The 1153433-nt window shown below is 36.8% G+C and overlaps 68 protein-coding genes, 15 long non-coding RNA genes and 3 other non-coding genes across 208 annotated transcripts; 48 read left to right on the forward strand and 38 right to left on the reverse strand.

The window, feature by feature from the left end:
* Window positions 1–58637: 58637 nt before the first annotated feature.
* LOC100648761 (neurogenic locus protein delta) lies at window positions 58638–107063 on the forward strand. The gene is made up of 6 exons (XM_003399296.4): window positions 58638–60628; window positions 64794–65096; window positions 77961–78024; window positions 87535–87786; window positions 95613–95673; window positions 101279–107063. Exons 1-6 carry the CDS (start codon window positions 60569–60571, stop codon window positions 103296–103298), a joined length of 2760 nt encoding a protein of 919 aa, XP_003399344.1. The 5' UTR covers window positions 58638–60568; the 3' UTR covers window positions 103299–107063.
* A 25260-nt stretch (window positions 107064–132323) lies between these two features.
* LOC100649106 (putative glutathione-specific gamma-glutamylcyclotransferase 2) lies at window positions 132324–136019 on the reverse strand. The gene is made up of 4 exons (XM_003399299.4): window positions 134889–136019; window positions 133570–133605; window positions 133168–133430; window positions 132324–133074 (listed from the first exon to the last, which is right to left on the reverse strand). The coding sequence occupies exons 1-4, from the start codon at window positions 135048–135050 to the stop codon at window positions 132795–132797; spliced, it is 741 nt and encodes a 246-aa protein (XP_003399347.1). The 5' UTR covers window positions 135051–136019; the 3' UTR covers window positions 132324–132794.
* LOC125386016 lies at window positions 133594–135068 on the forward strand. Its single transcript, XR_007225832.1, has 3 exons — window positions 133594–134052; window positions 134164–134477; window positions 134783–135068. It is a non-coding gene; the product is annotated as an uncharacterized LOC125386016 (long non-coding RNA).
* Window positions 136020–136072: 53 nt separating the features above from the next.
* On the forward strand, window positions 136073–138799 carry LOC100648874 (angio-associated migratory cell protein). 5 transcript variants are annotated; one of them, XM_012314323.3, is made up of 9 exons: window positions 136073–136198; window positions 136738–136886; window positions 136998–137184; window positions 137260–137516; window positions 137594–137738; window positions 137806–138005; window positions 138067–138264; window positions 138334–138515; window positions 138588–138799. In XM_012314323.3, exons 3-9 carry the CDS (start codon window positions 137013–137015, stop codon window positions 138658–138660), a joined length of 1227 nt encoding a protein of 408 aa, XP_012169713.1. In that variant the 5' UTR covers window positions 136073–136198; window positions 136738–136886; window positions 136998–137012; the 3' UTR covers window positions 138661–138799. The 5 variants fall into 5 exon arrangements, with proteins under 5 accessions (XP_012169713.1, XP_012169711.1, XP_012169715.1 ...); XM_012314321.3 differs by lacking the exon at window positions 136073–136198 and adding an exon at window positions 136281–136416; XM_012314325.3 differs by lacking the exon at window positions 136073–136198 and adding an exon at window positions 136281–136416 and having other exon boundaries at window positions 137023–137184.
* Window positions 138517–139940, reverse strand: LOC100649224 (UPF0598 protein CG30010). Of its 2 annotated transcripts, none has more exons than XM_012314320.3 (4): window positions 139557–139940; window positions 139394–139442; window positions 139103–139323; window positions 138517–139029 (listed from the first exon to the last, which is right to left on the reverse strand). In XM_012314320.3, exons 1-4 carry the CDS (start codon window positions 139617–139619, stop codon window positions 138790–138792), a joined length of 573 nt encoding a protein of 190 aa, XP_012169710.1. In that variant the 5' UTR covers window positions 139620–139940; the 3' UTR covers window positions 138517–138789. The 2 variants fall into 2 exon arrangements, with proteins under 2 accessions (XP_012169710.1, XP_003399348.1); XM_003399300.4 differs by having other exon boundaries at window positions 139552–139939.
* Window positions 139941–140049: 109 nt separating this feature from the next.
* On the forward strand, window positions 140050–154565 carry LOC100649344 (katanin p80 WD40 repeat-containing subunit B1). Of its 3 annotated transcripts, none has more exons than XM_012314328.3 (15): window positions 140050–140353; window positions 140639–140769; window positions 140892–141236; window positions 141311–141501; window positions 141579–141729; window positions 141805–141968; window positions 142035–142156; window positions 142356–142409; window positions 142551–143094; window positions 143244–143478; window positions 143569–143748; window positions 143813–143889; window positions 143984–144058; window positions 147900–148019; window positions 148179–154565. In XM_012314328.3, the coding sequence occupies exons 1-15, from the start codon at window positions 140320–140322 to the stop codon at window positions 148309–148311; spliced, it is 2556 nt and encodes an 851-aa protein (XP_012169718.1). In that variant the 5' UTR covers window positions 140050–140319; the 3' UTR covers window positions 148312–154565. The 3 variants fall into 3 exon arrangements, with proteins under 3 accessions (XP_012169718.1, XP_003399349.1, XP_012169717.1); XM_003399301.4 differs by having other exon boundaries at window positions 140051–140353; window positions 143178–143478; XM_012314327.3 differs by lacking the exon at window positions 142356–142409 and having other exon boundaries at window positions 140051–140353; window positions 143178–143478.
* LOC125386017 lies at window positions 144065–146748 on the forward strand. Its single transcript, XR_007225833.1, has 2 exons — window positions 144065–144673; window positions 144882–146748. It is a non-coding gene; the product is annotated as an uncharacterized LOC125386017 (long non-coding RNA).
* Window positions 144883–146090, reverse strand: LOC110119726. Its single transcript, XR_002308221.2, has 3 exons — window positions 145771–146090; window positions 145316–145497; window positions 144883–145149 (listed from the first exon to the last, which is right to left on the reverse strand). It is a non-coding gene; the product is annotated as an uncharacterized LOC110119726 (long non-coding RNA).
* Window positions 154566–174873: 20308 nt separating the features above from the next.
* LOC125385890 lies at window positions 174874–177434 on the forward strand. Its single transcript, XR_007225621.1, has 2 exons — window positions 174874–176510; window positions 176583–177434. It is a non-coding gene; the product is annotated as an uncharacterized LOC125385890 (long non-coding RNA).
* A 13578-nt stretch (window positions 177435–191012) lies between these two features.
* On the reverse strand, window positions 191013–202316 carry LOC100649667 (protein big brother). The gene is made up of 3 exons (XM_003399304.4): window positions 201871–202316; window positions 200886–201077; window positions 191013–194048 (listed from the first exon to the last, which is right to left on the reverse strand). Exons 1-3 carry the CDS (start codon window positions 202060–202062, stop codon window positions 193674–193676), a joined length of 759 nt encoding a protein of 252 aa, XP_003399352.1. The 5' UTR covers window positions 202063–202316; the 3' UTR covers window positions 191013–193673.
* Window positions 202317–204481: 2165 nt separating this feature from the next.
* Window positions 204482–206047, forward strand: LOC125385907. Its single transcript, XR_007225665.1, has 2 exons — window positions 204482–205734; window positions 205809–206047. It is a non-coding gene; the product is annotated as an uncharacterized LOC125385907 (long non-coding RNA).
* Window positions 206048–206362: 315 nt separating this feature from the next.
* LOC105666305 (leucine-rich repeat-containing protein 23) lies at window positions 206363–208351 on the forward strand. Its single transcript, XM_012314426.3, has 3 exons — window positions 206363–206528; window positions 206761–207157; window positions 207307–208351. The coding sequence occupies exons 2-3, from the start codon at window positions 206780–206782 to the stop codon at window positions 207931–207933; spliced, it is 1005 nt and encodes a 334-aa protein (XP_012169816.2). The 5' UTR covers window positions 206363–206528; window positions 206761–206779; the 3' UTR covers window positions 207934–208351.
* A 103-nt stretch (window positions 208352–208454) lies between these two features.
* Window positions 208455–212331, forward strand: LOC100650295 (adenosylhomocysteinase). The gene is made up of 6 exons (XM_003399310.4): window positions 208455–208616; window positions 209134–209324; window positions 210493–210834; window positions 211028–211243; window positions 211367–211593; window positions 211779–212331. The coding sequence occupies exons 1-6, from the start codon at window positions 208589–208591 to the stop codon at window positions 212074–212076; spliced, it is 1302 nt and encodes a 433-aa protein (XP_003399358.1). The 5' UTR covers window positions 208455–208588; the 3' UTR covers window positions 212077–212331.
* Window positions 212332–212782: 451 nt separating this feature from the next.
* On the reverse strand, window positions 212783–218347 carry LOC100649970 (GATOR complex protein WDR59). Of its 7 annotated transcripts, XM_012314331.2 has the most exons (22): window positions 218207–218347; window positions 218047–218132; window positions 217876–217925; window positions 217629–217764; window positions 217349–217562; window positions 217137–217270; window positions 216890–217039; window positions 216659–216818; window positions 216508–216587; window positions 216363–216429; window positions 216083–216291; window positions 215762–216025; window positions 215542–215692; window positions 215268–215461; window positions 215052–215185; window positions 214755–214964; window positions 214563–214689; window positions 214042–214071; window positions 213903–213941; window positions 213430–213590; window positions 213101–213354; window positions 212783–213004 (listed from the first exon to the last, which is right to left on the reverse strand). In XM_012314331.2, the coding sequence occupies exons 2-22, from the start codon at window positions 218098–218100 to the stop codon at window positions 212865–212867; spliced, it is 2958 nt and encodes a 985-aa protein (XP_012169721.2). In that variant the 5' UTR covers window positions 218101–218132; window positions 218207–218347; the 3' UTR covers window positions 212783–212864. The 7 variants fall into 7 exon arrangements, with proteins under 7 accessions (XP_012169721.2, XP_012169720.2, XP_012169722.2 ...); XM_012314330.2 differs by lacking the exon at window positions 218207–218347 and having other exon boundaries at window positions 218047–218200; XM_012314332.2 differs by lacking the exons at window positions 213903–213941; window positions 218207–218347 and having other exon boundaries at window positions 218047–218200.
* A 953-nt stretch (window positions 218348–219300) lies between these two features.
* LOC100650494 (repressor of RNA polymerase III transcription MAF1 homolog) lies at window positions 219301–221863 on the forward strand. 2 transcript variants are annotated; one of them, XM_003399312.4, is made up of 5 exons: window positions 219301–219437; window positions 219518–219667; window positions 219849–220130; window positions 220200–220319; window positions 220395–221863. In XM_003399312.4, exons 1-5 carry the CDS (start codon window positions 219355–219357, stop codon window positions 220462–220464), a joined length of 705 nt encoding a protein of 234 aa, XP_003399360.1. In that variant the 5' UTR covers window positions 219301–219354; the 3' UTR covers window positions 220465–221863. The 2 variants fall into 2 exon arrangements, with proteins under 2 accessions (XP_003399360.1, XP_048266235.1); XM_048410278.1 differs by having other exon boundaries at window positions 219518–219658.
* Window positions 220479–225881, reverse strand: LOC100650168 (ubiquitin carboxyl-terminal hydrolase CYLD). 2 transcript variants are annotated; one of them, XM_003399309.4, is made up of 11 exons: window positions 225102–225879; window positions 224865–225006; window positions 224570–224791; window positions 223836–224011; window positions 223640–223756; window positions 223356–223579; window positions 223109–223281; window positions 222755–223051; window positions 222570–222685; window positions 222287–222503; window positions 220479–222210 (listed from the first exon to the last, which is right to left on the reverse strand). In XM_003399309.4, exons 1-11 carry the CDS (start codon window positions 225579–225581, stop codon window positions 222020–222022), a joined length of 2355 nt encoding a protein of 784 aa, XP_003399357.2. In that variant the 5' UTR covers window positions 225582–225879; the 3' UTR covers window positions 220479–222019. The 2 variants fall into 2 exon arrangements, with proteins under 2 accessions (XP_003399357.2, XP_048266234.1); XM_048410277.1 differs by lacking the exon at window positions 220479–222210 and having other exon boundaries at window positions 222485–222525; window positions 225102–225881.
* A 1489-nt stretch (window positions 225882–227370) lies between these two features.
* On the forward strand, window positions 227371–235418 carry LOC100649780 (zinc finger FYVE domain-containing protein 9). Of its 6 annotated transcripts, none has more exons than XM_003399306.4 (15): window positions 227371–227492; window positions 227594–227753; window positions 227860–228058; window positions 228314–230551; window positions 230637–230716; window positions 232228–232405; window positions 232850–233068; window positions 233149–233271; window positions 233341–233505; window positions 233566–233725; window positions 233801–234216; window positions 234287–234530; window positions 234593–234713; window positions 234797–234958; window positions 235085–235418. In XM_003399306.4, exons 3-15 carry the CDS (start codon window positions 228001–228003, stop codon window positions 235238–235240), a joined length of 4320 nt encoding a protein of 1439 aa, XP_003399354.2. In that variant the 5' UTR covers window positions 227371–227492; window positions 227594–227753; window positions 227860–228000; the 3' UTR covers window positions 235241–235418. The 6 variants fall into 6 exon arrangements, with proteins under 6 accessions (XP_003399354.2, XP_020721283.2, XP_020721284.2 ...); XM_020865624.2 differs by having other exon boundaries at window positions 232877–233068; XM_020865625.2 differs by having other exon boundaries at window positions 232291–232405.
* A 255-nt stretch (window positions 235419–235673) lies between these two features.
* Window positions 235674–238026, forward strand: LOC125385987. The gene is made up of 2 exons (XR_007225786.1): window positions 235674–237654; window positions 237732–238026. It is a non-coding gene; the product is annotated as an uncharacterized LOC125385987 (long non-coding RNA).
* Window positions 236804–239314, reverse strand: LOC105666298. Its single transcript, XR_001099189.3, has 3 exons — window positions 239071–239314; window positions 237849–238986; window positions 236804–237778 (listed from the first exon to the last, which is right to left on the reverse strand). It is a non-coding gene; the product is annotated as an uncharacterized LOC105666298 (long non-coding RNA).
* Window positions 239315–239325: 11 nt separating this feature from the next.
* LOC100648719 (FERM, ARHGEF and pleckstrin domain-containing protein 1) lies at window positions 239326–268128 on the forward strand. 16 transcript variants are annotated; one of them, XM_020865612.2, is made up of 21 exons: window positions 239335–239477; window positions 240383–240659; window positions 241377–241481; window positions 241560–241782; window positions 241868–241991; window positions 242070–242157; window positions 242231–242386; window positions 242477–242637; window positions 242741–242815; window positions 244207–244349; window positions 244996–245220; window positions 264030–264229; window positions 264312–264401; window positions 264560–264935; window positions 265026–265135; window positions 265214–265354; window positions 265431–265585; window positions 265922–266043; window positions 266130–266284; window positions 266359–266618; window positions 266697–268128. In XM_020865612.2, the coding sequence occupies exons 2-21, from the start codon at window positions 240474–240476 to the stop codon at window positions 266770–266772; spliced, it is 3171 nt and encodes a 1056-aa protein (XP_020721271.2). In that variant the 5' UTR covers window positions 239335–239477; window positions 240383–240473; the 3' UTR covers window positions 266773–268128. The 16 variants fall into 16 exon arrangements, with proteins under 16 accessions (XP_020721278.2, XP_048266240.1, XP_048266241.1 ...); XM_020865615.2 differs by lacking the exon at window positions 239335–239477 and adding an exon at window positions 239828–239902; XM_020865613.2 differs by lacking the exon at window positions 239335–239477 and adding an exon at window positions 239865–239972.
* Window positions 268129–269745: 1617 nt separating this feature from the next.
* LOC100651094 (glycine-rich cell wall structural protein) lies at window positions 269746–272503 on the forward strand. Of its 9 annotated transcripts, none has more exons than XM_048410303.1 (5): window positions 269746–269906; window positions 270138–270968; window positions 271053–271316; window positions 271437–271932; window positions 272092–272503. In XM_048410303.1, exons 1-5 carry the CDS (start codon window positions 269843–269845, stop codon window positions 272237–272239), a joined length of 1803 nt encoding a protein of 600 aa, XP_048266260.1. In that variant the 5' UTR covers window positions 269746–269842; the 3' UTR covers window positions 272240–272503. The 9 variants fall into 9 exon arrangements, with proteins under 9 accessions (XP_048266260.1, XP_048266258.1, XP_048266259.1 ...); XM_048410301.1 differs by having other exon boundaries at window positions 271053–271289; window positions 271326–271932; XM_048410302.1 differs by having other exon boundaries at window positions 271053–271248; window positions 271363–271932.
* A 789-nt stretch (window positions 272504–273292) lies between these two features.
* Window positions 273293–279407, reverse strand: LOC100648951 (fibroin heavy chain). 3 transcript variants are annotated; one of them, XM_048410281.1, is made up of 8 exons: window positions 279071–279406; window positions 278875–278916; window positions 278009–278797; window positions 275211–277748; window positions 274851–275141; window positions 274572–274754; window positions 273784–273915; window positions 273293–273702 (listed from the first exon to the last, which is right to left on the reverse strand). In XM_048410281.1, exons 1-8 carry the CDS (start codon window positions 279141–279143, stop codon window positions 273665–273667), a joined length of 4086 nt encoding a protein of 1361 aa, XP_048266238.1. In that variant the 5' UTR covers window positions 279144–279406; the 3' UTR covers window positions 273293–273664. The 3 variants fall into 3 exon arrangements, with proteins under 3 accessions (XP_048266238.1, XP_048266237.1, XP_020721218.2); XM_048410280.1 differs by having other exon boundaries at window positions 274572–275141; window positions 275217–277748; window positions 279071–279407; XM_020865559.2 differs by having other exon boundaries at window positions 274572–275141; window positions 279071–279405.
* Window positions 279408–280301: 894 nt separating this feature from the next.
* Window positions 280302–287158, forward strand: LOC100650855 (serrate RNA effector molecule homolog). 3 transcript variants are annotated; one of them, XM_012314349.3, is made up of 16 exons: window positions 280302–280461; window positions 280844–280982; window positions 281091–281369; window positions 281601–281795; window positions 282889–282955; window positions 283032–283279; window positions 283353–283525; window positions 283605–283736; window positions 283795–284039; window positions 284114–284254; window positions 284340–284588; window positions 284668–284838; window positions 284921–285183; window positions 285279–285554; window positions 285667–285789; window positions 286596–287158. In XM_012314349.3, the coding sequence occupies exons 2-16, from the start codon at window positions 280861–280863 to the stop codon at window positions 286672–286674; spliced, it is 2763 nt and encodes a 920-aa protein (XP_012169739.2). In that variant the 5' UTR covers window positions 280302–280461; window positions 280844–280860; the 3' UTR covers window positions 286675–287158. The 3 variants fall into 3 exon arrangements, with proteins under 3 accessions (XP_012169739.2, XP_012169741.2, XP_012169740.2); XM_012314351.3 differs by having other exon boundaries at window positions 284340–284567; XM_012314350.3 differs by lacking the exon at window positions 286596–287158 and adding an exon at window positions 285973–286412.
* A 10-nt stretch (window positions 287159–287168) lies between these two features.
* Window positions 287169–304162, reverse strand: LOC100649069 (low-density lipoprotein receptor-related protein 2). Of its 2 annotated transcripts, none has more exons than XM_048410295.1 (9): window positions 303883–304162; window positions 293662–294702; window positions 290324–290567; window positions 289285–289741; window positions 289039–289166; window positions 288616–288735; window positions 288299–288310; window positions 287836–288031; window positions 287169–287419 (listed from the first exon to the last, which is right to left on the reverse strand). In XM_048410295.1, exons 2-9 carry the CDS (start codon window positions 294700–294702, stop codon window positions 287323–287325), a joined length of 2295 nt encoding a protein of 764 aa, XP_048266252.1. In that variant the 5' UTR covers window positions 303883–304162; the 3' UTR covers window positions 287169–287322. The 2 variants fall into 2 exon arrangements, with proteins under 2 accessions (XP_048266252.1, XP_048266254.1); XM_048410297.1 differs by lacking the exons at window positions 293662–294702; window positions 303883–304162 and adding exons at window positions 290655–290711; window positions 291273–292070.
* On the reverse strand, window positions 292845–293006 carry LOC125386052. Its single transcript, XR_007225882.1, has one exon. It is a non-coding gene; the product is annotated as a U1 spliceosomal RNA (small nuclear RNA).
* On the forward strand, window positions 299892–299962 carry TRNAA-UGC. The gene has a single exon. It is a non-coding gene; the product is annotated as a tRNA-Ala (tRNA).
* A 966-nt stretch (window positions 304163–305128) lies between the features above and the next one.
* Window positions 305129–308467, forward strand: LOC100650973. 6 transcript variants are annotated; one of them, XM_048410310.1, is made up of 7 exons: window positions 305275–305488; window positions 305562–305665; window positions 305889–305920; window positions 306004–306114; window positions 306188–306401; window positions 306470–306826; window positions 306931–308467. In XM_048410310.1, exons 4-7 carry the CDS (start codon window positions 306077–306079, stop codon window positions 307366–307368), a joined length of 1047 nt encoding a protein of 348 aa, XP_048266267.1. In that variant the 5' UTR covers window positions 305275–305488; window positions 305562–305665; window positions 305889–305920; window positions 306004–306076; the 3' UTR covers window positions 307369–308467. The 6 variants fall into 6 exon arrangements, with proteins under 6 accessions (XP_003399364.1, XP_048266267.1, XP_020721267.1 ...); XM_020865608.2 differs by having other exon boundaries at window positions 305562–305635; XM_003399316.4 differs by lacking the exons at window positions 305275–305488; window positions 305562–305665 and adding an exon at window positions 305129–305268.
* On the reverse strand, window positions 307706–313662 carry LOC100649306 (chitin deacetylase 1). The gene is made up of 10 exons (XM_012314340.3): window positions 312336–313662; window positions 311698–311832; window positions 311510–311614; window positions 311246–311389; window positions 310988–311170; window positions 310766–310904; window positions 310574–310695; window positions 310256–310485; window positions 309948–310118; window positions 307706–309883 (listed from the first exon to the last, which is right to left on the reverse strand). Exons 1-10 carry the CDS (start codon window positions 312382–312384, stop codon window positions 309605–309607), a joined length of 1557 nt encoding a protein of 518 aa, XP_012169730.1. The 5' UTR covers window positions 312385–313662; the 3' UTR covers window positions 307706–309604.
* LOC100651413 (U6 snRNA-associated Sm-like protein LSm7) lies at window positions 308689–309524 on the forward strand. Of its 2 annotated transcripts, XM_003399319.4 has the most exons (4): window positions 308689–308826; window positions 308900–308911; window positions 308977–309160; window positions 309230–309524. In XM_003399319.4, exons 1-4 carry the CDS (start codon window positions 308821–308823, stop codon window positions 309367–309369), a joined length of 342 nt encoding a protein of 113 aa, XP_003399367.1. In that variant the 5' UTR covers window positions 308689–308820; the 3' UTR covers window positions 309370–309524. The 2 variants fall into 2 exon arrangements, with proteins under 2 accessions (XP_003399367.1, XP_012169731.1); XM_012314341.3 differs by lacking the exon at window positions 308900–308911.
* Window positions 313663–313821: 159 nt separating the features above from the next.
* Window positions 313822–316531, forward strand: LOC100651217 (sarcoplasmic calcium-binding protein 1). 3 transcript variants are annotated; one of them, XM_003399318.4, is made up of 5 exons: window positions 313822–314105; window positions 315182–315348; window positions 315410–315539; window positions 315621–315724; window positions 316268–316531. In XM_003399318.4, exons 1-5 carry the CDS (start codon window positions 314054–314056, stop codon window positions 316394–316396), a joined length of 582 nt encoding a protein of 193 aa, XP_003399366.1. In that variant the 5' UTR covers window positions 313822–314053; the 3' UTR covers window positions 316397–316531. The 3 variants fall into 3 exon arrangements, with proteins under 3 accessions (XP_003399366.1, XP_012169748.1, XP_048266268.1); XM_012314358.3 differs by having other exon boundaries at window positions 313824–314089; XM_048410311.1 differs by lacking the exon at window positions 313822–314105 and adding an exon at window positions 314347–314485.
* Window positions 316532–316613: 82 nt separating this feature from the next.
* Window positions 316614–328179, reverse strand: LOC100650737 (NPC intracellular cholesterol transporter 1). 6 transcript variants are annotated; one of them, XM_003399314.4, is made up of 20 exons: window positions 327806–328178; window positions 326483–326834; window positions 326107–326399; window positions 325679–325871; window positions 324851–324982; window positions 323908–324030; window positions 323609–323826; window positions 323225–323529; window positions 322941–323138; window positions 322659–322860; window positions 322267–322564; window positions 322055–322182; window positions 321719–321976; window positions 321474–321637; window positions 321284–321396; window positions 320620–321209; window positions 320359–320547; window positions 320163–320250; window positions 319692–319783; window positions 318734–318824 (listed from the first exon to the last, which is right to left on the reverse strand). In XM_003399314.4, the coding sequence occupies exons 1-20, from the start codon at window positions 327917–327919 to the stop codon at window positions 318819–318821; spliced, it is 4056 nt and encodes a 1351-aa protein (XP_003399362.2). In that variant the 5' UTR covers window positions 327920–328178; the 3' UTR covers window positions 318734–318818. The 6 variants fall into 6 exon arrangements, with proteins under 6 accessions (XP_012169744.2, XP_012169742.2, XP_020721265.2 ...); XM_012314353.3 differs by having other exon boundaries at window positions 319617–319783; XM_012314354.3 differs by lacking the exon at window positions 319692–319783 and having other exon boundaries at window positions 316614–318824; window positions 323908–324015; window positions 327806–328179.
* A 1611-nt stretch (window positions 328180–329790) lies between these two features.
* LOC100651535 (mitochondrial coenzyme A diphosphatase NUDT8) lies at window positions 329791–331133 on the forward strand. Its single transcript, XM_003399320.4, has 2 exons — window positions 329791–329996; window positions 330346–331133. Exons 1-2 carry the CDS (start codon window positions 329952–329954, stop codon window positions 331024–331026), a joined length of 726 nt encoding a protein of 241 aa, XP_003399368.1. The 5' UTR covers window positions 329791–329951; the 3' UTR covers window positions 331027–331133.
* A 152-nt stretch (window positions 331134–331285) lies between these two features.
* Window positions 331286–333387, forward strand: LOC100651845 (peptidyl-prolyl cis-trans isomerase sig-7). The gene is made up of 4 exons (XM_012314359.3): window positions 331286–331511; window positions 331626–332116; window positions 332192–332433; window positions 332519–333387. Exons 1-4 carry the CDS (start codon window positions 331442–331444, stop codon window positions 333225–333227), a joined length of 1512 nt encoding a protein of 503 aa, XP_012169749.2. The 5' UTR covers window positions 331286–331441; the 3' UTR covers window positions 333228–333387.
* A 193-nt stretch (window positions 333388–333580) lies between these two features.
* Window positions 333581–360592, forward strand: LOC100651963 (DNA ligase 3). Of its 2 annotated transcripts, XM_020865325.2 has the most exons (21): window positions 333606–333744; window positions 343797–344122; window positions 344814–345134; window positions 354081–354319; window positions 355064–355143; window positions 355215–355292; window positions 355385–355562; window positions 355638–355793; window positions 355866–355997; window positions 356077–356156; window positions 356228–356315; window positions 356394–356471; window positions 356730–356853; window positions 357066–357136; window positions 357208–357354; window positions 357425–357925; window positions 358148–358261; window positions 358341–358432; window positions 358935–359025; window positions 359638–359808; window positions 360393–360592. In XM_020865325.2, exons 2-20 carry the CDS (start codon window positions 343801–343803, stop codon window positions 359782–359784), a joined length of 3039 nt encoding a protein of 1012 aa, XP_020720984.2. In that variant the 5' UTR covers window positions 333606–333744; window positions 343797–343800; the 3' UTR covers window positions 359785–359808; window positions 360393–360592. The 2 variants fall into 2 exon arrangements, with proteins under 2 accessions (XP_048266248.1, XP_020720984.2); XM_048410291.1 differs by lacking the exons at window positions 343797–344122; window positions 344814–345134 and having other exon boundaries at window positions 333581–333744.
* LOC100642500 lies at window positions 334147–346808 on the reverse strand. 2 transcript variants are annotated; one of them, XM_003399329.4, is made up of 4 exons: window positions 346392–346808; window positions 337774–337949; window positions 337468–337690; window positions 334147–336590 (listed from the first exon to the last, which is right to left on the reverse strand). In XM_003399329.4, exons 2-4 carry the CDS (start codon window positions 337927–337929, stop codon window positions 336529–336531), a joined length of 441 nt encoding a protein of 146 aa, XP_003399377.1. In that variant the 5' UTR covers window positions 337930–337949; window positions 346392–346808; the 3' UTR covers window positions 334147–336528. The 2 variants fall into 2 exon arrangements, with proteins under 2 accessions (XP_003399377.1, XP_012169758.1); XM_012314368.3 differs by lacking the exon at window positions 346392–346808 and adding an exon at window positions 340582–340751.
* A 38-nt stretch (window positions 360593–360630) lies between the features above and the next one.
* LOC100642616 (allatostatin C) lies at window positions 360631–421491 on the reverse strand. 3 transcript variants are annotated; one of them, XM_012314365.3, is made up of 3 exons: window positions 421362–421491; window positions 368181–368305; window positions 360631–361401 (listed from the first exon to the last, which is right to left on the reverse strand). In XM_012314365.3, exons 2-3 carry the CDS (start codon window positions 368289–368291, stop codon window positions 361237–361239), a joined length of 276 nt encoding a protein of 91 aa, XP_012169755.1. In that variant the 5' UTR covers window positions 368292–368305; window positions 421362–421491; the 3' UTR covers window positions 360631–361236. The 3 variants fall into 3 exon arrangements, with proteins under 3 accessions (XP_012169755.1, XP_012169756.1, XP_003399378.1); XM_012314366.3 differs by lacking the exon at window positions 421362–421491 and adding an exon at window positions 386513–386639; XM_003399330.4 differs by lacking the exon at window positions 421362–421491 and adding an exon at window positions 371036–371191.
* On the forward strand, window positions 380160–391906 carry LOC100649423 (allatostatin CC). Of its 3 annotated transcripts, none has more exons than XM_048410312.1 (3): window positions 380160–380740; window positions 391380–391595; window positions 391680–391906. In XM_048410312.1, exons 1-3 carry the CDS (start codon window positions 380597–380599, stop codon window positions 391764–391766), a joined length of 447 nt encoding a protein of 148 aa, XP_048266269.1. In that variant the 5' UTR covers window positions 380160–380596; the 3' UTR covers window positions 391767–391906. The 3 variants fall into 3 exon arrangements, with proteins under 3 accessions (XP_048266269.1, XP_003399426.1, XP_012169754.1); XM_003399378.4 differs by having other exon boundaries at window positions 380166–380740; window positions 391380–391553; XM_012314364.3 differs by having other exon boundaries at window positions 380167–380740; window positions 391380–391559.
* Window positions 392304–394701, reverse strand: LOC100642379 (tRNA (uracil-5-)-methyltransferase homolog A). Its single transcript, XM_003399328.4, has 8 exons — window positions 394408–394701; window positions 394064–394222; window positions 393810–394005; window positions 393603–393730; window positions 393285–393535; window positions 392973–393207; window positions 392713–392905; window positions 392304–392640 (listed from the first exon to the last, which is right to left on the reverse strand). The coding sequence occupies exons 1-8, from the start codon at window positions 394699–394701 to the stop codon at window positions 392384–392386; spliced, it is 1713 nt and encodes a 570-aa protein (XP_003399376.2). The 3' UTR covers window positions 392304–392383.
* On the forward strand, window positions 394545–397539 carry LOC100642258 (uncharacterized protein F21D5.5). Of its 3 annotated transcripts, XM_012314360.3 has the most exons (10): window positions 394564–394681; window positions 394811–394844; window positions 395138–395279; window positions 395369–395877; window positions 395934–396179; window positions 396251–396319; window positions 396388–396657; window positions 396733–397014; window positions 397091–397152; window positions 397209–397539. In XM_012314360.3, the coding sequence occupies exons 1-10, from the start codon at window positions 394656–394658 to the stop codon at window positions 397330–397332; spliced, it is 1764 nt and encodes a 587-aa protein (XP_012169750.2). In that variant the 5' UTR covers window positions 394564–394655; the 3' UTR covers window positions 397333–397539. The 3 variants fall into 3 exon arrangements, with proteins under 3 accessions (XP_003399375.2, XP_012169750.2, XP_012169751.2); XM_003399327.4 differs by lacking the exon at window positions 394811–394844 and having other exon boundaries at window positions 394545–394681; XM_012314361.3 differs by lacking the exon at window positions 394564–394681 and having other exon boundaries at window positions 394827–394931.
* On the forward strand, window positions 397722–401694 carry LOC100652086 (probable RNA-binding protein 19). Of its 2 annotated transcripts, none has more exons than XM_048410293.1 (15): window positions 397722–397860; window positions 397970–398174; window positions 398258–398442; window positions 398525–398767; window positions 398845–399115; window positions 399202–399408; window positions 399474–399668; window positions 399745–400010; window positions 400083–400218; window positions 400288–400625; window positions 400685–400887; window positions 400969–401085; window positions 401148–401253; window positions 401330–401453; window positions 401512–401694. In XM_048410293.1, the coding sequence occupies exons 1-15, from the start codon at window positions 397825–397827 to the stop codon at window positions 401583–401585; spliced, it is 2706 nt and encodes a 901-aa protein (XP_048266250.1). In that variant the 5' UTR covers window positions 397722–397824; the 3' UTR covers window positions 401586–401694. The 2 variants fall into 2 exon arrangements, with proteins under 2 accessions (XP_048266250.1, XP_048266251.1); XM_048410294.1 differs by having other exon boundaries at window positions 399748–400010.
* On the forward strand, window positions 402478–424641 carry LOC100649549 (mucin-5AC). Of its 2 annotated transcripts, XM_020865323.2 has the most exons (18): window positions 402478–402749; window positions 407841–407901; window positions 410358–410540; window positions 410651–410910; window positions 410996–411250; window positions 411321–411506; window positions 411575–411840; window positions 411918–412384; window positions 412450–412572; window positions 412654–413401; window positions 413480–413665; window positions 413735–413824; window positions 413916–414005; window positions 414083–414566; window positions 418125–419903; window positions 421412–421595; window positions 421895–422014; window positions 422705–424641. In XM_020865323.2, the coding sequence occupies exons 1-18, from the start codon at window positions 402741–402743 to the stop codon at window positions 423154–423156; spliced, it is 5943 nt and encodes a 1980-aa protein (XP_020720982.2). In that variant the 5' UTR covers window positions 402478–402740; the 3' UTR covers window positions 423157–424641. The 2 variants fall into 2 exon arrangements, with proteins under 2 accessions (XP_020720982.2, XP_020720983.2); XM_020865324.2 differs by lacking the exon at window positions 418125–419903 and having other exon boundaries at window positions 402480–402749.
* Window positions 423203–437426, reverse strand: LOC100652204 (alpha-actinin, sarcomeric). Of its 5 annotated transcripts, XM_020865326.2 has the most exons (12): window positions 436361–436502; window positions 435860–435984; window positions 429745–429979; window positions 429323–429658; window positions 429012–429101; window positions 428512–428597; window positions 427957–428302; window positions 427591–427867; window positions 427345–427516; window positions 426607–427272; window positions 426237–426533; window positions 423203–426163 (listed from the first exon to the last, which is right to left on the reverse strand). In XM_020865326.2, exons 2-12 carry the CDS (start codon window positions 435959–435961, stop codon window positions 426005–426007), a joined length of 2766 nt encoding a protein of 921 aa, XP_020720985.1. In that variant the 5' UTR covers window positions 435962–435984; window positions 436361–436502; the 3' UTR covers window positions 423203–426004. The 5 variants fall into 5 exon arrangements, with proteins under 5 accessions (XP_020720985.1, XP_012169759.1, XP_012169760.1 ...); XM_012314369.3 differs by lacking the exons at window positions 428512–428597; window positions 436361–436502 and adding an exon at window positions 437225–437426 and having other exon boundaries at window positions 429016–429101; XM_012314370.3 differs by lacking the exons at window positions 428512–428597; window positions 436361–436502 and adding an exon at window positions 437201–437426 and having other exon boundaries at window positions 429016–429101.
* LOC125385988 lies at window positions 432750–434147 on the forward strand. The gene is made up of 2 exons (XR_007225787.1): window positions 432750–433297; window positions 433749–434147. It is a non-coding gene; the product is annotated as an uncharacterized LOC125385988 (long non-coding RNA).
* A 383-nt stretch (window positions 437427–437809) lies between the features above and the next one.
* Window positions 437810–439767, forward strand: LOC100642894 (uncharacterized protein C19orf47 homolog). Its single transcript, XM_003399331.4, has 3 exons — window positions 437810–438184; window positions 438268–439338; window positions 439461–439767. The coding sequence occupies exons 1-3, from the start codon at window positions 438166–438168 to the stop codon at window positions 439601–439603; spliced, it is 1233 nt and encodes a 410-aa protein (XP_003399379.1). The 5' UTR covers window positions 437810–438165; the 3' UTR covers window positions 439604–439767.
* Window positions 439768–440382: 615 nt separating this feature from the next.
* LOC100649668 lies at window positions 440383–443086 on the reverse strand. Of its 3 annotated transcripts, XM_003399380.4 has the most exons (5): window positions 442306–443086; window positions 441648–442212; window positions 440882–441556; window positions 440620–440769; window positions 440383–440493 (listed from the first exon to the last, which is right to left on the reverse strand). In XM_003399380.4, the coding sequence occupies exons 1-2, from the start codon at window positions 442913–442915 to the stop codon at window positions 441761–441763; spliced, it is 1062 nt and encodes a 353-aa protein (XP_003399428.2). In that variant the 5' UTR covers window positions 442916–443086; the 3' UTR covers window positions 440383–440493; window positions 440620–440769; window positions 440882–441556; window positions 441648–441760. The 3 variants fall into 3 exon arrangements, with proteins under 3 accessions (XP_003399428.2, XP_020720987.2, XP_012169762.2); XM_020865328.2 differs by having other exon boundaries at window positions 441658–443086; XM_012314372.3 differs by having other exon boundaries at window positions 441648–443086.
* Window positions 443087–443256: 170 nt separating this feature from the next.
* On the forward strand, window positions 443257–446675 carry LOC100643089 (probable cytosolic oligopeptidase A). Its single transcript, XM_003399332.4, has 11 exons — window positions 443257–443609; window positions 443761–443924; window positions 444008–444402; window positions 444470–444626; window positions 444747–444983; window positions 445066–445192; window positions 445271–445655; window positions 445727–445839; window positions 445913–446080; window positions 446168–446299; window positions 446375–446675. Exons 1-11 carry the CDS (start codon window positions 443506–443508, stop codon window positions 446640–446642), a joined length of 2250 nt encoding a protein of 749 aa, XP_003399380.1. The 5' UTR covers window positions 443257–443505; the 3' UTR covers window positions 446643–446675.
* Window positions 446676–446927: 252 nt separating this feature from the next.
* Window positions 446928–448421, reverse strand: LOC100643337 (syntaxin-8). Its single transcript, XM_012314376.3, has 6 exons — window positions 448300–448421; window positions 448007–448063; window positions 447733–447927; window positions 447397–447650; window positions 447246–447338; window positions 446928–447164 (listed from the first exon to the last, which is right to left on the reverse strand). The coding sequence occupies exons 2-6, from the start codon at window positions 448039–448041 to the stop codon at window positions 447001–447003; spliced, it is 741 nt and encodes a 246-aa protein (XP_012169766.1). The 5' UTR covers window positions 448042–448063; window positions 448300–448421; the 3' UTR covers window positions 446928–447000.
* Window positions 448422–448431: 10 nt separating this feature from the next.
* On the forward strand, window positions 448432–452081 carry LOC100643211 (transmembrane protein 184B). Of its 2 annotated transcripts, none has more exons than XM_003399333.4 (6): window positions 448432–448889; window positions 449135–449304; window positions 449389–449983; window positions 450051–450286; window positions 450375–450459; window positions 451844–452081. In XM_003399333.4, exons 2-6 carry the CDS (start codon window positions 449143–449145, stop codon window positions 452017–452019), a joined length of 1254 nt encoding a protein of 417 aa, XP_003399381.1. In that variant the 5' UTR covers window positions 448432–448889; window positions 449135–449142; the 3' UTR covers window positions 452020–452081. The 2 variants fall into 2 exon arrangements, with proteins under 2 accessions (XP_003399381.1, XP_012169765.1); XM_012314375.3 differs by lacking the exon at window positions 451844–452081 and adding an exon at window positions 450971–451357.
* Window positions 452082–452942: 861 nt separating this feature from the next.
* On the reverse strand, window positions 452943–457548 carry LOC100643540 (MATH and LRR domain-containing protein PFE0570w). Its single transcript, XM_003399336.4, has 3 exons — window positions 456889–457548; window positions 456697–456810; window positions 452943–456615 (listed from the first exon to the last, which is right to left on the reverse strand). The coding sequence occupies exons 1-3, from the start codon at window positions 456976–456978 to the stop codon at window positions 453367–453369; spliced, it is 3453 nt and encodes a 1150-aa protein (XP_003399384.2). The 5' UTR covers window positions 456979–457548; the 3' UTR covers window positions 452943–453366.
* A 430-nt stretch (window positions 457549–457978) lies between these two features.
* Window positions 457979–461172, reverse strand: LOC100643662 (transcription initiation factor TFIID subunit 6). 2 transcript variants are annotated; one of them, XM_012314379.3, is made up of 9 exons: window positions 460953–461172; window positions 460521–460723; window positions 460094–460412; window positions 459603–460006; window positions 459309–459512; window positions 459007–459189; window positions 458656–458872; window positions 458263–458585; window positions 457979–458185 (listed from the first exon to the last, which is right to left on the reverse strand). In XM_012314379.3, the coding sequence occupies exons 2-9, from the start codon at window positions 460698–460700 to the stop codon at window positions 458093–458095; spliced, it is 1923 nt and encodes a 640-aa protein (XP_012169769.1). In that variant the 5' UTR covers window positions 460701–460723; window positions 460953–461172; the 3' UTR covers window positions 457979–458092. The 2 variants fall into 2 exon arrangements, with proteins under 2 accessions (XP_012169769.1, XP_012169768.1); XM_012314378.3 differs by lacking the exon at window positions 460953–461172 and adding an exon at window positions 460791–460946.
* A 110-nt stretch (window positions 461173–461282) lies between these two features.
* LOC100643778 (RCC1 and BTB domain-containing protein 1) lies at window positions 461283–464493 on the forward strand. 3 transcript variants are annotated; one of them, XM_048410315.1, is made up of 10 exons: window positions 461285–462027; window positions 462127–462333; window positions 462419–462577; window positions 462637–462904; window positions 462975–463102; window positions 463160–463429; window positions 463508–463632; window positions 463693–463790; window positions 463867–463997; window positions 464071–464493. In XM_048410315.1, exons 1-10 carry the CDS (start codon window positions 462004–462006, stop codon window positions 464209–464211), a joined length of 1551 nt encoding a protein of 516 aa, XP_048266272.1. In that variant the 5' UTR covers window positions 461285–462003; the 3' UTR covers window positions 464212–464493. The 3 variants fall into 3 exon arrangements, with proteins under 3 accessions (XP_048266273.1, XP_048266272.1, XP_048266271.1); XM_048410314.1 differs by having other exon boundaries at window positions 462131–462333; XM_048410316.1 differs by lacking the exon at window positions 463160–463429 and having other exon boundaries at window positions 461283–462027; window positions 462131–462333.
* A 636-nt stretch (window positions 464494–465129) lies between these two features.
* Window positions 465130–468131, forward strand: LOC125384653 (RCC1 and BTB domain-containing protein 1-like). Of its 3 annotated transcripts, XM_048410318.1 has the most exons (12): window positions 465130–465295; window positions 465379–465750; window positions 465868–466070; window positions 466152–466307; window positions 466380–466641; window positions 466718–466845; window positions 466900–466978; window positions 467048–467172; window positions 467250–467374; window positions 467435–467532; window positions 467607–467737; window positions 467799–468131. In XM_048410318.1, the coding sequence occupies exons 2-12, from the start codon at window positions 465663–465665 to the stop codon at window positions 467937–467939; spliced, it is 1536 nt and encodes a 511-aa protein (XP_048266275.1). In that variant the 5' UTR covers window positions 465130–465295; window positions 465379–465662; the 3' UTR covers window positions 467940–468131. The 3 variants fall into 3 exon arrangements, with proteins under 3 accessions (XP_048266275.1, XP_048266274.1, XP_048266276.1); XM_048410317.1 differs by having other exon boundaries at window positions 465131–465295; window positions 466900–467172; XM_048410319.1 differs by having other exon boundaries at window positions 465131–465295; window positions 465379–465491; window positions 466900–467172.
* A 2998-nt stretch (window positions 468132–471129) lies between these two features.
* On the reverse strand, window positions 471130–506696 carry LOC100644218 (acetylcholinesterase). Of its 3 annotated transcripts, XM_003399342.3 has the most exons (9): window positions 506035–506695; window positions 490182–490342; window positions 485786–486109; window positions 485252–485482; window positions 484356–484647; window positions 483439–484074; window positions 483109–483270; window positions 482863–483038; window positions 471130–475959 (listed from the first exon to the last, which is right to left on the reverse strand). In XM_003399342.3, exons 3-9 carry the CDS (start codon window positions 486096–486098, stop codon window positions 475784–475786), a joined length of 1986 nt encoding a protein of 661 aa, XP_003399390.2. In that variant the 5' UTR covers window positions 486099–486109; window positions 490182–490342; window positions 506035–506695; the 3' UTR covers window positions 471130–475783. The 3 variants fall into 3 exon arrangements, with proteins under 3 accessions (XP_003399390.2, XP_012169774.2, XP_012169773.2); XM_012314384.3 differs by lacking the exon at window positions 490182–490342 and having other exon boundaries at window positions 506035–506696; XM_012314383.3 differs by lacking the exons at window positions 490182–490342; window positions 506035–506695 and adding an exon at window positions 487303–487563.
* A 1646-nt stretch (window positions 506697–508342) lies between these two features.
* LOC100644337 lies at window positions 508343–510113 on the forward strand. Its single transcript, XM_020865321.2, has 5 exons — window positions 508343–508503; window positions 508590–508752; window positions 508835–509026; window positions 509483–509591; window positions 509859–510113. Exons 1-5 carry the CDS (start codon window positions 508425–508427, stop codon window positions 510054–510056), a joined length of 741 nt encoding a protein of 246 aa, XP_020720980.2. The 5' UTR covers window positions 508343–508424; the 3' UTR covers window positions 510057–510113.
* Window positions 510114–512620: 2507 nt separating this feature from the next.
* On the reverse strand, window positions 512621–515634 carry LOC125385990. 3 transcript variants are annotated; one of them, XR_007225791.1, is made up of 5 exons: window positions 515543–515634; window positions 515023–515165; window positions 514722–514849; window positions 513802–514110; window positions 512621–513721 (listed from the first exon to the last, which is right to left on the reverse strand). It is a non-coding gene; the product is annotated as an uncharacterized LOC125385990 (long non-coding RNA). The 3 variants fall into 3 exon arrangements; XR_007225792.1 differs by having other exon boundaries at window positions 514722–514918; XR_007225790.1 differs by having other exon boundaries at window positions 514722–515165.
* Window positions 515105–517539, forward strand: LOC100644454. Of its 4 annotated transcripts, none has more exons than XM_003399344.3 (6): window positions 515105–515229; window positions 515985–516025; window positions 516115–516274; window positions 516357–516548; window positions 516942–517050; window positions 517284–517539. In XM_003399344.3, the coding sequence occupies exons 2-6, from the start codon at window positions 516019–516021 to the stop codon at window positions 517479–517481; spliced, it is 666 nt and encodes a 221-aa protein (XP_003399392.1). In that variant the 5' UTR covers window positions 515105–515229; window positions 515985–516018; the 3' UTR covers window positions 517482–517539. The 4 variants fall into 4 exon arrangements, with proteins under 4 accessions (XP_003399392.1, XP_048266283.1, XP_048266284.1 ...); XM_048410326.1 differs by having other exon boundaries at window positions 515154–515229; window positions 516014–516025; XM_048410327.1 differs by having other exon boundaries at window positions 515160–515834.
* A 5642-nt stretch (window positions 517540–523181) lies between these two features.
* Window positions 523182–649436, forward strand: LOC100644734 (single Ig IL-1-related receptor). The gene is made up of 7 exons (XM_003399345.4): window positions 523182–524199; window positions 603920–604101; window positions 616704–616917; window positions 635625–635758; window positions 636947–637111; window positions 644983–645120; window positions 646987–649436. The coding sequence occupies exons 1-7, from the start codon at window positions 523982–523984 to the stop codon at window positions 647424–647426; spliced, it is 1491 nt and encodes a 496-aa protein (XP_003399393.1). The 5' UTR covers window positions 523182–523981; the 3' UTR covers window positions 647427–649436.
* A 180-nt stretch (window positions 649437–649616) lies between these two features.
* LOC100644974 (probable multidrug resistance-associated protein lethal(2)03659) lies at window positions 649617–658684 on the reverse strand. 3 transcript variants are annotated; one of them, XM_048410320.1, is made up of 16 exons: window positions 657350–658684; window positions 656304–656405; window positions 655552–655854; window positions 655310–655453; window positions 654632–655056; window positions 654392–654548; window positions 654115–654317; window positions 653637–654025; window positions 653350–653564; window positions 653048–653266; window positions 652795–652969; window positions 652544–652720; window positions 652005–652464; window positions 651494–651860; window positions 650719–651415; window positions 649617–650628 (listed from the first exon to the last, which is right to left on the reverse strand). In XM_048410320.1, exons 2-16 carry the CDS (start codon window positions 656378–656380, stop codon window positions 650488–650490), a joined length of 4149 nt encoding a protein of 1382 aa, XP_048266277.1. In that variant the 5' UTR covers window positions 656381–656405; window positions 657350–658684; the 3' UTR covers window positions 649617–650487. The 3 variants fall into 3 exon arrangements, with proteins under 3 accessions (XP_048266277.1, XP_012169775.3, XP_048266278.1); XM_012314385.3 differs by lacking the exon at window positions 655310–655453 and having other exon boundaries at window positions 657350–658683; XM_048410321.1 differs by lacking the exons at window positions 655552–655854; window positions 656304–656405; window positions 657350–658684 and having other exon boundaries at window positions 655339–655459.
* Window positions 658685–659463: 779 nt separating this feature from the next.
* LOC100645210 (slit homolog 3 protein) lies at window positions 659464–691275 on the reverse strand. 4 transcript variants are annotated; one of them, XM_003399348.4, is made up of 3 exons: window positions 690327–691275; window positions 661268–661488; window positions 659464–660899 (listed from the first exon to the last, which is right to left on the reverse strand). In XM_003399348.4, the coding sequence occupies exons 1-3, from the start codon at window positions 690373–690375 to the stop codon at window positions 660063–660065; spliced, it is 1107 nt and encodes a 368-aa protein (XP_003399396.1). In that variant the 5' UTR covers window positions 690376–691275; the 3' UTR covers window positions 659464–660062. The 4 variants fall into 4 exon arrangements, with proteins under 4 accessions (XP_003399396.1, XP_048266280.1, XP_012169779.1 ...); XM_048410323.1 differs by lacking the exon at window positions 690327–691275 and adding an exon at window positions 672569–672688; XM_012314389.3 differs by lacking the exon at window positions 690327–691275 and adding an exon at window positions 664169–664252.
* Window positions 664373–675470, forward strand: LOC110120111. Its single transcript, XR_007225789.1, has 5 exons — window positions 664373–665679; window positions 665890–669655; window positions 671464–671553; window positions 671664–673600; window positions 673845–675470. It is a non-coding gene; the product is annotated as an uncharacterized LOC110120111 (long non-coding RNA).
* Window positions 691276–692902: 1627 nt separating the features above from the next.
* On the reverse strand, window positions 692903–693680 carry LOC125385989. The gene is made up of 3 exons (XR_007225788.1): window positions 693537–693680; window positions 693158–693250; window positions 692903–693023 (listed from the first exon to the last, which is right to left on the reverse strand). It is a non-coding gene; the product is annotated as an uncharacterized LOC125385989 (long non-coding RNA).
* On the forward strand, window positions 693662–698123 carry LOC100645094 (17-beta-hydroxysteroid dehydrogenase 13). 7 transcript variants are annotated; one of them, XM_012314393.3, is made up of 9 exons: window positions 694105–694284; window positions 694373–694435; window positions 694932–695108; window positions 695183–695359; window positions 695443–695592; window positions 695665–695921; window positions 695983–696108; window positions 696176–696263; window positions 697240–698123. In XM_012314393.3, exons 1-8 carry the CDS (start codon window positions 694282–694284, stop codon window positions 696240–696242), a joined length of 1020 nt encoding a protein of 339 aa, XP_012169783.1. In that variant the 5' UTR covers window positions 694105–694281; the 3' UTR covers window positions 696243–696263; window positions 697240–698123. The 7 variants fall into 7 exon arrangements, with proteins under 7 accessions (XP_012169784.1, XP_012169786.1, XP_048266282.1 ...); XM_012314394.3 differs by lacking the exons at window positions 694105–694284; window positions 697240–698123 and adding an exon at window positions 693662–693773 and having other exon boundaries at window positions 696176–696661; XM_012314396.3 differs by lacking the exons at window positions 694105–694284; window positions 697240–698123 and adding an exon at window positions 693834–694014 and having other exon boundaries at window positions 696176–696661.
* Window positions 696715–702431, reverse strand: LOC100644858 (symplekin). The gene is made up of 16 exons (XM_012314390.3): window positions 702081–702431; window positions 701646–701842; window positions 701322–701555; window positions 700957–701243; window positions 700657–700886; window positions 700397–700582; window positions 699874–700316; window positions 699522–699794; window positions 699270–699453; window positions 698871–699112; window positions 698628–698806; window positions 698390–698550; window positions 698176–698311; window positions 697721–698085; window positions 697537–697614; window positions 696715–697433 (listed from the first exon to the last, which is right to left on the reverse strand). Exons 1-16 carry the CDS (start codon window positions 702132–702134, stop codon window positions 697347–697349), a joined length of 3336 nt encoding a protein of 1111 aa, XP_012169780.1. The 5' UTR covers window positions 702135–702431; the 3' UTR covers window positions 696715–697346.
* Window positions 702432–702835: 404 nt separating this feature from the next.
* On the forward strand, window positions 702836–705005 carry LOC100645568 (ketohexokinase). Its single transcript, XM_003399351.3, has 3 exons — window positions 702836–703169; window positions 703397–703993; window positions 704070–705005. Exons 1-3 carry the CDS (start codon window positions 703027–703029, stop codon window positions 704482–704484), a joined length of 1155 nt encoding a protein of 384 aa, XP_003399399.2. The 5' UTR covers window positions 702836–703026; the 3' UTR covers window positions 704485–705005.
* Window positions 704805–708578, reverse strand: LOC100645459 (short-chain dehydrogenase/reductase family 16C member 6). The gene is made up of 8 exons (XM_012314398.3): window positions 708437–708578; window positions 706515–706674; window positions 706126–706280; window positions 705886–706063; window positions 705676–705805; window positions 705476–705599; window positions 705031–705156; window positions 704805–704946 (listed from the first exon to the last, which is right to left on the reverse strand). The coding sequence occupies exons 2-8, from the start codon at window positions 706653–706655 to the stop codon at window positions 704877–704879; spliced, it is 924 nt and encodes a 307-aa protein (XP_012169788.2). The 5' UTR covers window positions 706656–706674; window positions 708437–708578; the 3' UTR covers window positions 704805–704876.
* Window positions 708579–708600: 22 nt separating this feature from the next.
* Window positions 708601–709494, forward strand: LOC125385991. The gene is made up of 2 exons (XR_007225793.1): window positions 708601–708812; window positions 708890–709494. It is a non-coding gene; the product is annotated as an uncharacterized LOC125385991 (long non-coding RNA).
* Window positions 709495–711114: 1620 nt separating this feature from the next.
* Window positions 711115–711188, forward strand: TRNAI-AAU. Its single transcript has one exon. It is a non-coding gene; the product is annotated as a tRNA-Ile (tRNA).
* Window positions 711189–712952: 1764 nt separating this feature from the next.
* Window positions 712953–740300, forward strand: LOC100645684 (ceramide kinase). Its single transcript, XM_003399352.3, has 8 exons — window positions 712953–713292; window positions 725905–726159; window positions 730658–730851; window positions 731209–731584; window positions 735191–735343; window positions 735645–735841; window positions 736106–736275; window positions 736701–740300. The coding sequence occupies exons 1-8, from the start codon at window positions 713133–713135 to the stop codon at window positions 736774–736776; spliced, it is 1581 nt and encodes a 526-aa protein (XP_003399400.1). The 5' UTR covers window positions 712953–713132; the 3' UTR covers window positions 736777–740300.
* Window positions 740301–746596: 6296 nt separating this feature from the next.
* LOC100645803 (nuclear factor 1 X-type) lies at window positions 746597–812514 on the reverse strand. Of its 8 annotated transcripts, none has more exons than XM_012314404.3 (13): window positions 804978–805585; window positions 802611–803075; window positions 800552–800707; window positions 779104–779295; window positions 778532–778715; window positions 771381–771434; window positions 771148–771246; window positions 766400–766540; window positions 762639–762782; window positions 751767–751954; window positions 750764–751126; window positions 750465–750699; window positions 746597–750327 (listed from the first exon to the last, which is right to left on the reverse strand). In XM_012314404.3, exons 2-13 carry the CDS (start codon window positions 802611–802613, stop codon window positions 750089–750091), a joined length of 1998 nt encoding a protein of 665 aa, XP_012169794.2. In that variant the 5' UTR covers window positions 802614–803075; window positions 804978–805585; the 3' UTR covers window positions 746597–750088. The 8 variants fall into 8 exon arrangements, with proteins under 8 accessions (XP_012169794.2, XP_003399401.2, XP_012169791.2 ...); XM_003399353.4 differs by having other exon boundaries at window positions 802611–803078; XM_012314401.3 differs by lacking the exons at window positions 802611–803075; window positions 804978–805585 and adding an exon at window positions 811008–812514 and having other exon boundaries at window positions 771148–771240.
* Window positions 812515–815429: 2915 nt separating this feature from the next.
* On the reverse strand, window positions 815430–817077 carry LOC100646001 (actin-related protein 2/3 complex subunit 4). Its single transcript, XM_003399355.4, has 4 exons — window positions 816875–817077; window positions 816274–816600; window positions 816024–816194; window positions 815430–815952 (listed from the first exon to the last, which is right to left on the reverse strand). Exons 1-4 carry the CDS (start codon window positions 816875–816877, stop codon window positions 815947–815949), a joined length of 507 nt encoding a protein of 168 aa, XP_003399403.1. The 5' UTR covers window positions 816878–817077; the 3' UTR covers window positions 815430–815946.
* Window positions 817078–817759: 682 nt separating this feature from the next.
* Window positions 817760–820380, forward strand: LOC100646121 (nuclear pore complex protein DDB_G0274915). 3 transcript variants are annotated; one of them, XM_012314409.3, is made up of 6 exons: window positions 817770–818032; window positions 818114–818159; window positions 818232–818403; window positions 818481–818567; window positions 818636–818870; window positions 818973–820380. In XM_012314409.3, the coding sequence occupies exons 1-6, from the start codon at window positions 817954–817956 to the stop codon at window positions 820130–820132; spliced, it is 1779 nt and encodes a 592-aa protein (XP_012169799.1). In that variant the 5' UTR covers window positions 817770–817953; the 3' UTR covers window positions 820133–820380. The 3 variants fall into 3 exon arrangements, with proteins under 3 accessions (XP_003399404.1, XP_012169799.1, XP_012169800.1); XM_003399356.4 differs by having other exon boundaries at window positions 817760–818032; window positions 818636–820380; XM_012314410.3 differs by having other exon boundaries at window positions 817936–818032; window positions 818308–818403; window positions 818636–820380.
* Window positions 820381–820451: 71 nt separating this feature from the next.
* On the reverse strand, window positions 820452–828583 carry LOC100649781 (serine-rich adhesin for platelets-like). 4 transcript variants are annotated; one of them, XM_012314408.3, is made up of 8 exons: window positions 828359–828582; window positions 827991–828187; window positions 827696–827902; window positions 827372–827629; window positions 827243–827290; window positions 821094–827164; window positions 820768–820887; window positions 820452–820699 (listed from the first exon to the last, which is right to left on the reverse strand). In XM_012314408.3, exons 1-8 carry the CDS (start codon window positions 828376–828378, stop codon window positions 820613–820615), a joined length of 7008 nt encoding a protein of 2335 aa, XP_012169798.2. In that variant the 5' UTR covers window positions 828379–828582; the 3' UTR covers window positions 820452–820612. The 4 variants fall into 4 exon arrangements, 3 of the variants coding, with proteins under 3 accessions (XP_012169798.2, XP_048266200.1, XP_048266199.1); XR_007225779.1 differs by having other exon boundaries at window positions 820635–820699; window positions 820979–827164; window positions 828359–828583; XM_048410243.1 differs by having other exon boundaries at window positions 820452–820887; window positions 827991–828183; window positions 828359–828583.
* Window positions 828584–885753: 57170 nt separating this feature from the next.
* Window positions 885754–889462, reverse strand: LOC110119712. The gene is made up of 4 exons (XR_007225807.1): window positions 888962–889462; window positions 888221–888466; window positions 887095–887611; window positions 885754–886748 (listed from the first exon to the last, which is right to left on the reverse strand). It is a non-coding gene; the product is annotated as an uncharacterized LOC110119712 (long non-coding RNA).
* An 872-nt stretch (window positions 889463–890334) lies between these two features.
* Window positions 890335–892425, reverse strand: LOC100649892. Its single transcript, XM_012314431.3, has 6 exons — window positions 892146–892425; window positions 891679–892066; window positions 891184–891384; window positions 890909–891105; window positions 890721–890831; window positions 890335–890655 (listed from the first exon to the last, which is right to left on the reverse strand). Exons 1-6 carry the CDS (start codon window positions 892293–892295, stop codon window positions 890335–890337), a joined length of 1368 nt encoding a protein of 455 aa, XP_012169821.1. The 5' UTR covers window positions 892296–892425.
* Window positions 892426–893624: 1199 nt separating this feature from the next.
* Window positions 893625–898337, forward strand: LOC100646478 (7SK snRNA methylphosphate capping enzyme bin3). The gene is made up of 4 exons (XM_003399359.4): window positions 893625–893925; window positions 894967–896272; window positions 896346–896564; window positions 896654–898337. Exons 2-4 carry the CDS (start codon window positions 894977–894979, stop codon window positions 897056–897058), a joined length of 1920 nt encoding a protein of 639 aa, XP_003399407.1. The 5' UTR covers window positions 893625–893925; window positions 894967–894976; the 3' UTR covers window positions 897059–898337.
* LOC100650124 (echinoderm microtubule-associated protein-like CG42247) lies at window positions 898103–918594 on the reverse strand. The gene is made up of 17 exons (XM_012314411.3): window positions 917468–918594; window positions 916921–917145; window positions 915619–916141; window positions 915128–915305; window positions 904663–904896; window positions 904462–904578; window positions 903252–903483; window positions 902860–903155; window positions 902509–902673; window positions 902290–902385; window positions 902067–902204; window positions 901733–901993; window positions 901399–901656; window positions 901147–901309; window positions 900875–901057; window positions 900701–900796; window positions 898103–900599 (listed from the first exon to the last, which is right to left on the reverse strand). Exons 2-17 carry the CDS (start codon window positions 917054–917056, stop codon window positions 900331–900333), a joined length of 3345 nt encoding a protein of 1114 aa, XP_012169801.1. The 5' UTR covers window positions 917057–917145; window positions 917468–918594; the 3' UTR covers window positions 898103–900330.
* LOC110119713 lies at window positions 906297–909898 on the forward strand. 2 transcript variants are annotated; one of them, XR_007225808.1, is made up of 5 exons: window positions 906297–907009; window positions 907075–907126; window positions 907209–907443; window positions 908161–908289; window positions 908383–909898. It is a non-coding gene; the product is annotated as an uncharacterized LOC110119713 (long non-coding RNA). The 2 variants fall into 2 exon arrangements; XR_002308209.2 differs by lacking the exon at window positions 907209–907443.
* A 3594-nt stretch (window positions 918595–922188) lies between the features above and the next one.
* LOC100646720 (28S rRNA (cytosine-C(5))-methyltransferase) lies at window positions 922189–925652 on the reverse strand. Its single transcript, XM_003399361.4, has 6 exons — window positions 925527–925652; window positions 925042–925312; window positions 923895–924151; window positions 923719–923834; window positions 923482–923654; window positions 922189–923415 (listed from the first exon to the last, which is right to left on the reverse strand). Exons 1-6 carry the CDS (start codon window positions 925650–925652, stop codon window positions 922625–922627), a joined length of 1734 nt encoding a protein of 577 aa, XP_003399409.1. The 3' UTR covers window positions 922189–922624.
* Window positions 925653–925687: 35 nt separating this feature from the next.
* On the forward strand, window positions 925688–931779 carry LOC100646597 (transmembrane GTPase Marf). Of its 6 annotated transcripts, none has more exons than XM_048410391.1 (14): window positions 926161–926329; window positions 926804–926895; window positions 927517–927601; window positions 927685–927811; window positions 927882–928275; window positions 928350–928457; window positions 928773–928793; window positions 929126–929279; window positions 929353–929491; window positions 929569–929882; window positions 929955–930250; window positions 930324–930491; window positions 930567–930763; window positions 930849–931779. In XM_048410391.1, the coding sequence occupies exons 2-14, from the start codon at window positions 926878–926880 to the stop codon at window positions 931051–931053; spliced, it is 2226 nt and encodes a 741-aa protein (XP_048266348.1). In that variant the 5' UTR covers window positions 926161–926329; window positions 926804–926877; the 3' UTR covers window positions 931054–931779. The 6 variants fall into 6 exon arrangements, with proteins under 6 accessions (XP_048266346.1, XP_048266348.1, XP_048266349.1 ...); XM_048410392.1 differs by having other exon boundaries at window positions 926807–926895; XM_048410389.1 differs by lacking the exons at window positions 926161–926329; window positions 926804–926895 and adding an exon at window positions 925688–925819 and having other exon boundaries at window positions 927315–927601.
* LOC105666300 (COA8 family protein CG14806, mitochondrial) lies at window positions 931654–932446 on the forward strand. The gene is made up of 3 exons (XM_012314418.2): window positions 931654–931791; window positions 931863–932060; window positions 932132–932446. Exons 1-3 carry the CDS (start codon window positions 931726–931728, stop codon window positions 932330–932332), a joined length of 465 nt encoding a protein of 154 aa, XP_012169808.1. The 5' UTR covers window positions 931654–931725; the 3' UTR covers window positions 932333–932446.
* A 9-nt stretch (window positions 932447–932455) lies between these two features.
* LOC100650249 (GRIP and coiled-coil domain-containing protein) lies at window positions 932456–934841 on the reverse strand. The gene is made up of 8 exons (XM_048409960.1): window positions 934797–934841; window positions 934529–934727; window positions 934112–934455; window positions 933813–934052; window positions 933656–933756; window positions 933335–933548; window positions 933048–933275; window positions 932456–932962 (listed from the first exon to the last, which is right to left on the reverse strand). Exons 1-8 carry the CDS (start codon window positions 934839–934841, stop codon window positions 932570–932572), a joined length of 1764 nt encoding a protein of 587 aa, XP_048265917.1. The 3' UTR covers window positions 932456–932569.
* A 1687-nt stretch (window positions 934842–936528) lies between these two features.
* Window positions 936529–942568, reverse strand: LOC100646839 (AP-3 complex subunit beta-2). 2 transcript variants are annotated; one of them, XM_012314421.3, is made up of 10 exons: window positions 942435–942568; window positions 941820–941895; window positions 940911–941492; window positions 940540–940836; window positions 940163–940430; window positions 939298–940005; window positions 938908–939174; window positions 938524–938795; window positions 938052–938416; window positions 936529–937838 (listed from the first exon to the last, which is right to left on the reverse strand). In XM_012314421.3, exons 1-10 carry the CDS (start codon window positions 942566–942568, stop codon window positions 937685–937687), a joined length of 3123 nt encoding a protein of 1040 aa, XP_012169811.1. In that variant the 3' UTR covers window positions 936529–937684. The 2 variants fall into 2 exon arrangements, with proteins under 2 accessions (XP_012169811.1, XP_012169810.1); XM_012314420.3 differs by having other exon boundaries at window positions 938908–939201.
* LOC125386004 lies at window positions 942545–942913 on the forward strand. Its single transcript, XR_007225806.1, has 2 exons — window positions 942545–942683; window positions 942876–942913. It is a non-coding gene; the product is annotated as an uncharacterized LOC125386004 (long non-coding RNA).
* Window positions 942914–943612: 699 nt separating this feature from the next.
* Window positions 943613–945283, reverse strand: LOC105666301 (MICOS complex subunit Mic10). The gene is made up of 3 exons (XM_012314419.3): window positions 944960–945283; window positions 944822–944869; window positions 943613–943886 (listed from the first exon to the last, which is right to left on the reverse strand). Exons 1-3 carry the CDS (start codon window positions 945030–945032, stop codon window positions 943729–943731), a joined length of 279 nt encoding a protein of 92 aa, XP_012169809.1. The 5' UTR covers window positions 945033–945283; the 3' UTR covers window positions 943613–943728.
* A 688-nt stretch (window positions 945284–945971) lies between these two features.
* On the forward strand, window positions 945972–953999 carry LOC100647075 (dnaJ homolog subfamily C member 16). The gene is made up of 12 exons (XM_003399364.4): window positions 945972–946463; window positions 947047–947113; window positions 947186–947382; window positions 947728–948008; window positions 948083–948273; window positions 948347–948681; window positions 949067–949370; window positions 949464–949612; window positions 949811–950035; window positions 950109–950322; window positions 950467–950574; window positions 950747–953999. The coding sequence occupies exons 1-12, from the start codon at window positions 946210–946212 to the stop codon at window positions 950870–950872; spliced, it is 2451 nt and encodes an 816-aa protein (XP_003399412.2). The 5' UTR covers window positions 945972–946209; the 3' UTR covers window positions 950873–953999.
* LOC100646959 (sorting nexin-25) lies at window positions 953754–959058 on the reverse strand. 3 transcript variants are annotated; one of them, XM_012314422.3, is made up of 11 exons: window positions 958631–959058; window positions 957664–957974; window positions 957347–957516; window positions 956859–957253; window positions 956370–956793; window positions 955984–956288; window positions 955640–955870; window positions 955434–955567; window positions 954750–954989; window positions 954073–954355; window positions 953754–953999 (listed from the first exon to the last, which is right to left on the reverse strand). In XM_012314422.3, the coding sequence occupies exons 1-11, from the start codon at window positions 958850–958852 to the stop codon at window positions 953943–953945; spliced, it is 2772 nt and encodes a 923-aa protein (XP_012169812.1). In that variant the 5' UTR covers window positions 958853–959058; the 3' UTR covers window positions 953754–953942. The 3 variants fall into 3 exon arrangements, with proteins under 3 accessions (XP_012169812.1, XP_003399411.1, XP_020721354.1); XM_003399363.4 differs by having other exon boundaries at window positions 955640–955897; window positions 958631–959057; XM_020865695.2 differs by lacking the exon at window positions 954073–954355 and having other exon boundaries at window positions 955640–955897; window positions 958631–959057.
* Between the last annotated feature and the right edge of the window lie 194375 nt (window positions 959059–1153433).

Below are 1153433 nucleotides of genomic sequence, written 5' to 3' on the forward strand. Positions count from 1 at the left end.
CATATATAACCGCTCGAAAAACGGAACGAACTTATGGGATGACCTAATAGTTTTGGTACTTTATATGAAGATTTGCCACTAAGAATTGATGCAGGAGTCTCCAATCGATTATCCGAGAATAATTATTATTCCATATTCTATAAAAATTGTAAATGATCGAACACGTTTTTTAAAAGTTGGGTATTTTATTAGATGTATGAATTGATTTACTAACTTCCTTATTTTAAATTTCAATTTTCCCCGGTCTTACATTATGAGAAACATTCCGAATGAGAGCGATATAACTTCACGAGATTTACAATTTGTTACTTGAATAATATACGAAGAATATTGTAACGTTGAACGTAAAATTCTGATTTTATTTAAAGATCTACCGAACTAATTCACATACGTGATATTAGTTTCTTCCTTTGATTGAAATTGAAAATTTTATTGAGAAATTGAAAAGATTATGCAGTTAGTCTTGTAGAGATTGAGAGAGATCGTTGCGTAAAAGTGAAGAGTTTTGATATCGTTAAAAGAATTGGAAAGACTAATAACAGATTTACGAGTTAGCTGGGTATACCCACTTCGAAAAGACGCGTTTTTGTGAACAGACAGGAAATAATCCTCTGGAATCAACAGGTGAATCGTCTCGTAACAGAAATATCCCCCGATCGCCGTGTCTAACTAAAATTCAGCCAATTACAGAGACAACGATCGTCGGTGAGTGATTAAATTTTGATCGACCGGTAGGAAAAAATAGAAAGAACGTATTATAATATAATTTTTAGATCAGTTTCGTTTAAAAAAAATATATCCTCTTCTAGCTGTTGAAATGTGAAAATTAAAGTATTGTTGATAAAACGTGTCTGATAAAAAAATAAAAAGAAATAATATTTTATAGAATGGATATTTAAAAAAGTGTGTAGATTGTTCGATGAAATGAATTCTTCATCAACATTCAGTCTTTAATCAGTACGTAGCAGCCTAGCTGCGCAAGATATCACGATGGACTGGTAAAAAGTCAATTAAGAAGTAGCTGTAACATCCAACCACTTTCTTACACTTCAGTATTCAACAACCAAACTGAGTCATTAAATCTACTGCGTTCAAACTATAGCTTTCCATCTATGCTTCTATTGTACGACTTTTACAAGACGTTACAAGCTATTTATTTCAAGCTCTATTTATCGCTGAATAGTGTTCTCAATTAGATAAAGATAGTCTTTTATCTTTTATCTGATAATCTTTTATCTTTTATATATATTTACGAATTGATTGGAAATTTTATCAATATAATTGCGATAATCGTGTCTCGTCATAATGTTAATGAAATCTCGACAAGTTTCATATAATGCTATAGTAACATTTGTATACAACACAATCTTTGTTCTATCTCTCACTACATCTTTCCCACCGACTATAATTGCTCTAGTTTAGACTGAGGGCTGCGCAACGATAGTGGATATCTAACTATCTGTGACTCTAAAAAAAGAAAAAAGGAGATGGGGATCGCCGTTAGTTCCAACGTACGGCAACCGTCGAGATACCGGCCAGTTACGAAAATTCGGCGCTGTTCGGTCGCATTAGAATTCAGGGCGCAATTATCGGTCGACTAATTATAATTAGGGTGGCGATACAACGGTGGATACTGTGTCCATGCCGGTGTTGATCGCATCAAAAGTCGGTGAGCCGTTGTATGCGATCGTTCCCCCGCACTTTTTCGCTTGGCAATTACGCTCTTCTGTCTGTTGTGGCGAGCCACACTGACGAATCGAAGCTTTTATTTCGGTGTGCGGACGAAGGAAAAGAAAAGAAAAAAAAAGTCGGAAAGATGGGGTGAAGCCACGAAATTAGCGGAGTGAAACGGTATACCTAACCGCCCTATGGTCATGTTCAACGCGATGATCCAGCGAGACACCGATTCGAGGAAGGAAGTCGTACCGTGATGTCGGCCTTCGCTGCGTTTAGAACACGGCTTCGCCCCAATATTTGCATATGTATCGTTCCACTCGTTCCTCTTTTACGTTCGACCGTAACGCGAATACGTGAAACGCGGGTTTTTGTTTCTCCACGGACTGCGTATTTCGAGCGATTCGAACTTTGCCAAATTGGCGGTATCATAGTAAAATCCAATAGCATAGAGTTTTCTGACTTTTCATATTTTGTCCAGTTGCGCCTAAAGTACACGATGTTTTCTCATTCCTTCGTTGGTATATCAAAGCTTGATTATTCTACGGAAAGCTGGAGAATGAAGTTTAGGAAAACTGAAACTTAGGTAACCCAAATAATCCTATCGTGATACAAATGGAAGAAGTTAAGAGAAGCAGAACATAAGTAATAAGGCCGATGATACTATCTGACGAATTAACAATGTCCCAAAAGGGAGCAGAGGAAGGAAGGAAAGTAGCGAGAAACAAAAGAGGATTATCGTACTCCAATTATAATTAATCATTCGGTAATTATAGGGCTACCGCTATCGCGTGAGATTATTGATATGCCAGATGAGAGATTTTAACGCGGCCAATTAGCGTCGAAGAAGCGGAAAGCATATCGTTCGATACGAGGGCTGACCGTGGCGATATCATCGTGTGATTGCTGTATCGTGGATCGCATGAAAAAACTGAATATTCGCTATAAATTTGCTTATCTTGTATTATTATGAAATTCGTTCTCTTCGTTGTAATAAATATTCCATCGCTGTTCATCCAGCTGCATACGCCAACAAGGATCCATCCAATTAACATGTGACAATTCTTTTCTTGTCCGTTTCTTAAGGCTTATATAGATGTTTTCCGAGATACAAATTAATTCGACGACACAATTATAAATAGAAATGCTGTGGTCTGTCAAACAGCGTGGAATGGCACAAATATCAATAAGAGTCACTGTACGTACAATTGAGAAAGTGATTGTAAATCTTTGGCCAATAATGTATAAGTATACACTATGGCTTTTATTAATAAGATTATAAATTTATTAATAAGACGATAAAGTTTGTTCTTCGAGCCATCGTCAGTGGTTAGTCATAGGGTTTTTGCAGCGGAGTTGATCCATTTCCCTAGACATCTATTTAGCTAACTATGTAGAATACAGTTACGCGTTCGTAGCACAGAACAGGTTTAACGTGGTTACATTTGACAGAAAGCTTTCGTGAACTCGTTGTCTCTTCACAGGGACAATTAACGATGTCGTTAAGTCGCGAGGCTCGTCTACGATCATAGAATAAATACTCTATTGCGTAGATTTCGCGGCGAATGAAGCGAGAGAGAAAGAGTGAGAGAGAGAAATAAAACTGGAGGAAGAGGGAGAGAAATGGGAGGTAGTCTTTGCGTGCGGGTCAATTAACGGCATCGTTAAACGGCGTGACTTGTTCGTAATCGCGAGAAGGATTTCACCGAAAGAAATGGAACAACGTATACGCTCTTCTTATTGTGAATTATTTAACAAGTACAAGCTGTAAGATCAACTCGGCCCAACGATCAGCGGAGTTCACTTTCTAGCGAGATTCGTAAGAGATTTCTAACAGACATCGTAATAACACGTTCTCCATTGTTTCTCTTCGTTTTATTTTTTTCTTCCTCCCTGGTTACGCGGAGGTAGTAGCAGGTAATAAATTCGAATGGATGATAGCTTCTACTCGAGTTCATCAGATGATACGTTGTCTCTTTGATACACTTTCGATGGTACACTTTCGCTTTCCGTTTCTGCACGTCGTACCTCAGCTGCTTGTACAGGTGCGTGTTAGGCTGTTAGAATAGAGATTGGAGAACAGAAGATGGAGAAGTTAACCTCCATTAAGAGTTAATTAAAGAAGGTAGTCGTTCCAGTAAGACCAAGATCCAATATGTGATATCCAATATTGTATATCACATAGGGCAATTAAGGTAAGTGGACCACCGAGAAAGATGAAACTGATAAGTAAGCGTGCACTTTTTCAGCTATTTGTAAAACACATAATATGTCAGTGTTAATTTGTTGCAGTGATTATAATTGAGCGAGTCTATGCTCTTTACATGATATTCCTATTTTGATAGAAATCAATATGTTAATTTCTGGTAAGAATAATTCTTTACGCGATCATAAGTAAAGCGGAACTATGTTTATAGATGCGATTAAATGTTTCATCTTATAAATACTATACATTGTTCTTTCTTTTTTTCTAAATCAAGAAGGAAATGAAAAAAGAACGAAAGAGGAGAGGATGGTGTGAAAACGGAGGAAAGGTTGGCCCGGATAGAATGACCTTGGAAGAAGGTTCCTCGAGCGAGGAGCGCCGAAGGGCCTTCCACGGAGAGCAGCAACGAGGCAGAGGAGAAACTGGGTAGCGAGACGGTGTAGATACGCGTAAGGAAGCGTAACGCCTACGTAGAGCCGAGCCTCTGACTCGCGACTTCCGGTCAAGCGGCAGGAAGCACGCTCAGTGCGTCGCCGCCATCGACGTCGACTTTGCGTCCTTAGACCTATCCACGAGCTACGAAATATTTATTTAGTCTCTTTACGATTCGATCGAAACATTCGAATTTGTCACTCGTTTCGTCTCTCTATACCAATGTAAAGAGAAACGCCCATTTTCTATTATGTCACGAGTGACTGGCGAAAAATTCCAAAATATGATGAAATTTTCATACCATCGTGAGATCACGTGGCGAGATAAAGAGTATCGTGGAGTTATGTGGCTTAATTAATACAGCGCAGACATAAGGCGGCAACGCTGAATTTTTATACATAACAGAAGCGGCGGATGAATTTTTCTGTAACCGTAATCTATCCCTTGGAATTTTATCGTTATTTACGGAATTCTTGAAGCAGGCCAGACCAAAGACTATATTTTATAACTTTAAATAACAATCTTCAGAAAAAAACTTTATTTCGTTGAACGAGTTGTCTTTCTATTTAGTTAGCGATTAGTGTTTAAATGATTTTGTAATTCTTTCGAGCATTTCACGCCAATTTTATTGTATATAGATACACTGACTTTCGAAAGCATTTGAACACCTATCATAGAAAACCTTTATGTATATATTTGAGGTGTATGTTATACAAACATTTTCAAATTTCATTCTTACTACAACGAGATACGGCTGTTGTAATTGTATTGGTAAAATTTCAAACTAATCTGAAAATGCATATAGATGTTATGAAATTTTGTAGGAATTAATTAGAAAGAAATTCAAAGATGGGAAATAGAGGGCACAGGAGAAGGTACATGGACCGTCGAAGTTCGTATTTCGAGGCAATTTTTATTCATCAGGCGTAACGTGTTACGAGCGTTGGCAAAGTATAGTATAAGGCTTGAGTATATCAGTTTTATGAATCAACGTGATCTTTGGGGAGGAAGATGATGTCAGAAAATGAAAAATGATTTGAATCGATCGACGTCCGAGTTCCTCTTGATTTTCCACTTTGATGGCGGCTCGTTAACGTTAACTGGTTACTTTACTACGGGCATGAATATAGAACGAAGGGGAATGCCACGAAGGTGGCTTCAACCGTACATCCGGACGATATAAATGAGAAATTGAATTTCCTTAGTAGCCGCTATTAAAGTTCATCCAGCTTCGATGTTGTCTTAACCCATGATTGGAATCGTTATTTGACACGCGATATCTTTTTTGCCCTTCTCATTAAACGACGAATCTTTTTCATAAAATTCATTAACCTCTTGAGGAACGCTGACACACTGAGATCCATTCAAGCACTATTACGTGTATTGTGCTGCATACATTGCTGCTCATTAATACCATTAATTAATAATATGCGACAAATAATAATAACAAACTAATGACCAAAAGCAATGTTTGCTTATAACCGTATAATATTATACACTTAAGCTTATAATTCAATATTTTGGAAATGTTCAGGAGGCTGGCAAAAGCAGCTACTTAATCCTTAAAACTAAATAAGGCACAATTTTGAAATTAGTCGACAGTATAATAGAATTTTTAAACAGTTTTTTTTTTACAAAATATGGGAATGTGATTTGTCATGATGTTTGCCTATGTCCTTCAAATACAGTGGAAACGTTTAATCCTTTACTGGTTTTAAAAAATTCGTCCCTGAAGAAATTATATAACTATGAATTCCTAAATTTTAATTAACTTGAAATTTACTTGTGTAAGAGTCCGGTAATTAGAAATGGCGAAAAGTCTCGTTTCTCCAACGAATACATTGTTACGGTAGAAACTTCGTTCCAATAAATAAAAGAAGAGACCTGATTTCTCTAATGAAGATTCACGGGTGAATTAAAATAGAACTCGGGGAAATCTGATAATCCTGATCGTAATGGATAAACTTTTTGAAGCGTTGCGCATTGCACCCAAGTTTTCAATCGTAGATCGATCTAGATTAAGAAGTAGGAAGAGGAAGATGAAAATGGGTCGCCTGGTTCAAAGGGAAACTTTCTCTAGCCTTTAATACCCGTGAAACTTGGTCGGGAAAAGAGCAAGAACGAGTAGTGTGATAAGAGAAAGAATAATTCCTTGTTCGTACGACTTTGTGGCTCGGAAAGGAATTATCTTTCGGTCCGTGCACTCGGCAGGAAACCTAATTTCAGTCTTCCTGTCATGGGAATGTGCGCACCCTGTATCGCGTTTTATAAGAACACGACTGGCTCTGGCGTCGTTCTCGTTCGATTCCAGTCACAGATCATAACCGTTATAACCCAAACTAAGAAACTTATAGTATAAGAACTTATTCATTGATTTTTGCATTTAGATAAGAATTAGTTTCTCTTCGATGAACTTTTTCGTACAAATGTTAGAAACAAGTTTTACTTTTGGTCTTTGGTCGAAGTCGACCTCGTCTCGTCGTTGGAATACGACGATTGCATTACTGTGAAAAAATTTAGCAGATTAAAAATAGCTGAATGAAAAGGAACGGTTACAAGAATGGAAAAAAAAAAAAACGTAAACGCTAGTTGTGTAGGATCTATATTGTTCGAGACAATTGTGAGAGTTAGTCTGGTGTCGCAGACGAAAGAAGTAGTGTGAACTCGGTGCAATATGTATGTCCTATCTTGCATTCAAAACGGTGCAGGAAAAGATTAGATCGGTCTCAAATTTTCAGCGTTTGTTCCTTCGGTGTCATAACACTTACCGTCGCATTCTTTTTGTAAAAAATTTCGTCTACCTTTTGTAAGTTTGAATTTCACATGAGTTTGGACTCTTAACTGAGATTATCAAAAGGGAACAGTTGTCATTGTAAGGTGCATTTCTACGGGGTGTTTCAAAATAACAATCGCACGAAGCAATTAACCCATTAAGAATGAGAATTATAGTTGCAACGTCAAAATAAAGAACACGACACGCCCATGTTTACTTGTGTAAAGCAGGACAACGAGTACGAGCAAGGTAAAAAGCTAAATTAGCTAAAAATATCTATACAATCGAAAAGAGCGTGAAAATAAAGCAATCAAATTTATTGTTGACCAGTAAGATAGTAGGAAGATACGAATTTGTAAGAGCAATTCCGCGAATCAAGAAGATAAGAATCGAGTTAATGATGTGGTTTAATGACTTTCCCTTGGCTCGGCTGCATGTGCACAATTCACATCACGAAGTCTCCCGGTGCTTTCGACTGCCCGTTTTCGGGCAACGACTCGAATGATTTTATCGTTGCATCCTCCTTCTTCTCCTTCCTGCTTCCTGGGCGTGCAAGCACCGGTCGTTTCGAGATCGTCCAGTTAACCTTATACTTCGTTACGGGAATTAACGATTCACGGTCGAATCCGTCGTACGAACTCTCCAGAGGGTTATTTCACCGAAAGCTGGCCCTCTTGTTGGCTTTGTAATGTTGGCACCGTTGTTACTCATATGCATCGATACAATCGTAGCCTCTTATTCCACTGGATTGTTCGAAAAGTTCCTAGCAAAATTCACGAGATATCTCACAAGAACTAGAGATAAATACTGTTAACAGTGTAACATCGCTAAGAGCATTACAAGAAACTTTTGTATAAAAACCACTTTAAAGTTGTCAATAACGAGCACTTTTAACGTTACATCCTCGGTAATGCAATTGTCTAGTACCGTCGTTAATACCGTTGGTCCAATAATTATCAGTATCAATGATAGGTGGCAGCAATATCGATAATGCAGTTGCCTTCGATTTTAAAGACTTACAACAAGCCTCGTGTTGTTGAACGAGAATGAATAAATGAGTCAATGGAGCATTGTTCGGGCGATCGAGCCGGAAACGAGAAGGATGTCTAGAGAGTTGGATGAAGTGGTGTTTGATGTCGTGCGACAGGCGGGTCGCGGCCGGAAAAGCGCGAAAATAGGAAGAGGAAGCGAGTGAAGAAAGAAAGAAAAGAAAGGCGGAGAAGTGGAAGTGGCGCGTGGCACTGCCGAATAAGTATCGGATGCCGCCAGATGTTGCGGTGAAGCCAGCTGCTGCACCTCCGCCACTCTGCCCTCTTTTGCTTTTCCTCGCGGTTTTTCGAGAGAGCCGAGCAGGTACACACACTGACCAATACAACGTTGGTATTTGGTGTTCACTGGTGGTACTGCCGTGTATCAATTATTTTTCCCATTTGTCACTTGCGAAATTTTGTTGAAGCAACGTCAATTAAACACTTTCTTGTAACATTACACTCGCGTCATTGTACCTACTTTGATTGATAATACAAGTATGACGGATATCCAAAGATTTCGTTCCGCGTGATTTTTATTAAAATTCGAGACGTTTTATGTTTCCCAAGTGCACTGTAGTTTTAGTTTCTTCATTCTAGTATAAGATAAAGGAAGTTTTAATGATAGGTTTACTTCGAACTGTGCTCGCTGTGATGGAGATAATCACGAGAGGTTAAGCTGAATTGAATAACTGCGACAAACATAATTAGATTGCGTGATGATACTAACAAGGTTTATTACGAAAGTTCTTGAAGGTTCATGTCGAGAAAGAATGCCGCAGAAATGCAAACTGTTTAAACGAACGGAAATTATGGATGTAGGAATCGTAATAGACTTTTCTTTCCCTCATCTCATCCCTCCCCCCCCCGTTCTTTCCCTTCCCATCTCTTCTCTTTTATTTTCTTCTTGAAATTGAAAACGCTTATTGAAGATATAATATATGAAATAATTTCAATTATAATTAAAGGTTTTTGATGCAATATGAAACACTAGTGAGCATTTTGAATTCATGAATGGAAAGCTATACTATTACACATAACATCGTCCCGTCGGTAGTAAAAATGTTAATTACAAATGTTTTATAATAAGCGCAGAAAACTTGTTCGTGCTGTTTTTATCGAAGATACATAGCATTTTAATAATTGGAAAATAAGAGTGCAGTAATTTCTTAAGAGGAAAACCATTTCTGACGAGATTAATGTAATTATGTAACTTACATGTTTCTCATGCAGCTTGTTTATTATACCTTAAAACAGTTGATTCTCACATCCAGAAATTGTTGCCACGTTTAATCTTCAAGCGAAGACGTAGAAATCGCGCGATAAGCATCGTAGCATTTTCCTTTTCCCGCCAAATTAAACTCACGTAAAGCGGAGTCGCACTCATTATTTATTTACTTACTGCTATATCATTATGAATCCACAGTAAAATAACGAATTTCTTCTAGATAAAAATAATGTTTTATCAACAAATAGTTTTATAGTTATGTGGGATATGTCTAATGTGCATATAATTAAAGGGCCTTGAGGTTATGTTATATACAATCGTCAATATATTTACGTTGGAGCTTTTGTAATTTCAATAGTGACTTTTATACATTTACAAACACTATTAAAATTCATACGTTAAATGAATGGAGAACTATGGAAAACAACTGTTGCTATACAATTTTATCATAATTCCATCTATTACACGCGGCGCGTTGCATTGTATATACTTGCTAAATAAGTACACACGCTTGCTTTACATAGGTTGTACATAACTCCCGCGAAATATACGAATTAAAATCTTTAGTTTACGCAATCTTGAGAATATATTGCATGCAATGTATCTTTGCGTACAGGGACATAATTGTATATCATTTACTATGAATGGTTTTGACTAAATTTACAATAGGAAAAATTTGAATACGATTCTATAACGTCTATTATATTTCAAATATGTACATAGTATCATATTTAGCAGCCACATTGAAATTTGAATATACGCAATTATGATCTTAATAGAAGTTATAAAACTGTATTTACAATTGAATGGATTATATGAAAATAAAAATTGAATAAGCTGTATTTAGTCTAGACAATCTAAAATGCATATTTCAGCTTTCTATATTGTGTAATATTAGCACAGTAAGCGATTCTAACTCCGCTCAATTCTGCCATGATGAAATTGTTTATAAAAATATGGTACAAGAATTCCTCGTATGTATTGTGAAAGAATAAACAATTACAAATGTCCGCTATATTGTAGCATTAATTGTAGCATTAACTTTCACGTCATGATATTCTATTATACGTAGCTATGTAGCTATGATTGCCATCATAGACAACATCATTGTCGTTTGATTTATCCGTAATTTCGTAAATAAAATATATCTTAGAAAATATGAGCAAGCGTGCATATAATTTTAAGCGTTGTACATCGATCCTCCGTTGGAAGCCTTTGAAAATTTTTCTTTTTCATAATTCCTTTCAACTTGATCCATCTATATTTACGTATATCGAACTGTCCTGTTTTTGCGTCCAGGCTTTCAGGACATAAATTAAAATATCGTACATAAGCACAGCGCAACAGCGGCTTAAATTTAAGGCACAATAATAATCTTAAAAAAAAAAAAAAAAATGTAATAATGCATGGCTACGTCGTACCGTCGCGTATCGGTACTTTTGCCTGTACCACCCTACAATTAGAATTCAGCGTTTATTCTGGAAAAAAGAATCATGTAAAAAAAAATATGTAAAAAACCTGGAATTAATAAACAAAGTTAAAAAAAAAATATTTACGTATATATTCGTGAAACCAGAATGAAATCAGAATAACGAACGCGCAAGCATTACCGGCATCCCCTCCACTTTGGTATCGTAGAACTGGCGTGAAAACCGAAAAGGGACAAGGAGGAAAAGAAAAAGGAGGGCCCTTGCAGCCAGGAGAATGAGATGGAAAGGAAGTGGCGGAGGGGGTCGAAAGCGAATATCCTTCCTGCCGGGGCAGCAAACAGGCAGCTGCTCGGATTTGAGCACGTGCTACCACCGTGCTGCCACGATGAACCTCGTCTTAGATAGCCGAGGTTGGTAGGTTGCTTGGTAGATATGTAGGTAGGTGTTATACACCGGCCCTGTGTGACTGAATACGATCCAGGTATCCGGCATGAGCCAAGTATTTTCGTGCGTGTTCCGGTGATCTTTGCACGTGCTACGTTTTATTTCTTTTCCTATTCAAATTCACTGTGAACCTTCCTGGTCTTCCATTCTTCCAGCAACAATTGAGCTACGGTTGAAGATACTTTTTTCTCTGCTTTCCGAGATGACAATGATCCCTTCGACGGTTTAATTCTCAATACTTGACGAATTCAATTCTCTGTCTGCAGATGCTTCTTAACAGATGTCGTTACGCACTGAAATTTAACATTTAATTTAACATATTCAAATTTAGCAAGAACTTGTTTGAAAATTCTGAAACAATTAGCTTGTATCGAATTCTTCTAATTCAGTCACATAGAATCACTTCTATGGGAATGAACCATCTGGATTTCGTAAGAAATTAAACGCCAATCGTATATTTTGCTTTTCTCCGAATTGAAAAATTTGAAAAGGTAGAGTTGATCGGTTTATCTTCCGAATTGTTTGATTTGGATAACAGGCGAAGTGAGTGGATAGCACGTGCTACGATTCCGTTTTGTTCGTATGGAAAACCGACCGACAAAGGTTGCTAGGTTGCTGGGTTGATCGGAAGAAGGTGTTATGCACCGACTCTTTGAATAGGAGGTGTATACAAGCACCAGGTATCGCCAGGAAGGGGTACGATCGTGCATGCATGCGTGTCTCCCTTCGTGGCATGAACTCTATACAAGTTTTCCTTTTCGGGCTGTTAATTCCCTCTCAAGGCGGTCTCTGATTTTGCAATTTTACACCGTCTGAGTTTTATGTGCCTTCTTTCCTTTACGCGACATCAGCGGACGTATTATAATTAACAAACGATTAACCCAAGTAATGAAAACTGGGAAAATTGTAATCTTGAATTTTGTTCACTTATGCGCTATTAATCTCGATTAACTTTTTTGCATTAAGGGGTTAAGTGGAGTAGCAAAATAATTTAGCTACCGATTTCTTAGGTGATTAGCATATAGCAGGCTTAATAGATAAAATAATTTTTCGTGCGTCGGTTCGATAATTAAATCTTCAGCGAATCGAAGATGTCTTTATCTGATCATGGATCCGCACGCCTGGCGTTATTAATTTAGTAGAAATCCGCAGGTGCTTCTACAGAAACTTGGTTGACGGCCAATGCTGTATCGGTGGCGGGCATGCACGTGATCAGATCCGCGTTCAGAAAACCATCAAAATAATTTTATCGAGTTTAAAATGTTTTAATTGCAAACGATCAATGAAATCTGCATTAATAATTAAGAAACATCGACTTTTCTAAATAATCGAAGAATTTCTATATCAATTACGAGATAAATATAATGTCTAATACCGGACATTAGTCCAGATTCGCTCAAGTTAAAGATCCGAATGAAACGTGATGAGTAGCGGATTTACTACGATCATGGGTTAATCGATTATCCCGCAAGCCAATATAGTTTGCCGTGTATCAATTAATTTCATTTTGATCGACTATTGTTAATTAATCAATTTCATTTACAAAACAACGGAAGATTGTTTTTAAGGTAGCCTGTGGACGAGCTCACGACTCATTATTTAGAATATTGCGAACGATATTTATTGGTCGATCTTCTGGTATCTGATAATCATGCGACACCTGTTACGACACAACACTTACTTAATTGGAGGCTACGAACAGCTGCCCACACGACGAACCAATCACGGCTGTTTGCCTGAAATTCTTCTTTACCCGCGACATCCCTGGCGAGCACCTGTTCCAATTCGGAATACACCGACCGAGGATCCTTGACCAGGATTTCGCACGAAAGGAAAGTTCGCACTGATTGCCGGATTCCGATTTGTTCGATCGACAGGCCGTGATTTCGCCTCACTGTGACGCAACCGGCCAATTAATTAAAACACGTGGCCACGGAATTGTATATACATAATATATATACTAGCAGTGAAAAGTTTGGAATTTGGAAAAGTTTGGAAGAGTTCAACTTAAACTTCTGTTATCCTAGAGGAGTCTTTCGTTAAATTATTATCAATGCCTGTAGCATTAATCGGTAGTAAAATTTGTTAATTTGTTAAAATTGTTATTAAGCAGATAATTTAATATATGTACAGCTAGGAAAGTGATTCTAAACTTTTCGACGGCAATGTTATCGACCATCGTTATTTAAGTTACAAAATGTTTAATATTTCGTAATTTGTTGTTGCATGAGATAAATCGTGGTGAGAAGACGGAATATTATCAAAAAGAAGCAAATGTCCGGATACTTTTGTGCGGTAGTGTAGATTCGTGGAAATCATCGAATAAAGTTACAGATATAGAAGCGAAATCTGGCGACGAAACTTTCCGAACAAGCAAATGCAAACAAGCGATTGCATTTAGCTGCTACTTAAGTTCTACACGTTTACGATGGATATCTTATTTCAACATTTCACGAATTCCTTATCGCGAGTTTATACGCACATTTTGCAGCTGCCATAGCTGAAGCTGAAAATTTATCCGACTGATGGAAGCGTATCGTGCTCAAATATTCGAGGAGGCTGCAGCTAGTTCCTTAAGTCCTTCGCCACTTTACAACGACACTACGTAACTAACGATGCTGCACGCATAGCGGCAGCTGTTGGCCCGTGTCCACAAGAGGACCACGCTCGAATTCTACACCATCCACGGTATCATACTCAAATATGTATTCGAACCGTATATACCGCTATGGCAGAATTTCTTGATGTTACCTCACCATACTTAATGACGCGTAAGAGGCCTGCGTATTACACCTGTCAGGCCACCTTTACCAAAAATTGCTCAAATTCTGTGCCTTGCGATGGGACACGTTCGAGGACCAAAACCAGCTGGCGCTACCGCGAGTTTACGCGATTTTGTAATATTTGATCAACGAAATTATCTTCAGATAATTGATACATTGCGAAGCAATTATCAATCTCGACGATCGAATCGAGGTGAATATATATTGCTAATTAAACGCATCTTTAATCGGAGAGCGATTAATGAAAATAAGAAAGTTTTACATGCAGATTATGTAGAAAGGGACTAACGGATTATGTATGGAGATCAATTTTTGTTCGTTTTCCAACCTCCGTCGCTGAGTTGCTAAAAAGATGTATTTTAATACGAAATAGCTGAAGAAACTAAAGCAATAGAAAAAACAGTACACGTTGTGTTAACATTATCGAATGGAAGATCATGCGAATGACTGCTCCGGTAACACGAGTCTTTGGTATTCGAGAAATTTCTGGCTCATATGTGAGCGTAAACACATGACTGGTTGATTCACAAAACAGGTGCCAATACCCGTGCAAGGAATAGCACGAAGGAAAGAAGAGGAGACGAGCTGATGGCAATCTGACGCAGCTTCAAATCGAGCAAACGCTTGTCGCGGAAATTTGACGCAAAGATCATTTCGCGAATAACTAAGAAACGCGAGCTTCTTACGCGCCAAAAGTTTAGCCTGCGTGAAATTCAACCACCGAATGGAGAAAAAGGTCAGAAGCCAGCGGCAGATGGTTCTTGCTCTCTGGCTTCACGGATGCTGCGTCGGGCTAGATGCATCGTTGCACGAACGCTTATGGTTTTAATTGTCTGACTTTAAAAGCGGATCTTGATTTATGACCCTGTTTTATCAGCTTTCTTCTTTTTAAAATACCAAAGAGAATCTGGAAGCTAAAGACTAACCACCAAACATCTACAAGAGTTTGAGAACCAAATAGTGGAACACTGGATATATTCATTACTAAATTCATGGATAAACAATTGCATTCCATCCTTATCATTGAAAGAAAGTCAAATCCCAAAAATCTATTCAACTTTTGGCAAGTCTCTAATTTTCGATAAATTCTAATTTACATTTTCCAATGGTCGAAGCTCCTTCGAAAATCATCCAACTGAGAGCAGCATAAGGTCTCCGTAAAAAACGGCGGTCTGTAATTGCTTTCGTATTCGTAGTCGACAGAAGGTGAAGCGAATGCGCGCGTCGAATGCTGGCTCCGTGGATCAGGTAAGGATTTCTATGCTGCGAATAAACCAAGCCACGTCTCGTCGTTCACCTACCAAACACAGATGTCGACGCAGCTTTTCTTCTTTCCTTCTCCCTTTTCATTTTTTCAATCGACCAGAAAAGAAAAATCATTTCTGCCGGTTGAAGAAGGAAAGTGGAGACGTGATCCGGCTTAGCCTGATCCGGTTCAATATGGTCGGCGGAACATTGGCCGCGGATCGGTGGCGGCAAAGAAGCGTGGCACGTGCCACGGTACAAAGAAAAACGCGTCCCGTCGAACGCAGCATCCGCAAGGTCGGTGCCATCTGTTGCTACTCACGGCCTGGAAACTGAACCCGCTGGCCCACTTCGAACGAATTCTTTTCCGGTATTTTATCGGGGAACCTTCTGCGCCGCTCGCGTGCCAACCTCCATCCAGATCCTGTATATGTACTTACATGGTTTAAAGTTACCAACGTTGTCGGACATTCCAAAAATGCCGCGGGATGCGACGCATCCGTGAGACATTCAAGTTCCAACAGCTGTTGGGTACATCGATCGTGACATGTCGTTGCGATTGCGTAGAAAAACTACGCGAGAAGAATATGAAAACAATATAAAAACATCAGAAAATATCTGTTTTTGACGTTAATAATATTTCTACAATGAAAAATTTATAATTTTGACTGATCCTCTATTTAATGAATATCTCAATATACTCAATATATATATATCGTATAATCGATTATTTACCATTATTCATCACAGTTGATCAACAGCAACGTCTTCAGAATCGTTTTACACGATGGTATTAAAAAAAAAAAAAAGAAAAAAGGCACCGTGTTGTTTTAAATGGATTAAAAAATGGCCGCGTCGTTCGGGATCTCCAGTTTCTTCGCGGCTAGTCAGCAACCTATCGTTTTCTCCATTGATAACGAGATTCATTCAGCAAAACTTACGGCGGGAAACGCGAGACGTTCGATGTTGGTTCCGTGTAAATTCGAGCAAACGACCGCGACTGTAAAATTAGACGGGGGAATAACGCGGAATCGATCGATCTCAATTCGAGGGACGCCTGACTACAATAACCCGATGATAACGATCCCCTGGTGTCGGATTTGTCGAAGTTTTCGATTACTCCGATCGATATCTCGTCCTTGTGGTTTTCTACCATCACGGACATTCGAAATTGACGACCACCTTGCGCTCGAGGATCGTAACTGGCGCGTACAGTGCAATGTGTTTCTGTTTTAATGGTTTTTATTTAGCTTACTTTTCTGTTTATCTGTTTGTCTTGGTGAAATTTTTTGAGCGAAATTTCACCCACTTCTCGACCGGATAGAAAGCGGAAATTTGGAACGCACGCTCGTTTCCGATGTCAGTACAGTATAATTTCAAAAAAAAAATTAACAATGTAGTCACTGGTAATAATCGTCTGGTCGGCTGAGGTGGAATGTGAAAAAATCTTTTTATCATACAATGCGATCCAACGTGTATTATCGGATGGTAGTTAAAGACTAAAAAATAAAAAAGTAAAATACATAAATCTGAAAAATTACAAAAATATGGTCTTCCTTTAAAAATGTGCTAAAAAGAAGAAAATCATTTTCTTAGTCAGGTAGCATTAAGTCATTGAATGGAATAATAATATACAGGGGAATCTGTGTATGTTGAGTACACGAAGTAATCGTATAATAGGGTGTCACTTAATCGTTGATATTATTAATCTAATTCCGAAGTTTTCGCAATTTTAACACCATCAAGGACTATCTATTGGATTAGATAAATCTCGGATTTATGATTTCAGTAGAATGTTCTTTCGTTCCTCTCGTAATCGTAAGGGAACCTTATCTTTCTTACCTTCGTTAGAAATTTCTTGAACCAAAAAGTTCATTCAAAAGAACAGAAGAGACGTTGGCCGAACGAGTTTTTTATTTTTAGTAATACGAGTTCAACGATTGAGTGATAGCATATTATTATTATTACATTCAACTACTTAATGATACCAGATTAAGATAATTATTTTCTTTCTTTTACTGCATTTTAAAATAAAATAAATTCTTTAATTTTTGAAATTCATATATTTTATTTAATTTTCGGCAACGATAAAATTATACGAGTTTCACATCGTCGTTCAAGAATTTTAAATCATTTTCATGTTCGATAGTCACATATCCTCTCTTTTACTTTTGTTTGTTATAAAGAATGGAAACTTCTCTGAAACTCTGCCAAAGAATATTCCACAGTAGCACGTGCCAATGGTTAAGAAAATTGATAGATGAAAGCGTCCTTAGGCTCGTCTGCTCAAGAACCACCGTCTGCCAACCACCTTTTCCAAGCGAAATATCAACGCAGCGATTGTCCCACTATTCATCATCCCTCTTTTGCTCAGCCGCATCCATAAGATCCCATACAGCATCTGTGAAAACTGGAAGGAAACCGCTTTCGCGGGAGAAAGACGACTACATCGAAAGGTAGCGATGAGAAAAGCAAAGGAGAACGAACGAAAGGAAAACAGAGCGGAGGGAGAAGTTAGACGTGTGGTCGTGAAGTAGGTGGTAGGTGAAAAAAGGCATAGGAACTCGGGCTGACTGACTGGTTGTTAGAAGATGGCCTGTTGCCTGCGAGTCGGTGGTTCTCTTGTACTCCTGGGAAGTAGCGGCAGATGTTTCGACTCGGTTGGCGCGTGCCCGCTGCCACTTGGCTGCGAAGAAGACGCTACCATCTGCCCCTTCTTCGTCTTCCCCTTCGACCTCACCCTCCTTCTTCTTCACCTTGTTCTCCTTCCTCCTCTGCGATCCGCCGTGTTTGCATATATGCAACCACGTGGCTGCACTGATACAGAATATACACGTAATATCTATTCTCGAACCAGATATCGATACCAATTTGCTTTTTTTCTACTGTCTACTGAGATAACAGATTCCGCAGAAGGCGGCGTGACTTATCTCTTGCCCTTAAAGCAGGCACGCGCTCCGATGCTTGCTTTGGAAAAGAATCTCCTAGGGGGTGAGTGAGAGCTGCGATGAAGGGGAAGGAAAGTAGGTTTAAGTGGGTATTCCAGTGGCGTTGACAGTGTGCAAAGAGGATAGACGAGGGAATGGGGTGCATTCGTTTTTTTTTTGGCGATGTTAGGGGTTACGAAGAAGCGAGGGATGGCGATAAGAAGAAATTAGTGTTTTTCGGGGCGGAGGGTTTGTAAATTTTTGAGAGGAAAAAATAGAAGCTTGAATATATTAAGTTGTGGGAAAAATGTCAAAGATCATTGTATACGATATATGTAATAAACGATGTATGTTTCGCAATTATACGAAGCTGTAATCATTTTTGCCATATTATGAAAGATGTCATGTTATTAGGTGCCTTTGTCTTCACATTTCCTATAAAATTACTCGTGTTCCACGATAGTTTGCACATTTTTTCTGTAGCATACGGCAGATGTATACTAAGGACGACAGATCTTCGACGACAAATGCTCTTTATTTAGCAAAATTTCGACCTGTGATCCTTCTTCGTGTCTGACACACCGGTTCTCCTTCTACGATTTTTCTTTCTTCACCTACCATTTTTCCTCCTTCGCAGATGCAGCTTTTCCATTATGTTCGTCAGGCTCGTGCCACCAGTCACTTCCCCCCACGTCGACTTTCGATTCTCGATCTTCGCAGATGCGCACGTGCTCGCTGCCACCTCCCCGGTCTTCTCTTCCTTCTCGATTATCCTTTGTATCTTGCGACAAGGAAATCCGTCGCGATCTTAAGCTCGTCATGCACGACGTGACCCCATTGTAACTCGGTACAATGATCGAGGGGGCATCGTGAGCCATCTCGAATTTGAAAATCTCGAGTGGGAGTTCGAGCGTGAGGTACATTTTTTGCTGAATTGGTATATGCGTATATTGTACAAAAAACAGCTTTATGTTAGTGACATGTGTTTATTTTAAATTTATCTATATAATACTTGGACGAAGAATTTTAAAAATCTATTCTTTTGAGAAAATTAATTAATTATTCTTTTCTTTCTTTGTGAAATTTATGGACGATATAAATATGGAGATATTCTGCGACGAATCCTGAGCATTTCTGTCTCTGTCAGAAACTCGTATAGGCAAGAAAGGGAAAGGTGAAAAAAGAAGGGGGTCTTCCTGATCGCGGCTCGATCGTGCCAGATGTAGAGTGAAGGTAAGGAGGAACTCGGATTTCCGATCGAGGTTCCTCCTTTAATGTGCACTCCCTATTCCACCTTGATTGCCCCCCGAAAGATTTTATTACCCTTATGAAATCGAGCTACCGCAAATCGCGGCCTCGAATCTTCCCCTGCGCTAAAGGATTCCGAGAACGGCAACTTACCAAATTACGTTGTTACCAGACGTTAAAATATACGAATAATGATATTGTATAGTATTACGCGTCTATTACATTTCAATAAAAATTATACGCTTGTTACCGTATCAGCTGCTCTATTTTAGTTCGATTATTTACGACCAGAGAAGTCGAAGAATGGACAAATGAATGTTTAAGATCGAAAATTGTGTACACAGTGGTTGACGAAATTTTATAATTTTATATATATTGGTAAAATTGTACTCATACTTATCGTATACATACACTTTATAAAGATTACCAATGCACTTGAGATCTCAATTACTCCTTATTAAGCTAACGTGTCATTAAATTAATGAAACTCATGAAACTAAGCTAACGTATCAAACTAACGTAACTAATTAATGCATCTGTATGACATTTTTTTTTAAATGACGAAATATATTTTGAGAAATCAACCAGAGAATCCGCAAACTTCGTGAAATCGCTATTCATAATCGCCGAAAGCTCAGAAGCTCATATTCGCCGCCAGGTGTATTCGGAAGCTCATATTTGCTGCCAGGTATATTCGGAAGCTCACATTTGCTGCCAGGTATATTCGGAAGCCAGGTATCACCCTGGTGCCATGAAATCAGGCGAGAAAGGTGTCCGGGGGATCGTAGGGCCGCTAATCTCTCGACGTTGAAAGTTGTAGAGCGAATCTGCTCGTCTTCGTTCCACCCTCCCTTTTGCTTTTCTCTGTATAGTACATCTGGCACAGCACCAGCAGTCCAAATATGCTTTTGTCGCCTGTATCTATCCTACTGTACGTAAATGGCCCATACCTGTCAACGGAGCCGGTTGCATCTGTAACATTCGTCGTCTCCGCCTGTCAGGTCATCCTCGCAATTCCTCGTGAGCTGATCCTACCAATAAAGGACAGAATCTAAAATGTCAAATTACATGAATGTTGATCGAATGTGGCTATTAATGGACAACAAGACTTTGCACGTTGATGTGGATGATAAGCGTTGGAATTTGTAGAGAGAATTTAATAAGAATGTAATAATACTGTATCGGTGGTTGAATGTTAAGATTAAAAATAAAAAATACAACAAATTCTTAAACTCGATGTAAAAATTCTGCCTTGAATGATAATGACAGGAATGAAACGAAGAGATATTCGACGCGAACAGTGGCTGTCTGAAAGTTAGATGCAAAGTTCTTAGTTATATAATCAACAAAATGTTCGGTTGACTATAAATCGACAGGACAGAATGTTGATTACCGTTTAAATTATGCAGTCGGTCCTTCGATGGATCTTTTGCAGGTAGACTTGTTGATAGAATGCTCCTAACGACCCGTCATTAAGTGCTATCTTTAAGACATCTATGACTGCGGATTGCTTCATCATCGGATATAATCTTAATCAACCGCAGTCCCATTCCCTCCGCGTTGTATTTTTCTGGCGAGGGAAGAATAGGGGCGTCTCTTCGTTAACGATCTTCGACGCCAATAAATTACCCTTGCGCGTCGCGCGTCAACCTTTACCATTCGTGCAATAACCGATATTCCATCGTTCGAACGTTCAAACAACCATAATTTCCATACGAGAATGATTGACATGGAATCGCTGTATTGTGATACGTCAAGAAACCTTTACCAATAACCAAACAATATATAATTTCTCATGAATTGTTAAAGGGGGAGGAAGGATGAAGATCAGATAAAAATCATTCCTTAACAATGTGTTTGAATAATCTAACGCATGCTATTGAACAGAAATAAAAAATGACATTATTTTGCTGCTACGAATAAAGATAAACATGGACAGAAGTGATCTATGTTACGAAGTCTTGATCCTGTCAAGATAGCCCTATAGAAATTATTTATAAGTTTGGAGAATCCGCAACCGACCAAACGCTTAGAAATCGCTGATAAATTGAGTTCTCAATCGACCTGCAGGAATTGAAGTTTACATCTGCTTGAGAACTAAAACCAGGTTGTCGCAACAACCCGAAACAGACCAATAAGGATCTCTTTCCGTATCATCGATGGAGATGGATTACAAGGTGAATGGAAGCAGAAAAACACTGGGTCTCCGTGGAAGGCCGAGGTTCTGCCGGTTTTGGAAAATGTTCTCGATTCGTTAGAACCAAGCCTGTCGCTTTAACGAGGCCAATAACGGTGCCGGCAGGTGCCACGTGCCCACCACCACTGTCGCTGTCTATCATCGTTCTTGCTTTCTTGCTCTCGGCCAATATTTTGAATGAAATCACCAATCCTCCTGCAGTCTGATCCGCTACGTATCGCTACGCTGGGTACCACGGTTATGCCAATGGAGAAACGGAGAAACGATGCTAATTAAATGTGTGTAGCTGCGCAATTAATTTATCAGTGACGTTTTATACTTTACACACGGTCGAGATGGCCACTCAATAAGAATTTGCCAGCCACTTTCGTTCCACTGGATCGCTCGTGCTCTTTCCTGGTTCGTTGGTTTAATGGACCGACGCAGCTTGAAGTTTCATTTAATTTTATTACGACAGCGTACAGTTGAAAACACTGTGAATTACGTAGATTGAAATTCAAACTGTAATTGTAAATTCAAAATGTAATGGAAAAGTTAAATAAATTAGAAATAAATGAGAATCCTGAGGGTATCTTCAGAGTATAGGAACTTTATTTTCACAAATAAACAATGATCTTATTAACTCTGTAATACTACGATACAGTCATGCACAACCTCATACGCAATTAACACTTTTCTACGTAACGTCGATGCATGAAACGTATCGTAAATGTATACGTGAAATGTACGTGAATCGTGAAAATGGATAAAAGTAGGGTTTAAGCGATTGAAAGACATAATTTTGCTAACATAACGTCTTAAAATAAATTATAACAAAGAATAAGATTTTCAGTTTCCTTATTCGTCCATTATTTCTTATTTAATAATATTAAATCCGATTTGTTCTTCATCCGATAGTTGGACAAATTTTTTCTCGTCAAACCGTACGAAAAGCAACTAACGATACTGTGATTTTCGATTTCACGAGACCCTCCCCTTCCTCCGTTCCCTCGTTTTCTACCTTTTTTGCATCTCGCTATTTTTTCACACCGGTGCGTACGGTAATAGAGTTTTTTCCATCATTTCCTTTGCAGTCCGAGGAAACCCTCGTCGAAGACACCCTTGGCAGCTGTTCACCCTCGGCGCGGAAGTGATCCTCAGCTATCGGCTTCTCTAGCGTTGAAAAACGGGAAGGGAGGCCAATGAATGTGGTCAGAAAAAATTGATTTCTCGTCGACCGATGAAAATCCGGCCGTGCAACGCTTTCTCGTAGTCTTAAACCGATTAACAGCTCGCCAAACCAATGCCAGGGTTTGTTCCACGGGTTAGCTTCCGCTTTTATCCCCTGACTTCCTAAATCCATGGATTAACGTCGGATTTCCGCGAATGTTCCATTCTCTGGTACACGTAGGTCAGGAAGCTTCTAAACAAAGGTTTCATCGACGCTTTCGATTTCCCTGATTTTGAATTTTCCATCTTGCAAAAGAATCCGGAGGATTGGCAATTTCTTTTAGAACAATCTCATACCTGGGATTAGCTGTCCGTTTCAAAGCGGCATGTAAATTCTTTTCGCAGCTCCGAGAAAAATAATTTCCCTGTTTTGAGAAAATCAGATTTTTATCTTCGAAAGAACTAACATTGTTGATCGCAGCAACGATATTTCTATGTTTTAAAATGAACGATTTTCTGCTGCGAAAGATACGATTTATCAGACAGGTCAAGTTTTCGCGTATATAGTCTGTAGACTAAGAGCTGAACGTGTGAAAAAATATGAAAGCTGAAGATACAGAAGCGTATGAAAAGGAGAGAAGATTACGACGTCGAAGGAAGATGCGGAATGAGAGCGGTAAAGAAATAACGATGCCCAGGAGCGCGTCGCTCCATCAGTCAAATTCGATCACACGATACATATGTCCAATCACCTGTCACACGAGACGCGTACGAAGCGTGTATTTTAACGCAAATGATGATAATCGGCGTAGCGAGAGCTAATTTTTCCAAGCGTGTCGCGAAGAAGTGACAGGCGTTTTTAACAACGAACGATCGACGTTCGCCGTTTTCCGCTACTACGTACATTGTTGTGCACTGTATTCTCGAGCTAACGATAATTACAATTTAATAATACGTCAATTTCCACCTAATTACAGGTTGACTGATCGGCCGCAGGTGAACACGCGTATGAATTCCCGTTTCTCGTGTGAATTCCTCGTTGCGGATACATAACACGCTTATTAAAGTGAAAACTATTGATTACAGAGTCAGAGATGCCTTAAACAGTAGAACAAACGAATCATTTTCGAAATTCTGATGGCGAACGAAACGACGACGAGTTGCATCAGGATACATTGATTTAGTTGATGACATTGATACCGTCGACATATTGTACATGTGAAATTGATTTCAATCGAAGCTTTTCTCAACGAAGACACATGCTGCGAGTTATGAGTTAGGAGCTCGCTTATGGCAAAGTGGTAGACACGCAGGTAACAAATTTTCAATATTTTCTATAATATGTGATTAAGAAAAAAGTCAAGGAGAACTAATGGAAAAGGTATTTCTTTATTGAAAATCTTCGTTTACTTTCTTCTCTGTAGACACAGTCAAATAAATTCGAAACGAACCATCGGAAATTTCTATCGATCGGTTTACGATGGACAAAATTAATCGTTGAATTCGCCAATATCGCATCGTTTCGTTCGAGAAATGTACCACATCCTGCTTATTTACGATTTGTCACAGTTTACTCGTCACTTTAGAAAAAAGCTGCAGATCGTTGTTGAATGTCAGTGTCACAGCTGTCACGTGAGAAATGTTCTGCGAAATTGGACAAAATACAGTCTGTTTAACATTATCATTACTAACCCGTTCATTAAAGAGGCCGTCCAATTATTCATTAATAATCGTTCTTCCGGGGTTTCATCATTCATCATTATTGAAACTTATAATGTACAGTGTATGATTGATTACAATGGCCATCAGGACTTAACATCGAGCTACATTAATGTTGCACGTTACATTTTGTTTCAAATATTCCATGTAATAAAGCGATTACGATTTATGACCAAAAAACTGGAAATGTTAATTCGTCAGGTTCAGTGCAGGATCCTTTGCTTTTTGCGACGCGGTAAATACCATTTAGTATCAGCTACGTCAGTATTATCTATTAACCTGTTGTTGAATCAAATTTTGATGCATTGTGCATAGCTATATCTTAATTAAGAATTTGGTACCTCAGCGAGCCTGATATCTATAAGACCACACAAGAACTTTTTATTTCGATGTGTCGTATTATAATATTTATTTTTAAACGAAAAAAATGAAAGATATTTATAAGCTGTGATTCATATATAGTCTATAATTTTTTATAGTCTATCATTAATATATTTCTATAATTTTTATTATTTATTTTATTATATATGTCGGGTTGAGGGTAAGATTGGAGGTGTGGGCGGGTAACGAATCTTCACCAGTATTAGCCATTGTTATGGTACGATCCAGGGTTTATTGGCACAAGTATGGAGACGATAGATTTGACAAATAACTGCGGCTGTTAGGCACTCGCGATGCTAATGACAATAGTCTTAGGTCCGATAACGAATCCGCGGTCAATGGGACTCTTTACACTTTACTCGTCGGCAACGTCTAGGTCGTACTCCCAGTTAGCACGTGGAGTAAGCACTCTGTCGAAATGATACCTCAGTTGATGAGATCGTACTCGAAACCCTCTCTCCGTCACAGTGACGCTGTTTAGGAAAAACTGCAATACTCTCTCGCAGCACCAGATCTTTGTTCGGAGAGTGAGGGAAATTGCCGTTATTGTTAATTGGTCAGTCTTCGGAAGTGTCATTCACGGAAAAGACTGTTTGCCTATTTTCGTTAATTAAGGTTTATGATTATGGTTTATGACAGATCATCAGGCTGGCTGAAGATATTTTGCGAATATGTCTCGACCTACCCAAAGAATAGGGTCTGCGTATGACGGGCCACGAGACAGAAACCGTTAGTATGCTTACTGTCGAGTGCCGTTACAACTATTTCTTTTTATGGAGGGCTATAGACTTTTTCCATAACTTTGTTAGACAAAACGGTCGTCCCTTGACCGCGGCTACGTTCGGTGACTGGTTGTCACTTCGAACCCAAACTCATTCTCATAGATTTCAGACAATTACAATCGGGCTAAAGGACGGTGATTGCTTAACTACGGCTATGGTAGAATCCAAATTACAATATTAGGGGTTTTTCCCCGGTTTCAAGGCTCCGGTGTCTCTCCATCTCCGACATATATATATATATATTGTAGTCTATAATTAATATATTTCTACAATTTTTATTAGAAAAGAAGTTACACGAAGGGTTAATTCAAGAACAAACGAATGATGATCTTTTGTCTCCTGACACAGGCAATTTTGTTTTTTATTTGTATATCGAGTACTTTGATAGAAATAAAACGTTTCATTGATTTTACTTTTTTAAATCTTAAAACAAGCGAGTCCACGCGAATAAAAATGAAGCAAGAATTCATCAATAATTAATTACTCTATTCGATAACAAACTTTAATCTTCGAAGTAGAAAATTATTTGAATCGTATAAAACGAATTATACTCGAAGACCTCGATTATTCCCAGAATAACACAGAATGACAATAATGGGGAAAGTGATTTTCTTTAATTCTTATTGAAGCTTGTTTAAGTGGGCGAGATAATTATGCAGAAAATAACGGAGAAACGGAACATCGATGCGGTTATCTTGGCAGAAAAATTAAGTATTCGTTACAAGAACGAGAAAGTGCGAGTCAAATGAAGTGGCGATGTTAGATGAAGATCAGGAGAAGCACGTATATACGAACATGGACTGGTAAGATCGAGTACCGACGAAAATTCGCCGCTGCATAATCAAGCTTCATTGGCAAAGTGAAAGGCAGACATTATTTGGTAATAAACAAGGCGTCGTAATAACACGATAATTGAGCGAGTAATGCCACAGCGTTGCGTTTCTTTTGCGCGTCTTTACTATTTTCTGGCAAGTAACCATTGATTAGTTCGAATAAATTCCTATCTTACGACCAAGAGATTAATTACTTTAATTGAGAATCATAGAGCTGTAAGTCTACTTCTCATAAAACACTGTTCTTTTAATATAATATAATTTAATATCATATAATTATTATATAGTATTTTATAGCTTTATAAATCTTGAAAAGATGAATGTTATACTATACTATACATTTATTACATTGTACGTTAAATTCCGATGTCACGACCAAGAAATTAATTACTTTAATTGAGAATCATAGAGATGTAAGTCTACTTCTCATAAAGCACTGTTCTTTCAATATAATATAATTTAATATCATATAATCATTATATAGTATTTTATAGCTTTATAAATCTTGAAAAGATGAATATTATACTACACTATAGGTTTATCACACTATACGTTAAATTCCTATCTTACGACTAAGAGATTAATTACTTTAATTGAGAATCATAGAGATGTAAGTCTACTTCTCATAAAACATTGTTCTTTTAATATAATATAATTTAATATCATATAATCATTATATAGTATTTTATAGCTTTATAAATCTTGAAAAGGTAAATGTTATACTATACTATACATTTATTACATTGTACGTTAAATTCCGATGTCACGACCAAGAGATTAATTACTTTAATTGAGAATCATAGAGCTGTTAGTCTAAAAGCACTGTTAAAAACACTCATAAAACACTGTTCTTTTAATATAATATAATTTAATATCATATAATCATTATATAGTATTTTATAGCTTTATAAATCTTGAAAAGGTAAATGTTATACTATACTATACATTTATTACATTGTACGTTAAATTCCGATGTCACGACCAAGAAATTAATTACTTTAATTGAGAATCATAGAGATGTAAATCTATTTCTCATAAAACACTGTTCTTTTAATATAATATAATTTAATATCATATAATTATTATATAGTATTTTATAGCTTTATAAATCTTGAAGTAATTACTTCTAGGAAAACTCTTCATCTTTTTCTTTTGTTATACCCGTGACTTGGACACCGCCGTTACCAAGAAAATGGAATTTAGTGGAGTAAAAAATTAAAAAAAAGAAGAGGTCCATATTATTGTGCCCTTGAATATGAATATTGTTTTCTGGTTACAAGGTCTAGAAACAAAAGAGTTATAAGTAGATTTTTATTGCTGTTTCTTGTATCTTTCAGCTAGAGTTACACACCAAGGTTAATTTCTTGGTAATGTCCTTTACTATAAATGTATCAACGTGTTTCCTATCAACTCCTATTGCAATGTAACACTGCTACAGTGAAGATCTGGATCAGCATACACTGTACCTGTACTTATGCTTACTTCAATATATATTTCTATTGCAAATTCATCCAATAAATATTGCAAAGATGAATGTTATACTATACTATGCGTTTATCGTTATAACATATTACGAAACTAAGGGGACAATGCTTTTTAGATTGAGAGTAAATTCAAATTCTCAAAATCATGACTTACACCTCTACAAATAATTTTCAATCCGTCGATTACGGAAATCGAAGGGACTTGACGTTGTTACCGCTTGATGAATACCATCTTTTGTGTCTTTTCCATTGTTCGCGTACATAAACATCCCCAGAAACCTTTCAGGATCTTTTCATACGCGATCCTGCTTCCCTATACGATTCACTGCCCCTTGTATAGATCTTCCTCCTTACGCAAACGATCCGGTGAAATTTTGCAACGGTCGTACAACGAATAGGACTGGGTCAACTGAAACCAGCTAGAGAGTCAAGGTACGAGCAGGTGTCGATAGAACGATGTGACCTAGAGAAAGGACAAACGATTTTAGCTTGGTCATGAGTTATAATGTTAGGGAGAGAAAAGTGGCAAAAATCCTGGAATTATGGATCATGGGGATTAGGAAAGACGAGTGTTGTTTGGATGAAGAACGTTGGAAAAACAGTCATTAAACTGTGAAGGATGGTTTTTTTTTATATTTATTCCTTATTATTCACAATTTGTTCATTTTGGACATTAGGTCGAACTTTTTAGCAGTTATATTAACATGTTGGTGGCTACCCCCAGCGGGGTACCATCCTCGCGTTTGCTAGGTTATATCCTTTGTGGTGTGAAGGATGTATATGTTTTTGCGGAAAATTTAGTGCGGAAAAATGTGTAAAATATCAAAAAGAAACACTCATCTCTAACATGAGAGATTCCCTGACACTGAAACACACGATTGTGTCTGAAATGATCCAAAGGACGCATTGAAATTCGAGAGAAAGGCAAGTTAAGAAAGGGAAAAATTTACGGAAAAGGTATTTTTGCAATGCTACTGTGGAGTCCGCGAAAACGAAAAATTGCGATTCTCCAAAGTAAAGTAAAAATACCATAATCTCTACTAATCACAAGAAGACACATGGTCAGTCTAAAAATACCAACGACCACACGACGTATGTATGTATTTCTCAATTTTTCCTCGTGGAGCAATGTGCTATTTGAAAAACGTCCCCTATCGTGAGCCAAAGTTTATCCTAAACGCAAATCGATTCGAAACGGGGTTCCTTCTGCTGCTCGAGTTAAAAACGACCGTTGCGCTGTCAGCGACGATGACGAAGAAGAAGATCAGGGGAAGACAAGAGGTAGGAACCGAGGCAGTGATTCAAAAGATTCTTACTTACCGTACCTTTGGGGTGTCTTGCAGCTGTTCCTCGCCCTCTACCTCCCCGACTTTCGCTACCGTTCCTTCCACCATCTTCTTTCTTATCTGCGAGTCGTGCAGAAGCACCAAATTTCCTCCATCTAAGTACTCGATCAAAGTTCTATAGTAATAGAGGGCGAAGCGTCGGGAAAATGCACCCATTCGTACCCTTTCGTCCATTCGTCGTTCTCGAAACTGGTATCGAGATTCATTTTCAAAATTTTAAACAGGCACATGATTCAGGCATATTATTTATGACCCTTTACGATGGCAGGATTCTTTAAAAGAGGCAGGTTAAGGTGGTCCTCGTGTGGCAGAAGATGAAAGCATGGAAGATGGAAGATGGAAAGCGATAAAATAATTTGTAAGATTTATCGGTCAACGATATCCATCAAAACGTGATTAGATTGAGAGTTGTGCTGTTGGAAAAAGAACGGAAGAGAATGGAACGTGATAAAACAATTTGAGTCCTGAAAAGACTAAAATATCTGAAAATTCTCAAGTCGAAGAGTAGCATTTGTGGAATTCAGTTGAACACGTTGACTGCCACGTCAGGCATATTCGGGTGACAGCAAAGTTTTTGACAGGGTCGCGTCATCCGTATTCGGCTAATGGTTATTTGACTATTTGCGAAGGATCATCGTAGGTAATTGAAAAGATACTCCACAGGAAATAATAAAACTATTGAATTGTTATAAAAGTAATACGAAAATGGTTTATAGGAAAATTATTTAGAATGTAAAACTTTGAAGCATTGTATACAAAGCTGAGTTTGGTCGGGACAATTTGGACAATAAGTCCGTTCGACGTCTTTTATCTGCATAACATAGTTTGCATGCGCGTCTAAAGAACATCGATAAATCACGAAGCGAAGGATTCTATACCCTATAGAATCGTAAACTACAATTGGGAGAAATAAATGGAAAGTCTTCTCTAACTCGCTTCTTTGACTCACAGGTCAAAAAACAGCCCAAAATGAAGGTTCGGGTTTTAGTAAAATTCGTTTGAAAAAATGTGTAATTGCGAGATCGAATAAGGGAGCAGCGTGTGAAGGAGCAAAGAGCAATGGGAGGAGAAACAAGAGGATGATGAAGGCCTTCTGTTGGCCCAGAAGGTCTTGCTGGGTGGAAAGCTCGCCGACAGAAAGGAGTCAGTCGTGAAGCGGAGTAAACGAAAGGCAATGAAAGAAACGAGTCGACCGGCTGGCAAACTCTTCGATTGCTGTCTCGATCGAAGCCAGCAATCTGTCGTCTTTACGCCCTCCTCGATCCTCCGGGAATCTTTGTCGAATCCTTTGCCAAATCTCTCCACCACGTTCCGACCATTTCTTCCTCCTCCTCTCAATTCCTCCCAGCTTCCTATTACGTAACCCTTAGAAGGGAAGATCGTAGATATGGGCTGTTTCCTGGACGAAATCTCATGGATCTTGAGAAAAATTCGTAACGATTTGGGAGGAATATAAATGTACTTTTATTCGTAATAACGTATTTCGAACGATCTATTCTGCATATCAAGGAAAGCAGTATTGCTTAAATATTCTGTCTACAGTGAGCCTAAAAAAGCAATAAAATAATTTGCAAGATTTATGGCCAACGATATCGATCAAAAATTAATAATTTTCAACCCCCGCTTCGTATGCTGAATTTTTATTTTCGGTTTTTATAGTTAGTTACTTTCGTTTCGGAAAGAAACTATCCAATATCTGGTATATCCAATATGATCGTAGACCTATCGTCAACCAAGAACAAATAAGATAGAAAGAACTTATTTTTAAACAACACACGTCCATGGTGAGTGACAAATATCCTTTTTAAGCTTGACAAATTTCTTTCACCCTTTTCTCGCGTATCGACCACTCCTCCTTGGAAGCACAGGATGCGGCGAACGATGAAACTGGAGAAGCGAAAAAAAAAAAAGGGAAAAGACGGAAAAATAGGGACGAAGAAACTTCAGAAATCTCACGTCATGCCAGAAGTAGGGGAGGGTTGAACAACCCTATACGGACCTTCTTTATTAAGCCTCAGAGACTTATTCTCAGTGCCAGACGGCGTGCTGTAAAAAGGGGGAAGAAATCCTGGCAACCCTTTCCCCAGGAAGACGCCAGTCCTCGCATAGTTTACGACCTTTCCACTTTCGTTTTCCTGCTTCTATATCCGTCTGGCGGGCTTGCAGCACGGGAACGCTTCCAAGGAATCCGTGAATCGATTGGACTCTCGGAATTGCTCGCTAAATGGATTGAAATCGTTGACCTTGCTGGGTGAGGCTCGTCAAAGGCAACGCCTAAAGATTATGTGATTTTTGCGTATATGAAAATGCAATTGAAAACAAAGTTTTTCACATCTTTTGCGTTTTATATCTTTCACTTTTAATATTTCCAGCATTCTCAATTTGTCAGTTTTAATCTTTTATTTACGGTATTTCGATATTGCAATACTGTTAAAATATTTTTAATTTTCCATTTTTATGTTCCGATATTTTAATATCTTTAATACATTTCTAGTTTCAACTTTTTATATATTTTCCTCTATTATTTTCCATTTTATTTTTCGCAGATGATATATCACGAAGCACCCGCATGGTGTTCCGGTTGGATAATGAAAGGTGAAAGGACATCCGCAAGTAAGTTTACAGAATTTGTTTGCAGAATTTACCTTCCACCGACCATTGTTCAAACATGCGCAATATCGAAGCTGATTCGAAGCACGAATTTTCCACGAGCATCAGTTTTCAGAATACCTGCGGAAAAGGTTTGCAGTCCTCGATTCGCTTTCAACCACAAATAATTCTTCCCTTTCTTCTTTCTCTCGTACCTATCTTGTTTCGATCACTACTGATCAACGTTGCATGAGAATCACAGAAAAAAACGTCAGTACTTCGATTTATCTTTCCACCACTTTACAAATCACATTTGATCCACGTTCCTTCAAATTGCTGTGTATTATAGTCTATTATATATTCGTGCGTGTCACATTCACTATTAAAACAAAATTGCCTCCGTTGTTGAAGATACTGACGAATAGATTACAGCTATTGATGCAAACTCATATTAAGAAAATGAAATTTAAATACGAAATAGCTGATATTCCTGCATGTTATCTATATTCTATACATTTCTGTATCTTCAAATTCGATCCATAGAAATTCTTACACTATTCATCACGAACCAGATAAAATCATCGATGGAGAAGCAAGTTAGAGAAAAGGGGCTTCCACCTACTGCTCTTCCCCTTTGAACATTAACAAGTACATTTCGCCATCATCCTGCTGCTGGTTCCGTTGACTAAACCGCACCCCAGGTTCGTCGATAATCTCCAGAGATTATTTCCGGGCCCGGGAGAATAGAGGAGGCTGTGTCGCAGAAAAAACCCGTATGTGTTCCAGATACGACGTAAGAAGTTCGTACCATCCGAAATGATAGCACATGCAGAGAGAAAGAGCGCCTTCTCTCGTAGCATCTGTTGCATCGTGCTTCGACACCACCACCATTGGCCTTACCACCAGAAGGCACCATCACTACCACCGGCTCTGACGACCACCAGGTGCTACCCACCTTCCGTGTCTCCCCATCGTCGTCTTCGAAAAAACCTTCTCCGTACTCCGCTCCGTAGCCCCCTCGCCATTATTCCCCGAGATTTCTACCATCTGCGTCCTCTGCGCCACCCTTCGCCCCATCTCTCTTCGATATTCGTGAGTTCACGGCGTAGTTCACCGTCTTGTTCGTTCGAACGTCTTCGAAGACTTCTGACAACCACCTTCTGCCGAGTACGAGGCTAATTGTGATTGGAGTCCGGGATGGTTCCTTGCCGGGAGCTGGATGGGGTGGTAACGCTACAGCAACTGCTGATGGATGCTGTCTGGAGATCATGCGAAGGGAGAATACGCGAGGGTGGATTCGCTTGACGCGGAAATAACGGTAATAATCGTAAAAGATGTGCGTCGTCGGTTATAAGCGAAGGTCACGGGAGAAAAGGAAACGTATTTTTGTTAATTTTTATTTTGATGTCATTGTATGATTAAAAAATGGAATGTTTTAATATGAAGTAGCTGAAAGTAGAAAGGACCTGTTAGAACCAACGATATATAGCTGCCAAAGTTTCGTTGAAGCCAAAGGTATAACTCTTAGGGTAAATAATATTTCGACATTTTTAATCCGCGCTAATCGATTACATCCGTAATAAAATTGGAAAAAAATGAAATCTCTGCACTAAAATTCCAACTTCTGGAAAGCAAGAGCGTAATCATCGTATTTACCGTTGCTTAAGTCCATGGTATTGTCCCTCAAACAACGTTTGTTTCTCCTTACAAAAACGAGTCGATGGGCACGAGAAAACTGGGCATTTTCTTGCTTTCAACTGCTACCACCAACCGCTTGGTTCACTTTGTCCGACTTTTCGTAGTTTTCTTCGCGAAAAAAGAACGAGAGAGAGAGAAAGAGAGCTGTTAATGGAACTGGCTGTTGTGTCGCGGGAAGAAAAGCTGACAGAGGGAGAGCAGAGTCACAGAAAGGAAAAAAAAGGAGAAATACCCTGCATTCTTCGTACGGCAGGTACAGGTATGTGGCCCATTGTAATTTCATCCCCGCATGGAACCAATGTATGCAGATTCCCCTTGCTCCGCGAAACGCCGACTTTACACCCTGGCACACCTGATGAACGTATTCTTCCATAGACACGCAATGTTTTGAGAACTTCATCCAGAAATATCGATCCTGCCGTCCGTGTTCGTTCATTCTGTCCACTGACCTGGGCTAGACGCTACGCTTTGTCGTTTTAGGGTTGTTTCGTGGAACACGTAATATTCTACTCAGTCGTTGTATTTTTATTTCGTTACGTCAATGGCGATGAAGTATATTTTATGTATACTTTGCTAGTATGTATGCAGTATATTTGCAACTGAGCAAATATTTTTAAACAGTATAAATAATATTTGGTATTGTCCAAGGATACAATTACATCGCTATCAACGTACTTTTTCGCTCTTTGTAATGTTCTTTTTCAATTCTGTTCGATTCGTCTTTTATACTTTTCCCTTTTAATGACAAACGAATGAAGCGATCAACGATGTACTTTATCACAGGTAATCGGTATACCGCGTAAATTGAAACGTTAAGTACGGAATTTAGGTACAAGTAACGAGCAGTGTAGTAATTATTGTGTTCAATGTAAATATCACGTTCGAGTAGCTCGAGGCAGTTAATGCTACATTACGACGCATAGTGATATACTTAAGCATTGCTACACGGCAGCCGCTAACCGTGCCGTGCATACGAATTATTCTACAGCCGTAATTGCCAGGCGTAGAATCATTTGAAACAGTCCATTGGTAATGATTGGCATCGTTAATCGTCCTCCGTGTCTAGTTTATTTATCCAACGATAACATAATCGATCGCAGTTAGTAGATGTGTAATTACCTTGGTCTTGGCCCCGTTTCACTGCAATTACGTTGCGTGATACCTGTCGACCGAGGGAACAGGTTGCTGCGCCCCGGAATTCGAAGCCATATGGGTTCCATATTGAAACTTAATTTCGCTGCGATTTTTTAACTTTCATAGGTATTTCAATTTCGTTTTTATCCCGACACGTGGAAAGATGTTTTAAGAGAAACTTCAACGTTTATCACGCTATTAATAACGATATTTTTCTATCCTTCTAACGTTTTAAGAAGAACAATACATATCTCTGTAATGATCTCTTTTATATTTTCTCAACATTAAAAGATGAAGAATACATATCAGCAACGATTCTTTTACGTCGTTTTAATGTTTTGGAAAAAGCTTTCATACTCTAAGGTTCCATTATCTTTCCATTCCTTTGCGTTCCATCTGTATTCCAATCGAAAATAAAAAAAAAAAAGAATTCATCCACTCCCACCACCCTTTACGATATCACTTGTAACGTACAATTGGAAACATCACTTGCAACATACACGACGCAAACACAACACAAACTCTGTTATCATGCCGTGCAACCGACAGAATATAGAGAGTGTACAAACAGAGAATGGGGGCAATTTCATGTGGCAAACAATATCCACCCCTCCGTGAAACGGTGTTGGCCGAAACGCGCGGAGCTTAAGCTCTCTTGTTATGTCTGCGTGAGTCGAAGCTAAAAAGTTTCTGCTTTCACAGCTGCCGCTCCGCTGCCATGTGCCATACGAAAGTTGTTTATACTTTCGCGCCGGCAAATACACGTATTATCACGCCGCGAGAAGCCGCCTACGCGCGCCCAGACATATTGCGACCCATGTATCGACTTTGAGATTTCACCATGCAATACGTGTAGATCAATCTCTCAGTATCGATCGTGATTTGCATCGACGCAGCGATTGGTATTGCTACCTTAATTAGCGAGTAGGGTCTGCTTTCTACTGACGCAGGATACTAACTGCTATAACGATGATCGATGTAGATTTCAATGTGCAAGTACGCGGTATTGATACCGAACGTGTGGAAGATGCAGCGAATGAGCATAATATGACAACCACACTGGCTGTATTGGATTGGCAACTAGGTGATTACTTAGTTGCCAATCTACTACAACCAGTGAAACCCATATAATTTGTAATACAGAAATATGAATAAATATAAAAATGATACTTAGGATGCTAAATCTGTACGCTTTTTAATTTATGAACAAAATTGTGCAATGGAAAATGCATTTCTCAAACACCTTCGTAACGAAAAGAATAGAGCTCAAAGATTCACACATAGTACTTAAATCGACGAAAAAAAGAAAATCTCTTCTTTTTCTGATTTTGCTCATAACGATGGCAACTAAGTGATTGCGGATTTTGTCATTAGGTGGTATTGACAAAATCCGCAATCACTTAGTTACCAACCTAATACAACCAGTGAAACCCATATAATTTGTAATACAGAAATATGAATAAATATAAAAATGATACTTAGGATGCTAAATCTGTACGCTTTTGAATTTATGAACAAAATTGTGCAATGGAAAATGCATTTCTCAAACACCTTCGTAACGAAAAGAATAGAGCTCAAAGATTCACACATAGTACTTAAATCGACGAAAAAAAGAAAATTTCTTCTTTTTCTGATTTTGCTCATAACGATGGCAACTAAGTGATTGCGGATTTTGTCATTAGGTGGTATTGACAAAATCTGTAGATTTCAATGTGTAAGTACGCGGTATTGATACCGAACGTGTGGAAGATGCAGCGAATGAGCATAATATGACAACCACACTAGTTGTATTGGATTGGCAACTAAGTGATTGCTGATGTTGTCAATACCACCTAATGACAAAATCCGCAATCACTTAGTTACCAACCCAATTGATCAGGAAGAACTCGATGATTTTCGACATTATAGTAACGAGTAAAATTTGGAAAATGAAGAAATTTTGTTTCATCGTCGATTTGAGTATTATATGTGAACCTTTGAGTTCTATTCTTTTCGTTACGAAGGTATTTGAGAAATGCATTTTCGATTGCGCAATTTTGTTCATAAATTAAAAAGCGTACAGATCTGGAACCTTAAGTATCATTTCTATATTTATTTATATTTCTATTTTATAAATTATACGGGTTTCGCGTACTAGTTGCAACTGATATTGGTTTCATGAAACTTCCGTGTTGATACGTGCATCGTAACGTGTTGCAGAACGTGCAGACTACTTTTAGAGAAGCAACGCCGATGAACAGAATCGAGGGAAGTCGAGCGCGAGACAAATTTCGTAACAGTAGCTTGTATCGTTCAGTTTGCGCAGGTGATGCAACCGTGGTTGTTGGCCATCCAACGCAGATATCGTGCGGTAAAACGAACAGATTGTGCCTATGTGCCGGGGCCATAGCGCATACCCTCGTGTTTATCGATCTCACGTATTGTATCGTGCCGATTGGATGTTTGACACGCACAACGATTGTTTGCACAAGGCGATTATCGCTCTTGAGGAATTGGAGGACAATTTTTAATGGTTTTTATTTACCATTTATTGTAAATGGTCCTGTCTATCTGTCTGTCTGAATGGAATTTTCTAAGCGGAATTTCATCTATTTTTCGAACAGCTACAAAATTGAAATTTTCAAGATTAAAAAGTAAAAAATAAAATATACAAATTTCGAAAATTTGTTAACGATGATTTTTATTTAAAAATGTACTTAAAAAAAAAAGAATAATTTTCTTAATCGGGTATCATTAAGTCATTGAATGTAATAATATTTAAAACCTATATATGTCGAGTATACGAAGTAATCGTATAATAGGGTGTCACTAAATTGTTGAATTCGTGTTAATAAAAATAAAAACCTGGCGAGCGCATATTAATCTAATTTCAAAGTTTTTGCTTTAATTTGAACGCTTTCAAAGACTATCTATTTGATTAGATAAATATTCCTTCATTCCTCTCGTAATCGTAAGGCAATCGCGTTTCGTGCCTTCGTTAGAAATTTCTTCAACCAAAAAGTTCATTCGAAAGAACGGAAGAGACGTTGGCCGAATGAGCGATGCGTCGCAAGGTTAATGCAACGAGTCCACCAGATTTTTATTTTTAGCAATATGAGCTTAACAATTAAGTGATACTTGTATATTATTATTACATTCGATTATTAATGATACGTGATTAAGAAAATTATTGTCTTCTCTTTCATACGACTTTAAACTATTTTTCTTATTTTTGAAATTTATATATTTTTTCATTTTAGACAAGTAATGCCCAACATTTATTGCACTTCTAATATTGAAATATTAATTGCTTCAATATTTGAACAACTGTTTTTTTGCGAGTAATTATTACACAGTCTAATAGACTCAATGTCAAGAGAATTAAGGGAGAGCCAAAGGGTTGGATAGCGACGATTTATAGGTCGTTCGGCAAAGTTGAAAGTATCCACGGACTATGGACAGAAGCGAAACGACGAACGAGGAGGAGCTGCTCAGGCGAAACTCTCCGTGGCTAATTAATCGCGAAGCGCGAAATGCCTTCGTTGCGAGCATCGAGAAATCGATCGCGGTTGTTCACCGTCCCTGCTTTCTACGATGCTGTTTAGAATTTAGAGGCAGCTCGAGCTCCGCGACGAACTTTCATTTCCACCATGCCAATTAATCTTTGATGCTCGAGAATTGCGCGGCTACGTAGAATTTAGAAAATGACGAGGAACGTAAAAGATACAGCGATATGGTAATAAATTATAATCTCCATCAAGCGCAATTACGATAAATGATATATTAGGTAAGCGAAGATAATTTTGCAGTTTATATAATCTTTTCATGATCTACAGTTTTCATGAATTATACGTCTCTAGGTTCTATAGAAAACCGTATAAAAAGTATCGAAGTGAAACACGGGGAAGGTGGAAATCACGAGCAAATCGCGGATTTTTACGCGAGTATTGAAAATTTAAGAATGCAAGAATGCACTTTATTTTAATTTTGATAAATTTCTGCCTTGCTCCTTTCTTTTTATAATATAAATTTGTCTAATAATTATTTCTTACCGATATATTTATGAAAACTGTATACCTTCAACATTATATACACAGCTATAATTCAAATGCCATCGAGAAATTAATAGTATTTCCCTATATACAATTAATGATGTATTAATTTGTATCAATTTATTAGATTAATTAATTTTCACAGATTGATAATCCTTGCCCAATAGTAATTCTTAATCGTTCCTTAAACGGTCTTACACTTTCTACAGTAGAAACTATAGTCAACAGACGCATAATCCAGCGTGGCTAATGAATTTTAGAGGCTTTCATCGTTGCATCTCGCGGCCTTCTGGGTTCCTGCCTCGCAAGATGGTTTCCTCTAACCAGCCAAGACTGCTCGAAATTAATCAATTACGTACTAAAACAGCTTTTCCGCAACGTTACATCTACCTCTGCTATACGTATACCGTTCGTATGCTTCACTTCTCTCCCTTCATGCTCCAATTCGTACGTTCGTCCGTTCGTTCCGTGGATAACAGAAGTTAGCGGAATTTAATAGTCCGCTGATTCGAACAAACGACCACTGGCCGCTGTGAAAATATTTCAAAAAAAAAAAAGAGAAAGAATTTATATCTCTATACTCCGCCCATGTTGTGTACGCACGATGAAAAATTGGGGCAAATTGTCCGTTTGATTTACACGATTCACTTGCGTACAGTATGTTAACTCGTAATTAGTATGGTAAGTATACGATGGGACGTACAGTGGTTGTGCAAGAAATAAAAGCAAATAAATTTGTTGTAGTCGTGCGAAAGTAAATCGAGTTGACCTTTTTCTTATAATAGTTTTTGTTCCGTTTTATTTTCAATTTTACACGATGTTCGTCAGAGAAAGAGAAAAAAAATGTAAAAAACGGAAAGGAACGCGTTGGGATCCGCGAGTCAATGGCCGCGGTCAATTTATCGCAATCTAATTACGATAACCTGGCCGCACTATTTTTAATTAGCGCCGCTTTCGCGATAGCAATCGTTACACTTTCGCTTGTATCCAAAATTCCGATCGAACCCGGTGAACAGCCAATCTAAACACCGCGAGTCTCATAGATTCTTGAGAAATCGCAACGCTTTAATGAAAAAGAAAAAAGAAACAGGAATTATATCAGATTTCTTGCACAATTGAACTATATAGTATTATTAGATAATACAATTTCCTGTGGTAAATGTTCGAATATTTTTGTGCGTCGGTGTATACCAAAGTTAGCCATTATGTCAATTCTTTTGAATAAATATTTATGTGAGACGACTATGTGAATAAATTCATATCAGTGAACAGTAACAGATTGCTTCCTATATATATTCGAATAATAATACGCATAATTAATTGTTTATTTAAACTTGTACGAGTATATACGGATAGCGGTACAATTTTTATTATTAATTTACCGAGAAACGATAAACTTTCTAATCTGGTATTTTAAAAAAGTTAATTGTAAAAGACAATGCTACAAGAACCGAACAAGCAAGCTTGAAAATATATGCCACGTTCAGTAACACGATCATTCTCGATGTAACACAGAAATATTTATGTGTAATATATAAATATAATTTTATTCGAATAAATTCTTACTTGAACAAGTTACCCGATTAAGTCGTGGTTCAGATCAATTCCTACATGAATAATTTCTTATTCGAATAACTAGTTATTCAGATAAACACCTACTCGATTGGATATTTATTCGTCAATAGCGAGTAAACTGTTATTCCTTATCTTTATTCGTTATCTGTTATTCGAATAAAATTTTGCCCATCGTTGTTGTATACTCTCGTTGTTTTCCAACCGCTCGATTTCATTTCAAAAACGTATCCAAGAACGAAGCGTCAGCTGTATATACCAGAGTGCAAAAGTTCTACTAGAGGCCAGAAGAGATAAAAAAAAAAGGAGAAAAGAGAAAGAAGGAAAAGGGAAGAAGAAAGATGACGGAGAAGAGAGAGAGGGAGAGGAAGAAAGTGGGGAAAGAGAAAGAAGGAAAGAAAATGTGTAGGCTGTATAGGTCGCGGCTTCAAGCTGCACCGACACCAGAAACGTCCCACGGTTTTCGAGGTTCAGCAGGGTTAAAAGGAATTACATTATCGTGAAGCGTTTGGGCGTGGGAGACCTAAGCCCTTCTCGAGACTTCGCTTGTGATGCACCCGTTGCACCCGCGACCTACCTTCTGCACTTCCTCTATAACCTGCCTCGTTTCTTAACGTGCCACGATCCTTTACCTTTTCATCCACCCCCGAAAGAGGCTACCCTCGTACACGGTGCAGAAGCGTTTCAGATAATTGTATGGAAGCTTGCACGACGTATGAGAAAGGTTAGGGTGGATCGTCATGTTTCGATCTGATCTTCGTTTTAAGAAACAAAAAAGTCGTCCGTTAGGCGGCTCGTTAAGTGGTTCACTTTATATTATAAAGTTTGTATCACTGAAACAATGATAATTATCAGTACAGCGTGTTGGGAACTTTAGAAGAAACGTTAGCTTTACAGAAATTGATAGACATTTTTTCTAGAGATTATCGTTGAATTTATAAATAACGTTGTAGGGAGCGTATCTACTGCTACCGAAATTTTATGCCAAATTATACGCCGACGAGTTATTTTTATACGAAAAGCCTCTCTACACCGTAAGATCTGAAAATTATTCTAAAGGTAATTTCCAAAGTTTTATGATATTTAATTAAAATTCCACGCGCGTCTCGATATCCGTGACCATATATCGAACCAGATCCAAGATATACACACTGCACGTGTTAACGTCAGCTTAATTAAACTGTCCACATGATTAATATTGTGCACTCGGGCTTTGATTTCGATATCATAATTAATTCATTGGAAAGATGCATTGTAAAGGACGACAAATTATATTAATACAACAGATACTGTAATTAAAATGAGCAAAGTTGAAGACAAATTATATTAATAAGGAAGATATTCGCATCTTCATCTTGCCTTTTTCGGAAAGTATTATGTAAATCGAACATAATCTCCATCTTATATAGTGTGTGCCTTCCAGGTTCCGCTGTTTCGCAGCCATCAGCTTCCAGAGGGAGACGGACGAACTGGACCACTGGCAGGTAGCCGGTGTATGTGGTGCAGCAGGTGAGCAGTAGGTCAACTTTGCTCACATGTACATATATTTATATGCGTAGCCGATGCTCGATACTAGAAAGTTCTTTGTTTCGATCGAGAAACATCGTTTATTCCTCTACACGTGAAATCGACAACACTCTGTTCTTGTACTTGCAAAAGTGTTTCGCGTGCTTTCTTCAAACAAGCAACGATAACATAGACGAGGCGAGACTGTGTCAAGGTCGCTCAAGGTCGTTCAAGCTGACACAAGATTTGTACTTATTTCTTAATATTCGTTAGTAATAAAAGAAATATCGCGTTAGATTCTCTTTTCGAATTATTGTTACAATTCAATGACTGTTTTAAATTATTGGAATTTTTAAGCAGCAGTGTACCAATCGCGAGGAATTATTCAACGATCACCGGCAATTTGTTTCGTCTGGAAAGCTGGTCGGAACCTCGGAAAATAGCGAGGAACTCGACGCACGTTGATCAAAGAGAACTCATCGACTGGTCGAAATGATTTGAGTTTTCGGGTACAGCCGGTACAGGCACACTCACACAGAGTTAGGAGTCAGGTAGTAAGGTGGGTAGGTGGTGGGTAGGTAGGTGCATACGCGTAGCGTGGGAAGGTCCGGCAGCTGAGCGCAGAAGGGCCCCAAAAAGCGGCTGCAGCTTCTTCTTCTTGCCTGTTGCTGCCGCTGCCTTCTGCCTCGGTCCTTCCTTGCCCGTGGGACCTGCCCACTTCTTCTTCTTCTGGATATACGACCCCTCGGCCTGACTATTCAGATGCCCGTGAACGCGACTTTTCCGCTTTCCTCTTCTTCCATGGCTCTTAATTCCCAGCTGCGCCACCAGTGCTACTCATCGAACTGTGTACGCGAGCTGACGCGAGATGATCGATTCTCTGAAAAGCGTATAACGTTCTTTTCAGGACAAAAGCTTTAGCTCTCCATCTTTTTCTTTTTTTGACAAAAATATGTATCGCGCGCGATATATTTTTGACGTTTGAATAATTTCATTTTAATCATAGCGTTTCGGTTAATTAATCGTGGATAGTGAGACAATTTCTTAGAATTGAAATTTCACCTCCAACCCAAGTTTTTCAAATTTAAAGAAAATTTGTTGACACAAAAATTTGGTTTCGTGGTGGAAAAAGGTAATTGCACGCAAAATCCAAATTTTTACGTTCGAAGAGAGCTCCGCGCGGATGAAACACCATTTCCCAATATATTCATGTCACACACAATTGCGTAAATCTTCGCTAACTCATTTTCTCCACGGTAAGAACGATATTCGAACTGTAAACTAACCGTAATTTACATACTACTCCTTCAACGTGCCACGAAACAGGACGTCGAGTATCTGCCCTTTTCTTCGACAGTAGAACAGCGGCACATGGGAAGGTAGTTTCCACGGTGATTCCCAATCGCGGATGCGAGACGTCGCAACGACAAGGACAACGACAACCACGACGACATCCTGTCCCTTGAATTGAAAGGACAGCCATTCGGTGAAGGTCTCATTATTAATTGTTCGAGTTCCTGCTCAAACACAGGAGATTAAATCCGGGAGGAACTAATCCAGCACGTAGTGCCTCTTTATTCTGTCTGTCCCACGTACAGGCTCTCACACACGCGTTTCTGTACGTGTTTCTTGCGTCCACAGGTCTGGTAAGATAGATCCAGCTCTTGTGTATCGTAAATACACGTACACACGCCTGTCCCCCGTGTGTCTTCGTGAGGGTAAATACACGCCAGGGCCACGCAACGTGTCTTCCTGAATGAAATTTCAACCCTTGAATCGTGTTCTCTACCTGGAATATTTTTTTATTTTACTCTTGTTTTTTTTTTCGTTTAAAGGCTTAGGTTCATTGTAAAATACCGCGAGAATGTTAATCGAGGGTAATGAAGGGTACAATTTAAGAGTAGGTTGGATCGTGGCCTGGTTTCTTCAATTGTATTTTTCGATATTCGTTAGATATATGAGACAAGTTGGTTTTGTGGTATTTTTATAGAAAGCGGATGAAAAATTACGCACATGTATCTCTTATATAGATGTATATAAACAGTTTAATCGTAAACGTGTAAAATATCCAAATTAAACGCGTTATAATACCTGATAGGTGAAACGTATTGCTATTTACGTCCATCTCCAATTATGTCCATAAGAATATGAATGTGGATAAACATCCGTAGCCTGCTGGGACCTCCTGTCCACGAAATCTCCAATTTCCGAAAATCGTTTCGTTTCAAAACAATCTCACCCCCACCCCTTCGGAAGACATCGTACGAACAAGTGACGCGTGTAAGAAGGAAAGAAACAGTGCCATTGAGAAGTGTCGGTCTGAATGAAACCATGAGAAGCCGACTAAAAGAACACGAGCATTCATAACATCCGGCGCGGTGGATCGTTCGAAACAGTAGTCGGCCATGCTAAAATGTTCGTGTCCCTGTTGTTCCGGGCATCGTGGTGGACCCACGGAAATGGCGTACGAACGTCGAAAAACCAGAATAAATCCAGTTTTAAAATACAACGGTGTTTACGTAGAGCACGAAGATGGTGGAGAGCTGCGAGTGCTTGGTCCTGAATTCGAATGCGGGACAGGAAGCGCCAGCCTCCCCCGTTCTCAGCTCGTATACGTATATATATATTCATAGGAACGACCTTCCTCCCCACTATCCTTCGTCCTCACTGTGCAAAGTCCCTATCTTCATCTCCTTTACTCTATGGGTCTCGCTGCAGGGCCGAAAAAGGCGCGCAACAAACACAATAAAAAGTGCTTCCTTCCGTTCCGTCTGTGAATCCTGCATCTGGCTCGCCAAGCCGCCGATTTACTCTCATCTTTTCCATATTCAGCCTTTCTCCTCTTTCATTCGCTGCTTCCATGTAACTTCAATTTTGCTTCCATGCTTCGATTTTTCTCTCCTTGCCTTATCGAAGCCAACTGTGTAAAGAGAGAAACTGAATACGAGCAGCTACATAATGGAAACTGCATATACGAAAGTTGTTCAATTTATATATAAAGTAACAAACTTTTGCCCATATGTTTTTGAAAAATCGCTCAAATCCCAGAAACGCACCGCTGTAATACGTTACGATGCAACAAATATGTAACGCACATGTATACGTCCTCTTGAGCAATAATTTGCCAATTAGTGATATTAATTAATTAACAAGTTATAGTTCGTAGGTTACAGGTCGTTTCCCACAATTTTACAATTTTACAATTTGTAAGATTTGCTTCCAAAACTTCGTTCGCTGTATTAACTGACTTATTGGTATTACATAAGAGAATTTGTCAATACATACTGATAATTTGTGTAACCTATGAAATTTCAGACATTTAGTCATTAATATACTGATACCAGTATCGGCAATAGTCAATGGTTCTAAATTATGTAAAATAACGTCCTTTTGTTTTCCGCAATAGCTTCTGGCGCGCGAAAGCCTGCAGTCTGTCTGGTGAATCTCTCTTGTTCCGATTGCTCCTTCTCTGCAGCTTTATCTAAGTGGATGGCTCAGCCAGCATCCGAGGAACAGGCCTACGATCTGGTCCAATCTGCGGATCGGAGTATTTTAGGTAGGCAGAACCCGCGGGGATTGATCGTCAGATGGGTGGCCGATTCCACGCCCACGAACGGCCGGGAGGCGTTTAGGGTGGAAGATAGGAAAGTTTGATATCCGGAGCCTTGATTTGCCCCAGCCGCGACGCCCTGCTAGCGCCGCTTTTATCCCGTGCGAAACCGACGACTTTACCTTTCTTTCGCCATCGACACTATATTATCGATGATATTTAGTATTTTGAAGTTGCTTGGTAGTTTAGATTAAATTGAGATTAGGATGATTTAGTTTTGATTTGATCGAGGCTTTCCCCTCTTGGTGTAGAATTATTTCGAGTCTTCTAAGTACACAAGCGCGCGCGCGCGCGCGCACACACACACACACACACACACACACACCAAAGAAAGTTTCAAAGCTACTGGTATAACAAATTTCGTTTTTCTGGATTTTCTAAGTATTTTACACATCGAATAATTACAAAGGAAGCAATTTTGCTACTCTGTTCTAAACATATATATCTGTTATATTTATAATATTTTTGATAGGACAATTTGAAACGAAATGAAAATTATATCCTAAAGAATCCAAATACGTAAAGTCCAGTTTTATTAGTCCAAATGTGATTTATGTTTCTATTGTAGCCGTTCCCGGAAAGATCATTTTTTAGGATTCTGTGTAATATAACTACATCTATCTAACAAATTCCTCCACTAGGAAAGCTCCACGGAATAAAAACGCTTGCATAAAAAAGACGGGAAAAACGAATGGAAAAATGTCATTTTCCATGCTCCATTGATATATCGTGGCTCGCTTAATTCGCATAATCGCTTGCAGCCGCTTTCCTGCCAGCCCCAGCCAGTAAATAACGCGAAACATAAATATCACAGAAGGCTGCGAATGGCGTCGTGGAAAAAAGAGGCTAGTTAGGCAAAGATTTCAAGAATACAGGGCCGAGAAAACAAAGAAAGAATATAGAAAAGAGAAAACTAGAGAGACGGAGAGAGAGAATAGTACGGTGGGAATGGTCACGGAAGAAGGGAGAGGAAGAACAAGAGGGACAGAGTGGGCGGAAGTGGCCCGTATAGGGAGGCTGCAACCACCTTGGCTTCCGCTATATTGAGAACCACCGATACAACACACAACCACCTTGTGTTTTTCATCTTTCTCCCATGGTTCCCTCACACGTGTTGCCGTACAAGATCGAGAGGAGAGCGTGTATTCCAACTCGCTTCTGCGAACACAGGCCTAAAATAAGTAGTCCTCTCGTCCACCGTGATTCGTTTCCTTCCTTGTTTTCTTTCCCGCATACGCCTCGACTCGCCGTTCCTCATTCGCCCGATGCTTCCCTTCGTTTCTTCCGCCTTCTGCTACTTCCTCTTTTACTTTTCGTGTCGCGTTTTCAGTTCATTTCTAATTTTTCTTCTTTTTTTTGCGATACATGTCGTAATTAATTTGATACAGTTAATGGAAGAAAATGAAACGTGTTTGACTGCTAGGAATTTGTTATACTGTTGAAAATAACAACGTGAGTTCTCGCTCGCCATCTATATGCTGACGGCTAGTTACAAAAGAAGTAACTAGAAGTTGTTCCTAGACACGGTCGATAGACCTGATCGATAGTTTTAAAACTCCTCTTGCCTTTTTTTCTTTCATTCGTTTGTGACCCTTCTAAGTGTGTGCAATAAAGTTCTTTCTGCTTCGAGAAGTGTGGATTTATTATCTATATAACATAATAATAACTAACGCGATCCTACCTCTAAAACATAAAATAACAACATATACGTTACAGGCAAAAGTTTTACAGTCTATATGTCATTTACTATGAAAGGTTCTCTTTCTTTTTTTCTTCGAAGACGTAAGGTCTTGAGAACGAAAGATTCGTATCCTTCATACTTTCTCATATTTCTTTTGTATTATTTTCTTGATCTTTTGTATCTCTTCTTCTTATTCTTCCTATTTATCGGACGCTAAAAGTTAATCACACGTTGAATTTGAATTCAATAAATTAAGAGAAGAATAACCAGGTTCTCGATTCTCTATTCTACTTTGCTCCCTGTTCGCAACATCTGTCTTCTCCGTGCACGATCTTCCACTTCTGTTTCTTCCTTTCTCGTGGAACATCTTGCAGTTATTCAAAGCAGCATTGTGACTTCATCTTCTTCAAACTCGGAACTTTTCTTTCCAGCGTGAACAAATCTTCGAGAAAAATACCGTTACTTGAACTAAGGAGAAGGGATTAAATTTCGTATCGTTTTTTCTCGAAACGGTAGATTCGTATTATCTAGAAATTGCAAAATTCAAATTTCGACAGAATTAGAGGAGGGAAAAATTTTCTCGAAAATTATTTCTCCGACCCACCCAAGTGGTTTGCCGTGAGGTGAAATTAATTAAGGGGTGAGCAGAGTTAATTAAAATTCGGGCTGACGAACGGTCAGAGGGTGTATAACAGCAAGGGTCAGTCTGCAGCTGACAAGATAATCGTCGTGAACTACGTCAGTTGGTCAATTTCGCTAAATGGATGAATGCACCCTAATGAAGCGAGAAGACAGATCGCTTCCTCGTCTTATTTATCTTCGTTGCTTAAATATCACCGCTCCATCAGTTTCACGCTAGAAAATTGTTCCTCCGTCTTTGGCCTGCGACATCAATTAATTTTTTTTATTCTAAAAGCAAAGCGGACTTCCTACTGACTCTGATAATATCTACTTGCAATAAGTTACAAAATTGTTAGCATAGACCAATTAAAAAACAAAATAGCGGTCCAAGTATATAATCACGTAAACCTAAATGCATAAACATTCACAGTGTACGATTATAAAATCCATATATACGCAAGATATTTTATTTTTTTTTTTTTATTTAATAATTACCTATTATATATAACTGTTAAAAAAGATGTTGGGGTTTGTAATTATCGGGATTCTTTATTGTATTTTGTTATGCTTAAAATCAACTTCAACCGTAATGACAGCATCAGGTGTATTAAAACACACAGAGTATAGGCGTTAATGATACGTCGATTTCACGATGATCGTCGATTCAGAGATTATGATTCATCGCTAATTAGCGATTCAACGAGTGCTACTCGTGATTTAACCACCACCATTCGGCATAAATTAATCGCCTGACGATTTTGATTTGACAACGATCAATAAGGCGGCGATTACGATCTCTAGTTAATTAGTAATTTATCGAACCTTTTTTAGTGGTAATTACCAATAGTTAGATAGTTACCAATTAGCCAATCGATTAGTTGGATATGAAAAGTCACACGGTAGGAATACGAGAAACAAGTTATACCTTGTAGGTACTTACAATGGAAGATGGAAGAGGTAAAAGGGCCATTTACCTCGAAACCACGGTACTTTGGGAAAGTCGATGGTGGTCATACCTAATGACACTCGTGACAGCGTACACGACGTCCAACGACACGTACTGCATCTTTACCGATAAAGTACCTTAAGCTTTTTTCGCTTCGACTTTGCATACTAACATCGAGGATATATATAAAAGTCTAAACTGCCCGATGTGCGATGTTGAGAATTAGGATATACGTAATTTGCAAATAATTATTTTAACAAGAAAATTAGTCTAATAGAAATATTCTTATTATGTCCAAAGTTTTGTTCCGACTATTATTGAAGAATATCTGTTTCTATTAGTAATTCGTAACTTGTAAAATTCTACTAATAATATGAATTTAATTGTGCAGTGTTTTGGCCATCGTAGACCTTCGTAAGCTAAAGTTCCAAGGATCAAAAACATTGCAAAATCTTTCGTTACTGCCATCATCGAAACGTTCAAAGTTCGATGTTCCAAGAACTCCGATAAATCTGTCGAAATATTGACACAACGTAGCACCATCCCTCCACAAAGTTGGAGAAACCCGAAGAATGCAGAAATATTAAAAAGTCGATCGTCTCTTCGATCTGCGAAACATTCAAAATCTCGAGAATTCCACTAAATCCATTCGCAGAGAAGTCTAAACGGAGATCTTGGAAACCAGCAACGCCCATTTCGCGATTTCATATTAATTCGTCGTATCGTGGTTACCAGGTGATTCGCCGGAGGAGCCACAGGAACGATAAATCACGGCTGGTCGACGTGGTTGCGTTTCTCGAGCGGCTTACGCGTACGTACGCGGTGCCATTAGCGCGATGAATTCGCGTCACGTAGGAGCCGCGTGTGGGAAAACGTGGAACAATACGCGCGCTTACGGCTATGACGAACCCGTATGCATTGTTATGGTAAAAACGGCGTGGCTGCCTTGTCGCTTTAATCACCGGCAGCTCACCGACGCGCGATCGACGCGGTACGCGCGCCGCCCCAACCTTTCTCTCTCGGTTCCGTGATTTTTGAAATTATTCCGACGATACACCTGCCCCTCCATATCAGCTCCCCCTTCTACCCCTGCTCGCCTTTTTTCTTGTTCGTATTCTTCTTCGATGCGCCGCTATGCGAATCGTTCGGTTCGATGATTCGATCGATTCGAGTGGTGGAATTTGGGTTGACAAGATTTTGAAAATGGAATTAAGTAGGAGTTGTAGAAAATTTGAATCGTTGCTTAAATTATATAGATATTTCTAGTTTGAAATAGAAGTGACGAAGCGTCGCTTCAATGATTCCGTATACGAGAAGAAGAAAGTTGAGAAACACGAACATAGCTTACCGAATCTTGTTTCTTGACCGAATAAAAGGAAGCATTGTGACACAGGCAGTGACCGCTTCACGGCTGGTCCTCTGCAGGAATAATGGTGGAATAATGGTGGAGCTGTTCGTTCAAAAATCCACGTGTTACAGCGATTCGTGATGGCTATTTTTCTACCGTCGTCGTGGCTTCCGTGGTGTACACACCGATGTGGGTAGGTAAATGGAAATCACCGCAGCGTTTTGTTCACCGTGCGACCAAATTCACCGGTTCCCCCCAAAAATGTCCAACCTGTGTTTCGTGGCTCTTCTGGAATGTGACTGCGTTGTCGAGTATCTCTCGAATACATTTCGAATTCGGTATTTTTCGAATAAAAGTCTCGAACGATCGCGACATGAAAGAGATTCGAGGAGAATTCTTGAAAGATTCGAACGAACGATAAAATGTTACCAATGGTAGAAGTGTTATTTTAGGACTTAATTTTTAACTTTTATCTTTTCATACCCTTTATAAGATTAAAAATGTTGTTTGTTACCATTCATAAACATTGAACGATATTAATATATCGAAGGTATTAAGATGTTATTTGTCTTAACGATTATAACGAAGCTGTAACGAAGAAAATAAAAGTTAGGAGAAAGAAATTCAGAAAGAAAAAGGAGATATACGAGCGGAATAACTCGAGACAAGACAGGGTGCATGCAAGGATACTGCTTCCAGCTGTACCGCAAAATTCTTCTGGACGTTTTTTCCTTCTAAAGGGCCATGCACATTCTCCGGAGTTGCTGGAGAGAATCCACATCTTCCAGGCATCTTTTCAACCCGTTACACGTCGGATCGCCTCCCTTCTGTGCGGTCACTCTATAGAGGGCTATTAATTTCCAATGATCTTCTGGGGTAACCAGCTGCTTTTCGAGTAAAAAGAAAGAGAAGAGAAAGAAGAGGAGAATAAAAAATATCCTCTCGAAGGTCGAGTATCGATGCTCCTTCGTATCCCTACTCCTCCCTTTGTCGTTCATCATGAGGTACGGTTTCGTTTTAAGTACAGAACCAGCAGACTCCTTCGGTTTCTTCCATCCGTCTCTGTGTAAACTCTCTCTCTCTCTCTCTCTCTGTTTCTTTCCATCAATGCCATACTTCTGTCTCGTTTTCCTCAGTTGCCTCATTCTAACGAAAAGAAAAGCGAGCAGAACAGATGCTGCTCTTCTTCGGTACAAACCAATTCTTCCACGACCGTTTCCCCCGCAGGTAACGCGCAGTCAGATGCAAATCGCCGTTTTTCCTGCGCTGGTTTCTCTCAAGTGGCCACGAGCATTGTTATTTTCTTTTTCCTTCTCCTCCCTTCTTCCCACTTCCTTTTTTTAAATTATCCTTAGTGTGTTATAATAATAATTTTGTAAGTTTCGCATCGTGCAGTTTAGAGTGTCACGAATGGACGATACTGTATACTTTCAAAGAGAGAAACTATAAAAATGTAGAAACTATCTTTTGTTTTGGTAGGTAGCGGTTTCGAAGGTTCTTTACGCTACTGATTGCAAGTTGAATGGGTATGAAAGCTGGATTCACCGTGGTCTCTTCTTTTACCGTGATAATTGGACACCGTATGGCGTCTGGTGAAACGATGATGGTGAAATTAGAGGTTCCCTCTGCAGCGCTGAAAAGTGGTTAAAAATTAAATCTGTCTGGTACGAACTTATCTATATTTAGTATATTTTAAAGGGGTAATTTTGCGTTAAAGATTACTGAAACAGTGGTCAATTTACGCGAAGTATCATGGGATAATAATGGTAATTTGTTTGCTGCCAGGCATAATAACGATGAAGTTAATAACAATCGCCTAACAGTTGAATCACTGTTTGAAGAGGTAGGTAAGAATCAATGTAAGTGTTAAATAAAAAGATTAGTGAAAATTTATCATTCTTTAGATGAGACATAATTTGAAATTATCTTTACTGCTTAATAATTAACGAAATCTTCTGTTAAATCTCTCTAAAAAAAAATACGTATGCACATTCATGCTTTTACAAATTCAAGTAAAGAAATGGTGTCTAGACAGATAGTCGCATCGCGTATTACGAATACTTGTACATTTCCATATTTTCGCATACTTTGTACGTTCCGAGTATTTTTGCAAATATAAATATGCCATAAGTGCGTAAACAACGGCAGTTTAATCGTTACCAATTAATTACCTAACCAAAGCCCAACAATCAAAACCACCGGGTCAATAGAACCATTGGACCGACCGAAGCCAGGACGAAGGTGCGTGTGTTTAACGCGCAAGTTATTTGTTTAGGAAGCTGGCCCGACCCTGAGCAAGAAATCAGGCCGCGTGCGTAAGCAGGAAGAGCCGCGAGACGAAGGAAGGAAGCAAGGTAAGGAAGAAAGGAAGGAAAGGAATGGAGCGGAAGGAAGAAGGAAAGAAAGAAGGTCCGCTGGAACTCGCGACGGGAGAAACAGCAGCTGCAACACCCGATACGTATCGTGTTGGGTCCGGGGCGTGGTGGGGAATATGCCCGGCAGGGTCACTCGGGAGAGATTATTATCATTTGTATCGGTCGGTTCGTGCGTCTCCGTGGATGGTCGGGAGCGTTCGGGCGCGTGGCACGCGTGCCGTATCCCTACCACTCGGCCAACTCAGGAGAACAGGCCCAACCCGACTGTTCCTCGGTCCCCGGCCGTCTGTATACTCTACTAGGGTGTCTTGGATATTACGCTTGACCCCGCGACGCCAGTGATCGTAAAACTGGGACATTGTGGGCTCGAAATGAATGCGGAACGCCGTGGCTCCGGACATGCTCCATTTTATATCCGCTACCAGTGAATGTCATCATTATCACGCTATTCCTCGATCCGCTAATAACGCATGGAGACGATTATTGTTAAGTGTAATTGGATTAATTACGGACTACTACCGCTGTGTATGTAAATATAAATTTGTAATAAGATTAACTAAGGGCATTTAGAATCGTGGAGTGAAGGAAAATTTTATAATGGAAATTATTCGTGGATTAAGTAACGGGATTTTTATATCGATAATTATAAAATGATTCTAGGAAGACTATCCAGAGCTAGGAAACACTCAGTAGCGAGTAATAGCGTTTATTGGGAGTGGATTGACAGGCGAGGCAGCAGCTGTAAGGAGAATTTAATTCGGACATCGTGACTAAACTGGCCTGACGAAGCTTTCTAATGTAGTCGAAGAACGCGAGACTGCCTCTGCCCGCCAGGGCTTCTGAAACTGGCCCCTCTTAAAGTAGCAATCGACCCTCGATAAATCTCCGCCAATCGGCTGGAAACGTCACACTGGTATTAAGGCGATTCTACGGAGGATTACGCGTCATTACGTGAATCACGCTGATCCAACGAAACACCTAATAAACGAATCCAACCACTCCTCCTAAGTACGATCGCGTATTTCGTGTCACGAAACGTTTCTAGTTTCGTATACATGATTTCATCGTCCGTGATAATTGACATGGACGAGAATAATCCAGGGGGAGTCGCTTCGCGGAATTGGAAATGGAAATCGAACGACCCTTTTAAACTGATACAATCATCGCTTGAACATACAGATATAGAAAGAGAAAATGTTGAATGTGACGAAAAGATTCGTTAAAGCTGAAATAATGACCGATGGAGCGTCACTCGAGTATACGAATTTAATTTTCCTTTTAAAGATGAAACATAGAAAAGGTGGCAACAAATATATAAAATAAAAGGTTCGTGAAAACTGGAGTGACGACAAGACCATGAAATGCGAAGAATCAAGATAGCGGAGCAAACAGAGGGAAGGATTAAGAGGAGTGCTTGCGAGGTAAACAAACCACTTGGGAACCACTTTCTGGTCTGTGAGAAATTCAAAGAGCCCTGCAAACAGAAAACCACCCCAACGTCACCCTCTTGTGTCATAAAACGCTGTTGTCACACCGACTGGAACTTGAAATCTCGTTGGATCTACCTGTTTCATTGTAAAGCTTCCCTAACAAAGACCGCTATTATATAATAAACGAGGAAATTGCACGTATATAACATTGCATACAAATAAAAATTCTTTATCAATCTTTTAAGGACAAAATTATGATTTTCAAAATACAAGATATTTCCCGTTTTCACTCTTCCAGTTCGAAAATATCTTCCTCCGTATATAACCCTCGCACGATTCTAATTACGCAAATACGAATGTATATGAGCGCTGATAGTAGAAACGCTTGAACGTCGGCCAAAGCATCGAAGATAAGAATTATTTAGGATAACGCGAGACCCGCATTTCCGTGTTCGGGACAGAAATAACTTGGAATTAAGCTGGCCGTTTCTCCCTTGGTCGATTTATGTAACAGGGGCCAATGATCGAATAAGGAGACAATCGAGCAGCGTTAAATTAACATAATCGGCGTGTCTACGATCATTAGTGTGTGTCGCTTAAGAGATCGATTAATTTGTGCTTCACCTGCTCGCAACCAATGTGGGGGCGAATGTCGCCACTCACTGGCGAAGCACACGATGAAATTTAAACCTGAGCATGCCGAGCTCGCACGCATCGCACACATAGACGCGCTAATTAATCGAATTATCGTCGTGCGTCCACCATATTGCACATTCTTCCATTTTTTTCGCCGAGTTGTTCGTTCTCGAAAAAGGAACATTGGACCGTGTGCACGCAAGTGAAACGCGATCTTCGTTCTGGACGAAATGCGCTTAAAACTTGTATGATTCCATCAAACAACACGCGCTTATGGCGAAAGTTTATAAAACCTAGGGTTCAGATTCGAAAATAAGGGGAAAAATAAATATTTATACAAATTATGGATTGACAAGATCGTTACTGGCGTGACAACAAAGAATTTTTCACACGATCAACGTTATTACAATGGCGTCAGTGAAGTACAAAAAGTTAAGGTACTTAACGGTCAGATCTAAATCAATTTAAAAGCATAATTTCTTTTTTTCGGATGTACAAACAAGATGACGAGAATTTTCTTCCACTCATAGTCAGACCTATTTGTAACATACTTATTTCTATCTCTAGCGCTTCTTTAACCCCTTCGATGATTTAGAATGATTCCTCGCCCCTTCTTTCTCATCCGCTCCTTTTTACCTTCATTTCCACGCGGCAGATGCTGCAATCAAACAGAAATTAAGTTCTCCAAAGGAGAACCGGAATAAACAAGCAGATGGACGACATTGAAACAGAAAGGTGGAAAAAAGAAGTAAGGAAGCTTGGAGTGGGGTAGAATTACGGAAATCACCGGTTACTTGCGTCGGTTAGGTATAACCCATCGGATCGATCGATCGATCTGCAGGATTAACGAACCGATAAAGTGTTAGGACTGCGTAAATGGCTGGTCTCGGTGAAGAACCGTAGAGAATGACCGCAAACTACCAATCATAGCGTGCAAGATCCCGAACACACGCTTACCTCTAATGGTACACACATGTGCCTATTACTAGACCACGTCGTGTAGTATACCTTAAGCGTCAGCAGTTCATTGAGTCCGGCCTAGGTACGCATACCAGTGCAACGGGCGCATGTGCCGATGCGTCACGGTCTTTCTCTTTCTTTCTCTATCTTTCGGCCTTTGCCCGTTCCCTTTCCTGTACGTGCATACATGAAACGGTCTTCTATATGGCAGCACGTATGAATGAAAGAGCGGCGAACGAAGAAAGGAACGAAGGGAGTCGCGTGACGGATTCACGTGTTCCGCGCCTATCGACCGAACCGCCACGTTAAGACCTGTGGGTCGCAGGAATTCGACGCGTGTTTTTCAGGTGACAATTGCGTGAGAGAATTGGAAAATTATTCAAAAGTTAAAGAGTTAATAGTATGGTAATGTAATTCGTCTACATTTCGAAATATTATAAATTCTCACCTCCGAAATATATCACCGATCATTTTTGGCTTTAGTCGATTTAAGGACTTGGAATGCTAGGAAATTGTTTCTACATACGTAATAATAAAAGCGGGACAAAATATGAAATACTTAGAAATTCAAAATGTAAACCGAAACGTAAAATGACGTAAAATGAACATGTACAAGACAACGTGCGCTATCTGAAAAAGCACCTAGACGTCTGTTATAGAAATTTAGATAATCTCGATAACGTAAATAATAAAGATATCGAGTAACCGATCGAGATTGATCTGTCAAGATTAATATGGATGAACCTTTCATGAGGGCTTGTTTATATCGACAGCAATCTCTTCTCTAATTTCTAGATTTATCTTCTTACCTCAATCTGTTTGTACACAAGCCGTACACAATCTGAGAGAAAGAGAATAGGATAAGAAAGTAGGAGACAGTGCTCATATGCTGAATATGCTTAGAAAAGGATGGAAACGGAGTACTACTTGCAGCGTAGTGGCAGAAGCAAGGGCGGAAGTGGTTCCATCTGGCTCCCCCTTGGTCTGACCTGTTGAACCACCTCGTGACCGGAAGTATACCATACACCTACGGCCTACGGGTACCATGGTCGCCACACGTCCCCGTAGTGTACGCCATGAAAACAACAAAGGCTTCTTTCTCCTTCGTGACACGTTATCACTTTTGTTAGCACTGTTTGCTCCATCACGCGGCCATGATTTCGTTCTCCTGATAGCATACATCCTTGTTCCTCCGCTTACGATTATATAATTGCGAAATAAATTATGTGGTTAACCTACAATTGGTATCATTAGGTAGGTGCCCTACGCAACAGTACTAGAGTACGTCATTTTAGCCCTTTCATAGTGTAACAAATGAAGAAACTTTCAAATGCTTGCTAGGGTTTATCTTGTAAAATATAAAATATGTAGAAAGTAAAATTACGTACCTTAAAATTAAGTATCTAATCTCAAATGTAATATAATTTAAACTATGATGATCATGAATCATTGGAGGATATTTGAGAATTACTAGGAAAATTGAGAGTCAAACAGAATCGGAAGAGACGAACATGGTAAAATGATAGAGTAAAGTGAAAACGAGGATGGACCAGGAGAATTTTACGAGCGGTACAGTTAGTTTCCGAGCCATAACGTTAGATTTACGACTGCGCTATTGTCCATGGCACTTTGCGGAACAGGCTGCGAAAACTAAATGAAGGATCGAAGAGGGGACGAAAAATGCGATTCGCGCCGGGGAACAATAGGGGGGACGTCGATTCGTGCTCGAGACAGGTCCAGGGTATTATAATCCAAGCACAAAAGCCCGCGACGAGCAGTATGTGCACCGTAATAATCTGTCACCCCGTACACTACACCACATATACTTAATACTTATGCGTCTTGCATAGAGGACCGATAGAGACGGGGTGGGGTTCACCGCACCCCATCAGGTTTTGCAACGAGTGACGTCAGACCGACCCAGGAGACTTTTGCGTATTACGCATCCGCTGAAAGAACCGAGGAAGGGTGACGAAACCAGAAACGTTCGACGAATAGGCTGCCTAACTCTCGACAATTCGCGAGCGAATTGAGTGCCAATATCGGGGTGATACGCTTTACTAACGAGAGCCGCGGGTCCATTTTCGTACTCGTGTTTTTAAAATAAACATTTTTATTCGTGGAACTTGGGAGATAGCAACATTGATCGATGAAAATATGTACAATGGAGTACAACGCGGGAGATGATGCACTCTTGTCTATAACTCGCAGGACACTTGTTAATTAAAAAAAAATGTATTTATCCAACTTAATTATTTACATGTATACGAGAGTATTTATCACTTTGTATAAATACTGTCGCAACTTTTTCGTCGCCTCCACCATATCCCACAATAATTTTACTAAAGACAATTTTACTAAAGAACACCCTCAGATCGCGTCCTGTAACATAATTTCTTTCGAAGTAACAGTGATCGAGCGAGAATACGAGGAGAGGAAAGGACCAATACTTGGACGTAATCAAACTAGCGAGTAGCGGCCAGTGGATAGCGGTGGTGTATATCGCGACTTAAGTACTGCAGCCCGGGCTCCCGTAACCCGTTCGGTCTGTGAGCGTATCGCGGCGCGTAAGAAGCGTAATATGCTTAAAAAGAAGGGTATGACGTCACGAGGAGGTGGCACGCGGCGCGTGCCGTCGGATGGGGTACGGCTGGTACGAGTTATCGTGGCTCGTGGAACAGAGACAAGAGACAAGCTGGGGAGTGTAACCGGTGCAATGTTGGAACGAAGGGAGGTAGAGCAGAAAAGCATGCGAAGAAGCCCGAAGAAGGAGTAGGACGAAGACATAACGACATTGGCGAGAGGTGAGGAAGCAGAGCGAGAGAAGGGGGGCGGGAGAGAAGACAGGCGCCCCGAGGAGTCTCCACGACAGACAAGCAGGCAAGCAAGCAGGCAGGCAAGCAAAGCGGGCAAGAAGTCCGCACGAGTGGCTGGGGTGTCGTACAGGGGCTACGGTGGTGGGGGTGGGCGCGTGCAGCCGGCCTGCAGCTGCCTCTTTTACCATCCTCTTCCCCTCACGGTCCCTCGCCCAAATTCCCCGTACCCCTCTAGAGTTCCACACGTAGTGCCACGGGCGCAGCCGCTACCCACCACCCCTCTAGTTGGCCAACCCCTCCCGCCGGGGGCCCGGCGGGACCACAATTATAAGTAGGGGTGCTCCCAGCTTACTACCTCCAGTCGAGGGTTGCACGCCGTGGTATAGACGCGGATACATAGTCCGTCGTTCCAGAACTTAAAGCGCACGCGTGTTCGCGCAAAGTAGAAGAGCGTTTTTAATTGAGAGAAAGACGGACTATAGTTTACTACGCTTTATCACCTAAGGATATCTTTCGTTTTGTCGTGTCCTAGGAGCGACAGAGATAGAAAGTAAAACGAGGAAAAGAGGCGGGCGCGCGCAGACACTATATAGTCAACACGATTCGGCAAAATTCCTATACAGTCATCGTGTACACGAAACAAACCGAGATCGGACTCGCCATCTGTCGATCACGCGCTGCTAGTGTTTCGTGAGCCAGACGATGCTTATAGTGCTTCCCGAAGTGACCACAGTGTGGCGCTAGTGTTGCCTGTTAGTGGCGCGGAAACACGTTCGACGATACACACAGAGCTTTTCTAGTGGAAGTTATAACCGTACATATATATCCACACGGTGTATATACCGAGGGAACGGAAAAAGGATAGGAATACATTTAACTGAACAGAGAGTGAGATCAAGGTGTACTCGTATACCGACATACGTACGCACACGATCGAACAGTACTTTCACAAAGGAAAATACGGGCTTACTGGCACCGGTACCGCGGGCTAAGGGGCGCATCTCTGGATCCAGTAGTAGCTCAGCTGCGGAGTAGTGCCTTTCGTGCCGGTTCTCTCTATAGTGTGTAACTTCTCCTGCTTTCCCCTTCCCCTTAACCCTACGAAAACTCTTCCCCTCTGTCGGTGTGCGAAGGCAAAAGCACATTGACTCTCCCGTTCGTCTTTGACTCGTCACACACGACGAGGGTATCCTCGCTCCACCTCCACCTTCGCCTCTCCACCACTACCCTTCTCTTCTTCCTCCTACTCTTTCCTCCATCACCACCACCACCATCGCCGACATCACTTCTCCTCTCGTGCTACTCTTGCCGGCGGTCTCCGAGAGAATATTCCTCACGGTTCGTCGACGGCCAGTCAGTGCGCGACTCGTCGTTGTTGCGACGGTTGGCGAGGAGGAGAGTGTGGTATTCGTGCCTTTTTGTGGAAAATTATGCTCGTGGCGGATCGTCGTGCTCCTCGTCGACGTAGTGGCTCGTGCGCCGCGAACGAACGCTCAACACGAGCGTAGTTGTGGAATTTTTAACATCGATCGAAGAGCTGACGGAAATAGAAAAAAAAAAGAATTAATAGAAATCGTCGAGTACACGATCTGTCTATTATATAGATACATACGCATATAGAGGCAAAGAAAGAATCTGGGGAGATATTGAAATCATCAGAAAGAGAGAGGCGTCGCCCGAAGGATCGCAAACCACCAGTGTGTTTTTCATAGATCCTACGCGCAAGAGTATTTATCCTGTACCCTGTCGGACGAAGCTGTTCTACGACTCTCGGCGTCCCACGGATAATGGAATAAAGTGTGTCACACAGTGTTCAGTGATCGCGCGTGATTTTCTTATAATTCTCGCGGCAACCGTGAATACCTCTTTGCCATCGGATATACATAAAAATAAATAAATATATACCAGTATCAATCTTTTTCTGAGTGTATTATACAGTGTGCTACAGACCAGCAGAAGTGACCGCGCGAGTCATTCGCGAGTTCCCTTCGTACCGACAACTTTATCTTTTTTCCTTTCGCTACATCTTTCCGTGAAATAGAAACCGGTCAAAGTTTTCACATCTATCGAAACGAGGATTACCTATATCGACATCTTGACGAAATCGATCAACGAAAAAACGGAAAAAATAGTGTGTGTTGGAAGGATACAGTAGTTTGTACCTCGTACGGTACAGTGGCTATGCAGCCTCGCGAAATTACGGCGAGCAGGTAACGCCGACGAGCACACCAGAGCACCACGGTCCACACACCTCCGCCGAGGACGCACCGGCGGCGTGTAAACATCGAAGGAAACAACCACCAAACATGTGGACCACGATGCTCGTGTGGACGGTCGCCGTCGTGCTTCTGCCAGCACCCCGAGCGGTAAGTTTGATCTTTTATTCTTTTCTCTCTTCTTCATCGATCTTACAGTTTACGATCGATTCTGTTATTTGAAATTTAGAAAGAAAGAAGTTTCGGAAATATTCCTTGAAAAGAGAAGTTTATTTAGGCGCGAAGTGTGAAATTGGTCAAAATTTAAATACCGCCATTTCTTTCTCTTTTTCGCATTGTTCGAGAAAGATGGTCGGCGGTTTCGTGGAAATATTTCTGTTTATTTTTAGAGGCGTCCGTAGGTTGCTGTATAACGCGTTGCAAAACTCTTTTTTAAACGCATGCTGAAGTGTTTTACAACCGTCTCCTTCCGAAATATCTCGTACCTCCACATTCCGGCCTCGGAATTGTTCCTTCCGAACAATCCGATTCTCGAAACTGCAATTCTGTTGCGTGCCACATATCAATGTAACAAAGTCGAATGATAGTTCGTCGAAATTTAGATGGAGAAAAATGATCAGGATACATTAGCTTCTATTTCGTCGGCTCTTTTATCGAAGGTTGTCTTATGGTCCGTCAATCATTGCTTCGATCGATTTCATAGGAGTATTGCTTAACGCGTAATCGCCGCGCCACCTTTCTATAAAACTTGTAAAATGACTAAGATCGATCGATAACATATCTTAATATTAAAACTACCAAAATAGTCAAAATGACTTATTGGTCAGTTTTAGCGTTGATGTTTAATTTAAAACAAAAAAGCAACATTAGAGTAACCGAAATATATAATTTACAATACTTTGTATATATTTTATAGATTTATAACGGTCAACATCTTTTATTATATATTTTTTCATAGCCTATTTGACTGTGTTGGTACAGGTTCCATATTCCGGATCGTATGCGTGAATAGTTCTAATGTTAATGAAATCGAACGATATCGTAAAATATCGACATGCAATGCTCTAGGTGAAGGAATAAAGTGGTATATACGAATGAACGAATTATTTTGTCAACGGATCTAATCCGTGTCGCGTGTTGTCAAACGGAAAGGAGAGGGGAGATATACGTTTGTCAACTCGGAGACACATCGTAAGCGACCTTCGTCGTCGTCGATGAATGGCACGATGTTTTGGTTCGGAATCCAAGAGACGTTCCCGTCTGTCAAACCGGTCGTAAGCTCTCTGTTGGTATTTATGGTAAAAACGATGACACGCCATCGATGGGTGCGTTCAGAATAGAAGCTCGTCTCTATATATTTACCATCTCATTTTGGTGTTTGTGCGCGCGCACCACTGATACGTTCTCCCGCGTCTAATTAAGTACTTGCGTAAGTGCGATCGCGGCTTATATTTATCCAGTCGACCGCTATATCTGTAAATGTGTATAAGGTTCGATCGAGCTGCAGAATGCTTTCCAATTTTAACTCACCTTCAATCTGTCTTTTCCCTCAATCGTCCTTTTTCTCTTGTGGAAATATTCAATTTTATAAACTCAACGTAACAACGTATTTATAATACAACTTCATGGTTGCGTGTATAATAGTTTCGTTTCTTTTTCACGCACTAGTCACCACGAGTTCCAAGTGTATTCTTCCTGGGAGAGATGTTTTTTTTTCACTCTTTGCCTTTCCCTCTTTCTCGCGTAGTTCTTTGCTTGTCCCTCCCTCTAACGTCGTCCATCTTTTTCTTTCTCTGTCGGTCACATTTCCAAACCATCCGTCGAAAGAGGAGAAAACCAGTGGCAACAGAATTCGCCGGCATACAACTCTAAATCTGGATCCACTCTTTTAGAAGTGTCTAGCTTCTGTTCGTCTGTTCTCTTCGCGTCTCGTTCCACGAAACTACCCCGTCTCGTCTTACTCTCTTTTCAATAATTTCTTTCCGACCTTCGCTGCGGGCATACCTTTGAAAATACGCGAAAGCAATCTATCATCATCTTCAAATCGGTAAAATCGGGAAATACCGAAATACGTAGTACAATGCGACGTGGGATCACGGGTGCTTAAAGGGTTCCTCTAGAAAATTGTTTAGTGACGAAATAACGCCGGTTGTATCCGTAAATATTCGGTGGCGGCCATTCTCGTTCCGAGAATAGCGCTCCAGCGCGCCAAAAATGAGAATTCCTCATCGAGGATCGTGGCGAACCGCTTGTGTGTACGCGTTACCTCTAACCTGCTGTGTTTTACGATTCGTAATGAGAAACGTTCGCGAGGGAATATGTATTTCTTTCGTTCGATCGCGAAACCTCGTACCCGTGTATATTTTTTCTCGTTCCGATCTTACAACTCATAAAACGCCATCTATATTCCCAGTCTACCTCGCGAAAAGCGTGTGGAACGATCGTTTTAACGTAAACGCGATAAAAATGTCAGTCCTTTATGTTTATTTTCTCACTTGCTGACAAAAGAAAGGTGAAGGAATGTCGGTGTCACCGAGTACGAAATTCGAAGATCGCAACGGGCGTATAATGGACGCGCAGGACGGATCGTAAAACGATCCGCAGGCTCGATAGTAAGGTTAGTGCGCTCCTCTCGTTCACGCGAGACACGATATATGTATAGTTTTGCTAGGCTATACAATGTCTCGTGGGAAGGCTTTCTCGGTTGTCTGATGACTCTGTGTGTGCACTTGCGCACCTGCGCGCGTATGTATGTGCGTGTTCACATAGCCGTAGGGCATTGTCCACAGTGGTCAAGAACTTTTGCTATCCGAACGACGACAAAGGACAGGGTAGAACCGGAGAAATATTGACACATCGGCTCTGTTTACACTGGATACTCTGTCGCCGAAGAAAAACCATTCCGCCTAGATTGCTCTCTGATTCACCGATCTTAACCTCTACATGTGTTTACGCCTCTCGCTAAAAGTCTTCATAGAGTGACATTGTAGGTTAGCGGACATTTTGTTACAAAGTAGCCATTGGTTTTCGACCGATTTAAGCTTTTATATATGTATTTGACGAAATACAGAAATCCTCCAGATATCTCTGGTTAGATATGCAGTCGTCCCTACTCTACTCGACACATCGGGATTCGTAACGAATTTCTCGTGACTTTAGTTTAGCACGACGAGGAACAGCGGTCGGTAGCATACGTTAATACGTTTACGACTGCTTTCAGAACGCTTTCTTTTTTTCTCTTTGCATGAAAACGCCCCTCGTGTTCCACGATCGTCGAAGCTCGGCAGCACGCGTGGCGAAATGTCCATCTGCGCCTCTACCCGTCTTCTTTTCCCTCTTTTCTTACCAGCGGTTTCTCGCTCGCGTCTTGTCAAGCGAAAAAAAGCACTTTTTGCTGGGTCACTCGCGCGGATATCTCTGCTCCTCCTGGGAGACGTGCAGCACAGAAGATGAACGCGTGCGCAAAAACGAGCTTACACACGTGCTGCCCCGGCGGCGGGTTCGGTCGTTGGGCACGAGACGACCCCCGACGTGGAGTGTGTTGGCCAAGTTTGTTTGTCGCGTGTTGCGAGCAAGCTCTGAGGATTCCTTGGTTTTCTTGTATATTCTTCTGACGTTGCCGTCAGTTCGTGGAAACGAATCGGCGTAGAGCATATAAATTCAAGTTAAAGTTCGGTTCAGATGAAGGACACAACATCCTTTCAATTTCATAGCGATAATGTTCAATTTAGTAGAACTATATTTCTAAAGATACGAACAGACAGTGCGAGACTGACACATGAGGCCACTTCAAGGCGAGCCAAAGATTGTTGGTTTTTTGGCGAAATCAGAAGTGCCTCATTTGCTTGTCTCGTATGACGTTAGAGTACGCGAGGCAAAGAACTACGATGAGTAGTGAAGAGATGCGAGATTTATTTGATCTTACCAAAAAACCGGTAATTATTGGTTCATCACACGGTAGTGTCGCCGTGAGACAGGTATACGTACACTTTGCGCGGCAACCTCGCACTGTCTGTAGAGTTACTTAGAGTTACTAAATCACACAGCGTCCGCACGATGAAATTGCGACGACATTGTGCCACTTTACCGCATTGAACTAAAGACGGAATCACGAAATGTTTGCCTTTTGAATCTTTGTAACCTAGTGGCGCTAGTGTACAGTTGGAATAAATCGGTGCAGCGAGAAATACTTCGAGATCCATTAATTGGAATTAAATGACAATTGATACGCAAGAGAGACGCACTTAGGATAAGAATATCAACAATTTGTTTCTTTAATGGAATTTTTATTGAACGAAATCCAATTTGTTTCCAGGTAAACGCCTCCGGGGTGTTCGAGTTGAGACTGAAGTCATTCGTGAACGAGTACGGAAAAGACAGTCTGGGCAAGTGCTGTTCAGGCAGCACTTCCAAGACCGGCGAGTGCTCAGGCGTTTGTAAAACCAGGTTCAGGGTCTGCTTGAAACAATATCAAGTAAAGATCGACACGACGACGCCGTGCACATACGGCGACGTCGTCACACCCGTTTTAGGCGAGAACATCGTTAATCTCAGCCCCAACGTCGCCATGCCAAGTTTCACCAATCCCATCAGATTTCCATTCGAGTTCACGTGGCCGGTAAGTGTCAATCTTTCGAAATATTGATCGTAATTTTAGCTCAATTGATAAGATAGATCGGTAAGGCTAGGTTACCCTCAATGGTAAAACATATTTACTGGTTATATGCATAAAATGCCGTTAAACAATTTACGATTACCCACATTGAAAATATCGGCATCGATAGAACTGTAAAACAGATAAATGAAACACTGGTCGATGTTCTTTGCTTCCACTCCTCTGCGTTTTTGCAACTGGATGGCATTAACATATCGCGTGCGTCGCATAGAACGCGAAAAATCGTCGGTAATGTAAGCGGAACTGAAAAGTGCGACGCGTAACAAATCGAACAAAAAGTCAATTCATTATGAAAACCATCGGGCACGATCGTGTTTTTCTCACGTTCGTACGAGAATCGTCTATTAGATAAACGTTTCCCGCTCGCTACAAAGACTTCATTTCCAACAACAATCTTCCTCAACGATCGTGATTGTTCGTTTCTTCTTTTTTTCTGCAGACACGTCACGCTAGGTAGAAAAAGGGAAGAGACTATTATAGAGGATTTTAACGTCAACGATCAGTGCGTGTTGTGGCGTCTTTCAGGTACAGTTAGTCGATTCTATGCTGTAACGTTGCTTCCTCAATCTTTGACGAGGAGAAACGACACCGGTACGACCGCGGCTTGTAACTTTGATCCTTGTCTTAAAAAATGAACGCGCGCGAGAAATTAAGATCTCGTCGTTAACTGAAACACGAAAGAGACATACGCGAGTTAAAAAATCTCTCGTTGTATCAGGCTGATCTTTAATTCCTATCTTTTCACATTCTAGGTAAATTAGCTGTGGCGCGAATTAACATAGTAACCATTTTTATGTCCTATGAAGCGATTTAAAAGTAGCGTTAACTTCAACTTTCGACGCTTACCCAACAAATTATTAACAATCTTAAATTTTCAAGATTCTCAGTCATCTTGTCTTTTGTATCACCCTGTACAGCAGAAGTAACATACCATTGATATACGTTACACAGTTAGCGACATTATTAGTTGTCTTATCTCTGCTTGTTTTCCGACGGTACAATACCGACAGTAGAACCATTCGAAGGGGTCGTAAAGGTTGTCTTTAACCACACGTTTTTTTGTTCTTCTTCTGCCGCTTCCGTCAGGGTATCGATAAGGGAAAATTGAAAAGTAAATTAGCTGATTAGCTGTCGCTTCAATTACCTCGTTCTTTAAAAGTAGACTGCTTTCCATTCTTGAAACACGAAATAAAATTGCGTAAAAATCTCACGAACATACCGCACCTGCCCATCGCACGCGTAACCGGTCGTCTCGAGTAATTAACCTTGTGGCGAAAAAATGAAACGAACCAAGAGAAAAAGAAGAATTTGTGTAAGCAGAGGAAAAATTACAGCCCCCTTGTCCTCTTCCTACTTTCTCGCGGTCGCGACGAAAGAAAGGCAGGTCGATCAGCATTAAAAACGAACATTTCGTGGCACGGTGCGCGCGTGCACGCACAGCCGCGCGCCACGGTGCGACGAGGATGACCAAACGAATGGCAGATGGTGCGAGAACCGACAGTGCAAGCAAGACGGACGATGGCACTTGTCTCTCCCTCCTGCTGTTGCTGCTATTACTTGCTTGTTGTTGCTTCAGTAATTCCTGGCATTGGCAGAAACGGTCGATTTTTTGAAATGATAAAATAATTACAGATCGATGATATACAATTTAGATAAAAAAGCTTAATGGAAGAATATAACCAATATTTGTTCCACTTCTATTTAATTTTTTAGACGTATTAATTTTAGAGAGAAATAAATTCCGCGGTAGTAAAACTGTCATACTTGTTTTCGCAGTTACGAAAAACATACAAGTACTTTTGACAAAATTAATGTGCTGAAGTAGACATATGATTACATCTTATTTATCTTCATCATACCTCTTTAATTATTATTTCTGAATAATATATTTAGGAACGTCTAGAGATCAGTAATTCTAGTGATAATCTTCAATTTCTTTTTGCATTTCCCGTATTATGAGCTATGTATATTTGTCTCGTGTATACAGGGTTTCAATGACACGTAGATACGATGAATTCCAGACTATGGTCGCAACATAAAATTATAATAATACAAATTCGTCGAAAAAAAGTAGAGATTGGTATGTTTTTATTCGGTTGTGCAGTAGTATCGCGAAGAAACTAGAATGCCATCAAGTTCAAACACCTTCGTTACATAAAGCGACACGTTGACGAGGCGGTGCATCACAAGCGTATTCGCTCGTTAACGCGTGCCATCGAGTAGCGTGTCTACGCCAATGTTTGCCCACCATCCCTGGTATACATCAGTTCTCTCGTTGCTGTTCGCGTACTTCTGCCTATGAGACGCACTGCAGGGCCACTGGCAGATGGCTAGGCCTTTTGTGCTTCTACACTTCCCTCGTAATCTCTCTTTCGTTCTCTCTCGCACCGTTTATACCCTGTCCTTGTTGTCTTGGAAGCTCTCTCGCGGGCAGAGTTAAATTTACTAACCCATATGGCGCCCCTCGCGCCACCTCTGCGCCAGTTCTCGTTCTCACTTCAAAAATTCGCCTTGCTCGTTCCTTTTCCTCGCTTTTCGTCGTATTTCAAACCGCTTTCTGCATCGTCTTTCACTTTTTTCTTTCACAACAGCCGTGTACGTATTTATTTATCTTCCAGAATCTTTCTTCCTCTTCTGCCACTGATTTCCATTCGAAATTTGTCTACCGCGTCGTTTAACCTGCTGCTCTCTGTCTCCATTCTTTACCCCCACTATTTTCCAACAGTGGTATCGACCGATATTGCAAGCTATAAAGCGGCAAAAGGCTGTCGGTTGTAAGACAGGAACTCTTCTCGACGACGAGGAAGAAAAAAAAAGCGACGTTCTCGGAAGAGAGGCTGGCCGAAATCCTGTGTGTAGAAGCAACCTTTGAATCGGCACGGTAGTCTGTCTCTTCTTATATGTGGCGGCGGACGACGTCAGGGAAAAGGAATAGACGCCGTACGTGTAATCGCTATTTGGAGTGTCGAATTTATTTTCGTTGCGCCGGTGCGTGAGAATGGGTTTCCGTCTGGTAAAAAAAGAAGAGAAGGACCCTAGCCAACAATAATCGTGAATCTTATATCCTATGTAATAATAATCTACGATTGTACCGATTATCGATGAAAAATCATATACCGTATAAAGACCATTTAATTGGAAAATAGTTAACACTGTAGATGTAGCGAGTGGGAAATCTTTGCAGGTTTAAACGGATGGTCAATGAAGAATCGTACACTTCCACGTTAAGACGAGAAGCATTTAGTGCTATGAAAGTAGTTAACAGCGTATCTTCTTCGAGCGGGAAATCCTTCGAAGTTTGAACGCACGGGTGGATCGACGTGCCGGAAACGCGCTAATTACAGGCACTGCCGGGAGTCGCGGTGCGTAGACGCAAAAGCAACAATGCATCATTAATAACAGTTAGCTGAGTGGCGTGGATAGACGAGCTTCTTTCGTTCGAAGACAGAACGAAAAGAGGAGGTGAAATAAATAAGTGTGCCTTTCCTCCGTGATTTTCCACGCCGGATTCATTCGCGAATTCCTTTCTTAATTATCCTCTGTCGGTCGATCACGAGATAAAAGGAAAAGACGGGTAAGCCTGGTGTTACCGAAAGTTGGCCAGGAAATAGCGAGGAAGAGGTTGGTTGCGCAAGCGTGTTTGTCTGAGGTACGCGTGTCTACCGTTAATTAAGAGGCTGGAAAAGACAGAAGAGGCCCCGAGCTTGATACACGTAATCGTAACCTTCGTCTGGTTGCATCAAGATCGAGAGTCGCTCTCTTCCCGCTTCTTTCCGTCGCCGTCCTTCTCGGGTTAATTGCTTTACGTTACACACTGCGTTGCGAGTCTTATTAAAACAGCGCCGGCTCGTGACAGTACAACCACTGTGCGGAATCCTCGAGGAATTCGCTTCGTTCCGTGGATTTCTCTATGTACTCGGTCTTCTTTAATATTTGCGTACATATATTTCATCTTAATTGTCCCGAGTCTCTTAATTCTACACGGACACTTTCTTTTCGTTAACGTTTTTTTCCATCATATTAATATCGTTATTCCAACGTATTTCGTTTCCTATTCTTTCGTAGCTTAACTATATAATTTAGTGTTTTAGCGGATTTCTATCGATAATTTTTCGTCACCGCGGGTAACGTAATCCTCATTGTCGCTCGTAGCCGGACAGAGGACTCGGACAAAGATGATCGGGTCGGTTCAAAGAATCATTAAAAAAATTCCTTTCTTTCCCTTATCCTTCCTGTGTGTCCGCGGTCCACAAAGCAAGCGAGGGCTCTCGCGTATCGTACATACTCGAGGATCGTGGGTACCAACCGGAGGAGGACGTGGAGCGCAGAAAGAAAGGGAGAGAAGGACGAATGAAAGGCTCCCGCCGCGCGACCGACAGAGACGGCCAAGGATAGAGAGGAGCATAAAGGTGGCGCACACATACAAACATAGGTATATACACGTAAAGCAGCCGCGCGGAAGGTGGGGAAATGACGAAGAGAAGGTGGGGCCGAAAGAGACAGAGAATCGTGGTCCCACGGCCGAAAAGGCTGCGTGATTCGCGTCCCAGACGAAGGAACAAGCGGAGAAGGGCGTCGGATGAATGGCTGACTCGGGTGTACGCCGATACGCGGCATCCACGACGTGAAACGTTTAGCATAAATTACGTCTTAGAGACGGGGAGAGGACGCGACGTGGACTCGGACGCCAGCTGACCGGTACTCTACCCGAGTCAGCTCCACGATGCTCGGATACCGCGGCTTTTTTCTCTTATATCGCTCCGCGAGATAGGTACACCAGAGGGATTCGGTGAAAGTTTCGCAATTGTAAATGCCGGTGATTTCTCGAGTCAACTGAGAAACTGTCGATTCATCTTTTATGGTACCGTCAAAGAATATCGATAAAGAATAGATGAAGAATATTAATTCTGACATATTATAGTAACAAGCCTCTCACGTTTATTTTAAAAGCTTGGTAGCACTTGTTTGGATCGTGTACATATATCTTCGAATAACTTCTGCGATGGCATTTAGGCTTTACCTTTATCTATTTTCATTGCTACAGTATGCAGTTTTCTAGAATAATGTTCATGGATTTGTACTGTATTCGCAGGATTAATAAAGGATAGTGTACCTATATTAAAAAGATATATTTTTTGTAGGCAGGCCGTGTTTATTAAATTCATCCATTTGTAAGCTCAGTCATATGGTAGATGTTTGACACATTTCCGTTTTCCTTCTGATATGACGCAAGACACGATGTTAGAGATGACGAAGTTCGACGCCAGCAGATCAAACGAAGAAACGACTGCGGTGCAAACTTATTCGCTAGGGCTAGCAAGAGATTTCAAGCTGTAGAGTATCTTTAGAACCACCCGCGATTGACCTCTTTTCTACCTCGTCGCTTCCTTTCTTTCTCTATTTGCACGCCGCATACGTAATAAGATCGTTTCGTGTATCTTTCGGATCGATATAGATACATACATATATATATATATATATATGACATATATATATATGTATATCGACGAACGACAATACTTCAAATCTGAGCGAGAGCCGAATGGCGGAAAAACGCGTGGCAGGTGGCGCCTCGAGGCGGCCATTGTGTTCCGATCGTGGGAAAGTCGGCTGCTAATTAACCGTCAAAATCTAATTAGCAGAATAACTAATTAGAGCGTTACGTCGGCTAACGATTACAAACGCGCTTGAACTTATCTACAAATAGCTTACTAAGAGGCGGAGGCACGGTTACTCGAAGCGTGTCGCGGATGATGATGAAGAAGCGGTCTTTCGCTACTTAGCTGGTCGTCTTTTGCTTCTTTTACCTCTCTTGCGTCTTCGTCTTTCTTACGGCATCAGTGACTTCTTTTAGAAGGATGCTGAAAGAGCTGAACGAGAGAAGCAAGGAAGAGTGCCCTCCGTAATAATGGTAAAATGGCTTTCTGCCCGGGGGCCATCTTTTTTTGCCGGTTCGTGCACGCTGCTGGTACCGGAAAGAAAGAGAGAGTGCGTGTATATGGGCCACAAGCGTTTCTAACTTCACTCTGGTTGCGACTCGGAATAGAGAGACACGTAAACAGGTACCCACATATGTTTCTGCCTCATCCTGGAGGTACGACACGTGGTCATCGAGCAGGTACACCATCAGCTGATAGACCTGCCGTTTAAGCTTATTAACATGTTCCATGGAACGCGCGAGCCGTTCACGTGGATTCGTTTCCTTCCAGCCTGCTTTTCTGGCTCATTTCACTTCTTGCCGGTACATTAGCAGGATTTTTTTCCCTTATACCAAGATCGCACGACCAGTTGTATACACTTCGAACGCGCTACTGTTCTTTTTTCTGCTCGTTTTTCTTTTGTTTCTACTCGTTTTTTTTTTTTGTCATTAGAAACTCCTCCAATTTGGTTCAGGGTGATCGTAAAACAAAAAAAAAAAAAAAAAAAAAATATCATGCTTATAGATCGAGCGTTTTTGCTACTGCGCTTGTATTTTTTGTCAAGTATCTTTATTTTATTTGTTTTTTACGTGGCAGACTCTATCCCGCCTGGGACACTTGTTTCTATACCAGTGTATTTACGAGAATAGATTGTATCTTCATCTCTCAGTTCTAGCTTCTAGCACGTTTCACTTTTTGCTCTTCTCGATGTTTTTCCTCCTCCTTTAGTTCTATATCTTCGTTCATCTCGCGATGGTTTCCATCCGCGAGACGCGCTGAATGCATAATTCTGAACGCGACACCAACAGAGGAATCGAGTTTATGTTTGTGTTTCGATGCAATAAATCCGCGACCGATGCGATTCTATTGACCAGACGCATCGATCGCAGGAAATTCCGCTGAATAATTGAATAGATTGCGCGGGAAATAGAAACTCGGCGAACAGGTAATATCGCCGCGGTCGCTCAGTGAAATATCCATTAACAGAAGAACGCTCGCGCGAGTTAAAGAGGGACTGTGAAAGCGTGACTTTTGTTCGCATTACTCAAAACGAGGAAAGGAACGAATAAAATTATTCGGTTGGTGTAATAATTCAGTGTAACGAGTAGCGATTAAATGCACGCTCCTGTGTTCGCCTTTAAACTACTTCGACATAGTCAGCGAGGGGAGCGGGGACGTATCGTTTCCATTCGTCGATAAAAAAGGACTCGCGGAAATTGTTTCGTACTTTTGTCGACCGGTCAACGTTACGGACTACGTAACGCGTTTAAAAAACTTCATATGCACGTTCGAGTGGGTGTGTCAATGTACTTTTCATAGGTCGTGAGCGCCTATAGGAGGCATAGCTTAAAGGCGAAGAGTCGACGCTGGCGTCGTCGCTCGTTATCCTCGGTTTCCTCTTCCTCCTTTCGACGAAGAATGGAGGCCACGAAAATTTCTCCATGCGGAAATGCCACGCTTGTCGAGCGCGAGACCACACGCTTGTCTACGCGCGCGAGACATTAAAGCGTGAATGGTTAAAAATAGAACCGCTAGGACGACCGGCTTTCTGCGATAGCTCGTTCGATGTTTTTCTCTTACATTATGCCCTTTTTATAACAACCCTTACCTAATCGATGCCTCATCAATTAACCTTTTAACAGGCGAACTCGAGCGAACTTATCATTTGGATATGGCATTTTTGTCTTGAAACAGATTTCTCTTCGAAAAGTATGTTAACAGGTAAATATTCGCATGAGAATGTTTATCATAAGAACTTCACTTCGCCTTCCTAGCATTTGCATATTATTATCAGGCATTAAAAGCTTTTATGATTATTTAAAAAAAGGAACACAAAGTTAGTGCAACCGGTTGTAAAGATCTAGCTTGCAGCAAGGATAATCGCGCGTTTTCCCAGGAGACGGCGAAAAGTCGTAGCCGACTTCCGGCTCCCTTTTCCACTATGAATCATGCTGCAACAGCAACAGTCTCAGCCTCGATACCGAATCACCGGTCGCATCTATATGCGATCGTGTACACGTTCAGGCTACCTGTTTCTTCTTTCTCGTTCGCCGCGACCGTTTTCCGCGATGATTAATATACGTGCATATATGTACATATATGCAGCGCGACGAGATTGCAACGCTTGCGCACACTGCGTGGCGAAACTGTGCGCGCGTACGTACGAAAGAAGGACGGATGACCGAACGAGAGGAGCGCTAGACGAGGTTATTCCATCGGGACGAAGAAATAGAGAAAGAAGCCAGGGGCTAGGTATTAGGAGTAAAAGAAGTGGCTAGATGTAGTCTCGATAGTGCGAAACGAGGAAAGAACGTTCTTTTTTTTTCGAGCGAATTGAACGGGGAAAGACGAATTACAGAGTAGAAAGAAAGGAGTCGACGTGATGGCGAGTTGTTAGAGCGAGGAAGAACGAGACGAAAGAGGAGCACGAGCAGGAGAGTCGTGTGGAGCGGAGAGAGAGAGGCGAGAGAAGGTGGAGGTATGCTGCGCAGCCGTGGGAACCAACTGCCGCGAGTGAGCGAGCCTCTGTCTTTCTTTCTCTGCCTTAAGCCGGTTTCTTCGCGTTCTCTCTCCTTCACGATCGCCTCGTCCATTCTATCCTCGTTTCTCTGTCTGTCGAACACGGAACGAGCAGAGGCTGTTTCTCTTCCTTTTCATCATTCAGGTTCCTCTTCTGTGTGTGTATATATGTATATATATATCCAGAAAAGGAATATATGACGGTGTCTCTTTTGCAGTGCCTCTTTTCCTTCCTTTTCCTTTTCTCACTTTCAACGTTACCTTACTGCTTACGGTGCGCTTTTTTGCGTCTATCTTCTTTCTTTCCTCTCTTTCCTTGTTTCTTTTTCACACAGTGTATGTATATATATATATATAAATATATTCATATATGTACTTGTACATATACATTTACGTACATGATATATATGTATGTGGAAGTACACCGTCCCTTTCTTTCTTTCTTTTCCCATATCTTTCTTCTCATTCCTTTTCATTCAAATCTTCGGTCTCTCTCTCTCTCTCTCTCTCTCTCTCTTCTTCCTCTCTCCTTGTCCCTCTTTTGCTCATCTTTATATCTCGTTCCGCCGTGGCAGAACTGCTAACCGGCCACTGAACACACCCAACACATTGTTCTTAGGATGCCTACGCGAGGCTTTTTCAGGTTTTTGTCGGCTTAATTCCGATCCCCGTAATAAATTAGCGGCCGATCACGGTGGCATTTGTCTCCTCGACAATTTATTTCCTTCCCCCCGCGGCTCGGGCCCCCCTCTTGATTCTCCGCCTCCGCGGACCGTTCGTTCCTTCGTTCCTTCTTTCTGGCCTCCATTGCGCCTCGCTTTCGTCCTTGCCGCGAGAGAAAAGGGCGGTCTACCTCTTTTAGCTTTCCTTCTCTTTTCAGACATCTACACCTTCCGCTCCATCCTCTCACCCTTTCCACCTTTTCCCTCCTGTTTTATCCCTATCATGCTTTTCTTCTCTCTTCCATTCCTTTTTTTTTTCATCGTTCCATCTCTGTTTCTCTGTGAACGAATGCGCCCCATCTCGAAGGTTCAACAGAGGACTAAGGTATACCGCGGAATTCACGCTGGAACTTTCTAACGTGTACACGCATGTGACATACCTGCGGCCGCTCTGCCTTTTCGTTCTTTTCCCGGTGACAAATTGCCTCGTGATTTTACGGGATATATATCGGGCAGAGAAATCGCCGCGGCCTTTTTTCCTACGTTGCCTGGTATTCCAGGGACTTTTGTCTACGATTTTTTGATTAAAGACCCGAAAGTGACGAAATTCTAAATGTTCGTTCTTAGCAGATCCCTATATGTAGTGTGCATATGTGTTTCTGTCGAAACACTTGCCTGTTATGATATATACATACTATTATTATATTACGAATGTGTTGCAATGCTAAACATTTAACTTGCAATTATATCTTGGAATTCTCTTGTAAGAGAATTCGGTTATGAGTGTAAGTGAGTAAAGCTAGATCTGTTTCAGTCGATTAATATTAGTCGTTTGTTAGCTAAGGAAGGATTCAAATACTACATTTTACAAATCTTAGCAAAACATTAAACAGCTGAAACATTAAACTTGCCTACAGGTTTACCTCGCATTATCCACTGGGATCTCTCGACATATCAAATATTCATGGAAATGAAACCTACCCTCGGTACTCGATATACAAACGCAGCTCAGTTTCACATTTAATTATCCAATCTGCATCTATCACGCCATCGAGGCACGATTCATTAGCAATTGCAGCAAAACAGTGCCCGTACAGCGGAGTATCGCGTTTCAAACAACGATCAAAAGGGTGTACACCCATGCGCACGACGTACAAATCACCCATTCGTCAGGTGCTATCACGAATCATGGAAAAACCGGGTTAAATCGTTCTGTTTAACCTGCAGCGAAAAAGAGGACGGGCCCGGCAGCGGGAGAGAGAAAGATAGGTGTAGGGATACACGCAAAGCGGATTTCTCACACGAGCGATGCTCGACTCGGCTTACTACGCGCCAGGTCATCGGGGATCTCTGAATAATGAAATTGTTCCCAGTGCTCGCGGCACGTCCGAGTTGCCGGCTCGTTTACGCGAACAGGAACGGCAACGATGATGACAGAGAGGCCGGATATAAACATTTATTATTCACGGTGCGGCAACGACTAACGAGGTCGTGTGTAATACCAGCCGCTCCTCGACCATCTCTCTCTCTCTCTCTCTCTCTCTGTCTCGATAGTCTCTCGTCTGACTGTGTCAGGTACACACGCAGGCCGATACAGAACCATGTGTGTGGATGTGTACATACGCGTGCGTGTGACGTTAATAATTAAACGTCGCATTATCACTGCATGTACACGTACGGAGCACCGCGTGTACGGCACGTACTTATTACACAATAATGTGCCGCCGCGCCGGTGGACGAACGACAGCGGCGTGCACACGATGCGTGTGCACGAGTGCGTGTGTCGCGGCGGCGTGGGCCGTACGCTCGTCCATAGGGAGTATCGTTGCTGGATTTATGGTCGTGCGAGCGATTCGACGCCTACACCGGTGCCTTTCGCGCCCGGATTTCTACGCAGAGACGTGCGAAATCGTTCGATTCGCGTTTGCTTCGTTAACCGTTTCTTCTTATGTTAGATAATTAGGTTCGAAATGGAAGTCAACGAAAAAGTTGATACGAAGAGCGTTATCGAAGATGTTGTCATTTTTCTTATACTAATAATAATTCGGTAAACGATAATAAGGTATTAAAAATAGCGAATCAAGTTTAGAATACTATCGGTGTGTTTGTACTCTATACACTCGCGTCGTTTCAATGTATAATTAGAAACGAAAGAAATATATATCCCATCGACTTGTTTATTCTCAGCTCGCTAAAGACCGACGATAAACACATTTGATAAGCGATCTTTGCGCAAGTGGAAAAATATCAGACGCAAGATCGCATAGGTGAATAACGTAAAAAACCGAGGAATTTTCCGAGTTAACAGAACCTTATCGAATTCTCCGATCAACCGAATGATCAATTACAATTACTGTTCCGTTAATACGAATCAACGTAACGATCGGGTCGTGCGCGGGAATTAATAGATCGCCGGTTGCGTGTCTGCAGAGACAAACGTAATTTCTGTTACACAATACGCGGTCGCGTGTGTGGCCCGTTCTGCATGCACATACACACAAGTGTACATGTCCACTTGTAGCTGTATATCCATAATGGATAATGCAAACAAGAGTATAACAGGTTTCCCCGGAACGACGACGACGATGGCGACGAAAGCATTCCATTAAAACGGTCTCCGGCGCGATGTGGATCGATTATTTATTTTCGAGACCAATTAACCATCCCTCGGTAATTCTTGGTCAAACGGAGCGGACGAGCACGTGCCATCGGCGGAGGAACGCTTGTCGCATGATTTATATCCGGTTGGTCGTTATAAAAGTTAACCCTCCCCTGTTCGAAGCTCCCTCGCCCTCTTCACCCTTCTTCCTTCACGGTAATTCGAAAGGCTAGAGGGAAAGAAGGGGTTCGTCGACTCGTGTACAGAAAGGGTTGAAGGTACGCGCGGCGTAACACGCTCTGTCGCGCCTCTATCTGTCCGCAACGCACGACCTCGGCTCGAGTTCCGCCAGGTTTTTAGGCACGCTTCGCCAAAGGGACACACGCACCCTTCTAATGCGTGGCAGGTGCGCACGTGACGCGATCGGCCGGCCAGCCCGCCTTTGGAACGTTTAATTTATTGTTAATTGCGTGACGCGATGGCACGCACAGCTGCCGCGCTTTTTCGCGCCGAAACGTGGACACTTGGGTTTCTGTGCGTCGTTCGCGTATCTTTCACTTGGCTTGCTTTTGCGATCGAATCTGTCACGTTAAGTGATTTATATCGTTGTTCAACGCTCGAACATTTGCTAATCTCTAGCACAACGACTAGCAGAATTTATTCTAACAGGTTAGGTAGAATGCAAGCAAAACAACGTAGGCTAACATATACTTTGTGGAGGAAATGAAGTTGTAATATTATTAATTTCGAGGAAGTTGTTAGTAATCGTGAGTTCTTTGATGTAGATATATCGATCTTTACACAAAGTGACGTAGATTTACACGCGTCTGACTCTCATTAAAAAAATATCTTGGATACATAGTACAGTTTGTTACAGGTTAGTTTATTAACAATAGTATGATAGAAGTCTATCTGATGAAAATGGTCCATAAGCATCAGTATCATTTCCTAATTAAAGTCTTCGTTATCCTGACCGTGTTAAGTGTTCAGTGACTTACAACCAGCGGTATAAGTAACTGTATAAGTCGATAGGGGTAGCGGTTAAGATAAGTAATAGGATTAAGCTTGGCGTCTCATCGAAGTTCACCAACCTCTTCTCTGTTCCCAGGGCACATTCTCGCTGATAGTGGAGGCTTATCACGACGCAGACAACACGACACACCACTCACCCGGTAAGTAACCTTTTCTACCCTTCTCTCTCTATCTTTCGTAATTCTCTCTTCCTATTAAGCCTTCCTGAAGACTGTATCTGGTCTCTGTAGCGTTATAGGCCCCGCGTGTGCGCCTCGTATCGGCGGCACGAGTGCGCTCGCACGCGCTTCGAATAAAAAAAAAAAGAATACGAAGAACGAAGGATGAAGGAGATGAAGAGAGGAAAAAAAAGAGGAGATGAAAGGAGAGGAATGGAGGAAGGAAGGAGCATGATATTTTAAAATTAGTTCTCTCTCTCTCTTTCTTTCTCTCTATGTATAGTTCTAAATACGGGGAAGGTTTTAGAAGGTTAGGCATGTGCAGTCCAGCTGGGTCGTGGCTCTCGATACCATGCATCGGGTTCGAACCAGCCGAGAACCTACTTCCGGCCTCTGTGCACGACACTCACCAGAGACGTAACCTCCTTGTATACTTCCTCTTCTTCTTTTACAAGACCTCCGACACTCTTTTCGTCCTCTTCTACTTCGTACGGTTTCGATACGTTTAACCTCCGGAGGGACCAGGTCTCTTCCTGTGCCGCACATTTCCGCGGACAGATATCGTTGCTTTTTTCTAAATGCTGCGGTTCCAACTCTCGTTTAACCGGTTTTCCGTTTTTTCTTTTCGAGCTTTCGATCGAAAATCTTGTTTGATGATTTGACTGAGGATTAGTAATACTAGCAGAAGATATAGTTTCCTTCGTTTGCGGTTGTAATAGTTCGTGATTCGAAAGAAGATCGAATTGAATGATTGTCGTTTCATAACAAATACATATACATATATATTTCGTTCGACTCTTGGTCGCGTAGCGTATCCATCTGCTACCCTGCATCATTTATTGTGTCATTTTCCAACGACAAAGTAACGTGTACGTATTTTGTTTCAACATTGTTACGATCTTCGAATTCCTACATTTCAATCTCGTTCCTATTTCAACAGAAGAAAAATAACTTGAAGGACATAATAGACTAATGTAAACAAAAGATACGGTAATTCTCGTAATCCTAGCGAACATCTGCGTTCTCTTTCCTAATTTTCATTCTCTCACCGCAAATCGCAACCGCGTTGCCAACATTCTGCCGATAGTTCCAGCTGTACTCGAGTATTTCTTCCCCCTTCGTGACTGTGTCTGTTCTCGACCCATTTTCAGTTATGTTTCCTTGCTCATTACCGCGACGCGTCCACGTGCACAAAGTGGTCGGCGCTCTCTGTTGTGTCATAGCGTACGGAGAACAGGCAGAACGAGGGAAAGAGAAGCAGCCGGAGGCGCTAGTGTTTCCTTCCTGTGTAACCGTAGCACCTAGCTTCCAGCAACGCGCCACGGTAATACGAAACCCTCTATGGACGAGGATACGGATGTATCCTATGTGTACCCGGGTAACCCGGGTTCTCGTCTATCGAACTCTTCTATGCTAGCCGATATTTTGCCGAGAAACCACGGAACTTTTCTATTTATATTCTTTGATGTCTCGCCGAACCCTTTTTTTATATATATAATAGATCAAATTAGAACATAAATTAAGCTTTGAGAGCGAGTTGTTTAATTTTAACTTTCACCCGGTATCGTTAGATCGTAAAGTAATTATATTATGTTCAAATTAAATAAATACTCTGAAATCGAGTGATCCAGACGATCGAGAAACCTAAATTCGTTTAAGCATCGTTTAAGCATTTACAGAATGAAAGAAGGGGATGTACAGTTTCGTCAAGTGTATTATGTGAAAATATAGAATTCACAGATTTTCCAAGTATAGAATATGAAATATTGCTAACTGTGAAATATAGAAAGTCGAATTTTGTGAAATATAGAACACAGAATTCTGATGGTTTTTGAGTTGATTCCACGATAGAAATAAAACTGACTGGCTCGATCGATAGTTGTATAAATCTTGGCATAGTATAACTATTGAGCGAAACGAAAGCGCGTATCCATTTACATCTCCAAGTATTGTACAACTTATCAGTGTTAGCAATTACCGGAACGACTTGTCGATCCAGTGATACCCTAATTTCCTTCAATTTCCGCAGATGATCGTCGCGAGCACGCTTGAACGCGATAATCGTCGCACGGATTCGAGACACGACATTCTCTCGTTAAAGCATGTACTCCGGGAAAACATGCATGTAAATAGCCGAAAGACGAGCAGGACTGTTTATTGCTTCCGCATCCGGGGAAAGCTCAGTCAGATTGGCGAGATAAAAGCGAATTAAGCGGTCGAACGTGAGTCCCGAAATAACGAAATTCAATTACCGTCCTGGCATGATCTTCGCACTCGATGTAAGCGTAGGTAAAGCAGTGTGCTTGGGCACACACACACACAAACATACACACACACCGGCGCGAACACACACGCGTATATAAGAGCCACGCATGAGAGCGTTGCACGGCCACGTATAGCTTCCGGTCTCTGGTTCATTCTAATTGCCAGCCAGACACACAGGACCTCGGGAAAGAAATTAAGCGGTCTCGCTCTTCTTACTACGCTTCAGGCCTTCTTGATCTTTTAAGTTTAGAGTGACGCAGCTAGACCAAGGGATCCGAGATATTTGCTCGATCGGATGAATATCATTCAGTGCATTAAGAATCATAACAGCGGTGTATATAATTTGAAGCTTCGAGAATATTAATTAACCTAGAGGCGTTTGAATTTTCAATGATTTTTAACGTAACGTTATCCAATATTAAATACAAGATATCGCTTTGTGAAATGTAGCAGTGGACTGAGAAGTCAGTCTGACTACCATGACGATTCTTAGCGCGACGTATAATACTTCTGTTATTTGCTCTGATACATAGTATCCTTCTGTAATTCGGTATCCTAACAATATTCCTGTGGTTTCAAGCCTTCCAATTCCGTTTCTACGAAATGTCGTTTCGCAGTGCGATCCTCGGCTCTAACTTTTTAATCAAACTTCTACGATGTACTACGTAAAATGGTAATTCCACGAAACAACTTCCTCGACATTCTACTCTTTCACTCTCCTGATTAATATCATTATTCAAACTGAAACTTTTCCGCGACATTCTACGAAAGAAAAAAAACTGCGGTTCTACGGAAATATCTTGCCGAAAGGATCGCTTCCGCTACTTTTTTAATGAAATTTCTTCCGGTTCTTCGCGAAGCTTCCTAGTCCCACGGAGGCTCCACAGCTGCGCAACTCCAGAAAAACTCTCTTCTGATCCCCGTCGAAGCGGCTAATTACGAAGGGAATCGAGCTTGGCTTCCTTTGTTTCAAGCTCGCCCGAGAACGGAATTCCTACCGTTATCCCACAGATGTACCTGCCCGGCGCATCCGCGGCTGAAAAGAGACAAACCGAGACGAAGCAAGAAAGATGGAGCAACCACACTCTGCCATTAATATAGTACGACGCGCGTTTTGTCCGCTTGGTTCTCGTATGTTTGGACATACCCCGGGCCCCTTTATCGCCGAAACACACCGCGCACATTGTGCTCGGAATTTTGTGTGCGCCAGTCGTGTATATCGTCCGCGCCACGCACAATATAATGCCCCCAACGTACTGGTGAAACGAGCCCTTTATTGCTGTTCGCGTTGCTCGGATGCTGCTTCCTTTCTCAGGCCCACACCGTCCTCCGTCTCACTCCCTGCCTTTCTCTATGTTACTAACCTCTCTTTTCTCTCCTTCTCTTTTCCTCTTCGCCACACGATGCGTTCGTTTGCCCGTTGCCCATAAGCCGAAGATACACAACGTGGTTGCTCGAGGACCGCACCTGCGCCACGAATTATCGTTGGAATTATTTCTGGTTCCGTTTCCAGCAGAAACTTGCTAGGGAAATACGGTTAAATCGAGCAAAGGTAGGCCTTTTCTTTATCACGACAAAAGGCATTCTTTTCTTGCAGTCGATTCTTGTTTACGGATGACGTTGTTCGATGGTGTAGGACTTTCTCGAGATTCGGTTGATTCTGGATCGGATGAACTGAAGATTCGACATTCTACTGCGTGAGTCGTATTATGAAACTTAAGAAAAAGTAACACGTAGTCCCGTTGAAAATAGAATCCATAGAATCGATTACAATGGAATCGGAACGGTTAAACTTCCATTAAACTTTCCATTAGTCTCTTCATTATGACGATCTAACCAACCAGTTTCTCTAAAAGTTTCCTTAAGACATATCGTCTCAATATAATAGAATTTATATTCCTTCATGATCCTTAGAAGATTAAATCCCCAAAAAACACTGATTTTGGTAACACGAGTCTCCGTTTCTCCTTCCGTTCATTGAACGAAAAGGCGTGAGTGAAGCAGCAGCCAGAAGAGAATCAGCAGAGAGGTCTCGTTTGCGGTAACGCGGTTCGTTAAACGAAACGAGACGCGGCTGGATTTACGACGGTTTTGCGGTGTAGCAGTGTGTACAGAGCAGCTTGAACGGGAACTCGGGTATAGCGAGCAGAGAGGAGATGGCTTACGTCATCGTCGATTGTCAACCGCTCTCCATCGCTTTTCCCTTTTGCTTCTGTCGGGACGGGGGACACGCCGTGTGCACGCGGCCGCGTGTGCACTGTACACGCCGTGCTCGTTCCTCGCGGCGCACCTGCCATTCCACAGCCGAACGATAATGAGCGAGCGGAGTAATTGGTCCGCTGTCGCGCGCATGTACCCGCCGTGATAACACAGAACTGGCCTGGCTTGTTCCCGGAACCCCGTAATTCGTCGAATCGACGATGAGATATCGAAAAATCAACCTGCATGCATATCTCCTTGCCTCGTCAGTTGGTAACAAAGCTGTATTAAGATGTTTTATCGGCTGCTAATTAATCGCTAAGTGCGTTTTCTCTTATCTTTCGTACAGTTGTATGTACATCTCTTTTTTCAAGCTTCTTTTTCTTGTTACTTTTGTACAGTTTTTCATTGCGTTAATTTGAGGCAAAGGAGACTCGTTAGTGGCACAAAATTATATCATATTAAATGTTCGTATTTGCTTAGTTCTCCAATTTCCGTGCTAATTTGAACAGTTCGACGTTGATGAAGGGTTCTTACCGCGTTTCATTCATAAATCATAAATTTAGTCCGGGTTCGTAGAGGCGGATGACTTAGAAGTTCTGTGTGTGTGGTTGGACAGAGGGTGTCGATCGAAGGGTGAAAATCGAAACCGACCGCAAGCCCTTGAGTTACATTTGAAAGCTACGATTTAAGTCGTAAAGTCTCGCCCAAGCCAGTTTACATTCATAAGAAAATAACAACTAGTAATCCGTTACCTTTAATTATTCGCTTATACACACTGTGATATTTACTAGATACACTTATGTAAACCTTGATAAAATCCATCCTACTCTGCAAATCGATCAAAGCGTTCAGTTACGAATGCTAATCTACGTAACCATAAGTTGTCGGTCTTCTCGATATCACAACGTAAAACCTGTAACTCGCGAGACCACAGTGAAATGACGATACGGATCGTCAAAGGCGGCGCGGTAACCAAAGCTCGTCTCAGTTTACAAGCCTACAATTTGACACGATTAATTGATCTACAAAAACAGCAAATAAACATGTTCCGTATAAAGACGTATGCCGCGTATGATTTATTCTTGGCGATATGTGGCGACCAGTGGAACGATGTCGTTCGAAGAGGCTAACTATCCGCGACACAATGATCCAGGTTACGAGAGTTTTTTCCGCGATAGAGGAGCCACGGTGGTTGAGTAATGCATCTGGCTACCTGCCAGCTCGGGGCTATCCTTCGACGACCGCTCGTTTCTGAATGAACAATAGAAAATGTCTGGCTACTCGCGGCGCTGCCGCCGCGTCGTTAATGAATACCTTGAATCGGCCTGGCCTCGAGTTCACCGGGCGTTTTACAGGTGCACACGCAGGCGTGCACGCAGCCGTTCCACACTGGAGGAACGACTGCCAAGCGTTTTCTCCCGGAATAACGCGTTCACGTCGAGAAGGAAGTCGCGCTAAGACTGGTCACGAGCGAATGATCGACCTCTTCACCGGTGTCTTAGATCAACATGTATTTTCATTCAGTTTGATCATCTCTTTTCACGCAAATTCACACTTTTTTTTTATTTACGCTGTATCTTTATATACGCTTTGATTTTCCTGAAATCTTTACGCTCTTTTTCTCTTTCTTCGTAAGCTTAAATTTCCGCGATCTACAGAATCTATAACGCGGGATATATTGGGTTGGATTTGTCAATACCACTTAATGACAAAATCCGCAATCACTTAGTTGCCAACCAAATATATCGTACAGATTGTGCAATCTTTAGATCGTCGCTTGATAATCGATCTTGGAAACCTCGATAACGGAAATTCGAGAAGGAAAAGAAGTTTAAGAGGAGGAATTTACGCGAGACACGCTGCGTTTGTTGGAAGATCTTCTGCCTTATTCGAGCGATATGAAATTATCTTACAACAAATTCATTGATCTGTCGATACAAATAAGACGTTTGAAATTGTGCAAGAAATTCTCGAGTACATGTAGTTTCATAGAACATAGAACACTTTTGGAACATCGTTATTAAAGCCCTTATCTCACTACGATTTTCATTGCGTTCCGTTGATTCGCATCCGACATTAGTCGCGAACATAAACGATCCGCCTATACGCGAACATGAATAATTCCGTTTTAATGGTACAATGTTTAATGCATGAGCAAAATCCACACGCATAGACACAGGAAACAATAGGGAGTTTCTCGTTAACGAACAGCCAGGAAATCAGTTTCTTGATACGATTTTTCAACGTAAACAGACCGCTTAAGAACCGTTCTTTCCCCTTTTATATCCTCCTGTATCTATGTCTAGCCGTTAGAAAAAATACCGATTCATCCGAAAAGCAAACGAATAAAACGTATATAGAGGCTCGATAGAGAGAAGAAGTGGTGGAAAAAGATGGAAGCATCGTGCCGTGCGAATCGATGCCGAAGACGAAGGACGACGAAACGAAGTCGATCGCGCGTACACACGTCCATCTGCGGTGGTGGCGTGCGAACATCGGCGTTTTCAGAACTCGTAACAGCATCACCTGGGAAGATAGGCTCGGTAAACTGCTTCTCCCTCGACTCCCGTTTCGCCGACAACGAAACGTTACTTCCCTTCTGGGAACAGAGGGCCCTGGGTATTCTGTTTAAGTATTGCCGGGCACGCCATCGGCGAATCCTGCGTTTCGTCCTTTTATTTCTACTCTTCTTTTTATCTTCTTTCGCTTTTTTTTTTTAACTCCTTTGCTCTTTTCTTCGTCGATTCCCTTCCCTGCTTCGATCTGCCTGTTCCGTCGATTATTTATTAATAATTTGAGATATATGTTTGCTTTACAAACATTGTACGAGTATGTTTAGTTAGGCGATACACTGTGTATTTTACTTGAGAATAATATATATTTACGTTCCCACCGAGATCTTTAGTCGCGAGAAATCTCAGTTTCGGTAGTTTCCTTTTTTCCTACTTACCGTCCCGCCTCTTGTATTCGTCAAATATTCAGACGTTTATGAGAAATTGAAATGCGCAGAAATATTGAAAGTATATGCTCGGGTGAAATAGGCTGTACAATACGCGTGGACTTTGTAATTCCGGTCAGACTCGATAGCGTAACGAAAGGTCCGTTTTCTGACGGTTGTCGCCGCGCGATATGGTCACGGTTTTCCGTAGCTTCAAACAGGCGTCGCGAAATCGTTGGTCGGCTGATTCGAAGCGCGCGATCTTCTTACGATCGCGCCTCGTGTTTTATCCTTCGCGAAACAATTGCTTTTTGTATCTCGAAAACACCTTGAACGCATCTCGAAACCTATGCTTCCCTCGACTATACCAAAACTCTCTTTTCGCCCAATTTCTACTCGCGAGTGTTCGCTGGCGATTACCGCGGCAAAGTAAAAAAGAAAAATGGAGACTGTCGAAATTCAACCAAGTTTCAAAAATAGACCCCTGGCGATCGCGAGACTGCTCCGGTGAACCGTTCATTAGGTTCATCACGGAGGCCCCGAAGGGAACCGAAACCTAGAACGAAAAGAACAGAAAGAAAAGGATAAAAAAGAACAGGAACACGGAGGCTGACCACTTAACTCTTCCTTACGCTACCGACCACAACGTAACCATACAGCACGGCCGATGTATACTACTCGACCCATTTGCCCGTGCCATGAGTCTCTCACACGAACATCATGAACTGGCCCAGTCAGGCTTGCTTGGACCCTGTGTGCATCGTGAGACGCAGCTTTTTCGGTAGGGCACCTGATCGAGGCTTGAACGACGGAGAAAGATGGACGAGCCCTCCTAATCTGTTGCCCCATTACGATAATACGTTTAGTAGGAAGCCTGAACCGTGTGTGCTCTTCTTCTTCCTCCTTCTACTTTTATTCTGTTGCGAAAACAGGTAGGCAATGGTAGAAGGAGGAAGAAGGAGGAGGCAGCCAGGAGAAGTAGAAGAGGTGGAGATACATAGGAAAGGAAGAGGGTAGTAGTTTGTGTGGTGGCGGTGTAGAAGAGAAGGAAGAAGAAAAGAAGAACGCCTCTTTCCCAGAGCCACAACGTGGTGGTATACGCTTACTCTCTTTGTGCCGGATGCGTGCCGCCGGCGGAGTAGCAATAGCGGACGAACGTCCGGTCTGCCCTCTCTCTTACTCTCTCTGTCTCTCTCGCCGGAGGCCGATGCACTTCGATCGCATCATTGGGCGCAGCACCACCACCTCGCTGCTCCTCTGTCTGTATGTCTCTCTCTCTCTCTCTCTCTCTCCCTTTCTGCCCTTCCGATGGACATGCTTAATTACTTTTCGCGTTTCGTGCCGCACTCTCTCCCTCTGCCGTGGACGATTGATCGATCGAGATGCGTCAAGACGATGATGATCACCAGCGATCGATCTTTTAGTACTCTTTCGAGGTTGGTTCGTGCTGATTTATGAAACTTGCAAGCGTCAAATTTCAGATTTATCGTATTGATCGCGTTGCTTTCACGATAGATTTTTGAATACGCTTTCGATTTAGTGTCACGTCGATCAGCGTGATTTTGACGCGTGAAATTGTCGCGTTGAAGAATCGTCGTAGTAATTGATCGGAGGGGTTGTTCGGTCGTATAGAGCGAGAGAGTATAGAATGATAGGTGGTATTGTTGGGGATGTTCCTGGGGGAAACGGCGACACGTGGGACATCGCGGACGTGTCGAAATCAATGGGTGGTAAATTGGAATTGATTTCAGCCGGGCAAACGGAGCAGTTAATTGTATCGTATCAATCGGAGCGAATCTCTTGACAAATCCAGTTGAATTGCAGCGAGGTTAATTGATCTCCTGGGAAAGCAATATTGTCGTACTGTAAACAAAATTATTGCTTCGTATAAGAAAAGACTGGGAAAAAGAATAGGAATATTTTAAGACAGTTTCACAACGTAGAAAGAAAAAGATGCAACGAAACCTTAATAGTGTTTAATAGTCATTAACCCTGTGAAAGAATTTACATTTGCCAGTTCTTAGAAATAACAAAGATAGAAGGAAATATCACAAAATTTTAACGCAGACAATTTTCTTCATTTGCAGAAAAAGTATTGATAACCAGGCTGACGACGCAAAAGTGGCTGGACGTCGGGCCGAATTGGACCGAGGACGAATACAGAAGCGCACACGCGAAGATGGTGTTCGAATATAGGGTGACTTGCGTGGCGCACTACTATGGGAAGGGTTGTGAAAACCTGTGCAGGCCGAGGGACGACAATTTCGGTCATTACAGCTGCAGCCCGTCCGGAGAGCGCGTCTGCCTCTCTGGATGGAAGGGTGACTACTGCAATACACGTAAGTCTGCTCTCTTTTTATTTTCTCCTTGCAGCGCCTATTATCGTACACGTAATATGCGTGCACTCCCACGCTTCCCATCGCGACTGCACCGCGCGTGACATCCCTCCTTTTGTAGGAATTCCGTGTATGAAATTACAGAGACGATCCTCTCTGACGTTCTCTTTCTTCTTCTCTCCGTGACTCTCCTCGTCTCTCTGTTCATCCCTTGCCCCGTCCGGCTCTGTGTCTCGCGTCCTCACGTAATTTATACTGGTAATCGGAGAGGCTGTCGAATTTAGGATTTTCTTCCGTGCTTGTTCTGATGACACGCGAAAAGGACGAGCAACGTGATTTGTGTAACAGGGTTAAATGACGTGGGAAATTATGCGAGCAGAGAATCAGGGGAAGAGCTTGTAGAATTCCAAGTGTCGTGTCAATGGCAACGAAAGTGGTCGTTACAACGGAGAAAGGTATAATTGTACCACGCTTTTAATGGTCACGTTAATTAAATTTCATATATCGATCAACGATTACAATAAAATGTGAAATTACGTTATCGAAAGATTACGTTAGTTTAGAGAATATACAAATTTTCCAGCCGAATAGAAACGAACGCATCGCTTCGTATTGTATAATATTTCCAAATATTTCGTTTGTAAAGCGTTTAAACAGCGATGTACGAAAGAAGGTAGAAAAAGCCAAGTATAATTTTCAGAAAACTCGCGTAGAATCCATCCGGAGAGGCTAGTCAGCTCGCCTCTCAACGCTTATATAACATTCACTCCAGGACGTTAGTCCGCGCCGGCCGGTATATAGCGTTCTCTCTATTCTCGTTCGTAGCACGAAACTCGACAAACTCGACGAGAGTCCACGAAGGAGAGGCCCGGTGCAGTGTCGGTGCAGTGTCGGGTCCGAGCGTGCAGCAGCTTCCCACGCTCGGCTCGCGCGCGCGCCGCACACATACCAGAAAGAGAGAGCCTTCTCTTTCTGCTCTGGCCCCGCTCTGTACCCCGTGCACCTCTCTATTCCTCTCTCTTTCTCTCTCTCTCCTTTTTCTCCCCTCCCTCTCCACTCCCTTGTTATATCCGTATCTGCTGTCTATCCGTCTCTCCGTGTGTATATACGTGTCTCCTCCTCTCCTTTCTTTCTCTTTTTTTTTCTCTCTCTCTCTCTCTCTTCATATGTATACGTGTGTGTATGTATATGAGTATATTCTCTCTTCTGGTCGTGTTCGAGTTCGTCTTCTGTATCCAGCATCCTCCTTGTCGCTCCTTGTCGCTCGCGTACCTGAGCTCTCCTCTCTCGAGCTTCTCAGGATTAATCTGTACGTGTATGTATATACGTGTAGCTCTCAGTGTCTACATTCCACGTGCACCTCGTGCACGTTCAGGATAATCGTTGATGTGTGGATGGAAACTCCTTCATCGTGTGTGGCTCTTTCAGTCTCTCACCGTGTTGGAGGCTCGTCTCACCCGCATAGACGTGTGGGTGTGCACGCGGATGAGACTGGAACGGGACGACTGGATCGCCACGTAGCTGTCGCTGTGCTTGCCTCTCGATGCTTCTAGTTTACGACGAGCAGGTTACGTGGTGCAGCTGGTGCGAGGACCTTCCAAACCTTCTCTTCCGTTTTGTCTTCGATCGTTTCGATCGTTCTTGCGCTTTCTCTCCTTTGTTTCACGGCATTTTCTTTTTAACTTTTTTTTCTTGTCTCGTTTCTTTGGTTTGCTGGTCGATGGTTGCAGGAGTGTCGGAAGGATAGATTTGAATGGACTCGGTTTCGCAAGATCCGCGCGCGAGAGAGCTCGCGCGGGAGGCCTTTTTCTCTCCCTCGACGATGGCATCCGAGATCTCGATCTTATTTTGCTTCCTTTGCCAGCGTGCCAAGTCATCGCATTCCCGTCCGCGGCCAACATTCGAGTCAACTCGCTGTCAGGGCAATGGTATTCGCGAATTTCGCCACAATCGCGAGTCTAAACGATCCTATAAACGATCTCGTGATCCATCCAGTCATTAAGACGTTGTTACATATTTGAAATCGTTCAAATCGAACTGTAGATTATTTCGATTCTAAGATCGAACATCGACAAACCTGCCACGATCTTATGAGAATTTTTCTCCTGCCAACGTTTATGTCAAATATTAACCTCGACTTTGCGATCAACTGAAACTGATCAACACCCTCTAAACTTTGAAATCCATGAAAGATTTGGAAATTTGTTCACATGCAGCTGGGTACACACGTAATCGTACCTATTTTTCCCAAATGCAAATCCAACCATACGCAAACGCGTGTAAACCAAAGAAAACCATACAAAATTACAAATCTTACGAGCTTCGAATCTTCGAAACACCTGTAAACTTCCGTCGATCTTCCCTTAATCATCCTCCCTGCGCTTCAATAATCCTCTTGTAACGATCGACGAGAGGAAGAGTCAAAGTCGTCGACAGGGTCTCCGGGTGTGTTCTCGTGGCCGTCGTCGATCGGTCGTTGCACTCGTCGTCGAGCACCGGCGCTCGACAAAGTTTCTCCGCGCATTGATTACTAATAGACTACTTACTCTTCATTTCGTGACATTCCCGGCCATTCGTGGAATCGTCTGTTCGTGCGTTGAGTTTCGCGAAGGAAAGTCAGTCTGTGTCGAGTGCCGTCCCTGTCTCTGATAGACGGCGAAAAACGCCGACGACCACACGGTTGCCTCTCGTTGCGATCGCAGGCCGATCTTTTCTCACGTGTGCGGCCAAGCTCACGCCCACGCCACCGTTTCCAGGATTTTCGCCGCCTTCCTGTTCCTCCTGCACCGCCGCCGCCCCCTCGACGCGATGAGAATGGGCCATTGTTGCGATTTAATGCGAGTTCTGGCCCGTGGACGCGTGCGAGGTCTGGCGACGGGAAACAGATCGACTACGATTAATCGCCACGTAATGTATGTGACACTCTTTGCTCGATCGTCTTGTCATTGTTCCAAGTGTCTTTTTTGCCTGAGATTCACAGTTATCGGCGCGTAACACTTCCTTCGTTCATTTTCGCTAATATATGCAACGAATTAGTAAGAAGATAAATAATAGATGCGTTGAAAAATATATTGAAATTGAACTTGCCTGGCAAACAAGTTTCGTGAGAACGGTACAAAAAGCAATGGAAGCCATCGAGGTTCGGTTTCTAGAAATGGCAAGAGTACACGCGTGTATCGTGTCCTAGCGGCTGTGTACTCAGCGCGTTTGCTCAGCTGACCCGGTGTGCCGCTTTCTGTAAAAAATGTCTACCACCCGTGGGCAGAAAAATGTGACGACCCCCCTTTGGGCAATTATCTTTTCGATTTTATCTGTCCGTTAATCCTGCTGCATTCTTCCACTTACTTTCGATCCAATCTCTCTATTGCTTTTCGAAATCCATCGAACGTAATTGACGTCGAAAAGTTAGGAACGAAGCTTCCATTTGAATTCCAATCAACCTGGTAAATTCATTAAAAAAAAAAAAAAAAAAAGAAAGAAAGAAAGATGGAAGAAGAAAAAGCAAAATACATCGGCTTGCAATTCAATTTATCCATTAACCTTCCTCAATTCCAGTTTACGTAAGGTAAAACATAAAGTAAAATTCAAACAAGGGCTGACCCATCGGAGCAGCAGAAAAACACACTGACATAAACGGTTAATCGTTGGAGACACGCAAAAGGAGAAGAAAGGCCGGCGCACAAAAACCAGTCCCTCGAGCATGCTATAACACTGTATATAGCCGATCGTCCTGTAAAACGGGTTAACGAGGCTAGGGGTAGCGGAAGGATAGGGTGGCTGGCAGCCAGGCGCATTTTCGGGGGTGCCTGGACGTATTACAGGGGTTGTTGCAGAGGCAGCTGCAACACGAGCGGGCGAACTACGCCGAAAGAGGCCGAGTGGGCCCCTGACAGCTGCACAGAGGTCGGTGCTTTAACCAACAGCTGCACCGGCCTCACGTTCACAGTCCGCTTCCATTTCAACCCCTCCCCTAGCCATTGGTCCCCGTCACACTCTTCTTCTTCTTCTTCTTTTTCTTGTCTCTCTTTCATATTGAACAGATCTGATGGAGCTACCTGTGCCAGCATTTCCTGAATTTTCCTTCGATTCTTTCTTCGGCTCTGTGTATAACTTTCTATAGAGCAATAGTCCTGTTTAGCGCGTCAGGTAGACAGAGGTAGATAGGGGGGAGAATGTTCGATTGAAACTCATTGTCGCTGTTCCACGAAAGGTCAGGCACGAAACGACGCCGCGCCGGTTAACAGTCGGAGACCGGAGAAAAATCGATACGTACGTTGGACACGAGTCGTAAAATTCATTTAGGGGAGCGAAAGTACGGCTACGGGCTTGTGGACGTTTAAATAGAATGATATCGGTTTCAACGCGTTTCATGGTGTCTTTACGTGGAAGGAAAGGTGGAACGCGGTTGTTGTCAATGTTCTTCATCAGAAGGGTCTGTTGCGTGGCGCAGGTTGCGGTCTCCTCGTGGCTCTTCCATCAGCTGAGGGCCACGAGTCTATTGTCAATGTCTGGCCGAATGATACCTGCGAATCTAGGACGCTTTCAACCATGTTTGCGCTGTTTCCTGTGCTCTATTTCTTCGGTATACTACCATATAGACTATCGGCCACAAATTTTCAAACATTTATCCTTCCAATTTAGTATTACCTTTGTCGTTACAACAGTGCATTTTATATAAAGACAAATAAAATATATATTATGCAAGTATAGTTGAAAGATGACATTTTTTCTTTACTGACACTCGATCCAGATTTAATTAACACGATAGCAACGCTACCAATTCTCCCCGATCAGCTGAGAATGATACATACTTCGCGAAAGATTACCACACACCAATGCCACAACATAGTCTATCCGAGTTTAAACTCGGCATCAGACGTTGCCGTAATCCCAGGGTTTAATTCAGGAACAGTCGGTTTTCACCAAAGCCAATCCTCTCTTTCTCTCTCTCTCTCTCTCTCTCTCTCTCTCTCTTTCAGTCCTGCTTTTGAATTCTTCTTTTTCCAAGGGCCGGTAGAATCTGTGCGATTTGCCCGTTCCTTTCGTCGTCCCGCGGGATCCAGCAACCAAACTCGAGACTCGTTCCTCACGGTTCTCCACTCTATAAATACCATACGCTCCTTAGCGCGTCGAGACTGGCGAGCTCCATCGAGAGCCGCCTTCGTGGGCCGTTGCGCTCGGTGCCAAGGTCACGCGGCCCATCGGCCCTCTCCTGTCCTCTCAGTGGCCCCCACACGCTTTGCCACAGGGTTCACCTTCTCTTCTTTATCCAGACGAACCACCTTCAACCCCTTCATTCAGGAAGACACTAGCCGACCGAGTTCTTCGCAGATCTTTTGTCCAGCTTGTTTTCACCTCGCGATCTCTTAACTTCTATATCCTTTCTGTAAGCTTAGAGAAAGACGCGTCTTTATGAAAGATTGTTCATCTGTGAAATGTTCTTTCGGTGGGGTTAGGTTGGCCTTGTTTCTTTTTGTTTCTTTTTCTTTATTTTCATTCGCTCGATGGACTTATTCTCTTTCCAGTTGACCGATTTTTCTAAGGCACGTCAGATAATTAAGGAATTAACTTTTGTCGTACAATTGCGAAGGAAGCATCCAACTTGAAAATACTTTTTAGATCTATCCGTTTTCCTAGACTGGGAAAAAAGAAAGACGTATCATATAGAGAGGGTTTCTCATTCATGAAACATCCTTTCGACGAAAGAACTTTGCTCTTACGTTCTATTCGATTTTTACAAACGAAAATATAGTCTCTGTTCGTCTAACTTCGACCGATCGAATACTTTAATCTGATCGTTGGTTTTTATCATTTGAATGAAAAATCGTAATTAATGGAAGAATTAACGAAAAATTCTCTTGCATATATGTAAATGCTATTTTATTCCAAGTAATTAGGGAATCGACTGTGTATAATTTCGAAGTATATCGTGTAATTTTTGTATTCGACAAATATCGTCGACCTCGAACTCCCACTTAACGAATTTCAGATAAATTCCGCAACGCGTTTTTGGAGAACGTGTGCCGGCCTATAACGTATACGAAGGATCGTTGCGAAGTGTAAAGATCAGAGAAGTTAGAACGCAAAGGTTGCTGAAAAATTTCGCGGTCGGAAGACACGTGTGCGGGAAATAAAACCGATTGAAGACGCGATAGATGCGCAGAGGAGATGGTGTGGTGGTATGGCAGACGCGATCCGCGATCTATATGCTCGAGGAACGTACGTAACCGAACCGGTGGCTGGCAGCCAACTGAAAGACTTTGGATATATTTGCGGACTGGATAAACTGCGCGACACGTGACACAATTTCGTTACCCTTGCTAGCGTGTGCTGCTATGTGGGCGATCTTTCTCCTCGTACCCATCCTGTCCTGCTCTAATTTATTATCAGAATTTGATCACCAGTGTGGGGGAAACTAAATTGAATAGTATATAGAAACGTCGTTAATTAATGTATCAACATGTTGTGTACATTACATTTTTCAAGTTTCGCTTCAAGTACTCTTGGCAAAATGTTTTTATTAAAATAATGTTTCATACATACGTTTTTGCTTAGAACTTCATTTCTCCTGTTTGGAAAATATGGCGAGAATAGAAGTAGGATTATTTTGTTTGGATAACTCGCATGAAACGTTAGAAGCGTGATTTTCTAAATTTATTAAAAATTGTCAATTGTTAAAGAAGACAAACTGTCTTTCAGTTACAATACAGTTACAAATACATTAAAAAAAAAAAAAGAAATGCCTGAACGAACAGCAGAAGGTTTTAAACGGGACTCGATGTAATTATCAAGCTTCTGAACGATTTTCTGACATCGTTGTAATTCAGTTTATTTCATCTTCATTTTGGTTTTGTTTTCGAGTCAAGGAAAGTGGAAGATCGACGAAATAATTTTGAAAGGAGGCGGAATTGGTCAATTAGCAGGGCGTTAGAGGTGTTTTCACGATCGCAAGATAAGAATCGTCACACGTGACACAATTTTATCATCCTTGTGGGACGCGACCGTGTGAGCGCGAGCGCACGCGCGCGAGCGAGCACCCGACGACGTATCGTTCACTACTACGTGCAGCTATGCAAGGAATCGTGCGGTCAGACTCCTTTCCTATTCAGGATTCCCAGAAAACGGGAACGATTCGTGGTATATATGACATAAATTTTAATTAGACGATTCCCTCCATCGTATATTCGAGGTGTGAGCGATACCGACTTCGTGTTTATAAATTGGTCCTTTTTCGTTGAGGAAGCAAGTACGAGACATTACGACACCTGTGTGCATCCATTAGAAATTTACAACACAACTACTATCATCTCGCGGAAAATTTGTGCAAAATCCTTTCTATAAAAATAACTAGCTATTGCCTAAGCCTTAAAGCTTCGACCTTCAACCTCTAACCTCCGCTCTCCATCTAAACGTCTAATCTCAAAATCAACCGATCAAAGGATCGTTCTTTCCAAATCCTTTCAAACGTTCAAACTGTTTTATCAATTTTGCACGGAAAACTGCTTTGCATAATTTACTCTCTGAATAAAGCAACCCCTCTGACCTGCATTGTCCTGTCCCAAAAGCAGCGGATCGATTTTCCATTCGAGTTTCTGAACAATTTAACGATTCGATTAACGGCGACACACAGTGGGTCCTTGTACAGAGAAGGAGAGAGAGAGAGGAGAGTAGCACGTTGAATTATCGAGTTCTCCTGGTACCCGACTACCTATAGCAGAGGAATGCATCGGGATGCATCGTATGGTACCGCTCGTGCAGTCGTGAGGGACGCGATCGACCTCTTGCGGAGAGTTGCCTTAACCTTTTGGATTTTTTCTTACTCGTTTCAGCCCGCTGCCTGCCCGGATGCGACGAGCAGCACGGACACTGCAGTCGACCCGACGAGTGCATGTGAGTATACGCATACAATCTACCATTTTTCTTTCTCTGTCTTTTCCCTTCATGATAATGTGTACATGTAGCCAACTTAGTCTTCTTCTTCTTCTTCTTCTTCTTCTTCATCGTCGTCGTCGGTCTTCTTCTTCTTCTTCTTCTTCTTCGTGCGCCTTTTCTTTTTCTTTTTCCTTACTGATATTACATTCCTGACTCGATACCTGTACGCGTTGTATCATACTCGTGCCGCATTAATAACGACGCGACGCGACGCCTCGATAAACGAGCTTCCCGCGAAAGTCGATCGTTAATGAGTCTAACGCGATCGATGATCCAGCCGTGTTAATTGCCTCACCGTGAGAATATTTTCAGTTCCGTTTTCGAATCCTTTCTCTAATGAATCATCGAAATTCTACCTACAATCGTTTATTTATAGTCGAATCTTCTCCCCGAATTTCAATCTATTAATTATATATCATTTAGAATTTCTAGATTATCTATTTATTCGGAAGTCGTTACGACACCGTGTACGATTATCTATTGCTATAACCCTTTCGTTTCCTGAATTTCCATTTGCCAATTATATTTCGTTACATCTATCGATTATTTATTAAAGATTAGGGTATTGCTTGGCAAACAGTAATAGTTATTAACGATCACCTGCATTTATCGAATTATGAAAACCTTCGCAATCTAATATCGTTCCGAGATTATTGAAAATATCGAATAATGTATACCGAAGTGGATTGCATATCGAATCATCTAAGCAACTATACTCTATATAGCGATAGTATTTACCTACAAAATATCGGAATTCTCGATTCGTTGTAAATAATTTGAGAAAACTGTTCGCCTTATCCAATCAAGTATTTCCATTAGCATAGCTACCAGTTTCCGCGATTGGGTCGCGCCATTCGATTTTCCCTTGACTCGAGGATTGGTGCGCGATTAGAATATCATCGGCGGAACTCGTTTCCGGGTGTTGCGATTCCCCTCGTTCCTGTTTCACCAGTAATTTCACAGTCAGAGGCGCGTCGTGCACGATGATCGTCGGGGGTCGAAGAGAACGAACAGGAATTCGAAGCAGCCGGCTTGTTTCCGCCGTAACGAGAGAACCGATCTTGCAACCAACAACGAATTTTCCCCTCTCGCGTCCTTTTATTTGATTCTCGTCTTCTTTTCTCGCGTTTACGCCACCCTTTGCTTTCGTCTATTTCGAAAGTCGCACGATTGTGTCGTTGAACCTTCTAATTCGACTCGACGAGTGGAAAAAAGAACACGCTGACTAAGGGCAGAGATCGATTCGGGAATTTCTGCATTTGTCGAGAATCCTGCTCTATAAATATGCCGCTGCCTCGAAGAATTCTTTATTGTTCTTGTTGGCGCGCGAATTTTTTCTCGGCTGCAAGAGAAGAATACCTTCTTCTCACCCTCGAGTTTTAAGTCTTAGACGATTCTAGAGACGCGTAGAATGTGAAATTCGATCGCTGTTTTCCCTATCGAAAAATACGCGAATAGGGTTCCATTTTTCAAGAATCAACGCAAATCATGTATTTCTTCGCATATCTTCCATTTTAATTCGTTTGGAGAAAGTTTTATACCCGTTGAAAATTCTGATGTCAATGGGATAACTCGATTTAGCTTCCGTATGTTATTTATCCAATTTTTCTTATCGTTGTGGATCATCGTAGATTATTATTAAAAGTTATCACGAAGCATCGTTGGCTCGCGATCATAGGAACACAACAATTTGATTGTCGAAAATCACGATACTCGAATTTAGAACGAACGCGGTTAGAGCAGAGGAAGATTCCGCGATAATTCCGATCTGTCTTCGCATGGGACTCGAATCTCGGTGCGACGTTAACCCAAGGTTTAGAGTTAACTCGATCATCTAATTACTGTACGAGACTGGGGTTAATTGTCCCGTTAGCCGCAGTCGTCGGTCCCCGTCGAGTTCCCTGAGAGCTCCGTCCATGTCTCTCCTGCGCCATTCTCGTCCACTTTCTTTCCCAAGGGTAATTCTCATAAAGCCGTGGAAAAATAATATTTTCGAAAATAGACGGGGCGCTCGTCCAGACTGTTCGCTGAGACGCGGCTTTTAAAGGTCCCAGACGATCCGGAATTTATGGGCGTACCGTAGACGCGTAAATAAACAACGTACCGAGTCGTCTGTAATAAATTGTTCGTTGAATATCGTGCAAAATACTTTGAGACACTGAGGGTTTTGCTGTAACTTCGCTCTCAGACGCGCAGCATCGGTTTTCATGTCCAAGGAAAACCTGTTGCGAAACGAGCATAGAGGTTCTCGACGATTGTAAATTTTTGAATTCCAGTGTAGTTTTATTGGTTATCGATACTTTAAAGATGATCCAACTGCGTTAATTTTCTCCTAATTATAAGAGACGAGAATCGATTCTCATAGAGCAACATATCGTAAATGGACTCAAGGATAAGAATATAAAAGCAATGTTATAAGCAGGCTACAGATATTTGCATAAATTTAGATTTCGTGCGAATGCGAAGTGAATATTAGAAAAATGAAATCTAAATGAACATTAGTTTCATCTACTAAATACTAGAATTAATTTCTTAATTCCATAATATATTATATATTTATTTCTGGAAATTTAGATGACTCGTAAACGCATAAAAAGATCCGCAGACTGATCATAAAGTACGCAAGATATTTGTGGCGCCAAGGTAGTGATGGATGGTGCAAAAATAGCAACGATCAAACGTTGACAAACGTTTCGAGGAAAGGTTTCGAATAAATAGCAACGTATTACGTGGACAAAGGGTAATCTGTTTTCTGGTTGCGTAACCGTATGCGTGGAAATAGTCGATACGATCGCTAAAAGCAGTTGCCATCTTAAGCCTCGTGGGATGTTGGCCCCATTCGTGATACGTGAAAGAATCGCGGCCCTACGGTGTCCCATTGAAATTTCGGAGTCCATGGCCGGAGCCGTACGTGTTATTGTAACTGAATACCGATGAGGATGCATATCGTGCATCATTTCACGATTTTCCCATCCTTATTTCTTTTAAACGTATCTACCTAATCTTGTACCTACATAATATTCGCAATTTCTCCGATTCTTTTTTCACCGGGTACCGAGATACTTCTAAATATCGGTACTCGAATATACCACTATTTTAAATTACTCTTATCGATAGTCTTGAACATTGGTATTTTCGAATACCGGTATTCCCGCACGCTAATATGCCTAAGTACCGGTATTCGCGCGATTCCCAAACTCCACACTTCTCCTCTTTCACTTCACCGTTCCAGCAATTACTCGATTACCTAAACTCCTCGAGTATCAGTACCCGAAGGTATTCTACCGACTTTCTAACTTTATTCATTTCGTACATTGTTCTAATTTCGAATACTATAGCACTAGGATCAAGAATATGATCGTTTCTCCGTATGGATACCGCTGAAAGCAAGCTGCGTTTCTTCGCGGTCATTAGAAATCCGTTTCGCGCCCTAGGAAGAAAATTCGTTCGCTAGAGAGGACGGCTCAGAAGAATCTCATTGGCTAAGCTCACGCGCGAATATATAAACTTCCATGAATTTATATATACATATATATATATTATGTACTTTTGTGTACGCGTGTTTGTGTGTGTGTGTGTGTGTATATATATATACGTATATATGTACATATACATATATGTACATATGGTGGCACAGTTCGACTCATTCCGTTCTACCTTCTATACTCTGTTCGCGGAGCTGCTGCTCGTCTTTCCTTCTTTCTCTCTCGATTACGTTGCTCAGTGTATACATGGGATTTAATGGTATAGTCATGCGACGTCGACGGCTTTGGGGCTATCTCTCTTGTCTCTGTTTCTCTCTACTTCTCGATGTGTGTATATATATACATATATATATATACACACACATATATATATAATATGCATGTATACATGTAAAAAATATATATATTATATATATATATATATAAATGTAGAAAGAGAGAGAGAGAGGCGGATGGGTATTAGTGGGCAGAGCAAGGCGCGCGCACACACAGAGGAGCGTAACCTTTCCTTGACCCGCATACTGAACGGCTGTGCCGAGACTCGAACCGTGGGAACACAACTCGACGACTCGTCTCCCCACTCTCCTTCGAATTCTACCTCCTCTCCTGTCTCTCTTGGCTAAGGTTCTTCCTCCCTTCTCCCGACGGTTCTCTCCTTTTCCTTCTCCTTCCTTAACCTCTTCGTCTCTCTATCTCTCTCTCTCTCTCTCTCTATCTCTCCCTTTCCTCCTGCTCACTCTATTTCTCCTCTTCTCTTTTCATCTTTCTTTCTTCCTTCCTTTCTTTCTTTCTTTCTTTCTTTCCTTCTTTCTTCCTCTGTTTCTTTCCTCAATGTGAATTTGCGTTAGTAGTTAGTGAATGTTTGTATTAGTGTACATATAAATGCGCGAGGAAGGTGTATTTATACGTAATATCGTATATATATATGTACGCACGTCTCTCTTCATTTCTTCCTGTCTCTTTTTAATGCTTGCTCTTGTTCTATCTTTTCACCAAACGTCTTTGTCCTTTCTACCTCGGTATAACCCCCTTGGACGTAATGGCCGACCACCATATCCTCCTCGTTTCCCTCCCTCCTGTGTCCAGCTCCTCTCTATACTACCTTCCTCCTCGTCGCCTTCTTCTTCTTCATCTCCGCGGCCTTTACCCACCTTCGCGTATCCTCTGTCACGGCGAACTGCCTTTCTTTTTCTGTTTAACCGTTCCGCCCGTTTCTTTTCCTCCCTTTGTCCCTTTTCTTCATCGCGTTTTCTCCTTGCTCTCTTTCCTGGAACTTCTTACCCAAAAACCAACGATCGTGTAAATCTTTGGTCACGATATCTATGGGCAGCTTTTTCTTTTAGTTCGACTCCTGGAACGAAATTCGGAAAGCTACCGCAACGATGATATACATCGTATAATACATATATACATCGTGGGAAGTTCGATTAATTTTATCGGACGTGAGAAATAGAGGATGATTTCGTAGCATCTTATTTTTATCGCATTCCCTAAAATTACGTCTCCGCGAGGATCGATTAGTATTTAACGATCCAAGTAATTAGAGTCTCCTACTCGTTACACATCCACTGCTTGCATAAAGTAACTCGTGCGTTCGTATAGAATCACCCGGTATAAAGCTCGGTTACCTGGAAACGGGGATTCCTCCTCGTCCCATCTTCTACCTCTTTATTGCGCGTCCTCTATCGCGTTTCATCATTTTTCATACGAGTTTAACGAGGTCTTTGACATTCGTCTTCCACCAAGAATTTCAGAGGATTCTAATCGTCGCCTGTCGGGGGAAATTATATCAACGATAGCCCGAAAAAGATACGAAAGATAAAGATGTTCGTGTTTCATTAAAAATTCTTCTTGCAACATTTGCAAAAAATGATGTTCTAATTAATTTAATTCTCACGTTGCTTCATTCTTTAAAAAGTTTCTCCGTTTACATTCATAGTTGAGTTAAAAGGAAAGCTTCCGTTAGCCGTCGCGCATAGCCGCGGTTACTTTCTCCCCGTGTTCGTCGAACATTGAAGAAAAGCGGCAAACCGATCAACAGAGCTAACGAGCAACATCCTCTCTTGTCTCGGTTACAGATGCCACAACGGTTGGAAGGGAGCATACTGCGACCAATGCGTGAGATATCCAGGCTGCCTTCACGGTAGCTGCCAGAAACCCTGGGAGTGCCTCTGCGACGAAGGCTGGGGCGGTCTGTTCTGCAACCAGGACCTCAACTACTGCACGAATCACAAGCCCTGCTTGAACGGCGGCACCTGCTTTAACACCTTTAACGGCCAGGGTTTGTACACCTGCTCGTGCGCGCCAGGCTTCAACGGCACTAACTGCGAGAAGCCTCTTTTGGACTGTGACTCGAACCCCTGTCTCAACGGTGGATCATGCACCATGGACCCGCCCTACGGCAATTCTAGCCTGATCAAAAGCTCCGTAGACTCGTCCTCCTCGTCCTCGTCGTCGTCTTCGTCGCCGTCCACCAGGCAACATTATCGTTGCACCTGTCCACCCGGTTGGCGCGGCCGACACTGCGAGATCAGCTCGAGATCCTGTCGAGATTCTCCCTGCCATCACGGAGCCACCTGCGAGGACGATTCTCTTCATGGATACGTGTGCCGTTGTCCGCCCGGTTACGCTGGCAACGACTGCGAATCCCAGCTCGACCAGTGTTCCCCGAATCCGTGTTCGAACGGTGGCACCTGTACAGACCTGGGTAACAGCTTCCGGTGCTCTTGTCCGGCCGGTTTCACCGGCGAACGCTGCGAAACCAACATCGACGACTGCCAAGGCGATCCCTGTCTGAACGGAGGAACCTGCGTGGATCTAGTCAATCAGTTCCGTTGCCAGTGCGTGCCTGGATACGTTGGTCGATTATGTCAAGATAAGGTGGATTATTGTCTGACGAAACCGTGCGCGAATGGTGGCCGGTGCATATCGGGAACGAACGATTATCGGTGCGCGTGTAAACCTGGCTTCACTGGGAAAGACTGTAGCGTCGACGTGGACGAGTGTCGAAGCGCGCCCTGTAGGAACGGTGGCACGTGTCTGAACCGAGTGAACGGGTTCCTCTGCCAATGCCCGGAGGGTTGGCACGGAGACACTTGCTCGGAAGAAGTAGGCAGTGGAACGGCCAATTTGCCAGCTCCTTCGAACACCGCAGCTGCTGTTCCTGCTGTACCACCATCCGGAGCTAGTTACTGGTCGGGAAATCTGTCCAGACAAGTCGCGTCCGCGTCCGCGGAGCCACGAGACGCTGGCTTGACCACGGAACACGTAGTGGTGATAGCAACCCTATCAACGGCAGTTCCAGCATTCGTTCTAGTAGCTGCGGTCGCGGTCATGTGTATGAAGAGGCGACAGAAGCGGGAACAGGCGAAAGCTGACGAAGAGGCCAGGTTACAGAACGAACGAAACGCTGTTCACAGTAGCATGAGCAAAAGAAGCGGCGGTGTAATGGGTGGAGTCGGTGGTGGAGCCGGAGTTGGTTCTACCGGGAGCACCGGGGTTGGTATCGGTAACGTTGGACTGCTAGGAGGCGGTGGCAGCGGGATGATCAGCGGCGGAGGCGGTGGCAGCGTGTGTACCCTGGGTACCGGGGATGCTCACATGATCAAGAACACATGGACGGCGAACAAGAGCGTGAACAACGTCGCGTCTGCCAGACAAGACGACCTCGACTCGTCGTTTCAAACGGACGTCACGCTGGATAGCTCTTGCTCGGGTTACAAGCCAGAACCGGTGCTGCAAGACGGTCGAACGCGGACAACGAAGCAACTGAACACGGAGGCGGCCGCTCACAGGGCGTCCCACCTCTTCCAAAAGGAGAAGGACTGTCTGGGTCTTGGTCTCGGTATAGGCGTCGGTGTCGGCGTGATCGAGAGTGCCAAGAGGTCGTCGGTGTTCGCCGGTAACGCGACGACGGACAGCTGTTGCGCGGCGGAGGCGGCATTGCTCAAGAGGCCGACGACCATCACGGAAGGGAGCAGTGGTCCACCGGGTAGTGGCGGCGGTGGCGGTGCCGAGACCGGTTGTGGAGTGTACGTTATAGACGATCACTATAGACACGACACGTCGCTGGCGGCGACACTCGCGACGGAAGTGTAGTTATTCTTCTTCTTAAACGAGTGTTTAACTGTTATTCTAGTAGTATAGAGAAACAGAGCCACGGTCGAACGAGATGACGAGATGGACTCTTGTATAATTCGTAAACGAACTTTTTCCCTTCTTCCGTAATGACCGGTAATAAGCTGTGCATGCCCCCGCGTGCGACTCACACGCGACAAATCAAGAACTCTTGTAAGAACTCTTGTTTTCTCTCTGTGTTTTTCACGTTCGTTTGGCGTTGCACTCTGTTGTACGCGCGCAACCACCGACCGTCGCGACAGAGGAACCACGCGTGCGATATCCCTTTGTGCACGTACACGTACGCACGAGAACCACCACGAATGTTACACAGTCATCAGCGTGTGGTACACCGTGCTTGGTTCTCCGTTATGGGCCAGCGGGTGAACGAGCGCGCGTTTCTTCGTGATTCCTTTGTTTCTCTCCCTCCCGTTGCGCAGGACGTCGCGCGTGAGAACGTTCCACCGGACTTTGCCACAACGACGACGACGATGATGATGATAATAATAATAATGATGATGATGATGATGATGATGATGACTATGACGACAACGATGACGATGGCGATGACGATGACGGCGACGGTGACTCGCGGTAGCCGTAGCGATAGCCACTATGCTATTGTTGCTGTTACTGCTGTTGCCGTTATTGTTCTCGATGGCAGAAAAGAAAGAAGTTGACTCGCGCGCAGACGTTCCGCCAGATGATCACGCGGGACGATCCTCGTCGACGTTGATGATGACGAGGAGACTGTCCTTTAACAAAAAGAAACGGAAGATGACGAAGAAGAAGACGATGAAGACAAAGAGTAGGAGACTTCAGCGAGAAGAGTTCGACAACAGGGGGACGAAATGAAATATATATATGAAAAAAAAAAAATATATATATATACACATGAAATGCTGTGGAGGCGGACGATGGCGAATATCGTCGTCCGACTCGTCCTTAGGTATTAATATTATATATATATCATGTTTGAAGCGAAAACTTTGTACAGAACTAATTTATTATTATTGTTATTTACTATTATTACTATTTGCTATTATTATTATTATTATTATTATTATTAATATTATTATTCTAATTATTATTATTAATATTATTCTATCGTATCACATTATCATTGTTCCGATAGTTCTCCATTACTTCTTCTATTTTTCTCCCTCTCTCTCTCTCACACACACACACACACACACACACTCTTTCTCACTCTCTCACACACACAATCTCTCTTTTCTCTGTTCTTTTTCGAATCGCGTGACTGAAGACTTTTCCCTCTCTCTTTCCTTCGTGGCTAACGAGAGACGCGTTCGCGAGGATACTTACTTTTGCGTGTACACAATTGCGCGTGTATTGTGTATGTATGCGATTCTACGTGTGCATTTCGTATATGTGTGCGCGACCGATAGCGACATAGCGTGCATGCATCGAAAGTATGTCTGTTTTGGTACGTGTGTGCGCGCGTGTGTGCCTGTCTTCTTTCGTATATGTAGTATGTATATATATGTAAATATACATGTATATGTATGTGTGTCCATCTGTTCGCTTGCGAGCAAGTCTGTGAGAGAGTACGAAGCAGAGTAACGACCAGAGAGAGGAGAGCGTTTGTATGTACCGTGCGTATATAGTTACGAGCGAGAAAGTTTACGACGAATCAGAATTCAAACGATGTTGCCCCTTCGTGAGATTTTTTTATTTTTTTTCTCCGATTTCTTTCCTCTCTTTTTTTTAGACTTTCGGATAACGCTTTTTTTTTTTTGGTCGACAATCGATCGATATCGGTTCCTCTATTTCTTTTGTCATTTACTAATTTCGTAAGAAATGATCGTATCTCTTCTGGGACGGTGCCACGTGGATCTTGAAACGAGGCTTTCGAGGGTACAGCTTCGGGATCGCAGAGTCCTTGGTAATTGCGTAAAATAGCAATGTACAGTAAACCTTCTAACAAACTCATCGTCCGGCAATCTGGGATATCCTGTTTCTCGCGGCAAGCCTGGCTTGCCGGATGATCGAGCGCTGAAATTTATGAATTAGCCGTTTCAACATTGAACCATCCGTTCGTACCATTGCATCGGTAACAGAAACGTCAAAGAGACGAAAAATCGAAGGAATTCGAATTTCGTCTCTTTGGGGCGAAAACACGCGTTACCCGATCCGGAAGTCGTGAAAATTCCATGAACGGAGCCCTCCACTTGCCTCGTCCGAACGACGAGCACCGTCCCCGATCGTGGAATGTGACTAAAATCAAAATTCACGCACGAAACCAGCCATATGATCGAATAGCGAACTTTCGAACCGTGTTTTTTGTATTAAAAAGAGGAAACTTTACAACAAAAAAAAAAAAAAGAATAAAGAAGGGAAGAGGAAAGCTTATGGAGAAAATTCGCTATCGGAGAATGTTTGAAAAGTTCATTTTTATAAATTGAATAAAGTGATTGAAATGATTAGAATCGTTAAATTGAACTTTAGACGATGTTTCAAGGAATCTGGTAACTTTCTAGGGACATTCGACCATCGGCTTTCCTTCGCCCAACTTTTAAAACCTTTTCGTATCTGCGTGCGCCTCCGATGATGTGGCACATCACACAACGGTGAAATATTACTCGCGATATGTATAAATACAAATAAATAAAATGGATAAATAAATGAATATATAAATATATAGATAGAAGAAGAAATATATAGAAAGTATATATATATATAAAAGTATATATATGTAAATGAAAAACCGGCGTCGTCGTCAACGGAGTGCGGACGACGAGAGACGGCTTATGTTTTCGAGATCGAAGTCAGCGAGCAATCGATAGCGGTTCAAAGAAATTCAATAAATCGACTCTTTTCAGATAGGATTCGAATTATTTTTCAGTTGAGGTTTATAAAATCCGTAATCGTTCGATTAAAATCTTTTTCACACCTTCGTTGAATAGATAAGAAATTAGCTCTTTTATACTTACTTTGAACAATTTCTCGCCCACTTCGACCGCGCAAACGCGAACAAATGACGATTATGTGTTGTTATCGCACGGTTGATGATAATTATTTATTTATATGGATGATGAAGCTGCTGAACAAACGATAATGAATATGATGATGAAGGATGCTGCTGATATAATGATAATAACGATGATTGACACGCTACGACGCTACTTGTCCGATACGATCAATTAACGCCGGTGGTGATAATAATGCTGATAGTGATGATCACGATAATAATGTAGAAACGTACGATGACGATGTAACGAACAAAGATTCGATAATGTTCCTGTTAATAAATAATAATGATAATTAAATAAACGAAACAACTTACCACAACACTAAGTCAGGTCACGTATTTCTTTTTCTTTTTTTTGGGGGGGGGGTCTCGCTCGTGAGCAAGGAGTATAGTATTTAAAAAAAAATATATATATATACATATACGTATATAAGAAAATTTACAGAAAAAAAAGATAATGGAGAACAAAATAGTGGACGGAGCGCATATTAAAAATTGTATAAAAAGAAGGAAAGAATAGAGAACGCGGAAGATAAGAAAGAAAAACAAAGTGTGCGCGCCGGCACACAGCGTCGACGACGTGGATTCGGATCGATTAAGCGGCGATTAATCGATCGTTCGTTCACCGGTCGACCGGCGACGACGCTGACCGGCATTCGTCGACCCATAATTAAACGAGAAGCACGTACGTATAAACGATTATATTATATGGAATACAATGTGTAATAAAGCTGTTGTCATTTTTTGTACTTATACTTCTTTCGACTGGATTTTTGATTTTTCGACGATTTTTCTCCGCGGCTTCGTGTCGAATTACCGCCTTCCTTCTTCCTTGTCCCCTTATCCACACTTTTCTATCCTCTCGTTAAAATCCTATCAAAGTGGCCCGATTTTATCCTTTCTTCGTATCATAGATACCTCAGTTTTCGGGCATTGCGAGTTCTTAGTTTTTCCTCTCTCCACTTGTTCGCTTAAGATAAAAGTAAAACGAAGTATTTTTGTTTTTCTTGTTCCTCGTTCGATTGGATGTATTCGTGTGTTTACGAGAAGAAAAGCAACGCGTATACATATAGGGTATACGATGTAAAGAGATTCCTAACTCGTCCGTAATTCTCTGTCAACTGTATAAAAAGAAGTTACGTTATCTATACACAGAGATGTATATACCCGGAGATTTATTTGCGGAGATCTATTATGTATATTTGTAGCAGAAAATTGTACAATTGATCACGGTCACGATTTTGCGATTATTATTGCGACTATTTTTATTCGTATTATTAATTATTAATTACTGTGTTATGATTATCGCCAACGTGTACATAGGGAAAACGAATTGTCAATACGATGATGCCACGTGAGTGACAGCGAACGATTAATAATGATTCATTAAAACGAATAAATCTGTGTCCTGCATTTCACCCTCTTACACTTCACGATTTATTATTTATACTTTTTAAAATAAAATGCGACATTACCCGAAAGCTTAAACATGATATTCTTAAATAATGCACAATACGATACAATACGATAGTAACATATTATCATCAAATACGAAAGAGTACGCTTGAATATTCAAAGGCCAACAAATGAAACGCGCAGTTGAATAAATCGCGAGACATTGATGCGATGTCTGCAAGAAATTAGACATTAATATACTATATGAACATATACGTACGGAAAAATAACAAGAAGAACTGAACCACGTTCCAAGAGTTACGCAATGCACGTTGAATCCTTAAAGGACGATCGCGAGCTCGCTATTTCCGCGGAGGGCCCCGCTTAAGAAGGCAAGACACGGATACATCGCGACAAAGTAGCCGCGAACGTGGCCCCGCTTGTGGGAAGATCGCGAAGAAACAGCGAGGAGAAAGGGAGAGCGAGAAGGAGAGAAAACGAGAAAGAAAGGTCCGGCTCGATGGAGGAAGTCGCATCTTCTCGGAATGACATCAGATTACTCTGATAAGGGGACAACGATTTTATGTAACCCCGATCGAGCATCGTCTCTATACATATATACGGTTTCCATTAGAATTCAGGGAATCACGACGATCGTTCTGCTGCTGGAATAAATGGATTCGACAGCAACCGTCAACCTTGTGGCCGTTTCTATGGGAAAGTGATAAGCGTACGGACGCATGATTTGAATTCTAGAAATCGGCCGAGGATTAGCGTGTTTCAACACTTTAGAATCGCTCCTTTTTCCCCTATTTCCTTATTATTTATTTTTATCTCTACTGCGCCTACTTTTCAATGCGTTATCTTTGCGGTTAGTTTCTTATTTGTCGTCGTACAAGCATCGACTTGCACGGAACGATACCTTGGTGAAATTAGTGTCACGGATACTTTATACAGTTTTGATGGTTCTAGTCTTTATACCCCGCGGGATGAAAGCTGACTTTATGCGCGAATATTACGACTTTTGGCCGCTGGATAATTCCAATCGGCGGATGAAGGTCGCTTGGCAAAGTGATTTGCGGCGAAATTTTCAAACGATTTTAACGAACCTAAGAATTATAATAAATTCCTCTGCTTGTTTTCTCTTCGCTCAAATGTCTACAATAATAATACAGATTCACACACAGTGCATAAATAATCCAATCCGATGTTATCACCGAATACTAATTGCTGTTTTGTTGTTGATCCGTTCCGGTACCGATGCATGGGAATACAAATACCTGCATATTCATAAAACGATGATCAATATTTATGATCACGTTATTAGATTTTACCTTCTCGCTATTATTATCTCTTATAATAAATATTGATTTTAACGAGGCAGCAGAGGGAGGGACAGATAACGAACATCTCGCGGCGATTTGAAAAGGAAAAAAATATATCAAGCGAATGTTCCAAAGTCCCCAATACACGGTCGTGATCTTAGAAAATCTCGGTGAACTCGAATTTCTAGTACTCGAATCTATCGGATATTCGAACGCCCTCGCCATTAATTTTATAGAAGACATCGACGAGAACAGGGACCGTGATTCCACGGAACACGGTCTCAGAAGATATTATACACGGTATACGATATAAGCAGAAGCCCGGGAACCTCGTGAAAGTCGTCGAAGTAACATCGTGGCCAAGCTACCCACGACTCATCGTGTCGTTATATACGCGCCGGTTATTACCTGCAGCTTTGCCGCTGCAAACCCATTACGACTGCCGTGGCATTCTTCGTGTCTATGCCTGCCTCCTCTCCCCACTAGCAACACCGTCAGCCCATCTTATTCTTTTCCACCTTTCCCCTATAGTTAATTAACATTTTTGCCCGTGCATTTTTCACCGCTACTTCTTTTTATCGACGCGTTTTCCGGTCATGCTTTCGCGCAATTGATGTTATTAGGAATCGAGAAATATTTGCGTATGCGTACGCGCATACATTACACACCAACATTATCGGTTATTATAGGAAAATGATTATACGAAGATCGCATGGGAAAAATACGGCAAGCGCATTTCTGTTCGTTTTCTCAGTTCCATGTTACTCGCTGTTTAAAAAGAAATATTCTTATATAATTTTCTCCTTATCGTTTCAGAAGTAATACGTCATGTCCGCTCGTACATGTCACCGCTCGACCGTGTACGAACAAATGTTGTATAGGAAACTGTCGAATACTTTACTCGGCCGCCGTGTATACGCGAAGGTCAAAAACTACGAAGCGAAGAGCGAAGTTTCAGACATTTGCGATCGCTGGTGTACTTCGTCGGTGCTTCGTGGGATCTCGTTCGAAGGTTACGTCCAGGTGATCGATCGTTGGATCGAGGTTCGCCGATTTCTTGTTTAGAATCGAGGTTGTAAAAAGAACGGGCTATCGATTCAGTTGCCTGTCATCGTCTTAACTTATACGATTCGATCGGCGCAACGTTGACAGAAAATATCGTTCGAGATTTGTAACCGATCACCGATCGATTCTCGATTTGGAACGCGATAGACAAGCTCGAGCTACGAAACAGCGCGCGGAACAAGTTCGAAGAAGTTTTCACCATTCTATACGCGATGGAATATCTGGTTGAATCTAGGAAAGCCAACGGGGCGAAAGCGTTGAATGGTCGGAAGAGAATCGGCGGCCCGACGAAATCTGTCGCAATCGATCAGAGATAGGATTGAACGTAGCCGGCCGCGATTCCATTGCGCTCCAACGATCCCGAAATTTCCTCGTCGACGCGACGTTTCGACGTCGAGTTTCACCCCAGGAAATTTGGCGCCTCTGCTCGTCTTCTTGACGATGATCGGAACCGACGAACTGAGAAATTGTTCTCATTCGTCGAATCTTCTCGATCAAAAAGAACTTTGCTCTTCGTAAACATCCTATTCGGTAAAGATAGAACTGAATTACGAATTGTACTAATTCCAACGATTCGTCTGAAGCTAATTAATTGACATCGAAATACGTGTACGAGCTGTTCGAAAGTTCACATTGACCCACTGTATAAACTGGAAAATACAGAAATATGATAATGTCACAAACATTGTTTTCTAAATTTACCTTAGGATTTGCTATCGTTTAGGCCATCTTCTAGCGATAAACGAACTTATGCTAGTAAGTCGTTTGTTTTCTTGCCAATTGAATGTTAATCGGCTCGTGAAGTTGTAGATGCTCTAATTGCAGTAAATAGTCTAAAAGCAGAAAGTCTATCTCTAATTAAATCTTCCACGATGCTCGCTATGAATTTTCCGAATAATCTGATAAAAGAATTTTAATTGATACTAAGTATAATAAGATGATAAATAAAAGGAGATAATACAACAAATAAACTCTATTATACTGGGTGAGGCGGAAATCGTAGTACAACCGGGCACAGGGTGATTCTATAGGAAAAAAATAAGGAAAATGTTCGGTATAACGTTTGTTCGTCCGAGGCTTCGTTCTCGAGAAAATCGAGTTTGAAAATTTGTCAAGTATACTTTAACTTGGTCAAGTACCGAATAAGTACGAGTTATTATACATGTAAGAATAGGTAAAAGATGATAAATAATATTTTCCCGTTTAAGGCCTCGTTTCTAAGAAAATAAAATTTGTCCATGTCTAATTACGAACTGGCCTGATAAACACGCATTATACATTTCCGAGTTTATTTTTCTCGAAAACGGAGCATCTTACGAAAAAATGTTATTCCATATTTATGATTTGTTTTCACATGTAGTTGAAATTTCTTCTTAGTCGATCATTTACTCTCGTTCGATTCGGAGTTAACCAAATTCAAGTATACTTGTGAAATGTTCAATCTCGATTTTCTCGAAAACGAAGCCTCGCACGATAAACTGTTAATCCAAATCTTTCTCTTATTTCTTCACGTAAAATCACACCTTGTCCTACGTTGTACTACGATTTCTGTCTTGTCCTCCATACTTATGTAACGTTAGCTAAAATTCTTTAAAATACCGCTTTCAAAATTATATTACACACAAGCTAGAAATATTTGAGTATTAAAGAGGAATATAACTAGTCGCGATTCGATAATTTGTTTGTACAGTTTAATTGATGGAAAGTAGCTCGATTAGCATCGAACTAATGTACAGCAGCTTCGTTCATCGAATATTTGCAACAAAAAGAGCAGTTTATAAGCTGAATCCAACAATTTTCCTGCAGATGTACCTACGATTTATACGAGGAGACGCGTGGAATTGCATGCAGCTAAAGGATATACATTTGCAAGCATACGTCCACGTATACACGCGCGTATTCCTCGACGTCGTCTTTCCAGAGACTTTCACTTGCCCTCCGGTTCGGTGTATCGGCGTGCAGAGTTTACAGCCACGTGAGACGGCGTTAAGGATCTTCTTCCTCTTCCCCCACTATTCTTTTTCAGAGCTTGATCCGCTTCTTCCTCGAGGTAGGTATCATCGTGAATCGAGCTCATATACCAATCGCGACATGGTTCGTCGCTTTTTCACCCATACTCTATAAAGATTTCCTCCGTGCTGAATAGATTCGTTCTTTTTTCGGTAACGCGTTTGCTAATTGACGACGCAGTACATACCTAGTGGCGCTTAAGGGGAACATCAACCGAAAACCTGTAATTCACTGTTCTTGAATTATCATTTACGTAGACGTTCTTGTCCTCGTATAATGACGCGAGCTAATTTATATTCCGTTCCAAGTTACAAATTCTGTCTCTAAAGAGAAGAGATTGAGCACGATATAATACAAGCTGAAATTTAACGCGACATTTTTCTCATTTATGGTGCACCAATTTTCATTCGATCTCGGTCCTGTCTTAACAGCTAAGAGAACCGTTAATTTTCAAAAGAAAGCGCTTTAACATAAAATTGAAGGAAAAACCCTTGAACCGAAGAAATTTTACAAGTATAGAGACAACCCGAACGAACTCCGAATGACCCAAAGAAGCAGCAAGGTTAAATTCAGGTTGGTTCAGTGTCATACTACCGTTAAAGTTAGATTATAAGTATTAACGGTAGAAAGAAGACGTTGAATCTTTATACGTATCGGGCTAAATCGGACGAAGCGCGCGTAGATCTCGCTGAACGCGCCAAAAACATCAGCGACCGCTTCCGGCCGGTTCCAGGTTCCCTTTCCAGGTGCACCGCGACGTTGCACCTCGGTGCACCAGGTCAAACAAGAGCATTCGGTGAGGAAAAGGGACAGCTCTCGCGAGGGGGATGCGCGGAGAGGCGGTTCCGGCAAAAAAATTAATTGGGCGGATGTAATCCGATCGATTCCCACGATTCGACTATGCGCCGCCTTTATACGCGACGTACGTACGAATCGATCCGGTCCATTATCGTCGATAACCGGTGCACCAACCACTATATATATGCTTCTGTCGGTTCTTTTCAGAAACGGCTGATTACTCCTTTTCGATGGTCGACGGACATCCGCGCCTCACGGGATTTTGTTTCGTACACGCTGGAATTAGGGAGCGGTTACGGGTTACAGACACTATCATCTTTTTTCCTCTCATTTTTTTTTTTTTTTCGTTGATGATGATTATAATAACGACGTGCAACTTGGTATTCTCTCTCTCTCTCTCTCACTCTTTCTCTTGTTTTCTGTAAAACGTAAGCTCGTAGCATTTTCGAAATCTTCTTCGCTTTAATTAACAGAGAAGGGTGCAGTGGCTCGGGAAAACGTTTGAAACAGTTTCTGTGAATATATTGTGCACGTCGCGCAAAAAGTTAACAAATTCGAAAGCTTTATCAGCAGTGTCATGATTAAAACGATAAGTTTTTTAAGCTATTAGCTCGGTCTTCGTGGTTCGTTTCGGGCCAGTTTTTCACAGAAGAGCGGAAATTCGCTCGAGTTGTCCAATAAAAGCTTAATCCTCCGTTGATATTACAGTTCGCTTATACACGTAAATCGTCTATCGCTTTCCCATTTCTAAAGCGACGATGCGGCCATCGATTCGACCCTAATAACCGGAATAATTTCAGCCACCTCGTAAAAGCGATCGTTTAATGTCCCCATTTACCAGCTGAATCTTTTTTTTTCGTTCGTTCAAGCTCTTTTTACCAATCAAGTACCAGCTGGACTAATGCGAACCGTTTACATCGTGTTAGGAAAGTAAACATAATTACGTACGCGTTGTTCGTTAATTGATACAATTCGTTGGAGCATCACACACGGTAGATACGTAATTAGAGAGGCGCTTGTCCCGCGAATTTCTTTGTCGCGCAATAAAGACTGATCCGCCGGCACGTCTCGCCAGGAATACTCACGTGGCGCCAATACGAGCTTCGCGAGCTTAATTATAGTCACTCGATTAGAATGCACCGGCAGGAGAACCGTGGTCGTTCGAGGTACAAGTGCAACGGTGCACCTTTCCTTTTGTGTTCGTGCCTCTCGCCTCGGTTCCCTCCGTGCGATTCCTCGCTTTTTTTGCGAACTGCGCCACCAAGACTACGTTCACGCGACAAAAATCGTATTTGGACGAATGCGAAGGGAAATAGAGCGTCTTTATATAGAAAATCGACTTCTAAAATAATTCGCTCCATTTAACAATTTTTCATATCAATAAATCTTCGCACATACACACATCTGTTATACTGAACTCGTCGATTAAAATATCCTATTTGCAATTTCGGAACATAGGAGGAAACCAAAGCTTCGTCCTCTTTTTGTATCGCATTTTTCTGCGTTGAATCAAAAATATCCAGTCATTACGTCGCAATAGTTTGCGTAATATAACTCTATGTACAGAACAAATCATACGGGATACGTCAAATATTTCCCAATATTTGGAAAAATCAGTTCGCTCAGCGCTAAGGAAATTTCAAAAAGGTTTCTACGAGTATTCAAATACGTTCGCGAGTCGCTGAACGCATCTATCGGCTTTTCAGGAAAGTTGCCCAGCGGCGCGGCGTGGCGGGCCCAGTTCCGGCAACATAACGATCCTTCGATAGTTCGGACGATCCTATTCTCCGCTCACTCCGCTCTATTCCGCTCGATTCTTTCTGACATTTGGAGCTCCCCGGTTTATACACACCTTCGCACGCAGGTATGCAGAGCTATGCCTCCTCCTACACCTTCTCCGCGAGCTGCATGCCCTCCCCTTTCGTGTCGTACGTTTAAGTGATCGAACCTTAACGGTCTACCGGCGCCGCGGCCGGTTTTACCTAGATTCTAAGCGTACTTGTACGTACGCTTAGAACAGCGCCGAGAGAGAACGCTGGTCAAAGAACCGATAGAGAGGAGAGGAGGATACTACCGACAAGGGTCAACTCTCCGCCACCTCCGACGCGCGCGTTCTTTTCGTCGGCAGGATGTGCGCGCACGCGGTTGATATCCTTTGACCTTACCGGTACTTAAACGCGAGGATTTCGATTGGATTTTGTCGCGCGTTTTCGTGCCGCTTCGCGCCTCTTCATGGCTTTCCTTTATCATTCGTTTCCTTGTTCGATTTCTCTGTTTCCTCTTCGTTTTTACATACATACGCCAGTGCACAGTGCGTAAGTATTTATTCACTTCGAATGAAATTCTTACATCATGCAAAGTTTTATTAAATTGATCAGTAGAAATAAAGATGGTTGATAATTTGCGTTTCTTGAAGAACGTTTTGAAGCTACGATGTGGTGCGTTTCTATTCCCTGCGTCTCTAGTTTTTTTAATCAGTTTACATTTCTTTCGTATCAAATTTGTTGCATTTTTGCCAATTGTATTTTAAGTAGGATAGAAATTGATTCAATTCAATGACTTCATCGACAAATGCATTTTTCCTACCCTGCAGAAATTAGAAACATTATAAATGTTATTCTTATTATATTAATATAATATTATGTAATTGGAAATATTTGGAATCAGTAGAAATGAAGATAGTTGATAATTTGCGTTTCTTGAAGAACGTTTTGAAGCTACGATGTGGTGCGTTTCTATTCCCTGCGTCTCTAGTTTTTTTTGATCAGCTTACATTTCTTTCGTTCCAAATTTGCTGTATTTTTAGCAATTGTATTTTAAGTAGAATAGAAATTGATTCAGTTCAATGACTCCATGGACAAATGCATTTTTCCTATTCTGGAGAAATTAGAAATATTATAAGTATTATTCTTATTATATTTAATGTAATGTTACGTAATTGAAAATATTAGATTTTATTATTAATATTATTAATTATTATTAGAATAATTAGAAATTATATTATTAGAAATATTAGAAATTATACATATTATTCTTATCATATTAATATAATGTTACGCAATTGAAAATATTAGAAATATCTTTATAATTATATTAATATAATGTCGGAAAATTAGAAATATTATAACGAATCAAAGATAGGTTGATTCTACTTGGCGAAATTAATTGACGAAAATTGCAAATCTTACGGGCGAGCGTAATGCATGACAATGTCTTGATGTATAATTTACATTGTTTTTAGCATCCAGTTTTTACGTGCCACCGACACTATCATGCAGATTACTGTAGGAGGTCAAGTATAGCGGATGGTCGAGGATTTTTCGCGGAGGGGATGCGTGTACGCGGGGCATGCAGGTGATATCCTTTGACCTTACCGGTACTGAACAGGCTCTAATGCGGGCTCGAGTTTGGCTGACCGTGGATGCATTTTAACGCGCTATGCCTGCACGTTTAAAACCGTTGCTTTTAGTTCTAAACACGAAGTCGACGAGGCACGCTCATTCGATCCGTTTAAACTTTCTAATACGAATCTTGTATTTTCTACAAAAGTTGACCGATTCGTAATTTCGAATTACACGGCAAATTAATAATTGGTCAGAACGTTAGCTTCGAAATATTGCCATCAACGTGTTTCAAATGTAACTTTCATAATACAGCGACTCGTGAGACCAATGATCCTTAAACCAGTAGCATTGCTATCGTAGCAAATCAGTTACAAACAGGATAAGGACAACGTTTCAATAAATCGAACCTCGACCAGGAAACAAGCGTTGTTATCGTAAACACACACATTGCTTGCCAGCTGAGGGGAACCTCCTACTTTCTCATTACGTGCGTACATCGATAAACAATCGTTTTAAACAGACCACCATCTACGATTTTATCGCGCACTTCCGACTTAACTTTTTTAATTCAATTTACTGTGAAAACGAAACAAGATAACGCGTAAGAAAGTGTAAATGAATGTATTCATCGCAAGATCGAAAGTCGTCTCGATCTTGGAAAAGCTGTTTTCCATTCAGTCCGATGTTTCCAATGTGAAGAACTACGAAAATTTCATTGTTCCGTGAATTTATTAAGAAAAGAAAGACGAACCAGAGCACAGGTAAGGAAAGAATCTTGCACGTAGACGATGAAACGATGCAAAGGGATACGATGCAGCAAGGTACGGCACGGTACGGCACGGTACGTTCACCAATGACCGAGTGGCACGGATCTTCTTCCATCCTTTCCTCTCTTCTCTCATCTCCGCGTCGTGCAAACACTTTGTACCCACAAGCGTACCGCTTTCTGTACATGCGCCTGTATATATGTGTAGATGAGTGTACGACCATGTGTACTTAGAACCACCGCGAACCTATTCCCCTTCGAATGCAAGGCTTGAATATTTCCAGCGGCACTCTTTGCCGGTATTAATAGTCCTTACTTTGAACGTGATATCAGACTTCTTACCGATGAATGATTTTCACAAGCTAGCCAGCAGTCATCGACGTTTTTAATTTCATGCTGTTACTGCTCGATCGATGTAACTCGACATTCATTTAGCTTTAGCATTTTAGTTTCACGACGCAGTGGATCATTAATTCTTAGAAAAATCGAATAATCCGAGGCAATAGTTCCTGCTTCAACAAATAGAATACAGCGATTCAATGTGCTTCATTTTATCAATTATTTTTAAAAATCAATCTTATAGACTGTTACTGTATACAAATGCAATAGTAAGGATTTATTCGTCTTATGCAGACGGAAAGAAAGATGAGAATACGAATGACGATGGAACGAAGAATTGGAAAATTTTAAATTAGCAAGGTGTACGCTTCACGAGCGTCGGCTAAAGATTAAAATCCTCGAATCGGAAATCAACGAGAGGAAAATCAGTGAAAATTGAAGAGACGACGCGTGGAAGGAAAGTATCGACATAGCGATAGAGTCTCGATAAGAAAAAAGGAAGGTAATAAATAGCTGGGATGGGAAGGATGCAAACAAGTTGAATCGACGTTGGCTTCGCGGGGAGCCAGCCGCGGAAATCAAACGGAATTCCACTTGCATTGCGTTACGCTGCATTCTCCGCGATCGGAGGCTCCTTGTACTTTCTAATTACGCGTTGGTTTCTCATTCGTCGTGAAGGTGCCTCGTAACGGACGAGACGCGGCACGATAACACGGGCCGATGATTTTTTCGTAACAACCCGACCGATTATTTCGGAACGTGAATTTCTCCTGGTGAATTTTTTTCCATCGATCTAGACCACAACGTAGCCTAGCAAACACAGTCACGCTCGCTTCCTACTAGGAACAGTGAATCACTGGATTAATCGTATCAGCCGATGATATATTAATTTGTCGCTCGGTAGCTCGTGAATCAAGCATTTATTACGTTTAATGCGTAGTAATTGCAGACACTGATTAGATCGTTTAGAAAAATCCAAGTTCACGTATCGCATGTTTCGTACAAAATTTACAAACAACTCGATATGTATCTAGCCATTGCTTCTTAACTCTACTGCGGTCCTCGAATTCTTCAAATATTCCAATCTCGTTCTTTCATCAATACGGAAAAAGGACTCGTAATATTTTAGGAAAACTTTAACTGAAAACGAAAAGAGAAATTCCTATCTATCGATGATGATTTTTCGTATTTCCTTCTCAAATTGTAAGTACAAGTACAAATTAGATTAACTTGAATTTGCTATAATTTATCGCCATATGTTTCTATTATTATTATTATTATTATTATTGTTATTAATAAAGTTCAAAATTTATTCATGATGTAGCGAATGGAACGAATAGTTGGTAATAAGAAAAAATGATACTTTGAAATTAAAAGTTGCCAGTTCGACTCAGTGTATTAAAAATAAAATCCAGCAGACTAATCTTGGCGTTCCATCATTTAAGATCCAGCAATCCCATTCACGCGCCTGCCTAAAGCGAATCGTCAGTAGCGGACTATTACAGGCTATGGGAAGTGGCTTCACCTTTTCCTCCGCCAATAACATCTAACGAAAAATCTGCAACAGCCATTGTGGCATAACGCTTGCAAACCGCTTTTACAAGTGAAATTGCGGAGGACAAGAGGTGGCGGCTGGTTGTGTTCGAGGCATAGAGAATCGCCAGCGATGAAGGCAGGAATTACGACGCGCGGCGGCGCGTTGCACACGTTCGCCCACCTTGAAAACAGAGAAGAAAGAGAGAACACCGACGCATCACGTGCATTCATCGGCTCCTACGAATTAATCCTATTATAGCGGAAAGCCTCACCTTCGTCGGCCACATCATCATCGGCGTCGCCGTCATCTGACATCGTCATCGTATTCCATCGTCGATCCCACACCGCGTGCGAAGGCGAGCCTTTTACGTAATGGACCGGAGGTTCCGTTTGTTTATGTAATCAGATCCCCCAGAAACTCGCGGAGAACGGTTCGACAATTTTGCAACGAATTCACCGTTCATTTCCCGTGCTTTCTGCACCTCGAGATTTAAGAGAATATCGTAATAGGCGCATAGATATGGATGGATCGTCCGTTTTCGAAGAGAAATCTACGCCATTCAAATTACAATAGATATCTTTAAAATTACAATTTTTGCAACTTTTTAACGATACCGTGGCGAGATGGCGCATTTTATCCACCACATCTGCAATTATACATAGAAATATAGATTTCTGTTTCGACGCTCAGCTAAAGCATGTATCGAGTTTATACTACGAGTAGACCGTGCCTGTTTGGAAATTTATGGGAAGCTTGAAAATTATTTACTTAAAGATGTAGGAAATGTTCAAGCTACACCGCCTTCGTTCACGACAACTTTTTCGTCTTGTTTCTTCTTCTTCGCTGCTCGTATGTTAACGAATTTGTAATTTTCTAATTGACAACTGTGTAGCAATTGAAGGGAAAAATTAAAATGATAAAAATATCGAATGCGTGTCTCTTCGTATCTGCGATTACTCGCCGGCACGGTATTCCATTTCTGGTCTACGGTACTCGTGTCCTCGTAAATATCAATTGCAGCATTGGCAAATCGCTCTTACCATAAGGAGAACGCATCCAGTCGATGGTCGAGCGGGTTACAATCACCGTGCACCGAGTAAAAAAATGATATGAGCGCCACGTGTAACTGCGCGATTACGGCTCATGGGATTTCCTCGGGAGATTCGATCTTCTCTCGCCGTCGATCAATTCCAGGGACAATCGATAGTTTTCTTAATCGCGTTACACCGCCATCGAATATCTATTTTACGCCGCTTGTTCAGCCGCGGTCGCCGATGCGTAAACACACGTCCTTCGACGTTAATAACTACGATAATGATATCACGGTTGCAAAAATGCCGCAGAGAATTGCGTGGCATCGTTTTCTGTAATTTTGCACGCATCGAAAATCCAACGCTCTTATCCGAGTCCCATGGATTTTTCTGCCTGCGAAGAACGCGCTAATTAATGAATTGCCGACGGTGCTGCACCTTTAAAAGAATGCGATGGGAATGCACGGGGTGATCGAGGATCGTAAATGAGGTCAAAAGATTGTATTATTTATATATTGATCCTTTCTGTTTCCTTTCGGTTTGCAAACCGCTTGCTTAATTAATCCCGTTTGATTTAATCTTCATGATATTCGCGATAATTTCTAATCTTCAACTCATTCTCAATATCCGCTCTCGTCCATAAGTCTCCGGAAATTTGCCTATTTTTGACAAAATGATCGCTGGAATGTATAACATGAGATACTTTTCGATTGATTTCATCGTTTATCCAAAAGTTACTCGATCGAATGGAAATATACGCGATTTTATACTACGAAATAACCTATATGACGTTATGAAGTTAGAATCGATTAGACGTGGAACGTTGAAATTACAAATTACGTCAAAGGTATTATAAATTGTAACAATGATTTTGCCCAAAGTAGGAAAACGTCCGGTGAATTATAGACGAGGTTGTAACGATTATCGTCGATAATAACGAAACACCCTGTGTATGTGGATATTCATTTTTCACTCTTGCCTCTGCCTTGCCAATGATCGTGTTCAAAAAAACAGCCTTAAGTTCCCATTTCGAGCGCGTCGGATGCAAAGAGTACAAAGTGTGAATAGTGAAAAGCGTTATCCAAAGCGTCGTGTGTGTTCCCTGCAGCGTGCGATTGTTTCGTATTTCTGGTCACGAGTGCAGCCGCGGGAGGAGACAAAAGAAAAATGAAAATGAGGGAAACGAAAGGAGCAAGTGGAACAAGACGATTCTCGACGGACCAGCAACAAAAGAACTGATATACGTAGACAAGAGGATAAGGACGAGGAATAATAAAAAGAAATAGAGAGATGCAGGGAATCTAATGCCGCTGCTGTAAATCTGTACATACGTAGAGGACAGGAACACGACACAGGACAGAAAAACAAAGAGCAAAAAGACAAGCTGGAAATACGGATACAATAAACGACGGATACAAATCACAATGACCGAAAAAGAATTGCTGCGTTTCGTATCTCCGGGCTACATTCTAATTTTCGAATGATCTATACAATTGAAACGATTAATTTATAACATAATAATTCGATGTACTACACGTACGTGAATTTATCGACAGCGATCATTTTACTGTTCTATTATTCGCTATCAAGATCCATGTAGTTTTCGAAGATTAATTTCCGATCCCAAGGGGTTAATGTATCCTAACCGTCACAATGGCACATAAACGTCACATCAAACGATCGGTAAGAGGCCGGCAAACCGGCAGAATTGCCAGGAACAAAGTAATCCGGAGGTTGTCTACTCAAAACAGAAGAATTCACCTGACTGACTTCGTGACCCTAAGCCCAGGCACAGAGAGAGAGCAGACCCGGATTTCCCATTAGGCTAATCATCAGGCCGCGGGCGCACGATCGTACAGCATATACCTAATCTTCGTGAATGTACCGATTAAGGCAAAATTGCCATCTTTTTTGCTCCTGAAACGAGTCCTCACTGGCGTTTCGTGATGAATTCAAATCTACTTTTCGATAAACAGATGGCATTCGTTTAGATTCAACAATTTTTTGTCCGTAAAACATACCTAAACGATCGTAATCGTGAGTTCTAATAATATGCGAATTTACATTCGCAGTAATTATCTATTGAAATAAATAATGCCTATGATCGAATGTCTAGAATGTCTATAATTTCCTTAATTTTTCCCGATTTTAAGAATTCGTATTCGACACAAAACGTATACGTATATCATGATCGCTTAATATATTCACAATTTTTAGCAGCAGGCTATCGTGATGCAAAAAAGTGGGCAGAAACAGTCGGATCAGGAACAAAGACAGATAACGACTTCTAATATAATAATAGCTCATGCGTGCGCTGGCCCGCGGCTATTTTTTTCTTTTTTTCTATACCATTTGGTCCATCCTCGCTTTGAATTTAAACGCCGGAAGCAGGAGCAACGCGCTAGGACCTTAATAGCTGGTCGGAAGAACAGTGTAAAGCTTCGACGAATCTTCCACGTCGTAGGTCAAGATTCTAATAAATCGAGGCAAGTAATCCCGAATATTTCACCACTTTACGATTCATTCGCGTTGAAATTGAGAATGCCAGTAGCAGCGCCCACTTATGGTGAATTCTTTACTTTATGGTCAATTCTTCCGGGCGATAGTATCTCTCTCTCTCTCTTTCTGCATACCATCACTGGCATTTTGACTGGAAACAATATAACGAACGTACAACAAAGGTTCTTTGCGCAAAAACAATCATAAATCAGAATTTTCCATACATCGATGACAAAGCTCAAAGTTGCGAAGCTTAAAGCTCAAACAGCGCCGTGGTTATCCTTAAGACTATTCGAAAATATTATAAAAGAACAGCTTCCATAGGTACATACCCCATTGACATCGGGGAATCTCGCATTTCCGCGTGTCTCCTCCTCCTGCTCCCTTCGCCCCCCCCCCCCCCCCCGGCAGCTAAAGTACCGCTCACGTGACTAGGTTAGGACAAGGATGACGTGGTCATGGGTTAGCCGAAGGTTACTCGGAACTCGTCGACTCGTCGGATGGTAGTCGGCTAGCTATTGGCAAATCGCGACTCGGAGGAGCCAGCGGCCGCTTCCTTCGTGCAGCATGTCCGCAAGGAAAAGAAACCGATACCGAAGGAGGAAGAGGAGGTGAACAACTTTCACGCGACCACGAGCTTCTTCGTATCGGAATGCATCCGTGCCAGTGTTCGGCCTCCCCGAGGGGAACGAGTCCCCCTAGCTGTTTTAATTGCAAATTTCTCCTAGCCGCTTGACCAATCCTCCTGCAAATTGTTCAACGGAACTAGCATTAGGGGTCGAACATTACCATTAAGGGTCTATGATCAGCGTCGTGAATTTCTGGCGAAAAGTCGCGCGTTCTCTGAAAACCATTTCCTCAAGGTTATATAACATGATTTTCTTTTGTTCGATGGATTTACGTGTGTCGGCGTTCGATCGTATATCGAGAGTGTGAAAACGAGGTTATATTAGAAGGATGCTTGTTGCAAAAGCCGGCTCTTGAACGAGACGTAATGAACTTCAATCATGACGCTGCCGTGTTTCCATGAGAGTCGGGCCGCGTAATAAGCTTTGAAAGTAACTAGCAAAGAGCCAAGTGATTCAGTCGGCGATAGCGCGCGCGGGGATGCAGAAAACTTGATGACGCAAGGACAGAGGTATGCGTGGAATTTCGCGGCTGTTCGCTGAATTTTTCTAGCCATTTACCTGAAATAACAATCAATATGCTAATGGACGCTTGAAACCTTCTTGTAAATGCTTATTACCTCTCCTTCGTCAGTCATTAATCATCGTATTATCGACGTGTAATACACGGCGAAGATGCCTATTAAAAATACATCTAAATCTTAGACGTTTCAAGACACTTGTCACATTCTATTACTCCTTCGTTTGGCAACCAACTTCGAACATTCTTGAGCGTATTGCCATTTTCCGACCATGGAACGTGTCTGTAACTAGCGCAGACCGATCGACTTAATTATTCGCCAGATTTTAAACAGCATAATCGTGAGTGTAAAGGTGGCGCAATAACGGCGAGGGGTTAAACGTGACGATTATTTGACGTCGAATCGGATCGACAAGTTCATGGTCACGGCAGCTCCGGTGCCACGAGCCCAGGAAAAGAGAAACAGGTACCGAAAACGGTACCGGACACGAACAGCGTGTGCGGCAGGTGGATGACGCAAGCGGGATGACTTTACTCGTGGTTATCCCCTCCCGAAAGCGAAGTTTCTTTCTCCCAGAGGGACTTTACAGCTGACATTTCGCATCTTTCTATCTTTCAGGCTCCCTCATTTGCCAGGTTCTGGCATGATGTCGGCTTTCAGTAGACAGGTTATATACACACAGCCGTATACCTTTATACCATGCAAATTGCTTTGCGCGACGTCCTCCGCTTGATATATTTAAGAATTATCGGCTTCGATCGGCCATTATTAACAATCCTCCTTTTGATCTTTCAGACCGCGGTACATGGAAACTCTGTTGTGACCAACGTTGCATCGTTCGATTTCATTCGCTCGTTGTTGATGAAACCTGTTCGCGTCTGGCAAATTATGCGTGACCAATTGTTGCGATGTTTTATACTATTACGCGTTAGGTAATATCGCAGCTTAACCATAATCCGACGTTTAATCGTTCGATAGAATAATTCCGTTATATAAAAAAAAAGAGTACGGTAGTTGCGCGTATAATACGAAATTCGTCTGACGCCAAACGTATTTCTCTTATATCGCGTTTGTATCTTTCTCTTTTTTTTAATTTTTATGTTTGCACGTTTATTAAAAGAATCGAAAGATATTTGTGTTTCTGGTAAAATACACGGGACATGGTGGAAAATGTTCAGGTTGCAGTAACGACGACATAGTGATCGAGCATAATCACGCACCGTGTCCTCTTAGAATTTATTGTTTCGTTATCGAGCGGTTCGCGATCCACTTTGATAATTACGTACCGTGTAAAACGATATTAAAGGGATAGCGTTTCACGAACGTAGCAGGTGATAAGTAGGTTGCTACCCCGTAAATTTATGTGAACTTCGTGAGGCACGTTCTTCCTCGTTATTAACTGCACATACGCGACCCAGTGTGCCGCGCTTGCGAATCATCCATCTATCGGTCGATCCATGCTGCATCGTTCGATGAAACCATTCGAAATCGGGTCTTGCTCTCGTTTCTTTCGACCGGTGTTCCCGCGGTATCGAACGTTATTGATCACCTTGCCCAATTATATCGACACAGTTTCTCGACGAGTGAAATACAGATGTACTCTCAATTATATTCCATCTTGCTTGTCGTCAAAACTTTTTCCTCTCATTCTTCGTGGCATATTTATTGCACACCAATGTGGTGCTTCAAATTATCATTCGATAAATGAAAAATTACTCGATTAAATTTCTCGGATCAGCCGATAAACGAATACGACTAACGTTCTCAGCGTCGTTGGATCGTTCAACTTGGATCGATGATGCCACCGAGCGCAACAGACGAATCACCGAAACGGACATGGAAAAATCACGTTGATTATTCCGAGGATTACACTCGGTCATTGACTTGCTGTCTTCCGGTAAATATCCTCGCTGAAATTGGCCGTGCAATCTGCTTCTCGACGCGATGGTAACACGTTCATTTGCATAACAACGAAACACGCGAAACAAGAAATACGTCTATAGGGGACAAATTTTGCGCAACGGTCGCTGGCCAATCTTCTTCAAGCTGGTTTGCAACGAATGCAAAAGATACGTGAAATTATTAACGCGGAAATATGTCTTTGGAACGACTCTTGCTTCTAATACTATTAAATACTATTAAAATACTATTAAATATCGCTACAAGATATTCAGAGTTCCATTGTACCATCCTGTACAAACATTGATTGTGGACTATTAAATGCACAATGGAATCGTTATGCCTAAACCCATCGCCGGCTAAAACAAGATAAATCGTAGGATTTATTTTGCCGGGGATCGAGCAGCGACGTGGATCGCAGGCTCGCAACTTGAAGCTCGCGTAGGTGCATCATGCGAAGCACTAAGCACAGATATTTCAATAGCGCAACCAGCAACGAATGCCTGTACACGATCGTGTTGCCCACAGGCTTCGTTTGCCCCGGCACAGAAACCTTTCTCTCTTTCATCTCCTCGAACGCATCTACGCGGTGCTACGTCCTGCAGTATATGCAACCAAGTGCAGTTAATTGATGCAGCGTCGCGTAATGACGCGGTTAAATGATCGACGAGGTGCACAGAGACAGTCGCGCGATAACCAAACCGACGCCACGGTTTCCTACGAAATGCTCGCTTTCTCTCGCTTACTTAGCGTTTGCTTGCTTTTGTATACAATTCCAACGATACGTCGACCGTTAATAGGCTCATTTTTATATATAGTAGCCGACGAAAGTAGCGAAACACTTACAGGAACTTTGTACGAATGTATTATGTTGTACGAAGCTTCTATAACGTATAATGACAATACACGAGTATAATTTTACATTCGTGACAGTCGTGTCTCATTAGAGCGCTGAAATTTCAAAATGTTTTATACATATAACACGTATATAGAACGTACGGGTGCAAGTAATATTTTATAGTATGCGTTCGGATATTTTCACGAGCCAATGTACGCGACATCTTAGATAAATAAGCGAAGATATGGTTAGAAATGCGAGAAATTTGTTTCACCTGAAAAGTACAATGGTTATTGTAATTTGCCTGGAGCAATATTTGAAAAGTTATGAAAAATAGAGAAAACAGGATTGTCTGAAGGATTTGTCGCTTTCTGCTGGTCCGTGCGAGTTGATGATGCAGATACGCGTGAAAACATACACTCATTGTTGGAGCACGTTCGTACGCCACGACCCACTAAAACTAATAAATCCGTGAATACGCTTAATTAATGCGCCGCGACGGAAGAACGCGGCTAAAATGATCAACGACGCGCGGAATTAACGATGTTAATGAGACAGTTTCAGCTATATAATCTAATTTTATGGAGCCGTTTGGTACATGTCAAGGTGCTTCTCATTTTTTTTCTACCACGTTCTTCATTAGGAATCCCCTTTAATTAAGCCTTCGTTTCGAACGCGTTTACTTGCAATTAGCGGTCGATGTAACCCGCAAGTTCTCACGATTGAATAATCCGGAATATTTAGAAACTCGGGCCGAATTCGAATTAGCCGAGCGGGTTTTTAATTTCACCCATCTGATCCGTTATGTTTGCTCTGGCTTTGACAGTGCCACGCATCACGCCCTTTGATAATAATGTTCTATTTAAAAGGAGGAGACAAGCGACACGTTGAACACAGGGAAACGTGTGTGGTGAAAGTGGCCTTTTCTACAAAGAAACAAAGAGACAAGGCAATAATGGACGAAATATCACGGCGTTCATCGTACCATATGATTGTGATCTGCATCTGCCCGGTTGTTACGCCTAAATTACGCATTGCCGGAGAAATTTGATGCGCCGTGGCAACGTAATGTCATTATTCCGAGATAGCAATTCTTCTCAGCAACAACATCACCGATAAAGTAATTCAATGACAAGCCAGATGCGTTTAATTAAACGATCGCTCCCTCTTCCAGATGACACGATGTTAAATCTTGAAACATCAGGACGTGCTAGCCACGTAATAATTCGAGTCTGTAATAAAAATTGTTCTCGGATGAAATTTCATTATAATTATTAATTTTTCTCTCTTTCTAAGATTACCATTCAGCAACAACACCGTCGCAATCTTATTATTCGTAACCGTCACAAATGACATCGTATGAAGATAATTATTAACAATAATAATTGGACAATTACGATTACAACACAATAATGATAAAGAAATAGCCGATATAACGACAAAATATTTAATTTCACCTGTTTAATGTTTAATTTTAAGCGAGCGTACCGCAACGATTTTTCACCCACGAATGCCTTTAGCGATCAACAAAAGCGGAAGAAAATAAATGCCTAGGACAACAATGGAGATACGAGGCGTTGTTGCGTGTCGAGGTGATCGTTCTGATTAAGTTTTCACACCGTCTTAGAAATCGTGCATTTTCAATCAGCTGTGTACAGCCTTGGCCGTATTCCGATTTCAATAGTCGTTGAAAAGAATCGAGATACGTACGTGTGATCGAACGTAACGCGTGGATTCGATTGCGATTAAGAGGATGCGCCAGCTAACGCGTCTGTTCCATGTGCCAGAAGAGAAAGGATTTTACTCGATAAAACGAGCGGATCGCAAAAGGAAGCTGGCTGCCGCCTTATTGCCAGCCACCGGTCTCACGGTCGGTAAAAACGGCCCGCTCTTGTTCCACGATACGATGAATAATTGATTTGTAGTTTCACTGTTTCGTGGGTTACGTAACGATAAGGGAACATAATTTCATTACTTATGGATAATCGATGTGTAACGAGAGCCGTGACGTTTAAATCGCTGCGCCGTAACACAGCAACCAGCCAACTTTCGTTCTCTTTCGGTTTAGACTCTCCGATAACATTCTTTTCGTTCATCGCGAACGGTAAGTTTTTCAAATCGGTATAAAACTGTGGGAGTTTACAAAGCAACGCAACTGACGCGACTGAACAAGGTACCCTAGTACCAAATAACAAATTACTGCCCAGATAATGAGAAAGATTGTCGGCAATAAAAAGCCGATTAATAGGCTATCGGTCGGTAAGCGTCGGCGACAAAAAACCGATTAATCGGCTATCGGTCGGTAAAGCGTTGAGACAGAAAAGTTCATTGCGTTTGAGAAATGTCTGCCGTGTTTTTCGAAAAATTGTGTTGGTAAAATTGAAAATTTCTAAATTCGTTAACGCTTTGACTACCACGTTGGTCATATATGACCGGCCGCGGTTTCTCCTGTGACTCCACGGTGGTCAGTGGTGACCGGAACGCTCGAACTTCTTACAATTGTAAAAATTGAATGAAAATTCTAAAGTGCCCCATTGAACGATTAAACGTTTTTATTGGAACATCAATAAAAAAAAAAAAAAATGAGAACACATCTTGCATCTAACGGTGCACTGTGTTAAAACACTTTAAGCATAAATGTGGCTCATCAATACAAGCTGGACAATAGGTGGTCACCTTTTTGGTCCGATTCTTAGCAATTTTTGATCCTAACTGTTTAACATTTCTTTTATAACACTCTCTGCAAAATTTTCGTGCCAAGTACGCTTGCCCTTCTTTCTTCTGCATTTCGTGTCGCAATCTTTGTCGAATAAGTATATTTGACGGCACCGTGTAAGGTGCATTGCTAGTGCTTGATTTTTGTTTTTCTTGCTTGTTTATGGAGTATCATCGCGTTTGAAATTGATGTATTTAACAATAACCGTAAAGCCAATTTTATATACCAATTGAGGGTTCTTCTATGTGGTGTAGAATATGCTACCATTTGATCCGATAAATCTACAGCACACTTTCCTCTGCTGTAATCTACCACTACCATCGGTTTATTGCAAACATAATTTTTTTTACCTCTACCATTTCAGCCGAATATTTCATCGAAATCATAAAAATGTCACGCTTGTCTCTCCACCTTACTATTATATATAGAACGAGCAAATACTATTTACTAATATCTTCTACACGTTTCAACAATATATTCTGGACGTTTTGCTTACGACGAAATAACGAATGCGAATGGTTTGTTGAAATAAACGAAGCCTCGTTATAATACGTCGCTATCAACTGTTACCAAGACGCCACGGTGGTCACCCGTGACCACCAATAAGATAAACGGTCCATTGGAGAAGAATGTTGTCTTACATCATCAATTTATTATTATTTATTATTTGCCATTACATGCCTTGAATAATAAAAATACCGCCGTGGTGTCCTGAGCGAAACATGTGATTTCGGCGTGGCAGTCAAAGCGTTAATTCGTATTGTAAATCAAGTGTAGTAGTACATCGTTTGGAAGAAGAAATGACGCGGCGACGGTAACTTTTTAGTCGCGAGTACTTGACACAATAACGTGACGGAAATCGTCATACCGCTAACAAAACGTGTCGTGCTTTACGCCTTTTAAACCGGCCCACGGCCTCGTCGCTTTTTTCTCTCCTTTTTAATGGCAGCTAGTTTTCAGAAAAACGCGCGGGAAAACGTGCCACCAAGAGAGTTAAGCGTCTATTTTATCGTTACGGAAATCCAACGACCATGAAGAACTAAGGAAACAATATCACTGTTCGATTGTAATGCTGCATGGAAATGATCGTCCTATGACATTGGGAATATTTCGTTACGTATAGCCCAACAACTTTCTAATCTTGCGTATTTTATTTGTTTCAGGTTGAAATGTAGCAGGTTTATGCGGATTGCATCGTATCGAAATTGCTCGTGGGTGGTTGAAATCGATGCACGCTCCGAATATCTGTCGTGCACGATAGAAAAGAAAAGAAACACGCGTTTAATAACCGTGACGAGCAATATAACCGTATTCGACTTTTCCGCACCAAGGCGAGCTTATGGAAACCATTTGCCAACGGAAATATATTTTCGTTGTGGTCAGCCTCGGACGATCCTTTTGTGCAACCTACGAAAATTCCTAATTCGCTAGAATATATTGTCGTATTAAATCGATACACTAGAATAGTACAGATGCTAAAATAAAATAGTGGAACGCTGCTATCGAATATACATAGCGAACTGAATACTTGTCCCGATGAAAATCTTTCCAATTCGTCGTTTACCATTACATGGCCGTTTAGAGTTTGAGAGTTTGTAATAAAATTCATGGATTTCGAAGTGTGCGGTAGAAAAGGACAAGAAGACTTTTGAAATTGTCCAGAAAGTACATTAATGGAATTACAGGACAGCGTATACGTAGCCAGGAGTAACGTTATCCCTGAGATACCTGGCTGGCTTTATCGTCACGATGCGTGACGAACGTTCGTTTACGTACGTTCCGTAAGCAGCTTCTCCAGTCTTTCTCCCTACGTCCACCGTCGGGTTGTCCAGAAAACCAGGAACTCTGCGAACCGCGTAAAAATATCATCGTACGTGGTGTAGTTGGTACCGGTGCCCTTAGAACTCCAAGTGATTCTCGTTAAATTGTAAACTCGATGGACCTGCTTTTTCACAGACCGTCGATTACTACGTTGCGTCTCGTCGTATTTGGAGGCCAATGGTTTGAGATTCGCGAGTTTGTTGAAATGAAACATTCTTATGATTATCGATGATTTTCGATGGCGATTGTAAAGATTTACCGATAGAAATGTATATATATATATATGCACTTATACAAGTATGTTGGCATTAGGAAGTTTTAAATTGAGGAGATATAACGTTTCCACGGTTCGGTGTTCTTCATTTGATTAATTATTTGCGAGATCGCCAGATGATTTTCGGGCTACTTATTTCGAAAAAGAAACGACGAATTGTCTGTGTAATAAATTGGACAGAATCCGCACGAAGAAGTTAACAACTCGTACAGGAGCCAACTCGAGCGTGCACCCGGGCACGCTTCGTTTCGCTGAAATAATAACGAAGATCTTCGAGGCCCACCACGCCGTCACGGCGTAACCAGGAATTCCATGCTCCCTTTTCCTCGTATTTTTACCGAAAATTATGAAAATCATGCGTGCGGATGTTTTCTTCAGTTTGCGCCCTCGCAAGTAATTTTAATCAATTACAAATCATAGTTGCGACATCTTATTATACATTATATGTGTATTGAAGGAACAAACATATTTTTAAAGACGGCATAAAAAACATTTGAGAAAAAGCTGCGTACAAGTTGAGTGTACTAAGTATTGCTTTGGTTTAATCAGATGTAGAATTGGGGCTGAAATATAACGTAAAATATTCTTTATTATAGATTATTATATAGAAATTATTTAAAATTATCTAAAAGCAAAGTCATGTAAAATAATATGGTAATTGAAAGTTCAACCAGCGTTCCATATCGGAAATATTTCATTTCTATCGTATATGTATATTATACCAATTCTTTTAAATATGTCATGTCATTTTTAGAACGATACAGGCCAATAAAAATTAATTGAAAAATATTATAATTTAAAAGAATATGATATAACCGTAAAATTGATATTTTATTATCAATGTTTGTTTCTGTTCCAAAAATTAGGTATACGGAATTATGATATAGTATCGTGTGATTTGAAGAAATTCAAATTTCTAATTTCTCGAATAACTATGCGTAGAAATTAATGATTTTTGTCGAAAGTCGATGAAGAAGAAATTTTACATGTAGTTGTTATCAACAGGATATAATCGGGATATAAACAGGATTGTAGATCGTGACATACCATTCGTTGATTTTCCTTCTTATACCTTTGAATGATATATCGTTTCTACTTTATCGACTGAAGTATAATTTTATTTTTTCAAGTGGTATCACTACGCGATTACTCTTCGAGTACTTTTCCGAATATGAATATACGGTATAATTAAGTTTAAGAAATGCAAGGACTTAGAAAAAGAAATATCCAGTAATATATTTAAACATTATCTCTTTCATAAATCATCGTTTCATGCATTCGGATACAAAATTTGTCATTAACTTATAATTAAGAAAATTGTAAGAAGGGACATTTGCCCTATGTTTGCGCTTTTTACGATTAAGGCACAATTGCTTTCGAAATAATATAATCCTAAATAGTTCCCAGCACATTTAAAAATAAAAGTGTGATATTCCTACTTGCAAATATATTTTACAATACTAAGCTGCCAGAATATGACTTTCATTATGCTTAAATTATTCGTATCACAGTCAAACTATTCAAGAACAATGATTATTCAATAGACACACGTTTTTGAAAGATACGAACGTTTTTACATAAATTATCTACGAAGAATATTATCTTATTATCATTAATTACATAAATTCTTTACATCTCGGTCCAAGCATTCGATAATTATCGATATAAATAGGAAATGCAGTCTACATTTTGAGGCAACGCAATGTCTTATCAGGTACTTTGAGACTGAATTGGAAGGAATTTTTCCTGAGATTATTGGTTGCGTTATTGGTGACTAAGTCACTATCCTCATCCTTGGCATCGATCTCGACGTCCTCCAGGTCGATATTGAAGTCTCGCTTGCCCATTAACGTATCCAGACACATATTCGTTTCCTTTATCCTCGAACGTACTAATAATTCCAATGTAAACAAATGCTCGTCTTGGGCTTCTGGTAGATAACGATGCATAAACTCTGCTAATCTGTACGTGACATATGGAATGAAATTTCAAGAAGAATATAAATTGACGATTTAAAAATTACTACCGAATGATGTCATTTATGATGAAACGAACCGTAAAAGATACTCGACGTTATGTCCATTCGGGCCGGAACATTCAGAAATTTGTTTAGCGATATTCTGAAGCGGCGCCTCACCGAGCCAATGTTTATTCTTATTGGTGGCAATGTAAATGATGACTGGAAAGCTCCTGTTTCCTTCACGACTATAAAACGTGGCAATCGTCGTCATATATCCGCCCAAAGTACACTCTCGATTTTCCAAGTAAGGAAATGCTGCAGTGTCTTGGACTTGGAAAGCCCGGCCGTAAACAACGCCCTGTGAATAAACAAAATTCATGTAGTTTGTTGTGAAACAAAATCACATAATATAAGAAACAATGAAAATGAAATGCTATTGTATGGTATGTACGTTAAATAACATAATGAAGGATGTTTTAGGAGTGAGTAATATTTACCTCTTTTTCCTCGACCAGCGTCGCCACTCGTCCAGGCTACAACAAAAATAGGACAACGCATGACTAAACAAACAACTGATAACTTCAATTACAACGAAATAAAGGAAGTAATGAGTAAAAGTTTTTCTATTTTACGATGGTATGACGCAAACACATAACGCGCGCGAACAAAGAAGGAAATCGTGTACTCGCGAAAGATATCACTTACTACAAGTTGTAACTGGTTTCACATTAATCGACAGGCAACCGCGACGTGATATCAAGAGAAATTCTCGTTTGATAAATCTTGTCTATATCCGTAATAGTAAAGGACATGCGATGGACTGTAAGAAGTCGAAAATATCAGAAGAAAACGCTTGTATATATTTATAATATATAAATAATATTATATATAAATAATATTGTATGAATTAGAGAAATTGGAACGGCAAGCTCATCAGGTGAAACTGCACCCGATTTTCATCAATCTTAATGGAAGCATCCGTAAGTACTTACTGGAGCGTACTCGCACCGTTCCTACAAACATTATGCTCTACCGGATATTTAAGAGAATTACCGCCTATTAAATATTTTTTATATTACAATTCTGATTAGGTAATCGAAAGGACAAGACTAAAGAAAAAAGGGGACAAAACCATTTCTCTTAAAAACTCTTTGTCAAATATTTTGGATTATATATTTACATTATACTATTCATTAATTATCGTAAACACATTTATTGTCAAACGAAGCTGCAACTTTGTCATTTGGCGTGGAAGTCTGCCAGATCTTTGTGAAAGAATTCACGTGTTGAATTCATGAACAAGAAAATTAAAGGTATAAATAGAACACGTGATACGACCATCGTATGAAAAACTCGATCCGTCGGAGAACTTGATTCAAAGCTGAACCGATGTGGCCAGTTCGACGTAAATATTTATTCATAAATGTTGTGTTTATTATAATATTATCTTATAGCGCGTAATAAAATATTTCGAAACTCTGCGACATACATCAGCATATGTTAGGACCGGATCTAACGTCATAAATTATTTAAATATAATTATTTTATTTCTAAATGCGAACGTCTGCAACGATTTCACCATGTAGAATGATTTTTACGCATATATGTAGAAAAAGCTTCACGACGTGGTATTAATAAGCCGTAAACATAGCTTCCTACGTTACTGAAATGGCGAAACTCTCAGCCGAAATGTGTTTATACTTTTTGCAGAACAAAAATAACGGCAAACATTTCCGAGAAACTATTTGGCGAAATCGCTTTGTTTAGCCATGAAGAAAGAAAGGAAGAAATGGGAATGCATTTGCCAGGGTCTTACCTTTTCTATTGTACCACGGTGAGTCGTATTCCCTTGCCAAAATCTTCTATTGAATCCCTTGATGTGTCCCACAGCACTTCTTTTGTATTTAAAACCTGGATGCCAGCACAAAGATCCATATCCGAACACCCACAGAAAATTTTCATTGTTCCTAGCTTCCATTTTATTTAGGAATTGAAATGCGCGCAAAAGTTTCTAGTTAAGTGTAGTTTCTTTTTCGTATGAGTTTTTGAATCCTATCTTTGTGTTCAAATAAAACATATCTCTTCGAATTTTACTTATATATCTTCCTGTTTTGGTAAATATTTTGATTCTATTCCAAAATAATCTTGTGGAAATATTTCACAGTTAGTCCTTAAATCTTTCACTCTCTACGTCAATATATACATCTCAATTTACTATTTAACTATTTGAATGGACAATTGGTCAATTTCAGGTACGATTTACGTTTAAAGCAATTTCAATGTTCGAAGCCTTACAATCGCATATTTTACTTAATTTACATTATCGTAGAGGAACAACGAAGAGATAAGAAGAACATTAGTCGTCCGTTTTCTGCTTTATCGTTCGAAATTGCAACGTAAGGATAATTGATTTGACAATTGCCAGCACGTGGCTCCAGTGTGCTTTTACCCCAATGACTGGTATGTACTTTAAAGCTCGATGTCAAGACACTCACTCCCACTACAACATTCTAATGCACATGTTGCCTCCCACTTTCGCTTGGTGATTTTACAGGATTATTATCCTATTTATCTGGTCAATCATCGTATATCTCTTTTCTTTCTCATCTTTTACGCGTCGGTTTTTCAATACCGCCCGTGACATTTTTCAATAATAAATATCTAAATCTTTATCTAAAGTATCGTCAATGATTTTAGTTAATTACCTTTATGATCAATTAGTCGGATCTTCGTCGAAATTTTACTTGGTCGATACTTTCTTCGAAGGGTTGTATATAAATTGACAATTTGGTGATTAATCTTTGTGACTGTTGAATATATAGAAATCTGTGAACTGCTTGACTTGATCTTTGCGAATGTTTCATTGGAACTTTCACGGTTTAAATTAACAACAGACATTGACAAATTTGGAAGACCCGAATGCAACGTATACACCATGCAGATGCTTGACCGAGACTGCCGGTCGTCAGGCGTATACTCTTACTAGTCTTGCTAGAAAGAGATAGAATTATGCTGACGGAGAGGAGTATAGGCGACCGTTATTAGTGAGAAAGAAGAAGATATAACGTGGGGTGCGAGTAGGAGAAACGGATGAGATGGATGATGAAACACGAGGCGCAGATTGACGTATGACATCAACCGTACATGCTTACATACATATCTCCAAATTGTATAGATTTTGAAATGTATTCTTATCTAGTAGTTATTAGTTACGTCAGACAAATTGCAAGTTCTGTGATTATGTAAATATTGAAATTCACTTATATTATTGTAAATATCATATGGATATTACGTATTAATAGGAAAAGACAAAGACATTTTATACCGCTATTTGTTGGTCGAGTGTAAGTTAATTTCAATTCGCGAAAGAAATACGATACTATCGCCTCATTATTATTAACAATGAAGTATATGTGATATACACGTTTAATTCTAATATTCGTTTTTTATTCCAAATTTGATTAGTAGTCATTTAATACGAATTTATAGTCTTATATGACTAAATTACATAGTAAAATTTGTAAATTTAGATAAAATCTATCTTTTGGGAGAAAATCTATTTTCCTTCACATGATAAATGCAAGTTTAACTTCTTTTTAAAGATGTCGCTACTAAGACAGATCTTAGATATTACCAATAACAAAAAATCCCTATGATTCTTGTAGCATCCAATTTCCAAATCAGCTGGTGCTTCCGAACTCCGATTGTTGACGGGCGTTTGAATTTTTACCTTTTCGAATGAAAGACTGAAATTTTGATTTTATTACTTAGATAAAGTGACAGATTTTAACCGGACGCACAATTTCTACATAAGGTAATACGATTATTTTTAAAATTTTATTTACTTTGGTATGTAGTGGTATGTAATTAAATATATTTGTATCCTCTTAAAACGTGACCTGTATATGTTGCACGCTTTATGAAGTTTTTAGAGTAAATCATGCATACAGATACTCCTCCCTTTTCTTCAGACATGGCTAATCAAATAAATGAGGAAGATATGATATACATAGGAGATGTAGAAGAAGTGATAGATGATGAAGAGGATGCGATGGAGGAGGATCCTTCAGAAGAAGGAGATGCAATTTGTGTTTTTAGTAGTCACGAAATAGGTAAAGAATATTTCTGTTATTACAATCAAATTTATGTGTTTGATGGTAAATTGTGATTTTCTATGAAAACATTAGGTTCTGTCTTTTGTGGTTCTTTGAATAAAAATGGAAAACTAGCTACTACAGGTGGAGAAGAAGATAAGGCTTACATTTGGGATACATCGTCAGGAGAAATCATTTTGGACTGTACAGGTCACAAAGATAGTATTATCTTTTCAGCATTTAATCACGATGAATCATATTTAGCCACTGGAGATATGAGTGGAATGATACAAGTTTGGAAATTAGCTGATAAAACTAAAATTTGGGATTACAATATGGGAGATGCCACTGTTAGTTTATTCTCCATAATTAAATGTTATAAGATTATGGATTTCAATAAACTGAAGTATTATTTTCTTTATCGCAGTGGATGATGTGGCACACAGTTGCAAATATTTTATTAGCAGGGTCTGTTGATGGGGAAATATATATGTGGAAAATACCTGATGGAGATTGTAAAGTTTTCCAGGGATATGGTTGTCGGGCAGAGACTGGTTCAATATTTCCAGATGGTATTCGTGTCTTTGTATTTCTCATTTTTCAATTAAAGGCATAACTGAACTAAATGTAATATTTTAGGCAAGCGTATAGCAGTAGGTTATGAAGATGGAGTTATTAGAATACTAGATCTAAAAACAAGTTCGGTGTTGTCATCTATATCTTCTGCATTAGGTCATTCTTCTACTATAACCACCATTGATTGTCATTGGGATAACAATTTAATACTTTCTGCAGCTGTAGATGGCAAAACTATAATCAGCACGTCAAATACAGGGAAGGTAATATATCCAAAAGATTCCTTATCGAGCAGTTGAAAGTAACATTATTTAAAAACTTCAGATAGTTTCCATCCTGCAAAATCTTAATAACGGTGAGCACAATAATGTTACGAATAATGATCAAAGTGCTGTAAGTAGCGAAGGAAACAGGGATAGCAATTGGGTAGAAACAGCAGCCTTTTGTAAAAATCCTGCATTTCAAGTTGCTGCAACTGGTACAGTTAATGGTGAAATCTTTATCTGGGATATCTCAAAACAGGTACTGCTATTTTCCCCATTTGACTGCAACTTTGCCATTTCAAGTCAATAACTTTGTATTATTACTTAGATGCTTAGACAAAAGATAGAGCAAGAAAGTGGTATATCTAAACTTCTATGGAAGGGAAATACGACTCTATTATTTTCGGCGGGACTAGATGGTATTCTGAGGTGTTTTGACGGAAAAGATGGTCTACGTTTACGTTCTTTCTTTGGACACATGGCAGATATTCTTGACTTATATATATCTGAGTAAGTTGAAAGAACTATAGATATTTATTTTTTTATGTCAACCCTTTAATAAAAACAATAACAACCTTTTAGAAATGGAGAAAAAGCACTGACAACATCTGATGATTCTACAGCTAGAATCTTTGATATTTCATCTTTATCTTAACAAAATTTATTAGATAGATAACAATTATAAATCTTTGTTATTATCTAAAAATATATGTACATTTTATCAAAGTTGTTCATATATCGTGCTTAGTTTTCTTTTTTAATTAAAAATAAAGTTTATTTATTTTTATCTGACAGCCTGTGGTACTTTATCCTTATACCAATTGCAATCTAAAGTATATTTCTTATTTTCCCAAAAGATATGTGTTGGACCATTTTCTTCTCCTTTTTCAAAGTTAAATAATGGGCTAAATTCAATTGCAATTTTTGACCTCACTAGGCCAATTCCTCCTGCCTTTTCAGGTGCAGGATGATATACTCTTCCTGATTGAATATCCATATATATTTTGTCTGGTTGAAATGGAACCTATAATGAATTTATTACTAAGTATTGAAGACTAAATGCATAGTTATTTAATTACTAATAAAATTAAATATACCATTAATAATTCTTCAGCGTGAGCATAACCAAAGCAGTCTTCGGTTTTCTTTGTTGCACTATTATACATTTTAAGAACTTTTGTGAAAACTATTGGCAAATCATCACATCTTATAAAATTTCTCTCTGGACCACAAAGAGAAACATAAGGAAAATGTTCTACATATCTACCTGTGTCGTTCTTTTTTAAGCGCTTGAAAAAAAAGGCTAAAAACTTTTTATCTAAAATAATATGGCTGCCATGAGATATAAATCAACATAAATAATAAATTATCTCATTGCTCATGCACACCTTTAAAACATGATGTGAAGTTTCTCATACGTGTATCATCCAGGAACAACTATAGCAAATAAAATATAAATTTAATATTTAAGAGAAAGAACTTTAATATGATTATTCCTAAACTTCTACACTTCTGAACATAAATTGAATTAAAAATCAAATTGTACCATGCCTTGATGGTCGATGTAATAAAAATATTCACGAACTCGAGGTTCTGGCGATTGTCCTTGCACATACTTTACGCAATACCTTTTAGATGTCTGGGAGTAAATTGACTTAATTTTAATTGCGAACACTCGTGAACGATCAAATGCAAATATTTTATTCAATATATACATAATTCCAAAATTATAACCTCACTTTTAAATATTTACAGTACACTATGAGTTTTAATTGCGTCACGTAGAACGTATCATGTATAATTCATGTTATCATGCGGCATACACTGTAATTAATTACAAACGATACAACTTTTTTTATTTGAATAACTTTTCTTTTATTTGAATAATCAGCTCTTCTTCTCACTCTGACACTTGCCGAGGTTAGGATTCAATTGACCGGAGAACTGGTGACATCTGGTGCGATCGATTGGAACGTAATCTCGATAGAAACAGAACTTCGATATTTTTCAACGTCACGTTAGTTCGCGCTACCCACGGACAGGCAGATTCAAGAAATGAGATACGACGAAGAGGTGGAACGAACGGTTTGTGAAAACGGTCAGAAGTTTCAAGGAAAGGATTGCCTTCAGGACCAGAACGCGGCGAGATGCTGCCGCCCCGTTGAATAATCGTTCCTGCACTGAATAATAACACTAAGTAAAAATGTTACCTACGAATTCGAGCAAAAAAAAATTGTGCATCTGCAAGCTGAAATCTCAAATTGTTGTCGTTGCCAAATAAGTCGTGCACAACGCAATCCTGTGGTCCCGGAATATGGCTTCGTCCACGAAGAGGTCATGGAAACTCCGTAAGTGATTGTCTCATTCGCAGTTGTATATTCTTTATTTAATACATCAGTCGGTTCGGTGTGCATCTAACGGATTCCGTTCTGGCGCTCTTTCTTCCTTGAGATAAGTAAACAATTCGTGTTTACAAATCTTTCGTTAAGATCCAATAATTAACTGTTCGCTGCATCTTCCTATTATGGTCATAACCTTTTTCAAACCGAAAATATACTGTCTTTATGATGTCATTGGTAGCTGACATCTTGTTCAGGTCATTTTGAAAGAATGATTTGTTTCTCCTTGTACAGAGGATTTTGTTGCCCATTCGTCCAATGTCAATTGCCTGGCACTAGGTCACAAATCTGGACGCGTTTTGGTCACTGGTGGTGATGATAAAAAAGTGAATCTATGGGCAGTTGGAAAGCAGAATTGTATTATGGTACAGTTTTATTTTTTACTTGCAATTGGTTCATTAAAAGGAATATTTCAGTTGGAATACTATAGTTCAATTTTATAATGTTTAATTTATTATTTGTATAATCCTGATTCGCTGGTTTACAGAGCTTGAGTGGTCATACCACTCCAATAGAATGCGTAAGATTTGGACAGACAGAAGATTTAGTATGTGCTGGCTCGCAAACGGGAGCATTAAAAATTTGGGACCTAGAACATGCTAAATTAGCCCGTACATTAACTGGGCACAAAGCAGGCATACGTTGTATGGACTTTCATCCTTATGGAGAATTATTAGCATCAGGAAGTTTAGACACTGCTATTAAACTTTGGGATATCCGAAGGAAAGGTTGTATCTTCACTTATAAAGGACACAATAGGATGGTAAATAGTTTAAAATTTAGTCCTGATGGTCAGTGGATTGCTAGTGCAGGAGAAGAAGGAATGGTTAAGGTAAATGTTATACAAATCCTATTTTGAGATAGTGTCAATTAATATAAGTAATCAATGCCTTCTTTTTGAATCAGTTATGGGATTTAAGGGCTGGTAGACAGTTAAGAGAGTTTTCTGAACACAGAGGTCCAGCAACAACAGTGGAATTTCATCCTCATGAATTCTTACTAGCCAGTGGAAGTGCAGACAGAACAGTTCACTTTTGGGATTTGGAATCTTTTCAACTTGTATCTTCTACAGACCAAAGTCATTCCTCTGCAATCAGGTACTTATCAACTCTATAGAATTTTTATTCCTATTAAAGGTTTCCACTAATTTATAAATATTTTTTCTTTTGAATAGATGTCTCTACTTCAGTCAGGGTGGAGAATGTCTTTTTGCTGGTTGCCATGATGTATTAAAAGTTTATGGTTGGGAACCAGGTAGAACATTAGATTCAGTCCCAACTGGCTGGGGAAAGGTACAGGATATAGCCATCGCTCAAAATCAACTGGTAAGATAGTTGTTAACTGATTTCCTGTATACATAATAATTTATGAATTAAGAATTGTGTTTATTGGTTATTTAGATTGGTGCAAGTTTTCACACCGCAAACATTGTTTTGTACGTGTGTGACTTAAAGAAAATTGCACCATTAGGGGGAGTATCAACATCCGGCTCTCCATTTAGTCATGGGAATTCGTTAAGGAAAAGTTTTTCTAGGGAAAGGCCACCTGGATTAAAAAAACACACGTAAGTTTAATAAATAAGTGTCACGTATTTTGTTATGTTTTGTTATACCTAATGTTTTGCTTATAGATTAGACGTACGGACCATAGAAGAAGCAGACAAGTCTGGAACTGATCCTGAAGATGAAGCAACATATGCAGATATTCCTAATGTCACTGAATATCATGACATATTTCAACCTAACAGGTCATGTAAGTACAATATAAAATTGTAACCATTATTCATTCTTTATTGCAAGATCTGTGTCTCACAACATATTCAATTTTTCTTTTTGTTCTAACTCTTAATTACTCACCTACAATCACGAATCTGAAAATATAAATGCATTTAAAATTTGAATGTTCTGCTGTATGGTTTGTGAATGAGCATGCTATGCACGATGTGTTTCAGTGTCTCGCACTCCACCTCCAGAACCTGAGGCTTTCCCGGAGCCTCAAGATGTAGGTGAGTTCTCTCTTAAAGCAAACTCTCCTTACCTATTTTCTTCTCTTACTCCAATATTGCATGAATGCCAGTGTACAAATACTTGTATAGTTTACATAAAGAGTTCAACTTTACATCGTTTCGCGTGCTTTCTTTTTACAGATCCTACACAGCCACAGATACTACAAAATCTTTCTACCTCAATGTCAAATTTAAATACGGTGGATACAGAAGAAGTTCCACCTATCTCATCACCGTCATCTCCGCCTCCACCCGCACCAACGTTATCGTTGACAAAACCTGTACCAGTTCGTGTTCAACCGATTAAATCGTCGCCGCCAGTTCAAAGAAATGCAATTACGAGTACTAGCCAAATAAAAGCAAACCTTCAAGCAAATAACGGTCTTGGTAGAACATCAAAAAATCTCGCGTCTATACCACCTCTAAGACAAAACATTACACCTCTTCCCGGGAAAAAAAGCGGTCCTACCAATGATATAGGAACACTTCCACAACCTTTGGGCCCGCAAAGGTCAAACTCTACGCTGACGCCACGTGTAGCACCAATGGCTGCTGTTCTTCCAGTAATGGATGATGGAAAACTAAAGAACAGAGCACCTAGCCCGGATTCTCCTAAGCATTACTTGAAAAGACAGAGTAGCTGCAGAGATGGAGAACAGGGTTATGAAAGCGATTACCCGGTACAGTAAGTATGGATACTTGAAGCGTAGATATTATCATATTATACAACAGTGACAATTATCGGAAATGCGTTTAACGTTCTTGCAGAATTAATAATATAAGGCACAGCCCCTCCGACCCTGCGTTAAACAGGCCAAATTCTGCGCAATCTAGGTCTACTTCGCTGAACAGAAACTTTGCTACCTCAACGTCGCTGTCCGCGCGCAACGCTTCCACAACCACGACATTCGTTATAAAGAAAGCAAATAAAGCTCAAGTGCCCCCGAATCCTAAGTTAGAAGTTCGTGCGTCTCAAATAAGGCCCAACATCGAGAACACGGAGAAAGGCGAATTTGTGCCCATAAGCGCCGATAAACCTTACGGCTTGGACGTTGAAACTTTTCTACCAGTGAGTTTTTATTATTTTGTCGATAAATAAAACAGTATTTTAAACATTAACTTTATAAAATGGCATCGTCTTTTCTTTTTTTTTATATAGAATCATTTTGCAACTTCAACTGGCTTGGGTTTCTCGCAAATGGGAGTTCTTAATGAAATGTCAGAAGCCGAAGTACTCAACAGCATGATGCGCGGTCATGAATCGATGATGGCAGTACTCACAAGTCGTCATCGTTCTTTACAAATTATTTACTCTTTGTGGCACAATAAAGATCTTAAGGTAATTGTTCAACTTTCATTATTGTACGTAAAATAATAGCTAAAACAAGATTGTAAATTTTCAGGCTGCGGTGGAATCTGCTGTGGCAATGAACGATCTTTCAGTTATTGTGGATCTATTGGGGATACTGACATTAAAACCGTAAGTAATATGATTTCATGAACAATTGAAGAACATTATTGACTTCTAAGTTCTTATAACTTGTTTTTTATTTTCTTCAACTTTTTATTTACAGGACTATGTGGAACTTGGATCTCTGTAACTCTCTACTTGGTCCAATTGGTGATCTACTACAAAGTAAATATGAAATGTGAGTAAAAATCTTTCTTTAACGCTTCTTTATTTCTTGTTTCACAACTTTTATTTTACGTCTCTTTTTAAATGTCTCTAATTACAACTTACGAAAAAATCACTTACTTTTCATATTTCATACTTTTATAAAAACTATTGAGATTTAAAAAACCTTTAAATTCTTAAAGAAACCATTTCTCATCCCATTATTATTTTTCCTTCTCTTTTTTTCTATATTGATTAAAAGTTTGAAACACATGCCTATTCACGCGTATCCTCTAACGTTACTTCAATTTCTATCGTGAAACACAACACGGTTGGTGAATTAGAGAAAATCGAGACACCCCTGTGTGGGGTGAGTTCTCGAATGGCGGATGAGAGGGTAAACAGGGTATTTCGAGTGGGGTCGCGTACACTTCACGTAGCACGGCTGCCTGTATGGGAATGGCTAATTCAACGAACAGGGAAATACGAGGCGAGAAGAAGGGTTCACGAAAATTAGCCGAAACAATGGAAGATAGTGGCAGATGCAAATTCGAGCTTCGAATCCTCGGCTGTCGCGGGTATTATTGTTGAATCTTAAAACTCGAAGGGCCACGCATATGTTGACGCACTCCATGGACAGTTACGGACAGTAAGTCCTTTTCTTTCTTGGCACTGACAGCCGATCATGAATATTAATGATGGCGTAGGAAGTTGGATATGGCTGTGACGCATTCTTGAAAAGCATACTTTCGTTCGTAAACGTTATTGATATTGATCTTTATTCAAAGTATGAAAAAATTATCATTCCAAATATTAACACGATAATAATTCGATTGTAAATTATTTTTTCACAACAGCTTTAGATAAGAAGCGGAAGAATGGCAATAGCTCGTTCGATCGATGCTCGGAACAACGTAATTAACCGGTGCTCAGTTACAAGCTGTTGGCTATTGCGCTGTCGTGACGAGAAACGAGCATTTCCTTTCACGTGTGCATTGGTTATCCATTTCTTTCTGCCCATTCTTCCTCTAATTACGCACACAATGCGCATTATAAATTATACACGCCTATTAACGTCGAGTGGATTGCGCGCCACATATATCTCGTTGCTCCGTCTGAATCGTCCTTTAAAAGAAAGAAAGTATGAATTTCATTGGGCAATGAATGGAATCACATTTATGGAATCATATCTGGATTATTCTAATTTCAGATTTATACAATCGTTTTGCAGTTGGTTTCTGCAAATTTGATCAGAGTAAATCCTTTTAGTTAAATAGATTTAGATAATTACAGAAACTTTCCTATGTTAATTGAACGAGAAACCAATATCAATTCTATAATCCAGTGATCTAATAATAGCACATCCGTTTAGAATGCGAGTTTATCAGTCCGGAAAATTGCCGTTCCGTTCGTTATGCCGCCACTTATTGCGACCATCATCGTCTCAGCGTTTTGCCTCCTTATTTGTCATTGCTATTATTAGAAAGAAAAAAGCAACAGAAAAATGATTATCGTACAATTTGTCTATATATACTATATCTTTTGATCTTTTATGTTTTCTATCATATTCTTTTGGTTAACATAATATCTCTTAAATCTTAGTTAAAATCTATTTTATCACTGATGAAACATTTTGATCAGAATGGATTAGAAATGATTAATCGTGAATTACCATTTTCATTTTAAATCTTCGTTAAGATCTATTGATTACCTTATCTGTGATTATACAAATTTTTTAAATCTTACAATTGGTTAAGGTCTTGCATTTTATCACCAATGCCACGTCCTGATTCGAATTAATTGGAAGTTAACATTGACGTAATATTCTAATCAGAATGAACTAGAAATTATTACACGCACATAAATTACCATTTCATTTTAAACCTCAATTAGCACCTAAAAATATATCGATTACCATATTTATCATTGACTATAAAAATATTCGAATCTTAATTTATGTCTTACATACTATCACACGTTACATTCTAATCAAAACTAATTAGAAGTCACTAATCGTACATTAGCATCTTTAATTTCAAATTTCAATTAGGATATAAAAATTTACCGAGCACGAATGAGTATTTGGAAAGTCATTAAAACAAAAGAATGTTACGTGCAGGTAGATATTTTGTTAACACGCAAGTTCTGCTTTTTTGCCGAGCGTTTATGGTTGCTGACCACGTCCGTTCAGAAAATAGCCGATACCGTAAAAGTGAATTCAGACTAATTTGTTGGTCGCTCAGCAGCTGCCATTCGCAATTACTCGACGCAATAATTGAGTTCATGTGTCTTTGTACCCATTTTTCTCTATCTGTTACCGTTTTCTGCCTTTGTTTCGCTCTATGATCAGCTTGAAACGAAAAGAAACTAATTATCAAGTCGTACACTTTCATTGATCGTGAAATTTATGAGAAAACTGTGACTTTTAGGAATATAAAGTAGCTCTAATGAAGATTTTACGGCCGATAAATACATATCGCGAAACGAGACAATTAAGATCAATCTAGTTTAGTAACGTGTGTTTCTTTCATCCATTAATCGTGTCGGATAATCTTTGCTTCTCAGAGTTTTCTTAAAGCCTAACACAGTAATAAAATTAGTCTGGTGCATAAACAATCTAGTTCCGAAAGAAATGCGAAAAAATATATTTGCCAGTACATGTATTAAGATTATTGTATTGTATACAGATTAATGGTAAAGACAAATAAATTCTCTTAAAGCAGATATCATTTGTTGAAAATTGAACTTTGAATCTCGAGAGCCGAACTTGTCATGAATTCACACTGATTATGGTACATTCGAGTTATGGTTCGACAATTATCGAAAGGGTAAATCCAGCCAGGAAATTGTCAGCTAAATATACACATCTCGGTGTCGTAATGCAGCACAGTTTGCATATAACTACTCGGCATTTTCACGGCTCGTTCGTCACGGGCTTTCGTCCTGGTCAAAGGTGGTAGGTTCGTGAGAAAAAAAAGAGCACGTCGAGAAATATTTGATCCTACGTCACGTGCCACACGATAAAGGGATCGCCACACCATCATCCATACTTCCCCTCCTTCTGAATCTTTTATAAATACGAAAGATGTTTTTAAGAAGAAATGTTTTTTTTTACAAAAATGAACATTTAATAATCGAATCTATCGATCTAGGAAAAGAAGATTTTCACAAATTAAAATTTGGAAAATTTTTCGTACGTAGTTAGTAGGAAATTAAACGTTAATAGAGGAATCTGTATACACGTGTTCGCGAAGATTTGGAAGTTTAGAACAAAATTCTCTATATACACATTACATTATTTTCGTGTTTTTACGAGGATCAAAATCGTATTGGTGTGAAATAATTTTATATAACATATAATAGTTAATAGATTTTAATAATTGAGAAGATTTTTATGGGAAAAGTGTACTTTCCCGTGGGCGATCGTGATACAGAATGTTCGTAGAAGGTAGAGAGGTGAACGTCGAACGTTATATGGAACATTTATGAGGCGGCGCGCGGATTCGTCTCGCTGATTCGAACGGGAGCTCGCGCAAACCCTTTATCGCCTGTCGAAAGCGAGCGTGTCGAATCGCGGGGCCAAGCCTTTCGTGCCTTTCGTTATTTATTGGCATCGTTATGGGGTAATAACACGTTTTGGAACAAACTAGCCGTGACAAGCACCGGTGGGTGCTACGATCGAGGCTTTCTCATCCTTTGCTCTTTTGTGAATCTGGCATACTTTTACTAGAATATCGAGTAACGATTAATTAGTGATTTATAGAATTTTCTTTTATTTTGATGTTGAAAGTAAAAGAATTAAAGAAAATCTTGAAGAAGATTTTCAATAAGAAGCTATAAATAATACGTCGGCATTCTCTTTATTACTGTTTCAGGTACATAACAGTGGGATGTTCGGGGTTGAGATTAATTCTACGAAATTTCGCATCGGTGATCAAGTCGAACGTAGAAGCTCCACTTCACACGATCGGCGTGGACGTTTCGCGAGAAGAACGGTGAGTATATTTTATCTTTTAAATCCCAACAAAATCCGACTATTTTTCTCCCCACCTTTTAACTACCCCCCTCCTCCCCCCGTCCCATCTGATTATAAAGAAAAATGGTATTGCTACTATAAATTGTATAAGTGAAAATAATTGATTTTATATGCGCAGATACCACAAGTGCCTCTCCTGTTACGAGAAGCTCTCGACGATCAGAGGTGTTCTATTGAAGAAACAGACGACACCAGGTAAATTGGGTGCCTTGTTCCGCGAGATGGTCGTATTAATACGAAGTCTCGAGTGACCACGGCTGAGGCATTTGGTGAACTCGACCGCCAGACTCGTCGTTACCTGACAAAAAATCGAGAAAGCTCGAGTAAAGAGAAGCAGATGTACATTGACCACGATGGGGAATCATCAGCGCGCTTTCGAGCTGCTTTATTCAGGAAAGCTTGGCGGATCGGTTCGTCGAGAATCGCTTCTTCCTTCTCTCCTCGGCTCCTTTCGAGTCCTAGCTTCCGATTGGCGGCACGTTCCAAGGGAAACAAACGAGTACCGTGGAACACCTGCGAGATTGACGACCCGATGATGTCAAAATAATGCTGTGAAAGAAGAAAAAGAGATTTTCTTCCCTCTTGATTTTTTTTTTTTTTTTAATTATACAATGGAAACAATCGACGAAGAGACTTAGAGTCAATGTTATATTGATCGAATGCTGGCGATGAACTCCATGCACGTTATCGAGACTGTATACAACGTTTGCTGGCCCTATGTGCACGAGAGTAGTCAGCCTGTTTTAAAGAGAAACGGGTATACTTTGAACAGTGAAGTCTGAAAGAGAAAAATTTCCACTATCGCGAACTGCTGTATTAATTCATTGATCCGAATTTTAGAAGTTTCTCGGAGTAGAGATCGATGCTTGGAATATAAAGATGTTAAACTGATGATTATTGTAAAATATTATATTATACAGGATGTGGTAGGACGTGCAGTACAGCGAGGCAGGGTGTGATTTTAGATGTGAAAATTAGTTGCGACTGAAGAATACAATTTTTTCGTTTAACGCTAGAACTACCAAATTGACGGATTACGGATTTATTATAAAATACAATCTTGCTATTAAAACGTACAACTGCTCTTGGTAAAATTAATGTTAGCTTTTATCGAGTTTTGGTATTAAAACCTTGTTTTATGAGAAAGTCGACATTAAAATTCTATAAAGTACATTCGCAATTGATTATATTCGGATTTAGTATTTATACTAATGAGCAGTATTATGATAAATATTATTGAACGATGAAAGTAATGTCCTTTTCGACACTTTCCGAATCAGAAAGCTGTCTTGATTTTGTACTACGCTGTTTGTATGATCGGATAAAATCCAATGGCTGTTATAAGACAAGTTATAACAAAGTTATATACACAGTTGTTATAAGAAACCACTGTGATTGTTTGACCAACGGAAACGGGCTGCAAGTAAACAAAACAGTTTGAAAGTGAAATACAATCCATACCAGATGATTTATATATAAGAAAATAAACGGGAAAATAGCGAAGTGTATACATACTCAATAAATTTATAAATTGAATTTTCTCAAAAAACGGGGCTCCAAATGAAAAAATTCTATTCTTTATTTTCGGTTCGTCTTTACATGTAAGATCACTCTCTGCCATTTTATACTACATGCTGTACTCTGTATGATATATTGCACTACATATGCATGTATATAAAATTTGATGCACGCGTTGCTTCGCGGACAATACGAATAAGAATAAAACGGCGTCGCGGAGATGAAATTTTTCTCGATGTAATTTCTCACGCGTCCGCGAGAAAATGCGACACTGCGGTATTATTGACGGCCTTCTTGCCAGTCTTGTGTTGATTTATACAAGCGAGTAACCCCAACTGAATCTATAAAATACACAAACACGCGTGAGAAGAGAATGACGAAGATGCTTAACGACAAGTGAGTTAATTAAGAAATATAAAATAGGTAGTAACACTTTTTTTCTAGAAGTAACAGAAAGAGATAAAATAACAAATTGTATTTTTGCAAGAGTCATTTGCGTCCGTTCATTAATAAAAAAAAAAAAGGAAAAAAAAGAAGGTACTCTAATTGTAGGTATGTCTTGAAATCCCTGATATGTCGCACGAATATACAAACGAGAGAAAAATATTGTGTCGAAGCTCCTCGTGAGTGAAAGAAGCGCAAAGAGGAAAACCAAGTTCGAAGTTCGATCATTCGATGACGACACGAAAACAGAGTGAAGTGCGATTTAAGGATAATTATTCGAAAAGGAGACGAGAATATTTCACTTCATCTTTTCTTTATTATTAGGTTGTAACATACGTTTGTCTCGTTTCCTCTATTTGCAAATAAAGATAAAACTAGGATGAATTTATGTTACAACCCGATATATTTTTTTGTTTATTATATTCTTTACTCTTACGTATATTATTTTCAGAATTTTACAAGAGGTTTTGAAGCGAGCATAAATTGAAACAAATTGGAAGTTTCAAAAAGTGGGACGGAAAAGTTAAATATGTAGTTACGGAAGAAACACGAAGGTCTCGTTGAACAAACGAATCCAAAGATCGTTTTGAATCTTCTTTGTTCGAGTGCGGGACGAATCGATCGTTCCACGCGCACAACGTTTCTTTCACTGTCCCCCATGTTCGATTCTCGTCTCTTTTTCAGTGGTCCCTGTGATGCCAGCTTAACTTGTTCCCTTTATCCGTCTTACTCTTCGTCCGTTCGCCAGCGAGTTATCTCAAGTTTCTAAAGACCGCATTACGAGAAATTTCATAGCAGCGGATAAGTTAAAATCGTTCGATATGGTTCAAAATTGGAATGAAAATTGTGTGGATGAAACGAAAGGAAAACGTGAAAGATAAACGGAAGCGAAAATGAAATTCTTTCGAAATGAAAGGAACTAAGATATTTTATATTATTGCAAAAGGTGAAATCATTCGTATCATAGCTTTTACAAACTGCATACAATAATATTTCATAGAAATCATTATTGAATATTTGGGAGGAGAATGTTTTTTCAGAGATTTTGGATTTCATTTTTTTTGCACGTCGTAGAGGTACTGCGAACCTTTCGACATCTTGTTCCAGTGACAATTTTTGGGATCAGAGAAGCAATCGATCGATGAATGTAACAAAAGAAAAAAAAAAGATTACGTAGCGTTATTTTTTAAAATTTAACGAGAGAAAACGTATTTTATCTGAAGGGACGAGCGTTTTGCGTTTAGTTTAAGAATCCCTTCTCGTAGATGTATTTAAGCAAGAAAAAGAGAAAACTAATGTTGAGAGGTATTTGTTTTAATCATTGTATTTTTCGATTATTTAATAATCAGTATTTTTTTATCAACGAAACTTTTGGGCGATCCCATCGGGGATCGAATGGTACACCCCGATCATCTTTGTGTGTTCAAAGTTGTCATATACTTTTTTCAACACCAAAACGGTAATTACTACGTTACGAGAAAGTTGGAAGAATTCATTCGGATATGTAACACTTGAATAGAAAATGTACGATATCTTTCATCTTCATACGAATTTTATCAATAACCTGTTTTTATACCATGTGATCAAGTAAATTACCTTTATTGCTGAAACATCGATATTTTTTGTGATCCTGTTGCATATCAGTCTTTGTACACTTTTACACTAACTTTATAAGCTTTCGATTTTGAAAGACGACTTTGATCGAACATTCGAAGCTTCTTAATTTTATTTTTATTTATATGATTCTTACGGAAGAGTAGAAGAATCTTTTAGAAAAGAATAGAGAAAAAAGGAATTGAACATGGTTTTTAACCGTCGTTTATACTTCTTCGATCCCGTAGAATTCTCGATGGAACAGAGGTGGCAAAGGAACGAATTGGAGCGCTCAAAACTCAATCTTTGATACGCAATCTAACGCCGTTTTAATTAAGCGACAAAATAAGAGAAGAGAAACAAAGAATAAGAGTGAATCCAGAGAAAATAAAAGAAAGCACGAGGAGATTAACTCGTCGTCAGTTCCGTCCAACCGTATTTTTGTAAGGGAGAGAAAGTGCGAGAGCCACGAGAGGAAGTGTGAGTGTGCGTATTATTCCTTCGGTCATCAACTTCCGGATGCGCTATTAACACGTTGGCTATGATTGTTGCAACGCTTTAACATATTTTTCCAAGGTTTTGCAATTAATCGCCGCATGTGAGTTTACTTGGGATCCAAACATTTAGAACCTCTTCCATCGAAATTTATTGTTAATCCTTTGTGATTCAAATTGATAAGGTGAAACTTTTCAACAATCACAAAGTTTTTTACAAAGAAGCTTAACCTTCCATACGAAAACAAGCTACAATATTTAATTCGGTAAAAAGATATAAAAATGGGTAAAAGGTATCTATCTAAAAGTGTTAATTATTCTAATAAACTTCGATCGATCGACATTAATTCATCTATTATAAGGAACGTGAGCTGTCCAATGAAGCGAGGAAGATAGTATTTCATAGCCAAGGTGTTAACAAGTTGAACAAAGAGTTGACGAAGCGCATCCTCATGCACGAGGAAACAATCGGGTTTCCTCTTGTTCGACCACAATGTACATACATACATATACGTAAATCGCCTTCGTTGTTTAAGCCTTTGCACTTCTAACGAACAAATACTACGAGCTGCCTACGCTCAATTAATTGTAACTCGACACACCGAACAGATATCGTAGTAGAGCTTACGATTGTAATTTAGAATTAATCGAACGTAAAGAACGTAGATTATAACTTACAAGTGATTCCGATCCTCCACGCGTTATGAACACACATGCTCATAGCTCGTAGAGATCGTATTATTATAAGCATTTTCTTATTTTATCTTCTTGTTTTTGTTTTGTATATCATTTTCATCGTGCCAGTTTAATCGTATATAGAAAGACACTGTTTTCTTTTCCTTTTATTTTTTAATTATGAAGATTATTGCTATGTCTATTATAGATATTATATGGAAGACGATCAAAGAATAATTAAAATTCTTTTTTCGTTCTATTTTTTGTTTTGTATTATTAAGGGATTTTTATCGACTAATAATTACGATGATAAATTACGATCACGATACTGTACGAATCGTATAAACAATCGTACGAATGATATACATAATGCAATTAATTACAAAATGGTTCGTTGATGAGGACGTATAGTTATAGGACGAAGATTAATATCATACGAAGCTATTAATCGTCTGCTAGAACGTTCTAGTTTTGTACGTTAATGTAAATAACAATAACGATATTTTCTATATATACTAATTATACTACTTCCTCGTACTATTTGCGATCGCACCAGTGCAAAGGATTAAAGGCCCGTGAAGAACGCGCAGGGACGATGTGTTTAATTATATTATTTTATCTGTTCGGTTTTCCGTATGTCTCGAGAGAACTTGTGCGAGACGGTACTACGTTTAAATGAAATTTCAAAAATTTTCCTATATTCGAGTTCTCGTTGGACTGACATCTTTTTTAAAGATTAATAATGATATAATAATAATAATAACGTATTATGATAATTAGTAATTAATAGAAACGTAGATAATTAGATTATGCAATTTCTAATAGGCCTGGATCATTCACATCTGGACTAATAAATTTACTTTACTATTAAGCCTAATTAGTGTTAATGTAGTGTAAGCAATGAATTGGTATAATTTTAGAGTAGTACCGTCATTTTTTCTTTAATGTAATTTTACTTTTAACGCGTGATTGTGATTCCCTCTGTGAAAATAGAAAATAACGGTGAGTCCAATTTTATCAAAAAAAAAAAAAAATATATATATATATATATATACATATATAAAGTGTTCCACTACGAAACTGATAAACTTTGTCAGCATATTTACAGAGCCATTGTAAACGAAAAATGTTATGTAAATAATAATGTAAGTAGGATTATTTCAGTCTGTTAGCTAGTCTGTAAGCTTCAACATTTTAAATGTCTTCGCGTTTTTTATATGATAATGACAAAATGAGAAAATATCGCGTCTTAGGTGGAGCAAGGAAAAATATCAAAAACAAGAAAGTGGCTGAAATAATCTTATGTAAGGATGCATGAAGTCGCACAATTTCAAATAAATAATTAATCAAAAAGTTAAGTAGCTTCGATACATCTGATCATTATTTGTGCTTCGTATCAATACGTTTCCCATATCTAGAAAACGAAGATGAATCGTCACATTTTTTACTTGGAATAACATTCTGGACATGCTGACAAAATTTATGATCTGCTCGTGGAATACCCTGTATATTCACTATTTATAGAGTGCTGAAATCAAGATACACAGAGGGAAATGATTTTATAAGATTCTTCAGAGTGAACTCAATCGATTTTTGTAACTCAACGAGCTTGTCCTTTTGGCTGTCTTTAACATTTATCAATCTTTTCGTTCCCATGCGACGTTCCTCGTTTAACGCGTAAAACTAATCGACCTTAGCGTTTAAGGATCGGCCACGGAACAAACTGAACGTCCGCGTATGGACAGCTGAGAACAAATAATAACTCTACTGAAAATTTAAAAGACTTACGCTTATTACTTCCTTTCCATTTAATAGAAAATATACCAGGGCAATAATTCTATTGAAATGAAAAATTTCGAAAATTTACATTTATAAGTTTCCTTTTCGCACAACAGAAAATTATCATAAATCGATCATATTGTATATTTGATAATACGTGAATAACACAGAACGTATAAAGAGTTTATCCGAGAATTATCCGAGTCGCTTGGGGAGTATTTACACGGTGCGAAACTAAAAAAGTCGAATCTTTGTTGTACGATCGATTAAATCCTCCATGAAACTCATCCATCACCTTCCGTCTAATTTTTTTAGACGACGAGACTGCAGGCGATAAAAAAAGAGGCAAGTATCATCGCTGATCAAGATTCTTGCATGGAAAAGTCGGTACGACGATCGAGATACCGTGAAACGAAGTGCAAATATTCGTAATCCGTGAAATATCACGGCAGTTCTAAAACGAGCTACGCGTGCCGGCTGTTTGCATCTAGATTATGTATTCATGGGATTATAAGAGCACGGAGAGGGGTAACCGTGTCCTACAACCCTTCATCGATCAGAGAAATCATATCAACGAAAGCTATCGCCGAAACGTACTATCGTTATATCGAAAATGCACGTGAAACAATTTTCTTTTTACCTCGGGTGAAAATAAATCGACATCGTATAATTTGTATAACGATAAAGTAAGGAAAACTTTCGAGTGATATAATAAGAGTTAAAATAAGTGGATTCATTCGACGGGAATTTACTTAATCGAATATTATATAATTAAAATCTCGTTCGACTAAATAGAGTTCATATAGTCAGATTTCTGCTACAATATGAGCTGATACTTTCTAGGCTTTTTCCCAAATGCTCAATCATTTATTAAATGAAGACATTAACGAAGATAAAAATTAATGGAAAATATTTCAGAAATATATTGATGATATTATTTATAATTAAACGGTCGAGTAAAATTTTGGTGCTTGTTTTTGAAATTCATGCAGGGATGTCGCAACGGCGAGTCAGGTGCACTGTCGGGATCTGACGACGAAGACAAGAATTCTCGAATGTGAAAGGAAAGCCGGCCGTTCATGTTGTGACGGAGATAAGTTAAGCTCTCTTCTTGTCGCCACCTCGAGCGTCGAAAATGCTGTTTTCTCACAAAACGCCGGCAACAATGCCACCAAGGACGACGTGAACGACGTGAACGACAGACTAGCCCCGCGTAAGCGGATTATCCCTAACCGTAGAAAGCGATACTCAAATACACCTACGCTCGGGAATCAATGATTCGTGTACACATCAGCATTCGCGTCTTTTATTGTCATCGATCTTCAGAGCCATTCTTCTTGTTTTCTTCTCTTTTTTTTTCGACTCTCCTCTCGTCATCGTATACTCCGTAGTGCATAATCACTATCTGCTGGAGATCTTCTTCATGGAGAGGAAGCGCATTCAACTCTGTATCTTTTTTTTCTCTCTTTAGTTTCCTTTGTGAACGCTGTGCACGATGTAGAGTATGCCGATAGTAAAGATTCATAGTTAGTGGAGTTTTCTCAGGAACTGGAAGAACAAGACGCAACAGTGTTACGTACCGTTGATGTAGAAATAATTGTAATATTAATTTATGCAGAATTAAACGACGCGAAGACTCTACCGCCAAGAAACACGAACTTTTCGTAGAACATAATTCACATATATCGTTCCATTGCAAAATCACACGTCCTCTAACTGCCGTGTTCTTGACTTAGTCGCCTTTCAATTCTCTTAGGGAAAGCTTTCTGGTCATGCATCATATAAATAATTTCACTCTCCGAAACAGCAAAAAGGAACAAGTAGGAAGAAAGAGGGCAGAACTACGTACAAGCAAAAGTAAGTACAGTACTGCGCAAATGTCTTACGCCTTATACTGTTACACCTTGAAAATGTGTTTGTAAATTTCTATAACGCGATTCGATGAGATAACAAAGTAGAAGTGGACAGAGAGATTCTAGTAGAAATGATGAACACATTGATATGGACTAATGTCATCTATAATTTTCCTGTTTTAAATGAATATAATAAAGAAAACTCGTGGAAACTATTCAAAATGACCTATCTAAATGCTGTAGAAATGGAGAACGTGTAATAACTTAGGTAACAATTTATAATTTCCTTGATTTATAATTATCCTATAATTTTTTATCCTAGAGATCGCTTAAAAATAATGTTTCTAAATAGGAATATTATTTCCAGTAAAAAAGATGTAGAAGAACGGGAGGCCAGAAACGGGACGAAATATTCTTCGAACGAACTACGACCCAGGGGAAAAAAGCAAAACGATGGAGGGACCATTGTACCGTTCCTGTCTTTTGCAATTTAGACACACGATACGCGTGTTCGCACATACACACAGATATACATGTTAAATTATAGAGGCCCAGTCGAATACTATAGAAATCATTGGCTCGTAAATATATTTGTGCCAGGGGTTGGATGATGGCCATCCGGCGATGGGATTGGCTAATTACGATGCAGAGGGGTAAAACTGACGTCACTGGGCGTGCACAAGCTACGATTGGCCATAGGTAAGGGATGGAAACAGCCACGAGGGGTGAATAGTTCCCCTCTTTCCTCTTAGTTTCGTATACGTGAAATCTACGGGGTGTACGTGAAAATTTCAGCAAGAGGGGACGGTTCGAGAAAGGGAGGATGTACTCGGAATGAAAAGGGGACAAAGGAAAGGAGAGGAAAGGCGGTACTTTCGCATAGTTAATCGATAGCATCTCTTTTTCGAGCTATTGTCCAGGCTCTTACCCTGTCACCAACAGAAACTGAAACCGTATCCGAATTCTCTGAATGTTGCATGGCTTTTTTGAGGGATGTACTCACGTCAAGCTTTAATATAACGAGGAACGTTTAGGAAAAAGTTTCGCGAAAAGATGTACATATGTAGATTGTTCAGTACCATCTGTAGCAGCTTATAGAATATGCACACACTTATTGTTCTTATATTTAGGGAAACGAAAAGAGGAGGATTGAAGATTCTTTTCTCTAGATTCTATATCTTTGCTTCATACGATTTAAATAACAATGGCGTTATTACATATTTCTCTGGATACGAGAAACGATTGCAGTTCAGGGTAGACGTCAGTCAGGTTCTTGAAGGAATGTATGAAAAGGATGAAATAGGAAATGGCTAAAGTGGAGTCCTAAAGTGTTGGCCAGGAGTCACGATAATTCAAGGAGGTCACGCACACGCCAGATGGATCCCGTGTTCTCCGTTACTCTATATGCGTGCACGACGCGTGGATTTCGTTGGACCTCTGCACGATATTTGCAGCTGGCAGGCGTACGTAAGAAACGAGCTAGCACGTGCTCCTTTCCACGAGTATATATATATATGTACATCTCAGTGAAGACTTCTAGAATCCACGAATTTAGTCTCAAAGCTGGGAGAAATTCGATTCTTGCGAGAAGAGAGATAGAGAAGCATTCTTTGTGTATAAATAATACTCTTTAATATACTCTACGAGTAGAATAAAATATTATACTAATACTAACGCCTACACTCTCGAATTCTTTTAGTAAGTTATTAATTAACCAAACGATAAATGTATTTAATAGTAGTAGTAGTAGTAGCACTTTGGAATTTTTGTACGATAAATGTATTCATTTTCAGTAAAACTGGTAAAACAAAATCGCGAGGAAAGTTTATGTTTCTATTACATATCTAATATGTACATACAATATAATAATTAATAAGAAACAGCTTTTTGGCAAGGTAAAAAGAACTCAGTTCTGAAACTGAACACGTAGTACCAATGATATTTATTTGCAATAAAATATGATTCATCTTAAACATTCTATATTCCGTTATTTAGAAAGACAAAGAAAGAGTGCAGCGTTGTTTCAGTGGTAAAATCGGAATAGTTATCGGCCGCATTCGCGAGTCGACCGATTGCGTTGAAATAATGTTCCATGACACCGCAAATTCGCTCCAGCGATCCAACAAGCTGTCCAGCATCCGCAAAAGGCGAACCGTTATCGTCTGGCCACCGCGTATCGTCGACAGCATTGTCAACCGATGCGCGTGGTCGGCGATCAACGTGACGAGACCTTGCGTGTACCTCTTAGATATAGGATTACGGTATCGATATCGAATTATACGCCGTCTTGAATCGATACCGGTGGAAAAAAACTCACCCGACTTCTCTCCATTTTGAGATGGTGGATAGAACGGGAGACGGAGGATCCTCCTTCGTTTGCCTTGGTATAGAATCGACCTTAACCCTGGCTGCAGTCCTCGAATTTTTATGCCTGAATCACACTCACTTAATAAGAAGAAAAATGTTTAATACCTTAACAAAATCTTTAACAGAAGATAAGGAGGAACGAAAAGTTCTATTTTTCCTTCAAATTTAAGGAATTTAGGGAAAGAGAAAAAGGTTGGGTCGAAAATGTTTGAAAGAACGGTGCAGAGCTAAGCGAATTTTCTTTAGTTTAATTACGATAGTGTTCGTTAACATGATCGATTACAAAATAGGAGATCCATAAATTAACAAATTACTGTATCTAAAAGATCCCAAAAAATTCCATTCGCGAATCAACTCGTGTTCCACGATTAATCGAAGAATAAATTATTGCATTTGTTCTTCTAAAAATACTACAAGTTAGCAAGTATCTTCTTCTAATCGTATCATTTCAATTCTATCGATATTACAATGTGCAAATGCAAGAATTCAATGAAAGTAGAAAAGAAAAGAAATAATGTGAATTGGTAAGTTCCTTTTATGCGGCTTGACGTTGATGCTCTGTTGCCATTTTCTCGTCGTTGTACTCGTTGTTGCTCGTCGATGCACGATCACCATGACCAGCGTCCTACTCCATTCACGAAAACAAAGTAACCATGTAATCGAGCTTCTCCGAGGAAGCTCCTTCCGACCCGCTATCTTTTTTTTCCACTTTTGTCCCTTCGTCGTTGGTTTCGTTTCTTTTTCCTCCGTATACTCCGTTTCGTTCCATCGATAATCACTTGAAAACGAACAAATTGGATGAAACTGCTGGGACGAGGGATTGAAATTTTATGTTATATAAAATTAACAATTTTATGCCAGTCATTTTGACTGCTCTGATAATTGTAGTGTTAAAGATGCTCAACTACCTACAATCAAAGATGAAATACACAAGTTCAGAAGCAGATATAACACAAGAGTCAACAACCACCACAACCCACTAGTCACCCAACTACTGGACACGACGGACCAGATCCGCAGACTAAAAAGAAAATACCCTCTAGATTAAATCCTTAGTTTCTACTAGAACCAACAATATAAAACTATTATAATCCATGTCATTGTATCACGCCAAACTAAGTTACTGAAAATTCTCAACGAGAATTGATTGTAAATATTCTAATAAATAAAAAGAGATAGAAAAAAGAAAGATGCTCAATAATAAAAGCTGTAAATTACGATAGAGGACTAATTGTGGGGATAATTGTGAATAGTTTGTCTCACTAAAGTAGCAAAGGGGACGTTGGAAAGGAAAATTGTACCACTTGAGAAATCGTGACTCCCGAGGCGGCTCGTCGCGTCAAAATAGACATCTGCGTTCTCGATCCTTTGAGGACCTCTTCAGACTTCTTTGAAAACCTCCGTGGAGAGGTCCTGAAGGGTCAGATTGTGCAAACAAGGTCGACAAACAGACACAAGAACTATTTTCTATTTCCGGCTGGAGCACGCGTGCAAAGTCAAACAAATGATCGATGAATTGACCGCTCCTCTTTCAACTTTTTCCCCTTAAACTTGGAAAATAGTTAAATATTTATCCACGTCTCGAAAACGGCTTTCCATAATCTCTGTGTGCTTTTGCACCTTACTGCTAATATGTTTATATAATTCATGTCACTCGTTGTCTATTGTAATGTAAAACATTATCACATTGTTCTATAATATCCTAGCTTGACCAATTTTATACAATACACTTCACCAAACAAAGATTGTGTGTACGAATGAAAACAGATATTAATAGCCCACAGATTTAAAGTGAAATAAAATTCTCCATCGAATTTCTCTAAATAACTAAATTTTTTCAGTGAAAATTCACCGAAACATCAACATGGATCGGAAACAATTATCTATGGCTAAAATAGATTTAATGATTTCTCGACTGGAACTAGAAGAAGAAAAAAAACCAATGGAACGGATTGAAAGGGAAAAAGTATCCGAAGAAGGCGCTACCCTCCGCAGTACCATTTAAACGGTTTAACGTGGGTGTAATTGAAAGGCGCGTAACGGCTGATTACGAGTTCCGGAAGGGGCCTATTCATCCGTACGACACAAAAGTACGACAAAGACAATGCTGGCTCCCGGCACAAACACGGCATCGCCTTGATTAAAATGAGAATTAGGGAAATAAAGCTGCCTGTTCTAATTGCGTCTAGCAGTTTATCGCATGACCTTATGTCGACGCGACGAGTTGGCCCTCCAGATTGCCAGCTAACTTTATGAGCCCTGACATCCTTTTACGTCGGTCAAAGACGCCTGTGAAACTGATTTTTCTCTCTACTGATTTGTACAGTTGTGTGAAAAGGTTTTCGATTTTCAATGGAATACTAATATAATATATGTATACTTACATAACAGCCGTGACGGTTTATTTTACTTTATTTTAAGCTATTTTCTATATTCGTAAGAAAGTTCAACAATTACGTCAGTAGCACAGATTAAATATCTAAATCGAATATATTAAACAATCGATGTTGTAGCAACTTAAGATAAGATTTTCAGCCTAGAATGTTAATGACCTATTTGAAACTAGTAAATATAATCTTGACGTTTTTAGCGAAATGTTATATTTTCTGCATTAAATCGAGAAGTAAAATATTCGCAACTATTCAAGAATACAAAGAAAATCATTGTACATTTTGCTACGGTTACTGCCTTTCCCCATAGTCAGTATTATGAGAAATCTCAGTTCGTCTTTGAAATCGAGATAAAAGGGTAACACGTTGTCCGATGACGACGATCTTTTTATGAACCCGCCCCCGTGCCGGAACGAATGGCAGACGATTAAATCCTCGACTACACGAGTCATCCAGCTTCACCGAAAAACGAACAGATTCAATGAAACATGACTTCTAACCTGAACAAGGTTAAATCCATTTGAAACATCTCCTTTTCTTTTTCCAAACACACAAAAAAATAGACGTAATTCCTTTTAATCTCTTCCAAAATCCAAAAGAGAAAAAGAGTAAAAAGGAAGGAAAAGAGAGATGAGGCTCGTATCGAGACGCAAGAAAGAAGAGAGATAGAAGAGATTTCCACGGGGGTGGGTTTTTAACGAGAGGGTGCATCACCTGGTAGGACCATCCATCACGTGAAGGAAGAAGGGCTCGACTAAACGTATATATATAGCGAGGGAGGGCGAAGAGACGAAGGGACGACGGTATCCACAATTTGTCCTCGTCACGTTTAACGCGGCCGCTCTTGGAGGCACGCAAAACGGCCGAAAGGGGTTGCAGGCCTTCCTGCACCCGGTTATAACCTTGTTACACCGACTATATATTATGTGCGATTAAATACGTAACGGGGAAGCTACGCGTAGCGTGTCCATTAACTCCTCGTCGCAGGATATTAACGTTTTGTATATTGTTCACTGTACAACCGTTCACAGGATGGAAGATGGGGCTCGTAAAGCGCACACGGCGTCCAAGCTATCCACCTACATTCTTTTCCGTGTCATTTAACTATTTTCCTTCATTTTTACAATGATTTATTTGGAGCAATAAGATTCTTTTGCGAACGAGAATATTGCAGTTAAATTTTAAATATTTTTGCAGGTAGACGTAACGTTTTGGGATAATAAGTTTTCAGACAATTTAAATAACTCATTCTATTTAGTAAACACTGTCATAAAGTGGCTCCTAATCCTTGTAACGGTTGTGTGACACTGTTTGACAACATTGCGAGGTATGGTTGTATAGAATGTTAAACAGTAACCATAACTGGAACTGACCCATATTTAAATTCCCTTAGACATAAGACCCTTGTAAAATTTTTAATTGGTCTCGTCTCAGTTTACCTGTCAAATATTTACCTTTACAAGAACACGTTCCTATTTAAAATGTTGAATTTTTCTGATCTTTAATATGTTTGATACTGGCGTCATGTATATACATATGTATATATGTATCAAAAACCTCTACATCGTTGATCCTACATTTACGGGTCTATAATCCCTAACTATAAATAACTGTAGTTCTGCCATTATGACAAGCGTATAATCATTTAGATTACTTAGTATTATATCAGGTCTGTAAATATGAAACTGGAATTTGCCTATAGATGGCGCTAGCTGATAATGTAGCTATCAATAAACTGCGTCATTGATGCCAAAAATCTTCGTTGACATCTCACAAACATTTTCGACTCAGAACAATGCAAGTTTCATACAACAGCATAGTTTGTAATAGCGTTGAACATGTCGAATTTCGTGCCTGGAAACTACGATTTGCGGACAGCATTGATTTTCTGTTACGATTTGAAGAAAACTGCTGCAGAATCGCATCGAATGCTCGTCGAAGCTTACGGTGAGCATGCTCTTGGTAAATCACAGTGCTTTGAGGGGTTTAAGAAATTCAGAAGTGGCAATTTTGACGCGAGGAACGAAGAACGTGGATCAGAAGGGTGTGATCTATTATGAGCTGTTAAAACCTGGCGAAACCGTTAATACCGAGCGCCACCGACAACAAATGATCGATTTGAATCGAGCTTTGCGTGAAAAACGACCAGAATATCAAAAAAGGCAACACAAAGTAATTTTGCTTCGTGATAATGCACCATCGCATACAGCAAAACCGATCAAGGAAACGATCGAAGCGTTCAGTTGGGAAATACTTTCGCACGCGGCTTACTCATCAAACTTGGCTCCGTCCGATTACTATTTATTTACATCGATGGGACACGCACTTTCTGACCGGCACTTCACTTCTTACGAAAATGTACGAAAATGGCTCGATGACTGGTTTGCCTCGAAAGAGCGACAGTTCTTTTGGCGTGGCATCCACCAATGGCAGGTAGGTAGGAAAAATGTATAGCTAGCGATGGGCAATACTTCGAATAAAATATTTTTAATCATTTTCATACAATAAACGTGTATATTCTATACAAAAATTCCGGTTTCATATTTACATACCTGGTACAGGATTTCAACTATAAGATAAATCGACTTCGTCATTGAATCTATCTAACCAGCTCTAGTTTAGTTTGCCCTAAGTTCCACGTGAATGGACTTCGGCCTAGAACTTCCTGCGGTGGTCCCATCGGCTCGTAACTCGTTTTTAGACGAGTAATTTTAGACGTTGCTCGCCGTTTGAATCGCGTGGAAAGGATTTCTCGGTAGAAGAAGCCGATGTCGCGGAAAACGGTCGTCGTTTCCCACAAGCGGAAGGGGCGTCGTTAATCGGCCTCCGAGCACCACCAGACATCAGAGACGTCTGGCAGGAGAAACAAACAGAACGGAGCCTACGGTGCCTTTTATTATCGACGTAAGCGCGGTTTTATTACGACGAAAAACTGTTTGGACCGCCGTCAGGCTTAAGCTTCCGGAGAGAGAAGCTGCTACGGAGCGTAAAACCAAAGCTTTGACGAGTGCCGACGGCATCCATATTCTCGCGACTTTTCTCCGTCTTCTGACGTCGGAGATATAACTTTAATGAATATTTACGCGGCCGTGCCTTGATTAGCTTTTTTGTAACTGTTAACTGTTCGTCTACTGTGGTGTTTCTTCTAGAGAAAGATGAAATATTGTTGTTTACGCGGATAAAACATAGTCTGTTGGCTTTGGCCGTCAGAAGGATACTGAAACTGGCCGCATTTGTACTATAGATATTATCGTTTGATTTTGTAATTATTTAGAAGTTTGGAATCATATTATGTACTTCTGTATTTGGAGGTACAATTATTTGATTAACTAATAATATCTGCATAATGATAAGTGACAGGATGTAAGTTACAGAATTCTCTTTTTATAACGCAATAATTGACTAAAATATATATAAGTCACGACATATATAAGTCAAATATATACAGATATCGTGGGCTTGTGCGTTAAATACATTTTTCATACAGCAGACTAGTCTGTAGCATTAAAAGGAACCGAGAATGAAGTGCCAACAGAACGTATAATTTTGCTCTTTAAATTGGTGTACCAGTAAAGAGAGTCGATTCTAGTGACCGTCCAACAGCGTCCAGTTCGCAAAATTAGGGAGATAGGGAAAATTACCGGTGCGTCCAGTAGGATGGGCGGTCAGTTTCCTTCGTGAATGGTCAACTTTCCTTCGTGAACAATCGAAGAGGTTGACCATCGTCCCTTCCTCCTCTCTTTCTTTCTTTTTCTTTTTCTCGTTATTTCGTTGGATTGAAAACGTTTCGATTCTCGGACAACGTTCAACAGACACGCGTGCACGGCGCAGCTGCGTTACGTAATTGACAGAAAGGGCACGCCACAGGAAACACCTTGTAAATTTACCCCCACCCGTGTAATTCGATCAAGAACCCCGTTGACTCGCGACACTGTTGACATTTGGTTATTTTGACGTCACGCTGGGATCCATCGATTCGAGTGAACTTCTACGGAGCACCGGCGCTCGTAACCCTTCCACTTCTCGGCCCTCCTCTAGGGACCACCCGTGGATTCTGCTGCTCGCATCGACTAGCAAAATTACGGCAGAATGCTCAGGAATTAACGGACACCAGATTGAAACAATATTCCACGATGAATCGGAAATAATTCATTTTCTGCCAGATTTACTCCTTCCATGACGTATGATGGCACGAAAGCGGGTACAAAACACAGTTGGTTGCGGGGACTCGCGAGCGTCGAGTAGCTCGTAAAATCGCGAACCGCGTCAGCCGGTTTTTAGAGACTAATGGAATATGATGTCAAGCTGGCCGCGGCGCTTGCGTTGTAAATCTCGATGAATTATCGTCGTTTAAACGACTGTGAAATTAGCGGTTTAGCGAGCCGCGTCTCTGGATCCTCTACGCATAGAAGCGCACCTCGTAACTGTCTTCTAGGTGCTAAATTTCGCACCAGCCCATCTCGAGGGGCAAAATCCCGGGACGTGGAACGGTTTCTGCACGAACTTCAACAGACACGTGTTTCCTCCATTGCTTTTGCGAGGGTGGCGCAATTATTCTGCTCTTGATAACGAAAAAGACGTGAATTTAACCATGATGCATCTGTTACCCTTCCAAAAGAAAAGCGGTTTTGTTATTAAAACAAAAATAAGAGATGCACGGAACAACTTTTAGTACAATCGTAACACCTTCTATATAGACTCGGAGGAAACACATATGAAATAAACCCAACTATGACCTTGGTAAGAAAATAATCAGATTCAAATAACCAGATTCAGGATAGGTCACTCCAACATCGCATATTGTCATCTTATCAAAATACAGGAACCGGAACTCTGCGAATATTGGAACACTAACAACACTATCGGACCATTATTTTCATACTGCACCGAAGATACAAGATGCAAATTATATTATTAAGGCATACTCATCAATATACAGACACTTCTAACTAACGTAAAAAAAATTCTAAATTGTCTAATAGAAATAGTCTTCTTGCACCACCTACGAAAGTATTCAAACCGTAGCAACGTGCCGACTAATGACTAACTAATTATTTACTAATTAACAACACCTACTGAGATAACTGTACCAAATTAAGTTTGTAATTATTAGGTCATCCCATAAGTTCGTGCCAACTTTTGAGTATACGTTTCATGTGTCGATTTATAAACATACGGCGATAAGGGACCAATGCACTTGAAAAATGGGAAGAAGTTGTACAACGAGAGGGGGATTACATATTTTCATGAAACTGAAAGATATGTAAACAATGTTAATATATATAACCGCTCGAAAAACGGAACGAACTTATGGGATGACCTAATTAATAGTATTACCTGTTACAATATCTTACCAAGGGATGTGCCGATAAACAATAAATACACAAATTTTATGATTTGTTCTATTATTACCGTACTATTGATTGATACTTTTAACATTTCTACAATTAACTTTTATAAATCGTATTAATCTTACTGGCTGTCTAATTCTGAATGTTCCAGTTTATGTACTCTAATGGGCCTCATCCGTATATCAACAAATAAGTAATGATTATTGTGAAAGAAAGAAATTGAAAAATTATTGTTCTTGATAATAGAAAAGAATCGAAAAAGAGCATCTAGAAAAGAGGAAACAGAAGAAACAGCGGAAACGATGATCCAGTTATTTGCAACGAATCGACGTCTCCCCTCGAGCGTTTTGCGTACAATCGAGGTCTATCCGTGCTGAACGATACAAAAGTCGCGTTCTCCTCTTTGAAGCGCGTAACAGAAGCGGAACCGACATTTGCATCGACGTGGAATCGTGCCACTAGGTCTTCCCATCGAACAGCCGCGATCAGTAACCAGAGAGGGGAGGTGAATGGCGAAAGAACAGGTACGAGACCGCCTTATTTTGCTTTCCAAAAATGCACAAACCATCGGCTGATCCGTCAGTGGCATCGTTAAAGGAACCGACAGTTGGACAATAAGTCCTTTCGTATCCTCTTACGTATGCGAATTACACGGATCAAAGACCATCAATGTCCATCGATCATATTCGTGTCGGACACGTTGACGTATCTTTGGAAAATTGGTCATTTTCACGGTTCTCGTTGATAGTTGAATGTCTTCACCTGGACTTCTTGTAATTGTAGAGATTTTTCGAAAAATTCCACTCTCACAGAAATGTTCACTGTTCTGGCCGATAGTTAGATGTCTTCACCTGGATTTTGTATAATTCTTGAGATTTTGAGCGATTAAGATTCTACTTTCGCAAGAATCGATCATTCTTTCAGTTTTGATTGTTAACTGAATATCATTGATAGATTTTTTACATCTCTCGAAGTATCTGAATGATTTGATTGCTTTTTTCCGTAGCGAACATTTCGATCATCAAAAACACATGAACATTATCCGTCTAAATTCTCTTTTTCGCCTTGGAAATTCCACATGCAAAATCCACTTTAGTATCCTAGTAATCCACTGGAATTCCTTTGCGAACGTACCTGCTCATCGAGGAGTTGAAAAATCAGTTTCGAGTGAAAACGGTCGTTACTTTTACCATTGATCGTCTCCTCGAAGGCGAGTCGAAGAAGAGCAACGTCTCAAGAGAGGCGATCAATGAAAGGAAACGAAATGCGAGCAATGGCGTGACGGGAAGTCGTTTCGTCAATGGCTACCGTGTATAGGCAGCTCTGACAATAAACGACAGCGAAGAGATCCAAGGGAGAGAACCCCCTTCGATCTGCCTGTTCGAACGTTCTCGAGGTGTAAATGGCACGAAATGGCATTAAAGGCACCTCCTCTACCTGCTGGACACTTTTCAACCCAGAGCCGTTCTATGCTCCTCTTTCTTTCTCCTTCGTTTTCTTTTTTCGTTTCTGTAAAATTGAAACGTAACGTTGACGCATCGAGGTCCATTCATAGAGAAGGACACGAGAAGCTGGGGCACGGTAGCGCCTTTCCAGGAACTTCGTCCATTCCTTTGGCGTTTCCTTTCTTTCCTGTTCATTCATTCCTTGTCATAGTTATTCATCGCTTTTTTTCAAGCCGAACATTTCACTGATACCTCGATCGTCGATGAGACTTTTTAAGAACGATGAATAATTGATTTCTTTGATGAAGATCGCGTGAGAATCAGAGAGACTAGAGGCTAGGAACAGGGGAATAAAACTGTTTTTAATGTGGTAGAATAATATTGGAATATGGAAAGACCAAACGTGGCACTGTTCCTAACGCCATATTTGTGATTAGTATGTATGTATTAGCTAATTATTATAAATTATATCATAACACGCGGGCTTCTTTCTTCTCGCTTTGAATTCCGACGAGTACCGAAATAGTGCTGCATCATTGACGTGTATTAAATACAAATGATTACATTATTACAAAATTTGTATCTTTCGGTATAAACATATACTTCTGCGAAACTTAATAGTGATTCGACGGTCCCATAATGAAACAGAATAAGAAGAAGATAGAAAGGAAGACAATCAGAAACATTCGATTAGAGTATTTGTAACAATATTTCTAATTATTACAATTATCAGGAGCTTTGAAAATATTAGGAGCGTACAATGTGAAACTATATCTCTAATTTGTATCTTTCGGTATAAACATATACTTCTGCGAAACTTAATAGTGATTCGGTGGTCCCATAATGAAACAGAATAAGAAGAAGATAGAAAGGAAGATAATCAGAAACATTCGGTTAGAGTATTTATAACAATATTTCTAATTATTACAATTATCAGGAGCTTTGAAAATATTAGGAGCGTACAATGTGAAACTATATCTCTAATTTGTATCTTTCGGTATAAACATATACTTCTGCGAAACTTAATAGTGATTCGACGGTCCCATAATGAAACAGAATAAGAAGAAGATAGAAAGGAAGACAATCAGAAACATTCGATTAGAGTATTTGTAACAATATTTCTAATTATTACAATTATCAGGAGCTTTGAAAATATTAGGAGCGTACAATGTGAAACTATATCTCTAATTTGTATCTTTCGGTATAAACATATACTTCTGCGAAACTTAATAGTGATTCGGTGGTCCCATAATGAAACAGGATAAGAAGAAGATAGAAAGGAAGAAACATTCGATTAGAGTATTTGTAACAATATTTCTAATTATTACAATTATCAGGAGCTTTGAAAATATTAGGAGCGTACAATGTGAAACTATATCTCTAATTTGTATCTTTCGGTATAAACATATACTTCTGCGAAACTTAATAGTGATTCGGTGGTCCCATAATGAAACAGGATAAGAAGAAGATAGAAAGGAAGAAACATTCGATTAGAGTATTTGTAACAATATTTCTAATTATTACAATTATCAGGAGCTTTGAAAATATTAGGAGCGTACAATATGAAACTATATCTCTTCTTCAAAATTTACGGTAGGCTCGTATAATGATATAGAATTTCCTTCACGAAACCCTCGAAAGCCCGAGGATATTACGAATCAATTCCCAGCTATAAATATAAAAATACATCCGATGCCATAGATGAGGAAGATCCTGTCGGCAAACAGGATAGCGTTACAGATTCCTTAAAAGAGATCTTAGCTCTGAATTGAATGGCGGCCAAGAGAGGGAGAGGCAAAAACAGAATGGCCTGAATCGGAGCTGGATACGAAATCAGAGGATTAGCCAAGTTGAATACCTTCTCGGTGATTTCCTTTCTCGTCTATCTTTCTAACTGGTACATACATCTTTCCTTCTTCGAAATTCAACGGATCAAAGGTGAACGTCCCAAAAAAGGAAGCTAATCCGTACAATACATGCGTGCGAGCATTTCGCGTGTGTAGCTCGATCCGGACGGGAAATCGTGACGGTATTATGAGATCTAGATCGCGTGGGAGGGTAATGTTTACACCTAAGTAACGCAACACCGATTCAGGAAATACTATAAGTCGTGAAATCGAACCTATTAGTTGCTGCAATCGTTTATTATTGGACTAAGTTTTATATCACCAGCCAAAAGTTTAGGATTAGTATTTATCCATATTCTTATTTATAAGTATTTTTAGTATTACTAAATATTATTAAGTAGTAAGTATTGTTTATAAGTATTAACAATCTGATAATTTCGTACAAAATCTAATGATCGATCCAGATTATCAGAAGACCCAGATTAAAAAGATTAATTCTACGATCAAAGTTATATATTCATAAAAAAATTAGAATATGCGAAAAAAGATTTGTAAAAATCATGTGTAAGAGTTTCAGGAAGCAATGCATTAACAATTGCATATTGTAGTATACAGATGCTATAATTTCAGCTTCGTTGAGGAAATTTGTAATGAATTAAATAGGAAATTCAGACGAAAATCAGAACTATAACAAGTTCCCATAACGATATATTTAGGGTATCTTTTATGGTTTTTTAAAGTTTCGAATTATTCGAGAAAAGCCAAGCTTTCAACATAACGTCGATCGACGTCTGTTTCAAAACGTCCCAATGATATTTGACGTTTCACTCCCTTCTCTTCACGCCCCGTAAGAAAAGTAGAGAGGCGCGAGACCGTTCACGAACATTAATAAAAATTTCACTGATCGATGCTCACGAACCATAGATCCTCGCGAGCGTGTACTGCACGCGGTCGCAGAGGACTGAGCGGGTACGTCGCACAGGTAACTCTTTCGATCTGGAAAGGGCACCCCTGATCTTTCTGAGCCGTCGCCCAGCGGGATGCTACGTTAGTCCCCTTTTATTTTGATTTATTCGACGTTAACTCGCTTTGACGCCCGGTGGCCCGTGCCTCTGAATAACAGCAGCGACTCAGAGTACCTCTGAAACATTGATAAAGAACAATCCCTTTCGTCGAGCGTTCGATATTGTACCTTTGACATCGTCCAAGGACAAGGAAGAAGAAACTAATTGCCTGAAGATGATTTCTCCCTTCTTAGATAACTATTGATGATGATGAATGTTGTGCGAGATATAGCACAGAAAATGGTAACAAGATTCGATAATTCGTATCGGAGGCATGACGTAATTTGACAAAAGAGCGAGTTACACTTTTACCGATAAAGATGGAAATTCGCGAGCCACCCCAGCATGGGAGCAGAAAGGGTAACACATGTCGATCCAACAGTTAAGATACGGGGAACGATGGGGTTGGATTCGGCCGATTTTTACCCCAAAAGCTAGGTTTTGTGTCGCACGGGTCATAAATCAAGGGGCGTAAAATCAATTATCACTTATCGGTGGCCGTGACTCGGTGAAAGCCTGAACCTGTCGCTTATATCCAGTCTGTCAGACTTTTTTCATCGTCAATTGATAAAAAAAAAAAAAAAACGGGGAAAAATTAAGTCGTACGTAGCTTACGAGATATTTTCAGCCCTAACGTCCGTATATCGAACGAAATATTATTACTAGACTACGAATGTTCATGCAAATTCATATTTTTACGAATACAACTAAAGGAAAGTAGCTCAAATACTACAATAAATAGTAGTTGTACACATAAATATATAAATATTCACGGTCTGATCGTTGTTGTCACAATAAAACAAGAGTACGAGATGAAAATAGAAATACTTGTGACCTTGAAAATTGAAAGAAAGAATTGTGAGAATGGAATCAAGGTGTGTGAAAGAAATCAACGATAGTCGGAGGCGAATCACCCGGAGCAATCTCGTCGCCCTTAAAGAGAACCGGCAAGCAGTGATACTTTTGTGAGACAGTCGTCTCTGTGACGTCGAAAATCATGGAAGAATCGAATCGATTTTATCTTCTGTCGGGTGCAACGGATACTTTTTTTTTCTTTCGGGCACTCAAGCTCGATCGAATCTTCCTGACCCAGGGTAAAAAGAAAGGAAAAGAGGGAGGAAGCGATGCGTAGCGTCTCGGAGTGACGGACGATCGATCTCTACTGATTTCTTGCACCATAGAACACGAGTCTTCTCGCTGTTCCTTCTCGAACAGTACATAAGCAGTATATAGAAACGGTACAGAACCAACCGTACTTTCGAGATTTCTATTTATTTATATATTTTTGTAGATAATTGACATATGGAATTTTGAGCATTCTGATTCCTTCTATTATTTGATATCGTTTACCAAATAATTTGGTAAAACAAAATACGTGAAATTAATGTGATGTTAAATGGTCAACCGACAGAATCGATTGGTTTTTGATAAATATATTTATACCAAATAAATTACACGGTGCCACTTTCTGTACATAGTCCATTATTACACGCTTGGCTGAAACTGTTTGCCTTTCCCATGTACGGAATAATCCGCGATTTCGACCGACTTGTCGCACGTATCGCGCCTTCGCATTATCCCGAAACGGGTAAATACCCTGTCAGCCTGCTCTGGAATCGGCTTAAACGCCGCTTCGCTAGCGTGTTGACGTGTGAAAAGGGTTAGAGTTCTCGATTCTCCCATATTTTCTATGAACACCTTTGACTTACTACAAACATCTTTAACCTATTAGTGAAATCTTCAATTTGCATAAAATTGCAATTACTGTAAAAATAATAACCTCGACGGGATTTTATTATGTTAATTTCACGGAGCTCACAGTAATCACAGCTCACAGAGCTTGAGTTTAACACTAAACACTTCCGTGTATACCTACTCCTATCGTGTGCGGTCAAACTGACCGGTGATTAAAGAAATAATAGTTTTTATGATTTAACTTAGATAATGGTTAATTTACAACTAAATGTATATAAAATGACGAACTTTCATAAAATTTCGTCTAAATTTACTTTTGTTTAATTTCAAATATAGACTTAAATGGAGTTACACTTTTATTTATATAGAGATATATCTTATTCAACTTTGCTGCATTTTTACAAATTATCTTATTATCAAATATATATTTGCCACATAAATATTTCCCGCGTCTTAAGCAAATTTTCGTAATTTTGTAACCTTTACTTGAATACTAATTTTCTACTTGACAAGTTTTTCCTAGTACTCGTTGATAGTTTTATTGCATGGTTTTTCCCGCGATTCTTTATATAAAAGTAATGCATGCACTAGATATATAACAATTTTGTGAATTCTCTGTAAATTGGCCTCATACTGTAGATACCGTTGCAAATTTATTGGTTCGTAAACGTTGGCTTCTTTCGCTCATCTTAGCAAATCGTATAAACCTCATAATTTCAGCAAAGGCATTCCTCCTAATTGTTTTTGAAACAAAAGCAGGTCTGCAAATTTTATTCCACAAATATTAGACATCTAAATTTTGTGCCTGATATACACCGTGGGTATATAACAAAGCAATAAATGCAACTAGTTTTATCCCCAATACTCTAAATGTTTCTTCTTCGGTATATTTTATTATATGATTCCTTATACGGTGATCAACGGTAAGATAAAATGCCGTCTTTACTTGTCCTTTCATTATATGCCATTTAGCATATCCCTAAAAATATTATGAACCGATGTCCTGCTAGGTTTGAGACTCGCGTCTGTTTCTTTCCAAACTGTTCTATCGGGCCCAATTTCACTCTCTGCCGTCAACGATAATTTGTTTCCTTTTTGCCCTTACGTAAACGCTTATTTATAATGTTCAACTGTGATCCGGTTGTAAATAGCTTTTCATGTGTTTCCATGCCGTTTTCAGTTGCTGAAGTTCCTTGTTCATCGCACAGTGAACAGTCTTCTTCTATGTCTGTTATTTTTTTTTATAATTTTTTTTTTTGCAAAATCTTGATATTTTTAGGGTAAATATTTATCACAAAATAATACCATGTACGGAATACAAAATTATTGTCATATTTGATATGCTTTACTTTTCCTTTTATAACAATTTTACATAAAACTCTCTGAGATGCTTTCTGTCTGAGTTTTAGAAATAACAAATTTAGATGTCGAGTAATCGAGTAACAAACCGAGATGTATTCTAATCGAAAAGACAATGGCAAATAAAAATGTGATCTTTGACCATTGGAGATGACCATTCTCCATCAACGGTTACTGAAGGGTGGAGTTGGGAAACTTCTTTCCGTGTTTTATAGCAATGAACAATAACTCTAAGAAACTTCTCGACTTTTAAAATGTTTGTAACAATGAACAATTGTAACAACTGTAAAAAATACTAAATTTTATGGCAATTAGGATTAGGATTAGGTGATCTTAGGATTATAATGGTTCTAAAGTCGGTAGTTATCCTGATCGAGGGATGGATTATTTTATGACAAGATTACAGGTGTAATAGCTGTTATTATTTGTTATATTAATTTTGTTTGTCACTTGACCTTGAGGTAGCCTTTTCTTTGTACTAATTGAATTTATTTTAAGAATAACTAACATATTTTGTCTGGCGGTCAAAATGACCGCTCACGGTAGACAATAAGACGGTAGACAATAGAATATAAATTGTTCTTAGAAAATAAAAGAGCAAACTAAAATTAAATACAGAAAAATATATTGTATGTATGTTTTAGGAAAAGTCAGAAATTATGAAGCGATATGATAAAGTTTAAATATGGTTAAATTTGTGTAAAAGTCACGAGAGCGGCCAATTTGACCGCGCCGGTAGGTTTAATGTTAAAGGAAATCAGGAGAATGAAAGGGAGGACTAGCTGCAATTTAAAGGATCTTTCAACCCTCGTTGCTAAACAACGTTCACAGACATGAAGAGCATGAGTAGGCGTCCCTGTTTTTACCTTGGTGGGTCGAGCCGAAATTCGTCGAGAACGCTTTATCGGGAGAAAATTCAATTATAATGAACGTGGACGCAGGCGCCGCGACGTCCACGTCGGCCATTGCTACGTCACCATGGATACCAGGGAGGAGACGAAGAGGAGACACGGTAAACCGGTATCGATCGTCGCAACCCTCGTTGCTCTTCTTGCGAAATTATTTCCATGTTCTCCTCTGCGAATCCTCTTTTTTCCCTGTTGCTGATTAATCCCGCGTTCCCGTCGAATACCGTTAATTGCGACAGTTCCACCTTCGTTTCTCTTCGACTTGTTATTTTAATCTCGATTCGTGAAAGTATCGTAGGATTTCTTGTTTCCACTTGTTTGGTGGAATTTTATTAAGAATTGAATAACGCGAGAGATTTAAAAATTCTTTGGAACTTCTTGAAGTTTCTAGTACCTCGATACTAATACCTCAAACTCAGCTACTCTGCAATCTTAGTCTAATATATTAAAAACTTGACCTCGATCTGGTCGAGGTGAAACTAAAGGAATCACTAAATGCGAAAGAACGTAGGTTCTCAGAATGTTCGTGAAATGTATTACAAAATATTCTCCATTTGAACAAATATCACAGCATTCGATTAATTGAGATGAATCTTTTGCCTCCAAAAGAAAAAAGGAGAAACGTTATTCTTTGTGAACGCCATTCTCGTCGGATAACGTAACAGAATTGATAGGTATACAACTCAATTCAACTCGAGTCATTTTACACGGCTCGAAATAAATCCCTGTTCCACGGCCATTCAATCGAAAACGACACCGAGAAAACGAGAGAACAGAGAGGCAGAGGGGCGGTGAGACGGTACGAGAAAGGAGACGTTGCATCGGTATAATCCGGCTCGTGTTTGCACATGTTTTACATCGACGCCCCGTCTGTTTGCAGACAGTAAATTATGTCGTACAATAAGGCTACCCCTTTCGGTATTCTAGCTGGCAGATTATAAAACGAGAAAAAGGGAAAAAGCCTCCTCGTTGCTCTTTTATCGATGAGAACTTATGCTTTTGGTCCTTCCGTTTCCCCTCGTTTCAATGATATAAATACGCTTTCTTTCTTTTTGTTTTGTCGCCCGTATCGTTCCTCCTCCAAGAACCTCTCGTGGTTAAGTGCAAATATTTAATAAAATTATCTCGAACTATTCTACCTAGTCATTAGTAGAATAATAGTCCCGAGCAAGAATAGCAGAGTACATATACACTTAATGACTATAAAATTACAGATCCAAGCGAAACTGCCACCTTATTTCTTTGAACGTGTCGTTCTAGAAATACTCGAATATTCTCCCTGCAAGGAAAATTGAAGGCGATATTCCGCAATACACGGACCTGGTTGTATAATGTTTTGCGTTCTCGCAGCCCGGTAAGAATAAAAAGGGCGAAACATCACGATCGTGTGGTCGGAATTCTGTGGTCGGTCTTACGATATTCGCGGCGGGAAGAGACCGCAAAGACAATCGAGATGACTCTCGGACGTTCATCTGGACTTTTACCGCGTCCGGACGTGCACCGTTAACTTCGCGAATTGCGTCGCTGCTTTGTCGAAAAAAAGCGCATTGAATTTTAAACACGCCACTCGTCCAAGCTACTATCTTCACTGTGAGCGAGTTCACAAAATGAGACGAAGAGAGCTTGCAAATTTCGAATTATAAATTTCAACTGGATTTTTCATTGCTCGTGAGTAGACAACTAATTTTATATATACACAGTTAAAGATATGGAATCCAGACAAACATTATAATTGTCTAGAAAAATTATTCTCCGGTACGTGGTACAAATAATGGAAATTTAATCAATACCAAATGTATTAACGAAACCTCTACAAATTCAACGTGTTGCACTCTCCAAAGAACAAAAAAAAAAAGTTCATAGGGGAAACTCGACGTGAAAACGCTTTTTTTATTCGTTCGTTGAACGAGGCAGTTCCACGAGCACGGAACGATGGCAAGAAGCAAGGAGCCAGGATAATAGAGACGTCGCCGGTTTGAACGGTACGTGACGTGTAATTAAACGCAGTCGCACCGATTCGTAGAGTCGCGTGGATCGATCTGCTAGATCCCCCGTGATGCTGGCAATTACCGAGAGCTTAGCATGGAGGGCTAAGGCTACGCGACAACGCTCAAAGGTCGGCCCGTTCACAGAGGAAAGCGCACCGTCCCCTGTCCACCCCCTGGTGCACTGAATGCTCGCCGATTCACCCGGGGCCACGTGTCCCGCTGCTTCGAAATATTCATATCCTGCCTCTGGTCTCTGTTCGAAACGCGACCGGGACAGTTCGTGAGCTTGTACAATGTGTAGATGTCGACCAACCGCTTGTACTCAAAGGAATGCTCGACTTCCTTGCACGCTTGAACTAACATCATCAATCAAATATTCTAAGGCACAAGTTACAAGTTAGAAAATTGCTTCGCGTAACAGGAATAAGTATAGTCTCTTTATTGTATTAAATTCTTAAAAATGTAAGAAAGTTCTGGGATGCTTACCAACATCTTCAACACATTTTAACACATCGTTTACGTTATTTCTTCATTGATCATGCCTGAATATGTTAAGTGAAATTGTTTTCGTACAGAGGATAAATTAAAGGATATCAGGCGACGTTATATGGCAACTTATTACCTTTCATAAATAACTTAGGAGATACAAAGACAATTTTTTAACAACATAGCAGTCCTTTCTATACAGCAGTCATTATTATAAAAGTGATTTCAACGTCTCGGAATAAAATTATTACCATGGACAATAGCGAGTCCTGATCTGAAACCGATCGAGAACCTATGAGAAATAGCAAGAAATGTTTACGGTCGAGAGAAGTCACCTACAGAAAATGCCGTGGAACTTAAGAAAGAAATAGAACCTGCGTGGACGAATATTGAAACTTTAAATAAAATTGTAGATAGTGTATCGAACAGATTCATAGAAGTAATCAAAAATAAAGGAAAATCTACTAATCATCGAATGGAAAGGTAAAAAAGTGAACATTGATTTTATATTTTTTTCATAGCCAAAAACACAATATTAAGAAAAAATTTAATTTTTTCCACATTTCGAAAGAGGAAAATTTTTCTTTGTTGTATCTTCCGTCTTGTTTTATATTGCAGTATGAAATTATATAAACGATCTTATCAACTTTTGTTTTAATATTATGAAAAATCAAAAAATCCGATTGAGTTTATAATTATTCGCAGCACTGTATACTATACAATCATTCGTTAAGACAAATGTCTTAAATTCTTTCTAATAAAAATTAAAATTCTTGCTGATGGAATTTAATGGAAGAATATGATTAAAGAAATTTTACAAATCATAAGTTCAACTTCGCGTTATTTACACTATAGCACAGGAAACATAAATTTCTTCTTCTTTTTATTCAAAGTCAATTAACCATATGTGCTCAGTGACGTTATACTAGAATATGTACATTCCTTCCGCTGTACTCAAGCGCAGATAAACAATGAATTTAAAAAATGTAAAAGTTTCATCTTCATGATACGCGAATCTGTATGCACTTCGTGGTGAAACTTTCTCTAGGATGGCTCATTGACCGCGATATTTCCACTGCCGCATCGTCATGCTTAGTATCAGTTAACAGTCAGTGGACTATGACAATCCGTTTGTCATGCAGTATGCGCGACATTAGTTTACAAAATGCACGAGAAAGATACAATGACTCTAACAAGTCAACAAACGTAAACTTTCTATGTCTTTCTCTAACATAAGAAATTCTCCGTAAAAGTATTCAAATATCGCTAGTACTGTTGAAAGAGATACCCTATATAATTCCCGTATTATAATCAACAATCTGATTTCTACCCCTAGTTTCAGAGGCAAGCAGATGGATCATAGCTACGATAAACCCTCAAAACGTCCAATCTCGCGACTATATCCCCGTCGAAGCTTTCGATCGGACCAATCCGGACGTCAGTCAAAGTCAAGAGTCGAAAAGGCAGGCTGACGTTTCCAAGACCCTGACATGTAGACAGACAGAACCGGTCGATGAACGTACGAATTCAGGCTCAGGTAGCGGCGCACCGTATCGCGTTACACGGTTATGGAGCGATCGAGAAGTCTGCAATGGGTTACCGTGCGTGGGCGTACCAGTACAGAATGCTTCAAAGCTGATGAGTTTAATTGTCCCATCTCTTTTCATCGTTTCGTATCTTTTGTTAATTCCTTTCAGTTTGTATATCTTTGATGAAACGCTATTGGATCGGGAATATGAGTCCTTGCAAAACGTAACGTAAATAAGCTTCGTAATATTTATGACAGACAATGTACGTGACGATGATAGCAAACACGCGAAGAATTTTTTTTAATCGTAGAAAGACAAACAATCTCTCTAAACTGTCCTATCTTCACCAATTTATAAACTGAGAAGCTTTAAACCCTTTGAGTGCTGAATACTCGCGGCCTATGCCGTCCGTACGGACGGCGCGCGTCTAGCGCTGACGATCGCTGTGGACGGAATACTTTTTCGTTAGACTGAACTCTGTTGATTGACTATTCAAAGCGCAAATCGTAATAAGTTATAGTAATTCTTTTGCACGAGATTAAATGATTCAAGAGCGTTATTTTTTAGTTATTTTTAATTATTTATTATAAACATTGAAATTTACAGTTAACTAGAATTTTTGTAATAAACTAGAAAACAATAAACTAGAAACCTAAATTTAGTAAATATAACACAAGTTAATAATTTAGTTGTGTGTGAAAAATTCAGTGCTTGAGAAAATTAAAAAAACCAGATCTAGAGTTTTCTTACAAGTGGTGACCACTTCAACAATAACGAGGCACCATTGGCATTTGTTTACTGCCGTAAGGAATGCATTTATGTTTATTTCACACAAACGTAATAGTATTACTTCTGTGTAGGTGTTCGGAAAAATTGAAAAACCCACACATGCGTCCTTAGTCCATGCCGGGCACTTACAGAAAACGCATATATATGTCCTTAGTCCACACCGATAGCTTTCGCCAGACACCTATATGCGCCCACAGCACTCAAAGGGTTAAAGTTCATGATGTTTTTAATACAAGCATTATTGTGCGCAGTTAGGACTTAAAAAACTGAACATTTGATGCTTCCTAACTAGAATTTTCATCATATTATCATGAATTTGTATTTTTTACACTAATGACACATATTTGGATTGGCCAATTACGTCCATTTTAAAGGTGAAGTTAGAAACCAATTAGAAACCAGAAGTTGGAAACCAGGGAGAGGAATTGGCCCGAAAATGGCTTGGTCTGAAGAAATAATTTTACTGCCACAATATCTCCGATTCTTCCAAAATTACCACTCTCCGCCGTAATCAGGCTATACTCGCCATTGTCCAGCTCGTGTCTCTTTGAACGATCCTGTACGAGTCCATGCATAACACAACCACCTCTGTATTTCGCTGGTGCTTCTAATGACCGGCTGTCAATACTCGTGCGGCTCCCTAGCGGAATGAATGGAACGCTTTGGCAGTTCGTTTGCCAGGCGGGGGTGGAGGTATTATATTCCATTCGTTCCTCTCTGTTCCGTCCATGAAACTGTAGGGTCAACATTGTGCGAGCGATTGAGCGTATCCCCGTATTCCTTGTTTGCGTTTCTCCTATGCTCGGAACAGGTCCGGAAAATTAGTGCCAATTAGATTCGTATGGCGACGGGCGTAAAGGATATATACGCAACTTTGAATGTTTGACCGACCCTCACGATTCTTTCTGACCATTCTGACAAACGATTCGAACGAACAAATGCTTCCCAGCCCTTGTCGAGGGCTTTCTGTATTTAGTATTATTAGACGTGTTTAATCTGTGCTTTAAGAAAATGATGCCATTGAAACGTCACGATTTGGAGATCTCGAAGCTCTTTTTATGAATGAATAATCTTTTCGAAAAATAGAGTTCGGTCGTTGCTTGTAAACAAAGCATAGTTGCAAAGCAACAAGTAATAGAATCGGAGATTTATTTCTCTTAAATTTACCCTATGAAATAATTCAGAAACGTATGTCGTTTCGCACTGACTGGCTAGACGAATGATTACGTTATCCGTAGTCTGATCATTCAGCAGTCAAATACGTTCGATCGTGAGCTATCCATTACCGTAATCCACTTTGCACCGTGTTTTTTATGATGCAGATGTTCCTTCAGTGGTGTAGAACAAGGGGCGTTCGTGACATTGCGATATGCAAATCGTCGCACCGCTTTGAATACGATTTCGTTACGCCGTCGCGGGGACGTTGTTTAAAGTCACCGTTCGATTCAGGACTCAGCCCCAGAATCCTGTTTCAAGATCGTTATCGTTGCTGCATTCATTTCTCTCGTTTCATTGATTCATCTAACGTATCAATCGGGTATTTACGATAAAGATAGGATAAAAGATTGAAGTTTACGATCTTAAAGGAAGTATAATTTATGGCACAAATATATAAATATCAGACATAATTTATTTGTTTACGTTCTCTGTTTACTTATTTACTCTCTCCATAGTTTCCTTTACATTCTTGGTTTGCTTATTTACGTTTTGGGTGTATTTGTTTAGGTTTCTTTGCTTATTTGTTCTCTTACTTATCCCGTCATTTCCTTATCTCTATTCGGTCGTAATGATACGTATAACGCGTACAAACCATAGAAAAATGAGATTCAATAACATGTGAAAATCCATCTCCAACAATTTTCATTGAATTCGAGCACTCGAGAATAGGAGGTCGAGCCGGAAATTAAAAAAGGATCAACGAAAACGTCCCCCTTTCGTTTTATCGATTCGACGATATTGTTCCGTTACCTAGATGTCTTGGTACCTGTACCATGCACGCGTCGCACGTTCACATTGCCCCGTGACGTTGATTTGACGTAATTGGCACCAGGAAGGAGACGAGCGGGGCAGAAATGATTGGGATAAGCCGGAATAAGCCGGGATAAGCCGTGCGTGGATTTCATCCGAGGGTCCCGTGAACTTCGACGTCGCCTTTCTTCATTTTTACTCCGGGAGGGAACGAAGCTCTTTTCGTATTTCCATATTTATTTCAATCGATAAATTTATTTTATTACGTCTTGTATAAAATATTTCATATTTTCGGATAATTACAAATATTCTTTCACGTCTTTTCACTTTTCTTTCATTTTTCATGTTGAAGTGCTCACCACTTCTAGGAAAACTCCACATCTGGTCTTTTTAGCTTTCTCAAGCGCTGAAGCCATCGACAGCATATAGACAAAAGAATAGCATGAAGGCAGGCCATAAACAGTATACAGGCGACGTTGGCTTCGGGGTTTTTCAGTTATAAGGTAACACTGCTAGCGTGCGGATCTGGACCAGCTCAAACTGTATTCCTACTTATTATTACACTTCTCTATTAAATTAAATATATATATTTTGTACTTTACACTTTATCCACGCGTTTTCTCTCTTTATACATCTAATAACCTCAACATTTCAAACGTGCGGTATCTTTTTGAATTTTTCGATTATTCCTTGTTTTATTCAAAGATGGTTCCTCTGAATCAATCCCATTTCATTCTGACGAAGTTCATATTTTGATTTTGAATTGTTATGCTTTGGATCGAAAACATTTTGAAGTAACTTCAGAAATTCTTTGATACTCTTCCATCTTTCAAACGAGTACCTCATATCTTCTTGAGAACCTATTACTATTCCTTGTTTTATTGAAAAACTGTTTCTTTATCATCTAACAATTGTCTCTTCCGACTATGTTCTATTTCATCTTGATCACGCATGGACCTTCCTTTCTCCGTGCGAATCAGCCGAGAAACGAGTGGATTTCGGCGTAATACGAACGTCAAACACTTAAATATCCCTGAGCGGTGGATCAAGCCTGTGGGAGCGAACACCTGAGTATGCGGGAGAGAACTTGTAAGCCCCGCGGAATCGGGGATCGTCTGGAATCCTTGGGATTCGACCGCTATCATATCGTCGAGGGCGCTTTGACCACGAACGAATTCAATTAAACGAGCCAACATCGCTGTGTACATACTTTCGCGATTCGTACGATTGAAAGAATTTGATTAATTTCACTGATTCATATATGTAGATTGCTACGTATTATGTATTTCTCTTATTTGGAAATTCTTAATAAACTTCGCAATCATTTCTGTGAAATTTCTAATTGTGTGTGATCGTAGAAGATTAATTGCATTATATATTAAAAATTAATTTCGTTTCATTAATCGGAAGCTGTTATTTTTAACAAATAATAAAAAGTCATCTATAGGAAGCTTCAAGTAAAACAAATTGAATTTTAGATTGTTCGAGATTGTCAAAAGGATCCAGAATGAGCCAATTAGTAACCGAACGTACGACGAGCTACGTAGGCCTTTGTCCTCGAAGGGCGCGCGATTTCACGGATGTTGACAGACGTGTACCCCTTTTTCGCGCATCTGCACCGGGGAACAGCGTAAAATTTAAATAAATGTCCAAGAGCGGACTGCGCCGGATACGGTAAATTAGGTGACATACTAATCACGGTTCGGTGCAAGCTGGTTAATATGCGAATAATCGGTTTCTTCAGAACCTGTCTGTTTTCTTTTCTTTCCTTTTTTGTCAACCCTTCTTCTCTCAGCCCTCCTTCACTTAAAACAATGATAAATTCTTATTTGTCTCATCTAGATGTAATTCTTATTGTTTCTTTTTCATATTGTATATTTATCGTTATGAAAACCAAAACATTTAAGTATGTTTAGAATAGATTCTTTTATTATTCTAAATTTCCAAAAAATCATTTATGTCGTGTATCGAAAATATATCACGTTCGAAAAAATCGTTCGTGAGGAGGAATTACTGCTTCACGGAGACCTCGTGAAATCAGCTGGAAATTCTCTGGTTGCTCAATTTTCCGCCACGACACGTCACCGTATCACCTGGTTATCTCAATTTCAGACCATAAAGAGTTGCGCAGTCGATCGAAAGAATTGAACGGAGGGTTAAAAGAATTCGTCCTCGAACCCCTTTTCTGTCCGATCGTAAGTCTCGAACCACGAAGGGTCTGAGGAATCCGTGTATCGTTCTCCATTCCGCGATTCGTTCCTTCTTTTACGGCAAGTTCATCGAGAAAGAAAATCGGTCGGTTTTCAAATTTCCTGTGACCAATCGTCATCATTGTCAAAGAACGTATATTCTGCGATGATCGATGTTCTTCTTTACCTGAAAATAATTCGAGTAGATATAGATAAATCTATTTTAGTGTAAATAAAATTTACATGAGATTTTTATACCTATAATTAATTTCTATAAATTGATAGAATTAAAATTTGGAAGAATTCGTTAAATACCGATTTCACGGGCTGGCTGATAAAATTAGCACATGTTACTCGAGCAGGAGGAATAAATTACCACCCTCGAGGCGTCCCGTTTCGTTCACCTGCGACGAGCAATTACACGAGCTTCCCGAGCGTCACGCATAGCAAGCTCGCGCATTCGAATCGGCCTGCGTATTCAAATCCTGCCCCCGTTAAATGCAAAACAAGAAGAAGGGCGTTGAAACGGTGCACGGACGCCGCGGAAAAAACCATAAATCACGATAAATGTGCACGTGCGACCACTCGACGCGCGAAACCCAAGGAAAACTATTAACCCCGTTACACGAGTCCCTATCAAAGCCCCTGTTTAATGGGGGTTGATCGTCGATCGACGTAAGTTTTGCATACGGTAGAATTTCACTTAGAATAGCTCACGACTCTCTGCGATCCTTTTGTTCGATTATCTATTCCACGGAATATTGATTTTCATTTAATCGAGATATTGAGCGAACCAAAGCGAACCAAGCTACATTTTATATTTTTAAAATAGATCTTTATCAGTCTCTGTTCTTGTTCATAGTACAAGAAAGAGAAAGAGAAAACAAGCGGGAGTAGAATGTAATATACTTTTGTACTTCGACATTCGGAGAATGCAAACTATTCTATTAACCCTTGGCAATAAAAATAAAAGAAACACCCCCTTCGCGGAGGGGCCACATCTGTGCGGCGAGGAGCAGCCGGGGGTCTTTTTATTAATTCACTCCCCCAAGTTGAATGGAAACGAATCAAATGACGAGACAAGCTAGAGAAAAAGAGATAGAAAGGCTGGATGGTCGCTCCCACTATTTATTACCTAATCGTTACCCTGCCACCCATAAATTATGATATCGCGCAGGCAGGTGCTTCTACATGTTACTAATGATCCGCTTCTTCGCTTGTTTTCTGCTTGCAGCATGTTATTTTCAAACAAAATACGTTTCAAAGGGTTCAATTAAGCAATACCTAAGTATTTCACGATACTAAAATATTTCAAAATACTCCAAGGTGAAGTATTAAACTATTTTAAAGATACTCCAAGTATTTTAAGAGCATTCCAACCCGCGAGAAATAGAACTCGCTCTTTCTCTCTTTGAAACAAAAATCGTATAACACGAAGACGTTGCTTCTTTGGCAGCCTGCAGTTGGGTATCATCTTAATCGACGCCTACCAGTAACGTGAAAACGAGAGATCCCCGATGACTGGTCCCCTGGTCCACTTGGCCGAACAAGTTCTTACGAGTCCACGCACTCATCGAATCGAGCTGCATTGATCGAAGGCGGCCATCCGTGAAACGCATTTAGCTTGTTGGCACACAAAACTCGACGGGGCAGCGGGCCCTTCGAGGCGATCCACGAGCATGCGAACGCGCCCACGTGCACGCACGGCGCCGACAACGCGCTTCATTTCACGCTAAGACGGATCAAACTGTCTACTAGGATTGAAATTACAAAACAAAAATGAAATGAATTGAAGAATATTAAGAAATTTTTAATAACAGCATTACTTTCCTTCCTAACACTTCGATTGCCACGTTGGTCATATATTTAACATTAATAATAAAAAAATGAGAACAAATCTTGCATCTAACGGTGCACTAAGTTTGCATCCATATCTTTGAGGGGTAATCTACGAGTATTATTATAAACACACCTTAGAAAATAACCGTAAATGCTGCTTTATAATCATATAATTGAAGCTAGAAGTGTGAACATACCTTACTATTATATATACAATGAGCAAATACTGTTTACTAATACCTTTTACACGTTTCATTAATATATTCTGGACGTTTTACTTACGACGGAATAACGAATGCGAATGGTTTGTTGAAATAAACGAAGCCTCGTTATAATACGTCGCTATCAACCGTTATCAAGGCGCCACGTGGTCACCCGTGACCACTAATTAGATAAACGGTCCATTGGGAAAGAATGTTGTCTTACATCATCAATTTATTACTATTTTGTCATTATATGTTTAGAATAATAAAAATACTGCCGTGGTGTCCTGAGCGAAACATGTGATTTCGGCGTGACAGTCAAAGTGTTAATTAGTAATAATTGAATCTTTGAAAGTTCAGTCTTCCGAGTATACGTATAATTCTGTTACATCATAAGCTTAAGAAAATTTCATACGCTTGTTACGTACAGTAGCTCATGAAAGTATTCCAACACCTGACGACACCTTTAAGGAAGATACTATGAATGTGAAGTGGTATGTCGTGATAGGTGTAGAAGGAATGCTCAGATGTTTCAACAAAAACGTTTATTAACTTAACAACTGACGTCCAATAACAACTAGCAACAAACAACAATTAACAATTAACAGTTGGCAACGCTTGGTAACGATCAATGCTTGACGCAGGTTATAGGAAGTAGAGCGCTCGTTTCACGTAATCCTTCGCACTTCGCAGCTCGGGGCAGACTGAATCTCTTTGATTCAAAAGCCACGCCGATTCTTTTCTTTGTTAGCCATCGACATCGCGAGCGTTTGTTAGAAGTTCGCGACGACTGCCACGTGTGCGATCTTCCAAAAATTCGGCGAAGGAGCCGTTGGGATATCGATGTCACCTAAGGCTCGTCGGCATAGCGCTTTTAAGATAAAGCACCTTGTGCCGCGAAACCGTTGGAAATTTCCGAGGTCGAGTGTCGCCGCAAACGTTATGCATGGCATTGTCACATGTTATTAGCACTCTAGAAAGAACTGGATTGTTATGATTATATTGATAAAATTTGAAAGAAATCTGAAAATTCGTAAAACACAACAACATAACCTAAAATTTTTTCATGGTAAGTATTGAAATATCTTTATGAGTGATTGTATATTTGGAATACCTCTGTTTGGAAGAATGAAGAAGAAGAAGATGTGAAATCAACATAGAATGAAAGAGAGGTATACGATCTGCTTTGAATGAATTTCGCGATCACGAAACGACTGTTTGTGACGTGTTAACTTCTGAACGAACGTTACGCGTGCACGTCCTGTCTTTTACGAGGACCCACCGCGTGGAATAAGAGAGCTCGTCCAGCGTGTTTGAAACTCATTCGAGTCGAACATCGACAAGCATGCAGGCATATGTGCTCATTGTAACGCGATAGACGCAGTCAAACGAGCAATCCCCGTCATGTTGAGCAGTTCTGGCTATATGGCCATCATTTCTCTGCAATTCACTACAAGCACGAGCATCTCTAAATATAGGAAACAATGAAAGATAAACAATTCTTACTCATAAATCGTGTACAGTGGCTCGAAAAGGTATTTGGACGCTTATTATAAAACACTTTTGAAAAATACAGCACAATATCACTGCTGCAAAATCTGTCGTCAGATCCTACATCAAACACGAAGAAATATCAAGGTGCCTTATCTGAAGGATTACAATGACCTGCAAGGAAAATCAAACTATAGGCGTGAATTAAACCTGTGAGAAGAGCATAAAAAATAATCGCTTACGTAATCCTATAGCAGGAGGAAAGAAAGAGTAGTTCCAAAGATTGAACCCTCTCGTCCAAGGTACACAGGCACAGTCCAGTAATCTGCAACCTGCGCCGTATCATTAGAAGATTACAAATCCTCGAGGATCCACTCTCCATCAGGTTATTCCTACTCTTCCAGGCGGCATTGGATTCCGCTTCAACGATCACCACTCTCCGACGGGTTTCAACGACGACGAAGAAGATTGTGAACGAAGAAAGAAATAAATGGAGCCAGGCAGATGCGTTTCTGTCAAAACACGCGCGACGTACGAGCATGGAAACGAAACGAGAACGAAGCACGAAGAGACTAGAGACAGTGTCAGGTTGATCGTGCCTTTAGCCTTGTTCTCGCGAGGACATGCTCCCAATCTGCTCGTATTTAGGGAAGACGTATGTCTACATTCCTCGCATCGTGCACGAAATTAGATTCTGGAATTGACTGTAAACGAAGCTACTGAGAATGAAACGGATTGGTTCGAGTACTAGCGAGTACATAATTAGCACCTGTTTTCAATATTCAAACGATTAACCATGATTAATCTGAGATCTGTACGATTCATATATGATCGGCAATTTTTACAAAATAATGTTTTCATAAAGTTGTGAAATATGAATTGTTTCCTTAATAGGAATGCTAATGGGCTTCGTTACCATTCTTACGATTTGTCTAAAGAAGCGTTATCGAAGAACTCGCGCCTAACTTCCTGTGGTCAGTTGATAAAATGGTATCGTACCTCGTTACAGTTTTCCCAAATCACAGTCGTCGTGTTGTTTATTAAGCTGTCGAAAGGGAACCACAGGAACCACGTATTTCCGATAAAATTCTCTGCTTTATTCTATATTAGAGTATTTCACCAGACACGCTTGCTCGACAATATTCAAATTAAAAATAAAATAAACTTTCAAACCTTAAGCGTTCAAATCTTTTAAATTAAAAATAAAACACCTTTTACGGTGAAACAAACTTGCAAACTTCTAATTAACAAGCATCCAATAAAAGATAAAATGAACTTACCAGTTTATAATATTTTTGAAATTATAAGCACACCGTTTGGAAATATGTCCGATAAAATATTTATAAGCCGATACTACTAGAAATCCATTTTCACGTAAATACACTTCAATTTTAAAAGCATATTTAGGAAAGGAAAGCAATGGGGCCTGCAGGAATTCGACTAGGGTGCGACAGAGTAGAATGCAAGAGGGTGGTTGGGCTCGTGTATCGTTTTGTATTTGCTGAAAACAGTCGTATTGTCCGCGGGAGGTGCGAGGGGTGAGAAAAATCGGAGACCCGGCGGGAAAGGCCTGTAGGCACTCGTCGCATCTGCCTTCGATTTATTTCCAATCGTAATTGATGACTCTTGCCCTCGGCACCATTTTTCGCTGGACCGATATTTCGAGTGGCTGGTTTGAAATGCACCCGGGAAACCGTGTCAAGATTTTGCATAATGGAGGCAGAAGTCACGCTTCTACCAATAAATTATCCCGCTCCATTATACGTGTATCTTTCGCTACTTTCTACCGTGCGATGATTTATTTTCGAGGACCATTTTCGAGTAAATAGACCTTCGTTTCAGTAGAACTTCAAAACGAACTCGATGGTGTTCGTTGTTATTAACTTCATTCGTAAGTTAATCCATCGATTCTTTCAGGAACGATGTTCTTAAAGCTACAATTATTTTTTATTTTTCAGTCATATCTGTTTGAAATATTATTTTATGAAGTTCGTAGAAGTTGAAATGTTTATAACGTGTAAAGTAAATTTTCTTTTTTAGGCTTTATTTTTATCGTTGCCAATTTGCTTCGTTTGGAGCAAAGTTTGGTAACCAGGACACAAATGTTTCGAGGAAGAGTTTCTTGAGGTCGAACGCTAATTTTCCGTTGGTTTCGCGATGTCGAAGGACCGTTCGTGGGAAATAACAACGGTTCTTGCTCCCCCGTATCGGTTCTTCACGAGTAAGGCTTCTTATAAGAATTCCGACGGTCGCATTATCGTCTTACATCGAGCCAATACTTGTTTGATCGTTGTCTCTTTCACGTGCTTCTTTTCGAAATTTCAATAACGTTCTCCTTGCTCACAGGAAACTTTCGGAAAATTTTGTTAATGTTGCTCTTGCTCGAGAAAAATTTTTAACACTGTTTCAGCACATTTCATTAACACGAAAATCATCAACTTCGTTTATGGTATATTAAACCGTATGATAAGATCGTTTGTGTTAACATTAATTTCGTCAAAAACACCTGTGCGTGCTTCGTAATTGAGAGAACAAAAAACTAAACTTTAACAGGTTTGATAGTTCTAGTGCCGAGAAAGTTTACCCATCCTCGATTTGAAATAATGTTGTAACCAATTTAGAATGAAGGAATTCGATGTTATACGATGAGGCGTTTAACTCGAAACAATAAAAGCAGATTTACCGGGGAGATTTCGGGGCGATTTCCATTTGATAGGATCAACGGTGCGATACTCCTGTATTTCTACGCTTGAACGCCCACGGCATTATTCCAGAAAATAACCCCCCTAATGCAGCACCCCTTTGCTTCGTAAATACATGAGCGTTTACTATTGTGTAGATGCACATGTATACGTACAAACATATTGGAAGAAAGTACTAGTCGATCGAGCGGCTGAAATCGGCCGTGATTTCTTCGATCGGTCAATTGTCTCTCTTTTATTGCCTTTTGAACCATTCTGATATATTTACTTATGCTTGCTAGACTGTGGATGTTCATACATTGTTCTGGAAGAGCGGGGGCGGGAGGAGGAAGGGGAGATTTCAATTGATAAAAATGTATCGATTTTTGCAGAATTTCTTCGATACACTATTATGTATGATTTGTTCATTTCGTAATTTCTTTTCCGAATTCCAACACTCCATTCAAGAAAACGCTTTAGGAAGTTGTTCATATTCTTCTAGTTTTCGTTTCATTCTTCTCTGAACGACAATACGGGAATAGGTTCACGGTCGTCTCGAATGGAAAGTGTTTCGTCATGCTTTCACGGAACATTAATCAACGAAGCTATTTCGAACATTGAGGATAGCCAGCGAACGGCCAGCAACACGTGCATCGCTTAGCATTTTCTTACCAATTGATCGGAGAAACTTGCTCGTACAGAGCGAATTTCTTTTCCTATCGACGGTTGGAAGACGAAGGATTCGAAAAATGAAATTCGGGGAAAAGGCATGAAGACGACGAAGATAAAATATCGCAGGGAAATTAATGAAAAAATGGAATGTTCCAGAAAATAGCGAATAAAGGTGTGATAAATATTCTAGAGATATGGATAAAGGATACAGCCAGGTATAAAAGTGAAGGATCTTTTCAAGGAAATAAATAAGTAAAGCAAAAATGAACTATTCTAAGAAAATCAATCGATAAGAGATGAAATAAATAGTCGAGGAGAAACAACAAAAGGTGCAATTAATGTTCGACGAAAATTACGTTTAATCGATAAACAGCTTTATACAATCGGTGCGTGAAAGATCGGAGCGCGATTTCCACACGGTCGCTCGTCACTTCTGGGTTTTCCCCAGCGTGATTCACGATGCCGCGTCGCATCGTGGTGAACACGACTCAAAAGGGAGCACGAAGCCGCCGCTATAAATTAATCTAACTCTTTACAAATATGTACAATGCAACGGAAAGATCGTGACGGTTCGCGTGTATATTCGACGCATACGAAACGAAATGTCGGTCGACGACTCGTCAAATGTTCACTTCCAAGAGAATTCTCTTGTGAATCACACTCCTCGCTGGACATGACGCACTGCTCGATCATCTCTTTCCCTCCAGAATTCCAGCACGTGACATTTACTTTTGGTTTCATCGTCCTTCCACCAATAAAAGATTCGTTTTTCATTGGGAAGACTCGAGATTAAAATCGTATGTTAATTTCTGATAAAAATTGAAAATATTTTGCTGTAATTCGAATACTGACGTGGAAGAGTGACATGTTCGCTGTTTGCATTGGCATAATAAAAACGCTACTGACATCGAAATAGGAATACTAGTAATATCTCATATGTTTTGCGATGTTGAGAAAACACGAACGATTCGGCTATTGCAATCGTACTTGGATATCTTCAACAGCATTTCTTCAACGTGTTTGAAATAGAAATTAAAAAATAAAATATTTCTGCTGTGTAAAGCTGAAAAGAAGGTGAGTGGAGCGGCTTGATCTCGATGGATTAGACACATCACAATCTTATACGCATTTTCTACTGTAGTACAAATATTCTTGACAGAAATGGACACATCTTTTAATTATACTGTCTGATGAGTGGTGTCGACAAAGTATTCCTCTTGCCCCTATACCCACCTGCTATAATCTTTTTTTAATATACATCTTTTTTAATATACATCTTTTTTAATATACATCTTTTAAATCGGAAATAAAACAGAAGATATGAAAAGAGTAAGTCCATTTTTTGTTTGTTGATTTTCCGACTTAAAATGAAATCGCGAGGCAAAAGAAAATGTAAGTATCAAGGTCATCGCATAAGTTCGTGCCGACCTTTGTGTATACATCTCTTATTTTGAAGAAAAGCAAGAGAACTTTTATCGATACGGAATAATGAAAAATGGGAAGAAGTTGTACAACGAGAGGGGGATTACATTTTTTCACGAAACTGAAAGGCATGTAAACAATCTTAACATACATAACCGTTCGAAAAACGGCACGAACTTATGGGATGACCTAATAATTACAAAAGTTCAAGAAATGCTGATTCTGTAATTGGATAAATATCCGCATCGATCGTGCGTTCTACATTGATATGTTAATCGGGGCGAAGACTCGAAATTTCGCATGCGACGCCATTTATACTATTTTTCCCGCTGGAAAAATCTTCATCGTATCGTCGATAAGGACAGAAAATAAAAGGTACGCGTAAACTTCGTTGCATGGCCTGGCGAATACGATAGGACAGAAACAATCGTAAAGTTTCTCTCCTCTCTATATAATTTTCCTCTTTCCTCTTTTTTAAAAGCTTGATCTTGCTTAATTCATGGATGAACTTTAATCCCCGCAGCTAAACAATACATCAAGAAGGGAAAAAAGGAATAAAATACATATTATCATCGTATATACATAAGATCGAATAAAAATCTCAATTTTTCAATAATAATTACACAACTCTCTTCTTCCATTGCAATAAAATAGTATCGGACGTAACGACATAAGTGATTGTCAAATTTTAATAAAATAAACAACGGAGAGATAATAATAGTTCTTATTATTGTTAATTGTACATAGAAATTTGGTCTTGTTACGTGGACTTGTGTTACGTAAATACTTGCAATGGCATGGTGGAAATTCGAAGATAGATGAGTATAACAAGGATCGATTTTCATTCGTGATTCGAATTAATATACAATTCTCGTCGTTAGTATTCTATGATTAATATAACTAATTGTAATAATGTTAAATAAAATTCGATTGCAGAATTAGTCTATGAGATTTTACCGATCCCCTAGAGATCCTCCAGAAACACCAACTTGATGTGCGTGTTTCTCAAGAATCTCTTCTTGAACGAAATTAAAATAGATAAACGTGTGTCACTTAACCTAATGATCCTGATCGTTGGATCGTGTTTGACGATTGATCTTGATCGATGTCCGTTGATTATAAAAGTTGTCGGAAATGATACATCATCAACGGTGGGAAAAATCTGGGACGAGAATTGTCAGGAGCTTCAAGAAATTTTCTACGAAAAGTCAAAAGTATCGACACGTATTATTTCCAAAGGACGCGTTAGAAATGTCCGACTAAAAATAAAAATTCCATTGTTCCGAAAAATGACTCAAATCCAATAGCTTCAAAAATATTCAGCGCAGATCGAAAACAGTAAGTCACCGCAAACAAATCTCTACCAACATCTCGCGATTCTCAATCTTGTGCAATTACACTCCAAAAAACGTGAATACCTTACGAACGCGTGTCAAACCGTTAGCCACATTCCTCCCAAGAGATCTCTCGTCTCTCATTTCTCCCACCAGTCTTCGGTTGACTCGAGGACGATCCGGAAGTAATCTGAAATCGAAGAGGAGTCAAGTGGTTTCGTTGGTCACTTTCTCGGAGCCTCAGTAGGCCCTCAATCTGACTTCCATCTCGGGATCCTGTCGGTGGGTGAGATGAGGCTCGATGGTTCCGCTGGTTCCAGAACCACTTCCGGCCACGTGGTGGCTGTGATGACCGTGGTGATGATGATGGTGATGGTGATGATGATTCAAGTGAGGTGGTTGAGTAGCTCCACTTCTGTACGCCCTTTGTTTCTCGTCGAAATCACGTACTCGTTGGTTATAACGTTCTAATTGGTCGCGAAGAAGAGCGTCTTCTTCAGCGGCACGTTTCTCATCGTATTCCAGACATCCAACACCGTCCAACCTCTCCAGATCTATCCATCCACGCCACATCACGCACACGCCGTTCATTATTAAGCGAGACCTGAGATGTACCTGTAGGCAAAATGACATTTTTTCGTGTTATATACACAAAGATTAATCCAAAACGATTAACCATCGACTTGAAGGACTACGAGAGCATCTTAAGAATATCAGACGACAAGGGAATACAGAATTTTCCAGAAATTCTAATTATGTGTGATAAGAAGAACAAAAATTATATGGAATTTTTAATAAATTTAGAAACTGAAGGATGACAAATTTCAATTAAAAAAGTAGAATTTCTTTGCAATTTTAATGGCGCTAAACAAGAAGAGACGCTAAAGAAATATACATATAATTTTCAAGAAATTTCGAACACTTAAACAATACAAATTACATGCCAAACTGTTACGTATGTTTCTCCTATCTTTATTTTTAAGAATTTATGGCACGGTATAGTACCACATTTCTCAGCGATGATTCATGCTATTTCCCGGAAATCAGGCGTTCTTCCCGCAAGACTTTCGATTGTATTCGACCAGACGTCTACGTCTTAAACCCCAAGAGAATGGTCGTAATTAAAATACCAAGATTGTCGGTGTAATCTCTGGTGGTGCAAGAAACTCGTATCTACAACACGCTTGAAACTGTTCCGTTCGACCGTTAAGACGTAATCTTTGCTCCTTTTCCGTCCCTCGAGAAGCTTATACCTTCGATGCACCGTGGAAGGGGTCCATTAAGTCCAGCGATCCGCCTTCGACTTTCAATCATGTTTTTCTCCCTCTCCCGCTCTGTGCCGTGAACGTTTCTTATTTCCAGAGAACGATTACGCAGATTGGAAGGTACAAGCTCCGAGGAGAGATGAAATTGCGAGGTCGACGATGACTAGCGGAGCCGTGACGAGGACAACGAGAAAATCGGTCTTTTCGATTCATCTAAAGTATTGGGTTGCTTGAAAATTTCACAACGATCCTAACAGTTAATATTAACCTAGACGTGGATCTCCCAAAACCCGATATAATATAATATGATATATGTATCATTGTAACACGATACGGAAAAATTCGATCTCTGTAGCTATAAAGCAAATCTATTTTCTAAAGTGAAACTTATTCCCTTAACATTATTCTACAAATTACCATTATTTTTGTTTATACTAGCTAGCAATAGAAAAATTTAGTTCCTATGCTCGATCTAAGCTTCAAATAAAAGGAAAATATACCTAAGGTTATTTTAAGAAGCGTTACGAAGATATTCGAATATGTTCGGATTAAAAAGATTAATTATTTAGAAATTACAGAAATAAAGTTCGAAACGTGAAAATATGGCAGAGATAGCGACTGCTCTTCGGTTTTACGGTTTAGACACGGCGTTGACCTACGAGCGATTTGCGCAAAGTAACAGGGACGGAAAGGAAGAGAAGGGTCGAACCGTCGGCCCTCGAAAAAGTCGAAACGGTCAATTATCTCTGCCTTGCTCAAGAGGGTTATTTTATTTCCTGGCAAATGGTTCTGTTTCCGGTCGTGTTGTAAAATTTAGAAACTGTTACGGAATCCAACTTCTAACCGTGAAAAACTGGACGAAGCTTCTTCTGTTCTCTCGAACACACTGCTCGAAATAATTACACTCGCATTTTCCATGTCATTTTGATTTCCATACTCTTCTCATGATTGATACAGTCCAGAAATGTTATCAATTTTGTCGAAGTGCAAGAATGACAATTACAGGTTGTACATCGTTTAACGATAAATGGAAGAAATGGAAAAGGTTTTTGACAAATGGGGCGGAAAAGTTGGTAAGACGAAGAGACAGGAAGGCGTCGAACGAGAAATCATCGTTATTCGTTTCGCCTCCAGTTTCTTCTTTCATTGAAACATACAGCTGGTTGTCGACGCGACGTAACAATGTAACCGCGCGGCATGATGCTCTTTATACAATCATAATCGAACCACGGGAGCCATCAGCGGGCGGTGTGAACCTCGATAGACCCGATAATCGAATCGTTTGCCGCCTTTTCTGAAAGACGACTGAATTACTCTGTAATTTGCGCGAGATAGCAAAAAAATAGCCTTCGTCACAGGGAAACTTCCAGATTGCCTTTGGCAGGAGGAAAGTCGAAACATCAGGAAATTATGGAAATTCTGATTACGTATAACAAAGTTAGTAGATAGATAAAACGAGGAATCTGAATAATGGAAGTTGCGAAAGAGGAAAAATAAAATTAAAATTATTAAAGATACGAAACACGAAGAATAAAGGATACGAAAGGAAGGTTCTAAAAAGAAGAAACGAAGGATGAACCTTGGCACAATTAAACTAAAATCTAAACCAGAGGAAATACGTCGAGGAAAGAACTTCGGGAAACTTGTTCGTCGAAGCTTCCAAAACGAACAGATCGTGTGACGTCAAATATCATGCACAATCGTAAGTATTACTCTATACAGAGGTGGTACGACTCTGCGTACAAATCGTTGTCTGACACGTAACGGGTAAGTACAAGATTCGAAGGACATATGCGATTCACGTATCTCTCCCGTTTCATTATAAATTTCTATTTAGCCAACTCTGCCACCAACATGTGCGTTCATATCACGACATCGCGTTTTTTATTCAGTCTGTAAACTATAAACCATACTCAACAGTTGTCGAATGCGATTATTCAATCGAATAAAAGTCAAGAAAAGAACCAAGACAAGTGAGTAAAAATAGACCCTACCTAACTAAATTGTATTATTTCATATAAAATGTTATTCTCAATTAATTAATATTATTAATATAATACAAGTCCCAATAAATATACTTATTGAGTTATAGCCCCAATAAACGCAAGATTATTCTATACGATTATCGTACAGCGAAAGTCACGAATTTTGCCCATAAAAGGGATGAAACGAAATAAAAAACACGTGTAAAGGGAAGGGAAAGAAAGAAGAAGTCAAACCGACAAAACAATTTAAAGAACAACCGTCTTTAATCGTCGCTATAAGTAAGTTTCTCACGCGAACCGGAATCGTAGAAAGAAAAAACATGAAAAAATCCATTCCACACCTTTCTCTTTCTGTCCGCCAGGGGCGTGACCCATTATCGCCAGGATAATAGGCTGCGATATTTAAACTGTAACGCGTGTCTCGTTCACGACTTTCGGCGAGCAACCCTTTCGTTGACTTATTTACATATTATACGATGGATGACGAGAGAGAAGGACAGATAGAGAAAGAAAAAAGGAAGAACGAGGTTGAAATGAAAAAAGCAAGATGTAAAATCGACCCGACGCGGAACGAAAGGGGTGAAAAATCGGGAAAGGGTGGATGGCTGGCATAGCTAAATATCCCGAGACAAACGACCGGCTATTTCGATGGTTCTTTTGTTTTTCGGTAGGCGTAGCCGTTTTGCCTTTTTGCGCGCGGTCCACGTCCGGCAGTACAATGGGCAGAACGAGAGACATTCGTCAACGCAATCCTGCCGGAAAGGAGAACACCGTGATGGGGCATACGGTCAGTGTGTCGGGACCTTCTGTCTTTCCTCGAAATGTATCGTTACTACGGTCGTCTTTCTTTCCTGGTTCTTTGTTTTGTTTTCACTTAACTTACTTTTATGAGGAAAGAAAAATCGAAGATTTGTGCAAAAGGGAGCCATAAAATAACCTTAGGAACTAAGTAAATTGCGTTGGCAGGTTTCTAGTACAGAAACTAGAAGGAAGGAAATTTGAAGATCATTTGGAATTATAGGCGAAGCTTTCGTGGTTTGAGTTTGTCGAAGTAAAGCGTGTCGTTTGATCGAGTTTTGGCTCACGCTGTCTCGCGAAATTTTACGATTGGAGAAAAAAATAGAAGACACCGTTCGAGGAACTGTAATAGTTCTCTGAATTTATATTTACACCAGTGAAGGGACCACCGAGTATCCTGGCAGAGATGTAAATCATCTTAACCTAGGACAATACGTTTCGATTTTGGCTGAGAAATATAACGTAAATTCTAATCCTAATTTCAATTATCTAACTGCCAACTCAGCTACCTATTCAGTCACCTATTTCTAACATTATTAAATTCGACAACAGGAATTATCTAACGCTCTTCGTACATTAAAGATTATTTACTTTCTGCTTTTAGAATATTAGGGCCGCATATTAAGTTATTCCTCGTTTATTTTTATTTCAACTATTTCTGATAGATGGTATTTCCTTGTTACTCGTAATTTATATGAATTTTTTCGATTTTGCGTTAATAAAATTACGTTTTCAAATCATTTTTAACGAAATATTACATTTAAATAATAATAGAGCCAAGCGTTGATCCGTTCCAATAAGCAAAGCGCGAATAAACGAGATTCTACTGCATATGAAACACAAAATTCCAAAGATAAAGATTAACGACTAAAATCAGATTGATCGTGCAAGGAAGAGCACGTAAAACGAGTGTGAACTGTCGAGGAAAGTTCGATAAGATCGACGTGAAACGACGAGTTCCTAGCGAACCCTTTTATTCATTTTGCTGGTCTTTATCGAGCTTTATCTAGCTCGCGAATCTCTCGCTTAATTATTTCCTCTCTACGGGGAACGAAAAGGAGACAATGGTGGACACGTGCAGCCGTGCGTCGCTCTTTATTACGCCTCTTTCTCTCCTCCGCTCATTGTCGATTAAAACAAAACGCTGGCCGCGGGCAGTCGTGTAAACAACCAGGCAATTCCTCGTGTCTCTCTCTCCTTTCTTTTTATTTCCAGTAGGAAAATAATGAATCGTTAGCGCGACTCTATGGTTCGTTGCCTGATAGCCGAGCGTAAACAGAATCTAGAGACGATGATGGCTCTGTGGGATGTGGATGCTGGCGTGATTCACTCGTGATACGAAAAGTATAGGATCGCGAGATTGTTCGCGATGGATAAAACATGGTTGTAAGATGATAAGGACTTGAAACGGGATATTTAAGATTTAGTGAAATTCTGGCGGACCTTTAATAGTGACTAAGTGTCGGCACTTTTTGGTATCAATAAGGAACCAAAGTCCCCTAATTTTGGGACCAAAGCAGCCGGCATTTTTCGTTTGAGTAATTTAAGTTCGTAAACTTTACGTAAAAGGTTGAACTGCGCGTGATACAAACATACACCAAACACTAACATTTGATCACAACACGTTGACAATGTTGGTGTTATCAGATGTAAAAGTGTTAATATCGGAATTCCTTGAAATAATGATGTATTGTTATTGAATTACTCTCGCGTCAACAATCGTATAAATGTCGAATCATTGTTGACTGAGTATCAATATATAGAATTTATGTGAAATCAATAGCAACCCGATATTAAATTATTTCGAAATTTCTAGGAAGTCAGCCACAAGTCAACGCATATTCGATATTGCAAAAAGGCGTAAATGTTAAGGTCCGACAGGAGTGAAACATTGTTACTTTCGATTTCTCCAAAGCCGAAAGTGGCGAAGAATTCTATCGAAGAACTCTGAGTTCACCCTTCGGAAGATCCCAAGAAAGACGGAGGAAGATTTATGACCCATTATATACCGGGTGACTTGTAAAGCGTTCAGGCATCTGGTGCGGATTCTCGGGTTGTTTGACGGACTTGAAAAAACGCTAATTGCCTCCAGTAGCTGTTAATAGGATCGCTGAATCTCTTGATTTCCAAAACTCACGCTGTATCGTCAATCTTAAAGCGCCTTTTTAAATGCTCTCTAAACTTCAACTTGTGATGTATCTTTTAATAGCATTAATTCGTTTTATTCAACAAGATATTAGGCGATCAAGTAAAATTGTAAAAGGGAGAAGAAAGAAACGAAACGAAAACTGACAGAGCAAGGAGAGATTTGTAATATTTGCACGCGTGCTTTTTAGAAAATGGCGAATTCGCGACGCACCTATCGATCGCGATGGCGACGCCTCGACGCCCCTCTTTCGGCGCCGGCGTACAAGGATACGAGTCCTTTTCAGTAGCTTGAAAAAGCCACGCAACGCTCATCAGAATACAAACGCGAAGATTATATAAATTCTATTATATAAAAAAGTTTAAAAATTGACCTTTCTGTAGTTGACCCCTCGAACACCAAATGTTCGTTAGACGAGTAGATCGAAAAACGACTCCTCTTCTATGGAGTTTTAGAATTTTCCTTGGATCATATTTATTAGTTTAATCTTTAGAGCAGCCGTAAATTTACTCGCCGCGCTGTCAGGTTGTAAATCTCGTTCACTGTCCGCGGAGATGCCGAGTCGAGAATTTCGGGACCGGATGTCTGCCGTTCTGCTGAGAATGGTGACAAGGTGACACTATTGTTCGGAAAATGAAGACGGATACTAAATTTCTCGTGGCGACGCTACATCCCGGGACATATGACGCCAAAGACACGAAAAGCTACACGTTCTGTCCGAGCTCGTTTAATGACCTTCCTCACATTTGTCAGGTCGGAACGGGCCAATTAAGGTGACAATCGCTCTAACAAGTGTAAAGATACGCTGCCATAAACGTAGGTAGGTATCTGCTAATCGTTACAAATTGCTCAATTATAGTTCATGATCTCTATATCGATTTATGTACGATATTAGTGATATATAATTTGTCGCAAACAAGATTGAACTTACGAATGTTTAAGATTCTATATTTTAAGTACTACGTTAGTTGAAGAATTTAAAACCACAAAGAATTGGAAATTAAAAGTCTCAATCCTTCGTAAGCCAATAGAGTAACTAATTGAGCTTAAAAGAGTCCGGAACACTTATCGATGTCCGTCTACCGCGCTGTTACGATCATTCGTTACGTCAAATGTACGAAATACTTTTCGATAAAAATGAAAATTCAGGGGAAAGGAATTGAAAAGAAAGAAAAGGCTGAAGTTCCGCGTAGATCGGTTAAAAATGCAGAGATTTATAAGCGACTTGCGGCAAAAGATTGAAGAGATATTCACTGACCTTGCCCCGTTCTTTTTCAAAATCGCAGTCGTTAATGTCACCACCGTAATTTCCAGATGCATTACCAAAAACAAGCTGGAGGTTTGTTCCAGTCGCGGCGAATGCAATCTCCGTGTAACCTTCCCGACAGCCATTTTGAAAGCGTACCTGACGTTCTTCAACTGGTCTATCTCGATATCCAGTGTATCTGACCTGGACAAGCAAAAATTCGGAAAATTTGTTTGATTATCGTTTCATTCGGAATTTCTACGGTTACGTCAAAGATTAAAATAATTTCATTGCGCTATATAATTCGAAATTTACTCCGATTTGTAAGTAGTGGGTATGATTCAGTGGTGATTCTGAGAGATTTAAGTAGCCGTCGGAAACGGATGAAATCAGCGACGGGAATTAATTCGCTAGAAAACGAGAAACGCGTAAAATTCAAGGAAACGATGTTCTTTTTGAATGAGTCATTCGAATAAATCCAGTCGATTATTAATTAACGACACAGTTTCAAGGATAATTTCAATTTGGAAAATTTAACTATTTAAATTATCTAGGTGATTCACGTATAAATATAAATTTGATGAATTGTATGAATCGCTGGAGAACCGGATTCGAATATCGAGTAAGCTAATGGAACTACGTAGAGGGCAAAAGTAAACGAAATATCAAGAAAAACTTTAACAATCGAGCATCACAACAATCGATCGATCATGACAATATTAAGCTTCGAATTGTGATTTATAATACTCATAATATTAGTAGTACTATTTATAGTATTAATGGTCTCAAGTTAGAAGACTTTTTCATTTACTTCCAGATAAATAAACATTCTAATTATCCAAGTTCATTAGCGTTGTTGCTTCGTACCTTCGACCAGTTATTCACGAATTCAATTTTTTATCCGAAACAATTTGTAATTTCGGTTTTGCCTTGCTTGTTAATAGCTTGTTAATGATATTATCTAAATTAATAAATAAACAAATAATCCTCAGCTTACCTCGCTTTCGCGACTCAATCTCCTGAACAGTTCCTCCGTCTCGAATTTGGCTTTTTGATTCGGCACAACCTTGGGCATCTTGAAGAGAAACCTAGGTCGTTGTTGTTCAAACAAACCCATACCATCGAAGGGAAGCACGCTGACACCTAGCCCTCCAGCTCCACCTGTGTGTTCACTCATAGCGTGCATCATTTTTCAGTTATTTCAAACCGATCAATCAGATCAATTTACAAAGATCGATCGATCCGATCGAGCAATTTTATTTACACTTTGATGAAAACAACGTTAATTTAGTTGTTGATCGGTTTATTGTATCTGTTCGTGATGTATATGCTTTTAATGTTCTTTCACAATACACCAGATGGTTGGGAGAGAAATTCACACAGAACACCAAAATCCGCGCGTTCGACTGCGCCGTGTGGCGTCTCAGTGGAGACTAAGGACAATCCGGTAGCAAAAGCTTCGGGTTTCCTCGTCCTGAAACAAGCCACGCCTCCGACCTGCCTCCGTTTCTCCCACCACGTTCCCCTTCGAATATCGCTAAAGGGTGAGCTTACGAGGAAGGAGAAAACCCACCCTAACGCGTCTATCGCGGGATTCATCCTGCACGGAGGGTAGAAAGGTTACGGGGTGACTCTGAAATTGCGTTACGGGATTTTGTAGTCGTTCGTACGTTACGCTGCCCGATACAACAATCTTATAGAATAATTTACCATTTATCTAATTACGTGTTAATTATTTAGTATAAATTCCAAGTTTCTAGGATCGAGCTCCATTGGACGAAACAGCCGTTTTTTTAAATATATTCTGTTGGATGGAAAATTGAAATTACGAAATACATAGTTTAAATATTCCCCTTTATTATCGAAACGAGGCGTTAAATTATACGTAACAATTGCAGAGTGTAACGGGTTTTTACTTCAGAGGTACAACAGAATTTTAACGATATGCTACGTATAGTCCCGATCATAACCGCATATCGTCATTTGCCGAGACCTATGCACCATTCAAAGATGGAAATAGATTAAGAAAATTCAATTACATATTTATTTCACATTTTACGTTACTCGATATTTTATCTCTGTTAATAAATTTTATTACTATATTAGCCGTGGTCACCTTCTAAATTATTCTTCTCGTTTTTATCCTATTACGGCCGTAATCCAATAATTCAGCATATTTAATCATTTATCACTGTCAGAGTTATGATCCAACTAAGATCCTATCCAATTCAGGAGATATGGAAACTCTAAACTCATTCCACATGTGCATCCTCCACTTTCCAAAAGTCTCATCCGCCGCGTGTGTATGAGAAAACAATTACAAAGAAAGAAAGGAAAAAAAGGAAACTACATAAATTTTCCAGGTCAGCTGGTAGCATGCTGAAAGCGATTGCTACTGGTTGGCGAATTAAAGGCAAGGATGAGAAAGGATGGGCGAGGCAAAGATCGTAGTACGAGGATAATATAATATACTGTAGCAGGATCAGTTCGTACAGGGATTGGCTCACTATCCCCCGTAGATATGTGAAATACGTGTCAGGGGTCCCTATTTGGTAGACAGGACTTCGTTGGAACACCGTGTATCCCCTCGAGGGAAGAGATCTTCATCGTTCGTCGAGTGGTAAGAGCTCATCCGTTTGAGAGGATCATTGTCGAGGATCCGCGATTAAGATCAACGACCCTTTGCACGATCCGCGTTGCACAGCCCACAGATACCCATGTATCCGGTCTTTTTTCCTTCTCTTCTTTTTCTTCTCTCTTTCCTCCCTTGCTTCGTGCCGACGCTAGAGACTTCTGCAATATGGTCTTTAACCGAGAAAACGTCTTTTGAGCAAAATAAACCGACGCTTGCCGCACTTCTACCAGGTATTTGTACGTGTGAGAAAGATTGTCCAAATAGTTAGATATTACTGGAATATTTCAGATATTTCCTTACTTTAAAAGACTTTCTTCTTTTGTTCAAAAACGTTTCGTTTTGAGGTTTGAAACAAAAAAAAGGAAAAGAGATTTAAAATTCGTGACAGGTAACAGCTGGAGCATTAATATAACGATATTTTTACGTTCAGTTTATCTTGAATGATTTACAGTTTTAACTTTATTGCCTGCTTTTGGACATCCCCTGTTGGACGCAATTTGTTAAAGTTTATTGAGCTAATATTTTCAGTCGTGCAGTTGCCTAATAAAAACGAACTATCTGCCTTTTAAAGCTGCTGCCTATAAAATTGTTATTTTATTCTACCTGCTTCTCTCACTAACTTTGTATTCTATCTAGGAAAACATAACTTTTTAACTATTCAATTTTTGATAATTAAACAGTTGCTTCAATCGGAGTAATCCCTGTAATTCTCCATCGTTTCTCCAGCCAACTTCTCCGTCAAAATCGATTCAGTCCCTCTTCAAATAAAAATTGAAATAAAATTTGTTATTTTTAAAGAATAGTTCAATTTCTAAGGCAATCTCTCGATAAATTATTAAGCTCAACCTGTGATTCCAACTGATTCGCTGTATAATAATACGTATAGTGATTGATGCGACTGTAAACACACGACTTAAAGAAAAAATGATACAAATTTTCCAATTAAAATCGATTCGATGTTGCTTTCGTCGATCCGTTAATTTCATGTTTTTCTATTAAAAAACAACTGTCTCGAAAGTTGATCCGAAAATCTAAAACTAGTCAGCATCGTGCAGTAACCGAAATTTTATTTGTCGAAGGAATCCATTGAATTTGCTGAAATTGAATTTGGTTGCGTCGCCTTTCGTCCTCTGACGTCGCGGGGAGTCCTATTCCGTCGCCATGAATGCCAAGCACGGCTAAATTAATTTCACGCTCGCGTTTACGGAGTCGCGACGACACGGAAAAAAAGCACGCGTCCACCACATCTCCGCCTCCGGTGTAACGCGATTGGTCCAGCGAATCTACCAATCGCAGCTTCCACCAGAATCTGAGAATTGTACTCGTAGTGGTGATCACGTGTACGCATACTCACACGCGGTCATGTATGCACGTGTATGCATATGCACGCAATACGTATACGGGAACTGTCGCCTCTTTCGAACCAGAGAAGCAACGAGAAGTTTCTTCTCTCGTGATAACGTTACAATGCTTTTAACTTTGGTATGTACATACATATATTCTTAACAGGGAAATGATTATGAAGATATCGTGACTAAAATACAAAAGAAGGTCTTCGTAGAATATAAGGTTAAACTATACAAAATACAAATAAAATATGTAAATTCTTTAGGTGTCTTATACGAAATTGAAGTCTATCGAAAACTATTCTTATTATCTTTTCGAAGCAAAAAGATATATCTCAATGCTGGCTTTTCGAGATAAACAATTGTGTTTCGATTTTGCATTTGCACTTTGCACTCATGCATTTTGACCCGACGTTTCGTAGATGTCGCAGTCTACCTCTTCAGGCCAGACCTGAAACTAAAAAGTCTTTGACTCGAAACATAAAGAGAGGTGCAAAGTGGTCCGATTTATAGAGTATCATTATATAATAGATCTATCTTTACTGCATTTTAAAAAGTTTATATGAAAATAATTATACAAAAATAAAAAAAAGTGAATTAGTTCTTTGAAAGAGTTGATTGAATTTATGGATAAGTATTTTGTAGAGATTCGAAGAAGTTGACAGAAGTACAATATTCTTTCAATAATTGCATTGAAAACTTTGCGTATTTAAAGTTGTACGATACTATAAGACGACAGTATGGTGGAAATTATACAAATTTTTCTAAATTAATCATTGTATCGAATATACTAATAAATTGAAAATTCCTTCATGAAATTTATTAAACTTCCTGAGGCATAGCAATAAAAATGCATCGACTGGAATTTCGAACAATAATGGTACGAAAATCGAACAATACAGGTCCGAAATAAACGTGGTATATATTCTATATTAATAACGAAATCTACAATAGTCAAGATAAATGTGATTCCCTTTCGTCAAAACCTCGCCCAGTCAACAAGGACATGATCGATATAAGCTAGTCGCGAAAGCGTTGCTAGAGAAACTTGATAATCGTATCATATATATCGTGTAAACACTCAGAACGAGTTTGGTGGGTCGAGCAAGCAAGATGTCTTACGAACGAAATAGGAATTCTTCGGCTTCGTCCATGTGGAGACATAAAGCTTACGAACGACATCGTATAAAAGTGAATATTTAATAATTATCGATAATCCGTTGCTCGTTCGATAACGGCAAATATCGCAGCATCTATTGTATTTGTAGGTAAAGAAGGCTACGCGAGCGATTGACGTTGATCCACCGCAAACAAGACCTCACGTAGTTTTCAATGCAAAGGGTTTGCAATTGGAACGCGAGAAGCAAGATCGTATCATTAGGGAGAATTTTATCCTTTTGAAGAAACTTCGTGATATTATGCACCGGAAACAATCCACCGAAGAGAGTTACAGATTGAAATGGGACGAAACCAGATGTATCAGAACTCGTTGACGTGGGTTTCATAATTAATCAACGCCCTTCCATAGTTTTATTTTGAAATGGTCTTGCGTATTTTATTTTACGTGAAACAAGCTTATTTATACGTTTGTACTTCCACAATAAACAAGTGAACGTGGATTTTGTAGTTTATTCGATACCAAACCTATAAACTATAAATATCAACGAAAGAAAGGTTAGTTTATTTCATTGTGCTGACTGTACTGAAAGAATTGAAATGAAATACAGCGTGATGATATATAAATATCAATGAAAGATTAATTTTTTATACTTATTTTATTATACTTATAATTTTATTATAAGTATTTTATTATACTTATAATTAAAAGAATTATAATAAAATATGATGTAATAAGATACAAGTAACAGAGAAAAATTGATCAATGACATAATATTCATTATTAAAGAAATCGAAACAAGAGTATAATGGAGGAAGGAGAAGGACGGGAGTATGAAGAAGAAGTGGGTGAGATCGATAAATATCCAACTGCTAAATTATCATCTATCCCCGAAGATACCACAAAAGCGTTAACACAAACAGAAGCAGGAGAATGTCTTCACACATTAGGAAAATGCGATTCCGGCCTTGGTTATGCTTATCTGGGATTGAACGCATCTAATAAAGGCTTGACAGATATTAGAATCATACCAACGTTTAAACATGTGCTCTACGTGGACGTTTCCGGAAATAGATTAACGACCGAAGCACTTCGTGTTCTTTCGTCGATGAAATATCTCTTGATGCTTCAAGCTGATAGGAATCACGTGTCTTCCGCGGAATTGGATCCTATGCCTTATCTTCAGGTTAATCACCAAACCTTATTAACGATTTTTATCATTTTCACTTTTATTTTTCTCTTTATGACTTTAATATTCTCTATCTTTATCTAACTTTAATACTTTTCTAAAATTCTTACATATTTACCGATCCTACTTATTTAATTGTGCTACAGGTTCTTACACTGAATAAGAATAAATTGACAAGTACATCAGGCATTTCTCATAAGCTTTTGCAGTGTTTAGAATTAAATCATAATAATATTGAAGAAGTCACTTTAAATCCATATGATCTTGAGAAGTTGAACAGTCTCGAATTACGTGGTAATATTCTTACCACAACAAATGGGATCTTTTTTCCAGGATTAATACGATTATATCTCGCAGAAAATCAAATAGAAAAAGTGGAAGGTTTAGAAATATTAGTTAATTTAAGAATCCTACATCTGAGGAGCAACAAAATATCGAATTTGGATGGATTTGATTCACGTTGTGCCAAACTCAGTTATTTGAATCTACGGAATAACGAGATTACAAAAATTTCGGAATTAGAAAAATTAAATTGCTTAACAGCATTAGAGACTCTAATTATTTTGGAAAATCCTGTAATAGCCGATAGGGAAGTAGAGGAAGAAGCTGCTTATAGGCACATTGTTTTGGCTATGTTACCTAACCTAACACGTATTGACAAGGATCCAGTGCTTTACGACGAAAGGAAAGAGGCTAAAGAATTTCATAGACAAATTCTTCGCGATGGAACAACATTCGCTGATTTAGATTTCAATCTTTTAACCGCAGGATAAAATTAATAACATTTACTCTACATAATTATGGGAATAAAAATATAAAAAGCAAATAGAAATTAGCATCATACGATAAGTATAATTTAAAGACTACCATATAAAGTAGATTTCTACATAATCGATTATATTCAGTAGGTAAGACAAATTTTGTTGAGTTGTTGACATTATTTTTTTATCATACTGGTACGAACTTACTGATTAGTATTGTTTTTTAAAGACCACCTGTTTTATTTTACCTTCATTAATAACATATCTCATTTCTTTTATTTTAGACTATGTATTAAATGATCTTACATGTCAATATACTACTTTATTATCTTCTGTATTATTAATTCGCTATTATAATTAATATCATTCATTTTGAAGTGCAAATAAAATATAAAAAAATATATAAAATAAATAACAATTCTCTTAAAAATGTTTCATTTTTCCTACTTGTTAAAGTTGTCCCGTCAAAACTTTTAAATCCTGCCACGCTACCAGCAAGTAGTGACGATCTCTAGCGGAGTTTGTTAAAATGAGATTGTACGTTCCTTGCCAGTAGTTTTACCGCAACCAGCCGGCGAAGACATTTACTCTTACATATTGTGCGTTGCTTCGTTACTAAATAATTAGCTCTATCTTCTTGCAATAATTCAACGAATTGTCAACGAAAATGTCTTCTAAACCTCCATTTAAAGTTGGTAAGTCATAGCTATTAATTTCGGAGTTACGTTAGTCAGACACGTGGTCGTTATTTGAGAAAAAAATTTGTAACCTTGCTCTATAATATTTAAAACATATCGCTTCATAATCCGCACATCTACACATAGTAGTCGAACAACAAAAAGAATATTAATGTAATGTAAAAGAAAAATATATTCAGATATATATTCCAATTAAAAGTTGTTAAATGATGCTATATAGCACCTAGAGTAGTATGTGGAGATTAATCGATTAAGCATCTTCTGAATTAAGTTTCATAAATTGCGTATTATAATTTGTCGATATGATAAATTTCGTTCTTTATACGTAAAAACAATGACAAAATAAAACATGAAAAAAAATAGTTGTCTTTATTCCATTTTTCATCGGAACGGAGCAATGAAATATTTTCATAAAATGAAGTTGATTTCAAAATTTTTGATTTGAGCTCATTGATTCATCTATGAACAGTGATCTAAAATTTATAAAATCGATTTCTAACTTTTTTATCTGTAGCTGATTTGTCGTTGGCGGAATGGGGACGGAAAGAAATTACTTTGGCAGAAAATGAAATGCCTGGCCTCATGGCCATCAGAAAAAAATATGGTCCAGAAAAAGTTTTAAAAGGTGCACGAATTGCCGGTTGTTTACATATGACTGTACAAACTGCGGTTCTCATTGAAACTCTGGTTGAACTCGGAGCTGAGGTAAGTTGATAACCTTTCTACATCCAGGTCGTTTTCGTTTAATGCTCAAAATTCGGTTAAATCGTTGCTATTGTTTTTTTTTTTTTTTTGCCTGAACACTTACATACTATGGTTTAATTCGATAGTCACAAACTCATAAGTACGATACTTTATTTAAATTATTGATGAAACGATAATATCCCAGAAAATATTATTATTCAATATAAGTTTTTATAAACATCATTAAAAATAAAAAATTTGTTGTTAGTTTAATATATTTATATTTGTACTATTAAAAACAAATTAAAGATATATCCAATTATAAAATTCATAAAAATCTATTTTGTAAAAAATATAATTATTACAAAATAATTGAAATGAAAAATCATAAAAATAGAAAAATATAGAACGAAGTATAAGAGAGGAGAATGAAGAAACTAATACGCGTTTATACGTATGCAGACCGATTTTATCGATCATGACCCTGCGTGTTTCACAAGATTTGCTAATAATTGTATCAGACATCAGAAAACTTTTGAACCATCTTCAAAGATCAGGATCAGATAAAACGACACGGTTATCTTCGGTCGTTATTATGAAACACTTATATTCATTCAAAACACTTAACAATACACTTTTACATCTATTCAAAGCTGTGAAAGATAAATATCATAAACTTTTATGATGCAATGAGAACGTCATATCTGGGAATATAAGATCATCCCGTTGTAAGAAGTTTTCGGTTAATCAGCGGTTAGTAATCGGTATCTTCTTATCATTATCATATATGATCATATATATCATCTCATTTAAAATTAAAAAATATATGTTCCTAAGTATTGTGATATATATATAATATCACAATACTTAGGAACATTCTATTCTAGCCTCCGACATAATAAAATAACTTGCAAATAGAAAATCTGCAAATATTAATTATGATTTCAACAAAATGGCAAACGTAGAAATATCAGAAGATTATAAAAAAATAATATCAAGTAGTGGTTATCTCGGCGTACTGTATGGATGCATTGACTCTGCATCAAAAACATTTTGTACAACCCTGTGCAATGTTTTATATCCTGCTTTACGAATGAAACATGTTATCTTTGGGTTTGATTTCATAGATGATTTTATTCTAGAAACCAAGAAAGATGTTAATGACCCATTATTGTCGTTATATCGATAGGTTCAATGGTCCTCGTGTAATATATTCAGCACTCAAGACCATGCAGCAGCAGCCATCGCAAAAACGGGGATTCCCGTGTATGCTTGGAAAGGTGAAACTGATGAAGAATACCTCTGGTGCATAGAACAGACCCTCGTATTTAAGGATGGAAAACCATTAAATCTGATCCTCGACGATGGCGGTGATCTGACCAACTTAGTGCACACCAAATTCTCGGAATATTTAAAAGAGTGTCGAGGTCTTTCCGAGGAAACCACAACCGGCGTTCACAATCTGTATCGCATGATGAAAGAAGGCATTCTGAAAGTTCCTGCCATAAATGTAAACGATTCAGTAACAAAGGTTCGTCACATTGTGTTCCAGAAACAAAAAAAATATTTTTATCCTAAAGAGAAAGAAACTGTTAGGTTACTACTAAGTAAAGTACATATCATAAGTAAAAAATATATAAAAATCCACTTGTCTCATCTTTCTGTTACTCTCCTAATAATTAAATTTTAAGTCCCATATAAAATAATTTTCTTCTGTCGAATAGAGTAAATTCGACAATCTTTATGGGTGTAGAGAATCATTAATCGATGGTATCAAACGAGCGACAGATATCATGATTGCTGGAAAGGTCTGTGTGGTTGCTGGATATGGAGATGTTGGAAAAGGTTGCGCACAAAGTCTCAGAGCACTTGGAGGACGTGTGATAATCACGGAAATCGATCCCATTAATGCGTTACAAGCTGCCATGGAAGGATACGAGGTGATTGCTGAAACATTAAATCAAAGATCATATACATACACTCGAAGTGTATTGAAACCAATACTGATCAAAAATTGCAATAGAAGTAAATTATGATTGGTGAATTTCTAAATTACTCTCCAGGTAACGACAATGGATGAAGCCTCAACCAAAGGACAGATTTATGTTACTACCACCGGTTGCAAAGACATCATAATGGGCGATCATTTTGTTAATATGCCAGAGGATGCTATAGTCTGTAATATTGGTCACTTCGATTGCGAGATTGACGTTGCATGGCTTGAGAAAAACGCTGTTGAAAAAATCAACATTAAACCACAAGTAGACAGATATCAACTAAAGAACGGCAGGTGAATTAATAGTTCAATTCTGAAAAAAATATTTCTATATCGGAAGATCAAACATTAAATTGTGTAAAATTATTTGAGCAGAAAGTTAAACACATATTTTAGACATGTTCTTATTAAGTTTATACAGTGTAAACTTGAATAGATTTTTGACCGGTTTCACGATACTTCCGATTCTTCCTTTTCAGACATATTATCCTCCTTGCGGAAGGTCGGTTGGTTAATCTTGGATGCGCCACAGGACATTCCAGCTTCGTGATGAGTAATTCATTCACAAATCAGGTATTGGCACAAATAGAGTTGTGGACCAAATCTGAGTCCTATCCGGTCGGAGTTCACATGTTGCCGAAAAAATTGGACGAAGAAGTCGCTGCGTTGCATTTAAATCACCTTGGAGTAAAGTTGACCAAATTGACGGAGGAACAAGCGAAATATCTTGGTGTACCTAGAGAAGGACCTTACAAACCTGACTATTATCGATACTAGTTATTATTTAAATTCAGAGGCTCTCATGTACTTTTTTGAACCATACAATTGAATTGTCAACCATTGATCTTTATAGTTGTTCATTTATTAATTTTAGCCTCAATATCGAGTGTTTTGTTATCTAGAAAAGTTATAACGAAAAATCACCGAAACGGGATTGTGTGTTTTATATTGTATTGTTATAACTTGCGAACTTTATTGCTTTATATATATTGCTTTATATTAACTTTTAAATAAAAATATCTTGTTCAACAAGTTCCATATAAATGGCAAAGAAAAAGATTTCCCTGCCTCCATTAGAAGTTAGTTCTTTGACAAAGGTAATGATATCTGATATAAAAGATTAAAATGTTATATAAAATATCGGATAATTTATATTGCCAGTTAGCGAGATGGTCGTGCTTAATTTCTGGCGTGATTTATAGTTTCCTTAAACGAAGAGAATATGCCGCATTGGAAAAAGTGCTACGAGAAAAAGAAGCAGAGAAACTTGCTAGAGAAATCTTTCTTGCTCGTGAAAAGATTCGTCTAAATACTGGTATATTTAATATTTCTCAATGCATCTATGAATATATTTTGTGAACATTCTATTTTTTTACAGCTGAGATAAAAGAATTAGAACAAATATTTCTTGAAATGAGTTCATCTAATGAAGAAATTAATTTAGTGAACAATAACAATAGATATGCATAAAAATTGCAAAAGATCTTAAAAAAACATATTTATTATCTTCTCGTAACATTTCTATATATCTTCACGATTATGTACAATTCCTTCTTATCTTCTACTTATAACTTTAAGAGGGCAGAACTTTCCTGCAAACAATAACATCCACAGCCTGTGGGACACAATGTTTGGTTAGTGAACCATGTTGCCAAATGTTGTGTGTGTCCTCCATGTCCACAAAATATACAGAAGTTACTTGGACCTAAATATAAAAAAAGAAATAATTATAAATTATTTTATTATACATTTTATAATTTAATAATTATGAAAAAATTGCACTGCATTAAATTAACTTTACCTCTAACAGAGATATGACAAATTACACATTCCAATGCTAATCGTTTACAACTTATACATTGAGGTCCTCTGCTAACTTTACCACACAATTGGCATTCGCTCTGAAACTCGACGCCTTTATGCGTGTCCAACGGAGTTGTGCTTACATGCTTCAATACTTGTGCACGTGCATCTAATAACCGCCACCTATGTAGCACTTCAGCATATGCTTTTTTATAACCATCGTAGAGAGCAGTATATTTTTCATCGAGCAACCTGTATAATCAATGCTTTGGCTTAATTCCTAACAAAATTAAACAATTCTACATTAAAGTCCTTAAAATTACGTACCTAATATTTTTCACGGAATCCCCGAATGTGTCTTGAATTAATTTTAAATCGTCAAGCGAATCGGACCACGAGTTAGATCGATGTTGCTTTAAATTTTGAAAGTTCCATCCTTCTAATGTGGTATCGGCCAGATGAATCGTATGATATGGAGAACCACCAGGCTAAAAAAATGTATCGAATGATATATAAAATTACGAGCCCATTTATAAACATTACGCGAACAATATGAAAACACAATATACACAAATGATATGTAGAAAAGGCATAATGTCTATGATCAGTTCTGCACAAAGATGTTTGTCTTCTGTGTAAAATTTCTAGGTATTATCACAACAAAACAGTACATCACATATAATTAATTACTACTAACATGTACGATTATTTTATGGGTATTAATATTAATCATAATGTAAAACAGTTATTAGATGCAAGGTCAAGAAGTTTGGCATTTGAAATATTAAGCAGGGCCAAACCTGCATGCTTTGTGGCACCATGACACTTCCACTCCGATGCTGTAAGGCAGTAACAAATATCACCATGATAAAAGAACCCTAAGAACCAGTACATTTCAAACACGTACAAATTTAAAAAACTCCAAAAACCATGCCTTACCTTTAACCACCATTTTCCTGTAGAAAGCCTCTATAACAAAGATAACATAATATCAATCATTTGGTAATTTTTAAAAAATATATTAGAAAAGAAAAATACTGAAATAAAATACCAATGTATTACGTCGGTATAGCATGACTCATTTAAATTCCGGATTATTCCAATTTTGGAATTTGGAGAGAAATTTATAATTATGACACATACAATACCGTCGTATCGTACGACATTCATACATTTAAATCATATTTAAACATGCATCGAAAAAAAGAAATGTGTGCTGAGTATGAAACATGTGATATACTGTAGATTGAGAAGTCAGCATTAAAACATGAATACAATAGATGATTATGTTCGAAGAGTATCCCCAAGTACTGAAATGTTCAGTATGTTCGTGAACAGAAGACAAAATATGATCAAGACATGTAATGTAACAACTATCAATGATGCTATAAAAATTGTGCTTGTGCCAGGCCATGCTAAAACATTTTAATATCTACAAAAAATAAATACAACGTACTTACACTAACGTTAATGGACTTGCTACTTAGCCGTGTCTGAGCAACGTCCGGATTTTCCAAACGATAACTAAATGCACAACTCAGCATACCTGCCATTTGAATGTCCGATTGATTCGCATAATGCTGTATTCTAAATTAGAGACGGATTGTTGTAAAATAATTTGTTTTTATCGTAAGTAGTAATCCATTACTTACAAGGAATGAATTAAATTTTGACCAAAAGGATGTAAAGGCCATGGAGCATCAATCTCAGGTGACTGACAAGAATTTTGTCCTATATTTGAAACTGGTTGTGATATCACAAGAGCGGCTAAACACCATGCCTGAACCAAATCAGGACGTTCCAATGATGCAGCTACATTTGCATTGTATTGACACATAGCTGGGATATCTGTGATATTGATACTAGATATAAAATAAAATTAAAAAATTATTTTCTGAAAATCGATGAATTTCTCTGAAAATTGTATCGCAATCATATATTGTACTCACACATATTTTTCTGCTAATTCTTTGTTGACGAAAAACAACGAAGAAGCATCATATATCATTACCATAAAATGATAGTTTTTACAACATGATCTATGAGTCATTCTATTTGTATTATGCAAGCCCCGATTCATTTTCTATTAATTTGAAATATTTAATGAGGTTCTTACAAATATTTCATATTATGAACATTCTCACAAAAAATTTTATTATACATACTCGATCTTGAAAATAAAAAGAACTTATAGGAATATTATCATTTGACTGTACATAAGAATTTGGATACATGTGCATAAAATGTTCTCCATTGCCTATTCCGTTTCCTAATGCAGAAAGTGCTCTGGGTGTTGTACACTCTGGTTTCATGGACGACCTTCTTGTATATGAAGCACGACCAAAACATACGAGTATACCTAATAAATAGAGACAATGAATGAAGCTTCTATTATGTACAGTATTTTGTCACCATTTCTTATTATTTTTTTATACATACCCACGCAACAAAATTTAGCGCCAGATGTTCTAGGAAAGGGTATGTAGGCATCTTGATAATTTGTATACATGTTAGAAGAGTTTAAGAAATTCGCATTGTCTTGAATGTCGTATCCTAAGTGACTACTTTCGTTCTCATCCTTTTTACATGTCTATAGAAATAAGAAAAACATTAGATATAATAAAAGATGGACGTAATCCGAGAAATATATTTCTTTTACTTGCTCCAATGTTGTAATTAATTGTCTAAGACAAGGTTCTAAACATGATCTGTTTTTTTTAACACGTTGTTGAGCAGTTTGCTTTAAAACTTTCAACAACTTTGCCAATGTTGTATTGTCGATCGTTGTTCCATGACAGAACTGGAATGTAGGTTGTGCACTATATGGATAGTTCGCAGGGAAATTTACTTTTAATATCACATTGTAACTTTTATTGGATGCTGTTACAGTACAACTACGTTCCACAGCATCCATTGTATTGACCTGCAAAGATAAAAATATATACTATATGTATTTCTATTTTACGTTTATATGTATCACCTCTATGTTTGGTATGTTCATATTTATTAAAGAAAATTCTTGTTGCAAAGTTTTTGGTTGTGTAGGAGACGATATTTCTTTATTACTTTCAATATATGCATCTGTTTCAGAATTCAATATAGGTTCATCAACTTTTGTTGTTATACAATTCATTTCACGACCAGTTTGAGCGTCATTAAGTTGTAGCTGTTGGACAGATTGTAATGTTCCTATATTAATGGCAACTATATTAGTTGAATGAAAGAAGTCCATTATATTTATAAATAAGACTGAAACATACTTAAACTATTATCTTCAGGATACTGAGTATAAATAGATGAACCATCATCTATCCCATGTCCACATAACTAGAATAGAATTATATGTTATATTTTTTTATGAATAAAAATCTTAACCTTTACACATATATGTACAGAAGTACCCACTTTCTTTAAAAATGGATCGATTTTATATATCCTTAAACACTGATCTTTTGACCAAGTAATTAATTCAAAATCACTATTTTCTGCAAATCATAAATATATTTTATGATATTTTATTCCTTTTTATTTGATTATATATACGTATAATACATACCCAATTTTTGATGTCTCCATTGAAATTCAAGAACAACATCAGTATGTCCTACAAAAGTATAAATAGGAGCACTGAGGTCTGTTGTATTCCATAATAACAAACTATTCTCTCCTCGTCGTAACTGCGGTACTACTATTGTTACCAGTCCTTCACCAAATGGCTATGGATAACTTATTGTTAGTTTTTATAGATAGAAATAAATTTAGATTCTTCATATATCTATATCTTTACCGTGTATCTCGCTCTCCATACGGGCGAGTTTGTTGTTAAAATGCTCTCAGCTCTTCGTGGATTACTGATATCAAAAATTTTCACTGTACAATCTTGACTAGATGTTGCCAATTGATTTTGTTGAAATGGACACCAATCTAAACCATGTATCTAAAATAACTTTTATAAGTATGTCATTGAACTTTACTAAAGTGACATTATTAGATAATATTATAGTGAATAGAGCTATTATGAAATCAGGCTGTACTTTTGTTAGATGAGCAGCTATGTACTGCATAGGACTATTTCCTTTTCTTTGATCCCATATTTTAATATCTCCATCGTGAGCTGTAGCCAACATGTTGGGAGAAAGAGTGTTCCATCTTACTTGAGAAGAACCAGCTATAACACATTCAATTATATGTATCTTTAAATGTTTGCAAATTATTTCACAATGGGTTTTATAATCTCTGTATTTACCAACTGCAGATAATGATAAACAAGGCTTCCTTTGATCTCTTATATCCCAAATATGTATAAATGTATCAATGCTACAGGAAGCAATAATATCTGGTTCTTTGGGATGCCAGTTTAAGTCACTCACAACTCTTGTATGTGCCTTTAGACTATTCGTTGTTTGTAAGTCATAATTACCAGTTCCAGTAAGAGACAGTATTTCAATGCGCGTATTGCTCTAGAATTTAGATACAATTAGATATATCTACAATATTATTTACAACATATAGATTTAGTTTCTAACCGATACAGCGCATAGATGACAATTTATACTTGTGGGGTTCCATTCTGCAGAGCCAACTTCGTATTTACTTTGTCTTTGAAATTTTTTTAATACATCAGCACTCTCTTCAAGGTGTTTTATCGCGAAACATCTGCGTCTAAAAATATATAATAGAATAAGATCGCGAGAAATTAGAAAACATAAAAATTATAGGAAATTACACACCAAATATATATAAAAATAAAAACTTCATTTATTGTTTACTTACCCGGCAAGTAACACATAATTACCCGTTGCATCCACGGCCATAGTATTAGCCTATATACATAAAACAAAAATAATTCAACAATAAAAAACAATTGTATATCATAGTATTCAAAATTGAAATACACGTTGTTTGTAATAATAACATATATTTTCATGTAATTAGATAACCTACCTGTAAATCACGGTGTTCCGTAACGACATAGTCGCTGCCCCAACGTTTTGACATTTTACCAATAAATTCGAATTCCTGTCAGCATTCTGCAAGGTTAGAAATAAACCGAATATACGCGGACTAGAATTGAATCATACACAGTATACGCAATCGTACATACAATCAAAGCTAGTATATGATTCGTTGCATCGCGTCCTGCCTCACACATCTTTATCGGTGGGTTTCGATTGGCTGAACAAAATTCATGTACATATCCCTGCTAAAAAACAAATGTGGGCAAGGGGTAAAGCGAGAGGAAGCAATGTAAAAAGAGTAAAAGAGAGGGAAAGAGAATTAGAGAAAGAGAGAAAAGTTCAAGACGCTTCGCTGTGCTATTTCTGTCACGTAGAACGCATATATTCGTTGCATATAGGTGTACTAATATCGGGACGCAAATAATTGATAAACGGTGCGAAACAGGAACGAAAAAGAGTAGAAGTTTGACGATCCTTGATTATTGCATCGGAATTATATCAAATCTACGGTGGTTTTGTTTGACAGTGACCGTGATAATTCAAGTGATAGTGACAACAATGTCCGTAATTATGGATTGTTTTCGTCAGTAGCGGATGTGTAAAAGTTTCCTTAGTCACTTTGTTTAGCTGACTTCTAATAAACGAGTCTGATTTCTTGTTTTCTCACAACTCTTGTGGCACATTCGCCAGCGACTTTCAGTTTAGCGCGAGTTTTCGACCCTAAAAAAAAAAAGAAAAAAAAAGAAGAACGGCGTCTTTTGTTTCTCAAGGGTAGTCTCGCCGTCTTGTCTGTTCTATACGCCGTTTTCCCTCTCTTTAGCTTGCACGTCACTCGCACCAGCAACAAGAAAGCAACGCTGGTCATAGCTGAAGTTTAATCTGAGAACCGATTGCTGAAATCGGACTGCGTACAGACGGTAAATTCGTCTCGATATCTTTAATTAGAGATCTGTGATGTACAAGCTCGGCGTCGCGGGAAAAATCATTACGTCCACGATTAATTTCGTACACTCGAAGAGGAAAGGAATTTTCATATATATAAGAAAGATGTACAAAGACTCAATAAGTCTTCGATGTTCGAGAAATTTTCTAAATTTTCGATTATATTGAACACCTTGACCGTCCGACTGAGAAACGAGGTCAAGTTTAGTCGAAAAACACATTAAAGGTCATCAGCTCCTATGTAATGGGGCATTAATGACAGGAGTGTTACACTAAGAGATGCACAAAGGATATTTAATACAGAGAGGCTGTTCTTACACAACGTAAAAGGAAACTGCTGCTTGTCGACAAGATGAAATTGCTGGAGAGTACACGTTTCGAAGCTATAAACAGTGCCTTGTCCATCAAGACTGGAGACAGCAAAATAATAGGCAGGTAAGACAATTGCAAACATGTTTAGTGGAAATATACTATTTTTTAAAATAATATTAAACATTATCTCTCTTAATCCACAGAATAGAGAGTTACTCTTGCAAAATGGCTGGAAATGATAAACAGTTGTATAAACGTTTCAATGCAGAGCAAGGTTTTACTCCACATGATCTTCAAGCTTTATCACCACCACAAACATGTTTAGGAACATCACCTGCTCAAGGGTACTTTAGGTATTAAAAATTGTAGATGAGAGATGTAATGAAATAATAAATTTAGAAATCTGAACATTATCCTTTTAAATAATAAAAATCATAAAAATCTACAATACCTTATAAAAGAATGTCTGTTTATTTTTTGACAGCATCTGTTACCTGTAGAGTGATTTAACACGTCTCCATATTTTTGCTCCAGCCGCAGTGTTTCTGGTGATGAAGATGGTCCACTATGTGATACAATCAGTAGAAAAACATTATTCTATTTGATTGCCACTTTGAATTCAGCTTTCCATCCAGATTATGATTTTTCTGATGCTAAGAGTCATGAATTCAGTAAAGAACCAAGCTTGCAATGGGTCATGAATGCTGTAGATAGTAATTTGAGTGCAACCGCGGTTGATCACTATCGTACTCTTCGAACGGCACTTTGGGCTGCCATTGATCATGAAATATCTTTAAATGAATGTGATATTTATAGGTAAATATCTAGAATTTCATGAAAAGAAGGCGTATATTAAATAAAGTTAAGAATGTGAAAATATTTTAGTTACAATCCAGATTTTGCATCTGATCCATTTGGAGAAGATGGCTGCTTGTGGTCTTTTAATTATTTCTTCTATAATAAGAAATTAAAACGCATTGTGTTTTTCCCATGCAGAGCAATAAAGTGAGTATAATCATTCTTCAGTTCAACTATTGTTTACTTATATTTTCTATCATTTTTTTAAATGTGTATTTACAGTCCTCTCTACGTGTTAGATTCTGGTGTTGGCAGTGATTTTGCCATGGATGAAGATGAAGACAGATACTAAATTCATAATACATGTTTACAAACTTCATCACTATCTTTATTTGTTCTGCCATACAGAGGCATGAATGAACATTAAATTTCACCTATTATAGTAGTGTTACGTTTAACTAACCGCTACTATCCCCACTAGTTCTTAGAACTAGTTCCCCGAAACTTCTGACGTTACACAATTAAAATAAATAAACGTGTCAGACATCCCTCTTGCATTCAACGGAGTACTTAGAATTTTCTAGAATTATACTTCTCTTGAAAACTGATCAGATATGATCCCGAGCCGCGGTTAATTAACGCGGCACTACTGTACGTAACTTATTATGTACAGTGATACATTTCAAGTTTTACAATTATTTCGTTTATTTTCACTTACAGTGATGTTTATTTTTAACAGAAAATTTAATCAATTTAATTTTCCGTTTCTTTTTTTTGTACGATATTAAAGCGTAATTGTAGTCAACAAAAAATCAAACAGAAGAACAATACTGTATGATCTTGAAATTATGTTGTTTTCCTTATAAATTTATAACTTTCATATATACATTCACTATTCAAAATATTTTAAACATATAAATCTGCTATATAGTAATCAAATTTTGATAAGTCTAAGAATTAGATTTTATTTCTATGTGAAATGTTCAAGATATCAAAATAGATCTTTATTATCAACAATTATTAAAAGAGAAATTTATATAACAAAGCAACAAACTTAACGGATTCTAAATTATTGTTGTGCTATGTTGCTCTATTAGAGCCCTTTAGAATTATTATGATAGTAACAATAGGGAAATTAAAACAAATCTAATTTGATATTATAAAATGGGAGTATAAAATTATGAGAGCAACAATAGATCTAAAAGTGCAACGTTAACTTTTGAATCCTAGTCATTATATTTTTAAGTTACGAAAAATTTGTTAGCTGTTTGTGCTCTTTGCTATGAAAATCAGTCATCTGATGCTTCTTAATGTCTTTGATAAGCTTTTCATATAAAATTGTTTATGTTTCGTATATTACTTTTGATAAATATACACGATTCTAATATATGTATTGATATATAAATACTCAGTTTTGTGCACTATAAAGACTTCAATTCAATATTTTGAATTCATTCTAAATAAACTGATTAGATCATGCAATATGTATAAACTTTACAATACTTAGTAGATTTTACTGTAACTTTCGTGTAGAGTGGAAAATTTAATTTTATGTCACTCATAAATATATATATATGTATACATATATCTGGAGAATTTAAAAAATAACATTATACTGGAGTTACTAGTTTTTGATTCAAAACAGTGATTATCTGGTAATTTGTATAATATATGTGTATAACCTTAGTTCCCTTAAGACTACATGTTTGTCTGTCAACATCTGAATAAACTTTATGAGCTGACAAAATTCAGCCATGCATTGATATTTTCTTTATCTCTTGTGTTTAGTAGTATAAAGTCTTTATCACATACATGAAATAAATAAAGCAACAAGCACAAACATTACGCCTATTTTCATTGAATAGTAACTGTAGACCTAACTTACCTAAATTATCGGGCAATTTAACTTATTTGTACATCATAACATCAGGAGATTGATACATGCACATATATGCATCGCATAACAGTCGTTTTGCATGTTCCGGTAGATGACGGTCGTCTGTCAATTCAGTTAGGTAATTTCCACCTTCTTCGCTTAACCAATATGGAAAATCCGGACATGGAACCATTTCCGGTATATTGTAACCGTTTTGTTCCCCTAAAGAAATAAGAGAAAATTTACTAGTCAGCAATAAAGATACAGTATATGAGCTTATAAAACATAATTGAAATACCTTTCCTATCAGCCATAGAATCAAAAAAGCACCACGGCGCTTCCGAACCAGAGCCACATTTTACGAAACACACATAGTGGGAAGTTTCAATGCAAACTACAGCCGATAATTCTAAATATAATCGTGGGATCAAACAATGTTCTTGTAAAATAGCGAACTCCATTGGTACTATAAGCTTCTTTGGTTCATGATTTGTTCTTCGTTCATGTCGATGCACCTAAACAAATTTTTTAAAACTTCTGTATTAGAAGTTTAGTTTTTTCTACCTGCTTATTCATTTTACCTTTTCTAAACATTGCAAACAGAAAGCAATGCTTTCAAGTCCAACGCCACATTGTCCATAGCACTCTTTACATTCGTATTCCGCCAGTTTTCCGCAAACGGTACATTGCCTTGGAGCTACAAGTGAAAAATTAGACATGATTAATAAACAATATTTTTATATTACAGCATAATAATAATGCTTACAATCCTCGATTATATCCGTTACATCAAGTAATAATGTAGGTTGAATTTTCTGATACATCTTGAATGATTTTCCAAACCGTGGCATTTGTATAATAAGACACGAAGGAACTTCTTTTAATCTTATATTACTCGTAAGAAAACTCTGTTCTAATAGTTGCTGAACAGTTGGAAGATTTAAGTGATCGTCTTTTTCGACAAAAAGTTGATAATGATATGCATCTTGACCAGAGCTTAATTTAAGAAATGGTTCAGCATTCAGAATTTGAGCAACCAGGGACGTTAAAAATTCTTCAGGATCTGAAAAAATTTAAACAATTTTATTTATTAAAATATTATTCATCTATGATCAAATACCTTTTTCTTCACTAGTGAGCCCGGACACAGACGATAATTTTTCAAGTAAAGTCCGGAGCTTCATCACCCGATCTGCCCTTACAAACATATTTTTCCTAAGTGGATTTACAATTTCTTCGCGTAGTACCCTTTGTACTTCTTCGTACTGTGGACAATCTTTTTCATTTGGTGGTCTAAAAAGCAATATATTATGTATGACATCATTTTAATTTGAAAAAATGAAAATGGAATCAGGTTTGATTCATACCTAAATAAAAGATTATCAAAAACGCTAGTAAATGTGAACATGCTGAAAAGAGTAGCATCCAAGTAGCACGAATTGTGATGACCTTGAATTCCTCGATATTTTCCACAAATACTTTCCAAATTTCCTTTTACAGAAATAGGTCGTACCATACCAACAATAACAGAGCTTTCCATATTTCCGAAATTATCTGTACTCATCGATGTTGTTGGATCATCAATTTTTGCCTATATAAATATATTTCGTTATACGACTGCAAAAAGAATATACAAAATGGTAATACTTACTATGACATCATATTGTGAACATTGATCAAGATCCGTGAAAACAGCTCTGTGAGGTCGACAATGGAAATATCTTACATCTTTATATGTTCCATCAGTACCAGATGGGTGATTATCATCCTAAAAATAAAACAATTATATTTTCTTTTTAATTTTTTTGAACGTTACTTTTTATTGTTAGTTTTTATGTTATACGAACCAATTCTACAGCTGCCATCAATTTACCAGGAGTAATACCAAGTGGAGTTCCAATCCAACGAATAATTCCATAGTGTACATCAGAATCCAACAGTACTTTCACATTTGAACCCACAATTAAATCTAAGTTTTCTGTTCGTCCACATTTTTTATTTTCATTCTTTTCAAGTGTATTACCTGTTATAATAATAGAAATATATACTCATGTATTGAAATCAAAATAAAAACATTAGCATTAATAGCATTTCATAAAAAAGCTCAATTATACTGTAATTGTGTATTGAAATTAAAGGAAAAAGGAGATGGAATGTAATTTAACATGCTAAATAAATATAAAATATGGAACGCTAGTAGAGTGAAGAATGTCTACTATTCCTTACTACAACTCAATGGACTTGAACGTCCAAGTGTCCCTTCAATATCACTATACACATTTGATTCAATATCACTACTCCATTTATGTTCTAATACAAAGAGGGGGATGTTTTGCAAAGCAGCAGCCATTTTATAATAAAATTATGAGAAGTTTACAACACTAAAAAGCTTGCCGGTAGTACAGAGTGAGACTAAGATTCTGGTTATTTTTAACCATCTGAGTTATTTTTAACTCCCTCTACTACATGTGGTAGGTAAAGGCAAGTATACTACACAAAATTTTTAGAAAAGTTAGCAAACTATTCTACTAAGCAATAAACTGAAAAAACTTAAAATTTATTTTTATATTTTTGTAATTACCATGGGTGGTGGTATTCTTGGCTACATTGCTGTCATTTTCATGTGTTGTTGATTTTATTGATTGATGATATTCTTTTGACATAGATCTTTGGTCTCTATTATTATTTTTATTATCATCATATAGAGTAAATCTTTCTAATAAGACAGGTGGTATTGTATCCAATACAGATTTTTTCTTATCATTTGTGTAATTATTGCTTGTTTCAGTCTTTATACAAGAATCTGAAATAAAATATTCAATTAATGAATTAAAATTCTACAAAAATTGAAAGATATAGAATATTTATCTTTGTACTTTTATCTGGTTTTGCAAGACCTGTAGGACCTCCAGGTTTTATTGGGAAAATATTACTTAGTGTAGCAAATCTTCCTTCAGAGTGAGTAGAAACAAAATATTCGTTGCTTACTAAAGCAGTTTTAGATAGTTGATCGCCATCCTATAAATATATTGTCATATAAGTATATTCATATTCATTTAGTAAAAAATATTAAGAATATAAACAACAATGTACAAAATATTTCATGGAATTACCAACAAATCAAGGCCAAAATAATACCCTTGCCCAAGCTGTGGCACAGGTCCAATATACTTAATAATAGCCAAAAATTTAGTACATCCCGAGGGATCAGCACAATACCAAACAGTGTCATTTATTTCTAGACTCATAAGTTCTTCGCATAAGTGTTTGTAATTTGCCAAGCGAACCCTCTCTTGAGGGACTGACACAGCAGGTAGAAATTTCCATACTTCTGGTGTAACAGAAATCAGATCAAATTTGTGGCATCGCCATTCTGTACCACGCCAAATTTCGGATCCTGTCGTATCAATCACGCGTACTTTGAGTGCGCTATCTCCTAAATCTTCGACAGCTTCGACCAGCATGCCGAGACGTAATGTATTGACATTTTTGTCACATTCACTGGACATACGCATGAGAATGGTATTTTGCTTGGCGACAAAATACTGTGAAATCTGTCGGTCTTCTTTATTACTGGAATTCCGCTTTTCCATGATTAATCGTAGACGATCATCGTAATAAAATAATTTATCAACCACATGTGCGGAACATGCGGATAAAGAGAAACGTTTATCTCTGTCACTGTACAGTTTTTGTTTTAGATCAAATTAGACAAATATAGAAGGAAATGTAGAGAAATAGAAACTCTACATCCATATTACTTAGTGTATTATTAAGATTTGAGAGTATCCAGTAAAATTATTTAAAGAAATATTGTTTAGAGTATGAACGAATAACTACGCGTGACAATCAAATTCAAGCAGAAGAATGCACTTTGACTGTCAATCTATGTAGGGTATTTAATAGTGAGAAGATGGGTTGCATTGTTGGCAATCACTAGTTGGAAATTTTAAGCTGTGTTCTCATTCATCACATTGGATTGAGCTTTATTTTAGAGATCCAAAAATTATAGACTTTTTTTATAGTTATAGTTTTCAACATGTAAAATCTGAAAACGCAAATTTTAAATTGCAGAATCTACTGGTTGAAATGTTGATTATGTAAAACTGAGCATTTTTAGGGTATTTTACACTTTGACACCATGTTGGTTTCTATCCATTCTATCATTCCAATGACTGGACTATACAGATGACATCTGATTGGTCGCATAGATAAAGTTATGTGCTCTTGACTTCCGCTTACTTTATTAAAAAATTTAGTGTTTTCGAGCTTCCATCAACAATCCCATCAAATTAATGTTGTTATGATCATAATCAAATAAATAGATCATAAAAACATCCGCATTCTTGCGAGACGGACAAGAATGAGTGGAGCATCCCTATTTCTGTCGGAGACATTCATAGCATCACAAGAAACATTTTGTCTTCCATGTTTATTTTTCACAACTAGTCACGACTAAATTTTCGGACGGTTTTCCTTAGGTTTCAATGTATGTCTATCGAGACCTATTTATATAATCGTGGTTATGACGGAAAAAACATTATTGGTTATGACGGAAACATTACAGGTTGACACCGCAAAAAGTTGCACAGTCGATCGGCAAATTCATCATCGTAGATGTGACCTCTATTCTCATCTAATCTTTAGTTGGTAGCTAATTCGATTTTATTTTTTACATATGCGTACTATCTGTAGCTGTAGTTCAATTCCCTAAAAGTTAATTTGTATTAACGTAATCGGCCGCCTCACAATAGTTTAGAGTTTAATGAGCCAAACATATTAAATTAACCCGCCAAAATGGCCGTCATCTCGTGCGGTCAGTGACTCTACGGACTTCACTCATTAGACGAAGCATGGAAATAAGTCAATATGGTGTCAAACTAACATGTAAAATGTCCCAAAAATGACTAGTTTTACATAATTTACCTTTTGAACCGCGATTTAAAATTTTCATTTTTACATTTTACATGTCGACAATTATAAGATTTCGACAAATAAAAAAGTTTATAACATTTGGATCCCTAAAGTAAAGTTTAGCCCACGAATAAATCGATCGTGTATCATCCTATATGTTTTTTGTATAGTTGTTTATACATAAATTTTTTATGATATCTAAAGATAATAAGACATTTAACTAATCATGGTTAAAATCATTTTATGTGTAAAGCACGTGAATCTTTATTATAAAAGATATTATTTTTTGATATTGTTACATTACAGAGATAAATTTTGTAGAGTATGAACCTTATCATAGTAAATTTTCATCGTAATAAATTACATTATTTTAAAGTTTTGTAATCTGAATTATTATATCTTTTTCTATAATGTCGAGATCAAAATCAAGATTACAAATTACTAAAACTAGCTAAAACTTATAAAATTCATAGTCTTTCGAACATAATCGATTAATCGAGAATAAGAGAATAAATTTTTCGATTTATCGATAGGATACGTTTGCCTCTGCTGAGTTTGCATAGAATGACAGTTCTACAGACAAGTAGTGTGTAAGTACGTACAAGTGCTTATTCCACTGTCAATTAATCCACGTGATGATCAAAAATTTATGGTTATTTTTTTTTTGATTTTTTACATTTCGTTTTCTCAGGCGCAACTCAGACTATTCTGATTATCCACTTTTTTTACTAATGTCACCGACTGCGTATTATGGATAATAAAGGAAAACCTATTTGCCAAGATATATGTACTGATTGAAGACACCTAATGCAAAGTGATTCTTTCTTCACGCGGAATGACAGTGATTCACTGTAAGGCATTTTTTTGAAAGATTAAGAATATCGTGCATGTAACTTGTCATCGATCATTCTTTTTCACATTTCATATTTCAATATTTCAATATTTTCGATGAATTAGCTACAACAAAATTCTAAAATTACGTCGTACATTTCGTTCGAACGGATACCATTAATGGAATCGTATTTACCATTATCAGAAGTTGGATAGGAATGTTCATTCAATGACTTCAGAATTGGCGTAGCTAACATTAACGACGCAATGGAAAAATTCGCTATTGATTTGGACAAGGTTTTGGACGATTTCGAATTTAACGAAGGTAAAATTTATTTAGTTTGTTTTTATCTCTGTTTTAAATATACTCAAGATTCTATAAAGTTCCTAATTCTGGTTTTCTTAATAACTTTTTCTAAGTAGAATAATTTTTCTATTAAAACAATTTCAATTCTATAATTTTTTTTTTATAAAAATTGGTTTATAAAATTCGCTTTTTTTTTTAAATAATTTCATGTCTGATAGAGATATTTTTATTTTTTGATACTGTTAATGTTAATATAATGAATACATATTTCAGACTGTGCAGAGCAAATAGCATCTGATAATCTTTCAACAAACAATGCGTCATCTTCTTCAGTTAAATGTAATTTAGAACCTTCAGCTTTAAAAGGTTATAATTATCTTCTAATAGAGCCTAAGAAAGTAAATAAAGAATTCGATATTATATTACCTGTAGAAAGGCATAAAGACTTGCAACAAATAAATACAAAAAACAAATGTATTAATGAAAATGATATAGTTTCTGAGAATCTTAATTGTAGTACAGAACAGACAACAATAGAAAATACAGATGTAAATCAGTTTTATACACAAGAATGCACAAACGATAATAAGTCAATACAAAAACAATCTGTTTCATCTTATGATTCTGAACAGGTTTCTTTAGCAATATATAATGATATATCGCAAAAGGTAATACAAAAACAACAAAATAGTAACAACAGCCCAAAGATTGACAATAGATATGATAAGAAATTGAACCAGTCTAATCTGAAACCTAGTGTTAGCAACGTTTTCAGCAGTTTGAATGAGTACATTAATGCTCCACCTGGAAGTTCAGATTGCATTCATTCTGTATTAAATGATTCAGAAATACAGTCTGATTTAGAGACTAAGGTACCTCAGATAATTCAGAGCAGTGCTAAAGATAGTGATGAAAGTATACCACATGAACAGACAGTTGATATACCTGATCCAACTAGAGAAATTCTTGTTCAAAGCTATCAGGATGCCACAATACCCATAACGGTAGAATTACCAATTACATATGAAACTAACATTAAAGAGGACGTAAAAAATGTTCATGTAACAAATTTCAAACCATTGGAAAGCAAAACAGACCCTCCTGAAAAAGTTGTTCTAAATGAAGCTTGTATTGAATTAAGTAATAAAGCAGAAATTAAAAATGACAAAACACATAACTATAATTCTGATAGGATAGATCAGGAAAAAAATTCTATGCTTGAGTGTACTTATAAACAAGATGATTATTATGAAAATGAGTCTACAACACAATTGCAAGATAATGAAAGTAAATTAAGCGTGGAAAGTATTGGTACAAATGAGGAACATAGGAGCAGCTTAAATTCAGTATCTAAGCCAATTGGATTTAGTAACATTGATAATTTATCAGAAGATGAATTGACCAAATATTTAGCCGAATTAGAAGAAGAGGAGAAATTAAGGGAAAGCTGCAATAAATATGAAAATATTACAAATACAGCACAGAATGTTTCTCAAGATCAAAAAGATGAAAATAAGCAAAATGTCCAAGTTTTCCCAGATACTTCTGTAGAATCTCGCAAAATGATAGAATCAGAATTAAATGAAAGGATAGAAAACATTTCAGTATCTGACTGTCAGGAAAAGGAAACGGACAAAGAATTATTAAATAATGCATTAATGAAGCATGAATCTGATGATCGATTAAATGAAGACAGATTAAATAAACACAAAGATATTTTAAGTAATCCAAGTGGTAAAGAATTAAAATTGTTGCATAGAGTTAATATAGCTAAAGATGATAAAGTGAAATTAGAAAATGAATGCGTGCCTGATACAAAAGATATTGAAGACAGCCAAGAAAGTCCTACATATAGCTTAAATATTAATCAAGGATCACTAAATGATGGCAGAACTGAGATACAATTAAAAGAGCAGAAAGGAAATTCTACGCAATATAATCAAGCTTGTGAATTAAAAATGCCAAGTGATATTGATAATATTTCAGAAGAAAGAACTTCAACAACATCTGAGCCAGATACATTAATTGATATGACAAAACATAATAATGTTATATCTACGTCTGTGGATGTTTACACAAGACCAAATGTAAGTGATACTAGCAATGATTCAGAGAAGCCAGTACGTCCCCAAACGTTGGATATTGTTTTGTCAAACAATAGCACAGAACACCAAGTACTTGGTTCTACAAGTGATACACCATCTTATCAAATTCAATCAGATACTGATGGTATAAAAGAGGAGCAAGGATCTTCGCCGGATATTTTAGAGAATTCTTTACCGGAATCTGGCTCAGTTCTGGGAAAACAACCACCATTCTGGGTTCCCGATAGCGATGCTCCTAGCTGCATGCTCTGTGATGTTAAGTTTACCGTTATCAAAAGACGACATCATTGTCGGGCATGCGGAAAAGTGTTATGTAATAAATGTTGTAATATGAAATATAAATTAGAATATCAAGGAAACATTGATTCACGCGTTTGTGTTTCTTGTTATCAGCTTCTTACTAAAGGTAACTTTTCTTCAATTTAATATTATTGGAATTATTTTAACATTTTTTTTTATAATATTCGGAAATAAAATGTTTATCCTTTTAGCTGAAACAGAGCAGGGTATGGGAGAATGGTCTTCTGGTTATTCCACATGTATGAATAATAATGATATCAATTCGCCCCAGGTATGTTAGATATAAATTATTTTATATGTATAGTGTTATGAATCTTTTTTTATATGTAAATATATAAATTTTACTATTCTCAAAGAAATTGAGAAGAGTTCTTTAAGTATTACTCTTGTTTTATAACGGACCATTAACGATTTGTAGAACTGGTCAAAAAATATATGTATATTTATTTGATTAAATGTTTTTATCTTTGAATTGTTCTCTCACATTATTTTATATATTTTCGGTTTGTTTGCGTTCTAGATTTTGCATATTTGCATGTTTGGTTTGTTTATTTATGTTTTCGATTTATTTGTTTATATCGTCGTATTGACGAATTCTACAAAATGGGATTATGACATATTAATAATTGATGGTAACACTTCTGGAGCTCTCTTCACTGACACAAAGTATATACTGAGTAGCTTATCATATTTTTCATTTTAGTATAGGGTTGAATAATTACTTTCAATTATTTTTAATCTTTTGTTTCATTAATTTGATTCAGTTGTTTACAAAAATAGCAATATGAGATATTATACTACTAAATCTTTGATTGTGATTTCTACTACATTCTTATGAATATTAATATTCAATGAAAATTTTTGTTTATTAATTTCCTAATTTCTATTGAAAACAACTTGCAATGGAATCTTGTAAGACTCATTAATCTCCTAAATTTCTTCAATTTTTATTACGTTATTTCTTCTTTTTTATTTGTAAATATTTTGTTGAATTTACTAATTCAGAATAAATGTATAAATTAAATTTAGAAGAAGCTTTTCACTTTGTGAATTAATTTAAATTAATTGTGAATTAGTATGAGTTTTATGACCACCTATAACAACTTGTTGAATACTTCTTTCTTGTTAGAATACATTTATATGAGAAGATACTAATTTGATACAAAAGCTTGATATTTTTCAACTAAAAATAAATGTCCACTGTTTAAAATTTTTTCTTAAATCATTTAGGTAATAAATTCATAGTAATGTATTTTACCTGTTTGTATTATGTTCTTTGTACATTATGAATGTTTCTTATTTCTTTTGCCATGCATTGCAAATATAAGGCATGTGTTCGAACTGTAGTATTTTTGTGAAAAGTGACTTGTTTGCTTCTTATTTTAATAGTAATTAATATCCAGTAAATACGAAAGATTTCTCATAATTTGCATTAATTCAGTTGTACAAAGTTATTAACAAATAGTTGCTTGAAATATTACATTAAAATTTTGTTAAACATATATATCCTTTGTCATTTTATTTATCTTACTGCTAATAGTGCTTGTTTACCTTATTTAAGCTTTTTGTGAATTTTTCAAAGCAAACAAATTCTTTTTTAAAGTTAATATTTCTAAGACAAGATAAGATTTTTAAGATATTTAGTAAAACATAATTTCATTATATTGAAACATAATTAAAATACAATTAACTGAAAAGTACTGATATTTTATGTGCATGGCTTGTGTTTGCTGGATAAAGAAATAAATGTGAATGTTAGGAGTATTCGACAAATGGTTATAGGGGAGACAGCCTAATCCAAATAATCCCATGGAGTACTGTTCAACTATACCACCCTTGCAACAGTTAGCTGGCGGCTTGCCTCCACCTCCTACGGTTATGGTACCCGTTGGAGTCCTTAAAAGGGAAGATGGTACAAAGAGTCGGCCTGAAATTTCAAAATCTGTTATGTTCAGTGATGGTGAGTGAAGGTTATAAATATTATGTTATTTAGATTTATTTAAATCAAAAGAAATGCATTGCTAATGAATTTGTCTTTATTGAAAGTTAATATTTCAGTTTTTATATGCCTTACAAATGATTACAAATGATTTGGTTTATCACAAAAATTATTTTTATTGATATATTAGAACTATGCTTCTGGCTGCAGATAGCTGTATAATATTTAACACTTAATGCTTAATATATATTATTCAAATCTACAACAACTTTATGTAATAACTCTTTACACTTTACTCTTAACATACCTTATTATAATATTTTTAGTTCTTTGAGTTAAAGTTACACTCCTCTGTCCAAGTTATTATTATATTTTACATTTCACCTCCTTCAAATATTTCACCCTTACGCTGGACCTGTTCCTTCCTGTTTGTTTTGGTTTTATGCACCTCTAACTAAAACACAGGAATAAGGCCTGGCTGTGACCTGACAGAACTAGACATGTCGTGGGATTTGAAACCACCATACCGGAAATCTGGTAGTAAGAGAATACCAACACCTGGCTCATCTGCACCAAGTACGTCTGTCAAGAAACAGAACCTACCACGTTTTGACCCAAATACAGAAAGTTATGTGCCACAAGACCCTAATGCGCTTCCACCAACAGTAACGATACATAAAGGACGTAAGTAATAATCTTATTTACAGAATAGTAGTTCTATGTTAATGTTGTATTACATAAATATGTTCAAATATATAAATCAGAGGTATCGTATCATGCTGTAACGGACGAGAATCTTCTATACAAAACGCTGAAAAATGAATGTGAACCACCTGTTATGTTTGCGATTAATCGAAATCTCTATGCATATGTAAAAATAGTAACTTGTAAGTATAAATTAAAGGTGCATATAATTTCAGATATTATACAATTACTAATAAATTCATTATTTGTAGTAAATTGTTGTGTTAATAAAACATGTTGGAATGTAACTTCGAAAGGATTGGATTGCGTCGGACAAGATGAAATTATATTATTAATCGAGGCATTACCTGATGAAACCCGGGTTCCTAAGGATCTGCTTCTTTTTATTAACCAATTACGTCTCGAAGCTATGAAAGGTATTATTTATATTCTATATTAATTAATTTACAATGCTATATTACTTTGATTTCATGCAGGAAACATTGTGTCCGAATTGGGATTTTTAATATACCAGGGAGGAAATTTCTTGGATTCTCGGGAACACGCAGGGTTCTTGTTTATTCGACAAACATCGCAATGCTTGCAAAAAATTGTATTACCTCCTGGCCCGTACCTATTTGGCCTCCTAGTTCACAGGTTTGTTTTTTTAAGGTATAATGCAAATTTAATAGCTATTGAAAATGGATCAATTTGCTGTCTTGATATCTATAGGTGGGAAACACCATGGGCGAAAGTATTCCCGTTACGCCTTGTTTTACGACTGGGCGCAGAATATCGTTACTATCCATGCCCGTTGTTCTCGGTTCGGTTTCGAGATGCATTATACTTTGAAATAGGACATACAGTTATGAAGGTTTTAGCGGATTTCAGAAATTTTGCGTACACGTTACCAAGTGTGAGGGGACTAACAATTCACTTAAGAAACAGAATGACGGATGTAATGTTTCCGAGAAATCGATACGATCAAGTGATCAAAGGTTTAAATAATTCGAATGATCACGTATTAGCATACGCTTCAAATTTTAGTATCGCTGCTGACTCACATTTAGTCTGTATACAAACTAATACCGGTGATGAAAGCACTTATCAAACGCAAGCGATAAGTATCAATAATAATCCAAGAACAAGTACGTATTCGATTTTTACTTATTTATGCATTTATTTGAATATTTGGAAGTAATTGTTCAATCGATACAGTAACAGGTACTAGTTTTATCGTGATTAACGGAGCATTGAAATCATCGATGGGTTTGTCAGCGAAATCTAGCATAGTTGAGGATGGATTAATGGTAGAAATAATGCCAGAGAAAATGGAAGCCTTGAAAGCAGCTCTAAAAAATATGCAAGACTTTTCGATCGGATGCGGTCGACAAGGAGCACCCGAGCCGGATGAAACAGTGAACATAAAGTGGGTCGATAATGACGTGCAATTCAATGTAGGGTAAGTATTACTATAATAATTATTTATAATCATCTATTTAAGTTTATGTTGATTGTTTTCAGGGTAAAAAGTCCTATTGATAGACGACCTATGGATGGTATTCCTTCAATCCGAATACACAATGGTATTGATTATAAAGGAACGAGTAGATTTATACGATGGACAGAAGTATTTATCATTAATGTACGTTTAGAAAAAATATGATATAAATTCTGAATTGTTTACTATATTTATAATATATAACATAGAATATTATCTTTTTAAAGTCCGATGATCATCCGAATGGTGTTCATGATCCTGTGGATATAAATAAATTATCAGGAAATATAGCGAAAGCAACATGTACAGCCTTAGTGAAGTTATTGGACTTATTAGCCAATGCTGGTTTAACAAAGCTTGGTGTAAGAACAACTATTCATCCTGACAATGTAAGTTTAATGTGACAATTTATAAGCTTCTTTTATAAAGTGTGAAAAAATAATCAGATTTTAGTCATTTAAAATAATTTCTTTGAAAAGAGAAATATAATAAAATTATAATTATAACAATACTAGGTTGGTTATGAAGCCGGTAGCGAAGGTATGAAATTGCCTCCAATCTACATGAAGAGTTTAGACAACGAATTAATTCAAGTTCTGCATAAAGCAGCGCAAAGTAGTCAAGATACGCATATTGTGCTTGAATTAATTTTTTACATACTCGATGATTGAAACCTTGCTCCGCTCGCTCCTGTTTTGTTAACGTTTTTATTAATATAACATAGTAGAAATATAAAGCTCGTGATGTTCGTGCACGACTGAAATGTATAATTAAAAAACTCGTGGAACCACTAAAAAATAGATCTTTTGAGCGAAAAATATTTTCTATCTGAATACTATCTATCTATAATGATACACAAAAACAGCGCTTATATTATAAAAATATATCGAATCATATTTGAGTATAATTATAATAGAGAGAAATTACGAAATTTAAAGTTATATAGATAATGAAAATTGTTTTAAATTGTATTAGCTTTAATCTTTTGGAACTCAAATTTGTTTGCCTTTTATGAGGAAAGAACATTGATATCACAATTTTTGTATATCACATATATATATATATATATATATATATATATATATATATATATATATATATATATATATATATATATATATATATATATATATTATATATATATATATATACATATAAATTTTATAAAAAAGAAATATCAATGGAAAATTTTTTGCGACTAAAATCAAAATGAAGTACCATTATTTGTTATTGTGTAAATATATCTGTTTTGTTGTTATTCGTGTAATATGTGTATAATGATAGTTAAGAGTACTTTTCTGTCAAAAGAGTATTAAAAATATTAATGTAATAAACTGAAAGATTCTTATTTATCTTTCCATAATTTAATAAGAACAAAATCTTAAATTGTAAGGATTCTTTAACAAAATAGTTTTTAACATTTCAAATCAATTTTGTTTTTTATATATATATATATATGTTAAATATTATTAAATATTGATAGAAATGATACAAATAATGATACGACGATGAGATACAAATTGTTGTATTTTGAATAATTAATCAAGGGCTTAAGGTTTAAAACTAAATATTGTGACTATGATAAAAGAAATTGCATAGTTTGGTTCAATATAATTTATACATTGCAGAAAAGAAATTGATTCAGGAAATTTCCTCATATTTGTTTAATTTTCAATAATGTTCCAATTTTATCAAATTTTGTAACTTTTACGTTAGGTGAAATTTTTGTACTTTGATGTTGACCTTAGCAGAGAAATAAACTCTATGATATTTCAATAGAAAGGATTTAAATATGGGAATATTTATGACACGAATATTGATAATAGTAACTACTAATAATAATTTGTAAATATGTATGTATGATAGCTGAAATATGTAAGTTTGTTTTATTGTCAAAGCATACATTTTGTTTTTGAAAATAGTTAACAATAATCAGTAGATAAAACATTCTTCTGACTTATGATATAGTATTTTTGTGATTTAGTTTGTAAATTTTCTTTCTTTGCTCTATCTTGTAATGTTTTAGAAGTTAGATTGAATCTTTATAATTTGATGTTTCGGTATCGCACGGTATCGAAACATAATGAAATACCAGAAATTTATAATAACATTTAGTTTCAATTAGCAAGATAGTGAATAACACATACTTCTATATTGTTGTAAGCAATGTGATTATCGACATATATAAATGTTTATATTTGTTATTAAAAATTTGGGAAAAGAAAATCCACATATTTTAAGAGCGCAGAATTTTATTTTTTATTGCTTGTATTGTAAGATTATCTAAAAAGCTGTTTAACATGATAAAAATTGAATATAGAAATTAAGAGTATAATTGCAACAAATTTACTTGACTGCAAGGAATTGTATACAGTAGATTTAAAATATGTAATTTGTTAATGTAGCATGCAGATCAAGTTGACAAAAAAGCTAAAATTTGTAATTCGCAATAGAAAGTGATGTAAATAAATAAAAAAAATATTGTGTGGGTAACGTTTTTGTGTTCATATTTTTATCACGTTTAAAAGAGAATGAACGTTAGCATATATAAGAACCTATCAAAGTAGGGATCTACTCCGTTCGGTTGCTATTTAACATATATAAGAACCTATGCATTTAAGTTTAAAGTTATAAATCTGCTCTGTTTGTTTGCACACTAGCATAGACAGAAACCTATTGAGTTCCATTCTACAAGAACCTATTTAATTGTACGGTCGTACGGAAAAGTTTATATCTACTTTCCTATCCAAGGTAGACAAGTATGAGAATGGCAAAATCGCGCAATAATGAAAGTAATTGTAAGTTGCCTAAGAAAGAGAAATTAATTGTTTATTACATTTTTTTTAGAGAAGAAAAGAGAACATTCCTTTTCAAACGATAATGGATCAGTGGAATGAGGCAATAATCTTAATATATTTTTTATACACGATAATGTTTTAGATTTAATATTAATTCTTGGCACTTGGCATGTTAATTGTACTGGCATGAATATTTTTTCATCGTCGGGATGTAACCACATATTCTTTTTCCTCAGTACGTACTAATTCCGATTCTTGCTGACCGCGGAAACTCTCATATTCGTAAGGTAAGGCAAAACGATCACTATGAAGTCAGCCCAGAGAACAGTCGTTTCTGAAGAATCAATTCGTACAATGATTCTAGGAGCATTCGAAGGAAAGCTTTCCGTTAAAGTTGAGGAAAATTCGCACCTGAAAAGACATCAAGAATTAAAAGAAAAAACGAAGAGCAGTTAGAATTTTTTCGAAGGCAGAAATTTACATTTGAATAATACAAGTGTCTCACTCAAACGTTTTGGATGGTTTCCCTTTATAGGATGGTTTCCCTTTATAGGATGGTTTATTGGTATAGAGATACACATACATATTAAGTATATGTAATATTTGTAAATGTATTGTTTATTCTCTTTGTTCTATGTTAATAAATTGTTATATTCTGATATTTTGCACTATTTCTAACCCTAGTTTTATATGTGCCATCGTTCTCCTAAGCTCCCGTATCTTTCCCGTAAAAAATTCAGATATGTTAAATTTTCGTAAAAATTTTCGATTTTCTTCTGAAATGAAATTTTCGTAACCAATATTGACATGATTTACTATAATTCTAAAAATAATTTTTTTGGTAGGAAGTTCTGATTGGCTATTTTTTAAATTTTCGTTGAAAAATTCCGTATTTTCGTTTCATCTTTCACAGTCTTCCACCTATTTTTTCGTCATTCTTTCACTGGATACCAAATGAGAAATATCATTTGTTTTTAATATAATATGAAATGTTCATTTTAATATAATTCTTCGAATTTTAAAAAATCAAAATTCATAAAATTAATAATTTTGAGTCAGTAATGAATGAAAGATGGATAAAAAGCGTGATTAATTTCGTTGTTACATATATATGTCGTTACGTTTTCATGTCCTTACATCTTGCTTATAGTCAATTGGCTTTTTTATTTTTATCGGTTTTGTAACTCATTTGAATCATGATTCTACTTAAGTTACTCTGTTCAGACATCAGCGTCGTTCAACTGACGGTTGGCCCGTATCACCGCGTGCTGTCGTATATCGGGAGTTTTATTATTTTTGTTAACTTCTAAAGTAAATGACTTCCGAATAGTTCTTAGAGTTTATTTAACATGGTATTTTTTAAAACGATCCATACATAATACTACATCGCAAACATCGCATTTAAAAACTGTTTCTTTTCGAACTAACATAGATAAGCATATAGTTATAGTTTTTAGTTTGGAGGTAACCGTATAGGAAAATACAGGCCAGAATATCGCGTTAATGTATCATTGATAGATGATGCTTCTCTTACTCTTACGTTTGCTAAGTATTTTTCAATAATTTCTTCGGCTAATCTTTGCTTGTAGACAGGGAAAGCTCGACTTTTTTTATTGTTTCTGAAAATTATATAACTCTTTAGTAACATCTTGTTTATAAAGTAAAAAAATAATTTTTATAGCCTTTTTTAAGCAGATACAAACTTTTTCGTAGAACCGTACAATTAAATAGGTTATTGTAGCACTCAATAGGTTTTTGTCTATGCTAGTGTGCAACCAAATAGGGCAGATCCCTAACTTTAAGCTTAAATATATAGGTTCTTGTATATGCTAAAATGCAACCAAACTTGGTAGATTCCTACTTTTATAGGTTCTTGTATATGTTAACTTTCGTTTCCTTCAGCACTTGGTCGCGTGGTGCAGCACTAGTCCGGGAACAACCAGGAGCATAAGCGTGAGCACTCTCATTTCCTCTCTGTTAATATTAGGAGTATCGCGAAGACGATTCTACATACAACGGGAGTGCCGGTGCATGAGTGTTTAGTGATCAATGAACTCAGCGTTGCTGTATATTGGGGCGTGCTGCCACGGGTCTTATTAAGCCGGCAGACGTATGTATGAGAGAATCCAACATTTTCTGTTGCTTCATAATGTAGTTTGATTGATTCTTTCCCTTTAAAGATCCTAGGCCCCGCCTTTTTCTCTTCGTATCACTTCTCGTATATTTAAGATGCATCACTATAGATCTTTTATTTCTCATTTTTTAAGACAATTTAAATTGATTTATCTATTTATTTTAATTGGAAATTCATGTCTTATAGAAGAAATTTAATAGCGGAGTACGGTCGACAAAACTATAGTTCAGAATATCGGTATCTATTTGAATGTTAAGATCATTAATTGATCGACAAATCAACACTTTCAACCCTTTTAACTACAGCCAATCTCTTAACGTATTCCATTAGCACTGTTCGATTAGTAGTATAATCGGTATAATCATGGTCTTGACGTAACATTGTAACATCGTAACTTCTCGGTAAGATACTTCTAGAGTGGATTGTCGAAAAATAAGTCAATAACACTTACATTTAGCACATATCATCATCGTAAGTTATGTAAACAAACGTTAGTAATTTTTTTGAAATAATACAGCATAAGTAAGATCGACTGATTGCTTTTTGTATAAACCATAATATTTGACTTTTGATATTTGTGGATACACTTTTCTCGTCTTCATATCGTTACATCTTTCGCACTTTCTCAAAAATTTTAGACGATCCGATGTAATCTGTATAAGATTTCACGATACTGCGTAGATACAGGATTACTTTGAGATTGAGAGGATAGAGAAAAATATCGTGTATCTTTTTCGTAGTATCATTTGTACTGCATGTTGTCAATGTTAATGTAATATTTATTCGAAAGATATATTATATTTAACTCAATCTGTTTTTTGTTAGAAACAGTAAGTAAATATACTTCTGTTTAAGTAAATATACTTAATGTCTTGTTACAGATGACAATGTAATAGTGAATTATAAATCAAATTTTCCATAAGGAAATAAATTATAGATGGTCATTCTACAGTTTACAGTAGATGACTAAAAATGAATGATATAGAAAGCATAAGCATGAAAGGCAGTGGAGGATCTAAGATGCCTCATAGTCATTCGACTCCAGCAGGTGTGGATGGAGGTAGTAGAACCCCTCCTACAACACCTAGAAAAGCTGGTAAAATGCTTGCTGTTCGTGTGCAGATGTTGGATGATACGATTACAATGTTTCAAGTTCAGGTAATTTTTATAACAGTTTCATGAAATGGTTCTGTTCATTGGCGAGGTAGTTACAAATATAAAACACAAAATATTAAAAGTGACATGCTTTCATTTCAAGTTTATACTGAGTCAAATATATCATAACTGCTTCTATAACTAATGTTAAAATATCATTAAATATTAACGTATATGAAATAAATATTAAAAATTATATTAGATTGATTTTGTAATGAGAAGTAAGTCAATTATATATCTTTAATCACATGTTTAACTAATCAGTATTTTAATGTAATTACTAAACTAATTTAATATAAAATCACTATATGAGATATATGCCATAATGTCTAAGAATAGAAAGGAGTTCTTTTTCAGTTTGATGTATTTTTTATTTATAAAACTATAACAATGTTTTCTATTTTTAAATATTTTTATAAATTATTGTTTGTCATTGCATTTATTTGATAACAAAAAATTATTTATTTTATGCTATCTACGCATGTAATACTTCTAAATGAATAATTGGAGCAGATAATTGGTGATACTATATTGCATGAAGTAAATGTATTGATGTATTGATTATTCATAAAATATATATGGTGCATCTAAAGCATATTTTCAGTTGTCTTAGAGGGTAATTTAAAATGTGATAACTTTATTTTGAAATATCTGACATTGGAAATTTTTTGCAATCAAAGTAATTAGGCTTGTACTATTTTAAGTTTATTTAAATTTTAGGCAAAAGCTTTAGGCAGAGTGTTATTTGATCAAGTTTGCAAACAGCTACATCTTTTGGAAGCTGATTATTTTGGTTTGGAGTACCAGGAACCTAATGGAACGAAAGTAAGAAGCTGATAAATATGTGTTGTTGAATAATTCGTATATACAATTTTGATATTTACCAATAGTATTTATTTGCAGTATTGGTTAGATTTAGAGAAGCCAGTTTGTAGACAAGTTGGACTATCACTAATAGATCCCATATTAAGATTTTGCGTTAAATTTTATACACCTGATCCAGCACAATTAGAAGAAGAGTTTACAAGATATCTATTTTGTCTTCAAATTAAACGGGATTTAGCCCAAGGTCTATTACAATGCAATGATAATACGGCAGCTTTGATGGCGAGTTATATTGTGCAGGGTAATAATAATTCATTTCAAAATTATATAAATGAAAACGAATTAAAAAGTAGAATAGTTTTACGACAAATGATTAATTATTTTAGCCGAGTGTGGAGATTATGTGATAGAGGATTATCCAGATCATACGTATTTGTCAACTTATAAATTTGTGCCTCATCAAGATCAAGAACTAGAGCGTCGCATTATGGAAAATCATAAAAAACACGCGTAAGATATTTTCCACTTAACTTTGTTTAAATATGTATAAAGTTTCAATATCCTGAAAATGTTACGTTTTGTAAACAGAGGCCAATCACCGGCAGAAGCAGATCTCAATCTGCTGGAAACAGCACGTCGCTGTGAATTGTACGGGATGAAAATGCATCCAGCTAAAGTAAGTATCGTAAGATATGACTTATGCTATGCTTGAGTATATAATCGTTGTTGCATTTCATTTGTTATCGAAGGATCACGAGGGTGTACCGTTGAATCTGGCTGTGGCACACATGGGGATAGTAGTCTTTCAAAATTTTACCAAAATAAATACGTTCAGTTGGGCTAAAATCAGGAAAATCAGCTTTAAAAGGAAACGATTTTTAATTAAACTTCATCCAGAGGGTTACGTAAGTGTATTGTATTCTGTTCAAATAATGTCGAAACGAATCCTCGAAGAACCGGGTTTGAAAATTAACTATTTCGCGCAACGTTTGTAGGGTTATTACAAGGATACCGTGGAATTCTTTTTCGAAGGACGCAACGAATGTAAAAATTTTTGGAAAAAATGCGTAGAGAATCATGGATTTTTCCGTTGTTCGGTGGTCAAACGAGTGGTACGACAAAAAACACGAGTTCTCAGTCGTGGCTCGTCATTTAGGTATGCGCGTTTGCGCTAAAAACATTCCATATTATGTTATGTATATAAAACGTATAAGGCATGTAAGCCGATTTAATGAAATTTCTTGATATTGCGTTATTAGGTACAGCGGAAAAACTCAGAAGCAAATCGTAGAATTTGTTCGGGACAATTACGTGAAGAGGCAAACGTTTCAAAGGTAAGTTGGATTAGCAGCGCGAAATGTCGTTCTATGATTGAATCAATTCTTGGATACACTAGTAATGTGTAGCTAGTGCATGCGTATCGTTATGTACTGTCCCCTTTTAATGCTGGTTTTATACCATTGAGATATATTTTAATTAACGAGCGCACTAATCTTGCGTGGGTAAGACGGGAGGTGGCACGGTCTTGCTTTTGCCGGGACATTAATTGGTATTTATCATGTCTATCGTTGTTCCAATTTTACGTAGAACGAAGTGTTTACTCTATTCGTTTTGTACTTTCGTGTGTCAGTGTTGCCTGTTCGGACAGGGGTGGCGGGGAGTCAGGCTCACCATCAGGCACGATAACCCGAATGATCAATGTACCCTATTTTTGATAGTGTGGTCACTAATTCTCGTCGTTGTAACACCTAATGATACACACTGCAAAGTTACCATACTTCACTGTCCCGATCGAATCTTTACCAATCAGATATTTCTCCATCGTAGTAGCCTACTCTACAATAGAGCATAGAGATTACGTACTTCCTTTATAATAATTTCATCCTTGTACATACAGTTAACAGGTATACATGATTTTTTATCACGCAATATCGATGTACAGTCAGATAACATTACTAAATAATGCGCTATTAGAGCGAAAAGCATCGTGTTTCACCGATAGATTCATCGCCGTTTGTGTGCACATTTTTATCGAATATCTCCGTGTGTGCGATAATTGAGCATGCGAAGATAACGAATACTCGTGCGCAGATCCTTTACGCGTAGCATTAACAATAGTTTGCGTGCAAAAATATAACTAGTTTACAAAATCATTGAATTTTGAATGTAAAACTGTAAGCACAGGATGTAGGAAAATTATTAAATGCAATGAGGGCAAATATTTAATAATAATGGAGGGGATTTTTAACGATGATATGGTATCTTGTGTATAAAGGATAATTTTCATACGATTGCTTGTTAACATTGCTATTATTACCATTATTTGAATAGTATATTTTCTGTTTAACTTAATGTACTATTTTATCGTTTTGAGGGCATACTTGATTATTTGAACATTGTTGTTTTACCGCGATCGTGATATTGGTTGCGATATAAGGGTAGCAAGCATCGCGAACGCGAGTGACACGCAACTTTTCCTTCGATACAAATACATATGTATTAAAGGAACGTTTATGAGAGAGAGAGACAAAGAGATTTAAAAAGAAAAGGAGACCCTTGAAACGATAATGGTTAACCGAGTAAGCGTAACGAGAAAGCTACTATTTTACAAGAGATGATAGGAAGGTGGAAAAAAAAAAATGCGAAAAATATTAGTTAGTTCTGGACAGGCTTGGCATTTGGTAGCCTAAGTCTGATGCTGAACTTGACTCTCTCTTGCTCGCAGGTCCAATTCGTTCCGGCAGACTAGCGGTGGTAGGGCATTGCAGGGCTTGGAGGGGGGAGGCTATCGTGGGGCCACTCCAAGCAGCTCCCTTATGGGCAGCTCCAGCATCTCTGCCCACCCCCTCCTGCCCCTCGGCGATCCTGGTATGTACCATGACCGACACCAACCTCCACGAGAAACGCTTTCTTTTTCATACCCCCGCTCTTTGCCTCTGTTTCGTTTTTTTGTTTTTTCTTTTTCTTTTAAAAGATCAGTTTCTCTCGATTGTCTTCTCTTTTTTCCTTTCGTTTTCATTTACTGTGTTATCGTTTATTCTTCGTTCGTCCCCTAGCATTATTTTATTTTTGACATAAGTTCTGTTGAAGTATCGTACATAAAGTATCGTAAAAGTAGAGAGTAGTAGAGTTAGCGTATTGCAAATAGAACGCTTTTAAAAATTATTATCTGGAGTTTATTATCTGAGGCTTGTTTACGTTGTTCCGTCAAGAGAATGTAAAAGCGGAAAGAGGCTATAAGGGAAGGTATACTCGTAAGAATATCGAATATATCGATTCGCCGGGAAGAAGGTCTTGGAGCAATCGAGCGAACGCCGATGAGTTCAAAGATCCTTCGGAATCGCAAAAGGCGAATCGAACGAGAAAACAAGAAAAAATGAGATAACAGAAGGGTGGGTAGAGGGGAAATAGTGGGAATTATGGAGGGAGAAGGATCGCAAGGAAACAGGGTTCGCGAGCGGGGGTAGGTGTGCAATACCGGAAATGTAAAAGCTAAAGAAGGGAATAATTTCAGCCCTGGAAACCCCAGCTCTGTCTCTATCATGCGGCTCGATGACACTGGATTCTCCGACGACTGTGACGAGTGTCTCGATGGGAGGGACGATTCACCGTCGCGAAGACACAGCTACGTCGTTTCGGACACTTACCTCCATCGACGTCCATTCCCCGGCCACCCCCAGCCAGGTCCCAGTACCGCGGCAGATGCTTGCTGCCAGCCAGCAACGGATTTCATCAGCAGGTCGTATCAGCCCCTCTAACAGCAGTCCTCCTGAATTTCCCCCACCGCGACCTATGCCTAGACATCCCTGGCAGCGATCGGCCAGTTGCCGCGAGTTGTACGCTTCTAGCTTCGAGGATTCAGGGAAAGCGCGATCGAAGGACGACAAACCTTCCGATGATCCTATATTGGAACCTTTCCGTTTGCCCTCCCAGGGAGAGCTAGACAATCCCGTGACGCGCTACGATGAAAGTAATCGATCGTACAGCGCGGCTAGCTCGAAGTTACCCTCTCTCGATCACGACTCGGTACCCGAGCGTGTCTATAGTAGCTCCTACCCGGGAACTTCGTCGCTCTCCACTGAATCTGGCCACGAGGAATCTGGTCCTGCGGGAGATCTCTCTCACGACGATCTTTCGCACGATTCCTACGAACTTTTGGAACGCGAGCACGAATTTGAATATCCGGAATCGTATTCGAGTCCGCGGGACGACGACGACGAGAACGAGCCAATGTCCGATAGGAGCGACGAAGGAATCGAGCACGAGATGTTCCAAATGGATTCCGAGACCGATTCCTTCGTGAAACATCGATCGATCAAATCCACGGATAGACAACAATTCAAATCTGTGCTCGCGGACCTCAAGAACGCTAGAACAAAGTCTATCGATCGGTATTCAGCCGTGACCGCGAAATCAGACAGTGACTATATCACCGTTGAGTCTCGAATACAACGATCTAGCACTCAAATCGAACGAAAATTCGAGACACGACACGCTAATTCGATAGAGCAACAACAGCAACAACAACAATCTAAACATTCTCTTCCGCATCAGGACTCTGGGAGAAAAGATCCTGTCGTGTTGCAAGTGCAAAAACAAAAAATGTCTGTGTTGAACGAGTTGAAAAACTTGAAGCCAAAGTATAAGATCACTCACGTAGATTCGGAGATTTTACGGGATGAGGGTATTATGCGTCCAAAATCTCGGATAGATGATGATTTGAGTCCAGTAGATTCGACCAATAGAACGATCATAGATCAAAGAGCTAGGACAGTCAGAGCACGCAGTATCGCCAGTTTGGAAGACCATATATCACGCGTATACGTAGAAACGGGTAGTTTAGGTCGGGGTTACAAAGGTGCTGGTGCAGGTAGTGTTAGTAGCGGTGGTGGTGGTGGTGATAGTGGTGGTAGGGATCGAAAATCGAATCGCGAAAGCGAGGCGAAGCTCGAGAAAACGCTGGCAAAGTTGCAAGACAAAGAGAAGAGAAGCGTGGACCGAGAAGATAGAAAACGCGTCGAAAGGGATTATTTCAGGGAGTATTCGAGTAAGAAGACAGAAAGAAGCGAGTTGAGAGAACGTCGATCGGTCGAGCGATTGGATTCGCGAGATCGAAAATCGGACATGCACGGTCGTCGTAGCGTCGATCGAATAGACGCAAGAGAATTACGAAGAAGCATCGAGAGATTGGATGTTCGAGAGAGAAGTTACGAACGGCTGGATTCGAAGGAGAAGTCCTTCCGTCACGGTGATCCTTACGCGTTACGCGGGAAGAGCGTCGAGCGATTAGATTGTCAGGAACTTCGAGGTAGCACGGAGTATCTAAACAGAAGTCCGAAAGAAAAGACGGGTCATCGGTATTCCGAATCGAGGGAACGTCGAGAGAGAAGCGTGGAACGGTTAGATTCAAAGGAGAAGAGGAGAAGTCCGGGAAGTCGAAGTAATACGGTCGATTACAACCAGAGGCATACGTTGGAACGTTTCGATTCTGGAAATAAAAGCCCGCTCGAACGACTCAGCGCTGGCAGGGAACATCGTGGAAAAAGCGTCGAGAGATTGGACTCGCAGGAGAAGCCGACATTTGATTTCGATCCCGTTACGATCGAAAGATTGAAGTCTTTGGAGAGGTGCAACAACGTTTCGAAGGACAAAGGATACGATAGAAAAGCGGAGCGAAAGAGCTTCGAAAAGTTGGATTCGCGCGAACGAAGACACCCAGATCGACTAGATTCGCGCGAGCGAAAGCAATTAGATAGGTTTGACTCGAGAGCAGGAGGAGGGGGAGGGGGAGGGGGAGGAGGAGGAGGAGGAAGAAGTTTCGAGTGCATCGAACAGATCTACGATTGGAGGAGAAACAGCATAGAGAGGATCGAGTACAAAGAACCGAGGAAAGGTAAGGGACGAACAGAAAGGGGAAAGTCCGAGGAGAAACCGCGCGAAAGGGACGACTGGAGAAGCTTGGAGAAAGCGCGAAAGGACGAGGAGAAGCGCGAACGAGAACGACAAGCGAGGCTCTCGATAGAGTCGAGGACGGACACGGTGATCGGTGTGCCGATGGAAATGGAAAATTTTAAATCGAAGACCATGTTTACGGAGTACGAACCGAAGATCGTGGGAGGTGTGGTGCTGGGTTTCGACGACACGATACCGGGTCATACACCGGTCGAACGTACCAAGAGCGATCCGAATCCGGCACGGCAGAGGTTAGGCTCGAACAGTAAACGGCACATACTGATGCATCAGAAATCCATCGACTTAACGCCAGCTGATTCGGGAGACGAAGATCCGTTCTCGGATAGTGCGGCTATGCAAAAGGCGAACATCGAAATACCTTACATGTTGCACAAACGACACGTCATGAATGGTACCGCATCTGACGAGAAGTCCGAGTCGGATAGCGGCAAAACCATTTCGAAAAAGGCCGGTGCCGTTCGAGATCTTCCCAAGTTGCCTTTGAAAATGATCACGGACATTTCTTGTTTCGATCTGTCTAAGCTGTCTTCGATAGACAAGCCTAGTAGCAAGCTCTCGCCTGACAAGCCAAAGAGCGCTTCGATCACGCCTATACGACCCAAATCGATACTCTCGAGCCCGTCCGATAAACCAAAAAGTATCTTGAGTCCTACGTCGAAGTTATCACCGACCGACGCGAAAAATGTAGTTTGCAGTTTCTCTCCAACGAATAGAAGTCCATCCAAGGCAGGTTCGAAGGCTCCGTCACCCGATAAACAGCCTTTCAGATCCGCATCGTTCGATAAAAACCGAACGGAAATCGTGATCGAGGATCGAACGGGTATTAAATCGTCCAGTCTCGACAAGAAAACATCGAAATTATCACCGATCGAACCGAATGTCACCATACTATCGTCGATCGAGAAACGCTCGCCCAAGATGTCTCCCACAGATCCAAATGTAACAATAGTTTCTGTGATACAAAAGAGGAGGACATCACCCTCGGAGTCATCAAAGAGCTTCGCAAGCGCGCAACGGTCGCTCGATTCGAAGGTAAAGCCTTTGAATTTTGCTGACGTGGTTGGAATGGAAATGAAGATGAAACTCGAGCGTAAGGCCAAGTCTGAAATGGAAAAAGACAGTCTGAAAACGCCAGATGATAGCTTGGAGAAGCAAGATAGTATAGAAAAAATACCATTGCCGGAAATTCCTAAACCGGTTGCGACCGGGATAGAAGACGAAAGATTCGGCTCCGAAAAGGTAGAAAAAGTTTCGCCCATAGACGACTCCTCTCTAAAAACGTTCGACGGCGAAATCGTTGACGTAGATGGCAAGCAAATTAAAGATGAGAAACACACTGAACAGTTGGAACCGCAGTCGCAGGAAAAGAAGTTGGAGCAAGTAATAGATGTGCAATTAGAACAGAAAGACAAGGAGAAGGTGAAGAGGGAAGAGAAGGAATCTTTACCTTCGGCTACTACTGTTGATGTAATCTCGGAGAAACCGAAAGTTCCGGAAAAACCAAAGACATTGGAGAAACCGAGCATACCAGAAAAAACGAAACGCATCTTGGAGAAGATAGAGTCAAAGTTTTCCGAAGCTAGAATCGCTAAACCGAAGATCATCGATACCGGATTCGACGATTTCGTGGAACCAGTCGCAGATCTGCCTTTGGACGAAGTGCCTGTGAAGCCCGCGTTAGAACTGGACAGCCTTAAAGTTCCTGAATTCGTTCCTTTCATGTCGAGGCCACACGGCGAACCTCTGCGTTCGAAATCGTTATCGTTGGCCGAGGAGAAAGCACCGATCGATACTTTGCTCTCGCCGGAAGTCGAGAACAAACACTTTGTTCCGGACGTGTCGCCGAAAAGGGCGAAGAGAGCGAAACCAGAACCAAAGAAGGATTTCAAGAAACAATCCAAGTCGCTCGAGGGAGACAAGCCTCCTTTGAAGAAAGCGACCTCGAAGGAGTCCCGCGTAACCACGCCCAGCTCGAAGATCGACAAGTCCAAATTGAAGTTGGGAGAGATGCCTCAGGAAATTATCATAATCGACTCGACCGACGTGGCACCGGAGGTGAGTATCGTTCAGAAAGGTAGATCCAAGTCTATCACTCGGTTGCCCGAGAAGGCATATTCCGCGTCAAAGGAGGAGAAGGAGGAGAGCAAAGGTGGTACTCGAGCGAAATCCGCCTCGGTCGACGACGATCTGATCAAAGTTACCGCGGCATCTGGCGTGAAATCCGAAAAAACGAGACCAAAGTCGTTAGGTATTTCAAAGAGTCTGAGTAGCAGCGCCGAAAGAAAGGATTCCGCGGAGAAGATATCGCCAAAGAGAACGATCGTTGAACGATCGAAAAGTGGCACCAGGTCCGAAACTAAATCGACGGAATTGAAATCGCCTACATCGATGAAAGAAATAGTGGTGTCGAAGTTGCAGCAGGAATCTAGGGCGTTGCGTGCGAAGATCGATTTGAAAGCGGAAACCGATATCGAGGAGCCGAGGGCCGATACCGATTTTGACGCACGAGAGCGCGAGACTATGGACGCGTCCAGACCTGTAGAAGATCGCGCCGCGGAGAAAAAGAGCTCGTATCCACAGGATTTGACGCAGTCGCCGGTAATATTGCGAAAGCTGGGACAAACGCCAGTTCTATTTGCCCGTGCGCGTCTCGGTCTATCGGAGGGAAGCGGAATCGGTGCATTGCAAAGACAGGGCGCGACGCAGTCTCCGACCTCTCAAAGGCGAGCCAAGTCGTTGGACGCTCCGGTGATAGCGGTGCACAAACTTCCACCGGCGACCGCGTTTTCCAGCAAGGACGACACCGTTGACGTGTCGGAGAATCCGGACGAAGAAAAGGCCGACGAGGACGTGCCGACAGAGGCGGTTGTTCCATATGGCAGCAGTGCCGTCTTCACCACTGGTCCGCCAATGAAACCACAATCCATTCAGATCGAGGCATCGCCCAACCACAGGTCCGACAGTACCGATCACACCACCATACCAGAGATCTTTACCGATTCCCTGTCTGTTACTGAAACTTCTGCGCAATATCTTGAATCGCCGTTGACGGAAAGCAACGAGATCATACCAAGCGCGGATTTGATTCCGTACGAGAGAGACGTGCTGCGATTAGACGCGAACGGTAAAGATCAAAAGACGATGTTGGAATCTGTCAAGGTGGATGAGAAAACGAAATTCATCGATCAGAGTTCCGTGGAGTCCGGCACCGAACAGGAAGTGGTCGCGTTCGATAAAGCTGTTAGAGCGGAAAAAATCGATCTACTCAGCGTCTCAAAAACCATCGAGGGTTCTATTCCGCGACCATCCGACCAAATAGCGACCGAGGCTGTGCCGCTGACGAAGGAGAAACTGTACGAACGTTCGATGGTCGTCGACGAATCGACTGGGAAAATTGCCGAGGCCGAGATTTCCACGACAGTGTCTATCGAAACCGAGGACAAAGAAAGGCGGCAGGAAATCAAGCTCGCCAAGGATTCGAAGAAAGCGACGGAGAGGGACGATCTTCCCGACGTAACGGTGACTACCGTAACCGTTACGCGAGAAGACGCTGGACCGACCGCCTTTCTCAGATCGACGACAACGATCGACTTCGACGACGGACAAGACATGGTAAAGTCGCCGATTCAGATCTCTATCGAGGAGTGTTCCGACGATGACATCGGTGTTGATGCCGAGGAAGATGATGCAGAGGAGGACGAGGAGGTGATAGTCCATAGCGAAGACGAGCGGGAAGCGCAAGAACAGGAAGGCGATGAGAATCGGCCGTTGGATTCCGCGGATACGAGCGAAGATACGCTCGACGCTTTAGATACCCAGGTTCACATGAGAGGTATCGACAGCGAATTGAGCTCACCGGATTACGGAGTCGACAAAATGGACGAGAAGACCCTAGTGGAAGTAGAGTTGACGCCTGAATATTTAGAAATGAGAAGAGAGGACGAGGACGGTGAACTAGCGGAGGAACTGCCAAAAGACGAGGAGTCCGTCGAAGAAATGATGAAAGAGTCACCCGAGGATGTTCCTAGCGCGAATCGTTTGACGATCGACAAGAAGCTTAGGTTGAGTAGCGAACGTTCGAGAAGCGAGGAAACCAGTACGTGGACGCCGGATCGCGAAGACCCGGAATCCAGCTCTTGCTCTATAGCTCGACCGCTGGGTATTGGGCAGATTCAGCCGATAGTGGATCGTCGGGAAATCATCGCAATGATGAAAGACACGCGTGGGCCTGGTTCCTTGGAGGAGGAGAACAGCAGCGGCTCCCAATCGGGACTTAGACACGATTTGAATGCGACTTGGAAGTCCTTTCCCCTGGAAAGCTCTGGAAGTTCGAGCAACGACGAAGGTTGGCCGGGTCAAGACGAGAACAATGCCGTTCAGTCTCAGTCCGAAGATAGCAACGGACAGAATGAGGACAGTTTTCAAGAGGATCTTGTCGATCTTCGTGGCAGTTTCATTTATCCGATAGGTCCGGATATTCTAACCAGTTGTGGCACGTTTGCGCTCACACGTACGTTATCTAGGATTTCCGAGAGATCCACTACATCGGAACAGGATAAAAGCGATTTGGAGGACTCGTTCAAGCCTAGTTCAAGGTCACCCAGTTTGGACGACGAGTCACTAATATCGAGCGACCGTCAACTTTCTCTATCCTCTGATCCACCATCCGGTACGCCGCTTCCCTCGATTTCCGATGATCGGCGCACATCGTCCGAATTGCCTGATATTCCTATAGACATGGTAAGCGAGCAAGAGGAGGAGGCGAAATCGCCGAAATCGGCTGGGAAACCGAAGCTGCAGGAACAAAGCTCGGAGGATTGGCCATCTCCGCCTAGTTCGCCCGTGTTCGATCCTCCTGTAGTCAGCCACGTCGAAACCTTTTATATGGAGATCAAGCCTGAGGAGGCGGTCAAGGTAACGGTAACCGACAGCACCGAAACACCCGGTCAAGTGGAACATGACAGCGATTCTAGCGATGAGAATCGAACACTGCACGACGATTTGCATTCCACGTTCTTCGAGGACGGCCACAGCTCGACCTCTGCAACCACCGTTGACGGTACTGTAAAGATAGCCGTTAAACCAAAGTCGAACTCTCACGTGACTGGTTCTTCGCACAGCGAAGACACCTCGATGGGTTTGTCGATGTCGGAGTGGTCGAGTTCGAACAATACCGTGCGCCAATTTTGCCAATATTCTGGTACCAAATCTGACGACAACTCTCTGGCGGAACTCGGAGCCTCGATCTCGGACTGGTCGGGTAGCACGACCGTCATTCCTCAGCAGCACTACTCCTCATTGACGCCGGTCGAGAAAAGTCAAAGCGACACAACTACATCCGATAAAAGCGTGACTAGCATGAGACCGAATTCCAAGTGCAGAACGGCCGATGGTCCTCCGCTCATTGGTCCATCCTCGCCACCGTTGCCGCCACCGCCGACTACGCCTCCATTAACACCGCCTCATTCCGTATCCGTATCTGTTTCCGTTTCCGTATCTGGAAACATGGATCGCCGTTCGCCGTTCGACGAGCATCTGGCGATGGGCCTTCCGTTGGACGGCGAACGATCATCATCGATCGGTCGAACGATCAGGAACGAGCAGTCGAACGAAGGGAAAAGATTCATCGATGATCAATTCGACGAGCATCGACTGTTGTCGCGTCACTGCGACGACGAACGGCAAGGTTCCATACGATCGACGTATATCTCACCACCTCGAATAACTCTTCAGAACGAGTTCGACGAGACTATCGACGACGAGTTTCGACTAATGTCGGACGATGGTGATGCGCCGCTTCCGATCCTCGAAGAGGAGGAAGAGCTCGACGATCAGGAGGTTGCGTCAGGGAGGCAACAGATAGGAGACGATCGTTTGTATGACAACGTTCCCGCTATGAAATATTCAGGCGGCGATCAAATCCGAATGGAAGTTGGTCGAGGGGACAACGCCGAGGATATGCACGAAAAATACGCAGATTTGGCGCTCGGTTCTAGACCGGCGGACGACGATTGGTCGTTCGAAGAGGAAAGAGAGGAGACGGTCATTCAGAAGGAGAAGGTCCGCAGCAGGTCAACTCCCAAATTCGAACGAGGTTTCTCCGAACCCATGGAAACTGGCAGGTATCATGAAACTAGATCGACCGAGCGACCCGTACTCGTTCCCATCAGAGCGAAGTCGACTCCGTATTATTCGACAACGAGTCTGAGTGGTGAGTCGACCACCTCTAGTCCTCCGATGCAGATCAGGACGCAGATTCGGACGAAAACCATGCCTTACTCGTCCAGCAAAAGTCCCCAGAGCGAGGGTGATACGTCTTCGAGCATGGATAGTCCCGTTCACACGCCTGTTCACGGCCAGATAGCTGTTCGTCGAAGACGACGGGAAAACTTAAAGAGGCGTCACCGAGTGGTGGTGGATTTCGAGGTAAAGGATGGTCAGATTATTTCGAGTACCGACTCAAGCTTCGACGTGGCCACTATTCCGCCACCCTTATTGGCCGAACGTTCGAGGTCCGACGTTGACGATGACGAGGATGACGATGACGACAATGACGACGATAACGATGGTGACGATGACGACGAGTACTCGGAGGCCAAGGAGATGCAGGAGAATCGACGACAACAACGTTGACGCGACTAGCGCTTCGAATCTTTTAACTCCTTTGTTGCAACGTCTTTTGACATTTTTAACGAGAATTGGATGATTTGTCCAGGATGAAAACACGACAAAAGGCAACAAGGAGTAAACGAGATCGATGTCGATCCAATCGACATCGACTAGAGTGGAGATCAAAAGATATCGTGAAAAACAATCTAGTTTAATCTATCGCGCATAAGGATAATTAGTACGTTTGTTACACGTTTTAGAAATTCAATTTAATTTGATACGATATCGTCGTTATCGCGTGGGAGCTTTTTGACCCGTAAACAAACCTTTAACTCCATCGTACTTAACTTATTCTATCGTATATTTATACGTATACGGAACGAGCCAACGCGAAAATACGATTGGAACGAAGCTACACCTACTAACGATAATTAGTCTAGAAAATACGATATATAATAAGAAACAGTAGCGATCAAAGGTGATACGTATGAGATACGTTTCGAGATTAATTAGGGTCGTTGCTACGCGGTTACCGCGAACGTATGTACTATGAAGATATGACGGATCTCCGACGGCAGAGAAAGCATTCTCGAGAGAAATGAGAGTTAAAACGCAATCGTAAAAAAACGGAAAAATAGACAACGATGCTATTCCAATTTACGAAAACGACAATCATTGTTGAAGGTGAGATAGCATCGTTAAGAAAATGGTAGGAAGGGTGAAGTGGAAAAGGGAAAGGCGGAGGAATTGTCTCTTTTAGTTCGAGAATTGAATCCTCGATAAGCGGTCGTATTATTTGATCGTAGTTTAATTTATGTCTCGTTTAACGACGAAGGACAAGTTGCTCAACATAGGTACTTATACAAAATGTTTATCGCGTACTTTCGTTGATACACACGTACGTGCGTGTATTGTATGGAATTGCGATTCACGGTGCGAGTGGCTAAATCGGAACGCGTGAAATATCGCGATAGGTTTAACGAACCGTCGAAACGTTTGTCGTCGAAAGATCGAATGATCTGCAATCTTTCTTCCCTCAGTTTTGTCTCACGGTGCTACAACTCTCTACGGCTTGGTGTATGATCGACGACCGATCCACCAGTTATATTGCTAGACTCCGGGATCGTGAATAAATTTACGCGGGACGCGTCTTCCGTTTAATTTTCTCGATAACGACGATCACGGTTCAGCACGTGATTTTTCAAGGTATCGATAATGGTAAATGGTAATGGTAACGGCCAAGGTCATCCGATGGTTACGGCATGTTAGGTCGTTGAATTTCCCTTGATGTCAATTATAAAGCTGCGCCGATGAAAGTATGACGTTGGATTTAAAAATATGGATGACCTTGATATCCGAAGAATCGCGTGGCCTCGGCGTTGTTTACCGTCGTGGGGTTTTATGGAAGATGTTTTTTCTGCATCTTTAAAGGGAGAACGATCGACCGCGTCGCGTCACGTCGAATTGCTTGGAACATGTCGTACGTGAAGGATCAAACCGAACTATTCAACTCGGAGAGACAAAGAAATTTGAATTGGTTGAAGGAAAAAATTCCATTGGCTTCAATTTACGTTCTTCCGACTAATACCAAGCTTTCTATCGTATGCTCTATTCAGACGCTAATTTTTGCACGATCAAGAATAACGGAAAAATGTATCGATATGAATTTGTATGGAATTTCGTAAGACAACGATCTGCAAAATAATGCAGCATGATGTTCTCAATGGTTTTTGAGTCTGTTGGTAATAAGATAACACGGTTAGGAAGCTCGATACTGTTCATACGAGGGACGCATAGTTGGTTAGGTCGAGGCTAAATTTGTAAAACGATCGATATTAATATAATGGACTACGAGAAAAAGCCGGGAGTAAATAACTATCCCGTTGCAGGTCGGGTTAACGCGGTACTAACGCGTAATTTTACGTCGAGCGTAAGGGCGTCAATGTAAAAATATCTTAGCACGTCGCGTCCCATGTTTGTTATGGAAATATCGTACCGAAGGTTCTATACTCGAGAAACAACATCCAAACCGAATTTTTTCGTTTCTTTCGTTCGATGCGTTCAGTGCGTTTGCTTTCTTTCAATATTGAAGGTGTTTCTAAAGGAAACACCTTGTTTTGGTTTCTAAAGGAGTTTAGAGACGTTTAAAAGCAATAATTTAACCTATTCGTAAGAGGTTGAACGTTAGGAAGCGAACATTAGATAGGGATTTATCGCACTGAAAATACGGATCGGAGAGTTTTTCTTCCTTGTTGTGCATAGACGTACATAGACGTGTGTCGTTTCAACGATACGATTCCGTTAACCCTCTGACTGCCACGCGTAACATTCCAATCTTTACATATAGTCTGATTCGTCCCTCCGATTTTCTACGCTTAACGTTTTTGTTTTTCGTTACCGTAGATAGTTATAGATCGCACAGGTATATTTGAGAATCGTTTAATTATTCATATCGAAACGGCAATGTTCGAAGCAAAAAAAGCACTTCATATCTTTTCTGTTTCGCGCACAACGACTCGATTGATCCGATCGACGATAGATGATCGACAAGACAAGAGGAGACATCCGTTTAACAGAGTGTGCAGATATTAGAGAAAGGGCGTGGCGGTCGGAGCGGAGAAGCTGAGCTTAGATAGCCTTGTCTCAGACCGGCTTGAACGGTCTGAACCGTTCTGTGATTTGTCGCGAATTAAAAACGCGAAAGAAGGGAGAATGTATATATAGTCGATGGTGCGTCTCGAAATCAATTCACGCCTTGTTTCTTCCAGACGGGTAGGGGTAGCTCGTTTGACACGAGACAGGAAACCAACGCGATCTCTAAAATAGTCTATCTTAAGCATGGACGATCGTTGATAATCACGTTGTCGTTGAATAATCGTTAATCACCACCGTGACCATTAATCGCCACTCCATTAGTCATTGTTACGGTATTATCGCTACACTTAATTGATTAAAAGGTTACTAGTTACTACATCGTAGAACGCAGTGAAGAAATATACAAAGAAACTAAGTACGTAACTACGTATCAAAAGCTATAATAAAAGATACGAGATTAGAAAGTGAATGCCGAGTGCTGATCACGATGTCGAGGCTTAAGTTGCTTTCTACGAACGCGATGACGAGTCAACGAGAAACGTTCAATCGTGATAGATCGATGGCGAACTGGAAACGCATTTTTGAACGATGTTCGCTCGCGTACGTCCTTTCGTCGAGAATCTACGTTTTCGCTTGCGATTCCTCGAAGCTATACACAATATACGATTCGCGATAGCAATTCTTTTCGAACGCAACACCGCGTTTGTCGGCGGAACGATACTCGAGCGACCGGCAACGTTCCCTTCGCATTCCTCAAGCGTCTGCACGTAAGGATAGCGATTCGGCTGACAATCAGGGAAACGTTGCACGAGAACGAGTCGCGAGGAGTTCGCGATACCGTATTGATTCTCAATTTGTTCCTTTGCATGCAAAACTATCGGCATATCGTCGTAATCGTCGCTCTTGAACGATCGACGCGGAATCCGTCGCGGATCCCTCCGCGGTTATAATAGGGCCGTGGTTATAATACTTCGGCTGCGCTATAATACTCACGAACGTTATCGTCCAGTAGGACAGAGATCACAGTAAAACAGTAAGTCAATCTCGATGGGAGCATGGAAATATTAAGACGATTAACTTATGCGTGCATAATGATGGGCACTAAATTCGCTTGTTGCTTGATACGATCAAGCGATCGTACCAGCCCGATTAGTTTTGTCTACAATGTTTCAAGCATAATATCGACTGATCATTTTTCGTGCCCATCGTTAGTTATCTTTGCGCGAACGCGTCGACGCTTTGACGGATATCCACCGTCCCTGGAATCGTCGCTTTCTTCTCGAGTTCCTCGATCATTCTGGATCGCGCTTTCTTTTCTTTCTTTCTTTCTTTCTGTCTGTCTATCTGTCTTCTTTTTCTTTTATACATTCTCGAGGAAAGTTGAAAGGTACGGTCCTGCCGATCGATTCCTCCAAGCGAAATCCCATCCTAGACAGAAGAAGAGTATCGTCGTATCCTCGATCTATCCGTACGAGTTCCTGTATCGGTTTAATCTTGACTTGTCCTCGTCTTGCATCTGTGCATCGTCAATCCTGTCCTGCCATCGATATTACTACACACGCACGCGTCTCTTCGAGCACTATTCTCTTTCTGTATTTCTACGTTTTTCAGTTTGTCTATGTCATCGTATCATTACCATTGTCATTATCGGCCTCGTCATACCACCTTTCATTCTTTCCATTTTACCAATGTTGTCACTCGACCATCTCTTCGTCCATCGTTCTCATCGCAGATATCATTTCTCAATTTCGTTTCCTTGGTTCTCCTTTTTCTTCTACTTCTTCTTTTGAACTCATTCTCCCTCATGGTTATAGTTATTTGGTACGCGTGCGTGTTACTTGATTACACAGCGCGTATGTGCCGCCTCGAGATCGTTGCGCTCGAAGTTTTCGAATCCGTGTGCAGACTGACAGTTAATGGAAACGGGATTGGAAACGGTGGATTTTTGGCTGTTTAAAAGCCGATCCTTGAAAATTCGTTCGTCGAAGAAAATATGAGACGACGAGCTACTCGATACCGAGTGCCATTTACCTGCTAAATTTATCGCCAGTTTCCGCAACGAGCTTTTGCTTTCGCGCTTCAATGAAAAGAAGAATCCGTTGCCAATGCGTTCCCAGCACGCGGCCCCACTGCTCGTATTTACGCCTTTTTTCCCTTTTACAAGCGAGTCTCGATCAATGAGAAAGATTTTTGCCAAGCAACCCACGAAAACCTCGAGCCCGACGAGATGTTCAAAGTTGATCGGTTTATATCAATATTAACAAACGACTGAACACTATTCGTTACGATAAATGATATACATGTTATGTGTAAGTATATACGCGTATGTAAATAATACGTGTATATGTTTATATACAATATATATATTATATATATAATATAATATATATACATATATATATGAATTTATATTTAATTATAGACATAAGACGTTAGTATGCAAAGGTCGTGATACCTGCAATAGGGATCAAGGTATTAGACATAAAATATATTTAGATAACTTGTACGGTCATGCGAATTTCCGTTGCAGTATAAATGTTTGATTTGTTTTTACACGTTTCGCATTGTTTATATCGATATTTCGTGATTTGTCAGGACACACGGGACACGACGTTTATTTGCTGCGAATCGAAATATGGAAGATGGTCGTTATTTAGTATTCTCGTTCGTATCATTCTTCGCGATCGAATGCAGAAATGATCGTCGGAGCCATATATGTGTGTTGCATAGAGAGGGGGGAAAAGGCGATGACGACGAAGGAAAGGCAGGGGATTCCGAACAACGACCAACACGAGTAGGTCGTCGGTATGGAATTGGTAGCGCGGGAGCACGGAGCGCATTCGCATTTTCGATGTACTCTACGTATGCTTTTCGACAGGTGGTGAATACAATCGTTGGAACTACGCGAACGGCTACGTGAACTCGCCGGCTTGGCACGTGCCACTTCGCATGGCACAGATTCGTAACGTAATGGTTCACGCAACGCCACGCACTCTCACCAATCGATTCATACCGGCATACCCACGTTGAGAACACTGCGGGACAAACAAAGAAGTACCATGCTACATCTCTGAGAAAATCGGAAGCTTCCTTAGCACGCTAGAGAGAAACAAAGTGAACCGGAGTGAAAGAAAATCGACGTCACGAGAGACGATCGGAAAGAAAGGGAGAAGATGTCTTCGTACTTTCATCTTCGGTGCTTCGTTCACATTCACGGTCACGTTTACGATTCTCGTACGATCACGTAGCTATGTTCCGGCAAAGGAGAGAGAAGATAGGAGACGCGTGTTCATCGGGTCTCGAGCTGTGGCACGATTTAAACACGGATCGATAGATCGTGTGGCTGCCACGGAGAAACCTAACGCCACCGAATTACCGAGCATAAATTTGCCAAGAACATTACCGCCGTTCTTACTTGGAAAGCTCGGATGCAAAAACCGCGTTTCTCTTGGCACGGATCCGTTAGCTGCCGTCGCGTCGTCTCGGCCGATTTTGCTCTCTCGCTTATTGCTAGTCACCTCTATAACCTCGTTCCGTTACTCTCCGTTATAGCGCTCATTCTGTTCTTCGTCTCACATCGGCGCACCTTCTATTCCTTTCTTGCGTGTTGTTCATTCACTATCCGCAATATCATTCACGTATGCACTGCACCTTTAGAAGGTAGAACGATAGCTGATCGATTTGTCTCAAAACATCGGTGTCCGAGTATCGCTGGGCGGTTCTTCCGATTTGTAGCTTAACCGTTCAAAGTTCATCTGTTCAATTAACCGTTTCGCGATGTTTCACAGAGTTTCTCAAAGAAAACCTACGCTTTATACAGTTGCATAGAACTTGCCGATGTAAGTTCGAGCGTGTACAGTTTATTTCGATCATCCTTTGGTCTTCTTTCTTTTCCCCTTCTTTTCTTAAGATTTAACGAGTTTTGCGTAGCTGCAACCCTTCCGACATCCATCCCTCGGTCGATCTAGCTTTTAGTTCCCGTAAAATGCACCGAGATCTCTTGCCACGTAGCTATCACTTTAGTTCACCTCGCTAGTCTATCGTTCAAGTTGGTCTACCCTCCGTTATTGTGCGCAGAGATGTGAATTTTTGCGAGACGTCGACGCGCTTTTGACGGTTTCGCGAACGTTCTCGTGAATTCGAGCTTACAAATACGTGAGCTGCAGTAATAGCCGCGGTGTTAATCGTGCGCTATCTTCGAAGTGCAACAAGATCCCACGATCGTATCTGCTAAAGCGTCATTTAGTCGCGACGCACTGATTAAACTCACATCTCTAGTTGCAGTGTGGTACTTGATTTTGCAGCATCGTACACGTACATACACACTTGCGTTGAACGTGTGTCAACTATATTTTCTACTATTTAGGAACCTTGTGAACCATTACGTAGCGAACCCTGTCACGATTCACCAACGGTTGTATCTTTGTCGCTTGCCACGATATCTTTCATAGTATTACCTACCGTTACCTATATCGAGTACCCTACAGAGGAAACATCCCTAACGGGCCACCCACGTCACATAACCAAAACACATCGAACGCACTCGTATACACTCGTGTCACCCGGGATACTTCTCTATAAGTTTTGCAACGTATGTGTATGACACTGTATGATTGTACCTCCGATTCTACGTTTTCTCTTCGATCCTTCTTTCCATTTCTACTTTTCTCTAACCGTGACCTTCTTCCAGGTGTTCATGCTCGCTGTCTTTTTTCTATGTTGTTACGTGTTCAACGTATCCTCACGGTCACACGGTGTATCGCAACGAGACTAGATCCGTTTCCTTCGACCCTCTATCACCCGAGCATTCGCTTCTTATCGGCTGCTCGATCGAAGAAAACTACCGACTATGTACTTGTTTCATTCTTTTCTGTTATCTCTGCCTCGTCGCATTACGGTGTTGCGATCGAAGTATTACGATACTCTTTTAAATATTCGTAATTATTCATAATACTTTTTGTCGATTAGTGCCAAATTTTGCGTAAACGCAATTAAAACGATCGTATTTAGAATCGTATTTGTTGGGTAAACGGTACGTTTGATTTTTTTGCATAGACGGAAATCCTCGTCTTCCACGAAACGTTATCGTAGTCGACTTAATTAGATACTTTTTATAAACTTTTTATACGCGTTATACTTGGCGGATTCCAGAAAGGATGTAGAACAAAAACGTACCTTCGACAATCGATGAATTTCCGAAAAAACGCAATTCTCGATTTCACACATTCACGTATTTTCGATTCTTTCCCATTTTTACTTGAGAATAATCGTAGCTTTCGAGAAGCGGGTCAAACGAACGATCGATTTAAAAGATGATGAAGGAGGGAAAGCGAAGGTTACTTATATATCAAGAAAGATAACGCGTGTCCGTCGTGTCGGCGCTCCTCCAATTTGTAATTTGTACCTTTTTTCGATCGTTTATCAACATACCGTACTTGTTAGCTCTCTCTCTCTCTCTCTCTCTCTCTCTCTATACGTACACGCACAGATACGTGCAAGCGCGTGTGCACATATACACACAAAAAAACAAACACACACACACACACACACACACGCATACACATGCACACAAGGATACGGTCCGACAATACGCGGTGATTTTCCCCTGAAGAACTGAAATTCGTGATTCAAAGAAAAAGAGAAAGATGAGAGAGGTAGGTAGCCTTAAAAAGGTCTTCTGCGTTAAAAAGGGGAATCACGGCGTTCGAGGGAAGGGAAGATAACATTTCAAGCGTAGGAAATCTCTATTGTACATTGATTATTGATTATTGATACATTAATTATGATAATAATAAATTATATACAAAGTCACATAGCCAGAGGTTTTCTGTGATTCCGTTTTTTGTTTTCTTAGACGATTTCGTTTTAATTTCTTCAACCTGTTTTTTCAACGTTGTCTTCCGTGGATTAGGTTTTTCTTTCGATTTCCAATTCTTCCTTCACCTTTGTTCTTTACTCTCTTCCTGCCTCTCCGCCTTCATCTATCTTTCTCTTTCTCTCTCTCTCTCTCTCTCTCTCTCTTTTCTCTTTCTCTGTAATTCTCCTCACCATTTTTTCTTTTCTTGATTCAATTGAACATTATTATTAGAGGTATCTTCCTAGTCCCTGCGCGTCGTCCTTTTTCCGTTCTTCATTACCGTATCTTTTTATCGCACTCCCGGATTCGTTGGTCGACCGGATGACAATACCATGTGTGAGTAATCCCTAACAGTGCCTATCTTTACTGTCAGTGGTATGTTTACTATTCTTTGCGGTTTGTTGTTTCGATCATTTGTTCATTTGCTCGGTAGTGGCACCATTTTCTTTCTTCTGTTAACGAGTCTAGATGTAGCCTCGCATCTTCGATTCGCTCAAATCTTAGAACGTGGATGCACGTTAAATTCAGACTTTAAGTTTGGACGGTCTCTGTAATTAGCTGAAGACGCAAGGTGGAATGGCTTCGTTGTTTGACGAATTTGAATTCGACAATTTTATTTGCCTCGGTACACGCTATCCAAGACGTAGTACTGCACTACGTAGAATTTTGCATGTTCAAAGCTGTTTATCTTTCCGTTTACTCACGTAATCCATTGATCACGTCTATTTTAATCTTAATTGTGTAAGTGTACGGGAAAGTATTATTTTCTTGAGTTATATATATATACATACATATTAGATTTTTAACTGGATGCATTTAAAAAATTAGACTCTTCTTAGCACCGTTTTGTAATGTGACACGTGTAACGTAGATTAACAACGTAGATTCTTTTTAAAAGTTCTTTCTTCCTTGAAACGCATCTCCCGTAACAATTCCTTGCACGATGTACGTAGGTACGTGTCTATATAATACTTGGTCATTTTAAAAGTTCTTGCGGTTCTTGAACCCTTTACTTAGAGAAAGGATTCGATTTTCTATTTTAATATTATGCACTTGAATGACGGTAACGTGACATTTAATGGCCTTGATGTTATGGATCTCGGATGGTCGTCAAAAGACCTTAATAACTATATTCCCGAGATATTGAATTTCGGTGGAACTACGTTGTTTTAAAGCGAACGGTTTCAAGCCGCGACAACTTTCAGGACGAATGACCTATTAGAAAGAATGATTACTCTTCCGAAATCCTTGCTCGACATTTTTCTCTTTCTCTTCGTTTCTCTATCTCTTCTTTTTTGTATATTCTTCGTTGCAAATCCTACCGTTATCGGGATAAGAATCGACGCGGCTAAAGTCAAAAGAGGCTGATACAGTGCACCGTAGCATGCGAGTCGAGTTCGTACTTTTTCCTCGAGCGTTTATTTCTTATTGTTTGTAAACCGCAATTTTCTTATTCTTTGTGGTTTAATTCGTACGATCCAAGAATTCCTTGTCTTACTTGTCTTCGTTTACAGATACCGAGACAGATAAGCAGGAGAAGGCCAAGAAACAGGAGAACAATAATTCTGTTTTCGCCAATGAAAAATCCCCTGAGAAACGTACGAACGGTATGACGGAAACCAGCAACCCGAGCATGGTAAATACACCGGATCTAAGCCCAGTGAAAAATATACGAAACGGAGAGATGGAGGATGCCGAAGTTCGAAAGACTAAAGTGAGCTCACGTTTACAAATATTTCGTTTGCACTTTCGTCCCATTGGATGACTTAATGCGTGATTTTCTTCTTGATAAATAGAGATGGCCGACCGACAAGGCATATTATATCGCGAAGGAACTTCTTATGACCGAACGAACTTACAAGAAGGATCTCGACGTTATAAACGTGGTACGTACACATCGAGAATATCCACGTTCCAAAATCGTTCGAATTGAAATGTACGTGGAGAACTTTTTTTATTCTTTTCAAGTTATAACATATATATCTAGCGTGAGGATAACGAAAAAATCGTTGTGATAATCGCATGTCCCATTTTTACTCGACAGTGGTTCAGAGAGGAGGTATCTCGAGAGGCTGAACTGGAGGGTGAAGCGGTTGTTTCGCTGATCGAGCTTTTAGCGGACGTTCACGGGCCCTGCCTCCAAGAAATGGAGGCGAGATTAGAACGATGGGAAAGTAACGCTCGGCACAACATCGGCGATTTTCTTTATAACACCTTGTTGAATGTACTGCCGCTTTACGATCAATATCTCGAGAATCTAATACCCGTCCTCGAGAAGATGGAATATTATACGAGGACATCGCGTCGTTTTGACCAACTGTGCCGAGATTTCGAGGCGCAGAAACATTGTTATCTACCGTTAACCTCATTCCTTTTAAAACCATTGCAACGATTGTTGCATTACAACAGTATTATCGATAGTACGTTAATCATTCTTTGTTAAACTAATCAATACGTATGTATTACCTATACTGATGTACGTGCGTGTTACACTGATCCGATTCTTTTAGGGTTACTAGATCATTATCCAAAAGATCATACGGACTTTGAAGATTGCCTAGCGGCAAGAGATCGATTAGGCGAAACGTTGCTGGAAGGTCTTAGCATAATTAATCAAGCGGTAAATATCTGTAATCAGTTGTTGGTGTTTAGAGTTGTATACTTCGATATTCGTTAATTTTGTATGTTATAAATGTAGGAGAATCTAGTTCAGCTTTGCGAAATGCAAAGAGATATCAATGGCTTCGACAATTTGGTTCAAGAAGGTCGTAGATTTATTAGACAAGGTTGCCTGCAAAAGTACAGCCGCAAAGGTTTTCAGCAAAGAATGTTTTTCCTGGTAAGTTTCTCCAACCACCGTTCTCGCGTATAAATGGCTTCTTTCCCATAAACTTTCTTACTCGAACGTCTTTCAGTTTTCGGACATATTATTATATACATTCCGTACTCAACAACCAACTCAGTGTTTTCGCGTTCACGGCCAACTTCCGTTAAAGGGGATGAAGATTCGAGAAAGCGACAATAAAACTGGATCGGACTTTGCGTTTGTAATCGACCCTCAAGGAAATCAGTGAGTATCGTGAATGGAGTATTGTCCCGTTTAAGTAAATTATTGAACTTAACAAGGTGTTAAAAGGACGAGGTCTCCATAGTTATTAAGAGGTCAATTGACTGTAAAGACTTCACTTAAGCGTACCATGCTCCCAATGTAAATGTGCCAGACATATCAGTGAACATTTTCGTGGGCATTTTATTCATTGGACAAATTTTCTTCTATTCGCCGTTATTTCGCGCATTCTCTTTCCTTTTTATCTTTCTCTTGTATTTTTCTTATTTCGTTTTTCACCGTCATATATTTAAACAAAGAAATATTCGCCTCATACATTCAAGTCAACGGTTTACGTAGGTCTTTAACAGTTGCCGCTAGTAACGAAGAAGAAAAAGAGAGATGGTTAGAAGACTTGAATATGGCTATAGCGCAAGCTGATGCAGATCCAAAGATGCCATATTTGAATTTGAAGGCTTGTAGTAAGTATCCTTAGCAGCAGAATCCTCATTTATTCAACGGATATGAAGCAGAATTATTATTTATGTGATATACAATCAAATTTTAGGTTCAGCCGACGAAATGGGCGACGGTGTTGGGTTAGAAGGAGACCGAGGAAGTTGTGGAGGTGCTAAAGCTTCTCAACGAAGCAACACGACTGTACATGTTTGTTGGCATCGAAACACGAGTATCAGTTACAGCGACCAATTGCGAGCGTTTCAAGTAAATGAATAAAAATTTCTATTAAGCAAGTAAAGATGTATAATAGTTTTAAGTCATATACGTATTTATTTCAGAACCAACTTAGTGGATTTCTGTTACGGAAATTCAAGAATAGTAATGGTTGGCAAAAACTTTGGGTTGTCTTTACCAACTTTTGTTTATTCTTTTACAAATCGCACCGAGATGACTTTCCACTGGCTAGCTTACCATTGTTAGGATACACTGTAACTACTCCGTCGGAGAAAGATGGTATCAACAAAGATTTTGTTTTTAAGCTGCAATTTAAAAGTCACGTATATTTCTTCCGCGCTGAGAGCGACTACACATTTGGACGGTAAGATAGATTTATAATAAAGCGCGATTAGAAATTTATCCTTCGAAATTTGTCTGACGGGACATGATTATTTTTCAGGTGGGTAGAAGTGATTCGAAGCGCGACGCAGCAAAGCCATGTGTCAAGTAGTTTTAATGGAAAAGAAGGATATTAACATACGTATTCTATAGAATGCTGAAATGATGTTAACAAAACATTTGAAGAGAATAGCGCTATATGCACCATTATTTCAAAGCGTTTTTCATCTTACGATATAGTATTAAAATCGAGAAATCTCAACATCTTCAAGACAGATCTATGTTAGCAGTAACGTTGCGGCCTTATTCTAGGACTGAAATCAAATTTATACGATTGAAGCTATAACCGACAATCAAATCAAAATCAAGAGTATCAAAAGAAAATGTAAGAAGATGATAAAAATATCGTAAAAAAGTCAAAGTATTCTGCTAATATGCAAATTCGATTATTCCAAGAATCATTGATGTTAAGATATGTCGCGTTCTTATCGGTTTCCTTGTACTTTAATTGATGCGTAATTAAAGATACGCTTGAAAAGGGTGATAATTGGAATGTAAATATAATTATTTAGATCTAAGTGGATCGCATTTGTTTGGAATTTATATGAATCTGATATACGAATCTAAATGTATTTGGATTACTGATAAGAATTTGTTGTCCATCATTCAAACGACGAAACTTCGATATAGATAGTGAAAAATGTATAGATATTAGCGTAAACCTTGGACCAATTTTATAATAGAATTTATTTAGTCATCCATATAAAAAGACAATAATTTTGTTAGCGTACTGATAATTTTTTTTGTTATTAAATTAATATTAACAAGAGATATATAGAGAAGTTATTTCTCGCTAAGAATTTTATGATGTCACAATTGTTTTTGCTAGGTATTACCTTTTCGAAGTAATGCACGATTCAATTATACAAAGACTGGCTATGTGAATTTGACGAGAAATTTAGTACATGCATCATACGTGTCACATTTGTAACGATCGCATGTAATTGAAAGAAAGGACCTATGCAATAATAATATGAATACACATATCCACGCGAATGACTCATCTATGCGAAAAATAAAAGTCCATAACTTAGTGGTTATCTGTTTTTTTTTTTAGTTATCACGGTTGTTTTGTTATAATATAGAATTTAATTTATACATATATATATATACACACACATATACATATATTATATATATATAGAAATCAAAGAGAAAAAATTAGTTTTATACTCGCAGAATCCTACTCACAAGCGCGCATGGGATATATATGTATCCGAAAGGATACCTCGTAAGAGATACATGGTTATCTTTAGCAAATTTTCGAAATGTTCGTACAGAGAAGCGTCATTCAAATTGTCAAACTTGTACGTTTATTTCAAAACAATTGTATCGTTTTCGTTTCGATACATTTGATAACGTAGATTCGAAATAAGTTGTTATGTAATATGATGTATCAATATTCCACAATAAACGTACATTGCTACTTTTAAGACTCTTTTAATCAATTACGGAAATGGATGTAGCTAAACTTACAATTTGGTCGTTAAGACATTCATTAAGTACCTATGCACATACATACAAATAAGGGAAGAAATACATATTTATCTTTCAACATTCATCGCGAGTATGAAATGCACCCAATATATTCTTGATCTTTCTCAGATTAGATTACTTTTGTTCAAGTTAGTAGATAAATGTATCTAGCCTGAGTATGATCGTGTAGTTTTCCTTGTATTCATTGTGTACGGCGACATTTATAGAAGCTCGAAAGAAAAAAGTTTTCAATCACGAGATACTGGAAATACCCATACTAAATTCTAATAATTGTATGCGATATCCTTAATCGTTTCCTCGGTATCGCGTTGATCTGAGTACCATTGATTAACGATGGACAATCGTGTACATATTATATATCATAATGGGAGCCAGTCAAACGAGTCTTTAACGTGAGAATTGCGAATGTAAACTATCCTTGTAGGAGAAGAAAACGATAAAATCGTAAGCACGAAACGAAGAGAGCGGTGTTTCTGCGAAATGAACTATCTGAACGTATTTTTAAAAATATGAAAGAAATCGTATAACTGTAGGCATCGCTTCATACGTATATATAATCGATAGAATATTATTATGGTTAGGTCAATGTCTAACTAATAACAAACATAGTTCCAAACATAAATCCGAGGTTATCAGTGTTTCTATTCACGCGTACAACCTTCTATCGAAGCCCTGATCGTTATTTGATGACGTTTGTTTGCTGATTTATCAATACCAGTAACGATTTTTTATTCGATGAAGCTTATACTAATGATGCAACGAGATTAACTACACCGATGTTCAAAAATATTTTATGTCTTGCTACATTATCAACATTGCTTGCACAACAAAGCGATCATTGAATGAAAAAACACACGCAAAATTTCCAATGACGTAACCCCCAGCAGCTAACTGGTTTTACCGAACGTTATCTTTTTATATTTTTTTGTTTCCATCGAAGGATATCCCGTTTCTAGGACAAGCAACGGAACCAGTGCTGCGGACATTGTTCCTATTGCGAAATAGTAAACCAAAGTAAAGGGTAAAATAATAAATCCAACGATACATTCGATGCCTCTGTAGAAGTCAATTAAAAGCCATATAGATAAATTTATTTGAAAAGCGTTTAGGCAAAGGATACGCAAGAAAATAATTACGGGGGTCTCGTTAAGTGTTACATAGCTTCAAGGATTTTGATGTCGATATGACAAACACAGATATGTAAAATGATACTTGAAAATATATTCTTTCGCTTTATTTCTTCAACAAAGCATGATAACAATGCTATCTTAAGATGTACAACAAGTTTCAGCATTTATTAAGAATAACAACAAACCAATCGCGAAGTATGTGACCGACAAAGAAAGAAAAAAATAACAGCATGTTTTGAAACTGACGAGGATCTCGGATTTGAACAGCGATCATTCAGAGATAGGAGAGGTTCGAAGAAAGCAAGATAGAACGATTAGACGCATTACACGTTCATCATCGGTTACCTTAGCCTTGGTTGGCAGTTGTATTTTTTGCTCCTGTTGTACCGTTTCACGCTTGGAACAGCGTTCGAAGAAGCGGCAGTTGTTACAGGAAGAACCGCGGGTAATCAGAGTGGGAGGAATGATATAAAGATGAGCGTCTTGCGAACGATCGGAATAGAAGAATCGATCTTACAACATGTGGAGACATCGAACGATCGGGCTTTTTGCCTTGCTGGCTCTTCTCTGCATTGACGCACAAGGTACATTTTCTACTAATTCTATTCTTCTCTGAGATTAAATTTTACGTGGTGTGATTTCCACTTGCACTAAGTGATTATGGTTCTTTTTTATATTCGTTTCTTCGTTACATCGTAAATTAAGTTACAAATTTAGGAGGTTAAAAGTAATTGCGAATACTTATATCCCTCCCGGATTTAATGTCAACTTTGCCAAAAAATATCTAATTTTAAAATTATAAAATATTTGTTTAGCTGCAGAGACCAGAGCGAAACGTAACCCTCACGGATTTCACGATGCAGCCGCTGGAAGCAGTTTCCTGAAATCTCTCGCTGGTGTGGGTGGATTAGGTGCTGGATTAGGTGGTGGATTTGGCGGAGGATTTGGCGGAGGTTTCGGCGGTGGTGGCGGTGGTGGCGGAGGTGGAGGTGGTGGCGGATTTGGTAGTGGCGGAGGATTCGGTTCTGGTGGTGGTTTTGGTGGCACTAAGGGAGGACCTGGCTGCCATACCGGAACTTGCGGTGGCCACGGCAGTAGTGGTGGTGCCGGAAGTGGCTCAGGAGGTGGTGCCGGAGGTGGTGCCGGAGGTGGTGCCGGAGGTGGTGCCGGAGGTGGCCTTGGAGGTGGCCTAGGAGGTGGCTTAGGAACTGGCTTAGGAGGTGGACTAGGAAGTGGCCTAGGAGGTGGCCTAGGAAGCGGCCTAGGAGGTGGCTTAGGAGGTGGAGCTGGCGGTCACGGTTCAGGAGGGCACGGAGGAGCTGGTGGTCGCCCTGGCGGTGGTGCCGGAGCATATGGTGGCTCCGCAGCTGGAGGTGGTGCTGGAGGATACGGAGGATCTGGCGCTGGGGGTGGTGCTGGCGGTGGGGCTGGAAGTGGCGCTGGAGGTGGCGCTGGAGGATACGGAGGATCTGGCGCTGGAGGTGGCGCAGGAGGATACGGAGGATCTGGCGCTGGAGGTGGCGCAGGAGGATACGGAGGATCTGGCGCTGGAGGTGGCGCAGGAGGATACGGAGGATCTGGCGCTGGGGGTGGCGCCGGAGGATACGGAGGCTCTGGAGCTGGAAGTAGCGCCGGGAGTCATGCGGGTATGTTGATTTTACAGACAAGTTGTAAGTATTGCCTTTCATATAAGCAGCACTTTCTTCAAATTGTCATTTTCACTTTATCAGGGTCAACTGGAGTAGTAAAAACTGGTGGTTACGGTAGTTCAGGTGCCGGAGGTGGTGCTGGCGGACGCGGTAGTGGAGCTGGCGGATTTGGTGGTGCAGGCGCCGGTGGTGGAGCTGGAGGATATGGCGGTGCAGGTGCCGGTGGTGGAGCTGGAGGTTATGGTGGCCTAGGTGGTGGTACTGGTGCTGGCGGACACGGTGGCGCCGGTAGTGGAGCTGGCGGATTTGGTGGTGCAGGCGCCGGTGGTGGAGCTGGAGGATATGGTGGCGCAGGCGCCGGTGGTGGAGCTGGAGGTTATGGTGGCCTAGGCGGTGGTGCTGGTGCTGGCGGACACGGTGGTGCCGGTGCTGGAGCTGGAGGTTACGGTGGTTCAGGTGCCGGAGGTGGTGCAGGCGCCGGTGGTGGAGCTGGAGGTTATGGTGGCCTAGGCGGTGGTGCTGGTGGTGGCGGACACGGTGGAGCAGGTGCCGGAGGTGGAGCTGGCGGATTTGGTGGCGCAGGCGCCGGTGGTGGAGCTGGCGGATATGGTGGATCAGGTGCCGGAGGCGGAGCTGGCGGATTTGGTGGAGCTGGTGCTGGAGGTGGAGCTAGTGGACACGGCGGCGCAGGTGCCGGTGGATCTGGTGGCTATGGTGGAGCAGGTGGTCTAGGCGGAAGCGGTGGTTATGGCGGTCACAGAGGGGCAGGCGCCAGTTCCAGTGCCAGCGCCAACGCCAACGCGAATGCTTACGCAAGTGCGAGTGCCAGCGCTAATGCACATGCTCTTGCTAATTCAAATGCGCATGCATCCGCTACTGCGAACGCAAACGCTGGTGCCGGTCTCGGAGGAGGATACGGCGGTTACGATGGTTATGGTGGTCCCGGTGGACATGGAGTCGAGTAAGTTAATTCATATTAATATATGAAGTAAAATAATTTCTTCAAAGAATTAAGATAAAATGACGAGCTATATCCTTTTACTTATTTTTGACAACGCTGAATATAGAAATTATTCAACGATTGACGAAATAATTAATTCAATGATTGTTGTCAAATTAGTCTTTTCTCCCGCCTGGGCGATGTCAACGAAGGAGTAAATAAGAGCGGAGCCGTGGACAAAGCCAAAGGTGTCTACAGCAGTAGCGCAGCCAACATCGATTCTACTGGAAAGGGATCGTACAAAGTATCGGCTGGAAAAATAGTCTAAATGATCTTACCGGAGAAAGTTGAAATCGACATTTACGATAGAAGACGAACCAGAATTTGATCTGTGATCAAAGGCTTGCGCGGGGTTCGATTCGCGTATCGCTATTTTTACTGTTTATACCTAGTCTGTCTTTATTGTATTCAATGAATAAAATGCGTGGACGAGTCTGGCGTAGCGCTAAACCTTTAAAATACCTCCTCTTTAAAATAGCAGATTCACATGACGTAAACTGTGCAGTTCGAATAAACGATTCATTCTTACTTATATGCGTCTATAAGATATTATTGGATATGTCCCTTACACCGACCATCGCATATGCTTCTGGAGATAAAGCCAAGTAGAGATTTTTTTTTAACTGAAGTTTATTTAATTTTCATTTTTTGTCGGCTAACTACGAATTAATTTCCGGTTGATTTTTCTGAAAAAGATGTTCTGAATCGTGCAATTTTTGTAGTCATATGGATAATTCATATGACTTTTAACGTGAATCCCAAGGTAACAGCAGTTTATTACGCGTTATTATCACTAATAATGCATCGTATGTTTATATGACTCGTTCGATAAAATTATCTTTTCACAGCTATTGGATACAACGAGGATATGTCTAACTGCAGATTCAAGATCCTCCCACTGATATGAATAATTCATAAGTTAAGACGCGTAATGTATATACATACTTACAAACATCTATCTTTGGGATATGTCAGTGACATAAGTGGTATTTCCGTATACACGATGTTACATTTAAATTCATTTGTAAAGCCACGTTTGTCACTCTTCGCGTCAAAGATACTGCTATCCAACCCATTTGTATGAGAATCAACGATGTATTATCCCTACTTTACGTCAGATACTTTGCTTCTTTACTACATGCGACTAGAATGTTTAGAATGAAGGAAAAATGTTGTCTTTTGTATGTTTGCCTTTTATAACAATCTTGAATTCGAACGTTGGTGATCGATGACACATTTCGGTGTATTTAAGAACAACTAACAACGTTCTCGAGCGATCTTGTTATTTAACCATAATTTGAAGGATAATTTTAAAAAATGGTTCATCAAAAATAATTCTTTTTATTGATACATTACCACGTGTATTAAATCTATTTAACAACATATTTGATTCGTTAGTTACGTCATTATCCATTAAGCACCAATCGATAACAATCGCTGTATAATAAGAATACAATCGCTTCGAAGAATTGACATTAATTACCGGCGAATTATCAAGGCGCGTGTAGAGAATTCCATGTGTAAAAAGAACGGTAATTTTGCTCGTGCATCGATTCGTTTGTATTATAGAAGATGAGTAGGTAAAACGAGTTATGAATAAAAATACAAACGAAGCAGAGTGAAACAGTCGTTTACGTAATTTGCGGATGATTGAAATTTATCTTTTCCTGGAAATATCGTTCGTTTCCATCGCTTAACCTTTCACGAAAGTGGGTTGTGCGCCTGCCCAGCCTGAAACAGCGTTTTATTTTTTAAAGACCGATTCTTTGACTATTTATGCAAACACATACGAACTGGATTTACAAAACTTACTGCTAGCACTGCTACTCGCATAAGCGGAAGCACCGCTGGAAGCCAAGGCACTGCTTCCAGCTTGACTTCCTGCCGACGCTCCACTGGAAGCCCAACTTCCACTGTTTGCTTGTCCAAAACCCGCATCTGGTGCTAAAAACCAATATATTTTTTCCATTTTATCATATCTTAACTGAAAGTTTTATGAATTTAAAATAAGTTTTAAACAACAGAGACGTAAATATTAACAAATTAAAGATCACAACAAAAGCGATAATCATCAATATCATATACATAGAGTAACATATACATAGAATAATTTCCATGTATAGCTTACATGCTATACACATACAACCCTGTAACGTAGTGGGATTACACAACGTCACAGACATTAGAAAAACAGAAATTATTTGATGCATCCGATAATTATTATTAATTAACAGTTCATGCCTGTGATTTATGTTTTATCAGGAGCGAGATCTCATTGATCAACCTGATACGTTGGATGAAGAAAATAAAAATCCAAATAGAAGTGTTTCGATAGTAGACCTTGAAACGTTTTCCTATCTCTGGGAGTTCATATTCACTGGAAGTTATATTACCTATGTTAATCTTCATTTCTGCTTCATGTCGAGAAATTTGAATTTGCATAACGATGTTGTAATCGACACGAAATAACGGAATCTCGAAATATTGGTATGATTAGCGTCTTTCTAGTAAATATATTTTTCTAGAAAGCATATATTTCGCCAATCTAGTAAACTTTAACAAAATAACAAGGCAAAATTATTGAAAGCAAATAGACATACCAATTCCAGAACCAGAATTGGCGTGTGAAGAAGCTTGTGCACTGCTAAAAGCTCCAGAAAGAGCACCACCGAAAAGATTTCCAAATCCTCCCGGACCGACTCCAACACCTCCTCCGCTTCCCGAGCCACGGTTTGTTGTGAATGGATTTCTCACGGCTGAAGAGCTTCCGTCGTTCGTTGAACCTGAATTCCAAATCGAGCCGGGGTAATGATTGGAATGTCCTTGTGTTTTATCGCCAAAGAAAGGACTTCCATTCGTTTGACTCAATCCGTTATTACCCATGTTACTGTCTGGAGCAAACGATCCGCCAGGAATTGAATTAGGCGTGACATCAATTCCGATGTCTCCCCTTCCGTGTCCTAATCCACTAAGGAAAGGATTATCTTTGCCAATAGGCTTAGGTGCCTGTCCTCCGATCGAAACAACGTTCTTGCCACCGCTGCCTGGACTCGCTGCTACTCCTGTACCTGCATGACTCCATGCTCCCGCTCCCGCGACTGCACCAGTTCCTTGCAGGAAGGGATTTCCATAACCGACTGGCTTACTAGTAGCTGTTAGCTGAGGACCACCTAAGATAGATGTATTTTATTATCAAGCACGAATGAAAAGAGATAGATATAATTTTTCCTATTAATTACCAGCACCAGAACTAGGAATCTTTCCAGTTAAGAAAGGGTTCAACGGATACGACCCTACTCCTTCTCCAGGAATTTTATTCGTTGTTTCAGTCTTGTAAACGTATGAAGGATTGCTTGGTCCAGAGGTACAGCCGTCGCTAGTTCCAGATGTACAACCTTGCGGACCAGTTCCAGGCGTGATTTGTTGAGGACTTTGCGCAAAATCATTTGGGTTTGCTTCAAAACCTCCTAATGGTTTAGAAGCCTTATTAACACCTACTGAAAGATCGTTTGGACTACAAGGCTTGTGATCTGGAGATCCATTCAGACTTGTTCCACTGCTACATCCGCTCCCAGTTCCACAACCTTGAGATCCACTTGTGCAACCCTTATCTGTTTCACCCGATGGATAAGAATTAAGTTCATGCGAAGGCTTTGTTGTGCTGGGGCCACCATAAGAAGCAGGTTGGTAAGAAGGCTTTGCCGTTCCGGTATTATCATGAGGAGCAGGCTGATAAGAGGGCTTTGTCGTTCCGGTCCCCCCATAAGGAACAGGTTGATAAGAAGGCTTTGCCGTTCCGGTACCCCCATAAGGGGCAGGTTGGTAAGAAGGCTTTGCCGCTCCGGTACCCCCATAAGGAGCAGGTTGGTAAGAAGGCTTTGCCGTTCCGGTACCCCCATAAGGAGCGGGTTGGTAAGAAGGCTTTGCCGTTCCAGTATTATCATGAGGAGCAGGACGGTAGGAAGGCTCTGTCGTTCCAGGACCACCGTAAGGAGCAGGCTGATAAGAGGGCTTTGGCGTTCCAGTACCCCGATAAGGAGCAGGTTGGTAAGAAGGTGGTGTTTTTCCGGTATCACTATGAGGTGCACCCGTAGATGCATGAGGTTTAACCCCTGCAGGGCTTCCTGGTACAGGATTTACGTTCACATAAAAGATTTTGCTATCTCCGTCTTTGGGAGTACCGTGTTTAGGTGCTGTACTCGAAGAACCTCCTTTAACACCAGTATAATTCGGCTTCTGAGTTCCGTAAGGAACGTTTCCGTTTGGAGAACCTGAAGACCCTGGCGTCTGTGCATTTTCAGATGGAGACCCATTAGAAGGAATGCCATGTGAATAAACGGGATTGGATGTCGATGGACCGCGTGCAGGATGGCTAGAATCGAAACCGTTTCCAGCGGTCGGCGCACCAGTTCCCGCGTACGCTATACTTGAAGCTACAGCGTTTGCATTAGAATTTTGAGGACTTGTCGGATATACTGAATTTCCTAAGCTTCCCGGTCTGGCTATATTTCCAGAGTTCCATGGAGATCCTCCGTATGGCCGCGTATCGGAACCGTGCCCAGTGTTACTTTTCGGCAACCCACTACTAGGATATTGCCCTTGTCCCGCGGGAGAACCTTGCGGAGTACCCGAAGGACTGCTTTGAGGCGACCCACTTCCCGGATATTGGCCTTGTCCTACGGAAGAACCGTGCGCAGGACTGGAAGGACTGCTTTGAGGCGATCCACTTATAGGATATTGCCCTTGTCCCGCAGGAGAACCGTGCGGAGAACCCGAAAGACTGCTTTGAGGCGATCCACTTCCCGGATATTGGCCTTGTCCTACGGGAGAACCGTGCGCAGGACTAGAAGGACTGCTTTGAGGCGATCCACTTCCGGGATATTGGCCTTGTCCTACGGGAGAACCGTGTGGAGAACCGAAAGGAGTACTTTTCGGCAATCCACTACCAGGATATTGCCCTTGTCCCGCGGGAGAACCGTGCGGAGAACCCGAAGGACTGCTTTGAGGCGATCCACTTCCCGGATATTGGCCTTGTCCTACGGGAGAACCGTGCGCAGGACTGGAAGGACTGTTTTGAGGCGATCCACTTATAGGATATTGCCCTTGTCCCGCGGGAGAACCATGCGGAGGACCAGAAGGACTGCTTTGAGGCGATCCACTTCCGGGATATTGGCCTTGTCCTACGGGAGAACTGTGTGGAGAACCGAAAGGAGTACTTTTCGGCAATCCACTACCAGGATATTGCCCTTGTCCCGCGGGAGAACCGTGCGGAGAACCCGAAGGACTGCTTTGAGGCAATCCACTTCCCGGATATTGACCTTGTCCTACGGGAGAACCGTGCGCAGGACTGGAAGGACTGCTTTGAGGCGATCCACTTCCCGGATATTGACCTTGTCCCGCCGGAGAACCGTATGGAGAACCGGACGGATTGCTTTGGGGCGATCCATTTCCCGGATATCGCCCTTGTTCAGCGGGAGAACCATGCGGAGGACCAGAAGGACTGCTTTGAGGCGATCCACTTACAGGATACTGGCCTGGTCTCGGATTTGGTCCATAAGATGACGCAAAGGGACTGTCATGTGGTCTCGTTCGATCAACAGATTTATCGGCACAACTGGCATCATAAGGACTGCTGGAACATTCTGCTGGAGATCCTTGAGGATTATATACTGCTGTTGGACCCGTGGAATGAACAGGATTTTCCTTCTGAACATTTGTGGGGTTGCTGCCAGAGAATGGCACTGGAGATTGTTTTACAGGACCAACACCGCTTGAACCTAAATTAGAGATCGACTAATGTAATCTTTATGCATTTTGTTAAAAATTTTCAATTGTGCATTTGAATACTTTCAAACAATTTGAATAACGTATTTGCGAATTTTATCTATTTATATTATATTATATTTATATTATTTATTCTTGAAAATTATTCAGAATTTCACGGTCAAGGAAATGAATTTATGTATAAGGTAAAACTGGTGTTTGCTTGACTCATTGAATCGGCATCGTTAAATAAGATGTAAAAATTCTCGCTAACCTTGAGCACAGCCGGTGCCGTGTTGATAATTACCGGAGCATCCAAAACCTGTTTTTGGACCACCATTCCAGCTTCCATCGCTGGTAGGACTCGATACATCCGCATTCGGTACTCTTCCAGAATTCCAATTGTTAGAAGGATGCGAAGCTGTTCCAGGTGAATCACCGAACCCTTGGTTCCAGGCGGGTTTCGGCGTAGTTCCAGAGCCTGTGTTCCATCCTGATCCAGGTTGTTGACCGGTTACAGGGAACGCTTTGTTCCATGGTGAACCTGAGCTCGAGCTCCCAGTTTCAGGGCGTCCTCCTTTAACTGGCGTTGTTCCAAATGGAGTGCCACTTCCACTACTCGCAGCATTTGACGCGGCGCTGACTCCCGTGTGTGGTCCTTGACCGTTAGAATTAGGCACTCCTAATTTCTGTACGCCCGGAGGCGATCCTCCTTTATTTTTGTGTCCGTGATAATGACCGTGTTCTCTATACTGTCCATCGTCCCCGTCGTCGCAATCGTCTTCGTCTTTTTCTTCTGGTTCAGTTTCATCCTCGTCTTTTTCCCAGTAATCGTCGTCTTCCCACTTGCACTTAGGACAGCCACCACGCTGATTTCCTTTGACTCCGCCGTTTGGCTGATTATTGCCATTGTAGCCAGTGTTGTCGTAACTGCGAATTCCTTTGTGCCCGTCATGGCTCCCGTCAACCGTAGGTAGGCTTCCGATTCCAGTAAATGCGTTACTCAACGAGAATGCGCTAGTACCTGCATTCGCGTATGCGTTTGCGGACGCCGAAGCGCTGCCTATTCTCGGAAATAATGAAAACAATTAATAAAGGTCTTATCGATTTATCCTCTACATTTTAAAATACGATACATACTGTACGCTAGACTACTGCTTCCGCCACTTCCTTCGTGCGCTCCTAAAAGTAACAGATTAGAGTTTAATATCGTTGTGTGAGTGTTTTATCGTAGATATCTTCTTTCCATGGCAAAAGTATTATATAATAGTGATGGATCGTTGTAGAAAAAAAGCAATGTAGAAATGAGAGAAAAAAGATGAAGAATATCGTTTACCTGAACCAACAATGACCGTGGCGATTAGAAGGGCGAGCATTGAGAACCGGATTGTTTGATTTATCCCAATCATCTTAAGATTACTTGGCACGGTCGAATCCTTGATTGTTCGACACGAGCTTCAAGTCATTGCGAGGCGAGTCTCGATCGAATACTTCTATATATAAGGATACCCCCGGCAGTGAAAGGATGCATCGCGCTCAAGTATCATCCCCGACCGTGAAGATACGCATCCGAATGTCGGTGGCAATGAGTAATACTTGTTTGACTCTTTCTACCAGACAATGTTCGCAACACTAACAATAGGTACGCCGATCGACTAGTTTCAGCCAGCCGGCTTCGTCGCGACTACGTCATCCGGCTTTAGGAGTTTCCACGAGATACACGATTCTTCACACGTTTCTTTTGAAAAGGAAGGAGTATCATGCAAATTGGAGCGTAACCCATCCTTGCTTTTTTGAATTTATGACACTGCTTGGCATTACTTGTTGCAACATTTGATATTCCCCTCCAGTGATTTTATTTTCGTCACCTACGTCGCCGTTCAACCATTTAACAACTCTTGTTCGCTTATTTTGTTGTGGATAAGGTAGTTACAAACGGAAAAGAAAAAGTCCGAACATGCAGAGAGCTGCATCGCAGTCGTGGCGACTTCGACGCTCGCTCGGGAAATATGTTCTATTTCTAAGTTAGCATTATTCCACTTATATTAGAGGCGTACTGAATTTTCTATGTCTATAGAAAATTATGCTGCTTTCCGTAAGACAATAATATATATGATTCTATGCACTTTCTGCGAATCGTGGAAAAGAGAATCAATGATCGTTATGTATGTATAATTGTTACCGCATGATTGCAGAATTATTTATAGAACACGCGCTTTGTTTCATCAAATGTCGATATTCCGGATAGGAGATTATATCGGAATACGGGAAAACCACTGACATTCAGCTCTTTAATATTTTTCAATTCGGATAATCGTATGATTCGTATGATTCGGGATGATTCAGAATCGTATGATTGATTTTAAATGTAAATTGTAATATTTAAATACTATCCATGTAAATTGTAATATTTAAATACTATTTAATGCTATTTAAAAATTGTATTGAACGATCTGTATAATGTATCAAATATTTTTTACGTGATTCTAGTCATGCAAATATCTGTTATTATACGATTCGTATTAAAGCTTATTTGAATTTCGCGGCTCTCAAGCAAAAGAATTATCGATATGCGAGTGCAGTATCGATTACAATGGCGCTTATGACGCCGTACCTGCGTCACAATGCATATACAGTATGGTAGGTACTTTGGTGACGCACGGTAACGGGTGGCGAAAATCCTTTGTGTTGGAATTTTAATTTCATTCTACAATATACTTTAAGTGGGTGAGTTTTGTTTCCATTTAGTTTCTTTAATTCGGATATATTATGTATATGTTCTCTTGATATTACTATGTTTTATTAAATTGCCAAACTGCAAATACTTTGGACACTCTACAAGCAAGACTCGCGCGTTGTTCGAATATTTTGTTCGAAAAATTGTAAATAATTGATAGCTCTGCAACACACACGTTCACAAAAGTTTATACATCTTTCAAGTATAGTATCGATAAAACAATGATTGAAAAGTTTGTGGATCACGTGCTGGAAAATACGTATGTTCTAATTGCCTACTCCATAACCCCTTCTAGATCCCAGAAAATACTGGAAGTATTACTTTGTTAAGGATTAGAATTCTATAAACGCTATTTGCATCTTGTCTGTTTAGCATTAAATCCTTGCATTATGGCTGATTCTGATGATGAATACGATAGGAAAAGAAGAGACAAATTTAGAGGGGAGAGAACAGAATCTTATTCTAGAGAAGGTCGACGAGATGACAGAAGAAGAGATGATTGGGTGGATAGGTAACTACCTAACTGATAAGCTTTAAAATATATATTAACAAATAAAAACATATTGGAAATAAGTTATTTTGTTTTTGCATAAACAGACTCTTATAATTTTAACGATAGTAATTATTTTAGAGAATGGTCTAGTCGACCTAGACAGCGTCCAGATTACAGAGAGTACCGTGGAGGTGGAGGTGGAGGACGTGATAGATATAGTCCTGGCAGATCACAGGAGATGGCACCACCAATGAAAAGAATGAGAACAGATTGGGACGATCGTCCAAGATATGGACATGATTATTACGGAGGTGGAGGAGGGGGTGCAACTTCCTGGGGACCAGACCATTATCCACCTCCTCACCATGGCAATCATCACTATGGAAACCACAGTAACAGTAACAGGTTTGTGTTTCTTATGTTATTTTTAATGCAGATTTTCTTTTTTCTCTCCCGTTTCTTTTCTTTATGAATTTGTTCTTGGTTTATAAACAGCATTGTCATGAAAAAAAGAGGTTGTATTATAAGTATGCAAAAAAGGAGTCGATTCACTCCAAGACTGTTGGCCCGATTAAGGTAGCGTTTAAATGTTTTAAATTTCTTGACTAATTGTAAATGGTTTCATGTTTTGTGCAGTCGAGAGGTAGCTGGTAACTTCAGCAATTCCAATGTTGAAACTCAACCACCAATGATGTCTTTCAAAGCGTTTCTTGGAACTCAAGAAGATTCGATTACAGACGAGGAAGCTATTAAACGATATAACGAATATAAATTGGAATTCAGAAGGCAACAATTGAATGAATTCTTCGTTGCACACAAGGACGAAGAATGGTATATTTCATTTTTTAATTCACTAATAATGGTCTCGAAATTATTCCTTATATGTATATTGTGAAGCTCAGTCGTACTTAAATGTGGATATAAAAATAATTAATTTCTACAGTGGCTTAATTGTTATTTCTGTTAAAACAATAATCTTGTAATCAATGTTTCCACAAGACGTTGAAATCCACATTGCATGAAAGTTATGCCCACTGTAGAAAGTAATCTTTTAATCCTAATGAAATTATCAGACTCTGTTCGGGTATGTATGCCTAGAGTGCATACATACGTTGAACAGAAGAGCGTTAGGGTGTAGTAGCTTTATAATTTTTGCTAAATTGCAGACACAATTTTATCAGTAATTGCAAGCAATATGACCAGCTCTGTCTATCCCTACAGTGTACAGCCAGCAACGCCTTATGTCTTGGGCACAGGTCACCTCGCTCGTTTATTTTTACGTACGATATTTTATGCATTTCGCGTTTCGCGCATCGCAGAAGAATTGAGGTGTTTATTAGGTAGTTAAACAAAGATGCGAGCTGGGCGCGCAAAGCCCAAACATGCTCGCGATAGGCCGCGTTCTAAACCCGTTTAATTATTTCTGACATTCAAAAGATATGCTATCATTACAATAGACCTCTGAGTCGACAAGAAAACTGAAAAATATCAGACTCTACAGGTGAGGCTTCATTCTGTAACTGACAATGTTGACAGTAAAACTGATAATTTATAAATAATTGTCTCGAAGAAAAGGATATAATAATATTTAGTTACGAGGAATGATTCGCTCTAGATATGGATGGGAAACGTAACAATTACTGCTATATCTTATTCATCACCTATTGCGACAAATTTATCACGATTACGTAAATATGTTTATGATCGATTAAAAGCACGCTCTGTGCTTATACGAACATGAATATTTTCATTATAAAATTATATTGAGGACTTAGTAGAACTAACTACTATCTTAATTCTAATGCACTTTCTTTCGAATATACATAAATGATAAATCCACAAATTGTACGTCTGTTTGCTTTAATTTACAAGAAATTTATTTCAAAATTGACTGAAATATCATATTCTTCTACCAATTTACCAGGTTCAAAATAAAGTATCATCCAGAAGAATCAGTGAAGAGAAAGGAAGAACAGGTGGCAGCTCTTAAGGTATAAATTATCGATTTAAAAATATTTTCCCTAAGAGATCGATTGAACCTATTATTCTTACCATCTTTCTTTGCAGAAACGTGTCGAAGTCTTCCTGGAAATGCTTGAAATTAAAGAAATAGATAAAGTTTCTGTGGATGCAGATCAAGCTGATGCTTTGCTGCATTTGCTAGATGCGGTAGTTATTAAATTAGAAGGTGGAACAGAAGAAGATTTACAAGTTTTAGACATAAAGCCAACAAATATGATTATAACTAAAGATACGATCAAAGATAAAGAGGACGTGAAGAACAAAATTGGAGCTGAGAAAAAAGGCGATAATAGGTATGAATTGGTATTTGTTAAAAGAAGAATAGGGGAATGTTTAAAGGATTAATCGTTATTGTATACTTTACAGTGATACGAATAAAGTTGATGAAGCTTCGAAAACAGAGAAAAATTTAAAAAATGGTCAAAGTACAGACTCTGAGATTAAAAGCGTAGAAAACGACGAAATTTCGATAGAGGAAGTTGAAAAGTCAGAGGAGAATATAGAAGAAACAAAAAAGGATGATAGTGCGGATGGCACAAGTATTTGATTTTGTTTACTAAGTCAAAAATAATACTTACTATTTTTCTATTATCTCCTAACTTTTTTACTTTTGTGTAGGCAAACAAGAGGAAATTAATATCAAAAAGAGAAAACGAACTGATAGTAACAGCAGCAGCAGCAGCAGTAGCAGCAGTAGTAGTTCCTCTGGTAGCGATAGTAACAAACCCGATACACCAAAAGCAGATCCTCGTAAGTTTCAATGTTATACTTATTTAAAAATTGTACATTACTCTTTAATTCGTTCCAGATATGACTGAAAAAATGGATGTCAGTAATGAAAATACTGATGCACAAGATAATAAAGAAGGCGATCGAGATGCTAAAACAGACAGTGAACCTTTGCCAGAAGCTAAAAAGTCTGCTATGGAACCAGAAGCAGTAATCGACCTAGCTAGTGAAGATAAAGAAAAAGAACCTAGAGCTTTACATAAGACTAGTAGTATCTTCCTCCGTAATTTAGCACCTACGATAACAAAGGCAGAAGTTGAAGCGGTTAGTTATAAATATATGTGGTATATGTCATAGGTTACATTTTTTTAGATAAATCTATGAATATATTTAAATAGATGTGCAAACGTTTTCCTGGATTTTTGCGAGTTGCTATAGCAGATCCTCAACCAGAAAGAAGATGGTTTAGAAGAGGTTGGGTGTCTTTTGAAAGACAAGTAAATATAAAAGAGATATGTTGGAGCTTAAACAATATTCGGGTATGTTGATAAATAATTTAAATACACGCGTGCGAATAAAGGAAAAAAATTAAAATATTGAAACAACATGGAATAATTTCTACAGTTGCGGGACTGCGAACTTGGAGCTATAGTAAATCGAGATCTTTCGCGTCGCATACGCACAGTAAATGGTTTAACATCCCATAAACAAATAGTTAGGCATGATATCAAATTGAGTGCTAAAATCGTGCATAATTTGGACAGCAGGGTTGGTTTGTGGAATGAAGAAAAAAGAGATGATAATACAGTTAAACAGGATGACGACAACAAAGAAAATAAAAGTATTCAAAATGTACATGAAGTTGAGCAAGCCGTAAGACAGCAATTAATTTACACATTTGATTAGTGCTTATAATGACGTTATTGAAAAACCATGACGTATGTTCCTACAGGCATTTGGATTGTCATCTAAAAATCCAGTATTGAAGAACATAACCGACTATCTGATAGAAGAGGCATCGGCCGAAGAAGAGGAATTATTAGGAATGTCTGGTGACAAAGAAGAGGGTCAATTGGGAGGTGACGGAGACGGTCCAATTGAAAGAGATCCGACATTGATCAAGGTATTAAGTCAGCCGTATAAAAAGATTCGTTTATTACGATATGGAGATGTACTGGTTTCTTTTTTTTTTTTTTTTTTTTTAGGTCTTGGACAGATTGATTCTTTATTTGCGAGTAGTTCATTCAGTTGATTATTATAATCACTGTGAATATCCAAATGAAGACGAAATGCCAAATAGATGTGGAATCATGCACGTTAGAGGATCTCCTCCTACCGCTAAAGTTACTAGCACCGAATTGTCAGAATACTGTCGCAATTTTGAAAGCAAGATGACAGCATTCTTGCAACCAATTGCAACGCTGTCTCAAGAGGAGTTCGATAAACTGGGTGCTAAAAATGCTGAAGCGTATCCTTTTCTCTTTTGTTTCTTTTAAAATATGTTGAAAAAAATTTGTTAGATAACTCTTTTGTCTCTATTATTTCTTTAATATTTGATATTAGTGAAGTCGAAAAGTTCGTTCAAGCCAATACACAAGAACTATCAAAAGATAAATGGTTATGTCCACTTAGTGGGAAAAAGTTCAAAGGACCAGATTTTATTCGGAAACATATTTTTAATAAGCATGCGGAAAAGGTAGCAGAAGTAAAGGCGGAAGCAGAATATTTTAACAACTACTTAAGAGATCCAAAAAGACCACAGCTTCCCGAGCACCCGGGAAATAAAGCACCTCCGAGAGAGAGCTTACGCGAAGGATTTACTCCATATGGATGTAGCACGTAAGTGTTAAATATGCTCAAATCACTTTGCTAGAACAGTACTTCCCTTTCACATTCAAATTCATCATAACACACGATTCTTATACTAATTACCGCTAATTTAATCGTGAAGATTTGGAAGTTACGGCGGTGGTTACGGTAGCAGCAGGGGAGGATACGGATCAAGTTACGGAGCAGGATTCGGCGGAGGGTTCGGAATGCCGCGTTCCAATCGTGGTGGCTTTAATCGAGGACGGTAAGATATTTTTGTTTTAATTTTTCGCAATTCACTGGCTTTGTATAAACAACCTGTAGTACGATGAAATGCAGTAAAACTTCTGGGTACTTGAGTAAATGACTTGTTTGAAAAATCGATCAAGTGGTGGTTTTCGTAAATTCTTTTCCGCCATATTGAACGTGGTGATACGCTGTTTTACAGGGCTGCACCGGACTCAACTTCGAGGCCTGTTATTAGTTATAATGATTTGGACCAGCTAGACATGGATATGTTCTAAGTTTTATCAAGTACCATTCGAATTTTTTTATACAGAAGTAAAAGCAATGAGAAAAATTCTGAAAGATATCAGACTTTCGTGCTAGCAGATCTATATCTGGATTATGTAACACAGAGTATATATTTAGTATCGAGCGAACCGTCCAATTAACGCAATGTGTTACAAAATCAGCACACTTCTTGCTTTCTCGATACGGAATAACTTAGACCATTCGTGTACATAAAGAAAGAAAATATAATTATGTCGTGTACCTTAGTACAAAAAAGTTCTTTTACTTTATGTTCCTTTATAAAAAGAGAAGCAGAATCGGCAGATGCTGTACTTTTATAAGCCGATGAGTTGCAAATAAAACTATTTCTTTGTATTTACGTGTGCTTTTATTTTATATCCCATTTCCGTTCAAATCCTATGTCCAGTTGGTCGTACGTCGTCGTGTGCTGTCTCGTTAATTATTTTAGAATCTACATTTACACGTAGCTTTAGCGCACCGCAAGGAACGAATACCTTGTTGAGAGTAGAATCTATTAATTTTTATTAAACGTTACAGTGGCGGCGGAGGAGACTTCCGACCAGTGATTCATTATCGTGATCTCGATGCACCAAGAGAACCAGATGAATTTCTCTAAATTGCTTCGATAGACGAAAGGTCAAAGGAACGAAGGAATCGTGCGTTTGGAATCGATGAGTTTGATGAAAGCAATATCGGGATGTGCGTACTATATATCTATATATGTATATAACAATCTATAAGGTCATATATGTCATATATATATTTCTTATACATACACATATATATGTATATATAAGTTATATATCTCTATGCATAGGACTTTATATAAACGTTACAGTCAACTTACATACAAAAATATACCTACGTATATACGATTTTAATGTGTGTATAAACACAACTGATGAATAGAGAAATGCACATTTAATAAGCAAAGATCTCCTACCTACTAGTATATCTTATTTAAGGAAATATATTTTATCCTTAATTCAATGACAACAATGTTCCATTGGAGTAACATACAAGATAGATCAGCTATAGCAAAAATCAATATTTGTAATCTGTCCTATGATACAATAATAAAGTATATCGTTTCCTAATTACACTCTGGTATTAAGTATTCTATTTATAAATTGTTTATTCCGTACCACTGTATGTCTATACAGCACAGTTATGTACAACATTTAATTACATTAATTCGTAATAAAAATACTGTAACGTGACATGTAAGTGCGACGAGAAAAAGTCGACAGACGCAAACGTAAAGTTAAGAGAATCGATCCTTACAGTGCCTCTCGTCGGTCCCATCGCCGCAATCGTCGATTCCGTTGCACTTCATTCCCTTCGTAATGCATCTATTGTTTCTGCGTGAAAGCCAATTCCATTGTTGCGTGACACAGACAGAAATATAATATTATAACGTCAGGCATTTATATACTCCGTTTAATGAGCCGAGCCAATAAGGATAGCGATCGTATTCAAAACCTTTAGATACTAGAGAAAAAGATATCGACGCATTGTATGTTATGTAATTAACCATCTGCTGTAACACAAAATTTTTGAAATCGAGCTTCGTCCGGCCTTTCGGTCCAGTCATTGCGCATGTCATACCCGAGAAATCAAAGGGGGCTCTAACAATTATTCACGTAAATCCTAGAATTCTGGATGGTAAACATTTGGAATCCGTTGCATTCATCGCGTGCTTAGCACACAGATGTTCTCTTTACCTCTACTGACTCTACACATTGAACGGAATACAGATACATTATCATCAACTTACTGGCACGTAAATTCGTGCTTATTGCACCGTCCTTGGCACCCGTGAGGTTCGTCAGATCCATCGAGGCAGTCTGGCAGGCTATCGCAGAAGCGAGCTCTCAATATGCACTGGCCGTTGCTGCACGTGAACTCGTTTTCCGATGGACACGCTGGCATCAAAAGAAACGTTGTTGCGGACGTATTACGCGACCGTGGTGCTAATCAAGCAAGCGTCGTATGCGATTTTCCATTCTTTTAGAAGCGCATCAAGGTATAGCGATTAAACGCGGCGACATTGCAATTTATGTCGTTCGAAAGCTCTGCCATAGTGAAAAGCAGGCTGTGTATGTGGTATGTACCATGAGAAAGGGATCGTAGTGCTTATGCGTGTGCGTGAAAGAGCATGCGGTGCATTTAGCGGTAATTGTGTATCGCATGCGGAAATCGAATGCGTATCAAATAAACGAGTATGTACTCACACCCACCGAGATTAAGACCTACGAAGAAGAACAGAAAAAAAGAAATTGAAAAAGACCTTAACCCAAAAAGAAAAAGGAAACGATAGTAACAGAAAAAGGGAGGAATAGGGAAATCATGTTAGCCGAAAGTGCGCGAATAATTCAACCAACAACGAACTATCTTTGTAAGAAAATCTCAAAGGGAATTATCCTAGGATTATCCATGACGAGTCACATGGAAAAGAATATGTACATATGTTGGTAATTATTTCAACGAGTCGATAATTCGCGAACCAGCGGTGTACGCTTCTTGTGACCGCAACGAGTAGTTGCGCATATCTTACCTAAGGTGCAATTAATCTCGTCGGCCGCGTCCCAGCAATCTATCTTGCCGTCGCATCTCTTTTCCAGTGGAAGGCAGGAAGTCTCGTTACCGCACTGAAAATGCGTCTCCAGATCGCAGTCTGTAACAAGAAACGTAGCAGGCGTTTTATCGTTCGCGATCTTCTCATACGCAACGCGCCGTTTACCTAACGAGAACGCATCGTCTAAATACTTATATTCGATCTGCTCACGTTCCTTCAAAATCATCGAGCGTGCAACGCGCGTCGCTTTTTTACCGCCGTCAGATTATTCCATATCGCGACAAACGGATAAACTGAAGCCTCGCAAACTACGACAAAGCCCCGGGTAAAGCCGATAACAGAAGGAACGTCCTAAGTCGCGGAAAACGGGGCTAATGTTATATGCTATATGCGTGTACGTACTGCAATTGTGCTCGTCAGAATGGTCGTAACAATTCATATGCCCGTCGCAGTGCTTCTCGAGAGGGATGCACAGCGTGTTTAGGCAGGTCCACTCGTCATCCAGACAGTAATGTTCCATCTCGACGCACCTATTAAAATCGAGACGAGGCGAATTTTAAAAAAATACGTATGTAGGTGTATTAGGTATATTAGGTGTATTAGGTGTATTAGTAGGTGATTAAACAGGTGTTAGATCAATTTACCTACCTAAACGCGTCGACATCAAGACGATGACACTTTTGTTTGTTGATGAGACAAAAGCCGGCACATCCGGTTGGATCTTTGGGATCGAGAGGGATTCTGCAAGTCGGTGCTTCCTCGTCGACGAGAGCAACGCAAACCTCCTCTGGTAGACAGTCGTCGCAGTATCTGGTAGAGTTGAGGCTGGACGGGCTCGTAGCTTCCGTTTCCGCTTCCGACGCTAGCGGAGCGCGACTCTCCGGAAATGACGAGCTACTATTTAAAAGAATACTTGCAGCGAGGGTGCTAGTGGCCGAGGGCTGCATCGGTGTCGTCGATGACACGGCCGACGCGTCGTTCTGTTCTTGTTCGCTGTTCGATCGACGTAGAAACGTTCCCGCGGCCAACACGTCGTCGTTCGACGATGAATCGTTCGTCGACGACTTTAGGTACTGTTGGATGATTTGCAGCTTCTCGGGTTCTGCTAAAAATCAGTTTTTGCATTACCACGATTATGGCTGATACGACGATTAAAAGGAGGAAGCAAAGACGAACGAGAGCTTTTTAATGGATTTTCAACGACCACGGTCGAAGAACGAGCGAATCTCACATCGACGCTTGTCGACTAAAAATATCCGTTTAGTCGAGAAATAAACGTTCATCTACTGTTGTCGCGTCTCGGCTCGATCGTTGGTTTATAATAATGGAGCATAATAACGTGCTCGCTAAATGTCTCGCGAGCGCTTATTTCAGTGGTTAAATTCATTTGATCGCTACGATCGTTTTCCTCGGTGAAATAAAATCTCGATGCCGAGTGCTAGTAGCTTGTCTCCGTCGGTTCACTGTGAACGCGATCGTTCGTGCGTTTCAACGTTTCATGTTTCCTTGAGCCGGCTACGGGCGATTGCGATATTTTCACCTTACTTTCTGCTGCGTCGTATGTCTGTCTTTGTTGTTCTTAATTAGGAAAACGAAGAAAGATATATGGCACAGCATCAAAGAGACGCTCGTCTGTATCCGGCCTTTTAACATGACGGATATCATGTAAGTATCGCGTACCACTCACCAAACGCGATGTACAGAGCAACAGCACCTATTCCTAAAAGTAGCAGCAACACGATCAGCAGAAGAACGAGGGGCCTGGTACACCCGGAAGCCTCGAGAGGATGCGCCAGATGCAGAGTCCAGCCGTGTCTGTGCTTTCGAAGTCTGGCCGGATGCGGGGGTGGTTCTCCTCTGACACTTCGTCGCAGGTTAATGCGATTTTGGGAAGACGGGGTTTGCGTTCGCACTGGGAGGGAGTAGGCCCTCTGAAAAAGTAAGATCGAATCGTTCGATATTTATCGATCGTGTATATCGACTACGAAATCTTCCAGATAAAGTTGCTCGCGATTTACCTCAAATTCAGCCATCGGTACTGCATTCTCTTCGAACCGGTCACGCGGTTCTCCTCGCTAGATATATATTTGATAATAGCTTATCTGTTTTCCAATAGTATTTGAGCTTCTCAAGAGCAAATGAAGGCGTGACAGAAAATCTAGATACCGATTATAGTGAATTTTTTCGCAACAAGATCAACAGTCACTCGCGCGCGTTAACTCGAACCAATTTTTCTCGGACGGATATCATTTTCTACCTTGCCAACCTTCGACGCGTTAAATATAACCGTGACGCTACCAAACCACATCTGCAATATTATGTATTATATCTTTTTTTTTTATAGAGGCAAAACCGAAGAGTCGCGAATTACGTCGACTGTTTAAGAATAGGGAGCGTAAGCGGATGTCGTGCCTTCCGAGGCAGTGGTCCGCGTCCAACTGATTACCGTCCTCGATACCGGTCTACGTTAAACGCGACCCTTATTCCGCTTTCTTTCCAAGCACCGGTAAAATCACCGCGATCGATGCTCGATCCTTCGATCGTATATCGTGTTGATTCGAAGCGCAACGTCCGACGAGGGAGAAGGTGTCGTGTCGCGTCGATTTCCTTTGCCCGTTCGCTTACGGAAGACTCACCACTTGTACACCACGCAGCGACACGCTGCCTGCCGGCCAACGATCATCGCGTCTGGCTATAGATAGACGTTTTCCACTTCCGTTCCGTTTTGTTCGTTTAGGGCGGACAAGCGCCAGACGCTCCGAAAGCAAAATGAACTCTCGTCTCGTCGAGGAAGCGATCATCGACAGGTCAAATTTCCCAGTTATTTATACGACGCGATCCGCGTCTGCCAATCCTTTCGATAGCTACATATACATCGAGCAGTAGCTAATCGCTGCGTGTTTTTTTCAATTTAACGTTGCAATCGTGCACGTCACACCGAGATTACGACTTTTTTCCTTCGAAACACGGGGCAAGGACGCGAAAAGAAATGACGAATGCGAATCATGAGATTGCAAACTATATATAGATATATCGTAAAACAACGAGGGATACTTCCTTCATGAATGGCGTGGCTTCTCTGTTTAGAATACAAATGAAATAGTCAAAAGACTTCATCGATCGTGCGATCAAAGCCGAGCTTCGTTCGACCATGGTGAATCGCGCGATTTTTCATTCTGTTTCGGTTTCAAATTACGCACATGAATGACTCACGGTTCCGATACGATGTGAAGGGAATAACGAACGAAAGATTCAAAATGCGCTCCGCATTTTAGCCGTGAACAATCATCGACGCTTGTCGACAGATAGAAATTCGTTGTGCGCAAAGTCTTCTCTCCCCTTTTTCTTCCCTTTCGACCCGTTATTTCCCGTACCTCAACCTGCGTATCTTTCAGTACATGGGTACCCGTGCATTGTTTCATATATGTTGTTTAAATACAGGCGTATCTAAATGCACGTATATTAATGTATCCGTATTTTGACCCTTGGGATTTTTCCCCACATTATTTCAGTAAATATATTGAAATACTCTAAACCTTTTATTAATTTCGCAATCTTTCAGATTTCTTAAATATCTATGTACTAAAAATCGCATTAATTAAAATACAGATATGTTAATACACGCCTATTTAAATACACATGAGATAGTGCACGGGTATCCATGTACTAAACATGTACGGATGGAGGTAGGGTTTACGTACAATAGGTATACAAGTAACAGGTGTATTTACATAATCACGATCTCTGTGTTTTTAACGTTAATGAACTAACGAATTAATCTTGCAGTTGAAAAACAGCATCAACACAATAAGGATCGTCGAGAAGGAGAATCGTTTTCACTCATTCGTTACGCAAAATTAATAAATACATATTTATACTGGATTATGAAACTTATGTCTGCTTGGGGTACTACTTCTTTCACTCCTAGGTATATAAATCTCTACCAAATAATACAGCGATATATGAGTGGCTAAACAAAGTAGTCATCTGAGATTCGCAAAAACTGTTTTACATAATGTATAAAGAAGCATAGAAAAATTTTTCTCAAAGGGAAAATTTATTCTTTTCTTGCACTATTATTACAATTATTTACTAGACATTTTTTGAAAAAGAATTCTGAAAGGTATTTTTGTGAAAAGGACTTCCTCTGAAAATTACTTTCCCTGAAATTTTTGAAAAAGACCTATTGAGTTTCTCAAATGTTATTACCGGGACAGCGCGAACGCAGTCCCGACTATCAAAAATTATACGCCCGAGATACCCACATTAGGGGTATTCGCAAGGGTCAGCCTAACCGTAGTGCAATGGAAAAGCCTCGCCCTGGAGGAACCGCCTTCTTGATCACGGTAACCTCTGCGCCAGGTAAGTATGATTTCCTTTGCTTCAAATCCCGATTTATCCCAACTAACGATCGAGATCGCAAGCGAGAAACTGCTACTTCTGGTCGCCATCTAGTGGCCAGTCGAATTTTAAGCCGTGCATCGAGGCAATGGTTCTCAACCTAATTCCGTACTGCTGGCAATGGTGCTCAACTTATCCGCGCGCGTAAACGAAATCGATATCTCGCATTAATCGAAATAAGTTTAAAATTCCCATAATCTGGAGGCGCGAATATGTAGATTTCCGAAGATTAATATCGAAGGCGTTGACAAGTGAATGGTTTGTAGACCAAAGTGGTTATATATAACTCCACCTTTTTTAAATATTTTAAATTTTACTACCAAAATATTTGATTAATGTTTATCTTATGTGCAGTGCCTACAAAAAGTATTTTCCTAATTTTCCACTGGAACGTCATTTTATCAGGTACTCGTCGTATTAAATTTTTGTAGTAGTAGTCGTAAAGTTAATAAATGATACGAAATTTGATACATTTGGATCTAATTAAGTGGCACATAAATGTTATAATTGATACAATATTGTGCAAATATTTATTGTAGCTACTGTAATTTTCTCCACTTCTTGTTCTGCGGAGTTAATTAATTTGACAAATGAACGACTCAAATGGTTTCGAACGACACTCACCTGAAACGAACCGTGTTCCTTGGCGTCAGTGAAAAGCATCGACGCCCCCTTGGCGTACCAACGATCCTGCGAATATATGGAGTTCACTCTCATACCCGGCCGGTTCTTTCCCGAGCCGATCAAAGCGTTGTCCTCGTTGATCTCCGCCAAATCGACGAGATTCGCGCATCCGCTTCGCTCGTTTCTGATCAGCTTCACCGTGCTCGCTGGGGATCCGCCGACTTTCTCAGAAATCGTGAATACCGAGGGTGAATTGGTAGCCGGCATCGCGAACTCGTCCGGCTTCCTGTTCGGGCAGCACACAGGTAGCATGGTGAAATTGCGTGGATCGAGGATAGTTTGCGAATCGTTCGAACCCGATATTTGCAGACGCTGTTGTTGCTCGTTGTTCCTGTTTTTTCTCAGAATCGTTCCGCTCTCTTTGTCAGCGACTTGGTGGTGTTGGTCATTGCTAGACGCGGCAGCTTTGCTTCGACAATGTTTGCAATCCTTCTTCCTGCGCTTTTTACTGGGTCTGCATTCGGATTGAAGCGTGATAGACTGCGCTCGAGACGAGAAAGCGTCGTCGGTGAAGGCGACGATATCGGCATTCCACGTCGCAACTTCCGTATCCTCTCGACGACCGTCGATTCTCTTTCCATTCGTCCCACGAATGGAGCAGCTACCGAGGGAAGAATCCAACCCGGTGCCACGTCGAAACGGTAACGTTAAATTACGACGGAAAGTTCCAGCGATCTCTTCTCTATCCAATGATCTCGTTGTAGGGCTTTTGCAGACGTATTCGATCGCGTTCAAAGGTCGCCGAATTGCTTGATCTTGGCCGATCATAACTCCGGAATGCTTCGAGGGATTCTCTACACCGGGCAGAATGTCCTCGTACACATGGCCATCCGCGTTCGACACCGGGTCATCGGGCGATAGCTCGTTTCCAGACGTATCGAACGAGAACGTATGCGAATCGTGGCGAAACTCTCGCGAAGATATCGGCGTTTCTTCGCTTCTTGGCTGCTGGTGCTCCTCCTCGAAACCTTGGTTCTCCATCTACATAGGAAAAAAAGACGAATACTGTTAACCTGCGCCTTCATTGAAGCAACAACGAAGAACTTTTTGTTGCCTATTGTTGCTGCATGTTCGAAATATGTAGTGCCCAACAAATATCAACTTGTGGAAACATTTTGTGCTCACTGAAGCAACGCAATCGAAGGAATATTTGGGTTTTGTGCCGATTTTCAGGGACGTTCATTTCTGTCGTAATCTGTTGCTGCGTGCTTTTTTATTTTTCTTTCTTCTTTGCCGCTCCGGACGGAAACAGGTAATAAGCAACAACTTTTTTTACTGGCAACAGAGATGTGAAAGAACATGGAACGCGTAATGTTGCACAACGACCAGCAACATTTTCAAGAAACATTCAGGTAACGGAAAGTTCCTCGTTGTTGCTTCAGTGAGGATATAGCTTTAGACGATATCAGCGAGTCGATATACGATGGACTTTCGATTTGCAAGTTCGATCACGCGCGTCGTCCTATCATGAATATTATTAACTGATTTACTCGTTTGGTTTCGACGAATAGGTTGATCGATTCGTGACAATTCGTACTATCTACGAAAGGACGCCGTGTCCAGAGTTAATGAAATGTTTCGTGGGTCGTGTTGACCCTGCGTTCGCCAATTATCGTGTCCTCGATGAGCACCGCGTCGCGCGCTGCTCCATTTTTTCCACCGGATAGCTCGCTTGGGGAAACCAGCTGACCACTTGTCCATCGAATTTTTCGTTCATCGAATGAGGATAAAGAAACCTCCTCACGATCGTTGAATTGCGTCGGTATCGCGACCAATTGTCATTAAAGCATATTATTTTATTGTAATTTTAGAACACAGAATTCTATTTTACAAGGGCAACGAATAAACGCGATATAGGAATATATGTAAACAGGCGATTTTTACTAATACCGATGAAAAGTATCTAGTGTAAAATTACTAATACTCATACGCAAGTTGCAATTCTAAACTTTCTTTTCGCTATCGCCGTATATATTTCGTCGCGACCCTTCGTCGTCCCTTCGTTGCTTCGCACCGCTTTCCAGTTTCGAACACTGTTTTCTCCGTCTTCAAAATAATCCATGATTCATTTCCTCGACATCGTGTATCGATGGGTAGATTTTTTTTTCGGACAAATTACGAAACGCAGACGTTCGATCACGGGGGAAACTGTAGGCAGTACGTTTGGAGCGACAATTAACGATCAGCAATCTTCGAAGTTAAGTAAATAGCGCGAGGGGCCGTAAATTGAACGGCGAAAGCGTCACGCGGAGAAAGAGAGTTGCGACGAACGAGGGAGCGGAATTAAGCGTCTCGTTGGGGAGCATCCCGACGATTGTCGCAATTATCGCGACTTGACTCTCCGATTGATCCCGTCAAGCTCCTGACGTCATCGACCTCGTGGATCTTCGGTGGATCTTCTACGATCGTTCCATCCGCGAACGCATACCGTATCGTTCTCATCTCGACCCGACTCCACTCGACTCGATGATGCCTTTCATTGCCCTGCTTTTACCGGACCAATTTCGACGCATTCTTCTCCACGCGGCAACTTCCCATGAAACACAACCTATAAAGAATCTGGCGATGGTATCGCGAGTGAAAGGAAATGTTCGAATCGGTGTGACGAATGTAGCGGGAGGCAATAAAATCAGGAAGCGGCAAACCGAGACTCCCAAGGAAGATCGACCGATCGACAATTCGGTTGTAGTTACGACGCCTCTGCGAATCGACACAGTTAATCTCCGGTTTTCTTATTAGGGACGGAATCAAACGCCGGAATCCACGGCTAATTCCGTGTATCTATCGACTCAGATCGTGAGTCAACGGTGTGTCCATGGTGACGCATTGCTCGTGCCTAACAGGATCGCGTACAGCCGGTTACGCGTTAACAAAAGGAAAACGCGTTTTCCTTCGAGTCATCGAATGCCGCGAAAAGAATCTCCGATGTTCAGCGAACGCGAGGATGACTCGAGTTCCTATCACGCGGAACCGCGTTCACAAACGCGAGAAAAAAATTCTACGACAAGAAGGACGAACCGTTACCTTTTTTCTTTCGCGCGTTCTTCGAAATGACCTTTGACGAGTTACTTTTTATTAAATTTCCTACATCCGACGTACGATTCTCGCTCCATAAGGAGAGGAAATTCTTCTACCTGCAGATAATTTTCAGGACTTGCTGCCAAATATGATGGTTCGATACACCTTAGGGCGTATACCATAATCATTTATTCTTAGCTCGTGCTTAAATTTCTATATATACCGTGTCTTTTCCTCTCCTTCTTTTTTTTGGATATATATACGTATACCTTTCCCATACGTTATATATTTTTGTACTAAACAATTTATCCCGTAAGTAAATGAACGAATGAGTAAATAATACACGATGATGCCATTTAAGATCCACGTATCGATTTCTGTTTAAACGATACGACTAAGGTCAACGAAGGGGTGGAATGTTTAACCGTTTTTGCCCGATGAAGAGGAACAAAAGAAGAGAAAGGGAGGAAGGAGCAAAGGCGTCAATCGGTCAGTCGAGCCGACCGGTAGCTAATTAGTTCTCATCTACGCTTCTAAGGCTGCCCTCTCTTCTTACGTTGCACCGTTCTGTTCATCGTGCGCTCAATTAGAGGTTAACCAATTAACGAACGTACGGATCTGCAAAGGGTTGAGGCACAGCTGGCGCCAAACCCCTTTGCGCTTCGGTTCCTTCCGGCGATCAACGATACCGATTCTACCGAATACGCGAGGCATTTTCCGCTCTCTTTACACACGGAAAGAAAAGGAAAAGAAAACTCGAAATAAAGGAGTCGTCTTCGCGTTAGTAAGTGGAGGTCTCGGAAACCAGTAAAAGATGCTGGTTCCTCGATGAATTCGTTCCACTTCAGCGTGTGCCGTAATTGGTTCGGTCGATGATTAATCGAGACCCGATTTCGACAGTTAGGTTCGCGCGTAGACAATCGGGAATGAAAGCGCACGAGACTGCACGTGTGTCGTTCTGCAGGGTAGCCACAATTAGTCACGTTGCGAAGACGCGTGCGATCATTTGCTCGTAAATACGGCGTCGAGGGTCCTTTCCACGTCGTCGAAGCAGTGCAGCTATCTGCAACCTTTTTCATCTCGTAACACACATAATCTAATTACTAAAATTCTACGAGGCACTAAAAAATGTATTATACATATTTGGTTCGCGACAGGACATTCACACCGAATGACTATCGTTGTTTTTATTTGACAATCTAAAGGAGAAGGGATCAGTGCCCCTAAGTACATAATCGGGTATCGCATGTTTTAAAAATTCTGGAGGCACGATGCGCCGCTTGAAAATCACGGACGTAAAGTAATACGGGAATTTCGCAAAAGATCGCATTGGAAAAGTTGCGTGTATTATGGTCTTGGAACGAAAAGAACGATCGTTGGACGATCCAGACAGAGCGTACCGCGTCGGAAGAAATAATGGAATCGGGCAGCAGCTCGGAAATTGTTCGACCGAGAAGACCGGTTGTTTGGCCGCACGTGCGGTGCCATATGTCGATGCACGAGCTGTGCACCGTGGGCGAACGTTACGCACCGATCAACGTCGCAGGTTACGTTGTCGATTGCGACCGATGATCGAGGATATTCCGAACGAATGCATCGCGCTGAATCGGCCGCTATACCAGCGAGCTGTTTCGCGATCGAAAGCGCCAACGGCTATCGATGTAATCGTGACCTGTTTTGCGCTATTAGCATTTCCACGCAATCCAAACTTGAATTCTTCAAGGAAAGGATCGCTATGACGAACCGCGACCTGCCGCGTATTTTCCCGCATTCGTTTCGAATTCTTTCTACGAGGAGCGGATGTTAAGGATATTTTACACGTAACCGACGAATAGCCGCTAACGGATAGAAAGTGGAACGGACAGCGTGCCTTTCGCGAACGAAGATAAAGAAACCTGGTAGGGCAGAATGTTAAACGCTCCGTGTCGTACCAAGGGTAACTGCGAACGAAGTCGTCACGGTGAGGAACACGAAAAAAGAGAAAGAAAGAGGAAAATCAAAGAGGACGAACGATGTTGGAACCGATCATCCGAGGATCGCGTTCGAAAGAATGGAAGAAGGCACTGCCAACCAATGGGATACACTCCTTGGAATCATCGCGGCAGATTCTTTGGCAACGACACTCGGCGTTACTCGGTGACACTCGTCCCGATTCCTCGTTGTTGTTCCATTCTCGTGTAACGCGATAACGAGGAAGCATCAATGCTGCATTATGCGAGAACGAGGCAGACATCGTACAGCCACGATTCGTTCAGATTTTTCAAGAAGGAATTACGACATAGATAAGCCCGTTTCTGCGGCACCAGATCACGACTATTAATTATACGTTTCGTTGCTCGCTTATTATCCCGCCTGTCTTCGTATTTGCTTCACCAATTCGTAGACGTCGATTGGACGAACCACCGTTAGATATCAAAGCTCCTCCGCGAAATACGAAGCATCCCTCCGCGGAGGCAACCGCTATGTTTTTCCGTTCGCCATGCAACCATCGTAACCACCGTAGCGAGAAAGGAGAAGCTAGAAGGGAGAAAAACGAAAGAACAAACGCCTCTTTGGTGAATCATCGTAGCTGAACTGCGTGGGAAACGGTGAAACACGTGAAAATACGCAACGACTAACGAACACAGAAAAACCAGCGACCCGATATGTTAATGCGTTCGATAACAACGCATTCGACGCATCGATTACGTGGACAGTTGCGATATCCTATCCACGGAAACTGGAACGTTCTTAATGAACCGAAATTCTTTCGCGCGCATTTCATTCAGTTCGCGTCTGCGCGTTTCCCCATCCTATCACATGTCGCCCCATTCTCTCCGAGGAAATTTCAAAATTATTCGTGACGTGGCTTCGTAATTGCAAGATTTGTGGTTCGCAACGATGCGGTTCGAACGGTTTGCGTTTAAATCGCAATCAAGTTATTAATGGTTGGAACGTGGTTGAAACTGATTTACACGGTGGTCCGCAGCCTTCGTCTAAATCTAAATTATCGGTTTGACAGCCAGGCATCGCGAAACCAGACGCGCCGTTAATTAAATCATTGCGTCATGAAACCGTACATGATTTTGTACGGGAAGCGAGTACTATGATTCCAACTTCGTATAGTCTGTATCACACCCCTTCTCACGACCATCTCGCAACCCTTCTCGATAGGGGATGTAGCTCAGTGGTAGAGCGTTCGCTTTGCATGTGAAAGGCCCGGGTTCGATCCCCGGCATCTCCAACTTTTTTCTCGCTTCTGTTATATTTATTGGTTTTATACGGTGGTATTATGCTTGCCCTCGATTCGACCATATCGTACTGGAAGCCACAGGCTATATCGTTCGCCGCTAAATTAATTGCTTTTCAACTAGGAAATGAATGGTCGGCAATGTGCCGTGGTACAAAGGAATTATATAATACGTTACGTTTCGAAGGAAAATTAAGAGCAAGCCTGTTCGAAGGAGAGGAAGTCGATACCAGTTTATTATTATTAACGATTATTTTTATCTCGTTGAGTCGGCAGCCATGTCAAAGCTATTTTATTCTCTCGTCGAATTAAGATTCCGTTTAAAACCAACGAGCATGCGAACAGTTGGAGGCTCGGCTTATTACACCCCTAATAAGTGCTGTACAACGCGTCGATTATCCGGTAAGTATAGGGTCGAAAGCTAGAGGATATTGGCGGTGAGAGTTGGCCGATGACTGCACGTCACTGGCATGCACACAGTCGTAATTTATCCAGTCGGCTATAATAGCCAACTCTGGATCTCTGTATATACCAACACAGCCATGAGTATCGTATCTTTTCTTCCTCGACTCCCTTTGCCACGAGCAACGCGAATAAATCATCAAATTCATAGCTGACCCTACCCCCATTTCCGACCATCCCGAAGAAATCTTCGCGGAACGTAGAAACGCGGTACCCGAGTCTCGATTCGTTCGAAACCTTGCCGAACCTTGCACCGTCCCTTAGAAAACTCGTTTGAGTCGACAGCGACCGACTACATTGCCAATTCCACGTTTACCATCGGTTATCGAACAAATGAAATTGAGTTCGACTATGAAACGGTGCGATTCGAAGGCGTAACGAGCAAATTGAAATTATCGTTGCGTTAATAACGATTACGACAACTACGAGGACGAGGTCGAGACGGAAGAAGGATAGGTTTCGTGACGGAATCGCCTGATATCTTCGTTCTTGCACGAAGACTAGAGAATGAGCCAAGATTATCACGCCAATTAGCAAGCGCTTCCAGACCTGAGTTTCTAACGACGCTACGATTTCAACCTTTCGATCCGCCTTTATCCGTAAACTATAAACTAGGTGCATTTCCACGGCAAATAGCGCAAGAAGAACGTTTCTGAAAAATAACGATTGCGAACTGATGCAACTAAATTTCGATAGACTCCAGATTCTTCCATGTTCGAAGCGTTTCACGAGGTTACCCGATTCGCCGTGACACCAGCAGGAAGCTGTTTTGATCGCAGCCAAAGATATAAATACACCGAGTACGAGCGACTAAAGCTGAATTGGCCGCACAGAGACAGCACTGCTTCCCGACCTTACCTCATACTCGGTGATCGCAAGATAATTCGTTCGGCGGTACTTCTTTGCGAACCACATGATCTCTTATCACGCGATGCACGATGACTACAAGGTGCGTAATCTATTTCGGCGACGCTAATCGTGAAGATGCGAATAGACTGATTTAGCGCCGGAGACGCTTCTCTTGTTTAAAGCCACGCATGGGATTTGCGTATGCATTGCTCGGACAAAGGAATTCGCCGAGAGAATAGAAAGTGAGATCCACGAGTTTTCCTCGGTTGTCGAGGAGCATGCGTCAACATTAGAGTTGACGAGAAGGATTCTTAGGGTAATGGCCAATGGGTTCGAGAATGTCGGGCGTGCATAGTAGCAGGGTAAAAGAAAAGAAGAAAAAAAGAAGAGGAGAGAAGGGAAAGAAGAAAAGAGAGACGACCAGCTGACAATGGGACGAAAGAAAACGTTCCGCTCGGCCGCGCTTCGCTAACCGAGGCGAGGGTTACGCGTTCGCTTTTATTTACACCTGGCGCGTACGCGTACGCGGCTCGGCACCCACGCAATGCTGACTCGTACACCGACTATGCCTGCACCCGTTCCGTTCGCCCAATTTTTCTTCATTTAAACCTATCGAATCCTAACCGTGTTATCCTAACCGACAAGCCACTCCTCCTTCAGCGATGCCGCTGGTCCGTCGCATCGGCAAACGCAAAGCGAAACAACGAGACTCGCGTGGTCTTTCGATTCAATATCGCTAGATATTCGATGTGGCTAGATGAACTTTCAACCGAGTTAGGCGGGTATATCGCAAGCAGTTACAACTGACGCGGTATAAATAGGTTGGCGTCGGTGAGCCAAATCCAGGAAAAGTTCGTGGTGGTTCGGCTGACTCCCAGCGGAAACGGGATACACGGCGTTGTTTTCGCTTTTATCTTTCATATCGTTTTTCTATTCGCGATACTTTCCTAATCCTATCGAGGCCCTATGTCCAGTCGACATTAGGCTTCATATGTAATAGTGGAACATGGTGTAACATATAATGTGTATACAGTCGGAGACAAAAATTAGTAGGACAGGTGTTCATAGTGGAAGTACGTATCAACGAAGTTTAATCCAAACTAGTACTAGTATTATTACATAAATTCTTATACTGCACAGATTATTTAGTAAGTAACTGTAATTATTATTTATATTTTTATATAAACAAGGCGTGTGTAACGAAACTTCGTTGATACCTATTTTCACTACCTGTTCACTTACATTTTTATCCCAGACTGTATATCCAGCCATATACGTACAAATGTTATTGTATAAGTTTGCTGCTAAAATATTGAAGTAGCGAAATACTGTACTATACCGACTTGACGATGGTGACTGACAAAATCAGCGCGGACTAACTGCAACGAAAGTTCGTAAATATCGTGGACCGCGAGAACTTAACGCTTCGGGAAATCTTTCGAAACGTAATTTTTCGATGTTCCAAATACTCTGCGACTTTTTAATTCCAGTTGACTCGTGTGAATTTCCAAAGGCGAATTAACGTGGAATGTTAACGAGGCGTTCAGGCTACGAGTGCACGGTGCTCGTCCGATGTACTCGAAACGCTCGAGTGTACGCCGTTCCCAACAATGAACGAACTTCTTTGTTCGAGAAGACGATCACCAACTACTGCGCGATCGCTGTCAAGTCCTCGACTACGACAAAAGCTAACTGTAATCCCTTATCGTACTGTAACGATCGATTCGACGTTACATCGCGGTTAGCTTTGTGCAGAATGAAGCGTGACGCAATTTACGCTTAGATCGAATTTTTGCGTTTACGACTCGACTAGCGAAACGGTCGACCAGTCAATTCAACGAACGGAGATCGTGAGACCGAGATACCGTCCTATATCTGTGTTCCATGTTACGATTTAACTAAACGATCGACCACTCGTTTTTGTCAACAAGAAAATATACCATTTTTTTGAAGGTTAGGTCTTGTCCTTTGCAACCGATTTCTGGGTTGTTAGAGGTAGTAAAATCGGACCCGAATCGTTTTCGAGGGATATGAAATAAGGAAACAAAGAAACGCGGGAAACTCGATCATACGTGTGTTTAAAGCACTCGGGACGAACTAAATCCTCCTGCTGCTAGTGATACTATACGCGAATGCGCATACAATATGCATAAGCCGTGCTAGTTTGCGAACAGCCGCATGCACAAACGGAGAAAATAATCGTTCGCCGGGAAAACATATCGAATAAAGTATAAACATTTCTGAATGATTCAGCGATGTTTGGAAACGAGGAAATATAAATCTATCTATCGTCAAGGTAGCATAAGCAACTTTCCTCTGTTTAACAATTCTTTCCAATAGCAGGAACTGTACAGTCGTGTTATTTCCCGGAAGTACGACGAGATTAATGTACTGAGTAAAATATGAATTGGCAACGCACACTTTGTCGAATGAATGAAACGAGAGAATGAACGAATACAATTATTGAACGTTTCGACGTTTCGTATTTACTTTGCATCGTTGAAACATGTGACATAAACATTTTCGGTAAGTAAAAACGCTTTTTAACGAATGCCACTGTCATGGAATTCAATCTATCGCTATATAAAACTGTTTGTATTCACCTTTGGTTTGTTACGGTAATCTCATATTCCCCGAAAGTGATCTCTCAGTGGAGAGGATAAAGACAAGGCAGCATATTCTAAATACTTTGACGAAGTTTCGAATCCACTGGGCTAATCGATCGGTAACTCGTCGATCATCGTTACTGTTCACATCCATAAAACGTCACATGTTGATCCCACGCGCGTTCTCCACTCCGACAACGTGTAGCCGTACTCAGCGCGCACTTACCACGCATCGACGCTTACGCACCAAATGCCGCGCGCACTGTGAATGACGCGCGATGCGATATGCTAGCCTGCTAGTCCTATGGTTGTCAGGTATACAAGCCATAGTAACCAATCATCACTCAGCCATTCGTTTCGATAACCAATCAGGTTTGCAGAATTTTTTACACGTAACAACTTAACAAATCGAAGAATAATTTATCGATACACATGTATTTGTATTTTAAAAATTTTCCGTGTCAAATTATCAAATGACTTTTCTATCGATTAACCGAAGACTTTAACTAATATTTTTTCGACAACAATCACTTTAGCCATCTTTTTCTTGCTAAGTTGCGAAACTTAGATTCAAATTTGTATATAAACGTGTTCAAACGTCGAAAATTTTAATTAAATTCCAAATTATCAAAATGTTTAAAGATTATCGAGATAACGAGTTACCGATTGGAGGTATGTAATCGTGCACCGACGGATTCGTGTGTAGTGAATCGATAATGTCGCATGTGACATGAAAATGATAAGGGGGTGGCAACCCTTTCGCGGGATGCAGGAATCAAAAATAATAGTTACTTCTAAAATTTTTATAAATAAAGTCATTGACGAAAAGGTAACTTTTGTTTAAACGGAAGACAGATGATTCTAAAGAAATTTATCAAAAAATTAAATATAAATTTTTAAGTGTTCTGATTACAAATAACCATTATAAATGATTAAAATAATTAAAATTTTTTTTGATTACCGATAACCATAGTCCATAGCAGAAACGCATTTTTACACAGCTTGCACTTTGAAATAAATTTACATGATTTTCTTCTATTAATTATTATCGTGCTATTTATGAATCATTGTGACTTATTGCTACTACAATGTTTATAAATTAAAAACGTAGAGAATATTAAGCTTTTTCCAACAAAAAATACACGCTCGGGAAAATATTGAGCAGCAAAAATCATAAAACTCAAGACTCGGAAATTTAAATTAGAACAGGAAAAAAGACAGGTTGTTCTGTAGCTATTAGTAGATATATCATAAAGGAAATCGAACTACATATGTAAGGTGGCGCGGTGGCATGCATTTCGTGTTAGAAGTATGGTGCAAGCTGTAGGCCGTGTGTTCGTTGTGCCCGTGATGACAGCACTCCTGACACTATTCGTCGATCAAGTAAGAACGACGATGAAGAACCGTTTTAATGATGCAGCTCTCGTAAACCGCTGCAGCATGCTATAGCTCTGTAGAATGTTAGCGCATATCTTGTGTACCAGTGTCTCCTTGTTCTATTCTGCTTGACCTGAGGTCGATCAATACATCGGTTTTACGCACGGCTCGTCCGTGCCTAGGGCCTATACAATGAACTCTTGTTCGTTGTGTTTCTCATTCATGCGTAAGTCTTTCCTACATTCGCTTTTTTTATGACAACTTAAAATGTTATATTTTTCTCCATCGAACCGACACAGTGTACGACTAATTGTTGCATCGTGTACTTCCTCGCGGCGGATATAATTCTTTGTAGTCGGATGATCTCTGACGGGTACGAGAGTATTGATGGAATTTTGGTATAGCAAGTATCGTGACACTTTTCATTAACAATTCGGAATTTTTTCGAAATATTTAGTTCTCTTCATTTATTAACTGATTCCTCATTTATAGAGAACATTACACAAAATATTTAGAAACATTCGCATGTGTAACATTTAGATGTAATAGATGTCTTTCAAATCTAAATTCAATTTAACCTTTTTTTTTTATTAAATAACAATTATCCTTTTTTCATTCATATTTAGGTGTCTTCTAGGCTGTGCAATGGGGGGCACGTGTAAGTCTTTGTATTTTCTATATTCTAACTTACTTTACATAATCTGTAAAATAAACATGTCATAATTAGTTTGTAATTTTTAGCTGCTCTCCTCCAAAATACTGCTGTTCCGGTGAATGTTGTTACATTGTATTTCATCTGTACTCTGTATCAGATATGTTTAATTTATTGATTTGGACATATTGGTATTTATGGTCAGTGTCTTGTTCCTTGCTTTTATTAATCTTTCCCAAAAAATCATACCTGTTCCAAACATTGTGCTATTAGGGCAGTGGTGCTTGCTACATTGGCTATAGTAGCAGGAACATGTGGATATTGGTTATGGAAGCGCCACCATTCATCTCATCATCGTGCCTGGTCTCCAGAAATAATAGAAGATTTTACTTCTTCTGACAGAGGATCTTCAGTATCATGGTATTCACCACCACGTTACAACCGCTCTGGTTCCTTTGTTCAAGCATTACCACCTCCATATAATGAGGTATATTTGTAACATTTATGATATATTTGTTTTGTTCTTGATTCCATATTAATGTACCCAATTTTTAGGTTACAGCCAAACCAAATCTGTACCCACTAGTTTTTGGATATGATGAAGGATCTGGTAAAGGAACCTCAGGATTTGTAATGCGTTATTTCAGATCACTCTCACATGCAAGCACGCTAGATTCGTTAGGTTCAAGTTTTATCTGTAATATGGTGAATGAAGCAAATACAATAATTCCACCACCATATTCGTGTAATAATAGCGTTGATGAGTTGTCCGTAGTAGAATGTGCAAGAATGGATAATATTGATGTTGGATCGGTTGTATCATTGGCTAATCATAGGACTACCTCTGACATATCGAGTCTAGCTGCTCAATCTCCGTGTTCACCACCACGGGCTACTAGTCCAACGATAGAGGTATTTATTACATCTGAGTCACACACACACACACACACACATGTGTAATTTTCAAAATAATTATATTTGAAATATTCCTTTCAACACTTAATGTTATCTTTCAGTTACGTGAATTGTTAGACAAGATTCAACAGCTACCCCAACTACCTGGTGGGCATAGCACTGTTTTGTCTTGTTACCAGAATCGGCCACAAGTTTTATGTACGTCAAATGCAAATGGCTCTACGCAACGGCCTCTAAGTCCAGGGGACATTGGAACATGTAAAACTAGACGAACGCGAGGAAAAATGTATATGCCATTGGGACCTTCAAGTTCGAAGAACAAGACTAAACGATGGATGTCGCGATCAGCGCCAACGACGCCATCAGGCACAATACCAATGTCTTTTTTGCCTGGACAAAGTAGACGACCTTCCGAAACAGATAATAATAATCGGCAAGTAGTTCCTTTGCTTTCGGAACAAGATGAAACGGAGAGCAATAACGTGGATCAGTTGAACGACATTCCATTATTATCCGAACAAGAAGAAGACCGACAGTAAACATGACGTATGGTTTAAACGTGTTTCGGGTTTACGTATTAAGAAAGGAATCTATTCCAGATAATGTCACCCTACATAATCTCTATATTTTTAACATGGCTGGTATACTCTTTATTGCAACTTTGTACGAAAAGTTACTGTATGTAAAACTTCGGTAATTGATTTCGTCCAAAAAAAGATATTGCCTGTGCTCCTAGAAAAGAGAAACGTTTACTGCTGTAACATAATTTTTCGTTTTACAAACAGCAGGTGCCATAGTATCTTTCCCTTTTTCTAGCGAGTCTTTTAAACTGAAGCGGTACGCGATAGAACGATAAATGATAATGTACTCTTTAAGCTCTGTGAAATAGCATATAATTAACTTACAGAACAGTTACAGAAACACGAAGAACATATTACATGAAACGTTACAATGATAGATCTTATTTAGAAGTATTTAAGCCTTACTCGTTGAAATCTTGGTCGAAGTATGTATTTTATACATCGAATTTAATTTCTGCCTAAAAATGGTAATGTGTAAATGTAAGATATAAGTTAAGAAGTTATTTATTGCATCGATAAGTTTTAATCGTATACAGTACACAGTAATACAGTGTCCATCCAAAAGCAGCCAGCCAGAAAGATGTTAAGGAGTTAAAATACGAGTTAAAATAGTACGAGTTGAAGTGTGAATGAAACACGGAAGAGTCAAATTTTCACGAGTCGATGTACAATATCAATTCTATTGAACGATAAAAAAAGCTTATGAAAGGAAAGTTATCGCAAGCACAACGATAGCAGAGTATTGATAATTTTAACTGAAATGATAAATATGAAACGAAAGACGTAGAATAATACGCATGTAACGAGGTGAGTGAGATCGATATAAGCGTCGAACAGTTAGGAAGAAACGATAAATCTGCCGTGTCACGAGAATCCCATTCATAATCATAGAATTTAATAAACATTTGTTACAATCATAAACTTTATTCTTAAAGACGTAAATGAGAAATCAGTCACTTTAACTGATGAGTACTACATACTCATTCACTCACACACCCTGTATCAACATGTATTTTTTTATAAATCGGATATGAAATAAATCCAAGCTTTTACGAAATTGTTGCAACTGTTACCGTTCCCATTGTTACCATTTGAACAACAATTAACGTTACAATAATAAAGATGTTTGAAATATCTTTATACTTTATTAACAATATTTTCCTCAATTTCGTTACGTTATCCTCTAAAAGAAGTATCTAGATCTTTCACTTTACTTTTGGAATGATAACAATCAATACTTTAAGCGATTAACCATAGAACGATTGTAAAGCGCGGGAAAAAATCGAGAATCGATATTTGAAAAACCCAAACAAGGGATCTAACCTCTAATTTAAACGTTAGTTTAAAATGCGTCGTACTCGCATGCTAGTACGGTAGTGTAATATTGCCGATTTATAAGAAAGCCAAACAATGTCTGTAAGTATAAAAAATATCGTTCTTGATATTAAAATTTCGTTTATAAAAAATCCAAATTGTTGGTATTTTACAGACGGCGAAACAGGTAAAGATTCGTTATTTTAATAACATAACCTGCAAGCCGTTCAACTTTATTTATGTTCTTTATAGCAACAAAATACTCACGGAGAACCGAAAGAAAGAAAAAAGAAAGAAAGTATTCTTGATCTTTCAAAATACTTAGAGAAAAATATTAGAGTGAAGTTCGCTGGCGGAAGAGAAGCTGCAGGGATTTTGAAAGGCTATGACCCTCTCCTCAATTTGGTACTGGATAATACAACAGAATACCTGAGAGGTGATTTACATTAATTGTATTTCCTCGTTATATGACTATAGATACTTATTGATGTGTTTGTTCCTTTAGATCCTGATGATCCATACAAATTAAATCAGGATACTCGTATGTTAGGTTTAGTTGTATGTAGGGGTACATCCGTTGTACTTATTTGTCCAGTAGATGGAATGGAATCTATCCAAAATCCTTTTATACAACAAGAAGGTTAAAAACTATTGTCTTTTCTTTGATTATCATCTTTGACAAGAAATTTCTTAAATAATCTGATTTCAATTAATTTTTTATAATGTAATCAAATATAACTTATTTTACATTGTAAACTATGTCAAGACATATAGCAAATAAACATGATTTTCCTACAAAAGTATAAATGTGTACTCTTTTAAATAAATAATTTGGTAATTTGTCTTTAGTAATAACGTTGCTTTGTACACAACATTAGTATTATTCCATTCCAAATTCATTTCTCAACCAAGGATACTCTTTAGGACAGTCAAAACATGTATGTAAATAGCGATACGATTTAAGAACTCTACTCGGTAATTTGCAACTATTCGGTAAATTGCAAGCGATTTCGAACGGCTGGAATTTTCGCCAGTTACATTGCCACGGTTTAAACGTTTCAATTGCATTTAAAGATGTTGGCTTACGCATCCATTCGATTACCTGATAAGTCGTAATGAAGTAGACGTCGTTCAATCGCAGTACGTCGTCGATAAATTTCTAAAATTGATCGATATGAATAGTAGCTGTGAAATATATTGTCAGAACTATAGTATTTACTTACACTAAATGCGTAAAAGTATGACGGATTTTGGAACCAAGATGCATGAAAATGTAGACCCAGAGGCGCACGGTTGCTAAGGTAATGTTTTTTAAAATTCAGCATCAATATTTTGTATACATCTTCACCTGACAAGTCCGAAGGACACGAATCCATTCTTGCGCAAGTGTATTGCTATTAAAGGCAATTATTTTCTTTATTTTTCTTGCCATTCGTAATATTCTGTACGTTGCGATATACACGCAGTACGACATTATCGAAATAGTATCGTAAATAAAAAAATCGTTCAATATTTGATTATAAAAGCTTACACCTGCCAAAAGTTGATTTATCGGTAGTTCCCAAACACCTGGATACGCACGAGTTGGGCAAAGTTGCTCGAGACCTACGCAATTGTGCGGAGGTCTGTAGTCCAATGTGTAAGGCCACACAGGTACATTGGAAAACGGTGCTAACATGGACGAGTCGTAGACAAATCCAAACTCTGACATCATTAAAAACTGTCGATTCCAACCAACTCGTAAAAATGGTGTTCTCAAACCTATTGCGTCAATTATCGCAGGTCATCTTTAAAACATCTTTAAAAAGACATAATCAAACTTAATCTTCTTGAAGGAATTATTACTTGCCTTTAATATCTTCTAAACGAACTGCAGCATATTTATTAATAATATTCGCCACTCCGACCATTTCGTCGAACCAGTCCTCGATGGTGGCATTTCTCGACCACCAATCTTCCGGTCCTCGATGCCTACATAATTGAAACCATTAATGCATGTGTTACTTCAGATCATCCGTTCAATTCTAAAAAGAATTTTTACGTGACGGAGTGCGCGGCGATTTCGTGTCCAACGTTCCATAAATATTGCACGTCTCTATAATTAGTATACTGGTGACTGACGTAGAAAGTTCCTCGAATAGGACATCCATTGGGATTTTTTCTATCGTTTGAAAATATTTCTAGAAACAAAAGCAGAAAGTAGATAAGCGATCAACTTTCTCCGGATGAGAGTACATATTCGGTAAAAGAATATTGCGCCTACTAGAGAAAATCTCAAAATTCTCCGCGTTTACGGCATCATCAAATGTAATTGTTATCATTTGCGGTACCATCGATGTCGTCAAATTTCCAGGAATTTGCGTTCCGTCTTTGGAGCACCAACAATTCGGCAACTGACATCGCTCCGGATTACAAGGTAGCGCGCCATTTGGATCATCTTGAATATCTATGAAATATTATACTTTGTTCATCGGTTGCATTAGAAACTATGCCAGATATCGAATTGTTAAACGTTTCTTACCGCACCAGCCTTCGTCGGAACCATCTGGACAATCAACGCTTCCGTCACAGAAGTACGTAGCTGGGAAGCAGGTACCATCACCGCAAGCTAAATGTTTCTTTCCGCAATCACCGTCCTCGAGGAGCGGTCTCGGTGGTTGCGACTCTGTAAAACGCTTAAAGAATTTCCAATCACCATCCGATGTGAATCGATAACGCATCCCTTCTATCGTTCAACTACATCTGCGTTCCTTTCTAATCTTACAAAATTTCAAATCATGTGTACCTGACATTACATCGCAGTTGTCGACGTTCGCCTTGAAATCACATACTTGTCTGGAAACATCGAACAGCAACCCCTGAGAGCATCTGAATTCAAACACTTCGTTATCTGCGAATCAATGAAAAAATCCATTGAAATTGCGCGTCGATCTCGCTAACGGTGAAATGTAATACAGTAGTATACAGAATTACCTAAGCAAAGATAATACTTGGCACATTCGGCAGGCGACCAAACATTATGCGCCGGTGCATTGGGATTTCGATAAAACTTGTTATCGTCGATACACGGTGTGTCTTGTGATTTCTCTTTTCCTAGTGACGTGTTCGCTAAAATATACGGAAATTCAATCGAACTGCGACTTTCTGCCAAAACTATCTTCGTTCTGTCTCTTCGGTGAGCTAAATATGCTGAATGGATATAGAACGCGACGCGCACTGCGTATTGTTCCAAATTTGCAACGAAACAACTGGTCTAACTAGCCAACTCTATGTTATAAAACTTTCACGACTCCCTTCGAATCATCGAAACAATCATTCTGGAAGAGAAATCTTGTTATTTGCCCCGATATATTTTCACCGAGTCGCAAAAACGGAAGTGAAACTTCCGGTATACGTCGCGGTTTGACCGCGGAAGCTTATCCGTTTCGAAGGTATTCGATGCTGCATTTGAGAGATAGGAATCTTACGAACACTGGTAGCAATCAAAGATTTTCCCAAGTTGAAATTGTCTCGTTGAATCACGATGGATCAACGTCTAGCGTATAAATCATACAGAAAGCGGGCAATGATCGCGGTCGATCTTGAAATAACAAATGAATCGCGAGACTCACCGGAAAAGAAGAGCGCGAGCAGGAACAGAGAACGCAGCTTCGATTTCATGTCGATCGCTCAGACCGAAACGTTCCGTTTCTCGTTCTTCGTACGAGAGCTCGCACTTTCCAACTGACACCTCCTTCCAGAACCGTGCCTTATATGATGAGTATTCGCTTTGCCCGTTCATCTTCCGCCTCGCTTATTTTCACTAAGTGTAGATCAGGAAATGTAGAACAACGGCTGTGTATGGACTGTACAACTCGCAAATTCATTGCGATTCGATTATCAGACAATTTATATGTAACATACTGTGTCTAGTTTTATTTCCAACATAATGCACGCAGTCGTAAAAGCGAGACCATGGACGCAACGGTCGAAAATTAGAGAAAGCACGAGGAACGATTTTCAACATTTCACGTCTAAACACAGAGAGAAACAGATTTTCTTTGGCGAGCCAAACGAACGATGATGCAATGCTACAATAAATTTATTGTTTTACAATAGACATGTATACATCTCTGTTTAGCTGATCTGTTTTGACGAGCATTGGGATTTCAGAAGGTCGGAGCGTGAAAACACACGTGCTAGGCAACTTTGTCGACGTGGTCAATCTGTTCCAGATGACGATTCTGCTTGCGTACAATTCGGAGATATATTTAAAAGATCTCCCTCTCGCTCCTAATCGCTACTTTGTACTGTAATAGCTGTTCCGTTAGCCTTGAATATCGTAACTTCGCTTAGTTTGTATAAATCAATGTCATGATCAATGTGCATCAACTCGTTAACTTTATCGTTTTAGAAATGGACCATTTATCTCTGTATTTCGTTTCTCTTCCCAAAAAATAAAAGGCTTCTCACATTACCATAGAACTGTCTGCGTGTAAACTGGAGCATAAATAACACGAATGACGTTTGTCAGACCTGATGTTGACAGGAAGTCCTAATTAACTGTCATCAAAGAACGATATAACTTATGATTTAGCAGAGATGGCAACTTTTCTGATATTTGTGTAATTGTTGCATCGTGTAAGGTAATAATTACCTTCGGTAGAAAAAGATCAAATCATTATTACCTTATAAACTTATACGATGCAATCATTTCTTCTAGATAGATTGCATTTTGATCATTTATGTAATATGTACATAGATTTTGAATTAATTACGATATTTTCTTATGCCACAGCTTTCACTGGTTAGCTTCAACGATGTAAAAACAGACGAAAGCTAAAGAAATATCGTATAATATTGTCAATCGATGAAATTGTCTCGACTAAACAAAGAAAAAGAAGGGAGATAAGTACGAACAAGAGACGGCGACCGATGAAAGCTGGCGAAAGCGATTTACTTTCAGGCAAGTTCGGTGACTGTGTCATGGTGACACCGGCACCGGCACCACCTGAGCCCCTTCTCTGTGCCGTATTACCATGTCGTCCTTCTCTAAGGAGGGGTACTCTAAACTTAGCTACAACTCGAGGAAACTCGACTCGAATTCAGTGCAAAACCACCATCCTCTCGAATCAGTTTCTTCATAGCTATCTCGCGGTTACCCCTTGTGTCTTCCCTCGCATTCGGACGACAGCAAGATAATCTTGCGTTCTAATTGCCTTTATACATCCGATCGATTCGTTTCCGATAAATATATTGCGAGGAAGAAAGTAACGCGCGATCAAAAAGGGAAAAAAGGTGGCGAAAAAAGAGAAATAAGATTGCTACTGACAGAAAGACTTATCGGATAATGGCCTACAGCTGGAACAATCGAGTAGATTTCATTGTAAGATTTCTTTACGGTTAGTACGTGGTTATTTTCGATAGAGTGTGCGTGATCGTACCTTGGCTATTGCACAAATAATGTTATTATTGTCTTTAAGTTGAGAGCATGTTTATCAGAGTGCTGTTATTGTCCAATTATCAATAAAAATATTAATGTGTGATTTCTGTGAAACTGATAGATCCTTGTGGGACTTCCTCCTTTCAGCATCATCACAAAAGGAAAAGTACATAAAATATGTATCGACCATTGATCCCTGTTCGAAGTGAAGTTGTACGTACTAACAGGTTTCTATGTACGGAATATAAAATAAGGAGTTTTGTACTTGAGTTCTAAAAAAACGAAACGGAACGAACAAATAATTCTGTTGGCTTCGAGACTGTCATGCATGTTTAGGATGTAGGTTGACTTTAAAGTATACCATGCCACCTTCGTAACGCCTGCAATTGGTTGATGCCAAATTTAAGCTTAGCTCTAATTTGTTTTATGGAACAATCTGCTTGATCTTTTTCCCAACATTCTGCTTAATAAGTGTCCTGATTGTATGCAAACATCGTATCATTAACACCCTATGACGTTGTAACAATCACAAACTTAATAACATATTACATGATAATGAACTAGTCTATTTACAAAAAATGGTGCGTTCTTCGTTGATCTTAATCGATCCGAATCATAATTCGGAGATTAACAGACATGGATATTTGATAATTTGGTTCGTAAGAGGTCGTAATAATCGATGTATAAGAGAAAAGTCGATAACACAAAGTCGTAATATCGATACGCGAATAAAATCGATAATTGATTCAATCGAGCGATCGATGAAATTTCGTAACGATTATCCTTTGAATGTAAAATACGAATTAGATCGAACGATGCATCTGGGGGTCGTGCACTTGGTGATGAATGTCGACCTCTGCCAAAAAGTGAAATATTTGGAGCGCATCCAGCTATACAATAACAAGATTTCCTTAAAAATAAATTGGCACCATCCAATTGATTAATTGGCTGCTATACACGCATTGGCTTTTATATTTTGCGCCAATATGAACTCGACTAACAATCGGTAATTTTCACGATGTTTACCATATTCAGACACGGATAACAATGGCATATTGGAGAAACACGATTTCGAATGCATGGCTCTTAAGATGACTTTGATCGAGGGAAAAGGAGAATTCAGTTACGGTCGTTATCAGGAAAATCTGCACATTATGCTTTCTTTGTGGGAAGAAATTGCAGAGCTCGCCGACTTCAATAAAGTAAGATCAATAAAATGCTAGATTGCTTCTACCAATATTTTATTTGCATTTTTTTATTCAGGATGGTATTGTAACTATCGAGGAGTTCAAAGAAGCAGTACAAAGAAGTTGCGTCGGACGAAAGTATCAAGATTTCCCACAAGCGATGAAAATGTTTATCGACAGTCATTTTAAAATAGTAGATTTAAATGGTGTGTACATACATAAATCGATTCGTCGTTCATCCAGTTTGTTTGCCATGTATCAGTAATACGTTATTCTTTCGTTTTTAGACGACGGTGTAATCGCTGCCGATGAATTTCGCTATAATTGCGTCACAAGGATTCCCGTAGACAACGTAAATATTTTGGACGAAGCCTACCAAAATCTTCTTAATGTAAGATCATGTTACAAATCACATTGAGGGGTAACGATTTAAAGATCGCCTAATCTTATCTGCTATGTAACCTTTCTGTTGTAATGCATCTATACATAGAACTGCTTTTGATACATTCAATCTGATAAATCTGATCTGAAATTTATTAGTTTGGGGAACATAAGATTATCTTTTAGGAATAGTTTTAGAAAATCTATAAGTAAAATGTATTTTGGCAGTATCGTAGATAAGAAAAGAATTAATAAAGTCACGGATACGATTGAATTAATTTTAAATTTAACATAAAGAACAATAGCTTGACAATTTGCCAAGTTTGATGGTTGTAATTTATTTCCGGTAGTCAACGGAAGCATGTACCAATCATTAAAGGTCTTTGTAGAACAAACTATTATACAATTTCGATTTGATTATACTCTTAATATAAATTAACATTCGTGTAATCCTACAATATTTTATGCTTCCATTAACATAGGAATATAAATGCTACATAGTTCGAAGAACTTCTTCGTTTCTTATCTTGTTCAATAGTTTATTCATTCGCAGGATGATGACCGAAGGCGCGGAGGACTAACTTTATCTCGTTATCAAGAATTGTACGCGCAATTCCTTGGCAACCCGGACGAAAATTGTCCAGCAGTTCATCTGTTTGGTCCTCTGCATGCGATGGATTAACTAAATACATATGTTTCGGAATGAATGACGATTCTCACGTTGCACGTACAAAAGACAATCCTGTTGTATTTAATTATTATTATTAATTTATGTAAGATGTATGATACACAATAAATCCACTATTTTATTGTAAAATCTTTGGTCTATAAGAAATACTTGCCATCACTGTTCTTCCACGCTTGTTAAATCTGTTCTATATAAAGAATACACAAGACACTTGTATTGTACAAACAGAAAAATTTTTATTCATATTACGTGTTAACACAGTATCGTCGTGTTGATCGGACATCTCTTTGGTAGTATCGCCATGCTTTGCTCGTCACAAAAATTTAATACTGAAGATTTTGCAATGATATGTTTATGACATTTTGACATATGAATGAACCCAAGTATAATTTTACATACTTATTGCCAAATTATGGCACCTTTTATTTAACAGTCATAGTACTTCTTTTTTGTTAACCATGTATATATATAGGACATGCCTTTAACCATGCTTGAATACTAATTTGATGTGTAAGGAATACTCAACCGGATTTACAAACATAGATTTATATGAAAGAATATCATTTTACCTGTGTATATACATAGCATAATATCGTAACAATCGCCAACGAATCATCTATTATTTAACTAACGAGATTTTTTGCAACATTGCATTACGTATTCTTTTGTTGTCAGTATAAAAATTGTTATTCGTATACAAATAATTTAGAAAACATGTTCGAGTTCAACTCGCAACAGGAAATATCCACATTTATAAAGGACGTTGATATCGTTTCGATGCAATCAAGCTATCCGAACATTTTTCTATGTTCAACTTCTCATATGAAAAAGCAATACTGTTTAAATTTGTTATAGATATTGAGCAGAAACGTACAACTCTTAGGAGACACTTTACACCGATGAAGCACGCAAAAGAAATTAAGCACTAATACGACTATATCATTTAACTTCTATTAATAAGGCTAACTACCTGTTTTTTCCATTTATCGAATGTCTTAATTACGTAGAATTAATTAGGCAAATTGTAAGAACGAAACGTACTAAAACCAAGTGGCTACTGCATAGTAAAAAATAATAATTTGTCATTGCCTTTTCCTTTCAGTACTTAGATATTTGCTGTGACTTGTTTAATATTACCCATATCCAATAAGATTGCAGACAAAACAAAATCAAATAAAAAACTTTGCTTAAAATATTTATCGGTTATAAAAAAGAAAAAGAAAAATAAAGGGAATACGAAATAGTTTCCGGATGCTTGGTTTGAACTAAAAACATATTTTTGGAAACTGTTACTAATATCAACCATATATAAGAAACAACGAGTACTTATCGCTTATATGGAAAGAAAATCAGGGTAAAATGTACTCCGATATGGATGCCGCACGAATTTTAAGCTGTTAATCTAAATCTACTTACGTTGAGAATTACGGCTTACATATATGTATATATAATTCTCTAACGATTTATACAATACGAAATTCAAATTTGTACATATTCGATATTTCATCTCAATTATGGACGGTTAATATTTTTAGATGAAATTTCGAGTCATATTATGCAAAGTATTCGAAAAGACATTAAAAGGAATACGCTGTTTATATTAGATCTTTTGATATGATATACAAATCTTACCGTCGAATTGGTTTATTCAAAACCTGCATTATACGACACCTATATCGGAACCTAATATTACCTCGCAATGACAAAATGCACAAATAGAGATAAAGCATGATAAAAATGCAGGTACATTTACCATTTGCCAAGCAACACAGATTTACGCATTTCCACTGAAAAAATACCGGAAAACATAAAATTAAGATTAATTAAAATCATATTACAATATCTCTTGACACTTCCAATTGATTTGATCAATTGCACCATTTCAGATATTATACCCATAAATCTTAAAGCTTTAGAAATAGAATGATGTAAAATTATGAAACATTTTTTTATAATTAAATATCTTAAATATAACGCAATCTTATTATGTTAATAGTAACAACAAGATACGAAATTTTTCTTCCTAGTTACGAAATATACCAGACGTGAACTTCATAATTCGCATCGATTACATGATTCTCAATCACCATTCAGACGCAAATCTAATGAACTTTAAAAAAAGAAAAAATTATTGATCATACATATATAGTAAAAATAATTCTGTATTATACAAACAGATTATGTTCAGTCTCTCTAAGTATAAAAGTCATTTTATGAGTTAATTCGGATAACGATTAATGCTAAAAAGTCACTTGATGTAACTGCTCTATGGAGTTCACACTGGCGTAGGAAGTGGTTGGGTACTGATTGTTGTCATTTTGGAGTAAAGGAGAGTCAGGCCCACACACTTGACTCCTAGATTCGTTTCTAGCCCTGCTGGCACATTCGTGGGCTTTTCTACGCCCTCGGCGCGACATCACGCCTGCAAATAATAATAAAAAATAGACATAACTTGAGTCTTTACTTCGATATCCATTATATATCGTAGCTGACTAAAAGCATGTTAAACAAATAAATTACGATACAAATAATATTTAACAGAAAAAGAGAACAAAAATAATGATATGTTTGAAAAGGAGGAAGACATGAGATCTATTCACCAGTGGCAATACATCTTTCCATCTTTCCATATCCCTCTTTTAAATGATATTGCAAAATAACTTAACACGATTAAAAAGCTAACAACTACTTCCATCGCCAATTATATTTATGTAATTAAATCAGATTACCAATAGCATTCGTGATATGTACTTCATTTTATAATACACGCAATGGCAATTATACCACAAGAGCATTCGTGAAACACATGAAATAGAAAAGAGGAGTTTTGCAACTAATTTATAGTTATTGAAACAATGAAAGGAAAATTACGTTAACAAAGCAGTATACTTTCGTAGAAATCGATAGATATATATATCCCATCCCACACTCATCGACATACACAGATTGCGTCGTAATAAAGAAATCTCAGAAAGAAGCTTATAGTATTTGCACTTTTGAGTATCTGTTAAGTAAGTGCACCAAATACCATTCGATGTGTCAGAAATATTTACAATACTAGTTTGACGTAACCATAACTAAATACTGTTTTTATAGACTAATTTTGAAATAAAGCCGGGTGTTGCATAAAGCTGTGTTGAATATCACGTCGAACAAAGATAGAAATATTGTAATGATACGAAAGAAAGTGTAAATATATGTGTATCCTGCGTACCTATCTTTCATATTCAAGCACTCTGAACGTAGGTGTGCTTGTGGTGGGTGTGGGAGGAGAATTGAGTTTGCTTACGCGATGATTCAAGGAAGTCTCCTGTACGTTGTCCAGATTTCCTTGCATTGCTCTCTTGTGATTTGCTAACTTTTCTCTGTTCATTGGTGTGCCTAGAACCACCAGAAGCCATGACCAAAGCTCTCTTAAGTTGTTACTGTACTTTTTTTTTTAGTTCTTTCGAATGGAAATTACTAGAAGGTCGCCAATACTTAAAGACAAATGTCTAAGTTGGCATGCGAACAAAAACAAATATGTACAAATGTTAATAGTGAAGCAAAAAGATGTAAGGGACCATATACTTTGTCTGCAGAGCACAACTTTCTTGTATGTCGATTGTACTTCCTAATGTCTAGGGATATGAAAATTAAACTTATTTTTTACTATGTTAAGTGGCACTGGTGTTTTAAGGAATTTAATTTGATTTATATGGAAATTTGATTTTAATGCGAGAATATGATAATAAAACCATAACTAATAAATCAATCTTACCAATGTAACTTAATAATACTGGCAGGAATATTAAACCATGTGCAGCTCCAAACAACACAATACCCAGGTACATTCTGAAGTAGAATACCTGAAGATTTTTTTAACAATAACATTAGTTTTATTATAAAACAGGAATAATATATATATATATATATATATAAGGACAACAGAAATAAACGTAATTATTAAAACCTACCTTAAAGATTTGACTTCTAGCAAAACCGAGTACTATAATTCCACCAAACTTCGTAAGAGTGATACCACTAAAAATTGAACTTCCCATATTTGTCAATGCATCAGCAACCCTTTCAACACGTGTTGTTTTTACTGATACTGAGAAGGAGTGTACCAAATGACTACAAAATTCAACGGCAATACCAACAGCCTGCAGAAGAAGTACATTGTTTACTTTCCTAATGACATTCTATGTTTAAAATCTGAAATTCGATATGCTTACCATAACAAGATTAACGAGAGATACTGCATTTAATGTTATGTGCCACCAATACATTAAACCACCAATATTAACGACAATCATCATAATGGTTATTACAACAATAACAGAGGAAAATATGTCCAATCCCATCAAAAGGAAAGTTACCACAAAAATAGCAATTAAGGATATCCCTATACTATATAACGTGTCTGGCCACATTGTTAAGTACTGCTCGTAAAAAACATAAAATATGCTATATGGAAACACCTCAACAGTTGAACTGTCACCGATACTCTTTAAATAATTGTTAATCGTCTCTGTTATATTTGCTGATATAGCTCTTGCAGCTCTCATCGATTCGTAATAATCGGCAGATGTTTTTAATATAGTATGGTAAGCCATAAAATAGGACGCCCCGACTTTCGACAGGCCTGTTTCAAGGTCAGTAACATAGTTAACACCGTGACCATAAGCAGCATGACCTGCTTTAGCGCACATTTCATCAGGATTATCTTGCAAGAAAAATGATACATATCGTTCAAAGTCTGTTGGTATAGGTCTTCCAATATTATTTGTGGTGATATTACACGAAGAGCAATATTTACTAGATCCTGAAAATATAAAATATATATTATCGTTTTCTTTCCAATATTATGAGATATTACAAGAAAATTCAATTTTATACCTGTATGCGGACAGAAAGAATCATTTGAAACAAAATATTTGCAACACATCGACAATTGAGACCAATCGATATAATCATCTAGCCACGATGATGCAGGTTTTGCTATGTATGTCCTAAATAGGCAGTTATTTTAATAAGTCTGTTTTATGATTCGATACAATATAATTTATATAATAAATGTAACAATTACCTATTTGATTGTTTTGATGCTATAAATATTTGAGTCGATACCGAATCGTTATTACAATATTGACCGCCACATACAAGATTCTGTATATCTTTGTTAGAATAATTTAATCCTTCTTTTACAACAAAGTACATTGGTGGCCCAATAGATAAGTAACTATTTAAAAACTTGAAAAGGAAAGAAGAAAATATTATAACCATTTCTTAAGTATTTGTGTTCTTCATTGGTGTAAATATTATATTACTTACTTTGAAATATTTCAAGACGAAACTATCTTCAGGCATAGAAAGTTCCTGATCTAGACCAATTTCAATGTGCGGAACAACCGCAATGCTTGAACAAATCCATCCAAAAAATACTATCATAACAAATGCACGCACCCATTTTTTCAACAATAGTGGAACATACACAACTTTGAAAAGTTTATACAAAATTCCGTTTACTACTTCCTCCCCGTCGTCTTTCTTCGATCCACGAATAAAACAACATACATCAAGTTTGTTGTTCTAAAAAATATATAAAAATGTCAATTATATTAAACTTTTGTTATGGGATATGTACTATTCAATTTTATTAATACATACTGCTTGACGAACGGTATCTAGTGCTAATAAGCTAACAAAACAGGTTACTTGTAGCACAAAATCTACCAATAATGCCATACCGGCATATAGAGCAAAAGCTTTAACGGCAGGCATATCAGATAATCCACCTAATGGAACATAATATTTTCAGCATATTATACTCGATGTTCCTTAATTCATACTTAATACATGTGAATCTTTTCAATACTTACCAAGGAAGAAACAACAACTTTCTGACACACTAGTAAGCAACATGCTTGGTCCTACTTGACCGAGAATACGACCGATATGTTCAGGTATTGATTCATTAGGACGACGAGTTTCCCTTTGATGTGTTTGAACAAGTATGAAAATATTGTCTACTCCAACAGCAAGGACAAGGAATGGTATTACTTCAATAATAATGAGCGTAGCCGGAATGCCAACAAAACCAAATAAACCAACAGAACAAACAACAGAGGCCAATACCAAAAGTACACCACCAAGGCCAAGAGTAATTTTAGAATCAATCTAAAAATAAAGAAGTAAATGTTAGATATATATCGGTAAAATAAATATGCGATACCATATCTGATTTTGAATTTTTTTCTTTTGTCATTTTTACCAAAAGTCGACTGCAATTTTTTATCTGCCCAAGAGAAATCGCAATATATGCAAACATAATAATATATGAGACAAGAATAGTTAAAACATCTGATTGAGATTCACGATTCAATTCATCTTCTATTGAACGCTCTGAAGTAAAAGCAATATCCATAAATGCTGGTTTCTTTGTTGCTATCCAATTTTTCATAAATTTGACGTAACTAAAATTACAATATCACTTACTTAAATAATGAAGAACAAACATTTAAATATTCTTTTTCATTCTATGTAATTTAGTCACCTCATTTCCCATTCCATTGCTGGATGTAACTTGGATTTATTATGATAATTATTTACTAGTATAGATAAAATTACTGCTGTGGCTTTCTCATATGAAGGATTCTGGAGATCTTGACCTGGTGATAAAAATCCCCCAACTGCAATTGCTGGTTCCACAGGACCACCATACGGTGCCAGACATTCAGGATTATATGCGTTTCTGAGAATAAAATATAATAAAAAATTGTTGGCAAAGAGATATATATCTTAATACTAGTATGATGCTCTATAATCAAATTAGCTTACTGCGAACAAACTCTGAAGTGATCTAAATAATTTACTGTAAAATTATCATCATCCACAGTAGTATAATCGAAAGCTTCTACACTGTCTTGCCAATATCCCCAAATACTTTGAATGACACATTGTGATACTGTTGGCGGTCCCGTAAACGGACTGGTTAATGGAGCAAAACATATATTTGCTAAAGTATAATTATTTGGAGTTGTTATCTTCTTTATTTCTTCTTGTAATTTGTAGACAGTTTTGAGGAAGGTATCATTAAATACAGGACCAAAGATAACTGGACCATTGGATGTATTATGTACAATCTAAAAATAATTGATATAACTGTATGTCTTCTATATATTGCTAAAAAATAATTTTATTCTACCAGTGATCAAAACTTACGTTCGGCAAACCAATTGATGTTATAATTATTTGTTCAGTTCTATAGAATGGTTCAAAATGTTGATCGAAATATTCTTTTTCAATTCGTGATCGAGATTGTGGAGCAGCCCATAATTCAACTGGATCAGTGGTAACATGTATATATTTTATTCCATGTCCCAAACTAATGATAAATAAAAAACCAACGAAAAGGACAAACCACGGTCGTGACGCGCATGCTAAAGAAAGAAATTGAATACTTCTAACCGTTATTGAAATATAATACTTTTGTAACATTATCTAATGAAATGATCACATACCTGTACCCCACCAACAAAAGAATTCTGCTAACAGTTTGTCGGTGCCTGCACCTAATCTTTCGATGAATGTTGATTGTTCTTCATCGTCGAATCCGCTCGGCAAATCATCTGCAGATATCACACCTATAAAATTTTTTGCGTTACGGAAAAGAGCATATTGTAATGTATATGTCCAGAAAGTGCTGCAGTAAGTGAAATAAATTGTAAATAGTGTGCTGTAAACAGATACATTAAGCAAACTATTCATTCAGTTGTACAGAATAAAAATATTGCAACGAAAATGTTGAAATAACATATAAATTTTGTACTAAAACAATATAAAGTAGAAATAATTAATATAAAAATAGAAAAAAACAAACAATAATTGGTTCAGTTCAACAACTTAAAATTTTAAATATCAAATATATTGCAGGCAACCATAATGTTTAGAATACTTCTATTAAAGAATGTAGAACATTAAAAGCGTAAAATATAAAATTAAATAAATGTAAAAATATAGAAACATTTTAAATTTAACTTATTCCGTATGTTAATAAAATGAATATTAATTATGGAAGTATAAAAGTTCCTAGTAAATACCATATATGCTTTGAATCGAAATATTATGCAATGTTTACAACAATGATATAACAAATATTTAATAAACTGATTTACTTATTCTGTTCACTAATTTTAGAATATGTTCCCACAACATACTGCATACATTTTGAGAAACATTAATATGGAGAAATTTGGAAATACTTTAATGATGACAATACATAGTAACAATACATAAGTAAGAAATAAAGGGAAAGTTCTTTACTCAGGAAAATGACGAAGCACAAATGATGAGGATGATAACCAAGCATAATACCATAACAACAAAACGATATACAGTAATGAAAAAGAAATTAAGGATCAAGCACAAGTCCACATATTGAAGATACACTTGATAGGAACGTACTGGAACGTTTAGATTGAAGTGGGCTGTCTTCCTGGTCTGCGGCGAGAGCAATACGAGCACCATCTCCTGGGTGGTGTAACCCTGCGGCTAGGCGTCTACCCACCTGCCTTCCTACTTCCTCACCTCGTGCAACTATACATATACGCACACCATACATACAACTGATGATTCTAAATCAAATCTTTTCAATTTCATACAATTACCTTATTTATTCATGATGCTATATTTGTCGTGAGAAATGAATAATAAAAATAGTTGATATTTTTATTTCTACCGTTCATTGTAATATAAGCATCTGCCAATGAAATAATGACTGTCAAAATGTTTTGATGTTATTTTTAATATTGTTTTAATTGTCATATATATCTGCTCCTCCACAATTATAAATTATTAATCGAGGGAAAAAATAAAGAACAAATGTTCATCAAACCAAGCATAGTGCAAAATTTATAAAACAAAATCTTAAACCACAACCAAAGAATAAGATAATACAGAAGAAACACAGCAATAAAAATAATCCTGTATCAAGGAAGAAAGGTCAATGATATGAATTAAATATTAAGATAATTTGAACTGAAGTGTACTTGTTCTCTTTAAAACAATGTAAGTGACAATTACATACAAAATTAGTCACTAATGCAAGGTAAAAACAGTATTGTGTAAACTATTATTGAATAAAATATGGTACAGAGTTTAAGGGATAAAAGTGCATTTCACACTGCAATTTCCATAATACAATAAATTTAGCAATTTCCTTCACAAATATACAAAGAATGAGATGTTTTTTTTCTGAATAAATATCTTTAAACAATAAATGAAGTTTCTTACCAATTTGTTTTCTATTATTGAAGCATACAATGGATAAGATGAAAAGAGCTGAACCACACACAAAAGTAATGATCATCATTACAGCATAGCCATCATAGCCAAAAATGGTGAAAGGTGTTGGTAAGGGAGGTGGTGATGGTGGTACTGGGCAACTGGCTTCGCAGTCTACACAACTGCATGCTGGAGTATTTTTCTACACATACAGAACATATTCAGTTAATTTCATTAATTCAGAGAAAAGGTCAAATTACAAATTCTTTAAAAAATGTTCATGTTTGTAGTTTGATTTATACTAACTTCATAATTTAATTAATATGTATTTGTATAGTATACATCATATATCATATAGATATAGTATATGAAAACCAATTAAACTTAATTTATTTATAGCTAATTAAATTATATTATAGTTAATTACAAATACTTACATTTAATGCTTTATTGCAAGGAGTAATTTTAGGGTCTACAGGAATAAATGAACCTACAGGTTCATCAGTATTTTTATATGTAATTTGAAATGGTACATATTGATTGTTTGCTGCATCACCCATATAATGGAACCATTTTAATGTAGTACATCTACTAGCTCCCCATATGCCACACATTAAATCCATTGCTAATTGTCCAGTGCTAGGTACTGATACTTTGTTACAGGAATTAAATGTACCTTCCAAATACTTATTTGTTATATATATATCTATGCCATTGACATATTTTACATCTAAAAAAAAATTATATATTATTATTCAATACATGTTACAGTAACTTTATATTTACATAAACATTGTTAAATAATCAAATTACTTTTCTCTGTTTGTATTTCTGTAACGTTGATAAACTTGCTTTGTACTGTGCTACAAGTAAATTCACAGAAATGCTTTACTAAATTATCCAAACAGCTAGGACATCTGTTTAAAAAATTAGATGCTAGCTTAATATTTTGATCCATTGTTTTTAACTGATTTGTATCGCAGCAGGTATTAATCCCATTTCCAGAATCAATCATTAAATGAGGGCAATTTTTAGCTAATAGTTTTTGACCTTCATTATCCAATAACTTAGCTGGTCCTGTATAAGGGCAATTCTTTTTGTGCATATATATGTCTGTGTAACATTCTCCATACCAAATACACTGACCATCTTGTGTTGCAGATACCTATTGACAAATATTAAACAACTTTTATTTTAACAAAATACATTTTAAAATACATTTTAAATATTGCTTCAAAATGTATTTCTAATTTCTTGATGGTTAAAGCAAAAATATTAATCAAAAACATATCAATTTAAATTATTTAAATTTTTCAATTCAATCTAATTTTTATTAAATTTAAATTATTCCGTTAACTATACAATATTAATAAGTAATGAATCACTGCCATGAAAGCAGTATGAGATCATGCATAAAGATATTGAAATTCTTTCATAGCGCAATCACTTGATAAGAGATAGGACTAATATTAAGTATAAAGTTAATATTAAGTATAAAGTTATTATGTGTTGTACATTAATCATCTTAATTACATTACATTGATAAAGAAATAAAGTATCTGTTTATCTACTCTTTTGCATTTACAAATCATTATTCCTTATTTACTTATCATATCTTTTATTATAACAAATGATAACAAAAATAAACTATTACCTTGTTTCAACTCATGATTCATTTTTCAAGAAATTGCTTTTTATCAGAAAATATATTTATACAATTTGAGGTCTTAAATAACATTTTTCGAAGCACACAAACATTTTGTAAAAAGTTAATGAAGTAAACAAAAAGTATGACGTTAATCTCGAAAGAAAATTTTGTGAATTCTTTTAAACAGGAACATTGATTTTAATAAGAGCAGTTAAAAAGATCTGCATTGATCTCATCACGGCAAATAAAGATCAAGTGACATCAGTTAATGTCCCCTTAACGCATAAGGCAAAGGTATAATTAAATTTAATGGACTTCTTTGGACAAATGCAACAGCCGCGGCGACGATATCAACGGCAAATTTTCACGAGGATAGGCCGAGATGACGTCACGAATGAGAGATGTTTTACGACACCAGGGTGTGGTATAGACGATGAATTATTTGTACGATATTCGTAACGTCGTAATTTTGTGATTAATTAACTTACTGCGTTAATAAGATTCCAAGCACCTAGCACAAAGATTATCACGTTTAGACGTAACATGTTAGCGTCTGTCAAAGTTCGACGGTGGCCTCGGTAAAACACGTAAAACCAATACATAACCCGCTTACAAACACAGTCGATATCGAACGATTACTTTAAACTGTATTTTAACGTCAACACGTAGTATTGTTAGGATTGCTTATTGCCTGTATTATTCATATTGGTACATTTTATGTTGTTGTCCAAAACAGTCTACAAAGATACATAGGCGGCGAACGATCACGTTTCACTGAACGAACGACGCGACTAGAACTGCGCTCTACCAGTGGCACGCAGCACGCAAAGACGCAGCATGATGGCGACATTGGTAATCACAATCCTAAATGCATCGAATGATCCAGGGCCGTTCGGCTATTCTCGGTGTTGTTCGGCTCCCGCTTCAATTTCTCAGGAATGTTTACTCGAAACACGATACATATTCTTAAACTGCAAAATCATACGAAATATAGAAAACTAAACAACTTATTTTTTGATCCCTGAACTTATTGATAGAGGAAGGTCATAACTATAGTCACGAATAAAGATCATAATTAAGTGACCTCTGATTAATAACTACATATAATCGTCAATCAGTAAATGTCAGTTCCTCAAACTCTATATAATATAAAATTCTTAACACCTGAATGTACGTTATCTAATTTCACTACAAATTATCAGTGGTATTCATAGATATTATGTATAAATTAATACAAATTAATTCCGGCTAACAGCTAGTTCACGTAAATAAACATTAAAATCGACTGAACTTCACTTTTTTCTATACTATTACTACAATTAACAAATTGAAAAACATTGTAGAACTTATTATTGCCATTATTACTATCTGCTATCATCGTTCGCACTGTAATTAAATTTTGTATCAATATACATATGTAATATTATAACACATCTATTTGTTGCGTAATTGTTGTAGAACTGAAATCAAATATCGGAATTGGTTTCTAGAAGTTTACCATTCCTCATAAATCGATTTATAATACATTACTTGCTTGTATTTCGACGCATTACCACCTAAATCAATTCGAATGTATTCTAGCCTTGGGGCAAAGACTCTTTCAATCGTTACTATGGATTTATTCGTCGCAACAAGATAAAAATCTCGAAACGTAAGAACATTAGAATTTTCGTAGAAACGAAAAATGCTTTCAAGATTCAATTTGCACATTGTTTGTACGTTGTGATCTAGGTCACGGTTAAATAATAAATTAACATGCACAATGCACTCGCAATGTATTGTGAAAGTTGAAGCTTAAGAATCAAATTTTCATATTAACATGATTGGAATAATATATGATAAATTGATTTTACATTTTGAAAATTGACAATAATTGGTAAACTAACTACTAAAAATTGAATTAGAACCTATACTGCAATATACTGTGAAAGAACATCTTCGAGATTTTTGAATCCAGATGATGTGCATTTCGTGACAGATAATAGACTGTTCCTTAGCCATGTATGTACATATATTCAGGGAAACGTTAATTTGGACAGCAACCGGACGTTCAGCATCATTCTTTGCATCGGTCTTTCGTAATACATAATATCATATCAATTGTGAAAGGTAATATTTAGTTTCTTCCTGTTTTCTGTGATTTTAAGAAATTTAATGAGAATTAAATGACGAGTAAAAAAACACATATATATGCATGATTCAGTAAATATTTTAATTGCCATTAAATAACTAAGAATGATGGATTTTGCAAGCGATTAAAAATTTGTTTAATAATTATTACAGAAGACATCCTTCGATTAGTAAGTGTATGAAATGTTCAAAATTGAATACGTAATAATAACAAAATGTACAAAAATAAGATAAGATGATATAAACACGAGTTAGGAGACTAACATTACATATGATCGATACATCGATTAGCATACTTAAAAAAGAGATCGTTTAAATCCGATTGATCGGACATCTAGTAGCTGTGCATAAAATCATCATAATGGTAGGCATATTGCAAGAGATTCTTGATAAATTGAGCATCAAGGCTAGCTACGTTTTAGGTAGACCGCATTTCTTTCTCACGATTTCTGATCTCTCATCATACGTAACGTAGAAAGTATTTCTGGGATATAACTTGCATCAATGAAACTCTATTCCTTTTCTTTACGCTGTTTACAGCGTTGTTTTGTAAGTATTTTTCTTTCATGTGAAAGTTGTTGTCATATATTCCCTTGCTTCATTCTTTGTATACCAGATGGCGTTTCTTTCGCGAACATTCGTTTATTTCTAAATAATGGTGGCGAAAGCAAAATGTATTAACATTGAATATACGAAATTTTTTATTCGTTTCTTTGGCTTTATTTTTAGCACTCGAAAAGAAATGTCACTGCTGTTGAATTATTAACATTTCAGAGATATGTTTAATCAGCCTCTTTTAGCATGTAATGTACGAAAACGATTAAAATGTCCGCGCTTCGATACCATTGATTGTCATCGTAATATCGCACTAAAAAAATGTTTCTTCTTTACAAAAAAGTCGACGGAAACCCAACAAGGCTTAAATGCGATCAGGCTGGAATATTTGAAACCAGAAGTTGTGCTTAGTGAGAAAAATCGGAAATCTTTTATCGAGAAGTTCAAGGCCAGTAGAGTACCACAGGTAGATGGTAATGCGATTCCGCAGGCCGCTGTTTTAGTGCCATTATGCATGCACAAAGGAGAACTTGGTTTCTTGTATACCTTAAGATCAACCAAATTAACTTCGAATCGTGGACAAGTCTCATTTCCCGGTGGAATGCACGACAAAGAAGATCGCAGCCTGGAAGAAACTGCACTACGTGAAACATGGGAAGAACTTAAAATTCCAAGGGAGAAAATCGACGTTTGGGTCTCCGGTAACATGATTGATAAAAAGAACGTCATGGTGTTGCCAGTTTTCGGCTATATCGGTGAAATTGATCCAGAAAAGCTTCAAATTAATGTAAACGAAGTAGAAGAAGCTTTTTTTCTCAGCTTAAAAAATCTCTGCGATCTTTCAGTGTGTCGGTTTACTCAGTTCCGTGAAAACTACACTTTACCGGTTTATTTAGGAGGGAAACACCGTGTTTGGGGTTTCACTGCAGCAATAACACATATAGCCTTAAATGCTCTCGTACCTGATGCCTATAAGCACAAACTTGTTTGTTCACGGTCAATGTTACTAGAAAAAAAGAGATAAAAAGATTTGTTAATCGCGAAATTGTATTGTATATAATTTGTATTTCATTCCTGTTTTACATGTATATATACGTATATATATATATATGTCATAATTGATATAACGAATTTAAAAAAAGAGTTATCATTTCTCTTCCCCATTATGTGTAATACGTTTGAAAAATGCATACATATTTGTAGTTTATGAGGAATCATTCTAAATCATATGTATATAATTACATATACGTATTTAGTTCAGTACTACATATGTAGATGTCACTGGCTACAGGATGAATCCGTATGTTCATACATTTATATATGAGTATATTGTCTGATGTCGTATGGAAATGTGTGTAGGAATATTATGAGATATTGAGACGCTATAAATATAATAAACAGAAATGAAATTAGCCTCTAAATAAGGAAACCGTAAAATCATGGCGGTTGTAGTAGAAACTACTATAGGAGATTTTACTGTTGATTTATATACTGAAGAACGCCCACAAAGTAAGTGTAAAACAAAAATAGAGGTTATGTTTTCTTGTTATTATATATTGGAATTTTCAATGAAAGAAATTTGGTTGTTGATAACAGTATTTATTAATATATAATATTTTGCAGCATGTCGAAATTTTTTGAAATTATGCAAATTAAAATATTACAATTGGAACTTATTCCATTCTGTTCAAAGCAATTTTATTGCTCAAACCGGAGATCCCACCAGTACTGGGAAAGGTGGAGAAAGTGTCTATGGAATAGTGTTAGGTGAAAAAGCAAGATATTATGAAGCAGAGCAGATGCCAAAAATAAAGCACGATAGAAGTGGTTTATTGTCTATGGTTAATTGTGGCAGCAACATGCTTGGATCTCAGTTTTTTGTTACTCTTGCACCTGAACTTCAATCATTGGATGGAGAACATTGTGTATTTGGTGAAATTACAGAAGGACTAGAAATTATTCTTAAGTTCAATGAAACTATCTGTGATGGGGATCACAGACCTTACCAGGATATACGTATCTCTCACACTGTTATTTTGGAAGATCCTTTCGAAGATCCAAAAGGTTTCATCATACCCGATCGAAGTCCACCACCCTCCAAAGAAGTTTTAATGGTATAATATCTTTTTGCTTTATGTTTTTAAAATTTGCAAGATTTTCTTTATCATAGTAAATAAATATATTCGTAGAGCGATAGGATCGGAGCTGACGAAGTGATAGATGACACAGCTGGTATGACAGCTGAAGAGATCACGGAAATGCAGAAAGAGAAGGAAGCTAAAGCAAGAGCGACAATATTGGAAATTGTGGGTGATATTCCAGATGCGGAAATGGCTCCACCTGAAAATGTCCTGTTTGTCTGTAAACTAAATCCTGTTACGACCGATGACGATCTCGAAATTATTTTCAGCAGATTTGGAAAAATTATTGGGTATAGATGGTTTAGCAATCTTGCTGATAGACACCTATTACACTTGGTATATTGATCAAATTGTTTTTTTCTTTACTTTTTTCAGTTGTGAAGTTATTAGAGATCGGCAAACTGGAGATTCATTGCAATATGCGTTCATCGAATTCGCTGATCGTAAAAGTTGCGAAGAAGCGTATTTTAAAATGGACAATGTATTGATCGACGATCGTCGTATACACGTTGATTTTTCGCAATCGGTAGCCAAAATGAGATGGAAAGGCAAGGGTAAAGGCGTACAATATTTTGACGATGAAGCTGATGAGGTCGGAAATGAGAATCTAGAAAAAGTCATTTCGAAGCATAAGCAGAGGGATGAACCTAGGAGCAAAGAAATAGAACACAGAAAATATGAGCGTATAAAAGACGCCAATAAAGCCAGGGTAGAATACGCTTATAACAGGGATAAATATATAGAGAAGGAAAAGTATAAGGTACAAAGATATCGTGATAGTTCGCGCGAAAGATACGAATACGAATCTAGACGGAGAAAAGAAAGCAAAAGGAGAAGTAGAGATAAAAGCAGAGATAGGAGCCGAGACAGAAGCGAAAGGGAAAGTTATAGAGAGCACAAACAAAAAAAGAAATCTGACGGTGAGAAAAAGAGATGGGATAGGGGGAATTCTGGTTCTAGTAACGAGGATTTAAGATATGAGAAACATAAAGACGGACATTCGAGTTACAAAAAAAAGCGCACCAAAAATCGATCTGTCGAGAGGTATGAAAAATCAGAGAAATACAAGCAAAAAAGGAGATGATATAAAAAATATTTGTGATATTTATCCATAGTACTACAAGCTTTACGCACGTAGAATGCATATGCAATATGCAATATGCGATATAAATGTGAATATCTATTTTGTAAAATTGAACTGTAAACTTCCACTTTTTATGCGAATAAAAACCATTCTTTAATTCTTTCAACGCTTGATTATTTATAATATCTAATTTATATTAAATATATGTCTGTATGTATATTTTCTTTCTGATAGTATGTACATGCATATTTTGTTTAATTTAAATTAAACAAGGAGTCAAAGATGGTACCGACGGAAACATCACGTTAAATCATAGATGTACGCACGTTTAAACGCTAGGGGGCGATCATGCCTTGCAAAGAGCATTTAGTAAAATTACAGGAATAATAAAACTGGATAAAACGTAGTCTGATCAAAATGGTTGTGACATTTGTATGATTTTACGATTTATTAATTATTCATCATGCCGTGAGTGAATACAACAAATTGGAAGTACTCGAAGGAGCTACAACTGCTGGTAGGAGTTTCATTTAAAACTTAACTAGATAGAGATTAAAGTGATTTGAGGTTATGTCGAGTGTATGTATTTGAAATTCAACTATTATTTTTTTTATCGTGAATTTATCGCTGATACAATATTTACAATCATATAAATGAATTATCGGCTGTTGTAATATACGCTATAATGTAACGAAACTTTTATTAATGTTATACTACGTAGCGTTTGTTATCTCACGTGACCAAGCACGTGTACATACTTTGTACGGTATGGCGCGGGTTCGTTCAATACCTTAAATACGAGAGTTTAAAATGTCGATTTGATATCATGTAATAATCATAACCGTGTGTATATTCTCCATGGATAGATGGTTAAAAAAGAGAGCCGCCCACTACCTGTATGATTACGAAGCGAGAAATATTTGTTTTCACGAGATTTATTTCAAAGTATCGAGAAGTCTCGATCAATTCCATACAAGAAAAACAATAAATTTACGAATATACATGCTCGTACGACTACACATTTTATTGTTGCTATTGTTGTATTACATTGTTATTAGAGGCCGTAATGATGCAAAGTTATTAGTTGATCGCGTTTTGAAAGTGGTGCACGATATACAACGAAATCATTGCTAAATTCGGTTTATCTTGGAGTCGAAATATTTCTAAACGTTCTAATTATAGCAATGTGTTCGTATAAGAGCAATGTAATTTAACAAATAGACGATTTACGACAGTTTTAAATATAACTGCACGTAGAATGTATTTAAATTATAAATAATAAAAATAAAATTTGTAGAAAACAATTGATAGTATTCTAGTCATGTACAAAACATTTTGAGGTAAACGACAATGCGTTTTCAGGATCAGGAGCTACTAAAAAAGTAACGAATTCACCGGTGCTAAATAAATAAAAAGTGACGCATAAAAAGATTACATATAAACTTGGTGCGTTTCTTTTTACGAAACGATTATAAATAATTTAACGAAGGGTGCAGGCGGCCTCTCTTTTTCTGTCTCTGTTATTTTCCTGAGATCTCGTAGTCGTTCATTTCTCATGTTCCTCTTTGTATATACATATTTTCCTTTTGTTACTTTCTACTAAACGTATCAATTGTTTTTAACGGTTCTAGGATAGTAAAGGATGTACAGTTTGCCAAGAGGCGTGCGATTAGGAAAAGAGTCGTAAATCATAATTAGCGAATAGCAACGTTTACATTCTATTTCTGTGAGTATGTCGTAGCTTGAACTTACATATTATAATGAAACAAGTACCGTAACAAATTGTAGATCACTAAGTTGAAGGACCATATTCTTTATAGTTGTACACGTCATGTGATAGTAATTTTTCTTCTTTCTTACTATTGTTTTCGTTATTTTCTTTCTTTTCGTTTGTGTTCCTTAAAGAAGACAGTTTCGAGAATATTGGAGCCTCGGCCTTTGCACCCTTCTCACTTAAACCTAACGAATAAATACCTATTCGCCATTTCGATTTCTATCGATGGCTCGTCGAGGTAACTCCACTCTCCAAAAATTTCATTCTTCCTTTCTTCTCTTCTCTTCCTCTGTGTTTGTCCATCCGTCCGTCCGTCCGTCCAACTGTCTGTCTGCTAATTCTATACCCGGGTATATCGTCTAGGAGCAACTTTTTACAGACTATAGTTTCTTTTTCGGAGAGATTAGTGAGTCGTCCGAAGTGGTAATTAGCCACTAAGCTTCGTCGAAATACCTAATTTTATTGCGTTCTCGTTCAATTAAACGGGACAAAATAATTATTCAGCCGCGAATGCAATGTCCTCGGTCGAATGAGATGATACTGCTGAATATTACGAGCGAAACGCGTGCATCCGATCGTGTTTTGCTGTCATTGTTGTTGCATCCACGATGTGTTTTCAGTGATGGGGGAGGAAGGGACGAGGAATTCGCCCGAACCAGTCGGGACGAACACTTTTGTCTATCAATCATTCCTATCGAACAAGTAGCTCGAAGAGGTCGTCGCGGTGCAAACAGAACAGTCCGATACTCGTTCGATATTCGATCTGCAGCGAGAACTCGTATCCATTTTGATAAAATAGTAACCGTTCACTTTTCGTTCTATAAGACCACTTGCAATTTTTGGATACATATGTAGATATATTTGAAAAACTCAAGCATTGTAATTGCTTTCTTTACTTAGGAAGTTACACGATCGTGCGACAGAAATTCGATCGCGAAATAATTATTTCTTCCTTGTCATCTCTCGGCACAAGAGCGGAACATGATGTACATCTCGCAAACTGTACACGAGGATACGATATTTCCCTTTCGTTTCATTTCTGTTTCCTTTTTTCTTTTTTTTGTACTTTTCTTTGCCTCTCGTTTCTCTCAAAGCGATTCGGATTGGAATTGATTCGTCGCGTGCAAAGCCGTTTAAGCGGTTCGAAAGCGTTTGAATGGCTGCAAGGTGTCGTAGATAAATTGCATGAAAAACGTTCAATGAGAGTTGGAATCGATATCGGAGTCGAAGTCACAGAATCAGAGTCGCGATTGTTTTGCGAGTTGGATGACAGCCGGCCGATCAAGTTGGAAATTTCGGTGAAAAATTTAGAAGGAACGTATCGACCGATCGATGATGGATCGTCGCCTTTCCTGGTATTTAACCGCTGCGTCGCGAGCACCGTTCGGAGATCCGAGTGCGACCTCTGGTCCAGTTTCTTCTCGTTTGCACGCGGGTTTCGTATCGTGTTCGAGTCAGAGGGTGCACCGCGCAAGAGGCTCGACCAATCTCGATATGGCCGTCATCAGCAAACGATCTGTTTATCGTTTACTCGCGTAACTGTCGCTTGCGTCCCATGTTGCAGATCTTGAAGTGACACAAGGTCATATCTAAACAACACAAAGAAAAATCTCTAGTTAGCATTCGTCGTTTTGAGAAGCACTCCGTTCGCGAAGAAGAGAAAAAGCAAGGGACAGGAAAGCGTGATACGATTGCATTCGAGGTGGACGAAATTCGTCTGGTATCGAATATTAATTGAATGGACCTCGAGGATCGATCGTCAATCGTTGATTTGTTTTTCAACGGCAGAAACGTCGCTCGTGACATCATTCGAATCAAAAGTCAATTGGCGCAATGGATAGGTTCGCCATTCTCTCGCGATGCACGCTCATCGTTTCTTGCTAGTTCTACGAAATCCCCGGTCCTACGCATCGAATGGGAATCAACACGACGCTTTGCATTATCGAACGAATCCGTCGGATCACGAATACGAGGGATAAAGACTTTGTTTACTCGATTATCTCGTATTGGACAAAGGATTGATAGCGGAGAATATAGAATATGTAGAGAAACGGAGGATTTATCGGTGTGGGAAGGATATCTTGTCGATAAGCGGGGCACGTACTTATTTGCCGAGTATTCCGTACTTAATAACGGAGGAAGAACAGACAGGAGAACGCGCGTGACCAGCTCTGAGTATCTTCCAAAGTTCGTAAGACGGGATTCGAAATAACGAGGGCTAGTACCTGCCCTCTTCTAGAAATCTCAGCGAATCTAGCGGGGCATGAGATCATCTGTTCTTCACCTCTTAAAATCGCGTTTTCGCGTGTCTTTTTTTATCTGCTGCATGCGTGCACCCGTAGGCGGTTACTAATTCGAAACGAAACTACGATCGTCCAAAGACAAGAAATGCAGCCGAATTATGTTTATATATCGTTCTTTTATGGCATATGGATTCGAGGACGCTTCTCACTAAACGATACTCACAGCTTATCGAGGTACGCTTTCCGGAACGTTGCACCTGTTTATGCGGGGGATTCGGTGTTGGTATCTCCTCGACAGAGTAATCACCCGGTGGAATCCTCATATCGTCTTTCGCCCTCTCTTCCAGTACCGTTTGAAGCATCATTTGTACGTCGTCCAGTGTCTTTTCCTGCTCTGCTATTTCCTCCTTCTCATCGATCACTTGCTTCAGCTTGTTCAGTAATATCTACGATACGTAAATTTAATTTGAGTGGATTCGAACAGCGGTGGTTGCGTCGAATTACGATACAAGAAAAGTGACCAGCTTACGAGATTCTCAGCGTTGTTGATGAAGTTTTTGCTATAGAGGAGCTCCGACGGTATCGGCTCCGGTTCTCCAACGACGAAAACGTCGTTGGAGAGGCAGGACAACAACAGTGCCAACAGACACAGGCCCGTCCGTTTCGTGCTGGACCTTCCCGTCATTCCCTTGATCCTCTTTATCGCTGAAAAGAATCACGTTCGAGATTACCGAAAAGTATCGAAGAAAATGGTGGAGCATTTGCGGTTGTCTCTAAACCGATCGAGAATTCGACATCGCGAGTAGCAAACACGTTAGAAGAGAGAATAGATCGAACGAAATCGGTCGGTTGTACTGAAACAGACTGGGTCCTGGAATGTAATAAAATTAAAAATTGAATTTTAATCGAAGTATAAAATAACTATAAATTTGAATTTTAAATTAACCGAACTACTCCTAAAACGCATCGTACTTCGCTTTTCTGTCTGTACTTTTATATCTATATCTGTCATGTTTTGTAACACGGAGTACCTGCCCCTTAATTGAATAAATAAACAAATAAGTAAATAAATAAATAAATTTGTTCGCGGGTTAGAAGATCAAGCGTATTTCGCAAGTTTCGATGTAATTTTCGTTTCCGGCTAGAAAACAGTGATCGCGCGTAAACGTGACAGAGATAAAACGAATTGGAATTTGGCCACCCATCGTTGTGCGGTTATCGCCCTATTTACTCTTCATCCATCATTCATTCGAACCAGGTGTACGCAATGAAAATCGGAATAGCGTCAAACGGAGCCGAAAATCTCGGCAAACTGGATGATTGACGCGTTCTGACAAACTCCGCCGATCAGCGAGGGAGAAAGGGAATATGAGAAAGAGAACCGAGAAGGGAGTAGCAGCGAGATTTTGATTTACGTGGATGTTTACTTCCGAGTTGAACAAACCATTAAACATCGATTTATCTCCAGGATCGGTCCCTTTGTTTTTCTCCCACCCTTCCTTTTCTCGTTCGATCAAGAATACAGTTATCGTTAACTGTTTCGATCTCCTTAAACATGGTTATCGATCTGGAAAGTTGCACGACTTGCCCGATCGGCGATAAATTTGTTAAACTCGCAAACCCTAGCGAATACCGACACGGAATAGTTACGTTGAAAAGTCTTCCTTCGCGTCTCATTTGTTACGCATTGCGAAATTTCGAGGTACACGTGCCTTTGGCACAGAGAACGACGCGGTTCACCTCCGGACCGCATTCTCGATACCGTTTTCGCTCAGCTCGATGGAAGAATGTCCATGGTGCTTTGTATACGCAAAGGACGACGCACGCGTTCCAGAGAAATAAGAAATTGATCATATCTGCAGTCAATGGGTCGCCATCGTCGTGAATCCCAGTGGCGTTCTTAATTGTTCAAAGCATAATCTTGGTGTTGCGCGTCGTTCATGGAATTCTGACGTATTAGCCTCATTTATTTAAGCCTTTATAACTGCTTAGTATGCGCTCGAAACCAAACAAATCTATTATTACAGAAAATGCCACGGACCGTTTTAGCCATGTAAGCCGTGTGTTATCCGCTGAAACATGGGGAGATTAAACACAGTCAAACCTGGAAAGTAAATTTTCTGGCTCGTTGTTGATCGACTCGAATTTTCATTTGCCATTAACGAATGGTTCTTTTTTACATTTGTAACCGAGCCGAGTCGCGAGCGAAATTAATCTGTCGTTTTTTTTTCGCGTTGGCGTAGTAAAAGAAAAAAGCGGGAAATAGAAGAAAAAAAAAGTAACGAGCGAAATTCCTCTCTGGTTGGTCTATGAACGGGATATCAGATAACGATATTCGACTTCGGTCCTTGTTTGTGATCTCGCGTAATCTTATCCAGCCCCTCTTCCGTACCCCGTTCCTCGAGCGACGCTTATCGCGCTAAGGGATAATCCTCGATGACCCAAGAAACGCGCGTGAATTCATTCAGCTGAGTAATTTATCTGGCGACCCGAATGAGTTGTTTGAACAGATAAGATCAGGCGGGGTGCGAGCAATTGCACTTTACATAATTCGGTTCGCCTACAACAAATCCGATTGAGAGTTATTTCGGATGCCTCTTTCCCTCCTTCACGAAGATTCTTTTCCCTGTTCCTTCTCTTCCGAACGAGCGAACGAACCGCTTTAAAATCTTCACAGAGGTAAGAGTCGCGTGATCAAAACGAGTGGAACATTAATCACTGACGCGAATACATGTTGATTACGCGCCGACTATCTTCGAAGCGCTCGTTAACGAACGAGCAACGATCGTTCTCTTTTCGTTGATAAAAGAAAAAAGTAGGAATTAATGTGCATCGGGCTGGTGTATTTATTCGGCCGATAACGAGCCACGATCGCTTTTTCTTCGGCATTTACCGCGAAAAATTTCGAGATAACACGCGATTGTTCCAACTCGAACGGCCTTTATCCGAACGAGTGGACCGATCGACCGTGCGGTGTAATCACCGGCCAATCTCACCACCTTCGATCGTATGCGTTCGATTTTACTCACGATCGGGATACGCGAACGCGCAATTCGCACGATTCTTCGTGATCGAATCGAGAAGTATCGCGTTGAAAACCGCGTCGGCACGAACGACTAGTAAACAAAACGATTAACGATCGATTTGAGTGGAAGAAGCTATTTTAATCGGTTGGCGCGATGTCGTTGCAAGAATACTTCCTTGATCGCGAATAAAACTTAATCGAGATGGTCAATGAAAAACGGATTCCGTTGATTCCCGATCGATCCAAGCTGATGGAACTTAATAATCTTTCTCCGAAGAACAACGTCAAAGAGCACAGACGTACGAATCCTACCTTATTTAACTCGAAAATGCTCCTCTCGACGAGGACTTCTTCGGAAAGCGATTGGACGATCGAACGATCACTGCGATAATACCAAGGCTCGATCTCACTCGGGCTTGAATTTTCTTCCCTTCTTTTCTTTGCTTCCCTCGTTTAGCGAATGCGTATTTCGGTGAGTTTTTGGCAGAACGATGCGTGCTCGTAGAGTGAGCAGAGAGGGCTGTTGCACCCTCTATTATACCCTGAGCGGAATCCTCCACCACGCGCCACCTAGGCGCACCTCCTACCACCTGTAGGTCCGCGCTAGCACGAGGATATCTGTGCGTACAACGCCTACGTACATGCCATTCTCTTTTCTCTTTTCCTCCCTTCCTTCTTCCCCCTCCGCTTTCCGTCTACCAACAGTCCCGTGAAATAGCAGGATCACCGAAACTTTATTTCGTTCACGTTACCTAATTAACGCGTATGGGTACGCGAGTATGCCGCGAATTTCGGCAAATTTTCCAACTCGCTTTTACGTAACTGGTTTCCTTCGACTTCGTCGATCGCAATTCATGTAGCCCGCAGATTGACAGCAATTTCTTGCGCTTCGATATTTCATTAGCGATACTCGCGACAAATCACCGTATAATACAAACATCTGTTAAATTCCACGAGATTGACGTCAGCGTGTGGAATAGGTGGTTAATTCCGTTCCGCGATTAATTCCACAGATTTTCGCGTTGTTTCGTTCGTACAAAATATCCGCGATCGAGCGAAAGAATAAAAACGCGCCCGGTTGCTTTACGAGTTTCTGGTACCCGCGCATCGCAATACGATTCGCTTCGCATCGCGCTGAAACCAAGTCAAACAATCGATTCTCATCGGTTTCCACGAATCGTTCACGAAAGAAAGAGAAAAAACAATCGGAGCTTCTAGCGCGATGAAAGTCGCTCACTCAGTCGTAAATCCGTAGGTACTATCGGTTAATTCTCGGGGGCGATAATTTTCTTTGCCTCTAGCCAACCTTGCATCCCTCGTGATGGTTGCAACGTAGTCAGCGTATTTTAGTGGTGGCATTTCCAAGTAGTCGAAGCATCTGTAGCGAAGTTCGACCGCAAAGGACTAACACGCCGTGAAAACTTGCTACCCACGTTCTAACGATTCCTGTTTCGCTATCCCCTTCATTCGCAGTACCATGTCGCGGTTTTAGCGTCGTGACAAAGGATTCGGGAAACAATTTTCATTTTCTTCAACCATTCTTCGTTCACGTTCTTTTCTTTTTCTTTTTTTTAACAGCTCTTTAAGGTTCCGACGTTTTGGCGTTCTGACGTCTCAGGCAATCGGATATCGAGCCGAGCGCTCCTCTTTCAGATCAAAGCGATCATCGGGGAGCGGACGTTTAAAAATTGATTAAAAAGTGCGTTCTTTGGATGGGGCGCGATGGAAACGTCAGGCGTGCACTGATTTATTCGCGGATTCGATTCGTATCGCCGCTTACGAACAACGCTCAATTAGCCCATCCCTCGGTTCCCCTTTTCGATCTCACGTTTTTCCAACTAATTTTGCCCGCGTAAAATATTACCGGTGTTTTGGAGATTAAAATTGCCGTTTGTTTCCTCGTCGTACTAATTCTTTCTTCGTACTTCTCGTAGATAGCCGGTAGAAACCAGAAATACATATTGCGAAATAAGGAACGACAAAGGAATAATGTCGCGAGCGAACGTATAGAAAGTAAAATATTTCCAAACACTCTGACCTAATCGCAATGTTCGTGACGAATAATCGGAATAGAAAGAAAGAAAGAGAAGAGAGTAGCTAGAGAAAGGACGATGTCGATCAGACGAGCGCGAAGAGTTGAATTTATATCTTCATTATCATATCTTCGTGTCATACGTTGTGAAGTTATATCTTCATAGAACGAGAAAAACATCGTTAAGGTGTAAAGTGAAATGTCAACGAGGATGGCTCGCAGTCTCTTCCGTCTTCTCGATGAAAAGAGGTACGACGAATGTCGCGAGAATACACGGAATTCGATAGACGATCTCCCACCGCTATTAGTCAGTGTTTCAATACGACGACATCGGTGCCGACCAATCGGCGCTCTAACCGACAATTACAGCCCCTCGTCGCTTATCGGCCTCGTTCAATTAACGGCCTCTTCTTATCGGCGCGATTCTCTTTTTTTCCCATTTCTTGGTAAATCGCACGCCCGGCAAAATGGCGCACCAGAAGCCTTCGATTTTTGCGTCGTACTTTCGTATCCTTCGCGACGAATAGCGCGCGTCCTTGTTCTCAAACGTTTGTTTACTTAAATTTAGCCACCATCGATTACGAGTAATCGATAACTGATAAACTTCGCAATAATCCTCGCATCTCTTTTAGTTTTCGCCACGTCGGTGAGAAAAATTCGAGTACCGCGATTACATGTTTGTCGAGTGCGCGCTACGTTGGATATTTTTAGGAACAAAGTGTTGAAAGCTCGGTAGAATTCGAAGCTCGAAAGAATGACGCAATCCAGCCGAAGGCCTTTCTGGAGCGATATTACGACAATAATCGCGATTACGATGATTGCCAGGCGCAGCTCGAGAATTATCTTTTATGCGAATGTAAGCAGTTCTCGTTGCACAAGTGGAATAATACAGGATTGGAGTTCCTCGTTTTCGAGTACACCATCATCGATGCAAGTGCAATCAGCTAAAGAACGTCAGAGTTAGTGAAGGAACCCTTCGTTCTTCCGAAACTTGTATCGTATCTTTTCCTACATTTTCAACATATTTGTGACACTTTGGATTTCAATCGAGTCATTCGCGTTCGCCCTGAACGAGCGAAGTGGAATGTTCACGAAACGTCGGAACAAAGAGCAACGTGTCGATAACGCGATTGAAACTCGATGAATTACAAATGTATTGTTCTATCGTATCGTTTAAAAACCAAAGAGGCGAACTTGCAGGAGTCGGTCAGTTCGAACTGCGTCGCTCGACGTCGCGTCGGCTCGATTCTTGACATGGACTACTCGTTGCGTAAGCGTTTACCTGCACTCCTGACACTTCAATCCCTTTCACTTTCTTAGCTTTTAAGCTGGATTAGGGGTCGGAGTGGCATCAACGCCCAACGCTACGATTCACCGCTGTTTGCTTTCAATTTAGAGTGGAGTTGTTGTAACAAAGAGAAGGGGAAAGCTAAACGTTCGTTCCTTTATGGTTTTAAATTGCCTTCGCGTTCATTATTTCGCTGACGGTTTTCAGATCGATGTCGATGTCGGACGAGGAGAAGGAAGAGGAGAAGCCGTTCGCGGTGGAACGGGCGAAAAGCGGTCGCGCCAAGTGCAAAAAATGCAAGTGCCCCATAGAAAAGGACACCGTAAGGATCGCGAAGCTAGTCGCGAATCCGTTCTCCGATGGCAAAATGAAAGCTTGGCATCACTTGAGCTGTCTGTTCGAGGTGTTCGCCAGACAAAGGGCTACCACCAAGAGAATAGACGATCCCGAGGAAGATGTAAGCGGCTGGCAGGATCTGTGCGACGAGGACAAAACTGCGATTCTTCAAAGAATCGAGGAGTTTGAAAACTCGTGTAAGATTTCCCTTTTCTCCGATCTGTAGATCCGGTCCGGTGGTGAGCGGTGATCTCGATGCCTGAAAACGATACCTTTACCATCCGATAGTTGCCGGCTCGATCCTTTAATTTCAGGATATTTGATTTTCGTGGGAATCGCCGTTTCGGGCCCTGTATGCAGCTGTATCGCGACGCGAAGATAAACGTACGAACAGATAACGAAATTCGAGTAATTTCCATGGCGTGAAAAGAGCGCGTTCATCTCTGTCAGTTATCGCGACGTGGCAGAGACGAGCGTTTTAATTGCCGTTCAATTAAATCGACAATGTACAAATTGTATCCCATAAATCATCTTGCGAGCATTATCGCCTATTAGAGCGATCGGTCGGCCGATGATTTACGTTGCATTAAACTGGTTTCTCGTTCAGCAGCGATTATTATTACAGCCTTAAAAGATCATCGAATGCAGCATGTATAGATTATACCTTTTGTTTCGCGCTTCTGTCGCTCTCTCTTCCCTCCGATAAATCCCGCTATTCTGCTCGAAGAGATTTCAGAACTCGGGGACATCGAGTCAGCCGGTGCTAATACCTCGACGATAATACGTCGAATACCACGATCGATTTTCCCTCGATACTAATCTCTAGCCGATCCGTGGAAAGCCTTCTAGCGCGAGCGAACTGTGACGGCGATCGCTTTTTCTTCCCAGCTCCGTTCAAGACTCCGAAGACGACACCGGTCGCGAATCAATCCTCCGGCTCGAAGAAACGCAAACTTACTCGTACGACGGAGTCTGATCCTTCTCCTAACAAAAAACCCAGGAAGAAAGAGAGAAATGGCCCCACGTCCGCCATCGACGACGCATCGGATATCTCAGGATCGGAAAAGACGCCCGAGAAGGTGCGAAAACCGACGAGAGACGACGCGTTTGAGGAATTTCAGCGGGTCTGCGATAACGTGGCCAAAGTGGACGCCTACACCGACAAGACGGCGATTCTAAGAAAGATGCTAACCAAAGGGTCCGAGGGTGGTAAGCTTCAAGATTTGTTTTCGAATCAATCTTTCGTGCCATTTTCTCTCGTTCCGTCTTCTCGTGCTCATTTATTTACAAATCTAGCCACGTATGTACGTCACTAGACTCGATCGAATTTCGTAACGTTCTCGACGGATCAAGGTCTCCATGGTTTCTCGCTAGCTGGTTTCCGTAAATTAGCTGTTTACGTGCGGTTTTCTTCGACTCCGACGAAACAAACGTTTTTCCAGAAGGAAAGAAAAATTTCGCGATGCGATTGAAAAGAAGCCTTGTGGAATTAATCGAGTTCATCTGCGCGTATCGTCCACCAGAGATAGCTTCCAAGATTCGCGATGTTTTTCTGACATTGATAAGCGAAAATTAGCGGCTCTCGCGAGAGTATCGCCGAGCAGCAGAGTAAACGATCTCGTCACGAGACCCGAAAGAGAAGTGCCAGAAGGACAGGATGGCTACGATATTGGAAGTCGAAGTTGCGGTAAAAAAGAGCATATGGGGCCAATGGACGATGCTGTGTCGGTGGGATATCGTTTGTGTTTTTCGCGCAAACATATTCGCGTTTCCCCACCCTCTTACTTTCTTACTTTTTCGATTATTTTTACTAGTTCGCGTCTTTTCTTCATTACGCCCTCCCGCATTCCTTCGCACCCGCCGTACCTCTCTCTCCTCTCCTTTTCGTTGAGGTCGAACAAATACGATACCGGAATCGGATACAAGGAGACCATTAATCAATCGACGGTGCAGATTCCCACCGCCGTGCTCGTAAGTGGAAGATTTTTACGGGGTTATCTGACTTCCAGAGCAACAAAACTCGAATCGTCTTCGCGCGGCTTTGCGATCCAACTTTGAATTTGTATCGCTAAAGTACACTTATTCTTGTCGCGCAGGATTTTTAAATATTCGAAAATGTTACGGCTCGGTTGAAGCCTAAGATCACCGTCGATATCTCGCTAAACGAAGATATTTCTAGAAGTTGCTGCAAGAAACGTTTCGTACCGATTCGAGTTTGGGCTTTGCATCGATGTTCGACTCGTTTCGATCCGAAATCAGCTGATCGACCATGATCCGATTTAACTTGTGACACGAATTGCGCTTCGTTGATTTATTCCCCGCGTCATACGCATGACCTAGCGTTCAACGCGCCTACCGTGAAATTTTCCGTTTCTAGAAAAGTCGTTGATCGGTTTACGAGCAACCCGACTCCTCGACCATTTTTCACTTGTCCGAAACCACATGAACGCTACAAGAGATACTCACTGTGATCGAAAGTCTCCCTGCTGATGATGCTGTTCCTTCTTCTAGATATTCAACTAGTAGTCGTTCGTGGTCACAGGGAAAATTCCTTGAACGATCTCTCGTGTCGTGTGGTAACGTTGATACGTTAGCCGCGACAAAATTCGATCTGTCGTTTCGTGATTTTTATCATCCAACGTTATCACTGGTTCGCTGGTAGATAGACTCCAGTCACTCAGTCGTCAGCGTTTTTTCTTCCTCGAAGGAAGATCGATCGGTCGTGCGCGGTTCCTCGAAATTTCCGTGTTCGATTATCTGGTCGAGATCGGTCGTGCGAAAGCGATAGTTCGTTTTTCGTAAAGCTGTTCGGCAGAATGTTTCTTGTGCACACCACGCGTTAACCGTTTTGCGACTATTGGTCTCGAAGGCTGTGCTCTGGTGTCTTATAAGCTCAGCTGTCCCCACCTAATCATGTTCGGTTTGTAAACGCGATGTCGAGCCCCTTCTCGTGTAGCCAGCTTGGCTCCAGACGTTCATCCATTCTTCCATTCTTTCCCTCTTTCTTCTACGCAGCCTCTTCCCTTCCCCGCATAGATAATCTCACTCTCTATCCCCCTCTCTCTTTCTCTCTCTCTCTCTTTCCCTATCACATGTTAAACTCACCTCTTCCCCCTCTTTTAATTCGCGATCTTCTCGCTTCTTCGCTTCCTTCCTTTTCTTTCCCCTTTCCTCTTTTCCTCCACTTCTGCTCTTTTTTCTTCAGCCGATGTGTTTCAGTCGCTTCTCCCGCGGACTAATTTGCCTCTTATTTGATCCAAACTACGATTTCCATGGTCGAAGGATTCGCACGAGCGATCGTGAGAAGAATTCACGAGCGTTGGATCGCGAATCGGAACGAACAATCGGCCAGCAGAGTGACGTACGACGCGTTCGATAAGCGATTCCTCGCGACCTCTCTCGTTGTTTCTTTCTGTGAAGAAAAAAAAAGCTGTGCCGCCTCGTTGAAACTGCTGTCGAAATTAATGAACGAACGATAGTTGATTAAGACTGAAAATTAACGGAGGAGCGGGCCATTGGTTCCCGAGCAATTAACGTTCACCGATAAGCCAATGTCGCCTTTGATTTCGAGGGTCAACGAAACGCCAAACGACCTGCAAATTCTTTCGAAACGTCGCGTTGTTACGTTCGCTTCTCTAGGCTGGTCATCTTCTAGGACGATTCTCGTTTCAATGAACGTAACGCGATTTACGTTGTGCGCACGTTTTCATTCGAGTACACCGCGTTTGTTGAAAACAAGGATATTTACGCGAACGACGATTATATAGCGCGTTATCTCCTCGATACTAGATAAATCGAGCGTATTATGGATATTATTGTTTTGGGATTGCGAGAAATTTTCTCGAGCCTGGTAACGCGAGTTCACCGGTGACCCTTAGATCGGGTCGTTCGTAAAGTGACGTAATAGTTTTCGCGCTGGGAGGCGAAAGCCGCGATCGGACCAAGGGGAAGGGAAACATTGAAAAAAACAACGGTGGCGCGCGAACAAGTTAAAAAATCTGACGACAGTGGTTGCGCAACCAAGCTTGCCAAACTCGGTGCCTCGCTGTGCTGACGGAACGACTGACCCCGACCGCCGCACCCCCGAATCGTCTTCTACGACCTGCGATATGTCACACATATCGATGCCATCGTCGGATACAGACCGATAAGTCGATAGACTCGTCTTTATTTTTTTTCGTCCACGGTATAATACGAAAATTTAAAATTGACACAATATGAATTTTAATAACTTTTGTACTAAACATTCTTTATCACATTGGCAACAGTTATCTATTCTGCGGTATATATCAAATTTAATCGTCGCTCTTATCAAATATATAATAAATTCATTTTGTACCGTTATCGTATTTTTGTATATTCCTTGCTTTATGAATCTTCTTTTGTCAATCACTGTACTTCAATCTAACGCGGCTCCCAGCACGAAATATATAAATATTCTATAACTGTAAGCTGGTCTGAAGGAAGAATCGACGAAATCGTGAAATCGAGATGCTCGATTTTTCTTGCTATGATGTAGGATATTACGTGGGCGTACATACTTGCCACGCTTATCCCAACTGTGACGACGAATCTAATAACGAACGAGGATCTAATTTGGTAAATTGCTATTCGGTCTGGAATTCACGGAGCAATTCGTGTCGGTAAACAGCGGGGTTTGTAACCATTGTTGGTCGAACGTCGCGGAATTCTGCGGAGGATTAAAGAATACCGGCATTGTACGCGGCTCGATCAACACGGCAGAAATTAGCGATTTGCGCGTCGAAATCGCGCGATCGCTCTATTTTCGACGATGATGAGAAACGCTGGTGGCGTTTCATCCGTGGTGGGAGCCCGTTTCGGCCGTCGAATCGCGCCGCGTTACGTTTCTTCAGTCTCAGCGAGACTCGTTCGGCACGTGCCACATCTATCATCGATTCTGCATCCGCACACGTCGTTTTCTCGGAAGAGGAAAACACCGAATTGTTGAAAATTAGAACACCTTCTTGGAATTTCATTCTTAATTCAATAACCGCGAGATTTCGTACGATGCGTGGCCAAAGTCGTTAAGGGAAATGCGCCTGATTAGACGAGGATTCTCCAAAAATGATTGAAAAATGCCTCTGGTATTTCGATCCAGTTGTAACAAACATTTCCAGTAACAAACATTTTAATAAGCGTTTTATCGTTTAATAGGAGAATCTGTACGAGGTAACAAATGATTTTCCATAACGAGCAATCGGGAGCGATATGATCGTAAGAACCATTCATTTTTGTTATTCTTATTCTGTTTTCCCTGGAATTAAAAAATCTCTCGAGTATCTCGCGTGGTATCGCGACCGATGAACGCGCGATTGGTCAAGCGATCACGGGATTTCGTTCTAGATTTTTTGCTTACGTCTGAACGTATAGGGTGTTGCAGTAAAAACTATATCTAAACTATAGAGTAAAAGTTTCTTATACGGTGCTTTGTTTTCGATAAAGTAAGATTTGAAGATTTGTTCGATATACGTAAACTCGACTAATCACCTCTCGAGTAAATAATTAGCAGGTTGTTATTGTATATGCAAAAGTAGGTAAAAAATATCTAATAAAATTTGTTGTACATATATTATGCTTCCTCGTGATTGCTGACACACATTGTACAAGGTAAACCACGTGGAAAAATACCGTGGGTATAAGTCGAACGCGATCGACTGTTGCTGAATGAACGAAAAAGGAGGAAACTTTTGCGAGAGTCGTGTCGAATATGTGTAGTTTGTTCGGGTTGAATGGCCGAAATAACGAAACGCGTGAAACAGGAATTCGCGTTAGACAGTCGCCGATGAAATCGTTCGCTTATCGTTGGCGCGTTTAAGGTAGCCACATGGCGGGAAACCGCGTTCGCCCGTTCGTTCTCCTACTTTCTATAGGACGAGGATCGACGAGATCGAAAGGATGATGGAAAGAAGAGATGGAAGGAGAGTGCGAAGAAGAAGCAGAGAGTGAGAAAGAAAATTTGCTTTATTTGCGTGGGGGCAAATAAAAGCGTATCTAACTTTCTCGCGTCCCTCCTCCTTTTCCGTAAGCCGTGGAAAATCTCATTGAAGCAAAACCGCGTTATCGTTTGTCCGCGGAACTACACTTTGTACAAGTCATGGTGGTATCGCCGGTGACCTCTGTCTATCGTTTTCGCGTTTCCTTCGGACGATCGATCATTAATTACCGCGCTCTTCTTTAATCTATCAAGTATGAAGTCACCTCTGCTTTTGCGAGCAAGCTTTCATCCGTTTGTTCGTTCGTTGATTACATAGTTGGTTTGTTCGTTCGTTCGTAAACTGACGGCATCTCGCTGTGGAATCCGATGTAATCGCAACTGGCCGGAAAGAAAGAAAAAAGAAATTCAATTGACCGCCGCTTAAATCGCAGTTTTTTTCGTCTAACGAGATTTCAGCGTATCTGGCCGCGTTATCATCGGCTCGCTCTCCTTCTCTTCTGCTTGGTCGCGCTCCTCGTTTCCCGCTTCCCCAACTCCTCGGTCCACCGCGGAGGGGAAACGTCGAACAAGATCGGGCTTTTCGAAGAGACGCGCGTGCGAAAGGTCAAATCGTCTCTCTAGGAGTTATCGACCGTGAAGCGGTGCCGCCGATCGTTTGCGACACTCTAGTCCTCGAAAGCTCCCCGTCAACCCCGAATTCCAACTTTCTCGCCAATTTCCATTTCGTTCAGTGCAATTCGCGTTTTAGACTTTGCAGGGAACGATAACGATTACCCTCGTTCGACCGCGATAGAAGAGAAGACGGCCGAAAGCGGACACGAGCGGACTAATTCGCAGCTAATTTTGGTCGCCGGGACGGAGGCTCGTTCTTCGCTGATGATCGGGCCTGATGCAATGTCCGAGCAAAGTACGAAACGACATAGATCGATGATGTAGATCGATGTAGCGAATTCTACGAACTACTCGGAAGTGCTATCTTTTGTTTTCACGTAAAACAAGAGAGAATTATGCACGAGCGCGAAGATATTATTAAGCGCGTTCTCGGCGAAGATGAAAATACCTAGAAATCTTGCGTTTCTTTCTCTCTGTTCGCTCTGCGCCATTACTAATATCACTTTCCTCCTTCTTTGCCGCGCAATGAATGACTCATAACTGTTGGCAGAGCGCCGTGAATTACGTTTACTTTATCGATGTCCCGCATCCAGCCGAATACGATTTGTGCTGATTTTCCTTAATTCCCGATTACATGCAATTCTGGCTATTCGTCTTTCGATTTGCGCGAGAACGAGCCTCTTAAGGCCGTTGCAAACGGGTCAACTAAATGGCCGATTGGCGAGAAATTGTCGAGTTATTTTTATTTCCCAACGCAAAAATCTAATCGTGTAGATTGATAAAACGTAGCTGCGTTCGGTCGACCATGGAATCCTGAATCTGAGTTGTTAGATTTCCTGGTCGACTAGGCTTCTTTACTCGCCACATCTCGTCAGTCTGTAGCGGTCTTTAGAAGGACTCGAGATATCACGAACGCCCGAAAGGAACATCGTTCGGTGAAACGGACGATAATTTATATAGGCTTGCAGCTGCTCGATAATCGAGCCGAACAGACAATACGTCGCCGGTCGATGATCGTGCTTGAACGAAACGAACCGTCCTATCGATCGAATCGGCAGGTTCGTTCTTTTCTCTTTGCGAATATTCCATTCAAGCTTTCGTTGGTGCGTCGCGATCCTCCATTCTGTTCGTTTCGCGCTGATCATTAGGCCGCGAATTTTTATGCATTTATGTGGAGAATCTGAAGATGCAAAGATGCGTAAAATACATGTAACGCAGATATATATATATATATATATATATATATATATATATATATATATATATATATATTAGCTAGAGTTTCTTTCGTTTTATAAGGAAATAATTGACGCACAATGTTTTTTGTTTTATATTAGTTTATTGAATTATGCACGAATGTAATAATAAAAATAGAAAAATAGAAATCGATCATACTTAGTTTAATAAAATAATATAAAACAGAAATTGTTGTTCATCTATTATCACCTTATGAAACGAAAGAAACTTTTCGGACAACCTAATAAAATATCAAAAGTATAGTACTCGTTATAGTAGTCGATAAGTAGACCAAGTCTCTAACTAGATAGAAAAATATGAATTCGCATAAATATCTACCGATCATTAAATTACGGATGTCTATGCAAACGCACATTTTTGTAAGCACAATTTGAAAGATAGCACCTAAGCAGATACATATTTCATCTACCAAATCTCGAGTATTCTGAATACTTTACATATCTTTGCATATTGCACCTATCGTGCGCATTTTGAAGTTTCCCATAAATGCATAAAAATCCACAGTGTGGTCTTGATCGTGGTTCGTTGTTCGTCAAAGATCAGTGGGGGGAATCACGATCGACGTCCTCCGATGATCTTTTCCCAAAGCGAAAACACGTGGAGGAAAATACGTGGAAAGGGAAGTTCTTGACGCGAGATTATCTTCTCGAATAACCGTACTAAATCGCGATGACTTTGTTCTCGACTAGTGCGATCTTCGGCAAACTTTCGGCACGTTTCACTTTCGGATTCCATTCTTCCCGACTTTTTGCCATCTCGATCATCCTTAAACGGACGATCAAGCCCGACTCGTCCGCTGAAAGTCACGCAACAAGTTTGTTGATGCGATCGATAGTTTCCAAAGTTGTACGTACAATTTCTGTATAAAGTCGAAGGTTCTTAACTTCGAAGGCCGGTCGACAAGCCTGCAAGAGGTGTGTACCGTTGTTGACCAATGAATCGTCGATAAGCCGTTACGCGAGGATCGTCTCGCAATAAGGTGCATCGCGTATCGCGTGCTCACGCAACGTAAACACTGCGATAATTCCATATTTTTATAGGCTACTTATTTCGATGATAAACCGGGGCACAGAGATCAGGGACTCGCGCTTTGGATCTCTAATTAATTTCTGTGACTGTGCTGCTGAAATTCAATTCGTACACATTACGAAACACGCGGCTCGAACACGTTTGCAGTTCGAACATACGCAGAGGTTGCGAGACGATGCCGACCAACTAACCATAGGCGAATATCGGCTAACGAAGTTTTCGCTCATGTTGGCGGCGATCGAGGAACAATATCGGAAGAGGAGTCGCGATGAAAAGAATCAAGGTATCGCGCGATAAGCTACGCGCCGGAAGTACACATACACATCGCGGGGACTGGTGGGTGCGCGATAACGATTGCAACTGTAACGGAGCCCGCTATTTATTCGTCGCAATTCGTTCGCAATTTTGCCGATGATCTAGTCTTCGACGCAAAGGAGGTCGTCGCTGAATTTTCCACGAAGCGCGTTCTGATCGGTGTTCTTAATCGAAAAGACGCGACGCGTCCGTCTTTCAATCCTTCGCTTCTCCGTTCCGATTTCTTCTCTCTTCATATGTCTGCATTCTTTTCGCGGTTTGCGAATGGCGTTCCTTTCTAGTCGGATACATCGACCATACACAGGTGTCTCTCGAGTGCGAACGATCCTTGCGAATGATCCTTCCAGCGAAACGTCACGAGCTGTTGTCTGTCACCGTTAGGGAAGAAGGGAAGAAGGGAATGTGAACGAGAACCGTCGGCGCATCGGGCTGCAACGACACAGTGGAAAGTTACGAGGCGATAGCTGCGTTCGATAACCGCCAAGCTGATCGCGGATATTCTATCGGACTGCGTTCAATTGGATTCGATTTCGTCTTTCTACCGTTCCGCGATTTCGTACTTCGAACTTCGTTTGTTCTACGATAGTGCACACAGTTTTAAGACCACTGTCTTCTTCGTAGAATTTCATCTTACTGCATCCTATTTTAAGATTCCATTCACCAGAAAACAACACTTTTTTCCAACCTTGTACTGGCCAGTGCTTGTGCACTTGAGCGGAAGCAATCTGCGGCTTCCGATCTTCGCACCTGAGTATTGGCTTCTTCCGAGATACGCGTCCTTCGAGATCAAAACCACCAAGACTTCTTCGAACGGTTACTTTCTTGTAAATCTATTATTTCACTCGTATTATACGTAAAATATCGAGTAAGGTAAAATTTGTTAGGATCCTTCGACGAATGTAACGAGCAGGTGTTCGGATACTCGTATTTCTAAGCGACAGCGTAAACTTGTCGTCTTCGTTGTTCAGATCATTCCGCGTTTTCAGATGGTTTCAACAGCGACGTAAAGCTGTGGTGCAGAATGCTGCTTCCGGGCACAGTGAAGAGAATATACAACCTGCAGAGCAAACAATTGGTGAAACTGTTCTCTCGTATCCTGCTTCAGGACGAGGACGAGATGTTGGAGCATCTCGAGCAAGGAGACGTGGGCGAAACCATCCAGGTGTTTTTTGAAAAGAGCGTAGCTTTAAAACCAGCTCTAAAAAGCGTACTTACGATTCAAGAGGTAATAAAATCTGTCCTGTATTTCGGTTGAAATTTGTATCGATGTATCGGATAATTTACGAACTTCTCCCGCACGGAAAGATATTCGGAACTGTGTTTCACCATAGACACGTGCCGCTATATAATCGCGGGAAGCCTCTGGATGAAACGTTGGAGATAAATTCTCGGGGATAAAGAGAGACTGTGCGTTATCTTTATAATTTGCGACGGTGGAAAAACAAATGGGGCAACGAGCCTGTTTTTCCCATGGTAGACAAATTGAGAGGAAGGAGGGAGGAAAAGAAGGAGAAAAAGAGATGCTTAAAATTGAACGCCTCTTTGTAGGCGTCGTTTAATTTTTTCTCAAGCTACCCTTCCTCCTTCTCTTTTTCGATGACGTACTTCACCACATTAAACGACACTGGAATAAACGGGATAAAGACAAAACGGAATTTACTCGCGTCGAAATAAGAGGCGGTTCTCCCTCAGCGTCGATCGATCTCTATCTCTATATGATTAAATTGCATGGAGGTTCGTTCGGCAGGGGAACTCTTTTGACGTCTCCAGGATTATCGAAACCCAGTTGGATTAAACGGAATTCCCGATTCTCGGCCAAATTTCGGATTTCCAGATTTTACTTGCTAAAAGTAAACTTCGGTTTACTTTCTATTCCGCGTAGGGTTTGTTCTATAAAATAGACATACTATTTCGTAAAAATTAGTCGTTATTGTCGCCATATCGATCGAGCGAAATCCTTTTTATTCAGGTGGACGAGTTTCTGCAGCAGTTGTCGTTTCTAACTAAGGAGGACGAACAGATTCGTCACTTTCGTTCGATCGTTTCCAGGTAAATTATTTGCATTGCCCGCTTCCGTTGTATTTTCATTTATAGAAGGCAAACTGTAACTTGTTCTCCAGATGCACCGCACGCGATCTAAAGATGATCATCCGGCTGATCAAGCACGATCTAAGGATAAACGCTGGCCCGAAACATATGTGAGTCTATAGCGTATAAATAGTTGAGCCGTAAACGAGACGATTAGACGGCGATCGATGATATTTTTCGTCTTTTGTCGATACGTTTGCAGTTTGGCCGCGGTACACGATGACGCGTACAAAGCCTTTCAAACGTCCAGGGACTTGGACAGCGTGGTCGAACGATGTTGGCAAGGATCCTCGAAATTCGATAAACCGTCTTCGTCGCCGGGTCCATCTTCCAACGTCAAGATTACGCTCTCGCTGATGACACCTGTCTTACCGATGTTGGTAAGCTTTTGGTCTGCCTTAAAACGTGGCAGTAGCGTTGCAAAACGTCGGAGCCTAACGTCTAAACCTGAATAGGCGGAGGCTTGCAAATCCGTGGAAATGGCGATGAAGAAATGCCCGAATGGAATGCTTGCCGAAGTGAAATACGACGGAGAACGGGTCCAAGTGCATAAGAAGGGAAACGAATTTCGGTATTTCAGCAGATCCTTAAAACCGGTGCTGCCTCATAAAGTAAATATTTCGTTGCGTTCGTCTCTCGATTTGCTTATTCGCAGAATTTACACGTGTCTTTTCTCGTTTCAGGTGAACCTCTTCAAGAATTATATTCCGAAAGCCTTTCCAGACGGCGATGACTTGATTCTAGACTCCGAGATCCTCATGATAGATACCAAAACTGGACAACCATTACCCTTTGGTACCTTAGGCATTCATAAGGTTCGACTATTCGTTGAGAATGGTACGATCTTCTCGGGAATCCTATTCTTGAAATCCTATTTGTTATTTCGTTTTCCAGAAAGCCGAATTCAAGGATGCCAATGCCTGTTTGTTTATTTTCGACTGTATCTATTATAACGGGGCTGTTTTGTTGCATAAGTAAGTCGAACGAATTTAATTACTTTAATTCCCTTCGGCTTAAAGTAATCGCAGTCTTTTGCTATGCGCAGATCCATGATGGAACGAAGACGAATTTTAAGAGAAAGTATGACGGAAATACCAAACAGGATAATGCTGTCGGAAATCAAGGAAGTCTATGTAAGTGATCGCATGATTTTCGATTTTTCGCTCAAAGATATATGTGGAAAATTGTAAAGCAATAACAACCGTTTACAGAAATCTCAAGACTTGGCAGAAATGATTGCCAGGGTTCTTAAAATGGGCCTCGAAGGATTGGTGCTTAAGGACATCCACGTACGTATCACATTGTAACCTTGTAAGTATGAAGATAGAACATTTTCTTATAAAGTGCGTTTCTGCTTTACCATCGTTTCTTGATTTACCATGGATGAGAATTGCGATCAAATAGCAACTTTCCTACCATAATTAATAATAATAATTTATTATTTTTTTATACTTTCATTGTCGATTCTTGGAGTTTCGTAACGTGTGTGTGATCGTAACTCATGCGATAGTTGAGATGAAGCGATGCCAACGTGTGATTATTTGCAGAGCAAATACGAGCCGGGTAAAAGACATTGGTTGAAGGTAAAAAAGGATTATTTATACGATGGTGCGATGGCCGATAGTGCAGATCTCGTTGTGCTTGGCGCATGGTACGGCACGGGAAACAAAGGTCTGTACCATCTGTTTGTTCTACCATGAATTTCCCTCTACCATATCTAGACTGCGAATATTCATGCAAATTCGTGTTTTTATGAACATAACTAAAAGAACAGGTTTTGTCACTTATCAAATATTAAAACAGTTACTACATTTTAAATAACCATGTCGTTTCGTACATTATTTCTATATTTAATTTTTCTTCTATGCGTTTTGTATCTCTAGGCGGTATGATGTCGGTATTCCTGATGGGCTGCTACGACGAAGATCGTGGCAACTGGGTAACAGTAACAAAAGTAAGGAAACGCATACTGTGCAACGATAAGGAATTTCGAAAATTGTATTTGGAAATTGATCGTACGTGCAGGTACACACCGGTCACGACGACGCGACCTTAGCCATGCTTCAGGATGAGCTCGATATGATAAAAATAGGTAAAGATCCGGCCAAAGTACCGACCTGGTTGCGCGCTAATAAACCAATGATTCCTGACTTTGTCGCAAAGGATCCAAAGGTATTTGCTCGACTTGGTTTAATTCTCAACTGAAAGCAGATGTATCGATATCTTCCCTTACGTATTTCAGAAGCAGCCAGTGTGGGAAATAACGGGAGCAGAATTTACCAATCAAGGCGTTCACACAGCTGACGGTATTAGTATTAGATTTCCACGGGTAACGCGTATTCGTTCTGATAAAGATTGGACTTCCGCTACTACTTTGAACGATTTGCGACGTCTTTTCAAGCAGAGTTCCGAGTCGATAGATCTTAGCCTTCTTTTGTCTTCGACCTCTGACCATAAGGAAGAAGGTGACGATAAAACAACCAGACAAGATTCCTTATCAAATGCACAGGCGAAACAGGAAAGAAAATTAAAATCTCCGTCGAAAAGAAATGACGATTTCAAAACGATCAAGAAGAATTCCTCTCCGAACAAGTCTCCCGCAAAATCAAAAGCTATCTCTAATCGCGTAAGAGCCGATACTAGCAAAAGAACGAACGAAAAAGTATGCAGTAGCGAAGGAACCAATGTCTCGGATCAAAAGGATGCGGAACAAGCAGAATTTTATGCTTTCGTAAATAACGATGTGTGTTTTCATCTTTATATCAATTAACGAGCAATTACTCTTACCTTATCCAAATAAGATTCACAAACCAAAGTAGCTAACTGCATTATGTTCAATTTTTAAAACTCTTGAAATTTTTGAAATTTTAGTGCCAAGCTACAGTACTTCATTGATGCTCATTTCATATAATTTGATACATTTTCGGCCGATTTATTCTAACTTACTGTACACGTTTATTTATAGTACATAGAATATTCTGCCATGGGAATTCCACTAAATTGGATCGAGGGACGAAAGCCAGAAAACGGACTTCCGTCGGATGCAAAACCATTATGTAATCTAACAGATAACGAATTGGTACGTAATTTGCTGGTAAAATAAAATTTCATCTTTTAACGAAGATTGAAACTTAATAAAACTATTTTCTGATTGACAGACGTCTAAGAGTATTTTAAAGGGCGCGCCAGTCAGTTTAGCGTCAGGTTTTACAAAAAGCAAGGAAGAAGACATTCGCAAGTTACTCAAAACGTATCCTTTTACGCAACGTAGTCTTTTACGAGGACCCTTTTCTTCATCGGTCCGTCTTTCGAAGCAAACCGTCCGCGAAATTATTGTTTGACTTGATCGATCAGGTTCGATTACGTTCCGCTACGACTTAAGGGACGATTTTTAATTACTTTGGGGTGGACGCAGACTCCACTGTGAAACGAGTTGCATTCCATAGAAAACTCATAGGTAACACCTCGGGGAGAAGCAGAGTTAACAAGTATCAGGGCAGGAAAATGGAACACGAGGCTCTCTTTCGTGTCTTAGCGCGGCTCATAGTCCCCTGAGGCGGATTTAAAGTAGACGAGTCGCTTAACGACCGTATCGCGAGAAAGAAACCAAGTCGATTATCTTGTAGGGTCCCTCGCGAGAAACGGGTCGCGAATCGTTGCGGTCTTCTTAACGCCACCTTTCCAGTACAACTTTCAAGCGCAACCGTCAATCCAGTAGTAAACTTCCTTAAGCACTGTAAAATTCACTTTAGTCTCGGGGCCAAGGTGTTGAACGATCAAGAGAGATCCGGGGCCATGTACGTGGTTCATTCTTCCAAAGAGATTCCGTCATCCCTTGTGCGCGTAAGTATAACGGCTTTTGACGTTTTATGTCAACGTTTCCGGAGATGTTGCTCCGTTTAGGGCAATTTGTCCAAACTAGCTCGACTGTTTCGAACGTTGCTTCGATAGATATTTCTACAGCGAGCTACTGCAGTGTTTCTCGGCGGAAAACAAATTACAATTTCTATGCGATTTCATCGTCGTTGGAAAGCGAAAGCTTCAAATCGTATCATCTTTCAGGCAAAAGAAAGATATCGTTTGGAACGCGTTTTACCACTTTCCTGGCCAAACAGTGGAAAACTGGAAGCAGTGGGGAAAAGGGGATTGTGTTTTCGATCGCGTGGTTAATGGACGAGTTTTAAATCGATCGAACGAGCAGGCTCTCGATAACAGAATTAAAGTTGGTTAACATAGCGGCACCATTACCGCGTACTAGCGTCGGCATTAAGCGGCTTCAGACACGTGGAAGTTGTCGGTTCCGTTAACCGTAGGCGCCAATTGCTCGCGTCGCTTGCCACCGATAATCTTCCGTCGCCTGTCGAATATGATTTCCCCACATCCGCCAGCAAACACGAACGCTAATCTCGCAATCACGATGTTCCTCGCGTTCACCTTGATCCTTGCATTTTTCAGGAGTTTGAGGATGTGTCAAAGACGGCAAGACACGTAAGTGTCTCTTGGATAGAGGCAGTTGTCTCGACTTGCGAAATTCAAGAAACGGAAGAGCATGCGGTAGAACTGATCGCCGATTACTGTTCTTGCCCCTGTTTACATCGGTGATGTGCAGGTTCTATTTTTTAAACCGTGAGCCATCTTTCTCGTTTTGTTCACGTAATTGCAAGTTGTTCGATATCGTAACTCAAACGACGGATGATAGCGGAACAAATTCGAAACCTTTGTTCTTTCCATCCGATTTACAATCATACTTTATAATTCCATACATATGCACCGTCGATCGTAAGCATCAGAACACCAGCTGATACGTAGTACAAATTGTATGCTTCTCGTTGTTGCTGTCTTCAAAGTATTTTATTATAAATCTGTTACTTTGTATACGCGTCTTATAATATAAATAAAGTAAAATTTCCTATGCGTTTCTTAATATTTATGACCGACGGTGCATTTACTTAGTTTCTTGCATCTTATCGATATTCCGCACCGTGATGAAACCAGAGACTTGGAAACGATCTTAATTGCAAAGAACGGGAACCTCCGACGATTGTATAATTATCGGAGACGCGAGTTCAGTAATTCACCAAAGAAACGTTTGAGGAGAATCTTAGTTTGTAGCAGAAATACTGCAGTAGATAAATCCGTATCGACTTACCTTTGACATATCCCTCTTTCGTTCCGCGTGGATGTCTATATTATTTGCTTTGCATTCGCAGGTTCTCGACATTCGTTTGCTACGCCCGTATCAGCATGTAGTCTTTATTTTCGAATCGGTTTGGTGTCACTTGGAATGCATCATTCTTGCGAAGAATTTTATACGTTGGAATGAAATTGTAAATTTTTTATCAGCTATAATAATAAAGTTATAATGGCAGCTGTCAGGTGTATTCGGAATAAAGGAGTTATTGGAACCGAGCGTGACTCGTTTTATTATTCATTTTAGCTGGAGGGCGATTGCATACAACAGAAATAAATTCTTTATTGAACTTTCTCCATTAATGATTACAGCCACCGTGTTCATAAACGTAAAATTTGATTTACAAGAACGTAGCGATACATTCCACTCCACCGTCGAACAACGAAATAAGTCGTAAAGTCTATTTACGTAGAATAAAAATGCGAGGTGGCCGATCGCTATATCGCGAGAATATATAATCTCGATAACATCTAATCTACCATTTTCTTTTTTAATATCGAATACAATGTATTGCGGAAACTCGGTGCTAATTTACATCCGCTACATTCCCGTGTCTTTTCCACGTGCTTTTCCCTTTTTAAATGAAATTCCATTGAACGATTCAAATTTCAAGCGCGATGGTAGGAACAAACGATTCGCTTCCTGCTAGAAATATGATTAGAGTTTTGATATCATTGATATCCGAAGATCAGCGGAAGCGGGATATGCGCGGATGTAAAGTTCACAACTAGAACCGGGTTCGTGTTGGTCGAGCTACACTCGACTATTTAAAAGTTACCACTGGACAAGAGAGATATAGGCGGAGGAGAAGAAGAAAGAAGAAGAAGAAAGCACGATGGCGGTCGTCGAGTTAGTTGGACGTTTTATTTGCCGAAGCAGGAGACCGCGTTGAAAGCGCACTGTTTCCAGTAGCTGCGTTTACGCTGGAGATCCCCGATGTCCAGCTGATTCCGAAGCCGTTTCACGATTTGCTTCGTAAACAGGTAATTGATCAGAGCAGTCTCGATGCTTCCATCGTCGTCCACCAGCTGAAACACACGCTTTCGCCAGGTCTCGAAAAATCATACTCTTTATTCGAGTATATCGCGAACAGATCGAAGATTTATCGTCAATGTTGATACGAATTTCACGATTTTTCCGCCACATGAAAGAGACATTAAATTTTCGTTAAACCGAAGTTTATGATAGTCTTGCTGCCGTGAATTTTTACGGATATCGCGGTTAATCCGATATGTACACGCGAAATCTTTTTCTGACTATCTCGAGCAAACAGAGACGTCGCAAAGTTTGAAAAATAGCTTTATTACATGTATCCTGCACTAAATCTTCGTGCTCACTCTGCGTTCACGCTGCTCAGGATTAGGCGTACACGTGCATATTTTCCTGAATGCAAAAAAAAAGAGGAGAAAAAGGAAAACACTCGATCACGTAACTAGCAATCTCGAAGGAAAAATGCTTCGTGTTATTGGAACGTTGTTGGACGTGTTAAACGTCGTTATTTCTAATATCTGATTTTCGTAGCATCGACTTTTTCAGAAAGACCAAAGCTGCGATTCGATGAACATCGATTATATGGGTCGTGCGAGCGAAACGAAACAAATTTCATTGGCCGTAATGGCGTGCATCGGAAGTCAAAAAAAAAAAAGAGGGAGAGCATCCTACCCTTGTGACGTCGTATTGACCCCGATATATTTCGCGATCTTTCGCGTTACCATCGGAAAAGCAACGCTAATGGATAATAATGCTCTGAAAGCTAGCGCGGTTTTATTTACGTTCAAAGGAATTTCGTGGCGTTAGAGAACATCGGGAAATCGTTTAAAAAATACGCGTGGATAACGGTATGGCTTCGCTGAACACGAGTTTTTTTCTCTCTCGTGCGGCTCTTTTTCCCCTTTTTTTAGTTGAGAAATGTGCGCGAAATCAACGGAGCGTAAAGTCGTTGAAGCAGGATAACGCATGTATCCGATTCAGGATAGGCGGGATGCAAGTAAAACGCGATGGTTGGAGTCTGAATACGTAAGTAAACAAAGGTATTTAAAAAGAATCGAGAGAGATAGCGTGGTAAGCGTGAATAAAGCGAAAGAGAGAGAGAGAGAGGGGTTTAATAATCCGATAATCCGTTTCTCGTTTAAACGTTTGTGCGCACTTCGAAAGATGAAATAGCAATTTGTAGGAGTGAATGATTAAAAATTAACAAACAAACGGAAAGAAAGAAGAACGCGTCTATCGCGGCAGGAGAACGTTTAACTCGACGTTTATAAAGTCGTTGAATCAGCGTTCGCGACGGACAACCGGACGCTAAGTGAAATCGGATTGCCGTTGCCGAGCTATCGATTATCGGATCAGCCGCAAATTTATCAGCCTTCCGTCGAACGAACCACCGTTCTTTATCGTTGCTTCTCTCCATGGCGGAGCTCGAAAAGTCGTCGCGGTATCCAGCTTTGCACGAGCCGTTTGCGAGATTAGTCGTCGCGGGCAGAAAACGATTTTTAATATCCTGCGATTCCTCTGTAAGGACAGTTAGGCGAGACGTACGTTGACGGTCCGCCGGAATAGACTCGCAAAAAGCTCCGTGTCGATTTCCAGCGACGCTGCAACGAATATACGCGGCTCGTGATGAGACTCGCCTTCCTTTGGAAAAAATTCATCGAAGAAACGTATTAGGCGAGATACCGTCGTTCGAGCCTGAGCGAACTCTGACTGTTAGAGACGACACGGGAAGGGAATCGAAGAACGAGTAACTATATTGTTCGAGTCCTTTTTGCACGGAATGGTCTCCTTTCGAGGAAAGGAAGGAATAAATTCCTATCGATGGAAGATGCCGTTATTTCGCGCGATATCTGCTCATCTCCGATGTTCATTTCCCCGTAACATACGTATGCTAATGTCGAATTACGGGAAATTCCTCGTGCGATATAACTGCTTAAACGAATGAACCTGTTGTTGAACGTTGCATGGCGCGCGGTACGCGGTAGCTTATTTGCAATTCAAACGTGTAGATAAGAGTTACGCAACAGGACTTTGTGCGAGCGTCGCGTTTGTACTTTATACGATGGTTGTGGAAAGCCTGGATAAGATAGCACGAATGAAACACCTTCGCGTAGCGTATTGATTTAATAGCGATGTAATGCTTCGAAGATCTTCGCGTTTTCCGTTGTACATCCTACGTTCGAGATGTACATCAGCATCGCTGAATCCCGTAATGCTGCAAACTAAACCGTTGCGCGACGTATCCACGTCACACTGTCGTTGTGATTTATAACGGACGAAGAAACGGTCGGCCCCTGATCGAGTTTAAGAGTAATATGTATAATTTCTAGGACAAGTTTCCTGGAACAACATGGTAAACTGCTGCACGTTTATAGGACGAGAGAAAAGAGCAAGGTCCCGATACATCGACAAACGTAATTTCGTTTCGCTTGGCAATTAGCTTTGTAATCCGTTGCAAAGGGCATACGGTTCTTTTTTCGTTTCTCCGCACGCTTCTATCCTAACAACCCTCTTGTACTTGCAGCGGAGGAGAAATTTAATTTGTCGCTTTGAAATAGTAGCCAGTAGTAAGGGCATATTGAAATCTTAAGCTGCAGTCGTTCGTTTGGAAATGTTTAACAAAAGTCGCGTTTAACAGCGCGAATATTTCTTTTCTCCGTGGACGATTAGTTTTCTCCAGGGAATCGACGTTCTTTAACTCGTGCGAATCGTATTTGCAGTTTATCTAAGCACGTTCAAATCTTGAAACTCGACCGATGGTTCGATCGAATTTAATCCGAGTATCTATAAACGTTCGATCGTTTAGCTGTCATCGCAACGGACAAGGATGTACCGTTGTGAAAGGTGAAACGTGAAATTGGTATTATTAAATCGTAAATTCGATCGAGCCGCATCGAAATTGTAAGACGGGATTACGAGACGCCGCACAAGTTTGTAACATTTACGCCAATTACGGAGATCGAGAATTCTTCCGTGTATAGTAACTACGCAGATATTTGGAAAGAAATTGCCGAGCGATTAACGAGCCTATCGCGAATAATCGTTTGTCTCGTATCGTTTTCTAAAAATTGAAGATATTTTCCGTAGACCGACAACGCGGAGTAATAATAATTACTCGTAATATACATACGCGATATATTATTTTTTCATAAGGAACAACCGCTTCATGTCCACTTTTACGTTCTTATTCGGTCACTGTACACAGACTGTTACCGAACTGATGATAGAAACCGAAAGAAGATGATTTTTAGTGAAAAAACAAGTCGAAAATATGGAATAAAATTTGTTCAAACTGCACTTCGTTTTTCGAGAAATTCAGTTTCAAGATTTGTCAAATGTGCTTAAATTTGGCTAACGGACTCGATATGAGTAGACGACGAGCAGAAGGCTATTCCACATGCGAAAAGAAGTGAAATATATAAAATGAAATATCGAAGAAAATCAATTTTGATCGTTAAACACATTAGAAAGTCAAATTTACTTTTCTCGAAAAAGGAAATGAAAAAATGTTATCCTACGTCCTTCGATTCTTTTCACACGTAGAACAACCTTCTGTCACTTATTTACTCTTGTTCAGCCAGGTTTTAGCCAGGTTCGAGCATACTTGACAAATTTACGAACTCGATTTTCTCGATAACGAAGCTCCCTAGGAAAAAACGTCGCTCCGTGTTTCCCATTTATTTCCTCGCGTAGATTCTACTCCTCGTCGTATGCAGCAGCAGTTCGGGAACATCTTGTATATGAGTTATAATCTCGTCTAATATGAAGCTATTTCTTGTTGTTGGAATTCCGGACGACAACGTGCCTTGAAACTATGCGACTGTGCCGTGGTAAGCGGCTTTGTCTTTGACCATCCTGAGGACGCGCACGATTAAACCGTATCTATGGATTATCAGAGATAGCGTTAATTGCGCACTTAACGTCGTTTGTGTTCGAACCTGCGTGGTAACATTAACCGGTGGAAATTCCGGATTAATAGAATCCGGAATTAAAATTGCCATTATAGCCACGTCACGGTACAATCACGTTCTTCGATATACGCGCCTATACATAATCCGTCGCTTTGGGATCGAAGGAAACGGGGAAAATCGAAACGATTGGAAAATTGAGCGCGAGGAACTCTCGCGAAGAAACTAAGTAGTTTCACAGCTAACAAACGCATCTCTGTCATGGCAAGACGCGACCGACTCGACAGTTTGCACAGCCTTGGAGACGAAACTAACGCGACATTTCACGAAACAGCTATAAATAAATTGAATTTGCCAAGCAGTCGCTTATACGCTGGAATAGGGACCGAGCAACAGGTTTCTCGCTTCCTTTTCAACCACTAGCGTTTTCTACCTTTTCTGCCCTACCCATATCTCTCGTCCGATTATCCTTTTCATTTCGGATGGCTCGACGTTGTCGTTCTTATATTCACCAACTCGCTCACGCTCGATAAAAGTTACGTCAGCAGATCTGAGTCGCGGAATTGCATTATGTTTCATTGAAATCCGGGTTACAGTAGCTCACGGATGTATTCCAACACTTTTGGAAACCTTTTATCCATTAGATGGCATTTTTAAATCTCACAGTAACGTAACGAGGCGCGGCTATCGCGATTATATCGGTGAAATTTGAGATATTTATTGAAAGTATTTAATTAATTCAAGTATTTGAACAGTCAATTATTCGTTATATTAATAAGCTACGATATTTAGTGCGAGATCATTAGCAGCAATCGTACGTTAAGACTATCGTTCGTGTAGTATACTAATATTTTTATAACTAACAATAAGTTAACGATAAGCGTATGTTTGCAGCAAATGCCTTGTAGCTTTCATATGTATTTTCGAATTGGTATTCAAATACTACTATGAACACTAATGTTTCGTTATAGCGACAGCAAAGGTTCAAAAGCTTTCGTATTATTTCGAATATATTCAGAGAAGATTTTTCTGCTGCGTATTCGAATATTTCCGTGAACAATTGCAACTACTCGCAGATTTCTAATTAGAAGTAACCGACTTTGATCTGAATTTCGTCGGATTTTAAAACCGGAAACCCGGCTCGAAGTAAGAGCTAGGATAAAGGTTTCGAAGAGTAACGCGTTTTAGTCTCCGACATCGCTCGGAAATTGTGAAAATTTCATTATCGATCGTTGAGTGAACCTTTCGTTGGTCAAGGATAGGTCCGATTATTAGCATTCTCTTGGAGCCCCCTGGAAATATCGAATATATCGAATACGTGGAGGGCAACACTTGGCATAATAAGAAGAGTCCTTCGTATTGAAAAAAGGACGGTTTGCTGTCACTGTCGCTATCCGTGTGCCTGGTGTGCGAAACGAGTATGCGACAGAACGGTATTCATTTGTATTGACGCGCGTGACTGTAATATAAATCGTTGCCTCTTTACCAAACTACATCTTCTCTCTTTTGTACGATCTCCCCACGAGGAAATTGTTTGCTCGATGTAAAATTCTCATTTCCTATTTATGGTAATTATTTACAAAACGGACGACCTCGTTGATTTCAACGAGCTTGAAACACGTTGTCAGAATCAACATTTTGAACGATTTTTCTCTATACACGTTACTATCGTTCGCTCGGCTGTAATAATCAAGCGCAAGATATTCGCAAAAGGTTTCAGCTCAATTTACGGTACCGTTACGCTTCGTTCTGGCATATAGCACAGCCTAACGCATTTTCGACGATCGTTTGCAACTCGATTGGGAAAGAAAAATCAATGGATTAGGTTTGGGTCAGATAATGAATTAGTATTCCAGCGCTGTGAAGCGACCAATAACGCTACTATGAAATAAGCTCAGGTATTGAATAATAAAACAGATGAATTTCATATATTAAGTTTTATATTGTATTATTATTATTCGAAGCTGGAAACGCTTTTAATCATGATATTGAAAAAAGTGACTGTTCGATGATCAAAATTATACGGTCGACGAAACAGAAACTTTTGCGAATATCTCGGAAACTAAAGCCGAGCGACGGTAACACGTAGAGGAAGAGATTGTCCACGATATTGACTTTGATAATATATTTCAAGATTATTGAAACCAGTCAATTCGCTTTGTAAATAATTATCCTAATTATTTATTTATTTATTCTCAGGGACAAATAGGCTGACCACGATATCGCGATGTGAAAGTTACGTGTACCGATTACTCGATCGCATTTGTCTGATTAATCGACGAAGAAATTAATTTGGAAGCGGAGAGAAGCCGCTGTTAAACGATGCAGTGAAATAGTTTCAAAGTGCGGTTAACCGATCGAAATGCGTCATTCGTCGACCGCAAATAACGTCGCGTTCATGGCGAGATCATGAGAAAAAAAGAAGGAAAGGAAGGAAAAGAAATGGAAGAGTACGGTGGTGCGACTTAAAAGGAATATAAAAAGCTGAAAGCGAGCGCGCAAAACCGATTGACACACCGTACGTGCAAGTTTAAGTCTTCGGATAGGACTTTTTTGTTCAGTTCCATATTTTTTGTACGGCATCGAAACGAGTTCCAGGCGAGCGTTGCCGTCCTTCTCGCGGATAAAATCGAGGACAACGCAAGGTGAGAGGGTAACGAGGCACATTTGTCATCGCTCGAGTGTCGTAGCGAGTACGGACGCGGTATTCTCTCGTCTAGCGTGAGGTTGCAGCTTGTTATAAACGATATTTTCTTTCATTTATGCATCTCTATTTTAAAAACAAGTTTACGTGATTAGTTAGCAAGCTAACAAGCAAGTTCGATTGCGATCACCGATAGAAACATCAATTATACTGAGCGTGTATCATTTTTTTCTTTTCTTTTTAGGGGGCGGATTCTGTTACTTACGTCTACCTCGTTTAAAAGTCTCTCCTTGTCGGCGGCTGGAAGGGCTATCGACAAGTCGATCAACACCATCAGGACCATGGCCAGAAATATGACAGTTCGTAGCGACGACATGATATATCTCTGTCCTGCAACAAAAATCTGGTTAATCCGGCTAATTGAAAGGACTATAGTTGTTGCAAGTATTAAATCAAACGCTTCTAACGATCGACTCGTTAACGACTATTTTCTCCAACACGTAGCCAAAGTTATCGCCGATCTTGCTTGACTTTTCGAACAGTTTAAACAGATCATTAAACAGATATCGTTCGAAGATCGATAATAAACCTACGATATCGGAGGGAAGAAAATTTCCAAGCTATACGAAGGAAGTACAAATGTCATTTATCGGTGCACGTCGTGGAAGAAAAGCTCTATGGCGCTTTACTCTATGAAAATCATATGTTTATCGCGAATCGAAGAATCTGGCGATGACGCGAACCTATTTCTTTTAATAAGAAGCAACGATGCATACGCCGTCGAACTTTTCTCGATACGTATCACGATAGCGTGCAAGTAACGAGCGTTCGTATCACCCCATAGGAAGCTCTAAAAGTATCTAACGACGGCTTCGTGTGTTGATTACGTTTCAGAAAATCGAACGATTGCATCTTCGACAACGTCGAAGGGTCAAAAGCTCGTCGATACGCCAGGTGATTTAAAATCCCGATCAAAGACAGTGTTCGACTGCCGTGGATGCGTCTTTTATAAAATTAAAATCAACGTCTGGTCTATTTTCGCAACGTTCCCAACGACCGATCGGTGAAGAATATATACACATACATATGTATAATAATTCTTATTTAATTCCTTTTTCCGAATGCGAGTAACGCGATTTTTCTCCAAAGTAGAATTTTATACCGTGAAAATGGAGAACGCGTTTTACGCCTTTTTCCACAGCCTTATCTATTAGAAAATGTTTCTACCAACGTGGAGCGGCGGTAGCTCTCTCAAGAACGATCATCCATCTTTCGTGCGTAAGAAGAAGAGCATCTCCTATTTCGTGGTAATTTATTTAGGGGAAGCAAGCAAGATAAAGACGGTGGAGTTTATATGGCAGCGAGTTCTGATTGGTAAAACGAATGAGATCGATCGTTGCTGGAATATTTTACTCGGTGTCAAAATAGGTTGGTCAGATGGTTTTATTTATTTGGGCCTGACAAGGGGGACGCTTTCGTCGGTAAAGCCGACAGTTCGATTCTGCTTGATGAGCACCGACAGCCGCTCTAGCTGTCGTTGACAGAACGATAACTCAACGGAGGAAATATCGAGAGTGATACGGTGCCTCCGTTTAAAAATACTCACGCTGCTGAGTGAAGCATCGTGATGCGATTTGCGCGATTAATTAAATATCGAAATACCGATCGGAATGTCTAGAGATGCACAGGATGCCCTATTTTCATCTGTAAATACAATTCGGGCAGGAAGTAGCTTAATGTAGATATATTGTTTTAGGCAGACGCGCGAAGAGTATATAAAGGTCAGCGTTATTCTTGAAATAGAATCATAGAATTTTGAATGCATCAAACGATCCATTTCAGCACTCTCTGTAAAAAAAGTAAATCTATCTATGTGGAAAAACTATTAGTCTAGCGGGTATATCGTACCTTATTTTATAAAGTTTTTATGAAACGTATCTATGAAAAAGAAGGGAAATAGATACAAAAGTTAACGCCTTGCAACTTTCCTCTATCTACGGAGAAACTAATTACACGAAGATCGTGTTTCCCTCGAAAATATATAATCTGTCTGCTAATATATATATATATACGCATACGTATATCGAGTGATTTTAACGGAATATATAACGATGCTCCGTTCTTTCTTTAAATTTGTTGCATCGTTTCGTATCGAACTCGCGTGCGTTGTCGTAGAAGGAAAGTAAAAGACGAGAACAATGAGATCCGATAATTACGTGCTTGTTGCAACGAGTTAGGAAACGTTGGAGAATACCGTTTGTTTTCGGAGACAAGACAAGGCAATGACGGGTAATTGCACTCCTACCTAGGCAACAGGTTTTCCTCGACTCTGTCGAATGCGTGAATTACAGGAACGAACGCTTCGAACTTTACGATATCTCCGGAAAACTGCCTTTCCGCGCCTGCTTATTTCTTAGAGCTTTCGAAGCTCCGTACTCCGAGATATCGGAAATTTTAAAAGCATTCGTGCACTTTTTCAAAGCAACTGAATAGATCGTTCCACTTTAGGCGCGATCGGATAAAATGACTCAGTCTGCGAGACTACAATAAAGCGAAATGGAACGTTTGTACACATTGTTAGAGAAAAACGTTCGTAATATTCCGAATGAACCATTACGCGTAGTCACGGACATTTCACGATAATTTTCATTCAAGTGTCAAAGGCATTATAGCAGTCGTGGATGGGCAAACGTAATCGCGATTGTTTCGGAATAAATTATTGTGCCGTCAATAAGTTACGTAAAATGTTTTAAGCGCGATTTCCCTTACACGCGGTCTTCTATTTTCGCGATTATGCCAAAGGGATCACGACTCACCGATTTTGAATTGATCCAACAAAGATGAGCTATACGATAGACATTAACGAAACGTAACGGTCGAGGTAACTGAGACTAATGAAACGATGCGACCCGGAACTCAAACTTCCAACATGCAGAATTTCCAAAACGCATCTGGTCGAAGAATTACGTTATTTAAATCCGATCGTGATTCGTACGTGAAACGCGTATCGTTATATGTACGTATGTGAAGCGTGACAAAAGAAGAAGAAGAAAAAAAAAAGAAACAGCGATTGGACGACAATTGATGAAAATGAAAAGGACGAATGAAAAAGTAAAGTACCTTGCGGAAACAGTTCCAGAAATTCGAGATGCGATCCGAGGGTAGTCGGTGTCAGTGGGGCGGTTGTTTTTGGTGAGCAGCTGCGAGAATCGGTGCTTCAGCGGCAGAGTGACTGAGCTTGCAAGCACGCGACCACTTTATATCCGAGACAGGGACTGGGTCGGCGGCGTTGGTGGTGGAAACGCTGGGGGTGGAAAACCCACCCCGAGCCACTCTTTCGACGATCACGCGTTCCACCGACGATTCGACGATATTTCGACGCCTATACAGCAGCTTTTCGAAGCTCCGTCCCACAGGACACCTACCTGTCCCCCACGACACCCATCCTTCCCCCACCCTAACCTACTCACCGTACCAGGTTACACCGATTAAAGGATTAATTCGATGAATGCACGATTCGCGAAGTATTCCCTCCCTCTCTCTCAAGCTCGCCCCGCGAGAATCTACTAATCGCGGCAAAACAAAAGAGAAGGTATTTTTGAACGTAAAAAGGCCATTTATTAAAATGCGTGCTTATCAAAGCACTTTGATTCTTTGCGTTGACCGTTTCTTACTTTACTCGAGCGAAGGGGAACGTTGTTCAAAGGAAGCGCAAGGAGAAATGTTGATTGTTGGCAGTCGAGCACCGACGTGACGTGCAAATGGCCATAATTACCTCGATTCTCAAAAGAGACCATAAAGTAAAGAACGATCGGCAAAATATATCGTGCTTTCACTTTCGAATAACTTTGGAGCATATTTCACTATCGTTGACTAACCGTTTCGAACGATACATTTCATGAGACCAACGATACTTGAGAAGCTAGTATCGCTTCGACGCGGCAAACTTTAGCGCAGTGGTCTTTTCGTTTCGGATGTTATAAGTTTAAAAACTCCGCACTTGAAGATTTATGGTAAATTCTTATTGAAACAAGTTCAAACGAGAGGAAAACTTAACGTGGAACGGACGGCAGGCCCGATTAGTTGCGATTACGAATATGATAATTTTAAGAGACAAGGGTGGCGTGACATTTTTCAACGCGTGCAGGGATCCACTGTCAGTCTGACGGACGGACAGAATTGCGGGACAATGCGGCAGCTGGGCTGGAAATTCGCGGTGGCAAGAGCCAGGAATGTCTCATCCCCCAAAATATGCCAAATGGTATGCCCGGTCGACGTACCACAGGCCTGACTCTTGCCACGAGATCACGTTTATCCTTCCATATCCCTTCATCTATCATTCGGTCGTGTTATAACGTGTTCGGTGTTTGCTCCGTGTAATACGCACCGGTTTTACGCGTTCAATGGATTCCTGTTGTAATCGAGCTGCTACCGTCGCGTTTTCATGTAACGAGATCGCGTCTCACCGTCAAGAGTGTCCTACTCTCCGTGACCGTTCGCTCGTCCAAATTCCGTCGTTTTTCTTTTATTCGCAGTCAGGTTATAGATGGAAACCGGTGATTTTCCCGCGGTCGAGCTGCAGCTACGTAACGACGTTAATTTTTCATGCGAAGAACGTCGATACTGACCGCTGGCTATTTTATCTCGATATTCTCGAAGATGCAATGATTCCAATGGGCTACGCCTGGGTTTAGAAAATTCTTTGCAAATTATACTCCATTGATTTCTCGCTTTTTACGTTTACGTGCACGCAACATCGTTTAAGAAATATCGAAGCCGGTTTAAATTGACCTTACAGTTGTCGATTACAGCTACGTTGTTCGAGGCTTATAGGAACGCGAAAAGAAAGTTGTGAATAGTGGAACTTCGATATGCTCGTTATCGGGCAATAAAGAGGGCAGCAATCGACAGTATAGCGATATGTAATCGACTCGCTAGAAATGGGCCATCAACTATGGAGCTTTGGGAAACGTAATCACACCAGCGATGACGATAAAACGCGATAAAAGCTGCAGGTCATCGTTCACCACGATGGATCTTACACATTTTCCCAAAGGCACTGCCATCAACTTTTTATTCTCGATGTTGGCTACCCCGGAAGTACCTGGGATATTTTGATGCTCGTTAAATAGTCGTAAGTTCGAGAGGCGTCCGAAGAACTATAAAGCTTAGTCGTTTAATATATAATCGGATTAGAAATTACTTTATACCCTCGAAGCGTAAAAAGCAGTTGGATATATTTTTCAAGCGAACAACGTTAGCATCAATCGACTTCAGCACGAGCAGTCCAGTCATATTTCATCGACCTAAACTTAACGCCTGAATAGTTGCCATCTGCGAAAGATGAGCGAACGATAACCGTTAAACTGCTGCAATACTCTTCGCTTAAAATTAGCCTTCGAGTTTGTTAGATAATAGATGTATGTACATCTGTATTGTACGAGCGAGGAATGAAAGAGAGGAAGACAAAAGGAAAGCACCATGAGACGAGAATTTATTGAATGAATAGATGTGCAATAAAACAAATTCATTCCTGTTTGAGATGTACAAGAGAATAGAGCGCTGTTAGTTAATATTTCAGGTTATTATGTTATATATAAAATAATTATTCTGTTCTAATAAATTTTGTATTTAATAAAACGTTATATAGTATTACCTTTACAGAGTTTATTGTTGAAATATGTACAATGTACATGCACAACTCGTCTGATCTTTTCGATTCTTATCGCTTTCACGAGAAGACAATTTGTAATTTTTTCCTACTGTTTTAAATCTCCGCATTCTTCATGGTACATGACCGTGCAGTATTTTGACTGACTTGAAAGCTATGGTATCGCGAAATGCGGTTCGGAGTTCCTTCGTCGCACGTCTCGAAGCGTTTGTTTAATGATGCATGTATCGATGCCTGTAAACAGAATCTTTATCTTTCCTTTGAGATTTTCGAACCGCCAAGTACTTGTGCCCCAAGTACCAACTGCGCCAGCGCTCGCCGATAAAAACCGGATCGCTGAAATTTGCATTAACAACGTGTGGAAAGCTGCATCGTTTCTCTCCGGCGCTGCGTAATTTTACGAAAAAATCAAGGTAGCGTCGTTGAAATAACATAAAATAAAATTCAACTTTTAAGACAAATTCTCAGGGTCACCGACAACGTGTCACTGATGCTTCGAGGTCACTCGGATGGCTGAGATAAAATCGAAAAGAAGAGTAAACATCGGGGTGATTAAACTTAAACGACGAGACTTTTGTTAATTAAGACTAGCACTGAACAAGATAGTTCTTCGATCGGACTTAGCTTCTCCGAACGCGAACGAACGATCGTACGGAAATTTGGATAAACCGATTACAGAAAGAACAACGAGATCGACGAATCGATGATCGATCGGTTCCGAGCCGCAACAAAATATCCGTTTAAAAACTTTGACGAACATTTTACGTAACCTAACGATGGATCCACGACTACTTCGCCGTTATCGCTAATTAAGTATTTTCATAACTCTGTCTAATGTCTCGTCTGACTTTCTTCTTTCTTCTTTTTTTTCAACTCTGTATCTACGCCTACAGCTAACGAGCAATTTTGCCATGACACTTACCGAAGAAGAAACCAGCGGAAAAGATCACCTCGTCCAGCGCGAAGGAACACACATTTTTTTTTATTCATAGGATGTTTTGTTTGTTCGTACAATTTTACAGTTTGTTCCTACAATTGGGATAGGTATTCGTCTCCTTGAAGTCTCTATCGCGTGTCAACGATCATTGTGTATTTAACGTCAGGGAGTAGTCGAAGGTATCAATATAAATTGTATCGCGCGACTCTCGCTATCTTTCGACAATCGACAATCACGAGGTGCTTTCACAAACCAAGTAGGAGAGACGTCGACTCGGCCGCAGTAGAACGTCCCGTTGTTCGGTCAGACACGAGGATTCTGCCTTAACTCCTTGTCGCTCCTTCGCACACGCTATCTCTGTTTCCTCATTGAAGGATGTTGACGTAACGCTGCATCCTTTGGAAATGTCGCACAAAACTAACAACTGATCGTTAAATGGCAAATATTACAAATCTTTGACACTTTTTAAATTAATCAAAATTATCGCTTGTAAATGCGAAAAGAAAATATCCCGAATGTGTTAAAAATATTGGAAAAATATATATTCTCCCCTTTTCCTTCGTCGGATTTTTATCTTCTTTCGTAACGTTACGCGATTCTTGGACGAAATAAAGCTGTCGCTGCCGGCGTTACGTAAACGCGTAATAAACGGTGAAAATTAAGTACACTCTCGAAGGAAAGTTGCACAAACTGATAATTAACCGAAGACAATCAAAGAAATGAAGAAGTCCGAAAATCAAAGAGTAGCCCTTTCCAGGCTATCTATTTCCCCTGAATACATGTTTTCCCTTGACACAGTTGAAAAGTCAACTGACGTGTCGCGGCTCGAACGAAAAAACGAACGAAAACGAAAGAAACGGAGGAACACGGATCGACGTTGTAATTATCCAGTAACGAGGCAGAGTTTCGTTGGTCAAGGGAATAGAAACGATTCTAAATCGATCGCGAAAAACAAAAGCCTCTGAACGGATCAAAGTTGTTACTCCACCGAAATTGGATCTCTTTTCAGCTTTTCCCGCGTTGGTTTGGGAAGGGGATTTACAGGCAACGAAGAATCATTAAAGCTTCTTTGGTCTTTCAAAGACCAGTTACCAAAACTCTGAACTTTCGGCTTCGAATAAAAACAACCGTCTCCTACTTTAACCGTGAACACGAGATAATTCTCGTGTTTCCAACACTACGAAATATTTAATATACGCTCGTGAAGTACCGTAATTTGTTTCGCAGCTGACGCAAATAAAATATCCCTAACTTAATAAATCTGTAACTGCCGGTGTCATTGTGGTTTTAATATACGGCCTGGAATATCTGTGACCTAGTGGAAGGAAAAACCAAGAGAAGAACTTTCTGGCAGAGTGCGCTAGGTAACAAAGCATTGGTTTACCGTGGCGGATGCAACATCGTGTCGGTAATTCCTAAGCAGAAGGGAAGTGTCAAAGGGTAGTTTCTTTATCGAAGTCCAAGTCGCAGCTTATCGTGCAAGCTCGATCCCCCAAATCGACAGCTTTGTGTCTCTTATTCGCGGTCGATAAAATCAACCATATTTTTTTCATACTATTCTTTCTTACTTCCTTTTCCTTTTCATCTTACACGGCTAGTTCGACACTGTCGCTGATTTGCTAATCTTTCTCCTGGTAATTTCATTTTGTCTCGCATCGTAAAAATGTATCGTCGAAACTTATCGACTCTCCGATCACACGACTGCACTGCGAGCGTGTAGAGGGTAATCTTCGGTTATCGAGATGTTAAGCTTGCGAGAGGAGAAATGCTTTGCAATGCTTAACGACAAAAAATGAAGGAGCAACGAGAAGAAACGAGGGAGGCGTTACGCATTTGTTTAAAAACAATTCGCGTCCATCGATCGACAAACAGGAAGTTGCGATTACAGTCGTAAACCGAGAAATATTTCGGTTTCTGACTGCGGCGAGAAAAAGATCGCGACGGGTGGTTGAGTGGTACCAGAGAAACCTTTAGGCTGACTTTCCATTACCCAGGTCCGATCAGCCTGTACTCTGATTGACTTTCAGTGTCGCTGACGCTTTTCGCGGTCTTTCTATCCCGCTCTCTCTCTGACTTTTCCCAAAACCACGTTTCGTCCGACGACAGTTTACTTATCGTTCTGTTCCCCGAAATCTCTCGTCAACCGCGAGTTTCTCGAATCTCGTTCATCGAGTTCTCGGGCCCTTTCTATTTCCAAAGGATACTTCAACGTCATTTATTCATTTTTTTGTTTATCGCGGATTTCATTTACGGCAACTGCATATAACGATATTTCGAACGGTCGCTCGGATAAAAATGGATAAAAAGTTCGATCCATCGGCGTCAAGAAGCGTTCCGTGGTTTTTAGTTTTATAAGAGCCATCGGCACGATCGTAAGTGAGCCACCGGTGCATGTGGTCAGCTCGTTAAACGCCGTTTAACTTACTCAACAATAATTCCTGAGCCCTACTCGTAAACGCGAAATCGTCGATCCTAATATCCCGCTAACCTTTCGCCAAGAACCTTTGCCTGACCGAAGATTCAATTTCGTGTCCGTAATTACGAAAATCCCGAACGAATAAAAGTATCGACAGATTGGTTGATCGATGTACAGTGGCTCGCGAATGTATTCGAACGCGGTCTTAGAAACGTTTTATGTGTGTATTTTACGAGCACCGTGATTATTTTGATCTGAAAATGTGTACACGTGTTACAAGATATTTGTTGGAAGCATAAATTTCGCAAAGATCAGCCAATCGCAGATCACGCGTTCGTCGCCGTGCATCGTTTCCGCGGAGAAAAATCGGATTAACGTTTTTTTGCGTAAACGATGAATAACTGTAATAGTAGTGGTGGCACAGTAGAGCATCGTAAACGCTTTTTCTCGATGCTCGTTATCGAAAAAAAGCCGAAGAAAAAGTTTTAACGAGCATATTACAAAACGTATCGATCATAAACCGCGAATCGTAGTACGTTCTATTATTTCAGGGCGAACTTCCAACTGAACTTCGATTCTGTGATAAACGAATCGGAACTCGCATCACCGTCATTAACTAATTAATGGGACCAAAGCTAATTGCCAGATGACCCACACGATATTTGTTGTGGCAACATGCGATCGGCTTTCGCTAAATAAACTGGAAACGTTAATCGCTATCCTTCAGCGATAACGCTCAGTCACGCGGAAAAATCATTGTGATTCACAAAATTTATCGAGATTCGCGATATCTCGATTGTATAATTAGCTCCGTCCATCAGAATATTGACGTATTAGGTCAATCCCCAGCATCCTTAAAACCAAAACACTCCTTAAGCCGTATACTATAAACCATAATTATTTATTCTTAGCTTACGTTTGAACTGCTATTTTCTCTTTATCTCTTGTTTACTATTTACATATACTATACGTACATCGCATATTTATTTCTATTTTTCCTTACATTATACATATCTCTTTGTATAAAAGGTTTATCCTACAAATAAAGAAACAAATAGATAAATATATTTGGTTAAAGCGATACCGTTTTGCTTCTTTTTTCGTGCACGTCTTTTTCTCCCCATGCAGTTTCTCACTGTTCGAAATCATTAGCTTTCGAATTAATTTTTTCCTTATTTCACGCTTAATTAACGCGTGCCTCGCGTACGTGAAGTTATCCTTCTATTGAGTTGGCAACTAAGTGATTGCGGATTTTGTCAATACCACCTAATGACAAAATCCGCAATCACTTAGCTGATATTTGCAGTTTCATAAATGTACGATATAATTGGTGTTATCGATCAATACGGGTATTTTAACCACGAGATTATTATTTTAATCCTTTTGCTAATCCTTCTTTGTTTTCGTTATGACTGGAACTATTTTCGTTCATTACGTTCGACGCGTTTATCCTTTTTTACGCAACAGAGTATTCGGTGAATCAACGGGAAAAAAGGATATTCCCCGTCGCGTCGAGTCGCGTTGTCTGCCTGAATTTGATCGTTAGACAAAGCCGATTGCACGAAGAATCGAGAAAACGCTAGGAAGTTCGCGCTGGATTGTTTGCAAAACCAAGACGGATTGTCTCTTCCGACGGTGACTGCTTTGCTCTAGCTTCGCGAAATTGGCGCGATCATTAATAATGAATAACATATTGACAATGATAATGAAAGCACTTTTCGTCTATCAGTTAGCCTGTTGAATCGAGTTGAAACAAAGAGAAACCTTTAGAAGGTATGTAGGAAACGCAAGTAGGAAATTAATAAAGGCGCGAAAGGAGAAGGAGCGAGGCAGAAAAACGCGAAAGAAACTGTGCAAGATGAAGAAAAATTCGGCAGGAGAATAAAATCCATCGAGGAAATTGAAGTAACTTCACGTCCGTCACGTACCTCACCGCAACGTTATTAGTCGTTAATTGTGGCCGGCACGTGACACCGAAAGTCGCTTGATTGAACGAGTCCAATTCTTCCTCACGAACCACCTGTCGCATTTGCGATTCTACTCCAGCGACACTCGTTTCTCGCCTTTCGTTGTAACGCAGTCAGCTCGCGTTGAACATCGTCGAAGACAAATGCGAGGCTCGAGTAATCACGCGTAAAGCTGCGAATGCTCGTTCTTTCCTCTCTTTCTTAAAATTTTAGTTAAACATTTAGTTAGCATTCTTTCGCCGTGTGGCGACTATTCGGTGAACCCTTTGCTCGCGTTCGTCGTGGAGAAGGTCTTTCGGTGTAAATGAGTTTACGAACAAGTTGTCTACTTATGTTAAAGGAACACGAACGAATGTTTTTGATCGCTGGGTCCAAACTTGCCATAACTTTACGTTAAGCGCTAGACTAAAGCGAAAACAGGATGTATAACGGAGGAAAGACCTCGGAGGTTTCCGAGAAGCAGCCCGATTAATCGAGAATAAAAGGACGAAGAGACGCGAACTCTGTTATTAGGAAGGAAACACGGTGAGAGAGCGAGCGAAAAGCCAAAGGAGGAGATTAAGATCCCATTTGCAGCGAGAAATTTTCGGAGTTTCCAGCCAGAGTTACAATTCCCTGATCAATTCTTGACTTTGTAGTCACGATCTATTCCCTAACGAGACTGGTCACAAGTCGGATAGCACCGCGGCGAATTTGCCAACTGCATCTTTCCAACAAGTTCTCAAGTTTTGAAACGCGACTGAATTTATAAGAGAGTTCGCGTTTCTCAACTTTTAGTAAGTAGCGCGTTGGCGCGTATACGTGAAATCAACTCAACTAAACTCGTTACGTACAATTTTCAATCCCTACGAGTATGCTCGACTTGTACGTCGACTCCACGCCACCTTTTTGCCCAGTTTCCGATTCGCCGATGATTCTCAACCTGCATGCTCGGCCGATTATATAGTTTGCCATTACGTTTCTTCGTTATGATAAGGAAGATCGAGAGAGGGTTGGGGCGACATATTTATCACGACAAGTACCGTAGTATCAAGGCTCGCTAAACCAGATACATCTATCGGCGTGAATTTACTAATGTTGCGCCGATCCGCTGGAAAGCGATCATTTTCGATGTTTTTCCGACATTCGCGCTCGCAAGATCGAACCTCGTGCGGGAGAAAATGTGCGTCAGAATGGCAGGATAACGCGCGCGGTTTCCCGAATTGGACGGACATTTCCAGCGCCTGCGTAACATCGAGCACGCGTACGAAGTATATAGGAGAGCGGTTGCCGCTCGAGGCGTCACATTGCGTCCTCGAGTACATCCTTCGTCTTTCTGCAATAACCCACGTACAGGACATCGTCGATAAGCATCGTTTGGTATCGTTTGCCAGTTCAGAAATTCGAGGTGTCGCACGCTGCTTCTCAACTTGCAAACGAATCGAGTCGGAAAGCCGCCGCGCTCGTCCTTTTTCTTGGCTCGAAACGTTAAGATAAATAGATAAGGCTGATTAAAGAAGAGTTTCGAATCACCGTAATTCCGATCGCATCTCGGTCAAGATCTGGAGTGAGATCGTTCCATCGCGGGAAAGCTTCCTTCGATCCAAGCAAAGAAACGATCGATTCGCAAAAGGTGTACTCACGGATGCTGTAGTTTTACTCGAGAACCGCGAGATCATTCGGCGAACGAAGAAGCAAAATACAAATATAAATGGGCAACGGAGTGATTCCATTGATGTTAGTGGCGATGGTGCCCATAATCGGTGGTACTATCGGCCAGCGTGCTCTCAGCAAGAGGAACGCGCCAACGAATCTCGATTATCCCGACTATTCGACCAAGTACGACGAGTATCCGGTGAGTAACTCGAAACATTCACGAAGCTTGTTTGCTTGTTCCTTTGTTGCGTCATAGTTCATCGTAACGAAAAGCACTACGTGGCTACGTGAACTCGTAGATTGACCGATGGTCACGTCAAAAGAAAGGTAAAGTTACATCGAAATGGGAGTGGACGTACAAGATCGTAGTCGAAGGGACAGTCGGACGACTTTTCTTAATATTTTAGCCACGAGTATCGTCCTGTCTAGATCGCTCCTGGATTCCTACGTCGTTTCAATTTGCATAAGATATAGTAGCGTAGCTTTGCAAACGATGTTCGATGCGACGATCGAATTCTACAACCATTCCAGTCTTTGCACCGTTTGATTCGAGCGAACCTTACCGGCAACATCTCGGCTACCGCAAATTAGAGAAATTTGTTTGCGGCGGTCGTAAATTTTCATTCTCTTCCAGTCGATTTCGCAAGGGAAGTAAACGGAGGGCGATTTTAAATCACAATCAACAAGTAGAGTCGCATGCTCTTCCGCTAGATTCTCCCTTCTCCCTATCTCTGTTTATCTTTGTGTTTGCGTTTTACGAATTTTCATTTTACCGTAAACATCTTCGAGAAAGCTATAACGTGGTTTTCTTCGAAGAACATCGATTCATCGTGTTTCCTACAAAATCACATTTAGCTGAAGATGTCTGGAGAAAGAGTGAAACTTCGACAACAAACATAAAACTTGCTGGTGTATCGTTCGATTTGTTTTGTAGCAGTGTTCCGAAAAACGAAATAGCTTGGAAAAGTTCGTGATCGGAAATACAAAGGATAGATCGTCGAGAAGGGAGATCGATATAGTCGCCTTTGCTTTCGATTCCAAACGAAAAGTATATAGGTTCCATCTAGTAATCGTGCGATAGAATATCCAATTCTTCTGTCGTTCGCTTCCCACAATTTTCATCTCTTCTGACATCCGCCTGAAATTTCATTCTTCTCGAATTTCTTTATTACTTGGTAGATTTATTTTCGCAGCTTTCTTTGTTTTGCGGTAAACGAGGTTTTTGCGTAAGCTGAGAATATTACTGTCACCGGTGTCGAGCGTTTTCTCATTTTTATTTGTTCCGTGGCGCTGAACGCGGAAGCTCGTTGTCGTTGAATAAATTCAATGATATTTCACTTTTCGCCGACCAATCGTACGCGTCTTTCAAACATACTAGCCTACCTTTTACCATTGATACCTTTTACCTTGATATTCATCGGCCAAGTCAATGTATCATTGCATTGCGAGCTTTCGCGTCGAATGAAGCGCAACAGTTGAAGATTCTTCGGATTAATCTTAAATCTACGTCAACGTCGATGCGACGATGTTTTTATCGATTTACACGCCGAACAATAAAACAGGAAAGTTTCGAACGTACGACGCACCGTGCAATCCTCTTTGACTAGTACGTTCGAGCGTCGTTTCCCGAAAATCTTCAACCGCTACGTTTAACCAACGTAAAAATTTACCTTCGAATACGATTTTTCTCTTTTCAAAAAAAAAAACATTGCAAAAAGTAGAGACCATCGACATTTTTAAAGTTAACAAAGTACGAACAACAAAGTTCGTACAAAGATCAACTCGGTCCCGTGTCGAAAGTTGATAAACTTCAAATTACAATTAAAAGTTTAATTGATACAATGCACGAATTTGAGGATCTTCCGACGCGATCGACCGATTTCAATTTAGAAAATTTTGCGATAAGGTGGTTTTTAAATTACGTTCGCAATTCCATAAGTTTCAAGCACGTAACGTGCTTCTTGTTTTCGATGTTATATCGTCTTTCGAAGAAATATCTGCACCCTGCGTGTACTAAAACTATCGGCGAGTATTATAGAATCGTATTTTGCTGTTAATACAATTTCAACCAAAATGCGCTATGGACCCCTATTCAAAGTTTCCATACAATTACCGATGAAATTAAAACGAAATGGAAGCGACGCGACGTCGGGTCGCGCGGAATTCAATTACAATACTTACTATTAATCGGTCGGATTTTCTACCGATTAATTAATCGTTCGATTAATCCCTCTTGCGTAGCAATTTTCGTTCTGCTATTCTTGCAAATTGTTCTCGTTCTTCGAATCGTCGTCAATTAATAATCCTCCGCTAGACAGCTCGTTCGAGTAAAATCGAAACTGTCTCCCGATTCAATTCGAAATGAACAACTTCGACTTGTCGTTCGCTCGTTTAGTCGCAATCCATGCGCGTTAATTCAGACATCTGCCTCGAAGCTGAACCACTTAATTAATGAATTATTTCCAACTGCATTAATCATATTTACGTTCCACCGACGAAATAAGGCAACGCTAGTCTGCCCCGTTAACTTTACGCTAATTAGTCACCTTACACGTACGCTGCTTTCTATTAATTATTGGTTAATCCCGCAAACGATCAGCTTTTCGACCCGAGGTAGACACATTTTTCACGACGTACGATAATTACCTTGTACGACCTTTTTGGCCAATTATGTATACATATATATATATGTAATGACAACGACGAGTTGGCTGTCCCTTCCATCTTTCGTTTCGCTCGATATTTATTATTTACTCGAACTCATTTCCATGTCATTAATGTTATTCGTCTATGCTGTACGACACAATTAAATCCGTATGCTTGCACGTCCGATTGAAAGCTACGGTTTAGATATCTGCTGGTGTTGTCGAGGAATGACGTCAGAGGAATTATCGTAATTCATATTATATTTATATACATCGAGTCGTATTAATGTCTTTTTGCAATATTTTATTCGCCCAACGTTGTAGAGATTGTCACCGTTTGTCTCCTTTCCTATCTCTTGCGACAAAGGTCACCCACCTATTTTTCTTCGTTAAGGAGTTAACAAGATTACGACCCTATGATATATGATGCAGGCCAAAATTCACACTGTTTCGTTCAGATGAAATCAATACTTAGAAGCAACTGAACGCCAGGACAAATTTTCCTCGGATCCGTCGATTAAATTTCTTAAATGTGGATCGAGGAAACGTAGGTTTGCCATTTGATACGAATCCTATTGTTCTCACCAGATGTACCGTGAGAGAAAGAAATTTCGGATTTCGCTCTAATCTATCATATAGAGTGTCAAGGGGCGAGTTAAGACACTGGTTGATATTTCCAGCGTTAAAGTCTCTGAAAGGATGTCGCATTGAGTCGTGTCATCTGAATAAGTTTCAATCGGCAACTTCGACACGTTTAAACTCCGATGTTTCAATCTCTTCGATCCTTCTACGAGACTATTCGTCTTCGATCTGCCAGAATGTTTCCATCTTGATGTGGAGGATACGCTTTGAACGTTATTACTATCGTTTGTCGATAAAATACGAGAAAATAATGAGACAAAGTACAAAGCAGTGGAGAGAAGTTTCGCGATCAAGCAATTCGTTTGGATTACGTGATGCCTAAAGAAGCGCGTCTCGTTGTTGTGCTCGGAGCTCATCTTTCCGCCATCGGCAACTTCGCGGCAATAACTTTTATGTGCCGGCTAATAAAAACGTGTCATCAACGTGACTTTAATCATCGTTAAATCGATTCAACGCCGTGTCGTCGAATTATTTGCGGCAGGAGACGATCGTTCTCTCACTGTCAAGATTAGATGAAGCTTTCTATCTTTCGATGCGTTTCTCGACTGTCAGCCGTCGCTCTAGTAACGTCTTAAGATGTTCTTTTTCTCAAACGGTTACAGGAAGATAGATTTTCGCAGAAGATGATACATATTATAGGGAACGTTTTGAGGTCTCGTCAACGCTGTAACGAAACACGGCTATCGCGATGATATCGATCAAATTTGAGATGAATCTGAAAATGTACATAAACGTCACAAGATATTTATTGGAAGAAACGGAACATAATCGTAAACCACGATATTTAGTCGGGCTATCTTCCACGTTTAACATTACTGTTCATACTGTAGATATCTTAATTTTAGGTATATTTTTTTTATTAATTATATGATGGATAATGCGCATAATCGTCTAAATTTTCTGCCACAAGTGTTCGAATATTTTTGTGAGCTACCGTATCTGTTGCTTTACACCTGGATGCGGGAATTATCGTGATACGTGAGTTTTTGCCGCAACGTCGTCCTTCGACAAGACAACATCGATGAGCGCAGAAACAGTAGAACACCGAGGATAGGATACGTTTTATTAAAAGCGTACTATTGGGCTGGCAACTAAGTGATTGCGGACTTTGTCATTAGGTGGTATTGACAAAATCCGCAATCGCTTAGTTGTCAATCCAATACTTTTGTTTGCTTCGTTAGCCCGAATTTCGAAACGCAGAAACGTTCCTTCGGTGTATAGCGAGCGCACTCCGCGTGTACCTTCGCGAACGATGCGCTTCGATTCCACGGAACGGAGCAAATATCTCGAACCATAAATTTTCCCCGATATACGCCCACGCATTCTTTCTTCTTCATTTTCAGCATCTCGCGGCTGCTTTTTAACGCGTATTTATGCGACGAAGCATCTGGTTGGGCGGTCGCGATCTCCTTAAGCGCTCGCAAAACAACGATTTACAGTGATTGTTTGTTCCGGCGTAAGAAAAATGTTGAAACTTTCTTCGAAACCGCGCACGTTAACGCGAATGAAATTGCACTCGACGCAAGTTTCGAGCGACGTGATGCGTCGTACAGGTGCATACGTATAGCGTCCCGTGGCGTGCGTCGGTCGATGCTAAAATTTCAAATAGACTGAGTTATCGCACGAGTATGAGGACGTGACGATATTGAAAGCAACACATGGTCCGATTCGCGCGAAAGTTATGTCGGAAGAGATCGACAGGCTTTTCGAATTTGTCGACGAATGAATTCTCTTTGGTTGCAAGTGTTGCATCGATATTGGTAAAAGCGTCGACGTTAATCCATTATACGATCCATTTTTCGAAAGGAAAGCAGCAGCGTGTGTAAAATTCGAAATAATTCAACGTTTCGAGAGTTAGGCTGATCGTAAATCGCTCAGTGGTCATTGTTGCTCGTCACACTCGTTGCAGCGGCGTTTTCAACGAGACGAGTCAACTTTTAAAACGAAAGTGGATTCAACGTTACTTTTACGAAGGCTTTAAGAAAGCTATTTCGATCGAGTGCACGTATAATGTAACTACGCTTTCGTTTTCTAAGAGTATAGTCGAGCGAAGTAACAGACTCAGCAATAATCGTCAAATGGCCGTTTTTCCTTCTTCTCAAGGAAACTCTCTAGCAACGTTTGGAAAATTTCGAAGAAAGAAAATACTGGTAAAGATAAACGCGTGGGCTGTGCATCATTAAAACTTCATTCTCGCGGTTATTTTTTCCTGGAACGATAACTGAAACTATTTTTCCCGTTCCTTGACCCATTCAATTTCCCTTGCCGTGAAAATTCCCCTCGATTTTCCGGCAACCTAGCGACCCAACATCTAATCAACTAGTTTATCGCGATACTTACGATTAGGCGTCGCTCGGTTTCGTCCGCCGAATAGGAAAAAATAAACTTGAATGATATGCTTAATTAAACGAAGATACGTCGCCCACGTTATTTCTAGATTTATACTGTCGACCGTTGAACGTACAAAAATATACGAAGCTCTATACGTACAAGATTTTCCGTAAGGAAGAATTGTTCTCATATATATAAAAACGCTCTTTTTTTTCTTCTCCTTTTGTTTCTTCTTTTTTCTTTTTCCTGCAGTGGCCGCCAACGCATCGCGATCGAACGACTACGTGTTTCATTAGCCATTTCCATATCTATTTAAAACGAACAACAAATTCATTTGGATCGCACGTACGTACGTGTATGCACGCATTTACGCAGAACAGCGCCAACTCTCTCCAACTCGAAATAAATCGATTAATTTGTCCGTCTTTGTCCGCGCGACGACCATCCGGCTGTGTTGCCCTCCGTGCAATGTTCGTCGGTTACTAAAATTAGCGATAAAGAAATTGGCTGGAAATAGTGTTTAACACGCGAATATTGTTCGACGATACGCGAGCCGGTAAAACGATTACGATACTTGGCCTGTCGGCATTGAAACAACTAAATAGATGACTTTGGCGGCCGCTATGCCGTCAACAATTATACTCATTTTGGCGTGACGAATGCCCACGTAATGATAGCTTGCGTTTTGCAATTGCCTCGGTGACTACGATTTGTGTTCGTAGGTAGACGAGCTTTATCGCGCGAAAATAGTTCTTCTGTCCGACGAAAGTAAAAAGAAAACGGAACAACGGTCCGCCGGAAGAGTATTAACTCCGGAGGTCTTAAACGCCATAAAAAATTGGTCATTGAAAGTCAATGGGTGAAAGGAACGCGACGAATCGAATCTCTAACGATCGATGTTCGGCGTAGAATAAAACTAGAAAATTTTCTGTAAACGATCCGTTAGAACGTTGGAACATCCGGTTTCGGTTGGCTCTGTTCGGTGTGTTTGTCGATCGTATCGCATCGTATCGGCGCCCATTCGGAATTTAATTATCGATAAGCGACAAAGCTTCGATGTCCACGCATTTGTGATTAAATTAGCGATAAGGGCCGACAATGATACAATAATCGGACGACGCGTTATCGCGCTTGATCGCGCTAAGAACAAAGCTCGCGATATTTGATAGATAGAGCTTTCAAGTCACGTTAGGAGCATCGATTTTAATTAAATTTTTCAGCAACGATCGAGCGATCGCGCGAGTAACAAGCAGCTCTCTACTATATTCTAATAACGCATCAAGGATCATCTCGGCCTTTTGTAGTCAATGGTTATTAACTATCCTCTTTGTTGTCCAACTCGTAATCCTAACACGTGTGTCATTTGCCAACAGATTCTACAAAGTGTCCTTTCCTTCGATCGCTATAAAAAACAAATCAAGCTCTATCGGTTTTTTGTCCCATTTTACGAAGATGTTCCTTACATAATCCTGAAGATAGAATCCACTTTGCTCTTTGTATCGTGACTAAGCTCTTTTCTTTTGGCACGTGACACAGTTCGCTCATCATGTTAAAGTAAAAAAGACCGGACAAGATGGATAAAATGTTGCTCGTTTATCTGTTTTTCAAAGATGCGATATGCTCGTGCGCCACATGTTACGATACATTACACGCGCGCGAAAGAACATTTGTCTTCGCGTTAACGCGTACTTCTCGAAATTTTCCACTAACTGTGGCAATTTTAATTTTGACGTTTCGTGGAATTCGAAAGTGGATCCACGAATGGATGACGCGTGCATAACACGTCACTAATACGATAAGTTGTACATAATATATTACACAATCTGATCAAAGAACGAGTGATGGAACGCGTACTAGTAAATGAATTCATCGGTGTGTATTCGAGATAAAATAACTTGTTACTTTGACAATTTATTCCTTCCTTGATTTATTGTAGAAAGAGAGAGATATTTCTAAAAGTTCAAAGAATTTCAATATATTTACTAAGAGAAACTCGAATGAAATGTAATCGATTCGCTTCCACCTTGCACAATGAAATTTGTGTTACGGCTGGGACATCGATGCGTTCCAATTAAAAAGAATTATTTAAGAGACGAGAAAATTTCAGCGGTGAGCAGTGGTTTCGGCATCGACGAGAGAGGTTTAATTTTGTTCAAGTTCCATCGGGATCATCTTTCATTACTCGATAAATCAAAGTTCGATAAATTTATTTCAAGTAAATTCCTCCATATTCGATAGACTTTTACCAATAAAATGACACCGCCGCTCAACTACGTGCGAGGACATTCGAAGGTTATTGAAAATCGTTTACAGAATCGAAAGTTGCGCGATTAAAGTCGTTCGATATGTTTTTACGCTCTGCACTGCAGCCTCAATTTCTCCGGTAAATACGTATCTGTTAACGTTTTTTTTTTTTTCAGACTTTGTAAACCTTCATTGCCGTTCAAAAATACATGGATAATTGCTGTTTTTAATACAACGTACTTTAGCTGGAAAAACACAGACTCGGGGCAATTTTATACTTCAACAGACATGACACGTAGGATAATAAAATTTACTTTTAAAAATTATACGCAATAAAAGAATTGTTAGATCGCCTATTTACCTAAATATAAATATGTTTCTTAGGAGATGCCCAATTTTTCACACATCAATTACGTTTCCAATAGTTGCATTAATCGCGTTTGCAAACGTGGTAATTTTCTTGGCCACCGATTAGACTTCTTTCGCGAATCGCTTCCTGCATTTAAGAAAAGTGTTAAAAGTACTAGAAATGCTGAAAAATGTTAAAACCTGTCTTTATTACTAATCGCAATTATCTGTTCGTTTTATGTTATCGTATTTCTTTATTGTATCGAAGGGTGCCAGCTGTTCGTAATTAAATAAATAAATAATAAGAAGAAGAATTAAAATAGATAATTCATATTTTATATCCGAGCATTAATTTGCCATTAATTCATACGTGTATTCGCGTATAGTTTATATAAAATGTCCACTTGCGTACTTGTACGCGACAGTATGTTGGATAAAGCATTGTTTGCTTGAGAGTAAATCTACGAAAAGGTTTCGAGTAAGCCCATCAATAAGTTCTTATCGGATTTGCTAATGTCAGCGTGTTCGACAGAAGGAAGAGATATTTCTTCTTCGATTGTTTCTAATACCAGTGGGACGGCCAGTAGGATAAAGACGCCTTTACTCGATGCTTCTTTTTCGATTACGTGCAAGTTTCTGTACGCTGTTGTCGATTGGTGGCAGAGAATTTTAATTACTTTTGACTTTCTTCCAGCTGTTCGCGTGTTACTGTCATCGGCGACATTTTCGTTCTTCGCTTTTGCCCTGCGTCGCTTCGAGCTAACCATCTGAGAACAAAACTTGAACCGACCTTTTCTTACAGTACATTCACGAATACCACTTTCTTTCTATTTAGCAAGGGCATAATAAAACATTGCTAGTAAATTGTTTTCTTTTCAACGGAATGACGGAGGGGAAATCAGCCGGTATAGTTGACAGTTCGTTTGCAGGGAATCAAAAGAGAAATAGGTAAGAGAGCTTTCTTGGAACGAGCAAGGAAGAATTCGCGGGAAGAAAAATCGCTTGGCATATCCGCAAACCAGTGGTTTTTATGTTTCCGCTGGTGTTACAGATCAGTCATCCGTTTGTGCGACTATTTGTCGAATTTCAGTTGTCGCGATTTTTATGATACGTCACGAGTAAATAAAAGCCGATTGAGAATCCTGTGGGAAATCGCTCGGGTCGTATAATAGCAAGAAAGAACCGCGTTTATTTACCTCGGCGTATGTACGTTACATGCACGTCGGCTTACTTTTCCGAGGGAAATAAAAATTTTGCTGGTCACCGGTTTCCATGGTCACAGGAAATTGAACATATCCTGACCCAGCTAGTTGCGTTATCTTTTATTTTATTTTATATTATTGTGAATTAAATCCATTAGATCCGTTTAATCGTATCACGGTCAATTTTATCTCTATATTATGGATATACGATTACTTTACGATACACCCGATTACTAGGATGAAATGTGAACGTTCGTTGCTCTCTCCGATACGCTTCGGTAAGATGTAACTTGCCTTGGTCGAAGAGGAACCCAAATGATATAATAGTCGAGCAAATTGGCTAACTAATTTGAAACGTGTAATGAAGGCGATAATTAGATCCGCATCGAGTTGCCAACTTTCGGAAAGCTTCGAGCAACGACGAGATAATCGAGTGGAATCCTTTGGCTCGTTAAATCCTTCAAATATGTATATTCCGTGTCCTCGAAAACCGAGGACCTTATTTTCCATTAATTTTCTCGAAATGAAACAATTATTGCTATCAAACTATAGGATATATTGTATAATCTCGCGATCGTCTTAAGATTCATATTTTACGTATATTTAAAGAAACATTGATTTCTGCCAATTGTCGAGTTAAAGAAAGATTAATCTCTAACAAAACTGTATGTAACGTGTTATAAATTCGCCTTTCTTATTGTTAGTTCGTCAAAGTAATCGAGAAGTTGACAAGCTTACAGATTACAAATGGAAAATACAAAGAGATGGGCTATCGATACTGTTCGTTTCCGTTGGAGAAGATAATTTGTCGCGAAGAAACAGATATTCATCGACTGATGTCGCAAGAAAGTTGTTCGAACGAAAACTACGTGGGTTTTCCTTCGTTTATCTAAAGTAAACTCCTGCCTTTCTGCTATTTCTCGGAAACTTTACGATTGATAAAAATACTAACAAGTCGAATTCGTGCGAAACGGAATTATTAATATGGCAGAATAGGGATCGGCAACGGTTAAAATTAGCGGAAGATGGAAGAGAATTTCCTAGATCCTATTTTCACCCTGGTTGGACTTTATCCCAGAAACGTGAAGCGAGAAATGTGAAAGAAAATGAGCAGGAGATTCACGTCAGGTGGCGTGATTCAGCGTTAAAACTCCACGGCAATTATCCTCCGGTCTAATTAATTTTAATTGGCGTAAACATTAAATATCAGGAGTAAGGGACGCGAAAGATCGATGAAAACGAGCAGGATAACAACAGAACCACCTTGTGTCCGTGTATTACAGTCCACGCCGCTTGATACCATTCAATTAATTATCGCGTAAATCCTACGCACGTGTAATTACCATACTAGTGAATACCGCAAGTCGTGGTAAGCGTTATTATCACACCGATCCAGCCCTTGATCGAATCAAACTTTCTTTTCCAGGTGGTAGTGCCAAAGAGGGCGGCTCTTTTGTTCGATCAATTGATGGTCGCGTTGCAAAAAGTGGTGGACAACCAGAACAGAGGAGAACTCGGAGGCAGAACGTTGCCGGGGCCATCGGGGCCTCACCTGCCGGTGGGAAATTCGCAAAAAATTCCTTCAACGGACGAGCAAACGGTGAAGGTCGCATTACAACTTGTCTTACATACTTCTTTGCATGTACTCTCTAACAAATTCGTTCAGAAAGCTACGCTCTTTATGCAAAAGTGAATTTTTCGAAATCAATTTTCATTTGTTATACAGATGGACCTTCAACGGCGCGGACAGGCAAAAGGACGGGTTTACTGGCGTTGTTACTTCAACGCTGTAACATGCTTCAAGAGAAAGTGATAATGAACCAACGTAACCAGTCTACACCGCGACTTCGAAACCCGATTCGACCACGAGATTCCTCGCATGCTTTTCCCGATCAAAAGAGAAACAAATAAAACACAAACTCAGGTCAAACTATACCCTAAGTCCAAAAATGATTCTGTCTTTTCTTATGAATCGGACTTACCACTTGTCAGCCTGCGAATTATCGAATCTATTTGTCTACCTCTATCTATTTGTCTTCTATGCTGTTCCTTTCTCTTATCCGTTATTAATCACAGTGAAAGCAACAGTTGTATTAAACAGTGTGTCAGCTTATATATATCATTCTGGTTTATAAAGCGTTCGACATACAAGTATCGATTAAACGTATCTACTTAAAGTGCATCAAACTGGATGAACCGTATTCACTCGACTGCTTCAAAATTTAAGCAATCCCTTATTCATGCATGACATATGCCCTAACATTACCCATCGTATCCTGATCCCCTGAATAATTCGCCTAGAAGGTAAGTCTATTTCAATAGGAGGAATAATTAATAAGATTACAAGCCGTACACGAGAGGCGATACTTTTATTCGTATCATTTATTAAAAAAGAAACGTTACAAGAACGAAATATGCAAGTATCGTCAATTATCGCTCCGTACAATCACGTGCTTTCATGGCTGTGGATAATCTTTCCAAACATAGAACTAATTCACAATGTTTGGTATATGGAAACATATCCACAGCAACAGCTTTTATCGGCACCATAGGTTCACCGGTGTATTGCTTTGACACGGGTCTAGCTAGATCCACTAAATTTTTCGCAGCTGCTCGAGGATCACAAGATATATATATTAATCTTGATAACTTTTTCGCCTTGCGCATAGTCAATAACGCTCTTTGATCTGGAATAAACATGTTTATACTTATACATATTTTCGTCAAAGTTAACAAAGATCACGTTAACTATGTCTTACGAAGTCCGGCTCGCGGTGGATCCACGACAGCGATAATATCGGGCTTAGTGGTTCTTCGAATTACAGGGGACAAAACATCTTCGGCTTTACCAACAAAAAATTCGCAGTTTGATACTTCGTTCGCGACAACGTTTTCCTTCGCGTCTTTGATAGCATCCTCTACCATTTCTATTCCAAACACCTCGCCACAATACTAAAATCGTTTCTGTCTATTTCTTGTCCATATGATGTTTTATTTAATTATTGATTATTTTTGATACCTTTGAAAATGCAAGGCCTATCGTTCCGGTACCACAACAGATATCCAGAAGCGCAGTATCCACGGTCGGTTTTGCCAAATCAATCGCTGCTTTGTACAATACTTCAGCGCCTAACGTGTTCACTTGAAAGAACGCTTGAGGAGATATACGAAATTTCATACCCAACAACATTTCCTCTATGTATTTCGTTCCGCTAATGTGATAAAAATTGTTTTCACTTTTTCCGTCGACGCTTCTAATTAGAAATAAAAAGCAACTTAATTAAGCGAACGAAACTTAGTTACTTATTGAACACTCTGCCAATTATTATACTTTAGTTTCATTATTTGAAGATATAACGATGTTACTCGTGCTTGTACGCCATTTCCGGTTTCAAAAAAAGTTTTGAGTTGCAATTGTAATTCCCCTAATTTTTCTGAGCTTAAATCTTGTGGATGCATTCCCACTATTACCATCAAATCGTTGCAAAGAGTGCTTCTAACAGTAACTTGTCTCCAATACCCACTATGATCAACTGGATCGAAAGGCTTTAATTCAGTATTTTTTATGAACTCTTCAAGCACCTAAAATACTCTCAATACAAAAAACAAATCTTAGAACTCAAATTGGAAGAAAACCTAAGCAACTTACCTTAACTACAACTTTCATTGTGTTAGGAATGTGACAAAGATTATCAATAGGTCCCACTGCCGTGGAACCAGATGCGTAACTAGATAATCTGAATCCTATTACAACTTCATTTTCTTTTTCGCTTCTACCTGAATTAAATCGATATTAAACATGATATATTTATCATAATCTATCAGAAGGATAAATAAATTTCATATATGGAATTACCAACTGTAAATTCACATTTATTCCTATACTCTGTGATTGTATCTGTACTCAAAATGGGAAGCAATTCACAAGGCAATCCATGATATTTAGTTTTTTGATGATTTAACCATTCTAAAAGATCACCCTTACTTTCTTTCAACATTTGTTTACAAATAGTTGATAGAATCAAACTCATTTCTTTTTGTTTCAGTTCCAACTAAAAGCACATTATTCTCAAGTTTCTATTATATACATTTTATCTTGTATTGTCTTACTTGACTTGGATAAGGCATTTCCCAAAGGGGAATCGTAGTTAATTTAACTTTATCTTCTATGGATGTATTTTGATCATCTTTATCTAATTTTAAACGCTTCTTTGTAGTTTCTTCTTCTAGTCTCCTTTTTACAAATGGATCTGGTGCAGGTTTTGCAATCTATTTTTAATAGATAAAAATACTTTATGTACATATGCATATAATGATACTAAGTATCAAGATTTGGTAAAATCTTCATGATATAATTTACATTCAATTTAATAAGAACTGCGATATATAAGAAATGTTTTGCATATAGATTAAGAGGAAGATATGTAAAATAATATAACACTAAATTAAAATACCTGAGCACTAAGCGTACAATTTTTCCATAAAATTCCATTTAATATTTCTATAGCTTTCCGACGATTCTCCTCGTTTCTAAAAGATACATAAAGCCATCCACTGCTCCGTTTTGGTGGCTTTATTTTACATGACTGCAACTCTAGCTTCTCATTTAAAAGTTTTTTAAATTCACCAATTCCATAATATTTTGGTAACCCGTGTACCTCAATTTTATACTTTTCTGACGTAAAATCAGCTCTTTCGAGGTATGCATAAGGATTCTTTTCTACTTCGGTAGGTTCGTTTGAAGTCATATTTTTTTAAAACTTTTGTTCAATTGTATTTTACGTGATTGATTCAGTGAACATATCAATTTTTACTAATAAATGTAAACATTTAATCTAGCCACTTATTTTCTTCCAACCTTGATACTCGTGTACTCCATTTGTTATATCAGGTTATGTTCGCACTTAACCTGAGATCAATATAAATTATTATGTCCATTGGCTTTGATTTGGATAAGAAAACATTCTAGATTGATATCGTAAAAGAATAAATGAATGAATATAAAACACTTATATTACTTTATTTCAACTATTTATATCTATAAAGATATTCTTAATAGACCTATTATCAGTTAAAAGATATTAGATACTAAAAAATCAAATATCAGACTTTTATTGAATGTTTATTTTGCTTATCAATCATTTTCATGCCGCTACCTTAAAAGTGTTATTTTTTTGTGTCTAGATGAATCAGCAAGCTCAAAGTTGTTATTTGAAAAGCAATGATAAAACACTAAAGACAGTGTATTTACCACATAAAAAATCAATTATATTGGGTCGTTCTGAAGAGACAAATATTACTGATACAAAATGCTCTAGACAACAAGGTTATAATTTTACACCTTGTTCTATGCAATTATCAATTATTTTGATTCATACTTTATCTATAATGTGCATTGTGTATCATTTTTTCTAGTACAATTATATGCAGACTATGAGGAGCACAAGGTTTTTATTCAACAAATTGGGCTTAGGCCCTGTGGTTTTAATGGCTTTAAAACACGTAAAGATGTTAAATTTATAGGCGATCATGATGATAATTTAGAAATCTTATATGGAAAGCATATTTATCAAATTGAATTTAATCCTCCACCTTTTAAAACTACTTTACCAAAGAAAAGAAATAGGGGCATAGAGATATGTAATGAAAATGAAGAAAATTCTTATAAAATAGTTAAAGTTGAGGATGATAATATTCAAAATGAAGACTACAAAACTCAGGAAAAAGAAGCACGAATAGAAAAGAAGCATATAAAAAATACTCCTGATATTTTGAAATTTATAAACAGAAATAAAGTAATTTCTGATAAACTTGAAGGTGTAGATAATATGATAGATTTATATACTGAACAGGACACATGGGAAAGTAAGGAAAGTGGAGCATTATTAATATATACAACACAGGGTGTGGAAAGTCGTTCAAAGGTAAATTAAAGGAATATTGACATTTTTAAGAATGGATTAAATCTTCTCATTTTTAGATAGCAGCATATGATATGGATGGAACCTTAATAAAAACAAAATCTGGTTTAGTATTTCCAAAGGATTATGATGATTGGCAACTTATATATCCTGATGTGCCAAAAAAATTACACAAACTTCATAATGATGGCTATAAAATAGTAATTTTCACTAATCAAGGATCTATTGGATCTGGAAAGTTAAATCCAAAATTTTTCAAGAATAAACTTAAAAATATAATACAAAAAATTAGGGTTCCAATACAGGTATACTTCTTTTTCTATAAATTTACAATAATTAGAATAATCTTATATGTAATTCACAAATTTATTTGCAGATATTTATAGCTACTGGAAATAACATCTATAGAAAACCAGCAATTGGAATGTGGCAAAAACTGGAGGAGGTAATGATTATTTTATAAAACGGTTATTCTTATCATGGAAATTTTGATTTTAAATAATTTCTTTACAGAAGAATGATTCTATATCAATTGATAAAGATAATTCCTTTTACGTTGGAGATGCAGCCGGACGCCCAAAAAATTGGGCTCCCGGAAAAAAGAAAGATCATTCGTCAGTTGACCGATTGCTAGCACTTAATTTGGGTTTAAAATTTTATACGCCAGAGGAACACTTTCTCGGTCATAAACAGGCCCATTTTGAATTGCCTACATTTGATCCAAAAAATTTACCGGATGGAGAGATATGCTCGGGAAGCAATATAACTTCAAGCAGTCAAGAAGTAATAATTTTTACTAAACATTGTTTGAAAGTAATCCTTAGACATGTAATTCTTATATATAATTTATATGTTTAGATTATTCTAATGGTTGGTTGTCCTGGTTCTGGGAAATCACATTTTGCAAGAAATTATTTAAAACATTATGGATATGTTAATAGAGATACTCTGGGAAGTTGGCAGAAATGTATTACTATAATGGAAAAACACATAAACGAAAAAGATAGCGTAGTTATAGATAATACTAATCCTGATTGCGTGTCAAGGCAGAGATATATCGAAATAGCGAAAAAATATAACATACCCGTAAGATGCTTCGTTATGTTAACAAGTATTGATCATGCAAAACATAACAATAAGGTAATAGTCCAATTTGGAATGATAAAACGAAATTTACAATATAGATGTAAATACTATACTAAATATTTTATTTCAGTTTCGGGAATTAACCGATCCTACTCACGTTAAAGTTAACGACCTGATTATTAATTCTTATGTGTAAGTAAAATCAAAACTAAATCTATACAAAGCTTATCATATTGAAATATTTTTAGGAAATCTTATCAGCAACCAAGTTTAGAGGAAGGCTTTACAGAAATTGTTCATGTAAACTTCGTTCCAAAATTTCAAAAAGAAGAAGATCGTCAGTTTTATGAAATGTATTTGCTTGAAAGATAAATGAAATTTTGTTTACAAAGTACAAATTAATTTAATTAATACACGTATTGTAATTATTAGTCACTAGTAAAATAGAATAAGATATTGTATTATTACTTTATAAATAGACATATCGAATTTGTTTGTATAACTTGATGTCAAAAATTTTAAATTATTAGCTGTATTTGCTCATAATTTTTAATAAAACAGCTTCTTTTTTTATATTTATCCACTTGTATATTGTTTTACTATTATCGAATTTCCTTTACAAAAGTAGTGCTACCAAATTTATCGGTATGACCGATATATTATATACCAACACATATATCGATATATCAATATATATCATGTATGTATGTATATTCCATGGACAGGAATATGCACATGGTATAACCTAACCTTTTTGATCTTAACTTTCTTGAAATCCTAGAAACATAACCTGTATGAAACGTAAATGTGTAATTTATATAAACGTTTAATGTTCAGTAATAATTATAAATACAGACATACAAAATGTCGCGATTAATAGTAAAAAATTTACCAAAAAATGTAAATGACAATGTCTCACGACATCATATTAAATTATCATAACATTAAAATAAATAAGATTATAAATAAGAGATATGTAAGAAAGTTAATTTGCGATGACGATTTATAGGTTACAGATACAAAATTAAAGGAACTTTTCAGTGAAAAAGGTTTAATAACAGACGTACAATTAAAATATACGAAGGATGGCAAATTTAGACGATTTGCTTTTATTGGACTTAAAACAGAAGAACAAGCTACAGCCGTCAAAGAATATTTTGATCAAACATGTATTGACACCTGCAAAATATCCATTGAACAGTGTGCAAGTTTAGGTATTTGTGAAATATTAATATATAATTATATTAGAAACAATGATGTGTATTTAATATTTACTCATATATATTGAGTCCTATAGGAGATTCTTCTAAACCCAGAGCATGGAGTAAATATGCGCCTGATAGTTCAAAGGGTAAGATTCATAATAAAGACTCTACTGAGATAACAGAAAACATAGCCATAGTAGACGAAGAGAAAGACAGAAATAAAAAAGGTAAAAAAGAAGAAGGTGTACAAAAGGAAATCAGAGAAGCATTGGAAAAGGTAGACATATAGCTATAGTTTATTTTGCTGCTATATTTTTTAAATTTGGAAACTTAATTATCACACTCATTTATACATATAGCACAAAGATGATCCTTTATTTATGGAATTTCTTGAAAGTCATGCAACTGATAAGGCTATATGGAAGAACGATACAATATTGGCAACTATTCAAACTAAAGAACTTAGTGATAATGAGGTCAATGATATTAAATCTAGTGATCAGTATAATGATAAAGAAGACAGTAAGGAAGAAGATGATGAGGAAGAAGAGAGAAAAGAGAAGGAACCAAAGATTGCAGACAAAGTTATATCTGATTTAGAGGTAATTCTGAATGCGCATACTTTTCTTTTACTTATGAGTTTTTCTGCATGTATTTATGTTTGTTCTGTCTTAAACAGTACATGGAATCCCTAAAAAGAAAAGAAAAGAATATAGAAGAAAGGATTCCGAGTGACAAGAGTAAATCTAAACATGGTTCTATAAAATTGTTTACTGTGAAACTTCGAGGATTAGCATATAATCACAAGAAAAAAAATATCAAACAATTTTTTCATCCACTGAAAGCAAAATCAATACGAATATCACCAAAAATTAAGGGTATTGCTTATGTTGGTTTCAAAACTGAACAGCACTTGAGGAAAGCATTGCAGAAAAACAAAAGTTTTTTAGGTATAAACGATGTAGTTAATTGCAATTGGGAGCTTTTTTATTTTCCATCTTTTTTTTACTTATATCTATTCTATTGTTCTTTTTAGATGGGAGACAAATATTTGTAATGCAATATGAAGCAAAAGAATATAATTCTGATGAAGCAGAAAACAAAGACGATAACGTTAGGTGGAAGAAACAATTAGAAGCGTTAAGAAGTGAAGAAAGCATCGCGGAATCTGGAAGAATGTTTATCCGAAATTTATCATATACAATAACGGAAGATAATATTCGGCAGTTATTTGAAAAATATGGTAGATGGCCGATTTTTACGCATAATAGAATATTTACAATACTAATATCACGATCTTTTATATAGGTCCTCTAAGTGAAGTTAACTTACCTATCGATCGCACAACCAGAAAACCAAAAGGTTTTGGTACAGTAGCATTTTTAATGCCCGAGCATGCGGTTAAAGCATACAGTGAATTAGACGGTTCGATTTTAGACGGAAGAATGTTACATGTTCTTCCAGCTAAAGCGAAATCCGATCCTATGGAAGAACTTGACAAAAGTGAGAATAAATCGTATATAATTCTATCGTCCAATTTGTTCGAATAATTGTGGTGCATATAACTTTTATGTTACAGAAGGATTAACTTACAAGCAGAAGAAAGAACTGAAAGCTAAAATAACTGCGGGATCATCACACAATTGGAATACTCTTTTCCTTGGTCAAAACGCTGTAGCAGACACTATAGCTGCTACTTATAATACGACGAAGGAAAAAGTGCTTGAAGATGGATCAAAGGGCTTAAGTGCCGCTGTTAAGTTGGCATTGGGTGAAACACAATTAGTTCAGGATTCCAAGAAATTTTTGGAGGAAAACGGAGTTTGTTTAGATGCATTCAATCAAGTAAGTATTATTTAGGATATAACCGAGAATAAAAAATGACAATCGAATAATTTGATTGATACATTTTCTCAGCCACCGAATAAACGATCGAAAACTGTGATACTGGTAAAAAATTTACCTGCTGCATCGCCGGCACAGGAAATTCGACAATTATTTGCACGACATGGTGAATTAGGGAGATTTGTAATGCCACCCTCAGGAATTACTGGTATGGTTTTTATTAATATCATTATGTGTATCATTACCAACGACGAGTTATCGTGTAATGTTTGTTTAGCTTTGGTGGAATTCTTGGAACCTTCTGAGGCACGAAAAGCATTTACACAATTGGCATATACTAAATATAAACATTTACCACTTTATCTTGAATGGGCTCCTGACAATAGTTTTACTACCCCTCCTCCTGCGGGAAAAAACAAAGCCACAGAAGTTGGGACAAACGAGAAAAATAACATTAAAGAAGTTGACAAACAGGCAGAGGAATTTTCAGAAAGTATAAACGATACAAATAAGGCTAATAAAGAAGAAAGCGAAGATGAAGATGAACCTGAACAAGAAACAACTCTTTTCGTAAAGAATATTAATTTCACGACTACGGAAGAGCAGTTAAAAACGGTAAATAATTTAATATTACATTTTTTCTATTATTCGATGGATAATGTATTGTTTTGTAGTATTTTGGCAAATGCGGTGCTCTTCATTATGTCTCGATAGCAACAAAGAAGGATCCAAAAAATCCTGGCGCTAAACTGTCGATGGGTTATGGATTCGTTAGATATAAAAGAAAAGTAGACGCGGATCGAGCATTAAAAGTCTTACAAATGACAGTGCTAGAGGGAAAGACTTTAGAACTCAAACGTTCTGAACGAACGCTAACGTATGTCTATCAATTTCCTACGAGTTCTGTTACGACATTTGCAACTCTAACAAACATTTTCTTTTATTGAAATATTTGCAGAACTGATTTAAAGAGTGCAAAAAAGACATCGAAGGTAACGGCTCAAACAGGCACGAAAATTTTAATAAGAAACGTACCATTCCAGGCAACGGTTGAAGAAGTAACTGAACTATTCAAGTACGTATTTTATTTATTCTAACTTAGGCACGATTTTTATGTCTTCTTTATTAAAATGTCAGAGCGTTCGGAGAGTTGAAAGCGGTGCGACTGCCAAAAAAATTGGTTGGTGTTGAAAAGCACAGAGGATTCGCCTTCGTAGAGTATTATACAAAAAGCGAAGCCAAGGTATTAAAAAAAATTAATACAATCTTTTATCATTAAATTAACGATCGGTATTTCATGCTTTTTATTTTGTTCATAGAAAGCGTTTAAGGCTTTGTGTCAAAGTACTCACTTGTACGGTCGAAGACTGGTCTTGGAATGGGCTCAAACCGAAGAAGGCGTGGAAGAAGTTAGGAAGCGAACCGCTAAACACTTTTATCAAGGTATGTACGCTATGATTCGTTTTTACAGTGTGCGTGCCAATAAATTATTCTTTAACAGATGAACCGGTTCAGAAGAGCAAAAAGGCGACGCTAAATCCAGAAGACGTTGGTTTGGAAGATGCCTCATTATGAGTTATTTATAATACATAAAGATAATTTATTATGAGTTAAATTGTTTCTCAGATTTTGTACATAGCATTGACCGAGGAAACAAAGAAATAAATTCACGAAGTACACGTGACTCGCAGAGTGTATTTCCTTTCAATAGCTGGCAGTGATTCAAATCGATCGAGAGTTAAAAAATTCTCTTCGACTCGTAAAAGCGTGCACATTATTAACCTTCGCGTCACGTTGGAACTTTTTCTCGTCTTACTTTTCTCGAAAATACTTTGAATTTCTACCAGTAACATGCCACTGGTGACGCATCGTACTACGCGTACTAATTCTATGTATTTGGGTTTTGATACTGTTGAATTGGTTTCGCGTGCCAGTGGATATCGCCTAGTTGATATTAATTTTCGACCCACGTTCCAGCCCGATTTAGTTGCAGTTTCGAAGACGATTCGCAACTACAGTTCTAGATCAAAACATTTTATCGTATTGTAACTTCTATGCTACCTGTACAGTCGCTTCCCAAAGCATAATCCTTTTTTAATTAGTTAATACGTTCTGATGTTACCTCGATAGTAATTTTACGTGAAAATTTACGATTGTAGTATGGAATGACTAAGGAGAATTTGTATAGAAAAAAAATCGAGAGAATTTATAGACTAATCTGAGAAAGTTCGACAAAAGTGAGGCGTGTCAAAAAATTTAAATCAACTCTAGGACGTTTCTGTCGTAAACAAATTAGATAAAAAACAGGCGAAGATACCAGTGCTTTTGATATATCAGTATTAAAAGAAGCGAGCTCGCAGAGGATTCGGGAGAAGGTGGAAGGGAAGAAATGTTTTCCTTTCACCTCTGTTAAAAGGAGTGGCAGGAATGGTTCGAGGGGCTTGGGGAGTCTCACGGTAGAGGTGGAAACGACCCATGAAAGTAACAGTGCCTTCTCCACCTTCTGCTCAACACTTAGTCTCATACTCCTTGCCCTGGAGAACGGTGCACGCGATTCTTTCAGTGTCCTTCGGTGTCGTCGTACAGGTACAAGGTCGCGAGTGCACCGGAAACGTGTGCACGGGGAATCGAGAAGTCGTGTCTATGCAAGCATAGTGCGCGATGTGCTCGACCTGACGAATTTCCAACGAAGACAATCGACAACCGGGGATCGATAATCAAACAACGAAAATGGATTGGGTAAGATCAGATACTTTAGCTAATTTTGTTCCTTTTACAAAAACGCAGTTAACATCGAATTAAGTATAAGAATTGGCACACAGACGCAAGATCCTGTAAAGATTCTCTAGTCATCTTAAGTACCACAAAGGTGTTATTATTTACACCTTTATCGATCTTTTCCTTTGGCAAAGAGTTCATTAAAATTTTATATGAGAAAAGACAGGTCTCTTTAAAAAGCCGCTCGAAAAATTTAGGTAAAAAATTCAACAAGTAACGGTAGCATGGCATTAAGGAACTTTCTCGTTGCGAGAATGAATGATAATCATGACGTAAAAAAACACCGTGTGAGTGGTTCGATGTTCATCTTCCTATGGCTTTTCGGTCTAGGTTGACCCAATTCTCATCCACGTTTCGACGGTTCGCTGTGGCAAGTTAATAGGCAACGTAGGGTGTTCTCTTACAAGGAGATGAATCGATAATCAAGAAATATGATTTGGACGTCAGAACTCGGTGCATCAAAAATAAACTTGCGGCACCGCAAAACTTCTTTAGGTCGTTGATCGATATCACTTTCTCCATACTTTATTCAGTAAATTATGACTGCTGCTAAACGTTAGTTTCTCCGAGGAAGAAAACAGTCTAGACCGTTGAAAGAAAGATAAGATAGACTAGAATGTAGAATCCTGTGGCAATTGTAGGTAGCATCATCGGACGAAATCCTCGTAGAGCGGCGCCGCGCGTTTTCAAAGTTGGGGCTGGGCTGACCGGATTGTTCGAGGGCGAGATCTACATGCATATCAAATACTTGAGAACGATCGTCGGCTTCCTGCCGGTAGAGGAGGGAGAGGAAATCTACCGGTTATTCGAGCCATACCACTGCCTTCAACTGCACACTTCACTTTAAGCCACCGCGACAAGCAAAGAAGGAGCGAATGCATGTAGCAATTCGAGATTGCAAAACAGTCGAGGTCGTAACAGTTTTCTTTACCCGCTTTACCCAAACCAACATCCTACCATCCTATGTACTTGCTCCGAAAATATCATTTTACATACACGCATAAGTACTTAGGCACCTTCTTTTGATCAGAATCGTGCTACTTTCTCACCTATGGCAGAAAATAAACGTAGCATGTCTAAGCTTCGAGATGAAGAAACAGCTACGCGCGTCCTTGGAAGAGCGATCCATGGCGAATAGGGCCGATCCAAGACTTCTGTAACGTTTACACAACGTAAAATTCGAAATGCTACAGGCATTTTTCGAAAACCATTAACTAAACCATAGACGGAATCAATCAGAAATAATTGTGCAATCGGTTGACGCAACCAACTGTAAAATGTATAATCTATTCCGTTTAATTAAACGTTATCGCTTTCACATCGCAGGGAAATCATTAGGATAGCTAATAGAGCTTGGACCAACTTTTCGAACGAACTTATAACGTCCTTGGAAAAAATGTTGGCAAAGGAATGTTTTGTTCGCTTACGGACGAACGGACGGAAAAAGCAGACAGTGGACGAAGACTAAAAGCGAGAGAAGAGAAGAAAAGAACGAAAAAAGTACTTGGAGCGTGCAAGGAAGGCCATCTGCTGACCTTTCAGAGACTCGTTCAGCGATCTTTCTTTCCTTTTAGTCGTCAATTATGACCTGCCTCCTTACGGCAGAAAGTAAGCTTTTTTTATCGATAAAGAAATTAAAAAAGGCATGGACACATTTCACGTTATATCGGGCATCCGATTTTATGATCTTGCTCCGATTTGCATTTTCGATCTCTCCTAACGACGCTAGCCGGATTCCACGGATCCCGCATAATTTTCCATGTTTTACGGTCGATTTCTTGCGACTGTAAAATACAGAAAAAGAACGAAATCAGGAATCGCCGAACCGAATGCGGAACTGAAAATAGTGAAACGAAAGGAAAAACGTAAATGAATAAAGTAAAGAACGAGGACCACCGAACTCCATTATGTTGCGAATCGTCAGGATTCCCTCTGGTAATTAAGAACGATAAAGAAGATTTAATTAAGGGTACGATCGTTTTCCTAGTAAACAGAGCGAGAGTCCGGTGCCTCGAAGCGAATTCCATGGAAAGTAAAAGTGACCAAACCACGCTAGATTTATCCGCCAGAGATAGATCGACCCGACTCGACTTTACTTTCGACTACATGTTCCATAGGGATGTGAAACAATAAATTACTCTTTCGTTTAAGGCTAACCGATTTTAACTTGGATTTTCAAAACCCAACAAGTAGTCTACAGTTTAGAAACGGACGCAACTCGATGCAATTTCCATTATTGCTGATCCCGATCTTCAATTACCACTTGATCAACGTTAAGCGAATCCACGGTACCATTCTTTCTCAAGATTACTCATAATTGAATCTTACCAAACGATCGTTGCTTCTCCGTGCGATTCGCGATTGCGGCGATAATTGGAAATCTCAGGAACAGAAGGGTATCGGAGCTGTAATCGAACGAGAATTTCATCACGATATGAGAAACGATATGGAATACAGGATTCGAAATAATTAAAGTCATTGAATATGGTAACCCTCGTTACAATGTCGCACGAATCGTCCGGTAACCTTTGCAACTGGTTTACAGCTACCGGTACTAGATTCTGGATCTTCAAGGTTACGATAAAATTAACTATCTCTCATTTCGTTCTTTCGTCCCTGCGTGCCTGGAATATCGAAAGATCCTCGCGAGCGTGTTTCACTGTCGACCTTTGTTTCGCTCGATACGAACGTCGTTGACACTTATTTTCTCAACGTGCCTGTTTTCCTAAACTTAGAAGATGGAATTCCCCATCTGCCGGACAAAATATTTCGAGAAGCTTAGCCTTCTACTTTTGCTCGTAGAGCAACGCACGAGAATCCCGGTTCTAAATCTAAACTGACGCGACTCGTTCTACATAATACACGTATCGATTGATTCTCTGAAAAGGTCTCGGTGTTGAGTCATCGACAACAAGTAACGGAATTAAAGCGAAGGGTGAAGTCATCGAAATCGTCTGGACGTCAACGAGCCGTTCAAATGTCACAGGAACTCGAAGCGTGTCCAGTGGCGGTCGTACGGATCGAATGTAAATAAGTTGCTCGTTTGACGATTCGTCGCCAGTTCCAAATAATCCAATGCCAAATAATCGGTTCCGATTGAAACGGTTGCGTAACGTTGAACTTCGATAATTGCCACATATTACAGGGTATCGATCAGTGGCCGAATCGATGTAACTTTTGGTCCAAGTAACGTGTTCCTGTCTTTCCTGTATCGATAATTCCTATTACCCGCTGCTTTCACATCGAGTAATAGTCTTTCTTTTTGCATGAGGAATCGAAAGTACCTGCGATTGACATTTCCTGGTAAAAACAATCAAAACTTGCGAATCATCTATGATCGATGAGGTTCGAATTCAGGTCTTTACGGCTATTGCTAGCATTGAAATCACCGGACGGCACCTTCAATCTCTTTGCTAAATCTTTGGATAGATACGAACAGAATCTTGGAATTCAACGAATAACGTTCAAATATAATTACGCTTTCACTTCTAAACAACCAGTTGAAATATCTACATTTTCAAAGTTTGCACAGCGATAACTGATAACAGTCGGAGCTTCCGTGACGATCGGAATCACCGAATTCCTAGTGAATATTTCCGTTCCGGTTATGAAACTTCCCGAATGGAACTTGTCAGTGGAGCAGGTGGTTTTCACGCGTTGCACACCGTATCGTTTGCAGTCGCTAGCCAGAACAATTTCCCGGTTGAAGCGCGCTTGTAGAACTACGAGTCTGCCGTTCTCGTAGAAAGTTATTTGACATTTAGATAGGTCCGCGGGGAATTTTCGACTCACCCACGTCCATGTTAGCGTGCGGCTATACATACAATTTATTCAATCGCGACTGTTTTCTCTTTGCCACGCGATGTTCCGATTTTAAATCTTCCAACGAGAAATCAAAAATTCTTTTCTTTATTCTGCTTGTAAACGAACTGCTTGTGTCGGAAAACGATATCATTTGGCGTTACTCCGTTGAAACGAAGAAGCGGAAAAATCGGGCGCACCCCTGTCGATCGTAATAGTGGAATGCGCGATCGACGACGGTCCTTTCAAGCCTTCTCAGCTTCTTCTCCCGGCCATGCTAATTATTGTTCTATCGTCAGGAATGACGTTACGATGTAACGTTAACGTAACGCGCTCGCTGGCCGAAACGTACGAGAAAGTCGTCGCGGAACGATGTTCTTTCTTCTTGCTTTCTCTTTACGCACTCGTTACGTAACGAGGAGTGGCTCGTTGGGTGTCACGGTCCTGTTCTATTTGCCGGATACGTCGATATATCCTCGAGGTCTTCGATATAATCGGAATCTCTGCTGCATGTTGGCAGGTGCGCTGCTCGCCAACGCGATCCCATAACGACCCGCCGTTCATCGATCGATCGATAGCTTCTCTTTCCACGGTTAAAACGTTATCCTTAGTATCTTAGTCGACGTGGGAGTTTTTAATTTAGAGCGCACAAATCGCCGGATCTACTTCTAATACCACAATTCGAAACGGAGATCGATCGTAGAGATAGATTGGATGAAAGTTTATAGCGAGTCTTTAACGCTACGATGATTAACACACTGTAGCCGCGGGCTACAACGAATAGCGTGTCTACTTATTCTGTTGATAAGTACATCTACTTATTTCGTTAATTTCGACGGGCCACGCTATTATCGCGTCACGATTTTTAGTATCATATTAAGAGCCTTCTTATGATAAACTTACGCAAGATGCTAATTTCGTCCGTGATTTCGTGTAGAAAAATATGAAAATTGCTCGTGGCTGCCAAGTTCCGTCAAAATTTCAGAAGCTACTCATTCTCGCTTATGTGTAGAGAATATTAATAAATATATTATTATTAAACGAAAGAAGGCTGATTCTTGCACGTACGCATCGTGTTTACTCTAGGCATAGATGAAGATAGGTAAGTACGTGGTCAGTTTCACCGTAACACGCGTCATTCACGCTAACTGACCACGAAGCCATTTACACGCAGATACAGTTAATTATTCGTGCTCCGTAGGCACATCGAATAACAAATTATTAATGCGCCGCATCGCTTTTCCGTTACAGGAGAACCGAACAGTGTCGCTGTTACTTTGCTTAAGCATTCTGCTTGCGACGATTCACAACGGTGAGTATCTCCAAACGGAACTTGTACTTGGAGAAGTAATTTCGTGTCTCCGAGTCGATGGCGGAAAGCAAGACGTGCGATAGCCAAATTCCAAGTTGAGAAACAGCCCGCGAATCGACACTACGAGTTTATCCTATAAGAGCGATTAATTAGTAACGATAATTATCGTCGCGATCTTTTGATCTACCGTTGCGAACGAATGACTGAAAGACAGATGATACAGTAAGAATAAAACTTGCGCTTGTTCCTATCGAAATAAAAAATTGGGTCGACAAGGTTGGAACGACGAATAGCCCATTTACTTTGTGACCGAGTCTCTGATCTCTCTCCTGTAATTTCTCTAGCATAACCGGTGCAGCACGTGGGGATCGGTGCACGCACGCGGGTGCAGTTTCACTGAACTCGCCAGATCTCGACCAGTGAAACGTATGCACCTTCTCGGAGAAAACGATCGAAGCAAAAACGGGGCCCCATTCGAGGTGTAGTCGATATGTATAGGGAAAGGGGCAATAAACCTCGAAAGTATGAACATTGTAAGCATAAAACTGTCGGGATATTTAATGCGATCGTTCTCGCCAAATTTCTACTCCGTGTTTCGTAATCGATGCGATAATCGTTGCCCGATTTACAGAAAAAAACTTATAGTCGACGTGACGAATCATTTCGATAAAAAAGTACGATAAAGATACAATCGCGATCTATCGTGTACATATATCGCGTATTAGGATAGAATTCCATTTATCCGATCTTGTCGGAAGACAAACAGTTTACACAATTAGAATTCATATGATAACAGCTCATCAATTTTCCTGCTATTATTTTTCGTTCGTGTAATAGAAGCTCGTGTTCAGATAAATGAATTCAATCGGTAAACGTTCACTTAATCGGGCATTAACGAAAATCTCGTTGCGATAAATGAAGATGTACTATACCTACATAGATATGTATCTATATTCCAATGAAAGAAAGAACACTCGCAAAATTTCTCGCGTCGCGAGATTGCTAATGCTACTTCGCACAGCTATAAAACGTAACGTAGTTTCTAACGACGAGATCAATTGCTTCGGATCATTAAGTATACCAGACACTGTACGTATCCTGTAGATCTAACGACCACTAACTTCTTTTCGATCGTAGGACGTCGTACTTAAGCGACAATGCTCGTTCAAACATCGATAATCAGGATCAGAAATAAGAAACAGAGCGTTTTAGCGGTCTCGGTAGCAGGTGGACAGCGTGTTTGATACAGCTGCGGTAGGAATTCCAGATTTGCGGGTAACACCGCGTGTCTCGAGCCTCTTACCGATATTATCTCTGGTATTATGCGCTGTGCTTAACTCCATTACCGTCTCTGTAACGTTCATATAACGCGAAACTATCGCCAGCGTGTAGGAATGAAACAGAATCTCGGACGCTTTCTGTATCGCTGTCGATCTTTGCCCCGGGTGTAGTTCCTATTCCTTGCTCGATTATCATTATTCTGTCAGTCGTGACACAAACACGAATGCAAGCACAATTCCGCTTTGCGCGAAGCGTGCGAATCGAGGAAAACGATCGTGGAAACTATATAAAATTCTACTTCTACTTACGTATTGCTAGTATATTGCTAATGAAAATCGAAAACGAAAACAAACTTTCCAATTCGGTGTATAGAATTTCATGTTAGAAAACTCCTGGTAATAACCGAAGACCGGTAGCGACTGAAATGCAGTTGAACAGTGCATTATCAGAGATCGATTAAACAAAATCATTGACCGAGTTGACGAGTCTCTGTGCCACGTGGGTGGTCAGGGTCAGGTACTCGATTTTTACATTCTTTCTGAACGGCCTCGATTCGTGCGCGATCAGTGAAAGCATCGAAGATAATTCCCGATCGAAAGCGAGTACCGACAACGGTTCGTCAAGGCGACTGCAAATCGGGTTATCAATGAAGGAAACGTGTGAAAATAAAAGAGAAATCGCGACGCACCAGTCGCCGTGTTTCTCACTAACTATCTACGAGTATATACGTATAATTCTAAATTACGAACACGATGAGCGATCACTGATGACCGGGTTTGACATATTTCCGGCATAATGTAAGTACTTGTGCATAAGCATTAACGAACAATTTGCAATTATCGTCAAACTGGCACTGTTATCCGACGCCGGTAATTTTCTTCTCGTTAAACGCGTAAAAAGCGATAAAAGTAGCAAGTACGACAGATTTTATTATATAGATTTACGTCAGAAAGGCAATTCGTTTGTGTTAACGCGAGATTACAATCATGAAAATTCATGGCGTATGCGATTCGCGAATCTGTTTCTCGCTCGACAAATGAAAGTTCAATCGCGTTTCAATTTCTCCGCAAAGTTTCTCTGTCGACCACTCGTGCTTGTCTTTCTATGAAAGAGTTACGCTAGCTAAAGCACCTGTACAAAACGAAATTAACAAAGGAATACTCGGTTTAACGCAGGTAACGCCGAACGCAAGATCGTATGCTATTATACAAACTGGTCGATCTATCGACCAGGCACTGCCAAGTTCTCGCCGCAAAACATCAATCCGTATTTATGCACCCATCTAATCTACGCTTTCGGTGGTTTCACCAAGGACAATGCCTTGAAGCCTTTCGACAAATACCAAGACATCGAGAAAGGTATGACGAACAAAGAGAGGGAAAGAGAGAGCGAAAGAGAGAGAACGAGAAACCAGATTCGTCCAAACACGAAAAAAATTGCATCGATTAACCTTGCGCAACTTTTAAAGGTGGATACGCCAAGTTCACTGGCTTAAAAACATACAACAAGAACTTGAAAACCCTGTTGGCTATCGGAGGTTGGAACGAAGGCTCCAGTAGGTTTTCTCCGATGGTTGCCGACCCTGACAGAAGACGAGAATTCGTCAAGAATGCCATAAAATTCCTTCGAAAGAATCACTTTGACGGTCTCGATCTCGACTGGGAATATCCAGCTTTTAGGGACGGTGGAAAGCCTCGGGACAAAGACAACTATGCCAGCTTGGTGCAGGTAAAGTAACAAATAAATATCTCACCGATCTAGCTAACTGTACGCGTTATGCTTCTCCCGAAACCATTCATATTTGATTACAAAGGAACTGAGAGAGGAGTTTGAGAGGGAGTCTTCAAAGACCGGAAGACCGAGACTTTTACTAACGTTGGCGATGCCAGCTGGTATCGAGTACATCGACAAAGGCTACGATATTCCTAGATTAAACGAATACTTGGATTTCATCAATCTTTTATCGTATGACTACCACTCGTCTTACGAACCAGCCGTCGATCATCACTCTCCTTTGTATCCTCTGGAAGAGGACAACGAATACAATTACGACACCGAGTTAACGATCGTAAGACTTACGCAGTGTGGATCGGTGTGTGGAATCTCGTAAACGCTAACGCTGGCGATAACGTTTCCAGGATTACACTGTGAACTATCTGCTGAAAAAGGGTGCCTCTCCGGCCAAGATAATCCTAGGAATTCCAACGTACGGCCGATCCTACACGCTTTTCAACGAGGATGCCACTGATCTGGGTTCACCGGCCGATGGTCCAGGAGTCGAAGGCGACGCGACCCGCGAGAAAGGCTACCTCGCTTACTACGAAGTTAGCTTTTGCCGTTTATCATCGCGATACTAATTTTAAGACCAAATAATACGATACCGCTTCCACAGATTTGCGAGAGCTTAGCGCAATCGGACGAGTGGCAGGTGGTTCAGCCGAATGCAAAAGCTATGGGTCCTTATGCGTACAAGGGAGACCAATGGGTAGGTTACGACGACGAAGATATAGTCAAGTTAAAAGCCAAATACGCGAACGAGAAGAACTTGGGGGGAATTATGTTTTGGACGATCGACAACGACGATTTCCGAGGCAAATGTCACGATCGTCCGTATCCTCTGATCGAAGCGGCTAAAGAGATGCTCTTGACAGACAGCTCGTAAGTACACCGTGTCGACGAACCGCCGCTTTACAGTTTCAACGACACCGATAGCGATGTTTCCTTTGAAACTTCAGGAATACCGTTCAGAAATCAAAGACAGTGGACAATCGTAAGAAACCCAGAGCTCAAGGTGTTCAGAGCAATACCGTAAGAAGAAAAGGTGGTAGACGAAGTACCACGACTGCAGCGCCTGCCCCGAAGATCCGAGCGTCCTCCTCGAGACCAAAGTATCGGACGTTTTCGCGTCCTAAAATCAGCGAAGAGGAAGAGGAGGATCAACGAGTCGACAGACGATCGTACGACCCATCCTCCGACGAAGAAGATAGCTCCGAGAGAGGAAACGCGGTTAAGACTGCGAACAAAAACGAAGGACCCAGCAACAAGAATAAAAGGAGATCATCGAAAGATCGATCGAGTTCCAATCGGAATCGTAGAAAGCAAGCTCGCCGCAAAGAAGAAACCAACAGCAACTCGAACGAAAAATCGTTGAGTAATAAACTGACTACTCCGGAGCCGCCAACGACACCCGATCCCGGGACAGGTAACTTAGCCGCGATATTTCGCAAACGCCACACCGCAGAAATATTAACTTTTTGTTTTCGATAGATTTCAAGTGCGAAGACGAAGGATTCTTCCCGCATCCCCGAGATTGCAAGAAATATTTCTGGTGTTTGGAGAGCGGCCCAGGAGGTCTTGGCGTAGTAGCGCACCAGTTTACGTGTCCTTCTGGTAATTCAATCGCAATTATCCGAAAATCCATTTCACAGGTCGTCTACTCGTTCTAAAAATGATTCTCCTTCGATCGCGCAGGTTTGGTGTTTAACAAGGCAGCCGATTCCTGCGATTATCCGCGTAACGTTGTATGTCCCAAATCGAAAACTTCTCAGTCGTCCGCGTCGACGACCAGAGCGCCGATAACCGCTGCCACCAGCCGTACCACTTATCTCTATAGCACTACGCGTCGACCATCCCCCGAAAAACCAGACACAGAGGAAGAGTACGAGTACTACGACGAGGACGACGACGAAGTCGAAGAGGAGGATGAAGAAGAAGGAGAGGAAGAAGAACCTAAAACGACTACCACTCCGAAAGCGCTTTTGTATAAAACGATTACCAGAAACAAGCCTAGTACGACTACGACTACGAGTACGACAGAAGCGCCTTCGACCACCTCGAAGGTTGGGAAAAATGAGCCTGAGATTACCAATATTGAGGACGAAGAGGATCCTAGGGTTATCAAAGAGCTAATAATGCTGATCAAGAAAGCAGGTGGTATAGAGCAACTAGAAAAGCAGCTGTTACTTCAAGACAAGAATGCTGACAACAGTGCGAATTCTGGCAGCGTAAACGCTACTCCTGCTACGATAAGTCGCACTTTGTACGAACGTGTACTGAATCGACAAGCTGGTAAAGTTACAAATAGGCAACGCACTTCTACGAATACAAATTACGCGAATGGGCCAGGAAGTGCGCAATTCGAGGGACTGGATGAGGTTCCGGAAGTAAAGAGTTTGAGGCGCTCGCAAAAACCGCAATACGTGACCATCGAGAGACCAAAGTACGTGATATCGCACGTTCTGATGTTTCATTCATTGCGTAACTATAACGTTTCGTTCGTTTCGTTCCTTTGATACAGGCCGTCTACGAAGGAACCGCCGATCGAAGACGAGCAACTCGACGAAGAAGAAGATCTCGATGAAGATAACACGGATGTAGCTTCATCCGAGGAACAGACTATTAGCAATCCTTTCTTAGCTAGCTCGACGCAGAGAGCGACGCCTAATTATATCAACATCAGACGCGCTCGACCTTCCACCTCAAGGTAAGTGAAAGAGAATAAACGCAGGAGGACGATGTTGTTCTTGTAAACGCTGCAATGGAAATCCCTCAGATACGAGAACGACGTTGAGGAGAAAAATAAGAACACGGAAGAAGAGGCACCTATTCCCACCCGACGCCGGCGTCCCAGCGTGTTTCCCAAGTAAGTCTGTGTTTAATTCAAAATCGCTGTTTGCCAAAAGTAAAGAGAATACAATTTCGAAAAGCGAATAATTTGCTTCTTTCGATTATAGAAATACCGAGACGAGTTCTTCTGAAAATACCAGAGATCAGGAATCTCGTTCATCCGCAAACGAAGAAAGTCCACAGACAACTAAATCCAGGTTTCTATATCTAAAACAATCTCCGCCATCTAGTAAACTTCGAGCGACTGTTATCTAATTCTTTAAATATTCTTTAGATATGTTAGCGTTCAAAGATTCAGAAGCACGACTTCACATCCTACGGAGGTTGTTACGCAAGTGGCATCCACTAGCCAAGAACCAATTACGGAATCGATCTCGAGCGAAGCGACCGAAATCGATCAAAAGGTGGATACCACCACCGCGACGAGTCCAGTGATCAACATTTTACCTTTGATTGGCCTATCTTCGACACCGAACGATATCCTTGTCGACTCGGAAACGGAAAAGCCGATTCCGACAACGACTCCAGAGGCTAGCTCGACTACCACCGAATCTGTGAAACTCGTCGAGGATTCGGCTACGGAAATCCTCCTAACTACGGCACCAGCGAACTTATCTACGTTGTCGGTTCCAAATACAAGGATCAACACCGCATCGGTATCTCAGCCAAGGCCTTTTAGCTTTAACCGAAGAAATAGACCTACGACCGAGCCTACCACCACTCCGTTGTCACCGTCCAACGATCAGACGAGGTCCAAGGTGAGTATATCGTCGCGAAACCAAACGCGCTCGTCCTTTTTGGTAGGACGAGATCGATTAAGACCGAGGCAGGAGAACGCCGGTCGAAACGAGCCGACCACTGAGAACGAGCAAATCGAATCTTCTCGCGGCGGCGTTGTCAAAGAGACAGCGCACACTCGTGGAAGGTCGAAAAGCAGAGGAGTGAGTAGATACACGCCGCCGACCTTCAAAGTTAGAAACGAAGATTCGTCCAACTCCGTAGTTAGAGAACGCATTCGAACTACGGAAGCTCCTGTTAGCACGGCCGTTACCACGGATGCTTCGAGAACGCGGTTCCGCCGGCCAATTGCTAAAACCACCACCGAATCCACCAAAGCTAACGAACTCGAGGACAGTCCTATCGTTAGGATCGCCCAAGGTTATCCCAGAAGAAACTTATCTTCGAGATCGAAAAATACGATTAAGGACGAGATAGATAACGATAAAATCACCAACATCAAGGTATTCAAAAAGCCGACTATATTGAACAGAGACGTGTACGCCAGGACCAGATATACGAGGAAAAGAAACAACGTAGAAATTGGTGAATTCAAAAAGGAGACGGAAGAAAAAACAAGCGAAGCCGCGCCAGATTTCTTCTATTCTTCGACATCTACTACAACAACGGAATCGATCGTCGATCGTTCTTTAAACGACACCACCATACCCATAATTGTAACTACGACCGAACGACCGATCGTGAATTCCATAGACGAAACCGATAAAGTTTTATCTCCAACGACGATATCACCGGAAACGCAAGAAACTACGATTACTGGTTTAGATACCGAGACGAACACCGCCGAAGCTGTTCGTACCACGGAATTGACAATAGAGAACGAAGTGAACACGGAGACGGACGATCGAGTCGATCCTAGCGAAGGGTTCGATCAAGTCCTTACAACGACCGATAGCGCTATCAAACTGCAAGATTTTGATCCAAACGTAACCATCGTCCTTCCTGCGAACAATACCGAAACGATTAACGAAGAGAATATAAACTTTGCTGTTCCGAGGCGCAGAAAAGTTCTGCTAAGAAGACGGCCCGTTACACCGAGCACGACAGCTGCATCGCAAGCAGAACAAGAAGAAAATAAACTAATTCCCCGTAGGAGGAAAGTGATCAAGCGTGTTCGGCCGGTTCAAAGCACGGTATCCACGGTAGATGCTGCTTCTTCCACGGAAAAGGATCAAATTTTACTTAGATTTCGATCTACGACTCCTAGAGAAGATCCGACAAGTACGATCGTCGCTGAAACGTCGGACATTTCGACGGAAAATTTCGGTTTGTCAACGACCGAATCTGTGACGGCAGAAACGATCGACTTGGATACAACCGATGGATTCACAGGAATCACTTTGGAAACGTCGACTGCAGAAACTGTGATCAGTGACACTGGTTTCTTCGAACCCGATGTCGTTACGATGGCCTCGACGATAATCGATAATGTTACCGCCGTTGCGGTCGATTCCACGACAAGCAAGGAAGAGTGGACAGTGGAAACCGATGCAACGGAATCAACCACGTCATCGAATTTCTTAATTAATTTCACCGACGCGAATGATATTTCGGATGAAACGTTACCATCGAGGAACGAACTGGACGCCCTGCCAACCACTATTTCGCAGCTCACTACACCTTCCGTGGCTTTCCAATCCAACCGTAGGTTAGAGACATACAATAGGACGTACTATTTAGACTCCAGATACGTGAGAAAGAAATTTGTACGCAGGCGGCCAGTTGCTTCTTCTTCTTCGGAAAATGTCACCAACAATTGGTATCCAAATATAGAAACTTCGTCCCACGTGCCTTTAACTAGCGAGAGAAGCGAAGTGGGTCTGTCGAAACGTAGAAAGAGTCTGTTCGTTCGTCGTAGACCGGTCTCCTCTACAACCGCGAGAACAACGGGATTTATCGAAGAAGATTTCATAGATGAGAATAAATTCGGCGACGAGAAGGGATTGCAGTTGGAAGTGCAACGTGATGTCGAAAATGCTACTCCAAGAATCAATCGAGCCTACGATGAAACCTTCTACCCTATTACTCCATCCGCCGCAAGGGAATCGGAAGAATTCTGGAATCGCTACACTACTCCATCGACCAGTGAAAGACGTTCACCGTTTCCGGTAACTGTACAAAGCGAAACAACACTCGATAAAAACTCCGCAAACGTCGACGAATCCTCAGAAAATGAAGAAAGCCATCGATCGGTATCCTTTAATAATCATTCACCAGAGATTCGTCCTCGTTATAGAGTCCCAGAATCGCTGAAGAAAACAACAAGTGTGGGGGGTCTTTATTCTCTCGATTCGTTACCAGAAGAATCCGGAGAATCGAACAATCAAAAGTCTAGATATCAGAACTTTCGTCAACCGAGAACGCGTTACAAATATCGAGAGATAACGAGGAATCAGGGAGAAGAGAACGAAAAATCGCTTGCAGATGCTACGCAATCGCCCAGCTTCGACTCCTCGACGCAGGTGAGAACGCGTTTCTACGCGAGACGTCCAGTTTCCAGCACAGAAGCACCGGTCACGGAGACTCTGATTCCAGCGAAGAAATTCGATTATGTGGCGGATGCTTATAGAAGGCAACAATCTCTACGAACGACACCGCGCAATCAAAACGAAGAGGTAGATTCGACTACTTGGACGAGTTTGAACGAGGAACGAGCGGAGGTTCAAAACTTCGTAGATGGAGATTACGTGACTACGCCTTCTTCGCAACCGCTGGTGACGCGGTTGGTCACATCCGTCGAGGAATCGGCCACCACGGAAAGACAAAAGATTCTGATAAAAACGAAATACTCTTCGTTAACGTCGACCACGAAGATTCCCCTTCAGACTACGATCGCTCGATTGGAACATCCTGCTACTACAGCCTCCCCGATCTCCGGTACGCTGGAAAGATCTACGGATTCTCTGGATGAATCGGAAGAAAACGAGGACGAATCGGTGAATGAGATTCGCCAGGGCCAAGTCGAAAGATCCACGTTGCCCATAGAGGGTGAATTTCTTTATCAGGCACGATTCACCACGGAATCTCATGAATCGTCCACGATCGAGATCGAATCGGTGTTCAACAATTTGATCGGCAGTAGGGACTCTACCAAGTAATAAAACGCGTCTTCTCGAATCGTTCATCGATAATGTATATATATAGACACGATTATCCTTATCATGTATCATCAAAAATTCACAAGATATCTAACGATCTACGAATCAAAAAATAGGTGAAAGTTCTCTCCTCTTCTGTCCTTCGTCGAATCACTGTCAACTAGCTTCCCCGATCTTGAATACCGGAACAAAGCTGCCAGGATAATCGAATCAATGATCGTCAAACCTCTATAGCTGACAACCAGAAAATCAGCATAGAATCACCGATATCAGCGCAGAGGATCGTCCACTTTCTTTACCTTCTCTCTCTTCTCGTTTAAGACAAAAAGAGATTGCCCCGAGAATGCTGAAAAGAGAGAGATCGAAGAGAAAGGTTTCGGAAGATCGTCATTAAGCGTACTACCCTCTTCTGATTTTCAGGTCGCCAGCTCGGAAGTCAATAGACTACCAACCCTCAAGGAACTAATTGGTTATCAAACGAACGAATACGCCAGCAGTCCGTCACCCATATTCTTGAGCTTGTTTCCTCTTAGAGCGAAGGACGAAGAGATTTTATCGCATGAAAAAGACACGAACCGCATTCTCGAGGGAACAACTGTTCGGAATGATACAATTTTCAATGCAGAACCAACAACTTTAATGCCGAATAAGCATGATCAAAACGAAGAGACAGGTTACGCGATACAAAATGATTTAGATTTATCCGTGGATAGTATAGACACGTATTACGTCGAGGATAATATCGCGATCGACGAAAACGATATTTCATCGACTAACAAAAAGAGGATCGATCGACAAGATTGGTCAACGACTGTCACCCTAAAACCTACCACTATGCGTGGTATTCCTTTAGTTGATTTATTGCAAAGCCAAGTCCCCCGTGGTTTTTATGTTACTAGAAGCGAAACGGAACATCCGATACCAGAGCAATTAAAGAACGACGAATCAACCACCGAGTGGACAACATTGTCGATAGAAAGCAAAGAAAATGTTTCTTCCAAGATCGCTAACGAAATCGAACAACCCAATGCAGGTAGAACGATTGTTACCGATTTTAACCACAATGATAGCGAAGAAAATTCTAAATCTTCGACCCAAGTTATTACAACTTTAAAGCCCGATTTTTCCACAATGATTAACGAAGATAAAGACAGAGACGAAAGTATAGCACCATCGACGAATCGAGTGCAAACAGAAAAAGATATGGATCTCTTTACGGAGATACCAAGTTTGGAAACAAATGCAGCACCTTCGATTTCTATACCCGTAATTTCTCCGACCGATTCACCTGTTACATTTACTTCTCTATCCCCTAATGAACCCGAGTCTATTGTTTCTACAACCAGTGAATCCTTGACTAATGACGACGCTACCCTGTCTATTAAAAATACTGACTTCACTTCAACCTCTGTAACCGAAGTACAATCTAATTTCACGACTAAAACAAACATCTTAGAATCCGTAACAGAAACAGGGTTACATATAGAAAATGAAACGCATGCTGCAAATTTGCAAGAGAATTATTCGACAGAAAAAACAGACGAAAAAGTCAGTAGCATTCAACAAACTGGCGAAGCTAGAAGAAACGTGGTGAAGGATGGCGAAGAATCGAAATTGAGTTCATCGTTGTCAATCACGACGCGTCCTTCTACTCAATCTGAAAGATCGGCGAATAAATTTAATCGCCGCCGACAAAGGATCGAATTTAATCCTAATCAAGAGTTTGGACGTAAATCTCAAGACGGTAGGCAGAACCATCGTTATGTAAGCCCATCGAACGAAGATCAAAAGGATTCGATAAAAGAAACAAGGAGAACGCAACATCCTCGTCGTAGAGTTATTAGTTACAGAGGGCGGCACCGCAGACCTTTTGTTACTAGTACAGCTGTGAACGACTCGTTTGCCTCTGATACAACCACTCGTACAACTAATCGCACGGTCAACGGCGATGATAAACTGAATGTAACGAAGAAATCAGCTAAGGAGGAATCCGAGCAAATCGAAGCGATAACTGGCTCCACGAAAAGAACGAAAGCGGATAATTCTGTAGAAAATCGAAATGATGGAGAAAACGCGAACAAGGAAGAGACAAGCGTGGAAAAGAAGGTTGTGCCAAAGGCAAATCTTACCGGAAAAGAAGCTATCTCCAAAGAAGAACGTCTTCGGATCGAGGAAAATATCGGTCGATCCGAGTCTGAGGTCAGTTTAGACTTTAAATTTCCTACACTTGCGACTTGCGATGACATAAAAAAAGAAGTATAACAATTTCTTTACAATATGTAATTCTAACTCAGACGCTATCGCTCGCTGTTCCTCTCCCTCCCTTTCTCTCTCTTTACATCTAACTAAACAAAGTGGGATACGCAACATTCACGAACCGTAAATAAAAACGACAAAACCGATCAGACCTCCTTGTAGTTTATCCAGACATCCGAACGAAAAAAGAACAAAGCTACTCGTCGATGACTTTAAAAGCATACGACAAAGCGCAGATCGATCGCGGCATTCATTTCACGCCATAACGAAAGAAAGGAGTTGATCCGATTCTTCTGTGACAACGATTAACGAAAAAAATCGTATAACAGCAGGAGGAAAAGTATTTCAGAAGGGATCATTATCTACGGAAGAAATTCATCGAGCATCTTTTCTGCCATCTTCGTCATAATCTTCACCTACCACTGATTTTACTCTACCCTCAAATCAATTAACACTTTTTTCTTCTACGAGGCGTGTGTCGCATATTTTAGGGCGCCTGCGTTATGCTTATTTTGTTTCATCTTACGATGTATTTTAACCCTTTGTGCTTTGCTCCTTTTACATATATGTATATTTATCGCGAACTCGACGTTTATGAAACTTTCTCTATAACCTTTGTTCATTGATGCTTGTGAAATGGCAGTAAAATGTCAACAGTGCAAAGGGTTAATGCTTAGCTACGAAATTCAGCAATTTAACACAAGAATGAAGTGCCATTGTTGTCTCGCGCGCTTATCTTCTAATTATTCTTAGCTCCTCTTCTCTTATGTATCGTTTCAGTGCTTCCTAGCACTGAATACGATTATTCAAAATAGAACGGCCAACATGTCAATCGGTATAAGTCTTACGATGTTAAACTGAAGCGCAAAAATTACAAACGTTTAGGTAAAGAATCCTACGCTCTTGATATCTCACTGAAATTTGTTACAACGCGCTATCTATGAACATATTTTGAATTTATTAAGTCATCCCATAAGTTCGTTCCGTTTTTCGAACGGTTATATATGTTAAGATTGCTTACATACCTTTCAGTTTCATGAAAAAATGTAATCCCCCTCTCGTTGTACAACTTCTTCCCATTTTTCAAGTGCATTGGTCCCTTATCGCCGTATGTTTATAAATCGACACATGAAATGTATACACAAAAGTCGGCACGAACTTATGGGATGACCTAATATATTATTCGCGTCATAAATTCGAGGCATCTTGCGTTTCTGTTATGTTATCTCCTACCGAGGTAATGTTTCACTAATCAAATTTCATTAATCGGTTATAAAAAATCGTTCACGAACTCGTTCTCGACATATTAAATACTTCATAATATCAGCTTCTTGTTGATAACTTATACCAATTGACCGTCGACTAATATTTTTTGATTGACCGATGAGAAATTCTACTTACCGTTCTAACGGACCTAGACAAAATACAATCTGCGTATGCTCTACGAACAGGTGAATTCCTCGAAGAGTACGGTAACATCTCGTACACCAGGAAATTTGCCATCAACCAGGTTGAGGAAACCCACTACATTCAATTTGGCGACATTGCAAAGCAAAACTTCCAACACATTCGCGAATCATCGAAAAACTCATTCAAACGACGGAAAGTCTCAAACTCTTGCTAACGAAAAACTCGGTAAGTGAAGATACGACAATATAAAATCTACACATAACCATGATACTCTACAACTCGAAACTCTGTAACATGATCGCGTCCCGCCAATTATTGCGAAGCACAACACCGCGTCGACCAGATATCGTACCATTAGAAACGCGTGCGTTTGCGTAAACAATTGTGTGCGCGACATGTTTGAAATTCAAATCTCCTTTAATAGATGCTCTCCTTTAATCAAATAAAATAAAAAGTTTTCGGAGAATATATTATTAAATAATTGTAGAAATAATTTACAGACACGTTTCTATATTGTGTTTTAGATGCCGTGGATGAAAGAACAGAAACAGCGAAATCTGAAAAAGATATCGATCAAAGTAGTAGAGCACAAGAATTCGCGGTGACTTTGGCAGATCCACCGTCTCCACAAACATCAGCTACGGGTACACTCAACTTGTTAAATCCTCCACCATCAGATTTCTTAATTTATATAAACTAAAATGTTAGGTCGCATATTTCACTCTTGTTCATGGATCACTTGGGACATAATTTCTCATTGCACTGCAATTTTCGACTTATATTTTCTCATACTCTTCGAATCAATCGATGAGGACGATACTTTTCCATTTACTTACTTCTAATTCGTGTACTTCTTCCATTCTGATACTCAAACACTATAAAACCTTTAAGGAGCCGAGGTTACCATCAAGAACTAATCACATTTTATTCTTATTGAAGATGTACTTCATTGTTGGGGGTTTAATGGAAGCTAATCAACATCTTTTGAGAACTCTACCTCGTCGACTTCATAATCGTTCACCTGTTTTGCTAATATTTTTGTCCTTTCCATACATTTCTACTCTATTATAATTGCAATCATGTTCTTCACCTTTTCCATCACCGTCTGTATCAACGCCCAATATGAATACTAATGCAATTATAACTTTTACGCACATTGATACTCTTTCCCTTTTTGCCTGTATCCTTACGTGTGCAGGCACATCTCGTTCTTCACGCTGGATAAATCATATGCGTGCTGATGCATCTTTTATGTTCTTCCATGGGTGCTAACGGGATTCTTCTAGTCTCTTTTGTTTTTGGAGATCGAATAACTAATCGAGTTACACAATCAGGTCGACCACCGTTAAGGAACGGTCTGAGGCGCAAAATAAGCACTACGGTTGCACCTAGAACGGACGCGACAACAAGCAGAGCTACCCTCAGATTCACCCCGAGTCTCAGAGATCGACAAAAGTCAAAGACGAAGGATAAAACTCTACAAAATGTAACGACAAGACCTAGGCGACCGCCTGTTATCGACTACGATTATTACGAGGACGAGGAGGAATCGGTGGTTGGAAAATCTACTTTCAACGGAAAACTCTTCCTCACCAGCAAAGGAACCTTCCGATGTCTGGATCAAGGCAATTTTCCACATCCCGACTCTTGCAAAAAATTTATTACTTGCGCCAGAATGGTGAACGGTCAGGTAATCGGAGCTGAGTACACTTGTCCCGATAAACTATCCTTTGATCCGGTCGGTGGTATTTGCAATTGGTCAGCCGGACTTGGCTGCAAAGAATAATTTTTCCTAAATCATTAATTAAACAGTGTCTTAAAAGTCGCATAGATCAGACATAAAGTAATTTTTAATTCATATTTAAACTAAATCATGACCAATTCATTATACAACGAACAAGAAAGATTCGGCTAAATTTTTACAAACGCATGTAGCCATATCTAACGGAAACGAAACGTGGTGATATTATAGTTAAAAATTTGTCTGTAAATATTATAGTTATTGTATATACATAGATCTAGTTTACTTTATTGCATGGCGTATCGATGAAATAACTTAAGCGTTAGTACATGTAGTACCGAGAAACTTAATAAAGTGTATCTTTGTAAAATACATGTACTTGTAAAACTCTTTGCACTCGATCAAAAAAGTTGAATCGGAATTACATATATAATAAGTTTTACGTTTGGAATAAAAGCATTCATTTTTAACCACACTGTTAGAAATTTTTATTTAAATAGCCTTTGTTATATCGCCCACTTGATATGACGCATATTAGGATACGTTAAAAATAACTACCCAATCTTGTCGCTTTATTTTCGATACAAAACTTGAACGGTCCTCTCTCACTCACTCACTCTCTCTCTCTCTCTCTCTCTCTCTCGTTCTCTTTCGCTCTCTCTTTCTCTCTTTAAAGACCATTTTTTATTTTCTCATAGTTTGATTTTACAATGCTTTTTGTTATTAAACTAGCTGAGGAAGATGGAACTGATAAAAGAAAAATAGGTAGAATAGTTGACAAGTGTAATATGCAATACGATACGATTGTCCAACTGATGTGTAGATCGAATTAAGATTGTAAAAGTTACATTAAATGATTTAAAATTATAAGAATTATAATTATGCATATATGTGATTATTAATGAGAATGTATACGTATACATAATACGATATGAACGCATCGAAAAATTTGATTTTCAAAACTATTTCTTTCGGCTATACATACATTGAACACATATGTACTTATTACAGATTCATTATGTTTCGATATCAAAATGGATGTTCATAATCTCAACCTTCTGTGTATGTATGTCGTGTGCGTGCGCGTGTGCATGTGTGTCTGTGTATTTATATATATATATGCCTCAGTATATACTGTTCAGTAGATCTCCCCAGTTCTTTTTATGTTGTTCATTTCTATAAAAAGCCCAATAATAATTTTATTTTTTAACAAAAATAAATGTAAGAGGAATTAAAGTGAACTCGTAAAACGCGTTAAGATACATATTAAAGAAGCACTAGTTCAAAGCAAAAAACGTCACAGTACTTTTTTCTCCTCTCAAATAAGTAATTGCATTTCACACACGAGCGTCTTCCATGACCTTAAATAACAATGATTCGATAAAATGATATTTAGACTGCTGATATAAATTGTGATCTAATAAACATGACACCAAGAATGGCGGTTGCTATTTGAAAATTTTACATAATGGGTCTTATATTACAGTGGCCTTTCATTTATCACTTCTGTCAAATATTTATAAAAATAAATACTTTGAAAAAGTGGCTTTGTTTTACTACCATAATTAATTATCGGAACAATAATAAATAATCGTTTAATTCAAATAAATAAATAATTTGCTTTCTTTAGCATCGTTTCGCATTATTATTTAATATACGATTTACGAAATGTAAAAGCGGCCCCCCCCCCTCTTTCGTTAAGAATTCGTTATGCCGCTTATTATAAAAAAATATGAACGTTGTGTTCGATTTCGAGCGTAGTATTTTCTGGATTCTTAGCGAGAAAGTCGTTTCGTACGTATGTACGAATTTCCAAATATTCGTTTATATCGTTAATATTCTTAATTTATACACACATTATAAATTTTCGCATATTTTACGAACATCGATTTGCGCCTTACGTTTAAATCTGAGTAACTATTTCTTTACAAAGCTTTATTTTATAAAAAAATAAAGAAAATCCCATCATCTCCTGCTGGGTTATATATGAATAGGAACTGTGAGATATTCATATTTAGTTTTTCAACTGAAACAATCATCTCGTTTAGACAAATCAAACTTTTCTTTCCAAGGAGAAATTAAGCTATTTTTTGTATGATACGATTTAAACAGCTTTTTCAAAAATATACAAATACTCCCAATAAAATGGAATTTTTTTGAACAATATGTACGACTGCAATATCGATGCACGCGAAAATTGTACATAATAAACCGTTTAATCACGTTTTCCATTTTAGCATATTAATCATTTATGGAACTATATTATCCTCTCCTTTTCTGGAACATTTACGGAAAGGAAATGCTTATTATTCTCTCTATTATTGGTACTCATGTGACTTCTCGGACATGTTTATATACAATTGAAACATTAACTTACTAATTATAGGACTCACCGTAGACATAGGCAAGAAGCAAACGTTCTAGAAGAATCTGTTGTATTCGATTGTGCTACTCTTTTAACGTCAAGGTATCTAAATTGTGTATATTTATTGTCACTGTACAGACTTATTTAAGTACGGACCACCTTCATCGAGCGCTATACGTCAATTTCATCTCGTGATAACGATAGAGAATAGACATCTTAGCAAATATCAGTGTATCAAAATTTATCGGTATAGCTCAGGTTCCTTTACGTTAAAAAAATATCACGAATAAAAAATTGCTAACACTCGTGACACGTGTAAACGTATTAGAGCCTTTTCATCCCAAACGCTCCGAATATTATACTATATTTCTTGAGGCTAGTCAATGATTCTTTGATCGCGTTGAGATTCTCAATTTATAAAGATGCGTTAGAGTACCAAAACGTGCGGCATACGTTTCAAATAACATTTCATCTGCTTTTTAAAATGGAAATCGTCCAAAAAGTTTTCATGATTTTTGATATGTATCCTTACAAATCTGATTCACCGTATAGAGCAGTAGAGAATGAACGATAATCCAATGCTCCAGGGATTGCATTCGGTCCTTTGTATGGAGGCATTCGCTGAATACAGTATTCAGCCTGATCAGGTGGCAATTCTCTTCTCAGTTCATCGGCCAAAATGTATGGCTACGCGATACAAATAATAATTAATTAATATTTCGAAATAAAATTGTGATCATTTAGATAAAAGTATGCAAACCTTGTCTCCAGCAAGTATACGGAAACTATCGATTACTTGCTCAGCTGTGTCTGTATCTGTAGATTCGCGAGTCATAAAGTCTAGGAACGCATCGAAATGTACGTAACCAGAATTATTTGGATCAACAATAGCCAGAATACGCTGGAAATCGATGTCGCCTTGCCTATCCTTTCCAATGGAATAACCCAGAGAAACAAGACAGGATTTGAATTCATCAGGAGCCAATCTACCTGTACGGTTCTTGTCAAAATGATTGAAACTACTACGAAATTCATTAAGTTGTTCTTGCGTAATACCCTACAATATACATTAAATTTAGTTTAGTCGTTGGAAAAAAGATGAGGAGATAATTTAAAAAAAAGAATGTTACCTTCGAATCTCTAGTAAGAATTTGGTTTTCGACTTCATTAATGTTACGATTTATTGAAGTAAGTAATTGCTCCCATCCAACTCGTAAAGTTTCCATCGTATATTGAGTGTATCGGTTCTCAAATATCATGCCTTCTTGGACAGCTTGGTGAATCTTCTCCAGTTCTTCAAGATGAGCTTTGTATTGATAAACCGCTTGTTCATATTCTTTCAGACGATGTAATTGATCTTCCAAAGTACCCTGAAGACCGAGACCAATAGCTGTAACTGCGTCTAGTTGACGTTCTATCCACGGGCCAACGGCATTAGCTTTCTCAGCAAATTGTCGTCGAAGTAATTCATTATTCTGTTGTTTGCGAAGTTCCGCTTGCAGTGTACCGTCACGTTGAGGTACAAGTTGTCTGACATCGCTCCATTTCTTCGTAAGATCCAAAGCAGTGAGAGTAGTGTACGGATTTTCAAGACCTCCCGGAATTTGGAACTGTTTAACTATTGATTCAACTTCACGCACTAATCCCACAATAGCATTGTATTCCTTATCAGCTTCTCCAAGAGTTGCTTTAAACGCAGCATGAGCATCCATTAAACCTTGGATTTCCTCCATCGTATGAACGATAAACATATCTACTAGATCTTCCCTGGTTCCATCCAACCAATTATTGAACGGCTAAAAATTATGTCATAATCATTACATTCCGGAAAAGATTTTTTTACCACATACGTAATAATATAAACTTACAGCAGCTCGTTTAGCGAATTCCAAATGTAGGACGTCGATCTTTTCAAGAATACGTTCGGCCTCATCTAAGGCCTGACGTCTACGTTGAGTAAGAGTACCCAAGCGATCCCATTGGTCGCAAATTCGTTGACATCTAGCATTAACGGACGCACTATCGTGATACTCCAAAGTACTATAAAAGAAAGTACCAATGTTATTATGAACATATCTTCAAAATAATTTTGTACAAGTATTTTGCAAAATTACTTGAGCTCCTGAGCAATGGCAGCTATCTGTTCCACGCGATCCTGATGCGCCGCAAGATCAGATTCGAAAGCTTCATGCTTTTTCTTCAAAGCTTTGAGTTCATTGAGTTTGCACTGTCGGAAATGTTGTGATGTGAGCATCTCTTCCTTTCCTGCAGTCCACTCTTCATGAGCATCAGCTTTATGTTTAAATTTCTGAGCCAAATGTTCCAAACGCTCAAGACGCATCATTTCCGACAAGAGCCATTCTTCGAATGACTTCTCTGCCAACTCTAAACCTATAATCGAATCAAATGATCTTGGTACTTTCGTCAAAAGTACTTGTTACTTCGTCATGAGAGTTGACACAAGTGTTAGAATATTTTACCTTTCCAAGCCTTATTTATATCGGATACCATTTTTCCTTCAGTTGGCATATAAGCAGGTCGATTGCTCAGTCGCAGTTTCGTTTGTAAAGTGTTAAAATTCGTTTCGAGTTTGGCTTTTTGCTCAACTCGCGGTGGTTTATGCTTACGACGGTACGTTCTATATTCTTCTAATTTTTTCTGACAACCGGCAAGGGAATTATCGGTCTGACGACTAGCCAACCAAGGCATGGTTCGTCTTATCCATTCCAGTAAATCAGATGCCAGTCGTTCGTATTCTTCCATGAGTCTCTCATTTTCTTGATTCACTTTTAGAACTTTACATATTCTGTTTGCGGCAGTCTCTGCCTACAATGAAAAGTAGAAATTCGTCATATGAAATGAAGGTCTTCAATGTATCGTTGTAACAGCTATATGTGCGTCGATATGTTTGAGTAAAAGCATATCATCGGAAATTTGTTTCCAATTTAGTTGTGGTTAAACATTCAACGATTAAATTGTACATAGATAATATGATTTTTATGTGTTATAGGTTAATTTCAAATGCAAACACACACCTTTTGTGCACCGCTAAAGCAGTGGTAGTATGAGGAAACGTAGGTCATCACAGCTCTCTCATCAGGCATTGCTGTATTTCGCATATCTAGAAAAACACATTCGGAAAAACTCAAACCATGCAATGTTAGCTTAAGAATGTCCACTGAAAAATTTTGTTTGTCTTCTATCGAGGAGTGTAATTTTAATTGGTATTTGTAATTCTCATTGGTGTATTAAAAATATATTAATTGTCTCTAGCTAATATCATGAATTGGCTGTACAGTGTACATTGTAGGGGTAACAGAAACAAACCTATAGATAAATCAAGAAAATCTTTCCAACAGTCAACATTTTGTCTGTAAGTACGTAGCATTTGAACATAAAACAAGTATAAGTTATACAATGAAATTAGCATGATGAAACACTGTTAAGTGTAAGCATACGATGATAGTGTATTAGTGAAAGATAGCACAGGTCGTTTTGTAACCAAAGTAAGGGAACAACACGCATTTCTTTACGCTGACCTGCTGAGCACCTTGGAACGCATGGTAGTAGCAGGACACGTACGTCATGATTGCACGCTCATCTGGCTTGGGTGTGTTGATCAAATCTATATGATATCAAGGGAATATAATATTAAGAATCTATTCGTTTAAGTGACAGAAAAAGCTCATCTGATCGTAGTTCCATCCTGAACCCCAACAAAATGCCTAAACTATTTGGTTAAAAAATATCTCTATCACGTTAATCGACAGTATGCAAAGTGTAACGCATTTAACGTTTGCTTTGAATGTGACGAAACGTTTAAAAAGATAAAATATATATACTTACCATCAGGATCTAACATACGAGGAATGTCGAGATACTTTTCAGCAACATCAAAGGCAGTGTTCAAATTTTCTAAAGGATTATCCTTGCTAAGTTTATTGTAATCAATCAAATCAGGGCGATGACGATGAATGAGCGCGCAAAACGCCAAACCATCCTTGAAGGATAGATGGAAGTTTTGAACATTGACATTTTTGTATGGTGCAGTTTTACGTTGGCACCACAGTAAAAGACCCTCTTTAGCAGTCATTTCTTCCACAGAAATGTCTTGAATAGCAAATCTCAGAATGATGGTCCAGATCATACCCAATGTCATCTTCAAGTTGCCATCCACGATTTCTGATAAAAATTAAACAATGGCCTTGCATTTTATTCAACTTTACTCAACTCCTACAAGGAACTGTTCAAAGAATCATGATATTTACCCTCTGCTCCGATAGAAACTAATTTTACACCTTTACTGGCAATGTAATCAAGAGCTTTATTCACATTCGCGATCTTGTGGAACCTCATTTTGCCTCTGTCTGGTCTTGGCAGAGTTTCGCCAGAAATTACTTCAAGTAATAACATTAATTTCAGTCCATTTCTAAAGTCCTCTTCGATCGATTCGATAGCGGTTCCGGCTTTGCGAAGGTGCGAATTGCACCATGCTGTGAATGTCTGCAAATATAAACATAACATTGACGTTCACTCATTTTCTACTTATCTATTTCTAATTTCTCAATAATATCTCGATATCTTCTTTCTCAATATCTCAATTTCTACAGGATCGATTAAACAGTAATGTTTCACGGTTAAAAAGAATTTAAAATGGAGAATTGAGCTTGAATGCTGCTTAGCATATATTTTAGTAACGACCCCAATCCCTCCTGCTATATATATCTCCTGTCCCGGTTCTTAAACTGTGCTTCCCATTGCCCAGGCTAAAGATTTTCAAACCTTTGATATCTTGAAGCATAAAATTCGATATATTCAAACGCACAATAACGATCTCAATTACTTTATACCATATCCCATGGTTAAATGAAGCAATTGACTTGAAACATACTTTATTTGAAAAACAGTTATTTATTTGTTAAATATTGCAATATTCGATTTATACAAACATAAATATCACACAGATATTTTCTTCTCTTATCTTCTAATATATAGCATGTAGCATTAATGAACATATCTTACAAAAAAAAAGCTTCTAATTTAGTTTGAAATACAATTAAAGAATAGTGTAGCATGGTAACATAAATAATTGTTGAAAACAGACACGTTTCTTATTATTTCATTAATTGCAAATTATATCTTTCCGAGAATACAATATAATAAGTTCGATAAAAACAAGTATTATATACAATCATTGATTTGACGATATTATTGATAACATCGTTACAGTCAACCCTAGGTTGTTGAAAAATGCATAAAGATGTGAAAAAGAAACGACATCGATACTTGTAAATTTTTTTAAAGGGGAATGGGCAGAGAGAGAAAAATATTGCCTGAAATTTAATACGGCTAGCGTGAAGCGCGACCGGCCAAAATTGGACATGAGCCACCTTAACTTCTACGAGCGCTCTAAGATCTATTTGTAAAACATTGACTCCTCCCGCGCTGAGCGCCGAAGCATTTCGAACACGTTCTGATCCGTTTTATTTTCAATCAGAATATTAAATTAATATTTCCACATTCTTTAATTTAACATTCGTAGGTATAAGCTATTTTGATTTTAGTTCAATCACCGATATATTTACTGGAACCGAAGAGGAAGAGAGAGAAGGGGGAGGGGAGGGGGGAGAAGGGCACTCTATTTCAACGGCTAAGCAAAAAAGTTAGAAATAAAGAAAAAATTGAAAACTGATGAATGGCATAGAAATTACAACACGATTAAATTCATTGCTGATAAATCATTTGATCTATATCTATACGAGAACCATGGTCGTGTTTCTCTTGAAGAACCAAATTCTGTTTCAAAAATAAGTTTCGTGAGAATTCGCGAGGATTTTATAATCTCGTAACTTTTTCATCGTAGCTATTGCTGTATTTCTATAAATATCCAACGTTTCTTTGCTTTTCCCTGTAATTGCACAACACAAAAGGTTACAAATATTACCGGAGAAATAAATTCCGTTACATAAACGGTAACTTTACAAAAGTAAACCGAATATCGAGTTATGTAAACAAACTATACAATCATAGTTGCATAGAATAACAATGGAGTTACGAGGTTTTCTTTACTTACGTTCGTGACTCATGCCCATCCTTTTATAAACGGAAAGAATGTCTCGCGTGACAATGAGTTAATGACACGATATAAACAGATGATTTTTATTTGCAAGATATACTCTCGGTCGATCGAACGATCGATCGCCAAAATCATTTCACGCTACGCACGATCAAATAAATCTCTTGCTGGCTATATCGTTGCAACGAGCTGTCGGGACAAATGTAAGTAGAAAAGTATATAAATCCGACTGTCTACACAAAATTTTTACAGCTACCTGCAGTTGCACCAAAAATAAACGCAGTTAAACACGAAACGCCCTGAATACGATGCACATAATTCACGTAACCCAAATTCTAAATATCGCGCGTGAACGCGCTTGCAACTTATATCTATTCTTAAATTCTGGCATTGAATTTCTTTTCGTTTGTGTCAAACTTCCATAAGATAGCTGAAACTTCTACTCTATTCTTACCATTAACAGTTACACGACGCGCTATACGTACATATATATATATATACATATCCTTCATAGTCGGTGAAAAATTATTGGCCAAAGCGGCCAATTAACAAATCCTTTCTACGAAACTCCGCTGTACCTTGAAACACACGAATTTAAGGCCAAAATGTACGATAAAATAGGAGATAGAGCTACAGGAGAACGAAATTGCCAAGTTACTTTTATGATACACGTGAAAATCGCGTAGCAATGAAACTGTTGTAAAAGATATTTACGAGAACCAGTGTACGAACACATTATCGGTTCGCAGCATTCTATTATTCCGGCGTTGAAATAAAGCACAGGTGGCGATGCGACCGGTTAGATCAAATAACATTAGTTACGTGAAACAAATGAAATTTTTACATGTTTCACAAGAGTGGTTGAGCGATTTCAGCAAGATCCTAGAGAATGTGTCGCGTAACCGATCGACTGAACATCGCGTTATGTAGCGCCGCGGGCTAATCGGCCGCGGAAACTCAATGACTTTGGTTCGCACGATGTAAACGATTGAGGTAAAGGAATTCAAGGAAAAAGATGTTACTCTGCGCCATCGTTTGCGTTTCTCTACGCACAACATGCCGAAAATAATCCTGGAAGATCATACGTAACGGAAAATATCATGGTCGACGTTCTATTTGCGGACAGTATCACCGCATCGGGTGGAAATACTGAAAATTCATTCAAGAAACCATTCCAACCGGTTACACTGAACGCAGATATTTCGCGTAATTATCGTTCGACCTTTGCAAACGGCGAATAGTTGGCTGAAAATAGTAAAACGTGGGTGTCGATTGCATTTTAACGAAGCGTAATCGCGGAATTCGCAATAAACAGCCGGCAAAGGTGTTCAGGCGCGCGGAACTTATCATCGCATAACAATCGACTTACTGGTGCATAGCATGCGTGGGTCACCCGATTCCAATCTAAGATTTGGCGTACAGCCGAAACTTCTCAAAGGTTAACGATCTTCTGCTCGCATCGAGTAAGAAATCGATCGATAGCTCGCTCGTTCGCAACTTTAACTCTGCATCTCTCCTATCTTTGGAACTTCCAATATTCGTACAGTTTCTGATTGGTAAAACAATTCATTGTTATCGCCGGAACGCGTTACAAATTGTTTTTAAAACGATTTTTCTTCTTTCGTCCTATCGAAAGATTATACGTAACACGCTATCACTTTACGAACCCTGCTCACACGAACGCTACGATCAGATCTTGGAGCAATGTGCGACAACAGAGAACAGCATACTTTACACAATTGCAGGTAAGATCGTGTCGTGAACGACAGCATAAACGCCGGTTAAATTTGAAAACGGTGATCGATCAGAGAATATGATCGATGTCTTCGACCGCGTGCATTATCTATATATATATATATATAGCAATGTCAGTTCCGTGCGAACGTAAACGACGAAGAAAGTAAGTATATACTTATATACATCAGTGCTGTTATATCCCTGACGAACCGTAACGAGTATCACCGTATCGCACCACGTAAAATAACCAGTTGACAGTAACACTAGATAAGCAGTTCCGTAACCTTCGACGATTCTCCGCAACAACACGTTTCTGCGTTAGTGTACTTCACCACCACAACAATCGAAAATTTCTCTATTACATGTATCTATGCACAGAGTGCGATTACGAATAAAAATTAAGACGTCAACGAGAACCTGTAATTAACAGCCAATTAAGTTGGTATCTTTCGTGCACAGATCGTATCCAGCGGAGACGAAGCCTGTGGATCAAAGCTAATTCTAATGACGCGACAAAATTATAGAAAAATTTCAGCAATTTGAACAAAGAAGTCGTTTCGTTCAAGATGTTCGTAAGTAGATAAAGTCAAACGGAAATCATGAAACAAGCGTAAGAACAGCGAGTTTTCGCAAAGCATCAAGCAACGTGACCCATTTGAAAGCGAAAGAAAAAAATGCCTATCACCGTCCCCCGGAATGTTTCGTGCGCAGTTCGAAAGCCGTCCAAGTGGCCGAGATTTTATGAGAAATTATACAGTTAACTAGCCGATAGCTTAGTTTCCCGAATATGTTACTATCTATATATTTAATCATTGTATGAAAGATACATGTATGAAAATATTAAACGATATAAATATACTATTGGGGTAATTAATGAGAATATGAAGAGCGAGAGAGATGAAACTCTTATTTTTCTTTTAAAGGAAATAAATATACTCTCGTGGTTGAAATATTATTACACGAAGACTTTTTCCAATTAGTCTACGTACTATGTATCTTAAAGCGTGATTGTTAACGTGTGAAAAATATCCCTCAAAAAATGCTTAATAACCAAGATAAAAGTATCTACAAATCTTTAGATTTTATTTCTAGTATGTTAAGTAAGCAAATTAAAATATCTTTTGAAAATTGTGAATTCGAAAAATGATAACAATAAGAATATTGAAAATTATTTCGGGCATATGATAAATTATCAATAGAAATATTAGATTTGTGTTATTTAACATCGATAAATTTACTAACACATCAGAAATGTGATATGAAGATAAGATTAATATCAAGATAAAGCTCTCATTGGCAAAAGACTAAAAATAGGGAACGAATATTAGAAACGGTAATTTCATAAGATTCGAATTCTGTAAGAACTCTACTCGGCTCTGGTTCACCGAGCCAATTGTCAAGCAAACATAGTTCCCTAGCAATTTACATATCTAAGTATTTCTAACAACGATACTTCGAGATTGATACAAATGAAGAAACGATCCAGTAACGAAGTGATCACAAAACTGTCGCATGTGCCGACGAAACCGACGATACCGCAATCTTATTTCAACGATCAAAAATCGAGGAACATCAACGAAACTACGATAGCTTAAAATGACTCAGTGCTCGATTATTTTTGTCATAAAGTCTGAAAATACAATCCAAAGGGCTGCCACATCTAACGTCCCATGTAATCGAGTCGGTCTTGAGAGCCTTGAGCCTCTGCCAAAAATGAAGAAAACATTTTCAACGCGTACTTGAAGCTGTTCCATTTTATCAATTGACACCGTATTAATCTGCTACCCTTGTATCTTCTCCGGGTACTTCTTCTAGCATAATTATCTCTCCGTATATTACGAATCAAAATTTGCGTCAAAGAAACGTTCATTGTTAATCGAAGATACTTTGCGTTTTAATCTCTATATACAGCATTTTAAAATATAATACCTACAATTCACAGAGAAGTAGAAGATATTTAATGGACGTATAATGGAAAGCATAAACATCTATAAGAAATAGAAGATCAGCGACAAAAGCGATAGTTTTTCTCTCAGAAATAAAACTAAAATTAAATATTAAATGTTTTGCAATTAAATACGAAATTAACTCTGAAAAAAGTAAAGTTCGTTCGATTTGCGAAAATCGCGTACTATTGATAATTCGTATAAAATAAAATCAATTAAAATAAGACACTTTCATTATCATTAAGATCGTATGCGATATATTCGCTTATTATATGCCGTCGTATGTATTCTAATACAACATTTGAAAATCGTATCGTGCTCCGTGAGGTTATGTACAGTAGTTCAAAAATCTAGTAGGCAAATATTCTGTAAGTGATAAACGTTCGGAACGAACGTCTTCACTGTGAAAATAATAATAACATTTAACAAATTCGCAAAACAAAAAAATAGGCTAAACAAATGTACTCAACACAAATAGGAACATTAATATACCAGTTCAATCGCTTAATATGCAATATGATATATCGTTGTCCAGTACTACATAACTAAATCGAAGTTTTTTTATCGAAGCAAAAAGAAATATATAAAATTCTATTAAATAAAAACGAGGCAAACTCAACTCACCTTTTTCTGCTGTTTTTCCCAAGCTGGGTCCAAAAGACCTTCCCTCTCCCATTCTTCCTCGGGCTCCATGTATCCATCCCCGTAAGCTTCCATGTCGTTCATCCTTCCGCGGATATATCACGTTCCTTTAAATGTAAATGATTTCTATGTCACACAGCTACAAACGTTTTCGTATGTACAAATCAACGAGCAAACACTTGAATATGTTGATCTCGATCATAACCGAGACTGACAATTTGTTCGGACATTTCTTACACTTGTTTCACGCTAATACTGATCATAAAAACTAAGTGCATCGTTGATAAAAAAAAATGTAAGTTGCCAATATAAAATGAAACGAAAAGGAAATTACACGCGCGCACAGGCGATAGAAAGAGAGAAAGAAAGAAAATGGAAATATAAGTTAAAAAGAAAAAATGAAGATTTGAAAAAAGATAAAGAAAAATGAACAAATAACTGAAAATGAAAAAAAGGTGTACGTTTTGTAACGTGAAAACGTACCCGCTAAGTCCAGAAAATGTTCGGTTCGTGTCGTTCTTTCTCTCGCGCTGACCCCTCTGCCACGAGTCTGACACACGATTTGCTCGCCGGCGCACGAGCCTCCCCTCCCACGCTATCGCTCTCTTTCTCTCTCCCTCTCTCGCGCGCGCGCGAGCGCGCATTCTCTCTCTCTCTCTCTTTCTTTCTCTCTTTCACCCTTGCTCATTACTTTAGTTGCTAGCTTTCCTTGATTCTACCCGTACCATTTACTTACTCAACACCCTGTCGCTCTTCCTACGCAACAGCTTTCGTAGCTAACCCCCGCGAATTGTAATAATGCAATCAAGTATTCCAGTGATATATACTATCAGTGGATCGAAAACTTAATTAGACTGCTTAACAAAATATGCTAGAATACATTATCCCTCTTTTTATATAACTAACACATATATAAATATGTTTCATTATCTTTAATACGTGCCTTATTAACAAAACCAAACATAACATATGTAAACCTAATTATAAAACTAAATTCATTTAAATATCGATGTAAGTTCATAACTTAAGTTTATAGATATTTCGTAATATGTAAACTCTGTCCAAAAAACAAATTAAAAAGAACTGAATGAATACCAGTTAAGTATGTTTACTATTAACAAAATTCATATTCTTGTTCAAATGACGCATACAACAAATTCAAATAAAGACAAAATCAAATGTTGCTTAGAAGATAAAGTATCGCATTTAAATAAGAATTCATTATAAATAAACAAAGCATTTCCGTAAGGTTTTTATATCACAACGAAATCTTGATACATTTATCAGTTTGTTTCAAACTCGGTTTCATAGAAAACTACATACCCCAATACATCTGCCGAAACTAACCTCCGTTCTTCTTTCAAGCGCGAATCTCGCCCAGCAAACGGCTTAGAGAATATGAAGATATCGAAAATAGTATCAAAGACGACTATGACACCTGATTCACCCACACACGATAAAAATAGTACGGTAATTCGTGTGAAATTTCCAAAACAACAAGAGTAACACCATTCCTCCGAGACTTCACGGACATGCAGGCATAAGCATTTTATACCTAGAACGGCAACAATTGCATCAGTCAAACTTACAATATTCAATTTCCTACTTACTGCAAATATATTATACTTTCTAATTTAAAACGTACACAAGTATTGTTCTTTTCGGTAATAAAAGATAATAAATTTTTATTCAGGTAATTTACATTTTTGTAATATATTATACGAAATTAATGAATATTTCCATTTTATTAGAAATCTATAACTTCTTTTACATAGAGCTATATGTATTGTACATTTATTTTGTGATAGTGTAGAAATTTAAAGGTAATTTCAATTCATTTATAAATAAAAATTGCCACTTATGACTAATGCTTATATTTGCCGGTGGTGTCGCCACATATGACTTTCTATAAAATTTTATCTAATCATTCCAATTTCACTCATGCATTTGTGTTCATATAGATATACATATGTACAGGCGAATAGACATGAATAGATCTGAAGCTTCAAGCAATGGAATGCCGATGTTTATTATCATTTTTTAACAATATTTTGTGATATTTTTTCAACAAGTTATAACTGAACATTTCTTCTTATCTACATATTCGAAACAGTATATTTTCGTTCACAAAAATATTTATTTTAAGTGAATTTGTATACAATATAACAAATTTTGTAAAATATGTGAAATAATATTGTTAATTTGTCTGTGAATGATATATTTTTAACGTATGAAATTATTTATAAAACATTATCGTGTCAAATAATAAAAATAACCTAATCGGTAAAATGGCATCATCATTATCAGGTATGTAAAATTTTTTGTAATTTTCCTAATTTTTCAATTTTTGAGTAAGAATTATCATTTGTTACTATTTTTTTCTTTTATAGCATATTGGGTAAAATTTTTTAAAGGAGCTGGATTTCCTCAAGATGTAGCTACAAAACATGCTGTTGTGTTTTCCAATAATCGTATTAAACCAGACATGTTACCTGATTTGGACAAACCTAGTCTCAAAGAAATGGGAATTACTTTAATGGGAGATATGATTGCTATTTTAAGATATGCAAAAAAAGTAGTAGAAGAGACAACATGTGAAAGATTCTTAGTTGATACAGAGGATAATGTTGGAAAGCCCAAACCAATGATTAAAAAAGTAGCAACAAAAGCAGCTAGTTCTACTTCTAAAGCTATTGCTACTAAACTTAAATCTGATACAATAATCACAAAAAAGATTGTTAAGATTCCAACAAGTTCGGTTAAGAAAACTGTTGTTGCTAAAAAATCAGCATCAACATCGGGTGAAATAATTACAGATCTTGCTAATCAAAAAAAGCAGACCATCCTTAAAAGAAAATTAAAAGAGGACAATGAATTTGATAGTAATAATGAAGATGAGTGGCAAGAAACACCTAAAAAACTAAAATCACTTGATAATGAAGATAATAAAGTAGGATATACTGTAATACTTCCAAAAGGATCAACATCTAGAAGTCAACAAATTCTTAAAAACTCAATAGAACAAAAGCGAACTGTATTTGACAGGCTGGGTGATAGTTCTGTAACTAGTACAACAAATCCAACTGAAACATCACAGACATTTAATATTACTGGATTAGGAAAAGATATCCTTAAAAGATCCGTGAGTGTTTTTAATCGATTAGGAGATAAAGATGCCAAAAAGGATAATACCATAACACAAGCAGGTATATTGAAAAATGGAACAAATAGTGTAGGAATATTAAAAAGCAGAAGTTCCAATACAAGAACTTCGATTCTTACAACAAATAAAATTATACCAAAAAATGTAGGCACAATGCGGGCTGATCAAGAAGCAAATAGAAAAGTTATGTCAAATAATGTTACACAGTTAGTGAAAACAACGAAAAGAATTTCTTTTAACAACACATCTTTAAGAGACAACAGATTGATAAAATCCAATGTTACATCTGGAAAGCTAGGTATGTAGCCCAACATCAATAACACTGTTTACACATCTTTATAATTCTTTATAATTATATAATAATATGAATCTTTATAATTTTCACTTATTTTTTTAACTTTTATGCAATAATTTTGTTAGCTTCAGAAAGATTAACTTCGATACCAGCAAAAGCACGTTTGGGAATGGTTAAAACAAGCAGTACTAAACAAGTAACTTTCGACAGAATTACAACGGTAGCGCACGTGAAGAAACCAGATGTTTTCAGTCGCCTTGGAATTTGAGACTAATCATTTATATTGTTTATTTCTTATTAAACTAGTATATTTGTGACCATGAATCCTTTGTACAAAGTTATATAGTTCCCTATTGCGTAAATATTAAGGCACAGGGAAATGATTATGTTAACTAAAGAAAAAATCAAATACAAACTCTTTAAAAAGTTTAATCGTTTATATTGATTGCAGTATCTTACAGTATAACAAATATCATAATACATTATAATTGAAATAGACATGACAAAATTGTATTTTCATATTTTATAACAAAATGATTGACACCTTAATTTAAGGATATTATTGTATAAATGTAAAATGTTTACTTTTATAAATTGTATAAAAGTAAAAAAGGATGGACAATTGAATTATTGACACGTATAAAAAGTAGATTATTTATTATAAATAAGCAATAAAATTTGTATACAAAACAACTTATCTTAATTAAAAATTACAAAATACTCAAATCGACAGAGAAATATACAATTTTCATTTACATAAATTTTAAATTTATGCCTGTATGTTATGAATAAATAAATAATTTATAATAAAAGTATATAAAAATGGCATACATATTAAAACAAGTATATCGTAATAATGACAAAATCGATACACTTCTTTTCCTCCAGAAGCAAAAAATGATTTTTTACATCTGCTCTAATCATTCTCATCATACTTTATGTGATTTTCCATTATTAAAGCTTATGTAAGACTTAAAGTAATAAAATTTCTAACACTTGCAAAACCGCATCTAATTAATACTACTACATAATTTATGAAATACAATATATAAGAAATATTAAATTTATTATTTAATTCTTTAATTTCAACTTCAATTACCATACAACTCGATCAGTGGATGGAATGTTCCATAATGGCTGAAAATCCTCGGGATACAGCTGAAAATTAAATTACAGAGTATACAAAACTGATATTTGGACAATTTTTGCAATAACTTTTACATAGTGCAATATATATGTTTTTTCACGTGTATAAAAACAAACATCGATTTAATCGTACTCAACCTGTTTATTATAAAATCATATATTTTATAGAAAAGAAGGGGGACGATCGTGATTTCACACACTTTCCCAACAAGCACTATTTGTAATTGCTCCAAAATACTATGTTACACCAAACATTAAACAGAATGTGTCAGACATGCCAAACTTCAACTAGACCAAACAAACAAATCACATTTGTTACAAATCTAACAAATTGTATATAATACATTTTTATAGTACTAAATTTCAAATACATGGTTAATAAAATTACATTAACGCCCACCTTTTTGTATGATCGTTGCTAGCAAACTTCAATGGCAATACGGTATTATCCTGTAAAAAGCAAATAATTACAGTCTCAAAGGAACAGAAGTGTTACGATTTAACATTATACATAACAAACAGAAGCTTTGTAGTGTTCTAATGGACAGATTAGATCCAATAGACTCGAACATAATAAACACTTCTTACAAAACAATTTTTATATTGCTAAATACCGCTTTTAAAAAGTAGCAATTGATGCAGCATGTGGCAAAAATATTTTACATCACTACATGTTATTAGATATAATTTTAAAGCATTACATAAAAAAATCAGTCACTTATAAAATAAACACCATATATGCTTATATGTATCGTTATCTGTATACACATATATGCATACATGGGTGTGAAAATGTAAATAGAAAGAAATATATACATATACGCATATGTATATGTATGCATACAGATATATATGTATACACATCACACATGTATATACAGATATATATGTATATATATTGCACATTTATATACAAATATATATGTATATATGTATATTATTTATGTACTTATGTACATATTTATATATGTAGTACAGATATTAATAACGCAACTTTCATTCCATGTGAAAAGCATTTCTATGATGTTTCAGCAGCAAACTGACAAACATGCTGACACATTTCTTCTTGATACACCTGAAAATATTGATATATCCTCTATTGTATATGTAACAATTTTTTATATTAAATTCAGTAGTCATAGTAAGAAACTAAAATAACATATTACTTTCATTAACTTTTTATAATCCACTGATCGAAAAATATGTTCAAAATCTTTGGTTGACCTCTCCAGAGATTCATCATTGAGTGGATTTAAAAGATTTACGATCAATTCCCCCTTCAGTTTGATCCCGAGTTCTTACTATTTAAATGACAAATTGCACAAAACTCTAAAGATACTTTATCTGAATTAACATGAAGACAGATTCCAGTATTATCTAAAGTTTGAGATATTTCATCTGCTTTAAAAAGGTTGGATGCATCATTTAAACTATCCACTGTATTCATCATCTCGTCACATTTTGGAAGATCTTCAAATATATCCATATTGAAAGAAGAAAACTGATCAAAATCAATACCAATGGTATCAGTATCTTTTTTTTCATTTGCATTGGGTAAATCTGCTTGAGCAATTGGTAATAAATTGTTTAACTCCTTTGTATTATCCATATAATTATCTTCAGATATTAAATTGGTAGTTGATGTTATTAAGTTTGTTTCTTCTTTACTTTGAAGGCTGTTCTTAACATTGACTATTGTACTTTTGGAAATAGTATAATTGTGATCCGAATCTAAAAAAGATGAAGAGATTTTATCAATGCTTGAATTCTTACAAGCAAGTTGCCTTCGGGAATTAATATATGATTCATTGTTTTGATCTTTACTTGTACCACGTTCGATCAATGAATCATTATTGACATTTGTAATAAATATATCGGTATTTTGAATATTCAATATATTCTCCTTCACATTTGTAGAACATGTACATTTGTGTTGAACATCCAATTCATTTGAACACTCAGAAACACGATTCAAACGCAATGAATTCTTCTTCTGTGTACTAATCTTTTGAAGACCATCATTGATAGTCTTCAATAATGCAGTGATACTGGTATTATTGTTTAATACACTCTTGAAATAAGCAACTTCACCAGTTAACCGTTTAAGGTCAATACCTTGTCTTTTTATAATGTTTACTAAATTTTTGTTTTCTTGCTGATAAAATAATAGCTTATTTTCTATTTTCTCTAGGTATGCTTTCTTCTTGAGCCGATTTTCTCGAGCCATTAAAGCATTTCTATTAAGACAAGGCCTTTTAGAAGGACCTCGACCTCGCTTTCGTGGTTCCATAACAATCTCGTTTTCGGGTATAGCAGGTTGTTGCGTATTCCTTGGCGATTCTCTCAACCTCATTTTATGCTTTGTTTCATATACATCATTTCCTTCTGCCGAATTTTCCCATTTAACATTACCTCCACGTAGTTTGCCTGACATTGTTACAGATGTCGATTTTGTGGTAATGATTAAAACAGCAAAATTTATTGCAGGAATAGTTTCAATGTACCAACTAATATCGTAATATCAATCTCTCTGTATAATGTCTCACTATCTACGCGTCAGAAAATACGCAATTTTTTCTACCTAATTGAAGTTATCCTAATGTAAATGTACCTAGATAGTAAGTGATCTCGAATCACAAAATAGGAACTTTATTCTAAATTTTAATGACATTTATAGTGGCGCCATCACAAATGTATCGTAACAAATATACTTTATGATTACATAACAAAAAATTCATTTGAGAATGTGATCTAGTTTATTTATTTATTTTATTGTTTAAGAGCAAAATTTTTCACATAACTGTACCTATTCTAAAAACTATTTCAACAAAGTTATAAACTATTGTGAAACTATTAAAAATGCAGTTAAATGTCTACAGAATTTAATCGTATAATATGTAGTTCATGACTAAATTTTGGCTAGTTCAATGAAGAAAGTAGGAATTAAATAATACAAAGTGTTGTTTGTAACCAAAAAGACTGGTTTTTAATTGACGATGTAATTTAAAAAGTTGTAAAAACACAATGCTTTTAAAAAATATCAAAATGGCTTCATTTTGTGGCAAAAGAATTATCCTATCACAAAATAGTTTTTTAAAAATTCCAAGACGTAATGGTTATTTGATTCTGTATGTATACTGTAATTATTTTATTCAAAATAAAAATTACATAATTTTATTCTCAACTTAATACTTAATAAGTTTTGTATGTAAATATTCTGTATAATTTTCTTTGCACAACATAATAATGGTTTTAGTGGTTAATCATATTTTTATTCAGTGTCCCAGAAATTGGAGAAGATTTACCAGGGAAATATCCCTTATTAAAAGAAGATAAAAGTCCAGAATTTACAAATATTACAATAGAAAAATGTGTTGCTGTTATTGGAAGGCAATCATTAGAATTTGAAGAAACAGTTAAAACCTTAGGGAAACAAATAGAAAGTAATTCTTTTATTTTACTTATGTTATAATCTTTTAATTTAAGTTTATTGAAAACACTTATGTTTTGTAAAATTGATTTACAGATGTTAACAATATTTCTCCAGAAAATTTATTTAAAAACGTATTAAGCCCTATAGAGGAGATAGATACCTCTTTGAATATTACATGGGGCATTGCAAAAACATTATATTTAGGAAATCAAAGTTTAATGCCTACACAATATTATATAAGTATTAGTGAACGTGCTAAACGAGCTTCCGCTTTTAAATACATTAATATACCAATATATCAAGCATGTAAAAATGTCTTGAATAATAATGAAAGTGAATTAAATGTTGAACAGAAAAGAATTTTAGCAAGATATATATTGGAAGGAAGGTTAAATGGATTAGAATTGTCTAAGAAGAAAAATGAACAATTTGTAGCATTGAAAATATGGTTGTCTGAAAAAATTAAAAAATATTCACAAAAAGTGCAGGTTTGTAAATAGCAAAATGTGCAAATATAAGTTAAAGAAATATTAATGCTACTTTGTCTCTTCATAGATGGCCATAAATAATCTTACTTTTACTATAAGAGATCCTAATATTGTAAGAGATTTTCCTGAAGAATTACTAAAATCTATGGCAGTAAATCCTACACAGTTTCTTGCAGGACCATGGATAGTAATTTTAACTCCTGATATCCTGGAACCATTTATGGGTATAAATCTACCTATAAAATTGAAAGTTTATTGATCATAATAAAATTTATTTTTAATGTTGTAAATCAATCAAATATAATGAAATTAAAGATTAATTTTTTCTAATGTATATTGTTTAGAACATTGCCATGATCGTGCTTTAAGATGGAGAGTTTGGGATGCAAATGTTACCAAAGCATCTTTATTACATGATAGATCGGTACAAACAAGTACAACATTAGAAGAAATTAGACAGAAAAGAAATCAAGAGGCTCATTTATTGGGATACAAGTCATTTTCTGATTTAAGTATGGAAACTAAAATGGCAGGCAGTATACAAAATATTCACTATGTATTGAATAATTTATTAGCCACAGGTAAAATTTGTATAATTACATTTGCATCAAGTATGCAGTATTATATATAACTAGTATTATTGATTTGCTTTGTCTATAAAAGCTCGACCTGCTCAAGAACATGAAATTAAAGAACTTCAAGCATTTGCAAATGAAAAAGGTTTAGATGGTCCACTTCAACATTGGGATATAGCATATTGGGGTAGAAAACAACTACATTCTGTGTACATGTAATTATAAAATAAAATTCAGAAACACTTTGTAATAAAAAAGAATATAAATATATATCATTACAATATCATTTACAGGTACAAGGAAGAGGATTTAAATAATTATTTTCCTCTACCGAAAGTGTTATGTGGCTTATTTGAACTTATTGAAACGTTATTTGATGTAAAGATTATTGAATCCAAGAAGCTAGATCTCTGGCATAAAGATGTTCGATTTTTTGATGTCTTTGATTTAAAACATTCAAGTACTGATCCAGTAGGTAGTTTTTATTTAGATCCATATGCAAGAGGAGATGAGAAAGTTCGAGTGTCACAGAATGCAGGATATACAGTAGAAGTACAAAATAGAAGTAAAATATGTGGCATAAAACCATTAGTTGCATTAATATTCAATTTCGCACCACCCATGGGTGAGAAACCTTCCTTACTTTCATTCAAAGACCTTCAAACGTTATTTCGGCAGGTAAATTTTATGCATATAAAAATAAAGTTTAAGGTTACTTATTTTTCTTAATATTATTCTTTGTCATTTAGTTCGGACATGCATTACATCATATATTAACAAAGGTGGAATACACACATATTGCAGGACTTTCGTTTGTAGAATGGGATGCACAATTTATTTCTGACTATCTTCTTGAAAATTGGTAGATATAAAATCTTCATATTCTTTATAATTTACAACTACATATATTGTATAATGTTTTATTTGCTTATTAGGTTATATGAACCATCATTTGTGCAAAGAATTTCATGTCATCAAGTTACTGAAGAACTATTACCTCTTAATATAATTGAAAAAGTAAGGGATTCAAAGACACATTTATCTGGTTACAATTTATGTAAAGAACTGTATTTGTCAGAATTTGATTTAGAATTATATTCTGGGTAAGATTGGATACTATAAATATATATAAATGTTATTTGAATAATAAATATAGTAATATATTTCATAATTTCCTCTAAAATTTGCAGCAAAGAATTTTGGAATAGCATAATGAACCGCTTATGGAAAAAATATTTTGTACTTCCTCCATATAAGAAGGACAGCCATATTTGTTCTTTTGATGCTATCTTTAGTGGACAATGGGCAGCTGCTTATTACAGGTAAGATTTTGTAAATGTTAGAATATGCATATGTTCTGCTGAAGTATTGAAAAAATAAAAATGTTATAATTTCAGTCATGTTTGGTCAAAAATGATTGCCGCTGATTTGTACAGTGCTTTTCAAGATGTCTCGTATGAGAATAAAGAATCATTGAAGGAACTCGGTGGAAGATATCGCGAATCATTTTTGTCTGTTGGTGGTACTTATTCTGCACGTGAGAATTTCAGAAAGTTTAGTGGAAGAGATCCTAGTCCAAAAGCACTTCTGAAAAACCTTAGATTGGATACAAAATGTAATATGTCAGAAATTACTAATGATATGATCCAAGGAAACTTGAAATAACTTAAGCAATAAAATGTAATTTGTATAAAGATAGATAACGAAAAAAATTTATTTTCTATTAAAAAAGTTGATTTCATTGCGATATTAATATAGCTTTAATGATATAAGATGTCAGGTTTTTATCACAAACACAAATATTTGTTTTAATTTGTATTATATATATATATATTTTGCTTATAAGTATAATATAATTCTTATAATATATACAAATACTGGTTTAGAATTAATAAATAATTAAGAAAATAAAATGTAGTAATTTGTAAGAACGGAATTTTTACATATGCATATATACAGAACATTAATTTACATCAAACGAAATACCTAACAGTTTTCATACAATAATTGAATGCATTAAAAATTATGGAAGTAAAGCAACTATGATGATACAAATAAAAAGCAAAATTATTACTATCCAGTAACCACATGTACGATCTTTGAAGTTAATTGTTTGCACGTGTTGCGTTTTGGTAATTAATGATTCATCAGTCCTATCCATATGATTGGATAAATTATCGATTATTTCTACATAAAAATATAAAACTTTTAAAGTAAATTTTATATCTTCAAATTGATAAAGAATAAGTAATATTAAATTTAAGTTACCATTTTGATGATCTACTTCATTGCTAATGGTTTGGCCAATTTGTTTTTGCCTTGCAATGACTTTACATAACTCTTCCAAGCCTTTATTTTGCTCTATAAAAGTATTGGAAAAATATTATACAAATCTGGTAAAAGATATCAAAATTTATACCTTCTAGAATCCTATCTTGTTGAGTCATAAGATCAACAACACATGTTTGTGTATCTATAGGTTTATCATCGTCGTCATCAGCTGCCCAAGAGGTTGTGCCTCCATCTGCAAACGCTGATGTTCCTGATGTAAGTAAATTTGCACGGGAAGATATAAGATTATTTGTACGTGTGTCACACAATTTTTGTAATTGTACATCCCTGCTCTTCAATATTTCAATTTGACGTATCCTTCTTTCTGCTTCTTCAGCAGTTCTGCATATCTTTGTATTTTAAGGAAAAAATTTCTATGCTGGTAGGTCTTACTTCTTAATCAAATGAACATGTAAAAGGATACATAGCTTTAGATTTTAAAGCATCATCTACTTTATTCTTAAGTTGTTGGACTTCACGATTATACTGTTTCAGACGAATTCGTATATTTGCAGATATACTTGCATATGCTTGCAATGTTTTTGAATGTTTATTGCGAGCTGTAAATTGTTCCATAATCTCTCTGTAAAGTTTCTCACAGGCATCATATTCCGTTAACCTATATAATTTAAACAAATACTTAAGTAACAGTTTTCATCTCAGAAGTAAACAAAGAAATCAAGGTTAATTATTCTTACCAGGGATCGTTGTCTTCGATATAAATGAGTGCCATTTTCGTGAATTTGTATATAAATCTAATGTATGAAAAACGAAATTACGTTAAAATATTATTTGAATAGTGACATATCCACATAAATTTCTCGTATGTTATTGTCAGTGTTGTCTGCACATAATAATATATTTTGCAATTATCGATGGTGCAGCATCAAAAGAAAAGAAACCTTCCTTTACATTAGCAACTGTTTAAAATTTGGGTAAACAGGAATACCTTAGTAAGCAAATTGAGTTTTGAAAAAGTATTACAATTTACCTAGTCGAACAATTTATCGTCAAGAATGTAACATAACCACGGATTGGCGCATGCGTTTATAACGATAATTAAAGAAAATGATGGAGGGGATTTAGCATGAAGGAGAAGGTAAAAAGAGATCGTTTGTGAGAGTAAAACAAAGAGAACCAAAGGGAAAATTAACGGGTGGAAAAAAGAAGAATATATGGCGTAGTAGCAAGACCAGTTATATTTTTATTATCAACTAGTATATTTCGTGAAGCTGTTTGGACGAATGTGTTTGACGTCAAAGAGGAAACGGAAAGAAATGCGAGAAAATGTTGGGTAAAAGTGAAACTCGGTGATCCAAACTCAAACTGGAGAAATTATATAGTGTAAAGGGAAGAAAATTTGGTGGATTATTCACGTTGCCTGTGGGAAGGTCACGATCATCAGTAACCACTGCGTTGGTAGATGGTTAATTGAAAGTGGGGAACTTCTAAGAAGCTTGATCATACAGGTCAACACGTACACACAATACGAAAGAAAAAGGAGAACACGTACGACAAGATAGTTCGAAGGGATCGTTCGTATACTACATTTGTTTGAAAAAACCTACGAATGGAGCACGGGTGCGTCCACGAGATGAATTTTTGCGCACGAATGGAGTACTGTTGTTATTGTTGTGCATATTGATTTTTAACGCGCGAGCCATAATCTTGACATTTATTCTGTGTTACCAAAAGGCATTTTTTCTTAATTTTTTCATTTGTAATTATGATTAAAATGAATGTTCTTCGTATCTACAATTATCTTTCTTTTTCTTCAATTATATTAAATTCTTAGTATTGTTGTTTGCAACACTAATTTTTCTCAGATTGAAATATGAGTAGTACGGTGACAACAGAACCATCTACATCTCTTGGCGATATGATGTCTACAACTGCAATTCCTGAGAAAGCAGCTCCAATATTCTTACAAACACGAGCAGCTCAAGGTATTGCTGGTGCATTTGTTTGGGTCGCATTATTCATAACTTGTCAACAGGTACATTGTAACATATTTTTGATTTAGCATTATAGTTAATTAAGGAAATATAAACAACTAATTTGATTTAATCGTGGTTTGTAGATCTATCAGCATTTAAGGTGGTATACTAATCCAACAGAACAAAGATGGATAGTGAGAATTCTGTTTATAGTTCCAATTTATGCAACATATTCTTGGGTGTCTCTACTATTTTTCAACAGTGAAAGTTATTATGTTTACTTTTTTACTGTACGGGACTGTTATGAAGCATTTGTTATATATAACTTCTTATCTCTATGCTACGAGTACCTGGGTGGTGAAGGAAATATTATGTCTGAAATACGTGGCAAACCTATTCGTTCTAATTGTTTATATGGAACATGCTGTTTGGTTGGGAAAACATATACAATTGGTTTTCTCAGATTTTGCAAACAAGCTACTTTGCAATTTTGCTTGGTAAAACCAGTAATGGCATTTGTCATTATATTCCTTCAAGCATTTGGTCATTATAGAGATGGAGATTGGTCCCCAGATGGAGGCTATATTTATATAACTATAATTTATAATATCAGTGTATCTCTTGCACTTTATGGACTTTTTCTCTTTTATTTTGCTACAAGAGACCTGTTAACACCATTTGAACCTGTCTTAAAATTTTGTACTGTTAAAAGTGTTATCTTCCTCTCATTTTGGCAAGGTAATATATCAAATTACTTAAGATACGATCTGTATATGTAAAGAATATTAATTTTATTACCTTTCAGGGGTGTTATTGGCTATTCTTGAGAAAGCAAATGTAATTTCTCCTATAAGTTTAGATCAATCAACTAGTGCGGGCACAGTTTCTGCTGGTTATCAAAACTTTTTGATTTGCATTGAAATGTTATTTGCTGCTATAGCTTTGCGTTATGCGTTTCCATATCAAGTGTATTCAGCTGGTTGTGTTACGGATTCAAGAGGAAGAAGTGTAACGATGCAAAGTATCAGTAGCAGTTTAAAAGTATGTTGCAACAATTTGTAAATGATTTAATAGATAAAGCAATAAGATTGACAATATTTTAATATTATACAATTAACTTTATACATAGGAAACCATGAATCCAAAAGATATAATGACTGATGCCATCCACAACTTCCATCCACAGTATCAACAATACACACAATATAGTTCTGGTATGTATATAATTTATAATTTATTTCTATTAAAAATTTTTTATAAATATTGTATTTTAAATTTCTTTTATTACTTTATTCAATTGATACATTTTCATGTAGCATGATGTAGTGAATGATGAACTAAAAATCATCCATATTTATTGTTTATTTATATTTATCATTTAAGTTTTAAATGCAAAGTAAGAGAAGAATTACAATCATTAAAAAATTTGAAGTAAATAAATAACTATAATTGTAATTATTATGTTCCTTTAACTATGGATTTTAGCTTTTTATATGATAAAGGTTTATTATTTTAATATGTTTCTTTTAATATGCATCTTTTAATGTACTCTACTGCCAATTATTAAAAGGGTAAAATAATAAATTCATTTATATTTATCTTTTGCGACAAAAATGTAATGAAATAGTTCTTTATGATAAAAAATACTTTTTATCATAAATTCAATTAACATGTGCCAATTAGGATTATATTCTTTGAAGGCACTTTCTTTTTACTATTTTTCAGACGTTAATACCAACTTGCCGTATGAAAAACTATGAGAATGTGAAGCATCGTTTTTTAATTTCAAGAAATTGGACATGAGGCATTCATACATTTTTAATAGAGTTTGAAAAGTTCTTAATACTGTAGTTCATTAAAATTAATTTGATATTTTAAGTTCAAATCAAGTTCGAGGGTGGGCATAGTGTTCTCTGCTCAAATTATTATTTAAGGTTTATAACAAAATCAATATACATACACATATACATATATAAGCATATGATTTATTAACTTTGCAATTAATAAAATCTACTGTACATTAGAAACTAAGCACTTAACGCAAGAGCACTTAGAGTACAGTGTAATTTCACAAAAACATTTTACTTTTTAATAAATGCAAAAGACAAATAATAATTGACTACTATTCTATGGCAGTATTGTAATTATGTATCTTTTTATGGATAGGTTAATGATTATTAAATATTGTTTTGTAATGCTTGTATATTGAAAAAGATGGCATGATTTATATTTAATTTAGCATGCTGATATAGCTATATATTTTTATATATTTTTTTCTTAAATATGTATGTTCAATAATTTTCTCAAACAACAAATTCAAATCTTTATTGTTATAACACGCATGAATTATTTAATAGACGTATAATATGTGTAGTGAGATCAATAAAATAAAGAAAGATGCTGTAAATTGTGCTATGTGTAAAAGGATTTCATCAAATTACATGTAAAACTGTACATAGCCTATAATCGATATAGCCAACAATGCTTTGAATTAAAGAAAAAAATATCGGCATGATTTCTCGCTGTTCGCTGGCTGATCGATGTATTCATTAGTAACGGCTTTGTCAACGATAATACGTGATATAATGTAACAATCAGGAGCTCCTAAAGGACAACGTGGTATGCGGATATCCAGCTTCGATCCAGATGATCCACAGAATATGCCAATACCACCGCCTCAAAGACGGCATACTTCTCATCAACGTGTTGCTACAATCTCTCAAAATTATAATGAGAAAACAATGCTATTGAGCAGTGATGATGAGTTCCAGTAGATATAAACAATAGATTGTGTACAAAATAAAGCAAAAGAGAAAGAGACAAAAAGGAACATTAATGTTGGACTTCCGTGAATCTAATTTCAAGAAAACGCTATGTATATCGTTAATTGATTATACGTCATTAGGTAGGAACTTAACTCGCTCACAGAACAAACAACAAATAAACAAACAAATTCGGTGATGCAAAATTGTGCATCACAATATAATAGTTCCATGTTACATTCATGTTAATACATGTATTATGTTACATCATGTAAACATAGCATAGAAGATATTTATTTTAATATGCTGAACATGTTTAAAGCAGTGTTACCTATAGAGGTGGCTCTATTATCATAACATAATCATCTTTATTTTAAAACACAACTTACGTTTTTCAGAGAAAAGCATTGTACAGTACTTAATATTTAAATACTCACAAATATGTTGCTGCATTATTTACTGTAGTCAAACAATATTTTTACACTTTGAACAAAAACACTATGTATATGTTTATACATCAGTATTTCTAATTCATATGAGATTAATGTAATTTTGCCAGTGAAAAATACTTATTTTATAAAATACACTAAGAAAAATACTTCTAATTATTGCACGCGTCCGGGATATATATATATATATAATAAATATTCATATATTTATATATATGTATATATATATATAAAACTGAAACACAAAAATCTTTGCGTCCTAGATTAAAAAATTAATGAGTGTATATATCGTTAAAATAGAATGTATTTAATAATTTAAAAATTAAAGAATATTCCTTCGATGTATTTGTTTTATTTGCATATAATTATTGACTACTTATTGTTGATATTTATCTTACTGATTTTATATACATAAGTATTTCATATTTAATACCTATCATATGTCGTATTTTCTTAGGTATTTTAGAAAATGAAAACAAACATTAATCGAAATCTTAATTGAACTTTATTTTCTATACAAGAGAGTAAATTGTGTATATATGAATTTTTATGGAGAGGACATACTATTCTGCTCCACAAAATAACAATACAATTCATTTGTCAAAATAAATCATCATTTCATACAATTAGTATTGTTTATATTAGTTTTAGTTTTTACTACTGATTTACTGATCACAAAAACGTGATGAAAATAATTAGACTAATTTAAATATACAGTTGAATAAAAGATTGGATCTAATTGCATTACAAAAAGTATATTGCATAAATTGCATTAATAGCATCAAATATTACAACTATCAATGGAAAAAATAACTTAGCATTTTGTTAACAGCCTTATTTTGGCAGAAAATCTGTATATACACACATACGTGTGTGTAAATACAATAGTATAATATTTGTTACAATCTATTTACCAACCTATCCAATAGGTATCTTTATTTGTTACAATCTTTTTCCACCCATGCCATGGTGATTCTAAATCTTGTTCTAATAGTGAATTGTATGGTTCTTTTTCTAAAATCATTTTATTTAATTGTTCAGTGTACATTTTTGAATTCAAAGTTTTATCTCTGGTAGATGAAGAATTTTTGTCCTCATCCTCAATATCTTGATATTGTAATTCATCATCCATATAAACGACAATATCGTTTTCCTCATTTGTGTATTTATTGTATTTTTCGGTAACGCTTTGTTTTAGTACTTTGTTTCTTTTATCTTGACTGTTAATACCTTCATCGCTATTACTAAAATCAATTGGTTTAAATCCTATTGACCTTAAACGAGCAATTTTTAGATCATTATCCAGGATGTTAACAGGTACAAATGCAGATACCCTTTCAGGTGAAAATTTATTTTGTTCTTTTGCACTCAAAGTATTGCTACTTAACAGTACATTTGAATTTATAGGGTGCTGTAAATTAGATGCAGTTTTTGTACAAGATACACATTTTTCTGTAGATGATCGAAATGTAGAATGATGGCCTCTATTTTTATCACCTAACTTTGTAGTTTCATATATTTCAGATTTCATATCTTTAAAATCACTACCATATTCTATTTTAATAAATGTGTATTGTTCATTACGAACGTTATTTTGCACGAAATCGTTCAATTTCAAATTCTTTATTGCAGGTTCTTGAAGAAGAGAACATTGAGTAACAGCATCTGTTTTACACGGTTTTGAAATTTCTTTTTTATAGCTCTTTTGCAGTTCTTCGTTAATTTTATTGCATTTTGAATTTCTGCAAATTGTTTGCATCAGTTTTCTTTTTCGATCTTTAATCGTTATATCGTTATTTTCTACAATTTTCACATTTTTCTTTGTATATCTTGATCTTTTATTCTTGTCTCTGTTATTATTATCAACATTATCATTGTCATTATTTTTCATATTATTATTATTATTATTTATAGCCGGTTTTGCAATATAATTCTTATCCGATTTTTTAGAAGTAGTGAGATTCTTGCCAATTTTACTATGATTAAAATTTAATGTTTTTGACATTTTAACATTCTTAGTTTGACTTTTAACACGTTTACAGTGAGTTATTTTTGTAAGTTTATTTCTATCTTGAAAAGTAGATCGATCTGAATTAACTTTACATTTATTCAATGTATACATTGCAGTATTAAAATGTTCACATGATTGTTCTGTACATTTGTTAATACAACGCAATCTTCTATATCGTGGACCACGTATCTTGGGTCCAATTTTTGCATCTATTAATAAATTTGTAATTTCTCTTATTTTTTTTTTATTTATATGTTTCTTTATTGAAGAATCAATTTTTCTCACAGCTTGTAAATGTATTCTTGCTCCTATTGTACTTCCAGCATTCTTTTTAATATATCTTGTTGAATCTGACAGTTCTCTCTTTTGTACTGTTTTCTTTTTTATACTTTTATTTTTTAAATTCTTGCAAATATCCGTTTTCTCTCTACTTTTTCCAGGATATTCTAAGATATCTAAAGACTGTACAGTTTCTTTTTTAAACTTTTCATTATGTATTTTATTATATTTTAGTATTTCTGACTTATTTATTGTTTTTCTAGACAGTTTTCTGCGTCTTCTAAATTTGTAACATCTTGATCCATTTAAATCATCTGAAATAACTTCAAATTTAGTCTTTTCTTTCATTTTTTCTTTACCACTATTTCGAGTTACTATCTTATCTTTGATTTCTGGCTTGGTTGTTATTACGTCTTCTGTTTGTAATGCTACAGATTGTTCCGACGTTAACCCTATCATATTACCCATTAGTAATTTTGATAAAGGATGGTTTTTGCTGTTAATCAAATGAACAATTTTATCTGGTGGCAATGAATCAATTGATTTGAATTGCTGTAATTCTTTGGATACCACTTTATGTGGTGAAATTTCATTTTTATACATACAGTTTGTCATGTTTAACATATTAGTTGTTGTATTGGATGAATTTACGATATTGTTACATACGTCTTTGGAATCGTTAGTTATTTCTTTATGTGTACTATTGCATTCAAGTCTATAACAAGAATTTAAACTTGTATCATTTGTATCGCAATTTATTTCTGCATTGACACCTTTAGGAAATTTTAATTTCATTAATTCTGGTTTTACTGTGTTAAGAGAAATATAATTAACACGCTTAGGAAATTCGTTTGATATGATTGTTTGAGTTTTACCATCTAGATTTTTATTTTTATCTTTGTTGGATAAATTCCAATTTTCTATGTGTTGATTAGTTTTTACAATATTAATTGCTTTAACCGTTCTATAAAATAGTGATGACGTATTTTTCTTACTATCGTTTTGTGTGCTGTGAGATGAATTATATAATCCTGTACGTATAGAAATGTTTGTATTATGGGTTTTAGATCCTTTGTTTCCAATATGAGTTAATGATTTGTTTTCTGGCATAATAGGCATGTTTGGTATATTTATTGTACACTCTGTATTAGTATTTAACTTTTTAAATACATGGCGAGTCACTATTGCACTTTCAATTACACCTTTCTTTGTTTCATCTACCTTTTTGTTTTCAATATTTTGAGTTTGTAAAAATCCATCTGAGTTTTCATGTTTCCCTTTTTGAATTATAAGTTCAGAACCATGTGAATATTTTTTAAATTCATACATATTTGGAGCAGAATTTTTTAAGCAGTTTTGTAAAGGTGTAGAAGAAGAATGTAAAGTAGATGGATGATTACTTATAGCTAAAGGAGTCAGTTTGGTACTCCACGACGGTGGCTCTTGATCGTTTAACCGTGACAAAGCAAATTTATAATATTTTATAGAATCTGTATTTACACCTATCCAAAAGTTTGTTACAATATACAAACCATCATATCTATAACCTGTTTTAGGTGCAAAGTCATTAAATAAATTATAGCTTCTAATTAATCTCACTGGTACTTGATTTTCATAATTTTTAATAAGTGGATCTTTTTCTAATGTACCAGCAGAATACTTTTGTCCTGTAAGAGTAAGAGAATTACCCAAATCTACATCTTCATTTAGGTTAATATTTGAAGTACAAATTGAAGTAACTCCAAATGGTCCATTTTGAATATTTTCATCGAAGGGGTCATGAACACGATCTCTAGAACAATCCATACGGATACCCCACCACGAACCAGATGGAAATCCTGAGATAGGTCCATATATATAACTTATAACCTGACATAAAATATTATAAAAAAAACTATAAGATTTATATAAGTTGACCATATACTAAGGATAATGTCAAGTAAAGCTTACGTTTTTTTTACACCAAGAATTTAACTGCACTCCATCTTTGGTTGCTTTCATTTGACAGATGTAATTAAGTCTGATAAACAACTTGTCGTAATCTTTCTTATGTTTAATATTTATCTGAAGAATAGTTGATACTATTATTAATTACCAGTTAATAATATTATTAGCATATAAGTTTTCTGATGCAGTACTTACTTGACTTTTGAGACATGACTCCTGTAATATCTTTTCATTTTCTTGAACAGTGTTTGCAAGAAAGATCATTAAAGCATCATTTGTAGCCATTTTATAACAGGCAATGAATAAAAATATGTGTATTGCATATATAAACAGTTAATTACAAACTGCTTTTTCACTTATGTTAGTTTTTAAAAAATTATATTCTTACAATCAAAATCTTAAAGGTATATAAAATTGCTCCATTTGCAATATCAATATATTTTATATTTCATAATTTTATATAAAACATACATTTTATCCTTTAAAGATTAAATTGATGTATGTATTTCTAATTGTTTTCTAACCAACATTTTGATTCTATTTCGTAAATTAAACATAAAGCAAATTCTTTCAAAAACAAATATGGCGTGGGTACTTTTATTTTCTCTGTGCATCTAGTTTTATACATCGATCATTATTGCGTCGTACGTATAAAATAAATATGTCTTCTTAACAGTGCACGCTTATCACTTCTTTTCATAGCAATCAACATTAAATAAATATACAAAAAACTCAATATTACAAACAATGATTATGATACGAATATTAGGACTAAATAATTTTACGATTTGTTCACATGTACATGCATTCGAATAAATCGTTTCACTTGAGGGGAATACGTTAAGAGGGGAAAAATACTCCTTCCACAGAGTAATATAGTTCTAAATTGCCTATATATGTATATAGCTTTGGTAACATATACATTTATTGACTAGATGTGTATAAGTTTAACTTAATCTACATAGATCAGATTATAAATGCATTATATATGAAACAGGCACATTATCATACAAACATATATATATATATATATATATATACAAGTATATACATATATACCAATTTATATGTGCGATCTGTTTATTATAATTATAAATTGTATTTATTGATTATAAATTGATTATGAATTGTATAATTAAGATAGTAAATAAATAATTAAGATTAATTATTTTTACTTTGATGACACTTTGAATGATGAAGTTCGTTTAAATATACATTTTCAATTTTTTAATATGTGTAATTTCGTATATTTTTAGTTTTTGATAAAAATAAATACATTTATATATCATTTTTATGTTCATAAAAAATTTTTTATTTTCTTACAAAGTATATTAACATCAAAAATTAATTTTTGTACAAATTACTAGAAATTAAATGAATGAAACGAATTTTGTCATTATTACTGAAAAGAATGGTCTTCTTCTGGACTCAATGAACATTCAACATTTTGTTGTGTAACAAAAACGTTCTGTGTTTTTGCTGTTATGTTCCCCTGTTGCAAATAATTTTCACAATTAATAATCCAATTAATTATATTTTATGATTTTTACCGCAATATGTTATACACACCTGAGTTACTGTAGTAGTACCATGACTACTACTGGACATACAAACAACTACCAATTTCGGTGCATTACTTTGTATATGTGCTTTTTGTTGGGTGACATTGGTTTGGCTTAGTTTAACTTGCTGTTGTTGCGATTGTTGTTGTTGCTGCTGCTGAGGTTGTTGTTGAATCGCATTAGTATTAATATTTGTAGTGGTTGGTGTTTGAGATCGAGACTGCAAAATAACAAATTTTTGTCCTCCAGCTGTAGTTGTTCCACCAGCAGTTCTACTTGTTCCAAGCATAATTGTACGTCCAGTTTGTTGCCCGGGACTAGAGCTTGTCACTAAATAAAAAATGAAGATATCTGAAGTAAAAATACTCGTCTAACTTCATGTTAGTAGAAACGGTATTACCAGCTTGTACAATGGTTTTTCCAGTACATGTTGGACCTTGTTGACTTGTTGTTAAAGCTGTAGTTGTGGATGCAGTTGTTGTTAATGTTGCTGGTTGTGTACGAGCTTTTGCAACGGCTGCGCACAATGCAGGACCTATATAACCATAATCCTGTTTGTAATCTTCTACATAATCTGGAGGAGATCGTATAGTCTTTAAAACGGGAGCTACCGATTTCTGTAAATTCCATTGCGTATTTTTCTGTTAGGCTTTATATAGTATAATAATATATTAGCAAAAAATACATATTAATATTAGGAAAAATACATATTAATACAATAAAATGTATACTAATAAGAAATTATATTCACCACTAATAGGGTCTTTATATGACCTGCTCCATTTTTATCTACACTTGATAGACCTGGTCCTTCAATACATGATTCAATACGTTCTGAAACAGATTTAATTTTAGGAATAACTAATGCCTTAATTACTTCTGGACCTAACTCACAGAGTCCTTCAATTGCACCATAAAGTGACGCTAGCGGAGTCTGAAAAATTTGTTGTCATTGTTATTATTATTATTACCATTATCACTATTATAATTATTATTTCTGTGCTTCTATTCCTGCTACTATTGCTTTAGTATACGGTAGTCTTATAATTATACCTGGCTATTTTTTGCTAAAGCCTGACTAAACATTCTAGTTACTCTAGTTTGTACATTATTGGTAGAAGTATTAAAATTTTTGCAAATTTGAGCCATAAGGCGTGATGCAAAATCGCGAAGTGCCCAATGATTATCCACTTCTGGTCTCATACATAATTGGCGTGAAACTATACATGTTGCGATAGATGGTATTAATTCATGTAACTATAAAATATAAAATTAATGAGTATTAATGAACACGTGCATGTATACGCACACTCTCCCCTTTCCTTTTATATATTAATTAATACATACATATTTTTCCAAATAAAGGCTGGGATTGTCCAAGAGAGCTTTAACCATTCTCATTAGATAAATTAGAAGAGCAAGGTGGTTTTGTACTACATTAACACGTACACCTTCTGCAATAAAAGTGCACATCCGAGCTAACATTTCATGTAAACCTGGGTCAGCTGAGAGGGACTGCAGTGCTTCTGCTCTGCGTGCTTCATCAGATCCAACACATGCTTCAGTAATTTCTTTATAATATAATTGCTGTTCAACGCTCAATTCATGAGTGGCTAATTGTTTGACATGAACTGTTTCCACATTACGTAATTTCTGACTTTTACCACCACCACCTGGTTTCCCAACACCAATGTTCTGACTTTTGTTTGTAAGTTTACTTGTTGGATCAACACTTTCTAGCTTTTGAACATCTATTGTATTATTGATTAATTAATAGATATTACTTTTATTTAACATAATATTGCAAAAAAGAAAGTTTTATGCTATCAAATTAATACCTTTAGAAACAGGAGGTGGATTTTCTGGTATTGTAGGCTGAACACCATCTATGCAAAGCCAATGAGCACGTAGTGTAATTTCTAAAGGTAATTTAGGCCATGTTTGTCCACCAGATATTGACACCACTTCATTGAGGTCAATCTCTTTCTCCTCTACAAAATGTAATTCACGACCTCCACCAGAAGCAAAGCGAAATGGTATATGATCCTTGGCAAAAAACCCATACGTGGGTTCAATATTTTTTATCTTCAAAGCATGATCTATATCATGTGTTGTCATTCGTTGACGTTTGCCATGTCTCATAAATTTAGCAGCATCCTTTACCAACATTAGTAATCTCAATTATACAACTTTAATGTAAGAAATACTTATATATAAGGAATAGGAATTATTTATAATTGGATTATAATTTGGAGATATACAAACCTGTATGATTTCTTTAAGTCTATAACTTACATCCTCCGCAAGATCTTTTGCAGCTTCATCTGGGAAATTACCAACACCTATACTTTCTGCAATTACCTTTATTGATTCTTGCGACAAGGTAGTTCCATAAATCGAGTCGCTTTCATTCATCTTTAAAGTATCTTGGTTATTATATTCCATATGAGATGAATAAAAAGTTATTCCTTAAAAATATATGATTGACAATGTAAACACTGCTTACTGTAAAAATATTATAAATAGATAACACACTTTTTGGCACAACTTATAATTTTCAATCAACCATACAATATAATAAACTCTTTTGTTATTATAACTATAATCTTTTGCATTTTAGATTTAGTCTCTCATATCAGATATTAATATTTACAGTGTTTAATGGTTCTGTAAACGTTTACCCCAAATAAAACTTACGCCACTACATTTGCTTAGTAATTTCTGACGTAGTAGAGTACTGCTTTATTCCAACAAAGCTATTGGTTAAGCCACATTTTGTGACTTCAATAAGCTACTTATTATTTATTCACTTGTATAATAGCAATCTGTATAAATATATATACATATTATAGAAGTATAGAATTTTATACTTTGTTTATGATTATAAGAAATTCTATCTCTATTTGTAATTACATAGTAGCAGATAGTAACATTTCATTTTAGTTACTATCGCTATCAGTCACACCTACCAACGTTATAAGTTTTAATCTTATATTGGTTTAATAAAATATTGTGAAAGAATTGTTAAAAATAAGAAAGGGAACAATGTCGTGATTTAAAACCCGCCCTATAATTTGATGCTCTTTTATGATTCTTTATACCAATTTATACTCATTTAATTTTGTAAATTATATACACTAATATGTAAAAAAATTCATTTGACAAAATTTGCTATTATACATTTTTCTGTCATGAAATTTGAGGAATCTATTTTTATCGTACTTTCAACATTAGCGATGTAGCAAAAAATAAAATTATGCTACTAGTAATGGTCGAAATTAAAAACTGGATATGATTCTGAAATTACAGTATCAGTTATAGAGTATCACACTGACTCACACTGACATGATATGTACTATGTACACTATCTTTGTTTATATGAAAGACGGCTAGAAATTTTTCTTTTGTTTTTTGTTTGTTTAGTTATAAACATGTGTATATAGTCCGAAAATTTTAGACAACTTTTAGTATATCATTACAAGATCTAAATGAAATCAATTTAATATAGATTTTATGACAATTCTTCCTTTAATATATTTAAACACTCTTTGTTATAAAATTAAAAAAATATACAGTGTTTGATTGATAAGCAGTGATAAAAATTGAAATTTAAATACATTATAATTTCATCGAATTACATTAATAGTATCTTTACATCATATTAAAAACATAAATATGAATATAAGTATGTATTATGATTTGAAGAATTGGTCAATATTTAGTTTATTAGAACCGAAATTTATATCGAATGTCCGTATGGCTATTGTATATGGTAATATTTATTTTTTGTATCAATTTTTTTGTATAATATTGTATTTGTATAATATAATATGTATGGCAAAAAAAGATTTTGTCCATTATTTTTGCTAAGACAGGTAAGGCAGCTAATGAAACCTTAATTGTAACAAAGGATGATATGGTGTATGGTATAGGAAACAATACCTATGGATGTCTTGGAACAGGTGATACTCATAGCACTATTTACCCAAAGAAAATTGAGGCACTGTGTGGTAAAAGCGTAAAAACTTTTGCATATGGCAAAGGTCCACATGTCTTGGCTCTCACTGAGGAAGGAAAGGTGTTTGAAAAGATAATTTTATTATGTCATTAATATGTAGTATAACATTACATTATTTAATTTAATAATATAATTTATGTAAAAGGTATATTCATGGGGTTATAATGATTATTGCGAATTAGGAAACAGATCTACCAACGAAGGTCTAACTCCAACACTTATACCATCAGCATTGAATAATGAATTTGTTGTTGATATAGCCTGCGGAGGTCATCATTCTCTTGCACTAACAAATAAAGGAGAGGTAAGATGAAAATATTTAATCAGAGCAAATCAAATGAAAAATTGATACATCTATTTTAGGTATATGCATGGGGTCACAATGTATCTGGACAAGTAGGTTGTGGTACTATCCTTAGTACAGTTCAACCTATACCAAAATTGCTGCATATTGTATTAAATGGCAAGAAAGTTGTTCACATTAGTTGTGGAGACTCATCCAGCGTAGCGGTTACGGATAATGGAGAAGTTTATAGTTGGGGTCATAATGGTGTTGGTCAACTAGGAATTGGAAATTGTACTAGTCAAGCAGAACCGCAAAAAGTAGCCACATTTGCAAAAATAGTAATAGGTAATATTGATCGTTTTTGTGAATATATGAATATTAAAACATTGTTAATTATGTGTATTTGAATACATAGAAAAAGTAGTTTGCGGTTACATGCATACTTTAGCATTGAGTGATGAAGGTGATCTTTATGTTTGGGGAGCTAACAGTTATGGACAACTAGGTCTTAATACAGACTCAAATGTTTGGATACCAACAAAGGTAAAAATTTATTTTGTGTATGTACTGTTAAGTTGAAACTAATGAATATTTCTGTAGCTGCAAGTACCCGAAATGGGAAGAATATTAGACATAGCAACTTCACATTATCATCACATAAGTCTAGCTATGAGTGAAGGCAATCGGATATTTATGTGGGGTCAGTGTCTTGGTCAGAGTATTAAAGTTCCAACACTCACTCCACTAAAATGTTTGTATGATGCTCTTGCATATTATGCGTTTCCACCCGTCATGCATCAGCCACTTAATTTTCACAGTGATGAAGAAGCAAATATAGCAAATAGTCTAAAAAATGCCTTTGATGATCCAGTATGTATTTTTTTATAAACAATAACATGTTTGCTGATTTTATCATATTTTTATGCCGTCTCTTGCTGCATGTTAAAGAACACTAGCGATCTTGTAATTAAAGTACATGGAAAACCCATTCATGTACACAAAGCTGTTTTGAAGATACGCTGCCATTACTTCAGAACAATGTTTCAAGAGCATTGGGTAGAAAATAGTCAAAGGTAAAACAATTTTTCCAACTTGTACATTTATATTTTCACTAATATAATTACGCATTGTAGTATTATAGAGCATGAACAATTTTCCTATGACGTATACAAAACTTTCTTGAAATACTTATATACTAATGAAGTTGAGTTATCACAAGAAAATGCATTAGGTAAATATTTTTTTATTTTTCATAGAAAGAGAGCGTCTAATAATATGTTTTATAAATAATATCTTTTTTTACATAGAACTTTTAGATTTAGCTAATGCTTATTCTGAAAATCAGTTAAAACGACATTGTATACAAATGATAAATAAAAAGATTACGGTTAAAAATGTCGCTTATCTATACAGCATCTCTATTCAGTACAATGCTAAGGTAAATAATATCTCTTACTTATTTTTTTAATATAAAATACAATTAAAATATTTGATATATTACAAATTTATAGGAATTGGAAGAATATTGTTTTAAATTTGCTTTAAATCATATGACTGCAGTAGTACAGACAGAGGATTTTGCGAAACTAGATGAGAGTATAATGAGAACTTTCATAGTTAAAGCTGCTCAAGTGGGTATTTTTAAAACTTAGTTCGAAGTGTTTATCACACAAAGGAAACAATACTATATAAATAATTCGTATTGTTATGCTTCAAGATTAAGCAGATATTACTTCCAAATATTCATATCTTTTAGAGTTAATATTTTTAATAATATGTAAATTTTGTATAAATGTGTATAGTTTCTTAATTGCCGAACATTTGTTTTGCATTACTACATTTTTAGAATTGGGACAAATTATTTATGATAAGCATAAGAATTTACTTTGTATTTTAAGATTTGAATAAAATTCACGATATGACATCTTTTATAATTGTTCTTTTGTAATTTACTTCTTCATCTTTTTTATCCTATTAAGAATTTATTAAAGATTCTATTAAGATGTGAAAATGAATAAACTATCATTAGAATAATGAACCTTGCTGGTACTAGTTACTTTATTATAATTTATTTTTAAATCTTTAAGATAAATTATCTTCCATAGCTATAGTTAAATCAAAGATTTTTCTAATTGAACTGAATTTAGGACGGATTAAGGAACCATTCTTGAGGAGTGGGGAGGGGAGTATGAAAGTGCATACATATATATATATAAGTTTGTCGTATATAAATTAAAAAAAAATTGTATATAAATTTTTTAATCTTCTTTTATAAGATTTAAAATTTGTTTGTGACTTGTATTTTAATATTTCTATTTGATACTATAATCTAAATAATTAAGTTCTCATTAATTATGTAGCTATCAAGTTTTTTAGAATGTGACATAACATTTTTATATTTTATTACTCTTCATCGTGGTGATTGCTTCTATCAGTGGAGGGGTCTTATTTATATGTCAAATTATATAGGTAAATTCGTGTCAGGAAGACTTTTCCGGAACAGTGCAGGGTAAAATCGTAATAACCCTAAACAATGACGGATCGAGAGGAGGGATGATAGGGATTATGGTGAATATTCGAATTCACTAGTAGACGGTCAATAGCAGTAATCACATTTTGTTTACGATTAGTGCTTCGTCTCATTGAATAGACTATACAATAGTGTTTAGTGATATTGTTTACAAATTTATTCAACAAGATTGACAAACTATTGAAATATAAAGTGTGAATACACATGTTAGTAAAAGAGTTTATTTATCATTGTTAATATCAGTTAATATTTACCATATTATACTTTATATCGATTGTTTCTATTTCAGAATTATTCGTAGTGCAGAATTTAAAGAAGAGTATACTACATTTAATTCATAAAAAAGAATGAGAAAAAATTGTAGTACTCATAAATGATTCAGTAAAGAAATGCCTAATGAAAGTTAGAAGATTAAACACTGGAACTACTAAATAAAATTCAAATTATATTGCAATTATTATTAAAATTATATTGAAATCAGTTTGTTTTTAGAAATTTAGGATATATATATATACATACATACATACACACACACACACACATATATATATATATATATATATATATATAAAGATGTTTCTTTGGGATTTGAAGAATTGGCCAATTTTTAGTTTCTTAGACTCAAATTATGTTTCAAAAATTCATATGGCACTTGTATATGGTAAAATGTCTATTATTTCCACCTTTATTTTTATTCTTGTTACATATTTTATATCTTATTATTACGTATAACAATATACGTATATGAATTTATGAAATATTATGCTTCATTAAACAGGTGATTTAGGTAATGAAGCTTTAATTATAACAAGGGATAAAATAGTATATGCTCTAGGAAGTAACACTTCTGGTTGTCTTGGAACTGGGGATGCTTGTAATACTTTTTATCCAAAGAAAGTCGAAGCATTATGTGGTAAGAATATAAAAACTTTTGCATATGGTAAAGGTCCACATGTCTTGGCTCTTACTGAGGAAGGAAAGGTATTTGGAATTTAAGGCTTTATTACGATATTAATAAACAGTTTAATGTTGTATTATTTAATAACATGATTTTTATGAAAGGTATACTCATGGGGACATAACAGTCACGGTGAACTAGGAAACTGTTCTACCAATCATATGATTCCAATGCCTGTAACAAAAAATTTAAATGATGAATTCATTGTCGATATAGCTTGCGGGAGTCATCACTCTCTTGCATTGACGAACGAAGGAAAGGTTAGATAGAAACTTAAAGTTTTTTTTAATAATGATCAAAGATTATATATACATATATATATATATATTTAGGTGTATGCATGGGGTGAAAATACATGTGGCCAAGTAGGTAAAAGTGTTAACATAAATGAAAATACACCTATGAAAGTAAATTCCACATTAGCTGGCAAAACAGTCATTTGTATTAGCTGTGGCCAGTCATCGAGCATGACAGTTACAGATACTGGAAAAGTTTATGGTTGGGGTTGTAACGACGTTGGTCAGTTAGGAATTGGAAACTATGTTAATCAAGTGGACCCCTGTGAAGTCACAATGCTTGTTGATGTTGTAATTAGTAATATCATCTTTGTTTACAGTATATCTAAGCTGAACATTTTTTGAATACTAATAATATGTTTTTGCATTGATAGAAAAAATAGTTTGCGGTTATGCACATGTTTTGGCATTGAGTAACAAAGGAGCATTATATGTATGGGGTGGAAATAATTATGGACAGTTAGGGCTTGGCATGAAGATGAATATGTGTAATCCAGTACAGGTAAAGTGTAATATGATTATATTAATGAATGAAAATTAATAAAAGTTTCTTCAGTTGAAACAAGAAATGATGGGAAGAGTATTGGATGTAGCAACTTCACATTACAATCACATAAGCATAGCTATGGCAGAAGGTAATCGGATATTTATGTGGGGCGAGTGTATGGGACAAAGTATCACATTTCCGGTACTCACTACTTCAGGATCCTTACATGACGTTTTCGCGCGTTATGCATCACCTAGCGTTATGCATCAACCACTTGTTCTTCATGACGAAGAACCAGACGTGAGTTTAATAGATTGTTTCAGAGAAGCATTTAACGATCAGGTATGTATTTATACAGTAAAGAAATATCATTTCTGACATTGTTATTTTCTTGAAACTATTCTCTTTGTCATTTGTAGACTACGAGTGATCTCGCGATACAAGTACGAAAAAAATTTATTTATGTGCACAAAGCTATTTTAGTAATACGTTCTCAATACTTCCGAACGATGCTTCAAGAAACATTGGCCACAAATAATCAGAGGTAGGTTTGCCGCTTTAACGAGTATCTAGATTCCTTAAATGTTACAATCATTTGTTGTAGTGTTATAAAACAACAAAAATTTTCTTACGATGTATACAAAGCTTTTTTAAAGTATTTGTACACTGACGAAATCGATTTAGCTCTGGAAAGTATGCTAGGTATGTATTTCATTATTTTTTCCCTGAGACTTTATAATGTGGTTTGAAAATTATTTCTGATTTTTGTGGATAAGAACTTTTGAAACTAGCGGTTGCTTATTCGGAAAATCAACTGAAAAAACGCTGCATACAAATAATAAGGAGAGGAATTACAGTTGAAAACGCTGCTTTTTGCTACAGTATAGCTATTGAGTACAATGCCAAGGTAAATAAAATGTGGTTTTATTTAAACAAAGTCAGTGTCATTAATTTTAATATAATTCTAGGAATCGGAGGAATACTGTTTCAAATTTGCGCTAAATCACATGACTGCCGTAGTACAAACAGCGAGTTTTGCTAAATTAGATGAAAATACGATGAAAACTTTCATAATTAAAGCTGCTCAAGCTGGTGCTTTTAAAACATAGTTCGTAATATATTATATTATTGTATAATAAATATTATACAACGTTTAACAGTTTCGTGCTGTTAAATACTGTACCTAATACACATTACTTGCGATGATAAGGTGATTGCAACATGGGATTTCATTCAGATTTTTCATTGTAATATATTATTTGTACATAGAATCTGAAATAAACGTTTATTATTTAAGTCAATTTACCCGTCAATGAATCTGTTTATTAACGAATTATTTATTTGTTTATTAACGAACAATTAACGAAGGATAGAAAATAGTAAAATTTTATAGTAAAGTTAAAAAGCGACATACTTTGATGTTTAAAATACATCATCAGTTTTTTGATAAAAGGATATATGGCCAATAAAATTTAATTGACTATCATTCGCACATTATTTTTATTAAGATATTCTTAATATATACAAGCAGTAAATTTTTATTGTTCGTATAATATGTACGTAACTATTGAATAATAACAATGATGATAATGATAATAATGACGACGATGATGGTGATGATAATGATAATAATAATAATAATAATAATGATGATGATGATGATGATGATGATGATGATGATGATGATGATGTTGATGATGATGCTGTTGTTGCCGTTGCTGATGATGATGATGAGAATGACGACGGCGATGATAATGATGATGATAATAATAATAATAATAATAATAACAACAACGACAATTAACAACTAATGACCAGTAATCAATAATAGTATTTAATAAATAATCAATGTAATAAATAATCAATAATCAATAATAGTATTTAATGAATAATCATTATGTTTTATATTTATATATTTATACGTATAGATTATACTAGGTAGTCGGTTTGCCGTATGGTAAATTGTTAGATGTTTTTAGTTTGCACTATCTTTGCGCGTGCGATGTCCGATGCATTTTTCGATTCGACATCGATTTCTATATTTACGAAATGCTATCGAAAATATTGTCATCAATTTGATATTAATTCCGATCAATGAAGGTTTAAAGCTAGTTTATTGTAAACGTAATGCTTTCGAAATCGAAATTTATGAAAGTTTCGTCGATCAGAGAAAATCCATTTGCGTCTAAAATTGTTGTTAATTTGGATCGAATCAAAGAATTTCGTTGGTAAAATCAAAAGGAAACAAACGATCCGGGGAATATGCATCGGACAAGTAACCGGGAATATGCATCGGACAAACGCGACTCTTTGTTGGCCGATTGCGTTAATGATCGTAATCCAATACAACGATTAACGAGAAAGTACGACGATGCAACTCGAAAATGTCGTATTGAATTTGATCAACTATTCGGCTATGATAATTACTTAGTTTCTGTTTTTTTTTTTTTTTGTAATTAATTAGAGCGTATTTAGGCCTGCGGGCTACTTTTTCAGCGACTCGCTGTGAATCCCATTGACAGAAGTAAGATTTCTTTCGATTCGATAAAGGAAGAAAGATAAAACAAGGTTTTTTCCGCTAAAATAGTCTCTCCGTTGTTTTCCTCGATATCCGTCGGTCCTCCTCTTCCCCTCTTTGATTCGTATAAAAACATCAGTATCTATGGTTTTCTTCGCTTCTTTTCTAAATTACGTTACAATATCGTACAGTGTACAGTGTATAGCATATCTAGAAACGCGCGAATTCTTTCTCTATATTTGACTTGTGTACACGTAAATATTTTCCTGTTCCAATCGCCTCTAACAATAAGTAATTTCTTGCACCGACACGATTAACATATTTTTTTAGCCAGCTATATACACGTACTTGGGCTGTATGATATTTACATAAATTTATTATCGTTGAGAATTATTCTTCGCATTTTGCGCTCATGTTGATCTCGAGCAACGAATCGTCATTTTAGAATACGGAGGACCGGCGGCGCGTGTTTTGCGATTACTATACATTAAATTACATACATAGAGTCACAGTTAGTTGCGCGAAAACTCGAACCGTTATCGCGATAATTATCATTTTTAAAAATTTTCTTCGAGCGTTCCGCCGTTGCTTCACACGATTTTTTCCGATTCAACGAATGAGAAAAGTATATCTGATAGCAATTCGTTATTTTTTTCGTTCTTTTTTATATACTTTTTCTTCTTCTTTTTTTCTATTATATTCTTTGACTCGAATGCACCCGGCGCCTGGCGCCGCGTTAGAAGATCGTTTAGAGTCCTTTGTACGGACTTGTAATAAATCACTCTGAAACTTCTGCCGGCTACTGGAATCAATTACACTACCTCTCGATCATTCTCGACCGTGTTCGATGATATCGTGTATAATAATAGGCAAAAGTTGCAGAAAGAATCATCGCGAGCAGAGATTGCGTATTCATTCCTTCATTGGCAAATTCTACGTATTTTTGTTACCGTCCTAGTCTCGTCGAACTATTTTATCTATCTCTGTTACCTATTTGCGGCATCGTGATCGCGATTACTTGTTCCACTCTATGTTAAAGCGTTCTTCTCCTCCTCGACGAAACGAGCTCTATCGCGCGACCTCTGGCGTAGCTCAAACGAAGCAGGATGTAAAGCAAAGAAAAGAATTTCTAGAAATATACGTTGATAGGAGTAACCATCTGGTCGCATTGAAAATAGATCGGCGGAGCGAACGTTTCTATGCTATAGAATTTATCAAACTCCTCTTCGTTATTGCCAATACGAACAAACATACGTACGTTGTATATCGGATTAGTCAATAAGAATCTTTCGAAATCCAGATCTCGCTTTCTTTCCTTTTCTTTCACGGAGGGAAAAGAAATAAGGAATTCAGGTGAAAGATGGAGAGGTTATCCTCGATAACGATGAAATACATTTAGTTGTTAAATCGCGTGTTCACCTGAACGGAGCCGCAATTTCACGGACGTCGCTTTTACTTGGAAATATATATTAGGCGCGAAATATGTACGAGGTGTCTTGCAAACAAATAATCGTTCGTTCGACCGAGTCATTATCATTTACGAACATGTTATCGTATGACGCAATTAGGTATGTATATTTGAAAATTTGAAGAGAGGGAAACGTTCTTTCACTTGTATTTATTTGAATGGTAAAAACGCGTTTGAAAGAGAGGATATCGAGGAAATTTGAGCGCCGATTCTTCCGCGAATCGGAAATCAAGATATTTTAAACGAATCTTCGATCTTAAATCGATTAGGCTCAGCAAGCTCGTTTACGTTTCCTTCTGTTCGTTTCTTTTCGTTTCGCTTCGTTTCGCTCCAATTCGTTTTATTTCGTCCCATCTCATTTCGTTTCATTTCGTCCCATTTCATTTCGTTTCATTTCATTTTACAATCTCGTGAGCCGCGATAGGTGCGGGTGACAACGTATATACAAACGTACGACGATACCGTCTCTAAAGTGTTTCTATACATGCTACGTATGTATATATTTATATATGCATGTACTTATATATACGTATGTATAGTATGTATAATGTTATTATACATAATGCATTGAAATCGCGATCGCAGTGAGTTTAACGCGGCCAGGTGGACGCGTACACATATACGCATATACTTTCGTATGATTTATTATTTCCAAACTTGCTAGTTAGCGAATCCAGAATACTTATGGATCAGATTTATACTTTTTCTTTCTTTTTACTTTGCTTATCGTCGATTAAAAGGGGATGCTATTTCTCGATTATTACCGTTATGGTATATTTACATAATATTATACAAGTAATGAAAAACGCGTTTCAACCAACTGCAATTTCCAAAGTAATATTGTCGCGACCCAACTAAATTCGTATTTCAACTATAATCGCCCTCGCGTGACTTTGCCACGCTTTGTCGTTAATCCTCGAACTAGCGTAACCAAATCGAGATCCATTTCGAGACAAAAGGAAAAATAGCTAAATTTGATTGTTGCAGAAGCAGGCGAACAAGGTATCTCTTTTGATTTTATTCATTTACGCTACAAAATAAGCGCGATTTCGGTTGCTCGGAAACCAGTCGTTTCTCCACAAAATTACCGATTACCTTAGGTAAGCTTCGTTCGTTCGCTGTCTTTCTTCTTTCGCCTTTCCTTGGAATTTTTTGGATTTTGCTCTATGAATACTCTCCCCCTCTCTCTTTCTCTCTTTTATTCTTGAACACAGACGATAGAATAATCGACTAATTTTCTAAATACACAAGTAAGGTAGAAATACGTAGGTTTGAAGACAAAAAACGATTCAACGGGTAGAGAACAAACTATTCCTGGGTATCAGTGGAAGCAAGTTGTTCGATGCTGACAAAGAAACAAGGCAAGAAGATCCGTTGGCAAAGCGCCAGTGATACTAAGATGGAAACAGTCCGGTTGGAAAGGGAGGAAAGGCGTGCCTGTCGTCGATCAAAAGCAGGAAAAAAGAAAGGAAAGCAGATTTAGCCGATTGGAAGACTCCGAGTAGAGAATTTTCTTTATCATTTGCAATTTTCGTAGAAGCAACTTCTTTTACGAAGCTGTTGTTGTAAGAAAGTTTCAAAAGGATAAGAAACGGAATTCTCTTGGCCAATAATTTACCTTACTATCTTTCCTCCTTACACACGGCGAAAATCATTGATTTCAAACGATCACCGAGCAAATAGACAGAGGGAGAGAGATCATCGAGGCAATAGGCAGAAAGAAAAATTGTTTGATCGGTCGATTCTTTGATGAATCGATAACGCATTCTACGTACATGTATATATGTCTATCTGATATTTTGGGGAATATCGTATGTACACACACAAAATACACGCGTGTACGTGTACGCGCGCGGTGTCATTCTACTTACAGTAATAGTTATTACAGGTAATTAGTGATTAAATCTTAATTAAAACTTAGCCTGCGTTCGTGCAAGTTTCCTTTCTACTGTCGCGAGGAACACGGCAGATGGCGAGAACGGAAGAAAGAAACGCACGGTTTTTCGAGTTTGCTCTTCGTTTACTCGGGAATGGCGGGCGCTTCGTGCTCTTCGATTTCCTCTTCGGCTGATAGATCGTTCGTTCGGCCAGCCGCGGTTCCTCCTTTGACTCTAGAACTGTCTTCTCCCCGTCGCCGTTTCGACGGGATCTGTGTACGTTTTCGCAGCGTTGTGTTAATTTCGCGTTTATCCTGTTGACGTTTCGTCATGCTACGGGTAAGCTGAATATTATTTATTTTATGTATGCGGAATCGTGCATCGTCGTGTCCTCGGAATCACACGTTTGTTCGCGGTTCACTTCTAGGAAAATTGCGTTACACCGTTTGGAAGATCTCGATGTAGAAAATGAGACAAAGGTACACGGAGAATAGTGGCCTGCTGGAAAAGTCGTCTCCTGGAAGAAAGGATTACAAATTCGACGCTTGCTATCGCACTTGGATTCTACAAAAGTAACGATAAAGAGGAGAGAGAAAGGAGCGGAGAAGAAAGAGAAAGGATTACGAAACGCAGAATGGATAGGAATTGCTCCGTTAGTGGAGAGTTTAGGAAGTGGAGTTTTGAAACGCTAAGGCGCGACCTTCGTCGGTAGCCGTGTTGGAAGAATAGAAGCGTATTCTCGTGTAAAATCGATGGCGGAGCCGCGAGGAAAATAGAGCGCGTGAGATACACGTAGGAATGCACCTCCGATACGGCGAGAGCGCACCTGAACGCGTCCTGGCGGTCGTTTAATTTCGATCGCCAGTTGGTACCGCAGTCGGAAGGATTTTAATACGACTGCGACGAACTCTGCATTCGCTGTCGCGCCATAAAATTTTACGACGTTCTCCGCGCGTCCTTACGAACAACCATCATCGTAGACGAAGCGAATGAAATCCAATATCCTTTCTTGAGCGTTCGTACGAACGATAGATCTTATCCGGAGAACAACGAAGAACGGTTCTGCAGTTTAGAATCGTTGGCGAAGAAACAACGTTTCGCCTTCTTTCTCCTATCATCTTAGCGATGCCATTAACTGATAATTTTGAAATTGCAAACAACCGTCCTTAGAACAAATCCGCCACGTCGACCATCCGTTTCTCTTGTACCACGAACGGACCATCGATCGAGCATTCTATCCGCGTAGTCAATGTCGATCAGTTTGCCGCTGATAAATTAGTCGCGCTGAACCGAATGCAATTTGCAATTCTGTCGGGACTCGATGCAGAGACCGCCATGATTTCTGTCAATTTGCCATCGATGCAACGTATCGACGTGTACGCGCCTTGTGCGCAAATGTATTGTACTTCCGATCACCGAATGGGTCAATCCGCTTTTCTTTTTCCAAATAAATCGAGTAAATAAAAACAGAGATATACGTTTGTATTTGTGGGAACGATCGCGTCTGGAGTTGCGTCGCGCGACGAACGGAACGACGATCGTCGAGGAGATTTATTCGCGGCGATCGCTACGATAATATCGGACGGATGTTCCAGGATGGCCGAACTGTTGGTCGGTCCTACGGCGTTTAAATCTCCGCAATTTGTACGAATGCAATCGACTCTGCAGTAGCTGCACCGCATTACAAACATGCGCACGTATAAGCGGCCGCAGAGTATATAGATCGAATTGCGGCTCGCATTACCGTACCTGTTGGTAGACAGTTGCAGCACCAATAACGGCAAGATTAAAAGGAAGTCGTGCCCCCGGAATGAAAGCCTGGCGAATGCGTCGACCGACGGTCCACAGAACGTTTCTACCCTTTCCGAAAATCCGTAGACATCGCGTCAATTTTTCTACAAATTTTCGTTAGCGCTAATGCGATCTTTCGACGATCATACAAAGTTCGCTGAGATAAAGGATAACGATCGTTTGTGCGATGATATTTTTCAGCGAATAGCGCGCGGATTATCCTGTCGCGGGTAGATTAAATATCTAGGGGCCGAGTGCGTTTCGCGATAACGTGCAGGTCCACGGTGATGATGTCGCTTGTAAGATAAAAGCACCGATGCAGTGACCTATATTGCCGTGGCGTTAATCAAAAACTAGAATGTACGGGAAGAGTGTGTACGCTGTGTGCCTGCCATCAAATTCTATTTTGTAGCGTATTTCTTTCCTCTCAGGTGCAACGGGTCGATCAAATTAGTCGCGCGTTACGCTGTACTCGTTCCCCGTTGATCCCCATCGAAATTCTAAGTTTCAAGAACCAACTACGAGACAGGCGAATAAATTTGCGATACCCGAGTAAAATTGCAAACGCGGAATAAAGCGCGGTACGAGCGTGATTTTACATTGGTCGCGTGAGTAGTCGCTGTCGGAGTAGGTCAGACGATTTACGAGGGACCAATTGATGGTTTTAGGATGTTGGCGTCGTTCTTACTACTAGAAGCGTCTTGCTCGACCGAGAGCGTGTCGCGCGTCGCGTGTCCCGTACCTGGAAACGTACGGTACGCGTAGTAACTTTCGATTCGGCGCGTACGTTATATCTTTACGATTACTATTTTCTCCATGTATTGCGACTCCGCCAACGATATCAACCACGGTCGCGTTCTCGATTCGCGAGGACTTTGTCGATCGCGTTCTCGAAAGACTGAGAATAGAGGAACGACTAAAATTGGAGAACGATAAAACGACACTCGTCGGTGATCGATTACGTCGATTCAAGGAAATCTTCGAGTCCTTTGTCTAGCGTATAGTTTCTGCCGCGTCCCCTCCTCTAAGGGACGACGTAGATTTGTCTCTCGATCTACAAGATCTTTCTCACTAGCGAACCGGTGACAAGACGATCGTGTATAGTGGGTCGATCGAGCGCCCTCCGCTGCATTGATATGTGTCTGTCTCGCTTCGAATCGCCTCGAGATATCAACGAACGATGCCATTGATTCGTTTACACGCTTTAGAAGGTCGTCGATCGTTTCGCTGGTCCGTATTCGCGTTCCATTGGCCTCTTCCCGGACGATCGAGAACGATCCAAAGAGTTAACTGCGGAAGCTAGACGAAGCCCCTGGGGTCGATCATCTCCGGCACATTGTTCGCATCCGATTGAATCGCGATCCTATGACTGAACAGGGTACCGATTAGCAGCAGGCTCAACATCAGGAACAGATGTCCTCCGTCGGTTACTCTCGTACCGCTACATGCCATCTTCTGACTAAGTTCCAGTTTCGCTGCAACAGAAAACAATGAAAAATTGCCTTACATTCAACGACGACGATGACGCGACGGTACGCTTTCGATTTTTAAACATGTCACGAGAACATATAGATGTACGCAGTATGAATAATATTAATAGCTCGTTACAAGTAACTACCAGTCCCCTGAACAACATTTCATAAAACGTTCGGAACAATGGGACCAAGGAGATAGATGTGAAAGAACGAGCGAAAAATTCGTTCCTTCGACGATGAAACTGCATCAATCCAACAAATATGAAAGTAATAAAAGAGAGATGCTGCCTCTGCTGCGTTCGACGGTCGCCGAGAGGACGTGAAGAGCGTGCTTTGATAACGTGGATTACGCAACAAAGAATTCGTTTAACTTGGCGCGGAATGACCGGTGCGTCGCGTGAGATGTTGTCGTTACGACTGGTAGCCGAGAAACTCGATTAAAACGGATAATAGTTGTCGTTCGTATCGCTCGTCGACCGATTAACCTTAGTTAATCAAAGAATTTTCCCGCGACAACGGCGTCTCTTCTCTTCGAGACTTTCACTTGGATTCGTTGGGTTTCGTATCGGTTGAATTGAAATTGCACGCGCATCAAAGTCGTGAGTCGCGTAGATTGCGCGTTGCGTTTTTCTATATGAGAGTCGAAGGAATCGGCGATTAACGGATCCACGCATCTCCGTGGCTTTGTGGACGATGATGCATGTATCAGGTGTACGCACACGTGCGCACGTTTGCGCGCACAGACGTGCCGCGGCGGCATCGATCCACTTTGCCGAGCGGCCAGTTCCACCCCCGCACCCTCGTCTACCCTGCTCGTCCGTTCGTTCGTTTCGTTCCTGGGTGCCGCGATCAAAACCCCTACCTTTCGTCGAGCCAGCTGCCCCTCCGACTTTATCACTGTTTTGTTTTCGAGGCGCGAGCACCGATCAAACTTGCCCACCAGTCAGCCCGACGTCCACCGACCCACTATGCTTTCTCCGTCCGCTTCTTTTTCCGCTTCCACTTCGTCTCCTAGCAACTTGGATGAATTGGCGTTGCAGCCGCGAACGCAAACCGACTACTAATAAAAGGGAGAAACGTGTGGCGAACACCTGGACGCGCCAGTATTCCCGGGAGTACCGATGCTCGATTTTGCGATCGATTGGAAAAGTTCTCGGCAAACTGCAAGAGGAACCGAACTCGTAATCAAACTCCAAGTTTCTCGTTCGCAATTCTCCCTCGACATATTTTCGTTTAATTACTTTGCAAGAGTAAGCGTCGTCGAGTATCGGTCAACGAATTGTCCAACAACTTTCTCAACGAACGACCGAACGATCAGCGACAAATGATCTACGAGCAAGAAGGTTCGCTTGGAAAAATGTTTATCTCCTTTCCAGTTAATTATTTGGACAAATTTACGAGCCTCGATGTAATTGCTCTCTATGATAATTCGAGCATCGACGATCGACAGCCAATAGCGATACGTATATGCTGCTGCAATCGTCAACGCTGACTATTATCGTACCGTTCTGTTTCCTCTTCTTCGTGGCGACGGACGATCAATCAGTATGTTTAGAGAGGCTACGCGTGTCATTGTTTTCGCGATCGAGCACCCGTGTACAGTAATTAATTGCGATCTATCTATTGGACAATTCGTTAGCTGTTAATGCCTGCTAAAATATTAGATATTTCCGCGGAAATATATTAAGATTCACGCGGAAAAGATACAGCTTGTGTATATATATATCCGTATATTTTAATGCATATACAAAGCAAATTAAAGAAAGAAAATAAAAGGCAAAGTAGGATAGGAGTAAAGGATACAAATGTTTGAATCAAACTGTGAAGCAGTCGTCATGCTAACAGACTATACAAGAATGATGACGCCATGATTCTATTTTTAGCAATACGAGTTCAATAATTGAGTGATACTTTATTATATAATTACCGCGTGTGCTCGATATATACGGATTTCCCTGTGTATCGTTATTACATTCAATTACTTGATGATACCCGATTAAGAAAATCATTTTCTCCTTTTTAGTATATTTTTAAATAAAAGTCACTTAAACAAATTTGTTCAACTTACATATTTTACTTTTGTCTCGATGTTTAGTCATTTCGCGATGTACATCGATTTCCTATTGTGGGATAAAAAGATTTTTCCACGTTTCAGCCCAACAAATTCAGCTAAATAGGCAATTATTTCCAATAAAACAATTGTCAATTTTTTGAAATTACGTATATCGTATTACGATCGAAAAGAAGCATGTGTTTCAAATCTCAGTTTTCTAGCTGTTCGAGAAGTGGGTGAAATTTCGATTATAAAATTCCAACTAGCCAGACGGACAGATAAGTAGTAGAGAGGTAGGTTAAATAAAAACCATCGAAATAAATTCGAAGAGTGCGAAGAATACGAAACGTTCTTTTAAAATTTTAAACGACGCGGTTACGCGTGGATAGTTCCTAATGGAACTGTCGCCGTAATAACTGCTTCGGGATACGCCGAGGTTGTTGCGTTCGCGCAGTAATTTTCAAATTTCATTCGAAACCTTCTTACTTCGTAACGTCTAGTAAGTGGAAATGATCGTAGGAGAGAGAAGCAAGAAAATTTCAGCACCTCCGCTAAGAGAAGCGAATCGATTCGAACTTGATAGTCGTAGATTTTCATATCTTTCAATTTAATCGCTTATCTGTGTATTTCGATTTTCCTCTGATATGTTTTTATCGGTGATTCGAAAATTTTCGAATAAATATCCGCGATTCGTTTTCGCTTTTGATCGATTACGCGTCCTATAGTTATCGTTATGGTCGCGATTCCATTATCGCCCGTACACGGCCAACGTCGATGTTTCGATGGATTTTGGACGGAAGTCAAAACGGTGGTGGCCAGCGTAAATATACTTTTATAAGGGATCGTTAACGCGAGATAACGGCATTATCGTGAATGTAATAGCGGTCCGATCCGAGCGGGTTCCAGGTTGGCGCCGTATCAACGGCAGTTCTGCGGCGCATACATAGATTACGGGGAACGTGTCCGATAGAAGGGTGCATTTAACTCCGTGACGTCACGGCTGCGGTAGACACCGGAATTGGTCTCACGGTTACGATAGCGTTACGCCAATGGCTCGAATTCGGATCGTTAGCGATGATGAAAATGACACCTTCGTCCGCTCCCGTCCGCTCTGCGGACTCGTACCGCGTTACCGTTACACGGTGCACCCGTACGCTGCTCGCCTAAAACCTCCGTTCATTTTACGAGGCGATAAATCCTCGTTTAAAAGCAACCGAGAACGTCACCGTGCGTGATCGATTAGGTCGACCGCCCAAACGTACAGCGGACCCGGATTACCGGACGTTTCCTCGGAATACGCGTTTGCTCGCGATCATCGGGAAATCGGCTCGCTTATCGATGATTCGTCGATGAATTGTCCGAGCCGGAACAAGGGAAAATACGAGCAGAGTGTATCTGCGGTTACGCCAATGGTTTACCGTGTAAACGAGCCATTAGTGCTCGTGACAACGACACGTCCCCGTGCTGTACACCCTCTACCTTCATTGGCGTGCGGTTAACCTTTCCAAGCTCACCGACGTAATTATAAAGCAATGCCGCGACGTCGTTGTTCTATTTACAGTGCCGATGCGCCAGACCAGAGAATCGCATCTGCCGCATATGCAGACATTTTATTTAACCGCGCAACGTTTCGTCCTAATTCTCCGATCCTGTTGCGAAACGCGACTGTCCTCCCTTACCTTACTTATCCTCGTAAATGTAAAAGAGCCGTATGTTCTCGTCGAAGGAAAAACTCGTTTACGGGTAGCTGCTCCGCGCCATCGTCGGCTAGCGAGGCGAATCGTGTTGTTTATCGTAAGGCGAATCTCCGAAAAGTTTAAAAACCTCAGACTTTGGCCGAGCCGTAGCAATCGCATGTACTCGCGAGTGAAGCGGAGCTCTGACGATTCTGTCGAAAGAGATCTGGATACTCGCTGCAGCTGCAGGCACGATGGATGTTAATTGAAAAGAGGAGAAAAAAGAGACAAAAAACAATCGACCAGGGGAGTGTTGGAAGAAGATACAGCACCGCGGCAGCAATTTTCCGCTGCACCGCCGCGCCGTTTTTATCCGTCGCGATATCATCCCCTCTTTGCTTCGTCCATCTGCCCCGCTAAACCATTCACCGGATATTCCACCGACTAACGCAGCCACCCCTTTGTATTTTCTTTTCTCGTCCCCTTTGTTCTACCATCCTATCGAGATCTTTGAGTCGCAACTGCTGACGGATTGCTCCTCGACGCTGTTCGATTCTTGATTCGATCGCGAGTAGTTTATCCGTCGCGAAAAAGCGAATAAATTCGCTGCGACCGTTATCCCTATCCTCGGCTCTCCCAGTCGCTGTGCGTCTCCTCCGTTTGCCCGCGAGCTTCTCCGTTGGAATTTCATTTTCTATCTTGGTGAGTCGATATCGTTGAATTTTCCTCGTTGAATATTTCTTATCGATCGAATTACCGTTGCTGACGCATTCGTCGCGAGTGAACGATAAAGAAACAAACACGGGCGTTCGTTCTTTGTTTCTCTTCACTAAACTAACGAAACGTCGACGAAACGTTTATCGAGAAGTAGTTACGACATTCTGGAGTTTTGGGAAGATTTTCCAAGAAACATCGTCTGAAATCGGTGCCACTGAAAATTGGCACGTCTCTCCGATTCGACGATTTCTTTGCGAATGGTCCCTGGCCAATGACGACGACGACGACGACGACGACGACGACGGTGCCGATATTGTTCGGAACAAAGAAGAAGCGGATAGAGATTATTCTTTGAATAGATATCGATGGTTGGCTCGCAGCCATTCCTTTTCCGCGACCTAACGTTTCTCCAAAGGCACGGTGTACGCGAGCTAAGCACTCTCGATTGATAGCTCATCTCGGAGTCAATGGGATACGAAATTGCTTCTCGAAGGAGAGAACTTCTCGGTAATCTTCATCCTCCGATTCTCGTAGATTTAGCCAAAATTCCATTAATCAAACGAAATTAATCGTTAAATAAGTCTGTTCGGGAATTTGCAGCGAACGTTGTCAACGGATCGGTCATATCGGACCCGAGTATCTCTATTTTGTCGACAGTTGCGCAGGGTGAAAGAATGTTCGTCTCAAGGATGTTGAAACCGTCTAGGATCGTTTAAATCGACAATCGTTGCAACATAGTCGACCTGAGATATAGTATAGTCAGCGTCGCGCTTGAATTTGCATCGTTCGCTCAGATTTGTATTGAGCGCGTCCTGTCTCGCGAAGCGTCTCACACGGCGCTCGAAGTCTACTGTTTCGCGATGAGAAATACAGGAAATCTTGTGTCTCGGGCAAAAAGCGAACGCGGACTTTTGGGCAATTACGGTGTTAGAAAAAGCCTTTTTCGGATATATAAAACGCGATCCCTCGTGCTCTCCTACTGCTGCGACGACCGATAATCGTGGCCAATAATCGAATCTGCATAATGGACGAACCGAATACGAAGGATTAGGTTTCCTCAGGCATCTGCCTGTATTTTGTGGAATGGCACGAGGCCAGAGACCAGTCGCCCCCTCAGTCAGGAAACCACGAATATCGTCTCTATTAAATTGCACTCACTTATAATAACGTAATTGGGATGGAATAATTTGATCATAGAAAAGCTGCCAAGAAAGCAATTTCCAATTTTCAAGTCCTACCTTTCGTCGCTGTTCGCTGTTCCACTCGGTTCGATCGTGAAACAGCAGAAGGAGAAATAAAACGAGAGAAACTTGAACAGAACTTGTTAGTAGAAACGATACTTTTTTTTTCAAATTCGAACGAAAATTTCGGAAAATGGTCGAAACCCGCCCGAAACAGTGCAATTCGCTTCGCTTTCATCAGAAGCGTGTCAAAAGGGCGAAAAATATGAATCGGAAAGCGAAGGATAGGAAACAGCGCGCGGAATACGTGATTTACGTTTCGTCGAAACGATTGAAACTTTTTACGCGTGACAAGCAAAAGGCTGTGGGCCGAGAAGAATTTAAGAGAGCGAAAAGTTCGGGCAAACGTTAAAACTTGGTTGGTAGCTACGACGGTCGACTGTCTCTTTCATTGGATCAAGTTCAACAATGTAGAGAAAGAGTAAAGTTCGTTCGAAAATTTCAAAAAAAGCAACCTTGATTTCGTACTTGATTTACACACGCGAATCGAATATTTCGAAAATTTCGCGTGTGTACGTATCGATAGGTAAGCGACTAGGATATTGGATACGCGAGTTGCGACACGAAATCTTCTACGCTGGCGTTCCAACGTTTGTTTCACCACGCGAAAAAGCTCGGCTATTTCATTTTGTTTTTAATTCACCAAGTAACGGGACTTCGTTAACGTACGTGGGTTAGATTTCGATAGAACGAAGACTGGCACGTGTTTATTCATCGGCGATTCTGTCTCGTTCATTCGTTGGTCGAAAGTTGAGCCTGAAAATTTTCCTTCTTCGTTCGGCAGACGATTCCTTCGTGAACCGGTATGACAGATATCTCGGCTCGAATTACGAATGCTTCGTAGCCCCGGAAGCTTAATCGAGAACGACTTGCATTCGAAGTTCGGTAACGGAGCGCTCGATTAAAATCTCTCGACCGGAAAAAGTAATCGAGCCGATTGATTTGCTTTCGACGGTCCCGAACGGCCGCCTTGAGGTTAATGAAACGTATTTTCCACTCAACAGGTGTCATAGGAGATAATCTAAATGCAGTCGAAGGGTTGAACGTTGAACGATGAACCGACCGTTAAGATAGTTGGCGCGAGCGAGAAACACGTTCGACAAATTCCGATAAACGGCAAAAGATTCGAATCTTTCGTTAGGAAATAACGCGCTGCGGCAACGCCGTCATTGTTTTTCACGGCAAGAAGAACAAGAAGAAAGTAAAAGTTACTCACAAGTAGCGGCGAGGAGTTGCGGAAGGTATTTCTTCCAAAAAGTGCACTGCCTCGCTCTAGGTCCGTTTCCGATTTCGGAACTGTTGGTATCCAACGTCAGGTATTCCTTTTTGGCGGCAGTGTGCGGCGGCCAATAGGTCTGCGTCCATGATTCGACGTCTCCGACGTTCGGATCCCTAACACGACGACAGTCAGCCGTTAGAGATGCGAAGAAAAGATAAAAACTGTGATCGCTCTTCGACTTACCCTGTTTTTGCAAAGTTCGCCCAATATCTCATCATTCTCTTGGACAAATTTATCTCCTCTGGCATGTATCCTTTCGAAGAATCCAACGGCTCGCCAAAGATGTAGCTGATTTCGTCCGCGTGCATCACACCGGTCCATCTTGGCCATGGGTTGTTCGCCGATCTATGGATTTATGGGAAAGAAATCGGGGTCACGTAAATATCGTGGTTTAGGCGAAAGCGAGCCGACATAAAGAGGCGAACACGTCCTTTTCGGACGAGTCGCATTGATCGTTTCGCCTACTCGTGATATTTACTCCTTCTTTCCGAATCGATCGGACATGCATCTCACCTGTGTTTGTAATAATACATGTAAACGGTGTTTCCCGTATCGGCGTAACGGCCAGCAAATTCGTTCACGTTGCAAGTGAATTGATAGTCGCCGACGATTTTATCCAGGGCGTCGCGATTCATGTGAGGGTCGTCCGGACGTAGCCAGTCCGTGTATTCGTAGATAATGGCGTGCCTTCCGAACTGATTGACGTACGGATTTAATTCGGTAACGGCGCTAACGAACTGTTCCCTGGTGACTTTTACATCCTCGGCCATATCGATGCGAAACAGCTCGGTGAGATAGTAAATAATAAAGTAGAAACCTTCCTCGGTGTTCGAGCCCATCATGATGTTGGCCTTTTTGAAGGACGAGGTGGCCAGCGAGCGTTGTGGCGTCTCGTCGAGAAAGGCGCCGTCGATCACGGGAACGAACGGAAACTCGCAGATGCCCAGAGTGCCCCATTCGTTCTTCACCAATTCAATCGGATCCTTAATCAGCAGACAATCGATCACCTCTTGCAAGTTGTCGCGATCGTGAGGACAACCGACAGCTTCTGCCAATCGAATGCCGCGCATGATCGACTCTTCGCGCGAGATGATGGCCCAAGGTGCTGTTGGAGAGCCAGACTGCATGATGGCTTGACTGAAGAGATGCCTGAAAGCCAGAGAAACACAGAATGGTGTCTCCGTTAAAAGTTGGCCAATCGTTTGGAAAATCGAAGCGGCCCTAAGTTCGAGACCACCACCCTCCTTGTTTTACGACGTGTATCGTCCAGCGGCAACTGACGCTCGACCACAACGATATAATCGGCTGTTCGTCGAGGGGGTGATCTCCAACCGTCTATCGCGTAGCAGCGTCGATAGCAGTAGACATGGTAGCGGCAAGCAAAGAAACAAACAAAACAACGTAAAGTGACAAGGAGAAAAGGTATGCACCTTGATAGAGGCGAAAGGAGGTGCATAGAAACGGAAACGGCGCCCGCGCTCTCTCCGAACAGGGTCACGTTGTCAGGATTTCCGCCAAAGGCAGCGATATTGTCGCGGACCCACTGAAGGGCCATCATCTGATCAAACAGACCGGCGTTCCCAGGAACATCCGACGTTCCGAAGTACAGGAAACCCAGGCTGGCGACTCGATACTGCATCGAGACTAGAATCACATTCTCCTCGGACACCAGGGTTTTGTGATCGTAAACGTCGAGGGTCGCCGATCCGGAGTAAAAGCCACCTATAAGGATGTCGCGCGATTCCATCTCTCGAAAGAAACCTCTGCTTTCCAAATAGATCACACAGACGCACACACGCACGCACGCACGCACGCATGTACGCGCAAACACGATCAATCCAGTGTAAACTAGTGTCTGCGCCTATACACGGGATTTTTCGCAGACTCTCTTTTGCATTCCATTCGGATTAATTTCTTTCACATTGAGGAGCTTCGACTTCTTTTTGAACAACGCTTATTTCGTGACGGCCGCGCGGAAAAAAGCTGACATTTGGAAACATTTTTTAAGCATCACACCGAATATAAGTAAAATCGTAGCGAGGCAACGCTCGTATCTCGTCAAATAATTTCTTACGATCGAGCACCTGTTGGCGGGATGCAACTTCCGCAGCGGTGTAAACGGCTTTCTCGAGCGTTCTTCCGATCATTTAGATGAAGTTTGGGTGAAAAAATAGCCGCCCTAAAATAACGGCGCGCGACGAAAATAAGCGTTTCTCGTTAAGAAGCGACCACCTGTAAAAGAACGTCGACCGCTGGCGACGGTGTGCTCTAGTTTCCACGAGCATGTCTAGTCTAAGGATGTGAACAGGTGTCAGCTGGAACTCACCACCGAATATCCATACCATAACAGCGGCATTGGTAGGCCTAGGCCGTGGCGCGACCACGTTCACGTAAAGGCAGTCCTCGCTCAACGGTGTGTTTGGATTCCACATAGTCGCACCTGCGAAGTCGCCGAACACCGTGTCCAGAATCTGCACGCAGCTATTCGGTAGCGTAGTTGCGTTTAGAGTCCCCGACCAACGTTCCGCCGGTCTCGGATGCCGGAACCTCAGAGCTCCTGCAACAGAATCCCGTCCCGTTTGTCTCCTCCCAATCTCTCGTCTCTCAAACGATCCAGTTCGATTCCTTTTCTGTTTTTCATTTCCTCTTATCATTACCGTTCGATTTTTCCATTACTTCTACCTAACGATCCTTTGACCGCTTTTCAGAAAAAGAGAAACTTTCGCGAGAAAGACTTTCGAGAAGAAAGAGAAAATTTCCGAGAATAACTCTCTCCGGGAGTAATCGTCCGGGTGAGCTGGCGATGAAAGGTTAATCACCGAATTTTCCAAGGCGATAGATCAGTACAGGTTGAACCTACCGAGAGGTTTCTGCGCGTAAGGGATCCCGAACCAGGCGTCGACCTCCTTTCCCGTGGTGGCAGTCATGGTCTTACCCTTGACCTTGCCCTTTCTGGTTTGCACTACCAGCGGATCGTCGTTCGAATTGAGGGCGGCTGGTCTAGGCAACTCCTCGCTGCTTCGGAAATTCTTCGTATCCTCGTAGGACATGTCCGCGTGATGTCTGCTTCTGTGAGACGGCGTGCACCAACAGACGTCCAGTTGAACGAGTACCGTTAAACTTAGCACCATCAGGGCCTCGAACTTGCTCAAGGAACTTCTCTTTCTTGACATCGTGTCCTCGCCTAAAACACCACATTGCTCGATTCAACGTCGTGCTTTTTTTGCCTTTCCCTTGCGAAACGGTTGTTGGCTTTCAAATCAGTTCGCAGTTAGAGAAACGTACCGATCGTATTCGAACGCACTCGTAAAAAAGAGTTGGTTTCTAACGCGACTGCGGTTCGTGAGGTAAAGCGAGATGGAAGCCTACTGCTGTGAGAGACAAACGCAACGCAGGGTGGTTCATTCCGATGGAAACTTATTCTTTATGTGCGTCGGAGACGATCGTTACTTTCTTGAGGCGATATCGCGCGAGAACGAGATTCGGCCTGTGATTCGATTCACGATCGATTCACATCATCATTTCCATAATTAAAAATAAGGTCGGTCTTTGTTCGTCTATGTATTCCGTACGTCTCATTGCGGACGAGTTTTCTCTCGTTGCTTTCATCTATAGAACTCGCGCTATTTACTCGACGATTAAATGCACCATCTTTCGGTACGCGCATCTCTTTGCCGTGACTCATGGAATCGGTTCGTGTAAAATTTCGAGCGTTCGTTTCTTCGATTGTTCGCGCCGTCTTCGATATTCGGAAACTGAGCCGACTTCCCGTAGGTGTCTAAACGTTCCATGATTTCGTCCGCAAAATTGATTTTAATTTCCTTGGAAAAAAGTTCTGAAAATCGAAGGATCTCTTTGTCCAGCTGTGCACGACTCTTTTGTATTTCCTACATGTTAAAAGGAAACATATCGTGGCGATTCTATACGAAGGTCCGCGTTGATTGGTCATTTCCTTCTACGTGTTCCGTCTGTGTGGAGCGTTGGTCAGGCGCGATTACACGCAGTATCTAAGTGTTACACGCGGAAGCATACGTGAGAGAAATAACAGATTAGCTGTCATCGGGAATGATAATTTATCGCCGACTGTCTTTTCGTTCAATATTCAACGTTTAATGACAAGTATTACCTGGTCGCTTTTCGTTTTCGTTTCCGTTTTAATTTGGAAGAACTTCGCTTTGGAAAGTGATTTAAGCGCTACCCGTAAACAGATTTTCTTGCAAGATTACCAACATTGATAAACGATTTCTTCTTATTCGCTAACGAATTCGTCGCAGAGATCGTTCCCGATACAATCGTCCAACGATTCGAACAAACCCCGTCACCGTTTCTTCTATCTACCATGAAATTTATTTTTGTTTCCAACTGTGTTCTACTTACCGAAATCGTTAGGCAAATGAGACGATGCGAAGCTTCGCACAATGATAATTTCGTTGTTTGAAAATTTTCCACAAGGTAGAACAAGATTGATTGTCGTTTGCCCGGCTGCGTTTCGTCATACACTCTGCAGGGTGGAATTCGGGTGAAGAAAAGAGGAAGTTCGAGCTAGGGACGCGAGGTACCTTTCTATCGAGGCATAGGCAGACACAGAGGCTGCGAACGCAGCCGACGTAAAAGGTTAGTTGTCCCCCTTGTCGCGGTGGCAGCATCGTGCAACGGGCGATAACTCACGAGTTCATTACGAGAATCATTGCAAGAACTAGTTATCTCACGTTCGTTTCGCTATTTTCAACGTGGCATTCAGATCTTGCGTAATCGGTCGCTTGCGGATTCAACGGACTTCTCGTAATGATCGTCGGACGTTTTTCTCGTATTTTACTACACGACTCCCGCATCGATTAACGCTATATTCCTTCATCTTCCATTCAATTTTACTTTAAGGTTAACTTTAAGGAATATCTCAAGTTTGAACGCGATTTGAAAAAATTCTCATTGGTAGGCATGAATTTTTGTTTCAATTAAACATGTATATTAAATATTTTCTCAAAACGTTACGAATCCTCCTCGCTTGCTAAAATGACAGCCAGATTGAAATGTAAAAATACGACGACCGTAGCAGGGTTAACGATGTTACTACGATTCTACGATTCTACGATTAAGATCTATTCGCTTTATTTCGTGGAATGTACGAGGAAGTTTCAGAACGGCTGAAAATGAAAACGATACGGAGTTTGAGTCTGTTTTCGTTTCGAAATTCGATTAGCGTGCGCTGACTATCGACGAAGAGAAGAGAGTGGAAGATTGCCGGGCGAAAAAAGGTGCAACCTCGACCTCGCTTTTTTTTTCAAGTTTCCCGTTTCTTCGGGACAGTGGACATCGAAGCTGGCAGCCACTCGGCCCAGAGACCCGTCGTTTATCCTGACTGATCGATACAGCCATACCTCTCGTTTATTTATGCTCCTTGTCGCGTCTCTTTTCGCGTTTCTCTCAATCCTCGTTTTTCTGGGCAAATCTGCACGTGGTTAGCTACTCGGCACCGGCTTAGTTTGCCATACGCTCGAAAGTTCAGTCAGAGCACATTCGACTGATGTTGTCGATCGTGATAATCGAGATTTCTCTCGATCTCGTGCAAGCGATTGCTACGGTGCAAGTAGAGTGCACACGTGCATACATATATGTATATCTAGAGACGATCGTGGCTTGTATCGCACTTTTACGCCAGCTTTATAGGTTAGATCTATCTGTATCCTTTGCATACATCGCGATTATCTCCTAATTAATTCCTTGCCACTTTTTTAGTCATTTCTTTTCTTTTCTTTCTCCTTTCTTCTTGTATCTTTTCGCTGGTTTAACGAGTAAAGAAAAAATCGATTTACGACGAAAACTTAGCGAAAGCGCGCGAAATCAGATATAGAGGGATGTAATAACATCGTCGCTGTACGTATATCAGTCAATAAACGCGGATGCTGTTCTATTACGTATGCGTTCGTGTAACGAGCAATTCCGGAGAGTGTTCCGGAAAATATAGCGCCGAAATTTGCCACGGCGCTTGGAAATCGAACCGCTCGATTAAACTGGTAAAATCCAGCTATGCCTCCCAGTGGAATTTCCTGCACGCGAGATTTTGCATCGTTTTATTGCAAGGCTACTGCGTTATCAGTCGGCCGTGTTATCTGCTCGGTTTATTTGTCGAAATTATCCGCCACTGTTCCATTGGAAACAGAGCTTTTTAAACTCGCTGGTTGAACTCTGTTAACGTTAACGCGGATTAACGACACGTGTCGTCGTATCGATCTTCCTTAAACGCGAATGAACAAAAGAAAACGTTCGTGTCGATTATTCGAATTAACCTAAGGGACCAGAAAATGTTGGCGGTTGCGTGTATCAATCATGCACCCTCGCTTTCCGCAAAGTGGATCGTTCGATAATTAATTACGCGTGTGCTGCGTCGACAGGGCGAAGAAAAAAGAATTCTACCAGTTCAACAGGCTCTCTCCGAGTTTATGTTAATTTTTGAATAAATACGGTGATATCGTAATTTTCATCCATAATGCGCGAGATCGCTCTGTACGATCGTATAAACTCGAGGCTAATCTAGACGGGCACGAAAACCGAGGGAAACGTATAATTACGTTGTCCATATCGCGGAATGGCACACAAAGAAAAAATATATTTAAAAGCAAACGAGGTTCGAAGCGAAAGTTTCGTTCGTTGGGGATCTGGCTGGACTTTCTCTGATTTCCAAAGGGAGACCGAAGGGAATGCCGCATGCGTTTTCGAGACGAGATATCAATTGGCTCTGTACTCTTGATGGCGCGATGAATGGCCGGCGTAGCGTACCAATTAGACCAGCAGTCCGTACAAAAGGCAGACCAGCTTTGATTTCGAGCTATTCGATTCGCTTCCTCGCTCCGGTCCAATTAGTTACTTACTTCCATGGCTCCCTTCTTCTCGTCAATGCCAATCCGTTCCTTAGGCTTGGCGAATCATTTTTCCGAGACCGAGGGAAGATCTTGGTTAAACCGGAATCCAGGAACGAAATGAAAACCGAATGGAAAGAGTAATCATTTTGAAACGAGAAACAAGAAAGACCTACGAGAATCACGATTTGGCTCAATTAGGTCATTCTCATTATCCCTCTTATCGATTTTTATACATTGTATCTCGACGTCCTATTCTGAAACAGCTATCTGGAAATTTTTTCTCGGATACGTGGCGGAAGAAGGACGAAAAATAAACGGATCGGATTTTGACGGATTTATCCGTGTTCGAAAATTGTAAAAGAAAAGGAAAAAAAGAGAGAGTTGCGGCGTACTTACAGTGTCCAAGTCTAGATGTGGAGATCTTAGGTATTTAAAGGTGAAGTAACGGCGAAGATGATAGCGGAGGTGGAAGAAAAGCCCTTCCTTCGATCCTGCGAGGGGCAGATCCGCTTTTCCGCCCTTCCGTCTACATTCCAAGTTCACGGATCATCGCTTGGCTGCAACAGCGGGAGTGGAAAATTGAGTCAGGAGTGTGGCAATCATGAGTGAAAAATTCGATAGGTCGAAAGATCAGGCGACCGTTAGCCCCGGGAATTACGAGATTCCGGTACATCGTCAAATCTTTCCCCTCGAAAGAACCATCGCGCATTTTCCTACGAAGGGTGAATCGTCGAAGAATGTGGCTCGAATACTACTCCGAACGTTGCGAGAAATAAAATCGAGAAATTTGATCCTTAAATGTAGTCGGAATACACGTTGCAAGGATCAAGGACAGGAGAAGAGAGAAAGAGAAGAAAGTTTGTTGCTTTTATTAGAAAATGTTTTCAAGGAACGAGACTGCATCCTATCTGTGTCGTGTTCGAGCCATTAGGAGAGCCATTATCTTTGCTCTTGAGAAAATATTTTTCTTCGAGATTTTTCCCAAAGACACGGAGAAATCCGTAAGTCTCGCCGGCCGACGACGTCAAGGAAACTGAAAATCCATTCTCATTTCGCGTGTGTCTCGGATGATTCTTTAAATTACGACAGAGATTATACTTTATGCGAAAGAGCAAATGCTATAAGCTGAAATCTTGTTTTCTAGTCGAAATTTTAATTCCTTCGTTATACAAATTATACAAATTTTTTACAAGGGGAAACAACTGCGATAGCCAGAGGCACCTGATAAATTTATGAGGACGTAAATAAACGAACTCGTAAAATTATGATAACACTCGGATACGGTGAGTTCCGTCAGATTTGAACGTAGCCGTGTCATCGTATCTAATTCTTAGGTGTCTTAGACTCTAGAATGAGTCTCGCTACGACGATTTTTCTTTCGTTATTTCGATTTGAGCCGATCCATTGGCTAGAAGCTCCGTAAATTCCGTACCGGTCGACTTACGCCAGGCAAATAAACCGAGTATACACGTACGCGGAACAATTCAGGAATTTCTAATAAGCGTATGTCCCACTTTCGAAATTCATTTCGAGGCTGCAGCGCACGGTACCCCGCCTCGCGGGAACGCGGATAATGAATTTGGATCTCATCGCCAAGATATTCGGTGCGAGTACCGTTCTCGCTTCTTCTCCGCAAACCTGAACTTGTCTTCCGCCCTGTAATTAACATTACGTCATACAGCCTTTCCTTTCTCGTCTTCTGTCGTTTCCGTCAGAATTTTCTTCCTCGAAGAAACGTACGGCTCGAGTTACCGATTGATAACTCGTTAGAATGCTAATTGACATTGATCGATGAAACAAAGCCTTATCTTATCTATCCGCTCTTTACGACACTTACAGTCGTTAAATAAATGATGGTGTTTTAAAAATAATTGCATACTTGAACATATTTGAACACTTCCTATTACATGTAGATTTATATGTGTACTAAAGAAAATATTTTGACATCTCATTAGCGCTGTAACCAGGCATCGCGGTTATGCTGACGAAATTAGTAAAGACTAATAGAAAAAAAGTAATAGAAGTTACGAGATATTTATTGGAAGCATAGATACTCTTGCCAACGATCAGCAAAGTAAATAGGTATAATATTTGAACAGTCAATTAGTCGCTACGTTAATAAGCTACAATTTGTAGTGAGATCATCTGTAGCACTAATTAATATGTTTATGACTACTATTCGTACTATATACTAACTTTTCACTATCTCTATATTTGCAATAAAAGTTTCGTAACTTTTTGATTGGTTACAAATTTTACGATTGCAGTCACGATAGTCGTGTTTCGCTACAGCGCTAACGAAATTTCAAAAAGTTTCGTATAATACGTATAACATATTCATAAAAGAATTCTATGGTTAGTGTTGAAATACTTTACGTATAGGTCGTCTACCGTACGTAGAATAGCGGGAAGACTAAAGCCAGATTAGAGAAGAGGTGGTATTCGGAAGATTTTGAAATTTAAGGGATCGACGATTCCGTGGCGCTGAAGATGCTCGTACCGCAACACGGCTTTGTGTAAAAACCGTGTCGGAATTGAAGCGAGCGTCGTCGAAAGGACGGCGTGTAAAGATTCGCAGGAAAAGATTTCCCAAAGGTGAGCCAACGTGGGGATTCATTTTCCGGCTGGAGGCCGTTTCCAGTAAAAAAGCTTCTTTTTCCGCGTCTCGTTTCATTGTTGCGAATGGTACGGTGCAAGCTGGTCGCACGACAGTGCAGCAGAGGACAGGCTGCTAGAGAAAGAACGAGAGAAAAGAAGAGAGAGAGAGAGAATTTATCGCAATGACAGTCGGGCGAGAGCTACGCTGTCGGATAGAGGCGCAACTTGCTGCGAGTTCCTGACCTCGCTTTCCAGCATTCCGTACATGCGAAACAATTAGTTTACTTGGCCTGCGGCGATACAATTTCGGGAAAACAAACGAGAAGACCCGGTTTTCCGGTTGTCCCTGTTCGATTCTTGCACGGTTTTGTCCGGGAAATGATACTCGTGATTCCGTTATCGGTAAAAGTATCTGCCCGTTTCTTTTTTTATCTCACTCGTTGAAATTACTCGGCCGTATAGTCTCGATAAGAATAATAAAATATGTATTACGGTTACGTTTGTTATCGCGTATTTTCACCGGCAATTTCGCAGGCAGATACTTTCTATTATACAATAATATCGCTGTATCGCGTAGAAGAACAGATTTATCGGACGATGCTTAAACAATAGCTGGATGATCGATTTCGTCTTATCTTATCCGTCTAGTATAGTTTGTAAGGAAAAGTTCTTTCGGCATTCGTAGGCGCAAACACACACGCAAACGCGGGACACAAATGGTAGAATCAAACTGAAAGTATATGTATATGTGTATGTATGTAAGTATGTACTATGAAATAAGTTGAAACGACGAAGGAAACCTTCTCGCCTCAATCTCGATTCTGGTATTTTTCCGATAACATAGAGAGGAAGCTTTTCATCGTTCGAACAATGCGCGTAAGGAGTCTTTAAATGCAAAGGGCCGTGATTCCGTGCCGTCAACCACAAAAGTGAGCACTGAAAACATCACGAGTTCGCGGTCCACCGCTTGTCCGCGAAAACAATGCTGCTCGGCTTTTAAATAAAACTGCAACTCGTAATGGGAATCATTGTTCCTGCCTCGATGGCAACAGAGCTATATTTATTGTTCGGCCCGTTCGGTTCGTCGTCAAAAAACGTTTAAACGAAGCAGTTTCATTCGACGTTCATCTATCGGCCCGAATAATTTCCCCCACAGCAGCCTGTATCGCAAAGCGTTTTTCAATGCGTCGCACCGGCCCCGAGATTCCGCAGGAAACAAAATCGGCCGCGAGATTTACCGACTTGGAAATCGAATAATTTTTGCGAATAATTTTTCATTTCCAACCGTCTGCTTTCATAGATCCTATGGTTTCGGTGACTTCCGCCATTAATCTTCTCTCGATACTTGAAAACTGATTATCTTTTGTTTATTTAGATTTTGCGGCCGAATCCTGCAACGTAGATTGTAACGAAAGCGCGTTGAAACGGAACGCGACTACTCGAGTTGCGCAATTTTATACGCGTAATTTCTCTGTAATTATGTGCAAGCCGCGTAATTAGCAGAGATACCGTGGATCTTGTTAAGATTCGTCTGATCATACGATACGGCTATTCGGATTCAGGAAAGTTCAATTTCTTCGCGGGTCTCGCCACTCTTTAATTATTTCGTCGCAATTTGCTGGAAACAGAATCCTCGAAGAATTCAATCTCCAGCGTAGGTTCTTTCTCCACCGACCACGGTAAATCGCGATCCGCTCTGCGGCCTGGCAAGCGGAGAGGATACACCGAGGAGACGAGAGACTGGCGAAATACCACGCGAGCCGAGGCATCAACAATTCGACAGCAACTTCCAGGCCTAATAACGCTAAACTAAAGCTGTTGCGCGTGCATACGTGCAGCAGAAACTTTGTTGCGGAACTCGCTGAAACGAACGCTGCAAAGCGGTTTATTTACGTGCCGCGCGTATTCCTAGCCTCGATTCCGTGTTTCTCTGCAACAGCTATCGATTTATTTGTATCTTCGAACCGTTTCGCTTTTGTCGCGTCTTTTTCTTCTTTTCCTTTGTCGATTTATTAAAAATCTACGAGACATCCGCAGTCTCGTAGTTGCGTCAGTTTCCTACCGTTGACATTAATACTATCTTATCTTGTTTATTCTCCTTTCTAATTTGTTGCAAATAAGACACGTTCGTGTTCGAGTACTGCCACTTATTGTTTAATTGAGTCAATCAAGGCCGAGACGATAAATAGAGAAAAAAGCGATGAATTATCGATCTTAATTACGCATTGGAATAATCGTGCGATCGAGATAAGAACGAAAACAGGCAGGGGAGAGAAGACTCGGAGGAAGAAGGGCAGAAGGAAAGTGGAGATTCGGCTTCGCGAAAGCAAACGCAGCAGAGAAGGAAGACAAACAAGGGGTGGTTTGGGAGTCGGTGGTGACCTAGAGGTGTCACTGGGTTAGCGTGTTCATGGGCCATCCATAACCCTGATACGGGTGATACACACTCGGTTTTAGCCTGTCATAGGTTGGCATGCAGCCCTGCGGATACAACGGCGCATCTACATACGAACGTTTCATGTTCCACTTAAGCGTTCTTTCTCATCCTAGGCCTGCACGCAACCTGTAAACTACCCCGAATCGATCGAGTTCCGATCAGATCGAAAACGAACGCAGGCTATTTAAATCGGTGGGAATCGAACGACGACCGACGCGTACCGATTTAATAACCTCGCAGTCATCTAACTGGATGAATCGTTAGCGATAACGAACGCTGCCGCCTTCCAGTAATTTCCTTTGTTGCACGATGAAAGAATTGGCTCGATAACGAACGAAACAAAAGCGTAGACGAAACGGCACAAAAGAATCGGATATTGCCGATGCGAAAGTATAATCATGGTGATTCAACGAATGCATCTGCATCGTAACGAAATCTACCTCCGTTTTGTCATTTTTATGGCATCGATAGAAAGATTCTATAAAATGAAAGTATCGAGTAGCGACACCGATTGATGTGCAACGGCATTCAGAATCATGCGCGACATTCTCATTTTCTTTTAATAGAAAATGAATCACAGCAAGGGCGTATTACTGTCTTGCTACTTGCTTGTATTCCAAGCTTAATCTCGTAAAGCGATTGGGATTAACGCGCTTCGAATACCCGCGAAATTAACATCTGGAATTCGATCTAAAATAGAAGAACGCTGGAAAATCGGCTTGCGATCGTCCCATCGGAAAACGATAATTGACAACATTAACTAATCGAGCGAGAGGCGGAACTACCGATGGGTGTGAGTTTGATTAGCGAAAAGCGAAAAACACGGAATCAAAGTGGAGCGAGAACGATCGAAGCGAAACAGGTCTGGCGAACAAAAGAGAAAAATGGCAAGTCGCTGCATTATCGAAAGTGGAACGACGAAGAAAGATATCATAACGAGAGGGTGGCTGAACAGACGGATGAAACGAGTACTCCGAAATCCATTCATTCGCATTCAGCAGAAAGTTTTATTAGCGGAACCGAGCGTCTACCGGCTGCATTCTCTACGCTCTCTGACGTTTTCTGTCATTTTAATCCCTCGACTCGTCTCGATTTACAGCCGCAGAATGGAAACGGTGTCGCGTCTTCGTTCGCCAACATGGTTTGTACAGCCGCGCGAAACGGATATGAATTTGTCAGCGAATTTTCAAACGGTGTAAGCCGCCCGATGACGAACCACGTGCACCACGTAATGAGAAAATCGACCGCGATAAAACCCGCGACCAACTACCGGATTTACGTCGACTGGTTGCTGTCTTGAAAATCGGTCGCTATTGCCTCTTTCGTCCAGGGTATCCATCCTTTTGTTGCCTACTTTGCATCCTGCTAATTTTCCCACGGCACAGCTAAAGTCGGACAAGGGACCGAGGTTTTGTCCACGAGATTGCTTCCATCGATTTTAGTTTGTAAGTCGCTTTGTAAATAGCCTGGATACTTTGAGAAAGTCGTTCATCGGTATCGCGGCGAAACTTTGAGCCGAGTTTCACCGCGTACAAGGAACAGACATCCTCGTTCGTCAGCGAACTCGTCAGGTGCATCTAGAAATCAAAGTTTCCAGCGAGAAATGAATTTTTCTTTTTATTTATAAGATCGCTCAACGGCGAAATATAGCTTTCTCGAAATTAAACAAATAAAATTCGATGGTGAAATTTCCAAGTATTTTACGCGTAACAAGTATGCGATTCGCAGCTAAGGGGATATCCCGCGGTCAAAACAACCAATTACATTCTTCTCGATTTTTCTGCCATGTTTTGTGATCCACTGCCGATGCAAATACGACCAACACGGTTGCAATGATTCGAGCATCGAAAGAATGATCGAATAGACAGGCGGTGAACTTTTTGCGTTCGTGCGCGAAGAAACCGTAGGTTTGGAATCAACCGACGATCCATCGAGCAGTGGGGAAAACTGGAAGAGAAAGAACAGCGAGGTAACTTAAGCAATCGTCGAACGAAGGAGAACAAAAGAAATGCACGGAAACAATACACGGCAAGGTTATCCGAGAGAAAAAATTCCGACAGAGTAGCGGTATTTCATCTTGATTTCGAGCGATTAAACGAAAGTGGAGCGATGCAGGAGAAGGGAGTTGGGGCAGGATGCGAAGAAACGTGCCAGTCGAGCATCCCGCGTCACGTGTAGGAATAATCGGACGGCCTGAGGCCAGGACTCTGTTGTTTGCCTGACAATGCCGAGGAAATTTTCGGTCGTTGCATGAATTTGGCAGGAACAATGTATCACGTTCGGCCGGCGCGGCGGGCGGGTAAGTAGAGGCCAGAACCGCAACGTATCTGCAGTACAAGCTACGTTCGTAACACGGTACAATTCTGCAGAGTTGCATCGTGTGCGCGCACGTTTATGGGTTGGCGCGTGTACAAAGGCACATGGACCAAACATATACAGACCTACCAAACGTGTATATGCATGCCTGTACAATGTGCACATAAGGATGGAAGAGCACGTGCAAATATACGCTCGCAAACACGGTTGGCCGAGCAGCCGAGAAGCGACGCGATTATCTCGGTGACGTCGTTTCTCTCCTGGACGTGGATGAGTTATAACGTTCAATTTCAGAGAAGACAATTGACGCTGAGAACGGATGAGACCGAGTTCAACGAAGGATATACGACGAAAATCACGATTAGGTTGGAAGATAGGCTACAGGGTTCGAACGAAGAAAGAAGAAGGAAAAATTCGAACGCAGGACGTGACATCGAAGGATCAGGATTTCGATGGCGAAGCTCGGTGATCCTTGACCCGGTTGCTGCGACCGAGCCAAATATTAACCCAACCTGTGCTCCGAAGCCTGTCTTTAGAAAGTCGTTAAAACGAAAGGTCTGCTCTTCTTAAACCGCGACACCGTTTCACGGCTCGTTACTGTCGCGGCTCGAGGTTCCTCTGGCATATATTAAAATAATAATGAGGAGGGTGTCTACATCCTCACCGACGGAAAGTCCTATCGAGTTTCGTTCGACGTTGTCACGACCTGCAGGGTAAAACGGAACAAACGAATCGTGAGCCGATATCGACAGGAAGTCGCGAAAAACGCTACACGGACGCGCGATCGTCGGATAACCCGATAGTCTTTCTGCCGTCCTTCCGTTGAAACGACGCAACTCCGATGTTCGCGAATCAATTTATTTACTCGCATATCAAACGAAAAAAAGATCCATCGACTCACCTGTATCGATGTGATTACGTGAAAGGCAGCTTCATATTTAAGCTTCGAACAGTGCCAACGATTTTGCCTATTTTCTAGCCATTCGACTAAACATTATCACCGAATGGAGAGCATCGATCGATATTTTACAAAGGACGATAAATCGCTTTAAGCAACGCGACCCGAGGGACCTCCGATTTCTTCTCGAGGGAACCTTTGATCCCTCCTTTTCCTTTGTCTTTCATCGTGATATGCCACGCTCGAAACTAGATCGTCTTCGTGCGATCGTATCGCGTGCAAGTGCATGTACGACAAGCACGCTAGCACTTTCCCTAAATGGGGACTAAATGTTTGCGCATCGAAAGTGTATGGAAGCTACGGTGATAACGTCGATGCCAAGAAGAGAGTTTCGACGATGCACCGCGTCAAAAAGCAGATGCAAACGTAGTCGAAAAGAGAGGTGTTCCGGAATATCGTTCTGCGACTTTATCTTCGTCAAAAATTCTGAATACCCTCGAAATCGTATGGCGAAAACGCAACTGACGCGATAATCTTCTTGCCTAATTGTTTGGAAACCGACTTGTACAGGTCTGAGGTGATAAGGTGTCGATTAATTCACACAAACACCGGAATATATCTAACTACGAAGTTTATTAGAATATACCCGATGCTTACACTAGTTGTACAATATACTTGCTGTTTCGTTTCGCGGTCGCTAATCGATCGGCGCAAAGAAGTGTCGGTTAGATTGTCGCTGCTCGAATCTCTCGGTAACTAAGGATGCGTCGCTACCCTGTCCGCTATATTTATATCCGCCGGAGTTGACGATAGGCGTTGGGATTTGAATTTCGAGAATGTTCTCGAACGTTCCAACGGGCGCCGAACTCGCGACCTGTTTACAATTGTTTTTTGGGTAGCTGACTCACGAGCCTATGGTCACGACGAAAACGATGGATTTGGTCTAATGATCGGAACCGCCTAAGGTCGATAGATCTATAATTAGCTCGTGTTTGAGTAAACACGGTTTCTTGTGTAGCGGATTTGCTGGGCAAAAACTATGATGACTTTTGTCGACAAATACCGCTACAGGTCGTAAATAGTTTTCACAGCACGCTGTACACTAGCGTACGCTCGACGGTGAAACTTTGTCGTCGTCGGATAGACCCCATTCCTCGTAAAGTGAATCGGGTTTGTAACCTTTGATCGAAATAATTTATTTACATGTAACGATTCGCTTGTGTTCTGCCGCGGTTCGAGCAAATGAAGTCGATGGAAACAGTTGCGGTCTAAACACGGACGTACGAGGCGTTGAGACGTATTATCCTCTATTAGGCGACGCATTTTTCATATTATTCGATCTGAGTTTCTTATTATGGCGAAAAGGATCATTCGATCAGCGAATCTTAACGCGAAAAAATTAAAAATATATGCGAAAGAAAAGCATTGATCTTAGGATGCACGATAGAGAAACTTTAGGGTCTCGTACTCGTTAATATGTACAGCAAAACTTTTATGCGATAACGTAGACGGCAAGTTCACGCGAGCCGCAATGGAAAGCTGGCAGTGAAGCGAAGTGCCAGCCTGAACCAGACACCGAGACCCGTATATTCGTTCGACATCGAATTAGCCTTTCGTTCGCTTCTTATCATCTCCTTTTGTTTTCTTTTCGATCGACGTTTGCGATCCAGCGCGTCGCAGTCCGCGCAACGCAGCAACTCTGCAGATTTCGATGAAAGTCGCGGAACGTTTAAAGCGACGATTCCTCCTCCCTTGCAGTAGAACCGAGGCAAGTTCAGGCACGATATCGATGGTTCTCGTTCGAAATAAACTGTTGCGAGCTTGCATCGTGGTCCTTTGCGACGTGAAAGCGCCTCGCGGAAAGCTCGAGCCGCTCTACAGATTGAAAAGCTATTGGAATACCGCGACTCGGATAAGTCGAGTGTTAATCGCCAGGCTCAAAGAAACGCGAGCGGGGCCGGTCTCCTCTTCTTCTTTTCCCGAGAGCTTTTCGCTTCTTAAAAGCTCTCGGAGTCGGTGCTTGCGACGTTAACATGCCTGAAAAATATTTTGTGTTTGCCGCAGATGAACACTTACAACTGCGAATACTCGGGCAATAACGTCGAGTTTCGAGACAATCGACAACAACGCCCTTTCTCTACTTCCCCGATAACGCGTCCACGCGATTACTTTGCGTTGGAACTGGCGAAAACTGCTACCCCGTGGCCCGTGTCTCCTCTTTCGTTCCAAGTATTCGCGCGATTCGTCTCGTAAAATTCATCGTCGAATGTTAATATACAGGAGGAACGACGCGTAACGAGTACAGTTCGACTCGTTTACTTCGCTTGGAATTGCTCTACCGAATTTTTACGCGTAATACCGAGCATCCGGTTGGTTCGGACATTTAGCCTCATCGAGTTCGATGCAGCCTTTCGACGCCAGTTCACGGTGGCAATGCGTCGGAAACTGCTGCAGCCGCAATGCAGCTCCGGTGCAAAGAAAAATCGTTCGTAGCCGGATGCACCTGTCCTTTCTTTTTTTCGTTCCCTTACACGAGCATCCGTCGCGTTCCGTCAAATCCTATCGCGATGCACGTAACAAAATCGAGACGCTGATAATTACAATCGTTAGTAAATTTCGAGTCTCGAGAGCGTCCTTGTAAATCGATGATTCGCGTTGACGTAGACGATTCGTTGATATCGATTTTACGAACGAACGGAGTTTCTCTCTCTCTCTTTCTCTCCTTCGTACAAGCTGTTTTTCAGGCCAGGTGTAAAACGTTTTATCGTGCCAAAAAACTCATCTGGCCAGAGTGTAATTTCGAGTCCTTGCCGGTTAAGGAAGTCACGTGACGTTTAAGTCATGAATAAAAAATCAGACTGCGGGGGGTCTAATGGAAGGCAGATTGACCCGATTAGATAAGAATCTATCGCGAAAGCTGACATAATGAGCGTAACGGATAGCGGTATAACAAATGGAGGAAAATCTGGCAGGCCAAGTTTCGCGTTAACTGCCGCGCCACGGAGGTCTATGTTCTACTTGCCGGCTGACTCTGTATCTTCACCTTCTACTACGCGTCTCTACGTACTTACACTAGCAGTGTCAGCACTACATCGCCGCTTTGAACGAGTCTTTCAGAGATACTAGGGCAAACGTCGTTGATACCGTCATTTCATGCGATCATTAACGAATCAAAGTGGTTGATTGCTTTCGAGTTGGATGGAATTAAAGCCCGCGCATCTCGCTGGCCATCGTTCTCGAATGGTATATCACAAAAGTAGAAAAGGAACGTCAGAGAAGATAGAGTGGTCGACAGGATGAAAGGTTGTCGGTGAACGAGACAGTGAGATAACAAAGGAAGAGAAAACGCGAGGAAATTACGGGAAAGGAAGTTTCGTCTCTGTTTGAACGAAGCAGTTCGGACGTTATTCCGCACGCTCTTTTTACGTTTTTTCCCCCCTTTTGTTCCACCTAGTGAGCAACTAGTCTAGATTTCTTCAGAAAGGTAAACGAACGCCACCGAGGTAAGTAAAATTACCGATGAAAATTATTTGAAAAGTATTCGCGTTCTCTCGCCATATTGAAAACGTTGCAGTATTCGAATAACGAATATAGTATAACAAATATTACAGATAGAAAATGATTTAGTTTAATCTAGCAGAATGGCAATCTGGCAACGAGTCTCGTCACGCGATGTGCCAGCCGAAATGGTATAAACAGTTACGTGTCAGCTGACACAAAGCCCTAGAAAAGGGACCGTAGATGGGCGGCGGTGGAAGGTAAACTGGTAAGTCGTAGGGGATAAGGAAGGATAGATTAACCTGGTTAGATAAGGATCTAAAGAGAATGTGGCGGCATGATAGAGCCTCGAGGGTTAGCTGCAGGTGCGACGACGGTTGGTTGCAGTAGTAGTTGCTTTCCTTTAAAGTAAGGCGAGCCTTTAATATCCTCCAGCAATTTCTAATATTACGCTTACTTGGGTAACGATAACAACTTTTTTCTCATTTCCTTCGATAAATTGCTTAAAGAATATTTTTACGTTCCATCGTACGATCGATTTCTCTTTCGTTTGGATCTCCCTCTTCTTTTGTCGCATCGTATAACAAAACGACGTATCTATTGTGATTCAAATTTTCCCTTCCTTTTCTCTTTCCCTTACTTTTTTTTAGCAGCGTTTACTACAAAGAGCGTGGAAAGGGTTGATTTGGTAGAAAAGAAGCAGAATAACGGGCAAGCAAAGTTGAGGCAGCAGCGTGCCTTTGTTGTTGGCAATTGCAGACGCGCGCAGATTCGCCGCGATTACGGTCTCGTGCGAATAAAGGCCAACGTCCTTATCAGACCGTTGATCTCGACACTTATCGATATCGAGATGTACTTCTTTTTTTAGGGGACATCGACGATCGGACTATTATTCAATTTCCAAGACTCGTTTATTTCTGTTCTATTCTGTCGTCGGATTAAACCACGATCGAATCTTTCGATAACGTGAAATATGCTGTCCGAGTTAGAATTCCCGAGCCTAAGCCGAAACGATTTGCCGTTATCGTCGAGAGCAACGGCTGTTTTACTCAAAACGGCTGATTCTAACGAAACTCGAATTTTACATTTTGACGACGTTTTATATTTACGGTAAACGTATGTAGGAGAAACGTACGATGATAGTTGCGAAGATAAGTTTCCAGGCTCCGGTTTATTTTAACCTGGAAGCCCGGAAAACGAGAGGGTCATCGAAAACTCTGCGAAGATTAACTGAAATCGTTAAGAGTTAATTAGCGCGAAAACGTGACTTCGCAACTATGGCAGCGTATTACAGAATCGCAAGCTCCCAGGCGTTTATGCAAACCAAGTGAATTTTACTCGATTCACGTAGGATATACGACATGCGTGATATACGACCAGCTTTACGCTTAACGATATTCGTAGTATTGGATTGTGAATTTTCTCGTTCGGTTAACCGATAACTAGACCGAAGCTATCCTCGGTGAGATTCGTAGTTTTCACGATCGTTTATTTTTTCACGGAACAGGTAGAGTCTCGGAGGAATCGTTGAAAGAAAAACGGCGCCCAAGCGATGGTTGGAGAAAGAAAAGTTGGAGAAAGGAAAAAATATTGACTCGACCCTGTTTGCCTCGACCCATCTGAATTTCATCTCACTTTCAGCGACGCGTATATAGTACGTATAGACGAGTTCTCGATCGACGTCGTCGCGACACACAGACGCTGTATTAACGGCACATTGATTCGGTCGCGAGCAGTGAAAAATAGTCGGACAACGGGAGGAAATGCATAATTGTGGAATCGAGCGTAGTTAGGTCACGGTTCCTATTTTTAGTCGATACTGATTGTGAGTTCAAACGAAAGCAAAGGCCAGCCGTGTGTGTCCAACGTTTACTTTACGCCGTCGCTCTACCGTCTACTGCCACTTCTTTCTCTTCCTCCCCTTTTCCCGCCCTCCTCCCACCCCCAAATCCCCCCTATTTTCTCTCTTTACTCTCTTTCTCTTTTTTTCAGGTACACAGAAACATACACACACGCGTGCCAACTCTCTCTTTGCAGAGCTTTTGACACGACCCTTGATCCGACAAAGCTTCGGCGCGCCAAGCCACGGAAAAACGAGCTTCCACGCGCACCAAGCACACGTCAATTTTCTTTTTGTCACGTGTATAACCTTGTCATTGTTTTTTTAACGCCCTCGACGACCATGAGAGTGTGCTGCACTCCCTGAGAGCGCTAAATATATTATGGGTGGCGACGCGCGTGAAACCATACAGCGTCGCGTTTCAAAGCGTGTGCGCGGGAAAAGCCGAATGACAAATGGTCGCGGGAGAAAGACGAAAAGAAAACAAAAGAGCTAATGAGAATCGCGGCTCTTCGAAATCCAATTCTCCGTTTGATCCGCGTTGCTCGACCGTCGTGTCGAATCGTACGCTGAAACGATGATTTAGAATCGTCACGATGAAATATCTTTCAGTTACCGGCTAGGTCAATACGGTGTACTATTCTTATATATTCTTATCTAGCGAACGAGTAAATAGATTTGAGAAAATATTATATCGAGTATTTTTCTTCAAAACATCTTTCACCTGTCAAAGATAAGCAGATATTACGATCACGTCGTTACACGGACAATCAACATGCACGATCGTTCGTTTTTATCGATCGCAACCTTGCGCATGATTCGGCTCGATTTGCTCGATTGCACCGGATTTTTCTATGTACGACAGGGCAAATGTTTATCGAACGATTACAAACGATACGTTAGCGGATATGTTATTTAGCAAGTACGGGTCTTGCGTAACGCGTTTCACGATAAAGGACAGACCTTTAACAAGCCGCGTGCGATCGATAAATTTTGTATTTGAATGTTTTCAACGAGCTCCATTATTCACTGGTTTCAATTCACCGTGTTCTCGATTCAACGTCTTCTCCAGCCGTCCCATTTCTCGCCTTTTTCTCTCAGCCTTCCGTATCGCGATACCCGTGAAAAGTGCGTGGAATATTAAAATCCGGCCTTTAGGAAAATCTGCGAATAAAGGGTCTGCGAAACGAATAAAGACGAGCACGATCCCTTGCCGCCAACTATAAAACGTGATGCAGTCATCGCGAGACGAGATTTCGATACAAAGTCGAAGATCGTAATCGTAAGATCGGAGCGATAAAATCGCGATCAAAGTGGAAATACAAGTAGAGATCGAACGAAGAAGTGGCGACCTTCGCCGTAGATTTACCAGTTGACCTCGAACACGAAAATCCCATCTTCGATCTCGTGTGCATCCAGCGAGCTTAAGCCTATCGAAATTTATCACCAAACCTGGCAAACCTCTAGTCGACGTTAATCCGCCCCATATATACCCTGATATCCGTTTGTTGATCTTATCGTTGATCCGGTAGCTTCGTCGTCGTAACTCACGCGGACTAATAGAACTATTGCGGAGCAATCTTTGTTTAAAATCGATCTCGTTCTTTTGCCAAGATAACAGCTCTGGCAGGCAACAGCGCGATTTTTTTAAAAAATGCTGCAAACGGGAATACGCGCATCGATTTACGTGGATCGTCGATCAAGGCCCCTACTCGTTCGTACGATCGATCCATGCTTCTCCTATACGACCGATGTTTGCTGTTTGCACGACTTCGTCGTTCCGACCTACCGTTGTTTCGAGGTCGTAGCTGCCTCGACAGTTGTTGCCCTTAATTAAAAAGGTTCCTGCTTACTTCCGCGCAAAAGAATGCCACTTTTAGCTGAAAATCATCGGCCGTGGAACAGCACAAAGGAATCTCGAGAACCACAGAGCTGCTGGAAGAACGCGAATCGTCTATGGATGGAGGATAACTTTGTTGGAGCCTTTGAACTCTTTTAAACGCGTTCGTATTTCAAAACCATTACTCGACGATCTTTCTTATCGGTCCCTTTTTACTTGAACAAGGTGCACGATCGTAAGACGCCATTCGCTATCGCGAGAAATCATCTCTTATCAGTCCTTGAAGCGAAACGCTACGAGAAAAAGCGTTCGTTTCGATGCGCAACAACCGCCAGAAGGGATACGTTCGCTGTACACCGCGTATTACATTAATCCTCGTGAAACGTGCAACGTAGGTGAGATTTTAAAAAATGGAGAATAAAACGAGGGACCAGGATTCTTTGAGACGAGAAGACGCGAAAAGAGAAAACAAGGATTGCTCGCGTCGCCCAGCCGTTGAAAATCGATCTTTTTCGAGTACAAGCGGCTGTACACGAGTTATCGTATCATCGGTTGCTTATCTCGGCTATCCAGCCGAGCCTTTCTACAGGGAAATGGTCGGTGGAAAAATCCTGCCGGCAGGACTGATACGATTTTCTAACGATTTTCGTCCGATACTCTTGGACTTCCGATAGGATGACACGCTACAAAAAATCATTGACCTTCGGTACCGACTATGTTCAAATCTGGCGAATCGAGTGCGGTAAATTGCGCGATAGCCGATCGCGGAACGGACGCAACGAAGCGAGTTCCTTCACGAGAAAACTACAAAGGTAAACTTACGAATTTCTGAGAGAACAAGCACCGTCCCTGCTTCTTCTGCCCTTGCGTCCAGCTCGGCAACAAGCACCACGACGAGAACAGCGGCGACAAGCGGAATACGAGGTTCTAGCCGAAACGTGCGTGCGTGCTGCTGCTGCTTCGGCTGAGCCCTCTGTTTATTGGCCGCCTCTTTTTCTCGCTCAAATTCTCTCGACCTTGCTCGCTTTTTTTGCTCGCTTTCTCTTCCCTTTCTTCGATTATTTTCGTTATCTTACGTGACTCTTCATCGACGGCAAATTTTCCAATTCGAATCGGAAGGGCAAGTTGAACACCGACAACACGAATTAACGACGAACCAAACTGTACCTCGCTTATTACAACTCACGTGTGTCCCGCGAGCGAACAGTCGCTAAAATTTGATGGTTCGTGGTCGATGGCGAAGAGCTGAGAAACGACGGCAACGACGACGGCGACGACGACGACGACGACAACGACGACAACGACGACGACGACGACGACAACGACGACGACGACGACGACGGCGGCGGCGGCGGCGACGACGGCGACGGCGACGATGACGACGATTTCGACGACGTAAATTGCGAGAATGAAAGGAATCGAAAGAACCACGCGAACAAGTAGGCCGGTTAACCGTTCAGGCCGCACTGACGAGTCGAGCCGTGGCAAGTAAGGGTGAACTGGTCTAGCATCCCCTCTCGGCTTTACCCCACTCTCACCCCATTCGGCTGGTGGTACACCACTCGGTTCCCTCTCTTGTGTTCAACCCCCAGCCGCTTCCCTCTAACACCCCTTTTCCTCCGTTTATTCACTCCCTCTTTCTTTTCCTTTTTTCTCGCATCATCATCGTCGTTGTTATCGTGTTCGTCGGCGTTCGATCCTTTTCCTTTTCTTCTTCTTCTTATTCCTTCCTTGCCTATTCCCTTTCACCTTTATCCTGTTTTCATTACTTTCTTCATATCCACGCCAAATACTCCGACACAAGTTCTACCACCGCCACTCGCACACGCGCGTTTTCCCTATACTCCTCTCGGATTCTCTTTTTCTCCTCTACTCTTTGCTCCTGCGTGTTTCGACCTCTCTCCGAGAAAGATGCGTATCCGCCTAACGTTCGAATATTTACCAGCCAGAAGAATATTCGTTTTCGATATGGAAAACCAAGGCCCATCGCAAAACCATTTTACATATGTCATCGATTACAGCGATATGTATCACGGTGGCAATGAATTTATAGGTTTATTTAGAAAGGAAAAAAACATGATCGCGCGCGGTCAATGTTAAAAAAAGAAAAAGTTGAGGCTTTGTACCGGCATTCTTCTCTTTATCGTCATCTATCTCCGGCGGCCTCGCTAATCCACTACTACCAATCAAATTCTATCTGCTCTCTCGTTTCACATACTCGCGCGGAACATTGTCGGAATGAAATCTTCGGCTATTTTTCTTCGTTCCCTAGCAGCTTACCCATTCGCGATTTACTACGTATCGAGAGTTTATTTGCCGGCTTACCTTCGGCCTTGCATCTAACCTTCGTTCTCATTGCTCCGATTTCAGGCTTCCAATAACCAAGTATTTACGCCATGACGATCGATACCGCGCGAATTTCATGGCCACCTAAAATAGCCTTTTCGGATTTATGGAAATTCACGCTCCGCTCGTGTTTGGATAATTACCGTTGGCCACGTATCGCTTCATGCACAGCCGATCAGCGCAACTGAATTTTTCGTCGTAGCTATTCCGAAACTGCGGGGTCTCTGCCTCGGAACGCAACGCTTCGATGCGACGATCCAAATATTTTCCACGATTCTCTCTTGTTCCGGTTCAATCAGCGACGCAAGTCGACCAATGTAACGTAATTAAATGGTCGTTTGTAGCGCTGCAATTGCACGGGGTACGTTATAAACGTAGCTGCTCGCCGCTAGCCCAATGAAATTGACATTTATCGTTGCACGATCGACGTGTCTCCGAAATTGTACAAGATCGTGCGATGAATTTCTTAAATCGCGAAAGCAGAGTTGCTATTCCTTAAATAATGGACGACCAGGGGGGATCGGTATTGTTGTTTCTTAATGTCTTATTTAGTTATTTATCAGCCGAATCGATCGATTCCGATATCGCGCATCGGATAAGAAATCTTAAAACTCGAGTGTACGATACTGACTCGTATATAAGGAACGATGTATTAACGAGCCGTGATATGCCGAAGAGTCGGATAGTGGTCGTGTAATTTATCAAAGCCAAGCAAGTATCTTGATTATCCGAGGACTATCGGTTCTACTTGGGGAGTGGGGTTTTATATTTGCATAAAAAAAACGTTTAAATTGCGCGTTGAAGCGATATATTTCAGTCTTAATTGTCTACTTCTAAACCGCGTATTTTCTTTCACTTTCAGTAAGATGCGTTTTCTCGTGCCGATATTAGCCATCGTGTTGGTCACCTACCACACGTTCCAGCCCCATGTAGCCAACGCGCGACGTAAGTGAAATATTTTTGCTTTGCGACTTCGATTTAATCGAAAGCGAATTCCAAACTAAAAATACAAATCGTTTCTCCTCATTAAGGAACCGGAGAGTACAATGCGTACAAATCAGGTCAACTTCGAGGATTTCTCGAGAAATTTAAGGAGACGATGAAGAAAGGAGATCAAAAACATGGTGTTCCTGTTCTCGATCCTTTCGTGAGCAAGCACGAGCATATAGATCTTAAAGAAAAAGGATTGTTCTCGTAAGCATATGTTTCGTGCATTAATTACGAAAAGAGAATCAAATGACATTAACCAACATCGATTTTTTTCTTCTTCGAACAGAGCAAAAGGAGACCTGGACAACTTACGCGTGGCTGGTTTATCCGACTATCAAGTAAATCAAGGTGATTTCACGATAGCTGGTCTTAAAGCCAACGTAGCTCTTCTGTTCCGGCAAATTAACATTATGACTCGGTACAATGTGAGTGGTACGCTCATCGATGAAATTTCCTACTACGGACGTGGAAACCTAGCGTAAGTTTCTCTCAATTATTTCCTTTTATACAAGTTTTATGTAATGAATGTAATAGCTTAGCTAGCATGCAGAAACGCGTAGATTTACAATACTCGATTCCCGCTTTATCTCCGATCTCTGTAAAACGTTTGGATCTTTTTAGAAAACGAATATCTTTTTACTATGCAAGTAACCGCATCTTTGAATAAAACGATAAAGCTTGGCAGCGCACCAGATTTCGAAAAAACATTTATGTTCCGTCGAGAACACGCTCGCAGTCGGTTTTGCAGTTTCCTAACGTCAGTAAACCAGTATTACCGAAACGGATTATTAACGCCCCCTGTCGGAAATTTCTATAATTTGCACATTGCATGAGCTACGTTTCATCGATTCTTTCGAATCGCAATTGGGATTTTTCGAATTTGTAGAAAGTATTTCACGGAATGAAAATCCAACTAAATTTTTTCGAATTTCAGCCTCGTCATTAGGAACCTTAATGTGACGGCAGACTTGAAACTGGCGGTAAAGAACGAGAGAATGCAGGTTTCAAACCTCGTAATCCATGCCCATGTAAAGGAATTCGACGTAAGTGTTGTATATGATTATAATGCGGATTTTTATGCAAATTGATATCGTTATGGACGCAACTATAAAAACAGAACTTGAATAGAGATCTGTCTTATCTTTAAAAACTATAACAAGTACGTTAGATATTTTATACCTTTTCATACATGTTTGTATCATTAAATATCGCATAAATGCATAAAAATCCACAGTTTACATATAATCCTGTAACAACCAGTATTTCGGTGATCCTGAAAGTCCGAATGGCTAACTTTGAAATGTTTACAGTGCGTTATCACCGGATTGTACGACGACGAAAATTTGTCCAAGGTCATAAGCAGATCCATCACCAAGATGGTACCAGATTTGCTCGAGAAGTATCAAAATCGAATATCGCAATACGTGAGTAAGGTTGCTACAAATGTGATGAACAACATTCTGAAACAGTACACGCTGAAGGACTTGCTGGACATGATTAGCCATTAATCGATAATACTTAATACATCTTCCTGCATCTAGCAAATAAATTGAAGTAAACATAAACCTCTATTCATTTCCTTGCTCTATGTCGAAGCAATTCACTTCAGTTCAGTCATAAAAACAAGCGTGTCGAATACAAGCGGTGGCGGAAGTTACACTCGGAAAACTTTCGAGCCTTTAGCTGCGACTCCTTTCTTCGACCAATCATTATCTCACCAACGTAACTTTCCAGCAAGAAAGCAGTGGTCCCAAAATTTGTTGGAAATCGATCAATTCTAGAATTTTCTTGTCCGCTGTTTCATCCGTTACGTTAACTCGTTGCCTTTCCTCCACTAATCCACTCCAGATCTCCTAAATCCGCGATGCTCCTTTAATCGACGTAATTAGTTGAAAATCGATGGGAAACCGATGTACCGAGAAGGATAAACTCAGCGACGAACGAAGGGAACAGTATTACGATTGATTTTAGATTTCGTTGTTTCGACCGTTCGGTGACGAATATACAGGGTGTCATCGAACTGATGGAACAAACCGAAAGAAGGTGGGTCTTCATGAAAAAATAAGTCGATAAAGTAAAGTGACAGTCGTTTGTCCGGGGATTTGGTTCCGAGAAAGTCGAGTTCGAAAATTTGTCAAGTATATTTGATTTTGGCTAACTATCGACAAGGTGTGAGTAAACAATCAATGGAATAAATAAGTGGAATAAAATTTTTTCATCGGGACATCATTTTTAGTACACCTCTAACAAAGTCTTAATTTATTTTTGTTGGAAACAATGCGTATTGTGAAAATGGCTTATTGCGCACTTTCGACGTATTTTTCGCGTAAAATCAGTTCCTGCTAGCGTGTATCATTATTTCAGTAACGGTCTGTGTTCGGCTACGTAAAGTTCGCATAACCTCAAAATGCAGGGACTAGGAACTCTCTGCTTGAAGGGAATTTAATTATATCACTTATAGAAAAATGAACTACTGACTTATGCGGTATCTTTGATATCAACTGCGAAGGCACGGTATTCCGAAAGTAACTTGAGCCAACTGAACTTTAACGTGTACCGTACGACTTCCTTTGATGCCGATTAGTTGGGAACTGTTAAAGTGGAAATTTCGAGGCAAACTAAAATAAAAATTTTTAAAATGTCGTGACCCTTACAGGAGGTTACACTAAATTTTTCTTCTCTTTATGGTGCACGACGAGTTGTGACAAGAGCAACAAGTGTCTGTTGAATGAAATTTATTTGTTGGTTATCGAATCGCGAAAGAAGAGATTCCTGCGGATTACAATGGATGACATTTTCGCCATACGAAACTAACTAAGCAATATGATTCACGTTGACAGGTAAAATGTCGATAACTTTGTCTCTAATCTGTCGCGGTGTATCTTTTCCAAGAATGACGATGATGTAAATGAGATTAATTATAACGCTATCAGCACCTTATACAAATAAGTAATAGGGGGAATCGTTTACGAACGGGCACACGCACGATTCTCACGGCAATGGACCGTTTAGTTCTACTCTGTCATTTTTCTCTTTTTTTTCGTTTTGTTAAAAAGTGAGAAGAAACACCTCGCACCAGAGGAAGAGAAGAAAATTAATTGATAACCAAATCGTCGGAGCTGTATAAATTGTCGAGAAACGTCATGTCTCGTGCAATCTGAAATTGAAGTTGGCGTCGTACGCAGTGAGAAAATAAACGTTCTATCAAACAATGCCTACATCCGTGTGCTCTTTCGATTGTTGCAACCCGTTTTAATAGAGTCGTGTCTTGCAGACAAAACAAAGATGCTTGCCGCGTTATTCCCGCGAGGGAAAAGCTTTGAAACCGTAAACGAACGAAGAAAATAGGCAAACCTGAATTCTGCCAGAAATAGGTTTGAAACTTAATTCCCGTGATACATGGTGTAGCACGGAAAAGTGGCAAGGAAAAACGGGGCAATTCGAAGAAAACCAGTTGAATTGGAACGCGAAACAAGCGGCGGAGCAGACAGCTGACAATTACAGTAGTCGAATAAGCGAGACGGCTTCCTTCGAGGGACACCTGTGAATCTCACGAAAGTAAAAACGACCCGCACCGTCTAAGGACTAATCTCGTAACGGCGCGGCGACTTCTTTTTCACAACGTACGGCCGCCTGACACCCGGTATGTGCAGGCCAGGAACGCTTGTAAGTGGCGTGTGTGCCGTGTAATTACGAATTCTCCGTAAAGCGAGGAAAACGGGTAACATACCGTGAGGAGTTTCTCATTTCCGTTGAAACGTCAATATAGTCGCGGCAGATAGATATATACGAGGACAAAGGTTCGCGGTTGCCTCTCTGCCTTGCGTGAAAATGCTTTACCGGTTGTTAGAACGCGTGTCCGACCACCGCTAGGTAGTTTGTCGTTATTTAGATACAAGAACGATACGCGACTAAATCTAAGTACTTCAATATATATGAATAGGGAAGATAGCATACTCGCCGATAGATAGATAAATAGATAGAATATAAGAGAAACTAATGTTCTCTCTTCGACGACTCTGATTCGGGAACGTACAGGATGACAAATAGAATCAATAACATCGTGATTGGGTACTATAACCTTGCGCGAGTTAACTTCGGTTACACGCACTGTATATTATACTGTTTTAATTGTACAAGATTTCAATAAGACGTATCGGTCATATAGCCTTGCTCGGCTCTTTCGATGTCTCTTCTCAGAATGCGTATCGCCGTCTTAATCAGGAAAGTCGTACTGCCTCTACGCTTGGATGCGTCTTAACACCATTAATTGAGGGGAGATTAATTTCGTTACGTACACCGTGATCTCGGAACTCTAATTGATAACATGACTGTTCTTTGAACTCTGTTCAAGAAGGATTGATTCTTGACAAATTTTTCAAAATGATTACGAAAAGCGTTCTGTAACCGTATAATTAAAGGAGTCTTTCCTATATTTACAAACGAAATCCTTTCAAGTTTCTAGCTCGTGGACGCGATCATATCGATATCACAGTAGTTTTATTATCGTACTCGATACCTTTGCTGATAAGTGCATCTTTCGATGATTCGTTTCGAAATAAAGCCGATTACACGCGATACATTGTATTAAATGCTATGTTTTAATGTAACTGTTCCAACAAGATGATGCCAAGAGTGCATGAAAACGGTTGATCCCACACGGTGACAACTTAGGCAGATTAATTTCACAGGACGACAAACAACTCGTTGGACAACACGGAAAATACCGGCTACGTAGTAGCACTCCTTGTTTGGATCTTGTTAAGAGACACGTAACGTTCGATGTCTACGACCTACAATCTGGTCGATGGGTATTCTCCTTGAGACATGGCGTAGCATGAACGAATTACGTTTTGCTAGATTACGTTCATCGTCGACATGCATAAAAGTTTTTACCATGTATAATGGTTGTACGCACGTAAATGCTGCGGGTCTGGCTACGATCATCCGGCATAATCGTTGCCACACGACACGAAACGACTGACCGCATATTCGAATTCGCAGAATGCAAGTCAGCGGCAGCCGCGTGTACACGAGTGAGCGTACGAAGAACGTTGTACCCGTTGCTACCAAATCGTAGACGATAAGCAGCGTAGTAACAAATTGAAACGTTCAAAACTGTGTAACTTGCTGCCAAACATAGTGGTCATCCTATGCTATTCGATTCTCATACCTATGGAGAAATTATTAATAATTAAAATCTTCAGACATTGAGCGATAGAAGAATAATGTTTGTTCTCTAAATGTATTTACCTTCAAGATGTTTGAGAAGTAACATTTTTTACGCGCAAAACATTACTTATGGATATTTTAACATTTTTAAATAATTTTGCACGGAGTGAGTGTCTATCTACACCACATCTGTCCACCAGGACATACATATTTGCTCAAACCCTAGCATTCTTAAGATGTTCCTTTGGATTAGTACACATACTATAATTATTTATATTCATTCTTAGTTTACGTTTAAACGTTTATGTCTAGCTCTCTCTTCCTTCCCTTCTCTTTTTTTGTACAAATATATACATACAGTCACGTTTATTTTCTGCCAAAGTGTTTATCCTATAAATAGAAAAATATATAAGTAAGGATCGTAATTTTGTAAGATCGAACCGTGCTTTCATAATCTTAAATATCACATCGATGTAAAACTTTTGGATGTAACTTATAGAAGTTAACATGGGATGCACGTATGCGATCATTAATATGCAGGAATTCGTTGAACAATATCGCACGTGCCAGTTGCTTTCAACAGAATCTTATCCGTAAAAATTATCTGTTCGCGGCGTTGTTAAATACATTTATTTGCAGTTTATCATATTCGTGGAAACTTATATTCTAATCTAGCTTCTTTCGTAATTAAATATCTGTTGGAGCACCCTTTGAACGATCGAGTAGAGAGGCGCCGTAAACGCGCACTGGTTTGCCAAATATTTTATTGCATTACAAAAAAAAGTACGAACATTCTTTGGTTACTTATTTATACTTGTGTACACACGCACTCGCTATTCGAACCGTTTACTTTTAAGCGTCGAGTAATAGCAATGTAAATAACGCGAGAGTCTCGCTCAAACGTACCCTCCTAGTTTACCACAGGTTTTCTTTCATAAATTTTGTCGTTACAAACAACAAGAAGAAAATAGTGTAATGTTAAGTAAGTTTTTTTCTCTTACCTTGGGAAAGCGTTCGATAATTTACGAATTCGTCATTTTCCTTCTAATCTAATCGTCGGCATATCTGCTTCGGCTAAATAGATTGGCAACGCGAGAACAAATCTAATGAACGTTATGTCAAATTGATCCTGAAACGAGAATTTTGTAAGAGATGTATCGATTTATCGATTGCTTCAGAGAAAAGCGTCCTCTAATTCCTACGGATATATCTCGATTAAACGTGTCATAACATTTGCGTGGCATGTACGTAGCTTGGAAAACTACTGAATCGCATATAAAAATGAAAAAGTATCGACTGTACCTTTTTGGGAGAAACACAACGGTTACTCGGGATCGTAGCACAATCGTTGTCCCGTCGAAGATGGCCGAGGAGAACCGGAAGCAACCGAACGGGCACATGGCAACAGGCGGCTTCTTTTAAACTCGAGGTCCATGGTTGGTCTACTGGAAGTTATCAAAGCAATAGGCTGGCAGTTAGCCGTCGGCCTTCAGAGTGGGTGTGTCGTTTGTATGTTACATTGAATATTAGTCGATGAATATAAATTATGCTACGACAGTTCTCCTAGGTTTTGATGTACATTATCTTTCGTCCTCCAAGAAATGGCACGCGATGAGATTTATGGTTTATTTCCGAGTGATAGGTGTGATAGGTATCTCTCGATAGGTGTCGGTGACATAGCATCGAGACGTTCATCGAAAAGTTGGATTATACGAAAAATCGACGGATAGAAGAAGCTTGTGTAAATTTGAGTTTAAACGTGGCATGTACATAGTCTTGAAAACTGCTAAAATGCATATAGTAGAAAAAGAATCGGCTATACCTTTTTTGGGAGAAATAACGGACGCTGATACGCGACCGTGGCACAGCTGTAGAATTGAATTTCTTGAATCACAACTGCCGAATTGTCACCTCCTGTAATAAAGAACGACCAAGGGAATTAGCGTTGTTGCCTTTTTATCTTTTAATTATTTTTTTATTAATCACGTGGGCCGATTGTCTATCGCACAGATAAGATATTAATGCATGAAATAAGAGACATCAAAACTCGAATACGAAACTGACTCATATATAAGGAACGATGTATTGATCAATCTATTATAATATATTGTCAGGTAGTATCGTGTAATTTATCAAAGCTAAATGGGTATCTCGATTATCGGAAGACTATACTTCATATTAGCATAAAAAAACATTTAACGTCCGTGTAAATCCGAAATACTTCGGTTTTAATTGCCTACTTTCTAGTTGTGATTTTGTTTCAGTTTTATTATCTGTTACTCATTCGTGTTAGCCGACATGTTCCGTAAGTAGAATATTTTTGCTTTGCGCCTTTGATTTAATCAAAAGTGAATTCGATTCATAGAAAATAAATCGTTTCTCCTCGTTAAAAAGCCGGAGCGAGCGGTATATTTAAGCCGGGTCAACTTAATGGATTTCTCGAGAAATTTAAGGAGACGATGGAGGAAGGAGATGAAAATCTTGGTTTTCCGGTTCTCGAACCATTCGTGAGCGAGCACCTGGATATAGATTTGAAGAAAAGGAAATTATTCTCGTACGCATATGTTTCGTGCATTAATTACGAAAAGAGGATCAAATGTCATTAACCGACATCGGGCTTGTTCTTCTTCAAACAGAGCAAAAGGACATCTGAAGAATTTACGCATAGATGGTTTGTCTAACTATACAGTAAAGCAGGCTGATTTCCCGATGGCTGGTTTTAAAGCCAAAGTAACTCTTCTGTTCCACGAAATTAAAATTGAGACTCGGTACAATATGACAGGTACATTCCTCGATGAAGATTCCTTCCACGGACGCGGTAACCTCGCGTAAGTTTCTCTCAATTATTTTCTCTTATACACGTTTTATACAATGAATATAATAGCTTAGCTAGTATGCAGAAGCGCGTAGATTTACAATTCGTGCTTTATCTTCGATCTCTGTAAAACGTTTAGATATTTTTAGAAAACGAATACCTTTTTACTACACAAGTAAACGCAACTTTTAATAAACCGGTAAAGCTTGGAAGCGCACCACTTTTCGAAAGCACACTTATGATCCGTCGAGAACACACTCTCAGTCGGTTTTACAGTTTCCTAACGCTAGTAAAACAGTATTGCCGAAACAGACCATCAACGCTCGGAGATTTCTACAATTTACAAATTGTGTAAACTACTCCTGACCGCTGATTAAAAAGGCAACTGCATTTTTTCTAACTTCAGCCTCCGCATTGAGAGACTTAAAGTGACGACGGACCTGCAACTCGAGATAAAGGAAGGGAGGCTGTACGTCTCAAACTTGGAATTGCAGACCAGAGTAAGGGAATTCGACGTAAGTGTTGTATATGATTACAGTGCGGATTTTGATGCAAATCGATGTTCTTATGAACGCAACTATAGACACAGAACCTAAAGAGGAATTTGCCTTATCTATAAAAATTATAACAAGTACGTTCTTAAATACCGCATAAATGCATAAAAATCCGCAGTTTATATATGATCCTGTAACAACTAGTGTTTCGGTGATCCTAAAAGTCCGAATGGGTAATTTTAAAATATTTCCAGTGTAATATCTCCGAATTATACGTCAACGATGATTTGTCCGAGGATATAAGCGAAACCATCACTGAGGCGGCACCCAATTTCCTCAAGGAGAATCAAAATCTAATATCGCAATACGTGAGTAAGATTCTGAGGAATTTGGTGAACGACGTACTAAAAAAATATACACTGGTAAACTTGTTAGACATGATTGGCGGTTAATCGATAATTCTAAATACTCTTTCGTACGTCTAACAAATAAATTGGACTAAACATAAAATTTCTATTTATTTCCTTGCTCCATATCGAAGCAATTTATTGCAGTTCAATGATCAAAACGGAAGTGTCGAATACAAGCTGCGGCGGAAGTTAACCTCACAAAATATTCGAGCTTTTAGCTGCGACTCCTCTCTTCGATCAGTCATTATCTTGCCACGGTAGATTAAGAAACGTTGCAACTTTCCAGCAAGAAAGCGGTGGTCTGAAAATTTGTTGGTAACCGATCAATTCTCGGATTTTCTTGTCCGCTGTTTCATCTGTTACGTTAACTCGTTGCCTTTCCTCCACTAATCTACCCCAGATCTCTTAAATCCGCGATGCGCCTTTAATCGACGTAATTAGTTGAGAATCGATAGGAAACCGATGTACCGAGAAAGATAAACTCATTTTCGGCGACGAACGAAGGGAACAGTATAACGATTGATTTTAGATTTCGTTGTGTCGACCGTTCGGTGACGAATATACAGGGTGTCATCGAACTGATGGAACAAACCGAAAGAAAGTGGATCTTCATGAAAAAATAAGTCGATAAAGTATAATGATATTCTTTTATCCGAGGATTTGGTTCCGAGAAAGTCGAGTTCGAAAATTTGTCAAATATATTTGAATTTGGCTAATTATCGACAAGGTGTGAGTAAACAATCAATGGAATAAATAAGTGGAATAAAATTTTTTCATCGGGACATCATTTTTAGTACACCTCTAACAAAGTCTTAATTCACTTTTGTTGGAAACAATGCGTATTGTGAAAATGGCTTATTGCGCACTTTCGACGTATTTTTCGTGTAGAATCAGTTCCTGCTAGCGTGTATCATTATTTCAGTAACGGTCTGTGTTCGGCTACGTAAAGTTCGCATAACCTCAAAATGCAGGGACTAGGAACTCTCTGCTTGAAGGGAATTTAATTATATCACTTATAGAAAAATGAACTACTGACTTATGCGGTATCTTTGATATCAACTGCGAAGGCACGGTATTCCGAAAGTAACTTGAGCCAACTGAACTTTAACGTGTACTGTACGACTTCCTTTGATGCCGATTAGTTGGGAACTGTTAAAGTGGAAATTTCGAGGCAGACTAGAATAAAAATTTTTTAAATGTCGTGACTCTTACAGGAGGTTACACTAAATTTTTCTTCTCTTTATGGTGCAGGACGAGTTGTGACAAGAGCAACAAGTGTCTGTTGAATGAAATTTATTTGTTGGTTATCGAATCGCGAAAGAAAAGATTCTTGCGGAACATAATGATCGACATTTTTGCCGTATGAAACTGTCGAAGTAATTATTTCTAGCAAAACTTTACATCCATTTTTTTGTATACCCGTGATCTGAACACCGCCGTTACGAAAAACATAGAATTTAATGGCGCAAAATATCTAAAAAAGTAGAGGACCATATTATTGTGTCCCTGAATATGAATTTTGTTTTGGGTTGCAAGTTCTAGAAATAAAGGAGTTATAAATAGATCTTTATTGCTGTTTCTTGTAACTTTCAGCTAGAGTTACACACCAAGGTTAATTTTTTGGTAATGTTCTTTGCTGTAAATGTATGCTATAAATGATCAGCACACACTATACCTGTACCTATACTTACTTCAATATATGTTTCTTTTACAAATTCATCCACACGTTCCTCAATCAGATAACCTCAACAAAAACTAAGTAAGCAATATGATTCACGTTGACAGGTAAAACGTTGATAACTTTGTTTCTGATCTGTCACGGTGTATCTTTTCCAAGAAGGACGATGATGTAATTGAGATTAACTACAATGTTATCAGCACATTATACGACTAAATAATAGGGTAAACCGTTTGCGAACGGGCACACGCACGATTCGCACGGCAATGGAACGTTTAGTCCTACTCTGTCCTTTTTGTTCTTTTTCTTGTTGTTAAAAAATGAGAGGAAACATTTCACACCGAAGGAAGAAAAGAGAATTAATTGTTCACTATATCAGCGGAGCTGTATAAATTGTCGAGAGACGCCATGACTCGACGTGCAATCTGAAATTGAAGTTGGCGTCGTACGCAGTGAGAAAATAAACGTTCTATCAAGCACTGCCTACATCCGTGTGCTCTTTACATTGTTGCAACCCGTTTTAATAGAATCGTGTCGTGCAGACAAAACAAAGATGCTTGCCGCGATATTCCCGTGTGCGAAAAGCTTTGGGACCGTAAACGATCGAAGAAAATAGACGAACCAGAACTCTGTCAGAAATAGGTTTGAAACTTAATTCCCGTGGTACACGGTGTAGAGCGGAAAAATGGCGAGGAAAAACGGAACGGTTCGAAGAAAACCAGTTGAATTGGAACGCGAAATAAGCGGCGAAACAGACAGCTGACAATTACAGTAGTCGAATAAGCGAGACGGCTTCCTTCGAGGGACACCTGTGAATCTCACGAAAGTAAAAACGACCCGCACCGTCTAAGGACTAATCTCGTAACGGCGCGGCGACTTCTTTTTTCACAACGTACGGCCGCTTGACACCCGGTATGTGCAGGCCAGGAACGCTTGTAAGTGGCGTGTGTGCCGTGTAATTACGAATTCTCGGTAAAGCGAGGAAAACGGGCAACATACCGTGAGGCGTTTCTCATTTCCGTTGAAACGTCGATATAGCGACGACGAAGAGATATATACGAGGACAAAGGTTCGCGGTTACCTCTCAGCCTTGCATGAAAATGCTTTACCGGTTGTTAGAACGCGTGTCCGACCACCGTCAGGTAGTTTGTCGTTATTTAGATACAAGAACGATACGCGACTAAATCTAAGACTTGTGTATATATGAATAGAGAGGATACCATACTCGCCGATAGATAGAATATAAGAGAAACTAATGTTCTCTCCTCCATAATTTTGACTCGGGAACCTACAGCATGTAAGATAGAATCAATAACATCGTGATTGGATACTATGACCTTACGCAACTTAACGTCGATTACATGCAGCGTATATTATACTGTTTTAATTGTACAAGATTTCAATAAAACGTATCGGTCATATAGCCTTTCTCGGCTCTTTCGATGTCTCTTCTCAGAATGCGTATCGTCGTCTTAATCAGGAAACTCGTACTGCCTCTACGCTTGGATGCGCCTTAACACCATTAATTAAGGGGAGATTAATTTCGTTACGCACACCGTGATCTCGGAACTCTAATTGATAACATGACTGTTCTTTGAAGTCTGTTCAGGGGTTTGCTTCTTGACAAATTTTACAGAACGACTACGAGAACCGTTCTATAGCCGTATAATTAAAGGAGTCTTACCTAAATTTACAAATGAAAACCTTTCAAGTTTCTAGCTTGTGGACGCGATCATATCGATATCACAGTAGTTTTATTATCGTACTCGATACCTTTGCTGATAAGTGCATCTTTCGATGATTCATTTCGAAATAAAGCCGATTACGCGCGATACACTGTATTAAATGCTATGTTTTAATGTAGCTGTTCCAACAAGATGATGTCAAGGGCGGACGAAAACAGTCGATCCCACACGGTGACAACTTAGGCAGATTAATTTCAGAGGACGACAAACAACGCGTTGGACAACACGGAAAATACCGGCTACGTAGTAGCACTCCTGGTTTGGATCTTGTTAATAGACACGTAACGTTCGATGTTTACGACCTATAATCTGGTCAATGGGTATTCTCTTTGAGACACAGCGTCGCATGAACGAATTACCTTTTTGCTCAAAAGAAGCGAATAAGAATTAAGAATTGATCGGACGAAGTCCGACAACCTCCTCCGTTACGTTTTCGAATCGAGATGAAGCCGCGTTAACCGACCGTTTTAACCGATAGCGATATATCGTAAAATAAAGGATTTATTTTTAAAGGTATAAATAAAAAACTGGTTCTACTAGAAAGACTACGTTCATCGTCGGCACGCATAAAAGTTTTTCCCATGTGTCGTGGTTGTACGCACGTAAATGCTGCGGGTCTGGCTACGATCATCCGGCATAATCGTTGCCACACGACACGAAACGACTGACCGCATATTCGAATTCGCAGAATGCAAGTCAGCGGCAGCCGCGTGTACACGAGTGAGCGTACGAAGAACGTTGTACCCGTTGCTACCAAATCGTAGACGATAAGCAACGTAGTAACAAATTGAAACGTTCGAAACAGTGTAACTTGTTGCCAAACATAGTGGTCATCCTATGCCATTCGATTCTCATACCTATGGAGAAATTATTAATAATTAAAATCTTCAGACATTAAGCGATAGAAGAATAATGTCTGTTCTCTAAATGTATTTACCTTCAAGATGTTTGAGAAGTAACATTTTTTACACGCAAAACATTACTTATGGATATTTTAACATTTTTAAATAATTTTGCACGGAGTGAGTGTCTATCTACACCACATCTGTCCACCAGGACATACATATTTTCTCAAACCCTAGCATTCTTAAAATGTTCCTTTGAATTAGTATATATACTATAATTATTTATATTCATTCATAGTTTACGTTTAAACGTTTATGTCTAGCTCTCTCTTCCTTTCCTTCTCTTTTTTGTACAAATATATACATACAGTCACGTTTATTTTCTGCCAAAGTGTTTATCCTATAAATAGAAAAATATATAAGTAAGGATCGTAATTTTGTAAGATCGAACCGAGCCTTCATAATCTTAAAATTCATATCGATGTAAAAGGTGCGGATGTAACTTATAGAAGTTAGCTCGGGATGCACGCAAGCGATCATTAAAATGCAGAAATTCGTTGAACAACATCGCACGTGCCAGTTGCCTTCAAGAGAATCTTATCCGTAAAAATTATCTGTTGTTGTTAAATACATTTATTTGCAGTTTATCATATTCGTGGAAACTTATACTCTAATCTAATTTCTTTCGTAATCAAATATCTGTCGAAGCGCTCTTTGGACGATCGAGTAAACGCACACTGGTTTGCCAAATATTTTATTGCATTACATAAAAAAAATACGGACATTCTTTGGTTACTTGTTTGTACGCGTGTACAGATGCACCCGCTATTCGAACTGTTTTACTTTTGAGCGTCGAGTAAAAGCAAAGCAAATAACGCGAATGTCTCGCTCAAACGTATCCTCCTAGTTTCCCACACGTCTTCTTTGTGGAATTTTATCGTCACGAGTAACAAGAAAACAATAATGGAATGTAAAGTACAACGCTTTTTCTTCTTACCTTGGAAATGTGTTCAATGATTTGTGGATTCGTCATTTTCCTTCTAATCTAATCGTCAGTATATCTGCTTCGACTAAATAGATTAGCAACGCGAAAATAAATCTACCGAACGTTATGTTAAATCGATTCTGAAAAGCGAGTTTTGTAAGAGATGTATCGATTTATCGATTGCTTCAGAGAACAGCGTCCTCTGTTTCCCACGGACATATTTCAATTAAACGAAGAATCGATGAATTGAAGCTGTTTGTGTTTAAATGTGTCATAACATTCGTATAGCATGTACGTAGTCTTGAAAACTACTGAAACACATATAGTAAAAAAAAGTATCGGCTGTACCTTTTTGGGAGAAACACAACGGGCGGTTACACGCGACCGTAGCATAGTCGGATAGTCGGTGTCCCGTCGAGGATGGCCGAAGAGAGCCGGATTGAACCGAACGGGCACGAGGCAACAGGCGGCTCGTTTTAAACCCGTGGCCCGTGGCCTACGGGGAGTTTTCAAAGCAGTGGGCTGGCAGTAAGCCGTCGGCTTTCACAGCGCGTGTTTCGCTGGTGTGTTGTATATCGGTTGCTGAACGTAGGTTGTGTTACGATCGTTCTTCTAGATTTCGATATTCAACGTTTTTCTTCTTCTAGGATACAGCACGCGATACGATTTTCGATTTTTTACGATTTCTGAGTGCAGTCTCGTGATAGGTGTTGTTGATGTAGCATCGAAACGTTTGACGTAACGTTGTTGAATCTTGTAATACTTTACGAGAAACATTCGCGAGCTAAAGAGTATATACGCGTTGGTTGAAATTATTGGTAATCGCGCGGGGTTGAAAGATACAGATTAGCTGTACAATCGGCGTAGGACTTTGTCGAAAATAGAGCTGGTGTAAAGAGGAATGGTTTTCACGGAAAGTGACTGAATAGTTGAACGATTTATCGGCTAAGAAGAAAAAGAGCGCGCGGCGAAAACCATTTGAAGCCACTCAGTAAACACACAGTCTTCTCGAGTAGACGAAAGTTTATGTTTGACGACAAATATCAAACGAATCGGTTAAGATCGCCAGCGCGTGCTTAGTGACGGGAGTCGTTGTATTTATCTTTGGACGTTAACGGTGCTGAAGTGAAAGATATCGGTTTTCTTTTGGGGAAAAGTCTGCTGTGAACCGTTGGGACTTAATTTTCACCCTGGAAACTCGGTCATGGCGGTTCTCGGATTCGAAAATCACGGAATCTGAAACGTTTTCCCGGCTTCCTGGTAAATTGGTTTTTCGTCGAGATCTGAAGATGACGACACCGGTCGAGCGGGGACTGCTTGTCTTGTCGCTCTTCATTGCGATCTGTCAGGGCAACGAACTTAAGGACTATTGTTCTAAGCACAAATTCGACAATTTACCACCCGGTGGCCTCAGGTTTACGAAGGAGGTCGTGACAACAGAGTACGCGAACATCGGAGCGTTCAAAGCGCTTCACTGTTGTCTACGAGGATACAGGAGTATCGAATGGTGAGTGTCGCTTTATTATCCTAATGTTAAGATTAAGAAGATGGTGTTAAAATAATGTTAATAAAATTTGAAAATTTTGAAAAGAAAGAGCACCGCGTATGTAGATTTGTCAGAGGGAATGTAACCGATGAAAACACTTGCCGTGCGTGCAATCTCGAGCGAAGGTTAAACGATGTGTCTGGTCAAGTTGATTTGAGTCGTAATTAACGCATAGGTTACTCGGCCTATTTTCATTTTCAAGCTTAACGTAGCTTCGCGTCGATGAGATACGAGAAACACATAAATCGTAGTCCCGCCGACGGAAGAAGTGTAACGAAATATCCCATGATTTTACTTGGATGTCCTGGCTGTTCTGAGTCACGCTCTTAGGATTTGAACGACATTCTCGACATTCGCGTAGGCTGATGCAATTTCTTGCCACTTTTTTTTATCAAACTCGACGAATACCTGGAAGTGTGTTCACTGTTCGCTCTCACTGATTTACTACATTTACGGAATACATATATGCATATTTTTTTTTTTTTTTTTTTTTGTTTAAACCATCATCAGAGCATTACGTTAAACCGGTTATTAGTCTGTCATAGAATACGCTCGATTTAAAACAAACATCGTCTTTGACAAAGTACACATCGGCTGAACAGAGAAACACGAAGTGGACTTGGTAAATGGTTTCCGAATAAACATTGGGAAGTTGGAGAGACGCGTTACTCTGTCCGCTAAAATGGCGTATGGTTTGTCAAAAGCGTAACAGGTTTCCAGTGGAAAGAATATTCGCGTTGGAGATAATCGTAAAAAGGAGAGCGAAGAAGCGATCGGTTATTGGAATTGCTGGGGACGCGGCGTGGTGCGGCGTTGTGCGGCGTGGTACGGTGTGGCAACGAGGCAAGCGAGTCACGTCACGTCACCCGGTAATAACGTTTCTGCGAAGCGCTTGTTTATTCCACGATAAATCTAGAAACACGGTACGAAGTACGAGATGAAAATCGCTGTAGGGGGTCGCAGTTTGAGACGCGTTCGGCTGTCCCCTTCGTAACCGCAAGGCGAGCTAACAAAGACACGGTTCCGAGAAGAGACCTTCGAGGGGTCGACCGGCCGATTTGCCGAATCCCTTCCGCACCGGGAACTTTATTATTCCTGGGACAAAGTGGGATTTTAGCTCGGCTATTGTGCGCTGCGCGCGCGTTCTCGGTATACTCCTCCAGGTGTCAAACGGTATAGTTGTTGCACGCATTCACTGGTCTCTGCTGCTCTCGACAAGGAGAGGTTGTCGCGTCTGGTTCTCGAAAAGTCCGAGGGTTAACGGACGTGTGGCCATGCTCTCGCTCCCGCTCTCTGTCCACACCTGTTACGTCTCTATCGAGCGTGTCCATCTAAAGCATGCCGCTTCCCGACGATGAACACGCACGAAATTATGCGGATGTTCGTTCGCAGGTCGCCCAACTTTCTCTCTCTTTCTCCGATCCTTCCATCGATTCTGTCTAATCGATTCCAACGGGCCGTCGTCCTGTCTATTGTCTATCCTGGTCGATATCGTTTTTACGGATAATTCTCACGCGCATAACTTGAAGTACGTAGCCCTTCGATTTTTTACATTTCATTTCGTATGCTGCGGTGATTCTTGTCTGCGGTAGTTAAACGTCGGAAAATCTGATTACCAGTCCTTTCGCGTTCTCCGAAATACCGATTCTTAGATCGACGTGTTCGATGTATATCTGCTGAACGTTTCTGTAACTATGTACCTGTGCTGCTTTGCCTACCAGGCTTCCGCCATCTTGAATGCACGAGTATGCAAGCGAACGTTTCGCGACGGACAAAACATCGCGGGTATGAATCGAAAATGACGCGCGACATCACCGGTGCTTTCATTTGTATCATAATTTCGGCGAAAATATTAGAAACCACTGCATCGTCGTTTTTCTCTCGATTCTTCTTTACGCTTGGCATACTTGCAAACGAGCATTTCTTTCGGGTGTGTTTGCAGAGTACAAGGTCGAAAAAATCGGCGTACGAGACGGCCATTTTGAAAAAAACACAACTGTTCGTAGCCGTAATAGGCGAGAGGGAAAGAGAGAAGAGAAAGAAAGATAGCCAAGATTCCACTCCTTTTCCTGGGCTCCGACGTTTTTTCCGCTTTTTGCTTTTCCCCGTAAGCGATTTTCTCCCTTTCTTCTTCCGGCGCGTATCGCGTCGATGACGATTCCGAGAAAGAGGAACACGAGGGTCCGAATAGAACAAGGGGCGAAATCGTCGATGCGTAAATGTCCGACCGATGCTTTTTATTAGCGGTCGAATTCATCCGCGGAACAAAGGATACGCGGAAGGCATAAATTAAACACCTCTCCTCTTAGTTCAGTGGCGATAGATCTGCGTTTCATCGTTCTTTTACATCTTAAATTTCCGTTTGTCCCCGTTACAGAATTGCAGGGAATTCGAACGAAACAGCAACGATTTATGCATTTGTAGAATTTCATAGCAGTCATCTCCATTCTTCAAAAGTGAAACGCGTCTATCGATATGACGTTTCATCTTTCTGCCTCTCGGCTATTTACATATACGTTTGCACGAAATTATTTTCATCGTTCACGAGAAAGTGCCGGTATATTAGTATAAAATGTTGCATTGCAAACAATTTAGACTCGCGAGGATGTAGCGGCGTTATCAATGTTGTATTGTATAGAGCGTATAGGGCTTCGCGGCGCGCACACGCTCCACAGACGAACGTAAAGAACAAAGGATGAAATTCAAGCGAAATCGTTGATGCGCAAATGTTCTCGGTTGAATGTCCTCGATGCGCGTTTCACCGGTAGAAAGTGGCGTTGTAACTAGTGGCAACATCCGGCTACGTCTAACCGCGAAGGCGAACTCCTGAAACGTGGCCGCGTTATATTTCATATTTTATTTCGATCTGATGAGCAATTCGCGAGGAAGATGGTGCGACTGACCATGCGATTCGCGCATCTCGCGTCCCGAACTAGTGGCGACAAAAAACTGGAAACTACGTGCAACGCGGCGCGTCGTTCGAACCACTGACTGACACGACGCGCGTGTCGCCACCTTAATGCGCCACGTTTCTCATCAAATGAAGCCAACTTCATGCATATACGTATCCGTCGAGTCGTCGGCGAGTCGTGCGGAGGACTATCATCAGAGATGGTTTATTTGAATTTATGCTTGAAATATTCGGCGAACCGAGACAGTGCGCGAAAAAGTCGGCTTAACGGACATTACGAACGACCCTTGCGCGCTGGTCCAGGTAAATTCGATTTTTCCACTTCGGTCTCGACGCGCTGCGACGAAATTTCAACAACGGTAATTGCCGGTTGGTGGCGTCCGCGAATTTTCGAGTATCGCCGAGCGACGGGTAACGACAGTGGTAACGTGTACCGCTGCGAGCGGAGACGAGCAACGTAACGAAAAGTCATCCACTCTATGGTCGTAAGCGTGTTTTTTTTACCGGTGGTCGTTTCGTTCCGTTCGAATGGCACGCATACAGTTACCATGTATCCGAATAATGACGATAGCGTGCGGAACGCGAACGAGGACCGGTCGCGAGTGGCACCGGGGATACGCTTCCGATGTAACGGAAGTCGGTAATCGTTTTGCGGAAAGTCGTTTCCCAATTGTCAGAGACGTCTCCTTTTCGTGTGTTTTTCATCGTCACGCGATAGTTTGCGTGCATTATGTTTCAGCCGAGGCGCGTTTCCTTTCGATTGTTATAGCTATTCTTCGTATAGTAACGTTTCGAGAGTTGTAATCGTGACCATGGACAGGATGTTGCCCCGTCTTTCCTTTCATGCGTTAGCGTTGAAACTTTCCTCCTCGTCGTTATTTGCGAATCCGGATCGAAGCTCGTAGCTAGAATTTTTCCAAGATTCGTAAGAGAAGGTGGCAAAGTGATGGTTGAGAGGTTGAAACGTGAAAAGGAAGGGCGACGAGAGGGAAGGATAGAAAAGAAATCGCAATTGCACGGACGTCGCATCCTGGGGAAAGTTGGAGGGCACGTATACGCGTCTGCGTTAGCTCGGAGGGCCTCGGGACTCGGATAATGACAAGCCAGAGAAACAGAACTGTAATTTCACATCGGCAAAGGGACGCGCCATTCTTGCTGGCTTCTCTCGACTCTGCTCCTTCACGGAATTCGTTAAGACGATTTTCGAAGAGCGAGTATGTAATTCCTAGTATGGGACTGGTCGAAGCATAGCACCAAATTGACGACTGGCCAGTCTCTGCTGATTACGGTTCTCGAGCAACATTGAATACAAACACGAATAGCTCGATGATTTTTTTGCTTGGTTCGGACTCCAGTCGACGACCACGGGACCAACGGACTCGTCCTTTCTTCCGTTCCGTTGCGTTCATCGCAACCGGCGAACGCTGTCGACCGTACACACAGCAGTTACTTAGCTATACCGTTCGTTGAAAAGAATTGGAGAAAGAGACGGCAATTGTTCGCGTTTGACAAATTCGCGGAGGAAATTGTTCGTCGACGTGGAAACGGCGCGTCGAGTATTTCCTCGGATTTTCGACGACGCTGGAAGCGAAGCCTAAATTTCACGGTAGCAGAACGCGGAAAAAGTTTTTCGATCTAGAAACCGTAGCTTCGTCTATCCGCTTCGTTTCCCGTGGCGGTTTTTCTCAAAGTTTGAAAAGCGCGAGTCGAGTGGAGAGCGCAGAACGGAGGAGCGAAGTGGCAGGCGACGAGAGGAGACGAATCGAGACGAGGGCGAATTTCCTCTTCTCTTCCCTTCTCTTCTCCTGTCTCGGTTTCGTGTAATACGATCCGAGTGCATCGTGGCACGTGAACGCCGTGGCAATGCGATTGAATTTAAGGAAAGGCAAAAGATGCAGCAGCGCCAGTGTACGGTTGTGGGTGCCGAGAAAGGGGATCTTTCGAGCAGTGGCCGCAGTCTCCAGGCGTTATCGATGCAAATGCAACGGGTTGCATTTCGCAGTGGAAGGTATACGCTGCAAGGCCGTCTCTATCTTCAGCAACGTTGCCGAGAGAAAAAGTTTTCCTCTGTTCGAGAACCCGTTTCCTTTTCGCTCGTTCGTCCGTTCGCTCATTCGCTCGAGGTCACGAGAACGTTTTCCATCGAATTCGATTGCGCGAAACTCTGCGGTCGGTCGAACAATAGGAAATGGTTGCGAAACGTCGCCAGATCTTATCGCGGCACTTTTTAGTGGGAAAGCAGCGCGGACCGCTGCTTGCGAAACACTCGTTGCGGTTTCCTGAAAAATTTATATCATTGCGAAAAGCATAGGCACGGCCGCGCGAATCAGCGAATCGTAGCGTCACGTTGCGCCAATTTTAGTAGGTAGGTACGCGCGGTTACGCGATTCGCATAGTCGGCATCGAGCGGAGGCCTCGAAACGGAAGATTTCGTGGAATTATTTTTCTTCACCTTGGCGCACATCCGTCGCAATTTACGGCCGCATTGCGTCTCCGTTACGGGGAAAAGAACGTCAAAAGTTACTGCGCGGCTTCTCGGAAAGCATAGACAAGAGCCCCCGTAGCCTCGAATTTCATTCTCGGTCAGCTTGCTCGTTCGACCATCCGAGAATCGCGTTACACCGCGCGAGACCGATTAAACGAAGCGGCGGCTCGCTTTAACACGCTTCTCGATTAACGGGACACGAAGGTGTCCTACTATGTGTCGTTATTATGCCTTTGCGTGTACGTAGAAATACCAGACCGGGAAAGTTTATACCGGAAGCTGCCGTGGTTTTATTTGCTGTACAAATACGAGACGGTTGTTTGGAGAACGCGTTACACGCGCCACAGTTTTTTCCAACGGCTTTTCAAATTTTCGATAAATCGCGTGGCTGGCTGGCAACGACGAACGAGCATCGATAACGCGTCCCAACATTCCTCTACAACATTTCGTAACCCGAGGCTCATTGTATTTTTATCTTCGCGTCCAACTGTCTCTCCTCTCGCTTAGATGCCGAGATACCTACTATATTTACCGGTTGCGTGACCCGCGCTGACTCGTTACGTTGCACAAATTTCTATCCAATAACATCATTTCCAAGCTACAGTATAATCGTTGGTTTTTCCAACCGCACGTCGCATCGTTGGTGCACCTGCGCCAATCATTCTCGCGAATCAGCAATTCTTTTTTCTTCTCTTTGCTTTTTACCAGTCGGCGTTTATCCTTGCAAGTAAAAGGCTAATTTTTTGCTTCCTTTCCTTGCTTTAATTTACCACTTGATGAGTAGAAATTAGCGTTCGACTATCGAGAGTTTGATTTTCCTCGAGTCTTAGGAAAGCTTGGACGAGCAAGTTCGAAAGTGGCACAACGATAAACAGAAGCGAGTCAGCCGAACCGTCGTCCTTTTGCTCGGAGTTTGGGAAGAACGCGTTCTCATTTGGACGGAAAATTCGGAAATTCAGCGACAGCGGAGAAACCGTGAGAAAGTGTCCTATAGCGCGACCATCGCGTATAATAATACTCGACACAGAGGTACGAATACGCGATGGCAAGCTAAACGTGTACATTAGACGAGAGCCTAGTCGCGCTCAACGGAGCTGCAAGAACGTGTAGGAGAACGGGAAGGTAAAAACGCGAAAGAGAAGCGCTTTCGTCATTAGCCGAGGTCGTGCCTTTCCCGCGACTCGCTTCTACCGATCGACACTGCCGATTTCTCGTCGTTTGCCATTCTTTCTTGGAAGAAACTCGCGAAATCCAAGCTGCAGATCGATCGTGTATCGCGAAACGCCACGTTGTAAAATAAATCCGTCAGGGCTACGGTTGGTCGCCAGTTTCCTTGTTTCCATGGCTTGTTGTTGCTTCCGATCGGTCATCGGTGTTTCTCATCCTGAGATGTAATCGCGAACACGTTGAAGCGAGATAGAAGCGATTTGCAACTGAAAGGTGGAACGCGAACGTTCATCCGTCAGGTTGCAGAAAAAAACGAAAGAGAATGGTTTGAAAAAAGCAAACGAGAGATGGTTTTGTCGAAAGTAAATGGTTCGGGGTATTTGGTTAGGGCCTCGATATGGAAAGCGTCGCGACGTAACGACGGATATCCATCGGTGCAAATATTTGAGGGAATCTCGTTTATTTTTCTACCGATACTTCCCTGTTTGCGTTCGCGAGAATCACGAGTCGCGAGTTTGGATTCACCGTTACTCGAAGCAAAACACTCGGCGGATGCGTCACGCTTTGCTAATTACCTACCGACCACGAACGAGAACACCTGGAACGAACAATTTTCAGGAAAAATCCTATTCGCGCGGCACCGTTAAAAAGCAACGGAACAAACAATCCAATGTTTTCCTTACTAATTTCGTCATTGTTCCAACGAATAGCAGACGCCGCCCACTCGTTGCGATTTTAGCGAAAATTTGTTTTTTTTTTCCCTTTTTTTATCCGAGATTTTCCAGCGTTGTAAACCCTCTTCCTCCGTTAGTCTCATCGATCGGAAAATTCGTTAAGGCGATATAAATCCGGCCTCGATGAAATCGCCTCGCATTCCGCGTTTGGATTGCGTTTAATGACTGTTGGCTGAATACGTTCGAGCTTTTCGAAATCGGATATCACGCCGTATCATTCCATTGATCAAAAATATCGTCACCTAGAAACGGTCTACGTAGCGTCACAGAACTCGCGGCTTTTGAAAAATCACGTTCGGTCGTTGATAAAGCGGCTTTGCCAAATAGAATTCGAGAATCGTTGTTAATAAGTAGACCGGTGATGGATCGCTCCTAAACCACATCGCTTAATTCGAAGCTACACGGCGTCCATATTTACATATCGACTGAAAATGTATATTTGCCGATGGCACGACGGCGTGGTGACGCTGGCAGGGAAATGCGACCGGCTGCGGATGCAATTTGCATGTGGAATGTTTTCACGGGGATCAATGGACGAGAGAGAGAGAGAGAGAATTTTTGAAGAAGCCGATAATATACCTCTTCCTCGGGAGCTGCGACTACCCGATCTTACGAATTCGAACTCGTGACAATCGCGCGCTCGCGAACCATTTTGCCTTCGATACGACGTCGTTGCGGTATCGTTTCGACGGGCGTAAAGTGTCCGGTTCTCGAATACGACTGGGAAGCAGAGGAACGACAAAAGGAAACGAGAGAAGGAATGGAAAGGGAAAGGGGGAGAAGCGCGTGTGCGAGATGCCTTGCATGTTCCATGAATGTTACCGTTTACACGGGAATACATCTGTAGACAGGAACGCAGGTGCAACTTGCAGGAGGGAGACATGTGGAGTCGCTGGTCGAACCACTTTCTTCCTTATACACGCGATAAATTTCCATCTCGCTCGGGCCCTCGACGTCTGGTCGTCTCTTCCTCCTCTTTTTTCTATTTCTTCACCCGGGTCTCTCGCTCTCTTCTTTGTGGGTCCCGTGTTTCCTAACGCAACTTCTTCGCTGCCCGGTTTCTCCTCGTATTCCACCGTCCAGTTGCTTTCTCTTGCCGACCGACGAAAATCGCGATGAAGTTTCGCTCGCGAAGTAAGAATTGCTATCGCGTGTGTTTCGAAAGAAAGATCGCGTCGCGATCATTTTGCACGGCCGACCTTTTCAAAGAGTATCGCTTTAGAAGTTTATTTCAGTTACTTATTTACTCATTCCGCATACGGAAGAGAATTCACATTATGGTAGAAATAATCAATGTGCAAATACGTAAAGAAAGTTCATTAACAGCAAGAATAGGTACAAAGAAAAAGATAAGAAAAACAGGTACGAAGATCGAAAGAAATAAAACTGTTCTTGTTGAGGTTGACTGATAGAAGAACGAGTGGGTGAATTTGTAATAGAAAAATATATTGAAATAAATAAAGGTATAAGTATAAATATAAGAATATGCTGATCCAGATCCTCGCTCTTGCAGCGTTACGATACGATAGAAGAAGCTACGATAGCGAGCAGGTTAATATATTTATAGCAAAGGACATTACCAAAAAGATAAGCTTGTAGCTGTAGCTGAAGGCTGCAAGAAACAACAATAGAAATCTACCTATATCTCTTTTGTTTCTACACCCTGTAATCCAAAATATAATTTATATTCAAGGGCACAATAATATGACGTCTCCTTATTTCGAATTTTTTTGTTTCGCTAAATTCTATTCTCTTCGTAACAGCGGTCTCCAGGTCGCGGATGTACAAAAGTAGAGATGTAAAGTTTCTCTTGAAGTAATTATTTCAATAGTTCTGTTCAAGTATTACAAGATTTTGTAAATTTCCCATCTGTATGTTTCGACGATGCCAGGAGAAAAAGCATAAAACGTTATGTGAGACATGTGAAATCTTGTTAACTGTAACCGAGCTACAGGAATTTGAATTATTTGCGTAGAAGAAATATAGCTACATAATCCGGCAGACAACATGGAACCGGTTGATTGCGACGCGTCGACCGAGCTATACGCACATATACATACATACATCGAAGCTATGCGCATTACGCATAGCTGTTAGTGTGAAATCTATAAATAGTTGGAGCGCATAGCGATCGGCGCGAACTGACGTTAGTTATTCACGTCTTCTGCCTGTCGAGTGCCAGACGCGATCGATTTTTCCCTCCCGAGTCCATTCGTTTCTTTTTCATGATTGTGAAAGTAAACACCGCTGGCCGAGATTCCGCTCCGGTCCTGGCAGTCGATTCGCGTTAGGCTGCTTTCACACGGAGATACGCGTTTCGTAGTACACGTGCCGCGAGCTGCGTACCGTGCCAATATCGTCGTTCGTTTTCACGTTTCGCTTTCATAGGGAAAACGTGTTGCCAAGATACAGGATATCGGTGCTGTGTGTCGCGAGACTCGTCCTGCGAACGCTTTCATCGGTGCATATATATTTTCAATATCTTGGTATGAGAGCTTCCTTAGTTTCATTTTAGTCGCGGAATTGGTGCGTCGTCCGCGAATAGTCCAGACAGATGATATCAGTTTTGGTAAAGGGAAATCAAAGTTGGAGGTAATGGAGGATGGAAACGCGACGAGCGCGGGGAGAGAGAGAGAGAGAGAATAGTCGGTCCGTTTGCGTGAGTCATCCTTCGTTTCACTCTGTCCATTGTTTCCACGATGCGATTCCTCGAACTCGTTTATGTAAATTTTCTTCGTTCCAAGAGGCGGAGTTGGCGTGGTAGATTGTTACTCTAATTAGCATCGAGTTTCGATATTGGGAGGGTGGGGTCGACAGTTTGTCGAGTTTTTCCAACTCCCGTCTAAATTGCGCCGATGCGATCACAAAAGTGTGTGGCGGTCGTATTTGCCGGGATTCAGCGAAAGTTACTTGTTGACTTTTTTCGAGTTATCGATGACGCGAGAGTAACGGCATAATTCGATCCGTAGAATCCAGTTTGCCATTTCGTTCGGCAAGAGTTCCTTTGCGACCGCGCCAACCATTTCCTACGTTCTGCTTACTTTACCGCTTGGCCAAATTTCATACCGAAGTGGCCGCCGCGTACTAATTCGCGTTCTCGTTAATGCAACTTCCTTTTTAACTAAGGCGTTTCTCGATAATTAAACGACGTCCCGCGGTAAAACGATGTTTCGTTGCTCGGTGGTCGCTTTTGGATCGTCGCGATCGACGACCGTTTAGGAAATGAAAGCTACCTTGGTTTAGACGATGCGAGGGAAGGATAACGAGAGCAGACGTATTTCGTTGAAGCGGATGCGTGGAAGGGGTGAGCCGATCGAACGAAACTGCTAAATTCCATCGCCCGTTTAACCGGCGTTCGAGGTCCATAGTTAATCGGTACTTTGAATTTGAACGGGTGCACGCAGATGGGATCGAGAAAAAGGGAAGGCAAGCCGGAATTTGGAAATTCCAGGCAGTCTGGAGTTTGGAATCTTGTCCGGGTTCAAACAGGAGAGAGCAGGGTCCGGATCTAATCAGAGTTCGGAACAGTTACGGATGCAGGGTAGCTCGTGCAAATCGTCCGTAGCACGTAAATAGTTGGGATCTACGGAGAGCTTCGCATTCTTCCGGTTTCCCGGCCGGAACACCGTTGCTCCTCGTTCTCGTATATCGAAACCACCTTTCGACCAAACGTGGTTCAAAAGTTGCAAATTCTCAGGTCCCATTTTCCTATTGCTTCGATGCGAATGGAGCGAAGACGACGATCGTCGAACGTCGATCGAGGTTCTCCCTCCGCTGCTTCTTGTCTCTTTGGTTAAATTCTACGTCGGTAATCGGATTTGTTTATTTGATTGATCCGGTGGCAAAGGGTTGCTGCGCATCGAATTCGGGCAAGACAGTTTGCCTATGGCGTTATTGTTGCTAACGTTGCAACGTGCATAACGTTGTTACGAAAACCTATCTAGCATTTCGCTAGAGCATGCACGTTTCAGCGGAGTCAAGAGACCTTATTCGCGTTCCGAGTTTACGTTCAGAAGCGAAACTCGGTCAGAAGAGTTTCCCTGTTCGCGGAACGTGGCGTGCTTTCGATATTCTGTTTCCAGAAAGTACACCTTCCGTGGAATCATTAAGTGAAAAAGTTGAAAAGTACCTCGCCAGAATTTTCTCGCTGACTTTCCAGATATACCAGCGATGCTTTTAAAAAATAAAATCGGCCGAGCGAGCCGATTTCCAAGCGTCGAACGTCGAGAACCGGCAATGTGGAAGAAAACGACGCGAGGTGAATTAGGCAGCTATCTCGGGGAAAGCTCGGCTAATTAGGCGGAAGTCTGTCGAGATTTATGGCGGTCGTTCATGTCCGAAAACGGTGTTACATAGATGTAGCGTAAAAGCAACCGTGGTTACTGTATGTGGAAAGGATATCCTTGCCGATGCGACTGCACGTGCCCCGATTATGTATTAGGTTGACAACTAAGTGACTGCGGATTTTGTGATTACCACTTAATGACAAACTCCGCAATCACTTAGTTGCCAACCAAATAGCTCGTTTTCGATGAAAGCGCGCTACGTTGGTCGGGTTAAAGCGGGTGAAAAGCAGCGATTCAAAGGGTCATTAGCTGCGGAGAGTTTGCCGGTTCTTCGAGAACTCGCGGGAAACCTGCTGAAACATCGAGATATAGTCGCGACCGAGCGAAACAATAAAACGATCTCGGCGACGCTTCACGTGGAGTCCGGTTGTAGTCTCGCGTGACAAGCCACGAACTCCGAGGTAAATGGCCTTTCGGCTGCCTTCCGAGGAGCAGCAAAGTCTTTATCGCGATGTTTGAAAGCAGTTGCGAGAAAATGTGGCTTCCGCGCTGAACGATCCCTCGTTCCAGCGATTTATTAACGCGCCGCCGTCGTCTACTAGAAAACCCATCGTCCTCGAAATTCGAACAGCAAGCAGAGGACTACTCATGCTACAGTGATTTCGAGTCGCGTGTTTTACTCGCGTTTACGATGTAGTCCAACTCCTGTCTCGCAACTCTTAACCCGGACGCAAACAATTCGATATCCTAAACGGTTGCCCGTGTCAGTTTGCTGGTCGGTACTTGCAGAATCCATTTCACTCTCGGTTCGTAGCAAATGGATATCGGTCGATGGTCTATGATTGAAATTCCAAGGTACGACTGGTTTAGGTACGATACGAGTTTGGTTCTGGTATATCCGCGCGGTGGGATGATCGCGCAACTCGCTTTCCGGAAACTTGAAACCATCGAGCAATTTCTCGAGTTTCAGGATGCCTTTGCGACGGTTCGGGAATTTGTATATTACATGCGTATAGACGCGTATACGTCGATGAAAGAGATACTTTCGAAATTATGGTTGATTCGATTATTCGATCGGAATTCGATCGGAATATATTCGATGGTGTGACGGAAAGGCAAGCGCCGTGGTGTTGCGTCTTTCGTGACTAGATCGCGTGTATCAACGACAATAAAAGATCTCGCCATGCCTATGTAATATAAATATATCGTTAACCTAGATTGATAGAGGACGAGGGTCACGAGCGTCAGCCTTTTTACACCGAATAGTTGAGCGTCGAAAAGGCTGACACGAATGCGAATTGGGTCTCCGCTGTTGCGATTACGCACTGACCGACGCTGACGAATCATCGATCGCGCGAATGGAATGCCGTACGCTCGAGTAAACAAAGTGAACGACGATCTTGGCAGAGAGTCTTTTCGAGCGGCCGCGTATGAAACTCGCGGGAGTCACCGTCTCGAAATGTCAGATTGTTAAGGGGGAAAGTATAAAACTGCCACGGTGAATGAACGCGAGTAAACGATTCGTGGAAACTCGAGTAGCACGCGATCACAGGCTACACGTAGTTCGACTATCCAAAGGTTGATTACGCGTGCACTTGCGCGTGCCTCGCTGCTTCTCCAAGTTCGCTACTCGGTCGAGAAGAGAAATCCGTCAAGTCGGTGAAATTCTTGGCGATTGGATAACTCGCAACGAGCGATTCAACGCACGCGCCAATTTATCGTGTAAAAATGGAATTTTATATCGTTATCGTGCGATAGACGCGAATATTTACGAACAAAAGATAAACGTTGATCGTTGAAAGGCGTGTACGGTCGAATGAACAAAAGAACGTGGCTATTGGAAACAGAGATCGGCTGGAAGACGAGAAGCGGAGGTGGAACGACGTTCATTTTCATGCGCCGAAACGCTCGTCGGGCGATTCTGCGTTGTGCGCGGACAAAGGAGATCGCGATTATGCACTCGTCACGTACTCTCTCCTCCGTACTTGTCTCGGAATGATAAATTCGCCAGCCATTGTCCCGTACCAGGAATCGCATCTTTTTCCGCGAACCCCTCAAAGGCACCGAATCAAGGTGTTGGCTGATCGAAATGATTAATAGTCCTTTAGGCGACCGAACATTTCACGGAAAGAAGCGAGATTTTCAACGTCTTTGTCCCTCTCTTCGATCGAACGCGGAACACTGGCCTATTTCCGACTTGGGCCATCGTCTCCAAAAACCAACCATTATACTCAGTAGTCGACAGTTGAGATACGGAAAAGAAACGCGGCGACGTTACATACACACTTACTTTCAATCAGTTACCGATCAGTTACCAGACCAAATATAGTAAATGTGGGTGTATGTGTGATTCCTTGGGAAAGCCGAGGCGAGAAGAGTCAAGCTGTACAAATGTGACAACACGCGAACAATAAAAATTTCTTTTCAAGCTATCGTACTCTGGTTGGGATTCGTCTTGAGTACTGCTCCGTTATCTGGTTGCCGCGCACTACTGTTACCTCGCTAACAATTTCGAACATATACAACATAGTTACTTACGCCTAAGTGCTCGTGTTTCAGGCTGTTACGTGTCTCCTGTTGAACTTAACGCATATCTTGTTCGTACAATTTTCTCAGCTAAAAATAGTACGTCGTGATTGCTGCATGAGTAAGAGACCGTGTCTAATAGAGACACGGATATCGGAAAATTGAAACGCGACATGATTTCAGGACTATTCGCATCTCCTGTTCAACGCGAATATTCTCATATCTTAACCCTTTGCGAACGAACGAGCGTCGCTGAGGACAGGAGGTATTGGCAGTTGAGAAAATATACACGTCGAATGTTTGCGTTATTCACTGTCGAGGCTTGTATTATTTTCATCAATATTTAGTTCATCGTCATTGTCACTATTACTAGAAATATTGAAACGTCTGAGTCGATTCATTGTTGAACGGAGTTTGTTTCCATTGTCATCGTCTTTTATCTGGTTAGGTTCAAAATAATGTTTGTTATCACTACTATCACTATCAAACATGTTTCTGGAACTTTTAGTCATCGTGTATGCAGAAGAAAGAAGGGGCAAGCGTATCTAGCAGGAAAATTTTGCAGAGAGTGCTATAAAGAAAATGTTAAACAGTTAGGATCAAAAAGGTAACCACCTATTGCCCAGATTGTATTAATGAGCCACATTTATGTTTAAAGTGTTTTAATATAGTGCACCGTTAGATGCAAGATTTCTCCTCATTTTTTTTATTGATGTTCTAATAAAAATGTTTAATAGCTCAATGGGGCACTTTTTGTTTCAAAGTATCTTCTATTTATCGGTTATATTCAAAATGCTCTAACTGTCAATGTTTATTCAATCTTTATAATTGTAAGAAGTTCAAGCGCTCCGGTCACCAATGACCAACGTGGCGGTCAAAGTGTTAAGCCGTATAAGTCTTACGACGCTTGAACTTTGACGTTTGTTTATTCGACCAGTCGCAGAGAGATGCGATCGCGAGGAAGTGCGTCAACGCGAGTCGTAAATTTCCGTTACGATTTGACGATCGACGCCACGAACATTTCGATCCCCTATTTCGATTAGAATAACAGAGGTGGTTTTAATAAATAGAATGCTTGATTAACGGTTCAAAGATAGTATATATTTCCAACAACTTTGTAGAAAAGATAGTTACGCTGCGTAAAAGATAAGTTAAGTAGGTGATTGGTTGAAGGGTGGAAACCCGTTCGAGAGATGTTGACTGTTCTAAAGTCGATGAACAAGTCAAGATATGTTGACTGATCTGTAGTCGTAGATCCATTGAAGTCCGGTGACGATGCTGTTGCAAAAGAAAACTCTTGCTCGGTGGAGATTGCCCCACCACTGGTCGCTTTTGGGTGGAATTCCGGGGGGAAACGTGGGAAAATCTACGGTTTTCTCAATTTTTACCTGATGAATCAATAACCATAAGGAACCTCTTGACTCGAGGATGTTTTATGCCACTTAACGGCCTTAACGGTAAATCAAAAAGCCTCCTTTTATGACAGCTCCTTAGAATTACTGCGCTCCAACTAATTGTGTTGACGTGGCGACTGGCCGCCTCGACCGCGGAATAGATTCCGGGCTACGCCAAGGATTCACCCGACGAAACAACGTTCGATGTAAAGTGGTATGTCGTGATAGCTATAGAAGGAATGCTCAGATGTTTCAACAGAAAACGTTTATTAACTTAGTAACAACTGACGTCCAATAACAACTAGCAACAAACAACAATCAACGACAATTAACAATTAACGATTAACAACGCTTGGTAACGATCAATGCTTGACGCAGGTTATAGGAAGTCGAGCGCTCGTTTCGCGTAATCCATCGCACTTCGCAACTCAGGGCAGACTGAATCTCTTTGATTCAAAAGCCACACCGATTCTTTTCTTTGTTGGCCATCGATATCGCGCGCGTTTGTTAGAAGTCCGCGACGACACCCGCGTGTGCGATCTCCCGAAAATTCGGCGAAGGAGCCGTAGGGATATCGATGACCCCTAAGGCTTGTCGGCATAGCGCTTTTAAGATAGAGCGCTTTGTGCCGCGAAACCGTTGAGAATTTCCGAGGTCGAGTGCCGCCACGGATGTAATTTTTGCGTCCAAAGCATTGCTCTCTTACTCATGCAGAAATCATGTCACGATCTTTGTGACTAAAAAAATTGTATAAACAGGATATTCACTAAGGTCAATCTTTTCCGCGAGGATATTGATGTCCTTCGTATTCTCGATACCTTCGAACGTTTCTTACCTTTCGTTTTGACGAGGTAACCAGCTTCGTATTGTAATAAACACTGCGTATCATAACGTAAATAATGAAATATAAACGAATAAAAGTTAATCCACCGCCATTCCTTAATATCGTTACTTCGAGTAACACTTAAAAAGGTGTTAAAAAGGAGGTCGACGTACGGGTTATCGAAATCGTAAAAAGATTCAAAGGACCGTTTGAGATTCGCGCGACTCTAATCGCAATCGAAATCCCTTAACGAAGTTGTTGCAAGTGGCTGGGTAAACGAGACTCCGCTCTGCTTTTCAACGATTTCTCTTTCGCGAATGATACGGATTCGCTACGCGTTTCTCGTAGCATCGAGACCCGGCAAAATTGGAACGCGCAAGGTCGTTTGGAAAGACGTAAAGGTGGCAAAGTTACGGAAAGCAGCCGAGATTCTGCTAATTGTTGCCGTAAGATTCCACGTAGCACGAAAGCACGTAGCACGTAGCTGTAAGTTTAGTTGGAAATCCCGTTTGAGATCATCGAACGTGACGAGATTCCTTCGCGTTAATTGAAAACGTTTTCTCGAATTTTCGCGAAAGTTACGCAACAGATCGGTTTGCAACAGGAATGCTGAAACCCATCGAAGAGACCGCGTACGAATTTGGCGTGAATCCTCGCCCGTTTCCAGGCGTTCCCGGTGATTTCAGCCAACAGAGAATGCGTTTAAGAACGTGGCTCACGATTACCACGAGCTATGTACTTAATTAAGTTGCAGCTGATTACTATCTAGCGGAAGTAAACTGTGACAAGCGACAGTTAGGTGGACGTGTCTGTACGTGTTATTAGCACCTGTTGTCTACACTACGGTATCGCATTAGGCGACCTGACTGAGCTCTCTCGCGATATTAATACCGCCGCAAACACAAAGCGACGCGACGTTCCTGCGAACGTTACGCGCCGAGTTTAGGTAATATACGGTATCAGCGTTTCGATCGATGCGTTCCATCGATCGATCCTTTGGACCCGAGGACAACGAAATGAACCCTTTCGCTTCGGGCGGCTTCTCCGCCGCGGCACTTCCGCTGAACGAGTCGCCACGCCAAAACAGTGCACGATGCGCGAGAAAGGTCGTCAACGGCCGCGTTTACGGCTCACTGCAAACCGCGCTGCTCTGACGGTGCTTTTCGAAGAAACAAGCTTTCCTCAAAACAGAGTATTTATAAGTTCTTAACACACTCACTTTTAATTACAATTTGGAAACAAATAACATTACAGAATATAATAATGCCATATAGTATAATATAATTGTATGATACTAATAGCTTTTAGTAATGGTATTGCGTGTGATATTTTTCGAAACATGGTGTTACATATAGGCCAACATCGCAAATCTGGTACTGGTATCGCGATTCGCTCCACAGTTCCCATCAATCGATTATAATCGACAACACACTTTGGTTTTTGAATCATTTTTGCTTAAATGATAATGACGTTTCGTGTCAACAAATTCTTCATTGTGGAAAGAGGACAACATATACATTGCCCCCTTGTCACACCATTTCATTGTTAATAAAAGGTTTGAGGATGTATTAGGTCGTCCGAAAAGTTTCTTTCGTTTTATAAGCAAATAATAGATACGTAACATTTTTCGTTTTATATTATTTTATCGAATTACGCGTGATCCATTTTGTTTTATCAAAATAAAGATCACAACGTTCGATAGATTAGCTTTCATGTTTGTATAAATATGTGTCATTGTAAAAGACGTGTTTGTAAAAGAAAGACACTTTTCGGATAACCTAATACAATACTCGTCATATGTACAATACGCGTTATCTTACGCAGAGCGACTATAGTCGCCCGCAGTACGTCAACGGCATTTTACGAAGAACGCCTATAGTCGCCCGTAGTAGCGAAATTAAGGCGTCGTTGGGCCGATCGACTACCGATTTGATTCGGTGCGTTTGGCAGAATCGACCCTCTAGCTGCGGCTGCACGAGCCAACCGAGAACTGCATTGCCGCCAATGCGCTTTGTATGTAAACTACGGTGTTGAAGAATTTAATTCTGCTAGTTCGCTATCGGAATAGAATAGGAATGTTTGAAGGAGTTGTAAATAAAAATGCTGTCAGCTTTCGAAGCAAGCAAACGAGTGAATCGCTATATATAGACTGTAGTCGCGATCATAATTATGATCTCATACCTCGTAAATTGAATATGTTCGGGCTTGAAGAGAGGGGAAAGATCGCCGACATTCTTTTCTAATTTCTTCTTTAAGATTCTACTTTTAAGATTTATAAGTCTTAACGCTTGTTCGCGGTCTTTGCGTAATGCTATGGTTTCCCGGCTTCTATGATTTTCCTTGCCAGCGATATCGGAAACAGCGACTCGATTACCAGGCTGTGTACGTATCCTGACGCAATATCGGATCGAATATTATAGGTCTAATGCCCGTTAATAAATGATAATAATAATAATAATGATAAATAATGGCGTTTCGTCCAAAGAAATGACTTAGCGCGAAGTCACTACGACGGTGCTCGGTAGCTAAAGGCTCAACGATTCGACGCGAACATAAATGTATTCGTTGTACTTTGACAAGCTCGTGTGTCGTAGCTTTCAAGGGGTTTTTTCACAGACTATCGTCGAAAGTCGTGGTAAGGTCAAGAAAAGAGAGAAGCCGAGTAAAGAGATAAGACCAGCGAATCCGAGCAGAAGAACAAGCAAAAGCGTATTCATTGCGGCACGCCAGTTTCGCTCGATCGGTTCGAAAAACTGGCGAAATTGGGCAGAATCGGGAACGAAATGGCAGCAACGGGCCAAGAGAGAAGGGAGAAGCGACGTTCCTATCTTACGTCTCTCTGTCTCCCTCTCTTTGCTTTTTTCTTTATTCGTTTGATTCAGAGGTGGTCGTCGAGCTCTCTTCATCCGAACGCCAGCAAACCTCGAAAGGTAATTCGTGCTCGGAGATCGGAGCCACTTATTTCGTCTGTTCTTTCCCTTTTTCGAGGGGGAGTCCGCTTGCTCGACGCGTACGAATCTCGAGCTTGAAGCTGGCCTCGGCTGGATCCTCGCGGCAGCCGCAGAAAAACACGGTGCGCCGAGTAAACCGAGAACACGGGGTGCATCCAGCGTGGAAAACACGCGGCGACCAGCTCTTTCGACAAATCTTGGCGTCCTCTCTTTCCTTCCTCTTCGTTCCAAGTAATTTCAAATATAATTGTCTCGCTCTTCTCCTTTCGTCTCGTACCATGAATGTTACGTATGCTGCGTCCTCGATAAGCCGCTCGAAGTCTGACAGCTTCGAAACACCCGAAATCTGCCCGCTATTTCCAGTTTGCCGTATCTCGCAAGATTTTCCAAGAATTTTCGACGAGCTTCGGCTTTGCAACGATACGCAAAATTGTGGAACGAGGCGCGCGTTCGATAGTTCCTCTCGGGTTTAGCGGCTTTGCCGGAAGGATATAAAATAACGGCCGGTTAACGAGAAAATAGCAGCGGAGTTTGCACGAGATTTCCCGGAACTTTTCGCCAAATAATCGTCCATCCCGGGAACGTTGCGTAAAGTGTACCACATTCTCTTCATCGCAGCGACGTGAATAAACGACACGCAATTGGCCTGTTGCGCCGATTGCGAAACGCGTACGAACGGCGTCGTTTCCAAGAACGCGTCGCCTCGATGGTCTGCCAGAGCCGGAGATCTAGATTCCAGGTTTAGGCTCGCTCTCTCGCTCAATTTCTTTCGTATACAAGAACGAGAAACAGCAGGGCTACGCAGTGGGCATATGTACGCTCACACGTGTCAAGTACGCGTGCTCTCACGCAGAGAGCAGCAATGAAAATAGTACCGCAGTCGCTTATTATCCTTCGTCCATCTTCTCCCCTCCCTTTTCCATTCTCTTTCTTCTTGTCCCTTCGCCCGGCCCACCGCCCTTCCTCTTTAATCTCTGCTCGTCGTTCCTCTTGTCTGACTCTCTCTTTCCCTGATTCTCCCCGTCCTCTCCAGTTCGACTTGCTTTGTTTTTCGACGATCGCTCCGATGCGTTCCTGTTTCGCTCTGTGCTGCATTTGCCGTATACCCGAAAGGTAGCCCGGCATCGGCGCGTTTCGAGAGTCAGGTAAAACGCAGTCGAAGAATGTCTCGAACCCCCGAAGCCTGAAGCAGGCAGCGCTGCCAAGACCAACCGAGAAGAGAAAAAGGAGGAACGCCGCAGGCCCGAAAGGGCCGCCTGCCTTCCATCCCTTTCCTCGCTCTTCTCTCTTCCATTCCATTTCGATTTCTTTCGCCGCGTCTCAGGATCACCATCGTGAGAACCTTCTCGAGAGAAACTTTCGACGAACGCTGCCGCAGCGCACCTCGTTGCCATCCATCTCCAAATTTCCTCGAACACGTAATTTCTTGTTTGCGCGTCGCCTCGATCGACGTAGCGCGTGCCTGCGTCGAAACGTTTGCGTTTGCAAACGTTTCCTCTGTCTTGGGAAAAACGACGACGACGACGCGCCGAATCGTTTACATCGATCAACCCGGCGAGGGAGATTGCCGGACGATCGAGAAACGTGGAACGATATCGCCCCGGTCTGTAGAATCTTTACGATACGAACGTCCAATAAAGGAGCTCGTAAAAATATCGAAAAGCCGAAAATATCGAGGCCGTAATGCAAGAGCCGCCGCCGCCGCCGCCAATAGCTTTCGTGGAACGAGCCTCGGTACTCGCTTGGTTTCATCGAGTAGTTCTGTTCCCGGGATAAACATTCCAGGCATATTCGTAACCGAAAATATATTCGTCCGGATGACGATCGAATTTTCATCGCGTTCGAATCACGAACCTCCGACGTGCTCGGAAAGCTAATAATCGCGTGGCCGCGGAGCGGAGGGTGTTTCATTAGCGAAATAAAATCGCACGCTGCGAAATAATCCAATTTCCGTCACGGAAAGCAAGTTTCGTGCCGTAAACATCGTTACTGGAGGAGCCTTAAACGCGATCCTGGGGTCTGTGCCTCTTCTCCCGTAAGTCGTTTACATCGAGGGTAAACTTTTACGCGAAGGCCGGTGACCCGACCGACTCTAACCCGGTTATACGTTCGCCAGTCGCTTTTATCGGCCAATCTCGAGCAACGTCGCCGGGAAAAAAATATCACGACCGCCGATATTCGTTCGAACTCTTTGACCATGTCGTCGGTAAAAACGACAAAGACCAACGTCGCAGCTTCAGTTGGTTCCAGGATGAAACGCTCGTTACAGGCTGATCACGTAGTTTTGTTTTTCGAGGTTGGGTAACACGATAGTCGTCGGCGTGTCGCGTTACTCAATTTTTTACAATGCTTCTTTAGAGATTACGGAAAGATAAATCTTACGAACTGTCGTCAATGCAACGTAATGTCTTGCAGAAATAATATCTCTGAGGACACAATTGTGTGCCAAATGTAAGATTTGTGGGATAGCCTACGCGTTAAACACAAGGGATCGAAGGCAGGGAAGAGGGTATCGACCCGACGACAAATCGGCTATCTGGGAATAGATACCCAGGTATTAACAGACCTGGGTTATCGGTCTGTTGACCATCGTTGCTTAGCAAACATTAGCTTCGCCTTTTTTAAGGACTCGGACTCGAACAATGATAAGCTTCCGGGAGGTCTACTCAAAGTTTTTCTACCACGCGGCTGGCTTGTACGCGTCTCGGTATAATTCTTTCTTGATTTCTACGTGACGCATAGCTATCTGTGAAAACAATCGGCAATGGCTAATAAGGAGCCGATGCTCCATGATATTGTCGAGAGAGAGAGAGAGAAACGTCATTTCGCGAATAGATGGAATGAAAACCTCGAATAAGGATCTACAGCAAAATTCGGAAAAAATGGTTAAGTCGTACTGTTCCGAAACACCTAACGTTCTTTTTGCGTTCAATAGATCGATACGTCGTCATCCGACGATATATCTGCAATCCGTGTGTAGTAAAAACAATTAACAAGGAGTGTAAAACTATATTTACTTCTCATTCGATTATGACAAAAATGTTCTGTGGCTCTACTACCAATAATTAAAACGAAATATTTCTACCAAAAACCAGTCTAAATGACTGGTCTTTAAAAAATATGTAATAGAATATTTTTATATTTATCGATTTATCACTCTCTTACAGAAGGAACTCCATGTTATGTAGTACGTTTTTGGTATTATTAATCCATCCGGGACCATGATCCTTAAACGAGGGTTGACACATTTATAAAATTGTAAAACCAGTCAGTTTGACTGGTGTGGTAGTTTTAGTATTAAGTTTCCATACAATCGCTTTTTACGTATTCGACTATCTCGGTTTACGAACAGAATCTTTCGAATTGTCTTTTTCTCGCCTTTTCGGCGCTATTTCACCGCCGTGGAACATCGCGAAAGAAGGCTTAAAGCAGCGTCGTTGATAGACGTGTTTTAGCGGAGAGATGTATAAGCGGCGATGCCGGTGAACCGGTCTAGCGGTGAGTTTTTGCGGAAGCTCAACTTGAGGCCCTGGTGAAACGGTTGAAGCCTCGCGTACCGCGCGCATCTTCCAACTAGGATTCAAGACTGCTGCTCGATTGCCGTGGAAAAGTTTCGTTTCCGTTGATAGCGAGTTTAACTGAAACTCAACGAGGGAAGATTCTTTGTCTGACGTGGAACGAGGAAAGTTAAGCCTGTCGGGACGCCTTCTGTCCGATACACCTTCAACTTTACCACGTTGCGCGTTCAATGCATCGTAATCAAAGCAGACGACGTGGATTTATCAAGGATAAGGACGAAACAGAGACGCCGCGTGGAAGAGTGTCGCGTTGGTGGTGTCACGTAAAATAAAAAGCAGGAGGCTCGAACGAAAAGAAAAAATTAAAGTAACAAAAAAACAAGAGAATTTATTTCTGAATTTACACTGACTGCGATTTTGTTCTGAGCTCCAGCCGTGACTTTCCAAGACTGAAGCTCTTACAATTTGACTTTTGGTAACATCTGTTTCTTCTTTGTTTGTCATCCCTCAATATCCCCACTACCCTGTAGGCGTACGTGACCGTTGTCACACTTCTAGGACATTCGGTGGAAGGACCGTTAGGATACAGATGACTCATTTGGCACTTCGGCGATATACATTGTCGCCAAGGCCGCCACATCTCTATCTCCATCATCGGTCCATCGGATTTGAAGTATGCCGGTCGTGACAGTGGATTCGCGGCACGCGATTCGTATATTTTGATCGAATAACATTTAGCGGAATTTGCGAAATCCGCAGGAAGCGAGAAAAGGTCGAGGGAGATCTCAGATGGAGGTTTTCGTTTATCGCGGAACAACTTGCCTCTTTTCGTCGATTCACGACTTACGTATTTACTTCCGACTCTCGGAAGCTTTTTCTTCGAATCCTGTACTTTGCCGTGATCCTGATACAATGACATAACGTTCACAATGCTCTCTCGTTTCCGCTCGGATGAGCCTCGTAACGTTCCACGTCCCTTGTATCGAACTTATCTAGGATAAAGAGACTGACCGTTTGACTTGCTGCGAGGAGAGAGAAAAAGGGAACGCACAGCCGAGTCGGAAATTTGCGACGTCGCTCGCGATTCCAGCTTTCCGTTATTCTTCTTTTATCCCTTTGCCTGTGCTTTCTCGTCCGAAATATCGAATCGTAAGAACCGAAGTACATAAGTGGAATACACGTATATCGCGCGTAGCAGGGCAAGCCTGGATGCCGCGATGAAAATCTGGCTAGCAGATTTACGCAGCGAGAATGCACTGGTGATTCGGCAGTTTCGGCAAACGACGTCACTCGACCATGAAATTAAGGTCTGGCGTTAAGGAATTTTGAATACGCTCCGTTTACTGTCGACGAACAGGATCGCGAGAATAAATCGCTTTTGCCGAGCAAAAGTTAATTGTCGCGTCGCTGTAGCTTGAAATCGAGCTTCTCGTTATTAATTCACACCCTGTATAACGGATGGTGCCATTAGTAAAATGAGAAAGGGAATTTTTCTGTCGTCGTGGCGGGTCGCGTCAAGAAGAGTCGGTGACAGTCGACCGCAACACCAGGATCGATGTTACAATTTAAACGAGTTGCTTCAATTTTTTACGCGTTTCCATCCATTGCATCTCCTTTGATCCGCGATGGCACACTATTCGCGTATTATTTGGACGACAGACGCGGTGTTCGGTCTATTGCTTTCGTGAAGCGACCAGCGTTCCAAGGTGTCGATGACAAGGTTCTCCCAACAATGCGGATTTCCACGTCCATATGCTGTGCACGCTAAACCAATGGCATACTGCTGTTCTTTATCCGAGTTCAAATGCTGCATCGGGCAGTGGTTTAGCCATCGTAAAAAAATGTACGCGGAAACACGAGCCGAATCGATCGTTTCAAAAAGAGGTAAAATATAAAAGAAAAAAGAAGAGAAAGGAAAAGGGAAACGAGAGGAGAAAAATTACCAAGTTCCAAAGAAATCGTTCTTTCTCTTCGAGCGAAAACGTTTAATTAATTGCATTTTCCGGTGACTCTGTTTGTTACGATCGCTTGGCTGCTGCTCAAATTCGACGATATTGTTTAACGCGGGTATTGCGCTTGGCTCATTTACACCGCACCTCTGTAATCGTGTCAAATACACTTGTAGAAGCGATCGTATTAGTACATAATTTGCGATATTTATCCGCTCGTATTATGTTCTCGCGCAGGATATTCTTTCAGTCGGTTGATTTTCAACGAAGTCGAAATTAAACATTTAAATTATCCTGTTTCGCTTTGGCAGATCGATGCTCGTCGATTCGACGGCTCGCTGAAACGAATCTCGTTTTTACGTTCGGCCGGGCATCCGGATAAATCCGAATTGGTTGAAAGCCCAATTAATTTGAATCAGTCGGTGGAGGGCGAGTGATCCTCACCTGGCGACTAACGACGAGGCTTCGCCAGTCCAAGTCCGATAAACTCGATACACTGGTGAACCAATCGAGAATCGTTTTTATCGTGTTTTCGTTATATTCGCCGTTGTTTATCGATTCTTCGTTGGAAAAACACGGAATCTGCTCGAAACGATCAAACGGACGGTGTGTTACGTCGATGACCGAACGCAGCGGCTAAACTAAACGTTGCCGTGGAACGTGGACGGAAATTGAACAGAAACGGACCTCGTTAAAAATTCGACTTGCTTCTCACCGATGTTTTCTAACGATAGAGAGAGAGAGAGAGACGTTGTTGCTTTTCTAGCGGAATAAAATATTCAAACGTCGCTTTACTGTGACATTTCAGGTTTTTTCCTTCCTCTTCTTCGTACTTATATATATTATTGAGATATGTGTAATTTTGTGTGTTACACTAGATTAGCCGCGTAGTAGTGACACACATATATGAGTATGAGTGTGTGGCAGTATGTGCGTGCACAGTGTCTCGTAAAACAGAAGAATGCAACTGTTCGTAACGTCGGTAGTGTGGTAAAGAAGATGGTGAGACAAAGAGAGTGCTGAGACGCGTGCAAATCTTGTAAGTCACATATCAAATAAATCTGAAACTATTTTGATATCAATTCTATGTTTAATCCAAGTGTTCCTTTATATTTATTTCGGCGATTAAGATCCACGATTCTCAACATATATGTGTCGAGTTCTCATTGGGGTTAGGGACGTGTAACGAATCTTCATTTGAATTAGGCATTGTTGTTATACAATATGGATGATATTTACTGGTACAAATATGATTAGTGTCTATTAGATACTCGAGATGCTAACGACAATGATCTTAGGTTCAACAACGAATCCACGGTCCAATGTCTAAGTCGAACTGAACTTACTGCTGCACAATTCAAATGTAACTCGACTTACTTGTCCACAGTGCAAGTAGAACTCAACTGATTCCGTAGTCCAAGTGGAACTGCACTTATATACTCTTCTCCGTACCTCTCTGTACACTTAGGGTTAACTATATTTTTAAGGAGAGCTACACAATTACTTCATACCTCTGTTAGGTAAGAACGTCCATCCCGTGACCATGGCTACGTTTAACGACCCGTTGTGTCACTTCGAGCCCAAGCCCACTGTCACAAATCTCGGGCAAACATAATCGGATTGAATCATAAACAACTACTTCTATGTTTTATTATTTAGGTACAGCTATAATAAATAGTCTAGACTAAGGTATTAGAGATCTTCCCAAAAATTCCAAAAGGAAGGCCCCGATGTCCTTTCATCTCCGACATATATATATTTGATTGCATCCACGTATCGAGTTCGTGAGAACACCCGATTGTGCGAATACGCATCCACTGCAACCGTGGCTTTAATCGACCGATTCCGCTTAAAAATTCGGATACGTCGGACATTTGAACATTTGGACATTGATCGAACACGGAAAATCCATTTGGTTTTGTCTAAATACGGAAGAGTACCGATCGCTTTTGTTGCCGCCGCTTTAACGCGCTAAGGTAGGTACGCTTGAAACGCGAAACGTTAATTCGAGAGACTCGAAACGACTCTCGAGTTCGCTCCGCGTAGGTGTATTCGACGAAGAAGGGGATAAGCACCTGTCTATAAAAAGCGTGACCGGATGTCCCGAACGGAATAATGCCGTTTCCTGTAGGAGGAGGCCGTAGGTGGGCACACCGGTTCGCGCGCGCGTTCGTCTCCACGATTTTACAAGCGTTGCACGTCCACGCATGCTTCGTAAAAATATACCGCACGAGCTCGTCTTCTTTTCATCGATGCGCCGCATTCTCGTAATTCCCGATTTCGATGAAACGTTAATAGAACGACAGCACTCGACGCGATCGTTCGATCGGTGCGCGAGAGAAGGCAGAATGGGAGAGAGAAACGAAGAAACTGCATTTTGTTACATACGATACGTAGTCAGATCGAAGACAGCTATGATTCACGGTATCGTACGTTATACGCTGGAGTCGTTGTCGTTAGCCTTTGTCGCTAACCTGTGTTTTCGAAAATAGTTGGAGATCGATACGAACGATCCTTCGACCAACGTAATATAGGATAATAATTAAGGAAAATTTGAAAGATGAGATAGCATTAAGTTAATTGCGAGAAGAACCGAGAGCAGAGCAGATTCTAATCGTGATTAGGTTTGGAATTTCTCCGGCCATAAACTAATAACATCCTTGGAAGCACGGCAAACTTGAGACAAGTATCGAGACGATATTATATCCGTACCGTCGGTATCGCTAACTCGATTCGGCCGAACGTTTCCAACAATGTTTGTCGATAATCGGATATGCGATCCATGAAATCACCAACTACCAGCGATTCCTGGTTCGTGCGGTACTATGCTGTGCCGGAACGGCCAGAGCTGCGTTCCGTGCTCGAAGCAAAAAGAAGCGAGCAGTATCGTGGAGAAGGTCGAACCTGGGAAGAGAAGTGAAGAGAAGAGAAGTGAAGAGAAGTGAAGAGAAGAGAAGAGAAGAGAGGACAAGACGCGAGCGAGAGAGTGGATCGGCGAGTTGGAACAAAGGCAACTCATAACTGCTATTCACCGGCTGGCTCTCCGGGCTGCGATCTACCTTGGCTGATTATTCCGCGAACGGAGAACGGCAATTGGCCAGGCGAGTCGAGGAACCTAATGCTCGGTGGAGAGCCACGGGCTTTTCGACGGTAATTGTTGCATCGACGGCCTATGCAGCGGCGGACCTCGATGGGCGTGCACCCGATAATAAACGCCGTATCGATTTCACCTTTCTTTTTCTCTCGTTCGCCGATCGAGACCTTCGATTTTTTGGGTTCCTCTCTCTCTCTCTCTCTTCTTTCCTCTATTGGCTACCATACCAGAGAAAATAACGTCGGAAGCATAGCGAAAACTCTGAGACAAAATTCCTTTCAGACTCGACACCATTCGCTTTATTATCTTTGGCACTTTATCCATCCGCAAGGATTTCTCAAAGGTCCACAACTTGTACGTTCGATATGGCATAGCGAGCTTTGTACCTCGGTAAAACCCGACTACGTCGTTGATTCTCCACCAACTGGATCAAGGATCTCAGAGTCTCTGGAGAGTGGAGCAGGCGCGAGTTCACCGCGATCTCGCCCTGTCCAGTGTCTTTCCTCTCTCTCTCTCTCTCTGCTTCTCTTTCTCTCGTTTCGCTCAAGACCGAGAGAAAGCACGAACGCTCTCGAAAACATGTATTAGTCATCGTCAGGGAAAACGAGACAGCGACCTGGCAACGGGGCAAAAACGAAACACGATTGAGTCGCCATGTCGTCGTCGACGGAATATGGTCGATCGACGAGCAAGTTTCGGCGACGGAAGCTTCGCTATTCGCGACTCGTCGGATTTTGCTCGATAAAAATCGAAGCCAACTAAATTCGCTCATGGAAATCGAGCCCAACCTCGAAACGATCGAGGTAAGATCGCGTTTCGGTTTCCGAGCTCTCTCCGCTTCTTTCTTCTCTGGCGAGATGATATTAGTTTCAAAAAAGGTAGACCGGATGCGTTTTTCAAGATGGTTATCCGGATGAGATCATCGCGTATACCAGTCCGGCTGTAAAGAGCGCGGCTGCAGTATCTTTCCTTTTGTTTTCCACCGAGTCCGGCCTGCTTCTATTAAAATCAGTTGCCTCGAGTTTCGTATCTTTATCTCGGAGCTAACCTCGGACAGGTATAAATCGTCGAGCGTCTGAGATACGACCGCGAACCGACCGGATCGTATTTTTTTTCCCACGGAAAACGCCTGGTCGCGTCGAGAGGATAATAGCGTTCCGTGGTTCTTGTAACTTTTCACCGCGCCGCGTCGCGAACAGTTCTGCCGCTTAGCTCTCGGTACGACTCGATGCACCGCCGTTAATTTATTAGCGCCAACGAGTTTCCGAGATAATCGGTGGAAAGTTTATCGTACGTCGTTTAGCGCAAACGGCCGAACGCTTGAACTTTCCCGACTTTGGTAAACTTTCGAGACAAAATAGTAAACGGACATACGTTCGTCATTTAGCAACTGCTCGTCGTAATAAAAAATCATGCGGATGCTTCGAGAATTCTCTGCGCCCCCGAACAAACTCCAGCGAATGTTCTCAAAGATTGGATCGGGCACCTCACAGCGTTCTTAGTTGACCACTTGCAAGTTGGATTTCCGATTCAAGGAGAGCATCAAACGGCGAACGAATGCTCGGTTACATTTTAATTTCCAAAGTTGACTAAAGTTCGCTCTACGCGTACCGTAAAACGTTCGACGGAACGTGGGTTTCCTCGACTCTTTCGCTTTGCAAAATACGCAATGTCGAGCAACGGGCGCGTATCGACGCGCATAATCATTCGACGAAGCTGGCTTTCTATTTCCGTCAAAACGCGACGGCAATAAGCGCGTATTCTTCTTGAATAAACCATCAGAACGGTCGCTCTTAAAGGCACACACTTGCACGACACGACGCACTGTTACTCCTGGACAAGATTACTTATAGGGCGAATCCTGTCCTGGTAATCCGGACTATCGGTACTCGTACCTTGTGTCGACGAGTCCGTTGTATGTAGTACCGATGTAGCGAACCAGGAGAAGGTGTAATTTAACGGGAACGACCGGATCGAACGCAAGTTACGTCAGTTCCCGTTTGCAAGTTGCCGTTCGCCCCCGTGTTACACGGTTCGACGTTGTTTCGATCGCGCACCATCTCCTCGAGTTCCGCGTAAACGCATCGATCGCGCCCGTTCTCGAAACTTCGCACGGGATTCGAATCTTGCGAAGTGCGAAATACCGACCATTGTTGGCGCGGTTTCGTTGAAGCGGCCGGCGGAAAAATCTATAGGTACAACAAAGAGCCGGAGCTGCGGCGGTTATTTCTGTTACGAAACAACGAACAACCACAAAGGCATCGGCTGAAAATTTCCTGCCTTTCGCGAAAGTTGTTGAAGTACTTGTTGCTTCGAGGGGCATCGACGGAGCCTCGCTAGGCGAAATTGTTCGTCCGCCGCGCGAAAGGAAGGAGGGAGGCATGACGGCTCGAGAAAATAAGCTACGCGGAACGCCTCTACAAAAGGCAACTACCGTGATCGAGACAAAAGCGAGCTTGCAACTAAGCAGTAGAAGCCGCGAGGGGATCGCTTGAAAACGAGAAGGAGAAAGAGGGAAATAGGAAAAAAGAAACGAGCGAGAAAGAGTGGGAGAAAAGAGTCGACCGGAAACGAGTTACGTGTTCGAACTACGAGCGGCGGGTTGGACGGACCAATTTCGCGCATCCGATTCTCCATTCTAAGCCTGAGACACGGGGATCGCGCGTGTTCCGATGTCAGCGTTTACCTTGAATTCGTTACAAGCACGAGAAACACTCGAAGCAACGTATTTGCGACTCGCGATGAATCGGGTTAACCCTGTCGCATCGGTGCGAACTCGCCTTTACCTTCGTCGCGTTTCTTTCGAACAGTCGCCGGCGAAGATTGATAGTCGTCCGTCGCCGTACTTCGAGCGTCGTGCGCGCGTGTGCGTACACGCCGGAACCTTTTTACGTCCTTGCCACGACCATTCGAGGCTGCTATCGCGCGTTCTTGCGTACCTGAAACCAAGTTGAGCGTAGGTGTTATCGGAGATCGTACGAACGAATATTATTTTCTCTATCGTCTCGTAATTATTCCAACGATGTTCAACGATGGAACTGGCTTTCGTTTCCCTCTGCCTTTGAATTTTAATTTTGACCTATTCGATCGGAATAATCCGATCGAGAATTCCCCGAAACGCTCGTTCGGGCAAAATTTATCGCCAGCGTGTTGGCCGACTACATAACGAATTAGCAAGTTTGTTCGACTATCGACGAGTTTTCCAGCGGATTCGAGGCAAGGAAAATCGATGGAAATCCTGGCACGACCTTTCGAATCGATACGTTCCGAGTGAAAGCTCGGTGATTGTTCTCGACGGGACGACCAGCGCTACCTGCGATATCACGAAAAACAGTCGCAAGGGGATCTGGATCGCGCAATGTTCCGGGGAAAAATCTGACGTCTGAATGCGCGACAAATTTATCGCGTCGGGGTCGACGCCCCACCTTCTTCACCCTTGCCTCTGGTAAATGAAAAAGGGACGTAAGAGAAATCCTGTAGCTTTTATCAAGAGCAGCGTATGCAGAGGTAAGAAGAATGCGGACTCGACGCTTCTTCTTCGGCTCCCTTCGCTCCGTTTATTTTTCTTCCCCTTGCGCGCCTTTCTCCTCGTGACTCGTTCTCACCGCGGCGTGACCCGCAAATGCAAATTTCCCATTGCATTTGTTCGAACCGTAGACCTTCGCCCTGCTCTCCGTCTTTCTTCTTGTCTCTTTCTTATTTGCCTCCGCTCCACGGCATCCCAAACACCCACGCGCGCCTTCCTTTTTTCACCCTTTTTGCCACGCTTTCTCTTCCTGTTGCCTCATCGAATGACGCACGAACTCGTTTCAGTTTGATTCGTTGAAAATTTCAATGCGTTCAGTTCCCCCTTAAATTTCTCACCTCTCGAGCCACGACTTTTGCCCCCGCACAAACGTGATTCGCATACCAAACACCAAAACACGTCTATCTACTATGGATTTCTCCCTCTGCCGCTGTCTTTTCCAAACTAATTCGCGTGAAGCGCGAAGCACGCTCCTTTCGAGCTACGTAAGCCACAGAGCAAGTTCAGCCACAGAGAGAACACACAGAGCGAAATCCATTTGATGCGGTACGAACATAATTAACGCGAGGTCGTCAACGTTTTATATCGATGACGCTCAAGGTCGCTCGATGATCGAGCAGAGATCCGTCGAGGTCGTTCGAATCCGCGCTCGGCCTCTCGCAACGAAAGATCGAGGAGGCGCGATAGGTCGCTAGATCGAACAGACGATTTTCGTTTCTTAGTTCTGTAGCCTCTAACCGACTTTTCACGGTAACGTTGCATCCAATCAGACTCGAGTTTCTTTCTTCCGGTATATTCAATTCGGAAATTTACAAAATCTCGTAAAACTCGTAGAACACGCCCCTTCCTTTTTTCCTTCTTCCTCTCCCTTTATTTCCTTCTCCTCCCTTTTTTTCTCATCTGCCACTTTTTACGACCCTTTATCTGTCATTCTTATTTCTTTTATACCTTTCTTGTTATTGCGTTGTCGTTCTTTATGCATTATAATACACTGCCCCTACTTTAATGGGAATTTTCTCTTGTACACGAAACAAAGAAATAAATAACTAAGAACGAAAAGAACCGGACCGTGCCTCGCGTTCCGTCTATTCTCCATCCTGGATCCGAAGGGTTCGCGCTTGCTTACTTTATGTCCCATCAAATTAGCTAATAATAAGATTAGATTCCGACGTGGACGAGCTACGCGCGTTTGTTCTCGGAATGCGAGATCCGACGGCGTTTACACGATACACGGTGGTCCTTACGCGTAATGTATTCTCCTCTGTTCTCTGGCATTCTCTTTGACTAATTCTTGTAGATGTCCCGACAAATGCTCTTCGTTTGGCGAAGGATATTGCAGCGTAAACCGGAAAACGGATATCTTTTTAACGACGAATCTTGCATTTAATTTTCTCTCTCTCTTTCCCTCTTTTCTCTTTCTCTCTTTTATTGGCAGGTAGAACGCACGAGGTTTCCTCGAAAATCGTTCGACGTATCGTCTGGCACTTACGCGTCTCTCAGGACTTTTACGCCGTGCTGTCTGCGCTGCACGCGTATAACACCGGGATCTCGCGACCCTCGCTCGTTTCCTTCGACCAGTCTCGTCTTCCGCAACTTCATCGTCGCGTCATCGAGAATCCAATCTCACGAGACAGGCTGTTGCTGTCACCGGTATCTCCCCCAGGGTGAAACACAGGAACAAGAAAGGGGCGACGGAAGGGTCGGAGATGCGACGCCGAGACGAGAGGAAACTCGAGGAAACTCGTTTTATCCCACTACCCGTGACGTGCAGACTCCAGGGGTTGATGACTAGAGTCGCGTCGCCCATTCTTTCTTCGCTCGAACCACATATTTTACTGGCGCAGCGTAATGAAAATCTGCTCGCCTTCCGTGCGATTTCCAGTTGCGGCGCGTTACCGATCATTCGCGTCGGCCACGAAACCAAGCGGACAAGATATTTAGAATATCGAGATCGCGGAGAAACCGTTGAATATGCGAGAGATGGAATTAAAGCGCGTCCCCAGGTGGTTACGCTCTCCGAAATCGTTTACCTCCAACAAAGAGAGGAATAAGCTGTCGTGGTGGCTGAGCAGACAGGAGAAATGGAATTACGGAGCGGCGACCTCCTCTCGCAACGTTAACGATTCCTCGGTGGCGTAGAAGGAAAGCCGGCGTAACTGGGTGCTGTTCGTATTCGTTGTCTCCGGCCAGTCTGTCCTGGCAAACGACTGTTTACGGCCAAACGAGATCGCATCGAGCCGCTCGTAAAGCGATTTATAGTTTGCACGCATGCCAAGAGAAGTTTCGTCGCGAGACGTTATTCGAGCGTTGCATCAACCCGAACATCGAATACCGCGTTCATCGATCTATATACGAAACGCGATTAGAATTTATTAGTCAGGATCCGGACTTGCGATTGAGATTTATCGCGCCGTTAAGACTTTCGCACCGGTTAATCTCGTGCCGAGTCCGACTCCCAGTCGGTCTTCGCTTTCCATTCTTAACGAGCGCCAATCCAACTCCATGCGATCCGATCGAACCGACGAAAATTTCGGATCGTTTATCAACGATCGGGTGACCGACAAAAATGCAACGGCGCGAATACAATGAAACTCTCGAGTCGGATTACGTTCGCGGAAATTTGCCGATTCGCGCTTACGTATCGTTCGTTACTCGAGAGAAACACGTTTCGGAGAAGGTAGAAAGTTTACGTTACGGACATGTCGGTCGAATTTCAGGAGGAACAAAATACTGGACCAGGTGATGAGATTCGAGAGGATAGCGCGTGCCATTCGTCGAGCAGCGTTCACCGCCCGAAATAAATTTACCAACCGCTGCAATGAAATTCCCGCGGACGATAAATTTTCCAGCCGCGGTAATTGTAGCGCGAGCGCGTCATAGAAATTGCACGGCTAATCCGGCTTGTCGAGCGAACGAACGAACGATCATCGCGCGTTATTAAATCGTCGCGAGAAAAAATTCGATCTCTTACCGTTTCTGCTGCAAAAATCCTGGAACACGACTTCGTTGAATCGTAATAATTTTAGCGTCGCGTATCTAATGCGACTTTTCGATCCTCGATGCTCGAACGCCGCGCGTCCCCATTGCATTTCACATCGGAGAAATCTACCTAGTTTCTGGATCTGTTCGTACCGTGTCAAATCCGAGGAAAGTATTCGCCAACTTGCCACGTCCCTCGGAGCTGCGGCATCCGGCGAATAGATGAGCGATTCGTGGATATTCCATAACCGTTTACTCCGTAAATCTTCGCTACCGAAGAACATTACTCGACGGTGTAAGTCGCTTGATAAACATGGATATCCAACTCGCGGTAGTTGGTCGAGGAAGCTTTAGAGTTTGAAGTTTGGAAGCGGAGAAGGTGCGGAGGATGGACCCGGCGTTTATAGAAACTTTATGAAATACTGAAATACCGCTCGTGATTGTTCCAGAGGATTTCAGAAACAAATTACGCGCGTATCAATTTTTCTGCGTATATAATATTTATTTGTTTCGTATAGGAAAGGGAATTGCCGTTGGAGTAGAAACAGAAAGTGTACAATGCATACGGCACGCTGGCGCAATACCGAGTTTTTACTAATGAAAAGAGATAGAATTAAAATTGGGAGAAATAAAAAAAAAAGGATGGATAGAGGCCATAAAAAGTAGAGGAGACGGTAGAGAGGTAGGAAATGAATGTTGTATTACACATTGTTACAACAGCGTTACACGCGATACGTCTTCGTTTACGCGATATAAACCGTGATACGTATGAGCTGCTTGTAATTCCATGCTCGCGTTTAACGATTGATCGACGAAGTGACGCGTAAACGACAAGGAAAGTCTCGACTGGTTTCGAGTCTCCGAGATGCCTGGTTCGTCGTTTGAAACGTTGCCAACGTAAAGTACGCGTGATTATCGGCTAATTACGCGTTGTTGAGCTGAAATTTATTCGACAGGCGACGTGCTGCTAATAATAACAATAATAAATTGGAAAAAGACGGGCAAGAGCGCTCGAAGCGATAACTCGATGTAATTAGACATCGGTGTAAACGGTATTCGGATAATTGCGAGATAATCCGTTTACGCTGTCGCTCTCGCTACGGTGGTCGTAATTCAATATAATCAGCCGACGCGGTAATTAAACGGGAGTCGATTAACAGGGAGACAGGCGACGTCTAATTTTTTCGCGTAAGCAAACCTCCAATGTGACTAACAACCGCCACGTTCCGACGTAAACACACACTGACATTTGTCTCGGCTATTTGCATAATTGCACGCGCGCGCTGCCCATAACTATCGCCCACGTTCGCGATAACTGTACCTCGCGGTAACTATGCTCGTAAGCAGTCACCTCGACCACCTATAGTTTCTCCTCGTTACCAGACCTCGGCGGTCTCCTAACCCTTGAACGAGCTATTACTTTGCAACGCGTATTTTCCGTCGCGATTTCCTTCTGCTTTCGATCGAACGAAGAACAGAGTTCGTTCGTTGGATTCAGCAGAACCACACGATGCAACGTCGACTCACCGAATCAGACAGTTTAACACTAGAACAACCGATAGTTAACACGAAGCTATTTTTATCGAAACCAATAAAAATGACTGGTCTTTAAAAAAATATATAATAGAATATTTTTATATTTATCGATTTATCACTTTCTTTCAAAAGGAATTCCATGTTACGTAGTACATTTTTGATGTTGTTAATCCATCTGGGATCATGATCCATAAACGAGGGTTGATACATTTATAAAATTGTAGAACCAGTCATTTTGACTGGTATGGTATTTTTTTAGTGTTATCATTTAGCGATTAATCCGGAATTTTCCTCATAACTGATATCATCATATCGAACGATGCGCAGTAAAAATTTGAAAAACGTGTAGGAAGTTGTAGAAAACGAGGAAACTGGTTAATTGGGGTTCGATAAACAGATTGCAGGACCCTTTTACACTTTGACAAGCACCGTTCATTTTGACTGCTATTGGTATTAAGTAGCCTTGATACAAAATTATTTTCAATTTGAATACATAAAAAACAAAATAAAATTCATTATATTGTTCCTTTAGTTATCGTTGCCAAAGTCATTGTATCATTGCGGAAAAAAATATAACATGAAGTAAGAAATTTAAAATAAAATTGTGAAACCAGTCAATTTGATTGGTGTGATAGTTCTAGCGTAAACAGAACGATATTTATATATATATATTATAATACTCTATATTACAGCACATAAAATATACTCGTAATACATTCGGCATTAATCCTTTGCACTTGGCGGTGAATGCTTTATAAATTATCGTACAAAAAAAAAAAAAAAAAAATACAGGAATTGATATTACAAAATCGTATTTTCAAAGATGTAAATAGAAATCAATTATTAGAATATGATGTTTTTGTAAATTAATTTGTATATAAAGTTATTATACGTTAGTTGTAAGACACGCGTCGAGTGTAAAGGGTTAACCCTTTGCACTCGAAATTTTAGTTCAATTTCGTTACTAGCAACTGCCAATGCTTTTAAGTGTTTTATTTGAAATTTACTTCAACTAAAAAATAAGACAAGTTAAATAAATAAAGGAAGAAACAAATTCACTTAAATACCAGTTTATTCACACTTTTGTTGTATTTTGTAACTTTTAAGTGCATAATATATCTTGAAACAATGTCCAGGATGCAATCCTGGTTTTCTTCCCCACGTTTCACAAAAAAAGGTGGGATTGAAAGAATTTCGAGTGGGACTTGCCAAAGTAGCTCCTGAGATAAAAACTGGTATCGAGTCACATTCGACATAGGAGTGCAAAGGGTTAATATCGAATATTCAAGCGTCTTGCGCTGTTTGGCAAGTTTGTTTATTTATTTATTATTTATATATTTATTTATTTGTCTATGGGCTGTAGAGGATACACCTTATAATACGCAACGACTGATAGAAAAAGTGATCAGCGTATCTCGTGTATGGCGAAGGTCTTGGAGCGGTCGGAACAAACGTCTGGAATTTCGTTCTTTAACGTTTATCCAATATCGATGTTTCGCTCCTAATGCAATTTCAATTGGACGCTCGATTCAACGTACCGTTCAAAGACTTGGCGAAAAAAACATCGGGCGTTTAAATAGTTGAACTCGTTTGCCTCGGCTCCGCTCCGTTTCAATCGGAGAATCGGTCACGGTTTGACGGTTTGATTTTAATCGCGTTTTGAGTCGAACGTGTTTGATCTCGCTTTATCCGATTTTAACGAACAGCTCGACTCGACTCGACTCGCCTCCTCGTCTCGTGCCGCAGGTTTGCTTCGTTCATCCAGTAACTAGCAGCCTTAGTTTCACGAACGAATGGATTAATAAATCGCTAGACGCGGCAACTATGCCATAAAATCTCGCGGTCTTGCAAAACACTTGAACGTTCTCTAATCCAGGACACATGCGACCCTCGTTATTTACGCGCCGCGTCGCTTCCATCCGCGCGGATGCACGAAATTCTGAAACAGTGGTAAATCGGCGACTCGAAAGCAGCCCGAATTTCGATCGTGGGAAACCAGGCTTTTCGTCGAAATTCCAGTTCGTCGTTTCTCCGGAAAGGAACGCAGCAGATAGCCAGGCTGCGCATCCTTTGGTCGGCGAACTTTCCGTTAACCGGTTTTCACGGAGCGAAACGGCGCAAAAACTCGCATCGAGTTGCCGAAACGAGGAGGATCAGCTCGAAGAAAACGGAAACGCAGGACGACACAGCGCATGTCTAGTAGCGGTCCGAAGAAACAGGAGCGCGAGCGCCCAAATAATCTTGCTCGCGGGACTCGTTAATTATCGGCGACAGATGGTAAACCGGATGATAAAGATGAAACAAACTGTGCGACTGTAGGAACGTAGCGCGCTAACGGATCAGCTATTTCCATTGGCGAAGCGAATTCGCGACTACGCTCAAAGCCTTTGTAATCCTGGCCCGGAAGAGAAACGAGATTACGTTGAGCTCGTTCTCCAACCACGTGCACTTTTACTGATTAATTAAAATTGTCCACGGTCGCCCCAACAGCATCGCACCATGCCGTCTTCTTGTTAATCTTAACGTTTATTGAGCAGCTAGAAAAGTAATTGCGCCTCTTTCGGAGAACCAGCTCGACGATTATTTCAGTGTTTCGAGAATCGAGACGCGATCTTATCACACTAATTCTATGATCGAAATCGATGAGCAAGTTCTCCGTTGCTTTTGGGTTTTTTAGTGCATTTACCGCGCTGACCTTTCCAGTACTTTCCTATTTGCAGATCGAAATTGTCGAACAAATTGCCCTCAGAAAATTTGTTTGACACAGATACAGATACAGGTAAATTTGTTTAAACGGAGCCCTGTGTCATTTTATTCTTGTTACGTTGTTGCTAGTTAGTCGTTGGTTCGAAGATGTAGCGATCTTGAAATCGCCTTGCGAAGACTCGGCGCAAAGGAAATGTCTGGAACAAGACGAATGCTAATTCGTGGCTAGTGGTGGTCGATGGGAATCCCAAAGAGAAGACCGGACGCGCGTCCACGGTTTCCGATATTATCGAGCTACGTGTCTCGGTGTGTAGAGGAGCGAAATTAGCGAGGAAAAGAGAACCCGACCCTACGCGACGACCGCCAGTGGACGACTTCATCGGACACACAAACAGCTTGTAACGTTCCGCGAAAGCAGGTAACAGGCCGTAAAAAAGGGCCAGCTAGAAGGGGAACGGCAACCAAAAGGAACAATGGAAACAACAGACTCCGCTTCGGTCCGGTACAAATCTATGGAATCCGTCGAAAGAGAGCAGCCACTACCAGAAAAAGTCGCCTAGCGGTTGAACCGCCTCGTCGGATGTTGCCTCCGTCCCATCTCAAACCGACTGAAATTTACGAATCCCATGAACATCTGTTAGATAGCGCGTAGTAACGAATTCAACGAAGATTTAAATGAATTTTATTTCGTTTATTATACCGTTTGCATACCCATTTTTTTTATTGGGTTGGCAACTAAGTGATTGCGGATTTTGTCATTAGCACTTCATGACACTTAGTTACCAACACAATACATAAAATAGTTCGACGTATGTTATACGCGGTCGAGTAGAGTCGAGAACCACGAGGAAGAACGAAGATATGGAAAGACAGAAAATAAAGAAGTAAAAATAAAGAGAAAAGAAAAAGAGAGTAGGAAATGGAAAAGCAAAAGTAAAGGTTTGTACAGTGGGCGACTTGCTAAGTGTAGGACAGTCGGACGTTATTAGTACGTTCGATGTAGAGCGTGGTCTTTAACACGCTCGCATTTCCCGTGAAAAGATTAATTTTGTCGCTGTAGGAGATAGCCGGAGCGCAGGTTCGACAAAAAGGATCAACGGCATCGAAGCGAGACGAGTAGGAATTATTTTCCCTTGGTCGTTCCGCCGCGTTGGGAAAATCACGGCTGAACGAAACACAATTTTCCGAATCCCTCGACAGTGCAGGTTTCTGGATTTCGAGAGAAATTTCGTTCGACAACGTAGCAAATAGTCGTACGACACGCCGGTAGCAATTAGCAGAGATTCGAAGAACCGTCGATAGTCGGAAACGTACCTAATTGTTCGTTATCTTCGATTCGAGCTGGAAACTGGTGGACGTTTCGCCGGTTCGTTCGCCTTCGAACGAGCTAGACGGTGCAGCGAGGCTTATTAAATCGGCCAAGATCCGGCGAGAGAAACGAATCGACTAGCCATCGCTAGCTATCGCTAACTATCGCGAGCCATCGAGGCGAGCGTGTCGAACAAGGGAAAGAAAGGGCCAAGGGTAGAGAAGTCCGTGACCAAGTGGAAAAGGGGCTAGCAGCGAACAAAGAAAGAAGCAGAGGGAGTGAGATGGAGAAGAAAAGAAGAAGAGAGAGAAATAGTAGGGGGTGGGAGAGAAACGGAACGAAGGTGCGGGGGACGAGAGAAAAGGAAGCAAAAGGAGACCGTAGGAGACGGTAGGCGGATCCTGTCTCGGCCTGGTGAAATTCCAGCATGTACCGGGTGCTCGGGAATGGAGCTTCCGAGGCCGGGCCGCGCGCGCGAAACGCTATGCAAATTAGACAGCGTTCATCGTCCGCGTTAATTAATGCTGGTCTAGCGGCTGGGCCGCTACTCGTCGCTACTCGTCGCTACTCCGGCCGATAGCCGCCAGCCGAACCGCGTCTCAACATTTTTCTTCTCTCGCCTTTCCTACGCCAAGTGGGTGTCGGTCGAGACGATGACGACGACGAACGAGAAGCGGTGCTGTCGACGAGAGCTCGCCGACGCGTCAATAAATTAACTTTTCGCCAGACTTTTGGCTCTTTGCTCCTCCACGAATTCCAGAATTACGCGAAACGCTTTTTCAGCGAGAATATGCGTGAGTTGCACAACAACTTCATGGATGAAGGAAGGAAGGAAGGAAGGAAGGAAGGAAGGAAGGAAGGAAGGAAGGATGGAAGGATGGAAGGATGGATGGAAAGCTTCTCGATTCCGTAGACATTAATCGCGTTCGTTTACGCTCGAAAGGGGTACGCTCGAAGCGAAAAGTTTTCCCCTCGAAGCATCGCCGCTGCTGCGATCGTTGCTCGATTCCTCTTTCGTTTTTCCACTCGACTTCTTCTTTTCTTCTTTTCGCCTGGGTGCTCCGTTCCTCGAGAGTTATGGCTACAAGTTGTCGGTTAGTTGCCGACTCGGTCGCACCGATCACCAAAAGCAACGACCTCTCATCTCGTTTTTTACGCGATCTTTATTTGTTTATCGAAAACGGTTGAAAACCGAAGTATTAGGTTGTCCGAGAAGTGTCTTTTTTTTTACACACACGTCTTTTACAACGATGCAACTTTATACAAACATGAAACCTAATCTGTCAAACGTTGCGATCTTCGTCTTGATAAAACAAAATGGATCACACGTAATTCGATAAAATAATATAAAACGAAAAATATTGTGCATCCATTATTTCCTCATAAAACGAAAGAAACTTTTCGGACGACCTAATACGTGGATATATTGGATTGACAGAGGAAACTCCGTCGAAGGCTACGGTCGTCGAATTGACACGTAGATAGGTATCGTGGTGAAAACGGATCGGAAAAACGGAAAGTTTTCTCTTTGTAGAGAAACCGGTGTTTAAAATACGGAGGAAACACGGACTACAGCGTTCGTAATTCCACGGTGAAGCGCGTAAAAAAAGTCAGTCGGGCATTACCGGGCGAGTTGGTGCGAACGGAACTTTCGTAACGAGCTAATAATTACGATTTAACGAGCCACTGCATTCGATAGAAGTTCGATAAAGTTCCTGAACGTTGCGCCGCGTGATTCGTTCCACGTTGCTTGCCTTGTTGTTCCGATGTTTCGTAACTTTGCCTCGTAGTTTTCTCGCAACGTCTCGTCTCTTGTTACTTCCGTTCGATTTCAGCCTATCGTTGTAGCGACTCAGCCCGTTGCGTCGCGTCGAACGTTTCGATCGAGCGACGAGAACCGACACCGGCCCGTTTCAGCTTTTGCGAGCTGTCGAGCGACGCCAGGTAATTTCCGTGTTCGAAATAGGTTGGCGGAACGCGCGAAGAACCGGAAGCAGCTGTCCCCGGGAACGGTAGCTCTAGAAAGTTGAGAGAGCCGCGAGTGGGATGCACGTGCAATTGAATTAACTCGCCGATCCCAACGACTCTGCTCGCTTCGAACCGTCCTATTCCGAGTCACCTTTCCGCATTTCATTTTCTTCGCAATCTTCTCGTTTGATATTATTCGAAAATATCTAAATATGTACTGAGATTCGTTTCATTTTAGGCAAACTGTCGATTGGCCATCACCCTTCGATCTTTCATCGACGCTTTCTCCTTGCTTCGGATTTCCTTTCTGCAGATCTTTTCCTGTGTTCAAGGTTTGTTCGGTTCGGTTTGGTTCGGTTCGGTTCGGTTCGGTAAAAGGCCGTGTCGTGTTCCCCGCCGCCGCGACGCAGCACGACGCCGTGAGGAAATTTCATCACGTGTGCCGGGTGTCGGAACGACCGCCGCTGTCTGCATACAAACCATCTTCGCGCTCCATACCGAGTTCACTCTACTCGCCTAACAGCCATTATTACCTGTCCTTTGAAAACAAACTACTCGACCTCTTTCCTCATCGTCCTACGTCGTAACCCGTTCCCCTTTTCCTCCCTCTTTCTCATTTGCCGATAATAATCCACGCGCATGACCCATGCTTCTACCTTTCCTCGAACTCCCTTACCTCTCCTCTCTATCTCTATTCTTCCCTTTTCTTCTCTCTTTCCTTTTCCCTCGCCTTTCGCGTTCGTCTCGTTCCGTCGTCCTTCCTTCTTCGTGGCATCCCGATGCCATAACCCACCACCTTCGTCGCTGACTTTGCAGCCGATTTTTACCTGGAACAGTCTGCCCAGCCTCGAAATCTACCGGACTCTAAGGGCTGCTTCGTCTCGACGCGTTAATACCGACCTTCGGTCCCCGACGAAGGCTGCAACGAAGAAACGTTGAGAATCTTTTTTCTATTGTACACAGCTTACAGTCGGAAGCCTGAAACGGTGTCGATAGTAGCAGCGTTGTCCTACGACAGTCATAATTTGTCAGTTAATTTAACAACATTAATAGATACACCTTGGTATGTTACCAACGAAACAATACATCGCGACTTCAAGATACCTGCAGTCAAAGAAGAAATATCCAAATTCAATAGTAGATATAACATAAGGGTTAACAACCACCAAAACCCACTAGTTACTCAATTACTTGACACGTCGGATCAGATCCGCAGGCTAAAAGGACGTTACCCTTTAGATTTAAGCACTAAATTCAACTAGAATCAAACACAGGATAAACACTTATTAAACACGACATAGTACCACGCCAGACAAATTTACTTATAATTCTCAATGAGAATTGATTGTAAAATTCATCCAAAGAAAAAAGAAGAATCTAACAATATGTAATATTAGCAATTAATTTAACAGTTAATCGTTACGTCGAATTCGTTTACGTACACCACGTATCGAAACTCTCGTTGACTTGGACTAGGCGGTAGGTAGGAAAGAAAAAAGAGTAGGAGAACCGGAGCCGCGAGCTCCTTGGGGATTTGCCGAGCGGAGGTTTGGATAAAGCGGGGAACTCGCGCGTGCACGAGAGTCGAAATCTGCCAATTAAAAAGGTGGGGCATACGTTTGAAAGATGGTTTCGAGAGTGCAATCTGCGAAGAGAGAAACTTGCGCCAAGTGGCGCAATTTCCTTGGCGGAATAATTCACCAGCGAGGCAAATATTTCCGTATTAGTGACTTTTTCGCGCGAACGATAACAGTTTCGACGAACGAGAGATCGCGAGTCGTTCGTAACATCGTCAAGCCACGATCTTTAACCCTTTCTCCTTCTTTTCTGTTTCAGGTGAGTGATTTATATCGGTTGGACGAGGTTTCGCGAGAGCGAACACGCGCGGCCGCGTCTCACGGTAGGTGAGTTTTTTCCCGCTTTTTCATCCGACCCGGACCGAGGATTATGTTTTTAATCTGCATTAATGTTGCGGCTGCCGTGAAATTCTCTCTGGCGAATCGAGGGATGAAATTGAAATACGGAAACCAGCGTTGGAAAAAGTCATTTATAACGAGCTTGGTCCGATGTTCGGTTAACTCGATCAGAATATCGGTAATTTGATTGCGACGAATCGAATCTCGGGTACCTCGAAACGTCTCCGTGTTTCGGCTACGTTGTCGTTGCAGTCGCTGGAAACTCGAAACGTCTTTCGGAATCGCATCCATGTTTACGGTAAACGTGACACGGAATACGGTCGCTAATTCGCTGCAACTCGATTACAGACGAAGACAGGAGAAGGACGAGCGAGATCGACGAAACGACGGTATTTCGCAGCTCGGCTTTGTTTACGCGTCGCAGGAATCTTCCGCGAATTAATTATCGTCGCGTTGATAACCTCGATGTGCAGAGGTACGCGCAGCAAAATGAATCTCACTCGCCGCATCCAGGAAACAAAAGCATTCATCCTCGCTAAGTAGAAAAAGTTCCCCTCGACATCGTAAATTCAGAATGAAAACTAGCGGGGGCACTCCACTTTTTCCTCGGCCACGAAAATGAGTCGCTGTGTGGCGAGAACACCGAAGAAGGATGGAACTCGTCGTCGGACGCCTCGGGGATAAAACGCGTTTTCTGTTCCCGAAAGAGCGTCATTTGTACGTCTCGCGGTTTCCGATCGAAAGTGCATGAGAAACGGCGTGACGTCGACAGCAGGACGAATAGCAGAGACAGTTGCTAATTTTGAGTCGTTCGCGCCCGCGTGCCTCGCGTCGAACCTTCGGTGCTCGTGCGAGACGGCAGCCGGAAAAATCGTAGTTCAGCCGATCCGACGAGGCTGTAACGAACGTTCGCGATATGTATGTGTTTAATTTTGACCTCGTGGTCAAGAAATAGATCTACTTTGCATCTATAACACAGTATAAATACTTATTTAACGTAACTGAAACACACGCGTTATTTCATCCTACATTTTCATATTTCCGTATATTTACATCTAAACTTAATTGCTGTTTACAGCTACAATTATAACCGAAGATAACGAAAGAGTCTTCCATTGCAGCGATATCATCTCACGCTCAATACGCGTAAAATTTGGAGTGCAAAGGGTTAATCCTTTATATATTTTTTTAATACATTTTTATATACAAATTAACATACAAAAGAGTTATATTCTAATAATTTATCTATATTTACATCTTTGAAAATACGATTTTGTAATATTAATTCCTGTATTTTTTTTTATATGATAATTTATAAAGCATTCACCAAAATGCATTCTTGAATATAATTGATCTCATTTTTCAACAGTTCAAAATCAAGTTCATCTTCGTTTCAGTTAATTTCACTTCCGAGAACCATTTTTGTAGGTTTTCTAAACTATAATACTTTTGCCATGATCGTCGAATCCGAATTAACGTTGAACCATAATTTCGGACGGATATGGCATTAAATAATTTATCTCGATTTCAAAGTCCAACATTTTACACTTGCAAACAAACAACACAAAGAGCTAAAGAACCAATTTACGAACCAATATTGCACTCTCATCAACTGGAGATATCGAAATCTAACATAAACAGGGACTGTCGCCTCTCGCTCTCCACTGGAGTTGACGCACGGAACGCCGTGGTCACTGGGAGTCGCCTCTCGAGTGTAAAGAATTAATGCCGAATGTATTACTAGTATGTTTTATGTGCTGTAATATAGAGTATTATAATATATATAAATATCGTTCTGTTTACGCTAGAACTATCACACCAATCAAATTGACTGGTTTCACAATTTTATTTTAAAATTCTTACTTCATGTTATATTTTTTTCCGCAATGATATAATGACTTTGGCAACGATAACTAAAGGAATAATATAATGAATTTTATTTTATTTTTTACGTATTCAAACTGAAAATAATTTTGTATCAAGGCTACTTAATACCAATAGTCAAAATGAATGACACTTGTCAAAGTGTAAAAGGGTTCTGCAATCTGTTTATCGAACCTCAATTAACCAGTTTCTTCGTTTTGTACAACTTCCCACACGTTTTTCAAATTTTTATTGCGTATCGTTCGATATGATGATATCAGTTATGAGGAAAATTCCGGATTAATCGCTAGATGATAACACTAGAAATACCATACCAGTCAAAATGACTGGTTCTACAATTTTATAAATGTATCAACCCTCGTTTATGGATTATGGTCCCAGATGGATTAACAACATCAAAAATGTACTACGTAACATGGAATTCCTTCTGTAAGAAAATGATAAATCGATAAATATAAAAATATTCTATTACATATTTTTTTAAAGACCAGTCATTTTTATTGGTTTTGGTAGAAATAACTTAGTGTTAACTATCGCTTGTTCTAGTGATATTATTGGATCGCTCGGAAAGTTCGTTCCGATTTACAATTCGATTCGATATATGTTTATCGAATTATATAGGTGCCATTTTGTTCCACAAGCTTTCGCCATCTTTCACGCAACTTGAATATTCCATCTGTGCAGAAGCTCTCAGGTTTTTTGTCGAATGGATTTTCCATACGATCTTTCATGTCGACCACATTCCTCAAAAATCGGAACGAGCTTTCCCAGCGACTCAGTACAACAGTCGATATTACAACTTTCCATGTTTAACCTTTGCGTGTGCGGGCGATACCGCGCTCTGCGATCAGCGTACGGTTGACGCAAATATGCCCAGCGATACGGATAAAAGCTGACCAAAGTCGACCCGTCACTCGACTGCCTCGAAAATCAAGCCGTTTTAAAATTCTAGAAGAATCGCGGTGATTCTGGAAAAATAATGGAAATCGACTACTTTCCTTTCGAGCGTCTAACACCAGCGCAGGCGTGCAAATGCGAAATGCGTATCGTTGAGATTCGCTTTCTTCCTGGCTTACAATGAAAATCGGCTCGAAATTCCTCATGGGCGACGAATAATCCGCGAAAGGAAAATCGGTTGTCGGGTAGGTCGAAGAGGATTGAAGAGGAGAGAAGAGATGGGAGAAGCCTGGAGTTACGCAGATCCAGCGGTCTGATTTTCCGGCTATTCCAATTTTCCACGAGAACGTATCGTTCGACTAGGAAGCGGAAAGGAAATCCTTTTTCCAGGCGACTATACGCTATACATTGGCTCCGGCTCCGGCGAAGAGCGGCATCGTGCTTTTTGCAGCTTACAGTCTCGTCTCTCTGAATCTCTTTCGCCCCGCTCGAGGATTTTCTTCGATCCCCTTCGATGCGCGAGAGAAACAGCGACGCGATTCCAAATATCTGCACTGTCGCCGATGCGGAGAAAAATTGGTTCGTAACTGGTCGAGCTAATCGACTTGTAAACACTTAACCCCGTGAAGATCGCGGTTGTTCTGTCAAATACGCGTTTTTGCAAATATAGTTGTTTGATATTTAACTATGGAACTAGTATTGCGTGTGTATGCGTAAATGCGAGGAAGAAAAGTATGGTAAAAATAGCCATTTGTGGTATCGACTGGAGTTGTGGAAAATTGTGGAAAACGAATACAAACGCGTGAACATGATAGTGATCGATCTCACCTAAGCGTTACGTTTTATCTTCTTGTTTTCGGATATCGAATCATTCTCGCAATAATTAACGACAAAGTCAGCTGATGAACCAACCGAGCAAAGTACCGTAAAATCGTTGTTGCATGGTAACAACGATCGATAATGCGTTCACCGTTCTGCATCTGAGCAAGTGTACTGTTTGCATGTTCAAGGACTTAATGATTCGATCTCAGAATAAGAATGATATAAAATACATACCTATACGTCATGCATGTAAGTATTCTTGAAGTAGTTGTGGGAATTGTTAGTTGATGAAAAAAATGAAAGCAGAGGGATGATATCATTATCGAAATTTCAGAGTAATCGAAACAATAACAATTCTTTTCTGTCGCAGCTGTGAACACTGTTTATCATCGCAAGATAAATTAATCTTCTTGCATTGGTAGGAAGTGATTACGCTATCTAGCTTATGTTATAGTTGGTACTGAATTCGTGATAAGAGATTCTTTCTGTTGCATCTATTGTCAAAAAATATCAGATAAATAATATTTTACTAAAATACAATTTTATTAAAAACTAAATTACATTTTCGACATTCCCATAGCTTAAAATACAATGGTCGGCCGAATAACATGCAACAGCGGCTACGATGTGATTCATTATTATTATTATTATTTGTTTCCACACGTAGGATGACCTTCTGCTGATTATTTAATTCGGTCCAGTGCGGAATTAGCCATGGTTGATAAATTTTCAAACTCGATTTTCTCGAAATTTAAGCCGTAAATGAAAGAATTTTATTCTACATCTTTTTCTGATTTTTCCACAAACAGTGACGTCGTATTCGCTTTTACGCGTTATTCAGCCGGATCCTGTATTTCGTACCTACACGTATTGATAGGCAAAAGTAAAATCGGATTGGAAGCCATTCTTGCTCAAACACGTTGATGCAAAGTCGATGATAGCGCGCTGTTGGTCGTTGTTAGCATGTAGCAACGTTATTATGGTATTTTGGATTTGCTCGATTCCAACCTTCGATTGATTTACCTGCTGATTTCCTCACTGACTATTTTCAAGACGATTCGATATCTGAAGAAGAAGAAGAAGATGAAATGTAATAACGCCAAAGCGAGTTGTTCCATCACTATCGTATTCACGCATTTGGATTCATTTTTGACAACTTGCTCACTGTTTCTCGGCTAAGCGATACGAGCATTTTTTGTTCCTTAGGAGACAAAACGCTTACAGCTCTTGCCTGAATTTTCTAACTCCAAGCGACGCCAAAAATGGCCACTTTTTTTAACAGCCTTCTTTCTACGCGCAGAACGTTATCGATATTATTTGCGATGGAACGAGTATCTACAGTGACTCACGAGCGCTTTAGTATTCGACACTTAACGCAGCATCTTTTTATGAATGTATTTTTTGGAATTTATGTACGAAACCGTATGAATACGTATGCAATACAGAGCCGATGCACACGAGCAACGCGATCTGTAGACGGGCGGATGCGACGTCGCTGTGACTTGGCACCGGTTACGCTGCGTTAACGAACGTAGCCATTTGTACTTGTCGAAAGCAACTAAGAAAATAAAAACAGCAACGACTGGATCATTGTATTATAATTAGAAGAAATATATCTCCGTCGTATTACTTGAAATAGTAGATTCAAATTATACGCTCAACTATGTAGATGTAACAGCTGCCGGAAAAGATTTAATAGTCGTATGTATATTTGAAAGAAGCGGATTTTATAAAAACGTAGCCTTACGCTGGAGGCGGTTGGGGGATGGGAAAGAGTGGACGGATTGAACGTGGAGCGTTAACGACCGAAGACATTCGATACTCTTCCGGTGTATGTATCTGGATATGGAACGTTGGGCTGACGCGAAATACGTTAGCGTATAATGGACAAAAAGAGGAGAAAACGAGTGTGGAAGAGGAATCGAAGGCGAAGAAGAAAGCGTGCAAACGCTTACGGCAGGTACATCGATTTTCCATAAGCGCTTCTCCGAAATGTCGGCGCGACGCGTTGCAATGCGTTCCGTGAAAACGCACGGCCACGTGGCCTCTCGGAATCGATGGGTTTTATCGTGGTTGCCGGCTCGATAACCGCCACGAATTTATCGCTCGACCACCTCGAAACTCTACACGTCCGATTCCGTGGAAACGATTAGGGGGGCCCGCGTCGATCGATCGTCCGCTAAGTGGACGTCAACAAAAATTCGCTTCTCCGGTTACCTCGATCCTCTATCGAGGAAGCCACGATCGTGCGCGCCAGCTTGTTCCGTTCCGAGAAAAACCACTTTGCACCTGGTATGCGTGCCGCGCAAACCGAGCGATCGGCTCGCAAAGTCCACCGAAAACTCCTCCTCTCGATGTTGCTGAACTTTCGCCGATAAAAACAAAAGCGAGCTCGATTAAATCCCTTTGACTGGCCCGTGAAATCGAACTATCCCACTATCCGCCTGCACTGCGGAAAAACTTCTACCAAATTTCCTTAACCGACCGGTTAATTTCTCTTTACAAATAAAAGTTGTTCCGTCAAACGGAATAAATTATCGCTTCCATCGGAGTCCATCGTTTTCCTTTCAACCGTTCCCCTACCAACTCGCTGCCTTCCTTTTATTTCTCCTTTCTCTTCCCCGAACCCATGCACGACGAAATTAGTTTACCTTCGATGTCGTTTCTCTGATATCTATCTATCGACGCCGATATCTTGGAATATGTGTGCATCACCATTTATTGTATTTGTATAGATTATCTCACGCGTTAGCTATTTGTCGGAAATAAGTATAAAACTCGAGTGATAAACAGTTATATGCATTTCTCGTTTTACTGGGAATTTTGCGGAGCATTTGATCTCAGTTACGGGAAAAAGTATAGAATTAACGATATAGAAACGTTCTTTCATTATAATTTTGAAAATATATTAACGTTTTCATCGCTTTGTGTTAGACGTTCTTACAACTACAGTGTATTTATACGACGTTTCCACTTTGTTTCGTTCCATCGAGGTTACTTGTGCAAAAAAATCGTCCATCTTATACTTAGCGCCGATCGACACTGACCTACCGTGAAATGGCATTCGCGTGTTTCCAAGCTATAGACTGGGATGCCCGCGTCTATCATTAACTGGTGTTGTCTGCCAGTGCTTGGCGAACTTTCGTCGCGAACGTTATAGATTCTCCATTCTCGCGAGGATAATACGATGCAGATGAAGAAGCTCGCGACGTAAAGCTACGCGGACGCCATCGTGGCTTTATCTCGATAATTAAACTCGTCGATCGATCGACGCGCTCGACAATAAGCAGCGGAAGAAAAGTCGCTGCGCGGCGAGGAGTAGGAGACCGATAAATGAATTCAACGACGAAAGTTTAAACGAGGAGGATCGCGTTATATAGAACGGGAGTCATCGACAAGAAAAAAGTTTTTATGAAAAGCAGCGCCGTAGACGTAGTCGAAAAACACCGTACCCGGGGCACATCGGCCGAAAAACTTTCTCCCCCGGCGCAATTACAGGGTTATTTAGCATCCGGTCGAGCGACCTGCGCGGAGATTTACTCGTCCTGCGAGAACGAAAGTTTGCTCGTTGGGGAAAAGGCACGAGCTCGGCCGCATTTTACGAAAAGTCCCTCCTTTCGCCACGTAACCTTCGGTTTTCGCGTAATGCGCGCAAACGAACCGAGAAATCGTCGCGAGCGCTTCGCTTCGGTGTCGATAGCCAAAGCGAGACGCCATTGCAATATTTTCTTTCAATCAGAATCGAGGAGCGAGGATTCTAAAGCTTTCGGCTTTAGGTGACTTACACATATGTCATGATGATGGCTCTACCATACCTCGTTCCAGGTCAGCTGACCTCTGTCTTCTCAGTCTTCTAGAACCCTGTTCCTTCAGGAGTGATTGGACGAGAGGGTTGATGCGAACATGTACTCTGATGCGGTGGCTTTTCTCTTGTATTATCTCTACGATGAATAGGATGTCAAGGACATGGTGTTTCGTTTGATATATACCATGGTGTATCTGTCATTGTACGGAGTATTTTAGATTGCGATCTTTGTACGATGGCAATATTGAATTTTCAAGTACAACACCATAGTTCTATGCCATAAGTCCATATCGATCTTATTATTGCTTCGTAAATAAGTACTTTACCCTGCAGTGGTGATAGTCTTGACTATTGATATATTTAAATTAATTATTTAATTACATTACATAATTAAATTGAGTACTAAAAAATAATTATTTAGAAGTACTACGATCTCACCGATTTCGATGACTTTTGTATATGTTGTAGAGAAATAACATTTGGAACAACTTTCCCCGGTACATACAAACTCCGACCTTAATTTCCGAGACATTTGCAAAAAATTGTCGATACTGCTGCGATGAATTGCAACTGATAATTGCACGTGTCCGCGACAGCGAACGCTTTGGCATTGGTGACGGCCAAATAAGATAACACCCAACCGAAACCTATATAGCCTATAAACAAAAGATAAGAATTAGGCCAGGTTAGGCGTTATTTTATATCAGTAATTATACCAGTTATTTTATATCAATATTAACGGATACGCTGCCACACACACACACACACACACACACACACACACACACACACACACACACACACACACACAAAATTTCTGCGACATATTAAAAAATCATGGGAATCGGCGAGGTAGCAGTATTTCTAAATAATTAGTAAAAATTCTAGGCGGACGAGACGAGATTCGCGCGATGATCCACACGAGATTGGTCCGCACCTTGTTTTTTTCTCCTTCTTCCTCTTCTTTTAATCGCCGACAGCACTTAAGCGACGGGCAGGTTTTTAAACGGCCGCAGACGCGACGAAAATATTCGAACGAACGAGGAATTAGCAGGCCGTATCGCCGACGACTAAATGCGACTCTGTCGATGGGACGACAAAGAGAACAGGAGTACGGGAATTCGCTTATCGGTGGAACGGAGTCCATGGATCGAGTCGCGCCAGTTCTCTGTCGTTTTTCCTTCGACCGGCTGCCGACCAGACTGTGTAATTAGCACGAGTCGTAGCGATAGCGTCGCGAGAGTAAAGAACCAGGATCGATCATTAGGAGTCTCTTCTCTGCTTCTTTTTCTTTTCGCAACTCTCCTCTTGTCCCGATGGCAATGTCTTGGCAAATCCTTCGAGAACCACCCGACCGATCTGCTGCGTATCAAAGTTCGAACAGGTTTCGATTCTTCCTTCGGACGAATTCCGTTTCGCTGGATGCATACGCGTAAATGCGTAACACTTTGACTGCCACGTTGGTCAATATGACTGGCCACGGTTTCTCCTGTGACGTCACGGTGGTCATTAGTGACCGGAGTGCTTCAACTTGTTACAATTGTAAGAATTGAACGAAAATTGACTCTTAGGATATTTTGAATATAACCGATAAATAGAAGATACTTTGAAATAAAAATTTCAACAAGTAAATATTTTTATTAGAACATCAATAAATAAATGAGAACAAATCTTGCATCTAACGGTGCACCGTATTAAAACACTTTAAATATAAATGTGGCTCATCAATACAATCTGGATACAATAGGCGGTCAGCTTTTTGGTCCGATTCATAGAAATTTTTGATCCTAACTGTTTAACGTTTTTTTATAGCACTCTCTGCAAAATTTTCGTACCAGGTACGCTTGCCCTTCTTTCTTCTCCATTTCGTGTCGCAATCTTTGTCGAATAAGTATATTTGACGGTTCTGGTGAATGGTGTACTGTATAAGGTGCATTGCGAGTGCCACTCTAAAATCTGATACATTGATTTTTATTTTTGTTGCTTTTTTATAGAGTATCGTCGCGTTTGAAATTGATGTATTTAACAATAACTCTAAAGCTAATTTTATATACCAGTTGAGGGTTCTTCTATGTGATGTAGAATATGCTACCATTTAATCTGATAAATCTACAGCACATTTTCCGCTGTTGTAATCTACCACTACCATTGGTTTACCACAAACATTATTTTTTTTGTATCTCTACCATTTCAACCGAATGTTTCGTTGAAATCATAAAAATGTCACGCTTGTCTCTCCACCTTACTATTATATATTGTATGAGCAAATACTATTTACTAACATCTTCTACACATTTCAATATATTCTGGACGTTTTGTTTATGACGAAATAACGAATGCGAATGGTTTGTTGAAATAAACGAAGCCTTGTTATAATATGTCGCTATCAACTGTTACCAAGGCGCCACGATGGTCAACCGGTAACCACCAATAAGATAAACGGTCCATTGGGGAAGAATGTTGTCTTACATTATCAATTTATTATTATTTTGCCATTTTATGCTTTGAATAATAAAAATACTCCCTTGGCGTCCTGTGCGAAACGTGTGATTTCGGCGTGGCAGTTAAAGTGTCGTGATGTCGCAACGGTGCGATAACGGAGCAACCGTTTTACCAAAAATAACATCCTTATGGTAGCTTATGGTAGGTTTCGGCCAACTGAACGGATGCTCGTTCTTCCCTCGCTTTAGTAAAGTTAGGACAATGCTATCTTTCTATTCAAAATCAAACTGGTTGTTGGCTGTCCTCAGCTCCTTAGCCTTATCAACTTCCATCCACCGTCCTACTCCTCAAACTTCTGTTCCTTATTTTTTTCACTTAAATATTAGTATCCTGGCTGTACTCTGTGCAACAGTTTTATCTTTTTCCCTACTGCAGACAGCGACCTAAGAAAGAAGATTTATGCAATCTTAGCCAAATCGAGCGGCGCGTAAACCTGCTTCCATGTACTTGTACACTTGTAATATCGTTTCACAGAATTACTCTGATAGTTATTCTCCTCGTACTTTATACTACGATCCTTTTATATAAAAGAGATTGTTATCCGTTTGATTAATAAATAGCAATTAAAATTAGACGTTAGAGATGAAAGCGTAGAGCAGCATTCGTTCGCCGTTCGACGATTACTCGGCGAAACAGAAATCGAACGTTCCAGTGCTTCAAAAGCTTTCTAAGAATACTACAAAAATGTTTTTACACAATTCGGAATCTTGCGATTCAATCGTAATTCGTCTTTTTTTTTCGTTTTTAATAAACCAGCGAGCGTTTTATGATGGATGGTGAAGAGCGGCCGATTCCGAGAGAAAAGCGTGCGACGAGAGGTTTCTATAGCGAACGAATTACAGCGAGCGTAAAGGAAGCATCGGCATTCTGGCTCCGTACTCGAGTCCCCTTTTCAGGGCCTGGGTAATTGGATCGCTGCAATCTTGTCGAGCCTCGAGGACGATCTTTTCCTTTTTTTCCTATCGAATTACCGGAGAGCGCGTGGCCTGCCACCAAATTGCCAACTGGCGGACCGCTCTAATTGCGTCTAACTAATCCGTTAAACTAGAAATGCATCGAATTATGTAGAGGGCGCGGCGAAATATCCGGCCCCGCCTTTTATACCTGGAATCCAGGTGGTTGCACATCGACGATCGCGCAACGATATCTATAGCGGGACCGCGACGAGATATTCGAGTTCGAAAGAGTCCTTGGCTCGTTTCCCTCTTAATATTCTCGCGGTTTCTCCGCGAGGCAGCACGAAGAAAGTTGTGGAGCCGAGGCGAAGTTCCCGGTAGACCGTGACACGTTCCCGTTGCTCGGTTCCCGCGGGAGCTTCGTGGACCGGGCGGCGCGGCGCGAGAAATAACAATCCCCTGGGAGTTCTGGTGGAAACGGCGGCGAATGGTTAATGCGGTCGGTACTGGCGCGACGAGAACGAGAGGATTGAAGGCGCGAGGACGCCAGCTACGAGCAAGTAGTCGATCTAATTAACGTTTTATCGGGGAACCGGCCTTCCTCGAGTCGCGTTACCGATTTTAGCGCGCGGAAAAAGAAGAAGCAAGCTTGCTCACGCCGTAAATCGGAAACCCTTCGCGATTTCAAACGAATGGCCGCATCTGGCTTTTAACCCTTTGCACTCGAGGACTTTTTCGGTCGAGCGTAGCAGCTACTCCGGATGATTTAACGCGTGTCTTACAGCTAGCGTAAAATGATTTTAAATACATATTAACTTACAAAGACATTATGTTTCAACCGTTCGCGGAGAGACGCGATCGCGAGATAACGCGTCAACGAGAGTCGTAAATTCTCGTTACGATTAAACAATCGACGCCACGAACTGATTGATCCCCTATTTCTATTACGAGAATAGAGGTGGTTGGAATGAGTGCATACGGAAAACTACACTGGATTTGTTAATAAAAGTTTAATAAAAAATAACGAAGCAACAATTTCAGTCAACGATCAACAATTAAGAACGAAAATATAACAGTCAAGGTTTGGTTAATGGTTTGTTTATAACGAGACCTGTCGTACTTCGCAGCTTGAGATAGACGTTAGATTTTTTGACTCAATGTGTAACGTTCGACTCGTCAGAAGGAACTGTTCGTCTTTCGATGATTCCTTTGTCTCATTTTGAAGACGACTCCCACTATGATCGGGTCACGCCACCGTTCGCGCCTATGATCACGTATGTCCGTTCTTGCGTGGAAAACGTAACGGACAAAATTCGACGTTTCGAGAGCTTGCTGCTTGGCGACAACTATGCGCTCGTCGATACATTGTATATGATCCGGCGGTCAGATAAGACGATCTACCTGCGACACTGTAGGGCCGCGAGCGACGGTTAGAAAATACAGCCTGTGGTAAGCTTCGTGGCGTAACACATTATATTCTAATAATTTATCTATATTTACATCTTTAAAAATATGATTTTGTAATATTAATTTCTGTGTTTTTTTTAATATGATAATTTATAACGCATTCACCAAGACGCATTCTTGAATATAATTGATCTCATTTTTCAGCAGTTCAAAATCAAGTTCATCTTCGTTTCAGTTAATTTCACTTCGAAAAACTATTTTTGTAGGTTTTCTAAACTATAATACTTTTGCCATGGTCGTCGAATCCGAACTAACGTTGGAGACGTTGTCAGAACCATAATTTCGGAGGGATATGGCATTAAATATTTTATCTCCATTTTAAAGTCAAACACTTTACACTTCTTAACAAACGACACAAAGAGCTAAAGGACCAATTTACGAATCAATATTGTGCTCTCATCAATTGGAGATGTCGAAATCTAACATAAACAGGAATTGTCGCCTTTCGCTCGCCACTGGGGTTGTAACACGGAACGCCGTGGTCACTGAGAGTCGCCTCTCGAGTGCAAGGGGTTAATCCTTCCTCCGTGAATTTCAATGCTGCTGTGCTATAATGACTGTGTTACAAAATTTAAGAAACGTCGTTTCGGGTGGATTTTTTACGCAATTATTTACATGTCGGATAATACGTACTCGCAACGCATATGGACGATTTCAGAGTAAGAAATACGTTACGATTCCGTGCATCGTCGTGGCAATCGCAAATCTTAATAATTTATTGTTTTCGGCGTTCAACTTTGTCGTACGTACACCACAGTGAAAGGGACAAATAATAACGAGGTTGGATTAATCGCGTTACTAACGAGAGAGACAGGTAGACCTTCCTACGGATCGAATTTCCAGCGGGGTCGACTTCTTTAATCGGCTGCACCCGATTACTCGATGGAATTACGAGCGGTGTCCTCGAGCAATTTCATTCGTGACTGAAACACGTTTCGTCGGTCGTCCTTTGTGCGCGCCATGTAATTACATACTTCTGGGCCCGCTTGCTTCTCCAAGCCCGTTGTTCTTTCTCGAGAACGTTGCGAGAGAGGCACAACGAGGCAGAGTCAAAAAAGGAACCTCTTACTCGTCTGGGTTTTCAGAGACGTTTGTTGGCCGAGAAGTTCTGCATAAAAGAGGGGGGAAGTACACATATATATGTCGGAGATGAAAAGACATCGGGACAACTAGTCGCTAAACGTAGCCACAGTCACGGGATGGGCGTTTTTACCTAACAGACGTATGGAGTAGTAGTTGTATAGCTCTCCTTAAAAATGTAGTCGTAGCGGCACACGGACTCGAGGGCAAATCAAGCCACGTGTGGTTTTGCTTCACAGTATCAATATCGTAGGACACACACATTGTATTAATAATCAAACTCCGGACAGGAACAATATCGCCGCTACGCGGAACTGTCTAACAAAGACGATTGGAATTTTGTCGGTACCAATATAAAACAAACTAACGCGATCGTAAGGAGAGGAAAGTTTCATCAGTCTTTTTTTTCCGTGCAACCTCCTCGGAGAGTTACATATTGTCTTTACAATTAGTTAATACCGAGCGTCCTAGCGTTTTATAAGTACTAGCGTTAATACCGAGCGTTTTTGTATCTTTTAGTGTTTCAAAATATACTCTACGTTTTAACAAAGAGTTATCCCGTTGACCGTGGATTTATCGAACCTAAGACCACTGTCATTAGCATCTCGAGTGTCTAATCACCACGGTTATTTGTCAAATTCTGTACTAACCATATTTATACCAGTCAATATTGTCTCTATTGTACAACAACGATGGCTAATCCAAATGAAGATTCGTTATACGCCCATAACACTAATGAGAACTCGACATATATATAGACTTTCAATTACTCGAAGCTGCAGCCGAACTGGACCCAAGCCGGTCTCCGATGGCTCGGTTTTAGACTTCTGGCTACGGATTGAAAGATCGCGAAAGAGGCAATGGTCTTGCAGGCCGCGGAAACTCGCCGCTAATAAAACGATTGCTCGTTATCGAGTTGCACGAAACGACCTTCCACGGTCAGAGAGAAAACTTCCCTTTGTTTCTCGAAACTCGGAAGCATTAAACGCTCTTCAACGTCTTCCTTTGATTTAACTTTAGTTAAACTTGTAGTAGATGCGTGTCGATCGAGGGCTCGACCGAGGGCTCCTCCTTATCCGGCTTCTCTACCGGGACAGGGTCGGTAAATGAACGCCGCTCTAGCTCGTTGATCGGTGACCTTTGCGTTCACCTCGCCGCGCTAACTCGACCGCGTTCAAAATCCTGGATAATTGAGTACTTGTCCTCGTGCATCCTTCTAACGCCATCGACGTTTCTGCTCTTCTGAAACGAGTCTATGGATCGTGTTTGCCATCCGTCTTCTTTCGCCGGGAATCAGCCGCGTACAGTGTCACGTAAAATAACGAAAGAAATAAAAAAGAAAAATTTAAGGTAAAAAATAAAAAAAGAAACTTTATTTTTTTTTCTAACACTTGGTTTACAATTTACTTCCGAGCTCTAGGCGTGACTTTTCAAGACTGACTCTTACAAATCGACTTCCGATCGAATTCGGTTATTTTTCCTTTGTCACCCCTCAATATCCCCACTATCCACGAGTTTGTTAGGTGTCCGCGACTGTTGCCACGCACGCCTTCTTCTCGAACATTCGGCGGAAGGACCGTTGGGATATTGATGGTTCATTAGGCACTTTGCTTCGTCGAAATATATTATTGCAGAGTGCCGTCACAACTTTATCTTCGGTTTTGAACTGAGCCGGTCGTGACAGCAGCGTCGTCGCCGCGAACCTGATAATCCGACTTTGGTCGTTTTTCTGAAGATAGTGGAATGCACAGCGCGTAGCAATACGTCAACTTCTAATTTTTAACAGAAACGGTCCGAAGGAATACCGATTTTGTCACGAGTAGAAAAAGGGTAACTTATGCTGAATACTCGTCACACCGAGGTCGCTGTCCGACTTGGTCTGTTAACTTCTTAGCCGCTTGAGTCCCAAGCAGCGCGATCGCGTTGTTTAGATTTTGTGTTGAAAAGTGCCAGTACATTTGAACGCTACGAACGACTGGTGGTATTTTATTTCATTGTTATCTTCCCAATAATTTTTATTGAAGAAAACTTGAAATATTTATATAATACTACGCATATATAATAATATAGATGTATTTTATAAAAATAACAAATATGACGAGCGCTATTGCGTCACTTGTTTCTCTTCGCAATCGATTAAGGCAAGCAATCTCAAACGGTTAAGCACTATGCGCCGCTATAGTGGCTTTCGCGGATGTCATCTTATATTACGACGCGCCACTATAGTGGTTCACTCTACTAACTTACACGCTCACCGTTTAAACTAAATTATCTTTTTCATTTGTCTTGCTTCACAATTTTCTTGCCCTTACAACGTTCTTTAACAGTGTTAACAATATACAAACAGAATATATAGTCTTTGTTTTTGATGCGCCAGCGTAAGGTATCAATTGTTGCTTTTCGGTAATGTAATTAACATACCGATTCGTATGTTTATAATTTTGTAGAACCTTCAACCGCAAAATGTCGCTTCGAAATAGAAAACGAAGAGCAATTTGAAAAACGCTATCGCACTAAGAGTAAATATTGTGACGTGGGTCTATGTGTCGTACCGTGCTTTAAAAAAATATCACACTCAATTGTATTGTTAATTATTAAAGTAAATTATCGAAGTTAAAGTATATGCATCATATCTTTAAGAAAAATTATAATTTAGTTATCGAAAACTTCATTCCAATGTGCTTGCGTAAGGAACAGAATTATCCGTCACACGTTGCAATGTTGTGTCGTTTATGCGTAATTCGCGTCAAACTCTGCCGTACAGAGAAACAGTCCCGCGCAAAAACTTTAAGAGATTAACGTGGTTTTGTCAAGGACATTTCTCTTTATCACGGATCGCGGAGCACAAAGCAGCGTGGAATAAATTAAAAAAGGGTCGTTACGATCGATAAGTTGATACAGCGCTGCAAACCGAAAAATCTCTCGGAGGTCGAGATGACAGACAGATTCCACGCGCAATTATTGAGTTTAGTCGATCGAAGTATAATTTTGTCGAACAGTTATACGCTTGATTTAGAAAAAGATTGATAAAAGAAAAGATGATCTCGCTGAAAAACACGTACATTACTTTACCTTCTTTTCTTCCTTTATTTTCAAAGCTCTATCTCTTAAACGTTTGGCTCAGCCCATGGCCTACTGTACAAAATAAAAAAATCTTTTACACGCAATAAACTATAATTGCAAATATGCATGAGAGTTCCACGGTTGCACCACTATCACAACTCTGCTCAGTGCTGCTTAATCAGGTACATACAATTACTTAATTTAGGTATACTTATTTTGATGTTTTACTACTAACCTAGGCTGGATGAAATGGAAATATTGCGACACACTCCCCTAGACTGCGGATTTTTATGCAGTTTTATACTTCTATTAGCATAACTAAAGGAATGGAACCTACATAGAGATTTATTTCATTCGTTAAATCTTACAACAAGACTTCACTTTGAATATTTTCTAGATATCTGCATATTATGTGCATAAATGCATAAAAATCCTGTTTCCTCAATACCGACCATTCTACCCGGCAAGAGACAATAAAGTGTTAATTCTTTGTGCCCTTTAATTAGCGCATCGACGTCACTCGCCGCAGAGAGATGTTCTTCTTAAAGTCGAGAGCAACGCATACATCACATTTGACGCTTCAAACGCGTTGTCAATTCGACAATGTCAAATCCTACGTACGTGTAGGATACGTCCACGAAACAGAGACGTCCCTTGGTCGTCTACCTGTCTTTGATCTCTATGACAGTCGGCGGAAGAAAATGGATTTACGTGACTTGATGCGAGGCGACGCGATGCGACACGGCGCGGCGTGATGCGGGGCCGTGGGAAATCGTGTCGCGCAAAAGATTTCTTTAGTCTCCGGAGGAAAGGGGAATTCGCTTGGCGAACGCTCGATCCAACAGGACGTACGTCGGCCTGAAGCCGGACAAGCTTGGATCTGCTCTCCCTTTGATCCTTTCTGCCTGATTTTTCGTCTGGACGCGACGGAGTGAAAAAAGTTAGCGCGGAACGTGGCGCAAAAGTCCATCTCCTTTCACCAACTTTCTTATCCGCCGCATTACGGATCGCTTATCGAGAGATAGCGAGCTCTCGTTGGTAAAGAGCCAGAGAAATCTCGGGTATCTTTTTTTTTGGTACCCACTTAGGATATTTGATGGACTCCAGGATCCAAGAGAAATCTCACAAAGGATTGAAGGTGGTTTTAACTGTTTGTTTACCAGAGAGAAAAGAAGCAGCCGGGGCTTTTGAAAATTATCCACGCTTCATTAAAGGGATCGACGTTGATGCAAAACAAGGAAATGTATAAATGAAAGAAGAAGGAAGGAATGGCCACGTGTTCGCATCTAGGAAAATGGCGCGCCACGTTTAAACCTCGTAACGCCACCTTAACGAATCGAGTACGGCAAGTCGCGTGGAGAACTTTGTAACCCAGGTTTTGCCAGGCATACTCCCCATTGTCGTTTTATCCTCCATGAGCCGTTCTCTCGAAGGATCTTCGTTTTATTGGTAAAACAAGTAAAGTTTTTTTCGCTTTGTCGCAGACCAACGATAAATAAGTCTCTTTGATCGCTATAGTCGAAGCTTGCAAAGAGGGAGATGGAAAGATTCGTTTCTGGAGATGAAAACTAGCTCAAAGTTTTTCCTTCTTTTCGCCTTTTTCTTTCTTCCTCGTTTCTTTTTTTCTTTTTTTGTCTTTGAAAAATCTCGATATCAAGTATTTCGATACTGGTGTCAAATGAGAAAATGAAAGTGCAGAAAATGAAACGCCGCGAACTGCCCGTTGATGATTGTAGGCATTGCGCGGTCGCGAATCCCTAGACTTTATATTCGCTTTTTAATTACCGACGCATTTTTAATTACTAGAGCGTTTCATTCGCAATTGCTGATTTCATCGGAATATGTCCGATCGACTTTGTGTATAATTACAGCTTAATCCTCTTTAATTTCTTCGCCTTTGGAGCGTCGTTTCGAGCCAATTTTGGGCATACTTTTAACCCCGTAACCTACGATTTACGTTCGAGAATTTTGGGCCGAAAACGGAAACAAGCTCGCGCAGCTTTCGAGCCATTCGCGCGACTTGCGTAGCACGTACTACGGGCTATGCCCGTAATATTTACGTTTGGTCCGATCTCTACTACGGTCTATGCCCGTTGGTGTAGGTTAAGGGGTTAATTATAATTGTTATTATTATTCACGGGTATACAACCCTTTGGTATACAATTCGATGACAAGTCGTTTATGGATGACAATGCTCTATCGATATTATATTTGAAGAAAGAGAAAAAGTCCATCGAATTACGAAACTTATTGACGTTAATTATTATGCAAATTGGATGCAGTAAACTACGATTTCTTGACGCTGACTTAATTTAATCTTAACTTAAAAAGACACACTATTTCAAGACGCATGATAGTGCCATTTAGTATTTTATCCGTCATCAGGATGTCAAACATAATCCGTTCGCGATCATAAATTTAACGAATTATGCGAAGTAATATAATTACGTTATAACTGTACGAGAAATCGAGATTATATGTCAACATTGGATCATCTATTCGATGGGCGACTAAACGGAAAAATCGATACTGTGTATTTTCAAGCATATTACGAAGGTAATCCCGGTGTGGAGGCCAGACAGCCGACCAGTATTTCACAAGTGAAAAAACAAAAACAATCTTAAAAGATTTAGAGGCTCTATTAAAGAGAATGAAAGTTTTAAATGCGCTGCTAGTTACATTAAATGATATATGTCTAACAAAAGAGATGGTTGAGAGAAAGGTGACGTAAATGTCACGAATATCATTCGCAGTAGACAGTAGAAAATCAATTATGGTATAACTAACAGGTATAGTGTGCTTTCTATGTTACAAACGAATAATAGAGCATTTAGATAAATTAGAAAGTTAAGTTATTTCGAACACACCACAATTCCAGGTAAGCAAGGCTTACGAGACTGTACAATATAAGTAGTTGACTGTGAGGATTATCAGTGGCATGAAACAGCTTTAAGTCATTCGCAAACTACGAGAGGCGGCGAGATAAAAAGTATTTGGACATATCGTTAATGAACAAAGTAGAAAGTAAAGATCCAAAGACTTGTAATGTACGAGCTGCTCGTAAATCTTCGCTTAACAACCTAGAGAACAATAAATGGAGTGTAGTGAATGCTGCAGCTTTTTCCTAATTTCTCATGCCGGATGCTCGTTCGCGGACACCGTTCATGTTTATTAATCGCGCCACGTTAATGGTCTATCCTCGTCTTTTTGCTCGCGAGTCGCTCGTTTCCTATTTTTGATCGTTTCTTCACTGCGCTCGATCGAACGCGAACCAACGCTACGATCTGGAGAAAAAACGGAGGTACGTCGTCTCGAGAATGTTTTAGAACTCTTCGCGTAGAAAAAGAATCTCCTTTGCTTCTTCCAGGCGATGGAAAATTTTACGCGGAGATTGGACGTCCTCTGGGTTTTACCTGGCATTATCGATTCTCGATGAAACGCACCGTTGCCGCTGCTGCTGCTGCTGCTGCTGCTCCTGCTGCTTCGGACAGATTAACGAGCCGCTTATTCGATTCGCTATAGCCGGTTCGAGTTACGAAAGACCGAGCCCAGCCTAAGACCGAAACTATGTAACTCGTTCGAATCACGCGTCGAATCGAAGATGACCTGCGACTAGGTCGTAACTCGATTGTATTAGGTTGTCCGAAAAGTTTCTTTCGTTTCATAAGGTGATAATAGATGAACAACAATTTCTGTTTTATATCATTTTATTGAATTAGGTGTGATCCATTTCGTGCTATTTCTATTATTATGTTCGTGCATAATTCAATAAACTAATATAAACCAAAAACATTGTGCGTCTATTATTTCCTTATAAGACGAAAGAAACTTTTCGGACAACCTAATACTTCTGAGAGGCACCAGTGACCGATCGAGACGAAATTTGTTGTATTTTATAGGATGAGGTAGCAGATCTGTATTATATTATAAATATATATTGAAATATATAATATATGCTGAGAATTGTGGATCTTAATCGTCGAGATAAATGTATAGAAACACTTAGATTACACTTAGAATTGATATCAAAATAGTTTCAGATTTATTTGATATATGATTTACAAGATTTGCACGCGTCTCAGCATTCTTTTTGTCTCGCCATCTTCTTTACCAAACTACCAGCGGAACAGTTGCATTCTTGTGTTTTACGAGACGTTGCGCACGCACATACTGCCACACACTCATACTCATATATGTGTGTCACTTGTACGCGGCTAATCTAGGGTAGCACACAAAATTACACATATCTCAATAATATATACAGAGTGCTGGAACTGATCGTCTCTAATAACTTCTACAGTGCAAAGTGTTGTACGAGAAAAATTAGTATGCAAAAGTTGCATGGCTCGAAGGGTTACGCTAACGGTGCATGTATTTTTTTTATGAAGTTGTTTTAGATGGAACGTTGTTTGATATGAAAACACGAAAGGCTGCTGAATTCTGAGTAAAAATGTATCGATCTTTACTGGCCCTAAACTGTTATACTATATATAATTATATTGGCTTGGCAACTAAGCGATTGCAGATTTTATCGTTACCATCTAATGACAAAATCCGCAATCACTTAGTTGCCAACTAATACTTTATACGATACACTAATACGCTAATACAATATACGATAAACAATAGTTAACGAACAGTTTCGTTTTGTTTCTTGAAAATTTACTTTACGTAATATGAAATTGGTCATTCGAATTGATCAAAGATTTCTGTAAAACAGCGATGTCTACGTGACGATGTTTATCCGTACAGATTTTATCTCATCGCACTCGTCTGTCTTCATTTAACGTCGTAATGTCGTAGGTGTTCGAAATGATATCCGTTACCCATTAACTTTAATACAATGATACAGTCTACTAACCAACGAGGCAACTACACTCTGCATTGTTTCTGTTTACCGTTCGTAATGCTTTACGAATTCGTTCTTTCACATACTCTGTTGATTCACGGTAAGCTATGTTTTTTTAATGTCCACCACAGAAAGTAGTGCAACGGCTTTGGATCCGATGAACGTGGTGGAAACAGAAATTCTCCACCACGACCGTTCCATCGATTGGGAAATTGTCTGTTCAGCATTTGCTTTGCTACATGTGCGTAATGCGTACGTAAACTCCGCCGTCATTCGGACATTTTTCATAATATTTGAATATTTAACTCGATATTATACGAAATAAATATTCAAGAAACAAAACGAGACTAACCGTTGAATATAGCTGTATAGCAATTTGGGACCAACGAAGGTCGATACGTTTTTACTCAAAATTCAACATCCTTCCATATTTTGACATAAAAAGTATAGTATCTTGTTGAAAATAACAACGCATACGTTCCAAGTTATTCAAGATGATCAAGTTAAATGAGGCACCCTGTATATTTCCCGGAGCTAAGATTTTAATATCTCAGGTCTCCAATTTCACCGAATTACGCCAAATATGGACAAACTTCATTCGAAATGAAAATAAGAAATAATTTATTTCCGACTTTTATTCCTAATATCGTTATTTAAGAAGAAAAATGTATTATCGACTCGTTTGAAACAGTAGGAATTTCAAATAACGAATTATTTCGTTATTTCCATATTCCAAGCTTGATAAAGGAAATAATCCTCAAAATAACAAGCTACAAAAAGATTTCGTTTTAAGAAATTTTTACTTGGCAATTAAGTGATTGCGGATTTTGTCAATACCACCTAATGACAAGATCCGCAATCTCTTAGTTGCCAACACAATAATTTGCTTCAAGTAAGACTCTCTGTATAGAAAGCTGATTGGTGAGAGACCTTTGCCTGCATCCGTGTAATATTGTCGCGAAAGAAAATATTGTATTAATATAATCGTTCGCCTGGTGCGGAAGATAGAAGAGGGGTATTACTCTTCAAAAAAATGACTCTTATCCTCGAATAATCATTCGACATAGACAAATCGATCCTTTTATCTTGCAGAAATGTCGATGCATTTGTTTCCTTTTGGCTTTGGATATGAAACGTGGAATTGTTCGATGTTTCATCTCTTCGTCGTCTTCAAATTCGAAATCGTTGCGTATCTCCGATTTCTCGGTAGAGACTTGGTAGAAATTTCTCAATTAGGAATATCTTCGTGATAACGATTTGCTGCTATGTCTGGATTAATGAGATCCGAGCGCAGAAGATCCCGTTTCTCGTTTGTCACATCTGATATCCGACACTTTCGCAAGCATTTCAAACAATGATAAAGTAAAATAACGTGTTATTTGAAGTAATATGTATTTGAAACAACGTTATTTCAGAAACGCCCGGGTCTGAATGACAATCACGGAATTTCGTCCCAATCGCATACCAGTGCCATTCGGAATAATATCTTGAAACTGTCTTTTCTCGAATCCATCGCGTTGCTCTTCCCTTTCCTCTCGTTCTTCTCGCTGGTTTCCAAAGTTCCGCTCGCTCGGTATTTCGCGGGTTTCGCGAAAACGCGCGAACGCTCGTTGCTTGCTCGCGAAACTAAACGGATTCTCGTAAAATTACGACGACGTTTCTAGAGCCGAGAATCGGACTGCCGGCGAAGCTATATTCCGTGAAAAGGAAGGTGCATGTTAGTAGTGAAATAATGTCGTTCCACGAACTTCTTCCTTCCCACTGTGCGTATGTGTGTGCGAACGTGTCTGTGTATGAACGTTCGTCTACAATTCGAAGAAACGTTCGCAGTCGGTGTGTAGCAAACTTATCGATCGAATCTACCGCCTCCACCTTATTATTTCTATAACCGAGCTACCTTGTGCTACCTAGCGAAACCGATCGAACCGGTCGATGGCATTCGAGACGTAGGGCTTTTATCGAGGATCCACGTGTCGTAGACGCTGCGTGTTGCGCCAGATTCCGCTGAAAATTCTTCTCTTCGTCGCGGAAAGGCTTTATCTGGTCACGACTGTCGGAAGAGAGGAAACGGAAGGGTGCCGCGCTTGTTCGGGCGCAAATGTTATTTCAGAGTAAAGGAGCGCGGTAACACGGTTACCGGTTTTTCTGTGCTTTCGGTCTGCGAAGAAAGTGCAGGAAAAAGAGGCAGCCGAAGAAACGATTCGGCCAAAGAATTTCCAGAATTATCGACAGGTCTGACCTCGAACCCATGGATCTCGAGGAAATTTACGAGCGGACTGCTACACTGAAAGGCCGTTACACGAGCAAACCTCCCTTGTACCCGTCAAACTCGAGTTTTCCGAGCTATTTACCATCTCGTTTCGGCTTTCCTTTCTTCGTTCGCTCTTTGATCGTTCGTGAAACTGACCGCGCGAGGACAAGTCACGACCGACGACGATCCGCAGCGAACGAATTACGACGTTCGTCGTTTAGCGTCGTTGGTTAAGGATCTCTGGTTAAGGAAGAAAACTAGTCGTTTCTCGCTACGGCAGACAAAGTAACGACGACCTCGAGCGATCTCGATCCCACGACGACGACGCAGATATCGAGTGCTTTCCACTCGATTCCATTTGACTCGACGTCCTTGGCGAATCGTTCGACGATATTGGAATAAATCGGCGAAGGTTTCACCGTTGCTAACCAACCGGTGTCGTGAAAGCGGACTGCTCGAAATCCACGTCCATCGTAAATTTCGAGCGAGCTCCTCCGAAGCGAGGTGGAAACCGCGTGTTCGCGACATTGAAATCCAATCGTCGGAATCCTCGGGGAACGTAACGAGGCTTATAGATGGAACTCGGTGCCAAACCAGCCCTCGGCTGTCGATCACGTCGGCCGGAGATCCTCGTGGAAAAGCGAAATTCCGTCGTTGCGGTAAACGATATGGCACAATACGAAATTGCGAGTCGAAATGAAAAATACCGCGAGCCGTTCCCATCATTCGCGGATATCGCGAGATCAATTAGAAGCCGGAAGATCGGATCGAGTATTTATTCCTCGGTAACTATTCTTTAACATATATATATAGTGTATTTATTGTTTCTGAATTTACGATAAAAATTACTTCGTGACGTTACTTAATACGTTGCGATTTTTACATATTACTTCTGAATAATACTCTTTCAAAGTGTAATACTTGTTTATGGGATTTTAATATCATTAGAACTATCGATAGTTAATACGAAGTTATTTCTACCAAAACCAATGAAAGTGACTGGTCTTTAAAAAATACGTAATAACAGAATATTTTTATACTTATTGATTTATTATTTTCTTACAGAAGGAATTCTTTATTCTGTAGTACATTTTTGGTATTACTAATACACCTGGGACCATCATACTTAAACAAGGGTTAACATATTTATAAAATTGTAGAACCAGTCATTTTGACTGGTATTTCTAGCGTTATCATCTAGCGATTAATCCGGAATTTTCCTGATAACTGATATCATCATATCGAATGATACGTAGTAAAATTTGAAAAACGTGTGGGAAGTTATATAAAACGAGGAAACTGGTTAATTGAGGTTCGATAAACAGATTGCAAGACCCTTTTACACTTTGACAAGTACCATTCATTTTGACTGCTATTGGTATTAAGTAGCCTTGATACAAAATTATTTTCAGTTTGAATTCATGAAAAACAAAATAAAATCCATTATATTATTTTTTTAGTTATCGTTGCAAAAGTCATTACATCATTGTGGAAAAAAACATAACATGAAGTAGGAATTTTAAAATAAAATTGTAAAACCAGTCTGATGAAAATTGTAAAATCAGTCTTTGACTGATGTGGTAGTTCTAGTATTAATATATATATACGTAATATAATATAACACGTAGCAAGTTTGTACAAGTAGTAACGAAATCACGAGTCACTGAGTTGTTTCTTGTCGCCAGAAATTTAAAGTATAATCTGTCGTGCAGATTTTTGTATTATATCCCAGGGAAAGAGAAATGACATTAACGAGCTATCTGGGCGAAACTGTACCCTTGATTAAGGGTGTTGGATGTCGCTCGTAAAACGCGTAAGGAAATCTCGTTGAAACAAAACTGGCTCGATATACGTATACGTTAAGTCGGATATAGGTAAAACATAAGCTAGGTTCGATAAAAGTGGTTAGTCATCGAACAAGAGAAACGAGCTCGGAAACGAGACATCGTGCGAGCAGAGAAAAAGCGAATCGGCCAGTTACCGTTCACCTTTGCGTCGGAATGATAGCCGAAGCGAGCTGCCGGTGATTTCCATAATCGGAACATAAATCCTGGTGATAACGACGTCAGTCGATCTAACCTAGTCACAAGTATTTCCACAGGTAGTTTCGAGACTCTCCGCTCGCTGCTGCCGTATAATTTTCGATACACTGGCGAAAATCACGTCGCTACGGTAATATCGTAGGCGCATGCGAAGCCAGCTTACGTTCCTCTCGTTTCTTCTTCGCGTTCGCTGTGTCAATATTCCCGGCCGTTTACCCGACAAGCTATTCGACGCGCGTTTTCACCGACGCGTTCGTTTACGCAGCGGCCGACGCGGCTCGAGTATTTGAACTGTGCACGACCGTCTTAATTGCATAGCGACACCTACGAAGTCTCGTAATTATTTCCGAGTATCGGTTTAACGAGTACGTCGAACGTACCTTTCGGCGAGTTCCAGCGAACCTCGTTCGTATCTCGAAAGTATTCGATCCGGCGTTTTTACGTGCACGAAACTCTCTACCAAGCTTTGAACGAACATAACGAAGGAACACGCTTTTTTAAACCATATTTCGTACGAACGAACAAAAATACGCTTTATCGGTGCGATCTTGAAACGTCATTGTACGCTTCGGTATATAGGACAGCTTAGCGTATTCCTTGCGGATTTTCCCTCGGAAAACCATAAACGTCAGATCGACAAAGTCGCTCGTTCACTTTTAGAAATTTATTTATCTAAATTTAGAAACGAGCAAAGTTCTTTTCGAACAACTTTATACGTACGTACAATACATTCGCACGTTCGACAGCACAAATAGATAGCGATCGCTAGGGAGTATACGTACGTACAAGTAGGTTATGCAATGTTAATATTTACACGTCTGTAGGCATTCGTCGTAAACTTCAATCTCACTCGTCGGACGTGGAGCATCGAGGCAGGGTGAGATTCCATTTCGGTCGACCATCGGGTAAGATGAAGCACCCGCGTCGGTTAGGTAAAAGTCGCGGATGTATTTGGTTGGCAACTAAGTGATTGCGGATTTTGTCAATAGGTGATGTTGAATCATTTACTTGCCAACTAATAATACTACCAAGCGAAGAATATATGGAACATTCAAGAGAATCAAAATATCGTAATAATGCAACGCTAATTATAAACACAAAACTTTGAAAGCTTCTCTCGTATCTCTAAACCGGCTTTGGTAATTTTATCGAGAACCTGGGACGCGCGTAAACTCGCATCGACGTGCATTCGCAAAGGCAAAGACAAATATTGAAAGACGCGTCACGGAACAAAGCGACAGGGGCTGCGCGTTTCGCGCTTTGTCATCCCTTTGCCCTTGCTAACGAGACTAATCAATTTTCCAACTTTACGCAAGGAGTTTCTGACGACCGTTTTCCGAGAACAGCGCTGCGTTACATCATCGGTCGTACGTGGAACGGTTCACGCGAGCCCGCGACTCTCGGAAAAATTCCTGGAAGAAGCGCGATGCCGATCTTGCAACGAACAAGGCGAGATGCTCTCATTCGCCCTGGTGACACGTTGCAGCAAAGCTTGTAATTCACACTGGCCATACTGTATGTTGAGGTTTTTATATATCTCGGAACAGAGAGAGCAAACACGTGGATGAATGTATTGGGTTGGAAACTAAGTGATTGCGGATTTTGTCAACATCACCTAATGACAAAATCCGCAATCACTTAGTTGCCGACTCAATATCATAGGGTTTCTTTATTAGAAATGTTAGAAATTAGGATTTCCAATGGTTTCTATATGATAATTTATTGATAGATGGTTATATTACAGCGGATTAAACGGAAAACGATGATTATTTAACGTGAACTTAATGCAGTAGTGTGATATCACAACTCTTGACTTTTGACTCTCCGGTGACTAACTGAACTTCAATTAGCTATGCCGAAATATATCGATGGCCGTTAAACCTATCGAAGTTTTCCTACCCTTTCGGTTTGTCGGCATTTCCGTTTTATCATCGACATTGTCTGTATGTCGGCGATCTTTCCGCGGTACTATAATAGAGAACGAAAAAGCCGCTGTAAAGAGAATCGTTGTGCCAAAAACTAAACACTATAGAAGATGTAGAGTCTTCCTAGAAGTGAAACTCGCTTCAACACTGCCCTCTAGCGTTATATTGGGGTTAGGTTAGGACTTTGTCGATACCACCTAATGACAAAATCCGCAATCACATAGTTGCCAACCCAATATATTAGATATCATCCTCATAGTTTAGATTATTTAGTAAACGATTGGAATTAAAATTTACATCTCTGTGTAAACGTGGCGTATTTAACGAAACTTCCGATGCCTATTTGCGCTACCTGTCCACTCATCTTTGTTCCTGACTGTATATCGAACGTACAATCAGCGGTAATCGGTGCCGGACGCGATTCCGAGAAGCGCGAGCGATCGCGTCATCGGTTATCACGAAGAGAGAAGAGCCGTGCTTGGTCGGCAAGCCGGCTCGCGAGAAAATTCTATCCGGGGCGTTAGCGCGAATGCACGCTTCGTTGTATCGAAGCGCGTCGAACTCGCGACGTGCGTCGTCGTCGCCTTCTCCGTCGCGTCGATTCTACGGAACATACGATCAACGTGTAAACAACGCTGTTATTTCCCGTGTTGCCGCCCATTCCTGCGAACAATTTGCACGAACGATTCGTGCCACGAAACTCGATCTCTCGAGCAGCTGTAAAAATGGATATTACCAGCCGAGCGCGATTACGTTAATCGTTGCTCGTCCGAGAGAAACGAATTTCTCGATATTTCTTCGACGTTGCAAACCGGCAACACCGGCTTCCGAGTTCGGGTATCGAATCAGCCGAGTCGACGATTCGTGAAAAAAAGAGAGAGGGAGAGAGAGAGAAAATAGACAGAGTAAGAGAACGGATCGACGAACATCGTTTATTACGAACGAAAACGAATACCGGTCGATTTGGTTTTTTTCACGTTCTCTCCGCTCTATTTTCCATGGAAACGATTTACTCGGAGTGTCGTCGATTAATGTTCCGACTCGCTATTGATCTCGCGGGGAACGAACTTCGCGGAATCGACGCGGCATGGTAATTTCAGTCGGCTGACCTGCCGTCTCGGCGTAAAGCGGCGGTTATTAAAATCGTCGGTCACAAGTATCTGATATCGAGCAGACCGGGTTGTCCCGTCATCGTTTCGTTCGCGACTTCTCTTCGCGACTCGTAGGCGAACCGCATCGCGCTCGTTTCTCACAAAAAAGACGAATATAGCGGGTAGTAAATTCAGGGCCTATATATTTTCAGCGACGCGACACGACGCAACCAATGTAGCCCATAAAGCAACTCCCATCGGATCGTCGATCGCACATTTCTGGGTTGGTCGACCGGTCGCGTTCGTCTCGTTCCACGCGCAATCGCTGTCGATCGCTGTCGATCGCTATCGCGGTAAATACACGGTCATCTCGAACGTCCAACCGACGTCGCGTCGCGCGTATTTACAAGCGCCGTACGCATTTTTCGGCTTTAATTGTAACCGCTTTCCCCGGAACCATAGCAGTCGAGTAATTTTCCCGTTCGGACGAGCGTCGGCATCGACGTAGTTGCAACGCTCGAGCAGCGCGCGCTCGCCACACGATTTAGAGAAATGATCGCCGTGACGATCGTCGCTCCGTTTAACGTTTTGCGTTTGTTGAAATTGATTGCCAGCGCCGGTGATTCCGGCATTGCCTCGCTAGGCAGCCTTTCCTTAATCGACTACCGCTGGGAATTAATTACACGCCAACCCCTTTCCCTGGCGTTGCTCCGCTCGATGGCGGGGTATCGCGTTCCCGGGAAAATTAATCGCCGCGAATTAATGGGCTACGACTATTCGATTTCAAAGTGGCGTCTGCTACCGAGGGGATGCGAATTGTTTGCTAATCCTTTCGACACGCAACGCGACGTGACGCGGCTGACGACACGAGTGAGATAGAAATTGTGATTTGCTTGCTTTAACACTGTAGCCGCGGGCGACGCGAACCGAAATCGGGTCTGCTTATTCCGTTCATTTCCGCGTGCCACGCTATTATCGCATTGCCGTTTTTTGTATCGCGTTAAAAGATGCTTCTTGCGCTAAACTTATACAAGATATAAATTCGCTGCATGATTTTCTACTGAAAAATATGAAAATTGCCCGCGGCTGCGGATTTAACGTTGGCTAAGCGTCGCGCGACTATTTTCTCCAGCTTTTTTTTCAGACTCTCGCGACAAAAAAGCACGAAGGTCGGCGCGGAAGCGTACGTGCCGTGACTGCATCTCGTGTCGCGGTCACTTCTCGGAAAACGCGCGATCGTCCTAGAAACCTTTTTTCCCGCCAACGACGACGATCGACTCTGTTGATAATCGGTCGGCTAAGGCCACGGGAAAAATGAGAAAAAGCGGGGGGAAGAAGTGGCAAAATCGCGTTCGTTCTCCACTCTCTAGCTTCGTACGATCCCGCTATCTCGCGTCATTTACGTAGGCAGTCGACTCCGCTGTAACGACGACTATCGTCGCGAAACTCTGCCGCCATGCGAAGAAAAACAAAGAATTCTGGGAAAAGCGTCTCTCGACTCGGCGAAACGAACCTTAATAGCATCCACTTGGTTAGCGAGCGTGCTACGCGATCATTGCTGTCTTCGTTGCGGAATTTCGACGATTTTCTAAAATTACCGAGAAAATTGCGAAAAACGTTGTATGTGGTGTGTCGGATTGCAGAGTACAAGACCGGGTCGACTGTGTATGTATTTTTATATGTATTTTTTCAACGTTCCTTCGTGTATTCCCTCGTATACGTGGACCACGACTTGGGGAAATGCAACCTAGCAAACTGTACGAAAGATATTGAAAAAGCGAGTCGGACAGTCGTCTCAAGAACCTCGAAATTTAGTCTGCTGTGCAGGTTTTCGGTAGATGCATATATATCGTAGGAAAAAGCAAGGAAGAGGAACGATAACCGCCATGGGCGAGCTCCTCCCTGCCTTTAGCGAGGTTGCTCCAAAGCGCCAAAAAAATCTAGCGACGACATGCTGACTCGGTATATGCGTTGAGTTGGTCACAGGTGAAGCACAGGTTAGACCCGACGAAAGATCGAACGCGTAAAACTTTGGCTCGTACGCGATCGCGAGAAAAAATAAAAGGGACGAAGCGCGGAGGATCGATCGAACTCGGAGCGTGTCGGTGGCGATGAACTTTCCGAGAAGAGATGGTGGACGCGACGCGACGCGAGTAACACGGTCGTGAAACACGCAGCGGGCAAAAATGCTTGGTGGAAATGTCGTACGTGTACACCGGTAGAAGCGGCTCGCTTTTTCCCCTAATCGGTTCCGCGAACAGAAAAGTGGAAGATTACTCGGCTCGAAATCGATTCGAGTCCCTACGTAATCGCCGTATCCTGTCCGTCGTTCCGCGACCGCTCTGCAATTTGCGAGGGAGAGAGAACCTCTTTCGTGGCGCACCATGAAAAATGACTGTCGCGTATTTCCACCGTGACAAGCAACTGTGTGTTCCTTGCCGCACGATCACACGTCCGGCCGTCGAAACGCGGTGCGACCAAGCATCCCGTCGAATTTCGATCGGTATGGTCGATCGCCGCTGGTGATGAGCTCGAGTACGTCGCGAGCAGATTTCAACATTCGACCGATGCCTTCATCGGTATTTCGAAAAGAAGGAGCAGTATTTTCAAGTAGATTCGAATTAAAACGCGACAGATTCGGACCCTGTACGAGTACTTTAAATCACTTTTCCTGGTTATCATTGAAATCCGTTATCGTAATTTGCTATAAAATATTATCAATCAAATATTACGTGCATATAGTTGTAAGTGCGAGTAATAAAATAAAATTGATATACAACGCTCGTGAGTCGATTAGTAGTCGATAAGGTTTTAATATCGAAAGTAAATAAATTTTTCAGGCTTACAAATACATTGGTCGCGATCTCAATTTACGCGGCCAGTCGCTTCGGTGCTATACGAGATAAGGATAAAAGCACATTACGTTTTGTTGATCGTCAATGTGTGTACATAATTTCATTTTGTACCGACAGACTTTATTTACGCGATTTTCATTCGCGTGAAACGAGTTCACGTGCAACGGATAGTCCGCGTAAATCGAGGTACCGGTGTACTCATTTTGAGGTACCGAAATAGCTTGCGAAGATCGAATAGTTCGCAAATACGTATACTAACCATTATATGAACAATATTCGAGTCTGGCGAAAAGGATCTTTGGTATTGAATTTGAATCGAATTTATAAATACACCTACATATAGAACTTAGTCCCATCGCTAATCACCGTGCAGAGAAGAATTAATAGGAAGAGAGATAACGAGATTTCTGTTTCGAGTAAAAATATTGAGATAAACCTCGGCAGTTGATATCTCGGCGAATCGAGTTAAACGGCGAAATCTCAGTGACCCGATAGAAATGGAGAAACGCGCGAGAAGCCATCGACTTCTTCTTCAAACAAACACACCGTGAAATGTTTTCGTTGGAGCTCGAGCCGAATAACATCGGGACGCTAAATTACCCGTGTTTGATTATTATAGCGTAGGAGAGAAAAGCGGACTCTGGGCGGAGACTGTCGAGATTGTTTCATCGAGCATGATCGAAACCGGTAATTGAAAAAGAAGCGTGAAAAGCTTCGGGATAAATAGAATCTGCCAGATTTCAATGGATCGTCTTTCTGAAACTCGCCGCGCGAAACTCGATTAAAGTTGGCGGGAACAGCTCGTTTATCGACTCTTTCTCAATTCCCGTTCCCGTTTCCGCTCCCGTTCGCATTCTCGTTCCGTTCCCGTTCCCGTTTCCGTTCCCGTTCCCGCTCCCTTTCCTGTTCCCATTCCCGTTCTCGTTCTCGTTCTCGTTCCCGTTCCCGTTCCCGTTCTCGTTCTCGTTCTCGTTCTCGTTCTCGTTCCCGTTCCGTTCCGTTCCAGTTCCCGTTCCCGTTCCCGTTCCCGCTCTCTTTCCTGTTCCCATTCCCGTTCTCGTTCTCGTTCCCGTTCCGTTCTAGTTCCAATTCCAGTTCCCGTTCCCGTTCCCGTTCCCGTTCCCGTTCCCGTTCCCGTTCTCGTTCTCGTTCTCGTTCTCGTTCTCGTTCTCGTTCTCGTTCTCGTTCTCGTTCTCGTTCTCGTTCTCGTTCTCGTTCTCGTTCTCGTTCTCGTTCTCGTTCTCGTTCTCGTTCTCGTTCTCGTTCTCGTTCTCGTTCTCGTTCTCGTTCTCGTTCTCGTTCTCGTTCTCGTTCTCGTTCTCGTTCTCGTTCTCGTTCTCGTTCTCGTTCTCGTTCTCGTTCTCGTTCTCGTTCTCGTTCTCGTTCTCGTTCTCGTTCTCGTTCTCGTTCTCGTTCTCGTTCTCGTTCTCGTTCTCGTTCTCGTTCTCGTTCTCGTTCTCGTTCTCGTTCTCGTTCTCGTTCTCGTTCTCGTTCTCGTTCTCGTTCTCGTGCTCGTTCTCGTTCTTGTTCTTGTTCTCGTTCTCGTTCTCTGTTCCGCGCGATCATTATTTGCCGTTTAAAACGAGGTGGGAAGCGCAGGTTTTCACGTAGTTACCGCAAAGTATTCGAGAAAGTACGATCACCGGCCATGTCGCCGGAAGCGGGACGTTCGCCGAAATTATTCCACGAAATAAGGAGCACCGCTGTAATTTGTCGCGACGTTCGCGTGCTTCTCGCGTCGTTGCAAGGGCTTTATTAAATTTTTCTAACCGGCTCGTGCGAATCGTCGTCGTCGTCGAAGCACTCCGTTCGGCGCTTCATCGAGACGCGGTAATGTCGTTCATTCGCCAAGTATTGTAATATCTCATCCATAAGTCAGTGGACAATTGTTTACTTTCGGACAAAACGACTTGACTGAATCTTGTTGTTTATCCGTAAAGTATTTAATCCTGCAACTATTGTAATATACGCGCAAGTTTATACTATGAAATTTCATATCTCTATTATGACATAAAGTTAGCAATTTACGTCAAGCGCTCAAATTGCATAATGTCAAAAGTATGTACATTCTGTAGCAGCAATACTGCACAAAATATCTAACAATTTATGGACGAAAGACTATTACTAGTAATCTCACTGGAAGAGTGTATTATTAGAACGTGATATTATCAGAAATTGCACAGTCGGGATTAGATTTGGTCTAAAACTGGCGCACTCGAAAGGTTGATGAAAATTGTACAACCGAAAACGACGTATCAATCGACCGAATATTTGGCGATCAATTTGACAAAAGCAAAGAGATATGCACATAGCCCGTGATGAAACGCGTGCTGTAAAGACGTCGCGTGGCAGGAACGTCGCTGAGAGAACAACGCGTTTCTCGTTGTTCGTAATTTGCCACGCGTAATATGCGAGTGTCTTTGCCGAACGCAAATAACGGGTTCTCGGAGGAAAGGTAGAGAAGAGTCAAGAACAAACAAACTTGGCGTTCTCGAAGAACGGGCAGTGGGCTGGTTTTCTCGCTTTTCCGCGAACACACGAGATAGGAAGACGAGATAGGTACGCGCCTATCGTCGCATCGCCGAAACCTCTGTAACGGACGTTCGCGTAAAAAAGAATACTGATTAACAAGAAACTACTTTATTTACATACGCATCGCTATTAAACTTCTCTTTCCACCGTCAGCAAATCGGTAGCGATGCGTATAGAAGATTGGGATTTGTCGACCGATGTACTTTCAACTTTGCTAATCCTCGGATCACCAAATTCTTATAACGCATTTTTGTATGCGTTATTTATGCATTTTTGTATGTATGAGTATGTGTCCGTTATCTGGCCGCCAAATCAGTTAAAATTCAATAAAAAAGAAAATAGTTCATTGACAGCGTGCAATATAATTTTCTTAGGTTCGCAGCATATAGATTGGAGCAGAGCATGTTTGTTGCTGATCGTGCCTACAGCACAAGCATGATGTTGCTGAAATTGCGATCTCTCGAGCCAAGGAGACTCGCGGTGAATCCGTTTTTCATTTAAAAAATTGCTAATACCGTTATTCATTGCCCCCAATCCTACACTTTCGCACGAACCTTTCCTCCGCTTTGCTATCTATCATCATCGGTTAATTCTAGCACCGTGAATCGTATACGGAATACCGCGAACTCATACTACACTTGTTTCCATCTTTTTAGTACTAGCATCTGTGCCTTCAGAAATTCGGTTCGAAGAATTTTGTAACGCGCGCGACTCGTCCCTCGTACGTGTGTGCTTGCGTTCTACAGATGTAAACATTCTGCGCTTACACTTACGTACGCTAGTGGAAAGTTATCTCCGTTTATTAACACGTTGATCGCAAAAAGGATTGCGATTGCGAATGGTGCGAGTAGCGATGAGAATGAATTTATTCGTTCGAAGCGTAGATACGATCAAACCTCAACAACAGAGCTAAGATCTTCGAGTTGCAGTTTCGACTTTTCGAAAATTCAACGTGCAAAGACTTTGTACGGAACACGTTACATTTACCTTTTCAGAAAGTGTTCGTATCGAGTGTCTCTTCGTAGAATTCACTTTGGCCAACGTACGTAAATGCAAAAGTTAAAGACGCGAGAGACGATGGCAATTATGCATTGGACTGATGAGAAACGATTAGCTTCCTCGGATATACACGTGGCCCGAGGGCGAAGAAAAAGAAAAAGAAAGGAGAAGCATGCGTTGTTAGTAAAAAAAGGTCGGCAGTACTTACATAGACAAGCAGCTAGAAAAAATGTTAAGAAATCGAGAAAGAATATTAATATTACAAAATCGTACGTCTATAATTATAGTTGATATGTAACTGATATGTATCACGAATAAATATTCGTATTCATATTACAACATGTTGCCAACATTTTCTAAAGTATCGTATAATTTAACAAAAAACCCAGATCTGGCTGACGCGGTGTTCGACATGTTAATAAAGATGATATGTATATAAACGTTACAACACACAAAGTATAATGGAAATACATTCGAGAATAATATCGAAGCAACATCGATTCACGTGACAAATTTTGCAGCGTGATTCGTTCGTCGTCACCTGATCGGCCAGTTATCCACTACGATCGGCTCTAATTTATAGCTAACTATACCGATCAGCCGATCCAGTGAACACGGTTATTCGTTTACTTGCTTCTCGTGTTAGAGCAGAGTACCGCATGGGTCTCCGTAACGATGAGTTCGCGTTTCCAGCGAGTACGAGCGAGGCCTCGCACGATGACCCAGAAGATCGATCGAGCGTGAATTTCGCGAAATTAACGAGAAATGAATACGTCGAACGGACTGTGCTTGAGCCGAGCATGCATAGTTTATATTTAAGCGGGGAAAAGGTGTGAAGGGGAGGAGAAAATAAGAGAAAAAGTACGAAGCGATTACGCGTGGTTCGCGTCGCGTATTCGAATTTTTCGCGAAGGTAATAAGGTTGTCGCGCTGATTGTTGCAGGTACAAGGACAACAGGGCTTATCCTTGGCCAGGTGGAGAGAGCCATTTCATCCTGTATCCAGAGAGCGCGAACCAGACGATTTACGCGCAGAAGGTGAGAAGCTCCGACGCGGGACGGTATTCTTGTCAGGCGAGGAACGACACGACCATCCTCGAAGGAGATATCACGCTCGCCGTCCTCGGTTAGTATTTTCTCCGTGGTTTTATACGTGGTACACGTATATTCACGGTTACGATCGGAAATGTCGCGACGCGTACACGTTTCCGCATTTTGTCGTCTGACACACCACGGTACTCGTCCGCGGAGAACGTTTAGCGAATGTTGTTCAAACGAGCTGAACGAACAACTTTCTACATTGTATTATACGTTATCGCACATTAATTGATAAATCGGCGCACGCGTCGTTCGCGCGAATAGACGAGTCCCGATTCCATTTGTTTCAGCTTCTGCAAAACCTGTTTATAACGTTTTCTTTCCACGATAACTCGAGAACCAAGGGTCGGTCGAAAGCGGATATGAGATAAGAGACAGAGACAGAGAAAGAAAAAGAGCTCGTGGAATCGAAAGTATCGTCGAGAGTGTATTATAGAAATCCGCAGAAGAAATTGAAATTTCACGATGCGGAACAAGCGGAGCTGCGAAGCAAACGCACTCGATGCCTCGTTTTCATCGACAGCGACTCGAGGCATTCTCGATATCATTCACCTCGATAATTCCAATATCGTCGCGGTATTATCGCGCGACAATTACACCATTTCCTGTTTATTTCGCGGAGCGATGGCCGCGCTCCGAGTTGAGCACAAGAGTCGCTGCCAGAAAACTTGCATCGTAGCAGGTATATACACCGCGTCGGATCGATACGGTCGGTGAAAATTGGCTTCGGCCTTGGTTATTTACGTTGTTCGACCGATCGCCTTTTCGTTCTCTTTCGCGGGCCACGATTCCCAGGATGATTTACGTTCGGCGGGAGAAGGCCGGCGCAGCGCGGCGCAGACCGATTGCTCGCGCTCACAGAAAACACAAAGTCGATATCTATGCGTCACACGCTTCGCGTAGATGGTAGTTCCAAGAGCCGCAAATCGATTCTTTTTCTCGGAAATTAAACCGCGTTCGGTGTGCAAGAGGCCAGGAGAGGAACGGCGCGTGGGCGAGAATTTCTCGTCGAGAAAGCATGCCGCGGCGCGCCGGTGCTCCGACAGATAACTCCGGGGCAGAAGCACGCGTCGCACATATCTGCGTGCTGTGGATTCGAGGAAGCTCGATTAGAACGAATTTCCTCGCGATCTCACGATGGCGTGCGTTCTCTTTCGACCAGTGCGTCATTTGATCCTTTGAATTTGTAGCGACGCGACGCAACCTTTTAAACGCGGCTATTCGCATCGAGCCATCGAAACCCGCTTGGCCAATACTTTGTTCTCCAGCAGTACTGCTGAGAGCGCTAAAAATACCTCGCAGTTACAAGTATGTACATATCAGCAAGTTCTATAGAACGCCTTCTCTCTCTAACGTGGCTATTTCAATAGAAGTAGCAAGTGCATGTTACCTTAACACTTTGCCACGCCAAAATCACATGTTTCGCTCAGCACGTCACGGAAATATTTTTATTATTCAAAGTATATAATGGTAAAATAATAATAAATTGATAATGTAAGACAACATTCTTCCCCAATGGACCGTTTATCTTATTGGTGGTTACCAGGTGACCACCGTGACGCCTAGGTAACAGTTGATAGCGACATATTATAACAAGGCTTCGTTTATTTCGACAAACCATTCGCATTCGTTATTTCGTCATAAACAAAACGTCCAGAATATATTGAAATGTGTAGAAGATGTTAGTAAATAGTATTTGCTCATACAATATATAATAGTAAGGTGGAGAGACAAGCGTGACATTTTTATGATTTCAACGAAACATTCGGTTGAAATGGTAGAGATACAAAAAAAATAATGTTTGTGGTAAACCAATGGTAGTGGTAGATTACAACAGCGGAAAATGTGCTGTAGATTTATCAGATTAAATGGTAGCATATTCTACACCACATTGAAGAACCCTCATCTAGTATATAGAATTAGCTTTAGAGTTATTGTTAAATATATCAATTTCAAACGCGACGATACTCTATAACCAAGCAACAAAAACAAAAATCAATGTATCAGATTTTAGAGTGGCACTCGCAATGCACCTTATACAGTACACCATTCACCAGAACCGTCAAATATACTTATTCGACAAAGATTGCGACACGAAATGGAGAAGAAAGAAGGGCAAGCGTACCTGGCACGAAAATTTTGCAGAGAATGCTATAAAAAAAATGTTAAACAGTTAGGATCAAAAATTGCTAAGAATCGGACCAAAAAGGTGCCCATCTATTGTCCAGATTATATTGATGAGCCACATTTATGTTTAAAGTGTTTTAACGCAGTGCACCGTTAGATGCAAGATTTGTTATCATTTTTTTATCGATGTTCTAATAAAAATATATATTTGTTCAAATTTCTTCTATTTATCGGTTATATTCAAAATATCCTAACAGTCAATTTTCATTCAATTTTTGTGATACAATTGAAACGCTCCGGTCACCAATGACCACTGTGGTGTCACAGGAGAAACCGTGGCCGGTCATATATGACCAACGTGGCAGTCAAAGTATTAAGTCAAAATAGAATAACTTGCCGAGCCTGAACAATTTGTAAGCAACTTTGGACTATTTAGAAACCGTTTCGTTGCGTTTGTTCGCCACGCGGAATAGATACAAAATGGAAACGTCCGATAAAATTCTTAGTAAGTCGCGTCGCGTGTTCGTCGAAGGGAATATCGATGTTAAGCGATAGCGAAATGAAAGTGGCGTAATTAAACGATCGCGTGTCCCAATTCTTTGTCGAATTTCATCGGGAAGAATTGCAGTTGAATTTGCCAGCGGCCGGGGATATAACGCTATAATCCTATCTACGTTTTCCGCAGCAACCCTCGTTTCATTCTGCTCGATGTCCGCGTGCCCGCTTATTCAGCGCTCTCGATCTCTTCGATTTTCATTAGAGATATCTGTCTCTGTCCCCGTGCGACAACCTTGTTTCCCTGCAATTTCTATCGCATCGGCTTCCGGTACAAAGTTCATTCGATGGCAGGGCATTATTCTTGGTCGCGTTGCAGTGAGCGAAACCAGCTTTTCCGGTTAAATCGTCGCTTGGACGGTAGACGTGCGGCGTTCGTTCGTGGAAAATGGAAGGCCGAATCGGTGAAACGAAGCGGAATGCAGACAAGAAAGGACAGCCGCCGAACCGAGTCCTTACTCGCCCTTGCACCATCTCCCTTTGGTTACGTTCGCGATGGTTCGGCAGTCGCGTTCCGCCAGATTACAAACCATCTTCGAGATAGAACGCGACAAACATATCGCTCGACCGCGCAAATCCCGAAAACCAGTCTCTCAGGAGTACCGAGGTTACCGAATGACGGCATTTTCCATTTTATTCGGACGTGTTACCTGCATAAACGTCACAGTTCTATACGATCGAGGTGATTAGGTCATTAGGTGGTATTGACAAAATCCGCAATCACTTAGTTGCCAAGCCAACATATCTACTTGTAATCAAATCGAATACCCAAGGTTCGCTATTGCATAAGGATCGAGTACTACTCGTAAGTAAGATGCAATGGCTCGTTCATTGCACATGCCAGTTCCATATTCCATCTTCGCAAGCTATTTGCTACTCGGAAAGTTCGAGTGGAAATAGCAATCGATTGGCGAGAACGAGAAATGTATTATCTTTTCTTAGAATTCTTAGAAAATAGCGGAGAGGCTGAGCCCGCAGGGAGTACGGACGTTTAGCGGCGATGCGTAACGACGGTATCGTCGTGGGTTGCGCGACGTTGCAGACTCGAAAGCGGCCAAGTGGAAATTAATTTTCGAGCGAGTAACCCGTTGAAACTCGGCCCGTATAAATATGCATACGCGTTTAGCGTCGGCGGCGAGTCGGCTGACGGAGAGACGCCGAGGGAGAGAATTACGAGCCAATACCTCAGAGCTAAGTGCACGGAATGGTTGTGCACCGCGTACATTAACTAAACGCGTATGATCTCGCAACAAGAGAGAGCAGGTTGCTCCGATGATGCTGCCAGTGATGCAATTAGCCGATACAGCCTGCGCTATCTCTCCTGGCTATTTCCGAACGTCGACCGCCGTTCTACGCTCTCCCACGTCTCTCGTCTTACCTCTCCCGCCGAAGAAAATCCAACCAACACGTAAAGAAGGCAAACGAGAGTTTATCCCGGGAGAGGACTGCGAGAATACGCGCGTCCATTTACTCTGTCGGGATGTCCTGAGCTCGAGCGAACGCGCTAAAGCGGTCGACGAAAGAACGACCCGGGAACGTACGACGACTCTCTTTTCTCTCGGTGTACACTCTCGTCGCAAATCTCCGAAGGTCTCGTCCGTATTTACAGCGACGTAGCCCACGGGCAAGCCGACGAGGAAGCGTGATACCTTATCGGGCACTCGTGTGCATCCCGGAATGCATATGCATAGCCACGAACCGCGGATTATCCTCGCACCTGTGCTGCTTTTGTACGCTAAACGTGTCCGGGAGGTCGCGCGCCACCGGAAACTTGCACTCTACTCCCTTCCGTTCAAGCTTCGCCCAGCTAGTGCGAGTAGCGGCTCGCTGGAAAAGAAACTTTTCTAAAGAATCGAGGTCAGTCGAGCGACCGAGCGGATCGATTCTGTGGTATCAAACTATGCGCCGAACGTAGTGCACGTGTTTGCATGCGTGTCGAGTACGTGAACAAGCGTGCTGGTCAAAGGCACTAATGTTTCAAAAGGGATTGCGCGATTGCTAATGACGATGAAATGGGAACCGATGAAAAGGGGAAAAAGCGAGCCACGGCGTTAAGAGTTCGATCTATCGGAGTAGTTTCATAGCGTTTCAACAAAGTTCGTACATAGTCGTATGTGTAGTAAGACGGGAATATCAAGCTGCTACGCTTTGGTCGAGGAACCGAGGTGGTTTGGTTGGGGGAACCGAGGCGCCTGATCGACTAGTCCGGTTATGGCAAAGGCCACCGAGCATACGTCTGGCCGGCCTAGCGCGAGGAGCTTGATCAATTAAGCGACGTAAGGACGAAAGACTGCGGGATGACGTCGACTTGGCGCGGTCGCGCGGTTGCTCGTTTCTCGATGGTATCGCCCCGCCTTTGAGACGAAAGCGCGTGGAAGAACCGGTTCCGCCGATGGTTCGGCAATCGTGGCGATGCGGAAGTCTCCCGCGGAAAATGTTGCCAGGACGCGAAGTTTTCGCCACCTTTTTTCCGTCGACGTTACCAGCCCCGTTTCCAAGAGAAAGATTCACTCGTCCGGAAATGCGAACGCTGAACTTTCGTGGAAATCTATAATCTGGAAGCGAAAGAAACGATTTTCTTCGAGATTAATGGAAATCTCGAGACGTCGTCCTCGCCGAAGTAGACGAATCGCGCGACACCGGAGAGAGGAGAAAAATGACCGCGCTACCAGAGGCTACTGTCTTCTTCTCCTCCCTCGATCGTTCCCCTGAGCGTACAAGTTGCTCGGCGATATCGATCGAGTTCGCCGACTTCCACGTCCCTCGATTTCTCCTCCAACTTATAACGAAACAAGTAACGAAGACGAAGGAGAAATGGAGTGCGAAGGAGAAGCAGAAGCAGAGGCAGAGGCAAAAGTTTGAATAAAACTACCCACGCGCGATTCCGAGAAGCTCTGTTAAAGCCATGAAAGGAATTGCGCGTCCTTTCTTCGTCACGGTAACCGGAATTCTCGGAACTCTTTCTTCAACCTATCGCTGTTCGTGGCCTAGCCTTGGTATCGCGAGTCACCGGCCACCGTTCTTCGTTTCTACCTACGTCCAGGGCTACATCCTGCTTCGCGAGGATCGAGTATAATAGACAGAATAAAAAAAACAAGCCAAAGGAACGCGGATCCGATTGGTTATTTCTGATAGATCTAACCATACCGCGAAACCATTACTCGGCAACTATAGCCAAGGCGATGGGTCGGAAAAAACGATCGATCGACGATTATTGATCCACGCGGAGTAACGCCGACGCTCGACGGACGTCGGCGGATCGTGCTTCGAGCTCAAGTAACGATAGAACCGATCGACGAACGGACGTGACAATAAAATGTCGTCTTCCGAAAGATTTCCAACTCGAGACGCTCCTTCGCGCATTTCGCTGCTCATCTCTGAGAAAAATAAAAGAGTCTCGAGGATGTTAAGCGATACGAGGAAACGGCAAATGCGAATGTCAAGAGGAAGAAGAGCGCGAGAAGCGGCTTTTCTCGCACGGCTAAAAAGTCTCTTCGCTGTCGATCGCGGATTTCTTCGGCTTTTTCGGTCAACGCTTTCGCGGCCGGCGATTCTTCCGTCTTTTACGATCGGTCACGTAAACGCGTACGACCACACACGCGTTTCGATAAGTCGACCGTTTTCTTCTACTTCATCTTCTTTTCGTTCTTTCACGAGAACTTTCTCCGCGAGAATAAAACGCTTTCCAGAATCCCAAAGTGGAATCACCTAGATAGTCGCGTTTTGTTTCTCGGTTCCATGCAAGCGTATCCTTGATCGGTAAATTCTGTAGCAGCGGTATTCAGAGTGTTTGAACGTGAACACGTCTTGACGAATGGCTGGGGAGAACGAAACGATGAAAGCGTCCTTAACCGTTTAAGTCGCAGGGGTCTTTGAAAAAACAGAGTGGAAAAATCCCGAACAGCGCGATAGCGCTTGTCTTAATCAATTGCGAAGAGCGGCGCAATAGTGCTCGTCATATTTGTTATTTTTATGAAATACATCTATACTATTATATATGCGTACTATTAGTTTATAAATATTTCAAGTTTTGTTCAATAAAAATTGCTGAGAAGATAACAATGAAGTACAAAATACCGTCAATCGTTCGTAGCGTTCAAATGTACTGGGTCTTTCCGACATAAAATTTAAACAGCGCGATCGCTCTGCATGGGACTGAAACGGTTAAGACGATGCTGTTGGCGAACATTCGTGAAACGATTCCGAAAGCGTACAGCGGTGGAACGCGTATCCGACGATGAATCGCAGCCCATCCTGACCAACCGCAAACCTTAGATATAGATAGGCGTAGGCATATGCACGTCGTGGCACGTGAGCCACACGTGCATCGAGACACGTTCTCTCGTATCGGCTGTGGCCGTGCTTCGTGTCAAGGAACAGGCTGGTATTTCTTTCTGAAGCTGTTCAAGTATGAGGCCGATGGTATTGTTGCCGGTTATCGTCGAGCGTTGTCTCGCGTACAATCGCAAACGCAACCGGGAATACACGTCGAGCTGTCATTCTTTCCTCGCTGAGATGTCGCGCAATGTGCGTTAAATTTGGACGTCGGGTCGCGTCGCTGGAATTACCGCGAGAGAAGACCGGCCGATCGATCGGTTGTTTCCAGGCTGCGTTGCACAGATCGTGATGCAAGATCTGTAGATGACGCGCATTCGTCAGTGGATAGGTCACGTTGTTTAACGCAGTTCCATCGGAGAACCTATGTACGCATAAGGTGTATGCATCGCGATACGTGACGCGTCTCAACACAAGCTCATACGCACGTGTTCGAATTTGTCCTCCCATCCAACCGTATATCCTGAATATTACGCGTGCACGTGGCCACGTAATACGCGACGAGAGTTCTTGCGCGATCCGACGTCTCCTCGACGCGCGTCTCGACCAACGACTCGGCGGCTGCACTGCTCAAAAGCACCGGTGACTATTCGAGAAATTTCTCCTACCTACCTACGTCATGGGATGAAATAGTAGCCTGAAATATAGAATCTTACGTTCGGAAAACTTGTGTTCGAAAGAACCAGGTCCTCGTATATTATATCGACAGATATGTTTATCGTCCAACGGTTCTTACTAACATTAACATCCATGCATCTGGAAGGCGTCAGGCGTTTCGCATTTTCACCTCGACCTCGTTCCTCTCGCTTTAGACACGTTGACGTCGTCACCGAGATTATTTAACCCTTTGGACTCGAGAGGCTATTTTCCGTCACCACAACGTTCCGTGTGGCAACTCGAGAGGAGAATGAGAGGCGACAATCCCTGTTTATGCTAAATTTCGACCTCTCCAATTGACGAGAGTGCAATATTGGCTCGTAAATAGATTCCTCAGCTCTTTATATCGTTTGTTATGGAGTGTGAAGTGTTACACTTTCAAATGGAGATGAAATATTTATGTCCAAATTCTTCCGAAACTATAATTCTGCCAACGTCTGTGACGGTAGTTCAGATTCGGCGATCGTGGTACAAGTATTACAGTTTCAAAACAAAATGATTTGGAAATTTGTTTAATTAATGCATATATTCTGTAAAAAAGCAAAAAAACGAAATGCCACTTAATCACCTGCGATTTATAAAAACTTTGGTAGACCGGTTGAGAAGAGATATTCGACAACCGCGAGATCGAGCTTCCACGTCGACTGCTAATTATGATGAAATTCGGTTAAATGGAAAGCTGCGTGTAATTTTAACAGGAACAAAAAAATATTGTAAGGTGTGTTCTTACCGAAACGAAGCAGGAGAAGACACGAAACGACTTATTATTGCGATACTTGTCTCGACAAGCCAAGGATGTTTAGCAGATGTTTTATAAATTATCGTAAAAAGAATACAAAAGAAATATTAAAAAATTATATGCTCAAAGATGTAAATATATATGGATTATTAAAATGTGACGTGTTTTTAAGTTAATTTTTGTATAAAATCATTGTATATTACCTGCGAGACACTCGTCACATGCGCGCAAGATCTCCTCAAGTTGCTGCTACGCCCGACCGAAAAGGCCGTCGAGTGCAAAAGGTTACCGAGCTAAAGAGTTCACCGATATGTTCAATTTTTCTGATTCGGTGTCTCATTTTAAATGTTTATATTATACATACTTGTAATATATATGCAAGTCGTGCCTCTAACCCAATTCTCTCAGCTTTGTATACCAAAGGGGCCCGTTAGCGATAAATAAATAAATAAATAAATAAATAATATATATACATATAATAAATAATAATATAATAATAATAATACATATTAGATCATGCTATTGGAAGTAATACCGGCGGCGGGTGAGGAGGCGGCGAAGATAGAGAAGGTGCGTGGAAATCCTATTCGACCCGCCGTTCTAGACACGAATTTCTTGCCGCGGAAAGACGAAGCGGAGGTATCTCGCCGGAGGTGTTCTGATTAATCTTTCAACCCGCGATCGATTGCTCCACGACGCGGACGCGCCGTATATCTGGGTGTCGTCGATCGTTTAACAGCCATTTAAACGTAAAGCATGACACGAAAAATAGACACGAGGCGAATCGCGTTCCGCTGTTAGAAACGACGTGACAATTTCGTAACTACCGATGTCGTAGCTTTGGCAATCGACGTATATCCTATGAGAGCGTGGCACTCGGATAAAATCGGCTCGTAACGCCGGAACACACGCGTCCGGTCGGTTTTGTTTTCTTCCCCCCTCCTCGCCCCCCCCCCCACGAATCGAGTTTCCAATTCGTCGAACGAAGAAAATCGATGGCACGTTCCTTTGTCCGGTCGCGTCCACCCACTCTCGGCATTCGTTTCGAGTAATCGGTTCCGTACTTACTCACGGCAGCGTTTATAAAGCTCGGTGCTCGACTCGTAGCCGCTATTCGTCGCGCTGGATGTCGCGTTTGCGAAAGAGGATGCTGACAACGAGCGAGATAGCCGGACCGGTTAAAGCGGTCCTCTGTTCGAGAAACGAGCGACCCATCCCGGTACGGATGACGGTTTAACAAAGCTCTTGGCCGTCGCTTTGTCTCCGTTCCGAGAGAGAACTTCACCGTATGGTGGACCGTATGCGTGGATAATTATTTGCGGAATTCCGCGAGGAAAATGAAATTTCATAATTATTCCCGGAAATGCGGCTGGTGACGGTCTTTAGAGTTGGTGCGGCCAAGCACGGGAAATGGATCGTCATGGAAATGAAAATCGCTTTAATAACGCCATTTTCGTCTAACTATAATAATCCACCGTTACGAACTGTTTGCATTTTCGCGGTGTATTTTCCGTTCCGATCTTCGTCGATGCGTCGACGCGCGCCCTCGCCATTTACCGACCGGATAAAACGTCGATCGAGCGATTCCGTTAAACGGAACAGACGCCGCAGGTGGAAACGTCGGATCACGAGGAAAGTTGCGTTAATCTCGTTGGCGCTCGAGGCACGCGCGTTCGAAAGCTTCTTCCGCTTGGAAATCGAGCATCCGTCGATGTACTGCTACGGAGTTTCGGCTTTGAGCTGCGCAGCGAAACTCGCGTTTCCAACCGAGTTTTGGTTTACCGGGTTGGGAGTTGTGGTGGCTTAAGCGAAATTCGAGAGTAAATCGGGAAATTAAATCGTAAATTACGAAATACGTACTTCGATTACGTTCTTGGATTTTCGTGGTTTTGGCCCTCGAGAACCTGGAACGTGAAAACTTGGACGCTCGAGCGATTTCACGAGCGCGGTATATCGCGGCAGACACGCTACCGTAACGAACTCGAAAAGTTCCCGACTGCCACCGCGCAGGAGAAAACCCGGCGAACGATGCGATGCGGGGCTCTTCGGAAACTTGCCACGTTTAACGGACGAACAAAACGAGTCTCTCGCTTTGTCAATTTTCGAACACGACGTTTTTCCTAGCGTTCCGAAACTCAAACGAACTCGCGCATATGAAAGTTGCGCTGTTCGATAACGAAACGGAACGAGGCTCCCGGACGTAAACTCGAATTTCGGACGGTAGCTAGAGGGTGCAACGTAAATGGACGTTTCAGTGAGTTTAAGTAAATATCGGTCGTCAGATTTAGAGTTAAAATTCGTTTAAGGCTACGGTTACATGGTATGCGTATTTGGACGATGCGTAGTTCATCGTCGAATCGAACGCTTTAAAATAAAAAATTTGGTTCTACCGTTCGCATATTGGTCGTCCTATGTCGTTCGTATACGCAGCTCCTTCAAATCTTTCGACCTTTGTCGTTCGATTTTCATCGTTCGATTTGTTGCGACTGAGGTGTCCAGATCCTTCGAACGAACGAAGATTTTTTGCCAAGTGTTTCTTTAGTTCTATCTGCGTGGAACATAAAGAAAAGATGCGGGATTTATCCGGAAATGCTCTCGGATTTTTCTGGTCGATTCATCAGATCTTGAAACAAAGTAGATACGATATTCTCTATTTTTCTCTTTCAAGGAAAGCATTTTCTTCTCTCGTGTCAATCTATTATTTATTGGCACGGTTTTTAATAAAGGATTGTGCAAGAAATAGGAAGAATATGTTGAATGATCGGTATTCACGTATCTTGTAAGAATACGCGCAGATATAATATTTTTCATTTTAACAAAGTAGATTCAAAGTACGCTTGTTTCAACCCGTTGTACACCGTATTGTTAATTATGCCAATTGCTACGTTGACTGCCTGCACTTTTTTCCCGCGAAGAGCTCTTTGTTGAATCACCTTGTGTACAGATGGTGATTTGATATCGCTTTTGTACTTTTATGTTATGTTTATATGATCGCTACGTTGTGTATATCGTAATCGAACTGTGACCCGTTAATAAATAATATTAATAAATTTATTTTTACTCATATTGCACCTTTGTACCAAAGGGTTTACCCCTTATTATTTACGTCAATAATAACGTGTATTAATAATAATAATAACATTATTATAATTAAATGAAATTATTTGATTTGTGCTCTTTGCGAGCAATTCATGGACTTGCTGTGTCGGCCACTTTCCTTTAATGATCATTACCTGCAAGTTGTTTCAATAGGAAACAAGACTGTAAAAGTATTATCCTTAGATCTAATTTCTCGTTTGAAGAATCCTTACACTCTCCCAAAGCTGTACCTCTCGTTGGTGTTACCCCATGTAGAATATACCTCTTGGTGTCATTATCACCTAATGGCAAAATCCGCAATCACTTAGTTGCCAATCCAATAGTAATAAGAAATTTAAATCTAGTAAGAAGACAGAATTAGATAAAGTGGCTTCTTACGAAACTCCACCTACAAATATCCTCTTACAAATGATGATCGTGATTGTGTTCCAATTACGACTACTTTCGATATAAAACCTTCGAAGCAGCGTAGGACTATTAGTGAACTTTTCCTCCTTCGCAATATTATAAATAATAAAATCGATAGCTCGCGTTTGTAAGACTCGGCCAACTTTAACGTGCCCATATTTTATGCGCCAGTTTTTAAGTCGAAATTCGGTCACACTAACAAGTTTATGACTAGCAAGTACGTGGCTCGAGTAGACTTATTCTTCGATTTCCTATTCTGATGGAAGAAAATCCCATTAAACATACGAGTAGCTTAAAGTTATCATCCTAAGCAATTGTACTTGCTTGTCTATGCGTCTTCTTGTTTAAACTTTGTGTAGCAATATACTTGGTATTATTTCCTTTTTAACGTCGATATTATTTCAAATAAATGTATGAGTAACTAAAATTTAATTATTAAATCCATGTCTATCTCGTAAAATTCAGAACTGACACGTAACCGTAATCCAAACGTTTTAAACAAATCCTACGTTTACGCTTCCTGCGGATCTTTTACCACATATAGATGCAGATTGACCGCGACACGTGTCTGCGGACAATCGTCTGTCAGCGCGGACTCGGCTTAAGACGTTGAACGAAAAACACGGTAATGGAGAAAATTCCTCGTATCCGCGAGGCAGTTGGTTTCTAAATAATTTTTGCGATATAATCGATCGGGTTGCTTTTTTCAGGGGAGAAGTCTGGCGGATATACCGGGAAACCATTGCCAACGTACAGGCCGGCCTCGCAATTGGTTCCCCTGGGAGGAGCGGCGAGATTATTTTGCGAGGCATATCTGGGAAAGGTCGAGCTTCCGGACGCGAAAAATTCGGTAACCTGGTCGAAGAGCGACAGCAACGTCACGTTACCGAGTCACGGTAGAATCGCCCAGCACAGCGTGTCCAGGTGAGTCCGTTTCCGATTCGTCCCTTTGAGACCTCGCGTCCACTTATCGCGTATTCTACAGGAAGGTTTCCATCTAAACGTCTCTCGCACACCATGTCACGACCATACGACGTTGTTAATCGATTCGTGTGCGCATTCGGTGGAAACGATGCCGAACGTTAAGACGGACGGGGTACGAATAATCGCGACATGTACCAGGTCAACGTCGGTCAACGAAGTGGAAGCTCGTTCGACGAACAGTACGCTCCTGGTCATAAGTCAGCTGACAATTTCTCATGTTCGGCAAAATGATTATTCGAAAATAGACACGATTTTCTGGATTAATTTTATTCTTTATCTACGAGTGAGATATTCGATCGAATTAAAACACGCATGATTTTGTACCTTAAAGTAATCTAGCATACAAGGTGGGGCCGCTTTGCTGATTGTACACCTAGAAACGTTCGTGCAAATATAATATGCTCTGCTTGTCTTCGTTTATGAGATATAACGAATTTTGTAGACGCAACACCTATCGAAAATGTTGAAATACTTAGGTTTGGAATAGAACGAGTTCGTCAAGAAATTCGGGAAACACCAAGATCCATAGAAAGCGTAGCCGGATACGTGACAAGCTGTGTACAGACTTGTCTTGAAACGTAACGAATATATTCTGTAAAGGTAATTAGGTAACGCAATACCGAAACAGAAAATTCGTTAGATGTCATAAACGAAGACAGATAGAACGTACGTTTACGTGAACGTTTTTTATCGTTTTTAAGTGTGCGATTAGCTTTCGTAATGGATCTCGCGTGTTCCTTTACAAGGCTGTCTATATAATTACGAAATAGAGTATAGCATTTACGCGAATGTGTAGAAATTACGCAATATCAAAAGTATGGTACGTTCTAACAAACATTTTGTCGAAAGTAGGCAAACTGTCGGCGACTTATGGACACTAGGCTTATGTATTGGGTTGTCCGAAAAGTTTCTTTCGTTTTATAAGGAAATAATAGACGCACAATGCTTTTTGATTTATATTAGTTTATTGAATTATGCACGAACATAATAATAGAAATAGGACGAAATGGATCACACCTAATTCAATAAAATAATATAAAATAGAAATTGTTGTTCATCTATTATCATCTTATGAAACGAAAGAAACTTTTCGGACAACCTAATAGTTTGCGTGGACAGCGCGTTGCTGCCAAATTTGGCTGGTTGCGTACGGGCCACGACGGGCAGCTTCCATCGAAATCGAAAGGGTTGGATCGATAAGGGTTGGAGCGCGTTCGATGGACAAGAGCGCTTGATATCAAACTGTTAATTAAGCGGCACTTGCAGGGGAGTATCGGAATTTGGCTTTGATCCGAGGCGAATATCCTGCTTGCAGGAAGCACGCTCGCCGCCTGAATCCCGTACGCTCCAGGATCGGTTAATAGAAGCGTGGCTAACGAGAGATACGTAATGAAATACCCGTGGTCATTATCGCCGGAAATACGGATTTCCCGCTTCCTCTTTACTGATTGTAAAAGGAGGGGTCAGAGGTTGCACGGAGAAATTCACCGCAATGAAGAACGGTCGATCGAATCGCGTCTGGATTACGTTCCAGGATTTAAAACGCGCATCACTCGGTCGAATAATGTTCCGTAACATGACCGAGTCATTACACGCTCGTCCATTTCATCATCCACAATAACCTATTGAGGATAGAAATTTTTTATATTATAAAGGTCCCATACACTTTTGCCAGTTTTATTTCTCTACCTACGCTTTTCTTAACACATTCACTCGGGTCAAGAATAATCTCCAAAGAGTCGTTACCGCCGTATCGAAAATTAATCTTTATTTCCACTGATTGGGGATGGTCAGTTCTCATCTTGTCTACCAGTTTTTCCTATCAATTAGCAGCGGTGACTTACCGAAAATTTCAACTGACGAATTCGATTGTCCCATGTTTTACGTACGCCCATCTCAAGTTTTTATTTTTCCCACACACAGTAAAACGACACGGTTCGGCGTAAACTTAACATTTATGCGCACGCTCAGTCTTCGTAGGTGTTCTTTGTAAAATATATGTCGAATTGTCGTTTGGATTTCGAGCGCGAGACGATTCTTCGTTAGCATTTGCCATCATGATGTTCAATAAAGGTTGTATTTACATAAAATTATATTTCTTTACAAAGTTTGATAAATAATTAGTTTAACGGTTAACTAAGATAACAAACAATAAGTAAACAAATGCTTTTAATAACATTCTTGGGTTCTGTAACGAATCCACGGTCAACGGGAAACTTTCTGTACGTTTTAATATATTTTTGATAGCACACTGACACGTTCACTCAGGCACAGGGTTTCTCTAAGACTGACTCCAAGACGATGACAGTAAACTCTCCAAGGAGATCGCAAAATAAAAGACAGATACAGTTACATATATCAAATACATATCGATCGGGAATATCGACAAATTCCCAAGCGCCGTAACTAGGCAGTTCCACATAAACCAGCATTGCTCCTGATCAAGACTTGATTGTTTATACAGCGTATCCCTTAACACTGGAACCTCCTTTGTAAAACATTTCGTTCATCCCGTGACCGTGGCTATGTTCGGCGACCAGTTATGTCACCCTGAGCCCAAGTATTGGGAAATCTTCCAAAAGAAAGGCCCGATGTCTCTACATCTCCGACATATATAATTATATTTAAAATTTAACCCTTTGCACTCGACGGCCTTTCGGCCGAGCGTAGCAGCAACTCGAGGTGATTTTGCGCGTATGTGACGAGTGTCTCGCAGGTAATATACAATGATTTTATAGAAAAATTAACTTAAAAACACGTCACATTTTAATAATCCATATATACTTACACCTTTGAACATATAATTTTTTAATTAATAAAATTTTTAATTTATAAAACATCTGCTAAGATGCATCCTTGACTTGTCGGGACAAGTATCGCAATAATAAGTCGTTTCGTGTCTTTCTCCTGCTTCGTTTCGGTAAGAACACACCTTACAATACTTTTTCGTTCCTGTTAAAATTACACGCAGCTATCCATTTAACCGAATTTCATCAGAATTAGCAGTCGACGTGGAAGCTCGATCTCGCGGTTGTCGAATATCTCCTCTCAACCGGTCTACCAAAGTTTTTATAAATCGCAGGTGGTTAAGTGGCCTTTCGTTTTTTGCCTTTTTACAGAATATATGAATTAATTAAACAAATTTCTAAATCCATTTCTTTAGAGCTTCTAAATTTACGAAATTATAATACGAGCGTCGAATCTGAACTAACGTCGCAGACGTTGGCAAAACCATAGTTTCGGAAGAACTTGAGCATAAATATTTCATCTCCATTCGAAAGTGTAACACTTCACACTCCATAACAAACGATATAAAGAGCTGAGGAATTTATTTACGAGCCAAAACTGTGCTGTCGTCAATTGGAGACGTTGAAATTTAGCACAAACAGGGACTATTGTCTCTCATTCTCCTCTCGATTTGTCAGACGAAACGCTGTGACGACGGAAAATAGCCTCTCGAGTGCAAAAGGTTAAAAACCCTGTGTCAGATTCTATTGAAATATCTCTATCATCTTAATGGAGATAGAGAATCCTTGGTGTCGATACTAATTGAGACGCAAACTTACGACTTTCGCTGACGAGTCACAAAGTAGACGCGTCTGTCCGCCAACACAGTCGAACAAATAGCGCTTTTTGAAGCGAGTAGAGAGCGTACGTCGTATGCCGCACGCCCGTACGCGCAAAATCGTGAACGTGCAAACGATCAAATTAACCCGGTGAAATATCGTTCGTGCGAACGGAGACGGTTATCGCGTAATCGTCGCGTCGGCCACTCCGTGGTGAAGCTCTAGCAGCCCCGCGCTATTCGTGGTTTCCGCGAATGCAGTTGGTTTCGCCTGCAACCTCGTATCTCGGGGGTACATTTGGAAATGGCGCGCTGCAAACTTGTCGTCCAATTAGCGACCGTGCGTCTGGTGTACACCGATATAACGTGTGGCAGCTGAGCCGGGGCACACCGAAACCCGTAACGACGACCCGTTTTCCCGTTTTACCAGCTCTGGTGCGTTTCGATGTTCGACGTATCATCGTGACAAGATGTTTTTGGTCGGTCTGGCGCGTAAAAAGGAATCGTCGTGGGGGGTACTTGTCGCGATCGAACACGCGCGTTTACTTTAACGTTAACTTTAATTGGTCTCGCCCTAAAACGTGCTCGGACAGCGTAGAACGATGGCGATACGGAGCGCGTCTGCGGAAATCGACGTTACGTAAACGCCATTCCGCGAACGCGCTTTCACTCGGCCGTGTGTTTCGTCGTGTCGCCGGTTCGCGTGACTGGCAAAGGAAGCTCGCACGATTTCCTTGCAAAACACTGGCTTGCATAAACGTCGGATCGGTCGACTTGCCACGATCACAGTACAAAAGCCGAGGCCGAGCGAATGACCGAAACGAAGAGAGTTTAGGATGGAAAGGCAGCTGGTTGCACTCCGGAGGAGTCTCTCTCGCAGGGAGGATCGACGAGCGCGATCACGGGCCCGGTGGTTAGCCTTTTTGCCGTCTCCAGGCATTACACATATAGAGGTAATAACGTCGAGACAAACTCGGTAGAGTTCAGCTTGGGCTCGACGACCGCGAGAAACCAGACGAGGACGAAATCCGTTCTTGCACGCAAAGAGCGAGGAAGAAAGGACGTGGCAGGTTGCGATGCGCGGCAAAGAGAGAGAGAGAGAAGCGAAGCAAGAAATTCCAAAGAATCTTGGCCTCTCTCCTCTTGCCGCCGCCCTTCCACGTCCCAGCAGCTCCGTCATTACGCTGATGATAGCCTGGCCTGTTACCTCGGTGAATCGGCCCCTTTTTCGTGTGTCCCCTCGCTGCTGTGATAATGCCGATTCCTCCGATGGTTACAAGCCTCGCTCGACATAGCTCGCAACTCGACCACCGCTCGCGAAGGAGAAATGGAAAAACGTCGGCCCGTAATTGTCCGCGTCTGTCCGGGAACGCGTTCGGTCTGCAGTTCTTGTAAGGTTTTGCCGACTAGTCGTTGGTCGCCGTGAAACTTTTAGTCGCTCGTACGCGCGCTGCCGCGCCTCGTGCAAGAAATCGCTTTATTAGTCCGGAAGCGAAGAGTAAGATTGAGAGAGAGAAAGAGAGAGAGAGAGAGAGCGAGCGATCGCGATGCCGTGCGACCGAGCGGAAACCGAATGTCGAGGCAACGAATTTGAGCGGAGGAAAGGGACGGCATTGTCCCTGTCCATTCTCGGATTCTCGGTGCATACGATCGATAGAGGCTATTCCTCGCGGCGGAGACGCTTCTAGCTGCCAATTACGGTCTATCCCAAGCTTTGCCGCTTTCCACCTATAGGCACCGTCGAATCGATCGCCAAGTCCGTTTCTCGTTTCTCGCGTGAGAACCGGACAGCAGCTCGAACGCGGTCTCCCGCGACGCTCGACTTTGCGAGTTTGAGGGGGCAAAGGGAAAGTCCGTGAGGTCGCGCGAGCACGGTAGAGAGGAAGAGGAGAAGAGGGAAGAACCGAGTCGGGGAGAACGGAGTGGAGCGAGAAACGACGCGGCGCGGCGCCAGGGTCACGAGCTCCTCCGCGGTTGGTTAGCCGGTTCTTCTACCCTCGATCTCTTTCACTCCGCTTGCTTTTTGTCTCTCGTTTTGTCGTCGAGCTCTCGATCATCGTGGCGAGATAGCAAGGTCCGTCGTCCGGCCATGGGTGGTCCATCGAGCTTCTCATATTCTAAGCGACGAGTCGCCTCGCTGGTCGACCGGGATTAAACGAGATCGACGATACCTGAAACGACTCGTCAGCTCTCTTTCTCTCTCTCCCTCTTTTCCCCTCGTTTTCTCTCCATCTCCCTCTCTTCTTCAGCTTCCAATTTATATTCCATTCGCTTTTAATCGAGCTTCCATTATGCGCCGGTGGATCGAGTAAACGCGCGAGGTCGTACAGCGTCGAGGAGACGCGATGAGGAGCTTTGGAGAATTCGCAGCCCGATGGACAGAAAGCGAGGTGGAGAAAACGAGTTTCTCGACGTAACGCCATCGATCGACGAGACGCGTTCGTTCCCTTTCTCTGCTCTCTACACTCTACTCGTTTTCGCTAGCCGGAAATTCGCTGACGCGACCACAATTTAAGTCGGCGCAAGAAGGAAAGTCGGCTATTCGTCTTAGAGAACCAGGAAGGGGAGTCAGTTAAATGCTCGCGGTCGTAACGATGCTGTCGGAGATTCGTAGGTTTTACGCGCGCACCTCGCAGAACTTGGAGGAATACTCCGTCGCGATCTTCCAACTCGTCGAAGAAACTCGGACCACTGGAGACTAAGGGAGCGACGACGACGACAAGAATCGTTTCGGGAGAATCTGTCGCGAAGTCTCGTTCCTCGTTTCGCGACGCATTCGCGAACATTCATCAAGACGAAGAGAAATTTTTCTCGGTCGCAAGAGCGGCAACTTTTCTAACAACGTCGACTGCAGCGAAGCAAGATCGCTGTCAAACACGATATTTCGAGTATGACGAATATTCACGATAATTATACCGTTTGAAACGACGATACTTTATTTATATTTTACACCATTCCATGTTACGGTATAAAATAGACTCGCAATACACCGAAGAATAATATCGAAGCAATAACGTCGGTTCGCGCGGCCAGTGTTGCAACGTAATCTCTTCGTTGTCGAGCGATCGATTACCGATCCACTGCGATCGATTCGATTCTAGGCTCTGATATATCTACGTATACATAGATAGCTATACGGATCGTTATCGAATATTCAGACGTCTTACGCGTTGGCATTTTGCATCGGCGAATTATGTCGCGTTCGCGATTGTTCGCGATCGACGTACGACTACTAAACGCTTGTGTACCGCGAATCTCGTCGAGCAGTCGCTAGACGCTATATGAAGAAACTAGAAACCGAGCTGTCGTGCGACTCGAGTTCATCGTCGAACCCGTTTCTCTCGTGACGCATTAACCGGGAATGCGGTGATCGATAGAGTTCGCAGGTGTGACGAACAGATTTCGCGCGATCGACGACGGTTCAGACTCGTAAATCTTAAGCGGCCAATACTCGTCGACTAATAGAGACGAATTACACGCGGTCTCGTGGGCCGTGCACGCGCTACGCCGCGCTGCTCCGCGTCGATGCAGATCTATTAACGTTGATTGCATTCGAATGCAAATTCATGGTGGAAGCTGCCGCCCGCTAGCGCTAATTCATCGCCGACTGAAGTACTTTCGCCCGTTTCCATTCAGGTCGTAATTGTCCTGGACAAAGCAAGGAGAAAGCCAGCCCGTAAGCTCGTTTCAGCGTCGCTGCACCGATTTCCGGGTCGAAATAGAAAACGAAGGATAGTAGACGGTATTTTCGCGAACATCGGGGCGAAATTATCGACCGAATCGGTCGAACAATTCGCGACGGAGGGCGAGTCAGCCAGCCAGCCACCCGGTCGGTCGTTCGGTCGGCCGATTGAAGAATAGAGCAAAGTGTCGAAGGGAAGGGGGGTAGGGAAATGGGAAGGCGGTTGGGAAAGGATAAAAAATCGGTCGAGTGTTTCCAAAGCGACGCAGAAGGAAATAAGATGGAAACGCGAGAAAAAAGGAGGGGGCAAAGAACGATGAAATATTGAAAAGTGTCGAAGAGAAACAAAAGGAAAAGAGACAAAAGGGAAGGATCGAAGAAAAAGAAGTAAGAAGCGAAAGTTGGTGGTAGGGCGGAACCGGAAAAAAAGTAGCTGAGGCGAAAAAACGATGGTCGATGAAGCCAAACGTCAGCACCGGTACAAGTGGCAACGCGTAGCATCGCCTTGCCAAGATATCGTCGTGCCGATGAATGCGACGCAATTACCGAAAAGGGGGACGGCATTAATTGTAACGTCGTTGCCGGGAAAGGTAGAAAACGGTGCGGAACTGCGACGAGATGAAACGCGCGACGAGCATCCGGCGAGAACGGAGAAGCAACGAGCTGACAGAAACACCGGAACAAAGGACGGAAACGTGCCGCTGCTTCCTCCGCGATATTTCCACGCAGTCGGTGAATTTTACTCGCGTCGAGTAAAGCCAGAGGAACAGAGAGGTTGGCTCAATTTTCCCGTGGCCTGGAGTTTCGAAGAACTGCCGCGTTTAACGATACACCCGCGTGTGTGGGAGACACGAGTACACGGAGAGGGTCGCGTTCCGCGATAGATGGTCGGGTATTTAGCTTTCGACCAAGTGAAATTTCCGTAACGTAGCGCGGCCTCGCTTGTCGTCGGCCACGGAACCGTGGCGACGCGCGGCGAAACATCTGCCGAGTTCCCCGACAGTGAAAAACAGTCGGGGCGCGACCAGTTAAATTTCCCGCGTAATCCGTTTAATTCCCCCCGACGTGGCGAATTAATCGGCACGCTAGAACCGGAATTAATATTAATGATGCCGTAATAACGGGTCCGTAACTTAATTCCGAGTCGTTCCGCTCGAATAATACTTTTCCCCTGGGGGGAAGGAGACTGCGACTAAACTTTGTCGATCGATGAAATACCCCGAGATACGTTTCCCTTGCCTTCTCGCGCGACCTACGTTCCTGCCTCTGCCTAACTATTTTTTCATCCCTCCGGAGCACGAGCCGAGGGAGTACATCCGCGCAAACTTATCCTGTCAGGAGAAAAGAAAAGCTGTCTGCCGGTGCATCCTTCCGAGTTGGACCCGTGGAACGTACTTGCTGCAAAATTCCAGCTTTTCTTTCACGCCAATTTATCCTTCTGCAGCCTCTCAAATCTGCGTTTAATTACGATCGAACATTCGCAGGGGCAAAACGTCTCCAAGGAAAGAAACACCTTTTCTCCTACGGATATATTCGTTCAGATTTTTCTTCCTACCCTGTTTCTGGCACACCGTATACATTCCAAGCGCGAATTCATAAAATCTTGTAAAACATATATAGCACGTTTATTCCATTTTCTTCTTTTTTCCTTTTCTCTCTCCTTTTCGTATCGTCTCTCACAGTTTTGCACCTTCACATCTGTTTCTCTTACCTACGTGTTCTTTATATCTTTGTCGTTATTGCGCTGCCGTCTTTTACGCGTTGTACGCTATTTGTACTTTAATGGGAATTTTCTCTCGTTTACGAGATAAACAAATAAATAAATGGAGAAGAAGGAATCGAAAGGAACGAAGGACGCGGACGGAAATAGAGATGCAACGGATTGAAAACGCGGCACGTCGAGTCGGAACGAAAAGCCTTCTACCTTTTTGTAGCCACGATATCTAGACCGCGGCAGAGACAAAGCTGTGTGCGGTGGAACGATACCAGACGGAAAATCGACCGAACTCCGGAGGAAATTAAACGAAACCGCCGTCGAATCGATCGATCGAAGCGAATAGAAAGGGGCGAAAGCGATGGCAAGATAGGAGTTGGTGGATTCGTTTGCACGATTCGAACAATGTCCCGTGCGAGGCAACGAAACGAATCATCGATGGAGCGCAGAATGTTGAGGGGAGCGGGGAACCGCGCGGAATTCGCGAAACGTTACGATAGCCCGTGACAAACTGATTAATTAACATTTAACCTTTTGGGTAATTCGATTTCAGGGCGAACAGAGAAGCGAGCGAGCGCGAATGGAAACGCGGCACGGCTCGGCCACAATTTACTCGATTAAATTAACGTATTATCGGCCATTCGAATCGATTCCGGCACGCGGTCGGATTTCGAACATTAAAGCGTATGGAATCCGAAGTATCGTTTCGCTCTGTCGACGATCTCCGTTATCGCAACGCTTCCAGGAACCGTTCTGACAGCCCACGATTTTCCGCTATACTTTTCAACGAAATTCACCGATGAAACTCATCGCGACCCGTCCCTTCGTTTCGATATTTTTATCTCTTCCTTCGTCGGTCTTATCAGCCACCGCCGGAGCCAACGTATCCGCGTGAGAGACTAAAAACGGGACGATGTGGGGCGAGCGAAATGAAGAGAAATTGCAACGTAGACACTTAATCCTGTCCGTTCCGTGCCTACGCACGCGAAACTGTCTCCTCGATAGAAACTTAATCTGACCTGAGCTCAGCTGGCTGCAATTTGACAGACGAGTTCTGTCTGTCGGGACAACGGGGATCTGTCATCGCGGATTACAACGTGCCGTTTAATTATTTCAGCCCGACCGAACCGAGAGCCGAATCGGCCCGAACCGAACCGAACCGAGTCAGGCCGACGCGCACCCTGGCAGGAAATTACGTCACGCGTCTCGTTGCTTTCGGGCGCGTTCGAGTTTCTCTCGGTTGATTACGAGGGAAATGAAGCGCGGCCGGGATCCTAAAGCGCGCACGCCACGCATCTCGCCGATTGCCTGCTGCAGGAAAGCAGAAGGAAAACCATTCCTCCAATTTATAATCCATATATACTTATATCTATTCCGTTTCCCCTACAATGTATGGCTTTTCGTGGTAAAGAATTTATCTCTATTATTATCTCTAAATAAAAGAAACAAATGAAACACTCGACCAGATGTACCGGAACGAGTCGCAGACGGATTATCGGCAGGATGCGGGTTCTCCTTCGATTTCACGTATCAGTCGTGTTCCACTCTAATTGGTAGCCTCTTGGTCCCTTCGCTGCCAGCCACAGAAACTGTTTTCGCGACGCGCGAACCACCTTTCCGCTCAGCTTGATATTGCTCGGTCGCGATTTCCATCGATCGAGCGGCAACGCGGGTAAAGTACACAGCAAGGGAGGAGCGGTTTAACCGTTTGAAATACGTATCGCTATGTCATGCGAAATTTCGGAGCCGCATGCGTCCGTTTTATGCAAATAGTAAATAGGCGAACCGAAGGGAACGGAAGTCGTTGGACGCGTTCCAAGAAATCCCGCGCCTTAACAACTCGCTCGACGGAGTAGAGGCGATTGGTCGAGCAACGGGAATGGGACGCGGCCCTGGTGTGTGCCGGTGCCTCGTGAAATATTGATTTCGCGCGTGATCGCCGCGCGACTAACTTTTCCGAATAAATATTCAGTGGCCGACGATCGACGTCTTAAATTGCCAGAACCGAACGTTCTTCGGTTCCTTTCGACGTTACCGAACGGATAGATGTCAGTCGTTATATCGCAATTAAATGATATTTGTTGCGAATTATCAACTAAAGAGCAACCGGTCAGGTCAAACCGATCAGTCAATATCGTGTACCTTGAATGACTTAACGCTCAAGGTGGAGGAAGTTTAATAGATCGAATGTTAGTGTAATTTAGCACTTTATTTGCACTTGTTGTATAAAAGTAAAGTGCGATGTTATGAACACAACGGTGGTAAGGTCTTGTTGAGAGTGAAGTATTTCATCCGCACGGTACGATGTCGACCGGAGTTTTTCCCTGACCTTTAAGTCATTAAGTTTACAGCTCGGGAAGGACAGGTAATTCGAAATTTCCCAAATAAGGAAATGGTCCTATCCGAGCCACAAACGGACGGCCACTCGAAATTCCGAACAATATTCATTCTAAAGTAGAACTTAATCCGAATACTACAACTACGACGTTTAAACTAAGGTAGCTTCGCGGTCAATTCGTTCGTGCGTTGCGAATAACGGGCCAGACCACCGTGGTTCATGACTGTCAACCATTCGTCAATTCGATTCTTGACTGGCTTTTACTGTAATTTGTCTCTGGGCGCGGTGATATCGTTCTTCGTTCTGAATGAACGCGCCAACAAATTGCTCGGAGTCCGTTTGGTCGCTGCTCGTGGAGTCCGCGCGTGCAGGAACATCCGCTTCGTTGGAAGGTATTCCTGGAAGCCGCGGCACCTCTGCCGCCGCCCTGTCACCTCCAATGCGAGTATACGACTACCTGGATAGTTACCCCGATGGGAACTGTCCAGGATTGTTTGTTCGCTTTGCATCGCGCATTTGGCCGAGTTTTTTCGCTGTCGAAAACGCTTTCGCGGACTGCCGGCCGATATTTGCAATTCCGCCCGGTATTATTCGATTAAAGATTAAAACCACTGGCGAACGTGACGTTGCCGCGTTTCGGCGACATCCCTGAAAATCCTCCGATTTGCGAGCAAAGCCCGTTGGCGCGCGTATTCCACGCGATTCGCCACCACCCGGCAAAAAAGATCTCGATCGTCGCGCTGTGTGTTTAAACCGATTACCGCTTCCACCGGAATCGCGCCGGATGCCCGTCGTTTTTCGTCGAAGCGCGTTTTATCTATAAAAGTAAAAGCGCTGCTGCACGCGCTTTCTCTGACGTTCGAGCAATCTCGCTTTTACTTTTATAGACGATCGATCTCTGTTGAGAAGAGCGTCGAATTTGAGGCGATTCGGGAAGATCGAAGATGCGTGGGGTTCGAGAAAGTAATTCTCGGTTCTCATTGTAACGAAGGACAAACGTGTCGATTTTGTCTTATTCCTTGCTTACTCGTCATTCGCGCGCCGGTGATCCCCATGCCACACCCTTGTTTACGAGAAACTAATTAACACTTTGACTGTCACGCCAAAATCATATGTTTCGCACAGGACGACACGGGAGCATTTTTATTATTCATAGCGTATAATGGCAAAATAATAATAAATTGATGATGCAAGGCAACATTCTTCCTCAATGGACCGTTTATCTTATTGGTGGTCACGGGTGACCACCGTGGCGCCTTGGTAACAGTTGATAGGGACATATAACAAGGCTTCGTTTATTTTAACAAACCATACGCATTCGTTATTTCGTCGTAAGCAAAACGTGCAGAATATATTGTTGAAACGTGTAGAAGATGTTAATAAATAATATTTGTTCATTCTATATATAATAGTAAGGTATGTGCACATTTCTAACTTCAATTATATGATTATAATGCAACATTTTTGATTATTTTCTAAGATGTGTCTATAATAATATTCGTAGATTGCCCCTCAAAAATATGGATGCAAACACAGTGCACCGTTAGATGCAAGATTTGTTCTCTCTCTTTTTTTATTGATGTCCTAATAATAATGTTTAATTGTTCAGTGGGGCACTTTTTATTTAAAAATATCTTCTATATATCGGTTATATTCAAAATGCCCTAACTGTCACTTTTCATTCAATTTTTACAATTGTAAGAAGTTGAAGCGCTCCGGTCACCAGTGTCCACCGTGGCGTCACAGAAGAAACACAGTAGCCGGTCATATATGACCAACGTGGCAGTCAATGTGTTAAAATCAAGCAACGCTAACGAAAGTCTTTCAATTACATTGGCTACGCGACCATCTCAAATTTGCTTCGATAAGCAATCGATCGTGTTGAAGTGGGTCTCACTTATAGGAAAACTCAACATTTTTCTAGTGTTTAGTTTTTGGCACAGGGACTGTCTTTATAGCGGCTTCTTTCGTCTCTATTATAGTACCGCGGAAAGATCGCCGACATACAGACAATGTCGACGATAAAGCGCAAATGTCGACAAGCCAAAAGGATGGGGAAACTTCAATACGCCTAACGGTCATCGATATATTTCGGCATAGCTAATTGAAGTTCAGTTAGCCACCGGAGAGTTAAGAGTCAAGAGTTGTGATATCATACTACTGCATTAAGTTCACGTTAGATAATAATCGTTTTCTGTTTAATAAATCCATCTATCAATAAATTATCGCATAGGATAGAACCCACTAATAGAAGTCTTAATTTCTAACATTTCTGAATAAAGAATTTCTAGAATACACTCATCCACGCGTTTGCTCTTTCTATTGCGAGATATATAAAAGCTCAACAGATCGCAATTTTTCTACTACTGTTCGCACCTGTTCTCTTTCGCTACGCGTCCAGTCAATTACGTACTCTGTCGTTTACGCGCGTATTCGCGCGCCATTCAAACAATCGCCACACCCGCAGCGTCCAACGCTGTCGGAATTTGTAAGAAAGCCGTTCGCGGAATACGCGGAAATCGGCGCTCGTTGACGGCGCGACGCGCGCTCCAATGGTTCGCCAGCGGCCGCGCAGAGAGAAAGCGACGAAACGAGAATGACAGAGATTTAATTAAAATAGACGCGTCGTTTCCGATGGTCGAATCGAGTCGGACGGCAGGACAATGAGTAGCGAGTTTATCGGTTTCCCTTAATTAAACAGGATTGACCACGCAATGATACGAGTAGCGATATCGGTTGGTCCGTCGATGAAGAAGTAGGGGAAAGCGAAGTAGGGGTGAGAACGACAGACACGGAGCAAGAGGAAGAGGGGGAGAGGAGGAAGCAGGGCGGGGAACAGAATCGTTAGATTCATCGATTTCCCGTCACCTTTTACGAGATTAAAGCCCATTCGCGTACACGAGATCGCGTAACGCGCGTTTCTCCGAACACTCTATAAATTCCGAGCCGTTAAGTCGATTTAAACTATTTCAATCGACGAGATACTCCGAACCTTCACGGCCTGTTCTCTGAACTGCCGTTAGATTTGACCTATCGATCTTTGTCCTCGCGGTTGATCCCGGAGATGTCGCTACAACGGCCATGAAGCCACGGCTAATTTAGTTTAATTTAATTTAATTTAATTCAATTTATCGATCTTACAAGTGAGTAACATTTGGTACGATAACGTTAAACGAAGAATTAGAACACGATTTATAGCCGTGTGGTATTAGCACGTACATAGATCTACGTATGCTAGATACTCTACACTCTACGTTACTCTATGTATATTTATACCAGAGGTCACGAACGAAAAAAAAAGTATAAAGGCCACGGTATGATGCGTAAGAAACGCGGTGAAACTATCTGCCCTCTCGCATCTTCGGGCCGTAGACCAGGCCAGACCTTGAACGTAAGAAACGATTTGGAGAAAAGATCGATGAAAAATCAAAGATAGTTAACCAATGAACTGATTGCCGGCGCTGGAACAAATCCGAATTAAGGTATTTGGAAGGTATTTAGAAGGTATTTGGAAGAGGTCTGAATAGCAAGCCGAATCGAAAGGTTCGAAATCCGTCGGTACGTTAAAATCTATCAACGCGGTGACCCGTGTTTCGTTAACACGACCGTTGTGACGTTAATGAAAAGAAAGCTCGATGGACGAGAAATCGCGAAGCGGCATCGACGATTCCGAGACACCTGTGGAGAACTCGGAGAAAAAACAAACGGAAAAAAGTTGGCGACGTGGACCGGTGTACGCGATGCGTTGGCCGATCATCGGACGCGCGCCGCGTTCCGGCATGCTAATTTAATTACAGGGTGGATGGGATTCGTGAACGTGATTCGCCAGCAATTAATTCCGAGCGCATAATTCGGTCGGTTCGAGGATTCTCCGCGCATCATCGCCTCGCGTGGTCGACTAGGAAACCGTGTTTCCCCAAAGCGGGGGATGACTCTCGACTCTCAAAGCTCGTAGCATGGTTTCCGTTCCACTGGATATTTGGCAAACAACAATATTTGCTAGCTCAGCGAAAATTTATTAAACAACGCCAGTTTCGCCGACTCGACCCGGAAGATCAACTCTGTGAGTTGCGAACTCGCGCGATTACAGCGTACAACGTGATCAACGAGCCTGCGAAGTTTCCCCGGTGAAAGAAGCTACGATAGCGATGGGATCCGAAACGCTTCGAATCTGTATATACGACAAGCAATTCGTATCGCTGCGAACATGATTCGAAGCTTAAAGCTCTTGAAAGTCTCGATATTTCCCGAGTACTTTAAAAGTCTCCATCGTCTCGAAATAAATGTATTTACGAAAACTCGCAGTTTTCGCACTTTCTTTGATATTTTATATCAGTTGTATTAGTTATACTGTTTGAGCAGAAATAATTAAAACAATCTTGAAATATTACATAGACGTTAATATTATACGGCTAGATTATCGAATACTCGTGAAGCTTTCAAAAGCTATCGAGACTGTCAAGAAATTCGTGACCCCGAAGAATCGAAACATAGTGTCAAAAGTTTGAAGCTTCGAATCATGTTCGAAGTGATTCGAATTTGTCGTCGCGTGTGTATGCGCGATGCGGATTCGAAGCGATTTAAAACGTTTCAGATCCCATCAGGATGCGTCGATCGGTGGACGTGGAATCGATGGGAAACGAGCGGTGACGGGAAGGACGAGGAGCGAGCAACGGCAAATCGAGTCGAGTCGAGTCGAAATTTGCTTTTGTAATTCGCAACGGAGCGTTCCGTAATGAATGGCGTTTCCCGATTGTTTCGAATTTTACCGTGCAACTTTTAATTAAAAGTTGCCGGATTGAATCGTCAACGGAAGGGCCTGATGGAAAGCCGAACCGATGCCAGCCGATGCAAACATCGGAGAAGTTGTTCAATTTAAAATACGCGTTGCGCGTAGCCGCATCCTGCAACTTTCCCGACAATAAACGCCGAGCCGTGGTCGTGTGCCGGTCTCACGGTCCGAAAAATCTTCCATCGCCGCTTCGCATTACCCTCTCCACTTTTCCCGATGCGATTAAAACCGACCGACCAGAATAAAATATTCCTGCGATCCGCGGCCACGACCGCCAACACCTGCCGGAGAATGGAAAAAGTCGGAAAGAGTGAAAAAGCTCGGTCGCGCGGCGAATTTGCCCCGCAATTCGTTTTGCTTCGGCAAAACGATTGGAGGGGACGCGGTTCGAAAAAAGTATCGCCGGTGGATTGAATTTTCACTAGGGGACGCGACGCGACGCGCGTGGCTTAGCATCGACTGCAAACGAATCACCACTTTTCAGCGGAATCGCGTTTGCGAGTTTTTACGTGAGCTTAAAACACAACGTCGCCCTATCACCGTTGTTTTTTATCCTGATGAAACGTTCGTTACGGACGTTCGACGGGAAATCGGAACCGATTAAACCAAATTTTCGCAGACACGCGAAGATATCGCGGTGTTATATCCGAGAACCGAGGAAAATTCGAGTTCTTGAGTCGGAGGCACGTCGCAAAGTAGCATGATCTCGCGTTGAATGCACCAGCGATAAAGAAGATAGTAGTCGTGGAAGCCGCGTCGCATCGCGACGAACACGCTTCCAAGAAAAAAGGCCGCTTCTCCCGGTGAGAGAAGAGACACGACACGTTCGCGCGATAGCGAGGTCGCAGCGACCGACGTCGATGGACAGCTGACGACGGCTCTATAAACTTAATAACCTCGACGAAAGAACTTCTGCCGGTCGAACGTGTCCCCTCGATCGACTGATTTATGGCTGCTCGCTCGTCGATCAATGATCGCGGGCTCTCTGCGTTCTCGCGCTTTGCGGCCGCTCGACAAATTCCGAGAACAAAAGGTTCGTCGTGGTCGCAGCCTCGAGGTCGTCCGATCGATTCCATTCGCGCGGCCGTCGACCGGCTGTCGATCGGCGCGGATAAAACGAAATTACAAGCGAAGGAATCGGCACGCTGCAGCCGGTCGTGGCGCGCAGATGTGCAACACGACGACTCATCGCGTCGGACGAGCTCAGCTTCTTTTTCCCTTGAAAACGCAGCAAGCGTAGTTACATATGTTCCGCGACGCGTAGACGGATTCGTAAGCGACGAAAGTACGCGACTCGTCGCGGAGTAGCTTTCAGAGAAAAGAGGAAAGGAAAACGTGGCGCGACCGATCGTTCGGTTCACGCGAGCGAGGTCAAAGTGAGACGGGGCGATATTTTCCGGAAAGCACGCGATATGGCGTCCACCTGGCGCATTTATGGCCGCAGCTTCTCGAACGATGCGCGTTTCGTTTCCTTCTTCGGAACACGGATCTTTACGACCCGTTGTCTACGCGCGTATTCTTCCGAACGATTTTCCAATCTTCGTCGTTTTCCTGGCAACGTCGCTCTACGAGTAGACCCATCGCCGCGGATCGATCACGGTTCCCGAGGACCGCGGTGTTGCGCGATTCGGAAGCCTCGCTATTTTATCTCTTCTTTCCCTCTTTTATCTTTATCGAGATATGCCTAATTTTGTGCGCTACAGTGGATTAGCCGCGTAGCAGTGATACACATACATGAGTATGAGTGTATGTGGCAGTATGTGCGAGCACAGCGTCTCGTTAAACAGAGGAATGCAACTGTTCCTTTTGTAGTGTGGAAAAGAAGATGACGAGACAAAAAGAGTGCTGAGACGCGTGCAAATGTGCATCGACGAATGTCTTGTAAATCACATATCAAATAAATCTGACACTATTTTGATATCAATTCTAAGTTTAATCCAAGTGTTCCTTTATATTTATTTCAACGATTAAGATGCACTATTCTCAACAATCTTTTCTTCCTGTCCCTTATTGTTCCGAATTTTCTTCAGAAATTTAAATGACTCTCGCGCGTTTCTTTGGCCTAACCGATATTCCTTCAATCTGGGTGCTCTGTTTACGCTCACAAGCTACTCGTTGACAGGTCTCAAACGCGCTTACGTACTCGACACGAACATTTTGCTGAAATTTTGTCCTCCAGTGCGAGAGTACCGTAGCAGAGAACGCACGCGCCAAAGCATTCTTTTCTCGAGTGATTCGCACGAAATTGTAAACATTTACCTGTGTGCAGGTGCGGGATTGGTCGTCGGGACAGTTTGTTTGAGAGTTTGGGAAAATTACCGGTGGGTCAGTAGGGATTTGAGAAATTGTGGCCGGTCGGCGTAGAATAATCGAATCGACGAATTAAAGTTGGAGGGCGGGTCGTGTAATTTCCCGGTAAAAACTAAAAAATCCCAGTCCGCCCCTGCCTCTATGTGTAAAATCGAGAAGTAAAGTAAATGGGCAAGTAATGAAAATAAATGCGGACCAGGTTTCTACTTACTCTCCTACTTTGCTAATCAACGACTATTGTTTCAGGGAAAACAATCAGATCATCGGCTCTTACCTGGAAATCGAGGACATAACTCTGGAAGATTACGGGGAGTACAAGTGCGAAGTTAGCAACGGCGTGGACGAGGAGATCACGTTACCCGCTCACGTTTATCGGCAAGGTAATGGAACCTTTGAACCGTGTCGCGGCCGGCGGGAAAAATTTTCTCTCGTGATCGTTTCCTCGCGCGGATTTCATCGCATCGCATCGGGAAGACGAGTCCGCGGATATGCTCGGAGAAAAAAAGAAGAAAAGAGAAAGGGGAGGCGGTCATCTACGTATCCTTTTAACCGCTGCTAATTAACAATCCGATCCGCGCTTTAAACAGTTTAAACGACGTCTCGCAGCGATTTCAATCGTTTCCGATTTAATTCGTCGCTCGTTAACAGTCGACAGCGTGACCCAATTAATTCCAGCCAATTAACCGAAATTCGTACGCTCGTGGACGTCGGACGTGGAATCGCGGTGCAGCGAGTCGTTTACGCTCGTGCATCACGGCGAAAGAAATCTTTTTCCTTTTCTCCGCCTCGCTGCGTTTCTTTCTTTCAAATATTATTCCGAGTGACACCGGTTGCCGATCGTGATGCAATTTGATAGATATCATTGCACGAGATGATAGATTTGGAACGTAAAATCTTAGATTCGATGAATCATTCGTTCGGAAGATTTTCACTGCTGGTAGTTGCACTGTTCTGAAATTAGTAGCCACAATAGCAAGTATAGCCTTTTCTTTTCTGCCCTAAAATAAATTCAGGTTTCCTTTTTCTCTTTCTTCGTCCTGGAGATGGCGTAAACTGGTATTTCTGCGAATCATGACCTTCCACTGTGATTCGTGACATTTCGTGGTCGCTTTCGATCGGTGGCTAACACATCAAACGAATATCTCGGTTTTCGAATCGACAGCAAGAATCGATGTTTTATTCGTTAAAATCCTGATACGAGATAAAGAAAAGAAAATCGAATTATTCCCTATTTGCAATATCTAACAAAGTAAATTTCCGTTGTGTAAAGAGAACGCAAGGAAATTTGTAATTTACGACGTATGCAAATATTTGTACGCATTTTAAGCTGCATCCAAGTGCCTTGCAAGAAATAATTGAATCAAGATGAAGAATTACGATCACGGCGAGCAAATTCGCTCGAGATAAAAAGAATCACGATCACCGGTCGCGAATGAAATTAGATCACGACCGCCCGTGATCGTGATTCAACGATCATCGTGATGAATCACTGTTAGCCACTTTGCTCGCCATCTCTAGCTATAGCCTTTCTACGGCGAAGAAAATAAAGCCGACGTTTGCTTTTGCAGAGCCACAGTTCGCGTTGGAAGTACAAAACGGATCCTGGAGAAGGTCGTTTCTGGTAGGCGTGCTGGTGCTGGTTCTGCTGATCTCGGTCGGCGCGTTTTACGCGCGCTGTTGGCTGCCTTTGGTGCTGCTCTGCCGGGACAAATTCGCCCCTCTCGAGGAGAACGGTAATTATCGTACAGCCGAGTTTCTCCGCTCGGTTACCTACGATTCTTAATCTCCCACCATTCCTTCCGACGATACGCAATAGCGGTGCGTCCTCGCTTCGCCGAGCACTAGTCATCAAATTCCGCCCTTTTCTCATTCCCTCCTTTGCCCTCCTCTAACTCTTACAAGAGGACCAATGAGAGCGACTTGCATCCAATCTTCTTATCGTCCTTAGTTTTTCAACGATCGTTTTCTTACTCCACGCGATGCAGGTGACGTTAATCCGTTCGTTAAGGAACGAACGAAGAAGCGGGCGCCGCAAGCGTTAAGTAAGCGTCGTTTTTGCCACGGTACCGTTTCGTCGGTAACTCGTACCGTCGAAATAACGCGCGTTTATGACCGGTATATTTTTCCGCTGACGCTTGCTAAGTGTCTAGTCGATACTGGCCGAAGCAAATTCCACTCAATAAATAAATATTTAGCTTGTCGTCTTACTTTAAAAATAAATTCTAAATACTGTCACCGTAACGATATTCAATCGTAGGGAGTTTAATCGATTGCTTTTCGCGAAGATTCTCGCAGTACGTGTGTACGTTGCTTTTATTTCGTTCTCGCGAAACAGTTCCGTTCAACGTCCGGCACTTCGCTACGGTAGGTTTCATCGATCGTTAGCCAGTTGAGCGTATTTTCGCGATCGGCTTTGTTCCGGCAAAGTATTCGGAGGGAGGTAGTCTACATCGGGCCGAAATTAACATATCGAATTCCCATTTCGTGCAAGTTTTACGCATCTTTGGAATAGCCACGGTCGCTGCCGCCGCCACCGCCGCTCGATACTCCGGAGGAACTTCACGTTCTCCCTTTGAATCACCCTAATATCCCGAGCGTTCCGCGATGGCGACCCCATCCGCGCGATAGTCGTGCCGTGCCACCGGGTTACTTAATCTTCGTTTAATCCACGCTGGGAATGGCCCGCGAGCCGCGTTAACGATTTCCTCCTTTATTTCTTCTCCTCTATTTTCCACCTTTTATTTTGCGCGCGATTCGAATCGAGCGTAACGACTCTGTTCGTTCCGATAGCTGGAATACGCTGTATGAGAGAGAAAGAGAGAAATCGGAGGGAAGGAAAAAGAGTACCTTTTACGTTGGAAGGCTCGCTGTTAAACGTTTCTCGCCTCGTTTCAAGCTCCTTCTGTCGGAGTTGCTCCCACTCTTCGAACCTTCCCTCGATAAGCGGCGCAACCTTGCCGCGAACCTTGTTTCTCTTATCGCCACGAACGATCCGCGTTTCGTTATCCGTTTCCTCGGTTCGTCGCGAGTTTTTTTTTCTTCAGATTTTTGACAGAACGATCCGATAGAGTAAAACGAATGCTGCAATGGTAGTAGGTTGTTCGCATTGGCAGCCTTATCTCTCGCGGTGTACAACGGGTGTGCAAGGTAAAATCGGACTGCTTAACAAAACGATACTTTATTTGCGTATCGCAATATTACAACGCATAAAATATACTCGGTAATATGGTCGTCAGTAACATCGAAACGACATCGGCCTCCTTGATATGTCTGGCAGGGTGATCGCTTCGTTTCCAACTGATTGATCACCGATCGATTACGATCGGCTCGGTTCTAATACCGATGGATAGGATGGTGATTCTTCGCAGCAATAAGTCGAGAAGAAAAGAATAGCGTATTTTCATTTAAAGTTCTGTTAAAAAAAAAAAAGAAAAAGTTTGAGAATTCGACAGGTAACTATGCATTATTCAGCTACGGAGCTGCCTACTATTGCTATTATCTTATTTCCGTGATATCGATTTGTACGTACTACTACTTTTTTCTTTAATTCTATGTTTGATTTGAATTGTTTCGTGAATGACGATGAGACTAGTATACTTTTCAAGAATCCCTCGATTAACGTAAAAAGCGTTCGAAACGTTGACCGTACTGCTGCACACACAGCTGCACTCTTCCAACTAAATTATCGCGCATATGTAGCGAATTATATGTATTTTGCAAGTCTTGGAAAGCCGAAGCAACGTTTGCTTTTAAGTCTTCGACGCTATTATCCTTGAAGCACTCTTGGCATTCACAAACGCGAGCAGAAACAGAAGTTTAGTAGTTGGAAACTTGCGATCAGCGTGCATCATTTTTAACGGAAGCGAAGCCTTAAGTGAAAGAATGTTATTTTCTCTTTTCTCGGCTTATCGTTGCATGCAGAATCGCTACCCGGCCTGTTGTACAACCATTTTAGGGACATCCTATATACAAGTACATAAGTAACCGCACCGATCGTCCTGGAACGTGTACTCGGGCGTCTTCCGCATTAGAGCTGTGCGTGGGTAGACGATGTCGTTGTTCACGGTTGTTCGCCATCGTCGTTCGACTAAATGCTTGCAAAATATCGCGAATGTTGCCGAGCGGTCGGCACAGGTCTATCGCTCAAGGTGCAACGAAAAGGAAGAAGGAAAAATCGGAAAGATCGGCCGAGACACGGGCGATAAATCGCGGCCGCGCGAGCCTCAGGCTGTGACGAGTTACACGTGTACGGCGAAGCCTGTTACGGAAGGAGATGCCGTCTCGTCCGGACGAGATCTGGTCGATAAGGCTGCCGCCGATCGAGTGGCCCCTACCCTAATACGGAAGCTGGAAAATTGCCGCGATTACGGTGCTTCTCGGAAGCTCTGCACCGCGACGTCGTCCATTAACCGTTTTGCGGAGAACGTTTTCTCTTTGTTAGCCGACTGAAAAGATCGCGAACGCGTGCCAGACGAGCAGCGATCCCACTGTCCAACGAAAGTAAGTCGCTCTGGAAACAATGATTTCCAGAGGAAATCTGCGAATATCCGCAGGCGTTAACTTGCTCGTTGGGGCGAGCAACGCGCGATAATCGAAGTTGCCTCGACGCGAAAACCGAGACTTTCTCGCTGGCCCGATCGAACGAACAAACAACTACCAAGCCGATCGATACGATTTCCCTGCTCCTTCTCCACGCTCTTCTCTTTGTTTCGCGTTTGATTTTCGAATCTCTTTGCGAGAAATTGGTTCGTTTCCAGCGAACCACAAAGGGTAAGAGTCCGGAACGAAGCGCAAATAGGTTGGCGAACGGTATTTTTTTTACTCCCCCCCCCCTCTCTCCATCTCTTTCTATAGCTTGTCTCTCTGACGAGGGAAACGCTGAAAAATCGGTGGACCGATAAAGAGGGCAATGGCGCAGGGATTTATCCAGTTCCACGATTTTCAGTCGGTTCACAGTCAAGAATTTTGAAAACGTACGATACCTGACTATTTAATCGAGGGCACCGACTACTTTTCCTTTAATTATTCTATTAAATATTTTTTGATGCGTAGCAAAATTTTAGTAATTCGTTTAAGATAACGATGCCTGGCGCGAGATTCGTTTTCCTTTAACGTCGTAACTCTCGACTAATAACACGTTTATTAAAAATTACTGCACGTTTTAAAGATAAAATATGTGTTCTTTCGAAACCTACCGAAAAATACAATGAAAAGAAATATTCAATTTCTTCGTAGTAAAATAAAAATACAAATGATAAAAACAACCAGATTTAAAAAATGGGTTGCTAATCCGTATGTTTGTTTTTTTCTTTTTTCTTTTTCGCTAACGAAACGATAACGCTTTATTTATACGTTTAATCCATCGTGCATCATGCACTCACAAGATACATGCGGAGAGTAAAAGCCCGTACAAAACGAGCATTCCGTATCGTAATTTTCTTCATAATCATTTACCCCATTTCAGAACACTTTCTACTTTACACTCATCAGTCGAACTATTAGATTTATATAAATACAAGACCGGCTTCCTAACAGAAACTTTCATGTGTCCCATATTCTCATTCGGAAAGCATAACACTCCATCGAGTAGCTTCAAAGATAGATCTTTATCGTTCAATGATCAAACACTGGTAAATCTCAAGCTTCGTTGCATCCACTCTACAACGATATTTATGAGAATATTTATATAATTATTAGGTTGTCCGAAAAGTGTGTTCTTTTACAGACACGTCTCTTCCAACAACGCATCTTTATACAAACATAAAATCTAATCTGTCGAACGTTGTGATCTTTATTTTGATAGAACAAAATGGATCATACGTAATTCGATAAAACAATATAAAACGGAATTATGCATCGATTATTTCCTTATAAAACGAAAGACGACCTAATATTATTTTGCAAGTATGTGCAAATTAACGCTGACCGTACCGGTTAAAGCTTCACCTGTACCTTACCTTATATTCTACGAAATAGACGTTGTTTCTTCGAAAGAAATTGTCAATTTATCGTAGCAAACGACGCACGACATAACTTTTAAGTAACAATAAAATAATTGATCATATACTCTCATTTTTATGTGTAATATAAACAGGAGATGATAGACGAATAGATCATTCTCATTTTGCATGTTTTTCGGTAACTTTGTCACTGAACGTGTGGACGTTAAACGTATATGTTCAGAGATAAAACAAAACACAAAACCAATGTACTGAATATTACGAGATTTGTTCGCTCCTTGCCGCATTCGATTTCTCGTAGGCTTCGATCCGTACTCCGTGACTCTCTCAATGATACTGCATTTGGATTTGGTTTAGCTATAGGGAACTCATTATAGAGACAGTGTATTCTTGAAAAGTATTTCTTCGGAGTCTCCGATAAGACTCCGTTGTATTTCTACGTTACGCGACATGCACTCAAATTATTCAAGTGCTTGCGACGCAGCCAAGCACATATCGAATTTACATGTATGCAACTATAGCTGGTTAGATCTTACTCGACTTCGGAGCTAAGGTCCGAGAACCAGAGAACTAAGGCAGAGAACTTTGGAAATAGATGTAAATTTGTCGACCGGTCAAACGACAGTGATCGCGGTGAACAGGCGGCAAGCCAGGCGATGAATTTCCCTCGGCAACAAAGAAGCAAAGAAGAATTGAGAATTTGATTAATCAGATAATATAAGAATTTACATAAAGTTAGACGAACGAACGAAACAAGAATAAACGTACAATTTTAAATTAAATTTTGAAACCGATCGATCGAACATCGAATCGGTCTGGTAAGATTAGTGTTAATTGAGTCGCTTAACTGTGTTTTAGTGGCAGCAGTTTATAAGAATCCGTTTGGGATTGTGCCATGCAACGCGATAGCGCTTCGTTCATTCGTTTGCGAGGAATGCCGATCGACGCGACCGCGCTGCTCTTTTTTCGTGTATGCAGGTGGTTTACGACTATTTGAAAAAAAAGTAATTACGAGAGGAAACTGATATGACTCGCGACGAGCTACATTCGGAACCGAGCGCGTTGCGAATTGACGATCGTGACCAAACATCACGACACAGTTCACCACAGTACACGAACGGTACGATCGCGCTGCGTGGACCTAAAACGATTAAAAAACATTCGAAACGCTTGACCGATTCCAGCGCCAACACGCGTATAAAACAACTGTGTAATAAACGGTTGATCAGGGAACGAAATAGCATCGTTACGAGACATTCGAGAGTTTTACAGCTGAAAAAAGCCGGGATCTTATATCAAATAGCTTTGCCTTAAGTGTGCCATGAGAGAGGTTGGAAATCGCTAGTTTAGTTTAAAGTCGTTCGACCCGGTCGGTTACTGTCTCGCGGAGGCTGATGTTACGCGATCGCCCGTGTCGTCCATCGTTCGTCGATCGATGTTCCTCGGGAATGCGCGCGAGAACGATCGAAGATCGCGCGCGAAGATAACGTCGGCCGCGTTCTCGATGACCCCGTGACCGACTCGATGCGTCCAAGCAACAACGAGGAATAGTTGCACGAACGATCGGTCGCTTTCACTCGTTGGCACTGGCGGTGCCTACGACGGAATTCATGACGTCGCGTCGTTTCGGAAAGCAATCTCGCAAGCGTCCGAGTCCGCCGAAAAAGAAATCAATCGACATAGGAAGATGCGTGCGATCCGCTGCGACGAATGTTTGTCATCGTGCCGCGACAAAATCCCGTTTTGAAAACGAATAAACAGGAAGCGAGTATCTTATCGCGCAAGATCCTCGAAAACAATTTCGCTTATTTGTCTTTTCCAGCACTATCGTTTTCATCGATAGAACTAATTCTATTTTTGTATTTTGTATCTCTTCGTATTGATACACATAGTTCAAAATATCTTTAATTTAATCTCTTTTATAAATTAATTTCAAAGACTGACTGATCGAAGTGGAGGATAATCGTTTTAATCGTTCTAACGAGACGATTGATCAGAATTGAAATATAATTAACACGTTGAATGCCACGCCAGTTTTACAAGGTTTGGCCGTGGAGCCACGATGAATTTTTTATTATACGATACATGTAATGTTGAAATATTACCTACAAGAGATATGTTACGGCGTATAATCGTCATTAATGAATTTATCTCACTGAGGTCGCCGATGACTCCCATGACACTGTAGTGCAATTTCGCTCGACTCATTTATTTTTTGCGATTATCAATTATCTCATATTGTTTCTTCGCGTTGCTAAATAATTATTCTATGTTGTTACGTGCCATAAACGAAATTATTCTATGTTGTTACGTCCCTCGGTCATACTTACTCGGGCCCGCAATAATCCTAAAGAACCGTCACAAGATTTAGCATTTTTTTACTTTACTGTCAAAGCCCTTAACACATTGCGCTCTGCGCGCTCAACGCGCTCCCAGGGCCCGCATATTTTTGTACGCTTCAGAAGCATGCTTGGCAAGCAATAGGATCCATATATGTACATTTTTAATTTGCATTTGGTATTATATTTTTTATTCAGTTTGTGTCTATGTCTAATCGCATCACTTAATTCAGGAATATTGCTGCTATCGCCAAATTCATTTTCGTCGCAAGTGCTGTTTGGTGCATCAGATAAATCATCAAACAACAATTCATTTTGACTTTCATTTTCTTTACATCTATGTGTCATTTTGTTACTTTTATAGAATTAAGTGCCGGTCACCGGTAACCGTCTGGGCATTCAACGTGTTAATCGTCTAGGAACGAATCGTTTAGAAATAATAGAAATAGAAGATAGTAATCTATTCGTTGAAAGAAACGTTGTTATCTCCGCTGTTCTCTTCTCCTCTTTCAACCATCCTTGTCACGATTCCACAGGTTCCACTTATTCCACGTTCCACTTATTCTACGTTCCGTTTATTCCACGTTCTACCGACTCTAACCCTAGAACTACCGATAATTAACACGAAGCTATTTCTACCAAAACCAATCAAAATGACCGGTGTTTAAAAAATATGTAATGGAATATTTTTATATTTATTAGATTTATTACATTCTTACAGAAAGAATTCCATGTTATGTAGTACATTTTTGGTATTGTTAATCCATCTGGGACCATAATCTCTAAACGAGGGTTAACACATTTATAAATTTGTACGAGTCATTTTGGCTGTTTGATATCTAGCGTTGGCATCTAGCAATCTGGTGATCGGATTATTCGGAATTTCCCTGATAACTGATATCGTCATATCGAATGATACGTAGTAAAAATTTGAATTTCAATAAACAGATTGCAGAACCCTTTTACACTTTGACAAGTACCAGTCATTTTGATTGGTATTGGTATAAGTAGCCTTGAGACAAAATTATTTTCAGTTTGAATACTTAAAAAACAAAATAAAATTCATTATATTATTCTTTTAGTTATCGTTGCAAAAGTCATTACATTGCGGGAAAAAATATAACATGAAGTAAGAATTATAAAATAAAATTGTAGAACCAGTCGATTTGACTGGCGTGATAGTTTTAGCGTTAAATATCTGGATGGTCGCGATCGAAACGCGGTTCGTGAGATTTGCCAGGTGGCAGCGGTGAGCACGACCATAATAATACCTGTACTAATTACGATCACAAACGCGAATTTCAGATGGAAAGGAATGCGACGCTCTGGTGTGCTACCACGAGAAAGACTCGAGCCTGGTCATCGGTATAGTGATACCCACGTTGGAATCGAGGCACCGGTACAAGTGCACGGCGCTGGAGCTCTCCCAGTTGAATCAGAATTGTAAGTCTCGGGTTTAATTAAACGCGGCACCGAGTCGCTCTCCGAGGGAGAAACTGTCCGTTGATAGCGTTATTAAGTTTCCTGTCGCGTGGTCGACCGAAAGGGTAAAGTAAAGGCTATTCCAAGATCTCGAGGGATAGCTCGGTTCCTCGGAATCTCGCTAGATCCCTTCTCGCGATCGAGCGCGTAGCTGTTGCGGCCAAAAACCGCCCAACACCCTCGCTGCAAACTCTAAACCCTGGTTTCCTTGGGAAGCGAGGGAAGATCGACCTGGGAACGGCGACTGAATCTCGCGCGCCTTCCGCCACTCGACGAAACAGCGCAACGACGACGACGGCGACGAGTCTTCGTTTGAACCGAGGTTTGCCACGTTTGATCAACGAAACTCGAAACAACGTGCACGTAAAGATGTTTTTAATTTTTGCCACGTAACGTCGCTCTGGAGACCGCTGTAAGGCGTCGCGATGATCAGAAATCCAGGGAGAACGATAACGGATGGTATTTTGGCGGAGAAATTGGCGAGAGCGAGCGACGAATAGGATCTCGCGAAGAAAGGCAGAAGGGAAAAGGCGAAAGGAAAGCTGGCGAAACGGGGACGATTACCGGGAACAAAGGCGAACAAAAGTTTACGAGGTATAACGCGATCTAGTTTCGCAGCCACGTCGTCCATCCTGGTTCCGCATCTCATGAATATCAACGGCTAGGTGCTCAGCGTTGATAACGGGTGCTCGGTGAAAAATATTCAGACGCTAATTTCCTTCTAATTGGCAGGACGAAATTGGGCCGTGTAGGTGAGCGAGCGGTCGACCGCCCAATTTTATTAATGCAAATTGCCCCGCGCTGCCGGCTCCGATCCACCGATGCAAACTAGCCTATACATAAATTTTGTTCGCCATCGTGGTCGCCGACTGCCCTTTCTCCTTCTGTCTTTCGCGTGTACTTTCACGAAATCAATATGCGCGTTTTTCGGACTGAAAGTCGTTCGTATCGCAGTTCGGAAAATCTTGTTCCTCGTGGCGAACGATGCACGCACAAGCTCAGCGAATGTAGAACTGGTAGCTGCCGGAGAAAGGGCGATCTATCGGTATCGCGGAACCGTGGTCCGGTGCATAGAAGTTTGCGAATTGAATTAGGAAGTTGGGCTTCTTTGTCTGACGTCAAGCGTTTCGTTTGTCGCTTTGATTCTAGCAGCCGCGGTTTCGAATTAAGCGTATGCGGTACCGTTTCCTCCGCTGATTCTGCGTTTGCGCTCCGCCAACTTCCGATAACGCGTGCCTGAATCGAGAAACCGTTTCGTTCGCGCATTCTTCTCTTTGCTCGCTCTCCGTTCTCCACTCGTCCTCGATTCGTCGTTGAAAGCGAACGAACCTCGGAATTTTGAAAAGCAGACGGAAGAACGGTTGGAAGTGGAAGAAAGCTTTGGCCGAAGTTGCACGAGCTCGGATGAAACTCGAATTTTCCGCATCGACTGTTGCGTAGCTCCGATTCAAAAGTACTGGTCAAGCAAAAGAGAGAGAGAGAGAGAGAGAGCGAATGAAAGCTTTCTATGGTCGTGGCATAGTTGGCTCGCGTGCCGACTCGGCGAAATCCAGTTCATCCTTTGACTGATCGTCCATTTTGTTGGTAATTCATCAAACATCGGTGAACAAACGACAGGATGCCGATAAAGCTCGGTGCTCGCGCCTAAACGTCTCTCTGCCAACGGTTATCGATGCCGAGGAATTTTCCAATCGCGATCCAGTCGATGACGCCGATTTAACGTTTCGTCGTTGTCGTTCGTCCGTATGTACGTACATCGTCGGCGCTCTAATCTCACGAATTATTTCCACAGACGAAGAAAAAGAAATACAACGATTTTTCTTTCAGGGGGTGTGGAGATCGGGCCGCATGCCGTTTCCAGTCGAAGAGTCATCGTGGTGCTGAGCCCAGAGTCGCTAGGAAACGTTTGGAACGAAACGAACGTGGGGGTTGTCCTGAATCAGCTGTCGTCGCTCACCACTCGAACGATAGTCATCATCACCAAGAATCTATTGAACACGACCGCGATCGCGAAACGATCGAGTCGAGCTTACAACAACGTACGTGAATACTCGCTCGATCGTTTGAAGGTCTTGCATTGGAACGACACCGGGAACTTAGGTTCCGGCAGCCACACATTTTGGTACAAGCTGCGGCTCGCAATGCCACCGATTCGACCGATCAGCTCCGAGAGCGGCTGCCAATCGGTCGCCATGATCGTTCAGGCGAACGGAAAATGCGGACAGCAGAAGGCTCGATCGCGCGAAAGTCTCGAAGTTCTCGTTTAAAACGGAGGAAAGCGAAACGATCGAACGAAGGAAACGACGTAATGGATCCTTACGTAGTATATACTTACATATACCTACGTAGTCTCTTCATCCGTGTTTCTCTTCCTTTCGCTTTTGTACGAAAGCTGCGACAAAGCCAAGTTTCCGCGCGCTTGTCCAAGTATCCATGCGTTTCGCGCAGAATCAGACGTTTGAAAACGCTCGTTCGCGTAGCGTAATAAACGCGCACCACGTTAACGCCGTTTCCTCGCCGAATCTCGCAAACAGCCGCATCTACGGAACTGTAACTTTCAAAAATGCAGCGGTTTCGATGCCCGAGCAACCGATGCACGACCTGTGTGTTGTCATTCTAACTTGTGCTTTTTACGTTGCGACGTGCGCCTTGGACGCTCCTCGGCGTATGTCTACAAGGAGAGCTACAGCGCGATCCGAGTGTCTTTTAATTTTACTTTGGCTGCAGACCGTATTATGTACGACGAGCGAAATTCATAAATTTACTTAAACGTTCGCTGGTCGGAAGCGAAAATTGATTTTTTCGCGACAAATTGCCACGGTCACGAGTAGGTTCAACCATGTCGAAAGATACGCGCACCACCCTCCATCCAGTTTTATCTTCTGCACGTGGAGCAGACGCGACGACTGATCGCGATCGGCGAAATTCGAGGAAAGAGGAATTCAGGCGAAGCGCGCAGTCTTCCTTTTCGCGCGAGCACGCGGCGCTTCGAGCGAAAAAAGAAAAAAAAAAAAGAAAGAAAGAAGTAAGAACGAAACGCGTTGGAGAAGTTACGAGAAAGAATAACAGGACGGAGAAAGAAGCGAGTCCCTTGCTACTCGCGTATATATACGTAATCGCTTATCGCGTACACTTCTCGTTTTCTCTGTTTGTATATATCGGACAAATCGGTGCTCTATTGTCCTTATTTATTATTTAGTTAAGTCATCGTACTATTTATACAACGTTTAGATTTTAGCGATCTCCCTTGTATCAGTATCGAAATCACGAATTACGTAAAACTCGCGTCTACGTTTTCGGGCACACTTTTCTAAGCGGATTTTACGCGCGGTTTTTAGCGAACAAATTTACGCACGATAAGACTAATAATGACATAGATATTTTATACTGGTTTGTACATATACATATATATGTAAAAGGAGGAAAAAGATAAGTGCGTGTGTAGGTGCATGCATGCGCGTGCACGTGTATGCGTGTGTACATGTGTATTATATGTGAGATTCTTTTTTTTTCGCCGTTTTTTCAGAACTATCGTTACGTCGAACGACTACAAGACACTTAGAAAGATGTATCTGCGAACGTAACGTCAAACGATAATCCTGTAATTCTAATACTAGAGTAACGATTATCTACAATTATACAATATACACACTCTACTATACGATATACATATAGCCTAGCCGTTATACCCGCGTAATTGTACTTTAAATGTTACGCACACGCGCAGAACCGCAACGTGAGCTTAATTTTAATATCATAGTAATCTCTTTACTGTCAGTATTACGATACACTAGTGTACTTGTCTCGCGAGAATGTGCCTGGGCGATTGACTCGCATCGCGGCCAATTGTTGCGAGCCGAGTATAAGCAGAGTATAGACATTAGGAGGTATACTTGTTTATTTAGCGATATAGAGAACAACAAAACGACGACTATCCTCTAATCGTTTGTTGTCGCGTTTCTTTCTTTTTCTTTTTTGGTATATTTACATATGTGTGTGCGTGCGTGCGTGTGTGTGTGTGTGTGTGTCGCATTACGACGACAAACTGGTAACCGTTCTTACAATTACCTATGAAACAGAGCGGCGAAAAATGTGTGTACTGTTGCTTCTCGTCTCCGTTTGATGGCGTATATATCGAACAGAATCGACGATACAAGGCTCTATACGTACCAAATATCAGACGTCCGTTTCTCTTCGTGCTGACGTAATTAAGAAGTAAACGGAAATTGTTGTTCGAAAATTCGATAATAAACAAAGAGTATTTATATTTCCAGAAATCGTGTGTATCGGATCGTCACTTTTTCTTACTCACATACGAAACAACGTTACGTTTCGCAACCTTGCTAAAACCACTGCTGTCGTTCAACCGTTAAACAGCAACGGCGACTTTTTCCTACAGGAAACGCTTTAAGTATTGGAAAATCCTTTAAGGGTAAAACGAAAAAGATAAACATGTATTATCAAGATAAATGATTCCCTGCATTTATATTTTTCATCTATAATTAAATTACATAGGCACTTGTACATAAAGTAATTGATTTCACCTAGAAGTACAATATATTTAATTGTACAGCGAATAAAATGATCACGGGAAATATCAAATATGAAACATGAATCTTTTAGAATCTTGTATAGGAAGAACTGCATTCCTGACACAGTACAAACTGGAAAAGTGTTTGTTCGAACTGATAAAAACCCTTCTCTCGTTTGTTTCATCCTATAAATTCGACGTATCACATAATATAAAACGTTACGATGCAGACGGAGAACATTAGAAATCCGTAAATATTCTTTCAACGTTTTAATGAAATTGATTTCACATAGCACCCATCGGACAAAACATTCTATTTACAAAAAATCGAGCAAACACCTACACTTTTAACGAATGGTTTTTGTATATATTCTCGTAGCATCAACCAGCGATGACAAGAGAAGAATCGCTACAGTGGGGTAAAGTTTTATTCCGCAACTATATATATATATATATATATATGTATCGTTTATATAAAAATAGTATCTGTCACGTATTTAAATTTAAGTACGTTCGAGTCTCGTCACGGTTATTCAAGGCAATGCTTATCTGAATGAAAGAATGTCAAGTTCGTTTACAAAAATCTATGTAATAATACTGTATCGATAAACGCGAAATCCGTTGAGAGATGACTCGTTCAAATGGCGTATGCTTCGATAGAGTTAACTAACCCCACCGATCAATAATCGTATAAAAAGAATATAAACTTATAAAACATAGCCCGTGCAGTTTGTAAAATCTAAATGGCATTTATTTCCGTGCTTCGTTTATGAATTGGCAAATGCGTTACGAAATTATCAGAGTGTGGTCGACGTACGATTCTCATAGGTTTGGCGAGCGACTTCCTTTAAAACTTCTGCCATTGAAGACCCGGTTTCGTTTATCATACTGTTTAGATATCCTTTCCTTTCGATCAAGACGTACGGAGCATCAAACTCCTACGGAGTTAAACAAGTTTGTTAAATCACTCTTCTTATCTCCGACTTACCTTCTACTAGTTGTAATTCGATGCGTAATAAGTAACTTACCACAGCTCTACCGGCATCCATCACCAAAATTCGATCACTGTCCATCACGGTATTAAGGCGGTGCGCGATGGTCAGCACTGTACAAGTGGAGAATTTAGAACGAATCGTTTTTTGAATGAGTTCGTCGGTTCGTAGATCAACGTTCGCGGTAGCCTCATCGAGAACCAAGATCGGATTATTTTTGACGATCGCGCGGGCGAGACAAACCAATTGACGCTGACCGACACTTAGATTGGAACCACCCTCGTTAATATGAGAATCCAGTCCCATTTCCTTTAATTCAACTTCCTCTAACGCTTGCCACAGCACATCGTCCGGGTAGTTGTTGAAAGGATCTAAATTGCTTCTCATTGAACCCGAATACAGGAAAGGTTCTTGAGGAATTATACTGATTTTCGAACGCAAATCATGAAGTCCGATCTCGTTAACCTTCACGCCATCGATCTCGATGACACCATCGAGTTCCGCAAGACGGAACAACGCCGATATTAAGGATGACTTCCCCGCGCCTGTACGTCCGACAATCCCTATTTTTTCTTGCGGATAAATCACTAAGTTGAGATTTTTCAGCACCGGAGGTTCAGCCGCATCGTATTTCATATATACATTCTTAAACTCAATTTTACCCTCTTCGGGCCAACTTTCCTTAGGCTTTTTATCCGGCGTGCTTTCCAGCGGTGGTTCGCTTTCCACGTTGCTAAAAATACAATTTGTATACGTGAGCAATACTCCTTGCTTAAAGATCATGCTAATAATATTCTATTGAGACGCTCACCTGTATTCCCCCACACGTTCCACCGAAGTCATTTGATTTTCCAGTTCGGTACTTTGCCGCATACCCCATTGGAACATTCCGGTTAATCCAATACTTTGCGTTATGGCCAAACCAATGTTACCACCCTGCCCTGTTCCATCATCTTGCACCAAAAAGCTCAAAGTGACCAGCATGATGTAGATAACGCAGAAAAAATCCAGCCAGAATCCAAATGCTCTTGAAGAAGAGATGAATATGTACCATGCTGACGAGTGTAAGTCTTGGTGTTGATCAAATTCCTTCGTAAGAATCTCTTCCGCTCCAAAGGCTCGAACAGTCGACAGCCCTTGCAGAGTTGCACTGAGATGCCCAAACACCGGTGACCGAGCTAGCGTTTTTTATTACAAATTATTTAATCATTACAATTAGTCCACGAATTCGATAGGTTTCCCTCGTGAATATGAAAAACGATACTTTTCGCTTTTGGAAATAAAATGCGGAGGAAATAATCGTGTTAGAAACAAATACTTACTAACTCCTTCGAGCCGTTTGACGCTACGACTAGTTGCCAAATAAAAGACACGAATATAGTAGAAGATGATTCCGATGACCACGGTGGGTATTAATAGCCAATAGTTGGCTATTGCAACGACGACTATGATACCAAGAAGGGACAGGCCAATTTGTAAAGAATCAATTAGAGCTATTGGTAACACTTCGTCGATGGCTCCCATATCTTTCGAGAATCTATTAAGAACTCGACCCGATGGATTTGTATTAAAGAATTTCATTGTTGCTCGACTTATGCATCGGAACATACGATCGTGTAATTTAGTGGAAGCTCTCATACACGTCGAAAAAAATGTAATCGAACGTACTATAGTAATTATAACAGTGGAAACGATTAAGCCAGTGTACACGTACATGCAGACATCGCGGCTTATCGGTCCTTTCCAATTGATTTCACTGACGCCATCTTTTGTCTCATTCACCTTTAAATGAATATATTTACTCGTGACGATTCATCGAAATTATAAAAGACAAAAAGAAGAAGATACCAATGATAATTACATATTTTTCTTCCATATTGACCCACTGAGAGATAAAGAAATCGCTAGCACTGGCTAATGTCTGCGCAAGCACGCAGAGCATACCAATCGTAGCTACGACGCACCAATTTCCACCAGCTTTAAAGTACGATGCATACACTTTACCGGAAACTCTGCCCTTTGTACGCGCTTCAGCTACCTACATATAATTTACAAATGCTTCTAGTTTTTGCTCGGTCTTTATTTACTTTGACGAATAAAATATTTACTTACTTCAATCGGATCCTCTTTCTCAGTTGCGCTACTCTTTAACGAACTCAAAGATGCACTACTAGCGTTCCGAGAATTAGACCTGCTAGGGGGGACAGAACCTGGTCGTTCTTCTTCAGCAGGATTTTCTAATAATCTTCCAAAGTCCATTCCCATCGCAATAAGCTCATCGTATGAACTGAAACGAGTAAAACTTGACTTAAATAAATAATTTGAATGAGAAAAATGTGACAAAACTAGATGCCACGGATCGTACCCGTCAGCCTCGATTTCTCCATCTTTCAAAACGATTATCCTATCGACATTTCGTAAGAACTGTAACTGATGCGTGGCGAGAATTCTAGTCTTTCCCTTTAAATATTTCACGATACATTCTTCAAACATATGTTTGCCTACATGCGCATCTACGGCGCTTAGAGGATCGTCTAATAAATAGATCTCGTTTTCTGCATAAACCGCTCTGGCTAAATTGATCCTATACATGCAAATGTGATCGATTAATTGCAACACAATATCGTCTTTAATAGAATGCATATAAATGGTATTATAATTACTGACCTAGCACGTTGTCCACCCGACAAACTAATTCCTCTTTCACCCACGATCGTTTTGTCGCCATATGGCAACAAAGTGAAGTCTCTTTTTAATTGACAAACCTTAATCACACGTTCGTACCGAAACTGATCCATTTTTTGACCAAACAAAATATTTTGTCTAACAGAACCAGCAAACAGCCACGGTTCTTGACTAGCGTACGCGATTTTCCCATTTATCTGTAAAACAAAATAGAATGTTTACATTTTATTATAGGAAGAAGATATAATTATCCAAGGAGCAATACGAACCTCTATAGTACCCGACTTTAATGGTAATTCTTTCAACATTACATTGAGTAAACTACTTTTACCAGACCCAACTTGGCCAACAACGGCAATTAATTCACCTGATTTCACGTTGATATTTATATTTTTTAGCGTATCTTCGTGATCATGTGAAAACCATTTGACATTAGCATTCTTTAGCGACATAATATATTCTCCTTGATAATTTGCTGTCTTACGTTTTCCATCATGTACCTCTTCTTCTATGATATTTGCATCATTTTTATCTTTGTGATTTTGTGGTTTCTTCTGCTTGCATTCCATTTTTTCGTCCTCTTCGTTAATTTCTTCGTACGACATAAACTTTTGTAAACGTCTTACAGAAACCAACAATTCAGCTATTTGTGTTATTCCTACGACATCGATTGTTTTGTTAGATTTAATCTAGAGATTTTTGTTAGATTTAATCGCTAATAATAGTTGTCTATTCGAATGTACTTGCCTTGTGGAAAGTAGACAGTCATATTAAGCCGCAAAATATTATAATACGCTTGTAACATGAACACTTTCTCGGCAGTTATTTTATGACCGTACAATACATAAGTTACTATTGTAATGAAAAGCGACATCCTTGTCGTAAACATTATGAAAGACATAGTAATACCTCTAACTAAAGACATGCCTCGTATAACACTAATTTCTCTCCTGTAACGATATCAATGATATCATGTTTGCAAATAGATATACGGAAAAGAAAATTCTTATTATAGAAAAAATACCTTCTTGCCCTTTCGATTAAATTACTAAATGGTTTCTCCCAGGCATACATTTTGATTGCTTGAATACCACCAATAATTTCATTAGTTAATCGGACTCTTTCATCTGTTCTAAGAGCAGTTTTTAATCTGTACACCGAAGTTTTTTTACCCAAATATCCTATATTTTTAAAGGAAAAACAGAAGCTATACAAGAAATGTTTGTACTATATTTAATACACAACAGTTATTAATTTTCATTACCTTGTAAAGGAATAAACAGTAGAAGTATTATAACTCCGAAAATAGCGGATAATTCAACTTCCGTATACATAAAATATGTTATGATTATGGTTTCTAGTGGTCCAAGCCATAAGTAATGTAAATATATAAGTGCTACATCAAATCTATTAACATCGTTAGATAGGAGATTCACCGCTTGTCCTACTGTCGTTTCACCCAACGCAGTTCTCGAAAGCTTCAATGCTTTCCTATAGATCAGTGTACAACAAGCTATACGCAGTTTCATTCCCATATGAAGTATCCCTAACATGTATGGATGAGTAATAAATATCAACACTCCTGAACATAATATTACACCACCTGCATATAAATAGGCATCTTCTTTTGTCATTTTAGTATCAGTGTAATATCTTAAGAGTTTTCCGAGGAATATTGGCTGCATTACTCTGTATATATAAAACAGAAGAAGTTACTGTTCATATCACATATCAAGTAACTGATTAATCAACTAAATTCCAAATTACATAAACAGCATCTCTATATTGATATTATTAAATATTAATCTAACTAGTTAACTAACTAGCAACTAATCTTATTTTACTTCCTAAAAAAAAAAAAAAAAAAAATACTAAGCTATCTAATACTAGATATGAGAAAAGGATTAGTAGGTGCAAGATACAACGGGCTTAGGGACTTAACGGTTTAATCGCTTCGTCAATTTCACGAACTTGCGAATTGGAAGAATTGTATAATCTGGTCATTATAATATGCAGTGGCATAGATTCGACTTTCGTCTGATTGTAGTAACGAATCAAAAGACCGACAAACAAGGGTTGTGATAATCTGAACAAGTAATCAGATTTAAAAATTCAATGAATTTGATTAGCAGATTTTCTATAATTATAATAAATAATAAATATGAATAAAATTAGACAATGTACCTAAACACTATGTCGGAAACCGCATAAATTACTCCATAGAATATTAATTGAACCCCAAAACATTTCATAAGAACCTTTAGTAAACTAGGCGCCTTTAATTTCTTTCTTCCAGTATAACTTTCATCGCTACATCCTTTTTCCTTGTTCAGTAATTTCTGTTTTCTATATGCTTCATAATCCTTTTGCCATGCTTTTGATATCTTTGTACCTAAATAATTGCTGTTATGTTCTTTGAGAGTTTTATATAAGTCGGTTACTTCCAAATCTCTATGATAACCAGCCCAAAAAGTAGGTAATGTAAATCTACCAACAAAGATAAAACTTTTATTATAGCAAATAGTGTTTTAATTTGACATAATTTCAATGATAAAGAGTAAGCAATGCATTTTTGTTTCGCGTTATCTTTAAATCAATGACTGAGCCAAATGTTACAAGGCAGTAGAATTATCTGTTTTCAAATGACTAATGTCAATAGTACCTGATTAAAGATAATAGGAAAAGTTCTTTCAAAAATTTTTGTTTAGAAATGCTGGTAGATAATGGCAGACATTGACATCTTCTTTCTCTCTCATTTATTGATTTAACAATATAATTCAAGATAATTCTTATGCCATCTTTTGCAAGACTTCCTTATATCTAATTTAGAGGTATCTTTATTGAAACATTGCTTACTTATCACCATGAACTTGTGTTTTTATTAATAGCCAATAACAAGAAAGAAATGAACAAGTCATTGTATTTTTCAAACTTACGCAAATGTTATATGACTAAGAGGATTTGCTCCTTCTCTAGGATTCTTTTTTCTTTCTGCTTTTACTTTTCCATCCATGATGGTTTTTGATTAATTAGATTTCCTGCAAAATTTTGGCGAGGACAGGAAAAATTACAATTTTTTGTTAAATTAATGTATATTTACAAACAATAAAATTAATGTACTATGCTATTATAACTTTATTATTTCACTACAAATATATACAAATGAAAGATAAATAAATAAGTAGAGTAGGCATATACTATGTAAGTACTTATTCTGATAAGTGATGTACAGAATGATAAGTTAACAAACTAAATCTAACAATACAGAATATATCTTTAAGTATCGGTAGGGTTTTATCAGATTTCTAATTGGCATTGGTACATATTAATAGATATTATTGTTCTCGATTTGACACATGTTCTATTTTTAACATAAGTACAGGAAATTGATATTTGCTCCTATATGTAAAAACTTTTAACAGTTCTATTTAATAGCAACAATATAAAATGATTATACCAACTAAATACGAAATGTTAAAGCAGAACATTTAATAATTGTACACTTAAATGTTCTTAATACTTTTACAGAATGCTTTGGTTTAATCTCCTTATATAATATGGGATTACTTGCTTAAAATAACGCTTCAAAGAACATTGATTAAATTACTGGTTATATATCAAATTGGACTTTACTCGTCTAATTTAATCTACACGTGCTTACTTCTTGTAAAACTATTCGAAAAAATCTGATTGGCCAGGCGTTAACAAATCGAGTTTAACATATGTAATAGAAACTAGAATTTACAAATTTTCGGCAGTGTGCGCTAAAATTTGATTAACGTCTTTAATAACATTAAATGATTCATCGATTGTTAGAATCACGTCTGATAAATGAACTGTCATATCACCATCATGCTTTTTCAAGATAACCCAAAACGATAGGTTTGATGCATGTTGCTGGTAGATAGAAGTGAGAAATATTATAAAATGTAAATGATGGAAAACACAAATAAATGTTTAGTCAATGTTTCGCACGACTTACGATCAAAGAAGATAGACGTGTCTATTTTCCAGCATGCGAATGTCCCATTACTTTTCACTTGCACAACAATTCGTTGGATGACTAGCAACATCCACTTAAATAGAAGGCCGTTACTTGACTGTGCTTTACTCGCCTGCGCTCGCATGAGTTATTGGTTAACCTTAAACTAATACGTGATATCGCCCCGTAGTTATCTTTGCGTATATCTACACATTTCTATCTTTCTTTTTCTATATCCGTATTACTTCGCAATGACGATCAGGACGGCATCTCTTGACAGACTAATGAAAAGAGGGATCTGCTTATCAACACAGCACATCTTTGATGTGAGAACCGAATAAAAACATTTTCATCAAGATAATTAACCAGCAGGTCGATATCTATATCAAATTAACCAAATAACATTAAATGAACGATAATAAAAGAAGCTAGTTTCAACTTCTATTCAAAATTTTCATTACACTGAATGAAACCTGCAGTCATCTAACAGAAGGATTCTAATTTAAGAATTAACTTACAAACTTTATTTAACTAAATGACTATTTAATTACCCAATGTTCTTGTTATCGATAAATTAAATGACAAGAAAGAGATTTCATTGATACATTATCTTTTAAAATGTTCATTGACGCGAACAAAAAGCAAAACTGAAATTTCTCAATGAAATAATTTCGGGTTTTCTGGTAAAACAATGGTCGACTAGAATTAAGTTTTATTTCATGGAATTTATCGAACTGTCGGTAACACTTTTGTACAATATATCATCGTACTTATTGAAAGTAAAAGAAAATTCAATAGAAATGTATTACAAGTATAGTTTAAATTTAAATACTTAACGCATACATATAGAAAGGACATTTATCGATTGGCAGGTTGTAGCTTCGTGTCTTACTTATTGTTAGTTCAAAATTTGGTCTTATACTATCAACTCGGATTTTTCGCAATTCATAGCTCTTCGTCTCTTCATTATTGTTACTAATCCTCGAAAAGTTCAACAACTTTGTTCAGGTAATATATCATCTATTTTATGCGGTTATAAAGAATAACTAAGGAAATTGTACAAATACGAAGAGCTAGTATCAGAGAGCTGGACATAACATAGCATTTTTATCATTTACTTTTTTCCTTTGTGGGCCGTACTTGAAACTAGGAAATTTATACACAATGCATTGACGACATTTGGCACTTTTTGTAAAAAACATAAAATTATGTTAAATTTAAATTTTCGATTAAAGTGAATATATTTGAGGTTAAAAACGGCGTAAATACTTTTGAAAATTTGAACGTAAAAATAATAGAAGATATTTTTTCGTTAAATATCAATAAACGCAATATTCAACATGACTATACATACATACATATGTATTTGCTCGTACATACAATATAAGTATGTATATAAGATTGTATATAACTATATATATTGTGTGTGTATATATATACTGTGTATTTATTATATAGATTATATATATATATATATAGATACACACAACATATACATACAATATAGTTTATACCGATATTACGTTCTCAAGCGATGAAACGAAGTCCGTTTAAAAGACGCATGTGATAAGAATTACACCGTAAACTTAGTATATATCATCAAGGCGTTAATTAAGCGTCTGAATTGAAAACACATCTTCTATTGAACTTTACGAATCTCATTCCCAAAAACTTACGTATCTGATTTATGATTGTATAACATTCATTAGCTTCAATAATTATGCGATAATAATAACACGTATGTATGTATATCGAAATTTTGATATCGCGTACGACGATCAGAGTCCTTGTTTAGTGTTAAGTAGTAGAAACAGGACAAACGACGGAAATTCGTGATATCGTTTTTCGATTAAATTTATAGATTAACGATAATCATAATCCGAGATCGCACGGTTATTTATTTTGTGTAGGAATATTTGTGTGCGTAATCATGATTTTAGTTTTTGCTCTCTCGTCCGAATTTCTTGTCCTTGTAAACTTGTTACAGTTTAATCTCGCGATTTTAACGCATTTCCATGATCGCAAGAACATTGGTAAGTACTTAGATGCCTCTGAATAACTCTACCCTTCCTCCGTCCGATATTCGAAATCTTTCGATGGGGGCGTCTTCGCTGTTTCGAACCGATAGCAAATCGATCTTGCAAATTCCGAATGAAACACATAGAAACGAGGCCTTCAGATTCCAGGAAACTGATACTAGAAATTCGCAGGCGAATACACGGTGCGTTCGATCGAATTTCTGCAACCTAATATTCCCATAGTATAACTTATCGCAAGGTTATCCTGTGCGAATACGAGCAGGGACAACATCCGTTTTAATCCTTCTGTACGTTCGTGAATCGACATACGTTGGAAGCAAGTTTTCGTATCGGTTTCCTTGAACGCGAAGCCTCGCAAAAGTAATTTCTTCCGCATTTTCTACCTACTACATTTTTCGCCATCGCTTCCGTTTTTTATTAGATCACACTTGTTACGGGATACTTTCATATTCATGAAAGATCGAAGTCTCACGTAACACCTTATACATATCAACGTACATTTAGAAAAAAAAATCGCTCCGACATATGTCTTTTTCTTTGTTTTAAGAGTTAGACGAACTAACATCTGCTTCTCGTCTTCCTGTTTCTCACTTTGTTCGTTTTTTGTCGATCGAACATAGAATCGAATCGATCGTAGGTACCTCTGCTTGACAACTGGACGCTATGGCCAGGTTTCAAGTGTTTTCCGATTGGTTTAAATTACTGTTGAGTAACTCGGTATTTGCGTTGTTTGCGTTTAGCCTCTGCTCTTCCTTCAGCTTCTTCTTCTTCCGCTTGTTTCTCTTGTGCACCCAAAACAAGCTAATGAACAGACAGAAGAGGAAGCCAGAGATGCAACAGGCGATCAATATCCACGTGTTCCTGGCCTTTTCCGTCTCCGCTTTCACCCGCTGTATTTCCGAGCACTGCTCGTACAGTTCCGTGGTTCTATTGCTGAACTCCGGTTTCGTGCATCCCCTTTCGTGCTCTTCGGTGCAATTGTAGACTGGTCGCGAATGAATTCCGCGAACGCGCAGCCACGCGTTCAACGTCTGGCACTCGCAGTTATTCGCGTCGAATTTGATCGGATTTTTAGATAAGTCAAGGATCTGTAAAGAACAGAAGGAAGCTAGATCCTCCGGAGAAACAGAGACAATGCTGTTGCCCGAAACGTTCAGGTGCAACAGCGTGGGAAGCGGACCCAGCTGTGGTATCTTGTTAAGCCTGTTCTTCGCTAGCTGCAAGAAGATCAACGGAGACTTCACTTCCATGTTTTTGAATAGGTCGTCGCTCAGTCTATTTTTGGCTAGATAAATCTTTTGGAGATATGGTAACTGGAAGAGACTCTTAGGAAGGGTATCGCAGCCGTTTGTCGACAGATCGATCACCCTCAAGTATCGTAGATTATCGAATGCTCCCTCCTGGATCTCCTGGATGAAATTGTCGCTCAGATAAACGTAGGCGAGATTCGTGTACGCCGCCAGACTGTCGTTCGTTAACATCCGCACTCTGTTCACCGACGCGTCCAGCACCTATAGCAAGAATTCGACTCGTTTAATGCTGCAAACGGAAGAACATAATAGTTTGGGAGATAGTGACCTTTTTCCGTCTATGATAACTTACTTTGCCATTAGCCATCTAGCTTTGTCACATTGATGGTCAAGACGAAGGAAACGCAAATACGGCATCATCTCTCGCGGCTTTTTCACAATTTCGATCGAGCGTCATCGCCTGACGTAATCGCGGAAGAAACGCCATACTTTCGTTTTCTCCACTTTTACCATCAACTTCGACGAAGTTAGACGTAACTTTCGAAATAGCTTGTCACACACGGACTATCACTATCGCTAATCACTATCTTCCGGATTATGTGAAAACTCCATGCTTTGACTCGTCTCACCTGAATTTCCGTCTTCAAATTCGGAGGAATCCATTCGAGGCCTAAATTCTTGCAATGAACTTGGATCATCGAGTACCCCCTGCTGTACTTGCAAATCCTCGAAGGGATGTCCTGATCCATGACTAGTGTCGGTCCGGAAAATCCAAGGGCCATCGTGTCCCGCATGGTCGCTACGACGAAGCCCAGCATTAGAAGCCCGTTCATCAGAAATGCACTCATGCCTGTAACAGAGAGGCGAGATTTTCTCGTTGAGGCTTCAAGTTTGCTTTCGCGTCCATGCTTCGAGACGTTGGCGACGTTTCGGAAGAGACGCGAATTCTCGAAAATATCGGGGATAACGTCACGGCAGTTTTCGCCCGCGAGAAGCTAGCTAACGTTCTAACGCTTCTCGTTTCGCAACAAGCGAAACTCAGACCGTTCCGCTTGCTCGAAAGGCCAATGAGATACGTACATTCGCGTTACGTTTGAAAACTTATCGCGAAGTAACGTGCGAAAATTCGCCGGCTGCGAATGGCAGGGAAAAAGTATGCGTTGTTATGTAGCGGACTTCGATCCATTATTCTCCGGTGACCGCTCTCGAGCGCAAACAATGACGGGAGAATTTCTGAGAAGTATCTTCGATACGGCATTTCACATAGCACCAACTAGCTATGGATGCTTTCGCTTCTGTAGAAAACTTTCCTGATCGATGACCGGCTTATAAAATTCATCTGATCGACCGCAACCATGAAACCGCGAACGAGACCCATTTCCTCGCTAGATTTTCCAGGCTTTTCAAAGTCGAGACGGTTATCGTTCTTTCGAACAGAGTTTGGTCACGTCTTGTTCGATGCACGCCACGAAATTGCAATCGCGACGTTTTATCGCACCAGTTCCTTATCACGGAAATTGATCGATCAACGGTTTTCAGGATGCCATGGAGGACGAATTCGCGGAAGATGGTTATCGTCGAGTTGCAAGAATTTCTCTCCGTTCAGGCACGTGCCGAAGAAGTCGGTTTATGTACCATGGAAGCAATTCGCGTGGCTGGAGCAGCTAGCGAGCGTTCGACTTGTGTTTATTGTACCAAGCTTTGATGAACTGCAGAACCAGTCCCGGTAACGTAAGCCAACTAACTATATTCTCTGGCCGATAGACAGAACGGAGAGCACGCTCGACGGATACATTTTATGCATCGTTCGCGAAATTCAAAGCCGACTCTCTCGATGCGTTGCGCAAACACCGCGGTACCTGTTTCGCCGATTCAACTGGGGTTTCCATCTGTTCGACGAATATGCGAATAACTCGACCGATGCAGATCGTTAAAGTTTTAAAATCGTTCAACCTGCCACGGCCGCGTCAAGAACCCATAAATTTTTCAACGAGCCTCTGGCTGGAACGAATTCAGGGCTGTGGCGCGCATCAATTAAAAGCTACCGGTTGTTGCCTTGCTTAAGCGACTGTTGTTTCGGAGGAAACGCGCAGAGAGTCGCGAAGGATCAGATAAATACGGAATGTATGACACGCGGAAAGGATTCGGAATAACGTGGTAACCGAACAGAATCCCAAAATAGATCGTATTATCGCAAAGATGCCTGTGTTACGCTGCTCGCGGCAACAGGTCTGTGAAACGTATGGAAAAGGCTGAGAGCTCCTCATCGTGGTTATTCGTGGCGCACCCAAACCATCAAACTTTAAACGTAAACTCGACTTGAACCGATGAACCGTGATCGACGTTGCCGAAAACGAGAGGATCACCGGGAGGACGAAGGAACAGGAACAAGCGCGTTAACTAGAGAAGACCAAGATGCTTTGTAGAGACGAGAGAGACAAGAGATAAAACGCGACTATCTGCAAGATAGGTGGGCCAAACTCGTGGAAATAAATTAGCGAGTTCTCGTGTATCAGGCGATTCAATTAGTAAGTAAGTTTGGTGAGACCTGTATTGTTACTGCCCCTATTATCCAAATACGTACTCATCTATCCGAACATTCTGTTATCTGAACGCTTTTTCTTCCGGAACAACGTTCACCATTACGTGTCCTGTAGAAACAGAAACATTCTACTACCGTTCTAACAAGTACGTACACAGAATGAGATACGAATCTGTTAGAGTACGCGAGACATCTGCCGCTCAACTCGATAAATATCATCTATAACATCGTACACGATGTTGCTGGAAACATAAACAAGAGCGAAACGAATTCGACGCTCGTTTTATGTTTCAAACTCGAGAAATGATTGCTACTTTATTCTCGTGTCTTCGTTCGGAAAATAGTCGTATACCTCTGCTCCCTCGTATACGATAAACCAATGAAGCGATGATGCGTGTATTTCATAGGCTATCGATGAAACTGGTCGGATACGATGCTACAACGCCAGTCTAGGCGCTTTTTCTGTGCTTTGTGCTTTTCAATTTTTTACCCTTGTCACGAACTTTGGAATTCAGCTTGAAACGCGTGCGTTTTACGAGAACAGCAGCACGCGATCGTTCGTAATAATTGAAGTCGCAGGAAAAAATGTAGCCAGCGACCCGAAAAAAATCTACGAGTTTTCAGTTTTTTCAACCTTTCCCGTTTTTCCCGAGCGAGGCCGCGCTGTCCTGCTACAACAGCCGTAATCGGATGCTCGGTTGGTTCGTTCATACAGCCATCAACGTCGAAATTGTAGGAAAAAATTCGTTATTCGCGATACGAAAGACACGAAGCTGGTAGATCGCGATGCTCTTTCGAACAATTTATGTTCACCGATTATCCAGCGATCACGCGCCATATTCTGCAAACGTTCTCTTGAAACGTATGTACGTAACGTTTACGTTGGTCACTACCGATCGTGACTTTACAAGTATTTGTTCGTAGATTTTACGATAACCGAGTCATCAAGTTGTAGCGTAGAAGCGGTAAAAGTTGACAGAATCGTTACTTGCGCGCTTGATACGATCCAAGCCGGAGGTCACCGGTTCGTAAACCGTTTCATCCACGAATTCCCATTTCCCTTGTGACTTGTTCTCCCTCTCGATTCGGCCCTGCCCGTAAACATACTTTACGAGCTTGTCCGACGAACACACCACATTTGTCTCCCTTTTTCGTTTCACTTCTGTGTTTTTCTCAGCGAATTCGTAGTTTTTCTAGCGTCATCGATCGCTCTTTCTCTAGATCCCTGTTAAAAGCGGAATAAAATCGGAGAAACAACGAACGTTGGTTCCTCGGTTAATATTCGATTCACTCGATTCACGGGAGTTAAAGACGAGCTTCATTTCAACGAAATGTATCGAACAGAAATGTTTTCTTTCTTCTACCAGAGTTTTACATATTTTCGCATCGCCTGTGACGCGAGATTCGATCCCCACCGATCCGAAATAAGCCTGCCCTTGCTGACATTCGCGTAATATCGCAACGAGACAAACTTTTTAGAAAGCAACATCGGTTCGAATGATATCGCTTGGAAAATAACAGGGTATCGTGTGGCATTACGCCTGGCCGACGAAAACTGCAGTCATCCGTGATACTTGGAACGCAAAAAGGTGAAAGAAGAGAAATCTTAGAAAGTGATGATAACGCTGTATGACAACGCGCAGACTCGATCGCTTTCTAGAGGAGACGTCTATCATTCATCGACGCTAAACGTTATATCGCATTCGGTGAACTTTGCTCGTTAAACAGCTGAGTTTTCTCGATACAAGATTGCTTATAATAGTTTCTTTCCCCGCTGTCTTATCTTTCAACCGGTCGAGTAGAATGTAGCAACTTTTGCTTGTCTATGTTTGTTCGATAACAACGATCCCGGGAAAAAAATTTCCAGGAACAATATATATTAAATAGAACTATCAGCGATAAGAATCGAAGGGATTTTTACAAAAGTGTTATGTACAAGTTATCGCAGATTATTGTAAGCTCGGCGGTTGTGATTCGTCACTTCGAGATAAAATTATATAATATCAGGCGAATACGTGGCTAACATTATCACGATAATGTGTTTGTCTTAGATTTCGACACAATTCCAAGTTGTCGCCTGATTTTGAGTTTTACGCGAGTCATCTGTTACCTATTAACGTTTATTACATGCAAGTCATCGATCCACCGCCTCTGATGTAATTCCTCATGATGTATTTGCAAAACGCAAGTCTAAAGTCGACAGGCGAGCTCATCGAACTTCTCGTAATCGATGTTTGTTTCCGACGTTAATCGTTTCTCATTTCTTTACTGCGCGTTCTCTGTCAAATCGATCGAAGTGAATGACTTAAAGCGGCAATACGAGACGCGATCGCTATAGTGAAAATCTGGAATGAAATTGATCGTAAAACAAGCATACGCCCGATATATCGTATCAATGTTAATTTCGAGTTTCGTAAGAAATCGTCATCTGTCGAGCGACGTTCTGAAAGACCTTAAAACCTGAAAGAGCTCGGGGCTTAGAGTTATCAAGGATTACAGGTAATCGAATAAAATATTAAGGCGGATGCATCTTCGGTTGAATGAAGAGTCAAATCTCCGACTTCGTAATATGCTTTTTCTTCGAATTTATCGTGCATTCAATTCCAAAGCACGTTGATGAAAGATTTCTTATTTTCTTCTAAACGAAAATTAGGACAAACAAGTGCAAATATAACTACGACAATTGCGTGATGATAAATTTTTTTTTAGGGTACCAATCTCTTGCGCATCCACCTGCTTCTATTTTACGAATAAAGGCTGGTCGGGCGTTGCTTGATATTCATTTCCGACGCGTCCACAAACTTCTCTCGAATTATCAACGACTGTTAGATAAACGAAACGTTTCCACAAAAAAAAAAAGTTACCCGAAGGGGCGCGGTTTAACGAATGGAACGCGGTCGCCGCAATTCTCGCGCTATTTGAAATTTCAATTTCAAATAGCCTGAAATCACGAGCGTTTTTCCGTGAATTCGCGAAATATGCGACAACGGTTGTGAAAGTTGCGTTGGAAATCAGCGAGCGAAATCGGCGAGAAGATTAAACGCGAGTGCAATTTTAGCGAGTGGCAAAGTGCAACGTAGTTGCATCTGGAAATAAAACGGTCAGGAGGAGAGAAAACTGCCGAAAATAACGGCGCAACGAGGCGTCCCGCGATGGAAACAAAAACATCTGAAGGAGACGAGAAGCGGACGGCTGAAAAGACGCCCTTTGTCGCGAGCAAGCAATTTTCCCGGAAATAGCGGTCCATCGAGCGCGCCAGAGATTCGTTTTCGAGAACCTCACAGGATCGCATAGAAAGAGAACAGAATTTAACGATGCCGATGAATTTCACAGGTTATTTGTTTAATAGCCCAGGAAATCAAAAGAGCGCGCGAATTCAACTTCGAATAATCAAATAATTACAATTTGCAAACAGCGCGTTGTTTCGATGTAAATTCCAACGAATCTGCGTGAAAGGTAGGGAAACTGATGGAATTTTGTCGGTGAAAATCGATCCTTGAAAGAAGGAAAATTAAATGAGGAACGCATCCGTAATGCGCGCGGAGATTATTAACTGTCTGACGGCATAATAAAATAACAAGGATAAGATTTATCCTGAAAGATCTAGAATGTAATTATTTCATTATCTTAAAGTTTCTTGCGTTTCTAATATCGGACGTAAAACAATAATATGTACTTTCAACTTTTTATACGAAGTAAATATCCTGAATAAATATAAAAATATTATGATACTATGTTTGACAATTTGGCGAACCTCTTTCTCTCGAGTTACACCGTGGAAGGGTTAACCGGCAGCGTTGATCACACGTGTTTCGTTAATATGTCATTTTCCGACCGGTCGTTTGTGCAAACTCTCGAAATTAGATTTACCGTGGCATTCGTGTCGCTTCGTTTTCAAAGGGAAACCACTTGTACAATCGTGTGTAACAACATTCTATCGAGCGTAAAATAGTTTTTATCCCAGTAACGTTCCGCGTAAATTTGTCACGATGATGTAACGGTATCGTGGATTGTCGAGCATACAAAGTCGTTTCGCAAAAGTCATCTCGTTTGGAAAATCCGTGCAATTTCTGCAGGGGCAACCGTTCGATTGCGACCGGTTTGCCCGCGTAAATGACAAAAGGCGAACTCGGCCCGGCCACGCTTTTAACCTTGAAACCGTAACAAGAGACTCGCGATTGGCTCTCGAGTTTGGTCCAGACTAGCGTTCGAGATTCCTTTCTCTCTGAACTAGAAGAAAAAGAGAAAAGAGGAACGAGAAAAAGAGAAGAAATGAAAGTGGAAGGTCGGCAGAGGCGAAAGGCAAACGGTCACGGATGGAAAGGGAGGCAGCGAGTACGGAGAATTGGTATTTCGTCAAAAATTCAGTTGCCGGTGGCCCGTTCCCTTTCCTCTCTCCTTTCGTTCCGTGCAAACATTGGAAACAGATATTTTCCGAGCAAACAGTCGTAGTTCTGTCGTAGTTCCCATTAACCGGTTGGTTCTTCCGTTGCTGCAGTTTCTAGAGAAAATAAATTAAACGAGAGCGAGCCGAGTGTCGCGCTAGCACTCGATATTCGTCGGAACATAGCGCCATCAACGATCGCGTCTCTTCCTCGCTAAAGTTTTTCTTGTCTTCCCTCGAGAGAGAATCCCCAAATTCTCGCGATCTCCGAGCCACATAACAGAAATATTTGCACCGGTAGCTATCACGTTTGTTTTCCTCGTTTATTGCGTGTCCTGGATCGCGTCACGTTTCCTGACCCCTTGTCGAACGCGTTCGTGGTCCTCGAAAGACACTCGGAATGCTCGCGCGCTTCAGCTCGTTTCTTATCTCGGTAGCGTATCGAAGAGAGGGAATCGAAATCAGGAGAATAAATGCCAAAGGCTTTACGCAGAGAACATGAGACGAACGAATGATTACGTGGTGACTAGACCAAAAGAAAACCGGAGACAGAGAGGAAGGAAGGAGGGGGAGGGGCAAGTGCTAGCTGTTTATCGGGTCGAGGTCAGATATAGTACAACTTGTGGAATTTTTCTCTGCGTCGATAATTAAAAAAGACCAATCTTCTTACTAAAATCTTCGTGCAGGACCGACCGCGATGATCGAAATAAGCAAAGTTTTTCTCCGTTCGATGGAACCGTCAGCTTGTTCGAGACTTCGCCTTTTGCCCTGCTCCCTTCTCCATTGTTCCGACCGAGAAAGCAGTTTCGTGAAAAAGTAAACTCTCTAATAAAGAATCAAACTTCCGGATGTGTTCTTTGGAGATAGTAAGGGCGAGTGAGAGTTATTTCGAGGTATCGATTAAATCATTTTTCCCTCCGAGCCAACTTTTGATACGGATCGACGGAGGCGATATTTAACAAGCGCCTAAAACCCATTTCTTTCACACGAGCCCTACTCTAATATAAATTATTCTCTTTCTTCTTCTTACGATATTATTCGTTAGGTTCGCAATTACAATTTCTTTCTTCACCGAATGAAAGACTCTGCATAATACTGGCGCAATTTCATCACGTACGATGAACCTAAGAAAGCGTGGCAGAGAATTTTTCACCGCTAATGCAGGATAGATATCGATCACGGAGGTACGCACTTGCAACCAGAAACGTGCACGATAGTCCGTAGATCGAAGGATGAATTTGATCACGTGTCAGGTACTCTGTCAACAGTTGGTATATACCATAGAGTGGATTTTCGGATTGCCGCCACTCGTAGAAATCGGAGGTATAGGAATTAATTAAAAGTGCCCGTTGAAAATACTGAAGCGAGAACGCGTCCTTCCGTGAATGCCTGCGAATCAGGTTAATAAGATACACAAGCAAGTATCGTCACTACAATCTTTCGTGATTTCGGATTTCGATGTACAATGCGTATTTTGTTCGGTTCGTACCGAGAATCTGCATTAGCACCTCGGTGAACTGCGAAGGCCAGCTTGTTGTTAGGCACAGATCGAAAAAGACCACGAAATAAAAAAACTGTCGCTCTAGGAACGTTAATCTGAACCGCTCACGCGGCTAACTTGTGAAAATTCTAAAAACTTTAATGCCCGAGCACCTGATTGCCGCTTATCGTATAAAATTCCATAAATTTTCTCTACCTTTTTTTTCGCGGAATTAATTAATTTGGCAAATAAGCGGCTCGTTTATCTTTCGATGAAAAATCATATTGTTCGGCGAATTATACTATTCGATGTCGCAAAAAGTATGTATGTATGCACCGGGAGAAAAGAGTACTGCGCTGCTATTTCACGCATCGTATTCAGTTTGCACGAGGCGAAAAGCAAAACTGTGGCGGGGGCAGACTTTTTCAGCAAAGCCGACGCGATTGACGAAACACGGGACAACAGCACCCCGAGCCTCGCAGTGAGAATTAACCAGGCCGGGACTCGCGATTAACGCCCGAAGCAATAGGATTAGCTGCCTTTTCTAACCAGCTTTGTTTCGCGTCCTCGTTTACACGAACGAGGACGCCAGAGCAAACAGAGGAGAACAGGTGACGGTAACTTACAGATAATTTAATTTGTCAGAGTTGTACGATCTCGTAGCTTTGGTTGATGAGAAGATATTAAACATATTAACGAGTGAAAACACGCGCTACGTGCTTGGTTTGATTCGTTTTTCGCGTTTCCATTATTATTAACGGTGCGACGAGCGGCAGCGCGAGATGGGAACGGGAGATGGACGAAAAGGGAACGCAAAACACTACCTTTGGGAGAATTCGTTGTGAGACCGATGAGAGAAACGGTATACGTACGTTTATCCACCACCATAATTCAAAGCCACCGTGTAAACTTGTGTTTTATTCTCACGAAGCACTCTGTTTCTCAAAACCGACGACGTTATCTTAACACGGATAACGTAAACGCAAACGTTCGAGTTAAGCTGTAACACCGCGCGACGATGGTATTACAGCGAAAAAATTTGGTCCTTCACATATCGAATTTCACGAAGCAAAACCTGATTCCTGATTCGGTTCTTAGATGGTCGTTCATCACGAGACATCGATACATGTACGTATGTAGTCGTATCCGAGACTCGCGTGCACGTATATGCCGTACGTTTTCGAACGATCGTGATAAACAGTCTGAAAATGTCCTCTAATAAGATCTATGTGCCAACTGTCCGAAACCGATTTAACGTCTGCACGATTTCGAACGTCGACGGCAGTTATCAAGTAGGTTGGCCCGGACGGACCGTTTCGCTCCTCCAACTTTTCTTCTTTAAAGGCTAGTCAGAAAGTTTAGATAATCCTTGGAAGATTTAAACGAACATGAAAGTCGGTCGCGGAGGTGATTTCAAACGACGAGTTAACTCGTTATGTTCGTTCGACAGGTTAAATTGGGGATCGAGTTTGAGAGCTGAAAGTTGAAAGGCGTCGCTACAGGCTTAAGAGTATCTTCTAACGGGACGAGGAATCAAATCTTTTCTAGCCGCTTTAACGACGTCTTTCGCAACGCGCTCTAACACGAGCGCGATGCGCGGGTGGTAAATAGCGAGATTAAACGCGGTCGTAACCTCGAAAGCATCGTCGAAAGCAGCACGGCGGCAGCACTAATCCAGCGAGCGCCGATTGCGCGAGATCCATTGAATATTTATGAAAACGAAATACTTTGACGACATATTGAGTCGACGCCCACGCGTCTCTGTGTTCTCTCCCTGTTCGCCTCGTCGCGGCCCTTTCGCCAAAGATTTCGTTTCGCCTCCTTCGCTCGATTCCTTGACTAGATTAAGGACAAGATAAAAATAAAAGGCAATTGAAAAAAATCAAAGAGTAGAAACTTTTCGATATCGAGTGTGTTGCGACGTGACACGTGCTCCTAGATTTTACTCTTTCTTATTCAACCGCGGTACGAGTTCAACGCACACATGCTACCACTGCTAGCCAATTCAACGAATCCATATACGTGTACGTAGATGGTACGATTAACTTCGCGGTACGAACGAAGTTAGGCAGGTTTTATAACTCAAAATAAAAGGAAAATCAAAATTAACGCAAAATTGTTTTGGAAGCGCCAGTTTCGAGAATCAACAGAAGGTTATTCTATATGCGAAAATAAGTTGAAAATACAGAATAAAATTCGAGAGAATTGTATTTTTAAACGAGTTTAGTTAAAAATTTTTTAATTCAAACTCGATTTTTTTCGAAAATGTCTTGTTCTATATTTTCGACATATTTTCGCACATAGAATAATTAATCGAATACACTATACAGTACAAATACAAGTATACGCAGTTTACTTGACAAATTTTTACGCAACGTAATTTTTTTATTCTTAATTTTTGTCTTATTTCGAGCCATAGAATTTCGCTGACTTCGCTTATGCCACGAATTTAGGCCCACGACGTGTATAGCGACGCCGGTCGAAGATTTGTCTGGTGTACGAACCTGAGGTAAATTTCTCTGTAATACATTTGACTTTTATCTTTTTCCGAACTTCCAAACGACCAAATATTTAACCGCGCCGGCACGAACGCAAAATAAATCAAGGTCGATTTTTCAGGAGATCGAGGAAAGCCATGGAAAAATAGAGGGAATTAGAAGGAGTATTTATCGAAATGGTCTCGAACGGGGCTTGGCTTGGAGGGCGTGCATAATAGCAAGAAGCAGCGACAAAAGCGAAAGGCTTGTTCCTTTTCCGACGCTAGAGCAAAGCCCCGTGTGTCGCGAAGAGAGAGAGAGGTTGGACGGCAAAGAAGGAAAATGGGCGGGAAACACGGCCGCTCCTCCCGCAGCCTGGCCAAACGACTTAATGGCCAGTTATGAACTTTCTTCATCTAAGTTTCGAGTACTTTTTTGCGTATAAATTGAAATTTTTATCGGGCATTCCGTGTTCCTTAACGAGCGTCTCTTAGCACTTTCTGCTCGAGAAGTTCCGCGATCCGCGCGATCAGTCACGGTAGCAAACTCGGTGGTAACGCGCCAATTCGCCTTGCAAAACGAGCTTTATACAGTTTCCTGTTTTGCGATTCGTTCCAAGATTTACCAAATACGAGACTCTTGAATTTCCGAGACTCGTTAGGTGGTTCGGTCTTTGTGTCTCTCGAACATTTCGTTGAGAGAATTTGAAACAGACGTTACGTTTGCCAACACCTTCTCCTCCATCGTAACAATTTTCAATAATTTTTCATCTCACGATATACAAAATTTTGCGACACCCCAAAAGACATATCGTATTTAATTGGATACCGTACATTCACACCGACTATTGCGCATATGTAGTTAGATATCGCGTGTTTTAAAAATTCGGCACACCGTACATCGGTTGTAAATCGAGACCCTATCGCACAAAAATCACGTGGTATCCAAAGATCGATGGCCAATTTCTTGCTCGATCGGTTCTGTCAGTTAGATCAGAGTAGGACATTCTGGCCGCGCTAAGCGGTCAAACGCGAGACTCTCGATTACCTCTCTCCTCATTTTCGACCGCTTTCAACTCGGAAGTCGTTCTTCTTCTTTCTTTCCTGATAGCTGCTTGTCTAGACGCATCTCGTCCCGCCGACTGCGCACTTGTTCGCGCACGAAAGCTTCCCCTTAGCCCGGAAACGAAACACACGCTCGTGATACGTGCTCGCTCCGTGTATCTTCCTAAAAATAACAACCACTTCTCCCGTTCTACGTCGCGGCACGGAACTTCACTGATTTTATTTATTTGATCCGTACCGTCCGATCGCATCGACCTCGAAACTCGCTCTCGACGCCTCCACAAAATCACTGAAACTCATCTCGCAACACGATTTCCTTTACGATCGACGGAGCTTCGCTCTCTCTGTCTCTCTGTCTCTCTCTCTCTCTCGCTCTTTCGTCCTTCGTTCTTCTTTGCTTTGTCATTCATGCGATTTAAAACTCCTGGGAACGGCAAAGTTACGCGAAGGATTTTCAATTACTTTCGAGAAACGCGTTTAAAAGCTACCTTTGTAGGTAACGCATGCTCGCCCGTTAAAATTGGAGGCAAAAGATTCTAGAGAGGTTGCGGTATCTCCGAGATATTCCGTCGCGTGGAATCCGAGGAAAAATTTAACGCGAGGTCGCAGGCAGCAGCGGGGCGAAGCGAAGCAAAAATCGAGCTTCGAAATAGTCGGATCAGGGTGTCAGGAGTGCAAGAGTTGCCGGGATTAAACGCGATTAATCATCGCGGTCTCTGAAAACAGATGGACGATGTGGCTGCGAACAGAAGAAGAAAAAAAAGAAACGGTGCTGGCATTTTCGGTGATTTTACAGAAGCCGGAGCAGCCTCGACATGTCCCGGAATCGTTGGGCGGAATTTATGGACCGCCTAGTTCCTGGCCCAGAAAACAACTACCGCGAAAATAACGCCGAAGCTTCGTTGGTCTTTCCTTTTCTCGAGATCTCGTAATTTCGTCAGATGGACTTGATGGAGCGAGAACTTCCATCGTTCGTGCAGTCACCAACATCGCCGACAGGCATCGTGTACTTCGGGTAAGTAATCAAAGAACGATATTTCAGGACTGGGTCAAGTTTAACTGTAGTTTATGCTTGTTCGATGTTGCTGCTATTGCTGGGTCTCTATAAATTCGGGACTTTGTCTCGGCGTTCCTCCCTCGACCGTCGCCGAAACAGACGCAAAGAATCGATGGATTAAGGGGACGGGCTTCGTTACCAAGTTCCGAACAAACTTCTCCGTTTACACTACTTCGCTTTAATACAATGTGCTTGTTTGCAGGAAGCAAAGTACGGGTAGGTACATATTCGCAGGACAAAAGGAGACGAACGATACGACACCGAAAAGGATTTCATTCTGGTAGATGCACGGATGCATCGCGATGACTTCTTAGACGAGGTAATCCTTGCCGATCCACGAGCGTTCCTAGGTAATCAGAAACCGCGTTTACATAAGATTGGCGCTTTTACAAAGGCAAACAGGAAACCGAGCAGATCATTGCAATACGAATAGCTTTAGATACAACGAGTAATTGTTTCAGCTGTAGATACGTAGATGATTTCGAAAGGCACCAGTGGCCGATCGAGACGAAATTTGGTGGGTATCGTGAGACGAGATAGTAATTAAACGTTGTACAATTAGAAGTGAAATATAAAATCTTAACTTCGAAATGCATCAAGTCATGCATTCGAACGATATAGATCTCTACATCTCTGACAGACGACCACAGAAAAGTATAAGTCAGAATTATTAATTCCGCAAGGAAGCATTTATACTACTCAAAGTGCAATGTAAGCTTAGCTATTATATTTTGGATATACCGTTAGAATCTCGGAAAAATTGAAATTGACTCGTATTAGATAGAATCATAAAAAAAAGAAAGTAATGTAGAAAATACTAGCGTACTTATCCTGTTGACCAAAATTTGACTTATATAACTTCTCATCAGAGATATAGGAAATAGATATCGAATTTAAGGTTTTATATTTCAGGTCTTCTATCTGGTACAATGATACCTACCAAATTTCGTCCCGATCTGCATTGGAAATAATATCCATTGTTTCGTCCTGCTTTTCTAACGAAGAAAGCTCCTCGAATCCCGCGTGCTTTCAAGGCTTTATATTAATGTTAATTTCGAGCCAAACTGCTCCTTCCTGATCTTTTGTTTCGATACAGCACACGGAGAGTAGGGTACACTTTATATACCTGTAGACAAAATACATGTAAAACGTGATATAAAAAAAGACCGCGTAATATTCCTGACGGATTAAATTTCTACATGTTACGCGAATACCTTGGCTCCGATGTCTAAATCGCACGCTATCGACGCGCCTATGGAATTTCCAGCTCGAGTTATGCCATCCATATACTACGTCAAGGTGGGATTTTTGATGTATATATTTGACGTAAATACGACAGAAAATCATTCAAAACATATTTCTCCGACGTATTGGCGTACTAGCGTCTGTTTCTCTGGTAGGAAATCCTTACGCGTGGAACTATGTCTAACCCAAATAATTAACATGTGCGTTCAGGCTCATACATCTGACGGTTCTAAAAATCCCACCTTTAAATAACCAGCTTCTCACCAGTGTTAAATGATTAACCCTTTCGCTATCGCGTGTTACACATATACGACGCACTAGTTGCCTTTCATAGCCTCACCGTTACACGTATGTCACACATTCTAAAAGCCGTTTGGATTGTCTATTTGTTATCTTTTATCACTATATATGTAAAAATATATGTTATATTATGTAAGACGTTGAAAATTCGAAATTTGTACTGCGTACAGAGGCTTCTTCAATCGGCAATAACGAAAGCTTCTGTTAACGATAAGTATAATATAGGTATAATGTACTTTGCATTCGATTGATTATCTTTCTAATAATCGATGCCTCTTTCCAATCAGTCGTTAATTCTAAATCTTTCACTTTCGAAAGTAAGCAAACTCGCACCACGACAATACACGTTTATCGCAATGTACATAAATACATGTATAGTATAGAAGTAGGATCGATATTTATATCCCGGATGCCAACATCCGACTTTACGTATATCCTTCTGGAATCTACCGAGGCATTCGCGAATTTATACGGAATGCAAGATACAGGAAACTCCCCGGTGGAATTCGTTAATCGAGGGTTTAAAGGTGTGCCACCCACGCACGGTCTTCCTCCCAAACTGGCACGATATTGTCTGGTCGCGTACAAATCGCGTTTTTTCGAGGGTGTGACGCGTTACACCGAGAGATAGCAGTGGTTTTCGGGCCAGTTATCGTAAAATCGTTCTCGTTTTGACGATGAGCTTGATTCGGAACCACTTTAGTTACCAGAAAATTGCATTTTTGCTTTCCATATTGCAACACACAACGATCCCCGTTTTTATCATCGACGAGGGTCGCGCCCTTTTTAAATTCGAATCGATTCACTGGAATAAATAAAAACCCCAGCAAAATGCAAATTATCGATGTCACAGCGTGTCAGAAAGTGCACGAGATATGTATAATGTATAACGCCAGAGATGGCGTTCGATAACGAACGATGCGCCGTGCAAATTACGAACGCTGATGACGATAAATCAAAGAAGGTGCCACAGCGCTTTTTCCTCCGAGCTTTCTAACTCTCGCGATTGTATAAGGTCGTGGATCGGATATTCGTCGATCTGGCGTTCTTTTTCAGGCTATTGTTTCACAGGAGGACAAGGATCGAAGACGAGTCGTCGCGATAACAGCCATCGTTTACAGGGAACGAGAAACGACGAATCATCCGGTGCAGCACTATAATCGTCCACGAAATCGTCAGAGTTTCTGATGGAAAAAAATTCTATCGCCGTGTTAATTGACGCGCAACGCCCAAGTAAGTAGTTTCGGGTGATCGTCCATTCTTATCGTGGATAGATCGAACGAAAGTCGACTTCTTTAAGAGTTTCCGAGAATGGAAAAAACGACGTTCTTGTATCGGAGAGAACAGAGATCCGCCAGGCAGTCGTAAATCTCTTTTCCTCTGGCTGGTAAGTCGTTGTACGATCGGTATCACGACGTATCACGGGGGCGAGGTCGAATCCTCGTAGGAGGAAGTAGATGACCCATGACGAAATCGTTCACTGGTCTTCGGCTGTGGTCGAGCCTACCCACGTAACTCCTTTCGGTGACACTGACTTTCGTATCGATTATGTAACAATTAGTTCACGATACCGGGCAAACTAGTTTTCTGCTCTAGATACGGTAACGGCTGGCCTGTTCTCGATCGAAAGAAATCCAAAGCGCACGATACGATCGCGAGGTAGCCGCGTTTCATTGCGTTCTCCTTACGATCCAATAGGCACAACAGTAGCAAACCAAGATGCATCCGTTCTGTGAACTAGTTCAACGTTAGATCCGAACGTCCTTTCTCGTTAAAGAATTTGACGATTCTTCTTGGACAATTCCTCTGGTCACTTCTCCTCGTGGACCTATCGTTGTATTATGTATACCTTTCCCGGTTACAAAGAGAATTCTCTATTAGGAGAACGTGGCGTTTAAATCCTTAAAACCTGTATACGTACCAGGTTCATACAGATGCTCGAAGAACTCTTGAGATTTGACGAGAAATGCTCTTATCCCGCTCTTCCATCCGGATCAAAGTTCATTTCCGACGATTTTCCAGCTAGTTTTCGCTCGCGAAGCGAAACACCTTCGACAAGGCCTGTCGCGAGATTTTCCTTATCGTGGTTGCTATAGAAAATCCTATTATCAGGTAGGTTTGTTGAAAGAGAGGAAGGCAAGAAACGGGAAGAAAGAGAAGGAAAGAGAGAGAGAGAGAGAGAGAGAGAGAAGGAAGCGGCGGTGGTCGGCGCAATATGCCGAGCTACTTCGTCCGGAAATAATGTGGAAACGGCAAATATTATTTTAACCGTCGATTTATAGAGTGGGCCCGTCACTCTGACGAGAACCAAGCATTGTTGTTTCCTAACTTGTTTCAACGTTCGGCCGGCGCACGCGCGCTCCGCTTCCTTTCCAAACCCGCTAATTATAAACAGCTGCGAGTCCACCATTTCTCTTCCGTCTGTTTCCGCAAAAACCCATTCGCCGCGATCGATGACGAGAAGTAAGAAAAGAAACAAACTACATTCTCGATGTTTCGTTCAAAAATTCCTTCGTTTTTTCTTCCAAATATATACAAAAGGATCGACGAGAATTTAAATCAACAGCGGAAATTTGATTAATATCAAGCGAACAGAGTTGCTCAAAACCGTGAATAATGGTCGCGTTGCAAAGGGTGCGCTGCAAGCGTACAAAAAGGAAACTTTATCGCGCGTAAAAATAATGCAGCGAGCAGAGGCTGTAAAAGAGTGGACGTCCAAATCCTTTAACGAAATGGGCTGCATAAAATCTGCATAAAGTACGTGTAGTTTGTAACGGGTGTAATTCACCCGACCGCGTATACGAACGACGAATAATAATTCATGCTTTTTCATAAATATAGCGAGCTCTGTGGAGGGACGTTCTCCGATCCGGTGAAAGACTGATGCAAATTCGATTTGTTTGTCATTTTAATTCTATTCATAACTCAAAAATTCTGCAAACGTTCTCCGGGGAAAGGACGACACACGTTCATAAGTTGAAAACTTCTACAACGCGTTTTAATTCGAAATTTCTTTTGTTCCGCATTTCGAAATCCGCGCAAATGCGTATCGTCGATAATAATCAACCATTCATCGCAAATATCGCAAATTATTGAGAATGATTTTGTTTTTGTTCTCCTCTTTCGCTTTTTTCCCTGCGTGTTGTATTTGATCTGCCTGTATCGTAATATACCGCGCAAACAAGCATAAATAAATAAACATACCTGTGTGTAAATAAACGTACGCATAATGTTTGATAGAATATCCGATCGCGTCAGAAACTCCAGCGGCAAAACAAAGCTGTGCTTTGAATTGCGACCCGATTTGTCACGTCAGACTCTTCCGAGTTCCTTCTATCGTTTGATAAGAAAAAGCAAGGGAAAAAGGGGGAAACAGAAGTGTAATGAAATTGTTTTCGGCCGATGGTCGATCCGTAAGAGGACAAAAAGATCGGTTCGCGAGCGGCACAGAAAATTAATAAGAATCACCGGGTCGTGAATAATTCTGCAAAGTTCGATCCTTGAAAGTTTAAAAGCTACTGACGAAGAAAAAGCGTGGAGAAGTTTCGAGAAGCCGACAACTTTATCGAAGCGATCAGCTCTAATAGAAATATTTCGATCCACGAAAACTCTTACGGTTGAACTGGGAATTGAATACGCGAATATATTCAGAAGTACTAGAGAGGAGGGGGCATGAGGAGAAGCTTCGTTTAGCTAATAGACATCTTCGCAGATTAATAAAATATACAGGTGAAAGAGAATAACGAGCAATTAGACTAGTTCGATCGATACAAGTAGTCATTCCTCTAGCGAAAGAAAGAAAAGAAAAGAAAAACGGTTGGCTAGGCAAACAAAAAAGACAAAGATTTAATCATTGGAACAAAAATGCTGAATTGAATATATATACATATTCAGTGGCGAAAGTCTACATACACATACCGAATTTTGTGTGTCTGGCTTACCAAAGGAATTAAAGATGCACTCTTTATCAGAAAATTATTTATACTTATATATAATACGATTATTACTCATGTATATTTAACGGGAATTAAACAAATGAAAACATTTTACTCACAAATCTCGGGATAAAACTGTAGCAGAGCTTTAATTTTTTCAACGTCAAGAAAATAGCGGTCATTATTGATACTTACGTACGAGATATTTACTGACAAATGCATATATTACAAGAAGAAAATGTCATAATTGCCGTATTATCTGCACGAATATTTTTGGTACATTAACGCAAATATTGTTAAAGCGCAGCATAATTTAGTCGCTTTTGTCTTTATCAAGAAAATAATGTAATTTTCATAACATTGTATATTATATTATTTTTTTACTTCTTTTTTTTAATAACGATGAAACCGAATAAATTACGCTACACTTTAATAATATACGCGTTAATGTGCTAAAGAGCTTCATAAAGCTAATGTTTCAAATGTAACATATTACACATAGAGAGTGTATGCAAAGCTTTATGACCAACTGTATACAGAGGTTCCGAGATTCTTGCGTTATTTAATCTACGAATAACTCAAGTTGCACATACATACAGCAGAATATTTGGTCTATCGAAATGGGAACACGGTTTCCGTGCTTCCGTGCTACCACACACTATTCGTTTTTACGTTTCAAAACTGCTAACAGCTACTCGAAGGATCTAATAAGAGCTTCTTTACTGCTTTCATTTCTGCAGCAAAATTGCTTCACCGCCTGTAACAATGTCCAGCTACCGATTTGATTTTTCTTGCACGCGTTTCCCTCCCACGGGAAAAACTGTGACACGTTCGCCCGTCGTTTCGTCTACGATAATTGCAATATTACTGGCTCACGCGTCACGAAAACTCTCTCTCGAGAGATAAACGATCGTACGAAACGCTTCTTTTTCCTCGCATCGTCGACAATTCTACGTTTCACCTGAACGAACATTTGATTCGCTTCAAAGAGTAATTGAAAGTAATTACTTTCCTGGAACCTCGATATTTCACTGACGACGAATCGTGCGTAAAACAATAGGAAAAAAGGACACGCGATCGCATGCTAAGACCGAGCAACGTTTATCGTTCTCACTGTGCAACGTCGGTTATCCGACCATCAATTATCTAAACCCCCAATTACACGAAAGCTAGTCTCGCGACTGTTAATTATCCAGATGCACGATTAGAAAATCTTGCAATTTAGATATGGAAACGCATTTCTATCTACATGTATAGATACAATGTACGTAGATGTCGACTTATTAACCTAAAGTGTTCCCCAATTTGCACGTACGATCAACATTATGATTTGTGTAATTTTAAAGTTAAGCAAGAAACACGATCATACGCGTAAAACTCAAAGAGAGAGACCGGTTATTTTGAGAAGAACAGCACGCCTGCTTTTAAAATTCATTGATAGCGACGCATAAACAAAGACATCAGCAGCCTATTAATTCATAGGCATCAGAAAGTATGAATCATGCGCCACAAGTCATTCATTTTGAATATACAAGGTAATTTCAACGCTTCACCCAATGAAATCGGATCTCGTTTTAAAAATTACTCGAGACAGTAATTTCCTTGGAATGTAGAGTGGCAACACGAAAAAACCAATTTAAAGAGAACAAGTTTTAGCCTTATAGATAGACTATCTCTATTTAAACCTGCTACGTTCCTTCGACCATTTTCGATACAATTACGTTTCTTTTAAAGTTAAAAACTACCTTCAGTTTGGAGAAAATATAAAAAAGAAAAGTTTATTTGTACGCGTCATTCCTTGTTTCAGTTTCATGCTGAACATCTTAAAACATTTCACGTTCTTTTCGCTTGTTAAAATGAGAGCAAAATTGAAATATAAAAATTCGAAGAACGTAACAGAATTAAGAGACGTCATCGAAGAAGATTTTTCTTGACCCCGTGGAAACAAGGAACCTCGCGCAATAGAACGGATAGACATCACCGATGGCATCCCTAAAGGCGAGGCGCGTCATTAGAGACATGACGAAACAACGTCTCTGGAGAAACGTTTGACGTGTGCCCGATGAATCGCGGCACATGAAACCAGAGCACAGAGGCTCACAAAGCTCTCGCGAGCAATTTCTCATTCATCTTCGGCGAAGCTTCATAAATATTCTCGAGCTTCACGGATATTGTACACGTGTGTATCCATTGCCGAGTTCTCATCCGACTTGGACAAATGAACCGGTGGAATTTCGTGCCACGGCTCCCCATTCGTTCTTTCTTCTCTGTATACGCATCGACCGACGTGAAAGGCCACCCTAAAAGCTCTATCCAACTCCTTCGTGAAATCACCGCTTTTCGAAATTCATTCGACACGACGCGCACGATTGTCACGACAGTTTATGCAGCGTGCGTTATGTATCTCCCCTGCGTGTATGTCACCCTCGATTTTCACGAGCATATCCTGTCGACTCGACACGTCCATTTCACGCGTTGCTTCCAGCTTTTAAGTTAGACAATCTGTTCGATCGACTAAGAGCGTGCAAAAGAGAAAGAGAGAGAGCGAGAGAGAGAGAGAGAGAGAGAGAGAGAGAGTAAACATCGAACAAGAGAAATCAATAGAAAATCGGTCGTGAAAAAGAAGAATCCGTGGTTAATATAATAGAATTTCGAAAGAGCATGGGAAGAGCTCTGAGATAAGAGATAATCGGCTCGATTGCAATTAAAGATGCAGAACACCGTAAAGAGCTATCTATCGATCAATCTATATCGAATCGAATGAAAGGGAAAGTATAATAATATCTTCTTCTCTCAGCTTTATCACCTCTGGCAATAACGATAAAAGAGGAACTATCTAGATTAGTATGTAATGTATCCTTGGAAAAAGAATACGAAAAAGAGAGAAGAAGCATCAAAGCGTATTATATTTATTATATCTCGATAAAATATTCTTTGTGATATCCTGGCTAGGAATTGCCTCTGAGAGTGGTTCACAGTGCCGTCACGCTTTGTCCGAAGGGATATTATCGGAATTTTTTTTCCAAATAGCCTTCTTCTCGGAATTATTAGCAATAGGTAATATTGCATAATAAATAAATGTAACAGGGAGAAGATGTTCAGTTATGGCAGGCTGCAAGACCTCCGTTGCTACCGACGAGACACTCGATACCGAGATACCGCGGTGACATTCGATACTAATAATGTATTCTATATCAGGACGGAATCAATCGGATAAAGTAGACAAGGAGAGAATGCAACGGAACGTTCGTTCGTGATCGCGCGCCGCTCTTTCTCGTCGAATGCTGACTCGCGAGCAAAACCTGTAAGCCGATATTGCACGAACCGACATAATCGGAACCGACAACGATGGTTAAAATGTTAAACGTTGCACTTTCGTATTCCTCGAATTCGCACCGCACGCGAGCAACGGAAGAAATAATTAAAGAAGCGAGATTCCCCGAAAGCTTGGTTCTAATCTCGAAGCAAGTAGAAAATGTGGTGGCAGATCGCAGTAACATGGAGTAAAATCGCAAGAATTTCGCACGCTGCTAAATACATGCACGCGTGTACATATTACCTAAGCAACTGTTCGAGAGGCTGGGAACGCGGTTTCGAAATATGCTCGGGTGCTAAACATTCGCATAGGAACAAAGCGAACGTATTCCAATTAGAGTAACAAGATGGCAAAAAAGCAAAGAGAAATTCACCGTTTTAACGGGCCATTACTAATTTCTGCGCCGTGTAACTTGTTCCTTCGTGGTCTTTACGCGAGGATGAAAACGCTTTTGGGTCAAGAAGACTGGATTAAATTGAAGGACGCTCATAGGCTAAATTTAGGCAAGGCAGAAGAAATCGAGCCCGACTTCTCCTTCCGCTTCCATTACCACAGACCACGATCGCGACACGGCTGACGATTTTGCAAAACTCGAATGTCTTCGGTTAGGCGTACACCCTGCCTCTCAAGAGTCTCCGTACTTTTTGCCTCCGGAGCAACTATCTCGCGATTCTTCGGTGTAAGGATCGGTTTCACCAATTTATTGCGCTTAATTTTCTTCCATAATTTTCATTCGATGACTTTTACTGCCGCTATTGCTTCATTCTTTTGGTCGCTAGCAAAGTACCGTAAATGCCGGATACTGGAATACGTAAGAAGAAAGGGAGGAGTCGTTACTGTTATCCATCGATTAGCGCGGCGAATTTAAACATACAGTGGAACTCCATTTATCTGAACTTGTCGAGGAACGAACAGTTTATATAATCGGAGTTCGCTTATTTTCTCCACTACCTATTATTTTTCGTTCACATAATAGGAGCTCACGTTCAGATAAATGGATTCGATCGGCAAAAGTTCGGTTACTCAGGCATTAAACAAAACTTCGTCCAAAATAACTGCAGTTCAGATATATGGAATTCTACTATACATGCACGTACGTGTCTTTCAGCGAATAAACGATCACGATCGAACATACACAATTTAGAAACGTGGCTGCTTCGAATCGGTAATTTCAAAATAATTTCATTATACGATACGGATGATTCTACTTATGCGCTATGACGAGAAAACGTTACCGGTGTACAAAGTCTAAGCTTGGATTACTCATTTCGATTGCGAAAGTAGTAGAACGGCGAGCATCGTTTGTTAATTCGATACGGAAAGCTGGAAGTCACCGATCGAACATCACCGTGTATAGTATTTTAACCTCGTTGAAATTGTAATTCTTCCGTAATTTCTCGCGGCTTCGGAATATGCCGCTTAACGAGACCGGATCTCGAGGAACGGTTCAAGGTAAAAGTTCACTGGCCTCGTCAAAGGAACTATAACCTGCAAAGTAAATGGAAGAGGTGATCCGCCTTCGAGCCTTTCTGCCTTTGCGCTCCCTCGAGGGAGTAGGAGCAAAGAGAACTTACAGGGGTCTAAGAAAACTTCTTCTGCTGTCGATGTAAAGTCAAAGCCGAGGTTCGGTACTTAACCGATCGAAGAAAATTATCGCTCACGGTGGGCCGTTCGCGTATCGAACAATACGAATGTGTATGTGTGTGCGTGTGATGTAAGCGACGATCGGACGACAGCTAGCGAAAAGGTGCCTTGAGGATCGGGTGACGCGTCCATTGTTTTGCATTTCGCGAACGATCGATCGATTCATTTATCAAGATGTATCGTGACGTAAGATCGCGTTACATTCCGTACGGTGCAACGGCCTTGAAACTCGCAATCACGTATTCAAGAGGCCGTGATGTAGTTTGCTCGAAGTGCAGTTAGGCAAACGAGAGACTTTTCTAAGAAACTTATTGCGTTGGTTACTTTGATCGAGTGCGCCGGAGGAACAATGCACCACTGATTGGGAATGGCGTGCTCGTTTTTCACGATGTTTCGAGCAGCATGCGAGAAGAGGTGCGCTTATTCCAATGAAAAACGAGAAAAATCCTGTTGCCTGCCGTCGGCTATTTACTTCCATAAAATAATATAGAGTATATGGCATATAGCAAACGCTATCTAGGAGTAGCTGCTCGGGTTTACGAAACATCTTGACTGGGAAGTCACTTTCTTCGTTTATCAAGAAGCGCCTTGATTTTTCCTTTTAGGGAAGTATATCCATGGTGATGGAAAGAATTTTTCCAAACTAACTTAATTCTTCGTGTTGGGTTTCAAAAGAGCTCGCTCGAAAACTATCTCATTGTAATTCGTTCAATGTAAAACCGGCATTCTCCGCTCGCTAAACTAGCTTAGCTCGACTCGAAATTTCAAGTATTTCTGTGCATTTCCAGTGTGCTATATGTTCGTAGTTGGTTCGCTCGCAACGAGAATAAAAATCACGACGCGCATCCCGTGCAGCGTGAAAAAGCTAACGTTAGAAGGAAATCGGTAACGATCACGTCTGGCCTCGTTTGCGCCGACTTACCAGCCTCTTGGCTAACTCGATACACAAGTTGCTTCTTCGCAAGGCGGCGCGCGTATCCATAACTTCCGGAATAAAATCTCCCGCTAATTTCAGGAAGAATGCAGCCCCGAGAACGGCAGCGTCGTCGAGGGGAACTACGCAATTATTCCTTCGTTGCCGTTCGACTTGCCAGCATAGTTTTCTCTTTCTTCGCTCTCTTTTTTTTCGCTTTTGTTTCCGTAGCTCTCGATGGCCGCGTTAGTCTTCCATTAACGCTCATTAACATGCCGTGTGCAGATTTAACTGGAACATCGATTGCGACGCGGCCGTTTCGAAGCCTCCCTCTCTATCTCTGCAATGTGTTTCTAAACGAGGAAACGGGGGAACGGTTAGAAAACGGTCGTTGCTTCGGCTCCCATTCCCGATCTCCACCCTTTTGCATCTCGACCACCCTCGACCCTCGACCCTCGACTCTCCTACCATCGCTGCCATCATTAAGAGAAACGTATCTCTTCGTACGTTGCGCAGAGTCGAATCAACTTTCCTTTGTTTTCAAATAATTTTCATTCACCGTTTAGATATTGGTGTGAAACATTTACGAAATTTATTTCAACGTTTCGGGTCCGATTGTAATTCAACGAGCTCGTTGCTCACTCGAATCTCTTGTTGCGACCAAGGCGACCGGGACAGGTCGTCGTCCTATACCGTAATGTGGACAGGGGAAAACGCATTTTTCACAGGATATTGCGGGCAATAAAGAGTTAGAGTTCGTAAAATCGAAGACAGACGAGAAGACCGATTTTCAACGGGCCTCGAAAAGGTAAACAGGGAAAGCAAAATGCATCAGGTCATTTTGGGTACGGCTTAATTTCCGTGCAAGCCGTTCGGCGGGATTAAATTTACAGCTTTTGGAAAATCCTGGCACGAACGGGCCACGTTGCAGGTTTGCTTAACGACACGCTCGCTTATAATGGCAGTAAACTCGTTTATCGCCTAAATACACGCGCTACGGCTGACAGAATTAACGTCGAACGGAACATTCCGGTAATAAGTGGAACGCACTTTTGTCGGGGAAATCGTCGGAGAAAGCGATTATTACGATAACGCGGCTCGATTTCAATTTCAATCGGCTAATAACGGCGATTAATCGAAACGAAGAGGAGCCACTGTTCCGAAATTAATAGCCAGTAATTATCCAAACAACCGGATCGCGATCGAGGATGCTCCACAGTCATCCTTTTGAAATCAATTACCTTGCAGGTTGCGCAAGCTTGTCTCTCCGAAAGAGCGCGTTCGTTTGTTTCGCTGTTGAATCAACTGTGTATCGCGACTGCATCGCGATGTGAATTTTAAAACGGTCAAATGGAAGTTAAACAGAAGAATAGGGAGGCAGATCTTGCGAGAAGAAACGACGAAGTTGCAGGTTATCGTATACCTATTTATAACGTTCGTTGTGTAAATTGCGGCAATGTTTCCGCGATGAATATTATCGAGATACGCACAGCTTCCGTTTGAAAATTCCCACAAGGAAATCGTTTCCATTCGTCCAACCGAAAGGGAGCGATTCAATTTTCCGCTGAATCGAGACAGTTTCGATTCGTTGATGGAATTTTAATAAGACGAGCATAGTGTTGGTAATTAATCCGAATATAGTTGAAATCGACGGGAATCGATGCGACGCTATCGAAATTTACGCATTTTGGTCCTTTCCAACTCTGTCCAGTTCTTCAAGCCATTTTCCATATAATCGTGTTTTTCTAATCTTAACGAATTTTCTCAGTTTCAGAAAAACGTGATGGTATCAAACGTTTTGGTATTTCATATTACGCGATACAATTTCTCTTAAAACATTAAAAACATCTTCTGCTTGCCGAAGCAAGAGTGAAATTAAAGTATACAAATTCGAGGATCGCAGTAGGGTTGGTCTTGCCGATTCGTGCGAAGGACGCGCGTTTCAAATCTTTCGAAAGTTCGTACGAGATATGAAATCGAAATAATATTAATTTTCCATCCGTGACCGTACGCTATTCCATCGCGTTCGAATAACTTGAGTGAGAGTTTAGAAGGTCAATCGCGTCGACAGCGCGCGTTCTCGATCGGTCAACAATACGCAATTATAAAAGATATCTACTCGAAAACATTCGACAAATGAATCGGATTGAAACACTGGAAAGACAGGTAAAAAACTTCATCTCGTTTCTAAAAACGAAATTACCAATTGTCCCTTTTGCCGCGGGTTCGAGATACCCAGCGTTGCGATTTAACGGCAAAGCGAGGCCGAAACGAAAGACAATTTGTTCGGACTCACGATAGTATGTACAAAAGAATCGAATTCCACGTTCCTCGATAAAACGTGTGCACGTTCAAATTTATATCTGTTGGCTCCGGTATCGGCAGAAAATAATAAAACCGTACAATCGCAAATTCGGAAGCGTGTAATAACGCGCGTTCGATTAATCGGTAAACGGCTCTCCTACCGAAGCGATCTCGATCACTCGTAGCTTATACTCGAGAACATATTTATCTACACGTAACGGTCGAAATAAATTTTCAATCACTCTCTATTAATTTAACCCTTTGCGGTCCGTGATATTTTCGAACTTCCATTCCAGACGATTCGCCCTGATTTCCTCGATCGCTGTCGTCAAGACGGTACTGTATAATTTTCCATTGTTACAATATTTCAGCAGCAAACTAGTAAAATAACATACCTATGCATGGGTGCATATATATATGTATATTTATTATATTTTAACATAGTATATTTTAATCATATACATTTTAATAAATATGTAACAACGTAAATCCTTAGGGTAAATCAGACGATCGATTCTGGAAAATCAAGTTTATTTTGGGAATAATTAAATTAAACATTTAGTAACAAATCTACTAAAAATTTTACCTGAATAATCGAGAATCGATTTTCTAAGTCCTAAATTACCGTTCTTCTCTTATGATCTATTCTATTCAGCAAATGACTGTCGGTAAAACAAAGTAAAAGTAAAAATGTCGCTTAGCGGATAGTTTGAATTCTATAAAATTTACATATATATACGAAATGTGACATCGAGTCACATTTGACATAGGACCTTGAGTCGTTAATATAGTTATGTCGAGTTAATTAATTAACCACAATGCGGCATTTCTGAGAAGAGAAAGAAGGAAGAAAGGAAGAAGAAAGAAAAAGGCGAAAAAGTATATAACTCCGGTGAAAATACCAGCGGTTTTTTGGTCTTTGACCCACCGAGATTCGGAGCACATCTGCTGCGACTTGTTCCAGGTGCGCTTAAATTGGCGAGGATTGGGAGGAAGAACTAGGGAGAACCGAGGCCGATCGAGAAGAATGGTGGCAGGGGCAGTCAGTCGAAGGATAGAAGGATCACGGGGTAGCACGGTTACGAGGTCGAATCGTTTCGAGGAGGGAAGAAACGTTGTTCGGAGAAGGAAAAGTATAGGTCCGGTTGTGCGAGCGCGGTCCAAGACAATGGCGGAGGGGATCGGCGAAGCTTGGAACGCGAGTCGATCGCGTTACACAATGAAGCAAAAGCAATTATTCGCGAAGCGCTCCCCGTGAATGCGTTAGGAAACCGGCCAATGTGCAAGGATTATTACATTTATTCGTGATACAACGCCGTTTAATTATATGCTGAAATACGCGGCCGCGGTGCGTGGCGTGCACATACCGATACATTGGAACCCTCTTTTGTCGGAAACAGTTCGAACGTGCGAGCAAATCACCCAAGCGACTCGAACGTTCCATGGAAGCGCAAGTTCTTGACGCTCTCGACGTATCTACCGTACGACGACTTAATGGGCTTGCGTATCGTATCGTATCGTATCGCATCGCATTGCATCGTGCCTCGCCGAGTTTCCACTGTTTCTCTCGCTTGACAAAGATTAGAAAGCTTTGAGCACTGAAACAACCTGATAACGATACGCCGTTACCTTCTTCTGTTCTTGTCATTACGTAAACGACGGAAAAATAATCGCGCGTACATCTCCTTGCTTCGATAAAGCTGAAACGGAAAATCGAACGATTGGTAAAGTCGTGTCATTTTCTAAAATACTCTATCTCACGGATCTCATTTACGAGGGCGGCGGTCGCTCGATGCTGGATAAAAATTAACGAATCTTTTTCGCCTCGGAGCTTACGCGTGCCGCGAATTTAATATTTAGTACGTGTAAAGGGGCGCGCACGTACACGAAAATTTTAATTACGCGCGCGAATCTGACGAATAGCACGAGTACGTGCGAACGCGATTCACGCTCGAATATTATTTTAATTAAAAGGCTGTCTCTCGTTCTTCGTTCGACTGGCGCGAAACTTGGGCAGAACATGTCGTTTAACGCAGATTCAACGGGATTTTTCAATCAACACGCCAGCGTATATATCGGTGTTCCTTTCCGAGATATTTTCCCATCTTTTATTGTCCTGGCTTTGGTGTTATATTTGCCTTTAGCCTGTCCACGAAACAACCGTTTGCTTATATAACAAACGACCAGTTTGGAAGACGATCAACGGCAGTCGACCGCGGTTAGAAAAACCGTGGATACGATTTATCAACGTTCAAGAATGCAGATTAACTTTCTTGCCGATAATGCGGTCTCTCCTCTTTCCGTTCAAGGAAAAGTAATTTAAACTCTGTCTCGATCCGATCTTTACCGGTTATCGCACGCAAATATCTCTCGGGTCCAACCGCGCGTCCACACTGTAATCCGATTTGATTCTCCCATGCGTACTTTTTCTAATGGAGTCTAAATATTTGCCTATGCCGATGCATAACTGATTCGCACTTAATTTTACGAGCCATGGTTCAACCACCAACGACGGGAAGAGGAAGAAACGAAATCTCCGTGGATTCGCAAAGAAAACAACGGTGCAACGAGAGACGTAATTACGCGTACTGGAATTGGAAACGAACGAGTCTGGTAAAATATTTAAGAGCACGATGACCTTGGACCGAAAATATCAGCCGATATTAGCGTTAGTTACATGATATTAAGTGTTAAAAGAATACGAACGAGAAACGCGTCTTTCGAACGGATTGCGAAATATCGCGTAATTGCACGAGAAAGACCGATCGATTTTTACGAAACGACGAGTTGTACGATTCCTTTTGCGTTACGACATGACGCGCTTTGTCCTGTATGTCGTGAAATGACGCCAATCTTTGAGCAGTGAACAACCGAGCGGGAATGGATCCTATGGATCCCCACAAAAGATAAATAAACGAATAATACCGAGATCCAATTATACGTGATATTTCGCATTTCAAGCAAATGCGAAACAACGCATAAATCAAACGAAGAAACAAAGGATAACTTCTAGTACGTTCTCCTTACCTGTCTTTCCATCGCTCCATCCTCCGGAAACGTTCCAAAATCGTCGCATGATCCCAACAAACAAACGACTCGTCCCTATCGTCTTAGAAATTTCTTCTCTTTTCTTCCAATAATGTCAGAACGTTGCGATGAAAAAATCGCGAAAACATATTTTCGAGCAGGATATCATTTTGCATGTACACGTAAGGACGCACCGTTAGTAAAATCGGCAGACATCACAACGCACGAACGATCAAAGGGACGATCGTTGAAACACCGCGTATCCTTGTGCAGCGACGAGAAGCAGGTTTCACTACATCGTTATTACTATTCTGACGACCGTTTCCGAGAAACTGCTCTTCCAGAGTTCCTGCCTGAACGGTTTTTACCGTTCCCACATGACTAACAGGTTGGCCGTGAACGCTGACCAAAACTTTTGTCCGTACACTTTGCACTAAATATGCTATTTGGCTGCTCTCTTTTACTATGTAGCGGAACGATCAATGTTTATGCATAACGAACCAGAAAAGGATAATACTCGCAGGAGGGAAAGGAAAACAGCAACGATGCTATCGAAAGACTTGTTGCGGTAGGTCTACCCACGCGCTTCTTGGCTATTTGAAAGAAGACAGTTCGAAAATATTTCCCAGTTTTCCGTATTGGCCAGGCCGTCGTTTTTATGTAAATATTCGTTCTTAGGGCTCGAAAAGTCTAATATACCGAACACAAACGTGTTTGCAGTTCGACCCCGTTATCTGAAAATTCCCGCGTAAACAAATTAGCTGTTCGTTTATTCGTTACGTATTTTTCGATCGTTCTCGGAACGTTTAAGGAGTATCGAAATCGCGCAGTAATAATAATTTCGAAGGATGATCGTTGAAAAATTGAACAAAAATTCGTTGAGGAAAGAGGACGCGACATGGAACACGATGTTACTTGCGCGACGTCTCGCACTCGACTGTGAGGTCGCCCGTTCAGACCAAAGACCGATTTAAAGCTAAGCCAAAGGCTGCCGGCCGATATCTCGGGAGGACCGATTTTCCCTTCAGTTTTCCCGTGATTGCGGCTGAAATTGAAGGCATGCCTTGTGCTGCGGATAAAAGCTGGCAGGTAATTAACCTTCTAGGTGACGGTACAATACGGGACAAAAGAAATTGCCATCGCCTGACACGTCAAAAATCATAAGTGGGCTCGAGGGCATTTAGGCTCGGGTGATTAATCTTTAAAACTGAAAGATTAGCGGAAGATCGATCGGAAAGATCTTCGGATAAATTTAGCGGACATGAAGAGCAGAAATTCGGTAAATTCTGATTTCGTGACTGGATCTGGAAACTTTCAAGATATATTAGACCGAAGTACCTAGTCACTTTAAGTGCTTCTATCTCCAAGTAAAGATCGTACTCCATCGTGTTCTCGCAATCGATATCTCGATGCAACAGCGTATTTCAATCGATATCTCCTTTATTTTATCTGTTATAGTCTTGTATTCCTTGAGCAAAATGTTTCGGATAAAATGTAATGATCGATACATTGTCATATCTTTCGCACGTGTTTATTGATTAGATAATTCTTTTTTAAATAAAGATATTTGGAATCGAATGTCAAAGTTAATTAGCTCAATGATAATCATCATTAATTTCATCTGCCCCTTTTTTTATCATCATTTCTCGTAAAGAAACGTGCGTGTGTGTGCGCGCGCGTGTATGTAATATATATGTGAACACCTATAACGATTTTAAGTCCCCAGTTCAAAGACTTCCCTCGGCTGTCTATTGTCCGTTATCTCTGTCTACGCATAGGGGCCGATCTTATGTATTTTCGAGGGGTTTCAAACTACAATAATGAAAACAAAGAACATCGTCGTTTAAAACACCTGGAACTTTTTTCGCCAAGCATATTGGAAATAAATAGTGAAAATATGTTTCACACCAAGAAAATAAGAATTTTCATGAAGCTGACAAATATTTCCTTCTTTCTCGACAAGTTGGCAATTTGACAACCAGAAGAGATTGCCTGCTTTGACTGTGCACAAAAGCAAAATATTTCTTTTAATAGACCTACTTTGAAGTTATCAATTTTTCATTCGACTTTGTGTTTTATTCCAAATACTCGACAACCGAAAATATACAAGACTTTTGTTGTGTAACCGTTGCTCTCGAAGCAAAGTTTTCAATTCAATAAAGGATTATGGAATATACGATATGGTTCTTGAAACGATTGCGTTACAGTTATAAAGCCTTTACTTTCTTTACTTTACTTTCTTTGGCAAAAATATAACATCTTGAATAAAATATATTCAAGAGTAAATTAAACTACTTTTTTTATACTAAATAATATTTTATTTGTACACGTAGATCTACTCATGTCGATTGCTTTTTTTTATTATTATAACAATGCAACAATAACTTATCACTGAAATCTCTGACAAAAATTATATTCTCGAAATTCTAAGTAATAATTAAATTTAACCTCCGAGTTTATAGTTTTACTTACATTGATATTTTTGGAATTCCTAAATAATAATAATAAAAATTGTACTTTTTCTGTTAAATAAGTTTTTCTAGTAGGGACAGTTGTGAGATTAATACTGAAAATCATTCTTTTACTATATATATTATAATGTTATGTTTACATAATACATTTACCAAGGTAATAAAGATAGACTAATACAGTACTGGTATATATATGACTTTATTTGTCAGGAATGACTTCCAAACCCTGAAAAGAGACAAAAATTATGTCAAATATTGTATATTTTAACATAATAATCAAATTTTAACTAATCAATCTGATATTGTATGATGTTACAAGAAATAACAAGCTATTAAACAGTCATAATACTATATACCTACATTAAACTTCCACACTTTTCCACCAGCAAATTCATAGTCTCTTACAAATCCCACTTGCTCAATTGTATTGTTATTGTACAATCTTCCATTTGGCTGTAATAGCAAAATATAAAGAAATTAGCTCATATAAACTAAAAATTGTTTAAACTTGTTTTAAATATTGATTGAAACAACTACAAAGCATTTGTACAATAAATAACACATTTATAAAATTGGCTATTACACAATAATTAACAGTTATGTTTTAAAACACTTAAATTTTTACTCCAGAAAGGAAAGATAAAGCGGAGTCATATAAATTGTCACTTCGTTGGAGTATTAAATAATCTTTCTTATCAAATGGTTATTATATTGAGGTTATGTTACAAAAATTACTTACGTTCCCAATAAAAAACTTATTTATGTATGGTGAAATGTAAGCAGGTAATGTTGTAAGTACTACTATTATACCTAATGGCATCATAGCATTATACCACATTTTTAGCAAATATTTAAATCTATATAATATAACAAAATTTTCTAGACAGTTACGTCACTGTCTACGACAGCACGGGGATACGAATCATCTAGATTTAATTCTCTTTGCTACTATACGTTTCTTAATAAGAAATATCACGTCTGTATTATTTCTTTTATTGTTAACTTAGACATTAACTAAAACTTTCGAAACTAACAAGATATATAAAATATAAAAGTTGGTTAACTTATTATTAGGACAATTTTATTATTATAATAGATTTTGAATTCTAAGAAATCTGATTTGGTAATAAATATTAAATAAAACTACCTTTCCCTTTTTTACAATATTGCATTAAACTTTTGATTGCGTGTTTTAAAATACTTCAAATGTGCTAAACGTACGTCTTATATATATTTGTATTGCTATATGTAGATAAAATCAATTATTTAGTTCGAAATTTGAAAAAATTAAATACAAAATGAATATAATTTTTAACATCAACTTGATATAAGACTAAAAATTATAATAATAAATTACAATAAACAATTTGCACTAACTAAATAATAATGTATAATTATTGAAATCGGGTAAGTAAACACAACACGAACACAATTATCGGAAGCGAATAAAAGGTTAAACGTTCAAAAGCTTTTAACATTTCTTTATGGTATTGAATTTATCTTCCGTATTCATTAATGTAGTTTTTAATTAATAATGCAACAAAAATCTGATTTATTTTATTCAAATTCATTTAGAATGATATAAAAGCAACAGCAGTAATGCCGGAAGAAGTTTTAAAAAATGTAATTAAACACATGGTATGTATTATACAACTTAAAAGTTTACAGTTTGTTGTTAGATTTATTATTCACAACATACATCATTCATATAAGATTTATATTATTGTTTCTTAACATTATTATAAATTAGTTTATATAGATTTTGGGCAATTTGTCCTTCCTTTTTCATAATGTCATGATATGTTATCATAAAGTTTACGACGTAATTTGATAAAAAGATACATATATCTTCAGATTCCACAAATTTCTTTTCACCCGCTTAAATAATTTACACTTTTTCATAACACGATCACGTTTTCGATGGTATTTAATCACTTAGTGCATCAAAATGGTAAGTATCATGACAAACAATTATGTTTATGAAAAACGAGAAAAGGAAAAGAAAGATTTTGTGATGTTTGAAAGATTAAACGTTTTAGATATTTTATTACAATGACGAAGTAGTTCTTAATGAACTGTAATAAGTTAATTTAATAATTTAAAAGTAAACATAATTTTATATATTTTTTTCTAGGAGAGCTTAAAGAGAAGTTTCAAACCACCAAAGATGTTGCTAAGACTGTATTCTCTCATTATTTTAATACTAGATCTTGTGACACTTTTATTTGGAATATTTTTTGCTATCTTAATTGCATTATATAGAATATTTAGACCTCCTCCTTTAAAAAATCTCTATGGAGAAGTCGCAATGGTAATGAAATTCTATATCCTTGTTTACGAGGAGTTATTAGGTATCAAACATTTACGTTTTAGGTTGCATTTTAGGTTGTTGGAGCTGGTCGAGGCATAGGTAGAGAATTAGCAATTCATTTGTGTCAACTTGGTGTTAATGTTGCATGTGTCGACATTAACAGTGAAAATTGTGATACTACTGTACACTTAGCGTCTAAATCAGTAGGAGTTGCTAAAATGTATATTTGTGATATAACAGATAAGGATGAAGTAAGCATAACATTTATAAAATATATATGTATATTATATAATAAGTATTATACATTGATTTAATTGTAAATAAAATATAATAGGTAGCTCGTATAGTGAATATTATTAAATCAGAGTTAGGTGAAGTTACAATGCTTTTCCATTGCTGCAGTATACCAAGTCCTAGAGCTTTACTTCAAGATCCACCTGAAATAAGGCATACAATTGATTTGACGATTCTAAGTCATTTTTGGGTAAATATCTTTAGAATGATACATAGTTTATTGTAGTAGTCACAAATTTTTGCATCACATTTTTGTTTTCAGTTATTGGATACAGTTTTACCATGCATGGAACGGGCTGGAAAAGGGCACATAGTGGTTCTATCATCTGTGGCTGGCCTTTCTGGTACTGCCACAGGAGGAAACAGAGTTTCTTTGTCCACTGCACAATTTGCAGTTCAAGGATTAGCTGAATCATTACATACTGAATTAAGACATTTGAATAGTAACATAATAATTACTTTAGTTCACGTTTATCCATTTATTGTAGGCGCAGAAATAGCAAAAGATATTCGTTTTAGGTAAGCAATCAAATGATGATATTTGATTTTATCGAAAATTTATTTTTCACAATTCTTCCAGAATACCAAGTTACTTTGGTACAATGCCCGCCACAGAAGCAGCTGAACAAATTTTAGATGGAGTTCGCCGAAATTATGCAGAATTCAGTGTGCCTGGATATTTACTTTACTTAGGTCATATTCTTAGGTAAATTGAAGGTTAATATTACCAAGTCTATAAAGTTTTATTAATAATTAATATTTTACACTTGTAGAATACTTCCAAAGAAAGCATCATTTATGTTGCGTGACTTGCTAGACACTGGTGTCGATTTTGGATGAATTTAATTTTCCTAATCAAATGTGAGAATTTTTTTATATTATGTTAATAAGATTTTATGATAACAAAAGAACTTTAATGTACTGAAAAACGAATATTTTACTTAATTTCGTATATGTATAATTTGATCTTTGAAGTATTTTTCACTACAGACCAATGTTTGTAGTTTGTTTCATTATTGTGGTATAAAATTTCATATATATTTTTACTTATATATGTTTTTATACATTCTAACATTTATATAAAACGAAATACTCTAGTTTATTAATAAATAATCACATGAGCTGCGCATAAAATATTTTGCGACACAACTGAAATATCAATTAGCAGTTAAAATAGATTGTATACTTACGTTTTGTGTATGATACATACACACGTGATATAAGTATTAAATATTTAATAAACTGAATAAGTACTAATAGGCACTATGTAGTTACTACACAAATACTATTTACAATGCAAAAATAACCTATATACACAGCGTCAATCTTATGACGATTTAATAGCAAAATATCTGAATGTACAGAAGACTATACTTCATTTCCTAATGTTGTACATAATACACATATATATACACTATGTAACTATGTATTATCTTCCGAACGTCTTGTCTATTATTGTTATGTGCATATTTCGTAAAAAAAAAAAAAAAGAGAAAAGACACTCAGGTGTTAATAAATAAATACAAATCCGCAACTATTAATAGTAACATTGTTTGACTTTTCACGAAAACGAAAGTAACGAAAAATTCACTCAGTCTGTTTTATAGAATCGGAAATACATTTATCATAGTCTAAATAAAAATATACTATGTATTGAAGATAATGCATATATACAGTTATATGTAAAGTTCTATTTACAAAATAGAACTAAATACGGGCTTGTCATACCTATAAAAGTAATTGAATTTTCAATGAATTTTAAGAAAGAAATATTTACATTTCGTGTTTGATTTGATAAATACGTGAATCTAACGTTTCAAATTACTGGATATTTCAGATATGACTGGACATAAAAAAATAATTTATAATTTACAAGGTAAATTCATTAAAGTTGGGACAATCTGTTGATGATGATTCAAATCCCAACACTGGAATGAGTTTATGCTAATCTAAACCAGGCGGAGCTGGTTCTGAAATATCAGTTTCCATAGTATCTGGTTTTTGTTCGATCAGATAATCACCGGGTGGTGCCTGCAAGAAATTCAAGGAAGAACTATTTGGATCAGTTCATATATTTATTTTTTCTTATAATAATATAAAAATCAACTCTTTATATACAAGTAGTTTTACTCACAATATCAAATTCATCATGTATGTCGCAAGGTGATTTACCCTGAATAACATCCATTATTGATTGCGGAATGTGCGCTTTCTGAAATATCACATCATTTCCGTATTAAATTTTTTGCATTCTTAGTAAAATATAAAACATAGAATAAGTATTACGGTATCAATAAAGTATATTGCAGGAAATATACCTGATTTTCGGCAAAGGCTTCGACATGCGCTAATAATGGTGCTCGTAAGTTACTCGCCATTTTTAACGCTTCGGCCAATTGTGCTGGAGGAAGTTGTAAAATAACCGCAAAACTTTGTGGTTGCGTACGTTCACAACATTTTACAAAACCCTCCCATACTTTTGGCTGTTTCCAAACTTGTTTGAGAATTAATCGTTGAAGTATATTCATAACGAATCCACTTAACCTAGGATATAATGCTAAACTTTGTATCACTGTACGCATGAGTAATGTAGGAAGAGGGGTCATCTCCATAAGATGTTGCATTACAACAGCTACAGTTTCTTGTGTATATATTTGTTTTTCCGCAAAACATAGGGACGTAGCTGTAAATTAGTATTAATAAATATAAAATTTGAATGAATAATTGTAAAAGAATCATTTTAAAACAAATGAAGAAATTTTATATGTCATACCTTTTATGACTGTTTTCAATTCTGCTTTGCTTGGATCTATATTATGTAAAGCTATTAACAATTCAGCAGGTGTGATAGGAGATGTATGAGGCACACCACTTTCATTATTATGAGTGCCTAGCAGTCTATTGAATACCTATAAAAGGAGGATCATTGTAATATATGATACAAAATTTTATTTTAAATTTAGATAATATTATTTCATATTGTTTACCTCTTTAACAACAATAGGATTTAATTTTATGAGTTTTGGAAGAGCAGCTATAACTTCTTTCTTCGTTAAACCATTTAAAACTGGTATTAAGAATCGAACATCTGAAACTCTGGTCTGATAAAGTTCTCTTACTCTTGCTACTAATTCTGCACTTGGTGCAGCTGAAAAGAAAAGAGATGTTAAATATTGTATTAATTTTTAAAAAACTGTATATGATTGAATGTGGAAACATATATACATTTTTCTGTAAGGATATGAATAATTCTTGTCACTAGTGTTTCAGCGCCTTTAGGGCAATTTTCAACTAATGACAATAATTGTGGACTCCCCATTCCTAAAGATCTTACAGGTCCTTCTACTAATCGAAGAACCATACGTTTTACATCTGCACCCATCGATGTATAAACTCTAGCCAATCTAGAAAACCAATATTAATAGAAATTTGTATTTAACATATGCATTTATTAAGAAAAGAACTTACTCATGAATTAAATCTTGATGTTCACTTAACAGAGCAAGATATAATCCAAGACAAGCTCTTGTAGTTGACTCAGTCCACTGAGTTTCTACTTGCGGTCTACCTCGATCTTGTCCAAAGACGATCTCAGGTGGTGTATGTAGTCGTAAGAAACCTAAATAGAGAACTGCATACTCTTCTATGAGTTTACTTAATTCAGGACGACTATATAGTTGACAAACTAACTGTATAGCGGCTTCCCTTATCTATTTATGAACAGAAAATTAAGATACTTAATACGCACATATATACTAAGAACTACTGCCATGGAACGGCGGGGATTCGGGAAGATGAAGAGCGAAAGGGTTCTAAAGTGATGTACATATGATATTTGGATTACACGATTAAATAATTATAACTTACCGTATTGTTTTCATGGCCAGTATGACATAACAATACGTTTAGGAAAACTAATTGTTTTGTTGGTCTACGAATAACCATTTCTTTTAATAATTGTAACGGCATCAATCCTCTTGTTTCATCAGAAGACACCATTTTCAAAGCCTCAACTGCATCTTCAGTGATTAATGGAGCTTCCAAGTATAGCCTTTTTAAAATTCATATACAGCTAACATTACATATTCTGTTATTAAATGCTTTATTGATATCACTTACCTATATAGTAATGTGTCACGATCTTTGCCTTGAACTAAATCTATTGCAGATACTAAAGTACATAATAAAAAGTTGTAAGCCTGATGTGGAGCTTCTTGGGGCTTTGTACATAATGTAGTTCGTCTTTGGAAACCCTGAAGTAATGCATATTCTTCATACAACCAACCTAAAGCTAAGTCTAAACGATTCCTCATATCGTCAGTAATATAACGTAATACTGCTTCTTTAATGTATGGATTAAACGTTGCTGCTAGAGTAGTTAAAATTTTTGATCTAAAGAGAAATAACAAGAAATATTTTGTTTCACTTTAGAATATTTTCAAATAAATAAATAATTCATAAAATGATGTACCTTATGGCTGCTACACCACCAAATACAGCTGTCTTCTCAGAAAGTAAAATTCGATTCACAGCCATCAGTAACATTCTTTCTTTAATTTCTTTTGACAATGGTTTTGTAACTTCAGATAATTTCAAGGCTTTTAAACGAGTTCTTGCCTTCGCAAGCGATTTTTCATGTGCTTCCAGAGATGCCTTTGCTTCTTTTTCTTTTTCCCTATCTTTTTCACGTTTCCGCTCTCGTTTTGCTTCCGCTACGCTAATGGTTGGATTTTTCACTAAATCTTCCATCACAGCATCTTCATCCTTTGCATCCTTTTTTTTCTTTGTTTTAGCTTGTCTTATTTGTGTCGCTAGTAATTTAGCAATCGTTTGTCGTTGAATATTTATATCCGTCGTTGAAGAAGGCTGATATTCTCTTTGAAAAATCGTTGTCATTGTGTCTGGGACCCACGCCTGTTAATGAAATGCGTTTGATACAAAAAAAAATGAAAGTATTAAAAATCCCAACTAGTTTTATACAAAAATATATTCACCATGCTATCCATTACTAAATCTGTAACAATGTCTACACTTAATCTTTCAGCAATAAAACTTTCTGAAAGTTCAACCAATTCTGGTACTTTTGAGCTGGGTACTAAACTAGCCACAATCTCTGATTCATCTGTTATTAAAGAAGTTTCGATTTTAACACGCTTTGCAGCGGAAGACGCTGCTGCTTCCTAGAAAATCACATATATTTCAAATGAAGAAGTGATCATTAATATATATAAATTAAAGCTGATTCCATATTTACTTGTTGTCGTTTCTTCATACGTCGAATATCTTCTGGTTTTGGATAAGCTTTAAGAATTTCTTGTTCTTTTGCTCCCAATTGAGTCAGTTGTTTAGCTATTGTGGATGCAAATTCTATGCTAGCTGGGTGCTTCATCAGTCCTAATAGAGTTAATTTTAATTGTTTTTGAACACTAGTTACTTGAGAATCAGATAATGTGGGTGGTAAATCATGTTGTAACCTTTGCAAAGCTGTAAATATTGATATCTTTTATTTATAAATTTAGTATGATTAAATTACATTACTGAATATTTTATGTACCTTGTATTACACCAGGCATAAACTGAGGTCTTGTTTTAGCAATCAATGCTAAAGATCCCATGCATGTCATCAAATTAACGCTACTAACGTGTGGAGATCCGTGAAATTTGATTAATAAGTCCATTACATCATTAGCTTCTTCCTCTAATTTGCGTCTGCGTGCTATTTTTAATGTTAATGGAATATCTTCTAAAGAAAAATCATCCGACTTTTTTGGTATATCTGGGTCAGGGTATGTTTGTATCAAAACAACACCTTCAAGAAATTTTACAGCTTGTGTTCTAATCCTGAATAGAGAAAAAAAAAAATTAGAAATTAACATTTAACAAATATATATAAATGTACAACTTAAAGACTCTTTTTACCCATCATTATCACTGTCAATCATATTTATAATTTGAATTTTGAGAGCACTAAGTTGATTCCATGCAACTTCCATTTCTGGCGTAACTGTAATGGCACTAGATATCCATTTCAATGCAGCTCTTAATATTCTGCCACTAGCTCTAAGAGCTCTTTTAGAAACAGCTGATGATTCATCAGAAACTAGTCTTAAAAGTACCTGAACTACACGTGGAATTACCTCAGGTTGTTTTACACTGCAAATAAAGTATGATTATTTTATTAATGTGTGTGATGAAAGTAATATTACAATGCGATACATTATAAGTTCCATTAATGATCATTACCCAGCCTCTTCTATGAAACCTGTAATTGTTTTCCTAACTTCTGCATTCCTATCTAAGGAAAACTGTAATGCTTCATCCAAATATAATGGAAGTAATTGTGGCTCCTTATTTATCAATATTTCCTGAACTTTACATAAATTTGTAACTTTTATATCTTCTCCTGGGTTTAATGAAGCCTCATTTAACCATTCAACTATCTGTAAAATATAATCTAAATCAAAATACCTATTTTTTGTTCGTATAGTAAAGACAATTGAAATTTTATAACTAGGAATTTTTCGGATTCTTCTAATTGAAATTTCTTTCAAATAATCGTCATAATTAATAGTTTAGTCACCATCATAAATATACACGCATACGTATGTACTGTAAATGCTTATTTTGTATCATAAAATGTATCTGGGAAACGATAATTTGAAAGGTTAATACACTGACCAAATCGCCCGGTCCTTTTTCCGGCTCTGTTCTTCTATGTATTCGAGGATCCATTATATTTAATAATAAATCATATAACGCTAAATGCAAGCAACGATTATTAAAAAAATGAGCTGTCGGAAAAGAATTGTTCCAAGTTTTGATATGTTAGTTTATATGCGTTTCTTTTGTAGATTTCCCCCCACTTAAGATAAATAGTGTCTAATAATTTTAGCAAAGAATCTATATTTTTTTTTTAAATAATTTTTTCAAATATTATGTTTAAATTTTAGTTAGTGAACAATAAAAGCTGTCCTAATATCGAACGAAATCGTTTGCGTTGCCATCTTGGCATTTTTCCTTGACCGCTAAGCGCTATAATCGTCTCATGTTAACGAAGCGGGAATTTTAAGGTTTTATTATGTTCTTTATTAATTTTTCTACTAGGTACAATTGGTAATATATCTTGCACATTAAATTTTAAGTATAATGTATTAATTTAATGTTTATTTTTAAAAGCGTAATTTTATATGCAAGATTAACAAAGTAAATATTGTATAATAAAGTCATTATTTCATTTCACATAAAGTGTATTTTCATATATACACGTATAATAAGGGAAACTTTTAGACAGATTGTCTAAACAAAATCTTAAACATTTAATATTTTTAATTTGTCCCATAACTCGTAAAATGCGGTATCACTTTTAGTATAAAAATAAATAGGTTTAAAAGTTATCAATATATTTGCTTACAGTATCAAAGGTCAAGCAGATTTAATCAATACATATATACTTCATCTAATTCCACAAATATTAATGGAAAAATTGTTTAGATTAAACGAAAAATATAGCTCGTTATCGAATCGTAAATACTGTTTGTACATATGTTAATCGCTCAAAGTTAATCTATCATCCGCCGAGTAAGGAAACGTAAAGTAACGTTGTGCATTCACACTATTAAGTGACATGATTTCAAGTTTCTATGAAAAAATTGTTGGTACGTCTTCTACAGTGGAGTCAAACCAGCAGAAAATTCTTTGTATTGGATTAACTTGTTTGGATATTGTACAAACGTGCAAACAATATCCCGCAGAAGATTCTGATCAAAGGTAAGGAGATATTTCTATACGCGATTGCGCAGTGTTATCATTAGTTCATTGCTTACGTCGATCAGCTGATATTGACAAAGATATAAACAACGTATAATTATCATTTTTAACCAATATGTATATATATATATAATAACTTTGTACGATCTTTATAATGAATAAAAATATATTTTTAATACTTGTTATGCTATTGAGACTAGAATTTATTGTTCTAATGTGATTTACAGATCTGTAGAATGTCGGTGGCAAAGAGGAGGTAATGCATCTAATACTTGTACGGTTCTTTCTCAATTAGGGAGCCCGTGTGAATTTTTTGGTACTTTAAGTGCTGAAGAACATTTAAGTTTTTTGCAAAATGACATGCGCAGTTACAACATTGACTTTTCTCATTGTCCTATGGTAGAAAGTATAGGGTGTCCAATATCCACTGTTATGCTAAGTTTAAGCTCAGGGTCTCGTACAATTTTACATCATAATCCAAATCTGCCAGAGTTAACATTGAAAAATTTTGAGCAACTACATTTAGAAGATTACAGTTGGATTCATTTTGAAGGTAGAAACTTGAATGAAGTATTATCCATGATGCAGTGTGTGGAAAATTATAATAACATGTTGAATTATAGCCAAGATAGCAATAGTAAAGAAATTGCTTCCAGTCAAGCACCAATTACTGTTAGTGTAGAATTAGAAACTCCGAGACAAGAATTATTAGACTTACTACCTTATGTCGATGTAGCATTTATCTCTAAAGATTTTGCCCAAAGTAGAGGACATGATAATATGAGTGAAACATTGAAGGATATTAGCGGAGATGCTAAATCTGGGTATGAATCCATATAAAAAAATACTTTGAATTTATGGATGAAAAATTGATATATTATAAAATTTCTTTTTTTCTAGGGCAACTCTTATATGTGCTTGGGCTGACAGAGGTGCTATGGCAAGAACTCCAGATAATATTACAGTACAATCTCCTGCATTTCCACCACAGAAGATTGTGGATACCTTAGGTGCTGGAGACACCTTTAATGCTGCTGTGTTACATTATTTAAATAAAGCAAAACTGGAATTCATTAAAAAAAGAAAGTTAAAATCATGCAAAATGAATAGTGCCTTACAGAAAGATGTAGAAATCAAACGTAATATTAAAATGAATTATAATATTGAAAGTTTAGAATGTAGCCATACAGAATTTATTACACAAAATGTCCTGCAAGCAGCTGTAACTTTTGCTTGCCAAGTAGCTGGTGCTAAAGTTGGTTTAAGAGGATATAATAAGTTAGGTGAAATTTTTAAGGATGCATCAAAAAGTTAATTCATAAAGCATTGTATTGAATTACATTATATATAGATATTTTATAGAACAGACTGTATTTGTAGCATAGTTATTTTATTTGTTTACATATTCATTAACAATTATTTTTTAGTACATATATATATTACATGTTTCTTATGGAAATATTAAAAAAACATCTTACTTACATTTTACTTATTACACGAGTTATTATTACTTTTATTATTAAATCTTTACAAATAATAAAAATTACATTTATATTTAATAATAAAGGAATTAGAGATACACAGAAAGTTTACGAGTTTACAAGAAGTAATTGAAGGTGATAATTATGATTAAAATTAGCAAAAAATATTATTATGTATTATAAAATAAACATTTTCGTACATAATTACAAGAATATTAAATATTCGTTAACATTCTGCATGTACAACAATATTTAGAAAGTCTCTTACGCGTTCTATGCATGTAAATGGAACACATCTAAAATTGAGAAAAATGTTATTAAATGATGGGAAATTTGTAATATATATTACAAATTATATGTATGTATGTATAATTACACACCTCATAATAACGTTAATATAATACCAACTTGAGGGAATAGAAATCTCTTTCATGTTTTGCTGTTGTGCTTGAACTATTGCATCAACTGCTTGTTTTGTTGTAACCAAAGACATTAGATTTTTAAACCTAATTAGAACAAGTTACGTAAGTATTTTTTGTTATGTATATAATATAATTTAGATGACAACTATTTCTTCACATTTCGTGAACAATGCATTCGTTTTATTACATGACTTCCTATGCCTCTAAGCCAAATGTGTCAAATTTACATGTAAATATATATGAACAATATTACTCAATGATGCTATAAAATATAAAAAATATAAAATATAAAAAAATGTATAGATAGCGTATCATTTTATATTTTGTCCAATTATATAATAAATATTTACTAATAATTTTGCATTATCTATCACTTGAACTAACGTTATACAAAATATTTTACCTATAACTTGGGTTTTTGCAAAGTCCTGTATTGACCATATACGGATAAATTGTTGTGAATTTGATATTTAATGGCTTTTCCTTATTCATCGATCGTAACTCTTCGTGCAGTGCTTCCATCAACCCTAGAAAATCATCATTAAAAGAAACTAGTAACGTAAAATATAAAAAAAAAAGCAATAATATAGACATCAGTTTTACCTCTTACTGCAAACTTTGAAGCGCAGTAAGGAACTATATTGCCTTGACCGAAAATACCAGCCATCGATGAAATAGCAACAATATGACCGTAATTTCTTTGAACCATGCTAGGTAAGAAAGCTTGGAGAATCTATGCAGACAAATTATTTAATTCACGAGTGCAATAGGGGAGGAACCTTTTTATAAAAAAAAAAGCGTAAAATAAATTACCCAAAAATGTGCTAACACATTGATATCGAATATTCGCTTAATTTGCTCGGATGTATGATTCATGAAAGTGAAACAAGGCATTATACCAGCATTGTTAATTAAAATTGTCACATCTCCTACTTCCTCTTTTACTTTTTTAGTTATTTTAAGCACTTCTTCCCTGTTCGATACGTCGCATCTATGGATTATAAAAAAATACGAATTTTATATCGGAAAATACGTCATAAGATTTCTACATACTTGTAACCGTAAGCTTTTAATGTGCCGTTTCGGTTTATTTCATTTACTGTTTCGTTGTTTCCTTCTTCATTTACGTCCAAACAGACAACGATCGCTCCTAATGATGCATATTTTAATGCTAATTCTTTACCAATACCATGTCCAGTACCTGTAATCTATACAAGATAGTAATCTGTTCATCAAGTGCTATTCAAATTATTTGTATGACATTACGCAATCGTCGACAATCGTATAATGGCGACATAATGGAAATATAATGCAAAATATAAAAGAACGAATTGTGGAAAGTTTTCGCCGAAAGTCGGATATTAATTAATCGAATATTAATATCTAAAATGATTATTTGAAAAATTGCAAATATTTGGGATAATAATTAGTTTGTAAAATACCAATACAATTTCGCCGATTACGCTTTTCTCTTCGACTGGTATACATAATCTGTATATTCCAAAGACAATGTCATAAAGTATTTTCAGCACAAGCAGCAATGTATCCAATAGAACTAACGCAACTTCCTGCATCTGGACCATAATTCCTTTAAATAATTTTCTGTAAAAAAAATACGATTAACAAGCAAAGACAATACATCAGATTAAGAACTGCACAGTTTAAATTTTGCAATCAAATTCTCTGTACAAAATGTTCGTCGACCGTGGTAGCGTATGGGCATTTAACATACAAGAATTTAAGACAAGGATGACATGCAAACTGAGCGCGGCTCGTGGTTATACGACACGTGTGTATACCGACGTGTATATATTTTCTTCGAGGCTAATTTGAGATCTCTAAGTATGTGGCTGACCTTTTGCAAATCAGATAGTTTCGAATTTTAATATATGTAGACAGAGATCAATGATACTATAAATTCTTTAATCATTTGAATATGAACGAAAAATCAAGAGAGCTATCTAATAATTTAAGAGAGCTGTGGATATTCAGGGAATAGTAAGAGCGGTACTCGATTAATGGGACGTGTCAATATTGGCATTTGAATCAACATATCTCATATAAATCATAAATTTAATTTATTTTTTGCCTTTATTGTCTTGTTTCCGTTGTTACTTGTTTCATCGTTTCATCTCTTATTGCTTTCTGCGTTTACTTCTCTCTGATTGTGGTGATGTAAGAAACTTAACAAAAATTTGATATTAAGCGAAACGAACCTGCCTTTATAGAAAAGACAGACATCGACTCACCCGCTTAAGCTACTTATATCTAGGAAGAATAAACAAAAAATTCATTACTAAATTTCAATATGTTCTCGTTCTAGGCTCCGTGTATACGAGCAATTTCTAGCTCCTCGATATCGCTGCAATCGTATGTCTTCCTTTGTTGTCCTTAATTGGGAAAACAAAGAAAGATATACGATCGCAGGCTAGAAGTCGCTCGTCTGCAACGAAAGCATTTTAGAGCCCCTTGTACTGTTATTATAGAGATATAAAGATAGAGTGCGCGAGTCATATGTTACCGTGTAAGTGGATTCGATACGAGAACAGGAAAGAGATCTCTGTATACAAACTTCTTGCGTTCTTTTATAATAACGCATATGCATTCGCGCAGTAAATTTGTAAGTGTAAGACTGATCAACAAGCAATATCAATATGCATGCTAGATTAAACAAGAACAGAAGATGCATCTATGCAGTGTTTCCATATTGCATCATATTGCATTATATCTGTATGGTTACTATAGTAAATTTTGTTGTTCAATAGAGCTAGGTTGCCTTGGGTTTGGGAATAATTACTCGATATAAATCAATTGGAACAAGAAAATGAGTGACAATATAAAATTATAGTAATTACAGTGATTAATAACGAGCAGAAGGATTATTATCTTGTGATAATTTTCTTCAATATATTAATAACGAAATGATTGTTTCCTGGAAACCATTATGATCTTAACGAGCTTAATACATTAATAGAGTTAGATGCTCCTAAGATAATGATGGTTTAAACATAATTTCAAATAATACGAAATTTGACATATGAAATTCACAAACTTTCATTCAGAATTCAGACTAAAAATAGGCGTTTCCTTAATCGGCGGAGGATAACCAACAGAATTTTTAACAACGTAATATCCTTTTGTTCTTTATAAATAAACGTAATATGCTTTTAACGAACATAGCTTCTTTCTCCCGTATCTATTTCCTCATACACCGAGTTTTGATAATCTTTCTAAAGATTAAACTATTTCGTCGTAAAAATAAAAAATGACGAATTAATAAGAATTCAGTTTAACACGATATAAAATCTCTCTGATAAGAAACAATACACGAATAGACAGGACGAAATGTCGAAGAATTACTTACCAACGATAATAACCAAAAATAAGTTAAGTAAAAAGCAAGTTAAAAGTAAAGACTGACTAACGGAAAGAGTGAATTTCTCACGAAGGAAACGTACGAGTTCCTTTAGAAGAGCATTCAACAACGCGCTCGTGCGCTGTTCAAATATTAACTAAGCTAAACTGTCTGGGTACAGTGCTTTCCTATCAATAACATCGGGAATCTTTGTGTCGTTGTGGACTGGCTCTTGCGATTGGCTATAGGATAATTGCAAATATCGGACACAATATAAGTTGGTAACATGGGTAGTCGTGTGTAGAATGTCCGGTGATGCGCAATTATATTGAAGTAGTTAGTCGAATAGTATTATATGCCAGGAATAGAGCATTAAAATAATAAAGTAAGGGCTAAATTAAGTAATTTTATATTTCCGACATACAATATAAATGATTTTCGATGCTTATATCTTTCGTATAGGTACCTTTAAATGTACATATCATTGATAGGAAAGGATATCTTGATTCCTAAGTTTATGATCGCTCAGTGAATAAAAGTTATTGGAGAAAAAAGATATAGAGAGAAAACGCTACAAGAATCACTTACGTTGTAGATTTGAGAGAACTGTTTTAGCAATGCACGTAATGAGATGTATAGAAATACGTGTCGTTCGTATAGTAACACATATCTTTCCAAACGATCAGTTCGAGCAATTGAATTACTCGGAATCATGTGCATGAGATTTCTTCTTTAATTAGTTTTATTTTCATCATTTTTAATTGTATATGTTGTGGCACTAATGATGCTTACTTAAAATCTTCAACATAGTGGTAGGAAAAGGTGTAATCGTCACGATGACCCATGCCTGATAAGTTTCACCAAAGCACGATGATCTCAATGTGGAAAAAGATACGATCGTAATATTCGCTATTGTAGATGTCAACGGTATGTCTCATAAAAAGTCGCAAAGACTGTCTTTTATATGATTCATTCATTTTGTACTATGTATGTATACCAAATACATAGTTTTGATTCTTAACTGATTATATTGTACATTCAATAAATCTCTATATTCACTCGTAAAACAATTATTCATAAAGTATTGTTATTCCTGTATTGTTATAAGGATTGAAAAATAAACAGTAATTGTCAATATTGTTTATTTTGCATTTGTTTTTTTTTGTTTACTTTTCTTATACACAATATAGTTGATATGCGTTATCAGTGAACTTTATTAAGATTAACCTCTTCCGGTATTTTAGTGAATCAGACTCGTGATGAAGATTTTGGCCCAAACATGAATATCGCGAGTCTGACTCGCTAAAATACGGGAAGGGGTTAAGTGGTTTTAATGTTTCATTTATTACGTGTGACGCGAGTAAGAACAAAAATGATTCTGCTAACAAATACACACTTTAAATATCGACGAATCTCGTAATAAGAAAAGCGAAACATGGTAAAATATCTTCATAGAGAAATATTATCGACATAAAAATATGTACTGATTAGGGCTAGTAAAGATGTACCGATTAGGGCTTTGGCGGACTAATCCATTAATTGGCTTTCATTTCATTTTAAACATCGCTACAAAATGCATCAAATTTATAATTGCTTAATATCACGAACGCAAAGAGAAAATTTTTATCATTGTTTGTTATATTTATTTTATTACGTTTTGTTTCCTCGTTTTAAAGTTTTAAAACTTTAAAACTTTAAAGTTTTTTATTACGATAAAATTAAAAAATAATAATCAGTTCTTAATTAATCGGTACTTATTTAATTTATTTCAATAAATACTAATTATTATTTTTATATTTTATAATGTAATAATTATATTACATCCAAGTATGTGCCTGTAAGTAAGTATACTGTGTTACTATATATTAAAAACTATTAAAATTATACTAATGGTAGTAAAGAAAGGACATTCTATTTTTATTTCTATGCTTTATCAAGTTATTAATACATAAAAATTGAATGCCGATCATTTGACGCTTTTCGCCTATTAGTTGCCGACTAATCACCGACTATAAAAGTGGCCGGATAGTCGATCGCTAATCGGTACATTTCTAGAGTACACTAAGGTATGTTAGAACGAATGGAATTGGTTCTCGAATCACGTTTATTATAGCGCAGGCGAGGTACAGCTCTGTATCTGTACAGCGGCTATAGCATCTGTTCGCTGTGGCATACATTGAAACATATGTATTTAGGAGTAATTTGTCATAGGCCTACAATTAAAAGCAAAGTTATCATTTGTACAACGATTTAAATACTGGAAAAATGTAATATGAACTACAAAGTAAGTGGTAAAGATAACATAAAATTTATTTATTTAGTAGGTATCATAAAATAATGAGGTATTTATGCTAGCCCAGCCGTCTTTAACTCCTGTTATCTTTTCATGAACAAATATGATTCATTGACCAATGCGATACTTGCTTATCCTGGACCACGGTAGTTTATATATGTGCTATTAACGAGTTTTTAGGCTGTTTACAATTAAACGACAGAAAGAGAGATACATACAGATTAGTATTGTCAGTTGATGTTTACTCTTTATCATTGTAAGAAAGACGGAGTGACAAGATCGGCGGAGCGGTCGATATTTCTCTGTGTGTAGCATCTTTATACGCTATAGTATTCTTTGTTATAAAAATTGTTCGCTAAAGTATTTATTTATAGCATATCTTACTGCACATCGAGGCCCATTAGCTCAGATGGTTAGAGCGTCGTGCTAATAACGCGAAGGTCGTGGGTTCGATCCCCCCATGGGCCAGAATATTTTTTGTCAATTTTATTTTTAAGAAAGACAAAGGATAATTTACGAAAATTGAACTATGTAAATGTTTTTTTGTAGTACTTAAGTAAAATATGTATGTAATTAAACTGTTCTATGCCGAATCGATTCAGCATATCATCGGGAATAACTTCTAGTTCATCGATTAATGCTAAGTACACTACTTTAAATTATTAAGGACGCGGCTATTGACTAAATAAATATAGGATAGGATCATAGAGATATAAATGTTGACTGCACGAATGAGCTGATAAAACGATATAGGAACAGAAAAAAAACACTGCATAGAGGCCACTTGTGTGTTTGCCTAATAATGTGTATGCACATTCGTATAGTAAATACGTGAGTGTAACACTGTAACATCGACGAACAAGCGGCATCAGAGTTACAGACGGGGTATAGGAATAGACACGATATACAATGCTTTTTCGAATTTTTTATATTGGGTGTCACCACTGTGATACGACATGGTCGCATGCAGGCCTGAAAACTCTCGTAGTCGGAGTATAAAGTTTTTAATGATCGGATGATGTTGGTCAATCTGTTCGCAGTAAAGTGCTTCAATCGAGAAGTTAGGATTCGTTGTATAATGCCATCGTGTAAGAATAACCGGGACCCGGTTGTCCCTGTCTTCTTTACTCTCTTCTTAATGATTGCGTACTCGACTCACGCTGAACCGAGTAGCAGGAAAGATGAAAGGAAAATAATTTTGTCTTAGATATATAATTATTATGGTTATATTATTATTTTGTATGTAACTAATGTGACATAAATGTTATGTAACATAAATTTTTTGTATTATTAAGCACTTCTGCAAACTCTAAAATTATACTATAACTTTGCATTTTCAATAAAAAATTTAATAACATTGAAATGTTTCAATCATGAATAATATTTTGGATATGATATTATTTATATATATATTATAGATAATATTAGTAGTTACATAATTTTGTAATGAATTAAAAACAGCCAAAAACAGATTTACTTTCCAATAAATGCATCAAATGTAAAAGTATTAAGTGTATGTGTACATATTTGATTTGAAAGTTGTAATTCTGTTATATTTTCATTCAAACAACATTTTTTTGTACCAAATGAAATACTATATATGTATTTATATTGAGTAAATGATGAAAAATTATGAAAAGCAGTTTAGTTATTGAATAAGCTTAATGGTTTGGTTTAGATTCGTTATTTTCAATGCTTTCACTGGACGATGGCGTTAAATACAAAATCCTAACTTCTCGATCGCAGCGTTCTATGGTGGCTGATTTGTAAAACAACTCTCGACTACACGATAACTCTTTACATTAAGAACCCTACTGTCTCCACAGGAACTTCCAGACCTGTGTATACGACTGTGTTCTACGCTCTATCTTTATGTGCCTATGAATAGGATAGACCTGATATTATATATATCAGGAAGGAAATTTCTGTATGCGTATGCATACACCGATGAGATACATATATATGTACATATATGGGTACATTAATGCAGTACAGGTTTTGATCTATTTCTGGCTTAATATGTCTATTTATATCACCCAAAGTTTAATAAGCCGCTAGATCTATTTTCTATCCCAGAAAGCTAGGCTTCAGCCCACATAAGAAAACATGGTTGAAGAGAAGTCGATAACCGAGTGAGAGTGAGTTTTGTTTCCATAATTACGGCAACTGTTGGTTGGAGGCGCTAGTGGTTATGAAAGTCGAACGCGTACGATTTGACACGAATCTCATTGAGTCGATCGTGCACCGTAGTTGTGCTCCAGCTAACGAGCGAGTAGGATTGTAAAGAATTTTCTCTGTTCGTGTTCCATTCGTAAGCGTTGTTTTCGATTTCCACGTCGATCTTCTCGCGTATAACAAATCAATCGACGTAAAGATGACTTCCCTACGATCTTATTGTTGAACGAGTTACTTATGGAAAGGCAGCCAAAACCAGCCGTCAGTATGATGCAGGAGATCACAGACCAGTCCTCCAGGACTGTCCTCCTGAATACGTTTGTGGTAAAAAAGAAACGGTGCAGAGTTTACTTTCATCGTGGCACTCTCATCTGGGAAACGGAGAAACCTCCATATAGTAAGTACAATTAAAATTTACATGTGAGGATTTTATCGTCGATTAATCGAATAATCTTTGAGAATACATCGAGAAAGACTCGTTGTGAGTATGTGATAATTAGACTGTGACTACAGAATACATGTAATATGCAAAAATATATAACATATCCAAAGTAAATATACTCGTAACATTTAATAGGGAAAATACAGATGTCCATTTGGGCCTTATCTCTTTAATTATATTCACGAGAATATGAAATTGTATAATTGTTCGTATTTTAGCGAAAATTTCCTGATGGTTGTTTTTATGACAAAGAAGCAGTAGACACGGTTAGGACGATTTTATCGCCTGCGCTTTATGCCTTGTTGTTGTTACCCTAGAGAGTACGGTATCGTGCGCAAGACTCGGACTAAATTTTCTCAATTTTATCTGCCAGAGCATATATATAAACATGCATGTACATATATATATACCTATATATATATACACTGCCCTTTATAAATATTAAGACACTTATGAAAGACTTGATAAATTTAAAAAATCATTGATAATTTATTCTCAATCTTGCAATAACTTCCTATCAAATTTTCTCATCGTTTAAATTGTAAGATTGTTATTCTCTGTAATGTTTTGATATTGATATATAGTATATTGATATTGATTCTAAGTTCCTTATTCATTAGTTCCTTATAAATTACTTCTTGTGTATCAATAAAAGGTATACATTGCTATTTAAAATAAATCTTTCATCCGATCATTTTTAGTCTGTTATCATTCTCTAAAACATTTAATTGTAATATTTCTCCTCGAAAAATATTTCTAGCATGTGTTCAACATTTCTTGATTATCTTTGAAATGTCATTTACCATCTCGAACCGAAATATCGAATATTGGATCGTTCACTTAATCATAGATATCGTAGTTCGTACGTTTCGAGTTTCGTCCCATTAGATTGCAATTCTCAAGAAGCTCAACGCGCCTTATTTGAACTTATCCCCTCCGCTGAGAAATTCATTTCCCTATAATTCCACTGTTTTCCAAGGATTGACCGATTATTTTTATCGTTTTTTCATCTTGGAGGATTTGAATAGACGTGAATAGGATAATGGGAAATGAGGAGCGAATTTATGGTTCTGCGATGGAATCGTGCGACTCGTAACTTTTCCGGAAGCTGTTAATGGGACCACAACGATGCTTCGTTTTTCTCGGCTCTGGTGTTTATAGAAACATTGCTCTTTTTTTTTTTATTGCACATCAGTTGTTGATAATGAACGATTTGAGGTGGGTAGGTCGTGATAGGTACTGAAGGAACATATATTCGAATATATTTAACAATAAATATTTATTAACATATATTCTATGTGTATACTTATGCGTAGAACTCGCGGTTACTATTATCGGTTCGCGGAACCGATTTATTACAAGTTGGAACTCGGGTCGATGCGTTTCGATGTACGATAGAAGTTCGGATAATGATGATTGCCTAAATGATGTATCGACATTTGGCAATCATCTTGTCCAAAGAATAGGGTCTTTGTGTAGCGAGTCACGGGACAGAAACCGTTGGAAAGTTTATTGTCGAGTGCCGCTACAGGTTGTATTACAGTTTATCTTTATCAGGGAATATTGTCGTTGTTATTATCCGTACTAGCAGCGAGGAGCAATACTTGGATGAATATTAGGTTAGTAGAATATTCATCGCTAGAAATGAAATGTTTTCTATTTGAAACATATCGTTAAGAAATTGATCGTTATCAACGAATCGAGTTGTCTTTCAAAATATTTTATTAATAGAGATTTAAAATACTTTAATGAAATATTCATCGCTAGAAATGAAATGTTTTCTATTTGAAACATATCGCTAAGGAATTGATCGTTATCAACGAACCGAGTTGTCTTTCAAAATATTTTATTAATAGAGATTTAAAATACTTTAATGAAATTAATAAAATTCTTTAATAAAACTGTAATACCCTTTTATCAATTCGAGGTATCGAGTTTTCAAATAATTTTTTAAGAAGTTTATTCGTCGAACCAACACGAGTTCGGATGAAATTATTAACAATTGATCGAAGATTGAGTTAAGGACCAATCAAAGCTACAAGTAGCGGACCAATTGATTGCACTCTCGAGTTGTTCACGAAATGATCGATAGGTACGATAGATACGATAGATACGATAGGTACGATAGATACGATAGGTACGATAGATACGATAGGTACGATAGGTACGATAGGTACGACTTGTCGATCACGTTGTATCACATTGTTGTTTTGTAACAAAGTCTCATTCTGATTCTAAAACATGCGACGGCTGATAAGCGTGACACATGACATTGAGGCAATAATCTTTTACAGATATTATTCAATATATCTATTTATTGATAATTAATTCGATCATTCAGATTAGTGATAACCACGAACAAGAAGAAACTTGTTTTGATAATTTTACAGGAATTTCGTTTGTTTGTTAAAGAAATGGTTAAATTAATCTTATAATATAGTATTTAAAATATAAATACTAACATTTTTAAATATTATCATTAAACATTATTAAAATACAGAATTTTATAATATAATAATTTCTTTTTTTTTCAGTTTCTAAACAGGAAGTCTTCTTTTAAGAAATTTTTACAAATAATATTTCAATAAACTGATTTTGTACCGTCTCGCTTTTGTACGAAGTTGTATGTAATATCCAAGTTGCATAGCGTTGTAAAGGATTAACGAATGACTCAACGTGTATCGCGTATATGCACGGAATATCGATAGATTTTCGGCGATTGGCGTCCACTTCATAGCGACAGCGACACATGTAGAGAAGGCGAGTCCTTGAGTTTTGTTTACATATAGTTCCGTTTCCGTGTATTCGTGTGGACGCTGAATATTAAAGAAAATCGCGTGAATTTCGACAGGTCTTCTTTACACCTCTCACGATCCGACCTTGATCTTTCTTGTATACCTTGATCTCTAATCTCTATTCTATTCAACGTGTAATCGTCCTTTTTTTCGTCTGTTTCTTATCTCGATGAGTTGTTCCTTTCTCTCTTTCAACGTTCCTATCTGTTATATTTTTTATAAATTACATGAAAGAATTTTATACTGGAACTGTTATTTCTATTTTATGCAAGATATTACGATGTAAGATAAGATGCGAGATAAGATTATACTTTGCGTAGATTCAGATGCTCTGGAAGCGTATAGGATCGGTAAAACGTTGTCACGTAGGAGACATAAAAAATCACGAAATTGACAGATCACCGGTGATCTTGTGACAACGACCATACCCAAATCCACGTCATTCCATACCTTGCACATGGCCCAACAATACATTTTTCCCATTGCGTAGGGCAATTAAGATCCGCCACTTGTCACTCAACACCTACAAACGCAACATATAAAAACTGCAAGCATTCGACCAAGAAGAGTCTTTTTCAGTCTTGAGTCTTGTGTAGTTTGGCCGTGATTTAAACAACTATTTTAACTTCGCTACTTCATTGTAATATTATACTTGTGGCGGCACTCGATAACAAATACCGGGTTCAAATCCCGGCGTCCGTAGTCCGATTTTTCTTCCACGCATCTAAATCAGAAAAAAAATAGCAGTACCCCAGCAGCGACATCTACAACCAGCAGCTACAATTATCACGGACAACACTTATACCTCATACTTAATCATTTTCGTGAATAAAAGCCTAGAAAATTATAAAAGTACAATCAAGTTAAGTTATTGCTCAGCTACTCCTTTTTCTATCATTGATTTTATGTGACAATCTCGTCGCGTCGCTGTTCGAACGTTTCACAAACAAGATAAAGAATTGAACTTTACATATAATAATAAAATTTATTGTACGAATCAAACAGAGTGACGGTTCAGAGTGTTATAATAAAAAAGTTATTGTGGTGTGTTCCGTCTACCTTATTAATGCTTCTGAGCTGTTGGTGAAAAACAGAATGCGAGGTGAAAAAAGTAATCGAGTTAAAAGCGCGGTTACACGTGTAAGAACACAGACCAGGGAAGTATCGAAGATGAAATAAATTAGCGCTCCTCACAACGTTCTTCCCACTTGGTATTCCGTTCGCGTACGGTGATGCTAGTATACAGCGCTTCCTATTTGCATACGATTATTATCTCTTTCTTCTCTGCTCTCTTCCCGCTTTGTCTCTATCGTCGTTCGTTCGATTGCCTTCGTTAAAATTTTCTTCGTCTCTTGCAATTCCACGAATTTCGATCTCGATGACCTATACAAATTCGATGAATTACTGCCGTTCATAAATTCGAGAAGCATCGATCTGGATAATTTGCGAATTCAATAAATTCTCCATCATCTTAATTCGAATAGCTGCGATTCGAATAGATCCAATGGGAATTTTGTCGACTCGTTACGGTAAAATTCGATCGGTACCGATATAACCGTGGTCGAACGCAAATTCGTATAAACGCATTCCACTTTGATTCTTTCGAATCGAATTCTATCCACGTTATCGGTCCAACCCGTTAAGGTCAAACCACACGTTGGCCGCATTCTCCTCGATTCTAGCAATTCAACCGGTTACCTGTTTCACTTCTCCCATCTTCGTTCCAACTAAAAGTATTTTAAGCGTTTTGCTTCCGCAATAACATCAACGCGTATCGTTAGCGATGTGTGTCACGGGGAAAGAAAGAAGATATTGGGTTGGCAACTAAGTGATTGCGGATTTTGTCAATACCACCAAATGACAAAATCCGCAATCACTTAGTTGCCAACCCAATACAACGTTTCGTTAAAATGTTTCTGAAAGAATGTTTTCGATTTTATCGTTACCTATTTTGTCGAAATCATGTTTAACGATGTATCAGTGTTGTAACGACATATTTGGAACAAGTCGACTTACGGAATTTTAAGGCTCACACTGTTTACAAATTGCTCGATAAAATGTGCAGCGAAACGATTCTTCGGAGACAGACAAACGCGTGATGTCAATCGTAGTTAATCGAATTTTAGTTATTGTAATTAAGACGTATATAGTTGAGTCAATGTCGTTGCTGGAACATAATTGCTAATTGCGTAACCAATACATTTCCATCTCTTCGCTCCCAGTGCTTTCCTTTTAAAATAAACTGTCATTAACACTATCGATTAAATCGTGCAGGATTAGGATAAAAATTAGAATAATTGTACCGTATAAAAATTCCCGATTTGTCCTTAACCCTACGCCGTTCTTTAGATCATTTTCCAATTTTTTTTCAATTGTATTTTTCTAATGTTTGAAAATATTTCAAGTTTGACCAACATATAAAAGGAATTCTCGTTGGTATATGCAATTGCCTGTTAAACATTTTCCTACAACATTGCAAATGTCTTTCGCTTGCTAAAGTGAGAGCAAAATTGAAACATAAAAAAGTAGAGGATCGCGACAGGATAAGTGGGAAGATTCGAGCCTCTGTCCCGTTATATCGATTTTAAGAGTTGCATCGAATCGAGAAATGCAACGGAATGTATTATATAAACGCGAAACATGCAAAAGTGAAACTTGCGATTTGTTGCATATTACACCGATATAGCGGAATAGGTACGTGTGTCGCAGCGTGTATATGGCTTTAGCTTAATTATGCGGGTGTTTCGTTTACGTAATTTCTCTTCTCTGGTCAAAGTATTTTCGCAGATGGTAGGAAGTAGAAGAAAAAGAGAAAAATTGCCCGACCTCGTTATCCATCCCGAAGATTTTCCAGTCGTATTGATTCGCATCCTCTTCGACAACCAAGTACAACGATGTTTTGGCACACGGCTCAATTATCTTGATGACGTGGCTGCGCATACCATTTCTGCCATATTTCCAATGTCGATCGTCGTTCCGTTAACTACTACTTTTTTTTTTGCGCGCGCGTCACGGAATTTTCTTGTCTATTCCATGTTATTTGTTTTTTATTTGTTACTTAATCGTTCTGTTTGTGACCACTGTATGAGATCCGCAAGGCGTAAAACGATAAAATAGTACTACAAGTAGGCTGATATGTATACAAATTCATATTTTCAAACTGTACGTTGGATAATTTATATATTTTTGCATTTTTTGTGCATTCTGTGCATCGTTAATAATTATGGCTTTAAATATGTCACTAATAATTATGGCTTTTCATCATTCTGCACTTTTCACGATACTGCTCTTTATCGAACGGAAGGAATAAATGAAATAGCACTTGTGGTAATGGAAGTATGATGATTATTATATCGAGCGATTGTAATATATTTAAACGCGTATACGGTGGAAATAAACGGCGTTGTTACAACGATATTGGTAGAAATGGAAACAAGAAGAAGGCTATTGTATAAATAAATCCGCAAACATTTATAATCGTTTTCAATTTGGAACAAAACCCTTAGTTTTAAATAGGACTACGACCGACGATTCATTCTAATCGATAGCTCGATTCGTATAATTTCCAAGAAATCCACGGACATTTAGTTTTTTAATTTACTTTGTGGTACAACAAAAAGACAGTAAAAGTAGAATTTAATTGTTATCATTCTGTTCCTTCTTTTTGTCTACTGACTTGCTGGGTCGTCGCTTATATAAACCAAGCAAAAACAGCGTGTCACGGTTGCAGGTTGCAGCATGTGTTTATTGCGAAACGATTTAATTAAGACCCGCTGTTACAGAATTTACGTTTGCGTACCATTTTTTTTTCTTTGACCCTATCGCGGAACTGATGTAATCGCACGACTAAGAGCTGCCGCCTATCTTTTTTTCGCCAATCACTCGCGCAGTCATTCGACCTTGGATTACTTTGGAAAGTAGTTCAATTATTTAGTCTTTCTTTTTCACGAATTTTCGTTGTTCCGTTTTCCCTTCGATTGGCGCGACTCGACGAAAAATTCCGAGGAACATTAGAATTTTTTCGCCATTGGATAATTCGGTTTAAGGAACTCGATCGAAGAAGAAAGGAGGTACTGTTTAAAGGCTCATCATCAACACACTTTTAGTGGTTTAGTCGCGTGATGAGCAACAGCCACTTACTACTATCCAAATGATTTAGAGTGTAGAAAGAAAAAATGTTTAGAGCATAGAAAGTTTTTTTTTTTATTATTTAATTTGTACTTTACAATTTGTACAGTTGGACATTTGGTAAATTTTTCTAACTTAATTGCTAAATAACATGTGGATGGCTACCTCCAGCGAGATACCATCTTCGAATTTGACTATTCTATTTATTTAGTGAGGTCAGTGGGATATTTTCTTTTTAGTCTTCTTTCTATGAGAGTTTTGTTCGCTTCAGCAGCCAGCTGGGAGCATAGAAAGTGTCCCGGATTAGCATAATTGAGTTGCAGATGTATCAAAATATATTTGTAGCTTGGTGCAAGAAGTACCAATGTCAGTATTTATAAAAAGTTGAGTATTAGATTAAAAGTATTAAATCGCTTAAAGATATGTTAACAAGAGTTACAGGAGTTTCTACTGTTTCAAATTTCTTCTCCAACACAGAAAGAAAGAATTAAAGCTTACGCTATTTGTGTTTTTCATGTTGACCTAGGTATCTTTCGCAGAAAATTTATTTTTTGATTTGAAATTGTCGTCTTTTATATAGAATATACAATTGTTTAAAAACTCGATATGGGGCTTAACTCATTGTTGCAAAAATATGATATTGACATTTCTTGCAGCAAGATGTTAACATTTATTTTCATTTAGTTTGATCGGTTTAGTAGTGAGTGGTAGGGAAAGTTTAAACGTGCACAGTAAGTTACTAAATTACTCGCCACTCGACTAAATCGTTGGACGTATCTGTATGAGCCATTAGAGACCAGGAAGCGATTAGAGTATAATAGCGTCACGTGGCTCCAAACGAACGTGAGAGAAACGAAAGGTTTCACCGTTTGGTGAAGAGTGGCGACCTTCCGCAGCCTCTTCTTCAGCTGGCAGCAAGGTTTTCGACTGGAGATCGATGTGAACGACCGACGCTGCCTAAATTTACCTGAACAAATTCAGGCTGCAGCGAACGAGCGGCCCGGAGGAATTACGGATTCCCTCCGACAACTGCAATCAAGGCTCGACCGTGAATAACACGGCGTGCCTTCAATACGAATTATCGTGGACTTTAAGCTCCTGCTAGCTACGATTTTCCGAAAAGTTTTCTCGGCATCCCTTTCGCGATTATCGTGGATACAATTCCTGCTTTTTAATAGGATTATATATATAAAATATATTATAGATACAAGATAGATAAGGTGCCAGTGAAAATATTATATGTAATCAAGCTAGTCAAGAATATTCGGATCATTTTTAACCTAATTTCGACGAATACGAAATACATTATCGCTCGTACAACGCTCGTGATTTCTCGCTTCAACTTTTTCTGTTCGTTCTGTTTTTACTTAGAATTTGACGAGTTTCCATCTCGTTTCTCGTAGCTAAGGAACAAAAACCTATCAAGCAGTGCACGTGCATTTGCAATTACGTCCCTCGTTAAGATACATGATCATGCAGTTTTGATAATTATCGCGTTCGTCTAATCCAGCTACGTGCTGTCTATCTATTTGGATGGCTATTTCGTTGTAAAGAAGAAAGTTAGCTTTTCATCCAAATTCTTTCACGAATCGTACGAACGATGAAAGGCGAATACAAATGAAAAATCCGGTTTTAAAAGATCTTCGTCGTCTCGGGTAGCTACTCGTCGACCTTGTCTCGTTGGCCATGCATTTATTTTCGAGTTTGTTTTTCCACTTGACAAAGTCGTTTCGCGATCTTCGTTTGCCATCTTATCGAACTTCCGCTCCAATCTATATTCTGTCGACGTTCCCTTTCGAAAAGGTAATTTCTGTTGGCACGACCTTCGCGTGGAAAGCCCTTCAACCACTGGAACAAAGGCTCGATACGTTTCTGGGTCAGAGTCGCAGCTTCTGCGACTCCTAACAGCCACTAGATCACGAGGTTCGGCCCGATACGTGGGCGGGTATGAAAATTCCACGGAATTTTTTATACTCTCCACGATTTCTACCTAACTGCCTGGATAAATTGTTTGGGTAAACCGTTTCGATCGAGCGGAGCGAACCATTAATTGTTAACGAATTACGTGCTTCTTGTCTTCCCCGTTTCGTATTACGTTTATGTACGTTGATGTTTGAAAAGCTCTTCTTATTTCTGATGGCATAGGATGACCTTCATCAAATACACATCCTTTTGTCATTACATACTTCTTGAGTACTATTTCAAATCGATAGAATAGATGAATGTGGTTTTTCCAGTGGTTTTCATAAGAATTAAATAAATCCAAATTATTATGTAGCAACATCTTTTTTCTACTCATGTATCTGATACATGATTGTATTGTTTATTTATTTGTCTGTTTATCGTGGCTAGGGAACGATGTATGTGTGGATTTAGAAAAGCAAAATAATAAAACGATAAAAAAAGGGGAATAAAATGATGTAAGATATATAAGAAACAATTTAGAGGAGAAAGATAAAAGGGGCGATTTGTTGAATTTTGGATCAAATGATGGCAAATAGAAAATATTGAAGTGTGTAACCAACGACTGGTATATGTAAATATATGATAAGCTATGCGGAGAAGTGGAACGAATCGATACGAGTGTCGCTGGAAAAGTGCAAGATACTCTCGCTAGATCATCCGTCGAATAGGCCATGTGCATCATATTTTTAGCGCAGATTTATATTTACAGCTCTGCGTGTTCACAATACAAGGATTAACAGATGATTAGGAAGACGTAGGCGTAGCTGAAAGATCTTGTCAATTGTTATAACAGGATTATATTTTATTATATACGATATTTTATTTTTCATTATATATTCAAACATATTTATTTTCTATTATACCATTCTATTTTTTAACGTGAAGTTTCGTAATTTTATATTATAGCAAAGTTTCATTCTAGTTTTCAACGCGATTCCAGATTTCGTATCTCCGCACAATCTGCAGAATTCTAATTAAGGCTCCAATTACAGAGGACTCGAAACCTCTGCTTCTTCAGTCATTCACATATATATCACATAGTGACAGTAAATTCTATTAATTGGAAGATTTATTTAAAATCTTAGTCCATCTATAAAATAACGTAATAGTATCGTGATGATTTATCGTTATTACAATATTTTACTACGATATCTCGTTATTACAATAGCTTTATCAATAAGGGAAAAGAAAAAGCGATACGATAATAAGCAGGTAACTTTTAAATCAAGCAGACGATCAAGTTGACCGACAAAATATTTAATATATAATATATAATATATAATATTATATATCTGGATGAAAATATTGACAAAAGAATTGGATTCTCGAATAAATATGTACCCCGACAATCTCTTGACATTAATAAATCGTTGTGAGTTGAAAACACTGTAAAAACATTGTTTCCTATTCTAGGATAAGGATATTTCATGGAAATATTATTAGAACATTTTTTAGCAATATTATTTTACGAAAAACCTGTGGAATATTCCGCGGGATTATCGTTCGTGTAGAATTTTTTACAAAATTTCAAATATCGAATATTTTCAGATGTTCTACTCTGTGCTCGATTGATTTAACAATCGATTAGACAATTGAATTTCGAAACTTGCAAAAACATCGTAAATCGATCCTGCGAGGCTTCGGTATAATAGCTGCTTTAAAAAATAGCGAGTTTTTGAAATATTCGAACACTCGAAATTCCTTCTCCCTGCTATTTTTAACATCAATTTTTTCTTTTCTTTTCTTTTCAATAGAGACAAATTTCTAACAAGTTACAAACGATTTAGGAAATATTTTGTCCTTCTATTTCTACCTATTTATGATTTTTTTACAATCGTCGAGACCAAAGTTCAAAGAATATTGAAACTCGGCTAAGACGGATATACTATGACTATGATATTGCAACGTGTTATCTTTTGCGTAATTTCGTTATCTACTTACTTTAAGTTCATCCCCGTGCTTTTGTCGTCGATTATGTATACGTACATAATATAACATCGTCATTTTGAACGACAGCTGTCCCGTTTGCCGATAGTCACATTTAGGTCGATTGAAAGAAATTCGCGATTTCATAAAGTTAACGGAATTCTTGTGTCATATGGAACAATCGAGCCCGACGATGATACTATTATTCTATATTAATTTTTTCAAGAGACACGACAGAAGTTTGTAAAGGTTTATGGACGAATATCAACAATTATCGTATATTGATATAATTTAACAATTAATTTTATTAGTATTATTAATATTAAATAAATTTTCATAAATATTTTTCCATTTCTTTCGGGAAAATTTTCATGAAATTTTACAGAAGTTAATCGACAGTAAATTCGCAAACATTTTACTTTTTCTTTTTCTTTTTTATTTGGTAGACTTTTTACAATCAGTTCTCATTGAGAATTATAAGCAAATTAAACAATTTTAATTTAGCGAATATTAAAAATATTAACAAAAAATATCAAACGAATCGATGAAGAATAGACATTAATTCTGTGATAAAAATGTAATACTGAAACCGCACCTATTTCCTATCGAGGACTTTCACAAGAGTTTAAATTCGTCGGCCGAATTCTTTGCATAACATATTTAGATAATTTATAAAAATCGCATTGAAATCACGAGAGAACGCGCTATCAACTTCCTTTCGTGCGCTTCACGATGTTTTATCGTTTTATGGACTGTCGATCGTGTCTGTCGGTTCTCCTGTACAAACATCGTAGTCGATTATTTTTCGTCATTTGGTTATCTTGTCTGGGGTAATCTTTGTTACTTCGCGTTGCCTCGATCAAGTTTCATACAACGCAAACAGTTCTTTGTTTGATTATTTTGTAAATCTCTGACGAGAAAAGTAAGATAATCACGGTGAAAATAAAATCCATAAAATTACACCTTGTAATTCAGGTTTTAAATGAAAACGTGGTCACGGTGGTTGATCAAATTGTCTAGATCCTAGAGTTTGATTCGTTTGATCTATCGCTGCACGCTTTCTTTCCTCTTTTCTTTATTCGATAGCGATTATCGATTAGATTTCAAAGAGTATATATTTCGTGGATGAGGAAGTAGCGCTAGATCGCCACGTTCAATTATGCAAAACGATCGTACGGTTTGAATGGTCTGTGTAGTTTTGTTCTCGTCACTTCGTTGCAATATTAAACGGGATCTATCAGAGAACCGATAAACCGAGTCTCTTTGTTTCTAGCCGAGTACGTACTTCCGTCGCGTCGTTTTCGTTTTGATCTATTATATAACCGTGGAACGAATGCATAGAAAAAGCGACAGTTATAATCGTTGAATTTAGAATTAACGAGTTGACAAATTAGAACAAATAAATTGACGAATATTGATCGTCTTTAGTTTAGTCGATTATTTTCGCTATACAAGATTTATCGATTCAAGCCATATCCCTTCGTCATTCCAAAGTTAAAAGGAATAAAATATCGGAAGCTTTACTCCCTCGGAATACTCTTATCAATTTTAAAAATTCATTTTGTAATTCAATTACAAAATTATTTCTCGATTAATACGAAAAAAATTACGAATACTTTCCCAATTAATGCGGCTAAATGGTAAAATAAGTCACACGAAAATTCGTAAATTGGCGAAAAGTATAAGACAGTGGAGGGATTTGTTTTCAAGGCTACTTGTATCGACTCGACACGAACACTTTTTATATTTTCAGCGAGATGGACACTACCGATGACTGACGTGCTCGCCGTTCGTTACGGGGATGATTGGATACATGGGGTGAATCTGAAGGAAAAACAACCGCCTCCAACATCGCCTACCTCGCCCACCGTCTGCCCGACGAATTTCATTCTCCACTACGCTGTACGTGGACCAAAGAATAAATGGAGCCATCACAGCGTGACTATGAGCCACACCGACCCTAGGCAAGTCGCCTCCTGGGTTAAAACCATCCGAAATTACCTCATGGGTGAGCTTCAGTCTTTCTTCATCCCTTGTTATTTCATCGATCGATTCTCTTATCGTGAAATATCGCTTGGTATTTTCCGTAACGTGCAATTTTCTGTAATTGAAATATCGAAGCCTTTGTTAACACGTTGACTGCCACGCGACTTTTGTATAATATCTGATTTGCCCTGGAACCGCAATCGATTCAAATATACTATTGGGTTGGCAACTAAGTGATTGTGGTCATTAAGTCATTACCACCTAATGACAAAATACACAATCACTTAGTTGCCAACCCAATACATAGTAATATTTAATTTTTGCGAAATATTACATTTGCATATTTTATTTTCGAAGATATTATGTAAAGATCATTCACATCGTTGAAATACACATTATTCTTCAGTCCTCGAAATTTCTCTCATACTAATTATTCTAAGAAATTTATTAAAACAATATGGGTCATCGAGAACCATCGTGGCAGTCGGCGTGTTCATTTTTCCGATTCGAGCAAGAAAAGATTGGCGAGTTGTCCAGGTTTAGATTACCGCAAACTCGACATAATCCGAAGAGGTCTTATTTGTCGCGAGTTAAACAGTCGGATGACTAGTAAGTAAAACTGTTGCGCGAATCGTTGTTCGGTTCAGTAGAGTCGCTACACGACACGGTAATTGACTGCTAATTATCCCGACTCTGAAAATAGATTTTCTTACAATGAAGTCGCAGAGTAACGAGATGAGATTTCGTGGAATCCCTATAGCTACCTCATCCTCGCTAATAACTTATGCAAGCATGGTAGCTTGATTATAAATTGTGGAAAGAAAAGGGGAAAACAGGAAAGAGAATCGAGAATGGGAAAATCCTTAACACTAGAACTACCAGTTTGCAAATACGTATCTAAATATTCTATATACAAATCATTGTAATTCAAATCGCGTTATTTAAAATCAATAGATCTGTGTAATTACGTCTCCTACCTACCTACCTACCTACATATATGTTTTTAGTAATTATAAGAAAATAGAACTGGAAATTTGTCATTTTGCTGGCTTTGATAGTTCTAGTGTTAACTACATGTGATCGATCGGCTGTGCTAATAATATCGCGCGCGAAGATACGAAATAAAGGGAAAAGTAGGTGAAAGTTGAACCGTGCTGCTCGCATGCGCTATTGTTTCCTTTCTATATCCGAATCATGGAGATAGTCGTCGCGCGTTGCTTAAATAATTGAACTAGTAGAAAGAGAGAGAGAGAGAGAGAGAGAGAGAGAGATTTGAACTAAAATTGAAATAGTATCGATTATTATGAGCACATCCCTGAAGAATGTAACTAAATAGAAAGAAAATGAAATAATGTTTTCCATTATTTACGAAATAATTTGCGAAATATCATATGTTTCTGCTCGACGTTTATTCTTGTGTACGGTGTTGCGTTTCCCCGCGAACGAGTAGAAAGGATTAAACACGGCATATGCTGGAACTAGGTCGTTGGTTACGGATCAAGGCTGTGTAATTAAGGCATGCTTTTTGCTGGCTTGCAAAGAACAAAAAAATAAAGCCGGGGAACAAAGATTGCCAGTGATTTCCTACAGTTGTAGTGATCAGTCATCCAATACTTGGATTTGATCTGTATGTAGTTGTAAAACGATCTGTAAATTTATTGCAATAGGCACTTTCGGTTTCGTCATTTCGTACTCTGACTTTGAGTGACTTTGTTTCTTATGGAGGATCATCGTTAAAATATCATTAAAATGACAATAATTAATAATTGGAAAAAATTTATAGTAATTAAACACTCGTCTTTTTTTATACATCGCGATTCCTTGTTTCTTTGGTATATCGTTTTTTATGAGGAATACAAGAATATTGTATTCTACGTTGCAAAATGTATACCCGCTTTAGCGTAATTTCAATTTTTCTTAAAAAGTACTCAAAGTACAAAGATTCTTCTGTATTTCTATTTCTCGAACAATATACTATTATTTTCCTTTAATGATATTTTTCTACGAAGTTAGACAATTTTGCTTTATTTATGGATACTCCATTTTATTCCCGAAGAGAGTAAAAGAATCAAGCTCAGAAGTATCGAAGAACCTTAGCCAGACGAATTGGAGAATCTAGTCCGGGAGGACGTACGAGTTCGAATCTATAAAAATCCAACAATCCAATAGTAGAACCGAAGGATTCGAGCTTAAAGTAATGAAAAATCCAAGCTTATTCGAGAAGAAATTCGGGACGTTGATTGTCAATGCGAATTTTACATATTAGTTGAATAAACGGCGGTCAACGTATCGAAGCTCCGTAGAAACAGGAAGCGAAGAGGAAGAGAAACCGCTGCAAGCGTCGCTGTTCTATCGATCAGCATGCCACGACACCTCACAGAACGATACTTTACCTTATAAAACTCCCTATTCGCGCCCACGATTCTTTCCCCTCATGTATCTACGCCTCTTAGGCTTTTACGTCATGCTCATTCAGCGGATAAAAAGCTGGAGGATACACACGTGCAGTTTCTGTAGCTTAAACAAACCGCTCTTTCAGTCTACCGCCTTTCACGTCGCTGCAGTTTAGCCGGTGCATGTTTGAAGAGCGTCTGGAATGGCGATTGACGTACGGAGTGGGTGTTTCGCATGGTGTTCGCATTTATTAATAACGATGCTCGAAATAAGTGTCTCCACTGATAATTTTAGTCTGTCGTTACGCAGAGTTTATATTACGTTTATAGTTAGTGGTCGATAAGGGTTGGTCAAGTTTAATCTACACACCCAAGCTTTAGGAAAAGTTTCGAAGTTTTCTATGAAGTTGGTACTCTGACGAAGTCGTGGGTTTATAAGATCGACCCAACGTAATTTTAGAATTCTAATTTGCCACTACATTCTCACTCGAGTCGAGCTTTGATAGAAAATCAAATTCATTTGCTTACCGTTAGAGCCGTTTGGAACCTAAAAGACCATAAATTAACCCCGTAACCTACGATTTACGTTCGAGAATTTTGGGCCGAAAACATAAACAAGCTCGCGCAGCCTTCGAGCCATTCGCACGACTTGTGTAGTACGTACTATGAGCTATGCCCGTAATATTTACGTTTGGCCCGATCATCGTACTACGGGCTATGCCCGTAGTTGTAGGTTAAGGTGTTAAGAAATAGAGAAAGATGTTACGAACTTTATTCTTTGAAATTGACTCTGGAATTTACTGTTATTCGTGTTATTTCCTTGTTGTAAATGGACTTATGGAAGTAGGATCATTTGGTGTATTGATTCGGTGAATTCGTGTTTTACATTTCACGATTCATCCTGAGAAATTAATCCGATGTTATGAAAATATCTCAGCGTTTCTTTCTAGGTCGAAGAACTATGATGTTTGCCGAAAACGGTCATGATTTACTTAACAATCATATACTGTATGTTATGCTCTTTGGATTGCTTCCTTGGAGGGATTGAAAAAGCAACGTCGAAGTCTAAGAACACGTTGTGAGTTTCCAGAAAATAAAACAGCTTACGGCGATTATTCCGAAGAAACCGGTTCTGTGCACGATTAATAACTTAAACGATGATTCTTCAAGGTCTGGGTCGATAGTTTCAACTTTCCACTTCATTGTCTACAGTGGACCAGAAATTTATCTCTTCTCGAGTCGTTTCAAGGTCACGTACTAAATAATAACGGACAAAATTATCCTAAAATACACATAATCTGTATTTGTAAAAAAAATACTAAAACATACATATATTTTTTAATTATTATCAACCACTTAATCAACCAAATTATAAACATAGATGGATTGTTTTATCTATCAAATATCGCAAAAAGTACTACACTTTCGACGTTTTATATATTTTTGCATATTATCAGCTTTCTGTGCACTTCTAATCTTTTTTAAATTTCTCGTGAATGCATAGAAATCTACAATCTAATAAATAATAAATGACAAACAATCTTTCAGTAATCTTAGTAATCTTTGAAACATGTTTACTTTATCTATGCGATATCTTTCTATAAAAAAGTTTATCGAATACAATTCCATTTAAAAGTTTTTATCCTAATGAAGCGTTCATCAATTAAGTACACTCACAATGTATATCTGTGTACATGGAATGAAATATCGAGGGTTAAACGATAACGATCGACGAGTGGATATCCGTGCACGCCTACCTTGTAATATTCCTAATACTGAGGCAACGAACTTATCGTTTTTTCCAATCAATCAAAACACCACCTTCGAACTACATTTTCTCTGGGGGAAACGTGGGTAGAACGGAAATACAACAGGGTGGTTCTTCGCCGTGCGTGTGACGCGATCTTTTTCTGGTCTATCTTTGTTGGGAGAAACAGTGGCCACTGTATTGATCCGGTTTCCTGTTTGCTACGTTGCGTTTCTTCAAAAACACTATCCTTCACGAATAAACGAATTTAGTCTTTTTAATAATCTGTGGACCGTTACATTCACAACTGCAGGAAAAATAAATTATTTCAAAGATTGCATAACTATCTTAATGGAGAATTGCACATTACTGGTTTATAGGATTAACCCATCGTCCTAGGAAGATTTTACTATTCATCAACCCGTTTGGAGGGAAGAAAAAAGGTTTGAAGATTTGGGAGAAGGATGTACAGCCTCTAATGACTATTGCTGGCATTGATGCGAAGATACTAGTTACAGAGAGGGTTGGCCATATTCGTGATGTCCTCTTAAGCGTCGATTTGACTGACTTCCATGTAAGTTTCATTTTTTCATTTCGTTCTTAAAACTTTCACGGTTACGAAACGTCCGATGCAAAATTTCTTTTCCTTTTATCGCTTACGTATCTTTAGAACATCTTCGACCAAATTTCGTGCTTTTCCTTTCAATGTATTTGGAGAAACATTTCCTACAAAGCACCTTCTACTTTTTTTTCTATTTCCTGCATAATTTTCTTTCTCATTTTTCTTTCATTTCCGTAACTAATTTTAAATCGTATAGAAATTTCCAAGAAATAGAAATTTCCTGAAGCAATTGCGAAAATACGGCGCGAGGACGAAGAAGACTAAATCATTTTTATATAGGAATGTTTCACTCTTGTTCACTTGTTCCAGGCGATAGTATGCATCGGTGGAGACGGTACTGTCGCGGAGGTGATCAACGGCCTGGTACTGAGGACCTCGAGGGATCGACAAATCGACCCGAATAATCCAGAAGTCAACCTACCGACTCCTCGACTTCCGATCGGGGTGATACCCAGCGGAAGTACCGACACGATCGCGTACAGCCTACATGGAACCACCGATGTGCAAACGGCGACGATACATATCATTTTTGGCGACAGCACTGGTCTCGACGTCTCCTCCGTGCACAATGATCAGTCGTTGCTCAGGCTATACGCCAGCATGCTCAGTTACGGCTATCTAGGCGACGTGATACGAGACAGTGAAAAGTTTCGTTGGATGGGACCTCAGAGATACGATTACTCAGGTAAGAAAAATATCTGTTCCTTGAAAAAAAGGAATAAAGCTTTATTATTGAGCTATTTGTGTGTTGGTGATAGTTGTATGGGTTTTTCACTTTCATCGTATCCTTGATACAGTTACTTGTAATGGACTCTGTATCATGTATTTATTGTTTTGTATAAGAGAGCATAATTTAAATGTTGTGTTGCTTATTCGACGCAAATATGAGTCATTTACTATAGCTTGAAAATACGTAAGTAACCTGTTCCTAACAATAACGTTTAATCGCGCAATAAATTTTTAACGAAAAGGTGATTTCCGTCTTTTCTTTTAAATTCGGTGCGGTTTTCTTACATATATCGTCTAATAATGTTTGCTATGATTAATACTCGTGATTAGACTGCAGATTTTTATGCAATTTCATACTTTCGAGTATGTAAGTTAGAAGATAGAACCTCGATAGAAAATTGGTTTACCTGCCAAATACTTTAGAAACTAACTGTTTCCTTTTTGGATAGTTTTTCTATTGTTTCATACTACGTGCATTCTGTGTAGTTTTGAACTTTCTGATTTCTTATAAATGCATATAAATCCGCAGTTTAGTCACGATTGTGCAATTTCACGATAGTTTCCTCTACAGCAAATTACAATTTGTTTTTCATCGAAACCAGCATTTTTTTCCTTTTCATGACACGTTAAACTTCCTGGTGTGTTAGAAAAATAATGATAATAATTTTTTCTGACGTTAATTATACGAAATAATTGTGGAAAGTAAATGTATTTCGCAGTTCGAACTGTTACTAAGAATTGCAAGATTCCAGAACGTAAACGAGTGTCTGAATATTAGTGTGCTACGAAAATAAGATAATTTGAAATTTAAATCATCCCCTCTTATGCAATGCGATAAGTACGACAAAAGATAGTCCAAATAATAACGTACCTGTATTTGATGTAATTTAGTGAAAAGAATTGACTAGTTTAAAATGTTCTGGACCATTTTTATGATTGAACGTTTTCTAATTGAATTACACGATTTTTTGTGTCTCGTGTAGCATTATTTTGCGGAGTTTGTGATTTTTTGATTAGGTCTAGCGTAATCTAGCAAAAACGATTTTTCATGCGCGTGATTTACAATTTGTTTTTATTTGATGAATGTATTTTTTTCATACTTCTAGTAATTTTATTATATTTGTATGTATTTAATACGATACTAGATATTCTTCATTTCAAAATATTGGACGAAAATCGAACGGAATGGCTAAGGAATAAATAAGGGTTTGATTCATTTTTTCCAAGGCTAAAGGTAGGTTGTATATGCCAAGGCCAAAAATAAAGGTAAGAAGGTCGAACTAGTAAACGAAGGTAAACTAGTAAAGAACAAAGTTTGTGAGGGTAAGGGTTTTACATTTAACGGTAAAGATAGTTTTATAAGTCGTAACAAGCTGTCAGCTAATGACAGGCAAACTATAGCCGCGAGGGATGTAGGAACGAGGCCAATAAGTGAAGGAAATTGTAAAGTATAGTTATTTTATATCGTGCAGTTTAAAGTGCGAGCGTAGGAAGTAGGATGTACGACCGTAGAACGATTTACGAGTTTCTTTAAGCCGGAAGGTTGGTGAACTAGATTTGTCCTAGCTTTGCGGGAACACGTGCGAGTTCGTGGGAGTGGGGAGAAAGTGTATGGCAGAGAACAGATAGTGTTTCACTTGGATAGCATCTCTTGTACAAATTTCTATATCGGCCGGCGAGAGGGCGTGCGTCTCTTTGACATAGTGACAAAGCACCAAAAGTATGCGTAAAAAACAATACAGAAGATGAAAGGGAACGACAAGTATCATATAGAGGCCTCGAGACGAAACGCTTCGCGAAAGTGTTTTAAGAGATTTTTACGAATACGCGATGCAAGTTGAAATAATTTAAGAAGATGGCGCTAGTTGAGAGCGCGCCATAGCGCATACTCTCGCGGGGAAGTAAACAATTGTAGGGAATAGGAGTAAATTCAAATGTTCGTGCAGGTAAGTATTTGGTATTCGTTATGTATTTAATTAATTGTGTGGTAAAGTATGGACGTTTCAGTAGAAGATAGTTCTAGATATATTAATAACTAATCGGAGGTACTAGATTTGTGTATATTATTTCAACTACTAATTTCTTACATGTTTTTACTCTATTTTATAAAGTGATTGTAACGATTAGTTTTACTTTCAGATAGTATCATAACATATATGTTCCTTATTACAGGGGGCGTCAGTAAAGAACACTACCGCAAAAAATTACTTGAAGATAGTGTTATATTATACGCGACAGGAATTTCTTATATTATACACTATAAAAATGTATTATATATTTGTAAAATTCTATATAGCAATGTATTCTTTTGTATATCTTTCTTTTGTATATATGTATTCTAATGTATATATTCAATCCTGTAAGTATTTTCTGTTTATGGCTGGTAGTTAAAACAGTTCTTGGGTTTATTATTCGCTCTTAAAAATCACGGAGAAAGCGGGCTTGTTATCTAACAGGAAAAACGAATATTTGTCTAACGGAAAAGTTGGTTTTTCCCATGAACAAGGTCCCACGAGCCACGTTGGTAGGAGGCTTCCTCCTCGTATCTTCCTTCATTAACGTAGGTCATAACCAATGGGCATCGCGGATCGTTACCTTCACTTTCCTGACGAGAAGTGTGAACAACGAATTCGCGTTTTCGTTCAAAGGGCACATCCATACCGAGCTTCACTCCGTAATAACATAAGAGCGAATAGTCAGTTTAAAAGCAGATCGAGTTAGAACACAGTTTAAGGAACAGAAGGAGTCAGAAGTCAAGTCAGTAGAATCGTCAAGTCGAAGGCAGTCAATCGACAGAAGATACATCATCACAGTCGCTAATACGAAACGAGTCTACATTCGTAGTTTGTCATTCCACATACGTAACATTGTATCACATTGAAGTTGTTGGATCTTTGAAAATATATATTAACCTGTTAATATCAGCGTTATATTCATTCAACCACCCTTATTATCTTAACCGAAATAAGAGATCGAACGATTCGTGGCGTCGATTATTTAAATCGTAATGGGAATTTACGACTCCCGTTGGCACGTTTCTTCGAGATCCCGCGAACGGTCGAAAGTACATACGTCATATTTTCCTTGTGATTTTTCACTTATTCAAAACAAACTCTTGTTAAAATCGACAAATGGTATCAGGAGAATATGATAGCCGAGAAGGTGGCACAAAGATCATAATTCCTGGAATCTTACGTCATTTTTGTTCCGAATTTGATGAAATTTGTTCTGCCTGGCGTATTTTTTGTTTGATGGTTTTATCTTAACAGAAGAGAGGAATTAAAATAAATACGCACTGTATACTTTATTAGTAATAAGAAGTATTGTGTGTTATTGTGTGTTAAGTATCTTGAACAATAATTTTTCTTACAATATATGCTATAATATATATTTAATCACGTTCTTTTCTTCTTTCGCTGTGTTCCACGCTGGTACATCTTTTCCCTCATCATTGTTGTAATGTCATATCTGCCTAATGGCAAATAATGTTAATATTCCTTAAAAATTATCGAAAGATTATAAAAAAATGTATAATACAGTACATACCTCGAATTTAACTCAGGTTTCAAGAAGATCCTCGCGAATAAAGGTTACGAAGGTGAGATCCAGCTCCTATCGGACCCTTGCCATCCAGCAACCAGTACAAGATGTATAAAAAACTGCACCAGGTGCCTCCAACATATGCACAACAGTATTCCAGATAAAGAAATCACCAGTTAGTTGTCTATTATCCATTATTAAACTGTCGATTTTTATGCAAATTTGTATTGTCATGAACATAATTGAACGAATAGCACTTAAGTAGGGATTTGTTTTTTTCCACCATGTATGAAGAGTATTATACTTTAGATATTTCATATATTTTTGCATATTATATTCATTCTGCACATTTTTGCTCTTTTACAATAAATTACGTAGAAATGTATAGAAATCCGTAGTTTAATTATTATTATTTGATATTATCGATATTGTTTGAACTTTATCTTTATCTTTAATTTATTTTGAATTTACTTCAGGATGGTTGACTATCAGAGGCAAATTCTTCATGGTGAATGGTGTCAATCTCGCCTGTGGTTGCTCCAGGAGCCCCATGGGTTTCAGCCCTCATTGTCATGTCGGAGACGGTTGCGTAGACGTAATTCTCGTCCGACATACCTCGCTTTTTAACAATATCAGGATGTTGTTGAGGTTGTCCAGCAAACAGAAGACTTTGGTATGTGAAATAATTGTAAATTTATTAATTAATTTAAGAATATACGTATATTCTTGATTCTCTCTATGAATATACGATTATATGTAAATTGTTTATCTGGGAGATCCAGATTTAAATTATTTTTGTTCGCTTATTTATAATAATTAAATTATTCGCCTCACGATATAAAAATCCAATGTACAGTTTGCTAATTATTTCAGAAGTATTCGAAAATGTGTCGACGATCGTTCGAATTGATCTAGCTAGTCTGTTTTCTTTTGCCAGTACGATCTGCCGTTCGTCGAGGTGTACAGAGCCAGGGAGTTCACGTTCCGCACCCTACCCACCCTGCACATGCAGTCTACTAGCGAGATTAGCAACCGCTATCTGAACTCGAGCCTGAGCGTATGGAACTGCGACGGCGAAGTGATCGATAGCTCCAATGTGAAAATCAGGTAAACACTCGTTCGTGTATTTACAGACTCTTCATGCTCACTTCCACTTCGATGGTTTACACGTAAGCTTCCACTATCCTTTCATTGCTGACCTTTGATATCTTTGATACCTTATCGACCTTTAATTTCCGTTTAAAATACCAGTATCGTTCGGATAAAAAAATACAGATAAAATGAGTAGGACGACTTATTTGAGTATTTTATGGGAAGAATTTTATATAACGTATACAGTTACTCAGATTAATATTCGGGCACATCACCATCTCTCTATTTGTTGCTTTGCATAAGAGATGCATATTTTCGCGGAATAAATAACACGATATTTGAATCAGTCCCTCTTACACGAGTCAACAAATACAGAGGTAGTGCTGTGTCCGAATATTAATGTGAGCAACTGTAATTGACCTACTGTGATTTATCGACAGGGTACACTGCCAACTAGTGAACATATTCACGAGACGAGCCCAGGAACCAGTTCACGGCCGGACCTGTTTCTGTTAGTGGCGAATAGTAGTCGATCTGCTGGTCACCAACGTTGCGTTGCTTAAAGTATGAGAACGACAAACGCGCGTTTTTGAACGAACACGATGGCATTCAAATCGCATAGTTCCTTCGACTTGCCCTAATTAATCGTTATCGCGATATCGACGCGTGGCGCGCGAGGACAACGAACAATTGTCCCGCACGGCGACCACATCTCCAAAGATGACTGGATATATCATAACATCTTTTCGCGACTATGAAGAAACGTTTGTAGTTGTGAAACAGAAAAACTGTCTAAAAATATCGTTAAATCTATACTTTAAAGTTTACCAATGTATGAAAGTCGTAGATTTGGTAACGAGGAAATTGAAGAATTTGAAATTTTTTGAAAGAAGTTTGAAATTCTGAAACATTTAAAACACGCAGTATTGAATATCTTGAATAGTCCATGACGTCGCAATTCACAAGATATCGTCGTTGTTCGAGCGTCCGACTAACAGCGGAGCTTTCTACCGAATACTCCGTGCGACGCGTATCACAGCTATGCCTATCTGTTCGGTATTTCTTCGAATCAAGGTCTGAAACCACCAAGAAAGATGTCAACGTCCATGAAGACCACGAAGAATACGGGACCTTACGTTTGCACAGCGATACTCGGCCAATCCTTTCCCCTTTTCCCTTCTTATTATTAAATTATAGCCTGTAATTGTCGAACATTCCATCGTGGATGTCTCCACTACGCTGCGGCTCAGCCGATAAAATGTACTTACAGTGTTTTGTATAACGGAGACCGGTTTTTCCGGTCTTTTCCCAACGTTGTTGCAGTGCGCATTTTCGTACTTAAAATACACACACATACACACTTGAGATGCGATTATCGTAGATTCGGTGCATGGATGGACTCTTCCCTGAATGAGATTTCTAAAGATATTATCATTAGGGCGCTTAAGTTTACTCGATAGAAGTTTAGAGTGTACAGTACGAGCGTCGTCCTGAAGACTCCATTATATATTTTTCACCTGGAGGACGAGCCAAAGAGACGAAGGAAAGTGACTTAAGTGCTACGAGTTCGCGATCGAAGAAAATAAGAAAATCGTAAGAGAATCGACGAAGTGTTGCTTGGAACTCTTTAAGGTATCAGTAGAGTCAATTGGTTTCTTGACGAGTTGAACTTTAGAATCCAATGGAATTTACTAATTTGGATCAATTTTCAGATAATTTTCCAACTCTGGTCGCCTATAACAATTCTAAATTTCCAACAACGAATGACCGATTTTTTTTTACTTTCCAAAAACCTTTTAAAGTTTTCTAACATAACTATATTCTGTAAGAAACGTTTCAAGACGTCAAATGGTCACCCAAACACGTGCAAAGATACTTTAACTAAACTGATATCTTTGTGATCCAAGCGTTTCGTCGTCGATAGCATTAGACTAGCGATATTTTCTTTATGAAGCCCAAGATGGCTGGCTACCTGTACAGACAAAAAGAAAGAGAAAAAGAGAACACTTGTATTTTCGTGAAACGAGCACGATTTTAAGAAAGCTGCATCTATAGCTGTAGAGAAAATGAGACGAGGATCATAGCTATTAGTGGTTAAGCTTAGAATACTTCGAAGAAGAATAGAGCGGCATTTACTTTACCGGGACAAGTATTTTCATTTATTTATTTAATTGTAGGAAATAAGCTTCGTGAAGATCGGTGTTAATGCGATCCATCGACCGTACTATTGCGTTGCGTTGTTTCGATAGTTACCTCTTTTTATTTATAATTATGATGATACATATAATATGGACGGTTAGCGTTCATAAGCGAGTGAACAGAATATGGTTTCGAATATTTAATCTAAGAACCATTTGTAATCAACAATGTGGATATTGTTAACACGTTGACATCAGTGACGCATGTTTTTTATTAAATTTTCTGGAATGACCAAAGTAAGATAAATTTCATGCACTAAGGATTTTTCAACAATGTGAAGGATTTAGACAACATTGCCAGAGTAAAAGCACAGTATCGTACATTTAAATCTATTCCACCTCCCATGGGAAAAATATGTAAAATTCGCGTGACAGCCAACGTGTTAAAATTTTAAGAGCTTACGACAAGAATTAAGTTACCTTTTTGCTGATAATCGGAAATGAGAGAGAATCTGCTAGAAGTAAGATATTTTTATATATTTAATATTGAAACAGCTGAGATGGCCCAAATCGAAGAAAAAGTGTAAATATAAAAATTTATTGGAAAGAGAACGATATATCCCTTTGATTATAATTTAATCTTCGTCTTTCTTTCTCGACCTGAAAATTTGCAGATTGCAAAGAAAGATGATGCGTATTACAACGATAGAGAATTTATAGTTGTAAGGGGGAAGTTTGTCAAGGCAGTATTGCACGTGTTAGAAATTTTGTTGGAGCTTTAGGAAGGAGGACCGTTCTCCATGAAATGGTTCGTTTGTAAGCGAAGACGCGAGCGGCGAGTGGAAACTTCCGTTCGATCGTTTCTAGTCTGTTGCGTTCACATCGAAGTATACGTGTTCCGTCCTTGGTTTCTGTTTCCTGCAGCTTTGTTTATTGTCAAGGGATGGAAGTTTCCCTCGCCTATTCATTAATTCCCGATGTAGAGAGGAAGTTGTAAAAAAGAAAAAGAGAAAAGTATTTTCTTGTTATAATTAACGATTTCCCCGAGGGCCAATCTTTCGTTATATCGTTAAAAGAATTATGTTGAAATTTCACTTTCATTTGTAATGTTTTCTTGGTTCTGTGATATTTTGAATTTTTTCTTATTATCTTGTTCGTTGAACATGAATCGTTCGTTGAACGTAGTGAGTGAATCCGCTGAATTAATCGCCGCGCTGTCGCTTTGTATTTCCAACTTTCAGGACCGACATATCACAGAGAAAGAACGACGTTAGCTTGCGATCGATGTTAAACAAACCACTGTACCTCTCGAATATCGTCCAAAATGCATTTCTTATTTTCTCACGTCAGTGTTGGCTAGCTCGTTCGACAATTCGATTCCACGTGCTCTAAGATTCTTTAACCTTTTGGGGTCTGATTCTTTACTGCAATAGCATTCTTCCGTTTCTTTCCTTTTAATTTCTTTTTTGATTGATTTGATTGATTTCGATAATCAATTCTGACAACGAAACATTTCCCGCGGACTTTCTAGGAGACAAAAATAGCGGACCACAAGGGGTTAACGACGAATAAATTCAGAAAAGAAAATTAGCGATTAGATGAATGATTATTTTGTAGACGCGTATGTTCAGGTTGTACAGATATATATATACATATATACATATATATATATATATATATATATATATATATATATATATATATATACATATGTATATATCTATATTTTAATTACCAGGTATTTATATACATGTATAGAACGTAAAGAAGATAGTCGCGATGAGTCGCTTCCGATATGGTTGTATTCAAGTGTACTAATTGTTTTCGATCATCTTTGCAATGATGCACCGAATGTCGAAAATGGCTGCGTATATTATTAATAAATTGTACTTCACTTTTTCACCTCGTGTCTTCTTTCTCAATCCCATTGCATCCTTTAGCTCTACACATAGAACGAATAGATAGTACAAGAATAGCTTTGGATGAAAAGAAGCTAGGACGAAAAAAAAAGAAGAATAGTCATGAAAATCAATAAAACATAGAAAAGATCTTGAAATATGTATCTTGATCGATATCTTTGAAAATCAGGCTACAGCAGCATACTTGAAATTATATACGAACGCATAGAATTGAAATGTGGAACAACTCAAAAGGGGGATAAATTTTCGGCCAACATTCACATTTACTCTTTTCTTTTTTCTCCTCTTTTATATATTAAGAATTTTTAATAATCAATATTGTCGGATATATATATATATATATAATATATATTATATATATAATATAATACATTATATTAATTGAGACAGTATGGACACAACGTATAATTGGCGCGGTAAGGTGACAAAGAAGCCTCTCCCTTGTCAGTGTCCCTTCGTCGGAGGGTTGCCAGCTCCGTTGGCGAGTCGAGGTCGTTTCACGCACCCCGGATCGCTCGTTTCTCCGTTTTCCTCTTTTTCCCCTTCTTTCTCTCGTTTCTCCTCCATCCTCTAAAAATTTCTTCGATATCGTGCATGGTTTCGAGTCCCGCCACGCTTATCACAACTTTGGTTTTTCTTAAGCATTAATATTCGATGATCGATCGTCTCTATGGAAAGAGGGCTGGTCAGTCGTACTTATCGTTTCCTCCGGCGTTTCTTGGAGAAATGTAATTATAAGAAGTATAAATTGAAACAGAGATCTTCATTAATATACGCTGTACGAGATGGTTTTCCGTGAATTCGTTTTCCTAACTATCTGAATCGGAAGGAAAATTGCGACTTCGTTACAAGTAATAATGGATATGCCGATCGTTTTTTTATATCAACGCTAGATCTATGCTTTATTTTAATGTTAATGGCCGATAGTCCAAATATACACGTAGAAATAAGTATAAGAAACGATTATCAACGTTTAAAATACCGAAATATATTATCGTTAATACGTATTTTTGTCTCAGCGAAACACAACAAAGCTGGGAATCCGGAGCTCTGTATTAAAAAAAAAAAACAAAATAATTAAAATCTCCTTAGCCACTCTTTGAATAGAGAAATCTAATTTAACGCGTTTGACTCTTCCACTTATCACTATCACCACCTTCGTCACAGCCCTCTCTCTCGCTCTGCCTTTCCCAAAGGCCAACCATCCTCGGTTTCTTCCTTTATTTAGTTACTTCATTTTTCATTTCATTCGTTTCATCTCTTAACTTTTCTCTGCTGTTTCGCCGTGCTCTCTGCCTCTCGCGTACTTCTTTCTGTCGCGTTTTTCTCTTGCCACCTCCTTCGCAGCGTATCGTTATACTATTTAGTCTAATCCCTGATATATAACATGAACCTCGTTCACAATCGTAAAAAAAGGATCGTGAGACGAAAATATACGCGAGCTTCCGACCACCGCCGTCGGTGATCGAACGTTCGCGTTCTCGGCTTCCTCTTTCTTCCCTTTCTTTTTCTTCCTCCCGTCGCGTCTTTCGTGCTCTTTAGTCGTCTGCTCGCTTTTTTCGGGGATGCTCGGTTTGGAGCGTTAAGAGTCGCACACGAGTAAACTAAAAGTTTTCAACAGTAGAAAAATGACGATCGAGCCACTAGCAGGAATCGCTGTGTAGAATATTGTGCGTTTCGCGAAAGAAAGTTGTAAGTTACCGGTGGAATAAATGAAATATTCCAAATTCGTATATTATAAATTTATATTTGAATCTCTATCTTTAAAATCAGAAGAGACATAAAACTATGAAAATCGCGACCTCCTAACAGCGCCAAGCCTCGACGACCCCTGAGAGTTTCGATACTATCTTCGAAAAACGAAATAAATCGCTCGCGTGTTTTCGCCTCGTTGCCTACTTTGTACAACCGATACTACACAATGTGTGCTATTCTCGTTTGCTTAATAAATATTCGATAAATATATCATTGTATTTCATCATTATAATATATGTATATCATCGTATTGCCGTAATAATAGGTAGTAATAATCGCACTATGTTACTCATCGCTGTTTCTCGTCGTTTACAATTACCAGTGTGTCGTTAAGTACCGATAAACTTTATATATATATTATTTATTATTATTATTATTATTATTATTATTATTATTAATATTATTGTTATCGTTATTTTTGTAGCTGAACTTACACTTCGCATGCTCGTGCGTTCTATATTCATCTATTGAATTCTCGCAACACACCCCCTAACCACACACCCCCAACAACGAAAAAAACAAGAAAAGAAGAATCAAAAACAATCTTTTCTTCTCATCTCGTTAATCAGTGCCCGCTAAGTTAATCGTTCGTTAGCTACGCGTTTACATGTTTTATATATATATATATAATTATATATTATATATATTATCAATATATATATCATAATATATAAATATATATAAATATATATATATAATTTATCATACGTCTTCAGTCCCCCGCAAGCTTAAATTCTACGCAGACGATCCACCGTCTTTCCTTTGTTCTTTCTCCTCTTTTTTTAACTCTTTAACGCTTAATTGCCCGAAAAGTAACGACGTCTCGACTTTCGATGATTTTTTCCCATTCGCACAGAGTTTCCTCGTCGAGATTTGCGAAGATTTCGACGGAAGAATCGCTGTTTTCGTTTGACCGATCCACCTTCGAGGTGAATTGCCACAGTGGGTGGCCCGGGATATCCAATCGATATTTTTTCATCCTCGAACCCGATTTTTTCCCTCGATCGAGACGCGTAATTAAGCTTGCCTCGCCTGTTCTGCGAGAAAAACATCCCTCGTCTATCGTCTTTCCTTCTAACCCCCTGCCCCCAAATTCTACTAGAGAAATATTCTATCTTACGTAGAAAAAGTCCTCGTGCGCACTGTCGTGCCGGTGGGAACTTCCGGTTGCGGCTGAGGATCACTTTCGTCGAACCTTTCCTCGTTTATAGTCTATTTTTAATCTTCTTGTCGCGTCGTTGGTATTTTATAATGGTATTCAGGGATAGCTGTTCAGGGGTAGCGACAACAGGGTTAAAAGGAAGAGTGAAGAGCGTAATCGAGTAAAGGTTTAATCACCGTGCGAACATTCCTTGGAGAAATAACGTGGAAAGGTTTGATAGGATAATACTAGTTGGTATGGTCAAAAATTAATTATATAGAACGGAATTAAGTATCCGAGAAAGCGTCGTTGATCTCGATGGTTGAAATTATTCTCTAGCATTCGAATAGCACACTAGACGATCGTCACTATTCAAATCATCACTCTCTTAATAAATTACTACGCTGCTAGTTAAATTACAAATTATCGCGAGATATGCAATTAAATAGTCTATCTACTAGCTACGGTTAAGCGAAATATCGGATTTTTCACTCGTAACAAGGCAATTATTTCTAAGTTATCATTACGATCAACATTCGAATAATTCGTTCGTGTGAAAACATAACTGCTATCGTTCGATCCTCGTCGATATCACAACAATCGCTATAAAATACAAAATACCTAACTAACGTGTTATTTAGAATTAAGGGTAGTTTCTTTAAATTCTTTCTTTTCCCACGCGTCCTTTTCTTTTCTTTTTTCTTTTGTATTCCGTGTTGGAATCGTGATCCCAGCCGCAATGAATTCCGATCGGCTGTCGTGCGGACGATTTTTTAATGCACTTTCGGTTCAAGGCAGCTCGAGACGCTATAGAAAATGTTTCTGTGGATGCCCCGAGAGAGATCGGCGCGACGCGAGCTCGACGTTCTTCAGACGTCGTCGTATTGAGCGGAAACGCGGTTGGCTGGACTCTCGAATCAACTAATCGCGAAATCAAGCGGTCACCAGGCGCTACGATGAAAGATTTCTCTTAATTTCCTCACTCTATTATCCTTTCTTTTTTCCAATAAACAGATTTAAAATTCATTATTATTTACTCGTGAAACTTCGAAAGTTGTAACTAGAAGTTTGAGTTTAAGTGGTAAATTTTCCTTGGAATCTGAATTCAAAGATTTGAATTTTTGAATAAAAATTTTATTTGAATTCGAGAGTTTCGATTTGCATTCGAATTTAACATTTTCGTTAATTTTAGATATGGATCAAGAATAAATCTTCCGTCGTGAATTCTTTCTCGGAAGCCGACCTAACCACGACCTTTCACCCTATCGGGAAGACCTAATACTACTTCGTAATCGCTCTACCCTAATTGGCACTCTATTCTATTCGCATCCTTGAAATCGTACGTCGATAATCCTCGAATCACGTATTTTCCAAGTTTTATGCTTAAATATTCTTTTATAAAATTATTACATCCTATAATCACCCTTATTAGAATAAAAAGAATGTTACAACGTTAAAGTTAATGAAGAGGAACTTTCGGAACGTCCAACATCCAATTTTGTAATTTCTCCACCGTACCAAATTATTACTTTTATATAAACAGCGATTAGTTTTATATGTCGATACGTGATTCCTGATCATCAATTTCGAAAAATCTCGTACAAACTCCAGCGAATTAAACTGAAAAAAGATCACCGTAAGAAGTCCATTTGCGGTAATATACGTATCCCGAACCACCCTGGTTTCGCTTTGTTATAGTTCCCCGTGAAATTTTTAATTTTTCTTTTTTTCTTATTATTAATCAGCGTCGAGTGCCCGCCCATCTTCCTTTAACAAAATAAGAACACGAAGTCTCGTTACAATCCCAATTGGCATTGACGAAAGTATTGAAATTCTTTATACAGCTATTGCGATCCCTTCGACTACCTCACGCGAACCACCCTCAAAGGAAGCTCTAGATCTTCTACTACGTCTACCCAGCAATTCAACTTTTTCGATATTTCTTTCAAACGTCTAAGAAATTGACAAATTCTTCTTTGGAGGAAAAAAAATTCGTGGAGGGTGGTTGGCGAAGGATTCGAACGGAGTGTGCGAAATTCTTGATCGATCGGTTCTAGGATCGATGAATTCGGCTGTCTTTCTACCCCTGTGCGTGATGTAACAACTAAGAATGGCCAGGGTGTTCCACCCTCTTCTAAATCGTTCGTATTACGGTACAAGCATGGATTTACTTTCAAATAAAAATTTTCCATCAACGAAATCTTTTCGCTTGCTCGAGAAAACATCCGATTAAACCTTCAATTATTTAAGAAGGTGTAATTAGAAAGCCTTTGCATCCCTTTTAATACCAACGACTTAACGAACAATAATTATTTTCATCTAAAAATCAAGGATGATCCACCCTGAGCGTGCGTGTTTTACGTACCCTATTCTTCTCGCGTTGGATCAATATATATATATATATTTTTTTTTACATTAACGAATCATTCTCCCGTAGTAACCGTAGTCGTAAAGCGATTAGTAGTTTAGTTAGTGTGTGAATTAATAGTAGTCAGCGATAACAGCGCCTCTCCTCTCCCATAACACACGGCGCGTCTTAATAGTTGAAATAGGCGGTGTAATAGTAACAGTTGTATGCGGTCGTCTTCCACCTTACGATTAATAGTTAATAATTAATAGTAGCGGTAACATAGTAGTAGTTTACCTTACAATAGCGTTATTATTAATTAGTAATAGTAGTAGTAGTAGTAGTAGTAGTAGTAGTAGTAGTAATAGTAGTAGTAGTAGTAGTAGTAGTAGTAGTAGTAGTAGTAGTAGTAGTAGTAGCAGTAGTGATAGTAGTAGTGTTAGCAGCAGCAGCAGCAGCAGCAGCAGTAGTAGTAGTAGTAGTAGTAGGTAGTATTAGTGGTAGTAGTAATAGTAATAGCAGTAGCGATAGTAGCAGTAACAGTAGTAGTGATAGTAGTAGTAGTAGTAATAGTATTAATAGTAATAGTGTTAGTAATAGTAGTAGTTGTAGCAGTAGCAGCAGCACTAGTGATACTAGTAGTGATAGCAGTAATAGCGATAGTAGCAACAGTAGTAATAGTAATAGTAGTAGTAGCAGCTGTAGTGATAGTAATAGTAGTATTAGTATTAGTAGCAGTAGAAGTAGTGGTAGTGGTAGTGGTGGTAGTAGTGATAGTAGTAGTGACAGTAATAGTGTTAGTAGTAGTAATAGTAATAGAGTATCAGTGTTAGTAGTAATAGTAGTAGTAGTAACAGCAGTAGTAGCAATAGTAGTTATAGTCGTAGTAGTAGTAGTAGTAGTAGTAGTAATAGTAGTAGCAGTATTAATAATAGTAGTAACAGTAGTAGTAATAGTATTAGTGGTAGTGGTAGAGTAGTGGTGGTGCTGTGGTGGTAAGTGACTTTTCCTATTTTTTCTTCTTTTGGTGGTGGTGCTGATGGCGATGGTGGTATGGTGGTGGTGGTAATTGTTGTACAGTAATAGTTATAATAATAGTAGTAGTTTTTCTTCCCTCGTAGTTATTAACAATATAGTTGCAGCGGTATTTATCGTCGCTTCGTAATATTATTAGTAGCGGTAAGAAGCAATTTTTATAGGAATAGTAGCATCGTATCGCTCCCGTTATTTTCTTTAACTCGAGTCTGTGTAAATGTTACGCTTCTTTTTTCATTTTTCTTTCTTCTAACGCTAGTTATCGATATTACTAGTCTCAAGTTCTTTGTACTATCACTACGAACCGATTGACAGGGTGCCTCCATTCATCCCATTTAATCGCGATTTCGACTCGATCCTAAACTCTTTCTCTTTTCAATTTCAATGTTTGAGATCAAATGGGAATCTAAAGATGAATTTTTAATGTCTCACTCTAATAAATGAAATTCTACTGTATCTTCCACAAGTTAGTAATAATACAGCGGAACAATCAAACCTCGAACAAGTCACTCGTAACAAAACCTCTGGATTCTAAAGCAGCGTTAGTCGTCTACGAATATTAATTTTTTAAAGACACATAAAAGCAGAGATAAGCGAGCAAATATAATAAAAACCAACGGTCAGGGGAGGAGATAGAATGAAAAAATGAAGCACTGGCTTTGAACGATCGCCGTCTTATTTCTTGTGTAATTAACGCTAGGAACGGAACAAAACCGAACTAATATTTAAAAGCAACCGCTCGTGACAACGAACAACTTTCGTCTCTCTGCTCTGTTTTCCTTTTTAGGATCACAGTGACGAATGGGACGCGAGTTAATCGAGTTGCACGATCGTCGGATCCAGTCGTCGCTAATGGGCAAGAACGCCGCGCACCCTTTCAATCTTACTCGAAGAGAGAAAGAGAGAAAAAACAAAAGGGATTCTCGTGAAACTTTACACCAACCCAGGAAGAATCATCTCGAAAAACTACCTGGTCGCCTAGCGAATATATTAAACGCATTTCACGTAAGGAGTTCCTTGGGAATCGCTATCGCTAGGGATTATAAAGTGAACAAGTCGCCGCACGTGCTTGCTTTTCAACCCTCACGCTCTCAGAATCAGAATTTCTCTCCTTCTTAATTCTTAGAATATTTTTGAAAATGATAATATACGCCTTTAAGAACTTGGAAAAAGATAGAGTACATATCGTGGCTGACTTGGTTCTTGAAAGTTGGCAGCGAAAGAGTCAAGTTTCAATAAAAAAAAAGAAAAAGAAAAAGAAAAACAGATTCGCTCCGCATCGTCGGACACCCTCATTTAACGTACAGTCGACGGAAAGCACTTTTGGACAATATACAATATTATAGTTTAGGACCTTCGTTGTCGTCGAGTTCGATGTTACATTATCTCGTTTATCATTGCGCGACGTTACACTAAATTCCTAAGTAGTATAATAACTATAGATCTCTCACTATCTCGAAACATCGTCCTCTCTTCTCCGAAATTCCTTTTTATAGTCTCGTTTTCTAGTCTTTTTTCTTCCAATTCCCCCTCTTCTTCCTCCTCTTCTTCCTCTTCGTTTTCTTCCGTTTCACTTGCATCTTCGTCCTCTTATTCACGCGCGCCGTTATATCGCTTAATCATCATCGATCGTGAAATAAATCGTACTCTCTTTTTAGTTACTTAGTTAACCGCTTAATTTATCAATAGTAATCAATATTAAATATTCACTTTATCTCTAACTAGCAGCCTCTGATGACTAGTCCGCGCAACTAGTCGTTCTCTCTATTTTTTCGTTTTCCTCTGTGTTTCTTTTTCACTAGTGTTAGCACTAGTCTGAGCATTAGGCGATTAATCAACGATACAATTATAAAGTTATCAATTATCGTTTCATCGTTATTATTAATGTTATAATTAATATTATTATCCGTGGTTCGTGGACCGGTTAGCTTCTATTCTGACCGATACTCGTCGATCGAACCCTCTCGACCTTCTCTCTATCTACTATCCTCTTCTTTTTTTTCTTTTATACGTGTATTCGCTTAATTTTCTTTAGATTAATTTAAAAAATGTCCGTTTCTCGATCATCGAAGAAGAAGTTTTTCTCATTATCTCGACTACATCTGCTCACGTGTTATCTAAACATGCATGTGTACGTGTGTATACGTATATACGTGTCTGTGTTCCTTCATAAATATTATAAAAAAATATAATAGAAAATTATAATTTCGTTATAATATTTATAAACTACGAAATTGGCACTAGAAAGTTCTTTTTTTTCAATCTCTTCGTTTTCTCCTTGTCGTTAAACCCTTTCTCGAAGAGCACAACAGATTATATTTTTTTGTTCATCCGTCGTATTTTGCTTTTTTCATTTTTCGTATTATCTCGTAGACGCAACTATTCTAACGTCTTCTATAATTTTAGAAAATACCACGAGCGTGTATGTACAAAAACACACGTTTCGGAAGGGTCTCGAAGCAGGAAGAATAGGAAACAGACAGTCGTTATAAAATCGTGTGGAAAACGATACACTACTGGTATTTTCTTTTCTTTTCTTTTCTTTTCTTTTCTTTTCTGCAGTTCTTCTCTTGTCCTTTTTTCGTTTCGTTCTCTTCTTCTTATTTCCTTTCTTCGAGTTTAAATCGTCTATGAATTTTATTGGTCGACGGGACCGATCGACGACGATCGGGCGACGTTTCAATTAGGAGACGAAATGAGGGGTTCTTACTCACGTCCACCGAGTACGCTTAAGAGAAAGAGAGAAGGAAGGAGAAAGAGAAAGAGAAAGAGAAAGAGTTAGAAATTAACGGCGCGTCGAGAGAGGAGAACGACGCTTCCGGTGGCGCGGAAGTAATAATTGACCGAAACGCTAACCCCCCGAGGACGAAAAATGCCCTTCGTTCCTTGCAGGAAAATGAAATTTCTCACCGTAGACAATCTTTGTTTCCTTTCCTTTCGAAACACTACAAAGCCGTAAGAATGAATGAAACGCGCGAATTCATGTTTTGACAGAATCTACACTTTTTACAGCTACACTTAACAATTGGAATTAACATCCTAAGTAGACTAAGTACCTTTCACTAGATTACGCATAGTCTATCGCTAATCAAATCTTTTAAAGAAAAATAATAAACAGAGGAGAAATAAAAATTGTCAAGTTATAAAATTGAGAAAGAACGAAAGGCGCCAACGAGCCTCAGAGGGTGAAGAAGGGCCGAGTGGTCGCATAATGAGGACCTAATCCCGGTGTTCACCCCCTCTCAACAGAGCAATGGCGGGGAAGCCCGTTCGCCGGAAGCGCCCTCGAACGTTCCCTCGACGCGGCCCGCTTAAACTACGATCAGACTCTCAGGCACTCGATTCTCCGCAGGCTTAGGTCGCGAAGCTGAACACGACACGAGGAATCCTGGCGATTCCCCTCCGGCTCAGGGTAATTATCGTATGCGCCGGTATGTAACGACCCCGTGGAACATGCGAGCTTCTCGACGCTTTCCGCTCTAAGCCTCCAGTGTCACGGGGGAGATTTCGGTCTGCCGCTCTTGTCCTGCATCACTTGTTGCTGCTGTTGTTGCTGCGGTGGCGGTTGTTGTTGTTGAGGTTGCTGCTGAGGCTGTTGCTGAGCTTGCTGGGACTGTTGTTGGTGGTGGTGCGATGTCGGGTCCGTCGCCACGCCCAGATCTGTGCCCATCAAGTTCCCAGCGCCGCTCTTGTCCACCACGCTGCTCGCATGCACCGGGTGGAAGTATCGGTCTGCAAGATCACGATTTTTGCGACGGTTTATTTGCAGCTAGAGGCTAACTGAGATTTCGAAGGAAGAGACGGCAACGATTAACCGGAGACTCGAATTTGAATGTATTTCGGTCGGAACATACAAAAGTTATATTCACCTTCGTCCATGGTGGAAGGCGGCTCGCTGGCAGTCCCGGTGATGATCGGAGCAATCATGTTGTAATCGTCTTCGAGATTGATGAACGGTGCGGTATTCCAGCGAGGTGGCACGTTAGAGACCGATCTCTGGGTGGCCACTGGCCTTGTCACCGAAACTGGCGACGAAAATAAGGAGAGGTTCGTCGGGGAGATAACCCCTGACATCGAACTGATGGTAGGATACGTGAATATTTGCTGTCAACAGAAAGAAGAAACACGTTAAAGTAACATTATTATTTCTTCGCGAAAATAAACTCACCTGTCCAGGTTGAGAGTGAAAGTGAGCAAAGGTGTATTCCCGGCTGGTGTGTGGCGCGGTGACAAGGATCCTCGCAGGGCTCTTTCTTCCGGCCGGATCGACGGAGCTCTGGCAACCGGAACTGACCAGTCCGACCGCTGCCGCAGCAGCCATTTGCTCCTGATTGGATGCCAGTTCGGCTGGGTCCGTGGGCGAGGTGGACGAAGTGGGGGGCGAGTTCGAGTTCGTAGCCGTCAGCTCGCCCGTCGACCTTATAATGGCGACAGGCCTCGCCATTGGGGCCGGAGGTGGTGGCGGAAGCATCGAGCTCGGATAATACTGTGAGAACTTTTGTATGCCAGTGCGGGGTCCGGCTAGCTGCGCCTGGAAATACCACACACCCACCGATCAACGTCGTCGACCCGCGCGTGATCCATTCACCCCGTTTTCTGTAACTTCGCACTCCCGGTTTACCGGACTAAGAACTTTGCCTTTCTTTGTATCTTATTCGTCCTTTCGTTCTAACTGGTCTCTTGAATTTTTATTTACGGATTCGTTCATTTAGTCATTTACTGTTTAGGGGTTTTAAATCGCGTTGAAACCCGCGTTTGCGAGATTCATGGATTTTAAGATAGATTATATCGTGATTTTCATCGATTTACCTAAAACGCATGTAACTATTTCTTTGGATTCGTAACAATATCGAGAAGTTCGTGCCAATAACGGTGCATCGCAAGCGTGGGATTGCACGTTCCATTCGAAATTGCATTACAAATTTCATCAAACGATATCCCCATGTTTCTCCAATTAACCATTTCAATTTTTATCCACTCCACCGATAAATCTAACAACAAATTGAATTCGAAAAATCCAGGGCGATTGGAACACGGATGACGTTCACGCAGGTCGGAGAAGAACCGCCCCGTTGTCCGTTTCGTCCTCTCGAAGGTAACGAACGGTGTTCCCTGGCTCGAGTTCACGACAATGGACAACGTGGCGGATTGAAAAAGGATCCGGAAGCTACCTGGGGCAGTTGTTGAGTATTCTCGGCCTCCTGGCAGACGAACGTCACGAAATCCGACAGGGTGTCGTGACCGTTCTCGGGATACTTGACCACCCCCGTGGAGGCAGGGTGCTCCGGTTGGTAGTAGGCAAGCCCGGACATACTTTGACCGGAACCACCGGCCAGTCCTTCGTGCGGAGAGTGCAATCCTGAAACACAATTCACCACTGTCATGGTCCGACTGCGTGGCCAAGGCCACGGTGAAACCACCCCCTAAATTCGACTCGAGTTCCTTCCCTCGAATCGACTCCGTTTCTGCATCCCCTTCCACTTTTCATTCCTTCATTCTCGACCGAACGAATTACTCTCTTCCTGTTTCGTTAATAAGATCTTCCGACGAAATTTGCGTTTTACTTTCTCTTTACTTTCACCTCTGCTTCTTCTTCGTTTTGCTTGCTTCTGTCTATTTCGTACATAGCTTTCGCGTTATTGTTATCGCCGTTTAGAGAAAGAACTTTAATAGAAGCGAAAGACGTTGAATAATTTGGGCGATTAGGTAAAGCTGGTCTCTAGGCAATCACGTCGTTCACTCTGGTTTGGTAATGGTAATTGTTAATGCGGAGAATGTTAGTAAAGTTGGAGCCCGCCACGCGAGAGCTTAGCAGAAGAGGGAGCAAACAGAGGTAACGATTGCTGCTGCGAGTCTGTTAGGGGGTGGTTTTAGTGGTACTTCCGAGGGTAGGGGGTCGACCAACTATAACGATCGTGTTAAATATATATATATACACACACACACACAATATATGTATATATATACATACATATATATATATATATATATACACATATATAAGGCACTCCAAGCGTGAGGCTGGCTGGCTGAAATGTACATGTATTTATATACCAGTGTACGTGTGCTCGCGCGCGTACACGTTCCTCTTAAAAATTCTTTGGTTTTATTTTTCATATATAAATATATCTTTCTACAATTCTATGATAAATTTTGTTTGTCGCCGAGCACGCGCGCACACGTATATCATCAACACGGTTATATACATGTATGTATATAGAGAATATATAGGTATATGTAGAGAATATATATAGATATATAGTGCAACAACAAACATCAAACAGCAAGATAACAACGATTAAACAACACATCAAAAAAACATCAAGGTAACAACAACATCAACATCAATACAATGATATACATATATATGCGGTGATATATATGCATGTATGTATGTATATATATATATATGTATATGGTAAACAACAACACCAACATCGCAACAACAATATAGAATACGACATAGAGAGAGATAGAGAGAGAGAGAGAGACAGAGAGAGATAAGTAGAGCAATAAACAAGTCAAGTCTCAATCAAGATTCGAAATTAATTGAACCAATCAATCAAGTCAATTAATTAAGTCAATTAATCAATCAATGAATTAATTAATCCATCCAGCATACGACATACCCAGAGCATTAGCCGTGTGACAGTGAGTGAGAAATAGAGATAATATAATGGTGTGCACGGTTCAACGTGAGTACAGTCTCGAGAACTTTGCAAAATTGTCAAAAATCTTCTCAAATTCCATTTTTCCAGAATGTCCGGATGTTCTTACGTTTTATCGTTATATCCCTCTCTGGTTCGTATTATCTTATCATCGTATCACGTATTATCATCGAGGGAAAGATTTGCATATTTTCCATCGCGAGCTTTTATTCCGGACTCGAGGCTGTACCCTTAAAAGTAGTAATACGTGAACAGGTGGGTGTAACAGGGTGGGCAGACAGACAGACAGACAGACACAGACGAACATACAAACAGACAGACAGTCAGACAGCGACAGCTAGCTTACCAGGTAGACCGGTACTACGCAGTTAGCGAGAAATGCCGTCCGTCTGTCTGTCTGTCTGTCCGTTTCCAAGCCCCGGGTCTCATAATCATTCTGGTTCCAGTCGATGTTTCTCGACCGATTTTTTAAACGACTACGTTGGAATTACGCTTCGAAATACACGGGGACAGGGACTGGGTCGGCTAAATATTGATCCTCGCTTTTTTATCTCCTTTTTTTGTTTTGTTCTTTTCACTCTGGTTTGATTGATCGGTAACAGACAGGTCAGTCAGACGGACAGGCAAACGGGGGCGTTAGAAAAATATACATATATAGATATTATACACATATGTTACTATACATACACAGGTGAACAGGAATATCGTAGAGTGTACTTATTTCCATATAGAGGCATATAAAAACACCAGTTTGGTTAGAGAATTATCGATTTGGTTAGTTTCGTGGGGGATGCATTGTGGGGATTGCGTTTTAGTCGTCGGTGCGATACAGCGCGAAAGCGATACAATTTTTTTCCTAGATGAAACTAACGTTACGATATCATCGAATCGTAGAAACATCATTAGAAATTATCTGTCAAAGTATGAACGATTCCATCTGGTTTTATTATTTTATATTTTATTACTCTATGTTTTATTCGAATGAGGAAGTAAACCGTTAGCCGAGATATAAATGTAACTTAATTGATTTCTGCAATTTTCAGAACTTAAATGGTTCGATAGTTTCTAAAAGAGATTCTATCGAGAGTGCGCAAAGGATGGGAAAAGTTTAATTGTAAAGAGAATATATTACGATCTTTGGAGTGGCAGTAGAATGGGTTCGTGTTAAGTCAGACACGAGTACTTCTACACTTGTCTGGCATCGATCGTACGTATCCCTGTACGTAACATCAACGTTTCTTTTCTATTTGGAATTTATCTAGACCCTTCGAAGTAGAAAATCGTTCGCTTTTAAATCGTTTTCGACCATGGCTGTACCATATGGCTGAAAGCGCAAGCTTCGCCGATCGTCCAAACGACGCGACGCGTAAAAATAATCGAAATGAACAACTGAAATCGAAAAATCTATCTCTTACGCGGCCATCGAAACTACAACAGACATTCAGCTGATTCAATTTCTTTGATACTTCCCCTTTTTCCATTCTTCTTTGAACAATGACGGTGTTGCAGCGAACGGCCAGAAATTGAATCATTAAACTAAACAGGCAGCCCTTCCACCTCGACGTCCAAAATGAAAGAGAACCGAACGAGTAAACAAAAGGAACGAAAGAAAGAAAAAAGGAAAAAACGGTTAGCACGCCTACCAACGACAGCATTGCGCGAACAATCGTGCACACAGCTGCAGGCGGCTATATAGAATGGCGCAACAATTATTACGAATACACATACATATATACATCCATTTTAATCGTAATAGTTATCAGCATGGCTGGTGATTATCATCGAACAAATACATATACATACGTATCTATCTATAATAATTGTCGCACGCATATATGTATCTGTATATATAGTGACGAATAAAAGTATGTATTGGCACTAGATTCCCTTGGGAAATTGTATAGGTAGGTACAGAGGATTTTGTAGGAAAATCTGATTTGTACCGATACTTTTGTTCATTACTGTATACATATACTGTATATTTAAACAGTTATGTGAGATGCAACACCGAATGCTAACACACATATGTATATAACAATTCTCATAATGGGCTAACATAGAACATTCTTGCTTTTTCGGTTCCTCGTGACGCAGCGGTTTACCATATCGCAATCAGACGTCAGGTGGATTTCTCGGGGATCTCCCTGTGGTGGACAAACACGACCCTCGAATTAGTCCACTTTCTTCATTTTCCGCCCTTTCTCTTCCCTCTCTCTCTCCCGTCCCTCTCCATCCCTCTGTCGCTCAGTCGTTCGAGGATGGAAAGGGATCGTTTCAATCCTTTTGCTCGACAATGCTTTGCAATCTTCTTTTACTATTTTGTTTTTAAATAATCGTAGAGTACTATTCTTTCTCGACGGTTGTTCTTTGAGAGAGGAAAGCTTTTTTCTATTTCTAACGACAAAATCCAGAGTATTTTCACGACATCTACGATTTCTAGCTAACGTCCGGACCCGGTTGAAACTTCGCTGATCGCAAAATGTAAAGGTGACAGTGTTTCATCGTGTTTTAACAAGTCATGCAGTCGAAAGACTAGTTTCTCAGTCATATCCGGCATTCTTTAGTTTTTTACGCTAGCTTTCGCAATTTAAAAAAATCCAAGTTGTCGATCTTTACAACGTAGATCATTCTAATTCTGCGAAATGTTTATCGAAAGATCGAAAGGTCAATCAAAAGGCCAAGATCAAAGATTAACACGCGTAAAACTTTCGATGTGAAGAAAAAAGGATCGTATTATAATTCCTTTCTAATCGTCAGTTTCATACGTGTGTTTCGTTACAGCGAAACCTATCAATTGAAAAATTAAATGTTCGTGCATCTTGGAGGAGGAAAAATGGGATAGAAAGAGTACGCGAGAAAGAATACAGGGAAAGCGAGTAATGGAAACGACCAATAAATCGTACAGGGCTCGCGCACTGTACAGAACAAAGCTCGTGGACACTTGAACGGCAATCGATTGTTCGACGTAATACCGCGGTGTTCTATGCAGGGAATGCAGTAAAAAAAAAACTCGCTCGTGAAACAAGCATTTTCCATGTGGACGGTCATCAAACCAACCAATAACCAACGATGGAGTCAACACGGTGCAACAACTACCATAACAACAACGTCGAGAACTAGGGAACTTGTAAAACAACAACAAGAAAGGAAACTTCAAAGAAAAAAGAGGAAAACACGAAGAAATAGAAGAAAAGGATGGGACAAACGAAACAAGAACGCGCCGTTTTAGCGTACTCTCGATGGAAGAGATACATATACATATATTTTGCGAGCTTTTAAAATCTATCAAGTGCTCAAGTTTGATTATATTGCCATATAGAGGGAGACAAGGAGTTTGAAACCACGTTCAGGGCTATAAAATGTTAATTTGGAGGTGTTTCTTCCTCTGTAGCATAATGTTCGAAGAATTGTTTATAGTATATAATTTGGAAAGCACATTCTCGAAGCACACAGTTTGCTATTTTTCACAGAATTATATATCAACGAAATTTCATATATTAATTGGCAAATAACTTTTACACTCGGAGATTTACTATGTTTCTACATTAAGATGTTTACAGCTGTGAGTGCTGCTACATCGATTATGATGTCTCGACGACTTATAATGTCGCTGATTGTTTTAATATATAGTCTCGCTGTATTTTCTTCCATCAAATATACGCTGCGTTCGATCAACGAAAAGAACGGTGCTTAATTTTGATATTCGTATTTTCCTTCGTTTTCTTTTCTAATCAGAGGATAATGTATCATTTGTAAATCGAACAGAAGGATAATAAATTGTTGAAAAGAGGTAGCATGGTCCGTTAGAAGCTGAAAAAAATTAAGCACTGCACTTAGCGCGATTGGGCAATAGTTCTATTGAATTAAGGCGAACATAACGTATAAGAGAGGTGGTCTGAGGTAGAGAAGAACCGAACATCGTGGAGGAGATCGATAGCGAAGGCATTCGAGAGGTTTGCTCGACGACGGTGCATGCCGCGAGGAACGAATACTTCCTGCGTTTTTCTCTCCGTTTTCTCCTCGTCTTCGACGTGTCTCCCTTTATCTTTTCATTTCTTCTTCTTAGCTTTCCTTTCGCGTAATTTCCCTCTTCGTCCCATTCTTTTCCGAAATCTACGATACCGCAGGATGTTAAATTTTACCACCACGCTCACACTTTTCTTCGTTGTTAGTATCTCAGAAATCTGTGTAATCTTTTTCTAGAGACAACCATTTTCGAGAGAATTCATCGTTTTTAATTCCATGTAATGTCGCGAGATTTGCAAGTTACGTAAATGTACGCCTATGTTTTTAAAAATGTTCCAATCAAAAATCGCCAATCGATAATTTTTTCTCCTTTTACTCAGAAGTGAACGAACTTTGGCGTTATAGGTGGTTAAAATCGTCGCAGTCCTCCAAACAGAACTCGAGGCGTTCCAACCGATCTTCAATTTGCAATAACTCGCCGACGAGGGTTCAGAGGAAGTGTGTGCCGGGCAAATTTGTCTCCTGCCGCATCGAAGACACCCTCGAAATCCAGCGTGTGTACGTATGTGTCCGTGTGCAGCGGATGGTCGACGAGAAAGTAGATGTGTGTGTATGTGTATGCGCGCGTGTGTGTGTGTAATGCTTGCAGAGACACCAATATACACTGAGAAATATATATATATATATATAAGATATACATATATAGTGGTGCTATGGAGGGTTGGTTCGGGGGTGGGAACGTGATTGTGCAATTTCGAGCTGCGTCGACGATTCGCGCCCTACCCTCGCGCCGAACGAATGCATATTCGGCCGGAAACTTTGTGAAGGAAGCTCGCCGATTTCGATGCCACCGGGATTCAGGAGCTCTTCAGTTGGATTGCTCGTTGATAACGTTAAGAATTTAGTCGTAGCGAAATCTTTTAGAATCTACGACGCGGGATATCGAATATCGGTGACTCGAAAATTCAATATTCGATATTCGAAGATTTCGGAATTTTAAATAGGAAGTTCGAAGGATTAACAGAACGAGGTATTGAACGTTCGATGAATCGGTAACGCGAGATTTCCAACATTTAACGATTGAAACAATTCATCGGTGCTACGTAGATTTTGCATAATGTTCGAGAGAAACTCCAATTGGAATTAACTGACGCTTTAAACTCTTGAAATTCGCACGCGATTTTCTTCGATTCGAAGGTATCTCTTCCGAGACATCTCCGATCAGCGATACGTTTATCGAGTCTCTAAACTGTGAGCTCTTCTTTCCGACGAAACTCTTGGAATTTTCGCGCGAGGATCGATCGCAATTTACTAAGGACGCGGATCGTCGGGCGGGAGTTCGATGATACGTAATGTACAAAAGAGAAACAGAAGGATAGACGATAACAGAGCATCTACGGGGCTTAAGTGATGGTGTGAGTGCGTGAGTAGGTCTCGTAAAACGTTCCAACGTATTTACGAGTGTCTCTGTGTACGAATGTGTGTATGTGTCTATATATGTGTGTACGCGTGTCCGATCGTGTACGTACAATATTCGTGATAAAGATAGAGAAATCAAAGAGAGAGAAAGGAAAAGAAGAGACACGACAGTAGAGTGTAAAAAGAAACAACCACTGGAAAGGAGAAATGACAAACGTGACAGCAATATAGAAAAATATTCGAGCGTATATATACGACATCGTGATGCATGTGCGTACATATACGCGTACACGGACACGCGGCATCGAGAGAACCGGAAGTTCCTTCGGTGGATGCGTGTGTGCCGGGTAACGAGCCACTGACACTTGCCCATATCGTTTGTTCGTCACGTGTGCTCCTGGAAACGCCAGTGAGGGAGCGACCGTGTGCGTTTACCTGCGTGCGTGACCGTCCAATAGGACGATCGAATGCGAACGTGAATCGTGACTGAATTCGTTCGAGGACATTTAAATTTGGCACTGTTCTAGGTTGTTTCATTTGTCTCGTTCTTTCTGTAAAAAGAATTTTCCAAAGATTTCATCCGATATCGGAACGGAAGATTATCAAATATGTGAGAATCCGTATTTGTGCTTGAATATGGAAATTAAGTAATTCGAAAAATTTCAGGTCTAAAAATAAAAAATGTAAAAAGTTGAAGATTTAAAAATAGTGAAACTTAAAAGTTTGAAAGCTGGTAATTTTGAGACGTTCCTCTACTTTCTTCGTATCTGCTACGACTTTTCGGTCAGATACCTTTTAGGATTCTAAACTATGCTTACTCGAAACAGTCCACGCACGCAAACTTGACACACGTTCGCGCCAATAGCTAGTCCCACGCACACGACGTTTGTCCACCGTGTGTCACGTATACACGTACATATGTACGCTATATAATTTATACGTAACAAATATATATACATATATATATATATATATATAGATATAAATAGATATATAAGTGTATATATATATGTAGAACAGTCAATAACCAGTCACAAAGTACCTTTTAGTCGAGTTTAGCGAGCTTCTCTCTACGCTCGGGCTCAGACTGAAACAGAGATCATCACGCGTCATTTTCACGCGAACATTAAGGGCTTGCACGCGGCTTGCAAGGCTGTTCGTAGCTGCACGCGGCCATCGATCACGGATCCCATGGATCGTTCGAAAACTTTCGCTCGCTACCCTTTCGGATCTCCTTCTCTCGATCCCCTTTTAATCATTTCCTCGCCTCTTTCTCATCTTCAATTTCCTTTCGAACGTTTACTTTCCAATAAAATCGGGGACATTAACTTTTGAAATCTAATTTATTAGCATACCTTCCACGCGTTCTTTCTTTTCGTTTAAAATTTTTATCAGAATCGGATCTTTCGAACGTAATGTTATGTCGAAACGAAACGACGGAACGACGTGAAACATTTAAACTTCAAGGATTTTCGCGTTGTCCAAGGATCACCGTTCGTTTCTTGGACGTTCTCGCGGTTCGTTCGACTGGCCGAAAAGTCGCGTCGAGCCCCACTAACCTAGTTTCAAGCATCTTGCTCCTAATTTAAAAGTATCGTCAGCGTTCGAACCGGACAATAGAACTCGTCAATTGTTATTTTATCGTTAACACGTTGGCTGCCACGCGAATTTCATATATCTTGTTCCGAAAGGCGAAATCACTCGCATTTTAATCATATGTATAAATCTAGCAACTTGGATTACCGGTGTTCACCGTGGCCGTCAATGCGTTAAACAAATACCAAACTTCGTCGAAATAATCTGTCTCATGGATGAACACTCCAATCATTACAACATATCTTAAATTCCCAAGAGACTTCTTAAAGAATCGACTTAAAAACTTAATTTACGTTTCAAATTCTTCCACTATACGTCGAAACAAAGCAGATACGTTCAAAAGACGATTGTATCGTAAATGTTGCTTTGCCAGTCATAAAGAAGAAATGAAAAAAACGTCGTGCAATCTCGAGTCACAATTACCCTACTTTGCACGAGATTATTCTATCAGTTTCCGTATCGCATCACAGTTGCTCGACTATGTTCGAAGTAGGTTAGCGAGGCCGTCGCAATGCTCGAGGATCGTTTTACTCGGTTTCGATTCTCGGCCGTGTCCTGTGGGGATCGAGATCCAGCAATCCTTGGTGATCGATTTACTTACATGATGCCTGGCTGAGCTCAGTTTGGGTCTATCGCACACTGGACATTCGAGGCGCCAAATCGTCGACGTTGCACTGGAATCCGGCGCACGGTGCAACGAGGATGCACATTATTGCACATTAAAAACGCATAACCGCCCCCAACCACGCCAGAGAGAACACTTCTCTACCGGGGTGGTGGAGTGTATAGAGTACAGAAAATCGCGCGAAAAATCGGCCATACTTGCTAGATATTATGCGACAGGCTAATCGAAATAAATGATATGCCATTCAATGGCTTAAGAGGCTAATCGAGGATAATGAATTAACTCGACACTCGTATTGCCAATTGTTTTCACACAATAATTTCTTTCCTTTATCTTTATTTGTTTAATGTTAAAAAGTAATTTTGATCTACAGATCTCAGAATAACTTAAGAAATATTTCCAAAAAACGCGAAAAATTCGAAATACATCGTCGTTATACCGTAGCGCCGAGCTCCTTAACCGATGGACAACGCCGACCGCGCTCGTTTTATCGACGACCGGTGTTGGAAGCAGCGAAAAATGGCAATGGAACCAATGGAATCATTTGTACCATCCTTCTGACGCTCCGCTTCCGAAGGCGTTCGGCCGGTTCTCAAAGGACGCGTGGAACCATACGTTGCTTACCGATTACGTTAGGATCGTTTTTATTAGTGAACTCGTCAGGCAAAATAAGCGGACAGTACTGAAGCGCGTGAGACACAGGAACAAGACGATCTTGTATTTTAAGATCTTGTACTCTCTGTCGTGCGGCAACTTCCGGGAGTAACGAACAAAAAAACAGAGAGCGAAAAATTTGGGAATGTCAGATGTTAGGGGTGAAATGGGTTTTAAGGGTTGAAGGCTAGAGAAGTCGCAATCATCGTCGGACAGTCTCTGTGTTCTTTGTGTCTTTAGCCGTACTTCCGGTCTAGCGAGTATGCATTCCAGTATGCAGAGTACTTACAGCGAACTCCCCATAATCAAATGCTATGTTAAAAGAAAACTCGCTTCCAACATATTTTTATTTCATTTCTTTTCTTTTATCTTTTTTCAAGGGATCGTTAGGAATATTTTTTCGAGAACGAAGAACAAATCTTGACACATGGACGCCACATCTTGGACTAATATTCGAGATTGAAAGGAAGTGACAGAGACTCGTAGACGGACGACTAGTCCTTTAGAAACTGTTTTCGAAATATAGTCAGGTTTGTACAACTTTTCGTATATCTTTGTTTTGAAAAAAGATCTTTTACGAGATGCAACATAAGAATGGATAATTCGAGAACAGTTCATACGAGACACGTGTCTCTAGAGAGATCCTTCTCACCACTTTTCCATCATGTAAGCACCAAAGATGAAGTCCACGCGTTAAGATATCACAAATTACCGCTCGCTGTTATCATCCGGTTGATGGAGGACCTCGCGATCCTTGTAATACTACGTTATCGAGTTATCAAGCTGCAGATACGGAGAACAAAAGACGGTAAAAATTTTCCGAGAGAATTTTCTTTTCTCATTCTTTGCTCATCCGGGTCTTTCCTATCATATTTAATTCAAAACTCGTTCAGTCAATCTGTCTTGTTATTAGAAAATATTTTGATTGAGAAATTTTCAGACGAAAGATCAAAGTAGTAAAGGAAGGATCATGATCTCGAGAGATCCTCCATTTGAAGTACCGTGGCAGCCACTTAGACGGGCGGCCTCCGGTAGCCATTTTTACGATTGGAAAGATGATCACGGCCTTAGGTACGAGAAATCTCGATAAATGTGCGCTTTTTATCGGCACATACCCGTCTGCGAGTGCGGAGAATCCATTCCACGGTGACCATCCTCGGGCCTGAGCACCGGCGAGAATGTCGGCGCACTCGATACGGAAACCGTAGGGGGCTTTTCAGTCTTGTCGTTCCTTATGAGCTGATGCACCGGTGGTGGGCCTACGAAACAGAAAAGTAAAGTTAAAAACACTGCCGCAACGTTACACAAAGATTAGCGGTTACGTATGAAATAATTAGAAGTTAAAAAAGAGGAGAGTGGAGTTCAGAGGGAAATATGCTTCGCCCACTCCTACGCGGTTTCTACTTCGTATTCTTCCGCGTCTGCTCGTATAAACGAGCTAACAAAGGAGGTAAAGGTATCTCTCTTTCACAGAGATATTTCCCTCTTTGAATATTCAACCGAAAATTCCACCGCAACTTAAGTTAAATAACTACAAAATGCTTATTAATTATCGTTCTAACGAGAGAGTTACTCAACGCTAATCTCACACATTACGTTACTATACAATATCTATACTAAAATCAAATAAAAATTCCTGACAACTAAAACAATCCTAAATTCGTCGATTTACTTATGCAACAAAGAAGTTCCTTTTATTTTTCAAAACCCCCTCCACCCTGCTTTTCATCCTAAAGCTACGATTTCATCTTCCCGTGCATCGTCCTTGAAGATAAAGACATCCCCAGTCAAGAACAGTTCGACCCTTCAGATAGCAAACGAAACAAAGAAAAGCAATAAGAACAGGAATACACGGTCTTCTTGTTAACGGATTTGCATGCACGTCCGAATGGAGGGCGGTCGTTTCGCGGCAATAAAATTAGCTTCGTTCACCGGAGCACCACGATATTTACGCCGGTCGTTAATTTAACGACAATACAGTCAATCAAGTGTCCCGCGGCCGCTATAAAGGCAACGTATGTATGATAAAAAGGGAGCAACCGGGGGAAACGGGGTTGGCCCTGGTCCAGCTATGCTTATTGCTGGAATTTTTCCTGCACCCCCGACCCTTCTAGCCCAACCCCCAACGTCCTCACCCTCTCTCATACACGTTCGACCTCGTGTCTATATGTGTGCGCGCGTGTGTATGTGTATATATATATGTGTGTGTGTGTGCATGTATTTTGCTTGAGAAAGTGGTCATTTTATTCCGTCCGTAAATTCCGTCTATCCGCCGCCGTTGCAACCCTCCCAGCGCAAAGAGTCGAAACTTTCCGCGTGCTTCTCGCTGGAAAGTCTTAACGTTCGACCCGAACCCCTTCCACGTATTCGTCTTCTTGCCTTCTGATTCGTACGTTCGTATTTCTTGCTTCGTCCGACTCGAATATTTGTATTTCTTACGCTTTCGGATGCGATGGGCTAGGAGGGGTTGCAGCGCCAGCGATGGTATTTCAGGGTGGGTCGAGGGTTCTAGGTTTGGGACAGGAGTGGATTGAGGCTATTTGGGACTAAAGTTTTATGACGGAATTTTTGGGGGATGGAAGGGTTGTATAAAGATAAAGTTACAAGTTTTGCTCTTCGCTAGGGAAATATAGTACACCGAAGCACATATATCGTGTTATTATGTTATTGTTCCGAATTTTCTACTTTAATTCTCCCGCAATCTTCGCTACGATCCTTAGTATCCGGTAAATAAATTCTATCAAGAATGACAATTATACGGATAGCACAAACAATAGAACACGAGGCGATATCTTCTGCTAATGTCAAACACAAAGATAGTAATGGAATCTCTAAAAAAGATAAGATTTTCAAAGAAACGTAACTTTTATCAGCTTCAAATTAGCGCGAGAAACACTTTGCTCCCGCGAATTCCTATTATTCCAACCCCTTCTATCTTTACGAATCTTTTTTGCCTACGAAAGGCTTCAGCCGGAAGTTATTCTTCTTTTTCATCTCCATCCAGTGACTTCCGTTTCGTGGCGTGTGTGCATAGAGGCAGAGGGCTGGTGGTTATCGTTTGATCGATGAAAGAGTTAAGAGGTGAGGGGGGAGGAGGGGAGAATGAGAGAGAAAGAGAGTAGAAGAGCGGCGCGATAAAGCCGGGCCGGAGCGGAGAATAGAAAGAAAATAGAAAACGGAAAGAGAAAAATATATAGGGAAAATGATCTATAGAACGCTGAGCAAAGTAGATCCCGATAACAAAGGACCGTGTGATAAGCCGACGGGATGAGACTGAATCCGCGGAACAGAGGAAAAAAAAGAAGGGATCTTTCGATCCATGACCGCTGGGAATTTGTTGTTACTCGAATAGCCTACTCGGTGAATTAGATACAATTTTGATGACCACTGTGAAATGGTACGTTTTATGTATGTATTATCACTAACGACACCAAGTCGTTTATACTTAAGAGAAATTGAACGCCGATCGTGCACCAAGGTAATAAAATCAAAGGAATGACGAAAAACGAGCTTAATCAGTTTGGCTTCCGAGGTGTCTTGGATCTTTCTGAATAGGGAGATTTATAGTACGTACATACTCTTTTCATGTCTTACGATATTTTATACTGTCCTGTACAAAATCGCGAAGGAAATTTATATCTCATATCTTGCACAGGTTTACGCTAAGGAGAATTTTAATACAACGCAAAAAGAAAAACCAAAATATGAGAGGGAGAAGGAAATATCTTTGTTAATTAACTTACAACTTTAAAGGTCGAGCTTTGGTAATTGTTGGTAAAAGGAAAATATAGCTAAAATAGTAGCGAGAGAAGTGGAAAATGTTTTGAAAAACGTTGCCATCGGCCATAGTCTGACGCACTTTTGCGAAGGTATTCGAGATGCACGCTGCTGTAAAACGCGATTCCGCATAGTTGCTCGGTGTCCTCGAACGGTTTAATTTTAGTGGACGCGTAGAAAAACGATAAAAATACCGTGAAATTCTGCCGTTTCGCAAACAGCGACTGGTAAACAAGGTCTGTGTGTAGGTGCACAAGAGGGGAAGAGGCGCACGCTGCGATGCATCGTTCCGTGACGCATCGTTTCGCGACCGATTGCTTCGCGATGCAACCTACTGAAAGGCATCGGCAAGATTGCAGCCGGCTTCGATTACTATCCGCCGAACCGTGTCGCCTCGATACGTAAGGCGTCAATCGGCCACACTTTGAATTACGAGGCATGGATTTCTGCTACTTCGTATCACAACGCGTCGGTGTAAAATGTTTCAAAATACAACAGATTGATTTACAGCGTTTCCAACAGGAATATGTTGATTTAGCATGCTTAGGACCGTAATGGCTCGAAAAAGTTCTTGAATGAACGCGCTACGATTTACGGAACGCCGAATTCCAGGGATTCCGATTCCTGGCGTTTCAAATTACCAAATTTCAAATTCGCGGTGCTCCGAATCGCGCCTCCGATTCGTGGTGCCATCGAATTACAACGCGTTTCATTCGTGCCGCTTCAAGTCACAAAGTCCCCAATTACCAGTCCTCCGCAACGTAATGCTCCCAATTGATATAATCCACCAAACCACAACCTCTTAATTCGAAACGCTTTCAATCACGATATCCCAATTCTGTCTGTTTGAAATCCCAGTTTATCCAATTCCTCTCTGTCTCTCTTTATCTCTTCCTCCTTTATTAACCCATTAATTCCCAATCAATCACACCTTCGACTCTCTCCTCTTTTCTCTTCGAACTCCGATCTCTCTCCTTAATCTGCAATTCATCACACGAAATACCCACATATGACGTTAAGATTATAAGTTAGTGGTGGAACCAGGTGACAGTGTGCATCCACTAAAAATAAGGACGAACGTAGAGGTTTTGAAACTCACTGAAGCTAGCCGCTGGCTGAGCATGATCCGCGGCCGTGGCTGCGGACGGAGGGGTGTAGCTGCTGCAGTAGTACGGCGGGTGCTCTATTTTGATCGCGTTTATTTGAGGCTGCATGTCGCTGAGGTCATGCAGTATGGACGCTGAAACCAGACACACATTAGCGGTTACGGATCCTAGCGCGTTTCGTACGTCATCCGCTTCTTCTCGTCGTTCTCTTGCTAAAGTCGTAATCTTCGTCTTGGTCGTGGTCTTTGTCGCGTTCGTCTTCTTGCGGTCTCGATTCTCGAGAAAATCGCACTTCCGCGCGTTTTCCTTCGAGAACTTTCCCCCTTCTTTTCTTATATTTTGTAAAAATTGTTTATGCAGAAGGCAATACTTTTTTTTTTATTTTTTAATTTAAGGAATTCCGTTTGACGTAGAGATATTTGAACACTAACTTTCTTCTCTTTTGAATATTAGTCATTGTAAAAATTGTTTATGCAGCAGGCAATACTTTTTTCTTTCTTTTTTGATTTAAGCGATTCCGTTTGGCGTAGAGAAATTTGAACGCTAACTTTTTTCTCTTTTGAATATTAGTCATTAATCCGATATGTACGTATTAATTCCTTCACCGTTGTTCTAAATGACGCTACAATAGCTATGTTGCGCTATTTGAAAAAAAGTTGTTTCATCTGGACATTTGGATAAAATTATGTATCTATCTATTGGTTAATATGTACTGAGCATATGATAGATTTTAAAACAGGAAAATACATGTGATTTATGTATCGTCGTAACAATTATGAATTTTAACGATTTGCAGTTTCCAGCAGCCTTCACTGTGAAAGAATTAATACCTTTCTCGAGTATGTTATCTAGCAAAGTAGCAAGATTCGATCGTATAAAAACGGACTTGCCAAGATACAAGAAACGCATCGCTTAGAAATGTGTACAGATCCGTGTTAGATTTCTAGGATATCGAATGATGGAAGAAAATAATAAGCAAAGAAAATAAACTTCTATCATCGTATGATCGCACGAACTCGCTCCACGTCGACGATTTATCCAGTGTACCTTGCCGAAAACAATCCCGTTTAATCCTTACCAAGACCCGACGACCAATCAAACGTTCCCATCGACGATTAATACCTCCAATTATCCGTCGATTCCTCCCTAAATCGTGTTGTCGAGAAGTCGAAAGGGCACGAGTCCGAGAGAGAACTATCGTCTCGTTGTTCGCGTAAACACAATCGTGTTCGAAGGAGGGACGAAGAGGGAGGCAGGGAGATAGAGAGAGGGACGATGGTGGCGGTGGGATCGGTTAATTAATCGTGGTGCCGGCCATTAGAATACGCTCCAGTTACACGTTGCGCTGAATCAGCGCCACCGTAAAATAATAGGATTCCAGTTTGTCGCAGTTGGCGACGCGTAAATATAGGGATCTCCCCGTTGCTCGACGGTCAACGACCAATTAGGTTGAGCTACTGCCGTGGAATTTGCATCTTGTGTAAGCGACCTGCTCGTAAACCTGCGACCGATTTCGCGACCGGTGTCCACCGGCCCCTCGCATGCAATATCTTCTGTGTTCTTCGGTAATTCACGCCACGCGACGAATTTCCATCTAGATATAGGCCCCGGTCTACTGGTTTTCTAGTTTGAATAGCGGAAACAGCAGGCAAGATACCATAGACATAGTTGCTTTCATGATAACTATGAAGTTGGAATTATGGCACTCTATTGATACTGATAATTATTTAGGAGCAAATGGAATTTTGGGATTCTAGAGGATAATGTGGTTGCCTGATTTCTCTTCTTATTCCGTTCTCAGCATCGACTATTATATATATTGCACTTCGTATTTTATTTATTTTATGAGACAGTTATGCACGAGGGTAATCGCAAGGTTTTACATTATCAGAGAAAGCTTCAACAGTCTATGGTTTAATTTCTCCGATGAAGATAATTCGCGCGTATGTGGCAATTAGGCGTTGAGACGATTTTGAAAGAAGCAAATCGCCTTCGTGTCCATATTCCGCTACCTCTTCATATATGTAGCCGCGATTCGAATCATCGGAATTTCGCCACTAAAACTCACCCCCTTCCCGTACGAGCGTTTCTATTATGTTCCATCTTGCACGTCGTCTACCGTCACCACCGACAGGATATTCTTCTCTATTTCACATCAGCCGAGGTAGGCTCCTACCCCCCGCGGAAATTGCGCCCCTTTTTATCCACCGTACGTGCTGCGCCTCTCACATCGGGGAGAGAGAAGAAAAATGCCTGGGAAATACTGCCCCCCTGCGGGCCTACCATTTTTTCCCGCTCGACTCGCGTACACGTACATCTGCATACATGTTTCTATGTGTGTACGTGTGTGTGCAAGTGCATTGTTGACAAAAAACCGGTGACGTATCCGAGGCTTGGAAAAAATTCGTCGAAAATCGCGCACGGCGTCGGGACACTGATTCACGGTTTTTCCTTTTTTTCCCTCCGCCGTTGATTCCGGCCTTTTTCGAACGAGAGCTAGGACCGGACCAGTTGGCGAACTTTGAAAAAAATTCCTCCGCTGGGCTGGCGGCGTCAGGGGTGAGTATTGTCGGACGGTTAACTCTCCCGTGGCCTGTGTCCTCGGCTGACGCGATATTGAGATTGATGGGGAAACGATGATCGAAGGGGTAGTTTTATAGAAAGAGAGACGAAGCTGCTTGGAGTCTTTGGGATCGCGTTAGCAAGAAACGTGGTCTATAAAGGTGAGGGAATGGGAAAAGTGGCGTGTCTTTTGTCGAGAGCTGAAGAACCTCTTCCGAGGATTTGTAGCTGAAGTTTCGCAAAGAACTAAATCTTGGTTCTTTTAAATTGGAAAATGTTTCTATTTCTTTGCGACTTATCCCCTGTGTATCTATAAAATAATACACGACGAGAAGAGTTCCGTCATAGCGTGGAATAAAACGTACGATTTAAAGAACCTAATTGGCTCTTTTTCTATCTCCGTAACTCATCCTTAAAGCGTTAAACTACTTAAACTACTCTGTGGATGTTAAGAGATTAAATGCGCGATCTGGAGAATCCAAGAGTACATAATTCTCTTTAAACAACCCTAAACCCTAAATCCAACTGAAATTAGAATCAATTAGGCTAAAACAAACGTGCTTTATCCATGATGTTTCTTCGTTAGAATCCAAGGAACATTAGAAAAAAGGCGTTCGATCGAGTTGCAAAGATCGGCAGAAGGGAGTTGGCTCATCCGGCGAGAGAGGATGGCAGAGGTAGAGGCGAGAGAAAGAGAGGCTGCGAGGCTCTCTCAGCAGCCTCTGAGGCCGTGAGCATTGTTCCCCGTCTATTAATACACCGGGTTGCATACTAATCTCCTGCCACGGTGACGCGAGGAGCGGTGTGGGGAAGGGAAGAGAGAGAGAGAGTGGCAAAAGGAGGAGGAGGGTGGAAGAGTGCAGATGCATACGTCGAGGCGTTTCGAGACTCGCGCCGCTTCTCAATATGCGCTCTCCTGCCCTATTATTCCATTTAGTGGCGGTGCATGCGTGTCACGCTGCTCCCTTCGGCGAGGATCCGATGAAAATGGATTCGAATGATCCACCGGCCGATTTGATCGTTTCAATCATGAACTGATGACTTCCCCTTGTCTTTTAGGATAAATCCTCGATATTGCATCGAATCGGAAAGCAAGAATTTTGATAGAGTGTAATATAGAGTCGGAGAGTGTTTGAAGAAGTTTGAAGGAATGTAAAAGATACAAGCAACTTCAAGACTGTTTCAGCTAGCTCTTTGAAGTTAGCTTGGAATTTCACGTTGAATTTCAACTTTTATCGTATGGAATTTGACGAATTTTTGCGACGGTCCAGGCATCGAGAGAAATTTGGCTGTGCGGTTATCGGTGACTAATAGAGAAGCAGTCGGGAGACTGGCAGCACAGTGGCTTCTGTATATGTTCGTGACGGAAATTGGCAGACAATGTCGGGCAATAACACTCGGTTTCGTCCGTTCTATCGATGGGACGCGCTCGGAGGACCGTTGACAACCTTGACCTACCAAATTACGACCTATTTGTCTATCTTACTTTTCGCTATTCTTTGCAAAAGAATACGAAACTAGCTTCAACATCCTCCGCTGAATGAATAGCACGATTCTTACGAGAAAGACAAAGGATTAGATTCTATATTTAATTTTACAAATTCTCTGAACTTGACTACAGAGGGTGGTATCGAACTGCCTAACAAGTGGCGTTCGCAACGAATACAATCCCTTCCTGATCGAGTTACACTAACAGAGCACTGTGAGCGTTCACCACGATGCACAGGCAACACGTGCCAATCGTTCATCAGGTCCTTGATAGCGAAAGAGGAGTGAAGTGGTCTCAGGTATGCCGAAAGGATAACCGTCGAGTGGAATCGCGTTCCACGGCTAAGAATAACGTTTCTAACGTTAATAAATCAGCATCGATAGAACGACCAACAACGTGCTCGATCATGAAAATCAGCTTCGTGAATATTGGACGTTATCGTGGAGCGAGTTCCTTCCTACTTCATCATCGAAAGGATGCTTTCAAAAGGTTTCCTAGATATCGACTCGTTGATTACCTTTCGAAAGCATCCATAAGATTCTTTTAAGCTGAATAGAGTTTTCTTTTAAACGTTCTTATCGTCTTTTTCCTTTCTTTCATATTAAACAGATTGGAGACTTTCGATATCCCAGAGATCAGCGAATAGAGAGTCCATGCGATAGATGATGAAGAGAGGATCGTACGTCGTACCTTTTGAAAGCATCCAGAGCTCCTTGGAGCTGAAGACACCTGTCGCTAGGATCGTGTCATTGCAGACAACACCGTTATATAGTTCGTGGTAGCCTGCACCTGGGAACAGAACCCAGCCGACCATAAGACGTTACTCGTTCGTGCAATTTTGATCAACTGACACATGAGAACTCGCGGAATACCAAGTGAAAAAGGTTGTTGGCATAGGATTGTAGGAAAATTTATTCGTTTACCTTTTCGCCGCCTCTCTTCCTCCTTGCTCGCGTTGCAGATGCCATTTAGGACCTCTGTAACAATCGAAGAGGATTTGCGAGTTAGTTACATTAATTATCAAATCTTCTCGAGACCCCGTAGATTTCTATGGGTACTTTATTATGCGGTTCTTAATGTGCATTCATGTTCGATCAAATCTTTCTTCGTTCGGCTTTAAAGAGATTCTTAATGAGAAATTGTCCAAATTGTCACGTTTGCCTTCATTTCGTCAAGTGAGCTATCAAAATCTATCTTCGAATTTTACTTTCTCCTTTTTCTTTCTTCTTTCGTTAAAATTAGCCCCTTTCAGAATTTCGCCATTGTAAAGTTATCTGAGCGAGACGAATCGACCAACTTGGGATTCCCCAGACACGGATTTGGGAGGACGGTATCCTCGACGCATCCCATCTCACCTTTGCTGTCACACGGTGTTTTATATCGCGGTACCTTACGCAAATCTCATTACGCAACATATCACCGAAATACACGAGAGCCCGGAACGTGTGTTCGACTTCTTGAAAGAGACAGAGACAGATAGAAAGAGTATTTGTATCTGTATGCATACGTGCGTCTGTGTAAGTGTCGTGGTAAGGGAAAGAGAAGGAGAGAGAAGAGGAAAGGATGGATTCTTTCTGCGCGGATGGAAATTCGGAAAAACGTTTCACAATCGTCGCGACATCCTCGATCAACCAGCTCGACAACGCTGAAAAACCGACGAACGACCGTTTATAAATAGACGTTAACAAACATACGTTCACTCTCAGGTTATTTTTAATTGCGTCTCAACCTTATATCGGTGTACACTGCGCCACGATAAGCGATCTCCATTTTTGATCGTAGAATTCGTTCGAATGCCGTTTAAATTTAAATCGAACGTCAATTGTCAAACGATGAAGAAAATTGAAAACCGATGGTGAAGCAGAATTAACGTAAGCATTCAAGGTTGGACGGGAACATATTGGACTGACTAAGTATCGGATCGTGTTGTTTTCATTGCTCGCAGAATTTATCTGGTGAAACGACTGACAAGAAGACGTGTGATTTTAATGCGCGTCTATTTTGGTTTAGTTCAACAGCAAAATTCTATATCTTCCTCCAAATCGAAGAAAGCTTCTCCACCTTCTATCGTCATGTTTTCCGCGACTTCATAATTTCAATCTTCAGAACTTGTATTTGGTAGAAAAATGATATTACGATCGAGTAAATTTCGAATTTTTCATTACGGGTAATCAGCCGAGTTTCGAGCCGATTTAATTTTATGTCTGGTCTTTGAGCCGGTTGGTTCAGGATGCACATTAACGAGGCAACGAGATCGTTTTCCCGAGAATCGATTGCGACACACCGTGGCGAACGGAGAGGATCCTCTAGGCTCTAGAGAACTAACAGCAAAATTAGTCGGCCAGTGGACCGCCCGACAGGTGCGTGTGTGCGACGCAGAAATTTTAGCAGACACCGATAGATACGCTCGCTCTTGGAACAATAATAGAGAACGGATCTGTTGACACCATGTGATCCATGAGTGCGCGAGCGAATTTCGCGGCGACGGTACGGGAACGCCTCAAGGACGGCCATTTTACAGGCTTTTCTGAGAATCTTCTCGAAAACTGTGCACCAGATAGTAGAGAAGAACGAATAAATCGTCGTAACATAATCTTCCTGAGGTTTAATCTTTCGCAGAGTAATTCGTTCGATAGTCGAGACAAATAGTTCCTTGTTTTTTATTCAATTTACGGTCCTAAGAATTTGTATATCGATGTATTCGCGACTATAAATCAACATTAATTATAATCGTGCGCATGAATAACTACAATCCCCACCTTGACCATCCATACTATAGAGGACGAGCTATCTAACCCACCTTTCCAAGAATTATTAAAAATAGACAAAATTTGTTTCTGACGTCATAATACTCAACCATCTACAACAAATATTTTCCCTACTGAAATATCTAATTTGATTCTACCTCTTTTCAATAAAATCACCCTTCCGTGATCCAAAATATTTTCTCAAACAGACTACAACTTCTATTTCGTCTCATTAAACGGACTACAACTCTCACGGAAGATCTTTCGCTTTTGAATCTTCTTAGCGCATGTTTCACATACGTTATTCCTGTCAGAAAAAGGGAATAAAAGATCGATATTGAAAGATCGGTGGGATTAATTACGAGTGCGTGAATATCTCGTTTCAGGTATTCGTAGAGGTACGAACGAAAATCAAGCGCATAAGCGAGCACGGTATTCGAAAGATAGAAAGAAAGAGAGAGAACTCGCTACAAGATGTCCGTCGCTTATTTATTTATAGAGCGAGCACACATCGGCACGCATGATCACATGCTCGCGTGCACGGCCCACCGACTGTAACTTAAGGGTGAGCGTGAGACGCGCGAGCGCACGCAAGAGTACGCGTACTCGCACGCGTTTCCCTCGGAAGTGGACAAAAAGTTCGCTCGACTCACTAGGTTTATTTTATACTCCGTTTATTTCTTAACGCGGTGGCTGTTCTCATTGTTTGCAGAAATAATACGATGAAAGTGGCGCGAGTGGTTAAAGGAAATAAATCTGGGAAAGCAGCGGTTTCGCCCGTTGAAATCGGAAATGAAATTATGCCGAGTTAAAATGCAGAGGGTGGCATTTTCTTCTGTTTGAGACATGCGACTAATCTATCGTAGAATTCAATATTATAGGAAAGCAAGATTCTTGAAAGAAATTTTGGAAATCGTTTGTCCACTTTCACGAGGTAGATATTCCAAATATAAAGCCTTTATTGTAATTTCGGTGTGCTGTTTGACCAGATATTAAAATATTACTCTAAAGATCCTTAAATTCTCTGATACCTGCGATTCAAGAGGTAAAACATAACGTCTAAGGACCGTTACAAAAAATTTGGAAAACGACGAAGAAAATATAGATGACTATATTATCATGGAAAATCTGTCTAAAATGCGAGCAGAATTAATAATGGATCCACGTGGCGAGATATGATTGGTAAACGTATTGAAAACTCGGTGGAAGGGCACCCGGTCTATTCCGGCTGTTGCCGGATTATCAAAGTCTTACGGCCTGGCTTTTCCTGCCGACTTTTCGATGCGGCCCGTCTAAAACGGACCTCGTCTGCCGTAGAGGCATCGCGAAAATGCGACGTGTCCGAGAACGACACGCGTCGAGGCACCTGTCCTCTCTCTAACACTTTCATAAGAGACGATGATACTTACGCAACCGGCCGGGCGATATTTAGCTCTTAGGGCTAATACGCAGAGCGTCTCACCGACGATCAACCTCCTCTTTCCCTTTTTCAGGTTAAATTTTCTTTCTATTCTTTATCTCTCTCTCTCTTCTTAGTTCGTCTTTAACAGAAGGATCGATCGAAAGTTTGAAAGAAACAGGTACCCGCACTGCTGTTTAACCGTAGTTTCAATTCGCCGATTTTAACGTAGATTAATGGATTAAACAGGATCTTCGAATTTCCTTTTTCCAACGAAACACGAAAGTGGAAACGATTGTTTAAGATGAGGACGATTCCAGTTACCTCTTTTATCTAACTTCCTACAGATAAAGTATGAAGACTATTCTAAAGATATCTTTCTTCGGGCTAATCAAGATCGACCTAATTGAAAACTCTTCTTTCCCCACTTTTGGTAGCCTGAAACCAGCGAAGATTCTCTTATCAACTTTACAAACTATTTTCTGCCAACGTAACCAATTAACTACCATGTCTACCATCGATAATCCACCATAAGTTCAACAACCATTTGATCGTCGTTTTTCCTTCGTTTGAAAGAAAACGTTCCGTCATTCGAACGGCGATGACAACGAAGATACGCGAGTGGAATTGAAATATTAGGCGTTCCTGGTCCTTCTCGTTTCGGGCTATGTACTTCCCTTCTGTAATAATACTGTCTATTAGGTCAGTCGAAACGAACGCAGCAAGTGTCTACTTTTAGCATACGTCGACGCGGCGGATAATCCGAAAGGGTCCGAAGTAGCGGAGTCTTCGCTATCCACGCCGCGCCTTGCCAGCCAGTAAGTTTATATTATTGTGATGCCGTGTATATTTACAGAGGGCCAGGAATTTTTATGATGTTGATCGTTCGTCGTCTGTGCACCGTCGACTGGCATTCTTCGACACTTCTGTGCATACGCCTTTAATTCAAGACACAAAGATTTACGAGAAACAAGGGCATGAATTTTTTCAGTTTAATCGAAACCTTGAAGCTTTGAAAGTAGGACGCGGAGAATAAAAAAACGAGCTACGAAATCTTTTTGGGCGAATTCAAGGAAGTTGGGAAACTCTGAAATGTAGCGAACCCAAACGAACGAATCTTTGCATGGCTCGAGACAGTCTTCACTATTAATTGGGTCGCGAAGTTCGAAAAGGGTTTTGTGCTTGTAGTTTCGATGCGAATAAATAACAGCGATTAACTTGATCTGTCTTGAACAAGCTGGTCTAGCAAACTTCTTAGGCGAAAGGAATTAAACGACCAGCTAACAATTAAAAAAATGTGAAAGGAAGAGATGGAACTGCAAGATAGTAAAGAGAATAGATTAGATCAACTAATTAGATCACGGCAACTACTAGTTTCTACCACGATGACCGAATGGTAGAAAATGCACCGAATAGATTTCTATTCTATTTTTTAAAGCACGCATTTAATATTCTTATTCTAAGATATTTATGATAATTTCCTTTGACATATAAATAAATAGTATTTATCGCAGTTTCATGGACATTTAGATAAATTTTATGTTTGTAAATGGTTTAGATAAATTTTAGTGAATATATCGTAGAATACTACGGTTCCACGATATAGATAGAAATTAGCGACATTTATAAAACTAGCGACCCAGAATCGACAGCCCAATATTATAGTTTTTGCAAATAGTAGCATCTTCTCTCTATATGTAAATGAAAATGTTCCTTCTATCGATATACATTTTCTGATATCGTTCTCTTCAATTCAATCAGATATTGATATCAATTAGCAGAGAAATTAAACGATCAACCAGCCTGGGGAAGATGATGAATAAGTCATTTTGGAATGGATACTCATATTTCGAAAGCTAGGCAACAGTAATGGGGAAACGTACAATTCAAGAAATAGTAGGAGAAAGATTCTGGTATATCTGGGTTAAACGATCAGCAGAGTATGAAACGAGAAGGAAACGATCAGAAGTGGCGACGAACGGTCTGGAAAGTGCCTAACCTACCCCATATCTTGGCAGCCGAGCGTTTTTTTCTCTTTCTCGTAGGTGGTGCGCGGTAGGCCTGGCCAATTTTTGCGTCAACCGCGGCTGTAAACATTAGAAAGCCGGCTGCCAAGGCGTGTGTGAGCCACACGGGTTCATAGCCTGGCGAAAAAGAAGAAGAGAGAAAGAGATGCGAGGAGCCAACACACGGAGCGTGTGCGAGTCACGGGGCGAGAACTGGGCTCTGCCAGGACGCGCGCGTACGTACGGAAATTACGTGTTTCCCGACTGAGTCAGTGAGTTCGATGAAACCGAATGAAAGAAGAAGCGCGGACGGGCGCCAGTCTCGGCCCTCCTGCCAGCTGCCATCGATCGAAGCACGTCGATCAACGGGCCACGTGTAACCGCTGTTGTCTTGCTTACTTTGTTTTGGGATCAGATCCTCTTGGGTTGTCGATAATGAAACTAGGAAAATTTGGGTTTCCAGAAATTTTGAAAATCTTGCGATTCAAAGAGAGGGGTTGAAGAGGATTGACTTCTCCTGGAGGAAGTTCAGGGGATTGAAAGGTTTTCCAATTGCAAGATTTGGAGATACGAGATATTCTTCGGAAGTAGGAAATTATGAATTTTGCAAATGATAGGAATTTTATATATTAAATATTCACCTCGAAGTATTCAATCATTCCAAGGATTCGAGAACCACACCTTCTAAACTACGTGCGTAACCTCAAACATCCCTAATATCCTCTCACCCTAACGCTCTAGATCTCCGTTTGGAAACCTTGAGAATCTTTCAAGCATCTACCATCGATGGGCTGTTTCTCCTATCTCTACAACTAATCACTTCTGTACTATTCATCGTAGAATCCGTTCTAGAATCCACGATGTAAGGCGTCGAGGTGGCCAGAGGGTATCGGGTTAAATTCATCGGATCATGGAACGCGAAACGACCGGATGCCTTGGACGTTGGACAAGATCGACTATTCTTGAAGAACGATCCTTGGAGTGGTCGTGAAAGTCTGCCAATCAGATCGTTATAGATCACCGGTGCTCTTCCTACGAGTCTTTGTCCCCCTTGACACCGGTTGGAAAACGAGCCAGCGAAGAATGGGCTCGCGCGCGATACCCAGGCCCGCGCCATGAAAACAACCAGAGCCCCGTCGCTGCTTGTATGGGGGCCGTTGAAATTGGCAGAGCGTTCCAAGAAACTTTGAATCGAAGCCGAGAGTCGAGTGGACACTTTGAATGGACGGATGTGCGAGTGAATGAACGCGCCACGCTCGATTCAGACCACCACCCGCTTCTCTGTCTCTCCCTCCCCTGCCCCTCTCTTTTTCTAGGTTCTGCTCTATGAGATCAACGAGAATCGACACGTCGAGCCAATACTTCGTGGTGGAATCAAGAATGGCAATAACTATTGGTGGTTTGGGAGAGGTTTTGGTGTTTGGTGTTCGATCAAGGATCTAAAACACATTTATTATAGTTTGGGGCAAAAACGGGTTTTAAGTTACACTGTTCCATACGTTTCTTGGGCGCAACATTACATCGCTTTTGGATGAAATAATCTATGTATTCTAAACAAAGTACGCACCCCTGATCGAACAAAGACGAGCTAATAGCTCTCTGTACCGATATAATAGCAATTACTAATAGCAGTAGAGCTGATTATTTTTTGGGTAGATTGTTTGCGATGGTTAACCGGCTGCGATTATTTGTTGCAAATAACTAACATACGATAAGACACGATTCGTTCGTCTCTGAAACTGCCGATCGATTTGATTAATCAGTTACTCAAAGGTAAGAAAAGAAACGACTCTATCGATGATTCGCACGAGAGAGAACCGAACTGGATATATTTCTAGAAAATAGATTTCTCAAACTGTTTGAAACTCTCATGGGGTCAAGAGTCTCGCCTTAATCGAATGAGTATAGCGGCGAACCCTTACCGTGGCTGGTGATAAAATTGGCGAGGTAGAGATCGAGTTCCCGGACGGAGACGTTGATGTGATAGGGGTTGACGCAGAGGCCCGGCTGAGCACATTCCGCAGTCTTCTCCAGCCGTTCCCCGTCCGTCGACTCCAACGGAATTGCCTTGAAGAGGATCACCATTACTAGGTCCAACCTCCATACCTGCGACATAACGACGACGACCAAGGGTTATCGACTGTAGTGCAGGAACATCACCAGGGACCATATTCGATTTCCTCCGGTCCATGGTGGTTTTCATGCTCCTTTCGCGATTTCATGTGAAATCGAACTCGTTGAAATTCGACAATTTTAACTACTTTTTCATTAAAAAAATTGAAGTATTGAATTCTGAGTAAAATATAGTACTACTAAATATTTCAAAATATAATTTTAAATTAAATATATTATTGAATACAAAGTGTAATGAATAAATGATTAGTTAATTTTGTAGATTAAGCGTCGGCTTGATTTATGCTCGTAGAAAGAGTTTCGATAGCATACGTAACTTAAGCAGAAGTAAGTAGATTGGGAAGGGAATAGTCAGACGTACCTTATCGGCTTGACGCAGGCAGTCGATACGACGCATTTTACCCTTCTGGTCAGGATTACTCAGGACACACATTGCTGGCCTTTTCCCCGTGATACTCAGTACGAAGTCTTCCCTGTACTCCTGCGTGATATCCTTTCGTAACTTGCCTAAAAGCCGCGAGGCCCATTTCTGTTTTACTTCCAGCTTCTCGTTCTGTAATCCATAAAAATTTGTTTCCGTTCGAATACATCGTTCGACTCGCTTCTTTTAAAACATTTATATTATAAAATTTCTAACTTTCTATCTTTCAGAGACTCCTCAAAATTTACAACTTTAGTTCCTAAATACAAAAATTAGGTTTGTATTTCCGTAAATTTGTATATATATATTGCTATATTAGCAAGTTTCCAGTTTACCAATTTTCTATCAACTTTACATCGACCATAGTAAGTTAGCAAGGAAAATAGAAAGGACATGGCAGACAGACAATCCCACTTCCGCTCCCATCTTTCATAAAGGAGAGCAAAGATAACTGTCCGAGAGTCAACTGGCATTCGGACTCCTGGTAAACTCTCTGTCTGTCTTTTATGTTCAAAGCGTAAAAAGAAACGACTTTCTAGTATAGCACGCATCGTCGTAAACTGGTTACAGAAACCATATTCGAAAGGAGTTCTTCGTGTATATCGGTAAGTCGAGGCAGCTGTTGATCTGGAAAGTTCCGCCAGTTTACAAACTCCGTCCGATGGCTCGGGACCAAAGCAACGCTGACCTCAAACTATTCGTCGGAACGATATGCGGGAGCACGTTCCCATGTGTCCCCTTCTCCTCCACCCTTCTGATATCTTGACCTTCCTCGAGTTCCACGCGACCCTCTCTGCCATCGTCCTTCGCAATTTTAATTTAGCATCTTTCGATGGAAGGGACTTTATCGCCGTGCTTCACGATCTTTCGCAATTCAACATTTTTAGGATAATGTCGGACCGATATTCTTCAGATCCTTAATATGACAACTCTTTCAAACTCTTTCTATTCGACGAATTTATAATGGAGCTTGGTTTAGACTGCAGTTTCAATTCGGTAAACGAAGAATTACTAACTACGAATTATGTATAATCTGTGCATATTTTGCATTTGAAACGGTGCGACAGTAGTGAATAGCTAACGGTAACTTAACTGCGTAGCTATAAATTATCCTAAAGCAAGGACTTGAAACAGTGGCAATCTTTTCTGTAATTTTTTATTCTAAACTTCACATACTCTGGTCATCGTTTGTCTTTTGACAAAGCGAACCTTCGAAGCTTCTACACAAATTCCAACATCGAAGAGCATCTCCTAAACCCAATCCAGATTCCTATATAATTTAATTTCTGTTCGTCAACGCGTAGAAATAAATTCAATTCCATTCAAGAACTTACTATCATCGTCGTATTAAAGTATGGCAATCTTTTTTAAATGAAATAAAAAGATAACATAAAAAGACGACAAATCCTTACGAACCCATATTGAACGCTTACAAATCGTCTATTAGAACATTTCGAAATATCAACGATCACACGTTATAAGATTTCCCAGAAAACTTCCAAAGACAACGACTACTGATCATGGTAATATCGAGAGTTGCGGAGTCAAAATTCCTTTTCATCCGACTGTCTTCATTTGAAAACAAACTAAAATTCCGCGCAATGTTCTCTCGGAAGGCGAAGACTCTCTGTTCGCGTATATCGGATAAAATTCCAGGCAGCGCTTACGCCTAGGGCAGGCTCGTTTTTCAGTCACCGTGGAAATCTCCGAACAAAGTTGGTCGCGTCGCGTTCGACTCGCAGGCGGGCACGCTCGTCGACCTGCCTCGGCTCCGCTTCTGTTATTCACCTCACGGCCACGGCCCCCGGTGGAATAGCAAATGCGCGCGGGTGCATAAGGTCCCTGAGAAATGCGTCGAAAGCACGCGGAATGCATCGACGCGACGACGACGTCGATCTATCCCGCCTAGCCCCTTTCTGCCACGCACGTGCGAGCTCCGATACTTTTGCGAGGAACAAGAAAACCGCTGCCGCGTTGCTGCGCGTCCTAACGCGCGCGCCGCCTCGTTCAAGTGCCTCAAAGGCCATCGACGATTCTTGGTAAAACCTCGACCTACGAGATTTTCCTCCAGACATTTCCAATGAAACCGAGATTTTGCTGGGAGATAGACTTTATACGGAATGATTACGCGATTTTGTTCCAAGGATGTTTCTTGGCTCGAGGTATCGTGTGAAAGCACAGGTTTTCTGAAGGTAAACGATGAATTTTGGGATTGGATAGATTGTAAGTTTCTTAAAATTTATTTTCTGTAATATCTGGAAACTATAATGAGAATTTATCCGAAAATTGGTATAACATAAAAATATAATTTATATATATATGTACATTCATATTCATCTGCCCTACGTTCTAATAATCTTTTTAAAATGATCAACATGAGATAAATTTCATGGATTAAGTGGATCATCGCTTGTGAGTGATTTAGATAACATCGTTAGAAAAGAGTAAGCAAATACGATATATATTTTGGAAAAATTAAATGTTATAACGTAATGTATTTCGAATCTATTCCGGTTCCCAAGGTAAAATATATAAAATTCGCGTTGCAGTTAGCCTGTCAATTCGAAATCAAGCCCATCGATAAGAGCACCGTTAATCCAAACGCTGATCGGAGGCCGATCTACATATACGTTAGAAACACGTCGGTCGTTTACGAACGACGAACATTTTCCAGCTCGTTGCGTCCTTAATACCGTCTAGGCGGTAGTGCGAGTAGTCGCGCGAGCGCGTTTTTCGCGCACGAGAAAATTTCAAGCACGTCCCGGAGAGTCTCGCGCACAGAAATGTCACGCGGACACGCAGGCCGGCTCAACTGTGGGAGAGACCTGGGCTGCGGTTACGGTGCATCCTGCATAAACCCGATCAAGTATGCCGAGTGTGAAGGAGGGCTGCGAACGCACCGGCCACGTATATCGTGACATGCGTATGTACACCTAGGCGCGGCAGTTTACCTCGTTCACGCCACCGATTTCTCGCGATGCTATTCCAGCCGTTCTTGACCAGCGTCGGTCGATACGTGCTCGACAATCCGTTTCTACCACGATTGTTTGGAAATTGGTCGAAACAGAGTCGAGAGTATTTCGATCGAGTTTAACAGGAAATAAATGAGCCTCTTAGGCAAAGAGAAAAATCCTTTCAACGTTCAAGTTCGATCTAAATATTACGCTGAGAAGAGTTCTACCTCAAATATTCGTTGCTGCGAACTACTCTAATCTACTTAAGCAACGTGTTGATATAATCTTCTGGGACACGTAAGAAGCAATCTCTCCGATGCATTACCGCGTCGATCGCGATCGCCGTGGAATTCTTCGGGCTCGACGAGTCAGGTATTGAATAAAAGTCGTAAGTTTCTCCGCGCAAATAAATCTCGGAGAGGCGGTTCATTTTTATGCTTTTCTCTCTGTAGCACATTCACGTACGGCTCGTTCGATCCGGCCGGCCCTATCCAGCTTCGGCCGGAGCAATCGAATTCGTCTCACTTCGAGAGCCAACGAGCCCTCGTTACATTAGACTCGGTGAAATTGAACGTAAATACCGTGAAGAGAAGGACTGCCTCCAATTCTGACGGTTCGTCGCGTATCGCATGATTATTCCAAACGGGACGACCGTCTTCGAATTCTCCCTCTTTGAAATTGAGGAAGCGTCGCAAGATAATTCGAGACAACTCGTTCTAAACCCATTCTTTCGGGATTTGCTGCTCTTTTTGGGAAACCCTTCGTTCCCGTGGACCGAAATCTAGAAAATTCGTCGACTGAGCCATGCAACGACAGATAATTTGTTGACCGAAGAATTTTTATACCATTCGTCATCTGCACTTAAATTCGCACGTAATGAATGACTAACGAAATTCATAAATTAGTCGCAAATGCGACTCAGATTCGATATTCAACCAAATATTCCCTAAATGCAAATCATAAATCCATCGATGTTTATGCACCGCTCAAATCGATAAAAATCGTGCCTAAAAGGTGTTCACAGCTTCTGGTCCCTCGAAAGAAAGAAAATCGTGCGCAAGTCAGATTTTTCCAGGAGTTTCTTCAACGCGACAATAACAGCCTTGTAAGATATATCTATAGAAAGAGAAGAGAAGAGGGGAGGGGAGAAGGAAGAAAGGAAGAGATCCGAGGATTCACAAAAGCGGCAGCTATTTCGGGCACAAACATTCAGGGAATGCGAGGACGACATCGAAACGGAAGTGGCGTGCACAGTGGCTTAAAAAGGGGGCCAGTCAGCCAGAGGTAATCCCGAGGAAGTAAGGGAGCTTCAATCGCAATATCAACGAGAAACAAAGCCCGTCCGAGTGAAGGAAAGAGGAAACGAAAGAACGCGAGTTTTCTACGAGGAGGTGGAGAGAGAACAGAAGTAGAAGAAGTTGGTCCACGCGATTGTTGGAACGCGGAAGAGCATCGATGCTCTCAGCCGTTTCTATTTCCGTTTTACGTCTCGCTGCAAGTTCTTCCATCCGCCCCCACGCGACCAAGCCCTCACGAAAGATCGGTGGAACAAAGCGGAAACAGGTTGTCGCGTTTTCCGGACCAACGCGCGATTTCCTTTCGTTTCACAGTTTCGTCTTTCCTCGCAATTTTTTCCTCTGTCACCGTGTCAATTGTCGTCAAATAGTTACTTTCACGATACGATAAGTATTATTAATCACTGCTTGACTGATGATTTCCAGACGATTCAGCTTTTATAAGATGCGATCGATTACGAGGATTCAAGATCGTACTGTGAGAATTTTAGAAGAAGATCTTCCAATTGTCCCCGACGCTTTTGCTTGTTCTGGAGAAGTACGATATTTGTTAAATTATAAGTTATTGAGTCGATAACTTTTACAGTTTACCAAGCAGCAAGTATATTTTTCGTGGTAATTTTTCAAGAATGACGGTACACTTTCACGGGACGGTTTAGAAAGATAATTTCGAGACTAAGTCTTTGAACGTTTTATTAAGAAAAATGCAGGAATGCTGGAAAATGTACGCTTGGTATCTAGAGGAACAGCAAGATACGGACGCAACAGCTGCCGGCGATTTATTTTGGATTTGCCGCGAGCTTTCGTGGCACGGTTCAAGCAGCGCGAATATATGACACGGTGTGACACGGCGCATACCTGCCGCGGACGCGAAAGAAGCCCACGCGTGTGTTATGCCTCGCCTTTTGCTCGACGTAATCACGACAGCAACTCGTGAAAATGGGATTCGCTTTGATCTCACTACACATGGTATCGCGATCGAATGGTTTAGCTTTGGAAGAGAATCATCCTAACAGAAAACGATTTACATCTTACGACGAAAAAAGTGCCTTTCCGAGAAGCTTATAATAGATTCGCAGTTTAAAAGAATTGATTGCCAATCGACAGACTTTTAAAGGTGAAACTGATAAACCTCGCGTTCTCTCGAATTTCTAAGAAGATAGCGTTATAGTTCAGTGGCAAAGGAACGTAATACAGACTTCATACAAACATAAACGTTTGCAATTCCTTCTTATGAGTGCAAATAAATAAAATGTCAAAAATTAACTCAAAGTAGAAAGAAATGGTGGATACTAAATGTATCGACGAGTTGCTATGAAAATCGACACGTTTGGTGGCTCGGAATAAATGATTCGTCAGAGCAATTCAATTGGTGATTCGTCAAAGACTCTTCTGTGCAATCTAAACGTAGACGAAACGTGAAACCGACGTTTCACGAAGCTGAACATCATTCTGCAATTTCGTCGTTCTTTTTATTTCTTCCTCTCTCTCTCTCTCTCTTTCTTCTTTTTCAGAACAGTGTTTTTTAATTTCATTGCCGGTACGTTCTTTTAAAATTCCACGTACATAATTACGAGAGCTCGTACGTGTGCCCGCTGCAGTAAACGCATCCTCGAATTCGCGCACACCGAAATTACGTATTACGGTCGTACTTCTCGCGAATGAATTTAGCAAACGTACGCACGTTCCTGCATACCGGGTGACATGAGATTAATCGACTTTCAATGAACCAACGATAAACACTTTTCTTCAAAGCTATTTCTAACGGGCATCTTTCCTATGAAAAAGAAGATTCCTCCTTTATTTTCAATTAACAAATTTTCTACTCTATCCGACTCAAAATTAAACCAGTTATCTAGAAGAAGTTTCTGATAATATTACAAACTCTATCGCATTTTAACAATCGCTTTCATAATCCCCATTCATCTAATTACCATCCGTGCAATTTATCCAAACACTGCATCTACTCGCAAAGTAAGCTGAGAAGGCAGCCAAAGTTGAATCTGGGAAATAAGGCGAACCAAGGAACCGGAGTAGGAAGTTCGCGACAGAAGTTTGCTAAAACCATCTCCTTATATCCTCCGTGTAATACATAATGCTTTACCCTGTTCTTCTGTAACAACCTTTATACGCCGCAAAATCTCCTTTACCTTAACAATCCAAAAACGGATGGAAGAACAACCTTGGGAAGTGCCTAAAAAGTTCTCAAAATTATGGATCGGGTGTTCCCTCCATCCAATCCTAAAATCATCCATTCGACTACATGTCCATTTCGAAAAGTCAAGAACCACTTGCGATAACAAACACTAACAGCGTTACACCGGCGTCACCCTATATAAAACCCCCATGTGCATCATCCACCGTTAATGCATTCCCATGTGTGAGTGTGTCGACGGTGAGCGTGGCCCTCCCTCGGCGCCGCCGCCCCCAGAGAATCGTGGTAGGGGCTGACCCCCACTTCGAAAATGCCTGGGTGCCCTCGCTGTCGTGCCTCCACCACTCGTCCTGCCGTGCCCCCACTGCCGCCGACACGACAGGCCCCCACTACCGCTGCCGCAGCAACTACGGCCGCGGAGGCTCACAGGCTATTTTCAAGCGCGGGAAATAAAGCGGAGGCTGCATTTTTAGCCTAACGGCCGACGGTCAGCTCGTTTTCGTCTTCCCATTCTCGCAAACACGGCCAGGGGATGAGAGGAGACAAGTACACGAAAGAGTGGAGGGGAATGAGTGAGAAGAACGAAAGGGATTGTCTCCTCGATGGGGTTAATTGGAGTTGTGTAATCGAGTGGGAGGGAGGATCGATGCTGCGAGAACGTTTCTTTATTTCCGATTAGGTTCTATTAGTTCGTCTTTTAGCGGAGTCTTGCTAGCTAAATGCGTTCCATCGTCTCTGCTCTAAGATATCTTTTTTAATTTCGCTAATTTAAGCGCTCGTTAGCTAATTTGTACCATTTGCTTTCATTTTTCTTTCAATTTCAAGGTATGTGTAAGATGCGATCTCTTATATAATTAGTACGTATAGCTTTAAATAAATTTGTAACTGCAGGGAAAAAATTGTAAAAGTTCGCACTCAAGTGATACGTCAGGTATCCATCTTTAAATATGACAGACTGCAAACTCCTCAAATCGTTTCGGCATAATTATAATCTTGTAATCATAGACTTCTAAATTTATAACTAGAACTATAACTATATATACATACTGCATTCGAAAATTACTCAATGAATACGAACAAACCAGATGCAAAATCGAATGTAACGTATAATTACAAAGTAACGGACACATTTAATTTCTCGAATCGATCTCAACAATAATCATCAAATACTCTGTCTAACTGCTTTCTAACGCAAGGCAATTGTACCTGGCGGTCGAATATAATCCGAACGAAGCCCTGGAAACAAGGCAGAGACAGTCGTTTAGAGGGGGAAGTTTCTGAACGAGCTAAGCCCTTTAACACGCGTTACGGTGTAATTTCACTGGGCAGAGAATCGCTCTAAACGATACTCCGCGGCAACGAGGACGCTGGTCTCGAAACTTTTCGACAGTGGTCGGGGTGCAGACGCCATCCTCCGACGCCCCCTCAGCCACCAACGCCGCCGGAGGTGCGTTAAGGAACGAAAAATTAAGGAGGACGGCGCCAAAGCCGGCGGAGCTTTAATATTTAGATTCAATTACGAGAAGAAAGAAGGCATCGTTATGCGGCAAATTGTCGCAGTCTGCTGGACCGCGAAACAGAGGGTGGGTGGCTCGGAGGTTGAGGGTAGACGGTGGAGAGAAAAAGAAAGCAAGGGCTGGCCGAGACGCGTTATATCGCGACGTAATGGACGCCTCGAGAGGCTTGCTCGCCTGGCCTAGCTACTTCGTGAAAGTTATTGTTATTAGAGGCGTACAGACCGAGAGGATTCCTGTGTATTTGCCGATTTTTTCGGGCCACTCTCCTTATCTGCCACCTCTTTTAAAGTGGTAATTGGTGGAGCTGGTCTACGAAGTATTTTATGGAACCTTTTTGCGCGAATAAGAGGAGTTTATTCAACTTCAGGTGAAAAATTCTTGATATACGATGTGCTTCTGCCAAAGAGGACAAATCTCCTATTTCTACTTCAGCGAAATTTCGAGTTTTCACCAAGCCCTTCATGCACACGATGAAACGATGATACTCGGTAATAAACCTCTACAGCGTGCATAATTTTAAATACATTCATCTCGAAAAGCCGTTTACGCACGTTAATCCTTTTTTATTGGATTACATCATACATATAAATAGAGAATTCTATAAACATGGGGGTGAGTTTGAGAAGCTTGTCGGTGACATTGAATTTGTTCGATTTACCTTCGATTCGCGTGCATAAATTTCAAACAATTCACGAAATACGGATAAATCGGCAAAGATGATCATTGATCTCTCTTCGCAAATTACTCATATCTGCCCGTTCCATATAAGGGACACAAAACAAAGGATATAATGCAATTCCGAAAAAATCACAATTCCATCGAAATGAACTCAGTTCCGTATAATAACAAATGATGGAAATTGAATCATGGAACTGGTTGCATTGGGATAATCAAACAAATCAGAATAACCCATGTTCCGGAAAAGACGTAGAACCTTCTCAGAGTCGTTAAGAGTCAAAACACCGTTTACCTCGCGTATAAAGGAGATCGAAGATCCATCGGAACAAAGAGAGATCGCGAAAACAGAGTGGTTCGATGAATTTTTCGACCGGGTTGGAGCCGGTTGGCGCATGATCGCGAAAAGAAAAGCGCGTGTTCGGTCGAACCACGTGGCCGGACTGTGTTGGCGTACGCCGTACGCCAAATCAACAACGCTAGCCCCCTACGTACGAATTACGGGTTTACGAATCTTTGGCAGCCGGCGAGGCGAGTTTAGGTCGGCCATGTGCACGCCACTTCCCGTGCCACGTGCTATCTCCACGCGATCTCTCCTTTCGAACGCGCTTGTACTTGGCCCCGGTGCTTTCTTCTTTTCGATGACATTGAAATTCTCTTCTGAACTACATCATCGGATTTTCACGCAAACGTTCGATTTTGGAACTTCAAGTTGGAATTTTAGAAATCAAGATTTTAGATTTGGTGATGGCTTAAAAGACAGAATTTAGTAGAATTATTCGAGAGCTACTGGGTCACGCGCGCTTTTGATTCACGATAGGAACGTGTCCCGAATCTACACCAGAGCTTCTACGCTTACCGAAATGTCATGCATCATGGAATTGCGAAATGTTACTGTACTGAACGTGTCTTGATTTCAAATTAGTGTATCTTCTAAATTATTCGAAATTTTTTAAGGCAATAAATTGTACGATTCATTCGATTTATTTCCTCGCAAACATAAAATAATACCAATAATGTCAATAACGTAATTATTATTAGTATTACTAGAATGTTTCTCGAAGCAAAAGAATCATATCCATTTAAATCAACGTCTTCTATATGGAAACGCATATCTCTATCTCGACTAGCTGGTTCAAAGGGCTTAACTGTCGGGGTTAAATTCAGGCCACCCCCCGCCCTCGGTAAGCGTAATCTATAGCGATTTCTCTCGCAGAGAACACCGACAGGCACTCTGAATGCACGTGTGCGCGAGTATCGATTCGGTTTTTCGGCCTCGGGTCTCGTTTCGAGCCGCTGTCGCGACTCTGTTCGCTGCGTGTTTACGCGCGCTTATCCTATCAAAATTGTGCACACGCGTTGTAACGCGTGTCACGGGAATTAAGCGGGCAAATAAGCCACTTTGCCATCAGGAAGCTCGTCCATTTCCGGCGAACTGAAAATGTTGCAAAATGATCGATTCGTTCCACGATGCGACAGACGTTTTACGCTCTTTTTCTAGAAAGAAATATTCGAGAAGTTCGTACATGTACGAAGTTAAGTAGTTGGATCTTTATACTGTGAAAGGTTGTTGCGAATCGTCATGGTTTTTCGAAGACGAAGAAAGTAGTTTGGTCAGGGAAGAAGGTGTAAAGGAGATTCTTCTAGACAATTGTCCACTCAAGCTCTTAAACTTCGTCCACTCGTAGTTAAAAAGAAAGATGTTTTTACCGCGAGAATCTCGGCCGAGATTTAAGGCTACGAGAAACTTTCTACCGCCACCGAGGGGAAGAAAAAGGTATTTCATTCAAGAAAACCTCCCAGAACTCACATATTCCGTTTTACAAGATTACAACATCACACCGTACAGAAATGAAAGATTGACAAATATCTATAGTGTTTATCAGCGGCACAAAAACTCTAACGATTGTGCGTATCACGATCTACGTAAACGGCATAAAAACATACAAACCACCCTCTCAAAATTTCGTATTCCAAACAGCAGCCTCAGCCGTTCGCGATACACCGGAACATCCTCTGTACTCCAATCCGAAAAAAATTGCCAAATTTCGAAAATAAAAACGGAAAGAAAAAATCTCGTTCGAGTTCCATAAATCGAGATACTGGAAGAAGCCGTGTCATAAATTACAAAACCGAAGGATCGAGACTCGGAGTGGTCGTATGCACATGTACGCGCGACGGAAAAAAGCTCGAGTGTCCGTGGCTAGGAAAAGGGGTTAGCATAGAGGGATGGAGAGTTGGTCGGTGCGCGTCGATCGAGAATTTATGGGAAGCCCATAGGTGGGCCGCTTCCAAACGCTCGATGGCAATGGCTACACGCGCTTCATAGAAGAGGAAGGGAAGAGGAGATGAGGAGAGAAAAAGAGAGAGGCTGGGATAGACTGGAATATATTTATTAATTTGGCATGCTTCCCGACCGTATAGCTGCTGGCCCCTTACGTTACTACGTTATGACGCGAACAAAGCGACTCCGCGATTTCTTTATAGGCAATTCCGGCCTCTGCATAGAGTGTTGTAAATATTACAACCCCTCCTACTACTCTTTCTATCTCAATATATGTATATATAAATCTGTATATACATACTAGGGTGTTCCAGGTTTTTGCGTAAAATAATGACAGGATATGGTACGAGTAAAAATAAGAGAAAATATTGTATAAGTATACGCTCATAAATACTCGATTAATAACCTCATTCATCTCTTATATCACTGTGACACATTTGGTAAAATAAAGGAAAATATTTATAGACGATGAGAATTGCGCGCCCGAATGTATAGGAATTTTATTTTCTTTCTTTATCTAAAATCAATTTCTATATAACATTTTTCGTTATCTTTAATCGCGGAATATAATGGTAAAATGGAGCCAAAAAAGATAAAAGAAAGTAAAAATAAAAAAAGACCTGGGACACCCTATATGTATGATAACTACGTAGAGGATCGAGCATCCCGGGCCACCCCCAGTTTAACCCATCCTCCCCATTTGTTCAACCCCTGAGGCGCTTCATTCCGCGCGGCCTTTGAACTTACGCGAGACGACGAGGATTCCTCGAGACACCGCCGCGAAATGCCGCGCTTAATTTGTTTGCGAGACCTCTTCTTTGCAGGGAAACCGCTCCCAAACGAGGTTTGCGGTTCGGTTTGCGAAAAGCCATTTAGGAGAACGAGTCTCGAGGATAGGTTGATTTGATTTTGCCAAGGCCTTACTTTCTGATACGTTACTCGAGGTGAAACTTGCAGATGATACGCAGATATTTTATACAATATTAGATTGCACTGTGGGAAACTTAAAGGAAATCTTCGGAGATAAAGTATATTGGAAGATTTGTTGAGAAGTTTCCAAGAAATTCTTCATTCTGCGTTAGAAGAAACGACGAAGAAAATGTAAAGTAACTTTGCATATTACGAAGAAGATAAATTATTATTACAGTCAATCTTCGTGCACGACGAAAATCAAAAGGGGTTAACAGATCAATTTAACAGTTAACAAATAAATATTCTCGGTTCGCTGTGTATTTGCCAAACGGAAGATGAAACAAGGTCATCCTCGATTTAAGAAGAAACATCAACTCTTTTCAATCATAAAAAAAAGCTGGCGTCAAATAGAAGAATCATGCTCTCGGAAGAAATAATTTTCTCCAGGACAATTCCAAGAACTGATATGCAGGCCGTAAGAGGAACACGAACTCGCGACTTTTATAATCTGAGTACGGCTGCGAGACGACATTCCTCTGGTCGCATAATTCATTCGTTTTTCAGACACCGGCGTCAGTCTCCTTGGGGGATTGCTTCGATCTACTCGTTTATTTTCGCGGATATCTTTACGCCGTTGAATGGGAATACTACCGCGGACAGATTTATTTAGAACGGGGAGAACGCGTTTTCCCCCTCATGCCTCTTTCCACCCCCTTTTATTTATCGTTACCGCGACAATGGAAATGGCCAACGGTGTCCTCGGATTGTACTCTAATTTAATGGACATCCGTGGCAATAATATGAAGAAGCTACCGTAGAAAACGCGAAAATGGCGCCCTGTAAATTCTGAAACGTGGACCGAACAACTTTCGCGTACAGATAAATGGACGATAATTGTGTTGTAATGGTAAGGTAATGGTAGTGTGTTGTAATGGTAAACTTTGATGAAAACTGAGTGTCCATTTTTCGACCGAACTGTTTTTGCTATTTTTTACAAAGGTTAAGTAGGACTGGAAATAATCAATTTATAATTTTTCGTAAAATTATCATTTTTGGACAATTGTATGACTGTTGATAAGGTAACGATAAAGTGTTAATAGAAGTTTATAGGAATTTGAAAGATTTATACCTTAGATGTAAGTTCCGGTATGAAGCAAATATTCTTTGGAAGGAAAAGACACTCTTATGTGGTGTCGAAACTAATATTCCGTCAAAGTGGATTCTAAAATCGAAGAAAATCAAAGTGTGTCGATTAGGAGACACACGGATAAACGCGATATCGATTACGCCTCATTTAAAAGTAAAACTGCCGGAATTGGGCCAAAGTGGAGGCCTAACGAATCCAATCGACTTATCGAGCCGCGATGAATTTCACAGTTCTTTACCACCCTCCGAGCCTTAATTTGCTGCCCATTCCGTATACCCGACAGTCAGTTCGCCAAATCAGATTGTTGGCTCGCGCGTCGACTTTTAAGTATCTCTTACTTGTTCGCAAAATTACTAAATGCTGTATTTGCTTCAAGAAAGGCCAAACGTTAAAAAAATATTTTTACCTGCAATTAAAAATATAGTAACATTACCTAGTACTAGTTGAGATTTAAACAACTCGGCTGAAAGTACTCCATGAATTACACAACAATCGTTGTTCTCAACAAGATACTTCGTGAAAGCAGAATTTATTCCCAAAATTCTCCATCGCCAGCAGCTTTAAAAAGTCCCTAGTACCCAAAGAACAACCCTTGGCCTATGCAACAGCTCTATCTAGAATTACACCGAACCAGAAGTCGAGGAATGCTGTCAAATCAATGTTTATTTTGAAAATCTTCCAGCATCAAAAGAACATCCCCTCGGTGTACAAAAGAGCACCATTGACCCCTGTGATCACAATGCATGTGATTACATCGACCCGGAAGTGAAGCGATACGGGGGCAGATTCGCGGCTATAAAACCGCCCGCACCCAGGAAACGCGTGGAGCGATTGGACGTGGGATGACGTTAGTCGGGGAGGCGAGGCCATTGCGAAAATTTTATTGCCATTGTTTCCGGCGTCTCAGGCCGGCGTTCCTTCGAGAATATTCGCGCGAAAGGGTTCCCTCCTCTCTCACAGACGTACGCGATATGCTTTGCCGGCAATAAAACGCGATCCATGGAGCGGATGGAAAGGGGAGAGAAACGCGGAAGTGGATTATTTCGCGTCTCAACGATATGCCTGCCGTCAGGACGCCTCGAGCCAAGGGTTCGTCTTCTCGACGATCGTTTATCTTCACAGCCTCCAGCCGAAAGGCCAGGCTACGTCCCGTAAAAAGTCTCACGCGCGATTAAACGCCGCTAGCTCCGTCACCAGGGGGTCGAAACCAAGTACAGAAGAGAGGGTTGATGTAGTTTTATTTTCTTCAACACGCTGAGAGCGCGAAATGAAGGAAACGACTGCGTTTGTTTGAGATAATCGAGCAGTTGAAGTGTTAAACGACGTAAGTGTAAGTGTAAGTAATCAGACACGAAGATTTTAAGTATAGAAGAGAAATACGACTCTTTTAATCCGCTCACCGCGACAGATCGACTTGTCACTCGAATTGATAATCTCTTTCGAATATAATAATTTCTTTCTTTAAAGATCATTTATATTTTATATTCGTGTGTATCGTTCCGTTAGTCTCAGAAAGAAATGATATTTAAATTTGTAATGACTAAAAAAAATATAATAAAAGGAAGCTGCCGGAGAATCAGCTTGACGACACGAAAATTCCGCGTGTCCTGTCCCGCATCGCGCCATTTATTTATTCATCGATTCGCGGCAGCAGTCGATGTGCATCGACCTTATTAAGCCCCTCTTCTCTCTGTCCCACCACCGCTTGCAAGCCGGCGTCCCAAAATCAACATGAAAAGAAAGAGGGGCTCGAAAAAGAGAAGAGGCGGTCGAGGAAGCGGATAATCCCTGGTGCCGCGGGTGCGTCGATATAATTAATAACCCGAAAGCCGAAACACATAATCCAACATTAACAAGCAGCGGAAAACAGGCTCACACTCCCGTGTCGCGGGTGTAGAGGTCGGCGCACGCTTGTGTATCGAGCCCCAGCCCCCCAACGTAAACTGGAATACACCTCCTCGTGACGAGGAGGTGCGAGGTGCATCGTGATGCGATAGCCCGCTTGAGCTCGTTAGATGAATGGGGCCGACACACATACCGAACAACACCGAGCTAACCGACACGGCCAACCAGAGAAGGGGTTGGGAGAGGATAGTTGCCAGAGCGAGAAGGACGGCTAGATATCGAGAACTGTCGAAAAGAGGAGAGAAACGTCCAGAGAGGGACAAAGAGGTAGCGACACGGGAACAAAGGGGAAGGGTTCATAGGTGGGTAGGATAGGCAAAGAGAGAACGAGAGAGGAAGAGGGAAAGGTATAGAACACAGAACACGAGGGTGGTTGGTGGTTGGGCCGAAGGGCAGACGGAGGATGGGAGTGGAGAGTAGAGGACGGCCCGCTAGTTTGCATAAATTTAGGAAATACAGGGTAGAAAATCGATATCCGCATAGAGATTATAGATGGTGGTTGGTAGGCGCCGCGTAGCCGCAGCCTCCGTCGCGACGGCGTATGCGCTACATGTCTACGCTCTCTGCCGACTACCCTCGTTCCACCCTCTCCCGACTGCACACCCCTCCTCATTCTATCTCTCTTTCTCTTGCCCGATTCCGTCTCGCCCTAACCACCCTGGCCATGCCCCTATATCCCAACCCTTTCTATCTTCCTCCGTCTTTCTCTGTTTTCCCTCGATCTATCTCCATCCTGCTTTCTCTCCGGCTACCCGAAAAGCTCGTGTGTACCCGTGTACTAGGATACTTCTTGCGGGTGTTGGTAGTGCACTCTCTGCACCCCCGCACATTTTGCACCCACCAACCCCTCTTCATCCCTCTGCCGCCCTGTTCTCGCGTGATAGCGCGACTCGTACACGTTCTCCGCGTCCTACAATATCTCTGTCCCGGTCTACCCACGAATCTTCCGTCTTTTCCACCCCGTTCGAAATCCCGCACCCTCTCTGACTCTTCGTCCTCTCGTCCTCTCCACCCTCTTCCCTTTTCCTCGTCTCTCTGTTTCTCGGACTCTCGATGCCACGTTTTGTCTCCTCGTTCCCGGCTAGCCGTCTCCGTCTCTCCGGATCCTCTCTCACAACCCCAACTCCCCCAGCCACCCGTAGTTTCTCGCTCTTCCTCCCGTCCCCAGAATTGAAGTAGTCGATATCGTCCTGCGGCCTGTCTCGAAATTAAGAGAAAACGACGGACTCGGACCATGCTCCGCAGCCCCCTACCCTTGACGGTCCAAGAATTTTTCTTGCTTCCTTTTTTCGCTCTTCGAACGCTTCTTCTCTGACAATTTCCACCACCCCATCATTCGTATTCCTTTTTTCCTCTTTCTCCTCCCTTTTTCTCCTTTTTACTCGGTTTTTCGGTAGCAGGGTGTACCATATCGCCCAGTCGTCGGACCAGGGAGAAAGAGCGAGCTTCTATGCCTTTCCTCGTCCACTCTGCTCGTCCTTCGTGGTCGACGAATTTTTTCTTTTTTTTTTTTGGTAGCCCCCGAGGGAATCAAGGGGAGAGGATGTGTTTTTTTTCGAGGGCACTCGCCGTCGAACGAGACCTTTCACCGAAGGGGTTAATCGCGTATCGACGAGCCGCGATTATCGGTCTTTTCGGGGTGCTCGGATACGTAAACAGTACGACGTAAGCTTTCGTAATTCCAATAACTGTTCTCTGATATTTCTTCCAACCGAGTCTCGATTATTAATAGAATCTTCCTTTTTACAAAAGAGCGAGAGACGGACTACAGGTAAATTGCGGATTGTCGGGTGATTAATGCGGTATCGATAAAGGGGTTGAGGCGTGCAAACTTTTAATTGCAACGCTCAGAGACCTCGAAAGTCTTGATTTTCTCGAACAATGCGAAACTGCCTTACGTCACGCGATTCAATCCGATATAAGACATCCTTCTAAAGAATGGACATCGATCACGATTCTAACTGTGAATCGGCAAAGAATTTTTCTTATGATTTTACACGCGGCTACAGGCTGAGATTTTAGCAACGAAACAAAACGAGGAGAATTGTTTTACATCGTGTTTAAAGTGTAATTCTGTACAATGTCCTTATCCCGCATACATGAGAAACAGCAGACTACGAATTACGGTTCTCAACTTTATACGATCGATTTTAAGATTACGAACTACGTTTTTTTGTTTCACAGGATGAAGTACGGACTACAAATCCCCTTTTCCTAGAATTCGGACTACAAAGTAGCTATTTTCTATTTTACGCGAGGCTTTGGACTATAAATTATGCCGTAGATAGGCAACCGACTGCAAATCCCCCTTTTCCTATCTAGATAACGCTCTCGACTACAAAGCACCTCTTCTTTATTTATGTCCCACCACTTAGACTGTTGATTAGACCGCAGCCAAACTTTAAATGAACTTCAAACTACGGATTTAACCAATTCAATCCTTCGCGTTACCGAAGTTTTTACGATACGATTGTCAACGATTACAGTATACTCTTATAGCGGCACTTTTCCAGATAGCAAGGATTTTGTTGCAAAGAATTTATTTATACACTAACAATAGTCTCTTAACTATTCTCTTTATCGATGAAAATGGTACGAGAAATATAACAGCGATAGTGGGATGCGAAGAATGAACTGTGAAGAATGAATTCTCCATCAAACCGTATAAAATTTTCAAGTCGAAATTTCTCAATAAACAGATACTTGAAAATTCTCAATCTTTATCGAAAACCACTTTACCCAGAAATGTTAGAGAAGGGAGGAGGGAATGTTACAGACACCTGCAAGGTCCCAAGATACAAAGTTATTTTGTCCTGGTAGCTGCAATACTTAGATTGAAATATAACGGATATATGGTCATCGTATTGAAGTAAAAGTTTCTTTATTCCTTCGCGATCGTCTCAACCGATTCGGAAAAATAACTCTACGTTTAGTGACACAACCTCAGAAGTTCCAATTTATTCAACGATTACAAATGGCGTAAAGTATGTATGTAAATGGCGAGAAATATGTAGAGTCAGAGAAAGTGTCCGAGAGTGGAACGTGTTCCTGTTCGAATCGGTCCGCTTTCAAAGATTGCGATTAGAAAAGAGAAGAATATACGAGAGAGAGAGAGAGAGAGAGAGAGAGAGAGACGGGGGGAGGAAGTCTCTCTTCTCTGGAAACGTCCATTCCAATTTTCCGCGGGGACGAGTGTCGCATGTCAACGAGTCATGCACGTCGTCGCTTTTTATCCGCGAACGCCATGAAATGTGTATCGCTTTTTTCCCGGCTCTTTCTGGAAAGCATCTGCGTACGTGGCCTGTGTGTCGAGCGGCTTTCTACCAGCTCGAAAATTTCAGGTCGACGAATGTGTTGTCGCCCGATTACCGAGATCGATTCGTTCGTTCGGAAAAACGATACGAAAATGGATGAATCAAACGCGAGTTCGAACCAACTCCCAATCTTCTTTTTAGTCCTCCATCCTTTCCAACAGCGAACAGTAGTAACTTGCTATTGCTTTTCAAAGTTTGAATGTGACCTAAATCTAATCTGAACCTAACGCCAGATAATGTTTCTTGGAGGGATGCCGACACAACGATGCGGTGATAAAATAAAATAGTAAAATACACACGAGTAGGCTTGTTGATATTTATGCGAATTCGAACTTTTTATAACCGTAAGTGAACAAATGAAATCTAAGCAGAAAATCTTATTTACTAAATATCGTGAAGAGTGCTATACTTCGAATATCACATTTTTGCATATTATCTGCATTCTGTGTATTTGTACGCTTTCAAATGTCCCAGAATTGCATAAATATTTGCAATCTGTATACGAATAACTTTCAAGTCACGTGGCACTACAAAGAATGAAGTAAGATATTCGAAAACATATATGTAGAATGTTTCGATAAAAAGTAACCGAAAGCCAAACAAGATTTAGAAACCCTAACCAACGATAAATTCGAATTGAAGAAGAAAGATCGTTGACAAAAGTTAATTAAAATGGCAAAGGAGAAACGAACAGACTCGCAAACAGATATCGTCGATTATGGGTTCTGCGAATAGGGCCCTGTTCTACGCTCGGTCACAATTTCATAAAGCCCGTCTATATAATGGTACAGGGCTCGGCCGAGCCTGCAGGGCTTCGTGCGACGCAGATTAAATGTACTTCATGTAAAATTCAACGCGACCCGCGCGCGTCTACGGCTCCGAGGCACTTTCGTTTTTAAAAACTTCCACGCAGCGACCCCCGGGAAAAATTTGTATCATGCCAATCGCCATTCCATCGAAGTCCTATTCGTGACTTGGAAAATTAGCCTGTTCGAAGGAAGGACGAAACTAAAAAAATCGCGTAGTAGTACCTAGATACGAAGTGATACTCAAACCTAAATACATACATTGACTGACAATTTTTAGGACTTTTAAAGGAGAAAGGAAACTATCCTTCGAAACTATACAAAATATCGAATGTAAGAGATTAAAGACAAAGATAAATAGAAATCACGACAACGAAAAGAACCGACTGCTTATTTTCGCATAACAAAGAATCTTGAAACCGTTTCACCTGTCATCGGGTATCGGATTCTAATTCGCGTCGAATCAATCGTACGATACAGTCGTAAAACAAGGAGTTAGCGAAAAAAAATTGGTCGTTGGCCGACGATTTCCCCTGAAGTCGACGATCCATCGATCCCCCCTCCATTCTACGATAGGATAGCTTCTTTCACGAGCATCGGCCCGTTCGTTCTTTTCGTCCCGCTAAATACCGCAGCATCGCGAAATTAAAATATTGATCGAACAGCGTCGCGAGGGAGAATACGAATTGCGGTGGATAGACGAGAGAAAGAGAGGACCAGCCGAATGTTAGCGGTGCACCGGTCGTTGGGGGTTGGGAGAGAGGCTGGATGGTGGCGAAGGCCGCCACCGGGGGAGAGAAAAAAAAGGACCAAGGGAAAAGATTGCGGTCCGGCCGAAAATTCGAATGTCAATGACTCGTCGAACCGAGCCGACGCGCCAACCTCGCTCGATATCCGGGGTTCACCGACTTCTCTTCCGTTTTTCCTCCCTTCTTCCTCTTCCTTCTTTATTCGCGTTGCTTTCCTTTTTTCAGTTGCCTGTTTGTTCGTTATTTTATTTTCTGCCCCCCTAATTGAACTTTTGTTCGACAGAGTCGAGGTCGATCGGCCTGAACGTTACCTTTTGGGATTATCTGGGGATTCCCGTAGATGCAACCAAGGATTTTGTTGGTATCTTACTGGTCAACCAGTGGCGAAACAAAATATTAGCCTCAGTTGAGAAGCGATGGATTGGGAAATTCGTGAGGTACTTGTGCGTCGAATAGAGTAAACATGTTATTTGTTAGACTTTGCCGCGATTTTATTGGTAAACCGACGTTGAGGCAAAATGCTAGTCTCGTTCGAATATCAGTTCTCTAACTCGATAAAATAAACACAACGAATGTATATCTCGTTTCGTTTAAGGCGAAATAGCCAAATCCAAACTTTCGACTCACCAGTGCCAGCAGATAGTTAAATTCCAGAATGCAAAAGCTTAAATATTCGAACATTCGACGTTGCAGAGAAAAATGTAGCAACGACAACTTCCCAAAAATTAAATAAGCAACGAAGCGTTTCGTGATTCACGCTATGCCTCGTTAATGTCCCTGGTCCCGCGCTAAATCGTTCTATTAATAAAGAGGTTTCCGAGACGAGACGCAGGACGATTGAGAACTACTGGCTTTGAGGCTGAGCGATAGCGCGCGTCACGAGGACGCTTCTGCGCCAGAAATAGGCCGAAACCTCATTATTTTTATTCTTAACCATGAAATTAGCAGGCCGTAGCACACCTCCGTGTCGACGACTAGCTCGGTTTCGTGCAAACGTCCGCTGACATTCGCCGATGAAGAACCTCGCTAGAACTTTTATCGCGTTTCGACCTGGCATATCGATTCGTTATGGCGTGTGCACCTCTGTGTATCGTTTTCATCCACGACTCCCACGTTTGACACCTGAATTTTCTTCCTACCCTTCAAACTAGCGAACTTAAATGCTTCAAAATTTAACGCCTTAATTTGACACCTGGTCAGATTAAAGCGACGATAATTTTTCGTCTCTCGCGTCTTCCCTTTACCAATTTTTACGTGTACAAACTTATTGCTTTCGTATGATACTAGATATAACGTACAAAATTATTCGACTAAAACATCCTATAGGTAAACACACAGCCCATTCTGTATACATATATGTGTAAACATGTGAACCGTTTCAAAACGATATAAAACATTTCTCGCATAATTTACGACCTTAACAACACATTGTTAACGGTATATTGTGAAATAAATCTTATCCTAGTTTCCGCACTTTTTTAGAAAATATGTCAATGCTTATAAAGTATAAAAAAAAAGTCAGTGCTATAAGAGTGTGCTAATATACGAAGTTAACAGATTTAGAAATCTAAAATTCGACATTGACAAATGTATCCGTGTTCTAACATCGTGTTCGACGTCTCGTCTCTATTTACGAAAAGAAAGAAAGAAAGAAAATATCGAAGAAATCACTCACCTGGAGCTCCTCCTTGCACTGACGTTCCTCTTCGAGACTCATCCGTTTCTCGTGTTTCTTGTAGTAACGCCTCTTGGCAGCTTGTAGGTTGAACCACGTGTACGAGAAAGACTTTACGAATGGTAGGAGGGCCTCAATGAATGGATGGAACTCATCCTGCAGGCAGAAACGGTCACAAATTGATTAGCGACGCGTTTGTCCGGTCGAATTCCGCCCGTCGAGAACGAGGGTTATCCTCGAAACCCCTTCGAGCCCAAAGGAAACACGAGCCACCGTCGATGTTTACTCTGTGCGCGCTTCACTCGAAAAAGACGACGGAAGCGTCGTGCAATCGAATTCGAACGAAAACACCACTGGGAAAATAGCTGATTGGTCGTTCAAATTCTGTTTAGACGCGCGATTATTCGAAGCTCTATTCCTTAGGACTCACGGTGGATTTAAAGAATAGTAACAGCAATAGTGACGGATGTCCGATTTGCAATTGTATTCTTCTTAAGTATTTTTCTTGTTCTTTTTTTTTTTTTTGTTTTTATTTTCTTGTAGAATTGTTGAGAAACGAATATCCGTATGATTGGAAGCTAAGTTAGAGTGGATCATAGGGATTAGTCTCGTAAAAAAAGTGCCCTCCCGTTCTCGGATGAAATGGTTTATAAGCTTGTTATTTGTATATAATCGTGCAAGGATGGTGCAAATTTTTGAACTAGCTTTCATGCAATTCAATTCGATTCACAATGGTCTCAAAAGTTCAGTCTCGTAATTTATAAATAATTCCTAAATATCCTATTCGTTTAATATCCAGAACCTGATCTAACAAAACTATCATGCAGCGAAGATTTGGAAAATAAAAACTTTCAGTGAAAAAGCTGAAGTAGACAAATTGTTCGAATTCTTATTCCAACGAGAGATAAGAGAGAGGAAAAAGTCGCGGACATCCTGAGGAAACCTGGCCCTTATCTGCACTTCGAACTGTTCCGGAATGAAGACACGGTCGAACCTTCGTTTCCGGTTGACGGGGCGACAGGGAGAACCGGGAAAAGAGGGAGATCGATTATTGGTCGAGAAATCGACGGCGTTTGCCTTTGTCAGGCAAATGCGATTTCTCGTATAGAATCCCGCGATTCACGCTTCAAGAGGATGTAAACATCGTTCTAGAGAGATGAATTTTCGATGATTTTTCCGCCGAGATGAAAACCCTGCTCGATGGAATATTTGTCGGCAGAACAATATCGCGTACCTGCAATCTCATCTTCTACTCTTTAGACATATTCTTGCGCACGAGAAAGGGTCTTATTGAACGATAGGAATTTGCATGTTGATTGAGTGGTACGCTAATGACGTGTGGTTGAAAAATTGTTGGAGTGTAACATAGGGGAAGATATAATTTAAGATTGAGAAGAGAAAGTTGAAATTTTACAAATAAGATATGATCTATGTATAACCAGTCTGTCATTACGTAAAAGAAACGTGATAGGTAGTTTTACGTGCATTATTTACTGAACATTAACAAGACAATACGTTCGTCTGTATATTTTAGTAACATATCGAAAATAACTTTAGTGATTTTTTCGAAATATGAGTCATTCCACGATCACATTGATCATCTCTATGAATTAACAAAAAATCGAGTTTGACAATCTGCCCTGTGACAAACCCTGAAAATCGTCCATTAAGAAATCCTTGTTGTAAAATTTTGAATCATAAAGATAATATCTTTCATTTCAAATTCTTATCTTTCAGGCTTCTTAAAACGATCAACGATCGTAAGAAATCTCGGTCATACTTCGGAACTTTCGTAAAGTTAACCTACCATTGCTATGATCTTATTCAGAAGTCTAATCCGATGAAAAGAGGCGAGGGGAAGAGGAAGGCACAAGCATAAATCGAAAAGAACACGTTACAGTTTATATCGAGCTATCGTCCGTGCTATCGCGGCTCACCGATAAAGAATACAAAACCGCAGAATCGAAACTATGCGACGATGCGATACGTCAGAGGAAAGGCGAAGGGACGAGGAAGAACACGAGGCTGGCCTTTGGAACAAGCGTCAAACGACACGAACCATCGAGTATTCGCAAGCACTGCGGCTGCTGTGGCACACTACCGTCTGTCTGTCCCTCCTGCAGTCCGGCTGTCAGAAGCACCGATTTTCGCAATAACAACCGTCAGGCTCGTAATACTCCTCCGCCACCCTGTCGCAGATTGATCGTGGCCTCATCTGCACCACCTCTCCGACGACTTTCTTCTCCTCCTCCTTTCACCTGGGATCAACGAACCGACCTTATGGTCAATTTCAATCTCTTTATTTCTTTCTATCTTTGAACTTATTTGGTGGATGTTCTTCTCGCAAGATTTTTTTTCCAACTATCTTGAGGAGGTCTCTTCCTGGTTGCGTCTCGTTAGCATGCTCGAGCAAGCAGAGAGGTAAAGGGTTTCTCCTCCGTTGTCTGCGTTCTCTCGAGGATTTATTGGCTTCCTCGAGGGAGACGATGTCTAGCGGGAGAAGCTTCAATCTTCCAATGGGTTTCTGCTGCGGGAAAACGGACCATGGTTTTGTGGTGGTTTGATCGGTCTCGAGTTCGGGACGATCGGTGGCGACTAATAAGGGAATTCGATCGTGGCTAACAATTCTTTATATTTTTCATCTACACTGCTCAAAACAATCGGAACAAGAATCGAATCGGAATTCATTAGAAGCAAAAGGTAGTATGAACCGGTTCTATTACACCCGTCGACCGAATAAAAACGAAGAATTATTAAAAATAAAGTAAGTATAGAAATAAGGAACGACCTGAAGACCTGAAAACGATCCTTCAGTTGTTTCAAGCAGTGTATCTCTCCTGTAGGCCAATTTCATAGCTAAACAAAACGCTTAATCCTAACAAATTTCATTGCACGTTGGTGTCACAAATCGTATACGAAGTAACTCGAAACTCGCAATACGTTGTTTTTACGTTTTCCCCTTTTGCAAGATGATACCCTCAGATACTTAAATTTCCAAGGTTATCTGCTTCCTCCTCAAATAAGATTTTCTTCGATCCATAAATTTTGTACCGAAAACTGGAAGAAAAATCGGAATATGTAACCCGTGGAAGAACAGAGGAAGATTTTCGCGGCGCAAGCCCGCTTTGTCACCGAATCTCGCCTGTCCGCGCGCCCTCGCGTCTATCTATAAGACACGTCGTTATTTTCGGAACGCGAACGAAAATCAAAGACATTAAGGAGGCGCACGGTGACGCTGTACGCGTCGTCATCGCGGAAAAGACCGGGGGAGGACAAGGACGCGGGCGAAGGGGACGTCAACGTGCGATTTGCCCGGGTTTCTCGGGGGTTGATGAACCGCACGGATACATCTCGCGAGAACGAACGCCGAGGATCCAACATTTCGATGTCGAATATCTTTCTCAGTGAAACGATCCTTTCGATCAATCTGAAAAAATGTTTAGATTGTAAAATGAAGTAAAAACTTTGGAATTTGTGGAATAGATAATAAAGTATTTAAGGGATTAAGGGATTCATTAATAATAAGATTTAGGCTCATTTTGAATTTGTGAATTAGTCAGCAATTAATAAATAATAGATTTGCAGTTAAATGTTATTAGCAAATTTATATTATGTCTAGAAAAACTTCTAAACTCGATGAAAGTATTACTCTAGGTAATTAAGGAATGATCGATCAACGCTTCGTTTAGGGAATGATTGATCGATGACGTAAAATGATAAACTACGAGCTAATTGATGGTAATTTATTAGAGCAAGTGTGAAGGTTTAGAAATGTCTAGAACAATCCGTGAAATATATTCTACCGAAGATGATGAAAATAAAGTTAAATAAAGATGCATCGCACGCGGTGTCTGGACTTCTATAACGCGAAATGGATCCAAGAAACCGGGTTCCGAAGGGTGAAGAGGGATCTGGGCGAGCGCACGTGTCGCGGGAAACTTCTATTTGTACGGCGAGTTTTGGTGCGTAGTTGTCGGTAATAAATCGACACGGATTCTGCGCGTCTGCGCTTGTTTATCGCGACGCATCGACGTGGAATACGTTTCTTCTACGATCTTTGGCCACGCCAACGTCGAAAAATATAAGCAGTCATTTTCGCTTCCATTAAAAAAGGGACACCAGAAATTCTATACGAGAACACCTATCGAAGAGACAGAATGAAAAAACAAACAGACCGCTATCCCATAAAAGTTAATTGAAAAATAAAATCAAATTCCAATTCCAAATATTAAGAACATAAAAAAGTCACAATTGAAGGTTTCGAAATTGAACCACCAGTTATGTCATTGCACTGTTGCGCTGTAGTGCCTACAAACTCAAACAATTAACCACGATCGAGACCCAACATGGAGATCGGTTTTCTATCACGAAAACATTCCAAATGCTTGAAAGCCACCGACGCCCGAGTAATCTCTCAAATACTTACAAGAACTACGCGTTTGGACCACTTTGAGAAACCGACAAGCCAATCACCCCGCGCAGAGAATCAAAGATTCTCGCTAGAAACGATTCACCCGACGATCGACACGCTGCTTTCTAACGACCACGAGATCAGCTGATCCTCCTCCAAGGAGCCAATCAGTCTGGAGTTGATCACCGACGCGCTTCTATCACCGTGATGACCGATTGTTTAAATATATCGAATCGATACCGAACGACACTGATCCACTCCGGTTGCCTACCAAACCACCGTCGCTTCACTGATGTACCCTCTTCGAATCCACGAAAACCGTTCGATCGTAATTCCACGATCGAGATCGATAGAGCCAATGCGAGAACGATTTACGAAACACGATTCGCCGTAAACGGAGAACAAAAATGGCGAGGCAGAGAACGAGAACGCGCGCGAACGTAGAGAAACGAAACGAGAATCGTCGGAGCACGGATTGTGGCTGATCGCGGATTCACCGTGCGAGGGAGAGACGTAGGAAAGACCGTCGACGCCGGAACGACGGGTACGACGTCGGTCGTCGCGACGACACTGAGACGCCGGTCGTCGAGACGCGCGTATCTAGACGCGCGCCGAAGGCACCGCGCGGCGGCCAGGTACGGCACCCCAAACAGTTATTAATAGCCTCTGTCCTAGCTTACTAGATTTGCCCTCGAACCGACGCAACTTCCCCTCCCTCCCCTCCCCTCCTCAGCCTCCACACTCCTCCCGCCGTTCTGTGCTACACTTCGGCTCTTCCCCTTAGATCCCCTCCGCCTACCGAGTTTCCCATCCCCCCGACGCCCCTCTTCCATGCTTTGCATCTCTTGCTGTCTCTCTCTCTCACACACACACACTCTTCCTGTCTTTCTATCGCGATCCTTTTGCCACTTTGCTGGATCGAAGCTATGGTCTTCCTTTTCTCGATTTTTTAAACGGTTTTCGCCCTTTGCGATCCTACATCGAACTAGACTCGAGATTCTATTTTCCACGATTTATTTTTTTTTTTTTGTTTAGTGTCAACTCTGTCGCGGCCATAGTTATCCTACTAAATATATGTTTAGAATTAAGTAGAATGTTACTCTAATTAGAGAGACGAGTCATAAAATAGCAGGGAAATTTTAGCACATTCGTATTGTATAATTCTAACGCTCTCGTCTGTAGATGCAAAACGATTAATTTTATATCCGAAGCAAATATCGTACGTATATTGGGTTCAGTAGTCCGCAGATTTGCAATTTGAAATTAAAATCGGAATTAAAATTAATCCTTGATACTCGTACGCTCTGCCTTCGTTGTATTCAATCTTCGATCCACGGATACGATTCCGCATTATAAGTCAAAGCATCGAGGAGAGCAATTGAAGATTTCAATTTGACATTTCGAAACAGAATGGTAATAATAATATTTGCACGTCTAACTGTTGTCTATGAAATTCAATTTTCGTTTCGTTTCAAGTTTCGTATTAAAAGAGAAAGGGTTTTAATGGTAATTTACGAGAGAAATGTCTATGTTCGATCGGCGAGGATAAAAATTTACACTGCGACAGCAGGCGCTAGTGTCTAACAAGGGAAGTCCCGCGGGACGATGGGCAAATTGCGTGAAACTCGAGGAAGAAGGCCGGGCAAAATTGATTCTTGCCACGTTCCAATTCCCCACGGAGCTTCCTGTCCTAGCCGCCGCTGCTTTCCGCGTCAATAAACCCGCGAAAAAACAATGGAACTGATTTTTGGAAGCGCTAAAAATAGTAGGCGCACCGAGAAGCCCGATTCCGCGAAAATTTTTCTCTAACTCTTCCGAAAGGCGTGCACCGACTGCCGAATCAGAAGATACCAAAAACAGATAAAAACGAACAAAATACTTTGGACATCGTGCAAATCCCCTAAAAATTAATCCATTTGAATTTTCACGAATTTTTTGGAAAGGCGATAAATGATGAACGAAAAATTAACTTGTAAGATTCTTTTTTAGCGATAAGTATGAAAGAAATATCAAAGACTTAAACAAGTCATGACACAATCGCTATATCTTGTTCAAAAATCTCTACTCTCACCCTCTTACAAAATATATTAGATCGTCCCAAAAATTTCTTTCGCTTTCTAAGGAAATAATAGATGCACAACATCTTTTGTTTTATATTATTTTATTAAATTATGTATGATCAATTTTGTTCTGTTTGAACAAAATGCATCTATTATTTTCTTATAAAACGGAAGAAACTTTTGGGTCAACCTAATACAAAAAATAATCCTACCTAACTTACTATCCTCGAAACCACTAACATCCTAATACTACGACCAATACTTCTATCTAAATTTACAAACAAGAGAAACTAAATCAGGCTTATAATTCTAAAACCGCGGTAAATCCTTTATCCACGAAACTATATTCAAAACTTCCCATAACCTAACGTAAAAACTTTAGCAATCTCCGCACCCTTAGGGATTAAACGATCAAACACACTCGAAGAAATGCGTGCAACTACCACTCTGAAACGACTCCCTTGAAATACAAGGGCGCAGTTCTTGTCAGAAGGAGTTAAAGGTCCGCAGTAAGAAACCAACGGACGTTTCACGTTGGTAGGTGCATGTTGTCGCCGGGCCGCGTGGCTTGTAACCGGGAGGACCAGTAAAAGAGCAGGGTTGAGAGGAAAAAGACGTGCAGAGGGTGGCGATCGATAGCCAAACTCCTCGTCTGTACGTAAGATAGACTTCCTCCTTCCTCTACACTACTGTTCAAAAGTTTCTGGACACTTACTTACTTTTGTTAGACAACTATAGATTATAATCGCATTACGGCGATATTATCATCCATAATCATTAAACTACGAACGTTTCGAACCGCCCAATAGCTAAACCGATCGACACAGTCAATATCGATTATTTGATTTTTGAAAAATTGAAGATTTATACACGCTCATATTCCGATTCTAAGATGAAAAAACTTTCAAAATATAAAAACCGATCTCGGTTTGGTCGAATACTTATGAACGGCAGTGTACCCTCTAGCTCTTCTCCTTTTTCCTCTTTTTCTCGCAAGCAGATAAGAAGACACGCGTTATGCATGGACTCTGACTCGCTTTCGTGATTCCTGATACTGGAAACTGCCGTTTGCAACGAGTAGCCGATATTTGCGCGAGATAAGACGGATTGCCTGAGAGCTGGTAGTAAAACGGAAAGAGGGCAACCCTTTGATCAGAGGAAGCGACTGTTGTCGGATGGGAAAATCCTTGGCTTTTGAGGTTGTTGAACAAGTTGGATTTTCACAGGTGCTACGGTTGAGGTGGTTGTAGAGAATTCCTAGATTTTGAAGTGGGTTAGGATGGTTTCGTCTAATAGTCAGAACGTTTGGTGATGGAGATAAGCTTTTAAGCGAAAGGTTTATTCGAGATAGATTTCGATATTTTGTGGACGATGTTTGGTAGTTTAGAAAAAGTTATACCGATCACTTTTCCCGAATCTTTTTGTATTTCGAAGCAAGAACGCTTAAACAAATTACCGTATAAGAAGAAGAAAGCTAGCAAAAAAATAAAACAGATTATTCCTTCGGAATTCGTTGGTCCGATGTAATCAGATAATAATCCTCACATTCTAACAAAGAAATTTAAGAGTATTGCTCCATGTGATATTTAGATAGATCTCTGGATAGATCACTAAAGAATTAAATGTTAATTTAATACCGATATTAAAAGATTGGAATTGATTGACTTGGCTTTCGGGCAACTCCATTTATTGAATGATTTCCACCAAATCAAGATACTCAGAAATGTGTTCGTCACGTGACAAGCGATTTCTTCGTAGATTTCCTCTGTGATTCGCAAGGGTGATACACACGATGCAACGTATCAAGCCGCACACCATCCAAAGTAAATATCGTGTTCGCCACACTAATGACTGTTTTAAGTTTGCTGGAGACGAGCACGCGGACAACGAACCTTCTCCAGTTATATCCACGCGACATTTCACCGCCAAAGTGGGCTACGAGATTTCCATTGCCACCGCAAAAGGGATCGCAAACTCTCTACCAAACTCTCTGGTCAAATCATTAGCGATTGAGTGATTGAGAAATAGGTGTTTAAGAGGTTTCACTAATTCTAGTCGGGTATAGAAATGCGTAGATTTTCCTCTATGTCTTTCTACGTTCCGTAATTTGTACAGAGAAAAATTAACCGTACTAGATATTGAACATTTTAAAAAATATATGTCATAATAATATGTATTATTTCATTTCGATACTTTTCAAATAACTGAAAAAGTTGCGGTAAAAAAACAAAGATAATGTAATTGGAGACCTAAAGGTTAAGAATTCTATGCTCCACCGTTCTTCAACCAAACATTACTTAGACAGCATCCCCATAAACTTCTAAATAAAACATAATATTCCCTAACAAGCTGAACATAAATTCATTCTCCCAAACATAAAACGAAGAATAAATGGAAAACTCTGAGCATCCAGGAGATCATTCCCTACCGTCGCTAAGAAAGAAGAGCGAGATCAAACTCGAAGGGTAAACTATACAACTACGGCACGACGTAAACGGATAAAAGCAAATGCAATCTAAATATAAAAAATCAGAGTGGACATAGAGAGCATGTGACGCGGAGCTGTAGTCGCGTTACGTAAGAACCGTCATTATCGGGTATAAATAGGCGTTTCCTTACATAATTACAACGTTTCGCGGGCCACGAAAACGAAAGCCGCATTGCTGAAAATCAGCTGACGAGAAGAGACATCGAGAACGAAACCGAACGACGATCGGGATATGACAGGCACGAATATGGATCGCGTGTGCGCCACACGATCCACTATGTGTTTATACGCGCGGAAGCTATTTATGCGTCGCGACGCTTCGCATCGCGTTGCATCTAACCATTTCTACCCTCATTACGACCGTTACGAACCTCACCCTATCGATTAAACCTATTCCACGACAACTTCTTTCCTAGCTCCTGCACTTCTTCCATCTTCCTGACTTTCGTGTCCTAACTTTGCTCCTGTTTTAACAAACAGAAGAACCTTTAACTTTCCTGTAAGAAAAACTTTGACGTAAAATCGAAACGATAAATCACAGGTATCGGCAACGATACCTCCGTATCCTTCTTGAACTTAAAACCTCTTTAACGACGGACAAACGCGATTAGGGCAAAAAGGGCCGAAAGAATGTAACAGAGTTAAACTTTGAGTTCTCGAGATAACGAAGAACGATTACGTAATTTTTAGATAGCTCGTGTCAGACAGATCATTCGTCACGTTTTTCTCCGCTCGATGGAGGACAATATCCGATCTATTCGACGAAACGCAGGTTCACGATGCACTTGTTCGACGAGTGAATCACAAACACAACGAATTTCTGCGAAAATCACCGTAATCGCGAACTCTCCAAGCAAAACACTCGTGTTTACGTCTGTCCGCGAACGATCGGGAGAAGGAACTCGACGCTGGTGCACGCGAGTTGCACGTGTTCTCCCGTCTTTCAACCCTTTCTTCTAATTCTCGTCCCTCGCCGACGAAAACAAGAGGAAACTGAAATAACCTTCGATACTGTCTAAAACAAAGCTCCCTTACAGATAAGACGGAGAATTAAGGAACATTATAAACTAGTATTTTCCTATCGAAGAGGAACAAAGAAATCGGAGAAACGACAAAAAATTCGAAAGAACAATCCTTCGTTCTGAACACGAGATCGTGATTTTCGTGATCGTGATTGCCACGACTATTTGCTCATTCCAAACAAAACTCCACCAAAATCACTCACGGGAATACACGGTCTCACCAAAGAACGCAATATTGGGAAGCGTGAAAGCATGGCACATTCAACTTAATCAAATAAAAGCATGAGCGTGGCACAGCGCGTCAGGCACATCCCCCGAGCATCCTATCAATCGTCAACCGAATAGAAAGCACAACTAAGCCAAAAGAAAGCTCGTAAAACTTTCTAAAGGAGCACTCTGTTTACAAATCTCCGATCCGGTAAATAGACGCGATAAACGAGATATGTATGTATATTGAAGATATTTTTCAAGGCACCTGTCCTACGGAAGGGGCCTGCAGGTAAGTCGAGACATCCGGTTCCACCATGCAGCTCCTCAGTGTGTCCGGGATGAACATGAGTAGCTGGGACGTCGGCTGTGGTACAGGCTGAAGCCGGCTCGCAGCGCGCTCCTCTAGCGAGCCTGTGCTCGCCAGTAGCGTCGTCCCGACGCCGCGCGACGCCGACGATCGCCGCCGTGGGACGCTGGTGCTCCAGCTGGTCGGCCAGCCGCTCCGCGTCCACGGAAAGTACGTGGTCTGGACCAGCTTTCCGCTGTCTCGACTACACCTCGACTACGTTCCAACTAAGGCGGAAGACAACGGGATTCTTCAAAGAAATCAAGACTTGCGAGATCTTCAAAAGGTCGAATCGCGAACCGCTATTCTTTGAGATGGTCCAGATACCAGTAAACTCGGTGAACGGTCTTTCTCTGGGTTTCTGTGGCGGAAGTGATGTCGGTCGAGCCGTCTCCGCCGTTAGACAGCCGGCACCGTGGTGCTCGAGGCAACCACCAGGTGTTTTCTTCTGTTGACCGCGCGCGACCGCGCAATTATTCGTGTCGTACTCGATGTCGTCCCTTTGCGCGGATAATGAACCGATCTTGTTCACAGTGTCGTTGTAGTTGTGATTGTTGTTGATATTGATGATGATAATGATATTATTGTTGTTGTTGTTGTTGTTGTTGTCGTAGTCGTTGCAGTTAGTGTCGTTGGTTATCTGGCTGTTGTTACTGAACCGTCGGCTGTCGGGTGGTGGTGGAACACCGCACCCAGGCACACGCATCCTATCTAACCACGAGCCACAACTCCTAACTCTCGACTTTAGGCCCTCTCTGTATTCTCTCGTGGCACGCAAGACACGGGGCTCGCTCGTTTGCTCTCTCTCACTGTCCTTCTATCCCTCTCTACCCCCTTTGCTCCGGTTCCCTCCACCCACCCAGCCTTCTATGTATATCTTTCTCTATTCGTTTCAGTTCGGTATGATACTCTCTCTTTCTCTCCTCGTTTCTTTCCTCCGTTTACCCCTCTCGCAACCTCCCCACCTCTTCTTCGTCGCCCTACCCTGCTCCCTCTGCTTGCAGTCTCTCCCTCTCTCGCGACGCTCTCTCCCTTCCGTCGCGAACAGGCCGGCTAACCCTTACGGACCGTCTATTCGTCTCTCCTCCTCTCTATTCTCCCTCCCGTTTCTTCTCTTTTACTCTTCGCTTCGAAGGGGTTGAACGATTACTAGAATCTTTTTCTCGTAGTCCACCTTTATCTTCGATTTTGTCTCTTACTCGATTTGTATATGTCGTTTTCTTGATTTGACACGTTTTCTGTTTGGTTTTTTCTTGCAAATAAAAGCGTCGAAGAAGAGACGAGAGGAACTACGAGACACGACGTGCGAGAGGATAACGACGAAGAGGATGACGTCGAGGTGCACGAATACGGACGCTCCTCTCTCTCTTCCTCGGCTCCCTGTAGGTTCCCGTTCCCGATCGGGAGGACGCCAGGTCCCAGACTACGCCGACTCCGAGCCACCGGCGCTGCGTCGGCGTCGGCGTCGGCGTAAAAAGTTACGGCTCGAGCGCAAGCTCGCCGGGAGCGCGCCGCGACGCGCCGCGAGGACGCCTCGACGAGTCCGCACGCTGCGAGTAAGTGGGGAGAGGCCACCACGAAAAACAAAGAGGAGAGTTGGTGATCCAACAGAGAGGAGAGATCGACATCACACACCCCATCCCACCCGATCCCACAGAGAGGGAAGAGGGAGGAAGTTATCGCGAGAAGGAGAGGGAACAGCTGATTTCGTGTAAGGAAGGGAGAAGAGGGTGTCGGATAAACAAGGGGAGAGTGGTAGTAAAAGAAGAAGAATTAGAGCGCGAGCTGATAAATAGAAAGGGAGACGACAAATTGAAGGACGGAAACCGGAAGTGGTAGAAGATTGAGTTTAGACGGAGGTCTGCAACAATCGAGTCGAACACGAAAAAAAGAATTTAATGGGGACAACAAAATAAACTCGGATATTTGCGTATTTGTTTGAGAAAATAGTTAAGTGGAAAAAGTTGATCTAGTTCATGACGACATCTATGACAGAATGTTTGGCGAAATAAAATAACAGAAGTTACGTAAAATAAGTCTATGCAGAACAAATACGAATTACATTCACGGAAAAAATAGAAATATATCGGAGAAACCAGAGCAACTCTAGCACGGAACTACATTTAATCAAACTCAGATTAGGGCAAACTTGCCGAAGTAGCTAGGAATATTTACCGAAGGAAGTAGCGAAACATCGTCAAGTAGAATGAGTCTATCCAGTCAGACCACCAAACCTCACAATTTCAACTTATACATATATCAGCAAATAATCATAGAGAAATAAGTTTTAATCCTTTAAAGATCAATGTTTCGTTAACGTGACATTTCATTTGCAATATTTTTTCAGTTATCTTAGCCTATTAAATTCTGTTTTCGAACATTGTAGTTATGAAAATGAATTCTAAAGAATAATCTAATATTCTCTCATCTCTGTTCCTTCTTCCAGGTAAATTTTATAATTTTGATATGATAAACGATTTTTCTTTCTGCCGTGGAGATCTTTCTTAGGTCGCCAGTCTATCTGTCTTGACAAAATGTTGCGTTCACACAACTTTTACCTACTACTTTTCATCTCAATCGTTAATGGATTAATTAAATCATGTAATTTAACAGAGATCGAAACGAAAAAAAGAAAGAAACAAGGTTGAATCGAAAGAGAAAAGGAGTGAGAGAAAGTGAGAAAGAGAAGAAAAGACAGAGTAGGGGGAAGCGAAGGATGAACAAGTAGGAGAAGCTCAGAAGACCCGTAATTCGTAAGCCTCTATTTATCCGGCTCGTTTTCGTTTCTACCTGCCTCTTCCTCGGCACTCTTCTTTGCCAGCTATCTATGCAGCCAGTCCTCTCTTTCTCTGCGTCTCTCTGCGCTGTGTATTTTTGGGCGATCGTTAGGAATTAGCGCTGTGGGACTCGAAGGTCTCCTCTAGCCATAGCTCCTCCCCTTTCTCCGTGATCAACATGGAGAACGGAGGGTATTTCGAGGGGATCAACGTTAACTAATACCCCGATTACACCATATAGAGGCAGAAACGACGCCCCCACGCGATACGGAAGTTTGTCAACAATCTTCCACCCGCGCCACCCCTCAAAAATAGCGACGGCTGGAACGCGGTAATCTCAAAATCGCGGCCAAAGCGAAACGAGATTACGTGCCCCCTTAAAACTACCCTCGCCCAACGCAGAGGAAAAGTTCGTAACTAGTCGTGAGACGACACGGCTTAAAACTTTCGTCTGACTACAGGAGGATTCGGAGGCTGGCCTCTCGTTCACCAGCTTTTGCGGAGATCGTTTTAGCTTTTGGCTGGCTGCAAGATCGTCCATCTACGTTTTACGATTCTTCACGCGGGAAAACTTTATTTTTCTCCATTTTTCGATTCCCCGAGTTTGATTTCTCTATGATCTTTCTTTTCTAAAATATTCTTCGTTCAATTCGACGATAATCGTTTCATGTCGATAACATTAGAAGACAAATGACGCATCTTATTTATTATTCTTCATTTTATATTAATCTTATCGAAGATACTCGCTGATCACTAGTGATGCAGATTTTATGAAAGTTTGTGTCAATTGTTAACCGTTAATTGTTACGTCCAGAAACGACGTCACTTTTACCGTCGCGTGGCGAAGGAAGAAGCGATCGTACCGCGCGAGGAGATCGCCGGTTGGTGGCCGGAAAACTCGCGAACTGCTACTGGTGAATGGTATCGGCGAGCGACTGAGCTCCATCGGGGCACCCTTCCCCGTAGAAAGAGGAGCCGCCGCGAACGTGATGGATTCCACAGTTCGTAGGGGCCCTCGTTCCTTGCTCAACGTGTTGCAGGCTTTAAGGCGCTTTTCGGAAGACGATACGATCTTCTGGCGATAAGTTTTAAAATTAAAGAGATTTAAATTGTTATATAGTTCAGCTTAACAAATTCGTTTTTAGAAGTATCAAAAACCTTAGAAATTTAACTAATAAATATCTTTGAAGTAAAATGTAATTAATAATATAAATATTGAATATTGTCTATATTGTCTATAAATAAGCTTAGAAATATAAAGCCTATAGGTCAACACAGTTGATGCAAAATAATTAGCGATGAATAGCAAATAAATAGTCTAATATCTAATACTATTTTCGAAAATCAAACTTATATGTGTTTGCACTTAAAATACCAAAACTGAAAATTGATACTATACTCTTAGAATTTCATAAATACAAACTTATTACCAAATAATATTTCTTTTTTACAATTACATTACTACATAATAATACATATATTATTATTACTATTATTTAAATAACATTATACACTAGGAGGACTTAATCTTCTGGATGCTGGAGGTACGGGACGATTTACGGCCTTACGATTCTTCTCGTTTATTTGTATTTACATTAGTATTAAATCATATGGATACAGTGTTTCGTAAGATAAATAGAACTTTATAAATGCAAAAAAGAATTGCACGCTTTACTCATACACCACCATTAAGTGTTTCAACTTCCCTCTTTTTGGGAGGAAGAAACGCACGATCGCGAGTATGCTCGCAGTTATCGTTCGCGGACTGCGCGTGCAGAATTTAATACCGTTAAGGTACTTACATGTACATCAGACTTGTTATTCGTTACACACACAGCTGGAGATGACAGTGATTAGTCGATAAATGTATATTCATATTCAAATGAATTTGTTTTCAAAAACGGACGATAGTAGGGATTGGCGTGTCTGGATTAAGGAGCGTTTGGAGTCAATTTAAGATATTAATCCGTTAAAATATCCTCTGGCTATGTATTAACCAGATTGATTTATGGGCACTATTACCTTTAGTGACCTGGCATTTGTGATTATTGCTATGTTGCTAACACGTCGTGTCCGTAAAATTAAAACTGAAATCAAAAGCAATATTTTGACAATTTTCATACATATCTTTCCATCTATTATATCCATAGATACTGACCCTTTTTAGAAATTCTTCTGCACAAATGCGAGCTCTTGCATTCATTGACAATTTCATCTCACTGATCTCTCTGTCAATTTCTTCCATGAAATAAATCACAAAGTCTACGATCTTGTGTTTGTACATTTGCTCTACATGGATGTTTGTAATTAAAAAACTAATATCATAACCCTATAGAATAATGAATATTACAAACATTGATTATTTGTTTCTTGTATTATTAATGTTTGACATATATAATAATATTTACCTCTATTGGCTTTCTCCTGAGAATAATAAAGTGTTCTGCCCTCATTGTCATAAATCTTGTGAAGTTATGACATAGTAGCTTTTCTAGATCATCAGCCTGTTTTACAGCAATACTTATTCTCATACTGTTTATACTTGATTCGATCAATACTTTCTCCTTGTCATTTCTGCTTATTAATATTGGTGTCAGCAGAAGTTCTTTACTAGCTCGCACTTCAACTTCAGGTTTATTATGTTTCTCAACTATTTGAGAGGAGAAGTTCTCTAAACACATAGCAGCAGTAAGTGTTCTCCTCACTGCTGCCAGGTAAGGTTTTAGCGTTCCTGACTGTAACAAACGTATCAACGGTAAGTAACTTGTAAAGTTATTAAAAAATCCAAAAGTCATTGCTAACACATAGACGAAATTTAAGTCTTTTTCATTGCTCAATATAAAATTATATTTGTTATTTAAGTTAGTAATGGTCGAGAAAAAATATATCAAACAGTAAACAGAAATTAGATACGAAGCCATCCGGCTTGACTGATAAAGAATTTTATCATTTCGATAGGCACAAGTTACTATATAACCTATTTCTCGGACATTAAAAAATAGCTCTTACCATTATCCGACTACGGCTATACCGCAGCTAATAACGACACCTCCAACGTAGACTTTAGAAAACAATAAATGCTATCACTTGTAAATTACAAATACATTCTTATAAAACTATGAAATTGTCTCATCACAGATACCGAAATCTAAAATCCGGACGTAACAATGGTGGCAGGCGGTGAGATACGCTGGGGGGGCCATCTCCTTAGGGAGGGGCATCCTCCTATCGCTAATAGTTTCATCTGCTGCCGCTAGATGTCTATGATTTCCTTAGCAATTTTATTTAGTTCACATTTCTACAAATCCAAATTTCAAAATTCTGCTTCTTCCAATTGGAGATGTGTTAATTCTCTTTCTAATGTACACTCCAACAAAAGAATGACTGCATTTTTATATTTTCTTATGTATTTTAAATTTACGAATTCTTACTGAAACAAACGCAGATCGTATCAACAAATTTAATTAAATGTACGATGAATCATCGTGATACTTTTGCACATACGTCTGCATTCCTATAATATGTGTAATTAGATGCGTTAACTGATAACTATTACCTGCTATTGCTAAATTCTATACAATATGAAGAATCAAATGATATTCTTGTCACTAATCAAATAAAATTATCATTCGCTTAAATTGCTCTTTCAAATATTTCTAACTTTTTATTACAGATGTAATGTATATTACTCTTCTGTTAGGATATCAATATCATAAAAGTTTAGGATATTGCAAAGCTCTAACTGATTGTAACCAGAACTAATTGTAACTGATCAACCACGTGGTTGACTATAAAAATTACTAGATTTAAAGGATAAATGCTTTCAATTATAAAAAGTAAACCAGAATTATAGAAATTAACGTTTTACATTCGAATATTTGTCTCCGAAGATTGATATCCTGTATCATGTAGAGAGCTAGGTTTTATAAAATCAGAATTTAAGTTCACAGGTTGAATCGAAATAATCACGTCCTCTGGTGTAGATCACAGAACCAACACTTCAGATTTGTGTGCGTGCATAAGTGAATAGAATTATCGATATCACAAGGAATACACAATAAGATTAAATGGATTGAACCACATGCAAGATGGTTGTTTGTAAATACTATCGACAAGGAAATTGTCGATTTGGACAATATTGTCAATTCGAACATATAAATACTTTTGGTAAGATATAAAGTTTATATGGTACAGAAAATTATACTTTTCTTTCTTTGATGTTTAAACATTTTAAACATCGTTCTATAGGAGGTAATAACAAAGTTGACTCTTACAATGAGGATGAATATATTGCGTAAGTATCATAAAATTATTTAACAAAGAATGCCAAAGTATGGAATTAATTTAATTATTATCGTAAATCAAGCGTGTTGGTTGCAAAAGAAATGCTCAATGCAGAAAGAGGAAGACAATGGTTACTATCATGTTTTGCACCATTTAAGGACAAACCGTGTATTCCTGGCATGGAAGATTTGTCTCCGGAAGAAGTTCGATGGGAGATGTACCAAGCTCAAAATAATGGGATGGTAGATCAGGCAGTTAGTATACATAATTATTTTTGTTTGTTATAAAGTTATGAATTCTTGCAAGATCTGTGTTTTTATATTTCTTTCAGAAATTACATTTCCAACAACTGTGTACAGATATGAAGGCAAAAAGAGAAGCTTTCAAGAATCCTACCCGTGAAACACTAACTAAGCTTGTATGTAACATCATAAAAAATTAATATTGGTCTTTATAAATATAATTCAAAGTATTTTTATCTTCTAGAAAGAGATTTTAGGTACAGGACATAAGAATGCCAGGAATGATAATACATCTGGGAAATCCTCTAGTTTTACTTTTGCAACTCCTCAACTTGGACTTCCAAGCAGTACTCCATCCTCCAATGTATTTGGAAACAAGACATTTGGAACTCAGAGCAATCCATTCAGCGGTGGTTTCCCGCCCACCAGTAATACATCAATCTTTGGGAGAACACCTACAACTTCAAATTCTGTATTTGGTAGTACACCAACTTTTGGCAGTAATTTAGGAGTGTTTGGTGGTGGTACCAGCACTAATACTGTATTTGGTGGGATTACAAACACTTCTACATTTAATGCAGGACAAAACACGCAGACTTTTGGGTCGTCCGGCTCGATTTTTGGCGGTGGAGCTTCCCAACCCGTTTTCGGGCAGCCTAGCATATTCGGAACCGGCAATCCAGTGAACAATGTTTTCGCCAGGCATGAAACGTCCCAGGCGCCCATATCAGTATTCAATAGCGGAGCAACATCTTCTCCCTCTTTATTCAGTGGCACTTCTTCTCAATCTAATGCTTCTGTATTTGCCGGAGCTAAAACTTCTACTGCTAATCTGTTTGGCGGCTCTTCAAATTTGCAGACGACTAACTCCATCTTCGGATCAACTCCATCCACCGGAACCTTCAGTTCAGGCATATTCTCGCAGTCTGAAACACCTGCATTTGGGGGAGCACCAGTATTTGGTGCTTCAGCAACCTTTGGAAACAATCCCAGTTCGATATTTGGCGAGAAACCGGCATTTGGAAATTCTGGTAGTATTTTCGGCGGATCCAATACCACGACACCTGCCTTCAGTTCGGCACAGCCTACAAACGCTTTTGGCGTTACCACTTCTACATCTTCCGTAAATCTATTTGGAAATGCTCAGGGTACCACACCCTCTATGTCCACTTCCAGTACTTCGCCATTTAGCGCAACACCTTCAACAACTACGAGTCCTTTCGCTACCGCAACCTCGCAATTTGAAACCACCAGTACGGCAGTCTTCTCGAAGCCTACGTTTGGGATGGCTACGGAAACTGCGGGTGGCACTTTTGCTACTACAGCTACTTCCTCTAGCACACCGTTTGGTACTACAAATACCGGAGTTACTTTTGGTACACCTAGTACCACCACTTCTCCTTTCACATCGACGATATTTAGCGATATAACGAGCTCACCATTTAGTTCTACGAGCGTTACGTCTACAGCTACAACCACAAATTCGTTTACACCGCAGCAACAACAAATTACTTCCCCATTTGGTACTTTTGCTCAAAATCAAACTTCTAGTACTGCTACGTCTACGCACGAACCGTTTGGAAAATCGACATTCGGAGTAACGCTGACGGCAACCATTATTGACGACAACATTTATTCGTTAGACAATCAACTAACAGACGACGAGAAGAACATGTACATGGCTGAGAAATTTATTTTTGGAAAGATTCCACTGAAGCCGCCTACCAAAGACATTAGATAATGCAGCGTGAAAGTGGTTTAGCTAGGAATATACGCTGTGATACTGGTTTCCTATATTATTCCTTTATAATTGAGATAAATCACAAGATTATAGTAATAAATAATATATATTTACCAACAGTGTGTCAATTTTTATATAAAATTCGATGAAATCCTCTTTTAACGAATTAATGTGAAATAAACTTGACAACGTTTTCAAATTGTAACAAAATATACAATAAAATGCAAAATTTGCGCTGTTACAAGTTATTTGTAAACTCATTTTTAATATCATTTATCATTCACCTTATAATGTAATACAAAATCAAACATATCGCAAATATTTATCAACCTCTTTTAATTTAATCAATTACACGATTATTTACATATGTACAATAATAGAATGGTTAATGTGTAATTTCTCAAACTTACATCATCATCCATACAATGTCGTAATGATAATGTAAGTATGATACACTACATTACATTCATACTTACATAATCATACATTTTTGTAATGAATCACTCCAGGAGGAGGTGGAGGAGGAGGAGGAGGAACGCTATTACCAAATTGACTTTCTTCCGACACCTGAAGACAACGCTCCTGTTTAATTTTAACTCACAGGGATTACTAAATTCTTTGGTTATTAAACAAACCTGTGGTAAATGGCAGAGAGGATTCGTTGTATAATTAGTCCTCTGTGCATAAGTTGCAGACTGATTTGGCGGCTGCGACAAGCCAGGTGGTATACCATTTGGTGGTTTATATCCAGTGATCTAACAAATAAGCTAAACAGTTATCCAATGTGCTACTCTAAGCAGTAAAACATCAATTCTAATCCTTTGTACCCATCTTTTTATTTCTCACCTTCAATCATTTTAAAGGGTCCATCCCTTGATTACGAGTTTAATATTATCATTAGAACATTATTTTATGGACAATTTGAGAACAAAGGATTAGAGTGAACAAAAGGTCCACATACTTTGTCATTCATCTCTGGGAAAATGGTACTTAAATTGAAGTTGGTTAAACTCGTGCCAGAAGGATGATGACTCATAGTCATATGATTGCCGGCAACGATGCCTCCTCTTGGCATGTTTGGATTCATTGGAAACCCAGCTGTTGCTACTGCAGGTACACCCTGAGGACCAGCTACAGGTGGTGGCGGTGGTAGACCATTTACCGCTTTGGTATATACATTTGTCTGTGTGTGATTCTGATAAAGGGGGCTAGCGTGTGGCGGTGGTGGCGGCGGTAGAAATGTAGTAGAGTGATGATAATCCTCTAGGGGTGAATTGATACCAGACAAAGGAAACTCTAAGTTCTGCATGGTTCCATCGAGAGCTTTTCTTTTTGCTTTCTTTGCGTTCGTAGGATATGGCCTTTTATCACAATTTTGCTGCTTTCCATAGTGTTGATGGTTCTTTACGTTCGTATTCACGTTTGAAGTTGAGGTTGTCACGGTAGACGAGGATGAAGAGGTGGTAGTTGAGGTAACAGTCACATTTGACAACAAGAAGGTATTCGTTTCCATATAGTCAGTGTTATCGTGCAATGGCATCATGTAACTGGTAGGTGTGTTTGATATACTAGTTATAAAATTCGAAGTGGGATAAATATTAGCGTTAGAAGAGTATGTATACGAATTAAAGTTCTGGTTTACCATTTGCCCATAACCACTTCCATCATCCGCATTTGAGAAATAATTAAGGGGCATGACTGCATCCGCAGTGGGCAAGCTTGTTTGAAACTTGTTCTGTGAATAATTTGTGGAGAACTTAATCGAAGCGTGTTTGTCTTGATTTGTGTCATGTACGCTACTATTAGTCCCTATCAGTGCCTCGGCTGTGTAATTGCTCTTACAATTCCTGTTCCTCCAATGAACGTTATTCTGTTGATACTTTTGCTGTTGTTGCTGCTGTTGCTGTTGGTATCCTTGTTCAGGAAAAGTGTGCCCGGACGATTTCTGCTCCTCGTGTCTTTGATGTAGTTGATCATTACCTGATCCTTGTTTGCGGATATCCATCTGCCTTTTACTATTTCCTCTAGGACTAGTATTGCTTTTCCTTTGATGCTTCCTCGCTTGTTGTTGTTGTTGTTGTTGTTGATGCTGATGAGCATGATGATGATGGTGGTGATGGTGGTGATGGTGCTGTTGATGGTGTTGCTGATGAGATTTTTCAGCTTTCTCGTGTTCCACCAATTGACTCACTGAAAGGAAAGAGGATCCTGCTGTTGGATGCTGGACCGTCTGATTATTCAACACAGTATGAAAATCGCGTCCCACAACATTTCCTTCTTTATCCTTGATGGAATCTTTACTCTGATCAGAAGGTACTCTCGAAGGTACTTGTCCAAATAAGAAATTCTGCTTCTCGGGTATATTGGTACCTAAATCTAGATCACCGACCAACGTTGGAAGACTGGAGGGTACGATATGCTGATCTATACCCTTGACTGGTTGAGCTTGTTCAACATGAATGCTGGTTTTTGTGGGAGACCAGGGGAATGGTTGTTCCTCGGAATAGAACACTTCTGAGGTCCTTTTTGGCTCGCTCTGCAAGACCGGTAAATTAGAAAAACTATGAGCCGCGACATCGTAATTGTTATAAAATTGATTTGCTGTTCCTTGATTGTAGGATGGTGTTTGAGCAAACAGATTGTTTTGACAAAATTCTAGCTCCTTTCCAATGGGTGGTAAAATAATATCGGCAATATTGGCATTATGTTTAATCTCTGGGGTCATCATCCAATTTACAGGTGCTCTAATTGCGTGTTGTTGCTGATTTCCTTTCGACTTTGTTGTACTATGTTGCTGTCCATGTTTCCCATCGTTGTTGTAAGTACCGCTGTCATGTTGAAGAGATGGGACCTGTCCTTGGACCAAAGGTTGATATTTATTCTGACTTTGTTGCTGAGATTTGTCAGGGTATTTGAAATTCGAACTTGTATAAGTCTCAACAGGGTACTTCATTTGCGCGCTAACTTCGGACAAATCAAAGTTTACTTGAGAGTCATAGTTAGACATTGGATAGACTGTCTTGTCCTGCTTCGCTGCCATGGATTGATGATTCTTTGGTCCATGCGGCTGTTGCTGTTGTGATTGTTGTTCCATACCGGAATATTCGTTTTGAATATACTCTGATTCCATTCCATACTTAGACTTGTTTTTGTTTTCCGTGCTAAATTTGTTGTAATCATTGTTGTTGGAAGAAGTTTGATTTTGCATACGACTTTGCTTACTAGATGGAGGAACATTGGTCTGAATATTCCTAGTTTTAGAAGGATCCACGAAGGACTGTTTTTGTGTTTCCATTCCCGATTTCATTCTTGATTTGTCCATATTAGCCATAGTAGAATTCACAGAAAAAACATCGTTCGTCAACACGTTGGAGAAATTTGGATTTTCTTTATGGAGGGGAACATAACTATAATTCTCACATATCGTTTTTGCCTCGGTATTATCAGTTTGACTTGGTCCCTGCTCAAATTGTACCAGATTATTATTATTCCCTCCGCCTACAGGAGAAAAAGTAGTCCAAGACAAAATGCTGAAATTGGAGGAATTATGAGCAACGGTGGTCGTTGATTTTGCATGATTTTCAGTAACCGTACTCTGCTCATAGTTGGACGTAGCCACGAACGACGTCGGTTGTTGCGAGTAACGTGTAACAGGAGTATTCTGAATGAGAGGTTTGTTGCTTATATTATTAGAAGAACTAGTGTTGATCTTCTTTGTATCTTTATTAGAATAAGTAGAATAATTTTGGGTCTCGTCCCCTTTACTTTGATATATATTGTCAGTGTTCTGATTCAGAACACTCTGCTCGGCCTGGGTGCTCATAGATTCTTTCACTCCATAGGAAAATGTTTGAGCAAACGGATCGACATCCATCTTTTTTGTAGAATTATAATTAGTATCACGTCTATGACCTTGTGGTTCCTGAGCTTTTGATCTCAAAACATCGTTCAATTTTTGATCCTGATTCACGACATTAGTACCTGAAGAATCAGACTCCTTGTTTATCTTTGTATAACTGCGTTGGAAATGATCCTCGGATGAGTTTGATATCGGGTCCTTCGAAGGATAACTCGGATTCCTGTTGGACGTAGTTGCGTTATTACTCCCTGTCGAATACGAATCCTTTCCAGGCATATTTTTATTCTGATCAATGGTGTAATCATTGTGAGAGCTCTGAATAATATGATCTTTCTCGTGAACTGAAGTGTAATTCTGATGAACATTTTGTTGAGTAGTTAGAACGTGACTATCTTTAGGCTGTGATTCATAGACAGTCTGTATAGGTTGTGAAGAGAGAATTGGTAGAGTCGCTTCTTTAGATCGCATTGAATACTCTTGCTGGATATTCTGAGAAGGAGTGGGAAGAACTCTGTCTATATGGCCAGTATAGTTCAAACGATTATTGGTAACTATGTTAGAATCTACTAGAGGATCTTTACCATGAACCCCGTAAGCAACACGGGAACTATGAGATTCTTTATCCTTCGTATGAGAAGTATATTCCATTTGCATTGTTTGTAAAGGAAGGGACGAAGTATTTGTTGTTGTGTTAGTATTAGTCAAATGAGAAACCAGAGGTGGTGCCTGGGACACATCTGGAACGACATTTTGAGTCAAACCAGATGTATTCGTTTCTTGAATTGCTGAACTGGTACAAGAATTTGCATTCTGTTGCAAAGTCAAATTATTCTCGACGATCGTCGAGTAACTTGATAAAAAATCCTGAGAAGTGCTATATCGAACATTAGTGTCACAGGTTGATGCCTGTACAGGACAATTAGTTGGATCTGGTTTATTTGAAATAGAGACTGTATTAATCTGAGAAACAGCAACATTTTCATTAGTAGTATTTGTGATTGCATTTCTCAAATTTGTTGTGAGTTGGTTCTGACAATTTTCTCCCGTTTCTGAAGTATTGATAACTGAAGTAGCACCTGAAGCATTTGAAATAGAATACATAGTCGCATTGGAGAAAGAACTAGAAGTTGCAGACTTTTCTACAACAATTTTATAAGGTTCCCTGAGAGGTTCGTCGTTTATAACTTTGGGCAAGGCTTTCGCAGTTGTAGTACATTCCACCATCATGTTCGGTGACACTGTCTCGCTCACGGGAGGATTTATAGTCTTTTTTTCTTCACATGTTACTTTTAGACGTTTTTCTGCAGTGGAATGAGGTGGTGATGCTGCCTTTAGCTTAAAACTGTTAGGCTCCATTGCCCCGATCTGTAGAAGCATGGGTGGCGTTTGACTATGATACTTGAAATCCTCTTTCATTTCCTCCTCTAAGACTTCTGTTTTACCATTTAGCGAAGACACTAATGGGAAAGCCATTAAAAATGCTGCTGTAGGAGATATAGATTCTGGATTGTGAGAGCTGGAAGGAACTTGAAGAGATGCAAATATATCATTTGAAAGATCAGAATGAAGACCATCGGCTCTATTACCAATAGGTACAAAAGTATTCTCCGTGTTATATGATAGTGACGATTTTGATACTTCGTCCTTTGATGTTTTTGCTATCTTGGATTCGTCCTCCGCTATATTAACTGGAAGCAATGACGATGACGGCGTTGTGATATCTGGAGTTTGAACTGCAGTACTTGTTTCTGGTTTCAAAGTTGTTGTAGTATTTGTATCTAGATTTAGAATAATTTTATTACTTTCTAAATTAGTTGTCGTTCCCTCAACAACCTCTGGCTCTTTTGGTGCCACCTGTAAGAGATTGTCAAATTCTGTATCAAGATTACAAACATCTTTCATCTTTTTAGTCACAGGATTTTCAACTGTTTTTGCTACTTCTGTCAAAGTTGATTTAGAATCAGAGCAACTGATATTGTTGCTTGACTTTTCCAGTGTACTGTTTATGGGAATGTTGAAATCAGTTTCAGGTGAAACTGAAACATTTTCATTGGAAGATTTTAAGTGTTCGTCCGAGAAAGTGACTGGGGATGTTATATGCGAAACTGATGCGTCCCGACCTCCTTTTGTTTCACAATGGATGCTATCCGATGTCAGAACCTCCGCTGATTTTGAAGAGTCAGAAATATCCTCCTGATTAGTACCACTGGTACTTAACAAAACGGAACATTCTACGTTCGTTTCTGTATTTTCTTCAGAATCATTCAGGGAATTACTTTTATCTTGCTCTTCATTCGTTTCTTCACCTATCTTTTCTATGACGTGTTTCAAACTTTCAATAGATTTACAAGTGACAGCAAAATCCGACTTCGATATAGATACCGTATTCGCTGAGTTGTGTTCACAGTTTTCATCCCTTTTTCGTTTTTTATCACTAGATTCATCCACACATCCAGCTTCTGTGCTTGCAGAACGTTTAAGTACAGTTTTCTGCACAGAATTTGCGTCTTCAACATTTTTTGTGACTTTCTCTTTTTCATTCTTTTCTTCAACGGTTTCTGTAGGCTGTTGATTTTTAGAACCCTTACCGTGACTTTTGTTGGCCTTCAACCTAACTTCCATCTCCTTCTTAGATCCATGTTCTTTATATTTTTCTGCTTTTTCCTTATGAACCACCGGAATAGGAACTTTATATGTCATCGTTGTTTCCGTAATCTCCTTACCCTTAGGCAATATGCCTTTGTGGCCACCTATCTTTGTTGCATTGATTATGTTCTTCACATTGGATGTCCAATTTTGTGAATCCACTACCATTTTCGTGCGAATACTAGGGACCGTATTGAGCGTAACTTTCTGAACCGTATTAATCACAGCTTGATTGCAAATGGAAACAACAGGGTTTTGTACACGATTTGTCAAAGGTTGCATCACGATCATCTGATTTTGCTGATTGTTACCGAGGATTATGGGATTCGCTGGCTGTTGCTGAGTATTTACAATTATGTTCGACGTCATTGGAGTTACCAAGGGCATTAATTTACCACCAGATAATATGAGGGTATTCGAGGTCAAATTAGTCACGGAATTATTTATACACTGCGTCAATGACTTTTTCTCTTCCTTTTTTTTCGATTTCCTTTTTACCTTTTTTTGAGATTCTACCTTTTGTAATGCTAAAACAGTATTTTATAATTATGTATGATAAATTGGTAAGAGAAACTTTAATGTGTAATTATATTTTCTATACCTACCATCATTAGTTTTGCTATTTACTGGACAATTGACTGCTATGTCACAACCTAATTAACAAAATAGTAAGAAGTACATACTTTCGTTATCTGAAACAAGTTGTAAAAGTAGAGTTAAGTAGAAATGTTTACTTGTGTTCGTTTGACAACATTCTGATTCTTTGGATCTTGTATCTGATGCATTGCTTGTAGCCTCTGAATTATCATCATTACTGTTTGCAGAATTTACTTGATTCTCTTGATTCTCTAAGGAACAACTATTCACATCCTTAGAAATATCGCTATTTCCGATTGATTTTTTATTAGACGAATGAGAAGAAGTAACTGATTTTCTCTTAGAAGGCACTTTGAGTTCTGCAGACTTCTCCCGCTTGCATTCAGAATTCTTCACTGAAATCAAATATCTTTTACAAACACCTAAAGCCAAAAAAATTATTTATCATTTACTAATATTACCTTTATTATTCGTAACTTCTTCCATTTTGCTGAAATACTTTTCTGCATCCTCTACATTAATTTTATTCGACCATTTCAGGGGAGATATCTTTTCAAGGGCTGGCTCTGCTGGCACAGAGATACCAGCATCTCGTAGAAGAGTAGATAATAGTTGAGTACGAGAGAAAAGCTGAGTTACAAGTTTTTTCAGACGAGCCAATTCCTCCTCTATCATCAAAAATATATGATAAAAATATGAAAAAAGATAATCTCAAACCACAAACAAGTTACAGTTATCGTCAAAAAATTTGCTTACTATGCGCTTCAGAGGCATGAGCAGAAAACAACTCCTCTGTACGGCTATGGAGGTCTTTGATATACTTCGATGCGTGAATCAGGATGTCGACCTTGTTGCGTTTGCGACCCTCCTGATGCGGAGGCAAAAGGTCTGCCAGAGTTTTGAAGTAAGCGTTCATACGTTTTCTTCTGTCTCGCTCCCATGTTTTCGCCTTGCTGAGAAGATGTCCACGTTAACGAGCGGACCATTAGTTTTTTTACTTTTTATTTTTTAATTTATTTTTTACGTTTGTTCGTTCTTGTTCCAGAGAAAAAGACGCAAAGAGAAGGGGAATAATCTTGGCAATAAAAGTGATCGAGGTTAGAAGCTGGCTAATAGACACTTACGTGTTCTCTTTTCGAGGCATAATTTATCCTGTTGGCATCGTTTCGCGTGAAGAACGCGCCGCGGGAAGCGTTAATGCGTCACTTGTAACTGACATTACAAACATTCGTGGATTCCCGTCGAATTTCTGACATTTCAACCTTTCAATTGCCTCGATCGCGGAATACGCGAAATAAAAACTCTGACGACAGGTCCCGAATGTCACGACAATCATTTGAACCTGCCCGCCCTCTATCGATTTCCTTTCATGCTCTTTTCACTGTCTTTATCATGTGTCATTATAGTAGGTATCACTACACTTTTTTTATCAATATACGTATATTAAGAAAATTCGTCAGATCTCTACTTTATCTTTGTATGTTTAAAACGTTGCAGTCGGTAAAATCGCACAAAATCTATTTTTAGAAGCTCGTAAAATATGTATAGATGTATATACATGTATAGATCAAAAGTTCATTGCATGAACATAATTCTTTCTATATAAAACATGCAATTGTCAATGTATTCTGTTGGATGATCAAGTGTAATTCCTTCCTCGATCCTTGAAATGAGATCTTCGATAAAAATTCCTTTAATCTTCTTAATTTAGTCAATCAACGAATAGTTTTTCATTAGGGCCGGTCAGTAGCTTACGAAATATAAGTGAATTCTCATCAACCCGATATTTTGTTAACGGGAGGCGCCAACAGATTGTGCGATCTCAATGAAGCGTGGTATGATCGCCGGACAGTGGAATATAGTTACAGAGATGCGTCGAAGCAGAGTCATACGTAGCCACTATGCGAAATGCATTCGAATGTCAACACAAGAGAGAGAGAGAGAGAGAGAGAGAGAGAGAGAGACAGAGAGAGAGAAAACGCCTTGAAACCGGCATCAATACAGATCGTCGATGACAAGTGCGAATATTATACGGAATAAAAAGTAGTCGTGATAAAAAAAGAGTAAAAATAAAGAGATACTTTATAATACATAAGATGAGGCTAGATACATGTGAGAGAAATAATTTTTGCGCCGTTGGTAAAGCATGATTCTCGCGATATAGCGCTTCGGTCGTTTCTATATCCAACATGGCGGCGTGAATATGTATTTCGAAAATTTCAAGACAGGAATTCTGCAGACTCGACAACGAAAATACCCAGAGGCCGTACCCCAACACGCCGCGACATATTTTTTCCACTTTCATCCGAAACGTTTGCTGCGGGATTTCGAGCGTTTTCTGTGCGCGCCGTTTATTTGGCAACGCCGCACTGCTGCATATTTCACTGTCAGCCTGTTTACAATAAAATTAACTCCTACTCGTAAGGAATAAACAGAATACGCATTTAGCGCGAGGAATAAAAAGAAAACGAAAGATTCGCCAGAGGGAGAGTAACGTCGACGATTGTAAGCGTGCCTACGCTGCATCCTTGTGAACTGTAAGGCGGTATGGCATGACTCGTTAGAAATTTGGACGCCATTGCCGTTACCTTCGTCGTGTATATGCGCTTGCGTTTATTCGAGAAAGTAACTATAATCTGTTCGACGAGCGAAGTGAAGACAGTGAAAAAAATCACACGGTCAAAATTTAGGGAAGAAGAACAGGGTCCGATTCGCAATTCTGGTATTTTCGAAAATAGAACTTCTTACATGAGAATACCGAACGTATCGTCTCAGGTTTAACTGCTTGCGTCAAAACACTTTCTACGATGTTGCACAGTAATCCTTGAAAATCATAATTTACTAGCGACTATATACCAGCCAAGATCCGGAGTATCGTGTGATAGAGTATACATTAATTTCTATTTCTAGCGTTTAAATAGTAATGAATATGAAAACTTCGTTAGGTCAATCGATTCAAACTAGTCAACTAGCTAGCTAAAAGACTTTCCTCCCGGTGGAGGCGAGAATAGAAGAAAACAGGACGTGATTTACATCGAACCCGTGCGTTTAGACGCGGTTGAAATCAGGATAAGGTATTAAATGTTGGATTTCCAAGCGGAATATGTACAGCTAACAGCGAAGAATCGCGCGATTATTCAACAGTTAATCATCGCGGCAGCATTTATACGCGCGGCCCCGTGCGAAACTCTAGTTTTCAACAGTGCAGCGTAGCGCGTGCGGCACTAATTAATGATTTAAGCAACACGCGGCCGAGTTTCGCATGTACGCACTCTCACGCATCTACGTTTACGTTTGCTGCCTCCGGAGCTGTGGCCAAGGAATGTGCCGCGGTATAATTACGATGCTCCCGTGAGAATCATTTATACGATTAACGGCTCGCCTTTCAGGAAGCGCCCTCGAGGAGAATCAACGTCCGTGGCTCGTTCGCGTTTCTCTTATTTCTCGCTGACTAACTTTATCCGTTATATTTATACGACAATTTAACTACGCTAAATCTTACATCTAAACATATATATATATATGTACGTTACACGTGTTCTTTCTTTGGATGATTGCATAGGCAACGATTGTATAGAACAACAAAGAAGAAATAGAAGAGAGAATGATAAGTAGCGAGAGTGTTCTTCGATGGCCCTGAGCGATCGATTAGTTCGATGCAAGCTATAGAATTCAACGCAGGCGAATCACGATATCATTGCAACGTTACTAAACAAATTTTTAACGACAGCAAGATTATAGACTCGGTGGCGTCTAAGTTTCTGGTGGCTGGCAGATTCCGTGAAGAACTTGATTGCCGCGGCGTCTACATACGGTCGTGCCAAGATTTCATGGTATCTAGATGTTTCAAAACTTGAATTTATAGTGGCGCCTTCGCCTACGTTGAACTCTCTGGTTTCTTACGCTCTCGTTACATACTTAGTTCGTAAAAATTGAAACTAGCAGATGAACGAACCAGCGTATCTCCTTCGTTGCACGACAACGACCTGCGGTTGGGCACACGAGGGAAGAGGGTAGAAAACCGTGACGACGTGAAGGGAACGACGCGACGACAAAAGCCGATAAGGGAGGCGGTGGCGGCGACGGTCGGTGACGACAAGGAGAAAAATTCGTGGCGTGGCAGCCGGTGTCTGCAGGATTTCGCGTGGGTGGCGAGAGAACGGCGGAGCGAGGCCAGCCGACACCGGTATTGATTACGAGCAAGAGACCGCACCCTCTGCCACCCTCCGCTGCCCTCAAGGGGTTGGCCAACCGCCACCGCGACACACGCCGCATCGAGAGAGAAATCCTGCGCAGTCGTCGTCTCCGAATCTCTGTGTGCGCCCCTGTTCAGGCTCCGGCGATTAATTCCAACTCTTCTTATCAGAATTTTCAACTAGGAGGTTGTTGACTCTCCTGTCGATCGATTCTTCTAACTTTTTACAATTAACTGGGATTTACTGATAATTTTCAATGAATTGGAAATTTGGCAAAATAACTTGGGGACTATGTACGTCATATGGAAGCTATTTTTTCGGATATAGGAGGGATTGTTATGATTAAGTTACATAATGTGTCGCTAGGAAGATAGAAGAGATATCAATGCAATATCAAAGAACTTTGCAAAAGGATATTCTGTATAGAATCTGTGTGCAGTTACTATGGTATAAAATGGAGGATACACCATGTTCGTTTTTTGGTTAAAGAAGAGGGAAGCAACAACCCTCTAAAACCGGGGATGTAGATCCAATCAGAGCATTGCTCTGCCTCTGTGCGGATAATATGGAAGTACATGTGCGCAGCATCCCCTCTGGACCAACCCCCAACTGCGCAAAATGGCGGAAATTCCACGTTTCGCTTCATCGAAGTCTCCAAAGATTCATCGCGACAATTTAACGAAGTACTCAGATAGAAATCATTAAAGCATTTGTTATTCGAATTATGGACTTTGGCACTTACATTCGCGAGATTTGAATCTTCCATATGTCTGTTATAAGTATTCCAAAAGTGTTATAACACCAGGGCTGTTTCTTTCGTCCAACGAATGCAGCCAAAGTCGTCTTTCTCAAGCAACTTTCCAAGACTTAAAGAATCGATTCGTTAGACACGGCTTAGAGTAAACAAGCTCGTATACATAATTCGATTGACGCTCACCGCCTCGTATTAATATTAATAGTATCATTCTTCCCTCTCCATTGCTCGATATCCCTCACTTTTCTTACCGCCTTCCTTTTCATCATTTTCTTCCTCTTTCTAGCTCTCTGTATTCTTTTCCATCTCCTTTTTCTTCTTTCTTCGCGAAGGGAACGAAGACACGTCGGTTGCCAAGCGTCTTAGACCAGCGCGCGGGAAAATGTAAATAGGAAATGCGAGGACAAAGGAAATGAAAATACCGGACGAACACGTGGATATAATAAGACTTTGCCCGTTTTTTGCAGCGTAATGCAAAGCTCGACACCAAATGGAAATTACGCTGGCTACGTTTTTCTATGCACGACGAGCTCACCTGACACTCTTCCGCAAAGGTCAAAAGGTTCTTTATGAACAAGGTTCTCTCTATCCGGCCAAACTGCATATGTAATGTATATGCTTTGCTCGTTTCTCTCTCTTCCATGAATCGTCGCGATCTCCGTCCTTGGCCAGCCTTCGACGGAACACAGTCGAGATTTTGCGACACCTCCGCGAACGCTTAAACGCTTGTTTAAACAATCAATCCCCTCCCCCATAAACGTTCGCCGTGTTGGAATTTCATTCGTGCAAATCTGCACGTGCATCGGTAGGACGTTGTACAGCCTTGCCAGCAAAAGCGTTCGTTTGGAATTTCTATAACGAACTCCACCGCTCTTTGTTCAGATTAATCCATTAGAGACCAATATTGCATCAACCTAATATCTTGTTTCTAATTGTTACTTTTTCTTTTTATTTTTCTATCTTTTAACGATGTTAAAACGATGCTCGAGTCCGCAAGAACGCACTATCGCGAGTACATAAAACTTAACTGAGAAAATGATAAATTAGTTATTTTCGCTGTTCTGGTAGTTTGTACCTCGTTATCTTATTGTTGAAAACTGTTTTTTTTAGGATTAAACGAAGAATCTAATTACCTCGAAGTGTTCAAACTTACCCAACAATGTTAACAAAAACTCATTAGAGGATGACACGTAAAACGCTTCCATAAAGAGACCAGACAACGACGACGATTTAATCAACTGGTCACGTCTTGGTAACTTTGTTGCAAGCAGCCGGAAGTCGAGAAGAAATTCCACTAGTGGCGGGGTTCGTTCCCTCGGAATACCGTTCGATTTGCTGGCTAATTTTCCTGTTGTATGCCTTGCGTCTTCTTCGATTCATCAAAAAATTCAGTTAACCGTACCTTATTTCTTTCTATATTCATTTACCTAATTACACCTGAACGTGCAACGTCCAATCGATTATATAAATTTCTATGTTTACGAACGTTGAACATTTTCAAGGGTGATCCCTTTAAATATAAAAAACGTTTAACATCGTTTTACGGTTCCTAGTTTGGACAGACCAACGGAATTCCATGGTTAACCTACTCTTCCAATTAAAATGAGGTCAACCATACTTAACAAGGCTTCCCATTGAGTCATGTTTCATTGCTCGCCGCTTAAGGAACAATTCAAACGTGACTAGTCTCTGTGGTCACTAAAATCGAGAAAATCTTTGGAAAACTGTAAGACAGCGTGTGTCACGGGGTACCATAACCATAGATGAGAAACATCTAGGACGTTATGTCGACGCAGCAGGAGAACGCGACCCTTGGTGACGTCAGCCTCCTCGTGGCCTCTGTGGACTAATATGGCCAGACCGGTCGGTCCCTCGGGGCCGCTCGTGTAGGTAGCCTCACAAATGCGACTACGGTCTGCTACAGCTCCTTTCAGAACTATCAACTGGATTTCTGATCGTAAACGATCGTGAGACTTTTCTACCGCTTTAGACATAAGAAAGATCGATGATTTTACATTCCATTGCTTTTAGAATGCATCGGACTTAGGCTCCATTCCACGTAAATTACATTGTGCCACCTAGATCTACGTGTACGTAAATTGCGTCACAACTTAGGTTACATGGAATTCAGATTGCGCTAGATCCAGGGTACTGTAAGGAGATGGCACAGAGAGAAGGGAAGCGCTACGCTCTATCGTTCACCATCACACGTATATGATCTTATTCGTATATGTGACACTTTCGGTCGATACGTGTGCTTATTTTTACAATTGTATTGGATCGATCAGAAATAATCAATCAGATTCGCATTCCTTTATCCGAACCAGCTTCTCATATCCACACCGAGTTACTCTCGACTCGAGTGGCTCTATTTTTTGGGTTTCGGTTATAGACGATCCGAATTCTTCTGAATATACCTGGCATTGAGTTAAAATACTTTCCACTATGTTACTATACAGACTCAAACGAGTCAGGAAAATGCAAGCTAATTTCCTCCACGTTGATCGTTTGACAAATAATCGTAAATCGAACAAACTAGTCGACATATAAATCAATGACAATCTTCTAAAACCTGTTGCATTATTGCTTCCCGAGTATCGATTAACACGAGACCGTATATTATTCGTCCAACTCGCTTGTCGCTCGTAAAAATTCTATGCAAATTCGTTGCCCGCTAACGAGTACGACGTGCTGTCCGTTACCATTCCAGAACACTTGCAAATTTCTATCTGCATCGATCTACTTTACCTCATTCACTTACGATCTCCTCCATGTAGATTGCATTGGTCCTATATAGGCATGAGTGAATCTAGAGTTCGCTTGATACCATTATTACACTATACTTACTACTGTTAAATCTACAATGCATCGTACCATTGAATCTAGAGTACTCTGAGTCTAGATTCCATTGTATCTAGTAAATTGCATTCAACTTTAGTTATACCGAATACGAATGCCTTCGATTCTAAGTTCCATTGAATCTATATTATACTTCAGTTAAATTAGAGTAGACCCGCAGTGGTCGAAAATGATCAACAGGATGCAGCAGGATTAAAGACGTAGAAGATTCTCTGTTATATCGAAATAAATTGTAAAGCAGAAGAAAGTAAGGAATATTCATAGCGAGAAGTATGGCAGCCAGAGCTCGTGTGTCCTCCATCGTCTTGTGGCTTGGTTCCCCACTACTTGATCGCAACGGTTGGCAGAGCTTTCCACATTTTATCAGGCCGTTAATACCGCGCGCAACGAAGAAAGATAGGGTGTTTACGTGGTGTTACGCGGCGAACCGTGACACCCCGGCGCTGTGCTGGTTCGATTGGTAAAGACTCGGCGATAACCTCTCTACGAATCGGTTTCGCGATCCAACAGAGTTTCTACTCGTGCCGATGTATTTATAAACCTGATTCACATATCCAGCCGCCTCGCGACATCGAATCCTTGAATGCGTGAACTGCGGGGCCGGTTGCTATGCCAGAATAACGATTACTGATCCGCGGAATCTGCTCGTTGACGTAGTTAGACGTTGCTATGATTTAAGGTGGTAGGAGGATTCAGTTCGGCTTCGAGTTTCATTAGATTTCGTCTCTGTGGTCCGATCACCGAACGAAGCGACTCGTTTCAAAATGTTTATTCAATGAAAAACGTGGGGCCGTAGATCGCGATGCGCTGTCTTTTAGATTCCTTATGCGGACCTTACACGTAGGGTGCAAACATTCTAAAATATTCTAACCAATGTTAGAACTGGATTTCATCGGATCTAAATATATAATACATATATGTAGATATCCTTATGTTTAACCTACCTTGGGTCAATCCAATATTAAATTTAAATTACACCAGTCCTAATCTACGATAACCCTAGCTACTACTGGCATAAATCATTCCATATTTAGATTACTCCACATGTATATCACGCGAATCTCCATTACACAATAGGTAGGCTTCATCTTCCCCTTCCATCGATCATCTATCATAAACTCACAATTATAGAAGAATCTCGAACGATTCAACGAACGAATCAACGTATAAATCCTACCAGAGACGCAAGTATAATCCGATAATTTCCCCTAGCAAAGAGCAGCAAAGGTTATCACTCGACAAGCGCCCAAGTTCCCCCAGTTGAAACATCGAGTTCCATAAACGGTGGATAGCGACCGGAAGGCACCGCTAACGGTAGCCTATCGGTTTCGTGGAAAGTCCCGGAGGAAATAATCTATCGTCACCTCCGCTATGAGGTTCGTGGCTAATCGAATGCCAACCGAAAGAAAACGTCGCCACGCTGCCGCCACCATTAACTGTGATTTGAAAGTAAGAAGCGTACAGGCAAAGCGGAAGCAAGTGTCCCGCTGTCGATGAATATGTAGGTTGGCCCTCGACCTCGTGCCTCTATATGCGTGTCCTCCGCCGTGTATACGCTACATAGGCTTACACACGACCGTTCGACGAGCTTCTATGCATACACACAAGGGTGATCTATCGATAACGAGGCTCTCGATTAACCTTTTATCTCGCTTGGTCATCGCAATTCCGAACGCGGGGTCCCCTTTCATATGAAAAACAGAATTTAACGGGACGATATTCTTGAATTTAATTGCAGGTCAAAGATGGTGTTCTTGCTACGTGTTCGAATAAACAGAGGGGAAAAAGAAGATACGAGAGGAAAGAGAGAAGAAAAAACAGGGGAAGAACGATGGTTTAGGCCGGCTGTTTTGAATTGTATGAACAGTATGTAATAAAAGTGGTTGTACAGCGCGAGGATTTTAAACGGGCAAACATTTAAATGCGGATTTCATCTTTGAATAATGCATACGTCGGTATGGTGGATCGCGTCGATATTTTCCGAGGACGTTAGTTACAGACGAGAGCTACGTCGCACCGATAATTCTACATGGAGAATGAGCAAAAATATCCACGTTGAACAATGCCAACATCGTTCGTCTCGATCTTTGGAGATCGTGGTTCGTGAGTTTATTTCTAGGTAAACGTGACCGGCAGAGATGTTTCAAGGATTCTGCGGATTTTATGGATTAGGAATAACTGAGAGTAGAGTTCATCGATGTTCGGATAGAGTAGAATTGAAGTAAGATAGAAGCTGCAAGAATTCTGATACGTGCAACTTACGGAGCTTAGATTACATGAAATTGAGATTTTGTCGAACTAAATCCTACTAAACTTAGCTTATTACGAACTTAGATCCTAGTTCTAGGAGTCTATAAAAATTCCCTATTAATTCCCCAGACTAATAGCTTCCCTAAGCTGTATGGAATTCTAAGCTAATTCTAAACTGTGAGATTCTATGAAACTGAAATTTTATGGTACCGGAATGCTATCAAACTTAGATAGTAAATAACGAAATGGCCTATGAAATCTAGATGTTGCATAACTTACGTCTACTATCTAAATTCGATTTCACTCGATTCGAAATTACGTATAACCTATCCTCACCAATGTGGCATCTATCAATGTTAGGAAACTGTGACACGTGTCTCATTAGCCGAATCGATCCATCAAGAACCCACAGATGGACCGCCGAACGAAATCATGCTCGGACACGCGTTAAAGAAAATTTTAACGTAATTTTATGCGCGCATTCCTTCGACGGATTTACGCCCACGAAGAGGAAGAGCCGTGTCGCTCGTGAACGCGACTACGCCAGGCAAAAGCCGCACAGTTTATTTTCGACGTGAAGAAGTTTAAAGTTAGACAAGCAAGAGTACGTGCCTCCTAGCGTACGCTGTTACTCCAAGCCAAGTACAAGATCGCTGGCCAACGGTAAACTTAACAATAACTACACGACAATTCAATTTACGGTCGTTTCAAGTCTTTTACATGAACTGCCTATATTTACATAAAAAATTGAAATTTTCTACTCGCCAGTACGTAAAGAAATTCCTTAAAGACCTTTGTTCGAAAGGAAATCAATCTTCGTTTTATAAGAAGATTTTCACAAAACCAAATTTTTATCTTTAACCTTTAGCTAAGAATTTCCTCGCCAAAGTAAAATGTCCGATTCTTTTTCACGAGCTACTTGAAACATAAAAAAGTCTTCGGAAGAAGCAAAGGTCTCCAAGCAATTTTTTAAACTCCTTTTCCTTTTTTCAAGGACCGCAGAAGTCCCTAAGAAGCGAAGAAAGAAAAGACTCGTTTCGAGGTATCCAATGAACGAGCATCTATCGATAAAAGATTAATCACGAAGGCATAGAACAACGAGCTAATAATAGTGACGAATCCGATGTCTCTTTCCTCTGGTGTTCACCAGTCGGCATAACACGCGTGTCGTTACGTGTTTACGATCACAAAGCAAAGTGCGAACCTATCGCAACCTTCGACCCGCTGTTTCAGATTTCTTGCTAGCTGCGTGCCGCAGGAGCCGTTCTCCGTGTTGCGTAATATCCTCCGTCTTCCTTTACTTTACCATCGCACTATACTCGATAATACTCGCAACTATAAGTATCGATCCTTTGAATATTACCTAAATAAATAATTTCAGCATTCAATGAAAATGTCGCTAGTAACAAAATTAATTTTCCGTTAATTCTTCATAATATTTACACGCACACGCACACGCACACGCACGCACACACACACACACACACACACACAAGGATACTTATCCCGCGCGCCAGCTATAGATTGACCTAGCATTTTAATAAGGATATAATACGAACTTAAACGAACAGAATTCAAGCGATTTTCTGAAAGAACTAAATATTCTATAAAATACTTTCAATGGCGAGTAAGGTAAAAAATATGTCAATTATTCAGACACTTATACGTCTACTTGCTTGTCGATCAGAGAGGCATCGAACGCCAGCAAAAATCGATTATTCAAAAGGAGATCCAATCCTCGAGGCACGCATGGAGCCTGGCGCTATAATTGCAAAGCGTGTCGCGGGGCGCGTTATTAATCGTTTCGCGAGAGAAAAACACCGGTAATTGCGTGTCCCTGGCTGAATGCCTGAGCAGCAGGTGCGGGAAAAGGAGAAGCGTTAAAATTCTCCGTTCTGCTTGGCGAGCAACCGCGCGAAACAACGCGTGTTTCTGCCCGCTTAGAATGTTGTCTGGCCAGTTCGAGTATTAATAGCGTCTGATTTTCCGCGTTTGTTCCCTGGCCTGTGATTTTCTCACCAATAATCGCTTCGTTTTGCTTTCCATTTTCGTCTGCGTTACCTTCGGTATTCCCCTTAAAACGAAATTTAATTGGTAGATCGATTCTACATTTTCTACGTGGCTATTCCTTTCATAATTTTTCTCGCGTTTATCTTTTAATGGAAATCTTGAAAAAAGCCTTAAATAATCATAAACACATTATTAAACAATTTGTATACCATTAAATAGATGAAGAGGATTCTAAACGAATTTAGAATGGTGTTTCCGATGCACTGTCCGAGTCAGAACACGTTAATGCCACACAAAGAAAGAGCGTTCCTGCGAATGCGACACGTGACGTTGCATGAATCGAGAGCCGAACCAAGTGCCAACTGCTGTCTCGTTGGACTTTCCATGTCGTTTGCACGTATCCACCTCTGCCGGATCCCCTCGTTACAGAACCTGCCATTCCTATTAATTTCTACCTGTTATATTCTTAAATTTCGAATCGACCAAAATGAAGCTTCTGTCCAATCTCTTCCATCGAATTTAAACGTCCGTGGTAGAAAAACGACCGCGGTTACGCGACTCGCAAAGATAAATCCAACGTAACAGAATTTTAATATTGTAACAAACTTCAATCCGTTCTATTGATCTTGGTAAGAAAGAGAGTGTGATCGAGTTCGATTTCGCGTAATTAGGCCCAAACTGAGACCAGCGACAACAAACGGAGAGGACTTGGACAAGCTTAGGAAGGAATTCAGAAACGACGACGACTTCTGGCGGCGCAAGAGTTGTTCGACGAGTCACCGACGCGACGCGACGCCTCGGACTCTCATTTGCAGCAATACTCGCGCCTATGACCGTGGAACACGGTTATAGATACATCGGGGCCACCGCGAGGAACGAGATCACCGGTTTGTTCTCTCTCGGTCTTTATCCAATCGACTTAATCGACTATGCGCGTCCCTCCTCGTTGCCGCAAGGTGCGAGTACCAGCGATGGCCATTCAATTCGATCTCCTTCCATCGAGCGAGTCAGAGAGAGAGAGAGAGAGAGAGAGAGAGAGAGACTTTACGTTCCAGCAATTTATTCGTATAGGGTGCGGCGAACATCTCGATGCAATGCAGTTTTTCTTGCGAATTCTGAAGAAATGACACATTAAATATATGCAAAACCGACAATTGTTTCTTCGCTGTTTCAACCATAAATCTATGTTGATTCTTAATATTGAATGTACCGATTTGCAATTTGTGCGTGTTCCAAGCTATACTATATACATATCCAGTCGATCAGATCAAGTCAATAAATTGAAAAATGGAGAAAGATAACGTTAGAGATATTATTTTTTAAATTAATTTTCGAATTTGTTATTCGTATCATCTGCTTGTGGTAAATAGACTAATGCAAGTAAATCACCCGTTTCTTCAGAATCGAACGTTAATTATGTTATCCATGCGATGAAATTGAAAAAGATTTGACAGTCTTTACAGAGGCTTTACATATACGTGGATGATTATAATTAAAATTATATGTCTTCGATAAGAGTCAACGGTAATATTATCGGAAGCCACCTGAGTAATTTTAATCCCGATAAGTAGAAAATCGTAAGCTTGCGTAATCAAAGAATTTACTTTCATTAACGCGTTGCCATTAACGCAAATAAATACAAGGAATTCTCATTTCCTTAGAATCACTGATAACTGACGTATCTAATTATACTTTAATCACAGAAAGATGTAATATTACGTCAGCAATCATTGGTGTATTAATTATTAATACGACACGAATTGATCAAATATAGTTCTCAGCGTTATTCGCGATATCTTTTTTCCATTCCTCCGGTTAACGTCGAATTTTGTAGAGAAACGATTCTTCTCTCGTGGTGATTATCTTCATCATCAATTTACATGAGATATTTTAATGCTTTGCGATCGATAGATTTTTTAAAAGATTTATATAGATACTTGTTTATGGGTAATTTAAATGAATAATTGTATCGAATATTTAAAAATAGTCAACTAGTTTTCGAATAAACTATTTTCTACCATAGTTCGTTCTGAATTACATGGAAACCAAGTATTCTTCATTCCGACAGAAATGATTAAAAACTATATAATATTCTCCTTACTCTATCTTATTCTCGGATAACAGACACCAGTGTCGATTTTCAATCTCCATCATCCAATCTGCCACAAAAGAATCACCACGAAAGATTCAATTGGTCCAGCAGAGATCTCGAGACGCAGAGGTTTCTTTTAATTTGATAGTGGCTCGATTAAGCTCCGCTAAATAAGAGTCGTTCAGCCTCGCTGCTCGAGGATTGAATCAACCGCCATTGAACCAAATAGCCCGAGGTCATTCTCGAAAGATTTCCATTAACAATCTCGTATTAGACACTGTTCATTTTCTTTCTACAAAAATCAAACAGTTTCACCCTCGTTTACAAATGAATCCGCTGTCACTTCCATATAGGAATATGGTTTAAACGAAGACTGAAAATGGCGACAAGAAATTTCAAGTCTACCTGATTTCGCTCGAACGAACGGTTCGTTGAAATTACGGTCGAAGAAATTTCAGGCGGAAAAAGCCAATGCTCAGAGTGGACGATCAGGTTCAGAAAGTATTATAAGAAAAGAAAAAAGAAAGAACGAAGAAGAAGATGAGCAAAAAGGGGGAGAAGGAGAAGGAGAAGAAAAAAGAAAAAGATAGACTCATCATCGAGGCAGCAGCTTCTGTCGTCTTGCGTGCGAATAAAAGGGAAGGGGTTCCGTTATGAAGAATCGTCAATTACCAGGCAGCTTCCTGCAGCCGCCTTTCCGTCTTGTTGCAACGGTTTTTGCGCCGCTCTCCGCTCGTTCCTCTAGGCATCGGTAAATTAATGAATCAGCGACAGAACCAACCTTGCTACGAGTGCTTCTCCGCCTTCTTCCTTTCTCGATTTCTTACCGAGACTCGCCCGTGGTCGCGATTATCTGCTCCGATGCAAATTGAGCTTCCCCGTTTGTCTATTCCCTCCAGTAGTATGTAGTTCGTGTACACTGTTTCTGTGGAAATAATTTTCCTACTTCTGAACGGTAGTTTCTCCTTTTTCGAAGACGAGGTTAAGGATTGGGAAGAGAAAGGATGACGACAATAAAAGTTGCTACAGAGTATCATAGGCTACGATTCGTAGTTGTCGTTATTATCGTATTTATTATTGTCCCCTAGCTCCTAGCTAGTTTATCAACGTCGCACGAGAAAGCAGATACGAGAGCAACGATGTTAACCGGACTATGTTCTCTGGATCACCGATAAGAGACATCCTCGTTCCCGAACTTCTCCTCCATTTTGGTTTTTTCCATTACGTTCCACGCTTCGAATTACATATTAGAATTATGCAAATCTTGTTTTCGAAGAGACCTTATCGAACCAAATACTCGCGATAATTAACAGAGATTCCCAAATTCGAGATTCTATCTGTCCACACAGCGTGTAACGCTCTATATTTCCAAAAAAAACTCCATTAAGCTGCGCCGACTAACAAAAACCCAACCCTATTCTTGCACAGATAACGATCTTCCAACTCGATGATCCAACGATCCCCTACTCCTCCTTGAGAATATCAAATGAACAGAAGAGAGAACACGAGGAAATTCGTGACGTTATCAGCTCTCATAATGCAAACCTACCACTGTATACATTGGCGGAAGAAACACGCCTCGAAGGGATCATCGTCTCCCATCGTCTCGCTAATGTTACAGCCATCCACCACTCTTTGCTTTCCGACGACGCAATCAGTGCCTCTTTCCACTTTCTTTTTTCCCCCCTTTCTTTTTCTTCTTCTTATTTCTTCTACTCTTTTCTCCCTTCTCTTTTTTTCCTCCTCTCTTCCATTTATTTCCACGAGCGATCGGCGCGTTTACATTGATAAAGCGACCAGCCAGGGACGTTTACCCTGGAGGGGTCAGTGTCACGTCGTGGGCCCGCAGAGTTCGTTGACTGAATAAGCCGAGGCAACCTCGAGGACCGGTTGGTCCACCCTTTCGTCCCACCCTGCCCACTGACAGTGCCGGAGCTTTATCCCTTGTAGCCCTAAGTGCATGGGATCACGTCGACTACTTAATCCTCGATCGACTGTTCTTCCTTTTTGTCAGCTCCGTTTCAGAGTTCCACCTTCCTTCTTTCCTTCCTTCCTGCAACCTGGGCTTCGCGTCGGTTCATCGTCTCGTTTCTTCTTCTTCGATTTGCGTCGATACGTAGTCGAACTCTATGTACGTTTATACATTCTCGCAGATTAACTGTTTCCCATAAATGAATAGACAATCGCAGTATATTTAATATTATACAACGACCTTGCGTAATACCGTAAGCTGTGATATTTTGTACGATTAATTAAGGAGTCGGCGTGCGTCATTCTCGGTATGAAGTAAATCGCAAATATCTGACAAAGTTTAGAGCAAAGAGTAACTTTGTAATGTGAATTAAGGAATTGTGAAATGGCACCTAGGTAATAGTCGCGCCTACGAAGAGACTCGATGACGTTTTCGCTGCAACCCGCCACGCAGTAGAAACATAATTTACAGTCAGCCCGAGTGTAAATAAGAGAGTGGATATGCGTGCAAAGAGGTTGTCGACGCCATGGTCGTCGACCAAAGATTTCCAACTCGTGCGAACGTAGAGGTAACGTTCGAGAGGTAACCTCGTGGCAGAACTCCAACTTCCTAGCAGTTTCGGTTAAGTAAATAAACTGCCATTTATTTTTCCCCCCTTGATTTGCGCTATTCGACCATACATTCGAGTACATACGTCTGTCTATCTATTTAACATGTTATATTAATTATATAAAATTAGTTATTTCATTGTATAAAAATTTGACGCAGATAAGAATAGTAATTTCTTGCGAAAAGAATTCAAAGTTTCGTCGTCGCATCAAAGACCTATAGTTAGCAAGAAGTAACCGGCTACCTACCAGTTTCCAAGCTGTAGTATAGAATTTTATCGTACCTATTAAAATTCACAATTCTTGGTGAAAAGTCGTAAACTGCTATGGGACCCGTAATCTCTGGCATTATTACGCGCGATTTACATTCGTAGTCTTGCTTGCCTGCCTTCCACTGTTTCGAAACGCGGAAAACATTGATGCTTCAAGTTATACACTCGTTATCACCCAGCATACCTGTCATTGTAGCGATATGCTCGTGGTTATAAATAGCTGAGAAGATAGCGCAACGACCACGTGGACCTCAGCTATTTTTCATTGTCCCGCCATTTTGATTGATTTACGAGAATTTCTTCAACTGCAAAATGGCGACCATGTATAACGGGTCAAAATCAACTTTTACAGGAAAAAAGAAACGATAGAAGTTTGTTTATCATCAAACAAGTAAGTACACGATAAATATTTGATATATTTTTCGAAACGTACGTTTAACAGGAGAGGTACCTCCCGCAGATAGAGGTTTCGTAAGAACATAATTTTTGCTTCGTTATCGTAAGTACAACGTACAAAAAATACGATAACGTTCGCTTTCTTTTGCATTATGTACTCACCGACGATTGCTCGTACACGTAGTGACCTGAATAGAGCAGATCGGCAAAAGTGATAAAGTAAACCGACCCCGTGGTTTTATAATCTTATGTATTTATTATCTTATTTGATTGAGAAATATGAATTGGTGAGCAAGAAACATGACTGTGGAACGATGGAGAAAGATAGAATAAACATTTACTTTCGTTAATGACTGTGTTATTTCGGATTTTCCGTTAAACAGGATGGTTCTTACGATTTCATTGATTTTATGACAGAAAGAATGGGAACGTTACGGGGATGGATTAAATAGAAATTCTTTGGAGCTAAAATTACGAAATACGATTAAAAATGATTAAAGAAATGTTTCGCAAGTGTGGGAAGATATACATGTGACGATAATAGAAGAAAGGCTCAAAGATTAAAGGATTAAGAAAACACTCGATAACTCGATCTTTCGAAAAATCAAATACGTGAACAATCATCGTAATATAATTTAAGAAACAGTGAAAATAACTTTCTCTGGAAAGAAACACCCTAAGATATGTATAAAAAGAAGGGAGAAAGAAATGCTGGCAGGATAAATGTCGGTTGGTGGATCGGTCATAGCGTATGGCATCCAGCGATTTGCCGCATTTCTTCTATAAATAGACGCGTTGCGACGCAGAGCCGCGATATTGTGCGGTTGATATCAACATCCTGCAGCAATCGGAGCTTAAACTTCCATCGATCCCGTAGAATTTTGCGAAACGAAAATTTACGAAAACGGATGGTAGCTAATGGTCGTAAATTAGTACTTATAATATAATATGTATATTAAGTAAGTATATTAAGTAATATAATATGTATATTAAGTAAGATGTGGACGAACCATCGCAAACCGAAGAACCAAGCGATCCTTGACTGATGTTAGTCAAACATTAGATAAGAGAATCGTTGACAATATAACGCATTAAACATCGCTACTATCATTGCTTTAACTATAGATAACAGGCTCGTGAACCGACAAACCGAACTTGACACCCAAATCGAGTCCGAAGTTCAGGCTTCGTATGTACGAGAAACTGCTTAAACGCATCTTTCTATTTCCTCGAATCATTGTTTCAGTTATTTAACATTTACCGTTCCAATTTATATCGTTAGATGCTGAAAATTCTCAGAATACTTACAATTAAATTATATTTTATAATCGAATATTGAAGTCTCTAAAATAGGACTTTCATTTCGATATAATTGTTAGAATTCTGATCTAAATGCTTCGAAGCGAACGAAGAATTTCAATTCCTGCTACGTATAAAGTAGCAAGGCCGAATGCGGGCTATGCAAATGAACCCAACCTTTCGGGCTTATGTACGGTGTGTACGAGCCATAAGGACCGGATCGATAAGTCGCCACCTCGACGTAAAAGCACTCGAACGATCGGGTCGCGATGCCGTAAGTGGCGGGAATCATCTGCCGTGCCACGGCACCGTTCCATAAACCGAAGGATCTACGAGACACGCTAACCTTCCATTCCCTTCCTGCAGGGAAACACCTAAAAAATATGCCTGTCTATCTTTACCAAATTCCTATTTTTTTCTCCTTTTATCAAGAACCACAGATAAAAAAACAGATAAAGACGATTCTATTACGATACTTGGATCATAATCTTAACACGATAGATAAGCAACTTACAAGAAGAAAACAAATTCGATAAATCTGCGCGTTTTTTGACAGTATGCGGTGAAAAGAATACGAAAATACCAGTTCTGGATGTTGGAAATTCCTCAAGTTTAACTTCATTCACGTTTAGTAACTTTGTTCAAACTTTAATTTAAGCCTATCCTGACTGATCCAGACTAGATAACTCACGTCTGCGATTTTTTAGACGTTTCATTTTTCTAGCAAACCAACTATACGAACTCGGTTCAAATAAATGGTGTTCTACCATACTTGCTTGAAAGTTTTTAGTTTCGATAGCGAAGACCAAGGAGATATAATAGGTTGGAAGGCAGTTCGAATGCAGTAGACTTCGAGCTGGAAGGTCCTCGATCATCCGTCATTGGAGCGTAGAGGGACTGTTATCGTGGATCTCGGGTAACCAGAATCCGGCAGTGACGATCGTATCGGTCGAGGTTCTTTCAGAGACATTGATTTTCCATAAATACAAATGCCATGCTAATTAGCTGCCAGTTGCACTTGACGAGCTTGATCCTCGATCAGATCAATTTTTAAACAAATTCCAGTTTCCAGATTCTGGATTTGTGGCTTGAACCTCCGTATGCCTGACCATGATGGGTTTCTCTTGGATATTTTATCTTGAGTATCGACTATTTGAATCTCGATTTCGAACCTATTCAAAGTTCCGCAATATCATGATAATTCGAATCGCTTCAAACACGATTTCATATTTAAAACTTTCGAAAGTCGTAATAAACGCGTTGAATCTTAAGCGTCGATAGATTTTGATTGTTTTAAAGTTTCTAGAAATCTTGAAAACCCTGATGGTTCAAAGTTACGAAAGCTTACTGATATTCAACGTTTTATATTTTCTTAATCGTCCTTTGAAAATAAAATAATTTCTGTAATAATATCGCGTTACGAAAAACAGAAAGGAATGATTCTCACACACTTTCGTATTTCATGTCGACCAAATATCGTTCTCGCTTTCTTTGTTTCTCTCAAAAAGATTTCAGTGACCATCCAGTTGCTGCTGAGTGCCGAGACGTGCAGACGTGTGCCCAGTGCCCTGTGAAGTTCACAAAACTCCACGTGACGCCCATCTGTCGAAAGCGAATCCAACTAACCTAGCCAGGGGTCAACAGCCTCTCGACTAGTTCTTTCACACTGAATTAACTAGCTCGATGATGGCTCTATCATTTCCAACAGGCTCCCCGGAGCTAAATTATAACACCGCCATTTTTCCTCCCCCGTGGCAAGAGGGCAACACATCTATCCTGGTAAACGACCATCACACGAAAAAACGAAAGCTCGAACCAACCAAGACAAATGTAAACAAGAGTCAAACTAAACCATCAGCCAGCCAGGTGACCACCTACAATAGATTTTCAATACTGGAGTCCACGGAAGACTCCATGATTACAACCGAAAAGGTAAACAACCTCCATAATCAAAGAATTCCCCCTCCCCCACCGATATTCATAAACGACGTAATCGACATTCAGTCAATGATTAAGACTATCGAAAAAGAAATCAGCAAAGAGGACTACAAGTTAAAGATTAACAACAACCACGTGAAAATACTGCCGACCCACCCAGACGCCTATAGAAAGTTAACCAAGCTATTAAAAACATTAAACGCTAAATTCCACACATACCAGCTCAAACAAGAAAGACCATTTCGAGTGGTGCTACGCAACATCCATCACTCAGTTGATCTAGACGAACTAAAGTGCGAACTGTCAAACCACGGCCACGAAGTAACTAATATCAGCAACATTAAGCACAGAATCACAAAAAACCCACTATCCTTATTCTTTATAGACTTAAAACAAAAAACAAACAACAAAGAAATCTACAATATCAATCGGCTGATGAACTCCATAGTTAAGTTTGAGCCACCTCTTGTAAAGAAAGAAATAATACAATGCAAAAGGTGCCAAAGGTACGGCCACACGCAGAAATACTGCAATCACAACTTCCGGTGCGTAAAATGTGCAGGTAATCACCCCACTGACCAATGCACTAAACCCCCGGAAACCCCCGCCAAGTGTATCCACTGTCAAGGAGAGCATCCTGCGAACTACAAAGGATGCTCAGCCTACAAATCGCTACATAATATAAGGTATCCAAAACTGAGACCCAAGGACACAAACATACAAGAACCTAAACCCCAAAAACTCACCTCACCAACAGTATCCTATGCGAAGGCAACGCAAGGAAACGTATACAACTCGAAAACACACAGTGTACACACAGAAAATAGAATTCCCACCCCACAAAGCACAGACAACTTTACCAGACTCGAAAAACTTATCGAGAAGCAAACTGAGCAAATTAACAACTTGCTGTCACTACTCACACTCTTCATGGACAAATTCATAAGCACAGAAGCAAAATAAAACCAATGCGAATAGCTCTGTGGAACGCCAACGGTCTAGCTCAGCACAAATCTGAGCTAGAACTATTCTTAAAACAACAACAAATCGATGTGATGCTCATATCCGAAACCCATTTCACCGACAAAAACTACCTCAAAATACACGGCTTCAACTTCTACCACACCCGACACCCCAGCGGAAAGGCTCACGGCGGCACCGGAATCATAATCAAGTCAAACATCAAACACTACGAACTTCCACCATTCCAGAAAGACTACCTCCAAGCAACAAACGTAGCAATAGAAGACTGTCATGGTACAATCACCACCTCAGCTGTATACTGCCCTCCCAGACACTCCATCGCCAAAGAAGACTTCGACCACTTCCTGGACACCCTGGGCAACAGATGCATAGCCGGAGGAGACTACAACGCTAAACACACCCAATGGGGTAGCAGACTGGTTACAGTAAGAGGCAAAAACCTCCTCAACAGCATAATATCCAACAACCTCAACTACCTTACCACATACGAACCCACACACTGGCCCACCGACACAAACAAAATACCCGATCTCCTTGATTTCTTCATAACTAAAAATATCTCGCCAAGACACGTCCTAATCAATTCCTCGGCTGATCTCTCCTCTGATCATTCCCCCGTGATAGTAACAGTCAGTTCAACTATCATCGAGAATACACCAAATGGCTCCATTCATAACCAACACACCAACTGGCAGCTCTTTAGAGAAGTCTTTACCCACACAACTTCAGCCTCAACCTCACTAAAAACCAATGACGAAATCGAAGCAGCCACGGAATACCTAAATGCGAGCATAATAAACGCTATCCGCGTCTCCACACCGGCAAAAACGTCCATCAGCAACCACGAATACCCCCAGTACATATTAAAAAAAATAGCAGAAAAACGTAGACTAAGAAGGATATGGCAGACCCATAGAACACCGGAGGACAAACGCAAACTAAACAACGCAACTAGAAAACTATCCAAAACCATAAAGAACTACAATAATGACCGTTTTCACAAATATCTCGCCAGCCTGTCCCCCACAGCCGACTCAAACTACTCACTATGGAAAGCCTCCAGGAAACTCACGCGCCCCCCACAAATAATACCTCCAATCCGCCGCCCGCAGGGTGGATGGGCGCGTAGCCCTATAGAAAAAGCCAACCTATTTGCCAAACACTTGACTGAAGTATTCCAACCCCATTCCTCCATAGCTACAGCGGACGTCACCGAATACCTGCACACTCCCTTCCAAATGTCCCCTCCTATCCAACCCTTCACTTCTGCAGAGATCATAGAAGCTATCCGTCGCCTAAACCCCAAGAAAGCAGCAGGTCACGACCTAATAGGAAATAAAGCAATCAAGGAACTCCCCATAAAAGGGATTGCACTCATCGCATCAATATTTAACGCCATCCTCCGCCTAGAACACTTTCCTAAGGCGTGGAAAATCTCACTAATCACCCTCATCCCCAAACCCGGTAAACCAATATATGAAGCCAGCTCCTATCGCCCAATCAGTCTCTTACCTACCCTGTCTAAACTATTCGAGAGACTGCTCACGAATCGTCTCCTTCCACTCCTAGAAGAATTGAAAACTCTCCCAGATCACCAATTCGGCTTCCGAAAACAACACTCAACAGTAGAGCAAATCCACCGCATAACCCACATGATCAGCCAAACCTTTGAAAAGAAAAAATACTGCTCAGCCGTATTCCTAGACATCCAACAGGCATTCGATAAAGTATGGCATGAAGGGCTACTCTACAAGCTTAAAAAAATCCTACCCCACCCATACTACTCCATCTTAAAATCCTACCTAACCAACAGACAATTCATAGTTAAATGTCTAGGCGCCACTTCCGCAACATTCCCAATAGAATCCGGCATACCGCAAGGTAGTGTCCTCGGACCCCTACTATTCTCCATCTACACTGCCGACTTACCCGTACCAAACGAGGTAACAATAGCAACATTTGCCGACGACACAGCACTATTAGCTACCCACGCAGACCCGGCAATTGCCTCATCCACTCTCCAGCGAAGTCTCGACTCCATGGAAAAGTGGTTCCAAAAATGGGGTTTTAAAATAAACGAAAAAAAATCCTCCCATGTAACCTTCACGCTCCGAAAACAAACCTGCCCCCAGGTCACCATTAACAACACAATAATCCCAAGCAAGGACTCCGTAAGATACCTGGGCATGACCCTGGACAGGAGGCTAACCTGGAAAAAACATATCTCGGAAAAAACAAAGCAACTAAAGGAAAAACTAAGAAAATTCTATTGGCTCACGGGCCGACGCTCCAAACTAAACATACAGAACAAAATAACCCTCTACAAGACCGTAATAAAACCTGTCTGGACCTACGGAATCCAACTATGGGGAACAGCAAGTAACTCCAACATTGAAATACTCCAACGCTTCCAATCGAAAACGCTAAGATCCCTATTAAATGCACCCTGGTATGTTACCAACGAAACAATCCACCGCGACCTCAAGATACCTACAGTCAAAGATGAAATACACAAGTCCAGAAGCAGATATAACACAAGAGTCAACAACCACCACAACCCACTAGTCACCCAACTACTGGACACGACGGACCAGATCCGCAGACTAAAAAGAAAATACCCTCTAGACTAAATCCTTAGTTTCTACTAGAACCAACAATATAAAACTATTATAATCCATGTCATTGTATCACGCCAAACTAAGTTACTGAAAATTCTCAACGAGAATTGATTGTAAATATTCTAATAAATAATAAATAAATAATAAATAAAATCAAAAAGATTTTAATTTATTGGAACGAATTTACACAAGTCAGCCAGATCACTGGAAGTCCCTTATCTCAAATTTTTTCCTTCGTTCCCCCCTTTTTTTTATTTTTTATTTTTTATTTTTAGAAGAAAGTCTCTAGCTTTTGGAGACCTAGTAGAGAGACATAAATAATTAATTTTTTCCATGGTTTCTGCCAATATTTACGAGCAGTTTGACGGTTTCGGGTCGATAGAACGAATCAGGGTTTCCCTGAAGGACTTTCGATCACATTTGTTACGCTTCTGGATCGAGTTTCCATTGCTTTTCCTTCGTGTCCCTTTTTGGAAACGCGCTTCGTCTTACGTGCCCCTATCTTCACCATCTTTCCCTCGGTTTCGTGCTTTCAGGGAAACCGTTTTCGTCATATTACTGCGTTCTTCGTCCCTTTCTTCTAGCAAACCTTTCATTAAACTTCATCTTGGAATTTTTCGAAGAAAGGTTGTATTCCTTTACACGCGTATTGTTAAAATAAAATTTGCCTTTTACATCCGATCGTGGTAATATTTAACGTGTACTTGTATTTTGCCCCCTCTTATATAAAGCACAAATTAAGACGAAGTAGACTTAGCTCAAGAAATTTACAACGATATCGTTTAAGATATTGGCTGTCACAGTGGTCATCGGCGAACGTTCCACTAAATTTTTTAGGATGACTGATATACGACAAGTTTTATGGACTAGCGAATGTTCAACAATTTGAATAACTTAGATAACATCGTCGAAAAAAAAAAATGTGCAAATACGCTGTAATATTTGGCAAGAATGAAATGTTAGATACGGTATATATTATCTAATATATTTCGATCTATCTAATAAAGTATATAAAATTCAGATGCCAGTAAACACTAAAGATCAACTTTTTATTAATCTCACTCCTGTAATGGATTAATCAAAAATCCGATCTTGCTCATCTATCCACTTTGACAACCATTTTCCACGGTTAATAGCCATTCTATCACTCAAATAGTCTCCAACAGATAAAAGCTATTTGCTTAGCTGTTAACAAGCGAAATATCGCTATCGTACAGATGTTCCCGCGTTTATTTCACCAATAAAAAGGAAGATGGTTCGCGTAAGTAATCGATGACCTCGATCGATTTTTCGCCGAGTGGACTCCCAGAAATCGGCGTCGATAAATTAACGGTGTTATCCGGCGATGTTATCAGCAAGAATCTCGCAATCAGCCGCGACCGCAGCCGCGGCAGCGAACCGATGAACGATAAGGGTGTTGCTAATTGCCCGTCGTTGCTTCTAATTGCCCGCGGACACGTTATATTAACGGCCGAGCGTAACGGTAACGATTACGTTAGCCAGACGCCGAGACGTTCCAATTATGTATATATATACATATATTATATAACGTATTTGCAGACGGTTTCTGCAATTTATCGCAAATACTACGTAGGTTACATGGTAGTTACAGAACATCAAAGTTTCATAGGGATAATTTCGTGCTCCTTATGGAGAATTTTCAACCGAGCGTTCTGGCGGCTACGCATGTCGCCGTGAAGATGCAATAGTATAGAAACACTTTCTGCAGTGTCTGTATGTTGCGTTTTAGGTGTAGAGTGTGAAGATGATGACCTTAGTCCTCTAGCCCTTGTATTGGCCACAGTGTGATTCACTCGGAAATAATTTTTGGAAAGCTAGCACGCGCTGACTAAGTTCCTTCTCTAAACTGCATCGTTTATCTGTTTGACCGTTTGTGAATCATGGCTGAGAGTGATGCATAGAATACCATAGTTGTATGTTTATCAGATAATAAATATAGTTGATTGCAAAAAATTTCCATTTTCTTTTGAGTAATCGATGGACGTTCAGGCTGAAATCTCCGATTAATGAAATAGGCAAGAAGTTTAGAATTTCGGGCACAATTCTTGGAGTAATTACTGCGAGGAGCCATATCGAGAGGACCAGGAACGTGTTCGTTGCACTCGGGTCTCCTCCTGTGGACGGTCGGTTATAAATGGTCGGTCGTAAAAATTGAGCGTGTCGTGCGAGACCGACGACGGAGGGAACGAGAAGGCTGATTCGATGAGAGACGAGGGTCCGAAACACTCCGTGCACCGCATTATGGTAGGCAAAAAAGTACGGGACAGGCTGCAACAGTCGCTCGTATCCTCTCGAAGAGAAACTGTTTCGGTAGTCAGCGAACAATCACTTATACAAAGTTACAAATCGTTTTATATACATCCGTAGAAAAATGCGTCGGATTAATAAACTAATTCGTCTTCCTTCCCAAAAAATAATTGATTTTGATCTTGCTCAAATTATTTCAGAATGTTCGGCGAAAGAGGAAGACTGTTTATGAAAAGTGAGAATAAGATCTTCTAGTAAGAGTTTTAATTTCATAGAAAATAAAGTTAAGAAGATGGTGAATGAATATTTAAAATCAATTACCTCGTAAACGAAGATCCTTCATTCCGAGTTTTTGCCTCAATTTCCGCTAAAGAATCCGTTCTATACAAAGACCTTTCGGTTCTTTGGCCGCTCGAAGAAGAAATACGAAGCGTTTCGAGTCCATCGCTACCCTTTTAGCTCGCAAGTTTCTCCATTCCCTCTCTGCGATCCTCCATCCCGTATCGTAACCCATAAATCATTCCGATGCCCGCTAGTGTCGCCTTTCCATACCCACATGCTCCACCCTTTTGTATCTCTTCGTCTCGTATTTTCGATTTAAATCGCAACCATTTTCGAATCTTAAAAAAAGAAAGGAAACTCTCTGTTCTCTTTATGAGGTGCGAACGGAAATGATTTCGAAATTTTTCAAACAGCGTGGTCGAGTTATGCGGTTCTCGGGCGATTCGACAGCCTCCAGACGATCTATCGATTACCAGGCGTAATCGAGATCGCGCATAATGCAACTGTTCGGTTCCGTTGTCTTCTGATGCATTATGTAACCTTCCAAGAGGACTGCAGTCACGCAGCCGTGCTTTCGTTTTCATGAATATATCGACAACGATCGCGAGGACCCGCGTGCCGATGCGACACGCTAATTCTTCGATCCGATCGAGAAAAAGAAGAAAGAAAGTAGAGGCACGGTACGTGACGAATGCAATGCTGTTCACGGTGGTATCCCATTAAACAACGTTCCGATGTCTTTCTACTAAATCGATCTATGTCCTCGTCTAGTAAATTTACGTTGCGCATAAAACGCGTTATTATTTCAATAAGAAGGGATTATTTTGCGAGACGCTTTTTGGATTCTTTTTGAAATTTATGTACATATATGCGTACTTTATGTCCTTTTATGTAAGATGTGTTTCTATTGCTGGTTTTAAGAGACGTTCTCCACATGGAGAAAGAAGTAATTAATTCTTCGGGCCGCTACTCGAATGGTGTAAAGCCGCTTATCGACGAGTAATTCTATTTGAGCATGTGTCTCGTGTTTGTTCAGATGATCCGGTACATCCACCAGGGAAGACCGGTTGCTCTTGGTGAAATCGGATCACGAGCAAACGATCCACTTGGAGAGATCGTAAATACCACTTTCTTGATATCCTATGTTTTATTTTTGTAAACTTGTACTTTTGGATATTAGGATTACAACAAGATATTTATGTCAAGGCGTTAAAGTATCGATAGCTACTTTATAACTTACATCGATAAACAGTAACCTAATACTTAATGTTTGTATTAAATTTTTCATGATCGATAGACAATCTTATCTTATTGTTAGCGCTTTTGCATCCTACGTTCTTCCAACATAGAAGATACGAACATAGAAGATAAATTCCTTTGCCATGCAATAAAAAAAGAAGATATCTAGAAAATTTCCAACTATGTACTTCGAGAGAAATATCGAATGTCAAACAAGATAAAACGTAAAAAGGAATGCATCAGTGGTTTCTCACGTCTCAACTTCCGCTCTACTATCGTCCCTTATCTGCCATCAAGGAGGAACGCATTCGTACAAATGCTCGGCAAACCATAGGGTAAGATCATCTGTTGACTTTTGAAAATATCGATCATCGATCAGACTCTAAACTCACGACCATACTCTATCTCCTCGAAGGAAGTAGTATCTCAGGTCTAAGACATATTTGCAAAATGGCCTCGTCAAAGCAGACACGAAGAAGACCATTTCTTAGATTGTTCCTTCGTCGAAACCTTAGGAGATAGAAAAGAATTCCCTATTTTTGTTTGGACTGACACGACGGCCAAATATTGTTCGTGAAACGATTTACAGTTCGACCGAAGGTCGAGGGTTATCCTTGGAGAAAGCTTCAGGTTCCGTTAACTTGCAAACTACGAAGTTTAGTTTCAAAAATTCCTTACGGGGTGGGTGGTTAAAATCAGCCAATAACAAGTATACTCGTCGAATACAGTTAACCGATTAAATCTTCTCGTAAACTTGTTGGAAAATTTGAATAAAACGAAGCTTATTTTGGGGTTACCACCTATTGTTTTCAGGTGCACTCTGATTTTCAAACATCGAAATTCTATTAATTTTTCCAAATTTCCACGAATACAGAGAAAGAACTATATTTTAATCCTGCAAAGGAAAATTGAGTCGGTTGTGTCTCACTTTTTTAATTATTCTAGACTTTAAAAAAATGCAAGGGAATTACGGGATAATTCTCAATGCCTCTGCTATGCTACACGAACGTTCGTTAACCCTAATTTTTCAGACGTTTTCCATTTGTAAAAGTAAAGATAAAGATTCCTCTCGGAGAAATTCCAGGGGTGTTTCGCTTGGGTCGTTAACGATTCGGTTTACGATGGAAATAATAAAGAAAGGGCAGAGGAAAGGGTAAGTCGACGAGGAAAGGAGTCAAGGGACGGCCATAATTTGCCATTTGGTCATTCCCGTTGAACAAAGGTGTCCTCGGACGAAGTGGAGAAGATATATAGGTAAGTGGCCCCGTGGTGCAAGTGATTCACGCGACAAATATAATTTATCGGTGAGTTCCATTCCTTTTACGCCAACTTCTTTCGGAGAAGATAAAAAAGAAATTGCTAAGAGACACGATTATACGATAATTATTGAATCAATTATGAAATTTTGTACACAAGATATTTCAACAAAAATGGCGAGAGTCGTTCAGCATCATAATAATAAGACTTAGAGAGTGGCAAATTAAAATGCCACGAAGAAGCGTAGAAACCTTTTACCTTGCACATAGTCCTAATAAAAAATAATAAAATAATCAAAATATTCTCATCGCACGAATGTTAAAATAATTTCATAAAAGAAGTCCGGCTTGTTCTTGTAGCGAATTCGTTTCCCGAGACCGAGTGGTCGTTTCCTCCAGCATTGCCTCGCTTTTTCGTCGTCCACGGGCTTGATTTACATGAAACAAGTGTCACGGCTGGATATATTTAGACGTGGCGTCGTCAGGGACCGATTCCGCTGTCTCTTGCACTATATCATCCGATGAAGAGAAAGCCACCAAGAGGAAGAGGTTCCTCGTTGCTTTTTATCTTTTTTTCTCCAACCGTAACACCCATTGTCAACCTTACGAATCCCTCCATGGGCCACGAATTTGTCCGATTTATACGAAATCATCAGTGCTACTAGTGAATCATCTATTGTTCGTTGCTTCGTCTTTAAGATGGAGATGCGACAGTAGAGATATTCCGACAAATTTGTACCAACAGATATGTAGACTTTGATCGCGGTCGTATCTCTTGGAATCCATGATATTAGCTATCTTAACGATACTCTTTGAACGATTGGAAAATTAACACGTTGACTATCATGTTGATTTATATATATTTCGTTGTAAGAACTGCGATAAATTGAAACATATTTTGAAAAATATTATTTTTTGTGTTTTGTACAGTTTTTATAACGTTATCGAGATTGTACGCGTTACTAAAAATTTGCTTTGGTCCATGAAATTTATCTTATTTTAATCAGTCTAAAAAATTTCATAACTTCAGTCACTCTATCGGTCAACATGTTTACAGGCAAAAATTAAGATAAAAAAATCTTTGTAGAAGTCACGAGAAGCGATTAAAAAGTAGTTAAAAAGGCACAAAAAAGAAGAAGGTTACGAAAGTATGCCACGTGATGGTGGCTTCTTCTCGGAACAACGGAAATAAATCGCGGTACTCTCCTCTCGTGTAGGGTAGAAAGACATCATTTGTCTCGTATTTTAGAGTGCTTTTTTCGTACGGCCGCGAGTCGTGGAAATCGTGCTAATACTGGTGACGCATAAATAAACTTCTATCTTGGCCAATTCTACGATTACCACGACGAGGAAGCGGTTGCAGCGTCGATGGGCCAATCTCAAGAAAAAATAACTGATGAAGACCCACCGACGCGTTCCTATTTCAAAACGGGCACCGGCCCTTTTGCATAATCTGCTCCTTCTATCGTTTCTTCTTTTCCACTAAAATTTATATATAGGAAGCAAGACACTATCAAGAAGAAGGCTACAAAATCGATCGACTAACTACTTCGTAAGAAGGCTCGAATGGGAAAAAGACGAAAAGAAAAAGATCGAGTCCAAGGTTAATCGCTTTGTCGTTCCTCTTAATTATTCAAGTACGACTCGCGAATTGGCTTTGAAAGGTCGACGGGGTTCGAGCAACGATACGAATGCGGAGAACCGCGCGGAAAAAGGGGAGAAGAAACGAAACGAAGATCGCCAGGTTGGACGTGGGGTTGTTGCCATGCAAGGGGTGGAACTCGCGCAGAAACGACCGCACCCTCGGCACAGTAATTGATTGAACCGCGCCCTGCGAGGGTGTTAGCATGCCCAGCGACGACTTCGATGCTTTTTCAGTTTGCGAACAAAAGTTCTCGTGTCCATTGTCTACAGGCCATTTCAAACTTAATATGCTGACAAACTGACAGAAAAATTATGGTAAGTTCTCAACAACGAGCAGCATCGATAAATTTCTATTCGGTAGTATCAAATGATAATAATAAGATCTCCTAGGATTCAACTTTTTATGATCTACTTTTATTAAATATAAGAGGACAACGAGTATAGCTCTATTTTGACAATTAGTACATTCACGTACTTTTATTATGTATCGATCAGGTATCCAAATACTAACGATAATGTACATTCTGGTCCCAAAATAAAAAATCGAAATTGATTAATTTTGACATTGGAAACATCCTCTAACATTGTCTATTATCCTAACACATCTTTCATCTTTTAGACGCTTTACCATTTTCTAGAGCTTTAGCAATGTTATCTTTCATTTTCTGGAATTTATTTTCGAAACATAATGGTTTTCTTTTAGTGAGATAATAAATTGGTAATTTGAAAAGGTGAAGCATCAAGGGAAGAGCAAACCCTTTATCATATAGATAGAAAGTTGCATACGAAGGCAAACGGTCGGCCTGTACGACGACGTGGTTATATGTACTGCAACACTTGGCCAGGCAGAGAGGCCAGGAATAACGGCGAGGGTGCTGGCTATCGGCGTCGAGTGCAAGTCGAGAGCTGGTTTGGTGGTGGCGATGACGACGTTAAAGGTGGATGTCGAGAGTTGTGGTGGTGGACCGTCACGCCATATAGTGTGATAGTGGCGCATTAAACGGCCAACCCTTTAGCCAGCACCCTTGAGCCAACCTACGAGCTCGACGACCTCGAGTCGCGGAACCTACGAGATTCGAGATCAAGATTGAAACAAAGAATCCGTTCGAGGTCCCTCGGTAACCAGGAAGAACGTAATAATTCGTCTGCCGTTCGTTTTGCTCCGTTTTATATTTTGCGATACGCTACACTGCATACCCATTATTAATTTAAAATTACGATCAAGCTTTCCGTACTTATATGGCCAAGCATCAACCTTATTTAACTCGTCTCAATGTTGACAATAACAACGACATACCGGTATGTAAAAAAAGACGTCGATAATTCGATGTTAATTAGTTGAGACAATTAGTAAAATTTAAACCCGTCTTCGGACTCGTTGGATAATCGAACAGGTCTTAAAAGAAGGAAGGAAACTCGGAGGCTGACACATAACTCAACTTTCTGTCTCGTTTCACGGAATATGCAAAACGTAGCGGGGAATTACGAGCTTGGACGCATGAATCTTGCGTTCTTCGTGTACCCTGCAACCCCCGAGGCAGCCAGGTGATTCACGATCGCTTAGATCAACCACGAGTCACACGTTTGCGGGGCCAAACACGCACGCCCTGAGAAGATCGTGGGCGTGTTTCATTTGCAAACGGCCAACGTTTGCACCGAGCTTGTTCGCTCGTCTCTACGTTCTCCACCCTCTTCTTTATTTACCCATTTTCCCTAGTTATTTTTCTCTCTGCTACAAGTACAAAAGAAAAGGTGATTGTGTTCAATTCGTTGACCGAACTAATCGTCTTTTCTTTGCCGTGGTTGTGAAGAGAAAGGATGTTAGGATGAATCAGATTGATCCGGAGACTCCTTCTGGAGGTTTCTTCTGCAGGTAGAAGAGAAAAAAGACACGAGAGAATTCCATAGGCTCCTCGTAGGTAATTGGGCGAAGGTTCCGCGACTTTCGAGCCCTTACGACGGTACAAACAGACTATTGGATAAACATTTTCAGTCGGTAATCTGTAATAATACTTCTAGCGAACAAATGATTGTACCTCTTCAACTAGTTAATAACTTAAAGAATTCTGCAAGTTCTTCAATTATAGGAGCTCGGAAATTTAAAATTTTCCTTGTCAGATTTTTAGCGATATAGTCGATGAATTATTAGGAAACGAATGAAGAAAGAAGAAAACGAAAGAAGAAAGGGAAACAAATACATCGATTTTTTAAAAATACAAAACGTTTCAAAGACTAATATAACTAATAAAGAAATCTGTCGTATTAATAATCTCGGAAAAAAGAAAAAACTCCTGCAAATGAGGAAAAAAAGCTTCGATAATCATAAAAGGAGCATGTATTTAAAAAAGAAAGCAGTTTGTGCAATTTGAACGAGTTATCAGCGTATTTCTTCAACGAGGCGGAGGAATCGGGACATTTCTCAAGCCCCATATTTATTCTCCGGTTTCTTAGAGGCGATCGGTGCAATGACCTCAACGAGGCAGGGGGATGATATCCTGGCGAGTAATTAAAAGTTGGAGGTCGAAGACGAGGACGAGGTGGGGCTCGCGTGTGCGCTCGTATGTGCAGCCAGGGCTGTGGATCTCCGCGAGATCCGGCCCCGAATACCGAACAGGCTTCAGAGTTGTTTGACCAGCTGCTACGAACGAACAAACCCTACCTCTCTCCCCCTATATCCTCCTTTCCTTTCCTTTTTATTTCCTTTCTCTTCCCTTCTTCTTTCCTTCTTTCTTATCTTCTTCGCAAAGCTTCACTAAATTTTTGCAGTACTTTTCATTCAGGCATCATGCACTGGAATTCTTCCGCGTTAGTTCGAGCGATGGTTTTATTGGTTGGTAATCGAGTAACGTCATCTCGATTGAATATTGAAAAGTGTTCGATGCTCGTTTAAATTTACATAACCCAAGCACGTATTAAGGAAAAATCGCTCGATAACGTAAGATAGATTGTAGATTAAGATACTCTAGACTTTAAACTGCTTTGAGAACCATAGAAAGTGTAGACGATTTATTCAGAATATTGTATTACGTTTAGAGAATAGTACTTTTCTATTCATCTCGCAAATTTATCTACCAAAAAATATAAAACTATTATCAGGGACGTCTTATACAACGTATAATATCACAAGATATGCCGCATACCGTCATAAGGAAAAGATCATTGGTCGACGCCAGAAATATACGGCACTGCGAACGAGTTGACCGATCATGGACCACGGATGGTCGTTGGGTCGGTTGAACAGACCGTTGTAACAGTACCTCACGTGCCATAGGGATCCCATAACCGGCTGCACGTAAAAAAAATACACTTCGGCGCAATCGGACGGTCGGGATGCAACGGCGACGCTGAGGTCGACCATGATACAGCTAAGCTGAAGCACGCTATCGTTCCATCCGAGAAGCTCCGCCGTGATCAAACTTTAATTTCTACGCAAATCGATCGAATCTTTTTTATTCAGGTCTTCTTTTTTGTCTCTTTCTAACTTGTTTTTTCATATCTTGATAAAAAGATCTAAAGGAACAAGCTACCGTAAAACACAAGGAAGAAGAAGAGAAGAAAAATTTGAGGACCCAGCTACCCCGAAGACCGCGTTACCGCAGTTCCTCTTTGGAGACAGCAAATGGCGGGCAGGTTTAAAAATACGACGCACGCGACCACAATTATAGATTATAGACCGCTTAAACGCGTATTTATCGCGATATCAAGACTCAAACAGCCTTCGCTACGTCTACGTCTCTATAATACGCCACGGCTGGCGAACACTTGTATTTGATTAGCGGATGTCGCCACGTACGCCGGCTAATACGTGTCCCGACAACTGATTCCTCCTCCTTCAGCCGCAAATAATGAGACACCGTGTCACGCTGACGCTTTGAATCGCAACCACTCTTTCGATCTACTACAGCAATTTGCCTGCTCGACTAGCCGTTCGCTTTTGGAATGCAATAAACTGTGAAAAAACTGGAAAGCGTCTTTCTCGTTGTTAATTGGTTAATTCGTTGGTATAGCTTTGATTACGAGCACCATTATCGATTTGGAAAATTTGGCAATGTTACTCGCCATACGAATACTAGTATCATAAAGATGGGAATTAGAAGGGTATCAACGAATTTATGACTCCGATGCAAAGGAAGATTTGTTGAAATAATTTCCACTATTTAGGAATATTAGCAGATATCGAAATATTGGCGAATTCCTCCATTGTGAACAATTTTTCCAAAGAAAACAAATCTTCGTACTCTAATCTACAAATCATGGAAGGACTATAATTATCCTGATAAATCACAATATAGCCCGGAAATTTCTCGTTTTCTCTCGCTAAAATTATCGATTAACATAATGCATTTGGAGAAAAGTTTTTTTCCGAGATCGATGAGTCTTCCTGCAGGATGAGACATCTAGAATTATGGATATGCCTCGCGTATCGCGTGGCCGTGAGTCTTTTTCATCGATCAGCACATTTTTATCGTGGTGCCGCGACTCGATCGTTTTCGGTGACGTTAATTAACAGGCATGCGCGTATAAATTTCGCGAGCACGCCAACCATCAGGGAAAAAATTAGTGTGTTCGTACACGTATACGCGGTTGTGGTCGAGCGAGCAACGAAACCCACCGGCCCCTGGGATACGAAACGTTGGATCGAATATTAAGACGGATCGGTGAAACAGCAGGAAAAAGAAGAAACAGGCGCAAAAAGAAAGACACACGCGAGCTTCGAGAGTAGCGTTGGATACTTCGCCCTTCTAACTTTTGAACGCACGATTTTTTAAATATAAATCGACGAAACGTTGGCAGGTTTTTGTAATATTTTGCCGTACAACGTAATCAGATTCATTGCAAAAAGGTTTGAGATTTTGGAGAACAATGATTATTCGAAATATTGGATGGTTCGTTTAATCTTAAAATGGAATTTTTCAGAGCGAGAGCGACTCGAGGCCATCGCTGTTCAGGAGTTACCACGCGCGGTCAATGCCGTGTAAAGTCTCGTTCACGGGGAGGCATTTTGCGTCGGCAAAAAAAAAAAAAAAAATTCACCTGGTCGGATCAGCCAGGTTCACCGAAGTTCTTATATGTACCTCGTTCTAATTTCGTTCAGTACCATAAACGATACGACGCTTCGAAAGAAAATACCTAAAGAAATTTCAGGTGATACCTTTATAAAGACATCGCATAAAGACAAGAGTCGTTTTACGAATTTCGAATTTCAACGTCGTTACCATAAATATTCATGAAAAAATGTGAAAATCATATAAAATGGCGAATCTGCGAAGAAGCTCATATGACCGAAAACGAATCAGAGTAGCTTCACAAAGATTTTGCAAGAGTCAGTTAATTACATCTATTGTCGATATTTGTCGATCGATTTAATTGTACGAGGATCGAGGACCAATGTGAAAACGTTAACTTTATTTGTGCGAACAAACTCGCGTGAAAGCAAGACTGGCACACGAGAGAGGATGATTCATCGGAGTTTGCCTGTTGCAGACGGATCGACCTCTTTCTTCCTTACAGCGGTGTGGTGTGGCTGATGTACAGGCGCATGTTTCCGACCCGTGCACAGGTATCGTGCCCGGTGGTGTTGGTGCGCTCAACAACCTCTTTCCTTGCTACCGCAAACCGCAGGCGCAACCCAATTTGTGCCCCCAAAAAAGAACCGGTAGAACCTGAGTGTCCCTTGTCTCGCCGCTGGACATCGTCTGCACGAGACTGTTTTCGTAGTAAGATCCGATTCAACACATTGGGTTATCACTTTTGGTTATTGATGTTTAGCTACGACGGCAGAGGAATGGAATTGTGAAGATTTCATGAAAAAGGAGTTCATCCAACAGTACATTCCTACGTTTATAGCAATTTTAAAGATTTTTATGATGCTATTGTTACACCGTTTGTTGATCTCATATGCCTCAAATTTCACCTTGTCATTTTCCCATTTTCTTATATCCCTGTTGTCTCTACGAGTAACTTAAGTATATTTTTACGTCCCTACGTTCCTATAATTTTACATCTACGTATCTTCTATTGTATTTCGTTTACCTTCTCACATCCCTGCGTTCTTAGTATATTTCGCATATTTCTATGCCCTTATTTCTATATCCTATGCCCCTTGTTAATACAACCTTAGACTCTTATGTTCCATTTCCACAACCATAAGCTACCAACAACTATCTGAGTATTCCACGGAACCACAATTTCTACAAGACCATTAACAACTCATTGCAGCGAAAAAAAAAGGCATTGATCCACGCACAATGAAAACCAACTCATCCAGTGAAACCTAAAGGTCAACCTACGAATACACGATCAAGAACTAGCTGGAAAGGAAATGAAACGCGAAGCTTTCTGTTTTGCCGGTGGCAGCCCTTACGGAGGTTCTCTCGAGAGGCGTGCCCGGCTCCCGAAAAGGAAGAGGAAGTGGCTCTGGGGCCGGGCTCGGACGAAAGGGAACGGCTTCCATCGCTTCCACCAGACGGAACATCGTTTTTGCGGGAACTGAGTTTGCCGACACACCAATTTCTTCCCCTCTCCGCGCATCCATAGCGAAACGTGCAATTAGAGAATATTGTCTGAAGCGAATGGTGCTCGTTGCACATGGCGTTGCATTCACTATCGTGCACGTGCACGATGCACGAAGACCAGCCACAGAGTGGCAGGTTTCGCGTTTTTTGTCGGTCGAGACTGAGGGTAAAGGGAGACGTGGCGGAGGAACACGTGCGAACCACATGCGTCTTCGCTCCGGGGGTCTCTACCCTCCGGTGTTTCAAACTTCTAGGCTTTTAAAATGAAATCTTTCTAGATTAACGTGCGCATCTATAGCGTTAGGTAAAATGGCTCTTTGTATTGGTTGCCCACGGTATGTCGATTTGTATGATTCATCATCTCGGATTAAGCTCGAGTGAGTATTATTGTCGGCAGGTGTGGATATTTTGGACTTAAGGGTTGATGGTAAGTCGACGATGTAGACAAATAGAATGCGGGATAGATGTGAATATTTTGAAAGTTAAACGTTTACGATTTACGGTCTTCGTGTACACATATTCGATTTGGTTAAGGTCAGATGATTTCTACCACAGATCAAACAATAAATATCTCAGTTTATTTTGAAAAATAGTAGATGAAAGGAAATACGGAAAATGATCGTAGGGACGGTAAATAAGAGGAAAAAGAGGAAGAGAAAAGACATTAGAATCAGTTACAGGCGTGGCGGTTTCCTCGTCGAATCGCAATCGTTCAATTTCCCTATCCGTGTTCCATTAACTAAGAACAAGCAAAATGAAAAATATCGGCGGGGCAAACGACGGGAAAACAGGGGAGACCAATAAAAGACGGAGAAAATAAAAAAGAAAGATATCGAGTACAAGTAGTAAAGAACTTGAAGAACCATGTTCCATTCCCTAACTCGAAAGAAACTGGTCGCAAAAGAACTCGCGGATTCCTCGACGCGATAGGGGAAGAAACTGTTCAAGATGGCCGATCAAACGTAATCAAACCATGATATCGACTTGTGCCAACGCAACGCGGAGAAGGCAAGGATCTCTATTAGTTATTGCCAAGCGGAGCGAGATATAAATAACGAAGTCGCGATAAACGCACGGGTTTCGACCGAGACCCGAGCCGGCATCGATAATGATGTTGGCTGACAAGTTGCACCGCAGGTTGCACGCTGGTACCTACATAACGTACTTACAAGAGGCAATATTCCAGCCCCGAGGACCGCCGTGACTTTCTTAAGGAGAGTCCACACGACGCGATACATTCGCTCGTAAGAGAAATCGTAAAATTACCATAAAATTACCGTCGATTAATCTAATACATCAAGCAAATTATATATTTCATTTTATTAATATTTATTATAAAAAGAGGCATAAAAAAAATAGTTGTCGATAAAAACACCGGCATACAAAGCGTTAATAGCATTTCTATACCGTCGCAATTCTCAACTAGTGGTGTAAGAATTTTTAGAACATGCAATGCTTTATCTCTTTTCCCTTAGATTATCAAATAAAAGCAACAATATGAATGCGAATGCTCTGTCTTGAACCAAGCATAATATATTCTTTAGTGTGTCGTAGAATTTTAAAAGTTAAGTTATGTGTACCATGAGATGGAAAAGGTGAAAAATCGCTGCTACAGCGTAACAATACAATTTATACCAGAGCAAAAGTCTTCGTCTATGGAAAAAATGACCTTCCTTAGAGCGTTTACGAAATATTTAAATATATTCTGTACGATAGAAAATGTGTATTCGAAGTAGCAAATATGGAAATAATTTGAAGGTTCTTCGTTACAATGTACTTGGTAAACGTGAAACGCGTTGAACGGTAAATAGAAGACAGGAATATCTCTAACGATGGAAGATCATCGTCGGTTTACTAATCGGAGAATCAACCTCATTGACATTTGTGATACGATGAACGTTTTTAGAATTTCAAATGGAATTCTAAGGCAGTCCATCGGACTAAGTGCCTTATCTTTATCGATCGTCAATCGGCAATATCCAAGACACGGCGTGTTTCTAGACAAACGACTTGGTCCGGATAACAGGTTTCAACGTTTCACGACTTCCATTGCCGAAGGAACTATCGACAATGTCACTCTAATATCTCGTATCGCTTTTTAAAACCCAACACTCACAATTCCTAAGGTCCTGAATTTCTAAATTCCTACATAACCAAATAAAAATTGGATTTCACAATTCGTAAATTTTGATATCAATAGATTCGTAGATGGTATGGATGACAACTGGCTAAAAATTCATAAATTAAAAAATTTTTCGCGAATACCTAGATTCCCAATCGTCTAAATTAGTAAATTCCAAAATTACAGAATCTTTAAATACTTAAATCTCCGCCGAATACCTAAATTCTTAAATACGCTTACACATTGCATATCGGAATTTCATCCGTATGAAACGAGCTTCAGGCACACCAGTCCGCCTGTGTATAAATTGGCCAGTCGCGCACGATTCGCCCGATACAGAGAGATGACCGTTTGAGAGGTTTCGAAGGCTCTCCTCTTTTCATCCTCTTGCGTTCATTTGGTTCAGTCCTACGTTTTGTGCGTCTACCAACACCATTATCGCTTCACGGAAAATAATTTTTGTCTAGCGCCATTAAGTCCATCGTGGTGAAGCGACGGCCATTAACGAGCGTCTTACCATGCTCTGTAATTACGTTCGACGCCTAACGGCCAGTTTCGAATTTTTCTTCGTTCTTCTTGGCTCTTCTTTGCCGTGCGACTCTTCCTTTTATGTATGCAGCTCGAACGCCATACCAGCCAGATCGACTTGGACGAGACGAGGATCTTTTCAACGTCATCCGAGATGGTGACGATTTTATTTACTATTACTAGACTATGGATTTTTATGATCTTACCTGAAATGAATTTTATGAACGTACCTGAAATACAATGACGCACAAATTTACCAATGATAGACACAATGCTCGAACGTACATCATGATACGCAGTTGATGAAACAAATTTCCATTTAATTTTCATCTTTTTAATTAGTTTCACGAAAATAGGCATTTGCATAAACATTCACGGTCTAATTATTACTTGAGATTTTATATGTGTAGCTTAAAATAAATGATTAAATATACTAGTCGGCAACTACAATTACAATTACGCTATGTATTATATGTAAATATCATCTCACCAAAATTCAATGAAATAAGCGATTTGAAATATCTGACGCTAGCAGCGTTTACTGTTTAGCTACGTTTAGTATGCAAAGAGCTATTACTTAGCGATTACATATACTCATATTCTTACTGGATCTATCGGCTAGAGATACACGAGGTTAGGTTTATGCTAGACACCTTTGTACCGTGATTGCAACTAACTTCACGGCTAGTTGCACGACGTGGTGTAACCAGCACTCATTATTTCAATTTCTTTGCTCGTGTTGCTAGTCACTGTTACTTTACATTATGCGCACTGAAGCAACAAGCACATAGTAACCACGAGCGATTTTCATTAATTTTATTTTCTTATGGAATTAACAAATAATAAATATAAATGATCTATACTTAAGACGAACACGAATTTGCATAATAAATATAGATATCTGCCTCGATAAACCGTCGGATTTTCATGTCTCGTTTTTTCAGCGGGATTTTTTGTAGCTATATGATCGTACGAGGTGCAGGATAAAACAGGCTGGGTAGAAGGACAGGTACGAAGAAGTGACAGGCGTTAAACGTGTCGTTGCGAAGTTACACGTGTACAAAGTAGAGTGAACCGGGCTCGCGCTTTTTCTTTAATTAACAGTAATTTATCGAAACGATCCTTTAGCAATAAACGAACCCAGGATATTTCCTTCTATTCTCTACCTGTTGTCCTCGGTTCAATCTACTCTCCATAGATCGAAAAACTTCATTTGAAGCGATGAGATCTCGATTATCAGGAGAAGGCTCGTCCTCCGTGATTTTCAACTGGTTACCAATCTCGATATGTAATTCTTTGAATTTGATATCGAGTTAATTACACGAAATATATTCGTTATTTAATATACTCGATATTTCTATTTCAATCTTTGATAAGAGAATTTTCGTTGGACTTTATTAAAAGATATAGTGGAGCCTCTTGATAATTTTCCATGCGAGAATTATTACACAATGAGATTAAATATTCGAATTTTTAATTCGGAACGTTATTTTATATCTTACGCTTAGGAAGTTCGTTTAAAAATTTTCTTGCAGATTGCACGTAAAAAGTGTAACATTCTAAGTTTAGAAATTTATTCCGGGACCTAGGAACATTTTTGTTAGGAGAAAATTTCGTTTAGATTTCGTTTTGGAGAGAATCCGGAGGCGGGAAGATGAGGCGGCGAGCTGGTTCGCCCGACTAAATTTACTCGAAACAGAGTGACACGTGGGAAATCCAGACGACCAGCAGTCAGTTACGAGCCACAAATATAGGTATAGCTTTCATAGCATCAGAGTCCGATTACGATACATCGGTTGCGAGAATTTCCCAACAGTCATTGAATTACTGGCCAAGCCTAGTTTCGATCCAGCCTCAACCACGCCAGAAAAAAAGTTCATTCTTCGTGCGAACTTAGAGAACACGACCAGTCTACTATGGAAAATTATTTCGCCATTGAACATTATGGAACTCAGAACGAGAGACGGGCAATTGGAATTTCTTGTAATATCATATGATTTAGTAAATATATAATATGATGTATGATGTATATTTTATTGATGAAATTGGTAAAAAAATTGCATGCTCATTACCGATATACGTAGACATGTAGAAGCTGGCGTCGTAAAACTCATAGAAAATTAATTAGGGTAATAAAAATGTTCGATCTTCGCTCTTTATCGTTTCATTTCATCTTCTCCGATCCAAAAACGATTTTATACACAATCTCTCCCGTAAAAATTCCGCTAGGAAAGTCGTGAAGCATCGAAGATGTTACGACATCGACCTCGAATCGATTCCTCCATAAAATCCACCTGTTTCTTACGAGAAATCGGTTTCAATTTGAAATCCAGAATCGTCGATGTGACTCGGGCGTCTCACACCTCCTCGCCGTTTAATTTTAATCGTTCTGTCACCGAAAATAAATTTCGTTCGGGACACGACGACGCTTTTCGAAAGTCACTTTCGATTGCGTAACGTTCGAAAGCGTCTTCTGCAACCTGTTCGAAACCAGTGGCAGGAAGCGAAAAGTAAGAGAGAAGGAGGACGTTTACAATCGAGATGCCCGATTGCCGGGATAATTTTAATAAACTCGTTGGCGTAATTACTCGAAACGTTTGCGACTTTCGTCCTACTTCGGACAAGCTACTGAAAGTCGTTGAAATTTAACGGAAAAATAGAGGAAGAAGGAATAGATAGTGAGGGTCGGTGGAAGATGAGAAGTTGAGGATAATTGAAAAAGAGGGAAGAAAATAGAAACAGAGAAGAAATGAAGGACAATAGAGGAGAATGAAGGAAAATGTTGGTGAGAAATTAAAAGAAAGAACAGAGGAAAGATCGGAATACCAAGAGAAGTTTGAACATCTGCCATTTCTAAGAAATCCCCTTCCGTTTCTCAATCCCAAAGGTTCTCATCTTAAAGAATCGCAAAAATCCCTGTGTGCACAGGGGATGCAGATCCAAGAGAGAGATTAAAGAAAACAGGAAATATCGGAAGACCAAGTGTGATACCAAGAAAGAAAAAGAAAAGAGAAAAGAATCGAGATACAACGGGGGGAGGGGAGAAGAAAGGAACGAGGGGGACAGAAAAGAAGAGAAAGAGAAGGAGAAGAATAAGAAAGGCAATAAAAAGAAAAGACGGTTAAAAAGGGAGGCTGGAAACACGTGATAGAGGACGAGAAGAAGCTCTGCAGGATACGCCAACAGCTGCCTCGTTATTTTCAGGACTTTAACGCTGGACGAAGCCTCCACAGGATTCGATGAGAAACGCAACGCTCGCTTCGAAGAGTTCGGCCGGAATTAAACCTCGAAATTAACGAGAATACCTAGGCCGATTTATGACGATGCTTTTTCTTCTTTAGACACAAAGAAATCCGACGCCTCGTTAGATGCTATGAGAAGAACTTAAATATTGGCGAGAGATTGGAACCACCCAACTCGACGAGGCCTTGCCAATTAATTCTTGTTTGTATAACGATTATTATGACAACGTAAAGATTTGGATATATTCCTCCAGCTTTCTAGAAAAGCACAGCCCACGCTTTCTGAAACAGATTTCTTCTCGCTGATTATCAACATGATTTTATTCAACTATACATATCCAGAATCGTAACAAAAGCCAAGATCTTCCTTTTTCTTATTCTACGAGAGCTAGGAACAAAATTTTATCGCTTCGCACACTGTTCTTCACACTTCGCCAGCCTTTTTAAAAATAACCAAAGAACTTAATTCCTAAGAAAAAATTCGACTTCCGTCTCCTAATCTTCTGGAATACCATAATCCAAAATTCTTAGAGTAAAAATAATTCAACTCCGCACTAGCGAGATTCTTCGTTCCATAGTACAGTAGAATTTGTCACCCGGTATACGGTGGAATATTCGACACGAAGAGATCTTGGCGCGGATCTACGAAGGGTGAGGGGTCTAGTGGAGGCACGACGAGGGGGATTAACATTCGTGGCGTGTAACTGAACGTCTACGTCGTGGCACGATGCGACTGCTTCGGTCTCAGGGACGCGAACACAGGGACAAAAGTCTCTAGAATGGAATTCAGGGCCGTGTTCCTCGTATCCATTCGTTCTTTCCTTTCCACATTTTTAATCTACCCTCGATTAATCCGTGTAATTTTCATCAGATCCTCGATAAACAGGTTCTCTCCGTTTCTTCCTCGTCTCTCGTTTCTTTCGTACAAAAACGAACAAAATCATTGGGAGAAATTCGTCGAGCGATGAGTACGAGTCAAGTGAATATGATAACGTTGATAAGACGCATAAATTGTCGAGCGACAGGTATTACACTAGATGGTGTAATAAAGATTACTTAATTTTAACCACTTACCATTTTAAACGATTTTAACCACTATCTTATAAACTCGTCGCCAAACCACTTTATAAACTCTTTAGATTGAAGAACTTATGCAACGCCGATCATGAAAGAATTAATCAAACGCTAGCTAAAATTTCGCCCCAGTAAATGGTGATTTATTGGAGTTACTGTGGATTTACTGTGTGATTTATGGATTTACTTTGTCTAATTATCTGCAAGTGAATTCTAAGATTAAATTCTGGAATTCTATCAGAATTCTATCTATTCTGTATCTATTCATATTTTTAAGTTAATAGGGGGAAAAAATTTGTCAGATTTATTATCATAAATCTGGAACATCTTCCATATTGGGCTCCTATAAAAATCGCTAGGTCTGTGTAATCTAAAGAGTTAGAAAACGATAAGAGAGCTTTACACACGATGGTGGTGGTTGACGGTAGTTGATAGATAAAGAGAGATTGCTTATAGTCCGCGCGTGTACGTACAAGACCCGGGAGCTCCGCGGCTTCCCCTTATCTTATCAGCAGGACATTGGACCTGCGTGCCGATGAATCGAGACGATAATAAATAACCGCGAGGTTCAGTCGACGCTACGGCGCCAAAAACTATCGGAACAGGTGCCTGAACGAGGTGTAGCTGATCGATATGTCGCCGGAAACCAACCAAGAAATGATCGATGGGACGAAATCGCTTCTCAGATTCTTATCAGATACAAACAACATATTCATTTTGCTTCTTTCCTTACGAAGTTTGAATTATGTATATACTAATGATTCGCATCTCGTGAATATTAAATCGAGTTAAGTTTAACTGAATCGAGTCTGATGTAGCTGAATCGCTTAAAATATAATTGAAGATTTTAAGTTGAATTGAATCGAGTTTGATTTGAACTGAATCGAGTTAAATCGATCAGCTAAATGGAAATTTTAAATCTTTAACAATTTCAGTATCTAGATCGTATCGTGAATGGAATAACTAATATTGTTCGAGCTTGATTTTATACGTTTATTGTTTGAGATCAAAGTATCTAATTTATCTCGAAACATATCCTCCATCTTTACGATCTTTATTTTTACGCGCACCTTTTTCTGGATTCCGTAAAAACTTATTCTCCGTTGTAACAATATTATTGCTTCTCAGATTTTTCAGTCTGGTTTATCGTGTATCTTTAATTTATTTTTCCTTCCAGACGTATCGTACCTCTTTTCATCTGAAATCTCGAAGACGGATCCAAGCTTCGCAAACATTCTGTAAGATCTCTGTGCGATATATCATCAAAGATCGCTATCGATATTCTGCGGCTAATTGAAAATGAGAAGAGAACGGCACCAGATATATTCTTCGAGGGTATTTATGTTATATCATCCTCGATTGAGAACGATACTGTTCCTCTCGCCTTTGATTATTACACAATCGGACAATTATTAATACGTTGGACCATCCAAATGTTGACACGATGATGTGGAAAGCATTCGTAACGAAACCAGTCTCCATGCTCGATTTCTCTTCTCAGCATTTTATTTAAATAATTACTGTTATTTAATTGGTAATATCATATTACCAATGTAGAGGTTTAACCGCTTGTGGATAGTGCAAAAAAATGAGAGCAAATTATTGCTGTCACAGCTCGTTATATGTATTTCGAATGATTAAATAGACATACATACAAAATACAGACAAATATAAGTATTGCGGAGATACCCATTAGCGCTGTTGATTTCTGTGAATACTCGCTCGATACCGTACTATATTCTAGTCATCCGTGAATGTGTCTGTTTATTTATACTGGTCGGGGGAGAGTCGAAAAATTCTAATTTGTCCTAACCCGACGGTTGCCTGTAGCGGCGACATTGTTTTGCCCGGAGTTTACATTACTTGTATTCTAACGGTCTTGATACTCCGAAATAAAACAGCAACATGATTTGATTTGCCCCCTAAATCATGTGCCGCTACATTACCCCCCTACCAGTGATAGCGTTTTTATTAAGTTAGACCGAGTATCTCCTTGTAGTCGTTACCTTTAAAAATTGCGGATACGTCCTGTGTCTGACAATTTACGGCTTTTTATCCAAAACCTGCCTGATACCAGTCAGGAAATACCATTGCTTGGTTTTTGTATTATCGATGAATTTAATCTTACCTTAAATACTATCTTTATTTATTCTATAGATACGTAAAAGTATACATGAACTTTAAAATACAATATATTTTCATATATCTCTGTTTTAAGAGTTCTAGGAAGAAGACTGAAATCTCGTAGGATTATTCAATTCCCTGCGAATTGCCAAGTAATTTAAATGTAATAAATTAATAACGATGAGCGAGCAGAGTGATTAAAAAAGAAGTACGAACGAAGGACTGAATAAATTTAAAAACTGCCAACATAAATTAGCACATAGTCGTCCTGATAAAAGACCAAGTCATTGATGCCGGATACACTTAACGATAACGACGAAAATGACACGACGTATCACTGTGAAAATAATTTACAATATTCAGACTCGTAGAACTGACTGAACTTCTTATTTGTTTCACATTTGCGAATGTCTGACGCGATTGATCAATGTACATTGGACCTATTATCGATTCGTAGCAACTTCAGTAGATCACGTATGCGAAGGTTCGATAGAATCCAAGTGCACAATTCAGATTTCAAAATACACGCTTTCAAGTATTATTCTCTAACCATAATTAAAAACTTAAGAAAAATGAAAGAAAAGATGAAAAATTTAGTAAATTCTGCGAAACTAAATGATTAGATGTTAGAATAAAAAAAAGCATATATATATATTGCACAAACCATTGCTTCAAACTATTCCATAATTACATAAGAAATACGATTACATAAGAAAAATGTGCAAATATGTGTATTGATCAATATATACTAATCTGTTTTGATCGATATACAGTTCATTTATATTTATATTTATTTATATATTTATGCAATACAAATGAATTTTTCCTGCAATGATATTTTAATTATCCTGCATTCGATTTCATTCTACGTGTCAAATAAGAAGTAACGCGAGAAAATTTCTTTCCCCTCGAACGCTATAACATTTTCCTGTCGATCATCTTAATCTTTCTCCTTTTTTCTCCATCAGACAATACAGGCTATTGACGGAATATTGTTCCTTCCTGGAACAATTCGTACAAGACAAGCGAGCCGTTGTATTCGAGAGGCATCTATGCACGGTACTTTCTTGAGCCGTCGATCCGGCCAGATATCTTTCTAAAACGGCTCTGGCCATTGGCCAAAGTGCTTCGAACGCGTCAACCGACATCCACGAGTGCGGGGGATAATAGGGAAAAGTCACGGGAGCTTTGACTCTATTCTTGATGGATCGAATTTTCATGCGGAAGGTATCTAAAGTAATTACTACCAGCGTCTTCTTAAATATTAAAATAGCATACAATTTTTTATAGTGCATGTGCATCACTTATATTTCGTGGCATAAATTTTCCATACGACCAAGGTTTTGTTGCATTACACTGTTCGCACGATATGTGCGAATGATTTTTTTATGTCAATAGCTCTCTATATGTAAGACTTCTTGCGTTACGTATTTTCTATACAATGGATCCTTTATAGTACCGATTTTCTATACGATGTTTCTTTTAGCTTCTATATCTTTCATGCAATGAATTGTTTATGTTAATTAAGAGTTTCTGTCTGATGATTTTTTAATACTATAAATTCCTCGTGCAATATCTCTCTACGCTATGGCCATTTAAGCTCTATGAATACTTTTGTCCTTGTCATACTCTTTCCCTTTTTCGCCTCGGTGCCTGTATATATTAGGCTATATTCTTGCCTGTATATATTAGGCTATATAATTTGCAGTAGTTCTATCTCTGCAACAATATTATTTTTATCCGATCGTTTCAATCTCAATTTTTAAGCTGATATTCTCCGTAGAATTACACAGTATGCACTTTGCCTTTATGTGCCTACCTCTTGCAAGCGAGACGAATAAATGAATAAAGAGATCCATGCACGTTACTTCGCAGTTATAAAATACACGCGCTGTTGCAACAGCTGCTTAAGATGCGCATAAGATGTCGTGCGATTATTTCAATTACTTATGCTTTTCCTATATCCCTCCATCTTGGTCGCAAGGACACTCCTCTTTTTTTTTATTAGCACCTTTGTGCAAAACACGGCGCTATTACGATCCCGTTTCTGAACCGGATTTCTTCACCTTTTCCAGCTCACCGACGACCAACCCGAAGTCCATGATTCTTTTTTTTTCAAATCACATATTTGCAAAAATATCTCGTTGATGATTAGCCTAAGACTATCCTAAGTTGCTGAATAATCTAGAAACATTTAAAACACAAAGGTAATAGCGATATATGTTAGATAACTGCTTTTCGAAAATATCGAAAATAACAACACAAATATGTAAGTACATAATTTCATAGAAATACAGAAGCCTATTTACTTACAAATATCCAACGCAGAGGTCATTTCACGATTACAAAAAAGAAAACTGAAAATTAAGGCTAACACTCGACCATTAGCGTCATAAAGTACCCTCCGTCGAGAGTTCCGCAAGACACTAATCACCTCACTTCGAGGGATTCGCATCAACAATTTGCCGCACAATTTCCGCCACAATGATTCTCCAATAAGCTCGTCGAAGAATTTACCACCTATCTACGTAAGTACGTTGCAATACAAGCGACATCATCAGCCAACCGATCGACGAGGGTAAAAATGGCGACGTGACAGCCGAACGTATTTATTTGCTCGCGCAACCCCTCACGAAGAGACCCACGCGATGCTTTACGATCGCGGCAACGTTTTCGAAGCATTACATTCCTCACGCGCCTACACACTCTTCTCTCTCCAGGGCACCGAGGCCGCGACTTTTAGAAGCTTCGTTTCCTACCTCCTACCGATTTTCTACACTCTACGTTCTACGAAAACCACATAGAGAAAGAGAAAGAGAGAGAGAGAGAGAGAGAGAGAGAGAACCATACATGTTGCTCTCGAATCGAGACACACTCACTCCGCGTGAATGTATTTATAGGGATAGTATACACTTGTGTCACGTGTACACGTGCAGTGGATTTATGCATGTGCCGCACGCACAGCATAATTCCACCGATGGAAAATTATTAACCGACCATTTCTCTCACGTGACTTCCAGCCACCATTTTTTACAGTCAGTCGGGGCTATTTTTCGTCGAGGAACATTAGGTTGGAACAGGTAAAGATGGAAATATAAAAAAATATGAGTAGCTTGATCCACGAATAGGTTTTGATCGCCTAAGATTTAGTTCAATCGTTCAAGAAGATCCTATTCGTGAATTTATAAAATATCTTTCTTAAGTCAAATATGTTTTTCCTTTTATTTTACTTATCATTCCTGTTCGGTTCACTTAGAGGTGACCTCGCCCCCTCCCTTACGACACCTTGACTCACGCGTGCCACGAAAATACACATCGACTGCCTCGATCTTGAAATTCTAGCTATACTAATGAAATAATATTAGAATAAGAAATTTAGAGATCCGACACATCATACCATATCACATGTCGCGTAGAATTTAAATTGCAATACAGGACAGTTTTCTAATATACATAATAGGCAGTTACTTACTATTCTTTAATTAATTTACTTACATCTAAGTTAGAGTCTATACCTATAACTAATATAAGATACTACATTAACATAGTTATTCCTCTATATTACATATTATCTGATCTGAAAAATACAAGGAAAGTTCAAACTTATAACATACGCGATTCATCCATAAAAACCGATTACGGCAAATTTGAACTGTTCTTGTATTTCGTAACTCCGATTCTTATACACATATTTTAGCATAAAGAGTTAGCTTTTACTAGATCATATTGAAATATACAATCCATAAGAAGAACACGCTTTTAACGACACCAATTACCAGTCGTTTCGAATTCAGTATAAATCAAATCCGAACAACGACAATATTCAAGTGAAATTATGCCAGCCCGATGACAATTCCAATCACGTTGATTTCGGAATCCTGACGACATCTTTACCTGACAGTATTAGAAGGTTCAACTTCAATCTAATGCTGCCCGGTAAGATGTGAACAGATACTCCGTCCGATGTTTTTAGCTTTAATCCACCGTCCTCAGAGTTCGTCCCTTGCCCTTTTCGTATCTTTCTTCGTCCATTCGTTTCGTCCACGTTGTCTCTCGTGGCTCGTTTCTTTTTTTAGCTCGTTCTCTTCGCTCTTTCCTTTACCCTCACTCACTCCGCCGACCCCCCTCTCGCTCTCTCTCTTTCTCTCTCACACACACACCATCCTCTCGCTTTTTTCTTTCTCCTTCTAAGAAACAATCGTGGACCAACATACGTTTCCCGTTACCGAGTGCCGTACTTTCTCGAAGTTGGCAATGGTCATTGGTCCGTTGATAAAGAAACAACTAAACGTGCGAAAAAGTGGTTCCCAGAGATCTCAGAGATTACGATAAAGCGCGTAGAAGTCACTGTCCGCTTTATACGTTTAGTGCACCGAGCGTAAAAAAAAGCGGCGATGCCAAGGTGCAAATAAGTGCGGTAAAGGAAACGCGCAGGGAACTAAAGAAAACCGTTGGAGGAGTTGGGGAAGAGCAGGAAGAAGGAACTATTATTCTTTTACGATTGGACTGTTAGCAAGAAGGGCGTAGACGTTCGTTATTAATTTTATATAGTTCAAGCTTTTTAAAAACGTTCAGGACTGTTAGAATGAGGACAAGGGTATCGAGCAAGCAACATCTGCCAAGGAAAGGATATCGATAATGAATACACAGAGAATATAGCAAGTTAAGAGAAGCAACATGGCTGCAAATAGCTGCAAATTCTCACCAAGTACTTATGATTAACCTATAGTATAGATTCTGCTAACCACGTTTCGCGTTTGGGTCAAGTTCAATACCTAGAGGTCGTCGATCGTAAAATCCGAACTATGCGATCACGACGGTTGCACCTCTTTTTCCACGTGGAATCGACCGAAGATACGCCGAACGAATGTTCCTCTGCTTTTTCATTCTTTTCCTTCTTTCCTTTTCTTTTCGAATAGATTCGTTTGCCAAGCCCCATTACCACGGGAGATAGCATCGTTCAGATAGAAGGCGAGCAGGGTGGAGATGAGGGGGTTGCCTCCGATGGTAGGAGGGGCAAGCATGTTTTATGTAATCACCAACCGACTCTGCGGGGCTTGGTATTAATACTGGTAATAAATAAACGCCGTCAGGGAGAGACTCGATCCTAAGGCATCTTGCTGTGCTTCGTCTGCCTCTTACCTCCTCGCTCCACCCTTTTCCTCATACGCATGGGCGTCGCAAGGCTTTTGTACGCGGCATAAAATCACACCAAATCTATACTTTTTATTTCTTCTTTTTTTTCAATGACTTTCAAACTTTCTCTTTTTTATGTAATATAGTGTCGACACCATTATGCTGCTTGCACTTTTCAACACATAACAACGATTACATAGTCTTTACATAAGAATCTACTACTCAAACGTTAGCTAATTTTTCATGATACAAATATAATACGTATCATTGCATTCGGTTTTCACGTGATATTACGTTTAGTTTGAAGTAAATAGAGTTCTCATTTAATAATGCAAATGGCGACGCCTATGGGTACGCATCCACTTTTCTCCTATTCATTCCCAACCATCCGTCCACATTACTCTTTCTCTGTCTCTTTCTTGCTCAACTATATGCATGTAGCTACATAATCGAGGATGACTTTAATACTTAAACCAACCGAATAATACGCGAGTTTATATGCATATATCGTCACGAGGTTTATGGAGTCGAGGTCGAGTGTACATATATCCAATGTCACCGATTTTTTTAAAACTTTCAATACGTTATTGATATCCAACATTACCTATGTTATCAATACAACCAAACACTTGTACTAACGTTCGTGACAGAGTATTAAGGCAAGTTTGTATTCAAGTTTTTATACCCACGATTATGCCTTTAACTTGTTAATTCGCATTTTTTACTCTCGCCATTTTTTGCTCTTGCACGTAGCATAATAAAAACGTCAAGATAAATATTTCATTCCCTTTTATTTTAGCTCGTCTGTTAATCTTAACGATAATTTGCTTGATTTTATTAAACGTATGTATATTATTTCCGTGGCTAACGTAATTTCACGTATGCAGGAGCTGCATTCAACATAAGCAGCTTCTCTTTTTTCTCTCGCAGTATTCAGAGCCGCTTCTTCTGTAAATTTACATTTCCGTGTATGTATCTGGCAACCGGTTTTATGAAGCGACTCATGGCATGCAACTTAAGTAGGAATTTTTCTTCCTACGAGATATTCTTCTCCCGTGGAAAGACACGAAATAACACAATCATGTCGAGACTATATTTTATATAACTAATGCCATGTCTATGTAAATTTGAAATTATTTAGAAACCGTTTAAAAACGATGCTAAATTTTAACGTTCGAAATTTAAAAATTCGAAGATTCACCAAAATTTAAAACAGTCGTTGTTTCGATAAACTTCTCTTCATTATGCACAATTGCTAAACTAATATTTGTAAGCTCTGTACTGGAACGAAATGAAATCTCGGCAATTCGCGATTCTTCTCTTCTTTCCTTTGTTAGTCATGCAAGCGCGCACGCGCGAGGGAATAGAAAAGAGAAAGATAAAAATGAAAGGAAGGGGGGAAAAAATAAAAATTCTCTGGCAACCAGTCATGCCATCCGTCGCTCGTTATCGCACGACCAGTTGTATCAACGTCTCCGCCTTTATGCAAATGGCCGAAGGCTAATATCCATAATGAGCATTAATATGTTCTTTTTTTATTTAAATATGGCTGGTCTTGTTCACCAAGGAGGAATCGAACGACGTCCTACGCGCAAAAAAGAAATAAAAAAGTTTTTCGATACACTATTCCGCGATATGATGGAGTAATTTCATGGGCTGCGGTAAAATCTAATTGGTGCTCCCGGGAATGCGAATTCTCTCCCATAATTTTCGTAAACCGAAGTCATCGTCTCGTACGTAGAAATCGTTTCAACTAAATTTACGCATGAATTAATTTTCTAGCCTACTTACGAAAATTCTAGCCCCATTCTTTTATCGAATATGCGATAAACAATGCAAAAAGAAAAAGGAAGATAAAATTCAATGAAAACTTTCGAAAATATTTCGGTTCACGAATGACAACGAAAAAACAAGCAAACGTAGAAAATGCATGCTGGCAGGCGATTAGAAGAATCTCCGAAAAAATCCGCAGGTACACAAAACCGTGTAGATTCTAATGTCTCTCGGAAAGCTTCGATTTCGCGGTTGTTTCCCTTCTTCTTGTCGAAATCGTGAAAGACAAGGGATATCATCATATATCAAGGGACATCGATTCATTTCGAAACGCAATATTTCCGCCGTGCGAACTGGTATAAACAAAACATTTGTATTAATTTATTACGAGAACGTGCTCTCTATCGATTACAAATATTCTAAAATATCGAATCCTTCATAAGGAGGAATTAGTATCTTTTATTACTTCACATTTGTTTATGTGTCATTTTTCGTGGGGCAAGGAAAAGAGGATAGAAGAAAGGAGAATAAAGAAGAAGAGAAAAAGAAAAGAAGGAGGATACCCGTTGCATAAGCTATATTTAACTGCACCTGCTGGCGCCAGACTACTCGCACACGAGTTCACAGTGTGCGCTGTGCATATTATACGCGTTGCTATACAAGACGCAACGCGCTCTGGTGTCGAACGTCCGTTTCATTCGACAGGATAAGGGCGTGCGTATGACGAGATGAACACTCTTGACTCTAGTTTGTAATCGTTTCAATAGTTTCATTCGTTGAACGTCTGATTTTAAATATTTCAATTTTTAAATAGTACATTTAACAACTTTCCATGAACTCGATGATTTTATTTAATTCGAAACTTGAGATTTTTTCAAAAGATTGATCGTTGCAAACTACGTTCTGAAATCGTTCGAAGAAATTATTCGACGGCGTGTCACGTACCGCGTAGCGTGACACGAAGCCAAGACGCGGTCCTCTCGATAACGTTCCCCCTTCTTCCTCAACTATCCCAACCGAAACGAATCTAATAATAGCCCGACCAGATCATGTTTGAATAATTGGTACGGAAAGAAACACAGGAAAAAATATCGAAACACGAATCCACAAGGGCGAAATGTAGTTTTTAGACAGCCAAATATGGTGCGACACCAAGCGACCTTAGAAAACCACTACAAGGCGTTTAATTTAATTAAGCTTCGCGAAACATACGGACGACGATGAGCCCGACCAATGGGCGTGTCCGTGTCTAACGACACCCGCCTACCCATTTCCAGTATTCCTCATGTTCGAATCAACTCAGCGGTTACAATCGTAATACGTATGTTTATTAGGCATATTAAGAATGTGACTTCCGGCTAAATTACAATTAAATTAATGATTTTTCTCTTTTGATTGTTTCGATCGAACAATCTTAAATGGGTAAGAAGAGAAATGATAAAGTAAAAATAGTAACATAAGTGGACACGTGGTATACACGTTCAAATTACGCGCGTTACATAATCGCACGTCGTTCCCGTCCCGACATGGGTATCGATAAATCATCAACTTTGAAAAATTTCCTAACGAATAAAATCGTCAGTCTATCTTTTTGTGAACATCCCTTTACATATTTGACTATAAAATATTTGACATATTTGACTATACATATTTGACTATAAAAATTCGATTTCCGCGAGTATACAATATCTCGTAACACATTATCGTAAACTAATGTCTGGAAGAGCAAAAATCATGAAAGAAGCTATTAATTTATGGCAGAATGTTCACTCACCAAACGTTCAAGGCGTTTCATTTTCCAGTAGTACATATTCGGCGACCATCGTCGACATTGGGGCTTCACAATCAAATCCTTGCAAGGTTTTCGATCGATCCTTCGTCGGAAGACATAGAACGAAAAGGACGGACAGGTGCACCATTTCCAGATACGAAATATGACGCACTCTTAAGTAAAGTGATGTCTCGACGCGGACTTCCTTTATTTATCGACAACGAGTAAGCTCGAAGAAATAGATTCGTCAGAAGATTCGTAAATCACTGAGAATCGCACAGGAGAAGGAAGGATACTATATTGGCGAGTCGCGCAGGCCCGAAAACCGCACTGTCAGCCGGAAGCGTGGCACACGATCGAGAACGAACGTGAAGGAGTAGGAGACAAACGAGACAGAAGGTGGAAAAGAACGCTTCGAACGGAGCGAAAAACGAAGAACCGAGTAGAGTGGGGACAAAACGGAGAGACGTGGACGAGAAGTATAGTCGATGGAACCATACTCTCGTAGTGCCACGTTAACTGACCATCGTTATCCCTACTAATTCTTGCAATTAAATTAGTAAAGCGAGTCCCTGATATTATCTATGTAAAAACGTGGCCAGTTAACGGAGCACTGCCGTAGTGAAGTCGTAAATTAAGGCATTAAACGGAGAGAGACGCATTGATGTATTGCATAGTACGCATGCACTATTGCATAGAAGCCCTTTAAATATTAGATTACAAAAATCTCGCAGTAATAAGTCTCGTACCGCGTGGTTCGGCAATGATCCACGCGGTCTGGATGATAAATCACGTTAATACGACATGAAACATATTAAAATCGTATTACTTTTAGCGTTTCGTTAAAGTTCTATGATATTAAATCCCCTTCAATTTCTTAGTAACAATCGCCGAATTAATAAAAATTCATTTACAGTTGTTAAAAATTAAAACGTTCATCTACGAAAAACGCGGAAAGGAATAGCTCCGAGTTGACATCGTACAGCCCTGAACGAGGCTCTAGACTCCTTATAATCCCGAAAATGCTCAAATCAATAGTCTCAAATTACTTTACTTTTGTTTGAATCCTTAAAAGGTATCTATGTGGCTCTATTTTACGACTTCACTATATCTCTTCCTTCGACCATAGACTTCCTTCCGCTTTCGGTAACGCGTGTGCGAGAGGATACATGCGAACCGGCTTTCGTTTGTCGATGTGTATATACTCCTCGTTTCCCCGTTTCGATCGCGAATTGACTTTACAACTCTATCGACGAGACGATCAACAATCAGGGACGACGACCGCGGTCGAAATAACCAAGTAACTCCGTTACACCAACGGAATCATCGACGTGCACGAAACTGAACGTACTGCCGGAACAACTGCGAACGCAAACGAAGATCCAAACCAGTGGAATGAGCGGCGCAGACTAAGCTGCGCGGAGGCTGGCGAGAACTCCACCAGTCACGAGTGCGCGTTTCCATCGCGCCGTTGAATGGTGGGGATAGAGCAACGTGTGCGTGAGAGTGCGTTCGTTCCGCCGAACGACGGAAGCGTGGTGGGGAAGTGGGTTCGCGCGATATCAGGAGCGGGGATGCGACTTAACGCACCCCGTGAATGATGCAGGTGGCGGGCACGGACGATGACTGCATTCGTACATCGCTACCGTATTCTATTAATTAACTCTTTCGTGGTCACAAGTCACAATTGAGATCATTTTGAACAAACAACCATTTCAATACATAGCAACAGGATATATATGTTTATTTTAGTAAAATCAATGTAATCTTTTTTTACATTTATCCTTGTACATATATAAAGTATCTTCTATATAAGGTATATCTACATGTAAGAAAGATGAAATATATATAATATAAATTTATATACAAAGGATTGTAGGTGTAAAATATCGAATATATGACATATCGAATATTCATCGACATTTCAAGAATCCCAAGATTTATCGAAGGTTTAAGATTCGCCGCAGTCGACTAGACCAACCATATAGACTTCAATTTTTTAAACGTCAGTACCTATTATCGAAACTAGTAAAAACGAGCGAAGGAAACAACTAATGAATCTCTACTATTGAAACCATTCGGTTATCGCTATCTTGTCTCTTCACGTATTCGAATAAACTACAGTTCTTCAATGATTCAGTCATATTTGTCAATGTAGAATATAATCCACAAAATTATTTTACGACTTTACACACATCTTATAAAATATAACTAACTTCTTGAGTAGCCAGTGGAATTCGTATTAACTCGCTAGTCATCGAAGGTAACGTTAAAGTTGCAAGTACACTCACATTGCTGCACTTTATGACGACTGTTGCTTTATGACACAGAGTGCTTCGTCACTGACAACAGTGACAATGAGTTCAAGGCTCATAACGCGTGGTTACAGACTTCTTATCTTTCTGTTTCTACCTTGTGAAGTTCCATACACATTTAGCATTCCAAAGAAAAGGAAAAGTAGCCGCGAGAAAAAGCAATGATCGCTTAATTATCAACGGTATATATTACGAGCACGAGTTGATTGCGACAGAGAACTCTTTATCTGCCTCGATTGCCAGACGCGATAATGCGCATTCGAACGGGACGTTCGATTCGTCGCAATAATGATTTATATCTTCTTCACCGTGTAACATGACTTGTCGTTGAGTGAAATCTCACTCTATTCACCGCTGTATCATTTGTGTAACCAATGCACTTATATGTATTTCACATCGGTAGTATATTATCAACTGGGAACGACCTAACGACCCTGTGTTTTCTCGTGTCCCAAATTCAAAAAATTTTATCGCGTTGGGAGCTAAATAGTGTTGCACGATGACCGAGGTTTACGAAATAGGGCAAGACTGGCGTTCATCGATAATGAGTTGAACAGATAAATGTTCGATGCGCGGAGAAACAAATATATATAGTTGATATTGCATCATCGACCCTACACATGTTGGCAATTGTGATGAAATGCAGATAGAAAGATAGTTTTTCATTGTAAGACTGAAAATTAACTTCAATATCTTTATAGCTCACTGAATGTAGATAACGTATTTTCTCGAAAAACAAAAATCGACAAAAATAAAATGTTTTTTGTACGTCTTTCTTTAGCAAAGGAAATTCTAAAAGTGAGAGGATTGCGTAAACGTTTGATTTCCTAGTGTTTTTAAGACACGCACTAGCATTTCGTAATGAAAGAAGAGTGGCTTCTGACTATGGGCAACGCGGTTCCGAATATATATTATACATCATGAACATCGCCATGACCATCGAAGGAGGATGATTAATATATTTATACATATATACCGTCGGGAAATGGTGTATTCAATTGAAAAATTCCTTATCCTACAAATCTTTTAAATATAAATGCATCTGTCTTTTCTTTTTCCTCACAACGATGATAATCATGAATATATAGCAAGTCGAACTCCTTAGGCTAGAAAATTCGAAGCTCTTCTCAAGGAGGACTAAACATTTCAAAAAAAGAATGCTTTCACGAAACAGCCAAGCCTATAGAAGTAGTCGTCAATCGTACGTGTATCTTTCTTCCTAAGAAATTTATTTAGCAATTCTCTGGAATTTCACTTCCGAATTTCTAAAGTACAACACACAAATTGTACAAAAGTTTCAGGTGTTATGATCAGTGATCAAATGCGAATCAAGAAGAGATTGTTGTTTTCGGATCTATTGCACATCTAACAAAGAAGAGGGTACAACGGATTCGGCTGGCTCGTTTTCAAAGAATAAAAAGCGAAGAAATTGGACATCACGGTCAGTGACATGGCTCACGATCGGCATATTTCCTCGACTACGTCATTGTCGAACAGTGGCCCCCGTGGTAGGGCAAGAATTTGCGGAGTGTATTAGTAGGCCATGACGAAAATACCAGGAGGTCCGGATAGTAATAGCGAACATCTAGACGGCATTGACCGCGCCCGAATCCGCGCGCAGGTCGTTCCCCGTACTCCTCGTTCTCCATGTTGCTCGTTAAAGTCACATTTAGTAAGAAGAGGTCTTTGCGAGACGCGTCACCAGAGACGCATTTAGAAACGGCGTTACCATAGCATCATTTCAATTTTTCGGTTGGTCGGCCGCGAAATCCAGGAACCATGAAACTATGCAAAAGCGAACGCATAGCCACACAGCTCGATGATCCTCTCGTTCCTTTTTCTTTGATCCTTATAGATAGAACATCTCTGTATCCGATGCCTGTATCTGGCGAATTAGCACGTCTTTCCCTGGAATTCCAATTCTCATTACGTAATACTCGTTATACTTCCTTGAAGCTCATTAAATGCTCGTTTAGTCTGGAAAAGAATTTTCCAATTAATATCAGGAGGAAGTCGAGTATTTTCGAAACTACGCACATTGATTCTAAATAAAATAATTTGAATTAAGAAGAAAGTAATATAAGACACGAATTTATGCTTCTTTGAGAAACAATAGGATCGATTTCTCGTTTCAAGAAAAAGACTTTAATTCAATGTTAATTTCGTCCAACGAATTATTCTGCCGGACGATTCTACCGGAAGCGCGATAATTCACAGAGGCAAGGGAACACATAGGCCACGCCTAGGTATAAAGCGAGTGAAATACACGTAAGGCTAGGTAGAAAGGTCGAGTCAGAATATATTCTCTTCCTCGCATACATACATATATCCCAACTGCTATATCCTTCCCCTTTTTTCCCTTTATTCCTTTTGCCATCGACCCAATACGCCGCTCCCATGTTTGTCAACTACGTACGCCCCCATTGTCATATGATGGTTCCTAAACGTGCTGGTACAAAACGATCGTCAGAAAGACGAGTTCTCTACGTTTTAAGGATCGGTCCAAACTGCACAAGATACAGCCAGCATGCCTTTACGACCAATAAATGTCTCCTTTACGAGCGTCATCCCGTGTATCCAACTGTTTTGTCTGTGCAACATCGAAGAGAGCGTATTTCAATGATCGAAATGCTCATTAATGGTGATTAAAATGGCCCTCCGTCAGGGTATCGCGTTGCACTGTCCATCAACGAAATTGATTTAAACAACGTGTCGAAACGAAACGCAAGCATGATCGATAAGCTGGATTTATCGTGTGATAAAGCATTGCCTGATGTTCTTATCCATTCGATACATTTTGGTCGTTTTGAAAAATCGCTTGTAAAGCGAATATGCTGCATCTGAAATTATCCAGCAGTTAGCTTCACGTTACTTTACATGTATATACATGTAAAATAAGAATGACACAAATTTTTGCATTCTTATCGATGCCTATTAATTTAATAAATTGCTCAACTCCTTAAAATGCATTAAAAATATATACACAGGTATCAAAAGATCATATAATGATTCATTAAGATCATTTTAAAATGTAAAAACTTCTCGGAAAGTAATTATTTAAAAATAACATGCAAATAACTTTGTAGTCTATTAAACGATTAATTGAAATATTACTAAGTCCAGAAATGTTTATTCCGCCATTTTATTGTCACTCCATACAAACAATAACCATCTTTGATATTTACAAATATTGAAAAATTGACGGCGATTTTCTTACACGGCGAAAATAATGGACATATAAAACGCCGCTACGATAAAATCTGAACGTTTTCTTTCCTTCGTTTGCTCAACGGGTAAGAAAAGAAATGAAAACTACCGGTAATTGTTGACGATTACGGAGGTGAATTAATGAGCGATCTTTTTTTTGTGGGAGAGCAAGCGAGGAAAAGCGCGAAGAAACGTAACGAAATTATAACGAAGGACAAACAGGCCAGATAACCCGAGCATACCTCGGTTAGCAACACGATCGTCCGAGTATTACGAGAATGATAACAAACACGTATGTACTCGCTATGGTATCTGGGGTTATCGTTTTTCTTTTTTTTCCATGGTAGAATCAACAGGGAGGAGCATTAACTGCGAAGGATCAGAGAATGGACCACGGGTCATCCGAAGAAACGGCTGACTATCCAACTTATTAATTTATTTTGATTTTGTTCCATTTTTCCCGTTTCTTCTCTTTCAATATTAATTGTCTAAAACAAATAAGAAATGTCGATAATTTTTTGGCATTGAAAAATCTATTCTTGTCCTACAATACGGTAAAAGATTATTATTACATTATATTATTTTATTATATTTTATGATTATAAACAGTAAGATTGTGTATATAGATATATGCCTATATCTTAACGTCTTAACCTAATATTACAATCTTACGAAATCATATGCTAGACATAATTGTAAACATGTAGACAAAATAAATGTGAACATAATTACTTGGATTGTCTCGTTTATTTCTTTATTACTTTATTCTACGTTCTGATACTATTTTTGACATAGAATTTATTGACTGATCTTAATATTGAAATCCAACTGTTGGAAAAATTTCAGAAAATATAAATTATTCTATACATCATCTGTAATAGTAATCTAAAGATTCAAGGTCAAATTTCGAATTCTCAATTGTTCTTATACGATCGATCTAAACAAACTCATGTCTATCCTTTATTAACATTAATACATATTACCTGCATCGAAGCATAGAAATCGCAAAAATGATCGAATACTGCTAGGGTTAGCGTCGACCTGTTTCTGGCAGAATTCCGAAATAAGAAAGGGACAAGTCGATATATTGGCCACGATCATACCGTATGCATACATTCAAGAAACGTTTTGCACGCAAATATTGTCGCAGTTCACCACGTCGAGGGTCTCCGTATCCGCTGACGTCACATTGACCTAACCGACCCCGCCGAACTTTGCGCCACATTAACATATCGATTTACAACCATTTATATACGTTTGATTTCCGTTCAAGAGGAGGTTCCGCAATCGAATGGTGACATCGAATACGAAGAAGCGAGGTCGGTTGGTAAACAGCATCATTAGCCTCCATCAAACACTTTCATTTTAATTATAATGCACAGCTGTTCGACAATGATCCACAAGAATTCGTCGTTCCTATTGTGATGATTCTTGAAGGAGATGTTACACGTCGATAATCAGCGTTGACAACTTATGTTAATTAATTCACGACACGATTTATCATCGAGTCTTGTTATTCGAAGAACAATAGAGAATAATCGTTTCATCCTGTAAGAAACGACGGATATTTTAATAAATGTTACAACGTTATCAGCGCATTAACAGTCGATAATAGGTTATTAATCTCGGTTATAGTAACATTTGTAACTTTGCTGCATTTTATAAAACCTTTGGTTCTTAGATAGAAATAAAAAGAAGGATTGATATGTTATAAGTTGTTTCATAGAAAAATATTAAAATTCGAAGTATATATATATATATTAGACATTAAACGTTAATTGATTTATATTCTCTTTTTCTATGTTTTTCTTAAATAACGGTAACTGTTACATAATTTTGATAAATTCATATTTAATTCATATCAATGAATTATATATAGATTAACATAAAATTTAGCATAAAATTTTGAACGTAAAGAATTGCTTTATGTAAAAAGATCAAGAATTAGCAAATGGATGATTTATTATTTGATATCATAATTTTAATATGTAGACATTCTGTGTTATGTGCTGCCGCAACGCGGATATTCCATGAATTAAATAAGAAATTAGAATAATACTCGCTTGGTAAATGCTAAGTCGATAAGCAGCTCGATCATTTTATAACCATAAACATATGTTTTGTATTCGATACAAAATACGTAAGAACGTGAAGAGCAACTTATAAAAACAAATTTGCAAGTTATATTTTCTATTTTATATGATTTGGACAATGTAAGAAATTATATACTACAAATATATTTAATATATAATTACTATTATGTCAAATAATGTTTGACTGCAATGAACATACGTACATATTAATCATTTATTTTATAACATCAATGTATTTATTATTTTTGAATTTATGATAAAAATTACTTCACAACATTACTTAATGCGTTTCGATTTTTACATATTACTTCTAAATAATATTCTTTCAAAGTGTAATGGTTGTTTATGGGATGTGAACAGGATATTTCATCATCTGAATTTGTTTCCATTTCTGATAAAATATCGGTTCTTGTAGTGTTGCTAATTAATTGTGTTGAATTGTTATTAATATCATAAAATTTTTCATATAGTGCCAAAAAGCTGAATCTTCTTAACCTTTCTAAAATTGATAATGCAAGAGCATCTGTAGCTGTTTTGTGTGCTTTTTGTAAGAGCTGTTGATAATCAATTCCATTAAACTTGGTCTGCAATAAAAACCATTATTATTTATAGTGAAATTGAAGAGATTAAATTGAATAAGATTAAATACCTTTTTAATAAGTGTACTATATTTATTTGTTGCAAGTGGTTTAAGATTTCGTTTCAGAATCCAATTGGCTTCAAGTTTTTCTTTGTTAAAGAATGTGACATAGTATTTGCTCTGTAAATTATATATATATATATATACTTTAGCCAATATAGAAGCTATATTATATAGGAAAGAAAATATAACCTTACAGGTTTAGAGGAATTTTTAGGTAATTTGTAATATGTGCAAGTATCAGGACAGTCGTTAATAATACCAGGCCACCATGGGTAGCCTTTGACGTATGCCCAAACAATGCTACCTGCGTTATAAGCATTTTCAATTAAATCAGTCTTGATGCTACATGATGTAGGATGTTCTGATATATCACAAGATGCCATTGATTTGTCTGTGAAATCATATAATAAAATTAAACACACATGTACATATGAAACATACAATATATTTCAAAACAAAATGTACAGACCAGAATTCATTTCACAATACCATATTTTGGGCACATCAACTGGATCATGATAATCTTCAACGTATCTCCATTTTTTACATTTTTTTCTACAGCATTCAATCCATACACCGACATCCCTTCTAGGCTGTAGCCAATATAATTTTTCTTTCCAATTAAGATTATTGTCACATTGTGATAATGTTTCTGCATTTGGATTGAATACTGAGGAACCAAGAAAAAAAAGGTACCATTTCAATATTATAGTGAATATATTAAATATCTGAGACATTTTAAGTTTGCATAAATTTTACTCGTTATAAATCTATTATTTTATAAAATGGTATTATATCATACAATCTTATTACAATCTTTCCCTTAATAATAACATACTTATTATAATTAAATTAACAGCTAACATATACTGTTATACGCGAAAATGAATTAATTTCCCTTTGGTATCAATGTTTTTAGTTTTTGACACGTGCATGTATATTTCCTCACTTTTTGTAGACCTACCTACAGAAGATTCTTGTACTACATTGTTTTTGTTGTTTCCTATAATATTTTTATCGTTTTCTTTATCATTCGTTTGTACCTTAATCTTGTCTAATTTCACGCGTAATCTATGTATTTGACTCTGCGAAGAATCGAATCTATTGCATTTTGCTATACGTTGTTTGTGAAACATATTATTTGATTGGTTAAATTGAATATAAACGCCGCTATCTATGGCATCCAATTCATCGTCGGTGTAATGTAACTTTTTTGGCCTTAAACCTCCCTTCTTAATTTGCTTTTTATACTTGACTGGTGCCTTTGGCGTTGTTATACATATTTTATCCATTGGTGGTGTAACAAACGAGTCGGATGTATTTTCGAATGATTGTTTGTGAAACAAATTGGTCTATTAAAAATTAGGATAGAACAAGGTTTTTATTAATTCTTCAATGTATTGGCAGAGAGTAATCATTTCAGTATGATACCTGTGAAAACAAATTTGTTGACGAATTAGAATATTTCACTTGCCCGAATTTCCATTTTCCAAATAACATTCTGGAAGTTTGTCGATTCAAATCTGATCTTTCAAACAGAAAATTTTTTTCCTGCATACAGTTTTCAGTTGGTTGTTGCATGGTTCAAATTTCATTTAATATCATAACACTGAGTACGAAAAGAAAGATTTTATCTTTTTTAGACGAAACCAACTCAATTTTATTAGAAAAAAATCGCGTTCGCGGGATGACTAAAAATTACGATTGAACGAGAAACCCGCAGCATTTGTAATGGGGTTCGCACGTCATTTTGCACGGTATTTACTGCAAAGCAACACAAACCAATGAAAGTCTAGATTTTTTAACAAATGAGAAACATATGTGTATGTGTGTGTAAAATATATCGTTTAAAAACGCCTTTGAAATTTTAAATTTATAAACTTGTCCATTTATTTAAATTGTTTTCTTTGAATGTATTTAAATTATTGTGTAATCGGTAAAGATAATATATTGGGTTGTTCGGAAAGTTCGTTCCGATTTTTAAGGAATTTAATCGACATGAAAGGTCATACTGAAAAGTTTTTCGCCAAAAAACCTGAGAGGTTCTGGAAGGATATTCAAGTTGCGTGAAAGATGGAGAAAGGTTGTGGAACAAAATGGCATCTATATAATTCAATAAATGTATATCGAATGAAAATTTAAATCAGAACGAACTTTCCGGGCGACCCAATAAATTCAAACAAATTAGTTAATTTAATGGTTTTGAAATCTGACAATTACCGCCAACGCTGTCATTGGTATATTGAAATTTCGACGCGCGTAGTTATATTGTAATTTGCTCGTGATTCAAAAAACTATCAGTTGCGTCATTACGTCAGTTATAGGTCTCATCGTAATTTAGTGCATGCAAATATTATAAAATATATTATTTGAATAGTAAGATATTTCATCATATTCATTATCATCGTATTAAAGTAATCTAGCGATTATTTCTAAGTAATTGTTTAAATACATTACTTAATATAATTGTATCATTTTTATTTCGCTAAGTAACTAATATTTTTGAGTGATAATTAATCGTTCGTAGATATCTGAATATAATATAAGAATGTTAATTTAATCGGTGTTGAATTAATTTTTTTGTATATCATTAGAATCGTATAACCGAATTTCTATTAATAAGTTATGTCTAAACTACTATAATGAGTAATAAAGTAACAAATTAAATTTTTTATTAGTCATTTCATGCATACAGAATATATAAATAAATGAATACAAATTACTTACATCATTTCTATTAGTATTCAAAGTGTATAAATGTATGCAAATAACGGAACAATATTACGCATTTATATACATCTATAGGCATACGTGTGTGTGTGTGTGTGTGTGTGTGTGTGTGTGTGTGTGTGTGTATTCACATATATACATGTTTCCTTTTGGAATATTCAAATAATTGAATTACAAAACTTTCTGTTATTTTCTAAGGGTTCTGCATTTATACAGTATTCAAAAAATTGTTTTCGTCCAATCAAATTGTATTTCGGAGCCGAAAATTGCCGAAGCTATGTTCGGCTCATTCGGGTACCCACATAGAAAATGGAGTTTGAGCAAAGCAAGCAAAGCAGCTATTCGCCATCGTTGATGGGCGCACAACGACAGTTCGAAGCTGGGTGCATCACATATTTTCTGACAAACGTGGATTTTTGTGCTTAATGCGAGCAAGAAGTACACCGAACTGAAACCAAAGTCGGGTGCAAGACATTTGACAGTAAGTTTATACGTTTAGCAAGGCATCTAAAGGGAAAAATCCAAAACGAAAACTGTAGGCATAGACGACCATTCGTTTACAAAACGCCATAAACCATAATCTGCGCATGCGCGGTCGCGGGAATGATAAATTTACACAGAGAGTCGTGTATACCGTGGGTCAAAAGGATATTTGTATACCTACACTTTTTGTAATAACTTTAAACGATCAATTGATATATTAAAAACTATTTACATTAACAATGTTCTACGTATGAAAATAACATAAAACTATTTTCAATAATGCGTTATAAAAGTATCATATAATAAACATAAAAATTTGACAGTTAAAATAGTATTTGTTTATCTGCTTTTGATTTTCTTAAGAACTTATAGGAGAAAACTAACTGTTTATGACACCCTTAAATTCGTCTCGACGCCGTTTTTAAAATTAAATAAAAATATCATATAGTGTCACTGAGGAGATGGTTATGATGGTTGATTTTTTATTAAATAAAAAACTTTTCTATTTTTAATACATGAATTTGTTTTGATCCCAATTGAATGCTTACTAACTTAATTGAGTTATTATAAAAATATTAGGTGTACAAATACTTTTAAAGTCACGCGATTTTAAATAGTTCGCGGGGCGACAAATAATTGCTTCAACCACTAGGAAATATTCTTTTAAATTTATGTACGTAATATATACGAACAAGATTTTATGTAATAAATTCTTATGTGATAATGCGGTCGTTGTTTGGTTATTCATTATAGAAGGACATTATCTTAAAGCCTACTACAACGTCTTTTCCTTTATGTTTTACGTATTTTTTGATAACGTTTATGTGCTTAGATAGTTCGGAATTTTACTACCAAAATTTTCATCGACTATGTAGAATTTATATATACCATGTTAAATAAATATAATTCGAATTTCATGCAATATTTTTTAATTTAGGTTTGCTATTTATGTTGATTTTTTTGAATTGTTGTCTTTTTAATGGTATTTATTAATTTTTATCACAAAATCTAAATCTAATTTCTGCAACTCTCTTTTTAGATTCTAAAAAATGTCATCCACGCAAGTTGATCGGTCCACCAAAATGGGTCATATTACTAAGAAGGAAAATGAAAAATCAAGAAAGACATTTAATTCTTCTCATAAAAAACACAAGCACGAAGACAGTCGTCATTTTAAGTTTGGTAGGAAACGTCTACAGAGTTTTATTAGCAATGGTAAATTCTTTCCACCATATAAACGTAGGAAGAAGGAAGGTGCAATTATTCCACCTACAAAATTTTTACTTGGTGGTAACATACGTGATCCTTTAAATTTAAATAGCATGCAGGATGAGGAAATAAATAGAGCTATGAATGCTGTTACACCTAAGTCTAGCCCATTGCCTACACCTAGACATAAAACAGAGGTTATTGAAGTAATAATTCCACCAAATATCTGTGACCCTTTGAATCTGAGCAATTGTAATGACAATGAGGAATATGAAAAACAGCTTATATCCCCAACTAAGAAATGTTCTAAGCGACGAAATAGAAAGAAAAAACGGGCATCTTCTGGTTCTGGGAATGATGCAAGTGATTCAACTGAAATCAAAATTAAAGACTGTGATGCTATTGATATTGTAGAACCCATGGAACAAAGTGTTCTAGACAATATTGTGGCAGAGCAACAACAACCACCACTGAATTCATCACCGACTAATTCATCCAGTCAGCCTAAAGAGACAAAACCAGAAAGTTCACAGAAAGACAAGAATAAATTACGTTTGAAAGGTTTAGAGGAACCTAAGGACAAAAGGTTAAGGAAAGTGGATGTTAAAGATAAAATTGTCAGTCCTGTAATTCCACAACCTGGAGGCTGGAAGACTAGACCACTGCATAGGCCAAGTCAAGATAAGAAGAAGAAACAAACAATGCCCAGGTTCAGAGAGAAAGATGCTCGTTATCAATATGGAAATTACAACAGGTATTATGGGTACCGTAATTCTCATAATGATATGGATACAAGACTGACAGTATTTGTACAGTACAAATATTTATTTATTGACAAAGATGTATTAGACATTGGTTGCAACATTGGTCATATTACTCTTTCTGTTGCAAGAGATTTCTCTGCCCGCAGTGTAACTGGTATAGATATTGATAGAACACTCATCAATATAGCTCGAAAAAATATTAAACATTATGTCAATTGTGCACAGTCTCCTGCTGGCAACGAGGATAGTGATCACCAAGATGTAAACTTCTTTCCAATATCTATGCCAATCATTTATGGTCCAGTTGACATTCCAGGTTTCACAAAGAATAAAAGTCACAGAGGTTTCCCTTACAATGTCACTTTTGTACAGGTATTGTATTAAATTACATATATTATATCACGTAAATTTAAGTTCTAAAAAATTTTAATATATTTATTTTTAGGGTAATTATGTGCTCGAGGATGATTCACTATTGTGTACAGAACAGCCGCAGTTCGACACAATTCTTTGTCTGTCGATAACTAAATGGATACACTTGAATTTCGGAGATGCAGGTTTAAAACAGGCTTTCAGGCGTATGTACGCACAATTACGCCCCGGTGGAGTTTTATTACTAGAACCTCAAGGTTGGAGTAGTTACTCCAAGAAAAAAAATCTTACAGTAAGTATTTCCCTACTTGCTCTAAAAGGTATATTTAATCATTATATTATCCTAAAATTGATATATGTTACTTTGTTTTCTTGTCATAGGAACGGATATATAAGAATTATGAGAGTATTGAATTTCGACCGCATAACTTCACGCAGTATCTCTTATCTTCTGAAGTCGGCTTTTCCAAATATGAAGTGTTATCGATACCTCCACACCCATCGAAAGGATTTCAACGGCCGATCTATTTGTTTACTAAAGCTGGCCTATCGCAAGAGAGATCTGATAATTCTGTGAAAAACGTAACAAAACGACAAGAACGAGAGATTGAAGAGAGGAGAGAATTAGAGCAGGAGCAACAGCATGAAGGGAGAAGAGAATTGGGACAGAAACAAAAAGATGAGGAGAGGGCGGAATTACAAGAGCAACGAAATGATGAAGAGACAAGAAAATTAGAAGAGGAGCGAAAGGATGAAGAGAGGAAAAAGTTCGACAATCTAACTTAATCATGTGGATGAGGAGGTTGCGAGGTAGTGCCGGATCCTTACCGGCTAAAACCTCTAAAGTGGGCTACCACGGCGCGATCGAGGAAGCTCTGCGAATTTCAATGGAATACATCACAGAGCTCCTCCGCGCCGCGCTTAGAGCCTGTCTTCAGAGGTGATTAACAAGAGCCTCTCGTCGTACCTCGATTCCACGGCGCTGTAGGACCGTATTATAAGATCTTTTACAACGCATGTGTCAGTTTTTTTATTCATTATTTTCCTCTACTTTCGATAATGTCAAGGTTATATTATATATTTATTATATTATATTATATTTATGTCAAGGAATTATATTTTTAAGACACCAGTCCTCAGTTAGCAGATAATGTATACAAATTAAGTTAAATTTTATTCATTTTGAAGCAAAAATAAAACGTAAAATAGTCATTACAGACTCGGCTTAAATAAAATGTTATAGGAATAGAGGAAGGACAATGGATAAAAACAGCTGATACTTGTGTCTAAAAAGATCAACCGCGTGATTGTTAATACTAGAGATAAAAAAAAGAGAAAAGGAAAACACGGCAAAAGCTTCCAAAATACGGACGTACGGGTGGCTTTCCTTCTTGTATTATCTAGTCTGTATATCATAGAGGAAGAATGGAATAATCACTTGACAGTAACTTTGTAGTTCAAAACGAAACTTCGTTTTCAATTCAAAACTTTCTCGCACGTTCCGCGAAACATTTCTGTTCGAGTATGTTTCATGCGCTCCAATTGTAATTATACGCATTTTTTTGTTCAAGTTCCATTTATAAAATAACCACTTTGCACGCATTTATCGCGATTTAAACTGATGATGAAACTGAATAATAAAACATCACAGATGAGTATGGCGTCTCGTGAAATAAAGCGATTAAGCATTGAAATACACGATAAGGAAATTGTTCAGTAATTAGTAATTGGCTTTTTTCTGATATAAATCGTACTGGTTTACATTCTTTTATGTATTTGTTTCTGTTTTCTACTTGGCTGAATTTTAAACAACTGTTTTTTCGTAGCGCATAGACATTTTGAACACGAATGCGGCCGACACGTTCATACCTTTCTATCCTTGAATAGCTATGCGATACGAAATTCGATGTGAAAAAATGAGAGAAAGATGTTTCAAAGGAGGAAGAGAGACGTGGACGTGTTACGTTTGAGAGGATGAAAGGAAAATGAACCACTTAGACGCTTACCAAGAACACTCATAGTGTAAGAAATAAAATTATTAATAATAAAGAATCGCTTTGAGTTACTGGTTGTGTATATTTTACTCTTACTGATTACCTATAGTAAAAAAAATTTTTCATTATTTTTAGAATACGTCTAATAGTTAATAGTAATGATTCAATCATTTTGTATCTAATGTGCAGAATTTATTGTAGTAAGATAGCTTTCTACACTGTTACGATTTTATGCTAAAGATTTGAGGGATCGTTTGAATCCTTTTCGTTTTTGTTTCAGGACGCATCGAAGAGCAAAATTCAGTTCCGCCTGCGATTGAAACATTTTTTTACGATGATTCTTATAATATACGAATTTATTTGCTTTCGCAGATATTTCAACTTCTTTCTAAAAATGATCGCAAAGTTCATATATTCAAATTTCCTTAGAAAAGTAACAAGTGTAGTCTGATATTCGTTCAATACATAATAAAATAATGGAACGTAAAAGCAGGTTTGAATCGTCGATAAGAGTTCGTTTAAAGGTTCGGATAAAGGCTCACGGTGATCACTATCCTAGAAATAGATTCGATCATACGAGCTCTCTCTCAGAGAAAGCAGTATTTTGAAGCATGCAGGCCGTGAAAAAATTTCGAACTCGATGCCATGGCAGTGACGATCCCGAGCATAGCTTGCTAACATGAGAGATTCTCGTGTTATCATTTGCATCTACTACTATATGTATATATTTATATATATAATATATATTTCTGTAATAGTAACATATCGTTTAAACTCTGTATATTTTTCCCTATACTTCATCAATTTGTTTTCTCTAGAAATAGGTGTGAACAAAAGGGAGAATCGACGGAGAGACGCGTTGACCCGCAACAGCATTTTCTCTAAAATCTTCGAAACGATGAAAAGAAAAATGAATTGACCATCGTCCCGGCACAAAGGTGCATGTAATATTTATCGTCTTCATCTCAATTTCTGTTTAAATCTATCTCCATTACTTAAAATCTACCAAGTGGCGCCAGCGCCTCAAAAATTGCACGCTCCTGAACGTGCACATATTGTTTCTTTTTTCTTTTTTTTTTTTTTTTTTTGTTTCTTTTTCTTTTATACTCCTACTGGATACACATATAACGTGTGCCTATTTGTATTGCTTTCATTACGACTTTAATAATGTACTGCATCGTTGTAGCGTGATAACATTATCGTTTGTCGCTGTTATCATAAATGCATACAAGAAGTCGTAATACGACAATGGCAAAACAGTTGAAGGAAGGGAAGATAGATTCTTGTCCTTCGCTGTTACTATCGTCGATAAAAGAAGTCCTGATCTTTAAACGTGTAATGAGAAATTCTGTTCAAATGTCGGTCTTAAGAAGTAAAAATAATTAAAAACATCGTGTACGGATTATTTCGTGGAGGTGGATGTCTTGGAGAAATTCACAAGATGCTATGATGTGGCAACGGATGTAAAAAGTGAATGTATTGCACTTGCAAGACGCTTAACTTGAAGATAGTCGAGCGATGCAATATATTTTCAGTAGATCTTATCTTCCTTTCGTTTACAAATATCAAACTACTTCTTTCAACGTTTCAGGGAATAAAGCGCGAACTGCGTTGCTGCTGCATGAAACTATACTTAAAACGTGAAAAATGTCTCCTTGTCTCTAGAAAGATTCATCGACACAAAAGTGAGGCCACAGACAAACATGCCCAGACAGTTTTAACGCTTTCCAGGTTGGATATTGGACAATAAACGACAAACATATTATCGCCGGAAAAAACATGCTTGTCAACCGAATCAAGTTGAATGAAAACGTTTGCAAAATTTGCTAAGTATCGACTCAGCCGTTCAATTCTTTCGCTGAGGACGAACTGCTGAACGCATGTTACTGAACTGTATTCAGCGCAATGATAAGAAGATAAACGTTTGTCGCGTTTGTTCATTGGTATTAAAAAAGTTCCACAATGGAACGAATCATCGCGATTTTGTACAGATTGCGTTAATAGTCTAGTTACCAGACTATTGAAGACAAAGGCAAAATTTATAACAAGAGGTAGTCCTTTTATCTACTCGTCGACTAATTCCCAAAGCATGAGCGCAGCGTCGGTCCCACCGACGGTGACGACATTCTGATCGTTGTAGAGAAATCTGGCGCAAGCCACTAGAGAACTATACACTTTTTCTTCGACGTATTCGGCCTTAGCACTGGTACATGGATACCTGAAAAGTCTCAGATAGCCTTCTGCATCACCACTGACTAACATGTCATGAGCTGCTGACCTACTTGACGTAGTTAGAACAGTCGTTAACGGATAGTAACGATTATTCCACATTCCTGTAAACAGTATTGTTATATATTATTTTAATAATCCTGAAACTGTAATAATAATAATGTACAGTGTTGCTTTTACTGTTATAGAACTTGCGTATACTTACCAGATACCATGTATCCAACCATGCAGTTGTGCGTGTACCATTTCACATCCTTCATAACTAATGGACTCTTCTCCGATGATAAGGCTTTCACATCCCCTGAAAAATGTACTTTAAGTTATATTTATTCTCTTTAAAGTTTAAAGCTAATTTAATTATAAAAATAAGCAACGTTACAGAATACTAAGTCGTAGTCCTGTGTAACAGTCTGGAGAAATCTGCTATCGGAACTCCAGTCAAGCTGCACTAATGGTTGCGTTCCGCGGATCTTGTTACTCTTCTTGTACGAGAATCCGTCTCTAGATACTCTAAAGAGATATACACTACCATTCTGAGAACCCATTGCCACAATTTCTCCCGCTGTTCAACAAAAATAAAATCTTATATCTTTTATAATCAACGTACAAAAATATACAAATATATAATCATGTTTTATATGTGTATCATACTTGGATTATAGCCAATGCATGATAAAGGTGAACCACAAACTCTAAGGGTTGCCACAGCTGCCCCTGTGTCTGCGGCGAGGACCAAGAGATGACCTTCAGAAGAACCAGCGGCAAGGGCAACTCCAAAAGGATGGAAAGCTATGCAAATGCACTCAAAACCGACCTAAACAAACGTTACATTTGAATTTAAATTTTAGTTAAGATTTAACAATTTTTATTTGAATGTGAAAATTTGAAGATTTAAATTAATACCTGTGTCGTCCACAAAAGTTTATGTCTGCGCCAAAGAGCAATATTCTTATCATGACCCGCAGTAGCGAACACTTCGTCGTCAGGATGCACAGCAAGACCCCACAACTGTCTCCCATGGCCAAACACGACTTGATTAAACCTTCTTTGAAGAGAACCTTCTAAAATATTATTCCTGGTAGTTCCAACATAAATATTTCCGTCGTTCCTTCCTGGTCTCTGAGGATAAATACTTCGCACACCTCCTACTGCCTCTGGTAACTATGTAATGTAATTTTCAGAAATAGCATAACATATAATACTTGCCTATTAATTAAAATCTAGGTTACACGCATACTTTAGTGTCCGTGATACGTTTGTAATTCTGAAGGGAATCCCACGCGGCGATTTTACGGTCTTTTTCTCCGCCAGAGAGCAACGTTCCTTCTGATAGCATAACAAGTGAGCTAATGCCTTTATTATGCGCCTCAAATTCCATTCGTACAAAGTATGCACCGTCCGCATCCACGGAGTAAACGGTGATGAAACCGTCGCTGTCTGCCGTGACAACATCTCCGTCTTGCTCGAATTGAATGCTAGTCACGTGCGTACGGGATGGCTTAAATGGAAAACCAGAATCAGTAAGTAGCTCCAAATAGACGAGCACACGTTTACTTCACATTGCAACGTACAGGTTTGATAATGTCCGTCCTTTCAAAGAAACCGTCTTTCCGCCGATTCCAGAAGGTCAAGTGACCTCTACCGTGCGTAATCAGTAGATTGTCGTCGAGAGGATGAAAAGCTGCACCGGTTAGGTCCTCCTGCATGGTCTATAAAAATTGGTATTACACGCGGACATTATGATATATGATCATGACATTGTAGCGTGCGCGAAGTAGGTGGAGAAAAGCTTACCGCCACTTTACCCAACAAATGGCCCCATTGCCACTGCCACACTGAGAGTATCGCCTCCCTGCCAGCGTCAACCGCTAATACGTAACTACCCCCGTTCTGTGCACCAAGAATCATATAGAAATGTGCTCGTTGTTCAATTCTTTTTTATACGATATTTAGATTCACGTTATGTTACTACATTAGTATCGCGTATGTGTGCATTTGGGTATGATATTTTACCAATTGAGAGAACGCTAACGCGGAGACGCCCATCTGGAACTCAGTCATTCCGAACACGTACAGAGTAAGCAGAGTCTCTGTTGACCATATGCGAACGTGTGGTTGCGCTTTTCTGTGTCTACCAGCTTTTTGTCCGGATGCCACCAGCTCTCTACTTGGGTGAACCTACATATACATTAAGCGAATACGTTGAAATATTTAATCACACTTATTCGATCTTAAAATTCCGGAGATGTTAAATTATCTTTTTACATTTTTTGATTTTAACGTCTGATCTATTTTAGATTCCCGTAATATCTTTCCGATCAATTATAATCCAGTTAAAGTCCCAACTGAAATCAACAATAATACCTCCATGCACGTAATATCCTCCGTATGGCCCACATAGTGCCGTTGTGCATTTTCCTCTCTGTCAAAGAGAACAGCCACGGCAGCGACATAGTACAAAAGTTCTCCACTCGGTAGAACCCAGAGATTTCTTCGGGTATCGGTGCCCCGATATCCGTAAACCCATTCAAGTTGCAGCTTCTTATCCGGCGGAGAATTGTCCACCGGTGGCAGGTGGGAAGGTGGATAAAAGGATCGTCTCAATCCTCGAATAGTCACTCTAGCTGGTTCGTCTCGCAATACCTCGACAACGCTATAATCTATTTAGAGAGAGCGTAATGTGCTCGTTTAATATCGTTATTTACAATTAGATAATCGGTGTACATAATGGATAAGCGAAGAGCGATATGGAGAACCGTTTACTCGGACGACGTCTGAATCAGGGGCATACAAAGCGCGTGGTCTGCTTTTGCTTCGAGCTCGTCTTTGACGACCGATATCCTCGACCACAGTGGGTGGTCCTCGTGATCTGGATCTTCTTGCTGGGGATGCGGTAACAGCACCAGCTATACCCATCCCCGACCCAGTACCCAGATAAAAAGTATCCACGTCAGCGAATTCGTTCCTTAGTTGCGAGAAACTTCTTACCTGTCAACGGTATAGTTATTTAATTTAGAAACAGATGAAAAATTGTGGTTTTATTTTTAATATTGTCTTTAAACAATTATCCTTGATTATAAATTCTAAGGATGCGGTATCGATAAAAATAAATACGAGAAAGGAATGTAGGTGTCAAAATGAATGAACCTAGACACATCTTGTTCCCGTGTCGGAATCATGTCACGAACGTCACTGTTGACGTAGACGTCACAGGGCGTATACACGATGATGCATAAGGTAGTCGCAAGAATGCTCGCTAAGGAAAATTGGTCAATTTGAAATTCATATACGGTCGTGACCTGGAAAGATGGATCTCTGACCTTTTTTCCCACGAGCCTCCAACCGATTTACAACGGCTGCGATCACCAGAACGTATAATCGTGTAATCTGCTATGACGTTGTGAAACTCGAATCAAAAATGATTAAAATAACATGCAACGATGAGAAACAGGAATAATAATATCCTACTTCCATCTGCTATCTTTTTGCATTAACAAGATGTGAATTTCAATATCTATTGAAGCGAAATTTTGTTTGTATCGCTTAGTGACCTATTTCTTTTTTCAGGAATTTTATTCCCTGATTACCAACGATATTTTTGAGTATAATAAAAAGATCGTTCGGAGGCGATTGAAAAGAGAGTTAATCAACGACCCTATTCCATTTATTGCAAAGAAGTCGACCCCGATATCGTCACGCTTCGTTTCGACGCTTCTACCCCCACCATCGCATGCATATTTATGGACAAACATTATTCAAGCAGATTTTATAAGTACGATGCCGAGCCAATGTCTTCGATTTGCATAAATCGCTGATAAACTTTCGAGTCGCCCACGTTTCGGCCGTTCACGAACGTACACCAATCGATCACGATGTACGTCATCCTTCTCGACAATTTCGGCCACAGATTTTGTATTGTATTTCACGTGAATTTTTACAATACTTATTTCTATTGCAGTATTTTACCTCTTGACCTGAAACTGTGAACATTCTTTTGGCCCCATTCATCTTTAATACTTGTCCAAGATCTTCCAGCACTTCTTCGAACGGTTGTGAAGTACGGAGGTTCAGCAAGACTCGACACTGAAATCAATTAGTTGTAACTTATAAAAAAGAAAAATATAAAGAAATTTGATATACGTTTTAGGTGTGCTTTGTAATTACTACCTGTACTGTATGATCATGGTTGTTAACAATTCGTATGACACGTCCCGAAGAAGGCTTTCCACCGCCAGGAGGTGGTGCTTCGTCGGTGATGGAAGCTTTTCTGCTAAGACTCGCCACCGCTGGTGGTCTACTTTGCCATCCTCCGACACCACCTCCAACGCTTGCTCCACCTCTGCTACCTCCGCCAGTAGGACTCGTGTACCAGGTGTTGCTTTTCTTTCCGTAGCTGGCCGGCTATTATTCCAAGTTAGATAATAAGTTAAAAACAAGTCGTGAAAACCTCAAGCAATTCCATTAATGATTTCTAACGGATTCAATCAATGGCGTATGATTGGTTAAATAAATATAGTGAAACTATGCTAGTGGCTTTAAGGTTTAAATATTCATTTTAATTGTTAACACTTTATATCACAAAGTGCCTCACTATATTTGCTTCACCCACTATAATTTAACATTAATATATAGAATCTGATTAGGATTTGGAGGACCTGCAACATATCGGCCGGCAGCGATATAACTTCAAAGGAATCGCTCATCAACACGACAAAACTGTCGCAGCCGTCCCAGGATTTAGGGCTACAGGACTCTAGCTCGGAGTCGCTATAAGAGTCCGCCTTGTCTCCGCCGGCGCCAAAGTCCGGCTCCAAGTCCGAGCGGGACGAGGAACTTGCCGACTCAATGGTGAACCTAGATCACTGTAGTCTCACTCAACGATATTCACAGTCCTTAGAGAACGTTCTTCACTGAACAATAAACTTTATCCTTGCTTGTTCACATTCTTTTCCATCACTTGCACACAGTAACCCTTAGTTCTTCTTCAATCTTTTTAATTCTTCTAATAATACCTTATATAACAGATCGACAAATTTTAGTTATTTCTTCTGTTTTAATCATACAACTGTACTTCGTAGATTGGAAGACTTTAATTTGATTGTATAATTGTATGAACAACACGGGTTCGTAAAAAAGAACGGGAAACTTCTGTGGAAAAGGCGACGCCTTGTAATCGCAGCGGCTGATCGCAAAGGGAACTATGATCGGAACAAACGAAAACGTGGTGTTCAAAGCAAACGAGGGCCGTAAGAAGGTTGTGCCACTAGGTGCAACCTCAACTGTGTTCGATGGATAACTGGAGGCGGGGTGTGTACTGCCTCATTGGGCTGGAGAACCAACCCCCTGGCTGCAACATCCCCTACCCTCCCCCTCCGCTTTCTAGGAGAGCCATCGCGTCTCAAGGCCAAACAGCCACCCCCTGTACTTGAGAGTATATAGCACACCAGATCGTGCGACACGTAGATTGCTGGTCAAAAGTTTGGATTCACTACACGTTCGAAGAAATGCAAAAATCTTCAGAAGTCTGTTTTAGTCAATGACTTATTTTCTGTTCTTAAATCGAAGATCTATCGAAGTATGGAAAATTGTAGTTAACACGTTAATAAATTAGTCGTTGGTAATTTTATATTCATAAAGATTTTATGTTATATCGTACAAAATTTTATATTTCTATATAAAATTTTTTCTTATATGGCTTTTTATCTTTTGCATATCATAAAGAATACTTTATAAGCAACTTAAAGGTAATATACTACAGGTGCAGTATTTTTTTTTTTTTATCTTCATCTCACGTGTATGAGATTTTATATATAACAAGGTTCTTGCATACAGTTGATTGTTACAAAGTATAGTTCTAATGTAATTTTGCCTGTGTCATGATTTGTCGACAAATGATGGTATATTATGATAGACGAGTGGAAATTTTGTTAAATGGAAGCTTGATGGACACCTGTTAATGAGGATATACGTTCGAAAATGAGTGTTCGCAATAGGAAATGAGGCTGAAAGCATTCTTTGGAATTAAGGGCGTCCACGCCCTGATACAGCGGCGTACCGAATGAAAAAAGAAGTAGCATCGTATAGGACCAATTATCCTTGTTGACTAAATGGGGTCAATATTCAAGTAAGACAGAGAGGCAATGAAAAAAAACGTTAACGAGGCTAATAGTGTAATAAACCGACTTATGAATTCGAGACACGCACGCTGCTGCCGGCAGAATGCCAGAGATTCGATGACCTTGCAATCGTTTGCTATACTTGAGATCTTTCCAAATTTATCAGTGGCAAATAACAAAATTTCATAAAATCGTGCAATTCAATTATTTCACAGATATTTCTTACTTTTCTTTATATTAAACCTTGTATTAATTTAAACTTTGTATTAAGCGACCCAAACAATGATACAAACAAGTTTCAGAGAAATTCATCATTAAAAGATAACTCGATCGACCAATAGATGTGTACGCGTTCATCCTCGTGCAGTTGCAATGCAATGCCAGCTTTGATGGGATTGGTATGATAATAGAAGCATAGATTAACACAAGGTGAAGGTTAAACGACTCTCTCTTTCTCACACAGGCGAGCAACCCTTCCGGTAATGCACCCTCCGTGACGTAAGCTTAACCCATAGGTAAGCCATTCAGTGATTTCTTTTCTCGAAAATTATTAGCTTTTTAAGAAATTACACTTCGAAATGTATGTATGTTTAAAAGTTGTTCGAAGACGTCATAACAAAGATTGAAGACAGTTCAAGTTCAAATTGTTCTTATAATATACAATAAATACTTATGACAAAGCGACTAAGACGCTTAATGGACTCGAGGCACGAGCTTTGAAAGGAGAACATTTGGACGAGAGTGAAAAGATATACAATTTTTTGTCGCATGAATCAGCAGCAATAATTTGGACAGGATCGATTGGAATTCCGTAGATTTCACGAATTATCTGGTAACGTTATTAATTCCGATGAAATATATTTCTAAAATAACTAATTTACAAATTTTTAATTTAATATTTAATTTATATTTTCGTCAATTATGTGTATGTTAAATACACAGATACATACTATCAGTTTAATAAATAAAATTTTATAAATTTCTCATATATCAGTAAGTGATTGTTTCCGCTATAGAATAAGGAATATTATTGCATATAAACACCATCGCCAGAAAAATCTGTAATGTGCTTAGATTCTTAATGAACTTCATGAATTCTGTCCAAAGCTACCGGACAGTCTTCATTATTTACTTTCTTATATCACTGTCGAAACTTACTGTTCGACTAGACTCGAAACCAGTTTACGGGTCAACTTTGTTTCCGCAATCTGATCGACTCCAAGCAAGCTTGAAATCAGAACGACTTACACAATCTCTTCCATCGAAACGAACCTCGTAAGGTTCGCTGCTCACGAAAGTGTCTATTAATAAATTACAAACTAAAAATACACCCCTTCATCGACGTCCAGGGCACAACGTCGTAGAAAGATCTATTTCTCATAATTATAAGTATTTGTCGTTAGTTGAAACGAAAGCTCACAAATATTATGTACCCTGCATTGAAAAAACAATTTTCATAATTTCAAGCGGATGTCGTAATAATTTGAAACAATATTGTTTCTTCTATGTAATATGGTACTTATATAATCTATAGATTTCAACGTTTCAGGTGAACAGTTTGCGCGACGTTGTAACATGAAATAGCCATTTCGATCGTGTGGCTGGAAAAAAAAACGAGGCAACTAGGAGTGGAAAAAAGAAAGAAGAAACGAGAGTCCATTCACGAGGAGTTTAGCTGGTTCGTATAGTAATTTATGACGCTGTCCCCATAAATTACGATTTACCAGCGAACTGCAATATGTGTGAGTCAACGCATATGTTTGTTTGCAAGGCTAAGGTCACGGTGCAACAATCTTCCGGCTGTTGGTATGCGATCGGATGGAAGGCGCAACGAAAGTATGCGTGGGTGCACACTCTGGGTTCACCATGGGTGCTACAACCCTTAACCTTTTCACGCATTTACGCGGTCATGTACCCCGTTGATTCATCTTTCTGATACAACAATTCATGCTGCACAATATTTACGCAGTCAAATTAATAAATAGTAGAATTTTTGTGACTTTCTTTTTTCACTTTTAACGTTATCAAGAATTTTACGTTCGACCTAAATATTTATCTGTATGTATTGTAAAAAACCTGCCACATGATTCGAGTAATTCGATCTCTTCTCAGATCTCTTCAAAGATCGAACTTTCTCGATTAACCGTGACCTCCCGTTTCAATGAAAATGAAATCCTGCATATTCTACAATCGATTACGCTATAACCAAGTATCCTGTCAAGAATATCAGCCTATAGAGATTATTAAGAATATTTTAACCATCATATTTTTTACCTTATATTTTTTCTTCGTTGCATAATTTATTAGTAGAAAATTATTTGCTTTTCACATCAATATATCTCTTCGCAGAGAACAACAGGACAGGACATTGAGTTTGACTTTCTCATCTACATTGGAACACTAGCTCGCAACGTACAACAGGGTGAATATCCGTCTTGACCGTTTACCTTGTTGATAAGAGAGCGAGGACCGTTGAAAGGTCGCTTCACTGTACTCCAACCCTTAACCTTTGGCGCCAGCCATTTACAACACTAATTCGATTAGTCGAATTGAATATTTTAGTTATGAAAGAACGTTGACTATCATTCTGATAAAAAATAATACGCTATGTATCTTATATATAAAATTGATACGAATTTGTGGTGAGAAAAAAAGTATTTCCATTTTCCAACAGTTTCCACATGGCATTCAATGCACGCGCGCGGCATTATAATTGGCAGGTGATAAGGCTCTCTGCATCGATAAGCTGTTTGCGCGGCGATTGTTGGGTTAATTCGGCCGATTAACATGAAACATTTTTTTTCTTCCCTTATCGATAATCTCGTATGGCGTATACACAACCCTGATTTTTCGCGACGATCGTTGCCTAAATTAACTTCGTGCATTTTGTGTAAGATGTTAATATAAAAATTGCTCACATGAAAATCATCCACAACTTACGACTATTTGTATCGTAGTGCCACATAGGCTCGATATACAATAGAACAAAAGCGTTCCACTCAATCATCTACGAATTACTTAATATTTGATATATTAAGCAGGGCTTTGATGAATTACTATAATTTCTATATAGTTAAAAGAAGGCTTATCTTGACGCTTTGAAAATCAACTAGTTTCATTCCTAAAATAAAAATGGTCGCAAATGGTTTTAGAGTAGATTGATTATCAAGATTCAACAGTATCAAGATTCAGTAAGAGAAAGACCAAGGTTCTTTCTGAAATCTTTTGAAATATATTTTGCAGGATAGTTTGAAAATAATATAATAATGTATGATGGAAATAAATTAATTTATATGGGTTTTTGTTACTAATACCACATATCACAGAATTCTTCTATCGTTCCTTTCTACTGTTCTGATGTATTGGAACTTGGAATTGCATTACTTTTGTTTCATTCTGTGCATTATTAGAAGAAAATCGAGGGTTGTCGGGGCTACTTATGCATGCAAGAAGTTGAAATCGTAATTGACATATATTACAGGAGTGCGTGACGAGCGAGCGAGCTATACGGAGTGAGAGAAGGTTTAACACACAGGGTAGTTGTCCTGCGAATATTCTGCGACAAGCGTGCAGGCAGTCTGGTCAAAAGGCAACGAATACCATACAGACGGGATGCCGCAGTGATTTACATATCGTCGATCGAGGTATACACGTCATGTGGCGAAAACGTGTGTGGATTGGTGTAATACGCACCGAAGGGAACGACGGATCGCGACCGGTTTTCTTGAAATGCTTCTCTTTAATCGACCCTTACCGAAATTCATTTATTTCGAATTCGAACCTCATACATATTCAGCGCGACAACCAGCGATAAATGATCCGAGCCACGGATTACAATGCGAATAGTAACACGAATCTGCGTGTTTCATGATAACGGGAGAAAGAGGGGAGAAAGAAAGTAGGTAACGGAGCAACATTCTGATCACTTTGAATTCGCACATACACGTCCCCTTCCGCTTTGCGGATCGTTCAATTGCATGTCGATATGTCGAGAAGAAAGTCCGGGAGTTTTTCATACGCAGATAATTAGAAGGAACTTACCGTTGCGTGGAACGACCTTATTCTTACTATTAATTGCATTAACATTCCTATTTAATATGTAGACATATGTCTCGCCGTATATTTTCTTAATTAAACTTTCCTCATTTTTTTTCTACATCGCAATTTGAAAATCAGGTCACTAAAAGTCATATTTTCGAGTAACTTCTTCTGCTCATTTTATGCTATAAATTTGACCAGAGAAGAAATATCGTGTAATTAAATATCAGCCTGTATACTTAGGCTTCTACATCTGTGAAAGCTGATTTAAACGCAAGGAGGTATTAGTCAAAAATAAAAAAACGCGAAACGAAATAAGAAGCTCGATGAAGAACTCTCCAACTCGAACTCTACAATCAGTTGGAATCAGATCGAATGTTAGCGTAATTATTCGATAACTCAAGGTATATCGCTTACAGGATCGACGTAATAATGTCAATTAAAGTGGACTGCCGTCAGTCATGCAGCCTAGAAGAACAACAACTACCTGAAAAGGAGGTGGATATCGAAAAAATTTACGAGCTTAAGGGAGTCCGTTTATCGTCGCAAATATTTTTCGACTACCTTCCTCGTTTCTTCGCCCTCTCCCTTGCCGAGTACGTGTAATTAATCTGCAGGCAAGCATGCAATATTTTCGTCGGCCCAAAGACGATAAAAGCAGAACAAAATTTGGTTCACCGAGATTATGGCTATCGAAATCTTTTCCTTACATGTCACATGTCCCATGAATAGCCTCGCGTGAAACGTCCGTAAGAACGCAACAACGATCCGTTCTTTGTAATTACATATTTTATTCGTTTCTTAGGAAGGTATTCCTTGTGATTTCGTGACGCATATAGGCCAGATACGTGCAAGAAGTTTCTGACGCTAGAGTTCGTGACATATCACGGTGGAGGGTGGCTGACATGAATTTCAGACTAGTTAACAATTATTTCTTTCAAGAACACTCACCAGCGCTGTTATATCCCTTATGAATTTAAGGGAGGGAACACGTGTGCACACGACAGTAGCTGCGACCGACTATTTCAGAAAGAAAAAGGACTCGTTATCACGGCGAAAGCCGGCACGATATGAAAATGAAGAACGAGCTCGAAACATGCGTGACGGATCGTCCTACGTTTGAAACGTGCCACTAGCGATTACAAAGAAATAATCGCGGCGATTATTCAATTGTAAAACGCTGCCTGAAGGATGGCAATTTTTGGTGACGCTTTTTATACTTTATTTATATTACATCCGTGAAATTAATCAAGATACAATCGATAAGATCGAATACAAAAATAGTCGTAAGCTAAAACGACCTAAGTTACATTTTCAAGAAAAAAAAAATCGTATAAGCGTACAATACATCATTCTGCTTATCGTTTCTTCAAATTTTATTTAAGCATTTTGGTAATACGAATAGAACGAAAATGCAAATACGATTATAAGAAACGTAGCGGTAAGCAACCAAAATGAGGGAGACCTCGATGCCCGACTAGTCACTGTTCCATGTCAGTGGCACACATCCGAATCGGTCGACGTCGTCACATAGCATCAATGCCTTTCGATGAACGGTTGTCACGCGTACGTGTGTATTACGTTTGCGCTCAGAGGTTTGCAGTAGTAATAAACTGTTACTTCCGACCGCAGTAGTAACGCCTTTGCGAGAGACGGTCAGAACATAATTGATTGCGTCAACTCACAGCCGGCTGTAATCGATGCTATATCTTCCACCGGTTCCTCGTCATTTCCGTTATCCCGCAACATTAATTTTTCATCATGTTATCGCTCCTCCATGCATCACTATTTCATTACAATTTCGAATGCAACTATAAATTTCCAAATATAACGTGATCCTCGCTTCTAATTTACGCTTTTTAACAATGAATTGTACTTATCGGAGAGGGTGGGTAAAATTTCGAACCGTTAAGAGAATATCAATCTGTTTCATCAAGTTTCTTCAGACAGAACAGTGGAAACACGGTTTGTGAATCGTCTATGTGGAGAACGTTGTATTTATTGATCCCTTGCGGGACTGACCAACGGTCAATGAGATACGGTCTCTCCCTTGCTAGCTGCCCTACGACTTGAGAGCCCTGCATCGGTCTCCTTAACGGAAATACGAACCTACCCTCTCACCCTGTCTCTAACCCCCTATGCTACAACGTGATTCATACGTTCTTGGAGAAACTCGACTATGTATACTACAAAAAAAAAAAAAAAAAGAAAAGAATGAAACAGTGTAAAATGTTTCGAGGAAACGGGAAGAACCAAAAACTGCATGTGCTTAGATTTCGACCTGGCTAAATTATATAAAGTTCCTATATAAAGCAATTGAACAGTGGACAGTCACTTAATGCATAAAACACGAACGACACGAAGGAAGCGAATTAACTGGCAAACGATCGAGCATCCGACCTACATTTTAGTCTGACGAAGATCAGCGGGATAATTTTTTGTGGTGTGGCGCCATAAAGAAATTTAGGTCATCCGTGTAGCGAGGTGAAGAAACTGGAGTCCATTTAAAGGCGCAACCGTTATCACGACATGAAGGAAAGATGGATTAATGACTGGTTTAGTGGGAATGAAAATATGCAGACGAGTGGAACGCATGGAAGCACGATAATGAGGCATTAAGCGAAATAGGATGGCGTACCATTTGAACGGAACCAGAGCGACATAAGAGGGTGGACTGGTGCGCAACCGCAGATCCAATTGGCCAGCCCTTTTCACCTCGCTTTCCAGCCAACCCTGTGGTGATACTTACTCCCACTTTTCGTCCCGTTGACACGCTCCCACTCCTACCTCAAGACCGCAGATTCACCTACGTACGTCGATCTTTCATGCCACGTGGCTTTGGTAAACAATAGTCAAAATATGTACCTGATACTGATTTAGTACAATTAGATTCGGTATCATTAAGAACGAATGCAGACAAAGTTATTCTTATGGAGAAGAATTATTGATACAATTTTTTATTTAAATCTCGTTAAGCCTTCGATTGTTCCTTTTAAAATTTTTAGATGATGTCTATGATTAAAAATAACAAGGTGGTTCGTAGAGAGCTTAATATCGATTGAACCTCTTACAATATAGGTCAAGGTGAATCTCAGTCTAGATATTGTTCATGAGAATACAGGATATAGGTCATGGGTGTATGAACACCGATTATGGACTTCAATCGGCATGCGAAGGTTGCTATAAGTACGATAGGATCGTACATAAGCTTTGGCCACTTTGCCGGATTAAGGGCTGACCCAACACAAGACTAACGCCGATCGAAATAACGGATCGTACACAAGCCGAGGTAGGAAAGCAGAAACTGCGACGATACGATATACGGTATAACGAGCGGCTTAGTCACACCTTAAAACCTAGAAATTAGGTTGGGGCGTGGACCACCCTTCGCATGGCATGACGCAACGATAAATGATATCCAATCCTTCCTATCGGCGCTTTCATAAAAATAATGAACACCCGTGGTCTTCCAGGCGAATTGAGTTGAAAGGTTTAGCCGTTAATTGGACAATTTTTCCCTGCAACCAATCCCTCGACTTTCGAATCTCGTAGACGATCCCCTTTGAATTGGCCTTGATTCGCTCTACGCTTGAATAATGCAGCGATTAACGTAAGCATTTTAGAATTGATTTGAATAAAATACAATTTTAAATGTTTGATATTTGTCAAAGAAGATTGATATAGAACAATGATCGTTGTGACTGTTCTTTTTAGGTAAACTAGGCATATTAGTATTGCGTGTGGCCTGCTTAAAGACTGATCTGGGCCAGATACACAAAGATTGTTGACAGCAATATACGCAGTTTTCTTATAAATTGCTATATCGCGACCTGGCCAGCTCTATTACGCTTCCTATTGATATCTGCGTGTGTATGCATTAGCTGTATGTATACGCGTGCCCAACACGTTCAAAGTACGCATTTGTAGAAGTCGCTAGTGTTTTAACGTCCGTCCACCTTCTTGCACACAGGCTGTGGCTCATGAATATTAAGCGTGTGTTATGTGTACACCAGCTCTAGGTTCGCTTTAATTATACGAACGATACGTAAGCGACGAACGCCCCAAGTAGAAAAGGATATTTACTTTTCGCCATGCATAAGTCCCTGCACGTGTTGAATTATCGCTGTCGTAATAAGATTGGTTCTCTCGTTCGAAGGGAGGTGGGAGGGTTGTTGTTACCTGACCAGATTTGATCTACACATACACGCGATCCTGTGTCTTAAGGACCTTATTTCTTCTTCGTGCAATGTATCAGATCGAATGACCCACTTTTCCGCCGATGGGCGATTAAGACCCTTTTTTCCAAGCAATCTTAAACACCATGCATAGTAACCTGATTGGAAAATAATGCTTCTTCCCAGCAGTATTTCTTTCTGATGATATGTATTTCTAATGATTCTCGCCGTTTCTGAGCTTTAAGATTTCATCTGGCGATATTATAGATGAAAAATTATAAATAGAAAGTTCATTTCGCTTACCTTGAACGATTTGTAGCTGGAAACGACGTACGAGGCACCGTCTTCGAGCTCGTCCAAGGTGAGTTTACGATCACCATCCATGGAGAAGATGTGTCGTGCCCCTCTGGGCAGGTCCATTCGCAGGGACAGCCTATCCAGGAGAGCCTCCAGGGAACCGATGTCTCTTCCTGGCTTAAACCTGCAAGTTATCGCTGTGATAAGAACTACGACTTCAATTTTCATAATTAACTTCGGTTTACCGATACGTTTCATCAATATTGTACAATTAATGCCATTTAAATCTGAAACTCATTGGTAAACGAATGATTCACACTAGTATCTTTTGTATGCCGTAGGAAGAATCTCATTCATAGGCCAAAATCAAGGCCACGAAGGGTGGACACGCCACCTGCACCCAATAAGGGTACTAGCGTAAGCGCCGCTTTGTACACATGACAAGGATCAGGCTACGTAACACGATCATCAACGGCAAATAGATTTTAATAGCTTACCTGAACTCAATACCAGGAAAGTACGGGTCGCCATTTTTATAAAATGTGACTCTCCTGGCTCTCCAGTAACCGAGGTTGTTGTATCTCGCGGGCGCCGGCTCGTGTCGGCTCCTAGGCCTGTGCTCCGGCTGCTCCGGAGGCGGCATGCGGGGACTGGAGGGTCTACTCTGCCTCCAGAAGCCGGCCATGCCGCCTCCACCCCCACCTTCGTTTGCTAGAAGACCGCCACCGACCGCCTCTTGCGCCGCTCCACCTTCCACTTCCACGTCCTCTTCCTCTTCGTCTTCCTCCTCTTCTTCTTCTGCCTCCTCCTCCTCCTCTTCCTCTACGTCGCTGCGAGCGCCTCCACCAGGCATCGTAGAAGCCGTCGCAGCCGTCGTGTTGGTCGTCGTGGTGTTGGCGTTCACCGTCGATGCCGTCGTCCCGACGCCGCTAGGTGTAGTTACTGTTACCACTGAACCAGTTGATTCTTTCAGGGAATTTTCGTTCTGCGCCGCCTCCTGCTCCTCTTTCTTCATTACACCTATTCACGACAAACGATGAAAATCGCAGAAAAATGTCGATGAACTTTCCGTCGATTTCCTTTTCTTCTTTTTTTCATTAATTCTAACTATTCATTTTTTTATAGGTAGATACAAAGGAGAAAATTTTTTTATTTATCACCACAGAAACTTAAAAAATATATAAGGAGTATTTTGAAGAGCAATTGCGTGCTTTTGAATTGAAATGAAAAAATAGAATACTCAATCACATATATCGTTTGGTATATACACACATATGTATAGACCAAGAAGTAGTCCGGAAGGTAAACGCCGTACAAGCCACGGCACAGGCTTTTGTGGTACTAAATCGTTTCGTTCATAGACCCTTGAGAAACCCAATTGTATTTCTATTTTGATGTTTCAATTCCCTTTCAGTTCTTCGTTACTGAATTTCATTTTTTAAACTATCTGATAATAAAACGTACACGTTCTTTCGAAATCATGTACCCGCGAAATCTAGTTAACTACTTATCTTATGAGAACAATAGAACAGAGATGTGAAATATATTTGTTTTCTAATCTCAAACTTTTTTAAGAAATATTTTACTTATGTCCTCGGACGTGGCTTATGGCTTCATGAATTTCAACAAACCAAATCTCTCATCTGTCTGATAACAGGATCGGGGAGAGCGATTATTACGTGCCATAAGAGGTTGCGCCACCTTTTAGCACGAGTATCTGATCGGAGATCTGGGTGGCCGGTTCCCGGAACACATACTCGGATGATCACAATCTCAAGTCGGATAATTAGCTCTCTCACCTGGCTCCGAGGTAGTAGTTGCGCCGGCTCCACCAGCCTCGTTGCCGCCACCCACACTTCCGTCGCGCGTTGCCTCCTCGAACTGCCCCAGGCTGGAGCCGGCACGCAAACTTGACTGATTTTCAGCGGCGATCATCGGCGCAAGGCCGACACCTTCTGCCTCCTCTCTTTTCCTCTTCTCTGTTTTTCAACCGGTCTCGCTCTTTCGGGATCAACGAAACGATCCTGAGGAAAATCTGCATTTTTATTCAAGTATGTTCATGAAGGGATATCTTCTAAAGACTTTCTGTTGTTTCAAGATTTTGGATATTAGAGATTGTTAATATACAATAGTATCCATTATGAGAAAGCTTTGCGAAATGGAAGAGAATCGATATTATACCAATGAATTACAAAACATAAATTTTACTGCATAATGATAATTCAAATTAATTAGATTACCCTAAAAGCTTCGTTACAGATTCTTTAATTTAAATTTGATTAATAATTGGAATAATTTAACTTCAAGTAATGACAAGAGCAAAATCGAGTTGTTACTTCTGCGTACCTCAAGAATCGACTAATACTAGCCGGTATTCTTTTCTATAATGTCGTCCTCCGTGAAATTGCCTGTCAAAATTGATGGATCGTCGAATTGTTTCTTCCGTGAAGATTCAAGGCTCCACTTTTTTATGCCAACGCGAAGCAAAGAAGTGACTATAGGGAACGAAAGGGCCTCTTATGTGCCGGCAGGACGTCCACGTGTCGCGTGATTTGCCGGGGATTCCCGATCGATCTCCCTGCTTACGATGCACTTTTATTTTATAACTGCAGTTCACTGCAGATCAATCGATCGTCTCCCTTCATCTTGCTTAATTAAAAGGTACACTCAAATTTCAAGTGCACATGAACAATGTCCAAAGCAAAGTCTCTCACAATTGTTCCTTTAATGATCCGGTGTTATGAACCCAACGTGCACTACGTGGTTTAAGATTAATGCCATGTAATTACGTTGCGTAACGCTAGATTATTCCTCGAGAAGTTAAGGTCACGAACTTTGCACAGTAATTGGTACACAATAATAACAAAAACCGAGGTGCGGCGGGAAATTTCGATCAAAGTGACTTTACATCTGATTATAGCACTAACTGATAACTTGAAAGAGTATAAAGAAATTCTCATTTTATATTATATAAATAAAATACGAAATTTCAGAACAATTTGTACGCAAAGACCATCAAAATTAACATAAATCAATTTATTTATACATGTAGATGAAACGTGGAAGTCCATCGTGAATCAGCGGGGGTGTTGCCTTTTCTATAGCTCCTCCATTCATTCCTACGCACCGACTTATCCTAGTCTACCTACCGGAAATTCACCACAATCGATTTCTTTCACTTCATCTTTCCATCCAGCATGGTCACCGTTCATCACACTTTATAAAGGATGAAATAGAGAGTAGAAAAAGACGTCATATTTGATTTCGTTTAAAAACTAATAACTCCATCTGCTCGGATTTCAGATTGTAATCACCAACTTCGATGTAAAATTAACGAAAGAAAGAAGATAGCAAAAGGAATAAAGGAAGAGAAAAGCACGTAACACCGTGTTGATTGATCGTCCATCGACACCGAGCCTCATTTGGACGCGAGATTACACCGGACAGTCGCGATAGTATACATATTCATGCGTCCTTCGACGATGGCGTCTCGACGTTAAGTGTGTCGCTTCGAGGGACAGCCACGAACCACGCTACCTCGGCGCCGCCGTCGTTGTCCACGTCGCCATTCTCCTGCCGGGGACGTTTGCCGGCATCGACGCCCCGTGTCAGTGAACCGTCGCCGGTGAAACGAACACCGAACTTGTTGCACCGCGACCAGGAAGTTACGCGCAAACCTCGTCTTCCGTTCAGATCGCCATCCACCCACCCCTATAATCGATGGAAATATCGTCAACAGAAATTGGTCGATAAAATATTATAGATAAAAATTTACGGATCATTAACTCATTAAGGGCATTCTATGAATTGACTTAAAAAGTTTCAAATAAAGTATCGCGTTGATATATAACGGGTTAAATAATTTAGCAAAATTAAAAAAAGTTAAGGATGGGGAAGATTTGTGAAAAACATACACGAAATTGATAAATATTATCTATATATATTATATAATTGGGCATTGAACTTGGAGGATTTCGTCCAGATAAGGAAATGCTGAAAAGAGGAATTTATAATCACCATTGCTTTACAGAGATTCGTGACATTTCGTAAAGTTTCGTAAAGATTCATAAAGTTAAAAATATTGCGGCAGACTTTGGAAAATCCTGAAGGAAAGTATCTATACAGGGTATAAGTATTTTGCGTGCAGAAGATTGCGATTTCTGAGAAGGAACGTGGTTGTTTCGCATTTAAAAATTTCAGAAGAAACGTAGCGTATTTGCATATACCGGTGTGATGTCCGACATCGATGTCGTTAATACGACATAAATATTGAACAATTATAATCTTAACTGAGAACGTTCGAACCGTATAACGCAAATCGACCTTTGCGTAATAACGGCTAGTGGACGGTTGGTCAAGTGGAACTTTGATAATTAGTAGCACGAAACGAAACGTTCCATATTGAATAACTAACAATTTAAATCGTAGACGTGCGAAACACGAAAAGAAACAACAATCATTCTAGGACATAGGATTACCAGGTGAAAGAAATTAGGACAACATTTGATAATGCTGGTAATTAAAGTTTCGAAAGACTTAACTTGAAACGACTCGATGTTGTTCAACATGTTTCAGTTTGTTCCTGTGCTCAATATCTTTTTTTAACAATCCCTAGATGGCTTGCATTTCTTCACACCAGGAACACTAGACTTATCGGACGGCGACTAGGATGATTAGCCGCATAAAGCTTAAGAATTGCAGAATGCATGATATGAATACAAGATACAGAAGGCGGCCGCCGCGAAGGTCGAACAAAACAAGCGATAACGTTAATACTACACATTCGACCGACGCTCTTCTTTGCATAAAAATTTCCAATTAGAATATTTATCAAACATTTTGAGACCTGTTAAATATCTGAGAATTTATTATCGTGATCCTATAATATCTGTTTAATATCAGAAAATATTTCTCGAGATATAATTTTTAATTGTATTTATTTCATGATTTCACATTGTAAAGTTGATTTGTTGCATTACAGTGGTCATCTTTATAATATTCCGTCCACGGAGGGGCGAATAGTCGATACTTTGGTAGAGTTGCGTGCTCGCCACGGAAGGCGGCTGACCAGATTCGTTCTTCAACCACTTAAGTAATCGAGCGGCCGAGCGGCTCGTATATCACAGTAAGCGAGAATCAGCGGGATTCGGTAAACACCGAATCTCAACTTTCTCTCTACTAGACTATTTGAAATTTGTTAGGTTTGTTCCTGTCCAGAAATGTACTGGACTGAAAAAAGGGGAGGAAAGACGTCGTTAATTCCGAAACTAGAACACTTTTTAGTCTAGAATCTTTTTTATTTTGTATTTTTAATATTATCGCAATATATCGTAATTCAAATATTATTTCATACTTTCAAGAGGGTGAAGTTAGAAAGTAATAAGCGTAACATTCTATTTAATTTTGTATCTAATTATTTAATATTTGTTTCACTTAAATCCGCTATTTGTTATAAGAGTTGAATGCTATAAAATAAATATCAGATAAAAGCAGTTTTGTTTTACTGAAATGATTGCTGTCGCGTTTGAAAGCTACCGGAAGTCCATAGGGACCAAGCAGGTCAACGGGTTTCGTGTCACGGAAGTACCGATATCCGATTAAGGGGCAAGCCATTAAAAAAAGGGAAAACTTTTTTAATCCAGAAAAATAAAAAAAAAATGTGCCTCGATGATTTCATGCGATACTCGAAACTTTTCCGGGCAGTCGAGCAAAAACAACAGACAGAGCCGTGTCTCCCTTCATACTATCGACTTTACAATAAAACTGGAAGAGCCATTGGCCGAAAGCTACAATCGTTCTTTTTTTTTTTTTCTTTCTTTATACAGTTTCAGAACGGTGATAAAGTATCGTATTTGCGATAAAGATAAGAAGCTCAAATGATATCCAACATTGTTTCATAAATGTCACGAAGGTGCGTGCCTGAAAAACTGAACTTAATTAGCGCGCATTATTAAAGAAGCACAGAAGAGTATAAAAAACAAAAATTGCTTCAAATGTTATCATTTTTATCAAGAAAAACAATATGAGAGATGTAGTTTCTGTACTCAATAGCATATATTTTAATATCTTTTCTATGAATTATCTTTTTTTATTCATGATATTCGTTCTGGAAAGCTAAATTGTCAATTCTGTGAAAAGTACAGCTAATAAACGGCAATTTGCAGGTTTATAGGCGTAACACATATCTTAAAGTCAAATAATCATTACAGTACAGTTATAACGTATTTGCATTGTGGCATCTACTCGAAGCTTTCACTCTACAGTTGAGTGGCCTCCACCTATCCTGCTGCCATCGCCTGTCTTCCTTGCCTTTAAGATATACGCTTGTTGTGATACGTTAACTAGCGTTGCTCATGTCCCTCTTTACACTACTACGATTCATGAATTCCTAGGTTCAATAAATACCGATAAATTATTACAATCACGTTATAATCTTTATCTACTGTTACAATATTAAATTTAAATAAACTTGACAATATTTATACTCATTGAGAAAAATATTACAAGATGAAATTTGCATCTCAAAAACAATTATGAAAATTTCGTATTAAGCAGCTATCATGCATATAATTAATGATGCAATCACGTGGCTATATTATACATACTTAATTATCATTATCGTATTATCATTGAATATTACCACGATTCATAAGAGGTCGATATATCAAAAGATCTTTATCGAAAGGTATTCAAAGACCTTGTGTAGGCCAACGCGAGGCACAGGAGTGTTCACATAAAATGCATTTGTTTCCGGGAATGGCAAGATAAGGTTGGTACGTGGCTAAGGCGTATTTTTCATCGCTCATTGAGAAAACATCATGTACATCATAAGGATTATCAGGATCGTTTTAACGGTATCCTTGAAATTAAGATTTACAATGATATTTGAACGAATTTTAAATTTGAAACGAGTCATTTCTCGTGTTCTTCGATCATGAAATGAAAAATATTGAATTAAATACGAATACATGGTAATTTATTAACTAATTTTTTAACCTACTGTTCTTTTTCACAAAAAAACCTTACTTGCCAACAAGGAATTAAATGAAATTAAAGAGAAATAAAAGTAATAATATTTGACATGTAATTTTATGGTTTCGTTTAAATTAATTACTTTACCTACTTCTTTTTTATTTTTTTCCAAACAATATGTATAAATTATTGTGGAATTTAACGTATTCGGTCTGAAGAACATAACATTGTAGTATCGGTTACGTGATGCGTGTTTTTGATTTCGTGCCGTGATCGTAAGTTGCACGACACTACCACAATAAAAAGACGTTGATTTTATCCGAAGTAACAGTAAAAATAACTAAAGAGGTATCACACAGACAAAAAGCAAAATAAAGAAGAAAAGAAAAGAACATCGTATTATATTCCTGTTCCTTTCTTTAATTCAATAGTACATATTTACTGTTTTCCAATATAAATCCAATATAAAAAATCTCAATATATTTTACGTAACAACAATAAAGAAACATCCAAGGATAATAAGTTATATTTTTAAAGGGTTTTCCTTTTCTTTTTCTGTAATGTGACTTCTTTATGAAATGATAGTCGGAGACCTTCACGAGGCAACTTCATAATCTTTCGTTCAATCTTCCTTTTCTTCGTTTTGATAACAACTTCGTTATCGTTCTCAGAATGCTCATCGTCGTCATTTTGACAAGACTCATCGCCATCATTTTGAGACAAATCATTATCATTGTTTATTTCTTGGACGATTTTAGCCGTATCAGAAGAAGCGTTTAGAATACTTATGCTGTCACTCTTTTCTTCGTCTTTGAAAGGTCCTTGATTCGCACTTTTCCTTTTCCCGCGCTTTTTTCTCTTCCGTGTCGTATTTGCTTTCTCAAGGTGTAATACTTCTACTTCATCTACTTCTCTGTTATTTAATGCAACGTTTCCTTTTCGTTTGTATTCTGGTAGTGGCACATCAAAGTTTCGTTCAAATACAGCAACAAAGAAACCATTGCACAAATCTATGTCAGAATTGGCATAAAGACATTTGTCTGAACAATTATATTTCTTCGAACTGAAGTTTAACCAGTTTTGATTTAACAAATCCTTCATGGGAGAAAGCTTGTATGCGTCTTGTACATTTTCAAGAATTTCGTCTATTACTTGCTCATTTTCTTCTGGATGAATAGAGCAAGTGCTATAAACAATCCTCTTCACATTCGGAAAATTTAATAAAGCGTGTCGCAAAATAAAAACTTGGAATGCTTGTAATTGTTTGAGGCGCTGTGGGTCACACTTTTCATTGCCATGCACTATCTGTCTATCCAACATACCTATAATAAAAGAATTTTTTTTAAATTATGATAAACATTTTTGTTTATATATATGGAATATTCTACCTGAACCAGAGCATGTTGGGTCAACTAGAATGTATTCCACATTGGGATATTCATTTGGGTTCAAAATTAATGCATCTTTATTGACAGTTTCTACACAAGTGGCATTTGTTATTCTAACTTGTTCACATAATGTTTCATACCTCCGTTCATCAATTTCCACTGCGTAAATTTTTCTAGAAACATCAGATATAATAGAATTATATAATATTCAGTACAAAATAGCATAATAGGTCTCACCCTTTATTTCCCATTATTGCAGCTAAGTGAGATGATTTCATTCCAGGAGCTGCACATAGATCAAGTACTGTAGACCCTGGTTCTGGATTTAACAGTTGTGATGGAAGACAGCTAGCCTGAAGATATAAGAAAAATAGTTAAAATATTAATCGTCTATCATTTTTGATAAAAATTACCTTGTCTTGTAAAAGAATTTCTCCATTTTGATAACCAGGGTGATCATGAAAAGTTGTGTCAGGTGGAAAAATAAGTAATTCCGAAATATGAAAATCCTGAATAAAATTTGGCTTTTTTAAATTTTTTATGACATTTAAATGCTCTACATAACTCAGGCATTTCGGCATGAAAGACCATCCCTCCTCTTGAAAATAAGATATTCCTTTTTCTAGTGACACTAATAAAGTGTTGATACGAACATATCTTGCTTTTTTTACTGAAAAAAAATGAGATTCTTTTTTAGCAATCGCATGAAGGTAACTGATTTTATAATGGATATAAAGTAAAACTCGTGCTTTCTTACTAAACTATTTATTGTTAAATACATAGTAAATTACTATATTTACTACTGGCATTATTATATATGTACAATAATAATAAAAAATATAGAAATATATAAATCACACTTACTATATATAGTTACTACAAATATCAAATATATTATATATGTTATTAATATTAATATGTTATTAATATATATTAAAATATATATATTTATATATGCAGAATAAATACATTTGTTTTAATATCTAATCAATTTTTTCATTTAAATTATCTTTAGAAGGTTGATCTGCAATTGCTTTGATTTCACTAACATTATCAGGCTCATGAAGTGCCTGATAAACATAACAAGCTATTATTAAATTTACTGTAATTACTGCAGCAAACACAGAAATGCAATTTGTTATGAATCTATCTATGTGAAATTCAACCTTCATAACATGCTGTACTCCAAAAAATGCAGCAAATGGTAGAGTAAACATAGCAATGCTGTATAAGAACAATTTCGCCAATATAGCTACAAAAGTCATAACTGGTCCTTGATCTTTGTTCTGATCAAACGAACTTTCTTTTTGATTTACTTTTTGTTGATTTTTATCCATATAAGAGAAAAGTCTTTTAATTCTAGGATGCCGGCTAGTAAGTATACGGTTGTTACGGATGATTAGAACCATCAATCTGGATATATAATTCTCTTACAAAGAAATCGATTTAATATATCTTAGATTTGAGATCAGATGTGGTTATTAATTTTCCTGCACACGAATGGCCCATTTCTGTAAACATAATATGCATTCATTGGTAAGTAAATACAATATATTTTACCTGTTTTATGAGATTTCTGAAGCGCATCAATGTCACTAATATTGCTTAATTCTTCTCGAAATTTTTGTTCATACGCAAGTATAGTTTGAGCAGGTTTACATTCAGTTTTCAAGGCCTTCTTCCCCCAAAGTAATTCTGTTATCAGGATTTTTGCTAACCACGGTTGCAAACGAGGTTCATTCACTAATATATTAGTTTTCTTTATAAGATGATCTAACTGCTCTTCTCTTTGCAATGTATTGAGGCATAAAGAATATATCGCGGACACATTCTATATTATTAAACAAAAAGGTAACATTATTATTTGAGAATAACGTAAATAAATATGCACTCTTTCGAAAACCATGTGACTATGATACTCCGAAATGAGAAAAGTGATTAGTTATTCGATGAATTCAAAATAGTTATATATTCGGTAAATTTTTCTATAGTTTAATTATTTCATTTTGCTTTTCTTTTAATATGTTTATTAGATATTAACTTACAGGATGTTTTTGTCCGTAAATCAATGATTTAAGACTGCCACCTTTCTCACGAACCTCCTGAACAATCTTAGCAGCAGATTTATAAAGTCTTGGAACTTTGATGGAATGTACGAATCCGCTGGTCATGTTATCGCATCAGAAGATAGTACTTTGTAATATCAAATTTAATTTTGATCACTTACTATTCGATTAATTACTGGCTTCTATATGGACATGTGTCTCGTGCACACAAGACGAAATAGAATAATGTCCGCCATGTCATTAGAAGATGCGCACAATCTACCAAACACGTTGTAAGTATAGCATGAAAAGAAAAAGTCGTCTTCACCAAAAACGAAATTTAAATATGTAATGTATTCTTATAAATACATTTATTATTATTTCTTACAATTTTATCGCAAATAAATTCGACATTAATAGTTCGCGTGACGGTTTATTTAAGATTACTGAAACAATTTCCGACTTCAATGATTCTAATAAAAATTAAATTTTTAAAAGAATGTACAATTTTCAAATTGTAATAAATTTATATATATATGAATCATTTAATGTTACTGACAAATACATAGCAGTTATAAGGAAAATGGGATGATATTTAAAAATAAGCCTTCACTTTGTACAGAATGTCACGTGTTTGTTACCACTACCAATCAGTTCACATGTGAATTTATTTTAACGTACTTTGATCTAATCTCTAATTCGTTAGATACTTTGCAATCACGAAATGTTATTCATTGTTTTGCGTACGATTAAAACGATATTCAACTAGAAATATGATATCAGGAAATTCCTAACTATTAACGGTAAGATGACAATTTTCTTGGATTAAATGAAATTTTATTATAGGTTAGATTTTGGCGTATGATCGAAAAGTGTATTTTCAACTTTTTCATTAACTGGTTTTTATTTTCCTTTAATAGAGATGTTTGAATAATAAATAAGTGATATTTATTATTGCATTAACGCGCTTCGTAATGCGTGTTTTTATTTTAAAAGTGAAATATAAAGACGTAGAAAGATCTGTTGCAATCATTTTGTACGAAACGTATATTTCAAATCGTCAGAATTTATAAATATCACAATTGATATAAGTAACGACTTAAGTAATTCATTCAATATGAGAATCAAAACACTTCGTTGTGTAATTTATTTATGACTTATAAAAAAGATCGATTAAAACTATTTCTTTGAATATTTTGCAGAATATATAAATTATATTCTCTATTAATACTAAATATAATATAAAAATGTTATGAGATGATGATAAATTGTTCTAGAAGATTTGGAGGCATTGATTTAACGGAGACATTCAAACTTTCATCTCATTTATATTACAACAAAGGACACGTCAATGACTAAAGACAAAAAGGTTTTATTGCCTTGTATATTACAATGTTTTATAATGCTTATTATGTGTGATACATTTCATATAGTTAATCATATGTGTATACATTGCACATAAGTGTTTGGGACTTTTAAATGTAAACTTTTATCTGATTAGAAGCATATAAATTTCAATACCGAAATGTGTATAGTATTTTGATATGTCACATTGTATTGTTTTTAATATATTAAAATTTCTTTGTGCTGTATTATAATGTTATCTTTCTTTTATTTTTTTGTTTAATGTTCATATTTAAATAAATGTTGCTTATTATATGTGTTTTGTTATATATATTTAGTAAGTGCCCTATGATTCTATGCAACTGTTTATAAAATGTATATTTAATCATGTAGATAGAAATTGTTCTTAGAAGGTACTTAATTATTGCTTTTTTATGATTTCAGTTGATCCTGCATGCTGTGCACTGCATCATCGTTCTGCCTAAAATATTGCACTGTATTTTTTCTTACTTTGCCAAACATATTACTTACACAATAAAGTAAATTACAAACTATGGCTGCCTACATCAATCGTACAATGTCCATGATTGGAGGAGACAGCCACTTGAGATCGACAGATATACGAACTGATAATTCTCCCCTTCAGATTTTTGTTAAAGCCAAGAAAAAGATCAATGATATATTTTTGGAAATAGAAGACTATGTGCAGGACACTGTAGGATTTATGAAATGTAAGTAATTCGTTTGAAATATACAAGATTTTGAATATGAAAATATGATCTTAGAACCATTTTTACTAAAATTATTTTTGTAGCATTGCAAGTTGAACGTAATATTGTCACTGCAGAAGAAGCACAAAAAATTGATAGCTATGTTGATAAGGTTCGTGCAATTAGAGATGTACTTAAAAGGGATCACATGAAAGTTGCATTTTTTGGAAGGTATATTGTTAGAATTATTGCTAAAAAGTATTAGCCATATCTGAATTATATATTTTACAAAATATTACAGAACTAGCAATGGAAAGAGTACAGTTATTAACGCAATGTTACGTGATAAAATTTTACCAAGTGGCATAGGACATACAACAAATTGCTTCTTACAAGTTGAAGGTTCAGATAATGGTGAAGCTTACTTGATTACAGAAGGAACCACTGAGAAACAACCTGTTCAATCAGTTGGTCAATTAGGTCATGCTCTCTGCAAAGAAAAGTTATGTGAAAGTCATTTAGTGAGAATATTTTGGCCGAAAGAAAAATGTTTGCTATTAAGAGATGATGTAGTATTTGTCGACAGTCCTGGAGTGGATGTGACACCAAATCTGGATGAGTGGATTGACAAACATTGTTTGGATGCAGATGTTTTTGTGCTCGTGGCTAATGCTGAATCTACTTTAATGGTGACAGTATGTATCCACTTTTGTTGAATTTTACACCATTTTATTTCTAGTTGTACGTACTTATAACAGTCTAATTACAGGAAAAGAACTTTTTTCACAAAGTATCTACAAAATTATCTAAACCAAATATCTTCATTTTAAATAATAGATGGGATGCATCTGCTTCAGAACCAGAATTTTTCGAACAGGTATGTGTTATATAAATTTATAGAAACAGATATTATGTAAATATAAGTTTAATAATATAGAATTATAAAGTCATTAAAAAAGTATTTTTAAATATACTTCATTAAAAATAAATTAAGTTTATTATATAAGAAGATTCTGAATTTTTTTTATTAAAGCTGGTACTACATATTATTTTAAATTCCATTTGCACATAAACTACTTAGTACTAGTGTATTCAAAAGTATATGTGTGAAGCACAAATTTTTTTAATAAGTAGCTGTATGCAGTGGCAGCTTTACTTAAATAATTCACGTAATACCCCATTTATCCTTTAGCTGGTCAAAGAGCAGAAGGAGGTAAGTTATCCTATTTGGTAAATTTTAAGTATAGTGGAACTCATATTTCTTGATTGTAAGATATTTTTTTCTGAGAAAGATATATATAACTTTAATTATAAGTACAGTCGATGGTGCACTATGCAAGAGACATAATGTGCACAAATTTTGTAGCATGGAAAATTACTCGTTAAAATTAAGTTAAATAGAATCTTCTTTTAACAATGCAATAAGTTGCATCAATTCAATGCTTATAGTATGTGATAGAAACTTGATTATGTGCTTCTTGCTTTTTACATTATTTTACAATTTATAATGTAACTTATGTTTATTTACAATTTACATTTGTGTAGGTAAGGGCGCAACATCAAGAGCGGGCTGTCGATTTTTTATCAAGAGAATTAAAAGTTTATACACCCAAAGATGCTGAAGAGCGAGTTTTCTTCGTTTCAGCAAAAGAAACTCTTCAAGCTCGTATGCAAGAACAACGTGGTCAACCTGCTCATAGTAAGACACATGGTTTCTTTATTTATGGTTTGTATTAATTATTTATTTTTAATATTTTTGAAACTTTTTGTAGATGGTGCACTAGCAGAAGGATTTCAAAATCGATATTTCGAATTTCAAGATTTCGAACGAAAATTTGAAGAATGTATTTCAAAGTCTGCTGTGAAAACGAAATTTGAACAGCATTCTCAACGTGGAAAACATATTGCTACGTAAATAATTTATTGTTTGTTTTACTCTATCTAAATATTTATTTTTCAGTGCATAAAATCAAATATGCTTTCTTCAGGGAAATACGACAAACTCTAGATGAAATACTAGATAGGACACAAAGAATGAAAAATGAACAATTGTATATTAAGAAAGATGTCCATGATAAATTAAATTACACGGAACAACAATTAATGTTGCTGACTCAAGAAATGAAGGACAAAATTCATCATATGGTGGAGGATGTAGAACAAAGGGTGTCTAAAGCTCTGAGCGAAGAAATTCGTAGATTAGCTGTACTTATTGATGAATTCAGTGTTCCGTTCCATACTGACCCACTAGTTCTAAATGTATATAAACGGGAACTTCATACACACGTAGAAAATGGCTTAGGTATTATTGTTTTTTTAATTTATTCACCATATATTTATTTTATAAAATTTGTAACTTTATAATTTTATATAGGTTCCAACTTAAGAGCAAGACTCAGCACCGCGTTGGCATTGAATATTGAAAACTCTCAGAGAGAAATGACAGAACGAATGGCAAATTTATTGCCAGAGAATAAGAGACAAATGTCTCTAAACATTTTACCAAGACGAGAACCATTCGAAATTTTGTACAGATTAAATTGTGACAATCTATGCGCAGATTTTCACGAAGATTTAGAATTTCGATTTTCTTGGGGAATTACAGCCATAATTAATAGATTTGCGGGAAGACAGGGAAGGAAGTTAACCATTGTTAATTATCCGCAGGAGGTAAGATAATTTATTAGATAGTATAAAATACTTTTATAATAATAAAATTGTTATTTAATCTGTATAATCGTAGATACCACCAGCAATTATGTCTCCTGCAGAAAGCGTTGATTCTATAAAATTTATGTCAAGTACTCCAAACCATCAATCAAGATCAGACGATTTCTCATTGGCTACTAGAATCGCAATAGCATCTATAACATCTCAAGGTACTATGGGAGGACTTATAGTTGCTGGATTTGTAAGTATATTACACAATAAAAACATCTATTTTATTGAGGGATGAAATCTATTTTACTGAAATTGTTTGCTTAAGATGTTAAAAACAATTGGTTGGAGACTTATAGCGGTAACTGGTGCTATTTATGGTGCTCTATATCTCTATGAACGATTAACATGGACTAATAAAGCAAAAGAACGTGAATTTAAACGTCAGTACGTATCTCATGCTACAAAAAAGTTGAAACTAATAGTGGATCTCACGTCTGCGAATTGCAGTCATCAAGTACAACAGTGAGTTTTATTTTATTTTATTGAATTATTACTACTTTTACTTTATCGCAAAATTAATTTTAATATTATTTATATATAATTGCAGAGAGCTATCTAGCACCTTTGCACGTCTGTGCCATTTAGTAGATGAAACAACATCCGAAATGGATACCGAACTAAAAAATATTGCAAGTACAATACGAATACTAGAGGAAGCAACTAGTAGTGCTAAAGTTTTACGAAATAAGGCTAATTATTTAACAAACGAGCTCGATTTATTCAATGCAGCATATTTAAAGTCAATAAATTAAGCATTGAATGTCATTTATAAGAAATATGAGTCATGGAAGATTGATGAACATCGTTGTTTCAGAAAATATGTCTATGCATGTATGATAATTAATACAACTTATCAATGTACTAATCAATGTATCTGTGGATATGTTTCCTGAAACAATGATTTATGCATATAGAAGGAATGTTTTTACTAAAACATTGTATTTTTTGTAATTTAAAAAAGATAATTTGTTTTTAGAGGGATTAGCACAAAATATCTTACATCGATAGACTTCCAACAAATTTTTTAATTTTTTTCTTTTTTTTATAATTTATTTCATCAAATAAATCATGCTAAAACAGATCTTTTTGCAAATATAGTGCCAGTGTTTTGAAATGTGAAATCGAAGTACATATTGATTTATACTCAAATCTATTGCAGAGATATAATTGAGTCTTACTTATGTAGTAAATAAAATAATGAAATTAGATTTATTAGATTATATTTATAAAAGACCTTATATTATTATATAAATAAAAAGCTGTTTATTGAATAAGAATTATGTTCGTGTTTTTTTATTATTCTATGCAGTGTGGTCATACAAATATAGGACAAGTTTATCTCATCGTAGAATGATGTATTAAGTGTAAACGAAACGCATGAACGAAAGAAACATAACCTTGTAAAACATGTGTGAACCTCTGAAATGATTCGAATGTATAATTACGTTCAAATAAAACAGTGGAACTATGCAACCCGATTGTTTAGTGCTGTAAGTTCTTCATTCAGTATGTCATTCCAATTATTGTCGATTCAGTGAACATTCATTATTTTCATTATTAGAAGATATCTTCTAACCTAAAAGCTCCTGTACAAGCTGATTTAATCGGACCACCTGATCCGGTTTCGAATTTAAGGCCGATCATTTTTGCAAAATCTGAGGATGAAAGCCTGCTAGAAAAGAAATTTAGAGAAGCCAGAGAAGACACGCAAATTTGGAATCAAAATTTTTGGACGGAACATAATAGTACCTTCATAGAGGTGTAACATAATTCTTACATAACATCATTATGAAATATATTTCAAATTTTAATTTATCGAATGTATTATAGGAACGTAAGCAATTTCAAGAAACTCTAAAAGCACAAGGAAAAACGTCAATTACTGCGGATGATATGTCAGTGTTTTATAAAGAATTTTTAGATAAAAATTGGCAGATGCACTTAAATTATAACATCGCATGGTATAAAAGAAATGTTAAATTACTATTCCTTGAGATCAGAGTAAGAATATCTAAATTAAAATTTAGATAATTTACAGTATTTATCATTATCATTATACATAGTATATTGTACATATTTACAATGTGAAGTTGTATTTATGTTTTATTTGTAAGTTATCAGAAGCAGAATATATATATTACAATATAAATAAATACTAGTAAATATTTATTCATATATAATTCTATTGAGTATATTAAAAAACTTCATAATCATATAAACAATTACAACTAAATTTAATTGTCTGCATACTACATAACTATTTCTTTTTTAAATAATTCTCATGTTATTCTGATAAATTTGATTCCTCAAACATCCTATCTCATGTTCTCTTTCCTCAATAATCAATGCCATGTACCTGTGTTGCTGTTTCTCACAAATGAGTCTCTTTTTATATTCTTTCATAGATTGATGCAACTTTTGATAAGCAAATTTTGCAAGTGCTATTGCCTTCTGTTTCTCTTTTTTTAAATAATCTATTTCAACTATAAGTGTTCTACATTTTTCACATTGCGATAAATATATCTTGCTTAATTTGGTATCATTCTCATTCAATGTTATTTGCAAAGATTCATTTTTCTCTCTTTCTTTGTGTAATTCATCTTTAAGCTCATTAAATTCGGAAGCAACTTGCTGGACCATCACTTCACTGTCATGTAATAACTAATAAAGATAGGTATTTGTTAATACAACATTTTAATTTAAATTTAAAATTATTTTAATAAATTTACTTTAATGGATATAAAACCTTCTTTTGTTTTGAAATTGTTTTATTTTGTTCCTCTATAATTTTGTCTTTTATTCTCAATTCAGATAAATGATTTTCCTTGAAAGTTTCTAATTCTTGTTTCAGTTGGTTACAAGTCGTTGTTTCTTCACATAAACAATATTGCAAATGATCTATTTTCTCCTCCATTTCTTTAAAAGTAGAGTTACTTGATTGTAACATATTTTTCATCTCCGATATCTCGATGTTCTACCAATATAACTTAAATTAATATAAAATCATAATTCAATGCTTGTTATTGAATTTACCTTTTGAGATAATTCTTCATTTCTTTCATGTATGCTATGTAGTTGACTATTACATATACCACTTACTTCACATATTCGTCTCTTTTGTATATTAATTACGTTTGTAAGTTCTAAAATCATATCCATAAATTCTGCTCTCTCCCTATTTAAAGCATTTTCTTTTTCTTTTACAGCATGTTTCATTTTATTCACTTCTTTTTTAACCTCCTCACACCTTGTATGATTGAAGCATGCATTTAGTATCTAAAGTGATTCTTAGATTACATTTTAAAGAAGCAAGAACTAATACCCATATTCATGTTAAAAATTATTTGAAATTACCTTTTAGATTCATCCTCTGATAAAGATTGTAATTTGCTCTTTAAATTGTCACGTTCTTGCAACAGATCTGTATTTTTATGTGCAACTTCAATTATCTGTTGCTGAAAAGATAATTATTTTACTATTAATAAAGATTATTCTTTTCTCAAGTACATACTTGTAATTTTGAAATCTCATTTAATAATTCATCCCTATCTGTTTTGACTAAATCTGCTTGATTTTTTGATTGTTTCACTAAGTCCATTGCAACATTTCTTTGTTCTTCAGCTGTTACTAATACATCTTTTAAACAAACTGCCCTTTGTTCACTACCTTCTTTCAAACAATTTAGACTGCAAGTTAAAGATTTCAATCTTTCTTCGAGTTCTTTAGTGCGTTTTTTTTCAGTTAAAAGATCCTACAAATTACGTATTATATGAATTTAAAGAGACAAAAGGTTATTATTTTTAATAAAACCTTTTGAATTCTTTCGAAAATTTTCTTGTCTTTTGCACAAATATCTGCTATAATGGAATCAATTTTCCCTAATTCATTTGAAATGCTTTCATCTATTTCTATTTGAAATGTTTCCTGCTTTGCCGCTTCATTTATATTTAATTCAATGTGAAAATTATCTTTTGTTGGAATGGTTTGCTCGCTTTTCTCTTCGTATGTATCAATTATTTTGTCTTGAGTATACATTTTATAAAATTGTGAAGTTAAGTCTACTTGATCAGATTGACTTTGTTTTTCTGGTTCTTTCAACTTTTTACCAATTGCATCATTTATTATATTAACTTCATCCTTCAAATCTGTATGAACTAATAAACAATTTTGTATTAACAACATGTTAATGCATACTATCTTTTGCATGGATTAGTGATACTAATGTACCTTCAGTTGAGGGAACCTTCTTATAAAAATTTAATTTTTTGCGTGTTTTGCATGTTATAATATTACATGGTATTCTCTTTTTAATACTATCATGTGATATGCATTTTTCAGTGCAGTTGAAACTATTGCATTGGTCTTTTAAAGACAAAATTTTGCGGGCACAGTGACAATATTTAGCAATGTTATTGTATACATTACACTGTATAAAATATAATTTCTCCTACATTATTATTTTCCTAAATCAATTTATGTATTATGTTATATTTACTTTTTTACATGCTGTTGTAGGATACACACTACATTCTCCATCCATCTTTTGCAATTTAGAAATAATTAAGAGCTGTCTATTCAAGGCATCAAGTCGCGTTGAAATATTGTACATTCCAAATTTTTATTAACACTTTAGAAATATTTATCATAATATTAATTTATATCTTTTTGTAAATTTTAAATTACTAACATTTAAATAGGTAATGTAATAAATGATACACATGAAACTATTGGGCATTCGTCTTGCATATAGATTGTCTTATTTTTTTATTTTGTATAATTTTTCGATTTATATATCATTGATGAACGTGTACAAAATTTACTTTTGAACAAATATTATGATATTCTTTCGAGAAACAAGGAATTAAAAAGTAACACACAAAATGCAAAATAATGGTAGTGGACAATTACTAACAAAAAAGGTAAATATTTTTAAATGCCATTATTTGTACAATGTATCGTCGTTATTTAGAGTTGTTTAAGCAAAAAAGATCGCATTATATATCGTGGAATAGTTTATTCCTTTGGGGATTTGGATTATGGATAGCTCTATGTACAAACAATATATATCATTCAGTCATTTCAAAACAACAAGGTAAATATTACGTTCTGTATAATAAATTTATTTAATATAATAGCTTTCGTGCAGTTACGTTATTTTACTTATAAAATTCAGATTTTGAAGTTGTGTATAATATTTCGACAAAAACGGAGGCTATAGAAGAAATGTTACACATTACAAGAGCAAATTATATATACTGTAACATGATAATAATGTTAAAAACTGTACTCCAATATGTTTATGTTTTTGTATCTATATTTTTCGTAATACTTTTCGCATGTTCATATAGCGATTCCCTTAAAAAGGCGATAAAAATATGGAATAATGTGTAAGTAAAAAGTTCGTATCGTAGAAGATGAATGATAAATGATAATTATGTTTTCAATGTGGATGGATTTTCATAGGATGTGCAACTTTTACTCGGCTATCTTTTATTTCACAACTTTCGTAAGAAGTCGTAACAAAAATATTTTTAATAAAAGCGATTCAAATAAAAATGTCTCTGCTATATTAGAATCTAAATTGATGCCAAATTTTATGATAAGTATAAAATATTTAAAAACAGAATTGAGTTGTGATGATGAAGAAGATGAATGGACTGTGGTAAAAAACAAAAATAAAAATGTATTGGATACAAATATAAATATTATTCAAAGTGAAATTATTTTTAGTAGTTATACATTGTTGTTTTTCAACAATTATGAACTTTATCAATACTTTAATAATCAGTATTTAAAAAATCATTTATTAACGAAATATTTCGTACATCAAGATTCAGAACATATAGGGAATAATTTAAAAGCTTCAAATAAGTATAAAAGAAATAATACTTCACCAAAACAAGTCATACAAAGAGGCATTGTTAGCTCTTCACCGGAATTTAAAAAATTCTTAGCAAATTTAAAAATATCTCAATTTTTTTATCCATGCATGTTAGAAGTATCTACAAATTATATGATTCGTATAAAATCAATAAAATAAAACACAATATTTTTATTTGTACAAACGTTTTCATTTTAAGTTTTTATAATATAAATATACAATAAGAAAACAGAATTCTGTATGCTAATAATCTTATATTTTCTATTATCCTAATATGTAGTACATATTATAACAAATTTTTTCATGAAAATTATGTTCTTGGAAAGTGTACAAAAACACGTGTTAGTTAATAATAATGAAAAAAATTACTTTTTATATTATACAAAATATCTTCAAAAATTTTAAAATTATAGTAAAACCGAAATACACCCAATATATCAATGCTGGACACCCTATAGATACTGATATCATCAGGTACTCGATAGTCAGCGACGATGCGAAAACGATTATTTAGTAACATCTGTATAAACAGAATTGGATGAATAATACCAGAAGCTTTTTATTATTATTCTTGTAAACTAATAAACGTCCGAAGCTAAAATTTTATATTTGAAGTTCAGCCCCTCAAATTTCGCGTTGGTCGGCCACTAGGGCTCATAAGTCCATATTATGTAAATTAGTATGATATAAGCCATAAGCCCTATGCCAGTACCATTCGGAACTATAGTCGAAGTATTAAATAAGCACAGGTTCGTAAATATTTTGTAAAAAGTTATAAAAAAATATTCATCAAAATAATAGTGAATTTTGATATATAATAATATACAAAAAAATCATTTCGTGTCGTTTCTTTCATTATTTTATTCTATCTGTTTATTGTTTGAAAACATTGAAAGTTTTCATTAATTTGTTAAAATAGAATGAAAAAGATTATTATTTATAAATTTTATATTTTTTTATTTTACGTGGAAAGAACAGTATTATACTTTGCAAGCTCACAAAAACTATTTAAAGAAACTCATTAAAAGAAACAAATTATTTTTTAAGAAAACACTCATGAAATTATACATAGCATAAAGTCTGATTTTAGTTAAATCTCTCTTAATTTTCGCTATGAATCATCTTTATAACTTAATAAATATAAAATTTGATTGTTCAACTTTAACACTTTATACTTTTTTGGGAGGGTATAAGTATGACATTATGAGGTAATTAACTTAACGAGTAATTTAGCGTGATTTATAAAATTGATATATACATATATATGTGTATATATATTTTACCAAACAAGTAGTAGCAAACAATAATCTCAGTTTCTTATAAAAATCTAATGATTTCATAACAAATATATTATATTTAAATTTATATATTTAATTACTATATATCCATGTGGAATTAAACATATATATACACTTAATTATCATAAGTCTTATATTTATTTTATACAAGTATTGTAAATAAATTCGGTATATATTTAATTTATGAATATAAATAAAAAATAATTAGTTCATCTTTAAATTACTTTTTAATTCAGTTAACAAGATAGAACCTATTACCATCTTTTCGCAGTTAACACAGATTTCCAAACATTCATTACCTATCACTTTTATTGTTACTAATACTAAGGACTTTGATGCTAATGTATGGGCGGCAAATCTGCAAAATAAAAATCTTTTTAAACAAAATTTCATTTTCGACATATTACATAAAGTAATTTTGTAATATTTTAAATATTTATATCATAAATTTGTAAATTTATAACATAAGTAACAAAAATTATAATAAAATTTGTAATATTTTATTCAATAACATTTTAAAAAATTGCCCGAATAATTAATAATCCGAATTATTAATTTAATGTTCTTTTACCTTATCTCTTCATCACTGCTAGATATCATTGCAACATTCGCAGTCTCAAAAACTTTTTGGGATATAGTTTTCTTATTCCCAAAATATTGCACTTTTGCAACATGTTCATTCATACCCTTCAATTTAGTTTTTTCACATGTAAACATATTTTCTGGCAAGAACACGGCTCTTATTATTTCTCCAATTGGAGCTTTAATAGTAACTGGGCAGGAATACATGTCATCTCCAATTGCAAAGTCAATATTAAAATGCGCTGGTTGTGTGGAATCGTTAAAATTGATTCCCAATGTTGTGGACAAATTTGAATTTACTTCTAATAGTGGTATTCGCATAAAATCATGTATAACCATTCCTTTTGGTAAATTCTATTAATGAAACAAATTGCTTTATAGTACTTATATATAAATATTATATATCAGTTAGCAAATATTAAAAACTGATGATTTAATTGTTGTAGATTATATAAATTTACCTTTACTCCTATTTGTATTTCTTTAACAGGTTCGCTACTTTCATTGGAAAATGTTAATTCAATAGTAACTAAATAAGCACTTACTAAGTGCTGCGATCTAGTAAATCTATATTCAATTTTTAAGCCATGTCCCGTAATAGTATTTAATAATTCAGATTTCTTTATGGAAATAAATGAGGCTGAAATTTCTCTGACATCATTTGTAATATTCAAATTGATAGGAGTAAGAAGACTACCTGTGCTTAATGGCATAACCGGTGTCATTGGGATCACTGAAATTAACAAATAAAGTTTTGAATGAACTGATAAATTATATTTGTTATAATTTTTAAGTTCTCTCTCTGTTAAACCACTAGTAGTATAGTTAAACACGATCATATTTACCATCATCTAAATCTAAAAGGAGATCAATGTTGCTTTTTGGTTTTTCTGTTGCTTCTTGATTTGAAGCCCTATACTTTTCCTCTTCACTTTCCTGAGAATTCTCAGATGATTCTTCAGAATCTGATTCTTCACTTTCAGACTCGCTATTCGACTCATCAGATACCTTCGTAGATTTCTTTTTCTCACTATCATTCTCAGATTTACCAGATTCTGATATATACTCAGATGAGTCACTCCCCTCATCTGAAGAATCAGTTGTTGAAGTATCTGAAGAGTCATTTTCATTATTTAATTCTAAAAATTAATATGCCCATATAAAATCTAAATAAGGCTATTTAAATTAGTACTTGAGTAAAATCTTGTTTACAACTGCAGTAATTCAAAACATACCATCTGCTTGAACACTTTCTTCATCACTATAAAAGGGTTTTTCTTTTTCTTTTCCCTTTTTGTCTTTCTTCTCTTTTCTATAATATTCATCTCTTGCATCTCTAGTAGTGCCACTTGCAACGTCTCTTACGGATGGATCAGGCGCTACATCAGGGAAGGGTGGCAAAGAACGATAACCAGCACATGGCATATCTAAATAATGTGACAATGTTCCTAACTGATATTCAGAATTTTTGAACCTAGATGTTAGAGTTGGTGCAGGTTTTGGAGCTAGAAATATTCTTTTTGCAAGCTGTGGAAGATTTTTCTCATGACCATCTTCGTCAAAAATAAAACGTCTCAAGAAACGTGCACGATCTCTAATATCGTAATTTTGATCGTATTTCGCAAGTTGGAAAACGTATTGACAAAATGGCTTGGTTTGAATAGGATTATTTAGACACAGCTTTACAGCCAAATTTAATATTTGGAGTTTTACAATATCTTGTTCATTTACAAAATTTTTAGCCATTTTTCTAAGCACATCCGGTGCTATCTTAGGTACTCTATCTGAATATTCTCCTAAGAGCCACAAAATAGATGCTCTGGCTTGTGGTATAGTTATGAAATCCATTAATTTTGCCATATGAGCAATTATATTTTTATGTTCGTTTGGTTGAGTTTGTAACAGCTTCTTTATAACAACAACGCTTTCTGCTACGACAGCCTCTGGATAACAAATTATATTTTACTTTTTGTAATAAGTAGCTATATTATAAGTATTATATATTGTAATCTAATTTCATATTTTATACAGGGTTAAAGAAACGTTCGAAACTAACGTGACAGAGATAGATTAACTATTTAATTGCTTATAAGTACTTACCATCTCGATTACTCAATAATGAAACTAATCCGTTCAAACATGTATCAGTCACTTCTTTTATATTACTTGCACATCTCCCAATTGCTTGTATACTAGCCCCAACAAATTCTTTATCACTACTAGAGATGTAAGTTTGAAATTCTCTTAGTATAACTCCGATACTAGTTTCAGTTGCTAAATTGGTCAAAATATCTAATTTCAGAAGTTTTATATGAGTAGGATCTGAAGTTCTCACAAAAAATGACTTAAGGAAGGGTTCAAACATTCCCTGTGCAAAAACAATAAAAATTATAGATTGTATCAAACTTCTACTATAAAAAAATTTCTGTATTAAATTTGCTATGTGTCTAAAAATCATTTTACAATAATTATATTACCTTTCTGGCAATTGATATGTTAGCAATGCAGTGGAGAACTATGCTCTGAACTTCTCTGTGTCCTCTTAATAATCTAATTAATGCTTTGGCAGCAATCATTACTTCACTTCGTGGAGCAGTGTGGTGATACAATTGAGATACTGCCATTACTACAGAAGCATTTCTACTTTGCAAAAGAGGTTTTGTATTTCGCAATAATAATCGATGATCTGGATCTATTGTTAATTTTGGTTTCTTTGTATTAGACGAATCAGAATCAGAATCATAAAACGGGCGATTTTCATCATCTTCTATGCTCTACAAAAATTAATTTCATATGATATAAATCTTGCATGTATAAATTGTCCATGATTTTGGAAAATTATACGCACATCTACATTAGGGTTAATGAATTGTGTTCTTGCATATCTTGTAAGCATGTTGACTATAACAACTTGACCCCATTCATCGACATCTACTAATAAGTTACAGAGCTTTCTATAATTTTTATGTATCAAATCTATTCTTTCGGGACAAACCTCTTCAAATGCCATTGCTGCAGAACCCACAACAAGAGTTGTTTTATCTGATAGTAACTTTTCTAAAACACCTATTAATTCCTCTTTTTGCTCAGAATCTAGTGAATAAAGTTTAGGAATAGCATGTGCTGCAGTTTTTCGTACATATGGTGACATATCACTGGCTGAATCCTTGATAGCAAGCATTACTATAGGCACTATCATAGAAACTCTTATACTTGAAAGTACTCTTAAAGCACTTGCTCTTATTAATTGATTAGGATCTTTTAATGCTCGTTGAAATGTAGAAATAGATAAAAGTGCAAGATCTTGTTGATCTTCAGCATAACGGACCAAATAAACATAAACTAATTTTTTCACTTCAATATTTTTTGATACAACATTTTTTACTACAGCTGGGAATAACTCTGATGCATCTCGTCCCTTTGCTATCATCTGAAAAAATAATTTGTGGTAATTATTTGTAATAAAAATAATAAATTAAATTAAGGAATGAAATATCTTAATGAATATTAACCTATTCAAAGGCTACATTAACATTAATCTCAATTTTTAGATATGCACTTCTTTCTACTATTTCATATTGTATGTACATTTTTAATAATTTTTTAACATATACCATATATTATCAATCTTGAACAGGTTAATTTTCTAAAATGTATTATTATGTATTTTTATTTAAGTATATTTCATAGACTTCTTAGCGAAAGATTTCAAGAAAAATCTAGATAAATGATTAGATAAATATAATTGATTTATTACCCCAATTATACGCTTCATAGCCTCTAATTTAAGTCCATCCTTATTACTATCCAACATTTGTTTCAAATCTTCATGTCTATAAAAATATTCCTTTAATATACATAATTACATATTTTTTATTAACATACTTAATAATATATTGTACAATAAATAACATAACATATTTATTATTATTTAATTTTCAAATATATAGTATAAAGATTAAGTATAAAAATGTACTAGCGTCACTGTTAAGATAAAAAGCAATATATTAAATAAATATATTTATAAATAATAATTAACGTAATAAATAATATAATATAATAATAACTAAAATAATAAATCTAAACAAATAAATAAAATTATCATCACTCACAATATTTTAAATTTTTAATTAAAAATATAGACAGTAAAATATAAATGCTATTTCTCTATAGCTTTAAAATTACGACATAAAATTAAGATACTCCAAATAAAAAAATAAAAATAATGCAACATAACATTACATTTAAAAACAATATGTAAAGCTTCTAATTGGAAAGTATGTCAAATTTCTTTATTACATTTGAGTAAAAGTTCAAATATATGTAAACATATTTTTACAAATAAAGCATATTTTCACATTGAAATATTTACTTTTTATAATCCGAGTGAAAAAATCCACCTGAAGCGGGATCAGTTGCAAGTTCTGGGTCTGCTGTGCTCGACGGTCTATCATTGCTGTAAGAACCACCGTTATTCGATAACGAATTCGCAGCAGCAGTTAACATTTTATTCCAATTTCACTCGAACCAAAGTAATTCTTCTTTCTTGTATTAAAAAAGGTCACACAGACTTTCCTATAGTACACGTGGTTATTTAAAAATTGGTGACAAGATGCTTTCAGTACGTATTAACAGATACCCATGTTACTTAGATCTTAGATCTATTTAGATTTGAGCAAAGTCCATCCTTTAAGAAATCCTGTTTTATGTATCGAAATGTATCGAATGAAAATTTCTAAAAATAGAACAATGTGTAAACCTATTTTCTTCGTTAATTTCTTACAAATACATTTGTTTTGTTCATTTTATTTAGTAGGACTAAAAAGTACAAGTTAATGACTATGGCATTTCCAAAAATAACGATTGAATAAGCGAAACCAAATCATGAAGCCACACGCTTTACAAATAAGTTACTAACCTAGTAACTTTTATTTGTGCATGTAGGTATGGAAATATGTAATTATGATAAAAAAAAGTTTTATCTCTTATTCTACCTGAGCTCAACAATTTAACGATTTCATAAATAAAATTTGCATATTTGTTCAAATTACATAATTATATATAAATATTAATACAATACTATAAACGATATCAATGTATTATATAGTTACAGAAACATTTTGAAATAAGCATTGCAAAATTAAATTTTTCTGTTATCTTAAATATGCCGATATGTGTGAATAAATATTTTATAATATATATTTTTAATATTTAGAAAGTGCTGTACTACATAAAAAGCATAGTCTTTATAAAATAATGTTTGGAAACAAAAATGATTTTTATGAATAATATAAATATGAAATTTACATATTTAACTTTGTATAGCAAAATATCATTGATATCATAAATTATTGTTTTGTAACTATTTTTATAGTTTTAAAATGTTTCGATTTTTCTTTATAAAAATAGTTGATATATTAAAAACATTAAAAATACCGAATATACAAAATAAATATTTTATTTATAGTCATTTGAATATTTATTTTTAAATGCTAATGATAGTAAAGTAAATAATAAACATGTATATTTCACATTTTTAAAATATGTTAATTTAAAGTTACGAAAGAATTTATTTTGTATGACACTATAATACAAGTTCAACTAGTTTATTGGTATATTGTATGTTGTCTGGTAACAGCATAACAATTTTTTTCATAGGATGCTTGCTAAGAACTTTTCTTCTCTTCAGCTGGTTTTTCTTTATCTGGTTTACTACATTCCCTGGATTTTTGTCGTCTTATCGTGGAATTCAAATCTTCTTGACAATTAGCATATGCCATACCTAATCCAAAGCCTCCACCAGTTATAATAGGCCACTTTCTTCCTAAAAGAAAATTAATAGTTATATTATTTTGTAATACACATATATTCATATATTTGTTAAAATATTAATAATAAATACATAATAATAATATATATGATTAAACCATGACATTTTTCGATTATTGAATTGTTCAAAAAGTTTGTATTTTTCTTCTTTTCTATTAAATGAAATTTTCAAACAAATACTGCTCTTAATTGGGCACTAAAGAGAATAAGGAAGAGACAACGAATATTCATTAATAATTCATACTTTTTTTTAGTAAAAAATGTTAAATTTCGTATATCCAAGAAATCTTACATAGTAGCTGAAATATTCATCTTTATCTGCCTCATTTATAGAAGTACAATATTGTTTTTGTCTATATCAAAGATATAGACAAAAAATTAAATACTTCAGAAGCCTGCAAAAGCTATTCGAATTTCTTAAACTGAATGTTTAATGAATTTGAAATTTACTACAAAAAATGTCAAATAATTTTTCAATAAAGATTTGTGATGTTGTAGATGGTAAAAAGTCTACTTCTAATTAAATCTTTCTTAATTTTCATTACGAATTTTCTGAACAACATAATAGTAAACTGTCTAATTAATAAGTTGACAGATACCTAATAATAATATCTTATTAAGATTTCAGATTGGAAATATCGTAGAACCTAACCTATATCATGTATGTAACGAAACAACTTTTATTACCTAAAATTTGAAAGCGAAAGAAATAATTGTGTAAAAATGTAAAATTATATGAAATTTGAACATATAATATTATATTACTTATATTTTTCAGTCAAGATTTGAAGTTAACTTCTAAAAGTTACGTATTTATTTAAACAAAAACAAATTAAATCCATTATAATATTAAATGTAAATTTTTATTAATATTAGAAAATTGTGAGAATTCTTTTGTTAAAAAAAGGTATTAAGTGATTTAAGACTTACGTTTGAAAAAAAATAGAGAGAATACTCCTCCAAGTAGAATTCCTCCTCCTATGAAGATATCATTATTATTATAATAAATAAATTCGATCTTTTATTATTTTAATGTCCAGTAAGAGTCAATTATTGAATTATAATTACCAAACTTAAATATAGCGTCAGTAAAACACCGATCCCATTTTCGTCCAATTTCATCTTCAGCCCAAGTAGCCATTTTTCTATATTAAAGTAGATCTATAATATTAGATGTTATGTCACACGTTACAGTCTATGACCATCGAAAAATAGTAATATTGAGACATTGATTTATTCGTAAAAATTAATATTATAGGGATTCAGTATTTCTTTTATATTTTTCTTAATAATACATATGAACGTGTAATATGATAGAAGACGACGAAACCAATATAATTAAGTAGTTCACATCTCGTTCAAACAACAGAGTATGTAGAAATATAAGGAATATGTATATGCTGTTATATTTTGATATAAGTTATGACAGAAAATATTTCCTTATAATTGCACACATTAGCTAGATTTAAAATGTGTTTTCTTTGACGACAAGTAATCGATTTGTTCTATAAACTGGGTAATTTAATTGGAAACTGATCTATTTTTATAAATTTTTAAAAGAGAGAGAAAGTGGCGCCAACGGAGCTTTAGTTATTAGATTTAAAAATAAATCACTAAATAGTTTGATAATTTGTTATATTTTTTAGTAACAAAATATCACTAAATAAAGTGTCCATCATAAATATAATTTTATATACAATAAAATAGCATAATAAGATTAATTAATAATTTATGTAACCAAAAATATATAATTATTTTTTTTCTAATTTACTATTAATTCTTTTCAATGAGAACAAATAACACATAGAAATGTAATTTTAATTTAAAATAAGAGTAAATTACAAGATACTAGAATGTGCTCATAATTTAGTAAAATAAATTTCTTTGTACTGTAATTTATGTGAGGAACAGTTTCTATTTGAGTAATATGTCTATCATCTAAATAATATAATAAAAATATGAACTTTTATTTTACTTTTTAAGATATAAGAGAAGATAAACATAGAAAAAGTGAAAATTGAAAATGTATTTTAACGCCATCTCGTAATCGATACTGTCCTATCCTATTAGAGCATTCTAAGCCTAAGATTTAGTGTCCACTGTGTATATTCCATTTGACAACATGGTTGTCGAGAAACATCACTATAAAATTGCAATGACAGAGTTTCCGGTGCAAAGATAAGAAAAAAATTCGTGATTTGAACATGTTCGTTAAATATTGCAAGACGAAGAAAGGATAGTTTTAATCGATGCAGACTCGATGTTAAGTGCTGTGAATCAACTAGATATACATTCATGTTAAAACTGCGTCACAAATAATGTTATCGATTAATTTTTTAAGAACCTCTGAGTCAGTAGCCAAACGATCAAATAATAGTAATAGGAAAGCGATTGATATAGAATTATTAATGAGGTTCTCATTTTTTATTGTGATTTTTATCGTAACAACCCACCTATTGTCGACGGTCAGTGCAAGTGAGTCATTGGGAAATCCGTATAAAATATTAGGTGTTCACAAACGTGCGACCTTACAAGAAATTAGAAAAGCGTACAAAAATCTTGTCAAAGAATGGTACGTATAGGATTTTCTATTATTTCATTATTATTTTATGAAGATTAATATTCGTTCTTATTTTTTTATATTTTAGAAACCATTTGAATATACTGAAGGTGTTTGCTATTAACAAAAATAAGCTATTTTATATTTAGAATTATAGGCTTCATTGACATTGTACTAAAGTATGCCAATTACTTAAGTATATCGTTCATTTGCTGCAACAATATAAAATAACTCAAAAATAAAAAATTCAGGGAAAAGAAGTTTGAATGTCTTGAATCGTTATAATTTTGTAAGAACATTGTATTAAAATCACAGATTGTTGTAATAAGCAGATCAATTTGTATAAAAATATTATAATATTCTCATTCAGTTTAATAAATTCACATTCATCCTTAAAACAACACAACTGTTTCTTATATATTAATGACTCAAAAACTGTAAATTTTGATTTATGTCATTATTGTAGCAAATGAGTGATATATGATCAAAAAGCATAGATAAATAATTTCAAATGATTTCTTATTTTTGTACCTTGGATTACAGTGCAAATACAATGAATTGAATTTATTTTTCCAAATAAAATTTATTTCCTTAGGCATCCAGATAAAACCAATCACCCAGGTGCAGAAAACAAATTTGTGGAAATTACTAAAGCTTATGAGGTAAAATTAATACCAATAAAATATATAACGTAATTTATCATCTCCTTTCACTAGAAATTTTCTTGTTTCTAGATTTTAACAGATCCAGAAAGAAGAAGGAAATTTGATAATCATGGAATTACAGAAGAAAGTATTTCTAGGCAACGAAGAGACAATAGTCACTTTAACAATGTGTTTGATCCATTGGAAGAACTACTTGCCAGAAACTTCAAATATCATTATCAAAATCGAGACATTTCACTTTTTTATAAGATGAGCATCACATATCGGTTTGTATCATTTTGTTAAAAAGTGTCTAATACATATATACATGGGTTGTATTGTATTGTTTGGGAAGCAATAACAAAATTTAAAAAGATTTCATGGTAATAGAATTAAAATTTTATTAAGCAATCTATATATTTTCATAATGACATTTTGCCATTTATTAGAAGTATTCTTAGTAATTGCTGCATTTAATTTTCAGCTAGAAATATCTATTTCAATCCAATATTATATATTTTGCTATTTTATATGTTCTATAACCAGATTCGAATTTCAAAAACACAATGAACTTTCTGAGCAAATCAATATTATTATATTATAAATATTTTAAATATGAATGATTTTTGCAGATCATTTGAAAATATAATAGTACCAAAAACTTTACATACACCTTATCTGATATTATTTTATTCGGACTGGTGTTTTGCATGTTCACAAGTAGAACCAATATGGCGACGTTTGATTGATGAGTTAGAACCTCTGGGTCTTGGTTTAGCAACTGCACATGCTGAAAAAGAGTCTGCTTTAGCAAGGAAACTAGGAATTCATTCGCTACCATGTCTTGTTGTTACAATAGATGGCCGTACAAGTGTATATAAAGAATCTCTTTTTAGTATCCAAAAGATTGTTGGTATGTATTATATAATATACTTCATATTTCTACTTTGTAGTGTGATAGAATCAAATTGTTTATTCCTTTTACAGACTTCTTACGAAACAAATTTCCATATAAATTAATACCTAATATAAATAAAAATAATGTAGATAAGTTCCTCTCAGGATGGATAGATAATCGAATTCGAGCTTTAATATTTGATAAGAAAGAATCTGTGAGATTACGATATCTATTCATTGCATTTTATTATAGAGACCGTGTTGCATTTGGTTTTGTTCAGGTACACTTTATTTTTACTTCACTTATTGAATTATGTAATTTTTCAATTATTTTAATTACAATATTCTTTGTAGACGGGAAAATTAGATACTGAACTTATTGTAATGAAATATAAAATTTCTGTGGACTTGGATACTTTATTGTTATTTAATGAAAATTCTGAGAAACCTATGGCATCTGTCAGTATGAAAGATATATCAAGTGACACAATGCACAATGTTATTTCAAATAATAAATTCCTTGCTCTACCAAGACTTTCAAATCAAGCAATGCTAGACTCAGTTTGTCCACCTGAGTGGTTAAGACCTCAAAAACGATTATGTGCAGTTTTAATATCACAACAAAATAGTCCTCTTCATGATTTAGCTAGGCATAAATTTAGACAAGCAGCTTTAGAATCATCTTACAGGTAACAATGCTTCAAATATATGTGAATTTTAAAATGTTTCATTCTTATTACAGGTTAAATCGCATTTATTATGATTTTACTATTTTCTATCATGAATGATTTGATTAATATTTTTTAATTATGGTTTATTATGACTTATAACTCACCAATATTTACTCATTTAATATACACATAATGCGTTATGTGATTTAATTACTTCAATAAATTTGAAATTATAGATATTTATATTACTCAATTTATACAAAATTACTAGAGAGGAAAGTTTTGGATTAAACTTTCAAATGTATTAACTAATAAACAATAAATTATAAAGTTATACACACAATTTTTTCTGAAATAATTTCAATATACACGATTATTTTATTTTACCGTGTTTAATTTACAGTACTGAAAGGGTACGATATACGTACGTATTTAAGGATACACAACCAGAATTTGTATCAGCATTATCAACGGGAGAAGGTAGTCCTTTAGAGCCTTTATTACATATTGTCATTATTTGGAGAAGGGACGCGAATCATTTGAAATATGAATGGTTACCTACTGGTTGGATTGAAGCTGCTCAAGATGAAACTCAGTGGAACGAAACACGTCGCAACTTAGAACAAACCATACAAAGATTATTACGTGCATCGGAAGCTTTGCCATATGCCGCAGTTGTAGGAGAACTAGCAGATGAACATGCACAGGTATGCATTCTAGTTTTTGCTCAAAAGAGACCAAGATTAACCTCCTATCTTACATCACAATTTAAAATTAATTTTAAATGTAATTTTGTACAGGGTACTGTAGACAAACTTATTGGAAAAGCGTTATTAGCTGTAGATTATATTTCTGATAGTCTTACTAAGGAGCAAATATTGCCTTTAGTATCAGTAATTGCTACTTTAATGTTAATTGGTGTTGCGGGGTATGGGATGTCATATCTAGCGTAAGTAACATCACATTAAAATGAGGTTTTACTTAGTTTAGAAGATTCAAAATTTCGATTTTTTATATTTCAACATCATTCTCATTTTATATTTAATTTATGTAAATTCCGTTTCGAATCTTTATATTAGTTTGAATTCTTTAAAAAAATATTGAAAATAAAATCCATTTGATTATATTGGTTTTTAAAATTATACAGAAAATTAGAGGAAGCAAGTATTCAAGCTGAACGTGCTCAATGTAAGGATAATAATAAACCAACGCCGTCACAGCCACAATTGCGATTACACGAATTGCGGGCAGAGAAATACAATGGTTTAGTTCGATTATTAAAACCAGGTTGTAGAACCATTATATTATTAGTCGACGTTCAAAGTAGATTAAAATTATTACCAGCTTTTCATAAAGCTGTGTGGCCTTATAGGTAAATTCAATATATTAATAAAAATATATTATAATTGTAATATAAAAACAAAAAGTAATTGGTATTATTACAGAAAAAATAAAACTCTTATGTTTGGACATTTGTCTCTCGAAAGAGGGTTAGAGTGGTATAAAAAACTGTTATCTCTCACCTTGCCAGAACAGAAAGAACTAAACATAAATGCCAAGAATTGTGTTGGCACTGTATTGTCTCTAAATGGGCATCGTAAATATTTTTGTATGTACCATGCCAAACATCCAGAATGTACTAAAGGCAAAGGTTCTAAGGTATATATGTTTTATATATGTATATATGACTGTATAACCATCTAATGACAAAATCCGCAATCACTTAGTTGCCAACTCAATATTTTAAATCATGTATTTAAAGATGATAATTTTTATATACATGTATGATATTTTCATGTATAGAGAATAGAACGAATGACAAAGCAGTTAACTCGAAGAACAGATGATGCAGAAGCTGGCGCATTTATAGGTTTTAATAGTTCCAATGAATCTGATGCTTCTGAAGAAGAGGTATGCTTTTTATATCTCTCATCTCCTATTGTTGAGTTGCGATAATTAATATAATACAGTAATATTTAAAAATATATGATATTAAAATCAATTTCTTTTTCAAAAAATTTTTGTATTATTTATATTCTAGAAATTGAACTGTTCTTTGTATTTACAAACTTTTATATTACAGGGTGGAAATAATGTTTTATGCCAGGACAATCTTTTGGATGGTTTACCAATGTGGCTGGATAGGCTATTTGAAGGTTTAACACATCGTTATTATGTAAATTATTGGCCCGAGTTCACTGCCAAGTAAATGGAGTTTGGTATACATTTTGGTAACGTGTATACTTCTTGCAATAGAAAAAGGGATCCAACTAGTCAAAAATATCATGTGTCATTTAAAAGTCCTATACAATTTAAAGGGAAATACATTCTTTAATTTCATGTAAAATTAAGACATATTCATTATATGTACATGAAGGTATTATTTATTAATTTACACGCGATTTCTGTAAAAAGGGATTTTATAAATTGTTATAATAGTCGATAAAGTTCTTACAGATTCAGGATTACATTATTTTCATCAATTTTCATGAGTAATAAAAATTCTCGTCATTTTTAATAATATTTTTAAAGTAATTCTAGTCGATGCCATTAAAGACATAACAGTATTTATATTACATGTTTAAATACTAGATACTGTATATTTATATATATTTATAACATGCCAATAATTTGTTTTTTTTTTCCTTCAATATCAATGTTACGCTATGGTATATTGTTACTTTTATACCATTACGTTATAACAATTTCTACTTTCCATATAACATACAAGGTTTGATAAAAAATACTTATATATCATAAATGTTAGTTATAGAAGTTATTTTAATTTTATGTCGATTTCTTTGAAACAAACATTTTCATTTAATTATCCTCTTTACATAATTTTCAATTGGAATATCTGTTTATTAATATGTAACAAAATGTTTATGGAATTTATTTTTGAATCTCTTCGACCTTATTAAATTGGGAAACATGTACTTAATGAATGCTCTAGTTTTTATATTTTTGATATATTATATACATTGATGATATATTGATTACAAATAAATATTAAAAAACTTTGTTCATATTAATGACAAATTTTACGACAATTAATATTATAATTTTTATGCTTTTAATAAGTTTTAATGTTCTTGATATATTTATGACAGATAAATCTGAAAATATTTTGCATTGTATTATTATGTACAATGTCTTTCCCAAATGAAAGATCAAATGTCATTATAATATTACGTATATTCATATTATATCGCAAAGTTTAGAATGTTGTGTACATTTTAATATAAATTTTTTCATTTTTATTATATATATTGTTATGCAAATGTTATTTATAATAGGATTTTAAGATATATTCATTTATGTTCATGGAGCCACTTTTTTTTATCAGACTTTGTATTTATAATGTTAATATTTAAGAATATATCTTTGTTTCTTCTGTGAATAAATATTTATATTATATATTTTTTTATCCATGTATTTTAATTTGTCTATGAAGATTGATAACCAAAATATGCATATATTTATCAATTCATTAATGTAAGTTTTGGTTAAAAATTTATGGTAGTAATAAAGATAAATAATTACATGCTTTATAAACAATTTATAGTTCATGGAAAGAGAATGATTAATATTCTCATATAGAACAATAATATCAATTAATATAAAAACTAGTCCCTTTTCAACCTACATTTAAGTAATCTATATCTTTAGATTATATTTTTAATAATTACACAAATCACTGCATTCTCCATTTGAATGTTAAGTCATCACATAAGTAATGTCATTTTTGTACTTAGGAAATTAAAAAGCAATAGCTTGTTTTTCTTTTTCTTTTGATTTTTCAATTTACGGTATATTATGCTGTATATGATTTTACATTTCACTTGCTTATTTTATAAATTATTCTTCCTTTTGTTAAAAAGAAGCTGTATTATTTATTTCAGTTATAGTTATCTTTTTATTAACTGTGCAATTTTATATTTAAGATGTTATTCAATTAAGATTTATACTAAAATATGCAAATCTAAAAAATTGTAGAAAATTACTGTTTAATTTCCTAATTTTTGTATCTCAAGATTTGTTGTCTCAAGATTGTTTATTGAATTGTTGATCATAAAATTATATTAATCTAAGTGAATTATTGAAATTAACTATTCCTTTTATGCGAAAATTATTTCTAGTGATAATTCAGCTAATAAATGATGGCAAATTTTAATTTTTCTAAGGGAAAAGTTAATCTATCAAAAACAAATTATTACTACTATAAAATAATATAAAAAAAATAAAAATAGTATAATAAATATAGTTTCTTGCTGTTTCTTTATCAATTCTCTTTAAGTTAATACTTTAAATATTGGGTACTTAATTGTAATTAATTGTTGCAAAATTTAGCTTTCCTGCAATATTTGTTCTTTACTTTTTTTCTTTTCTTGTTTTTTTATTATTATTTGAATTTGAGAAAAATTGATCATATTTGAGATTTTGAATTGTACATATTATTGAGGTGTATATTTTTTGTGGAGCTAGTCAAATTACTATGTATTTCCGTAAAATATATATCTATGTGTTTAAAAGAATCTCAAATGGCAAATATTGAAATGACATGACTTATGAAATGACTTTATTATAAAAGAATCAATTTACGTTTAAGATATACATGGATCGTGTTTCATGAAATTATACTCGGAATTTTTTAATGCATGGAAGAAAATTATATATAAAAAATTGTTTACATTGTGTATACATTCTATAAAGATATTTAAAATATGCTGAAATAAAGATATATGAATAAATATGTATATTATATTGATTTGTAAAGTATAATCAATCTGTTTTGCAATAGCCACTATTCAAAACCCTATATAAATATTTATATATTTCAGTATAAATTTGTACAGTTTATTAATATTTTTTAAATTTGATATTATCAGAATTAATTATTTGAATAAACAAAAAGTTTAGATTTTGATAAATCATATTGAAGACCATTGCAAATAATGAGCTTCATCTTATACAGACGCAATGTTTTACAGATTATAATTATTAAAAAATAATTTATATTATTTCTATGTAATATAAATTTTTTTTAAGGTACTATTTAATTTCAAGATAGAGTTCAAAAGTTCAAAGTGTTTTTTCTTACTATAAAGATTTTTAATATTTTATTGACGCTTACATATACCATATCACTTCATACAAATAAAATACTTATTCGACTTAAATAAAATATATACGTAATGTACATAATTCTTCTTTGTATAACGATGTAAAATACAATAATTAGTTGAATAATATAAAAAAATTATAATTTCAAGCAAAGTTTATTGTTTTCGTTTAAACTCCGGAAATACTTCGTACATTAGAACTTCAAAGATATCCTGTAAGTAGAAAAAGTGAATAGAATATAATTAACACGATGTAGTTCGTCTTTTTTACTTAAGAATAACTTACATAAAATAATTGTTTATTTAAATTCACATTCTGTAAAGAATCAAATATTTTTATTGCACCACGTTGTGCACTTTGTGCTCCTACTAAATTTGTTAAGACATCAGGAATGTTATTTAAGAACTGTCTTCGTGCTTCGCCTCTCGTTTTTAGTTTTTCTTCGTCTGTACGAAAAGTTGCTTCAAAAACTAAATGACCATTTGGCCACCATGATTTCGTAAACAATTGTATATAGTAATGAAGCATTGGCTCTGAGAACACCCATGCAATAGTATCTCTGATTTGCCTGATAATTATATTTATTATATTATACTTTATGCTTTTATTATAAAAGGAATATTTTTTAATTTTATTTAGTGCACACTGAATGCAAGGGATACTGATATTTTATTTCAACCGTTAAAATGTCGATCAAAGGACAATTCTAATAACAACACTGCTTTCTGACCTAATAATGTATCACAATAATCATTTTAATTAAGGATAGATTTAAATATAAGATTTGAATTCGATTGAGATATGACAGGGATCATTAAAGCAAAATAAATAAAATTTTGTTATATTGTAGCCTGATAAAATATTTGAAGTGAAGAAAACTCTTTCATCTATAAGTTTAATTAGCTCTGTAATGCATTATCCTTTTGTTCAATGTGTGTTTACGTTTAAAACTAAAAACAAACCTGTTTATAGTTCGGCCATAGGTAATTTGAACGAAGGTAATTAAAGATCGTCGAAGCCATCGAAATACTCCTCGTAGATCGAAAATTTCACCTAAAAGTGTATAAAGAGGTTCTGCTATTGCATCTTTATTAACATTAAAAATTCCATCCGTGGCTGATCGACCACTATCTGTATCATCTAATAGCAATGAATAATCTTCTTCCTCTTCCTTATCACGCAATTCATTGTTGTTGTTAGATCTAAAACAAGTTGTAATTTAAAGAAATTATACTTTTATAACAAATATACAGTTATTATCAAATGAATTTCGAACTAAAGGAATGCACGTGACATTTTTCAAATTTTGTACTTAAAAAAAAAAAAAAAAAAATAGTTAGGTAAATCGTTAAATGTAATGTTGTGAACAATTTAAGTAATTCAACCTTGTATAAAAGTATCTAGACTACTAAATAAATAATATTATTTCCCATATATTCAATAACTCATAAGCTAAAAGATGAAATTTGTTGGAAATTTGTGCATATGATCCTGATGTTAAGAATTAAATATAACGTAATTTTTATAGAGGCTTCATGTTTAATTTTTGTAACACATTTGAATTTCAAACTCGATTTCCTTTATATCAGAAAAGTGTCACTTGCATCCCTTTAGTTCTAGGCGTCTTAAATAATATAGCTACCTACGTTTTAAATAATGTCGATAAAGAGAATCGAGATTTTTTAGGAGAAGGAGGAGCATATTTTAAATGTTCTGAACTTGGACTAAGGAATGTATATAAAGCCTCGCTCTGATTCAATTTTTCATCTTCTAAAACAAACTAAGAACGTTAACAGTTAAGACGATTATCTAAACAATGCTTTACTACATTAATAACATTTAAGAATTTTACATTTAAATATTTTTGTATTTGAATTTTAGCTTTGTCCAAAGTATTCTTATCAGATTTTCCAAAAAACTTTAAAGGTTGCGAAGGTAAATCTAAATTTTTCACATTAGAACACAATTGGCGAAGTTTTCTGTGAAGATCTTGGAAATCTTGTAATTTTCTTAGTACGACCCAACCACTATATATACTTTCAGTGTTGTCTTCACCTTCTGTCATATGGACAACTAAAACAAACTGTGGAGATTCTCCATTATCTGGTACCTGTTTAACCATTATATTTTTAGTTAAAACTAAATAACGAAAAACATTCTCTATTTAAATTATAATAGCTTGAATTTTGTTTTTACTTCTGCACTTTGCACTTCTGCTCTCCAATGACCCAAATGTTCTGCCCACATTTCTGTATGAGTCAAATGGGCTTCTAATTGCTTTTTTTCACTTTGTAACCATTCAACTTCTTTGGCCAAAAAGTTTAGAACCTTACTTTCTGGTTTTAACGAAGATTTTAATGCTTGTAAAGCTTGCATTTTATTATTTAATTTTTCTTGTAATTGGTCCAATTTACTGCGAGCATAGTTTGAATGTTCTCCAACGAATAAAGATATATTTTCTGATAATGTTCCATTTCCTATATGTCGGTCCTCCACTAAGTCTAAAAATTACTTTTACATTAATGATGACTGATTTAATTTTTAATATAATTATATTTTTATAATGAAATTTTTAGACTAACCATCTACTCTTTCATTAAGCAATGCTTCTTGCATATTTTTATATTGATCACTAACCATAAAAGAAGGATAATACTTTTCTTCCAAAATTTTAACAACATTATCTTGAACTTCGTAAAACACATTTGGCCCTATATCACCTAACAAAAAGCTTTCCATTTTCTTACGAATAGCTCTGTCAACTTTTATTTCAGCAGTTGGAGATGTTATATAAGTGTAAAAGATTTCAGCTCCCAATTGATGCCAATTAGATTTATCTGCATTGCGTAATTCTTGTACAGCTGCCCAATACCCAATCAAATCCTGACTGGCAACTTGTTCGAGAAATTGAGAAAGGTATCGTCTACCTATCACATTGTCTAAAATATATTGTAATGGCAAAATTCTTTCTTCTGTAACCACTGCTGCATCAGTAACATCACTAGCCTATAAAATATTGTCCTTAAATATAATTGTTACTATTGTTTATAAAACAAAAGTGATTTTATAACCTGAACAGGATATCCATTCCATCCTAATGATTGCATGTGACATTCACACGTATTTTTAGCATATGTTAGTTGACTGATATACCTCGTCAATTTTTGAGCTTGAATGGCATCAGACTTTCCAAATGCATTAGTATCTGAATCTAAACCTTGTGCTCTTTTAATATTTTGTATTGTTGTAGCTTGCATAATTTCAGTAACAATATTATATCTGATATGCTTTAAAACCTCTAGATCTTTAGAACTTTTGATCATACGAATGAAGTCCTCAAATGATTCAGCATACTCATAAGTTTTTCTGTGCATTGCTTCTGCAAGTTGTTGTTGATCGATATATGATAAAATTTTCTGATTGATATAGTCTGGATTTGTTATTAAGTCTATTGCTGGTTTTAGTACTGAAGGAATAAAGAAGATAAAATGTCATAAAATGTAGATCAAATATATATTATGTATATGTCCATAATTAAATAATGGTTTCATATACTTACTTTTGCATGTAAGAATTTCTCTCAATAAATATTTCATTGGAGCAAGAGAATAACAAGGTGGCAACAAAAATAAGATATACAATTCACTGACCTTCTTCAAATAGTCTAGTTCAGCTGTAGGTGACATTAAGTGTGTAGATAAAATAAATACTGGATCTTCACCTTGTGTTCTGTAGAAAATACAAAATCTTTTTAAAAAGAATTATTTAACAAAGCAGAATGTCTGTATTATATATATATATATATATATATATAAGATTTAAAAAATTGATATAATAAATAATATATAATAATTTAAAAAATATAGTTAAACTCACGAAGCTGTTTGAGCAAGTCTAATTTTTTCAAAATGGAATGTAATTTTATTTACTATACTACAAACAACTAGTTTTGTATGATCTACTTTTGATAAACGATCATGAAGAGTTTGAATTGCACCCCATATGTCTTGCTTCATATTGTCAATTATTTGTTCAGAATTAAAAGCCAATTCGTTTAACCAAAGACCAACAAAGTCTTGAAAAATTAAGTCCAATAAATTCTGCAAAGCTCCGTCCACCATACGAGTAAAAACCAATGGATATCTGACGTGTTTCTTAGTATTTTCAGTTTTAGCTACATACCCCTTCTGAAATAATCAATAATTTTTTAAATAATTAATATATTTACATTTATATATATTTAAGTTAATAATGTTTAAATAATATTTTAAAATTCAATTAAAAAATTAATGAACATTGAAGTAAAAATAATCAGATATTTTTAAATATATTTATATATATATTTGTATAAATATAAGTCTTAGTATAGTAAAAAATACAAAGCTTTACAAAATAAGAAAACTATTTTGATAGAATAATATCATAAAATATGGAATATGAACTCTAATAAAATCTATTACACAAAATATAGACTAGTTGTTATAAGCCTTTGACTGAAGTAAAACATATACATAAAAAAATTAAAGCTACACAAAATCTACAAACTATAAAATTATAAAATGATAATGAAAAAGAAATAACATTTTTGACGAGAAACAAACATAGATAATATACAAGTTTTTCTATTGTTTATTATCTTTATCAATAATTTCTTGATCTTTTGATATTGATATCAAAATTAATTTGACAAAGAAGTTTTATTTTCATAATACATAGATTATGAATGTTTTTTCTCTATCATTAAAAATGAAAATTTAACATTTTATAATAGTAAAAATGAAATATCATGTATGTTCAATAATTATCGTTATGAAAAATATGATATTAATAATATAAAACAAACCATCAACAGATTATGAAAGGCATCCATTTCTGCAATTGTTTTTGAAGTTGTTGCAGTAGTGTGATGTTTCAGAGAAAGAGCAATGTTGATGAATATGACAATCAAACATCCCAAAAAGAAGCAAGATATGGTTAGTAAACCAAAAAAGTAGCACCATAATAACTTATTCCAATAGAAAAGTGCGATTATAGCTGGAATATACAGAATGCCGGTCCATATCATCTTGAATTGTGATTGCGATCACGTGATGATGAATATTACGTCTTTAATTTCATATTTGATAAACTTGTTTGTATAAACTGTGAAAAAAAGCGAACCATGTTAACAATATCACCATCGCAAAATACAATACAGACAATGATCGTATACACTGTGATAAAAAAAGAAATACAGATCAAATCATGCACTGGCGCAGGTGCAGGCGCTTGCTTATCTGTGTTCTAAAAGTTACTAGAAAGTTACCAAAATGTTGACAATTACATTATTTTGGATTGTTCCTTCTAAAATTTGTATAATTCTATTTGTAACGGTATTTAATATATCATCATACCCCTTCCCTTTGAAATATTTCAGTGTAGTGGAATAAAATCTGTTTTATGCGAAAACAAAATTTAAAATGAATATTGTAAGTACATATGACTATTACCTTCCATAGGTCAAGTAGAAGTTTAATATTTAAAATTTCCACAAATATTTTAATTTTCTTTTTAAAATTGTATGAGTATATAGAACAATGGAATTTTAACTTTTTTATTCTATATAATTCTTTAATCATAATTAATATATCATTATATCTTATTTTTTTTGCCTTGAAATATATTAGCTTAATAAAATCTTTTTCTTTTATGCAGAAGCGAAATTTAAAGCGAATATTCACCACTTAATACATAATTCGTTATGTATATGGTAATACGTAACTCAATTTACATTTAATTAGTTCGGGCATTGGGAGGGACTACCCTTCTCAACGCTATCCCCTAGGCCGTCGTGCAAGTCTGAGGTTCAGATCTTCCTCGGCGTGTCGGCCTCTATGACCACCTAGGATGGCGTGGAACCCGTCCCTCTCCCTCCCTGTTCGTTTTTTTACGAGAATTACCCTGTGGCGGCACACGACAAGCCAAATACCACCACTCGACACTAACTAGTGTCGGACGACGGCAGCGCAGTGGTTAGCGCCTTTCTCTAATTTCAAACCAAAAAAGATATAGTATGCTAACCCTAATAAAGAAAGAAATCTCCGATATCGTACTTATCTCAGAAATAAAATTGAACAAAAGACACAAAGTACATTTCAAAAACTACTCTATAATAAGACACGATAGACCAAACGCTACCCAAGGAGGAGGAACGGCAATTCTCATAAAAAACCCTCTGAAGTTTAAAACAATCCAAAACGACAAAATAACAAGTTTCAAAATCCTAGAAACAATGATCATAAAAATTTTTTTTTTTTATTTATTAGAATATTTACAATCAATTCTCGTTGAGAATTTTCAGTAACTTAATTTGGCGTGATACAATGACATGGATTATAATAGCTTTATATTGTTGATTCTAGTAGGACTAAGGATTTAATCTAGTGGGTATTTTCTTTTTAGTCTGCGGATCTGGTCCGTCGTGTCCAGTAGTTGGGTGACTAGTGGATTGTGGTGGTTGTTGACTCTTGTGTTATATCTGCTTCTGGACTTGTGTATTTCATCTTTGACTGTAGGTATCTTGAGGTCTCGGTGGATTGTTTCGTTGGTAACATACCAGGGTGCATTTAATAGGGATCTTAGCGTTTTCGATTGGAAGCGTTGGAGTATTTCAATGTTGGAGTTACTTGCTGTTCCCCATAGTTGGATTCCGTAGGTCCAGACAGGTTTTATTACGGCCTTGTAGAGGGTTATTTTGTTCTGTATGTTTAGTTTGGAGCGTCGGCCCGTGAGCCAATAGAATTTTCTTAGTTTTTCCTTTAGTTGCTTTGTTTTTTCCGAGATATGTTTTTTCCAGGTTAGCCTCCTGTCCAGGGTCATGCCCAGGTATCTTACGGAGTTCTTGCTTGGGATTATTGTGTTGTTAATGGTGACCTGGGGGCAGGTTTGTTTTCGGAGCGTGAAGGTTACATGGGAGGATTTTTTTTCGTTTATTTTAAAACCCCATTTTTGGAACTACTTTTCCATGGAGTCGAGACTTCGCTGGAGAGTGGATGAGGCAATTGCCGGGTCTGCGTGGGTAGCTAATAGTGCTGTGTCGTCGGCAAATGTTGCTATTGTTACCTCGTTTGGTACGGGTAAGTCGGCAGTGTAGATGGAGAATAGTAGGGGTCCGAGGACACTACCTTGCGGTATGCCGGATTCTATTGGGAATGTTGCGGAAGTGGCGCCTAGACATTTAACTATGAATTGTCTGTTGGTTAGGTAGGATTTTAAGATGGAGTAGTATGGGTGGGGTAGGATTTTTTTAAGCTTGTAGAGTAGCCCTTCATGCCATACTTTATCGAATGCCTGTTGGATGTCTAGGAATACGGCTGAGCAGTATTTTTTCTTTTCAAGGGTTTGGCTGATCATGTGGGTTATGCGGTGGATTTGCTCTACTGTTGAGTGTTGTTTTCGGAAGCCGAATTGGTGATCTGGGAGAGTTTTCAATTCTTCTAGGAGTGGAAGGAGACGATTCGTGAGCAGCCTCTCGAATAGTTTAGACAGGGTAGGTAAGAGACTGATTGGGTGATAGGAGCTGGCTTCATATATTGGTTTACCGGGTTTGGGGATGGGGGTGATTAGTGAGATTTTCCACGCCTTAGGAAAGTGTTCAAGGCGGAGGATGGCGTTAAAGATTGATGCGATGAGTGCAATCCCTTTTATGGGGAGTTCCTTGATTGCTTTATTTCCTATTAGGTCGTGACCTGCTGCTTTCTTGGGGTTTAGGCGACTGATTGCTTCTATGATCTCTGCAGAAGTGAAGGGTTGGATAGGAGGGGACATTTGGAAGGGAGTGTGCAGGTATTCGGTGACGTCCGCTGCAGCTATGGAGGAATGGGGTTGGAATACTTCAGTCAAGTGTTTGGCAAATAGGTTGGCTTTTTCTATAGGGCTACGCGCCCATCCACCCTGCGGGCGGCGGATTGGAGGTATTATTTGTGGGGGGCGCGTGAGTTTCCTGGAGGCTTTCCATAGTGAGTAGTTTGAGTCGGCTGTGGGGGACAGGCTGGCGAGATATTTGTGAAAAGGGTCATTATTGTAGTTCTTTATGGTTTTGGATAGTTTTCTAGTTGCGTTGTTTAGTTTGCGTTTGTCCTCCGGTGTTCTATGGGTCTGCCATATCCTTCTTAGTCTACGTTTTTCTGCTATTTTTTTTAATATGTACTGGGGGTATTCGTGGTTGCTGATGGACGTTTTTGCCGGTGTGGAGACGCGGATAGCGTTTATTATGCTCGCATTTAGGTATTCCGTGGCTGCTTCGATTTCGTCATTGGTTTTTAGTGAGGTTGAGGCTGAAGTTGTGTGGGTAAAGACTTCTCTAAAGAGCTGCCAGTTAGTGTGTTGGTTATGAATGGAGCCATTAGGTGTATTCTCGATGATAGTTGAACTGACTGTTACTATCACGGGGGAATGATCAGAGGAGAGATCAGCCGAGGAATTGATTTGGACGTGTCTTGGCGAGATATTTTTAGTTATGAAGAAATCAAGGAGATCGGGTATTTTGTTTGTGTCGGTGGGCCAGTGTGTGGGTTCGTATGTGGTAAGGTAGTTGAGGTTGTTGGATATTATGCTGTTGAGGAGGTTTTTGCCTCTTACTGTAACCAGTCTGCTGCCCCATTGGGTGTGTTTAGCGTTGTAGTCTCCTCCGGCTATGCATCTGTTGCCCAGGGTGTCCAGGAAGTGGTCGAAGTCTTCTTTGGCGATGGAGTGTCTGGGAGGGCAGTATACAGCTGAGGTGGTGATTGTACCATGACAGTCTTCTATTGCTACGTTTGTTGCTTGGAGGTAGTCTTTCTGGAATGGTGGAAGTTCGTAGTGCTTGATGTTTGACTTGATTATGATTCCGGTGCCGCCGTGAGCCTTTCCGCTGGGGTGTTGGGTGTGGTAAAAGTTGTAGCCGTGTATTTTGAGGTACTTTTGGTCGGTGAAATGGGTTTCGGATATGAGCATCACATCGATTTGCTGTTGTTTTAAGAATAGTTCTAGCTCAGATTTGTGCTGAGCTAGACCGTTGGCGTTCCACAGAGCTATTCGCATTGGTTTTATTTTGCTTCTGTGCTTATGAATTTGTCCATGAAGAGTGTGAGTAGTGACAGCAAGTTGTTAATTTGCTCAGTTTGCTTCTCGATAAGTTTTTCGAGTCTGGTAAAGTTGTCTGTGCTTTGTGGGGTGGGAATTCTATTTTCTGTGTGTACACTGTGTGTTTTCGAGTTGTATACGTTTCCTTGCGTTGCCTGCGCATAGGATACTGTTGGTGAGGTGAGTTTTTGGGGTTTAGGTTCTTGTATGTTTATGTCCTTGGGTCTCAGTTTTGGATACCTTATATTATGTAGCGATTTGTAGGCTGAGCATCCTTTGTAGTTCGCAGGATGCTCTCCTTGACAGTGGATACACTTGGCGGGGGTTTCCGGGGGTTTAGTGCATTGGTCAGTGGGGTGATTACCTGCACATTTTACGCACCGGAAGTTGTGATTGCAGTATTTCTGCGTGTGGCCGTACCTTTGGCACCTTTTGCATTGTATTATTTCTTTCTTTACAAGAGGTGGCTCGAACTTAACTATGGAGTTCATCAGCCGATTGATATTGTAGATTTCTTTGTTGTTTGTTTTTTGTTTTAAGTCTATAAAGAATAAGGATAGTGGGTTTTTTGTGATTCTGTGCTTAATGTTGCTGATATTAGTTACTTCGTGGCCGTGGTTTGACAGTTCGCACTTTAGTTCGTCTAGATCGACTGAGTGATGGATGTTGCGTAGCACCACTCGAAATGGTCTTTCTTGTTTGAGCTGGTATGTGTGGAATTTAGCGTTTAATGTTTTTAATAGCTTGGTTAACTTTCTATAGGCGTCTGGGTGGGTCGGCAGTATTTTCACGTGGTTGTTGTTAATCTTTAGCTTGTAGTCCTCTTTGCTGATTTCTTTTTCGATAGTCTTAATCATTGACTGAATGTCGATTACGTCGTTTATGAATATCGGTGGGGGAGGGGGAATTCTTTGAGTATGGAGATTGTTTACCTTTTCGGTTGTAATCATGGAGTCTTCCGTGGACTCCAGTATTGAGAATCTATGTAGGTGGTCACTTGGCTGGCTGATGGTTTGGTTTGATTCTTGTTTACGTTTGTCTTGGTCGGTTCGAGCTTCCGTTTTTTCGTGAGCTGGTCGTTTACCAGGATGGATGTGTTGCCCTCTTGCCACGGGGGAGGAATAATGGCGGTGTGATAATTTAGCTCCGGGGAGCCTGTTGGAAATGATAGAGCCATCATCGAGCTAGTTAATTCAGTGTGAAAGAACTAGTCGAGAGGCTGTTAACCCCTGGCTAGGTTAGTTGGATTCGCTTTCGACAGATGGGCGTCACGTGGAGTTTTGTGAACTTCACAGGGCACTGGGCACACGTCTGCACGTCTCGGCACTCAGCAGCAACTGGATGGTCACTGCTGCTTTGTGGACTTTGCCGGGCACTGGACACACGTCTGCACGCCTCGGCACTCACGAACGAACTGAGAAAGTCACTTCTGGCAAACAGATTGACTCAAACCATATGTGCGAACAATGCAGTTACAATTTCGACTTTATGGTGGATTCCACTCCTGCTCGGACAGCCGAGGAGGACGGACGTGTCTAGACGGTCGTCCTCTCCAGGTATAAGTGAATAGTGAAAAAGTGCTCCAAAGTAATAGTGCTGCAAAGTGATAGTGAGGAGGAAATAAAATAACAATGCAGATACCAACTATAAACATAGGCACAAAAGGAGAAACATATTATATAAAAACCAAACAAATTAACATGGAGACAGAAGAAACAAAAGAGCATCGGGGACAGGATGATAGCAATTCAGAACATGAAAGATACTACCAGGACGAAATCTGGAAGCCAGCGAAGGCTAGCAAAAAACGCAAAACAACCACAGACATAAGTGCCATAGGAAACCCAGTTACAGAAAAGCAGCGATGGCTGCAAGAATTACCATTAAGTAACTCCTTCAACTCACTAACGGAAGAAATAGACGCTGCCCCCGTAAATAAAACCACTATCCAAACAAATCATATTACAAAACCACCACCAATCTTTGTTGATAACGTTATATAGTATTACCATATAACGTATAACGATATATGCTATTACGTATTAACGTATAACGTATAACGTTATATAGTATTACCATATCACGTATAACGATATATACTATTACGTACTAACGTATAACGTTATATAGTATTACCATATCACGTATAACGTTATATAGTATTACCATATCACGTATAACGTTATATAGTATAACCATATCACGTATAACGTTATATAGTATTACCATATCACGTATAACGTTATAGATTATTACCATATCACGTATAACGTAATATAGTATTACGTAATAACGTATAACGTTATGTAGTATTACCATAATACGTATAACGTTGTATATTATTACTATATAACGTATAACATTATATAGTATTACCATATAACGTATAACGATATATACTATTACGTATTAACGTATAACGTTATATACTATTACGTAATAACGCATAACGTTATATACTATTACGTACTAACGTATAACGTTATACATTATTACGCAGTAACGTATATCGTTATATAGAATTACCATATCAAGTATAACGTTATATACTATTACGTACTAACGTACAACGTTATATACTATTACGTAATAACGTATAACGTTATATACTATTACGTACTAACGTATAACGTTATATAGTATTTCCATATAACGTATAACGATATATACTATTACAAATTAACGTATAACGTTATATACTATTACGTAATAACGTATAACGCTATATAGTATTACCATATCACGTATAACGTTTTATACTATTACGTACTAACGTATAACGTTATATACTATTACTATATAGCGTATAACGTTTTATACTATTACGTAATAACGTATAACGTTATATAGTATTACCATATCACGTATAACGGTATATAGTATTACCATATCACGTATAACGTTATATAGTATTACCATATCACGTATAACGTTATATGGTATTACCATATCACGTATAACGATATATGCTATTACGTATTAACGTATAACGTTATATACTATTACGTAATAACGTATAACGTTATATACCATTACCATATCACGTATAACGTTATATAGTATTACGTAATAACGTATAACGTTATATAGTATTACCATATCACGTATAACGTTGTATATTATTACTATATAACGTATAACGATATATGCTATTACGTATTTACGTATAACGTTATATACTATTACGTAATAACGTATAACGTTATATAGCATTACCATATCACGTATAACGTTATATACTATTACGTACTAACGTATAGCGCTATATACCATTACTATATAACGTACGACGTTATATACTATTACGTAATAACGCATAACGTTATATAGTATTGCCATATCACGTACAACGTTGTATATTATTACTATATAACGTATAACGTTATATAGTATTACCATATAACGTATAACGGTATATACTGTTACGTATTAACGTATAACGTTATATACTATTACGCAATAACGTACATCGTTACAGAGTATTACCATATAACGTATAACGTTATATACTATTACGTACTAACGTATAGCGCTATATACCATTACTACATAACGAACAACGTTATATATATTATTACGTAATAACGCATAACGTTATATAGTATTGCCATATCACGTATAACGTTATATAGTATTACCATATAACGTATAACGGTATATACTGTTACGTACTAACGTATAACGTTATATACTATTACGCAATAACCTATATCGTTATATAGTATTACCATATAACGTATAACGATATATAATATTACGTAATAACGTATAAAGTTATATACTATTACGTAATAACGTATAACGTTATATAGTATTACCATATCACGTATAACGTTATATAGTATTACCATATCACGTATAACGTTATATAGTATAACCATATCACGTATAACGTTATATAGTATTACCATATCACGTATAACGTAATATAGTATTACGTAATAACGTATAACGTTATATAGTATAACCATACCACGTATAACGTTATATAGTATTACCATATCACGTATAACGTTATATACTATTACGTTCTAACGTATAACGTTATATACTATTACTATATAAGGTATAACGTTATATAGTATTACGTAATAACGTATAACGTTATATAGTATTACCATATCACGTATAACGTAATATAGTATTACGTAATAACGTATAACGTTATATAGTATAACCATACCACGTATAACGTTATATAGTATTACCATATCACGTATAACGTTATATACTATTACGTTCTAACGTATAACGTTATATACTATTACTATATAAGGTATAACGTTATATAGTATTACGTAATAACGTATAACGTCATTTAGTATTACCATACAACGTATAACGATATATACTATTACGTATTAACGTGTAACGTTATACACTATTACGTAATAACGTATAACGTTATATAGTATTACCATATCACGTATAACTTTATATACTATTACGTACTAACGTATAACGTTATATACTATTACATAATAACGTATAACGTTATATACTATTACGTAATAACGTATACCGTTATATAGTATTACCATATAACGTATAACGTTATATAGTATAACCATATCACGTATAACGTTATATAGTATTACCATATCACGTATAACGTAATATAATATTACGTAATAACGTATAACGTTATATAGTATTACCATATCAGGTATAACGTTATATAGTATTACCACATCACGTATAACGTTATATAGTATAACCATATCACGTATAACGTTATATAGTATGACCATATCACGTATAACGTAATATAATATTACGTAATAACGTATAACGTTATATACTCTTACGTAATAACGAATAACGTTTTATACTATTACATATTAACGTGTAACGTTATATACTACTACGTAATAACGTATAACGTTATATAGTATTACCATATCACGTATAACTTTATATACTATTACGTACTAACGTATAACGTTATATACTACTACATAATAACGTATAACGTTATATACTATTACGTAATAACGTATAACGTTATATAGTATTACCATATCACGTATAACGTTATATAGTATAACCATATCACGTATAACGTTATATAGTATAACCATATCACGTATAACGTTATATAGTATTACCATATCACGTATAACGTAATATAATATTACGTAATAACGTATAACGTTATATAGTATTACCATATCACGTATAACGTTATATAGTATTACCATATCACGTATAACGTTATATAGTATTACCATATCACGTATAACGTTGTATATTATTACTATATAACGTATAACGTTATATAGTATTACCATATAACGTATAACGATATATGCTATTACATAATAACGTATAACGTTTTATACTATTACGTACTAACATATAACTATATACTATTACTATATAACGTATAACGTTATATACTATTACTATATAACGTGTAACGTTATATACTTTTACTATATAACGTACAACGTTATATAATATTACGTAATAACGTATAACGTCACATAGTATTACCATATCACGTATAACGTTATATAGTATTACCATATCACGTATAACGTTATATAGTATTACCATATCACGTATAACGTTATATAGTATTACCATATCACGTATAACGTTATATAGTATAACCATATCACGTATAACGTTATATAGTATTACCATATCACGTATAACGTAATATAGTATTACGTAATAACGTATAACATTATATAGTACTACCATATCACGTATAACGTTATATAGTATTACCATATCACGTATAACATTATATAGTATAACCATATCACGTATAACGTTATATAGTATAACCATATCACGTATAACGTTATATAGTATAACCATATCACGTATAACGTTATATACTATTACGTAATAACGTATAACGTTATGTAGTATTACATAATAACGTATAACGTTATATACTATTACGTAATAACGTATAACGTCATATAGTATTACCATATCACGTATAACGTTATATACTATTACGTACTAACGCATAGCGTTATATACTATTACATAATAACGTATAACGTTATGTACTATTACGTAATAACGTATAACGTTATATAGTATTACCATATCACGTATAACGTTATATACTATTACGTACTAACGTATAACGTTATAGAGTACTACTATATAACGTATAACGTTATATATTTTTACGTAATAACGTATAACGTTAAATAGTAGTGCCATATCACGTATAACGTTATATAGTATAACCATATCACGTATAACGTAATATAATATTACGTAATAACGTATAACGTTATATACTATTACGTAATAACGTATAACGTTATATAGTATTACCATATCACGTATAACGTTATATAGTATAACCATATCACGTATAACGTTATATAGTATAACCATATCACGTATAACGTAATATAATATTACGTAATAACGTATAACGTTATATAGTATTACCATATCACGTATAACGTTATATAGTATTACCATATCACGTATAACGTAATATAGTATTACCATATCACGTATAACGTTATATAGTATTACCATATCACGTATAACGTTGTATATTATTACTATATAACGTATAACGTTATATAGTATTACCATATAACGTATAACGATATATGCTATTACGTAATAACGTATAACGTTTTATACTATTACGTACTAACATATAACTATATACTATTACTATATAACGTATAACGTTATATACTATTGCGTACTAGCGTATAACGTTATATACGATTACTATATAACGTATAAGCTTATATAGTATTGCCGTATCACGTATAACGTTGTATATTATTACTATATAACGTATAACGTTATATAGTATTACCATATAACGTATAACGATATATACTATTACTTATTAACGTATAACGTTATATACTATTACGTAATAACGTATAACGTTTTATTCTATTACGTACTAACATATAACTATATACTATTACTATATAACGCATAATGTTATATACTAATACTATATAACGTGTAACGTTATATACTTTTACTATATAACGTATAACGTTATATAATATTACGTAATAACGTATAACGTCATATAGTATTACCATATCACGTATAACGTTATATACTATTACGTACTAACGCATAGCGTTATATACTATTACATAATAACGTATAACGTTATGTACTATTACGTAATAACGTATAACGTTATATAGTATTACCATATCACGTATAACGTTATATACTATTACGTACTAACGTATAACGTTATAGAGTACTACTATATAACGTATAACGTTATATATTTTTACGTAATAACGTATAACGTTAAATAGTAGTGCCATATCACGTATAACGTTGTATATTATTACTATATAACGTATAACGTTATTTAGTATTACCATATAACGTATAACGATATATACTATTTCGTATTAACGTATAACGTTATATATAACGTATAACGTAATAACGTATAACGCCATATACTATTACGTACTAACGTATAACGTTATATACTATTACGTAATAACGTATAACGCTATATACTATTACGTACTAACGTATAACGTTATATACTGTTACGCAATAGCGTATATCGTTATATAGTATTACCATATCAAGTATAACGTTATATACTATTACGTACTAACGTATAACGTTATATACTGTTACGCAATAACGTATATCGTTATATAGTATTACCATATCAAGTATAACGTTATATACTATTACGTACTAACGTATAACGTTATATAGTATTACCATATCACGCATAACGATATATAATATTACGTACTAACGTATAACGTTATAGAGTACTACTATATAACGTATAACGTTATATATTTTTACGTAATAACGTATAACGTTAAATAGTAGTGCCATATCACGTATAACGTTGTATATTATTACTATATAACGTATAACGTTATATAGTATTACCATATAACGTATAACGATATATACTATTACTTATTAACGTATAACGTTATATACTATTACATAATAACGTATAACGTTATATACTATTACGTAATAACGTATACCGCTATATAGTATTACCATATAACGTATAACGATATATACTATTACGTATTAACGTATAACGTTTTATACTATTACATATTAACGTATAACGTCATATACTACTACGTAATAACGTATAACGTTATATAGTATTACCATATCACGCATAACGATATATAATATTACGTACTAACGTATAACGTTATATAGTATTACCATATCACGCATAACGATATATAATATTACGTACTAACGTATAACGCAATATACTATTACATAATAACGTATAACGTTATATACTATTACGTATTAACGTATAACGTTATATACTATTACGTAATAACGTATAACGTTTTATTCTATTACGTACTAACATATAACTATATACTATTACTATATAACGTATAACGTTATATACTATTACTATATAACGTATAACGTTATATACTATTACTATATAACGTGTAACGTTATATACTTTTACTATATAACGTATAACGTTATATAATATTACGTAATAACGTATAACGTCATATAGTATTACCATATCACGTATAACGTTATATACTATTACGTAATAACGTATAACGCTATATACTATTACGTACTAACGTATAACGTTATATACTGTTACGCAATAACGTATATCGTTATATAGTATTACCATATCAAGTATAACGTTATATACTATTACGTACTAACGTATAATGTTATATACTATTACATAATAACGTATAACGTTATATACTATTACGTAATAACGTATACCGCTATATAGTATTACCATATAACGTATAACGATATATACTATTACGTATTAACGTATAACGTTTTATACTATTACATATTAACGTATAACGTTATATACTACTACGTAATAACGTATAACGTTATATAGTATTACCATATCACGCATAACGATATATAATATTACGTACTAAAGTATAACGTTATATAGTATTACCATATCACGCATAACGATATATAATATTACGTACTAACGTATAACGCAATATACTATTACATAATAACGTATAACGTTATATACTATTACGTAATAACGTATACCGTTATATAGTATCACCATATATACTAATACGTATTAACGTATAACGTTATATACTATTACGTAATGACGTATAACGTTATGTAGTATTACCATATAACGTATAGCGTTATATACTATTGCGTACTAGCGTATAACGTTATATACGATTACTATATAACGTATAACCTTATATAGTATTGCCGTATCACGTATAACGTTGTATATTATTACTATATAACGTATAACGTCCTTTAGTATTACCATACAACGTATAACGATATATACTATTACGTATTAACGTATAACGTTATATACTATTACGTAATAACGTATAACGTTATGTAGTATTACCATATCACGTATAACGTTATGTACTATTACGTACTAACGTATAACGTTTTATACTATTACATATTAACGTATAACGTTATATACTACTACGTAATAACGTATAACGTTATATAGTATTACCATATCACGCATAACGATATATAATATTACGTACTAACGTATAACGCAATATACTATTACATAATAACGTATAACGTTCTATACTATTACGTAATAACGTATACCGTTATATAGTATCACCATATATACTATTACGTATTAACGTATAACGTTATATACTATTACGTAATGACGTATAACGTTATGTAGTATTACCATATAACGTATAGCGTTATATACTATTACGTACTAACGAATAACGTTATATGCTATTACGTACTTACGTATAACGATATATAATATTACGTATTAACGTATAACGCTATATACTATTACTATATAATGTATAACGTTATATACTAATACGTAATAACGCATAACGTTATATAGTATTACCATATCACGTATAACGTTATATACTATTAAGTAATAATGTATAACGTTATATACTATTAAGTAATAACGTATAACGTTATATAGTATTACCATATCACGTATAACGTTGTATATTATTACTATATAACGTATAACGTTATATAGTATTACCATATGACGTATAACGATATATGCTATTACGTATTAACGTATAACGTTATATACTATTACGTAATAACGCATATCGTTATATAGTATTACCGTATCACGTATAATGTTATATACTATTACGTACTAACGAATAACGTTATATGCTATTACGTACTTACGTATAACGATATATACTATTACGTACTAACGTATAACGTTATATACTATTACGCAATAACGTATATCGTTATATAGTATTACCATATCACGTATAACGTTATATACTATTAAGTAATAACGTATAACGTTTTATACTATTACGTAATAACGTATAACGTTATATAGTATTACCATATCACGTATAAAGTTATATAGTATTACCATATCACGTATAACGTTGTATATTATTACTATATAACGTATAACGATATATGCTATTACGTATTAACGTATAACGCTATATACTATTACTATATAATGTATAACGTTATATACTAATACGTAATAACGCATAACGTTATATAGTATTACCATATAACGTATAACGATATATACTATTACGTATTAACGTATAACGTTATATACTATTACGTAATAACGTATAACGTTTTATTCTATTACGTACTAACATATAACTATATACTATTACTATATAACGTATAACGTTATATACTATTACTATATAACGTGTAACGTTATATACTTTTACTATATAACGTATAACGTTATATAATATTACGTAATAACGTATAACGTCATATAGTATTACCATATCACGTATAACGTTATATACTATTACGTACTAACGCATAACGTTATATACTATTACATAATAACGTATAACGTTATGTACTATTACGTAATAACGTATAACGTTATATAGTATTACCATATCACGTATAACGTTATATACTATTACGTACTAACGTATAACGTTATAGAGTACTACTATATAACGTATAACGTTATATATTTTTACGTAATAACGTATAACGTTAAATAGTAGTGCCATATCACGTATAACGTTGTATATTATTACTATATAACGTATAACGTTATTTAGTATTACCATATAACGTATAACGATATATACTATTTCGTATTAACGTATAACGTTATATATAACGTATAACGTAATAACGTATAACGCTATATACTATTACGTACTAACGTATAACGTTATATACTATTACTATATAACGTATAACGTTATATATTATTACGTAATAACGTATAACGTTAAATACTATTGCCATATCACGTATAACGTTGTATATTATTACTATATAACGTATAACGTTATTTAGTATTACCATATAACGTATAACGATATATACTATTTCGTACTAACGTATAACGTTATATACTATTACGTAATAACGTATAACGCTATATACTATTACGTACTAACGTATAACGTTATATACTGTTACGCAATAACGTATATCGTTATATAGTATTACCATATCAAGTATAATGTTATATACTATTACGTACTAACGTATAATGTTATATACTATTACATAATAACGTATAACGTTATATACTATTACGTAATAACGTATACCGCTATATAGTATTACCATATAACGTATAACGATATATACTATTACGTATTAACGTATAACGTTATATACTATTACGTAATGACGTATAACGTTATGTAGTATTACCATATCACGTATAACGTTATATACTATTGCGTACTAGCGTATAACGTTATATACTATTACTATATAACGTATAACCTTATATAGTATTGCCATATCACGTATAACGTTGTATATTATTACTATATAACGTATAACGTCCTTTAGTATTACCATACAACGTATAACGATATATACTATTACGTATTAACGTATAACGTTATATACTATTACGTATTAACGTATAACGTTATATACTATTACGCAATAACGTATATCGTTATATAGTATTACCATATCAAGTATAACGTTATATACTATTACGTACTAACGTATAACGTTATATGCTATTACATAATAACGTATAACGTTATATACTATTACGTAATAACGTATACCGTTATATACTATTACGTAATAACGTATACCGTTATATAGTATTTCCATATAACGTATAACGTTATATACTCTTACGTAATAACGTATAACGTTATATACTCTTACGTAATAACGTATAACGTTATATACTATTACGTACTAACGAATAACGTTATATGCTATTACGTACTTACGTATAACGATATATACTATTACGTACTAACCTATAACGTTATATACTATTACGCAATAACGTATTTCGTTATATAGTATTACCATATCAAGTATAACGTTATATACTATTACGTACTAACGTATAACGTTATATACTATTACATAATAACGTATAATGTTATATACTATTACGTAGTAACGTATAACGTTATATAGTAATACCATATAACGTATAACGTTCTATACTCTTACGTAATAACGTATAACGTTATATAGTATTACCATATCACGTATAACGTTATATAGTAATACCACATCACGTATAACGTTGTATATTATTACTATAAAGGGTATAACGTTATATAGTATTACCATATAACGTATAACGATATATACTATTACGTATTAACGTATAACGTTATATACTATTACGTAATAACGCATAACGTTATATACTATTACGTACTAACGTATAACGTTATATACTATTACGCAATAACGTATATCGTTATATAGTATTACCATATCAAGTATAACGTTATATACTATTACGTACTAACGTACAACGTTATATACTATTACGTAATAACGTATAACGTTATATACTATTACGTACTAACGTATAACGTTATATACTATTACGTAATGACGTATAACGTTATGTAGTATTACCATATCACGTATAACGTTATATACTATTGCGTACTAGCGTATAACGTTATATACTATTACGTAATAACGTATAACATTATGTAGTATTACCATATCACGTATAACGTTATATACTATTACGTACTAACGTATAACGTTAAATACTATTACGTAATAACGTATACCGTTATATAGTATTACCATATAACGTATAGCGTTATATACTCTTACGTAATAACGTATAACGTGTTATACTATTACATATTAACGTATAACGTTATATACTACTACGTAATAACGTATAACGTTATATAGTATTACCATATCACGCATAACGATATATAATATTACGTACTAACGTATAACGCAATATACTATTACATAATAACGTATAACGTTATATACTATTACGTAATAACGTATACCGTTATATAGTATCACCATATATACTATTACGTATTAACGTATAACGTTATATACTATTACGTAATGACGTATAACGTTATGTAGTATTACCATATAACGTATAGCGTTATATACTATTGCGTACTAGCGTATAACGTTATATAATATTACTATATAACGTATAACCTTATATAGTATTGCCATATCACGTATAACGTTGCATATTATTACTATATAACGCATAACGTCATTTAGTACTACCATACAACGTATAACGATATATACTATTACGTACTAACGTATAACGTTATATACTACTACGTAATAACGTATAACGTTATATAATATTACCATATCACGCATAACGATATATAATATTACGTACTAACGTATAACGCTATATACTATTACTACATAACGTATAACGTTATATACTATTACTATATAACGTATAACGATATATACTATTACGTATTAACGTATAACGTTATATACTATTACGTAATAACGCATATCGTTATATAGTATTACCGTATCACGTATAACGTTATATACTATTACGTACTAACGAATAACGTTATATGCTATTACGTACTTACGTATAACGATATATACTATTACGTACTAACGTATAACGTTATATACTATTACGCAATAACGTATATCGTTATATAGTATTACCATATCAAGTATAACGTTATATACTATTACGTACTATCGTATAACGTTACATACTATTACATAATAACGTATAATGTTATATACTATTACGTAGTCACGTATAACGTTATATAGTAATACCATATAACGTATAACGTTCTATACTCTTACGTAATAATGTATAACGTTATATAGTATTACCATATCACGTATAACGTTATATAGTAATACCATATCACGTATAACGTTGTATATTATTACTATAAAAGGTATAACGTTATATAGTATTACCATATAACGTATAACGATATATACTATTACGTATTAACGTATAACGTTATATACTATTACGTAATAACGCATAACGTTATATACTATTACGTACTAACGTATAACGTTATATACTATTACGCAATAACGTATATCGTTATATAGTATTACCATATCAAGTATAACGTTATATACTATTACGTAATAACGCATAACGTTATATACTATTACGTACTAACGTATAACGTTATATACTATTACGCAATAACGTATATCGTTATATAGTATTACCATATCAAGTATAACGTTATATACTATTACGTACTAACGTACAACGTTATATACTATTACGTAATAACGTATAACGTTATATACTATTACGTACTAACGTATAACGTTATATACTATTACGTAATGACGTATAACGTTATGTAGTATTACCATATCACGTATAACGTTATATACTATTGCGTACTAGCGTATAACGTTATATACTATTACGTAATAACGTATAACATTATGTAGTATTACCATATCACGTATAACGTTATATACTATTACGTACTAACGTATAACGTTAAATACTATTACGTAATAACCTATACTGTTATATAGTATTACCATATAACGTATAGCGTTATATACTCTTACGTAATAACGTATAACGTTTTATACTATTACATATTAACGTATAACGTTATATACTACTACGTAATAACGTATAACGTTATATAGTATTACCATATCACGCATAACGATATATAATATTACGTACTAACGTATAACGCAATATACTATTACATAATAACGTATAACGTTATATACTATTACGTAATAACGTATACCGTTATATAGTATCACCATATATACTATTACGTATTAACGTATAACGTTATATACTATTACGTAATGACGTATAACGTTATGTAGTATTACCATATAACGTATAGCGTTATATACTATTGCGTACTAGCGTATAACGTTATATAATATTACTATATAACGTATAACCTTATATAGTATTGCCATATCACGTATAACGTTGTATATTATTACTATATAACGTATAACGTCATTTAGTACTACCATACAACGTATAACGATATATACTATTACGTACTAACGTATAACGTTATATACTACTACGTAATAACGTATAACGTTATATAATATTACCATATCACGCATAACGATATATAATATTACGTACTAACGTATAACGCTATATACTATTACTACATAACGTATAACGTTATATACTATTACTATATAACGTATAACGATATATACTATTACGTATTAACGTATAACGTTATATACTATTACGTAATAACGCATATCGTTATATAGTATTACCGTATCACGTATAACGTTATATACTATTACGTACTAACGAATAACGTTATATGCTATTACGTACTTACGTATAACGATATATACTATTACGTACTAACGTATAACGTTATATACTATTACGCAATAACGTATATCGTTATATAGTATTACCATATCAAGTATAACGTTATATACTATTACGTACTAACGTATAACGTTACATACTATTACATAATAACGTATAATGTTATATACTATTACGTAGTAACGTATAACGTTATATAGTAATACCATATAACGTATAACGTTCTATACTCTTACGTAATAACGTATAAGGTTATATAGTATTACCATATCACGTATAACGTTATATAGTAATACCATATCACGTATAACGTTGTATATTATTACTATAAAAGGTATAACGTTATATAGTATTACCATATAACGTATAACGATATATACTATTACGTATTAACGAATAACGTTATATACTATTACGTAATAACGCATAACGTTATATACTATTACGTACTAACGTATAACGTTATATACTATTACGCAATAACGTATATCGTTATATAGTATTACCATATCAAGTATAACGTTATATACTATTACGTACTAACGTACAACGTTATATACTATTACGTAATAACGTATAACGTTATATACTATTACGTACTAACGTATAACGTTATATACTATTACGTAATGACGTATAACGTTATGTAGTATTACCATATCACGTATAACGTTATATACTATTGCGTACTAGCGTATAACGTTATATAATATTACTATATAACGTATAACCTTATATAGTATTGCCATATCACGTATAACGTTGTATATTATTACTATATAACGTATAACGTCATTTAGTACTACCATACAACGTATAACGATATATACTATTACGTACTAACGTATAACGTTATATACTACTACGTAATAACGTATAACGTTATATAATATTACCATATCACGCATAACGATATATAATATTACGTACTAACGTATAACGCTATATACTATTACTACATAACGTATAACGTTATATACTATTACTATATAACGTATAACGATATATACTATTACGTATTAACGTATAACGTTATATACTATTACGTAATAACGCATATCGTTATATAGTATTACCGTATCACGTATAACGTTATATACTATTACGTACTAACGAATAACGTTATATGCTATTACGTAATAACGTATAACGCTATATACTATTACGTACTAACGTATAACGTTATATACTGTTACGCAATAACGTATATCGTTATATAGTATTACCATATCAAGTATAACGTTATATACTATTACGTACTAACGTATAATGTTATATACTATTACATAATAACGTATAACGTTATATACTATTACGTAATAACGTATACCGCTATATAGTATTACCATATAACGTATAACGATATATACTATTACGTATTAACGTATAACGTTATATACTATTACGTAATGACGTATAACGTTATGTAGTATTACCATATCACGTATAACGTTATATACTATTGCGTACTAGCGTATAACGTTATATACTATTACTATATAACGTATAACCTTATATAGTATTGCCATATCACGTATAACGTTGTATATTATTACTATATAACGTATAACGTCCTTTAGTATTACCATACAACGTATAACGATATATACTATTACGTATTAACGTATAACGTTATATACTATTACGTATTAACGTATAACGTTATATACTATTACGTAATAACGTATAACGTTATGTAGTATTACCATATCACGTATAACGTTATGTACTATTACGTACTAACGTATAACGTTTTATACTATTACATATTAACGTATAACGTTATATACTACTACGTAATAACGTATAACGTTATATAGTATTACCATATTACGCATAACGATATATAATATTACGTACTAACGTATAACGCAATATACTATTACATAATAACGTCTAACGTTCTATACTATTACGTAATAACGTATACCGTTATATAGTATCACCATATATACTATTACGTATTAACGTATAACGTTATATACTATTACCTAATGACGTATCACGTTATGTAGTATTACCATATAACGTATAGCGTTATATACTATTACGTACTAACGAATAACGTTATATGCTATTACGTACTTACGTATAACGATATATACTATTACGTACTAACGTATAACGTTATATACTATTACGTATTAACGTATAACGTTATATACTATTACGTAATAACGTATAACGTTATGTAGTATTACCATATCACGTATAACGTTATGTACTATTACGTACTAACGAATAACGTTATATGCTATTACGTACTTACGTATAACGATATATACTATTACGTACTAACGTATAAGGTTATATACTATTACGCAATAACGTATATCGTTATATAGTATTACCATATCAAGTATAACGTTATATACTATTACGTACTAACGTATAACGTTATATGCTATTACATAATAACGTATAACGTTATATACTATTACGTAATAACGTATACCGTTATATACTATTACGTAATAACGTATACCGTTATATAGTATTTCCATATAACGTATAACGTTATATACTCTTACGTAATAACGTATAACGTTATATACTCTTACGTAATAACGTATAACGTTATATACTCTTACGTAATAACGTATAACGTTATATACTATTACGTACTAACGAATAACGTTATATGCTATTACGTACTTACGTATAACGATATATACTATTACGTACTAACGTATAACGTTATATACTATTACGCAATAACGTATTTCGTTATATAGTATTACCATATCAAGTATAACGTTATATACTATTACGTACTAACGTATAACGTTATATACTATTACATAATAACGTATAATGTTATATACTATTACGTAGTAACGTATAACGTTATATAGTAATACCATATAATGTATAACGTTCTATACTCTTACGTAATAACGTATAACGTTATATAGTATTACCATATCACGTATAACGTTATATAGTAATACCATATCACGTATAACGTTGTATATTATTACTATAAAGGGTATAACGTTATATAGTATTACCATATAACGTATAACGATATATACTATTACGTATTAACGTATAACGTTATATACTATTACGTAATAACGCATAACGTTATATACTATTACGTACCATATCACGTATAACGTTGTATATTATTACTATATAACGTATAACGATATATGCTATTACGTATTAACGTATAACGCTATATACTATTACTATATAATGTATAACGTTATATACTAATACGTAATAACGCATAACGTTATATAGTATTACCATATCACGTATAACGTTATATACTATTAAGTAATAACGTATAACGCTATATAGTATTACCATATCACGCATAACGTTATATAGTATTACCATATCACGTATAACGTTATATAGTATTACCATATCACGTATAACGTTATATACTATTACGTACTAACGTATAACGTTATATACTATTACGTAATGACGTATAACGTTATGTAGTATTACCATATCACGTATAACGTTATATACTATTGCGTACTAGCGTATAACGTTATATACTATTACGTACTAACGTATAACGTTATATACTATTACATAATAACGTATAGTGTTATATACTATTACGTAGTAACGTATAACGTTATATAGTAATACCATATAACGTATAACGTTCTATACTCTTACGTAATAACGTATAACGTTATATAGTATTACCATATCACGTATAACGTTATATAGTAATACCATATCACGTATAACGTTGTATATTATTACTATAAAGGGTATAACGTTATATAGTATTACCATATAACGTATAACGATATATACTATTACGTATTAACGTATAACGTTATATACTATTACGTAATAACGCATAACGTTATATACTATTACGTACTAACGTATAACGTTATATACTATTACGCAATAACGTATATCGTTATATAGTATTACCATATCAAGTATAACGTTATATACTATTACGTACTAACGTACAACGTTATATACTATTACGTAATAACGTATAACGTTATATACTATTACGTACTAACGTATAACGTTATATACTATTACGTAATGACGTATAACGTTATGTAGTATTACCATATCACGTATAACGTTATATACTATTGCGTACCAGCGTATAACGTTATATACTATTACGTAATAACGTATAACATTATGTAGTATTACCATATCACGTATAACGTTATATACTATTACGTACTAACGTATAACGTTAAATACTATTACGTAATAACGTATACCGTTATATAGTATTACCATATAACGTATAGCGTTATATACTCTTACGTAATAACGTATAACGTTTTATACTATTACATATTAACGTATAACGTTATATACTACTACGTAATAACGTATAACGTTATATAGTATTACCATATCACGCATAACGATATATAATATTACGTACTAACGTATAACGCAATATACTATTACATAATAACGTATAACGTTATATACTATTACGTAATAACGTATACCGTTATATAGTATCACCATATATACTATTACGTATTAACGTATAACGTTATATACTATTACGTAATGACGTATAACGTTATGTAGTATTACCATATAACGTATAGCGTTATATACTATTGCGTACTAGCGTATAACGTTATATAATATTACTATATAACGTATAACCTTATATAGTATTGCCATATCACGTATAACGTTGTATATTATTACTATATAACGTATAACGTCATTTAGTACTACCATACAACGTATAACGATATATACTATTACGTACTAACGTATAACGTTATATACTACTACGTAATAACGTATAACGTTATATAATATTACCATATCACGCATAACGATATATAATATTACGTACTAACGTATAACGCTATATACTATTACTACATAACGTATAGCGTTATATACTATTACTATATAACGTATAACGATATATACTATTACGTATTAAAGTATAACGTTATATACTATTACGTAATAACGCATATCGTTATATAGTATTACCGTATCACGTATAACGTTATATACAATTACGTACTAACGAATAACGTTATATGCTATTACGTACTTACGTATAACGATATATACTATTACGTACTAACGTATAACGTTATATACTATTACGCAATAACGTATATCGTTATATAGTATTACCATATCAAGTATAACGTTATATACTATTACGTACTAACGTATAACGTTACATGCTATTACATAATAACGTATAATGTTATATACTATTACGTAGTAACGTATAACGTTATATAGTAATACCATATAACGTATAACGTTCTATACTCTTACGTTTTAACGTATAACGTTATATATTATTACCATATCACGTATAACGTTATATAGTAATACCATATCACGTATAACGTTGTATATTATTACTATAAAAGGTATAACGTTATATAGTATTACCATATAACGTATAACGATATATACTATTACGTATTAACGTATAACGTTATATACTATTACGTAATAACGCATAACGTTATATACTATTACGTACTAACGTGTAACGTTATATACTATTACGCAATAACGTATATCGTTATATAGTATTACCATATCAAGTATAACGTTATATACTATTACGTACTAACGTACAACGTTATATACTATTACGTAATAACGTATAACGTTATATACTATTACGTACTAACGTATAACGTTATATACTATTACGTAATGACGTATAACGTTATGTAGTATTACCATATCACGTAGAACGTTATATACTATTGCGTACTAGCGTATAACGTTTTATACTATTACGTAATAACGTATAACGTTATATAGTATTACCATATCACGTATAAAGTTATATAGTATTACCATATCACGTATAACGTTGTATATTATTACTATATAACGTATAACGATATATGCTATTACGTATTAACGTATAACGCTATATACTATTACTATATAATGTATAACGTTATATACTAATACGTAATAACGCATAACGTTATATAGTATTACCATATCACGTATAACGTTATATACTATTAAGTAATAACGTATAACGCTATATAGTATTATCATATCACGCATAACGTTATATAGTATTACCATATCACGTATAACGTTATATATTATTACCATATCACGTATAACGTTATATAGTAATACCATATCACGTATAACGTTGTATATTATTACTATAAAAGGTATAACGTTATATAGTATTACCATATAACGTATAACGTTATATACTATTACGTACTAACGTATAACGTTAAATACTATTACGTAATAACGTATACCGTTATATAGTATTACCATATAACGTATAGCGTTATATACTCTTACGTAATAACGTATAACGTTTTATACTATTACATATTAACGTATAACGTTATATACTACTACGTAATAACGTATAACGTTATATAGTATTACCATATCACGCATAACGATATATAATATTACGTACTAACGTATAACGCAATATACTATTACATAATAACGTATAACGTTATATACTATTACGTAATAACGTATACCGTTATATAGTATCACCATATATACTATTACGTATTAACGTATAACGTTATATACTATTACGTAATGACGTATAACGTTATGTAGTATTACCATATAACGTATAGCGTTATATACTATTGCGTACTAGCGTATAACGTTATATAATATTACTATATAACGTATAACCTTATATAGTATTGCCATATCACGTATAACGTTGTATATTATTACTATATAACGTATAACGTCATTTAGTACTACCATACAACGTATAACGATATATACTATTACGTACTAACGTATAACGTTATATACTACTACGTAATAACGTATAACGTTATATAATATTACCATATCACGCATAACGATATATAATATTAGGTACTAACGTATAACGCTATATACTATTACTACATAACGTATAACGTTATATACTATTACTATATAACGTATAACGATATATAATATTACGTACTAACGTATAACGCTATATACTATTACTACATAACGTATAACGCTATATACTATTACTATATTATGTATAACGTTATATACTAATACGTAATAACGCATAACGTTATATAGTATTACCATATCACGTATAACGTTTTATACTATTACGTAATAACGTATAACGTTATATAGTATTACCATATCACGTATAACGTTTTATACTATTACGTACTAACGTATAACGTTATATACTATTACTATATAACGTATAACGTTTTATACTATTACGTAATAACGTATACCGTTATATAGTATCACCATATATACTATTACGTATTAACGTATAACGTTATATACTATTACGTAATGACGTATAACGTTATGTAGTATTACCATGTAACGTATAGCGTTATATACTATTGCGTACTAGCGTATAACGTTATATAATATTACTATATAAGGTATAACCTTATATAGTATTGCCATATCACGTATAACGTTGTATATTATTACTATATAACGTATAACGTCATTTAGTACTACCATACAACGTATAACGATATATACTATTACGTACTAACGTATAACGTTATATACTGTTACTCAATAACGTATATCGTTATATAGTATTACCATATCAAGTATAACGTTATATACTATTACGTACTAACGTATAACGTTATATACTATTACATAATAACGTATAATGTTATATACTATTACGTAGTAACGTATAACGTTATATACTACTACGTAATAACGTATAACGTTATATAATATTACCATATCACGCATAACGATATATAATATTACGTACTAACGTATAACGCTATATACTATTACTACATAACGTATAACGTTATATACTATTACTATATAACGTATAACGATATATACTATTACGTATTAACTTATAACGTTATATACTATTACGCAATAACGTATATCGTTATATAGTATTACCATATCAAGTATAACGTTATATACTATTACGTACTAACGTATAACGTTATACACTATTACATAATAACGTATAATGTTATATACTATTACGTAGTAACGTATAACGTTATATAGTAATACCATATAACGTATAACGTTCTATACTCTTACGTAATAACGTATAACGTTATATAGTATTACCATATCACGTATAACGTTATATAGTAATACCATATCACGTATAACGTTGTATATTATTACTATAAAAGGTACAACGTTATATAGTATTACCATATAACGTATAACGATATATACTATTACGTATTAACGTATAACGTTATATACTATTACGTAATAACGCATAACGTTATATACTATTACGTACTAACGTATAACGTTATATAATATTACGCAATAACGTATATAGTTATATAGTATTACCATATCAAGTATAACGTTATATACTATTACGTACTAACGTACAACGTTATATACTATTACGTAATAACGTATAACGTTATATACTATTACGTACTAACGTATAACGTTATATACTATTACGTAATGACGTATAACGTTATGTAGTATTACCATATCACGTATAACGTTATATACTATTGCGTACTAGCGTATAACGTTAAATACTATTACGTAATAACGTATACCGTTATATAGTATTACCATATAACGTATAACGTAATATACTATTACGTACTAACGTATAACGTTAAATACTATTACGTAATAACGTATACCGTTATATAGTATTACCATATAACGTATAGCGTTATATACTCTTACGTAATAACGTATATCGTTTTATACTATTACATATTAACTTATAACGTTGTATACTACTACGTAATAACGTATAACGTTATATAGTATTACCTTTATCACGCATAACGATATATAATATTACGTACTAACGTATAACGCAATATACTATTACATAATAACGTATAACGTTATATACTATTACGTAATAACGTATACCGTTATATAGTATCACCATATATACTATTACGTATTAACGTATAACGTTATATACTATTACGTAATGACGTATAACGTTATGTAGTATTACCATATAACGTATAGCGTTATATACTATTGCGTACCAGCGTATAACGTTATCTAATATTACTATATAACGTATAACCTTATATAGTATTGCCATATCACGTATAACGTTGTATATTATTACTATATAACGTATAACGTCATTTAGTATTACCATACAACGTATAACGATATATACTATTACGTACTAACGTATAACGTTATATACTACTACGTAATAACGTATAACGTTATATAATATTACCATATCACGTATAACGATATATAATATTACGTACTAACGTATAACGCTATATACTATTACTACATAACGTATAACGTTATATACTATTACTATAAAGCGTATAACGATATATACTATTACGTATTAACGTATAACGTTATATACTATTACGTACTAACGTATAACGTTAAATACTATTACGTAATAACGTATAACGTTATATAGTATTACCATATCACGTATAACGTTGTATATTACTACTATATAACGTATAACGTTGTATATTATTACTATAAAAGGTATAACGTTATATAGTATTAACATATAACGTATAACGATATATACTATTACGTATTAACGTATAACGTTATATACTATTACGTAATAACGCATAACGTTATATACTATTACGTACTAACGTATAACGTTATATACTATTACGCAATAACGTATATCGTTATATAGTATTACCATATCAAGTATAACGTTATATACTATTACGTACTAACGTACAACGTTATATACTATTACGTAATAACGTATAAGGTTATATACTATTACGTACTAACGTATAACGTTATATACTATTACGTAATGACGTATAACGTTATGTAGTATTACCATATCACGTATAACGTTATATACTATTGCGTACTAGCGTATAACGTTTTATACTATTACGTAATAACGTATAACGTTATATAGTATTACCATATCACGTATAAAGTTATATAGTATTACCATATCACGTATAACGTTGTATATTATTACTATATAACGTATAACGATATATGCTATTACGTATTAACGTATAACGCTATATACTATTACTATATAATGTATAACGTTATATACTAATACGTAATAACGCATAACGTTATATAGTATTACCATATCACGTGTAACGTTATATACTATTAAGTAATAACGTATAACGTTTTATACTATTACGTAATAACGTATAACGTTATATAGTATTACCATATCACGTATAAAGTTATATAGTATTACCATATCACGTATAACGTTGTATATTATTACTATATAACGTATAACGATATATGCTATTACATATTAACGTATAACGCTATATACTATTACTATATAATGTATAACGTTATATACTAATACGTAATAACGCATAACGTTATATAGTATTACCATATAACGTATAACGATATATACTATTACGTATTAACGTATAACGTTATATACTATTACATAATAACGTATAACGTTATGTACTATTACGTAATAACGTATAACGTTATATAGTATTACCATATCACGTATAACGTTATATACTATTACGTACTAACGTATAACGTTATAGAGTACTACTATATAACGTATAACGTTATATATTTTTACGTAATAACGTATAACGTTAAATAGTAGTGCCATATCACGTATAACGTTGTATATTATTACTATATAACGTATAACGTTATTTAGTATTACCATATAACGTATAACGATATATACTATTTCGTATTAACGTGTAACGTTATATATAACGTATAACGTAATAACGTATAACGCTATATACTATTACGTACTAACGTATAACGTTATATACTATTACTATATAACGTATAACGTTATATATTATTACGTAATAACGTATAACGTTAAATACTATTGCCATATCACGTATAACGTTGTATATTATTACTATATAACGTATAACGTTATTTAGTATTACCATATAACGTATAACGATATATACTATTTCGTACTAACGTATAACGTTATATACTATTACGTAATAACGTATAACGCTATATACTATTACGTACTAACGTATAACGTTATATACTGTTACGCAATAACGTATATCGTTATATAGTATTACCATATCAAGTATAACGTTATATACTATTACGTACTAACGTATAATGTTATATACTATTACATAATAACGTATAACGTTATATACTATTACGTAATAACGTATACCGCTATATAGTATTCCCATATAACGTATAACGATATATACTATTACGTATTAACGTATAACGTTATATACTATTACGTAATGACGTATAACGTTATGTAGTATTACCATATCACGTATAACGTTATATACTATTGCGTACTAGCGTATAACGTTATATACTATTACTATATAACGTATAACCTTATATAGTATTGCCATATCACGTATAACGTTGTATATTATTACTATATAACGTATAACGTCCTTTAGTATTACCATACAACGTATAACGATATATACTATTACGTATTAACGTATAACGTTATATACTATTACGTATTAACGTATAACGTTATATACTATTACGTAATAACGTATAACGTTATGTAGTATTACCATATCACGTATAACGTTATGTACTATTACGTACTAACGTATAACGTTTTACACTATTACATATTAACGTATAACGTTATATACTACTACGTAATAACGTATAACGTTATATAGTATTACCATATTACGCATAACGATATATAATATTACGTACTAACGTATAACGCAATATACTATTACATAATAACGTCTAACGTTCTATACTATTACGTAATAACGTATACCGTTATATAGTATCACCATATATACTATTACGTATTAACGTATAACGTTATATACTATTACGTAATGACGTATCACGTTATGTAGTATTACCATATAACGTATAGCGATATATACTATTACGTACTAACGAATAACGTTATATGCTATTACGTACTTACGTATAACGATATATACTATTACGTACTAACGTATAACGTTATATACTATTACGTATTAACGTATAACGTTATATACTATTACGTAATAACGTATAACGTTATGTAGTATTACCATATCACGTATAACGTTATGTACTATTACGTACTAACGAATAACGTTATATGCTATTACGTACTTACGTATAACGATATATACTATTACGTACTAACGTATAACGTTATATACTATTACGCAATAACGTATATCGTTATATAGTATTACCATATCAAGTATAACGTTATATACTATTACGTACTAACGTATAACGTTATATGCTATTACATAATAACGTATAACGTTATATACTATTACGTAATAACGTATACCGTTATATACTATTACGTAATAACGTATACCGTTATATAGTATTTCCATATAACGTATAACGTTATATACTCTTACGTAATAACGTATACCGTTATATAGTATTTCCATATAACGTATAACGTTATATACTCTTACGTAATAACGTATAACGTTATATACTCTTACGTAATAACGTATAACGTTATATACTATTACGTACTAACGAATAACGTTATATGCTATTACGTACTTACGTATAACGATATATACTATTACGTACTAACGTATAACGTTATATACTATTACGCAATAACGTATTTCGTTATATAGTATTACCATATCAAGTATAACGTTATATACTATTACGTACTAACGTATAACGTTATATACTATTACATAATAACGTATAATGTTATATACTATTACGTAGTAACGTATAACGTTATATAGTAATACCATATAATGTATAACGTTCTATACTCTTACGTAATAACGTATAACGTTATATAGTATTACCATATCACGTATAACGTTATATAGTAATACCATATCACGTATAACGTTGTATATTATTACTATAAAGGGTATAACGTTATATAGTATTACCATATAACGTATAACGATATATACTATTACGTATTAACGTATAACGTTATATACTATTACGTAATAACGCATAACGTTATATACTATTACGTACCATATCACGTATAACGTTGTATATTATTACTATATAACGTATAACGATATATGCTATTACGTATTAACGTATAACGCTATATACTATTACTATATAATGTATAACGTTATATACTAATACGTAATAACGCATAACGTTATATAGTATTACCATATCACGTATAACGTTATATACTATTAAGTAATAACGTATAACGCTATATAGTATTACCATATCACGCATAACGTTATATAGTATTACCATATCACGTATAACGTTATATAGTATTACCATATCACGTATAACGTTATATACTATTACGTACTAACGTATAACGTTATATACTATTACGTAATGACGTATAACGTTATGTAGTATTACCATATCACGTATAACGTTATATACTATTGCGTACTAGCGTATAACGTTATATACTATTACGTACTAACGTATAACGTTATATACTATTACATAATAACGTATAGTGTTATATACTATTACGTAGTAACGTATAACGTTATATAGTAATACCATATAACGTATAACGTTCTATACTCTTACGTAATAACGTATAACGTTATATAGTATTACCATATCACGTATAACGTTATATAGTAATACCATATCACGTATAACGTTGTATATTATTACTATAAAGGGTATAACGTTATATAGTATTACCATATAACGTATAACGATATATACTATTACGTATTAACGTATAACGTTATATACTATTACGTAATAACGCATAACGTTATATACTATTACGTACTAACGTATAACGTTATATACTATTACGCAATAACGTATATCGTTATATAGTATTACCATATCAAGTATAACGTTATATACTATTACGTACTAACGTACAACGTTATATACTATTACGTAATAACGTATAACGTTATATACTATTACGTACTAACGTATAACGTTATATACTATTACGTAATGACGTATAACGTTATGTAGTATTACCATATCACGTATAACGTTATATACTATTGCGTACCAGCGTATAACGTTATATACTATTACGTAATAACGTATAACATTATGTAGTATTACCATATCACGTATAACGTTATATACTATTACGTACTAACGTATAACGTTAAATACTATTACGTAATAACGTATACCGTTATATAGTATTACCATATAACGTATAGCGTTATATACTCTTACGTAATAACGTATAACGTTTTATACTATTACATATTAACGTATAACGTTATATACTACTACGTAATAACGTATAACGTTATATAGTATTACCATATCACGCATAACGATATATAATATTACGTACTAACGTATAACGCAATATACTATTACATAATAACGTATAACGTTATGTACTATTACGTAATAACGTATACCGTTATATAGTATCACCATATATACTATTACGTATTAACGTATAACGTTATATACTATTACGTAATGACGTATAACGTTATGTAGTATTACCATATAACGTATAGCGTTATATACTATTGCGTACTAGCGTATAACGTTATATAATATTACTATATAACGTATAACCTTATATAGTATTGCCATATCACGTATAACGTTGTATATTATTACTATATAACGTATAACGTCATTTAGTACTACCATACAACGTATAACGATATATACTATTACGTACTAACGTATAACGTTATATACTACTACGTAATAACGTATAACGTTATATAATATTACCATATCACGCATAACGATATATAATATTACGTACTAACGTATAACGCTATATACTATTACTACATAACGTATAGCGTTATATACTATTACTATATAACGTATAACGATATATACTATTACGTATTAAAGTATAACGTTATATACTATTACGTAATAACGCATATCGTCATATAGTATTACCGTATCACGTATAACGTTATATACAATTACGTACTAACGAATAACGTTATATGCTATTACGTACTTACGTATAACGATATATACTATTACGTACTAACGTATAACGTTATATACTATTACGCAATAACGTATATCGTTATATAGTATTACCATATCAAGTATAACGTTATATACTATTACGTACTAACGTATAACGTTACATGCTATTACATAATAACGTATAATGTTATATACTATTACGTAGTAACGTATAACGTTATATAGTAATACCATATAACGTATAACGTTCTATACTCTTACGTAATAACGTATAACGTTATATATTATTACCATATCACGTATAACGTTATATAGTAATACCATATCACGTATAACGTTGTATATTATTACTATAAAAGGTATAACGTTATATAGTATTACCATATAACGTATAACGATATATACTATTACGTATTAACGTATAACGTTATATACTATTACGTAATAACGCATAACGTTATATACTATTACGTACTAACGTGTAACGTTATATACTATTACGCAATAACGTATATCGTTATATAGTATTACCATATCAAGTATAACGTTATATACTATTACGTACTAACGTACAACGTTATATACTATTACGTAATAACGTATAACGTTATATACTATTACGTACTAACGTATAACGTTATATACTATTACGTAATGACGTATAACGTTATGTAGTATTACCATATCACGTAGAACGTTATATACTATTGCGTACTAGCGTATAACGTTTTATACTATTACGTAATAACGTATAACGTTATATAGTATTACCATATCACGTATAAAGTTATATAGTATTACCATATCACGTATAACGTTGTATATTATTACTATATAACGTATAACGATATATGCTATTACGTATTAACGTATAACGCTATATACTATTACTATATAATGTATAACGTTATATACTAATACGTAATAACGCATAACGTTATATAGTATTACCATATCACGTATAACGTTATATACTATTAAGTAATAACGTATAACGCTATATAGTATTACCATATCACGCATAACGTTATATAGTATTACCATATCACGTATAACGTTATATATTATTACCATATCACGTATAACGTTATATAGTAATACCATATCACGTATAACGTTGTATATTATTACTATAAAAGGTATAACGTTATATAGTATTACCATATAACGTATAACGTTATATACTATTACGTACTAACGTATAACGTTAAATACTATTACGTAATAACGTATACCGTTATATAGTATTACCATATAACGTATAGCGTTATATACTCTTACGTAATAACGTATAACGTTTTATACTATTACATATTAACGTATAACGTTATATACTACTACGTAATAACGTATAACGTTATATAGTATTACCATATCACGCATAACGATATATAATATTACGTACTAACGTATAACGCAATATACTATTACATAATAACGTATAACGTTATATACTATTACGTAATAACGTATACCGTTATATAGTATCACCATATATACTATTACGTATTAACGTATAACGTTATATACTATTACGTAATGACGTATAACGTTATGTAGTATTACCATATAACGTATAGCGTTATATACTATTGCGTACTAGCGTATAACGTTATATAATATTACTATATAACGTATAACCTTATATAGTATTGCCATATCACGTATAACGTTGTATATTATTACTATATAACGTATAACGTCATTTAGTACTACCATACAACGTATAACGATATATACTATTACGTACTAACGTATAACGTTATATACTACTACGTAATAACGTATAACGTTATATAATATTACCATATCACGCATAACGATATATAATATTAGGTACTAACGTATAACGCTATATACTATTACTACATAACGTATAACGTTATATACTATTACTATATAACGTATAACGATATATAATATTACGTACTAACGTATAACGCTATATACTATTACTACATAACGTATAACGCTATATACTATTACTATATTATGTATAACGTTATATACTAATACGTAATAACGCATAACGTTATATAGTATTACCATATCACGTATAACGTTTTATACTATTACGTAATAACGTATAACGTTATATAGTATTACCATATCACGTATAACGTTGTATATTATTACTATATAACGTATAACATTATATAGTATTACCATATAATGTATAACGATATATACTATTACGTATTAACGCAGAACGTTATATACTATTACGTAATAACGTATAACGTTATATAGTATTACCATATCACGTATAACGTTTTATACTATTACGTACTAACGTATAACGTTATATACTATTACTATATAACGTATAACGTTTTATACTATTACGTAATAACGTATACCGTTATATAGTATCACCATATATACTATTACGTATTAACGTATAACGTTATATACTATTACGTAATGACGTATAACGTTATGTAGTATTACCATGTAACGTATAGCGTTATATACTATTGCGTACTAGCGTATAACGTTATATAATATTACTATATAAGGTATAACCTTATATAGTATTGCCATATCACGTATAACGTTGTATATTATTACTATATAACGTATAACGTCATTTAGTACTACCATACAACGTATAACGATATATACTATTACGTACTAACGTATAACGTTATATACTGTTACTCAATAACGTATATCGTTATATAGTATTACCATATCAAGTATAACGTTATATACTATTACGTACTAACGTATAACGTTATATACTATTACATAATAACGTATAATGTTATATACTATTACGTAGTAACGTATAACGTTATATAGTAATACCATATCACGTATAACGTTGTATATTATTACTATAAAAGGTATAACGTTATATAGTATTACCATATAACGTATAACGATAGATACTATTACGTATTAACGTATAACGTTATATACTATTACGTAATAACGCATAACGTTATATACTATTACGTACTAACGTATAACGTTATATACTATTACGCAATAACGTATATCGTTATATAGTATTACCATATCAAGTATAACGTTATATACTATTACGTACTAACGTACAACGTTATATACTATTACGTAATAACGTATAACGTTATATACTATTACGTACTAACGTATAACGTTATATACTATTACGTAATGACGTATAACGTTATGTAGTATTACCATATCACGTATAACGTTATATACTATTGCGTACTAGCGTATAACGTTTTATACTATTACGTAATAACGTATAACGTTATATAGTATTACCATATCACGTATAAAGTTATATAGTATTACCATATCACGTATAACGTTGTATATTATTACTATATAACGTATAACGATATATGCTATTACGTATTAACGTATAACGCTATATACTATTACGTAATAAATAATAACGTTATATAGCATTACCATATCACGTATAACGTTATATACTATTACGTACTAACGTATAGCGCTATATACCATTACTATATAACGTACAACGTTATATATTATTACGTAATAACGCATAACGTTATATAGTATTGCCATATCACGTATAACGTTGTATATTATTACTATATAACGTATAACGTTATATAGTATTACCATATAACGTATAACGATATATGCTATTACGTATTAACGTATAACGTTATATACTATTACGCAATAACGTATATCGTTATATAGTATTACCATATCAAGTATAACGTTATATACTATTACGTACTAACGTACAACGTTATATACTATTACGTAATAACGTATAACGTTATATACTATTACGTACTAACGTATAACGTTATATACTAATACGTAATAACGCATAACGTTATATAGTATTACCATATCACGTATAACGTTATATACTATTAAGTAATAATGTATAACGTTATATAGTATTACCATATCACGTATAACGTTGTATATTATTACTATATAACGTATAACGTTATATAGTATTACCATATAACGTATAACGATATATGCTATTACGTATTAACGTATAACGTTATATACTATTACGTAATAACGTATAACGTTATATAGTATTACCATATCACGTATAACGTTATATAGTATTACGTAATAACGTATAACGTTATATAGTATTACCATATCACGTATAACGTCGTATATTATTACTATATAACGTATAACGATATATGCTATTACGTATTTACGTATAACGTTATATACTATTACGCAATAACGTATATCGTTACAAAGTATCACCATATAACGTATAACGTTATATACTATTACGTACTAACGTATAGCGCTATATACCATTACTACATAACGTACAACGTTATATACTATTCCGTAATAACACATAACGTTATATAGTATTGCCATATCACGTATAACATTATATAGTATTACCATATAACGTATAACGGTATATACTGTTACGTACTAACGTATAACGTTATATACTATTACGCAATAACGTATATCGTTATATAGTATTACCATATAACGTATAACGATATATAATATTACGTAATAACGTATAAAGTTATATTCTATTACGTAATAACGTATAACGTTATATAGTATTACCATATCACGTATAACGTTATGTAGTATTACCATATCACGTATAACGTTATATAGCATAACCATATCACGTATAACGTTATATAGTATTACCAGATCACGCATAACGTAATATAGTATTACGTAATAACGTATAACGTTATATAGTATTACCATATCACATATAACGTTATATAGTATTACCATACCACGTATAACGTTATAGATTATTACCATATCACGTATAACGTAATATAGTATTACGAAATAACGTATAACGTTATGTAGTATTAACATAATACGTATAACGTTGTATATTATTACTATATAACGTATAACATTATATAGTATTACCATATAACGTATAACGATATATACTATTACGTATTAACGTATAACGTTATATACTATTACCATACCACGTATAACGTCTTATGCTGTTACGTACTAGCGTATAACGTTATATACTATTACTATATAACGTATAACGTTTTATACTATTACGTAATAACGTATACCGTTATATAGTATCACCAAATATATACTATTACGTATTAACGTATAACGTTATATACTATTACGTAATGACGTATAACGTTATGTAGTATTACCATATAACGTATAGCGTTATATACTATTGCGTACTAGCGTATAACGTTATATAATATTACTATATAACGTATAACCTTATATAGTATTGCCATATCACGTATAACGTTGTATATTATTACTATATAACGTATAAAGTCATTTAGTACTACCATACAACGTATAACGATATATACTATTACGTACTAACGTATAACGTTATATACTATTACGCAATAACGTATATCGTTATATAGTATTACCATATCAAGTATAACGTTATATACTATTACGTACTAACGTATAACGTTATATACTATTACATAATAACGTATAATGTTATATACTATTACGTAGTAACGTATAACGTTATATAATAATACCATATAACGTATAACGTTCTATACTCTTACGTAATAACGTATAACGTTATATAGTATTACCATATCACGTATAACGTTATATAGTAATACCATATCACGTATAACGTTGTATATTATTACTATAAAAGGTATAACGTTATATAGTATTACCATATAACGTATAACGATATATACTATTACGTATTAACGTATAACGTTATATTCTATTACGTAATAACGCATAACGTTATATACTATTACGTACTAACGTATAACGTTATATACTATTACGCAATAACGTATATCGTTATATAGTATTACCATATCAAGTATAACGTTATATACTATTACGTACTAACGTACAACGTTATATACTATTACGTAATAACGTATAACGTTATATACTATTACGTACTAACGTATAACGTTATATACTATTACGTAATGACGTATAACGTTATGTAGCATTACCATATCACGTATAACGTTATATACTATTGCGTACTAGCGTATAACGTTTTATACTATTACGTAATAACGTATAACGTTATATAGTATTACCATATCACGTATAAAGTTATATAGTATTACCATATCACGTACAACGTTGTATATTATTACTATATAACGTATAACGATATATGCTATTACGTATTAACGTATAACGCTATATACTATTACTATATAATGTATAACGTTATATACTAATACGTAATAACGCATAACGTTATATAGTATTACCATATCACGTATAACGTTATATACTATTAAGTGATAACGTATAACGTTATATAGTATTACCATATCACGTATAACGTTGTATATTATTACTATATAACGTATAACGTTATATAGTATTACCATATAACGTATAACGATATATGCTATTACGTATTAACGTATAACGTTATATACTATTACGTAATAACGTATAACGTTATATAGTATTACCATATCACGTATAACGCTATATAGTATTACGTAATAACGTATAACGTTATATAGTATTACCATATCAAGTATAACGTCGTATATTATTACTATATAACGTATAACGATATATGCTATTACGTATTTACGTATAACGTTATATACTATTACGTAATAAATAATAACGTTATATAGCATTACCATATCACGTATAACGTTATATACTATTACGTACTAACGTATAGCGGTATATACCATTGCTATATAACGTACAACATTATATATTATTACGTAATAACGCATAACGTTATATAGTATTGCCATATCACGTATAACGTTATGTAGTATTACCATACCACGTATAACGTTATAGATTATTACCATATCACGTATAACGTAATATAGTATTACGAAATAACGTATAACGTTATGTAGTATTAACATAATACATATAACGTTGTATATTATTACTATATAACGTATAACATTATATAGTATTACCATATAACGTATAACAATATATACTATTACGTATTAACGTATAACGTTTTATACTATTACGTACTAGCGTATAACGTTATATACTATTACTATATAACGTATAACGTTTTATACTATTACGTAATAACGTATAACGTTATATAGTATTACCATATCACGTATAACGTTGTATATTATTACTATATAACGTATAACATTATATAGTATTACCATATAACGTATAACGATATATACTATTACGTATTAACGTATAACGTTATATACTATTACGTAATAACGTATAACGTTATATAGTATTACCATATCACGTATAACGTTTTATACTATTACGTACTAACGTATAACGTTATATACTAATACTATATAACGTATAACGTTTTATACTATTACGTAATAACGTATACCGTTATATAGTATCACCATATATACTATTACGTATTAACGTATAACGTTATATACTATTACGTAATGACGTATAACGTTATGTAGTATTACCATATAACGTATAACGTTATATACTATTACATAATAACGTATAACGTTATATACTATTACGTAATAACGTATACCGTTATATAGTATTACCATATAACGTATAACGTTATATACTCTTACGTAATAACGTATAACGTTATATACTCTTACGTAATAACGTATAACGTTTTATACTATTACATATTAACGTATAACGTTAGATACTACTACGTAATAACGTATAACGTTATATAATATTATGTAATAACGTATAACGTCATATAGTATTGCCATATAACGTATAACGTTATATGCTATTGCGTACTAGCGTATAACGTTATATACGATTACTATAGAACGTATAACCTTATATAGTATTGCCGTATCACGTATAACGTTGTATATTATTACTATATAACGTATAACGTTATATAGTATTACCATATAACGTATAACGATATATACTATTACGTATTAACGTATAACGTTATATACTATTACGTAATAACGTATAACGTTTTATTCTATTACGTACTAACATATAACTATATACTATTACTATATAACGTATAACGTTATATACTATTACTATATAACGTGTAACGTTATATACTTTTACTATATAACGTATAACGTTATATAATATTACGTAATAACGTATAACGTCATATAGTATTACCATATCACGTATAACGTTATATACTATTACGTACTAACGCATAACGTTATATACTATTACATAATAACGTATAACGTTATGTACTATTACGTAATAACGTATAACGTTATATAGTATTACCATATCACGTATAACGTTATATACTATTACGTACTAACGTATAACGTTATATACTGTTACGCAATAACGTATATCGTTATATAGTATTACCATATCAAGTATAACGTTATATACTATTACGTACTAACGTATAATGTTATATACTATTACATAATAACGTATAACGTTATATACTATTACGTATTAACGTATAACGTTATATACTATTACGTAATAACGTATAACGTTATATAGTATTACCATATCACGTATAACGTTTTATACTATTACGTACTAACGTATAACGTTATATACTATTACTATATAACGTATAACGTTTTATACTATTACGTAATAACGTATACCGTTATACAGTATCACCATATATACTATTACGTATTAACGTATAACGTTATATACTATTACGTAATGACGTATAACATTATGTAGTATTACCATATAACGTATAGCGTTATATACTATTGCGTACTAGCGTATAACGTTATATAATATTACTATATAACGTATAACCTTATATAGTATCGCCATATCACGTATAACGTTGTATATTATTACTATATAACGTATAACGTCATTTAGTACTACCATACAACGTATAACGATATATACTATTACGTACTAACGTATAACGTTATATACTATTACGCAATAACGTATATCGTTATATAGTATTACCATATCAAGTATAACGTTATATACTATTACGTACTAACGTATAACGTTATATACTATTACATAATAACGTATAATGTTATATACTATTACGTAGTAACGTATAACGTTATATAGTAATACCATATAACGTATAACGTTCTATACTCTTACGTAATAACTTATAACGTTATATAGTATTACCATATCACGTATAACGTTATATAGTAATACCATATCACGTACAACGTTGTATATTATTACTATATAACGTATAACGATATATGCTATTACGTATTAACGTATAACGCTATATACTATTACTATATAATGTATAACGTTATATACTAATACGTAATAACGCATAACGTTATATAGTATTACCATATCACGTATAACGTTATATACTATTAAGTGATAACGTATAACGTTATATAGTATTACCATATCACGTATAACGTTGTATATTATTACTATATAACGTATAACGTTATATAGTATTACCATATAACGTATAACGATATATGCTATTACGTATTAACGTATAACGTTATATACTATTACGTAATAACGTATAACGTTATATAGTATTACCATATCACGTATAACGCTATATAGTATTACGTAATAACGTATAACGTTATATAGTATTACCATATCAAGTATAACGTCGTATATTATTACTATATAACGTATAACGATATATGCTATTACGTATTTACGTATAACGTTATATACTATTACGTAATAAATAATAACGTTATATAGCATTACCATATCACGTATAACGTTATATACTATTACGTACTAACGTATAGCGGTATATACCATTACTATATAACGTACAACATTATATATTATTACGTAATAACGCATAACGTTATATAGTATTGCCATATCACGTACAACGTTGTATATTATTACTATATAACGTATAACGTTATATAGTATTACCATATAACGTATAAATGTATATACTGTTACGTACTAACGTATAACGTTATATACTATTACGCAATAACGTATATCGTTATATAATATTACCATATCACGCATAACGATATATAATATTACGTACTAACGTATAACGCTATATACTATTACTACATAACGTATAACGTTATATACTATTACGTACTAACGTATAACGTTATATACTATTACGCAATAACGTATATCGTTATATAGTATTACCATATAACGTATATCGTTATATAGTATTACCATATCAAGTATAACGTTATATACTATTACGTACTAACGTATAATGTTATATACTATTACATAATAACGTATAACGTTATATACTATTACGTAATAACGTATACCGCTATATAGTATTACCATATAACGTATAACGATATATACTATTACGTATTAACGTATAACGTTATATACTATTACGTAATGACGTATAACGTTATGTAGTATTACCATATCACGTATAACGTTATATACTATTGCGTACTAGCGTATAACGTTATATACTATTACTATATAACGTATAACCTTATATAGTATTGCCATATCACGTATAACGTTGTATATTATTACTATATAACGTATAACGTCCTTTAGTATTACCATACAACGTATAACGATATATACTATTACGTATTAACGTATAACGTTATATACTATTACGTAATAACGTATAACGTTATATACTATTACGCAATAACGTATATCGTTATATAGTATTACCATATAACGTATAACGGTATATACTGTTACGTACTAACGTATAACGTTATATACTATTACGCAATAACGTATATCGTTATATAGTATTACCATATAACGTATAACGATATATAATATTACGTAATAACGTATAAAGTTATATTCTATTACGTAATAACGTATAACGTTATATAGTATTACCATATCACGTATAACGTTATATAGTATTACCATATCACGTATAACGTTATATAGTATAACCATATCACGTATAACGTTGTATATTATTACTATATAACGTATAACGTTATATAGTATTACCATATAACGTATAACGATATATGCTATTACGTATTAACGTATAACGTTATATACTATTACGCAATAACGTATATCGTTATATAGTATTACCATATAACGTATAACGGTATATACTGTTACGTACTAACGTATAACGTTATATACTATTACGTAATAACGTATAACGTTATATAGTATTACCATATCACGTATAACGCTATATAGTATTACGTAATAACGTATAACGTTATATAGTATTACCATATCAAGTATAACGTCGTATATTATTACTATATAACGTATAACGATATATGCTATTACGTATTTACGTATAACGTTATATACTATTACGTAATAAATAATAACGTTATATAGTATTACCATATCAAGTATAACGTCGTATATTATTACTATATAACGTATAACGATATATGCTATTACGTATTTACGTATAACGTTATATACTATTACGTAATAAATAATAACGTTATATAGCATTACCATATCACGTATAACGTTATATACTATTACGTACTAACGTATAGCGGTATATACCATTACTATATAACGTACAACATTATATATTATTACGTAATAACGCATAACGTTATATAGTATTGCCATATCACGTACAACGTTGTATATTATTACTATATAACGTATAACGTTATATAGTATTACCATATAACGTATAAATGTATATACTGTTACGTACTAACGTATAACGTTATATACTATTACGCAATAACGTATATCGTTATATAATATTACCATATCACGCATAACGATATATAATATTACGTACTAACGTATGACGCTATATACTATTACTACATAACGTATAACGTTATATACTATTACGTACTAACGTATAACGTTATATACTATTACGCAATAACGTATATCGTTATATAGTATTACCATATAACGTATATCGTTATATAGTATTACCATATCAAGTATAACGTTATATACTATTACGTACTAACGTATAATGTTATATACTATTACATAATAACGTATAACGTTATATACTATTACGTAATAACGTATACCGCTATATAGTATTACCATATAACGTATAACGATATATACTATTACGTATTAACGTATAACGTTATATACTATTACGTAATGACGTATAACGTTATGTAGTATTACCATATCACGTATAACGTTATATACTATTGCGTACTAGCGTATAACGTTATATACTATTACTATATAACGTATAACCTTATATAGTATTGCCATATCACGTATAACGTTGTATATTATTACTATATAACGTATAACGTCCTTTAGTATTACCATACAACGTATAACGATATATACTATTACGTATTAACGTATAACGTTATATACTATTACGTAATAACGTATAACGTTATATACTATTACGCAATAACGTATATCGTTATATAGTATTACCATATAACGTATAACGGTATATACTGTTACGTACTAACGTATAACGTTATATACTATTACGCAATAACGTATATCGTTATATAGTATTACCATATAACGTATAACGATATATAATATTACGTAATAACGTATAAAGTTATATTCTATTACGTAATAACGTATAACGTTATATAGTATTACCATATCACGTATAACGTTATATAGTATTACCATATCACGTATAACGTTATATAGTATAACCATATCACGTATAACGTTGTATATTATTACTATATAACGTATAACGTTATATAGTATTACCATATAACGTATAACGATATATGCTATTACGTATTAACGTATAACGTTATATACTATTACGAAATAACGTATAACGTTATATAGTATTACCATATCACGTATAACGCTATATAGTATTACGTAATAACGTATAAAGTTATATTCTATTACGTAATAACGCATAACGTTATATAGTATTACCATATCACGTATAACGTTATATACTATTAAGTGATAACGTATAACGTTATATAGTATTACCATATCACGTATAACGTTGTATATTATTACTATATAACGTATAACGTTATATAGTATTACCATATAACGTATAACGAGATATGCTATTACGTATTAACGTATAACGTTATATACTATTACGTAATAACGTATAACGTTATATAGTATTACCATATCACGTATAACGCTATATAGTATTACGTAATAACGTATAACGTTATATAGTATTACCATATCAAGTATAACGTCGTATATTATTACTATATAACGTATAACGATATATGCTATTACGTATTTACGTATAACGTTATATACTATTACGTAATAAATAATAACGTTATATAGCATTACCATATCACGTATAACGTTATATACTATTACGTACTAACGTATAGCGGTATATACCATTACTATATGACGTACAACATTATATATTATTACGTAATAACGCATAACGTTATATAGTATTGCCATATCACGTACAACGTTGTATATTATTACTATATAACGTATAACGTTATATAGTATTACCATATAACGTATAAATGTATATACTGTTACGTACTAACGTATAACGTTATATACTATTACGCAATAACGTATATCGTTATATAATATTACCATATCACGCATAACGATATATAATATTACGTACTAACGTATAACGCTATATACTATTACTACATAACGTATAACGTTATATACTATTACGTACTAACGTATAACGTTATATACTATTACGCAACAACGTATATCGTTATATAGTATTACCATATAACGTATAACGGTATATACTGTTACGTACTAACGTATAACGTTATATACTATTACGCAATAACGTATATCGTTATATAGTATTACCATATAACGTATAACGATATATAATATTACGTAATAACGTATAAAGTTATATTCTATTACGTAATAACGTATAACGTTATATAGTATTACCATATCACGTATAACGTTATATAGTATTACCATATCACGTATAACGTTATATAGTATAACCATATCACGTATAACGTTATATAGTATTACCAGATCACGCATAACGTAATATAGTATTACGTAATAACGTATAACGTTATGTAGTATTACCATATCACGTATAACGTTATATAGTATTACCATACCACGTATAACGTTATAGATTCTTACCATATCACGTATAACGTAATATAGTATTACGAAATAACGTATAACGTTATGTAGTATTAACATAATACGTATAACGTTGTATATTATTACTATATAACGTATAACATTATATAGTATTACCATATAACGTATAACGATATATACTATTACGTATTAACGTATAACGTTATATACTATTACGTAATAACGTATAACGTTATATAGTATTACCATATCACGTATAACGTTTTATACTATTACGTACTAACGTATAACGTTATATACTATTACTATATAACGTATAACGTTTTATACTATTACGTAATAACGTATACCGTTATATAGTATCACCATATATACTATTACGTATTAACGTATAACGTTATATACTATTACGTAATGCCGTATAACGTTATGTAGTATTACCATATAACGTATAGCGTTATATACTATTGCGTACTAGCGTATAACGTTATATAATATTGCTATACAACGTATAACCTTATATAGTATTGCCATATCACGTATAACGTTGTATATTATTACTATATAACGTATAACGTCATTTAGTACTACCATACAACGTATAACGATATATACTATTACGTACTAACGTATAACGTTATATACTATTACATAATAACGTATAACGTTATATACTATTACGTAATAACGTATACCGTTATATAGTATTACCATATAACGTATAACGTTATATACTCTTACGTAATAACGTATAACGTTATATACTCTTACGTAATAACGTATAACGTTTTATACTATTACATATTAACGTATAACGTTAGATACTACTACGTAATAACGTATAACGTTATATAATATTACGTAATAACGTATAACGTCATATAGTATTGCCATATAACGTATAACGTTATATGCTATTGCGTACTAGCGTATAACGTTATATACGATTACTATAGAACGTATAACCTTATATAGTATTGCCGTATCACGTATAACGTTGTATATTATTACTATATAACGTATAACGTTATATAGTATTACCATATAACGTATAACGATATATACTATTACGTATTAACGTATAACGTTATATACTATTACGTAATAACGTATAACGTTTTATTCTATTACGTACTAACATATAACTATATACTATTACTATATAACGTATAACGTTATATACTATTACTATATAACGTGTAACGTTATATACTTTTACTATATAACGTATAACGTTATATAATATTACGTAATAACGTATAACGTCATATAGTATTACCATATCACGTATAACGTTATATACTATTACGTACTAACGCATAACGTTATATACTATTACATAATAACGTATAACGTTATGTACTATTACGTAATAACGTATAACGTTATATAGTATTACCATATCACGTATAACGTTATATACTATTACGTACTAACGTATAACGTTATATACTGTTACGCAATAACGTATATCGTTATATAGTATTACCATATCAAGTATAACGTTATATACTATTACGTACTAACGTATAATGTTATATACTATTACATAATAACGTATAACGTTATATACTATTACGTAATAACGTATACCGCTATATAGTATTACCATATAACGTATAACGATATATACTATTACGTATTAACGTATAACGTTATATACTATTACGTAATGACGTATAACGTTATGTAGTATTACCATATCACGTATAACGTTATATACTATTGCGTACTAGCGTATAACGTTATATACTATTACTATATAACGTATAACCTTATATAGTATTGCCATATCACGTATAACGTTGTATATTATTACTATATAACGTATAACGTCCTTTAGTATTACCATACAACGTATAACGATATATACTATTACGTATTAACGTATAACGTTATATATTATTACGTAATAACGAATAACGTTATGTAGTATTACCATATCACGTATAACGTTATGTACTATTACGTACTAACGTATAACGTTTTATACTATTACATATTAACGTATAACGTTATATACTACTACGTAATAACGTATAACGTTATATAGTATTACCATATCACGCATAACGATATATAATATTACGTACTAACGTATAACGCAATATACTATTACATAATAACGTATAACGTTATATACTATTACGTTATAACGTATACCGTTATATAGTATTACCATATAACGTATAACGTTATATACTCTTACGTAATAACGTATAACGTTATATACTCTTACGTAATAACGTATAACGTTATATACTCTTACGTAATAACGTATAACGTTTTATACTATTACATATTAACGTATAACGTTATATACTACTACGTGATAACGTATAACGTTATATACTCTTACGTAATAACGTATAACGTTTTATACTATTACATATTAACGTATAACGTTATATACTACTACGTAATAACGTATAACGTTATATAATATTACCATATCACGCATAACGATATATAATATTACGTACTAACGTATAACGCTATATACTATTACATAATAACGTATAACGTTATGTACTATTACGTAATAACGTATAACGTTATATAGTATTACCATATCACGTATAACGTTATATACTATTACGTACTAACGTATAACGTTATATACTGTTACGCAATAACGTATATCGTTATATAGTATTACCATATCAAGTATAACGTTATATACTATTACGTACTAACGTATAATGTTATATACTATTACGTACTAACGTATAACGTTAAATACTATTACGTAATAACGTATACCGTTATATAGTATTACCATATAACGTATAACGTTATATACTCTTACGTAATAACGTATAACGTTTTATACTATTACATATTAACGTATAACGTTATATACTACTACGTAATAACGTATAACGTTATATAGTATTACCATATCACGCATAACGATATATAATATTACGTACTAACGTATAACGCAATATACTATTACATAATAACGTATAACGTTATATACTATTACGTAATAACGTATACCGTTATGTAGTATCACCATATATACTATTACGTATTAACGTATAACGTTATATACTATTACGTAATGACGTATAACGTTATGTAGTATTACCATATAACGTATAGCGTTATATACTATTGCGTACTAGCGTATAACGTTATATAATATTACTATATAACGTATAACCTTATATAGTATTGCCATATCACGTATAACGATATATAATATTACGTACTAACGTATAACGCAATATACTATTACATAATAACGTATAACGTTATATACTATTACGTAATAACGTATACCGTTATATAGTATCACCATATATACTATTACGTATTAACGTATAACGTTATGTACTATTACGTAATAACGTATAACGCTATATAGTATTACTACATAACGTATAACGTTATATACTATTACTATATAACGTATAACGATATATACTATTACGAATTAACGTATAACGTTATATACTATTACGTAATAACGCATATCGTTATATAGTATTACCGTATCACGTATAACGTTATATACTATTACGTACTAACGAATAACGTTATATGCTATTACGTACTAACGTATAACGTTATATACTATTACGTAATGACGTATAACGTTATGTAGTATTACCATATAACGTATAGCGTTATATACTATTGCGTACTAGCGTATAACGTTATATAATATTACTATATAACGTATAACCTTATATAGTATTGCCATATCACGTATAACGATATATAATATTACGTACTAACGTATAACGCAATATACTATTACATAATAACGTATAACGTTATATACTATTACGTAATAACGTATACCGTTATATAGTATCACCATATATACTATTACGTATTAACGTATAACGTTATGTACTATTACGTAATAACGTATAACGCTATATAGTATTACTACATAACGTATAACGTTATATACTATTACTATATAACGTATAACGATATATACTATTACGTACTAACGTATAACGTTATATACTATTACGCAATAACGTATATCGTTATATAGTATTACCATATCAAGTATAACGTTATATACTATTACGTACTAACGTACAACGTTATATACTATTACGTAATAACATATAACGTTATATACTATTACGTAATAACGTATAACGTTATATACTATTACGTAATAACGCATAACGTTATATACTATTACGTACTAACGTATAACGTTATATACTATTACGCAATAACGTATATCGTTATATAGTATTACCATATCAAGTATAACGTTATATACTATTACGTACTAACGTACAACGTTATATACTATTACGTAATAACGTATAACGTTATATACTATTACGTACTAACGTATAACGTTATATACTATTACGTACTAACGTATAACGTTATATACTATTACGTAATGACGTATAACGTTATGTAGTATTACCATATCACGTATAAAGTTATATAGTATTACCATATCACGTATAACGTTGTGTATTATTACTATATAACGTATAACGATATATGCTATTACGTATTAACGTATAACGTTATATACTAATACGTAATAACGCATAACGTTATATAGTATTACCATATCACGTATAACGTTATATAGTATAACCATATCACGTATAACGTTATATAGTATTACCAGATCACGCATAACGTAATATAGTATTACGTAATAACGTATAACGTTATGTAGTATTAACATAATACGTATAACGTTGTATATTATTACTATATAACGTATAACATTATATAGTATTACCATATAACGTATAACGATATATACTATTACGTATTAACGTATAACGTTATATACTATTACCATACCACGTATAACGTTTTATACTATTACGTACTAGCGTATAACGTTATATACTATTACTATATAACGTATAACGTTTTATACTATTACGTAATAACGTATAACGTTATATAGTATTACCATATCACGTATAACGTTGTATATTATTACTATATAACGTATAACGTTTTATACTATTAGGTAATAACGTATACCGTTATATAGTATCAGCATATATACTATTACGTATTAACGTATAACGTTATATACTATTACGTAATGACGTATAACGTTATGTAGTATTACCATATAACGTATAGCGTTATATACTATTGCGTACTAGCGTATAACGTTATATAATATTACTATATAACGTATAACCTTATATAGTATTGCCATATCACGTATAACGTTGTATATTATTACTATATAACGTATAACGTCTTTTAGTACTACCATACAACGTATAACGATATATACTATTACGTACTAACGTATAACGTTATATACTATTACGTAATAACGTATACCGTTATATAGTATTACCATATAACGTATAACGTTATATACTACTACGTAATAACGTATAACGTTATATAATATTACGTAATAACGTATAACGTCATATAGTATTGCCATATAACGTATAACGTTATATGCCATTGCGTACTAGCGTATAACGTTATATACGATTACTATATAACGTATAACCTTATATAGTATTGCCGTATCACGTATAACGTTGTATATTATTACTATATAACGTATAACGTTATATAGTATTACCATATAACGTATAACGATATATACTATTACGTATTAACGTATAACGTTATATACTATTACGTAATAACGTATAACGTTTTATTCTATTACGTACTAACATATAACTATATACTATTACTATATAACGTATAACGTTATATACTATTACTATATAACGTGTAACGTTATATACTTTTACTATATAACGTATAACGTTATATAATATTACGTAATAACGTATAACGTCATATAGTATTACCATATCACGTATAACGTTATATACTATTACGTACTAACGCATAACGTTATATACTATTACATAATAACGTATAACGTTATGTACTATTACGTAATAACGTATAACGTTATATAGTATTACCATATCACGTATAACGTTATATACTATTACGTACTAACGTATAACGTTATAGAGTACTACTATATAACGTATAACGTTATATATTTTTACGTAATAACGTATAACGTTAAATAGTAGTGCCATATCACGTATAACGTTGTATATTATTACTATATAACGTATAACGTTATTTAGTGTTACCATATAACGTATAACGATATATACTATTTCGTACTAACGTATAACGTTATATACTATTACGTAATAACGTATAACGCTATATACTATTACGTACTAACGTATAACGTTATATACTGTTACGCAATGACGTATAACGTTATGTAGTATTACCATATAACGTATAGCGTTATATACTATTACGTACTAACGAATAACGTTATATGCTATTACGTACTTACGTATAACGATATATACTATTACGTACTAACGTATAACGTTATATACTATTACGCAATAACGTATATCGTTATATAGTATTACCATATCACGTATAACGTTATGTACTATTACGTACTAACGTATAACGTTTTATACTATTACATATTAACGTATAACGTTATATACTACTACGTAATAACGTATAACGTTATATAGTATTACCATATCACGCATAACGATATATAATATTACGTACTAACGTATAACGCAATATACTATTACATAATAACGTATAACGTTATATACTATTACGTAATAACGTATACCGTTATATACTATTACGTAATAACGTATACCGTTATATAGTATCACCATATATACTATTACGTATTAACGTATAACGTTATATGCTATTACGTAATGACGTATAACGTTATGTAGTATTACCATATAACGTATAGCGTTATATACTATTACGTACTAACGAATAACGTTATATGCTATTACGTACTTACGTATAACGATATATACTATTACGTACTAACGTATAACGTTATATACTATTACGCAATAACGTATATCGTTATATAGTATTACCATATGAAGTATAACGTTATATACTATTACGTACTAACGTATAACGTTATATGCTATTACATAATAACGTATAACGTTATATACTATTACGTAATAACGTATACCGTTATATACTATTACGTAATAACGTATACCGTTATATAGTATTACCATATAACGTATAACGTTATATACTCTTACGTAATAACGTATAACGTTATATAGTATTACCATATCACGTATAACGTTATATAGTAATACCATATCACGTATAACGTTGTATATTATTACTATAAAAGGTATAACGTTATATAGTATTACCATATAACGTATAACGATATATGCTATTACGTATTTACGTATAACGTTATATACTATTACGTAATAAATAATAACGTTATATAGCATTACCATTACACGTATAACGTTATATACTATTACATACTAACGTATAGCGCTATATACCATTACTATATAACGTACAACGTTATATATTATTACGTAATAACGCATAACGTTATATAGTATTGCCATATCACGTACAACGTTGTATATTATTACTATATAACGTATAACGTTATATAGTATTACCATATAACGTATAACGGTATATACTGTTACGTACTAACGTATAACGTTATATACTATTACGCAATAACGAATATCGTTACAGAGTATTACCATATAACGTATAACGTTATATACTATAACGTACTAACGTATAGCGCTATATACCAATACTACATAACGTACAACGTTATATACTATTCCGTAATAACACATAACGTTATATAGTATTGCCATATCACGTATAACATTATGCAGTATTACCATATAACGTATAACGGTATATACTGTTACGTACTAACGTATAACGTTATATACTATTACGCAATAACATATATCGTTATATAGTATTACCATATAGCGTATAACGATATATAATATTACGTAATAACGTATAACGTTATATACTATTACATAATAACGTATAATGTTATATACTATTACGTAGTAACGTATAACGTTAGATAGTAATACCATATAACGAATAACGTTCTATACTCTTACGTAATAACGTATAACGTTATATAGTATTACCATATCACGTATAACGTTATATAGTAATACCATATCACGTATAACGTTGTATATTATTACTATATAACGAATAACGTTATATACTATTACTATATAACGTGTAACGTTATATACTTTTACTATATAACGTATAACGTTATATAATATTACGTAATAACGTATAACGTCATATAGTATTACCATATCACGTATAACGTTATATACTATTACGTACTAACGCATAACGTTATATACTATTACATAATAACGTATAACGTTATGTACTATTACGTAATAACGTATAACGTTATATAGTATTACCATATCACGTATAACGTTATATACTATTACGTACTAACGTATAACGTTATAGAGTACTACTATATAACGTATAACGTTATATATTTTTACGTAATAACGTATAACGTTAAATAGTAGTGCCATATCACGTATAACGTTGTATATTATTACTATATAACGTATAACGTTATTTAGTGTTACCATATAACGTATAACGATATATACTATTTCGTACTAACGTATAACGTTATATACTATTACGTAATAACGTATAACGCTATATACTATTACGTACTAACGTATAACGTTATATACTATTACGTACTAACGTATAACGTTATATACTATTACGCAATAACGTATATCGTTATATAGTATTACCATATCAAGTATAACGTTATATACTATTACGTACTAACGTACAACGTTATATACTATTACGTAATAACGTATAACGTTATATACTATTACGTACTAACGTATAACGTTATATACTATTACGTAATAACGTATAACGTTATATACTATTACGTAATAACGCATAACGTTATATACTATTACGTACTAACGTATAACGTTATATACTATTACGCAATAACGTATATCGTTATATAGTATTACCATATCAAGTATAACGTTATATACTATTACGTACTAACGTACAACGTTATATACTATTACGTAATAACGTATAACGTTATATACTATTACGTACTAACGTATAACGTTATATACTATTACGTACTAACGTATAACGTTATATACTATTACGTAATGACGTATAACGTTATGTAGTATTACCATATCACGTATAAAGTTATATAGTATTACCACATCACGTATAACGTTGTATATTATTACTATATAACGTATAACGATATATGCTATTACGTATTAACGTATAACGTTATATGCTAATACGTAATAACGCATAACGTTATATAGTATTACCATATCACGTATAACGTTATATACTATTAAGTAATAACGTATAACGTTATATAGTATTACCATATCACGTATAACGTTGTATATTATTACTATATAACGTATAACGTTATATAGTATTACCATATAACGTATAACGATATATGCTATTACGTATTAACGTATAACGTTATATAGTATTACGTAATAACGTATAACGTTATATAGTATTACCATATCACGTATAACGTTATATAGTATAACCATATCACGTATAACGTTATATAGTATTACCAGATCACGCATAACGTAATATAGTATTACGTAATAACGTATAACGTTATGTAGTATTAACATAATACGTATAACGTTGTATATTATTACTATATAACGTATAACATTATATAGTATTACCATATAACGTATAACGATATATACTATTACGTATTAACGTATAACGTTATATACTATTACCATACCACGTATAACGTTTTATACTATTACGTACTAGCGTATAACGTTATATACTATTACTATATAACGTATAACGTTTTATACTATTACGTAATAACGTATAACGTTATATAGTATTACCATATCACGTATAACGTTGTATATTATTACTATATAACGTATAACATTATATAGTATTACCATATAACGTATAACGATATATACTATTACGTATTCACGTATAACGTTATATACTATTTCGTAATAACGAATGTCGTTATATAGTATTACCATATCACGTATAACGTTTTATACTATTACGTACTAACGTATAACGTTATATACTATTACTATATAACGTATAACGTTTTATACTATTAGGTAATAACGTATACCGTTATATAGTATCAGCATATATACTATTACGTATTAACGTATAACGTTATATACTATTACGTAATGACGTATAACGTTATGTAGTATTACCATATAACGTATAGCGTTATATACTATTGCGTACTAGCGTATAACGTTATATAATATTACTATATAACGTATAACCTTATATAGTATTGCCATATCACGTATAACGTTGTATATTATTACTATATAACGTATAACGTCTTTTAGTACTACCATACAACGTATAACGATATATACTATTACGTACTAACGTATAACGTTATATACTATTACATAATAACGTATAACGTTATATACTATTACGTAATAACGTATACCGTTATATAGTATTACCATATAACGTATAACGTTATATACTACTACGTAATAACGTATAACGTTATATAATATTACGTAATAACGTATAACGTCATATAGTATTGCCATATAACGTATAACGTTATATGCTATTGCGTACTAGCGTATAACGTTATATACGATTACTATATAACGTATAACCTTATATAGTATTGCCGTATCACGTATAACGTTGTATATTATTACTATATAACGTATAACGTTATATAGTATTACCATATAACGTATAACGATATATACTATTACGTATTAACGTATAACGTTATATACTATTACGTAATAACGTATAACGTTTTATTCTATTACGTACTAACATATAACTATATACTATTACTATATAACGTATAACGTTATATACTATTACTATATAACGTGTAACGTTATATACTTTTACTATATAACGTATAACGTTATATAATATTACGTAATAACGTATAACGTCATATAGTATTACCATATCACGTATAACGTTATATACTATTACGTACTAACGCATAACGTTATATACTATTACATAATAACGTATAACGTTATGTACTATTACGTAATAACGTATAACGTTATATAGTATTACCATATCACGTATAACGTTATATACTATTACGTACTAACGTATAACGTTATAGAGTACTACTATATAACGTATAACGTTATATATTTTTACGTAATAACGTATAACGTTAAATAGTAGTGCCATATCACGTATAACGTTGTATATTATTACTATATAACGTATAACGTTATTTAGTGTTACCATATAACGTACAACGATATATACTATTTCGTACTAACGTATAACGTTATATACTATTACGTAATAACGTATAACGCTATATACTATTACGTACTAACGTATAACGTTATATACTATTACGCAATAACGTATATCGTTATATAGTATTACCATATCACGTATAACGTTATGTACTATTACGTACTAACGTATAACGTTTTATACTATTACATATTAACGTATAACGTTATATACTACTACGTACTAACGTATAACGTTATATAGTATTACCATATCACGCATAACGATATATAATATTACGTACTAACGTATAACGCAATATACTATTACATAATAACGTATAACGTTATATACTATTACGTAATAACGTATACCGTTATATAGTATCACCATATATACTATTACGTATTAACGTATAACGTTATATACTATTACGTAATGACGTATAACGTTATGTAGTATTACCATATAACGTATAGCGTTATATACTATTACGTACTAACGAATAACGTTATATGCTATTACGTACTTACGTATAACGATATATACTATTACGTACTAACGTATAACGTTATATACTATTACGCAATAACGTATATCGTTATATAGTATTACCATATGAAGTATAACGTTATATACTATTACGTACTAACGTATAACGTTATATGCTATTACATAATAACGTATAACGTTATATACTATTACGTAATAACGTATACCGTTATATACTATTACGTAATAACGTATACCGTTATATAGTATTACCATATAACGTATAACGTTATATACTCTTACGTAATAACGTATAACGTTATATAGTATTACCATATCACGTATAACGTTATATAGTAATACCATATCACGTATAACGTTGTATATTATTACTATAAAAGGTATAACGTTATATAGTATTACCATATAACGTATAACGATATATGCTATTACGTATTTACGTATAACGTTATATACTATTACGTAATAAATAATAACGTTATATAGCATTACCATTACACGTATAACGTTATATACTATTACATACTAACGTATAGCGCTATATACCATTACTATATAACGTACAACGTTATATATTATTACGTAATAACGCATAACGTTATATAGTATTGCCATATCACGTACAACGTTGTATATTATTACTATATAACGTATAACGTTATATAGTATTACCATATAACGTATAACGGTAAATACTGTTACGTACTAACGTATAACGTTATATACTATTACGCAATAACGTATATCGTTACAGAGTATTACCATATAACGTATAACGTTATATACTATAACGTACTAACGTATAGCGCTATATACCATTACTACATAACGTACAACGTTATATACTATTCCGTAATAACACATAACGTTATATAGTATTGCCATATCACGTATAACATTATGCAGTATTACCATATAACGTATAACGGTATATACTGTTACGTACTAACGTATAACGTTATATACTATTACGCAATAACGTATATCGTTATATAGTATTACCATATAACGTATAACGATTTATAATATTACGTAATAACGTATAACGTTATATACTATTACATAATAACGTATAATGTTATATACTATTACGTAGTAACGTATAACGTTAGATAGTAATACCATATAACGAATAACGTTCTATACTCTTACGTAATAACGTATAACGTTATATAGTATTACCATATCACGTATAACGTTATATAGTAATACCATATCACGTATAACGTTGTATATTATTACTATAAAAGGTATAACGTTATATAGTATTACCATATAACGTATAACGATATATACTATTACGTATTAACGTATAACGTTATATACTATTACGTAATAACGCATAACGTTATATACTATTACGTACTAACGTATAACGTTATATACTATTACGCAATAACGTATATCGTTATATAGCATTACCATATCAAGTATAACGTTATATACTATTACGTACTAACGTACAACGTTATATACTATTACGTAATAACGTATAACGTTATATACTATTACGTACTAACGTATAACGTTATATACTATTACGTAATGACGTATAACGTTATGTAGTATTACCATATAACATATAGCGTTATATACTATTGCGTACTAGCGTATAACGTTGTATAATATTACTATATAACGTATAACCTTATATAGTATTGCCATATCACGTATAACGTTGTATATTATTACTATATAACGTATAACGTCATTTAGTACTACCATACAACGTATAACGATATATCCTATTACGTACTAACGTATAACGTTATATACTACTACGTAATAACGTATAACGTTATATAATATTACCATATCACGCATAACGATATATAATATTACGTACTAACGTATAACGCTATATACTATTACTACATAACGTATAACGTTATATACTATTACTATATAACGTATAACGATATATACTATTACGTATTAACGTATAACGTTATATACTATTACGTAATAACGCATATCGTTATATAGTATTACCGTATCACGTATAACGTTATATACTCTTACGTAATAACGTATAACGTTTTATACTATTACATATTAACGTATAACGTTATATACTACTACGTAATACCGTATAACGTTATATACTCTTACGTAATAACGTATAACGTTTTATACTATTACATATTAACGTATAACGTTATATACTACTACGTAATAACGTATAACGTTATATAATATTACCATATCACGCATAACGATATATAATATTACGTACTAACGTATAACGCTATATACTATTACTACATAACGTATAACGTTATATACTATTACTATATAACGTATAACGATATATACTATTACGTATGAACGTATAACGTTATATACTATTACGTAATAACGCATATCGTTGTATAGTATTACCGTATCACGTATAACGTTATATACTATTACGTACTAACGAATAACGTTATATGCTATTACGTACTTACGTATAACGATATATACTATTACGTACTAACGTATAACGTTATATACTATTACGCAATAACGTATATCGTTATATAGTATTACCATATCAAGTATAACGTTATATACTATTAGGTACTAACGTATAACGTTATATACTATTACATAATAACGTATAATGTTATATACTATTACGTAGTAACGTATAACGTTATATAGTAATACCATATAACGTATAACGTTCTATACTCCTACGTAATAACGTATAACGTTATATAGTATTACCATATCACGTATAACGTTATATAGTAATACCATATCACGTATAACGTTGTATATTATTACTATAAAAGGTATAACGTTATATAGTATTACCATATAACGTATAACGATATATACTATTACGTATAAACGGATAACGTTATATACTATTACGTAATAACGCATAACGTTATATACTATTACGTACTAACGTATAACGTTATATACTATTACGCAATAACGTATATCGTTATATAGTATTACCATATCAAGTATAACGTTATATACTATTACGTACTAACGTACAACGTTATATACTATTACGTAATAACGTATAACGTTATATACTATTACGTACTAACGTATAACGTTATATACTATTACGTAATGACGTATAACGTTATGTAGTATTATCATATCACGTATAACGTTATATACTATTGCGTACTAGCGTATAACGTTTTATACTATTACGTAATAACGTATAACGTTATATAGTATTACCATATCACGTATAAAGTTATATAGTATTAAGTAATAACGTATAACGTTATATAGTATTACCATATCACGTATAACGTCGTATATTATTACTATATAACGTATAACGATATATGCTATTACGTATTTACGTATAACGTTATATACTATTACGTAATAAATAATAACGTTATATAGCATTACCATATCACGTATAACGTTATATACTATTACGTACTAACGTATAGCGCTATATACCATTACTATATAACGTACAACGTTATATATTATTACGTAATAACGCCTAACGTTATATAGTATTGCCATATCACGTACAACGTTGTATATTATTACTATATAACGTATAACGTTATATAGTATTACCATATAACGTATAACGGTATATACTGTTACGTACTAACGTATAACGTTATATACTATTACGCAATAACGTATATCGTTACAGAGTATTACCATATAACGTATAACGTTATATACTATTACGTACTAACGTATAGCGCTATATACCATTACTACATAACGTACAACGTTATATACTATTCCGTAATATCACATAACGTTGTATAGTATTGCCATATCACGTATAACGTTATATAGTATTACCATATAACGTATAACGGTATATACTGTTACGTACTAACGTATAACGTTCTATACTATTACGCAATAACGTATATCGTTATATAGTATTACCATATAACGTATAACGATATATAATATTACGTAATAACGTATAATGTTATATTCTATTACGTAATAACGTATAACGTTATATAGTATTACCATATCACGTATAACGTTATATAGTATTACCATATCACGTATAACGTTATATAGTATAACCATATCACGTATAACGTTGTATATTATTACTATATAACGTATAACGTTATATAGTATTACCATATAACGTAAAACGATATATGCTATTACGTATTAACGTATAACGTTATATACTATTACGTAATAACGTATAACGTTATATAGTATTACCATATCACGTATAACGTTATATAGTATTACCATATCACGTATAACGTTGTATATTATTACTATATAACGTATAACGATATATGCTTTTACGTATTTACGTATAACGTTATATACTATTACGTAATAACGTATAACGTTATATAGCATTACCATATCACGTATAACGTTGTATATTATTACTATATAACGTATAACGTCATTTAGTATTACCATATAACGTATAACGATATATACTATTACGTATTAACGTGTAACGTTATATACTATTACGTAATAACGTATAACGTTATATAGTATTACCATATCACCTATAACGTTATATTCTATTACGTACTAACGTATAACGTTATATACTATTACTATATAACGTATAACGTTATATATTATTACGTAATAACGTATAACGTTATATAATATCGCCATATCACGTATAACGTTGTATCATATTACTATATAACGTATAACGTCATTTAGCATTACCATATAACGTATAACGATATATACTATTACGTATTAACGTGTAACGTTATATACTATTACGTAATAACGTATAACGTTATATAGTATTACCATATCACCTATAACGTTATATACTATTACGTACTAACGTATAACGTTATATACTATTACTATATAACGTATAACGTTATATACTATTACGTAATAACGTATAACGTTATATAGTATTACCATATCACGTATAACGTTATGTAGTATTACCATATCACGTATAACGTTATATACTATTGCGTACTAGCGTATAACGTTATATACTATTACTATATAACGTATAACCTTATATAGTATTGCCATATCACGTATAACGTTGTATATTATTACTATATAACGTATAACGTCATTTAGTATTACCATACAACGTATAACGATATATACTATTACGTATTAACGTGTAACGTTATATACTATTACGTAATAACGTATAACGTTATATAGTATTACCATATCACGTATAACGTAATATACTATTACGTACTAACGTATAACGATATATGCTGTTACGTATTAACGTATATCGTTATATACTATTACGTAATAACGTATAACGTTATATAGTATTACCATATCACGTATAACGTTATATACTATTACGAACTAACGTATAACGTTATATACTATTACGAACTAACGTATGACGTTATATACTATTACGTAATAAAGTATAACGTTATATAGTATTACCATATCACGAATAACGTTATGTAGTATTACCATATCACGTGTAACGTTATATGGTATTACCATATCACGTATAACGTTATATAGTATTACCATATCACGTATAACGTTGTATATTATTACTATATAACGTATAACGTTATATAGTATTACCATATAACGTATAACGGTATATACTGTTACGTACTAACGTATAACGTTATATACTATTACGCAATAACGTATATCGTTATATATTATTACCAAATATCGTATAACGATATATACTATTACGTATTAACGTATAAAGTTATATACTATTACGTAATAACGTAAAACGTTATATAGTATTACCATATCACGTATAACGTTATATAGTATTACCATATCACGTATAACGTAATATAGTATTACGTAATAACGTATAACGTTATATAGTATTATCATATCACGTATAACGTTATATAGTATTACCATATCACGTATAACGTAATATAGTATTATCATATCACGTATAACGTTATATAGTATTGCGTAATAACGTATAACGATATATAGTATTACCATATCACGTATAACGTTGTATATTATTACTATATAATGTATAACGTTATATAGTATTACCATATAACGCATAACGATATATGCTATTACGTATTAATGTACAACGTTTTATACTATTACGTACTAACATATAACTATAAACTATTACTATATAACGTATAACGTTATATACTATTACTATATAACGTGTATCGTTATATACTATTACATAATAACGTTTAACGTTATATACTATTACGTAATAATGTATACCGTTATATAGTATTACCATATCACGTATAACGTTGTATATTATTACTATATAACGTATAACGTCATTTAGTATTACCATATAACGTATAACGATATATACTATTACGTATTAACGTGTAACGTTATATACTATTACGTAATAACGTATAACGTTATATAGTATTACCATATCACCTATAACGTTATATACTATTACGTACTAACGTATAACATTATATACTATTACTATATAACGTATAACGTTATATATTATTACGTAATAACGTATAACGTTATATAGTATTGCCATATCACGTATAACGTTGTATATTATTACTATATAACGTATAACGTCATTTAGCATTACCATATAACGTATAACGATATATACTATTACGTATTAACGTGTAACGTTATATACTATTACGTAATAACGTATAACGTTATATAGTATTACCATATCACCTATAACGTTATATACTATTACGTACTAACGTATAACGTTATATACTATTACTATATAACGTATAACGTTATATACTATTACGTAATAACGTATAACGTTATATAGTATTACCATATCACGTATAACGTTATGTAGTATTACCATATCACGTATAACGTTATATACTATTGCGTACTAGCGTATAACGTTATATACTATTACTATATAACGTATAACCTTATATAGTATTGCCATATCACGTATAACGTTGTATATTATTACTATATAACGTATAACGTCATTTAGTATTACCATACAACGTATAACGATATATACTATTACGTATTAACGTGTAACGTTATATACTATTACGTAATAACGTATAACGTTATATAGTATTACCATATCACGTATAACGTAATATACTATTGCGTACTAGCGTATAACGTTATATACTATTACTATATAACGTATAACCTTATATAGTATTGCCATATCACGTATAACGTTGTATATTATTACTATATAACGTATAACGTCATTTAGTATTACCATATAATATATAACGATATATACTATTACGTATTAACGTGTAACGTTACATACTATTACGTAATAACGTATAACGTTATATAGTATTAACATATCACCTATAACGTTATATACTATTACGTACTAACGTATAACGTTATATACTATTACTATATAACGTATAACGTTATATATTATTACGTAATAACGTATAACGTTATATAGTATTACCATATCACGTATAACGTTATGTAGTATTACCATATCACGTATAACGTTATATACTATTGCGTACTAGCGTATAACGTTATATACTATTACTATATAACGTATAACCTTATATAGTATTGCCATATCACGTATAACGTTGTATATTATTACTATATAACGTATAACGTCATTTAGTATTACCATACAACGTATAACGATATATGCTATTACGTATTAACGTACAACGTTTTATACTATTACGTACTAACATATAACTATAAACTATTACTATATAACGTATAACGTTATATACTATTACTATATAACGTGTAATGTTATATACTATTACATAATAACGTTTAACGTTATATACTATTACGTAATAATGTATACCGTTATATAGTATTACCATATCACGTATAACGTTGTATATTATTACTATATAACGTATAACGTCATTTAGTATTACCATATAACGTATAACGATATATACTATTACGTATTAACGTGTAACGTTATATACTATTACGTAATAACGTATAACGTTATATAGTATTACCATATCACGTATAACGTTATGTAGTATTACCATATCACGTATAACGTTATATACTATTGCGTACTAGCGTATAACGTTATATACTATTACTATATAACGTATAACCTTATATAGTATTGCCATATCACGTATAACGTTGTATATTATTACTATATAACGTATAACGTCATTTAGTATTACCATACAACGTATAACGATATATACTATTACGTATTAACGTGTAACGATATATACTATTACGTAATAACGTATAACGTTATATAGTATTACCATATCACGTATAACGTAATATACTATTGCGTACTAGCGTATAACGTTATATACTATTACTATATAACGTATAACCTTATATAGTATTGCCATATCACGTATAACGTTGTATATTATTACTATATAACGTATAACGTCATTTAGTATTACCATATAATATATAACGATATATACTATTACGTATTAACGTATAACGTTATATACTATTACGCAATAACGTATATCGTTATATAGTATTACCATATAACGTATAACGATATATAATATTACGTAATAACGTATAAAGTTATATACTATTACGTAATAACGTATAACGTTATATAGTATTACGTAATAACGTATAACGTTATATAGTATTACCATACCACGTATAACGTTTTATACTATTACGTATTAGCGTATAACGTTATATACTATTACTATATAACGTATAACGTTTTATACTATTACGTAATAACGTATAACGTTATATAGTATTACCATATCACGTATAACGTTGTATATTATTACTATATAACGTATAACGATATATGCTATTACGTATTAACGTATAACGCTATATACTATTACTATATAACGTATAACGTTATATACTAATACGTAATAACGCATAACGTTATATAGTATTACCATATCACGTATAACGTTATATACTATTAAGTAATAACGTATAACGTTATATAGTATTACCATATCACGTATAACGTTGTATATAATAACTATATAACGTATAACGTTATATAGTATTACCATATAACGTATAACGATATATGCTATTACGTATTAACGTATAACGTTATATACTATTACGTAATAACGTATAACGTTATATAGTATTACCATATCACGTATAACGTTATATAGTATTACGTAATAACGTATAACGTTATATAGTATTACCATATCACGTATAACGTTGTATATTATTACTATATAACGTATAACGATATATGCTATTACGTATTTACGTATAACGTTATATACTATTACGTAATAACGTATAACGTTATATAGCATTACCATATCACGTATAACGTTATATACTATTACGTATTAACGTGTAACGTTATATACTATTACGTATTAACGTGTAACGTTATATACTATTACGTAATAACGTATAACGTTATATAGTATTACCATATCACCTATAACGTTATATACTATTACGTACTAACGTATAACGTTATATACTATTACTATACAACGTATAACGTTATATATTATTACGTAATAACGTATAACGTTATATAGTATCGCCATATCACGTATAACGTTGTATATTATTACTATATAACGTATAACGTCATTTAGCATTACCATATAACGTATAACGATATATACTATTACGTATTAACGTGTAACGTTATATACTATTACGCAATAACGTATAACGTTATATAGTATTACCATATCACCTATAACGTTATATACTATTACGTACTAACGTATAACGTTATATACTATTACTATATAACGTATAACGTTATATACTATTACGTAATAACGTATAACGTTATATAGTATTACCATATCACGTATAACGTTATGTAGTATTACCATATCACGTATAACGTTATATACTATTGCGTACTAGCGTATAACGTTATATACTATTACTATATAACGTATAACCTTATATAGTATTGCCATATCACGTATAACGTTGTATATTATTACTATATAACGTATAACGTCATTTAGTATTACCATACAACGTATAACGATATATACTATTACGTATTAACGTGTAACGTTATATACTATTACGTAATAACGTATAACGTTATATAGTATTACCATATCACGTATAACGTAATATACTATTACGTACTAACGTATAACGATATATGCTGTTACGTATTAACGTATATCGTTATATACTATTACGTAATAACGTATAACGTTATATAGTATTACCATATCACGTATAACGTTGTATATTATTACTATATAACGTATAACGTCATTTAGCATTACCATATAACGTATAACGATATATACTATTACGTATTAACGTGTAACGTTATATACTATTACGTAATAACGTATAACGTTATATAGTATTACCATATCACCTATAACGTTATATACTATTACGTACTAACGTATAACGTTATATACTATTACTATATAACGTATAACGTTATATACTATTACGTAATAACGTATAACGTTATATAGTATTACCATATCACGTATAACGTTGTATATTATTACTATATAACGTATAACGTCATTTAGCATTACCATATAACGTATAACGATATATACTATTACGTATTAACGTGTAACGTTATATACTATTACGTAATAACGTATAACGTTATATAGTATTACCATATCACGTATAACGTAATATACTATTGCGTACTAGCGTATAACGTTATATACTATTACTATATAACGTATAACCTTATATAGTATTGCCATATCACGTATAACGTTGTATATTATTACTATATAACGTATAACGTCATTTAGTATTACCATATAATATATAACGATATATACTATTACGTATTAACGTGTAACGTTACATACTATTACGTAATAACGTATAACGTTATATAGTATTACCATATCACCTATAACGTTATATACTATTACGTACTAACGTATAACGTTATATACTATTACTATACAACGTATAACGTTATATATTATTACGTAATAACGTATAACGTTATATAGTATCGCCATATCACGTATAACGTTGTATATTATTACTATATAACGTATAACGTCATTTAGCATTACCATATAACGTATAACGATATATACTATTACGTATTAACGTGTAACGTTATATACTATTACGCAATAACGTATAACGTTATATAGTATTACCATATCACCTATAACGTTATATACTATTACGTACTAACGTATAACGTTATATACTATTACTATATAACGTATAACGTTATATACTATTACGTAATAACGTATAACGTTATATAGTATTACCATATCACGTATAACGTTATGTAGTATTACCATATCACGTATAACGTTATATACTATTGCGTACTAGCGTATAACGTTATATACTATTACTATATAACGTATAACCTTATATAGTATTGCCATATCACGTATAACGTTGTATATTATTACTATATAACGTATAACGTCATTTAGTATTACCATACAACGTATAACGATATATACTATTACGTATTAACGTGTAACGTTATATACTATTACGTAATAACGTATAACGTTATATAGTATTACCATATCACGTATAACGTAATATACTATTACGTACTAACGTATAACGATATATGCTGTTACGTATTAACGTATATCGTTATATACTATTACGTAATAACGTATAACGTTATATAGTATTACCATATCACGTATAACGTTGTATATTATTACTATATAACGTATAACGTCATTTAGCATTACCATATAACGTATAACGATATATACTATTACGTATTAACGTGTAACGTTATATACTATTACGTAATAACGTATAACGTTATATAGTATTACCATATCACCTATAACGTTATATACTATTACGTACTAACGTATAACGTTATATACTATTACTATATAACGTATAACGTTATATACTATTACGTAATAACGTATAACGTTATATAGTATTACCATATCACGTATAACGTTGTATATTATTACTATATAACGTATAACGTCATTTAGCATTACCATATAACGTATAACGATATATACTATTACGTATTAACGTGTAACGTTATATACTATTACGTAATAACGTATAACGTTATATAGTATTACCATATCACGTATAACGTAATATACTATTGCGTACTAGCGTATAACGTTATATACTATTACTATATAACGTATAACCTTATATAGTATTGCCATATCACGTATAACGTTGTATATTATTACTATATAACGTATAACGTCATTTAGTATTACCATATAATATATAACGATATATACTATTACGTATTAACGTGTAACGTTACATACTATTACGTAATAACGTATAACGTTATATAGTATTAACATATCACCTATAACGTTATATACTATTACGTACTAACGTATAACGTTATATACTATTACTATATAACGTATAACGTTATATATTATTACGTAATAACGTATAACGTTATATAGTATTGCCATATCACGTATAACGTTGTATATTATTACTATATAACGTATAACGTCATTTAGCATTACCATATAACGTATAACGATATATACTATTACGTATTAACGTGTAACGTTATATACTATTACGTAATAACGTATAACGTTATATAGTATTACCATATCACCTATAACGTTATATACTATTACGTACTAACGTATAACGTTATATACTAATACTATATAACGTATAACGTTATATACTATTACGTAATAACGTATAACGTTATATAGTATTACCATATCACGTATAACGTTATGTAGTATTACCATATCACGTATAACGTTATATACTATTGCGTACTAGCGTATAACGTTATATACTATTACTATATAACGTATAACCTTATATAGTATTGCCATATCACGTATAACGTTGTATATTATTACTATATAACGTATAACGTCATTTAGTATTACCATACAACGTATAACGATATATGCTATTACGTATTAACGTACAACGTTTTATACTATTACGTACTAACATATAACTATAAACTATTACTATATAACGTATAACGTTATATACTATTACTATATAACGTGTAATGTTATATACTATTACATAATAACGTTTAACGTTATATACTATTACGTAATAATGTATACCGTTATATAGTATTACCATATCACGTATAACGTTGTATATTATTACTATATAACGTATAACGTCATTTAGTATTACCATATAACGTATAACGATATATACTATTACGTATTAACGTGTAACGTTATATACTATTACGTAATAACGTATAACGTTATATAGTATTACCATATCACCTATAACGTTATATACTATTACGTACTAACGTATAACGTTATATACTATTACTATATAACGTATAACGTTATATACTATTACGTAATAACGTATAACGTTATATAGTATTACCATATCACGTATAACGTTATGTAGTATTACCATATCACGTATAACGTTATATACTATTACGTACTAACGTATAACGTTATATACTATTACTATATAACGTATAACGTTATATACTATTACGTAATAACGTATAACGTTATATAGTATTGCCATATCACGTATAACGTTGTATATTATTACTATATAACGTATAACGTCATTTAGTATTACCATACAACGTATAACGATATATACTATTACGTATTAACGTGTAACGATATATACTATTACGTAATAACGTATAACGTTATATAGTATTACCATATCACGTATAACGTAATATACTATTGCGTACTAGCGTATAACGTTATATACTATTACTATATAACGTATAACCTTATATAGTATTGCCATATCACGTATAACGTTGTATATTATTACTATATAACGTATAACGTCATTTAGTATTACCATATAATATATAACGATATATACTATTACGTATTAACGTATAACGTTATATACTATTACGCAATAACGTATATCGTTATATAGTATTACCATATAACGTATAACGATATATAATATTACGTAATAACGTATAAAGTTATATACTATTACGTAATAACGTATAACGTTATATAGTATTACCATATCACGTATAACGTTGTATATTATTACTATATAACGTATAACGATATATGCTATTACGTATTAACGTATAACGCTATATACTATTACTATATAACGTATAACGTTATATACTAATACGTAATAACGCATAACGTTATATAGTATTACCATATCACGTATAACGTTATATACTATTAAGTAATAACGTATAACGTTATATAGTATTACCATATCACGTATAACGTTGTATATAATAACTATATAACGTATAACGTTATATAGTATTACCATATAACGTATAACGATATATGCTATTACGTATTAACGTATAACGTTATATACTATTACGTAATAACGTATAACGTTATATAGTATTACCATATCACGTATAACGTTATATAGTATTACGTAATAACGTATAACGTTATATAGTATTACCATATCACGTATAACGTTGTATATTATTACTATATAACGTATAACGATATATGCTATTACGTATTTACGTATAACGTTATATACTATTACGTAATAACGTATAACGTTATATAGCATTACCATATCACGTATAACGTTATATACTATTACGTATTAACGTGTAACGTTATATACTATTACGTATTAACGTGTAACGTTATATACTATTACGTAATAACGTATAACGTTATATAGTATTACCATATCACCTATAACGTTATATACTATTACGTACTAACGTATAACGTTATATACTATTACTATACAACGTATAACGTTATATATTATTACGTAATAACGTATAACGTTATATAGTATCGCCATATCACGTATAACGTTGTATATTATTACTATATAACGTATAACGTCATTTAGCATTACCATATAACGTATAACGATATATACTATTACGTATTAACGTGTAACGTTATATACTATTACGCAATAACGTATAACGTTATATAGTATTACCATATCACCTATAACGTTATATACTATTACGTACTAACGTATAACGTTATATACTATTACTATATAACGTATAACGTTATATACTATTACGTAATAACGTATAACGTTATATAGTATTACCATATCACGTATAACGTTATGTAGTATTACCATATCACGTATAACGTTATATACTATTGCGTACTAGCGTATAACGTTATATACTATTACTATATAACGTATAACCTTATATAGTATTGCCATATCACGTATAACGTTGTATATTATTACTATATAACGTATAACGTCATTTAGTATTACCATACAACGTATAACGATATATACTATTACGTATTAACGTGTAACGTTATATACTATTACGTAATAACGTATAACGTTATATAGTATTACCATATCACGTATAACGTAATATACTATTACGTACTAACGTATAACGATATATGCTGTTACGTATTAACGTATATCGTTATATACTATTACGTAATAACGTATAACGTTATATAGTATTACCATATCACGTATAACGTTGTATATTATTACTATATAACGTATAACGTCATTTAGCATTACCATATAACGTATAACGATATATACTATTACGTATTAACGTGTAACGTTATATACTATTACGTAATAACGTATAACGTTATATAGTATTACCATATCACCTATAACGTTATATACTATTACGTACTAACGTATAACGTTATATACTATTACTATATAACGTATAACGTTATATACTATTACGTAATAACGTATAACGTTATATAGTATTACCATATCACGTATAACGTTGTATATTATTACTATATAACGTATAACGTCATTTAGCATTACCATATAACGTATAACGATATATACTATTACGTATTAACGTGTAACGTTATATACTATTACGTAATAACGTATAACGTTATATAGTATTACCATATCACGTATAACGTAATATACTATTGCGTACTAGCGTATAACGTTATATACTATTACTATATAACGTATAACCTTATATAGTATTGCCATATCACGTATAACGTTGTATATTATTACTATATAACGTATAACGTCATTTAGTATTACCATATAATATATAACGATATATACTATTACGTATTAACGTGTAACGTTACATACTATTACGTAATAACGTATAACGTTATATAGTATTAACATATCACCTATAACGTTATATACTATTACGTACTAACGTATAACGTTATATACTATTACTATATAACGTATAACGTTATATATTATTACGTAATAACGTATAACGTTATATAGTATTGCCATATCACGTATAACGTTGTATATTATTACTATATAACGTATAACGTCATTTAGCATTACCATATAACGTATAACGATATATACTATTACGTATTAACGTGTAACGTTATATACTATTACGTAATAACGTATAACGTTATATAGTATTACCATATCACCTATAACGTTATATACTATTACGTACTAACGTATAACGTTATATACTAATACTATATAACGTATAACGTTATATACTATTACGTAATAACGTATAACGTTATATAGTATTACCATATCACGTATAACGTTATGTAGTATTACCATATCACGTATAACGTTATATACTATTGCGTACTAGCGTATAACGTTATATACTATTACTATATAACGTATAACCTTATATAGTATTGCCATATCACGTATAACGTTGTATATTATTACTATATAACGTATAACGTCATTTAGTATTACCATACAACGTATAACGATATATGCTATTACGTATTAACGTACAACGTTTTATACTATTACGTACTAACATATAACTATAAACTATTACTATATAACGTATAACGTTATATACTATTACTATATAACGTGTAATGTTATATACTATTACATAATAACGTTTAACGTTATATACTATTACGTAATAATGTATACCGTTATATAGTATTACCATATCACGTATAACGTTGTATATTATTACTATATAACGTATAACGTCATTTAGTATTACCATATAACGTATAACGATATATACTATTACGTATTAACGTGTAACGTTATATACTATTACGTAATAACGTATAACGTTATATAGTATTACCATATCACCTATAACGTTATATACTATTACGTACTAACGTATAACGTTATATACTATTACTATATAACGTATAACGTTATATACTATTACGTAATAACGTATAACGTTATATAGTATTACCATATCACGTATAACGTTATGTAGTATTACCATATCACGTATAACGTTATATACTATTGCGTACTAGCGTATAACGTTATATACTATTACTATATAACGTATAACCTTATATAGTATTGCCATATCACGTATAACGTTGTATATTATTACTATATAACGTATAACGTCATTTAGTATTACCATACAACGTATAACGATATATACTATTACGTATTAACGTGTAACGTTATATACTATTACGTAATAACGTATAACGTTATATAGTATTACCATATCACGTATAACGTAATATACTATTGCGTACTAGCGTATAACGTTATATACTATTACTATATAACGTATAACCTTATATAGTATTGCCATATCACGTATAACGTTGTATATTATTACTATATAACGTATAACGTCATTTAGTATTACCATATAATATATAACGATATATACTATTACGTATTAACGTATAACGTTATATACTATTACGCAATAACGTATATCGTTATATAGTATTACCATATAACGTATAACGATATATAATATTACGTAATAACGTATAAAGTTATATACTATTACGTAATAACGTATAACGTTATATAGTATTACGTAATAACGTATAACGTTATATAGTATTACCATACCACGTATAACGTTTTATACTATTACGTATTAGCGTATAACGTTATATACTATTACTATATAACGTATAACGTTTTATACTATTACGTAATAACGTATAACGTTATATAGTATTACCATATCACGTATAACGTTGTATATTATTACTATATAACGTATAACGATATATGCTATTACGTATTAACGTATAACGCTATATACTATTACTATATAACGTATAACGTTATATACTAATACGTAATAACGCATAACGTTATATAGTATTACCATATCACGTATAACGTTATATACTATTAAGTAATAACGTATAACGTTATATAGTATTACCATATCACGTATAACGTTGTATATTATAACTATATAACGTATAACGTTATATAGTATTACCATATAACGTATAACGATATATGCTATTACGTATTAACGTATAACGTTATATACTATTACGTAATAACGTATAACGTTATATAGTATTACCATATCACGTATAACGTTATATAGTATTACGTAATAACGTATAACGTTATATAGTATTACCATATCACGTATAACGTTGTATATTATTACTATATAACGTATAACGATATATGCTATTACGTATTTACGTATAACGTTATATACTATTACGTAATAACGTATAACGTTATATAGCATTACCATATCACGTATAACGTTATATACTATTACGTATTAACGTGTAACGTTATATACTATTACGTATTAACGTGTAACGTTATATACTATTACGTAATAACGTATAACGTTATATAGTATTACCATATCACCTATAACGTTATATACTATTACGTACTAACGTATAACGTTATATACTATTACTATATAACGTATAACGTTATATATTATTACGTAATAACGTATAACGTTATATAGTATCGCCATATCACGTATAACGTTGTATATTATTACTATATAACGTATAACGTCATTTAGCATTACCATATAACGTATAACGATATATACTATTACGTATTAACGTGTAACGTTATATACTATTATGCAATAACGTATAACGTTATATAGTATTACCATATCACCTATAACGTTATATACTATTACGTACTAACGTATAACGTTATATACTATTACTATATAACGTATAACGTTATATACTATTACGTAATAACGTATAACGTTATATAGTATTACCATATCACGTATAACGTTATGTAGTATTACCATATCACGTATAACGTTATATACTATTGCGTACTAGCGTATAACGTTATATACTATTACTATATAACGTATAACCTTATATAGTATTGCCATATCACGTATAACGTTGTATATTATTACTATATAACGTATAACGTCATTTAGTATTACCATACAACGTATAACGATATATACTATTACGTATTAACGTGTAACGTTATATACTATTACGTAATAACGTATAACGTTATATAGTATTACCATATCACGTATAACGTAATATACTATTACGTACTAACGTATAACGATATATGCTGTTACGTATTAACGTATATCGTTATATACTATTACGTAATAACGTATAACGTTATATAGTATTACCATATCACGTATAACGTTGTATATTATTACTATATAACGTATAACGTCATTTAGCATTACCATATAACGTATAACGATATATACTATTACGTATTAACGTGTAACGTTATATACTATTACGTAATAACGTATAACGTTATATAGTATTACCATATCACCTATAACGTTATATACTATTACGTACTAACGTATAACGTTATATACTATTACTATATAACCTATAACGTTATATACTATTACGTAATAACGTATAACGTTATATAGTATTACCATATCACGTATAACGTAATATACTATTGCGTACTAGCGTATAACGTTATATACTATTACTATATAACGTATAACCTTATATAGTATTGCCATATCACGTATAACGTTGTATATTATTACTATATAACGTATAACGTCATTTAGTATTACCATATAATATATAACGATATATACTATTACGTATTAACGTGTAACGTTACATACTATTACGTAATAACGTATAACGTTATATAGTATTAACATATCACCTATAACGTTATATACTATTACGTACTAAAGTATAACGTTATATACTATTACTATATAACGTATAACGTTATATATTATTACGTAATAACGTATAACGTTATATAGTATTGCCATATCACGTATAACGTTGTATATTATTACTATATAACGTATAACGTCATTTAGCATTACCATATAACGTATAACGATATATACTATTACGTATTAACGTGTAACGTTATATACTATTACGTAATAACGTATAACGTTATATAGTATTACCATATCACCTATAACGTTATATACTATTACGTACTAACGTATAACGTTATATACTATTACTATATAACGTATAACGTTATATACTGTTACGTAATAACGTATAACGTTATATAGTATTACCATATCACGTATAACGTTATGTAGTATTACCATATCACGTATAACGTTATATACTATTGCGTACTAGCGTATAACGTTATATACTATTACTATATAACGTATAACCTTATATAGTATTGCCATATCACGTATAACGTTGTATATTATTACTATATAACGTATAACGTCATTTAGTATTACCATACAACGTATAACGATATATACTATTACGTATTATCGTGTAACGTTATATACTATTACCTAATAACGTATAACGTTATATAGTATTACCATTTCACGTATAACGTTGTATATTATTACTATATAATGTATAACGTTATATAGTATTACCATATAACGTATAACGATATATGCTATTACGTATTAACGTACAACGTTTTATACTATTACGTACTAACATATAACTATAAACTATTACTATATAACGTATAACGTTATATACTATTACTATATAACGTGTAACGTTATATACTATTACATAATAACGTTTAACGTTATATACTATTACGTAATAATGTATACCGTTATATAGTATTACCATATCACGTATAACGTTGTATATTATTACTATATAACGTATAACGTCATTTAGTATTACCATATAACGTATAACGATATATACTATTACGTATTAACGTGTAACGTTATATACTATTACGTAATAACGTATAACGTTATATAGTATTACCATATCACCTATAACGTTATATACTATTACGTACTAACGTATAACGTTATATACTATTACTATATAACGTATAACGTTATATATTATTACGTAATAACGTATAACGTTATATAGTATTACCATATCACCTATAACGTTATATACTATTACGTACTAACGTATAACTTTATATACTATTACTATATAACGTATAACGTTATATACTATTACTATATAACGTATAACGTTATATACTATTGCGTACTAGCGTATAACGTTATATACTACTACTATATAACGTATAACCTTATATAGTATTGCCATATCACGTATAACGTTGTATATTATTACTATATAACGTATAACGTCATTTAGTATTACCATACAACGTATAACGATATATACTATTACGTATTAACGTGTAACGTTATATACTATTACGTAATAACGTATAACGTTATATAGTATTACCATATCACGTATAACGTAATATACTATTACGTACTAACGTATAACGTTATATACTATTACATAATATCGTATAACGTTATATACTATTACGTAATAACGTATACCGTTATATGGTATTACCATATAACGTATAACGATCTATGCTATTACGTAATAACGTATAACGTTTTATACTATTACGTACTAACATATAACTATATACTATTACTATATAACGTATAACGTTATATACTATGACTATATAACGTGTAACGTTATATACTTTTACTATATAACGTATAACGTTATATAACATTACGTTATAACGTATAACGTCATATAGTATTACCATATCACGTATAACGTTATATAGTATTACCATATCACGTATAACGTTATATAGTATTACCATATCACGTATAACGTTATATAGCATTACCATATCACGTCTAACGTTATAGATTATTACCGTATCACGTATAACGTAATATAGTATTACGTAATAACGTATAACGTTATATAGTATTACCATATAACGTATAACGGTATATACTGTTACGTACTAACGTATAACGTTATATACTATTACGCAATAACGTATATCGTTATATATTATTACCATATAACGTATAACGATATATACTATTACGTATTAACGTATAACGTTATATACTATTACGTAATAACGTATAACGTTATATAGTATTACCAGATCACGTATAACGTTATATAGTATTACCATATCACGTATAACGTAATATAGTATTACGTAACAACGCATAACGTTATGTAGTATTAAAATAATACGTATAACGTTGTATATTATTACTATATAACGTATAACATTATATAGTATTACCATATAACGTATAACGATATATACTATTACGTATTAACGTGTAACGTTATATACTATTACGTAATAACGTATAACGTTATATAGTATTACCATATCACCTATAACGTTATATACTATTACGTACTAACGTATAACGTTATATACTATTACTATATAACGTATAACGTTATATACTATTACGTAATAACGTATAACGTTATATAGTATTACCATATCACGTATAACGTTATGTAGTATTACCATATCACGTATAACGTTATATACTATTGCGTACTAGCGTATAACGTTATATACTATTACTATATAACGTATAACCTTATATAGTATTGCCATATCACGTATAACGTTGTATATTATTACTATATAACGTATAACGTCATTTAGTATTACCATACAACGTATAACGATATATACTATTACGTATTAATGTGTAACGTTATATACTATTACGTAATAACGTATAACGTTATATAGTATTACCATATCACGTATAACGTAATATACTATTACGTACTAACGTATAACGTTATATACTATTACATAATAACGTATAACGTTATATACTATTACGTAATAACGTATACCGTTATATAGTATTACCATATAACGTATAACGATATATGCTATTACGTAATAACGTAAAACGTTTTATACTATTACGTACTAACATATAACTATATACTATTACTATATAACGTTTAACGTTATATACTATGACTATATAACGTGTAACGTTATATACTTTTACTATATAACGTATAACGTTATATAACATTACGTAATAACGTATAACATCATATAGTATTACCATATCACGTATAACGTTATATAGTATTACCATATCACGTATAACGTTATATAGCATTGCCATATCACGTCTAACGTTATAGATTATTACCATATCACGTATAACGTAATATAGTATTACGTAATAACGTATAACGTTATATAGTATTACCATATAACGTATAACGGTATATACTGTTACGTACTAACGTATAACGTTATATACTAATACGCAATAACGTATATCGTTATATATTATTACCATATAACGTATAACGATATATACTATTACGTGTTAACGTATAACGTTATATACTATTACGTAATAACGTATAACGTTATATAGTATTACCATATCACGTATAACGTTATATAGTATTACCATATCACGTATAACGTAATATAGTATTACGTAATAACGTATAACGTTATATAGTATTACCATATCACGTATAACGTTATATAGTATTACCATATCACGTATAACGTTATATAGTATAACCATATCACGTATAACGTTATATAGTATAACCATATCACGTATAACGTTATATAGTATTACCATATCACGTATAACGTAATATAGTATTACGTAATAACGTCTAACGTTATATAGTATTACCATATCACGTATAACGTTATATAGTATTACCATATCACGTATAACGTTATAGATTATTACCATATCACGTATAACGTAATATAGTATTACGTAATAACGCATAACGTTATGTAGTATTAACATAATACGTATAACGTTGTATATTATTACTATAAAGCGTATAACATTATATAGTATTACCATATAACGTATAACGATATATACTATTACGTATTAACGTATAACGTTATATACTATTACGTAATAACGTATAACGTTATATAGTATTACCATACCACGTATAACGTTTTATACTATTACGTACTAGCGTATAACGTTATATACTATTACTATATAACGTATAACGTTTTATACTATTACGTAATAACGTATAACGTTATATAGTATTACCATATCACGTATAACGTTGTATATTATTACTATATAACGTATAACATTATATAGTATTACCATATAACGTATAACGATATATACTATTACGTATTAACGTATAACGTTATATACTATTACGTAATAACGTATAACGTTATATAGTATTTCCATATCACGTATAACGTTTTATACTATTACGTACTAACGTATAACGTTATATACTATTACTATATAGCGTATAACGTTTTATACTATTACGTAATAACGTATAACGTTATATAGTATTACCATATCACGTATAACGGTATATAGTATTACCATATCACGTATAACGTTATATAGTGTTACCATATCACGTATAACGTTATATGGTACTACCATATCACGTATAAAGTTATATAGTATTACCATATCACGTATAACGTTGTATATTATTACTATATAACGTATAACGGTATATGCTATTACGTATTAACGTATAACGCTATATACTATTACTATATAACGTATAACGCTATATACTATTACTATATAATGTATAACGTTATATACTAATACGTAATAACGCATAACGTTATATAGTATAACCATATCACGTATAACGTTATATAGTATTACCATATCACGTATAACGTAATATAGTATTACGTAATAACGTCTAACGTTATATAGTATTACCATATCACGTATAACGTTGTATATTATTACTATACAACGTATAACATTATATAGTATTACCATGTAACGTATAACGGTATATACTGTTACGTACTAACGTATAACGTTATATACTATTACGCAATAACGTATATCGTTATATAGTATTACCATATAACGTATAACGATATATAATATTACGTAATAACGTGTAACGTTATATACTATTACGTAATAACGTATAACGTTATATAGTATTACCATATCACCTATAACGTTATATACTATTACGTACTAACGTATAACGTTATATACTATTACGTAATAACGTATAACGTTATATAGTATTACCATATCACGTATAACGATATATGCTATTACGTAATAACGTATAACGTTTTATACTATTACGTACTAACATATAACTATATACTATTACGTAATAACGTATAACGTTATATAGTATTACCATATCACGTATAACGTTATGTAGTATTACCATATCACGTAAAACGTTATATACTATTGCGTACTAGCGTATAACGTTATATACTATTACTATATAACGTATAACCTTATATAGTATTGCCATATCACGTATAACGTTGTATATTATTACTATATAACGTATAACGTCATTTAGTATGTCCATACAACGTATAACGATATATACTATTACGTATTAACGTGTAACGTTATATACTATTACGTAATAACGTATAACGTTATATAGTATTACCATATCACGTATAACGTAATATACTATTACGTACTAACGTATAACGTTATATACTATTACATAATATCGTATAACGTTATATACTATTACGTAATAACGTATACCGTTATATAGTATTACCATATAACGTATAACGATATATGCTATTACGTAATAACGTATAACGTTTTATACTATTACGTACTAACATATAACTATATACTAATACTATATAACGTATAACGTTATATACTATGACTATATAACGTGTAACGTTATATACTTTTACTATATAACGTATAACGTTATATAACATTACGTTATAACGTATAACGTCATATAGTATTACCATATCACGTATAGCGTTATATAGTATTACCATATCACGTATAACGTTATATAGCATTACCATATCACGTCTAACGTTATAGATTATTACCATATCACGTATAACGTAATATAGTATTACGTAATAACGTATAACGTTATATAGTATTACCATATAACGTATAACGGTATATACTGTTACGTACTAACGTATAACGTTATATACTATTACGCAATAACGTATATCGTTATATATTATTACCATATAACGTATAACGATATATACTATTACGTATTAACGTATAAAGTTATATACTATTACGTAATAACGTATAACGTTATATAGTATTACCATATCACGTATAACGTTATATAGTATTACCATATCACGTATAACGTAATATAGTATTACGTAATAACGTATAACGTTATATAGTATTATCATATCACGTATAACGTTATATAGTATTACCATATCACGTATAACGTTATATAGTATTACCATATCACGTATAACGTTATATAGTATTGCGTAATAACGTATTTCGATATATAGTATTACCATATCACGTATAACGTTGTATATTATTACTATATAATGTATAACGTTATATAGTATTACCATATAACGTATAACGATATATACTATTACGTATTAACGTACAACGTTTTATACTATTACGTACTAACATATAACTATAAACTATTACTATATAACGTATAACGTTATATACTATTACTATATAACGTGTAACGTTATATACTAATACATAATAACGTTTAACGTTATATACTATTACGTAATAATGTATACCGTTATATAGTATTACCATATCACGTATAACGTTGTATATTATTACTATATAACGTATAACGTCATTTAGTATTACCATATAACGTATAACGATATATACTATTACGTATTAACGTGAAACGTTATATACTATTACGTAATAACGTATAACGTTATATAGTATTACCATATCACCTATAACGTTATATACTATTACGTACTAACGTATAACGTTATATACTATTACTATATAGCGTATAACGTTTTATACTATTACGTAATAACGTATAACGTTATATAGTATTACCATATCACGTATAACGGTATATAGTATTACCATATCACGTATAACGTTATATAGTGTTACCATATCACGTATAACGTTATATGGTACTACCATATCACGTATAAAGTTATATAGTATTACCATATCACGTATAACGTTGTATATTATTACTATATAACGTATAACGGTATATGCTATTACGTATTAACGTATAACGCTATATACTATTACTATATAATGTATAACGTTATATACTAATACGTAATAACGCATAACGTTATATAGTATAACCATATCACGTATAACGTTATATAGTATTACCATATCACGTATAACGTAATATAGTATTACGTAATAACGTCTAACGTTATATAGTATTACCATATCACGTATAACGTTGTATATTATTACTATACAACGTATAACATTATATAGTATTACCATGTAACGTATAACGGTATATACTGTTACGTACTAACGTATAACGTTATATACTATTACGCAATAACGTATATCGTTATATAGTATTACCATATAACGTATAACGATATATAATATTACGTAATAACGTGTAACGTTATATACTATTACGTAATAACGTATAACGTTTTATACTATTACGTACTAACATATAACTATATACTATTACGTAATAACGTATAACGTTATATAGTATTACCATATCACGTATAACGTTATGTAGTATTACCATATCACGTATAACGTTATATACTATTGCGTACTAGCGTATAACGTTATATACTATTACTATATAACGTATAACCTTATATAGTATTGCCATATCACGTATAACGTTTTATATTATTACTATATAACGTATAACGTCATTTAGTATGACCATACAACGTATAACGATATATACTATTACGTATTAACGTGTAACGTTATATACTATTACGTAATAACGTATAACGTTATATAGTATTACCATATCACGTATAACGTAATATACTATTACGTACTAACGTATAACGTTATATACTATTACATAATATCGTATAACGTTATATACTATTACGTAATAACGTATACCGTTATATAGTATTACCATATAACGTATAACGATATATGCTATTACGTAATAACGTATAACGTTTTATACTATTACGTACTAACATATAACTATATACTATTACTATATAACGTATAACGTTATATACTATGACTATATAACGTGTAACGTTATATACTTTTACTATATAACGTATAACGTTACATAACATTACGTTATAACGTATAACGTCATATAGTATTACCATATCACGTATAGCGTTATATAGTATTACCATATCACGTATAACGTTATATAGCATTACCATATCACGTCTAACGTTATAGATTATTACCATATCACGTATAACGTAATATAGTATTACGTAATAACGTATAACGTTATATAGTATTACCATATAACGTATAACGGTATATACTGTTACGTACTAACGTATAACGTTATATACTATTACGCAATAACGTATATCGTTATATATTATTACCATATAACGTATAACGATATATACTATTACGTATTAACGTATAAAGTTATATACTATTACGTAATAACGTATAACGTTATATAGTATTACCATATCACGTATAACGTTATATAGTATTACCATATCACGTATAACGTAATATAGTATTACGTAATAACGTATAACGTTATATAGTATTATCATATCACGTATAACGTTATATAGTATTACCATATCACGTATAACGTTATATAGTATTACCATATCACGTATAACGTTATATAGTATTGCGTAATAACGTATAACGATATATAGTATTACCATATCACGTATAACGTTGTATATTATTACTATATAATGTATAACGTTATATAGTATTACCATATAACGTATAACGATATATGCTATTACGTATTAACGTACAACGTTTTATACTATTACGTACTAACATATAACTATAAACTATTACTATATAACGTATAACGTTATATACTATTACTATATAACGTGTAACGTTAGATACTATTACATAATAACGTTTAACGTTATATAATATTACGTAATAATGTATACCGTTATATAGTATTACCATATCACGTATAACGTTGTATATTATTACTATATAACGTATAACGTCATTTAGTATTACCATATAACGTATAACGATATATACTATTACGTATTAACGTGAAACGTTATATACTATTACGTAATAACGTATAACGTTATATAGTATTACCATATCACGTATAACGGTATATAGTATTACCATATCACGTATAACGTTATATAGTGTTACCATATCACGTATAACGTTATATAGTATTACCATATCACGTATAACGTAATATAGTATTACGTAATAACGTCTAACGTTATATAGTATTACCATATCACGTATAACGTTGTATATTATTACTATACAACGTATAACATTATATAGTATTACCATGTAACGTATAACGGTATATACTGTTACGTACTAACGTATAACGTTATATACTATTACGCAATAACGTATATCGTTATATAGTATTACCATATAACGTATAACGGTATATAGTATTACCATATCACGTATAACGTTATATAGTGTTACCATATCACGTATAACGTTATATGATACTACCATATCACGTATAAAGTTATATAGTATTACCATATCACGTATAACGTTGTATATTATTACTATATAACGTATAACGGTATATGCTATTACGTATTAACGTATAACGCTATATACTATTACTATATAATGTATAACGTTATATAGTATTACCATATCGCCTATAACGTTATATACTATTACGTACTAACGTATAACGTTATATACTATTACTATATAACGTATAACGTTATATACTATTACGTAATAGCGTATAACGTTATATAGTATTACCATATCACGTATAACGATATATGCTATTACGTAATAACGTATAACGTTTTATACTATTACGTACTAACATATAACTATATACTATTACGTAATAACGTATAACGTTATATAGTATTACCATATCACGTATAACGTTATGTAGTATTACCATATCACGTATAACGTTATATACTATTGCGTACTAGCGTATAACGTTATATACTATTACTATATAACGTATAAACTTATATAGTATTGCCATATCACGTATAACGTTGTATATTATTACTATATAACGTATAACGTCATTTAGTATGACCATACAACGTATAACGATATATACTATTACGTATTAACGTGTAACGTTATATACTATTACGTAATAACGTATAACGTTATATACTATTACATAATATCGTATAACGTTATATACTATTACGTAATAACGTATACCGTTATATAGTATTACCATATAACGTATAACGATATATGCTATTACGTAATAACGTATAACGTTTTATACTATTACGTACTAACATATAACTATATACTATTACTATATAACGTATAACGTTATATACTATGACTATATAACGTGTAACGTTATATACTTTTACTATATAACGTATAACGTTATATAACATTACGTTATAACGTATAACGTCATATAGTATTACCATATCACGTATAGCGTTATATAGTATTACCATATCACGTATAACGTTATATAGCATTACCATATCACGTCTAACGTTATAGATTATTACCATATCACGTATAACGTAATATAGTATTACGTAATAACGTATAACGTTATATAGTATTACCATATAACGTATAACGGTATATACTGTTACGTACTAACGTATAACGTTATATACTATTACGCAATAACGTATATCGTTATATATTATTACCATATAACGTATAACGATATATACTATTACGTATTAACGTATAAAGTTATATACTATTACGTAATAACGTATAACGTTATATAGTATTACCATATCACGTATAACGTTATATAGTATTACCATATCACGTATAACGTAATATAGTATTACGTAATAACGTATAACGTTATATAGTATTATCATATCACGTATAACGTTATATAGTATTACCATATCACGTATAACGTTATATAGTATTACCATATCACGTATAACGTTATATAGTATTGCGTAATAACGTATAACGATATATAGTATTACCATATCACGTATAACGTTGTATATTATTACTATATAATGTATAACGTTATATAGTATTACCATATAACGTATAACGATATATGCTATTACGTATTAACGTACAACGTTTTATACTATTACGTACTAACATATAACTATAAACTATTACTATATAACGTATAACGTTATATACTATTACTATATAACCGTGTAACGTTATATACTATTACATAATAACGTTTAACGTTATATACTATTACGTAATAATGTATACCGTTATATAGTATTACCTTATCACGTATAACGTTGTATATTATTACTATATAACGTATAACGTCATTTAGTATTACCATATAACGTATAACGATATATACTATTACGTATTAACGTGAAACGTTATATACTATTACGTAATAACGTATAACGTTATATAGTATTACCATATCACCTATAACGTTATATACTATTACGTACTAACGTATAACGTTATATACTATTACTATATAACGTATAACGTTATATATTATTACGTAATAACGTATATCGTTATATAGTATTGCCATATCACGTATAACGTTGTATATTATTACTATATAACGTATAACGTCATTTAGCATTACCATATAACGTATAACGATATATACTATTACGCATTAACGTGTAACGTTATATACTATTACGTAATAACGTATAACGTTATATAGTATTACCATATCACCTATAACGTTATATACTATTACGTACTAACGTATAACGTTATATACTATTACTATATAACGTATAACGTTATATACTATTACGTAATAACGTATAACGTTATATAGTATTACCATATCACGTATAACGTTATGTAGTATTACCATGTCACGTATAACGTTATATACTATTGCGTACTAGCGTATAACGTTATATACTATTACTATATAACGTATAACCTTATATAGTATTGCCATATCACGTATAACGTTGTATATTATTACTATATAACGTATAACGTCATTTAGTATTACCATACAACGTATAACGATATATACTATTACGTATTAACGTGTAACGTTATATACTATTACGTAATAACCTATAACGTTATATAGTATTACCATATCACGTATAACGTAATATACTATTGCGTACTAGCGTATAACGTTATATACTATTACTATATAACGTATAACGTTATATACTATTACTATATAACGCATAACGTTATATACTATTACTATATAACGTATAACGATATATACTATTACGTATTAACGTATAACGTTATATACTATTACTATATAACGTATAACGTTATATACTATTACTATATAACGCATAACGTTATATAATATTACTATATAACGGATAACGTTATATACTATTACTATATAACGCATAACGTTATATACTATTACTATATAACTCATAACGTTATATACTATTACTATATAACGTATAACGATATATACTATTACGTATTAACGTATAACGTTATATACTATTACTATTTAACGTATAACGTTATATACTATTACTATATAACGTATAACGGTATATAATATTACTATATAATGTATAACGTTATATACTATTACTATATAACGCATAACGTTATATACTATTGCTATATAACGCATAACGTTATATACTATTACTATATAACGTATAACGTTATATACTATTACTATATAACGTATAACGATATATATTATTACGTACTAACGTATAACGTTATATACTATTACTATATAACGTATAGCGATATATACTATTACTATATAACGTATAACGTTATATACTATTACTATATAACGTATAACGTTCTATAATATTCCTATATAACGTATAACGTTATATACTATTACTATATAACGTACAACGATATATATTATTACGTACTAACGTATAACGTTATATACTATTACTATATAACGTATAGCGATATATACTATTACTATATAACGTATAACGTTATATACTATTACTATATAACGTATATCGCTATATACTATTACTATATAACGTATAACGATATATACTATTACGTATTAACGTATAACGTTATATACTATTACGTAATAGCGTATAACGTTATATAGTATTACCATATCACGTATAACGTTATATACTATTACGTACTATCGTATAACGTTATATACTATTACTATATAACGCATAACGTTATATAATATTACTATATAACGTATAACGTTATATATTATTACTATATAACGTATAACGTTATATACTATTACTATATAACGTATAACGTTATATACTATTACTATATAACGTATAACGATATATACTATTACTATATAACGTATAACGATATATACTATTACGTATTAACGTATAACGTTATATACTATTACTATATAACGTATAACGTTATATACTATTACTATATAACGCATAACGTTATATAATATTACTATATAACGGATAACGTTATATACTATTACTATATAACGCATAACGTTATATACTATTACTATATAACTCATAACGTTATATACTATTACTATATAACGTATAACGATATATACTATTACGTATTAACGTATAACGTTATATACTATTACTATTTAACGTATAACGTTATATACTATTACTATATAACGTATAACGTTATATACTATTACTATATAACGCATAACGTTATATACTATTACTATATAACGTATAACGTTATATACTATTACTATATAACGCATAACGTTATATACTATTACTATATAACGTATAACGTTATATACTATTACTATATAACGTATGACGTTATATACTATTACTATATAACGCATAACGGTATATAATATTACTATATAACGTATAACGCTATATACTATTACTATATAACGTATAACGTTATATACTATTGCTATATAACGCATAACGTTATATACTATTACTATATAACGTATAACGTTATATACTATTACTATATACCGTATAACGTTATATACTATTACTATATAACGGATAACGTTATATACTATTACTATATACCGTATAACGTTATATACTATTACTATATAACGTATAACGATATATATTATTACGTACTAACGTATAACGTTATATACTATTACTATATAACGTATGACGTTATATACTATTACTATATAACGCATAACGTTATATACTATTACTATATACCGTATAACGTTATATACTATTACTATATAACGGATAACGTTATATACTATTACTATATAACGTATAACGTTCTATAATATTCCTATATAACGTATAACGTTATATACTATTACTATATAACGTATAACGATATATATTATTACGTACTAACGTATAACGTTATATACTATTACTATATAACGTATAGCGATATATACTATTACTATATAACGTATAACGTTATATACTATTACTATATAACGTATATCGCTATATACTATTACTATATAACGTATAACGATATATACTATTACGTATTAACGTATAACGTTATATACTATTACGTAATAGCGTATAACGTTATATAGTATTACCATATCACGTATAACGTTATATACTATTACGTACTATCGTATAACGTTATATACTATTACTATATAACGCATAACGTTATATAATATTACTATATAACGTATAACGATATATACTATTTCGTACTATCGTATAACGTTATATACTATTACTATATAACGCATAACGTTATATACTATTACTATATAACGTATAACGTTATATACTATTACTATATAACGCATAACGTTATATAATATTACTATATAACGTATAACGTTATATACTATTACTATATAACGTATAACGATATATACTATTACGTATTAACGTATAACGTTATATTCTACTACTATATAACGTATAACGTTATATACCATTACTATATAATCTATAACGTCATATACTATTACTATATAACGTATAACGTTATATACTATTACTATATAACGTATAACGTTATATACTATTACGTAATAACGTACAACGTTATATAGTATTGCCATATCACGTATAACGTTGTATATTATTACGTACTAACGTATAACGTTATATACTATTACTATATAACGTATAACGATATATACTATTCCGTACTATCGCATAACGTTATATACTATTACTATATAACGCATAACGTTATATACTATTACTATATAACGCATAACGTTATATACTATTACTATATAACGTATAACGTTATATACTATTACTATATAACGCATAACGTTATATAATATTACTACATAACGTATAACGTTATATACTATTACTATATAACGTATAACGTTATATACTATTACTATATAACGCATAACGTTATATACTATTACTATATAACGTATAACGATATATACTATTACTTATTAACGTATAACGTTATATACTATTACTATATAACGTATAACGTTATATACTATTACTATATAACGCATAACGTTATATAATATTACTATATAACGGATAACGTTATATACTATTACTATATAACGTATAACGTTATATACTATTACTATATAACGTATAACGTTATATACTATTACTATATAACGTATAACGATATATACTATTCCGTACTATCGTATAACGTTATATACTATTACTATATATCGTATAACGATATATACTATTACGTATTAACGTATAACGTTATATACTATTACTATATAACGTATAATGTTATATACTATTACGTAATAACATATAACGTTATATAGTATTGCCATATCACGTATAACGTTGTATATTATTACTTACTAGCGTATAACGTTATATACTATTACTATATAACGTATAACGATATATGCTATTCCGTACTATCGTATAACGTTATATACTATTACTATATAACGCATAACGTTATATACTATTACTATATAACGTATATCGTTATATACTATTACTATATAACGCATAACGTTATATAATATTACGTAAGAACGTATAACGTTATATACAAATACTATATAACGTATAACGTTATATACTATTACTATATGACGTATAACGTTATATACTATTACTATATAACGTATAACGATATATACTATTTCGTACTATCGTATAACGTTATATACTATTACTATATAACGCATAACGTTATATACTATTACTATATAACGTATAACGATATATACTATTACGTATTAACGTATAACGTTATATACTATTACGTAATAGCGTATAACGTTATATAGTATTACCATATCACGTATAACGTTATATACTATTACGTACTATCGTATAACGTTATATACTATTACTATATAACGCATAACGTTATATAATATTACTATATAACGTATAACGTTATATACTATTACTATATAACGTATAACGTTATATACTATTACTATATAACGTATAACGTTATATACTATTACTATATAACGTATAACGATATATACTATTACTATATAACGTATAACGATATATACTATTACGTATTAACGTATAACGTTATATACTATTACTATATAACGTATAACGGTATATAGTATTACCATATCACGTATAACGTTATATAGTATTACCATATCACGTATAACGTAATATAGTATTACGTAATAACGTATAACGTTATATAGTATTACCATATAACGTATAACGGTATATACTGTTACGTACTAACGTATAACGTTATATACTATTACGCAATAACGTATATCGTTATATATTATTACCATATAACGTATAACGATATATACTATTACGTATTAACGTATAAAGTTATATACTATTACGTAATAACGTATAACGTTATATAGTATTACCATATCACGTATAACGTTATATAGTATTACCATATCACGTATAACGTAATATAGTATTACGTAATAACGTATAACGTTATATAGTATTATCATATCACGTATAACGTTATATAGTATTACCATATCACGTATAACGTTATATAGTATTACCATATCACGTATAACGTTATATAGTATTGCGTAATAACGTATAACGATATATAGTATTACCATATCACGTATAACGTTGTATATTATTACTATATAATGTATAACGTTATATAGTATTACCATATAACGTATAACGATATATGCTATTACGTATTAACGTACAACGTTTTATACTATTACGTACTAACATATAACTATAAACTATTACTATATAACGTATAACGTTATATACTATTACTATATAACGTGTAACTTTAGATACTATTACATAATAACGTTTAACGTTATATAATATTACGTAATAATGTATACCGTTATATAGTATTACCATATCACGTATAACGTTGTATATTATTACTATATAACGTATAACGTCATTTAGTATTACCATATAACGTATAACGATATATACTATTACGTATTAACGTGAAACGTTATATACTATTACGTAATAACGTATAACGTTATATAGTATTACCATATCACCTATAACGTTATATACTATTACGTACTAACGTATAACGTTATATACTATTACTATATAGCGTATAACGTTTTATACTATTACGTAATAACGTATAACGTTATATAGTATTACCATATCACGTATAACGGTATATAGTATTACCATATCACGTATAACGTTATATACTATTACGTACTATCGTATAACGTTATATACTATTACTATATAACGCATAACGTTATATAATATTACTATATAACGTATAACGATATATACTATTTCGTACTATCGTATAACGTTATATACTATTACTATATAACGCATAACGTTATATACTATTACTATATAACGTATAACGTTATATACTATTACTATATAACGCATAACGTTATATAATATTACTATATAACGTATAACGTTATATACTATTACTATATAACGTATAACGATATATACTATTACGTATTAACGTATAACGTTATATTCTACTACTATATAACGTATAACGTTATATACCATTACTATATAATCTATAACGTCATATACTATTACTATATAACGTATAACGTTATATACTATTACTATATAACGTATAACGTTATATACTATTACGTAATAACGTACAACGTTATATAGTATTGCCATATCACGTATAACGTTGTATATTATTACGTACTAACGTATAACGTTATATACTATTACTATATAACGTATAACGATATATACTATTCCGTACTATCGCATAACGTTATATACTATTACTATATAACGCATAACGTTATATACTATTACTATATAACGCATAACGTTATATACTATTACTATATAACGTATAACGTTATATACTATTACTATATAACGCATAACGTTATATAATATTACTATATAACGTATAACGTTATATACTATTACTATATAACGTATAACGTTATATACTATTACTATATAACGCATAACGTTATATACTATTACTATATAACGTATAACGATATATACTATTACTTATTAACGTATAACGTTATATACTATTACTATATAACGTATAACGTTATATACTATTACTATATAACGCATAACGTTATATAATATTACTATATAACGGATAACGTTATATACTATTACTATATAACGTATAACGTTATATACTATTACTATATAACGTATAACGTTATATACTATTACTATATAACGTATAACGATATATACTATTCCGTACTATCGTATAACGTTATATACTATTACTATATATCGTATAACGATATATACTATTACGTATTAACGTATAACGTTATATACTATTACTATATAACGTATAATGTTATATACTATTACGTAATAACATATAACGTTATATAGTATTGCCATATCACGTATAACGTTGTATATTATTACTTACTAGCGTATAACGTTATATACTATTACTATATAACGTATAACGATATATGCTATTCCGTACTATCGTATAACGTTATATACTATTACTATATAACGCATAACGTTATATACTATTACTATATAACGTATATCGTTATATACTATTACTATATAACGCATAACGTTATATAATATTACGTAAGAACGTATAACGTTATATACAAATACTATATAACGTATAACGTTATATACTATTACTATATGACGTATAACGTTATATACTATTACTATATAACCTATAACGATATATACTATTTCGTACTATCGTATAACGTTATATACTATTACTATATAACGCATAACGTTATATACTATTACTATATAACGTATAACGATATATACTATTACGTATTAACGTATAACGTTATATACTATTACGTAATAGCGTATAACGTTATATAGTATTACCATATCACGTATAACGTTATATACTATTACGTACTATCGTATAACGTTATATACTATTACTATATAACGCATAACGTTATATAATATTACTATATAACGTATAACGTTATATACTATTACTATATAACGTATAACGTTATATACTATTACTATATAACGTATAACGTTATATACTATTACTATATAACGTATAACGATATATACTATTACTATATAACGTATAACGATATATACTATTACGTATTAACGTATAACGTTATATACTATTACTATATAACGTATAACGTTATATAGTATTACCATATCACGTATAACGTTATATAGTATTACCATATCACGTATAACGTAATATAGTATTACGTAATAACGTATAACGTTATATAGTATTACCATATAACGTATAACGGTATATACTGTTACGTACTAACGTATAACGTTATATACTATTACGCAATAACGTATATCGTTATATATTATTACCATATAACGTATAACGATATATACTATTACGTATTAACGTATAAAGTTATATACTATTACGTAATAACGTATAACGTTATATAGTATTACCATATCACGTATAACGTTATATAGTATTACCATATCACGTATAACGTAATATAGTATTACGTAATAACGTATAACGTTATATAGTATTATCATATCACGTATAACGTTATATAGTATTACCATATCACGTATAACGTTATATAGTATTACCATATCACGTATAACGTTATATAGTATTGCGTAATAACGTATAACGATATATAGTATTACCATATCACGTATAACGTTGTATATTATTACTATATAATGTATAACGTTATATAGTATTACCATATAACGTATAACGATATATGCTATTACGTATTAACGTACAACGTTTTATACTATTACGTACTAACATATAACTATAAACTATTACTATATAACGTATAACGTTATATACTATTACTATATAACGTGTAACGTTAGATACTATTACATAATAACGTTTAACGTTATATAATATTACGTAATAATGTATACCGTTATATAGTATTACCATATCACGTATAACGTTGTATATTATTACTATATAACGTATAACGTCATTTAGTATTACCATATAACGTATAACGATATATACTATTACGTATTAACGTGAAACGTTATATACTATTACGTAATAACGTATAACGTTATATAGTATTACCATATCACCTATAACGTTATATACTATTACGTACTAACGTATAACGTTATATACTATTACTATATAGCGTATAACGTTTTATACTATTACGTAATAACGTATAACGTTATATAGTATTACCATATCACGTATAACGGTATATAGTATTACCATATCACGTATAACGTTATATAGTGTTACCATATCACGTATAACGTTATATGATACTACCATATCACGTATAAAGTTATATAGTATTACCATATCACGTATAACGTTGTATATTATTACTATATAACGTATAATGGTATATGCTATTACGTATTAACGTATAACGCTATATACTATTACTATATAATGTATAACGTTATATACTAATACGTAATAACGCATAACGTTATATAGTATAACCATATCACGTATAACGTTATATAGTATTACCATATCACGTATAACGTAATATAGTATTACGTAATAACGTCTAACGTTATATAGTATTACCATATCACGTATAACGTTGTATATTATTACTATACAACGTATAACATTATATAGTATTACCATGTAACGTATAACGGTATATACTGTTACGTACTAACGTATAACGTTATATACTATTACGCAATAACGTATATCGTTATATAGTATTACCATATAACGTATAACGATATATAATATTACGTAATAACGTGTAACGTTATATACTATTACGTAATAACGTATAACGTTATATAGTATTACCATATCGCCTATAACGTTATATACTATTACGTACTAACGTATAACGTTATATACTATTACTATATAACGTATAACGTTATATACTATTACGTAATAGCGTATAACGTTATATAGTATTACCATATCACGTATAACGATATATGCTATTACGTAATAACGTATAACGTTTTATACTATTACGTACTAACATATAACTATATACTATTACGTAATAACGTATAACGTTATATACTATTACTATATAACGTATAACGTTATATACTATTACTATATAACGTATAACGTTATATACTATTACTATATAACGTATAACGATATATACTATTCCGTACTATCGTATAACGTTATATACTATTACTATATAACACATAACGTTATATACTATTACTATATAACGTATATCGTTATATACTATTACTATATAACGCATAACATTATATAATATTACGTAATAACGTATAACGTTATATACAATTACTATATAACGTATAACGTTATATACTATTACTATATAACGTATAACGTTATATACTATTACTATATAACGTATAACGATATATACTATTTCGTACTATCGTATAACGTTATATACTATTACTATATAACGCATAACGTTATATACTATTACTATATAACGTATAACGATATATACTATTACGTATTAACGTATAACGTTATATACTATTACTATATAACGTATAACGTTATATACTATTACTATATAACGTATAACGTTATATACTATTACTATATAACGCATAACGTTATATACTATTACTATATAACGTATAACGATATATACTATTACGTATTAACGTATAACGTTATATACTACTACTATATAACGTATAACGTTATATACCATTACTATATAACGTATAACGTCATGTACTATTACTATATAACGTATAACGTTATATACTATTACTATATAACGTATAACGTTATATACTATTACTATATAACGCATAACGTTATATAATATTACTATATAACGGATAACGTTATATACTATTACTATATAACGTATAACGTTATATACTATTACTATATAACGTATAACGTTATATACTATTACTATATAACGTATAACGATATATACTATTCCGTACTATCGTATAACGTTATATACTATTACTATATAACGCATAACGTTATATACTATTACTATATAACGTATATCGTTATATACTATTACTATATAACGCATAACATTATATAATATTACGTAATAACGTATAACGTTATATACAATTACTATATAACGTATAACGTTATATACTATTACTATATAACGTATAACGTTATATACTATTACTATATAACGTATAACGATATATACTATTTCGTACTATCGTATAACGTTATATACTATTACTATATAACGCATAACGTTATATACTATTACTATATAACGTATAACGATATATACTATTACGTATTAACGTATAACGTTATATACTATTACTATATAACGTATAACGTTATATACTATTACTATATAACGTATAACGTTATATACTATTACTATATAACGCATAACGTTATATAATATTACTATATAAGGTATAACGTTATATACTATTACTATATAACGCATAACGTTATATAATATTACTATATAACGTATAACGTTATATACTATTACTATATAACGTATAACGTTATATACTATTACTATATAACGCATAACGTTATATACTATTACTATATAACGTATAACGATATATACTATTACGTATTAACGTATAACGTTATATACTACTACTATATAACGTATAACGTTATATACTACTACTATATAACGTATAACGTCATATACCATTACTATATAACGTATAACGTCATATACTATTACTATATAACGTATAACGTTATATACTATTACTATATAACGCATAACGTTATATAATATTACTATATAACGGATAACGTTATATACTATTACTATATAACGTATAACGTTATATACTATTACTATATAACGTATAACGTTATATACTATTACTATATAACGTATAACGATATATACTATTCCGTACTATCGTATAACGTTATATACTATTACTATATAACGCATAACGTTATATACTATTACTATATAACGTACATCGTTATATACTATTACTATATAACGCATAACGTTATATAATATTACGTAATAACGTATAACGTTACATACAATTACTATATAACGTATAACGTTATATACTATTACTATATAACGTATAACGTTATATACTATTACTATATAACCTATAACGATATATACTATTTCGTACTATCGTATAACGTTATATACTATTACTATATAACGTATAACGTTATATACTATTACTATATAACGCATAACGTTATATACTATTACTATATAACGTATAACGATATATACTATTACGTATTAACGTATAACGTTATATACTACTACTATATAACGTATAACGTTATATACTACTACTATATAACGTATAACGTCATATACCATTACTATATAACGTATAACGTCATATACTATTACTATATAACGTATAACGTTATATACTATTACTATATAACGCATAACGTTATATAATATTACTATATAACGGATAACGTTATATACTATTACTATATAACGTATAACGATATATACTATTCCGTACTATCGTATAACGTTATATACTATTACTATATAACGCATAACGTTATATACTATTACTATATAACGCATAACGTTATATACTATTACTATATAACGTATATCGTTATATACTATTACTATATAACGCATAACGTTATATAATATTACGTAATAACGTATAACGTTATATACAATTACTATATAACGTATAACGTTATATACTATTACTATATAACGTATAACGTTATATACTATTACTATATAACGTATAACGATATATACTATTTCGTACTATCGTATAACGTTATATACTATTACTATATAACGCATAACGTTATATACTATTACTATATAACGTATAACGATATATACTATTACGTATTAACGTATAACGTTATATACTATTACTATATAACGTATAACGTTATATACTATTACTATATAACGTATAACGTTATATACTATTACTATATAACGCATAACGTTATATAATATTACTATATAACGTATAACGTTATATACTATTACTATATAACGCATAACGTTATATAATATTACTATATAACGTATAACGTTTTATACTATTACTATATAACGTATAACGTTATATACTATTACTATATAACGCATAACGTTATATACTATTACTATATAACGTATAACGATATATACTATTACGTATTAACGTATAACGTTATATACTACTACTATATAACGTATAACGTTATATACTACTACTATATAACGTATAACGTCATATACCATTACTATATAACGTATAACGTCATATACTATTACTATATAACGTATAACGTTATATACTATTACTATATAACGTATAACGTTATATACTATTACGTAATAACGTATAACGTTATATAGTATTGCCATATCACGTATAACGTTGTATATTATTACGTACTAACGTATAACGTTATATACTATTACTATATAACGTATAACGATATATACTATTCCGTACTATCGCATAACGTTATATACTATTACTATATAACGTATAACGTTATATACTATTACTATATAACGCATAACGTTATATAATATTACTATATAGCGGATAACGTTATATACTATTACTATATAACGCATAACGTTATATACTATTACTATATAACTCATAACGTTATATACTATTACTATATAACGCATAACGTTATATACTATTACTATATAACGTATAACGATATATACTATTCCGTACTATCGTATAACGTTATATACTATTACTATATAACGCATAACGTTATATACTATTACTATATAACGCATAACGTTATATACTATTACTATATAACGTATATCGTTATATACTATTACTATATAACGCATAACGTTATATAATATTACGTAATAACGTATAACGTTATATACAATTACTATATAACGTATAACGTTATATACTATTACTATATAACGTATAACGTTATATACTATTACTATATAACGTATAACGATATATACTATTTCGTACTATCGTATAACGTTATATACTATTACTATATAACGCATAACGTTATATACTATTACTATATAACGTATAACGATATATACTATTACGTATTAACGTATAACGTTATATACTATTACTATATAACGTATAACGTTATATACTATTACTATATAACGTATAACGTTATATACTATTACTATATAACGCATAACGTTATATAATATTACTATATAACGTATAACGTTATATACTATTACTATATAACGCATAACGTTATATAATATTACTATATAACGTATAACGTTTTATACTATTACTATATAACGTATAACGTTATATACTATTACTATATAACGCATAACGTTATATACTATTACTATATAACGTATAACGATATATACTATTACGTATTAACGTATAACGTTATATACTACTACTATATAACGTATAACGTTATATACTACTACTATATAACGTATAACGTCATATACCATTACTATATAACGTATAACGTCATATACTATTACTATATAACGTATAACGTTATATACTATTACTATATAACGTATAACGTTATATACTATTACGTAATAACGTATAACGTTATATAGTATTGCCATATCACGTATAACGTTGTATATTATTACGTACTAACGTATAACGTTATATACTATTACTATATAACGTATAACGATATATACTATTCCGTACTATCGCATAACGTTATATACTATTACTATATAACGTATAACGTTATATACTATTACTATATAACGCATAACGTTATATAATATTACTATATAGCGGATAACGTTATATACTATTACTATATAACGCATAACGTTATATACTATTACTATATAACTCATAACGTTATATACTATTACTATATAACGTATAACGATATATACTATTACGTATTAACGTATAACGTTATATACTACTACTATATAACGTATAACGTTATATACTACTACTATATAACGTATAACGTCATATACCATTACTATATAACGTATAACGTCATATACTATTACTATATAACGTATAACGTTATATACTATTACTATATAACGTATAACGTTATATACTATTACGTAATAACGTATAACGTTATATAGTATTGCCATATCACGTATAACGTTGTATATTATTACGTACTAACGTATAACGTTATATACTATTACTATATAACGTATAACGATATATACTATTCCGTACTATCGCATAACGTTATATACTATTACTATATAACGTATAACGTTATATACTATTACTATATAACGCATAACGTTATATAATATTACTATATAGCGGATAACGTTATATACTATTACTATATAACGCATAACGTTATATACTATTACTATATAACTCATAACGTTATATACTATTACTATATAACGTATAACGATATATACTATTACGTATTAACGTATAACGTTATATACTATTACTATATAACGCATAACGTTATATAGTATTACCATATCACGTATAACGTTATATATTATTACGTACTATCGAATAACGTTATATACTATTACTACATAACGCATAACGTTATATAATATTACTATATAACGTATAACGTTATATACTATTACTATATAACGTATAACGTTGTATAGTATTACCATATAACGTATAACGTTATATACTATTACTATATAACGTATATCGCTATATACTATTACTATATAACGTATAACGATATATACTATTACGTATTAACGTATAACGTTATATACTATTACGTAATAGCGTATAACGTTATATAGTATTACCATATCACGTATAACGTTATATACTATTACGTACTATCGTATAACGTTATATACTATTACTATATAACGCATAACGTTATATAATATTACTATATAACGTATAACGTTATATAGTATTACCATATCACGTATAACGTTATATACTATTACTATATAACGTATAACGTTATATACTATTACTATATAACGTATAACGTTATATACTATTACTATATAACGTATAACGTTCTATAATATTCCTATATAACGTATAACGTTATATACAATTACTATATAACGTATAACGTTATATACTATTACTATATAACGCATAACGTTATATACTATTACTATATAACGTATAACGTTATATACTATTACTATATAACGTATAACGATATATATTATTACGTACTAACGTATAACGTTATATACTATTACTATATAACGTATAACGTTATATACTATTACTATATAACGCATAACGTTATATACTATTACTATATAACGTATATCGTTATATACTATTACTATATAACGCATAACGTTATATAATATTACGTAATAACGTATAACGTTATATACAATTACTATATAACGTATAACGTTATATACTATTACTATATAACGTATAACGTTATATACTATTACTATATAACGTATAACGATATATACTATTTCGTACTATCGTATAACGTTATATACTATTACTATATAACGCATAACGTTATATACCATTACTATATAACGTATAACGTCATATAATATTACTATATAACGTATAACGTTATATACTATTACTATATAACGTATAACGTTATATACTATTACGTAATAACGTATAACGTTATATAGTATTGCCATATCACGTATAACGTTGTATATTATTACGTACTAACGTATAACGTTATATACTATTACTATATAACGTATAACGATATATACTATTCCGTACTATCGCATAACGTTATATACTATTACTATATAACGCATAACGTTATATACTATTACTATATAACGCCTAACGTTATATACTATTACTATATAACGTATAACGTTATATACTATTACTATATAACGCATAACGTTATATACTATTACTATATAACGTATATCGTTATATACTATTACTATATAACGCATAACGTTATATACTATTACTATATAACTCATAACGTTATATACTATTACTATATAACGCATAACGTTATATACTATTACTATATAACGTATAACGTTATATACTATTACTATATAACGCATAACGTTATATAATATTACTATATAACGTATAACGCTATATACTATTACTATATAACGTATAACGTTATATACTATTACTATATAACGCATAACGTTATATACTATTACTATATAACGTATAACGATATATACTATTACGTATTAACGTATAACGTTATATACTATTACTATATAACGTATAACGTTATATACTATTACTATATAACGCATAACGTTATATAATATTACTATATAACGGATAACGTTATATACTATTACTATATAACGCATAACGTTATATACTATTACTATATAACTCATAACGTTATATACTATTACTATATAACGTATAACGATATATACTATTACGTATTAACGTATAACGTTATATACTATTACTATATAACGCATAACGTTATATACTATTACTATATAACTCATAACGTTATATACTATTACTATATAACGTATAACGATATATACTATTACTATATAACGCATAACGTTATATACTATTACTATATAACGCCTAACGTTATATACTATTACTATATAACGTATAACGTTATATACTATTACTATATAACGCATAACGTTATATGCTATTACTATATAACGTATATCGTTATATACTATTACTATATAACGCATAACGTTATATACTATTACTATATAACGCATAACGTTATATACTATTACTATATAACGCATAACGTTATATACTATTACTATATAACGTATAACGTTATATACTATTACTATATAACGCATAACGTTATATAATATTACTATATAACGTATAACGTTATATACTATTACTATATAACGTATAACGTTATATACTATTACTATATAACGCATAACGTTATATACTATTACTATATAACGTATAACGATACATACTATTACGTATTAACGTATAACGTTATATACTATTACTATATAACGTATAACGTTATATACTATTACTATATAACGCATAACGTTATATAATATTACTATATAACGGATAACGTTATATACTATTACTATATAACGCATAACGTTATATACTATTACTATATAACTCATAACGTTATATACTATTACTATATAACGTATAACGATATATACTATTACGTATTAACGTATAACGTTATATACTATTACTATATAACGTATAACGTTATATACTATTACTATATAACGTATAACGTTATATAATATTACTATATAACGCATAACGTTATATACTATTACTATATAACGTATAACGTTATATACTATTACTATATAACGTATAACGTTATATACTATTACTATATAACGCATAACGTTATATACTATTACTATATAACGCATAACGTTATATACTATTACTATATAACGTATAACGTTATATACCATTACTATATAACGTATAACGTCATATATTATTACTATATAACGTATAACGTTATATACTATTACTATATAACGTATAACGTTATATACTATTACTATATAACGCATAACGTTATATACTATTACTATATAACGTATAACGATATATAGTATTACCATATCACGTATAACGTTATATACTATTTTTATATAACGCATAACGTTATATACTATTACTATATAACGCATAACGTTATATACTATTACTATATAACTCATAACGTTATATGCTATTACTATATAACGTATAACGATATATACTATTACGTATTAACGTATAACGTTATATACTATTACTATATAACGCATAACGTTATATAGTATTACCATATCACGTATAACGTTATATATTATTACGTACTATCGAATAACGTTATATACTATTACTATATAACGCATAACGTTATATAATATTACTATATAACGTATAACGTTATATACTATTACTATATAACGTATAACGTTATATACTATTACTATATAACGTATAACGTTATATACTATTACTATATAACGTATAACGATATATATTATTACGTACTAACGTATAGCGTTATATACTATTACTATATAACGTATAACGATATATACTATTACTATATAACGTATAACGTTATATACTATTACTATATAACGTATAACGTTCTATAATATTCCTATATAACGTATAACGTTATATACTATTACTATATAACGTATAACGTTATATACTATTACTATATAACGCATAACGTTATATACTATTACTATATAACGTATAACGTTATATACTATTACTATATAACGTATAACGATATATATTATTACGTACCAGCGTATAACGTTATATACTATTACTATATAACGTATAACGTTATATACTATTACTATATAACGCATAACGTTATATAATATTACTATATAACGGATAACGTTATATACTATTACTATATAACGCATAACGTTATATACTATTACTATATAACTCATAACGTTATATACTATTACTATATAACGTATAACGATATATACTATTACGTATTAACGTATAACGTTATATACTATTACTATATAACGCATAACGTTATATAGTATTACCATATCACGTATAACGTTATATATTATTACGTACTATCGAATAACGTTATATACTATTACTATATAACGCATAACGTTATATAATATTACTATATAACGTATAACGTTATATACTATTACTATATAACGTATAACGTTATATACTATTACTATATAAGGCATAACGTTATATACTATTACTATATAACGTATAACGATATATACTATTACGTATTAACGTATAACGTTATATACTATTACTATATAACGTATAACGTTATATACTATTACTATATAACGCATAACGTTATATAATATTACTATATAACGGATAACGTTATATACTATTACTATATAACGCATAACGTTATATACTATTACTATATAACTCATAACGTTATATACTATTACTATATAACGTATAACGATATATACTATTACGTATTAACGTATAACGTTATATACTATTACTATATAACGTATAACGTTATATACTATTACTATATAACGTATAACGTTATATAATATTACTATATAACGCATAACGTTATATACTATTACTATATAACGTATAACGTTATATACTATTACTATATAACGTATAACGATATATACTATTACGTATTAACGTATAACGTTATATACTATTACTATATAACGTATAAGGATATATACTATTCCGTACTATCGCCATAACGTTATATACTATTACTATATAACGCATAACGTTATATACTATTACTATATAACGCATAACGTTATATACTATTACTATATAACGTATAACGTTATATACTATTACTATATAACTCATAACGTTATATAATATTACTATATAACGTATAACGTTATATACTATTACTATATAACGTATAGCGTTATATACTATTACTATATAACGCATAACGTTATATACTATTACTATATAACGTATAACGATATATAGTATTACCATATCACGTATAACGTTATATACTATTACTATATAACGCATAACGTTATATACTATTACTATATAACTCATAACGTTATATACTATTACTATATAACGTATAACGATATATACTATTACGTATTAACGTATAACGTTATATACTATTACTATATAACGCATAACGTTATATAGTATTACCATATCACGTATAACGTTATATATTATTACGTACTATCGAATAACGTTATATACTATTACTATATAACGCATAACGTTATATAATATTACTATATAACGTATAACGTTATATACTATTACTATATAACGTATAACGTTATATACTATTACTATATAACGTATAACGTTATATACTATTACTATATAACGTATAACGATATATATTATTACGTACTAACGTATAACGTTATATACTATTACTATATAACGTATAACGATATATACTATTACTATATAACGTATAACGTTATATAATATTACTATATAACGTATAACGTTCTATAATATTCCTATATAACGTATAACGTTATATACTATTACTATATAACGTATAACGTTATATACTATTACTATATAACGCATAACGTTATATACTATTACTATATAACGTATAACGTTATATACTATTACTATATAACGTATAACGATATATATTATTACGTACTAACGTATAACGTTATATACTATTACTATATAACGTATAACGTTATATACTATTACTATATAACGCATAACGTTATATAATATTACTATATAACGGATAACGTTATATACTATTACTATATAACGCATAACGTTATATACTATTACTATATAACTCATAACGTTATATACTATTACTATATAACGTATAACGATATATACTATTACGTATTAACGTATAACGTTATATACTATTACTATATAACGCATAACGTTATATAGTATTACCATATCACGTATAACGTTATATATTATTACGTACTATCGAATAACGTTATATACTATTACTATATAACGCATAACGTTATATAATATTACTATATAACGTATAACGTTATATACTATTACTATATAACGTATAACGTTATATACTATTACTATATAACGTATAACGTTATATACTATTATTATATAACGTATAACGATATATATTATTACGTACTAACGTATAACGTTATATACTATTACTATATAACGTATAACGTTATATAATATTACTATATAACGTATAACGTTATATACTATTACTATATAACGTATAACGTTATATACTATTACTATATAATGTATAACGTTATATACTATTACTATATAACGTATAACGATATATATTATTACGTACTAACGTATAGCGTTATATACTATTACTATATAACGTATAACGATATATACTATTACTATATAACGTATAACGTTATATACTATTACTATATAACGTATAACGTTCTATAATATTCCTATATAACGTATAACGTTATATACTATTACTATATAACGTATAACGTTATATACTATTACTATATAACGCATAACGTTATATACTATTACTATATAACGTATAACGTTATATACTATTACTATATAACGTATAACGATATATATTATTACGTACCAGCGTATAACGTTATATACTATTACTATATAACGTATAACGTTATATACTATTACTATATAACGCATAACGTTATATAATATTACTATATAACGGATAACGTTATATACTATTACTATATAACGCATAACGTTATATACTATTACTATATAACTCATAACGTTATATACTATTACTATATAACGTATAACGATATATACTATTACGTATTAACGTATAACGTTATATACTATTACTATATAACGCATAACGTTATATAGTATTACCATATCACGTATAACGTTATATATTATTACGTACTATCGAATAACGTTATATACTATTACTATATAACGCATAACGTTATATAATATTACTATATAACGTATAACGTTATATACTATTACTATATAACGTATAACGTTATATACTATTACTATATAAGGCATAACGTTATATACTATTACTATATAACGTATAACGATATATACTATTACGTATTAACGTATAACGTTATATACTATTACTATATAACGTATAACGTTATATACTATTACTATATAACGCATAACGTTATATAATATTACTATATAACGGATAACGTTATATACTATTACTATATAACGCATAACGTTATATACTATTACTATATAACTCATAACGTTATATACTATTACTATATAACGTATAACGATATATACTATTACGTATTAACGTATAACGTTATATACTATTACTATATAACGTATAACGTTATATACTATTACTATATAACGTATAACGTTATATAATATTACTATATAACGCATAACGTTATATACTATTACTATATAACGTATAACGTTATATACTATTACTATATAACGTATAACGATATATACTATTACGTATTAACGTATAACGTTATATACTATTACTATATAACGTATAAGGATATATACTATTCCGTACTATCGCCATAACGTTATATACTATTACTATATAACGCATAACGTTATATACTATTACTATATAACGCATAACGTTATATACTATTACTATATAACGTATAACGTTATATACTATTACTATATAACTCATAACGTTATATAATATTACTATATAACGTATAACGTTATATACTATTACTATATAACGTATAGCGTTATATACTATTACTATATAACGCATAACGTTATATACTATTACTATATAACGTATAACGATATATAGTATTACCATATCACGTATAACGTTATATACTATTACTATATAACGCATAACGTTATATACTATTACTATATAACTCATAACGTTATATACTATTACTATATAACGTATAACGATATATACTATTACGTATTAACGTATAACGTTATATACTATTACTATATAACGCATAACGTTATATAGTATTACCATATCACGTATAACGTTATATATTATTACGTACTATCGAATAACGTTATATACTATTACTATATAACGCATAACGTTATATAATATTACTATATAACGTATAACGTTATATACTATTACTATATAACGTATAACGTTATATACTATTACTATATAACGTATAACGTTATATACTATTACTATATAACGTATAACGATATATATTATTACGTACTAACGTATAACGTTATATACTATTACTATATAACGTATAACGATATATACTATTACTATATAACGTATAACGTTATATACTATTACTATATAACGTATAACGTTCTATAATATTCCTATATAACGTATAACGTTATATACTATTACTATATAACGTATAACGTTATATACTATTACTATATAACGCATAACGTTATATACTATTACTATATAACGTATAACGTTATATACTATTACTATATAACGTATAACGATATATATTATTACGTACTAACGTATAACGTTATATACTATTACTATATAACGTATAACGTTATATACTATTACTATATAACGCATAACGTTATATAATATTACTATATAACGGATAACGTTATATACTATTACTATATAACGCATAACGTTATATACTATTACTATATAACTCATAACGTTATATACTATTACTATATAACGTATAACGATATATACTATTACGTATTAACGTATAACGTTATATACTATTACTATATAACGCATAACGTTATATAGTATTACCATATCACGTATAACGTTATATATTATTACGTACTATCGAATAACGTTATATACTATTACTATATAACGCATAACGTTATATAATATTACTATATAACGTATAACGTTATATACTATTACTATATAACGTATAACGTTATATACTATTACTATATAACGTATAACGTTATATACTATTATTATATAACGTATAACGATATATATTATTACGTACTAACGTATAACGTTATATACTATTACTATATAACGTATAACGATATATACTATTACTATATAACGTATAACGTTATATACTATTACTATATAACGTATAACGTTCTATAATATTCCTATATAACGTATAACGTTATATACTATTACTATATAACGTATAACGTTATATACTATTACTATATAACGTATAACGTTGTATAGTATTACCATATAACGTATAACGTTATATACTATTACTATATAACGCATAACGTTATATACTATTACTATATAACGTATAACGTTATATACTATTACTATATAACGCATAACGTTATATACTATTGCTATATAACGCATAACGTTATATACTATTACTATATAACGTATAACGTTATATACTATTACTATATACCGTATAACGTTATATACTATTACTATATAACGTATAACGTTATATACTATTACTATATACCGTATAACGTTATATACTATTACTATATAACGTATAACGATATATATTATTACGTACTAACGTATAACGTTATATACTATTACTATATAACGTATAGCGATATATACTATTACTATATAACGTATAACGTTATATATTATTACTATATAACGTATAACGTTCTATAATATTCCTATATAACGTATAACGTTATATACTATTACTATATAACGTATAACGTTATATACTATTACTATATAACGTATAACGTTATATACTATTACTATATACCGTATAACGTTATATACTATTACTATATAACGTATAACGATATATATTATTACGTACTAACGTATAACGTTATATACTATTACTATATAACGTATAGCGATATATACTATTACTATATAACGTATAACGTTATATACTATTACTATATAACGTATAACGTTATATACTATTACTATATAACGTATAACGTTCTATAATATTCCTATATAACGTATAACGTTATATACTATTACTACATAACGTATAACGTTATATACTATTACTATATAACGTATAACGTTGTATAGTATTACCATATAACGTATAACGTTATATACTATTACTATATAACGTATATCGCTATATACTATTACTATATAACGTATAACGATATATACTATTACGTATTATCGTATAACGTTATATACTATTACTATATAACGCATAACGTTATATACTATTACTATATAACGCATAACGTTATATAATATTCCTATATAACGTATAACGTTATATACTATTACTACATAACGTATAACGTTATATACTATTACTATATAACGTATAACGTTATATAGTATTACCATATCACGTATAACGTTATATGCTATTACGTACTATCGTATAACGTTATATACTATTACTATATAACGCATAACGTTATATAATATTACTATATAAAGTATAACGTTATATACTATTACTATATAACGTATAACGATATATACTATTACGTATTAACGTATAACGTTATATACTATTACTATATAACGCATAACGTTATATAGTATTACCATATCACGTATAACGTTATATATTATTACGTACTATCGAATAACGTTATATACTATTACTATATAACGCATAACGTTATATAATATTACTATATAACGTATAACGTTATATACTATTACTATATAACGTATAACGTTATATACTATTACTATATAACGTATAACGTTATATACTATTACTATATAACGTATAACGATATATATTATTACGTACTAACGTATAACGTTATATACTATTACTATATAACGTATAACGTTATATACTATTACTATACAACGCATAACGTTATATACTATTACTATATAACGTATAACGATATATACTATTACGTATTAACGTATAACGTTATATACTATTACTATATAACGTATAACGTTATATACTATTACTATATAACGTATAACGTTATATACTATTACTATATAACGTATAACGTTATATACTATTACTATATAACGCATAACGTTATATACTATTACTATATAACGTATAACGTTATATACTATTACTATATAACGCATAACGTTATATACTATTACTATATAACGTATAACGATATATACTATTACGTATTAACGTATAACGTTATATACTATTACTATATAACGTATAACGTTATATACTATTACTATATAACGCATAACGTTATATAATATTACTATATAACGGATAACGTTATATACTATTACTATATAACGCATAACGTTATATACTATTACTATATAACTCATAACGTTATATACTATTACTATATAACGTATAACGATATATACTATTACGTATTAACGTATAACGTTATATACTATTACTATTTAACGTATAACGTTATATACTATTACTATATAACGTATAACGTTATATACTATTACTATATAACGCATAACGTTATATACTATTACTATATAACGTATAACGTTATATACTATTACTATATAACGCATAACGTTATATACTATTACTATATAACGTATAACGTTATATACTATTACTATATAACGTATAACGTTATATACTATTACTATATAACGCATAACGGTATATAATATTACTATATAACGTATAACGTTATATACTATTACTATATAACGCATAACGTTATATACTATTGCTATATAACGCATAAAGTTATATACTATTACTATATAACGTATAACGTTATATACTATTACTATATACCGTATAACGTTATATACTATTACTATATAACGTATAACGTTATATACTATTACTATATACCGTATAACGTTATATACTATTACTATATAACGTATAACGATATATATTATTACGTACTAACGTATAACGTTATATACTATTACTATATAACGTATAGCGATATATACTATTACTATATAACGTATAACGTTATATATTATTACTATATAACGTATAACGTTCTATAATATTCCTATATAACGTATAACGTTATATACTATTACTATATAACGTATAACGTTATATACTATTACTATATAACGTATAACGTTATATACTATTACTATATACCGTATAACGTTATATACTATTACTATATAACGTATAACGATATATATTATTACGTACTAACGTATAACGTTATATACTATTACTATATAACGTATAGCGATATATACTATTACTATATAACGTATAACGTTATATACTATTACTATATAACGTATAACGTTCTATAATATTCCTATATAACGTATAACGTTATATACTATTACTATATAACGTATAACGATATATATTATTACGTACTATCGTATAACGTTATATACTATTACTATATAACGTATAACGATATATACTATTACGTATTAACGTATAACGTTATATACTATTACTATATAACGTATAACGATATATACTGTTCCGTACTATCGCCATAACGTTATATACTATTACTATATAACGCATAACGTTATATACTATTACTATATAACGTATAACGTTATATACTATTACTATATAACTCATAACGTTATATAATATTACTATATAACGTATAACGTTATATACTATTACTATATAACGTATAACGTTATATACTATTACTATATAACGCATAATGTTATATACTATTACTATATAACGTATAACGATATATAGTATTACCATATCACGTATAACGTTATATACTATTACTATATAACGCATAACGTTATATACTATTACTATATAACTCATAACGTTATATACTATTACTATATAACGTATAACGATATATACTATTACGTATTAACGTATAACGTTATATACTATTACTATATAACGCATAACGTTATATAGTATTACCATATCACGTATAACGTTATATATTATTACGTACTATCGAATAACGTTATATACTATTACTATATAACGCATAACGTTATATAATATTACTATATAACGTATAACGTTATATACTATTACTATATAACGTATAACGTTATATACTATTACTATATAACGTATAACGTTATATACTATTACTATATAACGTATAACGATATATATTATTACGTACTAACGTATAACGTTATATACTATTACTATATAACGTATAACGATATATACTATTACTATATAACGTATAACGTTATATACTATTACTATATAACGTATAACGTTCTATAATATTCCTATATAACGTATAACGTTATATACTATTACTATATAACGTATAACGTTATATACTATTACTATATAACGCATAACGTTATATACTATTACTATATAACGTATAACGTTATATACTATTACTATATAACGCATAACGTTATATAATATTACTATATAACGGATAACGTTATATACTATTACTATATAACGCATAACGTTATATACTATTACTATATAACTCATAACGTTATATACTATTACTATATAACGTATAACGATATATACTATTACGTATTAACGTATAACGTTATATACTATTACTATTTAACGTATAACGTTATATACTATTACTATATAACGTATAACGTTATATACTATTACTATATAACGCATAACGTTATATACTATTACTATATAACGTATAACGTTATATACTATTACTATATAACGCATAACGTTATATACTATTACTATATAACGTATAACGTTATATACTATTACTATATAACGTATAACGTTATATACTATTACTATATAACGCATAACGGTATATAATATTACTATATAACGTATAACGTTATATACTATTACTATATAATGCATAACGTTATATACTATTGCTATATAACGCATAAAGTTATATACTATTACTATATAACGTATAACGTTATATACTATTACTATATACCGTATAACGTTATATACTATTACTATATAACGTATAACGTTATATACTATTACTATATACCGTATAACGTTATATACTATTACTATATAACGTATAACGATATATATTATTACGTACTAACGTATAACGTTATATACTATTACTATATAACGTATAGCGATATATACTATTACTATATAACGTATAACGTTATATATTATTACTATATAACGTATAACGTTCTATAATATTCCTATATAACGTATAACGTTATATACTATTACTATATAACGTATAACGTTATATACTATTACTATATAACGTATAACGTTATATACTATTACTATATACCGTATAACGTTATATACTATTACTATATAACGTATAACGATATATATTATTACGTACTAACGTATAACGTTATATACTATTACTATATAACGTATAGCGATATATACTATTACTATATAACGTATAACGTTATATACTATTACTATATAACGTATAACGTTCTATAATATTCCTATATAACGTATAACGTTATATACTATTACTATATAACGTATAACGATATATATTATTACGTACTAACGTATAACGTTATATACTATTACTATATAACGTATAACGATATATACTATTACGTATTAACGTATAACGTTATATACTATTACTATATAACGTATAACGATATATACTGTTCCGTACTATCGCCATAACGTTATATACTATTACTATATAACGCATAACGTTATATACTATTACTATATAACGTATAACGTTATATACTATTACTATATAACTCATAACGTTATATAATATTACTATATAACGTATAACGTTATATACTATTACTATATAACGTATAACGTTATATACTATTACTATATAACGCATAATGTTATATACTATTACTATATAACGTATAACGATATATAGTATTACCATATCACGTATAACGTTATATACTATTACTATATAACGCATAACGTTATATACTATTACTATATAACTCATAACGTTATATACTATTACTATATAACGTATAACGATATATACTATTACGTATTAACGTATAACGTTATATACTATTACTATATAACGCATAACGTTATATAGTATTACCATATCACGTATAACGTTATATATTATTACGTACTATCGAATAACGTTATATACTATTACTATATAACGCATAACGTTATATAATATTACTATATAACGTATAACGTTATATACTATTACTATATAACGTATAACGTTATATACTATTACTATATAACGTATAACGTTATATACTATTACTATATAACGTATAACGATATATATTATTACGTACTAACGTATAACGTTATATACTATTACTATATAACGTATAACGATATATACTATTACTATATAACGTATAACGTTATATACTATTACTATATAACGTATAACGTTCTATAATATTCCTATATAACGTATAACGTTATATACTATTACTATATAACGTATAACGTTATATACTATTACTATATAACGCATAACGTTATATACTATTACTATATAACGTATAACGTTATATACTATTACTACATATCGTATAACGATATATATTATTACGTACTAACGTATAACGTTATATACTATTACTATATAACGTATAGCGATATATACTATTACTATATAACGTATAACGTTATATACTATTACTATATAACTCATAACGTTATATACTATTACTATATAACGTATAACGATATATACTATTACGTATTAACGTATAACGTTATATACTATTACTATATAACGCATAACGTTATATAGTATTACCATATCACGTATAACGTTATATATTATTACGTACTATCGAATAACGTTATATACTATTACTATATAACGCATAACGTTATATAATATTACTATATAACGTATAACGTTATATACTATTACTATATAACGTATAACGTTATATACTATTACTATATAACGTATAACGTTATATACTATTACTATATAACGTATAACGTTATATACTATTACTATATAACGTATAACGATATATATTATTACGTACTAACGTATAACGTTATATACTATTACTATATAACGTATAACGATATATACTATTACTATATAACGTATAACGTTATATACTATTACTATATAACGTATAACGTTCTATAATATTACTATATAACGTATAACGTTATATACTATTACTATATACCGTATAACGTTATATACTATTACTATATAACGTATAACGATATATATTATTACGTACTAACGTATAACGTTATATACTATTACTATATAACGTATAGCGATATATACTATTACTATATAACGTATAACGTTATATACTATTACTATATAACGTATAACGTTATATACTATTACTATATAACGTATAACGTTCTATAATATTCCTATATAACGTATAACGTTATATACTATTACTACATAACGTATAACGTTATATACTATTACTATATAACGTATAACGTTGTATAGTATTACCATATAACGTATAACGTTATATACTATTACTATATAACGTATATCGCTATATACTATTACTATATAACGTATAACGATATATACTATTACGTATTATCGTATAACGTTATATACTATTACGTAATAGCGTATAACGTTATATAGTATTACCATATCACGTATAACGTTATATGCTATTACGTACTATCGTATAACGTTATATACTATTACTATATAACGCATAACGTTATATAATATTACTATATAAAGTATAACGTTATATACTATTACTATATAACGTATAACGATATATACTATTACGTATTAACGTATAACGTTATATACTATTACTATATAACGCATAACGTTATATAGTATTACCATATCACGTATAACGTTATATATTATTACGTACTATCGAATAACGTTATATACTATTACTATATAACGCATAACGTTATATAATATTACTATATAACGTATAACGTTATATACTATTACTATATAACGTATAACGTTATATACTATTACTATATAACGTATAACGTTATATACTATTACTATATAACGTATAACGATATATATTATTACGTACTAACGTATAACGTTATATACTATTACTATATAACGTATAACGTTATATACTATTACTATACAACGCATAACGTTATATACTATTACTATATAACGTATAACGATATATACTATTACGTATTAACGTATAACGTTATATACTATTACTATATAACGTATAACGTTATATACTATTACTATATAACGTATAACGTTATATACTATTACTATATAACGTATAACGTTATATACTATTACTATATAACGCATAACGTTATATACTATTACTATATAACGTATAACGTTATATACTATTACTATATAACGCATAACGTTATATACTATTACTATATAACGTATAACGATATATACTATTACGTATTAACGTATAACGTTATATACTATTACTATATAACGTATAACGTTATATACTATTACTATATAACGCATAACGTTATATAATATTACTATATAACGGATAACGTTATATACTATTACTATATAACGCATAACGTTATATACTATTACTATATAACTCATAACGTTATATACTATTACTATATAACGTATAACGATATATACTATTACGTATTAACGTATAACGTTATATACTATTACTATTTAACGTATAACGTTATATACTATTACTATATAACGTATAACGTTATATACTATTACTATATAACGCATAACGTTATATACTATTACTATATAACGTATAACGTTATATACTATTACTATATAACGCATAACGTTATATACTATTACTATATAACGTATAACGTTAGATACTATTACTATATAACGTATAACGTTATATACTATTACTATATAACGCATAACGGTATATAATATTACTATATAACGTATAACGTTATATACTATTACTATATAACGCATAACGTTATATACTATTACTATATAACGTATAACGATATATACTATTACGTATTAACGTATAAAGTTATATACTATTACTATATAACGTATAACGTTATATACTATTACTATATACCGTATAACGTTATATACTATTACTATATAACGTATAACGTTATATACTATTACTATATACCGTACAACGTTATATACTATTACTATATAACGTATAACGATATATATTATTACGTACTAACGTATAACGTTATATACTATTACTATATAACGTATAGCGATATATACTATTACTATATAACGTATAACGTTATATATTATTACTATATAACGTATAACGTTCTATAATATTCCTATATAACGTATAACGTTATATACTATTACTATATAACGTATAACGTTATATACTATTACTATATAACGTATAACGTTATATACTATTACTATATACCGTATAACGTTATATACTATTACTATATAACGTATAACGATATATATTATTACGTACTAACGTATAACGTTATATACTATTACTATATAACGTATAGCGATATATACTATTACTATATAACGTATAACGTTATATACTATTACTATATAACGTATAACGTTCTATAATATTCCTATATAACGTATAACGTTATATACTATTACTATATAACGTATAACGATATATATTATTACGTACTAACGTATAACGTTATATACTATTACTATATAACGTATAGCGATATATACTATTACTATATAACGTATAACGTTATATACTATTACTATATAACGTATATCGCTATATACTATTACTATATAACGTATAACGATATATACTATTACGTATTAACGTATAACGTTATATACTATTACGTAATAGCGTATAACGTTATATAGTATTACCATATCACGTATAACGTTATATACTATTACGTACTATCGTATAACGTTATATACTATTACTATATAACGCATAACGTTATATAATATCACTATATAACGTATAACGTTATATAATATTACTATATAACTCATAACGTTATATACTATTACTATATAACGTATAACGATATATACTATTACGTATTAACGTATAACGTTATATACTATTACTATTTAACGTATAACGTTATATACTATTACTATATAACGTATAACGTTATATACTATTACTATATAACGCATAACGTTATATACTATTACTATATAACGTATAACGTTATATACTATTACTATATAACGCATAACGTTATATACTATTACTATATAACGTATAACGTTATATACTATTACTATATAACGTATGACGTTATATACTATTACTATATAACGCATAACGGTATATAATATTACTATATAACGTATAACGTTATATACTATTACTATATAACGTATAACGTTATATACTATTGCTATATAACGCATAACGTTATATACTATTACTATATAACGTATAACGTTATATACTATTACTATATACCGTATAACGTTATATACTATTACTATATAACGGATAACGTTATATACTATTACTATATACCGTATAACGTTATATACTATTACTATATAACGTATAACGATATATATTATTACGTACTAACGTATAACGTTATATACTATTACTATATAACGTATAGCGATATATACTATTACTATATAACGTATAGCGATATATACTATTACGATATAACGTATAACGTTATATACTATTACTATATAACGCATAACGTTCTATAATATTCCTATATAACGTATAACGTTATATACTATTACTATATAACGTATAACGTTATATACTATTACTATATAACGTATAACGTTATATACTATTACTATATACCGTATAACGTTATATACTATTACTATATAACGTATAACGATATATACTATTACGTACTAACGTATAACGTTATATACTATTACTATATAACGTATAGCGATATATACTATTACTATATAACGTATAACGTTATATACTATTACTATATAACGTATAACGTTCTATAATATTCCTATATAACGTATAACGATATATACTATTTCGTACTATCGTATAACGTTATATACTATTACTATATAACGCATAACGTTATATACTATTACTATATAACGTATAACGTTATATACTATTACTATATAACGCATAACGTTATATAATATTACTATATAACGTATAACGTTATATACTATTACTATATAACGTATAACGATATATACTATTACGTATTAACGTATAACGTTATATACTACTACTATATAACGTATAACGTTATATACCATTACTATATAACGTATAACGTCATATACTATTACTATATAACGTATAACGTTATATACTATTACTATATAACGTATAACGTTATATACTATTACGTAATAACGTATAACGTTATATAGTATTGCCATATCACGTATAACGTTGTATATTATTACGTACTAACGTATAACGTTATATACTATTACTATATAACGTATAACGATATATACTATTCCGTACTATCGCATAACGTTATATACTATTACTATATAACGCATAACGTTATATACTATTACTATATAACGCATAACGTTATATACTATTACTATATAACGTATAACGTTATATACTATTACTATATAACACATAACGTTATATAATGTTACTACATAACGTATAACGTTATATACTATTACTATATAACGTATAACGTTATATACTATTACTATATAACGCATAACGTTATATACTATTACTATATAACGTATAACGATATATACTATTACGTATTAACGTATAACGTTATATACTATTACTATATAACGTATAACGTTATATACTATTACTATATGACGCATAACGTTATATAATATTACTATATAACGGATAATGTTATATACTATTACCATATAACGTATAACGTTATATACTATTACTATATAACGCATAACGTTATATACTATTACTATATAACGCATAACGTTATATACTATTACTATATAACGTATAACGATATATACTATTACGTATTAACGTATAACGTTATATACTATTACTATATAACGTATAACGTTATATACTATTACTATATAACGTATAACGTTATATACTATTACTATATACCGTATAACGTTATATACTATTACTATATAACGTATAACGATATATACTATTACGTACTAACGTATAACGTTATATACTATTACTATATAACGTATAGCGATATATACTATTACTATATAACGTATAACGTTATATACTATTACTATATAACGTATAACGTTCTATAATATTCCTATATAACGTATAACGATATATACTATTTCGTACTATCGTATAACGTTATATACTATTACTATATAACGCATAACGTTATATACTATTACTATATAACGTATAACGTTGTATAGTATTACCATATAACGTATAACGTTATATACTATTACTATATAACGTATATCGCTATATACTATTACTATATAACGTATAACGATATATACTATTACGTATTATCGTATAACGTTATATACTATTACGTAATAGCGTATAACGTTATATAGTATTACCATATCACGTATAACGTTATATGCTATTACGTACTATCGTATAACGTTATATACTATTACTATATAACGCATAACGTTATATAATATTACTATATAAAGTATAACGTTATATGCTATTACTATATAACGTATAACGATATATACTATTACGTATTAACGTATAACGTTATATACTATTACTATATAACGCATAACGTTATATAGTATTACCATATCACGTATAACGTTATATATTATTACGTACTATCGAATAACGTTATATACTATTACTATATAACGCATAACGTTATATAATATTACTATATAACGTATAACGTTATATACTATTACTATATAACGTATAACGTTATATACTATTACTATATAACGTATAACGTTATATACTATTACTATATAACGTATAACGTTATATACTATTACTATATAACGTATAACGTTATATACTATTACTATATAACGTATAACGATATATATTATTACGTACTAACGTATAACGTTATATACTATTACTATATAACGTGTAACGATATATACTATTACTATATAACGTATAACGTTATATACTATTACTATATAACTTATAACGTTCTATAATATTCCTATATAACGTATAACGTTATATACTATTACTATATAACTCATAACGTTATATACTATTACTATATAACGTATAACGATATATACTATTACGTATTAACGTATAACGTTATATACTATTACTATATAACGCATAACGTTATATAGTATTACCATATCACGTATAACGTTATATATTATTACGTACTATCGAATAACGTTATATACTATTACTATATAACGCATAACGTTATATAATATTACTATATAACGTATAACGTTATATACTATTACTATATAACGTATAACGTTATATAATATTACTATATAACGTATAACGTTATATACTATTACTATATAACGTATAACGTTATATACTATTACTATATAACGTATAACGTTATATACTATTACTATATAACGTATAACGTTATATACTATTACTATATAACGTATAACGATATATATTATTACGTACTAACGTATAACGTTATATACTATTACTATATAACGTATAACGATATATACTATTACTATATAACGTATAACGTTATATACTATTACTATATAACGTATAACGTTCTATAATATTCCTATATAACGTATAACGTTATATACTATTACTATATAACGTATAACGTTATATACTATTACTATATAACGTATAACGTTGTATAGTATTACCATATAACGTATAACGTTATATACTATTACTATATAACGTATATCGCTATATACTATTACTATATAACGTATAACGATATATACTATTACGTATTAACGTATAACGTTATATACTATTACGTAATAGCGTATAACGTTATATAGTATTACCATATCACGTACAACGTTATATACTATTACGTACTATCGTATAACGTTATATACTATTACTATATAACGCATAACGTTATATAATATTACTATATAAAGTATAACGTTATATACTATTACTATATAACGTATAACGTTATATACTATTACTATATAACGTATAACGTTATATACTATTACGTAATAACGTATAACGTTATATAGTATTGCCATATCACGAATAACGTTGTATATTATTACGTACTAACGTATAACGTTATATACTATTACTATATAACGTATAACGATATATACTATTCCGTACTATCGCATAACGTTATATACTATTACTATATAACGCATAACGTTATATACTATTACTATATAACGCATAACGTTATATACTATTACTATATAACGTATAACGTTATATACTATTACTATATAACACATAACGTTATATAATATTACTACATAACGTATAACGTTATATACTATTACTATATAACGTATAACGTTATATACTATTACTATATAACGCATAACGTTATATACTATTACTATATAACGTATAACGATATATACTATTACGTATTAACGTATAACGTTATATACTATTACTATATAACGTATAACGTTATATACTATTACTATATAACGCATAACGTTATATAATATTACTATATAACGGATAACGTTATATACTATTACTATATAACGTATAACGTTATATACTATTACTATATAACGTATAACGTTATATACTATTACTATATAACGTATAACGATATATACTATTCCGTACTATCGTATAACGTTATATACTATTACTATATATCGTATAACGATATATACTATTACGTATTAACGTATAACGTTATATACTATTACTATATAACGTATAACGTTATATACTATTACGTAATAACATATAACGTTATATAGTATTGCCATATCACGTATAACGTTATATACTATTACTATATAACGCATAACGTTATATAATATTACTATATAACGTATAACGTTATATACTATTACTATATAACGTATAACGTTATATACTATTACTATATAACGCATAACGTTATATAATATTACTATATAACGTATAACGTTATATACTATTACTATATAACGCATAACGTTCTATAATATTCCTATATAACGTATAACGTTATATACTATTACTATATAACGTATAACGTTATATACTATTACTATATAACGTATAACGTTGTATAGTATTACCATATAACGTATAACGTTATATACTATTACTATATAACGTATATCGCTATATACTATTACTATATAACGTATAACGATATATACTATTACGTATTATCGTATAACGTTATATACTATTACGTAATAGCGTATAACGTTATATAGTATTACCATATCACGTATAACGTTATATGCTATTACGTACTATCGTATAACGTTATATACTATTACTATATAACGCATAACGTTATATAATATTACTATATAAAGTATAACGTTATATACTATTACTATATAACGTATAACGATATATACTATTACGTATTAACGTATAACGTTATATACTATTACTATATAACGCATAACGTTATATAGTATTACCATATCACGTATAACGTTATATATTATTACGTACTATCGAATAACGTTATATACTATTACTATATAACGCATAACGTTATATAATATTACTATATAACGTATAACGTTATATACTATTACTATATAACGTATAACGTTATATACTATTACTATATAACGTATAACGTTATATACTATTACTATATAACGTATAACGTTATATACTATTACTATATAACGTATAACGATATATATTATTACGTACTAACGTATAACGTTATATACTATTACTATATAACGTGTAACGATATATACTATTACTACATAACGTATAACGTTATATACTATTACTATATAACGTATAACGTTCTATAATATTCCTATATAACGTATAACGTTATATACTATTACTATATAACTCATAACGTTATATACTATTACTATATAACGTATAACGATATATACTATTACGTATTAACGTATAACGTTATATACTATTACTATATAACGCATAACGTTATATAGTATTACCATATCACGTATAACGTTATATATTATTACGTACTATCGAATAACGTTATATACTATTACTATATAACGCATAACGGTATATAATATTACTATATAACGTATAACGTTATATACTATTACTATATAACGTATAACGTTATATACTATTACTATATAACGTATAACGTTATATACTATTACTATATAACGTATAACGATATATATTATTACGTACTAACGTATAACGTTATATACTATTACTATATAACGTATAACGATATATACTATTACTATATAACGTATAACGTTATATACTATTACTATATAACGTATAACGTTCTATAATATTCCTATATAACGTATAACGTTATATACTATTACTATATAACGTATATCGCTATATACTATTACTATATAACGTATAACGATATATACTATTACGTATTAACGTATAACGTTATATACTATTACGTAATAGCGTATAACGTTATATAGTATTACCATATCACGTACAACGTTATATACTATTACGTACTATCGTATAACGTTATATACTATTACTATATAACGCATAACGTTATATAATATTACTATATAAAGTATAACGTTATATACTATTACTATATAACGTATAACGTTATATACTTTTACTATATAACGTATAACGTTATATACTATTACTATATAACGTATAACGTTATATACTATTACTATATAACGTATAACGATATATACTATTACGTATTAACGTATAACGTTATATACTATTACTATATAACGTATAACGTTATATACTATTACTATATAACGTATAACGTTATATACTATTACTATATAACGTATAACGTTATATAGTATTACCATATCACGTATAACGTTATATACTATTACTATATAACGTATAACGTTATATACTATTACTATATAACGTATAACGTTATATACTATTACTATATATATCGTATAACGATATATACTATTACGTATTAACGTATAACGTTATATACTATTACTATATAACGTATAACGTTATATACCATTACTATATAACGTATAACGTCATATACTATTACTATATAACGTATAACGTTATATACTATTACTATATAACGCATAACGTTATATACTATTGCTATATAACGTATATCGTTATATACTATTACTATATAACGCATAATGTTATATACTATTACTATATAACGCATAACGTTATATACTATTACTATAAAACGCATAACGTTATATACTATTACTATATAACGTATAACGTTATATACTATTACTATATAACGCATAACGTTATATAATATTACTATATAACGTATGACGTTATATACTATTACTATATAACGTATAACGTTATATACTATTACTATATAACGCATAACGTTATATACTATTACTATATAACGTATAACGATATATACTATTACGTATTAACGTATAAAGTTATATACTATTACTATATAACGTATAACGTTATATACTATTACTATATAACGCATAACGTTATATACTATTACTACATAACGCATAACGTTATATAATATTACTATATAACGTATAACGTTATATACTATTACTATATAACGCATAACGGTATATAATATTACTATATAACGTATAACGTTATATACTATTACTATATAACGTATAACGTTATATACTATTACTATATAACGTATAACGTTATATACTATTACTATATAACGTATAACGATATATATTATTACGCACTAACGTATAACGTTATATACTATTACTATATAACGTATAACGATATATACTATTACTATGTAACGTATAACGTTATATACTATTACTATATAACGTATAACGTTCTATAATATTCCTATATAACGTATAACGTTATATACTATTACTATATAACGTATATCGCTATATACTATTACTATATAACGTATAACGATATATACTATTACGTATTAACGTATAACGTTATATACTATTACGTAATAGCGTATAACGTTATATAGTATTACCATATCACGTACAACGTTATATACTATTACGTACTATCGTATAACGTTATATACTATTACTATATAACGCATAACGTTATATAATATTACTATATAAAGTATAACGTTATATACTATTACTATATAACGTATAACGTTATATACTTTTACTATATAACGTATAACGTTATATACTATTACTATATAACGTATAACGTTATATACTATTACTATATAACGTATAACGATATATACTATTACGTATTAACGTATAACGTTATATACTATTACTATATAACGTATAACGTTATATACTATTACTATATAACGCATAACGTTATATAGTATTACCATATCACGTATAACGTTATATATTATTACGTACTATCGAATAACGTTATATACTATTACTATATAACGCATAACGGTATATAATATTACTATATAACGTATAACGTTATATACTATTACTATATAACGTATAACGTAATACTATTACTATATAACGTATAACGTTATATACTATTACTATATAACGTATAACGATATATATTATTACGTACTAACGTATAACGTTATATACTATTACTATATAACGTATAACGATATATACTATTACTATATAACGTATAACGTTATATACTATTACTATATAACGTATAACGTTCTATAATATTCCTATATAACGTATAACGTTATATACTATTACTATATAACGTATATCGCTATATACTATTACTATATAACGTATAACGATATATACTATTACGTATTAACGTATAACGTTATATACTATTACGTAATAGCGTATAACGTTATATAGTATTACCATATCACGTACAACGTTATATACTATTACGTACTATCGTATAACGTTATATACTATTACTATATAACGCATAACGTTATATAATATTACTATATAAAGTATAACGTTATATACTATTACTATATAACGTATAACGTTATATACTTTTACTATATAACGTATAACGTTATATACTATTACTATATAACGTATAACGTTATATACTATTACTATATAACGTATAACGATATATACTATTACGTATTAACGTATAACGTTATATACTATTACTATATAACGTATAACGTTATATACTATTACTATATAACGTATAACGTTATATACTATTACTATATAACGTATAACGTTATATAGTATTACCATATCACGTATAACGTTATATACTATTACTATATAACGTATAACGTTATATACTATTACTCTATAACGTATAACGTTATATACTATTACTATATATATCGTATAACGATATATACTATTACGTATTAACGTATAACGTTATATACTATTACTATATAACGTATAACGTTATATACCATTACTATATAACGCATAATGTTATATACTATTACTATATAACGCATAACGTTATATACTATTACTATATAACGCATAACGTTATATACTATTACTATATAACGTATAACGTTATATACTATTACTATATAACGCATAACGTTATATAATATTACTATATAACGTATAACGTTATATACTATTACTATATAACGTATAACGTTATATACTATTACTATATAACGCATAACGTTATATACTATTACTATATAACGTATAACGATATATACTATTACGTATTAACGTATAAAGTTATATACTATTACTATATAACGTATAACGTTATATACTATTACTATATAACGCATAACGTTATATACTATTACTACATAACGCATAACGTTATATAATATTACTATATAACGTATAACGTTATATACTATTACTATATAACGCATAACGGTATATAATATTACTATATAACGTATAACGTTATATACTATTACTATATAACGTATAACGTTATATACTATTACTATATAACGTATAACGTTATATACTATTACTATATAACGTATAGCGATATATATTATTACGTACTAACGTATAACGTTATATACTATTACTATATAACGTATAACGATATATACTATTACTATATAACGTATAACGTTATATACTATTACTATATAACGTATAACGTTCTATAATATTCCTATATAACGCATAACGTTATATACTATTACTATATAACGTATATCGCTATATACTATTACTATATAACGTATAACGATATATACTATTACGTATTAACGTATAACGTTATATACTATTACGTAATAGCGTATAACGTTATATAGTATTACCATATCACGTACAACGTTATATACTATTACGTACTATCGTATAACGTTATATACTATTACTATATGACGCATAACGTTATATAATATTACTATATAAAGTATAACGTTATATACTATTACTATATAACGTATAACGTTATATACTATTACTATATAACGCATAACGTTATATAATATTACTATATAACGGATAACGTTATATACTACTACTATATAACGCATAACGTTATATACTATTACTATATAACGCATAACGTTATATAATATTACTATATAACGTATAACGTTATATACTATTACTATATAACGTATAACGTTATATACTATTACTATATAACGCATAACGTTATATACTATTACTATATAACGTATAACGATATATACTATTACGTATTAACGTATAAAGTTATATACTATTACTATATAACGTATGACGTTATATACTATTACTATATAACGTATAACGTTATATACTATTACTATATAACGCATAACGTTATATACTATTACTATATAACGTATAACGATATATACTATTACGTATTAACGTATAAAGTTATATACTATTACTATATAACGTATAACGTTATATACTATTACTATATAACGCATAACGTTATATACTATTACTACATAACGCATAACGTTATATAATATTACTATATAACGTATAACGTTATATACTATTACTATATAACGCATAACGGTATATAATATTACTATATAACGTATAACGTTATATACTATTACTATATAACGTATAACGTTATATACTATTACTATATAACGTATAACGTTATATACTATTACTATATAACGTATAACGATATATATTATTACGCACTAACGTATAACGTTATATACTATTACTATATAACGTATAACGATATATACTATTACTATGTAACGTATAACGTTATATACTATTACTATATAACGTATAACGTTCTATAATATTCCTATATAACGTATAACGTTATATACTATTACTATATAACGTATATCGCTATATACTATTACTATATAACGTATAACGATATATACTATTACGTATTAACGTATAACGTTATATACTATTACGTAATAGCGTATAACGTTATATAGTATTACCATATCACGTACAACGTTATATACTATTACGTACTATCGTATAACGTTATATACTATTACTATATAACGCATAACGTTATATAATATTACTATATAAAGTATAACGTTATATACTATTACTATATAACGTATAACGTTATATACTTTTACTATATAACGTATAACGTTATATACTATTACTATATAACGTATAACGTTATATACTATTACTATATAACGTATAACGATATATACTATTACGTATTAACGTATAACGTTATATACTATTACTATATAACGTATAACGTTATATACTATTACTATATAACGCATAACGTTATATAGTATTACCATATCACGTATAACGTTATATATTATTACGTACTATCGAATAACGTTATATACTATTACTATATAACGCATAACGGTATATAATATTACTATATAACGTATAACGTTATATACTATTACTATATAACGTATAACGTTATATACTATTACTATATAACGTATAACGTTATATACTATTACTATATAACGTATAACGATATATATTATTACGTACTAACGTATAACGTTATATACTATTACTATATAACGTATAACGATATATACTATTACTATATAACGTATAACGTTATATACTATTACTATATAACGTATAACGTTCTATAATATTCCTATATAACGTATAACGTTATATACTATTACTATATAACGTATATCGCTATATACTATTACTATATAACGTATAACGATATATACTATTACGTATTAACGTATAACGTTATATACTATTACGTAATAGCGTATAACGTTATATAGTATTACCATATCACGTACAACGTTATATAATATTACGTACTATCGTATAACGTTATATACTATTACTATATAACGCATAACGTTATATAATATTACTATATAAAGTATAACGTTATATACTATTACTATATAACGTATAACGTTATATACTTTTACTATATAACGTATAACGTTATATACTATTACTATATAACGTATAACGTTATATACTATTACTATATAACGTATAACGATATATACTATTACGTATTAACGTATAACGTTATATACTATTACTATATAACGTATAACGTTATATACTATTACTATATAACGTATAACGTTATATACTATTACTATATAACGTATAACGTTATATAGTATTACCATATCACGTATAACGTTATATACTATTACTATATAACGTATAACGTTATATACTATTACTCTATAACGTATAACGTTATATACTATTACTATATATATCGTATAACGATATATACTATTACGTATTAACGTATAACGTTATATACTATTACTATATAACGTATAACGTTATATACCATTACTATATAACGCATAATGTTATATACTATTACTATATAACGCATAACGTTATATACTATTACTATATAACGCATAACGTTATATACTATTACTATATAACGTATAACGTTATATACTATTACTATATAACGCATAACGTTATATAATATTACTATATAACGTATAACGTTATATACTATTACTATATAACGTATAACGTTATATACTATTACTATATAACGCATAACGTTATATACTATTACTATATAACGTATAACGATATATACTATTACGTATTAACGTATAAAGTTATATACTATTACTATATAACGTATAACGTTATATACTATTACTATATAACGCATAACGTTATATACTATTACTACATAACGCATAACGTTATATAATATTACTATATAACGTATAACGTTATATACTATTACTATATAACGCATAACGGTATATAATATTACTATATAACGTATAACGTTATATACTATTACTATATAACGTATAACGTTATATACTATTACTATATAACGTATAACGTTATATACTATTACTATATAACGTATAGCGATATATATTATTACGTACTAACGTATAACGTTATATACTATTACTATATAACGTATAACGATATATACTATTACTATATAACGTATAACGTTATATACTATTACTATATAACGTATAACGTTCTATAATATTCCTATATAACGCATAACGTTATATACTATTACTATATAACGTATATCGCTATATACTATTACTATATAACGTATAACGATATATACTATTACGTATTAACGTATAACGTTATATACTATTACGTAATAGCGTATAACGTTATATAGTATTACCATATCACGTACAACGTTATATACTATTACGTACTATCGTATAACGTTATATACTATTACTATATGACGCATAACGTTATATAATATTACTATATAAAGTATAACGTTATATACTATTACTATATAACGTATAACGTTATATACTATTACTATATAACGCATAACGTTATATAATATTACTATATAACGGATAACGTTATATACTACTACTATATAACGCATAACGTTATATACTATTACTATATAACGCATAACGTTATATAATATTACTATATAACGTATAACGTTATATACTATTACTATATAACGTATAACGTTATATACTATTACTATATAACGCATAACGTTATATACTATTACTATATAACGTATAACGATATATACTATTACGTATTAACGTATAAAGTTATATACTATTACTATATAACGTATAACGTTATATACTATTACGTAATAACGTATAACGTTATATAGTATTGCCATATCACGTATAACGTTTTATATTATTACGTACTAACGTATAACGTTATATACTATTACTATATAACGTATAACGATATATACTATTCCGTACTATCGCATAACGTTATATACTATTACTATATAACGCATAACGTTATATACTATTACTATATAACGTATAACGATATATACTATTACGTATTAACGTATAAAGTTATATACTATTACTATATAACGTATAACGTTATATACTATTACTATATAACGCATAACGTTATATAATATTACTATATAACGGATAACGTTATATACTATTACTATATAACGCATAACGTTATATACTATTACTATATAACTCATAACGTTATATACTATTACTATATAACGTATAACGTTATATACTATTACTATATAACGTATAACGTTATATACTATTACTATATAACGTATAACGTTATATACTATTACTATATAACGTATAACGTTATATACTATTACTATATAACGTATAACGTTATATACTATTACGTAATAACGTATAACGTTATATAGTATTGCCATATCACGTATAACGTTGTATATTATTACGTACTAACGTATAACGTTATATACTATTACTATATAACGTATAACGATATATACTATTCCGTACTATCGTATAACGTTATATACTATTACTATATAACGCATAACGTTATATAATATTACGTAATAACGTATAACGTTATATACAATTACTATATAACGTATAACGTTATATACTATTACTATATAACGTATAACGTTATATACTATTACTCTATAACGTATAACGATATATACTATTTCGTACTATCGTATAACGTTATATACTATTACTATATAACGCATAACGTTATATACTATTACTATATAACGTATAACGTTATATACTATTACTATATAACGCATAACTTTATATACTATTACTATATAACGTATAACGTTATATACTATTACTATATAACGCATAACTTTATATAATATTACTATATAACGTATAACGTTATATACTATTACTATATAACGTATAACGTTATATACTATTACTATATAACGCATAACGTTATATACCATTACTATATAACGTATAACGATATATACTATTACTATATAACGTATAACGTTATCTACTATTACTATATAACGTATAACGTTCTATAATATTCCTATATAACGTATAACGTTATATACTATTACTATATAACGTATAACGTTATATACTATTACTATATAACGTATAACGTTGTATAGTATTACCATATAACGTATAACGTTATATACTATTACTATATAACGTATATCGCTATATACTATTACTATATAACGTATAACGATATATACTATTACGTATTAACGTATAACGTTATATACTATTACTATATAACGTATAACGTTATATACTATTACTATATAACGTATAACGTTATATAGTATTACCATATCACGTATAACGTTATATACTATTACTATATAACGTATAACGTTATCTACTATTACTATATAGCGTATAACGTTCTATAATATTCCTATATAACGTATAACGTTATATACTATTACTATATAAAGTATAACGTTATATACTATTACTATATCACGTATAACGTTATATACTATTACTATATAACGTATATCGTTATATACTATTACTATATAACGTATAACGTTATATACTATTACTATATATCGTATAACGATATATACTATTACGTATTAACGTATAACGTTATATACTATTGCTATATAACGTATAACGTTATATACTATTACGTAATAACATATAACGTTATATAGTATTGCCATATCACGTATAACGCTGTATATTATTACTTACTAACGTATAACGTTATATACTATTACTATATAACGTATAACGATATATGCTATTCCGTACTATCGTATAACGTTATATACTATTACTATATAACGCATAACGTTATATACTATTACTATATAACGTATATCGTTATATACTATTACTATATAACGCATAACGTTATATAATATTACGTAATAACGTATAACGTTATATGCAATTACTATATAACGTATAACGTTATATACTATTACTATATAACGTATAACGTTATATACTATTACTATATAACGTATAACGATATATACTATTTCGTACTATCGTATAACGTTATATACTATTACTATATAACGCATAACGTTATATACCATTACTATATAACGTATAACGTCATATACTACTACTATATAACGTATAACGTTATATACTATTACTATATAACGTATAACGTTATATACTATTACGTAATATCGTATAACGTTATATAGTATTGCCATATCACGTATAACGTTGTATATTATTACGTACTAACGTATAACGTTATATACTATTACTATATAACGTATAACGATATATACTATTCCGTACTATCGCATAACGTTATATCCTATTACTATATAACGCATAACGTTATATACTATTACTATATAACGCATAACGTTAGATACTATTACTATATAACGTATAACGTTATATACTATTACTATATAACGCATAACGTTATATACTATTGTTATATAACGTATATCGTTATATACTATTACTATATAACGCATAACGTTATATACTATTACTATATAACGTATAACGTTATATACTATTACTATATAACGCATAACGTTATATAATATTACTATATAACGTATAACGTTATATACTATTACTATATAACGTATAACGATATATACTATTACGTATTAACGTATAACGTTATATACTACTACTATATAACGTATAACGTTATATACCATTACTATATAACGTATAACGTCATATACTATTACTATATAACGTATAACGTTATATACTATTACTATATAACGTATAACGTTATATACTATTACTATATAACGTATAACGTTATATACTATTACGTAATAACGTATAACGTTATATAGTATTGCCATATCACGTATAACGTTGTATATTATTACGTACTAACGTATAACGTTATATACTATTACTATATAACGTATAACGATATATACTATTCCGTACTATCGCATAACGTTATATACTATTACTATATAACGCATAACGTTATATACTATTACTATATAACGCATAACGTTATATACTATTACTATATAACGTATAACGTTATATACTATTACTATATAACGCATAACGTTATATAATATTACTACATAACGTATAACGTTATATACTATTACTATATAACGTATAACGTTATATACTATTACTATATAACGCATAACGTTATATACTATTACTATATAACGTATAACGATATATACTATTACGTATTAACGTATAACGTTATATACTATTACTATATAACGTATAACGTTATATACTATTACTATATAACGCATAACGTTATATAATATTACTATATAACGGATAACGTTATATACTATTACTATATAACGTATAACGTTATATACTATTACTATATAACGTATAACGTTATATACTACTACTATATAACGTATAACGATATATACTATTCCATACTATCGTATAACGTTATATACTATTACTATATATCGTATAACGATATATACTATTACGTATTAACGTATAACGTTATATACTATTACTATATAACGTATAACGTTATATACTATTACGTAATAACATATAACGTTATATAGTATTGCCATATCACGTATAACGTTGTATATTATTACTTACTAGCGTATAACGTTATATACTATTACTATATAACGTATAACGATATATGCTATTCCGTACTATCGCATAACGTTATATACTATTACTATATAACGCATAACGTTATATACTATTACTATATAACGTATATCGTTATATACTATTACTATATAACGCATAACGTTATATAATATTACGTAAGAACGTATAACGTTATATACAAATACTATATAACGTATAACGTTATATACTATTACTATATAACGTATAACGATATATACTATTTCGTACTATCGTATAACGTTATATACTATTACTATATAACGCATAACGTTATATACTATTACTATATAACGTATAACGTTATATACTATTACTATATAACGCATAACGTTATATAATATTACTATATAACGTATAACGTTATATACTATTACTATATAACGTATAACGTTATATACTATTACTATAGAACGCATAACGTTATATACTATTACTATATAACGCATAACGTTATATACTATTACTATATAACGTATAACGATATATACTATTACGTATTAACGTATAACGTTATATACTATTACTATATAACGTATAACGTTATATACTATTACTATATAACGTATAACGTTATATACTATTACTATATAACGCATAACGTTATATAATATTACTATATAACGTATAACGTTATATACTATTACTATATAACGCATAACGTTATATAATATTACTATATAACGTATAACGTTATATACTATTACTATATAACGTATAACGTTATATACTATTACTATATAACGCATGACGTTATATACTATTACTATATAACGTATAACGATGTATACTATTACGTATTAACGTATAACGTTATATACTACTACTATATAACGTATAACGTTATATACTACTACTATATAACGTATAACGTTATATACCATTACTATATAACGTATAACGTCATATACTATTACTATATAACGTATAACGTTATATACTATCACTATATAACGTATAACGTTATATACTATTACGTAATAACGTATAACGTTATATAGTATTGCCATATCACGTATAACGTTGTATATTATTACGTACTAACGTATAACGTTATATACTATTACTATATAACGTATAACGATATATACTATTCCGTACTATCGCATAACGTTATATACTATTACTATATAACGCATAACGTTATATACTATTACTATATAACGCATAACGTTATATACTATTACTATATAACGTATAACGTTATATACTATAACTATATAACGCATAACGTTATATAATATTACTACATAACGTATAACGTTATATACTATTACTATATAACGTATAACGTTATATACTATTACTATATAACGCATAACGTTATATACTATTACTATATAACGTATAACGATATATACTATTACGTATTAACGTATAACGTTATATACTATTACTATATAACGTATAACGTTATATACTATTACTATGTAACGCATAACGTTATATAATATTACTATACAACGGATAACGTTATATAATATTACTATATAACGTATAACGTTATATACTATTACTATATAACGTATAACGTTATATACTATTACTATATAACGTATAACGATATATACTATTCCGTACTATCGTATAACGTTATATACTATTACTATATAACGCATAACGTTATATACTATTACTATATAACGTATATCGTTATATACTATTACTATATAACGCATAACGTTATATAATATTACGTAATAACGTATAACGTTATATACAATTACTATATAACGTATAACGTTATATACTATTACTATATAACGTATAACGTTATATACTATTACTATATAACGTATAACGATATATACTATTTCGTACTATCGTATAACGTTATATACTATTACTATATAACGTATAACGATATATACTATTTCGTACTATCGTATAACGTTATATACTACTACTATATAACGTATAACGTTATATACTACTACTATATAACGTATAACGTCATATACCATTACTATATAACGTATAACGTCATATACTATTACTATATAACGTATAACGTTATATACTATTACTATATAACGTATAACGTTATATACTATTACGTAATAACGTATAACGTTATATAGTATTGCCATATCACGTATAACGTTGTATATTATTACGTACTAACGTATAACGTTATATACTATTACTATATAACGTATAACGATATATACTATTCCGTACTATCGCATAACGTTATATACTATTACTATATAACGCATAACGTTATATACTATTACTATATAACGCATAACGTTATATACTATTACTATATAACGTATAACGTTATATACTATTACTATATAACGCATAACGTTATATAATATTACTATATAACGTATAACGTTATATACTATTACTATATAACGTATAACGTTATATACTATTACTATATAACGCATAACGTTATATAATATTACTATATAGCGGATAACGTTATATACTATTACTATATAACGCATAACGTTATATACTATTACTATATAACTCATAACGTTATATACTATTACTATATAACGTATAACGATATATACTATTACGTATTAACGTATAACGTTATATACTATTACTATATAACGCATAACGTTATATAGTATTACCATATCACGTATAACGTTATATATTATTACGTACTATCGAATAACGTTATATACTATTACTACATAGCGCATAACGTTATATAATATTACTATATAACGTATAACGTTATATACTATTACTATATAACGTATAACGTTGTATAGTATTACCATATAACGTATAACGTTATATACTATTACTATATAACGTATATCGCTATATACTATTACTATATAACGTATAACGATATATACTATTACGTATTAACGTATAACGTTATATACTATTACGTAATAGCGTATAACGTTATATAGTATTACCATATCACGTATAACGTTATATACTATTACGTACTATCGTATAACGTTATATACTATTACTATATAACGCATAACGTTATATAATATTACTATATAACGTATAACGTTATATAGTATTACCATATCACGTATAACGTTATATACTATTACTATATAACGTATAACGTTATATACTACTACGTAATAATATATAACGTTATATAGTATTGCCATATCACGTATAACGTTGTATATTATTGCTTACTAACGTATAACGTTATATACTATTACTATATAACGTATAACGATATATGCTATTCCGTACTATCGTATAACGTTATATACTATTACTATATAACGCATAACGTTATATACTATTACTATATAACGTATATCGTTATATACTATTACTATATAACGCATAACGTTATATAATATTACGTAATAACGTATAACGTTATATACAATTACTATATAACGTATAACGTTATATACTATTACTATATAACGTATAACGTTATATACTATTACTATATAACGTATAACGATATATACTATTTCGTACTATCGTATAACGTTATATACTATTACTATATAACGCATAACGTTATATGCCATTACTATATAACGTATAACGTCATATAATATTACTATATAACGTATAACGTTATATACTATTACTATATAACGTATAACGTTATATACTATTACGTAATAACGTATAACGTTATATAGTATTGCTATATCACGTATAACGTTGTATATTATTACGTACTAACGTATAACGTTATATACTATTACTATATAACGTATAACGATATATACTATTCCGTACTATCGCATAACGTTATATACTATTACTATATAACGCATAACGTTATATACCATTACTATATAACGCATAACGTTATATACTATTACTATATAACGTATAACGTTATATACTATTACTATATAACGCATAACGTTATATACTATTACTATATATCGTATAACGATATATACTATTACGTATTAACGTATAACGTTATATACTATTACTATATAACGTATAACGTTATATACTATTACGTAATAACATATAACGTTATATAGTATTGCCATATCACGTATAACGTTGTATATTATTACTTACTAGCGTATAACGTTATATACTATTACTATATAACGTATAACGATATATGCTATTCCGTACTATCGTATAACGTTATATACTATTACTATATAACGCATAACGTTATATACTATTACTATATAACGTATATCGTTATATACTATTACTATATAACGCATAACGTTATATAATATTACGTAAGAACGTATAACGTTATATACAAATACTATATAACGTATAACGTTATATACTATTACTATATAACGTATAACGTTACATACTATTACTATATAACGTATAACGATATATACTATTTCGTACTATCGTATAACGTTATATACTATTACTATATAACGCATAACGTTATATACTATTACTATATAACGTATAACGTTATATACTATTACTATATAACGCATAACGTTATATAATATTACTATATAACGTATAACGTTATATACTATTACTATATAACGTATAACGTTATATACTATTACTATAGAACGCATAACGTTATATACTATTACTATATAACGCATAACGTTATATACTATTACTATATAACGTATAACGATATATACTATTACGTATTAACGTATAACGTTATATACTATTACTATATAACGTATAACGTTATATACTATTACTATATAACGTATAACGTTATATACTATTACTATATAACGCATAACGTTATATAATATTACTATATAACGTATAACGTTATATACTATTACTATATAACGCATAACGTTATATAATATTACTATATAACGTATAACGTTATATACTATTACTATATAACGTATAACGTTATATACTATTACTATATAACGCATAACGTTATATACTATTACTATATGACGTATAACGATATATACTATTACGTATTAACGTATAACGTTATATACTACTACTATATAACGTATAACGTTATATACCATTACTATATAACGTATAACGTCATATACTATTACTATATAACGTATAACGTTATATACTATCACTATATAACGTATAACGTTATATACTATTACGTAATAACGTATAACGTTATATAGTATTGCCATATCACGTATAACGTTGTATATTATTACGTACTAACGTATAACGTTATATACTATTACTATATAACGTATAACGATATATACTATTCCGTACTATCGCATAACGTTATATACTATTACTATATAACGCATAACGTTATATACTATTACTATATAACGCATAACGTTATATACTATTACTATATAACGTATAACGTTATATACTATAACTATATAACGCATAACGTTATATAATATTACTACATAACGTATAACGTTATATACTATTACTATATAACGTATAACGTTATATACTATTACTATATAACGCATAACGTTATATACTATTACTATATAACGTATAACGATATATACTATTACGTATTAACGTATAACGTTATATACTATTACTATATAACGTATAACGTTATATACTATTACTATGTAACGCATAACGTTATATAATATTACTATATAACGGATAACGTTATATACTATTACTATATAACGTATAACGTTATATACTATTACTATATAACGTATAACGTTATATACTATTACTATATAACGTATAACGATATATACTATTCCGTACTATCATATAACGTTATATACTATTACTATATAACGCATAACGTTATATACTATTACTATATAACGTATATCGTTATATACTATTACTATATAACGCATAACGTTATATAATATTACGTAATAACGTATAACGTTATATACAATTACTATATAACGTATAACGTTATATACTATTACTATATAACGTATAACGTTATATACTATTACTATATAACGTATAACGATATATACTATTTCGTACTATCGTATAACGTTATATACTATTACTATATAACGTATAACGATATATACTATTTCGTACTATCGTATAACGTTATATACTACTACTATATAACGTATAACGCTATATACTACTACTATATAACGTATAACGTCATATACCATTACTATATAACGTATAACGTCATATACTATTACTATATAACGTATAACGTTATATACTATTACTATATAACGTATAACGTTATATACTATTACGTAATAACGTATAACGTTATATAGTATTGCCATATCACGTATAACGTTGTATATTATTACGTACTAACGTATAACGTTATATACTATTACTATATAACGTATAACGATATATACTATTCCGTACTATCGCATAACGTTATATACTATTACTATATAACGCATAACGTTATATACTATTACTATATAACGCATAACGTTATATACTATTACTATATAACGTATAACGTTATATACTATTACTATATAACTCATAACGTTATATAATATTACTATATAACGTATAACGTTATATACTATTACTATATAACGTATAACGATATATACTATTACGTATTAACGTATAACGTTATATACTATTACTATATAACGTATAACGTTATATACTATTACTATATAACGCATAACGTTATATACTATTACTATATAACGTATAACGTTATATACTATTACTATATAACGTATAACGTTATATACTATTACTATATAACGCATAACGTTATATAATATTACTATATAACGTATAACGTTATATACTATTACTATATAACGTATAACGTTATATACTATTACCATATAACGCATAACGTTATATACTATTACTATATAACGCATAACGTTATATACTATTACTATATAACTCATAACGTTATATACTATTACTATATAACGCATAACGTTATATAATATTACTATATAACGTACAACGTTATATACTATTACTATATAACGTATAACGTTATATACTATTACTATATAACGCATAACGTTATATAATATTACTATATAACGTATAACGTTATATACTATTACTACATAACGCATAACGTTATATAATATTACTATATAACGTATAACGTTATATACTATTACTATATAACGTATAACGTTATATACTATTACTATATAACGCATAACGTTATATACTATTACTATATAACGTATAACGATATATACTATTACGTATTAACGTATAACGTTATATACTACTACTATATAACGTATAACGTTATATACCATTACTATATAACGTATAACGTCATATATTATTACTATATAACGTATAACGTTATATACTATTACTATATAACGTACAACGTTATATACTATTACGTAATAACGTATAACGTTATATAGTATTACCATATAACGTATAACGTTATATACTATTACTATATAACGTATATCGCTATATACTATTACTATATAACGTATAACGATATATACTATTACGTATTAACGTATAACGTTATATACTATTACTATATAACGTATAACGTTATATACTATTACTCTATAACGTATAACGATATATACTATTTCGTACTATCGTATAACGTTATATACTATTACTATATAACGCATAACGTTATATACTATTACTATATAACGTATAACGTTATATACTATTACATAATAACGTATAACGTTATATAGTATTGCCATATCACGTATAACGTTGTATATTATTACGTACTAACGTATAACGTTATATACTATTACTATATAACGTATAACGATATATACTATTCCGTACTATCGTATAACGTTATATACTATTACTATATAACGCATAACGTTATATAATATTACGTAATAACGTATAACGTTATATACAATTACTATATAACGTATAACGTTATATACTATTACTATATAACGTATAACGTTATATACTATTACTCTATAACGCATAACGTTATATACTATTACTATATAACGTATAACGTTATATACTATTACTATATAACGCATAACTTTATATACTATTACTATATAACGTATAACGTTATATACTATTACTATATAACGCATAACTTTATATAATATTACTATATAACGTATAACGTTATATACTATTACTATATAACGTATAACGTTATATACTATTACTATATAACGCATAACGTTATATACTATTACTATATAACGTATAACGATATATACTATTACTATATAACGTATAACGTTATCTACTATTACTATATAACGTATAACGTTCTATAATATTCCTATATAACGTATAACGTTATATACTATTACTATATAACGTATAACGTTATATACTATTACTATATAACGTATAACGTTGTATAGTATTACCATATAACGTATAACGTTATATACTATTACTATATAACGTATATCGCTATATACTATTACTATATAACGAATAACGATATATACTATTACGTATTAACGTATAACGTTATATACTATTACTATATAACGTATAACGTTATATACTATTACTATATAACGTATAACGTTATATAGTATTACCATATCACGTATAACGTTATATACTATTACTATATAACGTATAACGTTATCTACTATTACTATATAACGTATAACGTTCTATAATATTCCTATATAACGTATAACGTTATATACTATTACTATATAAAGTATAACGTTATATACTATTACTATATAACGTATAACGTTATATACTTTTACTATATAACGTATAACGTTATATACTATTACTATATAACGTATAACGTTATATACTTTTACTATATAACGTATAACGTTATATACTATTACTATATAACGTATAACGTTATATACTATTACTATATAACGTATAACGATATATACTATTACGTATAAACGTATAACGTTATATACTATTACTATATAACGTATAACGTTATATACTATAACTATATAACGTATAACGTTATATAGTATTACCATATCACGTATAACGTTATATACTATTACTATATAACGTATAACGTTATATACTATTACTATATAACGTATAACGTTATATACTATTACTATATAACGTATAACGTTATATACTATTACGTAATATCGTATAACGTTATATAGTATTGCCATATCACGTATAACGTTGTATATTATTACGTACTAACGTATAACGTTATATACTATTACTATATAACGTATAACGATATATACTATTCCGTACTATCGCATAACGTTATATCCTATTACTATATAACGCATAACGTTATATACTATTACTATATAACGCATAACGTTAGATACTATTACTATATAACGTATAACGTTATATACTATTACTATATAACGCATAACGTTATATACTATTGTTATATAACGTATATCGTTATATACTACTACTATATAACGTATAACGATATATACTATTACTATATAACGTATAACGTTATATACTATTACTATATAACGTATAACGTTATATACTATTACTATATAACGTATAACGATATATACTATTACTATATAACGTATAACGTTATCTACTATTACTATATAACGTATAACGTTCTATAATATTCCTATATAACGTATAACGTTATATACTATTACTATATAACGTATAACGTTATATACTATTACTATATAACGTATAACGTTGTATAGTATTACCATATAACGTATAACGTTATATACTATTACTATATAACGTATATCGCTATATACTATTACTATATAACGTATAACGATATATACTATTACGTATTAACGTATAACGTTATATACTATTACTATATAACGTATAACGTTATATACTATTACTATATAACGTTATACGTTATATAGTATTACCATATCACGTATAACGTTATATACTATTACTATATAACGTATAACGTTATCTACTATTACTATATAACGTATAACGTTCTATAATATTCCTATATAACGTATAACGTTATATACTATTACTATATAAAGTATAACGTTATATACTATTACTATATAACGTATAACGTTATATACTTTTACTATATAACGTATAACGTTATATACTATTACTATATAACGTATAACGTTATATACTATTACTATATAACGTATAACGATATATACTATTACGTATAAACGTATAACGTTATATACTATTACTATATAACGTATAACGTTATATACTATTACTATATAACGTATAACGTTATATAGTATTACCATATCACGTATAACGTTATATACTATTACTATATAACGTATAACGTTATATACTATTACTATATAACGTATAACGTTATATACTATTACTATATATCGTATAACGATATATACTATTACGTATTAACGTATAACGTTATATACTATTGCTATATAACGTATAACGTTATATACTATTACGTAATAACATATAACGTTATATAGTATTGCCATATCACGTATAACGCTGTATATTATTACTTACTAACGTATAACGTTATATACTATTACTATATAACGTATAACGATATATGCTATTCCGTACTATCGTATAACGTTATATACTATTACTATATAACGCATAACGTTATATACTATTACTATATAACGTATATCGTTATATACTATTACTATATAACGCATAACGTTATATAATATTACGTAATAACGTATAACGTTATATGCAATTACTATATAACGTATAACGTTATATACTATTACTATATAACGTATAACGTTATATACTATTACTATATAACGTATAACGATATATACTATTTCGTACTATCGTATAACGTTATATACTATTACTATATAACGCATAACGTTATATACCATTACTATATAACGTATAACGTCATATACTATTACTATATAACGTATAACGTTATATACTATTACTATATAACGCATAACGTTATATACTATTACTATATATCGTATAACGATATATACTATTACGTATTAACGTATAACGTTATATACTATTACTATATAACGTATAACGTTATATACTATTACGTAATAACATATAACGTTATATAGTATTGCCATATCACGTATAACGTTGTATATTATTACTTACTAGCGTATAACGTTATATACTATTACTATATAACGTATAACGATATATGCTATTCCGTACTATCGTATAACGTTATATACTATTACTATATAACGCATAACGTTATATACTATTACTATATAACGTATATCGTTATATACTATTACTATATAACGCATAACGTTATATAATATTACGTAAGAACGTATAACGTTATATACAAATACTATATAACGTATAACGTTATATACTATTACTATATAACGTATAACGTTACATACTATTACTATATAACGTATAACGATATATACTATTTCGTACTATCGTATAACGTTATATACTATTACTATATAACGCATGACGTTATATACTATTACTATATAACGTATAACGTTATATACTATTACTATATAACGCATAACGTTATATAATATTACTATATAACGTATAACGTTATATACTATTACTATATAACGTATAACGTTATATACTATTACTATAGAACGCATAACGTTATATACTATTACTATATAACGCATAACGTTATATACTATTACTATATAACGTATAACGATATATACTATTACGTATTAACGTATAACGTTATATACTATTACTATATAACGTATAACGTTATATACTATTACTATATAACGTATAACGTTATATACTATTACTATATAACGCATAACGTTATATAATATTACTATATAACGTATAACGTTATATACTATTACTATATAACGCATAACGTTATATAATATTACTATATAACGTATAACGTTATATACTATTACTATATAACGTATAACGTTATATACTATTACTATATAACGCATAACGTTATATACTATTACTATATAACGTATAACGATATATACTATTACGTATTAACGTATAACGTTATATACTACTACTATATAACGTATAACGTTATATACCATTACTATATAACGTATAACGTCATATACTATTACTATATAACGTATAACGTTATATACTATCACTATATAACGTATAACGTTATATACTATTACGTAATAACGTATAACGTTATATAGTATTGCCATATCACGTATAACGTTGTATATTATTACGTACTAACGTATAACGTTATATACTATTACTATATAACGTATAACGATATATACTATTCCGTACTATCGCATAACGTTATATACTATTACTATATAACGCATAACGTTATATACTATTACTATATAACGCATAACGTTATATACTATTACTATATAACGTATAACGTTATATACTATAACTATATAACGCATAACGTTATATAATATTACTACATAACGTATAACGTTATATACTATTACTATATAACGTATAACGTTATATACTATTACTATATAACGCATAACGTTATATACTATTACTATATAACGTATAACGATATATACTATTACGTATTAACGTATAACGTTATATACTATTACTATATAACGTATAACGTTATATACTATTACTATGTAACGCATAACGTTATATAATATTACTATATAACGGATAACGTTATATACTATTACTATATACCGTATAACGTTATATACTATTACTATATAACGTATAACGTTATATACTATTACTATATAACGTATAACGATATATACTATTCCGTACTATCGTATAACGTTATATACTATTACTATATAACGCATAACGTTATATACTATTACTATATAACGTTATGCGTTATATAGTATTACTATATAACGCATAACGTTATATAATATTACGTAATAACGTATAACGTTATATACAATTACTATATAACGTATAACGTTATATACTATTACTATATAACGTATAACGTTATATACTATTACTATATAACGTATAACGATATATACTATTTCGTACTATCGTATAACGTTATATACTATTACTATATAACGTATAACGATATATACTATTTCGTACTATCGTATAACGTTATATACTACTACTATATAACGTATAACGTTATATACTACTACTATATAACGTATAACGTCATATACCATTACTATATAACGTATAACGTCATATACTATTACTATATAACGTATAACGTTATATACTATTACTATATAACGTATAACGTTATATACTATTACGTAATAACGTATAACGTTATATAGTATTGCCATATCACGTATAACGTTGTATATTATTACGTACTAACGTATAACGTTATATACTATTACTATATAACGTATAACGATATATACTATTCCGTACTATCGCATAACGTTATATACTATTACTATATAACGCATAACGTTATATACTATTACTATATAACGCATAACGTTATATACTATTACTATATAACGTATAACGTTATATACTATTACTATATAACTCATAACGTTATATAATATTACTATATAACGTATAACGTTATATACTATTACTATATAACGTATAACGATATATACTATTACGTATTAACGTATAACGTTATATACTATTACTATATAACGTATAACGTTATATACTATTACTATATAACGCATAACGTTATATACTATTACTATATAACGTATAACGTTATATACTATTACTATATAACGTATAACGTTATATACTATTACTATATAACGCATAACGTTATATAATATTACTATATAACGTATAACGTTATATACTATTACTATATAACGTATAACGTTATATACTATTACCATATAACGCATAACGTTATATACTATTACTATATAACGCATAACGTTATATACTATTACTATATAACTCATAACGTTATATACTATTACTATATAACGCATAACGTTATATAATATTACTATATAACGTACAACGTTATATACTATTACTATATAACGTATAACGTTATATACTATTACTATATAACGCATAACGTTATATAATATTACTATATAACGTATAACGTTATATACTATTACTACATAACGCATAACGTTATATAATATTACTATATAACGTATAACGTTATATACTATTACTATATAACGTATAACGTTATATACTATTACTATATAACGCATAACGTTATATACTATTACTATATAACGTATAACGATATATACTATTACGTATTAACGTATAACGTTATATACTACTACTATATAACGTATAACGTTATATACCATTACTATATAACGTATAACGTCATATATTATTACTATATAACGTATAACGTTATATACTATTACTATATAACGTACAACGTTATATACTATTACGTAATAACGTATAACGTTATATAGTATTACCATATAACGTATAACGTTATATACTATTACTATATAACGTATATCGCTATATACTATTACTATATAACGTATAACGATATATACTATTACGTATTAACGTATAACGTTATATACTATTACTATATAACGTATAACGTTATATACTATTACTCTATAACGTATAACGATATATACTATTTCGTACTATCGTATAACGTTATATACTATTACTATATAACGCATAACGTTATATACTATTACTATATAACGTATAACGTTATATACTATTACGTAATAACGTATAACGTTATATAGTATTGCCATATCACGTATAACGTTGTATATTATTACGTACTAACGTATAACGTTATATACTATTACTATATAACGTATAACGATATATACTATTCCGTACTATCGTATAACGTTATATACTATTACTATATAACGCATAACGTTATATAATATTACGTAATAACGTATAACGTTATATACAATTACTATATAACGTATAACGTTATATACTATTACTATATAACGTATAACGTTATATACTATTACTCTATAACGTATAACGATATATACTATTTCGTACTACCGTATAACGTTATATACTATTACTATATAACGCATAACGTTATATACTATTACTATATAAAGTATAACGTTATATACTATTACTATATAACGCATAACTTTATATACTATTACTATATAACGTATAACGTTATATACTATTACTATATAACGCATAACTGTATATAATATTACTATATAACGTATAACGTTATATACTATTACTATATAACGTATAACGTTATATACTATTACTATATAACGCATAACGTTATATACTATTACTATATAACGTATAACGATATATACTATTACTATATAACGTATAACGTTATCTACTATTACTATATAACGTATAACGTTCTATAATATTCCTATATAACGTATAACGTTATATACTATTACTATATAACGTATAACGTTATATACTATTACTATATAACGTATAACGTTGTATAGTATTACCATATAACGTATAACGTTATATACTATTACTATATAACGTATATCGCTATATACTATTACTATATAACGAATAACGATATATACTATTACGTATTAACGTATAACGTTATATACTATTACTATATAACGTATAACGTTATATACTATTACTATATAACGTATAACGTTATATAGTATTACCATATCACGTATAACGTTATATACTATTACTATATAACGTATAACGTTATCTACTATTACTATATAACGTATAACGTTCTATAATATTCCTATATAACGTATAACGTTATATACTATTACTATATAAAGTATAACGTTATATACTATTACTATATAACGTATAACGTTATATACTTTTACTATATAACGTATAACGTTATATACTATTACTATATAACGTATAACGTTATATACTTTTACTATATAACGTATAACGTTATATACTATTACTATATAACGTATAACGTTATATACTATTACTATATAACGTATAACGATATATACTATTACGTATAAACGTATAACGTTATATACTATTACTATATAACGTATAACGTTATATACTATTACTATATAACGTATAACGTTATATAGTATTACCATATCACGTATAACGTTATATACTATTACTATATAACGTATAACGTTATACACTATTACTATATAACGTATAACGTTATATACTATTACTATATAACGTATAACGTTATATACTATTACGTAATATCGTATAACGTTATATAGTATTGCCATATCACGTATAACGTTGTATATTATTACGTACTAACGTATAACGTTATATACTATTACTATATAACGTATAACGATATATACTATTCCGTACTATCGCATAACGTTATATCCTATTACTATATAACGCATAACGTTATATACTATTACTATATAACGCATAACGTTAGATACTATTACTATATAACGTATAACGTTATATACTATTACTATATAACGCATAACGTTATATACTATTGTTATATAACGTATATCGTTATATACTACTACTATATAACGTATAACGATATATACTATTACTATATAACGTATAACGTTATATACTATTACTATATAACGTATAACGTTATATACTATTACTATATAACGTATAACGATATATACTATTACTATATAACGTATAACGTTATATACTATTACTATATAACGTATAACGTTATATACTATTACTATATAACGTATAACGTTGTATAGTATTACCATATAACGTATAACGTTATATACTATTACTATATAACGTATATCGCTATATACTATTACTATATAACGTATAACGATATACACTATTACGTATTAACGTATAACGTTATATACTATTACTATATAACGTATAACGTTATATACTATTACTATATAACGTATAACGTTATATAGTATTACCATATCACGTATAACGTTATATACTATTACTATATAACGTATAACGTTATCTACTATTACTATATAACGTATAACGTTCTATAATATTCCTATATAACGTATAACGTTATATACTATTACTATATAAAGTATAACGTTATATACTATTACTATATAACGTATAACGTTATATACTTTTACTATATAACGTATAACGTTATATACTATTACTATATAACGTATAACGTTATATACTATTACTATATAACGTATAACGATATATACTATTACGTATAAACGTATAACGTTATATACTATTACTATATAACGTATAACGTTATATACTATTACTATATAACGTATAACGTTATATAGTATTACCATATCACGTATAACGTTATATACTATTACTATATAACGTATAACGTTATATACTATTACTATATAACGTATAACGTTATATACTATTACTATATATCGTATAACGATATATACTATTACGTATTAACGTATAACGTTATATACTATTGCTATATAACGTATAACGTTATATACTATTACGTAATAACATATAACGTTATATAGTATTGCCATATCACGTATAACGCTGTATATTATTACTTACTAACGTATAACGTTATATACTATTACTATATAACGTATAACGATATATGCTATTCCGTACTATCGTATAACGTTATATACTATTACTATATAACGCATAACGTTATATACTATTACTATATAACGTATATCGTTATATACTATTACTATATAACGCATAACGTTATATAATATTACGTAATAACGTATAACGTTATATGCAATTACTATATAACGTATAACGTTATATACTATTACTATATAACGTATAACGTTATATACTATTACTATATAACGTATAACGATATATACTATTTCGTACTATCGTATAACGTTATATACTATTACTATATAACGCATAACGTTATATACCATTACTATATAACGTATAACGTCATATACTATTACTATATAACGTATAACGTTATATACTATTACTATATAACGTATAACGTTATATACTATTACGTAATATCGTATAACGTTATATAGTATTGCCATATCACGTATAACGTTGTATATTATTACGTACTAACGTATAACGTTATATACTATTACTATATAACGTATAACGATATATACTATTCCGTACTATCGCATAACGTTATATCCTATTACTATATAACGCATAACGTTATATACTATTACTATATAACGCATAACGTTAGATACTATTACTATATAACGTATAACGTTATATACTATTACTATATAACGCATAACGTTATATACTATTGTTATATAACGTATATCGTTATATACTACTACTATATAACGCATAACGTTATATACTATTACTATATAACGTATAACGTTATATACTATTACTATATAACGCATAACGTTATATAATATTACTATATAACGTATAACGTTATATACTATTACTATATAACGTATAACGATATATACTATTACGTATTAACGTATAACGTTATATACTACTACTATATAACGTATAACGTTATATACCATTACTATATAACGTATAACGTCATATACTATTACTATATAACGTATAACGTTATATACTATTACTATATAACGTATAACGTTATATACTATTACGTAATAACGTATAACGTTATATAGTATTGCCATATCACGTATAACGTTGTATATTATTACGTACTAACGTATAACGTTATATACTATTACTATATAACGTATAACGATATATACTATTCCGTACTATCGCATAACGTTATATACTATTACTATATAACGCATAACGTTATATACTATTACTATATAACGCATAACGTTATATACTATTACTATATAACGTATAACGTTATATACTATTACTATATAACGCATAACGTTATATACTATTACTATATAACGCATAACGTTATATACTATTACTATATAACGTATAACGATATATACTATTACGTATTAACGTATAACGTTATATACTATTACTATATAACGTATAACGTTATATACTATTACTATATAACGCATAACGTTATATAATATTACTATATAACGGATAACGTCATATACTATTACTATATAACGTATAACGTTATATACTATTACTATATAACGTATAACGTTATATACTATTACTATATAACGTATAACGATATATACTATTCCATACTATCGTATAACGTTATATACTATTACTATATATCGTATAACGATATATACTATTACGTATTAACGTATAACGTTATATACTATTACTATATAACGTATAACGTTATATACTATTACGTAATAACATATAACGTTATATAGTATTGCCATATCACGTATAACGTTGTATATTATTACTTACTAGCGTATAACGTTATATACTATTACTATATAACGTATAACGATATATGCTATTCCGTACTATCGTATAACGTTATATACTATTACTATATAACGCATAACGTTATATACTATTACTATATAACGTATATCGTTATATACTATTACTATATAACGCATAACGTTATATAATATTACGTAAGAACGTATAACGTTATATACAAATACTATATAACGTATAAGGTTATATACTATTACTATATAACGTATAACGTTATATACTATTACTATATAACGTATAACGATATATACTATTTCGTACTATCGTATAACGTTATATACTATTACTATATAACGCATAACGTTATATACTATTACTATATAACGTATAACGTTATATACTATTACTATATAACGCATAACGTTATATAATATTACTATATAACGTATAACGTTATATACTATTACTATATAACGTATAACGTTATATACTATTACTATAGAACGCATAACGTTATATACTATTACTATATAACGCATAACGTTATATACTATTACTATATAACGTATAACGATATATACTATTACGTATTAACGTATAACGTTATATACTATTACTATATAACGTATAACGTTATATACTATTACTATATAACGTATAACGCTATATACTATTACTATATAACGCATAACGTTATATAATATTACTATATAACGTATAACGTTATATACTATTACTATATAACGCATAACGTTATATAATATTACTATATAACGTATAACGTTATATACTATTACTATATAACGTATAACGTTATATACTATTACTATATAACGCATAACGTTATATACTATTACTATATAACGTATAACGATATATACTATTACGTATTAACGTATAACGTTATATACTACTACTATATAACGTATAACGTTATATACCATTACTATATAACGTATAACGTCATATACTATTACTATATAACGTATAACGTTATATACTATCACTATATAACGTATAACGTTATATACTATTACGTAATAACGTATAACGTTATATAGTATTGCCATATCACGTATAACGTTGTATATTATTACGTACTAACGTATAACGTTATATACTATTACTATATAACGTATAACGATATATACTATTCCGTACTATCGCATAACGTTATATACTATTACTATATAACGCATAACGTTATATACTATTACTATATAACGCATAACGTTATATACTATTACTATATAACGTATACCGTTATATACTATAACTATATAACGCATAACGTTATATAATATGACTACATAACGTATAACGTTATATACTATTACTATATAACGTATAACGTTATATACTATTACTATATAACGCATAACGTTATATACTATTACTATATAACGTATAACGATATATACTATTACGTATTAACGTATAACGTTATATACTATTACTATATAACGTATAACGTTATATACTATTACTATGTAACGCATAACGTTATATAATATTACTATATAACGGATAACGTTATATACTATTACTATATAACGTATAACGTTATATACTATTACTATATAACGTATAACGTTATATACTATTACTATATAACGTATAACGATATATACTATTCCGTACTATCGTATAACGTTATATACTATTACTATATAACGCATAACGTTATATACTATTACTATATAACGTATATCGTTATATACTATTACTATATAACGCATAACGTTATATAATATTACGTAATAACGTATAACGTTATATACAATTACTATATAACGTATAACGTTATATACTATTACTATATAACGTATAACGTTATATACTATTACTATATAACGTATAACGATATATACTATTTCGTACTATCGTATAACGTTATATACTATTACTATATAACGTATAACGATATATACTATTTCGTACTATCGTATAACGTTATATACTACTACTATATAACGTATAACGTTATATACTACTACTATATAACGTATAACGTCATATACCATTACTATATAACGTATAACGTCATATACTATTACTATATAACGTATAACGTTATATACTATTACTATATAACGTATAACGTTATATACTATTACGTAATAACGTATAACGTTATATAGTATTGCCATATCACGTATAACGTTGTATATTATTACGTACTAACGTATAACGTTATATACTATTACTATATAACGTATAACGATATATACTATTCCGTACTATCGCATAACGTTATATACTATTACTATATAACGCATAACGTTATATACTATTACTATATAACGCATAACGTTATATACTATTACTATATAACGTATAACGTTATATACTATTACTATATAACTCATAACGTTATATAATATTACTATATAACGTATAACGTTATATACTATTACTATATAACGTATAACGTTATATACTATTACTATATAACGCATAACGTTATATAATATTACTATATAGCGGATAACGTTATATACTATTACTATATAACGCATAACGTTATATACTATTACTATATAACTCATAACGTTATATACTATTACTATATAACGTATAACGATATATACTATTACGTATTAACGTATAACGTTATATACTATTACTATATAACGCATAACGTTATATAGTATTACCATATCACGTATAACGTTATATATTATTACGTACTATCGAATAACGTTATATACTATTACTACATAACGCATAACGTTATATAATATTACTATATAACGTATAACGTTATATACTATTACTATATAACGTATAACGTTGTATAGTATTACCATATAACGTATAACGTTATATACTATTACTATATAACGTATATCGCTATATACTATTACTATATAACGTATAACGATATATACTATTACGTATTAACGTATAACGTTATATACTATTACGTAATAGCGTATAACGTTATATAGTATTACCATATCACGTATAACGTTATATACTATTACGTACTATCGTATAACGTTATATACTATTACTATATAACGCATAACGTTATATAATATTACTATATAACGTATAACGTTATATAGTATTACCATATCACGTATAACGTTATATACTATTACTATATAACGTATAACGTTATATACTATTACGTAATAACATATAACGTTATATAGTATTGCCATATCACGTATAACGTTGTATATTATTGCTTACTAACGTATAACGTTATATACTATTACTATATAACGTATAACGATATATGCTATTCCGTACTATCGTATAACGTTATATACTATTACTATATAACGCATAACGTTATATACTATTACTATATAACGTATATCGTTATATACTATTACTATATAACGCATAACGTTATATAATATTACGTAATAACGTATAACGTTATATACAATTACTATATAACGTATAACGTTATATACTATTACTATATAACGTATAACGTTATATATTATTACTATATAACGTATAACGATATATACTATTTCGTACTATCGTATAACGTTATATACTATTACTATATAACGCATAACGTTATATACCATTACTATATAACGTATAACGTCATATAATATTACTATATAACGTATAACGTTATATACTATTACTATATAACGTATAACGTTATATACTATTACGTAATAACGTATAACGTTATATAGTATTGCTATATCACGTATAACGTTGTATATTATTACGTACTAACGTATAACGTTATATACTATTACTATATAACGTATAACGATATATACTATTCCGTACTATCGCATAACGTTATATACTATTACTATATAACGCATAACGTTATATACTATTACTATATAACGCATAACGTTATATACTATTACTATATAACGTATAACGTTATATACTATTACTATATAATGCATAACGTTATATACTATTACTATATAACGCATAACGGTATATACTATTACTATATAACGCATAACGTTATATACTATTACTATATAGCGCATAACGTTATATACTATTACTATATAACGTATAACGTTATATACTATTACTATATAACGCATAACGTTATATAATATTACTATATAACGTATAACGTTATATACTATTACTATATAACGTATAACGTTATATACTATTACTATATAACGCATAACGTTATATACTATTACTATATAACGTATAACGATATATACTATTACGTAATAACGTATAACGTTATATACTATTACTATATAACGTATAACGTTATATACTATTACTATATAACGCATAACGTTATATAATATTACTATATAACGGATAACGTTATATACTATTACTATATAACGCATAACGTTATATACTATTACTATATAACTCATAACGTTATATACTATTACTATATAACGTATAACGATATATACTATTACGTATTAACGTATAACGTTATATACTATTACTATATAACGTATAACGTTATATACTATTACTATATAACGCATAACGTTATATACTATTACTATATAACGTATAACGTTATATACTATTACTATATAACGTATAACGTTATATACTATTACTATATAACGCATAACGTTATATAATATTACTATATAACGTATAACGTTATATACTATTACCATATAACGCATAACGTTATATACTATTACTATATAACGCATAACGTTATATACTATTACTATATAACTCATAACGTTATATACTATTACTATATAACGCATAACGTTATATAATATTACTATATAACGTATAACGTTATATACTATTACTATATAACGTATAACGTTATATACTATTACTATATAACGCATAACGTTATATAATATTACTATATAACGTATAACGTTATATACTATTACTATATAACGCATAACGTTATATAATATTACTATATAACGTATAACGTTATATACTATTACTATATAACGTATAACGTTATATACTATTACTATATAACGCATAACGTTATATACTATTACTATATAACGTATAACGATATATACTATTACGTATTAACGTATAACGTTATATACTACTACTATATAACGTATAACGTTATATACCATTACTATATAACGTATAACGTCATATACTATTACTATATAACGTATAACGTTATATACTATTACTATATAACGTATAACGTTATATACTATTACGTAATAACGTATAACGTTATATAGTATTGCCATATCACGTATAACGTTGTATATTATTACGTACTAACGTATAACGTTATATACTATTACTATATAACGTATAACGATATATACTATTCCGTACTATCGCATAACGTTATATACTATTACTATATAACGCATAACGTTATATACTATTACTATATAACGCATAACGTTATATACTATTACTATATAACGTATAACGTTATATACTATTACTATATAACGTATAACGATATATACTATTTCGTACTATCGTATAACGTTATATACTATTACTATATAACGCATAACGTTATATACCATTACTATATAACGTATAACGTCATATAATATTACTATATAACGTATAACGTTATATACTATTACTATATAACGTATAACGTTATATACTATTACGTAATAACGTATAACGTTATATAGTATTGCTATATCACGTATAACGTTGTATATTATTACGTACTAACGTATAACGTTATATACTATTACTATATAACGTATAACGATATATACTATTCCGTACTATCGCATAACGTTATATACTATTACTATATAACGCATAACGTTATATACTATTACTATATAACGCATAACGTTATATACTATTACTATATAACGTATAACGTTATATACTATTACTATATAACGCATAACGTTATATACTATTACTATATAACGCATAACGGTATATACTATTACTATATAACGCATAACGTTATATACTATTACTATATAACGCATAACGTTATATACTATTACTATATAACGTATAACGTTATATACTATTACTATATAACGCATAACGTTATATAATATTACTATATAACGTATAACGTTATATACTATTACTATATAACGTATAACGTTATATACTATTACTATATAACGCATAACGTTATATACTATTACTATATAACGTATAACGATATATACTATTACGTAATAACGTATAACGTTATATACTATTACTATATAACGTATAACGTTACATACTATTACTATATAACGCATAACGTTATATAATATTACTATATAACGGATAACGTTATATACTATTACTATATAACGCATAACGTTATATACTATTACTATATAACTCATAACGTTATATACTATTACTATATAACGTATAACGATATATACTATTACGTATTAACGTATAACGTTATATACTATTACTATATAACGTATAACGTTATATACTATTACTATATAACGTATAACGTTATATACTATTACTATATAACGCATAACGTTATATACTATTACTATATAACGTATAACGTTATATACTATTACTATATAACGTATAACGTTATATACTATTACTATATAACGCATAACGTTATATAATATTACTATATAACGTATAACGTTATATACTATTACTATATAACGTATAACGTTATATACTATTACCATATAACGCATAACGTTATATACTATTACTATATAACGCATAACGTTATATACTATTACTATATAACTCATAACGTTATATACTATTACTATATAACGCATAACGTTATATAATATTACTATATAACGTATAACGTTATATACTATTACTATATAACGTATAACGTTATATACTATTACTATATAACGCATAACGTTATATAATATTACTATATAACGTATAACGTTATATACTATTACTATATAACGCATAACGTTATATAATATTACTATATAACGTATAACGTTATATACTATTACTATATAACGTATAACGTTATATACTATTACTATATAACGCATAACGTTATATACTATTACTATATAACGTATAACGATATATACTATTACGTATTAACGTATAACGTTATATACTACTACTATATAACGTATAACGTTATATACCATTACTATATAACGTATAACGTCATATACTATTACTATATAACGTATAACGTTATATACTATTACTATATAACGTATAACGTTATATACTATTACGTAATAACGTATAACGTTATATAGTATTGCCATATCACGTATAACGTTGTATATTATTACGTACTAACGTATAACGTTATATACTATTACTATATAACGTATAACGATATATACTATTCCGTACTATCGCATAACGTTATATACTATTACTATATAACGCATAACGTTATATACTATTACTATATAACGCATAACGTTATATACTATTACTATATAACGTATAACGATATATACTATTTCGTACTATCGTATAACGTTATATACTACTACTATATAACGTATAACGTTATATACTACTACTATATAACGTATAACGTCATATACCATTACTATATAACGTATAACGTCATATACTATTACTATATAACGTATAACGTTATATACTATTACTATATAACGTATAACGTTATATACTATTACGTAATAACGTATAACGTTATATAGTATTGCCATATCACGTATAACGTTGTATATTATTACGTACTAACGTATAACGTTATATACTATTACTATATAACGTATAACGATATATACTATTCCGTACTATCGCATAACGTTATATACTATTACTATATAACGCATAACGTTATATACTATTACTATATAACGCATAACGTTATATACTATTACTATATAACGTATAACGTTATATACTATTACTATATAACTCATAACGTTATATAATATTACTATATAACGTATAACGTTATATACTATTACTATATAACGTATAACGTTATATACTATTACTATATAACGCATAACGTTATATAATATTACTATATAGCGGATAACGTTATATACTATTACTATATAACGCATAACGTTATATACTATTACTATATAACTCATAACGTTATATACTATTACTATATAACGTATAACGATATATACTATTACGTATTAACGTATAACGTTATATACTATTACTATATAACGCATAACGTTATATAGTATTACCATATCACGTATAACGTTATATATTATTACGTACTATCGAATAACGTTATATACTATTACTACATAACGCATAACGTTATATAATATTACTATATAACGTATAACGTTATATACTATTACTATATAACGTATAACGTTGTATAGTATTACCATATAACGTATAACGTTATATACTATTACTATATAACGTATATCGCTATATACTATTACTATATAACGTATAACGATATATACTATTACGTATTAACGTATAACGTTATATACTATTACGTAATAGCGTATAACGTTATATAGTATTACCATATCACGTATAACGTTATATACTATTACGTACTATCGTATAACGTTATATACTATTACTATATAACGCATAACGTTATATACTATTACTATATAACTCATAACGTTATATACTATTACTATATAACGCATAACGTTATATAATATTACTATATAACGTATAACGTTATATACTATTACTATATAACGTATAACGTTATATACTATTACTATATAACGCATAACGTTATATAATATTACTATATAACGTATAACGTTATATACTATTACTATATAACGCATAACGTTATATAATATTACTATATAACGTATAACGTTATATACTATTACTATATAACGTATAACGTTATATACTATTACTATATAACGCATAACGTTATATACTATTACTATATAACGTATAACGATATATACTATTACGTATTCACGTATAACGTTATATACTACTACTATATAACGTATAACGTTATATACCATTACTATATAACGTATAACGTCATATACTATTACTATATAACGTATAACGTTATATACTATTACTATATAACGTATAACGTTATATACTATTACGTAATAACGTATAACGTTATATAGTATTGCCATATCACGTATAACGTTGTATATTATTACGTACTAACGTATAACGTTATATACTATTACTATATAACGTATAACGATATATACTATTCCGTACTATCGCATAACGTTATATACTATTACTATATAACGCATAACGTTATATACTATTACTATATAACGCATAACGTTATATACTATTACTATATAACGTATAACGTTATATACTATTACTATATAACGTATAACGATATATACTATTTCGTACTATCGTATAACGTTATATACTATTACTATATAACGCATAACGTTATATACCATTACTATATAACGTATAACGTCATATAATATTACTATATAACGTATAACGTTATATACTATTACTATATAACGTATAACGTTATATACTATTACGTAATAACGTATAACGTTATATAGTATTGCTATATCACGTATAACGTTGTATATTATTACGTACTAACGTATAACGTTATATACTATTACTATATAACGTATAACGATATATACTATTCCGTACTATCGCATAACGTTATATACTATTACTATATAACGCATAACGTTATATACTATTACTATATAACGCATAACGTTATATACTATTACTATATAACGTATAACGTTATATACTATTACTATATAACGCATAACGTTATATACTATTACTATATAACGCATAACGGTATATACTATTACTATATAACGCATAACGTTATATACTATTACTATATAACGCATAACGTTATATACTATTACTATATAACGTATAACGTTATATACTATTACTATATAACGCATAACGTTATATAATATTACTATATAACGTATAACGTTATATACTATTACTATATAACGTATAACGTTGTATACTATTACTATATAACGCATAACGTTATATACTATTACTATATAACGTATAACGATATATACTATTACGTAATAACGTATAACGTTATATACTATTACTATATAACGTATAACGTTACATACTATTACTATATAACGCATAACGTTATATAATATTACTATATAACGGATAACGTTATATACTATTACTATATAACGCATAACGTTATATACTATTACTATATAACTCATAACGTTATATACTATTACTATATAACGTATAACGATATATACTATTACGTATTAACGTATAACGTTATATACTATTACTATATAACGTATAACGTTATATACTATTACTATATAACGTATAACGTTATATACTATTACTATATAACGCATAACGTTATATACTATTACTATATAACGTATAACGTTATATACTATTACTATATAACGTATAACGTTATATACTATTACTATATAACGCATAACGTTATATAATATTACTATATAACGTATAACGTTATATACTATTACTATATAACGTATAACGTTATATACTATTACCATATAACGCATAACGTTATATACTATTACTATATAACGCATAACGTTATATACTATTACTATATAACTCATAACGTTATATACTATTACTATATAACGCATAACGTTATATAATATTACTATATAACGTATAACGTTATATACTATTACTATATAACGTATAACGTTATATAGTATTACTATATAACGCATAACGTTATATAATATTACTATATAACGTATAACGTTATATACTATTACTATATAACGCATAACGTTATATAATATTACTATATAACGTATAACGTTATATACTATTACTATATAACGTATAACGTTATATACTATTACTATATAACGCATAACGTTATATACTATTACTATATAACGTATAACGATATATACTATTACGTATTAACGTATAACGTTATATACTACTACTATATAACGTATAACGTTATATACCATTACTATATAACGTATAACGTCATATACTATTACTATATAACGTATAACGTTATATACTATTACTATATAACGTATAACGTTATATACTATTACGTAATAACGTATAACGTTATATAGTATTGCCATATCACGTATAACGTTGTATATTATTACGTACTAACGTATAACGTTATATACTATTACTATATAACGTATAACGATATATACTATTCCGTACTATCGCATAACGTTATATACTATTACTATATAACGCATAACGTTATATACTATTACTATATAACGCATAACGTTATATACTATTACTATATAACGTATAACGATATATACTATTTCGTACTATCGTATAACGTTATATACTACTACTATATAACGTATAACGTTATATACTACTACTATATAACGTATAACGTCATATACCATTACTATATAACGTATAACGTCATATACTATTACTATATAACGTATAACGTTATATACTATTACTATATAACGTATAACGATATATACTATTCCGTACTATCGCATAACGTTATATACTATTACTATATAACGCATAACGTTATATACTATTACTATATAACGCATAACGTTATATACTATTACTATATAACGTATAACGTTATATACTATTACTATATAACTCATAACGTTATATAATATTACTATATAACGTATAACGTTATATACTATTACTATATAACGTATAACGTTATATACTAATACTATATAACGCATAACGTTATATAATATTACTATATAGCGGATAACGTTATATACTATTACTATATAACGCATAACGTTATATACTATTACTATATAACTCATAACGTTATATACTATTACTATATAACGTATAACGATATATACTATTACGTATTAACGTATAACGTTATATACTATTACTATATAACGCATAACGTTATATAGTATTACCATATCACGTATAACGTTATATATTATTACGTACTATCGAATAACGTTATATACTATTACTACATAACGCATAACGTTATATAATATTACTATATAACGTATAACGTTATATACTATTACTATATAACGTATAACGTTGTATAGTATTACCATATAACGTATAACGTTATATACTATTACTATATAACGTATATCGCTATATACTATTACTATATAACGTATAACGATATATACTATTACGTATTAACGTATAACGTTATATACTATTACGTAATAGCGTATAACGTTATATAGTATTACCATATCACGTATAACGTTATATACTATTACGTACTATCGTATAACGTTATATACTATTACTATATAACGCATAACGTTATATAATATTACTATATAACGTATAACGTTATATAGTATTACCATATCACGTATAACGTTATATACTATTACTATATAACGTATAACGTTATATACTATTACGTAATAACATATAACGTTATATAGTATTGCCATATCACGTATAACGTTGTATATTATTGCTTACTAACGTATAACGTTATATACTATTACTATATAACGTATAACGATATATGCTATTCCGTACTATCGTATAACGTTATATACTATTACTATATAACGCATAACGTTGTATAGTATTACCATATAACGTATAACGTTATATACTATTACTATATAACGTATATCGCTATATACTATTACTATATAACGTATAACGATATATACTATTACGTATTAACGTATAACGTTATATACTATTACGTAATAGCGTATAACGTTATATAGTATTACCATATCACGTATAACGTTATATACTATTACGTACTATCGTATAACGTTATATACTATTACTATATAACGCATAACGTTATATAGTATTACCATATCACGTATAACGTTATATATTATTACGTACTATCGAATAACGTTATATACTATTACTATATAACGCATAACGTTATATACAATTACTATATAACGTATAACGTTATATACTATTACTATATAACGTATAACGTTATATACTATTACTATATAACGTATAACGATATATACTATTTCGTACTATCGTATAACGTTATATACTATTACTATATAACGCATAACGTTATATACCATTACTATATAACGTATAACGTCATATAATATTACTATATAACGTATAACGTTATATACTATTACTATATAACGTATAACGTTATATACTATTACGTAATAACGTATAACGTTATATAGTATTGCTATATCACGTATAACGTTGTATATTATTACGTACTAACGTATAACGTTATATACTATTACTATATAACGTATAACGATATATACTATTCCGTACTATCGCATAACGTTATATACTATTACTATATAACGCATAACGTTATATACTATTACTATATAACGCATAACGTTATATACTATTACTATATAACGTATAACGTTATATACTATTACTATATAACGCATAACGTTATATACTATTACTATATAACGCATAACGGTATATACTATTACTATATAACGCATAACGTTATATACTATTACTATATAACGCATAACGTTATATACTATTACTATATAACGTATAACGTTATATACTATTACTATATAACGCATAACGTTATATAATATTACTATATAACGTATAACGTTATATACTATTACTATATAACGTATAACGTTATATACTATTACTATATAACGCATAACGTTATATACTATTACTATATAACGTATAACGATATATACTATTACGTAATAACGTATAACGTTATATACTATTACTATATAACGTATAACGTTATATACTATTACTATATAACGCATAACGTTATATAATATTACTATATAACGGATAACGTTATATACTATTACTATATAACGCATAACGTTATATACTATTACTATATAACTCATAACGTTATATACTATTACTATATAACGTATAACGATATATACTATTACGTATTAACGTATAACGTTATATACTATTACTATATAACGTATAACGTTATATACTATTACTATATAACGTATAACGTTATATACTATTACTATATAACGCATAACGTTATATACTATTACTATATAACGTATAACGTTATATGCTATTACTATATAACGTATAACGTTATATACTATTACTATATAACGCATAACGTTATATAATATTACTATATAACGCATAACGTTATATAATATTACTATATAACGTATAACGTTATATACTATTACTATATAACGTATAACGTTATATACTATTACCATATAACGCATAACGTTATATACTATTACTATATAACGCATAACGTTATATACTATTACTATATAACTCATAACGTTATATACTATTACTATATAACGCATAACGTTATATAATATTACTATATAACGTATAACGTTATATACTATTACTATATAACGTATAACGTTATATACTATTACTATATAACGCATAACGTTATATAATATTACTATATAACGTATAACGTTATATACTATTACTATATAACGCATAAGGTTATATAATATTACTATATAACGTATAACGTTATATACTATTACTATATAACGTATAACGTTATATACTATTACTATATAACGCATAACGTTATATACTATTACTATATAACGTATAACGATATATACTATTACGTATTAACGTATAACGTTATATACTACTACTATATAACGTATAACGTTATATACCATTACTATATAACGTATAACGTCATATATTATTACTATATAACGTATAACGTTATATACTATTACTATATAACGTACAACGTTATATACTATTACGTAATAACGTATAACGTTATATAGTATTACCATATAACGTATAACGTTATATACTATTACGTATTAACGTATAACGTTATATACTATTACTATATAACGTATAACGTTATATACTATTACTATATAACGTATAACGTTATATAGTATTACCATATCACGTATAACGTTATATACTATTACTATATAACGTATAACGTTATCTACTATTACTATATAACGTATAACGTTCTATAATATTCCTATATAACGTATAACGTTGTATACTATTACTATATAAAGTATAACGTTATATACTATTACTATATAACGCATAACTTTATATACTATTACTATATAACGTATAACGTTATATACTATTACTATATAACGTATAACGTTGTATAGTATTACCATATAACGTATAACGTTATATACTATTACTATATAACGTATATCGCTATATACTATTACTATATAACGTATAACGATATATACTATTACGTATTAACGTATAACGTTATATACTATTACTATATAACGTATAACGTTATATACTATTACTATATAACGTATAACGTTATATAGTATTACCATATCACGTATAACGTTATATACTATTACTATATAACGTATAACGTTATCTACTATTACTATATAACGTATAACGTTCTATAATATTCCTATATAACGTATAACGTTATATACTATTACTATATAAAGTATAACGTTATATACTATTACTATATAACGTATAACGTTATATACTTTTACTATATAACGTATAACGTTATATACTATTACTATATAACGTATAACGTTATATACTATTACTATATAACGTATAACGATATATACTATTACGTATAAACGTATAACGTTATATACTATTACTATATAACGTATAACGTTATATACTATTACTATATAACGTTATACGTTATATAGTATTACCATATCACGTATAACGTTATATACTATTACTATATAACGTATAACGTTATATACTATTACTATATAACGTATAACGTTATATACTATTACTATATATCGTATAACGGTATATACTATTACGTATTAACGTATAACGTTATATACTATTGCTATATAACGTATAACGTTATATACTATTACGTAATAACATATAACGTTATATAGTATTGCCATATCACGTATAACGCTGTATATTATTACTTACTAACGTATAACGTTATATACTATTACTATATAACGTATAACGATATATGCTATTCCGTACTATCGTATAACGTTATATACTATTACTATATAACGCATAACGTTATATACTATTACTATATAACGTATATCGTTATATACTATTACTATATAACGCATAACGTTATATAATATTACGTAATAACGTATAACGTTATATGCAATTACTATATAACGTATAACGTTATATACTATTACTATATAACGTATAACGTTATATACTATTACTATATAACGTATAACGATATATACTATTTCGTACTATCGTATAACGTTATATACTATTACTATATAACGCATAACGTTATATACCATTACTATATAACGTATAACGTCATATACTATTACTATATAACGTATAACGTTATATACTATTACTATATAACGTATAACGTTATATACTATTACGTAATATCGTATAACGTTATATAGTATTGCCATATCACGTATAACGTTGTATATTATTACGTACTAACGTATAACGTTATATACTATTACTATATAACGTATAACGATATATACTATTCCGTACTATCGCATAACGTTATATCCTATTACTATATAACGCATAACGTTATATACTATTACTATATGACGCATAACGTTAGATACTATTACTATATAACGTATAACGTTATATACTATTACTATATAACGCATAACGTTATATACTATTGTTATATAACGTATATCGTTATATACTATTACGTATTAACGTATAACGTTATATACTATTACTATATAACGTATAACGTTATATACTATTACTATGTAACGCATAACGTTATATAATATTACTATATAACGGATAACGTTATATACTATTACTATATAACGTATAACGTTATATACTATTACTATATAACGTATAACGTTATATACTATTACTATATAACGTATAACGATATATACTATTCCGTACTATCGTATAACGTTATATACTATTACTATATAACGTATAACGATATATACTATTTCGTACTATCGTATAACGTTATATACTACTACTATATAACGTATAACGTTATATACTACTACTATATAACGTATAACGTCATATACCATTACTATATAACGTATAACGTCATATACTATTACTATATAACGTATAACGTTATATACTATTACTATATAACGTATAACGTTATATACTATTACGTAATAACGTATAACGTTATATAGTATTGCCATATCACGTATAACGTTGTATATTATTACGTACTAACGTATAACGTTATATACTATTACTATATAACGTATAACGATATATACTATTCCGTACTATCGCATAACGTTATATAATATTACTATATAACGTATAACGATATATACTATTACGTATTAACGTATAACGTTATATACTATTACTATATAACGCATAACGTTATATAGTATTACCATATCACGTATAACGTTATATATTATTACGTACTATCGAATAACGTTATATACTATTACTACATAACGCATAACGTTATATAATATTACTATATAACGTATAACGTTATATACTATTACTATATAACGTATAACGTTGTATAGTATTACCATATAACGTATAACGTTATATACTATTACTATATAACGTATATCGCTATATACTATTACTATATAACGTATAACGATATATACTATTACGTATTAACGTATAACGTTATATACAATTACTATATAACGTATAACGTTATATACTATTACTATATAACGTATAACGTTATATACTATTACTATATAACGTATAACGATATATACTATTTCGTACTATCGTATAACGTTATATACTATTACTATATAACGCATAACGTTATATACCATTACTATATAACGTATAACGTCATATAATATTACTATATAACGTATAACGTTATATACTATTACTATATAACGTATAACGTTATATACTATTACGTAATAACGTATAACGTTATATAGTATTGCTATATCACGTATAACGTTGTATATTATTACGTACTAACGTATAACGTTATATACTATTACTATATAACGTATAACGATATATACTATTCCGTACTATCGCATAACGTTATATACTATTACTATATAACGCATAACGTTATATACTATTACTATATAACGCATAACGTTATATACTATTACTATATAACGTATAACGTTATATACAATTACTATATAACGCATAACGTTATATACTATTACTATATAACGCATAACGGTATATACTATTACTATATAACGCATAACGTTATATACTATTACTATATAACGCATAACGTTATATACTATTACTATATAACGTATAACGTTATATACTATTACTATATAACGCATAACGTTATATAATATTACTATATAACGTATAACGTTATATACTATTACTATATAACGTATAACGTTATATACTATTACTATATAACGCATAACGTTATATACTATTACTATATAACGTATAACGATATATACTATTACGTAATAACGTATAACGTTATATACTATTACTATATAACGTATAACGTTATATACTATTACTATATAACGCATAACGTTATATAATATTACTATATAACGGATAACGTTATATACTATTACTATATAACGCATAACGTTATATACTATTACTATATAACTCATAACGTTATATACTATTACTATATAACGTATAACGATATATACTATTACGTATTAACGTATAACGTTATATACTATTACTATATAACGTATAACGTTATATACTATTACTATATAACGCATAACGTTATATACTATTACTATATAACGTATAACGTTATATACTATTACTATATAACGTATAACGTTATATACTATTACTATATAACGCATAACGTTATATAATATTACTATATAACGTATAACGTTATATACTATTACTATATAACGTATAACGTTATATACTATTACCATATAACGCATAACGTTATATACTATTACTATATAACGCATAACGTTATATACTATTACTATATAACTCATAACGTTATATACTATTACTATATAACGCATAACGTTATATAATATTACTATATAACGTATAACGTTATATACTATTACTATATAACGTATAACGTTATATACTATTACTATATAACGCATAACGTTATATAATATTACTATATAACGTATAACGTTATATACTATTACTATATAACGCATAAGGTTATATAATATTACTATATAACGTATAACGTTATATACTATTACTATATAACGTATAACGTTATAAACTATTACTATATAACGCATAACGTTATATACTATTACTATATAACGTATAACGATATATACTATTACGTATTAACGTATAACGTTATATACTACTACTATATAACGTATAACGTTATATACCATTACTATATAACGTATAACGTCATATATTATTACTATATAACGTATAACGTTATATACTATTACTATATAACGTACAACGTTATATACTATTACGTAATAACGTATAACGTTATATAGTATTACCATATAACGTATAACGTTATATACTATTACGTATTAACGTATAACGTTATATACTATTACGTATTAACGTATAACGTTATATACTATTACTAGATAACGTATAACGTTATATACTATTACTATATAACGTATAACGTTATATAGTATTACCATATCACGTATAACGTTATATACTATTACTATATAACGTATAACGTTATCTACTATTACTATATAACGTATAACGTTCTATAATATTCCTATATAACGTATAACGTTATATACTATTACTATATAAAGTATAACGTTATATACTATTACTATATAACGCATAACTTTATATACTATTACTATATAACGTATAACGTTATATACTATTACTATATAACGCATAACTTTATATAATATTACTATATAACGTATAACGTTATATACTATTACTATATAACGTATAACGTTATATACTATTACTATATAACGCATAACGTTATATACTATTACTATATAACGTATAACGATATATACTATTACTATATAACGTATAACGTTATCTACCATTACTATATAACGTATAACGTTCTATAATATTCCTATATATCGTATAACGTTATATACTATTACTATATAACGTATAACGTTATATACTATTACTATATAACGTATAACGTTGTATAGTATTACCATATAACGTATAACGTTATATACTATTACTATATAACGTATATCGCTATATACTATTACTATATAACGTATAACGATATATACTATTACGTATTAACGTATAACGTTATATACTATTACTATATAACGTATAACGTTATATACTATTACTATATAACGCATAACGTTATATACTATTACTATATAACGTATAACGTTATATACTATTACTATATAACGTATAACGTTATATACTATTACTATATAACGCATAACGTTATATAATATTACTATATAACGTATAACGTTATATACTATTACTATATAACGTATAACGTTATATACTATTACCATATAACGCATAACGTTATATACTATTACTATATAACGCATAACGTTATATACTATTACTATATAACTCATAACGTTATATACTATTACTATATAACGCATAACGTTATATAATATTACTATATAACGTATAACGTTATATACTATTACTATATAACGTATAACGTTATATACTATTACTATATAACGCATAACGTTATATAATATTACTATATAACGTATAACGTTATATACTATTACTATATAACGCATAAGGTTATATAATATTACTATATAACGTATAACGTTATATACTATTACTATATAACGTATAACGTTATAAACTATTACTATATAACGCATAACGTTATATACTATTACTATATAACGTATAACGATATATACTATTACGTATTAACGTATAACGTTATATACTACTACTATATAACGTATAACGTTATATACCATTACTATATAACGTATAACGTCATATATTATTACTATATAACGTATAACGTTATATACTATTACTATATAACGTACAACGTTATATACTATTACGTAATAACGTATAACGTTATATAGTATTACCATATAACGTATAACGTTATATACTATTACGTATTAACGTATAACGTTATATACTATTACTAGATAACGTATAACGTTATATACTATTACTATATAACGTATAACGTTATATAGTATTACCATATCACGTATAACGTTATATACTATTACTATATAACGTATAACGTTATCTACTATTACTATATAACGTATAACGTTCTATAATATTCCTATATAACGTATAACGTTATATACTATTACTATATAAAGTATAACGTTATATACTATTACTATATAACGCATAACTTTATATACTATTACTATATAACGTATAACGTTATATACTATTACTATATAACGCATAACTTTATATAATATTACTATATAACGTATAACGTTATATACTATTACTATATAACGTATAACGTTATATACTATTACTATATAACGCATAACGTTATATACTATTACTATATAACGTATAACGATATATACTATTACTATATAACGTATAACGTTATCTACCATTACTATATAGCGTATAACGTTCTATAATATTCCTATATATCGTATAACGTTATATACTATTACTATATAACGTATAACGTTATATACTATTACTATATAACGTATAACGTTGTATAGTATTACCATATAACGTATAACGTTATATACTATTACTATATAACGTATATCGCTATATACTATTACTATATAACGTATAACGATATATACTATTACGTATTAACGTATAACGTTATATACTATTACTATATAACGTATAACGTTATATACTATTACTATATAACGTATAACGTTATATAGTATTACCATATCACGTATAACGTTATATACTATTACTATATAACGTATAACGTTATCTACTATTACTATATAACGTATAACGTTCTATAATATTCCTATATAACGTATAACGTTATATACTATTACTATATAAAGTATAACGTTATATACTATTACTATATAACGTATAACGTTATATACTTTTACTATATAACGTATAACGTTATATACTATTACTATATAACGTATAACGTTATATACTATTACTATATAACGTATAACGATATATACTATTACGTATAAACGTATAACGTTATATACTATTACTATATAACGTATAACGTTATATACTATTAATATATAACGTATAACGTTATATAGTATTACCATATCACGTATAACGTTATATACTATTACTATATAACGTATAACGTTATATACTATTACTATATAACGTATAACGTTATATACTATTACTATATATCGTATAACGGTATATACTATTACGTATTAACGTATAACGTTATATACTATTGCTATATAACGTATAACGTTATATACTATTACGTAATACCATATAACGTTATATAGTATTGCCATATCACGTATAACGCTGTATATTATTACTTACTAACGTATAACGTTATATACTATTACTATATAACGTATAACGATATATGCTATTCCGTACTATCGTATAACGTTATATACTATTACTATATAACGCATAACGTTATATACTATTACTATATAACGTACATCGTTATATACTATTACTATATAACGCATAACGTTATATAATATTACGTAATAACGTATAACGTTATATGCAATTACTATATAACGTATAACGTTATATACTATTACTATATAACGTATAACGTTATATACTATTACTATATAACGTATAACGATATATACTATTTCGTACTATCGTATAACGTTATATACTATTACTATATAACGCATAACGTTATATACCATTACTATATAACGTATAACGTCATATACTATTACTATATAACGTATAACGTTATATACTATTACTATATAACGTATAACGTTATATACTATTACGTAATATCGTATAACGTTATATAGTATTGCCATATCACGTATAACGTTGTATATTATTACGTACTAACGTATAACGTTATATACTATTACTATATAACGTATAACGATATATACTATTCCGTACTATCGCATAACGTTATATCCTATTACTATATAACGCATAACGTTATATACTATTACTATATAACGCATAACGTTAGATACTATTACTATATAACGTATAACGTTATATACTATTACTATATAACGCATAACGTTATATAGTAATATTATATAACGTTATGCGTTATATACTATTACTATATAACGCATAACGTTATATACTATTACTATATAACGTATAACGTTATATACTATTACTATATAACGCATAACGTTATATAATATTACTATATAACGTATAACGTTATATACTATTACTATATAACGTATAACGATATATACTATTACGTATTAACGTATAACGTTATATACTACTACTATATAACGTATAACGTTATATACCATTACTATATAACGTATAACGTCATATACTATTACTATATAACGTATAACGTTATATACTATTACTATATAACGTATAACGTTATATACTATTACTATATAACGTATAACGTTATATACTATTACTATATAACGTATAACGATATATGCTATTCCGTACTATCGTATAACGTTATATACTATTACTATATAACGCATAACGTTATATACTATTACTATATAACGCATAACGTTATATACTATTACTATATAACGTATAACGATATATACTATTACGTATTAACGTATAACGTTATATACTATTACTATATAACGTATAACGTTATATACTATTACTATATAACGCATAACGTTATATAATATTACTATATAACGGATAACGTTATATACTATTACTATATAACGTATAACGTTATATACTATTACTATATAACGTATAACGTTATATACTATTACTATATAACGTATAACGATATATGCTATTCCGTACTATCGTATAACGTTATATACTATTACTATATAACGCATAACGTTATATACTATTACTATATAACGTATATCGTTATATACTATTACTATATAACGCATAACGTTATATAATATTACGTAAGAACGTATAACGTTATATACAAATACTATATAACGTATAACGTTATATACTATTACTATATAACGTATAACGTTATATACTATTACTATATAACGTATAACGATATATACTATTTCGTACTATCGTATAACGTTATATACTATTACTATATAACGCATAACGTTATATACTATTACTATATAACGTATAACGTTATATACTATTACTATATAACGCATAACGTTATATAATATTACTATATAACGTATAACGTTATATACTATTACTATATAACGTATAACGTTATATACTATTACTATAGAACGCATAACGTTATATACTATTACTATATAACGCATAACGTTATATACTATTACTATATAACGTATAACGATATATACTATTACGTATTAACGTATAACGTTATATACTATTACTATATAACGCATAACGTTATATACTATTACTATATAACGCATAACGTTATATACTATTACTATATAACGTATAACGATATATACTATTACGTATTAACGTATAACGTTATATACTATTACTATATAACGCATAACGTTATATACTATTACTATATAACGTATAACGATATATACTATTACGTATTAACGTATAACTTTATATACTACTACTATATAACGTATAACGTTATATACCATTACTATATAACGTATAACGTCATATACTATTACTATATAACGTATAACGTTATATACTATCACTATATAACGTATAACGTTATATACTATTACGTAATAACGTATAACGTTATATAGTATTGCCATATCACGTATAACGTTGTATATTATTACGTACTAACGTATAACGTTATACACTATTACTATATAACGTATAACGATATATACTATTCCGTACTATCGCATAACGTTATATACTATTACTATATAACGCATAACGTTATATACTATTACTATATAACGCATAACGTTATATACTATTACTATATAACGTATAACGTTATATACTATAACTATATAACGCATAACGTTATATAATATGACTACATAACGTATAACGTTATATACTATTACTATATAACGTATAACGTTATATACTATTACTATATAACGCATAACGTTATATACTATTACTATATAACGTATAACGATATATACTATTACGTATTAACGTATAACGTTATATACTATTACTATATAACGTATAACGTTATATACTATTACTATGTAACGCATAACGTTATATAATATTACTATATAACTGATAACGTTATATACTATTACTATATAACGTATAACGTTATATACTATTACTATATAACGTATAACGTTATATACTATTACTATATAACGTATAACGATATATACTATTCCGTACTATCGTATAACGTTATATACTATTACTATATAACGCATAACGTTATATACTATTACTATATAACGTTATGCGTTATATACTATTACTATATATCGCATAACGTTATATAATATTACGTAATAACGTATAACGTTATATACAATTACTATATAACGTATAACGTTATATACTATTACTATATAACGTATAACGTTATATACTATTACTATATAACGTATAACGATATATACTATTTCGTACTATCGTATAACGTTATATACTATTACTATATAACGTATAACGATATATACTATTTCGTACTATCGTATAACGTTATATACTACTACTATATAACGTATAACGTTATATACTACTACTATATAACGTATAACGTCATATACCATTACTATATAACGTATAACGTCATATACTATTACTATATAACGTATAACGTTATATACTATTACTATATAACGTATAACGTTATATACTATTACGTAATAGCGTATAACGTTATATAGTATTGCCATATCACGTATAACGTTGTATATTATTACGTACTAACGTATAACGTTATATACTATTACTATATAACGTATAACGATATATACTATTCCGTACTATCGCATAACGTTATATACTATTACTATATAACGCATAACGTTATATACTATTACTATATAACGCATAACGTTATATAATATTACTATATAACGCATAACGTTATATACTATTACTATATAACTCATAACGTTATATAATATTACTATATAACGTATAACGTTATATACTATTACTATATAACGTATAACGTTATATACTATTACTATATAACGCATAACGTTATATAATATTACTATATAGCGGATAACGTTATATACTATTACTATATAACGCATAACGTTATATACTATTACTATATAACTCATAACGTTATATACTATTACTATATAACGTATAACGATATATACTATTACGTATTAACGTATAACTTTATATACTACTACTATATAACGTATAACGTTATATACCATTACTATATAACGTATAACGTCATATACTATTACTATATAACGTATAACGTTATATACTATCACTATATAACGTATAACGTTATATACTATTACGTAATAACGTATAACGTTATATAGTATTGCCATATCACGTATAACGTTGTATATTATTACGTACTAACGTATAACGTTATACACTATTACTATATAACGTATAACGATATATACTATTCCGTACTATCGCATAACGTTATATACTATTACTATATAACGCATAACGTTATATACTATTACTATATAACGCATAACGTTATATACTATTACTATATAACGTATAACGTTATATACTATAACTATATAACGCATAACGTTATATAATATGACTACATAACGTATAACGTTATATACTATTACTATATAACGTATAACGTTATATACTATTACTATATAACGCATAACGTTATATACTATTACTATATAACGTATAACGATATATACTATTACGTATTAACGTATAACGTTATATACTATTACTATATAACGTATAACGTTATATACTATTACTATGTAACGCATAACGTTATATAATATTACTATATAACGGATAACGTTATATACTATTACTATATAACGTATAACGTTATATACTATTACTATATAACGTATAACGTTATATACTATTACTATATAACGTATAACGATATATACTATTCCGTACTATCGTATAACGTTATATACTATTACTATATAACGCATAACGTTATATACTATTACTATATAACGTATATCGTTATATAGTATTACTATATAACGTATAACGTTATATAATATTACGTAATAACGTATAACGTTATATACAATTACTATATAACGTATAACGTTATATACTATTACTATATAACGTATAACGTTATATACTATTACTATATAACGTATAACGATATATACTATTTCGTACTATCGTATAACGTTATATACTATTACTATATAACGTATAACGATATATACTATTTCGTACTATCGTATAACGTTATATACTACTACTATATAACGTATAACGTTATATACTACTACTATATAACGTATAACGTCATATACCATTACTATATAACGTATAACGTCATATACTATTACTATATAACGTATAACGTTATATACTATTACTATATAACGTATAACGTTATATACTATTACGTAATAGCGTATAACGTTATATAGTATTGCCATATCACGTATAACGTTGTATATTATTACGTACTAACGTATAACGTTATATACTATTACTATATAACGTATAACGATATATACTATTACGTCTTAACGTATAACGTTATATACTATTACTATATAACGCATAACGTTATATAGTATTACCATATCACGTATAACGTTATATATTATTACGTACTATCGAATAACGTTATATACTATTACTACATAACGCATAACGTTATATAATATTACTATATAACGTATAACGTTATATACTATTGCTATATAACGTATAACGTTGTATAGTATTACCATATAACGTATAACGTTATATACTATTACTATATAACGTATATCGCTATATACTATTACTATATAACGTATAACGATATATACTATTACGTATTAACGTATAACGTTATATACTATTACGTAATAGCGTATAACGTTATATAGTATTACCATATCACGTATAACGTTATATACTATTACGTACTATCGTATAACGTTATATACTATTACTATATAACGCATAACGTTATATAATATTACTATATAACGTATAACGTTATATAGTATTACCATATCACGTATAACGTTATATACTATTACTATATAACGTATAACGTTATATACTATTACGTAATAACATATAACGTTATATAGTATTGCCATATCACGTATAACGTTGTATATTATTGCTTACTAACGTATAACGTTATATACTATTACTATATAACGTATAACGATATATGCTATTCCGTACTATCGTATAACGTTATATACTATTACTATATAACGCATAACGTTATATACTATTACTATATAACGTATAACGTTATATACTATTACTATATAACGCATAAGGTTATATAATATTACTATATAACGTATAACGTTATATACTATTACTATATAACGTATAACGTTATAAACTATTACTATATAACGCATAACGTTATATACTATTACTATATAACGTATAACGATATATACTATTACGTATTAACGTATAACGTTATATACTACTACTATATAACGTATAACGTTATATACCATTACTATATAACGTATAACGTCATATATTATTACTATATAACGTATAACGTTATATACTATTACTATATAACGTACAACGTTATATACTATTACGTAATAACGTATAACGTTATATAGTATTACCATATAACGTATAACGTTATATACTATTACGTATTAACGTATAACGTTATATACTATTACTAGATAACGTATAACGTTATATACTATTACTATATAACGTATAACGTTATATAGTATTACCATATCACGTATAACGTTATATACTATTACTATATAACGTATAACGTTATCTACTATTACTATATAACGTATAACGTTCTATAATATTCCTATATAACGTATAACGTTATATACTATTACTATATAAAGTATAACGTTATATACTATTACTATATAACGCATAACTTTATATACTATTACTATATAACGTATAACGTTATATACTATTACTATATAACGCATAACTTTATATAATATTACTATATAACGTATAACGTTATATACTATTACTATATAACGTATAACGTTATATACTATTACTATATAACGCATAACGTTATATACTATTACTATATAACGTATAACGATATATACTATTACTATATAACGTATAACGTTATCTACCATTACTATATAACGTATAACGTTCTATAATATTCCTATATATCGTATAACGTTATATACTATTACTATATAACGTATAACGTTATATACTATTACTATATAACGTATAACGTTGTATAGTATTACCATATAACGTATAACGTTATATACTATTACTATATAACGTATATCGCTATATACTATTACTATATAACGTATAACGATATATACTATTACGTATTAACGTATAACGTTATATACTATTACTATATAACGTATAACGTTATATACTATTACTATATAACGTATAACGTTATATAGTATTACCATATCACGTATAACGTTATATACTATTACTATATAACGTATAACGTTATCTACTATTACTATATAACGTATAACGTTCTATAATATTCCTATATAACGTATAACGTTATATACTATTACTATATAAAGTATAACGTTATATACTATTACTATATAACGTATAACGTTATATACTTTTACTATATAACGTATAACGTTATATACTATTACTATATAACGTATAACGTTATATACTATTACTATATAACGTATAACGATATATACTATTACGTATAAACGTATAACGTTATATACTATTACTATATAACGTATAACGTTATATACTATTAATATATAACGTATAACGTTATATAGTATTACCATATCACGTATAACGTTATATACTATTACTATATAACGTATAACGTTATATACTATTACTATATAACGTATAACGTTATATACTATTACTATATATCGTATAACGGTATATACTATTACGTATTAACGTATAACGTTATATACTATTGCTATATAACGTATAACGTTATATACTATTACGTAATACCATATAACGTTATATAGTATTGCCATATCACGTATAACGCTGTATATTATTACTTACTAACGTATAACGTTATATACTATTACTATATAACGTATAACGATATATGCTATTCCGTACTATCGTATAACGTTATATACTATTACTATATAACGCATAACGTTATATACTATTACTATATAACGTACATCGTTATATACTATTACTATATAACGCATAACGTTATATAATATTACGTAATAACGTATAACGTTATATGCAATTACTATATAACGTATAACGTTATATACTATTACTATATAACGTATAACGTTATATACTATTACTATATAACGTATAACGATATATACTATTTCGTACTATCGTATAACGTTATATACTATTACTATATAACGCATAACGTTATATACCATTACTATATAACGTATAACGTCATATACTATTACTATATAACGTATAACGTTATATACTATTACTATATAACGTATAACGTTATATACTATTACGTAATATCGTATAACGTTATATAGTATTGCCATATCACGTATAACGTTGTATATTATTACGTACTAACGTATAACGTTATATACTATTACTATATAACGTATAACGATATATACTATTCCGTACTATCGCATAACGTTATATCCTATTACTATATAACGCATAACGTTATATACTATTACTATATAACGCATAACGTTAGATACTATTACTATATAACGTATAACGTTATATACTATTACTATATAACGCATAACGTTATATACTATTGTTATATAACGTATATCGTTATATACTATTACTATATAACGCATAACGTTATATACTATTACTATATAACGTATAACGTTATATACTATTACTATATAACGCATAACGTTATATAATATTACTATATAACGTATAACGTTATATACTATTACTATATAACGTATAACGATATATACTATTACGTATTAACGTATAACGTTATATACTACTACTATATAACGTATAACGTTATATACCATTACTATATAACGTATAACGTCATATACTATTACTATATAACGTATAACGTTATATACTATTACTATATAACGTATAACGTTATATACTATTACTATATAACGTATAACGTTATATACTATTACTATATAACGTATAACGATATATGCTATTCCGTACTATCGTATAACGTTATATACTATTACTATATAACGCATAACGTTATATACTATTACTATATAACGCATAACGTTATATACTATTACTATATAACGTATAACGATATATACTATTACGTATTAACGTATAACGTTATATACTATTACTATATAACGTATAACGTTATATACTATTACTATATAACGCATAACGTTATATAATATTACTATATAACGGATAACGTTATATACTATTACTATATAACGTATAACGTTATATACTATTACTATATAACGTATAACGTTATATACTATTACTATATAACGTATAACGATATATGCTATTCCGTACTATCGTATAACGTTATATACTATTACTATATAACGCATAACGTTATATACTATTACTATATAACGTATATCGTTATATACTATTACTATATAACGCATAACGTTATATAATATTACGTAAGAACGTATAACGTTATATACAAATACTATATAACGTATAACGTTATATACTATTACTATATAACGTATAACGTTATATACTATTACTATATAACGTATAACGATATATACTATTTCGTACTATCGTATAACGTTATATACTATTACTATATAACGCATAACGTTATATACTATTACTATATAACGTATAACGTTATATACTATTACTATATAACGCATAACGTTATATAATATTACTATATAACGTATAACGTTATATACTATTACTATATAACGTATAACGTTATATACTATTACTATAGAACGCATAACGTTATATACTATTACTATATAACGCATAACGTTATATACTATTACTATATAACGTATAACGATATATACTATTACGTATTAACGTATAACGTTATATACTATTACTATATAACGCATAACGTTATATACTATTACTATATAACGCATAACGTTATATACTATTACTATATAACGTATAACGATATATACTATTACGTATTAACGTATAACGTTATATACTATTACTATATAACGCATAACGTTATATACTATTACTATATAACGTATAACGATATATACTATTACGTATTAACGTATAACTTTATATACTACTACTATATAACGTATAACGTTATATACCATTACTATATAACGTATAACGTCATATACTATTACTATATAACGTATAACGTTATATACTATCACTATATAACGTATAACGTTATATACTATTACGTAATAACGTATAACGTTATATAGTATTGCCATATCACGTATAACGTTGTATATTATTACGTACTAACGTATAACGTTATACACTATTACTATATAACGTATAACGATATATACTATTCCGTACTATCGCATAACGTTATATACTATTACTATATAACGCATAACGTTATATACTATTACTATATAACGCATAACGTTATATACTATTACTATATAACGTATAACGTTATATACTATAACTATATAACGCATAACGTTATATAATATGACTACATAACGTATAACGTTATATACTATTACTATATAACGTATAACGTTATATACTATTACTATATAACGCATAACGTTATATACTATTACTATATAACGTATAACGATATATACTATTACGTATTAACGTATAACGTTATATACTATTACTATATAACGTATAACGTTATATACTATTACTATGTAACGCATAACGTTATATAATATTACTATATAACGGATAACGTTATATACTATTACTATATAACGTATAACGTTATATACTATTACTATATAACGTATAACGTTATATACTATTACTATATAACGTATAACGATATATACTATTCC

The sequence above is a fragment of the Bombus terrestris genome, chromosome 11 (assembly GCF_910591885.1).
Source record: "Bombus terrestris chromosome 11, iyBomTerr1.2, whole genome shotgun sequence".
Taxonomy (NCBI): domain Eukaryota; kingdom Metazoa; phylum Arthropoda; class Insecta; order Hymenoptera; family Apidae; genus Bombus; species Bombus terrestris.

Coding starts and splice junctions, on each gene's coding strand:
- LOC100649069 (XM_048410295.1), bottom strand. CDS start 294,702: ATGGAGAACCAAGGTTTCGAGGAGGAGCACCAGCAGCCAAGAAGCGAA. Junction 288,736..289,038: donor TTCTGACGAGCACAATTGCA/GTACGTACACGC, acceptor TTCTTGTTACAG/ACTGCGATCTGGAGACGCAT. Junction 287,420..287,835: donor AAGCACGAATTTACGTGCCA/GTAAGTTGATGA, acceptor GCTTTCACGCAG/AAACAATAGATGCATTACGA.
- LOC100643662 (XM_012314379.3), bottom strand. CDS start 460,700: ATGGAATATAATAACCAAGATACTTTAAAGATGAATGAAAGCGACTCG. Junction 460,413..460,520: donor GACTTAAAGAAATCATACAG/GTTTGTATATCT, acceptor ATGTTGGTAAAG/GATGCTGCTAAATTTATGAG. Junction 459,190..459,308: donor CTTTAGCAAAAAATAGCCAG/GTATAATTATAA, acceptor CAAATTTTTCAG/ACTCCGCTAGCGTCACTTTA.
- LOC100649892 (XM_012314431.3), bottom strand. CDS start 892,295: ATGCAACAACCAACTGAAAACTGTATGCAGGAAAAAAATTTTCTGTTT. Junction 890,832..890,908: donor CTAAAAATTCCTCTAAACCT/GTAAGGTTATAT, acceptor TATAATTTACAG/AGCAAATACTATGTCACATT. Junction 890,656..890,720: donor ATAGTACACTTATTAAAAAG/GTATTTAATCTT, acceptor TTTTTATTGCAG/ACCAAGTTTAATGGAATTGA.
- LOC100648951 (XM_020865559.2), bottom strand. CDS start 279,143: ATGATTGGGATAAATCAAACAATCCGGTTCTCAATGCTCGCCCTTCTA. Junction 278,798..278,874: donor AAGCAGTAGTCTAGCGTACA/GTATGTATCGTA, acceptor TTCCGAGAATAG/GCAGCGCTTCGGCGTCCGCA. Junction 277,749..278,008: donor CGGCACCGGCTGTGCTCAAG/GTTAGCGAGAAT, acceptor TCTCTAATTTAG/GTTCAAGCGGTGTTGGTCCT.
- LOC100644218 (XM_012314384.3), bottom strand. CDS start 486,098: ATGTCAAGAAAGAGAAGTTCCTTGAGCAAGTTCGAGGCCCTGATGGTG. Junction 484,075..484,355: donor CTCCTTTCGCCTCTATCAAG/GTGCATACCTTT, acceptor TCTGGCTTTCAG/GCATCTCTTCAGTCAAGCCA. Junction 483,039..483,108: donor GCGAACTTTGCAAAAACAGG/GTAAGTCGAAGA, acceptor TCGTCGTGTTAG/GGATCCGAACGTCGGAGACG.
- LOC100647075 (XM_003399364.4), top strand. CDS start 946,210: ATGTTATCGATTAATTTTTTAAGAACCTCTGAGTCAGTAGCCAAACGA. Junction 947,383..947,727: donor AAGATGAGCATCACATATCG/GTTTGTATCATT, acceptor TGATTTTTGCAG/ATCATTTGAAAATATAATAG. Junction 949,371..949,463: donor TAGCAGATGAACATGCACAG/GTATGCATTCTA, acceptor AATTTTGTACAG/GGTACTGTAGACAAACTTAT.
- LOC100650249 (XM_048409960.1), bottom strand. CDS start 934,841: ATGGATGGAGAATGTAGTGTGTATCCTACAACAGCATGTAAAAAA. Junction 934,728..934,796: donor CTACAACAGCATGTAAAAAA/GTAAATATAACA, acceptor TATTTTATACAG/TGTAATGTATACAATAACAT. Junction 933,757..933,812: donor ATGAGATTTCAAAATTACAA/GTATGTACTTGA, acceptor TTATCTTTTCAG/CAACAGATAATTGAAGTTGC.
- LOC100651845 (XM_012314359.3), top strand. CDS start 331,442: ATGGCGGTTGTAGTAGAAACTACTATAGGAGATTTTACTGTTGATTTA. Junction 331,512..331,625: donor TACTGAAGAACGCCCACAAA/GTAAGTGTAAAA, acceptor AATATTTTGCAG/CATGTCGAAATTTTTTGAAA. Junction 332,434..332,518: donor AGATTTGGAAAAATTATTGG/GTATAGATGGTT, acceptor TACTTTTTTCAG/TTGTGAAGTTATTAGAGATC.
- LOC105666301 (XM_012314419.3), bottom strand. CDS start 945,032: ATGGCTACTTGGGCTGAAGATGAAATTGGACGAAAATGGGATCGGTGT. Junction 944,870..944,959: donor TGACGCTATATTTAAGTTTG/GTAATTATAATT, acceptor ATATCTTCATAG/GAGGAGGAATTCTACTTGGA. Junction 943,887..944,821: donor CTCTCTATTTTTTTTCAAAC/GTAAGTCTTAAA, acceptor ATTTTCTTTTAG/GAAGAAAGTGGCCTATTATA.
- LOC100648719 (XM_020865619.2), top strand. CDS start 240,474: ATGAATGATATAGAAAGCATAAGCATGAAAGGCAGTGGAGGATCTAAG. Junction 242,387..242,476: donor AACTTCATCCAGAGGGTTAC/GTAAGTGTATTG, acceptor CAACGTTTGTAG/GGTTATTACAAGGATACCGT. Junction 242,638..242,740: donor AGTCGTGGCTCGTCATTTAG/GTATGCGCGTTT, acceptor TTGCGTTATTAG/GTACAGCGGAAAAACTCAGA.
- LOC100650973 (XM_003399316.4), top strand. CDS start 305,197: ATGGTGCAAGCTGTAGGCCGTGTGTTCGTTGTGCCCGTGATGACAGCA. Junction 305,269..305,888: donor TGACACTATTCGTCGATCAA/GTAAGAACGACG, acceptor ATTCATATTTAG/GTGTCTTCTAGGCTGTGCAA. Junction 305,921..306,003: donor CTGTGCAATGGGGGGCACGT/GTAAGTCTTTGT, acceptor TGTAATTTTTAG/CTGCTCTCCTCCAAAATACT.
- LOC105666300 (XM_012314418.2), top strand. CDS start 931,726: ATGATTCGAATGTATAATTACGTTCAAATAAAACAGTGGAACTATGCA. Junction 931,792..931,862: donor CAACCCGATTGTTTAGTGCT/GTAAGTTCTTCA, acceptor TTTCATTATTAG/AAGATATCTTCTAACCTAAA. Junction 932,061..932,131: donor ATAATAGTACCTTCATAGAG/GTGTAACATAAT, acceptor AATGTATTATAG/GAACGTAAGCAATTTCAAGA.
- LOC100652086 (XM_048410293.1), top strand. CDS start 397,825: ATGTCGCGATTAATAGTAAAAAATTTACCAAAAAAT. Junction 400,011..400,082: donor GTTTAGATGCATTCAATCAA/GTAAGTATTATT, acceptor ACATTTTCTCAG/CCACCGAATAAACGATCGAA. Junction 401,454..401,511: donor CGCTAAACACTTTTATCAAG/GTATGTACGCTA, acceptor ATTCTTTAACAG/ATGAACCGGTTCAGAAGAGC.
- LOC125384653 (XM_048410317.1), top strand. CDS start 465,663: ATGTTTCTTTGGGATTTGAAGAATTGGCCAATTTTTAGTTTCTTAGAC. Junction 467,173..467,249: donor GAGAAGCATTTAACGATCAG/GTATGTATTTAT, acceptor TGTCATTTGTAG/ACTACGAGTGATCTCGCGAT. Junction 467,375..467,434: donor TTGGCCACAAATAATCAGAG/GTAGGTTTGCCG, acceptor CATTTGTTGTAG/TGTTATAAAACAACAAAAAT.
- LOC100650855 (XM_012314349.3), top strand. CDS start 280,861: ATGGCTGATTCTGATGATGAATACGATAGGAAAAGAAGAGACAAATTT. Junction 281,370..281,600: donor AACCACAGTAACAGTAACAG/GTTTGTGTTTCT, acceptor TGTTTTGTGCAG/TCGAGAGGTAGCTGGTAACT. Junction 285,555..285,666: donor ACTCCATATGGATGTAGCAC/GTAAGTGTTAAA, acceptor TTAATCGTGAAG/ATTTGGAAGTTACGGCGGTG.
- LOC100651535 (XM_003399320.4), top strand. CDS start 329,952: ATGAAACTCTATTCCTTTTCTTTACGCTGTTTACAGCGTTGTTTT. Junction 329,997..330,345: donor GCTGTTTACAGCGTTGTTTT/GTAAGTATTTTT, acceptor TTTACAAAAAAG/TCGACGGAAACCCAACAAGG.
- LOC100645094 (XM_012314393.3), top strand. Junction 695,360..695,442: donor ATATAACAGATAAGGATGAA/GTAAGCATAACA, acceptor AAAATATAATAG/GTAGCTCGTATAGTGAATAT. Junction 695,922..695,982: donor GCAAAAGATATTCGTTTTAG/GTAAGCAATCAA, acceptor CAATTCTTCCAG/AATACCAAGTTACTTTGGTA.
- LOC100649970 (XM_012314331.2), bottom strand. CDS start 218,100: ATGTCAAAACGTTGGGGCAGCGACTATGTCGTTACGGAACACCGTGAT. Junction 217,563..217,628: donor GTCATCTATGCGCTGTATCG/GTTAGAAACTAA, acceptor TCTAAATTCTAG/AGCAATACGCGCATTGAAAT. Junction 215,693..215,761: donor TAATTACAACATTGGAGCAA/GTAAAAGAAATA, acceptor TTATTTCTATAG/ACATGTAAAAAGGATGAGAA.
- LOC100646839 (XM_012314420.3), bottom strand. CDS start 942,568: ATGTTAACTGCTGCTGCGAATTCGTTATCGAATAACGGTGGTTCTTAC. Junction 940,837..940,910: donor TCATTAACCCTAATGTAGAT/GTGCGTATAATT, acceptor TAATTTTTGTAG/AGCATAGAAGATGATGAAAA. Junction 940,006..940,162: donor ATTATTGAGTAATCGAGATG/GTAAGTACTTAT, acceptor TTTGTTATCCAG/AGGCTGTCGTAGCAGAAAGC.
- LOC100649106 (XM_003399299.4), bottom strand. CDS start 135,050: ATGGAAGCTAGGAACAATGAAAATTTTCTGTGGGTGTTCGGATATGGA. Junction 133,606..134,888: donor ACCGTGGTACAATAGAAAAG/GTAAGACCCTGG, acceptor TTTTTGTTGTAG/CCTGGACGAGTGGCGACGCT. Junction 133,075..133,167: donor AACGTCGAGTATCTTTTACG/GTTCGTTTCATC, acceptor TGTCACGTACAG/ATTAGCAGAGTTTATGCATC.
- LOC100649423 (XM_048410312.1), top strand. CDS start 380,597: ATGGGCAACGGAGTGATTCCATTGATGTTAGTGGCGATGGTGCCCATA. Junction 380,741..391,379: donor CCAAGTACGACGAGTATCCG/GTGAGTAACTCG, acceptor TTTCTTTTCCAG/GTGGTAGTGCCAAAGAGGGC. Junction 391,596..391,679: donor TCTTACATACTTCTTTGCAT/GTACTCTCTAAC, acceptor TTTGTTATACAG/ATGGACCTTCAACGGCGCGG.
- LOC100646001 (XM_003399355.4), bottom strand. Junction 816,195..816,273: donor TCAGGAGAAAGCCAATAGAG/GTAAATATTATT, acceptor ATTATTCTATAG/GGTTATGATATTAGTTTTTT.
- LOC100649780 (XM_003399306.4), top strand. CDS start 228,001: ATGGAAAAATTCGCTATTGATTTGGACAAGGTTTTGGACGATTTCGAA. Junction 228,059..228,313: donor CGATTTCGAATTTAACGAAG/GTAAAATTTATT, acceptor TACATATTTCAG/ACTGTGCAGAGCAAATAGCA. Junction 233,726..233,800: donor TTTGGCCTCCTAGTTCACAG/GTTTGTTTTTTT, acceptor TGATATCTATAG/GTGGGAAACACCATGGGCGA.
- LOC100651413 (XM_003399319.4), top strand. Junction 309,161..309,229: donor TACAACAGAATACCTGAGAG/GTGATTTACATT, acceptor TTGTTCCTTTAG/ATCCTGATGATCCATACAAA.
- LOC100650737 (XM_012314352.3), bottom strand. CDS start 327,919: ATGTATTGGTTTTACGTGTTTTACCGAGGCCACCGTCGAACTTTGACA. Junction 325,872..326,106: donor CTTGCAATAAAGCATTAAAT/GTAAGTATTTGT, acceptor CTGTATGTGTAG/AAAAATACTCCAGCATGCAG. Junction 322,565..322,658: donor AAAATTGCAGTCGACTTTTG/GTAAAAATGACA, acceptor CTTTATTTTTAG/ATTGATTCTAAAATTACTCT.
- LOC100652204 (XM_020865326.2), bottom strand. CDS start 435,961: ATGAACGACATGGAAGCTTACGGGGATGGATACATGGAGCCCGAGGAA. Junction 427,868..427,956: donor TATAAATAAGGCTTGGAAAG/GTAAAATATTCT, acceptor ATTCGATTATAG/GTTTAGAGTTGGCAGAGAAG. Junction 426,164..426,236: donor GTATACTTGCTGGAGACAAG/GTTTGCATACTT, acceptor TGTATCGCGTAG/CCATACATTTTGGCCGATGA.
- LOC100645684 (XM_003399352.3), top strand. CDS start 713,133: ATGGAAAGGCAGCCAAAACCAGCCGTCAGTATGATGCAGGAGATCACA. Junction 730,852..731,208: donor TCGATTTGACTGACTTCCAT/GTAAGTTTCATT, acceptor CACTTGTTCCAG/GCGATAGTATGCATCGGTGG. Junction 736,276..736,700: donor AGCTCCAATGTGAAAATCAG/GTAAACACTCGT, acceptor ATTTATCGACAG/GGTACACTGCCAACTAGTGA.
- LOC100644858 (XM_012314390.3), bottom strand. CDS start 702,134: ATGGATCCTCGAATACATAGAAGAACAGAGCCGGAAAAAGGACCGGGC. Junction 699,795..699,873: donor GGTGGTGTAGCAGCCATAAG/GTACATCATTTT, acceptor ATTTCTCTTTAG/ATCAAAAATTTTAACTACTC. Junction 697,434..697,536: donor TACATGATGAATTTGATATT/GTGAGTAAAACT, acceptor AATTTCTTGCAG/GCACCACCCGGTGATTATCT.
- LOC100649306 (XM_012314340.3), bottom strand. CDS start 312,384: ATGAAATCGAAGCTGCGTTCTCTGTTCCTGCTCGCGCTCTTCTTTTCC. Junction 311,615..311,697: donor CAAGTATTATCTTTGCTTAG/GTAATTCTGTAT, acceptor ATTGATTCGCAG/ATAACGAAGTGTTTGAATTC. Junction 310,905..310,987: donor GAATTTTGAGATTTTCTCTA/GTAGGCGCAATA, acceptor TTTTGTTTCTAG/AAATATTTTCAAACGATAGA.
- LOC100646597 (XM_048410389.1), top strand. CDS start 927,424: ATGGCTGCCTACATCAATCGTACAATGTCCATGATTGGAGGAGACAGC. Junction 927,812..927,881: donor AAAGTTGCATTTTTTGGAAG/GTATATTGTTAG, acceptor AAAATATTACAG/AACTAGCAATGGAAAGAGTA. Junction 930,764..930,848: donor TGCAGTCATCAAGTACAACA/GTGAGTTTTATT, acceptor ATATAATTGCAG/AGAGCTATCTAGCACCTTTG.
- LOC100645210 (XM_003399348.4), bottom strand. CDS start 690,375: ATGCGACGATTTTGGAACGTTTCCGGAGGATGGAGCGATGGAAAGACA. Junction 661,489..690,326: donor ATGGAGCGATGGAAAGACAG/GTAAGGAGAACG, acceptor TCTCTGTTACAG/GCATGAGTGCATTTCTGATG. Junction 660,900..661,267: donor ATTTGAAGACGGAAATTCAG/GTGAGACGAGTC, acceptor TTCTTGCTATAG/GTGCTGGACGCGTCGGTGAA.
- LOC100651963 (XM_020865325.2), top strand. CDS start 343,801: ATGTCGATGTCGGACGAGGAGAAGGAAGAGGAGAAGCCGTTCGCGGTG. Junction 355,998..356,076: donor GTACCTTAGGCATTCATAAG/GTTCGACTATTC, acceptor TTCGTTTTCCAG/AAAGCCGAATTCAAGGATGC. Junction 357,137..357,207: donor ACTGGGTAACAGTAACAAAA/GTAAGGAAACGC, acceptor TCGTACGTGCAG/GTACACACCGGTCACGACGA.
- LOC100645459 (XM_012314398.3), bottom strand. CDS start 706,655: ATGGTCCAGATGCAGGAAGTTGCGTTAGTTCTATTGGATACATTGCTG. Junction 706,281..706,514: donor TAATCGGCGAAATTGTATTG/GTATTTTACAAA, acceptor TATCTTGTATAG/ATTACAGGTACTGGACATGG. Junction 705,806..705,885: donor ATGTGTTAGCACATTTTTGG/GTAATTTATTTT, acceptor TTGTCTGCATAG/ATTCTCCAAGCTTTCTTACC.
- LOC100643778 (XM_048410314.1), top strand. CDS start 461,931: ATGAATATAAGTATGTATTATGATTTGAAGAATTGGTCAATATTTAGT. Junction 462,578..462,636: donor CACTAACAAATAAAGGAGAG/GTAAGATGAAAA, acceptor CATCTATTTTAG/GTATATGCATGGGGTCACAA. Junction 463,633..463,692: donor TGGGTAGAAAATAGTCAAAG/GTAAAACAATTT, acceptor TACGCATTGTAG/TATTATAGAGCATGAACAAT.
- LOC100650124 (XM_012314411.3), bottom strand. CDS start 917,056: ATGATCGCCGCTGAAAATCAGTCAAGTTTGCGTGCCGGCTCCAGCCTG. Junction 903,156..903,251: donor AGACGTCGTCCGAGTAAACG/GTTCTCCATATC, acceptor CTCTCTAAATAG/ATTATAGCGTTGTCGAGGTA. Junction 901,310..901,398: donor AACTTTTGTGGACGACACAG/GTATTAATTTAA, acceptor ACGTTTGTTTAG/GTCGGTTTTGAGTGCATTTG.
- LOC100644454 (XM_048410326.1), top strand. CDS start 515,154: ATGGTTGGTCTACTGGAAGTTATCAAAGCAATAGGCTGGCAGTTAGCC. Junction 516,275..516,356: donor AAGAAAAGGAAATTATTCTC/GTACGCATATGT, acceptor TTCTTCAAACAG/AGCAAAAGGACATCTGAAGA. Junction 516,549..516,941: donor CACGGACGCGGTAACCTCGC/GTAAGTTTCTCT, acceptor TTCTAACTTCAG/CCTCCGCATTGAGAGACTTA.
- LOC100651217 (XM_003399318.4), top strand. CDS start 314,054: ATGGCCTACAGCTGGAACAATCGAGTAGATTTCATTGTAAGATTTCTT. Junction 315,349..315,409: donor AGCTCGCCGACTTCAATAAA/GTAAGATCAATA, acceptor TTTTTTATTCAG/GATGGTATTGTAACTATCGA. Junction 315,540..315,620: donor TAAAATAGTAGATTTAAATG/GTGTGTACATAC, acceptor TTTCGTTTTTAG/ACGACGGTGTAATCGCTGCC.
- LOC100642379 (XM_003399328.4), bottom strand. CDS start 394,701: ATGACTTCAAACGAACCTACCGAAGTAGAAAAGAATCCTTATGCATAC. Junction 394,223..394,407: donor ATTGTACGCTTAGTGCTCAG/GTATTTTAATTT, acceptor TATTAAAAATAG/ATTGCAAAACCTGCACCAGA. Junction 393,731..393,809: donor TAAATGTGAATTTACAGTTG/GTAATTCCATAT, acceptor GATTTAATTCAG/GTAGAAGCGAAAAAGAAAAT.
- LOC100646478 (XM_003399359.4), top strand. CDS start 894,977: ATGTCATCCACGCAAGTTGATCGGTCCACCAAAATGGGTCATATTACT. Junction 896,273..896,345: donor ACAATGTCACTTTTGTACAG/GTATTGTATTAA, acceptor ATTTATTTTTAG/GGTAATTATGTGCTCGAGGA. Junction 896,565..896,653: donor CCAAGAAAAAAAATCTTACA/GTAAGTATTTCC, acceptor TTCTTGTCATAG/GAACGGATATATAAGAATTA.
- LOC100642894 (XM_003399331.4), top strand. Junction 439,339..439,460: donor TGTTACATCTGGAAAGCTAG/GTATGTAGCCCA, acceptor TAATTTTGTTAG/CTTCAGAAAGATTAACTTCG.
- LOC100648761 (XM_003399296.4), top strand. CDS start 60,569: ATGTGGACCACGATGCTCGTGTGGACGGTCGCCGTCGTGCTTCTGCCA. Junction 60,629..64,793: donor TTCTGCCAGCACCCCGAGCG/GTAAGTTTGATC, acceptor ATTTGTTTCCAG/GTAAACGCCTCCGGGGTGTT. Junction 87,787..95,612: donor GGGTGACTACTGCAATACAC/GTAAGTCTGCTC, acceptor TACTCGTTTCAG/CCCGCTGCCTGCCCGGATGC.
- LOC100649667 (XM_003399304.4), bottom strand. CDS start 202,062: ATGATGCACGCTATGAGTGAACACACAGGTGGAGCTGGAGGGCTAGGT. Junction 201,078..201,870: donor GATTGAGTCGCGAAAGCGAG/GTAAGCTGAGGA, acceptor TTGCTTGTCCAG/GTCAGATACACTGGATATCG. Junction 194,049..200,885: donor TTGAAAAAGAACGGGGCAAG/GTCAGTGAATAT, acceptor TTTTGCCTACAG/GTACATCTCAGGTCTCGCTT.
- LOC100644734 (XM_003399345.4), top strand. CDS start 523,982: ATGACGACACCGGTCGAGCGGGGACTGCTTGTCTTGTCGCTCTTCATT. Junction 635,759..636,946: donor CGCTCACGTTTATCGGCAAG/GTAATGGAACCT, acceptor TTGCTTTTGCAG/AGCCACAGTTCGCGTTGGAA. Junction 645,121..646,986: donor CTCCCAGTTGAATCAGAATT/GTAAGTCTCGGG, acceptor TTTTTCTTTCAG/GGGGTGTGGAGATCGGGCCG.
- LOC100643337 (XM_012314376.3), bottom strand. CDS start 448,041: ATGGCACTCATTTATATCGAAGACAACGATCCCTG. Junction 447,928..448,006: donor ATCGAAGACAACGATCCCTG/GTAAGAATAATT, acceptor TAAATTATATAG/GTTAACGGAATATGATGCCT. Junction 447,339..447,396: donor ACAAGATAGGATTCTAGAAG/GTATAAATTTTG, acceptor ATACTTTTATAG/AGCAAAATAAAGGCTTGGAA.
- LOC105666305 (XM_012314426.3), top strand. CDS start 206,780: ATGGAGGAAGGAGAAGGACGGGAGTATGAAGAAGAAGTGGGTGAGATC. Junction 207,158..207,306: donor ATCCTATGCCTTATCTTCAG/GTTAATCACCAA, acceptor ATTGTGCTACAG/GTTCTTACACTGAATAAGAA.
- LOC100644337 (XM_020865321.2), top strand. CDS start 508,425: ATGCGTTTTCTCGTGCCGATATTAGCCATCGTGTTGGTCACCTACCAC. Junction 508,504..508,589: donor CCATGTAGCCAACGCGCGAC/GTAAGTGAAATA, acceptor CTCCTCATTAAG/GAACCGGAGAGTACAATGCG. Junction 508,753..508,834: donor AAAGAAAAAGGATTGTTCTC/GTAAGCATATGT, acceptor TTCTTCGAACAG/AGCAAAAGGAGACCTGGACA.
- LOC100645568 (XM_003399351.3), top strand. CDS start 703,027: ATGATTTCAAGTTTCTATGAAAAAATTGTTGGTACGTCTTCTACAGTG. Junction 703,170..703,396: donor GCAGAAGATTCTGATCAAAG/GTAAGGAGATAT, acceptor TGTGATTTACAG/ATCTGTAGAATGTCGGTGGC. Junction 703,994..704,069: donor AGCGGAGATGCTAAATCTGG/GTATGAATCCAT, acceptor CTTTTTTTCTAG/GGCAACTCTTATATGTGCTT.
- LOC100650295 (XM_003399310.4), top strand. CDS start 208,589: ATGTCTTCTAAACCTCCATTTAAAGTTG. Junction 208,617..209,133: donor TAAACCTCCATTTAAAGTTG/GTAAGTCATAGC, acceptor TTTTATCTGTAG/CTGATTTGTCGTTGGCGGAA. Junction 209,325..210,492: donor TGGTTGAACTCGGAGCTGAG/GTAAGTTGATAA, acceptor TTATATCGATAG/GTTCAATGGTCCTCGTGTAA.
- LOC100643211 (XM_003399333.4), top strand. CDS start 449,143: ATGAGTAGTACGGTGACAACAGAACCATCTACATCTCTTGGCGATATG. Junction 449,984..450,050: donor CTTCCTCTCATTTTGGCAAG/GTAATATATCAA, acceptor ATTACCTTTCAG/GGGTGTTATTGGCTATTCTT. Junction 450,460..451,843: donor ATACACACAATATAGTTCTG/GTATGTATATAA, acceptor TGTAACAATCAG/GAGCTCCTAAAGGACAACGT.
- LOC100649781 (XM_048410242.1), bottom strand. CDS start 828,378: ATGCCTCGAAAAGAGAACAC. Junction 828,188..828,358: donor ATGCCTCGAAAAGAGAACAC/GTAAGTGTCTAT, acceptor ACATCTTCTCAG/CAAGGCGAAAACATGGGAGC. Junction 827,165..827,242: donor AAATAGCAAAACTAATGATG/GTAGGTATAGAA, acceptor ATACTGTTTTAG/CATTACAAAAGGTAGAATCT.
- LOC100644974 (XM_048410320.1), bottom strand. CDS start 656,380: ATGGATGGAAAAGTAAAAGCAGAAAGAAAAAAGAATCCTAGAGAAGGA. Junction 655,454..655,551: donor GTTTCCGACATAGTGTTTAG/GTACATTGTCTA, acceptor TTACTTGTTCAG/ATTATCACAACCCTTGTTTG. Junction 655,057..655,309: donor ATTGACGAAGCGATTAAACC/GTTAAGTCCCTA, acceptor TTATATATACAG/AGTAATGCAGCCAATATTCC.
- LOC100649224 (XM_003399300.4), bottom strand. CDS start 139,722: ATGTATATATTGAATAAAATATTTGCATTTGATCGTTCACGAGTGTTC. Junction 139,443..139,551: donor ACATCGACCATCAAGGCATG/GTACAATTTGAT, acceptor TATTTGCTATAG/TTGTTCCTGGATGATACACG. Junction 139,324..139,393: donor CTTCACATCATGTTTTAAAG/GTGTGCATGAGC, acceptor ATATTATTTTAG/ATAAAAAGTTTTTAGCCTTT.
- LOC100646720 (XM_003399361.4), bottom strand. CDS start 925,652: ATGACCAGCGGATTCGTACATTCCATCAAAGTTCCAAGACTTTATAAA. Junction 925,313..925,526: donor TTTACGGACAAAAACATCCT/GTAAGTTAATAT, acceptor TTAATAATATAG/AATGTGTCCGCGATATATTC. Junction 923,835..923,894: donor AAATTCTTTTACAAGACAAG/GTAATTTTTATC, acceptor TTATATCTTCAG/GCTAGCTGTCTTCCATCACA.
- LOC100643089 (XM_003399332.4), top strand. CDS start 443,506: ATGCTTTTAAAAAATATCAAAATGGCTTCATTTTGTGGCAAAAGAATT. Junction 444,403..444,469: donor AATATTCACAAAAAGTGCAG/GTTTGTAAATAG, acceptor GTCTCTTCATAG/ATGGCCATAAATAATCTTAC. Junction 444,984..445,065: donor GAATAATTTATTAGCCACAG/GTAAAATTTGTA, acceptor TGTCTATAAAAG/CTCGACCTGCTCAAGAACAT.
- LOC100642616 (XM_012314365.3), bottom strand. CDS start 368,291: ATGTCGTCGCTACGAACTGTCATATTTCTGGCCATGGTCCTGATGGTG. Junction 361,402..368,180: donor GACTTTTAAACGAGGTAGAC/GTAAGTAACAGA, acceptor CGTGTGTTTCAG/CTGGTGGACGACGATGGAAG.
- LOC100646121 (XM_003399356.4), top strand. CDS start 817,954: ATGGTTGTTTGTAAATACTATCGACAAGGAAATTGTCGATTTGGACAA. Junction 818,160..818,231: donor AATGAGGATGAATATATTGC/GTAAGTATCATA, acceptor TCGTAAATCAAG/CGTGTTGGTTGCAAAAGAAA. Junction 818,404..818,480: donor ATGGGATGGTAGATCAGGCA/GTTAGTATACAT, acceptor TATTTCTTTCAG/AAATTACATTTCCAACAACT.
- LOC100642258 (XM_012314360.3), top strand. CDS start 394,656: ATGCATAAGGATTCTTTTCTACTTCG. Junction 395,878..395,933: donor GTGTGGAAAGTCGTTCAAAG/GTAAATTAAAGG, acceptor TCTCATTTTTAG/ATAGCAGCATATGATATGGA. Junction 397,015..397,090: donor ATGCAAAACATAACAATAAG/GTAATAGTCCAA, acceptor ATTTTATTTCAG/TTTCGGGAATTAACCGATCC.
- LOC100643540 (XM_003399336.4), bottom strand. CDS start 456,978: ATGGCTACAAATGATGCTTTAATGATCTTTCTTGCAAACACTGTTCAA. Junction 456,811..456,888: donor AGTCATGTCTCAAAAGTCAA/GTAAGTACTGCA, acceptor ACTATTCTTCAG/ATAAATATTAAACATAAGAA. Junction 456,616..456,696: donor ATTCTTGGTGTAAAAAAAAC/GTAAGCTTTACT, acceptor ATTTTATGTCAG/GTTATAAGTTATATATATGG.
- LOC100645803 (XM_012314400.3), bottom strand. CDS start 811,088: ATGTTCATCCCGGACACACTGAGGAGCTGCATGGTGGAACCGGATGTC. Junction 771,247..771,380: donor GGAAGAGAGGCGGCGAAAAG/GTAAACGAATAA, acceptor TTCTGTTCCCAG/GTGCAGGCTACCACGAACTA. Junction 750,328..750,464: donor GCCTTCCACCATGGACGAAG/GTGAATATAACT, acceptor GTGATCTTGCAG/ACCGATACTTCCACCCGGTG.
- LOC100650494 (XM_003399312.4), top strand. CDS start 219,355: ATGAAATTGCTGGAGAGTACACGTTTCGAAGCTATAAACAGTGCCTTG. Junction 219,668..219,848: donor CCTGCTCAAGGGTACTTTAG/GTATTAAAAATT, acceptor TTTTTGCTCCAG/CCGCAGTGTTTCTGGTGATG. Junction 220,320..220,394: donor TTCCCATGCAGAGCAATAAA/GTGAGTATAATC, acceptor GTGTATTTACAG/TCCTCTCTACGTGTTAGATT.
- LOC100651094 (XM_048410298.1), top strand. CDS start 269,843: ATGTGGAGACATCGAACGATCGGGCTTTTTGCCTTGCTGGCTCTTCTC. Junction 269,907..270,137: donor TCTCTGCATTGACGCACAAG/GTACATTTTCTA, acceptor ATATTTGTTTAG/CTGCAGAGACCAGAGCGAAA. Junction 270,969..271,052: donor TAGCGCCGGGAGTCATGCGG/GTATGTTGATTT, acceptor TCACTTTATCAG/GGTCAACTGGAGTAGTAAAA.
- LOC100648874 (XM_012314323.3), top strand. CDS start 137,013: ATGCATACAGATACTCCTCCCTTTTCTTCAGACATGGCTAATCAAATA. Junction 137,517..137,593: donor ACAATATGGGAGATGCCACT/GTTAGTTTATTC, acceptor TCTTTATCGCAG/TGGATGATGTGGCACACAGT. Junction 138,006..138,066: donor GCACGTCAAATACAGGGAAG/GTAATATATCCA, acceptor TAAAAACTTCAG/ATAGTTTCCATCCTGCAAAA.
- LOC100642500 (XM_003399329.4), bottom strand. CDS start 337,929: ATGACGGGAAGGTCCAGCACGAAACGGACGGGCCTGTGTCTGTTGGCA. Junction 337,691..337,773: donor TCAACAACGCTGAGAATCTC/GTAAGCTGGTCA, acceptor TACGTATCGTAG/ATATTACTGAACAAGCTGAA. Junction 336,591..337,467: donor AAAGCGTACCTCGATAAGCT/GTGAGTATCGTT, acceptor TGTGTTGTTTAG/ATATGACCTTGTGTCACTTC.
- LOC100649668 (XM_020865328.2), bottom strand. CDS start 442,915: ATGTCAGGCAAACTACGTGGAGGTAATGTTAAATGGGAAAATTCGGCA.
- LOC100646959 (XM_003399363.4), bottom strand. CDS start 958,852: ATGATATGGACCGGCATTCTGTATATTCCAGCTATAATCGCACTTTTC. Junction 956,794..956,858: donor GGAATGGATATCCTGTTCAG/GTTATAAAATCA, acceptor AATATTTTATAG/GCTAGTGATGTTACTGATGC. Junction 954,356..954,749: donor TATGGCCGAACTATAAACAG/GTTTGTTTTTAG, acceptor TATAATTATCAG/GCAAATCAGAGATACTATTG.
- LOC100649549 (XM_020865323.2), top strand. Junction 410,541..410,650: donor ATACCAAGACATCGAGAAAG/GTATGACGAACA, acceptor CAACTTTTAAAG/GTGGATACGCCAAGTTCACT. Junction 419,904..421,411: donor TCGGTCGATCCGAGTCTGAG/GTCAGTTTAGAC, acceptor CTCTACGAACAG/GTGAATTCCTCGAAGAGTAC.
- LOC100649344 (XM_003399301.4), top strand. CDS start 140,320: ATGGCTTCGTCCACGAAGAGGTCATGGAAACTCC. Junction 141,969..142,034: donor CCTGGATTAAAAAAACACAC/GTAAGTTTAATA, acceptor TTTTGCTTATAG/ATTAGACGTACGGACCATAG. Junction 143,890..143,983: donor GGGATACTGACATTAAAACC/GTAAGTAATATG, acceptor TTTTATTTACAG/GACTATGTGGAACTTGGATC.
- LOC100650168 (XM_003399309.4), bottom strand. CDS start 225,581: ATGGAAAAGCGGAATTCCAGTAATAAAGAAGACCGACAGATTTCACAG. Junction 223,580..223,639: donor GTTCACAATATGATGTCATA/GTAAGTATTACC, acceptor ATATTTATATAG/GCAAAAATTGATGATCCAAC. Junction 222,686..222,754: donor AACGGATATAATCGAGGATT/GTAAGCATTATT, acceptor TTTCACTTGTAG/CTCCAAGGCAATGTACCGTT.